General features: G+C 40.3%; 9 protein-coding genes, 3 long non-coding RNA genes and 5 other non-coding genes across 59 annotated transcripts in view; 6 read left to right on the forward strand and 11 right to left on the reverse strand.

Moving 5' to 3' along the window:
- LOC134730201 (uncharacterized) overlaps positions 1-12,387 on the reverse strand; it is an 18,472-nt gene extending 6,085 nt beyond the window's left edge. The window contains exon 1 of the long non-coding RNA XR_010111867.1: positions 12,271-12,387. This is a non-coding gene — a long non-coding RNA (uncharacterized LOC134730201). The remainder of the gene's footprint in view (positions 1-12,270) is intronic.
- A 15,268-nt stretch (positions 12,388-27,655) lies between these two features.
- Positions 27,656-29,888, reverse strand: LOC103783387 (COMM domain-containing protein 5). Its single transcript, XM_055112141.2, has 2 exons — positions 29,825-29,888; positions 27,656-29,751 (listed from the first exon to the last, which is right to left on the reverse strand). The coding sequence occupies exons 1-2, from the start codon at positions 29,886-29,888 to the stop codon at positions 28,961-28,963; spliced, it is 855 nt and encodes a 284-aa protein (XP_054968116.2). The 3' UTR covers positions 27,656-28,960.
- Positions 29,889-40,970: 11,082 nt separating this feature from the next.
- Positions 40,971-153,111, forward strand: LNX1 (ligand of numb-protein X 1). 2 transcript variants are annotated; one of them, XM_003806465.5, is made up of 10 exons: positions 40,971-41,366; positions 91,118-91,359; positions 91,876-92,028; positions 100,489-100,691; positions 102,946-103,317; positions 118,241-118,375; positions 121,352-121,529; positions 123,113-123,341; positions 151,977-152,135; positions 152,526-153,111. In XM_003806465.5, exons 1-10 carry the CDS (start codon positions 41,275-41,277, stop codon positions 152,659-152,661), a joined length of 1,899 nt encoding a protein of 632 aa, XP_003806513.3. In that variant the 5' UTR covers positions 40,971-41,274; the 3' UTR covers positions 152,662-153,111. The 2 variants fall into 2 exon arrangements, with proteins under 2 accessions (XP_003806513.3, XP_054967528.1); XM_055111553.2 differs by having other exon boundaries at positions 41,009-41,142.
- Positions 153,112-153,939: 828 nt separating this feature from the next.
- Positions 153,940-236,320, reverse strand: FIP1L1 (factor interacting with PAPOLA and CPSF1). Of its 38 annotated transcripts, none has more exons than XM_008954048.6 (19): positions 235,937-236,280; positions 234,741-234,785; positions 234,594-234,633; positions 231,535-231,592; positions 229,994-230,097; positions 223,964-224,028; positions 223,209-223,316; positions 222,699-222,829; positions 222,342-222,410; positions 213,974-214,083; positions 199,124-199,231; positions 187,904-187,997; positions 185,686-185,842; positions 173,290-173,316; positions 171,188-171,242; positions 169,792-169,847; positions 160,722-160,935; positions 154,769-154,906; positions 153,940-154,259 (listed from the first exon to the last, which is right to left on the reverse strand). In XM_008954048.6, exons 1-19 carry the CDS (start codon positions 236,019-236,021, stop codon positions 154,112-154,114), a joined length of 1,812 nt encoding a protein of 603 aa, XP_008952296.1. In that variant the 5' UTR covers positions 236,022-236,280; the 3' UTR covers positions 153,940-154,111. The 38 variants fall into 38 exon arrangements, with proteins under 38 accessions (XP_008952296.1, XP_034814700.1, XP_003806511.1 ...); XM_034958809.3 differs by having other exon boundaries at positions 213,974-214,077; positions 235,937-236,270; XM_003806463.7 differs by lacking the exon at positions 234,741-234,785 and having other exon boundaries at positions 235,937-236,298.
- Positions 236,321-238,115: 1,795 nt separating this feature from the next.
- Positions 238,116-752,254, forward strand: SCFD2 (sec1 family domain containing 2). 2 transcript variants are annotated; one of them, XM_055111552.2, is made up of 12 exons: positions 238,116-238,244; positions 238,486-238,721; positions 239,241-239,493; positions 247,416-248,719; positions 261,031-261,199; positions 313,876-314,003; positions 353,559-353,734; positions 479,912-480,161; positions 705,107-705,252; positions 718,395-718,529; positions 740,038-740,157; positions 751,814-752,254. In XM_055111552.2, exons 4-12 carry the CDS (start codon positions 247,882-247,884, stop codon positions 751,904-751,906), a joined length of 2,055 nt encoding a protein of 684 aa, XP_054967527.1. In that variant the 5' UTR covers positions 238,116-238,244; positions 238,486-238,721; positions 239,241-239,493; positions 247,416-247,881; the 3' UTR covers positions 751,907-752,254. The 2 variants fall into 2 exon arrangements, with proteins under 2 accessions (XP_054967527.1, XP_003806507.1); XM_003806459.5 differs by lacking the exons at positions 238,486-238,721; positions 239,241-239,493.
- LOC112439786 (U6 spliceosomal RNA) lies at positions 362,004-362,110 on the forward strand. Its single transcript, XR_003028006.1, has one exon. It is a non-coding gene; the product is annotated as a U6 spliceosomal RNA (small nuclear RNA).
- A 6,776-nt stretch (positions 752,255-759,030) lies between the features above and the next one.
- RASL11B (RAS like family 11 member B) lies at positions 759,031-763,547 on the reverse strand. The gene is made up of 4 exons (XM_003806458.4): positions 763,215-763,547; positions 762,541-762,597; positions 761,312-761,388; positions 759,031-760,530 (listed from the first exon to the last, which is right to left on the reverse strand). Exons 1-4 carry the CDS (start codon positions 763,354-763,356, stop codon positions 760,060-760,062), a joined length of 747 nt encoding a protein of 248 aa, XP_003806506.1. The 5' UTR covers positions 763,357-763,547; the 3' UTR covers positions 759,031-760,059.
- On the forward strand, positions 763,330-766,277 carry LOC134730277 (uncharacterized). The gene is made up of 2 exons (XR_010111980.1): positions 763,330-763,456; positions 764,166-766,277. It is a non-coding gene; the product is annotated as an uncharacterized LOC134730277 (long non-coding RNA).
- A 47,042-nt stretch (positions 766,278-813,319) lies between these two features.
- On the reverse strand, positions 813,320-813,797 carry LOC100980458 (small ribosomal subunit protein uS8). The gene has a single exon (XM_003806457.5). It carries the CDS (start codon positions 813,764-813,766, stop codon positions 813,374-813,376), a length of 393 nt encoding a protein of 130 aa, XP_003806505.4. The 5' UTR covers positions 813,767-813,797; the 3' UTR covers positions 813,320-813,373.
- Positions 813,798-825,634: 11,837 nt separating this feature from the next.
- On the reverse strand, positions 825,635-842,358 carry LOC117980003 (uncharacterized). Its single transcript, XR_004671117.3, has 3 exons — positions 842,191-842,358; positions 829,219-829,364; positions 825,635-828,225 (listed from the first exon to the last, which is right to left on the reverse strand). It is a non-coding gene; the product is annotated as an uncharacterized LOC117980003 (long non-coding RNA).
- Positions 842,359-869,491: 27,133 nt separating this feature from the next.
- On the forward strand, positions 869,492-877,963 carry ERVMER34-1 (endogenous retrovirus group MER34 member 1, envelope). 3 transcript variants are annotated; one of them, XM_014344671.5, is made up of 4 exons: positions 869,492-869,856; positions 870,401-870,540; positions 870,641-870,760; positions 875,526-877,963. In XM_014344671.5, exon 4 carries the CDS (start codon positions 875,960-875,962, stop codon positions 877,649-877,651), a length of 1,692 nt encoding a protein of 563 aa, XP_014200157.3. In that variant the 5' UTR covers positions 869,492-869,856; positions 870,401-870,540; positions 870,641-870,760; positions 875,526-875,959; the 3' UTR covers positions 877,652-877,963. The 3 variants fall into 3 exon arrangements, with proteins under 3 accessions (XP_014200157.3, XP_003806503.3, XP_003806504.3); XM_003806455.5 differs by lacking the exon at positions 869,492-869,856 and adding an exon at positions 869,867-870,127; XM_003806456.5 differs by lacking the exons at positions 869,492-869,856; positions 870,641-870,760 and adding an exon at positions 869,867-870,127.
- LOC112439729 (small nucleolar RNA SNORA26) lies at positions 873,207-873,329 on the reverse strand. Its single transcript, XR_003027965.1, has one exon. It is a non-coding gene; the product is annotated as a small nucleolar RNA SNORA26 (small nucleolar RNA).
- Positions 877,964-907,844: 29,881 nt separating the features above from the next.
- Positions 907,845-909,728, reverse strand: LOC100970829 (putative uncharacterized protein DANCR). The gene is made up of 3 exons (XM_034958833.3): positions 909,452-909,728; positions 909,016-909,155; positions 907,845-908,483 (listed from the first exon to the last, which is right to left on the reverse strand). The coding sequence occupies exons 1-3, from the start codon at positions 909,711-909,713 to the stop codon at positions 908,391-908,393; spliced, it is 495 nt and encodes a 164-aa protein (XP_034814724.1). The 5' UTR covers positions 909,714-909,728; the 3' UTR covers positions 907,845-908,390.
- On the reverse strand, positions 908,607-908,728 carry LOC112439728 (small nucleolar RNA SNORA26). The gene has a single exon (XR_003027964.1). It is a non-coding gene; the product is annotated as a small nucleolar RNA SNORA26 (small nucleolar RNA).
- Positions 909,729-962,380: 52,652 nt separating the features above from the next.
- Positions 962,381-1,030,446, forward strand: USP46 (ubiquitin specific peptidase 46). Of its 2 annotated transcripts, none has more exons than XM_034958835.3 (9): positions 962,381-962,671; positions 990,541-990,621; positions 993,516-993,729; positions 995,435-995,664; positions 1,011,116-1,011,192; positions 1,016,820-1,016,903; positions 1,019,358-1,019,555; positions 1,022,706-1,022,784; positions 1,023,666-1,030,446. In XM_034958835.3, exons 1-9 carry the CDS (start codon positions 962,636-962,638, stop codon positions 1,023,765-1,023,767), a joined length of 1,101 nt encoding a protein of 366 aa, XP_034814726.1. In that variant the 5' UTR covers positions 962,381-962,635; the 3' UTR covers positions 1,023,768-1,030,446. The 2 variants fall into 2 exon arrangements, with proteins under 2 accessions (XP_034814726.1, XP_054967536.1); XM_055111561.2 differs by lacking the exon at positions 962,381-962,671 and adding an exon at positions 965,199-965,490.
- A 74,738-nt stretch (positions 1,030,447-1,105,184) lies between these two features.
- On the reverse strand, positions 1,105,185-1,105,288 carry LOC112439743 (small nucleolar RNA U13). The gene has a single exon (XR_003027979.1). It is a non-coding gene; the product is annotated as a small nucleolar RNA U13 (small nucleolar RNA).
- Positions 1,105,289-1,120,400: 15,112 nt separating this feature from the next.
- On the reverse strand, positions 1,120,401-1,120,504 carry LOC112439640 (U6 spliceosomal RNA). The gene has a single exon (XR_003027898.1). It is a non-coding gene; the product is annotated as a U6 spliceosomal RNA (small nuclear RNA).
- Between the last annotated feature and the right edge of the window lie 32,929 nt (positions 1,120,505-1,153,433).

Below are 1,153,433 nucleotides of genomic sequence, written 5' to 3' on the forward strand. Positions count from 1 at the left end.
TTAGCTGGCTTCTTTACTGCAACCTGTTTTATCAGCAAAGTCTTTCTGACCTGTGTCTTGTGCCAATCTTTTATCTCATCCTGTGACTTAGAATGCCATAACTGTCTGGGAATGCAGCCCAATAGGTCTCAGCCTTATTTTACCCACCCCCTATTCAAGATGAATTGCCCTGGTTCACATGCCACTCAAATGCTAGCTCTGCAAACTCAGGAAAGTACTTTATAATAACTTGGAGCCTTAAAATTAGAAGAAACAATCTGGCCTGCTGCCTCATGTAACTGCATCTGTAACAATCCTCTGTTAAGCAATTTCTACCTTACACTTTAATTGTTTGTCCTTAGCTCTGCTTCCTTATTGACTCTAAGTTCCTCAAATGCAGAGATTCTTTCCATCTTTGTCATATTGAAGGTGCTTAATAAATTTGGTGTATAAATGAGTGAATGAATTAATGTCTTCATTATTGTGAATTATTGTGAAAATTAAATGTGATAAAGTTAGCTCCCTTCCCAAAGTGTACAGGCTTTGACTCTCAAGAGAACGAAGAGATGACTCAAGATGTAACTTAACAATGAGTAATCCCTCCCTTCCTCCATTTCTTCCCTTGACTTACATTCATCTTTAGTTCTCTAAACTAATATTTATCAAAGGCCTCCTATGTTTCTTCCAGATACCAGGCTAAGTCCTGAGAGAACGTGGAAAGTCACATTCCTTTCCTCGCTGTCTAGAGAGGAAACAGTCTTTAAAAATTACAGTCAGGGCCAGGTGCAGTGGCTCACACCTCTAGTCCTACCATTTTGGGAGGCCAAGGCAGGAGGATCGCTTGGGCCCAGGAGTTCGAGACCAGCCTGGGCAACTAGGCAAGACCCCATCTCTACAAAAAATACAAAAATTTGCTGGGCATGGTGGTGCATGCCTGTAGTCCCAGGTACTTGGGAGGCTGAGGTGGAGAATCCCTTAATCATAAGGAGGTCAAGGCTACAGTAAACCGTGATTGTGCCACTGCACTCCAGCCTGGGCAACAAAGCAAGACCCTGTCTCAAAAAAAAAAAAATCACAGTCAGTAAAATAATTGCTGAAGTAGAGTATGTCACGAGTGCAGAACAGGCATCAATATCTGCTTGGGGAAGTCAGGAAGGTCCTATAAAGGAGATGGTATCTGAGCTGAGCCCTGCAGATGGAGGAATAATACTGCCTGGGACTGAATCTCAAGTCTGCCCATAACCAACCAGGCATGTTGGACAAGTTACTTTACCTCGCAGAGACTCAGTCTCTTCACCTGTTTGTAGTTAGTTCATGGGATTTTTTTTTTTTTTTTTTATACTTTAAGTTTTAGGGTACATGTGCACATTGTGCAGGTTAGTTACATATGTATACATGTGCCATGCTGGTGCGCTGCACCCACTAACTCGTCATCTAGCATTAGGTATATCTCCCAATGCTATCCCTCCCCCCTCCCCCCTCCCCACCACAGTCCCCAGAGTATGATATTCCCCTTCCTGTGTCCATGTGATCTCATTGTTCAATTCCCACCTATGAGTGAGAATATGCGGTGTTTGGTTTTTTGTTCTTGCGATAGTTTACTGAGAATGATGGTTTCCAATTTCATCCATGTCCCTACAAAGGATATGAACTCATCATTTTTTATGGCTGCATAGTATTCCATGGTGTATATGTGCCACATTTTCTTAATCCAGTCTATCATTGTTGGACATTTGGGTTGGTTCCAAGTCTTTGCTATTGTGAATAATGCCGCAATAAACATACGTGTGCATGTGTCTTTATAGCAGCATGATTTATAGCCATTTGGGTATATACCCAGTAATGGGATGGCTGGGTCAAATGGTATTTCTAGTTCTAGATCCCTGAGGAATCGCCACACTGACTTCCACAATGGTTGAACTAGTTTACAGTCCCACCAACAGTGTAAAAGTGTTCCTATTTCTCCACATCCTCTCCAGCACCTGTTGTTTCCTGACTTTTGAATGATTGCCATTCTAACTGGTGTGAGATGATATCTCATAGTGGTTTTGATTTGCATTTCTCTGATGGCCAGTGATGATGAGCATTTTTTCATGTGTTTTTTGGCTGCATAAATGTCTTCTTTTGAGAAGTGCCTGTTCATGTCCTTCGCCCACTTTTTGATGGGGTTGTTTGTTTTTTTCTTGTAAATTTGTTTGAGTTCACTGTAGATTCTGGATATTAGCCCTTTGTCAGATGAGTAGGTTGCGAAAATTTTCTCCCATGTTGTAGGTTGCCTATTCACTCTGATGGTAGTTTCTTTTGCTGTGCAGAAGCTCTTTAGTTTAATTAGATCCCATTTGTCAATTTTGGCTTTTGTTGCCATTGCTTTTGGTGTTTTGGACATGAAGTCCTTGCCCACGCCTATGTCCTGAATGGTAATGCCTAGGTTTTCTTCTAGGGTTTTTATGGTTTTAGGTCTAACGTTTAAATCTTTAATCCATCTTGAATTGATTTTTGTATAAGGTGTAAGGAAGGGATCCAGTTTCAGCTTTCTACATATGGCTAGCCAGTTTTCCCAGCACCATTTATTAAATAGGGAATCCTTTCCCCATTGCTTGTTTTTCTCAGGTTTGTCAAAGATCAGATAGTTGTAGGTAAGCGGCGTTATTTCTGAGGGCTCTGTTCTGTTCCATTGATCTATAGTTCTGTTTTGGTACCAGTACCATGCTGTTTTGGTTACTGTAGCCTTGTAGTATAGTTTGAAGTCAGGTAGTGTGATGCCTCCAGCTTTGTTCTTTTGGCTTAGGATTGACTTGGCGATGCGGGCTCTCTTTTGGTTCCATATGAACTTTAAAGTAGTTTTTTCCAATTCTGTGAAGAAAGTCATTGGTAGCTTGATGGGGATGGCATTGAATCTGTAAATTACCTTGGGCAGTATGGCCATTTTCACGATATTGATTCTTCCTACCCATGAGCAAGGAATGTTCTTCCATTTGTTTGTATCCTCTTTTATTTCCTTGAGCAGTGGTTTGTAGTTCTCCTTGAAGAGGTGCTTCACATCCCTTGTAAGTTGGATTCCTAGGTATTTTATTCTCTTTGAAGCAATTGTGAATGGGAGTTCACTCATGATTTGGCTCTCTGTTTGTCTGTTATTGGTGTATAAGAATGCTTGTGATTTTTGTACATTGATTTTGTATCCTGAGACTTTGCTGAAGTTGCTTATCAGCTTAAGGAGATTTTGGGCTGAGACGATGGGGTTTTCTAGATAAACAATCACGTCGTCTGCAAACAGGGAAAATTTGACTTCCTCTTTTCCTAATTGAATACCCTTTATTTCCTTCTCCTGCCTGATTGCCCTGGCCAGAACTTCCAACACTACGTTGAATAGGAGCGGTGAGAGAGGGCATCCCTGTCTTGTGCCAGTTTTCAAAGGGAATGCTTCCAGTTTTTGCCCATTCAGTATGATATTGGCTGTGGGTTTGTCATAGATAGCTCTTATTATTTTGAAATATGTCCCATCAATACCTAATTTATTGAGAGTTTTTAGCATGAAGGGTTGTTGAATTTTGTCAAAGGCTTTTTCTGCATCTATTGAGATAATCATGTGGTTTTTGTCTTTGGCTCTGTTTATATGCTGGATTACATTTATTGATTTGCGTATGTTGAACCAGCCTTGCATCCCAGGGATGAAGCCCACTTGATCATGGTGGATAAGCTTTTTGATGTGCTGCTGGATTCGGTTTGCCAGTATTTTATTGAGGATTTTTGCATCAATGTTCATCAAGGATATTGGTCTAAAATTCTCTTTTTTGGTTGTGTCTCTGCCAGGCTTTGGTATCAGAATGATGCTGGCCTCATAAAATGAGTTAGGGAGGATTCCCTCTTTTTCTATTGATTGGAATATTTTCAGAAGGAATGGTACCAGTTCCTCCTTGTACCTCTGGTAGAATTCGGCTGTGAATCCATCTGGTCCTGGACTCTTTTTGGTTGGTAAACTATTGATTATTGCCACAATTTCAGCTCCTGTTATTGGTCTATTCAGAGATTCAACTTCTTCCTGGTTTAGTCTTGGGAGAGTGTATGTGTCGAGGAATGTATCCATTTCTTCTAGATTTTCTAGTTTATTTGCGTAGAGGTGTTTGTAGTATTCTCTGATGGTAGTTTGTATTTCTGTGGGATCGGTGGTGATATCCCCTTTATCATTTTTTATTGCGTCTATTTGATTCTTCTCTCTTTTTTTCTTTATTAGTCTTGCTAGCGGTCTATCAATTTTGTTGATCCTTTCAAAAAACCAGCTCCTGGATTCATTAATTTTTTGAAGGGTTTTTTGTGTCTCTATTTCCTTCAGTTCTGCTCTGATTTTAGTTATTTCTTGCCTTCTGCTAGCTTTTGAATGTGTTTGCTCTTGCTTTTCTAGTTCTTTTAATTGTGATGTTAGGGTGTCAATTTTGGATCTTTCTTGCTTTCTCTTGTGGGCATTTAGTGCTATAAATTTCCCTCTGCACACTGCTTTGAATGTGTCCCAGAGATTCTGGTATGTTGTGTTTTTGTTCTCGTTGGTTTCAAAGAACATCTTTATTTCTGCCTTCATTTCGTTATGTACCCAGCAGTCATTCAGGAGCAGGTTGTTCAGTTTCCATGTAGTTGAGCGGCTTTGAGTGAGATTCTTAATCCTGAGTTCTAGTTTGATTGCACTGTGGTCTGAGAGATAGTTTGTTATAATTTCTGTTCTTTTACATTTGCTGAGGAGAGCTTTACTTCCAACTATGTGGTCAATTTTGGAATAGGTGTGGTGTGGTGCTGAAAAAAATGTATATTCTGTTGATTTGGGGTGGAGAGTTCTGTAGATGTCTATTAGGTCCGCTTGGTGCAGAGCTGAGTTCAATTCCCGGGTATCCTTGTTGACTTTCTGTCTCGTTGATCTGTCTAATATTGACAGTGGGGTGTTAAAGTCTCCCATTATTAATGTGTGGGAGTCTAAGTCTCTTTGTAGGTCACTCAGGACTTGCTTTATGAATCTGGGTGCTCCTGTATTGGGTGCATAAATATTTAGGATAGTTAGCTCCTCTTGTTGAATTGATCCCTTTACCATTATGTAATGGCCTTCTTTGTCTCTTTTGATCTTTGTTGGTTTAAAGTCTGTTTTATCAGAGACTAGGATTGCAACCCCTGCCTTTTTTTGTTTTCCATTTGCTTGGTAGATCTTCTTCCATCCTTTTATTTTGAGCCTATGTGTGTCTCTGCACGTGAGATGGGTTTCCTGAATACAGCACACTGATGGGTCTTGACTCTTTATCCAACTTGCCAGTCTGTATCTTTTAATTGGAGAATTTAGTCCATTTACATTTAAAGTTAATATTGTTATGTGTGAATTTGATCCTGTCATTATGATGTTAGCTGGTGATTTTGCTCGTTAGTTGATGCAGTTTCTTCCTAGTCTTGATGGTCTTTACATTTTGGCATGATTTTGCAGCGGCTGGTACCGGTTGTTCCTTTCCATGTTTAGCGCTTCCTTCAGGAGCTCTTTTAGGGCAGGCCTGGTGGTGACAAAATCGGTCAGCATTTGCTTGTCTGTAAAGTATTTTATTTCTCCTTCACTTATGAAGCTTAGTTTGGCTGGATATGAAATTCTGGGTTGAAAATTCTTTTCTTTAAGAATGTTGAATATTGGCCCCCACTCTCTTCTGGCTTGTAGGGTTTCTGCCGAGAGATCCGCTGTTAGTCTGATGGGCTTCCCTTTGAGGGTAACCCGACCTTTCTGTCTGGCTGCCCTTAACATTTTTTCCTTCATTTCAACTTTGGTGAATCTGACAATTATGTGTCTTGGAGTTGCTCTTCTCGAGGAGTATCTTTGTGGCGTTCTCTGTATTTCCTGAATCTGAACGTTGGCCTGCCTTGCTAGATTGGGGAAGTTCTCCTGGATAATATCCTGCAGAGTGTTTTCCAACTTGGTTTCATTCTCCGCATCACTTTCAGGTACACCAATCAGACGTAGATTTGGTCTTTTCACATAGTCCCATGTTTCTTGGAGGCTTTGCTCATTTCTTTTTATTCTTTTTTCTCTAGACTTCCCTTCTCGCTTCGTTTCATTCATTTCATCTTCCATTGCTGATACCCTTTCTTCCAGTTGATCGCATCGGCTCCTGAGGCTTCTGCATTCTTCACGTAGTTCTCGAGCCTTGGTTTTCAGCTCCATCAGCTCCTTTAAGCACTTCTCTGTATTGGTTATTCTAGTTATACATTCTTCTAAATTTTTTTCAAAGTTTTCAACTTCTTTGCCTTTGGTTTGAATGTCCTCCCGTAGCTCAGAGTAATTTGATCGTCTGAAGCCTTCTTCTCTCAGCTCGTCAAAATCATTCTCCATCCAGCTTTGTTCCATTGCTGGTGAGGAACTGCGTTCCTTTGGAGGAGGAGAGGCGCTCTGCATTTTAGAGTTTCCCGTTTTTCTGTTCTGTTTTTTCCCCATCTTTGTGGTTTTATCTACTTTTGGTCTTTGATGATGGTGATGTACAGATGGGTTTTCGGTGTGGATGTCCTTTCTGTTTGTTAGTTTTCCTTCTAACAGACAGGACCCTCAGCTGCAGGTCTGTTGGAATACCCCGCCGTGTGAGGTGTCAGTGTGCCCCTGCTGGGGGGTGCCTCCCAGTTAGGCTGCTCGGGGCTCAGGGGTCAGGGACCCACTTGAGGAGGCAGTCTGCCCGTTCTCAGATCTCCAGCTGCGTGCTGGGAGAACCACTGCTCTCTTCAAAGCTGTCAGACAGGGACATTTAAGTCTGCAGAGGTTACTGCTGTCTTTTTGTTTGTCTGTGCCCTGCCCCCAGAGGTGGAGCCTACAGAGGCAGGCAGGCCTCCTTGAGCTGTGGTGGGCTCCACCCAGTTCAAGCTTCCCGGCTGCTTTGTTTACCTAAGCAAGCCTGGGCAATGGCGGGCGCCCCTCCCCCAGCCTCGCTGCCGCCTTGCAGTTTGATCTCAGACTGCTGTGCTAGCAATCAGCGAGATTCCGAGGGCGTAGGACCCTCCGAGCCAGGTGTGGGATATAGTCTCGTGGTGCGCCGTTTTTTAAGCCGGTCTGAAACGCGCAATATTCGGGTGGGAGTGACCCGAGTTTTCCAGGTGCCTCCGTCACCCCTTTCTTTGACTCGGAAAGGGAACTCCCTGACCCCTTGCGCTTCCCAGGTGAGGCAATGCCTCGCCCTGCTTCGGCTCGCGCACGGTGCGCGCACCCACTGGCCTGCGCCCACTATCTGGCACTCCCTAGTGAGATGAACCCGGTACCTCAGATGGAAATGCAGAAATCACCGTCTTCTGCGTCGTTCACGCTGGGAGCTGTAGACCGGAGCTGTTCCTATTCGGCCATCTTGGCTCCTCCTCCATGGGATTTTTTTGCCAGGATTCAGAACATGGGCAAAGAGCATAACATTGATCTAGGCAATGGTTCAACAAATGTTAGGATGGCACAACAATGGTACAACAAATGTTAGAAATAACCATAAAAATGTCCAGCCTGGTTGTTATGAGAACCACAGACAGTCAGGTTTGGGGAGTATTCAAGGAGGACCCCTTTTCCTCACCTAGGTTCAGGATAGTTCGAGAAAATTTTAAAAGAATAATTTTGGAGGCCAAAATATCACCTTTGAAATGACAATGGCTAAATTGGAGAACAAGGTTAGAACAAGGGAAACAAAGCTAGAAGGCACTCAGACTGGGCAGATGTAGGCATGGCAGCCTCCTAGACAGAAGTCTGCCCTGGAGAGACTCAGAGTGTGGAGCCACAGACGAAAGCTCTGGCTCACTTTCAAGACAGGAAAGAGAGGTGCAAACCCAAGTTTGCCCTGCTGTCCATTTCCATTTTACCAGTCAAGGACTCCCAGGGACAGAGAGAATGAAGGGTGGAACATGGCCAGAATGTGCTTAGAAAACCAGTTCTCTACGGAAATGGGGGTGAGGGGAGTGCACCCCTCTAACACAGTGTTACTATGGCATGGGGGCTGGCAGGTGGTGGCATTCTGTGCTTGCAAAGGATCAGAGATATGGATAAAGTTTGAAGGCAGACAGGGGCCAGATCATAAAAAGCCTCACAGGCCAGGCAAGGCAAAGGAGCTGAGGGTGAATGACTACTAAAAAGATCAGGAATATCAATTGATGGATTGCCAGGAAGAGGGACTGATCAGGAATATCAATTGATAGTTTGCCAAGGAGAGTGACAAGTGCAGCTAGCATTGCAAAGCATACATAGGTAGAGGCACTCATCTCCAGGCTCGTAGAAAAAGAGGCTGGCAACATGGTTTTGCCAGGTCCTTAGGAAGCTGAAGATGCTGGCAAGGAAGTAGGATCTGGGCTAGATGGACCTAAAGTGAAACTAGTAAGGAACAGATATTCTTGGGCAGCCTCCCGGAGTCCAGGAACCAGACAGTACAGTCCATTCAGAAAGAATGTAAAATTTGAGGAAGGGAATGAAAAATCTGAATGAATAAGAAAATATAGTAGAGAGTTGCATTCTCAGATTTCTTTTGAAATGGGAGATTTTGGGGTGATAACAAGATCTAAGGGGTGATCCTGAGAATGGGTGACTCAATAGAAGTAGAGGGGAATGTCATTGTCATTATAATAGAGGGAAGTCAGGGATGCTGGAGGGGTCATCTACAAGAATGTGGAAGCCTTCAGGATGAAGTCAAAGTTAACAAGGAGAAGAGACATTTTAAATCTGGTATGTGGAACTGGGTCAATTAAAGTAGCCATGTATGAGGGATCCAAGAAAGAACAAAGACATGGCAACCTTCAAAATAGCAACAGCCACCACCAAAAAATTCCCTGGGAATAATCCACCCTGTTTATGCAAGAATGGAGATCATAGAAACATAAAAATATGTATAATTGTCATAAGATATAGGTCTCGTGACCATTATAAACACAATAACAATGAAGTTATTTTTTTCTCCCTACTAAAGAAGAACATGCTGACCACAAATCAGTGTGGTAAACTTTCACAAAATGTGCGCCAACTTCAATAATTGATTTAATGCTAATTTCCCTGAGATACTCTCTCTCTCCCCAAAAGCACACAAACCAGAGAAGTGTTTCCTCCTAAACTGTAGGTCCACAGGTTACCCTAGAAACTCATCTGCAAACCAGGCAACACACAGGTTGTAAGTTTGTGAGAGAAATGGAATATCTTCCATATACACAAAACCAGATGGCATTCTATCACATCAGCTGATGTTTGTGATTATTACTCTTATTTCCCATAATTGCCCTTCTGAGATCTGCTCTTCTGCGTTATGCTAAGCACATATAATTAGCCAATGAAAGATATGGAGCTGAGCCCATTTAAAAAAGTAATTACGGCCAATATGATGGTATGTAATGTAATAAGCAAGTCCAAATCATAATGTTAAATACCTTCAGAAGATAGCCAAAGAGGCTTTTTGTAGAGATGACTTTTATTAAAGTCAAATGGAATATGTCCATTTTAGTTGTGGCATTCAATCATCATAGACAACTCTAGAAATATGTCATGGGAAAAAAAAAATAGGAAGCAAAACAGGCAAAGTAATTCTGCTGAATCACAAGGCATGGTCTTCGCTGTAGGTTCATTGCCAGGAGGAGTCCTTGAGAACGCCAAACTTCATTGGGGGGATCTACAAGAAAAGAGCTTTGAAGACAGACCTCCTTCCCCCCTTAGATTTCCCTGTCAAGATATATAAAGGAATTCAAACTAATCAAAAAGCCCAAGTGAGCCGGCTGGTTAACTAGGACAGGCCCAACTTTGAGTTCAGAAAGCTTTCTAATGTTTTCCACCTGCCTATCCAAAGAACAAAGTTTCCAGGATATGTTGACTGCAAAGGAGGCTTGCTCCTAAAGAGAAAGATCATGTGGTTGCCGAAATGGCATATCCTGGAAGTTTAGCTCAATGCTGAAAACCATTGTCATGCATAAGAAATTACCCCATGCCCAAGATACTGAATTTCTTTTTCTTAAGCTGTTTAATCATCATGAGAAAAGTAGTCAACAGGCATGTGAGGACATGAAGCAGTTAGCCCTTGAGGTTCCTGAGGCTCTTTACAGTCTCAGCCCATCTAAATTTAGCAATCAGTGGATCCTCTTCACCCTAGCAAGGTGGGTATTTCATTGTCTCGTATTCCTCTTCTCCCCCACCACACACATGTTCCTCCCCAACAGATATCTGCTATGATCATTCCTGTTCCACCCATGCCACTGCCCTGTCTGGAATGATCTGTGCCCTCTCACCACCTCTCCAAATCGTTCAAGGCCCAATTCATGTTCCTTTCTTCATGAAATATTCCCCAATGGCACCAGCCGACACCAATATTTTTGCTTCCTGATCAGCCCTCTTCTCTGTCTCACTTACTGTCCAACTAGAGATAGAAAAGGGGACCAAGTGGCTCGCACCTGTAATCCCAGCACTTTGGGAGGCCGAGGTGGGAGGATCACTTGAGGTCAGGAGTTCGAGAACAGCCTGGGCAACATAGTGAGACCTCATCTCTAGAAAAAATTTAAAAACTAGCAGGGCATGGTGGCACGTGCCTGTGGTCCCAGCTACTTGGGAGGCTGAGGTGGGAGGATCACTTGAGCCCAGGAGGTTGGGGCTGCAGTGAGCCATGATGGCACCACTGCACTATAGCTTGGATGACAAAGGGAGAGTTGTCTCTAAAAAAAAAATTTAAAAAAGAAAGAAAGAAAAGAAAGTAAGAAAATAAAAGAAAAGGGTTTGATCTTGGGGGTTAAAACCAACTGCTAGTGTGCCTGGAGTAATATCTTCAAGATTCCAAAGTTCCTTCTGAATTGAAAAGTGTCATGGTCTTTAGCAATGACAGTGAGAATGGTATGGGAGGAGGGAATGGAGCACTATATGTCCAGGATTTGCCAAGCCTAGTCTAAACCATTCTTCCTGGTAGTGGTTTATAATGAAACTTAATTTTTCATTGTCTCATATTATCCAAATGTATGCAGTTCCATGTTCTTATGGCCACTCGGATTAAATTTTCAGATTTTAAAGTGATAGGCCGCAGAAGTTACAGAGAAAAATGACCATAAAAGATGTCATAGAGAGTTACAACTGGTCATTCTTGAGGGGTCCCTCAAGCTGGCCTTCCATCTTGGGGTTGATTTGATAAGCTCTCAAAAGATGATTTCAAGTGTGCACCCAGGGGCGATGGATTTCCTGGTATGATTTCTCATAAATATATGCATGAATTTATGAATATATACGTATTTATATATACATATATATATTTTATACACACACTTTCAGTGTATAGACCAAATTACTAATTAATTTCCAAATGGAGACATCCTTTATCAGAAACTACACTCCCCAGGGCTACTTCTACAGGTTTCTACTTCTCCTTCTGAATAATGGGTAAGAAGCTGAATGTGTCCAGGAAGTGTCCCAGTGAGCATGAAATCAGAACCTTCCCTCTTTTCTTCCCAGTGGTTAAAAAGTGGGCCTTGATTAAAAACTGCTCTGCCACTTGCTGATGAGCTCGTCCTTAGGCAGTTTCTCAGATTCACTATCTCTTGGTTTTCCCAGCTGTAGAATGCAAATAGCAATGATACCTGACACAGGGTTCTTGTATAAAGTGCTCAGAACAATAAGTAGCACCTGTTAAACACAATGTTCATTTTTATGATTACATTTTTTTCTAGTAGTTTAGAAATATAATTTCCATGATAATGTAACAGCCCTAATGGCAAAAAAAAAAAGCCCATATTATTTTTTTAACCCATGCATATTATTCGAAATCCAGGAGTACCAAGAAAGATCTCACCTGAGAAGGCTAATTGTGTAGTTTTTTCTCTTCCTTTATACACTATACCTGGGAGTTAGCTCCACTCCTGGATTAACTCTTATTTCTCTATTTTCTTTCTGTTTTACAACAATTCATCACACCACATATGTAGATGACTGTGTGTATGTGAATATGGCAAGTGAAACCTCACAATCTCCAGGCTGTTCGGTGAAGCTTTATGCGAATTCATTTCACCTACACCCTTCCCCTGCCCACCCAAGGCCTTGAACCGAAGCCTGTGATCCCCTCCCAAGTTGGATCCTGCCCTTCGCCAAAGGCAAGACCGCTGAAGGCGTGGCCTTCTAGATGATTCATCAGGTTGGCGGGCTCTCCTGCCCAGGGGACACCCTGTCCGCGTGAAGAGGGGGGCCTTTGTGTGAGTGATGTTTCTCAATTATCAAACTAGTGGCGTGAAACCTTTTCCTGAAACACCTGAGTGTAAAAGGTTTTGTTACCTCCCTTTTTTTCTTTTAAATAACAAAGGAATAGCCACACCTACCTTAGTTTCTATTGGATACAAAGGTGAATAGTTTTGTTGTGGTGGTTGTTGTTGTTTTAAGCCTTCAACTCTCAAAAGGCACAGAGTTCCCAGGTGCAAAGAGGTAGCTTAGACCTGTCTGGGGCGGATCGGGGACAGGAGCCAGCTCCCCTGAGGTCAAGCACCAGAGCCGGCCCCCAGACCCCGCCCTCGACTACAATTTCTCTTCCTTCTCCTCCCCCTTGCTTTGCGAGCTATTGACTGACTGCAGCCAGCTGAGGCCCAGGCTGTGGGAGTCCGGACTTCCTTTTCTTCCGTCTCCCATTTTTCCTTCTTCCTCCACCCTCCCCCAAACCAAACCCCAAAACCTCTAGGTAGTCCAATATTAAAACCGGTGGAACAAAAGCATTCCCAAAATCAGGAGGAGGGAAAGAAGAAGACGAGGGAGGCAAAAGTAGGAGGAAAATAGGAATGTCAACATTTATTTTCCTGAAGGGGAAAAAAAGTTCTCTCTGGGCAGGCAGGCCATCTTCCGGGAGGGGGAATCCACAGTTTCCTCAGGTAATAAGTTCCAGGGATGCTGGATGCAGTTGGTAAAAATACACAGCGTTTCAATGGGATGATGGGAGATGTTTACAGCCCTCCTGGGAAGATGCCAGAGAGTTTAACAGTCCTGGGATACCTCCCAGCTGCCTGCTCTGGTGCTGGATGAGTTTACGCCTCCTTTCCTGCTGGAAAAGGTGAAGCAACCAGTGACTTGTCCAGGGTCACACACCACGCTTGGGACAGAAATAACTCTGACGTCTCTTTCCTGGCTATATCAGCAGACAACATCGCCTAATGACTGTACTACCATTCCAATCTGAATCATTTAAATTGCTCCTAATTGCAGGCCTGCAGTGCACTGTAACTGCCGTATGACTCTAACTGCCAAGCCAGCCGAGATAGGAATGACTGAAGTTTTGCAAATTCCTGAATATGGAATTAAAAATGCTGGGCGGGGGAGGGGGTAGCGCAAAAGTGTTTGAAAACCACTTTGAAACTGCTGACAGGTATCCTATTTCAAATTGTTTAAAAGATGAATTGGAAATGTCACCTTAAATTTGTCATTTTATTGGAATTAGAGAAACACTTGGTGTTCAAATGGATGCGGTTCGAAAAGGCACCTCAGATATTTCTAAGAAGTTCGGCTTCACACTCTTCCTCTTTGTGTCTGCTAAATTACTGTCTCATTTTGGTGTTTAAACTTCCCTTTTAACTCCTTTGTGGGCAGATATGGGGAAAGGGGAGGGCCTGGGAAACAACCAGGCATTTGACTTCAGATCTGAACACGGGGCTGGACACGTGCTGTGCTCAGGAAAGAAAGTAAATTCCACCTGGCAAATTGCTCTAACTGATTCATTTGTCCACAAAGAGACGCCACCTACCTGCTTGCAGGTATTCAGGTAAATGACAGGTGGGCGGGGCCTCCTGACTCTTTCAATCCCTAAGGTCTCAGCAATGCTTTATCTGTCGGGGCTTCCGTGATGTCACCCATTTCCTGGTCTGGAGCGACCAATGCCGTCCTCCTTCCTCCAGGCACCTGTTCACCGAAGTTGAGGCTGGTCACAACTCCGGCGGCCCAAGGAGCTGCTCGGTTCACCCACAAGGAATGAGAGCTGCCTGCCTGCTGCTGCTTGGAGAGCCCCAGACAGTCTCTTGAAGAGGTGAGTTGCAACCCTCCATTTTTCTCTCTTGGCATTTAGACCACTGGCCCCTGAGGGATCTGAACACGGAATTTGAATGAAAAAAATACAAGCTGAACGGCTTGTCGCTAGTGTTTGCCCCAGAGGGAGAAGCTTTTTTGAGACAGAAGAGTAGAGAGATGACTTTGACATTCTAGTTGCACAATAAACTTCTCCCAGGCCAGATATTTAATCCTTTTTGTTTCTCTGATCATTAATCCAGCCTGTGCTTGTCCTCGTACTTGATCTGATTAAAACAACAACAACAACCTAAAGAGAAGTAGAGTGAAGGCTTTTGTTTTGAAACTTAGCGCGAAGGTGCAGATCTGTTCAGCCGGTTTAACGGGGGCTAGGAGGCCAGTGCAGACTGGATTCAGAGTTCTTATTTTTCCTTTTCTTCCTCCCTGTATTTTGATCTAAACCTGTGAGGTGTCCCTAGTTTTTTTTTTCTTTCCCCCTGAAAACCTGTTCCTCAGGGCAAATTCTGTTGCCCTATTCAGAAGCTGTGCGTTCCAGTTTTCCTCTCTTCTCTGAAAAAGTCTACCATTTTCTTTGCTCTTTGTTGAACACTCTTTTAAATACGACTCTGCAGTGTGCATTTAGAATTTGTTTACATTTAGACCTGGACTGGCTGCCTGCTGACCTTTGGTTACAGTAAGGATTAATTCCCTCATTGCCGCAAGAATGTGACTTCAGGTCTGATTTTTAATTTTTTTGGACCTCTTTGGCTTCTTCTGTCTCTTTTTCTTTTAATAGCAAATATACCGAGGAAGTTGTTCTGCCAGGACCTGGCTTTTAAAGTAATTTTACCTCTAGGATCCATTTTTGTTTTCTTAATCCTGATCACACAGCCTGTACTACTTCTGTTCTTGACAGCCCAATAGTCAAACTCTTTAGCCAATATTGTTGTCAGAGAAAGGAAACCATTTTTAAGCCCAGCTGCCTGCTGGAATGAGCTGGAAAAACTGGAAAAGAAATAAATCTGCGAGACACTTCATTCTAGATTCCATCATCAGCTGTTTTTCTGAGATTTAAGTTAGCAGATGTTTGCAAGGGAATAATCTGTTAGGAATTATGCTCCTGTTCATCCACCCAGAAATACAAAATGCACGTAAATTCTCTCAAGGTATGAATTGAAACAAGCTGAGATCATTTTTGCCTTAGACAGACAGTCGTTCCTCACCACTAAGAATCTGCCCACTTCTTGTTGCCAATTTCTGTCTTACTGTTTGGAGGTCCCTATTGTTCTTCCTTAACTGACCTTTGTTTATTATTTTCCCCAAGCTTGTGAGTTTAGGGGGTGGGGTTTGGCCACCACTTGTCTCTTACTAAGGTTCTCACTTGATTCAAAGCTTGGATCTTCTGGATAAAAGTGCATCTAAACCTCTCCTCAAGATTACATTGCCTCTGGTTTACCATGATTGATTAGTGCTTTTCACAGTAGTTAATTTATGATTAAATAAATAATTTCATCACTGTATGTCAGCATGTCTGAGTATTAAAGGAACAAAGCTGTAGACACTGTACCCCCAGGTAGAAGAAAGAAAAGAAGTGACAAAGACTGGAATTCAGAGTCAGATTGACTAGAATGCAGTTCGTCTGTTGGGTAATTTACACACAAGTCCTGTCCAGAGTTCCTGTGGTAACTCCACCCATTGGTTCAAGTGGACATAGGCCTGATGGAAAAATGTGCAATCTCCTTCATTTATATCCTTGAGCAAGTTACTTCTCTGACTTTCAGTTTCTTCATCGGTAAGGTGGGAGATAATAATCCCCATGATCTAATGTGGTTGTGAGAAGTAAATGAGGTAGCTAATGTATGTTAGCATCCAGCGACCAATGCCTGGTGTTAACTGGTGCTAAACTGAGGCTAGGTTCTTCCTTTGGAAGGAATTTTCCTAGGTTGCTTGGAGGAGAGAGTCTGACTCTATCAAGATAAAGATCATATGTGGTTGCAATTGTAGGAACCTTGATAGTTCTTGTTATTGTAATTAATTGTAGGTAATTAACTGCAATGTTAACAGTTTGGAAAAAGAAAACAGGCAGGAGAATGCTTAAACAATGTCATTAAACAAGGTGGGCAGATTTGTCTCCGCTAGCCTCACAGGCAAAGCTTTTAGGAGTTGCTGGCTGGCTGTGATTTCTTCCTTTTCCCACTCTAAGGCTCTCATCCTGCAACAGACCCACAAAATGTGATTCTCCATGGGCCTTTCGGGGGAAATGTCCAGTTGTCATTGCTGTAATCTGACTTGGCAGAGGGTTCTTTTTGCTGTCAGTCGTGCTATCTCCAGGGCAGACTGGGTGTTTGGTCTCCTCCAGTCTCACAGATAAACACCCTTCTCCCTAACCAGAGTGAGGGTTCATGCCGAGCCTCTGGCAGGAGGAAGCCCCTGGTTTGGGGCCTCATTGTACCATAGAAGGAGGTTCATGACCCATTGGATGTGATTGGCCTCGTCATGGAATACCCTGTGCCCTTGGGTGACCTTGAGTCATTGCATATGAGCAGTTGTGTGCCCAGGGCCCTGGTCACTTCTCTGGGTCTCGCCCTTCAGGGATACCACAAATTTTCATCATTCAAGAGTAAGGGATTAGTGGATTGAGGTCAGTGGGTTCTACTGTTCTACTAGCTTGCCTACGGAGCCCTAAGGGAGAACCTCAACCCCCCTGCATGTCAGTTTCCTTAGCTACATTTTTCCCCAAAGGACGCTAAAATGGTGTACTTCACAGGCCCCCTCCATCCTTACAACTGAAGCAAGGTGGGCTGCATGTCCAGGTGGGTAGGTCAGACTGACTAGGGGGACTGGGTAGTGCCTCACTAGAAAATATCAATCTTATTCATTCCATTCTAGGTGGGGCAATGCTACTGCTTTAGAATAGTGGTCTGGTCTCTGGCATCAGGCTGCCTACCTGGGTTTTCAAAACCCAGATCTACCATGAGCTACCTGTGTGACCTGGGACAGATTCTTTAAGCTGCTCTCATCAGCTGTGTAATAGGGTTATCATGAAGATGAAATGGGTTGAAATGTGTAAAGTGCTTGGAATGGTACCTGCCACAGTGTTACTTGTAAATATTGAAAGGAAGGCATAGTTGATAGTATCAGACAGGTCTGTGTATCAGACCCAGTTCTACCATGTAGTTGCTAGCCTAAATAAGTTCCTTAATATTTCTTTGCTTTGGTTTCATCATCTGGGAAATGAAATACTTCCCAGACTCAGTGCTGTTGGGAGGAATAATTGAAATAATTACATGGAAAGTGCCTGGCATATTTTAAATGTTCAGTGAGTGTTAACTATTGTTATATTACTTTAAACATTTTTATATTGCTTACAGTTAGACATCTTAGGTCATGCTACTATCTGGATGTAATAATGATGGAAACGGTAGTACGTTGAGGGCCAAAGACTGAGCAAAAAAAGATTTCCCAAAAGGCTCCCAAAGGCAGAGGAGGAAAACCTGTTAACAAAGATTGTGTTGTTTCTCTTGGAGTTCCAGGGTAGAGTGGCTGCCAGTGGAAATGCCTGGTCTTGCATAAACCTGTGGGGAGTGGGCTTCTGTGATGTGAGTAAACAGTGGGTCTTCCTGGAGCGGTGATTTCCTGGCTTCACCTCTCACTGTCTCCTTGTCTCCAAGACCTTGGCTAAGACTTCCTTTCTATATTTGAATTCCTCACTTAAAGTGGAGAAAATAGGGTCTGGTGGGATCTTGACTACTTTTTTTTTCCTTTCACTCTGTTGACCAGGATACGATCTTGACTACTCGAAATGCCATCTGTAAGATGCTGGCAAGCCGAGGACACATAAGAGATGCTCTAAAGTGTGTCCTCCTCATTGCCTCAGTATTCATGGACTTCCCAGTAGCATACAACTACTCCTGATATTTATGTACTGACATTACACAGACTCTCTTTTACGTGGTTGGCAAATTTATTGTCCTCTGACAATGCCTCCAAAGTATCAAAGCCTTTTCAAAACTGTTTGTAAGGAAGACTGTGTCACTGTTCCTGGGTTAATAGGATTTAATCATTAACTATCCCCAAAGAATAGGGTTGACATGAAAACCATAAAAAAAACCATAAAATGTGGAAAACTACACTGAGCTGAAATCAGGAACAGAAAACGTTTGTCGTCTCCCGTAAACTTTCTGTGTTTACCATTTCCTCCATTTTGTTCTGTGTGACATGAGGACACCACAGTGACCTATTTGGTTAGTTACACAGATACACACTTCAGATCAGTAAGAGGAAGAACTTTCTATGAATTAGAGTTGTCCGAAAATGTAGTAGGTTGCCTTTTGGGATACTGAGTTTCTTGTCACTGAAGGTGATCATTTTTTTTGGCATATTTAGTGCATGGTGTATGTTTGCTGGATGAGTGAATGAATTAATAAACAAATGACAAAGAGGATTTGTGTTTTTCAGCTGCACGTACACTCATCTGTAAAGTGAAGATTACATTAATGATCTCATAGGATTATTTTAGATTAAATGAAAAAACATGTTGAATACCCAGCACAGTATCTTGCATATTGCAATCTGCTCATTAAATAGTAATAATCATTATTTTTTATTTTATATTCTAAAAAGAATTTCTGCCTCAGATAGAAGGTAGACAAGATGATCCACCAATTTGAGATTTGCAGTTTTTACAAGCATCTGTTTACTCTTTTTCTCTTCGCCTCTGCCCTTCTTCATCTATCCATCTGAAAGAACTTCTCTCTGCTCTAGAAAGCCAAGTTCCTTGGCATGGTAGGTTGACTAGTACACTTCTAACAGTGGGAGTAAGTTCTATCCCAATTAACCGGGGACATTTTTGGTAACATCACTAATTTGTGACTTGGAATATGTGGACTCAGACTCCATGATTTTTTTGAAGTGACTCTTATTTGCTTCTTGTGTTTGATGCATTTGTCACAGGCACACAAAAGACTTCACCAGCAGCAGAGTCGAAACTCTCCAAGAATTTTCTTTAATAGCTTCTTGGCACAATAGCACATGCATGATGGGGAGGTCTAAATATGTCATTGCTATCTGCTGAGATGATTTGCATAACTTGCTTATGACTGCTTTTGACAGTCACGTGGCCTTTTCTGAATAGAGCGCGGCATGTTTAGGCTCCTGCATACTCGCATTAATACATGAGTCACCACGTGTTTTCAGACTCCTCATTAAATATGATTGTCTGACTTATATTACATCTTCCACAACATACACACACTCAGCCATTCTATCTGTGGCCTTTTTTTTTCCCTTGAGGCCCTTTGCAAATTTAGTCTAACAGTCATTTCTGAAAGCATCTGTATTCTAACTTATTAATGAATTAAAGAGAAATTAATACATTTTCTAATAGGGTAGAGTTGCTAAATATGTAGCAATCTATGTGGCTGCCGTCTCCAAATATTTTTCCCTATTTCTAAGCCCTATAGAGAAGTGTTGGAAAGGATCGTTGGGAGCATTCACCCCATTCCTGCAGGAATACCCCTGGAAATATGTAACCCCTGTATTTCTAGTGCTGCCATAACAAATACCCATAAACTTGGTGGCTTAAAACAACTCCCATTTATTGTCTCACAGTTCTGGAGGCTGGAAGTTTGAAATAAAGGTAACAGCAGGGCCACACTCCTCTGAAGGCTCCAGGAGAGGGTCTTCTCTGGTCTCTTTCAGTTTCTAGTGGCTCTAGACATTCCTTAGCTTGTGGGTGCATAATTCCAATCTCTGCCTCTCTCCTCACATCACCTTCTCCTCTGCGTTTGTGTCTTCTCCTCCTGTCTTATAAGTGTCTAAAGACATCTGTCACTGAATTTAGGACCCACTCAGATAATCCAGAATGATCTTATCTCAAGATCCTAAACCTCATGACATCTTCTTAGATCGTTTTCCTGTAAGGTCATAGTCACAGGTTCTGGGGTTAAGACATGGATATATCTTTTGCAGGGACCCTCATTCTACCCACTGTATCCACAGCTGACAACCATATACACAAGCTCTTCCAACTACTTATGGAGAGATTTCTTGTCCACTTGGAGGCTGAAATACTGAGCAAAGTACCGGCAAGGAGAGTCAGAATTGGCAGCCATCATCACTACCTTCATTTATTTCTATGTTCATGCCACAGTAGTAAGTGTTTTGTACTCTAAAGGCCTACTGAGTTCTTCCAGTCAACAGTGTGAGATATCTAATAAGACAAAACAGTAAAAACCATCATAGATTACATTAGTAGACACATAGTATCCTGGTTAAGGAAGTGATCACTCCACTGAATCCTGAGTCCTCCAAACCAAAACAGGATAACTTCACTTCCAGGTACCTTCCAGGTTGTCAAAGGGACCTTAACAAACTAGAAGGCATCCTGGGTAGATCTTTTACCACCACCTGGACTACCCGGGAAGACAATTGGAAGAACCAAAGACAAAGATAAAAACAAGGGAGAAACCACCCAATGCTGTCTTTAATTTGGGGATGTGTGTGTCATGTTTTGAGGAAGCAAATGTGATATACGTTACACTGAAAGGCAGAACAAGGCCAAAGGTCAAAGTAACGTGGGAAGCACTAGCTATTTGAAAAACTGACCAGTTCTCCATCAGTGGAAGTATTTCAGATAGAAGCTGGTAGGTGCTGTAGGGATCTTGAAAAGAGGATTTTTCTACTTGGTGAAAATCTAAGTTCCTTACCCAGTCAAAATCCTATGACTTCTAAATAAATCATTTTAAAACCTCACATAGAGGTCATCATATGGGTCACATCAAGAGATCACTACTCTTCCTTGATTGACACATTTGCTCAGGTTCTTCTCACCTGGATTACTTCCCACTTGTCCAGATCGCATTTATCATTCGTGATCCTTCCCAAGGACCATCTATCCCATTAACTTTCCTTGATTGTTCTGGGCCACACGCACTCTCTATTGTCTCTCCTCCAAAGCTTGTCCATGGCTCCTGTCTTGGGGCATTATACACGTTGCTATGTATTGTGTATTCTCTTGCAGTGTTTTTACATTTTTTTCCTATGGATAAACTCTGTTTTCATAATTAGGCTTAAATGTATTGGAGATGAAATGGAATTCCTTACAGGAACTCCCACAGAGTTTAAGGCCAATCCCAGGCATGGATTAGGCAAAGCCATGACCCCTGTAGAATTGAAACACAGCCGGAAAATGTTGAGAATTCAAATATCTTTCCTCATCTTGTCCTTCCCTCTGTAAAACTTGGTTATCTGTTTAAAAAAAACAAAAAACAAAAAAAAACCACATACACATAAACACTTTTTGAAATTGTTTTTCAGCTTTGGATGAAAGAATGTCAGTTTGCTTCTTTTCCATACCCCTCTGATATCAGCTCTTCCCGGGATCCTTGGTGACTCCTAGCATGAACAGAGCTCCGAATCAATGCAAAAATACTCTGCCTTCATTTGTTGTTGTTGTTGTTGTTGTTGTTGTTGTTTGCAGGGGGTCAGTTCTATTTCATCATGTTTATGGACTAGGAAATGGAAGGACATCTTTTCCGTTACAGAGTTTTTACAAACAAACCCAAGTATGGCACCCCAGGGGAAAGGTGGTAAAATCTCGTCAAGAGAAGGAACACTCTTCTCTAACCTGCTTATGAAAGGCATTCCCTGACTTCTAAAACTTGCGTCTAATTGGCTAGCCACTTGGGAATCTTTTCACTTAACCACTTCCCTTGTTTTTCCCACATTCTGAACATCTATGTCCTCCTTTATTGACTCCAGATGTATTACATGGTCTCCCTTTAGTTCAATTCTCCTGTAATTTTCTTGACATGTTTCTGACCTCTTTAAAGACCATTTAAAAGGGATTTTTTTTTTTTCTGTAGTTTTGGGTGTTTGCAATACTATACAGGCTAATGTCATTCACAGATTCATTAATGAGTGGCTTAGTCCCTCTTTGAGATCATTGATTTAGAAGTTAAGCAGAAGCAGAGCTAACCACGACCTTGGCAGCAGCCTGTAAGCACCTGCCTCCCCCATCTTTCCTCTGCAGTGTATTTGCCCCCCATCATGCACACACAGACACATCACCCCCAACTTCCAACCCAGGTTCTTAGTTTGAAGATAATTTTATTCCATGTGTGACTATTTTTATCCAGGTCATTAATGCTCCTAATTCTTCCCTATTACATGAGAGTCTGTAAGCTAAGGAATAGCCCACAGAACACTGCCCATCCTCTGTGTATGTTCATTTACAATTGGCCTTTATAAAATTGCCATAAGAGTTTGATGGCACATTATCGATACTGTCAAGTCTTACTAAATTTATCTAAAATTTAAAATGTAATTGTACATTTACTTTGTTTAATACAGAAAGATAGAATTTGCCCTAACTTTGGCAATTATTTTCCCCCCAGTAACCTGATTTAGGAGTTACAGCTAGGGCCAGGGCAGTAGTTAGGCAGACATGCCTGCTGGGTGAATTATTTTAGAAAGAGAGATGAGGCCACCATTTGAAGAAGTGGCAGGCGCTGGTCTGTTTGGTTCCTCTGTGGGTATATTTCTGCTGTTCGTGGTCCAGGATGGTGTTTCTGACTGTGATTGTGATTTTTGCACTGAGCTGTCACCCCAGTGACCAGTTTGAAACTAAGCAACCATTCTGCCACATGGAGCTTAATCCAAATTTTAAAGCATCATCAACAATTAAAAAAAAACCAAAAAACCAAAAAACCTTAAGCTCATTTTCTTGAAGCTAAAAGTAACCTCGGAAATAATCTGATATAGAGTTAGCCTTTGTGTGTTTGAAACATGCTGTAAAACAAGAGGTTGGCTGAAGGGAGTAAAAGATTTTGAATAACTTTTAAATGAGAAAAATTCAAAGCAAACATGAATACAGTAGGGCAGAGCCTCACACTGTTTGTAAAATGTCACATTCCATGTGGTGTCCTTGCTGGAGAGAACTCTTTATTACTTGACTGGTCTCGCTTATGTACTCATGAAACAAAGCTCTTACAAGATCCAGTCATTTTGTGATCTTTTGTGAGACCTGGCTCTAGGTTACATTCTTTGCTTCTTTGAAGCAAGTCATTCCTCTTGCCTTGTGAACGCTTCAGCAAACTGTTCACCTGTGTGTCTCTGTCAAGTGTAACAATCAGCTGAAGCAACAATCAATTCTGACCTTGGGTGAAGTTCAGTGGCACACCTGGGGAGAGTTTGTAATTCTACTGTTTTGTCATTGTAGCTGGCTGGCCACCAGGTCAGGTAAAAGGAAAATATCAAGACCCAAAAAAGTAGTTGGTAGCAGAGCTGCATCCAAACCACAGTTTTGATATTCTACTCTCCCTACTTAGGTTTCTAAAAATAACAGTGACAAGGTCATAATTAAGGTGAGGCAAGTGAGACACTCACCTTCAGGTGCAAAATTTAAGGTGCAAAAAAATTCAGTAATCCTAATGTGAATGCAATATTTAAAAAAATGCAAAATGAATGCAAACAATCCATGATGAACAAAAGATCAAAATGTATTCAAATAAAGACAAGATCAGTAAGCTAAAGTTATTTAGAAATTGTTTAAGATCATCACTTAGTTAAGAGAAATGATCAAACATGGCAATTTCCTCAATCAAAAACAAGATGAGTGATATGGTTTGGCTGTGTCCCCACCCAAATCTCATCTTGTATTGTAGCTTCCATAATCCCCACATGTTGTGGGAGGGATGCAAGGGGAGGTAATTGAATCAGGGGGGCGGGTTTTTCCCATGCTATTCTTGTGATAGTGAGTAAGTCTCATGAGATATGTTGGTTTTATAAAGGGCAGTTCCCCTGCACAAGTTCTCTTGCCTGCCACCATGTTAGACATGTTTTTGCTCCTCCTTCACCTTCCACCATGATTGTGAGGCTTCCTCAGCCATATGGAAATGTGAGTCCATTAAACCGCTTTTTCTTTATAAATTACCCAGTCTTGGGTATTTCTTCATAGCAGTATGAAAATGGACTAATACAGTGAGCAAAGAGGAAGGTTTTTGGAAAAAATGATGAGTGTGTTTCCTTTAAAGCCAGGAAAACAAAACTATTTCTAAAATTGTTTGGAGAATAAATAAAATATTTAAACTTAAATTGATGTTTTAAGTTTTGATATACCTACTCTTCATATTTTCCACATTTTTCAACTTCCTTAATGATCTGAAAAAAAGCCATTAAAAAATAAAAATGTACATATCAGGACATACATTTTTCCTTTGACCTCAGGCTGCAACTGATAAGGGTACAACTGTCATGGTCCCGGGTGACCAGTATACCTCCTTGGATACTTTCCTTTTTCAAGTATTTATGCATCTTTTGGGGATGGGGTGGGGACACGGAGCACCTGGAGCTGCAGGCTTCATTTCCTCCCATTGCCTCTCCATCAGTTGCTTGTGACCTGTCACTGTTTAAACTTTTTCATTTATTGTGAATGTCAGTGGAAGTTCTTCAGTATTTGTACTTCTGGGCTGGAAAAATTATGTCTGATTTATCATTTGTTTAAATGGTTTTCATTTCCCTTTTCTTGTGTTATTTACTATGTTGGTACATTTTGGAATGAGATTTATCAAAGTAAAGGAATGTTTACAAACAAATAAGAGAGCCCCACATTCCTCAGATAGCAATGGTTTTAAGGATTGGATATACATTATGAGTTCCAGTACCGAACTATTTAGCCACTGAAGACTATCTTCTGTTTATATAAATCCACCTAATGCCACTACATATTTTTGCATTTTCTAAGCTTCATTCATAGCCATTGCTTTTGTTTTTAAAAGCTTCTACATTTCTACCTTTTTACTCTTAAGATATATACCTCCTCCACCACCTCCAAGAATTGTTTTCTCCAGGCCTCAGGGCAGTGTCTCCTCCTCTGCCCACTCCAGTAACAGCAGTAGTATGTGCTATTGCTGCAAGAAAGTGGATGCAGTTTCAGGCTGTCTGGCAGTCACAACAAGGCAACAGATTCCCTCACTTCACTCTGGCCTGGAGTTTTGGAGTTCATTCTACCCATACATTATAGGAGAGACACTGATAAATTGGGGAGCTTGCAGAAGAGATTTGGATGTGAAAGAAATACTGACTGAACCCGAGGCTACTCGCTCTGGGGGAGAACATGGGATCTGTCTTCAAATAATTAAAGGACTTAAAAAGTTAGGCATATTCTAAAGAGCTCCTAGGGTAATGGTGGCACTTGTGGAAAGGGCAGGTGAGGTATAGGAAAGGAAAATTTTGCTCATTATGTGGACTTTTTCCTCTATTAATCAAAGCTATCCAAAGGCAGAATCATCTATTTTATAAAGTAATCAAGGCCTTTCTCATCTGTCAGGCTTCCTTTTGACTCAGAGTCTGTGGCTATAGTGTTTCATCTTTGACAAGGTTAAAGTGCCAATGCAGGACACACCGCCATGTGACTATAAAGAAGGATTCTTTTTCATAATACGGAATCCTCCTATTACTAGAAAACTGTGACTCAGGCAACAATTTCAGAGATGCTTTCGGGTCAAATCTTATCCTTTCAATGGGAAGAACACGTAAAATTATCGTTGCCACATGCCAAATGTTATATTTATCCAATTGTCTTTCTAGTGGAGTATGTGGTTTATTCTGGCAACTACATCTGATAACCACTTTCTATAAAGCCAGGGTGCGTTGAAAGGAGAATTAGCAGGACAACAGCACAGCAAGGATCCCATTGTTCTGATGAGTTACCTGATGCAGAAATGTTTCCACTTCCAAACAGGCTGTATTCCAAAGGCTGTTCTTAAATCTGACTAGTGCGTTGACAGTAGACACACGACCTCGAATGACCCTCTTGCTTGCAGGCGGCACCGACTGGCTTTTGCTCTGGTATGTGTCTTTATTGTCATCCAGGAAGTTCAAAATTTGAGAATTAGGCAGAGAAGCTTCTATACAGGTTTTAGGCTAGACAATAAAATTGTAGGAAAGGAAGCAGGGATTAGGAGCAAAAAGAGATGGGGGTTTTTATTTTTCTGGGTGCTTTTCAGCACTAGATTGGGGGTTTTGGCTCCATATATCTCTAAAAATCACCTCTGGTTTCTGTCCTATTCCAGATCAGAAAGAAGGAAAGGGTGATTCCTAAGGCACCACAGGGTTATATTGAAAAAGTGTAAGATTTCCACCATACCCATCATACACGTACGTAAGGAGGGAATCAATCCACTCCACTACTCTTTCTTACTCTAAACTGCCAAAACACTGTATCACGGCTCTGTCTACTTACTTCAGTTAGGGCCAGAGATGCTGATGGCTGATACATTCAGTAAATTTATATGGACACAAAGCTGACAGGCCCTCTCTCTTACTTTTGGTGGGAGAAACTAGCTTACCTTTCCAGGCTTAATGATTTTTGATAATTTCTTCTCCATTCAGCAGCAAGGCTCTGATATGTCTGAAAACGTGATACATCATACATGTTTATAAGCTATATACTGCAAATAAGAACCACCAGGGAGATATTAATCATATTTTTTAAGTCTACCTGGTTCTTTCCCTTAGAGCCAAAACTGCTTGTTCAGTCAATTATCTCATAATCTGTTTCTATTCATGTAGGCTTTATTTAGTCTAAAATAAAGTCAGAAAATATATACAGCAGTGTTTACATTAACATAATATTAAGAATTTGGTTTATCCACATGGGTAAGTGCCAGGGAATTCAAATTGCTCTCAGAAAGAAAAAGAAAGGAAGGGAAAAGATAAAAGAAAATTGGAGTTGGAGCTAAATCTGCCATTTTTGCTTACTCCATCCCGTTCATTCTGCCTCAGCACTCAGTGAAATCAAGGAATCTTTTTCTTCAGAGATCTTTGACATATCTACAGTCATGGAGCCCATAACGACATGTTGGTCAATGACAGACTCCACATATGATGGTGATCCCATGAGATTAAAATACTGTTTTTACTGTACCTTTTCTATGTTTAGATATATAAATACTTACCATTGTGTTACAGTTGCCTACAGTATTTGGTACAGTTACATGCTGTACAGGTTTGCAGCGTAAGAGCCATAGACTACACATCTATATGGTGTATAGTCAGCTATACCGCGAAGGTGTGTGTAAGTGCACTCTATGATGTTCACCCAAGGACCAAACTGCCTAACAATGCACCTCTCAGAACATATCCCCATCATTAAGTAACACATGATTCTACTTGCAATAGAGCCTGAAGAGATTTAAAGCCTTCTAATTTCCTGGGTCTCTTGTATTTAATGAGTTACATTATTGGGATTCTGACTAGTCATAATCAAGAAAGATGCTGGGAGACAAAGTAGGGAAGTAGGAGCAGAAACTTGGAGTCAGACAGCCCCTGCCTGTTTTGTTTCTTTTTTTGGTGTGATTGACAAGTTATTTACCCTCTGCATTTCAGTTTCCTATGCCATTTGTGAGGATTGAATAACATAATATACTATAATATAAGGCCCCTAGCACAGTGCCTGGCGCATGGTAAATATTCAAAGAACTGTTAGATGAAAAAAGGATTTTTCCCAAACATCAAATCATCACAAACAAAACAAAACATAAAAACCCCACTTGATTAGCACAGAATCATAGAACTCTATTTCTGGAAGGGACTGCTGTACACGATCTAGTCTGGTGGTTTGCAAGTTTTTTTTAAAAGCTAGGATTCTTTGACCAGAATATTAAGAGGAACCTGATGCATTAAGGAAATAATGGCAGGCGGGGTGTGGTGGCTCACGTCTGTAACCCTAGAACTTTGGGAGGCTAAGATGGGAGGATTGCTTGAGGCCAGGAGTTCAAGACCAGCCTGGTCAACATAGCACGACCCCATCTTTAAAAAATAATAATAATAGTAATGGCAGAGCTGGAGGAGTGGGCAAAGCTCCCCCTTGGTTTCCTCCTATCTCCACTCCCTTGGAAGATCTGGAAGCATCTGATGCCTTCCACAGCACAGTTTGAAAAACGAAAATCTGGTCCAATGCCACCGTTTCACCAATAAGGTAATGGCCCAGAAACATGAAGTTGTATTTTCAGTGGTATGGCCGCACTGCAGCCCGAATTTATATTCCCCTACAGCATCATGAGAAAGAATAACCAAGACTGTAGCATGTGGGACTATATGGCAGAACACTACAGAGAAGCTTTAAAAGACCTAGAGCTTTAGTTCATCCTGTGTGAACCATTTTTCCCCTATAGATTGTAGATGATAATCTTTTGCGTGGCCCATTTCCATTTTCATGTTTGTTTTTCAACTGTTTCTGGTGTCACTTAAAGTATTTCCTGTGAGATTCCAGTACTTTCTAACAGCCTTGAGGACAATCAGCAGCTGCATAGATACAGATTTCCTTGAAACAACTTTGCCCCCTCCTGCACCCTCTATCTTTGCCTTCTGTGGTCCTATCTGATGCTAAATAAAATGCTACAATTTCTAAATGTTTTTATATTAAGGGCATTTACCAGCAACCTCTTCACTAGAGTGTCCTCTCAGGCATATTACTGCAGTACAGAAATGTAAACAACAAAGCTGACTCAATGAAAGCCTGAAGTCAATGTATTTTCTTTTTGAGATAAGACTATGTTTGCACAAACAACCTCCGACTTTATTTGGAAAAGAAAAGAGATATAATACAGTTTATGACTGCTGGGCTGTTTCCAAATGCGGCTAATTTCCTGTTAGGTTATTCATGTGTCTTTATGTTCTTGTGGAAAGCATAAGGTCTTTTAATTTACTTTTGGAAAAGAGGAAAGTTGAGTTGGGGCTGAGGGAAGAGGCAGGATTCTTTTTTTTTTTAATTTATTTTTATTATTTATTTTATAATGTTTCCCCTCCCCTTAGCCCCACTAGAATGTCAGCTCTGTGAGGTCAGGGATTTAAGGCAGAAGAATGAAAATGCCCAACCTAAAATACAAGATCTACAAAAGCACCTGGATGAAGAGCCTGCCTCATGGGAAGGGCAGGGCTGTCTTGGGAAGAGTCAGCTGCACTTTGGCACCATCTGAGGTGCCTGTCCAAGCCTGACCTGAATGGGACTGGTCATGTGAGGGGTCAGTCCTGCAGGCTGCCCTCACACCTCTTCTCCAGATCTGCCATCTCCTTTAGGACCAGGGCCACGCTGTACTGCAGCTCCTGGAACTTGGCTATGGGGACCTCGAAGCGGTATGCTAACCCATCTGAAAGCTTCAGCTGCATCAGGACCCTCGGCTGCAGGAAGCGAGCCAGGGCACTGGTGGAGATTGTCACATCCACCCACCACCGAAAGTCAGCAACATGGGGCAGCCAGGCCCCCTGCTGCTGGGCCACAGAATCAAGGAGGGGCCGCTGGCTCCCAAATACCACACTGGCCAAGTCCCCGACCAGGTCTTGGGGGATGCAGAGTTCCTGGAGCTGGTCCCTGAAGGTGTTGGGCTTCAGGCTGGTGGGGGGCAGATGGAGGGCCTGCTGGAGCAGCGTGTGCATGCCTGGCAGTAGGGCACCCAGCCACTCCTGCAGCATGTTGGTGCTGACCCCAAGACACTGCACAGCCTCTCGGCAGTCCTCCCCTTGCAGGCTGCTGACCACAAACTTCAGCAACTTTCTAAACATGCTCCTGTTTAGGTCCCCTAGTAGCTGGGCCATTGCTGCCACCTCTGGAGGAAGCTGGGCCCCCAAGAAACTCACTCGGCCACTGTGACTACCACCAGGATGATGCAATACAGAGCTGTGGCCCCCACAGCAGACACTGCTGCTGCTTCCTCCTTGATCAGCCAGCCCAGGGGGTCGGTCCCAGATGCAGATACCTGGTGCCAGCGATCCCCAGCCAATGCAGCCAAAAGTGGGTCTGGTCCCAAGGTGGGATTCTTAATCACCATGAAAGTTGACCCAGAGCCCTAGTTTGCACTGGGCTCCTACTTGTGTGTGTGTCCATGTCACCTCTGGAATGGGGACTCCCTGAGGGCAGAAGCATATCCTTTAAGTCTCTCTCAAAGGTCTGCATATCCAACTCATGACCTAGCTCAGAGTTGGTGCTTGAAAACTATTTATTGACTCTCTATGCAAGATACTTCCTAGATGCAAAGCAAGCATGTTGAAAAACTTGATTATTGTTGACTCCTATCTACGTTAAAGGAAAATATGTATTGTGATAGTATTCTACTGTTTAAAAGAAATATCTAGGCTGGGCATGGGGGCTCACACCTGTAATCCCAGCACTTTGGGAGGCCAAGGCAGGTGGATCTCTTGAGGCCAGGAGTTTAAGACCAGCCTGGCCAACATGGCGAAACCCTGTCTCTACTAAAAATACAAAAATTAGCCAGGCATGGTGGTGCGCGCCTGTAATCCCAGCTACTCGGGAAGCTGAGGCAGGAGAATCACTTGCATCTGGGAGGTGGCAGTTGCAGTGAGCAGAGATCATGCCACTGCACTCCAGCCTGGGCAACAGAGCAAGACTCTGTCTAAAAAGAAAAAAAAACAAAAACGAAATATCTAATGGAATAAAAGAGTCCTATTAGAACAAAGCTTAAAGGCCCCTTATAGGAGCTCTAGCTTTCAGTTTCTGGGCCAACAGAGCTAGACTAGAGACAATGAATTCAGTAACAAATACATGTAAGAATTATTGAGCACTTAGTATGTGGTAGATGCAAATCTAAGAGCTTTATATATCATATCTCATTTCATCCTCACAAGAGTTCTATGAAGTAGCCTGTGATTATCCCCATTTTACAGATGTGAAAACAGAGTCTGAAATCATTGGCCCATAGTGGTGGGATTTGAACCCAGGCAATGTGTCCAGAGCCCACTTAGCCACTAACGACCAACTGAGTGAAATGCATACAGGAGACAACAGTGCATTTATCATAGTGAAAATATGAAAGGCTCAACAGCACTATTTTCTCTCAGATGACTTAGTTGAAAGCTCTGATCTCCTACTTTTTCTGAGTTTGGGAGAAAGATGGGGAAGAAAGATAAGAGAAAGCCATCACAGTGTTAACTGTTTTGTTTTTTTTTTTCTTGTCCTGATCTGACAAGAATTTTACAAATCACTGGTCTATTTAATTTTCTTAACAAATTACATTTTTTAGAGTTACTTTAGGCATTTCCCAGATATTACCCAAATGATTCTTACCACACCAATGTGAGGATGTGAAAGGTGAACATTATTCCCACTGGCATGCGTGGAAAAACAGAGGCACGAGGAGGCCATGGGGCTTGCCCAAGGTCCTGTCAGTCACTCCAGAGTGGACACTCAACCCTGGCTTTCTGAATCGTAGCTCAATTCCCCATGCAATGGCAGCCCTGTCAAGCCTTTCTTGTGCTGGGAAGCAAAGGTGAGCCTTCTTGTTCTTTTTTAGGTGTGTGGATGGCTCCTAGATCTTGACTTGCTCCTGAGGAAATATTGTATGACTGAGTTTCCTGTTATACTGCTCTCCAATCCATCATGAACCAGCCAGAGTCTGCCAACGACCCTGAACCCCTGTGCGCAGTGTGTGGCCAAGCCCACTCCTTGGAGGAAAACCACTTCTACAGCTATCCAGAGGAAGTGGATGATGACCTCATCTGCCACATCTGCCTGCAGGCTTTGCTGGACCCCCTGGACACTCCGTGTGGACACACCTACTGCACCCTCTGCCTCACCAACTTCCTGGTGGAGAAGGACTTCTGTCCCATGGACCGCAAGCCTCTGGTTCTGCAGCACTGCAAGAAGTCCAGCATCCTGGTCAACAAACTCCTCAACAAGCTGCTGGTGACCTGCCCATTCAGGGAGCACTGCACCCAGGTGTTGCAGCGCTGTGACCTCGAGCATCACTTTCAAACCAGGTAGGTCCCCCATCAGCGAGCCGGCAAGTCCCACCCCCAAGGGGGACAGCTGGACCCCTCCACCCCCGAGTCTCCTGAGGGCTTCCAACCAATGAAATGATCCATTCAAAATTAAAAAACAGCTAGGTGTTTATGGTCATGATTCAGTGTGAGGAAATAGCATTTGGTGGAGTTGTGTTGTATGTATGTGTTTATGGGATTTTTTAAAATTCTAATAAAATGTAACATAAAGTTTACCATTTTTAACCACTATGAGTATACAGTTCAGTGGTATTAAGTACTTTCATTTATTGTGCAACTATCATCACCATCCATCTCTAGAAATTTTTCATCTTCCATAATGGAAACTCTATATCCATTAAACACAAATTCCCCATTCCATCTTCCCCCAGTCCCTGGCAGCCACCATTCCACTTTTTGTCTCCATGGATATGACTGCTCTAAGTGCTTCATATCAATGACATCATATAGTATTTGTCCTTTTGCGACCAGCTCATCTCATGTGTGTATGTTTTGAAATGTGAAATATACCAGAGAGGGCGTATGAGCAGCTTTCTCTGAGGCTTATGGGCCTCAAAAGTATTTCCTGATGGGCACTGCTTGCTTTTTCACTTAAGAAAAAAAAAGGTGCCCCAGTTTGACCCTTGATTATTAGAATTTCCTCTGTATTGGAATTGACAAGGCACAACTGTCCTTCAAGAAGGTGTGAGGTGTTCTCAATTAAGTTTTAAAAGGAGAAATTTAGGAAATTTTTGTCCTCCAAGCAATTTGTTCTGCTAACTTTGTGGCCAAGTTACTAAGTTGCGCGTGCACACACACACACCCACACACACACACACACACACACACACACTGGTGGCAGAATTCTGGTGTGATTGCCGCAGCTGATGGCTGACATCACCTGTTCCATCTGGCTGCCTCTCATTTTGTCCACTTACATTGTCATGTTCTTGGGCATTGAGAACATTTAAGGTGCTTAATAAAGGGTGAACAATCATACCACAATTATTTTGTAAGAGGAAATTTGGAAGATGGTGTTTATCCTGGTTCCTGTCATGACAAGGGCAAGAGGCAGGTGCAGGTATTTTTTTTAAAGGTCACATAACTTAGGTCATGAATCTGAGTCTTTGTCTTTTGGGACATGCGTGGATTCTCTAACATGGAAGTTTGCATCAAAAGCAATGGTCTGGGTATAATGCTTAGCACATGTTTTCCACGCTCATTATGTCAGTGAATTCATTTTTCTCCCCAAGACGTTGAGCCAGATGCTTCCACCTCAGGTTTTTGGGTTGCAGCTGTTATTGCTGGTGTTTAAACTAGGATGCCCTACCTCCCTCATTCCCCAGAAATAGATGTGGTTAAAGGAGGAGTGGGTAGGGTAGTCTATTTGTGACTTTTGCTGAAAGTTTTGCCCAGGTATGAGAGGCGTTGGTGGGAAAGAAGTAAGTCTGGAGTCAAAGGCGAGGTAGATGCCAACAGGAGTTGGCACAGAGCCAGGTTTGAGAGTGGGAGCCACACTAGGCAAGGGGATGAGGGGCATGAGGAGGAGAAAGAGCTCCTCTACCCTCACCACAGTCCCATGTTGCAATTATACATTTGTGCTAGGGAGCTGTGTTCATTTCTTGTTGCTGCTGTAACAAATCACAAACTTAGTGACTTAAAACAACCCAAATTGCTGGGCGCAGTGGCTCACACCTGTAATCCCAGCATTTTGGGAGGCTGAGGCAGGAGGATCACTTGAGCCCAGGGGCTTGAGACCAGCCTGGACAACATAGCAAGACCCCATGTCTATAAAAAGTTTAAAAATTAGCCAGACCTGGTGATGTGTGCCTGCAGTCTTAGTGATTCAGGGGGCTAAGGTGGGAGGATTGCTTGAGCCTGGGAGTTGAGGGTGAAGTGAGCTGTGATGCGCTACTGCACTCCAGCCTAAGTGACAAAGTGAGACTGTCTCAAAAAAAGAAAAAACAAATTTGTTATCATACAGTTTTGAGGGTCAGAGGTCTAACGTACATCTCGGTGGACTAACATTGAGGTGTCAGCAGGGTAGCATTCCTGTTGGCTTCAGGGGAGAATCCCTTTCCTTGCCTCTTCCAGCTTCTAGTGCTGCCTGTCTTCCTTGGCTCGTGGCCTCCTCTTCCATCTTCAGAGCCAGCCGCATAGCATCTTCCAGGCTCTCTCTGGCCTCTGCTTCCATCCTCACATCTCCTTCTGTGACTCTGAGACTCCTGCCTCCCTCCTGTAAGAACTCATGTGATTACCTTGGGCCCACCTGGATAATCCAAGATGGCTCCTTCATCTCAAGATTCTTAATTTACGCAGGGCATGGAGGGTCACACCTGTAATCCCAGCACTTGGGAGGCGGAGGCGGGCAGATCACTTGAGATCAGGAGTTTGAGACCAATTTGGCTAACACAGTGAAACCCTGTCTCTACTAAAAATATAAAAATTAGCTGGGCATGGTGGCCCAAGCCTGTAATCCCAGCTATTTGGGAGCCTGAGGCATGAGAATCACTTGAACCCAGGAGGCAGAGGCTGCTGTAAGCCAAGATTGCACCACTGCACTCCAGCCTAGGTGACAGAGCCAGACTCCATCTCAAAAAAAAAAAGATTCTTTTTTTTTTTTTTTAGACGGAGTCTGGCTCTGTCGCCCAGGTTGGAGTGCAGTGGCGCGATCTCTGCTCACCACAAGCTCTGCCTCCCAGGTTCGTGCCTTTCTCCTGTCTCAGCCTCCAGAGTAGTTGGGACTACAGGTGCCCACCACCACGCCCGGCTAATTTTTTGTGCTTTTAGTAGAGACGGGTTTTCACTGTGTTAGCCAGGATGGTCTCAATCTCCTGACCTCGTGATCCGCCCGTCCTCAGCCTCCCAAAGTGCTGGGATTACAGGCGTGAGCCACCGCGCCCAGCCAAAAGATTCTTAATTACATCTGCAAAGTCCCTTTTGCCATATGAAGTGACATACTCAGAGGTTCTGAGGATTAGGAGCTGGACATCTTTGGGGGATAATTATTCTGCCCACCCCAGCAGTAAGAGTGGGGAGACAGAAGACAGCACTGGAGTCATCCTCTGGGGAGAAAGTGAAAACCCAGCCACTCCTCCTCATCCAGGACTGTTTGGGGTCTGAGAGTGTTTCTAAAAATAGGGAGAAGATGGTGTGTGGATCTGAGGGTGAGGCCAGAAGGGATGTGGGGAAGGGGAAGGGCTAGCAGGTGACTGTTGGAAATCTGTGAGGTCTTCAGGAGAAAGATGACACATGTGCCCCTCAGCTGCCTGAAGCAGACTGGGAATTTCATTCACCCTTAGCCCATGCAGCCCGTGTGACCCACACACACACCTCAAGGAAGCCCGAGATAGAGGCTTGATGAACACTCAGCTGATAATGAGATGCACATTTGGAAAACAGCAGTGAGGAGAGAAACCAAAACTGACTGAAAGTGAGTCACCTTTTTAAGCTGCACCCTCTGAGTGAGTCCTTTACAGGCGCCCACAGCAGCTCTCTGGAGAGGACGCCCCCACATCAGGGAGGCGTGGGCCTCAACACATGCTCTCAAGCCTCCACACTTCTGCTTCCTAAGTAGGTTGAAACCAACATTTCCAAAAATATGTTGTATGTATTAGTCACCATATGCCTAATATACATTCCTTCACCTCCCACCCCCTTGACATTTTATTAGCAAGGATTAAGAATTTGAAGCTAACCTGGCCAGGTGCGGTGGCCCATGCCTGTAATCCCAGCACTTTGGGAGGCCGAGGCAGGTGGATCACGAGGTCAGGAGTTCAAGACCAGCCTGACCAAAATGGTGAAACCCCGTCTCTACCAAAAATTCAAAAATTAACCAGGCGTGGTGACAGATGCCTGTAATCCCAGCTACTCAGGAGGCTGAGGCAGGAGAATCGCTTGAACCTGGGAGGCAGAGGTTGCAGTGAGCTGAGATCACACCACTGTACTCCAGCCTGGGTGACAGAGCGAGCCTCTGTCTCAAAAAAAAAAAGAATTTGAAGCTAACCTAGAACCAGACTGTGGATCTCTCTTGGCCTTTGGGTCTGTGATGGGCCAGTAGGCCCCCCTCTTACTCCCCTTAGGAGGGATATTAAGAAGAATACTTAAGAAGTAGTTAATACCTCTGGAGACCCTTGAATTTAGAAAACTAACAGGCAAGTGTTTACTTTTCTCTGTGAGGCCTCCAGGCTGGTGGCTGCTTGTATGGGAGTCTTGTCATAGCTTTTGTTTATAAATTTTGCATTGGTTTCCTTGATCTTTAACATCACTTTACTCGATAAATATGCATCTAAATAAAATTGTTTTAAATTTTATTTACTTATTTATTTATTTTGAATTGGAATCTCACTCTGTCGCCCAGGCTGGCGCGATCTCAGCTCACTGCAAGCTCTGCCTCCGGGGTTCATGCCATTCTCCTGCCTCAGCCTCCCGAGTAGCTGGGAATACAGGTGCCCACCACCACACCCGGCTAATTTTTTGTATTTTAAGTAGAGACAGGTTTTTACCATGTTAGCCAGGATGGTCTCGATCTCCTGACCTCGTGATCCGTCTCGGCCTCCCAAAGTTCTGGGATTACAGGCTTGAGCCATTGTGCCAGGCCCAACTTTTATTTTTTTAATTGACAAATACATATTGTATATATGTATGGTGTACAATATGATGTTTTAAAATATGTATATATTGTGAAATGGCTAAAGCAAGACAATCAACATACATTACCTCATATGTGTACCATTTTTGTGATGAAAACACTTAAAATGTACTCACTTAGTAATTTTCTACTGCACAATACATTGTTATTAACTATAATCACCTCGTTGTACAATAATCTCCTGAATTTATGCCTCCTGTCTAACTGAAATCTCTGCACCTGTTGCCCAACAGGAGACTTAAGTCAGGGTACAGGCAGACAGAATCACATCTTTAAACAGCTGGTGCCTGTTTTCTCCAGAATGCGTTTCATTTGTAAACAATACTTGTCTACTAAATATAAATACTTGAGCAAAACATTTAGGACTGGCTGTAGGTATGCATGACTGGCTAGATCATTGATTGTCTTCAGACTAGAGAGCTCTTTTATGGGAATAAGTCTGAGTTTGGAGCTAGCAGTTGGAAACTTCTGGCTAATTCTGTTGATTTCTGCCCTCTTAGATGCTTACAGACTCCCATCACATGGGTCTACTGTAGAGAATTCCCAGGGTGGTGATGGACTTATTGAGTTGAATGACAGCCTTCCTAACTGGAGGCCATTACCAGTGTGTAGCCCTGCAGAGGGCCCATCTGCTCATCTCTCTTGACCCAGACTTTCAATGAGAAGGTGTGTGGAAGCCAAGCTTTTACTTCTTGATCCTGAGCGAGACTTATTTTAGGCTCAAGACCACATTTCCATTTTGTAATCTCATCATCTGCATACACAGTATTTAGCAAGGATTCACAATAGGTCAGGCCCTGAATGAAAGAAAAATAAGTTGTGATTTCTGCCTCTAAGGAAATGACCTTTTAAAGGTAAAAGAGAGAAGATGAAAACATACGTGAATTGTTTCATAGGACAACTCACTTTGCCCTTTACTTTCTCTCCTTTTTCCTTTTTTTTTAATTCTGGGATACACATACAGAACGTTCAGGTTTGTTACATAGGTGTATGTGTGTCATGATGGTTTGCTGCACCTACTCTCTTATTTTCTAAAAATGGAAGATAATAAAACTGACCCTCCTCAAGTATTTACTAGTATGAATACAGAGTTCATTGTTCAATAATTTGAAACGAGCTGTGAATGAAAACGTGATGCAATTGGCCCAAGACACACTTGGCTGAAGGCTGGCTGGGAATATTTTCCTGATTAACTTTGCATCCAGTGTCCTGGGAGTTTCTTCTCCAAAGGTCTAACCTGGATCCTCTGTTGACCTTTACTTCCATCCAGGGTAGTGTGTTCAGGACAACACAGCTAGCTGTCTACAAAGTGGGGAAGACTTTATTGAAAGAAAAAATACACGGAGGGCCGGGCACAGTGGCTCAAGCTTGTAATCCCAGCACTTTGGGAGGCTGACGTGGGCAGATCACGAGATCAAGAGATCAAGACCATCGTGGCCAACACAGTGAAACCCCATCTCTACTAAAAATACAAAAATTAGCTGGGTGTGGTGGTGCATGCCTGTAGTCCCAGCTACTCGGGAGGCTGAGGCAGGAGAATCGTTCGAACCTGGGAGGCGGAGGTTGCAATGAGCCGAGATCGCCCCATTGCACTCCAGTCTGGTGACAGAGTGAGACTCCATCTCAAAAAAAAAAAAGAAAAGAAAAGAAATACAGGGGACTATTACCTATGAAAAGTAAGCATGTATTAGTCTTGCTGGTCATTTTAGCCGGACTAAGCATCTCATAATAATTGTGCTTTGACATACATCCTTACTGTGACCTTCTAACTCTGAACCCAACATTTTCCTGGCCCCTAAATAAACCTTGTTTCGTGAAAAGAAAAGAAGCAAGAAAATAGGAGATGATCAGTGATATCTGAGATAACATTTAAGGATAAATAGGACAGCCAGGCAAAGAATAGGGCAAAGATTAGAGTTAGGGCTGTTTACCGGCAAGGAAGCCATGGAGCAATCTCTGTTCATTTGAGGTTGGGTTTTAGCCCCAAGGGATTGTATTAATTAGGATTACATCGGATGGCATGTAATAGAAAATTATGTTATATTGGTTTAACCAGGTAGAAGTTTTGTTTTTCTCATGTAATACAAAGTCTAGGGGTAGGAAGCCCAGGATTACTGTGATTTTGCCATGACATGATGCCAGCAGGAATCAGTTCAGTTTTCATCCTCAAGTTTGTCACCTCATGGTCTCAAATGGCTGCATGCTTCAGTGTTATGTACAAGTTCCAGGCAGAAAGAATTAGGCAGGCAGGGAAAAATACTATGTGCCAATGGAGACACCTTCCTTTAAAGAGCCTTCTGAGATGCCTTACCCAGTAATTTCTACTCATACCTCATTAGTCACTATTGTGTTATACAGATGCCCATCTGTGAGAGAGTCTACATGTAGTAACAGCATAAATAAAACCTGGGTTCTGTTATAAGGAAGAAGGGGAGATTAAATATTTGATAGGCAACCAGCAGTGGTTGCAATAGCAACATAAAAAAACAACAGAAAACCTTACATTCGTGTTTATATTGCAGTCACATTAATTAATTAATTTCATCCCCTTTAAATGCAAGGTGGTGAATGGGCAGTCATCCTTTTTTAATAAAAGATGTATCAAATGTCAGAAGCAATCTGACATGTCCAAGATCATCAGAAATACAATCCAATACCAACATGAAGTCCACAACCTTTATAATGCATCATGCTACTTAAGAGTTCTGATCTATATAGGAGGTCGTGGACATCCAAGAAGAGCATGTTTCAGGACTTTGTGAAACTCCATATTTAGGATAAGACTATAACATGTCACTTCTCTAATAGTATAGGAGGAAAGAAGGGATAAGAAAAGAATAACAAAACCTCTTGGAGATAGATGTTAAGTTTCCAGGTAGGCTCATTCACTATCGCTAATAGTTATTAGTAACAGTAGACCCAGGTGCAGTGGCTTACACCTATAATCCTAGCTACTTGAAGGTTGAGGCACGAATATTGCTTGAGGCCACAAGTTCAAGACCAGCCTGGGCAACATAGAGGGACACTCATCTCTGAAAAAGATTGTAATTTTTTTTTTTTTTTTTTAGCCAGGCATGGTGGCACGCACCTGTAGTCCCAGCTACTTGGGAGGCTGAGGCAGGAGGATTGCTTGAGCCCAGGAGTTCACCACTGCAGTGAGGTATAATTGTGACACAGCACTACAGCCTGGGTGACAGAGCAAGACCCCCATCTCTGAAAAAAATAAAATACAATAACATTAAGCTAATACTCGTTAAGCCCTTTTTTGTTTATGGGCATTTCCTCATTTCACCTTCTCACCAGCACTCTGAGTTAAGCACTATTACTATTGTCTTTCTTTTACAGGGGAGGACATGAAAGTTCAGAGAGGTTAACCAAACATGCCCACTGTTGTACAGCTAGTATGCAGCAGAGCTAGAACTCTAACCTCAAGCTTCTCTAACCCCAGCACCTACATATCAAACCTAACTTCCTTTCTACTGCTTTCCATGAGCTCTGACTCACTCTTGCAGAGCAGCCTTACAGAGAACAGGATTCCAATTTGGACCTCAACAAAATTATGAATTATTACATCCCATGTTTTATCAAGGTTGTTCATCTGCACTTTAAACTGTAGAAATTAAATCTGCACATTCTAAGAGTCTTCTGTATTTAAACTCTTTTAGCCCTGCCTCTGATGCCAAATTCCTAATGACTACACAGTTCATTGCAACTGGTCTCATCCTGTAGACTTTTCTCTGGTCTACTTCCTGTGGAGTGGAGTTTGCTATCATGGCTTGGCTGTCATTAATGTGATGAATGTAATTATCCCTTCGAGCCATTTCTATTAAGATTCTGGTCTTGAGTTGGCAAAATGGAATTTAATCTTCTTGAATATGGGGTAAGCGAGAGTCCTGGGGGCTTCTGTGGCATTCCAGAGCTTAGGCCTGCAAAGAAGTCTTAGTGTTGAGGCCGGTGATGCAGTCTCAAATCCCAGATCTTAAAGCTGGAAGAAGGGATGTGGCCCAGTCCCTGACAGACCAGGCAGGTAAGGCATAATTAGCTCCATTTCAAAGGTAAGGTGACTGAGGCTTGAGATCTTAAATGAAACAAGTGTCATACAGCTGGTTTCAGAGTTCAATTCAAGCCCCTCAGGGAGAAGGAAGAATGGAGTGACTCATTTCCTCACCAAACAGGAACCTGTACATTGTTTGGACAGAACTTTACGTCTATCCAGGCTGTTTGTTATTCTGACAGAGAATGGCACAGCCTATTCTTCTCTAGAGCCAAATTTCAAAATTAGCGAGGAAGCTGTCACTGTCACATCTCTTTCATATGTCAGTGCAGTCAAGACAGTGATGGGTGCTGGAGGAAGGTGGGGTTGGTTCATATTTCAGCCACTGAATATGTGAATGCTTGCTTTAAGCTCAGCTCTCCAGGCTGCTCCAAAGATGGGAATTTCTTACAGTGTCGCTATAGCAAACTGGAGGGCAGCTTTTCATTATTTAATTATTCACACCGTGGGGTCTGAATGTGTCATGCTCATGCCCTCTTCCAACACATTTTAACTCCCAGCCTGTCTGCTCCCAGCCAGTGATGTAAATGTACCAGCTGCTTCCCAAGAACCAGTCCGCATCCTGCAGGAGGGGCTGGTTCCTTTCCTGGGCATCAGCTTGCCTGCTCTCAGCCTAAGCTCTCTCGCCAACCGTGGTGGCTCCTTGCGTTCCTACATCCTCTCATCTGAGAATCAGAGAGCATAATCTTCTTACGGGCCCGTGATTTATTTACGTGGCTTAATCTAAAGGTTCTCAGTCAAATTCTTTGTGATCTACTGATTGTGGGGGCATGGCAAGGTTTGCTTAAAGGAGCTTGGCTGGTTTGGGCCCTTGTAGCTGACAGAAGGTGGCCAGGGAGAAGGCAGCACACTGCTCGGAGAATGAAGGCGCTTCTGTTGCTGGTCTTGCCTTGGCTCAGTCCTGCTAACTACATTGACAATGTGGGCAACCTGCACTTCCTGTATTCAGAACTGTGAGTCCCCTGTCTGTCCGTGCCTGTGTGTTTATGTGCCTAGTATGTTGGGGGTGGGACCCGAGTCCATTCCCTAGCTGATATATCCATTTAGAGGAAGAAATTCCACACATACTAGATGCACTTGGACAAAGCGCCCTGCCAGCAGTTTAAAACGGCATGCTTAGCTGTCTGTGACTTAACAAAAAAGCCCCATATTAACAGATGCAGTACTTTCTCAACAAGGCATTTTTTTTTCCTGCTTCAGTGTCAATGCTGCTTTTTTGGGGTACTCTTTTTCCTCAATAGATGTAACTTCTCTTCCTTCCATAAATAGAACTGAAGAGCAGTTAAGAATAGAATTTGTATGCATAGATCTGCTGCCTCTGTTGGGTATTTATAATTGCAAGCAGGCATCGTCCCTTTATTGAGACAGTCTCTATACCTGAAAACAGGTATAGTATCAGTAAAAAAAGAACCCTATGTATAAAATGTATATATCCATGTTATTTTTATTTTTGATGCTTTTGAAACCTATGGGATATGAAGAAACATGCCTTGAGCACTCATATTTCCATTGCCTTGATTTAATGGGTTAACATTTTGCCATATTTGCTTCATATATTTCTTGCTGCAATAGTCTGGAGCAAATTGTAGCCATCGTGACATATCACCCTTAAATACATCATTGTGTATCTCTGAAAAATAAAGACAATTTCCTACATGACACATGTCCATTTTATGCAAGAAAATGCCTCATGTCACCAACCTCTAGTGATATTTTTCCAGCTCCTTTTGTTAGTAAGCTTTGAATAAGGATTATAGACTGATGTGAATGACTTCTAGCAATCATATGAAAAGTGTTGCTGTGTGTGCCTTGTGTTTGGAACATTTGCAAAAATGTATTCCTCCTTATGAACCTAACCAGACGGGAAAAATAGCAAGAGTTGGCTTATGTGTAAATTACAGTCAGTGGGCAAATGAAAACAGAGACTTTAAATAGAGTTCATAGAGTCCAGATCAGAAAAGCTTGTCTGGTCACATTAGATAGTGCTACCACCCATGACTATGTAGTGGTAGCCCGTGCCTCCTTTGTAATTAGCTGGACCAGCCAATTTGTCTAACACAGCAGGTGCTCTTTGGTAAATAGAGCTAGGTTCTTGGAAGTGATCATTTGTTCTGCATTTCAGGATTATCTGGTCCCATCTTATTGGAATGTAACTCCAGGATCCAAGAGAAAGTGTCTAGCTTAAATCTGAATCATGTGCATCTCTGAGGAAATAATGACCTTGCAGAAGCTTTTCTAGACAAACAGACAATGGCAGAGATTATGAAAAGGCTCATTCCTCTCTCAGTGGATGCTGAGGTTGGAATCTCTGAAATCCAGTGCCATGATATTCTTCCCTGCCCACTCATTCCCCTGCACTATCCTTCTTCATTGCTATGTTGGTTTCCTAGGGCTGCTGTCATGAATTAACCCAAGTTGGATGTCTTAAAACAACAGAAATGTATTCTCCCTCAGTTCTGGCATCCAGAAGCTTGGAATCAAGGTGTCAGCAAGGTCCTGCTCCCTATGAAGGCTATAGGGGAGAATGCTTTCTTGCATTCTTCTAGTTTTGTGGAGGGGGGGTGCTGCAGGTGTTCCTTGGCTTGTGGCTGCATAACTCTACCTCTGCCTCCACCTGTCTGTACATGGCCTTCTCCTCAGTGTCCTCTTCAATTCTCTTTGCCTTCTCCTCTTCTTATAAGGAAGCTTATCACTGGATTTAGGGCCTACTTGGATACTCCATGGTAATCTTATCTTGAGATCCTTAATTGCATCTACAAGACCCTTGTTCCAAATATGGTCACATTCACAGGTTCTGGGTAGACATCTTTTGGGGGCCACCACTCCACTGACTACAGATTCCTGCTATTCCTACACAAAGATTCCTGCTATTGAGGGAATCTTTCCATTTGTTTACTTTCAGTTTTATAGCCTAATTGAAGGAAGGTCCTTATACCACTTAATAATTTTCTCTTCTACAAGTACATAAATCAAAGGCAACATTTTTGCTGAATAACTGAACGGACACAAGCAATCTATGAAAGTATGATGCTAGGGAATCATACTTTGCCAGGAATCACCATTACCAGGATGGTGTTTCCACATTTATCTGACTTTCTTAGAAGCTTCCAATTGCTGTGTATGCTTTGTGAGAGAATTCTGTGCAGCTGTTCCCCGATGCTACTGGGGATAATTAATCAGTGAATTAGTGACACATTTCAGGTACTGTCATGTTCTCTAAGGAATCCAGGCAATAAGAATTGAGGCATGGTACCTCCTTTCTAGGAGTTGACAGTCTAATTGAGAAGCTGAAATTTATACACATAAGAGATATAAGCAATGATTCAAGGCAGATGGAAATAAGTCATTTATAAGTAGAGTAGGTAGTAAGTTGAGAGGAGGTAGAGATTGTCCATGTTGGTGAAATTGATCAGGGAAGGCTTCCAGAGGAGTTGGGGGTTTAAGCTGGATCTTGAAGTGCTTAGAGGAATGAGGCAGAAACGGGTAGAAAGAGGAAGTATTTCAGGGATGGTAAGTGGCACCAGCAGAAAGGTTAGGGGCTGGCTGTGGTTGTCACCAAAGCTTGAAAAACTATCATTTGGAACAGTAAATAGGGCTGCTGGGCCAGTTTAGCACGCTTGGGAGCAGGAATGATGGGTGATGCCTGCATGTCCGAGATGGAGGCCTTCTCTTACCTACTCTGGGCCATAGGATCCCAAAAGCAGGCAGAGCTTGGGGGATCTGCTGGGCTTCCTCCACCCTTTATCCGAGCTGTGGATTCCTGGCACTGGGGGAAGCTTGCCCTGTATTCCTTGTGCTTCCAGATGCACAGACCCTCCTGGATTTTCCTTTCTCTCTAATACCAATGCACTCTTGTGTTCCTGAGTTCATGCCCAGCTCAGACACTGGAACTAATCCAGTACATGGATTCAAATTTAGCATGTGGCCCAGGTTTCTCAAAGTCAAATGCCTGCAGAGGCAAGGCAGGAATTTTTTTTTTTTTTTTTTTTTTTTTGAGACAGAGTCTCGGTCTGTTGCCTAGGCTGGAGTGCAATGGTACAATCTCAGCTAGCTGCAACCTCCGCCTCCCGGGTTTAAGTGATTCTCCTGCCTCAGCCTCCCAAGTAGCTGGGATTACAGGCACCCACCACCACACCCGGCTAATTTTTGTATTTTTAGTAGAGAAGGGGTTTCACCATATTGGTCAGGCTGGTCTTGAACTCCTGACCTTGTGATCCACCCACCTTGGCCTCCCAAAGTGCTGGGATTACAGGCATGAGCCACTGTGCCCAGCCAGGAATTATTTTAAAACATGTATCATTCAGGCATAACACAAAGGGAGATGGTGAGGCCTCTGGCCAACTGCAGAATGAATATATAATGCCTGAAAGCATTCAAATTCAATTTAAAACAAAACAAAAACCCTGTGTCCAATTTAGCAGATCACTTAGGCATGCCTGGTTTGGCCTTGAGGGCCAATAGCTTATAACGACTTGGCCAAACCAATTCATAATGTTGGGCCAAACACCTATTGACTCCAGTGGGAAAGACACCAGGTTCAAAAGGATGAAGAGCAGACCCAGAACTGGCAAATGAGACACTGGGTTTTACTGGGGACTTACATATAGGGGAGAGAGTCCAGTGGCAGCGGGCTGGACAGGAGAAACCCCTTGCATATAGTCCAATGGCGAGAGCTGGACAGAACTGCAAACGCTTGCAAAAGGCATGCATTTTATATTCGCTTAGGACCCTCTCCCTAACAGTCTCCACCTAGCAACCTTCACCCAAAAGAAAGGACGTCATTGGTCTCCTATACAGCCCACGTTTCCTGGGACAGGCTAGGGGCTAAGCTGTTTCTCATAGATAAGGAACGACCCTCCGGGTTGGCTACTCCTGGATTCCTTAGCTTGGAACTCCAAACCGCATGCAGGTGTGTCTGCTGTACAGGGTCAGTCTCAGGGTATGCTTAAGTTATTGCTATCAGGTGTGTTTATACCAGGGCCTTTCCTTCTTTAAATATGTTTATTGTCACCTGATGCCTTGACCTAGAGGACAGTGAATCTGTCAGAATAACCCTAAAACCAGAGTATTTGGTGTGGAGTCCCAATCCATAGATCAGGGCACGGGGAATCTAGGACGGCCCTGAGGTCTACAAAGAGCATGCCCTAAGGATGAGTGACAGTGCTTTCTTTCCCCACATGCCCTCACCCGCAGACCTCCAAGAACATTCTTTTTGAATTTCCTAGACCCCAAAGGGAATCTGGGAAAATAACTTTCAGCATCATGGGCATGAGCATGGAAACAGCCTTCCCATCTTTCTGGCCCTATATTTACAGCCCTGCACGTGGAGACTTGTAGATGAAAACCTTAGAACAGTGCAGGTTCTGAGGACCACCCATATCAGAAGTAGGGACGGAGTTTGTTTTCAAAATGCAGATTTGGAGGGCTCTAAATCAAACCTACTGAAATTAAAATCTTTGGGAGAGGGGGCCCATCCATTTTCATGCTTAAGCCTTCCAGGTGATTCTCATGAGGCCACCCTATTTTCATTCTTGACAAGCTCCCCAGGGGATCCGTATGGGCACTACAGTTTAAGAACTCTTCACTCCAACTTACCCTGACTTTCCCTGTTGAAAATTATCACTCCTCTCTGTGTCCCCACTCAGAGCTATATGCATCAGAAACTTCTACCCTGTAAGTTCTGAGATCTTGGGATGTAGTAATGTTCATATGCCCAGCTTCTGCACAGGTCAGGGCAGAATTAAGTTAAACCAAATTAAATGAATTTGCCTCATATCTTGGCCAACTCCTAAATGTTGCAAGCTGTGATAAAGAAGACCCTGGTTGGTTTCTACGGAAGGGAATATTGACCTTGCTCATAATGATACAAGCTAGGCTCATCTCAGATATTTCAGGATGCAGCACTGTACTTGAATAACTGGGATTGTCATTGTGCTGGTCAGTCATCTCCTGTGGCTTTTGTAACATTCCTTTAAATATTTAAGTCTTTTTTTTTTTTTTTTTTGAGATGGAGTCTTGCTCTGTTGCCCAGGCTGGAATACAGTGGCGTCATCTTGGCTCACTGCAACCTCCATCTCCCGGGTTCAAGCAATTCTCCTGTCTCAGCCTCCCGAGTAGCTGGGACTACAGGCACCTGCCACTACGTCTGGCTAATTTTTGTATTTTTAGTAGAGATGGGGTTTCACCATGTTGGTCAGGCTGGTCTCGAACTCCTGATCTCAGGTGATCCACCCACCTCAGCCTCCCAAAGTGCTGGAATTACAGGCGTGAGCCACTGCGCCTAGCCTAAATATTTAAGTTTAACAAAAATCCAAGAAAAAAAACTTAGAATTTGGTGGAGTGGTGCTAGTACTGGTGGTGCATTTCGTTCTCCACACACCAAACCCTCATGAGCTAGTTACAGAAAAGTGGAGTTTTTTTCATCTCCTTCCCACTTTAAAAACTTTTAGTTCCTATCATGCTTGAAAATTATTCTCATGTTTGTGCCATATTCTGATGGTGTGACCTGCTCTTGCCTGTGGTACAAAGTCTGAGTGAGCTTTGAGTGGATGCACAGTTAGTTTGGGACTCGCTTTTCAAAGTACCTGCCCTTCATTTTAGGAAGACAGTTATCAACAAGACAGCTAGGTGGGGTCCCTGGAGGACGACAAGTCCTGGAAACTAGTGCCACTAGCTGTGTGACTGACTTCCCAGGAAGCCAGGAAATGCTGCGCTCTTTCCAGCTTAGAGTCAAATATTTTTGGTTTGTAAGTGGAATCACTAGGAACAATATTCATGATAGAATCTGGAGAGAAAATTATACTTTATTTTCTTATCCCTATAGAGATAGTAGTACTAAGTGGGGATAGCTTATTCCCATTGGAGTTTTGTACTCCAGAGATTAAAATGAGCAATTCCAATTTTGAAACCTAAATCATCTAAGGCTATGGAAGTGTTACTGGTGGCAAATCTGTAGCAACCTCAATTCTTAACACCTCAAAAGAAAGAATTTTTAACCAAGGGTCATAAGGCAGGGTGAGAGGCCAAGGCAAGTTTTTGAGCAGGAGTGAAAAGTGTATTAAAAAGCTTTAGAGCAGGAACAAAAGGAAGTACACTTAGAAGAGGGCCAAGCGGGTGACTTGAGATCAGCTGGGTGGTTTGACCTTTGACTTGGTGTTTCATATGTTGGCATGCTTCCAGGGGGGTTGCATCCCTTCTCCCCTGATTCTTCCCTTGGAGTGGGCTGTCTGCATCCACAGTGGCATTCAGGCACTTGGGGGGTGAGCATGCGCAGTGTGTTTACTGAAGTTGTGTACCTGCTCACTTGAGGGCTTTTTCTCCTTATCAGTTGAGGATTCATATACCAGTTAAACTCTGCCATTTTGCCTCTTAGTGCGCATGCTTGAGTCCACTCACCCAACTCCTGAGATCTTACTAGGAAGCTAATCACCAGTTTCAGGTGTTTTCTATTTATTGGGAAACTGCCTGGCCCTGGCTTCAACCAATGATTATTTTAGAGAGACAATTAACAACTGCCTGACCATCACCTGATGGTTGCCTGACATTCCTCATTGTGGGGAGGGTGGCCTTCCCTGCCTCATGTCTGTCTAACTACCTACTGTAACAGAAGGATGAGGTCTCGGGGAGAAACTGCCAAAAGCTGTAGGAGTTATGGGCAGCCTTATGTATGCCCTTCCTGCAAAATGTGGTAGGCCCCAGGAGTCAGAGCCACAGAACACACCAAGCTCTTAGAACCAAGGATTCCAACCACCAACCACCTCCTAGGTTAACTGACTCTAACCTAACCTGCGACATACACCTCTGACAAACTGCACAGACTTCATGCAACAAGAACATTCATTTTGGGGCTCACAGGCCTAAAGAGAGCTTTAAATCAAACCCAGCTGGGCGTTCCAGGCTTTCAAGTGGGGAGGTTGCTTGCCTCCATTTTCTGTATCTATTTCCATCTACCCATTACGCCCTGGTCTGGCTTTTCAGTATCCCCTTCTCTAGGTCAAGGCTGTGTGGCAAGACCACCCTTAGTAGCTCCTTTTCCTGCCTACTAACTTCAGTCAGACCTGGGCCAGGTATTGGGCCATGAACTCCATGACCTGGGGAAGTGCCTTTTTTAAAAAGCTTTATACTAATGGAGATCCACACAGGGAGGTCCAGATGATTATGGTTGGATTTTTTCTGGGGTGAATGAGTCGGGGTGAGTGGAATACAGTGGATTGCCTTAGCATCCATTTCCTCCCCACTTCATTTTCACTGTGTTAGCCATTCCAAACACTTTCAAAGTTCAAACCAACAGGGTGAGCTTTATGGATTTGCCAGCAAATGTTTTCCAAATTGAGTCTCCAAGAATTTGTTTCTTTCTTATCAAAATTGAAAAGGGGAAAAAAAGTGTTGCTGATCCCTGGATTTGTCTTGTCCTGTGTTTTGAGCATCTGAAATAGAATTTGGACGAGGACCTGGAAGGAAGGAGGTAGAGTTTACAGAGGAAATGGGGTATGTTGGAGAAATCATATTCCAACAGGAACAAGATCCAGTCTTGGGGCAAAGCCAGGGCCCATTTGGGCTCAATGACTCTCGAAGCATTTCAGTTCAGCACATGTTTAACAGGGCATTTTTCCTTGAATTTTTAAACTTGTGTATTTTGAAGGAAATTGAAGCCGCATGGCCCTCATTCATTTACATTGAACTCACCAAAATCTTGTTTTGTAATGATTCTTTGATGTCCAAAGAGCATTGTGATCCTGTTTCATGATCTTATTTTTCCCCCCTTTGAGAATTAGCAAATTCTTTTTTGCCAGCAGTAAAGCCACTCCAGTTCCAAGCTGTTCACTCCCTGGTCCAAAGTGTTCTCCTCCAAGGGAGGTCACCCTAAACAAAACCCAGCAGTTTCAAGATGCCACTCTGATGCTTGGCAAATTGTGCTTGTCTTTCTAGTTCCATGACTATGTCAGGCGGATAAGAGGCAAAGTTGGGATGTCCATAAGAATCTCACTGACCGCTTCATGTTAGTTGACTTATTTTCTTCATTTTAACTTATAATGGAAAACTACAAACAATATAAAAGGAGAGAAAAGATTATAATAAAACTCCATGTGCCCTATACCCATCTTCAGCAATCGTGAATTCAAGGCCATCTTATCGATATCTCCTTTAACTGTTTTTGAAGCACATCTCAGATGATAATGTCATTTCATCTGCAAGAATTTCAGCACCTATCTCTAAAGATAGATTCTTAAGAAATGTGACCACAATACTAATATCACACCGAAAACAACCATAATTCTTTAATAACAAGTATCTAGTGTGTGTGAATCATGAGCTAAATACAATCTACACGTTGCAATTAGTTGCCACATCTCTTAAGTTTCTTTCAACCTCCTCCTCCTCTTCTCCGTTCTTCATTCTCCGCTGATACAAAGGAGCTCTTGAAGTAAATTCTGAGGAATATAGCTTTGACAAATTCCAAATACTGGGCTAGTAACTGAAAAAGAGAAAAATAAAACAATGGTTTTAATTTACTGTCCAAGTTGAAAGAAATGTAAGAAAGCAAAGGTCCAAAACATTGAGCATTGAAGTCTATGAATGTAACTACAATTTTACCCAAGATGAGTGTCTTTTATGACCTTGTTGCCCAGAAGCTTTAAGGGGATAACTTATTTTTTTTTTTTTTACTTTTATTTTAGATTTGGGGGGTACATGTCAAGGTTTGTTACATAGGTAAATACATGTCATGGGGGTTTGCACATATTATTTCATCACATAGGTATTAAGCCCAGTACCCAATAGTTATCCTTTCTGTTCCTCTCCCTCCTCCTACCCTCCACTTTCAAGTAGACCCCAGTGTCGGTCATTTCCTTCTGTGTATTCAGAAGTTCTTACCATTCAGCTCCCACTTAGATATGCAGCATTTGGTTTTCTGTTCCTGCATTAGTTTGCTAAGGATAGTAGCCTCCAGCTCCATCCATGTTCCTGCGAAAGGCATGATCTTGTTCTTTTTTATGGCTGCATAGTATTCCATGGTATATCTGTACCACATTTTCATTACCCAGACTGTCATTGATGGGCATTTAGTTTGATTCCATATCTTTGCTATTGTGAATACTGCTGCAAAGAACATTTGCGTGCATATGTCTTTATAGTAGAATGAATTATATTCCTCTGGGTTTATACCCAGTAATGGGATTGCTGGGTGGGATGGTAGTTCTTCTTTTAGCTCTTTGAGGAATTGCCATACTGCTTTCCAGAATGGTTGATTTAATTTACACTCCTGCCAACAGTGTATAAGTGTTCTAATGGGAGAACTTTAAGAGACTGGAGAAATATCTCCACAGGGCAATAATCTTGCAACTTCTTGATCACAGACCTATATCAATCAATAAATTTCTCCATTGCTTGTCTTATGTATAGTTATCTATATAAAATTATACACATATACTACTATATTAATATGTCCATGATAAAACGAGCACAAAAACATTGTTAAAGAATAGAAAAAATATACCTAAGAGTTCTATGACAATCTGCCCACTTTCAGGGCTCATTGGTAAAACAACTTCTTCAAAGTAAATGGAGGAAAATTGCTCACTGCCAGTCTGTGGGGTTGGTCTTGGAAGGAATGGGGCAGGAAATGGTCTACTTCTGCAGGCCAAATAAAACTTGGCAGGCCAAGGAAGCAGATATCCTTTTCTCATAGTCATATTTCCCCCGACTTTTTTTTTTAACCATCACTCCTTCTTTGTGCTCATGTGGCCCCACTCCCTTCCAGCTTTCTCTGAGGCCCACCACCCCCAACCACACCTGCTTTCATTAACACCAAGATTGGAACTGGAGGATCCAGGTTTATGAAACTTGAAATGTTCAGAATTTGAGTCCTCTTTTTAAAAAGCAAGGTAAAATTGTGAATTCACAACTGGTAGGTCCCCGTCAGGTTCTTGGAAAGGCACATGCATGCCAGGACCCCCGAACCATATTCATCAGCCTTACAGTCATCATCCCTCCCATGGGAGCTCTGAGGTACCAAATTCACCTTCCTTTCTTTCTGACTCCTTCTTCTTATTCTCTCATATTTTCCTGTAAAGCCGTCTCTGGGAATTCTGGTGCCCTTCGAAGCCCACTTCTCCCATGTTTAACTCTTGCATACCCAGAGCCGGAGCTGTCTTCCTGGTTGCCCCATGAGCCAAGAATGTACCTGTGAGCCCTTCCCCACTTTCTTCCTTTGTTAGCAGCTCTATCCAGAACAGTAGGGGAGGGAGAGGCCAGGGACCCCAGAAACAAGTCCACTTGTCATCCCAAGGACTGTAATCCAGTAGGTCTCTGCTGAAGGTGAGATGACCTAGTGATTCAAGGCACATGCTCTGGAGTCAGACTGACCCCAGTTCCTATATAGTCTCCTCTAGCTGGGCAACCTTGGGCAGGTTAGTTACCTTCTCTGAGCTTTTCTCACCTATAAATGGGAATAACACTTACCTCACAGGCTGTTGTGAGATTATGTAAAGCATTTAATATAGTGCCTGGTACATAGGAAACCCTTAACTTGTGGATTTTATCATGAGTAATGGAGGGAGTTAGAATATATTTCATCAATTCTAAGACATACTTCTTAATGTCTCCTGAAAATAGATTCCATCTTAGAATTGACAGCGCCATGCAAAGATAATTTGCAGTGTCTATCTTTCTTGGTTATCTGTAAAAATAATGGTGCGCCTCACAATAGACATAGTCTTCGATTTGATATAATTTGGTAACAACTAACTTTATCCACAGTAAGCACAGGTGGACTGAGATCAAGAAACTGGAGTTGCTGTAACCATACAGTCTCTTCCTCCCTCTCACTGAAGAGGCAGGGAAATGGCTGGCTTGATCTGAGAAAGGGGTAACTAGCTTAGGGGAAATTCCATGGAGAGAGGCCTGAGCTACTTGTCAGTGGCTGAGGCCTCGCCTCCCACACAGCTCTGCCTCCACAAGTGGCTCGGTCTTTACCACATCTGCCAGTCTCTTGACTCTGCCCCCGACTCCCTCCCCAGCCGTCATTCCTCAGCTATTTAGCTCCTTGCTGCCCTCACACTGCAGTTCCTCTTTCCTATTTTCCTCCTTCCCCCGTTTGAAGAGGAAGACTGAATCCAGCTTGTTGCTTGGCTGGTGGTGTCTGTGGCCCAGAACCATAAATTTTTGAGAGCTGAAGGAGAGCTTGGAGATGATTTAGTCTAATCCCCCTATTTTATAGATGAAGAAACTAAGGCCTAATAATTTACCCAAATGACTCAGCCCTGCCAGTAACAAGCTATGTGACCTTGAACAAGTTATGACATTTTTTTGGAAATAAGAGTAAAGCATTCATTATTTTATGAAATGTGTCCTGAGGAAGCAATGAAATTGGAGTTAGTGGTTAAAATTTTAAACTACCAGTTCTAGGCAAAGCAATGACATAGAGGTGACACAGTGTGGCAAGTGACCCTGCACAGCACCCATCATGAATGCAGCATCCTCTGATGGAGTCTGACCACCTGGGCCTGCTCAGAATGGTAACATGGGATTTCCTCGACCAATTTTGAACACGTGCAGCCTGGGTCCATTTGACAGCAATAAGGCTTTATGTTTGAATATGCTATTCCAGGGATTTTTATCTAATTCTAAGAGTTTCATATACAAAGGATGGCAGCAGAGAGGCAGGGCAGAGTTCAGTCATGAAACATTAACAAGCTTTAGCTTGTATTGATTAAAAATGTGGCCTCTGGCCCAGTGCGGTGGCTCATGCCTGTAATCTCAGTACTTTGGGAGGCTGAGGTGGGTGGATCACTTGAGGTCAGGAGTTTGAGACCAGCCTGGCCAACATGGTGAAACCCTGTCTTTACCAAAAATACAAAAATTATCTGGGCATGGTGAGGTGCACTGTACTACCAGCTACTCAGGAGGTTGAGGCGGGAGAATTGCTTGAACCTGCGAGGCAGAGGTTGTAGTGAGCCGAGATAGCACCATTGTACTCCAGCCTGGGCGACAGAGTAAGACCCTGTCTCAAAAAAAAAAAAAAAAAAAAAAAAATGTGGCCTCTGAAGTCATTCAAATCTGAGTACAAATCCTGGCTCATCACTGACTAGCTATGTAACCTCAGCTAAGCTTCAAGCCTCTCATCCTTAAATCAGGTTTTAATGATGGCACCTACCTCATGGGGGTAAGAATTAAATGCAATACACAGGAAGCATTAGATGCCTAGAAGTGCACTATAAACATCAGAGATGAGAAATTAATGGTGATGAGAAATAAATGATCTCCTAGGAACCTTGCAGCAAATGCAGTGGCTCCCCATCTCACTGATGAGAAAACTCTGATTTATTGAGGCTGAGGAAACTTCCCTAGGTAATCCAGCCAGCCTGGAATGCAGGCATCCTGATTCCAGGACTGCATCGCTACTGTGTTGTCATGGAGATAGATTTGCTTGGATGTGTTAGGTTGTTTCACACCTTTATAATTCAGTAGGGCCAGGTTGGGGGGCTGAGATGGATTCTGAAAAAGAAAAGTAATTGCTTTATAGATTAAACTTTTCTGGGTAATGATTGGGTAGTTTCTCTGCCAGTTAAAATTATGCTGAAGATGGCAGTTCCTAGTTTGTATAATTATTTTCCCACTGAAGTAGGCATAAGAGAGCAGACTACAGGAGTTCTCAAAGTCATTCTTTAAAGTGATTAGTCAGAAATATTTTTGGCTGCATGAGCTAATTGATGAAAGGTTACAAAGGATCAAAGGGATCTTATTGCAAACTCATCTGGAATAATCCTTCCCTCTTAGATGCTGGTGCAGTTTTTAATAGAAAAAAGCATCTGGGTACCACTCCCTCCACCTTTGTGCGATGCAAACTCTACATAGTTTGCGTCTGAGGTGTCAATGGGGACGTGCTGGTCGAGTGCATTATGATCACAAGCGGGACTCCAGAGTTAGAGCCTGGCCCTGCCAATTGCTGGCTGTGTGTCTTTGGGCAATTGCCTTAACTTCTCTGTGTTATGATGTCATTGCATCAACCTCATGGAGCTTCTGTGAGGACTGACAGACTATATCATGCACATGCAGCCCCAGTACAGTGCCTGGCACAAGGGCATTATCGATCAGTGTCAGCTACTTACGTGTCCATCTCTGCTACTGTACAAGCCAGCTTCCTTTCTTCGCTCCCTGCACACTTTTTTCTTTAGAAAAGATTCTCGCATGGTACTGGGCAGTAGTGCTGGTGTCTTACCACTCCAGGGTCTTCCCTGAAGTACCCACCTTTTGGCCTCCTTGGGTTCTACTCAGATAGCAGCTCAACCTCATCAGGAAACTAATTCCTTTAACATCACAAAAGAAATCAGCACCTCTCAGGCCGGGCATGGTGGCTCACATCTGTAATCCCAGCACTTTGGGAGGCCGAGGGGGTGGATCACCTGAGTTCAGTAGTTTGAGACTAGCCTGGCCAACACAGTGAAACCCTGTCTTTACTAAAAATGCAGAAAATTAGCCAGGCATGGTGGCATGCGCCTGTAGTCCCAGCTACTCAGGAGGCTGAGGCACGAAAATTGCTTGACCTGGAAGGCAGAGGCTGCAGTGAGCCGAGATGGCACCACTGCACTCCAGCCTGGGCAACAGAGTGAAACTGTCTCAAAAAAAAAGAGAGAGAGAGAGAGAGAAATCAGCACCTCTCAGGTGCTTACTAATTTCCATGTACTGCTCTCAAACACCTAGATAGTCTATTTCAGAGAATTTAAAAGCCCAATGACAGCTAGGCAGGTGTGGTGTCTAGGGTTCAAAAATAGGACAGCGAAGGTGAAGAAGACTAAGATAAAGTGTTCCATGTAACTCAGGTGTTGTTTCTTCAGTTACAAAAGACCCAGAGATGAGGTCAATGTGTGTTTGGTTTTTTCTGTTTGTTTACTGTGGTGGTGTTTTTATTGTTTTGTTTTTTTGTTTTTGTTTTTTAATCCCACATTCAGTTGCTTAGTGTCATCTAAAGAAAGCATCATGGAGATTTGTTTTTTCTTTCCCAGTTTCTTTGGACATAAGCTGCTCTCCTCTTTCTTGGCATGGTTGACCGGGTTGAATTGAGGCATATGGATCTCAAAGGAGCCCAGTGATGTGATTCTCCTTCAAATTCTTAACATTTGTTTACCATTTAGCAAAGGCAGGGAATTTCTATTAATAAAAATAGTGGTTTATAGAAACAGATTTTCCTTGTCCAGTGAAAGTAAATTAATGTTCTGAAAAAAAAAAATTGAGCAAGATATTTCCTACTTCTTGGAAGTTCTCTGTTCAGCGTTTTCTTTATATAAGTGTGATTTTTTTTCTTCTTTTCCAAGCTAGGTAGCCTCTGGTAGATGAATTAAGAGTTTACACTTAGGTAGCATAAAGAAAACATTCATTCCTGGGAAGAGTATAATTTAATAACAAATACTTATCAAATGCCTATGACATATCAGGCATGTTCTAGGCTGTGGGGATTCTGCAGTAAACTTATATTCCAGTGAGAGGGCAGTAAATAAGCACACATGTAGTACATCAGATGGAAATAAGTGGCATGAAATAAATAAAGCAGGTAAGGAGATGCTGTTCTACATAAGCAGGCCTTGCCAAGAAAGCAGCAGAACCCAGAAAGAAGTGAGGAAGGGAGCCAGCCATGAGGGCAACTGACCTTCGGATAACAGTAGCACACAGGACAGATGTGGTGGCTCGTTTCTGTAATTATAACACTTCGGGAGGCTGAGGCAGGAGAATTGTTTGAGCTCAGGAGTTTGAGACAAGCCTGGGCAACATAGTGAGACCCTCATCTCTATTTTAAAAAAAAAAGTAGCAGACAGGACAATCTGACTCCAAATCCACACCTATGAAGTGCTAATGATTCCTACAGCACAGGATTCCTGAGTAGCAAGTGAGAACCACGTAAGAGGAGCTGGCACCTGGGTGGGCTCATGACCATCAGTTCCCTCTACTTCCACTTGCTTTCCCCCTGATTTATTCCTGATGAGAGAGGGGGTTCTTACCTGGTTAAGCATCACTCTGGGTCACGTGTTCCGAATACAGATTTAAATGCAATTGCAAATGCCAATGGCCTTCTCCACCTTGACCCCTATTCTTACTCAGTGTAAATTAATGTTGAATTTTCTCATTCCGAAATTGTGTTGCCTTCTAAATTACTCCAGTCTGTTCATGTCTTTGTTATGGATTTTCTCTAATTGCAGATGTACCCATGTCTAACCTATTTTTTCCCTCCTCTTGCCTCTGTCCTCTATGGCATTCCCCACCTCAGTGTCATCCATAAATTTTGTGACACTTGCTCCTAGGTCATCAGTCAGAGTATTGATTCAGATCAATGTGATGGCGATTGTTAGGACACTCTTTGAAACACCTTCCCGTGGCTGGGCTTAATGCCCCTTTAGTTTGTGATTTCTGATCATTTTCAGCTTTCTTTGGACTAACAGTGAACATAAAATCCCAAGACACTGCGCATTCAGCTCAATCCACCCCCTACCCCATCCCTTTGTATTCTTAATTACAACAACAGTATTACAATCTTTAAGATAATCTCATGAATTTGTCTGTGATCATTTAAATGCAAACTGTCCTTTGTTTATTTATCCCTGGTTTTCTGGAAACTCAATTTTACTTTCCTAATAGTTATTCCCAATTTTTCAAGCTGACAATTGCATATCTCATACACTAATTTTTCACTACCCTTTCCTTCTGTTTTCTCTCTGCATCACTATCACATGTTGTTGGCCTTGTTCCAGTCTTCTGACATCCCCCTGAGTGCAAGGTAATTTTTCAGAAATAATTATTCATTTTTACTGCACCATTGTTCAGTAAGCATATTAGTCAAATTCTATTCCCCAGGGCCATGTGTCATCTGGAGCAGCTGATTTATGCATGCTCACGTTTGCCAAATATTCCTTCACCTATTTTTTGTCCAAGCTTATCTGTGAGGGGTTTATATAATTCTCCAAATTTCACTTATTACAAAGCTATCTGAAAGTAGTTTAGCACTGCAGGGTTTAAACATTTTTATTTTAGTGTTTGCCTCTTTCACTTGTAAATCTGTGTTCCTTCAAGCTTCTTGGCCTACTTTTTTTTATGACTCAGACTGAGCTTACAAATTTTTAAGTGATTGCTAAGTATTAAGTCGTTGTGTTTTGGCTCATGTGTATTTTTTTCTGCTGAGCTTAATTGAAACAGTCCGTTTTCTTGGCCTTATATTGTTCTTGTCTCAAGTCAGAACTATTCAGTGATCCTAAGAATTTGACACACAACTGAATAGATCCCTGCTTTTTCCATTTGATATAAATGGTTAGAATCTACACTAAAAGAATCATGAACTCTAAGTCTCTTTTAGAAAAAAATATATATGAAATGTGCTGATTAGATCAGTCTTAGAAACTACCAGGTGTGTCATCTTCCAAAAGCATGGAACTTTCCACTATGTGAATAGTTTGGCACTAATTGTTCACACTTTTCCTTAGAGGAATAATTTTTTTCAGCCCAACCTCTTTTTTTTGACATGATCTTGCCAAGTCAGTGTAGTTTTAGAGAGCCATTTGCTGAAGCTGATTCAGTTGCTAATGGTATCCTAACTTGGTTGTTACCTCCACCCACTCACTAGAGAATCCTGAAATCACAGAGCGCATTCCTGCCATTTCTTTCTTTCTTTTCTTTTCTTTCTTTCTTTCTTTCTTTTTTTTTTTGAGTTAGAGTCTCGCTCTGTCACCCAGGCTGGAGTGCAGTGGCGTGGTCTCGGCTCACTGCAAGCTCTGCCGCCCAGGTTCAAGGGATTCTCCTGCCTCAGCCTCCCAGGTAGCTGGGATTACAGGCAAGCACCACCATACCCAACTAATTTTTGTATTTTTAGAAGAGACAGGGTTTCACCATGTTGGCCAGGCTAGTCTTGAGCTCCTGACCTCAAGTGATCCGCCCGTCTCAGCCTCCCAAAGTGCTGGGATTACAGGCGCCAGCCACCATTCCCAGCTCTCCTGCCATTTATTTTTAGAATCAAATACAGTGCCCTTATTTTACTAAAGACAAATGTTTGACCCCAATAAGTGCGGATACTTAAATCAGCACTGTGTCGATGTCTACACAGTCTGTAGCTCTGTTTATAATAATAACAGGGTTTTTTTTTGTTTTTTGTTTTTTGTTTTGAGACAGAGCTTTGCTTGTTGCCCAGGCTGGAGTGCGGTGGCGCAATCTCGGCTCGCTGCAACCTCCCCCTCCTGGGTTCAAGCAATTCTTCTGTCTCAGCCTCCCGAGTAGCTGGGATTACAGGCACCCACCACCATGCCCAGCTAATTTTTTGTATTTTCAGTAGAGACGGGGTTTCACCATGTCAGCCAGGCTAATAACACTTATTTTTAACAAGCTTTCTTACAAGGTGGCATGGCACCTTGAGGTTGAGTTGGAGCACACTCAAGTAAAGTCTCACTAACTTTTCTGGGGAGGTGGGGACAGGGTCTCACTCTCACTCAGGCTGGAGTGCAGTGGCGGAGTCACAACTTACTGCAGCCTCAACCACTCGGGCTCAAGCCATCCTTTCTCCTAAGCCCCCCGAGTGGCTGGGACTACAGGTGCACGCCCCCATGCCTGGCTAATTTTTGTATTTTTTTTAGAGACGGGGTTTTGCCATGTTGTCTAGGCTGGTCTCAAACTCCTGAGCTCAAGCAATCTGCTAGCCTCAGACTCTCAAAGTGCTGGGATTACAGATGTGAGCCACCATGTTGTCATTTGGAGTGGTTAGCAAGAATGGGGTAGTTGCTATGCCATCTTATTTTATTCAGATAGCACTAGATTTGGTATTGATTAGTAGCCTGAGCAAAAACAACTGGAGCAACTGAAAATACTGAAAATACTGAATTTCCAGTTCTAACCACATGGCCAAGTCAACCTTTGCCATGGATGCCCCATGCAAGGACAGTAGAAATCCTAATTGCAGCTGGTTACAGAGAAGGAACAGCCTCACTGGGGTTGACTCCCTCAGCAGATTACTAGAAACTATTGTCCCTGTCCTCCAAAAGCTGACTTTGAAAATATGAAGCAAGCAATATCTTTGATAGTGTGGGTTTTGGGTAACAGCAGTCCTGGTATTTAGAGACTTGTGTATACATACATGTTAAGGAGATCATTTTAAGATCAGAGCAGGCATTAAACAAGTTAGAACAAAAACATTTTCTGCAACTGAATATTCATATGAATCATGTGCTCACATTATACTAGAGAAATTTCAAAGCTCAAATCTTTTCAAAGTCCTACAATTCTTACACAAACAGTCATTTAAAGGAGAAACTAAAAAAATTAGCTGGGCATGGTGGCACATGCCTGTAGTCCCAGCTACTGGGAAGGCTGAGGTGGGAGGATTGCTTGAGCCCCAGGAGGCTGAGGCTGCAGTGAGCAGAGATTGCACCACTGCACTCCAAGATGGGCGACAGAGTGAGACCCTGTCTCAAAAATTAAACTAATACAATAAAGAGAAACTAAAGAACATCTGAGCATTTTTATCAGCCCAAACATAACTCAGTAGGTAAATATCTGTATACTTCACTATTCTTTTTATAGTGAGAAGGTCCAGACCCTGGCCTCGAGCATCCCTCAGCTCCACTTGGCAGGGGGCCCTTATGGCTCCCTTGGTGCCAGAGAGAGCCCTTGACTGGTGTGGTTGCCATAAAGCACACTGAGCTCCTTTTATTGTAGCAGGGTGATTACACGGCTGATCTGATTTTATCCAGGAAATTTAACCTAAAGGAAAAAACAAAAACCTTTAAAACACATTCAGCCCTTGGAACTGACTTCACTTTCAGGGGGACCAAGTTGATTTAGTCTTCTTTCTGGATCCCCTTCAACCCGTCAGATCTCCTGGACTTGGCCACGGAAGACTGTCTGTGCATGACTGTTAATCAGCCATTTGGCTTGTTCCCTGTGATTACTTCCAGAAGTTACAGAACATGTTGTCCCTATTGAGGGTCTTCAGTTACCTTTTATTTTTTTTCTCCCCAAAAGGGCTCTTGTTCCAGCATGTTAATGTTTAGCCTTTCCTGGCATGAAAATAATGAGACTGGACACTAATGGCTGCTGCATTTCGAATCTTTGTGCAGCATCCCCAGTGACCTGAACACCTGTGAGTTTGAAGGCTCTTTCAATCACAGCTTTTGAATAATAGATGAATCAAGTGAGACTCAGGCTACATGGGGAAGAGCTTTTAACCAAATGCGTGCCATGATACTAGGTTTAAGCAATCTAACAGAGCAAGTGGATTGACTCTGACTTTTCCTATTGTAGGGCTTATTCAGATTAATTGTACCTGAAGAGTAATGGAGTGGTTTTTCAACGATGAACCCTCATGCATTCAAAAAAGCAGGGGTCCTAGTCTCATGCCACCCCTCATGTTATATGCCTGCCTCCTCCACTAATTTTCCTTGGAGTTAGTGGGAGCCCCAAATAGAGCAGAACTTCACAGGGAAAGCTGTTCTAGGTAGCAGAAGACCCTGCTGCCAGAAGGTATTTTTCTATGGCTGCTGATTCTGGCTCTTAGCCTGAAAGAAGAGGGTCTTGCCCAACTGTTCTGTAGGCAGTCTAGTGGAAAGGGGTGCAGATAAATCCTGGATGCCATGGTGTCCCAACCACAGGAGCAATCCACATGCCCATCCTTCAAGCCATGTGTGTTTCATGTGCTCCTTTCCTCTGGATTCTGTGCTTGGGAGTGAGTTTGTGATTGTTTTGTTTTGTTTTGTTTTGTTTTGTTTTAATGAAACATATCTAGCCAATGGTTGGTTGAAACCAATTGCTATGTAAATTTCATCACATACTTTATGTTTCCTAATCTTTGGTATTCAGAATGAGACAGAATAATTAGAGAAGCAATTATTGACAGTAGCCAAGGCTCTCTCCCCCAGCCTTAGGATATTCTGTCCTCAGAGAGGTACAGATGCAACTCACTCAGGTCACTGACCTCCCCACACCGTTTCCTGAAAGGAAGCAAATGGGCTGGACCAGAGTGTGTTTCATGAGGAAGGAGTGCTGCTCACTGAAAGCTGTTCTTTTGTTGTCAGTGACAAAGACATTCTCTTCCTTGACTGTATTACAGGGTGTGGTTTGGGTAGGCTCCTGTGGAACTCGGGGCACAGCCTAATGACAGATGGGGAAATGGTACAAAGAAGGTGCCCGGGGCCATCCACCTGTGTGGGGCTCCTGGCAGTGCTGAGTCTCACAAGCCTGGCAGAAGAGCCCCGTGTTTGATGCAAAGTCACACTAACGTAAATGGAGAGATGGACAGAGTGAGAAAATACTAAAGGAACATAAAAAATGTCCACCTTCTGATCCTTTGAAACTACTCACTGTGTGTTGCTATAAAAGGAATAAAGCTAATCAATGTTTTCCAAGGAACCTGCATCTGGCCACCTGTTGGTAGAAGAAACCTAATAGCCTTCCTCCCTTCTCCATCCATGAACTAGATTAGACAGAGGGAAGACTAGAACTTGACCCTCAGACAAAATATTGTCAATTAAGAAAGGGTGGACCCAAGGCTATTGCACACATAGGACTTCGAGGGTGTTGTTTACCATTTGAAAGCATTTACAGGAATGCTTTTACTTCCTTTATAATTTGTTTGGTGTTTGACTCCATGAGAAGCGTTAGATGTTCGTGCAAGTTAGCTGCCTTTTTTATTTATTAATACATGCACTTTTATTATATGTCTTACGGCAAATTAACTTTGACAGGAAAATCAGTACTCATACCGTCCCCACTATCACTCTAAAATGCAAAGTAAACAAACCTAGAGGTGAGTCTTCTCACCTAATGGCATGCCTAGTGGCTCAGGTTATAAAAAAGCAGTAAACAAAAAGGTAGATTTTCCTAAGTAATTAGAAATCATCACTGTTAACACCAAGTCAGAGATATTTAGATTTTGCTAAAAACAGAAAATAAAGATCCTGGGGTTGGAGCAGAAATTCTACATCTATACTAAAATATTTGTATCATAGTGTAATAAATGCAATCTACCACGTCTTTTGTGTTATTTAAATAACAACACAAGATGCATCATTAGGTATAGACTTGAGAAGAGGAAGAGAACCCAGCTAATTATAGAAAAACAAAGGAGTGGTTTGTCAAGAACATTTTCTGCTTCTTAGTGTAATCAAAGTCTCTTTAGAGGCATTTAAAGCATTCATTTGAGGAAGCTGTGACACATCAGTATTTGCAAAACTTTTTATGAAGAAGCAATATGGAAATGGAAGCACCAAACCAGGGACACAGAGGCCCTGAGATCTGGTCCAGAGCTGGTAAATCAGGACTGCCAAAATCATTTTTTTGTAATGTGCTTTTGTAGAACACAGTGTGTTCTAGAACAAAGGTCGGGGAGGAAGAGGAAACTTTTTTAGGTCAGGAGTTGCTGGTGATCTAGGCACCATTCCTAGATACATTTCTAGATATTTTACTGGGACCATTTTTGTAAGAGTTCCTTAGGGAACGACTTTGACTGTGTGTGGCCTTTGTGTAAGAGTCCCCTCTTGAAGAAGATGTGGAGTGAGAATCTGTTCATTCGCACTGTGAGGTAGGTGGCTTTGGGCACTGGAAGAAATTGTTAGGCATTTCCCATGGGATTTCCACTAAGCGACTGACCTGAGAATATGGGAAGTGTATTCACAGATGGAGAGCATTGTGTCTATGTAGAAATGGTTTTAGTGTCTACCCAGTTCTTCCGGGTTATGTAAGGAAAACCAGGCAACCTTGTTACATGGAATAATGAACAAAACAATGGCAAAGCAGCTACAGGGTACTGTAAAATGCTTATTAAAAACAGTTAGGAGGACTTGGGGGCAGGGTCAAGTAATTAACCCACAAGGCTTCTATCGGCGTGGTCCCTGAATACCTCTGGGAAGTACTGACCTTGACTAAGTCCAATCCTTTGGTATTTGAGCTTCCCCATCGGTAAAATGGGGGTGATGGTGCTTTTGTCAACAGTTATCAGGGGTCATATCAAATGTAGACATACAGTTAGTCCCAGCCCGACATGCTCATGAACTGTGCCAATAGATGAATGAGAAGTAATTCATCTATTGAATTACTATGAATGAGGAAGTGAAAGAGAGATGGCATAAAGGCAGGGAATTGACTAGGAAGTACATGGCATATGTAAGGCGCTGGCTATAGAGCCAAGAAACTCAACTCATTTCCCTGGCTCTCATCCTTCCACATCTTATTCACATCTGTATCAATGAATTGCAATGATTTTTATAATTGATAGTAACATTTACCTCTGAGAACATTAATGCAGAGTTTTAAAGTATTCACTAACAGAATAGAATGATAAAATCTAGCCATAAGAAATAATTTATGTTCAACTTCATTACAACATAATGAGCCAATTCGTTGTGTTAGATTGATTTCTCATGTACCCTTGCAGGTAAGCAGAGTGAAATAAAGTTTGCTATTCTTGATGGAGGGGAGAGATTTCATTTGTGACGACATCAAAATGTATGTTTTGTGTCATGGAAATAATAACATTTCAAGGAGAAAGATAATGACTACGGTAAAATTTGCAAAAAGGACTAAAAGAGTCATGGCTTAAGCATCCAAAACAACAAAGCCTGGTCTCCATGGTTTATGGAGTCTACATAACCTAATTAAACAGACTTAGCTTGTAATGGAAACAGCAATATTGGTGAGTCTCACACGACTTTGATTACATCCTTTGTGTTCCTTAAAAAAGTCTAAACCTTTAAATTATGATGCAGAGAGAAAACATTGGTGCTATTTCTCCTCTCTTTCCTTACAGCAAGGAGGATTCATAATTATTCCCTGCAAAATGACAAACATCTCCCATCAGCTTCATGACTTAATAGAAAAACATTTTCATCTTAGCAGGTTAACACTACTGGTTTCTTTGTACCCATGAGCAGTCATTTCTTTCTGTTGTAATTGTCTTACCGGTCCTCACTCAATGATTTTTACAGCAAGGCTGTTAAGACAGGTCAACCATTACTATGGGCAAGGATGCCAAGGTCCCCAGACATAGCAGCCTGGACAATGTATATGGCTGAATAGAAATGAGAAAGAGCACAAATCATTGACTCTTGATTTGGTACTCTCTTGAGTACAGAAGACAGTTGAGATATTTCTTGTGAAAATATTTACATCCTCCCCCAAAGACAAATAGGTTGTTTTACGCCAAGTGACCAAAATACAGGGCCTAGAATTATTATGTTTTTTTAGAGACAGGGTGTTGCTCTGTTACCCAGACTAGAGTACAGTAGTGTGACCATAGCTCTTTGCAACCTCAAACTCCTGGGTTTAAGTGATCCTCCCACCTCAGCCTTCTGAATAGCTGGGCCTACAAGCATGTCCTCAATGCTTGGCTAAATTTTTGTTATTTTTTCTTTTTAGAGATAAGGTCTTGCTATGTTGCCCAGGCTGCTCTGGATCTCGTAGGCTCAAGAGATCCTCCTGCCTCAGCCTTCCAAAGTGTTGGGATTATAGGTGTGAGCCACTGCACCCCACCACTAATTCCTGCTCTCCTCATATCAATTTATGACATTCAGGGTTGAAGATGGGCCCCTACCTAGAAACATATGCCCTTGAGAAGAGGATTCACAGAGACCCTTTAAGAGCCAAACCAACAAAGCCGTGAAGGCAATGGTGGAATAATTAACAGTGAGGTTGATATTTCTGAGGTGCACTTGTTCAGCCTGCCCTGCCCCCTTCTCCATGGGGTAACTGGGCCCTAGGCTTCTCCTGAGAACCATCCCTTTCTGATAGGTCCTATTATGAAAGTCTTCCACAAGTCTTACTTGGATACACTCGTAAAGTAGGCTGTGACTGTCAGTGCTCATGCTTTTGGTGTGTCCACTCCCATCTACCTCTGCCCACCCTCACTGCCCTGGCACCTTGATGTGTCAGTTGGCTGCCAGTGCATGGGCAGAAGTTCTCAAACCTTAGCGTGCACTGGAATAGCCTGGAGAGTTTGTCAACAACACAGATGCTTGGCACCCCCTCACATCAAGTAGTCATCCCTAGCACTACTGACATTTTGGACCAGATAATTCTTGGTTGTGGGGGCTGTCCTGGGCATTGTAGGATGTTTAGCAGCATCCCTGTCCTCTACCCACTACATGCCAGGAGCACCCTCCCAAATCGTGGCAATCAAAAATGTCTCCAGGCTGGGTACAGTGTTTCATGCCTGTAATCCCAGCACTTTGGGAGGCCGAGGCGGGTGGATCACTCGAGGACAGGAGTTCGAGACCAGTCTGATCAACACAGTGAAACCTCGTCCCTACCAAAAAATACAAAAATTAGCCAGGTATGATGGCATGTGCCTGTAGTCCTAGCTACTCAGGAGGCTGAGGAAGGAGAATTGCTTGAACCTGGGAGGCAAAAGTTGCAGTGAGCTGAGAACGCACCACTGCACTCCAGCCTGGGCGACAGAGGGAGACTCCACCTCAAATAAAAGTCTCCAGATATTGTCAGATGTCTCTTTGGGATAAAATTGCCCCTGACTAAGAATGACTGTCTTAGGGATTCTAATTCCTAAAGGGAGAATGGGGCCCAGGATTCTATTTTTAACAAGCTCCTCGGGCAAATCTGGTTCCTTTGTATGTTCTATTGGACCTCTCTTCATTTTCAAGTCTCCGTGTGCCTCAGCCCCTGCTTCCATGGCTGCCTGGAGGATTTACTGCAGTCTTAAAAGGTAAAGCTCAGTTAGTCTCAGGCCAGGCCCACTGTGCTGTCCAGAAGGCAATTAACTAACCAAATAAACACAATTATGCCATGTGTTGGTATGTGGCCCTCTCTCTGCACCTAGGGAGCATATGTGCTTAATAACAGGGTCCTTTTGGAGGTAATGTCTGTGCTGTTGTGTAACCCCAGGAAAACAATATATGGGCTCCCCTGACGGGATCTTTGGACCCAAATGAGGACAGAGCATCAGCCTAGCAGGCTCCCAGAGGAGGAAATATTTGGAACAGATGATGCTGGCAGCAACTTCCTGGGCAGCCTGCAGTGTTCCTTGAGGGAAGGGTGAACCTGAGTTCACCCTCAGGTGAGGCAGCCTTTAGCAGAAACCTATCACCCTGCTGCCCCACAGGAGCTGAGCACTAGCAAAGTATGGTCTGATATCTTTGTTTCTAGCATAATGATTTGAATGCTGTCAGGAATTCTGTTTAGTCTGTCTCCTGTGGTTGGAACTTCCTCTCCAAATGGTCACATAGGGAATGTTATTTTCCAACTGGCATGAGGAGAATTTCCTATGGGGTCTATCAAAATGCAGTGCTGTGGATGAGCTGCTCCATTCAAGAGGGAATGGCCTTTTGCAAGGTCTTTATGGAAAGCAAACATTTTGCAGCTGATGGTTTTGTGTCACCAGGTACTTTCTTTTTTTTATTTTATTTATTTATATATTTATTTATTTATTTATTTGAGATGGAGTCTATCTCGGCTCACTACAACCTCTGCCTCCCAGATTCAAGTGATTCTTCTGCCTCAGCCTCCCGAGTAGCCGGGGCTACAGTGCGTGCCAACACGCCCGGCTAATTTTTGTATTTTTAGTAGAGATGGGGTTTCACCATGTTGACCAAGCTTGTCTTGAACTCCTGACCTCAGGTGATCTGCCTGCCTCAGCCCCCTCAAGTGCTGGGATTATAGGCATGAGCCACCGTGCCCAGCCACCTGCTGCTTTCTTGAAGGGAACACTCAATATATTGTGATAGTATTTGTGTCCTTGGTCCATCCCTTTCTTAAGAACTTAAGCCATTGCATAGTTGTATTTAGAAATAACGTCATCCTTGTTTCTCATTGCAAGACTGAATAGATGCTTGGGGTGTCAGCTTTTGTCTTGTATATTTCTTACAGCTGCACCAGAGCCTGTTAACTCAGTTCTAGCAAAAAGAACAACTGAAGTAGCAAGTGGTTTCCAGTCCTCAAAGAGGACTCACTGTGTCTGTTCCCTAAACATTCCTCTAGAGAGAGAAATAAATATATTGCCAGGATGTTGTTGTGATAGAACAAAGAGCAACAACACCCAAGCCTGGAGGAACTTGTCCTAAGATCTCTCTTAGAACTCTGAGCAGCAATTATGATCTGATGTCAAGAAAAATGAAGTGCAGAAATTGTGGCTTACCAGCAGCTTGGTTCAAACGTATTACAAATGTGGGGCATTTCAGTCTCACGTTTAATCCTGTTCACAGTTTACATGATTATGAGTTCATCCACCTCCCTTTACATTCACCCCAGGCTTATATGTTTACATGGTGGAGAAGCATCAGAGCAGGAAGAACCTAATAACTAGTTTCAAGCTAAAATCATTTATACCAAAAACATTTTGAAAACTAAATATTGTCCCAACTACTGTCTATTTCTGTGTGTCTCATCCAGGGAGCTGTGTGTATAGAATGAGATGGATAATGGCTGAGCCATCGAATTTCAAGATTATTAGGGGTCTTAGAGATTGTCCAATCCAAGCATTTCACTTTATAGATGAGAGGAATGTGGCTCTGGAAAATAAAGTGGTTTACTTAAGAGAATGAAGTGAGCTGGTGCAGGAAAAGAACAGGTGGCCTTTTCTTTTCTGACCCAGTTTTCTGCTAATCACAGAATTCTGTTGACCATAAAGTATTCTTTCCCCACCTCATGTCCACAGCACTTCCTGCTAGACAAAGTAGTGGGGTGGGGGAAACCTCTCAGCTGAGTTTAGCTTACTGGAAGCAAGAAAGTATGAGACTAAAGCAGTGTGTCTATGTGTGTATTTGGCTCACTGAAACCTCTGCCTCCCCAGGCTCAAGCCATCCTCCCACCTCAGCCTCCTGAGTAGCTGAGACCATAGGCACACACCACCACACCGGCTAATTTTTTGTATTTTTTGTGGAGTCGGTGTTTTACCATGTTGGCCAGGCTGGTCTCAAACCCTGAGCTCAAGCAATACCTCCTGCCTAAGCCTCCCAGGATGCTGGGATTACAGGTGTGAGTCACTGTGCCTGGCCTCATTTTACAATTTTAATTTCCTGTACCCCCTCCTTTTTTCTGGAGCATTTTAAAGCAAATTCTAGACACTATGTAATTTGACCCTGAAATACTTAAACAAAAATTATAGTTTTAACTGGCTGCATAGTCTTGTCTTCGGCATGCCATAGTCAATGAAACTATCCCCTAGACATAGGGACATTTACTTAGATACATACTTAAGTTTTCACTATCCTAAATAATAGTACTTTTTTTACTCTGAATTCTTAGATGTAAAATTACTGATTCAAAGTAAGAGATTTTAAAAATACTTGATACATATGCCAAATTGCTTTCTAAAAAGTTTATACTCCTACTATCAGCTTTTATGAAGTGTTTCACTTAAGATCTTTATATGCAATGGATGTTATCCTTGCTGATTTGATACATGAAAATATAATCTCAGTATTCTTTAAGTATAATGTTGCACTTCTTTAATTATAAATGAGGATAAACAATTTTCTTATGTTTAATTTCCCATATACATTTCTTCAATATTAGTCATTTTTGGTGGCTTTTTTGGGTGACTTTTGTATACCTTTTATATGTTAAATACGATCTTTGATTACATATCTTGCAATATTTTTTCTATTATCATTAGGCTTTTTTACTTACGATTCTTTCTGTATATTTTAAAACATTACTTAAAAATAATCTTAACGAATATTTGGGAAAGTAGAGAGCACAACTCTATAACCAAATTGCTCTAACACAACTATTATTTGCTAGGCCTGTGGGTGAAGGCAAACATTTTTACATAATTGTAATAGCTTTAGAACACTTTTTGATGGAGAAAGTAGTTAATTTTTACTTGATTAAACATATCAAACTTCTATTTCTTTAAATGGTAGAAAGTGTGAAAGTTTTTTTTCCATATTGAGGTCTGAAAAGTATTCGCCTACATTTTTTCTAGTCTCTGTAGCATTTTTGTCCGCAGGCCCCATGTTAATGTGTTCTCTGTACATGTCTTGGAATAGAGAAGCTTTTTCAGAACTGTGTTTGCCCTTGGATGGTGTATGTTCATTTCCTGTGGCTCTGATTGTCATGCATTTAGGAACCAGGCAAATGCTGTCTCTGGCCCACAGATGCTGAGTAAGTTCAGCCCAGCCTTACCTGCACTGTGTAATAAGTTCTTTCCAATGTGGCTCTGTCCTACTATGGTGGTAGCTTGTACACCTCCTCCTGACTCTCTCACACTCTGGGAGCTCACAATGTACATGGAGCTGTCAGATGCCGTGCTTGCTCTGTTCCCAGGGTCTCCCTGCATCTGTCCCTGCCAACAGAGCTTCATGTTTTACTGGGTGGACTATTTCTTCCAGGATGCAATGTGCCACCAATGTCCCTTCTCTTCTAGACTTTTGTTCTCATTTCCAAGGCATTGCAGTCTCTATGTGAATGTAGAAATATGTGAATGTAAAGCAGTAGCTTGGTTGCCTTAAAAATCAGCACCCACGTTACCCAGTTTTTCTGTTGCAATGACCTCTAGTTCTCTGGACTAGGGAAAATTAGAAGTACCTTGTCTCCTCAACTATGCTGCCGTCCCCACTGCCTGCTCCCAGGCAGATTCTGTCCTCCTGTCTCTGAAGTTAATGCCTGGGGGAAGGTAGCTATCGTGTTTCTCAGTCCAGCTCCAGCTCCAGTGCCCTTATCTCCTAGATTGTGTCAGTTCAGTGCCTAAGTTTTGGTTTTCTAAGTTTTCTCGTGTTGTTTTCTGTGTGTGCATGTGTTTGTGTGTGTGTGTGTGTGTGTGTGTGTGTGTGTGTGTGTGTGTGTGTGTTGGTCAGGACTCTTAAGCTGTAATTGCCAATAAGCCAGCAAGACCAGAATGGTTCATGAACTGAAAACTCCAGACACCCCTGTATCTTGGAACTACATCAATATGCATTCTCTCTGTATTGGGCTATTCTGCTTTCCTCTGTGATGGCTTTTTTTTATGGGTAGCCTCTTCCCACGAACCAGACATGTGTGGTCTCAGCTCTGATTGATCTGATGTTTGAGTCACATGTCCATCCCAGAGCCAATACCTTTGGCTATGGATGTCCTGATTGGCTAGGTTTGATCACATGCTTCTCCCAGCTAGTCCCCACCTTCCAGGGAGATGGTGCCAGGGTAGGTAAACTTACCCAGTTTGTTTAGGCCAGCTTTGGTCAATTATCTGTTCCACTAGTTGCTGTCTAGGCTATACAGTAGTCCCCCCTTATCCACAGGGAATGTGTTCTAAGACCCTCAGTGGATACCTGAAACCACCATAGTATTGAACCCTGTATACACTGTTTTCTCCTACATGTACGTAACTGTGATAAAGCTAAATTAATAAATTAGGCACAGGAAGAGATTAACAATGCTATAAAATAATTATAGCAATATATTGTAATAATTGTGCATACGTGGTCTATCTCAAAATGTCTTATTGTACAGTACTCATCCTTCTACATGTGATAATATGAGGTGATAAAATGCCCACATGAGATGAAGTGAGGTGAATGACATAGCTATGACATAGCATTGTGACATAGCATATGGCTACTATTGAACTGTAACTTATGAATTGTTTCTGGAATTTTCTACTTAATAGTTTGAAGCTGCAGTTGACCACAGGTAACTGAAACTGCGGAAAGCAAAACTATGGATAAGGGAGGACTATGTATTTCTTAAATATTTTGGCTGTCATCTCTGGATGACCCCCAATGATTGATTGACAGTTCTTCCAACTGGCAAAAGAGCAGTTTTCAAAGGGAAAATACGCTGAGCAGACACAAAGGATTAGGCAACAACCTGCACGTGTTATTACAAAGAATTTTAGGAGACAGACTGGAAAACACTTAAACATGGGCAATCCTGAATTCTGAGTATTAAACTTAGAAGATATTAACCTGGCACATAGTAAGCTCAAAAATATTAGTTTGTGGGTGAATGAAGAAAAAGTAAACTTTATTAGACCATAAACATCACCTAATTGCTGGTGGCATTTTTCCTTTGTAATGGAACTAGAATCCCTGTAATTCTTCCCTTATTTGTTGGAGAAGATATTGAATCTGTCAGGGAGGAGGCAACTTTCATAAAGTCATTGTCCTCACGAAGTCCAGTAGCTGACAGCCCTGGTAGCCCCTTTTCCCCTGCTGAGGCTCACTGTTGCACTCTCCACCCTGTAATTTGGATGTGTGAGTATGAGCTTTACCACCAATCCAGTGAGGGTGCAAAGTTCAGGCTTTTGCTGAGCAAAGGTGACAATGCTGAAGAATGTAAAGAGAGACACTGGAAATGTACAGAAGAGTCAAAGCATTTCCTATGCATGAATGCAGTGCTTGAAAGGAGGCTGGAGCCTGCCCTCCAGAACCAGTGGAGCCAAGGAGTGCCCTGGGGCTAAGAACTTTTGTTAATAACAGAGTCAGCACCAGGAGTCAGCACCAGGCTCGTAGAGACTAATTATGGGTGTGGGGGAATTCATGCAAACTCACTCTCAGAAGGATTTTGAAGCCATCGTATAGGGAGCATCACACCACATTATGAAAGTGCTCTACATCTAAGTATATAAATTCCTAAAATAGAAGAAAGTCAGTTATACTGAATAAATAATCCTTGTCTTAGAAAAATAGCTTACACCTTGAATCTGCTAGTTCACTGAACATGTAGAAATAAAACAATATCTGTTCATTGAAATTCATATCTGTTTATAAATGTGAATTGAAGAAACTGATGTTGGTGCTGAGAACAGAAAACTGAATATTTTAGTTCCCAATAGTGTATTTCAGTTGTAACTAATGTTTATACACACAAGCTTGGGTCAGGTTTTGTTCTTCTAGTGTTTTTTTTTTTTTTTTTTAGGGGCAGGGAAGAGTCTAAAACCTTATTAGATCCAGCATATATTTAGCCTCTTATGTATTCCTCACCCTTCATTTAGGTGTTTCATTTCTATTGCTTTAGCATAATGATTGTGTCTCTTACAAAGAAGAATTAGCTCTATAATTTTATAAACATCGTGAGCCTTCTGTGGAGCCAGCTGCTGGAGATTCAAAGATTTTAAGACAGAGTTTCTACCATTAAGGTCCTCACAATATAACAGAAGAGGTCGAAGGAATTCACAACTGATAAGTTCCAGAGGTTACAAAAGTTCAAGAGAAAAGAGAGTAATTTTACCATGAGCCTGAAGGAAAGGCTCTTAAAAGATGCCTTTAAGCTGGGTTGTGAAGGCAGAAAGACGGAATAGGGTATTGTTGAGCAGAAAAAAGAGAATTTCAAGCAGATACTAGATTACATGGAAAGGCATTGAGATAGGGGCTATTTGCTTCCAGAGTAGCACAGGGGTCTGGAAGGAAAAGCCTCTCATCACTGTTATTGTGAAAAGCTGTGCCTTAGTTCTTACTTTATCTTTACCAGCTGCTTGGCCAAGGGTTTTCATTGGGCTTTAAAATTTCTTCCAAAAAGTAGGCATTCTGATACTAAGTTGCATTTGTTGGTTTCCCCACTTTGTGCCAGGGTTTGGTGGTTTGATCAGTTGGTAATTCAGACATGAGAATTCAAGATTATGAAAATGATTCAGAAGTAGCTGTTGTGTCTCACTAATAACCAGTACTCATCATTTTACATCAACATTCATAAGCTCCTCAAATTGAATTTCTGATATCAACATGAGGATGGACACAGGAATGTGTTCAGGGAGCAGTGTGCCGTGCCCAGTGATGGGGTTTTGTTTGTTCATATCACTATTGATTGGAAGAGGTTTCCTGCTGAACGTGGCGTATGTTATCTTTTTTTAATATTTTTTTTCTTTTCTAGAAAGTGCCCAAAACATACTGTGATGCCTTTCCTTTAAGCAAAGTCTTTCACACAATGGCTTGCATTTTAAAAAATTCAATGTCAGTAAACAAGTTATTGATTAAATAGTAATTAGATACTAGAAATTTGCAGAGTCCAATTTGCAAATTACCTCTTTGCCCATTTTATTAAATTATAGGATGGTATTTCCTAAAGAAGTGACTGACCTCACAAAGAATTTCATTATCTTAACCAGCCCAGCCTAGCTTGCCAGTGCCTCCCCACACCAACCCCAACACAGCCCTTTCCTGGCCTTCAGAGTGCCCTCCCTGAAAGGGAGATACTGTTTTGGCCACAGATTAACAGGATTGCCTACCATGGCATTGATCCAAGAAGAACCTCCCCTAACTGAGGCTGCCTGTAAGCTGTTTTCAACCCTCAAGTTACTAGGTTGGTGCAAAAGTAATTGTGGTTTTTGCAATTAATGTTTTCATCCACTGGCCTGACAGTTCTCTCTTTATGGGGGATGATGGCCAGTGAACTTTGACTGAGGCACAGAAATATTTCTAAGCTCTGCTGAGGTCAAAATAGAGCTGGAATTCCAGGCAGGAAACCAAGCATCTTTGAGCTGTTTGATTAGCTAGATACACACAGAATGCTGTCACCCACTCTGCAGTGAAGTAGTGTGATCTTGTCACTGTAACCTTCATTTCCCAGGTTCAAGCGATTCTCCTGCCTCAACCTCCCAAGTAGCTGGGATTACAGGCATGCACCACCACACTCAGCTAACTTCTGTATTTTCAGTAGAGTCCAGGTTTCACCATGTTGGCCAGGCTGGTCTCAAACTCCTGACCTCAAATGATCTGCCCTCCTCACCCTCCCAATGTGCTGGGATGTGTGTGAGCCACTGCTCCCAGCCTGGCCAGAGCTTTTAGTTAATTTTTTTTAATGTGTAACGAAAGGGGATTATAGCCCACCATGAGTAATTTGGGGAGTTGTAAATGAGAGTGAAAGAGGAGCATGATACACGTGAGGCCCTGTGGTTGTAAAAGGCTATCCAATGTAGACCACTACTGTTTGTCCAATACACAGAGCTTTCTGAAAGCTTCCAAATCAACCACAAATCCCCATCTTTACGCTCTAAGACTCCCTCCACAAGGGGAAGTCTTAGATCATGTGTACATTAGAAGAAAGCACCCCCAGATCATGTGAAATCAGAAGAAAACACCCCTTTGGGCAAGCAGACAGAGCTTTTTTTGCAAAGAAAGGGTTCCTTCCTCTTGACAGATGCATCTTCTGCTAGCATGCCTCTTGGAAAGCAGAGCAGTAGCTGGATGTTCAATTCCTCAGTTCCTTCAATTCCTCAGCTGGGCATCTTTGTGCAGGACCCAAATGGCTCAACTATGTTTATTTCCCCTAAACCTTACTTGTAGTCTCTTCAGAAGCCCAATTCACTTTCTAGGAATTGAGTCAGCCCTGGAGACAATATTGAGTGGTTCTAGAAAGAGCGTAGGCTTAAAACATTACAGACCTGTTTTTCATTTCTTGATCTGTCATTTTACTGGTTGTGTTAGAATTGAATAAAGTTTAAGAAAAATCATCTGGGCCTTCTTGCTGCGTGAACTTGGGTGTGTGACTTAGCTTCTTTCAATCTATTTTCTTATCTGTAAAATGGAGAGAGTACCACCTTGGTCCTCAGATTTGGAGGCGAGTATTAAATGTGATAGATGCTATGTGTGAAATGGTAGTACAGGTCTCAACAAACATTTGTTACCTTAAGTGCCACTTTTTCTGCCACCTCCAAGCCTGGGCCTTTGGTTATTTCTAGGACAGGAAACCTCCATTCTTCATCACTAGCTCTTCAAATCCACCACAGTTTTGACAAGATAATGACCATAGTGCCATCAAGGTCTAGTGAAAGCTTTCACTATAATTTTAGAAGAGAAAAAATATATATATAATTTAAACCATAGGACTATTTCTTATCAAACCGTATCTCCTCGAAACACATTAATACTATTAACAGTAAGAGAGCAATGAACCAAATCTCCTGGTTTTCCAGAAGAACAAAGACCCTTATCTAAAATGTAAGTTTTATGTCATCAAATTGATGGTCAATTTAAGACTAGGCTGACCAGCCAGACTATAATTAAGTGAATAGAAAAGAAAGATGTCTTCTGAATGTAAGTTCTCAGTATCCTAATCAACTTATTCCTTTACTATAAATAACCAAATCCTCTATCACTGCCAGGGGAAGCAGGAGGATGGTGGGACAGTGTGAATGGAGGCTTCACTGAGTATTTTAGGATAATTAGCAAAGTAAAGAGGGCCACTAATTGTTTCAAGTCAAAAACTACCTAAAAGCAGAGTGATTTCTACAATGCATCTGGGTCTGTCTTCATTTGGAGATGCAAAAACTGTATTTTCAAATGTACCTAAGAAGCAGAAAAATCCCTAGTCTCCTAGTCTCCTACTAATAGGCCACTATCTGATTTCACATGAGATGTGCATATCATATAAAATCATACAGCTCGAGGCCGGGTGCTGTGGCTTACACATGTAATCCTAGCACTTTGGGAAGCCAAGGCAGGGAGATCACTTGAGGTCAGGAGTTCAAGACCAGCCTAGCCAACATGGCAAAACTTCATCTCTACTAAAAATACAAAAATTAGCCAGGCGTGGTGGTGCACGCCTGTAGTCCCAACTACTCAGGAGGCTGAGGCAGGAGAATCACCTGAACCTGGGAGGCAGAGGTTTCAGTGAGCTGAGACCATGCCATATTACTTCAGCCTGTGTGACCTTGTCTTCAGAGTGATACCTTGTCTCAAAACAAACAAACACAAAAAATTGTACAGCTTTAAATAATTATTTTCACAATTCAAAATAGAACATTCTTCATAACAATCCTTATTCTTTGTCAGGAACATAAACCCATGCCTAGGTTGGTGTCTTCTTGGAAGCTCTCTGGAGGGTCCTGTTCTTCAATCTAGTTGGAGATCTATGCAGTTGTTTGTCTGTATCTGATGTTGAGCAGACCCACTGCCAGAGAATGATTGATCTGACGTACCTCATAAGCTAGATTTTTAAAAATCTTCCCAAATGGGTCTATTGCTCAGCCAAGGTTAAGAACCACTGGATAGGAGGACAAGCATGTTAATAATTGATAGCAGAATCAATACAAAAATCATAAACATGCAGAAGTATATGTGTCTATGCATAGAAAAAAGATTGAAAGAATAAATAAAACACATTAGCAGCAGTTTTCTCTGGGGGTGGAATTACAGGGTTTTGGTTTGGTTTGGTTTGGTTTTGGTTTTGTGTTTTTGAGACAGGGCCCTGCTCTGTTGCCCAGGCTGGATAATATTTTCTTTATTTTCCATATTCTAAAAAGTTTCTTCTCTGAGCCTCAATTACTTTTGAAATCAGAAAAAGAACAACTCCTATTTGATCCTAATAAAAGTAAAGAAGTATTTCATGAATGTCTGTTGTGTCTTCAACCCTGTATGTACAGTGGAGGATACAAAAGACAGGAGACATGGCCTTAGGAAGTTTGCAGTCTAGTCGAACAGGCTCAACCAACATCCATGCAACTCTCTGTGTCAATATGTAATAAAACCCTAAGGTCCTGGCACTAAGCAAGTATAGACATATTGGACTTGTTTGCCTGTCTGCTTTATTTCTGTGTTGGATTGCTAACTGGTATAGAGTCATAGGAGCACCAAGCCTGGTGCCTTACATTTAGTAGACTTTAGTAATCACTTCAGTATTTGTGGAATAAATAAATGCATTGAGAGGGGAGAGATCACTATGAAGCATCAGTGGAGAAAGTGAGATGAGAGGCAGGCCTTAGGAATAAAGAGTAGGATTTGTTTGAGTGGTGGCCACTCCAGGTGGGAAGCCAGATTGGACAAAGACCTGTGGTAGAGATGGGTTTGATGTGAAGAGGGACAGTTTGTCAATGTGTCTGCAAGAAGCCTTGTCTAGCCCAAGAAGCCTTGTCTGCCAAACAAAAAGAACTGAGCAGAGTTGGGTGTGGTGGCTCTCACTGGTAGTCTAGCTAGTTGGGAGATTGAGATGGAAGGATTGCTTGTGCCTAGAAATTCAAGACCAGCCTGGGCAACATAGTCTCTACAAAAAAATTAATGAAAAAGTTAGCCAGTTGTGGTGGTATACACCTGTAGTCCTAGCTACTCAGGAGGCTGAGGAGGGAGGATCCCTTGAGCCCAGGAGGTTGAGGCTGTGATAAGCTATGATGATGCCACTGCACTCCGGCCTGGGATCAGAGGAATCCAGCAGAGCAGTAACCAAAGAGTAAGCCTGGCCCAAGGGTGATAGAAGAAGAAGAGCTTTCAGTTATCCAATAAATATTTTAATATAATAGCATTTCCTGCAAACAGGAAAAGCATCCCCTCCGTTCCCCCTTCGTTTGCATAACACAGTTTTTGGGAATATGTTTTATAGAAGGAGTAAGTTTGTTTCTTTTAAATATATTGGGAGGGAAGAGAAAGCTCATTTAGCAAATACAGAAACTGGCTGGAAAAATAGGATTTTTGTTTCATGTAAAAATATTTGGTATGAGGAACCAGCTATCTTTGCATGACACGTTTCCAAACCCCGAGCAAGGAAGAACACAATTTTCCACTGAGTGTCATGCAGCATATCCAGGAGGGCCTGTGACACCCAGCCCAGAAGGGGCTTGGGCAAACTCGGAGATATCTTGGTTATTCTGAGAATGCGATGGAATGCACTTTGAGGAACGGAGGAAATGTTTTCAAATGTCTGGGAATGATTTTCACCTTCCCCCACACCTCCATCTCAATATCAAGCTCTGACAACCTCTGCAGAGCCCCTGGGGTTGCATAGACTTCACAAAAACACAAGGACTCAAAAAGGCTCATCACAGGCAGCTGAAAACCCAGGCTGCTTTCAAAACTGATCAGAAAACCTCACTAGGCAGTCAGTTCTGACTTCTAGAAACCCTCACCACCATGAAACCCACCCTTTCCAGTTATTCTAAAAACACTTCCTAGTCAGTCCTGAAATAGAAAGCACTGTTGATCCATAGCCCAGTTTCCCGAAAACCAAAAGCTAGACTTTGGTTGTCTCCAAGTGTTTTAAAAGTAAATAGAATACTTTGGGGTTTTTTTGTTTTGTTTTTGAGACAATCTCGAACCATTGCCCAGGCTGGAGTGCAGTGGTACGATCTTGGCTCACTGCAGCCTCCACCTCCCGGGTTCAAGTGATTCTCCTGCCTCAGCCTCCCAAGTAGCTGGGATTACAGGCACTCACCACCACACCCAACTAATTTTTGTATTTTTAGTAGAGATGGGGTTTTGCCATGTTGGCCAGGCTGGTCTCCCACTCCTGACTTCAAGTGATCCACCCACCTTAGCCTCCCAAAGTGTTGGGATTACAGGCATGAGCCTCCATGCCCAGCCAAAAGTAAATAGAATAATTTTGAACCAAGAATTGCGGGGACCAAAAGTTAACCAAAAAGAACCTGACCCCCACCCCATCACATCACATACACACTTGAATGCATGGACAGATAACAGAAAACTCAAATCATCTGTCGCATGGAAATTGCCTGCTCCCCCTCCCCAAAGTATGGAGGAAACGAACTCGGTGACCCCAAAGATGCCAGAGACTCACACAATGAACAAACGATTCTGGCGTCTCTGAAGAATTGACCTGGCATGTGGACTGTGCCCAAGCCCTCGACCATCCCTCATTAACTACTGTCAACTCCACATCTGGTTGTGGCTTTGGAATTCGGAGTTGTCACTCCAGGGAGCAGCACTGGTATTTATCAGGCACTCCAGGCTATCAGCTCAGCTCTTCTTAAACTAAACAATGGAATCAGTTCTTTCAGTCCCTGGGAAGCCCTACAACTACATAAGGTTTGGACCCGCAGGGGTTGCTGTGAGAGGCTGTGCCTTCAGCAGCAGTTTGGGGGTGACATTCTGGACACCCATCTTAGTACCAGATGAGCGCACACTGGGAGGTACCTGAAACCACAAAGCTCCTCCAAAACTAGCTTCTGTTTCTACTAAACGTGGGGACAGAACATCCACAAAGGAAAAAGATGCAGTGTATGTCATGGTTATGAGCATTCACAACTCTTGACTTAAATTCTGTCTCTGTCACTTATAGGGTGAGTACCAGCACATCGGTTTGCCTTGGACTGACCAGTTTTTAAACCAAAAATCCCACATCTCAAGAATCCAGTCAGTCCTGGGCAATCTGAGATGGTTGGTCACCCTAGATGCAAACTGTGCAAACCTGTGCAAGTGAATCTTTGTATTAAGTTCCCGCATTTGCAAACTGGGGATAATAATCCTGCCCATCTCATAAGGTTGTTGTGAAGATTAAATGAATAAAGGGTAGAGTGCTCAGAACAGCCTGACGCCTGTTAAGGAGAGTGTGTGTGTGTGTGTGTGTGTGCGCGCGCGCGTGTGTGTGTGCGCGCGCGCGTGTGTGTGCGCGCGCGCGCATGTATGTGTGTGTCAGAGTGTGTCAGATACCTTGACAGACACAGGGCTTAAATCAACAAGATCCCAGACAGAGCTACTCTTTCAGCTCTTTTGCTTTAATGTTTTGTCAGCTTGGATAAATTACTTAACCTCTTTGAGCCTCATTTTCCCCATCTATAAGATGGGCCTAATACAACCAGTGGGGGGAAGTTTTCATAAAATAAGTCCTGGTACCATGCCTTGTGATTAAAAAAAAAAAAAAAAACACTGAACAAAACTGAACAAATGATAGCTCAGGTGGTTACTGTTATGACTGCTGTTATTAACAGGAGAGAAAGGGTACCTCCCCACCCAGTGGGAGATGGGTAAGTTGGCCTCCTGTTTCCCACCTCAAATACTATGTGTTTAGACCATGAATATGAATATATCAGTGCCTGGACTAAGGTGCTTTCTCTAGAAAAGGATGAAATAAATCACCTGGAGGTGCCCGGACACTTAGACAAGATCCTTTTAGGCCTCTGCTTCTACGATGCTTGCTGCCTGTGTTTGGAGCTAATTATTTTTGGAGAGGAAGAGGGGCAGTGAGACAGCCAGCCTGAGGGCATGTGGGGACCACCACAACCACCTCCCCCATGCACTGACCTATGAGGCATGCAGCACTGATAAATGGCCCTGATGACAAAGCAGGACAGAGGCCTGGCAGTGTGATGCTCACCACTCCTGCCTGTCAACTCCAGGCTGAAGATGCCAACCCCGTTATGACAGACTCACTTGCCAGCCTGTGCCATTTGTATTCCTCATGGCAGTTACTCAGTAGCTGGCATTTATAGGTCTATAAAGAATATAAGGTTATGAAAAACCTGCTTCTAATTTTCCATGCTTTCCCCTACGTCCCATGTTGCAGTTGCCCCCCAAATAATCAGCTACCAGGGTGCAAGGCCTATTAACAGTCCTGAGGTGCACACTTCAATTAAAGTTCTCTCTGCCTTCAGTTTAAATCCTAGCCCTTCCACTTACCAGCTGTGTGACTTTTGGAAAGTTCTTAATCTTTCTGTGCCTTAATTTCTAATTAGTAAAGTGGGAGTATAATAGGACCCTCCTCATAGGGATGATATGAGGATTGAATGGGTTAATAGGAAGCATGTAAAACAGTATGTGGTCTCTGGTGAGGGCACTGTAAGTGTTGGCTGTAATTATGTTACTATTAATTTGTAAGTTGAGATTTGAAGGATAAAAAGATGCAGCCACAGATTCTTACAGACACTAACTCTGTAAACCGATAGGAAAAACATCAGCATTAAAGGAGAGTCATTAACATTAAGTGGAAGAATGTCCACTTCTTCCCTGCCTCCCTCTCACCCTGAAATGGGAACTGTGCAGAGACTAGCCAGTGTGTCTCATGCCTGTTCAGCACTAGGTGATCCATGCCATAGGAACATGTCAGCATCTTTGATAAACCAAGTCAGTGTGCTTGCTTAGGTTGGGATTGGACCATTTGTCACCTGAGCAGACTCTACCTTGAAGGCACATCACGCCTCTCCTGGCTGCACCCTGACAAGCCAAGACAGATTCCAGGTGCCCATGATGGTGGCCTGCATTTTCACATCACTTTCCAGCTTGTTTTGAATTTTTCCTGTCTGGTGTTCATTAACAAGTGAAACAGTGGTGGTTGGAAGGACTAGGGACATTTTCCCAGCAGTTTGGAGGCAGAAGAAAGGGGCTAATGAGGGGAAGCCGTGTGTGGTTGGTGGTAAATGATGTCAGAAATCCACCTGTCCTCTGGGGCGAGGGCCATTCAGCCTCAAGTTCATACTCGGATCTACACTGAATACCAGATGGTGGACTTGCCCAGCTGATGACCTCTTTTACTTCTCAACTGATATTCAGTTCACCTCTGACTACGCAAAAATGCTCATAACTTTTTTCCATGTGCAGTTTCTGGTAGCTATGTGAGCAGCCATATAATTCAGTGCCAGGCAACATGGGTTTTAACTTAGAAGGGGAGAAAAAGTAATCCAAACAAGGAAGAATGTCTTTACCTAATGTCTTTAGGCCAAAGAGCTATTATTTAAGAAGATGCAGGTATGGTGAGTTGAGGTGACACGTAGAACATAATTACCCAAACTGAACTCAGAAAGTTCCTTACAGGAGGTCTGTGCTGAGGACCAGGATGCCTGAGGACTAGAGGAATTCTATGAATAGAAGTTGTATTATTGTTACTTGAGTGTCCTCCAAGTAGCATGATCAGGACTCAATTAGCAGGGATAGGACCTATTTGAGGGTGGGCTCAGGGAGTGCAAGTGGAACTGTTTTGGAAGGCGCTGACTGATGCATTTATTTTTATCTCACACAATAAAGATTTCTAGTGCTTTTCATTAAAGGAGTCACGAAATAATTAGTTATCATATATTTAAACTATATATCTGCTTTCTTTCAAAAAAAAAAAAAGATCAAGGTGGCCCATAACTATTAAAACATATCTAGGCTAACACAATCAGAAGCATAAACAGACTCTAATGAAAGGAGCAAGAAAACAATTAGCTGCTTTTAGAATCTCTCAGGCTCCTTTAGCACACCCAACCACCCCTACCCTGCCAGACCCTGTCCGCCAGTGCTCTTTGCATAGTGCTGAGGATTTAGTGGCGAGCAAGAAAAGCAGGATGTTTACTCCCATGGAAGCTATCTATATTCTGTTGGGAGAAAAGAAACCAGCAATATAATTTCCAAAGAGTGTGACTGGCAGGCAGGGGCAGCAGTTCACTTTGGATTGATGGTCAGGGAGTCTCTGCAAGGAGCTGACTGCGAGCCCTCTGTTGTCAACTTCATTCCTTCTGAAACCTCCTCCCCTCTCCTGTCTTGGCATCAGACTTGGCAATGCCCACTTGTCTCTTACCCCCATGGGCATGGTTTAGGATTACTGAACCCCAGAAGTAGGTAGATGGACTGGCCATCAGGTATCCTGGGTTTATCCCCAGCACTGCCACCAACATGTTGCTCCTCTTGGATCTCACTTCAGATCTGTTCTTTCCCCATTGGTGTCACATAGGACAAAACCTGCCCAGAATCTACCATTCCTGGCACCTGCCATGCACCTGCATCCTTGGAGCTTTTGAATATACCACTCATACTTAGTCTGCTAGACCAATGTCACTCATTTTTCTAGACTCAGCTCAGATTTCATCTCTTCTAAGAAGCCTTCTCCAATTACCCCAAGCAGAATTAGTAGCCCCTTCCTCTGAACTCTCCTGACACTTAGCTCTTACCTCCCTCTCTCTCTCTCTGATAACGTGGCATGGAGGTTTTTCTGTTTTCATGAACCAAGTGCATACACTGTCGTTTTCTTTGCATCCACAGTGTCTAACATTATGCCTTGATGTTAGACAATAATTATGCTAGTTACTGATTACTGAGTTACTATATATTCCAGGTACTGTTTGGCATTTTGTGTGATTCTTTTTTTAAAAGAGATAGATAGGGTGTTGCTCTGTTGCCCAGGCTGGAGTGCAGTAGCCCAGTCATGGCCTACTGCAGGCTTGAACTTCTGGGCTCAAGCAGTCCTCCTGCCTCCGCCTCCTGAGTAGCTGACACTACAAGCATGCACCATCATGCTCAGCTAATTTTTTAAATTTTTTGTAGAATATGGGTCCTGCTATGGGTCTCTAACTCCTGGCTTCAAGTGATCTTTCCACCCCAGCCTATCAAAGCTCTAGGATTATAAGCGTGAGCCACCACACTCGGCCTTTTGTGTGAATCTTTAAACCTCATGGTAAATAAACACTGTGCCCATTTTATGTATGAGAAACAAGGCTCAGAGGAATTAAGGAACTTGTCCAAAGTTGCAGAGCCAGTAGAGTTGCCTTCTTAGGAGACCCTTCCATAAGGCAGACCTGGGATTCACATCCAGATTCTTTAAAAGTGAAAGCATGTGCTTTTTCCTCCGTGCTGTGCCATCTTTCTTAGAAGACCCTCCCATGAGTGTTTATTGAAAAATGTATTTCAATATTATGATTTAAAACCCACTGTAGCAGCATAACCCATCAAAGAAAGGTTATGGTCATTACCCTTCGGTTTTATTACATGCATAATGCTTCTTAAACTCAAAGCAAATAAAATCATATCAAAATTACCAGGGAAATACATGAAAAAAAGATCAGTTTCTTAAGTCGGTCTTCTTGTCATTTTTTTTGGGTGGGGGGGTGGGGGCCTTAAATTGAAGTGCAGGGAAATGGAAAGGGAACTCATGAGCTTGCTAGGAGAAAGGAGAGACTAGCATTGGTATCACAATCGACCACAAGTAATTATGCATTATCAGGGTGGTGTGAGTGAATCCCACAATTCCCAATGCGGTAATTTCAATCAACGGAATACCAAAAGGGTGACAGTTGCTCAGATCAATTCAAGAAATGTTTACTGTATAGCTCTGTGGCCACAACTTGCCCGCAGCTAACCAGCTAGCCAAGGCAGAGCTGATGTGTCTTGACTGGCGGCCTTAAGTGATGTGGGACTCCATGAGCCAACACTTCTCTGGCACTAATGTGAGGAAGCCATCTCAGTCCTGGAGAGAGAGCTCCTACATATTCAAATTTGGTTCTACTGGTGTAATTGTGGAACTAGACTTTTCTCCCCCAACCAGTTAATTCCCATCTCTCTGTGAAATATCCTTGAGTCACAGTTTTCTGGTATAGAAAATATTGCTGCATTTGGATTTAGATTCATTAAATATGTTGTTTGGATGGGGTATTTAGGTTTTAAAATATTGTCCCTCAATTAAATATTTTTTAAAATTAAAATGTTTAGCCTAATTGGTCAGTTAAATGTTCTCTTGAGGTCAATAACCCAAAACTCATTAAACATATAGTTCCATGCCTTGTTCATGGTTCAGGTCCCTTAGCTTGAAAAGCCTGAGTACAGAGATGGTATGGTGTTTACACTGAGATGCTATAGTCCAAGGGGGGTACTTTCCCTGGGCAGAAACACAGATGGCCTGAGTCATCTGATTAGTGTAGATAGCCAATTTAGATAATTCACCCCTGATACGGTTTGACTGTGTCCTCACCCAAATCTTGTGTTGAATTGTAGCTCCCCTAATTCCCACATGTTGTGGGAGGGACCCAGGTGGAGATCCATGAATCATGGGGGCAGTTCCCCCATACTGTTCTCATGGTAGTGAATAAGTCTCACAAGATCTGATGGTTTTATAAAGGGGAGTTCCCCCACACAAGCCCTCTTGCCTGCCGCCATATGAGACGTCACTTTGCTCCTCCTCGTCTTCTGCCATGATTGTGAGGCCTCCCCAGCCAGGTGGGACTGTGTGTCCATGAAACCTCTTTTTCTTTATAAATTACCCAGTCTTGGGTATGTCTTTATTGGCAGTGTAAAAATGGACTAATACAACCCCATGCTCTTTCATTAGCAAAAGTCGTTCTTTCATTTAAAAGTCATACACTGAGCACCTTCTATATGCCAGTCATTGTCTTTGGCACTGGAGATAAAACAATTAACAAAGCAGAACCTTAATCCCTGCCCTTTGGAACTTGCATTCCATAGAGAGAAAATAAGCAGGGGTAGGATGTGCCAGAAAAGAAGCCGCTGTTTAAATCAGTTGGTCAGAGAAGAGGGATTTTAATCAGAGGCCTGAAGGAGATGCAGGAACAAACTGGATGGGAATCTGGGGAAGGCATATCTGAGGCAGCAGGGGCAGCAGCAAAGTGCAGAGGCCCTGAAGAAGTAGGAACATGGTGGGCAAGTTTGAGGACTAGCAGGAGGGCTGTATGAGCAAGGGATGGAGAGGAAGTCAGAAGTCACAACAGACAGAAAATATAGGGCCGTATAGATCGTTGTAAGGACCTTATGCTTTAGTAAAGTGGAGAGCCATTATGAAAAGATCACTGTGGCTGTTCTGTTGAGAATAGATGGGCAGGCAACACAAGTATGGAAGCAAGACTCCTCTTGGGAGACTGTTGGGATAATCCAGGCACTGATGATGGTGGCTTGGACCAGTATGGTGGCAGTAGCCATGATGAAAAGTAGTTGGATTCTGAATATTTCATGCTGGATTGTATTTGGGGTATCCAGAGAAAGAAAGAAATCAAGGATGAATCTGAGATTTTTGGCCTGAATGACAGATAAGGAGCTATTTAGTAACACAGGAACATGTGGGAAGAGCTGGTTTGGCAGGGAGGATGAAAGTGTTAAGTTTGAGCTGCCCATTAGACTTCTAAGCGATGACATGGAATGGGCAGTTTGATATGAGTCTAGGGATCAGGGAAGCCATATAAGGGGAGAAAGCGTGGAACCCACAGCCTGGCTTCAGAGTCTAGCTCCACCTCTAAACTCGGACAAGGCCTTTCTCCCTTCTAGTGTCCATATCTTCATCTGTGAAGTGAGGTGGTATAACTAACAGGACAAGTGGGAGGCTTAAATGAGACCACATCCGTAAAGTATAATACATTAAAAAAGATCAATAGATATGAGCTGTCTTCTGCCAGACTGCCTTCTTGGCTGCCATAGATTTGTAGGCAAGAGACCGTGATCGATAATATGGATCAGGGAAGGCCTGGAAGCGATGGGAACATTTCCCTGGGCGGTTTTTGAGTTTAAAAAAAAAAAAAATTGTTGGTATGGTTAAGATGCAGTGGGGTAGAGGCTGGAGGGCTAGACCAGGGGCAGAGGGATAGGCCAGGGTTGGTTGCAAAGCCATGGAGATGTGGTGTCAGGAGGACCAGCTCCAGGGTTTGGCCATGGAGATGGAGTTGGGGGCTGAGCACACATTACTGAGGCCCATACTCACCCAAGTGCTCAGGGAGAGCCCATTTCAGTCTCCCAGTGACCATCTCCTTCCTGACAGCACAGTCTCCCAGCCTGGCCCCAGGAACCCCACCTCAAGCAAAGTTTCAGAATCACTCATCCCATTCAGTAGAGCAGCTAATGCCTAAAACCCAGCTGCTGGCAAGGAGACTTACTTCCCTACAGAGTCCCCTAATCTTGATTCTCGCTGCCTGAAAGAAAGAATACATAAATTAGGACTGAGTGTCTCCCTTTCTCATTAAATAATAGCTATGGGCCAGCCATTAGTGCTCTCATGGGTGAAAGAAATACAGTTGAAAAATTAGTCTCATTTTTGGGCTTGGATCAGAAATGGGGCCAGGGCAAATAATTATAGGAAAGCCATCTTTAGGGGTCATCTCCCCTCTGCATGCACACACACACACACACACGCACAAACACTGGGTAGGGAGGAAGACTGGAGAAAGAGGAAAGGGTAGTGTTGCATTCTAGAGGACTGAGAAAGAAAAATGGGTCTGATCTACTTGTGTTGGCAGTTTTTTTAATTACCAGAGATTAGAATGTGCCATCTCTGGAGCTAGAGCTGGCTTGCAGATGTTTTGTTTGGACCACACAGTGTTTTTAAGATTTTCGAATCTTAAAATCTTGCTACCATCTAAAAAATCAAGAGATTTTACATTGAAAACTAGATTTTTGCTTCCAAATTTCTCCAGCGACACTGGGCCAGCCTTTTTAACAGGGAAGGGTGGAGCAGCCACTGTGTCCTTAAGTCGAGCAGCACTGCTCACCATGGTCCCCAATGGCCTTCCTTCCCTCATTCTCTCACCTGACGAGCATATGAATTTGCAAGCTCTTGTTTGAAGTCAGATCAGACTGGACAATTAATGAACCCAAAGTGAGAGTTGACTCAATGTTTGCTAATGCAACAGTGAACCAAGAGAAAGAATTTACAGAAAGTTGGAGAGATCAAAGGGAGGTCGTATGGCTGGATGATGTTGGTGAGTATTGAGGTTCACTTTGTGAACAACTCTTATTCTATTATAAGTGGGTAAGTTCAGCATCAGAAAGGAGCTCTTCACGGGAACCCAGATCACGCTGCCCTGTTGGGTGACCTTTGCAGAGGATGCCCTATCAGAACGTCTGTGAATCACATCTGAGTTCCCTCCTGTGTCTCGTCTCCAACTCTCATTAGCAGTGAACTCAGAAGTTTTGCAGAAAGGAGATTCATTTTCTTTTCTTATCCCCCCTCCAACCCCAAAAGAGACAAAAATTCTGGCATTGAGTATTAACATTCTTATATTAAGACAGATTTACCTCTACTCACTTTGATAAAAGAGCTCAGGATCTCCCAAGAAAGCTGATTTTTCAGAATTGCTCATTTGAACAGACAGACAGCACCTCCAAAGCTTGTGGTTTGGTTGAAAAGGGGTTTTCTGTGTTCCTTGTATTCATCCTTCAAGTTCATGGCCATCACCCATCACCACCTGAGAGTACTTAGTGCTCAGAGTAACTGAAAGGAAGCATAAATCCTCCTTGCTTTGAACACAACCCAGGGTTCACCGTATGTTCTTGTCCTGGCCAATGCTAATCAGCTCTTCCCCGCTTCTTCCATCTTTAATGCTTGTAAATCAAGCTGCCCCAGTATTAGTCACCACAAAAGAGATAATTAGTAAGTACAAGCTGCTACCTTCATAGATCACTCTGTCTCTGGCTCAAGCTAAGCCAAGAGACTGGAGAAAGCTAACATTACACAGTATGAGTTGCATTAGCAGAACCTTTATTACACAAAGCACATGAGTCTGAATACTTAAATCAAGAATCTGCACCCTCCCCAGCTGTTGTAAGAACAGCTGTGATATGAGACCAAAGGAAAGGCTACTTACCTACCTTATGAGGTTTTCCTTTCCTGGACTCAAAAACTTATCTTTAGAACCCCAAGAATTTGAAAGTGCAATGGTTTCTTAATGGCATAATCTTGGGATTCAGATATTTTTAAAATACTGTAACCCCCATTGATGGGGCAGCAGAGAAAGGTGCCACTTTCTTTTACTAGGACATGCTGTGTCCTCCCAACAAAGCCATGGCTTGTACCTTTGCCAGCCATTTGTCCAGCTGGAAAATAACGTTACTATTCTGGCAGGGCACATGGTCAAGAGCATTGCTGCCTCCTCAGAAAAGACCATTTCCAGACCAGCTAGGAACTTCCTTTCCATGCACTGCTAATCAGATACTACCAGCCTGCCTGGAAGTGTTTCATTCAAGTATTTGTTACTTTGGAGCCGCTCAAATGCAAGTTGGCTTTTATTTTTTCCATCATACAGTGTTTCACCAATTTTTGAGTTTCCCAGATCAACCTCTTCACTATTTTTAAACAGAATGATTCCAAGCCAATGCAGCTAATCGGTACAGTAAAACCTCACGAATTCAAGCCAGGAATTTGAATTCTTCCAGCTGAGGACAAGCACTAGCAGTGTAAGTTGGAGGCCTGTTTTCTCATCTAGAAGATGAGGACATAAGGTTGTATAACCAAACTCCTTTTCTACTAATATTAAAACCACATTTCATCTAATCTAAGATGCCACTGACCATGAGAGATATGTTCATATAACAGCAAAGAAGATGACATTTTAAAATGTGCCATCAGTTAAATAATCCCCAAACACCAAAGATATCCCCATGATGCATAGATTGGTGAACTAGACTCTTGTGGCTTTGAAATCCATTCAGATGAATTTGGCAGCTTCTCCTGCCCTTGGTTGTGTTGCTTGGCATGAAATAGGCAATCCTTTTTGAATGTTCTCAATAACAAAATGTAACACCACTTTTAATTCCCTTGGGTGCATCTTTCTAAGCAGATAAAACATTTGCTTGTCCCTTTGCAAGAAAACACAGAATTGTGATTCTGCTTCTAACAATGAATATGTACTTCATCAATATCCAATTGTTCTGTTTTTGAGGCTTTCTATAACTTTTCATTTTAGTACTGAATCATTACATTCAAATGGCAATTAAACTCAATGGTGTAATACCAAGTATGTAGGCAACTCAATGGAAGTGATAAGGGGTACTCGTGCAACTGGGTTTGCAGTGCTGGGATGGTGGCATCTGCATCATGACTGCCACCTGGCAACAGAAACTTCACAACCCCATCAATCACACATGCATCCTGATTTTAGACATGTTAAAGCATGAAAAGAGCATCTTAGGATGGACAAAATATGGAAATAGCTACAATCTCATGAGAACTGCTTGTAGTCATGTAGATACCATGACGACTTTAATGAATTTGCATTCTAGTACTTTTGGCAAAAAGTACTAAACCCCTGATAAGACTTAATGTCTATCAAACCTCACAGCAATCCAGAAAGTATATGCAAATTTGGAAGTTTAGCCAGGTAAATATAATTTCCCTAGATTACCCAGCTATGTAAATTTCAGAGCAAGGATTTAGATCTAGACAATAGGACCTTCCATCTTGCCATTTCTATGATTCTATGGGCAGTAAAAATCATGTGTGCATATCACGGTAGACTGACCTTTGATTTCATCTACTTTCAAAAACATGAAGCATCCCTGAAGTAGGATCTCAAAGGGCTATTTAAAATAGCTCAATCATATAGGGTTTTGAGTAATGAATTGATAAGAATTTATAATTAACACATCCATTATATGCAAATGGACACTTCTTAAAGGGGCTCGTGATATGATTTCTGCCTTCACAACTGTGGAAACTGGAGTGGTTACCTGTAGCTACCCTCCCCACAGTGCAGTGAGATAGTTAAATCACCATTTCCTGACCAAAACCTAGCCTGTGCGCTGCAATGACTTGCCGAGTGGCAGTGTTCATGTTCATGGCAAAATATGGACCTAGATCAGCTCCAACCTTGGTCTTCTGAGCCTCAAGAATGTTCTTTTTCAACTTCTTTCTATTGCACCAATAACTTGCTTTTCTCACAAAGTTTGGTTTTTGTGGAGTTTTTTGGATTTTTTTTTTTTATAGCATGGATAGTGAATGGGTAGAGACAAATATGTTTTTGCTAAAAACCACAAAAGCTGTTTTACTCTCTTAATGGTAGACAACATGGCAATGAATGACACTTCTCAGATCATGGGAGCCCCCAACACCAGGGAGGCCCTCCCAGACCAGCTCAGAGAAAGAGAATGGAAGCCACCAAGCTGCCACTAGAGGATAGCAATGCTGAACTCACTCCTGTGGCTTTGTGGTGAGGGTGATTCTGTTTGCATGAACAGTTAAATATGGAATCTGGGAGGAGCTTTATATTTACGTTCAGTGCTGTGGGAACAAAATCCAAAAGAAGAGTGAGAGTGTGACTAAGGGCTTTCATGGTCAAAATAAACACCAGCAAGCAGGAATTGCCAAATAGTTGAACATTGCCAGCCTCAAACCCTAGTCATGTAGACACCATGGCGACCTGAATACATTTGCATTCCAGCAGCCAATGTAGAGATTGCTTTAAGAGAATGCAGTAGGCGTCTGTAAAAAATCTCAAATTATTAATTCACTTGGTTGGCAAATGTATATTGAGTACCGACGTGTGAAAAGGGAAGAGAGGATATAGCGGCAGGCAAATCAAATTCCAAGTTCAACAAGCCTATTATACATTCTTCAGTTGTATTTGAAGAGGGCTGACTGAGGAATGGCAGCAGAGCCAAAGCTCTTCTTCACCTCCCCGCTGGTTCTGTTTCAGCTGTAAAGGTGCCTCCCACTACGGCCTGACCAAAGACAGGAAGAGGCGCTCACAAGATGGCTGTCCAGACGGCTGTGCGAGCCTCACAGCCACGGCTCCCTCCCTAGAGGTTTCTGCAGCTGCCACCATCTCCTTAATGACAGACGAGCCTGGCCTAGACAACCCTGCCTACGTGTCCTCGGCGGAGGACGGGCAGCCAGCAATCAGCCCAGTGGACTCTGGCCGGAGCAACCGAACTAGGGGTGAGTCAAATGGGTGGTTGTCCGGGAATGGGCTCCTTGGCTTGCGATTGCCCTCTGTGGAATACTTACTGTGGAAAGTTCTAGAAATGTTTTTTAAGGGGAAATCGTTCTGGTAGTTTTGGCAGGAACCCAATGTCCAATTCGCCAAAGTGAAATGAAACCGCAAGTACCTCCAATCATTAAAACTGTGTGTAATCTGACTTGGTGAAAGGGGCTGAAACTAGACCTAATGATTCATCACTCCTGCAGTGTCAGTAATTTTTCAGCCATGCTGCTCAAGAAAAGTGGTATTGTATTCAGTTCAGCCCAGAAACAAAAAAGAAAAGCAGGATTTTAAGCACGTTGTACATATTTCACTGTAGAAAACTTAAAAAATACAGGTAAGCAAATTCTACAATCCTACCACCCAGAGGTAGTCACTGTTAATGTCTTATTGTGTATATCTTATCAGATATGTACATAAATGATTATTTCTATTAAATCATAACTACTGTTCCTCCTGTCGCTATTCCTCAGCACGGCCCTTTGAGAGATCCACTATTAGAAGCAGATCATTTAAAAAAATAAATCGAGCTTTGAGTGTTCTTCGAAGGACAAAGAGCGGGAGTGCAGTTGCCAACCATGCTGACCAGGGCAGGGAAAATTCTGAAAACACCACTGCCCCTGAAGGTAAATGAACTCCCCATAAGGCTGGATGGACATGGGCTGGGCTTCCAGGGGGACTTCAGGGATGACGCAATCTGATCACCTTCCACCTTCTGTGACCCCTCTCTTCCCAAGGGTATACAATATTTTTTACTTTGATTAGCCTACTTCTCACGTATGTAGCTAAAGGCAGAAAGTATTATCATCTTTTTACATAGATTGAAGAAAAAAGTGTTGAAACCCTCACCTTCAGGTGCTAGTACCATTATGCATATGAGGAAGAATAATTATAATTAATGAGTGAAAAACATTTAAAACAATCACTGGCACATATAATAAATGCAATATATATATTCGCTCTCCTTACTCTTTCAACTACATTTGAGGTGTGGTGCTGAGTGTTTTACATGCATTTCCTCATTTAAGCCTCACAACAACCCTATGAGGTAGCTACTATTATTCCTCTTTTTTTTTTTTTTTTTAGACAGAGTTTTGCTTGTCGCCCAGGCTGGAGTGCAACGGCGGCGTGATCTCGGCTCACTGCAACCTCTGCCTCCTGGGTTCAAGCGATTCTCCTGTCTCAGCCTCCCAAGTAGGTGGGATTACAGGCACCCACAACCACAACCAGCTATTTTTTATATTTTTTAGTAGAGATGGGGTTTCTCCATGTTGGTCATGCTAGTCTCGAACTCCTGAACTCAGGTGATCCACCCACCTCGGCCTCTCAAAGTGCTGGGATTACAGGCATGAGCCACCGCACCCGGCGCCACTCCTATTCCTGTTTTACAGATGAGGAAACTGTGGCACAGAGAGGTTACTTAGGTTGCTCAAATTACCTTGCTAAACCTTGAATCCAGGTAACATGGCTGTAGAATTCATGCAAAGGAAGCTATTGAGTCTTAGATCCCATATGTTTTCCCCAATATAAGTGGAGCTGAGGAAATACTGTCCTACTGTCTTTGCATTTTATGTTAGAACTTTAGAGTAGTAGTAACAGCTTTTTTAAAAAATTGAGCTCTTTCTGCATGCACATAGTGTTTTAAGTCATTTAGATGTGACAATAATGTTAAGGGGATAGGACTATCATTCCCATTTTACAGATGAGAAAACGGAGACCTAGAGGGATTAGGTAACTAGCCCAGTCACCCAGCTAAAAAATGGCAGAACCAAGATTTTAAATCAGGTCCTCTGGTTCCAGAGCCTACTCTCTTAGCTCCTGGGTTATACTGCCCTCTACTCTTGGGAGTTGGGAGGCAGAAACCAAACCACTGTATGTATTATGCCCTCAAAATTCATGAGCAGCCTTATCAGACCTTTTCTTGTATACTTATTCATGATTGCCTCTCACCCTGCACGTACATGCTGCATGCTCTAACAGCTCTCATCTTATTACAGTCCTATAAATGCTGTACATCTTTCTTTCACCTCCCTTCCATTATCCAGCCTGCACTCCCACTCTCCTTTCAGCTGGCATTCACGTTCCTTCTTCCAGGTTTAGTGTAAGACTTTGCCTCCTCCTGGAAACCTCACTCCCTCAACCCCCTTTTTAGGTGTTTTTGAAGCACCCGTATCAGCGATGATCATGTTTCATGTAACTGTACCTCAAAGTGCAGGGATTATTTTTCTGAATCTTTGTTCTTAAGGCCTAGCACAGTGTCTGGCACATAAGTGTCCACTAAATGTCTGTGCAATGGCTAAATGAAAAGATTAGAACTTCCTTTCCACCAGTCTCTTCCTCTTATTAAAGACTCTTCAATTCCACTCCATGTAAAGTTCTCTACTACTTGGGCCAGATGTGGTGGCTTACTCCTGTAATCCCAGCACTTTGGGAGGCTGAGGCAGCCATATCACCTGAGGGTGGGAGTTTGAGACCAGCTTGGCCAACACAGTGAAACCCCATCTCTACTAAAAATACAAAAATTAGCCAGGGCATGGTGGCGGGCACCTGTAATCCCAGCTACTTGGGAGGCTGAGGCGGGAGAATTGCTTGAACCTGGGAGGCAGAGGCTGCAGTGAGCTGAGATTGTGTCACTGCACTCCAGCCTGGGTGACTCCATCTCAAAAAAAAAAAAAAAAGTTATCTTGAAAAAGATTTATTTGCATATTTATTACAAAAACATTTATAAAACAGATTATTATATGTAAGGCACCGGCCTAGGTGCTGTCATTTTATATAAAGAATATAAAATGTAGTTCTTGGCATCAAGGGGTTTATTCAAGACTAAAATATAATAAAATAAAAGCATACCTCGTTTTTATTTTTACAAATTGAAAGCTTGTGGTCACCCTGTAGCCAACAAGTCTGTTTGCTCCATTTTTCCAAAAGCGTGTGCTCACTTCATGTCTCTGTGTCACATTTTGGTAATTCTTGCAGCATCTCAAACTTTTTCATTATTATATCTGTTATGGTGACATGTGATCAGTTATCTTTGGCGTTACTATTGTAATTGTTTTAGCGTGCCACGAGCCATGCCCTTATAGGTCAGTAAATTTAATAATTGTGTGTTCTGACTGCTTCACTGGCCGTTTCCCCACGTCTCTCTTCTTGGGCCTCCGTATTCCCTGATACATAACAGTATTGAAATTAAGCCAATTAGTAACCCTACAATAGCATTTGAGTATTCAAGTGAAAGGAAGAGCCACATGTCTCTCACTTTAAATCAAAAACTAGAAATGAACCTTAGTAAGGAAGGCATATTGAAAGCTAAGGTAGGCTGAAAGCTAGGCCTCTCGTGCCAAACAGCCAAGTTATTAATGCAAAGGAAAAGTTCTTGAAGGGAATTAAAAGTGCTACTTCCAGTGAACACATGATTTACAAAGCGAAACAGCCTTATTGCTGATATGGAGAAAGTTTGAGTAACCTGGATAGAAGAACAAAACAGCCACAACATTCCCTTAAACCAAAGCCTAATCCAGAGGAAGGTCCTAACTTTCTTTGATTCTGTGAAGGCTGAGAGAGGTGAAGAAGCTAAAGGAGAAAAGTTGGAAGCTAGCAGAGATTGGTTCATGAGGTTTAAGGAAAGAAGCCATCTCCATAACATAAAAGTGCAAGGCAAAGCAGCAAATGCAGATTGTAGCGAAGCAGCAGATGCTGATTGTAACGAAGCAGCAAATGCTGATTGTAGAAGCTGCAGCAGGTTTTCCAGAAGATCTTGCTAAAATCATTGAAGGTGGCTCCACTAAGCAGATTTTCTTTTTTTTTGAGACGGAGTCTCGCTCGCTCTGTAGCCCAGGTTGGAGTGCAGTAGCATGATGTCAGCTCACTGCAACCTCTGCCTCCTGGGTTCAAGTGATTCTCTTGTCTCAGCCTCCCAAGTAGCTGGGATTACAGGCGTGCACCACCACGCCCGGCTAATTTTTTGTATTTTTAGTAGAGACAGGGTTTCGCCATGTTGGCCAGGCTGATCTTGAACTCCTGACCGCAGGTCATCCGCCTGCCTCGGCCTCCCAAAGTGCTAGGATTACAGGTGTGAGCCACCGCACTCAGCCAACAGATTTTCAATGTAGATGATACAGCCTTATATTGGGAGAAGATGCTATCTAGGACTTTCTTAACTAGAGAGAAGTCAATGCCTGGCTTCAAAGCTTCAAAGGACAGGCTGGCTCTCTTGTTCGGGGCTAATACAGCTGGTGATTTTAAGGTGGGGTCCAGTGCTCATTTATCATTTCAAAAATCCTAGGACCCTTAAGAATTATGCTAAATCTACTCTGCCTGTGCTTTCTCCATGAAACAACAAAGCCTGGATGGCAGCACATCTTTTTACAGCATAGTTTACTCAATATTTTAAGCCCACTGTTGAGGCCTCTTACTCAGAAAGAAAAGTTCCTTTCAAAATATTGCTACTCATTGATAATGCATCCTAGTTACCCAAGTACTTCGATGGAGACGCAAGAGTAATGATGTTTTCATGCCTGATAACACAATATCCATTCTGCAGCCCGTGGATCAAAGAGTAATTTCTACTTTTAAGTCTCATTATTTAAGAAATAAATTTCGAAAGGCTATAGTTGCCATACATAGTGATTCCTCTGATGGATCTGGGCAAGGAAAATTGAAAACCTTCTGGAAAGGATTCACCCTTCTACATGCCATTAAGAACATTAGTGATTCATGGGAAGAGGTAAAAATATCAACATTAACAGGAGTTTGGAGGAAGTTGATTCTAATTCTCAAGGATGACTTTGAGGGGTTCAAGACTTCAGTGGAGAAAAGTAACTATAGATGTGGTGGAAATAGCAAGAGAACTAGAATTAGAAGTGGAGCTTAAAGATATGACCAAATTCCGGGAGGCTGAGGCAGGAGAATGATGTGAACCTGGGAGGCGGAGCGCAGTGAGCCGAGATCGCACCACTGCACTCCAGCCTGGGCGACAGAGCAAGATTCCGTCTCAAAAAAAAAAAAAAAAAAAAGATATGACCAAATTGTTGCAATCTCATAATAAAACTTGAATGAATGTAGAGGCGCTTCTTACGGATGAGCAAATAAAGTGGTTTCTTGAGATGGAAACTACTTCTGCTGAAGATGCTGTGAACATTGTTGAAACGACAACAAAGGATTGAGAATATTACATAAACATAGTTGATAAAACATCAAGGTTAGTAGAGGATTGACTCTAATTTTGAAAGAAGTTCTACTGAAGTTTAAATGCTATCAAACAGCATTGCATTCTACAGAGAATCTGCATAAAAATCTTTCACGAGAGTCAGTTGATGTGGCAAACTTCATTGTTGTCTTATTTTAAGAAATTGCCAAGCCACTCCCAACCTTCAGCAACCACCACTGTGATCAGTCAGCAGCCATCAACATCAAGGCAAGATTCTCTACCAGCAAAAAGATTACAACTAGCTGAAGGCTCAGATGATCGTTAAACAGCATGTTTTAGCAATAAAGTATTTTTAAATTGAGATATGTACATTTTTAAAAACATGCTATTGTACACTTGATAGACTAGAGTACAGTGTAAACATAACTCTTATAACCACAGAGAAACCAAAAGACTCACTTTCTTATAGCAGTCTGGAACCAAACCCACAATATCTCAGAGGTATGCCTGTACTATGAAGAATGAAGTATAAATTAATGACCATAGCAGCCATAGGGGACAGTGTAATCCGTGTGACTTGGATGGATGTTGGGATGCTGACTGTGTGTTGGAAAATGCATTCAAGTAGCTTAGCTCAATGCCAGCATATAGTAAACTCTCAGTTAATAATTATTATTATATCCTTTAGTCCTTGAGTGAGGACATAATATTGAACAAATTATTTTCTTTCCAGACCAATACAGAAGATGAGGTGAAGGTGAGATCATAGTGTGTCCTGATTATTATTTAGGAGTCTGTACTTGATTTGGGGGTAGTGAACACACCTGGGAGCTCTTGTGTAGAGTTGTTGCAGGATTGGAGCCATGTTTCCAGAAGACAGAGATAGCAGCCATGTTCAATGAGTAGGCAGGCTGGAGTGGGAGAGATTGGATTTCCTCAGACACACTAGGAAGCTGTAATTCCAGAATGGAGTGAGGTGTTAAGACTCAGCTAGCCTGGTATCAATGTCGTCACAGCATTTGTGAGGCAACAATGCTTTCAAAATGGCCCGAGGGCCTCACTGCTTCAGCAACTTACAGTTAGCTTCCTGGCATGGTTTATCCATCCTTTTAATGTCAGTAAAGGGACTGGCGCCACTGTTTATCAACTGTGTGACCCTGGCTGGGTTGCTTAATGCTCTAAGCTTCAGCATTTCTTCATCTGAAAAGACAGAGATGGGTCTGGGCATGGTGGCTTACACCGGTAATCCTAGCACTTGGAGGCCAAACTGAGAGGATCTCTTGAGCCCAGGAGTTTGAGACCAGCCTGGGGAACATGGTGAGACTTTGTCTCTACAAAAAATGAAATTAGTGGGACATGGTGGCACACACCTGTACTCCCAGCTTCTTGGGCTGAGATGGGAGGATTGCCTGAGCCCATGAGGTCAAGGCTGCTTTGAGCCAAGATTGTACCACTATACTCCAGCCTGGGTGACAGAGTGAGATCCTGTCTCCAAAAAAAAAAGATTATTGTCATCTATTTCATAGGGTTATTGTGAAGACTAAACAAAAAAATGCATTCAAATACTTTAACTCAATGTCAGCATATAACAAACTCTCAGCTAATAAGATTATATCCTTTAGTCCTTGAGTAAGGACATAATATTGAGCAAATTTTTTACTTTCCAGACCAACACAAGTTTGGCAGTTTAAAAATTCCTTTATCTCTTTAAGGTCACTAGGATCTCATTGGTGTTGCTCTAACATCATTTACAAGTGTGAATGGTATGTCCTTTCAAGCTATCAAATCAAACATTCTCTAGCGGTTTAGGTTTGGTAGTGTGGTTTTTGTAAATCTGTTGGAAAAGATGGTAACAAGGGAAGGGGAATGAGGGAGGGAAAATTGGCTTTTGTGATTATTTCCAAATCTTTCTTTGCTCAGAATGAATTTTTTTCCATTCCCTTGTTATACCAGACATGTTCTAGCAATTGCCTGTGGTATAGCCTACTTAATATAACCAAAGTAGTTTAAACATTAATTGAACTCAATCACCCGAGTACTGTTAGTACCAGGAGCTGACTGCTGAAGCCAGTTACCCCTGCCTTAGGCAGTCACTTCAGTTCAATCAGTATAGAGATTAAGGACCCACATTTACAACATCTTGGGTTTCCTCTGCCCACTCAGTTACTTTGCCCTAACATACTTAGAAATAATTTTAATTCTTTATTGTTCTTAGAGAGTTGAGTACTTATTAATTCATTAGGGAAAATGGACTAAGGTCACGGGTTTTGAAAATGCTCACAAGGAACTAGAAGCAGACCTGCCATGTGAGATCTTTCCAGATGCCATAACGAAAGGAGACTCTTAAGGTGAGGCAGCTGTCAGCACCTACGGAAGACAGAAGCATCTCAGCCCTTTACATTCAAACTTGAGCCTCTAGCTGCTTGGAGGAGCCCCTTTTTCCACCAAGCTAGGTGTGGCTTGTTCCCATCACTTGTTGGTGTCCCCTCTGAACACTTCTATTCAAACTGAAGTGAAAAAAAAAACAATGCCAGTCAGTGCTGCTGGCTCATAGGTCCATAGAGCAAGTCCCTCGTGGGCTCTGGCCTGGCTGTGAACCCCTGGCTCCAGGGATACCTGACAGAGAGTACCGGTCACAAGAACTCTGGGTTCTGACCTGGCTCTCAGGACCACCTAACTTTGGGATGTCCGGTCAGTTACTTCACTCCCCTTCTCTCAGCCTTAAACCTCCTCACTTGTAGGGTTTGACTATCACTGTCAAGCAGCAGGACAATTAGAGCAGCTGTTTTCTGTGTGGTCACAATGGGATGAAAGATGAGAAGAGAGCTAGGAGAGATTTCTTGGGGAAAGCAGATTCATCAGTTTAAAAATACAGTTTGAAAACACCAGCCTAGATGATCTTTGAATCTCCTTGCTCTGAACTCAGTGATTTCAGGCAAACCAGGGATGAACTGCTCAAGGCCACCAACTAGGCCTTGGCCTCTTCCTGATCATGAATCAGGCCTCTTCCATTTGTTAACAACAATGTCTGGTAGAAAGAACTGATGTTCCCCCAAGCCTGAAAAACAGAGTCTTTAAGGAAGAAATTTTCAAAATTATCTGAGAGGGCAAAATGGCAAATTGGTTCTGTTTTTTACCTCTCAATAAGCAAGCGATAAAACTGCAATTCATTCCATTAAAAATGATTCATTCACTTCTATTAACTCAGTAAACTTCAGCTGAAGGCCTCTGCATGCAGAGATATATGTAGAGAACCATGGAACAGCCAGAGTTTATGCCCTCAGGTTTTATGGGCATGATATGAGGTATATAAGAAATGAGTATAAGCTGGGCGAGGTGACTCACACCTGTAATCCCAGCACTTTGGGAGGCCGAGGTGGGCAGATCACCTGGGCTCAGGATTTCAAGACCGGCCTGGACAACATGACAAAACTCCGTCTCCACAAAAAATATAAAAATTTGCCAGGAATGGTGGCATGTGCCTGTAGTCTTAGCTACTTGGGAGGCTAAGTTGGGAAGATCACTTGAGCTCAGGAGGCGGAGGTTGTAGTGAGACACTGCATTCCAGCCTGGGCAACAGAGTAAGACCCTGTCTCAAAAAACAGAAACAAAAACAAAAAGGTAAAAATAACAATAATGGGTTGAGTGCCATGAGAAATAGCTAGAAAGCTTTATAGGAAGTGGGCTGTTTAGAGCAAGGGAAGGAGGAATCAGGGTAGAGTTTAATTGGAAGGGCCTTGAAGGAAAAATTGGGTTTAAGCTCAGGATGAAAAACATTCCAAGCAGAGAAACTTACATTGACACAGAGGCAGGAAAATGGAAAACATGTATGAGGAAAAATGAATAGTTTAGTTTGGCTGACACCGAAGTTTGGCAAGAAGAGTAGTTGGAAAGGTCCATTGGGTGGGTGTCTTAAATAAACACTCTTTGTCCATTTCAGTCTTTCCAAGGTTGTACCACCTGATTCCAGATGGTGAAATTACCAGCATCAAGATCAATCGAGTAGATCCCAGTGAAAGCCTCTCTATTAGGCTGGTGGGAGGTAGCGAAACCCCACTGGTCCATATCATTATCCAACACATTTATCGTGATGGGGTGATCGCCAGAGACGGCCGGCTACTGCCAGGAGACATCATTCTAAAGGTAGAGACTGTGGCTGTGGGGCTACAGCAAGGGGCTTGATATAAAAAAATGCTTCTGAGCAAACAATTGGATAGATGGATGGATGAATGAGGGAAATGGTAAAATAAATGTGGATAGTGACTTTCTATCATTTTATGACTCTCTGAGATTTGTCATTTAATTGAGATCTTTGTTTCTCTCTGTCATGCTCTTTCACTCTCTCCCCCCTTTCTCTCTGTATATAAATATTTATCTGTCTCTATATCATTTTGTCTGTCCACTCTTCTGCCTTCTCCCTTCTAGCTTTTTCCATCTTCCTCTTCATTCCCTTTCTCCACCTCCTCTTTCTTCTTTTATCTCTTTTTTTAAAGAGCATTAATATAAAATAAAACTGGGACATATATTTTCTTAAATTGTTTTTAGAGTAGATTAATAGAACATTTTGTATTTTATTTAATCACAATCATCTACTCTTTGAAAGTCAATTTCCTGTAGTCTTACGGCCCTCCCTGAAAATAAAAGTAATCTCTATGCTAATTCCACCAACCCAGAGACATTCCAGGGGAGACAGGTGTTGGAATAGAATGCTTTGGGTGTTACTGTCCTCAGAGGCTTGGTTAAGGGGAAGGAGGAATTTTCAGAACAGAAAGGATAAAAAGATCTGTTTACCAGACAGAAGTCCAGTGTTTGCCAAAAGTGACAAGAAACCCCTCCCTGCTCGTATATTTTCTATCTGACACTCAGATAACAGTTCTATCCCATCCCTTCTAGGTTGCTGAGGGACCGGCTCCTGTCACATTATGAGCTGTTTCTTTGGCAAACTGATTGGAATAAGAGGAGAAATAACCTAAAGCAGTTTTCACAGAAATGCTGAAATTCCTGCTGGCCTCCGAGGTGGAGCATGAGACAGGGCCCTCGGGGCAGGCCGCAGTACAATCAGCTACACTGTGCACTGCTGCCTCCCAGTTCTAGTGGAAACTATGCTGCCTGGGAGGGTTGCATAACAAAACATTTTGATTCTTGTGGCCTTCAACTGGAGCTTACAAACAAAAGGGCTGCCAGGACTATTTAGCAGGCAACCCTGACTCCCCTGACCTTCTCTGGGCCCAGAGGTGATGGGGGAACCCGGCCCTGCCACCTCAGGTGCTCTCCTCACCTGTGCTTGGACAAAGGTGGTGAGCTTTGCCTTTGCATGAGGGAGCCTCTGGAGCTGCACCAGAGAACAGGTGATTATATCCTCAAGAAAGGCCTTTGTAAAGCCCATTCCAAGCCTTCTCTAACAATTGGTTGCAAATACAAGAAATCTTATCAAACTACAGAAATTCAAGAAAGTTATTTCTCCTCCATGGGCCTCTTTCCTCAAACACAGAGTGCAGCAATTGCTGCGAAATTGTTTTCTTCCAACATAGGGGGCTACAGCCTCCAGGCTGGGCCTGTGTAGCCAGAGAAATTAAAACCAGAAAGCCCCATGCAGTATCAGCCCTACACATCATTAGTGAGGCACAAATGAGAGGGCCGAGCTTAAGCTTGTTTAAGTAGCTTTATAAGGAGATCTGGCCTTTCAATAAAAGAGCCTGGAAACTTCCTTTCATATCAGTTTGTTTGAAACTGTGCAAGGATTTCTTCCTTTTGCTGAGAACACGGGCAAAAAAACCTTGCAGGGGACCACCCTGAGACCTGACACATTCCCATCCGCACACACACAGTATCACACGCACATAAACTCCATCGTGCTCACACACTCAGACCCTCACTCACACACGATCACATCTACATACACACACAGTGGTGAGGACTGGAAGTTCTGGTATGAGTTGACCCAGGGAGAAAAATTCAATTGGAGATTTTTGGGAAGAAAATGTCAACTCGGCTTGGAAGAGCTGTTTAATGCAATCATTTGACTGAGGCAAATGGGAAAAATGCTTTTCTTTTGCCTTTTCCTACCTTATCTTCCTTCCCTCTCTTCCTGCCAGCTAAAAAATAATGACAACAGAAATGAAGGCCAGGATTCTGGGAATAAATATGTGGGCTTGGGTAAGAACAAGGTGGAGAAAGATGGTGTCTACTCACAGAGGCCTGGAGAGGTGCTGCAGGCCACGCTTGGAGAGAACAGGGTTAGAAACGCTGTTGGAAGGTGCGGTTATTGGACACAGGATGAGGCGGGAGAGCAGAGCAGTCTTTAAAGACAGGATCCTGGCTTTTCTGTGGGCCTGGATCTTTCAGGAAGGGTTGTGGCAGGTGGAGCTGACCGCACGATTGTTCCACCTGCCCCCAGGTCAATGGGATGGACATCAGCAATGTCCCTCACAACTACGCTGTGCGTCTCCTGCGGCAGCCCTGCCAGGTGCTGTGGCTGACTGTGATGCGTGAACAGAAGTTCCGCAGCAGGAACAATGGACAGGCCCCGGATGCCTACAGACCTCGAGATGACAGCTTTCATGTGATTCTCAACAAAAGTAGCCCCGAGGAGCAGCTTGGAATAAAACTGGTGCGCAAGGTGGATGAGCCTGGGGTTTTCATCTTCAATGTGCTGGATGGCGGTGTGGCAGATCGACATGGTCAGCTTGAGGAGAACGACCGCGTGTTAGCCATCAATGGACATGATCTTCGATATGGCAGCCCAGAAAGTGCGGCTCATCTGATTCAGGTGAGTCAGAGGTCATTCCAGGATCCCAATCAGAAACCCCGGACATGAGCAAGAATGCACATCCCCCTGAACCAGGCACCCTGTCACTACCACATGTGTCATGCAGTGCCTCCCTTTCAAGGAGTCAGGATGGAAAGACCAACATTTTCAAAGCTTCTGCCCAGGTAAGAACATTACTCGGCTGGGCGTGGTGGCCCATGCCTGTAATCCCAGCACTTTGGGAGGCCGAGGCAGGTGTATCACATGAGGTCAGGAGTTCAAGGCCAGCCTGGCCAACAGGGTGAAACCCCATCTCTACTAAAAATACAAAAAATTAGCCAGGCATGGTGGCAGATGCCTGTAATCTCAGCTACTCAGGGGGCTGAGGCAGGAGAATTGCTTGAAACCAGGAGGCAGAGGTTGTGGTGAGCTGAGATCACACCATTGCACTCCAGCCTGGGCAACAAGAGTGAGACCCGTCTCAAAAAAAAAAAAAGAAAGAACATTACTTAAGCAAATGATGGGTTTCAAGACCATGGACATTCCCTAGGTGTTGTGTTGTCAGCCATCCAGTCTGACTGCAGATAAACACGTTGGGTTGTCTGCTACAATATCACAGAATTAGGGTCACTCAGGGTCAGCAGGGTTGTGTCATCCCTGTACCCAGTATGTTCAGTGTAGACCCAGGGGTCATTTACATACATTCTGGGCACATCTAAGACATGTAGTTGTATTAACTCCTGTAAGAAGCTGTGCCGTGTTGATGTGGTAGCTCAGCCAAGTGCGGAGGCTCACACCTGTAATCCCAACACTTTGGGAAGCCAAAGAAGGAAGGTGCCTTGAGCTTAGGAGTTTGAGACCAGCCTGGGCAGCATAGTGAGACCTCGTCTTTACAAAATGCAAGAAATTGGTCGGGCGTGATGGTGTGCACTTGTAGTCCCAGCTACTCTCGAGAGGCCAAGGTGGGTGGATCACCTGAGGTCAGGAATTCAAGGTCAGCCTGGCCAACATGGCGAAACCCCATCTCTACTAAAAATACAAAAAATTAGCCAGGTGTGGTGGCAGGTGCCTGTAATCCTAGCTACTCAAGAGGCTGAGGCAGGAGAATCACTTGAAACTGGGAGGTGGAGGTTGCAGTGAGCTGAGATCGTGCCACTGCACTCTAGCCTGAGCAATAGAGCAACACCCATCTTAAAAAAAAAAAAAAAAAAAAAAAAAAAAAAAAAAAAGCTATGCCATGCATTCTCCAGGGATCCTATGGACAGAGTAAGTCTTAGTCTCCATGGCTAAGTCCAGGTGACTTCGAAAGCACTTGGAAACCCAAGTATGAACCTGAAAGGAAGCCCCCTAAGAAGAGAGGGATGCAAATTCTTGATCACTCAGGCAAGTAGAGTTCATGACTGTTCAAACTTATCCACTTTTCTGACCAGTATAATGTCATCAAGCACCTGTATGTGTTTTGTTGACTTCGTCAGGGTCACTGTTGAAATTTTTTTTTTCTTTAGCTTTTTTATTTTAAGATAATTATCAATTAATATGCAATTGTAACTCACCTTTGTATTTTGAGATAATTATCAATTAATATGTAATTGTAAGAAATAATACAGAGAGATCCCATGTCTCGTTACTGTTTTTCCTAGTGTTAACATCTTGCAAAACCATAGTATGGCATCACAAGCATGCTATTGACATTAACAGTCATAACAGAAGATTTCCATCACCACAAAGATCCCTATAAAAGTTGCCTTCTATTGCCACATCCATTTCCCTCCCCACCCCACGTCCTCCTTAACCCTTGGAAATAACTAATCTGTTTTCTATTTCTATAATTTTGAATTTCAAGAATGTTATATAAATGAAATCATATACGGACTTGGGGGACTGGCTTTTTTCACCCGGTATAATGTTCTGATAGTTTTGTGTCTCAGCGACGTTTCATAAGCTGTGAGCTTTATTCTTGGAAGAATAGACTTTGTTCTGGGCTCTTATGTTCTAACCCATTTATTCACTTCATCCAGCAAATATCTGTTAAGTTCTGCTGCTTACGTGCCCCTGGGTTAGATGCAGAAATTGGAGCGAGGACCACTTAGATTATTCTTCCAAAGGATCCTCCAGTGTGGCAGGAAAGCTGGACTTTATCTAAATGACTGCCCATGTAGTCTAACACTGCTGCAATGGAAAAAATTAAGTATGATGCTGATGCAGGCGCAGGGGAGATTTTTGCTTGACTAGGCCTGTGAATTCCTCAGAGGAGGAAGATCTTGAACTTGGGGCTTGAGGAATGAGCTCGAGTTCTCCAGTGTACAAGTCAGCAAGGGTCATCCTAAGGAGACACAAGACAAAAGAACATTTCCTTAATAGCCCATGTGTTAGTCCATTCTCTTGCTGCTGATAAAGACATACCCAAGGCTGGGTAATTTAAAAAGAAGAAGAGGTTTAATGGAACCACAGTTCCACATGGCTTGGGAGGCCTCACAATCATGGCAGAAGGTGAAAGGCCAGTCTTACATGGCAGCAGGCAAGAGAGAATGAGGGTCAAGCAAAAGGGGAAACCTTTATAAAACCATCGGATCTCGTGAGACTTACTACCACAAGAATGGTATGGGGGAAACCACCCCCGTGATTCAATTATCTCCCACTGGGTCCCTCCCACAACACATGGGAATGATGGGAGCTACAATTCAAGATGAGATTTGGGTGGGGACACAGCCAACCATATCAGCCTATTAGGGAAATGATAAATAGTACCTGGAGCCTGGGGTGTGTATTTTAAAAAGCAGCCATAGACGAGGCAAGAGATAGATCATGTGAAATATTGCGAGCCATGCTAAGGACCTCGGACTTTATCCGCAAAGCCACGGGGGCATTCTTGGAAGGGTTTAGGAAAGGAAATGGCATGATCTTCTAGAATGATCTCTCTCAAGTCAGTGGAGAGCTGAAAAGAGAAGGGCAAGATCCAGCGGCCTTAAGAAGCATTCTCAATTATCCAGCAAGTCTATGTCAACTTCCACTTAGTGAGTGAAGTCTTCATACTTTGAGAATAGGCAGTAAGTCAGCAGCAGTAACTGACTGAGCCCTGCACCAAGTTCCACAGAGGGTGATCATCAAAAGACTGTTTGCTTTCAAGGACTTGGTTATCTAAACACAAATAAATTTGCCTGCACCTGAGATCTGGTTATGTGATTCTTTCAGGTAGGTGCTGGCGACTCTCTTCACTGTCCTGTACAGTAGCTTATCCCTCTTCGTGGAAGAGGACCAAGTGTTGGATGGTATTACTGTCATTGTAGACCTGGGCAGCCTGAGGCAGAGGGTACAAGGGGACTTAGCCTTCTCCCTCTGCCCACCAGGGCAGAAAACACACGTGGTACCTTAGCTTTTGAGCTGTGCCACTTGGTGGTGTCCCAGTTCCAAGGTGGTTCTCGGCCCCCATGGATGCTCATCTGCCCTAGAGGGCCCGAGCTCATGCCAAGTAGAGCAGGTGGGGAACAAAACCAGAGTTAGAAGAGGCATTTTCTGGCTGGGTGTGGTGGCTCACATCTTTAATTCCAGCACTTTGGGAGGCCGAGGCGGGCAGATCGCGAGGTCAGTAGTTCGAGACCAGCCTGGCCAACATAGTAAAACCCCATCTCTACTAAAAATACAAAATTAGCTGGGTGTGGTGGCAGGCACCTGTAATTCCAGCTACTTGGGAGGCTGAGGTAGGAGAACTGCTTGAACTCGGGAGGCGGAGGTTTCAGTGAGCCAAGATCACGCCACTGCACTCCAGCCTGGAGACAGAGCAAGACTCTGTCTCAAAAAATAAACAAAAAAAGAGACATTTTCTTTCTGAGGTGTATGCCATCTATTCCCAAATTCATGTGCCCACCTCACCTTCTCCTCTGACCACACTTGCACCTCCAGTTGCCTCCTTCATATCTTCCTGTGGATATGGCAAAGGCATCTCAAACTTAATGTCCAACACTGAACCCTTGGCTCCTCCCATTCCACCCCTTGCCCAACGTGCTCTCCCCTAGGCCATTCCTAGTCTATAAAAATGGCACCTCTATTTACCCAGTGACTTGAACCAAAAAGAACTTTGACTCACCTCAGCGTCTTGCTCCCCCAACCCATTTTGACCTGGTCTGAGTGACGGCCAGAGCCTCTTTGCTGGCCTTCTGCCTTCCACACTTAATCATCTCTCTCCTACTCTATGCACAGCAGAGAGAATGAGCTCTTTACCAAACCACTCCAGTCAGGATGCCTCTCTCTCTCTCTCTCTCTCAGCCCTCTGAGGCCTCCTGAGACACTTAGGTTAAAGTTGCAGATCGTTACTATGGCCTGCAATGCCATACGTCTTGTGGCCTGTTCTCTCTCCAACCTCATTTCTTACAGAAGAGGATGTTTAGTATTCTCCCCATGTTTAACCATGTGCCCCATTGCCTTCTTGGTGCTCTTCAAGCATTTCTGCCTCAGGCCTGGCATTCTTGCTGTTCCTCTGCCTGGAAGAATCTTCTAAATATCCATTTGCCGCATTCCCACAGTTCATTCAGGTCTCCTCTCAACAGTCAGAGAGCTCTTCACTGTCAATTCTACTAAGAATTGTGTCCATTTCTGCTCATATACACTTTATCCTACAATACTCTTCAATTACTACCAACTAATATTACCTGCCAGACAGTAAAGTATTGTATCCTCAGCCAAGCACAGTGGCTCATGCCTATAATCCCAGCATTTTGGGAGGCCGAGGCGGGTGGGTCACCTGAGGTCAGGAGTTCGAGACCAGCCTGGTCAACAGGGTGAAATCCTATCTCTACTAAAAATACAAAATTAGCCAGGGGTGGTGGCGCACGCCTGTAATCCCAGCTACTTGGCAGAAGAATCACTTGAACCCGGGAGGTGAAGGTTGCAGTGAGCCAAGATCGTGCCATTGTACTCCAGCCTGGGCAAAAAGAGTGAAACTTTTCTCAAAAAAAAAAAAAAAAAGTATCGTATCCTCAGCACTTAAAGCAATGGCTGGCAATAGTAGGCACTCGATAAATATTTGCCAAATAAGTAAATGGAGTCAAATTATGAGCATCTATGTGTATATAAAATATATTTTATACATTAACTTTATCTCCTAGGGATTGGTTATCAAACCATTTACCAAAGAAGCACCAAATCTGCTTTCATGTGCCATTTGTCCCCAAGATACCATATCTACTCTTTGTCCCCTTGAATTTGTTCAGTGATTATTGACTGAGCAACTTCTTTGTGCCAAGAGGTGTGTGGTACCATGCTGAACTAGGTTGGTACAGTTCCTGGCCTAGTAGAGCTTGGAATGTATTCCTACCTTTTATCTCAAAAGAACCAAGTCAGCATTAGGCAGGTGGCATTAGCCGGCCAATCAATGAGAAGAGAAAATATGCTATGTTTATGAAAACCTTCACACATGGAAAAGGGAGAGTTCATTGTATTTCTTTATGAAGAAACTGCATTCTTAGCATGATTTTTTTTTCTTCTCACTTTGAAAACTAGCCTTTTCGGTGACCACCAGTATTTTTTCATGTTACACTTGTTAACTCCCTCTGCAGGTCAATCGGTGCAACTCACATTCTGGAGATAATGTTTGCCAACTATACTTCGCAATAAGCAAAAGAAAAACTCTTACTCATCATGTCATTTGGAAAAATCTTGACTACATATGGCATTTTGCTTTTGTAGATTAATAACAGAAGAGCAAAAACAGTTTCTTCCCTGAGAAAGTTAATTTATGGAATAAAATCTTGCCTAACACTGGGACTTCCTAAAAGATTCTTTTGCTTACTAAACAAAGCCAACGTGCTTTATAAGCAGGAAAAACCTTTTAAAAAAAAAATGGGAGCAAAGCTAGTTGAAAAAGAAATGGAAAACACGGAATGTTGGAAAAATCTAGCTAAGCAATCGCATGCCGTTTCTGAAGAGTGGATTTTATTTATGTGATATTTGTAACACACACCAGGCTGAGGGGATTAAACTAAATACCCTTCAAATGTTGAGACTCAAATTTCTAACCAATCCTTGGCTATGTTGCCTTTGTATGTCTACTCCATGAATCACATTTGCCTTACAAAGAAATTCCCAGACAACATGTTTTTTGGTCATGATCTCTCCCACAGTACCCCACATTCAGCTTTTTTTCTGCATTACTTCAGGGAAGAGTTATTACAGAGAGGCCACAACCATTTTATATTTGACCAGCTTTACATATGTTGAGCTCTAACCTCAGCTTACTCAGCAGCAGCCTGGGTTTGCCAGGCCCTTGTAAGAAGAAAGTCCTTATGGAGATAGAAGCCTCAAATATGGTGCTGATGATTTATGTAGCTACTAAGTACAATTTTATTTTTCTCCATTGTCAATTTCTCAAGTCAATTTCCCAATCATGACTGGAATAACTGTATGAAAGAGGCAGCTTTTTGGAACTGTCTGATGTCATAGCTAAGATAACAGAACAAAGAAATAATGGACCAAAGATTCAAATTTGAATGTCCCTCTTAAGCCTTTTTTCCATAGGCAATTCCAGACTTGATGCAGAAACTGAAAATACTCAAAGCCATTTCTAGAGCCAATGATAATAGGGGCTGTCATCAATACTGGCATATGTGTAATTGTTTTTTTCCTTATATGAATCAATATTTAAATGAGAATTCATTTCATCAAAGAACATTTGACAACAGGCTCTTCAAACTTTTTTTTTTAATGAGATAGACCTTCAGACAGAGCCACAAAGCCAATAATGGACTATTTGCATTACCTACATGCATTTTAAATACATGATTCCAGCTCATGAATTCTGCTGTATACCTGCAAAAAAGGGTAGAACTTTTGTGGTACTGTAAACATTCAAGTCCCCTGGAGCCAGTAAGAATTGCCAGTGAAATAAAAGCTGATAGATCTGTATTTTTTTTTTAACAGATCAGTACACTTAATCTGGAATTAAATCCCTACTTAAATAAATTGTCTTACCATGGTTTGTGGTAAATTTAATGCACATAGACTTGATTATAGAATATTTTTTAATCTCCTTGAGCTGAATTCTGAAAGTCCAAGCGATTTTTATATAGGGCTTCAAATTTTATGCATTCTTGATAAAGTGTGTGACTTGGTAAACTGTACGGCTTTTCAACTTAGAATTTCATGAGTGAACATTATGTGCAGCTACACACTGCAAATATTAGGGGATCTTGAAACTTCACTACCCTTCCTCTAACCCACATATCCCCCCAAATATATATATTTTTATAGAACATAATCATGAGAGTAACTTCTAGATATCCTAAAAGAAACGGTGTCTGAGGCAAGGATGCTGAGTCATTTTACTGACTCAGCCACCAGCAGATTCAGGGACTCAAGAACTAAATCCTTGTGTCTTGCCCTTGTCACTGACATCTGTATGACCCCATATAAGTCACCATCTGTATTATCATTAATGTCTTTGCATCTAAAGATATATGCTTCTGGGAACATAAGGATGAACATGGAGCTATAGTCTACTGGGAAAAATAAACCATATTGCTGCCCTAATTCTCCTTTTCCACCCTGATCAAATCTTAAGATCCTATTTACTATGTTTCTTCAAAGCCTCCTTAATTTTCTCTCTCCTTGGCCAGACTGATTGCTTTTAGCTCATTGAAGGAGCTACCACCACTTCAGCATGAGATACTCATAAACTTTTTAATAATATATCAGGCACTTTTCTGGGGGCCCAAAGTTTCAATGGCAAACAAATTAATACAGACCAGATTTGTTCTGACCAAACTCATTTTATAGGGAATATCAACTTATAGTACACCATTAATTCATTCTAGAGTTATATTTCTGGAGCCTCCAACTCGTTGCTCAGTGGGAGGATTTTTTTTCCCTGAAAGTTCTTTTGTTCACTGGAAGGAAGGGAAGGGGGAGGATTCTGTTTCCAAACCTTGTTGTGAAATACACTGACATATCAACAGGAATGACTGATGACTTTGATTTTTTTCTAGCATATCATTCGGTTCTGATGCTTCCAGTTGTCTGTATTGTCATGTAAGGTCTGTATGGCATCATGTGGTCTCAGGGGTGGGCTGCTCTGCTATAATTTGTCCTATAGTGCAGTCCTGAATACCTCCTTGTCACCTTTCTATTAATCCATAGGTAAAGACAGGAATCGATTGAGTTTTTGGATTCATAGAGCATAAAGACAATCCCCTATGCTTGTATGAATGACAAAATTGAAACGCCATTAATGAGGTCCTCAGTGCCCCTGGTTCATCAACAAAAATACTGCACTCTATACTGGTCAGTCAAGAACTCATCTTCTGGGTTCTATTCTGCATGTGCACACACACAACTTTATTACAGCGAGTCCAGAACTTATTACATTTTTTAGATGACTTGAAAAGATATTTAATGTGGAAAAAACTAGGAATAGTTGACCTGGAAAGGGAAAGAGCTAAGAGAGAGCAATGAGAGTGATCCTCAAATAGGATTGTCACAGGGAAATTGATGTGGGGTTGCCCTACTGGGCATAACTAGACCAATAGGCAGGCAATAGGATGGCAAATTTAAGTTCAACCTAAGGACAAACATTCAAATTAGTGCTATCTAAAAATGGCCAATGTTGCCTTGGGACACAGTGAGCTCCCTGTCATTGGGGGTACTGAAGCATGAACTGGGTGACAACATGGCAAGGAATTTGTAGGGAAATTGAATTATAAGCTATAGAGAAAATGTTGGATGAGATGATGTCTGACATTTCTTGTGTGTCTGTGACTTTCTAATTTTATGGAACCAGTGCCTTCACAATTTCCCAGGGCTTTGTGAGCACAAGATGGATTCACTGAGAATGATATTTGAACAGTTGCTGGAAGGGATTCTAAAATGGGGCAACCACAGACAGTGTAGAAAGAGCCATCCCCACAAGCATATGTTGAAAAATCATTTAAAGCCAAACTGTCTCATTTTGAGATACTTGGAAAAGAAACCAATGAGGAATGCAGAATACATTTTTTAAAGAAGTGATTATTAAAATATCGGGTTAATGTAAAATATGTTGATGATGAAACCCTAGAGGACGAGCTCTATAAGCAGCTTATATAGTTATCAGTCGCATTACAGCTCTCACCTGTTTCTGTAACAAGGGGCCCACGCAATCAAGCATGAGTCTCCTGTGGACCAAGGCTATGCTATAAAGGAAGCTATGTACATGGTCTGCCTACTTTGAACAACACGGTCCTGATGCCCAGCAGTGGGTTTGGAGTCTCCTTTCAAGTGTGTGTATAGAATAATACCCTGGGGCATTGTGGGGAGAGGGTGGCAACTCTTAACTTCCTTAACTTGAAACTTTATAAAACTGATACAAGAAACACAATAACAAATGAACCCAGTGCATTTTATATAGTTTATCATACATTTTACTTAAGCATATACCTATATGTCAAAAAGGCAGCAAATGTTATCATGCATTTGGCTTAACTCCAATCTGTCTCTGCCAATGAGCAGGTGAAGCCTTTGGCTGGATGAGAACAGGTACTTGACCAGTTCTTACTCCCCCTGTACGTTTTCACTGGCCCTCATAGTCACTGTATGGACTCATGCAATGCCAAGGCAGTAGAAAGATGCCCTGTGCTCCAGTGTACAGCTCTGCAAAATGCTGCTCCTTGTGTGGTGGCATGTTTGACTTCCATCTCTCTGCTCTGGGAAGTTGCAAATCTATGTTACGCCCTGACAGTATGAGCAGTTTTCATCAGCCATAGTGGATTTTGGAAGGGAAAGAGTCAATTGCAGGCTGAACACAAAGGAAGATGCTTGCTTGACAAGAGGTCACAGTGCAACGCTCCCAGACTCCTTCCAGCTGTAAGAGATAGGCTTTGTTATTTAAAGATGGGTACATATAAATGAGGCTTCTGGACTATGTTTTTCTTCTCTTAGTCACTGTATGGATTCATGCAATGCCAAGACAGTAGAAAGATGCCATGTGCTCCAGTGTATAGCTCTGCAAAATGCTAAGTTCCATCATATAAATATGATTGGCAATTTTGAGTCAAATCTCAACAGAGAAAAGCAGTCATTAAACAAAACGACAGAAAGCCAGTCCTTCCATACAGACGCTACTTAGTTTTAACCCTCTTTTTTTTTCTCTGAATATTAGATGGTTCCTATTTCCTCAGCCAGAAGTAATTGGTCCCACCTCTGGAGACCCTTAAGTATATTCCCCATTTCTCTTTCATGGCACTCCCATCTGACTGTCCCTGCAGTAGGAAACATTCCGGGAGGGCAGGAACCATGTCCTCAAGGTTCCCAGTGTGTTGTCTGCCCAGGGCAGGCAGATCAGCCTTGGGGACAGAGTGCTTGTCAGGAGGCTGCCAATAAGCTAAAGTCCACAGGGGAGAATATGGATGGCATCAGAACCGCTTCCTCTTGGCCTGTAGAAAAAAGAGAGGGATGCTGGGTGAAGTGGCATGCCTGTAGCCCCAGCTACTCTGGATGCTGAGGCGGGAGAGTCGTTTGCGCTCAGGAGCTCTGGGCTGTAGTGCGCTCTGCCGATTGGGTGGCTTCACTAAGTTTGGCATCAATATGGTGCTCTCCCAGGAGCGGAGGACCACCAAGTTTCCTAAGGAGGGGTGAACTGGCCCAGGGCGGAAAAGAGAGAGGGAGTCTAATGCTTCAGCTCTTGGGAGGGAAAGAATATGGTACAGCAGTCAAGCTATGCAGGTTGTAACCAGTGTGTCCAGAATTTGCCTAGATCACAATCTAGGATTCTTAAGGGAGAGAGGAGAGGAAACTTTAAGTCATGTCTTCTAATTAAGGTAGCCACCATTGTTAAACCATCCTTTTGCCCAAATTGCAACATCCCAAGAGATGCAAGAGAGAAGCTGTCTTACCTCTTTCTTGCAGTAAGCTATTCCTTGCTTGCTGGAATGACAGCTCTGCTGTATCCACTTTCTTGGTACATATCACGTAGGTGTGAAATAAACAAGTTTCTGCCATTTTCTCATTCAGTCTTTCTGTGTCTCCCCTATACTCCCCCTCCTCACACTCACACCACATTGATACTAGTGGAAAGAAAGATTCTCTGGTGGTAGGGGATGTTTCTCTACATTGAATCCAGCTCCTGACAGGAGTTAAAGCCAGGACAAGCATATTAGCCCGTTTTCCACCTTATATCTTCAAATACCACAAAAGTACATCAAACAAAGTCTTCCTGTGAGCAATTTACAAGGTGGCTGGTAAGAGCCACAGATCCAGTCTTGCAGAGAATTTCTTTCCAAGTAAATTGATACCAGAATTATTTATTGTAGTGTTATTCCTGCCAACAACTTAATACCAAAGCCAGCATTTGAAAATCCAGTGAGAAATTTGTCCTTGAAAATGTGAATTAAATAGTTCTTGCAGGCTTCTCCTTGGCAATTTGGATTTTGCCTGGCAAGTTGATTCGATGTGTAAAATTTTCTCAGTTCTTATGAGGTGCTTAGATCATGTGGCTACTCCTCATCCAAAATGAACATGATACAATTTGCAAGCCTACGGACACTCTGCTGGGATCCTTCAAAACATCGGAGTTTCCCCAAAGAGAGCAAATTTGAGCTCAGTAATTGGGGTTTTGACCTGAATGTTCACCACTTCTTATCTTTTAGTAAGTTTTGCTTTAGAGAGTTCCCAAAGATAATCTTATTTAGAAGAAGGGAGGCTTATAGTACAAAGAAAGACACAGCTATTACAAAATACTCTTCCAAGAATTGGATTTAGTCAGCTAATTCCATCGTTCTTCATGTCAGCTTTCTTCACGACTGTTTCCTGGGCTTTTTATTTTTGTTCTGTTCCGACACAAGCTTTATATGTGATGAGAAACACCAGGGAATTCAAGATAGGTAAACAAAGGAAGGGCACATTAGCCTTGTCTGGGGAGATCAGAAGTGATGGCCAGACTTTGTGTGAAGGACATGGGCAGAGGACTCCAACTTCTTTTTTGGGCCCTTTTCAGAAGGATTTTCTAGTTTTTGTGAAATGAGTCAACTCACCTGGCCGATCATCCATTTTGATGTTACAATAGACACTCTTACTGTATGCTAGCAGTTGTCTCTAAAAGTTCCTTTAATTTACAGCCACCCAAATCATGACCCCTAAGTTTCAAGAGAGCCCTGAGAAGAAGTGTTATAAGAGTGCAAAGTCATGAAGATTTGGACTGGTTAGTGTCAGACAACCATAGGGATATTGTTTCATTGGTGGGTGGTTTTTACTAAAGATTTTTTTTTTCTTTTTTTGAGATGGAGTCTTGCTTTGTCACCCAGGCTTGAGTGCAGTGCCACAATCTCGGTTCGCTGCAACCTCCACCCTCTGGGTTCAAGCAGTTCTCCTCCTGCAGCCTCCCGAGTAGCTGGGATTATAGGTGCCTGCCACCACGACTGGCTGATTTTTGTATTTTTAGTAGAGAAAGGGTTTCACCATGTTGGCCAGGCTGGTCTTGGACTCCTGACCTCAAGTGATCTGCCTGCTTCAGCCTCCCAAAGTGTTTACTTGAGATTTTTAAAACAAGGTCCTAGTTCCTGAGAGTGAGTGAGTTGTGTGCTCTGGGAATGAAGATGCAGAAAAGGCATTGTCTTAGTCCATTCATGCTGCTATAACAAAATACACTATCCTAGGTGGCTTGTAAACAACATAAATTTATTTCTCACAGTTCTGGAAGTCAAGAAGTCAAAGATCAAGACACTAGCCGGTTTGGTGTCTGGGGATGGCTACTTCCTCACAGATGGCACCATCTCACTTTGTCCTTACATGGTAGAGGGGCAAACAAGATTCCTCCAGCCCCTTTCATAAGGGCTCTAATCCCCTTAGGAGGGACCTGCCTTCATGACCTAATCACCTCCCAAAGGCCCTACCTCCAAATGCTGCCATGTTGTGGGTTAGGATTTTAACATCTGAATTTTGGGGAAACATGTTCAGACCATAGCAGGCAGGAAGCAAATATCTCCACCCCCATTGTCTGAGTCAATGGAAAAGAGCATGGAATTTCAACGCCCTCATTCCATGACCTTTCTCCCCTAGCGCAATAACCATCCCTGTATAGGAAGAAAGCTGGCAGGTCACTGCCCCTTCTCTGTTGTGGTGGTGAGTGGGCAAGGGATGGGATGAAGAGAGGAACCACCAAACCTTACTCCTCTGTCTTCCATCTCCCTTGTCCCTAAACCAGGTCTGTCTTGGGAATCTTTCTAATCAAATCTTCCATATCTCATTCATTTTCAACTTTTACTAAAGTGATAAATGAGGTCAGCTGGCTACTTCAGCCTAGGCCACCAGAGAGCTCTATTTATGTGAGTTTCATAGGTCTAAGATTTAGTCTGAATGACCTGCAGCTCTGAAATCTCAATGGTCAGCAATTCTGGAATAATGGCCCATACTACCTGACACATGTGAAACTAATCTGTGGCAGAAAGACAATTTGTAAATGTATCATTATATTCATCTGCTCTCATGCTGCTAATAAAGACATACCCAAGAATGGGTAATTTATAAAGGTTTAATGAACTCACAGTTTTACATGGCTGGGGAGGCCTCACAGTCATGGTGGAAGATGAAGGAAGAGCAAAGGGATGTCTTACATGGTGGCAGACAAGAGAGCCTGTGCAGGGGAACTCCCATTTATAAAATCATCAGATCTCGTGAGACTTACTATCTCGAGAACAGCATGGGAAAGACCCACCCCCATGAATCAGTTACCTCCTGCCAGGTCCCTCCGATGACATATGGGAATTATGGGAGCTACAATTCAAGGTGAAGTTTGACTGGGGACACAGTCAAACCATATCGATCATGTGGAGTGGACCTTTCCAATAAGTACTATATTTGCTATTCTGAATGCCTGTCCAAATATCAATGTACATAGCAGAGAGAATTAGCAGAGTAACTGGTAGTTCCATAAAAAATAAAGAAATCAAGGCAAATTACTCTTTTGCAGTTTTTTAAACATTTTGTATTTCAGTAGCTTTAGGGATACACGTGGTTTTTGGTTACATGGATGCATTGTATGGTGGTGAAGTCTGAGATTTTAGTGCACCTGTCACCTGAATAGTGTACACTGTACCAAATAGGCAGTTTTTCATCCCTCACCCCACTCACCCTCCCCTTTTCTGAGTCTCCAAAGTCCATTATATTACTCTGCCTCTGCATCTCCAGAGCTAAGCTCCCACTTACAACTGAGAACATGCAGTATTTGATTTTCCATTCCTGTGTTACTTCACTTAAAATAACGGCCTCCAGTTCCATCCAAGTTGCTGCAAAAGACATTTTTTCATTCTTTTTTGTGGCTGAGTAGTATTCCATGGTATATACATACCACATTTTCTTTATCTACCCATCAGTTGATGGGCACTTAAGTTGATTCCATGTCTTTGTGATTGTGAATTGAAGGTAAAGGATTTTGATTAGGCTGTACATATTAATGTATGAAGTCATCCCCATATTTCTAAAGTGCTAAACCTTCCCTATGCCCAAATATTTGCAAGTGTCAGGCTCAGGATTTCTCTTCCTGCAGTGGCAAGTTACTGCCATTAACTCCATCTCTTTTTCTTTACTGTGTACCATTGATCTTAGATCTTTGCTTTGGGCTGCTACTTTACACAGTGCACCTAATTCTATCTGGGAAGAACTTAGGGCATGGCTTGTGTGTGGTACAACCATTAATTAAAAATGAATTAGCAATATCTGATGATGCCTTTTCAAAGATTGGAAGGAACCAAACCTTCCCTAGTTTTCCCTTGGAGCAACATTTACTACCTGGTTTAAGGATAAAGGAAAGAGCTCTTATGCTCTTGGCAAATTACAAGATGGATAGTAACAAAAAAACCCAACAAACTAGAAATCATGTTTTGCCATAAAAAAATGGTATAATCAAAGTGATGTTTTTGTAAGCCCCTGGTGCTGAATGCAGTGGATGGAAACTGACAGTGGCTAATGCCTGTGTCTTCTTGCCCAGGCCAGTGAAAGACGTGTTCACCTCGTCGTGTCCCGCCAGGTTCGGCAGCGGAGCCCTGACATCTTTCAGGAAGCCGGCTGGAACAGCAATGGCAGCTGGTCCCCAGGGCCAGGGGAGAGGAGCAACACTCCCAAGGTGAGGCCTCTAGGGCAGGTCCCCTGCTCCTGCAAGGGGCTATTTCTTGGGAAGGCTGCTTGCTTTAACATGTCTAAGTGTCATCTCTGGACTCTTTTACTTAAAGAAACACTGACTTGTAAAACTAAAAGCCCAAAGTCCCATATTTAAGACTTGAAGAGATAACAGGTGTCTCCCATCCAAGCAGGAGAGAGGAAGGTGCAGGAAAGTTTTGAAACCTGATCATGCAGACCTCATACAGGGACCTGATTTCTAGCCTAAGCCAAATAAATGGCATGTTTTTACCAAGAGTCATCTTGTTTGAGGACTTATTTTATTCACTTTGAAATGAAGCAAGCAGTTTGCCTGGTTTCTGGCTTTTGAATTTTTCAGTCTGCCTAGAAATCAGTGATTTCCCCGCTACTTTTAGTTTTTGTTTGTGTTTGCCAAAGGGCCCAGGAAGATAATTTAAACACTTGAAGCTCATGTAACATTAGGGAGTGGTGGGGATTGGGGCAAACCAGAGAGCACATGTTATATGGCATTCAAATCCAGAAAACTCTAAAACACTGTGGATCTGTGGGTGGAATGCATTCTTCAGGCCACCAGTTTGCAGCCTCACTTTAAATGAAGTGACTCAGCCCAATTTGTACTTCTCTCTGTGACTTCTATTAGAGGCAATGCCTTAACCTCTTCATTTGGATGCGTGTTTAAGCAACACAAACCTTGTTTAGTCCAAATTAGAGTCCTATAGCTTTGGCTTGGCATCCTGTTGTGATGCTGATGAGCTTCTTTCAGTCATCTCTCCTGAGTTCTGGTTTCATGGCATCACTTGTAACTAAAAAAAATTCTTAAAGGTAGCTTATTCTTCTTGCAACAGAGAGTAGGGAATGCCCTTTTCTTTCTACGTCAATCTATATGTTGGTTGGAATAGCTTACAAATTGAGTTTTTGAGTAATATATACAGAAACAATATTCAAATTTTTTATTTTGGAACATCTCTGCTTTATACTATGTTAATTACAGAGCCTACAAGGTTATACACCCCTCCAGGTTCTCCAGCCAGCCAAGCCTCATAAATCCATAAATTACCTGTTTCTCTACAATAAGGAGTCTAGACAGACCAGATATATCCTGCTAAAACATTTTATGGATAAGGACTCCGTTATGTCTTTTTGCTAGTAAATGCTTAATGTTTAAATTTAACTGACCATCTTTATTAATGAAAAACTAGTTTATTAGCTTAATTAATTAATTGAAGTTTTTATCCAATTAACTAATTTTAGTTGAATTAACTAGAATACATCATATTCTAAGTCATCAAATTATGGAGAAGGTAGCCTCCATCTGCACCGTGGTTTTAGAATTCCTTCCACCTCCTCATCATGAAAGAGCTGGGAGGATCTGGTCACATTTCTGCTGCAACCCTCTGTCATATGTCTTAATTCCTGGAAACGTGCAAACTGACTTAGTCGGAATTGTAATTATTTCCGTTTTAACTTATATTCTATCTGACTTCTGAAATATCCTCACAAAAAAGTAACATATTTAAAATAAAACTGAGACATATATGGCTCTTTGATTATTTCAGTTTTTATATTCTTACTAAAATCTTGTTTGGTTTAGGAAACCAGGTAGCTTTTTAAAAATAAGAGCTTAAACAATTCAAAGAAATACCAAAGAAGACAAAGCAGGATTTGTGGGACAGAAAACTTTTAGCCAATTAAAAAAGTTAAGGAATGCTAGGCATCAAATTTTGCATGGTTTACCTCTGTGGGGAGGCAAGGCCTATGAGCAGAAAGAGTCATAGAGCGACTAAGTGCACATGGAATGTTTATTTCTGATGTAGGGTTTTGAGGTACATGGGTAGGTCATTCTGTTATTCTTTATGCTTTTTTACTTGTCTAAAATGTTTTATTCTAAATATCCAAAGCAAATATTCTAAAATGGAAATACATCTTATAGTTTGAGAAATATTCAGGTACCCATTGTGTTTTTAATTAGCTTAAACTATTTTACCATAAATTATGTTTTTAAACATCAAGGAACATTGTAAGGTGTCCAAAGTAGGGTGAGGAGAATGGCGAAAAAAGATAGATAGAAAAGTCATCTCTTTCATACGTAACTCTCCTCCTCTCCAGCCAAAGTCAGGTAACCCTGGGTGTGAAGCTTTCACAGATGATTTTCTTTTTCCATTGCTGACATTGGTCGCTTTTCTGGTTGAGAAAGGAAATGGTCATGGACACTGGTTCATGAGACAGGACACATGCACACATGCCATATTTGTGGTATTTCAGCCATTGCATCCAGCCCCTCAGTGCACAACTAAACATCTCTTGCTCACCGCAGGCAAGGCTGCCTGGTAAGCACTGAGCAGGTGTGAAAGAAGACTCTATAAAATATGGTTACTTTTTTTTAACATAGAAAAGTTTCTGATATTTATAAATGACAGAGTATTTTTGAAATGCTGACTCACTACTATCAGGAATAAATGACTCACTTGAGAAATTTTGGGTGCAGTTCACTCTGTGTGCTTAAGATTCCTCCATGGCCAGGCGCAGTGGCTCATGCTTGTAATCCCAGCACTTTGGGAGGCCAAGGCACTTGGAGCCAGGAGTTCGAGACCAGCCTGAGCAACAAAGCAATACTTTTTCTCTATGAAAATATTTTAGAAATATATTTTTCTAATGGTCTGTAATCGGTTCCTTCCTCCATTTTTACTCTTTCCTTTTGAAGTGTAAACTTTATCTGAGTTAACCTGTAGAATTTGGGACAATGTAACCCTATTATGGTTGGGAGTGGATAAGGTGAGGGTTCTTTCCAGGTGTCTTTCTCTGTGATTTCAAGAACCACCATTGTATTTATGCACTTTGCATAATTTATGCAGCTTTGGTAATTTTTGCATTTAGAAAATGGAAACCCACTTTGCATTTTCTACATTCAGAAACTACCAGAGTTGTGAATTCATGTGCCATGTTTTTCCATCTGTGCCTTCAGCCCCTTCATCCCACAATTACTTGTCATGAGAAGGTGGTAAATATCCAAAAAGACCCCGGTGAATCTCTCGGCATGACCGTCGCAGGGGGAGCATCACATAGAGAATGGGATTTGCCTATCTATGTCATGAGTGTTGAGCCCGGAGGAGTCATAAGCAGAGATGGAAGAATAAAAACAGGTAAAAAGTAAAGGGATTTTAAAGGCGCTGGGGTGGCAGAGAATCAAGAGAAATTAGTAGCTTGTTAGGTGACTATTTTCAAAATTAATGAGAGAATGTGGGAGTGATCGGCCAGGACTTTTGTTACCCATTGACCATGATTGGTTTGAGTATAGATACTAGACCAGGTTCCACTTTTCTTAGTTGCAGGCCAACTTGCCTGCAGGTAAAGCTAGAATCTCCAAACTGTTCCAGGAATTAATAGAGAACTGCTACAGTTATGAGCAAGTTGCCTCTATTAAATGGCATAATGTAGTTCCATTGATTCTAAGTGGTTCTTTGGTGGGTTGATCCGGTGGTGGAATTCATGAAATAATTCATGAATTATTCAATTATATGGGTTAGATAGAAAAAGTCATTTGATAGATTTGATTCAATGAGTACTCATTAAGTGAAAGTATCATGCTGGATACTTTCCCAGAGTGAAAATTATTTCACTACTTTAAGCTCATGTGTTCTGGGCTACTTTGAGTAAATAAAGGAAGATGATATCAAATTTGCCTCTACAAATATGTATCCTTAATAATATTGTCAATTCATTCAAGAAGGTAGGTAGCTCAGATGGGTGAGGAATTATGCCATTTAAAAGTCCAGGTTCAAGAGATAAACTGTGAAGTTTCCCAAGTACAGCTGCTGAGCCTGAGGAGCCACAGGGGGATGGTATCTTAAGAGATTTAGTCAGCTGTCTGAAAGATGCTTCTTTCGGGTCAGAAAGAACTCAAGGCCTTTCTCTTTTTTCTCCTCCTGTCTTTTTGCTCTTGCTGTGGTTATTCTGTATAAGAAAGATAAGCAAAAGGGGACAGAAAAAAACAGGATGAAGATAAAAAAATAGAAAATGGAAATAGGGGAGATGTATATTTTAATTTCTCTTTTCTGCAAAACATCTGGGTGGAGAATGATGAGGCCAAACAAAGTGGCTTGTTAACAAATGACTTGTTAACAGAACATAAGCTAGAGGATTATATGATCTGTATGGAAATGATCCTGCACATAGTAGGCGCTTAACCAATAGTGGCTATTTTCACCTTAGCAATGAAAATGTTTTTCTTTCTGCTTCTTTAAGAGTGCAGCTCCAAGACTCCTCTGCCAGACACTCTCATGGGTAGTTTCTTTTCATTCAATCCATATTTACTGGATGCCTACTACATGCCTGGCTCCGTGCAAATGCTGGAGCTTTTGCCAAATCCTCCTACTTTATGCTGAAAACAAGAAACAAAAGAGTGAAAAAGTAGGTTTTCTTTGATTAAATAGTGAACAAGACTAATTTTCCTCTCTCACTCCCTTCCTTCCTTCCTTCAGCGGTATTCTTGTGTAAAACACCGATAGCTGTGCTTTAGAAAACCCCAAACAAGTCTTAACAGCACCTTGGAATGCACACACTGTTTACCATTTGCTATGTGAGCACCCAGCCTCCCCTCAACAAAGAAAACCTTTGCCCTCTCTGCTTCCCTGCAATCCCAGTCAGCCCCTATCCCCTTGCACTTTAAGCAGAAGTCCCTGTTTGTGCTCTCACTAAAGATAGCTTCTGCTTCTCTGGCCATCAGGTGACATTTTGTTGAATGTGGATGGGGTTGAACTGACAGAGGTCAGCCGGAGTGAGGCAGTGGCATTATTGAAAAGAACATCATCCTCGATAGTACTCAAAGCTTTGGAAGTCAAAGAGTATGAGCCCCAGGAAGACTGCAGCAGCCCAGCAGCCCTGGACTCCAACCACAACATGGCCCCACCCAGTGACTGGTCCCCATCCTGGGTCATGTGGCTGGAATTACCACGGTAAGTCCAAATGCAACATCCCTGTAGGGGCGTGGGAGGAAACGATTACATTTCTTAAACCACTCTTTCACTCTCTAGGGCTGATTCATGGCACTAGCATCTTAATTAGACCCAGTCTTGGTTGTGGGACTGTGAAATAATTCTCTCTTCCCATTTGTAACTGAAAATGCATGCGGACATTCTAGGGCAAAGATGAAAGCCTGGATATGGAAATACTGTTTGGCGTTCAGGTTGAGGAGCTCACAGGACTGCCATGTACAGCTGTGTAGGTTGTTCATGCAGCAGAGAGCTCCACAGACAGGCAGAGGGGGCAGAGACCCAGCCTGCGTCTACACCCCTTGGAGCTGAGTTGCACTGCCTAGGAGAAGGTTCACCTTCGCCTAATCTGCTAGTGGCAGCCCTGGGATCTTGCAGGGAGGCTGACTGCCTTCTGTGGCTTTATTTTATTTTATTTTTATATAGAGTCTTGCTCTGTCACCCAGGCTAGAGTGCAGTGGCGCAATCTCGGCTCACTGCAACCTTGGCCTCCTGGGTTCAAATGATTCTCCTACCTCAGCCTCCCCAAGTAGCTGGGATTACAGGCACACACCACCACGCCCAGCTCATTTTTGTATTTCTAGTAGAGACAGGGATTCACCATGTTGCCCAGGCTGGTCTCAAACTCCTGACTTCAATCAATCTGCCTGCCTCGGCCTGGCAAAGTGCTGGGATTACAGGTGTGAGCCACCATGTCCAGCCAGTTTTATCTTTTGAGTGGCCTTGGCTGCACATAAAACAATGCCCCAGAGCACTTCGCCTTTGCTAAGATGTTTAAGCACCTTTTGTTTGGAGACATTTCTTAGATCATCTCTCCTTAGGGCCTGCTCCTGAGGAGTTCTTGTGTAAAACTTCAGGAAGTAGCTGGGTTGTCATTTTAGTGACATTTTAGAGCCTTACAGTGACGTAATTACTTGTCTCACTTAATTACTTCAGGGAAGAATTTGGGGTCAGCCCTACAAAATGGCCAGTACAGAACTATTCAAAGAACAGACAAGTTGGTGTTTGCTCACCTGCATGAGAGCATAAACTGTTGGCCTTCAGATGATTATCTTGCTATTCCAATGTGTGAATAATGCTAAATATTAGCATCACTGAAGATATACTAGCATAGGACTAAATATGGAAAAATGAAAGTGAGACGTTTAGTTTTAGTACGTTTTTCTTGAGGGTGGAGATAAGTCTCTCTCTCTTTTTACATTTCAAATGAGTTTTTTAAGAAAAACAAAACCCTGCCTCAAATACAAAATTAACTAGATTCCTTTTTGAGCCTTCACTAGTTGATAAATTATTTTCTAAATCGGTACATTTTCAAAAGTCCTTAAACAGTTAAAATCTGAGCATTGAGTCAGTTTAAAACCCTTTAGACATTTTAGAACTGAGCCTGAGTGAAAGTAGAGAGTATGACTTTAAAGTTTTATTTTTAAAAATCTTTCTGAAACTAGGATCTATTAAAATCATTTTGTTTTTTGTGTTTGAAAGCTATTCTGTCATGTAATCAAAGTCCTTCATTATTCATTTGTGTAAGAGAGGACAATGTGAGGTGCTTTTTGCTCCAAATACAACCAAGTGAATGTCTTTCTTCCCCTCTACCTTTTGTCATTTGCCCTTGGACATGGCACTTCTCTACTTTTGCTGGAAGTAGAGTCTGGGCTGGGTGTGGTGGCTCATGCCTGTAATCCCAGCAGTTTGGGAGGCTAAGGTGAGTGGATCACTTGAGACCAGGAGTTCAAGACCAGCCTGGCCAACATGGCAAAACCACATCTCTACTAAAAATACAAAAAATTAGCCAGGCGTGGTGGCACACGCCTGTAGTCCCAGCTACTCGGGAGGCTGAGGCATGAGAATTGCTTGAACCCAGGAGGCGGAGGTTGCAGTCAGCTGAGATCGCGCCACTGCACTCCAGCCTGGGTGACAGAGAGAGACTCTGTCTCAAAAAAAAAAAGAAGAAGTAGAGTCTGCACTTTGCTTATTTCCTCTAAATGGACAGTGGTAAGGAAGCATGATATCCCGGCATAGACAACACTGATTTTCAGAACCCTGGAGATTCCTGGTTTCTTTCATTCCATCCTCTCCCTGGAGTAACAGAATAAACATGGTAGAAAATTCAGAATGCACCAAAGAATGTAAAGAGAACAAAAAGTAAGTCTCCCTCCCTTCAGATCCATTCAATAAAGGTGATCACCATTATCAATTTCTTGTGTATTCTATGTCAGAGGTTGGCAAATTTTTTCTAAAAAGGGCCTGATAGTTTAGGCTTTGAAGGCCACGCAGTCTCTGTGGCAATTACTCATTTCTGCTATTGTGGTGTGAGAGCAGCCACAGGCAATACATGAATGAATGAGGAAGGCTGTGTTCCAAAAAAATTTTGCTTATAAAACCAGGTGTTGGGTTGGGCTGTAATTTGCTCACCCCTGGCCTGTGTTTATATGTATACACACACATACACACAAACACAATGGTAGCATATACACTCCTATGTACCATGCATTTTATTTAAAAACAAATCTGATGTTCTTGGGTATCATGATAGGCACTGCACCATCGTTGTATCCACTGCCAATTAGGAACTGGTTAAATAAGTTATGGTACATCTAAACAGCCATGCGCCAGGTTGCCTGGATATCAAATTATTGTATCACTTCATTCCTATAGGACTACATAGGCATTGCATCACTGCTAAGTAGCATTGAATGGTGTGGAGAAGTGGGAGGCTCATGTCATTTCTTTCCCTCCATATGTGGCTTGGTCTTTTTACTTAACGTTCAAAATAACTGTTCTATTATTTTGTAGCTGCTTTTCAGGGACTCTAGAAATTTGTTTCTTTGATATATTTTATATTTCATATATTTAGTGTTCTCGGATCCTTTTCAACTCTTTTTTCTCCATTTTGTTTTCTTGGCTTTTAACTTTTATTTTAGGTTCAGGGGTACATGTGCAGGTTTGTTATATAGGTAAACTCATGTCACAGGGGTTTGTTGTACAGATGAGTTCAGTACCCAGGTACTAAGCCTAGTACTCATTAGTTATATTTTCTGATCCTCTTCCTCCTTCCATCCTCCACCCTCAAGTAGGCCCTGGTGTCTCTTGTCACCCTCATTGTGTCCATGAGTTCTCATCATTTAGTTCCCACTTATAAGTGAGAACATGAAGTATTTGGTTTTCTGTTCCTGAGTCAGTTTGCTAAGGATAATGTCCTCCAGATCCATCCATATTCCCACAAAAGACATGATCTTGTTCTTCTTTATGACTGCATAGTATTCCATGATGTATATGTACCACATTTTCTTTATCTAGTCTACCACTGATGGGCATTTAGGTTGATTCTGTATCTTTGCTATTGTAAATAATGCTGCATGTTTTCCTGGCTTATTTGCATCTTTCCTTCAATGCTCACTGTGTTTTCAATATTATTTCTGTTCCTTTGCAACAACTTTCATTGCTGTGGTGTTTTTATTTTTCTCTTCCACTTTTGTGTTCTGCTCCATTGGCTCATTTCTTCTGTTGTCTCATCTTCCTTGAAGTCTTATCTCTGCATTGAGCTCTTGTTCATAGAGCAGTTGCTTCAGAAATATTTTACATTCATAGTAATATGGTTGGTTATCAATTTTCTTTTCTCCTTTTTTTTTTTTTACCTCACTAACCAACTTTATTTAGTTTTAAGAAATCACCTTCCGTATTTCATAGTCAAGGCCTGAGAGTCACAAAAAAATTTGAAAATCACTCCAGAAGGTGCATTAAAAACTTCTTTCTACTTGGCCAGCATTTAACTCAGAAACTAGCAAGCTCAATTATTCTCTTCTTACTGGTAGGGTTATTTCACCTTAGCCTTTTCCAGCTTTACAACACAGCACAATATAACAACTCTCTGGAACACTCATTTCTCTCATTGCCATTAGCATCTCTTTTATCAGCCTTCCCCCTGCTTGGCTTCTATATTTGCTTTCATACACTTTTGGTGGCTTTCACGTTCATCAATTATATTGCAAAGAGTCCTTTACTTCTCCATTGTTTTTTGGGTTTTTTTGTTGTTGTTGTTGTTGTTGTTGAATAAATCATTGTTCAAATAAGTGATTTAATACAGAAAATCAAAATTTGTACCTTTTTCAAATAAAAATAAAATAAAAATTTCCAGTATTTTCAGGCATGTTGTAAGATTTCACTTCCTACTTTTTTGTTTTTTATTATTAGGATCCCTTGTGTCTTTCTTCTTCTTCTTTTTTTTTTATCATACTTAAGTTTTAGGGTACATATGCACAACGTGCAGGTTAGTTACATATGTATACATGTGCCATGCTGGTGTGCTGCACCCATTAACTCGTCATTTAGCATTAGGTATATCTCCTAATGCTATCCCTCCCCCGTCCGCCAACCCCACAACAGTCCCCGGTGTGTGGTGTTCCCCTTCCTCTGTCCATGTTTTCTCATTGTTCAATTCCCACCTATGAGTGAGAATATGCAGTATCTGGTTTTTTGTCCTTGCAATAGTTTGCTGAGAATGATGGTTTCCAGCTTCATCCATGTCCCTACAAAGGACATGAACTCATCCTTTTTTATGGCTACATAGTATTCCATGGTGTATATGTACCACGTTTTCTTAATCCAGTCTATCATTGTTGGACATTTGGGTTGGTTCCAAGTCTTTGCTATTGTGAATAGTGCCACAATAAACATACGTGTGCATGTGTCTTTATAGTAGCATGATTTATAATCCTTTGGGTATATACCCAGTAATGGGATGGCTGGGTCAAATGGTATTTCTAGTTCTAGATCCCTGAGGAATCACCACACTGACTTCCACAATGGTTGAACTAGTTTACAGTCCCACCAACAGTGTAAAAGTGTTCCTATTTCTCCACATCCTCTCCAGCACCTGTTGTTTCCTGACTTTTTAATGATCGCCATTGTAACTGGTGTGAGATGGTATCTCATTGTGGTTTTGATTTGCATTTCTCTGATGGCCAGTGATGATGAGCATTTTTTCATGTGTCTGTTGGCTGCATAAATGTCTTCTTTTGAGAAGTGTCTGTTCATATCCTTTCCCCATATTTTGATGGGGTTGTTTTTTTCTTGTAAACTTGTTTGAGTTCATTGTAGATTCTGGATATTAGCCCTTTGTCAGATGAGTGGATTGCAAAAATGTTCTCCCATTCTGTAGGTTGCCTGTTCACTCTGATGGTAGTTTCTTTCGCTGTGCAGAAGCTCTTTAGTTTAATTAGATCCCATTTGTCAATTTTGGCTTTTGTTGCCATTGCTTTTGATGTCTTAGACATGAAGTCCTTGCCCATGCCTATGTCCTGAATGGTATTGCCTAGGTTTTCTTCTAGGGTTTTTATGGTTTTAGGTCTAACATACAAGTCTTTAATCCATCTTGAATTAATTTTTGTATAAGGTATAAGGAAGGGATCCAGTTTCAGCTCTCTACATATGGCTAGACAGTTTTCCCAGCACCATTTATTAAATAGGGAATCGTTTCCCCATTGCTTGTTTTTGTCAGGTTTGTCAAAGATCAGATGGTTGGAGATATGCGGCATTATTTCTGAGGGCTCCGTTCTGTTCCATTGGTCTATATCTCTGTTTTGGTACCAGTACCATGCTGTTTTGGTTACTGTAGGCTTGTAGTATAGTTTGAAGTCAGGTAGCATGATGCCTCCAGCTTTGTTCTTTTGGCTTCGGATTGACTTGACAATGAGGGCTCTTTATTGGTTCCATATGAACTTTAAAGTAGTTTTTTCCAATTCTGTGAAGAAAGTCATTGGTAGCTCGATGGGGATGGCACTGAATCTATAAATTACCTTGGGCAGTATGCCCATTTTCATGATGATTGATTCTTCCTACCCATAAGCATGGGATGTTCTTCCATTTGTTTGTATCCTCTTTTATTTCCTTGAGCAGTGGTTTGTAGTTCTCCTTGAAGAGGTCCTTCACGTCCCTTGTAAGTTGGATTCCTAGGTATTTTATTCTCTTTGAAGCAATTGTGAATGGGAGTTCACTCATGATTTGGCTCTCTGTTTGTCTGTTATTGGTGTATAAGAATGCTTGTGATTGTTGCACATTGATTATGTATCCTGAGACTTTGCTGAAGTTGCCTATCAGCTGAAGGAGATTTTGGGCTGAGACGATGGGGTTTTCTAGATATACTATCATGTCATTTGCAAACAGGGACAATTTGACTTCCTCTTTTCCTAATTGAATATCCTTTATTTCCTTCTCCTGCCTGATTGCCCTGGCCAGAACTTCCAACACTATGTTGAACAGGAGTGGTGAGAGAGGGCATCCCTGTCTTGTGCCAGTTTTCAAAGGGAATGCTTCCAGTTTTTGCCCATTCAGTATGATATTGGCTGTGGGTTTGTCACAGATAGCTCTTATTATTTTGAGATACGTCCCATCAATACCTAATTTATTGAGAGTTTTTAGCATGAAGTGTTGTTGAATTTTGTCGAAAGCCTTTTCTGCATCTATTGAGATAATCATGTGGTTTTTGTCTTTGGTTCTGTTTATATGCTGGATTACGTTTATTGATTTGTGTATGTTGAACCAGCCTTGCATCCCAGGGATGAAGCCCACTTGATCATGGTGGATAAGCTTTTTGATGTGCTGCTGGATTCGGTTTGCCAGTATTTTACTGAGGATTTTTGCATTGATGTTCATCAGGGATATTGGTCTAAAATTCTCTTTTTTGGTTGTGTCTCTGCCAGGCTTTGGTATCAGGATGATGCTGGCCTCATAAAATGAGTTAGGGAGGATTCCCTCTTTTTCTATGGATTGGAATAGCTTCAGAAGGAATGGTACCAGTTCCTCCTTGTACCTCTGGTAGAATTCGGCTGTGAATCCATCTGGTCCTGGGCTTTTTTTGGTTGGTAAGCTATTAATTATTGCCTCAATTTCAGAGCCTGTTATTGGTCTATTCAGAGATTCAACTTCTTCCTGGTTTAGTCTTGGGAGGGTATATGTGTCGAGGAATTTATCCATTTCTTCTAGATTTTCTAGTTTATTTGCATAGAGGTGTTTATAGTATTCTCTGATGGTAGTTTGTATTTCTGTGGGATCGGTGGTGATATCCCCTTTGTCATTTTTTATTGCGTCTATTTGATTCTTTTCTCTTTTCTTCTCTATTAGTCTTGCTAGCAGTCTATCAATTTTGTTGATCTTTTCAAAAAACCAGCTCCTGGATTCATTGATTTTTTGAAGGGTTTTTTGTGTCTCTATTTTCTTCAGTTCTGCTCTGATCTTAGTTATTTCTTGCCTTCTGCTAGTTTTTGAATGTGTTTGCTCTTGCTTCTCTAGTTCTTTTAATTGTGATGTTAGGGTGTCAATTTTAGATCTTTCCTGCTTTCTCTTGTGGGCATTCAGTGCTATAAATTTCCCTCTACAAACTGCTTTGAATGTGTCCCAGAGATTCTGGTATGTTGTGTCTTTGTTCTCGTTGGTTTCAAAAAACATCTTTATTTCTGCTTTCATTTCATTATTTACCTAGTAGTCATTCAGGAGCAGGTTGTTCAGTTTCCATATAGTTGAGCGGTTTTGAGTGAGTTTCTTAATCCTGAATTCTAGTTTGATTGCACTGTGGTCTGAGAGACAGTTTGTTATAATTTCTGTTCTTTTACATTTGCTGAGGAATGCTCCCGACTATGTGGTCAATTTCAGAATAAGTGCAGAGATGCTGAGAAGAATGTATATTCTGTTGATTTGGGGTGGAGAGTTCTGTAGATGTCTATTAGGTTTGCTTGGTGCAGAGCTGAGTTCAATTCCTGGATGTCCTTGTTAACTTTCTGTCTCTTTGATCCGTCTAATGTTGACAATGGGGTGTTAAAGTCTCCCATTATTATTGTGTGGGAGTCTAAGTCTCTTTGTAGGTCTCTAAGGACTTGTTTATGAATCTGAGTGCTCCTGTATTGGCTGCATATATATTTAGGATAGTTAGCTCTTCTTGTTGAATTGATCCCTTTACCATTATGTAATGGCCTTCTTTGTCTCTTTTGATCTTTGTTGGTTTAAAGTCTGTTTTATCTGAGACTAGGATTGCAACCCATCTTTTTTTGTTTTCCATTTGCTTGGCAGATCTTCCTCCATCCCTTTATTTTGAGCCTGTGTGTGTCTCTGCACGTGAGATGGGTTTCCTGAATACAGCACACTGATGGGTCTTGACTCTTTATCCTATTTGCCAGTCTGTGTCTTTTAATTGGAGCATTTAGCCCATTTACATTTAAGGTTAATATTGTTATGTGTGAATTTGATCCTGTCATTATGATGTTAGCTGGTTATTTTGCTAGTTAGTTGATGCAGTTTCTTCCTAGCCTCGATGGTCTTTACAATTTCGCATGTTTTTGCAGTGGCTGGTACCGGTTGTTCCTTTCCATGTTTAGTGCTTCCTTCAGGAGCTCTTTTAGGGCAGGCCTGGTGGTGACAAAATCTCTCAGCATTTGCTTGTCTGTAAAGTATTTTATTTCTCCTTCTCTTATGAAGCTTATTTTGGCTGGATATGAAATTCTGGGTTGAAAATTCTTTTCTTTAAGGATGTTGAATATTGGCCCCCACTCTCTTCTGGCTTGTAGGGTTTCTGCCGAGAGATCAGCTCTTAGTTTGATGGGCTTCCCTTTGTGGGTAACCTGACCTTTCTCTCTGGCTGCCCTGAACATTTTTTCCTTCATTTCAACTTTGGTGAATCTGACAATTATGTGTCTTGGAGTTGCTCTTCTCGAGGAGGATCTTTGTGGCATTCTCTGTATTTCCTCAATTTGAATGTTGGCCTGCCTTGCTAAATTGGGGAAGTTCTCCTGGATAATATCCTGCAGAGTGTTTTCCAATTTGGTTCCGTTCTCCCCGTCACTTTCAGCTACACCAATCAGATGTAGATTTGCTCTTTTCACATAGTCCCATATTTCTTGGAGGCTTTGTTCATTTCTTTTTATTCTTTTTTCTCTAAACTTCTCTTCTTGCTTCATTTCATTCATTTGATCTTCCATCACTGATACCCTTTCTTCCAGTTGCTCGAATCGGCTACTGAGGCTTGTGCGTTCGTCATGTAGTTCTCGTGCCTTGGTTTTCAGCTCCATCAGGTCCTTTAAGGACTTCTCTGCATTGGTTATTCTAGTTAGCCATTCGTCTAATTTTTTTTCAAGGTTTTTAACTTCTTTGCCATGGGTTTGAACTTCCTCCTTTAGCTCAGAGTAGTTTGATCGTCTGAAGCTTTCTTCTCTCAACTCGTCAAAGTCATTCTCTGTCCAGCTTTGTTCCATTGCTGGTGAGGAGCTGTGTTCCTTTGGAGGAGGAGAGGCACTCTGATTTTTAGAGTTTCCAGTTTTCCTGCTCTGTTTTTTCCCAATCTTTGTGGTTTTATCTACCTTTGGTCTTTGATGATGGTGATGTACAGATGGGGTTTTGGTGTGGATGTCCTTTCTGTTTGTTAGTTTTCCTTCTAACAATCAGAACCCTCAGCTGCAGGTCGGTTGGAGTTTGCTGGAGGTCCACTCCAGACCCTGTTTTCCTGGGTATCAGCAGCGGAGGCTGCAGAACAGCGGATATTGGTGAGCAGCAAATTTTGCTGCCTGATCGTTCCTCTGGAAGTTTTGTCTCAGAGGAGTACCCAGCTGTGTGAGGTGTCAGTCTGCCCCTACTGGGGGGTGCCTCCCAGTTAGGCTACTAAGGGGTCAGGCACCCACTTGAGGAGGCAGTCTGTCCGTTCTCAGATCTCCAGCTGTGTGCTGGGAGGACCACTAGTCTCTTCAAAGCTGTCAGACAGGGACATTTAAGTCTGCAGAGGGTTCTGCTGCCTTTTGTTTGGCTATGCCCTGCCCCCAGAGGTGGAGCCTACAGAGGCAAGCAGGCCTGCTTGAGCTGTGGTGGGCTCTACCCAGTTCGAGCTTCCCAGCCACTTTGTTTACCTACTCAAGCCTGGGCAATGGCGGGCACCCCTCCCCCAGCCTCGCTGCCACCTTGCAGTTTGATCTCAGACTGCTGTGCTAGCAATGAGTGAGGCTCCGTGGGTGTAGGACCCTCCGAGCCAGGCAAGGGATATAATCTCCTGGTGTGCCGTTTGCTAAGACCATTGGAAAAGTGCAGTATTAGGGTGGGAGTGACCCGATTTTCCAGGTGCCGTCTGTCACCCCTTTCTTTGACGAGGAAAGGGAATTCCCTGACCCCTTGCGCTTCCCAGGTGAGGCAATGCCTCGCCCTCCTTCAGCTCATGCTCGATGCACTGCACCCACTGTCCTGCACCCACTTTCTGACACTCCCCAGTGAGATGAACCCGGTACCTCAGTTGGAAATGCAGAAATCACCTGTCTTCTGCATCACTCGCACTGGGATCTGTAGACTGGGGCTGTTCCTATTTGGCCATCTTGGCTCCACCCTCGTAAATTTTATTTTCTATAGTAGCACTTCATTTCTATGGCAGCATTTTTCTGGTGAGTGGTTTTTGTCCATTCCTGTTTTTTCTGTTACTTCCTCTCTCCTCCTGTCTCTTGCAGTGCATCTCTGCTGGTTTTATTTGTTTTGTTTTGTTTTGTTTTTTAAATCTTTGAGTAAGATAAATTTTTCTGATAAGCTATCTGCTGGAGGTTTATAACATGGGGAAAGAACCATCGCCATATTCCAGATAGTAGAAATTTCTCCTTATGACACCAGACGATGAGTGTGTTTATTTGCCCCCAACTGACTAAGCCCAGCCTGGGTGGACACAATCCATAGTCTCTCTTCCTCCACTCTCACACACTGGCCAACTGCAGCCCATACCTCTGCGTTATCTCAGGTTCTCATTGGCTTACCCATGCCTTTCTTTTCTGCCAATCTTGGGGGCCCAGGGAAGCCAGCTAGCAGCCACCGCTTCCTGTGTCTGGTGTTCTCATGTAGAATGGGTGTTTTGCTCATCAAAGTGGCCATTTGCTAAGACCTCAAGGCTCTACTGGCTTGGTCTATCCTCTCCAGCTGTGGGTGTCTTCTCTTCCATCTTTTCCTCTTTGACTGCCTTTGGAACCTCTCCCTCGTATATGCTGACTCTTTGTTTTGTTTAAGATGGAATTTGCATTTCTGTTTCCAAGTCTCCTACTTGCTTTTATAGTAATGTTTTAAAGTGGAAGAGGAAACACAGGCTTCACTCTGCCATTTTGAAACTAGAAGTGTGTCCTCCTGGTATTTCTCAGAAGTCATCAGTAATCGGTCATGCCCCTAGAACAGGCTTCAGATAGTCCCAGGGTATGAGCCCCCTTCAGTTTTCATGGGAGGGGGCATCTGCTCCCATCTCTAATCTCGACTGCACAGAGCCTCGAGGACACCAGTTTCTCCCTGACTGATGCAATACCACTGGCTTAAATGTCTCTAGCCATTTAGCATGAATATCATTCACCCTAAGAATTTCAGGCAATTTGTCGTATGTCAGCAAAATCATGTTACTTGAATTCATACAGTTAAGTTGCAAATGGATATTTTTGAATCCATAGAAATTTCCCTCCAAGTTACAAATCTACTTGGCCAAACCTTTTTCCCTTTCACTTAACAAATTTTGAGGAAACTATTTGCCCTGATGTATGATCCAGCCAATTAGCTAAGGTGCTCTACCAATGAAGAAAAATGATATAACGTGTCAGCAGGTCTAGAAACAGGAAATCCATTGTAATTATGTCCTTAAGTGCAGTACGACACAGAATATATACGAAGAGGGTAGCATTGGTAAGCTGTGCTTGTTCTGAACTAATCGAGGAGACAGTAAAAGTAGGCTATGAAGGGCAATGCAAATGTGCATTACTGTGTGCATCGTGTGCCAAGAGTGACCCCTGGGTAACAGCTCCAGACATTGTCTCTCAGCTATACAAATTATCAGCTGCCATTCAGTTGGAGGTGATTCAGGAAACACTGAAGGTTCTGCTTCATTCTTTGTTGGCTCTCAGGGCCCCACATTCCACATCTGGAAGTCTTTCCAAACATGCTCTCATCTGGACTAGTATGATAGTAATACACATTAACTCATTTCTCCTCTTGCCTAAGAATTTTAACCTTTTACTCTCCTGAAACTCATAAAACATCATAATGAAGATTGTTTATATTGAATAGCAAGAAAGCAGATCTCATGTCTTCTCCTTTTAAAGTCAAAGAACTTTCATATTTTAACTATAAGACAGGGACACTATCAGGTGCATTCACATTATGCAGTAATAATAAAAGAGGCAGCTGTGGCTAATACTTATAAAGCCCTTTCTATGTGCCAGGCATTTTTGTAAGAGCTTTATGTGTTCTTTGCATTTTTCACTCATTTAAAACTCACATCAACTCTGTGATTTTGGTTCTAATGGCATCCTCATATTAAAGGTAGAAAACTAAAGCACAGAGTAGTTCTCTTGTCCAAGGTTACATGGCCAGTTAATAGGCAGAGCTGGAATTTGAACCAGGCTCTCTGGTCTTAGAATCTATGATTTTACCATGATGCAATGGAAGTTTTGTGAGCACCCTCAAGAGGATGCTAATCCTACACTTGGCTTTAATAATGTGACCTATGTAATTTGTTTTCTCTCTGCCATAAAGCAAGTTTAGGAGGAGTCCGAATGAAGTAGACTTTTGTCATTCACTGGGTTGCTTTGGGAATTTAGAAAAATTGTTGGAGGCCAGGTGTGGTGGATCAAGCCTGTAATCTCAGCACTTTGGGAAGCTACGGCGGGCAGATCACCTGAGTTCAGGAGTTCGAGACCAGCCTGGCCAACATGGTGAATCCCCATCTCTACTAAAAATACAAAAAATTAGCCGGGAGTAGTGGTGCATGTCTGTAGTTACAGCTACTCAGGAGGTTGAGGCAGGAGAATTGCTTGAGCCCAGTAGGCAGAGGCAGTGAGCCGAGATCATGCCACTGCACTCTAGCCTGGGTGACAGAGTGAGATTCTAAGAAAAAAAAAATAAGAAAGACAGAAAAGTTGTTGGAGTAATGGAGTAAATGATGATATCCTCATCTGGCTGGAGGATATAATCAAAATAGGAGAGTAGGAATACCAATTATTTTCACAATTGTGCTCCATAACAACCACAAAACCTCAATAGCATGTGACAATAAGAATATATTTTGCTCACGAGTGTGTTGGGTTCAGCTGATCCAGACTAGGGTTGACTGATCTTGGCTGGCTCACTCATGCATTTGCACTCTGCTCTGCATTTAGGTGGCTGCTAATCTTGGTTGGTCATGCTTGCATGTCTAGGGTTTGGCTGGCCGTGGCAAGCATCCCACTGATGAGCTCTTGGCTGAGGCCAGAATCAGAGTAGGAGGGCACTGCAAAGTTGTGTGATAAAGAACATAGATACCAAGAGTGACTGAGGAATTAGGAATTATTTTGCAATAGTAAGGAAGAATGAAGATATATTTGTTGTTCTGGACATGTTGAGTTTGAGATACCAGTGGGATGTCCAAGTTTAATAGACATGTCTGGGATAGCAATTCCCAAAGCCTTTTGTCTCAAGATTGTTATACACTTTTTAAAAGATACTGATAACCCCAAAGAGCTTTTGTTTATGTAGGTTATATCTAATAAAAGTACCGTATCATAAATTAATCTGAGAAATTTATTGTCTTAAAATAAACCTATTTTATGTTAACATAAATAATCTTTTATGAGAAAATGTTTAAAAATCTCAGAGGAATGGCATTATTTTACATTTTTTGCAAACCTTCTTAATGTTTGGCTTAAGAGAAGATAACTAGATGCTCTTACTTGCTTCCGCATTCCATCTGTTGCTATATCACCTATCACGTGGCCTCTGGAAAATGCCACCGTATGTTCATAAGAAAACAAGAATAAAAAAGGCCAATCATGTCTTAGTGTTATTACAAAAATGTTTTTTTACCTTCAGACACCCTGAAAGGCATACACTTTGGAAACCACACTTTGGAGAAAAGGGTAAGCTAAAGATCGATTTGGGGCTGGGTGCAGTGGCTCATGCCTGTAATCCCAGCACTTTGGGAGGCTGAAGTGGGAGAATCGCTTGAGCCCAGCAGTTTGAGACCAGTGCCTGGGCAACATAATGAGACCCTATATCAGCTAAAACATATTTTATTTTAAAGATAGATTTGGGCAGGATCAATATGTGGGTAGTACAGTGTAGGGGCTCAGTAAAATATTGGGGCCCATTGAGAAGAGGGCTGAGGAAAGGAGAGCCCTTGAAGGAAACCGAGAAGAAATGACCAATGAAAGAACAGAACAATATTCATTGGATTTGGCCTAAGGGGGTAGTCAGAGGCTTAAGCAGGAGAAGTTTTAAGAAGGTATTGAGCAGTAAAGGAGTGGATGCAGATGGAACTTTTCGGAGAACAAGGGTAAGTCCTTAATGTAGAGGGTGACACAGGAGCCAGGAAGGCAGAGAAGGGCACTGTTTTTAAAAGAGCCAGTATTTCAGTCACCCTCTTCCATGGCCTCCACCCAAACTTGTCGTCTCCTAGAACAACTCCCTCTTTGAAATCATAAAGTCAGATGTTGTGAATACTGACTTCTACCATCTAGTCCATAGGTCCTTCGAGTTCATAGACCCCTCTACCTTTTCCCTCGACCTCTTCCTTCTGTCTTCACCTCCATCCCAGCACCATTGGGATCCACAGGCAATCACGTCAACCATCTTTTTCTTTTTTTTGGAGTCATTATTTTCTTTTTTTTTTTTTATTATTGTTCATTTATGATCGGTCTCTACTCTTACCATTTTATTTTATTTTTTTGTTAAGAATTTTTCTTTTTTTTTTAAATTTATTATTATTATACTTTAAGTTTTAGGGTACACGTGCACAATGTGCAGGTTAGTTACATATGTATACATGTGCCATGCTGGTGCGCTGCACCCACTAACTCATCATCTAGCATTAGGTATATCTCCCAATGCCATCCCTCCCCCCTGGAGTCATTATTTTCCACTTTCTTACTCCATCGCCCTTCTGGACTTTCTGGCAAAATCACAACCCCCTGGATTGTCCAATTATTTACATTTTCTCCAAGCCTACAACTCAGTCTCAGAACACTGCTGGGGAAAATCAAACAACAGATACCCTTTAAACCTGTGGTCACCACCTTCAGGTGGGCCCGCAGTGCTGCGCCCGTATCCTCTGACATTGCTCTTGTCAGCTGTCTTCTGTCATTCTCTACAGCAGCGGTGTCCCACGTACTCTGAGCAACTTAAACGTCCAGCAGCTCTACCAACCCCTTTCCCCCCAGCAAATACCTGCACTTCCTACTTCACAAACAAATCTAGCTCCTATGAATGGCGCCTTCGTTACCTTTCTGCCTTCATACCTCTTGCTTTGCGTAAATCCACATCCAGCCTTTCCTGTTTGCCTCCTGGGACCGTGAAGGAGGATTCCCTTCTCCTGTCCGCTGCACTGCTCTGAAGTTTCCCCTCCCGCGCCTTCTCGAAAATCGTGCCTCCTGCCTTTCTGTGCTCTTCCTTCTCTGCTGGCTGTATTTTCTCACCAGTTCAGTAGGTTCAAGTTTCTGCTCTATTAAAGAATCATAAGCTCCTCTGAGTCCTCCAGCTTTTTCTTTCTTCTAACAAGTGAATGTCTTGAAGTGATTGTCACTGTATCCACTTCTCCCTTTATTCACTCAACTCACCACATCTCACTTCTCTCCCCTTCCCACTCTCGCCACAAAATCACACTCATTAATATCACCACAGGCCTGTTTATGGATTCATACAGTGGACATGTTACAGTCCTTCTCTTGCTCTATTTCTTTGTGGTATTTTCCTGTCCTCCCAGTTCTTATCTGTATCATTACCCATAGTTACTACCCCAAAATCTCCTTTGCAAGACTTTTTATTCCATCTGGACTAGATGTCCACTTTGGTCTAGGTGGTTGGGAAAGACTCTAAAAAGATGACATTTAGTTCATGACCTGAATAACAGGAAGTAGCCAGCAGTGGAAGCACAGCAGAGTATTCTGGCAGAGCAGTTAAACAAAAGCCCACAGGTGGAAGCAAACGTGGCATGGTCCAGGAATAGCAAAAAGGACTTGTGTGTCCAGAACCTGTGGTGGGGGGAGAGGACTGAGAGATCAGAATAGAGAGGAACCCGGCTGGGTAGAGACAGAAGCGTCTGGGGGAGGAAGCCGACAGGGGCCTCACAGTAGTGCCAGGTGAAGCTGGACATTGCGACCGTGTAGCAGCATTGAACTTCATGGTTGTGTTACTTTGGAGTTCAGTTTGGAATGTTTTCCATGCCCTTATTATGGTCTCTAGTTCTGTTTTATAAAATAATAAACTCTGGATCTTTCCTCTGATTGACTTACTGAAGAATAGCCAGCATGTCCTTGGGCACTGACTGGCTCAATCTTTTAAAACTATTAAGGCTCAGTTGTCACCTAGAATTAATACAATAGGAAAACTTGCCAAGGAAGTGTCAACTATAACTTTCAGTAATACAGAATACACAACTGGAGATGTTTTCCATGCATGTTTCAAACACTGTAGCATAGGAGGGACAGCATAGCCAAGCTTGGGAGTGGATCCCAGCACATCTCGTCCTGGTTTCATCACTCACTGCTTTTCTGTCATGACAGGTTCAGTGGGACACCTGGCCCTTTCATCCTCCTGTAGTGCTGCTTCTTGTGATAAGTCCCTTGTAGTTAATATTCTGTTTTCTATTAAATTTCAAAAGTCCAGGCTCTCTCTGCTTGAAATACTCTGCTGTGCTTCACATTTTCTGGCTGCCTCTTATTATTCAGGTCATGGACTAAAGGTTACCTCTTTAGAGGTCTTTCCCAACCATCTAGGAAAAGTAGGCATCCAGTCCAGATGGAGTCAACAATCTGTTGGAATGGAGCACTGAGTCCATGAGAGGTGAGGATCAGAGTGGAGTGCTTGAAAAGGAGACTTTGGGGGTAGTAACTCATGGTAATGATACAGATAAGGACCATACAGATGAGAAAAATGCTCAAATTTACCTGAGAGAATTTTTAATTTTTCTTTCTTCTTTTTCTTCTTTCTTTTTTCTCTTTTCTTTTCTTTTTTCTCCCTTTCCTTTCTTTTCCTTTTTCCTTTCCTTTCCTTTCCTTTCTTTCTTTTTCCCTTCCCTTCCCTCCCTTTCTCTTTCCCTTTCCTTCTTTTTTGAGACAGGATCTCACTCTGTCACCCAGGCTGAAGTGCAGTGGCATAGTCTTGGCTCACTGCGGCCTCAACCTCCCAGGCTCAAGCCATCCTCCAGTCTCAGTCCCCAGTGTAGCTGGGATTACAGGTGCCCGCCACCACACCCGGATAGTTTTTGTGTTTTTGGTAGAGATGGGGTTTCGCCATGTTGTTCAGGCTAGTCTGGAACTCCTAGGCTCAAGTGGTCACCTGCCTCAGCCTCCCAAAGTGCTGGGATTAAAGGTGTGAGCCACCTTGCCCGGCCAAGAATTTTTAATTCTATACTCCTGTTTAGGCAACATCTTTTCTTCCTTAATAACTTTTAAAAAAAGAAATCTGTAATATTGCTTTTGTATATTTTACATCTTTAAAAATTATCCAGAGCAATGGGCAGTAGACTAGTGCTAATCCACAAACTGTATTATTGGTCTGCAATGAGGACAGAAATTGAAATTGTTTGACATTGCTACATCATTCAAATATGATCAGTAAACTCTTGTTGAAAGGGATGTTGTTGAACTAGCAAGGTGAGTTTTATGTTGTACAATCTGCATCCCAGTCATGCCCAGCAGGACCCCAGATTAAAACCTATACATTAAGGTTCCCTAGCGGCCACCAAAGTATGTATAAAAATCTGAGAGACTGTCAGGTTTCTTTTTTTTTATTTTTTTATTATTATACTTTAAGTTTTAGGGTACATGTGCACAACATGCAGGTTTGTTACATATGTATACGTGTGCCATGTTGGTGTGCTGCACCCATTAACTCATCATTTAGCATTAGGTATATATCATAATGCTATCCCTCCCTCCTCCCCCCACCCCACAACAAGCCCCGGTGTGTGATGTTCCCCTTCCTCTGTCCATGTGTTCTCATTGTTCAATTCCGACCTATGAGTGAGAACATGCGGTGTTTGGTTTTTTCTCCTTGCGATAGTTTGCTGAGAATGATGGTTTCCAGCTTCATCCATGTCCCTACAAAGGACGTGTATTCATTTTTTATGGCTGCATAGTGTATATGTACCACATTTTCTTAATCCAGTCTATCATTGTTGGACATTTGGGTTGGTTCCAAGTACATCCTATTGTGAATAGTGGCACAATAAACATATGTGTGCATGTGTCTTTATAGCAACATGATTTATAATCCTTTGGGTATATACCCAGTAATGGGATGGCTGGGTCAAATGGTATTTCTAGTTCTAGATCCCTGAGGAATCGCCACACTGACTTCCACAATGTTTGAACTAGTTTACAGTCCCACCAACAGTGTAAAAGTGTTTCTATTTCTCCACATCCTCTCCAGCACCTGTTGTTTCCTGACTTTTTAATGATCGCCATTGTAACTGGTGTGAGATGGTATCTCATTGTGGTTTTGATTTGCATTTCTCAGATGGCCAGTGATGATGACCATTTTTTCATGTGTTTTTTGATTGCATAAATGTCTTCTTTTGAGAAGTGTCTATTCATATCCTTCACCCACTTTTTGATGGGGTTGTTTTTTTTTTGTAAATTTGTTTGAGTTCATTGTAGATTCTGGATATTAGCCCTTTGTCAGATGAGTAGGTTGCAAAAATGTTCTCCCATTCTGTAGGTTGCCTGTTCACTCTGATGGTAGTTTCTTTTGCTGTGCAGAAGCTCTTTAGTTTAATTAGATCCCATTTGTCAATTTTGGCTTTTGTTGCCATTGCTTTTGGTTTTAGACATGAAGTCCTTGCCCATGCCTATGTTCTGAATGGTATTGCCTAGGTTTTCTTCCAGGGTTTTTATGGTTTTAGGTCTAACATGTAAGTCTTTAATCCATCTTGAATTAATTTTTGTATAAGGTGTAAGGAAGGGATCCAGTTTCAGCTTTCTACATATGGCTAGCCAGTTTTCCCAGCACCATTTATTAAATAGAGAATCGTTTCCCCATTGCTTGTTTTTGTCAGGTTTGTCAAAGATCAGATAGTTGTAGATATGTGGCATTATTTCTGAGGGCTCTGTTCTGTTCCATTGGTCTATATCTCTGTTTTGGTACCAGTACCATGCTGTTTTAGTTACTGTAGCCTTGTAGTATAGTTTGGCTTCAGATTGACTTGGCAATGCGGGCTCTTTTTTGGTTCCATATGAACTTTAAAGTAGTTTTTTCCAATTCTGTGAAGAAAGTCATTGGTAGCTCGATGGGGATGGCACTGAATCTATAAATTACCTTGGGCAGTATGCCCATTTTCATGATAATTGATTCTTCCTACCCATGAACATGGAATGTTCTTCCATTTGTTTGTATCCTATTTTATTTCATTGAGCAGTGGTTTGCAGGTCTCCTTGAAGAGGTCCTTCACGTCCCTTGTAAGTTGGATTCCTAGGTATTTTATTCTCTTTGAAGCAATTGTGAATGGGAGTTCACTCATGATTTGGCTCTCTGTTTGTCTGTTATTGGTGTATAAGAATGCTTGTGATTGTTGCACATTGATTTTGTATCCTGAGACTTTGCTGAAGTTGCTTATCAGCTTAAGGAGATTTTGGGCTGAGATGATGGGGTTTTCTAGATATTCAGTCATGTCATCTGCAAACAGGGACAATTTGACTTCCTCTTTTCCTAATTGAATGCCGTTTATTTCCTTCTCCTTCCTGATTGCCCTGGCCAGAACTTCCAACACTATGTTGAATAGAAGTGGTGAGAGAGGGCATCCCTGTCTTGTGCCAGTTTTCAAAGGGAATGCTTCCAGTTTTTGCCCATTCAGTATGATATTGGCTGTGGGTTTGTCACAGATAGCTCTTATTATTTTGAGATACGTCCCATCAATACCTAATTTATTGAGAGTTTTTAGCATGAAGGTTGTTGAATTTTGTCAAAGGCTTTTCTGCATCTATTGAGAAAATCATGTGGTTTTTGTCTTTGGTTTTGTTTATATGCTGGATTACGTTTATTGATTTGCATATGTTGAACCAGCCTTCCATCCTAGGGATGAAGCCCACTTGATCGTGGTGGATAAGCTTTTTGATGTGCTGCTGGATTCGGTTTGCCAGTATTTTACTGAGGATTTTTGCATTGGTGTTCATCCAGGATATTGGTCTCAAATTCTCTTTTTTTGTTGTGTCTCTGCCAGGCTTTGTTATCAGGATAATGCTGGCCTCATAAAATGAGTTAGGGAGGATTCCCTCTTTTTCTATTGATTGGAATAGTTTCAGAAGGAATGGTACCAGCTCCTCCTTGCACCTCTGGTAGAATTCGGCTGTGAATCCATCTGGTCCTGGACTTTTTTTGGTTGGTAAGCTATTAATTATTGCCTCAATTTCAGAGCCTTTTATTGGTCTATTCAGATATTCAACTTCTTCCTGGTTTAGTCTTGGGAGGGTGTATGTGTCAAGGAATTTATCCATTTCTTCTAGATTTTCTAGTTTATTTGCATAGAGGTGTTTATAGTATTCTCTGATGGTAATTTGTATTTCTGTGGGATTGGTGGTGATATCCCCTTTGTCATTTTTTATTGCATCTATTTGATTCTTCTCTCTTTTCTTCTTTATTAGTCTTGCTAGCAGTCTATCAATTTTGTTGATCTTTTCAAAAAACCAGCTCCTGGATTCATTGATTTTTTGAAGGGTTTTTTGTGTCTCTATTTTCTTCAGTTCTGCTCTGATCTTAGTTATTTCTTGCCTTCTGCTAGCTTTTGAATGTGTTTGCTCTTGCTTCTCTAGTTCTTTTAATTGTGATGTTAGGGTGTCAATTTTAGATCTTTCCTGCTTTCTCTTGTGAGCATTCAGTGCTATAAATTTCCCTTTACACCCTGCTGTGAATGTGTCCCAGAGATTCTGGTACGCTGTGTCTTTGTTGTCGTTGGTTTCAAAGAACATCTTTATTTCTGCCTTCATTTCGTTATGTACCTAGTAGTCATTCAGGAGCAGGTTGTTCAGTTTCCATGTAGTTGAGCAGTTTTGAGTGAGTTTCTTAATCCTGAATTCTAGTTTGATTGCACTGTGGTCTGAGAGACAGTTTGTTATAATTTCTGTTCTTTTACATTTGCTGAGGAGTGCTTTACTTCCAACTATGTGGTCAATTTTGGAATAGGTGTGGTGTGGTGCTGGAAAGAATGTATATTCTGTTGATTTAGGGTGGAGAGTTCCGTAGATGTCTATTAGGTCTGCTTGGTGCAGAACTGAGTTCAATTCCTGGATATCCTTGTTAACTTTCTGTGTCGTTGATCTGTCTAATGTTGACAGTGGGGTGTTAAAGTCTCCCATTATTATTGTGTGGGAGTCTAAGTCTCTTTGTAGGTCACTAAGGACTTGCTTTGTGAATCTGGGTGCTCCTGTATTGGGTGCATATATATTTAGGATAGTTAGCTCTTCTTGTTGAATTGATCCCTTTACCATTATGTAATGGCCTTCTTTGTCTCTTTTGATCTTTGTTGGTTTAAAGTCTGTTTTATCAGAGACTAGGATTGCAACCCCTGTCTTTTTTTGTTTTCCATTTGCTTGGTAGATCTTCTTGCATCCCTTTATTTGAGCCTATGTGTGTCTCTGCACTTGAGATGGGTTTCCTGAATACAGCACACTGATGGGTCTTGACTCTTTATCCAATTTGCCAGTCTGTGTCTTTTAATTGGAGCATTTAGCCCATTTACATTTAAGGTTAATATTGTTATGTGTGAATTTGATCCTGTCATTATGATGTTAGCTGGTTAGCTTGCTCATTAGTTGATGCAGTTTCTTCTTAGCCTCGATGGTCTTTACAATTTGGCATGTTTTTGCAGTAGCTGGTAACGGTTGTTCCTTTCCATATTTAGTGCTTCCTCCAGGAGCTCTTTTAGGGCAGGTGGTGACAAAATCTCTCAGCATTTGCTTGTCTGTAAAGTATTTTATTTCTCCTTCACTTATGGAGCTTATTTTGGCTGGATATGAAATTCTGGGTTGAAAATTCTTTTCTTTAAGGATGTTGAATATTGGCCCCCACTCTCTTCTGGCTTATAGAGTTTCTGCCGAGAGATCAGCTGTTAGTCTGATGGGCTTCCCTTTGTGGGTAACCCGACCTTTCTCTCTGGCTGCCCTGAACATTTTTTCCTTCATTTCAACTTTGGTGAATCTGACAATTATGTGTCTTGGAGTTGCTCTTCTTGAGGAGTATCTTTGTGGCATTCTCTGTATTTCCTGAATTTGAATGTTGGCCTGCCTTGCTAGATTGGGGAAGTTCTCCTGGATATTATCTTGCAGAGTGTTTTCCAACTTGGTTCCATTCTCCCCGTCACTTTCAGGTACACCAATCAGACATAGATTTGGTCTTTTCACATAGTCCCATATTTCTTGGAGACTTTGTTCATTTCTTTTTATTCTTTTTTCTCTAAACTTCTCTTCTCGCTTCATTTCATTCATTTTGTCTTCCATCGCTGATACCGTTTCTTCCAGTTGATCGCATCGGCTACTGAGGCTTGTGCATTCATCACATAGTTCTTGTGCCGTGGTTTTCAGCTCCATCAGGTCCTTTAAGGACTTCTCTGCATTGGCTATTGTAGTTAGCCATTCGTCTAATTTTTTTTCAAGGTTTTTAACTTCTTTGCCATTGGTTCAAACTTCCTCCTTTAGCTCGTAGTAGTGTGATCTTCTGAAGCCTTCCTCTCTCAACTTGTCGAAGTCATTCTCTGTTCAGCTTTGTTCCATTGCTGGTGAGGAGCTGCATTCCTTTGGAGGAGGAGAGGCGCTCTGATTTTTATAGTTTCCAGTTTTTCTGCTCTGTGTTTTCCCCATCTTTGTGGTTTTATCTACCTTTGGTCTTTGATGATGGTGATGTACTGATGGGTTTTTGGTGTCGATGCCCTTTCTGTTTGTTAGTTTTCCTTCTAACAAACAGTCAGGACCCTTAGCTGCAGGTCTGTTGGAGTTGGCTGTAGGTCCACTCCAGACCCTGTTGCCTGAGTATCAGCAGCGGTGTCTACAGAACAGTGGATATTGGTGAAACGCAAATGCTGCTGCCTGATCATTCCTCTGAAGTTTTGTCTCAGAGGAGTACCCAGCCATGTGAGGTGTCAGTCTGCCCCTACTGGGGGGTGCCTCCCAGTTAGGCTACTCAGGGGTCAGGGACACACTTGAGGAGGCAGTCTGCCCGTTCTCAGATCTGAAGCTGCTTGCTGGGAGAACCACTAGTCTCTTCAAAGCTGTCAGACAGGGACATTTAAGTCTGCAGAGGTTACTGCTGCCTTTTGTTTGACTGTGCCCTGCCCCCAGAGATGGAGCCTACAGAGAAGCAGGCCTGCTTGAGCTGTGGTGGGCTTCACCACAGTGGAGCTCCACCCAGTTTGAGCTTCCAGGCCACTTTCTTTACCTACTCAAGCCTGGGCAATGGCGGGCGCCCCTCCCCCAGCCTTGCTGCCACCTTGCACTTTAATCTCAGACTGCTGTGCTAGCAATGGGCAAGGCTCCTTGGGCATAGGACCCTCCGAGCCATGTGCGGGATATAATCTCCTGGTGTGCTGTTTGTTAAGCCCATTGGAACAGCACAGTATTAGGGTGGGAGTGACCCGATTTTCCAGGTGCCGTCTGTCACCCCTTTCTTTGACTGGAAAGGGAATTCCCTGATCCCTTGTGCTTCCCGGGTGAGGCGACGCCTTGCCCTGCTTTGGCTCATGCTCGGTGTGCTGCACCCACTGTCCTGCACCGTCTGGCACTCCCTAGTGAGATGAACCCAGTACCTCAGTTGGAAATGCAGAAATCACCCATCTTCTGCATCGCTCACGCTGGGAGCTGTAGACTGGAGCTGTTCCTATTCGGCTGTCTTCAGGTTTCTTTTTAAACATATTTTTTACGATCATTTAAATTTTAATGAAAGCTGCTTTAAGTATGTAGTTCAACATTATTGGCCAAATTAGAGAAGTAGCCTATTTATAGATGGTGAATATAACTTCATTGGATTTTTGTCAAGACAAGACATACCTTTTCTGCAAACAGTACAATATTAGTGATTCCAAATAATATGTGATTTTTTTTTTTCTTAAAAAGTTTATGCTGCTTTTACTCCTCTGTGGAGCTTGGGTTTGCAGCTGTCATTGTTGGTGAAGTAGTAAAACCACTTGTGGAGAGGTGTTGGCTAATAAAACAATGGAATCATAAATGCCTCTTACAAACAAAAAGCCAAAATAATTTTTTGAAAGAGTATTTAATTAAAAAGTCACCAGAAGTAGATGCCAATATACCATGCACAAACTATATACTTTGTGGACTTCCTATAATAAAGTAGCATTTTAAGTTAGTAAGATTAAAAATGTATATACACATTGCCAAGGTATTTGTGAAAACTAAAATTTGCTTAGAAACATTGGGTGAATCTGTGGTAAAAAGGGTACTATGTTTCATAACTAATGATATGAAAACCAACTTCAAAAAAAGCCAGCAACATATTTTTCATTTTAACTTGAATACACAGGCAAATCTTTTTAGTGTATGTACAATTTAAACATGTATCAGAATTTTTAAAAAGTTCTTTGGCAATAAACACAACTAGCTCTGAACCATACAAAACTAAGGAAGTTTACATTGTTGGTGAATTGGAAGTTTTAGGTAGGGGTATGTTATGCTGGTGCAGTTGCATTGATTGTAAAACTTTCTGGAGTACTGGCTCCCCAGATTAAAGAAGCTGCTGGAGAAGAATGTAACTTAATACAGTGCCTCCTTCAGAAAATTTTGCCGTGATGTCAGCCAAACTAAATAATGTGTTCAGTGATATGGCAAAAATTGTGACTACATAAAGGCTAGTGCATTAGATACTAGTTTACTAGTTTATTCTCTTTATTATGTGATAATAAGGAAGCTAATCATAACGAACTATTCATGCTAACAAGTAAAGAGAAGTTCTGTCAAAAATGTTTGAACCATAGATCAACCCCTTATTTTCTCTGCAAGATAGGAAGCCAGTTTGGTCCCAACTTTTTAAAGATGTAAACTGGGTAGCCAAACTTGTTTATTTGCCAAATTATATTCAATATTTTTACTGAGCTTAATATTTCCTGCAAGGAAAAAAATGCAAGATGTTTTTCAATGGCCAATAACATCAAAGGGCAAAATGCAAGACGCTTGGAAGAATAGCTTCCATACATTGTTAGGATGTAACTTGATAACAATTATCAAGTAGGTGATAAATTTGATATTGCACAGCTGCAAAAGTTATCATCAAACATCTTACAGATTTTATAGAATGTTCTGATTTTCAGAAAAAACAAACACAGAAGAAATTCATGAATTCAGAATTCATGTCATTGGGAGATAATTTAAATTTGACTCTATAGTATAAATTGTTGTAATTGGCTATCATTGAGGAATAAAGACAAATTTTGAGGTTAAATTATCACTTGCCTGAGCTTACTAAAATTGCTTTAAAATCTTCTGTTCTCCTGAACATTTCTACGTGAGATTGTCTTTTCTGCTAATAGTGTAGTAGAAAATGGTTTAGCTATCCCTTATCCTCTGCAAGTAGCAGTGTCAACTTATTGTAGTAAGCAACCTCACTTATATTAAACATTGCTATACCTGTTTGTTCAAAGTATGCATATAGACATTTAATATGGGGACTCGGCATTTCTCTCATAACTTTAAAAAAATTGAACACAGAATTATGAGTTTATAACAGTGATTGTCCATATTAATCTCCCATAAACATCTTAAATGAACAATGAGTAGTTTTTATAGTTCTTTTTCATGTTGATTATATTAAAACATTTTATATTTGTTAGGTACAATAAAAATTGGAGCTAAATATTTCATTTTTCTAGAAATTCATTTTTTATTTAACGATAAAGTATTAGTCTACAATAAACTAGGAAAAAAAATGAAAGGTGGTCCCTTCACCACAGACTGAGAGGTACCTGATCCAGAAGAGGGAATAAATGCTAGGTTAATCAAAGTAGGAGGCTGTACATTACTCACTGGAATCTATTAAGTTAATGGTCATAGTTCATATAAATTGGGGCCAGGAAGTTAAACTTTTCTGAACACAGGGCTAGCAAAATAATAAAGCAACATTTTGTGAAAGGACGGTTTTCTATAGATTCAATTTCCAATTTTCTGCTCTCACAGAGCTCAAAACATCCTACATCCAGTCTTTCCAACCTCTGCTATTCTAATACCACTTAGCAATGGAAAATTTAAAATAATTTAAATCAGGAAGAAATAAGATCTCACAACTGGCTTTGGCTGATGCACTTGGTTTATTTTCTAAACAGTGTTTTTCTTAGGAAAGAGGCTCTGCCTTAGTGTTCTTTGTAGTCTGCAGACTTAGTTCAAAGTCAGTGGTGTTCTCAAATATGTATTGACTAAATTAGTAGTATAAGGGGAAATATCAAAATTTAGAAAAAAACTTAGCTTCTTGAGCAGCTCAAGACTTCAGCATACTTATTAACTCATTTCAGTGGAAATCAAATGAGCCACCATACTCATTAACTCATTTCATTAAATTTGTTCTTAAGGTAACCATAATTTTCTCATTGGGAAAAACTACCAAACTCCTTGCTATTCCTTATACTATGCCAAATCTTCTTTGATAGGCCTAAATTTAGAGAATGAGTGCAGAACAGGAAAAAAGCCGACATTCACATTCAAAGTTTAAAGCCACCTAGTATCTGAGGTCACTGATCAAAAACAGCTGCCACATTTCCCAGTGGGGAGTGAAATAACCCAACTTAAGAAAAAAATGCCCACAAAGTCAGACCCAACTAACCAAGGTATGACTTTGAAACAGATTAACATACGGAGTTCTCGCTGCGGCAATAAAGTTAAATACTCAACACCACTAAAAGAAGGCGTTTACTTTTTAATTAAATAAAACTAGGAACACTGATATCAACTTGAATGGATGCTTCAGGAGGGCAGGGGATTTTGTGTTTAAACATCTGCAGAAAGATGATCAAAGCAGTTATGTTCTCTCCAGTATCAAGAGGTTAGAAAATGGACACACTATGACTTACTGGGTTCAAAGCTTTGAACTAGAACACGTAATATTTTTGATGGTTATGTTTACAGCTTCTCCATATGAAATAAAATATTCAGTAAAAGTATACTCATTTATCTATTTTAAAGAATCAAACTGGGCAATTAAAACTGATATTTGATCATGACCTTAGATAACAATCATCTAATTCTTACCTTTCTCCAAAAAATTGGGCACACATCCTCCCAGGTGGGAATGTAATGCTTTGGTATTTACAGAATAGCCAGTTACCTGCTTTGTACATGAGGAGTCAGTGAACCGTTATGTAAAGTGTGTATGTGACACACCACAGCTCCCAAAGAATGAATTTACCACTGACATCAAGGTTTACTGTGAAATGCAGCAGATAAATATTTTACAATAGGAAATTTAATGAAATTCATACTTTTAAGCAATCATTTCCGTAAAAGAAATTGTTATAGATGATGTGTATGTATGACAATAGATTCAGAACTGGTTAGAGTTGAATTTCAGCATTACATTTTAAAGGTATTTGCCAAACCCTAAAGCTCATTTTATTTCAAGTGAAAACATCATCATGAAAAAAGTCACGTCACATTGACTAACAAGGTTGGTAACAAATGTAATGATCAACTTTATCATTTAACATTTCACAAGACTTTTTATTGGTTTCTAAAAAGCAGTTAATATTTTAAGGTACGGTATATAAACAAAATAGCCATATCTTGATTTTTGGCAACATGAAAATGCCAATTTCCTTTCAAACCAATTCCCGGACTACAGCTACAAATGTGGTCAACAACGTCATCTTGGAGTAAAATTCAGCTCCTGACACACACTTCTATGGCAATTATAACATAGTTAACACTTGGCCTGTACCTATATGAACACTGATCCATTGGGGGCCACTGAATAAAAATTTCTTCAATCATCTCATTTGCTATTTTAGTTGAGGATTCTAATTTACAGAAGAGCTGGGCCTTTCCTTCTCCCATTCCTTTTATAACTTCCTATCCAGTTTCCTGCAGTTTGTTTTTCCTCCTATTTGAATTGTTCTTATAATCTTTAAACGTTTCTGTTTCCATTCACTTTATGCGTGCATGCTTCTCTATGACTTATCAAACGTAGCACTGGGTGTAAAGTGGTATTTTTCCAAGGTCAAAAAAAGTATACGAATTTATTTATTAGGATTAGGTTTAAATTGCTTTCATTGAGATTATTCAAAGGATTTTTGCCCTCATTAAAATTATATCAAGTAAATAAAAATATGACATCCATAAGTGTGTTTGTTCACCAATAAGGATTTAGGTTTATCCAACTTTTTGCTAATACATATTCAAGCATTGTCTTAAGTTAAAAATATGATGATCATTCCCAGTAGATGTGTAACAGAACACAATAGGGCTGTCAGTTTTTTAAGGATATTCAAAATTATGGAAAACAGGTTCAATTACAAAAAGCCAGCTAACAGCACAAAGGTCACCAAGGTATGATACAATTTCGAGTGGGACCTATGCAGTGGTACTTAGCCATTAAAAATGCCAACAGAAGGAATGGGGGATGAGTCACACTTAAATATGCATGTACACTGATTACATTCTATTTCAGGTGCTTGTATAACTGTAAAGATATTATATTACGAAGAAACACAGCTGGAAGTCTGGGCTTCTGCATTGTAGGAGGTTATGAAGAATACAATGGAAACAAACCTTTTTTCATCAAATCCATTGTTGAAGGAACACCAGCATACAATGATGGAAGAATTAGGTAATAATAATGACTAACCAAAAATACTTATATTAAATGTTGTTTCATAAATGCCAAAGCTTGGCCCCATTTGAGATAAGGCATGTATTTATTATACTTTGTGGGGATTAAAAGTATGTACGTAGCATTCAACTTCTGCGAAATCCAAAATAATTACACATATTCTTGTTCCCATACTACAACTCCCCATACTTTCAGCATTCCTTCTAACACAAGCTGAATGGATAGTGAGTTTGGAGAATGTAAATAAGAGGCAAGAAATATCTCAATTAGAAGTTAACATAATTAAAATGGTCAGATGTAGCAAAATCTAGGACCACTAAGATAAACTTGCATTAACTTCAGCAACGAATTAAAATACTAATCATATCTTGTTTTGTTTTTTTTCAGATGTGGTGATATTCTTCTTGCTGTCAATGGTAGAAGTACATCAGGAATGATACATGCTTGCTTGGCAAGACTGCTGAAAGAACTTAAAGGAAGAATTACTCTAACTATTGTTTCTTGGCCTGGCACTTTTTTATAGAATCAATGATGGGTCAGAGGAAAACAGAAAAATCACAAATAGGCTAAGTTGAAACACTATATTTATCTTGTCGGTTTTTATATTTAAAGAAAGAATACATTGTAAAAATGTCAGGAAAAGTATGATCTAAAGAAAGCCAGTTACACCTCAGAAAATATGATTCCAAAAAAATTAAAACTACTAGTTTTTTTTCAGTGTGGAGGATTTCTCATTACTCTACAACATTGTTTATATTTTTTCTATTCAATAAAAAGCCCTAAAACAGCTAAAATGATTTGTATACCCCACTGAATTCAAGTTGATTTAAATTTAAAATTTGGTATATGCTGAAGTCTGCCGAGGGTACATTATGGCCATTTTTAATTTACAGCTAAAATATTTTTTAAAATGCATTGCTGAGAAACGTTGCTTTCATCAAACAAACAGGAAATAAATATTTTTCAGAAGTTATAGTTGTCTTTTAGTATGTGATACTAATTAAGATTACTTGTATTATCACCATTTAAAAGATCCTAGTAATTTATTCTTTCAAATACCATGTTATTTGTTACCATCACCGATGAATACCTCCTAGGCTTATCCCTAAAAATGCTCAGAGAATTAATTGTAAACTTGTTTTGTTTTTAGTAAGAAATGGCTAAAGCTCTTTTCTTCCACAATCGTTAGTAACTGTATAAAAACTCATGCTGCTCCACCAGTGGGCCTTGGAAAATGCATCAAGAAGGCCAAACCAGCTTGACCCTGGCTCACAGACATGGTCATGAGGCGATTTAAATTTGTGCCACAGTGAAGAGAGTTTGTTTGTACACATGCCTCCTAGAAACTACACTAAGGGTAATTTATTTCATAGAGGCCACCCAAATGCCTTATAGGTTTTATTAATTTGGATATGAAAGTGTACCCCATTTGGTTTCACCAGGAACCCAAATTTAGAATATTGAAAAGCCATCAAAAAGTTGTGATATCAAAAATGTATGAGTCTCTTTTAATATACTAATAAGCAAGAGTGTCACAGCAGTAATAATAAAGACTAGTTTTAATCTCAAGCCTCAGAGGGGCCCTTTGTTGCCTTTTGTGGTGCAGCCTCTTAAGAGACTGGTGTTTGATTAACAAAAAAACTGTGGCCAAAGTGGAACCTTGACCTTTTCTCAGATAATTTGTGTATGTACACAGCTAACACAGCTCTTTAGATTCCCTGTTAAGTGACTCATTCACATTCCTTTCTTGGATATAAAGTCATTGCTGTCTTTTTATTTTTGAAATAGTACAAGACAAAGATTTTTAACTTAACATGAAAAATTCACTCTTTTATTTTGGAAAAAAAGTTAACTTTTCATACTAACAAACAGAACAAGATTTAAGGTAAATTTCTTAAACATTATCCAGAAAAATAACAAGATTTATAGTATCTACTTCTGGTACTAATATACACAAAAGGCCAAAACCATGCCTATTCTGCAGGTGTAGCTTCGGTGCTCTCCTGTTCAGGGGCAGGCTCACTGCCTGCTTCTTTTCCTTCTTTGCTTCTTTTAGATTTTTTGTGTTTGTGTCTCCTGTGACTATCTCCTTCTTCACTTTCATGGCGACGTCTACTATTACTGGGAAAAAAAAAAAAAAAAAGGTGTGTTCTGTTTAAATACACAATCAGTGACAAAAATCCAATCACTCTAAGGAAATTCTCAATATAACACTGGGTTTAAAATAATCTAATGCATTTTCTCATAAATATAATGTGGGGAATAATCAGTTTTATGTGACTTTTATGCAGGGATTGTATTTATTTTACAGGGCCATCTTCACTGATATTATCTCAGATTCCCAGTGCCTATACACAGCTTCTGAAATGCATATTATAATATACAGTAACAAATTAGAAACAGGCATTAACTCAAAACCGGAAATACTGTATAGGGTTGATTTTTGGCAAACAATAGGTATTTTGTTTAATGCTTTTTAAAAAAAATTTGAGACAAGGCCCTGAATTTTTCTTTAATGAAACCAAGCAAGACTGGTTCATAGGCCAAAATTTCCCCTCTTCCAATGCGAGAATGTAGTAAGTCAAAATCTCTCACATACTATTGGTTCACTATTTTATTAAAGAGCAAACCTTCGAGAAGACTTATGTCTGGTTTCCTCTTTCTCCCTGTGTCGTCTTTCTCTATGTCGTTCTTCTTTTTCTCGACTTGCTCTGTGACGCTCATAACCTCTTTCTGCATATTCCCTGTATCTGTATCGTTCTTCATCGCTGAAATTGAAATAGAAATGTTTTCTTGACAACTGGACCATTAATTCTGAATGGATTCAAACTGTAAAAGAGATGTGATCTGCAGTCCAAATCCAAAATCCTCACGTTAGCATCTTTTATAACATTAGTGAGGAAGAAATATTCGTTGAATTGAGAGGAAAATAATGCTTGTTCTCAAAATAGCACTAGAGCTAAGAATATAAATATATAATAATTACACATGTTAAATGATCAATTTTATTCTGTGCTTTCATAGCTGTTAAAAAGATTTAATATAACAATGCTTTGGTTTTTTCATTTCTTGAAAAAGTGAGATCTGCAACTGATTTAAATTGTTATCAGCTTTTAAAATTTTTGCTCCTTTTAGAATTAAAATAATATTTGTATATCTCAGATTTCTAATCAATATTCTTGGAAAGTCTTGGACATACGTTTAACATTATAAAAATACACGACTCACAATTGCTACAAAACAGAAAGCAAATAAGTTTTTAAACTTTAGGTTTATTACTAAATATTCATCAAATAGAGAAGTATAAAAATAAAGAACAGAGATATCAAAGCAACTTCTACAGTATCCATACAAAATGCAGATTGGACATACCTGCATTCTGACATCCTAATTACATCTGTGTGTGGGGGAGGGGCGGGGGAACTACATGGCTAATAATTTCAACTGCATAAATAGAAGCTGCATCTCAGGCCGGGCGCGGTGGCTCACGCCTGTAATCCCAGCACTTTGGGAGGCAGAGGCGGGCGGATCATGAGGTCAGGAGATCGAGACCATCCTGGCTAACACAGTGAAACCCCGCCTCTACTAAAAATACAAAAAATTAGCCGGGCGTGGTGGCGGGCGCCTGTAGTCCCAGCTACTCGGGAGGCTGAGGCAGGAGAATGGCGTGAACCCGGGAGGCGGAGCTTGCAGTGAGCCGAGATCCCGCCGACAGAGCGAGACTCCGTCTCAAAAAAAAAAAAAAAAAAAAAAAAAAGAAGCTGCATCTCCATTTTCTGATTTTGGATTGAATTACACAGACTGGTGAAACTGAGACTAATGGCTAGAGTTAGAGGGTGGTCTTTCTTTACCTCCCTAGACTTCTTTTCCTTTCATGTCCTTTAACTGACATTCTCTTTCCATCTTTCTCTTTATCCTTCAAGTCTCTTATTTCTTCCTTTTTCTTTTTTTATGTTTAGCATAGAAGTCAACACTTTCTACAACTTAACATCAGTAAATTCACTTAGAATAAAATCTTTTAGAAGAATATGCTGAAGAGCTTTGATTTCTAGAAATGTTTAATATGAATTATGAAAGTAGTAATTTGTATGAAACATCAAGATGGTAAGGAATCTCAGGGTTTAACATAGTCAGGTGACAACTATAAGCCATGTTTTAAAAGACATGTCAGCCTGTGTTCTAGCAAAAGTAATGATTCATTAATGCTATGCTTAATGCCCAATTGTACTGCTGACCAAGTTATTATCTGTGATACATTAAAATTTTAGAATCTTATTTAAAAAAACAGAAAATGTATTAATATACACATTTGCACATATGTGTATATGTATTTCCACTATTTTTTTCTACCCATAAATATGTACTTTTGTATTTGGAGTGTGGAGGCATGTCACCTGAAAAGTAACATGCTATGCCAGTCAGTAGAGAGGAGCAGAAAGAGTACAAGTGGAGTACACACAGGATCACATCCTGATTTTGCCACTTACTAAATGAGTGACCTAGGCTATTACCTATTACCTCTCTAAACCTCGGTTTTCTCATCTGTAAAATTGCCAACAGTCTTTTTCAAGACTTCTTACAGAACTGACAACATTTATAAAGTGCTTGGTATGAGAGTAGGCACTCAATAAATGACAGTCTTTGGTGAATTTAATGCTTAATTTTTTCAGAAGCAGAACTTTTTAGTATCATGTCTTCAAGTAGAATAAACTAGCACCATAGGAAATAAATATAGTTAACTTCTCTCAAAAAAATGAGGCTTTTCAATGACTCCAACTAGATTTACATAAAAATAGTTAAAGTCAATTATCTCATAATGTGTCATTTGTTAACTCTTTTTCCTCTTACCCTAAAACCAGCTCTTGTTGAACCTGGAGCCTTTAGATTCTGAAAGCAGCCCTGTGATGGGAACCTTATAACGGATGGTAGAAGATTGGGTCCTACACACAAAATATAAAGATCCTCCTCCTTCTATCCCCTTTTCTGATAAGTGGCTGAACCACAAAGGTTTCTCTGGACCTGGAAATTATTAGAGTTCATTTCAAACATCCTAGAATGACCAGCCTTCTTTCTGGCCCATAATTAAGCTCCCTAAAAAACAGAAGTTGAAACTGGCCTGTAATTTTCAAAACAATGGCCCTGTAATTTGTAAAGCAACATATACTACATGCCATACTGCTAAAATACCAGCCTTCAGAAACCTTTACTTATACTTCACTTGGATTTTCCAGAGTGTAATTTTTTCCTGGGATAATTCAGAACAACTCAAAATTCCTCCACTTTTTGCCTCTGTGGCCTTAAACATTTTAGTCAAATTTAGGTAAACATTGACTCCTAATGCCCTACAGTTCAGCAACCTGAATATCAAATGTGGTTTAAACATTAACACTTTTAAGTTTCAATAAAAACTCAGTAATATCTGTGCATGTATTTGAAGCAGAAGAATTAGAGGATTTAGCCAAATCTTCTATAAACAATGTGTTATTTATGCAAAGAAAATGTATGAGTCCTGCTTGGCAAAGCAATTTATTTTACTCTTATTTCCTATCAAGTTTTGCATTAAGTTCCTTACTTATAAACATGTACATTCTAGAGACAGCAATGCTATCTCACATATATTCATTTCCACATTAGAAACAATTTGACTTTCTGGAAAGTAATGCCCTTGAACTTAGAAGAATCATGCACTTAATTGGCTAAAGTCAACAGCACATTTCCAATTGGCTAAAGTCAACAGCACATTTCCCACCAAGCAAACACAAATCATATACTCATGCACACACACGCGCATGTCATAGTGTTTACTTACTTGGTCAATAAAATTTTATTAAGTGCCTACAATGTATAAGTCATATTAGCAGGAGCCAAAGGACGGAAAAAAGATGAGTAAATCCTCATCAGTTCCTTCTTTTTTTTGGTAAAGTTTTAAGCTACCGACCAGTCCTAGACAGCTTGACAATATGAGAGGTCTTCAAAAAGTTCACGGAAAATGCATACTATGAAAAAATTATGCATCGATATCAACTTTTTTTGCACCAAAATAAACTCAGTAATTTGTTATAATATCTCTGAACAGGATCTAGTTTGAGGCACTAGTGTAACTGTTTAGGGGTACCATAAGCCGCATCCATGTAAGTCAACAAACTTAATAAATGTACATGTTCTTGACCGATCCACTGTTCAGGTCATCTCTTTCCTCTCCTTGGGTCTCCCTATTCCCTGAGAAACAATAATGTTGAAATGAGGCCAATTAATAACCCTACAATGGCCTCTACGCATTCAAGTGAAAGGAAGAATTGCACATCTCTCATTTTAAATCAAAAGCTAAAAATGATTAAGCTAAAAATGAGGAAGCTTGAAGAGGAAGGCATGTCAAAAGTAATGATAGGCTGAAGTCTAGCCCTCATGTGCCAAACAGACAAGTTGTCAAGCCAAAGAAAAAGCTATTGAAGAAAATTAAAAGTGCTACTCCAGTGAACACATGAATGGTTAAGAAAATGAAAACAGCATTATTGCTGATATGGAGAAAGTTTTAGTGTCTGGATAGAAGAACAAACCAGCCACACAACATTCCCTTAAACCAAAGCCTAATCCAGAGCAAAGCCCAATTCTTTTCAATTTTATGAAGACAGAGATAGGTGAGGGAGCTGCAGAAGAAATGGAAGCTAGCAGAGGTTAGTTGCTTTGTAAGGATTAAGGAAAGACACTACCTATATAACATAAAAGTACAAGGTGAAGCAGTAACTGCTGATGTAGAAGCTACACCAAGTTATCCAGAAGATCTAGCTAAAATCACTGATGAAGGTAGCTCCACTAAGCAACACATTTTTAATGTAGATCAAATAGCCTTATACTGGAAGAAGATGCCATCAAGACTTTCATAGCTAGAGAGGAGAAGGCAATGCCTGGCTTCAAAGTTTCAAAGGACAGGCTCACTCTCTTGTTTCCTAATGCATCGTTCCTTAATGTAGCTGGTGTTTTTAAGTTGAAGTTGGTGCCCATTTACCACCCTGAAAATCCTAGAGTCCTTAGAATTATGGTAAATCGACTTAGAATTATGGTAAATCGACTCTGCCTGTGCTCTATCAATGGAACACCAAAGTCTAAATGGCAGCACATCTGTTTACAGGATGGTTTACTGAATATTTTAAGCATTCTGAACAAACTCTGTTTTTTCCTAACAATAGTAATACTCACTGGGGATGGAGGAAAGCTCCTCCTTCTCATTAAAGGATGCAATTCCATTACATTATTTTCAAAATTTGCAGTATATGTATACAGTCAAGTGTCAGTTAATGACAGGGATATGTTCTGAGAAATGCATTATTAGGTGATTTCATTGTTGTGCAAACACCACAGAGTGTACTTACACAAACTTTGATGGTACAGCCTATTATACACTAGGTTATATGTTATAGCCTATTGCTCCTGGGCTTCAAATCTGTACAGCATATTACTGCACTGAATTCTGTAGAAAATTTTAACACAATGGTATTTGTGTATCTAAACAAAAGATACAGTAAAAACAGTATTGTAATCTTATGAGACCACTGTTGTACATGTGGTTTGCACTGACAGAATATAAATAACTAAAATCAGGATGAAAATTTTTTAGAACACATACAAGAAAAATTTCCTTAAACATTAAAACTTAACACGTAAGTGTGTTGCAGGAAAGACTAATAGGAAAACTCACTTAAAAAGTTTTAAGATTATGAAACTTTTACATTAGAACAAAATTCTTTGAGGGAAGTGGTACAGAAGTAAAAATTTGAATACAAAAAGAAATGTAAAATTTCCAATTCTTAAAGAGAGCCTATTTGTGCATTTTCTTTAAAAAATGGATAATTTTGGAAAACCACTATAGTGTTTTTAATCCACTGGATATATTTTAAGAGAGTGAGCCTGGGCAACACAGCAAGATCCTGACTCTACAAAAAATTTTTAAAATGAGCCAAGCATGGTGATGCATGACTGTAGTCTTAGCTACTTGAGAGGCTAGGCCAGGAGGATCACTTGAGCCCAGGACTTCCTACGTTAGGGAACAATGCATTGGGAAACAAGAGAGTCAGCCTGTCCTTTCAAACTCTGAAGCCAGGCACTGAGTTCTCTTCTCTAGCTCTGAAAGTCTTAGATGGCATCTTCTTCCAATGTAAGAGTGCAGTGAGCTATGATCATGCCACTGAACTCCAGCCAGCCTGGATGACAAAGCAAGACCGTCTCTAAAAATAGAATAATAATAAAAGTGGTGATAATTTTATTTTTAAATATTAATATTTATAATACACTGGAAATATCTATATGGTCAACTAATTTAAGCTTAAGATGAAAAACTTAGATGGCAAGATAAAAATAAATGAAGGGGTAGAAAATTCTTTTAAGAGATAAGTAAACAAACAAATTTAAGGACTACTGTTCAAGGTAATGGGAAGCCTCTAATCCTTTATCATTTTAAGATGGCTTTCCTAAGTACTCCCTGAGCATCTCTTTTCCAAGTGAATTGAAATTCACTTCCTCATAACGAAAATAAATTTGTAAGTGCTTATAAAATACATAGTATAAACCCCTGCACACCCAACAAACCTGTTGAAAACACTTGGTGTAGGACTGTGATCACGCTCCCTCTCTCTCTCTCTGGTGCGTTCTCTTTCTCTGTCCCGATCACGGTCTCGCTCTCTGTCTCTGTCTCTCTCTCTATCTCGGTCTTTCTCTCTTCTGGCATAATAGTCCCACTGCTTGCTGGTGTCCACAAGACTAGGCCACGAAGGAGCAGAACCAGGAAGATGGGGAAAGGCAACTAAAGAAAAAACACGATTAAAAACAAACGTTATGGTACTTTAAAAAAACAAAATGCCCACCAAAAATGTGTCATTAGATTATAATAGAAATTCATTTTATAAATAGAAAAGAGAAATATCACATGGTGAATGAATACCCACAGTATCAGGGGAAGATCCAGAAACAAATCTTAAAAACCTAACATATAAAGACCCTTCATTATACAAGGTGAACAGGAACCAGAATTAGGTTGACTACAAACTTCCCAATATAAAAAATGGAAACCAGAATACATTGGGACATCTTCAAAGTGTTGAGAGGAGGCCAGGCGCGATGGCTTACGCCTGTAATCCCAACGCTTTGGGAAGCCGAGGCAGGCAGATAACTTCAGGCTAGGAGTTTGAGACCAGCCTGGTCAACATGGTGAAACCCCGTCTCTACTAAAAATATAAAAATTTGCCGGGCATGGTGGTGCATGCCAGTAATCCCGGCTATTTGGGAGGCTAAGGCAGGAGAATCACTTGAACCCGGGAGGCGGAGGTTACAGTGAACAGAGATCATGTCACTGCACTCTAGCCTGGGCGACAGAGTGAGACTCTATCTCAAAAAAAGAAAAAAAAAAAGTGTTGAGAAAAAAATTTCAACCTAGAAAAGTGTACTCAACAACATTTTATTTCAAGATTCAAACAGCGTTTGTAAACATCAACAAAAAAATAAGCAAAACTTACAACCAACAGACTTTACCAAAAGAATGTCTATCAGGCCAGGTGTAGTGGCTCATGCCTGTAATCCCAACACTTTGGGAGGCCGAGGTGGGTGGATCATGAGGTCAGGAGTTCAAGACCAGCCTGGCCAAGATGGTGAAACCCTGTCTCTACTAAAAATACAAAAATTAGCAGGGTGCGGTGGCAGGTGCCTGTAATCGCAGCTACTCGGGAGGCTGAGGCAGGAGAATGGCATGAACCTGGGAGGCGGAGCTTGCAGTGAGCCGAGATTGCACCACTATACTCCGGACTGGGCAACAGAGTGAGGCTCTATCTCAAAAAAAAAAAAAAAGGAATGTCTATCAGATATACTTAAGAGAAAAAGAAAAATTATCCTAGAGGATCTAACATGAAAAGAAGTAATGGTTGAACAAATAAATGGTAATCATATATGCAAATCCAAATAAACAATATACGCTATTCAGTAGCAGAGTTTTTTTTTTTAAAAGAAGAAAACTAAAATAATGAACCACAATAGGATATAAGTTAGAAGAGAAAGATTATTCTAAAGTCTCTGTATTGATGGAGAAAGATGTTCAAATTATATGTAACTACACATTGTTAAGTATGAATAATAAATTTCAAGAGTAACCACTAAAAAAAAAAAAAAATGTATAGTTTCAAAACAATGAAGAAAACAGGATTTTTTGAAAATCAATGAGAAAGAAACTCAGTCAATTCAAGACGACTTGACAAAGATGTAAGTGGACAGTTAAGTTCAAATAGCTAAATATTCTCAGTAATAAAAAGGGACTGACTCATCAGTTACAAAACAAAGATTGTTGATTTGTATTTTTTAAAAACCTAACTATAACCTGAATATAAACAACATAAAAACACACAGAAAGGTTGAAAGAAAAAAGATGAGAAAAAAAAAAACAACCCCCGATCGAAAATGAGTAGCTTTCAGGCTGGGTGCGGTGGTTCATGCCTATAATCCCAGGACTTTGGGAGGCAGAGGTGGGCGGATTGCCTGAGGTCAGGAGTTCGAGAACAGTCTGGCCAACATAGTGAAACCCTGTCTCTACTAAAAATACAAAAAAAAATTTAGCCAGGCATGGTGGCGCATGCCTGTAATCCCAGCTATTTGGAAGGCTGAGGCAGGCAGAGGAATTGCCTGAACCAGGAAGGTGGAGCTTGCAGTGAGACGAGATGGCGCTACTGCACTCCAGCATGACAACAGAGTGAGACTCCGTCTCAAAAAAAAAAAAAAAAAGAGTAGCTTTATTAATGACACAACAGACTCAAACAGAAAGCATTACTTAGGAAAGAAAGGATGATCACATGAAGATGGACGATGTAATTTACCAAGGAAACAGAACAAATTTAAACTTCCAGGTAGCTAACAACATCACCTTAAGTTTTAGAAAGTAAAAACTAATAGAAATACAGGTAGGAACAGGAAATTCACCATGATCATGGGAGATTAACATATTTCTCTCAATTACTGGTGGATTAAGCAGATGAAAAAATCAGTACAAATACAGAAGTGGTTTCTTTTTGTTTTAAGAGATGAGGTCTTGCCGTCACCCAGGCTACAGAACAGTGCTCACTGCAGCCTTGAACTCTCAGGCTCAAGTGATCTTCCCACCTCAGCCTCCCAAATAGCTAGGATTACAGGCGCAAGCCACCATGCAAATAAAGACTTGAGCTACATGTTCTTAGCATGGTTGATGTAATGGACATCACATAGGATACTGCCCATAACAAAGGATATTATTCTTCTCAAGCACATATGAAACATTTATGAAAATGTACATATACTTTCAAAGGATGAGTGTAACAGATTTGTTCTCTGACCACCACGCAATTTAAGTTAGAAGTCAAATTTAAAAGTTATGAGAAAATAATCCCTAACCATTTCAAATTAAAAACACATTTCTGATAATTCATGGGTCAAAAACATCATAAATTTAAATCATTAGGAACTAAACATAGACAAACATAAGATATATAGAAAGTTTAGGGATACAAGTTGTTCCAGAAGAAAATTTAGTCTTAAAATACTACATCAGAAAAGAATAAAAATTAACGAGCTAAGTCTCCAATATAAGAACGCAGAAAAACAGAATAATCCAACAAAAAAGGGATAACAAAGAATGGAAATCAAGTACATAGAAAACTACCATATAATGGAAAAAAACTGAAAGTTGGTTTTTGAAGACAACAAATAAAACACGACAATTTTATGACAAGATTAAGAAAACAGAGAACATATAAACAGCATCAGAAGCAAAAAGGGATCACAACTACAGACAACACAGATTAAACAATAAAGAGAATATGCTGCACTTTATACCAACACACTTAAAAACTTAGCCAAAATGGATTAACTACTAAAAACAAAAACAAAAACTTACCAAACTCAAAACAAAAAAGAAATCTTGAAGAGTCTAATAACTATTAAAGACATTAAATCAGTAATTTAAAATCTTCCTACAAGGCCACATGCCTTTTACAGGTGAGTGAAGGTACAGATCATTCCAATATTACACAAACTCCCAGCAAATAGGGAAAAAAAAAGATTATTCCCTGACTTATCCCACCTGGCTGGTATAATCTTGGTGTCAAAATCAGGTAAGGGCAGTATAAATAAAGGGAAATCCTAAGCCAATTTTATTATACATATAAACTTAGATGTCAAAATCCTAAATAATTAGAAACACATTATCAGTGTTTATCTAGAAAAAAAGATAATCAATCATGGGCAAGTTAGGTTTATTTCACCAAATCAACAGTAGCTTAATATTAGAAGAATGTAGCAATGTAATTTGTCACATTAACAGATTAGAGAAGAAAAACAATTATGATCATCTCAGAAAGCATTTGATACAATCCAGTACCTATTCATAGTTTTATAAGCCCTTGGAAAATCAGGAGAGGAACAGAATTTCCTTAACCTGATGGTTCTATCAAAAACCTAACAGTAAAAATCTAGAAGCATTTCCTTTATAAAGAAAAAAGGAATCATACAAGAACTCCACTTTGAGTACTTCGACATTATAATGTTGTTATAATTTAATTTGCTGTTATATAATATTATAATGGAGGTTCTTGCCAGAACAAATAAACAAAACAAAAAAAGGGACAAACAAGGATCTGAAAAAAAAGGAGCAAAACTGTCATTATCTGCAAGAGTATTTCCCAAATAGACTTTACAAATTATAGTGAGAGTTCAGAAAGGTAAATGGCTATAAAAATAACCAACCAAACAACTATTTCTGAATACAAGCAAATATAAACAGAACACACTGTTCAAATGTATATAACACTTATAACAGCAACAAAAACATTAGGTACCTAAGGACTAAATCCAACCAAAGACATTCAAGAAGTGTATGGAGATAACTACAGCAGTTTATTGAAAACAACACCTCTGCAAATGGAGAGAAAGTCCTTGATCACTGATAAACTCAATGCTGTAAAGGTATGAATTCCACACAGACTGATCTAGAGCATCAGTGCAATTGCAATATGGTATAGTAAATAAAAGCAAGGACTCTGAAGCCAGGCAACATAGGTTCAAATCCTGACTCTGCCACTTACTGTGTGATATGTGGAAATTAATATTTTGATTTCCTCATCTATAAAATGGAGATAGTAACAATACACCTACTTTAAAACTCTGTCAGGATTACATAAATTAACATAAATTGCTTCAAAGAGCATTATGTAGTAAGTACTATACAAATGTTATTAATCAAAATCTCAAGTTTTTCATGGAACTTGCTAAGTTCAGTCTAAAATACATATGTAAAAGCAACAATTGATTTTGATGCACTAGATACCAGATTTACTATAAAACTCATAATTAAAGATACTATGGAATTTATTAGCACAGGGACAGCTAACCAACTGAATATCTAGAAAGCCCAAAACCAGATTCATACACATAGATATGTAATAGATGACAGAGACGACAATCGTAGATCCCTCAGGAACGACAGACTATTCAATAAATGATTTGGGAACTACTAGATCTTTATACCTAAAAAATTAATTTCAGATGGCCAAATGACTTAAATGTGAAGAGCAAAACTTGAAAACTTTTTCTGGGAGGAACAAAAGTATTAAAGAATATCTTTATGTACTTGAGGTGGAGAAAGGTATGTTCCAAATATGAACCCCACTAAAATGTGTAAGACTTTACACAACTGATGACATACAAGGAAAAACAATGGTACAGGTTGAGATTTCCTAATCTGAAAATCCAAAATACTGCAAAATCCAGAGTTTTCTGAGAGCCAACACAATGCCACCAGTAGAAAATTCCACACCTGAACTCATGTGATGGTTATCAGTCAAAATACAGTCAAAACTTCGTTTCATGCACAAGAATATTTAAAATAGAGTAAAATTAACTTCAGGCTATAGATATAAGCTGTACATGAAAAAAATGAATTTCATGTTTAGACTAGGTTTCCATCCCCAAGATATCTCATTATGTATATGCAAATATTCCAAAACAAACATCCGAAATCCAAAACACATCTCCTCCCAAGCATTTCTGATAAGGAATACTCAACTTGTAATTTGAATTATTTGTCATGTAACTTTCTCCCTTGTGGAGCTTGGGTGTATAATTATCTCTGCAGTGCACAATATTTACACATTCATAATAATGTAAATGTTGTTTATTGTTTAGCTTTTAGATTTAAAAATCTGTCAGACCACGAATTATTTTTGTTACAGGACAAAATGTAAACATTGTAAGAAGTATAGTTGAGCAAAGCTAGGTGGTGGAGAAAGAAGAGTTCAGTGAAGGTTTAGAAAGACGCACTAATATTCTCATTTTACCACAGTAGAATGGTACATGAAACAGATAAATGAGAAGAGGAGCAAAAATAGTAATACATATATAAATGAGAAGAGGAACAAAAATAGTAATACATATATAAATGAGAAGAGCAAAAATAGTAATATAATTTTATTGGTGGGAGAAAACAGAAGGGTAGTAATGATAACTGAGCAAAATACACATCTATCATATTGAAAGATAACAGATGGTATGTAAGTTATATACTCAAGAAATAAGGTGATAAACATATATAGAAATGCTGCAGAGACCACTGAAAGAACTAAAAACACATCAAAAAACAAAGGTAAAACAGAAATCACCAACAAAGAAGCTGTATTTATCAAATGCATTCTAAAACCTTGTTTTACTAGGAAACTTCTAACTTTCTTCTATTTAATTCTTACAATGTGGTTTATAATTGTTATTACTAAAGAGGCTTTCCATTCAAAAAAAAAACAAAAACAAAAACAAAAACAAAAAACCTTGTCTCTGAGAGAAGAGTTGGGGGCAGGAAAGAGTGGGCAGGAGACTCTCACTTTTTTATAAAAATGTGCATGTATTACCTTGAGAAAAAGTTAAATACCAAGTTAGCATTTTTAAAAAATAAAATATTCCGTAATGAAACTGAATGGGTAATCTCAAGAATTACTCTCTTTCTAATATGGAGTATTCCTCATGTTTATCTGTATTGAAACAAATATACATGGAACTGAATAACAAAATAGAAACTGGAAAGTCTCATTAAAATAGTAAAACAATCAAACTTTAATAAGTCATGTTCACCAAATGCTTACATATTAAAGGCATCATGCCAAGTACTTAATAGTCAAAATTTATTTTACAGATGAAAAAAACGATGTAGGTTATTATTCAAAGCTACTAAGATGAGATGAACCCAGGACCCAAACCTAGGCTGTCTAACTGCAGGGCCTATGCTTTAACAATGATGCTACACTGCCTCAGAGTGCAGAAAAGGGAAGGAACTTGGAGCTTGCTGGAGATTAGGGTGATAATTATAAAAAAAAACAGGTAACATTTGATGGTTTACTAAATGGCAGGACTAAGGTGCTTCAATGTATTTCAATGAACTCCACGTTAAAAGGAAGAACTGAGCTGTCCATTTAATGGCTGAATATCTTTAAGTCACATAAATGGTAAGAGGGAGAATCAAGATTACAACCCAAGGACTATGACTACTTAAATATCTAGCAAAAAAAAAGAGGAGAAGGGGAAGAAACATAGTCATTGAAACAAGTAAGTCAACATAAATACCATCTTTTGTAGTGAATGAATGGCAAGCGCAGTTTGAACAGGTACAGTTTGAAGGACAGTACAATACCCTGATAGAGATACCTAGAAGTGTATGACTGGTACCTATTTCTGATCTACCACTAAGACTTTATTCTATCAAATAAATCCTTCGGAGTCTATTCAATTTTCTTCATCTCCATCTTCAATGGTATTGAGTACATGACATCCTAATTTTTCCTCTGGATTACTTCTGTAGGAGACCAGAATATGTCACCCCAAAACATCCCTCTTTGACATAAGGATTATTTTGAGCTGAAGGTAGCTGAACAGATGCAGATACAAGAAAAGCTTCCCGCCCTCCCTAATTTGCCTAAAAGCACGATGTAAGTTTACAAAGACAGGTGTCCTTCCTCCTCTCTCTACCAGAAAGGACAAAAGTTGATCACTGAAGACAAATTTAGACCCTTATCGGCATGGACAAGGCACCAGAGGAAACTGCATGAGAATGTTCACCAACTAGCCTTTATATAGTATATATTGCCTTTCCACAACTGGTTGCTCATGAAGACTCAAGGCCCTTTTCCTTTATCTTGTCACTTCTCTAAAAATTCATTGCTCCTTACTGAAGATGCTATATAATCTGGATTTCTAAGCCATCTCTTTGAGAACTACTCATTCCCTGGTTATTTCCCATGGATATATGAGGTATACATGTTAATAAACTTGTTCTTTTCTCTCTTGTTAATGTGCCTTTTAATACAGGGTCCATCCTAAGAACTAGGAAGAGTAGGGAGAAAATTATTTTTTACTCCCCCACATGTTCCACAACTTCTTATTGCTGTTCCAATCCAAGAAGGCCAACCCCACCTTTCTACTCACCCTATAAATTCAAAACTTCCTCATCGTAACTAGCCAGAATGGAGATTTTTCAAATGTAAATGTAGCAACTTCACAACTCAGCATAAAACTAACTGGTTCCACACAGCCCTCTGAATAAGGTCCAAACTCCACAGCATGGCTATAACGTCCTGCATAAGCACACAGTCTCTACATTCCAGCCACAACACACTTCTTCCAGCTCCTAATACCTACCATGTTCCCTCTCACTCCTTTATCTCTGAATAGCCTGGAAGTCAAATTATCTACCCTTCCACTTCTCTGGAGTAGGAGACCCCTCTGCTATGCTCCCATGACACCCTCTAACTCCTGTCACCCAGCTATCTCCCCATAAGCCTATAACTTTTATGAGGGCAAGCACTCTATACAGGTTACTCTATCCTTAAAACTTAGTACAGGTCAGGTGTGGTGGCTCACACCTGTAATCCCAGCACTTTGGGAGGCTGAGACAGGAGAATTGCTTGAGCCCAGGAGTTCAAGACCAGCCTAGGCAACATGATGAGACCCTATCTCTACAAAATTAGCCCGGCATGGTGATGCACACCTGTAGTCCTAGCTGCGTGGGATGATTACTTTAGTTCAGGAGGTTGAAGCTACAGTGAGCCATGATCGCACCACTGCACGCCAGCCTAGGCAACAGACAAGACTCTGTCTCTAAAAAAAAATTAGTACAATGCACAGCATTTTTAAAATAAATGACTGATCAAGAGGTGCAAAAGAAAATGGGGTCAGAAGGCCTTGGAATGGATAAAGTTGTCAAGAATGAACATGAAAGGGGACCTACACATGATACAGAAAAAAATTAAACCAGCGAGGGAGAAAGATGGAAACAAGGTTAGGTGTGTGCCATAAGTGAAGAAATAGAAACGTTACAAACAACGAAGATTGAGACAAATTGGTGACAAATCCTAAATCCTTTTAGAAAAGGCAAAGTACAAATATCACTGTTGTGTCACCATGAATTAATTTTAAAAGCACAGTTGATAAATACATTAAATTTATTGTTTGCTAACCTGGCAGATACATAGACCACTCATTCCTGTAGTTAATATTTTTTAATTGCTCTGTAAGATGTTAAACCATGAACACGTTTTTATTGCTTTAAAAATATTCAAGTACTTTACTGATTCAAACTGAATCTAGGCATCTAAATACTACTACTTACCATTGCCATATGGAAATGCACGTGCAGAACGACTATCATAACCAGAGGAATGTCCACTGTTGAAGAAAAAGATATATTTTTATGTCTGGTACAAATAAGTTCTGAATTTTAATAATGTAGTACAAAAGGAAAAACAAGGCAAAATTACAACTTTTATCCAACCACCAATTTAATGATAATTTAGTTCTATAATTTTATTAATAAAACATGGGGTTTTTTTTAACCTAAAAAATATTAAAATACCTAATTTTACAGAAAAATAGGATGTACTAATACTATTTAACATAAATAATCCAATCAACTTAGCTTGAGTTACAAGTAAAGTAATAGAAAATTTCAGGCTATCAGAATACTTCAGACTAAAAATTTAGTCTTAAATAATTGGTTTTTTGGTGATAAATCAGTAATTCAGCCCCACTGACAGGATTAACAAAGAATACTTTTTAACATTTTGACTGAGAAAATAAATGTGTCTAACAGACACTTAATAAAACTAAATCCTTATGTTCTCACAATTCATACTTTCTTGATTTTATAGTTCCCTCTGAAAATCATATGCAGGGTTTGATGCTACTGATGTAAAGTTCTCACATATTTTGTCTTTTTACATTATTTGAATCATTTTTTCAGAAACACACTATTTTTAACAGTTTATTTGCCACTTAAGAGGAAATAACAATAACTCTTATTAGTGATTTCCATCTGCCAAGAATTATACTTGCACTTTATATTCAGTAGCTTTTAAAATCTTCACAATTCTATCAACCCTTTTGGTAAAAAGGAAAACTGAGTCTCAAAGGGCTTACGAACCTTGCCTAGCAACACTGTTTGATTTCTATGTTGTTAAACACCATACTGCCACCCATGAAGGAAATATTCTTTGTACAGCGTTCTAGTTAGCATAAGCCTTAAATACACGGTACAAAAAATAAGGCTACTGCCACACAGAATGGATCTAATCCTTCTTTGTGGAAGCTGAGATGGTGTATCAAGGAATAAGACAGCTTTTCTTGACTATGGTCCCATAATAGTTTTCCCTACTTTATCCCAAAACAGACAAGTATTATTCATGATTTCCAGTAATTTATGTTTGTATTTCCCATAAAACTGACTTGCTGGGTTTTTAACAGTCTAGGAGCTTCTTTAATCAAGTGTGTCATAAATCAAAGCAAGATATTATTTCAAAATATTACGATTTTAGTTTTCTTTGCCCTGTTTTGATATCAGACTACAGGTCCAACATCTTATATAAAAGTAACTAACATAGATCTAGATTTATAAATTAAAAGACAGGTGCTGTGTTTATAAAATTAAATATTTGAAAATATTTCCAAGTATATGGTTCTTCTGTCAAAAGGCTATCAATGATCAAAAATCAGTATCCATACTGATTTACCTTTCTATTGTTGGTATAAGAGATGGAGGTGGAGCGCCTGGTGGAGGAGGAAAACCTGAAACATTCAATCATAAGATAAAAAATGTTAACAATGTACACTTAATGTCAAGAGTGAAACAAAGTTGCTGAATATCACTAAATTTCTCTGGGGATATGAATGTGCTTCTCTATGTTGTAATAATGGACAGAAAAAAATGGAGCTCAAACTTATGAACAGATTTTTAGCGCAATAAAACTTTAAGTAAGCAGTCTGGTCTAATACACAGAAAACAAACTGGGAGTCAGGACACCGGTCTTATTTTCAGCACCACACACAGCCCATTTTGTAAGTATGAGAAAGTTAATCTCAATGCCTTACCTTCTCCATACATAAAACAGTAGCCACCAGATATATTTGAAATATTTTAGAAGGAAAGCAGATATATAGCAATTACCTCTTTCAAAAAATATTTCGAGTTTTAGAAGTATAGAAATTTCCTTAAAATGTGTAATTTATAAATAAAATCTTACCAGTAAATGTACAGTGTTCAAAGCTGAGAATATCCACCAGAAAATATGTTCAAATAGCACAACCCTAACAAACTGTTTTACAAAGAAAAGCACATAATATAGTTTGTGGATTAGTTTGGAAGGAATATAATTTGTACCTCTATATCATGGGGTCTGCATTCTGAATAATTCACAATACCTAAATGGAATACCACAGAATAATATGGCTAAAAAACAGTTAATCTACACTACACTTTCAAATTCAGATAGGCTATAAAGCATCCTAGCAGAAAAAGATTTCCAAAACTTATGATGTCAATTCCTTATGATACCAATTCCTTCCAAGTGTTAACAATTAACAACTCTCACTACTAGGAAATGCACTAAATTATCTAACTTAAGTCTCTCACACTACAATTCAGACACTGTCCTAAATGAGAACAAGAGGTATTCCACTGTCATATTGTCTATCACCTTCTAGTTATGTGAAAACACTTCCACTAAGCCTCCGTTTTAGTAATTCTGTGAAAAAATGAATCAGTTCTCTGAATCCTTCTCAAAGGTCCACTTAAATCCATTTTTAGCCCCACTTCAAATTGTTTTCATGTTTACCATGTTCTTCACTGTATCCAGTTTTAGGATCTATAACTCCTCTATTAAACATCTTAAAAGTACAAAATTTGGCAATTACCACATTAGTCCTAAAGTCCACAATCCTATTTCATACAGCCTCACAACCACATTGTTTTTTAAACTAAAAAGACACAAATGATTCCTTTGACTTTCCCTGATGAGTCTTTTTCAGACACATTCACACATAATCAATGTCTGTATTCCACATCTAAATATGTATACTGTACTATGCTACCTAAACTTCACTCTTTCTGTTTATTGAAGTCATTTTGAATTTAGACCCACCCTTGCAAGCATTATCACCTCTCATTCTCTTTACACACCTTGGCTTTTAACACTGAACTCAGTAAGACACACTTGCTACCAGGTGTGATATCACACTATAAAAAGAAATAACTGACAAAAATGTAAAAATAAATAAATAAATAAATAAATAAATAAAACACTGGGCCACAAATAAACTCCTAGTGATCATACTATTACAACAATAAACAATCACCACTCTAAGAACAGCCACCTGACCAGCTGTCTGTCTAGTTGCTATGTGGGGTTTAGAACACATTTTCTCACGATACTAAGCCAGCAGGACTAAAATTTAAAAAATCGGAAATAATGATAAAGTCAAAATAAATTATCTTTCTCTTCTCTTAGTCACTATATTACATAAAAAATTCATTGGTCTGTAAAGACATTTTTAAGAAAACTTTTATTTTATATCCTATACTGTTTTCTTCACAAATTGAATAGGTAAGAATTTTCTCAGAATCTCTATTTCTACAGAAACGGGTAAGACAGGTATAAGAAAACTAAATATCTTAATCAAAACTGGAATGAAGCAAAGGCAGAGCTGAAAATAGGACCTTGAAATCCCCATAGCCTATTCCATATTCTAACCGCATCAACACCGTCTCTCCTGTAACTATAAGCTTGAAATTTCATGTTTATTAACAATGATGGAGAAAACATGAAAAAAGTTTTACCTGGAGGTGGTACAGTTATTGGAATACCTAAAAAACAAGTGATGAAATTTAATATAGTAATTGGATTTCAGAACCTGTTATGTATTTATGCCATCACCAAAACAAACTTTGAAATAAAACCCCTCGCCTCATTATCCTGGCTTATTCACTCAAGAGAACCATTCTGTTTTCTCGTAGAGGACTAACAATTCGAGTATAACATCCAACTTCCTTGATGAAAACCCAGTCTAACAACTTGATAACAAGGTTTCCCCCACTAGTAATCACAAAGTTAGACATCAGTTAAAAAGCACACTTATGCACACACAATTATCAAATGCCATGAAGTTAATCCTAACTAAATATGATAATCAATGCCTGAGGTTGTTATTTTAACATTTTAATAGAAAAACTGATCTGTGGGTTCTTTCTCTAATACTGCAGGTAGTACAAGGATAACTCAAGATGATGGATATTACTGACTTTTGTAAAGCTCAATATGTTGTGGTTCATTCAAGTGTTGACTGTTCTAGTATTGTTGGCAGAAGTGAAAAAAGGCTAACATTTCCTTTGATTTGTAGGAGAGAAAGGGGGAATAACCAATTCATATATATACACCCCCAGGGCACATTAACATAAACGTGAATGATTTACTTCTACAGGTGCTAGCAAATATTAATTTGAGTGACTCTCACTCATTATTTGTATACATTATAAACTCTGAGGAATAAACTATGAATATTTTCAATTTACAGGGACCAAATGTGCCCTTAAAGCCTAATGTAAAATGTATTTACTAAATACTAAAATTAAATTCAGCATTTTAAATTTAAGAGATACATGAAAGGCAATTTATGTGGCATGCAAATTTTAGCTATCTTCAGTGGAGGAAAAATGAGATTTCTAAGCAGGAAAATAAAAAAAAATGTAAGACAATTTAAAGTAACTTTTTCATGAAAAGTTTTATACCATAAATAACTAAAACAGTTGGAACGGTTTCCTAAATCCTATCTTAAAAACTGCATAAAATTAGTCCAAAAAATAATCTAATTTATTAGCTAAATGTATGCCAAAAAAAGAAACAGAATTGTTTTCAAATGTTTTCTTGTCAAAGGAAACATATTCTAACACTAAACATGTTCTGATGTGCATGTTTTATCAGAGTAAGAGATTTAGATTAAAAAGATCTTAAGGTAGCAAATGGCCTTAAAAAAGAGACCAAAGCACTTGATTTTAACCACCTATACAATAAAAACATATTCCAAACTTACAAAACCAACAAGACTAAAGATACATAAAGCAGCCATCAAGTTTCAAAAATCTTTATGAATCCACAAGTCTACTAAACTGACCCGTAGCTAATGGCAATTCTCATCCATCCTGAGGTTACCTTCCTGTTTCCCAAATTACTAAACTAAAACAATCCAACAAACCATACAAGCTAGTAGAGTCCCAGACTCCAAAGTAAATGAGAAAAGTAAGGAAGGCAGAGCATTAAATGTTTTTAATATATACTACAACCTAATTTTCTTTAGAACAATACGGACACTACTTAACTTCACTATTTGATCTAGTTTTCGTAAGTAAATACATGACTATTTTCATAGATTTATAAGATACAGATTTGTAAGATAAGATTTATAAGATAAAGGAATATACCAAAATCATCCACCCATTCTATATACTATAATCCTAATAACTTTACCTAAATGATTATGTGAGCAGGATGTATCACTTTAGCTAAGGCTTACTACAGCTTACTAAAATGTAAATTCATGCTAAAAACTAAAAAATTACTAGTCAGCCCCTTCAAACTTTAGTCCTCAAAAACATTTAAGTTGTTAAACTTCCACAAAATGTAGAGATAAAAGACATATGACCAAAAATTAAGTACATTACAAAGGTAGTTAAAATTACTGTCTGCCTTTAATGTTAATCTTACTACAGCAGTATCATAGGACAGACAAAAATAATCTACTGGAATTAAAGACATAATCAAAGAAAAAACCATGTCATTTATAGGTCTTTCCAATCAATACCTACACATCAGAAAGTTGGCATGGCAACTAGCAAGGGCCCTTCTTGTGAGACCTCCATTTCATCTAAGATGTTATTTCAATGCAAATCTTTATAAGTAAATGTTCATTAAAACAAGACTATAAAGTTGATGAAACACTATATAACCAATTCTTTGACAATTACTGAATGTATTTTCAAACTGATACGTGATATCATGTAAGGCCAACATCATTCTCACTTAAAAATCACTATTTAGTATTTGACTTTTCTTAATAAAAGAGAAACAGTGTAAGGGAAGAGAAAATTCATCTCAAACGTCCCTCTTCTTTCCCCTCCCAACACCTCCATCTTCCTGGCAAACACATGCTGCCTAACCTAGACAACAGACTTAAATAAGGAACGTATTTTGTTTCTTTTCTATATCCTTTATCTGAAAAATGAGTTTAAAAAAATGTTGATTTTCCTGGAAAGCTGTATGTAACAGTAGTAAAAGTAGATTTCTAGTGCCAGCCAAAACCTTTTGGAAAAGTAATACTCAAGCTCTAACAGACTGAACAGATTAGTGGTATTAAAACTTGAACATAGGCCGGGCGCGGTGGCTCACACCCGTAATCCCAGTACTTTCGGAGGCCAAGGCAGGTAGATCACAAAGTCAGGAGATGGAGACCATCTTGGCTAACATGGTGAAACCCTGTCTCTACTAAAAATACAAAAAATTAGCCAAGCATGGTGGCATGCACCTGTAGTCCCAGCTACTCAGGAGGCTGAGGCTGGAGAATCATTTGAACCCAGGAGGCGGAAGTTGCAGTGAGCCGAGGTCGCGCCACTGCACTCCAGCCTGGGCAACAGAGCGAGACTCCATCTCAAAAATAAATAAATAAATAAATAAATAAATAAATAAATAAAAACTACCTTGAACATGCATGAGAATCACCTGGAGAGTCTCTTAAAACACACAGATTGCTGGGCCCTTCCCCTAGAATTTCTGATTCAGTAAGTCTGGCGTGGGACCAGAAAACCTACATTCCCCTACATTTCCCAGATGATGTTGCCGGCCCAGGACTATACTATGAGGATCACTGGATCCGATTCTAAGCTTCCCTCGTAATTTCACTGCTGAGCAATTTAGTACAGACTAAATAAATCCCATTCTGAATTTTTATGAAACAAAAGCATCTACCTATGACACTTAAAAGGACTATGAGAGCCTACACCATCTGGCATTCTCAAAAGAGAAGATGATTTCTTTTTTTTTTTTTTTGGTTGAGACAGGGTCTCACTCTGTTGCGTAGGGTGAGTGGCATGACCACGGCTCACTGCAACCTCTGCCTCCCCGGCTCAAAGCAATCCTCCCACCTCAGCCTCCCAAGTAGCTGGGACTACAGGTGTGTACCACCATGCTCAGCTAATTTTTTTGCATTTTTTGTGGAGACAGGGTTTCGCTATGTTGCCCAGGCTGGTCTCAAACTCCTGGGCTCAAGCGATCCACCCGCCTCAGCCTCCCAAAGTGCTGTGATTACAGGTGTGAGCAACCATGCCTGGCCTTAATTTTTGCATTTTTTATAAAGATGGGGTTTCTTCATGTTGCCCAGGCTGGTCTCAAACTCCTGAACTCAAGCAATCTACCCGCCTTGGCCTCTCAAAGTGCTGGGATTACAGGAGTGAGCCACCACACCCAGCTTAATTTTTCCAGCACATAACACATACACTTAAATGTAAAAGTGGGTGGGGGTAAGACCTGAAATCCTATTTTGGAGATTGAAAGAACTGAGGCAAAGAAACAGAAAGTTAGCATTCCTGTTAAACATCATATTAAAAAGAATTTACCCATACTAAAAATTCCCACAAAATTAATAGTGGGCTTTGCACTCACAAAAAACTAAACAGATTGTCTATAAACTCATTCTCAATGTAGTCTATCATAATTTTATATAACTAAGGCAAAATAGCTTCTGACATGGCTCTCAATGATCCCTGTCTGCTGGTATTTATGTCCTGTGTGGGGGCTGGACATTGTGACTTATTTCTACCACACACAAAAAAAATCAAAGGATGTTACTTCCATGACTAGGTTACAAAAGACAGTTATTTCTATTTCACTGGCACCCTCTCTGTTGCCTTCTTGGCTTACATGCTTTGATTAAGCAAGCTAACATATTAAGACGCCTACACCAGTGAGGAACTGAAGCCCTGTCAATCCAACAGCCTAGAAAAAAACAAAATCCTTTTAACAAAGAGGTGAGTGAGCTTGGAGACAAATACTTCCTTAGTCAGGCTTTTGGAGAAGACTGTGAGGTCTGAGAGAGACCTTAAAGCAGAGGATCCAGCTAAGCTGTCCCAGATTCCTGACCCATGAAAACTGTTCAATAATAAATGTATGTTGTTTTAAGCCACTACATTCTGGAGTAACTTGTTATACGGCAGTAGAAAACCAATACATGCAATAACCATCTATCTTTTCTCTATTCAAATTCACATGAAAGGAAAAAAATGGCAGAATATGTAAACTACACTTCCTATTTCTCACTAGTAAATTCCAAGTTCCGTCGGCACTATTATTTAAGAAACAGATAAACTTGATCACTTTCCTTAAGTCTCATGACTTGTATTTCAAAGCCATCAAGTTCAGAAGTTTTACTCAAAATGAGTAGAAAAGGCCAAGGTTTACAAAAATCTTTAAATATCACCTTCTACCAGAAATGCGTTTCTATGTATCAGGATTTTAAAAATTCAACACAAACAAAAACATACGCACACACGTGTGTATCATCTCATCTACCATCCACCCTTAAATACAAACCAGAATGTAGAAAGAATATGGCAAAACCATTATTTCATAATTAAAACAATTACAAGGTGCAAAAAAAGATTTAAGTTATTTTTAAGAAAAGAAAAAAGGGTTAAAAAGTGGTACGGTCACACAACAAAGTAACCAAAAATTTACCAGCATACTTCATGTCTAAAAGGTAAAAAAGGTAATTTTACATACACTATAAAATGGACAAATTATGTTACCTTTATTAGGATCTGTTACTCTTCTATTTTATAAAATCTAAAGCCTACAGAAGATAAACTTCTATCTTACACAAAACATTTTTGATAGAAATACCTATGTTTTTTAATAGAGAACTTGTAAAGAAATGATCTCTACCAGCTTCCATATAATCATGAGACGATCGAAAGAGCAGTGTAAGCAGAAGGCACAAATTAAACTGTAATTAGATTCAACAAAATGTAGTGTCAATGATGTATTCAAAATGTAACTATTATAAAGGGTGCATCCTGGAGGAGAAAGCACATTCAAAAATCAACATCCTAAGAAAGCTTTTAATCTCTATTAAATTTACATTTAAATAAATTTTAATTGTGCCAGAAAATTCTATTTATTATAGATAATTAGCATTGCTCTCTGTTTTGAATTTACTGAAAACACTGATAGGCAGGCTTTTTAAATTGAATATAGAAAAACACAAGAATAAATACAGTTTTCAAAAACTTTAAGGAATTCTTTTTTAATGGTAACTCTGGAAAATGCTTACATTTCTGGCAAACAGTGCCAGTTAATTTGAGGTAATCTGTTGAGTAAGACCAAAAATCCATGGTATTATAAAATTAGCTTAATAAACATTATAGTCATAAACTAGTTTCTCAATTAAAGGGATAAAAGTGTACTTCCTCAAGGGCACTGATAATATTCATCCAATACAGGCCAAGCTTCTGCCAAAGCAGTGTTCTCAACGTTTTGTCCAGGAATTCCTGGAGGTCCCTGAGACCCTACTGAATCTGCCAGGTCAAAACTACTTTCATAAATTTACTAAGCTGTGGCCAGGCGCAGCGGCTCACGCCTGTAATCCCAGCACTTTGGGAAGCCGAGGTGGGTGGATCACTTGAGGTCAGGAGTTCAAGACCAGCCTGACCAACATGGAGAAACCCCATCTCTAAAATTACAAAATTAGCCAGGTGTGGCAGTACATGCTGGTAATCCCAGCTGCTCGGGAGGCTGAGGCAGGAGAATCGCTTGAACCTGGGAGGCAGAGGTTGCAGTGAGCTGAGATAGTGCCACTGTACTCCAGCCTGGGCAACAAGAACAAAACTCCATCTCAAAAAAAAAAAAAAAAAATTTACTAAGATGTTATTTGCCTTTTTCATGCTCATTCTCTTACAGTGGAGTTTCCAGGGGCCACATAACTCGTGATATCACAATAGATTTAATGTGAAAACAAACAGGAGAAACCAGCTTTTTCTACTAAGCCACATAGTAAAGAGATTTCCAAAAGCATAAAATAAGACCACTTCCCACTAAATTTTTAAAATTATTCTAGGAAAAGTACAGTTATTTTTCATAAGAAATTTAAAAATGTTAACATGTAATGAGTGTATTATACATATCTCTAATATTTTAATTTCTCAGTTTTAACTTCTAATATTAAAAAACAGATAAAACATACATAAGTAGAAGCTCTATGGGATCTGCAGTAATTTTAAAGAGTTTAAAGAAGACGTAACCAAAAAGTTTTGAGAACTGCTGTGCTAAAGAACCAGACTGCTAACAGAAAAATAATCTAATGAGAATGCAGGACTTAGAGGAAATGCAGAATGACCCTAGATATGAGCAACTCGCCACCCGCCCCCACCCCCTGACCCGATTCCTATATATCATCCCTAACCCAAAATTAACATATTTAAGGAATAAATAAGATTTTAAAGTTCATGAAATTAGTAGTACTAGATGATTAGCCAGACACTGACACAAGACAACAGTCTTTTAGGAAGAAATTTACTTCTTTCTAAAATGCAGAATCCTACACATCTGGTATCTAGATAAACAGTTAAACCCTATAGCTAACTTTAAAAGCAGGGATGCCTGGTTTGTGGTCCAGAGTAGGTGGGCTATATCTCAGTAAAGCAAAGACCCTTCTTCAACTCAGCAGAATTCCACTACTGGGCTACATTTCAATTGTTCCCAAGACCCACAGAACTAGTCATTTGAGGCTGATAAGAGTTCATACAAAAACAAATGAGTTTAACTGAATTTGCCTTCTATTCTACAGTAAACTCCACTACAAAAAAAAAAAAAAAATGAACATCAAATATGATGACACTGAAGTAAATTAACATTTAAAAGCCTAAATTAAAGCCTACCATAAAGTTAGCTCACAATCATTAATTAAATTCTATTATTTTAGAAACAAAGTAAGTCAGACACAGAAGACAAATGCATGATTCCACTTATATGAGGTACCTAGAATAAGGAAACTCATAGAGACAAAAAGTAGAATAGAGGTTACAGGGGCTATCCTTAGGAGGGAAGGAGTTTAGTGGGCACAGAGTTTTCACTGGAAATGATGAAAAAGTTTTAGGTACAGCTCATGGTGGTTACATAACATTGTGAATGTATTTAATGCCAATGAACTACATATTTATAAATGGCTAAAATGACAAATATATTGTATTTTACCACAATAAACAAACACACAAAATCACCTACCCTATAACATTAATACTTCCAGTTTTACGGTTTTTCTTCCAATAAACAAATATTTCAAAACTGACTTCAGCTAAACACAGACTTCTTAACACAAGGCAGGCAAACCAGTAAAAACCTTATTCAGATTTTCAAAAATGTGATGACTGTTCCTTATAATCTCCCTAACTTCCCTACCCACAAATACGTATGCATGTACTTCAACATCAGAGAAATGCTTTAAAAAAAAAAAGTTTCTAGGACTGTGACAAATACACGTAATCCAATAATACGATTTTCTGGATATAGGTACTGATTCATTTCAACATAGTTAATAAAGAAAACAGGCTTTCAAGCAAAACTGCCTGGGTTAGAATTCTGGTTTTACTATTTTCTAGCTATTACTCAGATGACTTAGGTCCCCGCTTCCTCAGTGCAAAATTAGAATATCATCTACTTCAGATATTGTTCAAGAATCAAATGAGTTAACACATGGAATGTACTCAGAATAGTACCCTGAAAAGTGAGCATTCAATAAGTATTAGCTATTATATCTATTATTACTCAGAAAAAGCATGAAACCACTCTAATGTATTTCTGAAAAAACTTAATACAATGGAAACTATTTTCTGATTCACGAGAAAATGAAATAACAGATTTTCTGGATATTATAGAAGAACTAAATTAGCCAGTATTTGTTTTCTTTCTTTTTTTTTTTTTTTTTGAGATGGAGTTTCGCTCTTGTCGCCCAGGCTGGAGTGCAATGGTGTGATCTCGGCTCACTGCAACCTCTGTCTCCTGGGTTCAAGTGATTCTCCTGCCTCAGCCTCCTAAGTAGCCAGGACTACAGGTGTATGCCACCACACCCAGCTAATTTTTTCATATTTTTAGTAAAGATGGAGTTTCACCATGTTGGCCAGGCTGATCTTGAACTTCTGACCTCAGGTGATCCTCCTGCCTCAGCCTCCCAAAATGCTGAAATTACAGGTATGAGCCACCGTGCCTGGCCCAGTATTTGTTTTCAAGCTACTGTTAGTATGGCTGCAGGGAACCACGATAAATGCTTTTGCACTTCCAGACATCTCTTCCTTCTTTGTTGTATTCTAATACATAAATCTCCTCTACTCTTCATACAAATCTATTATGGCCAGAAATACTTTGTCCTCTCTGTGTTACTAGCAAAGTTTCATATATGTTTGCAGGTGTGTGTTTAAGGGTGAGAGGAGGCAATACATTTCTCCTCTTCTGTGAACTATTTGACATTAAAAGTCCTTCAAATGAGAGTTATCTCTAACACCTTATAATTGTTAAACAGTAACTTATCTACTTATGCAATAAGACCTCTGTAAATTTCCAAGAGTCAATCAGAAATTGTATCATCTAAACCAGGGAATTTCTTTCTAAGAATGAATAATAATAATTATGCTGGGATAGAAGGTATAAAGTAGGACTCTTCCAGGCAAATCTGGATGTATGGTCACCCTATTTATTTAAAAACAAAACAAAACAAAAATCTAGTAGCATCCTAAAATATGAGAATAAAATATCATTACTATACTTATCTCATCATATTTTGGACTTTACTTTTAAAAAAATTAGAAGTCTAATGTTAAAAAGGCAACATTAAAATACATTTAAATTAATTCTTTAAAAAAATGTTTTTCCATTTTCTTTTGATTATTTTTGAAGAAAGCAAAAAACAAGACAGTTTATCTAAGAAAAACGGAATATCTTTTAAGGCAATACTTTAAAAGGAATCCTGAATCATAGCTTTCTTTCATTAGCTGCTTATGATTCTTAAGGTGATTTAAATTACAACAAACTACGGAACATAGTATAATCATGTGGTTCTGTGGTAAAGGGTAACTGAAAACCACAGCTTTAAGCATGGCAGCTGGCATATATCTATGCAGCCGTACTGTTATTCAGAGCCAGTGCCCATCCTGATTGAACGTACCAGGTATAAATCCGAAAATCATCTTTGGTGTTATGGATACATAAATCTGTCGTTAACTCAATTAGCAAACACATTAGGGAATGCCAAGTACGTACAAGACCACTTGACTAAAACTGTAGGGAAACATAGATAGAAATACATAGCCTGTACGCTCCCAACAGCTCACGTTCTACTAAAAGTAAGGAGCAATTCAGAGAGTCTCAACTTCAAATATTTGGTTTTAATGAACTGGTATCCTGCTCAGCACATATACCAGTTAGGTACTCCTTAAACCAGCATTAGAATTCATTTGAATCTGCACTCATTAAATGTTGACAGAAGAGCATAGAAATGTAAACCAAGAATAAACATAAAAGGAAATCTCGATTTTAAAATATGGAAAGCATGTAGCTGAGAATTAAGTAGAAAAATAGATTAAGCAACAGAAAAATAATTAGCTGCACTCTATAGTATAATGTCATTAATAACCTAAACACTCTTCAAAGATTTGTTATACTTATGAACAAAGGTTACATGAAAAAGAAATGGTCAGGGGTAGTGGTTCATGCCTGTAATGCCAGTACTTTGGGAGGCCGAGGAGGGCAGATTGCTTGAGGTCAGGAGTTCAAGACCAGCCTGGACATGGCGAAACACCATCTCTACAAAAAATACAAAAATGCCGGGTATGGTGGCACACGCCTGTAGTACCAGCTACTCTGCGGCAGGAGGATCACTTGAGCCTGGGAGGTGGAGGATGCAGTGAGCTGAGACCGCACCACTGCACTCCAGCCTGGGCGAAAGAGTGAGACCCTGTCTCAAAAAAAAAAAAAAAAAAAAAGTAATTTTATCATTTTGAAAAAAAAGTAAACTTCCAGATAATGCTACTGCCTATGTGTAGCAATTACCTCTGTAGCAATATTCTACGGAGTTTCGAATATTCTTATACCAGCTAAGTATTTGTTGTCATTAATTCATACCAACTCTGTCCTACTTACTTTAATAATTAGTACTGAACATACAAAATGTTAGCCATCTGGGGATATACTATATTCATAAATAAGGAAATCCTTTCATTCTGTCATTTGTGACAACATGCATGAACCTGGAGGACACTGTGCTAAGTGAAATAAGCCAGGCACAGAGAGACAATTACTGCACAATCTCGCTTATATGATCCAACTCATAGAAGCAGAGAGTAAAATGGTGGTTACCAGAGGCTGGGGACCATGGGTGAGGTAGGGGAGATGATTTTCAAAGGATACAAAAGTTTCAGTGAAATGAGAAAAACAAGTTTTGGAGCTCTACTGTACAGCATGGTGACTATAATTAATAACCGTATATTTCAAAACTGCTAGATTTCAGAATGTTCTCTCCACAAAAAAATGTTAAGTATGTGAGGTGATGAATATATTAACTTGATTTACTACAATGTAGACATAATCAAAACATCACATTGTACCCCATAAACATATACAAGTATTACTGTCAAAAATAAAATTTTTAAAAAGTTTTAAGAATTAAAAAAAGAAAATTATTTCAAATCACTACCTAGTAAAGTTTAAGTAATATTACAAAGGAATCCAACAGAGTACCACAAACATTAATAATTTTTTTAGTATCATTAATCAAATATGTTGAAACATTAATTATTTCTACCTTTTATTTATCTAATTATTTTTCAGAGGACAAAGGATTCACATAGAAATCACAGAAGTCCTCATTTTGAATCACCTAAGTCCTCTTTCATTTGGTTAATACTCAGCATATTAAAGACACAAGAACCACAAGTCAATCCCAACTAATGAGTCGTTTCTGCTCAATCTATTTGTTGGAACAAGAAATTCACTGAAATTAGAAATACTAATGTTGTCTGGAATAAGGACCTCTAACCTATATTCCAACCTCTTCCTTCCACTATTTTTGAGACAACAGACCCTCTAAAGCCATAAGTCATTTTTTCATATTTTTCTCATACGTTTTGAGAGTAGAGGTGACAGTGGAAGGAAATCAAAGGCACTGAGGATGAAAGACAGAAGCAGTGGCTGACATTTAGAGGCCAAGGATGAATATGTTAGGGAAGGACTATTCAGACCCTGGATTTGGTTCTGTACTTGGATCACAACTGGCACCTTAAAACAAAGACAGCTCTCTTGCAAATAAAAGTGAGTGAGAGTACATGGCTCTCTAGTATAAACTGATTTTATTAATAGGAAGTAAAGCCTAACATACGTCTTTCATGTTGCCCTGATGAGGACAAGCAGCTATTTTTTCATCATTTACTACTACCTTTCTCCCTGGGAAGAAGTAATTATTATCTCAATCAATCTTGCTAGTTTCATAAAAACTTGGTTAAGGCAGATAAAGGTTAAAAACAAAGTAAGAAAGGCAACCCGATGAAAAATTCAAATAAAAATAAAATTTGGGAATTATTTGTGAGTTTCTTCTCTATCACCACTAACCTGGTTTTTAATTGTAATCAAAAGTAGCTAAAAATATGATCAACATTTACTTTTGTTTAAAAGAAATAAATACCAGGCACCCAGTAGCAGTCTCCTAAAAGGAAACCGGTATACAGAAGAAGACCAGACTGAAATATTAATCAATCTCTTCGCAAGATGTAATTTTTTGATCTACTCCCATCCTGAAAGTATCTTTTAATGTTTTTTTCAAAACAAATTAACACTGGTAAAGTTTGTAACTGAGTATGGATTTATACATATTCTATTAGCAACTTAAGTTTGGGGATCATTATCATATTTTTGAATCACAAGATTGGTATCTGTATATTCTTCTTAATTTTAGAACACTGTCTCTTTCCTATATTGAAATAGCAATAAACATATATATATCTGTTTCAGTGTGAATCTGTTGAAGATAAGTATTATATCTATTACTTTTAATGAAATGTGATCAAGATATTATTTTAATTGTCAAAAATTTTAAAAAACACTCGCAAGCTATTTTTCTTTCAAAGTCAAATGTCTTATGTACTATTTACCCGGTGGTGGAATCAGAGGTGGAGCAGTGCTGACAGTCGGAGGAGGTGGAAGAAATGGAGGAGGTGGAAGGTGAGTGGGAGGAGCTCCTGGAGGGAAAAACGGAGGTGGTTTGCTAAAATTGTTGTCTACTTCAGTAGCAGATCTTTCAGAAAGGACCTAAAATTAGAGCACAGTTAATTAAACAGATGCATAAATATTATGTAAGATTAATCTTAGTAAATTAATTTCATTTAATCTAAGAAACAAAGTAAAAGGTAGTTTAATTCACATATATGTATTTTTGGGGGGAGAGTAATAGTTCTACATGTGTGATATGTGTATACATATGCCTATGTGAGTATACACACACATACAGTTTTAAAAATGTGCATATTCAAATCTTAAGAAAAAACAACTGGATCATTACCAAAAATTTCTTAATAAAAAGTAATTAATACAAACACTCCACACAAGAAAAAAGTACTTCATAAAGATCATTTAACAAGTATTATCTTTGTCACCCAACCAAAGTTGAAGTATTCAATTAAGGCAATGTAATCATTAATCACAGACACTGGCCTTAAGAAATTAACATGGCAGCAGGTCAGACATTCACTGTACAAGGGCCTGTCATCACCAGGTTGCAAAGTAAGAAACTGTCAGGCATGTGTCAACAGACTGCAAGCAATAGGCAGCAAGATATGTAAGTAACTTTATCATGTGAGCCTTGTAACTTTAAGACCAGGGTTTATTCTTGAAAAATAAAGCAATGTTTGCAAAATGCTTCTTTGTGTGAACAGGTTAAGGGACAGGCACCATAAGAAGCACCCCAAACCTACTGAAATAAAACAAGCAAAGTGGCACCTCAAAATCTGGATTTTTGATAAGCTCCCCAAGGATGTGTAAATAAATTTGGGAAAGACAGCCAACATAATGTTGTATATTTAATTTATACTTCTCAGATCCTTGCTGACTAAAGCAATCTTTTAAACATACAATCCCTCTTTCCATTAACACTTCCTACATTTAAGTGCAGTGTTTTTTGTAGGGCTTATGCTGATACGCTATTTCTTAAAGTATTTATTTTGAGAAATTGTGGCATTTTAATGGTAAGGGGAAAGGAAAAATGGACTAACATCTTCCACTATAGAAATGATTTGCCTTTAAAGATGCTAAAAGGAATATTTTACATGATCAACTTATCAAAGGTAAGAGTAAAGTGCTCTGGACATTTTTAAAAGGACTCAGAAAATAGGAATAAATAATGAAAAAAAGTATGGCCAAACTGAATAGCTGGAAGTCTCAGTTATTAAATTTCTAACATTAATTATCCAACTTACTGATAATTTATCTCCCCTCAATTTTTCACCTAAAAACAAAGCAGCTCTACGCCACCTCCAGAAATGTCACATTAAATAAATCATGGTATATTTATCCAATGAAGCTATCATGAAGATATTTTAATCATATTTTAAGAATATGAAAACATACAAATGATAATTTTAGATGGGGAAAAAAGTATACACAGAAATATAATTATAATAGTATCCCAATTTTGCTTAGTATCAAGAGATGTACCAGATGTGGTTATCTTTAGGTGGTAAAATCACTGGTGGTCTTTTATTTTTCATTCAGTAAACCTATATACAAGTTGAGTATTCCTAATCCAAAAATCTGAAATCTGAAATGCTCTAAAATCCGAAACATTTTGAGCATCAACATTTTATCACAAGTGGAAAATTCCACACCCAACCTCATATGTGATGGATCACAATCAAAACTCAGGCCCACTACACAGTTTACTCAGGGTTGCCAAAGGAAAAAAGATTATCATAAATTAACAAATCATTATAACAAATTAAATAACTTATTTATGAGACATAAATTTCATGTTTAGACTTGGGTCTCATCTCTAAGATTACATACATATGAACATTTCAAAATCCAAAAATTTTAAAATCTGATACACTTCTGGTCCCAAGCATTTTAGATAAGAGATACTCAACCTGTACTATGTTTCTACCAAGGAAAAGAAAAAAAACCCTATTAAAAAAAGATTCAGAGATTATAAATTCTAACTGGAAATGCCTTTATAATAAATGACTGGTTCCACATTTTAAATCTCTTTGTATCACCTAAAACACAGCATAGCACTATGACTATCTATTGAATAAATTAAATTATAATGCTGATATCATCCTCCAGTTAAAGAAAATTATTTATTTTAAAATACTAAACCTGTATGTTGCTGTTCTCATTTGCCCGTCGCCTTCCTTCTACTCGGCTGATAGTTATAGTCTGACCGATAACATCAATTGCCCCAGGTAATCTCCTGTAACATAAAAATTGAATCAATTCAGTTTCACCTAATTAGATGCTTAAAAAATAATAAAAGCAGTGAGAAATAAAAACAAAATGTGTTTGCAATAAATTTTAAAATAAAACCAGATCACAATACACATTGAAAAATATCCCTGAGTTTAAGCTCACTACTTTGCATTGTCATAAAAATTTTTATTAATAAACAAGCTAGAACCAACATACCCAACAATGATCATAATGTTAAGTTTTAAGTCTCTGTAGAGCTCTTCTACACTTACTAGTTTTAGTAGTCTCCAAATAAATTTATCTTTGTGAAATTAAATAAGACAGCAAATGCTAGACAAATGGAAATTTTGGGACCACTACAATTGTAACACATACTACAGCTCTATTACAGAAACTTTAAGTATTCCCCAAAAAGGCCTGAAAATAATGCTCATTTTAACATACACAAGATATTTTCCTTGTGATATATTCCAAGTGTTAAAAAACATAAAAAAGGAACCAGTTTGCCATTTCTGATAACTTGCATTTAGATAGAAAAATTCAAATATTTAAATACTCGCCTCACCTCTACAATCTTTTTAAAGTTTATAAGGATATGGAAAAATAGTCTATCATAAAACAATGCTATAAATTTAAGAGAAAAACCTAGTAAGTTGTATTTTAAATAATTAAAATAATGTTAAAAGCTATTATGCAGATAAAGGACTTCACAAAAGTATGCATGCCTAAGATGATATAGAAGTCACTTGGAGAAATAGGCAATGAAAAGTGGATGCAAATTAGATGAATTTCTCTTCATCTATATTTCAGTTCTGAACAATACTGCCTTTAAAACTTTATAGAAGCAAAACAATTAAAATACCATAGATCCTTCCACAGTCACTAGATTAGGCTCCTAAAATGACAAATAGCAGCTACCATAGGTTGGATGCCAAACCCATTATATCTAAACTTCACAAAAACTGAAAAATTACTGTATACTTGTTAGAGACAAGCCATGGTCCAAAGTGAAATCACTGACACAAGCATGAATTAAATAGCAAAACTAACTTTCAAACCTGAGTCTTTCTAATCCCAAAGACTATAGACCTCCCCTCCCCTTGAGCTAGGTTTCCTTCCAGCAAGACCTTTGAGGAATTTAAGACTTTTCTGGAAATCATGAGTTAGTAAGAGTTTATCTCAAGTAGACCTTGAAACACTCCACAAATTATTTTGTGCTAACAAAGACAGCCCTATACAAAGCACATCATGACATCTGAAATGTTTTCAAGTACATAGTCAGTTCCCACTTACCATCCCTTGCCCACTTAAGACTTCCCTTCTCTATAATTTTAGTACAATTTAAAAATGTTCAAGCCTTTCTAATTTAATGCCTGAGTCACTGACTTCCTAGATTTCCTCATGATCCCAAAGATCATCAATGATTTCATTGGAGGATTAACATATCCTCCAATATAGCTGGGGAAAGATCTTAATATTCACATGTTACAAAAATCCAAATATCTCTACAATAAAACAAATATTGCTTCCATTTCTTCCCTATAATTTAAATTGCAAAGCTATGCCCACCATGACTGCATTATCAAAGCACATGCCATCAGCCCTCTGATATATGAACATTTCATATTCCAACATCCTACTAAATACAGGTGTGCATTCTGAGGCTGTAATTTCCTCTCTGTTAATTGCTGCCCTCCATTGTCAAAATTTTTATTTTCGCTCTATTTCCTTTTCTACTATTTTCTCTTGCCAATCACTGGACTCTCTCCTTTGCATTTTTAAGTTTATTCCCATCAAGAACAAATTCTACCAAATTTGTTTGGACTTGCAAGTCAGATAGCAAATTCTCCAAATTGTTAAAAGTGGTAAAAATTAGATCTAGATATAACTTTCCTGTTGGGGGGAAAATTTTCTATGGCCTGTCTTTTACCATTTATTTCTGAGGATCTCTAGTTTTCAAAAAGTCTGGGACACATGGAAGTATTCACCTCTTAAAATGTACCTTAAATATGGTCAGAAGTCTAATTAGTTTTTTTCAACTTTAAATTGATTGTTTTTAATCACTAAAGATTCAAAATGGCAAATACTATGTTTCTAAAAACATATAACTGAGAAATCAGCCTTAACAAGTATATATCCCTAAAGGGAGTTCAGAAAATTACAATTCTCCACATTTTCAAAACATCTCCTTGTGCCCGTATTTTTTAACCACATAAACTGATTTACTTTAATCATATAAATGAAGCTTACTGTTTTGTTCCAAAATGTTTTATGATAAGACACACAGTATGTACCACAGCAACAAAAAGCACATAATATCTTAACACTGACAAATAATTTAAAAATCTAATATTATTCTGATGCCACATTATGGAAAAAAATATTGAACCATATTATTCCACGGAAGTTCTTAATGGACAGCTTTTTCTTTCATTGCTTAAGAAGATTTAATAGAGTTTCCCTATGAGGAAATCTACGGTAACTTAAGAGTTCCCCAAAGCGTAGGTTTGATTAGGCCAACAAACTTGTTCAGTAAGGTAGACAGCTAATGCTATTATCAAAATCCTCTTCTCCATATTGGACTCAATCATCTAGTAAAAAGCTAAGAAACTAACCACTCTGGGTGTCTGAGTTAATGTACAGTTTAAACAGGCAGTAAATGTTCCCAAGAGCCTCTACCTCCCCTCCTGGCACAGTAAATGAATATAAAAATATCTCTGAAGTTACAATGGAATTAAATTATCATATTTTGATGATTCTGATATCCCAGAAAGAATCTGAGGGCTCCCTGCAGAGATGCAACAGAAAGTTTAAGATGACAAATCAGGGCTAATAGAAGATAGACAAAAGGCCATAAATTGACCTCTGAAGGTCAGGCTCACGCATGTAATCCCAACACTTTGGGAGCCTGAGGCGGGAGGATTACTTAAGCCCAGGAATTCAAGACCAGCCTGGGCAACATGGCGAGACTTTGTGTCTACAAATAATTTAAAATATTAGCTAGGCATAGTAGCACATGCTTGTGGTCCCAGCTATTCAGAGGGCTTAGGTGAGAGGATTGCTTGAGTCCAGGAGATGAAGGATGCAGTAAACTGTGATTGTGCCACTGCACTCCAGACTGGGCAACAAAACAAGAGCCTGTCTCAAAAAATATATATATATATATATATACATATATATATATCTCAGCTGCTTTTTCTTGGAAGCCAAAGCAAAGGACATCATTAACAACAAATGTCTTTAATGTGCATTAAGATTAAAACAAAGCATTTGCTCTAAGATTGTTTTCCTGGTAATGACAGCTAGTATTTATGCAGCACCTACTATGCGCAAGGTAAGCACTGTTCTAAATACTTTATATATATTTAGTCTTCATGATAAACCCATAAGGTAGCAACTCTCATTATTGTCATTTTACAAATGAGAATAAACAGAAAAAGATTCTCCTCTGAGTCTAAGAGAAAATATGAGTACAATAGTTTTTAAACTTTATTGACTACAAAACACAGTAAGAAGTACACTTTACACAGCAATCCAGTACCCACAATACATTAAAAACTAAAAAAGATTCATGAAACAATACTTAAAAAAGGAAAAATGGTGACACTAAGATAAAATGTAATTTTATTAATATTTAAATATAGCATAGGAAAAAAGCAAAAGAAACAATATAAAACCAAGAAATACTGGTTGGGACCACCAAATTGTTTCACAACCCACTAATGGATTGCAATCTCATGTTTTCAAAAATATGGAAATAAAGTCTCCAAAATTCCTACCAAAAAAAATTGAATTTTAAAGAGCTATTTCTCAAAATGCCCTTTAATGCTGAGTGAAGCATAACAATGCCCAATTCAATAACAGCAATTTAATCAGGGGAAGCAAAACAACGTGGTCTGTGTATCTAGCCCTCTTAATGGTCAGGCTTGATCTAATAATGTAACTGTGCTTTTGAGAACAGTTCAGGTTCTTAACTAGCAACACGGTTCTCTAAAGAAGAATCAGGACGTCCCTGATTTCTAAATAAATAGATATGTATAGATGCAATTTTCAGGCAAAAGTCCAGAGTTTATAGCAAATTTTCAAATTATTTTGCTTGAAATATTGCTTGAATTATTGCTTGAAAGTTTATAACCATATTCTAAAAGAATGGGTGAATCACATATCAACGTAGACATCTATGAATGTTTTCTCACAGAAGGGCTTCTAATAAGAACTGGGCAGCAAACAGTTCAAAGGTCCATTTGCTAAGAAAAAGCCTAGAATGTGGCTATCTCATATTTCCAACTTGAAAAGAGATGCACTTGTTATGACATTTAATTCAGGTCACATACGTAAATAGATGGCTGTAAACAGTTCTGCATGGAAATTGTGTAGCATCTTTTAAGCTACTTTAGGAAAGAGATGAGCCTTAAAAGACCTGTAGGATGGGAAGATAGAACATTTCAGATGGAGGGACAACTATGAGCATAGAGAAAAGATGGAGAGGGGTAGATATGTGCACAATTTCTACGTGGCAAATATATTACCTATCCATTTGCTTGCAACAGAAGTATCATGCACCTTTGATAGTGGTTACCAACCAAAAGACATTCAAAGAGGCAGAAAATGTAAATTAAATGAGAAGCACATAAAGAAAAAGACTGTGAGGCTGTAAAATGCTATACAAATATCAGCTCCCATTGTAACTACATCTATCATTTTACTTCAAAACTGTAGGTGCCTAGCTATCATTTGATTTTAATCTTTATGCCAACCCAGAATCAAGGCTCTAAATCAGTGGTTCTCAACCTTGCCTGCATACCAAAATCCTGATGCACAGGGTGTACACCAGACTATTTAAAATAACATTTCTGGGACCCAGCATCAATACTTTTTTGAAGCTTCCTAGGTAATTCCAATATGGTCAAAGTTGAAGACTACAAATCTAAGGGCATGTTCAAGAGACTGCTAGACATTTTGTTCCCTCCAGAAAGAACTTAAAGTAGCTCATAAAAAATTAATATTTAACTATTTATTTCAAGACAAATTTAAAGTCATATCCATCAACATAAGAATATCATTGATTACATATTTTTCTACTGATCTTTTAGTTTTGTGGTACTTGAGCCCAGGAATTCGAGATCAGCCCGGGCAACATGACTGGTCTGAAATGGTACTGTTTCTATACCTGTGTGTATGTTTTACTTCCACAAGCACAAGAATAATTTTCTCTACAGTATATACACAATTTATAAAGAAAATATATTCTAATGTTCGAGTAACAATTTATTAATGAAAAATCCCGTCCAGAAAAAGAACCTAGTCTAAAATAAAAATCACAGAATTCAAAACACTTTTCTGGACATACAATTTATTTTCTATCAGTGCTACATTTAAAGAGACTGATAAAGCCCATGATGAAAGACACTCACTGAGTGTCTGATTTATCTTTTTTTTTTTTTTGAGATGGAGTTTCACTCTTGTTGCCCAGGTTGGAGTGCAATGGCACGATCTCAGCTCACCACAACCTCTGCCTCCTGGATTCAAGCAATTCTCCTGCCTCAGCCTCCCGAGCTGGGATTACGGACGCATGCTACCACGCCCAGCTATTTTTTTTTTTTTATTTTTTTTTTTAGTAGAGACAGGGTTTCTCCATGTTGGTCAGGCTGGTCCTTTTTTTTTTTTTTTTGAGATGGAGTCTTGCTCTGTCGTCCAGGCTGGAGTGCAGTGGCGCGATCTCAGCTCACTACAAGCTCCGCCTCCCGGGTTCACGCCATTCTCCTGCCTCAGCCTCCTGAGTAGCTGGGACTACAGGCGCTCACCACCGCGCCCGGCTAATTTTTTTTGTATTTTTAGTAGAGACGGGGTTTCACCGTGGTCTCGATCTCCTGACCTCGTGATCCACCCGCCTCGGCCTCCCAAAGTGCTGGGATTACAGGCGTGAGCCACCGCGCCTGGCCTGGTCAGGCTGCTTTTGAACTCCCGACCTCAGGTGATCCGCCCACCTCAGCCTCCCAAAGTTCTGGGATTATAGGCGTGAGCCATTGCGCCTGGCTGATTTATCTTTCAAGCCCTGAAATAGGTGCTTTCACGGCTTAGAGCTTGTTTAATCCTTACAAGTACATCACATTTAAAGTATATGGGGCCGGCATAGTGGCTCACACCTGTAATCTCAGGTGTGATTTGGGAGTAGGCCGAGGCAGGAGAATCACCTGAGTTCAGGAGATCAAGATCAGCCTGAGCAACATAGTGAGACCTCATCTCTACAAAAAATAAAAAATTAGCCGAGCATGGTGGGCATGCCTGTAGTGCCAGCTACTCGGGAGGCTGAGGTGGGAGGACTGCTTGAGCCTGGTAGTTCGAGTTTGCAGGGAGCTATGATCCCACCACTACACTCAACCTGGGAAACAGAGTGAGACTCTGTCTTGAAAAAATAAACAGTAAAGTACATGTCCAATTAGTTTCATTTTCACAGATGTGGAAAGAGGCTCTTTTGCATTGTAAAGTGGCAGCACTAGGATTCAGGCTTAGCATAACCAACTTCAAACCCCTTCCCTTCTTCTTCAACAGTGTTTATCATACTAATTTTCTGGGGTCTGAATTTTTTAAATGTCAATTTTTAAGCTCTATTTAAAACAAAACAAAAAAACCTTGAATGTTTAAAGGTGAAATAAGCCCAAATTTCACTCACTGGAGGACATAAGTGTGTTCAAAAGTGCAAACAAGTTTACTCACTTTTGTACAGAGCTTGGAATAAAGCTCTACCTTCCATATTTATGCTTAATTTCATGCTTTTAAATGTATCAATGATAGGAAAAGACACAGCTCTACAAGAAACTTAAAAAAACAAACAAAAAACCCCAAAGGCCTTCATATGTCCAATAACATAAAATCTTACAAACTACACACTATAGCAACATGCATTCAGAGCACTTGATCAAATGCCCCAAGGTACGGGCACATCTTTTCAGTACAGTGTCTCATCAAGACATAAAAGGAGATAGTCAGAGAAGAGGTCATTCTTAGATATAATATTCATTTAACGTCCAGTTTTATTATAAATATTGTGTTTAATATAAGAAATACATGCATGTTTAAATGTATTTGTGATTTAACATTGAAAAGCAATTTTTACTATTCATTCAAGAGTATGAATCAGTTAAAAAGCATTGTAATATAGGAACATAAGCTTAAGAAAAATAAACTATCACTTGAAAATTAAGAGGAACAGAACTTGGTAACATAAAATGGAAACAAAATTAAAAAATAAACTGTGCATTAGGATATGTTTACAGCAATCATCCATATTACCAGTTTCAATTTCCTGCACTCACTGAAACTGCTTCATTCTTCTAATTAGTTTCACAAGAGTTAAAAATTTGATTTTATAAAGCAAACTTACACCAATAAAGTGCCATTGTTATACATATAGATTTAGCTTGAAGAATACTGTTAAAGTTTGAAAAACACTTAGAGATTTGGCTTGAAGAATACTGTTAAAATCAGGAAAACACTATATTATACAAATTAATAGTAACTAGCATATGATAAGGCCACAACTTCAAATATAATAACTGTTATTTATGTATTTATTTATTTATTTAGAGACCAGGTTGGGCTCCATCACCCAGGCTGGAATGCAGTGGCACGATCACAGCTCACTGCAGCCTCACCTGTCCAGTGATCCACCCACCTCAGCCTCCCAGGTAGCTGGGGCCACAGGTGCACACGACCATGCCCAATTAATTTTTGTATTTTTGGTAGAGTTGGGGTTTTGCTATGTTGCCTATGCTGGTCTCAAACTCCTGAGCTCAAGTGATCCACCCACCTCAGCTTCCCAAAGTGCCAGGATTACAGGCAATGAGCCACAGCGCCCAGCCCAAATATAGTAACTTACGAAAAACATCTTAATCATTATTTACTTGCTCTTTACAAACATTTAAGCAATGCCTCAAACTCCACACTTGTCAGTTACATTAACTACAAGAGCAGGAATCTAGTTTTTCTTACAATACCAGAGAGTGAGAGTGAGAGTGAGACAGTGTGTGTTTTAAAAGAGAAAAAGTAGCCTGAGAGAGAGTGAGAGAGAGAGAGAGAGAGAGTGTGTGTGTGTGTGTGTGTGTGTGTGTTTAAAAAGAGAAAAAGTAGCTTTTATCCAGGGTATCTGTGGTTGTGGAATTTTCTTTTCTTTCTTTTTTTTTTTTTTTTGAGAAGGAGTTTTGCTGTTGTTGCCTAGGCTGGAGTGCAATGGCACAATCTCAGCTCACTGCAACCTCCGCCTCCCGGGTTCAAGCCATTCTCCTGCCTCAGCCTCCCGAGTAGCTGGGATTAGAGGCATGCGCCACCAGGCCCAGCTAATTTTTGTATTTTTAGTAGAGACGGGGTTTCTCCATGTTGGTCAGGCTGGTCTCCAACTCCTGACCTCAGGTGATCTGCCTGCCTCGGCCTCCCAAAGTGCTGGGATTACAGGCATGAGCCACCACAGCCAGCCTATTTTTGGAATTTTCTAAAGCACAAAACACATAATGAAAATACAGCTTCAAATTTCCTTCCACATATATTCTTGAGACTAATTACAAAGTTAAAGAGAAGAGTGTTTTTTTGTTTCCAGAGCATCTTTTTTAGAGAGAAGTAGGTATAGATGGAGTTGCTATACATAAAGCACTGAGATGTGTCTCTTTCAGGTATAGGAAACAACATTTTCGCTATAAATTAGCCATCTGGTGTCCAAAAGTAAAGTACTATATCTAAAGTAAAACAATTTTAAATAAAAACTTCTAAGTCAAATAGCTGATATAAAAGGAATTCCAGATGTTAAAACAACAAAGCCAAAGAAACAAATACAAAGTTTAAAATTACATTGAAAATAACATATTTTAAGTATTTCCTTTTTTTTGAGACAGGGTCTCACTCTGTCACCCAGGATGGCGTGCAGTGGCGTGATCTTGGGTCATGCAACCTCCACCTCCCGGGTTCAAGTGATTCTCCCACCTCAACCTTCTGAGTATCTGGGATTACGGGTGACTGTGACAATGCCTGGCTAATTTTTGTATTTTTAGTAGAGACAGGGTTTCACCATGTTGGACAGGCTGGTCTTGAACTCCTGACCTCAAGTATCCACCAGCCTCGGTCTCCCAAAGTGCTGGGATTACATGTGTGAGCCACCACACCTGGCCTATTTTAAGTATTTCTATGCCTTTGTCTATGAAAGTTGACTTGCCTGAACTATTGGTACTACAAGCCAGAAAAGCAGGTATTCTAGTCCTGATTTTGCCTCTTAACTAGCTGTGAATTTGGGCAAATTCTCTGATTTCTCAAATCTCTAAGGACTAGTTTCCATTGTAAACCAGGGACTAGTCAGAAAATAAAGAGTTTCAGGTTTGAAGAGGCTTTCCGAATTACACAGTCTAGCTCCACTATGTTACGATTGTGGTAATGGAGGCATAGGCATGTTAGGAAACTTTCCTTAATTCACACAGGTAGTTACTGACAAAACTAAACCTAAAATCCAAGTCCAATACTTATGCAACAAAACAGTTGTAAGTTTAAGTTTCTTTACCAATAGCATGATAAGTTTATAAGTTCTTGTTGTCTGGCCCTTTTAGGTTCAGTAAATAGGCTGTCCATACTGCCAGGTTAAATATAAACCCAAGTGTTTCTCTATGCAATAATTGAGTTAGTTGTTACATAGAAGTTGTATTAGTACAATTATGAACTTTTAGGTTCCATGGAAATGTTGTATGTGAAAAGACTCATACACTTCATTCTACACTTGTCAGATCTAACTTTTCTTTATTTAAAATAACTCTTGAAATTTCTACTGGTTTTTCAAATAGAATTTTAGTGTTCGAAAACAAAGATAAATCAATATTATATAATACATAGATTAAAAAAATCAATGAGTACTTTCAAAATAATAAGATGAAAACTTTCCTTAACCTACTAAAGCAACACATGCAACTGACACTACTCTAAGAATGCAACTAATATATTTTTATCTACATTAGTTGCTAGACTTACAGTTTAGACATTCTTACTTTGAGATGTATATCCACTTTTAAGAATGACTAAACTTCTTTCCTAACAGGAAATACTTACAACTCATGTGGAACATATAATTAAGACTGTATAGAAAATGAAACATAAGAAAATCAAATTTTGATAGTGTTTCCTCCCTTTTCTTTTAGGTGTTATGATCAAAGGTATCTGATCATAATTTACATTTGTATTTTTTAAGTTTTTAAATTAAAATAATTGCAAACATATTTATATAGCATTGAGCTAACCAGGTAAATTGCTTAAAATTCTCTAACAAAAGCAAAAAAAAAAAAAAAAAAAAAAAAAACAACAAAATTACCCCTTGTATATCATAATTATTTAAAACCTCAAATGATAAATTAGGAAAGTATCTTGGTCTGTATTTTGAAGTCAGGTTATCAAAGCACAATCTCTCAGATTGATCACTGCAAGTAATGTAGTTTCATATTGGAACATAGTTGTTTCTCATTGCATCCCTTAAAGATGAAGTTATTATTTCAATTTTCAGGCTCAGAGAAATTATAATATCCATTCGAGGTTGTATGCTGTGTAAATTTAAGATTCAGAACACAAACCAAAATTCACTGGAGGGTAGATCATTAACAAAAGCATAACAACAATAAGGGAAATCGCATATTCCAGGGCAGCTACTACGTCCGCTTAATGAAATCAGGGGTTTTTGCACTGTAGTGGGTATAAGATTGGAAAGATTCAGTAGAGTCAAATTTTATGGGTCCTAAATACTGGCTCAGAATGTTAGGTTTTATTCGATAAGTAGTGAAAAGCACCTGGGAATTTTTTTTAAATGCGATGTAGCATGAGAAAGAATTAACCTGCAGCAAGAGAACGAAAAAAAAAATTACTGAGCATCCATTAGCACGGTTCAATATAATTCATTAAATATTATAAACAGCCAGAAAGATGGGTAGCAAGACAAGTGCTGGGTTTTGATTTATAAGGTAACTAAAAAACCTACAACTGTACCCTGAAAAAGCATAAGTTGGAGGGTAAAAATATGGTACAGTCAAAATTTATTATCTTACTAATAAGGCATAACAACATTGATGATCTAAACATCAGGGAGTATCCAATGTTTAAAAATAGCCTTACCTTAGATCAGGTGATTCGGCCCTCCCATATCGATCCTGCCACTTCCCAACGCTTGAATTGGCTTTTCTGGAGGCAGTACTTGTCTGAGACTGAGAAGAGGTGCTGTTTCTGGTGAGATAAATTTTCTATGTTTTTTCTTACATATTGTTGTCTCTGACCCCCCTTGTTCTGTTTTTTTTGTTTTTTTTCTTGACATGCTTTTTCTAAAGTCTTTTAGTATGTTCCTACAGTATCATTCTCAAGTCATATAAACTACTTGCTGTGGTACTAAGTATTTAAATATAGATGTGCTATCAACACTTTATTAACTCTAGAATATTTTTAGAAATATTCTTCAACATAGTATGATGTCAATGCAGAGAAAAGAACTAAGGATTTACATCAGGTTACAATACATTAATTAAAAAATACATTTCTGTGCCTCTATGAATTCTTAATATTAATTTTTGCAGTTTTACAAAATCTTACTAAAAATTTTGGTATTTCTTTCCCTATATTCTTCAACAATGGATATAAGTATTGTTAGTGCAACCAGTTAACAGCAACACTCTGACGTGTTTCATAAAAACCTATACTATTTTATAAAAAATCCCTTTCAAAATAACTCTTTCAAAGTAAAGTTCCCAAAAAAGTTAATTTTATCTCTGTTGACATACTTCATACAAAGTTCAGATATTTGCAATATTGCCAATACTTTACAGAACTAATAAGATGCTCTTTCAAAGCAACAGGATATATATACATGTTTATGCATCTGCTTGTTTATGTAAAAAGAAACACAGGAAAAACAAACCAGAAACGAAATGAAATCTGTTCTGACAGGAATGAAAGAAACAGAGAAAGATGTGACAAGTTTCTATATACCTTTGGATACTCTTGCCTTTAGAACTGTTAGATGTTTTACATATGCAAAAAATAAATCAGTGAACATGGAAGGAAAAATAAATGCTAAAACTGCATACAAACAGATACAATAAACCAAATTATATATTTTAAATTATTAATATAACAACTCTGTAGGAAACTTCTGAACCTAATATTTGAATTATATACCCTTAGCCTAAAAAGAGACAAAGAAAAAACTGTAAACAAATCCTAAACTACTGAATAGGTTTTCTTGTAAAAGTTCTGAATCTGTTATATGTGTATTTCAAGATTCTGGGAGCCACGTTCTCATTGTGGGAAAAAAAGGAGATGCAATATGGAATAGGGAAAGAGAAGTAGGAATAAGAATCCTGTGATGTTCAAATGGAAGTAAAAGAAACATGATGATTTCATGACTAAAATGTATTTTAAAAAACACACATGGAAATTTCATCTTGAAAATGCTAATTCTTTCCTAGCTCTGAGTGCTGAAAAGGCCTGGAAATACGGATGCCCTAGTATAAGGAGCACAGCTAGCACCCTGATCTTGTTTTTTAATTACCATTCCCCACTAAAAGGAATCAGAGTGCCTTTGAAAATGGCTGCTTCTAAGGAAGAAACAGGGAAACTACAAGATAAGCCTGGAACATCCTGGTAATGCCAAACTATAAAAACACCCTAAAAAAAAAAACATGATGGAGACATATCAAAGGTCACGGAGCAAGTTTGAAGAGGAACAATCTGATGTTCACATCAAAATGAATTACAGTATATATAAATCATACATATGGTTTAAACACCATGTATACAAATAAGCTATATTTGTAAGTCACACACACTTTCTCACACATAAAATAAGAATTTATGAGTCTAAGTGATAAGTGGCGGAGTGGGAAAGCTCATTTTTAAAGTAGAATGCCAACTAATACATGTTAAGAGAAATAAGAGTTACATAATCACTATTTTGCAGCCATTACAGTAATAACTGACTAAAGAAAAAATTATCACTGGCACTAAAATCCCTAAAAAGTTTGAAGAGGAACAGGATATTTAGTCTTTCCACAAATTACTTATTAAATACAAAGGAAAAAATAGCAACTTTGCAGTGCAGAAACCCAAAGGACACCATCACAACTAAGTCATTAGAATTATCATTTCTAATAAAATAACATGACAAACTGACATCCTGTATCTCCAAGCCAATACACTGAGATGGGTACATCATCACTTACATAGTATTCTTGCCCAAAAAGCAAAACCTGAATCTAATCATGAGAAAATATCAGGCAAAACCAAGAACAATTAACTCAACAACTAGATTGTACTCTTCTAAAATTCAATGTTAAGAAATACAAAGAAAAGCTAAGAAGCTGATCCAGATTTAAGAAAAACAAAAAGATAAAATAGTTAAATTTAACGCGTGACACTGGATTAAGTCCTAAATCCATGAAGAAAGAAAACATTGCCATAAAGGATATTGGGATAATTTGCAAAATTTACAGCCTGCAATTAGATGAAAGTACTGATTCACTATTAGATTTTCTGACTTTGATAACTCTGCCGTCCTCGTTCTGAGGAAATACATGCTTAAGTACTTAAGGGTAAAGGGGCATGATGCCTACAATTAATATTCAAATGGCTCAGTAAGAAAAATGTTTTTGAGAAATTCTAACGCAAATATGACAAAATGTTATTAACTGGAAAATCTGGATACAGTATATGGAAGTTATTTGTACTTTTTTTTGCAATTCTTTGTAAGTTTAAATTTTTTTCAAAATAAAACTTTTTTTTTTTTCAATGACAACAACAAATGAAGGAGGCATAATGGGGACTTTTGGGGGTAATAAAAATGTTCTATCAGTCTATATCCTGGTTTACAAAAGTATGTTTAGCTTGTAAAAATTTAACCAAGATGTACATTCCTGATATGCCACTTTTCTGTATGTATGTATTTCACAAAAAGTTAAGATGCAAACGTTTAAAGATTAAGCAAAGCATTCTGATATATTAAATATAAAATTTTACTTAACAATGCCAATTTGATGGGTACTACAGAACGTTGGAAACCCAGCATTTCTATTGATAAAGTATGAAAAAATATTTTTAAAAGTTCTGTGCAAGCATATCAACACTTACATATACATTAATAAGGCAATCTAAGATTGTAAACAATGGAAATACAGTGCTTAGGTCAGTAGTACAGCTCATTAGTCTTAAACATCTACTGTGCACCCTGTATTATATCTTAATGAATAACATTTACTGTTTTCTCCCTAAGGTCAATACAATTTTACTTTCAAAGATGTCTATCCAATCTCCATAAATATAACGAATAAAACAAAAAAAATACTTTTATGGGAAATATTTCACAATGACTGCAAAGTATCCTTTTTATCAAATGGAATCCAGAAAACAAACTTTCCTAATGAGTTGTGGCTACTGTCCTTTACGTACGAAAGTGACAGTATTGACAACTTAGGTAACTTTTATAGGTAGCAGTGGTAATTATTCACTTTTCGTTTTTTAGTAGTGATAGCCCTGATAATTTTTCCATCCTTTCTTTACCTCCTTTCAGCTGTCCCTTACCTATATTTGCCCTCCATCTCTTCTTAGCCAATGGCCCATCATTACAATAACTCCCTCAAGTAAATGCTCATGTACCTGTCCCCTTTATCCCTTTTTTATAATTCCCTGATACATCAACCTCTGTTAAATCCAACTCTAGCTAACCTTCATAAACACTCATATACCTAACAAGAGTCAGAGAAACACCCAAAAAGCAGCAACAAGTCTGTCACACTTTAAACCCATGGCCATTAATTTCAAGAAAAGTTGAAAATATACAGCAGCCCCCCGACCTTATTCTTGGGGGATACATTCTAAGACCCTCAGTGGAGGATATATCCTAAGGCCTCCAGTGGATGCCTGAAACTGAGGATGGTACTGAACCCAATATGTACAATGTTTTTTTGTATATATACATGCCTATAAAATTTAATTTATAATTAAACACAGTAAGAAATTAACAATAATAAAAGAGAACAATTAGGTGAGTGCAAAAGTAATTGCGGTTTTTGCACTGTTGGGATCTGCAGTTTGATACTGGAATACATTCTTAAACAAATAATGTTACACATCATTTTAATGGGCATTTCTCGTTTTATTATTTTTTCTGCTAATGACTTATTACTTGCTGTTTATTTTATGTTTATTTTAGACTATGGAAATGATGTTAGACAAAAAGCAAATTCGAGCAATTTTCTTATTCAAGTTCAAAATGGGTCATAAAGCAGCAGAGACAACTCGCAACATCAACAACACATTTGGCCCAGGAATTGCTAATGAGCATACAGTGCAGTGGTAGTTCCAGAAGTTTTACAAAGGAAACGAGAACCTTGGCTGGTCATTGGAAGTTGACAACGACCAACTAAGAGCAATCATTGAAGTTGATCCTCTTACAACTACACGAGAAGCTGTCGAAGAACTCAACGACCATTCTACCGTTGTTAGGCATTTGAAGCAAATCAGAAAGGTGAAAAAGCTCAGTTAAGTGGGTGCCTCATAAGCTGACCGAAAATCAAAAAAATCATCCTCATGAAGTGTTGTCTTCTCTTACTCTATGCAACAATGAACCATTCCCCTATCTGACTGTGATGTGCGATGAAAAGTGGATTTTAAGGATGGAGCCAAGGTGGCCAAATAGGAACAACTCCGGTCTACAGCTCCCAGCGTGAGCGACGCAGAAGACGGGTGATTTCTGCATTTCCATCTGAGGTACTGGGTTCATCTCACTAGGGAGTGCCAGCCAGTGGGCACAGGACAGTGGGTGCAGCGCACCATGCGCGAGCCGAAGCAGGGCAAGGCATTGCCTCACTCAGGAAGCGCAAGGGGTCAGGGAGTTCCCTTTCCTAGTCAAAGAAAGGGGTGACAGACAGCACCTGGAAAATTGGGTCACTCCCACCCTAATACTGCGCTTTTCCAATGGGCTTTAAAAACGGCGCACCAGGAGATTACATCCTGCACCTGGGTCGGAGGGTCCTACGCCCACGGAGTCTCCCTGATTGCTAGCACAGCAGTCTGAGATCAAACTGCAAGGTGGCAGCAAGGATGGGGGAGGGGCGCCCGCCATTGCCCAGGCTTCCTTAAGTAAACAAAGCAGTCAGGAAACTCGAACTGGGTGGAGCCCACCACAGCTCAAGGAAGCCTGCCTGCCTCTGTAGGCTCCACTACTGGGGGCAGGGCACAGACAAACAAAAAGACAGAAGTAACCTCTGCAGACTTAAATGTCCCTGTCTGCTTTGAAGAGAGCAGTGGTTCTCCTAGCACGCAGCTGGAGATCTGAGAACGGGCAGACTGCCTCCTCAAGTGGGTCCCTGACCCCCGAGCAGTCTAAGTGGGAGACACCCCCCAGTAGGGGCAGACTGACACCTCACGGCCAGGTACTCCTCTGAGACAAAACGTCCAGAGGAACGATCAGACAGCAGCATTCGCGGTTCACGAAAATCCGCTGTTCTGCAGCCACCGCTGCTGGTATCCAGGCAAACAGGGTCTGAAGTAGACCTCCAGCAAACTCCAACAGACCTGCAGCTGACGGTCCTGTCTGTTAGAAGGAAAACTAACAAACAGAAAGGACACCCACACCAAAAACCCATCTGTACATCACCATCATCAAAGACCAAAAGTAGATAAAACCACAAAGATGGGGAAAAAACAGAGCAGAAAAACTCGAAACTCTAAAAAGCAAAGGGCCTCTCCTCCTCCAAAGGAACGCAGTTCCTCACAAGCAACGGAACAAAGCTGGATGGAGAATGACTTTCACGAGTTGAGAGAAGAAAGCTTCAGACGATCAAACTACTCCGAGCTACGGGAGGAAATTCAAACCAAAGGCAAAGAAGTTAAAAAGTTTGAAAAAAATTTAGAAGTATGTATAACTAGAATAACCAATACAGACAAGTGCTTAAAGGAGCTGACAGAGCTGAAAACCAAGGCTTGAGAACTACGTGAAGAATGCAGAAGCCTCAGGAGCCGAGGTGATCAACTGGAAGAAAGGGTATCAGTCATGCAAGATCAAATGAATGAAATGAAGTGAGAAGGGAAGTTTAGAGAAAAAAGAATAAAAAGAAACGAACAAAGCCTCCAAGAAATATGGGACTATGTGAAAAGACCAAATCTACATCTGATTGGTGTACCTGAAAGTGACGGGGAGAATGGAACCAAGTTGCAAAATACTCTGCAGGATATTATCCCGGAGAACTTTCCCAATCTAGCAAGGCAGGCCAACATTCAGATTCAGGAAATACATACAACGCCACAAAGATACTCCTTGAGAAGAGCAACTCCAAGACACATAATCGTCAGATTCACCAAAGTTGAAATGAAGGAAAAAATGTTCAGGGCAGCCAGAGAGAAAGGTCGGGTTACCCACAAAGTGAAGCCCATTAGACTAACAGCAGATCTCTCGGCAGAAACTCTACAAGCCAGAAGAGAGTGGGGGCCAATATTCAACATTCTTAAAGAACAGAATTTTCAACCCAGAATTTCATATCCAGCCAAATTAAGCTTCATAAGAGAAGGAGAAATAAAATACTTTACAGACAAGCAAATGCTGAGAGATTTTGTCACCACCAGGCCTGCCCTAAAAGAGCTCCTGAAGGAAGCACTAAACATGGAAAGGAACAACCAGTACCAGCCGCTGCAAAATCATGCCAAACTGTAAAGACCATCAAGGCTAGGAAGAGACTGCATCAACTAATGAGCAAAATAACCAGCTAACATCATAATGACAGGATCAAATTCACACATAACAATGTTAACTTTAAATATAAATGAACTAAATGCTACAATTAAAAGACACAGACTGGCAAATTGGATAAAGAGTCAAGACCCATCAGTGTGCTGTATTCAGGAAACCCATCTCATGTGAAGAGACACACATAGGCTCAAAATAAAACGATGGAGGAAGATCTACCAAGCAATTGCAAAACAAAAAAAGGCAGGGGTTGCAGCAGTCCTAGTCTCTGATAAAACAGACTTTAAACCAACAAAGATCAAAAGAGACAAAGAAGGCCATTACATAATGCTAAAGGGATCAATTCAACAAGAAGAGCTAACTATCCTAAATATATATGCACCCAGAATCATAAAGCAAGTCCTGAGTGACATACAAAGAGACTTAGACTCCCACACAATAATAATGGGAGACTTTAACACCCCACTGTCAACATTAGACAGACCAACGAGACAGAAAGTTAACAAGGATACCCAGGACTTGAACTCAGCTCTGCACCAAGCAGACCTAATAGACATCTACAGAACTCTCCACCCTAAATCAACAGAATATACATTTTTTTCAGCACCACAACACATCTATTCCAAAACTGACCACATAGATGGAAGTAAAGCTCTCCTCAGTAAATGTAAAAGAACAGAAATTATAACAAACTGTCTCTCAGACCACAGTGCAATCAAACTAGAACTCAGGATTAAGAAACTCACTCAGAACCGCTCAACTACATGGAAACTGAACAACCTGCTCCTGAATGACTACTAGGTAAATAATGAAATGAAAGCAGAAATAAAGATGTTCTTTGAAACCAACGAGAACAAAGACACAACATACCAGAATCTCTGGGACACATTCAAAGCAGTGTGTAGAGGGAAATTTATAGCACTGAATGCCCACAAGAGAAAGAAGGAAAGATCTAAAATTGACACCCTAACATCACAATTAAAAGAACTAGAGAAGCAAGAGCAAACACATTCAAAAACTAGCAGAAGGCAAGAAATAACTAAGATCAGAGCAGAACTGAAGAAAATAGAGACACAAAAAACCCTTCAAAAAAAATCAATCAATCCAGGAGCTGGTTTTTTGAAAGATCAACAAAATTGATAGACTGCTAGCAAGGCTAATAAAGAAGAAAAGAGAAAAGAATCAAATAGACGAAATAAAAAATGACAAAGGGGATATCACCACCGATCCCACAGAAATACAAATTACCATCAGAGAATACTACAAACACTTCTACGCAAATAAACTAGAAAATCTAGAAGACATGGATAAATTCCTCGACACATACGCCCTCCCAAGACTAAACCAGGAAGAAGTTGAATCCCTGAATAGACCAATAATAGGCTCTGAAATTGTGGCAATAATCAATAGCTTCACCAACCAAAAAGAGTCCAGGACCAGATGGATTCACAGCCGAATTCTACCAGAGGTACAAGGAGGAACTGGTACCATTCCTTCTGAAACTATTCCAATCAATAGACAAAGAAGGAATCCTCCCTAACTCATTTTGTGAGGCCAGCATCATCCTGATACCAAAGCCGGGTAGAGACACAACCAAAAAAGAGAATTTTAGACCAATATCCTTGATGAACATTGATGCAAAAATCCTCAATAACATACTGGCAAACCGAATCCAGCAGCACATCAAAAAGCTTATCCACCATGATCAAGTGGGCTTCATCCCTGGGATGCAAGGCTGGTTCAATATATGCAAATCAATAAATGTAATTCAGCATATAAACAGAACCAAAGAAAAAAACCACATGATTATCTCAATAGATGCAGAAAAGGCCTTTGACAAAATTCAACAACCCTTCATGCTAAAAACTCTCAATAAATTAGGTATGTAAATGGGACGTATCTCAAAATAATAAGAGCTATCTATAACAAACCCACAGCCAATATCATACTGAATGGGCAAAAACTGGAAGCATTCCCTTTGAAAACTGGCACAAGACAGGGATGCCCTCTCTCACCACTCCTATTCAACATAGTGTTGGAAGTTCTGGCCAGGGCAATTAGGCAGGAGAAGGAAATAAAGGGTATTCAATTAGGAAAAGAGGAAGTCAAATTGTCCCTGTTTGCAGATGACGTGATTGTATATCTAGAACACCCCACTGTCTCAGCCCAAAATCTCCTTAAGTTGATAAGCAACTTCAGCAAAGTCTCAGGATACAAAATCAATGTGCAAAAATCACAAGCATTCTTATACACCAATAACAGACAAACAGAGAGCCAAGTCATGAGTGAACTCCCATTCACAATTACTTCAAAGAGAATAAAATACCTAGGAATCCAACTTACAAGGGACGTGAAGGACCTCTTCAAGGAGAACTACAAACCACTGCTCAATGAAATAAAAGAGGATACAAACAAATGGAAGAACATTCCATGCTCATGGGTAGGAAGAATCAATATCGTGAAAATGGCCATACTGCCCAAGGTAATTTATAGATTCAATGCCATCCCCATCAAGCTACCAATGACTTTCTTCACAGAATTGGAAAAAACTACTTTAAAGTTCATATGGAACCAAAAAAGAGCCCACATCGCCAAGTCAAACATAAGCCAAAAGAACAAAGCTGGAGGCATCACACTACCTGACTTCAAACTATACTACAAGGCTACAGTAACCAAAACAGCATGGTACTGGTACCAAAACAGAGATATAGACCATTGGAACAGAACAGAGCCCTCAGAAATAACGCCGCATGTCTACAACTATCTGATCTTTGACAAACCTGACAAAAACAAGCAATGGGGAAAGGATTCCCTATTTAATAAAAGGTGCTGGGAAAACTGGCTAGCCATATGTAGAGAGCTGAAACTGGATCCCTTCCTTACACCTTATACAAAAATTAATTCAAGATGGATTAAAGACTTAAATGTTAGACCTAAAACCATAAAAACCCTAGAAGAAAACCTAGGCATTACCATTCAGGACACAGGCATGGGCAAGGACTTCATGTCTAAAACACCAAAAGCAATGGCAACAAAAGCCAATATTGACAAATGGGATCTCATTAAACTAAAGAGCTTCTGCATAGCAAAAGAAACTACCATCAGAGTGAACAGGCAACCTACAACATGGGAGAAAATTTTTGCAACCTACTCATCTGACAAAGGGCTAATATCCAGAATCTACAATGAACTCAAACAAATTTACAAGAAAAAAACAAACCCATCAAAAAGTGGGTGAAGGACATGAACAGACAATTCTCAAAAGAAGACATTTATGCAGCCAAAAAACACATGAAAAAATGCTCATCATCACTGGCCATCAGAGAAATGCAAATCAAAACCACAACGAGATACCATCTCACACCAGTTAGAATGGCGATCATTAAAAAGTCAGGAAACAACAGGTGCTGGAGAGGATGTGGAGAAATAGGAACACTTTTACACTGTTGGTGGGACTGTAAACTAGTTCAACCATTGTGGAAGTCAGTGTGGCGATTCCTCAGGGACCTAGAACTAGAAATACCATTTGACCCAGCCATCCCATTACTGGGTATATGCCCAAAGGACTCTAAATCATGCTGCTATAAAGACACATGCACACGTATGTTTATTGCAGCATTATTCACAATAGCAAAGACTTGGAACCAACCCAAATGTCCAACAATGATAGTCTGGATTAAGAAAATGTGGCACATATACACCATGGAATACTATGCAGCCATAAAAAAATGATGAGTTCATGTCCTTTGCAGGGACATGGATGAAATTGGAAATCATCATTCTCAGTAAACTATCACAAGAACAAAAAACCAAACACCACATATTCTCACTCATAGGTGGGAATTGAACAATGAGAACACATGGACACAGGAAGGGGAACATCACACTCTGGGGACTGTTGTGGGGTGGGGGGAGGGGGGAGGGATAGCATTAGGAGATATACCTAATGCTAAATGACGAGTTAATGGGTGCAGCACACCAGCATCGCACATGTATACATACGTAACTAACCTGCACATTGTGCACATGTACCCTAAAACTTAAAGTATAATAAAAAAAAAAAGTGCATTTTATACGATGACTGGAGATGACCAGCTCAGTGGCTGGACAGAGAAGCAGCTCCAAAGCACTTCCCAAAGCCAAACTTGCACCAGAAAAAGATCATGGTCACTGTTTGGTGATCTGCTGCCGGTCTAATCCACTACGGCTTTCTGAATACCAGCACAACCACTTCATCTAAGAAGTATGCTCAGCAAATCGATGAGATGCACCAAAAACTGCAATGCCTGCAGCCGGCATTGGGCAACAGAAAGAGCCCAATACTCCTCCACAACAATGCCCAACCGCATGTTGCACAACCAATGCTTCAAAAGTTGAATGAATTGGACAACAAAGTTTTGCCTCATCCGCCATATTCATCTGATCTCCTGCCTCCCAACTACCACTTTTTCAAGCATCTTAAGAACTTTTTGCAGGGAAAACACTTCCACAATCAGCAGGATACAGAAAATGCTTTCCAAGAGTTTGTCAAATCCGAAGCACGGATTTTTACACTACAGGAATAAAGAAACTTATTTCTCATTGGCAAAAAATGTGATTGTAATGGTTTCTATTTTGATTAATAAAGATGTGTTTGAGCCTAGTTATGATTTAAATTTCACAGTCCAAAACCGCAATTACTTTTACACCAATCTAAAAACAATCTACTATAATTAAAGTTGTATGAATGTGGTCTCTCTCAAAATACCTTATTGTAACATACTACAGGTAATTGAAACCAAGGAAAGCAAAACCTAGATAAGAAAGTAGTACTGTACAGTTTCTCTCCCTGTGTCATCAATTTTTTACTTTAACTCATTCCCATCAGCATATAAAAATACTGTAATTCCTCTCATCTTGAAAAAAAGGTTTCTCTTGACCCCACACTTCACTCCAGCTGCCCAGCTACTCCTTTCACCTAGTTTATTCACAGAGCTCCAAAAAACTATTTCAGACCTCTTTTCTTCTCAAACACTCAATGCTACCTTCCAGTGGCCTCTTATTTCCAACAGCCTCACTCTCACCAGATAAGTCTGCATATTATTTTGCCGGGAAAAATGAAAGCAATCAGAAGAGAACTTTCAATTATTCCCATTCCATTATCCACCTACCCATCTGCACTGGTGCCCTGTATCCTGCCTTCGTTACTGTTCTTATGAATGAACGGTCCATGCTTCTACTTAAGGGCAACTTCTCCACTTCATATTACATCTCATCCCTTTGGCTTTATTAAACGACATTCCTCTACAACTTCCCTGTCTTACACCACCAATTTCTCCTTTAATAACTCATTCCCGTAAATATACAAAATGCTGTAATTATTATTATTTTTTAGACAGTGTCTCACTCTGTCGCCAAGGCTGGAGTGCAGTGGTGCGATCTTGGCTCACTGCAACCTCTACCTCCTGGGTTCAAGTGACTCTCCCGCCTCAGCCTCCCGAGTAGCTTGAACTACAGGTTTCCTTCGCAATGCCCAGCTAATTTTTGTATTTTTAGTAGAGATGGGGTTTTGCCATGTTGGCAAGGCTGGTCTCAAACTCCTGCCCTCAACAGATCTGCCCATCTCGGCCTCCCAAAGTGCTCAGATTACAGGCATGAGCTACAGTGCCCAGCCAAAATGCTGTTTTTTTCTTTGTTTTGAAAAAAAAACTTCTCCTGACCCCACATTTCCCTCCAGATACTGTCACATTTCTCTGGCCCCCACAGAAAGAAAACAGTCTTCCAAAAAGTGCCCATATTTTCTCTTTCTAATTCTTTTCCTCCCACTCTTTCTTTAATCCATTCCAAAGTCTTTTATCTTCATTTTATACAAATGAAAATGATCCTGGTCAGGATCATCAATGACCATCAATAAAATCCAATGGTCATTCTTAGTCTTCATTTTCTTGACCAATCAATTGGATTTAGTATTTGATAGCTGACATTTCTCCTTGAAACACATCATTTTCAAGACATACAGTGGGTTTTTTTCCTACTTCATTCATCATTCCTCCTTATTAATGGTCTCCTCTTACTAGTTAATCCTTATTTTCCTGACATACAAGGGAGTGCCCCAAGGCTGTCTCTTATCACTTCTCTATCAATACTTACCTCTTTTATGGTCTAATTCCATTTTGTAGTTTCATTTAAGTAATATTAAACACTGATTATCCTAAATTCATTATCTCCAGCCCATACCCTTCCCTTCTACTCCAGATCCATATAGCCAACTTCCTACTCAAATTTCCCACTTGCATGTCCAATAGGCATCTCATTTTTATTATATTCTACACTGAACTCTTGGTCTTCTTCCTCCAATAACCACTCCTCCTTATGGTCTTTTCCATCTCTGTAAATGACAAAACCATCATTCTGGTTCAGTTGATCAGAACAAAAACCTTGGATTCATCCTTAACTGCTTTTTCCTCTACAATCTACATCCAATCCATCAAGATAGGCTATTGGCTTACCTTCTGAAATATAACTGGTATCTGACTACTTCTCAACATCTCCACACCATTATCTTGGTCCAAGTTACCATTATCTCTTGCCTAGATAATTGCTGCAACCTCCTAACTGGCCTCCCTGTTTTCACCCACCCTAAGTAACTCTGTAGTCTGTTTTCAGTAAAGCGACTAAATCGAAACTTCATAAACCTAAATCAGATTATTTCATTGCTCTGCTCAAAATCCGCCAGTGAGTCCCCATTTATTTAATTTATAGGAAAAGCCAAAGCCTTTATAATGGCACACAGCCCTTACATAATCTGGCCCAAATTTTGAAAGGCCAATCAACAATAAAAAAACAAAAGGCAAAGTACAGAAAAACTATTGATTTTTAAATAGTTTAAGTATAATAGCAAACATCTAGAGTATTTTCTAGGTACCAGCACTGTTCTAAAACACTTTACATAAATGAATCCACTGAATATACATAACTACACTGTGAGGGAAGTACTATTACTACATTTTACAGATTAAGAAATCAAGGCATAAGAAGATTAGAGAATTTGCCCAATGACAGCACAGCTAGTAAGCCGCAGAGCCAGCATCTGAACTCCAGAAATCTGACTCCAGAGTCCAAGCTGTTACCATCACTCTATACTGCAGAATACCATAAACTCAATGAATGAAAGTTAACCTCTTAAAAAATGTATAAGCCAAAAGAATACTACATATTAAAATATTATATATTACTACATATTAAAAGCTTAGCTATCATAAATTCTTTAAAACCAAACATTTTGAGATTATATTTAGCTTAAATAATCACATTTCATTATGTCTATGACAATTCACAAAAATCCTGGATCACTTTATGCCATTTAATTTTGGCTGAAGGCTTCAAGAATCGTTATCTTAGAGCTAGACTAGATGCCACTATAAAGTCTCTTCCTGCATTAGATTATTCTAAAATGTCTCTTATAACAATACAAAACTGTAGAATAACAAAAACAGAAAACTATATAAAATAAATTTAAACCAGTAACACAAAAGGTAAGTGATCTGGCCGAGAACTAGTAATAGTTGGGTTATTAATTTGTTTCAGGCCCAGACTTTAGTCATCTTATCTAGTCCAAGATTAAACTACTGACCTCAAACTTCGCTAGTCTTAGCCTACTATCCTTTACCAGTTTCCTGGTAATAGCATAATAGGGTAACCATTTGTCACATTTAAGTAAAAAAGACATTTTCTAGCATATTTGCCTCTTACCTCTGATACCTTCGGGAACATATGAGGTATTATCATATAAAATCAAACAACAACAACAAATGGTTCCAATTTTAAAGATTTTCCAAGCTGAAATTTCAATAGCCTCTTTCACTACAATTAGCAAAAGACCTTCAGGCCAATAGATCTAGACTTAGAAGTCCAATAATTCTTTATGTAAGAATAGGGAGCACAGGAAACAGCAAATACTATTGTTACCACCTCTCTTGAATGTAAGACTGTCTCTTTATTCACCTCTCTTGAATATAAGATTGTCTCTTTATTCATACACAAAACTATATACCACACTTCACTTCTTGCTTACCCTAGGCTTTTTAGATGGAAAAACATCAAGAAGTTTCTTGTGAAGAATTCATTTTGTACTAAAACAAAGTAAAATGTTCCAGTTTTTTGGTAAAACATTCAGAGCTTTTATACTTAATATAGCACAAATACAATGTAAAGATACCAATGTCGTACAGTAATTGAGTTATAACTATGTAACTAACCTGCTCGGTGGAAGCCCAGTCTTGAACAAAGAAGGAGGAGAAGTAAACTCAGCTTTTGTAGATGGAAGGGCAGTTTCTTTCTCTGAGTTTCCAGTTCTTCCCTGCTGTACCTTAAAAAAAAAAGGTTATTAGCTTGTTGAATTTAACAGAACACTCAAACATAATGGACTTTAGATGTTAAAATAAGTTTACAACATTTAATTTGAAGTTAAACACTAAGAATGTTCCTTTGCTGAATATTTATTAAAATTAGCCTATTTTAGAACAGTATTAGGTGAAAGGCACCAAAGAGAGTATGGGATCAAAATGTTCCAACTATCAAAAAGTTCACATTAATAACACTTAGAAGCCGAATAAACTGTTAATTCTTTGGCACTTTCATAAATTCCTGCAGATCACTACAAATAGGTCCCAGATACTTGGTTATGACTTCATGTTTCGAATTCAAGAGAGACCTTGAAGAATTTTCCCGTTCTGTGTTCACCACCCTTATTCTAAGAAAACAATAGGTGACCATTTTAGCCATTCTGACCATTTTCTATTCAGACTGTGATTTCCTGTAACACAAATGTGAATAATCTGCTACTGTACATCCATACAATTTCTCCCATTTTCCCATCACCATTAAAAGTACCATCATCCTGACAGTTTAAGCCTGACTTCAGGCTTAAAAGCTTGAAGTCAATCATCTGTCTTAATACCTCTTCTCACTCTGTCACCCAGGCTGGAGTACAGTCGTGCAATCACGGCTCACTGAAGCCTCCACCTCCTGGGTTAAAGTGATTCTCTTGCCTCACAGCCCCCTGAGTAGCTGGGATTACAGGTGTGCACCACCATGCCTGGCTAAGTTTTGTATTTTTAGTAAAGACAGGATTTCACCATGTTGCCCAGGCTGGTCTCAAACTCCCGTCCCAAGTGATCTGCCCACCTCAGCCTCCCAAAGTGCTGGAATTACAGGTGTGAGCCACCAGGCCCAGCCTTCTCCCTCTTAATATTAATTTTAAAACCATCTATCTACTTACTCCATAATTTCTCCAAGATTTGCCTAACCTTTCTGCTCTTACTAGATCCTTTGATTGTAGCCCAGTCACATTCCTCTAGTCTGTTGAAATGACTTCTTTATGCTCTTCTGTTTTTATACTCACCTTTTTATCTTAAAATTATCATCAAACTATTCAATTTAAACAAATTCAAGTTTCCTTACACTTAAATAATATCACACCATATTTTATGTTCTACTTAAATTCTATTTAAATTCCCTGCTCCATTTAAATTCAGCATCACTCTCCTTTCCCATGAGGCAAAGGCCAAGAGAATCTCAAGACATTTTGACTGATATATTTGAACTACCAATTCAATTCCAAAATCATCTACCTCCCAACTAATCATTATGTGAAGAAAAGAAACTCTTTTACACTTGAGCCATTATAGTCAGATAGCTCTCTTATTAATAGTGTCCAACCCACTCTCTAATTGATACCCTCATATAACGAGGATCTTACATTTAGTTTATTTGAAAATGAGTTCTACCACTTAAAAAAAATTTTAAATGCCCTGATTCTAATGAGATGATGAGAATCAGCACTAAGGCAATGGGAACAGAAAGAAATGGACTTGACAGATACCTGACAGGTAAAACTGACAGGATCTGGTGAGAGAATGTAAACATCATTTATTGAATATCTATTATGTACCAGAAGCTGACAGAAACACAACAGGATCCTGGACCTTAGGAAAAAACAAACACACCAACAATCAGAGCAATATAATAAATATTATGAAAAAAATCTAAAGGATAAAAGATGTTATAATAACACAAAAAGAAATGCATTGTTCTGCCTGGGGATGTCAAGGAATATTCAGAGTTGACACTATTGTCCCAATTGCTCCCCTGACCACCAGTAATTTCTATGTAACTTCTTTCATGTCTAACAGACATCTCAAAGTTACCATGGCCAAAAACAAAACTACTAATTTCCCCTAATCTGATCCTCTACAAGTCTTCCCCATATAAATAAATGGCACCATCATCTACTGAGCTGCTCAAGGAAAAAAAGAACCATAGAAATTATCTAATACATATGAACACCCAATATGTCAACTTTACAATATATGCCAAATTCCAATCTGCGATCAGTAACCTTCCTGGAAAACACAGCTGGCAGTACTCTGAGGTTTGTCATTTGTCACACAGATATTCCAGACAGATTGTTTGGTTTACACTGAGAGGTTATCACTTCACTTATGTGTGGCAGAGAAATGAGATTTCAACAATTCCTTTTCGCATTTTTTATTTTTATTATGAGCCTTTTTATCAACAGACAGAGACACCTAATTTAGCCATGAGAAGAAAACAGCACAGACACCCTGCCTTCAGAGAAGATGCATGCCACTCCATTCATGAGTACCATTCTCCTGAGAGGGGATAAGAATAAAAACGGTGTTTTTGGACCACTTGGATTCAAGCTCTAGCCACACAGCTCACTCTCTGGTGATCACTGATCTCTCTAGCTAATTTTACTGAGTCTACCAGAAGAGGAATGAAGGAAAGTTACTCAACCACCCAAAAGAATCTCATTATGGCAATAGTGTGATTGCTTATAAGTTCCCATACAAAAAGGAATCCTTTGAAAGCATCTGGGATGATGTATTAGTGTCATAGGATTTTCTTCTTCCTGGTTTCTCTTTACAGGGAAAACAACATGAATTCAAAAGGATTCCAGTCTGAAGCACAATCACTTGCTTCCATAACAAAAATATCTCATCTTTTTCTGCACATAAACATTCTTTCATCGGTTAAAAAGAAAAATAACTTTGAATGTCTTAGAACTCTCTAGCAGTAAAAACTGCAGAGTTCAAAATTTTCCTTTCATACTCCATAATTCTCCAAAAGTATTAAGTCTGTGTATGCTTCAATAATTTTGTTAAAAAAATGCTCAATCTGAAATCAACTGCATTGACCACTTGGCTTTGCACAACAGGGAGAAAATAAATGGTTCACTGGTTATTTATATAGAGAGACTAAGAAAGCCTATTAATTGCCACTAATTTTATGACAGGTTTTAATGTTTATGAAAGCATGATTTTTTAATTTTATGAGCACTGTCCATTTGAGGTTGTAAAAGAAAGCATAAGATTCTAATTGTAGGCTGGGCGTGGTGGCTCACGCCTGTAATCCCAGCGCTTTGGGAGGCCGAGGTGGGTGAATCACGAGGTCAGGAGTTCGAGACCAGCCTGGACAACATGGTGAAACCCCATCTCTACTAAAACTAAAAAAATTAGCCAGGTGTGGTGGCAGGCGCCTGTAATTCCAGCTACTCGGGAGGCTGAGGCAAGAGAATTGCTTGAACCCGGGAGGTGGAGGTTGCAGTGAGCCAAGATCGCGCCACTGCACTCTATCTAGCCTGGGTGACAAAGCAAGACTCCATCTTGGGGAAAAAAAAGATTCTAATTGTAGTTCATTTTATCTCAACATAGAAACATTTGTTTTGGAATCTTTTTCTCACCATGTAATTGTAATTATAAAAAGCCAATGTTTTATTTCCTTTGAAGTTCTGTTACATCCATGATTGCTTTGTATAGATAATTCCTTTAAAAGGCCTACTTTTAAAGGCCTACATCTAAAATACAGTTATGGCCAGGTGCAGTGGCTCACGCCTGTAATCCCAACACTTTAGGAGGCCGAGGCGGGTGGATCACCTGAGGTCAGAAGTTAGAGACCAGCCTGGCCAACATGGCAAAACCCTGTCTCTACTAAAAATACAAAAAACATACAGATGTGGTGGTATACACCTGTAATCCCAGCTACTCGGGAGGCTGAGGCAGGAGAATCACTTGAACCCAGGAGGTGGAGGTTGCAGTGAGCCAAGATCACACCATTGCACTCCAGCATGGGCAACAAGAGTGAAATTCTGTCTCAAGAAAAAAAAAAAATCATAAAATACAGTTATGCCAATGAAGGCCTACTCAGGGTGATATCTATATCCACAAGATGAGTGCTCATTATTCTAATAGGATTTGTTGAGGTACTTTTCAACCCTGTGATGCTGAGATATATAAATAAGAAATCAAAAAATTAACGTAGATATACACATACACACACACACGCACACACACAAAATTCCATCACTTTATTACTATGTCTCATCCTAAAACAGTACCTGGCATGCAATAAGTACTCAATAAGTATTTGTTACTTGACTGTCTTTGGGAATCAACTTAAATGTCACTTCTTCAAACTCCAAAGAACATGTAGTTTATAACTATATCATCTTTAGCATGATTATTTAATTAATACCTAAATTTTCCCATTAAGCACAATAAATGCCTAGACTATAGGCTCCATGTCTATTATGGTGACCTCCCCTTCTCCCCAAAGCCTAAGGTACTTCCTGGCACAGTCAATGCTCAATTAAAAACCGGGAAGGAGGAACCGGGAAGGATTGGGGAAAGAGACGTGGGAGAGACATTAAAAGAGAAAGAGAGAGGTGGGGTCAGAGAAGATATTAAGAAAATGTCATAGATTTTTAAACACACAAAAATTGCCCGTGTTTCCCAGCTTTTCTTTTTTCCTTAATTTCTTCATAATATCCTCATTCTATTAAACAATTCTGAAAATCCTCACTATTCTAGCAACCTTTCTAGTCAACTTGATTATCCATTTGTTTGTCTTCAGATGTTACACTCAAGATTACACACTCAAAATTTGTCTAACCAGTAACATAATGAGATTATTTCACATGACCTAATATCTTAAGAAATGACCATAAGACATTATGACTAATTTTCTAAAAACAAATTTATGTCAGATCTGACAAATCCAAACAAAACTTAAGTCTACAACCTTGAGAAGCTAAATACTCACCCAAATTATGCTACCACTGTACTAAAAGTTTGAAAAATATTTTTGAAATTTCCTTTGGCTGCCTATCACAGCTTCATTTGTAAAAGTTTAACTTTACAAACAATATCTTAAAAAAAAACCCTTAAGTAAACTAAGGTGCATCCAAATAATAAACTATGTAGCTATTTTAAATTATATTTATAAAAAAATTTAAGAACTCATGAAAACATTACATGTTAAAGTCAAGAAAAGGAAAAACAGACAACCATAAATAAATTATCACAATTTTGTTTCAACCTATAAGAAAAAAACTGAGAAAGCAACAAAATTTAGAACTTTGAAATTAGATTAAAAAATAGTAACTGACTGAGCAGACCAAAGAAAACTGAATCCTAAGTCAGCAATGAGAAAGCAAAGACAATGATTATCATGTCAGGACCCTCAAAAATTCAGAAATTAAAAGCTCCAGCTACCAGAACATTTGCATCAGCCAAGTATATACCCTCTAGATAGAATACTGGAATACCTTATCTGAAAAAAATCTGATTACCACAAAAAGAAAAACACCTAAAAATACTGACATCAGGGAATGTGAAAAAACAGCCCTCCAGTGAAGCCTGCAGTCAAGCAAGTTCTATTCAGATGTACAGAGCTTCCAATCAATTTTAGCAGCCCACCATTACATGAGTGAATGGCCAACAATCAACAAACATTTCAGAAAAGTCTAAGTCAGAAGATAAAAATAACTAACTTAAATAATCAAGTTGAAAACAGACTATGCAGGAAAAGAAAAATCTAACAGAAACAAAACAGCCTATCATTAATATCCTTTGAGAGAGGAGGGAAAAAGATACTGCATTACTGTAGGCATGAATAATAAGATGCTACAACTAAATAATAAAGAAAAATTTTCTTGGAAATTAACAACAGAAATGAAAAGTAAGTACAATAACATTATAAGAATAAAAAATTCTCCCAGATAATGGAAAAGATGAAAAAGAGAAAAACAATAAAAAAAATTAGAAGACCATTCGAAGATATCCAATATTATCTAGAATAGAAAAGAAAGCAGAGAAAAAAGTAAAAGAAGAAAGTGTTCCATAAGTGAAGGATATGTGCTTCCAAATCGAGAAGGTGCAACTGAATGCTTGGTACAATGGATGAAAACAGACCAAGACACATAACTGTAAAATTTCAGAAAACTGGTGACAAAGCTCATACATTCACAGCCGGGGGGGGGGGCGGGGGTGGGGGGCGGCGGGGGGAAAATCTATGCATATGTGCACAAATGAATAAAAAATATTTTAAGAAAACGTTGTAGTCAACGTTTTCTCATACATACATGTTATCTATTCCCACTAGTCACTTCTCTCTTGCCATTCACTCTAATTAAATAATTACACAATTGTTTTTGTACCCAATTGAGTGGCTTTATTTTTATACCTACTAAATTTTTTCTTTTATTTTGCTTGTTAAAAAAACTTTATTCATATTGAAGTACATAAAAGGCTGTTACCTCAAGAATGTCAAAACACTGTTAAGTGTTGAAGCTGTATGATAAGCACCTAAGGGTTCATGTGTACTATTCTACTTGTTACTGGGTTTGCAAATTGTTTAATGAAAAGTAAATAAAGTTATCTTAAAGAGGCTGATGGGCTGTCTCACACTTAAGGATGAAAAAATTCTATTTGCAGCAGATATGAAAATAAATTTTAATTCTTAAATCCACTCCTTTGCCCATTCATCCTCATAAGTGAGTTCAGGCCCTAGTTCATTTTAGTCCTATAGTATGGCAACAGCTCCCTATCTGTTTCACACCCCTTTCATTCTACAGCCCATCCTGCTGCCAGTTCCTTTTCTAAATACCAGATCTGCACTTCATTCTACTGCTCAGGAACTTTCAAACAGCTTCCTATTGGCTACACAAATGTTTGCAGGTTAGTTTAAAATCAATGTCCTGCTCATCATGGCCCTATTTCCACCATTTCCTACGGACCACAATATACATAAAGAAAAAATGTTTGCCACACATATTCTTAATACACACCCTATTCCCAAATCAGTATTTCTACCAAACATATTAGTATTTAAACACACTATCAAGGCAAGAAAACCATGAAGACTGTACCCACCGAATTAAAATCTTTCATTCAGAATCCAATCAGAATGGAATACTCTATGACCTCCTCTCACATAGCCAAAAGAAACTTCAAAATAAATTTTTCAGTACACAGTATGTATATAAAATACACATTCATAACGGCTACCTTCAATGAGACTGACCCCTAGGAGTTTCTTTTTATTCTCTTCTTAAGTCTACTACAAAAAATAAAGTATACAGAAGCTAACAGTTTATGATGGCAGTTCTCATTTCTATTAAAAGAAAATAAAATGCACTGCTGCTAATGAACTAGTTCATTAAGACAACTTTTCTACCCATTGCAGTCAAGTCTAATATATTCAATGCCTATATAGACAACATAACCCAGAAAAAACTGATGACCCTTTAAAACACAACAGACATCATCACATACTTTCAAAATATTTGCAAAAGAAGAACCAAATACTTACGCAAAGTAGGATGTAAATTAAAATAAAATTATCTATATAGAACTGTGTACAGTAGAGTGGTTGTATCTGCAGACATAGCACACACACTGCATAAGGCAGTATTCTGGTGGACAGGGCTGCAAACCCAAAAGGGGAGCAGTGGTCTCTTTCCAGTCCACTAAAGTTCCCTGAGTATACAACCCAATCTAAAAGCCACTCCCAATCTTCATCCCAGTGTCATTCAATATAAGAGTCAACTATTAAGGTAAAGAAAAAAGAGTACACAATCAGTTTTCCATAAAAGAACTATGACAATATAGTATTATTCTTTGGACTGGGTCTGTGATCATACCATGGAATGGAGAAGCCAGAAATCAGACTTGTTATACAAGTTGTAGTATCAACCTCAAAGTCTCTCACATAAACCTACTCCTTTTAAGAACAAATTTTTAAAATCAATGGCAGTATCTCATTATGTTGAGTTCTTAAAGCCTCTCAGAGAATGCCTAAGATTTTTGAAGATATCTTGAGCTATCAGGGCATTACACCAATGATATCAGTGTTGTAAGTGTCATAGAGATAAACAGTATGCCACCTTCCTTACCATTTTTTTAAAGAGAACAAAAAAGTTTCCAATTCTGTTGATAAAGATTAGAGTATTATCTACAATGAGAGCATAATCTGTTGCCACTAACTTTTCTATCCTACAAACATGTATTACGACTCAAAATGAAATCACAACATACAGCAAACAATAGTTTTACTCGGCATTTGTTAGTATAATAGGCTATAAATTCACATGCTTGCAAAAGTGGAGATAAAACAACAATCAGCAAATTTGTAAGTCACCAGGAAGCTGAAGGTTTGGAAAAAAGGTAGCTATTTCCACTTTAATCTTGTCCCTTAAGTAGTGGCATGGGAGCAGACTCAAGAACAAAAAATGAGAGCAACCAAGGATAATTTACTAAAATTCACCTTAAAAAGATTGAATCTGCCATCTTGGATCTCTGCACCTGGTGTAACTTCCATAGTACAGTCTTCGGCCTAAGTTAAATAACATATTCCCCATTAAGATACCACATAATATTTAATTAATAGGCCATATAAAGACAAACTAGCTGTGGCTAGTCTGTGATTTGAAAGTAAGAACATCAGATAATCATTAAATACGAAACTCTAAAAGGGAGGGAAGGGAAAAACAAACATGGTAAACAAAATGGAATTTTTAAACTATCATAGCATTTAACCACTTTTATAGGGAAGCGATTTATTTGGGGAGTAAAAGTGGGACGGTAGACAAGCCAAGGGTATTCCGGAGTATTTATTAATTACCGTAATTTTATTTGTCGTAGAGGTTACTGGTATAACTTCAAGTCCCATTCGTATCCTCTTTTGTTTTTCACAGTAAGCTTTCCAGGTATCTTCATTAAATCCATAATTAAAATAATCAGAAAGATCAGCACCTAAAGATAAAACACAACTTTGGTGTACAAATATTTCAGCTCTATTTTTATGCAGCATCAAAAATATACTAAACTATAAAAATATAAATTTAGAGTTCTATCAGTTATCACTCTATCATTTATGGTGGCAAAAAGACTATAACATTTTTGATCAAATTATTCCCTTTACAAACGCCATTATAATAAACAATAAGTCTACATTTTAAGTAATACAAGGCCACCAGTAAGATTTAATAATCCAAGTCATTATTACTCATCATTTGCTTAAGACAATTAAAATTATAATGAAAAAATAAAATTCTAAATTGATGTTCAAAAAAATTTTCTGATGACTTCACACTGAAAATATTGAAATTAATATAATCCACAATAATCTTACCAGGTTTACGCCATGGTTTATCTTCAAAAGAATCCAAATCTACCTCTAAGAGTGGAACTCCATTAATGCTTCCAGGTGCATCAAGGTCTACTCCTTTGACTTTTGTCCCTGTTTTATAAAATTACAAAATGAAGGAGCTACACTTGCAAGAAGCTGGGCGATACCATAGACAAACAGAAAATATAAACACCTTTTTACTATTCCTGGCACATATACACACACAAACAGAAAACAAACATCTTTTTACTATTCCTGGCAAAAAACCTGGCAAGGGTTCCAAACAAAGCAGAGACTAAAATACGTGCTACTGGACTCTTTCCAGAAAAACTTTACCAGTCTCTGTGATGTACGGTCAAAAATTACTCTTTAAAAAGAGCTATTATCACCTTGGCCGGGCGCAGTGGCTCACACATGGAATCCCAACACTCTGGGAGGCCAAGGCAGGTAGATCACTTAAGCTCGAAAGTTCAAGACCAGCCTGAACAACATGGTGAGACCTGGTCTCTACATAAAAATACAAAAATTGGCCAAGCATGGTGGTGCACGCCCGCAGTCCCAGCTACTTGAGAAGGTGAAGTGGGAGGATGGTTTGAGCCCAGGAGACGGAGGTTGCAGTGAACTAAGATTGCGCCACTGTACTCCAGCCTGGGTGACAGAGCCAGACTCTGTCCCCGACTAAAAAAAAAAGCTATTAAGACCTATTTAAGATATGTGCCTTATTTCCCTATTGATGCAACAGAAAATACAAATTTTACCTGTAGTTCCATAAACTCTTCCCCCTGTCTTGATGTTAAGATTTACAGGTGCTGTACCATAACTCCTAAAAACAAACAAACAAAAAAAACAGAAATTATCCTGAAAAGCTTAAACAAAACAGTAATATATTCCATTTGTACAAACAAATTATACAATCACGTAGTAAATGGATAGTGTGACACACATTTTATTTCTATCTTTATTTTTTAAATTTTGTATAGATGAGATCTCATACCATGTTGTCCAGGCTGGTCTCGAACTCCAGAGCTCAAGCAATCCTCCCACCTTGGCTTCCCAAAATGCTGAGATTACAAGAGTGAGCCACCGTGCCCAGCTAACACATATTTTAAAAAACATTTTAAACTGATTTGTAAAGTCACTTGCTCAATAAAAGGCAAAAACAGTAAAAAAAAAAAAAAAAAAGCCTGACTTGTTTCCATTTCAAAAACCTTTTTGCCAATAACTCAACATTCTACTGTAACAAACTTCACAAGAAATAAGGCTAAGAAGGGAAAAATAGTTTACACCCCTTGTCTTCATTTCCTTGCCTCCCAGTTATTAAATATACAGCACTCTTAAGCATAAGTAAAATTCCTCCAACTTGTTGTCAAATCTAGTGGCCTTTCAGTTCTTCCTGCATTTGATATTGTTAATAAATCCTTTTTCAACTATTCATGGAGTACTCAGTCCATAACAGAAATTTATTGACAAGAAATTCAAAAATAAGTCTAGCATGAAAGCAGAACAGTGTTTGCCGTTGGTGGGTGGTTAATGACCAAGAGGCAAAATGAGAGAAACTTCTAGGATGCCAATTATGTTTCATATCTTGATCTGGCTGTAGTTACATCAATGTATATATTTGAAAAAATATTAAGCTGCACCTTTTTAGATGTAATATAACACAGAGTGATAAAGAAAAAAATATCTGAAGTTGGACCAACCCACATTCAAATGTTTTGTCAATTGCTAGTTGTGTAATCTTGGCCAAAACACCTAAGACTTGCATACAATTATTTGAATAATTCATTGCATTTTTACTTGTATAAATGAGCCTTGTATACATTTTCTGTAATATGGGGTTACAGACAGTTCTTTACTTCTTTATATAATGGATTCTTATATATGAGTAGTATTATCAAATATACTAATTAAAAGAGACTTTTCTGTTACTAGGGAAGTTAGAAGAAAATGGGAATGGGCAAAGAAGGACCAACTCCCACTGAACAAAAACATATCAGTAAGACGGCCGGGCACGGCGGCTCACGCCTGTAATCCCAGCACTTTGGGAGGCCGAGGCGGGTGGATCACGAGGTCAGGAGATCAAGACCATCCTGGCTAACACCATGAAACCCCGTCTCCACTAAAAAATAGAAAAAAATTAGCCAGGCATGGGGGTGGGTGCCTGTAATCCCAGCTACTCAGGAGGCTGAAGCATGAGAATGGCGTGAACCCAGGAGGCGGAGCTTGCAGTGAGATCGCGCCACTGCACTCCAGCCTGGGCGAAAGAGCGAGACTCTATCTCAAAAAAAAAAAAGATATCAGTAAGACCTCAAGTCACAGATGTTTTCAATGATATATTTCTCACATTATATTCATGTTATATATTTGGTTCTTTTCTCTCAGAACTTCAGCCATCTGGACTTCAGATTCACTGCTTTGGGTCTAATAATAATTACTTCCATCTTTTGTCTCTGATGTACTACATTTAAGACTTAGGTTTAGTTACGTTTGCACTGTCATTTTTCTTTTTTACTTAAAAAAGAAAAATGTAAATTCAATAAAATGTCTAATTGTATCAAATAACTGTAGCTCCACAGCTAGAAATGCAAAAATTACAAAGTGGACCAAATATTACTGTCAAGCAGTACTATCGTCACCAACTTGAAATAATCATTTTATAGGCTGATTAATTCATGTAATGCTTACTGAGCACCAAACCATGTCAAGTATGGTTCTAGGCTGAGGAAAAAGTATGAGGAGCTGGACAATTACGGTTCCTGCCTTCACGATGTTTACATTTTAACAATCCAAATTCAGAAAAAGTGACTTAGCAGTATCTACATATGATGTACATGATTTTTCTACAAATGTACAAAAATCAAGGATTTTCTCTAAACTGTTCTCTTACAGGACCGTATAGAATAAAACAGTATTTTTATAAAAGGCTTAGCCACAAGTGTTCAATAAATGAGCTTCTTCGCTTTCCACCTAGCTACTTTCTATTCCCCATTCTGCCTTTTAAAACATCATTTTTCTTTTTTAAGCCACAAGCCTTTGTAGAGAAGCCTGTGTAGAGAAGCTTAGTGGTATGAAAAATTGCAAAGGCAAATTTGATATAATGTCCAATAGATCCCTATGAAGTCTCAGACCACTCTAAAGGCTAGATCCTATACTTGGACTTTCTATAGGAACTCCAAAATAAACATGTCAAATGAATCTATTTTGTGGGAGGTGGGAGCAGTAGCACCCACCTGTACCCAATTAACTGCTCTAGAAATCTTTAAGTCACTGAGCCCTTTACCTCCTCCTCCATCCACAACCAACCAGTTACCCATGTTATTTGTTTCTATTTATTCTTTGAGACAGGATCTTACTATATTGCCCAGGCTGGCCTGAAACTCCAAGGCTCAAGCAATCCTCCTACCTCAGCCTCCCAAGTCCATGGGACTACAGGTGTATACCACATGCCTGACTATATTTCTGTTTCTCTAATACTCAAATGTACTATTTTCCCATTCATCTCTCTACTACTGCTGCCTTAGTCTAGATTATCATCTCACCTGGACAACTACTTCACATCTATTAGTCAATGTCTCTCCATCTAACCCATCTCAACTACTGATGCTAGAGTTATCTTTTCAAATGATATGACCTGTCTAAAAACCTAATTAGGGGTGTCTAAGGGAGAGAATAGAGTCATGAGTCCTTAGTTTCTGTTTCTGGTTAGGCCAGTAAAGCCCCTTTATCACCCCTCTTTTCCACTTATCACTGGAGACAGAAACTAAAAACCATGGCTTTGGGCAGCTAAAAGACTAAAACAAAGCAAAACAGAACAACAACAGCAACAAAATAAGGTGCACTGGACAAGCCTGCAAGGTCTACAAAGACATAGCAAAAGCATCCTAACTCCTTCCATAAGTGATTTCAACCGTCTCTTTTCGTCTACCTTATCGTCCAGCCATGTACTTCCTCCAAGGCATGCATCTAATACATTTATTGTTAGGCAGTGTCCTCCACCTAAAAACCACTGTCTCCCATCTCAAAAATTATTCAAACAAGTTCAAATGTTACCTCTGGGATCTTCTCTTCAACACCTGTAGGCTTTTAGCAACTCTCCTCTCAAACCTTTCGAATCACTTTGTACATGTTTCTATTCTAGCACTTATGTTGCACTGAAAATATTTACTCACATGTCTGGCATCCTCACTACCTCTGGAAAATAATAACTTCCTGTATTCTCATCAATTAATACATTCACAGATAAAAAATTACTGCTTTCATGTAACTTTATCTAATTTGTTAACTCCACGAAATTTCATGGTGATTTTACCAAGGGTTCTTTTGTAGCATGGTAAATGTAAAAAAAATAATAATAATGGAATGATCACAGATGGTTTGATAAAGGCACATTATCTTTGCTACTTAACACAGTGCCAGATAAATTATGTCTTTAAAAATTATTTATTGAGTACATAAATGGATCAATCTCACAGAGATAGGTAACAAACTACTTTCCAAGATAAATTATTCCTACTTTAAGAGTTGCTTTTCTTCATACCTTACTTACATATAAAATGAACTTGTAACAAAGGTATGTTACCCAAAAAAAAAAAAAAAAAAAAAATGCTATTTTGTATTTCCTAACAATTTACAATAAATCAATTCAGTCCTTGGACACAGTTTGTTCTTTAAATTTGCTTCTGAAAACGCTGTGCATAAGTAAATGTTTATCAAATTTCATTTTCTCACTGACTTTGTTTTCAAGGGATATACCTTGAAATATAGAGGTTAAACAACTTTACACTCTTCACAAATGCCTGTATTTTACTTTCGAAATGCATAAAATGAATAAAAAATAAATCAACTGATAAATGGGTAAACGCATAGAGGGATATGAGTTCAAGCAAACAAAGCAAAATGTAGATTGTATAATCTAGGTGATGGGTAAATGAGCATTCACGTGTCAATTCCTTCAACTTTTGTGAGCATTTGAAAATTTTCATAATCAAATGTCTAAGGGGGAAAACCCTCAGAGACAACTGTAACTAAATAACATTCAGTTTATTTAGTCAATAACCATTTACTGCACACTTAACTGTATTTAAGGCAATGTGAGGAAGAGAAAACTTCATAAATCACAGTTTCTTGTTTTTTTGAAGAGTTTTGAATACAATGGTTTCTACTCTATAGAAATCTAAAGTGTCTAAAGGTAATAAATATGTATAAACATAATTACAATGCATAAAACTGAAAATTGCTATAAGAAATAAAGTTTAGTAAGGTACTATGGAAGTCCACGTATATTTAATATTTGAGTGCAATTTCTACCAAAAAAAGGTCCCATCCATAATCCAAAAAAATTGTCATTTGCTTCAAGTTGTTCTATAACTTGCAAATACAAATAATTTTACATAACATTTAATGAACATGCAATTATTACAATTTTATGTGTTCCTTTTGCATCATGCAGATAGTAAAGGCCTACTAGTACTACAGTATAAGCCCAACTTTCTCATTAAGTAATTATTTACTTTCCCAAATGAGAATGAGGAGCACATTTAGAATATCCACCCCTAACATGAAAAATCAGCCTCTTTACTCTGTTCCCTAAAAAGGTGCTAGGATTTTAAAATTACACGGGTAGTCATTATTATAATACAAAACTGACTATGACAATAACTGAATTGGCTTTAAGCTTCCTGAAATGACTTCTGAAAACAAATGACTCTACTAATAAAATATTTAACAATATTTTTGTATATACTGGTTGATTCCAGATGAGGTTGCTTAATGAACTATAGCGAAATTAATGTATTTTATGTTTCCAATGCATAAGCTATAATAACCACATTATACAGCCAATTTGAAAAACAAAACACATTGACTCTTGAAAAACAAAACACATTGACTCTTATTCTCCTATCGTAACTAAATCACAATTCGTACTTCAATGTATTTCCCTTCCAATCTTTCTGTAAGATTCTTTATGCGCTCAATGAGTCAATGACAGTCCATTTACTTGGTCCAGTTTATAGAATACAAAATTGGAGACAAACATTGGCCTAAAAGGCCTAAGGGAGAATTAGAAACCTGAAAACACTATTAAGAACAAAAAGAAATACTTTTGATATTGTTTTTATTAGACAAAAAAATTAAAAACCTAAACTCAGGTCTGGATAATAAAGTGAAATAATAATAAGTACAGATACAAATTACAATTTAAGGATTTCTAATTCTAATCAAAGAATTTATAGTACTTTTTTTTTTTCTTTTTCTCGAGACAGAGTCTCACTCTGTTACCCAGGCTGGAGTACAGTGGCTCGATCTGGGTTCACCGCAACCTCCACCTCCCAGGTTCAAGTGATTCTCCTGCCTTAGTCTCTGGAGTAGCTGGGATTACAGGTGCCCACCACCATGCCTGGCTAATTTTTGTATTTTTAGTAGAGATAAGGTTTCACCATGCTGGTCAGGCTGGTCTTGAACTCCTGACCTCAGGTGATTCACCCGCCTCGGCCTCCCAAAGTCCTGGGATTACAGGCATGAACCTCTATGCCTGGCCTAGCACTCAATTCTTTTATAAAAACACTTTAAATTCAGCATCAAAAACTGCTGCTTCTATGTACCTTCGCCTAATCAATTAACTGTATTTTAGCAAAGAAGTATCTTCATGATGAAACTTTAACAAGTTCTTTTATGTTAAAATAGAAAAATGTAAAAACAATGGACTCAACCACTGAGAGTTTGATATAGGCACACTCTCCTTACTATATAGCATTTACACAATTGTTACTTACTAAAAAATAGCTTACCCATACTGTGGTGCTCCCGTTTTAATGTCTCCTATAGTGACATGAACATCATCTTCATCATCATCGCTGTCACTATCACTATCATCTTCGGTCTCAGTCACTTTCTACATGAACATAAACAAATTATAAAATACATTCAGTAATCCATTTCAACATCTAATACTAATAACTAAAAAAAGTAACCACCCTGTTTTTTTTTTTCTTTCTTCTGTCTTGAGACAGACTCTCACTTTGTCGCCCCGGCTTGAGTGCAGTGGCATGATCTCAGCTCACTGCAACCTCCACCTCCCAGGTTCAAGCAATTCTCCGGCCTCAGCCTCTAGAGTAGCTAGGATTACAGGTGCCCGCCACCATGCCCAACTAATTTTTGTATTTTTAGCAGAGACAGGGTTTCACCATGTTGGCCAGGCTGGCCTTGAACTCCTGACCTCAGGTGATCCATCCACCTTGGCCTCCCAAAGTGCTGGAATTACAGGCGTGAGCCACCATGCCCGGCCCCACTCTGTATTTTTTTGAGATACAATTTAAAAGTTACAAGCTTATAATGCTGCCACCTATTTCAACTCATAATTTTGATGTTCTACACGATAAAAAGGATAAGACTATGAATAAAGAAATGAAATCTTTTTGGCATCATCTCCTTGTGGTAAACAACACCTCATTTTTTTTAACTATCATATCTGCCCCTCTTGCAAAAAGATCTAAAGCAACTTACTAAGATACCTACAAGATAAAATTATAAAAAATAAGTATTTGAGAAGTCTTGGCAAAAAAGAATCTAAGAGGAAAACAATTTTAAGATTCACAGTGTCACAAATACAATGTACCAAATCAATTAAAGAATTAAAAAAAAAAAAACCCCAAAGCATAAGAAATACCAAATAGTTAAGTAGAAGCTCAGTTATTCTTGATATTCTTGTATACCTAGAAGAGGCCCTACATGCAAATTCTATATTTGTGAAGATTTTACTTTGGCTCTTAAAGGCTATTTTGTGCTTAATCACATCATAGTAAATAAGTAGATCACATAGGCAAAATACTTTTTTGTATACAACTTCAAACTTCCAGAACAATAACTTCCTTCCTTTTATAGGATTAAAATGCACAAATATTCATAAGACCAATGATATGTTCACCTCACAAAGTATCAATGGCATGCAGGCATGCAGTCAGGGACTGTCACATACATTAAAAAGCAACGTTAAAAAATCATAACAGTGAAAGGCTGTGGGCTCAAAACTTGCTCTGAAAACCAGGCTCACTATATTCAGTAGATTTATAACCATTCAATTCCTTGAAAGCAATAAACATCAAGCCTTTGCACATACTATTTTCCTCTGAAGTCTTTCTACTATTTCTTTTCCTCATTTTAATTCCTATATATGTTTTTGATGGCACCAGATGAAGTAGGAGATGTAAGAAAGGGCCAGATAACACCTGATACTGAAGGTAACGTAAAATGCCAGCTTGCTTTCTATGTAAACTGTGAAGCTATTGATAAAGATTTGTATCAGTAACTGGATTTCAAAGCCTTATGTTACCGGTTTTGGTACACCATTTTCAGCAGTTTCATCTTCAATTCCAGATGGAGGATTAGCACTACAAACAACAAAAGTAAGTATACATGTCAGGCATTACTTTTCGGAAGTACAGATAGATTATATTAGTATTTCTAAGCTTTAGTAAAGCTCCTAAAATTATTGTCTCCACTGGAGACAGTAATGGTAAAATCTGACTGTCTTATTCCGTTATTTCTAGTAACTTGCATAAGACAAGTACTCAACATTGTAAGCAGAATGCAAATGCCAGGCTGGGCGTGGAGGCTCATGCCTGTAATCCCAGCACTTTGAGAGGCTGAGGTGGGTGGATCACGAGGTCAGGAATTCAAGACCAGCCTGGCCAAGATGGTAAAACCCCGTCTCTACTAAAAATACAAAAAAAAAAAAATTAGCCAGGCATGGTGGCGGGCGCCTGTAATCCCAGCTACTCGGAAGGCTGAAGCAGACAATTGCTTGAACCCAGGAGATAGAGGTTGCAGTGAGGCTGCAGTGATCATGCCACTGCACTCTAGCCTGGGCGACAGCGTGAGACGCCGTCTCAAAAAAAAAAAAAAAGAATGCAAATGCCTTCACAGTTTATTAATGATTTATAATTTGATGGTGGGCTATAATTCAAGCTTTTTACACATTTTAAAAATATATGACAAACTTAATCAATTTTAATTATCCTAAATCAATTTGATCTTTACAGTGGCATTTTATAGCACAATCACCAAATAAAGCAAAATGAAAGATAAAAAGTCAAAACATAACTGTTATATTTTCATTGTTCTACTGCTTGCTTCAAGAAAACAAATATGCAGCTATAATTGTTCAGTACATTTACCTCCTGCTGAAATAAGCTTCTAGGTAGCCAGAAGCAAGTCCCATTTGCTTTCTATGTCACAAAACAGTATCCCTTCTTTAGTCAAAACTTGGATAGATATAACACAATTGGAGACTGCAATGCAATGTTTAAGAAAAACAGAGGCTTCAGCAATGAGCCAGTCAGTAGGAAACGGGCAAATTCTAATAGGAACTTTGGTAGAGCAATGCAATGATGTACCAAGCCAGATAGCAGTAGGTTGGGCAGAGTACCTTTCTTCAATAGGCCTACTCTTTTGGAAGTTTTAATTTTCTATCACCATTAAAATGTTAGAAACATGATAAAATTTTAAGCTTTTTCTAGAAAAATAACACTGTAAAGGAAGTTGTTTTTTCCCCCATAGGATGAAATCAACTCAACGGCTCCCCAAATGAAGTTGCAGAAAGGAATATAAAGCTTTGTTGACAGTGACACTCAGGGAAGGTAGAAGGTTCCCTCCAATAAATTTTAGCAAGTTGTGTATTGCGGAATTAAAATTAAAGAATGTTTGATTAGAAAGTAAGCTTTTAAAATTGTAACCAATAAAAATAAAAATTAATGGGATAAAGATTATCATATAGAAAAGTATATTTGATTGTAAAACTATACCTGTAATTAATTTCTTGACCAACTGAAGGAATGGGTACAAAGAAATATTCAATCACTTTCATAACATAAATTAAAACTAATCTCAACTTTGTGGTTGAGATCAGAATTAGGAACTGAGTTGACTACATAAATTTTAAAATGAAATAACATTTCAGATAATATACCAATGAGTGAAAAGACTATAGGGGATTTTTTGGGTAAGGAAGCTGAACTGTAGTTTCAGCTCCTCCTAAGCTATTTCTACTTCCATTTCTCACTTTTTCCCTCTATCCATTTTTTGTTGTAACAGCTTTGAGATGCAATTCACATATTATACAATCTACCCATTCAAACAGGACAACTGAGTTTTAATATGGTCACATAGTCCAACCATCACAACTATCTAATTCCAGAATGTATGCATCACTCCCAAAAGGAACTTTGTATACATTAGCAATCACTCACCCAACTCTTAGTAACCACTAATCTGTCTCTACGGACTGACTTCTTTAGCTTCCACATTTGTAAGGTTCATCCGTGTTGTAACATCTACCAGTACTTCATTTTATTGTCCTTGCCAAATAATATTCCGCTGTATGGATATAACACATTTAATCTATCCATTCATCAGTTGATGCAGCTGCGAGGTTTTCTTTTTCCACTTTCTATTAAGAATAATGCTGCTATGAATATTCACGTACAAGTTTTTGTGTGAATATGTTTTCATTCCTCTAAGGTGGAGGACTCACATGGTAACTCCATGTTTCACCATTTGAGAAAATGGCCAGGCTGTTCTTCAAAGCAGCTGCACCATTTTACAATCCCACCAGAAGTGTATGAGGGTTTTATTTCCCCATATCCTCACTAACACCTGTTTTATCTTTTCGATTGCAGCTTACTCGGTATGAAGTTGTATATCTTCCACTTTTTAAACCCAAATATTCCTTAAAATCTTCTAACTACCTCTCCCTCCATTACAGACACTAATGCATGTGGTCAGGGTAAAGCCGACATCTCCATGTACTTCTTTGCATGGCTTGCTTTTTGAAATCTGGGGTAAAATTCTGACTCCCTGTATATGTTCTATAAATGAACACTTACATCTTTCTTACAATCTAACAAAGAAATCAACCTTATAACAAATCAGCTAATTACATTTTGAATGCAAACAATACATAGCATTGAAATTACAACCAAACTGCCATTATATCATCAAAAATGTTAATAAACTGGAAAAGCAGTAGTTTGGAGTGTTCCTGATTTACTTAAAAACATTTTCAATTAAGTTAAAATATTTTTATCAGTAGCTTAATGATTATTCTGTATACTTCACTACTGAATTCACTTAAGAGTAACAAGTTACTTAACAGTGTAAAATCAGTCCAATCCTAAGTTCAAAAACTTTGTCCTTTAAACTACCAACAAATAGAATTGGCATAAGATTAGGTCCTGAAACTGGAATAATCCTTAAAGGATTCAATGTCCTCCAAAATGTTGTAAGTCAGTGTTGTAATGAAGCCAATGATTGTAAGAAAATAATTTTGACAACTGACAGAACCATTGTATCACACAACCTGTGTAATAGCCATCAACAGAAAATTTCACTAACCTGGCATTTTCTTCTTCTGGCCTTTCAACTTCATTTTCATCTACCAAGTAAAATAAACAAATAAATAAATAAGCAAACAAAATAAAGAAACCACTCTTAAAGAAACTAGTATTATGAAAATCTGAAGTGATCATCACAAGCACTAACCTAGGTCCTTTGCCAAATCACTGTGCACATGCACGTCCCATGGGCCTATAAGCACATCCAAAGTTAGATCACCTTATAATTACTTAACAAGATACGTATTTTATGGAAAAAAAAATCAGACTTTACTGCTATAAAAATAAGCTTAAATTTAAGAGGTAATGAAGATTTCCAGATCTTTGCAAAAGAAATCCTACACATTCACATTTCAAAGAGTAGTAACTAATGCTAAATCTTGCCACCAAACGATTTTTTTTTACGAGTTTATCAAAGTCACATCATCAAGGACCTGCATGGTGCCCAAAGTGCACTTTTACTATTCTATTCTAAAGACAATCAAGAATATATGTTTTAGGCAAGGAACAAACATTAACTTTCAAATCTGGTGTTAACAAGCAAGAAGGGATTGTGACTTAAAGTTAAAAACCAGATGTCAAACAAGTACCCTTCTAGAGAGAAGTACATGATGCATTAAATTTATTTTGAGAAAAACAAATACATGAGATGACACTGAAAACCATAAGCCGAAGGGTCATGAGATACCTCCATGATGTAGGTTAAACGGCAGTCTCTTAAAAAAGAATAACTTCACCTTAATACAGGAGACATTCAGGGTTTTCTTTATGGGCCATCTTTCTCTCTCTCTCTCTCTTAATTAATTATTTTTAAAGCACGACTTTCAGACAAGGAGGTACCCTTGCAGGTGCATTCCATACAAACTGACCATCAAGAAACAAGACGTTAGTTGTACAGCATTAACTTTATTTAGCTATTATTACAGAATGACTGTTTCTGAAAGAAGGGACAGGAAGGGCACCCTAAGGCCACAGGGCAAAAACAGACACAAAAAAACACCACCTCAGAATCGACAGAAAAAAACAAGGGTAAAGAGCGCAGCAGCTAGGCGATCGAGACGCCTCGGGGAAAGCACAGCGAAGCCGGGGGCCAGGACCGGTCACAGCCCCCCAGCCCGGCCCGGCCGCCACAGGGGTGGATGCGCATGGTGGGCGTGGGCCAGGCGGGAGACCGCCGCGGGGACTGGGGGCACGCGCACGCCGCGCTCGGCCTAAGTCAGGCCGGACAGGACTCCCAACCAGAGGCCCGAAGCGGCGGCGCGAGAGGCCAGGGACGCCGGCCGTTTGAGGGCCAAGAGGGGAGGCCTGAGAGAACCCGAGAGACAGAGACAGGAAGTTTCGTACCGCCATAGAGCCACTCTTCCTCCTCATCCCCTCCGGTCCCGCCGCTCAGCTCCGACACTAGGCGCTCGACCTCGCCGGCCGACATGGCCGCCCCGAGCGCAACTTAAACGCGGCGATCAACAGCCCCCTCCAACCCCTTCCCCAGCCTCGCAGCCCCGAGGCGCGAGAAGGGCGCGAACCCGCCGGCGAACGAAAGAAGAAAGCTCGAGACTCAAATCCCAGGAAGGCGACGGCAGCGGCGGCAAAGATGAAGCCTCCAGCGCAGGTCCGTCTGCGCATGCGCAGGAGACCCAAGCGGCGCGGCGCGTATAGGTGGCTTCGCTTCCGCGGCGGCCACCTGGGCCTGGTTGCGCCTGCGCGCTGAGGTGGGCCCCGCCCCTCTAGGATCCCGGTTTGCTATTTTGCGTGGCTTCCTCCCGTGGCGTCCTGAGTCGGCCAGGGTTCCCCGCCCCCACCCTTCTTTTTAATAACCCGTATTGCCATTGCTGGCGAGTACACCATTGTTCCCTTCTACTCTTCGTGCTCTTTCTTCTCAACTTTTTATTTGTTTTTTAATCTTCAGAAAGGCCTTCTTTTATTCTTTAATCAGCCTTGATACAGAATCATTACCTGTCACTCCCTTTCCTCACTGAATAGAGATGAAATCACAATCAGTACTATTTCTCGAAAAATTAATTTTCACAGCCAACAAAAGCAAAACTAATAGATGAAGAATGCACTCTCCTTGTTAAAAACCATAAATTACTGTCAAGGTCAAAGACCGCCTCATTCCCCTACCCTTCTCTCCGGAGGTAGCCCTTGCTACAGATGCGTATCCTGTTTGGAGTTCATTCCGAAATTTCCTATACACTTGCTTCGTGTGTTGTGCTGTTTTGGTGGGAGAACCTGAGATTGACAAGTCTTAAATAGTACAGTACAGTATAGTATCATCCTTCGACTTCCTTTTTTTTCTTTTTTTTTAGCATCCGTGTCTTGGAGCTCTTTTTCATTTTAGTATGAATCAAACTATATCTATTTTAAGTGCTTCATAAAATTGCATAGTATGGCTATCACAGAGTGAATATGGCTATTTCTCCATTGATGTACACCCAGATTGCTTTCGACTTTACACTTTTAAGTACAACAAAAAGTGACAATGAAGATCCACACGGCTCCTTGCAGATTTGTCTGTTTCTCGAAGATAGATCATAAAGTATGTACAGTTTTTATTTTAATAGGTAAACCAAATGTTCAGGCCGCTTCTGAAAGCACATCTTCCAGTGAAAAGATGACATACCATGGTTCAAACTGGAGCTCTAGGTTTTTTGTTTGTTTGTTTGTTTGTTTATTTGAGGCGGAGTCTCACTCTGTTGCCCAGCTGGAGTACAGTGGTGCGATCTCTGCTCACTGCAACCTCCACCTCCTGGGCTCAAGCGATTCTTCTGCCTCAGCCTCCCAAGTAGCTGGGATTACAGGCACTCACCACCATGCCCAGCCAATTTTTGTATTTATAGTAGAGAGGGGGTTTCACCATTTTGGCCAGGCTGGTTTTGAACTCCTGACCTCAGGTGATCTGCCCACCTTGGTCTCCCAAAGTGCTGGGCTTACAGGCATGAGCCACCACGCCCGGCCTATTTTTTTGTTTTGTTTTGTTTTGTTTTGTTTTGTTTAAAAAACAGTCTTACTCTGTAACCCAGGCTGAAATGCAGTGGCAGGGTCACTGTTCACTGCAGTCTCTACCTCCCGGACTCAAACAGTCCTCCCACTTCAGCCTCCTGAGTACCTGGGACTACAGACAAGCAGGTGCCACCACACCTGGCTAATTTTTTATTTTTTATAGAGACAATGTCTCACCATGTTGCCTAGGCTGGTCTGGAACTCGTGGTCTCTAGCAATCCTTCCACCTAGGCCTCCCAAAGTGCTGGGATTACATGTATGAGCCACCAGGCCTGGCCTCAGTTCTTCATTATACCTAGCAGGTTGTATAGTCAGGCAATCAACCTTTCTATGCTTCAGTTTTCTCATCTATAAAATGGAAAGGCCAAGTTAGATGATCTCTGAGGTCTCTTTCATTTATGAAGTTTACAAACAGGGCATTCGCTTGTCAACAGAGAGAAATCCATTTTAATTGAACAACTAAATGAGTTTTCTTGCTCCTTGATGAATAAATATTGTTTTATCATTTATTTATTTAGCAATTACAGAACATCTGCTCTGTTTAAGAACTTGGAAAATGAAGACATGAGTGAAACAGTCCCAGCCCTTAAAGAACTCTGAAGTTATTGAGAAAGACAGAGGGGCAGTAAACAACTCTCCTACAAGAGAAGAGGTGAATGTGTTGTAATAGAAGCACAAATGAAGGGTTTACGCCCAACCAATATCTCACATTATTTAAACAAACCATGTGGTTTTAATCTTTCTTACCTTTGAACACACTTCTACCAGCTATTCCCAGCTCCCTTATCTTTTTATGATAATCTCTTGCATCCTTCTAAACTCTCTGGGGGTATAATCACCTTTGTGAAATCTTTCCTGAATCCCATTTTATCTCTTCCCATTTGTTTTGCCAGGAACTCTTCCAGCTATGTAGATTCAACAGTGAATAAAACAAAGTTCTTTCTTTTGTGGAGCTTTGATTCTAATAAGAGAGTCAGATAATAAACATATGAACGTATGATATGTCATGATAAGAATTGTGAAAAGAGTAAGCAATATAAAATGAAGTGATGGGGTGCAATTTTATATGGAGTGGTCAGGGAAAGCTACTCTGATGAAGTGATATAAGAGACTTGAATGGAGACAGGAGGTGAGTCCCGTGGATTTCGGGGTGACAGACTATCAAACAGAGGAATAAGAAGTGCAAAGGCCCTGAGGTAGAAGCATACTTGACATGTTCAAGAAACTCAAAATGTAGCTAAAGTATAGTGAGTGAGAGAGAATGCAGATGAGGTCAGATGTATTTGGGGGGTGAGTGGGACAGAGCAACTCACTCCTTCTAGACACCATGCTGCTTCTATGCCATGTGCCTATCACACTGTATAGTAATTATTTGACTATATTTCTGTTTGCCTCAGGCTCTTCGCTAGACCAAGTCCACCTCCAAACAGGGCATCCCATAGCCATCACTTCAATTCCTAGTATAGTGCTTAACGCTGAGTAAATCTTCTTGGTCCCTGTTGAAAGTAATAGAATGAAGTCTTATAGACTGTTCATGAGTATCGTAAGGCAATCACTCACAGTCCTGTCTATTGATCGTTCTATTTATTTAATTGGTTTCATGAGAAAACCAATTGCCTTTTGTTAAGGGATCTTTTTCTGTTTTCAGCTGCCTTTCAAGGCATTGCTTAAACATAACTGAAGAAATGATGAACAATACTAGAATAGCTTTTGTGGTGGAGGTAGCATTTGAGCTAAGCTTTGAAAATGAAGATTTCCACAAGCAAGGAAGCACATAAATCACTAATAACTACTCTGAAAAGACCTCTTCCTCCTTGCTTCTAAGCTGAGTTTCTTGCCTGAATATGCTTTCTTAGTTAAAGGTATCTTTCTCTCCCTGCTCACCAGGGAAGACATCAAAGGTAGGTAGTTTGAAGATATTATATATTCCTCCTTCCATTTCTTATATTATGACCTTATCAAACTACAGTGCTCCATATATTCTATTTGTTTTCCATTTTATTGTTGTTTTGTGGTCTGTTGGTTTCTGGCAAAAAAAATTAAAAGATAAGTTTTAATATACTTATCTCTGAGAAGTACTGAGAGTGTTTAGTAGATGATGATGAGTTAAATGATGACAAGAATTGGAGATCAAATAAAAATGCCTTGCTCACTATCCAGTATATATAGCAAGTACACATAAATGTGTTTGGCATGCATATGATGTTTATGCCCAACTGTGCTCTTTGCTGTCACATAAATTTCAATGTTCTTAAATTCTCAATGTTCTTAAGTTTCCTCAGCAGTAAGTTGATACATTAAAATAACATTTGTACCAATATTGGGGAAGAATAACAAAGCTAAATTGAGGTTTCAAATGTCAAAGCATCTAGCCAGGCACGGTGGCTCACGCCTGTAATCCCAGCACTTTGGGAGGCCGAGGCAGGCGGATCACCTGAGGTCAGGAGTTCAAGACCAGCCTGCTCAACATAGTGAAACATTGTTTCTACTAAAAACACAAAAATTAGCTGGGCATTGTGACACGCACCTGTGATTCCAACTACTCAGGAGGCTGAGGCAGAAGAATCGCTTGAACCCAGGAGGAGGAGGTTGCAGTGAGCCAAGATCACATCATTGCACTCCAGCCTGGGCGACAGAGCAAGACTCCGTCTCAAAAAAAAAAAAAAAGTCAAAGCATTTGACAAGTTATTGACAAGCAGGTAACATGTTGTTTAGGACTTTTCTTCTTTGAACAAGCAAAGTAATTGTACGTGTGTAGAGCTTTCCTTCCTCTTTATGTACTTCCATGATAAATTAAACCCCAATTAGCCATCTTCCTCTACATCCTGACATCTTTTAACAATAAACTTTACCTAGTCCTAAGTTTAGCTCATCAAAAAAGAAAAAATAAATTTTCTATTGCTAGTTGTTTCTGGAAAATTGTATTATTTCCTATTCATGTCTGTGCTGTCAGAAAACTTCGCATACTCTTTTTAAAGGTGAGAACAAAATCGTTTTATTTCTGTATTTGCCAGGTCCTCTCTTACTACATCAAGTACATGGAAAGTTCTTAAGCTAAGAACTGATCATGCCTATGGATGACCTAGAAATGAGGTGAAGAGAGATATGTTGGATTTTGGACAGAAGAGAAACAATAGCTGACTATTTTGAGCAGAGAAATACAAATCACATTTTAATAAAATAAACATGACGGTCTTAAGCAGGTCATTTTAATAGGAATTCATTTTACTCCACCATAACATCTGAAAGCAAGAAATGACTTTTGCCTAGGCTCTCCTACCTTTTCTGTCCACCCTGTCTCCCAAGTCATTTCCTCCAGCTTCATGACTTTTATTTATGTACATATGTATGTATGTATTTACTTATTTATTGAGACGGAGACTCACTCTGTCACCCAGGCTGGAGTGCGGTGGCATGATCTTGGCTCACTACAACCTCCCCCTGTCAGGTTCAAACAATTCTCCTGCCTCAGCCTCCCCAGTAGCTGGGATTACAGGCTCATGTCACCATGCCCAGCCAATTTTTGTATCTTTAGTAGAGATGAGGTTTCACCATGTTGACCAGGCTGGTCTCGAATTCCTGACCTCAAGTGTTCTGCCCACCTCAGCCTCCCAAAGTGCTGAGATTACAGGTCTGAGCCCCACGCCTGGCCTCCAAGACTTTTAATGTCATGTCATTGAGAGCCACTGACACCCATATTTCTCTGGGCAGTCTTAACTTCTCTTTGAGCTCAAGATACTCGGTCTGACTCAAATGCTTCACCTGATGCCTCTCTTAGGCCTTTCAAACTTATGTTCAAAACACAACTTGTAAATTTCTCTCCCATATCTGTCTTGTCCCACTCCCATACTCCCAAAGACTTCTTCATATTAATATCAGTAACCACCATTTAACTAGTTGTTTTAGCCATAAATCAAAGAATTATCCTTGACTTTTCTCTCTTCCCCATCTGCTCTTCTCACAACTATGCAAATCCGTTAGCAAGATCTGTTAGCGCTTCTCATTAAAACGTATCTCAAATCTATCTACTTCTTTCCATCTGCACTGCCACACTGAAATTCTAGGAACACAAAACCCTTCCGTGGCCTTCTCTTAAATATGAAATAAAATCTAAACTTCCTACCATATGGCCTATAAGCTTCTTCACGGTCTGACAGTCCCTCAAGTTGCATGTGGCTATACAGGCTCTGCATTGCACAACTTTTAGGGGTGTCTGTATCACCTCATTCTTAGTCATCATTTGTCAAATCTTTTAATGTTTTCCCTCATATCACTGCTATAGTCTAAATTTTTGTGTTTCTCCAAAGTTCATATGCCTAAACCTTAATCCTCAATGTGATGGTGTTTGGATATGGGGATTTTGTGAGGTAATTAAGTCCTCCCTAATGGAGAGGGGTTTGGACTTTCATAAGAAAAGACAGGAGAGCTTGCTTCCTCTCTGCCTGCTTTTCACCAACTGAGAATACAGCACAAAGGTGGCCAGCCATTGGTGAGCCAGAGAGAGGGCTGCCATTAGAAATGAATTATGTGAGCACCTTGATTTTGTACTTTCCAGTCTCCAGAACAGTGAGAAATAAACTTTCTTTGCTTATGTCACCTAGTCTATGATATTTTTGTTGTGACAGCCCAAACTAAGACAGTCTCTGTGCTTATTCCCTCCAAGTTCTTCCAGACCTGATTCCCAACTCTGCATTTAGCTCTCAGTCCCTACCTTTGTTCCATTTTATGTGCATGCCCAACAGTTTCAGTATTTTAGCAGAAGGATGTCTCTACTTGTTCACTAAACCAAAATCTAACTTCCCTCCAAGGACAGGACTTCTCCTTATCTTTCTATACTGAATATCTGCCATTATCCTTCACCCTGTTGTACTGTGAATGCTTGAGATAGTGCTGTCATTCCCCCAGTTCTTGTGGGCCACTACCAGGCCATTACGGTTCCCATTTTGCTGTGAAAAAACCTTCCTCTTTTCCAGCTCATACCATTTGTATTTACCACCTCTTCTCCTTTTTCATTTTCCTTCAACTACAAGTGATATCTGCGGTTGAAGTCCACAGTCTTCCTTTCCTCCATCATGATGTGTGACTTGCATATGTTGCTTGACTCATGTTTTCTGACCTTCTGGAGTCTAATGGTCTTCATTCACTCTACTTCCGTAGGGCACATTCAGGGTTATACCCTGGATCTTATTATATCCTAGAATTTTTCCCTCCTTGGCTGGGCGCAGTGGCTCACACCTGTAATCCCAGTGCTTTGGGAAGCCAAGGTCAGAATATGGTTTGAGCCCAGGAGTTCAAGCCAGCTTGGGCAACACAGCAAGACCCTGTCTCTGTAAAAAAAAAATGAAAGAAAAAAATTAGCTGGCCGGGCACAACGGCTCACGCCTGTAATCCCAGCACTTTGGGGGACCGAGGTGGGCTGATCACGAGGTCAGGAGATCGAGACCATCCTGGCTAACGCAGTGAAATCCTGTCTCTACTAAAAATACAAAAAATTAGCCAGGCGTGGTGGCAGGCGCCTGTAGTCCCAGCTACTCAGGAGGCTGAGGAAGGAGAATGGTGTGAACCCTGGAGGCGGAGCTTGCAGTGAGCAGTGAAATTGTGCCACTGCATTCCAGCCTGGGGGACAGAGCAAGATTCCATCTCAAAAAAAAAAAAAAAAATTAGCCATGTGTAGTTGTGTGCACCTGTAGTCCTAGCTACTCAAGAGGCTGCGGCCGGAGGATTGCTTGAAGTCAGGAGTTTGAGTCTGCTGTGAGCTATGATTGTGCCACTGCACTCCAACCTGTGAGACAGAGTGAGGCTCTGTCTCTGAAAAAAAAAAAAAAAGCGTTCCCTCCCTGAATTGTAGAGGCCAAGTTACTTTCTTTGACCCTAACTTCATATTCTTCCAACTTTTTTACCTCCTCATTCCCCTACCACCTTCTTTTCTAGGAACTGTGTAGATAATTTCTAGAAGCTGCATTTTCCCCAATCCATTGACTCATTCTGCACTGCACCCCCAGCACTCCCTTGTCATGACTGTACTTTCTTCCTGCACAGGTCAAATCCTGTAGATTCTTCTCATATTCCCTCTCTTTTCCCTTTTCTGACACTTGCCACTGTTGGCCACTCTAGTCTTAAAACTTGCACCTCTCATTACTCCATTCACTCGCTTGACTTCTTCTGCCCATCAAGAAAAGTTGCTCAGAGTTCTCTCCATCACCATCATTGTCTTCTTTCTTTTTTGTGTTCTCTTAAGGCACTCTGAAGCACACCCATTTACTAATAATCCCAATTACCATATTTCTCTTCTGTATTCTGGAATCACACATCCAACAGCATGCTAGATGTTTCTGCCTCGATGTCCCACAAGCATATTGAAAACCTCATGTCCCCACACCTATTAGGATGGCCATTATCAAAAAACCCAGGAAATATCAAGTGTTGGTAAGGATGTGGAGAAATCCGAACCCCTGTGCATTATTAGTAGGAATATAAAATGTTGCAGCCTCTGTAAAAAACAAAACAAAAACAGAGGTCCATCAAGAAGTTAAAAATAGAATTATCATATGATCCAGCAATTCCACTCTGGGTGCATGTACAAAAGAACTGAAAGTAGGATTTGTAGGGAAAGAAAACCATACACCTTTAGGGAATTATTTGAAATCTGTATGTGTCACTTCCAACTATCTTATTCACTCGTGCCTCATGATTTGTCCATAGCTAGCTGCAAGAGGCTTGGAAAAGTAGTCTTTAGCTGTGTGTCTATGAGTTCAGAATAAACCTATTACTACAGAAGAAGAGACAAATAAATATTGAGGCGACCACTAGCACTTACTGGCACAATATTCGACCATGACTTCATGAGTGCCTTGCCCTTTCAGAGAAGATGAAGTATTAATTCACTCAAACTTACCTAATGAATGTATGATTCAGCATGAGATGCAAGGGGTAGAAACAAAAAGTGAGCTTGAGATCAGGATTAATGCAGGTGTTAGTAACTAGGCACTGACCTGGGTTTAAATGGAAGAGCAAGGGCTGTCATCCAACAACTTATTCAACTTAAGCTCCTTAAAATAATTTTCATGCTGACAAGGATACAAACATGTAGGAATATCTTCTTGTTTACTAGTTCAACATGTGAACTTGGGTCTATCATTGGCCCTTTTACCTACTAGGTTCTACCAGGTTTATGACTCTTCTGCTGCATATTCAAGGTGCCATTATTCACAATAGCTAAAAGGTGGAAGCAGACCAAATGTCCATAGGCAGATGAATGGATAAACAAAATGGTGTAACATACAATGGAATGTTATTCAGCCTCAAAAAGAAAGAAAATTCTGATGCACGTTACAATATAGATTAACTTGGAGGACTTTATGCTAAGTGAAATAAGTCAATCACAACAAAACAAATACTGTATTGTTCCACTTATATGAGGTATCTAGAGTAGTCAACTACTACATTGCCAACAACTAGAGTAGTCAACTCATAGAAACAGAAAGTAGAGTGGAAGTCACCAAGGACTGTGGAGAGGGGGAATGGGGAGTTGTTGTTTAATGGGTACAGGGTTTCAGTTTTGTGAGACAAGAAGTTCAGAGATTGGTTATACAACAATGTGAATGTACTTAATGCCACCAAAATGTACATTTTACAATGGTTAAGATGGTGACTTTTATGTTACACTTATCTTGCCATAAGGAAACAAACAAACAAAAATATGTCCCCACTAAACTCTGTATTTATTCCGCAATCTGCTTCTCTTAATGGTTTTTCAAATCTCAATGACTGGCATTCATCAGTCATCCAGACAGAAAGCTGGGTGCTAACCTGAAATTCTCCTTCCGTGTCACCCTCTCTGTCAAACTAATAAGCAAGCCCTTTGGCACTATATTCTTAATGTCTATTCACACTCCCCACTCTGTCCATCTGCTTGTTACGCTTTTCAACTCTCTCACCCAGATTTGCTGCTGATACTATTGTTTTCTTAACTGCTCCCTCTGCGCTAAATTGCTCCATTTCAAATTATTTTCCATGTTTTGACTAGAACCATTTTTTTCTAAAATCCAGATGTGAACAAATTATTTCCATACCCCAAAATACATTAATACTCCCCCACTGGCTGCTACTACTTAGAATGGAAAATAAGGCTCTTGCTGATCTACCCCATTTCTTTCTTTTCTAATTCCTTGCTCTTATTTCTTCTTGCGCCTTTTTTCATACAATGCACTCCAGCTATAGGAAACCCTTTGTAGTTCCAGAGAACATATTGTACTGTTTTATGCCTCTACGACTTTGTTTATGCTGCACTCTGTGCCTGGACTGCTAAGAATCCTCCTCCCCATCCTGTCCACCTGGTGAACACCTGGGTTTCTTTGAAGGCAAGTCAAAACTCATGCCCTATATGAAGCTTTTTCTGACTACTTCCTTTTTCTCTTAGAATTTATTTTTCCTCCTTCTTGACTCCTATACAAAAAGTTTTAAAAAGTATTTGCTTCTGTAACATTTTACTGCACTTGTTTTACATGTGTGGGTCCCTTTATTTCATCATAATTATTTTGAAATCAGGGCTGTGGTTTAGTTTTCTTTATATCCTTAAAACCCAGACAGTGTTTGGAATACTATACATATTTATTAAAAATTGGCTGGATATATTATTATGTGGAATTTTTTTTTTTTTGAGACAGAGTCTCGCTCTGTCGCCCAGGCTGGAGTGCAGTGGTGCGATCTTGGCTCACTGCAACCTCTGCCTCCCGGGTTCAAGTGATTCTCCTGCCTCAACCTCCCGAGTAGCTGGGATTACAGGTACCTGCCACCATGTCCAGCTAATTTTTGTACTTTTAGTAGAGACGGAGCTTCACCATGTTGGCCAAGCTGGTCTTGAGCCCCTGACCTCAGGTGATCTGCCCACCTCGGCCTCCCAAAGTGTTGGGATTACAGGCATGAGCCACCACGCCTGGCCATGGATATTAATTGAACATTCATTCAATGGACATTTATTGAACACCTGTTATAAGTGTTGGGGATACCAAGCATCTAGTGCATAATTTAGCAAAACAGATAGTTTAAAGAAAATAGTGTTAATACTTACCCATGATATGGCAAGTACTTAGCGAATGTATCAATTGAGTGGTTTGATAGGTGGGGGAAGTGAGAGGTGATAGGGTGATAGTGGTGGTGAGTTAGAAAAAGTCTCTCACAGGCAGTACTGTTGGAATGATTATTTTCAGTAAGTTTACCAGGTAAATTCTTTGTGGATTAGGTAATGAATTTTATTAACCATTGCAGCTTTGAAGCTTAGCACAGAGATTATACTTAGTAATGTAAGTATATTGGTGGAACAAACAGAACCCATAAAACATTTTGGGTTCAGCCTATTGACTTCATTGTATCGGTACAATTTTTCTCCAGGTTGGGAATAGCTGGAGAGAAATTGAGAAATCAAGAAGGATGTTGATGCTTTTTAAAGAGTGTGGATGTATCCTATAGGCAACTGGGCTAGGAGAAGCTTTTAAGCAGGAAAGTTGTAGGACCAACTTTGTTTATTAGGAAGAAAATAGAATTGGAGGGGAAAGAGATCAAAAGTCAGAAAATGTTGGGAGATCATTGCCTGGGTGAGCGATGATGTTGGGTTTTTGTGACAGCAAAAATGGAGAGGAAGGGCTGAATTCTGAGAGTTTTTAAGCCTATAAGATGTAGTGACGATGAGATGAGGGAGGAAAGATGGAGAAAGTGAAAATGAGAACAACAGGGTTTGTTATGAGGCTTGTGGGCAATAACGTATGTGACAGCAATCTATAAACTCAAAATATTGCACACGGTTGTTTTTATTATCTTTTTCTAGTTGCTCTGAGTTTAGATTGAGAAGGTGGCTGTACTTTTGGAGACGTGTTCATATCTAAGGAAGATATCAAATTTCGGATTAGGTTTTTATTTCGGAGACTTTTCAAGGAACATGAGAAGATTATCTGAGAAGATTATCTGCGCAGACAGGCCGAGCGACGGAAAGAACTCAGTTCAGCTCCATCTCAGGAAACACCTGATCTCCACGAGCTTTTGAGGAAGCCCGGAGCCACAGAGCCCCACCCACTTCTTTCCAGACCGCGCCATCCTTCCTCACTCCCGGCCTCCTCTCTAGCCAATCACCGCTCAGTTTAACGTCATCACCGAGCGCCATCAGGGAGCGTGTCAGAGGCCGACCACGTGTACTGTGGAGACTGTCAAAGTCTCCCGGAGCCCAATTTCCGGAAGCGGTGAGTTCTGAAAGAAGTTCCTGCACCGTAGTTTCCCAAGTCTGCGAATCCCCAACCATGAGCGCCTCGGGCGTACTGTCCTTTACCCAGCAAGGATGGGAGCAGGTGCTGGCCAAAGTGAAACGGGCTGTGGTTTACCTGGACGCCGCTTGCGCCGAGAGCCTGCACTGGGGCTGCGGATCCACCCGTCTCCTGGAGGCGGTGGGGGGTCCTGACTGTCACCTGCGAGAGTTCGAGCCCGACGCAATTGGTGGTGGAGCCAAGCAGCCCAAGGCGGTGTTTGTGCTGAGCTGCCTGCTGAAAGGCCGGACCGTGGAGATCCTACGGGACATCATCTGCCGCAGTCACTTCCAGTATTGTGTGGTGGTCACAACCGTGAGCCACGCTGTCCACCTCACAGCTAATCATGTCCCAGCGGCGGCAGCGGCCGAGATGGAGGGGCAGCAGCCGGTGTTCGAGCAGCTGGAGGAGAAGCTGTGTGAATGGATGGGCAACATGAACTACACGGCCGAGGTGTTCCACGTCCCGTTGTTGCTTGCCCCTGTTGCTCCCCACTTTGCCTTGACTCCAGCTTTTGCATCCCTTTTCCCACTGCTACCCCAGGATGTGCACCTCCTTAATAGCGCCCGACCGGACAAGAGGAAACTGGGAAGCCTGGGTGATGTGGACTCCACTGCGCTAACCCCAGAGCTGCTGCTGCAGATCAGATGCCTAGTGTCAGGCCTCAGTTCTCTGTGTGAACATTTAGGAGTACGGGAGGAGTGTTTTGCTGTAGGTTCCTTAAGTCGGGTCATCGCTGCGGATCTGGCCAATTATGCCCCTGCAAAGAACAGGAAGAAGACTGCTGCAGGCAGGGCATCAGTGGTTTTTGTGGACAGAACCCTGGATCTCACAGGTAAGTGCATTGCTCTGGAGTTCTTCATTACCATTCCCCACATTGCTGGGACTTTCATTGATTCAGCATATATTTTATTGACCTTTTATTATATATCAGATTGAGGATACGAAGATGAACTAGATGGACACGGTCTCTAATCTCACAGAGTTTATTGTCTAAAGTGGAATACAGACAGGTGAATTAGCAATTACAATAACATTTGTTAAATGCTGTAATGGGTAGAAATGTCATAAATGCCCATTGCCTTGTTAAACAACAACTTTAGCCCAAGATTATGCTGACATGGAGGAAAACTGTGCACCTGGGAAATTTTATTTTTAGAAATTTACGAATGCCAGTATTCACAACAGTCCTTCATAAGAAGACTCTGGTTTGTTGGAGAAGTGTTAATAGATGACCCAGCGGAAGGAAAACTACTGTACAAGAAAACATAAAATTATTACAGACAATTGAGGTTTAGGAAATGAGTGTTCAAAAGTGAGGCTGAACTTAAATGTTACTAGTAAATGAGATGGAATAGAATTGTAGAAAATATTTTCAAATGTTTATTGATTTATTTTTAGCTCTCATTGTATTAAAGATTAAGTAAATAATCTCAAATTGTAATAATGTATTATTTACACAAAAGAAACAAATGTAATCCTTAAAGCAGATGAAGAAAAGACACTTTCTGATGTTTGATATGTTATTTTCAAAGGTCAACTTTATTGTTCTCTAATTAGGTTGTATAATACTGTTAGTAATATAGCCTAGCCACTTCCAAGTCCAGGGAGAATAATCGGAAAACTGACATTGGTAGGCATTCCCTTTAATCGGTCAGAAAAAAAGTTGAATTAAGTTATAAAAAACGAAATAGGTATATTTGAGTTTTTAATCTTAATAAGATTAATTTTCAGATAAAAAATGGAAAGTAGGCTAAATGGTAATACTGAGATGTAAACTTAATTATGTGACTGGAAAAACCAGGTGTCCAGTCTGTGATTTAAATATATAAGTAATAACTGTAGCATCACAGAGTCCATAGGGGATTAAAAGATAAAACCTGATAAGTAGATGCTTGTTGAGTTTTTTTGTGGATGCTATATATTACTGTTACTTCTATCTCTTTATGCCAAAAATGTAGCAAAGTTGTTTCATAATCAACTGGGAAGTTCACATAATTTTGTACCCTCCCCTAAGACTTCTGTTAGGCAAAACTTAATGTCCCACTGTCCAGCATCATAGTAACAGCTCTTTACATCTTCAGTAGCTAATGCTTTTTTTTTTTTTTTTTGAGAGGGAGTCTCTCTCTGTCGCCCAGGCTGGAGTGCAGTGGCGCAATCTCGGCTCACTGCAAGCTCCGCCTCCCGGGTTCACACCATTCTCCTGCCTCAACCTCCCGAGTAGCTGGGACTACAGGCGCCCGCCACTACGCCGGGCTAACTTTTCGTATTTTTAGTAGAGACGGGGTTTCACCGTGGTCTCGATCTCCTGACCTCGCGTGATCCACCCGCCTCGGCCTCCCAAAGTGCTGGGATTACAGGCGTGAGCCACCGCGCCCTTTTTTTAAACATACAGAATAAATAAGGTGAGCATAACTTCTGCCCTCTAAAAGTTTACAATATAATGTAGTCAAGTATCAATATAACGTAGTCAAGTATGATTTAGAGCCCGGCACAGTGGCTCATGCCTGTAATCCCAGCACTTTGGGAGGCTGAGGGGGGCAGACTGCTTGAGCTCAGGAGTTTGAGATCAACCTGGGCAACACAGCAAAACTCAATCTCTACAGAAAATTTAAAAATTAAATAAAAAATGAAAAAACTAGCCAGGCATGGTGATCTGTAGTCCCAGCCACTCAGGAGGCTGAGGTGGAGGATAACTTGAGCCCAGAAGGCAGAGGTTGCAGTGAACCACCATCACATCACTGCACTCCAACCTGGGTGACAGAGTCAGATTCTGTCTCAAAAAAGAAAAAAAGAATGATTTACAAAGTAAAGACACATAGAAAGACAAAGTTGCCATTTGGCAGCAATCATTTTATAGGTTCTCCCTTATCAAGTGTCCAGATCTCCTTCCCCATACTCACTTTTCTCACTTCTAATATCACTGAGAAAATATAAGCCACTAAAAAAATCTGTATTTTCCCATCACCAAATCTACCACCCTTTCTACATCTGTACCCATGTCTTTTTCCTTCCTTCATATTGAAAAGAAATATACTGTCCCTGCCACTAATGACAACTTTTTCACCTATGTAGACTAAATCCTCTCTTTTCACTTCTCTCATAGATTTACTGTTTTTCAAATACCCTCTCCCTTTCTCGGATCATCATTTTTTCCTTTTCTTGTATTTTCCCCCAGGGAACATCTTCTGTCTTGACCTCTCATGCTCTTCCAACTTCAATTCCATTTGTTTTTTTTGCTTTATTTTATAGCAAACTTGAAAGAGTTGTCTATACTTGTCTCCACAAACATCTGCTCCAATTTTCTCTTGACTCCAGTTAGAGTTTTATTTTCCAATACTTCCCAGAAACTTCCTTTGTTTTATTACCACATTAATTCTACTGAACTTCAAAGCAGCATTTGACACAGGAAAGCATGCAAATAGTTAAAAAACAATTAAAGAAGTATGAAACCTATACAGACAAGCAACCACTTAGGCCAGCTTCTTATATAATCTCTCAAAGCATAACTATGACATATCATTTACTTGCTCAGTATTCCAGTGGCCTCTGATCATACCTCCTGTCAAGTTCCTTACTGTTGTTTTCAAGGCCATACATGATCTCCCCTCTTACAACATTGGCTACCTTGCCATTGTCAGACATGCTAAGCATGTTCCAGCCTCAGGGCCTTTGCATTTCCTCTGCAGCTCTGCTCGGGATGTTCTTCTTCGAGGTATCCATATGGCTTTCTCCCTCACATCATTCCTGCTCCTCAGAGAGGCCTTCCTCGGTGAACTTCTTTGACACTCTCTTACCCTTACCTGGCTTTATTTGTCATAGCCTTTACTATTCCCTGACACTACTAATTGATCATTTATTACCTGTCTCCTCCCACTTGAATGGAAGTTCTTGAAGGGAGGGACTCTGTTTTGTTTACTGTTTATTAACCAGCAAGAGTACCTTCAAAACAGTAGGTATTCAATATATGTTTATTGAATGAATGGATAAATAAGTGGATTAAAGGTTGTAGATACCAGACATTAATTGAAATTAACACACTTATTTTTTCTAATTGAAAATGTTTCTGAGATTCCTGAATCATATCATTAGTAATACACAAATGCAGAAAAAACGATGCACACTTTTCTGAATAGTCTAAGATTTGGCAGCTTGGGCTCACAGCAAAACTTAAGAAAGAAAATAATGATATTAGCTAGTCATATTTATATGAGTATTTTATAGATAAAAACCACTTCTTACCGGGTGTGGTGGCTCATGCCTGTAATTCCAGGCTGAGGCTGGTGAATCACTGGAGCCTAGGAATTCAAGAACAGCCTGGGCAACAGAGTAAGACCCTGTCTCTACAAAAAATACAAAAATTAGCCAGGTATAGTGGCTCATACCTGTGGTCTCAGTTACTTGTGAGGCTGAGGTGTGCAGATTGCTTGAACCTGGGAGTTTGAAGCTGCAGTAAGCTGTGATCGTGCCATTGCACTCCAGTCTGGGTGACAGAGCGAGACCTTGTCTCGAATAAATAAATAAAAATAAAAATCCCACTTTTACATTACCTTATTTGATCTCAACAAATTGAGTTAAGTGTTCTTTATCATTTTAAGAATTAAGATATTGAGGCTCAAAAGTTGTTCCTTACTAAAAAAAGCATAAGAGTTAGCCAGATGTGATGGTATTTTGTCACATTTGACATTTAATTCTGTAAATGTCAAAGTTCAACATCTTTTGTTTTTTGAATTGTCAAAGAGAGAGTTAGTTTTGTATTGTTAGTGTAAAGTCCTTACTTTCTTTACATTTGTTAAGAATCCTTCTGCTAGTAGGTGGTCTTCCAGGGTGAATGAATGGTTAAGTTAGCAAAGGTATTCAGTAGCAGGTTTGTGTGGGAGGGGGCATTTTAGGTACATGAGATCAGTGAAACAATATTTAATGCTGAAAGGGGCATTGCTCAAAGGGAAAAAATAGAAGATTTCTCTGGGTAGATTCAAGGCAACATGTAAAAAGAGTAAGAAAAATTCAGCTACCCTGTCAAGAGCCTGAGAGGAACCATGAAAATATTAGTCTCAATGGGATGCTATGGGCATTCTAACACAAGATATGATGATAAAGCAATGAGATTGAACCCCCAAAAGTTACTTGAGGCATTTCTCAAATACATTAAAAATTATAAAGACTCTGCTTCCTTCTTACCTTCTTGAATAATTCAATTCAAAAACATTTAGGTAGGGCTCAGTGAGGTAGGTGTCTGGCAGGGAGGAAGACCTTGGCTGGGCCCTGGGTGTTGGATCCCAAGTGGGGTGAGATCTCCTGAGAAGGGTGAGGTCACCTGCTTAGTGGTGGTAGGTGACAGCAGCAATGGCCTGGTAGGGTGATAAAGCCAGAATGGCCAGGGCCCAGTGTATTTGCCTATCTACTGGTTTATGGAACCAAGTTTTGATTTGTGGTCCTCTCTGAAACCAATCAGCTTTGAGCACAGGATACTCAAGAAGTGTCCATGATCTACATCCCATTTAAAAATTATCACCTGCTCACTTTTAGAAGGATTAAAATTACTGCTAGATGGTGGAGGGTAGACTTTGGAAGATAGATTTTAATCAGGACTAGTTTGTTACTATGATCCTAATAACTGATAAATTGATGTCTTTTTAATAGATACCTTTTGGATAATCATCCAGATTATCTTCCAGATGATCAGCTTAAAATCTCATTTGATTCAAAGATGTTTCCACATAGTGTTACATCCCATATTAGTGATATATAGGACTGATTTTCAGTGGGTACATAGCTGTATTGTCAAACCTTTTGTTTAAATGTTGAAGTACTTCTGTATTAGTGAGTAAAAATAACCCCTCTACTTATTAAGACTACAAGTCACCAAATACTGTTGTCCAGTGGAGGCAATAGATAGGGCCTAGAAGCATGCTAGTGTGGATGCAGCTGGCCCCCTAGGGGCACTGAGGGAACTGAGGCAGTGGAGGTCATGGTGGCTCCATGGTAATAGTGAATGAGAAAAGGCAGCAGTTGCCCACTGTTTCAGAGTGGCCCCACATTGAATGAGGTAGTAGGGTAGATGATGTTAGTGGCATTATTGTTGGCAAGGGTGCTCCTGGCCCTGGCATTCTGGAGGATACATGGTCATGATGCTCACATTTTTAATGGATTTGCCCTTCTGGATGCAGCAAGCTTAGGGAGCTGGGAAACTCATGACTATCAGCTTAATGGAGTAGTTGTTACAAGAGTTTGGTGAGGTTTCTTACATCAAATTGTGGCTTAGATTGAGGCATTGTTTAGCCAGTGACAGCTGAAGCAAACAAAAGATAGTACCCACAACTTCTAAAAATCAGAAGGGTTTTACTTTTTATTTTTTGTAAAGACAGGGATTTCACTTTGTTCCCAGGCTGGTCTAAAATACCTGGCTTCAAGTAATCCTCCTGACTTGGCATCCCAAAGTGCTGGGATTACAGGCCTGAGAGGTGATTTGAAAATTATTAGAATGACTTAAATGATTTGAATTTCAATTTAAGAGACTTGACAGCCATTTTAATATAGAGACCAAAAGGAAATACATTTTTCAGTCTTTGATTTAGATGTTAATTTATATATTATGTTATTAGATGCTAAATATTTTGGATGATAGCCTTGATAATTTACTATTAGAAAATTTATATATTTATATTTCTTCTTAGATATGAAATTGGCAGTATCAAAAATAACCTCAAATAATTCATAAGTACTTGACATTGTTAACATCATGTTTACAATGTAGACAAGTTTCTTTCTCATCTTTTGGTTATCATCTTTGCTGAAAGTAGCATTTCTTTGTCTAAATGTACTTTTTTTTAAACAAATATTTATTGAGTGCCTATTTTGTGCTAAGCACTGTTCCAGGTAATAGGGAAACAGTGGTAAACAAGATAGGCAAGTTCCTTTCTCTCCTGGTTATCCAGTTGATAAGCACTCAGGGCTTAAATATAAAAAGTTGTAATTGTTTGAGAAGTAAATGGCCACTGATGCCCATCTCTTTCATTCTGGCTTACTTTGACCATGTCCAGACTACCCAGAGTTTGGACACCTATGGGTCAGGCATATTTGCATAGAGGATTTAAGTCAGCATTCTGTGGGCCATTCTGGCTTCTGATTTGTTTCCAGGGACAATTAAAAAAGAGACTTGATTCATGAATTCCTAAAATATTTGAGTTTGGTTTCCTTTCATGTTCTGGCTCTTGAGATTGGCTAGAGTGTTTTGCTAATAGTTTTCAAGTTCAAAATTAAAAGGTAGGAGATGGTGGTAACGATGGGAATTAAATTTACTCTCTTAGTTCAATTCTGAATTTTAGCTTCATGTAAACTTTTTTTTTTTTTTTTTTTTTTTTCCCCTGAGACAGCGTCTCACTGTGTTGCCCAGGCTGGAGTGCAATGGCACCATCTCAGCTCACTGCAACCTTCGCCTCCCAGGTTCAAATGATTCTTGTGCCTCAGCCTCCCAAGTAGCTGGAATTACAGGCAGGAAAGCCACCACCACGCCCAGCTAATTTTTGTATTTTTTTGTTTTGTTTTGTTTTTTAGTAGAGATAGAGTTTCACCATGTTGGCCAGGCTGGTCTTGATCTCCTGACCTCAAGTGATCTGCCCACCTCAGCCTTCCAAAGTTTTGGCATTACAGGCAGCTTCATGCAAACTTTTAAATTAAAATCCTTTTGATTAAAGATTAACTCTCATTCCAGTGGATGGTTCTTAATCCTGGGATTATGATACACTGAAGTGTTTATATTTGCTTTAAGGTGTGATTGTATATTACTTGTCAAAGTATTGAAATTTGAGTCCACTAGTAATGGCTAACATTTGAAAATGAACTGTTTATCTCAGCACTCTGCATATGTAAATTCCTTTAATTTTCACAATAATTTTTGAGATAAGTATTATAATTATCCCCATTTTACAGATGAAACTGAAGCACAGAGGAGTTAAATAACTTGCCTCAGATTACACATGTGTTAAGTGACAGAACTAGGATTTGAACCTTGGCAGTTTGCTCCAGTGACTACTCTCATATGTGGGTGTGGGAAAAGTTTGAGAACTGTTGTCCTGCACAGTAGAGATGATCATTATATGGTGTGTCCGGAAGTTAGCAGCTTCAGAGACTAAACATTTGGACTCCAGTGCTGCTTTAGTGCTCAGAAAAGTGTCTGATTTTTTTTCTCCCCGATCTGCTTTTCCAAAACATGCAAACTAACTAACTTATATCTTTATTTCAGGGTTCAGAAGATACTATTTAAAATAAATAGGTATGAGACACAGTTGGGAAGCCATATAAAGGCTGACTAGATTTTTGGTGTTAGATCCATGCCAGGATAACCTCACATCCTGGCTTAGTGAATTTTTTTGTGCTATTTGACCCTCATTGAGCTGTTGAGGTTTTCTCATTTGTAAAGAGGGAAAAATATCCACCTGTTTTTGTATTCTAACCTGTGGGAAGAATATGAAATAATTCCTTTTTTTTTTTTGAGACAGAGTCTTGCACTGTTGCCCAGGCTGGTATGCAGTGGCTCAATCTCAGCTCACTGCAACCTCCGCCTCTTGGATTCAAGCGATTCTTGTGCCTCAGCCTCCTGAGTGGCTGGGATTACAGGCACATACCACTACACCTGGCTAATTTATATATATATATTTTTTAGTAGAGATGGGGCTTTACCATGTTGGCCAGACTGGTCTCGGACTCCTGACCTCAAGTGACCCTCCCACCTCAGCCTCCCAAAGTGCTGAGATTACAGGCATCAGCCACCAAGCCTGGCTTGAAATAATTCCTTCATTCAAAAATACATATTATCTATTACTCAAGGAATAGGGGAAATAGTGCTAAAAATATCCAAATCCTTCCAGTTAGGAGGTTTAAATTTTGTTTGGGAATGAAGACAGTAAACAAATTACTAATATCAGTATAATAATATGGGCTATTAATATTAATGAAGGTAGGTGTGGTGGTTTAAAAATATGTCTACAACCCTGTCTCTACTAAAAAATACAAAAAATTAGCTGGGCGTGGTGGCGGGCGCCTGTAGTCCCAGCTACTCCGGAGGCTGAGGCAGGAGAATGGCGTGAACCGAGGAGGTGGAGCTTGCAGTGAGCCGAGATCGCACCACTGCACTCCAGGCTGGGTGACAGAGCAAGACTATGTCTCAACAACAACAAAAAAGTGTCTACAAGTTGGGTGTGGTGACTCACACCTGCAACCCCAGCACTTTGGGAAGCCAAAGTGGTGGATCACTTGAGCCCAGAAGTTCGAGACCAGCCTTGGCAATATGGTGAAACCCCATCTCTACAAAAAATACAAAAAATTAGCTGGGCATGGTGTTGCATGCTGTAGTGCCAGCTCTTCAGGATGCTGAGGTGGGAGGATCACCTGAGTCTGGGAAATCTAGGCTGCAGTGAGCCATGATTGAGCCACTGCACTCCTGCCTGGGCAACAGAGCAAGACCTTGTCTCTCTCTCTCTCTATATGTCTACAAATTCTTTGATACCTCTTCCTTCAAGAAATACAGTTTAAATTCCCCTGCCCTTGAGTGTGGGCTAGGTTTGGTGACTCACTTATCCCCTTCTCCCTAAAATAGCATATGGCAGAAATGCAGAAGTGTAATTTTCAAGACCAGGTCCTAAAAGGCATTGCATCTTTTTCCTTGCTTTGTTCTTTTGGATCACTGGCTCTGAGGGAAGTTAGCTACCATGTCATGAAGAGACTCAAGCAGCCCTATGGGAGGCCCATGTAGTGAGGAAATGGGATTCCTTCCAACAGCCAATGAGGAACTGAGGCCTCCTGTCAATAGCTTTGTGAGTGAGCCATCTGAGAAATAGATCCTCCAGCCCAGTCAAGCATTCAGATGACTGCAGCCTCAGCTGACATATTGACTGCAATTTTATGAGAGTCTCTGAGTCAGACCCAGTTAAGCCACTCTGAATTCTTGGATGCATAGAAACAGTTGAGATTAATACATGTGGTTTTAAGACAGTAAGTTTTGGGAGGATGTGACATTTGAACAGAGGCTGAAAGAAGGGAGGAAGCATACCATGTGGCTACCTAATGATAGAACATATAAGACCCAGGGAATGGCAAGTGCAATGGGCCTAAGGTGGGAGCATGTGTGTCATGCTTGAGGACCACTAGGAGCCCAGTTTGGCTAAAGTGTTGTGAGCAAGAGGGAACACCGATAGGAGATCAGTTGGAGGGGTAGGTTGAGGGAATGCTTTGTAGGTTAAAATAAGGATTTAGAATAATAGCCAAAGTATAATGGGAATCAGTTGGAGAGTTTTGAGCTGTGATGTGATATGATCAAATTTATGTTATATAGGATCATTTATGTAAAGAGTATGAGGATTGAGGTAGATCCTCAATATATGGTAGCTACTGTTACTAAAGAGATTACGAGAGCTTAGTTATAGTAATCTTAGCTCTGCCCTTTCCTAGTCAAAAGTCCTTGGGCAAGTTGCCTAACTTCTGCCTCTCAGTTTCCTGATCTGTAAAATAAGGACCTCAGAGGGTAACTGAGAGGGTAAAATAAGTTAACATGTCTATCTTCTAGAACAGCTAGAGAAAAAAATGAAGTAGAGTAAGTGAAAGGTTCCCCCTGCATGATCATGCAAGATCACTACAATTCTGGTTACTCAAGACAGTGTTAAAAATGGTATGAATGATCTCTGTTCATTTCATAAGCATATTAGTCAGGATTCTCCAGAGGGACAGAACTAACGGAATATATGTATTGAGCTCTTATGAAGACTTCTCAATGCTTGCTTCTCATTTTATTCCATATAAGACTTAAAGACAAGTGAAGATGTTACATGCCTTATGATAATGACACTAACACACTTAAAATCCACAGGATCATACAGAATTGGTATTTTCTGGTCCCGGTAACTTGAAAAGTTTAGTCCTTGAAGCAATTGGCTTAATTTAGGATCTCAAATCCTTGAAGCAATTGGCTTAATTTAGGATCTCAAATCCTGGGAATAGTTTCAACTATCTGGGAAACTAAGGTGGGAGAGTTGCTTGAGCTCAGAGTTCAAGGCTACAGTGAGCTATGATTGCACTCCAGCTTGGGCAACAGAGTGAGACTCTGCCTCTAAAAAAAAGAAAAAAAAATAGAAGAAAAGAAAAGAATATAAAAAAATTCAGCTTTAAAATTTCAGGATAGTATCATCTTATGACACTATTTACCTGACTGACTAGATGCAGGTTATTTATTTATTCATTCATTCAGCAAATGCTTATTGATGCCTACTATATGTAGGCACTGTGCTAGTGAGAGGTGACAAAGTGTTAGCAGCCCTTGCTCGCTCTCAGTGCCTCGGCCTCGGTGTCTGCTCTGGCCACACTTGAGGAGCCCTTTAGCCTGCCGCTGCACTGTGGGAGCCCCTCTCTGGGCTGGTTGAGGCTGGAGCCAGCTCACTCGGCTTGCCGGGAGGTGTGGAGGAAGAGTCACGGGCAGGAACCAGGCCTGCACTGTGGCGCTGGCAGGCCAGTGTGAGTTCCATGTGGGCGTGGGCTCGGCACGCCCCACACTTGGAGTGGCCGGCCGGTCCAGGCAGTGAGGGGCTTAGCACCCGGGCCAGCAGCTGCAGAGGGTGCGCTGGGTCCCCCAGCACTCCCAGCCCACCCACACCGCGATTGAATTCTCGCCGGGCCTCAGCCGCCTCCCCGCGGGGCAGGGCTTGGTACCTGCAGCCCACCATGCCCGAGCACCACCCCTTCCCCCCGTGGGCTCCTATGGGGCCCGAGCCTCCCCAACGGGCACTGTCCCCTGCTCCGCAGCACCCTGTCCCATCGACGGCCCAAGGGCCGAAGAATGTGGGCACGTGGTGCAGGACTGGTGGGCAGCTCCAGCCGCGGCCCTGGCGCGTGATCCACTAGGCGAAGCCAGCTGGGCTCTTGAGTTGGGTGGGGACTTGGAGAACTTTTATGTCTAGCTAGAGGATTGTAAATGCACCAATCAGCACTTTGTGTCTAGCTCAAAGTTTGTAAATGCACCAATCAGCACCCTGTGTCTAGCTCAATGTTGGTAAATGCACCAATCAGTGCTCTGTGTCTAGCTAATCTAGTGGGGACTTGAAGAAAGTTGTGTCTAGCTAAAGGATTGTAAATGCACCAATCAGCACCCTGTGTCTAGTTCAAGGTTTGTAAACGCACCAATCAGTGCTCTGTGTCTAGCTAATCTAGTGGGGACTTGGAAAACTTTCGTGTCTAGCTAAAGGATTGTAAATGCACCAATCAGCACTCTGTGTCTAGCTCAAGGTTTGTAAACGCACCAATCAGCACCCTGTCAAAATGGACCAATCAGCTCTCTGCAAAATGGACCAATCAGCTCTCTGTAAATGGACCAATCAGCTCTCTGTAAAATGGACCACTCAGCAGGATGTGGGTGGGGTCAGATAAGGGAATAAAAGGAGGCTGCCCGAGACAGCAGTGGCAATCTGGTTGGGTCCCCTACCACACTTCTGGAGCTTTGTTCATTTGCTCTCTGCAATAAATATTGCTGCTACTCACTGTTTGGGTCCTTGCATGCCTTTATGAGCTGTAATACTCATGGTGAAGGTCTGCAGCTTCACTCCTAAGGCCAGTGAGACCACGAACCCACTGGGAGGGATGAACAACCCCGGAGGAGAGGAATGAACAACTCCAGACGCGCTGCCTTAAGAGCTGTAACACTCACCGCGAAGGTCTGCAGCTTCACTCCTGAAGCCAGCGAGACCACGAACCCACCAGAAGGAAGAAACTCTGAACATGTCCGAACATCAGAAGGAACAAACTCCGGACACACCATCTTTAAGAACTGTAACACTCACCGTTGAGGGTCTGCGGCTTCATTCTTGAAGTCAGCAAGACCAAGAACTCACCAATTCCGGACATGCTAGGTGCTAGGGATACAGTACTAGCCACAGCAGACGTGAGTTCTGCCCTCATGGAGCATTACTTACAACCTGTGAGATACATGTTGACTAGGTGATTGTGAATGTGATTAGCTGTATGAAGGGCAAAATGTGAGTTTTGTTGAACAGAAACTAAAAATGTACGTTATTTTTGATAGAAGGTGTGTGGTAAAACATTTATCCAACTTGCTTTTTCCTCCCGTTTTATGAATTTACATCTTTTTGTCTGCTTAAACAGGAGCAGTTGGACATCATGGAGACAACTTAGTAGAGAAGATCATTTCAGCACTTCCCCAGCTCCCAGGCCACACAAATGATGTGATGGTTAACATGATAGCGCTCACTGCACTCCATGCTGAGGAGGAAAATTATAATGTGGTTGCACCAGGCTGTCTTTCACAATCCAAGTAAGATATGTAGTTTTTGTCATCTTATCTTTCTCTGTCTTCCCGTTTCTTTTTCTCCTAGACTGAGTATTCCCATAGGAAAAAAGCAATGAAGAATTGGTCTGGTTGAAAATTTCACAGTGGGTAGCATTTAGCAAAAAGCATTTTTTCTTAATTTTGAAATAACCACATCCACTAAATATAACAATAATCCAGAAAGTATGGAATTTTATAGAAGTGTCATTTACATGTAATATAAGCTTGTTCCCAGGATTGGTTAAGTGAATCAGTTTATGTATCTCCATTTCACAGATAGTTTCACATGAAATTGAGTCTAGTCTTCCTCAGTTTCTTTTTCCCAGTTGACTTTTTCACATCACTAAAAAGCAACTCAAACAGCAATGAAACCATGCCATCTTTTTATATTAGATGATATACCTGTGGATATCAACAGAAATTTTTATTTCTAAGTATATTTTTTTCACATGCTTAGAGGAATCAAAGAGAGAAGATTATGTACGTTAAGTTATGCAGAGTTTAAAAAATAAGAATTTCTCCAGAAATGACAATGAAAATATATGATAGTCACTTTCTCAACTTTGTCCTTCATTAACAATTCTCTTGGGAATTACTCTTGTTTGAAAAAATAAAAGTATTAGAAGGGAAAAAAGTATGTAAGTGTATTGAAAAAATAAAAGTATTAGAAGGGAAAAAAGTATGTAAGTGTATCTGTTTTTTATTTTCATGTTTTATATTTTTAAATAAAACAGGATCTTTCAGTATTATAGTTTTAAATCTTCACTGTAGCAGATGCATTTGGAATTTCCTCCCATATTTATTAATATAATTAGTATATGTAGCTCCTGAAGTTTTTAGCCTTTTTGTAGATAGTTAAGAATACTTATTGGATACCCAATGTTTGTGGGTCAATGTGGGAAGAAAATGGGAAGTTCTAGACTTTTGTCCATTTGGTATGTTTACACATACAATAAAAGCATAGGCCTAAAGGCTTGCAGCTCTACAAACCCAGAAGTAATGTGATTGGAAACACATTTAACTGTTCAGAGAGCCATTCAGAAGTTAATTATTAAGGACTTAACTGTGAGCCTTACTCTAGGTTAACTAACAAGAACGACATAAAATAATATATTATTCTTCAAACACTCTTTTTGTTGGGGAGTCATGATTTATACCCAAGCATAATTTGAAAAGAATAGAAATGATATGAAGTTAAGATTAATGTATCTGCTATGGAGTATAATTTCTACAAGTATCAGATTAATGTAGTCTTTGTAGATCAATGTAGACCTTGAGGAAGTGGCACTGCTTTAATTATGTCTTGAATGACTTAGAAAAGAGGAGGGGGTTGATGTGAACCAAAGTATAGAAACAAAAAATGGTCAGGGCCTGACGTCAGTGAGAGATGACCTCATTGGACCACTTCTGTCATCTGCTCTGTTCACATTTTTTGGGAGTTATGATGAGCTAGATACACTTCCAAGCATTTTACATTTGGGAAATTAAGTTTTACAGTATCCTAATGAGGTAGATGTTGTTATTCCCCTATTTTATTGGTAAGGAAACTGAGGCAAAGAGACATTAAGTAACAGAGTTAGTGGGAGGTAGAGCTAGAAATGAGTCCAGAATGTTTGACTTTAGGCCAGGTACAATGGCTTATGCCTGTAATCCCAGCACTTTGGGAGGCTGAGGCTGGTGGATCACCTGAGGTCAGGAGTTTGAGACCAACATGGCCAACGTGGTGAAACCCTGTCTCTACTAAAAATACAAAAATTAGCTGGGCATGGTGGCAGGTGCCTGTAATCCCAGCTACTCAGGAGGCTGAGGCACGAGAGTATCTTGAACCTGGGAGGAGGAGGTTGCAGTGAGCCGAGACTGTGCCATAGCACTCCAGCCTGGGCAACAGAATGAGACTCCATTTCAGGAAAAAAGAAAAAAAAGTTTGACTTTTGAGCCACTGTCTTAACTTCTATGCTATCTATGTGAAGGGTCCAGAGAAGAGCCAGGCTCTTGAATAGATTTAAAGAGATGAGAGACAAAAATAAAGTTACTCTTTGAGTTAATTTGGGAGTCCTGTGTTTTCAACATAGTGATTATACAAACAATGGAAATCAATTTTGCCTAATTTAAGCAATAAAGGGTTATTAAAGGGTATTGGGTAGCTAAAAGAATGAAAGGAAGGATTATTAATCAGATTTTTGAAAGGACAAAATAGTTCTAGGAATATAGGAAGCAGAGGCTCAGGAAAAACCTGTTTAAGGCACTGACATTAGAGAGACTGAATTTTAACTGTTTTCTTTGAGTCCTTATTAAGATTCAGATTCTGGGGGAAATGGTAAGACTGACTTTTCTTGGCCATTGTGCCCACCTTTTGCCCAGTGTGGGTTGGGAGCTGTTTATACTGACTAGAATTATGCTAATATCATATGGCATGGCAGAGGGGTGGTTCTTCAAAGGAAAATGGAAACACTTATCAGAAGATGGGGGAACAGATGCTGGACATGCAAAAATAGTAGATGCCCCTTAATAATAGCACACACTTACAGAGGACTTTTTGTGTAACAGGCATCATTCTGAGCACTTAATACATATTAACTTATGTACTTCTCACAATATCTCTACGAGGTGGATTCTCTTAGCATCCCCCTTTATAGAAGAGGAAGGAAGTTAAATAACATGCCTAAAGTAACGCATACAGTTAGACGTGGTGGAGGCCTATATTTGAATCCAGGCAGCCTGGCTCTAAAATTAGTGTTTACCATTACCCTATGCCACTTCCACAGAAACCTAAGGTAATTACCAAAAAAATAAGTAAGCTCCCCAGAGGAGTTTGCTAAAAGAAAGAAGAGCCCATCATTGGACAGCAGGTAAAGAAGCAAATTTTTAGAAGTGTAGTAGAACAAACATAGGTATAAAAGTATTTCAGTCCTATAAGTAATGTTTTGATTATAGCCACTTTATTTAACCTTGACTGCCCAGCACTGATTCTATTACAAGCTTAGACCAAGGCTAAGCCAATCTTGGAATCTCATTTCCCTTGGCAGTGATGCTTTAGAAATGGGCAAATGACAAGAGAGGAAGTCTTAGGGCTTCTTGGTCAGGTTTCTTTGCTACTGACAAGAGACTCAATAGAAATATTCTTCCAGATGTGACCAATATGTCAGACATATTGAGTCTGATAACTGCTGCAGCTATCTTGCTCACATCTGGAAGTTAATGCTAACACGTGGAAGGTGGCCTTGCCAAGAGAACTGCAGAGAGGGAGCAGCTATAAGCTCCTTGATGCACGATGTTTGGATGTGATGTTGTATGGGAGAATATATTTCCTATTGTTTAAGCCAAATTTAGTTGCCGTTTTCTATCACTTGCAGACAAAGTCTTCATGACACATTTTTTACACCTCATTATTTCATCTTATAAAATGAGGGCATTGGCCTAAATGACTCCTAAGGCTTTTCTTGGGTTTAATATAAAAATCGTTCCTAACTGAGCCCCTGCTGTGACTCAGCTCTGCCTCTCACTTAGGCTATGTTCATGTATACATATTTTGTCTCTATGGTCTTTGCCTTCATTCGTTGTCCTTTTCTTCTCATTAGACTATGAGTGAGTGTTATCATAGATTATGAGCTTTGAGTGCCATTCAAAAATCACACCTGTAATCCCAGCACTTTGGGAGGCCCAGGTTGGTGGATCACTTGAGGTCAGGAGTTTGAGACCAGCCTGGTTAACATGGTGAAACCCCATCTCTACTTAAAAAAAAAATACAAAAATTAGCCAGGCATGGTGGCGCATGCCTGTAATCCCAGCTACTCGGGAGGTTGAGGCAGAAGAATCATTTGAATCTGGGAGGTGGAGGTTGCAGTGAGTTGAGATTGGGCCACGGCACTCCAGCCTGGGCAATAGAATGAGACCCTGTCTCAAAAAAAAAAAAAGAATATGGTCATAAGTGTCAAAGATGAGTCTAGAGGGATATAAATAAAGAAGAAAGCTTTAGAGATAGCAAGTTTGGTGAAATAGTGAAACCAGAAGTCAGGTTGTAAAAGATAAAGCGATAGGTGGTGAGAAAATTATAAACAAATAGAGGTCTAAAGCAATAACTGGGAGAAAAATGGTAGTTTTTTTCAATTGCTTGGAAGACTGAGGGAATTATGTTGATTAATTTATCTGCAAAAGAAGAATTGAAATAAATCACAGCTTTCCTAGCACAATTTATATGTCTATCAAAACAATAATAACTACTACCTTCGACCAAACCTACCAGAAACTTCTCAATGAAATGAAAGTAAGGATAAAAATGTTAGTACTAAAAGGCAGAACAAATAAGTGCTTGGCAACAAATGTGCCTGCAATGGAAAAGTCTTTAAAAAGCAATAAGTTTTGATAGTCAAAATTTATTTGCTAAGATAATTTTTATAAAAGGCTGTTTATAATTATAGCAATTGAAGTTACTGCCAATTTTTATAAAAGGCTGTTTATAATTATAGCAATTGAAGTTACTGCCAATGCAAATGAGAAATTGAGAACTTAAAATGCATTTTAACATGGCCTTCCAGTCCTTGTCTGTTGTTCTCTGGATTATGTGGAATATTTCAACAAGAAGTAGGCAGAATCTTTTCTGCTTTTATGTTTTCCTCCTGTTGAAATGGGTTTTTATTCTGTGCCCCGCCTGGCTCCACTATCTCTAACCATTTTTAGGTCCTTAAATAACCTTCACCTAATGCCCTACTTGCATTTACTACATCTGCGCTTGGCGCCCCTGGCTCTGCGCTAACCCTGCACCTGCAGTGCTGCTGGTTCTGCTGGGTTCAGTATCTGCCTCTCTCATTGCTCTCTATATGCCTTCTGGTGAAAGCCAAGACTTCACAATGGCCTACAATATTATGTGCCATCTGGCTTCCTGGTCCCCTCTGACTGCGTCTCTTCTTTTCTTCTTTCCAGCCACATAAGCTTCCTTGCTGTTCTTCCAATTGGACGTGCTGGGTCCTGCCTCAGGGCTTTGGCTCTTAAAGTTCCCCTGACCCAGATCATTATTCCTGCAGATACACACTTGGCCCCATTTCCCTTTTTCCTTCTTAGTGGGGCCTTTCCTGTCCATCTTAGCACTTCATGTCCCCTTCCCTATTTCATTTTTTTTTCCTCCATAGCACTTACCACTTTCTAATATATTAATATTTATGTTGTATTTTGGTCTCTTCCTCTACTAGACAGCTATGGAGAGAACTCTCCACTAGGGAGTTCCATGAGAGCAGGGATATTTATCTGATTTATTCACTTCTGCGTCCCCATTGCCAGGCACTCCTGGCATTCAAGAGATATTTGCTGAATGAACACATGGTGATGGATGCTGCCAGGGCAGGATCGGTGAGTGAAGTGAGGCTACTTGACTAAGACAGAGAGGGTGAAGCCGGAAGAGGGCATGGGGATCTCTAGACTCTGTGGAATGTTTTGAACACTGTCATTGGGTTAGTAAAAACATTTGCAAAAAAGGGGGAAACTATATTCACATTTGCTTATGACACATTAAATATATCTGGAGAATATTTAAGACACTGATGACATTAGCTACCTCTTACACTGATGGCATTAGCTGCCTCTGTAGTGGAGTGCTGGGTGACTGGAGACACAGTGAGAAGTTAGTCAAATGAATGAGGATGGAGGCAGGACAGAGATGTCTTACTACAAATATCAGTTTGAGTATTTTGAATTTTCAATCATGTGAAAGTTATCTGTTATTAAAAATAAATAGACATTGGGCTTAAATAAAAACATGAATTCCTTCTTAAGCTAGCTTAAGGTAGGGTTCTCACTTCTAGGAAAGAAAGTTGTTGTCTCTTACTTTGGAACCTCTACAAAGCTTCTCTCCCTTATATTGTCCTCCATCCTCACTGAACTACTCTTCACTTTACAACTTCTATTAAAATGCCAGAACACTATACTATAATTGTTTACATGTCTCCTTCCTCCACTAGACTGTAAATTCTTTGAGAGTAGGAGATGTGCCCTGACACTTTTAAGATGTAGTAGTGAACTGAGTACAGCAATCAATAAATGATTGAATAAGTTGTAACATTAGATTTGAGGCCAAGGCTGGGGGTGGTGGCTCATGCCTGTAATCCCAGTGCTTTGGGAGGCCGAGACAGGTGGATCACTTGAGGTTAGGAGTTCGAGACCAGCCTAACCAATATGGTAAAACCCTTTCTCTACTAAAAATACAAAATTAGCCAGGCGTGGTGGTGCACACCTGTAATCTCAGCTCCTTGGGGGGCTGAGGCAGAAGAATCGCTTGAACCCAGGAGGCAGAGGTTGCAGTGAGCAGAGATCGCGCCATTGCACTCCATCCTGGGCAACAAGAGTGAAACTCCCTCTCAAAAAAAAAAAAAAGAAAAAAAGAAAAAAAAAGCTTTGAGGCCAAGTATAAAAGTGATGACATAAATCCATGAAAAGCCTTATCTACTTTATTTTAGTACTTCAGTCATTGTCTACTATTGTTGATTGGTTTTTATATACTATACATATGAACATGTATAAATATAAATCTTATTTCTTTTATTTATTTTTTAAACTTTTTAAAATTATACTTCGAGTTCTAGGGTACACGTGCACAACGTGCAGGTTTGTTACATAGGTATACATGTGCCATGTTGGTTTGCTGCACCCATCAACTCGTCATTTACATTAGGTATTTCTCCTAATTGTATCCCTCCCCAAGCCCCCATTCCCCTCACAGGCCCTGGTGTGTGATGTTCCCTGCCCTGTGTCCAAGTGTTCTCATTGTTCAATTCCCACCTATGAGTGAGAACATGTGGTGTTTGGTTTTCTGCCCTTGTGATAGTTTGCTGAGAATGATGTTTTCCAGCTTTATCCATGTCCCTGAAAAGGACATGAACTCATCATTTTTTACGGATGCATAGTATTCCATGGTGTATATGTGCCACATTTTCTTAATTCAGTTGAAAATTGATGGACATTTAGGTCGGTTCCAAGTCTTCGCTATTGTAAATAGTGCCACAATAAACATATGTGTGCATGTGTCTTTATGGCAACATGATTTATAATCCTTTGGGTATATACCCAGTAATGGGATTGCTGGGTCAAATGGTATTTCTACTCCTAGATCCTTGAGGAATCTCCACACTGTCTTTCACAATGGTTGAACTAATTTACACTCCCACCAACAGTGTAAAAGTTTTCCTATTTCTCCACATCCTCTCCAGCAGCTATTGTTTGATGATTTTTTAATGATCGCCATTCTAACTGGTGTGAGATGGTATCTCATTGTGGCTTTGATTTGCATTTCTCTGATGACAAGTGATGATGAACATTTTTTCATGTGTCTGTTGGCTGCATAAATGTCCTCTTTTGCGAAGTGTCTGTTCATATCCTTTGCCCACTTTTTGATGGGGTTTTTTTCTTGTAAATTTGTTTAAGTTCTTTGTAGATTCTGGATATTAACCCTTTATCAGATGGGTAGATTGCAAAAATTTTCTCCCATTCTGTAGGTTGCCTGTTCACTCTGATGGTAGTTTCTTTTGCTGTGCAGAAGCTCTTTAGTTTAAGTAGATTCCATTTGTCTATTTTGGCTTTTGTTGCCATTGCTTTTGGTGTTTTAGTCATGAAGTTTTGCCCATGCCTATGTCCTGAATGGTATTGCATAGGTTTTCTTCTAGGGTTTTGATGGTTTTAGGCCTAACATTTAAGTCTTTAATCCATCTTAAATTAATTTTTGTATAAGATGTAAGGAAGGGATCCAGTTTCAGCTTTCTACATATGGCTAGTCACTTATCCCAGCACCATTTATTAAATAGGGAATCCTTTCCCCATTTCTTGTTTTGTCAGGTTTGTCAAAAGTCAGATGATTGTAGATGTGTGGTGTTACTTCTGAGGCCTCTGTTCTGTTCCATTGGTCTATATATCTGTTTTGGTACCAGTACCATGCTGTTTTGGTTACTCTAGCTTTGTAGTATAGTTTGAAGTCAGGTAGTGTGATGTCTCCAGCTTCGTTCTGTTTGCTTAGGATTGTCTTGGCAATGCGGGCTCTTTTTCTGGTTCCATATGAACTTTAAAGTAGTTTTTTCCAATTCTGTGAAGAAAGTCATTGGTAGCTTGATGGGGATGGCATTGAATCTATAAATTACCTTGGGCAGTATGGCCATTTTCGTGATATTGATTCTCGCTCTCCATGAGCATGGAATGTTCTTTCATTTGTTTGTGTACTCTTTTATTTCGTTGAGCAGTGGTTTGTAGTTCTCCTTGAAGAGGTCCTTCACATCTCTTGTAAGTTGGATTCCTAGGTATTTTATTCTCTTTGTAGCAATTGTGAATGGGAGTTCACTCATGATTTGGCTCTCTGTCTGTTATCGGTGCATAGAAATGCTTGTGATTTTTGCACATTGATTTTGTATCCTGAGACTTTGCTGAAATTGCTTATCAGCTTAAGGAGACTTTGGGCTGAGATGATGGGGTTGTCTAAATATACAATCATGTCATCTGCAAACAGAGACAATTTGACTTCCTCTCTTCCTAACTGAATAGCCTTTATTTCTTTCTCCTGCCTGATTGCCCTGGCCAGAACTTCCAAAACTAATGTTGAATAGGAGTGGTGAAAGAGGGCATCCTTGTCTTGTGCCAGTTTTCAAAGGGAATGCTTCCAGTTTTTGCCCATTCATTATGATATTAGCTGTGGGTTTGTCACAAATAGCTCTTACTATTTTGAGATACGTTCCATCAATACCAGTTTATTGAGAGTTTTTGGCATGAAGGGCAGTTGAATTTTGTCGAAGGCTTTTTCTGCATCTATTGAGATAATATGTGTTTTTTGTCATTGGTTCTGTTTATGTGATGGATTATATTTATTGATTTGCATATGTTGAAGCAGCCTTGCATCCCAGGGATGAAGCCCACTTGATCATGGTGGATAAGCTTTTTGATGTGCTGCTGGATTTGGTTTGCCAGTATTTTATTGAGGATTTTTGCATCAATGTTCATCAGGGATATTGGTCTAAAATTCTCTTTTTTTGTTGTGTCCCTGCCAGGCTTTGGTATCAGGATGATGCTGGCCTCATAAAATGAGTTAGGGAGGATTCCCTCTTTTTCTATCAATTGGAATAGTTTCAGAAGGAATGATACCAGCTCCTCTTTGTACCTCTGGTAGAATTCAGGTGTGAATCCTTCTGGTCCTGGACTTTTTTTTGGTTGGTAGGCTATTAATTATTGCCACAATTTCAGAGCCTGTTATCGGTCTATTCAGAGATTCAACTTCTTCCTGGTTTAGTCTTGGGAGGGTGTATGTGTCGAGGAATTTATCCATTTCTTCTAGATTTTCTAGTTTATTTGCGTAGACATGTTTATAGTATTCTCTGATGGTAGTGTGTATTTCTGTCGGATTGGTGGTGATATCCCCTTTATCATTTTTTATTGCGTCTATTTGATTCTTCTCTCCTTTCTTCTTTATTAGTCTTGCTAGCGGTCTATCAATTTTGTTGATATTTCAAAAAACTAGCTCCTGGGTTCATTGATTTTTTGAAGGTTTTTTTTGTGTCTCTGTCTCCTTCAGTTCTGCTCTGATCTTAGTTATTTCTTGCCTTCTGCTAGCTTTTGAATGTGGTTGCTCTTGCTTCTCTAGTTCTTTTAATTGTGATGTTAGGGTGTCAATTTTAGATCTTTCCTGCTTTCTCTTGTGGGCATTTAGTGCTGTAAATTTCCCTCTACACACTGGTTTAAATGTGTCCCAGAGATTCTGGTACGTTGTGTCTTTGTTGTCATTGGTTTCAAAGAACATCTTTATTTCTGCCTTCATTTCGTTATGTACCCAGTAGTCGTTCAGGAGAACCTTGTTCAGTTTCCATGTAGTTGTGAAGTTTTGAGTGAGTTTCTTAATACTGAGTTCTAATTTGGTTGCACTGTAGTCTGAGGACAGTTTGTTGTGATTTCTGTTTTTACATTTGCTGAGGAGTGCTTTACTTCCAATTATGTGGTCAATTTTAGAATAAGTGCGATGTGATGCTGAGAAGAATGTATATTCCATTGATTTCTGTTAGAGAGTTCTGTCGATGTCTTAGGTCAGCTTGGTGCAGAGCTGAGTTCAAGTCCTGGATATCCTTGTTAACCTTCTGTCTCGTTTATCTAATATTGGCAGTGGGGTTCTAAAGTCACCCATTAGTATTGTGTGGGAGTCTAAGTCTCTTTGTAGGTCTCTAAGGACTTGCTTTATGAATCTGGGTGCTCCTGTATTGGGTGCATATATATTTAGGATGGTTAGCTCTTCTTGTTGAATTGATCCCTTTACCATTATGTAATGGCTTTCTTTGTCTCTTTTGATCTTTGTTGGTTTAAAGTCTGTTTTATCAGAGACTAGGAATGCAACCCCTGCTTTTTTTTGCTTTCCATTTGCTTGGTAGATCTTTCTCCATCCCTTTATTTTGAGCCTATGTGTGTCTTTGCACGTGTGATGTGTCTCCTGAATACAGCACACTGATGGGCCTTGACTCTTTTTTTTTTTTTTTTTTTGAGACAAAGTGTCACTCTTTCACCCAGGCTGAAGTGCAGTGGCAGGATCTCGGCTCACTGCAAGCTCCGCCTCCCAGGTTCAGGCCATTCTCCTGCCTCAGCCTCTCCGAGTAGCTGGGACTACAGGCCCCCGGCACCACGCCTGGCTAATTTTTTGTATTTTTAGTAGAGACGGGGTTTCACCGTGGTCTCGATCTCCTGACCTCGTGATCCACCCACCTCGGCCTCCCAAAAGTGCTGGGATTACAAGCGTAAGCCACTGCGCCCGGCTGGGTCTTGACTCTTTATCCAATTTGCCAGTCTGTGTCTTTTAATTGGAGCATTTAGCCCATTTACATTTAAGGTTAATGTTGTTATGTGTGAATTTGATCCTGTCATTATGTTGTTAGTTGGTTATTTTGCCCATTAATTGAAGCAGTTTCTTCATAGCATCAATGGTCTTTACCATTTGGCATGTTTTTGCAGTGGCTGGTACCAGTCGTTCCTTTCCATGTTTAGTGCTTCCTTCAGGAGCTCTTGTAAGGTAGGCTGGGTGGTGACAAAATCTCTCAGCATTTGCTTGTGTGTAAAGGATTTTATTTCTCGTTCACTTATGAAGCTTAGTTTGGCTGGATATGAAATTCTGGGTTGAAAATTCTTTTCTTTAAGAATGTTGAATATTGTTCCCCACTCTCTTCTCGCTTGTAGGGTTTCTGCTGAGAGATCCGCTGTTAGTCTGATGGGCTTCCCTTTTGGGGTAACCCAACCTTTCTTTCTGGCTGCCCTTAACGTTTTTTCCTTCATTTCAACCTTGGTGAATCTGACAATCATGTGTCTTGGGGTTGCTCTTCTCGAGGAATATCTTTGTGGTGTCCTGTGTACTTCCTGAATTTGAATGTTGGCCTGTCTTGCTAGGTTGGGGAAGTTCTCCTGGATAATATCCTGCAGAGTGTCATCCAACTTGGTTCCATTCTCCCATCACTTTCAGGTACAGCAATCAAACGTAGTTTTGGTCTTTTCACATAGTCCCATATTTCTTGGAGGCTTTGTTCATTTCTTTTTACTATTTTTTCTCTAATCTCGTCTTCTTGCTTTATTTCATTAATTTGATCTTTCATCACTGATACCCTTTCTTCCAGTTGATCGAATTGGCTACTGCAGCTTGTGCATGTGTCACAAATATCTCGTGCTTTGGTTTTCAGCTTCATCAGGTCATTGAAGGTGTTCTCTAACTGTTTATTCTAGTTAGCCGCTCATCTAACCTTTTTTTAAAGTTTTTAGCTTCCTTGTAATGGGTTAGAACATGCTCCTTTAGCTTGGAGAAGTTTGTTATTACCAAACTTTTGAAGCTTACTTTTGCCAACTCTTCTCTGTCCAGCTTTGTTCTGTTGCTGGCTAGGAGCTGCAATCCTTTGTAGCAGAAGAGGTGCTTGCTTTTTAGAATTTTCAGCTTTTCTGCTCTGGTTTCTCCCCATCTTTGTGGTTTTATCTACCTTTGGTCTTTGATGTTGGTGACCTACAAATGGGGTTTTGATGTGGATGTCCTTTTTGTTGATGTTGATGCTATTCCTTTCTGTTTGTTAGTTTTCCTTCTAACAGTCAGGTCCCTCAGCTGCAGGTCTGTTGGAGTTTGCTGGAGGTCCACTCCAACCCCTGTTTGCCTGGATATCACCAGCAGAGCCTGCAGAACAGCAAGCATTGCAGAACAGCAAATATTGCTGCCTGATCCTTCCTCTGGAAGCTTCTTCCCAGAGGGGCACCCGCTTGTATGAGGTGTCTGTCGGCCCCTCCTGGGAGGTGCCTCTCAGTTCAGCTACATGGGGGTCAGAGACCCACTTGAGGAGGCAGTCTGTCCATTCTCAGAGCTCAGACAGTGTGCTGGGAGAACCAGTGCCCTCTTCAGAGCTGTGAGACAGGAACATTTAAGTCTGCAGAAGTTTATACTGCCTTTTTTTCAGCTATGCCCTGCCCACAGGGGTGGAGTCTATAGAGGCACTAGGCCTTGCTGAGTTGAGGTGGGTTCTACCCAGTTCGAGCTTCCCAGCTGCCTCGTTTACCTACTCAAGCCTCAGCAATGGCGGATGCCCCTCCCCCTGTGTCTGGAATTGGTGGGTTCTTGGTCTTGCTGAGTTCAAGAATGAAGCCACAGACCCTCACGGTGAGTGTTAAGTTCTTAAAGGTGGTGCGTCCGGAGTTTCTTCCTTTTGGTGTTCGGACGTGTTCAGAGTTTCTTCCTTCTGGCGGGCTCATGGTCTCGCTGGCTTCAGGCATGAAGCTGCAGACCTTCGCGGTGAGTGTTACAGCTCTTAAGGCGGCATGTCTGGAGTTGTTCGTTCCTCCCGTCTGGAGTTGTTCATTCCTCCTGGTGGGTTTGTGGTCTCGCTGGCCTCAGGAGTGAAGCTGCAGACCTTCCCGGTGAGTGTTACAACTCATAAAGGCAGTGCAGCCCCAAAGAGTGAGCAGCAGCAAGATTTATTGCAAAGAGTTGAAAGAACAAAACTTCCATAGTGTGGAAGGGGACCTGAGTGGGTTGCCACTGCTGGCTCGGGCAGCCTGCTTTTATTCCCTTATCTGGCCCCACCCACATCCTGCTGATTGGTCCATTTTATAGAGAGCTGATGGGTCCGTTTTGACAGGGTGCTGATTGGTGTGTTTACAATCTCTGAGCTAGACACAGAGTGCTGATTGGTGTATTTACAATCCTCTAGCTAGACGTAAAAGTTCTCCAACTCCCCACCAGATTAGCTAGACACAGAGTGCTGATTGGTGCATCCACAAACCCCGAGCTAGACGCAGAGTGCTCATTGGTGCATATACAATCCTTATTATTATTTTTTAATTCCAAGGCCATACCAAGTCTTTGACACATGGTTAGTTGAATGTGTTGTCAACTTTAAATAATAAGATTCAGAAAATATGATTAAATATAGAGTTTATTTGAGCACAAGCTTTGAAAGTACCACCTGGGAAATATAGACTCCAAAGGAATAGAATTCATGCTCCAAAGGGGAGAAGTTAACGTTTCACTTATATAGGCAGAGACAGGGTTACAACATTTTCTGTCCAAGGTCAGTACACACTTTATAGTGGTTTGATTGCTACATGCCAAGGATGATTGCTGTAACATTCCATATAGAGAAGTAATAGTCTTGAGGGGCCTTATCTCTGGTGCCATTTGGTCTTTCTTGTTCATTTATAGGAGAAAGCAGAAGTTGTAGCTGCTTGCTAAACGACTCAGGCTACATAGCCACATTCCTTTCCAGGCTCAAAATAATTTAAACTTCCACAGCTTTAAATTTAAATTATTTAATTATACAGCATGTACAATTAAACCAATAAATTCAGAAATTGTGGGTACTCTGGTTTGTAAAAAATCATATTTTCAGTCCAATTTTCTTTTTTTCTGGATGTTTAGCTTTTGGTAGAGTGTATTACTAGTTTGGGTTATTTTGATTTATTATAATATATTCTCTTTTCAACTTTTATTTTAGATTCAAGGTGTACAAGTGTAGGTTTGTTACCTGGGTATATTGCATGATGCTAAGGTTTATGGTATGATTTATCCTATCACCCAGGTACTGAGCATAGTACCCAATAATTAGTTTTTCAACCCTTGGTCTCCTCCCTCTCTTCTCTCTTTGGTAGTCACCAGTGTCTATTGTTGCCATCTTTATGTGCATGAGTACTCAATGTTTAGCTATATCTTATAAGTGAGAATCTGTGGTATTTGGTTTTCTGTTCCTGTGTTAATTTGCAGAAGCTCTTTAGTTTAATTAGGCCTCACTTCGTCAATTTTTGTTTTTGTTACTATTGCTTTTGAGGACTTAGTCATAAATTATTTCCCAAATCCAGTGTCCTGAATGCTATTTCCTATGCTTTCTTCCAGGAGTTTTACAGTTTGAGGTCTACATGTCAATCTTTAATCTGTCTTGAGTTAATTTTTGTATATGATAAAAGGTAGGGATCCAGTTTCATTCTTCTGCATATGGCTAGCCAGCTATCCCACTACCATTTATTGAATAGGGAATGCTTTTCCCATTGCTTATTTTTGTCAGCTTTGTCAAAGATCACATGGGTATTCGCGTGCGGCTTTATTTCTGGGTTCTGTATTCTTTTCCATTGGTCTGTGAGTCTGTTTTTGTACCAGTAACATGCTGTTTTGGTTAGTATAGTTTGAATTTGGGTAATGTGATGCCTTCAGCTTTGTTCTTTTTGCTTAGAATTGCTTTGGCTCTTCGGATTCTTTTTTGTTTCCAAGTGAATTTTCGAATAGTTTTTGATACTTCTGCGAAAAATGATGTTTGCAGTTTGATAGGAATAGTGTTGAATTCCTATCAGCACTGGAATTGCTTTGGGTAGTATGGTCATTTAAACAATATTCTTCTAATCTGAGAGCGTGGAATGTTTTTCCATTTCTTGTGTCATCTATGATTTCTTTTAGCAGTGTTTTGTAGTTTTTCTCATAGAGATCTTTTACTTTCTTGGTTATATATATTCATAGATAACTTTATTTAATTCGTGCATATTGTAGATGGGACTGCATTCTTGATTTTACTCTTGGCTTGAACATTATTGGTATATAGAAATGCTACTGCTTTTTGTACTTGATTTTGTATTCTGAAATTTCACTAAAGATGTTTATCAGTTCCAGGAGCCTTTTGGTGGAGTCTCTAGGGTTTTCTAGGTACAGAATCATATCATCAGTGAAGAGAGATAGTTTGACTTCTTTCTTTCCCATTTGGATGCCTTTTCTTCCTTTCTCTTGCCCAATTGCCCTGGCTAAGAATCCCAGTACTATGTTTAATAGGAATTATGAGAGTGGGCATCCTTGTCTTGTTCCAGTTCTAAAGAGGAATGCTTTCTGCCCATTCAGTATGATGTTGGCTGTGGGTTTGTCATAGATGGCTCTTATTATTTTGAGGTATGTTCCTTTGATGCCTTGCTTTTTCAGGGTTTTTATCATGAAGGGATGTTGGATTTTTTTTTTTTTTTTTTCTGAGATGGAGTCTCGCTCTGTCGCCCAGGCTGGAGTGCAGTGGCATGATCTCAGCTCGCTGCAACCTCTGCCTCCTGGGTTCAAGCAAGCAATTCTCCTGCCTCAGCCTCCTGAGTAGCTGGGACTACAGGCATGTGCCAGCACGCCCAGCTAATTTTTTGTATTTTTAGTAGAGACGGGTTTTCACTGTGTTAGCCAGGATGGTCTTCATGATTCGCCTGCCTTGGCCTCCCAAAGTGCTGGGATTACGGGGGTGAGCCACCGTGCCTGGCCGGGATATTGGATTGAAAGCTTCTTCTGTATCTATTGAGATGATCATATGGTTTTTGTTTCTAATTCTATCTATGTGGTGAATCACATTTATTAGTTTGCATATGTTAAAACAATCTTGCTTTCCAAGGATGAAGCCTACTTGATAATGGTGAATTAACTTTCTGATGTACTGTTGGATTTGTTTTGCTAGCATTTTGTTAACAATTTTTGCATCTGTGTTCATCAAGGATATTGGCCTGTATTTTTTTTTTTTTTAATTGTGCCTTTGCCAGGTTCTGGTATCAACATGATGCTGGCTATGTAGAATGAATTAGGGAGGAGTCTTTCCTTCTTGGTTTTTCAAAATAGTTTCAAGAGAATTGGTACCAGCTCTTCTTTGTATGTCTGACAGAATTTGGCTGTGAGTCTATCTGGTCCAGGGCTTTTTTTGGTTGGTAGGTTTATTATTTTTTTAAATTACTGATTCCATTTCAGAAGTCAATATTAGGCTGTTCAAGGTTTTAATTTCTTCCTGATTCAATCTTGGGAGATTGTGTGTTTCCAGGAATTTATTCATTTTCTCTAGGTTTTCTAGTTTCTGTGTACATAGAGGTGTTCATAATAGTCCCTGAAAATCTTTTGTATTTCTATGGGATCTGTTGTGATGTCACCTTTGTTGTTTCTGATTTTGTTTATTTGGATCTTCTCTTGTTTTTTTCTTTGTTAATCTAGCCAGTAGTCTGTTGATCTTGCTTATCCTTTCAAAGAACCAACTTTTGGTTTCATGGGTTCTTTGTGTAGATTTTTGGGTCTCACTTTCATTCAGTTCTGCTCTGATTTTATTTATTTATTTTCTTCTGGTAGCTTTGAGTCAGTTCTTGTTTTTCTAGTTCTTTTAAGTTTGATGTTAGATTGTTAAATCGAGATGTTTCTAACTATTCAAGGTAGATGCTTAGCACTATAAACTTTCCTGTTAGTACTGTTCTTGCTGCATCTCAGAGATTTTGGTATGTTATATCTCTGTTTTCACTTATTTGAAAAAATTCTTTGATTTCTGCCTTAATTTTGTTGTTTACCCAAAAGTCATTCAGGAGCAAGTTGTTTAATTTTCATGTAATTGTCTGGTTTTGAGAGCTCCTTTTGGTGTTGAATTCTGTTTTTATTCCACTATGGTCGAAGAGTATGGTTGGTATGATTTTGATTTTTTTAAAATTTATTGAGACTTGTTTTATGGCCTAGCATGTGGTTGATCTTGTTGTATGTTCCATGTGCAGTTGAGAAGAATGTATATTCTGTGGTTGATAGATGGAGTATTCAGTAGATGTTTATTAGGTCCAATGATCAAATGTCAAATTTAAGTCCAGAATTTTTTTGTGCCTTGATGATCTAACTCTGTCAGTGGGTGTTGAAGTATCCCCCTGTAATTGTGTGGCTGTCTGTGTCTTTTCATAGGTCTAGAAGTGCTTGTTATATGAATCTGGGTGCTGCAATTTTGGGTGCTTACATATTTAGGATAATTAAGTCTTCTTGTTGAATTGAACCTTTATCATTATGTAATGCCCTTCTTTGTCCTTTTTTACTGTTGTTGGTTTAAAGTCTGTTTTAGCTGCTATAATTAAAGTGACCTCTGCTCTTTTTTGTTTTCCATTTGTGTGATAGGTCTTTCTCCAACTCTTTACTTTGAGCCTATGAGTGTTGTTACATGTCAGATGGGTCTCTTGAATGAACAGATGGATGGGTCTTCTTGTTTTTTGTTTTTAATCCAATTTGTCACTCTGTGCTGTTTAAGTGGTGGGGGTGTTTAGACTGTTTACATTCAAGATTAATTTTTGTTTGTTTGTTCGTTTTGAGACAGGGTCTCACTCTTTCACCAAGGCTATAGTGTAGTGGTGTGATCACAGCTTACTATAGCCTCAACCTCCCCGGGCTCATGTGATCCTCCCACCACAGTTTTTGTATTTTTAGTAGAAATGGGTTTCACCGTGTTTCCCAGGCTGGTTTCAAACTCCTGGGTTCAAGCAGTCCACCTGCCTCAGCCTCCCAGAGTGTCAGAATTAGAGGCATGAGCCACTGTACTGGCCTTCAAGGTTAATATTGATATGTGAGGTTTTGATCCTATCGTGAAGCTGCTAGCTAGTTGTTTTGTAGTTTCTATGGTGTGGTTGCATTATAGGGTGTGTGGGCTATGTCATTAGGTATGTTTTTCTGGTAGCAGATATCGTTTTTAAATTTCCATGCTTAGAACTCTCTTAAGGATATCTTGTAAGGCTGGTCTAGTGGTAACAAATTCTCTTAGTGCTTGCTTGTCTGGAAAATATATTATTACTCCTTCACTTAGGAAGCATAGTTTGGTGGGAAATGAAATTCTTGGTTGGCTTTTCTTTTCTTTTAGAGTGCTGAAAGTAGGCCCCCAATTTCCCTTGGTTTATAAGGTTTCTGTGGAGGAGTCAGCTGTTAGCCTGATAGGGTTACCTTTATACATGAGCTGACCTTTTTCTCTAACTGCCTTTAAGTTTTTTTACTTTAGCTTTGACCTTGCATAGTCTGGTGACTGTGCTTTGGTGATGTTCATTTTGTATACTATCTCACAGGTGTTCTCTAGATTTCTTATATCTTGATGTCTACCTTTCTAGCAAGATTAGGGAAGTTTTCTTGAATAACTTCCTCAAATATGTTTTCCAGGTTGTTTACTTTTTCTCCTTCTCTCTCAGGAATGTCAGTAATTCACAGGCTTGTTCACTTTACACAATGTCATATTTCTCTTGTTCACTTTTTAGAATTCTTTTTTCTTTATTTTTGTCTGATTTAGTTCAAAAGATTGATGTTCAAGATCTGAAATTCTTTATTCTGTTTGGTCCAGTCTATTGACAAAGCTTTCAATTGTATTTTGAAATTCCTTAAGTGATCATTTTGATTCCAGAAGTTCTGATTGATTTCTTTTAAATGTGTTTATCTCTTTCTTTATTTCCTGGGTTGCTTTAGAAGCTCTTTAACGTTGATTTTTAATCTTATTTTGGATCTTATTGAGCTTTCTTGTAATCTGTGCTTTGAATTCTTTATCTATCATTTCTGAGTGTCCATTTTGGTTAGGGACCATTGCTAGAGAGTTAATCTAATCCTTTGGTGGTGTCACATTGTTAAATTTTTTTTAAATGCCAGAATTCTTGTGCTGGTTCCTCCTCATTTGGAGACACTGGTGCTTCTAATTTTTGTAATTATTTTTTGCAGGTAGGAATTTCTCTTTTTCTGTAATATTATTATTATTATTTTCTTTCCCTTTCCCCTCCTCCCTAGGGGTGTGACTGTAGAGAGTTCTGGGTAGGGTCTTTTGGCCTTGCTTCTGTAGCCGTATCCACTTCTGTTGGCAGGTTTTATATTGGGCTGTGGAGTTCAACCTGTAAGCTAGTAGGTGGCACTTATAGGTAAGAGCTGGCTGTGGCCAACCCAGCTGGGTAAATACTTGATCCTTGTTTATTGGGAGAAGCTTTCTGTTGCCTCAGGCAATAGGCTGATTCCTGGAAATGTGCAGTGGTCTGAGCTCCCTGCTCAGCCTGTGGGGAAAAGGGAAAGATGAGTAGGACCAGACTGGGCAGGCCTGCCTATAGGCCCCCTGATGGAAGGCACAAGCACCTGCACTGAGGGAGAATCCAGTGGATGCCCACCAATCCTCCAGAGGTGTGCCTAGGCACGGAGCTGGGAAACCTCCTCGGCCGCAAGTTCTCTGCACAAGGTTAGGGACAGTCCAGACTTCTAATTTAGAAGAGTCGGTGCCCCAGATGCCTGGAGATCTGCCTGGGCATGGATTGCATAGGGCCTCACTGCACCATAGCCTCTGCACAGGAAGGGTGGTAAACTCAGGCTGCTAATCCAGGTGAATGGGTGCTCCAAATGCCTGAAGATCTGCCTGGTCGCAGAGCAGACAGGGCCCTACTTTACTACAATCTCTGCACAGGAAGGGTGGAGTGACTCAAGCTGCTAATCCAGACAAAAAGGTGCTCTGAATGCCTGGAGATCTGCCTGGGTGTGGAGCAGATAGGCTCCCCCTGTGCCAGGATCTCTGCACAGGAGGGGTGGGGCAACTCACACTGCTAGGCCATATGAGCAAGTGCTCCAAATGCCAGGAGATCTGCCTACATGAGGAGTAGAGAGTTCTCCATTGTACCTTGATCTATGCACAGGAGGAGTGGAGTGGCTCAGGCTGCTGATCTAGGCAAGGGAGTGCTCCAAATACCTGGATTTCTGCCTGGAGATAGAGCGGAGAGGGCCTGCTGCACTGTGATTTCAGGGGAGCAGGCTGGGGCACCTAGCAATGGCACACCCACTGACCAATTCCAGGTTGCCAAGGTGACCCTGGTCACAAGTCTCATTGCCCAGGAGAAACTGTAGCTAGGGCAGCTCTCCTCTGACCCCTGGCCTGAAATGGGGGAGAGCATAATTCCAGTGCTTACACTTTCCACAATTCTGACTCTGGAGGTCCCTACCCCACTGGAGCAAGATCTCTCGAGTAAGGACTCCAATCTCTGTCCCAAGACTAAAATGCCTGCATGGCCGTGCTACTGGGTCACCAAAGAATGGCTGACTTTGTATGCACCTCAATTTAAAATGGTGTCATTAGCTGGGTATGGGGGCTCATGCCTGTAATTCTGGCACTTTGGGAAGGCAAGGTGGGAGGATTACATGAGCCCAGGAGTTTGAGACCATCCTGAGCAATATGATGAGACACTGTCTCTAAAAAAATTTAAAAAATTAACTGGGTTTAGTGGTGCATGCCTGTGGTCCCAGCTACTCAAGAGGCTGAGGTGGGAGGATCATTTGAACCCAGGATGTTGAGGCTACAGTGAGCTGTGTTAATGCACTGCACTCCAGCCTGGGTGACAGAGCAAGACCGTGTCTCCAATAAAAATAGATAGATAGATAAATACTTAAAGATCACCTCCTGCTCTCAGTCCCAAGTCTGGGAAAATGCCTGCAGCTTTTCCTGATGTCTTTCTCTCACAATGTCTCCACTCCTCTCCTCAAGTTAGCTCCAGGGCTTGGGAGAAATGGAGTACTCTCCCTTGGCATGGGGTACATGGATCCCAGTGGAAAAGTGAGTCACAGAGGGAGGGTCTCTGCCACTCTCACATATGGCGCTTCACTCTTATCAGCTGGATGCTGTCATGGGGGCTGTTTGCCTGTGTTTTTCATGATTCTGATGGATTCCCATTTTCCTTTTTTTTTCTTTTATTTTTGAGACAGGCCTGGAGTGCAGCAACACAATCACAGCTGACACTGCAGTCTTGACCTCCTGTGCTCAAGCAATCATCCTACCTCAGCCTCCCAAGTAGCTGTTACTACAGGCATGCACCACCACATCTGGCTAATTTTTGAAAAAAATATTTTTGTAGATATGATGTTACAGGAAAGGGATCCTGATCCAGACCCCAAGAGAGGGTTCTTGGATCTCATGCAAGAAAGAATTCAGGGTGAGTCCATAAAGTGAAAGCAAATGAGGAAAGTAGAGGAATAAAAAAGTGGCCACTCCATAGACAGAGCAGCCCCAAGAGCTGCTGGTTGCCCATTTTTATGGTTATTTCTTGATGATATGCTAAACAAGGGGTAGATTATTCATGCCTCCCCTTTTTATACTATATAAGGTAACTTCTTCATGGTTATAAACTGTCATGGTGCTGGTGGGAGTGTAGTAGTGAGGACAACCAGAGGTCACTCTCCTCGCCATCTTGGTGTTGGTGGGATTTGGCTGGCTTCTTCACTGCAACCTGTTTTATCAGCAAGGTCTTTATGACCTGTGTCTCGTGACAACCTCCTATTTCATTGTGTGACTTAGAATGCCTTAACCATCTGGTACTACAGCCCAGTAGGTCTTAGCCTCATCTTAGCCCCTATTTAAGATGGAATTTCTCTGGTTCAAATGCCTCTGACAGAATTATTGAAGTTGGATGCCTGTGTTAAGTAACTATATATTAAGTGTTGGCTTTAAGTTGGACAACCAGCACACAGAGGGCATATCTTCACATAGCAGTGTTATGATGGTGCTGTTGGTAAAGGCTGTGGGCATCTCTTCTTCCCTACCTGGCCTCTCTGTAAAAATGGCTTTGTTTTTGTGCTTTTCAAGTGGACATTGCAAATTGGAAAGGAGAAAGGCCTTTTTCTTCTCAGCATGCAGCTTGGTATGATTAACTTTTTCTGCTAAAGACCATCTGGGCTCAGTTACAGGTTTAAACAATAGAATTAACAAATAATTTGTGAATGGTGTGGTGAAGTAAAGCAGGGTTCTTTTCTGAAAATGAAAATGAAGAGATAAACACGTCTACTAAGAAATATTTAAATACCTTTTTTTTTTTTTTTTTTTTTGAGACAGAGTCTCGCTCTGTCACCCAGGCTGGAGTGCAGTGGCACAATCTTGGCTCACTGCAAGCTCTGCCTCCGGGGTTCACACCATTCTCCTGCCTCAGCCTCCTGAGTAGCTGGGACTACAGGCACCCACCACCGCGCCTGGCTAATTTTTTGTATTTTTAGTAGAGATGGGGTTTCACTGTGGTCTCGATCTCCTGACCTCGTGATCCGCCTGCCTCGGCCTCCCAAAGTGCTGGGATTACAGGCGTGAGCCACCGCGCCCGGCCAAAATATTTAAATACTTTAATGTACCAGAGACATTTTAAGTTATATTTCTTGGTAAATAATTATGTTTAATAGATATATCTTCCAGAATTCTCCCTTTTAAAATGCATATTAAGGAAAGAAAGTTTGAAGGTAGAAATTCTTGTGGTGTAATTGCTGACATATTGCTACTCTGTCATGGTATTCGTTAAGGAATGTGCATTCAAACCGCTGAATCTTTTTTATATTGAAAACTTTAAAATGGTTTATGCTACCTATGTTGTAAAAAAACTGAACTCAGGTCGCTGTGACTTGGGGATTCATAATCTAAATGGAAAGTATGGCTTCTTTCAACAAAGACAAGAACCGTCTGAAGTTAGTTAAAATGGAAAAGGAGGAATGGAAAGGCTCATTACATTTGAATGACAAGTATAGTAACTGATTGCAGTTCCTAATTAGGTTGATCTTTACTGCCAAGTAAAAGTCAATAACAAGTCCAAAAAGGTAACTCCTGGTGAGTTAACCAATCACAACCTTTACGGTAATGTTTCTAAATCTTATGTTATATAGACCAGAGTATATTCAACAGGATTGCCCAGATTGTCTCCACAGCTCTGGCTCTCCTCTAACATCAGTTGCTATTCTTGCTGGAGGGCCCATTTCCTATTTTTCTTTTACCTCTGCCTTTTAAATAATGGTGTCACACTGGGACAATGGCTGTCAGTGGGGTGGATGGAATCAACAGGGTACAGGTAGGTGCCCTTTTAGCAAAGCTGCAAGGAGAACAGAGTAATTCAAAAGGTTTTAGCAATGAAAGGAGGCATCTTTGGGGTCCAAGGCAGGCAAGGTTAGAAATCTGGGAAGCCTATTTAGATGAAGCATCATGGATGGAAATACAGAAGCAAACCCTCCAAGCATGGAAACGTGTGTTGTAATTTGTTTTTCAAAATATATACTAATTGACTACTGTGTGTCAGGCACTTACTTGATGAAGACAAGTTCTCTGCCCTCATGGAATTTATTCTAATAGGGGAGACAGATAACAAATAGATAAACAAGTGAATATATGATCTAATGTCAGCTGGAGATAGGCAAATGAAACCAGGTAAGGGAATCAAGACTGACTAGTGATTTGGGGTGTTGAGGTGGAGTTCAGAGAGATAGAAAATGCCTTTCTGAGATGTCTTTCAAGCATAGACCTCAGTAAAGTAAGTTGAAATTCTTCTGGATATCTGGGGCCAGAACACTGCAGCCCAGGGAAAGGATTAGTTATTCAAAGATGACTCATTTTGGTGTTTATTTGCATTTTCCTACTGGCTAATGATGTTGAACATTCTACGTGTGTTCGTTTTCCATCTGCATATACTGTTGATAAAATGTCTCTTCACATCTTTGGCCCATTTTCTAATTGAATTTTGTTTTTACTCTTGAGCTTTGAGAGGTTTTTTTTTTTTTTTTTTTTTTTTTTTTCCTTTGAGACACAGTGTTGATCTGTGGCCCAGGCTGGAGTGCAATGGCGAGATCCTGGCTCACTGCAATCTCTGCCTCCTGGGTTCAAGTGATTCTCCTGCCTCAGCTTCCTGAGTAGCTGGGACTACAGGCACGCGCCAATACGCCCGGCTAATTTTTGTGTTTTTTTGTAGAGACGGGGTTTCACCATTATTACCCAGGCTGGTCTCCAACTCCTGACCTCAAGTGGTCCGCCTGCTTCGGCCTTCCAAAGTGCTAGTATTACAGGTGTGAGCCACCGTGCCTGGCCTGAGAGTTCTTTATATAACCTTTTGTCAGATAAGTAGTTTGGAAATATTTGCTCCTAGTCTGTAGCTTATATTTTTATCCTCTTAACTGAATCTCTTCATAGACCCTAACCCTAGCCCTAACTGTGAATTTTCTGTTAGATAATCATGTCATCTGCAAATAGAGACAGTTTTATTTGTTGTTTTATGACCTGTATGTGTTATATTTCCTTTTCTGCCTTATTGCCCTGATCAGAATTCTGTTGAATAAGAACAGTAAGCGTGAACATCCTAGCCTTGTTCATGATGTCAAAGGGAAAGCATTCAGTGTTTCCCCATCAAGTATAATGCCAGCTGCGAGAGTTTTTTGAAGGTGCTTTTTGTCAGATGGAGTAAGTGTCCCTCTATTTCTATTTCTTGGAGAGTTTTATCATGAATTTTGTGAAATGCTTTTTTAAACATTGATTTATATGATCATGTGATTGTTTTTCTTTAACCTGCTAATATGGTGGGATACATTGATGGATTTAAAAATATTAACCAGTTTTGCATCACCGGAATAAAATCCTCTTGGTCGTGGTGTACAATTTCTTTATGTGTGTTGTTGAATTCTATTTGCTAATATTTTTTAAAGTGTTTTTAGATCTATAATTAGGAGTGAAATTGTTTTGTGGTTCTCTCTTTTTTTTTTTTTTTTTACTGTCTTTGCCTGGTTTTTGTATTACAGTAATACTATTTTCATAAAATGAATTTAGAAGTATTTCCCTCTCGTCTATTTTCTGGAAGAGGTTGTGTGGAAAGGTGTTAATTCTTTTGAAGTACTTGGTAGAATTCTTTAGGGAAACCACCTAGGATTGGAAATGTCTATTTTGGGAGTTTCAAATTATGAATCGAATTTCCTCAATAGTTATAAGATGGTTCTAATGATCTATTTCATATTGGGCAAATTGTGATTAACCCTATATGTATTTTTCAAGGAATTGGTCCATTTCAAGGAATTGGTCCACTTAACCTAACATCATATTTATATATGTAGAGTTGTTCCTAGTATTCCTTTATTACCCCTTTGATGTATGTAGGTTTTGCATTGATCTCTCCTGTTTTATTCTTGATATCAGTAATTTATGGATTCTATTTTCTTTGTCAGTCTTGCTAGAAGTTTGTTAATTTTATTGACTTTTTTTTCAAGGAAACAATTCTTTGTTCCAGTGATTTTCTATATTGTTTTCTGTTTTCAGTTTCATTGGTTTCTACTTTTATCTTTTTAATTTATTCCCTATGCTTGTTTTGAGTTTATTTTGCTTGTGTTTTTCTAGGTTATTGAGAGAAGGTTAGGTAGTTGATTTGAGATTTTTCCTCTTTTCTAAAGTATGCATTTAATGCTATAAAATTTCCTGTCAGTACTGCTTTAAATGTGTCTCACAAATTTTATATGTTTTAGTTTCATTTTTATTCTGTTCTATTTATTTTATGATATTTTTTGAGACTTTCTCATTGATAGGTTATTTAGAAGTGAGTTATTTGGTTTCCAAGGGTTTAGAGATTTTTTCTTGTTATATTTCTGTTATTGATTTTGAGTTTATTTCCACTGTGGTTGAAGAATACATACTATATGATTTCAGGTATTTTAAATTTGTTGAGATTTATTTTATGGATAAGGATATGGTTTAATCTTGATATATGTTCGAAAGACATTTGAAAATTGTATGTAATGTTATTGTTGATGGTGTTTTTGAGTTCTTAACGTATCATTGTTGTTTTCTGTCTAGTTGTTCTATCAATTGTTGAGAGAGGGATAATGAAATCTCTAACTATATTTGTGAACCTATTTTTACTTTCATTTCTATCAGTTTTTGCTCCTCATATTTTTCAACTCTGTTGTCTGGTGCATACATCAGTTAGGATCACTATGTCTTCTTGGTGTAGTGACCCTTTTATCATTATAAAATGTCTCTTTCTATCTCTGTTAGTTTTCTTTGCTCTGAAGTCTAGTTTATCCAATGTCGATAGCTACTTCTGCTTTCTTTTAATTAATGTTTGCTTAATGTATCTTTTTTCTCCCTTTTATTTTCAAATTGCCAATGTCATATTTGATGCAGTTTGTTATAAAACTCATGTGGTTGGGTCATTATATTTTAATCCAGTGTGCCAATTTGTTTTATTTTTATTTTTATTTATTTATTTATTTTTAGAAATGAGGTCTTTCTCTGTTGCCGAGGCTGGGGCACAGTGGAACAATCATATTAACAGTTTACTATAGGCTGGGCGCAGTGGCTCAAGCCTGTAATCCCAGCACCTTGGGAGGTGGGTGGATCGCCTGAAGTCAGAAGTTTGAGACCAGGCTGGCCAACATGGTGAAACCCCATCTCTACTAAAAATACAAAAAAAAAAAAAAAAAATAGCTGGGCGTGGTGGCATGTGTCTGCAATCCCAGCCACTCGGGAGGCTGAGGCAGGGGAATTGCTTGAACCAGGGAAGTGGAGGCCCCAGTGAGCCGAGATCGCGCCACTGCACTCCAGCCTGGGCGACAGAACAGACTCAGTCTCTAAAACCAAACCAAACCAAACCAAACAACAACAACAAAAAACAACAAAAAAAGTTTACTATAGCCTCCACTCTCTTTTTTTTATTATTATACTTTAAGTTCTAGGGTACATGTGCACAACTTTCAGGTTTAATACGTATGTATACATGTGCCATGTTGGTGTGCTGCACCCATTAACTTGTCATTTACATTAGGTATATCTCCTAATGCTATCCCTCCCCCCTCCCCCCACCCCATGACAGGCCCCGGTGTGTGATGTTCCCCTTCCTGTGTCCAAGTGTTCTCATTGTTCAATTCCCACCTATGAGTGAGAACATGCAGTGTTTGGTTTTCTGTCCTTGCGATAGTTTGCTGAGAATGATGGTTTCCAGCTTTGTCCATGTCCCTCCAAAGGACATGAACTCATCCTTTTTTATGGCTGCATAGTATTCCATGGTGTATATGTGCCACATTTTCTTAATCCAGTCTATCATCGATGGGCATTTGGGTTGGTTCCAAGTCTTTGCTATTGTGATTTGCTGTGAATAGTGCCACAGTAAACATATGTGTGCATGTATCTTTATGGCAGCATGAATTATAATCCCTTGGGTATATACCCAGTAATGGGATGGCTGGGTCAAATGGTATTTCTGGTTCTAGATCCTTGAGGAATTGCCACAATGACTTCCACAATGGTTGAACTAGTTTACAGTCTCACGAACAGTGTAAAAGTTTTCCTATTTCTCCACATCCTCTCCAGCAGCTATTGTGTGATGGTTTTTTAATAATCACCATTCTAACTGGTGTGAGATGGTATCTCATTGTGGCTTTGATTTGCATTTCTCTGATGACAAGTGATGATGAGCATTTTTTCATGTATCTGTTGGCTGCATAAATGTCCTCTTTTGCAAAGTGTCTGTTCATATCCTTTGCCCACTTTTTGATGGGGTTGTTTGTTTTTTTTCTTGTAAATTTAAGTTTTTTGTAGATGCTGGATATTAGCCCTTTGTCAGATGGGTAGATTGCAAAAATTTTCTCCCATTCTGTAGGTTGCCTGTTCACTCTGATGGTAGTTTCTTTTGCTGTGCAGAAGCTCTTTAGTTTAATTAGATCCCATTTGTCAATTTTGGCTTTTGTTGTCATTGCTTTTGGTGTTTTAGTCATGAAGTCTTTGCCCATGCCTATGTCCTGAATGGTATTGCATAGGTTTTCTTCTAGGGTTTTGATGGTTTTAGGTCTAACATTTCAGTCTTTAATCCGTCTTGAATTAATTTTTGTATAAGATGTAAGGAAGGGATCCAGTTTCAGCTTTCTACATATGGCTAGCCAGTTATCCCAGCACCATTTATTAAATAGGGAATCCTTTCCCCACTTCTTGTTTTTGTGAAGTTTATCAAAGATCAGATGGTGGCAGATGTGTAGTAGTATTTCTGAGGGCTCTGTTCTGTTCCATTGGTCTATGTATCTGTTTTGGTACCAGCACCATGCTGTTTTGGTTACTGTAGCCTTGTAGCATAGTTTGAAGTCAGGTAGCATGATGCCTCCAGCTTTATTCTTTTGGCTTAGGATTGTCTTGGCAATGCAGGCTCTTTTTTGGTTCCATATGAGCTTTAAAGTAATTTTTTCCATTTCTGTGAAGAAAGTCATTGGTAGCTTGATGGGGATGGCACTGAATCTATAAATTACCTTGGGCAGTATGGCCATTTTCACATTATCGATTCTTCCTACCCATGAGCATGGAATGTTCTTCCATTTGTTTGTGTCCTCTTTTATGTCATTGAGGAGTGCTTTGTAGTTCTTCTTGAAGAGGTCCTTCACATCCCTTGTAAGTTGGATTCCTAGGTATTTTATTCTCTTTGTAGCAATTGTGAATGGGAGTTCCCTCATGATTTGGCTCTCTGTTTGTCTGTTATTGATGTATAGGAATGCTTGTGATTTTTGGACATTGATTTTGTATCCTGAGACTTTGCTGAAGTTGCTTATCAGCTGAAGGAGATTTTGGGCTGAGATGATGGGGTTTTCTAAATATACAATCCTGTCATCTGCAAACAGGGACAATTTGACTTCCTTTTTTCCTAATTGAATACCCTTTATTTCTTTCACTTGCCTGATTGCCCTGGCCAGAACTTCCAACACTGTGTTGAATCGGAGTGGTGAGAGAGGGCATCCCTGTCTTGTACCAGTTTTCAAAGGGAATGCTTCCAGTTTTTGTCCATTCAGTATGATATTGGCTGTGGGTTTGTCATAGATAACTCTTATTAGTTTGAGATACGTCCCATCAATACCTAATTTATTGAGAGTTTTTAGCATGAAGGACGGTTGAATTTTGTCAAAGGTCTTTTCTGCATCTATTGAGATAATCATGTGGTTTTTGTCTTTGGTTCTGTTTATATGCTGGATTACGTTTATTGATTTGCATATGTTGAACCAGCCTTGCATCCCAGGGATGAAGCCCACTTGATGATGGTGGATAAGCTTTTTGATGTGCTGCTGGATTCAGTTTGCCAGTATTTTATTGAGGATTTTTGCATTGATGTTCATCAGGGATATTGGTCTAAAATTCTCTCTTTTTGTTGTGTCTCTGCCAGGCTTTGGTATCAGGATGATGCTGGCCTCATAAAATGAGTGAGGGAGGATTCCCTCTTTTTCTATCAATTGGAATAGTTTCAGAAGGAATGGTACCAGCTCCTCCTTGTACCTCTGGTGGACTTTGGATGTGATTCTGTCTGGTCCTGGACTTTTTTTGGTGGGTAGGCTATTAATTATTGCCTCAATTTCAGAACCTGTTATTGGTCTATTCAGAGATTCAACTTCTTCCTGGTTTAGTCTTGGGAGGGTGTAAGTGTCTAGGAATTTATCCATTTCTTCTAGGTTTTCTAGTTTATTTGTGTAGAGGTGTTTATAGTATTCTCTGATGGCAGCTTGTATTTCTGTGGGGGATTGGTGGTGATAACCCCTTTATCATTTTTTATCACATCTATTTGATTCTTCTCTCTTTTATTAGTCTTGTTAGCGGTCTATCAATTTTGTTGATCTTTTCAGAAAACCAGCTCCTGTATTCGTTGATTTTTTTGATGGGTTTTTTGTGTCTCTGTCTCCTTCAGTTCTGCTCTGATCTTCATTATTTCTTGCCTTCTTCTAGCTTTTGAATGTGTTTGCTCTTGCTTCTCTAGTTCTTCTAATTGTGATGTTAGGGTGTCAATTTTAGATCTTTCCTGCTTTCTCTTGTGGGCATTTAGTGCTATAAATTTCCCTCTACATACTGGTTTAAATGTGTCCCAGAGATTCTGGTATGTTGTGTCTTTGTTCTCATTGGTTTCAAAGAACATCTTTATTTCTGCCTTCATTTCGTTATGTACCCAGTATTCATTCAAGAGCAGGTTGTTCAGTTTCCATGTAGTTGAGCGGTTTTGAGTGAGTTTCTTAATCCTGAGTTCTAGTTTGATTGCACTGTGGTCTGAGAGACAGTTTGTTATAATTTCTTTTCTTTTACATTTCCTGAGGAGTGCTTTACTTCCAACTTTGTGGTCAATTTTGGAATAAGTGCGATATGGTGCTGTAAAGAATGTATATTCTGTGTATTTCAGTTAGAGAGTTCTGTCGATGTCTATTAGGTCTGCTTGGTGCAGAGCTGAGTTCAATTCCTGGATATCCTTGTTAACTTTCTGTCTCGTTGATCTGTCTAATGTTGACAATGGGGTGTTAACATCTCCCATTATTATTGTGTGGGAGTCTAAGTCTCTTTGTAGGTCTCTAAGGACTTGCTTTATGAATCTGGATGCTCCTGTATTGGGTGCATATATATTTAGGATAGTTAGCTCTTCTTGTTGCATTGATCCCTTTACCATTATGTAATGGCCTTCTTTGTCTCTTTTGATCTTTGTTGGTTTAAAGTCTGTTTTATCCGAGACTAGGATTGCAACTGCTCCTTTTTTTTGTTTTCCATTTGCTTGGTCGATCTTCCTGCATCCCTTTGTTTTGAGCCTATGTGTGTCTCTGCACGTGAGATGGGTTTCGTGAATACAGCACAGTGATGGGTCTTGACTCTTTATCCAATTTGCCAGTCTGTGTCTTTTAATTGGAGCATTTAGCCCATTTACATTTAAGGTTAATATTGTTGTGTGTGAATTTGATCCTGTCATTACGATATTAGCTGGTTATTTTGTCCATTACTTGATGCAGTTTCTTCATAGTGTCGATGGTCTTTGCAATTTGGTATGTTTCTGCAGTGGCTGGTACCGGTTGTTCCTTTCCATGTTTAGTGCTTCTTTCAGGAGCTCTTGTAAAGCAGACCTGGTGGTGACAAAATCTCTCAGCATTTGCTTGTGTGCAAAAGATTTTATTTCTCCTTCACTTCTGAAGCTTAGTTTAGCTGGATATGAAATTCTGGGTTGAAAATTCTTTTCTTTAAGCATGTTGAATATTGGCCCCCACTCTCTTCTGGCTTGTAGAGTTTCTGCCGAGAGATCTGTTGTTAGTCTGGTGGGCTTCCCTTTGTGGGTAACCCAACCTTTCTCTGTGGCTGCCCTGAACATTTTTTCCTTCATTTCAACTTTGGTGAATCTGACAATTATGTGTCTTGGAGTTGCTCTTCTCGAAGAGTGTCTTTGTGGCGTTTTCTGTATTTCCTGAATTTGAATGTTGGCCTGCCTTGCTAGGTTGGGGAAGTTCTCCTGGAAAATATCCTGCAGAGTCTTTTCCAACTTGGTTCCATTCTCCCTGTCACTTTCAGGTACACCAATTAGACGTAGATTTGGTCTTTTCACATTGTCCCATATTTCTTGGAGGCTTTGTTCATTTCTTCTCCCTCTTTTTTCTCTAAACTTCTCTTCTTGCTTCATTTCGTTCATTTGACCTTCAATCACTGATACCCTTTCTTCCACTTGATCGAATCGGCTACTGAAGCTTGTGCATGCGTCATGTAGTTCTTGTGCCATGGTTTTCAGCTCCACCAGGTCATTTAAGTACTTCTCTACACTGGTTATTCAGTTAGCCATTTGTCTAATCTTTTTTCAAGGTTTTTAGCTTCTTTGTGATGGTTTCGAACATCCTCCTTTAGCTTGGAGAAGTTTGGTCATCTAAAGCCTTTTTCTCTCAACTCGTCAGTCATTGTCTGTCCAGCTTTGTTCCGTTGCTGGCGAGGAGCTGTGTTCCTTTGGAGGTGAAGAGGTGCTCTGATTTTTAGAATTTTCAGCTTTTCTGCTCTGTTTTTTCCCCATCTTTGTGGTTTTATCTACCTTTGGTCTTTGATGATGGTGATGTACAATGGAGTTTTGGTGTGGATGTCCTTTCTGTTTGTTAGTTTTCCTTCTAACAGTCAGGACCCTCAACTGCAGGTCTGTTGGAGTTTGCTGGACGTCCACTCTAGACCCTGTTTGCCTGGGTATCAGCAGCGGAGGCTGCATAACAGCGAATATTGCAGATTGGCAAATGTTGCTGCCTGATCTTTCCTCTGGAAGCTTCGTCTCAGAGGGGCACCCAGCTGTGTGAGGTGTCCGTTGCCCTCTACTGGGAATTGCCTCACAGTTAGGCTACTCGGGGGTGAGGGACACACTTGAGGAGGTAGTCTGTCCGTTCTCAAATCTCAAACTCTGTGCTGGGAGAACCACTTCTCTCTTCAAAGCTGTCAGACAGTGACATTTACGTCTGCAGAAGTTTTTGCTGCCTTTGGTTCAGCTATGCCCTGTCCCCAGAGGTGGAGTCTACAGAGGCAGGAAGGCCTCCTTGATTTGTGGTGGGCTCCACCCAGTTTGAGCTTCCAGGCTGCTGTGTTTACCTACTCAAGCCTCAGCAATGGCGGGCACCCCTCCCCCAGCCTCGCTGCCGCCTTGTAGTTTGATCTCAGACTGCTGTGCTAGCAATGAGCGAGGCTTTGTGGGCGTGGGACCCTCCAAGCCAGTCGCGGGATGTTATCTCCTGGTGTGCCGTTTGCTAGAACCGTTGGAAAAGTGCAGTATTAGGGTGGGAGTGACCTGATTTTCCAGGTTTCGTCTGTCACAGCTTCCCTTGGTTAGGAAAGGGAATTCCCTGACCCCTTGCGGTTCCCAGGTGAGGTGATGCCTCGCCCTGCTTCGCCTGTTGCTCAGTGGGCTGCACCCACTGTCCTGCCCCCACTGTCTGACAATCCCCAGTGAGATGAACCCGGTACCTCAGTTGGAAATGCAGAAATCACCTGTCTTCTGCGTTGCTCTCACTGGGAACTGTAGACTGGAGCTGTTCCTATTCGGTCATCTTGGAACCAATTCTGCCAGTTTGTTTTTGCTTGTTATATTTAGATCATTTAACAAAACTTTTGATATATTTGGATACCAGCCAACTATTTTAGTTTTTGTTTTGTGTTTGTAGCCTCTGTTTTTCATTTATGTGTTTCTTTTATCCGGCCTTTCTGTGAGTTACTTGAAGTTCTTTTTAGAATTTCATTTGATGTATGTAATAGCACTTTTTTTTTTTCTTTTTTGAGACAGAGTCTCACTCTGTTGCCTATGTTGGAGTGCAGTGGTGCAATCTTGGCCCACTGCAACCTCTGCCTCCCAGGTTTGAGCCATTCTCCTGCCTCAGCCTCCCGAGTAGCTGGGACTACAGGTGTGCACCACCATGCCTGGCTAACTTTTATGTTTTTTAGTAGAGACAGGTTTCACCATGTTGGCCAGGCTGCTCTTGAACTCCTGGCCTCAGGTGATCTGCCTGCCTCGGCCTCCCAAAGTGCTGGGATTACAGGCATGAGCCACCACTCCGAGCCCTAACAGTGTTTTTAAATGTATCTTTTTATATTGTTTTTTCAGTAGTTACACTAGATATTACTTATAACAACTTATATATAATATGTTGTATACATATATTATGTAACACATATTACATATATATAATATGTAATATACATTTACATATAATATGTATACATATATATGTAATAACATGTTAATAACTTATCTCAATCTACTGATGTAATTTTAACTGTTTGAGTGAAGTATAGAAACATTAGCTCCCATAACTTCCCTTTACTCTCCCATACATGTAATTTAGTCATCTTAATATTTCTGCTACTTACATTTAGAATCACATTAGAGTATAAGTTTTGTTTCCACCATCAAACAGTCTAGAAACCTGAAGTGAAGAAAAAAAGTTCATTGTATTTACTTATATTTTTCTCACTGTGTTCTTTTTTCCTCATATTTAAAGATTTCTTTTTTTTCCATTTAGAGAAATTCCTTTAGCTATTCTTTTAGAGTAGATCTGCTGGCAACAAAATCTTTTAGTTTTCATTCATCTGAGAATATTTTGATATTTTCACTGGGTATAGGAGTCTGGGTTGGCAGTTTTTTCTGTTTCAGCACTTGAAAAATATACTACTTTCTTCTGGCCTCCATCTTTTTTATGAGAAACCTGCTGTCATTTAAATTTTTTTCTCTTACAGTTAAGGTATCGTTTCTGTCTTAGTGCTTTCAGAATTTTTCCTTGGCCTTTAGTTTTCAGAAGCTGAACTATAATGTGTGTTGGTGTATATTTCCTTGGGTTTATTCTGTTTGGGGTTTATTTAGTGTATTGCATCTGTAGGTTTATGACTTGCAAATGTGAGAAGTTTTCAGCTATTATTTCTTCCAGTACTTTTTAAATATCCTTCTCTTTCTTGTCTTCTTCTGGGATGGCAGTGATGGGCGTATGAGTTTCTCATTGCTGCTATGCCAAATTACCATAAACTTTTAGTGGCTTAAAACAATACAAATGTATTATTTTTGTGTTCTGGAGGTCAGAAGTCTGAAATCAGTCATACAGCCCTAAAATCAAAGTATCAGCAAGGCTGGTTCATTCTGGACTCCAGAATCTACTATTTGCCTCTTCTAGATTCTTGGGGCTGACTTGGCATTCCTTTGCTTATAGCCACATCATTTCAATCTGAACTTCTGTTTTCACATTGCCTTTTCCTCCAATTCTGTATCCTCTTGTATCCCTCCTATAAGGACTGTTGTAATTACATTGGACCTATCTGGATAATCTGAAAGGCAGATTATTAAATAGTCTGTTTATGCATTTTTTTTACTGAAGCAAAATTTATAATGTTTATAAAATTGAGAAATGCACAAATTGAATCATATAGTGTATACTCTTGTGTCAGGAGCCTTTCACTAGGCATAAAGGTTTTGAAATTTTTCCACATTGCTTTTATCTGTAATGCTACATAGTAGTATTTTGTTGCATGAATCTACCTCAATTTACCTTACCATTTTCCTGTTGATGGAAACCTGGGCTGTGTCCAGTTTTTTACTGGTATGAACATTCTTAAACAAGTGTTTTGGGAGAGCTATATTATGACTTCTCTTTCCTTTCCATATAATTTATGGGTTGTTCTTTCATTTAAGTAGAAATGGGTTGATACATGTCATTTTACTTCCACCAGCAATACATATGAGTTCTGGTTGATCCTCATTCTTGCCAACATTTGATAATTTCCATTGTTATGGACTGAATGTCCTCCTCCCAAGTTCATATGTTGAAGATTTAATGCCCTGCACCTCAGAGTGTGACTGTATTTTGAGATAAGCCCATTAAAGAGGTAATTAAAGTGGTAATTAAGAGGTAAAATAAGGCTCTTATGGTAGGCCCTAATCCAATTCTGACTGGTGTCTTTACAAGAAGATTAACTTTGGTCACACACAGAGACACCAGACACATGCATGCACAGAGGATGACCATGTGAACACACAAGAAGTGGGCCATCTGCAAGCCAAAGAAAGGGGCCTTGGGAGAAACCAGACCTGCTAAAACTTTGATCTTGGACTTCTAGTCTCCAGAACTGTGAGAAAATAAATTTCTATTGTTTAAGCCACCGTGTTTGTGGTAATTTTTTATGGCAACTGGAGAAGACTAACACACCCATCATTTAAATTTTAGTCCTCCTTTTGAGTGTGAAGTGGTATCTCATTGTGGTTTGAATTTGCATTTCCCTCATGGCTAATGATACCGAGCACATTTTCTCTCTTTTTTTTTTTCCTCCAAATACACAGGCTTCAAGGATACTGAGCACATTTTCATGTGCTTATTGTATGGAGAAACCAAAGCCCTGATTTATTTCTGCTTTTAGAAATGAGAAAACTGGCTGGGTGCAGTGGCTCATGCCTGTAATTCCAGAACTTTGGGAGGCCAAGACAGGAGGATCAGTTGAGGCCAGGAGTTCGAGACCAGCCTGGGCAACATAACAAGACTCCATCTCTAAAAAAGAAAAAAGTTAACTGGATGTAGTGCTGGTAGTCTAGCTACTCAGAAGGTTAAGGTGGGAGGATTGTTTGAGCCCAGGAGTTCGAGGCTACAGTGAGCCATGATTGCACCACTGTATTCCAGTCTGGGCAACAGAGCAAAACTCCAACTCAAATAAATAAATAAATAAATAAATAATAAAGGAAGAAAGAAAAAAAGGAAAAAAGAAATGAGAAAACTGGGGTTTATAGAGGTTAGTTTACCTTGTTGAAGGTGATAGAGCTAGCAAAATTGATTTTGAGCTCAGCTTCTGATTACAGAATTCATCTTTTTTTCTTTTACTCTAAAAGCAGTCTCTATATTTGTACTTTATAGAAAGCCATCATTCGATAAATAGAATAATATCACTTTCTTTTTCTATCAGGATTATCTTTACCTTTTGTTTCTGTTTTTGTTTTCTGTGGGATGACTTTTCCAATATTAGAGCTCAATTTTGGTAATTGTTTTATGAACCATGTTAATTGTAAAAGGAGAAAGGTGAGTTTTAGAATATAGCCAAGACCTGTATTATCCAACACTAGTCCATGACTATATTACTCTATTTCTATGAGGAGTACAATGTAAGAGTCTCTAAGGGCTTTATACAATCTAGAATTTGGCTTTACTCTTATTTAGAATTTTCTTTGTTTCAGGGATTCCCGTGCTTTAAATGTATTAGGTTCCCTAAGGAAGAAATCTCAGGTCCTCAGAGCTTATGTTTTATATAAAGAGATTACTCAGAGCATTTTTAATTTAAATTGTTTTAACAATACCCAGCATAATTTTTACCCTAGGAGAAGGGTTGTGAGCATTTATATGCTTGGTATGGCTGCATTTCCTCTTTACATTTACTTAGAGAAGTATTTCCAAATTTAGCTGGAGAGCACCTCATTCACATACTCAACTTTTATGTTTTAGCTGCTTGGTATTTTTTTTGAATTGATTGATTCCTTTATAAAACATGTATTAATAATTCTAAATATACAAAAAAGTTTCAGAAATAGTGTAAGAAACTTTCCCCTCACCTGAAACATTTGAGAGTAATTTGCCAACATGATGCCCATCACTCCCAAATATTTTAGTATTTATTTCTCTCAAAGGGATATTTTCCAACATAGTCATAATAAAAAATCAACAGATACATTACTACCCTCATTAGAGTATAGATATATATTGTAGATTAGACAAGTTCCACCATTTGTCTCAATAATGTCCTTTGTAAAAGCGAAAGGATGTCAGTCAGAAGCACACGCTGCATTCACTTGTCATTCCCTCTTAGTCTTTAGTCTTCCCATAACATTGATGATCTCGAAAGTTTTGAAGAATACAGACCAGTAATTTTGGAGAATGTTCTTCAGTTTATGTTTGTTTAATGTTTCCTCACAATTAGATTCAGGTTATGTATTTCTGGCAGGAATATCACAGAAGTTATGCTGGGGTTGTTGTTGTTTTTTTGTTTTGTTTTGTTTTGTTTTCGAGACGGAGTCTCATTCTGTCGCCAGGCTGGTATGCAGTGGCATGATCTCAGCTCACTGCAACCTCTGCCTCCTGGGTTTCAGCAATTCTTGTGCCTCAGTCATTGAGTAACTGGGATTACAGGCATCTGCCACCATGCCTGACTAATTTTTGTATTTTTAGTAGAGATGGGGTTTTGCTATGTTGGCTAGGCTGGTCTTGAACTCCTGGCCTCAAGTGATCCACCTGCCTTGGCCTCCCAAAGTGCTGGGATTGCAGGTGTGAGCCATTGCGCCCTGCCTGTTTATTACATCCCATCAGGTGGAACATAATTTAAATTCGTCCACTTATGGTGATGTTAGCTTTGATCACTTGAATAAAGAAGGCATTTTGAGATTATGTAAATAGTCTCTTCCTTGTCAAATTTTAATCCACTGCTTTACCATCTATTAATATTTCTTGACTGAATTATTTCTGTGATGGCTGAGAATAGTGATTTTTCCAATTCTATCATTTTCTTTACATTTCTTAATTGATATTTTATGGTAAGATAAAGCTCTCTGTTCTCCGCATGTATGTATGTATGTATGTATATATGTATTTTTTATGTGTATATTAGCATAAACTAATAGATTCATATTTTATTCAATGGGTTATAACTCATTTTTTATTATTTGCTTTGATGTTAATATTGTCCCATATTTGGTCAATGAGATCCCCTGACTTCATAACCATCGTTCTTTGAGCATTTTAATACTTTCTGGTATATTTCAAATTCATCTTGTACCTATCCTAGCTAGTCCTGGAATCAGTCATTTCTCTAAGAGCACTGATTCTTTTTGGTGGAGAATTGTATTTAGAAACCAAGATCTGGGCTCAGTGTGCTTGCTGCTTTTGGGGTGTCACTGTTCCCAGGGCCTCACAGTGGACACAGCTAAGGAATTTGTATACATACACACACACACACACACACATACATGTGCACATGTATTTACATTAATCATTCTTTTTTTTTTTTTTTTTTTTTTTGAGACAGAGTCTTGCTCTGTCACCCAGGCTGGGTTGCAGTGGCACTATCTCGGCTCACTGCAACCTCTGCCTCCTGGGTTCGAGCAATTCTCCTGCCTCAGCCTCCCAAGTAGCTGGGACTACAGGCACATGCCACCACGCCTGGCTGTTTCTTTTTTTTTGTATTTTTAGTAGAGACAGGGTTTCACTGTGTTAGCCAGGATGGTCTCGATCTCCTGACCTCGTGATCCACCCGCTTTGGCCTCCCAAAGTGAGGCCAGTGCACCCGGCCGATCTTTATTTCTATGCTAATCTCTGTATATTGAGAACTATGAGTTCCCAGCAATACTTGCAATTCTAAGCCAGCATCACAAGGATTGATTTTAAGTTTTTTCCCTTTGCATATTTGTAACTACTTCTTGAACAGCAGTTGAGTAACCTGACCCTCTTATCCCTCAGTAGATTTACTTACTTTGCTCAGTCTCCTGTATTTAACCAATATAGTGTCAACATTGCTGCCTTTTCCTCCTCCTCTATGTGGATGCTGCCTCCATCACTCCTGGTCTCCAACATAAATGCATCCTGCCCCATGCTCTGCATGGAGACTCCATACCATTTAGGCTCTGATATTTTGGTTTGGCCTGCTTCTGCACTGGAGTCCTCTTCACCCTTCTCAGTCTGCTCACCTGCTCTGGGCTGCCACTGCCACAGTGCATCATACTCTTGGTGTGGGTATCCTTCTCACTCCACTTGGCCTTTGACATCCTGAGCCAGGCTGCAGCTGCCCACCCCTACACAGACACCCTTCTCATTCCATTTTGGCTCTGCCACCCTGGGTCAGACTGCTGCCACCCTCCATCCCATGTGGATGTCCCCTCAATCTGGTTGCAGTCTGATGCTCCCACCCACCCTCTTGGGCCCTTTGTGCAGACATCTTCCTCTTCCTGCTTGGATCCCAACACCTTGTATTCAGCTACCAATCCTCCCCAAGACGATACCCGCTCACCCCTCTCAGGCTCTGACACTCTGTGCCAACACGTTTCCAGCCTGCTCATTACATGAACTCTGCTGCTATATCAAGACAACTCCCTTCTAGGCACCAACTAATGGCTTTTGGATTAAATTATGAAGTTTTTTGTTGTTTTTTTTTTTTCTTATTTGGACTTTATTATAAAGACAGATTTTGCTTGGTTGTTTTTAAACTTAAGTGATCAGTACCTACTTATAGCCTCATTCTAAAATAATGTCTGTATACTTGAATAGTCATGGGTTTAATTTGTTAGTTAAATTTTTTGTGATTTACATTAAAATAAATAGAGATTAATGACAACTAAAGATGTTCACCTGTGGACCTATGAAAATCAACTTGCTAACCACATCTTTAGGACACCGTGGTTTAGATTATTCATTTAATGGCAGTCTTGGTTGGTTTGTGTTTTCATTCTTTTGATCTTGGTACTTGACAAAACTGATAGCAAGACTGCATATCTTCTAGGAATGAGAAGATATTTTTTTCTTTTTGTCTTGTATATGGTTTTAAATAGGAGCGGTGATGGTGACTCTCCTTGCCTTATTTCTGATTTTAAGAGGAATATCTCTAACGTTCCCCCATTTATAATGATGTTCACAGTAGACTTTTTGTAGATTTTTTTTTCATCAGGTTAAGGAAGCTCTCATCCTAATTTACTAAGATTTAAAAAAATGTTTTAATCATGGGCTGGGCACAGTGGCTCATGCCTGTGATCCCAACACTTTGAGAGGCTGAGGCAGGTGGATCACTTGAGCCCAGGAGTTCGAGACCAGGCTAGGCAACACGGTGAAACACTGTCACTACAAAAAATACAAAAATTAGCTCGGTGTGGGGGCATGCGCCTGTTGTCCCAGGTATTCAGAAGGCTGAGGTGGGAGGATTGCTTGAGCCTAGGAGGTGGAGGCTGCAGTGAATTGTGATCACGCCGCTGCACTCTGGCCTGGGTGACAGAGCGAGACCCTGTCTCAAATAAAATAAAATAAAATAAAATAAATAAAATTTTAAATAACGAATTGGTGTTGAAATCTGTGAAATGTTTTTCCTGAATCTATTTAAAAGATAGTATGTTTTCTTGTCATCTGTTAATGTGGCAAGTTGTAATTATAGACAGTCTAAGACTGAATCATCCTAGCATATTTTGCATAAACTCAGCTGCTTTGTCATGGTTTGCCATTTTTTCATATACTTTGCCATGTCTTGGTGTTTTCTTCTTTAGTTCCTTCAGGTTTGATTTTGGGGGAGAGTTAGTAGTCATGTCCCTTTAGTATCCTAAAAAAAACTGGACAAAGTGGCTTAAACAAGAAGCTACCTGTTAAATATTGTTTGAACTGAAGGGTTAATGTTGCTTATGCTTTCTGAACCTTAGCCCCCTTATCTGAAAATTTGGTTATAATAATGCCTACCATATATGCTTGTAAGACTCAAACGAGATAAAAATAAGTCAAAAGTCTTGTATAGTGACTTCCCTTTGGGATTTCAGATTTACCTACTTATTTTTATTTTTATTTTTTGTAGAAAGCTGCTATCAGTAAATCTCACAAAACACATTCCAATGATGCCTTTTAGTTCATTTACTTATTCAGACCATTTGCAATTGATAAAATATGGTATCTAGAACCTTCTTTGTTTATTGCAGGTCTAGATTGTACTTGAAGCTCAGTCCTGTGTCTTTTCTTCTATTTTTTACTCCTTCATCTTTCTTCTTTTTTATTTCCTGGCTAATTCTTTGTGATTTGATTGAATGGTGCAATCATTTTTGTTAATCATTTATGTTTTGGTGGGTCATGGCTCTCGAGTGCATTTTACCTTCAAGAATGGGAGAGCTTCTAGGAATGTGTTATTAGAATTATTGTCCTCTGTGTCCCCTAGAAAGGCAGTGAGTCTTCTCTCTTTTTTTTTTTTTTTTACTGTCACAAATATGTAAGCGTGCGCGTGCACACACACACATCTGTAGTAATTTTCTAGGTTATATTACGTTCTTAAGGAGAGTGAATATCAGAAACAAAAGTAAGAGGGATGTTAGAGTTTTTATGGTGAGAAAAGGAGTATTGCAAGGTGGGTTAGGGTTGGGGATAGAGGGCCGGATTGTTGGTTGGGGATCATATGTATCTTCTCTTGGTGAGGCAAGCCTCAAGAACCTTACCCATGTGTCACAATTTTATTTTATCTACTTTCCTAGGCCTTATTTGACTAAGACATAGTTAATTAGTATCAATATTTGTATTAACAATATTTTCTTGTTTTCTGTTTCTTTGATGCTCTGGCACCTGGAGTCTAGAAATAGCAAACAACTAGTCAGGGAATGAGCCTCTCATATGCAAACTTATCAATCAGAACTCACCCCTCTTCCCTCTGCTGGGCTTTTATGCTCCCAGCCAATATTCCCCTGCCCTCATCACCCCAGTGCCATGTACCAGACAACCAGAGCCCACAGAAATGATTTAAACCAGCACATCCTAAGCCCCCTCAGCCTGCTTACCCTGCCTTGGCCATTCCTTCTCACAAAATCCACAATAAGGGCATGTGCCTATGTTTTTCCCTTGTTCCCTCCGCCTCTTGACCAACCCTGGTGCTTCCCCATGTGGCCCTGCCTGGCATGTCATGCCTCCTGTTTCAAGGGGTCTGTGAGTATAAGAACTTCTTCCTTTTTGACAGTCATTTCTGTCCCTATGTATCCTGGATACTTTTTTTTTTTTTTTGGAGAGACAGGGTCTCACTCTGTCACCCAGGCTGAAGTGAACTGGTATGATCATAGCTCATTGTAGCCTCAAATTCCTGGACTCAAGCGATCCTCTTGTTTCAGCCTTTTAAGTAGCTAGGACTACATGTGTGTGCTACCATGCCCAGCTAATTTTTAAATTTTTTTTGTAGAGATGGGGTCTTGCTAGGTTGCCCAGGCTGGTCTTGAACTTCTGGCCTCAAGTGATCCTCCTGCCTTGGCCTCCCAAAGTGCTAGGATTATAGGTGTGAGCCACTGTGCCTGGCTTCTGGGTACATTTTTAAATAGTATCGAAGACATTTATTAGGGGATGGTGTGCTTCTAGTCTACAAGGTTGAATGTGAGTGCAAATTGTTCAATGCTTTCCTAACTTTTGCTATTCCTTGTGGGAAATATTCAAGACCTGTGTGCTTGTTATCCCTTTATTTGGGGTTTTTACTAGGAATTCCTGTCTCCTTTATTAATAGGGTAATTGTGGCTGCAAAAATTTAGAAGGAAGCCTGAAGATTCCTCTTTACTCTGTTCCTTAGGCCTGGAGCCTTTCGAAGTGGTTTCCCAGGTTTTTGGATATCATGGAACACAGAAATTAAGCAACACCATAGAGCTCTCTACTTTTGTCACACAATACACACACATACACACACACAGAATTATTTATCTTACTATATTGAAAATGCTTTAAATAGAATATTTTTTACAGGTTGACTATAATGAAAAAAGAAAGGCCAGGCACATTGGCTCATGCCTGTTATCCCAGTATTTCGGGAGGCTGAGGTAGGAGGATGGCTTGAGCCCAGTTAGAGACCAGCCTGGGCAACATAGTGAAAATTCATCTCCACAAAAAGTAAAAAAAAAAAAAAAAATTAGCTGGGCATGGTGGCATGCACCTGTAGTCCTGGCTACTCAGGTGGGAGGGTCACTTGGGCCAGGAAGTCTAGGTTGTAGTGACCTGTGATTATGCTACTATACTCCAACCTGGGCTACACAGGGAGACCCTGTCTCAAAAAAACAACAACAAAAAAGAACTACTGTATATTCTTCTCTCCTCAGAGTTGTAACACTTCAACACTGTTCTGTAGTTCTAGAGTATCAAAGGAGATAGTACAAAACATCTTAACAAAATCTATGGGAGTTAAGATAGTTAATAATAGGAGCAATGCAAATTCCTATTTCAGCTGAACCAAAACTCAAGCTGGTTTTTAATCAATTGGTTTTTACCAATGAAGAGAAAATAAGCTATAATAATTTTCAACACATCAAGTTTTTCCAAGGCTTTGAAGCTTCATACAAATGTGCATATAGACACAATGGTGTCACCTACCAAAGTGATGGATACTGGAGTCACTGTATAATCATTGCATATAAGATTATGCTGATTGAAATGAACCTTCTTCATGGAGGTGAGTGACAGAAGGGTGAAGCAGGCAGATACATTTGCTTCTAAGAGCTTCTATAAAACTGTCACTAACTCTTTGTCCTAGAGTTCCTTGACACATGAATTAATCCTTAACTTTCCATGGCTTGAATTTGAGCCAAAACACACAGATGTAATCAATCCAGCCTAGAGTTCCCCAGTGGAGCAAGTGCTGATCTGTGTACTGGATCATGTACTAACGTATAGGAACTCAAAGTATATCCTTTAGAGTCAGAAAAATGTGGCAGAGAAGGGATATGTGTTTGGTTTTTAAGTAATCTAATTGTGTTATTGATTTAAAATCCTCATACTGAGTTAATCCATTTATGCGTTAGAAATCTATATGAAAAACAGTCTTTCTTATGCTTTACTGTTTTCTAAGAGGAAATTATTAATACGTTTGTGTTGATTATAGTGTTAATCATTAATGGGCTGATAGAGAGTAGGAATAAAAAATGTTTATACTGAGATGAAGCTCAAATACTCTCTATTTTATGTGATGGTTAAACAGTTAATATGTTGTTATCTAGTCCGTTTTTTAAGGGTGGATTATTTGTGCCTCTCCTTTGTAGACCATATAGGGTAACTTTCTGATGTTGCCATGCCATTTGTAAACTGTCATGGTGCTGGTGGGAGTGTCTTTTAGCATGCTAATGCATTATAATTCGTGTATAATGAGCAGTGAGGACAACCAGAGGTCACTTTCATTGCCATCTTGGTTTTGGTGGGTTTTGGTCGGCTTCTTTACTGCAAGCTAAAACAGTTTGCAGTAAGGTCTTCATGATCTGTACCTTGTGCTGACCTCCTATCTCATCCTGTGACTTAGAATCCCAAGCCATTTGGGAATGCAGTCCAGAAAGTCTTAGCCTTATTTTACCCAGTCCTTATTCAAGATGGAATTGCTCTGGTTCAAACGCCTCTGACAAGCCCAGGTTAGGTGTTGCACTTTCCCAAAGTTCTCAATCTTTGTTTTTATCACCCTGCTGGAGTGTGCTCAGTTTCACCTTCCCTGCTAGATGGCTAGCTCCATGCGGGCAGGGTGTGGGAGGATGCTCACAGCCATGTTTCCAGCATCCATGCCCAGCTCACAGAAAGTGCTTATATTTTGAAAGAAAGAATGAACAAAGGGCTGCTTTCCAGTACCAAAGGACTCTGTCACATATCTTGCACTTAGCTGCTTTTGCTTCTGTTGAGATGAAGATTAATTGGTACATTTGTTAAAGATGAGGTAATTGTTTTAAAAGGTAGTCAAGAGGAAAGATGTCTATTGAAGCCTCTGTGAATAATTTCATTAGAAAACCTACCTTCAGAGTTCATTAAGCTCACCCCTCATGGAAGCCATTATTCCCTGCTGTGAAAAACTATGACTCAGCTTGCCCTCTGTTTAAAATTAGTTGAAATTGTTTGGGTTTTTTGTTGTCATTGGATTTCTGTTGGAATACTGTGACTATTATTGCATATCCTGTGATTAAGCTTAACTTCCCGTGCATGCCATGAAGAAACTGTCTAAGTTTAGTCACAAGATAATGGTGCGCATTCACATTTCACCCTCATCTCTTAATTGCATGCCTTCTACTTGATTGAAGTATCACCATGATTCAACATTCAGCCACCTTTTAAAAATTTTGCTGTCTTCTTTCTATTTTATTTGGTGATGAATATTTCCTGTTAGTTTCTAGCAGACTGCATTTGACATTTCATACATGCCAACCCAAGGCAGCTTCTAAGATTTCATTCAGAGTTGAGTAATTCTGGTGAATAAAGAGCCAGGAATGAACTGAAATGACCATATTTTCATGTACAGAAGTTTCTTGAAAGACCTTAAAGAGCTATTTGTAGCAGGTTATTATTATGTGTATGTCATTGGTCTTCAAACATGACAATTTGTAAAAACAGTTTGATTTTTAAGAATTCAGAATAATTTATCAAAAAATGACAATTAGTATGTATTGGCATTTTAAATAGTTACTGACAATATAGAAACTACTTATATTTCATAGAATAAATATTCTACTTTCATGTTGTATATTTCAAGGAATCTATTTTAACAAATTAAATTGTATTCTAGTAGCTACAATGAATTCAGTTTATGTCTTTTGAAACCATGATATTAAAAACAGAAAAAAGGGAAGAAATTGTTTAATTTATATTCCACAAGCTGTTGGTAATTTTTTTGTTGTTGTTAATTCTTTTTATTGCTGTCACTGGACTTGTGAAAAAGAAAGAGAGGTTTAATAAAAGAAATAGCAGCATGGGATATTCACTCATCTTTTGCTGACTTTTGGAAAGTTAATCAAATTTGTGCATGTGAAGTTTGAGGACCATGGCATAATGGAAACCTTATTTTTATTTTTTATTGATTTTTTGAGACAGAGTTTTACTCTTGTCTCCCAGGCTGGAGTGCAGTGGTGCAATCTCAACTCACTGCAACTTCCACCTCCCAGGTTTAAGTGATTTTCCTACCTCAGCCTCCTGAGTAGCTGGGATTGCAGGCGTGCACCACCATGCCCAGCTAATTTTTGTATTTTTAGTAGAGATGGGGTTTCACCATATTGACCAGGCTGGTCTCCAACTCCTGACTTCAGGTGATCTGCCTGCCTTGGCCTCCCAAAGTGCTGGGATTACAGGCGTGAGCCACCACACCCTGCCTGGAAACCTTATAAATATAGCTTGTTGGGGACCCAAGGAATCTCAGAAATTGGCATTTTAGTTCAAGCCTTTTATTTTACAGAACAGTGTAGAATTATGGTAAATAGATGGATTTTGGAGTTCACAGGAACCTGAGTTCAAACCCTAATTTACTGGGCATGTAATTTGGGTAAACTATTTTATCTCGTTTAGAATCAGTTTTTTCACTTATGAAATGGGGTCAATGATACTTATCCTGAAATGTTGTTGTTATTAAATGAGATAATATAGTCATGCTGCCTATGACATAGTTTTCAATAAGTGAAAATGATAACATTAGTAATAACTGTAAGGGGATATAAAGCACCAAAAAGACTAACCAAGTTACAGAAGCAACCCATTGGCACTTCCAGTGGTGGACCTGAGCTCTAATCCTCCTTTTTAATTTTTGTAATATAATGAGTTGTTAGGCAAGTCGTTTCACTTTGTCTCAATTTTATCAGTGTTAAAAATTACTAAGTAGAGACAGGTGGGCCTAGTGGCTCATGCCTGTAATCCCAGCACTTTCGGAGGCCAAGTTGGGTGGATCACCTGAGGTCAGGAGTTTGAGACCAGCCTGGCCAACATGGTGAAACCCCATCTCTACTAAAAATACAAAAATTAACCAGACGAGATGGCGCATGCCTGTAATCCCAGCTATCCGGGAGGCTGAGGCGGGAGAATCACTGGAACCTGAAGGTGGAGGCTGCAGTGAGCTGAGATCATGCCACTGCACTCGAGCCTGGGTGACAGAGCGAGACTCCTTCTAAAAAAAAAAAAAAAAGAAAAAAAGTAGAGGCTATTTCCCCTTCTTTCTTTCCCAAGGACATGTTGTACATAGAGTTAGAGCTAGATTGGAAATAATACCTGTAAGGCAATTTAGACTAGGTTTTTGCTTTTTCAGTTATATGAATGATATATATGTAGAATGATTAAAAATTCATCAAAGTCTTCTTGGAGGGAAACATTTAAGGAAAAAGGCTGAATAAAAGTGGAAAATTAGCATTGTGTAGCCAAGTGACTGTCAATGGCTAATTTTGACCCACAAGGGGAATAGTATGATATTGCTTAAAACAAAAGTGTGCAGAGTTCTTAGAGCTTTACCTGCTTCAGGAATTAATGTGGATCTACTTTACTCTTCACTCCATTCCATCCTGTCCTTTGTGGGACCCATGTGTGAACTTAAAGGATATCATGGATTTGAAAAGAGAACCAACATGAAAAGTGAAAAACAATTGACGTTCTGCATAATTGATTCTCTTTGATGATTTGCATAATATAAGCATGGCATGGTATAGTATTAAGATTACTGGGTTTAGAAGCCATTTGCCTCAGTTGTGATTTTGCCTTTTAAAGATTGAGGGTACTTAAATCAGTCAGTTGCCTCTCTGAGGCTCTTTAAATTGGATTTGAGGAGCTTCAGATAATAGTTTAGCTCAGGAGATGAGGATCAAATGAGATATAAGAAGTTTTGTAAATTCTGAAATGCTTTTGAAATAGAATGGAGTGATGGTATTTGAAACTATATTTAACATTGTATTTTATTCACCTTTCAAAAATTTTCCTTAATTTGTCCATCAGGGGAAAAAAAAAAAAACAACTCTTTTAGGGTGGGCCTGATTATCAAAAAGATGTTGACCAGCTGTTCCTGAACTTAAGATAAAAGATTAAGCTAGATGAATGAGATTTATAGTAGAGCACAAAGGGTTTAGGTATAAATAGAGTCTAATCAGAGTTTTGATTTGTTTCTTCAAACAAGCTGTAGTGTTTTTCTCAGGAATATTATAAATTTTTCTTTAGGTGCTTTTAAAAACTACAAATAGATTTTTCATCTGTCTGTATTGGGTTAGGTAGAGTCCTGCTGAAGATATAAAGATGATTAATATCTTTATATTAGCAAACCTCTAATGTTTGCTTCTGACCCAAGAGTTGTACAACCATTTAATAAGTCAGTCTGGAAATAGAATATAGAATCTGAACTCCTTGTAAAAGTAATAACTATAGTTTTAAAAGGTCCTGCAGAATTTTACAATAATTAAATTGAAGAGATAAGCTGAAACAAAAGTCATTGCTTAAAAGTTTTTGTAAGAAAAACACTAACTTTCTATAGCTGTCTGTTTTGAAGTAAGCTATAGTAAAGTTCTCAATTTTATTCCTGAAAAATAAAAATTATTTACATCAACTTGTCATATATAGGGAGATTGCTTGCATTGGAGTTTTCAGTGTGTGTGAATTCTACATTATCTATTGTTGACCTTTTCATATTAGAAAATGAAGTCGCTAACAGTGATTGTACATATATGTACACAAGTAGTGGGGGAAGACCACTGCAGTTCTACAAAAGGCTTCCTTCTATATCTTACAAGAAAATTCTGCCCTTTGATTTTTCTTTTATTACTACTGCTGCTGCTACTACTACTGCTGTAGCGCTTGTGTGTCAGGATTTGTTCTAGGTGCTTTAGATGTATTAGCCCATTTGATTCTTATAACAGCTTACTGAATATGTACTATTACCATCCCCATTTAGGAGAGGAGAAAACATGTACAGAGAGAAGAAGCCCTCCTAGGGACATAGAGCTAGTAGGTGGCAAAATGGCACCTTGTGTTGTTTGGTCCAGAACCTATGCCCCTGCCACTCTGCAGTCTTGCCTAGTAATAATCTACCACACTGGCCGTTGCATATAGTCCTCTCTGTATTGCTTATTTCCCCAGTAGGAAAACAGAAAGTTTTGCACAGTTGGAGATGATAAAGATTTACATATAATCTGCTATTGCAATTATAGTATGGATTTCAATTAACTTTTCTTGACATAAAGTTTAATATCAGGAGTTGATTTCATGTGAAAATTCAGTTGTATGAAATACTGCCTATTGGATCAACTTTTATGAGCATATTAGAGAAAGGCAGTGACTTAACTACCATGCTCAACTCAGATGCTCATATAGGTGTACGTGTGTGAATTACCACATTGCAGTAATAGAGTGACTTGGTGAAGAAGTGGGTGCAGGAGACGAAATACCAGTAAGTATGACTTTGACCTTCTTCAGTGCCAATTATTCAGAGAACCTTAATTAACTTGTAAATGTTCCCTTGATAAACTTAAAATGACCATGTGTAATGTGAAGTTAGTATGATGTGTTTAGAAAACTGTTTAGGACAGGAAGCAGGCATTAGGAACTCTCACACATATCTAGACATTCAGATTTTTTTTTTTTTTTTTTGAGACGGAGTCTCGTTCTGTTGCATAGGCTGGAGTGCAGTGGTATGATCTTGGCTCCCTGCAACGTCCACCTCCCGGGTTCAAATGATTCTCCTGCCTCAACCTCCTGAGTAGCTGGGATTATAGGCGCACACCACCACTCCCGGTTAATTTCTGAATTTTATTAGGGGCGGGGTTTCTCCATGTTGGTCAGGCTGGTTTCAAACTCCTGACCTTGTGATCTGCCTGCCTTGGCCTCCCAAAATGCTGGAATTACAGGTGTGAGCCACTGCGCCCGGCCCAGAATTGTTTATATCAGCAAAACAATTTTTAAGAAAACATGACCTGAGTATGTATCACTGTTAGAGATCATGGAAACTTTGTATTTCTTCTAAAATATTTTAATAGACAAGAGCCAGATAGTACAAGCTTCAAGTGACTTTAGTACATCTGTACTAATCAAGATTGTATGAATAATCATATTCAGTGTAATTAAGTAAGTGAATTCATCCAATATATCACAAACTCTTGAACATAGTGAATTAAAGACCATGAATATAAGACAATAACACTTATAACAACAGTAATACTAGTAACAACTACAACCACCACCACACAACTTACATTTATTGTGAATCAGGAAAGTGCTTTAAATGAATTATATTATTTAATCCTACAACAATCCTGTGAATTCACTATTATAACTTCCAACTCCACAGATACCAAAAAGAGAGCATTAATTATGTGCACAGTTACACAATTAACAAGTATCATTTATTCAGTATTTACTGAGTGTACCCACCAGAGATCTGCACTGTTCTAGGTAGTGAAGAATTAGCAATGAGTAAAACAAAGTCCTGCCTTTATAGAAGGACCCCACCTTTTATGAGAGAGACAGACAACAAATAAACATGGAAACATAATAAGTCAGCTGGTAATTAGAATTATGTAGAACAGTAAAGCCCAGTAAGTAGACAACAGAGTGCTAGCATAAGGTGCTGTGATAGGCATTGTCACTTTTTTAAGCAGGGCAGTAAGGGGAGACCTCTCTGACAAGGTGATGTTTTAGCAGATACCTGGAGGGAGAGAGATATTTGTAGAAAGAGTGTTCCTGTGCTTGGAATACGGGAGAAGAATGGTCTAGGAGGCCATGTATTTGGAGTGGGTGAGGAGGAGCATGGTTGGAGTTCGAACCCAGATTTATCTGACTGTGGAGTCCACAAACCACTACACCAATCCGATGGGGCAACCACAACGTTACCTAACTTACTGTGATTTTAGAGATGAATTAGCCAGATACATATTCTCATGGAAAAGAGGAGGGTAGTGACATTCTACTCTGAAAGTTCTGGGTTGCGTTGAGACTTATGTGAGAAATCCCTGTGTTTTGTGTAGAGGTATTGTTGAGACTAGAGAACAATTATGAAGCATAAGTTTGGGAAACTGGGATTGTAACTCCCATGCTCAGAATTCTTCCATGGTTCTTCAATTGCCTGCAGAGCTTTAGAGAAATTAAGTAACTTTCTGAAAGCCTCATAGCAAACAGACCTGCTTTTGAATTATGATAAAGACTGTATTCATAACTGCTGAGCTATGCTGTTCTTCTCAAAGTGTGAAATCAATCACATGCTCCTTGGCTTCCTGTCACCTACATATCAAAGTTGACATGACTTGGCAAGGAATGCAGAACCCCCAGAGTGTGGCTGCACCTTCTTTTATGCTCTCCTTCCACTGCCCCTCCCCGTGCACCTTGGCATGCAACAGAACAGTGCTCCTCAGGGTCATGTTCCTAGGATTTTTTGCATTCTGAAATGTCCTTCTTTCTCTTGTTTTGTAACCAAGATTTTATATCTTTCTTGAAGCCTTTTTTTTTTTTTTTTGCCATTTTCCTTCCCAGATTGAGTTTTAACTTCTTCCTAGGCTGCTTTTAGAGCTTATGTATCTTTGTACTTGCTCATCATTTCCAGTAGAAATCATTCCTTCAGTCCCTATCCTCCCAGCTAGGATTATGCTTGCATAAACACCTATGCAAGCATTGACCATGGCTTTTATTACCACACTTTTTTAGTAATTTATTTGCTTTTGTATCTGCCTTGTCTTCTAAACTATGCCATTCAAAGCTTTTTAAAAATCTATATCCCAACCAAATACAGGGCTTGGCATGTAGTTTACCTGCTTACTTAAATTAAACTTAAGAATATTAGATGCAGAGTTATAGTGGTGACAGATTTGATCAGATTAAAACAAGTGGAGTATGTTGAGCAGTAATATTAGTTCATTATGGAAAGATACATGATAATAAAAACTATTCAATGAAAGATTATAATGTGTCAGACATTAAACTCAGTGTAAAAATATATCATTCTATTATTCAATATCCAATTCAAATTTGGAAGATATGTCTTATTAGGTATAACTTTAAAACTAAATTAAAATCTTAATAGATGTAACTTTAAAACTAAATTAAAAATGTATTTATTTTTGAACTATTACTAAGTGAATAGTAGGAGAGTGAGTAGGGCTTTAATTGGAGGAAAAAGTCTTTAGAAAGGGACAGAAGTCATCCTTGTTTCTTTGTATTCAGTTTTTAAAACGTTACTACAAATGTGTATACTTGGCTACATGGCAGAGATCTTCCGGAAAGAACACTGCCCTCATTTATAATTTGGACATAGCATGTTGGGTGAGACAGAGGGCTATTGGAGAAGTGAGCCCAGATGAGACCTTGCATATAATGCAGTGCTTCGTGCTGTTATCAACGGTTAATTGTAAAGGTTTTAGTAAGTACCATCCTTCCAACCTAAGGCCCAAAGTGGGATACTTCAGGCCATGGCTACTTAGCATAATTCCTGATTTTCATTTAGTAGGAAGCCTACTAATTAGGAAGTCTGTTGAGTAATTTTTGAATGAAATGCTCATTGCTGATTGCTTTGTTTCTTGGACAAGTATTTAATCTCGAATTGATATAGTGCTTATAATCACTGATAAATCATTTTGAGACTTGCATTTAATTTTGGCTTATATAACATTTATATTACTCTAGTGATGTTGAGTTGAATTCTGAAAGATTTAAGTGCAAAATCTTTGAAAAAATTTATCACATAGTTTTCCCACACTTCTCATCACACAGTACAGCTTTTCTTCCTTTTTTTCACTTGATTTTATTGTTTCCTTAATTTCTCAATATTTTCTGCCAATTATGTGAATTAGACATTCTTTATTTAATCCTAATACTTAGAGTTTATCAGTAGGAAAGACTACCTTAATGCTCAAAAATATATTTTAAAAAGTATTTTGCTTTCAACCCTTTCCAGTATCCAGTAGAAATTTATTCTAAAGCTCTTTTTGTGATTTTCCTGCAGTGACACCACAGTCAAAGCCCTATGGGAAGCTTTACTGAACACTAAGCACAAAGAGGCAGTGATGGAAGTTCGGAGACATCTAGTGGAAGCAGCAAGCAGAGAAAACCTGCCAATCAAGATGAGTATGGGTAAGCCTAAACCTAGGACACAGGCAGCCTCTGAGGAAGCTTATTTAAACCTGTTCTGAATTGTGGGCCAACCTAGCCAACATGGAATCTAGGCCAAAGTAGTAACGACTTTTGTATACTGTTGAAAGAATAGGGAAGGAATATGTGCACACTGCCCTTGGGCTCAGCAATGACCACTTTTCTTAGATTCAGCTTTGGGAACTCTCTAGGAGAGTTTTTGCTTACAAAGAATAATTATTTTAGTTTCTTATTGATCTATTTTAGAACTGTCAAAATTGGTCTGGACTACCTCTCCTTAATTCTATTCTACCCCTACTCCCTTTTCCCCCCCATTCTTCCCCTATTCCCCCACTTATGGTGGGTAAAAGTTCTCTTATTACTTTCGAATTAGTGACTGAAATGGTACTGAGAAAACAATTGAGCAGTCAGACATGGTCTGGCCTAGTCCCTCACCCTTAGAGTCCTAATTGTCAAGTCACATCAGTGTTATTTCTTCTTCACCAGGAATTACATACTTAATTTTTCTATTTCTCGTTTTTTTTCACATCCAGCTTTGTCTTTGGTATTAGATGAATATGATTGCAATGGAATTTAAGTTTTAAATGGCTTTTTTTCTTTTGATCAAAAAGTCAGAGAACCACAGAACTAACACGTTGATTTTAGAAAAAAAATTTGGCTTTTAATTTTTTTGTTTTAAAAATTATTAAATAATTTTATTGATACAGAAATATTTAAATATGGATATTGAATCTGGTTAATAGGTAGAATTTGTTTCTGGAAGTTTGCAAAATTTTATTTTTCTCTTTTAAAAATAAGGTTTCTCTCTTATAATCTGTTCTTAGGTATTCAGTAAATATTAGTACATTTTACTGGATAGGAAAATTTTTCTTTGCTGAGATTCATAGGCCAAGTTCTTGATTACACATGGGGGCAAAAATCAAACTAAGTTGAAATAGAACAAAATTTGAAAGTAGCAGAATATGGATGAATCTAGGAAGAAAAATGTTACAGGGTTATAACATGAAAAGAAGATGACTTTTAGTGTATTAGGTAACTATATTTGAGGGCTGCAAGGAACATAATGATGATAAGAAAAGTGAAATAACTAACCATTATTGAGAACTTACAGTATGCTAGGTCTTTGGACTGTTTATATGTGTTATCTTATTTCATTCTTAGAGTAATTCTATGAAACAGATACTATTAGTATCCCATTTTGCAGGTAGGGAAACTGAAACAGAAAAATAAGTTGCCCAAGGCCATATATCTGATAAGTGGTAGGACTGGAATTCAAATCCAAGAATTTTGATGCCACGTAATATGCACTTTATTTATAAAATCATCCTAATTTATACAGCCAATGCCAGAAGTGGTTTTGAAGGGTGAGAGCTCTTTTACTCGTTTTGAATTAATAAATGAACTATCATACTAAAAACAATTTAGCAGACAGACATGCCCTAGCCTGGTCCCTCACCCTTAGAGTGGGTCTCAAATTTGCTGCACTGAGATATCCTGGCATTTGACTATTAATTGTCCTTCCTTTCTTCCTCCTTTCTTCCTTCCTTCTGTCCCTCCATCTCCCATCCCCTTCTCTCCTTTCCTTTCCATAGCCCTAGGTACACATTAGTAACAAGTGTATTTACCTCACTGAGTGTCTTATTCTTAAGTATGTTGAAACAAGAACTAATTAATATTGTGAATCGGCCGGACGCAGTGGCTCACGACTATAATCCTAGCACTTTGGGAGGCCAAGGCAGGCGGATCACGAGGTCAAGAGACTGAGACCATCCTGGCCAATATGGTGAAACCCTGTCTCTACTAAAAATACAAAAATTAGCTGGGTGTGGTGGCACGCACCTGTAGTCCCACCTACTCAGGAGGCTGAGGCAGGAGAATCGCTTGAACCCAGAAGGCAGAGGTTCCAGTGAGCTGAGATTGCGCCACTGCACTCCAGCCTGGCAACAGAGTGAGACACCGTTTAAAAAAAAAAAATTGTGAATCAAGGAAAGTAGGAATGCACAAAGGGTCTTGATGTTAAGGTTAATTTATATTGTGTTTCAGTGATACAACATTATGATACTATCACAGAGCATAAATCAGTTTCTATTGCTCGATTCAGGACTCTTAAAAGAGCAACAAACTACTTTTCTAAAGGGCTGTATCTTTGAAAAATAAGCAGAGCCACAAATTTTTAAAAAGGACAGGTAATCCCATAAGCAATTCACATTTCAATGTTTGAGTTTTCTGTCAATCAAAAAAAAATTTTTTTAAAGATAGAATTGTTTGCTTTATCCCACAACTCTAGCTAGGGGCTGGGGTGAGAGTGGGAGGAAGAAAGAAGGAAAAAAACAGAGGATTGTTAGCAAACTTCTGTTGTAAGAAGGACCAAAAAGATTGATTCAAAGCATACTCCAACCATGTGCCAACTACTCTTTAGTAACAGATAACACAGTATGGCTGCCCATTTTTGCTTCATATCACTAGCCGGAATTTCTTGTGTCTCATTTTCATATATAAACAGATTCATAACTATGAACAGTAAGGAAGAGAACTGGAACTTGTAAACATAATAAAACATTGATTTTTGAAAACTGTCTATCATATAGGTTATCATATAGCATTTAAAACTATAACATATATTTTAAACTATGCACAATTCTCCCGTCCTTGCTATAGTTTCTACTGAAGTATAAATTTTTCTGACTGTGATAAAGGCTTCTAGTATCTTTGAGATGTTAAACAGATTTTAATTATAGACTCATGATTCCCTTGTATTTAAATTTATGGGGAGGGATCCCATGATTGAAACCTCAGATCTTAAATATAAAATTTCTCAGTACAAGGTAAATTCATGTTAAAACGTTATGAGCACCAAGAGAAATAAACATCATCTACTTAAAGGAAAAATGTTTAATTGCTAAAAGAGAAGAATTCATTTTATTATTGCACATATAAACATGTCATCCTTCTGAGAGCTTGTTATTAAATTGTCAGTTAACTAAATAGATATGTTCCAGAAAAGTGACTTTGAAAACACTGAAATGCAGTTGTATTTTTCCCACTGGCTTTCATAATGAAAAATGTATTCTGAAAGTAATAAAACAAATAGACCATTAGAAATCCATTTGTTTAAGTCTAAAATGGCCACTCACAGAAGAAATGAGTAGATGATGCCCATCTCAAACTCTGGTACATTTTACAGAGAATCTTTCACTGGAATATGATTGTGGTTGAGGAACTTCACATATCTGTCCTATAGTTCTCTACAAAGTGGACATATTCCCCAGTGTTTAATGGGTGGCAGAACTATTCTATTATATTAGAGCCAAAGTGAAACAGATATCTTTATGATACTGTCTTTTCTTTGTAGCCAGAGTTCTTGAAAGAGTGTTCTATGCTTGATGCCTCTGTTTCTTTATTATTTTCTTACTAATGTAGTGCAGTCTGGCTCATGACACTTTTTTACTGGAAAGCCTCCCAGACCACTAAATATAAGGACATTTTTGCCAGTCACCATCCTTCTCGACCTCTTTGCAGCATTCACTACTAGACTTTGCCACTTTCTTATATGTCTCTCTGTGTTTTCTGTGACTTTAGCCTCTTCTGATTGTGATGGAGTATAAAGTCAATTATATCTGAGGGTGAATCACAGTTCTGCCACTTATTAGCCAAACTTCAATTTCTTTGTCCATAAAATAGGGGAAATAGCTATTTTCTGGACTTTTGAAGGAGAATAAAAGCTCTGAGCAGAGGGAAGTTATGACTATCAAGCAAACTGGAATGAGTAAGCTATAGTTACAGTCTCTGCCTATGGGAAAATCTGCACGGGAAACTAAATTATAAGGTTATTTGATGAGAGTGAATGCAAAGCAAACAGATCAAGTTAGATTATTTCTCCTTTCTTTCTCGGAAATGTACTAATTCATTCTTTCCACTTCACTCATCTTTCTCTAGGCTTTATGCTAAATATCTCCCTTCTGATAACCCTGTCTTTTTTTAAGCAGAATTCTAAATAGTTTTTCCATATTCAGCCTGGTTATAATTCCATTGCATTGCCTCTTTCCTGACTCTGTTCATTCCTCCTGACTCCTCCTCCCTGCACCGCCAACATCCCCTTGACTGTATTTGGGATTCCTAATCCTCTGTGGTCACACTTTTATGGAAAAAATCTCTGGAGTTACATTTCTAGATGATAATCTGATCCACTACAAGGTGATACTTCTTAATTTGCTCTCCTAGTTCTGGGACATCTTAGTGTCAGCCCTATAAACTCACCACCGTTCTCTCTTTTCCTAATTAAATACGATGAGTTCTTTCAACCATTTGGGAAAAGACAAGCCTTTCCCACTTTTTACTTCTAGTTTTAAGTCACTGGCAGAGCTCTAGTTTGTTAACATTCCTCCTAAAATGTGAATTCCAGAACTGAACAAAGATGTTGTCTTGTTTTTCCCCTATTTTGAACACTGTACTGTACTGCGCTTCTCTTTTTTTTTTGAAACGAAGTCTTGCTCTGTCGCCCAGGCTGGAGTGCAGTGGCGTGATCTCGGCTCACTGCAACCTCCGCCTCCTGGGTTCAAGCGATTCTCCTGCCTCAGCCTTCCGAGTAGCTGGGATTACAGGCCCATGCCACCATGCCCGGCTAATTTTTTTATTTTTATCTAGTAGAGACAAGGTTTCACCATGTTGGCCAGGCTGGTCTCAAACTCATGACCTTGTGATCTGCCCACCTCGGCCTTCCAAAGTGCTGGGATTACAGGCGTGAGCCATCGTTCCCGGCTTGTGCTTCTCTTAATAAAGCCCCAGATAAGATTTGTGATTTTTGTTTTCCACCAATGCCACACTTACTTTCATTTCTGAATTTCAACATTTAGCAGTATTGGCTTTGAAAAACAGCAATACATCAAAATACTTTAAAATTTTGTGTGATACGTGTTTTTTAAAAACAGCATTGAGAGTGTTCTGCTTCCTGTTTTTGCTACGTGAATTCATCCAGTTCTGGCTGAATAATAGCTGTGTTTTTGATCACATTTATATTTTTGCCTTCATGGGAAAAATTTTCTCTGAGATTAAGAGGAGCATGTGTGCATGCAAATCTCTTTGTTATGTGTGTATAAGAGAGAGAGAAAGAGAGAGAGAGAGGGATGGGAGGAGAAAGAGTGAGAAATGGATGGGGAGATGGGGAGACTTTGCAAAAAGGAAAAGTTAAAACCTAGTAAGACTAACATACCATGTGATATATGGTCATTTATAAAGGATGAGAACATCTGGCTGCCTCATAAGAGACATATACTGATTATTGACTCACACACATCTTTGTTTTTATATATTAGTTGATACCACAATTTGGGGAATGGGGAAGGGAATTAACTTTTATTGAATAGCTACTTTGTTTCAGGTACTATAAAAGAAGTTTTGCATAGTTTGTTTCATTTAATGCTCCCAATAGTATAAATTTGGTAATTTTTAAAAGTCCCATTTCACAGGCAAGGAAAACTGAGACCACAAAGGTGAGGTTTCTTTTCCAGGATTACTGTGCCAATTGTTAAGTTCTTGTCTCTCAGATCTAAACTCCCACTTCGTGATGCTGGGGCTGGGACTTTCAGACCACTCTTCAGCTTGCCCAGCTGGATCCCTGTCAGGCTATGCTAATAAGGGGAACTAGAGGGAAACCTCAAGGCTAGAGGGTAAGAAGCAGCCTTTTCCTTCGTTTCTGCTTTCTGTGGACTTTCCTTCTGCTTGTGAGTATCTTGCCAACAGTATACTCCTTCACCACAGCAGTGGCAAGTTTTTCCTGTGGTAGCAGCTGAATCCAGTGTGCAGTTCTTCTAACACCTGGAAAACTAGCTTCAGGGCACCCTCTCCTCAGAGGTACCACCCCAGCCAAGTAGTGCTCCATTGTCAGAGGTTTGCATTTAAGTCCCTACGTTTGTAAGTTTTAATAATTTCAATCTCTTGCTTCTGTTTCCTCCACACTGGTGGTGGGAGCTACCTCCCTGGTACCTTGGAGTTCTCTTTTTATCCTTTCAATTACCCACTTAACAATTCTGTATGTTAAGTTTTCTCTGTTCATGTCACTGGTGTGTTTAATGTCTTCTGACTGGGTCCTCACTGATGGGTTACATAGCAAGTAAGCAAGGATACAAAGCTGGATCTGTCTGACTTCTATTATCAGGCCTCTTTAGAGAGAGGAGTCAAACAACTAGGGATTGGGGGAGGTAGTGTCTACAGAGCTACAAGCTCAGATATGATTATGCCATGCCCCCGCTTAAAACCCTTTGGTGGGTCCCTCAGGATAGTATCCAAATGTCTAAGCATGCTATTTATAAAGATGGTTCTGCCTTCTAGCCTCATGCTTCACCTACCTATTCTCATTGCTTTCCCTCTCTATTACCTATTTCCCTACATGAACTTTTGCAGATCCAGGACTTTGTTGTCTGTCTGAAATACTTTCATTTGGTTGTTCCTCCAGATCACTCTCCGCCCCTCTATATCTGTGCCTCTGGAGACTGACCTTCATGGGCTGCCTTTTCCAGGCTTTGCTTCTCATTTGAGTTTGGCCTATGAGAGGCATAGGCAGGAGATTTAGAGGGTGAGAGGAAAGTATAGTTAGGATACTGTTTGCCTGGCTTCTTCCTGCCAGGATGCAGTTGGTGTGCCATCTTTTTCCTGCCAAGACTTTGACTAATATAACCACTCATCTTCCAATACACTCATTTGCACACAAAAATGCACATCTTTCCTATCAAAACCCATCTGATTCTTCATGATTAAATACAGATGTCACTTTCTCTGTGGAACCACATCTGATTCCCTGCTTTTCACTCCCTCAACAGGCTGAATAAATTGCTCTGGCTTCTAAGGACACACAGCTCTTTTTATGGATGCCTTTTTAGCACTTACAATGATCTGATATAGTTAAGTGTGTGTGGATCAAAAACCTTGCTAGATAGTGTACATGTCATGTCCTTCATTGGCCATTGGCTTGGTACACAGTGGGTGGCTTAGTGCTTGTAGTTTGAATGAATGGATTGCCTGATGAGTATGGGTGAGTAACAGAGAGACAATGAGTATTTCTATTTTCAATAGAAAGAGGCAGAAATAGTTTTCATTGAATTAATAATTAATAATTATTATTTCTATTTACAAATTTCCTTTCTGATACGTATTGTTCCTTTTGATGTCTCTCTAGCATCTGATCACGTCTTCTTTGTTGGGTTCTTTTCCCTTTGTCTTCATGTCACTCTGCTCTTCTGATCTCTCCCTCTTTCTGATAATTGTTTTATGCCTTCTGTTACTTCTAGTTTCCTAGAAGGTTGTAGATATCTTTGTATCTCCTGTTGTGCCTTGCACATAGATGCTACTTAATGACTGCCACCAATGTTAGAGCCTTATTCTACTTCTACACTCTACTCCAAAATAAATAAAAAACATAAAACCCCATTTCCTATGGTTCAGTATCCTGAGCTTTCCAGTTCTCTCCCAACATTTTCTCTATTGTAGCTCTCATCTCTTTGTTTGTACTATTATTGTATTACAGCAATTACCACCAGACTCAGAGTAGTTGGGGCTGAGAACTCTTACCTATGCTTCTTAGTATTCTTTGCACCTAACACAGGAACTTGAACTTACTGTATACCCAAGAAATGTTTACGGAATTAATAAATAAATTCTTGAATTAACAGTGTCAGTTGGTATTTGTTACATATGTATTTAATGGATTGCTTTTCTATCACTCTCCTGTGGAAACCAAGAGTGACACTGATTTAGAACATAAGTTCTCGAACTTCTTGGTCTTAGAACCTGTTTACAGTCTTAAAAACCCAAAGAGTTCCTCAATAATTTTTGTTTATGTGGATTACATCTATTGATACATGTGGGATAGGTGAATGGATAGCTGGATAGATACAAAACAACGCGTTAGAAAAGAAAGCAAGGAGTATTTTAAAATATTTATTAATTCATATTGAGATAATAATAAACCCATTATATGTTAACAAAAGTGACATTTTTACAAAAAATAACTATATTTTCTAAAACAAAATAAGGTAGTGAAAAGAGTGGCATTATTTTACATCTTTGCACATGTCTAATGTCTGACTTCATACAAAACAGCTGGTACTTTGTATTTAAAAGATAATTAGTATGTGTGCTTATTATGTATTAGATCCTGTACATGAAATATTTGACAAGGGCATCAAGATGACACAATGGGAAAGAATAGTCTCAATAAATGCTGCTGGGAAAATTGGATGTCCACATACAAAGAATGAAATTGAACCCTTATGTTACACTATATACAAAAATAAACTCAAAATGGATAAAAGACCTAAATGTAAGATGTGAAACCATAACACTCTTAGAAGAGAACATAGGGGAAAGGCTCTCTGACACTGGCGTTGGCAATGATTTTTTGAAAAAATAAAAAAATTTAAAAAATACATATGTATATAATGGGTTAATATATAATGAAATATTATTCAGCCTTTAAAAAGGATATCCATTTGCCACAACATGGATGGACTTTAAGCAGACCTGCAGCAGAGGGTCCTAACTGTTTGAAGGAAAACTAACAAACAAAAAGGAATAGTATCAACATCAACAAAAAGGACTCAGAGACCCCAGCCAAAGGTCACCAACTTCAAAGACCAAAGGTAGATAAAATCATGAAGATGGGGAGAAACCAGCGCAAAAAGCCTGAAAATTCCAAAAATGAGAACATCTCTTCTCCTCCAAAGGATCACAAATCCTCGCTAGCAAGGGAACAAAACTGGATGGAGAATGAGTTTGACAAATTGACAGAAGTAGGCTTCAGAAGGTGGGTAATAACAAACTCCTCCGAACTAAGGGAGCATGTTCTAACTCAATGCAAGAAAGCTAAGAACCTTGACAAAAGGTTAGATGAATAGCGAACTAGAATAACCAGTTTAGAGAAGAACATAAATGACCTCATGGAGCTAAAACACACAGCACGAGAACTTCATGAAGCATACACAAGTATCAATAGCTGAATTGATCAAGCAGAAGAAAGGATATCAGAGATTGAAGATGAACTGAATGAAATAAAGCAAGAAGACAAGATTAGAGAAAAGAGAATGAAAAGAAACAAAGCCTCCAAGAAATATGGCACTATACGAAAAGAGCAAACCTACAGTTGATTGGTGTACCTCAAAGTGATGGGGAGAATGGAACCAAGTTGGAAAACACTCTTCAGGATATTATCCAGGAGAATTTCCCCAACCTAGCAAGACAGGCCAACATTCAAATTCCGGAAATACAGAGAACACCACGAAGATACTCCTTGAGAAGAGCAACCCCAAGACACATAAACGTCAGATTCACCAAGGTTGAAATGAAGGAAAAAATGTTAAGGGCAGGCAGAGAGAAAGGTTGGGTTACCCACAAAGGGAAACCCATCAGACTAACAGTGGATCTCTTGGCAGTATCCCTACAAGCCAGAAGAGAGTAGGGGCCAATATTTAACATACTTAAAGAAAAGAATTTTCCTTTCTTTTTTTTTATTATTATTTAAGTTTTAGGGTACATGTGCACAACGTGCAGGTTTGTTACATATATATACATGTGCCATGTTGGTGTGCTGCACCCATTAACTCGTCATTTAGCATTAGGTATATCTCCTAATGCTATCCCTCCCCCCTCCCCCAACCTGACAACAGTCCCCGGTGTGTGATGTTCCCCTTCCTGTGTCCATGTGTTCTCATTGTTCAATTCCCACCTATGAGTGAGAACATGCGGTGTTTGGTTTTTTGTCCTTGCGATAGTTTGCTGAGAATGATGGTTTCCAGCTTCATCCATGTCCCTACAAAGGACATGAACTCATCCTTTTTTATGGCTGCATAGTATTCCATGGTGTATATGTGCCACATTTTCTTAATCCAGTCTATCATTGTTGGACATGTGGGTTGGTTCCAAGTCTTTGCTATTGTGAATAATGCCACAATAAACATACATGTGCATGTGTCTTTATAGCAGCATGATTTCTAATCCTTTGGGTATATACACAGTAATGGGATGGCTGGGTCAAATGGTATTTCTAGTTCTAGATCCCTGAGGAATCGCCACACTGACTTCCACAATGGTTGCACTAGTTTACAGTCCCACCAACAGTGTAAAAGTATTCCTATTTCTCCACATCCTCTCCAGCACCTGTTGTTTCCTGACTTTTTGATGATCGCCATTCTAACTGGTGTGAGGTGGTATCTCATTGTGGTTTTGATTTGCATTTCTCTGATGACCAGTGATGATGAGCACTTTTTCATGTGTTTTTTGGCTACATAAATGTCTTCTTTTGAGAAGTGTCTGTTCATATCCTTCGCCCACTTTTTGATGGGGTTGTTTGTTTTTTTCTTGTAAATGTATTTGAGTTCATTTTACATTCTGGATATTAGCCCTTTGTCAGATGAGTAGGTTGCAAAAATGTTCTCCCATTCTGTAGGTTGCCTGTTCACTCTGATGGTAGTTTCTTTTGCTGTGCAGAAGCTCTTCAGTTTAATGAGATCCCATTTGTCAATTTTGGCTTTTGTTGCCATTGCTTTTGGTGTTTTAGACATGAAGTCCTTGCCCATGCCTATATCCTGAATGGTATTGCCTAGGTTTTCTTCTAGGGTTTTTATGGTTTTAGGTCTAACATGTAAGTCTTTAATCCATCTTGAATTAATTTTTGTGTAAGGTGTAAAGAAGGGATCCAGTTTCAGCTCTCTATATATGGCCAGCCAGTTTTCCCAGCACCATTTATTAAATAGGGAATCCTTTCCCCATTGCTTGTTTTTGTCAGGTTTGTCAAAGAACAGATAGTTGTAGATACGCAGCATTATTTCTGAGGGCTCTGTTCTGTTCCATTGGTCTATATCTCTGTTTTGGTACCAGTACTGTGCTGTTTTGGTGACTGTAGCCTTGTAGTATAGTTCGAAGTCAGGTAGCTTGATGCCTCTAGCTTTGTTCTTTTGGCTTAGGATTGACTTGGCAATGCAGGCTCTTTTTTGGCTCCATATGGACTTTAAAGTAGTTTTTTCCAATTCTGTGAAGAAAGTCATTGGTAGCTTGATGGGGATGGCATTGAATCTATAAATTACCTTGGGCAGTATGGCCATTTTCATGATATTCATTCTTCCTACCCATGAGCATGGAATGTTCTTCCATTTGTTTGTGTCCTCGTTTATTTCACTGAGCAGTGGTTTTTAGTTCTCCTTGAAGAGGTCCTTCACATCCTTGTAAGTTGGATTCCTAGGTATTTTATTCTCTTTGAAGCAATTGTGAATGGGAGTTCACTCATGATTTGGCTATCTGTTTGTCTGTTATTGGTGTATAAGAATGCTTGTGATTTTTGCACATTGATTTTGTATCCTGAGACTTTGCTGAAGTTGCTTATCAGCTGAAGAAGATTTTGGGCTCAGATGATGGGTTTTCTAGATATACAATCATGTCATCTGCAAACAGGGACAATTTGACTTCCTCTTTTCCTAATTGAATGCCCTTTATTTCCTTCTCCTGCCTGATTGCCCTGGCCAGAACTTCCAACACTGTGTTGAATAGGAGTGGTGGGAGAGGGCATCCCTGTCTTGTGCCTGTTTTCAAAGGGAATGCTTCCAGTTTTTGCCTATTCAGTATGATACTGGCTGTGGGTTTGTCATAGATAGCTCTTATTATTTTGAGATACGTCCCATCAATACCTAATTTATTGAGAGTTTTTAGCATGGAGGGTTGTTGAATTTTGTCAAAGGCCTTTTCTGTATCTATTGAGATAGTCATGTGGTTTTTGTCTTTGGTTCTGTTTATGTGCTGGATTACGTTTATTGATTTTCCTATGTTGAACCATCCTTGCATCCCAGGGATGAAGCCCACTTGATCATGGTGGATAAGCTTTTTGATGTGTTGCTGGATTCAGTTTACCAGTATTTTATTGAGGATTTTTGCATCAATGTTCATCAAGGATATTGGTCTAAAATTCCCTTTTTTTGTTGTGTCTCTGCCAGGCTTTGGTATCAGGATGATGCTGGCCTCATGAAATGAGTTAGGGAGGATTCCCTCTTTTTCTATTGATTGGAATAGTTTCAGAAGGAATGGTACCAGCTCCTCCTTGCACCTCTGGTAGAATTCGGCTGTGAATCCATCTGGTCCTGGAGTTTTTTTGGTTGGTAAGCTATTAATTATTGCCTCAATTTCAGAGCCTGTTATTGGTCTATTCAGAGATTCAACTTCTTCCTGGTTTAGTCTTGGGAGAGTGTATGTGTTGAGGAATTTATCCATTTCTTCTGGATTTTCTAGTTTATTTGCATAGAGGTGTTTGTAGTATTCTCTGATGGTAGTGTGTATTTCTGTGGTATCGGTGGTGATATCCCCATTGTCATTTTTTATTGCATCTATTTGATTCTTCTCTCTTTTCTTCTTTATTAGTCTTGCTAGTGGTCTATCAATTTTGTTGATCTTTTCAGAAAACCAGCTCCTGGATTTATTGATTTTTTGAAGGGTTTTTTGTGTCTCTATTTCCTTTAGTTCTGCTCTGATCTTAGTTATTTCTTGCCTTCTGCTAGCTTTTGAATGTGTTTGCTCTTGCTTCTCTAGTTCTTTTAATTGTGATGTTAGGGTGTCAATTTTAGATCTTTCCTGCTTTCTCTTGTGGGCATTTAGTGCTATAAATTTCCCTCTATACACTGCTTTGAATGTGTCCCAGAGATTCTGATATGTTGTGTCTTTGTTGTCGTTGGTTTCAAAGAACATCTTTATTTCTGCCTTCATTTCATTATTTACCCAGTAGTCATTCAGGAGCAGCTTGCTCAGTTTCCATGTAGTTGAGCAGTTTTGAGTGAGTTTCTTAATCCTGAGTTCTAGTTTGATTGCACTGTGGTCTGAGAGACAGTTTGTTATAATTTCTGTTCTTTTACGTTTCCTGAGGAGTGCTTTACTTCCAACTATGTGGTCAATTTTGGAGTAGGTGTGGTGTGGTGCTGAAAAGAATGTATATTCTGTTGATTTGGAGTGGAGAGTTCTGTAGATGTATATTAGGTCTGCTTGGTGCAGAGCTGCGTTCAATTCCTGGGTATCCTTGTTAACTTTCTTTCTCGTTGATCTGTCTACTGTGGACAGTGGGGTGTTAAAGTCTCCCAGTATTATTGTGTGGGAGTCTAAGTCTCTTTGTAGGTCTCTAAGGACTTGCTTTATGAATCTGGGTGCTCCTGTATTGGGTGCATATATATTTAGGAGAGTTAGTTCTTGTTGTTGAATTGATCCCTTTAGCATTATGTAATGACCTTCTTTGTCTCTTTTGATCTTTGTTCGTTCAAAGTCTGTTTTATCCGAGACTAGGATTGGAACTCCTGCCTTTTTTTGTTTTCCATTTGCTTGGTAGATCTTCCTCCATCCCTTTATTTTGAGCCTATGTGTGTCTCTGCACGTGAGATGGGTTTCCTGAATACAGCATACTGATGGGTCTTGACTCTTTATCCAATTTGCCAGTCTGTGTCTTTTAATTGGAGCATTTAGCCCATTTACATTTAAGGTTAGTATTGTTACGTGTGAATTTGATCCTGTCATTATGATGTTAGCTAGTATTTTTGCTCGTTAGTTGATGCAGTTTCTTCCTTGCTTTGATGGTCTTTACAATTTTGCATGTTTTTGCAGTGGCTGGTACCAGTTGTTCCTTTCCATGTTTAGTGCTTCCTTCAGGAGCTCTTTTAGGGCAGGCTTGGTGGTGACAAAAATCTCTCAGCATTTGCTTGTGTGTAAAGGATTTTATTTCTCGTTCACTTATGAAGCTTAGTTTGGCTGGATATGAAATTCTGGGTTGAAAATTCTTTTCTTTAAGAATGTTGAATATTGGCCCCCACTCTCTTCTGGCTTGTAGAGTTTCTGGCGAGAGATCAGCTCTTAGTCTGATGGGCTTCCCTTTGTGGGTAACCCGACATTTATCTCTGGCTGCCCTGAACATTTTTTCCTGCATTTCAACTTTGGTGAATCTGACAATTATGTGTCTTGGAGTTGCTCATCTCGAGGATTATCTTTGTGGTATTCTCTGTATTTCCTGAATTTGAATGTTGGCCTGCCTTGCTAGATTGGGGAAGTTCTCCTGGATAATACCCTGCAGAGTGTTTTCCAACTTGGTTCCATTCTCCCTGTCACTTTCAGGTACACCAATGAGAAATATAGATTTGGTCTTTTTATGTAGTCCAATATTTCTTGGAGGCTTTGTTCGTTTCTTTTTATTCTTTTTTCTCTAAACTTCTCTTCATGCTTCATTTCATTCATTTGATCTTCCATCACTGATACCCTTTCTTCCAGTTGATCGCATCAGTTACTGAGGCTTTTGCATTCATCACGTAGTTCTCGTGCTGTGGTTTTCAGCTCCATCAGGTCCTTTAAGGACTTCTCTGCATTGGTTATTCTAGTTATCCATTCATCTAACTTTTTTTCAAAGTTTTTAACTTCTTTGCCATTGGTTCGAACTTCGTCCTTTAGCTCAGAGTAGTTCGATCTTCTGAAGCCTTCCTCTCTCAACTCATCAAAATCATTCTCCGTCCAGCTTTGTTCCATTGCTGGTGAGGAGCTGCATTCCTTTGGAGGAGTAGAAGCGCTCTGATTTTTAGAGTTTCTGGTTTTTCTGCTCTGTTTTTTCCCCATCTTTGTGGTTTTATCTTCCTTTGGTCTTTGATGATGTTGACGTACAGATGGGTTTTTGGTGAGGATGTCCTTTCTCTTTGTTAGTTTTACTTCTAACAGTCAGGACCCTCAGCTGCAGGTCTGTGGGAGTTTACTGGAGGTCCACTCCAGACCCTGTTTGCCTGGGTATCAGCAGCGGTGGCTGCAGAACAGCGGATATTGGTGAACTGCAAATGCTGCTGCCTGATCGTTCCTCTGGAAGTTTTGTCTCAGAGGAGTACCCAGCTGTGTGAGGTGTCAGTTCACCGCTACTGGGGGGTGCCTCCCAGTTAGGCTACTCGGGGGTCAAGGACCCACTTGAGGAGGCAGTCTGCCCTTTCTCAGATCTCAAGCTGTGTTCTGGGAGAACCACTACTCTCTTCAAAGCTGTCAGACAGGGACATGTAAGTCTGCAGAGGTTATTGCTGTCTTTTGTTTGTCTGTGCCCTGCCCCCAGAGGTGGAGCCTACAGAGGCAGGCAGGCCTCCTTGAGCTTTGTTGGGCTCCACCCAGTTCGAGCTTCCTGGCCGCTTTGTTTACCTACTCAAGCCTGAGCTATGGTGGGCGCCCCTCCCCCAGCCTCGCTACTGCCTTGCCGTTTGATCTCAGACTGCTGTGCTAGTAATGAGTGAGGCTCCATGGGTATAGGACCCTCTGAGCCAGGTGCCGGATATAATCTCCTGGTGTGCTGTTTGATAAGCCCATTGGAAAAGCACAGTATTAGGGTGGGAGTGACCTGATTTTCCAGGTGCCGTCTGTCACCCCTTTCTTTGACTAGGAAAGGGAATTCCCTGACCCCTTGCACTTCCCGGGTGAAGTGATGCCTCGCCCTGCTTTGGCTCATGCACGGTGTGCTGCTCCCACTGTCCTGCACCCACTGTCCAGCATTCCCCAGTGTGATGAGCCTGGTACCTCAGTTGGAAATGCAGAAATCACCCATCTTCTGTGTCGTTCACACTGGGAGCTGTAGACTGGAGCTGTTCCTATTCGGCCATCTTGGCTCCAGCACCCGAAAAGAATTTTCAACCCAGAATTTCATATCCAGCCAAAAAGGCTTCATAAGTGAAGGAGAAATAAAATTCTTTACAGACAAACAATTGGTGAGAGATTCTGTCACCAACAGGCCTGCCTTACAAGAGCTCCTGAAGGAAACTCTAAACATAGAAAAGGTCAACTGGTACCAGCCACTGCAAAAACATGCCACATTGTAAAGACCATCTATGCTTTGAAGAAACTGCATCAACTAACGGGCAAAATAACCAGCTAGCATCATAATGGCAGGATCAATTTCACACATAACAATATTAAACTTAAATGTAAATGGGCTAAATGCCCCAATTAAAAGACACAGACTGGCAAATTGGATAAAGAGTCAAGAGCCATTGTTGTGCCATATTCCGGAGACCCATCTCACATGCAAGGACACACATAGGCTCAAAATAAGGGGATAGAGGAATATTTACCAAGCAAATGGAAAGCAAAACAAAACAAAACAAAACAAAACAAAACCAAGGGTTGCAATTCTAGTCTGACACAAAGAGACCTTAAACTAACAATGATCAAAAGAGACGAAGAAGGGCATTACATAATGGTAGAGGGATCACTGCAACAAGAAGAGCTAACTATAGTAAATATATATGTACCCAATAGGAGCACCCAGATTCATAAAGCAAGTTCTTAGAGACCTACAAAGAGATGTAGACTCCCACACAATAATAGTGGGAGACTTTAACATGCTGCTTTCAATATTAGATCAATGAAACAGAAAATTCACAAGGATATTTAGGAGATGGACTCAGCTCTAGACCAAGTGGACCTAATAGACATCTGCAGAACTCTCCACCTCAAATTAACAGAATATACATTCTTCTCAGCACCACACCGCACTGATTCTAAAATTGACCACATAATTGGAAGAAAAACACTCCTCAAAAAATGCAATAGAACAGAAATCATAACAAACATTCTCTCAGACCACAGTACGATCAAATTAGAACTGAGGATTAAGAAACTCACTCAAGACCACACAACTACATGGAAACTGAATAACCTCCTCCTGAATGACTACTCGGTAAATAAGGAAATAAAGGCGGAAATAAAGATGTTCTTTGAAACCAGTGAGAACAAAGACACAATGTACCAGAATCTCTGGGACACTTTTAAAGCAATGTGCAGAGGGAAATTTATAGCACTAAATGCCCACAAGAGAAAGCAGGAAAGATCTAAAATCGATACCCTAACATCACATTGAAAAGAACTAGAGAAGCAAGAGCAAAGAAATTCAAAAGCTAGCAGAAGGCAAGAAATAACTAAGATTGAGCAGAACTGAAGGAGATAGAGACATAAAAAACACTTCAAAAAAATCAGTGAATCCAGGAGCTGGTTTTTTGAAGAGATTAACAAAATAGATAGACCGTTAGGCAGACTAACAAAGAAGAAAAGAGAGAAGAATCAAATAGATGCCATAAAAAATGATAAAGGATATATCACCACCGATCCCACAGACATACAATCTATCATCGGAGAATACTATAAACACCTCTATGCAAATAAACTAGAAAATGTAGAAGAAATGGATAAATTCCTGGACACATACACGCTCCCAAGACTAAACCAGGAAGAAGTTGAATCCCTGAATAGACCGATAACAAGTTCTGAAATAGAGTCAGCAATTAACAGCCTACCAACTAAAAAAAGTCCAGGACCAGAGAGATTCATAGCCAAATTCTACCAAAGTTACAAAGAGGAGCTGGTAACATTCCTTCTGAAACTATTCCAATCAATAAAAAAAGAGGGAATCCGCCCTAACTCATTTTATGAGGCCAGCATCATCCTGATACCAAAACCTGACAGAGACACAACACAAAAAGAAAATTTTAAGCCAATATCCCTGATGAACATTGATGTGAAAATCATCAATAAAATACTGGGAAACCGAATCCAGCAGCATGTCAAAAAGCTTATCCACCATGATCAAGCCAGCTTCATCCCAGGAATACAAGGCTGGTTCAACATATGCAAATCAATAAACGTAATCCATCACATAAACAGAACCAATGACAAAAACCACATGATTATCTCAATAGATGCAGAATACACCTTTGACAAAATTCAACAGTGCTTCATGCTAAAAACTCTCAATAAACTAGGTATTGATGTAATGTATCTCAAAATATTGAGAGTTATTTATGACATACCCACAGCCAATATCATAATGAATGGGCAAAAACTGGAAGCATTTCCTTTGAAAGCCAGCACAAGACAAGTATGCCCTCTCTCACCACTCCTTTTCAACGTAGTATTGGAAGTTCTCATCAGGGTAATCAGGCAAGAGAAAGAAATAAAGGTGTTTAATTAGGAAGAGAGGAAGTCAAATTGTCTCTCTCTGCAGATGACATGACTGTATATTTAGAAAACCCCATCATCTCAGCCCAAAATCTTCTTAAGCAGATAAGCAACTTCAGCAAAGTCTCACGATACAAAGTCAATCTGCAAAAATCACAAGCATTCCTATACACCAATAACAGACAAACAGAGCCAAATCATGAATGAACTCCCATTCACAATAGCTACAAAGACAATAAAATAATTGGAATTCAACTTGCAAGGGATATGAAGGACCTCTTCAAGGATCACAAAAACCATGGCTCAAGGAAATCATAGAGGACACAAACAAATGGACAAACATTCCATGCTTATGGATAGGATGAATCAATATTGTGAAAATGATCATACTGCCCACAGTAATTTATAGATTCAGAGCTATCCCCATCAAGCTACCATTGACTTTCTTCACAGAATTGGAAAAAAAACTAATTTAAATTTTATATGGAACCAAAAAGGAGTCTGCATAGCCAAGACAATCCTAAGCAAAAAGAACAAAGCTGGAGGCATCACACTACCTGACTTCAAACTATACTACAGGGCTATAGTAACCAAAACAGCATGGTACTGGTACCAAAACAGATATATAGACCAATGGAACAAAACAGAGGCCTCAGAAGTAGCACCACACATCTACAACCATCTGATCTTTAACAAACCTGACAAAAACAAGCAATGGGGAAAGAATTCCCTATTTAATAAATGGTGTTGGGAAAACTGGCTAGCCATATGCAGAAAGCTGAAACTGGATTCCTTCCTTACACCTACACAAAAATCAACTCAAGATGGCTTAAAGACTTAAACGTAATACCTGAAACCATAAAAACTATAGAAGAAAACCTAGGCAATACCATTCAGGACACAGGCATGGTCAAAGACTTCATGTCTAAAACACCAAAAGCAATGGCAACAGAAGCCAAAATAGACAAATGGGATCCAATTAGACTAAAGAGCTTCTGCACAGTAAAGAAAAACTATCATCAGAGTTAACAGGCAACCTACAGAATGGGAGAAAATTTTAGCAATCTATCTATCTGACAAAGGGCTAATATCCAGAATCTACAAATAACTTAAACAAATTTACAAGAAAAAAACAACCCCATCAAAAAGTGGGCAAAGGATATGAACAGACACTTCTCAAAAGAAGACCTTTATGCAGCCAACGAACATGAAAAAATGCTCATTATCACTGGTCATCAGAGAAATGCAAATCAAAACTACAATGATGTACCATCTCATGCCAGTTAGAATGGCGATCATTAAAAAGTCAGGAAACAACAGATGCTGGAGAGGATGTGGAGAAATAGGAACGTTTTTACACTGTTGGTGGGAGTGTAAATTAGTTCAATCATTGTGGAAGACAGTGTGGTGATTCCTCAAGGATCTAGAACTAGAAATACCATTTGACCCAGCAATCCCGTTACTGGGTATATACCCAAAGGATTATAAATTATTCTACTGTAAAGATACATGCACACGTATGTTTATTGTGGCAGTGTTCACAATAGCATAGACTTGGAACCAACCCAAATGCCCATCAATTATACACTGGATAAAGAAAACCATCATTCTCCGCAAACTAACACAAAAACAGAAAACCAAACATTGCATGTTCTCAGTCATAAGTGGGAGTTGAACAATTAAAATACATGGACACAGGGAGGGGAACATCACACACTGGGGCCTGTCAGGGGGTGGGAGGCTGGGGGAGGGATAGGATTAGGAGAAATACTAATGTAGATGGTGGGTTGATGGGTGCAGCAAACCACCATGGCACGTGTATACCTATGTAACAAACCTGCACGTTCTGCACGTGTACCCCAAAACTCAAAATATAATTTTTTTTAAAGAGTGAGCATTCCTGCCATATACCAGATTTTAGGGAAAAAACTTTTCAGTTGTTCGCCATTGATTATGTTAGCACTGAATTTTTCATGAGTGGTCTTTGTTAGGTTGAGGAACTTTCTGCACGTAAACCATTAAGAGGTTTTATGAAGAAAGGGTGTTGAACTTTAGCAAATGCTTTTTTTGCATCATTTGAGATGATCATGAGGTTTTTATCTTTCTGTTATTGTGATATATTATAGTATATGATTTGCATATGTCATTTTATTTTATTTTATTTTAACATCCGGGGTACATTTGCAGGAATGCAGGTTTGTTACATAGGTAAACTTGTGCCATGGTGGTTTGCTGCACCTATCAACCTATCACTTAGGTATTATGCCCACCATGCATTAGCTATTTTTCTTGATGTTCTTTCTCCCCCTGCTTCCCCTCCCACAACTGGCCCCAGTGTGTGTTGTTCCCCTTGCTGCATCCATGTGTTCTCATTGTTCTGCTCCCACTTATAAGTGAGAACATGCAGTATTTGGTTTTCCACTCTTGCATTAAATTGCTGAGGATAATGTCTTCCAGCTCCATCCATGTCCCTGCAAAAGACATGATCTCATTCCTTTTTATGGCTGCATAATATTCTATGGTGTGTATGTACTACGTTTTCTTTTTTTTTTGGATTGATAAATTTACATATATATATTCTTATTTTTTATTTTGCTTTAAGTTCTGGGATACATGTGCAGAACGTGCAGGTTTGTTACATAGGTATACATGTGCCATGGTGGTTTGCTCCACCTATCAACTTGTCTTCTAGGTTTTAAGCCCCACATGCATTACATATTTGTCCTAACGCTCTCCCTCCTCTTGCCCCCCAACCCCTGACAGGCCTCAGTGTATGATGTTCCCCACCACATTTTCTTTATCCAGTCTACCATTGATGGACATTTGGTTGATTCCATGTCTTTGCTATTGTGAATAGTGCTGCAATGAACATACACGTGCATGTATCTTTATAATAGAATGATTTATATTCCTTTGGGTGTATACCCAGTAATGTGATTGCTGGGTCAAATGGTATTTCTGGTTCTAGGTCTTTGAGGAATTGCCACACTGTCGTCCACAATGGTTGAATTAATCTACACACCCACCAAGAGTGTAAAAGTGTTCCTTTTTCTCTGCAGCCTCACCAACATCTGTTGTTTCATGACTTTTTAATAATTGCCATTCTGCTGGCATGAGATTGTATCTCATTGTGGTTTTGATTTGCATTTCTCTAATAATCAGTGATGATGAGCTTTTGTTCCTATGTTTGTTGGCTGCATGTATGTCTTCTTTTGAGAAATGTCTGTTCATGTGTTTCACCCACTTTTTAATGTGGTTGGTTGTTTTTTTCTTGTAAATTTGTTTAATTTCCTTGTAGACTCTGTATATTAGACCTTTGCCAGATAGATAGATTGCAAAAATTTTCTCTCATTCTGTAGATTGTGTGTTTGCTCTGAGGATAGTTACTTTTGCTGTGCAGAAGCTCTTTAGTTTAATTAGATTCCATTTGTCTATTTTTGCTTTTGTTGCAATTGCTTTTGACATTTTCGTCTCATGAAATCTTTGCCCATGCCTATGTGCTGAATGGTATTGCCTAGATTTTCTTCTAGGGTTTTTATAGTTTTGGGTTTTACATTTAAGTCTTTAATTCATTTTGAATTAATTTTTGTATAAGGCATAAAGAAGGGGTCTGGTTTCAATTTTCTGCATATGGCTATCCAGTTTTCCCAGCATCATTTGTTAAATATGAATCCTTTCCCCATTGCTTGTTTTTGTCAGGTTTGTCAAACATCAGCTGGTTGTAGATGTGTGGTCTTATTTCTGAGTTCTCTATTCTTTTCTACTGGTCTATGTGTCTGTTTTGGTACCAGTACCATGCTGTTTTGGTTACTGTAGCCTTGTAGTATAGTTTGAAGTTGGGTAGCATGATGCCTCCAGCTTTGTTATTTTTGCTTAAGATTGTCTTGGCTATATGGGCTCTTTTTTGGTTCCATATGAATTTTAAAATAGTTTTTTTTTCTTCTAATTCTGTGAAGAATATCAGTCGTAGTTTAATGGGAATAGCATTGAATCTGTAGATTACTTTGGGCAGTATGGACATTTTCATAATATTGATTCTTCCTCTCCATGAGCATGGAATGTTTTTCCATTCGCTTGTGTCCTGTGATTTCCTTGAGCAGTGGTTTGTAGTTCTCCTTGAAGAGGTCCTTCACTTCCCTTGTTAGCTGTATTTCTAGTTATTTTATTCTCTTTGTAGCAATTGTGAATGGGAGTTAATTTATGATTTGGCTTTCTGCTTGTCTGTTGTTGGTGTAAAGGAATGCTTGTGATTTTTGATTTGCATATGTTAAGGTAGCCTTACATGCCAGGTATAAATTTCACTTTTTCATGATGTATAATCCTTATGATGTATTGTTAAATTTGTATGCTAGTATTTTGTTGAGGATTTTTACATCAATGTGCATCAGAAATATTGACCTGCAGTTCTCTTTCCTTGCAGTGTATTTGTCTAGTTTAGATATTGAGGAGATACTGGCCTTATAAAATATGTTGGGAAGTATTCCCTTTAGCTCTAATTTTTTTGTATGGGCTTAAGAGGTATTGGTAATAATTCTTCCTTGACTTGTAGAATTCAGCCATGAAGCCGTCTGGTTCTGGGCTTTTCTTTGTTGGAAGGTTTTACATTTTGTTTCAGTCTCTTTATTTGTTATTGGTCTGTTCAAACTTTAATTGCTTATTATTCAATTTTACTATGTTACATTTCTTAAGAAATTTATCAGTTTTCTCTAGGTTATCCAACTTGTTGGCATAAAATTGTTCATAATAGTACCTTATGATTCCTTCAGTTTCTGAAGTGTCTGTAGTAATGTCTCTACTTTCATTTCTGATTTTATTTATTTTTGTCTTCTCTTTTTTTCTGAGTTAATCTAGCTAGGCATTTGTCAACTTTATTTATTTTTCCATCTTTTTTAAAATTATTTTTTCCATGGTTTTTCTGTTCTGTATTTATTTGTATTCTGGTCTTTATTATATTCTTGTTTCTGCTAACTTTGGATTTAGTTTGTTCTTTAACTGGTTACTCGAGGTATAATGTTAGGCTATTTATTTGGGATCTTCTTTTTAATATAGGTATTTATTGCTATAAACTCTCCTGTTAGAACTGCTATTGCTTCACCTATAGGGTAAGATACATTTTGTTTCCATTGTTGTTTGTCTCAAGATATTTTTAAATTTTTCTTTTGATTTCTTTCTTAACCCATGTTTGTTCAGGAGCATGTTGTGTAATTTTCATATATTTGTGATTTTTTTTGCAATACTTCTCCTATTACTGATTTCTGGTTTCTCACCACTTTGGTTAGAATCAATACTTGATATGACTGTGATCTTCTTAAGTTTGTTAAGACCTATACTGTGGCCTCACATATAGTGTATCTTGGAGAATGTTTTATGTGTGCTAAAGAATATTATTCTGTTGCTGTTAGATGGAAAGTTCTATATAAATGTGTTAGGTCCATTTGATCTAAAGAGTGGTTCAAGTCTAGTATTTCCTTATTAATTTTTGATGTGGTTGACTTACCCATTGTTCAAATGGGGGTATTGAACTCTTATTATTGTATTGCTATCTATTTATTCTTCATGACTGTTAATATTTGTTTTATACATTTAGGTGCTCCAATGTTGGGTGCGTATATATTTACAATTGTTATGTCCTCTTGATGAATTGACCTCTTTAACATTAAATATTAACCTTTGTCTCTTGTAACAGTTTTTGACTTGAAGTCTATTTTATCTAAGTACAGCTACCCCTGCTTTTTTTGTTGTTGTTGTTACTTTTTACAGGAATTATCTTCTTCTTTCTCTTTGCTTTCAGCCTAAGTGTGTCCTTAAAGCTAAAATGGGTCTTTTGTGGGCAGCATAGAGTTTGATCTTGTTGTTGTTGTTTTCCATTCAGCCACTCTATATCTTCTGATTGGTGACTTTAATCCATTTATATTTAAGATTATTATTGATAGGCAAGTGTTTACTATTGCCATTTTGTTAATTGTTTTCTGGTTGTTTTTAGATCATTTTTTCCTCTCTTCTCTTATTGTTTGCTTCTGTGATTTAGTAGTTTTCTTTAGTACTAAGCCTTGATTCCTTTTCTTTTTCTCATTTGTGTATCTGCCATAGTTTTCTGCTCTGTGGTTATCTTTTATCTTGAGGCTTACACAAAACATCTTGCTGTCATAATAAGACCATTTTTTTTGTTGTTGTTGTTTGTTTGTTTTTGAGACTGAGTTTCACTCTTGTTGCCCAGGCTGGAGTGCAATGGTGCCATCTCGGCTCACTGCAGCCTCTGTCTCCCAGGTTCAAGCTATTCTCCTGCCTCAGCCTCCCGAGTAGCTGGGATTACAGGCACCTGCCACCATGCCTGGCTAAGTTTTTGTATTTTTAGTAGATACGGGGTTTCACCATGTTGGTCAGGCTGGTCTCAAACTCCTGATCTCAGGGGATCCACCTGCCTCGGCCTCCCAAAGTGCTGGGATTACAGGCATGAGCCACCATGCCCAGTCAGACCATTTGTTTTAACTTGATAACGGTTTAACTTTGGTCACATAAAAGTAGTCTGGACTTTTACTCCCTATCCCCCACAATTTATATTTTTGATGTCAGAATTTGCATCTTTTAATATTGTGTATTTCTTAACAAGTTGGTGTAACTATTTTTGTTTTTGAATATTTTGACTTTTAACTTTCATAGTAGAAGTTTGAAATATTTACACACCACCATTATAGTAATGGTGTATTTTGAATTTGAATTATTTACCTCTACCAGTGAGTTTTATACTTTGGTATGTTTTTATGAGAGTAATTATCCTTTCATTTCCAGCTGAAGAACTTTCCTAAGCATTTCTTGTGAGGCTGGTTTAGTAATGATGAATTCCCTCAGCTTTTGCTTATCTGGGGAAAATATTATTTCTCCTTCATTCCTGAAGGAAAGCTTTGCTGGGTGTAGTATTCTTCGCTAACGGTTTTGTTTTGTTTTTTTCATATTTTTCCTTTCAGCACTTTGAATATATCATCCCATTATCTCCTTGCCTGCAAAGTTTCTGTTTAGAAATTCGCTGGTAATCTGATGGGGATTCCCTTGTATGTCACTTGATTCTTTTCTTTTGCTCCTTTTACAATTGTTTTTCTTTTTGTAGTGTGCCTTGTTTAGGTCCTTTTTAGATTGAACCTTTTTGGGGACTTTATAGTTTCATGGACCTAGATGTCCCTATCTTTCCTAAGACTTGAGAAGTTTTCAGTAATTATTTCATCAAATAAGCTTCTATGCCTTTCTCCATTCCTTATCCTTCTGGAATTACCATAATGAGAATATTTATATGGTTAATGCTACTCTATAAGTCCCACAGGCTTTCTAAACTCTTTTTCAATATTTTTTCTTTTGTTTCCTCTGATGGATTTATTTCAAAAGAACTGTCTTCAAGTTCACAGATTCTTTCTTCTGCTTGATCTGGTCTGCTGTTGAAACTCTCAATTATTTCTTTAATTTTTTTATAGTTTATTATTATTATTTTAGAGACAGGGTCTTGCTGTGTTGCCCAGGCTGGCCTGGAACTCCTGGGCTCAAGCAGCCCTCCTGCCTTGGCCTCCCAAAGTGGTGGGATTACAGGCATGACCTACCTTTCCCAGCCCAATTATATTTTTTTAATTCATTGAATTCTGCAGCTCCAAGATTTCTGTTTGGTCCTTTTTTATGATTTTTATCTCTTTGTTGAATTTCTAATTCAGATCATGAATTATTTTCTGGTTTAATTCAATTGTCTATTTGTATTCTCTTTTATCTTGCTAAGTCTCTCTAAGATTACTATTTTGAATTTCTTTTTAGGCAATTCATAAATTTCCATTTTTTTGGAGTCAATTATTGGAGAACAATTGTTTTCCTTTGGTGGCGTCATGTTTACTTGCTTTTTAAATGTTTTAGTGTCACTGTGGTGATGTCTGTGTATCTGGTAGAATGGTTGTCTCTTCCCAATTTATAGAGTGGCTTTTGTAGGGAAAGACTTTCACCTGCAGGTGAGTTTTAGGGTGTAACTTGTGCAGGGTGCATTGACTCTGGTTCTGGGCGGGTACAGACTCTCTGTGTAGCTTCTTCAGCTGTGATCAATGTCAGTGATGATTATAGGTGTGTCAGTGGCCTAGGCTGCAGGAGTTTTTGGCAACAGTGGTGGCACTGTAGGTTAGGGTTCCCAGTGGTAAGGGTAGGGTTTTTCTATTCTCTTTTTCCCCACAGTTGGGAGACTTAGCTGAGCGTATCCTTCTTGGTGCCAGGTCTGACATGGTCCACAGGCAGTGATAGTGATGCTGTGTTCTAGGGCACAGGTGATTGGAGTGGCTGTGGAGCTGGGGTTCAGAACTCAGTGTTTTGCTGAACTACTGTGACACCTGTGATGTGGGCACATGTTCACTAACTGAAGCACAGGTAGATGAAACTGTCCCACAAAGTTGGGGACTGTGAGTGTGAGGCACTCCCTAGTAGCTTAGACCCGGGGACAGGTTTATGTCTGTGACTCTGGTCCTAGGGGTCAGGGCACAGAGCTGTCATGGCACCAGGGGAGAAGGGGTGTTCTAGAAGGTCAGGCCCTGGGGAGCAGAGCACAGCTGAAATTTGGATTCCAGAGCCAACAGGGCACAGTAACTTCCCAGGCACTAGGAGAGAGGATGCCACATAGTGGTGACTCTGGACTCTGGGATGCTGGGACATGGTAGTGACATCGGCTCTGTGAGGCCAAGTGCAGTAGCACCAAGGGCCCAGGAATGGGGGTACACAACTGTAGCTTTGTTTCAGGGTGCAGGGAGAAGGGCAACAATGACTCAACTTCCCAGAGAGGCAGGGTACCTCAACAGCTCAGACTCCAAAGGGCTTGTCTGCATCCAGGGAGGCAGGGTGCTGTGACTGGCCCAGAGTGGGGTGCCACAGCTCAGCCAAAGCTCTGTTTCCCTTGGAACAGGGTACCACATTATCTCAGGTGCCTGGGGGCATAGCTGCTCTGCTGGGCCAGGGCCCTGGTTTCCTTTATTAACTAGGGAGCATGGGGTATATAGCTGCTGTGCTGTGCAGGAGCTCCAGGTCCTTGGGGAGTGAGGTACTGGGAGACGGTGCAGCTCTACTGGGACCAGGTTCTAGGTCCCAGAGGCTGGTATGCTGGGGGGCCCTGTGGTTTCTCTGAAGTCTGGATTCAGGTCCTTGGGGGTTAGAACATATACCTACTCTGCTGGGCTAGGGCTTTGTGTCCCTGAGGAGCTGGGTGCTACATCAGCTTAGGCACCAGGGTGCATGGCTGCTCCACTAGGCTGAAGCTCAGATTTCTGGGGGTCAAGGCACCAGATTGGCTCAGGTGCCAGGAGTGCAGGTATTCCCCTGGGCTAAGCTCTTAGTAGCCTGGGAATGGGGCACCATACAGCAGCAGCTGGGATCCAGGAGATGGAGTGCCCCTTAGGGAGCTTTACCTCAGTGGGGTGCAAGCTTCAGTGGTTTGGCTAGGGAATGGTCTGCCTCTGTGTACGTGAATGTGGTGCAACAATGGCAGAGCCTCAGGGATGATGGGATGCAGTGGCTACTCTTCCCCCAGAGAAGGGTACACTCTAGCAGAGGCTCTAGTTTCAAGATGGTGCTGTGCAAAGCAGCTTGGGCCACGGGGTTGTGGGGAGGTGGTGGGTGGTGGGACAGAATGTGAGTTCCTTTTCTGAAGTAGTACAGCCATGTGAACTCTAGGCAGCTCCCTAACTGGGCTCATGACCTGTGAGGACTGCAATGTTCTCTGGTAGCAAAGATTGCAGATATCTGCAGTGGTGATGGGGGCTGCTGGAGGCCTCCAGCTTACCCTTTCCCCTCAAGAAGAAGTCCATTCTGGTTCTGAGCAGATCCTGACTAGGGGAATGGGAAGGTGTTTCTTTATGTGACATCCTCTGAGTTTTTGTGCCCCACATGGTTTCCACCACTCCCTTGCTGTACTGTACTTCAGCGCTCTCCTTTAGTCATTCTGCTTGAAATTTAGTTGTTTTTTATTGTTTTGGTTCTTTTTTGTTGGGGAGATGAACATGAGGCAACTCTAGTCAGCCATCTTTCTTATCAGTCTTCTTAAATTTTCTCAATATAAGGGATCCTCAACATGATAATATGGCTAGCAGTTTTTAAATCCTGAGAGAATGATATGGGGAGAAGGCCCATGACTGTAGGTGGGAATTTATTTAGAGGCACCCTTAAGAGCAGAAATTCCTTTACAAGTCAGAGTGGATCCACCAAGAAAATGGTTTCCCTGGCAGCCTGGTAATTTGCCCCTGGATAACAGAGGTAATCTACGTATTATCTGCCATGTTATCTGCTGAGTTTATAAATGTTGAGGTAGTGTTTAAGTTAGCCTCAAGAAGGCTGCATTTCCAAAGAAAGCTAAACTATAAATGTTTCTGATGGTTTTATGTTTCACTGTTTTGTATAACTTCGGAGAGAGCTGTTTATTTTCTGTTCGTGACTCCGGATCCTGCAGCAGTTACACCTTATTCCATGGTAGCCTTGAAATAGATCTTTCAGCAGATTTCTGAATTTTAAACCCATTTGAATTGATTCATGTAATTAAAGTGCTCTTTTCACATTAGTTTCTTATTCTACCTTTGTAATGCTGTAGAGCTAAAAAAATTGTGTAACCAGAAACCTATACTACTTAAAGGATGTCCCAGAAAACCTTCAGTATTTATGGTGCTATAAAAATGGACATCAATTCCCAGCTGGGCTTTATCCAACTTTCACTATATGGTTGGCTGTATATATAGTCCTCCAAATCCCTGTGGGAGATGTATAATTTCATCCCACTTCCCCCTTTAATAAATTGTTTCAGTATCTAATAGTCTTTATGAGCAGGATATTTTTTTCTTATGGCTGACTTAAATATGCATGTTAACCATATTTCTCTCTCATTTAAACCCCATTGAGGTAAGAAGTAGGCAGTTATTATTTCTCTTCTATTTATTTATCTGTTGAACGCATTGTACAAATAGTGATAGTAATAAAGTCAAGTTTCCCAGAGAAAAATACACATCTGTCCATTCTACATGAGACATATTATTTTATGTCAGAACCTAGACAATATTTCAAAAGTGATACTAGCACAAGCTTATGGAAAATTCAAATGACAACATATATAAAATAAAAAAATGAATGTACACTTCCTCTCTTCCCTGACCCCACCATCCTGTTCTTCAAAGTAACCTTTTTTCTTAAATTGTTGTCTTGCCTTTCCAACTTTTTTCTATATAATAAGGTAAGAAAGTAAGTAGATAAACAAATAAACAAACAATAAGAAAAATGAAAGTGCATATTAATAGTATGGTAATGTGGCAATGTGGTTTCTGTTGATTTTTTTTTTTTTACTCATTAGACTTTTGGCTACCCAGCATAAAATACCATGAAAGAAACTTATCAATCATACATTACATTATGCATGTAATGCTTCATTACATGCATTTTTTTTTTTTTTTGAGATGGAGTCTTGCTCTGTCGCCCAGGCTGGAGTACAGTGGCACGATCTCGGCTCACTGCAAGCTCCACCTCCCAGGTTCATGCCATTCTCCTGCCTCAGCCTCCCGAGTAGCTGGGACTACAGGCGCCCGCCACCACGCCTGGCTAATTTTTTTGTATTTTTAGTAGAGACGGGGGTTTCACTGTGTTAACCAGGATGGTCTCGATCTCCTGACCTTGTGATCCGCCCGGCCTCCCAAAGTGCTGGGATTACACGCGTGAGACACTGTACCTGGCCTACATGCATATTTTAAAATTATGTTAAGTTACGGTAAAGCAAATGTAACTGGACAACATGGTGAAACCCTGTCTCTACTAAAAGAAAAAAAATACAAAAATTAGCCAGGTGTGGTGGTGGGCGCCTGTAATCCCAGCTTCTTGGGAGGCTGAGCCATGAGAATCACTTGAACCTGGGAGGCAGAGGTTGCAGTGAGCTGAGATTACACCATTGCACTCCAGCCTGGGTTACACACTGAGACTCTACCATAAAAACAGAAAACAAAAAACAAATGTAAAATGTGTGAGGATATTGGTACAACCATGGAAAACTGACAGTATCAAGTAAAACTAGTACTCACCCATCCAATAGTTCCAAACCTGTGTATATATCCAATAGAAGCAAATGATTATGTCCACTGAAAGGCATGTCTTAGAATGTTCATAGCATCAGTATTTATGATGGCCCCAGCCGATAAAACCTAAATATGTTTTAACAGTAGAATTGATAAAGAAACTGTTATGGTAATATAGAGCAGTAAAACACAGAAACAACAAAAAATGAGATTTTGGAACAAAAGAAGCCAGACAAGAAAAAATGCACATGTAGGATTCCATTTATATTAAGTTTAAAACTAGACAAAAAATGGTCTGTTGTGTTTACCTTTAGGAGGAGACCATCGACTGGGTAAGTATACAAGGGAGTCTTCTAAAGTGCTTGACATGTTTTATACCTTGCTCTGGTTGGTGAGTACATGGATATATACATACGTAAAAATTATTTGAACCGTATATTTAAGATTCATGTGCTTTATGTAGGTTATACTCCTCACTATCCACCTCTATTATCCCTGAGGCTTCTGAGGCTGGAGTTGCTCATGGGCAGGTAGCTCCTTCTGTGCTCAGAGCCTTTTCACATATTCCAAGAAAAGCCTCTTATCGAGGTGGGAGTTGATTTGTATTGTTTGCTTTCCTGCATAAATTAGTACTCATCCATCGCTCTTTCACTGTCTAGAAATTTATACTTCATTAAATTTAAAAAACCACACATGATGATAGTTTTACTATATTAAAAAACAGAGTTCAATTATTGCTGAATTTACTTGAATATTATCATTTCTGTTGTTTTTTTTATTTCCTGGTATAGCTAAGTACAGTTACGTCTTTTAGCTGGAAATTTTGTTCAGCTGAAATTCTATTATGTATAGATACATAAAATCTTTTTTATTTGGGTATGGGGTTTCTTTTTAGGCTAATAAAAATGTTTTGAAATTATACCACACTGATGGTTGTACAACTCTGTGAATATACCAAAAACCACTGAATTGTATACTTTAAGGGGGGAATTTTATAGTATGTAAGTTCTATCTCAATAAAGCTGTTTTAAAAAGGGCCCTCGGATATTAAAGATATCATTATAAAAATAAAATAGCCAAAAACTTCAGACAATAGTTTAAAGATAAATTAAGAAAATCTCCTAAAATGTAGGAACAAAGGAGAGAGAATATAGAAAGAAGTGTAGAAGATCAGAGAAAAGGCAAACATACAGAAGCAATCTAGAAGGCCCATGAACTATTAGTAGTTTCAAAAGACAGAGAGCAATTAGCATGAAAGAATGTGAAACTTTCCCAAAAGACAGAAGAAAACTGTATTCAAATTAAATAGGCTTACAGAGAAGCAAGTAGAAAGAATTAACCTCATAACAAACCTGCACCTCTACCCCTGAACCTACAATAGAAGTTTGAAAAAGCTCTAAATTAGACACAATCACTGTGAATCTTCAAAGTACAGGAGAATAGAATTGTTATACAGTTTATGATGTTGTAAACGCTATTTACTGATTTTGAACTTTTAGAATCAAACTACAGAAAAAGCACATAATAGTTTAGTAATACCATAATTTACTATGGTTATGGAATAAAATAGAAATGCTATCAATCTTGACTAGGTAAAAATACAAATACTGATGATTTAAAAGATGAAAGAGGGAAAGAAGAAATAAAGAGAAGGACAAGGGACTTAATATCCTCTACTAAGAACATGGACAGCTATAAGATATTGCTTAGCTGCAGAACAAAAAAGAAAGCTAAAATATATAATGCAAGTTCCAGAAATAACCAACAGGTGAGGGGAAAAGGTGTTGCAATCTTTTGTTTGCTTATAGACTATTTCGGTGATCTTCCTGAGTGCATTTCTATCCCTTTTTATTACTTTTTATCATTCTGATGCATCTCCTGAGGAGCCCATATAAACACATGTGCTCAGGGTAGCCTCTTGAGTCTTTTGCACATTATTTATGAAACTCATAAGCCATCTGGCATACTCAAGATTCTGTTTCTCTTGTGTCAACTGTTGAATTAACATTTGAGGATTTCTTTCATGGTGCTGTCTACTAACCAATAGTTTAATCTTAGTAAAATTGCCACCCCTGTCTATATATCAGTTATGGGTATTTTTTCTATGATATATATGCATTTCTGAAAAACTTGGGTTTTGCATCACATACTAGGAGTCAGGGCTCATGGTATCAGCAGGAGCCCATTCAAAAATCTATGCAACCTTGTAATTGGAGCACTTACAAAAACATTAACACTCTTGATAAAAATATTAGCACAGTTAAAAAGGCAGGCTAAATTTCTATAAATCAATGTTACAGCATATATAGAACTTTTTGTGAGCAAAAGAGTTTACAGTAGCTTGTTGGAAGGTATAAGAGGAGTTGAGGTTGTTTAGTTAGGAAGTCAAAAGCAAAATGCAATGGAGATCAGGTTGAATCAAACAGGAAGCACTTCCAAAACAGGGCGCACGGCTGCAGAGCCAAGAGGAAAAGCAAGGATGAATGGATGCTTCATAGGGTACTCAATTCCTCTTGTAGCTTGATGTGTTCAGTTGTGCTCATTTACTTTGTGTTTAGCTGCTGTCTTTGATAGCACAAAATGTTAAAATAATGGGGAAAAAATCTCAAAAAAACAGATGTGACTTTTGAATAATATTGACATAATTCCTGTTTGCCAGTTGTGTATGAACTAATAAACCAGAGTTTTAGCAGAATATATTATATTTAAATATTCTAATATACATTGCCTTTATTATATTAGAAAATCATTGAAAAGGAGAAAAATGAAATGCTGACATTAGATTTCTAAGAATGCAAGTCTTAAAACATATACATCTGTTTATTCAAATTCTACACACTGGATTTTCATTCATCTTTGCAGAATTGAATGAATAAAAAACATGCAATGACGATATGACTGTTTCTTATATCAAGGGTTTTACAATTTTTTATTTGCTAAATATGCCATTCTAGACAAAATTGCTTTCTTTCTTTTTTTTTTTTCCAGACAGAGTTTCCCTCTGTCACCCAGGCTGGAGTGCAATGGGGCAATCTCAGCTCACTGCAACCTCTGTCTCCTGGGCTCAGGTAATTCTTGTGTCTCAGCCTCCTGAGTAGCTAGGATTACAGGCATATGATACTATGCCTGGCTAATTTTTGTACTTTCAGTAGAGATGGGGTTTCGCCATGTTGGCCAGGCTTGTCCCAAACTCCTGGCCTCAAGTGATCTGCCTGCCTCAGCCTCCCAAAGTGCTGGGATTACAGGCGTGAGCCACCGTGCCTGGCCTCTAGATAAAATTTCTTATGATGGTTGCTCTTTCCCATCATAACAGTTTTGCCATTAAATCAAATCTGACAGAATGGTTATGATAGAATAATCTTTAAAAGTGCCAGTAAAGAATTATACATGTGTAAATATTTTAAGTATATTTTACCAGCCAGAAAACAGATTGAGAAAGCTATAATTTGTCAAGTATATGCAGTAATTGGAAGAATAGCTTCTGATGTGGTTAGGCTTTGTGTCCTCACCCAAATCTCATGTTGAATTGTAATCCCCATAATCCCCAGGGAGAGACCAGGTGGAGGTAATTGTATCATGGGGGCAGTTTCCCTGATGCTGTACTGGTGATAGTGAGTTCTCACAAGACATGATGGTTTTATAAGGGGCTGTTGCCTCTTTGCTACTCATTTTTCTCTCTCCTCCCACCTTGTGAAGATAGGCATGTTTGCTTCCCCTTCTGCCATGATTGTAAGTTTCCTGAGCCCTCCTCAGTCATGCAGAACTGTGAGGCCATTAAACCTCTTTCCTTTTTAAATTGTCCAGTCTCGGGTATTTCTTTATATAACAGTGTGAGAATGGACTAATACAGCTTCTTAATGCATTGGAATTCAGTTGAATTCAATATCATAAGAATCACAAACTATGTTGACATAATATTAAATCCTTTTGTTTTCTAAATCTGTAACCTTTTACCCAAGAGATAAATTTATATTTTAATAACAGTTTTGAAAATGTATAGAATTGATGTTTGATGAAGTTTTGTGTTTTTCTCTTAGCTAAATTGAAACCAGAAGCCTGTTTCTCTTTCTTAAAAGTGAAATAAGGGCCAGGTATGGTGGCTCACACCTGTAATCCCAGTACTTTGGGAGGTGGGAGGATTGCTTGAGGCCAGCAGTTTGATACCAACCTGGGCAACATAATAAGACCTTGTCTCTACAAAGAAAAATAAGAAGAAAGAAAAATAAAGCCTAACTGAAAATCAAATTTTAAAAAGTTGCTATATATTTATGCAGTCTTAATATGAAATAACCTTTGTTTTATGGCTTTTAAAATGTGCTGTAAAGCCTGGTGGGTTGACATTTTTAAATAACCATGTAAATCTGTCTGTCAAGGGTTTTGTTTGTTTGCTTGTTTTTGTAAGGTGAAGTATGAATAAATATTCTGTCCATTACTTTTTCAACACTTGTCTAGTTGCTTGCTGTTTTAGTTTATATAAACTAAGAAATTTTACTTCAGTGGTTAGTCTTACTGCAGCATTTTTGATGGTCAATTAGTTGATTTCCATTTGTTTTTGGTAAGGTTATGGTTAAATTTAAAAATTTTAAAAATGTCACTGGCCTTTTTTTTTTTTTTTTAGAGCATCTGTGTGAATTACTTTTTAACTTAAATTCCAGTTAGCCTCTTAGGGATTTTTAGGAAAAAAAAATCTGCTGTCGTGATTTATACCTAACGAAGGATTACTGGCATGAGTGTGTAAAAAACGACATACAAAGGGGAATAGAACAGAGTAGAGAAGGGGAATAACTACTAAATCCGCAAGGAACACAAGGTAGTGTGGTGTTGATATTTTCTGTTAGGAGATATACCCATTTGTTCCTTTAGATCATATGCCTTATATGAGAAGGTGACGTTACATAAATATGGTAGCTGAGTCTGGGTCTCAGCTAGGAAATGCTGATTGGATAAAAAATTTGACTTTTTTTTTTTTTTTTTTTTTTGAGATGGAGTCTCACTCTGTCGCCCAGGCTGGAGTGCAGTGGCACGATCTCGGCCACTTCCCAGGTTCAAGTGATTCTCCTGCCTCAGCTGCCTGAGTAGCTGGGACTATAGGTGAGCACTACCATGCCCAGCTAATTTTTCTCTTTCTTTTTTCTTTTTTTTTTTTTTTAAGATGGAGTCTCGCTCTGCCTCCCAGGCTGGAATGCAGTGGTGCAATCTTGGCTTACTGCAACCTCCACCTCCCGGGTTCAAGTGATTCTCCTGCCTCAGCCTCCTGAGTAGCTGGAACTACAGGTGCCCACCACCACTCCCGGCTAATTTTTGAATTTTTAGTAGAGACAGGGTTTCACCTTGTTGGTCAGGCTGGTCTCCAACTCTGGACCTTGAGTGATCCACCCACCTCGGCCTCCAAAAGTGCTGGGATTACAGGCGTGAGCCACTGCGCCTGGCGAGGACTGTTTTTTTTGTTGTTGTTGTTGTTTTTGAGACGGAGTCTCGTTCTGTCCCTGGGCTAGAGTGCAGTGGCTGGATCTCCGCTTACTGCAAGCTCCGCCTCCCGGGTTCACGCCATTCTCCTGCCTCAGCCTCCCGAGTAGCTGGGACTACAGGCGCCCACCACCAAGCCCAACTAATTTTTTTGTATTTTTAGTAGGGACGGGGTTTCACCGTGTTAGCCAGGATGGTCTCGGTCTCCTGACCTCGTTATCTGCCCGCCTCGGCCTCCCAAAGAGCTGCGATTACAGGCGTGAGCCACCGCGCCGAGCCTGGACTGTTTTTTAATCAAAGACACTTTTATCTTTAAAATGAACATACGGTTATTACAATAGAAATCTGAGCAGATCCTCTGATGGCTTCCTCTGGTGATTCCCGTTTCCTGGAGTCTCTCTAAAACATAGTTATAGAAGAAATGAATTGTATATATTTTGAATCTATTTAATTCCTCTTCTTTCAGTTGAGGAGATGGGGTTGGAGAGGTAGGCAGTTTTCATATCATGTAGAGCCTTTCACACCTTCAAGACATTTTGTATTTTTCTTTGGCAGTACTTACCACTATCATGATTAAGTAATTATTTGTATGATCATTAAATGAATGTTTGTCTTGATAGACTGAGTTCTATGTGTTTAGGAGCCACACTGCCATCACCTGCAGTACAGTGTTTATATAAATAAATGGAGCTCATGGCAATCTTAAGTTTTGAAACCATTTTGTGTGAAAATTTGTTCTTACATATTTAATATAATAGGTGTCAGAGAATATCATTTCTTAAAAATGTTAATCATTTGCACAAAAGGTCCCCATCCCTTTAGAGAGAATGACACGTAAGAGGCTGAATTAATTAGGAGATCATCAAGGAGTTGTTTTCTTTATTTGTTGGCTACAAGCATAGGGGTTTTTGTCTGGATTTGTTCACAGGTTTATTCCTAGAAACAGGAATAGTGCCTGTTACAGAAATATATGTTGAATCAATGAATCAATAAAAGTGAATGACACTCACAACTCAGTAATAAGAAAACAAACAACCTAATTAAAAAATGAGCAAAAGATTTGACCAGACACTTCACCAAAACAGATATAGGATGGCAAAAGACACACATGAAAAGGTGGTTAACATCATTAGTCATTAGGAAAATGAAATTTTAAACCACAATGAGATACTGCTACACATCTGTTAGAATCATTAAAATAAAAATAGCTGACAAAACCAAGTGTTGATGAAGTTGTAAGGCAACTAAAACTCTCATATGTTGCTGGTGGTACAGCCCACTTTGGAAATCAGTTTGCCAATTTCTTATAAAATTAAACATGTGCTTAAACTAAATACTGCATGTTCTCACTTATAAGTGGGAGCTAAATGATGGGAACACATGGACACTAAGAGGGGAACAGCTGATATTGGAGCTTACTTGAGGGTGGAGGGTGGGAGGAAGGAGAGGATCAGAAAAAATAACTATTGGGTACTAGGCATAGTACCTCGGTGACAAAACATTCTGTACCACAAATCCCCATGACACGAGTTTACCTATATAACAAACCAGTACATGTACCTCTGAACCTAAAATAAAAATAAAAAAAAATAACTAAATGAAACTATAAATGTATATGTGGGTCAGTACCAAGAAGTAAACCACAAACCCCTAAGTATCTGATTTCCACTCAAGTCTTTTAAACTTGTTTTATGTTGCTGAGTAGCAGAGGTCTTTTATTTTCCACTTTTTAACGTACCTAAAAAGCATGAACCCTGCATTTCAATGGACTGTATTGTACGCTTTTTTGCTATAAAACTTTTTCATCAAACACAATTACATTGTTCAATTTTGTTGTAAACTTAACATAAGATGCACTGTTGATATGCTTTCTGATATGTTTGATAAGAGTGATAAAATAAAGCTTAAGAATTAAAAAAAAATTAAAAGTAAGCATATACTTAACATCTGACCTAGAAACCGGCTCCTAGAAATTTGCCTAAAGGAAAATGAAACATATGTATACACACACACACACACACACACACAAAGACCTGTACACAGATGTTTGTGAAGGCTTTATTCATAATTTCTAAAAAATTGAAAGCAATCCAAATACTCATTAACTAGTGAATAGATAAATAAATGGCTAAATAAACTATGATACATCCACACAATGAAATATCACTCAGCAAGAAAAAAGAGCAAACTACTAATACAAGCAGCAACGTGGATGAATCTCAGATACATTATGGTTCAGTGAAAGAAGCCAGACTAAAATGGCTACATACTATGTGATTCCATTTATGTGACACTCTAGAAAGACAAAACTGTGAGATGGAAATCAGATAAACACAGATAAGGGTTCATCAACCAACAGGGCTGGAACTGGGGAAAGTGAATGGACTACCAAGAAGGGGAGCTGTTTGGAATGATGGGAATGTTCTGTATTTTGACTGTGACAGTGGTTATCCAACCATATCCATTTGTCAAAATTCATAGAACTGTACACTAGAAAAGGCTGAATTTTACTGTATGTAGAAAATACCTTAATAAACCTGATAAAGAAACAAAGTATTAATGAGGTTTTTTTCTATGAGTACTTGAGCAAGCAGATTGTTAGCTTGCTGCTTTGAGAATCAGGAACAAACCCATGCTTTACCAAGGGACCAAAGAAACTCATGAGACTCACCCTCCTACTTATTCCCACTGTTCTTTTTCTTTAAATGCTTACCCTGATAAACTGGTAATGAAGAACTTAAACATTCTTTATCTCTTCAAAAAAATTAATGAAAAGATAGAAAGATATGTTGTAGGCTTTTGAGTTTCATGTGGCAAGGTCTTTACTTTTAGCAAAAACCATTTATTAAGTGATATCTGCCCTTTAGCACTGGGTAAGACATTACTTTCTTAGCACGTCAGGCAGGACTAATAGATGCAGCACAAGCCTCATTTGCTACCTCAAGGAGTTGCCATGAGAATCAGTAAAGGGTGTGTTTGTGTAAGCAATGTGTAAATTGCTAAATAAATGCAGGTGGTTTCATTGCCAAATACTTAACAAGCAAATAACTTGGATTTCAGTTTATAACAAGTTTATAACAAGCAAATAAACTTGGATTTCAGTATCAAAGAACAACCCACAAACATGGCATGGGTGAAACATATAGGAATGAATTACTTGGCTTACATCTATGCTTGGCCCCATTGCCTTTTTGCCTGGTGGGGAGAATCCGATGTCCAAGAGCTTTGCGCATAGCATGGAGGAATGGCAGGAATGAAATTTTACAGACTGGAGAGTGGGAGGAGACTCGGTGGAAAGACAGCTATTGGCAAAACTTGGAGTTAGGGGCTCTGAAGGAGTGAATCCTCAACAGTTTGTGTGTTTGTAGATGTACAAGTGTTTGTATAGTCTCTATGCTTTTATGAGGTAGGCTTTCTTGTTCTAAGTGTAGGTGACCATTGTAGCAAATGTGCTGTTCCCCACACCAACCCTTTCTTCTGATAACTCCTCTTCCAGTGGTTTTGCACTGTAGTTCTTGATACATTTTTGTTCCATGTAACTGCTTTTATCTCACGAATATTGTCATGAACTCACTGATATCAATGGTAAAGTTTTAGATGAGAAATAATCTATTTCTCATCTTCTTTTATGTACATACACACACAATTAGAAATCTTATCTTTTTCCCTCTTAGACTGCTATGTCATATGTCATAAAGAGGTACTCCAAGTTGAGCTCAACAAATATTTATTTGTGTGACTTTATTTGAAAACTTATTTACAGAGTATTACATAATGATAAAATGAATTCTACTGGCAACATGACCTTGGCCAGATCCCTTAATTAGCATCCCTGTTTCCTTACTTGCAAAATGCAGGTATTAATAATAGGACCAATTTTGCTCTTGTCACTATATAGTTGTAAGAATCACAATAGCTTAGGAAAGCTTGCAGTCAGCTCTGAAGTTCTGCCCAAATACAAGACAGTGGTATTATTAATGGAATCCTTCTCATTATTTGTACTATTCCCAGAAGGGGGTACACTGATAAATTCTTATGTTTCCAGGGAGAGTCACACCGGGACAGCTCATGTCCTATATTCAGCTCTTCAAGAACAACCTCAAAGCTCTAATGAATCATTGTGGCCTCCTCCAGCTTGGACTGGCCACAGCTCAAACGTTGAAACACCCACAGACTGCCAAGTGGGACAACTTTCTGGCTTTTGAAAGGCTCCTTCTTCAGGTATGTTGCTATGGGAACCTCGTGGGATCTTAATAATTAATGTTTTGACTTCCAGAGAAAAACCTTGACATTTATTATAGCCTTAGTAATAAATCATATTGTTGACATGTGCCCTGCTTCATATTCTCTAAGTGCCGCCTAGTTAAAATTCAAGTAGAAACTTTTTTTCACACCTGTTTAAAAAAAAATTTTGACAGTAACATCTTTGGCTTCTCATTTAATACCAAGGATGTTTTTTGAGCATTGGACTAACCTCTGGACACTTCTTTCAATTTTATGCCATTTGGACCTTTCTTGCTCTTCATGGCATCTTTATTTGATCCTTGCTACTTTTTCTGTAACATATTATCGCTATTTACATTTCTTCTGACATTACCTAGTTTCTAGTCCTTAAGCAACATATAGCATGTGTCTTAAAATGGCGTTTAGTAAAAAATGAAGGAAGTGATCTCCATTTGTAGTGTTGATACAGATATTTATACATGGGATAGGAACTTTTCATGACTGATGAAATATTTTCATGGGAAACTTTTAAAAAAATATGTAGTATGTGTTTTTTAAAATTATGAAGTATTTTTAAAAATTATACAGTACTTTAAAAAGGACAGAGGATTGTGAAGCATAAATGTACATAAAATGGCAAGTATCTGTAAACTTTCCACATAGACTCAATATGATTTATCATTATTTTCATATTTATCATGGATCCTTTTTCATTAAAGAAATAAAACTAGAGATAAAGTTGAAGCATTTTTGATACTATATAACCATCTCTAATCTGATTTTCCTTTTTCTTTCCCTAGAGATAATTACAAGCTCAATTCACTGTTTTTATATTTTTATTAGATGTTTGCTTTCTCATAAATAATATAGAGCATTTATGCTATGGGTTTTAATTTTACATAAGTGATATTATACTATAAATATCCCTAAATAGCTTGCTTTTTTCTCTCAAGGTTCTATTTTTTTTTAATTATACTTTAAGTTTTAGGGTACATGTGCACAATGTGCAGGTTAGTTACATATGTATACATGTGCCACGTTGATGTGCTGCACCCATTAACTCACATCATTTAACATTAGGTATATCTCCTAATGCTATCCATCTCCCCTTCCCCCCACCCCACAACAGGCCCTGGTATGTGATGTTCCCCTTCCTGTGTCCATGTATTCTCATTTTTCAATTCCCACCTATGAGTGAGAACATGCGGTGTTTGGTTTTTTGTCCTTGCGATAGTTTGCTGAGAATGATGGTTTCCAGCTTCATCCATGTCCTTACAAAGGACACGAGCTCATCCTTTTTTATGGCTGCATAGTATTCCATGGTGTGTATGTGCCACATTTTCTTAATCCAGTCTATCATTGTTGGACATGTGGGTTGGTTCCAAGTCTTTGCTATTGTGAATAGTGCTGCAATAAACATACGTGTGCATGTGTCTTTATAGCAGCATGATTTCTAATCCTTTGGGTATATACCCAGTAATGGGATGGCTGGGTCAAATGGTATTTCTAGTTCTAGATCCCTGAGGAATCGCCACACCAACTTCCACAATGGTTGAACTAGTTTACAGTGCCAACAGTGTAAAAGTGTTCCTATTTCTCCACATCCTTTCCAGCACCTGTTGTTTCCTGACTTTTTAATGATCACCATTCTAACTGGTGTGAGATGGTATCTCATTGTGGTTTTGATTTGCATTTCTCCGATGGCCAGTGATGATGACCATTTTTTCATGTGTCTTTTGGCTGCATAAATGTCTTCTTTTGAGAAGTGTCTGTTCATATCCTTTGCCCACTTTTTGATGAGGTTGTTTGTTTTTTTCTTGTAAATGTGTTTGAGTTCATTGTAGATTCTGGATATTAGCCATTTGTCAGATGAGTAGATTGCAAAAATTTTCTCCCATTCTGTAGGTTGCCTGTTCACTCTGATGGTAGTTTCTTTTGCTGTGCAGAAGCTCTTTAGTTTAATGAGATCCCATTTGTCAATTTTGGCTTTTGTTGCCATTGCGTTTGGTGTTTTAGACATGAAGTCTCAAGGTTCTATTTTTAAGATAATCCAAAGTGATGGGCTGGGTGCAGTGGCTCACACTTGTAATCCCAGCACTTTGGGAGGCCGAGGTGGGCGGATCACTTGAGGTTAGGAGTTGGAGACCAGCCTGGCCAACATGGCAAAATCTTGTCTCTACTGAAAATACAAAAATTAGCTGGGTGTGGTGGCGGTCCTCTGTAGTCCCAGCTACTCGGGAGGCTGAGGCAGGAGAATTTCCTGAACCTGGGAGGCAGAGGTTGCAGTGAGCTGAGATTGTGCCACTGCACTTCAGCCTGGGTGACAGAGGGAGACTCCATCTCAAAAATAAATAAATAAATAAATAAATAAATAAATAAAGTGATGTATGTAGGTCTAGCTCATTCCTTTAAACCACATCATAAATATACAATTTATTTATGCAATCTATACTGATGTTTAGTTAGGCTGTTGCATTTGTGCTGTGTGTGTGTGTGCATGTGTGTGTGTTGTATGCGTGTATGTATGTGAGATTAGGAAAAATTATGCAGTGAATACCCTGGAATATGTCTCCTGTTATATATTGTTAGTTTACCAGACATTGCCAAAAATATTGAAGCAGGTAAGGCTCAAGGCTGTGTCCTCTTCAGGATGTCAGTGAGCTGCCTTCATTATCCCAGAATGTCTAAAGTGTCACAAACATATATCAAGAGGCAGAAAAAGGAGCTTATTTCTTCATTATGTATTTTTTCTATCAAGGCAAAAAGAAAAAAAAACTTTCTGAATCCTTAATGATGGCTTATGAGCCTTACCTCAAAATATCTTGTTTTGTGAGATGATAATTTTTGTTGTTTATGGTGGTTGATTTTCTGTTATTTGGAGCCAAAATACACTCATCTTTTTCCCGTTAATATGTAATATACTAAGATCCCAAATAAAAGTGTTTTTTTCCCCCAGTTTTTAGTTTGTTCTAGTTGTCAGTTTATCCATCAGTGTTTTTAAATCCATATGTTCAGTTTTATGCTTTTACTCATGGGTATTTTAAGGATTTTAATGCCATTATGAATTCAGTTTTTAAAATTCAGTTTTCCAGGTGTTTATTGTTGGCATGTAGGAATATCTTGACTCGTGAATAGTGATCATGGATCCAACACCTTGCATTTTGTAATGATATTTGTTTTCTTATTTCTGGTTGTTATTCATTGATTGTCCTGGGCCTTCTGTGTGGGCAAGAATATTATCTGTGAATAAAGTCAGTTTTGTTTCTTCATTTCCACACTTGATACCAAGTGTCTTTCATAGTGCATTGACCAGGCATACTTGCCCTTTTTCAGTAAGAGTCATGCTAACAGGCATCTTCATCTTATTCCTGACTTGAAGGAAAATGTTCCCAAATGTTGCCTTTAAGTATTATGTTTGCTGAGGTTTTGTTTTGTTTTTAATCAGACTAAGGAAGTTTCTTCCTAATCCTAGTTTGCTGTATTTTTTTTTTTAGTGATGCATTAGTGTTGCATTTTGTTTAATGCAGATTATTATTTTTTAAAATGATGAGTTTTTCTTCCTTAATCTGTTAATGTGGTGAATTGGGTTTATAACTTTTTTAATGCTAAATAATCTTCATTGCATTCCTGGGACAAATTCAACTTGTTCCCACACACACATATACTCATACACATGTAAACATATGCACACACACACATACAAATCGCTGGATTTAGTTTACTAATATTTTCCATAGAAATTTGCATTCATGCTCACAGGTGAAATTAGGATTTTTTCTTTCTTTTTTTGAGACAGGTCTTGCTCTGTCACCCAGGTTGGAGTGCAGTGGCATGATCTCAGTTCACTGCAACCTCCGCCTCCTGGGTTCAAGTGATTTTCCCATGTCAGCCTCCCGAATAGCTGGAATTACGGGTGTGCACCACCACACCCAGCTAAGTTTTGTATTTTTTTGTAGAGATAGGATTTCGCCATGTTGGCCATGCTGGTCTCGAACTTCTGATCTCAAGTGATCTGCCTGCCTTGGCCTTCCAGTGTTGGGATTACAGGCATGAGCCACTGCACCGGGCCTGTATTTTTTCTTTATTGTTCTGCCATGGTCTGGTTTTCCAAAAAAGATTATATTATAATAGTTTAGTAAAGTCAGTTAGGGTTTTACTTTTTCTATTCTCTATTTGTTTAAAAAAGGAATTATCAGTTGCTTAAAAGTAAAACACTCCAAAAAATAACCTGGACCTATTGCTTTGTTGTTGATATTTATAATTATAATAATATAAGTAATAGTAAGTGATTCAAAACTATAATTTCTTCAATTCTTTATCGCTTTGATTTATCTTCTGTCAGAGGTGATTTTAAATTACTCACAATGATTGTGAATTTACCAATTATACCATTTTAAAACATATTTCTATCTCTATCACTGTCTTTATCTCTGTCTTCATTAAAAACTATGAGCTCATATTACTTTCATAGTTCTTTTTTAAATTTTTTTGAGACAGGGTCTCACTCTATCACCCAGATTGAGTGCAGTGGCATGATCACCACTTAGTGTAGCCTCGACATCCCGGGCTCAAGTGATCCTCCCACCTCAGACTCCTGAGTAGCTGGGACTACAGGAATGCACCAGCACTCCTGGCTCATTTTTATTTTTTATTTTTGGTAGAAATAGGATCTTTCTGTATTGCCCAGGCTGGTCTCAAACTCCTGGACTCAAGTGATCCTCCCGCCTTGGCCTACCAAAATGTTGGGATTACAGGCATGAGCCACTGCACTTGGTCTAATATCATAGCTCTAGTCTAACAGCACAGGGTTCATTCCAGTTTTCCCCCTTTCCATAATTGCACCTCCCTTCTCTGACAGTGAGGAACTTGTCTCCCATTATCCTTGACATATTTAATTACTTTATCATCCCCACTGTGTGTAACTAATCTTCCATTAGAGTTGCTTCCCCGTGGCGTGGATGCCTCCTCACCTCACCTGGGCTCTCCCTTCCTGCTCCAGGCCATGGCCAAGCCCACACGGATGTTCTCTCTCACTTCATACAGAGGCACCCTTGTGGAAACCTCCCCATAGGGATGCTCTTCTACCTCAGTTGAGCTCTGACATCTCACCCTGTGCTGCCCCTGCCTCTGCCTTCTTCATAGAGGCCCTCCTCATGCCTCTCGGGCTCCAGCACCCCACACCAAGCCCACACTGTGGCTCCTATAGCACAGATACCCTCCTCATTCTGCAGGCTCTGACACTTTATGCCGAGTCGCTACCATTGCTACTGCCTTCTTAGGTGCCCTCACCACCCCGCTCAGAGTCCTACACCGCATCCTGGGATGTTGTTGTCACTCAACCTCCACCTGGATACCTTTTGTCACCTGCTTTGGTTCTGACAACCCATGCAGGGCTGCTGCTTCATTCTCCCCTGTCCTCTAGTCTCCCCATCCCTTTGAGATGTCCTCTTCACCCCACTTGGGTCCTGGTAGTCGTATGGACACCATCCTTATCTTGCTCAGGTTGTGATCCCCTGCCCTGGATCCTCACTTCCACCACCTTCCACGTGGATGCCCTTTCCATCCCCTTGGGTTCCAACAACCCCTGCGAGACTGTCCCACCCCCATGCACAAATGCCCTCCTCACCCGGTTCTGGCTCTGACACCATGCTCTGGACTGCCATTGTCTCCCCTGTGGACACCCTCTTCATACTCGTGGGCTCTGACAACCTGCCCTAAGCCACTATTGTGCCCTCCTTCATTCCCCCTGCCCTACCGTATGGACAATCTCTTCACCCTGCTGCTGTCTACATCACATGTCCTCTAAAGTGAGCCCCACTCCAAAATCTTATAAAATTGGTTCAAAACAAGACTATACAGAGATTTTCTCCTGAGAATGATAATCTTTCTAGATAAGCTTACTAAAGTTTTCTGAAGAAATCTGACATATTAATTCTAAGCCATTTTTTATTTATAATTAATTTTTGGAATCTTTTGTTCCATATTAGACTCTTAGACTATTAGATGTGATCATGGTAATTGGTGTGGTTCTTTCAACAACTGAAGAAAGAATTGAAAGACTGAGGAACCCCAGGCATGGTGATACACATCTGTAGTTTCAGCTACTCAGGAGGCTGAAGTAGGAGGATTACTCAAAGTCAGGAGTTTGAGGCTGCAGTGGCCTGTGAATAGCCACTGCGCTCCAGCCTGGCAACACAGAGAGACCCCTTTGCCTCCGCCCAATCTCTTAAATAAATAAATAAGATTGGGGAAAAGAAGTAAACATTTAAAATACTAAAATCCTACTTTTATCATAATTGCATATCACCCTGACCAGTACTGTGTTCTCAGTCACTTCTGGGTCCTTACATAACGGGTTTTAGCATAGGCGAATGTATAAACTGATCATCGGAATGCTCTTTGTTTATGGACATGCTTACTTTACATAGTATATACTCATCCATTAGTTTAACAAGTCATAATATATGAGCAGCTGCCCCTTTTACAGGCTTTGGTTTGAAAGTAGGGCATTTGTGTTTATTTTGAGCATGAGGACAACCTTTCGTTTTTCCCCAAGGGCTTTGGAGCCACCAAGAAATTTCAGCTAATGTTGAGAATTGTTTATGTCTTGGGAGACTCATTTCCACCACTTTCTACCAGGCCTCCATCACCGAAACCTCAATGTTTACTTTATGGCCTAAGTAATGTTATAGACAACCTTAGCTAAAAAAAAGAAATCGGTCTTAGAAATCTACAATTAAAAATAGGTTACTGCATTTCTTCTACTTACAATGGTTTTGGTGATCTAACAACTAGCCAGCAAGAGACCTGAGGACTATTTGTAAGATTTGTGTTGGACTTACACTCCTAGAAACAATAGATTTATACACTTAATTTCTAAAGATAATATTATATGCTTAAAAGAGAAACCTTTTTGAGTATTCTTGGGGAAAATCTAATATTTGTTAGCAGTGAGTATAATTTGAAAAGCCGAAGGAGATAAAGCATCTTCATGACTCCTTTTTTCTCTCTCTTATCTCTAAGGTCCAATATCACTGTCAGTGTTTTAGGCATTGAATACATCTGTGCTAGTTATAAAATAATTCTGATTTTGCTTCAAATTTAAAGTGTAGAAAAGAACAAGTTTAAACTGATCGTGGATATGTTTATGATTCAATTAGTGAGTGTTTTCACAAAGTAGCTTTGCCTTTTAATTAAAGTACAAATTCATTTAATTTGGTGAAATGGTGTAAAGTATGAAGAATTCCTTTCTTGTAGTATAGCAAGAGAGTTTGGCTTAGTTTCCTCATCTAAAGAGAAATAAAGTATCTACCTCATAGTGTTATTGTCAGGATTGAGTGAGATTACATGTGTATTAATACACATATTTATGTGTCATGTATTAATACACATAATACATAGCTAAGAATAAATTATCTACCTCACAGTGTTATTGTCAGGATTGAGTGAGACTATATGTGTATTAATACATAACTAAGTACAGTAAATCCTCAATAAATAGTCATTATTATTTATTCTTTCAGCTGGGTCAAAAATATTACAAATGCTGTCTTATTTTATGTGAGTAATGCCTTTAATATATTCTCACCTGGATTTTGGTTTCCTAAATTAAAATTTATTAAGGAAGAATGAGTTTGTCACTTAGAAAAATGTTACTATCTTTTTATATTTACTGTTTGATAATGTTAGACAGTATTTCTCTTTAAACCTTGATTTAAAGCCCACTTTTTCTGCAATGGATGGCTGATGTTTTTATGCTAGTCATCACAAGAAAAAAGCTTTTTTTCCCCATTAAAAATTTATTGGCCAGGCCTGGTGGCTCACACCTGCAATCCTGAGGCAGGAGGATCACTTGAAGCCAGGAGTTCAAGACCAGTCTGGGCAACATAGTGAGACCTTGTCTGTACTAAAAATGAAAAAAAAAAAATTAGCTGGATGTGGTGGTGCATGCCTGTGGTCCCAGCTACTCAGGAGGCTGAGGCAGGAGGATCACTTGAGCCCAGGAGGTCAAAGCTGCAGTGAGCCGTAATTGCGTCACTGCATTCCAGCCTGGGTGACCCTGTCTCAAATAAATAAATAAATAAATAAAAGGCAAAAGAAAACAATTATTTTATAGGCATGTTTATACCACTTATTATAAAACTATAACAATGTAATTGTTATAGTTATAACAATAACTAGTGCTTGAACTTCAAAGAGAATGAAACAACTGACCTTTTTGTCAAAATTACACAGCAAATAAATGACCCTTTAAATTGTGCATTAGGTGCTCTCTTTGGCAGCACATATACTAAAATTGGAATGATACAGAAAAGATTAGCATGGCCCCTGCACAAAGATGACATGCAAATTCGTGAAGCATTTCACATTTTTAAAATCTAGAATAAAAGTAAAAATTAAAGAAAAATTGTGCATTAGCAAACCCACTATGTTTTTTAAGCCTTATGCTGTTTCTACTTGTCTTAAAAAATGGCATGGTGTATTGGTGTGAGTGGTAATAATAATAATAAACATAATCCTCATTGGATTCAGAAAACTTTGAAACCCCAGAAAAGATTTTGTGGGATAAAATCAAGGTATCATAGAGTGAGAACACTGAAAAGTAATATGTATTCTTGAATGCTGCCCAACATCTGATTTCCCCTCTATAAAATCACTGAAGAGTAATACAAGGAAAAAAACCTTTTATTTTGACTATAACTTATTGTGGTTATAAAATGATAGCAAACAATGTATTAAGCAGCTGTGTTTAAACTTCCTACTTCCTAAACATATACTTTATAAATATATATGTAATATATCCATCTCCAGTTATTTCTTTAGGTAGAATTTATACTTTAAATTAAAGCAATCCAGCTTGGAAAATGGTTTTTTAATAAAATATAAATAAGTTATAAAGTCACTCAAGAAAATTGAGGTAAAATATAGCTTTAGTTTTAAGTTTTATCTCTTTGCAATAAAAAATAGGCATCTATTTTATTGGCTGCCAAAGTAGTTTTTAATAGGTAGGATTGGTTTTTTAAAATATATTGAATGTTAGATAGTATCTTTCTATAGCAAATCAAGTTTACCTAAGCTAAGTAATAGTATGTCTGCTAATTTTCTAATAAATTGGCGGATTTTACTTTCTAAGTCCTCTAGTGCCTCTATTAGCTCTCACGCCATATGGCTTGGCTTGGAAATATGATGGCTCATTTTAGTGCCATTCCTGACTTCACCAACACCCTGGGAGGTTCTGTTTTATAATGCCTTCTTTTTAGCCATTTATAATTAGGATTGAGTTTTTCTGAGAAGAAGTTTCCACCACACTGCTTCTCTGTGGGCCTTGCTATTCAAGAGTCATTTGGCAGCATGGGGTATTGTCACTTGCAAAAGCATCTTTGGAGATTTGGATTAAGATGGCGGATAGGAGACAGGACTAGCTTGCAGCTCCCACTAAGAGCAGTGTGTGGAGATTCACATCGTGAACTTCTGCTCCAAGAACCACTGCAGGAACATGCCAGGAAAGCTGAGAGAATGCACAGACCATTTGGAGGAACTGGATCACTACTGCAGGCTCCCTGAGATGCTGAAAAACTGAGTCTGCTTGCTTTCTCAGTGGAGAGGCTGGTGGTCTGGGGAAGTTCTCAGCCCTGGTCATTGGCTGCCTGGAAATAAACTTGGTCCTATTGCTGGGGCACAGTGGGCATGATACCAGCCTTTAGGACTGTAGTCTACATGGGAGCGGGGTGAAGCCTGAGACTGCCGGCTTTACCCCTTTTCCCTGGTGATCTGTGTGATTCAGCAGAGGCAGCTATAATCCCCCTGGGAACATAACTCCATTGGCTTGGGAACTATACCACCATCTCCCACAGTAGCTGCAGCAAGCCTCGCCCAAGGAGAGTCTGAGCTCAGACACACCTATTCCTGCTCCCACCTGGTGGTCTTTCTCTACCAGCCCTGGTTGCCAAAGACAAAGGATATAATCTCTTGGGGGCTCTATGGCCCTGTTTACTGCCTGAAAAACCTGAATACTTAACCAGGCAACCATGGGGCAAGTTTGCATCCTCCTATAGTACTGCAGCTGATGCACTCTTGAAAGCGCCACCTCCTGGCTGGAGGCCAACCGACAAAAAAAAAAACTGCGCTAAACAAAAATACAACCAAGGACCCTCACAGAGTCCACTTCACTCCCCTGCTGCCTCCACTGGAGCAGGTGCTGGTATCCATGGCCAAAAGACCTGAAGATGGATCACATTATAGGACTCTTTGCAGACACTCCCCAGTACCAGCCTGAAACCTTGTAGCTCCGCTGGTTGGCTAGACCCAGAAGAGCAAAAATGATCACTGTAGTGCAGCTCTCAGGAAGCCCCATCCCTAGGGGAAGAGGGAGAACAGTTCATCAAGGGAGCACCCCACGAGACGAAATAATCTGAACAGCAGCCCCGAGTCCCAGATCTTCCCTCTGACATAGTTTACCTAAATGAGAAGGAACCAGAAAAACAATTCTGATAATATGACAAAACAAGGTTCTTTAACAGCCCCAAAAGATCACATTAGCTTACCAGCAATCCAAACCAAGATGAAATCTCTGAATTTCCAGAAAAAAAATTCGAGGGTCGATTATTAAGCTAATCAAGGAGACGCCAGAGAAAGGTGAAGTCCAACTTAAAGAAATCAAAAACATGATGCAGGATGTGAAAGGAAAAATGTTCAGTGAAATAGACAGCATAAATAAGAAACAGTCACACTTCTGGAAATCAAAGACACACTTAGAGAAATGAAAAATGCACTGGAAAGTCTCAGCAATAAAATTGAACAAGCAGAAGAAAGAACTTCAGAGCTCAAGGACAAGGCTTTCGAATTAACCCAATCCATCAAAGACAAAGAAAAAATAATTCTAAAAAATGAACAAAGCCTCCAGGAAGCTTGGGACTATGTTAAGCATCCAAACCTAAGATAATTGCTTTTCCTAAGGAAGAAGAGAAATCTAAGAGTTTGGAAAACATATTTGAGGGAATAATTGAGGAAAACTTCCCCAGCCTTGCTACAGATCTAGACATCCAAATACCAGAAGCTCAAAGAACACCTGGGAAATTCATCACAAAAAGATAATTGCCTAGGCACATAAAGTCAAGACAAAGGAAAGAATCTTGAGAGCCGTGAAGCAAAAGCATCAGGTAACGTATAAAGGAAAACCTATCAGAGTAACAGCAGATTTCTCAGCAGAAATCCTACAAGCTAGAAGGGATTGGGGTCCTATTTTTAGCCTCCATAAACAGAACAATTATCAGCCAAGAATTTTGTATCCAGCAAAACTAAGCTTCATAAATGAAGGAAAGATACAGTCTTTTCTAGACAAACAAATGCTGAGAGAATTCACCACTGCAAGCCAGCACTACAAGACTGCTGAAAGGAGTTCTAAATCTTGAAACAAATTTTTGTGATACACCAAAATAGAACCTCCTTAAAGCATAAATGTCAAAGGACCTATATAACAATAACACGATGGGAAAAAAAAGACATCCAGGCAACAAATAGCATGATGGATAGAATAGTACCTGACATCTTAATACTAACATTGAATGAAAATGGCCTAAATGCTCCACTTAAAAGATACAATATGGCAGAATGGATAAGAATTCACCAACCAAGTTTCTGCTGTCTTCAGGAGACTCATCTAACACATAAGGACTCACATAAACTTAAGGTAAAGGGGTGGACAAAGATATTCCATGCAAATGGACACCAAAAGTGAGCAGGAGTAGCTATTCTTATATCAGACAAAACAAACCTTAAAGCAACAGCAGTTAAAAAAAGAGGGACCTTATATAATGATAAAAGGACTAGTACAAAAGGAAAATATATAATGATAAAAGGACTAGTACAAAAGGAAAATATCACAATCCTAAATATATATGCACCTAACATTGGAGCTCCCAAATTTATAAACAATTACTGCTAGACTTAAGAAATCAGATAGATGGCAACACAGCAATAGTGGCGGACTTTAATACTCCACTGACAGCACTAGACAGGTCATCAAGACAGAAAGTCAACAAAGAAACAATGGACTTAAATTGTTCCTACAACAAATGGACTTAACAGATATTTACAGAACATTCTATCCAACAACTGCAGAATATGCATTCTATTCATCAGCACATGGAATGTTCTCCAAGATAGACTATATGATAGGCCACAAAACAAGTCTCAGTAAATGTAAGAAAATATAAATTATAGTAGATACTCTCTCAGACCACAGTGGAATAAAATTGGAAATCAACTCCAAAAGGAACCCTCAAAACCATGCAAGTACATGGAAATTAAATAACCTGCTCCTGAATAATCTTTGGGTCAACAATGAAATCAAGATGCAAATTAAAAGTCTGAACAATAATAGTGACACAACCTATCAAAACCTCTGGGATACAGCAAAAGGTGCTAATAGGAAAGTTTATAGCATTAAATGCCTACATCAAAAAGTCTGAAAGAGCACGAATAAACTAAGGTCACATCTCAAGAAACTACAGAAACAAGAACACACCAAACCCAAACCCAGCAGAAGAAAAGACATAACAAAGATCAGAGCAGAACTAAATGAAATTGAAACAAACAAGCAAACAAACAAAAATACAAAAGATAAATGAAACAAAAAGCTGGTTCTTTGGAAAGATAAACAAAATTGATAGAATATTAGCGACATTAACCAAGAAAAGAAGAAAGACGATCCAAATAAGCTCAATTAGAAATGAAACGGGATATATTACTACTGATACCACAGAAATACAAACGATCATTCAAGGCTACTGTGAACACCTTTACATGCTTAAACTAGAAAACATAGAGGAGATGGATAAATTCCTGGAAATATACAACCCTTCTAGATTAAACCAGGAAGATATAGAAACTCTGAACAGACCAACAACAAGCAGCAAGATTGAAATGGCAATAAAAAAATTGCCAACAAAAAAAGTCCAGGACCAGATGGATTCACAGCTGAATTTTATCAGACATTCAAAGAATTGGTATCAATCCTATTGACACTATTCCACACAATAGGGAAAGAGGGAATCCCCCCTAAATCATTCTATAAAGCCAGTATTACCCTGATATCAAAATCAGGAAAAGACATAACCAAAAAACAAAACTACAGACCAATATCCCTGATGAACATAGATGCAAAAATCCTCAGCAAAATACTAGTGGACTGAGTCCACCAGCATGTCAAAAAGATCATCCACCATGATCAGTTGGGTGTCATACCAGGGATGGAGGGATGGTTTAACATTCACAGGTCAATAAATGTGATACACCACATAAACAGAATTAAAAACAAAAATCACATGATCATCTCAGTAGATGCAGAAAAAGCAATGGACAAAATCCAGCATCCCTTAGTGATTAAACCCTCAGCAAAATCAGCATAGAAGGGACATACCTTAAGGTAATAAAGGTTGTCCATGACGAACCCACTGCTAACATTATACTGAATGGGGAAAAGTTGGAAGCATCCCCTCTGAGAACTGGAACAAGACAAGGATACACACTCTCATCACTTCTGTTCAACATAGTACTGGGAGTCCTAGCCAGAGCACTCAGCCAAGAAAAGGAAATAAAAGGCATCCAAATCTGTAAAGAGGAAGTTGAACTCTTGTTGTTTGCTGATGATATGATCGTATACCTAAAAAACCCTAAAGATTCATCCAGAAAGCTCCTAAAACTGGTAAATGAATTCAGCAAAGTTTCAGGATATGAAATTAATGCACACAAATCTATAAACCACTATATACTTTGCTATACACCAGCAACGACCAAGCTGAGCAGCAAATCAAGAACTCAACCCCTTAACAATAGCTGCAAAAAAAAAAAATACCTGGTTATATATCTAACCAAGGAGGTGAAAGACCTCTGCAAGGTAAACTACAAAACACTACTGCAAGAAATCATAGATGATACAAACAAATGGAAAGACATCCCATGCTCAAGGATGAGTAGAATCAATATTGTGAAAATGACCATACTGCCAAAAGCAGTTTACAAATTCAGTGCAATTTCTGTCAAAATACTACTATCATTCTTCACAGAACTAGAAAAACAATTCTAAAATTCATATGGAACCAAAAAAGAGCCCGCATGGCCAAAGCAAGACTAAGCAAAAAGCAAATCTGGAGGCATCACATTACCTGAATTCAAACTATACTATAAGTCCATAGCCACCAAAACAGCATGATTCTGGTATAAAAATAGGCAGATAGACCAGTGGAACAGAATAGAGAACCCAGAAATAAAGCCAAATACTTAACAGCCAACTGATCTTTGAAAATGCAAACAAAAACACAAAGTGGGGAAAAGACACCCTATTCAACAAATGGTGCTGGGATAATTGGAAAGCCACAGGTAAAAGAATGAAACTGGATCCTCATCTCTCACCTTATACAAAAATCAACTCAAGATGGATCAAAGACTTACATCTATGACCTGAAACCATAAAGATTCTAGAAGATAACATCGGACAAACCGTCTAGATATTGGCTTAGGCAAAGACTTCATGACCAAGAATCCAAAAGCAAATGCAACAAAAACAAAGATAAATAGATGGGACATAATTAAACTAAAAAGCTTCTGCACAGCAAAATAAATAATCAGCAGGGTTAATAGACAACCCACAGAGTGGGAGAAAATCTTTACAATCTATACATCTGACTAAGAAGTAATATCCAGAATCTACACAGAATTCAAACAAATCAGCAGAAGAAAACAAACAATCCCACCAAAAAGTGGGCTAAGGACATGAATAGACAATTCTCAAAAGAAGATATAGAAATGGCTGACAAGCATATGGAAAAATGCTCAACATCACAAATTATCAGGGAAATGCCTATCAAAACCACAATGTGATACCATCTTACTCCTGCAAGAATGGCCATAATAAAAAAATAAAAAAATAGATATTGGTGTGGATGTGGTGAAAAGGGAACACGTTTATACTGTTGTTGAGAATGTAAATTAGTACAACCACTATAAAAAACAGTGTGGAGATTCCTTAAGGAACTAAAAGTAGATCTACCATTTGACCCAGCAATCCCACTACTAGGTATCTACCCAGAGGAAAAGAAGTCATTATAGGAAAAACACACTTGCACACACATGCATGGTTATAGCAGCACAATTTGCAGTTGTGAAAGTATGGAACCAGCCCAAATGCCCATCAATCAATGGGTGGATAAAGAAAATGTGTTATGTATATGTGTATGTATATATATATACATACACACACATACACACACACACACCATGGAATACGACTTAGCCATAAAAAGAAACAAAATAATGGCATTTGCAGCAACCTTGATGGAATTGGAGATGATGATTCTAAGTGAAGTAACTCAGGAATGGAAAACCAAACATCTTATGTTCTCACTTGAAAGTGGGAACTAGGTTATGAAGACACAAAGACATAAGAATGATACAGTGGACTTTGGGGACTTGGGGGAATGTGTGTGTAGGCGGGGGATAAAAGACTACACATTGCTTACAGTTACACTGCTTGGGTGATGGGTACACAAAAATCTCAGAAATTACTGGTAAAGAACTTATTAATGTAACCAAATACCATTTGTTTCTCCAAAACCTATTGAAATAAAAAATTCTAAAAAAAGTCATTGACAAGACTTGATGCTATCAAGGTTGGCAGTCAGGAAGATGGGCTGGATATGGAGCGAGAACAAGTGAGGATGACTTGGAAACCACTAGCACCTTTGAGTCTTTCCTTTATGGCCCTCGATCAATGATAAGCATCATCTGCTCAGCCTTCCTTCTACTTCCTAAATCTTATTAAGTTTCTCTTGCAGCCAACCCTATCTCATAACATGTAGGGAGGGACTTTTTTTCTTTATTGATCCTGTTTTGTATCTTTTTTGCTATTTTTTTAAAATATGAGTTTTTTTTTAAAAAAGAGAGCATGCATAATGCAGAAAAGATTGTATTGGACTAATGATTTCCAGACATAAAGAGATTTTTAAATCTAAAAAAAACTATGATATCATTTGAATGAAGAGTAAAGAAAGAGGCAAAAAAAAATAATCTCCAAAGGCAGAGTTGGGTGCTCTTTACACATTAGGAAGAGATTTTGATAAGGTTTTTCCTGGGAAGAAAAATTGTGGAGCATTATTTTTTGCAATATTGTATCAAAAAACCCCACAAAAACCCAACATGGAAAATTTTTTTTTATTACAGTATAACAACATTCTCCCACTCCTGATTTCCATCAAGAAGAGTTTTCCTGTAATCCCAGCACTTTGGGAGGCCGAGGCAGGCGGATCACGAGGTCAGGAGATCGAGACCATCCTGGCTAACACGGTGAAACCCCGTCTCTACTAAAAATACAAAAAATTAGCCGGGCGTGGTAGCGGGCGCCTGTAGTCCCAGCTACTCGGGAGGCTGAGGCAGGAGAATGGCGTGAACCCAGGAGGCGGAGCTTGCAGTGAGCCGAGATCGTGCCAATGCACTCCAGCCTGGGCGACAGAGCGAGACTCCGTCTCAAAAAAAAAAAAAAAAAAAAAAGAAGAGTTTTCCTATGGTCTTAGCCTTTCTCTGACCCTCTTTTAGTGAGAGGGATGTTCTATCTGATTGGTAAATTTGGAATGATGGAATAAGAAGTGGCTCAACTCTACCTCTTCTCCGCTTAGGAGGCGCCCTGACTATACAGAGCACTGCGGGGCTCAGCCTTCCAGGGTTAGGATCTGCCTTTATTGTGTGACAGCTGCTGTTTGTTTCTGCACTCTTCTTCACATTGAACTGACTATAGGGAACAGGTACTCTGTCCTGCCCCTTCATGGGAGGCCTAGCCTGCTCATAGCTTGCCTGTGACCGAGAAGAAAAGGCTGCCTTCTGGAGCCCCATATTAGCAAGCTCACTTGGCTAATAGACCTCACATTCTACCACCTGGTTTGGCCTCTCTATCTCTATTAAAGGTGATATTTGGCTTCGTGTGTGTGTGTGTGTGTGTGTTACACTTTTATTTTAGGTTCAGAGACGCATGTGTAGGTTTGTTACATAGAGAAACTCGTGTCATGGGAGTTTGTTGTACAGATTATATTGTCACTGTGTTAGTCCCTTCTCACACTGCTATGAAGAAATACCTGAGACTGGATGATTTATAAAGAAAAAAGGTTTAGCTCTCCCTCTCCCTCCCCCTCCCCATCCCCCTCCCTCTCTCCCTCTCCCTCTCCCCACGGTCTCCCTCTCCCTCTCTTTCCACGGTCTCCCTCTGATGCCTAGCCGAAGCTGGACTGTACTGCTGCCATCTTGGCTCACTGCAACCCCCCTGCCTGATTCTCCTACCTCAGCCTGCCGAGTGCCTGCCTGCCGCCACACCTGACTGGTTTTCGTATTTTTTTGGTGGAGACGGGGTTTTACTGTGTTGGCCGGGCTGGTCTCCAGCTCCTAATCGCGAGTGATCCGCCAGCCTCGGCCTCCCAAGGTGCCGGGATTGCAGACGGAGTCTCGTTCACTCAGTGCTCAATGGTGCCCAGGCTGGAGTGCAGTGGCGTGATCTCAGCTCGCTACAACCACCTCCCAGCTGCCTGCCTTGGCCTCCCAAAGTGCCGAGATTGCAGCCTCTGCCTGGCCGCCACCCCGTCTGGGAAGTGAGGAGCGTCTCTGCCTGGCCGCCCATCGTCTGGGATGTGAGGAGCCCCTCTGCCTGGCTGCCCAGTCTGGAAAGTGAGGAGCGTCTCTGCCCGGCCACCATCCCATCTAGGAAGTGAGGAACGCCTCTTCCCGGCCGCCATCCCATCTAGGAAGTGAGGAGCGTCTCTGCCCGGCTGCCCATCGTCTGAGATGTGGGGAGCGCCTCTGCCCCGCCGCCCCGTCTGGGATGTGAGGAGCGCCTCTGCCCGGCCGCGACCCCATCTGGGAGGTGAGGAGCGTCTCTGCCCGGCCACCCCGTCTGAGAAGTGAGGAGACCCTCTGCCTGGCAACCGCCCCGTCTGAGAAGTCAGGAGTCCCTCCGCCCAGCAGCCGCCCCGTCTGAGAAGTGAGGAGCCCCTCCGTCCGGCAGCCACCCCGTCTGGGAAGTGAAGAGTGTCTCCGCCCGGCAGCCACCCTGTCCGGGAGGGAGGTGGGGGTCAGCCCCCGCCAGGCCAGCCGCCCCGTCCGGGAGGGAGGTGGGGGGGGTCAGCCCCCCGCCCGGCCAGCCGCCCCATCCGGGAGGGAGGTGGGGGGGTCAGCCCCCCGCCCGGCCAGCCGCCCCGTCCGGGAGGGAGGTGGGGGGGTCAGCACCCCGCCCGGCCAGCCGCCCCGTCCGGGAGGTGAGGGGCGCCTCTGCCCGGCTGCCCCTACTGGGAAGTGAGGAGCCCCTCTGCCCGGCCAGCCGCCCCGTCCGGGACGGAGGTGGGGGGGTCAGCCCCCCGCCCGGCCAGCTGCCCCGTCCAGGAGGTGAGGGGCGCCTCTGCCCGGCCGCCCCTACTGGGAAGTGAGGAGCCCCTCTGCCCAGCCACCACCCCGTCTGGGAGGTGTACCCAACAGCTCATTGAAAATGGGCCATGATGCCAATGGAGGTTTTGTGGAATAGAAAGGGGGGAAAGGTGGGGAAAAGATTGAGAAATCGGATGGTTGCTGTGTCTGTGTAGAAAGAAGTAGACGTGGGAGACTTTTCATTTTGTTCCGTACTAAGAAAAATTCTTCTGCCTTGGGATCCTGTTGATCTGTGACCTTACCCCCAACCCTGTGCTCTCTGAAACATGTGCTGTGTCCACTCAGGGTTAAATGGATTAAGGGCAGTGCAAGATGTGCTTTGTTAAACAGATGCTTGAAGGCAGCATGCTCCTTAAGAGTCATCACCACTCCCCAATCTTAAGTACCCAGGGACACGAACACTGCGGAAGGCAGCAGGTTCCTCTGCCTAGGAAAACCAGAGACCTTTGTTCACTTGTTTATCTGCTGACCTTCCCTCCACTATTGTCCTATGACCCTGCCAACTCCCCCTCTGCGAGAAACACCCAAGAATGATCCATAAAAAATAAATAAATAAATAAATAAATAAATAAATAAATAAATAAATAAGAAAAAAAAAAGAATAGGAAGTATTTGCTGGGTGCGGTGGCTCACACCTGTAATCCCAGCACTTTGGGAGGCCAAGGCGGGCAGATCACGAGATCAGGAGATTGAGACCATCCTGGATAACACAGTGAAACCCCGTCTCTACTAAAAATACAAAAATTAGCTGGGCGTGGCGGTGTGTGCCTGTAGTCCCAGCTGCTGGGGAGGCTGAGGCAGGAGAATGGCATGAACCCAGGAGGTGGAGCTTGCAGTGAGCCAAGATTGCGCCACTGCACTCCAGCCTGGGTGACAGAGCGAGACTCCATCTCAAAAAATAAAATAAAATAAAATAAAATAAAAAGAACATGAAGTGTTTGCTTCCCTGATGGCACCAGCCACACTTTCAGTGCTCAGTAGCCCCATGGCCAGTGGCTACAGTAGTAGATAGTGCCACATTGAAAATTTCCTTCATCTCAGAATAACAGAAATGGTCAGCACTGGTCTAAAATGACATGGGTCGGCCAGGTGCAGTGGCTCAAGCCTGTAATCACAGCACTTTGGGAGGCTGAGGTGGGTGGATCACCTGAGGTCAGGGGTTCGAGACCAGCCTGGCCAACATGGTGAAACCCCATCTCTACTAAAAATAAAATAAAATAAAACAAAAGAAAAAAAGAAAAAAAGAAAAAAGGTTTAATTGACTCACAGTTCCACATTGCTGGGGAGGCCTCAGGCAACTTAAAATCATGGCAGAAGGCAAAGGAGAAGCAGGCACCTTCTTCACAGGGTGGCAGGATGGAGTGAGTGCACGCAGGGGAAACGCTGCCAGGCACTTATAAAACCATCAGATCTTGTGAGATTCACCCATTATCATGAGAACAGCATGGGGGAAACCACCCCCATGATCCAATTACCTCCACCTGGTCCTGCTTTTGACACGTGAGGATTATGGGGATTACGATTCAAGGTGAGATTTGGATGAGGACACAGAGCCAAATCATATCATTCATTCAGCCTGGTACTCAATAGTTATTTTTTCTGATCCTTTCCCTTCTCCACCCTCCACCCTCAGGTAGGCCCCAGTGTGTGTTGTTCCCCTCTATTTGTCCATGTGTTCTCATCACTTAGCTCTAACTTATAAGTGAGAACATGTGGTATTTGGTTTTCTGTTTCTATGCTACTTTGCCAAGGATAATGATCTCCAGCTCCATCCATGTTCCTGCAAAGGACATGATATTTTCTTTTTTGACTTTGTTATTTATTTTTTTTATAATTATACTTTAAGTTTTAGGGTACATGTGCACAATGTTCAGGTTAGTTACATATGTATACATGTGCCATGCTGGTGTGCTGCACCCATTAACTCGTCATTTAGCATTAGGTATATCTCCTAATGCAATCCCTCCCCCCTCCCCCCACCCCACGACAGTCCCCAGAGTGTGATGTTCCCCTTCCGGTGTCCATGTGTTCTCATTGTTCAATTCCCATCTATGAATGAGAACATGTGGTGTTTGGTTTTTTGTTCTTGCGATAGTTTACTGAGAATGATGATTTCCAATTTCATCCATGTCCCTACAAAGGACATGAACTCACCATTTTTTATGGCTACATAGTATTCCATGGTGTATATGTGCCACATTTTCTTAATCCAGTCTATCATTGTTGGACATTTGGGTTGGTTCCAAGTCTTTGCTATTGTGAATAGTGCCACAATAAACATACGTGTGCATGTGTCTTTATAGCAGCATGACTTATAGTCCTTTGGGTATATACCCAGTAATGGGATGGCTGGGTCAAATGGTATTTCTAGTTCTAGATCCCTGAGGAATCGCCACACTGACTTCCACAATGGTTGAACTAGTTTACAGTCCCACCAACAGTGTAAAAGTGTTCCTATTTCTCCACATCCTCCCCAGCACCTGTTGTTTCCTGACTTTTTGATGATCGCCATTCTAACTGGTGGGAGATAGTATCTCATTGTGGTTTTGATTTGCATTTCTCTGATGGCCAGTGATGATGAGCATTTTTTCATGTGTCTTTTGGCTGCATAAATGTCTTCTTTTGAGAAGTGTCTGTTCATATCCTTTTCCCACTTTTTGATGGGGTTGTTTGTTTTTTTCTTGTAAATGTGTTTGAGTTCACTGTAGATTCTGGATATTAGTCCTTTGTCAGATGAGTAGGTTGCAAAAATTTTCTCCCATTTTGTAGGCTGCCTGTTCACTCTGATGGGAGTTTCTTTTGCTGTGCAGAAGCGCTTTAGTTTAATGAGATCCCATTTGTCAATTTTGCCTTTTGTTGCCATTGCTTTTGGTGTTTTAGACATGAAGTCCTTGCCCATGCCTATGTCCTGAATGGTAATGCCTAGGTTTTCTTCTAGGGTTTTTATGGTTTTAGGTCTATTGTTTAAGTCTTTAATAATCCATCTTGAATTAATTTTTCTATAAGGTGTAAGGAAAGGATCCATTTTCAGCTTTCTACATATGGCTAGCCAGTTTTCCCAGCACCATTTATTAAATAGGGAATCCTTTCCGCATTGCTTGTTTTTCTCAGGATTGTCAAAGATCAGACAGTTGTAGATAAGCGGCATTATTTCTGAGGGCTCTGTTCTGTTGTATTGGTCTATATCTCTGTTTTGGTACCAGTACCATGCTGTTTTGGTTACTGTAGCCTTGCAGTATAGTTTGAAGTCAGGTAGTGTGATGCCTCCAGCTTTGTTCTTTTGGCTTAGGATTGATTTGGTGATGCGGGCTCTTTTTTGGTTCCATATGAACTTTAAAGTAGTTTTTTCCAATTCTGTGAAGTAAGTCATTGGTAGCTTGATGGGGATGGCATTGAATCTATAAATTACCTTGGGCAGCATGGCCATTTTCATGATGATTGATTCTTCCTACCCATGAACATGGAATGTTCTTCCATTTGTTTGTATCCTCTTTTATTTCACTGAGCAGTGGTTTGTAGTTCTCCTTGAAGAGGTCCTTCACGTCCCTTTTAAGTTGGATTCCTAAGTATTTTATTCTCTTTGAAGCAATTGTGAATGGGAGTTCACTCATGATTTGGCTCTCTGTTTGTCTGTTATTGGTGTATAAGAATGCTTGTGATTTTTGTACATTGATTTTGTATCCTGAGACTTTGCTGAAGTTGCCTATCAGCTGAAGGAGATTTTGGGCTGAGATGATGGGGTTTTCTAGATATACATTCATGTCGTCTGCAAACAGGGACAATTTGACTTCCTCTTTTCCTAATTGAATACCCTTTATTTCCTTCTCCTGCCTAATTGCCCTGGCCAGAACTTCCAACACTGTGTTGAATTGGAGTGGTGAGAGAGGGCATCCCTGTCTTATGCCCATTTTCAAAGGGAATGCTTCTAGTTTTTGTCCATTGAGTATGATATTGGCTGTGGGTTTGTCATAGATAGCTCGTATTATTTTGAGATACGTCCCATCAATACCTAATTTATTGAGAGTTTTTAGCATGAAGGGTTGTTGAATTTTGTCAAAGGCCTTTTCTGCATCTATTGAGATAATCATGTGGTTTTTTTCTTTGGTTCTGTTTATATGCTGGATTACATTTATTGATTTTCATATATTGAACCAGCCTTGCATCCCAGGGATGAAGCCCATTTGATCATGGTGGATAAGCTTTTTGATGTGCTGCTGGATTCGGTTTGCCAGTATTTTATTGAGGATTTTTGCATCAATGGTCATCAAGGATATTGTCTAAAATTCTCTTTTTTTGTTGTGTCTCTGCCAGGCTTTGGTATCAGGATGCTGCTGGCCTCATGAAATGAGTTAGGGAGGATTCCCTGTTTTTCTATTGAGTGGAATAGTTTCAGAAGGAATGGTACCAGTTCCTCCTTGTACCTCTGGTAGAATTCGGCTGTGAATCCATCTGGTCCTGGACTCTTTTTGGTTGGTAAGCTATTGATTATTGCCACAATTTCAGATCCTGTTATTGGTCTATTCAGAGATTCAACTTCTTCCTGGTTTAGTCTTGGGAGAGTGTATGTGTCGAGGAATTTATCCATTTCTTCTAGATTTTCTAGTTTATTTGTGTAGAGGTGTTTGTAGTATTCTCTGATGGTAGTTTGTATTTCTGTGGGATCGGTGGTGATATCCCCATTGTCATTTTTTATTGCATCTATTTGATTCTTCTCTCTTTTCTTCTTTATTAGTCTATCAAGTTTGTTGATCGTTTCAAAAAACCAGCTCCTGGATTTATTGATTTTTTGAAGGGTTTTTTGTGTCTCTATTTCCATCAGTTCTGCTCTGATCTTAGTTATTTCTTGCCTTCTGCTAGCTTTTGAATGTGTTTGCTCTTGCTTCTCTAGTTCTTTTAATTGTGATGTTAGGGTGTCAATTTTAGATCTTTCCTGCTTTCTCTTGTGGGCATTTAGTGCTATATATTTCCCTCTACACACTGCTTTGAATGTGTCCCAGAGATTCTGATATGTTGTGTCTTTGTTGTCATTGGTTTCAAAGAACATCTTTATTACTGCCTTCATTTCATTATTTACCCAGTATTCATTCAGGAGCACCTTGCTCAGTTTCCATGTAGTTGAGCAGTTTTGAGTGAATTTCTTAATCCTGAGTTCTAGTTTGATTGCACTGTGGTCTGAGAGACAGTTTGTTATAATTTCTGTTCTTTTACACTTGCTGAGGAGAGCTTTGTATTCTGTTGATTTGGGGTGGAGAGTTCTGTAGATGTCTATTAGGTTTGCTTGGTGCAGAGCTGAGTTCAATTCCTGGGTATCCTTGTTAACTTTCTGTCTCATTGATCTGTCTAATGTTGACAGTGGGGTGTTAAAGTCTCCCATTATTATTGTGTGGGCATCTAAGTCTCTTTGTAGGTCTCTAAGGACTTGCTTTATGAATCTGGGTGCTCCTATATTGGGTGCATATATATTTAGGATAGTTCTTCTTGTTGCATTGATCCCTTTAGCATTATGTAATGGCCTTCTTTGTCTCTTTTGATTTTTGTTGGTTTAAAGTCTGTTTTATCCGAGACTAGGGTTGCAACCCTTGCCTTTTTTTGTTTTCCATTTGCTTGGTAGATCTTCCTCCATCCTTTTATTTTGAGCCTATGTGTGTCTCTGCATGTGAGATGGGTTTCCTGAACACAGCACACTGATGGGTCTTGACTCTTTATCCAATTTGCCAGTCTGTGTCTTTTAATTGGAGCATTTAGTTCATTTACATTTAAAGTTAACATTGTTATGTGTGAATTTGATCCTGTCATTATGATGTTAGCTGGTTATTTTGCTCGTTAGTTGATGCAGTTTCTTTCTAGCCTTGATGGTCTTTACAATTTGGCATGATTTTGCAGTGGCTGTACCAGTGGTGACAAAATCTCTCAGCATTTGCTTGTCTGTAAAGTATTTTATTTCTCCTTCTCTTATGAAGCTTAGTTTGGCTGGATATGAAATTCTGGGTTGAAAATTCTTTTCTTTAAGAATGTTGATTATTGGACCCCACTCTCTTCTGGCTTGTAGAGTTTTTGCCGAGAGATCCGCTGTTAGTCTGATGGGCTTCCCTTTGTGGGTAACCCGACCTTTCTGTCTGGCTGCCCTGAACATTTTTTCCTTCATTTCAACTTTGTGAATCTGACAATTATGTGTCTTGGAGTTGCTCTTCTCAAGAAGTATATTTGTGGCGTTCTTTGTATTTCCTGAATCTGAACGTTGGCCTGCCTTGCTAGATTGGGGAAGTTCTCCTGGATAATATCCTGCAGAGTATTTTGCAACTTAGTTCCATTCTCCCCGTCACTTTCAGGTACACCAATCAGATGTAGATTTGGTCTTTTCACATAGTCCCATATTTCTTGGAGGCTTTGTTCGTTTCTTTTTATTCTTTTTTCTCTAAACTTCCCTTCTCACTTCATTTTATTCATTTCATCTTCCATCACTGATACCCTTTCTTCCAGTTGATCTCATCGGCTCCTGAGGCTTCTGCATTCTTCACGTAGTTCTCGAGCCTTGGCTTTCAGCTCCATCAGCTCCTTTAAGCATTTCTCTGTATTGGTTATTCTAGTTAATACAATCGTCTAAATTTTTTTCAAAGTTTTTAACTTCTTTGCCATTGGTTTGAATTTCCTCCCATAGCTCGGAGTAGTTTGATCGTCTGAAGCTTTCTTCTCTCAACTCATCAAAGTAATTCTCTGTCCAGCTTTGTTCCGTTGCTGGTGAGGAACTGCGTTCCTTTGGAGGAGGAGAAGCGCTCTGCTTTTTAGAGTTTCGAGTTTTTCTGCTCTGTTTTTTCCCCATCTTTGTGGTTTTATCTACTTTTGGTCTTTGATGATGGTGATGTACAGATGGGTTTTTGGTGTGGGTGTCCTTTCTGTTTGTTAGTTTTCCTTCTAACAGACAGGACCCTCAGCTGCAGGTCTGTTGGAGTTTGCTAGAGGTCTACTCCAGACCCTGAGGAGTACCCGGCTGTGTGAGGTGTCAGTCTGCCCCTACTGGTGGGTGTCTCCCACTTAGGCTGTTTGGGGGTCAGGGGTCAGGGACCCACTTGAGGAGGCAGTCTGCCCATTCTCAGATCTCCAGCTGCATTCTGGGAGAACCACTGCTCTCTTCAAAGCTGTCAGACAGGGACATTTAAGTCTGCAGAGGTTACTGCTGTCTTTTTGTTTGTCTGTGCCCTGCCCCCAGAGGTGGAGCCTACAGAGGCAGGCAGGCCTCCTTGAGCTGTGGTGGGCTCCACCCAGTTCGAGTTTCCTGGCTGCTTCGTTTACCTAAGGAAGCCTGAGCAATGGCGGGCGCCCCTCCCCCATCCTCGCTGCCACCTTGCAGTTTGATCTCAGACTACTGTGCTAGCAATCTGCGAGACTCCGTGGGTGTAGGACCCTCCAAGCCAGGTGCGGGATATAATTTCCTGGTGCGCCGTTTCCTAAGCCCATCAGAAAAGCGCAGTATTTGGGTGGGAGTGGCCCGATTTTCAAGGTGCCGTCTGTCACCCCTTTCCTTGACCAAGAAAGGGAACTCCCTTATCCCTTGTGCTTCCCAGTGAGGCAATGCCTCGCCCTGCTTCGGGTGGCGCATGGTGCGCTGCACCCACTGACCTGCGCCCACTGTCTGGCACTCCCTAGTGAGATGAACCCAGTACCTCAGATGGAAATGCAGAAATCACCCGCCTTTTGCATCGCTCACGCTGGCAGCTGTAGACCAGAGCTGTTCCTATTCGGCCATCTTGGCTCCTCCCCCAGACATGATCTTGTTATTTTTTATGGCTGCATAGTATTCCATGGTGTATATGTATCACATTTTCTTTATCCAGTCTTTCATTGATGGGCATTTAGATTGATTCCATGTCTTTGCTATTGTGAATAATAGTGCAATGAACATACATGTGCATGTGTTTTTATGATAGAACAATTTATATTTTTTTGGGTACATACCTAGTAATGGGATTCCTAGGTCGAATGGTAGTTCAGTTTTTAGCTCTTTGAGGAATCTCCATACTGCGTGAACGAATTTACACTCCCACCTACAGTGTACAAGTGTTCCATTTTCTGCAGAAACTCACCAGCATCTATTTTTTTGACATTTTAGTAATAGCCATTTTGGCTGTTGTGAGATTATGTCACTGTGGTTTTTATTTGCATTTCTCTAATGATCACTGATTTTGAGCTGGTTTTTTATATGCTTTTTGGCCACATGCATGTCTTCTTTTGAAAAGTATCTGTTCATGTCCTTTGCTCAACTTTTGTTTTTTTAATTCTCATTCTTAGTATTCAACCTTTGCCCACTTAATTTTTAATGGTGTTGTTTGGAGTTTTTTTTTTTTTTTTTTTGTAAATTTTTTAAGTTCCTTATAGATGTTGGACATTAGACCTTTGTCAGATCCATAGTTTGCAAAAATTTTTTCCATTCTGTAGGCTGTATGTTTGCTCTGTTGATAGCTTCTTTTACTGTGCAGAGCTCTTTTGTTTGGTTAGATCCCATTTATAATTTTTTTCTTTTGTTAAACTTGCTTTTGGCAACTTCATCATGAAGTCTTTGCCAGTTCCTACGTCCAGAATGATGTTACCTAGGTTATCTTCCAGGGTTTTTATAGTTTTAGGTTTTTCATTCAGTTAATTAAGTCCTTAATCCATCTTGAGTTGTTTTTTATGTATGGTATAAGGAAAGGGTCCACTTTCAATCTTCTGCTAACCAGTTATTCCAGCACCATTTATTGAATAGGGAGTTCTTTCCCCATTGCTTGTTTATGTCAGCTTTGTCAAAGATTAGATGGTCACAGGCGTGCAGCCTTATTTCTGGGCTCTCTATTCTGTTCCATTGGTCTGTGTGTCTGTTTTTGCACTAGTACCATGCTGTTTTGGTTACTGTAGCCTTATAGTGTAGTTTAAAGTTGGGTAGTGTGATGTGTCCAGCTTTGTTCTTTTTGGTTAGGATTCCCTTGGCTATTCGGGTTTTTCGTTGTTGTTCCATATGAATTTTAAAATAGTGTTTTCTAGTTTTGGAAAGAATGTCATTGTTATTTTGATAGAAATAGCATTGAATCTGTATATTGCTTTGGGCAGTATACCCATTTTGACAATGCTGATTCTTCCTATCCATGAGCATGAAATTTTTTTTTATTTTGTAGTGCCATCTCTGATTTTTTTGAGCAGTGTTTTATAATTCTCATTGTAGAGATCTTTCCCCTCCCTGATTAGCTATATTCCTAGGTGTTTTATACTTTTTGTGGCAATTGTAAATGGGATTACATTTCTGATTTGGCTCTCCGCTTGGCTATTGTTGGTGTATAGGAATGATAGTGATTTTTGTACACTGATTTTGAATTCTGTGACTTTGCTGAAGTTAGCTTGAGGAGCTTTGTGGGCCACGACTATAGAGTTTTCTAGATATAGGATTATGTTATCTGCAAACAGGGGTAGTTTGACTTTCTGTCTTCCTACTTGGATGTCTTTTATTTATTTCTCTTGCCTAATTGCTCTGACCAGGACTTCCAATACTATGTTGAATAGGAGTTGTGAGAGAGGGCACCCTTGTCTTGTGGCAGTTTTCAAAGGGAATGCTTCCAGCCTTTGCCCATTCAGTGTGATGTTAGCTGTGATTTGGCATAGATGGTCCTTACTATTTTGATGTATGTTCCTTCAATACCTAGTTTGTATGAGGTATATTCCTGCAATACCTAGTTTGTGTGAGGTATATTCCTGCAATACTTAGTTTGTGTGAGGTATATTCCTTCAATACCTAGTTTGTTGAGTGTTTTCAACATAAAGGGATGTTGAATTTTATTGAAAGCCTATGCTACATCTATTGAGATGATCATGTGGTTTTTTCCCTTTGGTTCTGTTTGCATGATGAATCATGTTTATTGATTTACATATGTTAAACCAACCTTGCACTCCATGGATAAAGTTTACTTGATCATTGTGGATTAGCTTTTTAATGTAATTCTGGATTCAGTTTGCTAGTGTTTTGTTGAGGATTTTTGCATCAATGTTCACCAAGGATATTGGCCTGAAGTTATCCCCTTTTTTTGATGTCTCCACCAGGTTTTTCTATCAGGATAATTTGGACCTCATGGACTGAGATAGGGAAGAGTCCCTCCTTTTCAATTTTTTGAATAGTTTCAGTAGCAATTGTACCAGCTCTTCTTGTACATCTAGTATAATTCAGCTGTGAATTCATCTGATCCCAGGCTTTTTTTTGGTTGGTAGGCTATTTGTTACTGATTGGATTTCAAAGCTTGTAATTGGTCTATTCAGGGATTCAATTTCTTCCTGGTTGATTCTTGGGAGGGTGTATGTGTCCAGGAGTTTTTCTATTTCTTTTAGATTTTCTGGTTTGTGTACATAGAGGTGTCCATAGTATTCTCTGATTGTTATTTGAATTTCTGTGGGGTGAGTGGTAATATCCCCTTTGTTCTTTCTAATTGTGTATATTTGAATCTTCTCTCTTTTTTTCTTTATTAGTCTAGCTATTGGTCTATCTTATTTTTTTTTTTTCAGAAAAACCCCAAGGCTTGGGTTGGTTGATCTTTTGAATGGTTTTTCACATCTCAATCTCCTTCAGTGCAGCTCTGATTTTGCTTATTTCTTGTCTTCTGCTAGCTTTGGAGTTGGTTTTCTCTTGCTTCTCTAGTTCTTTTAGTTGTGATGTTAGGTTGTTAATTTGATGTGGACATCAGACTTTCTGATGTGGACATTTAGTGCTGTACATTTCCTCTTAACACTGCCTTAGCTGTGTCCCAGAGATTCTGGTATGTTGTATCTTTATTCTCATTAGTTTCAGAGAACTTCTTGATTTCTGCCTTAATTTCATGAATTACCCCAAAGTCTTTCAGGAGCAAGTTGTTTAATTTCCATGTAATTGTATGGTTTCCAGTGATTTTCTTGGTCTTGAATTCTACTTTTATTATACTGTGGTCTGAGAGACTGGTTGGTATGATTTTAGTTCTTTTGCATTTACTGAGGATTGGATTGTTTTATATTTGATTGTATGGTCAGTTTTAGAGTTTGTGCCATGTGGTGATGAGTAGAATGTATATCCTGTTGTTTTGGGATGGAGAGTTCTGTATATGTCAATCAGGTCCATTTGGTCCAGTGTTGAGTTCAGGTCCTGAATATCTTTGTTAATTTCCTGCCTCAATGATCTGTCTAATACTGTCAGTGGAGTGTCGAAGTCTCCCACAATTATTATGTGGGAGTCTAAGTCTCTTTGAAGGTCCTTAAGATCTTGTTTTATGAATCTGGGTGCTCCTGTGTTAGGTGCATATACATTTAGGATGGGTAGATTTTCTTGTTGAGTTGAACCCTTTTCTATAATGTATTTTCTATTATGTCCTTCTTTGTCTTTTTTGATCTTTGTTGGTTTAAAGTCTGTTATGTCTCTTCATTGAATAAAGTTGTAAATAAATTTAAAAATGAGAAAAACAGAAAATACCAAAAACAAACAAACAAATGAAGTCTGTTATGTCTGAAATTAGGATTGAAACCTTTGCTTTTTTCTGCTTTCCATTTGCTTGGTAGATTTTTCTCCATCCTTTTATTTTGTGCCTATGGGTGTCATCACATGTGAGATGGGTCTCTTGAAGACAGCATACCACTGGTTCTTTTTTTTCTCTCTTTTTTTTTTTCTTTCCAGCTTGCTACTTTGTGCCTTTTAATGGAGACATTTAGCTCATTTACTTGCAAGGTTAAAGTTGATATGTATGGATTTAATCCTGTCTTCATGTTGATAAGTGGTCATTATGCCAACTTGTTTGTATAGTTGCTTTACAGCATCACTAGTCTGTGTACTTAAGTGTGTTTTTGTAGTGGCTGGTAACAGTCTTTCCTTTTCATATTTAGTGTTTTTTTTCAGATGTTCTTGTAAGGCAGGTCTGGTAATTATTAATTCTTTCAGCATTTGCATGTCTGAAAAGGGTCTTATTTCTTCTTTGCTTATAAAGCTTAGTTTGGCCAGATATGAAACTCTTGGTTGGAATTTCTTTTCTTTAAGAATGTTGAATATAGGCCTCCAATCTCTTCTAGCTTTTAGGGTTTCTGCTGAGGGGTCTGCTGTTAGTATGATGGGCTTCCCTGTATAGGTGACCTATACTTTCTGTTTAGCTGCCTTAACATTTTGTCTTTCATTTTGACTTGGAGAATCTGATAATTATGTGTCTTGGGGATGATCTTCTTGTAAAGTATTTTCCTGGGGTTCTCTGCAGTTTCTGAATTTGAATGTTGGCCTCTCTAGCAAGGTTGGGGAAGTTCTCATGGAGGATATCCTAAAATATGTTTTTCAAGTTGCTTCCATTATCCCCATCTCTATAACACTAATGAGTCATAGATTTGGTCTCTTTACATAGTTCCATATTTCTCAGAGGTTTTATTTATGTTTTTTCATTCTTTTTGGTTTATTCTTGTCTGACTGGCTTATTTCAGAAAGCCTGTCTTCAAGCTTTGAGATTCTTTCCTCAACTTGTTATAGTCTGTTGTTAGTACTTGTGATATTACATTTTGAAATTCTTGTAGTGGGCTTTTCAGCTCTATCAGATTGACTACATTCTTCTTTATACTGGCTATTTTGTCTGTCAGCTCCTGTATCATTTTATTGTGATTCTTAGCTTCCTTAGATGAGTTTCAGCATTCTCCTGAATCTTGCTGATCTTTATATCTATTCATATTATGAATTATATTTCTGTTATTTCAGCCATCTCACCCTGGTTAAGAACCTTTGCTCTCCAGCTAGTGCAGTCATTTGGAGGAAAGAAGACACTGGCTTTTTGAGTTGTCAGAGTTCTTGCACTGGTTCTTTCTCATCTTTGTGGGCTAATGTTCCTTCAGTCTTTGAAGTTGCTGTCCTTTGGATTTTTTTTCCTCTTTTATCCTATTTGGTGACCTTGGGGGTTTATTTTTGGTATAATGTGAGTTCAGTCAACTGGCTTCCTTTCTGGAAGATTTTTAGGGAGCCAGGTCTCTGCTCAGGAGTCCAAGCTTGTGTGTTCTAACTTCGGGTGACTGGTATTGGCACTGGCTTTGTTCTCTGGCTCCTCAAGGTTAGGAACCGGCTGCACTTAGGGGACTGAGGTGCTCCCATACTGCTGGTCACAACACTCTGATGGGTGGTGTCAGCCAACGCACTTCATAGTCTGGTGGCAGCAGGATTCATTTTTGTTTGCACATACTAGCAGCACTAGCAGCAGCAGTGCAGCAGGCTACATGCTTGTCAGCTGCGGCAGGATGCTAGTGGGTGCTGGGGTGCCAGCCTCTGTTTTGGCATTCACAGCTGCAGCAATGGCAGCACAGCTTGTGTGGGCTGGGAGCCCCTGTCCAGCAATTGTGCCCTTTTGCACTACTGATGGTGTTATCATGGGGGTGTGGTACTGGTGGGCATAGGACTTTGTATGTCCTCTGTACATGTCCATGCAGGTGGTGGTGCCACTCAGGGTGGAGGCATGTCCACTGTTTTCCATGTCTCTTTTCAAAGCCACCACAATGTTGGCACAGGGGTGGGGTGCTGGCAGAATTGGGGCTGGTAAGCTCAGTACCCACTAATGCTCAGACAACAATGGTGGTGCAGCAGGAGGAGGGGGAGGGAGTGAACTCTCACTGGCAGCAGTGGCATGACAGGGTGCGCACACACATACATGGGACGGAAGGCAAGGTTTGGTTTGCCTGTGCACACACGTGCTGGCAAAGCGATGTGCAGGGTGTGTGCCAGCAAAGTGGTACATGGGAGGCTGCAGTGGTGGGAGGATACAAGTGGGCTGGTGTATATCAACGGGGCTGCTCTACTGGAGCACGCTGCTGGTCAGGTATGGTCCACCGGCACAGGAGCTATGATGTGGGCCCCCTGGAGGTACCTGGAGACTGGATTGCAAACAGGCACAGCCAGGCTGGGAGAGGCCAGCACACTGAGGGGTGCTTGGGTTGGACTGGCCCTGTCTCATGGGGAAGACTGCCTTGCAGAGTTCAGATCTGACACTTCCCTTGGGGGCTAAAGTCTCCTATGGCAGCAAGTTGAGCCTAGGGGATGGGTATCTCTGTCCATGCTCCACTATAGTTGCCACCGCACCAAATCCTCTGGGCTTTGCAGTGGCTGGAATTCTGCCCCTAGTACTTCTCTGAGCATCTCTCTGCCAACTCATTTGTCTTTGGTGGTTGAGGGGTCTCCTCCTGCCAGGATTCCAGAAGCCTATGGTGAGAGCAGGTTGCTCCTTGCCTATTCAACTCACCTCTTCTGCAGGAGTTGTCGGGGGCTAGAAATAAGTCCTGGTGCCGGTAGTACTGTACAGCATTCCCAGCTTCCTTCCCCTTCATTCTAGTATCTGTGTCTTCCATCTGTCTGCTCTCAATGCCTTCCCTCTGAAGATCTGCTAGAAGTGTGCCAGTCTTCCTGATGTCCTGGTCCCTTGGTGTGGGAGATGTTCCTCCTGGCTGTGTCTAGTTGACCATCTTGGAGAGGTCCATTCAATGTTCTTTTCTTCATCTCAAACTGTTTCTAAGAAATCGAACTCAAGGCACTGGATAGCAGAAGCCATCGACCACTGCCCTGTGGCATAGGCAGTCACTTCCGGATGCTGACTGCATGTCTTTTTCAAGCTTTGCTTTATTTCTTAACTTGTTCAGAACCAGAGCTGGAAAGAGGTTTTTGTTTTGTTTTGTTTTCTGTAGCTATTTTGAGATCCAAACAGTAATCAGAAGTTGTTTTGAATGAAATGTTTTAAATATTTTTGGACAAACGTCAAATGGGAAAGTATTAGTTGCCCCTTTGGTCATTTGTATTTAATAGTTGTATGCAAAAAGAGGTTGGAATCAATGAAATGGTGACATAATACAGGCAACCTTCCTTTTTTGAGGATTAAGTTGAAAATAGTGAAGGTCACTTTCCATTCTGTAAACAAAAGGGGCAGATTTGGCTAGAAGAATACTACCTTCCATTTTTCATTGATTCCGATATGTCCATTTTTTCACATTTCTGAAATTTGGGTACATCCTGAAATTGGTAGCATATTTTAGTTGAAACTATTTTTTTCTAGCTTGGGAGCACATAAAATAATGGTGTGTGTTACGATCAATTATAGAGTCTTAGATCAATGAAATGGGATTTTTGAAGGTAAGAGGTAGATGAGAATTCCCTCAGACCTGGGCCTGACTTCATATCTTTCTGGTTCTGCTGTGTTGGCAAAACCACTGGAGCAAAAACATGGTGGCAGTTTGCCTTCACTGGCCCTGAGTATGACAAAAAGTTGTTCACTTGTTGTAGTCAACCCATTGTAGCACCTTTCATAAGTTAAGGAGGGTGATCTTTTATCAGATACCTTTGTGACTGCTTGAATATGCTGAGAATATATCATGATTATTTCAGCAACACTGAACTTTCTCCCAATGTAGTCTAGGACTGAGGGATGCTTTGGGAATGACCTTTTAGGCTGACATTATGAGATCTTAGGCTAGGAAGATTTTTATGAGTGGATTACTGATAGCTCGAGAATGTCTTAATTTACCTTGGGTCTATACGTGAAATGTAAGTAGCATAATATTTTAAGTGTTAAACAAAGGCCGGGCATGGTGCCTCATGCCTGTAATCCCAGCACTTTGGGAGGCTGGGATCACCTGAGGTCAGGAGTTCAGGACCAGCCTGACGAACATGGAAAAACCTGTCTCTACTAAAAAATACAAAATTAGCTGGGTGTGGTGGCACATGCCTGTAATCCCAGCTACTCATGAGGCTAAGGCAGGAGAATCACTTGAACCCAGGAGGCAGAGGTTGCGGTGAGCTGAGATCCAGCCATTGCACTCCAGCTTGGGCAACAAGAGCGAAACTCCATCTTATTAAAACAGTGACTTTAAGTAGTTAGAAATCATGACAGATTATCCTAGTTAAAATAACCCTGTAATTATTATTTTTAAAGCAATATAAATATATAAATATTTAATTACTGTATATGCTTATTTTTAAACCTGTTTTGCATAGAACTCATTTTGATTAAAAAAAACATGCCAGACATTTTATTCATAACTGCTGATTATTCATTTTGAACTGCAATTTAGTTAGAACAATATACTCAAAGTTAGTTAACTTTATATAACAAGAAGCACCATTTAAAACAACTAAGAAAAATAGCTTTTGAATATGTATTAGTCAAGGTTCTCTTAGAGGGACAGAACTAATGGGATATATATATATATATATCCTTATATATGTGTGATATATATATCCTAATAAATATATATATATACACACACTTACATATGCTTAATAAACTCCACTTTAGTATTAACTTACACAATCACAAGGTCTCACAATAGTGGAGACCTTGTAAGTGGAGGAGCAAGGAGAGCCAGTCTGAGTCCCCAAACTGAAGAACTTGGGAGTTCGATGTTCGAGGGCAAGAAGCTTCCAGCATGGGAGAAAGATGTAGGCTGAGAGGCTAGGCCCGTCTCTATTTTTAATGTTTTTCTGCCTGCTTTATATTCGCTGGCAGCTGATTAGATTGTGCCCACCAGATTAAGGGTGGATCTGCCTTCCCCAACCCACTGACTCAAATGTTAATCTCTTTTACCAATACCTCCACTTACATACCCAGAATCAATACTTCGTATCCTTCAATCCAAGTTTACACTCAATATTAACCATCACAGAATACAAAGTTTCTACTGTGCCTCTCAACTTCTCTAACCATTTGCTTTTTTATCCTCCTCAGTCCATAGATTGCCCCAGGCTTTAGAGTGTTCTACATTATTCTTGGTTATTCAGTATTAACTCCAGTGTTAGTGTTATAGATTTCCCTTTTTGTCCTTATACACACGTATGTATGCACACACGTATGTATGCACACACGTATGCACACACACGCATGCTCATACTTTCATTTCCTCTTCCACACATATCAGGCTTACATACAGAAAACTAGAGCTGAGGTAACTTTGATCTTGACAAATGGGGAATCTCAGAGCATTTACAATTGCTACTTTCTCTTCACATAGCTGGCTCAGATCAAAACTCCATTGTGGGCTCCTCAAGGAGGACTTCCCTGAATAGCTTGGAGCCACTGTTGTTTTATATTTACTTCTCGTTTATTGACATTATTTTGTTTACTTTATCTCTCTCTGCTAGAATATAAGATAAGTGAGAGCAGAGACCTTGGGTACTTTATTCATGAGTATGTCCTCAAATGTAAAATCTTCATTTTCACATTTGCAGTAGCAGGCATAACTTCCCACTCATGGGAATTGGAGTAGTTTGTTATAAACATGGAACTTACTTGCCACAGATTGGTACCTGCCATAAATTGATAAATGTTTACATGGTTTACCAGAGTCTGGAGAGATATCTCATTGTGGCTGTTAGGACAGAGAGGCTTCCTTATGTTCTTACCACCTGTTCTCACCTTTTTGCATAGCACATGGCCACCCCAAGTAATGACTGTGCTTCCCAGTTACCCTTCCAACTAGATGAGACCAGGTTCTGGCAAATGAGACCTATGTAGATGTGATGTGGGCCAGGTTCAGGCTGTGTATTTAAAGGGCAGGCACATGTCTTCCCTTATCCCCTTTCTTCCTGCTTGCTGAAATGCAGCCAGAATGGCAGGAGCAGGAGTGGCCATCTTGGATCATAGAGGAAGCTGTGTGTTGGGGATGTTGGAGCAAAAGATGGGAAGACCGTGGTCGGTTATCTCATGATGGTGGAAACACCATACCAGCCCAGGACCACCTATTTTCACTTTGTGTGAGTAAGACATACATTCCTATCTTGCTTAAGGCACTGTAATTTTGGATCTCTGTGATAGTAGGTGAACTACATTCCAATTAATATGGTCACCTTTTGTTGCAATATTCATCACAGGAGTTCGTGCTGTGAGCCTTGTAATTCTGATCATTTTATGACCTGCTAAGGAAGTGATCAAAATAATGAATTATCTTGATGCTTGTGCTTTTAAACGTCGCCAGATTCTGGGTGTTTGGAAGTAGTGTATGAATATTTCACTTACTTTGGTGCAAACCTAAATTTTTAAAATTTTTAAATTTTCCAAAGAAATGTATCAAAAAAGTCCCAGATAAAGAACATTAGGAATTAAAGAGATCTGAGCTGCCTAACATGTTGGCTCCTCAGACATTCATATGATTAGACACTTTTATTTAATTGACAAAACCTCTGTCCTCCAGTCCCCATTTTTAAAAATCATTCAGAATACCTGGGGGATACTGTATTATTTATAGAGAGAATTAATAAACTTTACTACTTCCAAGAAATATAAATCTTCTCTCCATCACCTTCTCTCCTCTCCAGGGAAGCTCCTCCCTCAAGTTCTTTGCCAAAAGAGGTGTCACTTCCAAATAGTGGAGGGGAAAAGCTGAAAAGCCTTTTCCAAAGTATTCTGTTTCAGTCTGTGTAATAACAATGTATTGAGCACATGCTGTCTGCTAGACAGTAACGTTGTCAAACTGAAACAAATTTTTTTTTGGATGTGCATACAATTTCTTTTGTAATGTGGATTTATCAGCACATTACTACTACTTGTGCCATTTTTCAAAGATACAGGACAAAGTAGGATTTTATAGGCTGGTATGAGTATCTGAGTCCTGCTTTTCTAGTATTGCTTCTGTGAGAAAAATAAGTCCTAGATTCTGCATTTAATTGATAACTTTTTTATGAGTACTGGGATTACTGAAATGCAGTGTTTCCCATTAATTTGTTTTTCTTTGATATATCTATAAATTTGGCATTCACGTTAAATTTTTATCTTGAGTTTTACTCCTCAGTAAGGTTTTAATTGGACACTCATGAGACCTACACATTTCTCCATAAGGATATATCATCTCAATTTCATTTCTTCTTGCAGAATAGTTATTTTAATGTAGTTCTTCTCCCCTATCACATTAAAGTATTGTATTTTTGAATAATGAAAGAGAGACAAATAGAAAAAAGAAAATAACACCATGAACTTTTGTTCCTTTGCCCAGGATAGGCATATGGCCAGATTTGGAGTTAGGTGAATCTGTGCCAAGCATCTGATCAGAAAATGAGAGTCGAATATATAGGCTATGTAAACCAGTGCTTTTTAACTGGCCTTGCCTTAGAAGCAATGATATCATATGTTATTCCAGCTGGAAACCAGAGTTAGTAATCAGGCAAAGTAAGTTTAAGGCTAACAATTTTGGTTCTTACCATTTCATGGGTTTACTAAAAAAGTTTCAAATACACACCTTATGCCAGTGACTGAAGGCGCATATGGGTGGGTCTTCATTTTGTGAAAAACAAGGAGGATACAACCATTCTGGTTATTCTTGCATGACCAAAAGGGAAATAACAGTGGTTTGTGCTTCCCTACACTAACTGAATCTTCCATCCTGAGCCACTCCCTCTAGCTGTTTGTACCATGACAACTACCCCAGTGGTGCTAGGATTTTTTTTTTTTTCTTTGTTAAACACCTAGGTTCCTAAGAATAAAAGGACATAACACTGTCTAATTGATTTTTTTTTTCTTTTTAGCGTTAGCCTTGGAGAAACCAAGTCTTGCTTATGTCTATTCACAGGGCATTTAGGTCTAATGTGCCTAAAGGTGTGCTTTTCTGAAAGAAGCCTATGCCTAGGCTGGCAGAATACCTAGAGTATTTCTGACTTAAGGATTCCGAGAGTGCTATAGGTTAGCTTAACATTAGTGGGTGCCTGAGACTAGACAGGAGTGTTGGGCTAGTGCATGGATTTCTCCATGATCTCTGTAAAGTCTATGCCTTGCTATCTCCCTCTGTTCTTCTCATTCTTTACTTTTAAGTTAAAGGATTCACAGCAGAAGTGGACAGGTGGAAGATGTAGAAGAGTGCTGAGCAGAACCTGTTAAGTCTGTCTGGTTTTTTTCTCCAGAATGTGTTGATGCTTGAAGTGATGAATGTCGAATGATCCGAATCTCCTAAAGATGGACATACTTTAGGAGGAATATGTGGCTTTCCTCAGCTCTTTCTTTCTTTACTCAAGGCTGTCCAGTGGGAGCAGAACTAGCTTATGACTTGCAGTATTGTGTTGCAGTGTAATTTTACAAACATTCTGGAACTATTTCTTCTAGAGTAATTTATGATATTTCATGTCCTGTGCAGAAAAAGAAATCCACAGCTGGGCAATTACATACTGGTTGTACTGTATGTTTTTAACAGGCATCTTTCCTAACATAAAATGCAAGAATACTAGTCTTGTTTTTTTATCTCCTGATTTTGTAAATAAGCAAAACAAAATTGCCAAAAAGCTTATTCCAGGGGAAAAATATGTGTTAAAAATTGATAGATTATCACCCTTCCACGTGGAGCTTTCTATTGTTATCCATCCATGTGATTAAAAAAAATCTTTATTGTAGTTTTACTAGAGAATACAAAAGATTCCTTTGAGTAGTTCGTCCACATAGGGATGGTGCAGCCTTTTTTCTTTTTGTAAGTGAACTGTTTTGTTTTGGTTGCTGTTTTGTTTTATATATTAGTAAGTATTTAAAGTTTGTTTTCCTTGCAACATTCTGGATTCATAATTTTTAAATAGAAAAAAGTAGGGAAATAAACTGGAAATATTTGGGTTTGGCATTTCTTGTTACTAATTTTTATTGAAAAATATAGAATTTCTCTTCTGTCTTATTGAATATATGATACCCACTATTTTTTGTTTTGTATTCTTTAATGTTGGTTTTGATAGAAAAAACATTATAAAGTACAAAGACATAAAATCTGTACATGTAGAGTACATCAAGGTGTTTTGAGACTAAAAGGAAGATAATTACATGAAACTTTAATATATATATAACATTTTTTGTTTAATTTTTTTAGGTAACTTTTATTTGATGGATTTGTTTTCTTCTTGGTACTACATTTTTTAAGGGATTATAGCCTTAGTGAGAAAAAGAAAAGAAAAAAGTATATTAGCAGTAATCTCATAAACATAACATTTTAGAGGAAAGCTGCCTATTTAAATATGATGAATTTATCAACCAAGGCATACACCATCAGCACTCTTCTCTATTGACCAGGATAGTTTTCAATGGCACCCACCTGATTTAAATTCTCCTTAAGAATAATTCATATATTGATTGGGTATAGGAATAATTGAGTGTGTTTCTGATTAGCATGATAAAATAATACAGTAAAAAAAGAGAAAATATAGACTAAAGTTTAGAAGTGAAGACATTTTGCTTTTGTAGGAGAGCTTATGAAATGACCTCCAAATGGAGATGATTTCTTATGTAACCAGAACATAAAATCCATTCATTCAATCAATATTTATCGAGCCACCTATTAGACACCAGACGCCATGCTTTGACAGCAAGGCTGAATCCATGAACAAGAAAAACAAGATCTGTGCTGTTGTGCGGCTTGCATTATCTAGTGAGTAGGGACAAGCAAGTTAAATAATAAGGATTATAGTCAGCACAGATCATGAGCATCTGTTAGGTCTGAAACACTTTGTTCAGTATTAAGAAGGGTTTTTTTTTTTTAAACTAGTTTTCAATTTATAAGGGGTATATATCCTACTTAACACATGAATGGTTCCTTTCTTAGTATGCCATAGTCCCTTATGCATATACCTATAATAATACCTATCAGTTGTAGCATGGCTTATTTGCATCCATCTCACTCTGGCACAACTATACCCATACTGTTAGACTGAAATTTTATAACTTATTTATTTGTGCTTTCACTTCACTTGGAATATGCCTGACCTATAAGAAGCATACAATACAGTGTACATATTGGTTTGATGTATGTATAGTTCTTTATAGTTAGGCATTTTCATCTAATTTTATTTCAGAATTTCACCTCAGAGATCTGAGGTATTGAATATCTGATTTCAATACCTGATTCAGATATTGCATATCTTTTTTTAAAAATTTTATTATTATACTTTAACTTTTAGGGTACATGTGCACAACGTGCAGGTTTGTAACATATGTATATATGTGCCATGTTAGTGTGCTGCACCCATTAACTCGTCATTTAGCATTAGGTATAGCTCCTGATGCTATCCTTCCCCCTCCCCCCACCCCACAACAGTCCCCAGTGTGTGATGTTCCCCTTCCTGTGTCCATGCGTTCTCAGTGTTCAGTTCCCACCTATGAGTGAGAACATGCGGTGTTTGGTTTTTTGTCCTTGCGATAGTTTGCTGAGAATTATGGTTTCCAGCTTCATCCATGTCCCTACAAAGAACACGAACTCATCCTTTTTTATGGCTGCATAGTATTCCATGGTGTATATGTGCCACATTTTCTTAATCCAGTCTATCATTGTTGGACATTTGGGTTGGTTCCAAGTCTTTGCTATTGTGAATAGTGCCGCAATAAACATACATGTGCATGTGTCTTTATAGCAGCATGATTTCTTATCCTTTGGGTATATACCCAGTAATGGGATGGCTAGGTCAAATGGTATTTCTAGTTCTAGATCCCTGAGGAATCGCCACACCGACTTCCACAATGGTTGAACTAGTTTACAGTCCCACCAACAGTGTAAAAGTATTCCTATTTCTCCACATCCTCTCCAGCACCTGTTGTTTCCTGACTTTTTAATGATCGCCATTCTAACTGGTGTGAGATGGTATCTCATTGTGGTTTTGATTTGCATTCTCTGATGGCCAGTGGTGATGAGCATTTTTTCATGTGTTTTTTTGGCTGCATAAATGTCTTCTTTTGAGAAGTGTCTGTTCATATCCTTTTCCCACTTTTTGATGGGGTTGTTTGTTTTTTTCTTGTAAATTTGTTTGAGTTCATTGTAGATTCTGGATATTAGCCCTTTGTCAGATGAATAGGTTGCAAAAATTTTCTCCCATTCTGTAGGTTGCCTGTTCACTCTGATGGTAGTTTCTTTTGCTGTGCAGAAGCTCTTTAGTTTAATGAGATCCCATTTGTCAATTCTGGCTTTTGTTGCCATTGCTTTTGGTGTTTTAGACATGAAGTCCTTGCCCATGCCTATGTCCTGAATGGTATTGCCTAGGTTTTCTTCTAGGGTTTTTATGGTTTTAGGTCTAACATGTAAGTCTTTAATCCATCTTGAATTAATTTTTGTATAAGGTGTAAGGAAGGGATCCAGTTTCAGCTCTCTACATATGGCCAGCCAGTTTTCCCAGCATCATTTATTAAATAGGGAATCCTTTCTGCATTGCTTGTTTTTGTCAGGTTTGTCAAGGATCAGATAGTTGTAGATACATGGCATTATTTCTGAGGGCTCTGTTCTGTTCCATTGGTGTATATCTCTGTTTTGGTAACAGTACCATGCTGTTTTGCTTACTGTAGCCTTGTAGTATAGTTTGAAGTCAGGTAGCTTGATGCCTCCAGCTTTGTTCTTTTGGCTTAGGATTGACTTGGCAATGTGGGCTCTTTTCTGGTTCCATATGAACTTTAAAGTAGTTTTTTCCAATTCTGTGAAGAAAGTCATTGGTAGCTTGATGGGGATGGCATTGAATCTGTAAATTACCTTGGGCAGTATGCCCATTTTCATGATATTGATTCTTCCTAGCCATGAGCATGGGATGTTCTTCCATTTGTTTGTATCCTCTTTTATTTCACTGAGCAGTGGTTTGTAGTTCTCCTTGAAGAGGTCCTTCACATCCCTTGTAAGCTGGATTCCTAGGTATTTTATTCTCTTTGAAGCAATTGTGAATGGGAGTTCACTCATGATTTGGCTCTCTGCTTGTCTGTTATTGGTGTATAAGAATGCTTGTGATTTTTGCACATTGATTTTGTATCCTGAGACTTTGCTGAAGTTGCCTATCAGCTGAAGAAGATTTTGGGCTGAGACGATGGGTTTTCTAGATATACAATCATGTCATCTGCAAACAGGGACAATTTGAATTCCTCTTTTCCTAATTGAATGCCCTTTATTTCCTTCTCCTGCCTGATTGCCCTGGCCAGAACTTCCAACACTATGTTGAATAGGAGTGGTGAGAGAGGGCATCCCTGTCTTGTGCCAGTTTCCAGAGGGAATGCTTCCAGTTTTTGCCCATTCAGTATGATATTGGCTGTGGGTTTGTCATAAATAGCTCTTATTATTTTGAGATATGTCCCATTAATACCTAATTTATTGAGAGTTTTTAGCATGAAGTGTTGTTGAATTTTGTCAAAGCATATCTTATTTCAATATCTGAGATATAGAAAATATCTTAACATTTGTATCTATTTTATCTTCATCAAACTCATAAAAGAGGTAATGTTATTGTTGAAGCAACAGAAGACAACAAGTTTAAGTGACAACTTGTACATAAGGGTTTTTGCCAAGAGTCGTAGAAGATGACTATAGCTGCTCATGTCTATAACTTGGTCTAATGTTGTCAGAAATGTATCAGTCTTGCCAGAAACCCTTATCACTTTTGTTTCACCACACCACTCCCATTTTTACCCTGTTCTTTGTAAAATCATCCTGAAGTCTTTACAAGATGTTTGTACTGAAATTATGAGATAGTTGATCCCCACTACCACCCCATCTACCACCATTGAGCTCTTGCCCAGTGACAAGAACTAGGCTTAAATGCTTCATATGCATTGTCTTATTCAAACCTTACAGTTCTAGGAACTATCCTTGTTCCTGTTTTACAGAGGAAGGAACAGAAGCTTAGAGAAGTTAAGTATTTGCCTAGGTTACATAGTTTATAAGTGGTGGAGCCTGGATTCAATCCTGTCTCTGCCTGACTCCAAAGTCTGTGCTTTCAATAACTCTACCACACTACATTGAAGAGCTTATTTGAAAATATAAATTAAAAAATGTAATTGTCAAACTGCACTTCTAGTATGAGAAGTGCAGCTCTGCCTGTTTATAAGCAAATCATCTGTACATACATTTATCAGAAAATACAAATAAAGTCAGATTCATAATTTTTGATTTTTTGCAGAAATAATTCCTTATTTTTGTTTTATGAATCAATAATATACCCTGGAATTTCGTTTGGAGCACTCCCCTCCAGTATTTGTAGTTCATCTTATTTGCCATTTTCCAGCCATATATTATGACTGATGGATGAATCATATTGGAATAAAGGGTTTAGAGTTCCCAGTGCTCAGCCCCAAAGGTGAAGGTATTCTGCTGTAGTGAGGCTTGATCCAAACAACAAATATAGTTTTTAAATTCATGCAAAGACTTTGTGTTGTTGTTTGCATTTACTTCAAAATCTTAGCCCTTTTTATACCAAGATTCTCATTTTTGGAAGAACTTTAGCGTCATCTTTACAAGAATCCCCTCTATGGCACACCCTTCTATAGATGGCTTATATGGGTTTATTTAAGATCTAAATTTCTTTGTGAACATTGGCTACACAGGAGAATTTCACTGTTTGCTGTGACAGGAAAAATAATCAAGGAAATGGCCATTTTTTTCCTCTTTAAAATTTATTTTCACATCTCTCATATACAATGTCCTTTTCTCACATTATACTTAATTTTGTCACCTTTCTATGGCTGAAATTATAATTGGTGTCCTTTTATAGAAAATTGTAGAGTGGTGATAGGAAGGATTTTCATCACTGAAGAAGGTCAGGTGATGCTCAGATAAGAGGCCAGAGGAGACGCTTACAGAGGTCACACATACTGGCCATCTTTCCATCTGTCAGCCACATGCTCCATCTTCTTTCGCAGGAAGACAGCATGACAGGAAAGGATGAGAAGGTCCAGGACATCCTCAACAGCAAGGAGTTTGCTGAAATGCACCTCATTAGGGATACCTTTTTTAGATCGGGGTAAATAACCCACAGAAAAAATGTAATCCCCTGATAACTGTACAAGAGTGTTAAAAATAATTTAGTTAGTGATAGACAGGTTTTTGAGGGTTGGTTGGTTTCTGGTTAAGGAGGCAGCCACAGTGATCTTCTCTTTTACTGGGTCATTTCTTTACCTATATGTGTTACCTCATCCTTCAAGTCCAAGTAAGCTGCCTTTTTTTGGTGCTGCCCATCCTCTTGCACTGATCACCCTAATTTAAATAATTCAATTAATTTAAATATTGCCTAACTTATCGGTCTCCTTAGCTCTCTGAAGGCAGGGATCCCATGTTTTGTTTATTGTTATTTTTCCACCTGGCAGATAGTACGTGTTCATTAAAAATTTCCTCTCAATTTATTTTATGAACTTTATTGCTCATCAGAATGTTAGTGAAAAATTTTTTAAATACTTTGATTAAGTTATTCTTGAAAACAGCCAAAAAAGCCTAAAAAACAATAATGTTGGGAAAAAGACTTGTGTCAGCCCATATGATAATACTTATCAATATTATATATCAATATATATCAATTATACATCAATAATGTTTATCAGTATTTTCTAGTAGTCTTTTTGGGTTTTGGTTCTTACATTTTAATTCAGCGATTAGTCCCCTCCCCCCCATAAAAATAATTACCAATAATGTTGTATTGCTGCAAGATAGTTTAGGAACAGACGTAAGAGTATTTTAGTGACTTTTTTATTTGTTAAAGGCAGTATCACAAACCAGTGGGAAAAGAAATAATATTTAATATGTGGCCAAGAACAATTGATGAGGGGAGTGATTATTGCTATATTAAAAGGTAAATTAGAAATCCAAAACCAGCCTGGTTGCAGTGGCTCATATCTGTAATCCCAGCACTTCGGGAGGCCAAGGCAGGATGATCTCTTGAGGCTTGGAGGTTGAGACCAATCTGGGCAATACAGCGAGATCAAATTTCTATACTGTTAAATTTAAAAAAATTAAAAAGACCCCAAATAACAAGTAAACTACCGGAAAATATTGGTAAACATTGAGTTTATTTTGGAATAGGGAAAAACCTAAAAGCCATGACATTTATCACAAAGGGGGAAAGCCACCAAATTTGATAATAGTATGGCTTAGTGGTTTAGAGAAAGGACCTTAAGATTAGAGGGTTCTAGAACTAAATTCTGCTGATACTTACTGAGTGATCTTGGTAGAAATTACCTCATTAAGGCACAGTTTCCTCATTTGCAAACTAGAGGGGATAATCATAATAGCAAATTCATTAAGTCTTTAGAATACAAAAATTTATGTCAGGTAGTCGCCCTTTGGCAATAACATAGAAAACACAACAAATTTTAGCCATTATTATTAGCTCTAAAAATTTTATATAGGGTGTTATCAACTCACCTTGATAAAAGCAAACAAAATAGGAAAAGTATTTGCCATAAGACAAAGATTGATGTATATTACATGTGAAGAATTTGTTCATATGGATAAGGAAAACATCATTCAACAGAAAAAATGATTTTTAAAATGTGGCCAGCCATTTTACAGATGAGGAAATAATAGTGGCTAGTAAGCATATGAAAAAAAGTTCACTTTTCCTAGTAATAAAAAACCCCAAACAATGCTGAGATGTAATTTACCACTTAAAATTATCAAAGATTATCAAATAATAATTAGTGTTGGGTAGAGCTCAGTAACATGTTCATTCAGAAACATTACTATTGGAAGAGTGAATTTTGTCAAAGCACTTTGGCAATAAACCTTGAAAAGGTTTATATTTTTTATGGTAATTTCATTTCAGATTAAGATAATTAAGAATATAATCAAATATGGTGATATAATTTATGTTGTAATATTTTCATTATGGTTTTTATTTATAATAATGACGAATTAGGAACAACCTAGATGTTTTACAGTGAGATTGATGGAATGCATGTTATAGTTGTTAAAAATTAAGTTATTGAAAAATATTTTTAATGAGGTGTGGAAATGTTATTCATGTAATGTTAATAGAAGAGAGTTTATTCACATGAAAAACAAAACTACATATATACCATGAAGCTAACTCTGTTAAATAATAAAAAAAGGTGAAGAAAGTAGAGGGAGATTAGATATATAAAGTAGAAGAAATACTGGAAAATACATCACAATTATTATCATAGTTTTCTAAGTAGTAGGTTTTTCAGTTATCTATTGCTGCATAGCAAATTACCCCAAAACTTAGTGGCTTAAAGCCAGCATTTTATTAGAGCTCACAGTTTGTGGGGGAGGAATTCAGGCAGAGCTGAGCTGAGCAATTCTTTGGCTCTACATGGCATCTACTAAGGTTATTTGGGGGCTATTCAGCTTGTAGAGAGATGATCCAAGATGGCTTCAGTCATATATCTGGGCTTTTTGTAGGGACTAGGTAGAAGGATGGACTCAGCTGCAGTGCCTACGCATGGCCTCTCCATCATGGCAATCTCAGGGTATTCAGACTTCTTACACGGAAGTTAAGGTATCCAGAGAAATTGTTCTGCGGGAACTGGCAGAAAATGTAAGACTTTTTTTTTTTTTTTTTTTTTTTTTTTGAGACGGAGTCTTGCTCTGTTGCCCAGGCTGGAGTGCAGTAGGGTGATCTCGGCTCACTGCAACCTCTGCCTCCCAGGTTCAAGCGATTCTCCTACCTTAGCCTCCTGAGTAGCTGGGATTACAGGCACATGCCACCACGCCTGGCTAATTTTTGTATTTTTAGTAGAGATGGGGTTTTACCATGTTGGTTAGGCTGGTCTCGAGCTCCTGCCCTCATGATCCACCCGCCTCGGCCTCCCAAAGTGTTGAGATTACAGGCGTGAATCACTGCGCCCAGCCAAATGTAAGACTTTTTATCACCTAGCCTTGAAAGTTCCAGAAAGTAATTGACTAGCCAGAATGAAGGAACTTAATTGACTAGCCCAGAATGAAGGGAAAAGAATTAGACTGCACCTCCCAAGGGGAGGAGAAGCAAAGAATTTATGACCATCTTTATCCTCTCTCAGGTGGATTGTGAGATTCTTATTTTCTTTGTGTTTTGTAGTATCTATAATGCAGAAGTATTATTTTTGTAATTTGTAAGAGCTTTTTATATATTAAGTTTATAACCTTCCATGAGATTTGCATAAAGTAGTTAACATTGTGTCTGGCATAAGTAGAGCTCTCTATAAATGTCAACTGCCATCAGTATTATCTTTAGTTCTTTTATGTTAGAAAAGAAACACATTGGTGGACTTATTTGTGGTGGCTCATTTTAAAAGGCATTAAAAAGTCATAATTGCATCTAGGCAAGCCAAACGAGATTTCCATGAGAAAATGTTCCGTGAGACTATGTTTTGAAGGATGAAAGGGAATTGCCGGTTAGGGAAGGACGGGAAAGACATGCAAGACAATGGGAACTGTATATGCAAAGACACAGAGTTCTGATAGCGCATAGCATGTTGCAGGATCTCACATGGCAGGGTGTGACTGTAAGGCATGTGTTTGTGGAAAAAGGGCTGACACCTGGAGGGGAAGAATTACATTCCAGAGATAACCAAGAAACAGAATATACAGGTCCTAGTGACTGATGAACTATAACAGTTCCTTCAGAGTTACAGCAAACAAAATTTAACTTTTCACTAGTTAAAGCAATCTTACTATCTGTTCCTGATTTAGTTTTCTTTCTTTAAACCTCAACATGAATTATATGCGAAAAGGACAGAATTCAGACTAAGTAATAAATTACATATGGGTAAATTTCCTTTCAAACTAAAAAAAGAGAAGAATTGGAGAAAATGACAGGCCAAGCCATATTTTTAGTTTAAAAATAAAGTGATTTATATATTTTTTTCAGAAAGCCAATAGAACTGAACATTTGTCCATCATCTCAGAATGGGTGCTCCTGCCTGTTGAGCTTATTAGCTCCATTCTTACTGTCCCAGGGCTCTCGTGTTTGTGTGCCATATGGGTTCCACATCTGGTGACCAGTCCGTGCTCTTTTGGGGGAAAGAAAACAAACTTCCTTGGAGGGACTACAGAAATACGTTTCTGTAGAATCTGCTACTGCCTATGCCTGCAAATATCTGGGTACCAAATTAAATGCATAAAGCTGAAGTTATATTACTTTTCAAAGATAACAGTAACCAGATAGGACACAATACAAATTAGTGCTTTAAACATTGTGGTACCAGTTCTTTCTTCTGGCATATTATTTGCAGTGATATCCCTTTGATGTTTTGACATATCTCTGAAATCATGATTAAATATGGTAACCAGAACTAGAATTGACTTATTCTGGGCAAGTCATTTGGAATCAATATTATAGTGAAAAAAAAAATGCTATTTGGAGTAGTTCTTCCACTTGCAATGAATTTAATTGGTGTTGAAGTCCCGTCTTGTTTTCCCTAGAACTGTCATTAAAATAGTTATCATGATAAACCAATAAAAATTTCAAATAAAAAGTAAGTTCAGGATATTATTAGCAAATATTTATCACTTAATGTTTTCTAAATTTATCATGCACAGATATCCACTGTCCCATGGATAAAAATGACAGTTAAGCTTTTGCAGTCATGTAAAAATAATTACTTCTATCAAAGCTTCAAGCTTCAGGAAGAATGTCAGAGCACATACATGTATAGTGGTTTTCTCCAGGTTAAATACTATGATGGTGACACACCAGGATTCCATGTTTCAAAACCAAGATTTTTATTCTCTTCTTAAGTCATTGAGTCATTGCTGCTTCTCTCACTGTTTTAGAACATGATTAAAATTTGTACTGTTTTCTTGTGTTAGAAAAACAAAGGTGAGGGTGGGCGGGTGAAAAGGAAAGACATAATCCAGATGAGATGGTAATATAGGAACAGATTTTCACAGTGTTAGCCGATGTTGTGAAAAGCTGTTTTAGTCATAAGCCTAATGGAAAAACAATGTGGCCAGGAACCTGTCTGGTACTGAAATTTGACTCATTCAAAGTAATGTCAGGTACATTAGGAACCAAGGAACAGAGTTAACAGAATCAGTCCTATGTGTTGCTAATGTAGTATTTTGTTGTTGTGGTTCCTCTGTTGCCTCTTCTTGTAGCTTCCCATGGTGCTTGATGGTGTTCAAGGACTGGAAATGTCACCAGCTGTAGTAGAGCTGCTGGATCTCCCTATTTCTCATTTTCTAATCTCCATCTTCCAGCAATATTAATCTTGTTCTGCCTTCTTCCAGTTTGCAATTTGTCTCCTGTCAATGACATTTTAATTTTAACCTGATTTTTCTTTTCTACTACAGCAGCCTTAATTTGAAATTTTTATAGGTAATCAGTTAAAAAGTAAGCAAGCAATCATATTCTAAAAATTGTATCCAAAATCTGGACAATATCCATTAGATGGGAATTCATGTCACAAATCACTATTGGAGAGGAAGTTACAGATGGGGAGGCATCATTCCAAACTGTTGAAGTATTGTCAAGGATAAATAGTTATTAGCAAGATTTAAATTTATAAATTTGAACTGAGTGGGGTTTTAATTTAATATTACAGTTTTTATTACAAGGCAAGATCTTCGTGAAATTAAAAACACATGGACTAATTTAGCCTCAATAGACAAAGATGCTTGTGAATGGGAGTCAAAGGATTTAATTTTCAGTCTTTAGATCTTTTGCTCCTTGGTTTCCTTATCAGTCAAATGAGAAATTATTATTATTCCTTTCTTTGAGGAGATTCTGTAATGATCAACATTATCTTACTTTCAAATCTCCAAGAAGAGTTGTTTGGCCTTCCTGAACCCTATTTTCCTCATTTGTGTGGGTGAGGTGGCTGTTGAGGGGTTCTGGGCATTAGTGATAATGTATATACTGCACTAGCACAGTGCCTGGCCAATTGTGGGTACTTAAAATATAGATTTGACCATTGTAGTTGCTCCTGATACTCTTGCTACTCTGCTGCTTATTACTTTCTTATCTGCCAGTATTTTGTTAATACCTATTTTTTTCTATGATTAAAGTAAACATCACGATGCAGGTGAGATTAATTTCTCCCACTTCCAGCGTAGCAAATTTTGTTTAGCTTTATTGGAAGGAAAAAGAAGACAGCATTTCAAATATCCCTGCATGTAATTTGAATTAGGGCTTCACATTTTTATTTCAGTAAAGTATATTTATTTTCTCAGAGGAATTCTTCTTCCCCAAACCATTACCAGCAGAATCAGTGATAACTGGATGGAGTCTTTGGGACTCTTGTGATATGTGTGAAGCCTTGCATGTGACTTCTGAATCTTCAAGGATATTGTTACAGATATTAAGATGTTATTATTAACTGCTTTATTGTATCTAATGCTATAAAACTCTTGTGTGCTGTGTGTCTATGTGTATGTGTACATTTGTATGGTCTTTGAGTAACTGAATACCTGACTGCATTTTATATGAGAATATTCTTTGCATTTATGATAAATTGTTAAATATATTGACACATAGACACACAGAAATTACTTAGTTATTTCAACAAATAATTATTGGGTACCTATTATATGACTAATAGTCAATTGTTCCATGTGGTAGGAATAGAGCAGTTAATATTACAGAGTCCCTGCCTTCACACAACTTACATTCTAGTTAAGAAAACAGTAAAGAAATCAACAAATGTATACAGCATGTCAGGATTAATAGGTATATATGATAATGAGCTTATAAACTGATCAGGTTTTCTATAGCATGTGTTCCTTTGGTTGGTGTCCTTGCTGTATTGGCTCTTCAATAATTTGAATATAGCATTTGATCAGTGCTATGAAGAAAAATGAAGCTGGGTCATGGGCTAAAAAGCAGCAAGAATTGAGAAAGCTATCAGATACAGTATGGTGAGGGTTGGGCATTTCTGAAGAAGTGATATTTGAGTGGAGACTTGAATGAAGAGAGGGAGTGAACCATGAGGCTGACTGGGGAGAGATAGTTTTAGGTACAGGTAGCAGGAAGGGCAAAAACACCTCCACTACCCAATGCTTACACCCCAGCAGATTGGAGGCCACTGCTGTGGTGTGAGTGTTTGGAAGTGGAGGGGATGACTGGGCAGATTCTTAGGCCTTGTAGACCTTGGCAGTCATGGTGGTGGTAGTAGTAACCATTATTATTATTGTCATTTATATTTTTTGATCTTAGTGTGTCTTAAAATAATGTTAAGCATTAAAAGAACCATATTGCGGGGGCAGTTCCAAGATGGCCGAATAGGAACAGCTCCAGTCTACAGCTCCCAGTGTGAGTGACACAGAAAACAGGTGATTTCTGCATTTCTAACTGAGGTACCAGGTTCATCTCACTGGGGCTTGTCGGACAGTGGGGGCAGGACAGTGGGTGCAGCCCACCGAGTGTGAGCTGAAGCAGGGCAAGGCATCACCTCACCCGGGAAGTGCAAGGGGTCAGGGAATTCCCTTTCCTAGACATGGAAAGCATTGACGGACGGTACCTGGAAAATTGGTTCACTCCCACCGTAATACTGTGCTTTTCCAATGGTCTTAGCAAACGGCACACCAGGAAATTATATCCCACGCATGGCTCAGAGGGTCCCACACCCATGGAGCCTCGCTTATTGCTAGCACAGCAGTTGAGATCGAACTGCAAGGCGGCAGCGAGGCTGGGGGAGGGGCGCCCGCCATTGCTGACACTTGAGTAGGTAAACAAAGTGGCCTGGAAACTCAAACTGGGTGGAGCCCACCGCAGCTCAAGGAGGCCTGCCTGCCTCTGTAGACTCCACCTCTTGGGGCAGGGCATAGCTGAACAAAAGGCAGCAGAAACCTCTGCAGACTTAATGTCCCTGTTTGACAGCTTTGAAGTGAGTAGTGGTTCTCCCAGCATGGAGTTTGAGATCTGAGAACAGACAGACTGCCTCCTCCAGTGGGTCCCTGACTCCCGAGTAGCCTAAAGGGGAGGCACCCTCTAGTAGGGGCAGACTGACACCTCACACGGCCAGGTACCCCTCTGAGCCGAAGCTTCCAGAGGAATGATCAGGCAACAACATTTGCTGTTCAGCAATATTCGCTGTTCTGCAGCCTCCGCTGCTGATACCCAGGCAAACAGGGTCTGGAGTGGACATCCAGCAAACTCAGACCTGCAGCTGTGGTTCCTGACTGTTAGAAGCAAAACTAACAAACAGAAAGGACATCCACACCAAAACCCCATCTGTTTGTCACCATCATCAAAGAGCAAAGGTAGATAAAACCACAAAGATGGGGAAAAAGCAGAGCAGAAAAGCTGAAAAATCTAAAAATCAGAGCGCCTCTCCCCCTCCAAAGGAACGCAGCTCGTCACCAGCAACGGAAGAAAGCTGGACGGAGAATGTCTTTGATGAGTTGAGAGAAGAAGGCTTCAGACGATCAAACTTCTCTGAGCTAAAGTAGGAAGTGCAAACCCATCTCAAAGAAGTTAAAAACCTTGAAAAAAGATTAGATGAATGCCTAACTAGAATAATCAATGCAGAGAAGTCCTTAAAGGACCTGATGGAGCTGAAAACCATGACATGAGAACCGTGTGACGAATGCACAAGCTTCAGTAGCTGATTTGAACAACTGGAAGAAAGGGTATCAGTGACAGAAGATCAAATGAATGAAATGAAGCAAGAAGAGAAGTTTAGAGAAAAAAGAGTAAAAAGAAATGAACACAGCCTCCAAGAAATATGGGACATGTGAAAAGACCAAATCTACATCTGATTGGTGTACCTGAAAGTGACGAGGAGAATGGAACCAAGGTGGAAAACACTCTGCAGGATATTATCCAGGAGAACTTCCCCAATCTAGCAAGGCAGGCCAACATTCGAATTCCGGAAATACAGAGAATGACACAAAGATACTCCTTGAGAAGAGCAACTCCAAGACACATAATTGTCAGATTCACCAAAGTTGAAATGAAGGAAAAAATGTTCACGGCAGCCAGAGAGAAAGGTCGGGTTACCCACAAAGGGAAGCCCAACAGAGTAACAGCAGATCTCTCGGCAGAAACGCTACAAGCCAGAAGAGAGTGGGGGCCAATATTCAACATTCTTAAAGAAAATGATTTTCAACCCAGAATTTCATATCCAGCCAAACTAAGCTTCATAAGTGAACGAGAAATAAAATCCTTTACAGACAAGCAAATGCTGAGAGATTTTGTCACCACCAGGCCTGCCCTAAAAGAGCTCCTGAAGGAAGCACTAAACATGGAAAGGAACAACTGGTACCAGCCACTACAAAAACATGCCAAATTGTAAAGACCATTGATGCCATGAAGAAACTGCATCAACTAACGAGCAAAATAAGCAGCTAACATCATACTGACAGGATCAAATTCACACATAACAATATTAACCTTAAATGTAAATGGGCTAAAAGCTCCAATTAAAAGACACAGACTGGCAAATTGGATAAAGAGTCAAGACCCATCAGTGTGCTGTATTCACAAGACCCATCTCACGTGCAGAGACACACATAGGCTCAAAATAAAGGGATGGAGGAAGATCTACCAAGCAAATGGAAAACAAAAAAAGGCAGGGGTTGCAATCCTAGTCTCTGATAAAACAGACTTTAAACCAACAAAGATCAAAAGAGACAAGGCCATTATATAATGGTAAAGGGATCAATTCAACAAGAAGAGCTAACTATCCTAAACATATATGCACCCAATACACGGGCACCCAGATTCATAAAGCAAGTCCTTAGAGACATACAAAGAGACTTAGACTCCCACACAATAATAATGGGAGACTTTAACACCCCACTGTCAACATTAGACAGATCAATGAGACAGAAAGTTAACAAGGATATCCAGGAATTGAACTCTGCTCTGCACCAAGTGGACCTAATAGAAATCTACAGAACTCTCCACCCCAAATCAACAGAATATACATTCTTCTCAGCACCACATTGCACTTATTCCAAAATTGGCCACATAGCTGGAAGTAAAGCACTCCTCAGCAAATGTAAAAGAACAGAAATTATAACAAACTGTCTCTCAGACCACAGTGCAATCAAACTAGAACTCAGGATTAAGAAACTCACTCAAAACCGCTCAGCTACATGGAAACTGAACAACCTGCTCCTGAATGACTACTGGGTACATAACGAAATGAAGGCAGAAATAAAGATGTTTTTGAAACCAATGAGAACAAAGACACAACATACCAGAATCTCTGGGACACATTCAAAGCAGTGTGTAGAGGAAAATTTATAGCACTAGATGCCCACAAGAGAAAGCAGGAAAGAACTAAAATTGACACCCTAACATCACAATTAAAAGAACTAGAGAAGCAAGAGCAAACACATTCAAAAGCTAGCAGAAGGCAAGAAATAACTAAGATCAGAGCAGAACTGAAGTAGATACCGACACAAAAAACCCTTCAAAAAATCAATAAATCCAGGAGCTGGTTTTTTGAAAAGATCGGCAAAATTGATAGACAGCTAGCAAGACTAATAAAGAAGAAAAGAGAGAAGAATCAAACAGATGCAATAAAAAATGATAAAGGGGATATCACCACCAATCCCACAGAAATGCAAACTACTATCAGAGAATACTATGAACACCTCTACGCAAATAAACTAGAAAATCTAGAAGAAATGGATAAATTCCTGGACACATACACCCTCCCAAGACTAAACCAGGAAGAAGTTGAATCTCTGAATAGACCAATAACAGGCTCTGAAATTGAGGCAATAATTAATAGCGTACGAACCAAAAAAAGTCCAGGGCCACACGGATTCACAGCCGAATTCTACCAGAGATACAAGGAGGAGCTGGTACCATTCCTTCTGAAACAATTCCAATCAATAGAAAAAGAAGGAATCCTCCCTAACTCATTTTATGAGGCCAGCATCATCCTGACACCAAAGGCTGGCAGAGACACAACAAAAAAAGACAATTTTAGACCAATATCCTTGATGAACATTGATGCAAAAATCCTCAATAACATACTGATGAACCGAATCCAGCAGCAAATCAAAAAAGCTTATCCACCATGATCAAGTGGGCTTCATCCCTGGGATGCAAGGCTGGTTCAACATAAGCAAATCAATAAACGTAATCCAGCATATAAACAGAACCAAAGACAAAAACCACATGATTATCTCAATAGATGCAGAAAAGGCCTTTGATAAAATTAGCAGCCCTTCATGCTAAAAACTCTCAATAAAGTAAGTATTGATGGGACGTATCTCTAAATAATAAGAGCTATTTATGACAAACCCACAGCCAATATCATACGGAATGGGCAAAAACTGGAAGCATTCCCTTTGAAAACTGGCACAAGACAGGGATGCCCTCTCTCACCACTACTGTTTAACATAGTTTTGGAAGTTCTGGCTAGGACAATCAGGCAGGAGAAGGAAATAAACGGCATTCAGTTAGGAAAAGAGGAAGTCAAATTGCCCCTGTTTGCAGATGACATGGTCGTATATCTAGAAAACCCCATCGTCTCAGCCCAAAATCTCCTTCAGCTGATAAGCAACTTCAGCAAAGTCTCAGGATACAAAATCAATGTGCAAAAATCACAAGCATTCTTATACACCAATAACAGACAGCCAAATCATGAGTGAACTCCCATTCACAATTGCTTCAAAGAGAATAAAATACCTAGGAATCCAACTTACAAGGGACGTGAAGGAGCTCTTCAAGGAGAACTACAAACCATTGCTCAATGAAATAAAAGAGGATACAAACAAATGGAAGAACATCCCATGCTCATGTCTAGGAAGAATCAATATCGTGAAAATGGCCATACTACCCAAGGTAATTTATAGATTCAATGCCATCCCCATCAAGCTACCAATGACTTTCTTCACAGAATTGGAAAAAATTACTTTAAAGTTCATATGGAACCAAAAAAGAGCCCACATTGCCAAGTCAATCCTAAGCCAAAAGAATAAAGCTGGAGGCATCAAGCTACCTGACTTCAAACTATACTACAAGGCTACAGTAACCAAAACAGCATGGTACTGGTACCAAAACAGATACATAGACCAATGGAACAGAACAGAGCCCTCAGAAATAACGCCGCATATCTACAACTATCTGATCTTTGACAAACCTGACAAAAACAAGCAATGCAGAAAGGATTCCCTATTTAATAAATGGTGCTGGGAAAACTGGCTAGCCATATGTAGAGAGCTGAAACTGGATCCCTTCCTTACACCTTATACAAAAATTAATTCAAGATGGATTAAAGACTTACATGTTAGACCTAAAACCATAAAAACCCTAGAAGAAAACCTAGGCAATACCATTCAGGGCATAGGCATGGGCAAGGACTTCTTGTCTAAAACACCGAAAGCAATGGCAACAAAAGCCAAAATTGAGAAATGGGATCTAATTAAACTAAAGAGCTTCTGCGCAGCAAAAGAAACTACCATCATAGTCAACAGGCAACCTACAGAATGGGAGAAAATTTTTGCAACCTACTCATCTGACAAAGGGCTAATATCCAGAATCTACAATGAACTCAAACAAATTTACAAGAAAAAAAACAAACAACCCCATCAAAAAGTGGGCCAAGGATATGAACAGACACTTCTGAAAAGAAGACATTTATGCAGCCAAAAGACACATGAAAAAAATGCTCATCATCAGTGGCCATCAGAGAAATGCAAATCAAAATCACAATGAGATACCATCTCACACCAGTTAGAATGGCGATCATCAAAAAGTCAGGAAACGATAGGTGCTGGGGAGGATGTGGAGAAATAGGAACACTTTTACACTGTTGGTGGGATTGTAAACTAGTTCAACCATTGTGGAAGTCAGTGTGGCGATTCCTCAGGGATCTGGAACTAGAAATACCATTTGACCTAGCCATCCCATTACTGGGTATATACCCAAAGGAGTATGTATCATGCTGCTATAAAGACACATGCACACGTATGTTTATTGTGGCACTATTTACAATAGCAAAGACTTGAAATCAACCGAAATGTCCATGAATGTTAGACTGGATTAAGAAAATGTGGCACATACACACCATGGGATACTATGCAGCCATAAAAAAGGATGAGTTCATGTCCTTTGTAGGGACATGGATGAAGCTGGAAACCATCATTCTCAGCAAACCATCGCAAGGACAAAAAACCAAACACCGCATGTTCTCACTCATAGGTGGGAATTGAACAATGAGAATACATGGACACAGGAAGCGGAACATCACACACCAGGGCCTGTCGTGGGGTGGTGGGAGGAGGGAGGGATAGAATTAGGAGATATAACTAATATAAATGACGAGTTAATGGATGCAGCACATCAACATGGCACATGTACATATATGTAACTAAGTTGCACGTTTTGCACATGTACCCTAGAACTTTATAAAAAAATAAATAAATGAAAGAACCATATGGCATTATTAAATGAATGAGAAAATTTGAAGAACTCTTTGAAGCAGAATTCCACTAATACTTTTATATCCTGTATTTGCCTGCACATCTTAATTCCTGAATTTACTTTCAGCTTGAACTAGCATGAAGAGCTTTTACAAAAGAGGCTTTTTACAGAGCATGACTGAAAGCAGGTAGACTTTCGAGATCATAGTCACTCTGGTTTTAATTTCAGACCCCTTTTTGTATCAAAAGTCAGGTCCCTGATGAGAAATGAATCAAGTCAGAGGCATTTTTTTCTACTCTATTACAAAGAAGGTTTTCGAGTTCTTGTTTTGGCACTATGCATCTCCAAGAGGAATTTCTTTTTTCTATACACCTGCAGCAATAAAACATAAAGGGATTGTGATTTTGATTTCTATCTTTACTTATCATCTCTTTTTGCTTATACTGGAGACAATTGTATTTAAAGTCTTATATGCAACTGGACTTTCTTTAGACATTAAACTTTGCAAAAAGGTAGTGCTTTTCACATTACGCTTACTAAATAATTTAATCGTGATTATCATTGCTAGAAATTGTTTGTGTGTACCAGATGCGTTTACACACACTTCATTTATCATTATTACAGAAGTGTTTCCATATTTTAACATCTAGAACAGCCTTATTCGTACATACAGGCTGAATATTTTCCTTGGCCACCTGTCTACCTGCACCTAGTTTGCTGGCTTTTCTCTCATGTGTAGAATTTTAAAAAATCAACTGTATTTGTTAACAGGATAGAAGAAATAATGTGTGCTGATTAAAAAAAAAACCGTGTAATTATTGTGATGAGTTAAGGTTCACTTGTGAAGCAGAATTTGAATAGTTCATTTGGTTTCCTTTTTAAAACTACCATCACCTCAAGAGAAAAAATGATCCCATATAACAATTATAGAAAAACAACTACTCTAAAATTTTATTCATAATATGAACAGTTTTCCTTGTACCTTAATGAATATTAATCATTTGTTTATAGTTCTTTATCCCTTCCACGTCAACACACACAGACACCACATGCGCGCGCACACACACACACACACACACACACACACGTGCTCACTTTCTTCCTCTCTCTCTTACCATCTCCTTAATACTATATTGTGTGGGTTCTTTGTTCATGGGCAAATTATTTATTATTATTATTATTCATTTATTTATTTATTTATTTATTTATTTATTTATTTTTTGCTTTCTTTTAATTTGGATACTGTTTCCAGCCTTTCCTGGACTATGTTATTGGTTTGGGAAGTGACATGGACAAACACCTGCTGACTAGGTAATTGATTTCATTGTGGTTATGTCACTTTGGGTGCTCTGAGAGTTACACTAAGCTAAACGTGCTGTCCACATTTGGTGTTGTTTTGACTTTTGGAAGTCCTGGTCCTTTATAAGCTATAATGTATGGTTAACTTTACCAACTTTGGGGTAGGAAAGGAGCGTTTGATTTTGAGGGGTGGAGAATGCTTTCCCAACAGTGGATTCTATTAAGTTCTGATTTATTTTTCCCCAGCAGAAGGAATAGAGGTGCCATGCCTGAGTGATTTAACATTCAGCTGGAGGAAATTTTGGTTGGGGGGTATACTATCCATCCAATATTATAAGGTAACTGAAGAAGGGAAGAAGTGAAGGAGAAGTAGTAAAATGCTAGGCAGAAATTAGCCTTGTTAAGCCTAAAATTCAAACTCTTTAGCTGGTAGTTTTGGTTTTCCAGTGTATGGTCTAAGCCAGTGGTTCTCAAACTTTTTGGTCATAGGACCCCTTTACATTCTTGAATGTTATTGTGGGCTCCAAAGAGCTTTTGTTTAAATGGATTATATTTATTGGTATCAACCATCTTAGAAATAAAATGGAAAATTTTAAAACTACTGACTGTATGGAGGAAAACTCTCAAACCATGCTTTTCCTCTACTTTCACACTACAACAATCATCAACACAGAAGAAGACATTTGTGACCAAATGCGTGGGGATTTTTCCCCACACACAAAGCAGCGGACACCAGCTGAGCATCATCCAATTTGGTGCCAACACTATCTACCCAGAGATATAGCATCAGATCCCACAGGTTGAGGGCTCAGTCCCCAAGACTGACCCCCATCCCAAACACATCAGTCTCAAGTCTTGGCCTGCAGAACTTCTAACTGACCAGCTTCAAGTTGGGGTTCCCATGACTCCCCTTTGAATTTGATAATTTGCTGAAGCGGCTCACAGAACTCAAGAAAACACTCACGTTTACCAATTTATTGTAAAAGATACTACAAAGGATACAGATGAAAAGATGTATAACGCAAGGTATGGGGGAAGGGGAATGGAGCTTCCATGCCCACCCTGGGTGTGCATCCTCCAGGAACCTCCAAGGGTTCAGCTATCTGGAACCTCTCTGAACACAGTTCCCTTGGGTTTTTTTTTTTTTTTTTTTTTTACATGGAGTCTTGCTCTGTCATCAGGCTGGAGGGCAGTGGTGCAATCTCAGCTCATTGCAACCTCCGCCCCCCGGGTTCAAACGATTCCCCTGCCTCAGGCTCCAGAGTAGCTGGGACTACAGGTGCGTGCCACCATGCCTGGCTAATTTTTTGTATTTTAGTAGAGACAGGGTTTCACCATGTTGGTCAGGATGGTCTTGATCTCCTGACCTCATGATCTGCCTGACTCAGCCTCCCAAAGTGCTGGGATTACAGGAGTAAGCCACCATGCCTGGCCCCTCTTGGGTTTTTATGGAGGCTTCTTGAGGGCAGCATTCCTTCCCTCAGGGTATGGGGTGGACCATCTCTGGGAGGGTCTTAAGACCCACAACAGAAAGGCAAGGGAAGATTAGAGTGCTGCCTTGGACAGGTGAAAGGAGGGCAGGAGGTCAGAAGCCTGCCCCTGAGGTCTAACACATTCCACATTATAATAAAAGACTGTAACAAAGGCTGTGGGAGTTACGAGCCAGGAACAATGGACAAAAATCAATATCTGTCATAATACCATGCTTATTAATTTATTAAAAAGAATAATGCACGTTATTAATAAAAATAGAAATAAATATATATGATAACATAAATAATATGTTTTTCAGAACAGAAATATTTAGTGAGATGAGTGGTATTGTTTTACATTCTGCAAATCCCTTTAATGTCTGGTTTAATAGAAGACAGCTGGATTCTCGTCTCTGCTTCTGCATTCAATCTGTTGTCATATCACACATCACATAGCTTCTGGAAAACTTCACTCTATGCTCCTGAGAGAATGAGAGTGAAAAAGGCAAATAATTACTTAGTATTATTATGAAAATAATTTTGACCTCGTGGAACCCCTGGAAAGGTCCCTCAGGACTTTCCTGACCACAGTTTGAGAACTATTGGCCTACACAAATCTTTCCAGCCACACTCCTGTGTTAAGCCCTTCTGAGCCTCTTTGTATCAACACTTCAGCCTGCCCCTTTTCCCACCCCTACTCACCTATTCTCCTAGCTGCCCACAGTTCAGAGCCCAGAATCTTAAGCATTAGAGTCAAGTAGAGTCTATCCAGTACAGATATCTATTATGGGAGGGTTCTTTGGCTCAAGGTATCATGAAAATATCAAAAGGATTCACTGAGAATGAGTGAACCCACTTTCTGAAATTAAAACTATAGTTGAAGTCTTCTTATCCATGGTGATAAGGGCCAGAAGATGATTGGTTAATTGAAAAAGCAGTTCAAAAGAGAGAATCATAGAAAGATTCATACATACATCAACTTTTTTTTAACTTACAATGTGTAAAATATCTATTTATTCACCAAAATTTTGGTGTAGTGCTAGGCCTTTTCTTTGAGAAAGGGTTTACTGATTGGAGTTCTCCATCCTCTTTTTTGCCTAAATCACACTCAAAATGCATCATCTACTATTTCCAATTTTGTATTTTTTTTTTAATGGAGAAAGACCTTAAAGTTAGTAGCAAAACAATCTAAGGACTGTAAGAACACTGGTATGTCACTTCTTTATACTATAGTTTCTTGAGGACAGAGACCATGTCATCATTTTTCTACTCTTAACACAGTGTCTAGCAATAGTTGGTATTCCCTGAGTGGCTTTTTAGTTGAATACACAGTGAGGGCATGTATCCGTGAAAGAATGAAGCAGAAGCTATACTGTATAATGAAATTATGTTCATTGTAAATAATTTCTGACCCACTATTAACACTATAGGAAGGAATACCCAAATGGACATTCTTATATTCCAAGAGGAACTGATCATTAGTGCTGAACTTCCACTTGGTCTTTGAAGAGAGTCATCACACTTTTCCAACCTCAGCATCCAGTTCCCTAAGGATACATTGAGCACAAATATTAACCAAAACTCTGTTACTCAAAGGAGAAGCTTTCCTGGCTGCCGCCCCCTCATCTAGTGTATCATTGTATTTAGCTTTATCAAGGGCATGGTAGGATGCATTAAGCACTAAGGTTTTGGATTGTTGATATTATGTTAATATCTGTATAGACTTCGACCTTGGAGAGTGAGAGCAGGAAGTCAGCACAGGGTTGACCATATATCCCTTACTATCATGCAACCTCCATAGGATGACCAACTCATTTCAGTTTGCCTGGAACTTTCCTGGTTTTAGCACTGAATGTCCCAAGTCCTGGTACTCCTTCAAACTCAGGCAAACTGGGAGGGTTTGTCTTAATCCTCTACCCTAAGTCTGTGCACAGGAGCAGGGAATTCAAACTAGGGTTTGTTAGAAATGCAAATATTGGGTACATTCCTGTGGCCAAGCGTCCCTTAGTTGCCTAAAGGCAGGCAGGCAAACTTTCAAAGGGCCAAGCTTCTTGAGATTAGTCTCTTTCACTGGAATATTTTTAGTTTTGCTAAAAATCACAGTAACATTGCTCACTTAGTTTATCAATTTATCATTTAATGTGAGACGTACTTTTAACAAGATATTTAACTTATAAGATTTTTCTAGTTCCTTCTTTGCCTAATTCTGAAAATGTATATGCTTCCATTGCTTTGGAATTATGAGAGGTGTATATGGCTTTGACTGGGAGGTAAGAGCACTGCCTTAGCCTTTGCTGCCATGGTGCAGCATAGAACACACACGACTAGGAGTCAGGAGATTGGGTATGCACACCAGCTTTGCCACAAACCCAGCTATGGGGACCTTGGATAGGACCTAGCTTTGCTGAACTATGAGGTCTTTTTCTACAAAATAGGAGAAACTATAATAACATTGTCACAGATTGTTCTGAGTATTAAGAGATAACATGCAGGAAAGTGTTTGTGACATGTACAGGATTATTTAGTAAATATGTATAGATCATTGTTGATGTACCTGCATTACTCAATTGTTACTTCGCTCAATAAACTTGCTTATTGTTTTCAATGTCAGTGTATTAGTCTGTTCTTGCACTGCTATAAAGAAGTACCTGGCGAGGTGTGGTGGCTCGTGTCTGGCCCAGGACTTTGGGAGGCCAAAGTGGATTGCATGAGCTCGTGAATTTGAGACCAGACTGGGAAATATGGCAAACGCTGTCTATATATATAAAAAGAAAAAAAAGAAAAGAAAAAAATTGCTGGGCATGTTGGTGCACACCTGTAGTCCCAGCTACTCAGGAGGCTGAGGTGGGAGGATGGCTTGAGCCTGGGAGGTGAAAGTTGCAGTGAGCTGAAATCTTGCTACTGTACTCCAGCCTAGTGATAGAGCTAGACTTTGTATGGGGGAAACAAAAAAAAGAAAAGAAAAGAAAGAAAAAAGAAATATCTGAGACTGAGTAATCTTTAAAGAAAAGAGGTTTAATTGGCTGGTGGTTCCACTGGCTGTACAGGAAGCATGGCTGGGGAGGCCTCAAGAAACTTACAATCATGGTGGAAGGCAGAGGGGAAGCAGACATGTTTTCACATGGCCCGAGAAAGAAGAAGAGAGAAGGGGGAGGTGCTACAAACTTTTAAACAACCAAATCTCCTGACAACTCACTCACAGTACCAAAGGGGAAATCTGCCCCCATGATTCAATCACCTCCCACCAGGCCCCACCTCCAACACTGGGGATTACATTTTGACATGAGATTTATATATATATAAATTATACATATAATATATATATAAATTATACATATATAAATTATACATATAATATATATAAATTATACGTATAATATATATATAAATTATACGTATAATATATATAAATTATACGTGTAATATATATAAATTATACGTATAATTTATATATAAATTATACGTATTATATATATATTACACGTATAATATATATATAAATTATACGTATAATATATATATAAATTACACGTATAATATATATATAAATTATACGTATAATATATATATAAATTATACGTATAATATACATATAAATTATACGTATAATATACATATAAATTATACGTATAATATACATATAAATTATACGTATAATATACATATAAATTATACGTATAATATATATATAAATTATACGTATAATATATATATAAATTATACGTATAATATATATATAAATTATACGTATAATATATATATAAATTATACGTATAATATATATATAAATTATACGTATATACAATTTATATATAAATACAATTTATATATATATAATGTTCTAAATGAAAAGTCTAATATGGTTTTGGTCTGTATATATATAATATTATATATATAATATATATTATATATAATATATATTATATATAATATATAATAATTATATATAATTTATATATAAATTATATATATAAATTATATATAAATTAAATTATATATATAAATTATGTGTGTGTGTGTGTATATATATATAGTGATTTTTTCCTGATATAACTAATTAACAGTTTCTAATATTGACTTTTCAAACTACTCAGCCATGTTTTGTTGGTTTATGATGTTTTCAAGTTTGACCTTTTCCAGACACTAAGGATTGTTGGTTTTGTCAGTATAGCAGTTTGAAAAATGTGAGCACTATTTAAAAAAAATTTCTCCCCTCTTGCCATCATCCTTCTTTTTTTTTTTTTTTTTTAGCAAAAATGTATTACATTCCTAGGTTTTGTCAGTGCTGTGGTTTGAATGTGTCCCCCAAAAGTTCATAGGTTGGAAACTTAATCCGCAATGCATCATTGTTGGGAGGTGGGGCTTAATAAGAGGTAATTGGGTCATAAGGGCAAAACCGTCACGAATGGATTAATGTATTATCATGGGAGCAGGTTAGCTATCTAGAGAGTAGGTTGTTATAAAGTGAGTCTGGCCCTGGTACCTCTCTTTTGCACAGGCTCTCATGCCCTCTCGCCATGCCATACCTGCCACCATGTTATGATGCAGCAAGGAGGCCCTCACCAGATGCTGGAACCATGCTCTTGGACTTCTCAGGCTCCAGAATTGTGAGCTAAATAAACTTCATGTCTTTATAAATTACTTAGTCTTTGTATTCTCTTATAGCAACAGAAAATGGACTAAGACAACCAGGCACTGTTGATTTAATTTTTAGCAGGCAAATTCATGCATATAGCTTTAAAAATCAAATATGGTCCTCACTTTGCACAGTAGTGTGGGATGGTAAAAATGACTGTTCAGAATTGAGGCCATGCAAAGTGATTTAATAACCAATGAAAAATAATAATTGTTCCATGACCATTAAATTATTTTAGTCAGAATATTACAAACTCATTTACTGTCAGTGATACATGTATAGGGTAATTAGTATTTATTTAGTATATTGTAATTTAAAGCAGTGGCAACATTGAGAATTACAGTGGAGTTTTTACGATTAAAAAAACTTGAGTAGTTTGAAGATTTCTCACCTTCTATAACTTACAGTATGGAGCAAACATGTTTTCTATGCTTTGGTAAGCAGTCATAGTTCTTTCTAAATTTGGGTTAACTTACAGCATTTTAAGCTTTGTACATTCAAAGTCATGCATATCTCTGAGAGGTCCTTTAATGTGAAGATTTTTTGCTTGCATCACTTCCTCTGGAACATCTTCATCTTCTGTTTGCTAATTTCTACTTTTAGTTATTTATTTTTTAAATTAAATGTCATATAGGCTTATTATTGGGAGACAAGGAGGCAACAGCACTACACACTTTGCTGTCTGTGTGTGACCCAAATAAGAGATATGCAGTAACTGGTTGCCTACAGACTTTGAAAGAAGTGACATTATTAGTCATTGACCAAGATGCACATCTGTTACTTGTGTAGTGATTTGTGGACTAAAAAGCTAACAGTGAAATTTGAACTCTATAAAATTACTCACAGCTAATATACCAAGTTAACTAAAATTTTTGCTGCACTTTGGGGGACTAGTGTAATAATAATTAGTGCTGATAATGCCCAGGCAAAAACTGTTCACAGCTGAGAGTTGTAAAGTTCTATGATTATATTTACTTTTTCCTTTGAGTTGATAATTTTGTTTTTTTAAATTTATTAAGCTTATTTTGTACTATTACTAACTTTTTGCCCATCTTTTTTTTTTTGAGACAGTCTCGCTCAATCGCCCAGGCTGGAGTGCAGTGGCTCAATCTCGGCTCACTGCAAGCTCCGCTTCCTGGGTTCACGCCATTCTCCTGCCTCAGCCTCCCGAGTAGCTGGGACTACAGGCACCTGCCACCATGCCCAGCTAATTTTTTTGTATTTTTTTAGTAGAGACGGGGTTTCACCGTCAGCCAGGATGGTCGCGATCTCCTGACCTCGTGATCCGCCCACCTCGGCCTCCCAAAGAGTTGTCCATCTTTTAAGAGCCTTTTTCATCTTTGGTTCTTGACTTTTTCATAAGATGAATCATGTTGGTGTAAGGGTTTCAAGCAGTTTTGTGGTTTGTTGTTGCTTTTACTGTTTGTTTGCTTTAACCTCTGTTCTATTCTCTTTTTATCTTAGGAATTCCAGTTCTCATTGTAGGCATCATCTTTCTTTGCTGTCATTCTTCACATTTCATTTGCTTTTTTCCTGGGATGGAGTCAGTTTTTCTTGGACCTCTTTATTTTTATCCTTCCTGGTTTACTTCCTTTATTTGATGGGGCACATCCAGGTAAAAAAAGGTGGTACAGAGGTAAATGGGACAGTGGCAATGATAGCTTTCAATGTGCTTGTCTCCTGAATTGGACACTGGTGCAGTCTGGACTGCTTATCTTATATGTGTAGTGCACAGTTGTGATCCAGAGTTCTTTTCACTGTCATTCTGCAGATTCCCTTTTCTTCTACCCTGTGTTAGATCCCCTGTTTTCTTCATGCCATATCTTCCTCGCTTACAACTTTTTTCCCTCCTGTTTTTTAGAGGACATTGTCTAGTAATTTCCAGACAAAAAGGACAAAGAGATATATCCTTTGATATATTGAAAAGCTGAAAATGCCTGTATGTTATCTTCCTATTAGTAATATGGCTGAATATACCATTCCAATTTAGAAATAATTTTCTTTGGGAATTTTGAAGGCATTTCTTCACTGTTTTCTTGCTTCCAGCATTGCTTTTGAGATTTCTGAACCTGTTCTGATTCCTAATCCTTTGTAATATATGTAATACATGTTTTTCCTTACTATGGAAGCTTATAGGATCTAATCTTCTTACCAGTATTCTGAAATTTCATAATTGTGAGCCATGCTGTGGGTCTGTTTTCATCTAGTATGCTGGGTACTCTTTCAGTATGGAATCACACAGCCTCAACTCTGGAAAATTTTCTTAATTTTCTAAAATTCCCTTTTTCCATTTTCTCTGTTTTCCCTTTCTGAAATCCCTGTTCTATTTTTGAGAAGATTCAAAAAGTTTTTTAACCTTTTTCCTCTTGTTTGTTATTTCTTTTGTCTTCTTTTTTTTCTTCTTCCTCTGGGAGATAGTCTCAACTTTATCTTCAAAGCTTTTTATTGAATTTTTATTTTTGCTCAAATTTTTAATTTCAATCTTTGTGTGTTTATATGTGTACATGTCTATATTCTAAATATTATTTTTCTAAATAGTGTTATTTTTTATGGATACAATATTTTCTCTTAGTTTTTCAAGGATGTAATTTTTTTTGGACATTTCCTTTTCCCTGCATGGATTTTCCAAATTGCTTTTTTTAAAAAAGTTGTTTTATCTTCCATATTCCATGTTAGAAACTTTCTGCAGATATTGGATAGTCCCAGGTTGTAAAGATTAAGAGTGGAGATCTAAAAAGCCAATGGAACAGGCTAAGTTTATGGGGGGTTTGTGGCTTTGAGGTTCACTATAGAATGAGGTTTGTTGGAGAGCCGTCAGAATCAGTATTAGATCTTTCTTCTTGAAATAGACATATTCCCACAAAGAGTACCTTTCCAGTTTCCTACATGGAATAGAAAAGGTCTGGATGCATCTTCTGGGAGACACATAGAAGAAAGGGTGCGTAGTGTCAGCAACCAGCTTTTGGTGTACATTCAGTTAATAATTCTCAAGTTTTGCCAGTTAATTCCTAGACCAAAATGTGATTTTACTCTCTCCAGATACTAAACCTCCTGCTGAGTGATCTGGATGGAGTGTTGGTGGGGACATTTAGGGATCCAACTACTTCTTGAAGAATTTTATCCCATGTGTTATTAATTTACCCAATTCCCTCCCAATTTTAGAATAAACACTTGCTGCCATTTCCTGAGCCTTTCAAGGATTCTATAGTATAAGTAGGTTTGTTTCTCACCTCTTCCACCAGTTGGGATTTGGCTTTTTTGACTTGACTTTCACAAGTCCTTTAACCTTATTCATTGGCTTTCAAGCTCCTAAAATGCTATTGCTATCTCCTTCAAGTTTATTTTATTTTTTTGCATTTGTGGGTTTATTTATGTATAAAAAAAAACAAAACTTTTTTTTGTTTTTCTTTTTAAGTAATTTAGTAGGGGTTTTTGAGGGAGTGTATTTATTTTACTATGTTTCATTTGATCTTTCTTTCTTTGATGGAAAATTGAAAATCCAACTTACAGATCTTTAGTTATGCCTCATGATCTAACTAGAATCAAATACAAGCTAAAAAAAATCTGATTATGCCTTCTCTTTTCAAAATTCATGTTTGTCAGCATATAAACAGAACCAAAGACAAAAACCACATGATTATCTCAATAGATGCAGAAAAGGCCTTTGACAAAATTCAACAACCCTTCAGGCTAAAATCTCTCAATAAATTAGGTATTGATGGGATGTATCTCAAAATAATAAGAGCTATCTATGACAAACCCGCAGCCAACATCATGCTGAATGAACGAAAACTGGAAGCATTCCCTTTGAAAACTGGCACAAGACAGGGATGCCCTCTCTCACCACTCCTATTCAACATAGTGTTGGAAGTTCTGGCCAGGGCAATCAGGCAGGAGAAGGAAATAAAGGGCATTCAATTAGGAAAAGAGGAAGTCAAATTGCCCCTGTTTGCAGATGACATGATTGTATATCTAGATAACCCCATCATCTCAGCCCAAAATCTCCTTCAGCTGATAGGCAACTTCAGCAAAGTCTCAGGATACAAAATCAATGTGCAAAAATCACAAGCATTCTTATACACCAATAACAGACAAACAGAGAGCCAAATCATGAGTGAACTCCCATTCACAATTGCTTCAAAGAGAATAAAATACCTAGGAATCCAACTTACAAGGGATGTGAAGGACCTCTTTAAGGAGAACTACAAACCACTGCTCAATGAAATAAAAGAGGATACAAACAAATGGAAGAACATTCCATGCTCATGGGTAGGAAGAATCAATATCGTGAAAATGGCCATACTGCCCAAGGTAATTTACAGATTCAATGCCATCCCCATCAAGCTACCAATGACTTTCTTCACAGAATTGGAAAAAACTACTTTAAAGTTCATATGGAACCAAAAAAGAGCCCGCATTGCCAAGTCAATCCTAAGCCAAAAGAACAAAGCTGGAGGTATCATGCTACCTGACTTCCAACTATACTACAAGGCTACAGTAACCAAAACAGCATGGTACTGGTACCAAAACAGAGATATAGACCAATGGAACAGAACAGAGCCCTCAGAAATAATGCCACATATCTACAGCTATCTGATCTTTGACAAACCTGAGAAAAACAAGCAATGGGGAAAGGATTCCCTATTAAATAAATGGTGCTGGGAAAACTGGCTGGCCATATGTAGAGAGCTGAAACTGGATCCCTTCCTTACACCTTATACAAAAATTAATTCAAGATGGATTAAAGACTTACATGTTAGACCTAAAACCATAAAAACCCTAGAAGAAAACCTAGGCAATACCATTCAGGACATAGGCATGGGCAAGGACTTCATGTCTAAAACACCAAAAGCAATGGCAACAAAAGCCAGAATTGACAAATGGGATCTCATTAAACTAAAGAGCTTCTGCACAGCAAAAGAAACTACCATCAGAGTGAACAGGCAACCTACAGAATGGGAGAAAATTTTTGCAACCTACTCATCTGACAAAGGGCTAATATCCAGAATCTACAATGAACTCAAACAAATTTACAAGAAAAAATCAAACAACCCCATCAAAAAGTGGGCCAAGGATATGAACAGACACTTCTCAAAAGAAGACATTTATGTAGCCAAAAAACACATGAAAAAATGCTCATCATCACTGGCCATCAGAGAAATGCAAATCAAAACCACAATGAGATACCATCTCCCACCAGTTAGAATGGCGATCATCAAAAAGTCAGGAAACAACAGGTGCTGGAGAGGATGTGGAGAAATAGGAACACTTTTACACTGTTGGTGGGACTGTAAACTAGTTCAACCATTGTGGAAGTCAGTGTGGCGATTCCTCAGGGATCTAGAACTAGAAATACCATTTGACCCAGCCATCCCATTACTGGGTATTTACCCAAAGGATTATAAATCATGCTGCTATAAAGACACATGCACATGTATGTTTATTGAGGCACTGTTCACAATAGCAAAGACTTGAAACCATCCCAAATGTCCAACAATGATAGACTGGATTAAGAAAATGTGGCACATATACACCATGGAATACTATGGAGCCATAAAAAAGGATGAGTTCATGTCCTTTGTAAGGACATGGATGAAGCTGGAAACCATCATTCTCAGCAAACTATGGCAAGGAGAAAAAACCAAACACCGCATGTTGTCACTCATAGGTGGGAATCGAACAATGAGAACACATGGACACAGGAAGGGGAACATCACACACTGGGGCCTGTTGTGGGGTGGGGGGAGGAGGGAGGGATAGCATTAGGAGCTATACCTAATGCTAAATGATGAATTAATGGGTGCAGCACACCAACATGGCACATGTATACATATGTAAGAAACCTGCACGCTGTGTACGTGTACCCTGAAACTTAAAGTATAATAATAATAAAATTTTTTAAAAAATTAAATTAAATTAAAATAAAATTAATATTTGTATTATAAATCATATCAACCTTATTTTCCATGAAATACTTGAACTTTGCTGAACTTTTAAACTTTTGATATTTAGAATGGATTTATACATTTCTGATGAATTAGTGAAAAATTTAATGTGCACAGAGATGAATGACTGAACTGAATCCATTGAATGCATGTGTATATGTGTCATGAGGTTGAGTCTTCTAGAAGCTACACAGGTCACAATGTAGGCTAAATTCATGCCATTAAGACAGAATGTACTTTCGTCTACATTTATCCTTCAGCAATAAATAGTCAGGATTTAATTTGAACACATTTTTTTTCTAAACCAGATAGTCTACCTCATAGAGGAAAAGTTTTTTCAGTTACGAGACAAGCGCTTGTCCTATCTTCCGACTTTTCAAACAGGAAGCCCAGTGTTCTTTCCAGAAACAGATTATTGCTTTTACCTTAAGTAGAGGAAAAACTCTGTAATTAGTTGTAGAGACAGTGCTTATATTTTCCTTTCAAATCTGATTGTATCAGGATACTATGGCAATTTTTTTCATTTGAAATCTACTTTAATAGTTCAAAGTTTTTGGAGATTCACTTTCATAGTGCTACTTATATTCTACAGTGGGTTTAGTTGTTGGTGGTCGTGGTGAGTTTGGAGGTAGAGGGATGGGAAAAAGAATAGGAGAGGCTGTTGTTTAAGACAAACTTCTATTGCAATGACTCTGTTTCTTATATCCTGGTTTAAAGGATCAGGTGCAGAATAATCACTCACTCCTAGGAAGAAGGATTATTACATGAGTGCAAGCTGTATATCTGATTTTGGCCAATGACCTCAGTGCTATAGACTGAATTGTGTTCTGCCAAAACCCGTATGCTGAAGTCCTAACCTCCAATGTGATTGTGATAGTAATTAGAGATGAGGCCTTTGGGACATAATTAGATTTACATGAGGTCATGAGGGTGGGACCTTCTGATAGGATTAATGCCTTTATTAAAAGAGACACAAGAGAACTTGCATTCTCTGTCTCTCTCCCTCTCTTGCTCTCACTCTCACTCTCTCTTGCTCTTCTTCCCGCCTCCCTCCTTCTCTCTGCCATGTGAATACACATGAAAAAAGCCATCTGCAAGCAGGAAGAGAGCCCTTACCAGAACCTGGTCATACTGACACCCTGATGTCAAACTTCCAGCTTCTAAAACTGAGAAAATAGATTTCTCTTGTTTAAGCTACCCAGTGCTACTTATTTTGTATGGGAACAGGTAGCTTCCATGCCCTTTCTGGTCATTCCACCTTTCCAGCATGTTGTTGATGTGTTCGCCAGCTGGGAAGTTCATCAAGTCTTGTTGCTAAGGAGTTTTTGTAGAGCTCAATCTGAAGTCCCACCCCCTTCAACCCTCTAATTACTTGATCTTTCTGATGACCAGCCCCATCCTGAGGCTATCTAGGGATCCTACCCTAAGTTACCTTATTAACATAAAGTCAGCTAGTTATGAATCAAAAGGAGCTAGTTATGAATAAACAATGATACTCTTATCACTCAGGAAGTTCTAAAGGTTTTTGGTGCTCTTCGCCAGGAACCAGAAACAAAAACCAAATGTATTTCTTCTTATACCACACAACCCAAAGTTCATACTCTGTTGTTTGTAATCATCTCCCCTCTCATTCGATCAGATAGATAAAGAAGGGAGAGAAGCAAGAAAATAAGCAAGCATTTTATGTAGTATGTCAGGGTGCTTTCTGACTACAGATGATGGAGAAATGAAATAATAAGGAAAAATGTTATTATTAGAAGGAAATGCTGCCTTCTTTTCCATCACAAATGCCATCACTCAGAGATGAAACAAGTGCTTGCCTTTAGAGGGACTGAGTGGTTATATTGGCTTTGCTACAGAAGAACCTTGGCCCCTCAAACTAGTTAAGTTTGGCAGTGATATTTTGGTTGGTGAGAAACTAATTAGAAGATGGGAGCATTTTACATACTCTTCAAATGACCCAGCATTTCAAACAGATGTTTCAGGAAAATGCATACCTGGTGCTCTTCCATTAGTGAATTACTTTGTTGTAACTGTCACAAGCTCTTTTGGACAGTAATTATGAAGAATTATGTCCCATTTGGCCACTCAAATGTATGCTGTTTAGCTCAATTTGAGGGAAATTTGATGGTAATTATAGGCACAGTTTTTCTGTTAAGTCTTGAAAAGGAACCTATCACAACAGTTGAGAAAACCTGGGTGATAAAGCATAGGAGCAGTCCATATTCTCCAAGAAGTATACATATGAGGGTTCTTATAGGATCTTTAAATGAACACATGTATACACACATGCACACACACACACATTCACTCACACAGCATAAAACCAAAACATCCCCAACTCCAAAACAACTTAAACAAAAATGGACAAGTAGAGAGAGTATAATGTATAATAATAAGACTAGAATAAACTATAACTTGAAGTACTGAAACTGAAAATTTATAGCATTTAAACATGATTACAATAATTGCTGGCTTCTTATGATATTTCATAGGTTTTAGTATTCTTAGGATCTCTTTTTTTACATTTAAAATATTAGATTATGTGTCTATAAAATAATACTTTTAATATAATTTTTTAGTTGAAATTATTAGATTTTAAAAAATCCTGTTTGAATTTATAACAGCCCATCCCCTTAAAGCCAGCAGGCAGAAAACAAGCAACTCAATTTGAGTTGAAATTGAAGATGAAGATAAACAACAGTACTTGCCTAAGATGATAGGAGGTTTGATTCTTTTAAAGTCAAATACAGTAATTATTGTTTTGTTTAGTGACCTTAAGGCTTTCAATATTAAATAAAAGTTGCAATCACTCGTATTTCCAGAATTAAGAGAAATCCATATGGATCACCATTATGCATGGAAAAAAATTGCCATTATATATCTATATGTTTTATCTTGGGACATGGTGAGGACTTTGCATTTTCCTGTCCGCAAACTCCCAGAATTTTGTTAAGTCATTGGAAGCCAAGCATTAAGTACAAATAGTTTCAGTTTCCATATTTCCTAGCAGGCCAGCCAAGAGCCATCCTAGACAGATGGAAAGAAAAGGTTTATTCCTGGAAAATATGAAGACATTCTTATACTTGTAAATATTTTTTTACCCCATATTTTTGAAATTAACATCTCATTAGCATAGGTTACATTGACTTGTGTTTATAAACCAGCTCTGCATTTCATTTCAGAGCAAGATGAAATATTCATTTCTTTTTTTTTTTTTTTTTTTGCCATCTTCTAATGTCATATTTACAGTAAAGAACATCTGGATATTTGCAATTGGAGAAGTCTTCATGCTTTTGAAATATGACATTCAATAAATAGTTCTTTCACTGCTAAACAGCAATCAGCATGTATCAGATTGTTGGACAGACTTTTTCAATAAAAAGCATTTGCTTTTTCTATTGTTTAAGACATCTTAATATTATAGGTAGGTGGTAAGAAAGCAGGTTAGGCTTTGGGGAAAAAATCTGAAATTTTGTAATAATTTCTGTAACTGTGCCAACATAGTTTAGTCTTTATGAATAATGGCCCTTTTTCCTCTTTTGGGCTGACCTGGAGTCCTTTTAAGTGTGAGCATGATGTTACAATACTGCCCCCTACTGTAAGACTTTGGATAATCCTTTCAAAGAAACTTCAAAAAAAACCAGAAGAAACTAACAGATGATTGGGGACAAGCATATCTTATTACATTTGGCATTTTGAAAGTATGTTTTGATGAACAGTTCAGGCCTCTTAAATGCAGAACTCTAGAATAATAGTATAATACATACTTTTGTTTCTCAGTTTGTTTTCTTTTGAATTAATGTTGTTGCTGCTCTGTTCCTTTGAGTTAAACAGAGGAAATTTTCCTCCCCCGCCATGCTTTGGGATGATGGATCTTACTCCGGGTTTTGTGAATGTGTTTCTGTTTTAATTAGTGTTGGTTTCAAGGAATTGTGAATCTTTGAAAAAAGCACACAGGGTGTCTTTGAGGCTGGATAAAGAATGATGCTTTTGTCTATCTTCCGTGTGGCTTTGGTATTTTAATAATAGGAACCAATTTTGTGGTAAAGTATATCAATTCAACCAATCCTATCTTGCAGTTCATCCAGTCTTAAATCTAGCTGTCTCTAAACAGCTTTGTATTCTTTTGCATTGAGTAAAACGATAAATTTATGTGAACAAGACATTGGCATGATTTAGACTTTTTTTTTTGATGAAAAGTTGAATTCTCCCTCCCCCACCCCTTTTTATGGATATTGCTTTAACGAAATGATTTCAATGACATTTCTTTTGCCAATGCATATTTTATGACATTAAAAAACAAATCAAAAGCCACTTATCATATGAATCATTGTTAAAGTCAGCAGTAATCCACTGTGTAAAATCTCCCTGCAAAGGCGCAGAGGCTAGGGGCTTAAACCTGGAGCACATTAAATTAGTTCCAGTCTCTCGCGAATGGTCTTTGCCTGGCTTGCTTAGGCAGGCAAAACGGAAACAGGCAGTTTATAACAAGAATCTGCTTTAAAAACCATGGGGTTCATTGGAGAAAGATTTATATCCTCCACTTATATAAACATTACAAATGTGGACTGCAAGTAGGAAGGAAACCTTTATCGAAATCTCTTGAAGAGCTTTTTCATTGAGAGTAAAATGGACAGCATGCACTGTTGTTTGAAGACACGCCAGCATTTCGACAATCATGTTTTTCACTGCTTTGCCTGATTAAAATGTAGCATTGTGAAGACTAACCAGACCACCTACTTTCAATTTATTTTCATGATGAGACTATGTTGGCATCAAAAGAGGAGTCAAAAGACTCTGTGCCAAAGGAGAAAATGATCATTTAAGGATTTTTAAAAAGACAACGTAATTACATGAAGTCTTAGGGTAATGGAATCTGGACATCAGTTTCTGTCACCTCCTGATCTAAAATTATTTTTATATATAAACACTATCCTAGATATCATGTTGTCTTCAGGATTGTAATAGAACACAGATGAGGCTTGAAATATTTGGTCCAATAAAATGAGAAAGGCTGAAAGGAAAGATTACCATTTGAGATTAGAGTAGCTATTTATTTGATATTTCACATATGGTGATGTTAAGTCTTGAGCTAGATTTCTGTTTTTCTCTCATCTGGTTTTATCTCATTTTTAATATCTTGGAAATTGCCATAGAAATGTACTTTTCTTTGCCCTAAATGTGTAATAACAGGGCACTATCACTAAATTAACTTTTTTCTTCAGGCTTGTTATCAGGAGCTATAATTTGATAGGTTTTAGTCACAATCCAGGTAGTACTGAATCAGTTGTTCGTACGATTTCTTCAGTCTGTCTGGAAAGTAGCACATCTGTTTTTAGCATTCTTAGCTGGTTCCAAATGTAAGCTTATTTTAAATGCACCTTAAAAACTGGGGCTGACTATGAGAAGTGGCATGGTGAAAGCATTTGAAGGACACAATGTGAAGCCAGGATCTGTAGGAATGTGGGGTTAATATCTCAGTGAGCCCAGACCAGAAGGGTCACCTGGGGGCTATTTGCCTATCAGGACTATTTGCCTTGACTACAATTAGAGGTAAAGGCAGGTTTCTGAAAAGGAAAGTCATTTATTTGACTTCACCAGATGTGCAGAAGTGAAAGATGTGATTAGGTCCAACATAAAAAAATCGGTGAAGTTGTCTCTGACCGATAACATACTATTACTACTACTACTCCTAATAATTTTAGTGGATCTCACTTGTTAAGTTCTTATATGCCATGCCAATGTTAAGTTCTTTACACATACCATTATTTTTAATCCTTACAGCACTCGATTTTTAAAATGAGGAAGCTGGGATACAGAGGCTTGAGTAACATGCTCAAGTCACACCACTGGCCGTGGCAGAGCCGGTCCTTGTAACCAGCCATTCTGACTGTAGAGCCCATTCTCTTAGCCTGCTTTACCACTACATGATACATACTGACTTTTCTGTTTTTAAAGCCACTTGGGGTTTTTACATGACATCTGTAACCTATAATCCTGTTAATGTCCAATCTGTCCAGTTCAGATCCATTGACTTTTTATCAGCAGCTGTATCTGTACCTACAGCCATGATGCTCAAATGTGTGGCTCTAAACGAGAAAATAAAATCTTTTTTTTTTATTTTTTGAGACAGAGTGTCGCTCGTGTGTACTGGGTTGGAGACAGAAGGGATATAGGGTGATTTGTGCCAGAGGTCATCAGGTAGTGATGAAAAGAAATCTTTGGTTTAGGAGGCTGATACTCTGTAGAGAAGGATTAAGATAAAAGATGGTTTGTGTTCATCTCAGCTAGTCTATGATTTCCTTCAAATCATTAAGTTATCCTAAATCTGTGTTATTTTCTAATGATGGATTTCTACTATGGAAAGCCTCTAGTTTCAACAATAAATTGAAACTACTGGTACTTCTTTGGCTGAGTAAAACTTAGTTCTTTAAGAAATTTGATCTATGTTCATCCGTAATATGAAGAAAAGAATATATGTGTTACTAGAGTGGATTTTCATAGTGAATAATAGTCTTCAAAAGTGAGGCACAAATGTACTGCTAGCAATAACTTATATAATTATAGGTTCTAAAAAGGTTTTAATAGATAATAGTGAGTTTTTTCTTTACATAATTGGAATAAGCATTGACCAAAAGAAAGAGAATCTCAGAGGTATAAGCTAACATAGTGGTAGTAGTAGTGACAGGAGGAGTGAAAAGGAAAAGAAAACTGGATTCGTTAGTATGTTTACACACGAGACAAAAAGGATGCTCTATAGTTGATGGAAGAAGAGACAAAAGTGTAACTATAGTATTTTAAATGAAGAAGGTAATCAATAGAGAAACCAAAGGTGTTATATAAATGTACGTTGTCTGTGTATATGTTGGTTGTATGTGTAGGGTGGGGATGCAAGCAAGCTAAATTCTAATCCATCATAGTAGGAAGCCAATAGAAAATGCTAAAAAAGTGATTTTTAAAAGAAGTGGTGTAATTATAGCACTCTATTTTATGACTTGATGCTGATCGCCAGAGTAACCCAAACCAAAAATCAACCCAAAGTGATTTTCTCTGAGAAGTAGGCACAGACTTGGGAAGGGGTGAGGTAGGAGGCTGCTGCTTTTCATTGTAAATTATTCTGTACTGTTTGAATAGAATCTTATGAACCATGCTTATATTTTACTTTGATAAGAATAAAATATTTTTAAAACAACGGTGATAGAAACAAAAAGTACTCAAAGTTCTATATTTTTAAAAAGGCAAGAAAAATATTTCTTCATGTACTCCATTGTACTTTTCTTTTCCCCCTTAAACAGAAGTCTTAATTTGGCATATAAGTAACTGCTCTTGGCTTTGTTTAGTCTCAAAAGTTCCCTTTGTTGGTAAGGTGAAGGTTTCCAGAGAAGACATTTTTCATAATCTATTTGGTTAATTAGGCGAGGTTTTTTGATGACTGAATAAACCTGACCAATGACCTGTGGACCATTTTGATTAATTTTCAATAGCAAATTACTGAAGTCCATAGATTTAAGTGATGGATGTAGTGACACGATGCCTCAAGGACTTCTTAAATTATTTTTTGTCTTTTGGTTACTGTTACCAGAATATACTTGTATTCTGTAGACCTGTTTCTTTGAAACAGATAATCACAGCAACCTTGACTGTCTGGAATCCTAAAGCTGACTAACCACTTAAGAAATCCTGTTACATTCTCCTTGGAGGTAGTGGTAATCTTAGCTCATTACATACATTTTAATATCAACATTTGTCTTAGTTTCCTTTACAGATGAATTTTGTTCACTTCTTAACATTGTCATTCCTGGATAGACTTGTTTTGGTCATATATATTATTCCTGAAAACTTTATTTGGCTGACCTTAAAGTTATCCTTAGTTTTCAGGAAATTTAGTCATTTCTCAGTTTAGCAGTCTGACAAGTTAGATGTAATTTATGCTTACAACTCGTTTACAATAAGGAGGTTGTTTTTAATTTGTATATTTTTATACTTCCTGAGTATGTAATCTTAGGCTTCATAATTTCTTTTGTGCCATTAACCATGTATAGATAATCAAACCTTCTTGGTGTAACATCCTTAAAGATTCTTATAAGATGCTGTTGTTTTGTAATATTTTTAAATGTGCTATCCTATTAGCACATTTATTATATATTACTAATATCCTATTAGTACACTTACTATAGTAAGATTAGCATTTACTATACAGTGACAGCTCTTCCATGACCTTTTACATCTGTTATCCCATTTAATCATCACAGCAAAACTGTGAGTAAGGCAGAGGACGAATTACCATCCCCATTTTGTAGATAAGAGAGGATGAGTGACTTGCACGCAGTCATACATTGAGTGGGTCAAGAATGGCAATTCGTGGGGTTTTCTTTTGTATCGTTGCCATTTATTGAATAGTTCATGCTTTCCCCTCTGATTTTTTTAAATAAACATTTTATTTAGAATACAGTAGTTTATGTTTACAGAAAAGTTGCACAGATAGTACAGAGAGTTCCTATATACCCCTCACTCAGTTTCCCCTAGAAAATTTGATTCTGACCTTGATTTCATGTTACTCTGCAGTAGGATTTAAATCTACGGCAGAAGGAGCTAAGAGTTTAATGAATCAAACAACAGAATGCAGGGAGTTAAGGGTTCATGCTTACAAACGATAAGGAAAGGTACTAGACTATATACAGCAGGACTTTCAACCCTTCCCTGGCCAGGCAGGCAGTAGAAACAAGATGTAAGACAATAGGGAGTCATGGGGACAGTGGTGAACCTGAAAACAGGTGCCTAGTGTCAAGGGGCAGCTACTCTTTAGTTCCTCTTTTTATTAAGCAGTTCAACTTCGGTGTTGCTTAAAGTTGCAGATTTTTAAGAGAAGTCAGCAGTTTGAATTTGTAATGGGAAATTTGTTAATTTTCAAGACACTCTTTTTGCTAAACAAAACATTTGACTCCCAGAGTCAAGAGCTGGGTATTCCTGACATTAAATGTTAATATTACTGTTCCCCTGTTAAGGCATGTGGGGGCAGCCAGGGCTAAACTTATCTTTCCATTTACCTAGAGTGGTCTCTACTGGAAAGGAAATCAGGAAAAGAGTGCTCCAGGGACAGGGACTGTTACAAGCAGTAAAAGTGGGACTTTTTGCATCCAGGAAGCCCCTTTCTAGTTGGTGCTTTCTGTTTTTCCAATAGACAAACCTTTTTGCAGTCACAAAGTGTGTTCCTATTGTTTTCTATGACAGTTCCTTATTTAATTTCTGTAAGAGAACATATAACCAGCCAGGCGTGGTGGCTCACGCCTATAATCCCAGCACTTTGGGAGGCCGAGGCAGGTGGATCACGAGGCCAGGAGTTTAAGACCAGCCTGGCCAAGATGGTGAAACCCCCTCTCTACTAAAAATACAAAAATTAGCTGGGCGCGGTGGCATGCACCTGTAATCCCAGCTACTCGGGAGGCTGAGGCAGGAGAATCACTGGAACCGGGGTGGCAAAGGTTAAAGTGAGCGGAGATCGTGCCACTGCACTCCAGCCTGGGTGATAGAGTGAGACTCTATCTCAAAAAAACAAAAAACAAAACCCATATAACCATAATTTATGAATATTTTCACACTTGATTTTTTTGCTAATGAATATCACTCAAATGTTATGTTCGTTTGTTTATTTATTTCTTATTTTTTGAGATAGAGTCTTGCTCTGTTGCCCAGACTGGAGTACAGTGGCACGATCTCAGCTGCCTCCCAAGTAGCTGGGATTACAGCCACCTGCCACCAGGCCCAGCTAATTTTTCGTATTTTTAGTAGAGATGGGGGTTTCACCATGTTGGCCAGGCTCGTCTTGAACTCCTGACCTCAAGTGACCTGCCCTCCTCAGCCTCCCAAAGTGCTGGGATTACAGGCATGAGCCACAGCACTCTGCCCTCAAATTTTATATTTAATACTGTTTTAGATCTAAAGCAAAGTAAATGCAACCCTTATACTTTCTGGTTATTGGTGTAGTTTTTGTGATAACACATTTCATTTCTTAAATAATTTTTATGTCTTAACTTCTGTAATATGAGGGAATATTTTATAGTGATTATGGTTTTAAATATATTTATAGGAATTCTCTAGTTTTAACTTCTGAAGGAGTTCACAGACATAACCTTCTGTAGTTTATTTGATTGGAAAATCTTCATATTTAATTTGAATCAGAGCACTTCATGATTTAGTTGTAGTTCTCTTGTGTTATATTTCTTCGTTCATTTATTCAGCATCTATTATTTCCTTGGCATTGAGGATTCAACAGAGAACAAAAAACAGACTGAAATCTCTGCCTTCATGGAGTTTATCTTTTAGTATGGGAAGACAGATAGACGATGAAGAAAATAAATAAGTGAATCATATATTAGAAAGTATAATGCTGTGGATAAATGCCATGGAATAGGAAGTATTAGAGGTGGAGTAGTTTGCAATTGTAAAAAGGAGGGTCAAGAAGGCCTCACTAAGAAGGCGACATTTGGACAAACACCTGAAAAGGGATAGCCACTTGTATCATCTATTGGCAGAGGTTATAGCAAAAACAAAGGTCCCGAGGTGAGAAGTGCCAGGTGTTTTCAAAGAGCAAGGATGCCCATGTGGCTGGAGCACAGCAGGCAAGGAGAACAGCCGAGGTCAAACAGAGCCTGTAGGGCCTTGTAGACCATGATAAGGACACATACACAAAACACACACGCCAACATCTGTCTATGATACAGTTTCAGAGCTGTTTCTCAGCTAGTCAAGTAGAAGATGCCAGTGATTGGGGATTATTTTTCATTATTAAAGTATTTTGTGCCTGTTGAAGATAAGGCTAAGGAGAAGATGAGGAGATACGTTGACTGTTTCAGGAGGGATTCAGATCAGTTAAATATTGGAATGTGACTCCAGATTATCTGGTTTCCAATATACAGTTAGACCTTTCTGTGTATTTTCATATCATGTTACTGATATCTTTATTATAGCATTCATGTTATTGTTTAGTTTGTATTGAAAATAAGTCCCAAAAGATTAGTTAATTCACGTATTCATTTTTCAGCAAAAATTTATTGGGTGATGTTGTGTTCTAGGCACTGGGTTAGGCTTTGGAGTAAGCAGTGATATACACTTAAGGATGTAGCCAATATTCTGGTGATGTATTCTAGTACAATGACAGTCACACAGATCTGCTTGGAGGTAGCATAGAGTAACCTCCTCCAGTCTATTTTGTGTGTGTCTAAAAGCAATTTAGGTAGTGCTATGCACTGAATGTTTGTGTCTCTTCCAAATCCCTATGTTGAAGCCCTAAGCTCCAATGTGATGGTATTTGGAGGTGGGGCCTTTGAGAGGTAACTAAGTTTAGATGAGGTCATGAGGGTGGGGTCCTTATAATGGGATTAGTACCCTTATAAGAAGAAATTAGAGAATTCCTCCCTTGCTGCTGTCTCAGGCCCCGCCATGCAAGGATACAGCAAGAAGGAAGCAAAGTTTGCAAGCTAAGAAATGTCTTGTTTAAGCTACCCAGTCCATGATATTTTGTTATAGTAACCCATGCTGACCAAGACAGGTGGATCAACTGGGGAGGGAAGGGACAACCATCTAACTTTCCTTTCCCCCATATTTATTGTCTCCTTTTAGTCTCATGTGACAGAATCTAAATCAGATGGTGATGAATAGCTTCAGGCATGTTTGGATCCAGCTTTTAAAAATAGTTTATCAGGAATCTGTTTTTCTTTGTTTTTTAATCCTACTCACTTTTTTACTGTTTCGTTTTTAGATATCCTCTTTCCAAGTGATGGCAAAGCTGTGCCCAACAGCAATAGCTTACCTTCTTTCAGCATGAAACTCCAGCAAAAGGAACGTGCTTCTTTCCCAGGAGCTTAGAGAAAAGTTTTAAGGCTGATAATTCTTGTCACCAGTGGGACTAGCTTGGGCTATGTGCTTGATGAATATTTATTCTGTCTAGGGGAATGAATACATTGCATGAGCATTCCTGAGTTACCTGTCAGTTCCTGAAGTTTGGAAATGGAGGTGATCATATGAACCAAAATGGGAGAGTCCCCTAAATAAAAACTGGGTGCTATTATTCAGAGAAGGGGCAATGGATGCTGGGCAGGAAAAAAACAAGTGAGCACTGCATTTGGGATAGACTGGATAGACAATTTAAACAGTTATGTACTTAGACCTCCCCGCCCTTTTTTCTAGCATTTTGTGTTCAAGATTTATCTTACTAGATGGAATTAAGAATTTTCAACTAGGTCTATTCTCTCATTGGTTTTGAAAAGGCATGAGTTAATAGATTGCTTTCAATACTGTAATACCATGGCTTTCACTACTGTTTACTTTGGGAATCTTTGGTAACAGTCGTAAGAATGAATGAACGTGCAATCTAGTTACATAGTGATGTGCCTGCTCCTTCCTTGCCATGTAGGGAGGATGGGGCTAAATATATTTGTATTCAGACTGGCTCCCTTATGAAGTTGGCCCTTTCGTAGATTTATTATGAAGTTGGAAAGCCACTAAACACACACACACACACACACACACACACACACACACACACCAGTTTTGAAGTGTGAGGACTTTGTCCTCTAGCCTATTTTCAAAGTGGTTGAACTATTGTTCCCTTAGCTGTAACCAAGCATTTGAACTGTCAGGCAAAAGGTTTCTTTAAATTTGCAGAAAGCAATGAGTTACAGCGTGGGTAAACACAGATTGGAAGTGTTTCTACAACTATAACCATACAGATCACTAAATCTTCCATAATTAATGTTTGCTTTGCTTTTTCTTTTTGCTGCTGAGTAAGCATGAGATTAAGGTTTTAGCTTTATCCAGTACTGCTTAGTTATTTGTCTTTTTTTCTATTGCCATTTAACCATTAAGCATAGGATGTTCCCTTGAGTTGTTTTTTGTATTTGATTGAACTTTTCTGCTAAACTGCTTGAGCTGTTTCTGTACCAATAGAGCCTGTGGACTGAAGCTCATTACTGTATGACTTTTATAAGGAGCACAGTGCAGCCACAATTAAAGATATATTCTACCTGAACAATGGGCAAGAATATCTCTTGATGTTTAATTTTTCCTTTTGTAAAGATAATTTTTATTTTCTTAATTATGAAGATATGTTTATCATAAAGAATTTAGAAAATGTTATGGTTTTCCAAAGTCATCTATAATTTTATTACCTGGAGATAATCAGTGTTAGCATTTTGGTATCTTTCCTTTCAGATCTTTCTTGTGTGTGTATATACACACACTCATACCTACACACATTTTGTTATTGTCGTTGTTTTAATGAAAATGGGACCATATAATAAGCTGTTATATCATATTTGTTTCATTTATGGCATTAAGTATCTCCCACAAGATCACAGCAGTCAGTTTTGTAAAGGTGTTTAGTTTACTAACTAGTCTCATTGTTAGATCACTAGGTTATGTCTAGTTTTTCACTCTTATAAACAAGGCTGCAGTTTACATCTTTGTGCATATCAGTGGTTATTTCCTTGGTATAAATGCCTCAATTTCCTAGGTCATAACATATGTACTTTTTTCTTTTTTTAGATTTTTATGGATGTATAATAATTATGCATTTTTAGGAAGGTATGCACATTTTAAGGCTTTTGATGGTTATTGGCAAAGTGCCCTCAGAAATATGCCAATTTAAGCTTTCCACAAGACTCTCTATGCTGTCCATTGCTTCACAGCATTGTCAATATTGCTGATTTAATAAGAAGAAAAATTTAATGAATACTTTCTAATTTCTTAAATAAGGTGTGTTTTCTCATGTTTTTCGCATTTGTATATATTAATGTTTTGTGAAATGCTGAGCTCGGCTTTCTTTTCTATTGGAGTTTTAATCTTATTAATTTGTACAAGCTTTTCATGTATTTATGATAGTAATTTTTTTTCTGTTTGTGATTTGATACTGATTGACTTGATTGATACTTTTATAGCATAAATGCTTTTTTCTTTTTACAGTCAACTCTATCTTTTCCTTAATTGGTTTGTTTTGAAATGTTTATGGAAGACATTATGTCATGCATTGTGTTGAGAGCCTGATAGTCATTATCTCCTTCATTCCACTGTGCAACCGTGTAAGTCAGATATTGTCATCATCCCCATTTTACGGTTGAATAAACTGACTCTACAAACAGCAAATTGGGAATCAAAACCATGTAGCCTAACTCAGAGCTGGCTCCCTTGAACATTTATTTAATTCTTCTCTTGCTTGATTTTGCTCTTGGTGTCGTATTTAGGCCTTCTACCTCTAAAGATTTTGTAACCATTCACCTGTATTTTCTTTCAGTATAATTATGGTTTAATGTTTACCTAATATTTAAATGTTTTATCTCATGATCTCTGGGATCTCTTTTGTTCTGTCATCTGCAGAAACAGAATAACTGCTTGTTGCTTTTTATTCACGACTCTTTCTTTGTTTTCAGAGCTGCTGCTAAATTCCTTTCTTCCTTTTTTCCCATATTAATGCTAGTATAAGTAAGTTCAACAGACATTTTCTGGACATGTTCTTCGTGCAAGAATCTCTGCTAGGCATTGTAGGAATACAAAAGTGAGTAAGACAGATTCTGCCTCCCCAGAAACTTGTGATGTAATGACAAGAAAGAGAAGCATTCATAAAGAGCTTTAGGGGGAACTATGGTAAGTCCCGTAAGAGATACACATAATATAGTGGGAAAAGGGGGAGGTAGAAAATAATATGAATTGGGAAATAATTAAGGAAGGATTTGTGAGGAAGTGAAATTTAAACCAGATCTTGAAGGGTGGGAAAGACTCAGACTCTAAAACTGGGATAATAATAGCACCATCTTATAGGACTGTCATAAAGATCAAGTGAGTTCATACATGTGAAGCGTGTGAGACACTACCTGGCACGCAGTCAAGACCTAAGTCAATGTTAAGCACTGTTTTCATGATCACAACTTGAACAAAAGTTAGAAAAGTGCTGACTGTAGAATAAGGCCTACCCTGTAGATTTTTACTTACGAAGCAGAATATCCCTTTGATTTTTTTGTGTTAGTAGTTGCTGAATTGTACATTTCACTGTTTTCACAAAGTTATCCACGTTGCATCTCAAGGAGGGCAGGATATTTCTGAAGGAAAATAAATTTAATTAACTTGGAGCCAGTTTTATTAACTTTTATATATTATGCTTTTATTTTGAAAATTGTTCATTGGCTACTAATTAACCTTAGAAAGAGGTTTAAGAGAGTCTGAGAGCCTTAGTTAAAGATTGTAATCACAGTTAATTTTAAATATCTTCAAACAGTGATATATATGTTATGGGTATGCCTTTTATTACTCTTGGTAACTTAATAGAGTAATTCCAGCTTAATTTAGATTCTAAAAAGAGTTTTAAAAAATTATATTTGATACTTTTGCTGTTTTGGGGACTTGTAGGTTTCTTTTGGTTGCTGGTAGGACCCTGCCAGGGAACAACAGTCAACATGAGAGACTAGGAAGCAGGAAGCTTGGAGTCTACAATAGAATTTTAAGAGCAGCACTATATAGCATAATGGAGTGCCACTTGAAATGAAATAAATGTGTTATAATTATTATTATAATTCAAAGCAGCTAAGAGTTACTTACTTCTGTAATATACCTAAAATGTTAGTTTCCTATTCAGAGCAGCATTTTCAAGGATGCCATTCTTGGTTTCCTGGTGCCAAGTATTATTTTCAATTAAAATTGCCATGGTTTACTACAACCTAAGGGCATGAGATAAGGTGTTTTGTGATTATGGTTGCTATACAGTTTACTTATCATAAATTTAATATCACAAAGGATTATCATTTCAAAAGAATTTTGTTACTCTCTATATTTCTCTTTGGATTGCAGGTTCCACTGTGTCAGCCCCTGTAGCCTGAATTAAGTGAAGAATATTTTTCTCTCTTATCAGTCTATAATGTTGAGAGTCAATTAGCTATTGGTAATGTTCACTGGCTTCTATTTAGGGAGAGTATTTTTATATTTTATTTGTTTTTTTCTAAATGCTTTTTCCCTCTAGCAAAGAGATGCATCAAATTCATCACAACAAATCCATCTACAAAGAGAATGCTTGCTCACCAGGAAAGTTAATCTCTTGTAGCTGGTAGAAAGATTGTTTCATGGGCCCCCAGGGTGTATTAGAGCAAGTAAGAAGTTCCCAAGCTTCTACAAAGCCTCATGATAACAAACAAGAGTAGTTCTTTTTGCATAGCACTATTGATACTTGACATGAAGTAAACAGTAAGTGAGGGATTGATGAGTTGAGTTCCCTATTGCCAACAGCTTGCTTGAGAGTGGTTCACCAGCCATCTCAAAAGGCCTTTGGACAAACAGAGTAGATGTTAGTTAAATTTGCTAGGATATATCTTATGCTTTTCTAATAAATGGACCCTAAAATACAGTAGATATAAGCAAGATAGAAATTTTATTCTTTCTCATGTAAACATCTCCATCAGTGGTCTAGAGCTGGCAATGCAATTTCTTGGTATGAGGGTTCCAGTTACTGTTGTTCTGCTGTCTATACTATATCCATTTTGTGGTCCCAAATAGCTGTTTTAGCTCTTGAAATTATTTCCTGATTCCAGAGATCAAAGATAGAAACAGAAAGGAACAGATGGGTAGAGTATGTTCCCTTTAAGGTGATGACCCAGAAATTGTAATTTCACTACATCTCCCACCCTCCCATTGGCAAGATCTCACTTCCAGGACCACATCTAGTTGCAAGGACTGGTGGGAAATGTGGTCTTTTTCCCTAGGTAACCATGTGCCAAGCTAAACGGGTGGTTATGTTACTAAATGATGTAAGGAAAATTGAATATTTGGGCACAAGAAACAATTGCCAATACAATGGCCTTTACCACTAGTTATAGTACGGAAAGTCAGTGACATAAATTACATTTTTAAATGGGATATTTTTCTAGGAGTAGGTTACGTTATCTAGTTAATTTTGTAGTCTCTGAAAGGCATTTGTTGTATTAGGCAATGCTGATGAAACTGGCTACATCATCATCCTTGCTTGGATTAACTGTTGTATGTGCTTGCTCAGATTAACTGTTCTGTGTGTCATTGTTATGCAGATATGAAGCCAAGAACATGCAGCCTGTTATATGTTCAGGCCACTTTTGAATGAAGAAATGAAAGCTAGTACAACTTTGTTCTAAAAGGTGTTTCTTTATAACTGTTAAGTAGTTTCCATCATCCTAGTAGCCAAAATGTAAGAAAGATGGAAGATTTCATAAGGGTTCCAAAGTTTAGGCATGTTCTTATTTTAATCCTGTTAAATGTTAGTTTTCATTTCTTTTTTTAAAAAATTTTATTATTATTATACTTTAAGTTTTAGGGTACATGTGCACAACGTGCAGGTCTGTTACATATGTATACATGTGCCATGTTGGTGTGCTGCACCCATTAACTCGCCATTTAGCATTAGGTATATCTCCTAATGCTATCCCTCCCCAATCCCCCACCCCACAACAGTCCCTGGTGTGTGATGTTCCCCTTCCTGTGTCCATGTGTTCTCATTGTTCAATTCCCACCTATGAGTGAGAACATGCGATGTTTGGTTTTTTTGTCCTTGCGATAGTTTGCTGAGAATGATGGTTTCCAGCTTCATCCACGTCCCTACAAAGGACATGAACTCATCATTTTTTTATGGCTGCATAGTATTCCATGGTATATATGTGCCACATTTTCATAATCCGGTCTATTGTTGTTGGACATTTAGGTTGGTTCCAAGTCTTTCCTATTGTGAATAGTGCCGATATAAACATACGTGTGCATGTGTCTTTATAGCAGCATGATTTATAATCCTTTGGGTATATACCCAGGAATGGGATGGCTGGGTCAAATGGTATTTCTAGTTCTAGATCCCTGAGGAATCGCCACACTGACTTCCACAATGGTTGAACTAGTTTACAGGCTCACCAACAGTGTAAAAGTGTTCCTATTTCTCCACATCCTCTCCAGCATCTGTTGTTTCCTGACTTTTTAATGATCGCCATTCTAACTGGGGTGTGATGGTATCTCATTGTGGTTTTGATTTGCATTCTCTGATGGCCAGTGGCGATGAGCATTTTTTCATGTGTTTTTGGCTGCATTAATGTCTTCTTTTGAAAAGTGTCTGTTCATATCCTTGGCCCACTTTTTGATGGGGTTGTTTGTTTTTTTCTTGTAAATTTGTTTGAGTTCATTGTAGATTCTGGATATTAGCCCTTTGTCAGATGAGTAGGTTGCAAAAATTTTCTCCCATTCTGTAGGTTGCCTGTTGACTATGATGGTAGTTTCTTTTGCTGTGCAGAAGCTCTTTAGTTTAATGAGATCCCATTGGTCAATTTTGGCTTTTGTTGCCATTGCTTTCAATGTTTTAGACATGAAGTCCTTGCCCATGCCTATGTCCTGAATGGTATTGCCTAGGTTTTCTTCTAGGGTTTTTATGGTTTTAGGTCTAACATTTAAGTCTTTAATCCATCTTGAATTCATTTTTGTGTAAGGTGTAAGGAAGGGATCCAGTTTCAGCGTTCTGCATATGGCTAGCCAGTTTTCCCAACACCATTTATTAAATAGGGAATCCTTTCCCCATTGCTTGTTTTTGTCAGGTTTGTCAAAGATCAGATAGTTGTAGATATGTGGCATTATTTCTGAGGGCTCTGTCCTGTTCCATTGGTCTATATCTCTGTTTCGGTACCAGTACCACGCTGTTTTGGTTACTGTAGCCTTGTAGTATAGTTTGAAGTCAGGTAGCTTGATGCCTCCAGCTTTGTTCTTTTGGCTTAGGATTGACTTGGCAGTGTGGGCTCTTTTTTGGTTCCATATGAACTTTAAAGTAGTTTTTTCCAATTCTGTGAAGAAAGTCATTGGTAGCTTGATGGGGATGGCATTGAATCTATAAATTACCTTGGGCAGTATGGCCATTTTCACGATATTGATTCTTCCTACCCGTGAGCATGGGATGTACTTCCATTTGTTTGTATCCTCTTTTATTTCATTGAGCAGTGGTTTGTAGTTCTCCTTAAAGAGGTCCTTCACATGCCTTGTAAGTTGGATTCCTAGGTATTTTATTCTCTTTGAAGCAATTGTGAATGGGAGTTCACTCATGATTTGGCTCTCTGTCTGTTATTGGTGTATAAGAATGCTTGTGATTTTTGCACATTGATTTTGTATCCTGAGACTTTGCTGAAGTTGCTTATCAGCTTGAGGAGATTTTGGGCCGAGACGATGGGGTTTTCTAGATATTCAATCATGTCATCTGCAAACAGGGACAATTTGACTTCCTCTTTTCCTAATTGAATGCCCTTTATTTCCTTCTCCTGCCTGATTGCCCTGGCCAGAACTTCCAACACTATGTTGAATAGGAGTGGTGAGAGAGGGCATCCCTGTCTTGTGCCCGTTTTCAAAGGGAATGCTTCCAGTTTTTGCCCATTCAGTATGATATTGGCTGTGGGTTTGTTATAGATAGCTCTTATCATTTTGAGATACATCCCATCAATACCTAATTTATTGAGAGTTGTTAGCATGAAGGGTTGTTGAATTTTGTCAAAGGCCTTTTCTGCATCTATTGAGATAATCATGTGGTTTTTGTCTTTGGTTCTGTTTATATGTTGGATTACATTTATTGATTTGTGTATGTTGAACCAGCCTTGCATCCCAGGGATGAAGCCCACTTGATCAAGGTGGATAAGCTTTTTGATGTGCTGCTGGATTCGGTTTGCAGGATTTTATTGAGGATTTTTGCATCGATGTTCATCAAGGATATTGGTCTAAAATTCTCTTTTTTGGTTGTGTCTCTGCCAGGCTTTGGTATCAGGATGATGCTGGCCTCATAACATGAGTTAGGGAGGATTCCCTCTTTTTCTATTGATTTTCTATTGATTTCAGAAGGAATGGTACCAGCTCCTCTTTGTACCTCTGGTGGAATTCGGCTGTGAATCCATCTGGTCCTCGACTTTTTTTGGCTGGTAAGCTATTAATTATTGCCTCAATTTCAGAGCCTGTTATTGGTCTATTCAGAGATTCAACTTCTTCCTGGTTTAGTCTTGGGAGCATGTATTTGTCGAGGAGTTTATCCATTTCTTCTAGATTTTTCTAGTTTACTTGCGTAGAGGTGTTTATAGTATTCTCTGATGGTAGTTTGTATTTCTGTGGGATTGGTGGTGATATCCCCTTTGTCATTTTTTATTGCGTCTATTTGATTCTTCTCTCTTTTCTTCTTTATTAGTCTTGCTAGCGGTCTGATCAATTTTGCTGATCTTTTCAAAAAACCAGCTCCTGGATTCATTAGTTTTTTGAAGGGTTTTTTGTGTCTCTGTTTCCTTCAGTTCTACTCTGATCTTAGTTATACCTCACCTTCTTCTAGCTTTTGAATGTGTTTGCTCTTGCTTTTCTAGTTCTTTTAATTGTGATGTTAGGGTGTCAATTTTAGATCTTTCCTGCTTTCTCTTGTGGGCATTTAGTGCTATAAATTTCCCTCTACACACTGCTTTGAATGTGTCCCAGAGATTCTGGTATGTTGTGTCTTTTTTCTCTTTGGTTTCAAAGAACATCTTTATTTCTGCCTTCATTTCATTATTTACCCAGTAGTCATTCAGGAGCAGCTTGCTCAGTTTCCATGTAGCTGAGCGGTTTTGAGTGAGTTTCTTAATCCTGAGTTCTAGTTTGATTGCACTGTGGTCTGAGAGACAGTTTATTATAATTTCTGTTCTTTTACTTTTGCTGAGGAGTGCTTTACTTCCAATTATGTGGTCAATTTTGGAGTAGGTGTGGTGTGGTGCTGAAAAGAATTTATATTCTGTTGATTTGGAGTGGAGAGTTCTGTAGATATCTATTAGGTCCGCTTGGTGCAGAGCTGCGTTCAATTCCTGGATATCCTTGTTAACTTTCTGTCTCGTTGTTCTGTCTAATGTTGACAGTGGGGTGTTAAAGTCTCCCATTATTATTGTGTGGGAGTCTAAGTCTCTTTGTAGGTCACTAAGGACTTGCTTTATGAATCTGGATGCTCCTGTATTGGGTCCATATATATTTAGGACGGTTAGCTCTTCTTGTTGAATTGATCCCTTTACCATTATGTAATGGCCTTCTTTGTCTCTTTTGATCTTTGTTGGTTTAAAGTCTGTTTTATCAGAGACTAGGATTGCAACCCCTGCCTTTTTTTGTTTTCCATTTGCTTGGTAGATCTTCCTCCATTCCTTTATTTTGAGCCTATGTGTGTCTCTGCACATGAGATGTGGTTCCTGAATACAGCACACTGATGGGTCTTGACTCTTTATCCAATTTGCCAGTCTGTGTCTTTTAATTGGAGCATTTAGTCCATTTACATTTAAAGTTAATATTGTTATATGTGAATTTGATCCTGTCATTATGATGTTAGCTGGTTATTTTGCTCATTAGTTGATGCAGTTTCTTCATGGCATCAATGGTCTTTACAATTTGGCATGATTTTGCAGTGGCTGGTACCGGTTGTTCCTTTCATCTTTAGTGCTTCCTTCAGGAGCTCTTTTAGGACTGGCCTGGTGGTGACAAAATCTCTCAGCATTTGCTTGTCTGTAAAGTATTTTATTTCTCCTTCACTTAATGAAGGTTAGTTTGGCTGGATATGAGATTCTGGGTTGAAAATTCTTTCTTTTAAGAATGTTGAATATTGGTCCCCACTCTCTTCTGGCTTGTAGAGTTTCTGCCGAGAGATCAGCTGTTAGTCTGATGGGCTTCCCTTTGTGGGTAACCCAACCTTTCTCTCTGGCTGCCCTTAACATTTTTTCCTTCATTTCAACTTTGGTGAATCTGACAATTATGTGTCTTGGAGTTGCTCTTCTCGAGGAGTATCTTTGTGGTGTTTTCTGTATTTCCTGAATTTGAATGTTGGCCCACCTTGCTAGATTGGGGAAGTTCTCCTGGTTAATATCCTGCAGAGTGTTTTCCAACATGGTTCCATTCTCCCCATCACTTTCAGGCACACCAATCGGATGTAGATTTGCTCTTTTCACAGAGTCCCATGTTTCTTAGAGGCTTTGTTCCTTTCTTTTTATTCTTTTTTCTCTAAACTTCTCTTCTCACTTCATTTCATTCATTTGATCTTCCATCACTGATACCCTGTCTTCCAGTTGATCGCATCGGCTACTGAGGCTTTCTGCGTTCATCACGTAGCTCTTGTGCCTTGGTTTTCAGCTCTATCAGGTCCTTTAAGGACTTCTCTCCATTGGTTATTCTAGTTATCCATTCGTCTAATTTTTTTTCAAAGCTTTTAACTTCTTTGCCATTGGTTTGAATTTCCTCCTGTAGCTCGGAGTAGTTTGATAGTCTGAAGGCTTCTTCTCTCAACTCGTCAAAGTCATTCTCCGTCCAGCTTTGTTCCATTGCTGGTGAGGAGCTGCGTTCCTTTGGAGGAGGAGAGGCGCTCTGATTTTTAGAGTTTCCAGTTTTTCTGCTCTGTTTTTTTCCCATCTTTGTGGTTTTATCTACCTTTGGCCTTTGATGATGGTGATGTACAGATGGGTTTTTGGTGTGGATGTCCTTTCTGTTTGTTAGTTTTCCTTCTAGCAGACAGGACCCTCAGCGGCAGGTCTATTGGAGTTTGCTAGAGGTCCACTCCAGACCCTGTTTGCCTGGGTATCATCAGTGGTGGCTGCAGAACAGCGGATATTGGTGAACCGCAGATGTTGCTGCCTGACCGTTCCTCTGGAAGTTTTGTCTCAGAGGAGTACCCGGCCGTGTGAGGTGTCAGTCTGCCCCTACCGAGGGGTGCCTCCCAGTTAGGCTACTCGGGGGTCAGGGACCCACTTGAGGAGGCCATCTGCCTGTTCTCAGATCTCAAGCTGCATGCTGGGAGAACCACTACTCTCTTTAAAGCTGTCAGAGAGGGACATTTAAGTCTGCAGAGGTTACTGTTGTCTTTTCATTTGTCTGTGCCCTGCCCCCAGAGGTGGAGCCTACAGAGGCAGGTAGGCCTCCTGGAGCTGTGGTGGGCTCCACCCATTTCTAGCTTCCCATCCACTTTGTTACCCTAATCAAACAACTAACCCGAAAATGGCGGGCGCCCCTCCCCCAGCCTTGCTGCCGCCTTGCAGTTTGATCTCGGACTGCTGTGCTAGAAATGAGCGAGACTCTGTGGGCATAGGACCCTCTGAGCCAGGTGCAGGATATAATCTCCTGGTGTGCCATTTTTTAAGCCCATCGGAAAAGTGCAGTATTAGGGTGGGAGTGACCTGCTTTTCCAGGTGCCGTCTGTCACCGCTTTCTTTGACTAGGAAAGGGAATTCCCTGACCCCTTTCGCTTCCCGGGTGAGGCGATGCCTCAGCTCGCACACGGTGCGCTGCACCCACTGTCCTGCACCTACTGTCTGGCACTCCCCACTGAGATGAACCCGGTACCTCAGTTGGAAATGCAGAAATCACCCGTTTTCTGCGTTGCTCACGCTGGGAGCTGTAGACCGGAGCTGTTCCTATTCGACCATCTTAGCTCCTCTCCCAGTCCTCCTTTTCATTTCTTATTGTTTTTTATTTTTACTTTTTTGCTCAATTTACTTTGAGTTACAAAACAAACAAACAAACAAACAAATAAATAAACCTTAATACCCTCTCCCTTCTCCTAACCCACTCCTTGGCCCTCTCTCCTCCAGATTCTGCATGGTCTTTACTTCCTCCAGGATGCTTTCTTTACCTGATACCTCAATTGTGGATTGGGTGCCCCAAGCATGTATTACTGTAACACCAGGGATGCTATTTACTTTCTTCAACTAACTTTCTGTTTTATCATTGTCTGCTTATATGATTCTATCCCCCACTAGACTCTAAGCTTTATAAGGGGATGACCTATGTTGTTTATTCACCAATGTATCTCTTCTATCTGGCACTCAGTGCCTGAACACACATTTGTTAAAGAAATGTAAAAATGAATGGGTGAAGAAAAGGAAGAGGAAGAAGGAAAAGCTAACAAAAAGGGAACAGGAAACAGATAAAGAAGAAGGAAGTACATTTGATTTCATGATGTCTACCTGTTTAAAACCTGTTTCTCTTTCTTTTTTTTCTTTCTTTTTTTTGTTTTTTTGAGATTGTTGTCACTCTGTTTCCCAGGCTGGAGTGCAGTGGCACAATCTCAGCTGACTGCAACCTTTGCCTCCCGGGTTCAAGTGATTCTCCTGCCTCAGCATACCGAATAGCTGGGATTACAGGCAACCACCACCACACCCAGCTGATTTTTGTATTTTTAGTAGAGATGGGATTTCACCATGTGGGCAGGCTGGTCTAGAACTCCTGAACTCAGGTGATTCACCCGCCTTGGACTCCCAAAGTGCTGGGATTACAGGCGTGAGCCACTGCACCCATCCAAAACCTGTTTCTGTCTGACCCACCCAACTGTCAGTTTTCTCACAGTGCAGTCAGAACAGTGGTCTAGAAGGCTTTTTCTCTCAGCTGCCATTTGTTTAGCATGGTAGTTATTCCTTTCTCTCTATTAGGTCCCTTCTCTAAGCTCATAGTGGAAAGCAGAGGCAATTTAGGGTGTGGTGAAAGTGAGAGTGTTTCTGTGTTGGCTAAGTTGTCTGGCCAAGGTAACAGTTTCATTTCCTCCCCAAGGTATCTCATCAGTTCACTCCCAAAGAGCTCTAAGAGGCTTAAGGAGGGTTTCAGTTATGTGTTTCAACTATGTATTATATTCTACCAGTTCACAAAAATAAATTTCCTTTGCGTGTTGTCTGTATTACTAACTTAAAAGTCTATCCAGTGTTTTTAGACTTGGCAAAATATGTTTTACTTATACTTTAATTTGCAGACTTTTGAAAGAAGTTGTTTGTAGGTAGACTATAATGTATCTGGTTTGACTGTTATTTAATTGAAATCTAAGTATTCAATGACACATTTTTATCATGGTACATTCCATTATTATCTTCAACATTGAGAACACTTTCTCAATTGAATGAGACTGTTTTGTAAAATAAAGTAAAAAACATCATTTGAATAGATAGAAAATAATAGAAAATGGACAACTATGTGGCAAGTAGAAAGGTGTGAAGAATGGAATGGGAGAAGAACCATCTCAATGGTTATAAATTCACAGTCTTGGGTTTAGAGCCTTAATGAATAATTAAGGAAGTCAGGGACTAGGAAGATATAAAGATTCCTTATGTGTTATGGGATTGTAAAGCTAGAACCAGGGACCTTTGGAATCCTCTTGTTCAGTGTTCCAATTTTATAGATGAGGAGAGAGCCTAAGTGGTATATCCAGGGTCACTGAAAGTGGCAGTTGTCTTATCTGCTAGTGTGCTTTTCCATTTTTGAAAGTGTCATGGCTTATAGTCATGAGGTCCAATAAATTATTCATGGAGACAATTTTAAAGATGCCAAAGTGTCCTAAATTAGTCATTGATCTTTGTGCTTTAAATCTTTCCTGAGAAAAGATAAGGCATAAATAAACTAATAACAGATATAAATCTGATTCATGGTAATATTTCAATTAGGAGTTTCAATTTTCAATTAGGAACTAATTTCAGTCTATAATGAATGCTAAAGAAATGAAAAAATTTCAGAAGTAGTTATATGAACTCATTGAATTACTTGCAGATTAAAATAATTTTTAGCCTCGTTCCATGTACAAATAAAATTTTAAATTTAGTAGGATTTTTTGTTATATTTTAATTATTTGGAAAACACTACAATTTGTCTCAAGTGAATTTGAACATCCAATTTCCTAGTCCCTGAAAACAGGAAATTCAAAAATTTAAACCAAGCTAAAAGATATCACATTACATGGCTTTGTTTTAAGAAATAAAACTTATTTCTGTATTCATATTTGCTTTTTAATTAAGTAGAGAAGTTATTAACTCTAAAAGTGATTTGAAGTTTTTCTATTTGTTAGGGTACCTTATTAGTTCTGTATTTCAATTCAGACTCCTGTGGAATTCTATGGGGATTGTTAAAGTATGCAGCCATTGTTGGGGGAGAAAAATTTTGTCTGTAGTCAGCAGAATCTGAAACCCCAGAGTAAACTGAAATTAGAGCTGAGTAAGACTTTCTATAGTCAATATGGAGCTGTGGTCTGTCACAAACATGCAAAACAGTCATCTGTACTGTACGGCATAGGCAGAACATTTATATGGATGACATGAATCGTTCTCATAAACAAAAACATCCCATGCTAACTATACTGAATAAATGTCATTTCTTTTGACTGAAGACAAGGGGTGAGGTGTGGGTATGAAGACTTACTGCTTCATATTAGCAGATGTTTCCCACTTTGTCGTGAATTTACTGTTGCACCTTCCCCCACTCCAGGACTCTAACAAATGAGGAAATAAGCCAATTTCAGATTTCATTAATGTAAGTCTCATTCCATTCTTCCCTGTGCCCAATTTAATCATTTTATTGAAGTGGTTGATTGATTAGACCAGCATTTTTGGAGCATTTTAAGGTGTACTTGGCACTATAATAGGAGCTAAATGCACAAAGATGACTAACATTTTGGGATATTATTTATTTTACTATTTTCAGCTTCTGTTGTTGCTACTGATACATCTGCAGCACTTTAATGTCAGTTTCTTTGTATGTGATCCATTTTTCTTTGACTGCTTTTCAGATGTGTATGTATATATATTTTTTACAATTTCATTATAATGTTAATAATGTCTAATTCTGGATATCTTTACATTTTCCCTGCTTGGTATACATTGTATTCCCTGTGTCTGTGGTTTTATGTTTTTCTTCAGTTTTAGAAAATTCTCATATATTATTTCATTTAGTATTATGTCTCCTCTTCATTTTTTTAATTTAGCAACTCTAATTAAACATGTTTTAGACCTTCGCATTCAATATTATTTTCATATTTTTGTCTTTTATTTCTTTGCCATGGTTTTGTTGATATCTTCAGATTTATCCTCATTTTACTATTTTCCTGCTTAGTATTTGAAGTCAGTATTTGAGTTTTTAATTTCACATATGTTTTTTACTTTTAAAAACTCTTCTTTTTTAAAAATATCAGGTAGTTTTTGATAATTCCTTATTCATACCTTAATTATTTTGCTTTCATCTTTTATTTCTTTAAACATTTTTTATATAACATATTCTTTAGTTGATAATTCTGCTATTGAAGACATTAAGATCTGAATCTGCTGTATGATGTGTGTATGTCTATATGGTATGAGCATGGGGAGTAAAAGTGTAGAGGTGTATGTGATCAAAGTTAAGCAGTTATCAGCTTGAAATAGCTTGTTATATTTTACATAAGCCTCATGGTAACCACAAAGCAAAAATGCATAAAAGAAGTACAAAACTGAAATAGAATTCAAAGCATACCACTAGAGGAAACTATAAACCACAAAGGAAGACAGGAACAGGAGAAGAAAGAAATAAAGTATCTAGAAAACAACCAGACAACAAATTATAAAGTGGCAGTATTAAGTCCTTACCTGTTAATAATTACTTTGAATGTAAATTGATTAGATTTTCCAATAAAAAGAAACAGGATAGTTGAATGGATTAAGAAACAAGACCCAACTATATGCTGCCTACAAGAGACTTACCTCACTTTTAAGGGCACACATAGACTGATAGTGAAGGGATGGAAAAAGATATTCCACACAAATGGAAATCAAAAAACAGCAGAGGTAGTTATACAAATGGTTCCTGACTTTTGATTGACTTACGATTTTTTGACTTTATCAGGGTGCAAAAGCAATGCATATTCACTACACTTCTTGACTTATGATGGAGCACATCCTGATAAATCCATGGTAAGTTGAAAATATTTTAAGTCAAAAATGCACTTTTGATTTACATTGTTTATAATATTTTCAACTTATGATGGATTTATCAGGATATAATCCTATTACAAGTTAAGGGGCATCTGTACTTATATTAGACAAAATAGACTTTAAGTCAAAAACTGTAAAGAGACAAAGAAGTACATTATACAGTGATAAAAAGGTAGATTCAACAAGAGAATATAACTGTTATAAATATATTGTACCTAACATTGAAGCACCTAAATATAAAGTAAATATTAAATATTAAAGGATATGAAGGGAGAGATATAATAAATTGCAATTCAGTAATAGTGGGAGACCTCAGTACCTGACTTTCAACAAGGGACAGATTATCCAGAGAGGAAATTAATAAGGAAACATTGGTCTTGAACTACACTTTAGACCAAGTAGACCTAACAAACTTACATAGGACATTACCTGCAGCAGCAACAGAATGCACATTCTTTTCAACTGCACATGAAATATTCTTCAGGATAGATCATATATTGGGCCACAAAACAAGTCTGAATAAACTTAGGGGACTGAAATTATATCAAGTATCTTTCTGATTATGATGATATAAAACTAGAAATCAGTAACAGGAAAAATCTTGGGAAATTTACAAATATGTGGAAGTTAAACAACATGCTCCTGACCAACCAGTGGGTCAAAGAAGAAATCAAAACAAAAATGAAAAAATGTCCTGAGAAAAATGAAAGTGGACAAACAATATACCAAAACTTAATGGATACAGTAAAAGTAGCTCTAATAGGGAAGTTTATAGCAATAAACACCTATATCAAACAAAGAAGAAAGATCTGAAATAAACAACCTAATGTTTTATCTCAAGGAACTAGAAAAGAACAAACTAAGCCAAAAGTTAGCAGAAGAAAGGAATTAACAAAGATTACAGCATAAATAAATGGAATAGAGACTAATCAAGCAATAAAATCAATGACAGGACCAGGTGTGGTGGCTCATGCCTGTAATCCCAGCACTTTGGGAGGCTGAGACAGGCAGATCACAAGGTCAAGAGATTGAGACCATCCTGGCCAACAAGGTGAAAACCTGTCTACTAAAAATACAAAAATTAGCTGGGTGTGGTGGTGCGTGCCTGTAGTCCCAGCTACATGGGAGGCTGCAGCAGGAGAATCAGTTGAACCCAGGAGATGAAGGTTGCAGTGAGCCGAAGATCACACCACTGCACTCCAGCCTGGTGACAGAGTGAGACTCTGTCTCAATAAATAAATAATTAATAAATTAAAATAAAAAAAATAAAAATAAATAAATAAATAAATAATAAAATCAATGACATTAAGAGCAGATTTTTTGAAAAGATAGCTGAAATTGACAAACCCCTAGCTAGACTAAGAAAATGAGAGAGAAGATTAAAATAAAATCAGAAATGAACGAGAAGACATTGCAGGTGATACCACAGAAATACAAAGAATCATAAGAGATTACCATGAACAATTATACAGCGACAAATGGGATAACCTAGAAGAAACTGATACATTCCTAGACACATACAACCTACTATCATGAAGAAATAAAAAATCTGAACAGTTAATAACAAGTAAGAAAATTGAATCAATAATAAAATCTCTCCCATCAAAGAAAAGCCCAGGACCTGATGGCTTTATTGCTGAATTCTACCAAACATTTAAAAAAGAACTAACGCCAATCCTTCCCAAACTCTTTGAAAAAATTGTACAGAAGGGAATACTTCCAAACTTGTATCTTGGTACCAAAGCCAGAGAAGGAAATTACCAGGAAAGAGAATAATAGGTTGATATCTCTGTTGAACACAGACACAATCATTCTTAACAAAATGCAGTAGTAGCAAACTGAATTCAACAACATACCAAAAGGATAATTCACAATGAACAAGTTGGATTTATCCCTGGGATGCAAGCATGGTTCAATATATGCAAATCGAAAAATGTGAAATAGCACATTAACAGAATGAAGGTTAAAAACCATATGATCATCTTATTAGATGCAGAAAAAACATTTGACAAAGCCAACATCCTTTTACAATAAGAACTCTCAACAAATTAGGTCTAGTAGAAGGGTACCTCAACACAAGAAAGGCAAGCTCACAGCTAACATTTTACTCAGTGGTGAAAAGTTGAAAGCTTCTCTTCTAAGGTCAGGAACAAGACAAGGATATACACAGTCACCACTTCTATTTAGCATAGTACTGGAAGTCCTTATCAGATCAATTAGAGAAGAGAAAGAAACAGAAGGCATCAAAATAGGAAATAAAGTGAAATTGTCACTGATTGTTGATGACATGATCTCATGTATAGAAAACCCTAAAGATTTCACTAAAAGCTGTTAGAACTAATACATGAATTCAGTAAAGTTGCAGGTTACAAAATCAACATAGAAAAATGAGTAGCATTTCTATACACCAACAACTAACTATCAGAAAAGGAAATCAAGAAGACAATCCCATTTACAATAGCTATAAAAAAATACCTAGGAATAATTTTATCCAAGAATGTGAAAGATCTATTCACTGAAAAGAATAAAACATTGATGAAAATAATAGAAGAAGACTCAAATAAATGGAAAAATATTTCACGCTCATGTATTGGAAGAATTAATATTGTTAAAATGTTCATATGACCCAAGGCAATCTACAGATTCAGTACAATTTCTATCAAATTTCCAATGGCATTTTTCACAGAAATAGCAAAAACATTCTAAAATTGATATGAAACAACATAAAAACTCAAATAGCCAAGACAATCTTGAGTAAAAAAGAACAAAGCTGGAGGCGCTGCACTACTTGCTTTCAAACTATTTTACAAATCTACAGTAATTACAATAGCATGATACTGGCCTAAAAATAGATACATTGATGGTTGAAACGAAATAGAGAATCTAGAAATGAACCAATGCATTTTCAGAAAATTGATTTTTGCCAAAGATGCCCAATCCACACAGTGGGAAAAAGGATGGTGTCTTCAATTAAAGGTGTTGGGAAAACTGTGTATCTCATGCAAAAGAATGAAACTGAACAGTTTTGTATATCTCACACCATATACAAAAATCAACTGAAAATGAGTTAGACACTAAATGTTAGACCTGAAACCATAAAATGACTACAAGAAAACATGCAAGAAAAACCACACTACCTTTGTCTGGGCAATGAGTTTCTGTATTTGACCCCAAAAACTCCAGCAACAAAATAGATAAATAAGATTACATCAGATTAAAAAAGCTTCTACATAGTAAAGGAAACAATTAACAGAGTGAAGAAGCGACCTAGAGAGATTGGGAGAAAATATTTGCAAGCCATGCACTGGATACATCTGTAATATCCAGAATATTTAAGGAACCGAAACATCTCAATGGTAAGAAACAATACAATTAACGAATGGGAATGGGACCTGAACAGATATTTCTCAAAAGAAGATATACAAATGACCAACAAAGAAAATGAAAAACATACCCCAAATCACTAATCATTAGGAAAACAAGTTAAAACCACAATGAAATATGATTGTATTAGAATGGCTATTATTAAAACAACAAAAAAAGATGTGTGGGCGAGGATGTGGAGAAAAGGGAATCTGTACACACTGTTGATGGGAATGTAAATTCATACAGCCGTTATAGAAAACTATACAAAGGCTCCTTAAAATATTTTGAATTACCATATTATCCAGCAATACCACTTTGGGTATATATCCAAAGCAAATGAAATTGCCATGTTGAAGAGATATCTGCACTCTCATGTTCATTGCAGGGTTATTCACAGTAGCCAAGTTATGGAATCAGCCTGCATGTTCATCAATAGATGGACAGATAAAGAAAACATGGTATATATGTACACAATGAAATACTATTCATTCTTTTTTTATTTTTTATTTTTTTATTTTTTGAGTCAGAGTCTCGCTCTGTCACCCAGGCTGGAATAGAGTGGTGCCATCTCGGCTCACTGAAAACTCTGCCTCCCAGGTTCAAGAGATTCTCTTGCCTCGGCCTCCCAAGTAGCTGGGATTACAGGCGCCCGGCTAATTTTTGTATTTTTAGTAGAGATGGGGTTTCGCCATGTTGGCCAGGCTGGTCTTGAACCCCTGACCTCAGGTGATCTGCCCGCCTCAGCCTCCCAAAGTGCTGGGATTACAGGCGTGAGCCACCACGCCCGGCCTATGCATTCTTAAAAAAAGAAGGGAATCATTCATTTGCGACAACATGGATGAACCTGGTGTACATTATGTCAAGTGAAATAAGCCAAGCACAGAAACAAATACCACATCATCTCACTTATATGTGGAATCTAAAATAACTGAACTCATAAAAGCAGAGAGTAGAATGGTAGTTATCAGAGACTGAGGCATGGAGAGAATGAAGAGATATTGGTCAAAAGATACAAAGTTTCAGTTAGACAGGAAAAATATGTTTTTTGAGATCTGTTGCACAGTGTGGTGACTATAGTAATACTAACATACTATATATTTCAAAATTACTGAGAGTAAATTTCAAATGTTGTCACCACAAAAAAATTATTAGTATTTGAGATCATGAATATGTTAGCTAACTTGATTTAATAATTTCACATTCTATACATATATCATAACATCACTTTGTACCCAATAAATATGTACAACTATAATATATCAATCTATAATAAAAAATGTTCAGGTTACTTTTGATAGTGTCCTATTTCTGACTTAATTATTTTGCTTTCATCTTTTATTTTGTGGCATATTTTATATATAGTTTATATTCATTAATAATTCCACTATTGAAGTCAGTGGGATTTGAATCTGCTCTATGATATGTCTGTTGACTCATTCATGACTTGCTTTTTTGTGTTTCATGGGTTTGAGTTGTGAGCTCTTATCTGGAAGAATAATCTTTGGTACTTCTGCAGGCCTAAATCAGGGGTGGTTTCCTTCAAAGAGCATTTGGCTTGGCTTCTCCTTTGAAGCTAAGGGGTCACTAGGGACACTACCAATCTGCCACTGCTTTAGCTCACTTTGGGGTCCTGAATGAACAGATGAATTGCAGATTCAGTTCTCCCACCTGTAAGGCAACCCAAGTCCAAATTTCTGGATTCCTGCAAGGAAGCCAGTAGTTTCCCCAAGGCAATGCCAGCTTTTTGTTGGCTTGTTATCTAAAGTCTGATTTCAGCTCACCGGTTGGTTTTTGTTTTACTTATTTGGCCTATGCGGATTTTCCTTACAAGTCAGCAGTGAATTAAAAAGTACATTTACTGTCATTTATATATTATTGTATTGTGTGTGGTATATATATTATCGTAGCAAGAGGGTCCGTCATAATATCCAGCCTCATATTACTCCAAGACACTGAAGTCTACCTTTAATTATTCATTTTGCACATGGCTCCCTAATAATCTGTGTTTTTCAGAAAATAAAATATATAGCATAATTAACCTTGAAAATTTTGAATAATGAAGTGCTTTCATGGGCAGAAACATTGCAAGTACAGAGATTAGTCTTATATGAAGAAAGAACTGCTCCTCTTTCCTCTTGGTTTTGGTGGACAGTATAATTACTGCAAAGTTTAGCATTTGTCATTGTCTTTATCCTAGGTTCTCATGTATTTTTAGATCATTTTTAAACAAAATTAAAACCTAAATCAAGTGTTTTGATTCACTTGTTGGATTATATATATGGACTGTCTTATTAAGTAGCATCAGAAAAAGCCTAGGAGCTAGGTATCTTAAAATGTAACTATGTTTTAGGGTTGGAATTTTGGATCCATTATTTGTACTTTGGTTATTATCAATGTTCCTGCTCAATATTCAGTATTCTCCGTAAGTTAGATTTGTCCTTTGCATCATTCTTCAAATTCTGTTGGGTCAGTTACCACAAGATTATAACCTTCAAATAAATGAGTCACGTGCTTTGGACACATTAGCCTAATGAGAAAATAAATGTCTGGAAATCCTTTGGACACATTAGCCTAATGAGAAAATAAATGTCTGGAAATCATTGTAAGGTGGTAGGCTAAGTCCTAGAGTAGAAAAGGCTACAGAGTATTCTGGGTATACACAGGAGGGAGCATCTGTGTCTGTGATGCTGAGGATCTGACCAGTCTGGGAAGACTTCACAAAGAAAGGGACATATGAATTGGGTATTAAAGAGTAAGTAGGAATTGTCCGGTAAAGAAAGGGGGAGATGAGGAAGTCTAGGCAAAGGGGCTGTTGTTAGATGGAGCAGGTTAGAAAGGTTTATCTGAAGAAGAGATGATTAATGGTATCACATACTGATCTTCTCATAGGAGGTAAAGGCCCCTGACTTAGTTTAATGAAATCACAGGTCCTCTATCCCTCCTATTCACAGCCCTATCCTCTTATTCCCAAATGCTACCAAATGCTTTATCTTGTTATGTGGACCTAGATTACAAAGAATTCAGTATGTGGAGTCCTTTTTATTTTTTTGTGGGCATTTTTGATATTACACCATCTTTTGATCCTCAGAATGATCTCTGGTCCTTGTGTTATCTTTAATCCAAGTGTTGATTGCTTGATTGCTGGCTGCCTTGGTTGTGGATGGGTACCATTTTGCTTTCTGTGTTTGTATATTACCACTTGCAGCAGGAATAGGGAAAATACTTTATTTTACTTCAGGTTACCATAATCTTTCTTCCTCATTTTCACTAGCTTTACCATTTTTAATCTAGAGAATCGGTTTATGTTTGTCTCACTTTTTTTCTTGTAACTTCAAAATTTATCTCTTTTTTATGTCTTTGAGCCCTCCAATCTCTCTATGTACCTCCTTATAAGGCAGGTCCATTTCAAACAGATGAAGTGAAGGTATACCAGCCATTTCCAATGCAAAGTGAATGATTTCTACCTAGCAAGCAGCCTGTTTGTTTCACAGATTTTTTTTCCTTTTTGCCACAAAAGCAAAGAAAGAATGTATATTGACAAAGATTAAATGTCATGACCTCTGAGGTCGCCTCCTGTTTTTTTCTTTATATCAAAAAGATATACAGATACATCTCTACCTCTTTATAAAGATATCTGATACATCAATGTTTATAGCAGCATTATTCACAATATCTGAAAAGTAGAGACAATTTAAATATTCATTGACAAATGAATCAATAAACAATATGTAGTATATACATACAGCGGAATATTATTCAGCCTTAAACAGGAGTGAAACTCTGACACATGCTACAACATGGATGAATTTTTAAGACATGCTAAATAACATAGGCCAGACACTAAAGGATGAATATTGTATGTTACCACTTATATGTGGTACCTAGAATAGCCAAATTTATACAGACAGAAAGTACACTTAAAATAATAAAGATGGCAAATTCTATGTTATTTATATTTTACTGCAACAATTTAAAAAACTACATCTGAGAAGAGATGGAGAAAATCGTATCTTGTAGGGGTCAGTATTTAGAGACTTCATTTATTCAGTCATCCATTCATTCAATAAAGTTTGATTTCCTGCTATATATCAAGTATGTTTTAGACACTGGGGCTACAGCAGTGAGCAAAACACTCAAACATTCAACAATCCTGGTCTCCGTGAGTGTTTTAGTGAAATCAGATGGACAATAAACAAAGTAAATAAATAAAACCTATAGTAAGATGGATGGTGAAAAGGTCTATAGCGAAATATAAACCAGAGAAGGGTAATTGGGTGAATGGAGGCCAGTGTGGCTGGAGCAAACAAGGGAAGAGTCAGGGTGGGAGCAGGAGTGGTATGGGATAAAAGGAGAGGAAGGCAAAGCTGGTCATGTAGGGTCGTGCAAGTCAGTGCAAGGAGTGGAGATTCCATTGCATGCCATGGCTCTCTGAGATTACAGCTCCATGATCTATAAAACAATAAGGAGATTCTTTTTTAAAAAATCAGGCTGGTTAATGTTTGTTTTTCATTAATTATATAAAGATAGGCAAGGATTTTCTTTCCCTTTCTTCAAGGATTCTCTATTCCAAATTTATGCAAGTATACAGTTGAAGAGACAGTGCATGCACACGTACACAAACCCACTCAAACTCAAACAGTTCAGTGGCATCAGGAAGCTTCTATTTGCCTAATTCACCTTTGTGCCATCCTCCAAGTATCTTCATCCTGTTTTCCTACGAAACAGAGTTGATGCAAAATTTTCATGGTAACGCTTAAAAGGAAAAGTAGGTGGAATCCAGGAGCAGCAAGAGTAAGGGAACAAGGAGAGTGAGTTAGGGATGGAAGAAAAGCGCATTCCAGGGGCTGCACTGCCAAGCCAGCCAGTGCTCCACAAAACACAACTTTTTCAGTCATGGAGTCAACTCTGAAAAGACTTGTTATAGCATTGTTGCTACTTAGAATCGTTTGTAAGGGAGAAGCTGGTGAGGAATTTATCTGTTAGTTCTTTCTAGTCTTCTTCTTTCTCATTGGTCTTAAAGTTTCTCCTAAGGAATGACTACACTGCCCTTCTTCTTCTTCTTCTTCTTTTTTTTTTTTTTTTTGAGACTCCAGAGTCTTGCTTTTTCGCCCAGGCTGCAATGGCGTGATCTCGGCTCACTGCAACCTCCACCTCCAGGTTCAAGTGATTCTCCTGCCTTAGCCTCCTGAGTGGCTGGAACTACAGGCACGCCACCACACCTGGCTAATTTTTGTATTTTTAGTGGAAACGGGGTTTTGCCATGTTGGCCAATCTGGTCTTGAACTCCTGATCTCCAGTTATCTGCCTGCCTTGGCCTCCCACAGTGCTGGGATTACAGGCATGAGTCACCACATTCTGCCAATACTGCCCTTACTTCTAGATGGTATTCTCTGGGTCTTCTAGGTGGCTACAATGGAAGCCAGAGCCTTTGTGGGACTAGCTGGCTGGACCTAGGCACGTAGAGCTACTGTGGCTCACATCATATGGGTGTGGTGTAACCATGTCAAGGTTGTCCTGAGGGGAGTCTGAAGGAGTTGGCTGTGTAGGGGTGAGGCAGTGCAGCAGTCACTCAGGGGCTCCACGGAACAAGTGGCCAAGACTCAGCAGTTGGGGGCAGTGGGCAGGTGAATCTTTAGAGGAACATAAATATACCTCGCACACCAGGCCTCTCTCTAAATAAATAGAGCATCCTTTTGGGGAAGGTAATAAAATAGTAATAAACGTAGTAGTAAAACAAATATACAGTACCTTATAGAGTGTTCATCTCATTTCTCTTCCATGAAAGCCTGGTGAGGTGTGTGGTATTATCTTGCTTTTTACCAAGAACTTGAGACCTAGAGATGCTAAATGCCTTGCTATGGTTAAGAGGTACAGCAGTCTTCAGTTACAGCCTTTCATATTATTCCTTTAAGAAAATGAGATGTTCCTTCTGAATGTATACTAGTACATTTTTAAAAGAGGAGGAGAAGATGAAGTATCCTTCAGTTAATTTCTGTAAAACGTTATTTCAAGAGATCCAGAAAGGCTTCCAATGCCAAATTCTGCCAAACTACCATCAAGCCAGAAATTTAACCATTAAAGAGTCATCTCACTTCCTCTTTGGTTCTCTCTTCTCCTCTCCCCTCCCCTCTGACCCCTGCCAAGACAGAGTCTTTCTCTGTTACCCAGGCTGGAGTGCAGTGGTGTGATCTTGACTCCCTACACCCTCCACCTCCTGGATTCAAGCAATTCTCCTGCCTCATCCTGAGTAGCTGCGATTACAGGTGTCTGCCATCATGCCCAGCTAATTGTTTTATATTTTTACTATGGATGGGATGGGGTTTGCCATGTTGGCTCAATCACTGGTCTCAAACTCTTGGCCTCAAGTGATCTGCCCACCTCGGCCTCCTTAAGTGCTGGGATTATAGGCGTGAGCCCCTGCGCCTGGCCTCTTCTCCTCTTTTTAAATGCAGCCATCCAGTCATTCATTTCTTAGAGGAGCGGTGGTTCATTTGCTGATAATCGGAAGAAGCCAGTGAGTTCTGGGTGGGGATGTGGGAGGACCAAAGTGAGAGAAAGGAAAATAGAAACCCCTAAAGGCAATTTGCTACCTTCCTGATTTTGACTTTGGGCCCTGATTCCAGCACTCAAGCCTTTTCTGGAGTTTGTCCAGACTTCTCCGTTGGAGCAGAGAACATTCCAGAATTGCTTTTAAATATGCTGGTCTAACCTGCAGAGCTTCTGGCTGGGATTCTTGTAGGAGAGGACTCCAGGGCCTTGTCCCGGCTCTACTGAGCCTGCAGGTTTCTGCAGGGAGGTCATGAATGTGAGGAATGGTGCTTTGTTACCCAATAGAATTTCTCTGTTGCTGGTCACTCTCATAAGGTAGCTGGAGGCCTCAGCCACTGAAATGCCCTTCTCCTTCCCAAACAAGTGATAGGAAATGGGTTGAAGTAGCACTTAAGATAACTGCCCTCATTTCTACAGACAGCTTTTATTTTTTTTTATTTATTTATTTTTTATTTTATTTTATTTTATTATTATTATACTTTTAAGTTTTAGGGTACATGTGCACAATGTGCAGGTTAGTTACGTATGTATACATGTGCCATGCTGGTGTGCTGCACCCATTAACTCATCATTTAGCATTAGGTATATCTCCTAATGCTATCCCCCCCTCCCCCCACCCCACAACAGGGGAGTGTGATGTTCCCCTTCCTGTGTCCACAATGAGATACCATCTCACACCAGTTAGAATGGCAATCATTAAAAAGTCAGGAAACAACAGGTGCTGGAGAGGATGTGGAGAAATAGGAACACTTTTACACTGTTGGTGGGACTGTAAACTAGTTCAACCATTGTGGAAGTGAGTGTCGCGATTCCTCAGGGATCTAGAACTAGAAATACCATTTGACCCAGCCATCCCATTACAGACAGCTTTTAAACTGGCCTTTTTTACTGGCCATTTTCTTCATCCTTAAACATTCAGTTTAGACTTTTGCTTTGTTCTGTGGATCCTGGAAGTCAGATTCTAGCACAGGCTTGGGAGTGCAGCAGTATCACATTCTCCATTCAGATAGCTAAAATTTAGATTCTCATCTTCTCATATATCTCCTAATTTGCCAAGATGTAGCTCCTTTGCTGAATACAGCAAAATGACATCATTTATGTTGCCTGATCAGAGTTGCAAAATTGTTGCTTAGCCAGACTAAAAAAAAAAGCAAGCAAGGGAAAAAGGAAAAATAAGCAGGTTTTTAGATAATGTGTACATTCTGTGAAATATTTGTAATTTGTAATTAGGGGCAGAATTTACCAAGAGCTCAAGCAAAGAGTGGACATGTTGAGTTGGCACTGGTTGGAGAAGTATGCATATTTTTATAAAGCCTTTGGAAAGCCCAGTATTGACCTGTTTTTATTATTTTTATTGGCTCCCTTGATGATAGACAAACAGGCCTAACCTGGGGCCAACAGAATCAGCAGGAAATTTAGGTCACGGATAGTTGCATTTTAAAAACCCTGGGTTTTTAGAGGCTGCTCAATCATTGTAATTGATTGATGATAATATGACAACAAGAGTTCTTAAATCATTAAACGTAGCCAGATAAAGACGAATGACTGGTGGTTTTGTTGGATGCATAGTTCTCAATTCCCTGTGGTGTTCTGTTCTGCTCTCTGAAGAAGTCACTTGTCCCTTGTTTCATGCAACTTACGGCTCAACTGGCCTGTTTACAGAAAACAGCCTCTTAAACTTGGCAGTTCTGTTTGAAGCACAGCATAACATCATTTCCCGAGAGATGGGAAAAAACGTTACAAAAAAGTTTATATCTCCCTTAAAACATATGCGTGTTTTAAACTGAGCATCCATTGAAAGTTGTTTTTTCCATCCTCTGAAATCAAGGCTTTTCCCTATCTTCCTAGCCAAAGGTACTTGTAGCTGAATTAGATTATTTGATGAATCCTGTAAGCTTCTTATGTTTTCCTGCTCTTACTTTGGATAAATGCTAATCTGTAATAAGAACTCTAAGTAGATAGCTCTGTTCTTCCCAGGACTCAGGAAATATGGCTGGTTTAATGTCATTTTAAAAACTTTTTATTGAAGTAAATATAATATAGAAAAGTACAGCTCAATGAATTTTCACTAACTGAAGACAGCTGTGTAATCATCACCCAGCTCAACCTGGAAGATTATCAACAACCCTGGAAGCCCCTCTTTTGCTCTCTCCCGGTTACTCCCTCCCTCTAAGGAGTAGGGACTTCTGAAAATCTAGATACATTTCCCTTGGCTTTTGTATTTTACATGGATATAGTTATATATTTTTTCTGGCTTCTTCCATTATACATTATGTTTGTGAGTTTCATCTGTATTATCATTTTATGAAATTACAGAGCATTCATTCTCATTGTTATGTAATATTCCATTGTGTGAATATACCACATTTTTTCCTCCAGTGGCATTTTTAATAGAAGAGAAAGTTTGTAGAATGTTTTCACTTCCTCCAGGACTTCACTATTTCTCACTATCAGAATTGTATGCTCCACAGACACAGAATGTCAACTAGTGCCCCTTATAGGAATACATTTTGGGAAGCACGTTGATACTTTGAGATTAACCTTTCTGTGTTTATTTTCATCTGCTTATCCTGTCTATTAAGTTTTCTTGGTGCATTCTTCTACTTTTCCTGCTTCTCACCCTTGCCATTATTTTGCTCCTCACTCCAGAATCCTTCAATTAATTCTATTCTCTTTTTTTGTCCTGGGCTTAGACATCCTACTTTCTGAAATATTTCTATCTGTCCCATTCTTACATTTTACACCAATTCTGTCCTCTGTGTTTTCTCCTTTGAAACACCCCCTCCTTTTCTGAACCTCCTCTAAAAATCTTGGAATAATTCTAGACTCTTTTGCTTATACTCCGTATTCAGTCTAGCAACAAACCACTGCCTTTAACTTCAAAATCTCTGCAAATTCCACCAGTTCACATTACATTCAATGCTCCTTCCTTGATCCAAGCCCCATTGTTTCTCACTTGGTTTATTGAAATTGCTTCCTGTCTCCCTGCCTATACCCTTGTCCCTCTAGTTTGTTCTCTTCACCATAGCCGAAATGAGAAAACCTTTAAAACAAGATCATACCAGTTCTGTGCTCAGAACCTCTGTGACTTCCATGTCAGAAGAAATGCAGAAGTTCTAACAATGGGCCGGCTACACCACCCTAAATGATCTGGCCCCTTCTCTGCCTTGTCTTACCACTCTTCTGTTTCCATTGCTAAAGGAACTAAATCTATCTTGACAATTTCTGTAACATTGATCTAGCACCCTCTCCCTTCTTTGCATCTGAAGCCCATGCCATAGTTCCAGTCTATCATCTTTAAATAAGCTGCTCATGGAGACCATTTCTACCCTGTTAGAGGACTTTGGAATCTGATTCTTTTTCGTGCATTTTTTTGTGCATATCTCTTAAGTGCATCCCATCCTTTTTCATATAGTGGTAGGTATACATACAAAATACTGCATTTGCACAGCATATACTGGGTTCACAGAAATGATGGTCACTGGCCCAGGGGCACTAGCTGTCGTAGGCCCCAGCCAGCTGTCACTAGGGCTTCTGAAGGGGGTGGTCATGGCATGGTGACATCCTGGATGGGAATATCTGCCTTAATATCTGTGGCACATAGTATTTATGTGCCAAGGGGGTGGGGGAAATCTGGTTTCCCTCTGCTGGAGGTTTTAACTTTGACTGAGACTTTGGGCTAGTCGTGTGCCTTACCAGAGAACTCTAAGGAGCCACAAGTCAGTAGATTACCTCTGATGTCTAAAGTTTCCCTGCTACTGCCTCTACTCTCATGTAATTTATCTATTGTCTTATAAGCTGGGTCCCTTAACTATTTGTCCTAGTCAGAATCCTTGTCATAATCATCCTTGTCCCAAGGATTTGGATTCCCCTTCCCTGCAAACTCTAGCTTTCTTCTGACTGGGAAGCACTGGAGACGAAAATGTGTAGTAGACTCGATGTATATTTTGAAGAAAGATGGCGTTGGGTTGGATTCCAGCTCAAACATTCACCAGCTGATATCTTCGACAAGTAATCTTTTTCAAACTCAGTTTCCTCCTCTGTAATAATTATAGCCATATTACAGGGTAATTAGGAGGACTAAATGAGATAATCTACAATTATATCTTTATAAATGTTTATTGTTTTCTTTTTTTCTAATGTCAGCTATTTCATTGTAGAGACAAGTATGATTTCAATACCAACTGTATTCAAAGGGCGGAGCTAGGTCCTGGAGATGGGATTAGGAATAAAATGTGGTTCTTGCTATTGAGGATTTTTCAGTCTTAGAAGAAAGCTAGATATGAATAGATAATTAAATTTAGGGTGATAAGAGCCATGGCAGACAGACAGAGAGGCTTCTTTGGGATTGCAAAATAGGCACATTTAACCCATTTAGGGAAGGTCAAAGAAGATAATGCTTAGGTTGAATCCTGAGAGAAAGTGAAGAGGGAAAAGAACAGTCTAGGCAGGGAGATTTGCATGCATAAAAGCACAGAGGCAAATGCAAGTAGTTCAGTAAAGTTTAATTGTAATCTGTCAGAAAAGAAGTCGTGACTGTTGAGGCTAAGCAGTTAATTGGGGCCAAGAAGATAAATGGGATGCATATGTAATGTTAAGGGCTTTGTCTGGAGGATTTTATTTAACTTTAAATAATTTTAAGTGGATCAGTTTTTTGTTTTAGAGTGAGATATATTGTGGCTAGAGATGATGGTAATTACAACTTAAGTGGTAGGGGAAGGAATGGATAAGAAGGGATGGATATATAAAAATCATCAAGACTTGGCTGATTTACTGTGGCAGGGGCAAGGGAGAATTCTGGTAGAGTCCAAGCTTCTGACTTGGTCAACTGGAAGAGTGATGGTACCACACAACAGTATAGGATGTAGAGGATGAAGAGCAAATTTGGGGGTACAAATAGTGATTTCAGCTTTAGACACATTGAATCAAATTTACAGGTGAGATATACAAGTGGAGAAGTCCAATAGGTAGTTTTGGCTGGGTTTGGAGCAAAGGAGAGAAATTTGGCTGGAGATATGTATTTACGTGTTATATTATTATGCAGATTAAAGTGCTATACCAAAAGAAGTGATATAGGGACTCGAACAGGATAGCTTATTTCACTTTGACACTGCAGTCTAGAAATAGTTGGATGGTCCAGTCCACATGACATTCAAAATGTGGTCTACATTATTTGTGCTGGAACTACATAATCCCTCCACTGGAGGTTTTAACCTGGGCTAAGGTTCTGAGGCCATTCATGTACCTTACCAGGGGACTCGAAGGAGCTACAAGATCAGAAGCATTGACATCAACCTGGAAGTTTTTTAGAAGTGCAGAATCTTTAGGCCCCATCCCAGACCTAACAAATTTAACTGAGCGCAGATAATTTACATGAACATTAAGTTTTGAGAAGCTCTGATCCAGGGAGCTAATCTTCCTTCTATCTTGTTTCTCAGCCTTTCTCTCTAACAACGTAGATGAAGCTGGATTACAACCACTTTATCTGTATTTCAGCTGTGGAGAGAGGAAAAGAGAGTAGAAAATAATGAGCTTTCTTTTTAGGATTTGATATCCTTAAATTGGTAACTATTGATATTTACTCTGTTAGAAATTAATACTGAGAAAATTGAAAAGTATTCTTAAAAAAAGTAAATCCATTGATTCATAGTATAAATAACATATTTTATGAAGAGTAACCATATTTCCAGAACAAAAAAAATGAGGATGACATTTGTTTATATTTTTGAAAATATTTTTAATGTTTTGCTGAATAGAAAACAGCTGGATTCTTATGTTTGCTTCCTCATTCAATAGGCTGCTATATATTGTTTTGGTTGAAAAATATGAAAAAAATCAAGCCTCATGCAGACATACAGTGGGAAAAGGGAGGAATATTGTGATGGCTTTTTTAGATGCTTGTGGATATCCTTGTTTGATGCTGTATCTAAACTCTACAAGTAGTGATTGCTTGAAGGTAAGTTTTAAATGTGGCATTGGAAACCCTATCAATGAGCTTTTTGTACCCTTTTACATTAAAATTCACTGGTCTACCTTGTATTTTGGATGGATCTTTAGCCTATGCCTGATTTTCTTACATCATGCATTGGTCATTTGGAAAGCATTTTGATTCACCAAATTATACAGATGTTCCAAATGTCAACACATTTTATTATGTAATTCAAAAAATCACATTTAATGTCACCAATGATCTCATCAGAAAAGTTTTTAAGAATAGATCATCTGGCAGTGGCATATATAAGTTTTCCAGAATTCCAATTTTTGCCAGAATTTTGACATTGACAGTATATCGGTTGTTTTCCTTGAAGGAACAGGCTCACTTCGTTCATTTTGGAGAAAATATGTGCCAAATAGCCAAGTTTTAAAAATTGTAACTTCTATGTCATTCTTTCAAGTAACAATGCTATTGCATGAAAGAAGAGATTACTTCAGTACACAACTCAAAACAATTGCACAAGTGCTTTTTCTAGGGATAACCATTGTCGTTAGTATATAGCAGAAGTGCTTCATACATACTCCCATTTTGTCATGCACAATATTAAAGAGACATTTAGGATTGAAAGTCAATAAGATTAATAAGTTTGACCGCTTTGTCATGAGCTCTTTGTTTGTTTGTTTTGAGACGGAGTCTCACTCTGTCGCCCAAGCTGGAGTGCAGTGGCGCAATCTCGGCTCACAGCAAGCTCCGCCTCCTGGGTTCATGCCATTCTCCTGCCTCAGGCTCCCAAGTAGCTGGGACTACAGGTGCCTGCCACCACACCCGGCTAATTTTTTTGTATTTTTAGTAGAGACGGGGTTTCACCGTGTTAGTCAGGATGGTCTTGATCTCCTGACCTCATGATCTGCCCGCCTTGGCCTCCCAAAGTGCTGGGATTACAGGCCAGGAGCTCTTTTTTCTTTTCTTTTCTTTTCTTTTTTTTTTTTTTTGAGTTGAGTCTCACTCTGTCACCCAGGCTGGAGTGCAATGGCATGATCTTCAGCTCACTGCAACCTCTGCCTCCCGGGTTCAAGCAATTCTCCTGCCTCAGCCTCCTGAGTAGCCGGGATTACAGGTGCCTGCGACCATACCTGGCTAATTTTTGTATTTTTAGTAGGGACGGGGTTTCACCATATTGGCCAGGCTGCTCTCTTGGCCAGGCTGGTCTGGAACTCCTGACCTCATGATCCACCCACCTGGGCCTCCCAAAGTACAGGGATTACAGGTGTGAGCCACTGTATCTGGCCATATCAAGAGCTCTTAAGTGAAACTGGCTTTTACAAAATTCAGCTGTGAGTATATATAGCTCACAAAATATAGCCTAGTGGTAAAGAATTCAGTGACTATTAGTTTGGAGCCGCTGCCTTTATCTGTGTTGTTACCTGCAAATTTACCCACCATACTTTTGCACTATTAGTGCAAATGTCAATACAGTGAAAAAGGTAAAGAATGTATTACTGTTATTACAAAAATAATTTTGACCTCATGGACCTCTTGACAGAATCTCTGGGATCTCAGGAGCCTGTGGACCAAACTTAGAAAACTGCTGTCCTCCTATATAATTATTCTGGATCTGATAAATATTGGCTTATGAGATTACATGATTTTGAACTGACTAGTTCTTGGTAAAATTATTAAGTAGCAAGCTTTAAATTCAGTGTGTCTCTGTGTCTTTCCTCTCTATCACATCCCTGAAGACATGCACTGGATCCCTAGTGGTACAGGTGGAATGGATACAGCTGAATTGCCTGTTCATGCATGTTATTGCTTCTTCATTTAATCATTCAGCAAGTACGTATTGAGCCCTATGTCTTAGTCTGTTTTGTGCTGCTACAACAATACCTGAGACTGGGTAATTTATAACAACTAGAAGCTTATTGGCTTATGGTTCTGGAGGCTGGGAAGTCCAATATCAAGGTGCTGGCGTTTGGTGAGGCCTTTTTGCTGCATTATCCCTTACAGAAAGGTGGAAAGGTTGAGAGAGCAAGAGAGGGCTGAATTTGCTGCTTTATAACTGCACCAGTCCCACCCATGAGGGTAGATCCCTTATGGCCTAATTATCTCTTAAATGTCCCACTTCTTAATACTGTTACAATAGCAATTAAATTTCAGCTTGAGTTTTGGAGGGGACAAACATTCAAACCACAGCATCCTACCCCCGTGTACCAGATTCTCTGCCTGAGTTGTGTGCCCTGATGCAGAACTTCTCAGGCCCTACCTCACATCAACCACTTGTATTAATTTTCTATTGCTGCTGTAGCAAATTACCACAAATTTAGTGGCTTAACACAACAACGGATTTGTTCTCTTACTGTTCGGAAGGTCTTACTGGATTAACATCAAGATGTCATCAGGGTTGTCTCTCTTTCTGGAGGCTCTAGGAGAGAATTTGTTTCCTTGCTCTTTCCAGCTTCCATGGGCCCCCTGCATTCCATGGCTCATGGCCTTCTTCTTCCATCTTCAAAGCCATAAATGTTGAATCTCTCTGATTCTTCATCATCACATCTCTCTCTCAGCACAGCCAGGAAAAGTCCTCTATTTTTAAGCACTCATATGATTAGATTGGCCCTACCCAGATAATGTAGGCAATCTTCCCATCTGAAGATCTGCAACCTTCATCACATCTGCAAAGTCCCTTTTGCCAGATAGAGTATCACAGTCACAGATTCCAGGGACTAGGATGTGGGCTCCTTTGAGCACTCTGTCAGGCTCCCACTGGCAACATCCTATGAGCCTGCACACACCATGGCTTGGCTGAAGCTTGGAGGATGATATAGTTTGGATATTTGCCCCCTCCAAATCTCATGTTGAAATGTGATTCTCAGTGTTGGAGGTGGGGCCTGGTGGGAGACGTTTGGATCATGAGGGCAGATCCCTCTTGATTCCTAGGTGCCCTCCTCACAGTAGTGAGTGAGTTCTTGCTCAGAGTTTATGTGAGATCTGGTTGTTTAAAAGAGTATGCTACCTGCTCCCCCGACCTCCATTCTCTTTCACCATGTGATATGCCAGCTCACTCTTTGCCTTCTACCATGATTGTAAAGCTTCCTGAGACCTTACCAGAAGCTGAGCAGATGTTTGTGCCGTGCTTGTACAGCCTGCAGAACTGTGAGAGAAATTAACCTCTTTTCTTTATAAATTACCCAGCCTCAGGTATTCCTTTATAGCAATGCAAACAAACACAAAAAATTGGTACGAGGAATGGGGTATTGCTATAAAAATACTTGAGAATGTGGAAGTGGATTTGGAACTTGGGAATAGGCAGAGGCTGGAAGAGTTTAGAGAGCTCAGAAGAAAAAAGGAATATGAGGGAAAGTTTGGAGCTTATTAGAGAGTGGTTCAATAGTTGTGACCAAAATGCTGATAGAAATATGGACAGTGATGGCCCAGGCTGATGAGGTCTCAGTTGGAAATGAGAAAGTTATTGAGAAGTGGAGTGATGGTCACTCATGTTATGCAAGATGACTTAGAGTTTCTGGCAGAAGAGATTTCTAAGCAGCAAAACACTCATGATGTGGTATGGTTGCTTCTAACAACCTATGACCAGATATAGGAGCAAAAAAATTACTTAAAGTTGGAATTGATATTTAAAAGGGAAGCAAAGCATAAAAATTTGGAAAAGTCACAATCTTGCCATGTAGTAGAGATGGAAAGAGCATTTTCAGGAGAGGAATACAAGCAGACTGTGGAGCAACAACTTACTAGAGAGATTTTACATGACTAAAAGGGATCCAAGTGCTAATATCCAAAACAATGAGAAAATGGCCTTGAAAGCATCAGAAATCTCCTTTGCAGCCCCTCTCATTACAGGGCCAGAGGTGTAGGAGGAAAGAATAGTTTCAGGGGCCAGATCTGAGGCCCCACTGCCCTATGCAGCCTCAGGACACTGCTCCCAGGATCCTGGCCACTCCAGCTCCAGCTGTGGCTCAAAGGGCCCCAGATACTACTTTAGTTGCTGCTCTGGAGGGCACAATCCATAAACCTTGGCAGGTTTCACATGGTTTTAAGACTGTAGGCACGCAGAGTGCATGAGTGAAGCAGGCTTGGCAGCTTCCCCCTAGATTTCAGAAGATGTATTGGAAAGCCTGGATGCCCAGGCAGAAACCTGTTGAAGAGGTGGAGCCCCTGCAGAGAGACTCTACTAAGGCAGTGTGGAGGGGAAATGTGAGGTTGGTGCCCCCACACAGATTCCACACTGGGACACTCTCAAGATGAGCTTTGTGGGAAGGAGGGCACCATCCTCCAGACTGCAGAATGGTGGAGCCATTGGCAGCTTGCATCCGGAGCTTGGAAAAGCTGCAGACACTTACTTCTGACCCATGACAGCAACCTTCATGGTTGCACCCTTCAAAGCCACAGGGGCAGGGCTGTCAAAGGCCTTGGGAGCCTACTTCTCACACCAGTGTGCCCAGGATGTGAGACATAGAGTCAAAGATTTTTTTTTGGAGCATTAAGGTTTAATGTCTGCCCTGCTGGGTTTTAGACTTGTGTAGGGTCTGTTGCCCTGTTCTTTTGGCTGATTCCTCCTTTTTGGAATGGGAACATCTACCCAATTTCTATACCACCATTGTATCTTGGAAGTAAATAGCTTTTTTTGATTTTTCAGGCTTATAAGTGAAAGGAACTTACTTTGAGTCTATGATGAGACTTTGGACTTTTGAGCTGATTCTGGAATGAGTCAAGACCTTGGACTATTGGGAGGGGATGACTGTATTTTTTATTGCGAGGACATGAGATTTGAGGAGGCCATGGATGGAATGATATTTGGATATTTGCCCCCTCCAAATCTCATATTGAAACCCCTATACCTAAGAATGAAGTTTTTGCTTCATCAGAAATTCTTGTGTTCAGCTTTAGTGGATGTCACAAAACAGGTTTTAATAGTGTTTATGTTAATATTCACTCCTTGTAGCAATGTATGAGACGTTTAGTGGCTCTACATCCTTGCCTACATTTGATATTGGAAGGTTCTTTTTTTAATTTTTTTTTTTCACTTAGCCATTCCAGTTAGTATGATATGGATTTACTGTGAATTTAGCTTGCATTTTCCTGTTGATTAATGACGCTGAGTACATGTATATGTGCCTAATGGTATTTGGATATCCTCTTTCATGAAGTCTCAAGCTTTGGTATACTTTGTACTGATTCTTTGAAGTGTTTTGTTTATATAGGAGACTGGATTTACCTTTTACTGCTTTATTAATTACATCTGATGAACAGAAATTTTAGTAAAGTCTGGTTTGTCAAAAATAATAATACAAAACGACTGAAATGTGATCCCCAGTGTTGGAGGTGGGGCCTGGTGGGAGATGTTTGGGTTATGGGGGTAGATCCCTCATTAATAGCTTGGTGCCCTCTTCATCGTAACAAGTGAGTTCTTGCTTTGAGTTCATAAAAGATCTTGTTGTTTAAAAGAGTGTGGTACCTCCCCACTTCTCTCTTGCTCTCTCTTATCATGTGATGTGCTGAGCACCCCCTTTGCCTTCCTTTGTGATTGAAGATTCCTGGGGCCTTACCAGAAGCCAAGAGATGCTAATACCATGCTTGTACAACCTGCAGAACTGTGAGCCAAATAAATCTCTTTTCCTCGTAAAGTACCAAGCCTCAGGTATTCCTTCATAGCAACACAAATGGACTAACACGATGAGTTGCAGAGATGGGTTCTCCAGCAGAAGCTTAGCATGATTTGGAGTTTTACTGAGTGTTTTCAGGCTGTGCACCATAGAAGGGCAGGTGTACAGCCAGCCTGGCCTGCTCTGCAGCCACGTGGAATAAAACCTGTTTGCTCCTCATGCCTGCCAAGGTAGCCAGTACAGAGACAAACTCTGACTTTGCAGTGGCATTTTAATTGAACCAAAAAGGTCAGCTTTCTAAAAAAACACATATTTTACAGAGGGCCTTTTGCGCGTAGTGACTGAGGACTCATTCAAGAATAACAGGAGCCCCAGACTTCAGATAAACAAAAGGTTTTGTCACTCTAGACACAGCTTCAGTCTTCTACCTCCTGCTAGTAAGCCCATTTGTATCAAAACAAATGAGAAACTTAATCTCAGTACTTTGTAAGGAAACCTTTTTTCTTTTGGTCTCAGATTTGGTTTGCTGTGCATGTCCTTTTTAAATGGCAGTGTTTAATAATGTTTATATTGCCTTTGACCTTTCACTGACTGTTGTAGTTAAGTTCCAAGATGTGATTTCAAACCCAGTATTTGTAGGCTGCCCCTCCCTCCTTTGAGACTACTAACTTCCTCTTCTTAGAAGGTCTAATTCTCTTTCCAACCATCTTAATCAGTTCTAAGAAAGGAGCCTGTGGGGTAGCAGGTGGGAGTCGTGGTAGTAATATTTTATATTTACTGGTTGTGTAATTCACTTCTGATGTTACAACTTCAGAACAACCTGATAAAGCAAAAGCTATGATTATATATTCCTAAATCAGGTAAAGTACTTTCCCCAAATTAGCCCTCAGAAAATAGGGCATCATCTTATATTTGAGTCTTTACAAAGACTATCCTATTATGGGGATTACGTCATTTGAAACCACAAAGTAGTTTAAGCAATTGTCTCAATGTTATGCACACAGATGGCTGTGATATAGGATTGTCTAATATTCAGGCATTTATGGTATTGTTTCCATTTTACAGATGAGGAAATTGAGACTTGGGGAAGGTAAATAATTTGCCCAAGGTCATACAGCTAGTAATTGGTACAGCCTGGATTGAAACCAAAGCATATTATCTTATTCCCACATCCTTATTATTAATCCTCTTGAGATTCTATCTTCTGCCTTTAAAACATTTTCAATCTATGGAGTCACGGATTTTTTTTCTTCGTTATTGTCAAGGTTCCATTCTAAGAATAGAGAAGAGCAAAAAATGTATAAACATTCAGTTTGGAACCATGCTTTTATGGATAGCACTAGGAGGGTCTAGTCTAGTTTACCTTCCAAGCCAAAGTGGCACAGGGTTCTCCTTGCTTCATCTTGGGCAGATGACCACCCTGCCTCTCTTTGCCACTGATGGAGACTTTACTGCTTCCTGGGTCAGTCCCTTATCTTGGCTGATGGCTCTGGTTGTGAGGAGTTCTTCCTGACCACGAAGTCTTTATTTCTCATCCTTGCCCTCCCTTCCCCTTACTTTCTTCTTTTCCCCTTCCTTCTCCCTCCTTTACCTTCCCTAAGCATTTTATTTTAGAATAGCTTTAGATTTACAGAAAAGTTCCCAAGATAGTACAGAGAGTTTCTGTATACTCTTTATTGTTAGAATCTTATACTACTGTGGTGCATTTATCAAATATAATAAACTAACATGGGTACATTAACTATAAACTCCAGACTTCATTCAGATTTCATTAATTTTCCCCTAAAGTCCTTTTACTATTCCAAGAGGCCATCCAGGATACTACAATTACATTTAGTAGTTAGGTTATTTTTTTAGTTTCAACTGGCATGTGATAGATTTTGGGTCTTTCCTGATTGTTCACGATCTTCATAATTTGGAGTACTGGCCAGGCATTTTGTAGAATGTTGCTCAGTTGGGATTTGTCTGATGTTTTTGTCATGGTTAGACTAGGGTTATGGGTTCTGGGGAAGATACTGGAAAGGTGAAGCACCATTCTCATCAAATCACCTGAGGGAAGATGGCATCATCTTAGGGACATGATATCAATATGTTTTATCACTGGTTATGCTAAGGTAAAGATACACCTTCATTTTCCTTTCTAAAAATATTCTACTTTTAGAAGCAAGTCACTAAATGCAGCCCATATTCAAGGGATAGGGAGAATTAAGTGCTACCTCCTGAAGGTAAAAGTATCTACATAGGTTACTTGGAATTCCTTGAGGAAGATTTGTCTCTTCCTCTACATTTATATTTATTAATCCAACCACTCATTTATATCAATATGGACTGACATATATTTATTGTATACTTTGGGTTAAAATCAAATACTACTTTATTTATTTTGGGTTTCACGTTGTTCCAGCTTTGGTCACTGGGAAGTCTTACATTTGGCTTGTGTGTCCTTTTGACTTGTGCTTATCATTTTGGTTTGTTAGCACTTTCTTACTTTTAAAAAAGACTTTGCAGACTCATCTTGAATTTTCCTTTCCCCATCCCTAGAATCACTTCTCTGAGGATTCCTGTTTCCTTTTATTGGAGAATGATATTAGAAACTAAGATCTGGCCACTGGCTGTCATCATTGCTACTGTGTCAGCACTACTTCCCAGTGGACAGAGTAGGAAATACATGTATCCATGCCAGCCCATGTTACATGCATGTCTACAGTTATTTCTGGATTTGTCCATCTGTATCCACAATAAAGCTTTTCTTCTTTGAGCATTAAAAAAATTTTTTTTTAGAGACAGGGTCTTGCTCTGTTGCACTGGCACAATCATAGCTCACTGCAGCCCCAAACTTCTGGGTTCAAGCGATCCTTCTGCCTTAGCCTCTTGAGTAGCTGGGGCTACAGGCACATGCCACCATGCTCAGCTAGTTTTTTGTTTTATGTAGAGACAGGAGTCTCGCTATGTTGCCCAGGCTCTTCTCAAACTCCTGGCCTCAAGTGATCCTCCCCTATTGGCCTCCCAAAGTACTGGAATTACAGGCATGAGCCACCACACCTGGCCTTTTTTGAGCATTTATGTTTTGCTAAGTAGCCAGCAGTAAGAATATGAATTGCTGCCCTCACAACAATGGTAAAGTTTTTAAAAAAGAAAAGGGGGAGAAAGTGAAAATGGAGACCTGGGCATAACATGACTTATTGCCCAGCCATCCTCTGGTCAGATCATGTCATTTTAGAAAGAAGAGATCCTGAGAAGTTAAGGAGTTAGAGGAACAATCAGGGTTGGAATCTAGCTTTTTTGAAATAGAGTCTGTTTATTCCACCATCTCTGACGGCTCTTTAAGACTGGTCAATATTCCTGACTTTGTATTCAGATCAGTTATAGGCTTCGTGGGATGCATTAAACAGATTTAGAATGTAAGTTTAGAAATTGGTATGTACAACAGAATACTGATAGGGTATCACGAGTGAGAGATTTTATTCTCTTGCACGTATCTTAGACCAATGACTTGAAAATGAAGCTCTGAAGGCCAGATGTTAGTGAATGAATCTTTACAAATGATCATGATGATGATTCTATTCTGTTTTATAACTATATAAACTTTTTATAACTATATTTTAAAAAATCATTTTGCTCTGGGGGGAGACCCAGAGGGCCCCTGTAGGATAGATGCTTTATGTATACACATAGTTTCTAGAAATGGGACATAAAGCAATGAAAGAATCTGTTTATTGTCATCTAAGGAGTTAGTGGTAGAGTAAACAGCAAAAATGAAAGCTGCAGCCTTCATGACCTTTCTTTAACAGGCCAACCACAGGACTCTTTTCTTTTAAATTACTTTTGGCAGCTTATAAAGCAAAGAAACACTTGAGAGGTCCTCTAGAGCAAGTTTGCCCAACCCATGATCCATGGGCTGCATGTGGCCCAGGATGGCTTTGAATGCAGCAGCCCAACAGGAATTCATAAACTTTCTTAAAACATTATGAGATTCTTTTGCAATTTTTAAAAAACTCATCATCTGTCATTAGTGGTAGTATATTTTATGTGTGGCTCAAGACAGTTCTTCTTCTAATGTGGCCTAGGGAAGCCAAAAGATTGGACACCCCTGCTCTAGAGAGACTCCTGAAGCTACAGGGCAGCCCTAGGGTGTCTTCAAAACTTTCGGCCCCCTGGTCCTTTGGAAGCATGTGTGTGTTTACACTTGGTAAATTGTGTCTTGTCACCATGTGACAGTAAAATCTCTGTTGCGTTCTTTTCCATTTTTACCTCGTCCATTCCAAGGACTGAACATTTTATTTTTCTATGGTACATTGTGAACATCCAAGATTTTTAGTGGAAATAAATGGTAACAGCTGTTTTTTGTGTATAAAATATAATCGTGAACCTTAACCTTGAGATGATCTATCCAAATTTTTCCAGGTGTGGAAATGGCTTGACTAGAAAAGCTCATTTTGGTAATCATTTCAGCACAGAACAACATTGAGCTGTTTGCTGTTAACTTTCTCTTCAAAAAGAGGAAGAGTTTCTATTGGTATTTCTTTATTCTAATATTTCCTTTTAACGTGACTTTTCCTATGTAAACTGTATCCACAATAAAGCTTTTCTTCTTTGAGCATTAAAAAAAATTTTTTTAGAGACAGTGTCTTGCTCTGTTGTGCAGGCTAGAGTGCACTGGCACAATCATAGCTCACTGCAGCCCCAAACTATGTGTGCATATTCATACACACAGACACACATCTTAAGATGTTGTTTCCTTTCCCGCTTTATTTTTGTTTATAGCACTTACTACTCTAATATACTACACTAGTCCCTGCTTATCTGCATGGGATATTTTCCAAGACACAAGACTGCCAGTAGATTCCTGAAACTATCCATAGTCCTGAATCCTGTATATACTGTGTTTTTTTCTATACATACCTATGATAAAGTTTAATTTGTAAATTAGGCACAGTAAGAGATTAACAATAACTAATAAAAATTAGAACAGTTATAATAATATACTATACTAAAAGTTTTAGGAATGGGGTCTCTCTCTATCTCTGTCTCAAAATATCTTATTGTATGTAATATTTTTGGACCACAGGTAAGTGAAATCCTGGAAAGCAAAACCATGGATAAGGGTGGGCTGCTGTTTATGTTTTACTTCTTTTGCTTTTTAATTGTTTTCTCTAACTAGAATGTAAACTCCATGAAAGCAGGGAATTTGTTTTGTGCACTGCTGTATTCCTAGACTAGTGCCTAGAACATAGTAGGTGCTCAATGAAGGCTTCTGAATGAATAATGTAAGTTGCAAGTTGTATTAATTTGGCCCCTGATTTGAATATAATATTCAATTTGTATTGAATATAAATACAAAGTGTAGAGTTTTATCTTACAAGATTATTTTATATTTTAAGAGGAGTTAAATCATATTATTTAAGATGAGGATTTCTGTATCCATCAAAAATCTCAGAATTTATGATAGAAATATGTACAGTTTCTGGGAACTTATACAGTTACTCCAGTAATACAGTGCTATTATCACATTCAAAGAATTTTGAAATCCTCTGCTAAATATCACTCGAGAAGTTGTGGAAGATATAAAGGCAATTTTTTTTTAATTTAATGCGAGTTATCTACTGACTCACTCAAAGAAATTTTGAACCCTAAGTGACCATTACCCTGTGTGATTCTGTATTTTATTCATCAGATTTAGCAGAAAGTGACTTTTTGTTGTTTTAAAAAGTATTCTGGCTAATATTTGCTGATATAGAAACTATTATAAAGAATATGCTGGAAAATCCGAGGTGATTCCTCTGAAGTAGTGTCAGCATTCATTTGGATATATAGATGCTGCCATTTTTGTTTTTTTGTTAAATAATATTATCTTACAAATATACTATTTTTCTTTAAAATCTCAAGTATCTGAAGTACTTACTTTTTTTTCTTTAAAATTAATGGACTCCTATTTGTTTAAGCAATGTTAAGATGATATAATGGAACCTACAACTTGACTGGCCATTTTATAAATTAGGACTTTCAGAACAAAAACTCTGATGCCAAACTTCTTGTAGTATTCTTTCCAGGACAAGAAACACACAAATAAAAAGTGATGCAGTCAGTAAATATCATATACAGACTTGTTTGAAAGCTATCATTCGACTAATGTAATCCATAAATTATGTCTTTATACAAGATTGACATATTTTCATATCATTTTTTATTTTAGAGCATTGGGGAGTCAGCAATGTCCGTTGTGTTAAATCAGCTGCTGCCCATGATTAAGCCTGTAACCCAGAGAACCAATGAGGACTACAGCCCTGAGGAACTGCTGATCCTTCTCATATATATTTATTCTGTCACTGGAGAGCTCACGGTGGACAAAGACCTGTGTGAAGCAGAAGAAAAAGTCAAGAAAGCATTGGCTCAGGTCTTCTGTGAGGAATCTGAATTGTCACCTTTGCTGCAAAAAATTACGGGTGAGTGTCTAACAAAGATACTGGACACAAACATCACTGATACATGAAACAGGTTTCAAAATAAATACTGTTTTGGGAAGTGGAGGTAACCATCTTCACTGGAGTTGTTTGGAATTTCATGAGGCCTGATGAATGCTAGCCAGCCTATAGCAACAGTCCCCAACATTTTTGGCACCAAGGGCAGCCATCAGGGGACAGGGATGGAGGTGCATGGTTTCATGATGAAACCGTTCCACCTCACATCATCGGGCATTAGTTAGAGTCTCATAAGGAGCATGCAACCTAGATCCCTCATATGTGCAGTTCACAGTAGGGTTCACACTCCTATGAGAATCGAATGCTGCCGCTGATCTGACAGAAGGCGGAGCTCAGGCAGTAATGCTTGCTTGCCCACTGCACACCTCCTGCTGTGCCCGGTTCCTAACAGGCCATGAACGGGTACCTGTCTGCAGCCCAGGGTTGGCGACCCCTGGCCTATAGGATTAGAGGTTTCCACTGCAGTATTCTTCTGCAATGGCATGGTAGTGACATGGCCTCTCTTCTAATTGCTTGTCTAATTAATATTCCTTAGAGCCTAGACCTTGTTAAAATAACAAAATACAGAGTATTATCTATAAGGAAAAATAAAATGTAGTACATCCTATTCAAAGAGTTTCCTATTGATATATTCTCTGTGAGATTGTCATTTCAAACTTTAAAAACTGTTTCTTTGAGATGTTACACAATATTATAGGATTGGAAATTGCCATTTTCAGTAGTGTTTTTATATATTATATATATATTATATATAAAAAATATATATATTCCAATTTCCAATGTATATATACCTGTGTGTGTATATATATACACACCTGTATCTATATGTCCAGTATATATATCTGTATGTGTACATATAATATATATCATATATAAGTCCATATATATACATGTATATGTATATATACACATGCACACACACATGTGTGTACATATAACATATATACTTATATATACATGCACATATATACACACATATATTACGTGTGTGTGTGTGTATTTTTTTTTAATTAAACAGAGATGGGGCCTCACTGTGTTGCCCAGGCTGATCTCAAACTCCTGGGCTCAAGCGATCCTCTCTCCTTGGCCTCCCAAAGTGCTGAGATTACAACTGTCAACCACCATGCCCAGCCTTATATTTTGACTTTTCTTATTTTATTTTGAATTTGAATTAATTGGTATTATCCAGAATAATACCTAAACATCCCAGTAAAGTAGGTTCTGCTAATTTTAGGGAAATATGATTAAACATCATAAAATCTAACTACCTTCACTTCCAATAATAACTGCAATATAACTCATGAAGGCATTCATGTTATTTTGTATCAAATTCATTATTTATATTTTGTGTAAAGCTAATTTCCATGCGTATGGATTGAGCCTGTGTCTATCTGAAAGTAAGAAGTTATTAAAAGTTCTATGTGAAATGTGAGTACTTTAAAAATGTACCACATTTCCATTCATTTGCTGGTGTGTGTGTGTGTGTGTGTGTGTGTGTGTGTATATGTTTAGGTGTATGAAGACTTCTTCATTCAGGAAGTTGCAGCTGAGGCTGCTTATATATCCTCCATCTTTTCCTCTTGTCCTCTGTTGGGCTTCTCTGGGAGAAGTGTCCAGACTTCTCGGGAGCAGAATGTGCAGCTGTAAACCTTAGTCTCTCATGCATGTGAACTTTACTTTGTGCCCACTGTTGACCTTTCTTATGGTTGGTTATAGGAAATGAAACCCTGTCAAGATGGGAATTGAATGAAGTTTCCACAGAAATGAAACATTTTCTTGCTTAGTATAAAACCTATTTGCCAACTTAAAATCCATTTAAGAAAAACTTAAAGCCATTTCATTAGGTATAACACTATATGTGATTGCATGTGTTTGGCCATCAATAAATATCAACTTAGAAAGTTTTAATATGATTTATACAGTGCTTGGAAGAGTGCTGGGATTCAAAGTAGGTTTGAATGCTAGGAGAATTTAATTAAAAGTTATTCCTAAGAAGCATAATTTTGGAAACAGATAACAAGATGACATGTTTTAACCTAGGTTATTTGGATAGCTTTTTTAAACATTTATATGTTGCTATGGTACTTTTGGAACTGAAATCATGCTGTAAGAATATTCATTTGATATTCACTCAAGGTGTTCATTGGCCCAGCACTTCATTTTTTAATTAGTTTCTCTATTTATGGTTGCTTAGGATATTGCATGTTCTTGCTTTTAAAATACTTCTGTGCATTCGTACTAATATTAGGAAAATTTGTATACTCAGAAATTAAAGATTAAAAATTAAGAATTTGTGGAAATTTTAGCATATTTTTAAGTTTTAGAGATATCTTATAATACTAAGTACACGCTGCAGCTTAGATTAACTTTGGATATACACTTTAAACAGGGTAAAGAAGATGTCAAATAAATTTGACATATTCAAACTTACCACTGGAACACACACACACATTTTTTCAGCCCTTGTGAAGACCAATAGGACTTTATTTCTGAAGATAGACTTACTTGGCCAGTATAGACATACCTCTTACTAAGTATGTTGAGAAATCAAAAATGTACTGAAAAGAAGCATTTGTGTTTTCACTTAGCTGCTGAAATGATTATTGATTTACATCTCAGGATAAAAAGCATAGTATTGGGGCAGTGGTGATTCTGACTCGGTCTTGTAGAATAGGAAAGGATATCCCAGTATATATTGAAAAACTGAATTGCCTTCCAAATGTGCTTTGTGTGTGCTGGAACTAGGTTAGCCTGGCTTTTACAGCGAACTTGCCTACAGTTTGCTGTTGGAAAGTTGGCATAAGGTTTGCACTCATGTTATTCCGATGTACAGTTTTGGCTTTCTTGTTACTGAGTGGCAAAATTTATTGTATGCCTCATGCACATTTTGTGGTTGATGAAAATTTGGTTAAAAAGAATTATTGAAAATAAGGAATCGATTAACAATTTAATAACAATTCTACTTTTTATATAGTGCTTTAGTTTTATAGGTTTGGATAATCCTAAAAGACACATTTCTGAACACCAGCTCCAAGTGTTGATATCTGAAAGATCAAAATCCCTAAAGCCTAAGTTCTTAACATCTAAAATCCTGAAAATCACAAACACAGGGTAGTTGAATCATGTTTGGTGGAACCATTTTCTTGTTATTGTCTTTATTTGGAAATTAAGTATGGTTTAAGAAGATGTGCATGGTTGTCAAGTTGACAAGGGGTGGACTTGTGGACTTAATTTTACTTGTCAACTTGACTGTATTAAAGAATACCTAGAAATCTGGTAAGACATTATTTTGGGTGTGTCTGTGAAGGTGCTTCCAGAGGAAATGAGTGTGTGAGCCTGAGTGGATTTGGTGGGGAAGATCAACCCTCGGTGTTGGTGGGCAGCATCCAAACAGCTGGGGCCGGGATAGAACTATAATAATACAGAAAGCAAATTGGTCTTTCTCTGAGAGCTGGGACAGACTTTTCTTTTGCTGCCTTAGACATCAGAACTCCAGGCTTGCTGGACTTTAGACTCCAGAACTTACATCACTGATCCCCAGAATCCTGAGGCTTCTTCAGCCTGAGCCATGTTACCAACATCCAGTATAAATTGGAGGTATAAAATGTGTAGAGACTTTCAAAGAGTTCTAACTGATTTAATGTTTTTTTTTTTCAAATTTGACTCCACAAATGTACATTATCACAACATTGACTTTGTGTGTAAGCATTGTACATGTATATAAAAGCATTGAAACTTCCTCAGTAAATGAAGAGGTGTCCTTTTCATACATCTGCACTTGTGAAAGACAAAATTTCTCAAAATCTTGGCTCTTGTGGGTAGTGACTCGTTGTGTGTTTTGTTTTGTTTTTTTCCTGTCTCAGCCATTTTGGTTTTTGATCAATCTTGTCAAAAGACAAGAGGTTGTTCATCATAGTAATTCAGATGATTGCAGTTACGTAAAGCTGGGTGCACACAATTACCAATTAGAGGGATATATGTATACATTTCCCTTTTTGACCCTATTTCTCTATAAATATATTTCCTCTCATCTTAACTGTTATACCTCTGTGACTGTCATTAGTATACCTGAGTGTTTATGCTTACAAAAATATAGATTATCATTGGCTGTTTTATTGTGTAAAGTGGCTTATGGAATGTTCTGTCATGTTGTTTATCAAATAAATCACCTTTTAAAAATGTAAATATCTTTAAAGATTAAAAAATTTTTTTTCCAGAATTATACTTTTAGGATTGCAATGTTTAGGATTTCAGCTTTAGGGCTTCTGATCTTTTAGGATTTCAACATTAAGGATTAGGGAGTTCAGGACTGTATCTTTTGGGTATATGATTGGCTACCCTCCATTACCATCTTAACTGTTGATAGGATCAAGAAAGTAACCATTTTTGTATACTAAAAATTTAAGTGTGCTAACATCACCCAACTGATAAACAGTAGAGCCTGGAATTGAGCCCAGGTATTGTGGATCTGTAGCCCATGTCTTTAAACATGATATTCTAAACCTGCCACAACCTCACCTGTGGTAACCATTTCATGTATTATATTCTGTAACTCATGTTTGCTTACATATATCGTTTTATGCCGTGCATGCTCAACCATCCCATTATGTTCTTGTATTCTGAACAGAGAATTAATATTCTGGTTAATATGTTAGATATTGCCTATGCTTATTAATCTGTCTGTATTAGCTACTTATAGATCTTGCCATACCTCCCTATTTTTATGAATGCATCCTCTTTAGTTTCTGCATTGTTATAAAGAAATTAAAGTATCACTTCAAGCCATTGAAATCTATTGGTTGCCCAGCTTTCTAAAACAAGGCTAGGAAACTTAAATTTTATTTTAATAATATCTCTTGACGGTGATTGCCCTGTGGATTAAAATTTATATATATATATATATTTTTTAGCATTTTTGCTGTTCTTTTTATTTTACTCATACTATTTTTCTTTGGACTCAATCACAATAACAGAATTAAAGATCAAAGTGTAAAAGTTAAAGACCAGTACAGATTCAATAATTATTCTTTTCTACATACTGTGTTTAAATGATATCCCTTTTTCTTTTTGTTCTTTTTTTTTATTTTTTTAGTATTTATTGATCATTCTTGGGTGTTTCTTGGAGAGGGGGATTTGGCAGGGTCATAGGACAATAGTGGAGGGAAGGTCAGCAGATAAACATGTGAACAAAGGTCTCTGGTTTTCCTAGGCAGAGGGCCCTGCCGCCTTCCACAGTGTTTGTGTCCCTGGGTACTTGAGATTAGGGAGTGGTGATGACTCTTAAGGAGCATGCTGCCTTCAAGCATCTGTTTAACAAAGCACATCTTGCACCGCCCTTAATCCATTTAACCCTTAGTGGACACAGCACATGTTTCAGAGAGCACGGGGTTGGGGGCAAGGTTATAGATTAACAGCATCCCAAGGCAGAAGAATTTTTCTTAGTATAGAACAAAATGGAGTCTCCTATGTCTACTTCTTTCCAGACAGACACAGTAACAATCCGATCTCTCTTTCTTTTCCCCACACATCCCCCCTTTCTATTCGACAAAACCACCATCGTCCTCATGGCCTGTTCTCAATGAGCTGTTGGGTACACCTCCCAGATGGGGTGGCGGCCGGGCAGAGGGGCTCCTCACTTCCCAGATGGGGCGGCCGGGCAGAGGCGCCCCCCACCTCCCAGACGGGGCAGCGGTCGGGCGGGGGCTGCCCCCCACCTGCCAGACGGGGCGGCTGCCGGGCGGAGGGGCTCCTCACTTCCCAGACGGGGCAGCTGCCGGGCAGAGGGGCTCCTCACTTCTCAGACTGGGCGGCCGGTCAGAGACGCTCCTCACCTCCCAGATGGGGTGGCGGCGGGGCAGAGACACTCCTCAGTTCCCAGACGGGGTCGCGGCCGGGCAGAGGCACTCCTCACATCCCAGACAGGGCGGCGGGGCAGAGGCGCTCCCCACATCCCAGACGATGGGTGGCTGGGCAGAGACGCTCCTCACTTCCTAGACAGGATGACGGCCGGGAAGAGGTGCTCCTCACTTCCCAGACTGGGCGGCTGGGCAGAGGGGCTCCTCACATCCCAGACGATGGGCGGCCAGGCAGAGACGCTCCTCACTTCTTAGACGGGGTGGCGGCCAGGCAGAGGCTGCAATCTCGGCACTTTGGGAGGCCAAGGCAGGCGGCTGGGAGGTGGAGGTTGTAGCCAGCCGAGATCACGCCACTGCACTCCAGCCTGGGCAACATTGAGCACTGAGTGAGCGAGACTCCGTCTGCAATCCCGGCACCTTGGGAGGCCGAGGCTGGCAGATCACTTGCGGTCAGGAGCTGGAGACCAGGCCGGCCAACATGGCGAAACCCCGTCTTCCCAAAAAATACAAAAACCAGTCACGCGTGGCGGCGCGCGCCTGCAATCCCAGGCACTCGGCAGGCTGAGGCAGGAGAATCAGGCAGGGAGGTTGCAGTGAGCCGAGATGGCGGCAGTACAGTCCAGCCTCGGCTCGGCATCAGAGGGAGACCGTGCAAAGGGGAGACGGAGACGAGAGGGAGGGGGAGGGGGAGAGGGATTTTCTTTCATCTGTTAAATATGTAGTTTACTTTTGACAGTTTCTTTAATTTCTGTATATTCTTCCCTTGCATGGAAAGGCAATACAAATCTCTGACAAAATGAAGCAAAACAAAACAAAAATTTAAGCATACTCAATGGCAGCATACTCTTTTACTTTTATTCTGTTCACTTTTTCATAGATACTTTTGAGGAGATTTCTAGCGTGGTGGGCAAAAATTCACTTTTCTACTCACACAAAATGACAAGGGTTGGCTCTCTGCTTTTCAATGGTAGGGAGCTGTAAAAAGAAAATTGGTACAGGCAAGTATGTTGATTAGTGTTATGCTTTCTCAGTCATGCTAAGTTCTAAGAGAGTATCAGTTTCAACATACGTTAGTGTTTGCATGGCAGTCACAAGAGAAAACAAAGAAAACCATTTGAATTTTCTTCAGAGAATGAAATCAAAACACTATTTTTAAAGATCTGTGTAAACTTGGAATGTCATCATATAGAGAGGTATATCAAAAAAAGTGGAGTGTTTGGATGTAGAAATTCTTGATTTAAAAGTCTGGGCTCTGCTGTCTTTCAGCAGTGAGTGTTAGTGGGCAAATCATCCATCCTTGAACCTTGATATAAACGTAACTGCCCTATTGACCATTCTTGATTTTGCTGAGAATAAAATGATGTTATGTGTGTTAACTAATGTTTGGTCCATCTAGTATTATAAATAGGCTATTTTTCTCCCACCACCATTATGATTTTGATAGCATCTAGCTGTCATATAGGGTAGTGCTTCCCCACCCTTTTCTCATCATGTGCATAGACAATGAGAATGTTTGCATAGTAGATTGAGGTAAGTGGACGAGACTCTTATGAACAAAGGCAACCAGCCCTGGGGGCTCTGGCCAGTCTAGGTCCTACCCAGTTGACCTGTGGACTGAGATGAAGCAGCAGCTTGGCACACCTCTGACCTATTAGGAGCAAACCAATGCTTTAGGGTATATTGGTCAGATGGCTCTGAATCAGGAAACAAAGGAAAACAAGACTTTAATATTACTTTTTGACACAAAAAACTACTTTGGAAAAATTTGTCTTGCTAAGCATGTTTTGTTATTACTCATTGATTTACTCACATTATTACTCATTGATTTTCCCTGTATTTCTATAGTATCTTTAAAGTCCAGGTCAACAAGGGCTAGATCTGTTTAGGCTTAGTGTAAAGCTAGAGAATGAATAACTCAAAGTATCTATGCAGTGGTTCATGATAGAGGCATGATGATAATACCCTAAGAACTGTAATTTACATTTATCAAACTCTTATTTTACTGTTGATAATTTGGGACTATCAATTACTATAGCTTTATATGCATTAGGATACCCAGTTGTATACATTGAAAAATTTACCATATTAGCATAACAACTGGGGTTTGTTTTTCTAAGCAAGAAGTCCAGACAGAATTCATGCTCTTTCTGACTTCCTCCTTCACTGTCCTAGGTGTGGTTTTTATCATCATGGTCATGCGCTGGATGCTTCCCCTCCAGGGAGAAGTGTCCATGCTTTGGGCAAGAAGTGAGGAAGGATGAAGGTAAAAGGCATATACTGGCCAAATCTGTCCTTTTTTTATTAGGAAAACAATAGCTTTCTTGAAAGCCCCACTCAGAAGACTTGCATCCTTGGCTAGATCTCGGTTTCATGGCAACCTCTGACTGCAAGAGAATCTGATGAGTGTATATTGTAACTGGGTGTATATTTGTCATAAACAAAGTAAGGATTCTGTTAGAAGATAGAAGGTGAAAATGTACATTAGGTAGGAAACTTGTATTTGCTACAATTACAGACTTCTCTAACAGAGGAAATTCTAAGGCAAGATACTGTGAGTTGGAGTGATGCCCAGTGTTTTAATATTACAGTTATAATATTAAAATTTTTTACAGTGTATACTGAAATAATGATCTATTGTGTGCTGGACTTATATCATAAACATTCTCAGATTATCAATATTTATTGACCACATTTATGTACCTAGCATTAGTCTAAGCTCTCTAAGCATTGAAACCCTGGGACAGTGGTAATAGAATGTAGAGGCTCTGAGCACAGGATTCGGAGTCAAGTGGATCTGGGTTCTGGTTTTGACTCTGACTCTTAGTAGTTGTGTGCTGATTTCCATAAACTTGTATGTCTAATAAATGTAGCCCAAATATCTGAATTCAAGTGAAATGTATCTGTAATATGAACTTCTCTTTGGGAGAATTTATTTGCAGATACACTACTAGTTTTTCAAACATGGTTTGGGACAGACAATATGGTATTGTGTCTAAATCTGGAAATGGTAGAGTTAGTTTTCATTGTGTTTTCAGGTTTTCCATGGCAATTCTTTCCTTTAATCCATCAAAGTATACTTTTTGGGAGTTTTGTGGATGTCTGGGTTTTTATGGTAGGTAAAAGGAGTCATAAGGCATAATATTATTGTGTTTTATTGATGGAAATGTTCTCAACAATTATCTAGTCTATTCGCTCTGCTCATGAGGACAACAAGGTTAATTGAGGCCACAAAAGGTTATTTGACTTGCCTCAAATCACCAATCATAGCCTGTTCAATGAGGGGATAGGACTAAGGTTTGTGTCTCCCAATTCCCAGTCCAGAATTCCTTTTACTAGACCAGTGATTCCCAACCTTTGGCTTACGGATCCCTGGGAAAACGTAAGACTTAGTGCAAAGGTTCACTGCTTCATGTGTGCTTTATGTATCATCCATGAACTAAATATTACTCTCGCATATAAATATACAAATATTTGTAGATACAGTTGTGATTTATAAAAGATAAATTTATTTAAAGACAGTGCTGAAGTTGCATAATTTTTTCCCATTTTTCAATTAACAGGTATCAAAAGCATAATTATATTGTGTCTTCATACTTTAAAAATGGTTGAAATCATGGGTTAGCACAGGAATCTCAAACTCAGGTATTTACAGAGGCTAGCAAGAAATATAAATAAGTAAAGTAGGTTAGGTTTTGGGGAAACAACAGTGAAAATGCAATGATAAATGGCAGGGATGTATAGTCTTACTAAAAGAGGCAATAGGGAGTGGTGGAGACTGTGTCAAACTGGAGATACTCTTTTTTTTTTTTGAGATGGAGTCTCGCTCTGTTGCCAGGCTGGAGTGCAGTGGTACAATCTTGGCTCACTGCAACCTCTGCCTCCCGGATTCCAGCGATTCTCCTGCCTCAGCCTCCCGAGTAGCTGAGACTACAGGCACGTACCACCATGCCCAGCTAATTTTTCGTATTTTTAGTAGAGATGGGGTTTCACCATGTTGGCAAGGATGGTCTCGATCTCTGATCTCTTGACCTTGTGATCCGCCCACCTCGGCCTCCCAAAGTGCTGGGATTATAGGCGTGAGCCACCACGCCTGGCCTGAGATCCTCTTATTTTTGCCAGGGAAGCATGAGCCTGGTATTGCCATCTCTCAAGAAACCAGGAATCTGGATTTTTAAAAATTTGAAATCACCAAAGTTTAAGAAATTGGTGAATTTTCCAAAACATTACATGAGTCAAAGAAATCTTATTGGGGGACAGAATTCAGCTTGTGGACTTAACAATTTCCAGTCTTTATTCTAGAGCCCCCGCCTTAGGCATTGATTACAGAGGAATGATTTTGAATTTCTAACTCTAGAAATTATTAGAAATCTAAAAGATCTCCAGATGGATAAAATGATGCCCTGTACTTTTATCAGAAAGCAAGGGAAAGTACCCAATGATCTCCTTTTTTGATTACTTTTAACTAAAAAAAAAAAATTACATTTGTTTACATTTTAATCTGGCTTAAGTTTACTAGTGATGTAGAATAGGTTTTTTTTTTTTTTCAAATAGATTCTATAAAGTTACCATTTAAGTGGAAGTAGGCTTCTCATAGAACTCTGTCTATTGAACAGAAAAGGCTGAGAGGCAGTTTTGGGTTAAATACAAGGCAGACATCTCTGGAAACTAAAGCCAGCTAGAACGTCTGATTTACTCCATGAGAAGAGCTTCCCAGCATGAGGAACTGACTGACACTGGGCCTTCTGCATTGGTAGGAATTGCACTAATTGAGTTCTAGGTCTTTAAGAAACTAGAATGTGAAAAGTAAGTTTTATGGAAAAGTGTGAGGCTCTCCTCATGTTCTGTCAAGATGGTATGTTTTCTAGCTACAGCTATATCTGTGCTTCCTTTGCTATTTAATTCCCAAAACTTTGACATAAAATAATGGTATAGAGATTCCTGTTACTCGAATTGGAATAATCAAAAGCTTCACATTTATTTGCATAAAATGTATAAATTACCTTTGTAGTGAACCACGCTTTTTAAAAATTATCATCAACTTTTTAAAAATTTTGATTTTAGTTCTTCTCTAAATTTTTTCTTCTCTATTTTTCTCACCTGTTCATTACCTTGTTTAAATTCAACCATGTATAACAAATGAGGAAAGACAGGTCTGGTTTAAAAAGCACTGTTTTTTTTTTAAATTTTATTTTATTGTGATAAGAACACTTAACATGAGATCTACCCTCTTAAGTTTTGAAGTGTACAATACGGTATTGTTAACCATAGGCACCACGTTGCACAGCAGAATAAGTAGAATAAGTTCTACTCTTTCACCTTACATACCTGAAACTTTATGCCCATTGATTAGCAAGCAACTCCCCAGTTCCCCTCACCCCAGCCCTGGGTAACCATCATTTCACTCTTTGATTCTATGAATTTACCTATACCTCATATAAATGGAATCATACAGTATGTGCCCGTCTGTGACTGGCATATTTCACTTACTGTAATGTCCTCAAGGTTCATCCATGTTGTCACATATTACAGAATTTTCTTCTTTTTTAAGGTTGAATGAATAGTCCATTTTTTCAAAGAGATATTGGCATTCTGGTATTCCCTGAAGCACTATTCATAATTGTCAAGCTATGGAAACAACCTAAATGTTCATTGACAGACAAATGGAAAGCAGTGTTCTTAAAGACACTGGGAAGGTAGGCATAGTCTAGTGAGCTTTCAATTGGGGTTCTCTTACATTCCCCACTAGAAATCTAACAGAGCAGAGTCTTATCAACTGTGAATGAGGAAGGAGTTGAGGATTTGTTTTTCCTTGGGTTGTGGAAGGCAGCTCATGTTAATGTCTTTAGCTCTAGTTTCCAAAGGAAACCATGTATGTATTCTTATCCATAGTAAAACAAGACCACATTCTACAACCAGTAGTAAAAATCTATTTGCAATGATTTGTTTATGTTATCTCTCTTCTTTGGAAAAGTCTGGGTCTAATGTAGACCATATAAAATTATTATTGTTCTTCATGGCTACCACTTAATTATAAAAGCTTTCATCTCCATTAGCACAAGGCATGGACGTTTTGTTTATTATGTTTGAGAAGTTATGTCTTTCAAACAAAGCATTTTTCATACTTAGCCAAGTAATTTTCTCCAGCCTTGTAGAAAGTGAGTCTTCTTTATAACATATGAAGTACTTCCAAACAGAGAATTTTTTTTTTTTTTTTTTGAGACGGAGTCTCGCACTGTCGCCCAGGCTGGAGTGCAGTGGCGCGATCTGGGCTCACTGCAAGCTCCGCCTCCCAGGTTCACGCCATTCTCCTGCCTCAGCCTCCTGAGTAGCTGGGACTACAGGCGCCCGCCACCACGCCCAGCTAATTTCTTGTATTTTTAGTAGAGACGGGGTTTCACTGTGTTAGCCAGGATGGTCTCGATCTCCTGACCTTGTGATCCACCCACCTCGGCCTCCCAAAGTGCTGGGATTACAGGCATGAGCCACCGCACCCGGCCTCAAACAGAGAATTGTAAAAGACAAGGAGCTAATAAGAATTTTTCCTCTTATGCTTCCCTTATTATCACCTCTGCATTCTTCTCTCATCCCACAGTTTTTCCTCAGTAATTCATCAAATTTCAGGATATGTATACCTGCATATTTCTGCTCCTCAGGACAGTATTCCAGTTGAAAGACAGTTTTCAGGATTTTGAAAATCTTTTCCTTGAAAAATTGTCCCTTAAACCTTGAGCATACCTCCTGGCTTGGTGGTGACAAGGATGTTGCTATGGCAACTGGAAGACTGATTCTACACATCCATCACCAGCTTTCATGTCACCCACACTTGAATGAAAATTTTAACTCATTACAGTAAGTGAAAGTGTACAAAACAATGACTGTCAAATCCACCCACTCAGCTAAAGGAAAACTTCAGGGTGTAGGGGGAACACTCATTTCAGAAAGGATTTTGCCTAATCTCTTGTTTCTAATTTAAATATTCTCATTTATTGTGCCATGCCAGCATTAGACTTTTCCATTACAGAATACATCTTCATTTCTAGTGTTTCAGATTTGTTATTTCAGGGCTGCCAAAACAAAACAAAAGAAAACAAAAAACAGCTTTAAATACTTGTTTTCTATTGTGGTTTGCAACGTTGTTTGGTATAATAGGGTCTATTTTTTCTCTTGATTTCTAAGATTTCTGCTGGAAACTCTGACGAAGAACATATGTCTGCCAAAATCACTCCCAGGAGAAACGTTGGAACCGTTATATTTAGTTTTACTATCCAACATATTAAAATAGTTACCCATAGCACATATTACTAAACACTGTATCAGTGAAGTTTAAGATGTTTAATACATATTTAAAATATATCACAAGCTATGTAGAAAGATACTTAGAGCTTCCTATTGAGGTAGCTAACTAGTTAAGTAATTTGCTAACATATTAAAGAATCACTACAAATTACTTTCTCCAGTACTTAATTTTTCCATGCCACATCACAAAAATGATTATTCTTATCTGAGACACTGGAATGAATCTTCTTCTACTAATATTTATATGTGTACAAATGCATGACACATACTGTCCATATCACCAATTTTTATGACAATGCTGGCAGTAATAATTGTGTTTGTAATTATTCAATGAATTGTTTAAGAGATTAGCTATTACTGACTCTTGTTAACTCTACATTAGATACAATACATATTTCTCAATCATGAAAGAGAAGAGATGGAATGCATGGAACAGAAGAGTAGTATTCTTGAACACAAAGCTATGGATCAAATTGGAGAGATGATGTGATGTGGTGGAAAAGAGCACAGCGGGGAGGAGGCCGAATTTTCACTCCTAAGTATGCCCACAGTTGTGTAACCTGCAAGTCACTGAGCTTGCTGCAGACTCAGTATACTCATCATAAAATGAGAATCTTGTTTTAGACAAATCTAAGATCTCTTCTTTCTCTGCCATTCTATGGTTCTAGCTTCATATGCTTTTTATTTTTATCTGAATCAATATACTCCCTCATCCACTTCCAAATCAGCTCTTCCTCAGTACTATCTGTCTTTTTCAGGGTCACACCATCATCTCAGGAGGGAAGCAATGGAGTCATTGACTCACCTTCACCCCCATGGTAGGCAGCACCTCCCTGCAGCCCATTTCTGTTTCCTTTGATACACTGTTCAGATCTCTCTAAAGATGCCTCTTTATCTCAGACACCCATTGGCCCATGGCCTTCTATCTGACATCTCTGACTCGTTGCATACCCACCGATTCGTCCTGCATTACTGATCCCAGGCAACATTCTTAAATATAATTTTATATTTTAATGCCTTTAAGCTTTTTTATCTATTATTACAGTAATAAATTCTCATTGTCGAAAATTTGGAATCATAAAGAACAAAGTAGAGCCCACATATAAATTTCATTTTGTTGGTACTGCCTTTTTCCTTTTTTTCTGCTGAATCATTCATTTTATGCTTAATGATTTAAAATCAGAGCACTTGGATTATTACAGTTATTAATTCTTAGTCATATATTTTGCTAATATGTTTTTCTGGTTGGTGTTTGCCTTTTATATTTGCATGTAGATAGAGATATTTGCCAGAGATAGAGCTATATTTAGGAGAGTTGGGGCAGGCGCCCAACAGCATGATCAGTGTTCTCTGCATCTTCTTCCTTTTAGTTATATTCTCTGCATTTTTAGTTAGTGTTCTATGCATTTTCTTCCTTTTAGTTATTGACCTCATCCTTTCCTATCACAACTGCCTCTGTATAACCCCTCATCACCCCCAACCACTTTTGGTTTATGTCATTCTAGAATAGCAACCCATGAAAAAAGAGGGTTTTTTCTTCCAGAGGTTGTAGATCAGTCCCAGGAAAGGAAGCTGACTGACCTTCAGTCACTTGCCAGGGGGATGGGATACCCTTTGGCCAAACCAAAGTCGTGTGGCCATAACTGTGTGTGTGTAGAGGGAGAGGGGAGATGGGGGAAGGGATTTGAAGAAATGGTCAGTGGGGTAGCACTGCAATTGGCAGTCCCACAACTGCCGCTTAGATTGACAGTTGGAGTGATTCCACAAAGGAAGGGATACCAATGTACAAAAACTAGATACGTCTACCATAAGAGCATTCATTAAAGAACCAGGTTTATATCTCTGTATTTTAAAAATAGAGGTATCTTGTCTTCTCTCACAGTGAGTTTGATATTTTACTTATAAAGAGATGAAAATGTCACTGACATCTAAACAATTACTTGAAGATTTTTTGTATGCCTAACAATAATTGTATGGAATTTCCTCTAGTGTCTTAAAAACCTAAAAACAGTGTCTTAAAAACATCTCTCTTTATGTTTATAATTTCCTTTATGATGGATTATTTATAATTGGATTTTTCCTTATTACAGAAGTCATACTTTTTTATTTTAGAATACTTGAAAGATGTTATAGTTATTTTTAAAAATTTTTATAAATTTATGGGACACAAGTCTAATTTTGTTACATGGATATATTGTATAGTGGTGAAGTCAGGATTTTCAGTGTGATCTTTTGCTCTTTAATAAACACAGAATAAAATGTAAACTAATTTATAAACCCACTACCCAGAGAAAACCACTGTTAGTATTTTAATATGTATTTGGTAAATAGAAAGCCTGATCCCATATATGCTTTCCAGGTGAAGGTATCAGGTGGGGTTTTGTTTTGCATGTGTTTTGCAGTTGGTGTATTAAGGCCACCAGTGCCTAGAATAAAGAAGGCATGGATATACTGTCAACATAAAAATATTAAAACTAACATTGGAAAGGAAGTTGTTGACAATGTTGGTGCTGAATTTATGTCCCACATTCTAGGAGACATTATTGCATAAAAGTAAATTTATCCTTAATCAGAATGTAAAAAGGATCCTCTAATTTCAAAATGAGGTTCATTAGGATCTTGAATGGGAGGAAAAACATTTAGGTACAACCATTTCAGCCTAAAATTGCAGCAAAAAAATATTGAAAGAGATGCAACAGGCTCTAGGCTTTGACTTACATTATTTTATGATGTGAGAATGGAAGATTAACATTTTTAAAGCCAGAAGGAGAATGTATGTGTGCAACCATGCTGAGATATTGATTCATATTTTAAAATTTAGTTTTAAATGTAACCAATAATATAATTCCCACAGAAGCCTGACTTTTTAGGCCTTCATGTGTTGCTTGTTTATTCTGTCCTTAGCACCTGGACTGAATTGGTCCCAAGTGGAGTATTAATTTTCATTGAAGTGTTTACAAAATGAAGCCCCTTTCTCTATTTTTTTCTGTTCGTTTTTTTTTTGTTTTGTTTTCTTCCAAGATACACGCCTGAACTTTCCTGTCTGGCTGTTGAGTTGTTGCCAACCTGACAGAAAGCCAACTGGCAGAAGAAACTGATGAGGTGCAGTGTTCATTAGCAACTTACATTTCCCAACATGCAAAATGCTTTAGAGTTTTAATTTTTGAAGCTTTTTTAAAGCCAAATTATACTGTAAAATGACTAAACTCTTTATTTCCTTATTTGTGTTGTGGTAGTTAAGAAAAACAATTAAATCTGTACTGTTCTTCTCACATAGTGATGTACAATTTGGGGGTTCTTTTCCATACAAATCACCACCTTGCAAAGAATTCAATCTTTGGCCAAGAAAGTTTTCTTCATAGTTAAAATGTGATTGGATACATGCTAACTGGGAATGCACAGCCCTTCTGTGAAATCATAGAAACAGTGCACCACATAAACAATAACACTGTAGTTATAGTTCATAGTATTTTGGTCATCTCTTCCATGGATAACAAGTGAAGCACATATTTTCATATATTTTAAAAATGTAGGATGCTTTAAATTTTGTTCCCAGAAACATATTTCAAGGCACCAATTTATTCTGTAAATGTATCTTTATTATTTTTTTAAACTTTAATCTCTTGCTTACCATTCCCCTTCACCCCTCCTCCCCTCCGAACCTTACAGCTCTCCGAGAGAAATCAGAAAACATGCACATACTATATCTTATAACTGGTCACCTTGGGAGGCTGCACATTATATTCTTGATTATTTCAAGTTGTTCTCCTTGGAAACGCAGAAGCCCAAATGACATCATTTGAGATGAGTACATGCCTTTAATTTTAGAAATGAACATTTAATGGCTTTTGACTTTGAGGTGATTATAGCATTTCAGAGCAGCAGCCCTTCCAGATATTAGAATGGAAGTGTTGAAGCTGTTATACATCAGGTCAGCTATATACAGAATTTAGAACAGAACAAAAGCCATCAGGATATATTTGTTGGAATTTTTTGATGGCGTATGTGCACGTAAAAATCAAAATATCAAATTCTTAATTACTTCCTTAGTATTATCTTTACGTTTTTTCTAGAGCCAATTTATGTCAAAATTTATTTTAATGTCAGATTCAACAAATGAAAACAATTCTGGGAACATGCATATATTAGATTTTTATTGGCTTTTTTTTTTTTTTAGGACATGGCCCTTGTTCTGCAATTTGATGGTGAAAAAAATCAGTATTTTGCTTAAAATAACAGAATAGCAAAAATGCACATGATTGGGCTAAAAAAAAAAAAAACAAAAAACTGGGTTATTACTCTCCAGAGTAGAGAGGAGCTAGAAATGGTTACCAAATAGTGTGCTACACCCACCATGTCCTCTCTGTCTGGACCAAAGTGACACAACCCTCCACATTGGACTTTTCAGAGCAGCAGAAGGTCATTTTTCCATGGCCAGTTTCTTAGTCTGGAGGCCATTTTTTTCTTTCATTCCCTCTGTCCCAGACACAGGCCTTGCAGTTCCTTAAATATATTATACTGCCTGAGATACTAAGTGCTTGCAAGAGCAGTTCTCTGCAACTGATTCCCCAGCCCAGCCCAGCTAACCGTTTCCGAGCTCAGCTCAGACAACTCCTGAGATCAGCCTTCTCTGACCCTCCAGACCAGCTCAATGCCTCACAACCCCATTGTGTGTCGTAAAGTGAACAAAGTTTATTACCTATTTGTGTGTTACTTTGATTAGTGTCTGCCTTCCCTCCAGGATCATAAACCCTGTGAGTTTTGCTCAACGTTGTATCTCAAGCACCAGTTGTGCTGGGGGTTGGGGTGGGGGTGCGCACATAGAAGACTCTTAATAAATATTTATTGCATGAATAAAGGAATAAGAAAGAAGCTGATTGCGTTTCAGAGTTTCCTCTGATGCTGTGCAACAGGGCAAATATGTTGCAAGTTTACCAGATGAACTTAGCTTTGGAGAATAGAAAGTTTGGTTGAAGAAGGAATTGGAACATCAAAGGAAACCATGAGTTTTGGATGAGAGTTTTTAAATCCCATTGTTTGAAATATAGTGAAGAAAATATTTCATGAAATGAAAACGAATCACATCAGCTGTTAGTGGAAATGTTGCTTTGTGTTTTAATATTTTTACATGACCAGATTTTTAAATTCTGAAGTTTTGGGTTAAATTAGCTGTTTCTTTCTCTACTTCTTCAGGTTTTTTTCTTCTTTATTGCTTTTCTCTTCTTTCCTTTTGTCCCCACATCTTGTTTTCCTGGTCAGGTACTGAGCACTCCATTCAGCCAACACATGGAATGTAAAATTTTTTATTTAAACCCATCTTTTAATCCTCTGGTTCTCTGAAGGTTTTTTTTCCAACCTGATTATAATAGGAATGAAACAGGCCAAATAACTTTTTGGGAGGAACTCAGGGAGAAAGAGGAGAGCTCTCTGCCGAGATGGTGGTTCTCGGGAATCCTGCTTTCCCTGCAGGTGTGGCTCACCCACACAACTTGTACTCTGTAGTTAAGTGGGCAAATTATTTGTCTCACGTGTGAGGGACCTGCAAGGTACCAGTTTTAAGAAGGAAGGTAAATTCCATGTGTACACCATCATTTAAAAACCGGTGTGAGGATGGGCGTGGTGGCTCACACTTGTAATCCCAGCACTTTGGAAGGCTGAGGCGGGCAGATCACTTAAAGCCAGGAGTTGGAGGCCAGCCTGGCCAACATGGCAAAACCCTGTCTCTACTAAAAATACAAAAATTAGCTGGGCATGGTGGCACATGCCTGTAATCCCAGCCACTCAGGAAGCTGAGGCAGGAGAATTACTTGAATCCAGGAGGCGGAATTTGCAGTGAGCCGAGATCACGCCACTGCACTTCCAGCCTGGGTGACAGAGCAAGACTCTGTCTCAAAACAAACAAAAAACAATGTGATGTAACTTAACACAATCTGCCATTTTAAAGTGGCAAAAGTGTCTGTTCTTTCTTCTTCTTTCTCTCCTCTCCTTTCAACCGATTATTATGGAAGAACAACTGTGCATCTAAGGTGGTACTGGCAAAGGGTCAATAGTAGAGTAGGCAAGGTGTGTGTTGCCATGGAGCTTACTTTTAAGGGGAAAGTGTCTCTCATTAATGCCACAGATATCCCTTAGTTGTAGCGAAACTTCATATTAGTTTTAGCTCAACTTCAACTCTCTGGTTTTCCCTTGAACTCCCTCAGCATGGTCCGCTTCCCTTTGTCCTTCATGGGAGAAGTGCCTGTTGGTAGTATCCAGCTGCAGCCTCTTTGCAAATGTTCCTTGACAAATCTGTCCTCAGCCAGCTTCTGTAGTCCATTCTGGATGCTCTCCCATACTCTTCCCAACCTGGATGGAACCATCACTCCTGAAACATTTTCTAAAACAACTTCTATTTACCCCATATCTTCCCCCTCCCTTTAGTGATCAGGCCCTAAACCCTGCCAGTCAGACATGAAATTGGCAGTTCTAAGTTACAGCATCCTATTGGGTAGTCTTTCATCATAACGGAGAAACTAAGAATATATAATGTTTAATATGAAGTGGCAGGAGTGTGTTTGCTCCTAGCCCCAGGTATCTGTTTCCCTGCATATATATAACCTGGGCCCTGCCATCAGTCATGTGTGCCCATTGACAGAAACATGAGCGTGTGTCCCATCTTCTGAGGTTAGCTACTCAAAAGCAGGAAGCTGACTGGCTTGTCTGAGCACTTGCTGCTTTTTTTCCTACATGCAGGAGAATATCTGATAAATTTTTGTTGACTGTGATAAACGGGAAAATTTCAAAATGCTAGTAAAGGAGAATAAGAATGAAAAAGGCTTTAGATCAAGATAAATAAAATGTTACTCTTATAATATTATAACCGAAATGATCTCATCTGACGTGTTATAATATGCTGGAAGAAGAAGATCCCTTCTGTATTCTCTCCTCAGGATTTAAATAATTTTAGACCATCTCTATCATAAGTTATTTTCCCCAACTGTACTATATTTTAATACCATTTCCTATGCCTAAAATACATTCCCTGTTCCCCATTCTTACCTATAAAACTCCCACTCATTCTTTAAGATGGAACTCATATGTCACTGCCTTTCTTATTCCTTCCCTAATCATCCTAGCTCAGAATGACCCCTGTGCCTCAGTATTGATTTGTGAGGATCCTAGGGACTTATATTTGTATTGCCACACAGGGTTGAAATTTATCCACATGTGTTCCTTCTCCCGGGGTGATCTTGGGCAAATCACTTAATCTCTCTTTACCTCCGTTACTTCATGTCTAAAATGGGGATATAATAGTACCTATCTCATGGGATTGCAGAATATAGTTATTATTGTTGTTTGTTCTCTCTTCTATTAATTAAGTTCCTTGAGAGCAGTGACTGTGTTCTCCACCTTTGCATTTCTAGCTCCCATCTGAAAATGGTGGTGCTGAATGAAGGAATGAACAAAGAGTTTTGACATTTTTATGATGCTCTTCACTTTTCTCTTCTGATTTGGTTTAAACTCAATGGAGGCTAGATTTATAGCTGATCCTTTGGGGTCTAGACCTGGTTCTAGGATGTTAGCTAATGAGGGAAGTATTTGATCATGACCAATATTTTCTAGAAAAATATTCTTTCTTTATAAAACTTTGCTTACACTATCATGGACTTTCTTCTCTAATCCTGATAAGCCAAATATTGTAATAATATATCATCTTCTTGACAGCGAGTCTAGTTATTCTTCCCCCAAACCACTTTGTTCATCTAGAATTGAGTCTCCTATTTTTCTTTCACACCTACATATTTGGAACTGATTTTCTTTAATAATAACTTCACAAGAGAAGGACACTTAACCTATGCATAGTTAAGATGAACTTACTTTCTATGCTTCTTTTCTCAGAAGAAAATTTTATAGTTTGATCCTCAGCCTTCTCTGGCCCAACCATGTGAAGTTTGGTTATCAGACACTATTAATTTGCCTATATAAGTGGAAGATTTGGTGTCTGTTTGTCAAATACTTGGTCCTGTGTTCCTAGCATGCCAAACAGCACTGATAGGAATTAATATTTATTTTACACCAAAAATGACCAGATATAGCACCAAACCACCCTGTGGGATGTCCTAGCTCACTGGTCTCATAGTCTAAAGCAGGAAAGCAATATATTGGACCCTCTAATAGGACAAAGCCCTGCCCCCCAAATATTCTATTTCTATGGACTCATCACTAGAGTACACAAAGCCTTTGGACTCTTGCTTCCTAGTATGGGACTGTTGTTACCACAGAGGTACCTATGAAAATCCATTTTAATTCTCCTCTAGATGGAGTGGTTTCCAAGCACCGTTCTGCAAGCCAGAATCACCTGAGACGGTTGTTAAAAATACAGCTTACAGGTCCTACCCTAGACCTACTGAATCAGAAAGCTGAGGAGGCCTGTCTGAAGATCTGTGTGGAACTGGAGCAGTGTGTTCTGTCTGGAGCTCCCTTGATCAAGCATGAGGAATGACTTTCCTTTGAGACATCATCTCACTTGAGCTACCCAGGACCTTGCCCTTTCTTCTGGAGCAATTAAGGTCCTAGGTCAATGAGTGGGGTGAGAGTTGTGTTCTTGGAGGGGATCAGTTGAGGTTTTGGGTTTTAGTAGCATTTTGGGCATCAACAAGCATCACCTCTTATAGGCACACAACTGGCAACTTGCTAGGAATGTTTGTCAGTGCCCCCCCCACCACCCCCATCTCATGTTAGCAGCAAGGTAACCCTTAGGGCACTGGTTTGGCTGCTCCCTCAGCTGTCTCTGGCACTGGACAGTCCCCACTGTGGATTTCCATGGTCTCACAGTCACCTATTCATGCATTCCCTCTCTCTTCCCATTTCCTTAGCCAAACCGGAAACATTTAAAAACCTAGCCTGGGAGTGAGAAAGCTCTATATGTACACAGCCTAATCTTTTTGCCCTTTGCTTAGACTAATGTTGTTTAAACTTAATGTTCAAGTGTTTGCAAATCTTGCTTTCTGTTTCTGCAGAAAATAATTCGTGTCTAGCTATCAGGCTAGGATAGGGTGGAAATGGGGGGACAGAAACATACCTTGCAATAGAAGAAATGAAAATGAAAACTGTAAATATCCAGCATGCTATTCATTGAAAATGTGAATCTGTAATGAAAATTTTGTCTGGAGAGAGTGGGTCAGCAAAGTAGTCCTTCAATAGCCATTTAATAGGAGCAGTAAGGGAGTATTGGACAGGAATTGTACGTATATTCCAAATAATCTCACAGTTCAGAAATAAGCCCTAATTTTTTTGTGTGAATAAGCCATAAGTTTATTATGTTAAAAATATAAAATAATATAAAATTAAAAATAGAAAACATGAAAAATAATATAAAAATAAGTTGACCATAATAATATTAAACATGAAAACATTTAGAATAAGTACAGCTGCCATTTACTGAGTGCCTATAAAATGCCTTGCGTACTTTCCCTCATTATACCTCATAGCAATCCTGGTAGTAAACTACCCGGTTTACAAATGAGGGAGACTGGGCTTAGAGAGGTGAACTGACTTATGTGACATCACAAAACTATTAGGTGAAAAAATTACAATTCAAATGTAGGCCCATCTGGAGTCAAAGTCCGAGTTTTTTATGTCTGCGTGTATTGCCTACTAATTCTGGACCGAGAGGCTCCGACATTCCCTCCCCACCTATTTATTCTGCTTATTTCTCTTTGTTTATTGTGACACAGCTGTGCCATTTAGTGGCTGAAGTTCTTGGCAGGACAGGGTTTATGCTGAGGCTCTTCCTTCCCTTTCATGGTGAGTGAGCTGGGGCTTGTCAGGGTTCAGAGGTCAGAGTTCAGGATTTTTTTTTTTTTTTAGACGGAATCTCGCTCTGTCACCCAGGCTGAAGTGCAGTGGCACAATCTCAGCTCACTGCAACCTTCGCCTCCTGAGTTCAAGCAATTCTCCTTTCTCAGCCTCCTGAGTAACTGGGATTATATGTGCCCACCACCATGCCCAGCTAATTTTTGTATTTTTAGTGGAGATGGGGTTTCGCCTTGTTGGCCAGGCTGGTCTCAAACTGCTGACCTCAGGTCACCACCTGCCTCAGCCTCCCGAAGTGCTGGGATTATAGGCATGAGCCACCGCGCCCAGACTAGGGTTCAGAATGTTTTTTGCTTGGCATCAAAGTGAGTGAGTCTGGGGAAGTTTATTCCTTAGGTGATTCCATCAGGTCAGAATTGGGTTCAAATGGATAATGTGATGTGATGATGGCAGCTGAAATTAAAAGCAAGAACTCACTTTGGGGGAAAAAAAACCAAGAAAAATAAGAGTGACCTTGGTAGCTGCTTATATTGGCATTCTTGATTAATGTCTGCTTTAAAAAAATCACACGGGTAATGCAGCTATAATCATTGTACCAGTCATAACCAATTAGTTATGTTTATGTAATATGAAACAATATGCAGGCAGGGCTGCCTGGAATCCCACTTTCTTCCACAAAGGGAGTCAAGATCACATGGATTGCCGCTTCTGTCTGTGCCTTGCCTTTGCAGGACACTATTCTGATTTCGACCAGGTCTGTTATGTAAGCACCGCATTCAGTCTGCTCTGCCAGTAATTCACAAAGTTACTTCTTTTGTGGACGTGGAAGGGACCTGAAAGAACTGTCCATAACAGCATGTTCCCAATTCAATCAGCCTTTATCCTTCTACGCCTCAGAAAAGAAACTGGATGGCAGGCTCATAACCAGCAAGCCCTAGCTGTTCTGGAGCCCTGTTTTGTTTGGCCTACTCAGTGTTTGTGATAACTTTCGTTTGGAGCCCAAACTTGAACAATAGAGACTTCACATGAATAGCTGGATTTTGTTTGTGTGTTTCTTTTTGAAAAATGCAAGGAATGGTAGGAATTGGTTGGAGTTGAATCATGGTTGCCCCTTAGAAGGGGCCTGTGCTCCCAGCCCACCCCAGAATCAATCCCTTTCATTCTCTTGTATTACGTGTGGGCCCTTAGGTGCAGTGGAGTTTATGGCCTCTGCTTTCCCTTCACTGTCGTGTTTTCCCTCCACCACCCTGTTGGTGGAATAAAAGATTATAATGAGCGACAGTTCTGATCAAATTGAAAATAGTTCACTTATCATTGTGTCAATTTTTTGTAAACAGGAACTCAAGATCCACACAGTTATAAATGTCCTTAGAGGCCCAGAAATGTATCAAGTACCGGATATGGCACGTAGTAGCCGCTTGGCAAGCGTCTATTGAGTGAATCTACGAATAGAACTCCTGAGTGTGTGGGGACTCAGGGTCATTTGTTTGGCTGGAAGAAGAGACCTTACAGGGCAGTTTGGGAATATTAATGACACTCTTTAAGTACACAAAGAGTTTGGATGACAGCTAGCAATTTTTTTTCATTTCCATAAAATACAGGATTTTATTTTTATTTTGTGATGGGATACCTTGGCCATGTTATACCAACACCCTTCTGGGGAACATTAAACTTTGGTGACCTTATAAAATTTCAATAAATTTTCTTTTTCTCATCCAAGCAAAATGTCCTCTTGGGTTCAGTTGGGTGTGATGCCTGACAGTCTCTCTAACCTAATACTGTCTATTTCTCCCAGTGTGGGCTGTGAAACAGGGACCTCTGTGTCTTTGTGCCCCAGAGACATTTGGTGTTAACCATAAACGCTTATACTGTTAATAACATTTAGGTCCTGTCCTACAAGGAAAAATACAAGTTATTAATGCTTCTATCACAGTGATTTAGGACTAGGGCTTCACAGATTGACAGGGTTTGAATCTTTGTTCTACTATTTGTTCATCATGTGGCCCTGAGCAAGTTATATCTCATTGCTGTGCCTTAAGTTTCTCATCTGCAAAATGAGTATCCCAGTAGTAAGATCATAGCATAGTTAGAACAACGCCTTAAACATAACCTCCAGTAAATGACAGCTGCCACTCTGGTGGTAGTAATGATAGCAGAAGTGATATCTGTCTTAAATTATAAAAATGTGCCACTAAGAACTTTTTTTTAATTTAGTTTTTTGTCTCTTTTCCCCCAGCTTTATTGAAGTATAATTGACAAATAAAACTGTGTATATTTAAGGTATAGTTTTCGTCAAATGCGTTTATTACTTTGAGAATTGCACAGCCCTTTTGTCACTAGACTGTAAAAATATTGGATACATTTTCACCCATTAGTGTATGATTGAGTTGGATTTGGTGAAACAAGAACCCTTCAGGTATGCATAGAAGGGGCCCCTTGCTTTCCTGGTTATGACAGGCAGAGGAGGCCTGTTTGAGGGAAGGTAATTATCTTCCTGCAGTAATTACTTTTCTATAAAAATCCAACACTCTCTCACCCCTGATTACTGAAGGAAAACAAAGCTCTGGTTTCTGTGTGAGCTCCTTGTAGTGAGAGGCCAGCATTGGAATGTGGTGTGATGTCACTGCTGATTGGCCCCAGGGTTCTGGGTTTCATCTGTGTTGTTGGAATACCTCAATTTATCTGTTTTCTACAGGGGATTACAGCACTCTTCAGGGGTTTGGAAAGTTCTGAAATGAAAGCATACTTCAGGGGTAACACATGCCTATACCAAACACTGGCAGTCCTCACAGGGCTAACAGTATATGCTAACCTTATGGAGACTTTATTTTTTTCTTAACCATCAAACCACAGGAGTTTTAAGCTGGCTTTATTACCATCTCTTCCTCTGATCCACTCCCTTACTTTGGGCAGAAACTTTATTTTATTTTTATTTATTTATTTTTTGAAACAGTCTCGTTCTGTCGCCCAGGGTGGAGTGCAGTGGTGCAATCTCAGCTCACTGCAGCCACTGCCTCCTGGGTTCAAACGATTCTTGTGCCTCAGCCTCCCGAGTAGCTGGGACCATAGGCACCCACCACCACACCTGGCTATTTTTTTTTTTTTTTTTTTGAGATGGAGTCTCGCTCTGTTGCCCAAGCTGGAGTGCAATGGTGCAATCTCCGCTCACTGCAACCTCTGCCTCCCGGGTTCAAGTGATTCTCCTGCCTCAGCCTCCTGAGTAGCTGGGATTACAGGCATGCACCATCATGCCTAGCTAATTTTTGTATTTTTAGTAGAGACAGGGTTTCACTATGTTGGCCGGGCTGGTCTCGAACTCCTGACTTGAAGTGATTTACCCACCTCGGCTTCCCAAAGTGCTGGGATTACAGGCATGAGCCACCGTGCCCAGACAGAAACTTGATTTTGGTAGCAAGATTACAAATGTTTATGTTGGGCCTCTTCTTTCCAGTTACTTAAAAATGCATTTCAAGTCTCTACCAAGTAACAGTGAATTCTATCAGAGTTGTTTCCCAAAGTGGCTTTTGTTCCCCCATGTGATATGGATACCACTGAAACAAAAGCCTTTTATTTTATTTTATTTTTTACGTAGATGCCTTGTAGATTATAAGAGGGAATAGATATAGTGTGGCAGTTAAAAGGCAGAAGCAGGGAGGGAAGTCTTCTAGAGTCAGAATCGAATGTATCCCTGCTAATTATGCCTGTGACCTTGGCAAGTTCTTACTTCTCAGTTTTGTCCTTTGTAAATCAGAAGTCATTTGTGTCCCGCCCTCTGGGTAGTGGGTGGGATCACTGCTCAGCCCACCCTTGGTAAGCACTCAGCCACTAATATGTTACCTTTATTACTGCTTTACTGTTATTGTACCTTGCTGTAAACTGAACCTGGAAGAAAATTCTACTTATTGCAATTATGAGATGTCATGTTTTCAAAGGATTTTCAAAATACTTTTTTTCTGATACAAATATTTGATTTATCTCTCTTTGTGATTGAATCTCATTTCAAATTTTATTGACCACCACAACCTCTTTATTTAATCAATAACTACTCAAAGACAGAGAAATGCAGTCACCAATATGACTTATGTCACTTAATTTTAACTACCAGGAGACCACGAACTGCTTGAGCTGGTCATTTCATCAGTTGTCCCTTATTTACTGAGCACCTACTATGTGCCAGGCAGGAATGGGTTCTGGGAAAACAATGGCAAATAAGAAAAAATCCCCTGCCCTCAAACAGCCTGTGGTTTAATGGCAACATTACTTCTTACTTGTGTTTGTGTCCATCTCACATTTTTGTGTCTCACATTTTTGTTTGTCCATCTCACAAACACATCTCACATTGTGTTTGTGTCCATGTCACATGGTACCTGGCATACAATACTGATGCTCAATCAATGTGGGGTTGTTTTGGGTGAATTGAGTGCAGCTTAACTGAAATGGAAGTCCAGTGCTATTTCTGGAAATTTTCTTCAAAAAATAAGATTTTTCCATGAAAAGACCGCCTTGTCTTTATGTTTTATTTATTAACAATCCCAATCCATCTGATTGGATGGAAAAATGAATCTAGCTGATTACCGTTTTCTTGCTTTTTAAAGAAGCCCTTTGCTGTGACTCTATTTATATAAAATTGCATGTGGTGTTTTGGTATATCAAGACATGTTTAAAAGAAGGTTTTTCCAAAATATAAACCAAGGTTGGGACTTGCTCTTGAACTTTACTGTACTTTACAGCATGATGAGTTCCTTCTCTAGTGTGCACAAAACTCCTGGTCTGCCCACAAACCAGCAGCCTTCCCTTCTACACCTCCAGATAAAGAAGAAAGGCAGTGGGTGGTGGGATGGGAAGGAGGTGGCGAGAGGAAGACATATTAGGTGCTTGGCTTTGTATGGAAGACTGTATGTGTTTTTTGTTTTTTGTTTTTTTAAATCACCTCTTACCTTTGAGGTAGATAGTGTTGATCACCTGTACAGATAAGGAACCTAAGGCTCAGAGGTTAAGAAACTTTCTCAAGAACACTCAGTAGAGAGGTAGCAGAGATAGGATTTGAGCCCAGGTTTGCCAACCCCAAGCTGCTGTATATGGGAACAAGAATGCACCTCTTCTCTATCTAATAGATATTCTTGGCTAAGTCTTGCAAGGGTGAAAATTGTCTTACTCCAAGCTGCTCTGGGCCAGGTAAGACAGATCACAGGAAGTGGTAGGTTAAAATGTGGCCCCTCTTGTGCTACTCCTGTGTTCAGCTCTCCTGGGGTGGGGCAGAGCAGCTTGATAGGAGTCAGTGTGGTCTGGAATTCCCTCAAGTTTCCATAGTTTCAGTTCGAGTACACAGAGTGCTACTCTCCTCCTATAGAAAATGAGAAACACTCCTCTTCTGAGTCTACTTCTCAGGATCTGTTAGATAAGATGCAGAAGTTTTGTCTAGGTCTAGTTAGAAATCTTGCATCTTTGGTTTTCTTTCTTCATCAGCGTCTTCAACTTTCATTGCATATGGAATTCCAGGATATCTGTGACAAGGTAATGGTACTTAGAGGCTCTGTGGTTGCTTTAAGACCTGTTGGCATCCAAAGGATATGTTAACATCCATCTGCCTTCTACTATCTCCCTCAAAACCCCAAATTACTGTGCTAGCTCTGTTATCTGTTGAGAAGTATGTGACTCAGGGTTCTTTTCATTGTCAGATATGAAAGAAAATCCAACTGAATTAATCATATTTATTGGTTCACAAAACCCAACTATCCAAGGCCATCCAGCTTGAGGTATAATTGGATTCAGAAGCTGGAACAGTGTTATCAGGACTCCATCTTCCTTTACCTCTGCAAGTGCTCTTCTGTGTAGTATATCCTGTTATGTCTTATGTAATTGTTAGCTGTTCACCAAATATTTCCAGCTTTCTTCCTTTTGCGTAGGATTCTGCTTCTCTGTCCCCTGAAGTTAGGTTTGGCAATGTGATTTACTTTTACCAATAAAGTGTGGACATAAGAGGCATGTGGCACTTCTGGGCAGAAAGCTTTTAACAGCCAGTACATTATTTATTATGTCCCCCTCTTCCTACCATGGCAAACATTGAAGCATGTATCAAGATGGGGTGGGCCTTCATCAGCTTAGATGCATGAGTGATATCAACGAGCAGAGCTTCCCTGCTTGTCACTATGAACATTTAATGTGAGAGAGAATTTTTGTTTTACTAACTGACTGAGGTTTTAACATTTTATTATAACATAATCCTTTCTATCCTGACTAACATACATCCTCTATGTTCATATACAAATGAAAACAAAAGGAATTTCTATTCTGGTTGCTCAAAAAAGTGTCCTAGTATTAACTCTGAATAGCTATGGTTAGTGATGTTCCCAATTTCTGAATGAATCCTGTGTTCTGATTGGCCAGGTCAAGGTCACATCTTTATCCTTGAGTCAGAGGGGAAATCAGCCCATCCAATGCTCATGGGCAGAGTAAAAGAGATGTAGGTACCCAAAAGAAATAGTGATATCAGAAAAATGGAGGATGAGTGCTAGGCAAATTAAAACAGCATAGGTCTTCTATACGTTAAGAAAGGAAAAATTTCTGCAGCATTTTATTTTTATTCTGGAGCAGGCATCGCATTGTTAGACCTTTTAGAAGGTCAGTGTCTTTCTAAATCTATTGAAGAGAGTTTTATGGTCTTCTTTATTGCCATACTATAAATAGATATGTCAGGAAAAAATTATAAATTTGAAGCCTAAAGTAGAAATACCATGTCAGCCCATATCCACTTGTCAGTAATAAAAGTAAAAGATTAAAATACAAATGTGACTACCTTTCCTTTTCTCAAGTTTCTTCCACAGTATCACCCAAATTTCAGCCTTTATTCAGCTTTAGGGAAGATACCTCCAATGAGATGACAGGTCTGCCCTCTCTGTCTTTGGATTCTTACAGCAATTGATCTGTCTACCTCTCACTCACATTCATTAATTCTGCCTTTTAGGACTCAAGATGAAAGCAAATTTTGTACCACTTCCATGTGTGTGGAAGCTTCTAGGATGGACCTGGCACTAAGTAAAGAACAGGTTCTCACTGTATATTTTTAAAAATTTAAAGATACCCTGACCCAGTCTTTTCTTCTTTGGGTTAATCTGATCATGTTCTTTCAGTTTTTTCTTGAATTAGTGTTTCTAAATCTCCTAACTGTACTGTTTTCTCCTTCTTGTGCTCCAATTTGTCTATGTATATGATTTGCTTTCATTTAAAAAAATTCAGTCTATAATCTCTGTCTTTTGTGTGTGTAGACCACTTACATTTATTGTAACTATTGAAATGTTTGGATTTAGGTCTACCATTTTATAATTTGTTTTCTGATTATTCCTTCTAATTTTCATTCTTCTGTTTTCCCTTTCCTGTGTTCTTTGGGGTTATTTAAACATTTTTTTAATACTCCATTTTAAAAACATCGTGTTTGCCTATTTCTGTTTGTATAGTGTTGTTAGAGGTTGCTCTAGGGATTAGAATACACATACTTAACATGGTCTATTTACAATCAATATTTTACTACTTCAAGTGGAACATGGAAACATTACTCATATATCTCTAAATCTCTTTATATTGTAGTTCTCTCATATACTACATTTATATACATTAAAAACTCCATTAGATAATGTGATCATTTTCAATTTCAATTTTCAAAACTATTTCTGTTTTTCTTCCTTTATTTCTGATGTTCCACTTTTCCTTCTGATATGATTTCCCTTCAATCTGAAGAACTTCCTGTAGCAATTCTCTTAATTTTCTTTCAACTGAAAATAGCTACATCACCTTCAATTCTGAAAAATGTTTTCATTGAATGTATTTTTCTTTCAGCTTTTAAAAAATGTTCTACTTCCTTCTGGACTCCAAGAGGTTCTGATGAGAAATCCACAATTATTCAAATCAAATTTCTGGCTTTTGGGCTGGATTGAGTACAGGCTGGGAGGAAAACAGGAAGAATGATATACTCACCACCAGTTTACTGAGACTTCAAAGTATGGTTTTTTGCATTCTGGGGTCATGTGCTCTGCCCAGGTTTTCTACTGGCATTCAGTGGGGGCGAAAAGATGGAGTATGGTAACTTCAACTTACCAGGAAACTCCATGTGCATCTGTTTTGGAGATATATAGTTCAACAGAAGCTGCTAAAGCCCCTTTTATGTTAATACTATGTGTGGTATGTGTGCATATTTGTGTGTATTTAACAAAATCTAACATAGTCCTTAGTATGTGCCAACCATAGTTTTAGGTGCAAGTTAACTCATTTAATCCTCATGACAGTCCGATGAGATATGTACAATTATTGTCCCATACTTTACAAATGAAGAAATTAAAGGAACAAAAGTTTAAGTAATTTGACCAAGGTCACACAGCTAGTAAGTGGTGGAGCCAGGATTCAAATCCTCAGGGAATCTGGTTTCAGAGTCTGACTCCTAACCATTACACTAAGCTGCCTTTAATTAACTATGATTATGTAATAATTATACTAAAACAGTGAGAAGAAATAATGCCTTCTCACAACAGTGAGAAGAAATAATTTCTTACAACAGTGAGAAGAAATAATGCCTCATTGTTATTGACCACTTTCTATATCTTTGTTTTATTCCAGCCACTTTATACACATTATCCAATAATGAATGTGTTCATTTGTCCAATTTTTACTGAGAATTATGTCAGGTAGTGTGCTGGGTACTAGGGTTCCAGAAGTGAACAAGACAAACCTGCCCTGGTGGAGGCTACATTCTAGTAGGAGGAGGTCATGAAACAAATGACTCACATATACCTATGTGATTGCAGTTGTGAAAACTGTCATAGAGGAGACTGTTAGGAGAACATTCTAGTGGGGTTTCTAAATTAGTCTACCAGTCAGGATAAGACAGATTATTTTGAAATAACAGCCTTGACATTTCAGTGGCTTAAAACAATGAAAACTTATTTCTTGCTTATGCTACATGTCTGTGAGAAGTAGTCTGAGAGTTCTGTTCTCCATCAGTATTTTTGTCCCCCTTACTCCAGGACACAGGCAAACAGAGCTGCCACTAACAAGCACATGGCCATTTTCAGGACAGGAAAAGAAACACAGTAGCTTCTGCTCATATTTCATTGGCCAAAGTAAGGGTTATGGTCCCTCCTAACTTACAGGGGCTAGGAAAAGTGCAGTCCTACCGTGTCTGAAAGAAGAAAACCAGAAATATTTGAGGAGTGGCACTAAGATCTGCCAGTCTGGTCTTGAAGTCAGGAAAGGAGGCAATGCCTTAGGAGGCAATGTTTGAGTTGAATTCTGAAGCAAAAGGCAAAGGGATTGGGTTGGGGAGTAGATGGAAGCACAAAATGTGACTAACGTGGTAGAGTAAACAGAGTAACTCAAGGCCTTGTATGCCAATTTAAGGATTTAGTATTCATCCTAAGAGCTATGCGAAGCCAGTAAGAGACCTTAAGAGGGAATCATGATAATATTTATATTTTATCTGGGATCCTATGGCTAGTGTGGAGAATAGATGATGGTGGGAATAGGGGTGGGGAATGCGTAAGGAAAAGCCATGCGTAAGGAAAAGCCAATGAGGAAGCCATTGTCCTAATGTAGGCTGGAGAAGATGGAGGCTTGATTTAGGCATCAACAGTTGAGAGAAGTGGGTAGATTGAAGAAACAGGGTTTCAAGATTGATGAGATAATCCTCCAAGATCCCTTGAGGAATCTGTTATTATTATCCCCATTTTCTCAGTGAGGAAAGTAGGGCTTGGAGAAATAATAGAGCTCAGCTATTGAGTGGCAAAGCAGTGATTCAAACCTGAGCCTGGTTCTAAAACCTGTGCTCTTAACTACCATGTCACACTACTTCACTCAAATGTTTTGAGAAGCATTATTTTATGTCCTGTAATGGAGAAAGGATGCAAATTTTTAGGGCTTCTACTTGGTGCGAATGCATCTGGCAGATAGACCCTTTGATGGCAGATGTCATGACTTAACTGTTCTCTGCTCACCGTAGAGCCATACCAGCTATACAGTAAATCCCAGTTGAGTTTATATTGATGAGGTGTTAAAGTCAAAAGTTCAAAATTGTGTGTAAATGCTTTCATTTAAATTAATTTATGCATTAAGGCTAGAGTCTTTTGTAATATAAGATGTTTAGATTTAGTTAAGGTGCCTCAGTTTATCCTGATTCCTTCCTCAAAAAACTCCACCTTTCATTCTCTTTTCCCTTCGTTTTCCTTCAGGCATTCATTTGGTCAAGCTTCATTTGAGTGACATTTATTTCAAGCAATGTAGCAGAGTGATTCAATATGTGGACTACAAAGTCCTTCTGTAAAACTCTCTTCCATTCCATCTATTGACATAAAAATTCCCAGCCTAGCTCTGTATCCACAGGTCAATGAAACTTCTCACTGTTTGTCTATCATTCCTAAATGATCTTCATTTGTTGTTGTTGTTGTTTTAAGCACATTTATCTTTGACTACTTCCTGCTCCTCTTTATAGTCCTCCTTGAGAATGAAGAACTCATTCTTCATACTTCTTTCACTGTTTCCAAATGCACTTATTTATCATGGTGCCAAGCATGCAGTTACTCCCTAATACACTCAATAATAGAAGAATGATTGATGTTTTATCTTAATCTTTGTATAGCATTGATATTTCAGCATAAGCTATAAATCACAAGTGCTCTTGAAATATAGTTAGTAATAAAATTTTCAGATAATACAATCAGAAACTCTATATATTCAAATATGAAAAATGTTAAATGGTAAAATTAGCAATGTTGCTGTGGGTTTTGGGAAGAAGAAATGCAAAAATTCAGCTTACACAATTAGTTACCCTTTCAGTCCTCAAACAAAGTCCAGAGACTTTGTTTCCAGGAATGTGTGATCCAGAATAGCTTTCCTAATCAAGTAATATTTAGGCTATGGTTTGTTCTAATTTTTACCAAAGCTTCACAACATTTTGCTTGAAAGATGATTGACTTGAAGATAAATATAACACAGAATAATTCAAAACAAAGTTTTGACATTGAAATGAGTGAAATTATATGTACCAGAAAGTTCTGTAACAGTATGTCTTATTACTAGCATTTCACTCTAATTCTTCTTTTTTTATGATTATACTTTAAGTTCTGGGATACATGTGGAGAACATGTAGGTTTGTTACATAGGTATACAAGTGCCATGATGGTTTGCTGGACCCGTCAACCCATCACCTACCTTATGTATTTCTCCTATTGCAATCCCTCCCCTAGTCCCCCACCCACCAGTAGGCCCCGATGTATGATGTTCCCCTCCCTGTGTCCATGTGTTCTCATTGTTCAACTCCCACTTATGACTGAGAACATGCAGTGTTTGTTTTTCTGTTCGTGTGTTAGTTTTCTGAGAATGATGGTTTCCAGCTTCATCCTTAACCCTGCAAAGGACATGAACTCATCCTTTTTATGGCTGCATAGTATTCCATGGTGTATATGTGCCACATTTTCTTTATCCAGTCTATCATTGATGAGCATTTGGGCTGGTTCCAAGTCTTTGCTATTGTGAATAGTGCTGCAGTAAACATATGGGTGCATGTGTCTTTATCATAGAATGATTTATCATCCTTTGGGTATATACCCAGTAATGGGATTGCTAGGCCAAATGGTATTTCTGGTTCTAGATCCATGAGGAATTGACACACTGTCTTCCACAATGGATCAACTAATTTACACTCCCACAAACAGTGTAAAAGTGTTCCTGTTTCTCCACATCCTCTCCAGCATCTGTTGTTTCCTGACTTTTTAAGGATTGCCATTCTAACTGGCATGATGTGGTATCTCATTGTGGTTTTGATTTGCATTTCTCTGAGGACCAGTGATGATGAGCTTGAGATGAACCCACTTTTTGATGGGGTTGTTTGTTTTTTTTCTTGTAAATTTGTTTAAGTTCCTTGTAGATTCTGGATATTAGCCCTTTGTCAGATGGACAGATTGCAAAAATTTTCTCCCATTGTGTAAGTTGCCCGTTCACTCTGATGATAATTTCTTTTGCTGTGCTGTGCTCTTTAGTTTAATTAGATCCCATTTGTCAATTTTGGCTTTTGTTGCCATTGCTTTTGGTGTTTTGGTCATGAAGTCTTTGCCCATGCCTATCTCCTGAATGCTATTGCCTAGGTTTTCCTCTAGGGTTTTTATGGTGTTAGGTCTTACATTTAATATTTTAATCCATCTTGAGTTAATTTTTGTGTAAGGTGTAAGGAAGGGATCCAGTTTCAGTTTTCTGCATATAGCTAGCCAGTTTTCCCAACACTGTTTATTAAATAGGGAATTCTTTCCCCATTGCATGTTTTTGTCAGATTTGTTAAAGATCAGATGGTTGTAGGTGTGTGGCGTTATTTCTGAGGCCTCTGTTCTGTTCTGTTCTGTTCTGTTCTGTTCTGTTCCATTGGTCTGTATATCTGTTTTGGTACCAGTACCATGCTGTTTTGGTTACTGTAGCCTTGTAGTATAGTTTGAAGTCAGGTAGTGTGATACCTCCAGATTTGTTTTTTTTTTTTGTTTTTTTTTTGGCTTAGGATTGTCTTGGCTATACAGGCTCTTTTTTAGTTCCATGTGAAATTTAAAGTAATTTTTTCTAATTCTGTGAAGGAAGTCAGTGATAGCTTGATTTATAGCATTGAAGCTATAAATTACTTTGGACAATATGGCCGTTTTCATGATATTGATTCTTCCTATTAATAAGCATGGAATGTTTTTCCATTTGTTTGTGTCCTCTCTTATTTCCTTGAGCAGTGGTTTGTAGTTCTCCTTGAAGACGTCCTTCACATTCGTTGTGAGTTGTATTCCTAGGTATTTTATACTCTTTGTAGCAATTGTGAATGGGAGTTCACTCATGATTTGGCTCTCTGTTTTTCTATTATTGGTGTATAGGAATGCTTGTGATTTTTGCACATTGATTTTGTATCCTGAGACTTTGCTGAAGTTGCTTATCAGCTTAAGGCGATTTTGGGCTGAGAGACGATGGGGTTTTCTAAATATACAATCATGTCATCTGCAAGCAGAGACAATTTGACTTCCTCTCTTCCTATTTGAATACCCTTTATTTATTTCTCTTGCCTGATTGCCCTGGCCAGAACTTCCAATATTATGTTGAATAGGAGTGGTGAGAGAAGGCATTCTTGTCTTGTGCTGGTTTTCAAAGGGAATGCTTCCAGTTTTTGCCCATTCAGTATGATATTGGCTGTGGGTTTGTCATAGATAGCTCTCATTATTTTGAGATACTTTTTATCAATACCTAGTTTATGGAGAGTTTTTAGCATGAAGGGGTGTTGAATTTTATCGAAGGCCTTTTCTGTATCTATTGAGATAATCATGTGGTTTTTGTCACTGGTTCTGTTTATGTGATGGATTACATTTGTTGATTTGCATATGTTGAACCAGTCTTGCATCCCAGGTATGAAGCTGACTTGATCATGGTAGATGAGCCTTTCAATGTGCTGCTGTATTTGCTTTACTAGTATTTTATTGAGGATTTTCTCATCGATGTTCATCAGGGATATTGGCCTGAAATTTTCTTTTTTTGTTGTGTCTCTGCCACGTTTTGGTGTCAGGATGATGCTGTCCTCATCAAGTGAGTTAGAGGGGAGTCCCTCTTTTCCATTGTTTGGAATAGTTTCAGAAGGAATGGTGCCAGCTCCTCTTTGTACCTCTGGTAGAATTCAGCTGTGAATCTGTCTGGTCCTGGTCTTTTTTTGGTTGGTAGGCTATTAATTACTGCCTCAATTTCAGAACTTGTTATTGGTCTAGTCAGGAATTAAACTTATTCCTGGTTTAGTCTTGGGAGGGTGTATGTGTCCAGGAGTTTATCCATTTCTTCTAGATTTTCTAGTTTATTTGTGTAGAGGTGTTTATAGTATTCTCTGATGGTAGTTTGTATTTCTGTGGGATCAGTGGTGATATTCCCTTTATCATTTTTATTGTGTCTATTTGATTCTTCTATCTTTTCTTCTTTATTAGTCTGACTAGTCACTTATCTATTTTGTTAATCTTTTAAAAAAAGCACCTCCTGGATTTATTGATTTTTTAAGGGTTTTTCGTGTCTCTATATCTCCTTCACTTCTGCTGTAGTTATTTCTTGTCTTCTGTTAGCTTTTGAATTTGTTTGCTCTTGCTTCTCTAGTTCTTTTAATGGTGATGTTAGGATGTCAACTTTACATCTTTCCTACTTTCTCCTGTGGGCATATAGTGCTATAAATTTTACTCTAAACACTGCTTTATTTGTGTCCCATTGATTCTGGTACATTGTGTCTTTGTTCTCATTGATTTCAAAGAACTTATTTATTTCTGCCTTAATTTCATTATTTACCCAGTAGTCATTCAGGAACAGGTTGTTCAGCTTTCATGTAGTTGTGGGGTTTTGAGTGAGTTTCTTAATCCTGAGTTCTAGTTTGATTGCACTGTGGTCTGAAAGACTGTTGTTCTGATTTCCGTTCTTTTGCATTTGCTGAGTATGTTACTTCCAATTATGTGATCAATTTTAGAATAAGTGTGATGTGGTGCTGTGAAGAAGGTATATTCTGTTGATTTGGGGTGGAGAATTCTGTAGATGTCAGTTAGGTCCACTTGATCCAGAACTGAGTTCAAGTCCTGAATATTCTTGTTAATTTTCTGTCTCATTCATCTGTCTAATATTGACAGTGGGGTGTTAAAGTCTTCCACTATGATTGTGTGGGCATCTAAGTCTCTTTGCAGATCTGTAAGAACTTATTTTATGAATCTGGGTGCTTCTGTATTGGGTGCATATATATTTAGGATAGTTAGCTCTTCTTGTTGCATTGATCCCTTTACCACTATGTAATGCCCTTCTTTTCTTTTTTGATCTTTGTTGGTTTAAAGTCTGTTTAATCCGGGACTAGGATCACAACCCCTGCTTTTTTTTGGTTTCCATTTGTTTGTTAAATATCCCTCCATCTCTTTATTTTGAGCCTGTAAGTGTCTTTGCACATGAGATGGATCTCCTGAATACAGCACACCAATGGGTCTTGACTCTTTATCCAATTTGCCAGTCTGTGTCTTTTATTTGGGGCATTTGGCCCATTTATGTTTAAGGTTAATATCGTTATGTGTGAATTTAATCCTGTCATTATGATGCTAGCTGGTTATTTTGCCCATTACTGGATGCAGTTTCTTCATAGTGTCAATGGTGTTTACAATTTGGTATGTTTTTGCAGTGGATAGTACCGGTTTTTCCTTTCCATGTTTAGTGCTTCCTTCAGGAGTTCTTGTAAGGCAGGCCTGGTGGTGACAAAATCTCTCAGCATTTGCTTGTTTGTAAAGGATTTTATTTCTCCTGTGCTTATGAAGCTTAGTTTGGCTGAATATGAAATTCTGGGTTGAAAATTCTTTTCTTTAAGAATGTTGAATATTGGCCCCCACTCTCTTCTGGCTTTTAGGGTGTCTGCCGAGATATCTGCTGTTAATCTGATGGGCTTCCCTTTGTGGGTAACCCGACCTTTCTCTCTGGCTGCCCATAACATTTTTTCCTTCGTTTCAATTTTGGTGAATCTGATGATTACATGTCTTGGGGTTGCTCTTCTTGAGGGGTATCTTATCTTTGTGGTGTTCTGTGTATTTTCTGAATTTGAATATTGGCCTGTCTTGCTAGGTTGGGGAAGTTCTCCTGGATAATATCCTGAAGAGTGTTTTCCAACTTGGTTTCATTCTCTCCATCACTTTCAGGTACACTTTCAGGTACAATCAAATGTAGGTTTGGTCTTTTCACATAGTTCTGTATTCCTTGGAGGCTTTGTTTGTTTGTTTTCATTCTCTTTTCTCTAATCTTTTCTTCACTGTTTATTTCATTAAGTTGATCTTCAATCTCTGATATCCTTTCTTCCTCTTGATCATTCGGCTATTGATACTTGTGTATGCTTCACGAAGTTCTCTGTGTTTTTCAGCTCCATCAGATCATTTATGTTCTTCTCTAAACTGGTTATTCTAGTTATCAATTCCTCTAACCTTTTTTCAAGGTTCTTGGCTTCCTTGCATTGGGTTAGAACATGCTCCTTTAGCTCAGAGGAGTTTCTTATTACCCACCTTCTGAAGCCTACTTCTGGCAATTCGTCAAACTCATACTCCGTCCATTTTTGTTCCCTTGCTGGCAAGCAGTTGTGACCCTTTGGAGGAGAAGAGGTGTCCTGGTTTTTGGAATTTTCAGCCTTTTTGTGCTGGTTTTTCCTCATCTTCATGGATTTATCTACCTTTGGTCTTTGATGTTGGTGATCTTCAGATCGGGTTTTTGTGTGGACATCCTTTTTGTTGATGTTGATGCTATTCCTTTCTGTTTGTTTGTTTTCCTTCTAAACAGTCAGGCCCCTCTGCTGCGTGTTTGCTAGAGGTCCACTCCAGACCCTGTTTGACTGGGTATCACCAGTGGAGCCTGCAGAACAGCAAAGATTACTGCCTGTTCCTTCCTCTGGAAGCTTCGTCCCAGAGGGGCACCCACCAGATGCCAGCCAGAGCTCTCCTGTGTGAGGTGTCTGTCGACCCCTGCTGGGAAGTGTCTCCCAGTCAGGAGGCGGGGGGTGGGGGTTCAGGACCCAATTGAGGAGGCAGTCTGTCCCTTAGCAGAGCACGAGCACTGTGTTAGGACATCTGCTGCTCTCTTCAGAGCCTGCAGGCAGGGACATTTAAGTCTGCTGAAGCTGCGCCCACAGCCGCTCCTTCCCCCAGGTGTACTGTCCCAGGGAGATGGGAGTTTTATCTATAAGCCCCTGACTGGGGCTGCTGCCTTACTTTCAGACATGCCCTGCCCAAAGAGGAGGAATCTAGAGAGGCAATCTGACTACTGCGGCTTTGCGGAGCTGCAGTGGGCTCCATCTTGTTTGAACTTCCTGGCGGCTTTGTTTACACTGTTAGGGGAAAACCACCTTTTCAAGTGTCAGAAATGGTAAACACCCCTCCCCCGACCAAGGTCGAGGGTCCCAGGTGGACTTCAGACTGCTGTGCTGTCAGTGAGAATTTCAAGCCAGTGGATCCTAGCATGCTGGGCTCCATGGGGGTGGGATCTGCTGAGCTAGACCACTTGGCTCCCTGGCTTCAGCCCCCTTTCCAGGGGAGTGAACGGCTCTGTCTCGGTGGTATTCCAGGTGCCACTGGGGTATGAAAAAAAACTCCTGAAGCTAGCTCGGTGTCTGCCCAAACAGCCGCCCAGTTTTGTGCTTGAAACCCAGGGCACTGGTGGTGTAGGCACGGAAGTGAATCTCCTGGTCTGCAGGTTGTGAAGGATCTGGGAAAAGCATAGTATCTGGGCTGGAGTGCACCATTCCTCATGGCACAGTCCCTCATGGCTTCCTTGGCTAGAGGAGGGAGTTCCCCGACCGCTTGCACTTCTGGGGTGAGGCAATGCCCCACCCCACTTCAGCTCACCCTTTGTGAGCTGCACCCACTGTCTGACCACTCCCAATGACATGAGGCAGGTACCTCACTTGGAAATGCAGAAATCACCTTCCTTTTGTGTTGATCTCACTGGGACCTGCAGACCGGAGCTGTTCCTATTCAGCCATCTTGCCAGCCACTCCCTAATTCTTTTTTTACTACCAAATATCTTAATTAGGCTGTGCTGTATGACCCCATGAGCTGTGGAGAACTGAACTGTGAGGAAACGTCAGGTCATCTGTGTTTTGTGATGATATTCTGCAGTAATGATTAGCACAAGCTGTTCAGCTGACATGGATTTGTTTTTAGTTTAAATAAACTTTGTTTTTTAGAATGGTTTTAGATGTACAGAATAATTCAAAGCTAATACAGAGTTTCCATATAACCTGTATCCAGTTTTTCTTATTATTTACATCTTACGTTAGTATGGTACATTTACAAGTAACAATACAGTATTATTAACTAAAGTGTGGACTTTTTAAAGATTTCCTTAGTTTCTACCTAATATCCTTATTCTGTTCTAGGATTCCATCCAGGGTGCCATATTACATTTACTCATCATGTCACCTTTGGCTTCTCTTGGCTATGGCAGTTTCTTAGACTTTCTTTATTTTTGGTGACCGTGACAGTATTGAGGAACACTATTTAGTGTTTTGTATGCTCTTAGCTGGGATGAGTCTGATGTTTTTCTCATTATTAGATTGGTGATATAAATTTTGGGGAGAAAGACTGCAGAGGTAAAGTGTCATTTTCATTACATCGTATCAAGAGTATATACCATTGACATGATGTTGACCTTTATCACCTGGCTAAAGAAGCATTTTTCAGTTTTCTCTACTGTACAATTACTCTTCCCTCACTACTCCTGCTTTCATACTCAACTCTTTAGGAAGTAGCCCACACTTAATAAATAAGGAGTTATGCTCCACCTCCTTGAAGGCAGTATACATACATAACATCTATAAAACCTCAGCATAATTATTAGGAATTCTTCTGCACAAGATAGTTTTCTCTTCTCCCTTTATTTACTTAATCAATTATTTATTTATATCAGTATGGACTGATACATATTTATTTTGTATTTTGGGTTATAATCCAATACGTCATTTTCTTTTTTTTAGCTCATATTGTTCCAGCTTTGGCCATTGGGAGCTCTTTCAGTGGCATCTGTGTTGTCAACCCTTACGGCATTTTTTTTTCTTTTCTCCCATCCCCTACCCCATGCCTTTTTTTTTTTTTTTTTTTTACTTCCTTACTTTCTGGAACTACAAGACCCAGACTCATGTATATTTCCTGCCTTTGTCCTAGAATCAGCTATTTCTTCAGGGAACCCTGCTTCCTTTCACTGGAGGATATTGAAAATCAAGATCTGGTACTAGATATGCTCATTGCTACTGGAATGTCATTGTTCTTCTACATCCTCTTAGTTGACAGAGCAAGAAAATTATATATATATTTATATATAATATATATAAAAACCATGAAAATATAGATATCTATAAATATTTTTATGAAACATTCTATATCCAGATTAAGCTAAACATTTGTTTATACTAATGTCTTCAGCTGTAATCCATTACCAGGTGGAGCATTCTGTGTGAATAGATGGATTATAGCCTTATGTCCTTGTTTATCTGCACACTTCCACACCAACAGTGAAAAACTTGGCTCCCATAATTCTCCATCCATTTATTTGTTTAGATTCAGTTCAGACTCCCAACCCCTACTCACCCACAATACTATGTAATGTAGCCTTCTTGGGGTGTTATATCCAGAGCCCTTTGCTAATCATCTCCCTTCAGTTATGTTAATTTTGATCACTCAGTCAAGACATTGATTTATAATATATTTATTATGTTCTCCCTTGCAAGAAATAAGCAATGTGTGGTCATTTTCTTTGAGACCATGCAAACATCCTGCTTCTCATCAAACTTTTCCCCATTGATTCTTCCCACAATCCTACAGTGATGGTTGTAAAGGGTGATTTTCAATTCCGTTACTCCCTGCACTCATCAGTTGACATTCTACCAGAAGGAAGAGCCTTTCCTTCTCTCCAGCTGTCTGCCTGTGTATGTATGTATTTATTTATTATAAGTATAGACTCATGGATTCTTAATTCAATGAGTTGTAATGAATGAATTTGGGTACCCTATTGTTTTACATTTGTCAAGTAAGAGCTCCTGCAAGCTGGTTCCTATATTTTTGTTAGACATTGTGAAATTCCCCTACATAAGATTTACACCCTTTTGCCTTCCTGAAAATCATGTGTAAAAATGGGCCTGTTTTTCTTCAGCCTCACCAACAAGCTTTTGTTTTCTTGTCAAACTGATGGATGAGAAATTGTTTTCAATATAATTTTAATATGAATTTTCCTTTTATGTAAAATTGAACATATTTTCATATTTTAATGTAATTTTATATCTTTTTTGTGTATTTTCTATTCATGTCTTTTGCCCATTTTCTAGAGTACTTTTGGTCTCCTTTCATCAACTTTTAAAAGTTCTTTATAAATTATGAATATTAGTTCTTTATATTATTTGCAAATATTTTCTTCTAATTTATTTGTCCTATCATTTTGCTTATGGTGTTTTTGCCATTCAATTTTTTTTAGTCAAATATGTCAATTTTTAAAAATTACATCTGGATTTTTAGTCACAGAAGGCCTTTTCTACCCTCAGATTATAGAGGAATTATAGAGGAATTTATCCATCAAAAATTAATTGTATACTTTTACTTATTAAAAATCTGATCTATTTGAAGTTTGTGCTTACTGGATGACATGAGGAATGGATGAAAATTTATCTTTTGGAAATGGCTTTCCAATTGTCCCAACAGCATTTATTAAAATGTTCTTTGCTGCCCCAGCATTTTGAGTTGCACCTGTATCATATACTAGAATAATTTCCACCTGTGGTCAGGTCTTTTGCTGGACTTGCTGTTCTGCTTCATTGATTTGCATGTGTATTCATGTTCCAGGACCACACCGTTTTACTTATACAGATTTTGTGGTAGGTTTTAATATCTGATGTGGCTGTTATCTCCTCACAACTCTTTCTTTTCATTGTTTTTCTTGATATTCTCTTTTGGCTATTGTTTCATGTGAAAATTCATGTGTAGTAAAGTTCATTTGTTTATTTCCCAGGGGAGAAAAAGCTTATTGGTTTTTTTTTATTGGGATGTCACAAAATTTATAAATTGACTTAGTGAGTACAAACATCTTTTGATGACATTGAGACATCCTAATCAAGAACCAGGAATGTCTTTCCATTTGTTCAAGTCTACATTTGTGTTTTGCAGAGTGTTTTATTAAAGTGTTGTTCCTATAGGTTTGAAACATTTGGAGTTTATTTCCAAGTATTATCTCTTTTTTCCATTGTTGTTGCAAATGAGGTTTTTCTCTACCATTATATCTTTTAATGTCACCCAGTGGTTCTTAAAGTTCTGATTAAAAGCACTACCAACTGCATTCTTTTCCATTTGAAACAACTATCTCAGTACAGCCAGACTGTGTGTTATGCATCAGAGATATTTCTTCCATGAGTAATTTCCTCTCTATCAGCAGATACATTTTAAACTTCACACATTACTGTTAACTAGAATCTACTGGAACCCTTCACTATCTAGAATTTAAAAGATCAACTACTATCAAATTAGAATATCATTCTGAAAACTCTGAGTTGCTCTTTGAATCAAAGAGAGTCAAAGAGTCAAAGAAAGGAACAGGACCAGAGAGAAGCCCCAATCTCCTTAGCAGTACGTCAGTATTTGGAAGTGCAGCTCTTTGACTAGGTTCATATACAGCATAGGGGTCCCTGTTGCAGATCCATAAAGCCACTGGTCCTGAGTTTCTACAAGTCAATCCTCTTTATAATGCATGAAAGCTGAAGTGTGTTAAGTATTTTACCATACAGAAAGTATTGGTAGTTTCTTCCCTGTCCATGGAAGCTGCAGTGCTTCATGTAATCTTTGTGTTTGACATTTTTCTGTCTCCATCGACGCATTTGAAGTTGTGCCAGAGGTGGATATCTGTCTTTTTTTATACTTAATCTCTCAACTGTGGGTTTGCATGATTCATTCGAAAACATCATTTGGAGGTCGTGGTGATTATTTATGCAAAAGTTCTGAGTATTTGCATAGTCATGAGATTTTAATGAAAACTTGCAAACCATTTTTTACAATTTACTTCTAACGTTGGTTATATCCTACATTCACTAAAAAAGAGATACTGAAAAATACTTAAAAAGAAAGCAAATTTTTGGGACCCAGAATAATGCTGAAGTAAAGCCAGAAATTCAGTTTCTGTAATCTTGAACACTTACTGGGTTTGGGCTGATTCCATAGGGAGCCTTATGTGTCTGTTCATTCTTTCCTCCTCCAGATTTTATTCTCACAGTATGCTTTGTTGGAATAGTTATAAAAGCAACTTTTTAATAATAAGAATTTGTAATATAGAACTAATGAGCTTTCAACACCTAATTTAACAAAGGTAATGTAATTTTGCTATCTAGCATGGATAGGAAGTGGTTCTTATGGCTAATTAAATAATCACGTTATGAAACCATTTCTATCCATTCATTCACATATGCACACATGCATGTGTACACATTTATTTTTTGTTTGTATAATTTATTTAGTATTTCATAACTATGATGGTACTTCTGATTAATGCCCTCAGGACCATCACTAGGTGCCAGACATTATTATAAACAAGGTATTTATTCTTCTTAGAAGCCCTAATAAGTAGTTGCTATTATTATCCTACATTGAACAGATGAGGGAACTGAGGCAAGTTAAATAACTTGCCCAAGTTCAACCAGGTAGTAAATGTTGGCAATTTAATTCCTGAGCTCTTAACTACCACATGAGTAACAATTAGAAGAAGTGAAGGCTAAGATTTCTAACATGACAAGCAACAGATTGCTATTATTATTATTGTTTTCTTCATCAGTTTCCTGATGTCCATTCTGATTTCTTTTTAGTTAGCTTATACCATTATTTATTGGTATTTATGAGACTTCCAAATTAGTTTTTTCTTCATATTTTCCTTGTCCACTGAACTAGAATGAGGTTCAATTCAGTGTCTTTTCCAGTATTTTATAAACTTTCACATACCTCTTACCCATAAATAATTTTTAAAAAAATTAAGGACAAAAACCCTCTGCTATGGTTTGGATGTTTGACCCCTCCAAACCTCATGTTGAAATTTGATCCCCAGTGTTGGAGGTAGTCCCTAATGGGAGGTGTTTGTTTGAGGCATGGGGACAGATACCTCATGAATAAGACTAATGCCCTCCCTAAGTGGGTAGGGGGAATAAGTACTTGCTCTAATAGTTCCTTCTAGAGCTGCTTGTTAAAAACAGGCTGACACCTCTCCTCAGACTCTCTTGCTTCCTCTCTCACAATGTGATCTCTGCACATGCTGGCTCCCCTTCACCTTCCACCATGAATGGAAGCAGCATGAGGCCCTCACCAGAAGCCAAGCAGATGCTGGCGCCATGCATCTTGTACAACCTGCAGAACCTTGAGCAAAATAAACCTCTTTTCTTGATAAATTACCCAGCCTTAGATATTCCTTCATAGCAACACAAAGTAGACTAAGATGCCCTCAAAAGATTACTACCCATTAGAGGATATTTAATGAGGAAATGGGCTAATAATTATGGGTTTGGTGGGTACAAGTTAAAAGGAATATAATGATAACTTACTCTTTTCTCTTTCAACTCTCCGCTTTGTGAAATTTTGTGACCTCATGTGACAAAAGGAGATTGTAGAAGTAGTCTTATAGACATCCTCAGTGATTTGGAAAACTGGCGAAGACTTGTCATTGTTTACTGTTTGTATATTTCTAATATGAATGGTGGTGGTAGAAGTGATAGAAGCAATAGTACCAGTGCTTGTATTCATTCACTTAACAAACAGTTTTTGAATACTTACTGAGCGCCAGACACTGTTCTGGGTGTTTGAGATATACCAGTGAACAAAGCAGACAATGATTCACTTCCCTTACAGAGCTTACAGTTTAGCTGGAGGAGACAGCCAATAAACAGTAAACATGATTGATAGATAGGTACATACAAAGCTAGATGAATGATAGAGTATGTTAGAAGAATAGGTCTATGGAAACAAATAATATTACAATTTTAAGGGAGTTGATGAGACTAAGAAAAAGTAATCATATAGTGGTTAAGGAAGTCAGAATGTGTGCGTGCGTGTGTGTGTGAGTAATCATATAGTCATTAAGGGAGTCAGAGAGAGTGTGTGTGTATGTGTGTGCACACTCATGTGCATGTAGGAAGTATTAAATAGAGATGTCAGGGAAGAGGCTCATTGATCTTAAAGTACTGAGGAGATAACCAAGTGGCTATCTAGGGGAAGAACTTTCCAGAGAGAGGGAACAGTTAGAGCAGTCTCTAAAGCAGCAGTGAGTCTGGAATGTTTAAAGAACAAAATGGGATATCACCACCAATCCCACAGAAATACAAACTACCATCAGAGAATACTATAAACACCTCTACACAAATAAACTACAAAATCTAGAAGAAATGGACAAATTCCTGGACACATACACCCTCCCAAGACTAAACCACAAAGAAGTTGAATTCCTGAATAGACCAATAACATGCTCCGAAATTGAAGCAATAATTAATAGCCTACCAACCAAAAAAAGTCCAGGACCAGACGGATTCACAGCCGAATTCTACCAGAGGTACAAGGAGGAGCTGGTACCATTCCTTCTGAAACTATTCCAATCAATAGAAAAAGAGGGATTCCTCCCTAACTCATTTTATGAGGCCAGCATCATCCTGATACCAAAGCCTGGCAGAGGCACAACAAAAAAAGAGAATTTTAGACCAATATCCCTGATGAACATCGATGCAAAAATCCTCAATAAAATACTGGTAAACCAAATCCAGCAGCACATCAAAAAGCTTATCCACATGATCAAGTGGGCTTCATCCCTGGGATGCAAGGCTGGTTCAACATAGGCAAATCAGTAAACGTAAACCAGCATGTAAACAGAACCAAAGACAAAAGCCACATGATAATCTCAATAGATGCAGAAAAGGCCTTTGACAAAATTCAACAGCCCTTCATGCTAACAACTCTCAATAAATTAAGTATTGATGGGACATATCTCAAAATAATAAGAGCTATTTATGACAAACCCACAGCCAATATCATACTGAATGGACAAAAACTGGAAGCATTTCCTTTGAAAACGGGCACAAGACAGGGGTGCCCTCTCTCACCACTCCTATTCAACATAGTATTGGAAGTTCTGGCCAGGGCAATTAGGCAGGAGAAAGAAATAAAGGGTATTCAATTAGGAATAGAGGAAGTCAAATTGTCTCTCTTTGCAGACAACATGATTGTGTATTTAGAAAACCCCGTCATCTCAGCCCAAAATCTCCTTCAGCTGATAAGCAACTTCAGCAAAGTCTCAGGATACAAAATCAACGTGCAAAAATCACAAGCATTCTTATACACCAATAACAGTCAAAAAGAGAGCCAAATCATGAGTGAACTCCCATTCACAATTGCTTCAAAGAGAATAAAATACCTAGGAATCCAATTTACAAGGGATGTGAAGGACCTCTTCAAGGAGAACTACAAACCACTGCTCAATGAAATAAAAGAGGACACAAACAAATGGAAGAACATTCCATGCTCATGGATAGCAAGAATCAATATCGTGAAAATAGCCATACTGCCCAAGGTAATTTATAGATTCAATGCCATCCCCATCAAGCTACCAATGACTTTCTTCACAGAATTGGAAAAAACTACTTTAAAGTTCATATGGAACCAAAAGAGAGTCCCCATTGCCAAGACAATCCTAAGCCAAAAGAACAAAGCTGGAGGCATCACGCTACCTAACTTCAAACTATACTACAAGGCTACAGTAACCAAAACAGCGTGGTACTGGTACCAAAACAGAGATATAGACCAATGGAACAGAACAGATCCCTCAGAAATAATACCACACAGCTACAACCATCTGATCTTTGACAAACCTGACAAAAACAAGAAATCAGGAAAGGATTCCCTATTTAATAAATGGTGCTGGGAAAACTGGCTAGCCATATGTAGAAAGCTGAAACTGGATCCCTTCCTTACACCTTATACAAAAATTAAGATGGATTAAAGACTTACATGTTAGACCTAAAACCATAAAAACCCTAGAAGAAAACCTAGGCAGTACCATTCAGGACATAGGCATGGGCAAGGACTTCCTGACTAAAACACCAAAAGCAATGGCAACAAAAGCCAAAATCAACAAATGGGATCTAATTAAATGAAAGAGCTTCTGCACAGCAAAAGAAGCTATCATCAGAGTGAACAGGCAACCTACAGAATGGGAGAAAATTTGTGCAATCTACTCATCTGACAAAGGGCTAATATCCAGAATCTACAAAGAACTCAAACAAATTTACAAGAAAAAAACAACCCCATCAAAAAGTGGGCGAAAGATATGAACAGACACTTCTCAAAAGAAGACATTTATGCAGCCAACAGATACATGAACAAATGCTCATCATCACTGGCCATCAGAGAAATGCAAATCAAAACCACAATGAGATACCATCTCACACCAGTTAGAATGGCAATCATTAAAAAGTCAGGAAACAACAGGTGCTGGAGAGGATGTGGAGAAATAGGGACACTTTGACACTGTTGGTGGGACTGTAAACTAGTTCAACCATTGTGGAAGACAGCATGGCGATTCCTCAAGGATCTAGAACTAGAAATACCATTTGACCCAGCCATCCCATTACTGGGTATATACCCAAAGGATTAGAAATCATACTGCTATAAAGACACATGCACACTTATGTTTTTTGAAGCACTGTTTACAAATAGTGAATTGGAACCAATCCAAATGTCCATCTATGATAGACTGGATTAAGAAAATGTGACACATATACACCATGGAATACTATGCAGCCATAAAAAATGATGAGTTCATGTCCTTTGTAGGGACATGGATGAAGCTGGAAACCATCATTCTCAGCAAACTACCGCAAGGACAAAAAACCAAACACCGCATGTTCTCACTAATAGGTGGGAATTGAACAATGAGAACACCTGGGCACAGGAAGGGGAACATCACACACTGGGGCCTGTTGTGGGGTGGGGATAGGGGGAGGGATAGCATTAGGATATATACCTAATGTAAATGACGAGTTAATGGGTGCAGCACACCAACGTGGCACATGTATACATATGTAACAAACCTGCACGTTGTGCACATGTACCCTAGAACTTAAAGTATAATAATAAAAAAAAAAAAAAACAAAATGAGCAAGAGAGAAAAATGTAGTAGTAGGTCATGAAGAGTTTTAGGGTATTTTAAGCACTTAGGTTTTAACCCTGAATGAAATGTAGAGCTGTTGGAGTGTGTTCAGCAGAGGAGTGAAATTATCTGTCATACATTTTTAAAGGATCACAGTGTCTATCATGTCAAGAAGATACTGAAGAGGGGAGTAAGACTGGGAGCATGGACTCTTGTTAGGAGGCTTTTAGAGTAATCTAAGTGAGAACTGATGAAAGCTTGAACCAGAATGGTAGTGGTGAAGGAGGTAAAAAGAGATCAGATTATATATATATAGCAGATTATGCCTTAGGCATTCTCTGGAGGATTAGATGTGAGATATAAGGAAAAGAACGATGTCAAAGATTACTTGACTTGAGCAGCTAGAGGGATTGGAGTTAAAGTCAGCTGGAATAGGGGAGGCTATGTGTGAGCCGGTTTTTAAGGGAAGAACATAAGTTCACTTTGGGGCATGCTGAATTTAACACATCTATTGAACATCCAAGGCAAAAATGCAAGAGCTATTGGAATGTAGACATTATTCAAAGCCATGAGACAATGATATCACTAAGGGATTGAGTATAGTTAGAGAAAGAAAGAAGATCAAGAAGTAACGTTCAATAGAGGGGAAGAAGAAAGAAACCAGAAATGGAAATTGAGAAGCAGCAACCAATGAATTAGGAGGAAAACTAATAGAATATGTGTCTTTAAAGCCAAGTAAAAGTACATGAGTAATGCTAACAGGACAAGTTAAGGTGAGGACTGAGTTTTGACCACTGTATTTTGTGACATAGAGTTGATTGGTGACAAAAGCAATAGCAGCTTCAGTGGAGTGAGGGGGCAAAAGCTTTGTTGGAATGAGCGTAAGAGAATAAAAGAGGAATTTGAGACAGTGAATATGGACAACTCTTTGGAAGACTTATGCTGTAAAGGAGACCCAGAAAATAGGTTGGTTGCTGAAGGGAGAAGTGGAGTCAGAGATTTTTTTTTTAAGATGAAAGAAATAAAAGCACATTGTACACTGATGAAAATGGTCCAACAGAGATTAAAGAAATTGATGACATTGGGAAAAAGAGCAGAGTTGCCAATACTTTGTTATGGGCTGAATTGTGATCCTCCTGATGTTATATGTTAAAGTCCTCACCCTCAGTACCTCAAAATGGAACTGTATTTGGAGATAGGGTCATTAAAGAGGTTAATGATGGCTGCATGAGGTCATTAGGTGGGCGATAATCCAATGAGATTGGTATCTCATACCATCGTTATGAAATAAGGGCACAGATATACACAGAGGAAAGATCATGGGGAGACACATGGCCACCTACAAGCCAAGGAGACAGAGACTTAGAAAAACAACCCTGTTGATACCTTGATCTTGGACTTCTAGACTCCAGAATTGTAAGGAAATACATTTCTGTTGTTTAGGGCACCTGTCTGTGATATTTGTTATGGCATCCGTAGCAAACTAATACAAGCCACATAATTGAGTAGAGGAGAAAGGATGGAATGTGATGCACAGTGGAAAGATGAACTTTGGTTAAGAGTTAGGCTACTCTACAACAATTCCATTCACCAGTTAGGAAACTGAGGCTCAAAAGGTTATGTGACTTTTCTAATGTTATACCCCTACTAATGCTGGAAGTGGTCTTAAACCTACATCCTTGTAACTTTAAGTCTCATGTTTCTTTCCCCACTTCCTAAGGTATATAAATAATCTATTTTAAAAATATTAAAGAAAATTTCAATGTTATTCATTTTTTAGTTACATAGTTCAAAATCCAAAAGTTTAAAAATTACATACAGTGAAATGTTTTCCCTCCATCCTGGCCCTCACCCATCCCTAGCCCCTTCAGCCTGCTATTCTTCCTGGAGATGACTGATGCTACCGTTTCTTGAGTGCTCCTGCAAAGATATACATATCTACACACACACAAATACATATTTTTTTCTGTTACCTTTTAAAATACAAGTCATAGCATTGAAATCTGCCTTGGTTTTTCATTTAATATATATCTTGGAGACTGTTTTATATCAGCATGTAAAGAGCTTTCTATTAAATTTTTATGGTTGCATGGTATTCTGTTGTATGGGTATTCTATAGTTTCTCTAACTTATCTCACAGTGGCCATTGAAGTTGTTTAAAATCTATTGCTATTACACAGAAGCCTTCCAGATACATTATTTCACACGTGTGGTATATCTGTAGGATGTATTCCTAGAAGAAGAATTCCTGGATCAAAAGTTATATATATTGATATTTTTGACAGATATTGCCAAATTGCTCTCAATGGAAATTGCACTGATTTACTCTCACATCAATACTGTTTCTTCAGACTCTTGCCTTAACACATTTCATTCTTCTTTGAGCAGCCACGGTGATCCTTTTTTAAAAATATAAGTCAAAACATGCCATCCCTTGAACAACTATTTGCTGAACACCTATCATTTGCAGTCACTGTTTTGGGCACTGGTATAAACCTTGTGCTCCAAACTTTTCAGCAGCTTCCCTAGGTCAGTCAGCAAAAAAATGTCAAAATCCATACAGTTGCCTACAAGACCACTTATGATCAACTCTCCTCTTTTTCCCAATGTTTTAACAGTATCTCCTGCTCTTCTGTCCTCCCTCATTCAGCCACACTGAGCCCTCTGAAAGGCACTGTGCACACTCCAGCCATGGACACTACTCTTCTGTCCTCTCTGCTTCGAATATCCACGTGACTCACTCTTGTACCTCCTTCAGAGCAGCCTTTCTCACCAACCTATGTAAATTAGCAATAATCTCCTTCCCCATTTGGGCCCTCTGTTTTGTTTTTTTAGTCTGCTTTATTTTTTTGATAACATTACCATCTGACATACTGTATTTTTATTTTTATCATCCCTACCTACCTCATGGAAATCATTAATCTGTTTTCTCTCTTAATAATTTTCTCATTTCAAGATTGTTATATAAATGGAATCATACATTAAGTGGCCTTTTGAGGTTAGCTTTTTTCCCCTTAAATACCCTTGAGATCTGTCAAGGTTGTTTCATATATCCATAGTTCTTTGTATATCATATATCAATCAGTTCCTTTATATTGTTGAGTAGTATTCCATGGTATATATGTAGCACAGTTTGTTTAACCATTTATCTCTTATTGGACATGTAGGTTGTTTCCAATTTGGGGGCTTTAAAAATAAAGCTACTATGAATATTCATGTACAAGTTTTTGTGGAGTTGTAAATTTTTACTTCTCTGAGTTAAATGCATGAGAGTGTAATTGCTGGTTTGTTTGGTAAATGTATGTTTATTTTTTAAAGAAATTGCCCAACTGTTTTTCAGAGTGGCTGTACCATTATACATTTCAACTAACAATTTTGAGGTTATTTCCTTAGACCTAAAATTTTTTTCTTACAAGATGTTAAAAAATATGACCTGTTATTTGTCATATGACGTGTTTTGTCAGGCAAATTATAATGTAAATCCACCAAAAGCTCAGACTGTGTCATTTTGTCCTGTATATATGCTTCTGGCACAAGGCTTGGCCTATTGTATTCTGTAAATATTTATTGAATGAAATGAAGCACAAATATGAAATGTAATTTGCACAATATGTCATATGACAACTTCTAATATAGCTTTGATTTAATGAGATTATTTTGCTTCCTGTTGTAATTTTGACGTCTTCTTTTCTGTCACATCTGCCTAAAAACTCACAGTGATACTGATATTGACTCTGGAAGATTTATATTTCTTTAAGTGTTTAGTAATTGAATCTTTTAAGAGTTTTGATATTCCAGCATAATATCAATTAATCAAATTATTTTTAAAAGAAAAGCTATAAATTATTGGAAGTGGGCAGTGAGCATGATCTAGAGTGTCTAATAGTGAAGATGTAGCATTGCTAAAATGAATGTAAAAGGAACAGACTCCATAGCCCTATTTTTCAGAGTGCATCTCTCCTCCCAGAAATCTTCATGTCTGCCTGTGTTATATCACAGGTCACCTAAGCAGTTTCTATGAAAGTTGTATCTACAGGACTCTGGAGAGACTTTAGGTGTTCTGAATTTGAACAGTTGAAAGTTGAGCTAAATTGACATTTTATGGAATAATAAGTCATAATTAACTTATTTAGCAATAAGATTTATGTAGATATCCCTGGAGGGTCATGTTAATATTTTATATGTTATTTTCTAGATTCTGAATTACTGGAAAATCATCAGAGACAATATATACTCAAATGATTTTCTTAGTTTTTTAATATTCTGAATCTCATTAATAATTACTTTAAGACTTACACACCATCCTAGCACAGAGTTGCCAGAGTTCTTTTTTTTTTTTAACCTAGTTTCCTCTTTTGCCTGGGTGCTGAGAGTTAATTCTTTATCTCTAGTGGGAGACAGCTCTCTTCCATCTTAGAAAAACTCATAGCATTATTCCTTTCTGCTATGTGCATCTCTTTTAACTTTGTATCTCCTCACTGTCTCCTCGTTCAGCAATCTTCAGAGACAAAAAATTTCCTTTCTTCAGCCCATAGATTTAAACTTTACCAATATGGAAGATTTTTCTCTCATCTGTGAATGACTATAATAGTATAATATAGTATGAAATGGTATAACATCCATTTGCATAATTGCCATCCAAAAATAAACAACATGGCATAGCAGTTATTAATATAGAAGTATGATCTTAGAGTCATATGATGAATCTGTGAGGGGAGTTGTGCAGTGGTGAAGATTAGAGTTTCAGTGGTTAGGCAGACCTGTGTTTGTTATCAATTCTTGGACGTAAACAAGTCCCTTTATGTAAACTTCAATTGTCTCCTCTGTAAAATAGGAATGATGATAGTGCTTATCCCATAGGGGTGGTGTGAAGATCAAAGGAGAGAATATATATGAAGCTCTGAATACAATGCTTGGCACACTTCAGTGCTCCATAATTATTAGCTTTTCAATGTAAGCTCCATGAGGGCAGGAATCTAGTCTGTTTTGTTTAGCTGCATCCCTAGTGTCTAAGATGGTACCCATTGTAGTTTCACAAATATTTGTTGAATAAGTGAATGAATGGTTACTAAAGATCCCACTTGAGAATACTACTGCCATGCTCAGTGTTCTTTCCTTATCCCAAGTCACATACTGTGGATATTTTCAAGCTCATTTCTTTCCTATCTGGATCTTATGATCCTTTCTTGTACTCTCTCTTCACATATTCATTTAGCCAGCACTGATATTCTAAGAATACAATCACTGCCCTCAAGGAACTTTTCTGTCATATGAACAAGTATTAATAGACAAGTTTCTTCCAGAAGAGGTGTCCCCTCCTGGTTACCTTTCCTTTTCCATTCTATCTCTTTTGGCATTTTCAGTGAGTTGAATATGTGCATTTCTAAAAATGTGGTCATGTATGATTTGAATCTAATAGAAAGCCCAACTGTTTGTGAGAGGTTTGTTTTGGATTTCTTATTTTTTGTTCTGTTGCCAAAATAGTTTTCACTTGTCATCCTCTTTTTGACTAGAGTCCAGTAGAACTGCAGATACAAAGCAACAGGCAACAGATGGTTGGGAAGACAGTTTTGCAATGTCTCTGGGGATTAGTGAAATCCCACTTGCCACCCAGACATCATAGTTTCTGACAAACCTTCAAAAGCTTCTCCAGCTTGTTTTCCATTGCAAAACTATACAGTGCTTGGAAATCAACACATTTTATTATTACCAAAGCAAAGTTCTGTCTTTTGTAGCTCTCTGCAGAAGAAGCAAATATATCATACATTTTGGCACAGATGTCTTTAAAATTAATTTCCTTTTAATGGTTGAGTATGTTTTGAAATGCTGCAGGGGAAATATGTTTGTATAACTTCACATCTTAAGAAATGATGGCAAGCAAACATGTTCTGTGAATTAATAATATTAGCATTTAGTCCAGATGTAGATTCCAAAAGTAATTTAAGAATATAGAAATTCTACAAACGGGACATCTAGAGATGGCCTTAACCTCTATCCATTGGCAAGAAATTGATTATATTTATTTTGATCCCTTTCAAGCAATTTTTTCCTAACCTGTATAGAAAAAAATCTTTTGTTATGAATGCTTCATGACAAAATTAATTTGGTATCTTTTGACTATTAAATATTTAATTTGCCTACTTTATAGTTATTTGTCTCTTTTACAAATTAAAGAAATTTGACTTATACCAGCAGAGAAATTGTAAGCTGATTCCGTATTCAGTTATTTGTCAAATGAATAATTATAAAAAGCCCTGCATTTTAATTTTAGTTACCTGTATCATGATGAAAATTTTCATAAAGAAATTTTGTGGTTCAAAACAGTTCAGCACAATTGGACTTCATCAAAATTAGAAACTTTTTTGCTTCAAAGGACACTAGCAATAAAGCGAAAAGGCAATTAAAAGAGCTGGAAAAATATTTGTAAACCATATATCAGGTAACAGTCTAGTATTCAGAATAGATAAGGAACTCTTAAAACTGAACAATAAAAAGATAAGCCATTTAAAAAATGAACAAAAAATTTAATAGACATTTGCCTTAGTCTGTTGGAACTGCTATTACAAACTACCATAGGCTAGGTAGCTTGTAGTAGCAAATTTATTTCTCACAGTTCTGGAGACTGGGAATTCCTATATCAAAGTGCCAGCAGATTTGGTGTCTGGTGAGGGCCTTCTTCCAGGTTCACAGATAGTGTCTTGCTAACTTCTCACATGATAGAAGAAGTAGGGGTGCTATCCAGAGTCTCTTTTATAACAGCACGAATTCCATTCATAAGGACTCTGCCCTCATGGCCTTATCACCTACCAAAGTGCCCACTTCCTAATGCCAGCACATTGGAGATTAGTATCTCAACATATGAATTTTGGGGGATACATATTCAATCCATAGCCTGCCACCCCTTGCCTCCCAAAATTTATGTTTTTCTCACAAGCAAAAGACATTGCATCCCAACAGTCCTCAAAATCTTGATTCATTCCAGCATCAACCTAAAATTTAAAACCCACAGTCTCACCTAAATATCATCTAAATCAGATATGGGTGAGACTCAAGATATGATTCATCTTGAGGCAAATTGCTCCCTAGCTGTGACACTGTGAAACCAAATAAGCCATATGCTTCCAAAATACAGTGGTGGGATAGGGATAGAATAGACATATCCATTCCAAAAGGGAGAAATAGCAAAGAAGAAAAGGGTAACAAATCCCATGTAAGTCCAGGCTACAAGCCAAACTCCATGAGATCTTAAGGCTTGAGAAAAATCTTTTTTGGCTTGATGCTCCTTCCAGGCCCACTACAGTGGGACTCCTGCCTTCAAGAACTGCTAGGTTAGAGGTTCTGCTCCCACGGCTCTGTCAGGCAGGGCTTAGGCTCCAAGCCTTTTGGCAGTCCTGCTCTCACTATTTTGGGTGGAGGAGATCTGGCTGATTGTGCAATGATGGTCTTCCCTTTTGAAACCAAGGAAGGCAGCCCTGATGATCTCTGGAATCATCTTTGGGGTCATTCTTCCATTGTCTTAGAGGATCATACCTGGCTTCTGTTGAGATGGCTGATCCATACAAATTTCATTAGCAAATGGTTGCTTGGTCACATCTTTACTGTTATCTTGTTTTGCAATATGGATAGGCTAAGAATTTTCTAAATCTTTACGTTCTGCTTCCTTTTTTACCTAACAATTTCATATTTAAGTCATTTCTCTCTTCTGTTATTTTACTATAAGCAGTCGGAAGGAGCCAAGCCTCACTTTCAACACTTCTCTTAGAAATAGCTTTGGGGCCGGGCGTGGTGGCTCATGCCTGTAATCCCAGCACTTTGGGAGACTGAGGTGGGTGGATCATGAGGTCAGGAGTTCAAGACCAGCCTGGCCAAGATGGTGAAACCCCGTCTCTACTAAAGATACAAAAATTAGCTGGTCACGGTGGTGGGTGCCTGTAATCCCAGCTACTCGGGAGGCTGAGGCAGGAAAATCGCTTGAAACCTGGGAGGCAGAGGTTGCAGTGAGCTGAGATCATGCCATTGTACTCCAGCCTGGGGGACACAGCGAGACTCCGTCTCAAAAAAAAAAAAAAAAAAAAAAAGGAAAAAGAAAAAGAAATAGCTTTGGCCAGGCACAGTGGCTCACGCCTGTAATCCCAGCACTTTGGGAAGCCAAGGCAGGCAGATCACCTGAGGTCAGGAGTTCGAGACTAGCCTGACCAACATGGAGAAACCCTGTCTCTACTAAAAATACAAAATTAGTTGGGTGTGGTGGCAGATGCCTGTAATCGCAGCTACTTGGGAGGCTGAGGCAGGAGAATCACTTGAACCCGGGAGGTGAGGTTGCAGTGAGCTGAGATTGTGCCACTACACTCCAGCCTAGGTGACAGAGTGAGACTTCATCTCAAAAGAAAAAGAAACAGCTTTAGTTAAATATTCAATTTATTTGCTCACAAGTTCTACCTTCTATGTTTTGTAGAAGTTCTATCTTCTATGTTTTAGTGTTTTGCTAAAACATGAACACAATTCAGCCAGGTTCTTTGCCTCTTTAGAGCAAAGATAGCTTTTCCTTCAATTTTAAAAAGAATTTTATTTTTGTGGGTAGTAGTTGGTGTACATGTTTATGGGGTACATGAGGTACTTTTATACATGCAATAAGCAATAATCACATCATGGAAAATGGGATATTCCTCTCCTCAAGCATTTATTCTTTGTGTTACAAACAATCCAGTCATACTTTTCCAGCTATCTAAATTATTGTTGACTATAGTCATCTGGTTGTGGTACCAAGCACCAAGTCTTATTCCTTCTTTCCAACTATCTTTTTTCCTACATATTAACCATTTCCACTACCCCACAACCTCCCATTGCCCTTCCCAGCCTCTGATAACTATCCATCTACTTTCTGTCTCCATGAGTTCAATTGTTTTGATTTTTGGCACCCACAAATAAGTGAGAACCTACAAAGTTTGTCTTTCTGTCTGACTTATTTCACTTGACATAATGACCTCCAGTTCCATCCATGTTGTTGCAAATGACAGAATCTCATTCTTTTTTATGGCTGAGTAGTTCTCCATTGTATATATTTGCCACATTTGCTTTATCCAATTATCTGTTGATGGACATTTAGGTAGCTTCCAAATCTTGGATACTGTGAACAATGCTACAACAAACATGTGAGTGCAGATATCTCTTTGATATACTGATTTTCTTTCTTTTGGGTGTACACCCAGCAGTGAGATTGCTGGATCATATGGTAGGTCTGTTTTTAGTCTTTTGAGGAACTTCCAAGCTGTTCTCCATAGTGGTTGTGCTAATTTACATTCCCACCAACAGTGTATAGGGTTTTTTTTCTCCATATCTTTGTCAGCATTTGTTATTGCCTGTCTTTTGGATAAAAGTCATTTTAACTGAGGTGAGGTGATATTTCATTGTAGTTTTGATTTGCACTTCTCTGATTATCAATGATATTGAACACCTTTTCATGTGCCTGTTTGCCATTTGTATGTCTTCTTTTGAGAAATGTCTATTCAGATGTTTTGCCCACTTTTTAAATCAGATTATTAGATTTTTTTCCTATACAATTGTTCGAGCTCCTCATATATTCTGATTATTAATCTCTTGTCAGATGGGTAGTTTACAAATATTTTCTCCCATTCTGTAGGTTGTCTCTTTGTTGATTGTTTCCTTTGCTGTGCATAGGCTTTTAAACTAATTCTATTTGTCCATTTTTGCTTTGGTTGCCTGTGCTTGTGGGATATTTTACTCCAGAAATTTTTGCCCAAATCAATTTCCTGGAGAGTTGCCACGGTATTTTCTTGTAGTGGTTTCATAGTTGTAGGTCTTATATTTATGTCTTTAATCCATTTTGATTTGATTTTTGCATATGACGAGAGATGGGAGGGGTCAAGTTTCATTCTTCTGCATATGGATATCCAGTTTTCTCAGCACCATTTATTGAAGTGATTGCCTTTTCTCCAATGTATATTTTTGGCACCTTTGTCAAAAATGAGTTCACTGTAGGTGTATGCATTTGTTTCTGGATTCTCTATTATGTTTCATTGGTCTATGTGTCTGTTTTTATGCCAGTGCCATGCTATTTTGGTTACTATAGCTCTGCAATATAATTTGAAGTCAGATAATGTGATTCCTCCAGTTTTGTTATTTTTGCACAGAATAGCTTTGGCTATTCTTGGTCTTTTGTGGTTTCATATAAATTTTAGAATTGTTTTTTATATTTCTGTGAAGAATGTGATTGGTATTTTGATAGAGACTGCATTGAATCTGTAGATTGCTTTTGGTAGTATGGACATACTAACAACATTGATTCTTCTAGTCCATGAACAGGAAATGTCTTTCCATTTTTATGTTTCTTCTTTAATTTCCTTCATCAGTGTTTTATAGTTTTCATTGTAGACATTTTTTACTTCTTTGGTTAACTTAATTCCTAATTATTTAAATTTATTTGTGGCCTTTGTAAATGGGATTACTTTTTTATTTCTTTTTCAGATTGTTCACTGTTGATATATAGAAATACTACTGATATTTGTATATTGGTTTTGTATCCTGAAACTTTACTGAATTTGTTTGTCAGTCCTAATAGTTTTTGTGGAATCTTTGGGTTTTTCCAAATATAAGATTACATCATCTGTAAACAAGGATAATTTGACTTCTTTCTTTCCAGTTTGGATGCCCTTTACTTCTTTCTCTAGTCTGGTTGCTCTAGCAAGGACTTCCAATACTATGTTGAATAACAGTGGTGAAAGTGGACATCCTTGTTGTGTTCCAGATCTTAGAGGAAAGGCTTTCAGTTTTTCACCATTCAGCATGATACCAGCTGTAGGTCTGTCATATATGGCTTTTATTATGTCAACGTATGTTCCTTCTATACAGTTTTTTAAGGTATCTTATCATGAAGGAATGTTGAACTTTATCAAATGCTTTTTCAGCATTATTTGAAATGATCATATTTTTTTTCTTCATTCTGTTGATATGACACATCACATGGATTGATTTGCATAAGCTGAACCATCCTTGCATCCCTGGGATAAATCCCATTTGATCATGATGTGTTGTGGGAAGTCAGGGACCCCGAACGGAGGGACCAGCTGGAGCCACAGCAGAGGAACATAAATTGTGAAGATTTCATATTAATATGGACATTTATCAGTTCCCAAATAATACTTTTATAATTTCTTATGTCTGTCTTTAACCTCTTAATCCTGTTATCTTCGTAAGCTGAGGATGTACGTCACCTCAGGACCACTGTGATAATTGTGTTAACTGTACAAATTGATTGTAAAACATGTGTGAACAGTATGAAATCAGTGCACCCTGAAAAAGAACAGAATAACAGCGATTTTTATGGAATGAGGGAAGACAACCATAAGATCTGATTGCCTGTGGGGTCGGGCAAAAAGAGCCATATTTTTCTTCTTGCAGAGAGCCTATAAACAGACATGCAAGTAGGAAAGATATCGCTAAATTCTTTTCCTAGCAAGGAATATTAATATTAATGCCCTGGAAAAGGAATGTGTTCCTGGAGGGAGGTCCATAAACGGCCACTCTGGGAATGTTTGTCTTGTGCAGTTGAGATTAGGACTGAGATATGCCCTGGTCTGCGGCAGAACCCTCAGGCTTACTAGGGTGGGGAAAAACTTCACCCTGGTAAATTTGTGGTCAGACCTGTTCTCTGCTGTTGAACCCTGTTTTCTTTTGTTTAAGATGTTTATCAAGACAATATGTGCACCTCTGAACATAGACCCTTATCAGTGGTTCTGCTTTTGCCCTTTGCCCTGTGATCTTTGTTGGATCCTTATCAGTTGTTCTGCTTTTGCCCTTTGTCCTGTTCCCTGAGAAGCATGTGATCTTTGTTAGACCCTTATTAGTGGTTCTGCTTTTTGCTCTTTGAAGCATGTGATCTTTATACCTACTCTCTGTTCTTACACCCCCTCCCCTTTTGAAACCCTTACTAAAAACTTGCTGGTCTGAGATTCAGGCGAGCATCACAGTCCTACTGATATGTGATGTCACCCCTGGCGGCCCAGCTGTAAAATTCCTCTCTTTGTACTGTCTCTCTTTATTTCTCAGCTGGCTGAAAATAGAAAGAACCTATGTTGAAATATTGGGGGTGGGTTCCCCCAATAATGATGAATGATCTTTTTAATATATTGTTGAATTTGGTTTGCTAGTATCTTGTTGAAGATTTTGCATCAATATTTATCAGAGATACTAACCTGCAGTTTTCCTTTTTTCATGTGTGATTGTCTGGTTTTGGTATCAGGGTAATAGTGACCTCACAGAATAAGGTTGGAAGTATTCCCTCCTTCTTTTTTTAAAAAAATAGTTTGAGTAGGACTGGTATTAGTTTTCCTTTAAATGTTTGTCCTCCAATTTTTAATAAGATGTTTCTCATTTCCATATGAGACCTCATCAGAATGGCCCTTACCATCCATGTTTCTACCAAGATTCTGTTTATAATTAAGTATTCTCAAGAATATTGAGGCTTTCTCTACAGTTCTTCTTCTTTCTTTCTGTGACCTCACCAGAGCTGCTTTTGAAATATTGTTCAAAGCAATATACCTTTTTTCTAGCATGCACCTCAAAACTTTTCCAGCCTTCACCCATCACCGAGTTTCAAGGCTGTTCCCACATTTTTAGGTATTTGTTATAGTAGCACCCCACTCCCAGTACCAAAATCTATATTAGTCAGGGTTCTCCAGAGAAATAGAACCAATAGGATATATATTAAGAAAGAGAGAGAGAAAGAGAGACACATATTTATTATAATGGATTGGCTTATGTGATTATAGGGGCTGAGAAATATCATAATCTATTGTCTTAAACCAGAGGCCCATGAAAGCTAGTGGTATAATTCTAGTTAAAACCTGAAGGCTCTAGAACCAGGAAAGTCAATGGTGTAAGTTCTAGTTTGAGTCTGAAGGCCTGAGAATCAGGAGCACTGATGTCTGTGGGCCAGAGAAGATGGATATCTCAAATTTGCTCTCTGCTCTCTGAGACCTGCAAATTTGGTCCTCTTCTGCCTTTTGTTCTGTTTGGGACCTCAGTGGATTAAATCTTGGTCACCCCTATGTGTGAGGGTAGATCTTCTTTCCTCAGGCTACCAATTCAAATGTGAATCTTTTCTGCAAACACCCTCACAGACAAACATAAAAATAATGTTTCACTAACTCTCTGGGCATCCCTTAGCCTAGTGTAGTTGACACATAAAATTAAGTAGCCATTTTCCATAGAAGATAACCAGTAGGTGCATGAAAAGATGCTCAGATTCATTAGCCACTAGGGAAATGCAAATCAAATCCACAATGAGATACCACTTTATAACCATTAGCATGGCTATAATAATCATCATCATCTAAAAAGGACAATAACAAATACTGATGAGGATTTGGGAAAATTGTAACCTTCATACATTGCTGATAGGAATATAAAATAGTGGAGCTAGACTGGAAAATGGTTTGGCAGTTCCTCAGAAAGTTGAACATAAGAGTTGCCATATGCCCAGCAATTCCACTCCTATACCTAGGAGAAATAAGATTCTGTTTTTATGCACAAAACCTTATATATGAATGTTCATAGCAATATTATTCATAGTAACTCAGTAGAAACAACCCAGATGTTCAGCAACTGATGAATGGTTTAACAAAATGTGTTATATCCATACAATATTCAGTTATGAAAATAGATGAAGTACTGACACATGCTACAACATGGATGAACCTTAAAAACATTATGCTACGTTAAAGAAGCCACACATAAAAGGCCACTTATTGTATGATTTCATTTATATGAAATGTCCAGAATAGTCAAATCTATACAGATTAGAAAGATTAATATTGCCTAGGGCTGATGGTAGAGTGAGGAGGGTTGGAGTGGGCAGTAGAGAAGAGAGGGACATGGGGAATGACAACTAATGGGTCTGGGTTTCTTTAAGGGGTGATTTCAGTGTTCTGGAATTAGATAGTCATGACACTTGTACAATCTTGTCAATATAATATAATCCACTGAGTTGCACACTTTAAAGTAATAAATTTTATGATATGTGAATTATGTGTCAATTTTTAAGAATCAACACAGAGAACCTATAAAAATCCATGAACAAACTAAAAGTCATCCTGATAAAGCAATGTAATAATTATCCAGAGTTCTGATTTCCCCCCTAAGTTATTATTAAAAGGTAAAAGTACTTAAGAATATGAGTGGTTCATAGGAACGGAAAACCAAATACCACATGTTCTCACTTATAAGTGGGAGCTAAACATTGAGCACACATGGACATAAATATGGGAATAATGGACATTGTGGACTAGTAGAAAGTGGAGGGAGGTGGGTTGAAAAACTCCCTATTGGGTATTATACTCACTGTCTGGGTGATGGGATCCATACTCCAAACCTCAGCATCACGCAATATTCCCATGCAACAAACCTGTACACATACGCCTTGTATTTAAAATAAAAGTTGAAATAAAAAAATTTTGAAAAAGAAGATGAGTTGTTTATGACAGCAAGTGTTTTTCCCAGGATATAAAGGATAGATTATACAACAATTGCCTAGATGTTGCAAACACACACACTAAGATCATTGCCTGAAATTCTGCTTCACGTGTGCTCAAGTATAGATTTAATCATGTGTTGCATTTACGGGGCATTAGGAGGTGGATCGTAGTTTGCAACAAGTAATTGAAATAATATACTGGATAGTTCTTGAAGTCAGAATTATTATATACTTAATGTATTTCATCTACTTTAAGATGTACAATTTTTTTCCAATTTTAACATCTGAGATATATTTTACAATTAATGATGTCTTAGATTTGATGAAATATGGCAGTTTTGTATCATGTATGTTTGCTTTAGATGTCTTTCTACAGTGGTTAGCCATGTAAAATTAATTTTACTATTCTCTAAACAGCTATTTATATTAAAACATCATTTCCAGTGCACCCCCAGTGCTATGTTTATTTTGAGGTTTTGAAACCTGGTTGTTGACATATCTCCTAATTGCATGAAAAATAGTTCTTAGGGGTTAAATGAAGATTTCCCACAACCCCTCCCTATTTGCTGTATTGTGAGTATAAGAATAATTGCCTTTCTTTACTTCTTTTTGGGCCAGAGAGAGAAAGGCCTATCAAGGTGTGCTCCCTGCTTATCAAACCCTTCTGTCACCCTGGGTCGTTTTAAGGAGTAAGTGGAACCTGTAAATTATCAGGCATTTTAAAAATCCTGTTTCTATATACATTATTTTCACTTCAAACTTTTAGCATAAGGTCTTCAATGTTTATACTACAGGACATAATTTAATGGTTTTTTTATTGCTATGACCCATTCTAATTATACCAAAATATCCTATAAAATAACAAAGTTAAAGTTTTGCCTGAGCATCTCTTCTAATGCCTTTTAAGCCAGAAAGTCTTAGATTCCTGAGTGGAGATTGGAAAGACATTATTAAACCATAACTTACAAAATGTTCATTTTACCCCTAAACACAGAGTGATCCTGGTAATTACAAATGGTGATATTTTGTAAAAATCTAAACGTGAGATGAGAACTCATCATTCTTAGACTAAGAAGCAATTGTTAAGGGGAGTAGAGGCAGAGGGTAATGTTTCGTTGCTAGAACACTTGGTTCTGTATGTTGCTATCCTTTTACAAAGGCAAAGCTTCACTGGAATTACCTTTAAACAAATATATAAATTCTTACCATCTGTCTATATGTGTTACACAACAGGAATACGTAACTATTCCCATAGTGAAGAAAGGAATTTCTTCATGTATATATTAAAATGTATATTTATGCACATAAATCTTATATATGTTTTCTATATCACACAGATATGTATCTGTATATGCCATATAGTCATCAAACATCCCCTGCAGTCTTAGCTCAATGATGATTTATAATGGAGAGAGTGACTTTCTCATGCTTTTGGTTGAGGACTTGCAATTGGATAGTATATTCAGGTTATAAAGCACAATGTAAGGGGAATGTAAGCATTTATCAAGAGTCTAATCACTGTGCCAGGAACCATATAATGGTAATTATTGGGTGCTGTGAGCACTGTTACTTTTTAGTTTGGACAGCCACAAGAAGTCAATAAACTCAGTGCTATATCTTCCTAGTTCCCTCTGCCTACACATTGTAGCCAGTGATAGCACACATAGAGTAATTGCAGAATATTCTATAAAAAAAATTTTTGGATCCAAGAGAATGCTATGTTCTTCGTTGATTTACACCTCATTCTGTTTCATCTTAACTCCATGTGATGATTGTTATGTGTCAACTTGACTGGGCTAAGGGATGCCCAGAGAGCTGGTAAAGCATTTTTTCTGCGTTTGTCTGTGAAGTTGTTTGCAGAAGGAATTTGCATTTGAATTGGTAGACTGTGTAATCGCCCTCACCAGTGGGAGTGGGCACTGTCTTTCAAGGGCCTGAATAGAACAGAATAACTGTCTGCTTGAGCTGGGACATCCATCTTCTGCCCCCCAGACATCAGTGCTCCTGGTTCTTGGGCTTTCAGACTCAGATTGGTACTTACACCATTAGCCCTCCTCACCATTGTCTCCCCTCCCCTTCCAACCTCAATTCTCAGGCCTTCAGAGTCAAACTGAATGACACCACCAGCTTTCCTGGTTCTCCAGTTTGTAGAGGGAAGATCATGGGACCTCTCAACCTCTATAGTTATGTGAGCCACTTCCTATAATAGATCTCCTCTTGGTTCTTGTACAAACCAGAGGTAATCTAAACCTCTTAGTTTAGAGTTTTACAAAATATCACCATTTGTAATTACCAGGATCACTCTGTGTTTAGGGGTAAAATGAACATTTTGTATAGACTGTTGGTTTTGTTCCTCTGGGAACCCTGACTAAAATGCTGAGTAAGTGCAAGTAAAAGAACAAGACATAACCATTTAATAGATTTTTTTTATTATATTAGTAAATACAGCATTGTGGATAAGACCATGGATATTGGAATCAGATCACATGGTTTCATTTCTAATTCTGTGGTTTACTAGCTGTGTGACTGGGCAAGTTATTTAACCTCTCTGTACCTTAGGGTTCTTACCTGGAATGTGTGGCTAGCAATAGCACCTGCCTTATTAGCATTATAAGTGAAATTATATATTTGAACCACTTAGAACATTACTAGCACATAGAGTCAATGCCCGAGGAAATGCCTCTTGATTTGTTATAGAAGGTAAGACTTCTAATTCAGCCCCTATTGTTTAGAAAGGCACACATTGCACACTTTTTAAATTATAGATTGTGTCTTTGTCAAAGTGAAATCTTTAAAATTGAACTTTGCCACAAATTGTTTATTAATTAATTATGGCTGTGCTCTTAACATTTTTAGAACTAAAATGGATTTCTTGCCTATGAATGCTTTAGTAATTTGAATATTTGCTACAACAAATAGAGATTAAAATCAATTTGGTAGAGTAGAAAGAATGTGAGCTTGGGAGATATAGACTGGGTTTTTAAATTTTATCCCATTGTCTGCTGCTTTCTGATCCTAGGCGAGTACTTCACTTCCCTGAGCCTCAGTTCCTTGTCTATAAAGTAAGATTAATAAGGCTATTGATCTATTGTAGTATAAGGCAAATGATGGTGCTAAAAAATTGCTCCTGTAATTTAACCAATAACTAGTTCCTGTTGATCATGCCAGAGGATTTCAAAAAATCAACAAAGTCTTATGATGGTTCCAGTGGTCTTGATCTTACAGTGCTCCAAAATATGCTGGAGCTTAACATTAATCATACTACACCAAGCTCTCACGTAGAATTTTGGCCTAAAGAGAAAAACTTGACAGTTTATCACCAAGAAAAGTGCTATGTATTTTAGACATAAAATCCAGTAAACTAATAGCAACAGCTTATGTGATCTACTGCAAGTTATTGAATTGTTCTGTGACTCATTCTTGATATAGGAGGATTGGACAAGATGACCTAATAAATGTTCATTTATTATTATTAGAAGTAAATGTTCATGAGGCCAGCCGCCGTGGCTCATGCCTGTAATCCTAGCACTTTGGGGGGCCAAGACGGGTGGATCACCTGAGGTCGGGAGTTCGAGACCAGCCTGGCTGACATGGTGAAACCCCATCTCTACTAAAAATACAAAAATTAGCTGGGTGCAGTGGCACACACCTGTATTCCCAGCTACTTGGGTGGCTGAGACAGGAGAATTATTTGAACCCAGGAGGCGGAGGTTGCAGTGAGCCAAGATCATGCCACTGCACTCCAGCTTGGGCAACAGAGTGAGACTGTGTCTCAAAAAATAATAAATAAAAAATAAATGTTCATGAGTCCAGGAAAGAGAGAATAAGCTTTTAATACAGTAAAGATGATTGAGCATTTGTCAAACTAGGGTATAAATATTACTGGAATTTCCCATGATTTTTCCAGAAAACTTGTGTATATGCAAAAATGAGAAATAAAAATTAGATCTTAAAACTGAAATATGACCCATAAAACACAAGCACTTAAAGGAATTCTATTAATAATGTTTTGAATGCGCTAATCAAATGGAGAACTTCTATTTTTATGTTGTTATTTTTCTTGTCACACTGTGAGATCTTAAAATTAAATGTGATCACACTTAGGCTCATAACCTACATGTATATCCCCCAAAGCTAGATTTTCTCCAGAGAACAAGGAGTGTTCTTCCTTATAGGAAGAAAATACAATGCAAGTTCTATGATGATACCATTGGGTGCCTAAAGGATATATACAAGATATACATCTTAGAACTGAACTGTATTCCTAGACCTTTACTTGGCATACTTTGAGTGAGCAATACGTAAAATGACTTCTGGTACGTTTAAATTAGGGCAATTACCAAGCATATTTTCTCCAAGTTCTACTCTGCTGTTGAATGAAGAAATAATTTGTTCTCAAAGAAGAGGGAAGGGGAAACAGCCCGTGTTGGATAAATGCAAGTGTGGCTGGCAGCCTACTTTGAGCTGGTGTAGAGAAAGGCTGCTGGGGAGCTCCTGCTCATCACCATTTAAAGATTCATTAAATTTGATGGAGAATTATATTTCAATGCTCAGACCTGGCAGGTCCTTTTTTCCTCACAGCTTTTAAAATTACTGCTTTTGCCACTGATTGGTCCGTCCACCTCATTTTCCTCTTAATATTTCACCAACACCTCTGCTCCTGACAGTTACGAGGACACAAGGCCAACTAGATATCAGCGCATTTGCTTAGCCCCGGAGTGGCTTGGGAATGAGTCTGACAAGAGCCAGGGAGCAGAGGCTTTTCATAAATAATGGTGTGCTCTTGTCAGGGGTTCTGGGCCTCGCAGGATGGTAACATGTTTCCATTGCAGATGGGTCCGCTCTTGCCTGCCATTCTGTCTTTTGAACTTCCTGTTCAAGGGTATGGTTTTCATCAACCTTGATGCTGTAGAGAACACCTACTTTATAAAATTGGAATTTTTTTAGCTAAAAGAAAATAACTGAATGTTTTTGTATATAAAAGGTTTCTTTAGAAAAGACCAAAAGGGGATGGAATAACCAGCCCAGATGTCCAAGTGAAAAGTTGTAACTGTGATAGAAATTTTTTCTTGTAATATATGAAAATTAGGACTGAGGAGAACAATCCTTTCTAGGCTCAGATTTCATTAAATGTCATTAAGAAATTATACCTTTTGCTATAAAACTACTTTTTTTGGGCAAATAATCCCTACACATATACAGGTACACTTTGTTTTATTGAGCTTCACTTTATTGCACTGTGCACATATTGCATTTTTTGTATGGTTTTGGTTTTACAAATTAAAGATTTCTGGCAACCCTCTGTCTAGCAAGTCTATCAGCACCATTTTTCCAACGGCATATGCTCACTTCATGTCTGTGTCACATTTTGGTAACTCTCACAATATTTCAAACTTAGTCATTATTTTTATATCTGTCATTGTGATCTGTGATCAGTGATCTTTTTTGTTACAATTATAATTGTTTGGGGGCACCATGAACTACCCCCATGTAAGACAGCAAATTTAATCAATAAATGTGCGTGTTCTGACTGCTGCACCAATTGGCTGTTCCTGTATCTCTCTCCCTCTCCTTAGACTTTCCTCTTCCATGGGACACAGTAATATTGAAACTAACCTAATTAACAGCCTTACAGTGGCCTCTAAGTGTTCAAGTGAAAAGATGACTTGTCCCTTACTTTAAATCAAAAGATAGAAATGATGATTAAGCTTGGTGAAGAACACATGTCAAAAACTGAGATAGGCTGAAAGCTAGGCCTCTTGCACCAAATAGTTAGCCAAGTTGTGAATGCAAAAGAAAAGTTCTTGAAGGAAATTGAAAGTGCTCCTCCAGTGAACACACAAACAATAAGTAACTGAAACAGCCGTATTGCTAATATGGAGAAAGTTTGAGTGGTCTGGATAGAAAATCAAATCAGCCACAACATTCCCGTAGACCAAAGCTTAAGCCAGAGCAAGCCCTAAATATTTTCAATTCTATCAAGGCTGAGAGAGGTGAAGAAGCTGCAGAAGACAGGTTGGAAATTAGCAGAGATTGTTTCACGAGGTTTAAGGAAAGCAGCTGTCTCTCTAACATAAAAGTGCAAGGTGAAACAGAAAATACTGTTGTAGAAGCAGCAGCAAGTTATCCAGAAGATCTAGCTAAGATCATTGATGAAGGTGGCTACACTAAACAACAGATGTTCAGTGTAGATGATACAGCTTTCTATTGGAAGAAGATGCCATCTAGGACTTTTCATAGGTAGAGAGAAACCAATGCCTGGCCTCAAAGCTTTTAAGGACAGGATGGCTCTCTTTCAAGGGGCTAATGCAGCTTGTGACTTTCACTCGAAGCAAATGCTCGTTTACCATTCTGAAAATTTTAGGGGCCTTAACAATTATGCTAAATCTTTTCTGCCTGTGTTCTGTCAGTGGAACAACAAAGCCTGGATGGCAGCGCATCTGTTTACAGTGTGGCTTACTGAATATTTTAAGCCTACTGTTGAGACCCACTGCTCAGAAAAAAAAGTTCCTTTTTTCTGCTTATTAACAATGCACCTAGTAACCCAAGAGCTCTGACAGAGATGTACAAGGAGATGAATGTTGTTCTTATGCCTGCTAACACAGCATCCATTCTGTCGCTCATGGATTGAGGAGTAATTTTGATTTTTAAGTCATATTATTTAAGAAATACATTTTTTTAAGGTTATAGCTCCCAGAGGTAGTGATTCCTCTGATGGATCTGGGCAAAGTACGTTGCAAACCTTCTGGAAAGGATTCACTATTCTAGATGCCATTAAGAACATTTGTGATTCATGGGAGGAGGTGAAAATATCATTAACAGCAGTTTGGAAGACATTCATTCCAAGCCTCATCGATAACTTTGAAGGGTTCAAGACTTCAGCAGATGAAGTAACTGCAGATGTGGTAGAAACAGCAAGAGAACTAGAATTAGAAGCGGAGCCTGAAGATGTGACTGAATTGTTAAAATTCCATAAAACTTGAACAAATAAGGAGCTGCTTCTTATGGATAAGCTAAGAAAGTTGTTTCTTGAGATGGAATCTACTTCTGGCAAAGATGCTATGAACATTGTTGAAATGACAACAAAGGATTTAGAATACCACATAAACTTAGTTAATAAAGTAGCAGCAGTGTTTAAGAGGATTGGCTCCAATCTTGAAAGAAGTTCTACTGTGGTGCTTACATGCTACAGACAAATCTGTTATGAAAGGAAGTCAGTTAATAAGGCAGACTTTATCATTGTCTTATTTTAAGAAATTGCCACAACTATCCCAACTTTCAGCACCCACTACCCTGATTAGTCAGCAGCCATCAACATCAAGGCAAGTCTCTCCCAACAAAAAAATTACAACTCACTGAAAGCTCAGATAATCATTAGCATTTTTAGCGATAAATATTTTTAATTAAGGTATGTACATTGTTTTTAGACATAATTCTATTGCATATGTAATACACTAAAACATACTATGAATATAACTTTTATATCAAAAAAATTCATGCAACTTACTTTATTGCAATATTCACTTTATTGCAGTGGTCTGGAACCAAACCCACAGTATCTCTGAAGTATGTCTGTATGTCATTATGCCCACTCATGTCTGCAAATCTTTTGGCAGGGAAACTAAAGTCTTCCACCTTTTCTTTTCAGCATCTTGATCTCATTTTCAGAGGATAGTCCAAATGCAGTGTTGAGAGGGTCAACAGGGCTTGGAATGCTTGGTATGCTAGCCACATTCAGGTGGTATTTACTGCTGGGGGCTAAACATGGTTCAGGTAAATTATAGGGACTCGATCAACTGTATTGGGCTTGTAAAATTAGCTTTATCCAAGCAATAGAAAGTGAAAAAGTTTCAAAGCCTTGTGCATTTCCAGAGGGAAAAATAACACATACAATCATCCCTCAGGAATTGGTTCCAGGACCTTCTGTGGATACCAAAATTTGTGGATGCTCAAGTTCCTTACATAAAATGGCATAGTATTAGCATATAACCCATGCACATCCTCCTGTATTCTTTAAATCATCTCTAGATTACTTATAATACCTAATATAATTAGGTATTATATGTAACCTAATTAGGAAATATAATTAGGAAAATGCTATATAAATAGTTAAACTATATGATTTGGGGAATAGCAAGGAAAAAAAGTGTGTACATGTTCAGTACAGACACTATTTTTTGGAATATTTTTGTGCTGCAGTTGTTTGAATCCATAGATGCAGAACCCATCAATGGTGGTTTAATTAGAAGAAGACTGAGTCTAATCAAAGGACATAAAAGTGAGGGTAGCCCTGGACATCTCAGGGACTAATGAAGCGACATCACTGTCTGGGGTAAATACCTGAGATTCATTGTCTTGTGGCCACAGAAAACTAGGATGCGGACACGCAAGGAGTGAGTTTAGGAGTGGGAGTTTACTAGGTGAAAGAAAGAGAAGAGCTCTCTTGCTACAGAGAAGGGTCCCAGGGAAATCGGTTGCCACTTCCATGGTGAAATGCAGTGAGTTTTACAGATGAGGTTGAGGAAGCGGTGTCTGATTTACATAGGGTGCAAAAGATTGGTTGGACCAGGTGTGTCATTTGCATAGGGCACAAAAAACTAGTTAGGACTAGGTGTGCTGTTTGCATAAGGTGTGAAAACCTGGCTTTCCCCCCCCAATCTTTTATTATTCTCTGTGTTCTTTGCCTGGTTGGTGCCATGTTGCCTGTTTCTTCACTGTACACGGGGTGACAAAGAAAGGGAAGATGGAGCCTCCAGGTTGAACATACTTGAACCCCAGGTAGCCCGTTTCTGTTGGCACAGCTGCTAACCTTCACCTGTGCAAGCTTCCAGGTTGCTTATCTATGTCTGCAGCTCGATATTTCAGGCTGTTCTTTGTTAGAAAAGAAATGATTTGGGGCTGCTGTTTGTTAAAAGGGAAATTCTGCTGAGGACTCTTTTATCCTCACTATCTGCCTGAATAAGTTATTTCTAGCTCCTGTATCACTAACACCAGAGCCTGGATTGCTAACAGTACCCTTTCTCTCTCCATCTTTGTCTCTCATCTGGGCCTCTTCTTAGGTGTAGGTGATGATCTGTTGCACATGAGATTTTCTTTAAGTATCTGAGATTCTGGACTCATATCATCCACCAGAGAAGCAATTTTGTCCCACCAGCTCTAGTTGTAAAGTTGTTATGGAAGCACGTGGGGTATACACCACTGAAGGTATAATAGGATCTGTCACCAGAAGAAAGGGTGGTGGTGGTAGTGAAGCATTGCACATTAAACAAGGACTGTTTGGCCTTCTGTATTTTAAATAATTATGTGCAAATTATATTACTATCTGGTATCAAAAAGTAGAAACAATTTTATTAAAATAAAGCTTTTATAATATCTAAAATGTTTCTAGTTATATGGAAATAGAATCCCCCTTTTAGAATATAATTCTTACATTTAAGTCGCATACATTTGCCTTTCTTACATGTTTTTTAAGAATGACTTTTTTATTTTTATTTTTTTTTACAAAACTGGAGGATACCTGTACATGTACTACAGTCATTGGAATAGTGATAAGAGCATGGGATTTAGAATCATTCACATTGGTTATAATTTTTACTGCATTGTTAACTTTTGGCAAGATAACATGCCTTGAGCCTCAGGATTTTTTTGTTTGGTTCTTAATAAACAGATGGGATTAAAAATGATATTTATTTCTGTGATGATTGTGAAGATTAAGAAAGATAATGGATGTGAAGAAAAATTTGTTAATTACAAAGTACAAACATTAAGTGGTTATCCTTTTATATGTATTTCTAAAGTGATATTCTTAATTTGGGGTCCATGGACCACCTCCCTCCAAAAAATTATATGTAACCTTGTATGTGTTTATACCTGTATCACCTAATATTAGGCTCAGCTGTGAGTGACAGAACACCTACAAGGAACTGTGGCTTAATAAAATATAAGTTCATTTCCCTCTCTAATATACAGACTCCAGAGAAAATTCATCCAGGATGCGTACAATAATTCCATAATCATCAAGGACTGAAGCTCCTCCTCTCTTGCTGTTTTACTTCACTAAGCCTACGGCTTCCTTCTCATAGTTCAGCATGACAGCTCAAGCTCCAACTTGTCATTCGAGCCAACAATAAAGATGAAGTGGAGGAGGGAGTGAAAGAAGGCCATGCTACTGACCTTTAAGGACACTCTTTAGAAGTTGAATATGACACTTATGCTTATATCTCATTGGCCAAAACTTAGTCACATGGCACATCTAGCTAACAGAGCAACTGGGAAACATAGTCTTTATTCTCAGAGTTTCATTAGTAAGCAAGAAAGAAGAGCACCTAATGGGAGAGTGTTCTATGTCTATAAAATATGGATATATATTTTTATAGAGAGAAAAGGAATCTATGACTTTCATCAGAATCTCAAAGAGATGTATTTTAATGTATAAACCTAAGAAAACACTGTTTCAAAGTGGAATCAGGCGTTTTATTCTGTAAACCTATAGAGTAAAGCATCTTTCTAGATCATCTTCTACCTGTGCTGTGAACAGAAAAGTAGGACATAATCAGCCAACCAGTAAGTGCAGATTTGGTGCTATTATGTACACAGCACAGACACCAGTTGATAATGTTTATCATTTTAATTTGCTCTCTTAAATCAATCACTTTACACATCATAAGTCAATGACTTATTTCTTATGCATCTACTTATGATCTATTACTTAAATGATTCCTAAACAATTTAAAATTTATCTACCCTTTTCCTTCATCATTTTGGATACTAATTAAGATTCTTTTTGAGAATTAAAAATTAACTTTTGCTTTTCATAATTAATTTAATTTCAATTTAATAAAGCCTAGTGAACATCTTTTTTAGTTTAATTGAATTTCTGCTTTAATGCTTTTGCTTTGTACAATCATCTGATCTTTTAATTTTTACCTAGTTTTAAGTAGCACATGTTGAACAACACATAAAATGTCAAAAATCCTAATTTAATTCATTTCAAAAGTCAACAACTGATAAAACCAACTCTAAGAAAGCAAGCTGTTTTTAGACATTTTAATGGTCTTATTTTTGTTTTTATTGTGCATAGTTTTCTTTGCTGATGCAGAAATTTGTAGCTATAAATGGTTGGTTTCTTCATTTTAATTAATGACTACTAAGAAGTTTCTCTCTTTGGAAGAAAGCCAGATGTCAACATTGAAACACACGACCCTTTCCCTCAAAATGGTCTTACTAATTTAATTGTCAACATAAAAAATATGTCAGGACTTTAAAAAATATTAAAAATAGTTCATTATGAAGCTATAAAAATATCGATTGATACAGAAAGATGTATATGTATATTATTAAAGTGGAAGGAAGGTTACAAAGCCAGAATGTCTAATATGGTTTTTAAAATATTTAAGTGTCAGGGAGAAAACAATCTCTAACAATACACACCAGTTATCCAACTGAATAGTAGCAGCTATTTTGGGATGATGGGATTAAAGGTGATTTTTACTGTCTAGAGCTTCTTTTCTATGTTGTATAGATTTTTTATAGTACCATGTTGCATTACTTTTATTACTGGGGGAAAAAACAAACTGGCACATTTTTCCATTTTGGAGACAAGTTATAAGAAAATTGATAAACAAAAGTAGCATTCTTTCTTTTTTCCACCACAGAGTTCTATCATCTAAAAATCAAAGAGCCACCTCGAAAGTAAAATTGTACACCCCATGACTGACTACTGTGATTTTGAAGCATAGCATTTAGGAGATTTCACAGGAAATTTGAAATTTTGCTGCTTTTGCTGATGAAGTCTGTATGCAGCCCATGGTGGGCTGAATTGCAATATCTACACTGAATTCCAATCAGATATGAAAATGTAGTAAATTAATGTGAATTAGAATTGCAGTCTCCTGAATATCCTTCCCTTCAGAGTCGTGGACTCATTCATAATGAGGATGTGTGTGTGTTACTTACTTATCCCAAGGTGTGAGATTAGCAGATGACTGCTGGGCAAATCAGTAAAGCTTTTGTGCACTGTGAAGGCAAGAATAAACCAGCTATTTTAACCCAAGCCCAGGCATTCCCTTCTCTGGATTCCCTAGCGGATCCTTCAGCTGAATCTGAGCCTTAAAAATAAAGCCACTTTCTATGCCTCTCTGTGCATACTGAGAATCCTGCCAAAGCCTTCTATGAGGTATCTGTGAATTTACCCTGGGAGAATACCACAGAGTGTCCCTGGCTTCCTGTTCTAAATGACCCACTCCAATGACACACTGTAATATTACTTAAGGTAGGGAGAATGAGCTGCCAAAACCCATTTATCACTTTGCTGGCCTTGGACTGTGCACATCCGTCTAAAGTTAAACAAGGGTCATAGGAAGAGCTTTTCTTCTCTCCTGCCTTGCCAACACAAGTATCTTGTATAAAGATTAAAATAAATTATCTGATGTTTCACTGCAGGGTTTTCCACCCCTACAAAGTACTGTTCTTTAAATATATGTAAAAGAATGAATTGGGGAAGATAGATGCTTGAAATTTTACAAATAAATATTGAATGTCCAAAGCTAGGAGACATTGGTTAAATAAAGTATGGTTATTCATAAAATGGAATATTATGCTGCCTTTAAAAATAAGGCTGAAGAATACTTAATAAAGTACAAATATGGCCAGGATATTCTATTATATGGATAATTATCATCTAATCAAAATAATATGCAGAATATTTGGTTACTATGTAGAATATTAAAAACTAAAAATATATACACAGGAAAAAGTATTGAAAGGTATGCACCAACACATTTTTGTAGTTACCTTTGAGTACAAAGACTAGGTCTGAATTTTCCTCTCTATCTTATTCTCCCTCTCTCTTTCCTTCATCAATACTAAATTTTCTTTCAAAATAAACTAAACATGAAGTCATTTAAATAAGTTAACTGGTGCTAATGCTTATCTAAAATAGAAAAATTGCCAATTAATTTGAAACAAGAGGAACAGATTTTGGAACATTTTATTTCTGACAGTTAAATTTATGTATATTTTAAACAGACTCTTTAGAAACTGTGGAGTGGGTCAGGGTGATGGTATAGAGGAACTCTGTGCTTTCTTCTTAATATTTCTGTAAACCTAAATCTCTAAAAATATCTATGAAAATTTTGAAAGACCCTTTACATTTTCACTAGTTGGCCATCTTTTATTGTCTCATGATCACAGGTGATGTCAGTTAACATGTTATGTTAACATTTGAGTTTTAATAAGTCATAAGGGCAGTGCTTATGAGCAAGATGATTCTGTCTGTAGTCTGGAAAGAAGCAAGGACTTGCTAAGAACTCTGAACTCTGTTGTATCTGGTATTATAGATTTCTTTTCTGGCTGGCTCCTCCTGGCCTCTTGAACCCCAAACTCTATCAGCCTTCATCTCTCTCCTAGTCATAGACCAGGCAGACTATTCACCTGCTAGATTCCTGTATTTGCTGGTTATAACCTCTGTTCTCAGAGCCTTTGTTGTGTTCAACACTGTATTAGTCTGTTCTCATGCTGCTAATAAAGACATACCCAAGAAACAAAAGAGGTTTAATTGACTCACAGTTCAGCATGGCTGAGGAGGTCTCAGGAAACTTACAATCATGGCAGAAGGGGAAGCAAACATGTCCTTCTTCACATGACAGCAGGTGAGAGAAGAATGAAACCAAGAGAAGGGGGAAGTCCCTTATAAAACCATCAGATATCATGAGAAATTACTCACTATCCACAAGAACAACATGGGCAAAACCATACCATGATTCAATTATCTCCACCTAGTCCCACCCTTGACACACGGGGATTATTACACTTCAAGGTGAGATTTGGGTGGGGACACAGAACCAAACCATATTAAATGCACATACCCATTCTGAAAGGCTGCCACAGTGACATCACAGCCACTCTTTTGGTATGATCTTGACCCCAGAGAGCCTTGATTGAAATGTATGTTTGAGTACTAACCACATTCCCCAAAAGAAAGGTGTGAGGCCCAGGATGAGTAAAGCATGTTTGAAATGAATACAGGAGCTACAAGGCCATGATACACGGGTTGAGATCTCCATCCCAATCCTGTACATTTTGCTCCATGGTCCCTATAGCAGGAGGCTACAGGGAGAAAGAAGATAAAAAGTAGAAGGAAACCAAGTAAGATTAGTGGAGGAGGTAGCATTCCACTTTGTTTGACCTGAAGTAGAATGCTAGTTATCATTACCTAACCAACCAGTAGTAACTGGCTAACCAGTTAACTATAATTATTTTTCCTCTGCCTTTCATCTCTCCATAAACAAGCATAAGTGCATGCCCAGCTCTGTGCTAGGTTCTAGGGTTTTAATGGCAGGAATGAGTATCATCAGCCCCTTTTCCTCATGAGGCCTGCATTCTAATGGGAGAGCATGGATTGAATAACTGCTACGTATAAAAATGTAAAGTTGCTGCTGTGACAAGTGCTGTGGAGGAGAGGAAATAACATATCTCCACATATTATGGAGAGGGTTTGAATCTAAGGAGTCAGGAAAGACATCCCCAGGGAAATAACACTTCAGCTGACATCTGAAGGATGAGTTGGCGTGAAATAGGCAGGGAAAGTGAAAGGTTTTCTAGGCAGGTGGAACAGAATGTGCTAAAACTCTAATATTGTTGGTTGGGTGGGGGCCCAGATCACTAAAAAAAGCCTTCAGTTTTTAATGTTACAACTCCCAAACACCTCATAGGACCCATACAGGTGCAAGTGAATGTTCTGCTGGACCTATAATATTTATTTTTTGTATGTTTTGTTTCACCATAAAATCTGTTTTTACAGCTGTACTTTTTGGTACAGAATTTGAACACATACCATAAAACAATCACAAGGAAAGAGCACATACATTGACTGTTCTGATTTTGATTGCTAAGTGGCTACTGCCACCCAGCAGTTATTTTGTCACCTTGGTAACTATGAAATAAGGACCAAAGGTCAGGCTCTCAAATTTACATTGCCTTAGTAACATGATTCTTGTACAGTTTTTAATTTTGCTTAATGTTACAGGTTTGATTTTATACGCAAGCCAAAGTAGATTGAGCCTTGCCCACAAGTTGTTTTCTTTGTAACTTTTTGATAAGGTAAAGAGTTTTGTCAAGCGCTGTTTTTAATACTTGAATTTAGAGAACTTCAAAGACAATTAGTCCTGGTCAGAACATTCATCTGTGATTATTTTCACGGTGAAATTGTAGTATTAAGTCTCCTGATGTTAAGGGAATCATTTTACTTCAAAACGTAGTTCCAGAATATTCTTTCTGGTCTTGCCACAAGTTCATATTCCTTAAAGTTTTATTCTTATAAGAGCTGTTCAGTGAATACAGTAGTGAGAAAATGGATGAAAAACATGTGGTATTTTTATTTAAGGGCTCAGTTGATCATTTTCTTTTTTAAACCTCAGTCAGCAATCTTACTTATTTCTCCAAAATAAGAGTTTGTACTGTGCATGTGTTAAAACTGTTGAAAAATGACAAATACATAGTATGGTAGTGGAATGGCATCAGGAAGCACTATGTGTATTTAATTTTTTAAGTTAAAAAAGCCAAACTCTTATTTTGATAAGATATGGTAACAGAAACCAAATGGGAAAAAAATTATAATATTTTTAAAAGATAAAACTTTTGGAATAGAATAGTAATGCTCTTGAATAATGTTGACCTAAAAGATACTATGACATACTTTGAAGTGTGATATTATTAATATTTAAAACAGAATAACAATTAATGTCTTTATGACTACAGTTTAAGAAAAATAACAAATTCTTTTAGGTGAACCAGAGTGTTACTGGCGGTTTGCTATGCTAGTTTCTCAGCAGGATTTCAGAGATTTTCCTTGCTTTCTCCTAATCTGACATCTGACTTATTATTTGTATTGTAAGTGTTCTTACAGTAGAAGTATTCATTTTCTTTCCAGATTTCCTTTCATATTTAGACTAAAGTTTGTCTCTGTTATCCTTTCCCCCAGGCTACTTCCCTGGTCTGTATCCTTGAAGTAATTTATATATGGTATAAATATTCTTAACTCATAAGCCATATTGAATTTATTGTGCTAACTGCCATAAGTGATCTATGACCACTGCTAGTTATATGCCTGTCATTTGTGCAGTTATTATTCTACTGAGATGATCTGCTGAAAGTTTTCCTGCCACTCTCAAGGTATCTGCTGTCATGACTGGAGTTCTTTCCTGTCTACTTTCTATATTTTTCGGATTAAATTTTGTTGCCTTGTATAACTACTGGAAAAACTTTGGCTCTTTTCTAAAAAGCAACATGCTTTCAAAAATAAAGCACACATTCTGGTGAAAAACTATAGATGTCCCAAGAGAAAATATTAAGAACGTGATTAATTATAAGTCATAATTGATTGAGTACTTTCTACATGCCAGACACTGAGCTAGGTACTTTACATGTATTATCTCATGGAACCCTATGAAGTCACTGCCTTTTTATGCCTGTTTTTTCAGATGAGGAAGCTGAAGCTCAAGTAAGTTAAGAAACTTGTCCAAAGTGTTATAAATTGGTGGAGCTGGAATTCAGACCTCATAAGGAAATATTTTAAGACTGTGATTGTTTAAGACAAATAATGTCACACTTATTTGCCTTAGGGTACCTCTGAAAGTGAGCTTATTCAATAACAGAGCCTTTCCCCTCAACCACTGTGTCTTACTGTTTATTCTCCTCTTTTAAACACCTTCAGTGATCTAGGACTGTTACTTGGATTGTCCTCAGAGTTTCCAAGAGATTGGTATTGAAAGTAAGTAATGCTGCCTGTAGTTTTGAAAATGAGGCATAATGGGCTCTATCGTGTCTTCAGGACAGTTACCCAAGTAATAAGTCTCCCCCTTCCATTTCCAATTGCCTAAAGGTCATTTGCATTACAGGATATTGTTAGACATTTCTTTAAATGGCAGTCTATTGCATTCAAGTATTTAATCAAAATGGTATGTGTTGGTGGACATACAGATGGGAAGAATAGACGCTGGGGACTACTAGAGGGGGAGGGTGCAAGGAGAGCAAGGGTTAAAAGACTACTGGGCGCTATGCTTACTACATGGGTGAGGGGATCACTTGTACCCCAAACCTCAGCATCATGCAACATACCCATGTAACAAACCTGCACATGTACCCTTTGAATTTAAAATAAAAGTTGAAATAAAAGATAAATTAAAAAGAAAACAACATTTTTAGAAAATGGATGTGTTGGGAGCTACTACCAAAAAAAAATGAAGGTAAATTTGAGATAATACTGATATTTTATATAAAAAGGAAGGAAAGAAAGAAGGAAGGGAAGGAGAGAGGGAGGGAAGGTGGAGACTGCAATTTGCCTCAAAATTAGCTACAAATGATAGTAAATCCGGGCTAGACAGTTGATGCCTTGAGCTTAGCTAGAAAAAAAATTCTGATAAGCATAGACTCTTCCAGTGGTACCCTCTTCCAAGAACTGGTCATGTTCATCTGAAGTGGTTCTAGAGGGATACTTTAATCAAGTGAATCTACTTTTAGTGATTAAGGTCATTTAGCATGGAGAGAACTTGAATAAATTCTGGGGACCTTCATCAAATAACAGTGAAGCTTATTCAAGTTATATAGTAGTCTTTTCACTCTTCTCATTTAGTAGAGGTAAGCACTATAGTCCTAGAGTCAGACAGATTTGGGTTTGAATCCTAACTTCCCTGTTTATCTGACTTGAGACTGGCAAGCAGCAGCAGCATCTGAGCTTCACTTTCCTTTATCTCTTACAGGAGATGATAGCATTTATTTGTTCGTTAGGATCATTAAATGAATTTATGAAAGTGAAATCAGGCCTTTCTCCTTCCTCCCCTTTTTATCTCCTTTTAAAATGGGAATTATTATTTTAAATGTATTTATGATATCTTTCCTTTAAAGAACTATGCTTCTTTTATTAGATTTGGAGAATTGTTACATTGGGGCATAAGTTGTATACAGAATAATTATTATGGGTTTTTAAAATTAAAACTTCTAATATAAAGATTGATTACCCAGTTTTACATGTTGAAAGGTGAAAGTCCTAAGATCACTATTTGTAAATAAATTTTGAATAAAGTCTGACAAAGGCATTATTCCAAATACTGTTTCCAATTGTGAAGAAGATGAAATTTCTAAATTAACCTTTGCCATGTATTAACAAGCATATGCTAAGCTCCTATTTTTGTATGCAAAACCTTGTCTTAGGTATTTTAAATATAAACCTATATTTATAATTGAAGCTTCTATTTTGTCATCTGAATGTGAAAAGAACTCAAGAAATTACTAGATGAATGGTTTTTATTTTGGTAGGGCCAGGTCATTTCACATTTGTAATAGTGTTTTTGTATCACTGTGCACCTATTAAATTATATGGGTTCCATGTAATAAAGCCAGCTTTGTTACTCAAGAGACTAAATCCCTGGATGGTGCTCAAAAAACCAGTTTTTAAAATGTCTAATCACAGATGTGATTTGCATCTCCTCTCACTTGAAATGAAAATACTCTTTTTGTGTGTCACTGTTCAGCCATAATTTTATCCTGGTGTTACATTTATATCACGATGGGATAAAAGTTGTAAGAGCTGAGTAAATTATTAAAAATTTACACAGGTAGGAAGAACACCTGATTTGGATTTTCCATCAGAGCACTGTTCTCCCCACTCCCAGGCTCCCCAGCTGGCAAGAAATAATGTTTCTGCTAGTAGGTATGTAAGTCATGATACTTAAACAAAAATGCCTGTCATTCTTTGTTTGGTTCTTTGATAACTAGAATTTGCATTTGAACAGAAATGCAGAGGAAAATTTCTAAATCAACTGTTGTCTACAAGGAAGTATGGGTCTAATGAAAGCAAACAAAACTCTTTAATGAGAGACTATTATTATTATTATTATTATTATTGTACATATTTTTTTCTTTGAGACGGAGTCTCTGTAGCCCAGGCTGGAGTGCAGTGGCACGATCTCAGCTCATTTCAACCTGAGCCTCCCAGGTTCAAGTGATTCTCCTGCTTCAGCTTCCCAAGTAGCAGGGATTACAGGCGCCTACCACCTTGCCTGGCTAATTTTTGTATTTTTAGTAGAGACGGGGTTTTGCCCTGTTCGCTAGCCTGGTCTTGAACTCCTGACCTCAAGTGATCTGCCCACCTCAGGCTCCCAAATTGCTGGGATTACAGGTCTGAGCCACCACACCCGGCCTATTATTACTATTATTATGTTACATATTATGTTATATAATTACAATAATAATTATATATATTTTAAGTCACCTAATAGCATCTTGTCACCTCCCTAGACTAAAGGCTGCCATCACATCTGGATGTGATAACATCAGGCCAGCTAGCTCTCTCACCCTCTGTCTAATCGTGGACTTGGGAAAAATCACTTATTGTTTCTCTTGCACCAGTTTGTGTCCTAGTATTACATTTCTTTTTCGGGTGCTGAAGGAGGACTGATTAAGGCAATCAGATTTGCATAATGGCAATAGGGGGACATATTGCCGTTATGAGAATTTCTTGTGACACAACTCCCCAGGGAAAAAGTCCTTTAAAACTACCATCAGACCTCCCAGCCCTGAAGCGCTTCACACATAGGGTGATGTTTCCCAATGAATAAATAACACAGAGTAAGCAGAACTCTACCCTAAAGGAACTCGCAATGTAAATGCAACAGAAGGCAGAACCATGGACCTCAATCTACATTAAGGGCCTGCCATACTCTTAAAAGCCCTTCTGATTTGTAGTCCTCCTCTCCTCGTTTGTACTAAAGTGCCTTCTGGCAAGTAAGAGAGGAAGATTCCTAAGACAGGAATGGACTGGATGAATCATGGTGGTCCATATGATTTAGAGCAGGAGCTCTGGATACAGGCTACCTGGGTCCAAATCCTAGCTTTTTACCAGCAGTCTGACCTTGGACAAGTTATTGAACTTCTCTGGGCTTCGATACCATCCTCGAGCATTGTTGTGAGGACTCCGTGAGAAGAGCCAGTGGAAAGCACTTAGAAATGCATCTAGCACAGAGTTAAGAGCTCCATGAATATGAGCATTAGTATTTGCCATGCCAAAATATAAGTTCAATCTTGCATTTTCTTCACTAATGGATGTTCAGAACTCAAGAAAGACCTGATGTTTTTTAAGCTCTTAGCATATTTTAATTAAAGAGATGTCAAAGCAGGTTTATAAAAATTGTGGCATATTTTAAAGAGTTATATTTCTATTATGTATATGTATATTATATTGCTATTTATAGAAAATTACTTGTTTAATACTTTTAACAAAAATATAATGCACTGCATTTTTGTAATTCACAAGAAAATTACAGGATGAATTCTAAATTTATAATTCACTGTAGGTGTTACGACCCAGTAAAGCAGCAATTCCTAGACTTTATGATCATCTAGACCTCTTTATGCTTTTATAAATAGCAATAAGCTCCCCAAAGCTTTTGTTTATATGGATTTTATCTATTGCTGTTTATCTATTAGAAATTAAACCTGAAAATAATAAACTCATTACATGTTAACAAAGTCACATATCTTTATATTTTTTTAATTATACTTTCAAAAACAACAAAAGTACATATATATAGAATGAGTGGCATTGTTCTCTATTTTTCCAGATTTCCTTAATGTCTCATTAAATAGAAGATAGGTAGATTCTCTTATCTCCTTTTGCATTCAGTATGTTGAGATATCACACCAAAGGTAGCCATTATGTACTTATGAGAAAAATGAGAATGAAAAAGGCAAATAATGTATTAGTATTCTAATGAAAATAGCATTAACCTCGTGGACAGCCAGACCACACTTTGAGAACCTTTGCAGTACAGAGATCTAAGTTTCATGTGTATAATAAGCATCTTTCAACCTCTTGAGGACATTTCTGTTTCAATTTACATGTAAACCTCACTTGGAGATGATGCCACATATCCACATTTGGAGGTCGTTCATGGATCAGATGCTTGGGCCAAATCTCCACCTCCCAACCTACCCCAGCCCAGTTACCTTCGTGATCAGAGTAACACGAAGAACAGTACTTTTTTCATGAGAAAGTAGAATTAATGGGGCCTCTAGTTCCTTAGCACTCTGACATAATGCTACAACTTTTTTCTTTTCTTTTTAAACCCTGACTCTCCTTTATTCATTCTACACTCCATGAGCAAGACATATTGTCTTGGCCTAAGTATTATGGAAAATTATTTGCTCATTTGAGAGAATCATTTTTCTGGAACCAAGTGTTCCCAGGAGTAAGCACATGAGAAAGTTGGACCAATGAGCCCAAGAATCTTTTCAATGTGAGATTCTATTCTTCCCACTTAGAGTGAGAGGAGTATCATTAAAAAGGAAGGAAGAACTTGCTTTATGTATCTAGTTACTGTAGCACTGGAGATTTTTTACTGCATAAAATTTCTGACTACAAAATTGCAAGGCGAAATAATGTAATGTATATTATATTGCTATTTGTAGAAAAGTACTTGGTTAATGCTTTTAACAAAAATATAGTACACTTATATTTTTGTTCTGAGAATTATTGAAGTCCATCTCAGTCAACCTCCTGACATATCAAGGAGGCTTGAATTGAGGTAAATTGCACTAATTAAAGTATTTGAAAGTTGGCTATACGGAAGAAGAGGAATGCAGATTACTTCTTCCTAGCCACAGTCAGGAAAAAAAAAAGAGAAAGGAGATTTTACCAAAAGACATTTGCAAAATAAATACTGTATCACTAAACCAGGCTCTGCTTTATGCTTTTACATTCGTGTTTAAATACTCAGGCTCTGAAGTCAGACACAGCCAAGACCCATGTTCCGGCTGGGCTATTTGGCACATAGAGGGCCTTGGATACGTAACATCTCTAAACGATGATTTCTTCATCTCTAACATGGAGCTAAAAGAATCTACTTCTTATGGTTGCTTTGAAGATTGAATGAGGCAAGTTATCATGCCAGGCCCATGGTAGTTGTAAATGCTGGCTTTGCCCTTCACTACAGATCTTCATCTGTAAAATAGGGCTAATGACACCTCTCTTTCACAGTTGTGGGAGGATTTAACCAGCACAGGCCTTTGCTGTTTCTGGTGTCCTTAGTTTTGAGGTCTCTGTTTTATTCTATCCAGGATTAATTTCCTATTTCCTTTGAGGCAAGGGAGAGATCAGTCACCTGGCTGGAGTTCATCAGGGGAAGAAATTTGATATTCTAAACTGCTTCTAGTAGAAACTTGCAATCATTTCTCTCACTTGGCTCTACTCTACACCCTTGCCATCAGCTCCTGGTACCGCGATTCCTGAGCAATTCTGAGATGCTGTGGCACTGAGTGGCATGCTACTTGATGGTTTTCTCAGCTCCAAGTTACTTGCCACTTGTCTGTGTGCTTTCCATCTTCCAAAAGGCTCGTTTTATCTTGCATCAAGTGTATCTCCTGTCGTATTTTCTTTGTGGTACCTGTTTTTACTGCTTTACTGTCAGTTTTCCTGGGGTTCTGGGGATAAGCAGATATAAACTTGTATATTCAGTCTTCCACACTTATCTGAGAGTTCTCAACCATTGTGTCTTAAGCAATTGATAAAGGACCCAAACCCAGAGATCGAAACCAAAAGATTCAGTTAAGGGGCAGATTGTTAGGGGCAATTTTGCTTTCCTTTTTAACAATAAATTTGAACTGTGACTGAAAATTGGAATTTCCTATCAGTCTTTAAAACTATCAGTGCCTGATTCAGAGATTCTGCTGTCAGTGCACAGGGATTGGCCTAGAAAATAGCAATTTTTAAAGCTTTCCAGGTGATACCAATGTGCAGCCAGCCCACTGCTATATGGACTTTGGTCCTAAAATTCTGCATATACTTAAAATGGCTACTTTCCCCGAGACATTATATGTATTTGAAGCTAAATATACAGTCAACTGTATAGTTATCTGACTGTCTGATATATTAAAAACATATTTTTGTTTTACTAACTATAACATTAATTCAAATCTTTTTTTATGCCTATATGAGTTGGGGATATAACATTAATTCCCCAACTCATAGGCATAAAAAAGAAAATATTTGAATTAATGTTATATTTAGCAAAACATTAATAATAATCTCTATAATAGTAGCACATAATAAAATTATCACCTCTGCCTTAACATTATTTAAGATAGAATGTTAAAATTAATCATATTTGTAATTAGATTTGTAATTAGCTAAGTTAGTAATAAATGTAGCTGTCTATTGAATGGTCAGATTTTATCTGATAGCCTTATTTACAATGGAAGTTGCCGAGGATGAAGGGGAGATTCCCTTCTGCTTGACTTTCCGAGATGGCTTTTATTGAGAGTGCTCAGTACTTTTCTACCCTCTAAGCAATCTCCTCTTGTAAGCTGGCATCAAGTTCCTGCTGATCTCTGCACTGCCCTTTCCCTGCCAGATGCTGGTGTTGGTAACGTTACATTTTGGCTGCTAACACAGCACAAGGTATGCATGGCTTTATTTTTATGCTCTACCACATTTGGGAAAGTAATGAGAGGCCTCTAATTATTCTCCCTCCCTATCTTGAATGGCACATACCTACTTCTTTCTTTTATAAGCAAGCACCCTGTTCCTGATAATTGTCTTTTATTTTTCCTTTATTTCATCTAAAAAAAAAGGGATACGTGTGCAGAATGTACAGGGTTGTTGCATAGGTATATGTGTGCCATGGTGGTTTGCTGCACCTATTGACCCGTCCTCTAAGTTCCCTCCCCTCACCCCCCACCCCTCAACGGGCCGTGGTGTGTGTTGTTCCCCTCTCTGTGTCCATGTGTTCTCAGTGTTCAAGTCCCACTTATGAGTGAGAACATGCGGTGTTTGATTTTCTGTTCCTGTGTTAGTTTGCTGAGGATGATGGCTTCCAGCTTTATCCCTTTCCAGCTTTTTCCCTTTCCATCTTTATCCCTTTCCACCTTTTTCCCTGCAAAGGACATGATCTCATTCCTTTTTATGGCTGCATAGTATTCCATGGTATATATGTACCACATTTTTTAAATCCAGTCTATCATTGATGGGCATTTGGGTTGGTTCCATGTCTTTGCTAGTACGGGAGTCCTGCAATAAACATATGTGTGCAGTGCCTTTATAGTAGAATCATTTATATTCCTTTGGGTATATACCCAGGCTGCATGCAGTGGCGCGATCTCAGCTCACTGCAATCTCCACCTCCCAGGTTCAAGTGATTCTCCTGCCTCAGCCTCCAGAGTAGCTGGGATTACAGACCTGCACTACCACGCCTGGCTAATTTTTGTATTTTTTTAGTAGAGACGGAGTTTCACCATGTTGGCCAGGCTAGTCTCCAACTCCTGACCTCAAGTGATCTGCCACCTCGGCTTCCCAAAGTGCTGGGATTACAGACATGAGCCACAGTGCCCAACCTGTGATATTTTTGTCTTTGTCAGACTTTCCTCCTTTTCCCAGTATCTCCTTCCTCATTATTACTCTTCCTTCTTCATCCTTTGGTCTCCCCACTCAGTGCCCCTATCCCTCTTCCTCTTTCATCACTGTGTTCCAATTTATACAAGGATCTAAAACTGAAGAGTGGGGGATGTCGAAACATAAGTTATTGGTGGCTAAAAGTGGTGCTTTACTAGAGAAACTGAACAATTAGAAAGAAATGTACAATATATTCTGGAAAATCTATCTCTAGAATGAAGTCATGACAGTTCACCCTACTCTACTAGTTTTGTCCAAGCTAATTTTCATGTATGATTTTGTAATCTGATTGAACAATACTTGGAAAAAAAAAGTTAGATATATAAATGAATTTGTTGTGGATAAAACATAATTAGCCTATCCCTATAAAATCTACTCTTTCCTTACTTCCAGGAGTGGTCCTTTATTTGAGAGGCAAAACATATACATTTCACATTACCATTTTTGAGACTTGATGAAGCCCAGTCCTAAACTGTGGCTGAGGCTGAGGCTGAATGGTTGGGATTTACTATGAGAATGGACATTCCCCCGGGTCCTCACCTGAGGTCATTAAATTGATTTAGTCTAGGTCCACTGGCTGTATTTTAATGCAGCTTAGCTGTAAAAATACAAGGCCCCATTGTATAATACAGGCAGTCATTGTTATTTTTCTAGGCCTGTCAATGTAAAAAATGTGTCTGTTTGCCTTCCCCTATGACCTGAAAAAAAAAAAAAAAAGCTACGTTACAAAGTCACAGGACACCCTGGAAATGTTGGTTTTGGAAGGTATCTTGAGGAATAACATAGAAAAAATCTGGCAGCATAATTTGGTAAAAGTGCCCAGGATACACATGTTCATTTTGGGGTACTTTATTTTCCTTCCTTTGCAGTTAAGTGCTGGGGCTAGGAGAGAACCACATGAAGCATCTCTAAGAGGCGGGTGGCTCTTCTGATGGTGGTCTGCTCTGGCCAGCGAGCTCATTTTCACTGCAGCCAGTCAGGAGAGAGTCTGAGCAAGTGGGCACACACTCCAATACCCAGACCCTAGGAAGCCACACTAAATATACTGTGCCCAAGATTGCCTAAAATAAACCAGATGGCATTTGGTGTGCCAGGGCGTTTACTCTAATGTTTGTTGTGGGTTGCAGAGGGAGCCATGTGCCCATCATAAGACTCTGGTGAGTCCTGTTTCATTCTTTTTTCTCTCTCCTTTTTATTTTTATTTTTGGCATGTAGTCATTGGTAGCTGTTCCCTCAGATCTGTCAACCTGTGGGTTCCTCCAGGGTGGTTCTTTTTTATCCTAGTAGGTGCTGGGATGAATACCTTACAGGAAATCACCACACAGCTTCATATGTGGTTTTGTAATGGGCCTGTTTTTAGGCAACTTTCCAAACCCTCAGGACTCCCAGGCATCATTTCCCAAGGGTAGCTCTCCAGCTGTGAACGTTTAAATGCTATAAGTGAACACAGGGGAGAGAGGCCATGCCACTTTTCTGCCTGTCGTCCACCATTATGTGGGCTTCCAAGGTGCTCTTTGGAGAGTGTCACTGATCACAGTCCCACTGGAATCTCATGGGCCTGGATTAAAATCTGAGCTGAGCCACATACTGTCTGTGTGACCCTAGCAAGTTACCCTTTTGGAACATCAGTTTCCTGATACATAAAATGGAGAATAATGACAGACCTTCAAAGGGCTGCCATAAAGATTAAATCTAATAATGAATGCAAATTGCCTAGTAGATAGGAAGCACCCAGTAAATGTTAGGTACCACAATTAGGTGTTATTACTGATATTGTGGTGAATATCCTGGTCTAGCTCATGCCTTACAACTCACAAACACAAACTCCTTCATTATTGTTATTGCTGCTTCTCTCCCCTTGATCTGTTAACTTTTAAAAGTTGGACTTCAGGCCAGGGGCAATGGCTCACACCTGTAATCCCAGCACTTTGGGAGGCCGAAGTGGACAGATTGCTTGAACCCGGGAGTTTGAAACCAGTCCAGGCAACATAGGGAGATCTTGTCTCTACAAAAAATACTAAAATTAGCCAGCCATGGTGATGCATGCCTGAAGTCCCAGCTACTGGGTAGGCTGAGGTAGAAGGATCGCTTAAGCCCAGGAGGTCAAGGCTGCTAAGCAGCTGTGATTGTGCCACTGTACTCCAGCCTGGGTGATAGAGTGAGACTCTGTCTCAAAAACAAAAACAAACAAACAAAAAAACTCTTTTTTTTTTTTCTAAGCTAATCATTTTCTTTCTTTACTTCATCTATCTCTGGCTTCTTATATTCTAGAAGGATTTAGTTTCTTTAAATGAGACATTAGTTAAAATGTCCTCTTGTTCTTTGCTACCCGTTATATGTCTTACTGCATATTTTTCAATTCAAACTTCGCAAATATTTATCAGGTACCTTCTGTGTGATAGGCACCATGACAGGACTTAAGGGTATAGAGCTGATTAATACAAAATTCTGCCCTCTAGAAGCCTTAAGTCTAGGGGGAGACGCGGACATGTAAAAAGTCAACTAAAATGCAGAATGCTAATTCTGGTCATAAATTATAAGACGTACGAAAAATACACAGGGGAATATTATTCTGTCATAAAAGAGAATGAAATCCTGTCATTTGCATGGATGGAACTGCAGGTTACTAAGTGAAATAAGCCAAGAACAGAAAGACAAATAGTACATGTTCTCACTTATACATGGGAGCTTATGTGGATCTCATGAAGACAGGGACTAGATGGGTGGTTACCAGAGGCCGGGAAAGGTAGTGAGGAGGGGAGGATGAAGAGACACTGATGAATGGATACCAATATACAGCTTGATAGAAGAAATAAGACTTAGTGTTTCAGAGACCAGAGGGTGACTATAGTTTATTATACTCTATTGTGTATTTCAAAATAGCGACAAAGAATAATTCTAATTCTTTGAAAGAATTAGACAAATATTTAAGGTGGTAAATATTCCAATTATACTGATTTGATCTTTAAAAATTACCAGAATGCATTAAATTATCACATGTACCCTGAAAATATATACATCTACTATGTATTAATTTAAAATTTTTAAAAAAGAGAATAGAAGGGAAACAAGGGGAAGATGCTCCTGACTCAGCCCCAGAGAAGTGGAGCCATTCCGTGAGGAACAGGAGGGTGTTGGGTGGACAGCAGGCTGAGTCCTCTCTAGGCAGAGGAAAAGCAGATGCAGAAACATGGAGGTGAGCAATGGGATGGCATTTCTAGAGAACTTCAGGGAGAGCCATATGATCGGAGCACAGTGCGCAAGTGCTGAGCGTCAGGAGTTGAGATGAGGGCATCTGATTGGGGAGTAGATTACAAAGAGCTTTGTATGCCTTGCTGAGAATTTAGACCTTATCCTATAGGCTGTGATAGAATCACTGCAGGGTGTTGACCAGTGGGATCTCTGTTTTCTTTTTCATTAAGATATCACTTATCTACTAAGGTGGACAAAACATAAGTTTACAGCCTAATGAAATTTTCATATGTCTGGACCCAGTGCATATACAATATTCCCAGCACTGAAGCAGCTCTCTTGTACCTCCTCCCATCAGTCCCCCTGGAGGTAACCAGCATTCTGACCTCTATTACTATACATTTGTTTTGCCAGTTTTTTTTTTTTTTTTTTTTTGAGACGGTGTCTCTCTGTTGCTCAGGCTGGAGTGCAGTGGCATGATCTTGGCTCACTGCAACCTCTGCCTCCTGGGTTCAAACGATCCTCCCGCCTCAACCTCCCAAGTAGCTGGGATTACAAGCGTGTGCCACAACACTTGGCTAATTTTTGTATTTTTAGTGGAGACAGGGTTTCACCATGTTGGTGAACAGGCTAGTCTTGAACTCCTGACCGCAAGTGATCCACCCACCTCGGCCTCCCAACGTGCTGGGATTACAGGAATGAGCCATGGCGCCTGGCCTGTTTTGCCAGTTCTGAGCTTCATGTAACTGGAATCATACAGCGTGTGCTCTTTTGTGTCTGGCTTCTTTCATTCCACATTTCGTCTGTCAGATCCATCATGTTGTTGCATGTTGCAGTAGCTTTGTTTGTTGTGTAGTATTGCATTGTATGGAGATACCTTTAGGGTCACTTGTAACTAATTTTGTTTCAATTCTTGACCTAAAATCACCTGAAAGTGAACCAAGAACAGACTTCTTCACTTTCATTTTAGCCATCTTTACAAAATGCTCATTGTATAAGTCTCAATTACCATTTGGGGTTTAAGTTGAAGACTGCCCCACTGTCCTACCTAAAGGATCAAGGATCTGTCAGTAGCTGGAAAATTTAAGATCGCAAACATTTCAAGGGAAGATCAATTCAAGAGTATTCCAGTTGATAATGCACAGTCTTTATTTTCTTGTTATTCTTTAATCTCCAATGGCCTTTTGACTCATCAGTGAATGAATGATTGTTGAGAATGTACTAGATGCCAGTCACTGGGACATGTGACAAGAAGTTCGTAACGAGCAATCAAGATTCTGCGCTAATTTAGAAGACTGGGAAAGATTTTGTTTTTAATTTTTCTTGTTAAGCTGAGAACTGAAAGATGAGCAGGAATTAGGTAGGGAGAGCAGCATGTGCAGAGGCCATAAGGTGGAGGAAACCCTCAAAGTTCCAGACACTAAAAGAAAGTTAGTGTATCTGGAGTGAAGAGAGTAAGGGGAGAGAGAGGCAGAGTTGAGTTGTGGGTAGTGACCTAATCATGTGTGGGCTTGCAGCATGAAGGAACTTAGATTTTATTAGTAAAAGCAATGGAAAGCTTCTGAAAGGTTTTAAGAAGGGGAATAATGTCATATTTTTGCATTTTAAAAATAATTAGATTCCCTATTGTGCTTTTCTTACAAGAAAGGAGGTCTGGTGCTGAATGTCTGACCTGTAGGTTTGGGCTCTTTAGAAAAATTAGATCTAATTGAGGGACCAGTCATTATTCTTTAATGGCCTCATCTCATGTTTTAATATGTTCAGATCTTTTCTGTATCTTCTTTCTTTATTACATCTTTGACTTTTAGAAATTCCTTCTCTTTGACTAAAAGATGAGGAGAAATACTCAGTAGAACTAATTTTAAAATCCTTACTTTCTTCTTTAATCAGAGCCTTCTTTTATTGGTGGTAAACTTCCGGACTTTAACTTCCAATGAGTGACAGCATTGCTAGTGCAGTTAGCACCACTTTATATCCAGATGGAGAAACAAGTTAGTGAAATAAGCAGTCGTATTAACCAATGTAATTAACTCTAGCCACCGTAATAAAAATTGCAAATTATAAAGTGGCTTTACCTAATAAAATTTAATTTTCTCACTCAAGCCAAGCATAGCATGGTTCAAGCAGCCCACTTAACCAACAGGTAACTCAGGGGCTTGGATTGCTTCCCCTAGGTGGCTCCACACCTTGGGCTCTTTAACTTCTGACCATACAGCTGGGGAAAAGAGTGGTATAGAAGATTGGAGATGCTCCGTTGCTGGTCCTGGAAGGGGCTCATTTCACTTCTGCATACAGGCCAGAACTGCATACACTTCTGCATACAGTTGCATGCCCCCAGAACCTGGCTGAAAGGGAGGCTGACCGATGTCTCCCAGAGTACCAAGAAGAAGAAAATTTAAGGGATCAGAGTCTAACCAGTCTGCCATAGTGATAGAAGATGTTCTCAAACCTTTGTTGCTTTTTGTAAATTATATTTATTCATTATTGTGTTCAATACATCTTCATAAATGCCTACACTGTGCCAGGCACTAGGAATACAATGAGGAACAAATTAGATGTGGTCTCTGCCCTCATGGAACTTGCAATTTAGCCAGGAGATGGACAGAAATAAAACAATCACACAGTGTTAATTATGAAATGGTAATAAAGGCTATGAAGGAAAATAACCTGATGTTTTGAGAGAGCGCCTACCAGGAGATCTGACCTAATCAAGATGTGTCCAGGGAAGGTCTCCCCAAGCTTCCACCTGACAGACGACAGGAAATGGGGAGACAGAAGATGTGAGCAGCTTTAGAGGAAGCAAGAAGGGGCACTGGGAGTTGGAGGAATGCAGGCAGCATGGCTGAAGCCCAAAGAGAAGAGAGGCAAGAGCCAGATGACCCAGGGCCTGGAGGGCCATCGAAATAAAACATTTGAGGTAACAAAGCAGTGAGAAGCCATGAAAGGGTTTTCAACCTATGAGTAACTTGATCATATCTGTGTTTCATAAAACACTGACCTCAATGTGGAGAATGGGTTGGAATGAGGCCAGAGATGGTGTCAGCAATCAGGTGCATTATCTGCCTGGCTTTTTCCTGGTTTTTGTTCTTTCTTCATAGCCTCCCACCACTGTGTGCAAAACTCTCCAGCTTCAAGGGGATGGCTGTAATTTTCAGTTCCAGACATAGAGATGTTATCTGTTTTATTGAACTAGAATAATCTAATCCAATTCTGAGCTTTGTCATCTTGAAATATTCCTCATGGCCTCCTCTACAACCTATCTTGATTCGTTTAATCACGACAGCTATTTAGCCAGACTGTTGCTGGTGAGGTTTGCCGCCACTTAATCTGGAGCTGTTAGAAAGCAGTGCTCATGACTGCCTTTTGTGCCATTTTGAAAATGTCTAATCAACACCTCATTTGTCCACCATTATTGGAGGAATAAGGTATCCTGGTAAGATCTTGCTTCTCTTAAGTACTTAAAGGTGTTTTTAAGACTTCTTTTTATTTGCTGATCTCAAAAGTGGCCACAGAAACAACATTAAACATAGAATTTTAGAGAAAGAAATTCCTTACCTCCATTATATGACTACCTTTGCATGTGACATTAGAGTGTTTGTGGACTCATGTACACATATCAAAATATTTTCTATTGTGTTTTATTTTTTCCTGTTTAACGTCTATAGCCTGTAACAGGAGTAAATAAACATTTGCTGAATGCTGAATCTATGAATGAATACATGCCAATCAAAGAATTTTTTAAAATACTGAAAACCCAAAAGAAGGAAATTAAAATGACCTCAAATAAAACAAAAACATCAACAAAATGACCTATAACCCCTCCACTGAGAGAGAGCATTTTGTCTGTGCATTTTATCTAATTTTCTGACATAAGGTAGTCATTATCATTATCAGAAATTTTTTAAAGAGATAAACTCAGACTCAGATTAGGCAGCTTGGTGCAGGAGGCTGAACCAGGCAAGATTCATGATTCCAGCTGATGCATGCCTTCCATTCACTATGCCCTGCTGCCTCTCTGCTCACTCTTTAACATTATTCTGTCATTTGGGAACAAAACAAGGAGGAGACGATAGCTAATGGCAGTGAAACATGGTGGTTTAGAGCACCAGAAACCCAGACTGCCTGGGTTTGAATCCTACTTCTGCTATGTAAGCTTGCACAAGTGATTTAACCTCTGTAGACTGACCCTCAGGTCTGTTGTGACGATTAAATAATACAGGTTATGAAGAGTGCATAGCACAGTGAATAGCACATGGTATGCAGTATACCACTGTTTGTTGTTACTGTGATTGTTACTATTAGTACCAATAATCTACACTTAGGTCACTAAACATTCCTCTTCACCATCCTCTTGCATTAAGGTTATGAGTGTGCCAGACAGAGTTCCATGTCACAAGACTTCTAATGGCAAGGCTGGGCAGACATTCTTGGTATCATATCTTGTGTTCTTCCTAGTGAATTCCAGACTCACAAAGATTAAAATTTGTTTCCAGCAAGAAAATGTCCTTTCCACATGGAATTAACCGTGTGAAGTCTCTTGTGTTAAACTGAACTGGGTTGAAAGAAGGTACGCCATTCTGTTGTGTGTATTCTTTGGGACATGTTTTCCAATTCTCACACACTGTTCATCTGATTTACTCCACAAGCTGAAAAAGATTCCTAAGATTAATGTTTTGATGCTTTATTATTATTTATTTATTTATTTATTTATTTGAGACTAGGTCTCGCTCAGTCACCCAGGCTGGAGTGTAGTGGTGTGTGGGAGTCCAGGGAAGGCCTCCCTAAGCTTCCACCTGACAGATGACAGGAAATGGGGAGGCAGAGGATGTGAGCAGCTTTAGAGGAAGCAAGAAGGGGCACTGGGAGTTGGAGGAATGCAGGCAGCATGGCTGAAGCCCAGTGAGAAGAGAGGCAGGAGCCAGATGACCCAGGGCCTGGAGGGCCATCGAAATAAAACATTTGAGGTACACAGCTCCCTGCAGCCCTGACCTTTCAGGCTCGAGCGATCTGTCCACTTCAGCCTACTTAGTAGCTGGGACCACAGATATGCACCACCACCCATGGCTAATTTTTTATTTTTATTTTCTGTAGAGACAGGGTCTCCCTATGTTTCCTAGGCTGTTCTCAAACTCCTGGGCTCAAGGGATCTTCCTGCCTCAGCCTCCCAAAATGCTGGAATTACAGGCATGAGCCACTACACCTAGTATCTTCATTTTTTTAGGTCAAGACAATACTGCAAAGGTTAAAGTGACTCTCTAAGTTTTAGAGTATGTCTGTGTGTATGTATGTATGTACTTATTTATTCATTTTGAGACAGAGTCTTGCTCTGTCACCTAGGCTGGGGTGCAGTGGCACGATCTCGGTTCACTACATTCTCTGCCTCCAGGTTCAAGTGGTTCTCGTGCCTCAGCCTCCCAAGTAGCTGGGACTACAGGCACACACCACCACACTGAGCTAATTTTCGTATTTTTAGTAGAGACAGGATTTCGCCATGTTGACTAGGCTGGTCTTGAACTCCTGACCTCAGGTGACCCACCCACTTCGGCCTCCTAAAGTGCTGGGATTACAGGTCTGAGCAACCGCGCGTAGCCTAGAATATTTAATTAAAAGATTTTTCAAGCTACCTTGCTGGTGATGCTGCTGGGTCTTGTGCACTGGGTAAGTGAATGCCTGGGCCACATTTAGCAGTCACCAGACAGTACACACATTCCCTCACATGTGACCAGTCAGGGCAGAAGGCCTGTCAGGTCGAAGAGCTGTCACATTTTCAGAAGAATTAGACACCCCTGCAAAATATTATCAGTTCAAGTCCAGAAGGTTACCTACTGGAGATGCCCATTTCTGAGACAGTTTAAACCTCATTTCTCTAAGGAAAACAAACTAGCAAAGCACACCTTGGAGTTTAGGGGAAGAAATAAATATGCCATTCCTGGCTTTCTTTGGATAGAAACAACCTAAATGGAACCACAGAGCCAAAAATTGGAAAAGAGTAAAGTCATTCTGAATTTTAAAATCGTAAGATGGTGTAACATGCATGTCAGTCACCTGATAGAAGTGTATGTGTGTACATGTGTGTGCATTAGTGTGCGTGGTACAGGTGAGAGGAAGATATCATGAGGAACAGATAGTTAAGGAGTCAAGAAGACACAACCTGCAAAGAAAATACTTGGAAGATAATTGTGGGGCTTTTTGTTTGTTTGTTTTTTGTTTTAGAGACAGGGTCTCACTCTGTTGTCCAGGCTGGAGTGCAGTGGTGTGATCATGGCTCACTGCCACCTCGACCTCATGCACTCAAGTGATCCCCCCACTTCAGCCTCTCAAGTAGCTGGGGACTACGGCACATGCCACTAAGCCTGCCTAATTTTTTAATTTTTTGTAGAGTCTGGGTCTCACTATGTTGCCCAAGCTGGTTTTGAACTCCTGGCTTCAAGCAGTCCTCCTGCCTCAGCCTCTCAAAGTGCTGGGATTATAGGTTATCAGCCACTGTGCTCAGTGAGAATTGTGATTTCACACTTTTGAGAATGGCAGGGGAGCAGGAACTTTGTGTTTTTTAAATCTATGATCTTTAAGTTATAGAACAATTTTTGAAATATAGTAGGCATTCAGTAAATATTTATTACTGAAATATGAAAAGAAGTCAAAACTTGGGAAAATAATTACTACACACATCACAAAAACACATAGCTTTGGTCGGGCACAGTGGCTCCCTCCTGTAATCCCAGCACTTTGGGAGACCAATGCAGGTGGATCACCTGAGGTCAGGAGTTCGAGACCACGCTGGCCAATATGGCAAAACCCCATCTCTACTAAAAATACAAAAGAAAATTAGCTGGATGTGGTGGCGCGTGCCTGTAATCCCAGCTACTTGGGAGGCTGAGGCAGGAGAATTGCTTGAACCTGGGAGGTGGAAGTTGCAGTGAGCCAAGATCATGCCATTGCACTCCAGCCTGGGCGACAGAGCAAGGCTCTGTCTCAAAGAAAAAAACAACAACAAAAACACGTAGCTTTGTTGAAGTGGGAGTGTCAGGTACCATTGAACCAGAACTTTCTACTTACTTTTGCAACATTTTCCAGAGCATATCTTACTTTATGATTTTCTGGATATCACCAAAAAAAAAAAATCTGTGCTCTTTAAAAAATGGTATAGGTCAGGCGCAGTGGCTCACACCTGTAATTCCAACACTTTGGGAGGCCAAGGCAGATAGATTGCTTGTGCTCAGGAGTTTGAGACTAGCCTGGGCAACATAATGAGAACCTGTCTCTACAAAAAAGTACAGAAATTAGCTGAGTGTGGTGGCACGCACCTGTAGTCCCAGCTACCTGGGGGGCTGAAAGGGGAGGATTGCTTGAAGATCAAGGCTGCAGTGAGCCATGTTCACACCACTGCACTGTAGCCTGAGTGACAGAATGAGACCACATCTCTAAAAAAATAAAAATAAAATTTAAAATATTCATTTTAATTTATGCCACTGCTGACTCCATCCTCATAGGTACTGAATATTTGTTTTGAAAAGATTTTTTAGTATGGATATTTCAACCTCATGGTAGAAGAGAAATGAAAACTAAGCTGAAAATATTAGAGAGCCGCATTCTGGGCCCACTTCTGCACCTTCATAGCTGTGTGTAGCCTCTGGATAGTTAAGTGACCTCCGATCTTTAGTTTCCCCATCTTTAAGATGGGATGGTTAGCAAACTGATCTCTTTCCAGCTCTACAAAGCTATAGATTTTTTTTTTCATTTCACAAATAGTAAACATTTATATTTTAAGAAGTTAGATTATAACTATGAGATAATTAGCGTATGAAGAACATTTTATGGCATGTTAAAATTTTTCTTAGTTGACAGGATCTTAAGTTGAGATAGCCACAGACTATTTTCTATTTTCCAAAATATGTAAATAATTGGTAGATTAATTCATTCAGTCATCAAATAAGCATTTTTGAACACCCACTCTATCTATCTATCTATGCCAAGAATTATTGCTAAGCACGCACACAAAATCCCTTATTTGGCAGAATATAAGATATACTCAGATATGTAAGATGCAATCTAATTTTATAAGGAAATTTTGAGAGAAATTAAAATTTTAAGTATGTTTTATTATACAGAGGATAAGAAAAGCTATTTTTATTTATAAATTTATTTGTATAGTATACGAAATAATAAGTTCTGGATATATAGTAGTATTCAAACCTTTAAAAATTACGCTTTTAAAGCTAAATTACATATCCAAAAAGAAATACATTGGCCGTAGAATACTAGAACCCAGCAGGCAATAAAACACAAATTGCATTTACAAATTAAGCGCCCATACCATACTTATGGGGTTAGAAAAGCAAATACCAGTACTATATTTTGTTGAATACTAATAACTAAAAATCCACACTATAAAACAAATAATAAATGAATTCCAGTAGAGTGTATGCAACCAAAAGCAACAATATTAGTAAAACCTCGTACAAAGGAAACAGTAAAATCCTATAAATGTACGTGAATTCTCTTCCAGGTAACCTGAATATTTGTGAAACTCTCCTCTTTGCTGTGATGTATTGGGGATCACACTTTGTCATCAGGGCAATATTGCTATTCTCCTACTATTGTCCATTGAATGCAGATGGCAGATTTGTTAGTTGAATTTTCTATTGCAGTAGCATTGCTTATTTTTAGAATATTTTTAGTAGCTACTAAGTGACTATAAGTTACCACGGCTCACCCCAGACTCAAAGCAAGTTTTTTGTGGGGGGGCGGGGTGGGGGGTTGGGGGTGGAGGTGGGAATTGGGGTGGGGAGTTAAGTGGATACAATTTATGTGCAGACAAAAAGGAAAAAAAAAAACAGAAATACTCTTGCCTCCTAATTGACTCACTATGTAAAGATGGAGACAGATTATGTGTCTGCTTCCTACACTGCCAATAATCTTAGGACAGAGCTATATGATTTTTTTTAAAGGCTTGGCAAGGAATTACAGGGTTGGGGTGGAGAGAGGAATTCCCCTTTGAAGGAGGAGGAGGAGGAAAAAGGAAAAAAGAAAGGAGGGAGGGAGGGAGGGAGGGAAGAAGGAAGGGAGGAAGGAAGGAGAAAGAGAAGGGGAATGGGAAGGGGAAAGGGAAAGGAATCCTGTAAAGTATATAGAAGGAGAAAGGGAGAGAGGGAGGGAGGGAGGAAGGGAGGAAGGAAGGAAGGAAGGAAGGAAGGAAGGAAGGAAGGAAGGAAGGAAGGAAGGAAGTTCCTGTAAAGTATGTGGAACCCCAAAAGGTGTCTGTTGATTTGGTTCTCCAGAAACCAGGTGCTGAGACAGAGTTCGAAGTGCAAGAGCTTTATGGTAGGTGGGAGGACAAGATAAAGGCTTTGAAAAATAAAAGGGGGAGGGAGCAGGATTGCAGTTTGAGCAGGGAAAGCCTTGGGCTGTGATGTAAATCTGACAACTGTGAAAGGACAGTGGGGGAAGCAGGGTTGGGGAGGTAGAGCCTCAGACTCTGATGCAGGTCTGACAAGTGTACCAACCTCAGGGGGAATTGGGGATTAAAGATTGACTATTAGAGAAGACTTCATTAGGAGGAAATGGCCAGGTCCTAGTGCCCTCACCATCTTCTGTTACTGGCTGGTACTGACCAGGAGGACTGTGGCCCCATCTCAAAAGCTAAGGAGGATGCCAATGGGGTGACAGCTGGCAGCTGTCTACTAATTGCACTCCTTGCAGCTCAAAGGCAAGTTCTTTCTTGAAAGAGTTTGAACAGTGAACTCCGGGGCTACCACAGCGTCTAACATTAACTGTGACATGTTTTACTATTGAAACACAGGAAGCAAATAATCAGTGTATCAATGTCAAAAAATAAGAGAGATTTCATATTTTGAAAATATACTTTGGGAAATATATTATTTTTTAAAGGTTTGTAAGTGTTTATTTTAAAAGAATATTTTTTAAAAGTTCATTTTTTAAATATTTAAATAATACCGAAGTACCCAAATATTCTCCATTTCCAGTTACCACTTGAAAAATCTGGTGTGTATCCTCACAAAGTCTTTTCTTGTAGTACATAAAAAGTGGAACGATATTAAAAGTAATACTATTTTGCAAGTTGCTTTTTTTATTCAACAAGATAGGATTTTTAGCACACTTTAACACCTTCCACTGCTCTGACCCTCGTGTTTTGTTACAATTATCTAGAAATTTTGTTCCAGATAATTATTATTCTTTCACTTTATATTTCTTCAATTTAACTAATCTTTGTTGACAAATGCATGGATTTCACAGCAACATGGTCACCAATTATTTAAAATTAAGCATGGCTGATTTCTTTTCTCGGCACTATTTTTTATATGTCAAGTCTCCCTAATTTATTTATATTTGTTAGTTGACAGTTAGCTAAGATCTCCAGCCTAATCAGATGCTTTAATTTTGCTGCCATCTGTTTTCTTCCTCCTTTTGGCTCAATGCCATCCCTTTTCTTTCACTTGTCGCTGACGTGGGCTTCATCAGATTCCCCACAGTGCCTTTCCTGGTTCCATCTGATTTGCTATTGCCTTCAGCATTGTGAAGCTGAGCTTTATTGAGATGTTTTCCTAACCTCCTTCCCTCTCACCCCTGCCTCTCTTAATAGAAAGCCACTCAATTAATACATAATATAATCGGATTTTATTGGTAGCTGAACCCACTGCCGTGGTCAGAAATGGCGAGGTGGTATTTATTTTTAGAAGTAGTGTCTGTGGCCCTGTTGTTTTTCTAACTTATAAAGTTTCACGTGCTTTCTGGTTTCCCTTTTCCAAAAAACAGAATAAGTAGAGTAAGCCCTAATACCTCCGGCTGTGAAGATTCAGCCCAACCTTGCCCCAAGACAAACCAGGGATAGCATTTAGATGACAATCCATAGTCCCAAGGAGAAACTACAGGAGGCTGCTCCAAGAAAGGTGGTCAGCTCCAGGGGATTCTGAGGCTCCGTTTTGTTACTTCACTTGGAAATCTAATGTGTGTAAGTGGAGGACATTAGGATAAAATGGCTGAATTCGCTGAAAAAAACAAAAAAATAGGTTGGGGAAGAAAAGGAGGAAACTAATATGTAGAGATTTTGTTTTCAAGAATATTTTATCTTATACCAGATCCTCCATATACATTTTCCAGATGTGTCACAAGAAAATGTATGTTTTATTTATTTGTGTATTGTAATATTTAGATCCAGCCTTAAAGTTCCAATTTCCAGGAAGTCCAGTACATATTTCCTTTTTCTCTACTGGACTGAGAAAGGCAAAGAACATGGTGTGTTGAACCATGCTAAATTATACCACAGGGAAGGGACACCTTTGCTCAGCCTTAGCTGATTGCGTCCCTGTGGGAATGAAGGCCCAGTGTTCTTGGATCTTTTGATGATATATATATGTATACACACACACACACATTTTTTAGAAGAAGCTTTATACTACTTACATAGAAATAAATGTCTATAATAGCAGATGGTTGAAAACAGTGAAATGATTTTACGCATTTCCGGATTTGGATTGAGGAATAGATAGCAAATCCACCACCGTGGTGTATAGAGAATGAGAGAAAACCCTGTTGCAGTCTCCAATGAGACCAGCTTTGTAAACCACATTAGAGTTGTTGATTACTAAAGGGCCCAGAAGTCAGCAGAAGCATTTTACAGCTCTGCTGAGAGAAGTGTATGTGTCCCTTTGTTAGACCCATGAGACCAGGTCTTGGCTCTTAGGTATATTTGAGATATGTTTTATTCTTTTGACACAGCTTATTTGTCCCTCAGCTTGTCTTAACAAAGTGGAACATTTATGCTCCATGCTGTCACTACTGAAAAGAGGATGAATATAAAAATAAGGAAACTCTTGAGGGTAGCAAATGATGGAAGAAGTGAATACACTCTGGGAAACAGAGCTATGCTATGGAATGCCTGAAAAGAATAAAACTCAAGTATTTTAACACCAACAACAAGTAATTATATTACCACTGAAATAGTGAAGCATGGTTTTTGAAGCAGTAATGTGTGAATTTCCTAAGGGCTACAGCAAACCATCCTTAAACCACATGTACAAGGGGAACACTTCCATTTTCAAAGGCATTTTGAAGAAACAATGTGGATCATTCTTTCTCTCATCCTTTCTCTCATCCTTACCCAGTACTTTTACAAAACTAAATTTTTACCCTTCCCAAAAGCTGGTAACTGGAGTGCACAGTTAATCACTTAGTTACTCTCATTGGACATCTCATCTCCTGATTTAAATGCTGTTTTACTGTGTGCAAGTATGGTAAACAGGTAAATGTAATGTTGATTTATTTTGGATAGAATGGTAGTTAGAGGAACTTAGCTCCACAGAAACCCTTTAAATCTACCAAGTTATGTGCAGTGATTGTAAATCTCTGTTAAGTGTAAAACATACCTTATGAATTCACCAGGTTTACCAACACCTCTGTTCCATCACCATCAGTGAAACTGTCTCAAGCATCCATAACACTGTAGGAGGCACCATAAGATACTGCAGCACTATCAGTTCTAGAAACAAACGTCTGCCATTGGGGATCCCACAGATGGTTGCATAAACCCTTTTAATTAGCATATTATTGACCCAATAATAGCTTTTCTGAGAGATATGTTTTATATTCCAGTCTGCCCATATGGCACGGCACGGATATGCTGCTTAAGGATCACATAATAAAAGTCTTTATGAAAATATGCATAGCATATGTCTAGTATCAGATTTATAGACTGAATAGTTCCTGTGGTTTTCTTTTTCTTTTTCTTTCACCAAATAAGGGAAATGAATAAACTTCTCAAACCTAGGCAATTATTTAAGTTCAACAGAGGTTTTATCCCATTCATGAAAGATTTTCTATCAACAGGTTTAAAATCTTTTAACCTTTGTTTTCAAAATTAGTTATCATTTTCACTCTTGGTAAAGGTCTTTCACAAATTTTTCAGTAAGGCATGAACCATCAAAAAAGTACAGTTCTTATCGACAATGCTGGAAGTTCTATAATGAACCCACTACTAAAAGGCAATGAGTAAGAAGCATGCATTGGAAGAACTTAATGTGGTTGGAGTTTGCAGAAAAGATAGGAAACCCAAAGAACAGAGATATTTATAGTTGCATAATTCAGGGCATTCCTCAGAAATTTTTAGACAAATAGAGCAAAGCAAAGTATCTACATTAAACATGGCTAGGTACTTTCCATTTTACAGACTAGCAAGCTTCCATGAGAAACATATGGAATCTCACATTGTTTCATTTTTATTGCATTGTAGGACATTAAATTTTGATTCAAATGAACCCTAACTTATGAAATTGAGGTATGGTTGGAGAAAAAAAATCAAATTCCAATGTGGATTATTTATAAATAAAGATCCTTCTTCAGATGACTCATGTAAGTTCATTCATTCATAAATACTTTGTTAATTTTAGAAAATTGACATTTGAGTCAAGCTCACCTCCCTCTCTCATATTGAGTTACATGCTGCGGTAGTTACATGGTCTCAGATAAAGATATATTGCTTCATTTGATAACATTAACTCAGCAAAGAGCAACAGCACTCTAAACAAAAACAGGAGGTCTGAGGGAGAATTCAACTGAAAAAGAAGTTTATAAGTAGGATTTCAGAACATACTCACCCACTGCATTTGTGCTATGCCATAGTACTATGCTCAATGCTGATGGAGGTGATTTGTTAATAGCATGAAGCCACTGCCCTCTAACAGCCGTGTTGGGAAGATAAGCACAAATGGATCATGTAATTACCAGTTCAAGACAGAAGGAGTGTAAGTGTCAAATAAGTGATTCCAAAGATAAAACTGGACAAGGTTCAGAGCAGAAGAGATGAATGAAGTCAGCATGGAGGCAGGGGCAGAGCAATGGCTCTAGCAACCGTCTTAGGAGAGAATCCTGTTTTCACCACTTCATAACAACAACATGGTCTTACGTCACAATGTCACTGAGCTCCAACTTCCTTATTTGTAAAATGGAATCAGAATGTGGTCTTTACAAGTTATTATGATGATGAAAATAGATAATGTATGAAAAGTGCATGATATACAGGAGGCACCCTTACCTGGTAGCTATACTAAGGCTACTGTGATCTATCGGGGCAGGAGTGGAGCAGCCAGTCCTCTTGCAAAAGATATGCCTAAACTCAGGCCCAGTGAGAAATTTGGTTAGGGCCTGGCACTTAAAGGCAGGAATTGGTGAGAAGATTGGCCCAATAGAAATTTGTCTTTAAAGTGTGTTAGAGAAGTTTAAAGTATATTGTAGTCAGATTACAGAGGGCCTTGAATACCAGGAAGAGAAGTTCAGGCTACATTCTATGGGCAGTTGGGAGTCACTGGAAGATTTTGAGCAAGAAAGTCACCTAATGAAATTGGTATTTTAAGGCTTATTCTGATAGACCTGATAATTGGACATGCAAACTGGATTGGAAATAAGAGAGTAGAGAACAAAGGATGAGAAAGAAAAAAATGAACATTTATTGAACACATATGGTATGTATATGTTTTAGACTGTGGCCTGAGAGCCAAACTCTGATCCCAAATGGGGTTCCCATAAAGGAAGACTGAATCTCTTTTTCTCTTTGATGAAATGGAAAGTGAAAGCCCAGAAGAGCTTTTCAGAATTCTGAAGGCACTAGACTAGAGTAGCCAAACTGCTACCTGGAAAGGGAATATATAGTGCTGGTAGATGGAAAGCTCAGAATTCAAATCCTGTTTAAGGAAATATTTTTGTCGATATTAAAATACTTTAGGCTAGGCATGGTGACTCACGCCTATAATTCTAACACTTTGAGAGACTGAGGCAGGAGGATCACTTGAGCCAAAAGTTCGAGACTAGCCTGGGCAGCAAAGTGAGATCCACCATCTCTGAAAGAAAAAAAATAATTAGCTGGGCATTGTGGTACATGACTATAGTCCTAGCTACTCAGGAGGCGAAGGTGGGAGGATTGCTTGAGCCCAGGAGATTGAGGCTGCAGTGAGATGTGATCACACCACTGTATTCCACTATGAATGCAGAGCAAACACCCTGTCTTAAAAAAAAAAAAAAACAAACAAAACAAAACTTTAAATGTCTTCTTTTTTCTGTTAACAACCTGGCATTTTATTTTCCATGTTCTTTCTCCCTATCGTTTTATACTTAGAGTAAAATTCGTAATGGACAAGGCTCAGAGGCTTCAGATATAAGGCATGATTTGTTCATCAAACTCTCCATGCAAGTCTGTTTTAATTAAAAGCAAACTGTTTTACAATGAAAACTGTTTAAAACAAACTCTTCTGTGAACATTTGAACATCTGTAAGGAAATATAAAGGAGCCCAATTATGAATCTGAAGAGTTGTATCCAAGACAATCCAGTTGTTTTTACAGTTGAGGGTGGGCCAAAGAAAGGTGATTTCATTTTGGCAGATTTCCTGCTTCATGGAACCCTCCTCAGACTCATGAAAGGATTTGCCAACTCCAGGAGGCTGGAGTTCTATTGGATTCCAGTAAATGCCAGTAAAGAGCTCAGTAAATCAGAAAACATGACTTCTTCTAGACTTGTATTCGTTTTTCTTTTCAGAATTATCTTTCTAACATGCTGTTCTTATTAAGGAAAATTCTGGGAGCATGTGGTATTCCAAGAGTCAATTTGTGTTACCAATTATTATTCAAAAAGTATTACACTTACAGCCTAACATTGGCCAACCCTCTTAGAAGGATCCAGAGCACCACTATTTTCTTTTCACTGAATGCAGACTTAATAAAAATTTTCATATTCTGGCTTGCAATGAAGTGTCATGTTCCAAGCAGATATCCAAGATCTATATTCCCCAGGGTTTGGTTGAACTGTGACATTATGTTCATTTTTGGATTGTTGTCATGTTTATCAATAGATTTTTTTCCTTGGCCTTGCTTTGCCAGGATGAGTTCTCAGGTCTCATAAATATAACAGATATATGTGGTTTTAAAGAGATTAGACATTTTTCTATGAAAAGACAACTTCAGATCTGAGACAACATAGTGTCCAAAAAGAGTTAAGGTTGGGGGGCTGTAAAAGCTTCACTTTTACATGCACCTGTGCTTACAGGATTTGTGGCATATTGGTTGGCCATTTTCATTGGTTACATAAAATATTCTAACTTGTCAGACAGTTACTGATTGGCAACACAAATGCTTCTATAATGAACTCAGAATCAAGTTTCCATTTCAAATTATTGCTGAAACTCATTTTTAAGAACCTGTCATGAAATCACTTAAATTCTGTGCTTTATTGGGAAAATACATGCATGTCTTCAGCTTGAGACATAAGATTTTATAGCTTTAAAATTTTGTATTATGAAAAAAATCTGTTTAAAAACTCCATACATTATTTTAATATGCAAATCACAGAAAATGAAAGTCTCTTATGCAACTTCTCTTACTATTTGGAGAATATTTCTCCATAATTTTTCCTATATAATTCCTAACATGCTTGTGCATATAGTCCTTAAAATGGAATCACCATATGCCTAAACTTCTACAACTTGCTTTTCCTGCTATTACATATAAATCTATTTATTCATTTTTGATAGGAATACTATATTCCTTTGGGAAGTGGCCTATAATTTATTTGAACAGTCCTCAGTTGATAGACATTTACATAAGGTGTTAATTTTTATTTACTTTTAAAACTTAAATACAGGGATATTCACTTTTTAAAGTGAACTGCTATGAGTTTTGACAAATGAATGCAGTCATGTAACCGCCACAATTCGGATACAGAACTGCCCATCACCCCAAAAGTTTCCCCTTACTGCTCCTTTGTAATCAACCCTTTCCCCCCAAACCAGCCCTTGGCAATCACTGAGCTGTTTTCTTTTCTTATAATCTCACCTTTTCCAGAATATCACAAAAATGGAATCATGTAGATGTAGATTTTTTAATTATTATTATAATTTAAGTTTTGGGATACATGTGCAGAATGTGCAGTTTTGTTACATAGGTATACATGTGCCATGGTGGTTTGCTGCACCCATCAACCTGTCACCTACATTAGGTATTTCTCCTAATGTTATCCCTTCCCTAGCCCCACACCCCCTGACAGGCCCCGGCGTGTGATGTTCCCCTCCCTATGTCCATATTTTCTCATTGTTCAACTCCCACTTTTGAGTGAGAACATGTGGTATTTGGTTTTCTGTTCTTGTGATAGTTTGCTGAGAATGATGGTTTCCAGCTTCATCCATGTCCCTGCAAAGGACATGAACTTATCCTTTTTTATGGATGCATAGCATTCCAGGGTGTATTTGTGCCACATTTTCTTTATCCGGTCTACTATTGATGGACATTTGCATTGGTTCCAAATCTTCGCTATTGTGAACAGTGCCACAATAAACATACATGTACATTCCTGTCCTTTGCAGGGACATGGATGAAGCTGGAAACCATCATTCTAAGCAAACTACCACAAGGACAGAATACCAAACACTACATGTTGTCACACGTAAGTGGGAATGAGTAATGAGAACACATGGACACAGGGCGGGGACCATCACACACCAGGGCTGGTCAGGGGATTGGGGGCTGGGGGAGGGATAGCATTAGGAGAAATACCTAATGTAAATGACGAGTTGATGGGTGCAGCAAACCAACATGACACGTGTATACCTATGTAACAAACCTGCACATTGTGCACATGTACCCTAGAACTTAAAGTATAATAATAATAAAATAAATAAAATAAAATAAAATAAAAACAAAAACCATATGGGTGCATGTGCCTTTGTAGTAGAATGATTTATAATCCTTTGGGTATATACCTAGTTATGGGATTGCTGGGTCAATGGTATTTCTAGGTCTAGATCCTTGAGGAATCGCCACACTGTCTTCCACAATGGTGGAACTAATTTACACTCCCAGCAACAGTGTAAAAGCATTCCTATTTCTCTACATCCTCCCCAGTATCTGTTGTTTCCTGACTTTTTAATGATCGCCATTCTAGCTGGCATGAGATGGTATCTCACTGTGGTTTTGATTTGCATTTCTCTAATGACCAGTGATGATAAGCATTTTTTCATGTGTCTGTTGGCTGCATAAATGTCTTCTTTTGAGAAGTGTCTGTTCATATCCTTCGCCCACTTTTTGATGGGGTTGTTTGTTTTTTTGTTGTAAATTTGTTGAAGTTCTTTGTAGATTCTGGATATTAGCCCTTTGTCAGATGGATAGATTGCAGAAATTTTCTCCCATTGTGTAGGTTACCTGTTCACTCTGATAATAGTTTCTTTTGCTGTGCAGAAGCTCTTTAGTTTAATGAGATGCCATTTGTCAATTTTGGCTTTTGTTGCCATTGCTTTTGGTGTTTTAGACATGAAGTCTTTGCCCATGCCTATGTCCTGAGTGGTATTGCCCAGGTTTTCTAGGATTTTTATGGTCCTAGGTCTTATGTTTAGGTCTTTGATCCATCTTGAGTTAATTTTTGCATAAGGTTTAAGGAAGGGATCCAGTTTTAGTTTTCTGCATATGGCTGGCCAGTTTTTCCCAACACCATTTATTAAATAGGGAATCTTTTTGCCATTGCTTTTTTGTGTCAGGTTTGTCAAAGATCAGATGGTTGTAGATGTGTGGTGTTATTTCTGAGGCTCTGTTCTGTTCCATTGGTCTATATCTCTGTTTTGGTACCAGTACCATGCTGTTTTGGTTACTGTGGCCTTGCAGTCTAGTTTGAAGTCAGGTAGCGTGATGCCTCCAGGTTTGTTCTTCTTGCCCAGAATTGTCTTGGCTATGTGGCCTCTTTTTTGGTTCCATATGAAGTTTAAAATAGTTTTTTCCAATTCTGTGAAGAAAGTCAGTGGAGGCTTGATGGGGATAGCATTGAATGTATAAATTACTTTGGGCAGTATGGCCATTTTCACAATACTGATTCTTCCTATCCATGAGCATGGAATGTTCTTACATTTGTTTGTGTCCTCTTTTATTTCGTTGAGCAGTGGTTTGTAGTTCTCCTTGAAGAGGTCCTTCACATCCCTTATAAGTTGGATTCCTAGGTATTTTATTCTCTTTGTAGCAATTGGGAATGGGAGTTCACTCATAATTTGGCTCTCTGTTTGTCTGTTATTGGTGTATAGGAATGCTTGTGATCTTTGCACATTGATTTTGTATCCTGAGACATTGCTGAAGTTGCTTATCAACTTAAGGAGATCTTGGACTGAGATGATGGGGTTTTCTAAATATACAATCATGTCATCTGCAAACAGAGACAATTTGACTTCCTCTCTTCCTATTTGAATACTCTTTATTTCATTCTCTTGCCTGATTGCCCTGGCCAGAATTTCCAACACTATGTTGAATAGGAGTGGTTAGAGTGGGCATCCTTGTTTTGTGCTGGTTTTCAAAGGGAATGCTTCCAGTTTTTGCCCATTCAGTATGATATTGGTTGTGGGTTTGTCATAAATAGCTCTTAGTATTTTGAGATACATCCCATCAATACCTAGTTTATTGAGAGTTTTTGGCATGAAGGGGTGTTGAATTTTGTTGAAGGCCTTTTCTGCATATCTATTGAGATAATCATATAGTGATTGTTTGTGTGATTGGTTATGGTTCTGTTTATGCGATGGATTACGTTTATTGATTTGCATATGTTGAATCAATCTTGCATCCCAGGGATGATGCCAACTTGATCATGGTGGATAAGCTTTTTGATGTGCTGCTGGATTTAGTTTGCCAGTATTTTATTGAGGATTTTCGCATCGATGTTCATCAGGGATATTGGCCTGAAATTTTCTTTTTTTGTTCTGTCTCTGCCAGGTTTTGGTATCAGGATGATTCTGGCCTCATAAAATGAGTTAGGGAGGATTCCCTCTATTTCTGTTGCTTGGAATAGTTTCAGAAAGAATGGTACCAGCTCCTCTTTGTACCTCTGGTAGGATTCGGCTGTGAATCTGTCTGGTCCTGGACTTTTTTTGGTTGGGTGGCTGTTATTGCCTCAATTTCAGAACTTGTTATGCTTTATTCAGGGATTCGATTTCTTCCTGGTTTAGACTTGGGAGGGTGTTGTGTCCAGGAATTTATCCATTTTTTCTAGATTTTCTAGTTTATTTGCATAGAAGTGTTTATAGTATTTTCTGATGGCAGTTTGTATTTCTGTGGGATCAGTGGTGATATCCCCTATATCTTTTTTTATTGCATCTATTTGATTCTTCTCTCTTTTCTTCTTTATTATTCTGGCTAGTGGTCTATCTATTTTGTTGTTCTTTTGAAAAAGCTAGCTCCTGGATTCATTGATTTTTTGAAGGGTTTTTCATGTCTCTATCTCCTTCAGTTCTGCTCTGATCTTAGTTATTTCTTGTCTCCTGCTAGCTTTTGAATTTGTTTGCTCTTGCTTCTCTAGTTCTTTTAATTTTGATGTTAGGATGTCAATTTTAGATTTTTCCTGCTTTCTCTTGTGGGCATTTGGTGCTATACATTTCCCTCTACACATTGCTTTAAATGTGTCCTAGAGATTCTGGTATGTTGTGTCTTCTTTCTCAGTGGTTTCAAAGAACATCTTTATTTCTGCCTTCATTTCGTTATTTACCCAGTAGTCATTCAGAAGCAGGTTGTTAAGTTTCCATGTAGTTAGGCAGTTTTGAGTGAGTTTCTTAATTCTGATTTCTAATTTGATTGCACTGTGGTCTGAGAGACTGTTTGTTCTGATTTCCATTCTTTTGCATTTCCTGAGGAGTGTTTCACTTTCAATTATGTGGTCAATTTTAGAATATGTGCAATGAGGTGCTGAGAAGAGTGTATATTCTGTTGATTTGGGGTGGAGAGTTCTGTAGATGTCTATTAGGTCTGCTTGGTCCAGAACTGAGTCCAAGTCCTGAATATCCTTGTTAATTTTCTGTCTCATTGATCTGTCTAATATTGACAAGGGAGTGTTAAAGTCTCCTACTATTATTGTGTGGGAGTCTAAGTCTCTTTGTAGGCCTAATAACTTGCTTTATGAATCTGGGTGCTTGTGTATTGGGTGCATATATATTAAGGATAGTTCGCTCTTCTTGCTGCATTGATCCCTTTACCGTTATGTAATACCCTTCTTTGTCTCTTTTGATCTTTGTTGGTTTAAAGTCAGTCTGTTTTATCAGAGATTAGGATTGCAACCCCTGTTTTTTGTTTGTTTGTTTTTGTTTTTGTTTTGCTTTATATTTGCTTGGTAAATATTCCTCCATCCCTTTATTTTGAGCCTATGTGTGTCTTTGCAGGTGAGATGGGTCTCCTGAATACAGCACACTGATGGGTCTTGACTCTTTATCCAATTTGCTAGTCGATGTCTTTTAATTGGGGGCATTTAGCCTATTTACCTTTAAGGTTAATATTGTTATGTGTGAATTTGATCCTGTCAGTATGATGCTAGCTGGTTATTTTGTCCATTACTTGATGCATTTTCTTCATAGTGTCGATGGTCTTTACAATTTGGTATGTTTTTGCAGTGGCTGGTACCGATTGTTCCCTTCCATGTTTAGTGCTTCCTTCGGGAGCTCTCGTAAGGCATGCCTGGTGGTGACAAAATCTCTCAGCTTTTGCTTATCTGTAAAGGATTTTATTTCTCCTTCACTTATGAAGCTTAATTTGGCTGGATATGAAATTCTGGGTTGAAAATTCTTTTCTTTAAGAATGTTGAATATTGGCCCCCACTCTCTTCTGGCTTGTAGAGTTTCTGCCAAGAGATCCACTGTTACTCTGATGGGCTTCCCTTTGTGGGTAACCCGACCTTTCTCTCTGGCTGCCCTTAACATTTTTTCCTTCATTTCAACCTTGGTGAATCTGATGATTGCATGTCTTGGAGTTGCTCTTCTCTAGGAGTATCTTTGTGGTGTTCTCTGTATTTCCTGAATTTGAATGTTGGCCTGTCTTGCTAGGTTGGGGAAGTTCTCCTGGATAATATCCTGAAGAGTATGTTTTCCACCTTGGTTCCATTCTCCTCGTCACTTTCAGGTATACCAATTAAACATAGATTTGGTCTTTTCACCTAGTCCCATAGTTCTTAGAAGCTTTGTTCATTCCTTTTCATTCTTTTTTTCTCTAATCTTGTCTTCACTGTTTATTTCATTAAGTTGATCTTCAATCATTGATATCCTTTCTTCCGTTTGATCAATTTGGCTATTGAAACTTGTGTACGGTTCATGAAGTTCTCGTGCTGTGTTTTTCATCTACATCAGGTCATTTATGTTCTTCTCTAAACTGGTTATTCTAGTGGGCAGTTCGTCTAACCTTTTGTCTTTGTCATGGTTCTTAGCTTCCTTACATTGGGTTAGAACATGCTCCTTTAGCTAAGAGGAGTTTGTTATTACCCACATTCTGAAGCCTATTTCTGTCAGTTTGTCAAACTTATTCTACGTCAAGTTTTGTTCCCTTGCTGGCAAGGAGTTGTGATCCTTTAGAGGAGAAGAGGCCTTTTAGAGGAGAAGAGGCCTTCTGGTTTTTGGAATTTTCATCCTTTTTGCACTGGTTTCTCCCCATCTTTGTGGATTTAGCTATCTTTGGTATTTGATGTTGGTAACCTTCAGATGGGGTATATGAGTGGATGTGCTCTTCCTTTCTGCTTGTTAGTTTCCCTTCTGACAAGCCCTTCTGCTGCCAGTCTGCTGGAGTTTGTTGGAGGTCCATTCCTGACCCTGTTTGCCTGGGTATCACCAGTGGAGGCTGCAGAACAGCAAAGATTGCTGACTTTCCTCTGGAAGCTTCATCCCACAGGGGCACCTACCAGATGCCAGCCAGAGCTCTCCTGGATGTAGCCTTTTAAATATAGCTTCTTTCACTTTGCATAATGCATTTGTTATGTGTGTCAAGAGTTTAATTATTTTTATAGAAAAGAAGTCTTCTGCCATGTGGAAGTACCAATGTATTTATTCATTAGCCAGGTGAATTGAATTATTTCCAGTTTTTGAAATTATCAATAATGCCATTATAAATATGCATGTATTGGCTTTTATATGTCCAACAACTTTAATTTCACTTGGTGAATGTTCAAGATTGGAATTACAGGGTCATATAGGTAAGTATGTGTTTATCTTCATAAAAACTGCTAGATTGGCTGGGTGTGGTGGCTCACACCTGTGATCTCAGCACTTTGGGAGGCTGAGGCAGGGAGATCACCTGAGGTCAGGAGTTCGAGACCAGCCTGGCTAACATGGTGAAACTCCGTCTCTACTAAAAATGCAAAATTAGTTGGGCATGGTGGCATGCGTCTGTAGTCGCAGGTACCCAGGAGGCTGATGCAGGAGAATCGCTGGAACCCAGGAGGCAGAGGTTGCAGTGAGCTGAGATCGTGCCACTGCACTCCAGCCTGGGTGACAGAATGAGACTCTGTCTCAAAAAAAAAAAAAAAAGGCTAGATTTTTTTCCAAAGTGTCTGTACCATTTTGCATTCTCATGTGCAATATAAGAAGGTTCCAGTTCTGCATGTCCTTACCAGCACTTAGTATTGTCAGGATTTCCTTTTTTGTTTCTGTTTTTTGAACCATTCCAGTAGGTTTGTAGCTACCACTCATTGTGGTTTTTATTTTCATTTCCCTAATGACTAATGATACTGAGTATCTTTTCATGTGCTTATTTGCCATTCATATATCTTCTTAGGTAAAGTATCAGTTCAAATATTTTCCCATTTTTTCATTGGGTTGTTTCCTATATTGAATTTTGAGAGTTCTTTATGTTTTCTAGATATAATTCCTTTAACAGATATTATTTTGCAAATATTTTCTCCTAGACTGTGTTTTTCATTTTGTTCGCTCAACTGTGTCTTTAATAGATCAGAAGTTTTAAATTTTTATTTTATTCAATTTACCAATTTAAAAGGGATTATGATTTTGGTGTCATGTCTAAGAAATCTAAGAAATCTTTTCCTAACCTAAAACCACAAGGAGTCTCTTGTATGATTTCTTCTAGAAGTTTTATAATTTTACCTTTAAATTCAGATCTATGATCTATTTAGAATTAATTTTCCTATAAGGTACAAAGTGTTAGTTGAGGTTCATTTTTTGGATTACAGATGGTAGTTGCAGTACCATTTATTGAAAAGATTATTTTTCCCCATTGAACTGCCTTTGCACATTTATCAAAATCAGTTGATCATATGTGTGTGGATATGTTTCTAAACACTGTATTCTGTTCCAGAGTTAAGAATTTTAAAGACCTACCATAGTGCTTCTAAATTTACCCAAGAAATGAAGTTACCAAACCCCTTTAGACCATGTTGTTGTTTATAGCTTAATGAAGTCAAAATGAACACATCTTTTAGTTAAATTCAAGTTATAGAAACTCGAATTGTTTAAGGCACAGGTCTTCAAGGTGGAGTGCATGTACAATATGATCTAAAGAAAGAAAAGAAAGAAAATATTAGAGCTTCTATCTTGCTTTCTGGGCCTCTGACCACCTGTTTACCAGAAGGCCTTGCCTCATTCCCCTCTTGCCTCTTGGAGCAGTTTAGTAGAAAGTGGAACTCACCAGGGTTGGACAGGGTAGAAGAACAAAGTTAAGGAAAAGCAATTTTTGCACACCATGGTTTAAATTTTTTTTTTGGTAAGATTTTTCCAAAGATGAGGATTGGCATAAACTTTTCCAGATTCTTCCTAAAAGGGGAAGTGTGAAATTACAGAATAATTTCCTCTTAAATACACACACATACCACACATCACAAGAAAAATTTTACAGCTCGATATTTGTTTAAGCCAAAAAGAATAGAATTATTTTTGTTACTAAAAGCTTGCCTTCTTTGTATTGGAATGGAGCACTAGAAACTGCCATCTTTTTGGTTTCAACCAGCAAGATTTCAAAGCAAGCTATAAAATATGTGTAACACGCGTTTGTCAATGAAATGGTTCAGAAAATAACCTGCTTGCCTACTTGTCTCTCACCTCCAGTGTGCCAGCTGACTATGCACTGGTCCTACTTAACCTTCAAAAGTCCTGAGAACATTTCATCAAGTAACTGATTCAGCTTTGTGGTAGAATTGAGAAAAAAAGTTAGTTTGGCAAGCTTGAAAAGAGCCTGGTAGTCACTCCCCCTTTATACTTAACTCATAAAATACTTGACCAGGGAAAACTTAAAACCCCGGGGAAGAGCTTTCTTCCTCTTCTTTTTTTCTTCTTACTCTCTCCCTCTATCCTTCCCTCTCTCCCTTTTCTTCCATCTCTATTGAATAAGAAGCATTCCATCTCTATTGAATAAGAAGCACTCTATTGAATAAGAAGCTCTATTGAATAAGTAGCATTGAGCCATAATATGAGGAAATCACCGAAAAAATAAGACATAGTTCCTCCTTGATTGTGTTGAACAGAGAACATATATCCATGGGAGAGAGAAGGAGTACTATAGTATGATTCACAAAGAATTAGCCTACAAATAATTTTACCTAGTTTTTCCAAAGTATGTTTATATTTGTTATCAATAAAATAAAATATTGGCAGTCTTTTGTCTAATTTGACAACAAAAAGAATTTAAAGAATAAAACTTTAAGCATTTCTCTCATATTTTTCTTTTATTTATTTATTTATTTATTTATGTATTTATTTATTGAGACAGGGTCTTGCTCTGTCACCCAGGCTGGAGTACAGTGGCGCAATCTCTGCTCACTGCAACCTCCACCTCCCAGGTTCAAGTGATTCTCATGCCTCAGCCTCCTAAGTAGCGGGACTACAGGAGCCTGCCACCACGCCCAGCTAATTTTTGTATTTTTAGTAGAGGCAAGGTTTCACCATATTGTCCAGGCTGGTCTCAAACTCCTGACCTCAAGTGATCAGGCTGCCTCGGCCTCCCAAAGTGCTGGGATTACAGGCATGAGCCACCGTGCCCACCCACATATATTTTTCTTAAAACTTTAATATTGCTACCATAGTCTATCCCATAAAGAAAAAAAAATAAAATCTTAATTAGTACAAAAATGTACTTACTTTACTTTCTTTCTTTATTGTTTTTCTTTATGTATTTATTTAGAGATGGGGTCTCACTCTGTCACCCAGGCTGGAATGCAGTGGTTTGAATGCAGCTCACTGCAGCCTCAGCCTCCTGGGCTCAAGCGATCCTCCCGCCTCAGCCTCCCGAGTAGCTGGGACTACAGGTGGGTGCCACCACACCTGGCACATTTTTGTATTTTTTGTAAAGGCAGGGTTTTGCCATGTTGACCAGGCTGGTCTCGAACTCCTGGTCCCAAGTGATCCGCCTGCCTTGGCCTCCCAACATGCTGGAATTACAGGCATGAGCCACCGCTACCAGCCTACTTTTTATTAAATATATGTATATTAATTGTTCATACTCTTCTGTAGATCACTCCCAGACTTCCAGGTGAAGAACTTAAAGAATTGCCAAAGTAACAAATGCAAAGAGTAGGTGGAGTTATAGACTCTTGGGGCTGGGAGAGATTTCTCTAATCACCCTATCCAAGGACGTTGGAAAACCAACACTGGGCAGGTCAGCCCACTTTACCTACATCACTGCGCAGGACACTTCAGAGCTGGACCAGTTCTTTCCTGAAGGTGCATCAGACTGTGGCAAAAAAAAAAAAAAAAAGAAGAGTGTGAGGCTGGGTAACTGAGCAGACCTCATGAAGGAGGGTGGACAAACAAGGACTGGAAGGATGGGAAGAACAGGGTAAGCTGAGAGGATGTGTTTGCAGAACTCTGGAGTTTAGAACCCTTCAGGGAAAAAAGCCCATGGTTCTGGATGAGGCTAGCTCAACAAAAGACAGGTCTGCTCACTGATAATGTGGTCAATTAGGAACTTAAGGAGATTGTTACCTTGGTGTATATTAACTCTATCAGGTCACTAGGGTGACAGGCAATTCATTGCTGTTTCAAAACAGTAATTTGTACACATATCATTTGGCCAGAGAAGTTAATTTATAACTTTTACACTTTCACTAGCAGGGAAAAAACTGAAAGAGTTTAGTAACCATTGTCAACTTTGGAATTTGTCATTCTCCATTTCTTGCCTTTTCCTTTTAAGAAAAAATGATGGTTTGAATTTAAAAGTTTGCATTTTATGTTTTTTCTGCTTGCCCTGCACTGTATCCTATTAGAGTGACCTTCAAGTAATGGCAGTACTACTACTCTAGTTGTCTAGAAGTTATGGAGTATTTCAGACACCCAAAGGATCTGGCTCCTAGAGTGATTGCCTAAAACGCTACATGATGATAAGCCAGTATGGATTTGCAGGGTTCTCACTGTAATTTTATCCACATGTCCCTAGCTGGCAAGATTAATTCAGCCCTGAAAATGCTAATCTTCAAACATGGCTCTGATATCCTTGTTTCCCATTTAGTGCATCATTTAAAAACTGGCCTTGTGGCTATGTTGCTGTAGCAGGATTGCACTAGGAAATTGGAGGCAGCATTCTTAGCTCATGTTAAGTCATCTGTTTAGCCAACAAATACCTATAGAATGTCAACCATGTACCAGGCATTGTGCTAGGCGTCGGAAGCACAGTGATAACTCCTGCCCTGGTGGAACTTAATTAAGTTATGCATCTAATTAGCAGTGGGCTCTGGGCAAGTTTTCCTTTCTAAATGCAGGACTTGGACTGGATATTCTTGAAATGTCTTTTACAATGGGAATATTCTACTCCTGAAAGCAGCGAGTTTCCTAGAATCTCTGAGTGGAACTGAGGGGCAACTTAAACAGTGTGGAAGAAACTCTGTAATCACAGTTTAACAAAAAGAATTTTAGTTTTTTCTGTGTCTTATTTTGTTGTTGTTGTTGTTTTTCTGGTGGTGATAGCTTACTTTTCTGGAAAATTGTATGAAATTTTTCCTGAGAAGGAGAAAGAAAAAAAAATGAAAAACCGTAGTCATTTACATATCCATGTTCATGAAAGTACATGATAAGAACATAATTCAGTCTAAGTAAAAAGATTTCTTGAAACTTTTAACATATGAAATTATCCCTGTGGAAATCAAGTATGTTAGTTTTATACATGTATTTAACAGAGGTTACATTTTGACAAACTATTATTTAAAAATCCAGTCCATAAGATCCATGAGGTGACTCCAGTTAAATAAATGTTGTGTGTGTGCTGTGGTGCACAGCAGCAGGCCACAGGGGCCTCGTCCTCCAGGAGCTCACAATGTGATAGTTTTTCCCGCATCAATTGAATAGCTTTTTCAAAATCTCTTTTTTTAACTCAAATTTTTAGCATTTATAATGGAAATATTCTGCCCTTGGATAGTCGGTAGATCACAACAGAACATGCTGAGATGGCATAAGAGTGAAAAATTAGCATAAGAGTCCTACTTTGGCAGTGAAAAATTGTGCTTTGATAAACTGGTAGAGATTGGGAAATAACTATCTGCCTACTGTGTGATCTCTAAATTGTACTTACTAGGCATTCTCCATCAGCAGCATGGAGAATATACGTTTTCTTTGATGTGTTTTTTGGTTTGAAAGTATCTATGTTGTTTGGCATCAATTAAACTAAAAGATGTTCTCATGGATTAACAAGAATGTTTATTTTAATGTTGATTTTCTAATTTCGTTATAAGAAGGATATCCCCATCTGTGCTTCATTCATGATAACTTGGAAATAAAGATATTTTTATTTGTATAAGTGTGATTTGAGAGTTTGAAAAACTGAATGTGGTATTATATGACCAAGTATAGATTTCTGTTTCAGACGTGGCCACCCAGAAGGGCTAAGCCACCTTCCCCTCTATTTCTTACCCCCTTCTTCTGTTCATTCCATTCCTTTTTTTCGTAACTATAGTAATGGAAGCTTTTAAGCAGAGCAACACAGAGGGGCTGTGGAGATGCTCACAGGTTGGATTAATCACATGTACCCTGTTTATCTGTGAATAGATAAGGTAGAGTATAACCAATGGGACAAATGCAATGGATACTCACAGAGCCTAAGCTAATATTCTAGGGGGAGTCAAGAGGGGTTTAGAAGCTGTGTCAATGTCTTCAGGTTACCAAGGACTGCTTTCTTCAAAATGCTTGGGCCCTGCGATAATCTGAGCCAATGTGTGATGATTGAGGTGGTAACAGGACCAGAGTTAAAGGGACTCTGGAACCCCTTCAGAGTAACGTCATCCCATGGGTTAGCTGAAAACCTTATTTGGAGTGGCTGAAGGCAAAAAAAAAAAAAAAAAGGTCTGAGACATAAACACCTTTCAATAAAAGTACTATCCCTAATGATTGCTGAAAAAAACATGGGAATATTTTATTTTTATTTTTTAGAATTTTGGCAGAAAGTAGTGGTCTCAATTTGGCACTGGATGGCCAGTCTTCAAAACAAGTGAAACCAAATATCTAGAAAGAACCAATAGTGTCTTAGCCTACCATTTATTCATGCAACTATTCATTCAACTATTTATAGCTTGCCTACTTTATGTCACTTCCCCTCAATCTTCTTTTCATCTCTACAACCATTTCTTCAATATCTTCCTCCAAGTTGATTATGCCATCTTAAAAACAGGGCTTTAAATCTCATCTCTCAACCTATTACCTGGGACAAGCTGGATGAAAAGCCTTTGGTGTTCAGTGTTTGTTAGCCAGTTTGAGTTAAATAAGAAAAGATTGAGCCAGCCACCACTTCTTTGGAAGATTTTTTCTGGGGCCAAATGTTAGCCTAGAATCCTTCTTTTTGGGGAGGTAAGTGAATCTTCAAGTCTTCAGGTTTCCTTGTGATGGCTAGCACTTGGTGTCAGGGTTTCAGAAGCGCAGCCACAAGAATTTAATGAAAGCAGACATCTTGAAACCAGCAGGTTTCCATTGGTTGGTTGTTTCTAGATGCCCAAGAATAAGGCTGCTGCTGACTGTGGAGTTTGTGTTCCAAGCCAGCCTCAGATTCATTTGAATTACAGTGTCTCTAGAACTCTGGCTTGTCATCAGTAGGGCTTCCCTCCACCACCACCCCCAATCTCCCACATTCTCAATGTCGAGATGAAGTTTTCCCTCAAATGATTAACTGCACATGGTAAGAGTATGTCATCCAGTGGTGACAGAGCTCATACTGAGCAGAGCTACTGTCCATCTTCAGGTTTCAGTCTAGAAACCTCTGAGACTAGCACTTGCAGTTGCATTTATTAATACTGTGCCTCATTCCAAAAGACGTCCAAAGCAGTTTGCAGAGAAACAGACTACAAAAACAGTGATAATACCAGGGCAAAAGAGAATAGAAAACATGAAGCTAAAGGTATGATAAAGAAAATCATGGACTTTAATTCATGAAATAAAATTCATATGTCCTATATAGATGAGATTGATCTAGATTTGACACAGCTTCCTAGCAGCCAAAGAAAAGTGAGAACTAAGATTAGTTAGAATTTGGGATTGTGAGGAGAGGAAGGGGTCTAATATCACAGCAATCTGCCCACCCAGACACCACTCTGTGAGTAGGGGCTAAGCCTCCTGAATTCTTGGTACCTCTTACGGGCATATCAATATTTTTAGGGCCAGGTTCACATGGGTTCATGATTCCTTTTTCCAAAGTGTACCTTTGGAAACTGATATCCAAGTTTTCCAAAGTGCAGTTTTGGAATAGAGAATTCATTGAATTGGAGTCACAACCCATTGCAGATGTCAACTCCTCATCTGAGCAATATTCATCTTTGGGGGAGCAAATTCAAATCAGAATGAAGGAATGAGATGTAGCTGCAAAATTAAATGTAATATCACAGGAAAGGACTTTTCCTCCCTGGAGTCTAGTTTTACATTTAGACCCATGTACCCGTGAGTCTAAGTATTTCCTAAACTCTCTATGCACAAAGGTCTCAAGAAGATAACAACAACTCATGATCACCATAAATTAAATCAATTGCGTGTGATACACTAAAGAGGTTTAATGTGGCTCTTTTAGCCTTTTGGATAGTTTTCAAAATGCCTGTAGAAGCACTGCTTTATAGATTTACCTTGGCGCCCCATTCATTCATCTATACAATAAATAATTCTCACACTCTAACTATGTGCCAGGCACTGTGCCAAGCACTAGGGATAAAGCAATGAATAAAAATGTCAATCTCCACACCCCTACAGTTATAATTATTATTTTGTTATTGTTACTTAACATTAAGAAAAAAACTTAACTCTTATTGCATTTTCTTGTAGCCAACCAACCAGCCTCTTAAGTATTATCTCATTTCTATTTTGATCTCTAAATTACTCTGTGAGGTAGTCTGGCAGGAATTAATCCCCTCTTTAGAGATCAGGAGAAAGTTTAAAACTTGCCAAGGCCACGCAGAGCAGGGATCCAAAACCAGTTCTCCCAACTCTAAGGCCTAAACTTTCTCTCTTAGACTATTCTCCCAATTAGGCATTTTCCCTTCATTTTCTGACCTCCAATTTGCTAGATGGAAAAGGATAAGCAGCTCTTTATGATACTATAAATACAGATATACAGATTTCTCAGAAAACCAAGCAAGCAAAAAGGAATAATTGGAACACACGTTATTTTTAGACTGCTGCCTGATTTAATGTGAGCCTTCAATGACCTTAGAGGCCCTAGATGGGGGCTCAGGCATATTTTCAGGGCTGACTTATAGGTGGAGGGGAATAGAAAGATACTGTGTTCTTATTCGTTGTCACTATCAATTTAAAAGTAAATTAAGTCCCCCAGTAAGAGAAAATAACATTTTTCCATGTTTGTTCCTTTTTACATGCATCCCTCAATAGTTAACATTTGACATCCTTTTGCAGTCCAGCCTCCTTTCCCAACTTGCCAGGGATAATACTTTCCCTATTTCCAAAGCCTTGAAGAACAAGAAATTATAGTGGAAGTGTTTCTGACAACAACACAAATCACCTGACAACATCCCCATTGGCATTTACCATCATGCTCTATGATACATGGACCTGTGACCCCCTCCTCATTTTTCACACCAGGATGCTGGCATCCAGTCATTGGGGTAGAACTGGCTCAGTAATGTTTTCCATCTGCTGGCTTGGCACCAGTCGTCATAGAGTGTCACCTGGGTTCTATCTTACAGTTTCCAGGGCCAAGGTTAGGGATGCTACAGAAGAACAACTACATATTCTTCTGTCGGCACTGTGAACAAAACAAGATTTTGCTGAAGTATCTAAAATAAATTTACTGGAGGAAAAAAAGTCTAGTCAAAAAGTTCAGAAATGCTTTTTTCTACCATCTCTCTTCCTTTCTTCTCTCCTACATCTTCAAATCCTGATAGATCTCGAATGTCACCTTCTCTAAGGAGCTTCTCCCAACACCCTCACCCTTGACTTGCCGCTGCGCCCCTGGAGAACTTAATGCATACCGCATTGCATTGCCATTATTTATTTGTATTTTCCTCTCTCCCACTAGACAGTAAACTCTTCAAAGGAGAGTAGCCACTGTATCTTTTAAAGTTCATAACATACAGTATGTTTCCGTTGAGGAAATGATTTGCAAGTTTAGAAAAAATTAGTAATCTCTGTTAGTTTTAAACTAAACCTACAGGAATAAATTATGTTGAAAGTTGCTATTATTAAAAATGAAGTACTTTAAAATGTTTTTCTTCTATAAAATGTTAGAAATAGGAAGTTTATTGTTTTGGGTTTCAAGTTATCCTTTTAAAGATACATTTTTAAAAACAATTGCAATTTTGTGTTGTTGAAACTCACAGGACATGTGAAATTATTCAGGTCATTTAGATTTGACCTCAGACATGTGGCAACTCTGTCATGAATTAAAAGGCCCAATAAGTTTGTGCTTATCATTCTAAAATGGGTTTCTGCTTTACTTGAAAATTTCACATTATTAGTATATTGTCATCTAAAAGATGTACATGCTTAGTCAAGGTAGAGCTCATTTCTAAAAGAATGTAACACTTTTAAAATATCTACCACTTCGATGATGGCTTGCACAGTTTAGGGTTACATGATGAGGGGGCCACAGGAGCAATTCTGGAAGGAGGAATGTGGGGCAAAAATTTCACTTGAACAGAAGCCAAAACCACCCACCCTAGCATTAAGACCCTTCACACCAAATTTTCATCAAAGGGCAGGAACAGGTAGTCATGATTTGCTCTCATTTAAACACAGCCTAGGCACCCTAGCTCCATCTTGTTTAATCCATGGTTCCTAGGACTATATATGGGAAGTCTTTATCTGCCATGTGTGGCGGTGGTGTATTTCATTTGTACCCTCAGTCAGTCACATGATCCTTCCTATTTGCAGGGGAGGCTGGGAAACGTGGGCTACTGTGTACCCAGGAAGGAAAGGACTGTGCTGAACAGCTATCTAGTCTCTGAGATCTGAAAGCATCTCACAGGATACCTTGTTTCAGGCATAGGGTCATGGGAGTCGATGAGGGTATACCAACACCAGAGCTATTTCAATGATTAGGATTTAGTGACTGACTGGATGGGGTTGTAGAAAGACAGATGATAGGACTGACAGTTTCTTAACCTTTCCCTATCTTTGTCCTTTTGAGGCTCTCTGAAAATTATTTCTAAAAAACAACTGGACAAGGTTCTGGATAGTTGTCTGTTGCAAAGTTGTTCTGAAACAGTAACCGATTAACTCACAAGATGTGTGTAAACTGGCTTTCCACATCCACTCTAGATCATGTGAATTTTCAGAGGGACCATAGTTTGATTTGAAAGGGCATCATCTAATTAATGTGAATTAACATTAGCAAGTACAGTACTGTTACAGACACATTAAAGGCTTTACAGAGAAGAAAAGTCATGAAATGACACGCTAATTTAGTATGTGGGCACCGGAAGAGCTATTACCTATTCAAAAATAGTTGTAAAAGAAAAGAATCAGCCAAGACAAGCTGGTTGCTAATGGTTTTAGTGTGGGAGGAGAAAACTGCATTGCAATTCTTGGCTCTGAGTTAGGGTCAGGAAGATCAGTAGCCCAGCGTTGACCTTTGTGTTTGGAATCTTTCATATTGACTCACCAGACGCTTGTAATTTGGTGAGCCAGATAACAGAAATGTAGACAAGGTCTCTGTGCCTGAACTTTAAACCTCCGAGTAGCTTGTCCTTTATGATAATAATTAGCATTGCTTGGGATCTAAAGCAGAGTAATCACCTAAGACCTACCATATTAATCTAAATTAAATCAATAAGTTACCACCAGAGAACCCACTGGGAAAATGAAGGTGGGAAGCTGAGAAGCTCAGCTGCATAACTTTATATATTGTTTGTTTGTAAGTCTGTTTGGAGGTGATTTTTTTAAGTGATATGTCTCATAGAAGGAAAGAATTTCAACAACATTGATACAATCACACATTTACAAGTGTCAGGGTTGTCCAACCCCTTTGAATCCAAGAGGAACTTTTACTCGTTATTTCTTCTCCTGATGTTGAAGTAGTAAGTGTTCTTTTATAATCAGGCCAATGGTATTATTTTAAATTAAGTAATATCTATTTATGGTAGAAAACTATGAAGATAAACATTTTAAATAGAATTTATTCTCACCATCTAGAGATAGTCACTGTAAATATTTTGATAAACTTATTTCAATTCATAAGCATATACGTATAAGTATCTCTCTATCTATACACCTACATAAACAGGGCTTTAAATACAAGTTAATCTTTATATGAAAGGTACTTCCCAAATTATTCATTTTCAAAAGTTTGTTTTTAATGTTGTATTATAAGATTTACTATTTTTTATTTAAGCATTTTCCTATTTTTGTACATTTCAGCTGTTTCCAGCTTTTGAACATCCTTGTGCATAAATCTTTGTCCTTGTCTTTGATTACTTCCTTAGGAGAAAGTCTTAGAAATGGAATTACTAGGTCAAAGGTTATAATCCTTTTTAAGGCTCCTAATATCTATTGAACACATTGCACCCTGGGAAATTTGCTGCAGTTCATTCCTATCATCTGGGTATGAGAGGACCCATCTGACCAAAATCATTCCAACACTATTATTCTTTACTTATCAAGTAGAAATTGGACATGTTAGGGCCTCTATAGCTTTACGGGCTGCTTTGCTTCCTAACTGGCCATCTTGAGTATACACTGTGAGAGGCTATCACAACAAACCTTATTATGGCTATCCTTAGTCTAAAGGTGAACAAGAGCGTACACACCATCATTGTTGCATCCTGCATGAACACATGCACTGTCTTGTTCTTAATGAGCAAGGTCAGGCTGGCGTAAGTTTTGTTATATTTAGATGTCCTAAGCATCCTTTGGGAGGGTTGTGTTTGGTCTTCAGGGTTGATATGCTGGGTCTCTTTCCCAGAAATGTCTGGCCTAGCAATAAAGGAAACTCCAAGCGTGAAAATTGCACTTCATGGGCCCAGTGGAGTTTTCCTGCTGACATAGAATTGATTGACTAAATATAAATCACTCTGACTTGAGTGATTCTGTCCACTCAGGATGAATTGGAGAGAAATCACCAGAAGGAAATTGGCCTCTGAAGTGTGAGACATTGGATTATTGCCGTCACGAGCAATGCTTGTCAGGAACATTGCATTTTTGCCTTATTTCGGATATCATGTTATTTGGAGCAATATTGGATTTGCCATAAGATTTAGATCTGTCTTTTTCTGGGTGTACATGTTCTATCAATTCCTTTTCCATTTTAGTAATCTATGAATAATAGATTTATGATATTGATGGTTTATAATGCTTGGTTTATTCTGTGACAATATCAAATTTTCGTCAACTTTTTCTTAACTGCTCAACAATGTCACAGAAATCAATTAAATGATTAAATAAATATGAGTGTCAGGCCCTATCATGGGCCCTGGGGTTGAAACAGTAAATAAAACCAACAAAGCTCTAATGTAAGCCATCATGGAGCTTACCTTCTGGTATGGGAAGACAACAAACAAACGCATAGTATGTCACATGCTGATGATAGCTCTGGAGAAAAACAGAGTTAAGGAAAGAGAGCAGGATGGATACAGAGTGGTTTAGCAGTGTGCTGTTCTATATAGGATGGTCAAGAGAAGCCCTACTTTAAGGAGCCATTTGTATAGACCTACAGAGAACTGGGCTGTGAGCCGTTTGGATACTTTGGGGAATGACCTACCAGGTAGACAGAATAGCAAATGCAAAGGCCCTGAAGTGGTGGCTTGCTGGGATTCTTCAAGGAACAATACCCAGGAGGGTGGAATGAGCAAGTGGAAGGAGAAGGAGAGGTGGCAGAGCTCAGCGCAGGTAGGGCCTAGTTTGCCTTCATGGGGATTTTGGCTCTGCATGAGAAGTGTGTCACAGAGGATTTTGGGCAGACCCAACCCAGTGGTCTTTATACTACAACAAACTGGTCATTATTTTTCCCAAACATTAATTTTAAAAGAACTCGATCTTACTAATGTGGGATATTTTAAAGTCCATATTCTCAAGGAATCTAGATGGAAATTGAAACTTAAAAGATAAAACATAGTTGGGTCAAATACTTTAAGATGTTTTCCTTAGGTTTATAAAACCTGTATTGCACCTACTATTTCATCTGTCATCTTTACTACAGATATAAAACAGATAGCAGCAGCATCAGAACTTTGGGTGAGTTACCTCACTATTTCACAGTATGTTTTCATTTAACTTGTTTTTATTCATCTTCTCTCTCCTTGTTTTTCATATGTGATTTGAATGTTTCGCACGTTTATTTCTAGTGGGTGAAGAAATATGTGGTACCATTGCATAACTACCTCCACCCCTGGATAATTGTCCTCCTTATTTTTAGGAAGCAGAAAATAGCCTATTGTGTTATAATTAGCCACTGGTGCCCACCCAAATATGATTACTATGGCAAGAACTTCTGCTTCTTTTTGTGTGTGTGTGTGTGAGACGGAGTCTCGCTCTGTTGCCCAGGCTGGAGTGCAGTGGTGCGGTCTCGTCTCACTGCAACCTCCACCTCCTGGGTTCAAGCTCTTCTTTTCCTTTTTCAGGGAGGGAATGAGGGTAAGAGCAGGAAGAAGGATAAATCTTCTGTTTTTTTTGTTTGTTTGTTTTTTGTTTTTTGAGACAGAGTCTCACTCTGTCACGCAGGGTGGAGTGCAGTGTTGCAATCTCGGCTCACTGCAACCTCTGCCTCCTGGGTTCAAGCAATTCTCCTGCCTCAGCCTCCCAAGTAGCTGCTATTATAGGTGCGCACCACCACACCTGGCTAATTTTTTGTATTTTTAGTAGAAACGGGGTTTCACTGTGTTAGCCAGGATGGTCTCGAACTCCTGACCTTGTGATCCGCCTGCCTTGGCCTCCCAAAGTGCTGGGATTACAGGTATGAGCCACCGCACCTGGCCAGATCTTGATCATTTTTAAATGTCCTGAAATACTTGGGAAATCTTGAAAGATTCATATTTCTTCAAGATCTCTAAGCAGTTTTTAAAAAAATCCCTACAAGCTCAGTTAAAACTAAATGTTCTAAACAGTGAGAAGTATAAATTTTCTTTCACCTGTCTTCTAATTAGAGCCTCTTACTCATCTGTAGCACGAGTCATTTATTTTGTCTAGTACAAAGAATATTTCGAATACTCATGACTAAAGAGCTCAGGAGTTCTAGCTAAATAAGAATCTTGAAGCATTGGAGTTTTGAAAATCTGCATAAAGATTTTGAAGATTTTTTAAAGATTCATATTATAACAGTATACCGTTGGTCTAATTTTTCTTAATCTACTAAAAACGAAATAGCACAGGTCAGATGTGACTTGCTTGCTTTCTGCTCCTGTACAATCCAGGAGTGTTAATCAAAAAGCAAAATTTGTGACATCAGTTTTATTTCCATGGCTACTGATTGTAATATTACAAACATGAGATTACTGGCTAGTTCAGCATGAAGGTTAAAGAAGATTCCTCCTTGGATAGGATCTCCAAAACCAACACCAAGGGGAATATTATCAGAGCTGCTTCCAGCAGCGTGTCCTTTCAAAAATGTTCTCATTATTCTGAGAGCTTTGTTTTATTTTGTGAGGGTTTTTATCATTTGTTGTTGGTGGTTAATATTTTAATTTTATGTGCTTGTTTGTTTTATTTATTCCTCCACCCCAGGTGACCGTGTAGGAAAATGGTTATTTTAGATGTTAGAAGCCCCTCTGTTAAGAAACAGTTTCTGCCTTCATTTAATTCTTCTTCCACAAATAAGATTTCTTTTGGAACTTCAGTCAAAAACATCTATACTTTGTACAGCACAAACATCTGCCTTCCTACAAGAGCTGCTGGCCTTCCTGATGTTAGATAAATGCAGTTTGTTCTTTGAAAGCCCCTCATAGAGAAGAGACTGTACAATAAGAGAAGCCCACTCATTCTTGAATCCAGAGCGCCTCGTTGTGGCTCAAACATGTTACTACAGAAGACCGTTTATCAATTTGCTATTTCTCTTCTCCCCAAACTTAATCAGTTTTAAAGGTAGAATATATTTTAATAAATATATTATTTGACCATGCCATATGGTCAAAGCTTCCAGGAACACATAGGTATGTGTTACCAACTTGGAAGATAAGCTGGGGTTGGGTACACTCAAGTTATTTTTCTAATAGTGATGGAAGACATGTGCTGATAAGTTTTCAAAGTCTTATCTGAACCGCCTGATGACTGACAACGTGCGTTTGAGAGATTTTGCTTCTCCTGGGAAGCTTGCCCTGATTCTCCTGCTGCTTCTTCCAAAGGTTCGTTTTGTTTTTTGGGTTTTGTTTTTGTTTTTTTGCATATTTTCCTGTACTCCTTACTAAAAATTCTTCAGGGCAGAGCTGCTGTCTTACCTTTGTATTCTCAATGCACAGCACAGTGCCTGGCAAATAGCAGGTCCCCAGTAACACTAGATGAATGACAGGTGTTTTAGGACCAACTGTGGTGGATCAGAAGAATAAAATCCATAATCCTGGCCTGTGTCCTGACCATCCAAGTATATGGTTAGTCTTTATTACTGTGTTTTTTTGTATTTACTCTGTTAAAATTACCTTAAATATAGTGAGCTTTGCTTAATGAGAAACTGATGTAGCAAATAGCAGACCCTGTAATACAGCTGGTCATTTTAACACAGTGCCTTTTCTCCTCCTGACTCACTGACTTTTGGTTTGTTTTGCTAAATCATTACCTTGTAATGTCTAGTTTTTATTCAAAACAACTGCTACTAAGTACTACACCAGTAAAACGTTCTAGTGGGTATTATAAATTCAAAAATATTTCTATGTACCCTTATAACAGGGAATGCTGAGTTAATGCGTTTTTCACAAAATAGAGATTCTCTAACCATTTTTTGGTTGTCCCCTTACCGTCTGTACCAAAGCAAGCTATGTAGGACACTGTTTTTTTCAAAAGGTGCATTTAAGTGTGTTTTAAGAATTGAGGTATATCCCACCAAACTCGTGTATTTATTCAAGAAGCATTTATCTCCTGTTATATGCTTGGCATTGTGCTGGAGTTCTGGAGGTGGCTAAGACAGTCCTTCCTGGAGCTCACGGGGGAGCCCAAGGAGCCCTAATGTCATGTGATCTGTGCTATAACAAGGACTATAAACACAGAGGGCTGAGGCAGCACATGGAGAGGGTTGTGCCTATGAGGTTCTTGATAAATGCTGAATAAGCTGAATTCAGGGCCTTCTCAAGGTGAGTGAATCACCTTTGTGTATTGCAAAGGAAAACTAAGAATAGTGTCTTGGATGACAGGGAAGAATAACTGCACAAATAAATGTTACATACCACACTTAAAAATGTCAACTTGGACAAGGCAAGTAAGGAACACATGGATTTTAGGTGTGGCCAGTGAAAATCAGAGACTCTGACTATAATCCCTTTCTAACCTCCCCTTCAGTGCGTAACTGACACTGTTTTCACAAAAACTCTGAAACTTTCTTTTCCCGGCTTTTATACAAGTTGTTTCTTTTGCCTGGAACAATCGCTGCCACTCCATCTCCATACCAACTCCTTTCACCCTGGAGGAAGCCTCCTCTGTCTCATAGCACTCCACACTTCCACATCATAGCACCTACCATACCATAATGTAAACAGGTCCACCCATTTACCTCCCTGCATCCCCTGCACATGGCAAAGGGTGTATGTCTGTTTTTCTCCGGGACCCAACACATGCTCAGCACCTCAGGCTTAATAAAGATGAGTTAACTCAAATTAGTTAATTTAATTCCAAGTTGCTCTCTCATATAGCATCTCTGTATGGGACTTCAAAATACCAGATATTTTTTAGTTGACCCTTTTTATTTTATACTGAAGCCTTTTCATAAGATGGGAGGACTATAAAATCCCTCCCCTGCACAGAATCCAAGCAATAATACCTTTCCTTCAGTGGTAAACATGTGAAGCTTCTTGGAATTTAAAAAACTATTTTTTAATAAGGAGATATACAGTCTGGGATCTGCCCTTGAGCCTGATTTCTCATCTGTAAATGAGGAGATGGGCCTAATGATCTCAGAGGACCTTCCAGCAAAAGTTATTCTCAGAAGCCATATAATAAATATTATAAAACTACCTTATTACTGCCAACATTTCACATAATATTAAGATTTTGAAGAGTACTTATGAGTAGTTTTGACAGAAATTGTAGAGACTATCTCCCCACCAACCTCTAGAACATAACAGCTAAATGATTTTCGTTGACTAATTGAATGAATGAGGAAAAAAAGCCACATGGCAAAATCCCAAGTAATAAAAAGGGAAATATTCTCACAGTTGAAGGAATTTTCAAGAAGGAAAGGGAGAATTGTCTGCAAGGGTACAAGGTGACATTTATAGTGAAAGGAATTATTTAAGTTCTTCCATTATTTATTTACACAGGAAAGGGCCCATGAATTTACAGTGAAAAACTCTTCTAATAAGGGAATTAAGGCTATGAAACTAACATAGCTGTATTTACCAGTACTTGATAAATGTCATCACCTAATGATTTGATGAGATATCTTTGTAACATTTAGTCACAAGGAGTCCTGGGAAAGTACTGTAGGTGTAAAGGAAGAATGGCCTGTTCTAAGCAGATTTTCTTTCCTTGTCTCTATTAGATGGCTGTTTTTCTGGAGCTTCTAACAGTTTTCAAACACAGAGTGCAAATGTGTTTGTTGTCAGCGAGGCCGCCATTTGGAGTTGGTACAGGAGCTCTGCAGCTCCTTTTCTATGTAACAGTGGAAGTGTGGTGGAGTTCAGTCTAGCTAGGGCCCCTTCCTGTCATAAATAAGATTACTTTCATTTCACTTGTGGAGTGTGCTATTCCTCAGAGTAATGAATTTCCTCTGTGCCTTTGAGCACATAAACATGGTTTTCATTAGCTTTCTCTCTCTTAAAAAAAAAGAAACAAAACACACACACACAGAAAGGAGGGGAGAGGGAGAGGGAGGTAAAAGAATGAATCTGAGCAAAATTAATAAGATGTCAATTAACTCCATAAATGCAGATGCCTTTTTTGCCGACTGGCTAGAACATGCTGATGAGCAGTACCAGAAGAGCACTGGTTCATCTCTCCTGAAATGCTAAGAAAATGAAATGGGGTAGAGAAAGGTAAAAATTTTATCCTACATGAACAAAGGAATGAAAGAAAAATAAAGAGAGAAAAGAATATTCTTTTTTGAATCTTGCTGTTAGGAGAACTATTTCAAACAGGCCATGAGAGTGGCCCCTCAGACCAAATAGCCAGCCCTGGGTTCTTCTGGAATTATGGGCACTTCACAGAGGACCAACCTATTTGACCAGGATCACAGTGCAGCCTCTGCCTCCACTTCCCTGCCTTTTGTGTGTGTGTGTGTGTGTGTGTGTGTGTGAGAGAGAGAGAGAGAGAGAGAAAGAGAGAGAGAGATTTTATGCTAATAAGGTATCCCAGCCTTTCCCTATTTCAAATTTACCCCTCTGTGACTTGTAAGCCAAGCAATTCATAGGGCTAAATATGCAGTTGTTCGATTTCACGGTTTGGAATCTCTTGTCAAGGGGTGAGTCATTATAACACGGCTGGGCTTTTCTCATTGTTGATGGTGCATACTTGAACCTGAAAACTATTTAGGATCCATTGACCCTTTGACTTCTGCCAGGATCTTTCTTGCTGTTGCTTTTGGAAATTTGTGGGGCAGGGAGTAGGGGGATGGAGTCCTCTCAAATTAACCCATAGAAGGAGTTAAGCTATTAAAAAAAAAAAAAAAAAAAGCCTGAAACCTGGTTTTTCAAAATTACTTATTCTCAATGAAAAATCCCCAGATTTGTGTTCCCAGAACCTTTTCCTCTCCCCACAATCAATGTCGGTTTCAGCCTCCAATTCATAGTATATTATGTGCTTGTTTATCCTCTAGAGAGGAAGAAATAATAATGTTATGAAGGCATCAAGGAATTAAATTCCAGGCCACAGGTTGTCACTGACAATTCACTGCAGACCAAACTTGTAACCCAGATAAAGAAGCTTGAAGCGTTTCACAGTGAGGTGTCTTCCAGCTTTGACCTCCTGGATAGGTGTTCTTGTTACAGTTTAGAAGTGCAGCTGGTTTCTATTTGAAATGAGAAGAATGGAGTTATTTAAGGAGCCAGTGCCTCTCATAGGTAAAATCGGCTTTGCTGAAATGTACACAACACACTACAAGGAACCTTAAAAACAAACTTCCATTTCACTTAGCTGCAGCACAGGAAATTGTTTCTGGCTTGTTTTTGTTGTGAACAGAGAGAACACTGCATATTAAAAATTCCCTGTAGTTGTTTAATATTTGCTCAGTAGTGTCCTGGTTCCTAATCAAGTCCTTCTTCTCACTAAATCATGTCAACTCTGTCACTGTTTTGATTGGAAGCATGAATTGTAACACTGAAAAATCTCTCAGGACAGTAAACCTCTGCAGCTGTGGAAGGCTGGAGCTATTTACTGGTATTATTAAAGGAACCTGAATGACTTCTTTGGGGGGGGAAAAAAAGCAAAGATGCAGTGAAATTCATAAGGTGCACAGAGATTTAGGATGAAGGTTTTATTATGAGCACAGCCTCATAATACTATCCTCATAGAAAGAATACAGAATAGTAACAATTGTTTCATGAGTTGGCAAACATAATATTCTGATGTCTGCCTTTTTTAGGGGGAAAATAAAGTCCAAATGTAAAATATGAAATCAGACATAGCTAGTGCTTTGGAACAGTGTTTGAACTGGATGCTTTTTCAAGGTACGCTATAGAAACAAATGTCACCTTTATTTCCTGAAGGCATTTTGAAGAGTTTGCCGTTGGTCTTTTAAGGCATGAATTTTCTGGAACAAAAGAGGTGCAGAAATTTTAAATTGTCACCATTCTAAGGACATAACTGATTACACTACCTGCTGCTATGTATTTGGGATCTGAGGAACGTCCTGAGAGTGTAAAGACATATGTTGGAGAGGCTGGACCGCGCCCCCCCGCCCGGCCCCAAAATGGGAAAAGAAGCAAAAGGAATGAAAACTTTCACTTGAGAGAGGTGACCAATACCATACCTAAGATGTTTCTCTTCCAAAATGTTTCTTTGTTCACTTATTCATCCTTTATTCAATGATTTATTCGTTTCAGAAAAGTTTATTGAGTATCTACTGTGAGCCCAGAACTGTGCCAGGTACTGGGAGGTCTAGTTTAAAGGCAGCTTGCCCACAAGGACAGGGATTTCCGCCAAGAATGTTCTGTCCTCATTGCTATAGTGTAAGAAGCAGCTGGATTCCCAAGTCAGCCTTGACATTCAGCAGAACTTAGCGTGTCTGCCTCTAAAAGCACAAACCTGTTCTTGTCATTGCCAATGTATTTACTATGGTGTAAAAGTCACGTTTTGAATATAAATTTTTGTCGTATCTTGAAGAAGCAGTACAAAGCCCTAAGAAACAGTTCATAGAAAATAGTTTTAAGTAATTCGAAGAAAGTACCTGTAAATGTAGAGTAACTGCGAAGCTGTCAGGAATAAACAAGATCTTGTAAAGCTATAGAAATGTGTTGAATATATTTTCTTTGAGGCCAGAGCAAGATAATAACTCAGGAAGAAACTTCTAAAATATCAACTCAGCAAAACAAATGCAAGACTTTTGAGGACTCAGTTATCATGTGGGAGGCTGGACGCTGTGGAGGATATGAGGTAGAATAAGATGGTCTCTAATCTAATCTCAGAGAGGAAATGAAACAAGCCCTTGACTTAGAAGGTGATGTGCTCCAAGCTCTCAGTGCAGCCTGAGAAAGTATAGTGAGCACAGAGCTCTGGTAGGCCAGCAGGCCAGTGAAATGCAAGGGGTTTTGGGAAAGCTACAGGAAACCAGACTGAAGGTGTTTACAGGGCCATCCATGTTCCCACCTGGAATGTGTGTGCTGCTTCCAAACTTGTTCCTCCAGAAAGATAGCTTCAAATTGGACAGGGTTCTGAGAAATGCAATTAAAATGATAAAGGGAAGCAGGGGGTGATAGTGGGAGAGCTCAGATGCCATAATAGTGAAAAAACAAGAAGGTTAGGATTCTTCAGTCTGTAGAAATGGAGGTTGAGACTATGTGTGTCTATAAATGGAGGTTATATGTAAGGTCAGCACTAAGTCTCAGAATTACGAGAACGAAGGGAAAGCCATAATCATTTGTGAAGACTTTGACTCCAGTTTCTTCTTTTGTAATCCAGATTCCAGAATATGTTCAGCGGCACATCTGTCCTACAAGGTGCTTGCTAAAAAAAGGTATTCTTTAGCCAAGTAAGTTTGAAAATCTCTGCATACCATGTGTTCTTCCAGTAGAGTCTCCCTTTACATTTGATATTAAAAGATCTCAAAAGGTTGTTCTTAAGGAAAACTTATTTAACTTTGTGGTTCTCAACCAGTATTTACCAAACTCATTTGACCATGTAATCCTTTGTTCATTTAGTGCCTATGAGGACTTTGGAAAATGCTTCTGGGAAGATAGGACTCTAAGATTATTAAGGTCCCTGGAAGGATGTTAATCCATGACAGAGGAAGCGCTACCAACACTGTGAAATTTATTACTTCTAGAGCCAATCAATACTGGATGAAAATAATAAAGGGGCTGATAGTGAGAGAGGACTAATAGTTTGCAAGTAGTAGGAATTTACAATCATTTATGGAAGATGGCAAGTTCGTCAAAGGTAGTTGGGAGGTGTGGCTGACCATCCAAAGGAAAGCCATTAGAGTCCCCACAGTGCTTTTAGAGGGGTTGTTAAGACCCAGATCTCCACATCAGGCTTTAGATTGTTCTGTCGGGATCACACATCTCTTCTGCACCATCAAAAGAGAAAAGTACATAGAAGAAACTCATTTAAGTTTTGACTGAATCAAGCAGATCGTTCTGCATGATAGTGAGATTATAGACAATTGGAAAGTACTTCTATTGAACTTTGAGGCCAGTCACATTCTATTAAGTTTCAGTTCATGCCCATTAAAATAATAGCAGCTGGATTCTATAGCTTTTCTCTGAAAACCTGGCTAAGCATTCAAGTTCAACAGTTTTGTAGATTTGTGCTTTTTTTTCTCTAGAAAGCTGTCATTATTTTGAAGAGTGTTTTATACATGCACCTCTCCATTCCCTGACCCTGGCTGACTTTTTACCCTTTCTCTTCCCCACCTCACTGAGCAAGTTTACATAGCTACAGTGTCCTTCCAACATTGTAAAGAGTTTTGTTGTTGTTGTTATTTATTGGACATTAGGGAGAGCAAATGAATATGATAAGTTTAAAAACTAAGTCTTAGAATAGTTTTCTTTCTCTCAAGCACATTTTAGTTTCTTCTCCTTTTGCTTCATCTTTCCCATTGTGCTCATTATTCTGCCTTCTCCGTGCTTCTCCACGATGCTCTGTGCCAGCGTGGGGAGGGAGAGGGGAAGGGAGGGTGTCATTCTACATGGACTGCACCAGTAGGCTCTCTTGCCCTATGGTTTCTGGATGGGATTGGCTAATGCAGAGGCATCAGCTGTAGGTTTTAAGAGGAGAATGAGGCTACCCTCTCCATGGAGCTGTTTTCTCTGTATTCTAGTGCTTCCTGCATGGGCTCCTTGGGCCTACGCATGGCCCTGGACTACTAGCCCTCCACTCGTTAGTTTCCTTTAACCTTGCCCACATGTTTGTACATAGTCCTTTTATTCAACTCTCCTCAAATTACCTAGTTTGAGTGAGTTATCTGTTTCCTGCAGAGACTTTGACTGATATACCCACCTTCCTGTAACCCTCTCCTTTTTGCTTTCCAGCCAGGAACATCATTCATTAGAGCCCAGCTCATGTTCATCTTCTTAAGGAAGCCTCTCTGTTCAGCATGAAGCTCTTCTTGAGATCTCCTAGCTCTTACAGTCTGCCACACTCATAAGCACCTAAAAATGCTCTCTCATGTACTGACTTAAATGCACTAAGACCAATGCTCCTCATGCTTATAAATAATGTTTCATGGATATGTAGGAAGGATGGCTAGTGAGTAGAGGTTGCCAATTGGCAGCCTGACTTTTGGCAGACAATTAGCAGTTATCAAACTTTTATAGAGTACTTCCAGGTGCTGTTAAGCCACACTTAGAGTTGGATACTATTATTACCTCCATTTTACAGGTACAGATGCTGACACATAGAGAAGTGAGGTAGATTGCCCCAGAACATACCTATAATAAGTGCTTGAGCTAGGATTTGAACCTAGACAGTCTAGCTCCAGAATCCATGCTCTTAACTCTGTACTAAGCTACCTCTCACAGTGCTTTTAAATTTTCAAAGCAACAATTATCAGTAACAAGTCTATCCTTCCTCCCTCCCTCCCTCCCTCCCTTCCTTCCTTCCTTCTTTCCTTCCTTTCCTTCTTTCTCTCTTTCTTTTCTCTCTCTCTCTCCCTCCCTCCCTCCCTCTCTCTCTCTCTCTCTCTCCCTCTCTCCCTCTCTCTCCTCTCAACAAGGTCTTACTCTGTTGCCAAGGCTGCAGTGCAGTGGCACAATCATGGCTCACTGTAACCTTAAACTCCCGGGCTCAAGCAATCCTCCCCTCAGCCTTCTGAGTGGCTGGGACTACAGGCACGTACCACCATGGCCAGCTGATTTTTAATTTTTTTTTAGAGACAGGGTCTCATTACGTTGCCCAGGTTGGTCTCAAACTCCAGACCTCAGGCAGTCCTCCCACTTCGGCCTCCCAAAGTGCTAGGATTATAGGTGTGAGCCACCGTGCCCAGCCCATATTTCATTTTAAAACCTGCATTTCTGGTGTCTCTTGAAAAAATGGAAGATCTGGCTGTTGGGATCCATAGGCCACAGCAACAGTTGGCCAGAGCAAGCAGGAGCTGCCCTGTTCAGGTGGGGTCCATGCCCTTCACTTGTGAGGGCCTCTACCCAGCCTGTTCCTGAATCCATGCTCCTTCCTGACTTCCAGAGGCCTTGAGTCTGGGATCTCTGCATGAAAATGATTTTTACATGTGGTCTTTGGAAATCACTTGCATGCCTTTAGTCATTTCCCACATGAACTTCTGTTTCCCCAGCTAGATTAGGTTTAGGGAGGACAGTCTATATTTTAAGCTTGCCTCAACACCTAAAACAGAACAGGTTATACTCAATAAAAAACCTGTGAATTTGAAGAAAACAACCTGCTTCAGTTAACGAAGTAAGCTATTAATAACTTAGGTAACTCAGCAAGGACAGGAGAGGCATCCTTATTCTTGGACTGGAGTTAATCCCTTAAAGCTGTTTGCTTCTAAAGCCAAACAAGTAAAATCTCTGGGTATTCTTGAAGATAGCTGCTATTGGCAATATTGCCCCTATTTTTGATGAAAGGCGAATATCTACTTCACCTCCAGGCCCAATGGTGTGAAGTTTGTAGGAGAGAAAACAACCGCTGCTTCAGAGAGCTATGGGAGAGGGGAGAGCCAATTTTAGGTGGAGCAAGGTGAAAGGAAGTTTCAAAGAAGTTGAGAACATAGAGGCTTTTGCTGGTGATGGACATGAGTCCAGAAGGCACAGTGATTGGGGGCTGGGCAAGGGGAAATGGAGGGAGAGCAGGAATTTTCAGAGCCCATCTTGGGAACAGGAGTGATGAGGAATGACTGGGTCCCTCTGGTGACAGATGTACAAAGGGATGCAGGACATGCTGGTGATGGTCCTGATGGTTCCCAAAGCAGATTGCAGTCATGAGGCAGTGAGGGTTGAAGGAGAGTCAGGAGTGGGGGAGGGAGAGGTTTGGCCAGGAACACACACAGTGCTGGGTCCCCCTCCTTCCTCTTTTCTCCTGGAGTGTGGAGTGGAGTGCATAACACTCAGTAGGGCTTATTAAAGGGCAAGTTCTCCAGTTAGTACAATGAAGTATGTGGCAGAAAGCCCTGTTGGTGAATGTCGGCTTTACTTTTGTGAATGCACACTCAAGGTAGAAGGTTTCAGTAGAATCTAGATGTTATTCTAAAGCACAATTATGAAGCATGCTTCAATCAGGATAAGAGCATATAATCCTTTTTTTAAATGTAATACTCTTTGTGTCTCTCTGATTGAATGTTTTATTGTTCCATCTTATTATAGCTTGACCCTTCTTTAAGGGGCCAAAGGACTTCAGGAAATAGATGCAAATTTAAGAAAATGAATCATCTTTCCCAAAACAGGAGTCTGTTTTAATGGAATAATCAGCCTTACTTATCGATGAAGGAACATGAAGATCTTATAGTGCTTACAGCTGTCTCTTTAGTTTAATGTATGAGGAGAGGGAAACCTCACAAACTTCTCCTTATGAAAAAGTGGAAGTGGTTGAGGGTGCAGAATTGGCCAAAACTTAGGGCTCTTGTTCTTTGCTGAGCAGGGTCAAATGCCTGACCTCCGGGAGGCAAGCCAGGGGCTTTCCTATCAGCAGAGATCAGCAGTGGTGGGTTACTGCTGTTTACTCTCCTTGCAACTTTATGGAAAAGTACAGAATTAGCAGCTCTCTCCAACATCTATTACCTTGGTCTCATGGACTTGGGGAGTGGAGTCATGACCAAAGTTAAGAATAGAAATCCTGGCCGGGCACAGTGGCTCACACCTGTAATCCCAACACTTTGAGGGGGCCAAAGACGAGTGGATCACTTGAGGTCAGGAGTTCGAGACCAGCCTGGCCAACATAGTGAAACCCCATCTCTACTAAAAATACAAAAATTATCCGGATGTGGTGGTGCATGCCTGTAGTCCCAGCTACTGGGGAGGCTGAGGCAGGAGAATTACTAAACCCAGGAGGCAGAGGTGGAAGTGAGCCAAGATCACGCCACTGGTGTCACTTCAGCCTGAGCGACAGAGCGAGACTCTGTCTTAAAATAAAGAATAGAAATTTCTGTCTGTCCTGAGAGCAGTGAGGTTTCATGGGTGCTGGGGGAATGGATACTTTACCCCTAAAAATACCCCCAACCATAAGCAGTTTCCCTGACTGTCTTCCTTACTTCCAGTGGTGCACCATCTGTCTTCAGGGTGTCAGGGTGGGGATTCACCACAGGAAGTTTCTAGAATGCCTCCGACCGTATATGCAAGTGTTGAACCCTCTCACCACCTAACCTCCATTGGCCCATCTGTCCCCAGCCACACTTGGCACATAATCAATGCTTTCAAATTCTAGCTCTACCACTTACTACTTAGCTGTGTGACCTTGGGCAAGCTACTTAACATCTACGTGCCTTAGTTCCTTCCTCTGTCAAAAGGAATCATAATAGTACCTATCTTGTAGGGTCATTGTAGGAATTAAATGTAGTAAATGCCGGGCATGTGTAAGGGCTATCTGAATGTTAGCTATGGGACTTATTCTGATTACAATGGCAGTGGGTGTCTGGCCAGCCACCAGATCACCTTTATGCAAGATAATTGCCTTTCTATTTCTCTGGTAAGCAGACATGGGTAATTGAAGTTGACCTACATGTCCTCCGTGTGGCCCACATTTACGTTCCTTTCCATGCTCTCCAATCTTCTGGTTTTCCTGTAGCTGAGATACCCACTGGATTGGGCAGCTCTAGACTACAGCTATTCTGAATCAGGCCTCAGAGGTCTCCATCACTGACCACATATCGTGTGCATGTTCTTATTCAGTTTCCTTTTGTGGCTAAGGAATGGACACCTAAGTACTGCTTCTTTTTATAGAAGGCTCTGACTAGCATATTTGCTGATTAAAAGGAAGGCCTCACAGAGCATTCATTTTGAAGAGCATAGTAATACTTAAGAACCAGGACTATTTCAGACATTTATTGCAAACTGTTTATTTCCTAAAATAAGGAGGGCATGCTTTTTGTTTACATCCTCCTAATGAGAGTTCCTCAGGGGTTTGAAAACTGTTATTGTGCCCTTTTCGTCTTCCCCCACGTTTCAGCCTACCCATCCAAGAAGCATCTGACCAGTGCTATCATGAAGGTTGTGATTTAACTTTGAAAGGAATCCTTTTCTACTGTCCTCCTTAGAGTTGTAGCAAGCTGCCTTCATTGACCAAATGTACATCATAACTTATCATAGTTCAAATCCTATCACCTGTTTCTGTCTCCTCTGGGAGATATTCCTTGACCCCATCCCATTAAGTTCTTCTCCCTCTGTGCAATTTCTGTACAGGGACACAACTTTATTGTTGTCCTTATCACTCTACTCTAACATTTAATGACAGTTTAATACTGCTTTCTATGTGCCAGGCACAGTGGTAGATTCTAAAAATCTAACTGCAAATAAAACTTGAAGACAGTGGTATCTCGTAGAACATTCTGTGAGGATGGAAATGTCCTATATCTGCATTACCCAGTATGATAGCTGCTACCCATAGATGGCTATTGAGCACTTGAAATGTGGCTAGTGCAACAGGGGAACCAAATGTGTAATTTTATTACTTTATACGTACATGTAAATAGCTACATGTGGCTACTGATTACTGTATTGAACAGCACAGCTCTAAAACATAAGTCTGATGAGGACAGAGATCCGTGTCTTTTGTTTATCACTCTACTCCCAGGGCCAAGAACAGTGCCTGCCATATGGCACGAATGAAAGAAAGAAAAGAAGGACGAAAGGAAGGGAGAGAGGGAAAAGAGAGAGATGGGTGATCTGGTTTGGATCTGTGTCCCCACCCAAATCTCATGTTGAATTGTAATCCCGTGTTGGTGGTGGGGCCCAATGGGAGGGGACTGGATCATGGGGGCAGAGTTCTCGTGAATGGGTTAGCACCATCCCCTCAGTGCTGTTCTGCTGATAGTGAGCGAGTGAATTGTCATGAGATCTGGTTATTTAAAAGCGTGTAGCACCTCCCACCTCTCTCTCTTCCTCCTGCTCCCACCATATAAGATGTCTGCTCCCGTTTTGCCTTCCGCCATGAGTAAAAGCTCCCTGAGGTCTCCCTAGAAGCAGATTCCACCATGCTTCCTGTACAGCCTGTGGAACCATGAGCCAATTAAACTTCTTTTCCTTATAAATTGTCCAGGCTCAGATATTCCTTTATAGCAGTGTGAGAACAGACTGGTACAACAGGTCTCTGACCTTGTAGAGCTTAAATGTAGTAGAGACCCATTTGTTTATATATTTGCTTACAGATCTTTAAGTTCCAGAAGACAGGGATTGTCTTTTCTTTGCCCATATCCTTATACCCATTGCCTAAAACTGTATCAAGGCTCATAGGAGGGGCTCAAGAAATGTTAGTTGAGTTGAAACCAATGCTGAATAAATGCAAGATTGGTAGTGGTGGGGTTAGTAATCCTAGTAGTGGTTGTTGTTAATAGGAAGAAAACTTACCCTTCCCCAGTGATATTAAGCAAGGCTGCTGTTGTTCATAGTAGGAAGAAAGATACCTCACCCAGTGCTGTATATCAGACAAGCAATGTTGGTGCCGTCTGGTGGTGGTATCCTCTCCAGGCCTTCTAAGTCTATCAAGCAAATCTGCCTTCTCTGACATATCCTCACCTCTTGCTCCCTGTTTGGCTTGGAAATCCAGCTACTTACCACTAAAATCCTTTATAAAGAGAAAGGGAGATAGTCATGATTATTTATTATGCCACCTTTAAGCCCTGTCCCCATCATCCCCTTATTCGTGTGTTTCTCACAAGGGGCCTCTCTTGGTGCCTTTCTCTGCTCTGATGCTTCCTTTTTTGAACCGTATCATTCTGACCTTCCTCTTCCCTTCTCCTTGACAACCATGACCAAGCTGTCAGATTATTACAGGACATCCAATAATTATTGAATAGTTATTTATTATTCAGTAAACCACAAGATCACTTAATAGCAAATAGTGGAAAAAATGTTGGCTTTGTACGTGGACACCTTGGATTCAAATCTTAGCTTTACAGCTTACTACTTAGATTAATTTGGGCCAATTATGTAAACTCTCAAACCCTCAGTGTCCTCATCTGTAAAATGGCATAATAACGCATCTCTTATAAATTTACTCTGAGGATTAAGTGAGACATTGTAGGTAAAGTATCTAGCACAATGCTTGGTGTGCAATAAATGTAAGCTTTCTTCTCTCCTTAAATATACCAACATATACATATTCCCAAACATATACATAGGAATTTAACGTCAATTTTGAGTGTTCAAGTTTTAATCACACTTCACCGTTTTGTATTGTCCTATACACCTATTTCACTGTTAAAAGATTAAACTACTAAAATAATAATCTTACTATCTACCTTTCATGTGGAAAACTAGTTTGTTTTAGTATATTAATAAAGCTAAGCATTGTCGCCATGCAACATAGTTGGAAATTCCTTTTACAAGTAATAAAAAGCCATGTTTTTATATTTTTTAAATTACAAATCAAACAAACCACCTAATCAAGCCAAATAAACAAAGAGAAACAAAATACTGGAAAAACAATTCGGTAAAAGGCAAATCAGTAACGCTAAAAGGGAAGTACTGTACCTCCAATGTAAATTCTTCAGTGTAATCAGGGTTAATTCCCATGCTGCTGTGTGCTCTCTTGACTGTCCTGGTAGAAAGAACAACAATTTACAAACGTAAATTATCACTGTAGAACCTCCCTTTGTGGGAGACATCTTCAGTTCTCTGGAGCCACTGTATGCTCCCTCCCCAAAGACAACATGAGCACTAAACAGCCCTTCAGCAAACTTAATTCTAAGGAGGTAGCTACACTGTGCTACATAACTGCAGTTAGCTTTGATTACTGTATTGCAAAGTTATATTTGAGAAGTATCAAAATTGCTAGTGTTGTTTTACAAAGAAAGCAGCCAGTGTCATAGTGTTTACTCTAATCTAATTCATTGTTCTTGATTAATGACTTCTATGCTAGAAGAATGCTAGATCCTTCTAGAGCAGGGGTCCCCAAACCCCCAGGTCATGGACTGGTATAGGTCTGTGGCCTCTTAGGAACCAGGCCGTATACCAGGAAGTGAGTGGTAGGCAAAGACCCTTTTTCACCGCCTGAGCTCCGCCTCCTGTCAATCAACAAGCACATGTTGAGTGGTTGCTATGTTAGTGTAACAGGTCCTCAACAACAAGTGCCCTTCCCATGAGGGACTCTTGCTTCTCTCTGCTGGTACAAATCTACCAAACCTGTTCAAAGGATACCCACAGCGAGGACCAGGGGCAGCAGGCTGGCCTGGAAGATAGGCCAAGACTCTGGGTAACGTGATGCTTGGTTCTATGGCCTGGGAACTTTGGAACTCAGGACTCAGCTTATGGATCCCCTGGCTCCTCTGTACACAATCTGGCTGGATTTCTTACCTTTCCTCCAGTAGAATAGGTGCAAAGTCAGATGCCTCATGGAGCCACACAGATAGTATAAACATGAATGGTGGATGGTTGGAGACTGTGTCCCATCTAAAGGGAGCAGCTCCAGCCACTTGTTGCTGAGTTGGAATGTGGGCCGAATTTTGTAGTATCTAGTTTTTCTAGAGAAGCTGGAAGTCTCTATTTGTATGTGAAATCTTTTGATTTTTAGATATAGAGAGCAAAATCTGTTTGGGGCCTCCAACAGAATTCAGGTGTCTACCATCACCTGGCCACCTAATGGGCATTCCAGGTACGAGGCTTTTCTGGCCTTTCTCAACCTGTGCTCTCCTCAGACTGGATACCAAAGGGAGCAAAGGCAGTACCCTGTGAAAGCACTTGAGTTGGCAGTCCCTGCCTCCCACAACATCCCATTATCCAGTCCCACCATTTAGTGAGCATCTGCTATGCCCCAGGCACTGTGCTGGGGGCTTGCTGGACAGGAGTGCAAAGATTAAGAAAATACAGTCCCTGAGGAGCTCCCTGGCTTGTGTGGAACACACAGGTAAATAAATAGACCACAGGAGAAATGCCAACCAGAGGAGGCTGCCAAGTGTCCCAGCAGCTCAGCGACTGCCATCCTTCCCATTGCACAGAACAGCCCAGGAGGATCAGAGAGGACAACAAGGAAGTCGTCTCTGACACCTCTTTAGACTCTCACAGTGGCCTGACCTTGAACCATGATGATCATAATGCAACAGATGGTGTTCTCTTTTGGTGATTTCAAAGAAGTCGTGGTTTACCCAAAAACAACATTATAGAAGAAGCAGGCAAAAAGTGTAAAGCTCATAGTCAAATGGATGAGAATGTCAAACAGTATTTAATAGGGGTTGGCAGGGGAAACATGACCCTTCGCACATTTTACCTTGATGTCCCTGCCCTCCACACATACCAGGTCCTGTCAGACACACAGTCAGCTGAGTTGAATGTGCAATATCGTAGTCCAATTTGTTTTTACAAATTTTTCATCAAGGCAAAAACCAAAACAAAGAAAAATAAATGCCCCTCTCATGTTGATACCTCCCACAGTTCCCTCTGATTTGTGTCACCTCCTTCCTGCCCCCAACCATTTTCGTAACACACTACCTCTGGGCAAGAGGAACAGAATTGCAATCTGATGAGAGTTATTAAATGGAATACAAATGAATTCATTCACAGTCTACTAATTTTGAGTAGATTCATGGTCATTCACACTGGTATTGGACTGAAGTCTCTTTTGTCCTGTGAAATTAGGGAGTCGAAGCAATTGATTGGTGTAAACAAGGTTTTAGAGTATAGGCAATCAGGGTGCTAATTATATGTAGTCCTTGTCAATCTGTTAAAGCAGGTGCCCAGGGATTTTACTCGCCAACACTCTTGAAGGCTCATCTTATGTTCTTGAAAGTAATAATCATTCAATTCTTTAAAAGTCAACTCCATGTATTAACCCTTATTGCTAATTCAAAATGCCCTGAAATTAAATTTCAGAGGAAATAGTAGGAAACATACATTTGGCTGGATTTACAGAAAAGGATAAGGTGGATTTTGCCCCAGATGAGGGTTTATTTTCATGGAACTTTGTTCTCCAACCCTATAGCTCAGAGACTGTTGGAATGGATCATAACACCCCAAAATGTGTTTTAGTCTAAACAGTATGTTAATGGCATATACCATGTCATTGTTAATATTGTTATTATTATTGATTATTACTCAAAAGTATTTCCTTTAGTATTTTGAAGCATCACTCTTGTTTTTCATTTTTGCAGAGTCAGGAGTAAATGCGCAGTCCATTTGTGACTCTGTCGTTCTTGTCAGCTGTGGTTGAACGTCAGTCTTCTTTTTGGGTGATCTTACCAGGAAGGAGTTCCTCCTGACTACAAAGAAGTGTGGCTCCACACCTACAGTTGTTTCTCCAGCTGGAGCTAAAGGGGCTGGCACTAGCAAAGTTGAGACAGTTCTTTTGAAATTAACTTTCCCTTTCATTTTCATGAATGTGGAAATAATACATTCATATAAATGAACAGGAAGGATTTAATCTCTTATCATTGACGTACTCTGATGGCTGAATATGCAGTTGGCCAAGGTACCTAAAAGTTTCTCAGGATGCAAAGCACTCATTCTTCTTTGAAGTAAAACTAGCCTTGCTTCCATTTCTTGTTGTTTGGTACTTACAGTATTTTCTATCTCCTGCGAGGTCAGTGGCTATGTCTGTCTGACCTCACACTTCAGCCTTGCAGTGCCTGGCACATAGTAGGACTTTACTGAGTATCTGATGGATGATTGCTAAGATTTTACCCCTTCAGTGTTACATGTTTTTTTCATTATCCCAGGCCTTGCCAATGACTGCAGCTTTCCTTGTGCACTAGTCTCAGTTTCACCACTAACTAGCAGGGTGACCTAGCCTAGAGAAATAATCTCTCTGGACCCTAACTTAACCATCTGTAAAATGAAGGGGTTGGGTTTCATCCACTCAAAAGTCCCTTGCATTTATACCAATATTCTACCAGGTATTTGAAAGAATTAGATCATCTAATAAGGAAGAATATAAGGAAAATAATGTTACTACTCTTGATTAGTAGTCAGAACAAGCTAGACTATCTTAACTTTTAATTGTGTGTCTCTTGAGAAGATATTTTTACCACCATGCCAAATCCCAGAGTCCAAGGGCTGCCAGGGATATAGGCATAGAAGACCCTCTGGGCAAAGACAGACTCCTCATCAAATAGTTGGAGTTTGGCCCTAATTCCTTATCTGACTGTCTAGGTTGGTGAGGGGGTTACACCATATAGAAGCCTCTGGGTCTGTTTTTGCCTAAAGTCTATTTTCTCTGAGGTGAAGGAACCTGTTTTCCCCAGGCCTAAGCCCTGAGGTTGGCCTTTTTGATGCTTTACCATTCCCCAGGCCAGCAATAAAATGAAAAAGCAATCTTAGAAAGCCTTTCTCTGAACACTAGACCACACCTAATGGCCTTATCCACTCCAGAGCTCCCATCCCCTGGTTCTGCTCCAAAGTGGGCCCCCCACAAGTAGGAGGCTTGTCTTTCTGCACGTGCTCCTGGGAAGGATGAGAAGACACACTACAATAGGCCTTTTCGCCTTTCTATTCCTGCCACGGAAAGTTCCAGTTGCCCCTAACACCAGGGCCCTCCTGTGTTTTCCTGAGAGCTCTTTGATCCCTTGATCCAAGTGCAGAGGGCCTTTCTTTTGGGGCTTGAGTGGGAGGAGGGAAACCTCAAGCTCCCTTCAAAAGCTACACATGGAGCCAACAATAACAACTCATTGGACATAGCAGGAGCCTAAGGGAAAAGTTCTGAAGTGGGCGCAGAGGGGTTCAGTCCTAAAGATTTCCAGGACTGTGGCATGGAGAGGTACCCTCAGTCTGGGGGAATAAGGTCATGGTTACCTGAGCCAAACCTAGTCAATAGCTGGCCTGGAGTCATGCATGCCCCTGAAGCAAGATAAGGGTTAAACGTTTGGAATGTGCCTGATGGCACTGCTGTTCTGAGTATTCTATTTTGTTTTTTATTCTGAGTATTTTAGATGCACACATGCAACCAAGTGCTCATTCTGAGTTTTGAAAGAAGACTTGATTTTGCTTCCAGTGAGTGGTGTTTCCAATAGAAGCACTGGAATGCAGCCTTATCTTTTCCTTCTCTTGGGTTGATCCTTTGTCCTGGCTGCTGACCTTTCTCCTTCCTCACACAAGGAGATTTTCTTGGTTGGGAAAAGTAACAGATGCAGACAGCCTAATTTGTTCTTGGCAAGAGCCACAATCTGCATTGCTGTGAGGGTCAGGAGAATCATAAATCATTCACAGAGTTCTGGTTTTCTGAGATGAGATGGGCCAGATTAGTTAGAATTTCATTTTGTTCTCCCTCTTCTCACCCCAAGCCGCATATACTCCTATAGCTGCTTATCCATAACACCAGCATCTTCCTTTTTATTTCTCAGAAGGGGAAGGGAGGGAATGTTCTCTCCAAATGAACATGAAACACATTGAGTTGGTATGTGATGATGCCATGATGCAGTGACTGGGACAACTTGAAAGCTGAAACATAAAACAGCTTTTAAAAAGGGAAAATAACACCAATGTGTTTCCAATGTGCCCTGCACAGGAAACAGGGCTGGAGGCTCCAGTGACGGTCAGGCGACTCCACTCCAGCTGGAGGATTTTTATCATTGCTCTGTTATCGTCTGCACATACAGTCGCCAAGACCTCCTTGCTCAAGCTCTGGGAGGCAGTGGGGTCCTTATGGCTAGAGAGACTTGGAAAGGCATGACCTTGTGCATCCCCCTGTCTCTTTCAGCATGTAGGATTTCAAGTAAGTCTGGTCCCTGACTGACTCAGGGGGTGTAAATGTGTGAGGAAAAAACTTCCATAATCGAGATGACTTTTTGTTTAGGCTTTATTCTCTTTGAACTAGAGATTGAGGAAGAAAGTGACTCAAAAGGCAGTACCAAGATTTCAGTCATTTGTTTAATGTTGAATAGGCAGAGAGTGACACTCTGGATAGATCTGGCATTGACTGAGAGCCCTGTTTTACTGCCATCAGCAGGACCAGTCTTCCTCTTTGCCACCACTGAGGATCCACAAGCTAATATGGGACTCTTGTTCTTTACTGGATTTTAGACCAGGAGGTAATAGGGCACCCTCAGACCTCATATGTGGGACATAACACAGCAGTGGAATGCATATGGAATACCACGATGACCCACTTATAACCACCGTGCTATTTAGAATTTTCAACCCCTCCCCCTCTCCTTTTCCTTCTGCCACTCTTTCTTTGCCCCTTTCCTTGTGATGGTGTCAGGAAAGGTTTTAGTTCCTCAAAGTAGGCATTACTTCCACAGCAGTCTTCAACAAAGGTTTATTGTGAAAGACATGAAAGGAGATTGAAAGCTTTTGGATTATCCATAATCTTTATTTCTCTTACCCAGACCAGGCATGATGCTACATGCTGGTCAAACGGAAGTGACTCAGTTCTTGCTCTTAAGAAACTGAATCTAGAAGAGAAGACACAAGTAAACACAATAGTTGCTCTAGGGCAAGGGTCCCCAATTCCTGGGCCACGGACTGACACTGGTCCACGGCCTGTTAGGAACCAGGCTGCACAGCAGGAGGTGAGCAGTGGGCAAGGGAGCATTACCGCCTGAGCTCCACCTCCTGTCAGATCAGCAGCAGCGTTAGATTCTCTTGGGAGTGCGAACCCTATTGTGAACTGCCTATGCGAGGGATCTAGGTTCCGCGCTCCTTGTGAGAATCTAATGCCTGATGATCTTTTACTGTCTCCCATCACTCCCAGATGGGACCATCTAGTTGCAGGAGAAGAAGCTCAGGGCTCCCACTGATTCTACATTATGGTAAGTTATATAGTTATTTCCTTATATATTAAAATGTAATAATAATAGAAATAAAGTACACAGTAAATGTAATGCACTTGAATTATCCTGAAACCATCCCCATGCCACCCCCCTGATTCATGGAAAAATTGTCTTCCATGAAACTGATCCCTGCTGCTCTGTGGTATCAGTTTGCTTTCTTTCCTACATAGCCATTATTTGTAAGTAAATTAATGTCTTCTCCAGCAACAGATGTTGGTTGCTATCATTAACATAGTAGGTGTTTGCAAGGCTTCTTTTTTATGATGATGATGATGGTAATGATGATAAATATAGTGTATGATATTATGCAGATGTAGATACTCTCATTTTTTTCCTGTTGTTAATGAGGGAATGTTTTTGCATTGCAAACAGTGAGGACAGAAACTATGTCAGTGTCTGTCTAAATTGCTGCGTGGAGTCTCACAACAGACAGGACTTTAATCGCCAACAGTGTGGTATATCTGTCGAGTGGAGTAGAGGAAGGGCTAGAGCCCTGGAGTTCAAGTGTAATCCCCACACCACCTGAGAGTCCAGGGGAGCATGAGGTTATTTGATACCTTGGTTTACTCATCTCTAAAACAAGGTCCCTGTGTCAAATGGGCCAGATGATCTCCAGATCTCTCACTGACCAGTGGGGCTTGCCGTCCACCCTCTATTTGACAGGTGAGGGCACTGATGGCACTGACTTGGGCAATGTTTAATTGACTTGCTCAAGGTCAAGATCAGCAGAGCTAGAAGTAGAATCCAGTTCTCTGGCACCAAGTCCCGTGCTCTTTCCACTTCCCTGCTCATAATTTCAGGGTGGTCCGAGGCAGTATAAGAGGCTAGTGAAATGTTAGAGTTTTGAAGAAAACTGAAGTAGTAAGGCAGTGTTAAGAAAAACAGGGGATCCTCTAGGTTTGGTCAGAGTTCATCCAGGACTTGCCCAGAATGCTTGAGCTCCCTCAGGAACACCTGGCTGTGATCCACAGCCCTCCAGGTGTCTTTTCATTTCTCCCCCAACCATTCAGAGGAACTGCTGGCCTGAGGATGCCCCAGGAACAGCCCCACTCCTGGCCTGTGGGGAGTTACCCCTGAACAGGAGCAGCTCCAAACCCAGCTGTCTAGAGCGGGACCAGCCTCAGGGCTGGGAGGAGGGCTGGGGTCCAAGCAATGCGGTCTGCGCTTTGTTTCCCTTGCTGTGGCACTGCCAAGACCTGCAGTTCACGCCCCCAGTCATCGTTTTGACAACCCCAATATCTCCCACACTTCCCTCTGTCTCCAGAGCCTTTTTCTGAGGCTATTTATTACTAAGTACAGAACAGTCTATAAATAATTTTCATGTCAAAAGAAAAGTACCTGTGCTAGAGAGTTACAATGATTCCAATTAATTTTATGACCATTTTTATCATTGGAGTTTGGAAACTTGGAGTGGAAATCCAGCAATATTGCCAACTTTTGCCTGGTATGAGTGGAGTGGCATTTTTATTTCACCCTGTATGCCAGCCCCTTGCCACTGTCTTTGTTTCTTCAGTTTTCTTGAAGCAGTCATTTTGAAGAGATAAACAATGTATGTAAAAAATTATATGGAACCTGCAAACACACTTGAGACTAAAATGCGGAGCTGCTTCTAGATATGCATCCTAGTGAGCCACTGAAAGTACTTTGATGATTTAGTTGCCGCACATAAATAAAATATTCAATTAAATTAAAAAACATACTTTTTATATTTTTTATTTTTTTTAGTATTTATTGATCATTCTTGGGTGTTTCTCGGAGAGGGGGATTTGGCAGGGTCATAGGACAATAGTGGAGGGAAGGTCAGCAGATAAACAAGTGAACAAGGGTCTCTGGTTTTCCTAGGCAGAGGACCCTGCGGCCTTCCGCAGTGTTTGTGTCCCTGGGTACTTGAGATTAGGGAGTGGTGATGACTCTTAACCAGCATGCTGCCTTCAAGCATCTGTTTAACAAAGCACATCTTGCACCGCCCTTAATCCATTTAACCCTGAGTGGACACAGCACATGTTTCAGAGAGCACGGGGTTGGGGGTAAGGTTATAGATTAACAGCATCCCAAGGCAGAAGAATTTTTCTTAGTACAGAACAAAATGGAGTCTCCTACCTCTACTTCCCTCTACACAGACACAGCAACAATCTGATTTCTCTATCTTTTCCCCACATTTCCCCCTTTTCTATTCGACAAAACCGCCATCGTCATCATGGCCCGTTCTCAATGAGCTGTTGGGTACACCTCCCAGACGGGGTGGCTGCCGGGCAGAGGGGCTCCTCACTTCCCAGATGGGGCGGCCGGGCAGAGGCGCCTCCCACCTCCCGGACGGGGCAGCTGGCTGGGCAGGGGCTGCCCCCCACCTCCCTCCCGGACGGGGCGGCTGGCCAAGCGGGGCTGCCCCCCACCTCCTGGACGGGGCGGCTGCCTGGCAGAGACACTCCTCATTTCCCAGAGGGGGCGGCTGCCAGGCGGAGGGTCTCTTCACTTCTCAGAGGGGGCGGCCGGGCAGAGATGCTCCTCACCTCCCAGACGGGGTCGTGGCCGGGCAGAGGTGCTCCTCACATCCCAGATGGGGTGGCGGGGCAGAGGCGCTCCCCACATCTCAGACGATGGGGGGCCGGGCAGAGACGCTCCTCACTTCCTAGACGGGATGGCGGTCGGGAAGAGGAGCTCCTCACTTCCCAGACTGGGCAGCTGGGCAGAGGGGCTCCTCACATCCCAGACGATGGGCGGCCAGGCAGAGATGCTCCTCACTTCCCAGACGGGGTGGCGGCCGGGCAGAGGCTGCAATCTTGGCACTTTGGGAGGCCAAGGCAGGCGGCTGGGAGGTGGAGGTTGTAGCGAGCCGAGATCATGCCACTGCACTCCAGCCTAGGCAACATTGAGCACTGAGTGAGTGAGACTCCGTCTGCAATCCCGGCACCTCGGGAGGCCGAGGCTGGCAGATCACTCGCGGTTAGGAGCTGGAGACCAGCCCGGCCAACACAGCGAAACCCTGTCTCCACCAAAAATATACGAAAACCAGTCAGGCGTGGCGGCGGGCGCCTGCAATCCCAGACACTCAGTAGGCTGAGGCAGGAGAATCAGGCAGGGAGGTTGCAGTGAGCCGAGATGGTGGCAGTACAGTCCAGCTTCGGCTTGGCATCAGAGGGAGACCGTGGGGAGAGGGAGACCGTGGGGAGAGGGAGAGGGAAAGGGGGAGAGGGAGGGGGAGAGGGAGAGGGAGAGGCAAAAACATACTTAAGAAAAATATACACACACATTTTAAGGCTGCTTGGGGAAATGTATCCACTATATAGACATGTACATTTTTTAAGTTTTTACCCTACCTCATTCCAAAAGGATTCAAGATCGCTTTGGGACAGATACTGGCAGATAAAACAATCTGAACTCAAAATGTAATGGCAGAATGGCTTCCTTACTACACAGGCCTCCCATTTCCACAGCTACAGCTACAGCTACATCCCCAGTTTCAGAACCAATACTCTTCTTAGCCAGAGAGAATTCAAACCACTTCCCTCATTTGGGAGTTGGGTGGAGCAATGTCAAGTCATCCTGAGGATGTTCTGCTCAGATGTGGTGCATTAGTAACCAGGCCCTTAATCCAACTCCTCTCCCTGAGCCTTCACTGAACTTTGTCTCTGGGTGCCAGTCTTGTCCCCCAAGGCCAAGCCCATCCTCAAAACCTGTGTAATTTCCTTGATCCTCCAGGTTTGGGAACCTTCCATCCTCCCCCCTAGCCCAGTTGGTAGTAGGGGTTCTCCCATGAACCCCAATCCCTCCTCCTAAGGTGGAAGGGCAAAAATGTGGACTTTGAAATCAACATATCTGGGAGTGACTCTACAGTGTACCTTTTTACTGTCATTAAAACTTTGACAACTTACTTCAATTTTCTTTAGATAGGAGGAATAATAATACCAATCTCAGAGATTTTGGTGAGGATGAAATGAGGTAACACAAAGTGCTTCAGACAGGGTATCATATTTAGTGCCTGTCAATATTGTTATTACCTCTCCCCAAGCATACTGAACACCAACTATCTATCTCCCATGTCTCACCATATTAACCTGAAAACAAGCTTCCCTGCAGGCCTGATCTACTCAGCCCCCTTTCTGCCTGCAGAATACCCTCTAGTACCTCTTAGTGGACTTCCTTCCCCCTCCCTGTCCTACTCTCTACTCCTCATCACAGAATCTGATTTTGCACACTGAAGGGCCTGCCTCACATTGTCCACCTACAGCCAGGTGTGTTCCACATCCAGGTGGGTCAGTCCAGACTTTCCCACATTCTCCACCACCACCTCAGCCCAGGGTCTGATGGAAGTGAAGATAAAACTGATGCGTAAGAGTTACAGGAGTGGACAGTTTCTTTATCATTACTGCATTTCTCTTTTGTTGGAAAGACCAATCCTTTAAATGTTTCATGACTTTTACCCTTATTTATTTCTCTTTATTCTAAAACTAGTAGCTACCACGATGAACAAGATAGACACAGTACCTGCCTTCAATTTGTGTATGCTTTAGTAAGAGAATACTATACTGGACAGTATATTATACATTTGACATTCCAAGTCTCAAAATACCCAGTTTTAACTTTGTACTTTACATGATTCTTCCACTTGGGCAAGTTGCTTAAACCATCTGCACGTCATTTTCTTCATCTGAAAAATGGGAATAATGCTAGCCTCCACCTATGGCTTTGCAAGCAGCCTCAGCTCTCCCCATTGGCTGGTCTCCTTAATGTAGTACACAAATGGTACAGCCATAGGAAGATCCCTGAATTAGATAATTCACTTTAAATACTTAAAAAGTAACACTGAAAGCCTGGCACATTGTAAATTTCTAGCAATAACATTATTAATTGTAATAGTGGAATGAGACTAATGAGAACACATTGGGAAGACAGATTAATATCATTCAGAGCCTTATATATTTTGCAGCAGCTTTGTCTCATTAGAAACATGTTTTCAGTCGATATTAAATGTAAGAAAACAGCTTTCTTCTTATCACCAGCTCATTCTTCAGAAGCCACTGAATCATGTGAGATGTCTCTTTCATTTTTGACTCCTGCTTCAGCACTCCTTCTAAAAAGATAATAAATGAGCATGTTACATTTGCTGCTGCAGTTAACTACTGTCTGTGAGATGCAGCAAGAGATTATCTGAGAGCATGTGCGTAAATGATAGATTGCCTCGAGCCTATTTATACATGCAGCAGTAATGAGGAAAAGTTGAAGGAGGCATGAAGGATGGGAGGGAGGGAAGGAGAGAGATGATGCCAGAATGTGCAGAGTGTAGACAGAGGAAGAGAGTCAAAGAAGGAAAAATAAAGGGAGGTGAACAGCAGGACTAGAAACATGTAAGCAGAGATGGTGGGAGGGGGCATCAGTAGGTAAAAGGAAAGAAGGGAACAGAGGGAGAAAACTCATTAGCAACCAACAGAAAAAGCAGAATTTTGAGAAAACAAAATGCATCGGGCAGATTGTGAAGAAAGTAGAATGAAAGAAATGAAAACAGGAATCAAGGTGAATAGAATCCAATGCCAAAGTGGGAAACATACATTATTAGATGATGTCGATTTTATGTAAACAAGGGAGCAAAGGTTTTGTCTGATAGAAATTTCTGAACTCCTTTGAAGTCACTACCATAAGCATTCCACAGGCATTCTATTCCTTCTTTGCATTGTATTTAAAATGGGCACACTAGGGAAAATTACAGAGTGTCTTTATCATAAGTTGAACTCCTAAGCTATCACATTTCAAATACTGAAACACTATAATGTAATATTAAAGGAAATTATAGTATGAATAGAGACAAAACTGAAGTTATTCTGTTAATAAGACTATTTCCATCATCTTTCCTTAGGATGCTTTATCCATAGTGGCATGTTGGGCTTATAACATCCCTTTAGGAGAAATTGATGGGCATAGCATGGTTTTTATTTCACCAAACATGGTTAAAGGACTAATAAGATAATTCACAAATTAGTCACATAACTAGGGACATCATCCAAGTTTCTTGTTCCATTTGTACAATGATTGCCCACTCTGTTCATCCTACAGAAACAAATGAACCAGGGATTAAACACACCCAGGTGGGAGTCTGGACTCCCTGATGTTATAACTTTATAAACTGGAGCAACTCTGATGTTCTTTGTTAGGTTTTTATTTCTATAAAATGGAGATACTGCCACTTTTTTCCCCCAGGATTATTATAACTATTAGGGATAAAATATATAAAGTATTTGAAACAGGTAGATAGTCGACACATTGTAGCAATTATCATTTTCATGCAACAGCAAATAGTCATACATATCTTTACAGTAAAAAAGAAGTATTAATATCATTGTATTCATCAAAAAGGTGGGGGAGACAGCAAGATTAAATTAGAGCAGGAAAGGAAAATAACGGAAAAGCTTGCTAGAGTGGTTGTATCCTATGGTAAAATGGAAATGTATTCCTGTATTGCCTCTGAGTCAGTGTACCTCAGTGAAAACAAGTACAGAAATGAAATAAATTCAACTGCAGCCTCATGAAGTACTATTAAAATGGAGGTTTGGCGTCCCTCAGAAAATGTCTTCATCTGTACCTGATGGTTGAGGTAACGAATTAAGGGGGATCCAGACTGTAAAAAGAAGAGTCTCGAAGTTTGAAGCCTGATTTTTTGACATTCGAAAACCCAAGAATCAGCAGCGGTCATTCTCCCTCAGACTTCATCACTCAAACTTAAAGCCTTTCTGGAGCCCAAGGACACAGAGACCTCTAAGCTGTGTAACCAGGACATTGGACAAATGTGGTTCGTAAGATCAGGTCCTAAAGCAATATTATTTTGTTTTTCACTGTTCCTTTAAATTATTCAATGGGATCCAGTTCTTCCCCTACCCCAGGATGAATATTTGGGTGAGGCCATAACTTTTCTGTTCATCCTTAAGAAATACAAACAGTCTTAATTTGCTAATTTGTAAGTCCAACTCCATGTCATAGTCAAAACTCAGAGTGTGATTTACAGTTAACGCATTTTCTCTCTCCCAGCTTCTGTGTGCTGCAGTTGATGATGGGAGGTGTGTCTGGCTCCTTCTCTCTCCCTCACATAAGGTTTCTCCTTCTCCTCCCACAGCTGATGAATTGTAGGTTCTGACCTCTGCAAGGTTAGAGTTTAGGGAAGCACTGGAAAGTCCTTACTTGTCTGACACTGTAATGAGCTGGTGTCACACTCTCTGATCTTCGCAGATGTTTCAACCTGGCACTTTCTCTTCATATGCACTTTGGTAGGATCTTCTGAGACACCCATTGCTTGTGCTGTCTCACTTGCAGTTCCTCCACATGGGGGAAATGACACCCTAGCTATTACAGTGGATCAGTTTGATGAGAGGGAATTGCATTGTGGCGTTTTACGTGTTGTTTTATTTTTGTGGATAGCAGAATAGTTGTGTGTACCATTGCCATCTCAGTTAACAATGTAAAAAGCACAAAAATAAGTCAAGTAAATGAAAAAAATCAAGATAAATGAATCTGAACAGAGATACTACTGCTTGGAGTTAGTTCAGTGAAGAACTTATCACATATTCTGATTTACAAGAGGCTCTGATGATAATGGCACATTGCCAGTCCTCTACTCTCCCCTTTCTTTGGTGAAATGGCTCACCTTTCCATGAACTCTGTTTAAAGAGACACTCCAGAGGAGTCTGTACTCTGGAGACATCAAGGAAAAGGAGACGAAAAGGAGAGCAAGATCTAGAAAAGTATTGTTTTGAGGCGGAAAGTTTGTGAAGAAAGGAATGGCCATTTGAAAATGAAAGTTTACTCATTTATATTTTAGAAAAACAAATGATATTAAATAACTACAACAAAAGAGGAAAGGGAGTGACACATAGGTCATTTATTTTAAAAATCTTTTCAGGCCGGGTGCGGTGGCTCAAGCCTGTAATCCCAGCACTTTGGGAGGCCGAGGCGGGCGGATCACGAGGACAGGAGATCGTGACCACGGTGAAACCCCGTCTCTACTAAAAATACAAAAAATTATCTGGGCGCAGTGGCCGGCACCTGTAGTCCCAGCTGTTCAGGAGGCTAAGGCAGGAGAATGGCGTGAACCCGGGAGGCGGAGCTGCAGTGAGCCAAGATTGCACCACTGCACTCCAGGCTGGGCAACGGAGCGAGACTCCGTCTCAAAAAAATAATAAAAAAAATCCTTTCAAACTACTGTTATTTTGCAACTAAAAATTATAGAACATTATGTATCAAACTCTAAATTCTCATCAGGGCTGAGCCACATGAAACTCCCATTTTATAGATAAAAATGTTCAAATATTGTCAGTATCATATGGCTTAGAATCTTAACCTCATTTATCACAACTACTGAATTCTTTCTTGTAGTCTAGAAATTTAAGAACTTAAATTAGGTACTTTAAGAATCCCATGCCGGGCGCAATGGCTCACACCTGTAATCCCAGCACTTTGTGAGGCCGAGGCGGGTGGATCACGAGGTCAGGAGATTGAGACCATCCTGTCTAACATGGTGAAACCTCATCTCCACTAAAAATACAAAAATTTTAGCCGAGCGTGGTGGTGGGCGCCTGTAGTCCCAGCTACTCGGGAGGCTGAGGCAGGAGAATGGCATGAACCCGGGAGGCGGAGCTTGCAGTGAGCCAAGATCGCACCACTGCACTCCAGCCTGGGTAACAGAGTAAGACTCTGTCTCAAAAAAAAAAAAAAAAAAAAAAAAAATTTCATGAAGATCCTAAGCTTGAGATGAAGGTAGTGCCTTTCTTCTCTCTTCATCCCCTGTAACACCCAGCCCACAACAGTTGCTGAGAGAATACTTATTGACTTCTATCACAAGCTCAGAGTAATTTTGAACTTGCACCGTCATTATTAGCCACAAACGTTGCAGAATTAGATTCTTATCATTGAGCTTTCCCTTAATACCCAAAGTGGAGGACACAAGAAGTTTTAAAATCTTACATATACTCGATGACTATTAAAAAAAAAAACTTTACTCTTTTTTCCCGTCTAAATTGCTCAGGGAACAGACAGAGGGAAGAATGGTGGGGAGGTAATTCTCACGGGGCAAAGAGGCTCAGCTCTGGAGGGAAGAGGTAGAAGCCAGCCTCCAGCCCCAGGCACCTACCAAAGCCAGGGAGCCGGTTAACATGAGATCTGCTTGACTGAGACGTCACAGGGGGACAGGTGCAAAAACAGAATATGTAAAGGAATTGTATGCTAATTCTGTCCTCTCAGTGTCTTCGAAGAAATTATTTCTTGGCGATTTGTTCAGCACTTAAAAAAAAATGTCCATATACCCGCACCTCACCAATCTACCCATTCTCTTTGGTGTTTTTCTTATCTGATTGGAAATTTCCTAGTACATGTAGGGCTTTGTTCTAAGAATAGGTGAACACAGCTGGAATTGCAAAGTGTCATCTGTTGCATATTTGGAGAGACTTTCAAAAAAACTTGACCTTAACCTGCTAACTTCGACCCAGAATTCCAGACAGATATTTGGACCTTCTAAAATCATAAACATTTGATATTTATATTCCTGGACTAATCTTTTAAGCAAAAAATTTGCATCTGGCCTTTTGCAATCTTCCAAAGGAAGTTTTTCAGATATGTCTGGGGGTGTGATTTCTTAATAGAATAAAACTGCCATGGTTTTATAATATGCTGCTATATGGTGCTAGAAACCTCTCCAAAACACCCTCAAATTTATCAACACCAAAATCCCCAAAGATACAAAGATGATATTAGCATTTTATTATAAATGCATTTGGGATCCTCAATAACTTGAGAGGCTTCTATTTTAGCATTAGAATGAAACATAATGCTAATTAATAAATAAGGAGCTAAGCATGGTGCCAAATGAAATAAATATTTACTGGAAATAACCAAAATGACTTCACTGCAGCAGAAAGGTCCTAAAACTGTACTCAGAAGAATGCTGGCTGTTTCTGTGTTTTCACTAACACATGTTGAATACCATGTCCCACTCTTCATACCTGGGAGGGAGCAGGGCAAGGATGACCCTTACTGCGAAGGAGCAGTCACACAGTCAAACAGTATTAAATAAGTATTTTATGATCAATACCCTTAAAACCCCAAGAGAAATTTTGAAACTTAAATTGTCTGAAGCTTAGCTGTACAGCTCCCAATTAAATGAGCGAACTGTGTTTTTAAATACCCATGTCCTACTCAAAATTCCCCATAGCTTTTCTTTTAAAAGCTATAAAATGTGTTACTGGTGACAGAATTCAGCTTAATAAGTTTCAGTAGGTTTTGATAGTTCATTCACACTTTAGCTTATAAAAAGTGTAGGCAAGTAAGCAAAATCATTTTTCCTGTCTCCTGCATTATTGGAAAAGGTACAGAATCCAGCTGCATTTCATTAAAGTTGTTTTGGAAAGTTGAAGACAGCCCATGAGGAAAAGAGGACTCAAAATTAAATACTTGGAACCTGAGGTTAAACATTGCACATGGCTTTATGTGCCTCTCTCCCCTTATATTTGGATGACAAATGACTTCAGGCCTCTGCTGACCTAAGGATTTGTCGTTGATGATTCAACAAGAAGAACTACTTAGACTTGTTTAGGATTCATGGTGAACAGGCAGTTTCCCATTCATTCTATTACATAATGGTCACTCTTAGGTCACATATACACCAAAGGGGCCCTGGCTTCAGAGGAACTTAAACCTTTGTAAGCTCTTTTATGAGTCTAGTCCTATTGGAAAGCATTTGATTCCACTGTCAGTCACCTTGTGACTCTTTTGTTTCCCTGATAAATAATTAAAAGTGGGTTGGATCCTCATAGCAGTGTTGATAGAACACCCTTGACAATGATGGCTTTGTGGCACAGTGTTGAGGTCTTTATTTTATAGAGCAGCAGAAAAAGTTCCTATTAAAGACAACACTCAAATTCTTCACCTTGTTATGTCAGTGATTTTAATATTGTAAATGTTCTTCAACTTCAACCCTTTTGTTTCACTATGAATATATCCAATATAGCCTCCAGAGTTTTACAAAAGGTGCCCTTGGAGTAACTCACCCACTGGGGTCATATTTACCACCCTAGTGGCTTCCTGTTTGGGAACCTGGCAGGGGCAATGAGTAGGCTTGAGATGCTTTTTGAACAATCCACCATTCTCTTACATTCTCCTTCATGTACACAGGTACTCCAACTGCTTTGCAGAGAAGTGGTAAACTAATAACCGTATTTACTCAGTCAAAAACTATGTGGGAGTCAATATTTGGGGTGAGGCTTTCTCTTCGGAAAAGAAATGTTCGGCAAAACAGCCTAAATTCTCCAGGATAGAAGAGATTGATGGAGCATCTATCTTAATAAGGGTGTAGGCAAGGATACTAGGTTAACTCCTAAAACAAATATAAATGTTTCTTTTCCATATTCCAGGTAATGAAACCAACACGAGAAAGGAGAGGGTTTGTCACTCTAGTTCCTCTCGATTCTTTCCAGCAGAGGGCACCATTTTCATTATCTAGATGGGTTTCAAAGTTTTAGACATGGGAATTGTTAGGTTCTATAAATTAGAATAGGCAAATTACTGAAGAGGCCCTGGAAACTGAGCTCTCAGCTCCTGGAACTGGGAACAGACCACTTTATTCTGTAGATAAAGAAAAATAGCACTTGTCTAGAAAATGTAGGCTGTTCAAGCAGTTTATTTATTTATTTATTTATTTAAGTATATTGTAAGACCCACTACAACAAGCAGCTTAATTTAGATCTTGGTATTTGAGATAAATCCCCACTAAACTAAGGTAAATACATCTCCTTTGAACATTTGTGCATACATATATACACACGCAATTACAGCTTTTAAATTATTTTGACTGCTTTAAAATGTGGCTTTCCTTCTCTTGGAAACACTTAACACAAGAGTCATAAATATCACCACAATTCTCTGCTGTACTGTGATTTTTAGTTGTATCCGTCCTTAAAATCTTATTCTATGGGTGTTGGAAATGACAAATATATACATTGAACGCTGAATTTGGTTTTATCAGATCTGGTACTCTCATGTGGCTAGGCAAAGAGTTATCGTGCCCCTCTCTTTATTTATGCACTTTGTAGATTATGTTATCTGGCAAGCATCCAGGTCTATTGTGAAGGCACTGAAACAATACCTTGTATAAGTTGAACCATAACACTGTCAAAAGCCAGCACAACAAACCAAGGGACCAAGTAGTTCACATTGGAACTCAATAGAAATAACCTCTCTGAGAGGTTAGAGAATCATGATTGTAAATAATGCCCACTGGAAATCCATGAGAATGGATTTTCTGAAAATATTTACTGCTCCAGGTGGATTATTATTTTGGCTACTTATGGCATGTACATCTCCCAAAATAAATTGGGATGAAGTATAGATAAAGTAAAGGTTTTTATTTCTTCCCGAGTGGATTGCTACATGTGCAAACTTAAAAGGTCTGCTGAGTAATTATGGACACTAGAGAGCAGTAGAGGAGTGTCTGAGCACATAGCTGGCCGAAAATCAACATGCTTCAAAACAGTATCAGGCATATTCTCTTAAGGTGATATTCAGTTTCCACTGACAGTGGAAGACAATTTGAACTATCTTATAAATGAATCAATTTTTAGAGATTAGATAAATAACATCCAAACAATAAGCTATCAATAGGAATGCTAGTATTTATACCGATAAGCAGTTTATTATAAGTCAAAACTGCTTACTTTGGAGTAGAAAAATTTGGTAACAAATTCTGCATAAGATTTAGGTCATCAGTAATAGCTGTAATTCAAAGCAGATCTCTGACTACTTATGTAGAAGAGTCATCAAAATCAGTGTTATTTCAATGAATGCCTATTTATACCCAACATTCAAGACATCTGCATCAATTTACCAATAAATGTGTCTACCATTCATTATGCAGTCAAACTAGCCCTTGTACAAACTACATCACAATTCTGATCTGTTTCCCCTTGGCCATAGTAACTGTACTCGGGTGATGGAGAGAGTTAACAGTGAAAATAACCACCACCATTATGCTTATGCTGTGACAGACACCATGCAGTGCAGCCTCCATTGTATGGCTTCCACTTCTAGCCTCCCATAACCACATGTCCAAAGTCAGAATCTTGGTTCCTTGTTCTTATATCTTTCCAGCTTATAAACAGTACCATTATCCACCCACACCAGAAACATAAGAGTCATCCTTGATCCATTCCTCTTCCGTACTGTCCGTAAGTCCTCTTGATTCTAATTCTAAAATACAACCCAAATCCATTTCCTTCTTTCCAGTTCCACTGTCACATTCTCACCTGGGCCTCCATCATCACATGTCTGCACACTGTAAGAACCTCCAGCTGGTCTTTCTCCTCCCAACAGTAGTAGTGTATTTATATTTCATAACACAGACCAGATCCTAGCATTTCCCTGCATGACATCCTTCAACTGCTGCCCATTCATCTTGAAATATAATGTAAACCCCTGGTAGTGGCTCTCTAAGCCCTGACCGTCTCTCCTGGCTCACCCTGTACCCCTTCCAAATTCTTTTTGACTCGGGGCCTTCCTGTGTGGTGTTGCCCCTGCCTGAAGGCTATGTGATTTCAGGAAGTCACTTAACCTTCTGGGCCTTGATTTTCTCCTCTAAAATAAGGACCTTGGTCCTTTCTAGCAATGACCTTCCTGTTTTCTTAGAAAAAAAAATAGCAGTTCTCTTGAATTTATCTTCTAATAACCCTCTACTCAGCACTGACCCTGACATAATATGAGAGGTTAGCCACAGGCCCATTGGAAAATATTTTCCAAGTATAGTATAGAACTATAAAATGCTTTGAAACTGAGACATACATGTTAACCAGCAATGTTTTCAATTAATAGAGGGATGTGTATACCCTGTGAGAATGCTTAAAGCCTAAAATTAAAGCAGGGCAGGAGACTTCATCTTTCTTAGAAAGCAAATTTACTGTTCTCTCACTAGTTTCTATCTGAATGTACCAGCTCCATGTGAGTTTGTATGTTCATTGGCATTCTAACCATCCTTTATTATAAGTGCATTTTCAAGGTTTATACTCTTCTCATCAGCAGCACACTCTTGTCAAGTTTTTAATTTCAGATTGTCAGATATCCAAACTAGAATTGTTCCATTGCCTATAGCAGATAATAAATAATTAGATGCTCTTAAATCAGTGGACCACAGAAAATGAAGGTGAATTTTTAAAATTCAGTTTATTTATAAACTGAGCCAACCCCATGCCAGTTCAATCCAGTTCTGTGCATTTTGCTGAGTGTCTTCCAGATGCCAGGCACTACACCAATATAGGCTATGTAATAAGCAAATGCTGGGCCCAGCTCTCTAAGAACTCACAGTCCAGCAGAAAGATCTATATGCAAAAATATCATGTCAGAAACCTGGTGAAGTAATAGAAGAAGGCGCTGTGTGCTTTGGGGTAACAAAGTGCTTCTGTCACCATGGAGGGATCAGACAAAGTGTCATGAGTAAATAATATTTACCTGTCAAAGAAGAAAACAGTGTCCCAGGAAGAGGATTCAGGTATGCAGAGAAACCAGAAGTGCATCAGCAGTGTCCTTTGGGGAAACAACTGAAATACAAAAGTGTCTGTGGCCAGAGACAAAGCTGGAAAGAGACGCAGGCACCAAGTCATGAAGGACTTTGTATGTCTCGTATTCTCTCCAAAAAATTTGAGCTGTATCCTGAAATACTAATAACAACAACATGAGCTAACTTGGGGGCCTCACTAAAACCACTTTACATGATCTAACTCATATAATGCTCAACAGCTGATGAAGTTTCAGCCCAGGTAAGCCACTGTTTGAGTCATGCTCTGAACTACGGTTATTCCACCTCCAAGTGAAAAGGAGCCATAGAAATTGTATGATCTTGGGCAAATTACTCAACACTGAACCTCCTTTCATCATCTGTAAACCAGGAATAATCATAGTGCCTGCCTCATAGAATTGCTGTAAGAACTAAACAAATTAACAAATGTAAAATGCTTGGTTAGCATTGTGCATGGCACGTGGCATGTAACTGCCATTATTGTTATCATCTTCAACATTATCATTTCCATTAATTTTTTAGATTTTAAGAAATGGAACACCATTACCATGTTTGCATTAAAAGATGACTAAGAGGGCAAATGAAGGAAGGCAGGTGGCAAGGCCATTATATTGCCAACCCCAAGGGGCACTTTGTAGTCAGTGTAAATGACACAGTGCCCCCTTGGACCTGTGCTGTGCAATGGCTCTGAGCAGAACAAGACAGGAGGTAATCCAGAGGTGACGAGAACCTAAATGAGGGGAACAGAAAGAAACAGTGGTGACAGATATTGGGGAACAAGAGATCTCATGGGTAAGGACAATAAAGAGGGACTTGATTAACTGCTAGGTTTCTGGCCTGGGTAGGTGTGCAGAGGGGAAATAAGAGGGGTGGGGAATCAACTCGGATTATTTTATGTCTCTGGATATGTGTCTCTAACTGCTTTCCAAAGGGAAAATAAACATGATTTCAGATTAGTGATTTTGTTCTATTAAGTGTGTTTCATCCTTTTATGAGTGTAAATAATTGGGATTTACTGAGTTAATCCCAATTAACTCAAACTGTGTTCCTAATAACATAGCCCAATGCAGTTCAGTGCCAGGATAAATGTCAGAATCCTATGTTGATTTTGTGTTATTGCAGTCTTCTGTTTGGCAAGACTGACCTTGTTATTTCTGAATTAATGATTTCAATCACCCAAGACACCTTTTCAGTGAAATACGGTACATAAAAATGGAGTCTCCTAATAGTTGTGAAAAAGCACTTCATTTTATTAATATATATATATTTGAAATACTCATCACAGGGCATGTAAGTGTGAACTTTTAATGACACAGAAGAAAAAATATTTGTATATGGATCTTTTTGTAAAGACAAGCTCAGAGCACCCTCAAATAGAAGAGACAGAAAAGAGTGTGGGTTGTGTCATTGCATCAGCCCCTAGAAAACCTACACGGCTGGTGTATTATTCACACCCATCTGTAGAGGTCTCTTAGGAGTCTTGGGAGTCCCTTGGGAAAAGCCTCCCGGGAACAGGCAGTTAGAGTATGGCAGGATCATTTTCTTAGCCTGCTTTGGGTCCAATTATGTATTTTCTATTTTATCTTGCCCTTAACTACTCCCCCCCCAAAAAAAGGCCTGGTGTGTTGGCTCATGCTTGTAATCCCAACACCTTGGGAGGCTGAAGAGAGAGGGTCACTTGAAGCCAGGAGTTCAAGACCCCTGGACAAGATAGCAAGACCCCATCTCTACAAAACAACAATAACAAACCCAGTCCAACAGGTTACACTGGCTAAACACATTTTTCTTAGGGATTTAATTTTTTTCCCTGCTTTACCTTATGTGTGATACTTATCAAATATGCCACATTTCTAGTATTGCTTCACTCTTAGGGGGCCAGAGTTGTGAATGCCTTGATTCTATATTCTGGGGCTTGCTCTGTAAAGCATACATTTTACCTAAGATCAATGTCACAGGTAAGTTTATCTACTGTTCCTTTCTTTTTTTTTCTTCATTTTTTTAAAGCAAAACATGCCTCTTTATTTTTCCAAAACAACTAATCACAATGAACATCCAATATTTAGGAAATCAATCTAAAAACAAACCTTAAGGAAATAAACCATCTGTATTATTTTATAATAACAGTAATAACTACTATTTGCTGAGTCCTAATCATTGCCAAGTGCTGCATACTTCACATGTATTACTGAAATGTAATAGTCACAACAACCCTGAAAGATACATTACTTCAATTTTATAGATGAGGAGGTTGGGCTAAGATATACATAATTCAGGCCTTACTAGCAGATGCTAATTAAAATTCTTGTTGGAAATGCCTAGGGGGTCATCAGAGAGTAGCATCAAACACTGGAAGAACAGGGCCAGCATCCTGCAGAATTCTGTTTAGACCTGTGAGCACAGTCCCTTGCTCTGGGGGTGACTTTCTGTGTTCACAGCTTCTCTGTTGGGCCTGCTGTCCTCCAAGCTCCAGATTCTGTATCTTCCTCACTTATGATGAGTGTTTGCTTACCTGCTGCCCTCTCCACAATTCTCCTTTCATTCCATGCTTCACCCTCTCCACAAGTAATTATCAAGCACTTTCTACATGCCAGCAACTGCTCCAAGGACTGGAGATACAGCAGTGAACAAAACAGTCTATTTTGTTTAAATCTCTGTTCTGTGGAGCTGTTGGGCACAGACAGAAAATAAACAAGTAATAAAATCACCCTGAATCTTACCCTTTCAATCTCATACTTGACTCCAGGCTTCTAACCAAACACATGTCAAAAACGTGGATGGGCTCTTTCTCATCTGCCGTAGACGAAGTCTGTGGCATAGATGAAGTCTCTTCATCCTTCTTAGGCTGTAAGAATTCATTGAAAGAAGAGCCCTGGCCTCTGTGTTCCTTACTCATATACCTGAAAAATGAGCAAGGCTGTAGGAACTGCTAGCTCCTCTGTAACAATTTTCCTCTTTATTATATGTTCATATTCCCGATAACTAGAGCATGAGAGAATCTAGCCAGCCATTCAGTCTTTGTTCCTGAATACTGTCTGCCACAGATACTTCCATTTTTAACTGAATAGAATAATCTAGAAGGAAACGTAATACCCTCTTTTTTAGTCATTCCTTGCCAGATGCCTGTATCTTTCTTCTGGCCTATAGTCTGACCCCTTGAGCTCAGAGGATCCCAAGGGGCTACTGTAGCCAGTCTCTGATAATACTGTTTTGTCCCTCTTCCCATGAAGTTCTTGCCTACAGGAAAGGAGTATGACTGCCACCCCTGACCCCCTCGATCTTAGAGTGGAATGAGGTAGAACCTTAATATTCTTAGAAAGGATGTCCTAAGCTCTTAGCAATTTTTCAGATTTAGAAATGGTGCTGTAACACATAATTTCTCCCATAAAGTGCAGTCAAGTGTAAGTGACCTCTTCAGAACCTTAATGATTCTATATTAAACAAAAACAATTGAATTTCTTATAACAATCATCAGTTATATACAACTTCTTAATATTCTCTCCACCTCCAGTGACAGTACAAGGAGTCAACTCTCCCGTGGGAGCAATTGTTCAAAGTAGAATTTGCCACCTCAAGGAAGTTAGAGTGATACGGGTAACAATAATAACAGGAATATGAGCTGGCCCGACACAGAGCTCACTATGTGTGAGGCTCCATGCTGACAGCTTTACATGTATGACTCTTTAAATCCTCCAACAACCTTACAAAGGAAGTGCTATTATTGTCCTCCTTTTTCAGATGAGAAAACTGAAGTAGAGAGAGGTAAAATAACTTGCCTAACATTATCCAGCTAGTAAATGGTGGAACCAGGACTCCTATCAAGGCTGCCTGTCCTCAGAGCCAATGCCAAAATCTCAACTCTGTCATCCTTCTCAATATGAGTGAATAAAAAAGCTGTGATGAGGTGTGCTGGTGAGGGCTTACTCACCTTTGAATGGGGCTGCCACATCTGTTATCCACAGTGGAGCATTCAAATCAATGCCTCAGTGAAGTGGCAGATTGTCCCATGTCATAGGTGTTTGGGTCACTGGGAACATCCGCTCCTTCAGTGTCAGGGTCGGCTGGCATTCTGACTTCATCAAGCCTACCTGTGGCTATAGTTCATCCAGCCTAGTATTTCTAGTTTGGGCTGCTGCTCCCCTTCCTCTCCACCAGAATTTTTACTATTTCAGGAGGAGGTGAATCCCTGTGAGGTAGATTTCTGATTTTGGAGATGATACTTGTGATTAAAGAGAAAGCTTGGTAGGAGGAGAGCCAGAATTTTCCATGACTTTAAAAGAGGAAATAATTTTCTGCTTCACTCTGGAAGACAAGGGAAATGCCTCCCCTAACAATTCCCTTTATCAAAGTAACATTTCACCTGCCAGGTAGGTATTACTTCATTTGAATACAATAGCAGCCTTCAGCAGCAGTAGCCAAAATTTACTCCTATCGCTTTCTTTTCACAAAGCCTTCAAATCTGTACACGAATAGAATCTTAGAAACAACCAATTTTTTTTATATACTTATATATAGTTTTAGGGTACATGTACACAACATGCAGGTTAGTTACATATGTATACATGTGCCATGTTGGTGTGCTGCCCCCATTAACTCGTCATTTAACATTAGGTATATCTCCTAATGCTATCCCTCCCACCTCTCCCCACCCCACAACAGGCCCCAGTGTGTGATGTTCCCCTTCCTGTGTCCATGTGTTCTCATTGTTCAATTCCCACCTATGAGTGAGAACATGTGGTGTTTGGTTTTTTGTCCTTGCGATAGTTTGCTGAGAATGATGGTTTCCAGCTTCATCCATGTCCCTACAAAGAACATGAACTCATCCTTTTTTATGGCTGCGTAGTATTCCATGGTGTATATGTGCCACATTTTCTTAATCCAGTCTATCATTGTTGGACATTTGGGTTGGTTCCAAGTCTTTGCTGTTGTGAGTAGTGCCACAATAAACATTCGTGTGCATGTGTCTTTATAGCAGCATGATTTATAATCCTTTGGGTATATACCCAGTAATGGGATGGCTGGGTCAAATGGTATTTCTACTTCTGGATCCCTGAGGAATCGCCACACCGACTTCCACAATGGTTGAACTAGTTTACCGTCCCACCAACAGTGTGTAAAAGTGTTCCTATTTCTCCACATCCTCTCTAGCACCTGTTGTTTCCTGACTTTTTAATGATCACCATTCTAACTGGTGTGAGATGGTATCTCATTGTGGTTTTGATTTGCATTTCTCTGATGGTCAGTGATGATGAGCATTTTTTCATGTGTCTGTTGGCTACATAAATGTCTTCTTTTGAGAAGCGTCTGTTCATATCCTTCACCTACTTTTTGATGGGGTTGTTTGTTTTTTTCTTGTAAATTTGTTTGAGTTCATTGTAGATTCTGGATATTAGCCCTTGGTCAGATGAGTAGATTGCAAAAATTTTCTCCCATTCTGTAGGTTGCCTGTTCACTCTGATGGTAGTTTCTTTTGCTGTGCAGAAGCTCTTTAGTTTAATAAGATCCCATTTGTCAATTTTGGCTTTTGTTGCCATTGCTTTTTGTGTTTTAGACATGAAGTCCTTGCCCATGCCTATGTCCTGAATGGTATTGCCTAGGTTTTCTTCTAGGGTTTTTATGGTTTTAGGTCTAACATTTAAGTCTTTAATCCATCTTGAATTAATTTTTGTATAAGGTGTAAGGAAGGGATCCAGTTTCACTTTCTACATATGGCTAGCCAGTTTTCCCAGCACCGTTTATTAAATAGGGAATCATTTCCCCATTTCTTGTTTTTGTCAGGTTTGTCAAAGATCAGATAGTTGCAGATATGCAGCATTATTTCTGAGGGCTCTGTTCTGTTCCATTGGTCTATATCTCTGTTTTGGTACCAGTACCGTGCTGTTTTGGTGACTGTAGCCTTGTAGTATAGTTTGAAGTCAGGTAGTATGATGCCTCCAGCTTTGTTCTTTTGGCTTAGGATTGACTTGGCAATGTGGGCTCTTTTTTGGTTCCATATGAACTTTAAAGTAGTTTTTTCCAATTCTGTGAAGAAAGTCATTGGTAGCTTGATGGGGATGACATTGAATCCATAAATTACCTTGGGCAGTATGGCCATTTTCATGATATTGATTCTTCCTACCCATGAGCATGGACTGTTCTTCCATTTGTTTGTATCCTCTTTTATTTCATTGAGCAGTGGTTTGTAGTTCTCCTTGAAGAGGTCCTTCACGTCCCTTGTAAGTTGGATTCCTAGGTATTTTATTCTCTTTGAAGCAATTGTGAATGGGAGTTCACTCATGATTTGGCTCTCTGTTTGTGTTATTGGTGTATAAGAATGCTTGTGATTTTTGCACATTGATTTTGTATCCTGAGACTTTGCTGAAGTTGCTTATCAGCTGAAGGAGATTTTGGGCTGAGACGATGGGGTTTTCTAGATATACAATCATGTCATCTGCAAACAGGGACAATTTGACTTCCTCTTTTCCTAATTGAATGCCCTTTATTTCCTTCTCCTTCCTGATTGCCCTGGCCAGAACTTCCAACACTATGTTGAATAGGAGTGGTGAGAGAGGGCATCCCTGTCTTGTGCCAGTTTTCAAAGGGAATGCTTCCAGTTTTTGCCCATTCAGTATGATATTGGCTGTGGGTTTGTCACAGATAGCTCTTACTATTTTGAGATACATCCCATCAATACCTAATTTATTGAGAGTTTTTAGCATGAAGGGTGGTTGAATTTTGTCAAAGGACTTTTCTGCATCTATTGAGATAATCATGTGGTTTTTGTTGTTGGTTCTGTTTATATGCTGGATTACATTTATTGATTTGCCTATGATGAAGCAGCCTTGCATCCAATGGATGAAGCCCACTTGATCATGGTGGATAAGCTTTTTGATGTGCTGCTGGATTCGGTTTGCCAGTATTTTATTGGGGATTTTTGCATCGATGTTCATCAGGGATATTGGTCTAAAATTCTCTTTTTTTGTTGTGTCCCTGCCAGGCTTTGGTATCAGGATGATTCTGGCCTCATAAAATGAGTTAGGGAGGATTCCCTCTTTTTCTGTTGATTGGAATAGTTTCAGAAGGAATGGTACCAGCTCCTCCTTGTACCTCTGGTAGAATTCGACTGTGAATCCATCTGGTCCTGGACTTTTTTTGGTTGGTAAGCTATTAATTATTGCCTCAACTTCAGAGCCTGTTATTGGTCTATTCAGAGATTCAACTTCTTCCTGGTTTAGTCTTGGGAGGGTGTATGTGTCGAGGAATTTATCCATTTCTCCTAGATTTTCTAGTTTATTTGCATAGAGTTGTTTATAGTATTCTCTGATGGTAGTTTGTATTTCTATGGGATCGGTAGTGATATCCCCTTTATCATTTTTTATTGTGTCTATTTGATTCTTCTCTCTTTTCTTCTTTATTAGTCTTGCTAGCGGTCTATCAATTTTGTTGATCTTTTCAAAAAACCAGCTCCTGGATTCATTGATTTTTTTGAAGGGTTTTTTGTGTCTCTATTTCCTTCAGTTCTGCTCTGATCTTAGTTATTTCTTGCCTTCTGCTAGCTTTTGAATGTGTTTGCTCTTGCTTCTCTAGTTCTTTTAATTGTGATGTTAGGGTGTCAATTTTAGATCTTTCCTGCTTTCTCTTATGGGCATTTAGTGCTATAAATTTCCCTCTACACACTGCTTTGAATGTGTCCCAGAGATTCCGGTATGTTGTGTCTTTGTTCTCATTGGTTTCAAAGAACATCTTTATTTCTGCCTTCATTTCGTTATGTACCCAGTAGTCATTCAGGAGCAGGTTGTTCAGTTTCCATGTAGTTGAGCGGTTTTGGGTGAGTTTCTTAATCCTGAGTTCTAGTTTGATTGCACTGTGGTCTGAGAGACAGTTTGTTATAATTTCTGTTCTTTTACATTTGCTGAGGAGTGTTCTACTTCCAACTATGTGGTCAATTTTGGAATAGGTGTGGTGTGGTGCTGAAAAGAATGTATATTCTGTTGATTTGGGGTGGAGAGTTCTGTAGATGTCTATTAGGTCTGCTTGGTGCAGAGCTGAGTGCAATTCTTGGATATCCTTGTTAATTTTCTGTCTTGTTGATCTGTCTAATGTTGACAGTGGGGTGTTAAAGTCTCCCACTATTATTGTGTGGGAGTCTAAGTCTCTTTGTAGGTCTCTAAGTACTTGCTTTATGAATCTGGGTGCTCCTGTATTGGGTGCATATATATTTAGGATAGTTAGCTCTTCTTGTTGCATTGATCCCTTTACCATTATGTAATGGCCTTCTTTGTCTCTTTTGATCTTTGTTGCTTTAAAGTCTGTTGTTTCCGTGACTAGGATTGCAACCCTTGCCTTTTTTTGTTTTCCATTTGCTTGGTAGATCTTCCTCCATCCCTTTATTTTGAGCCTATGTGTGTCTCTGCACGTGAGATGGGTTTCCTGAATACAGCACACTGATGGGTCTTGACTCTTTGTCCGATTTGCCAGTCTGTGCCTTTTAATTGCAGCATTTAGCCCATTTGCATTTAAGGTTAGTATTGTTATATGTGAATTTGATCCTGTCATTATGATGTTAGCTGGTTATTTTGCTTGTTAATTGATGCAGTTTCTTCCTAGCCTCGATGGTCTTTACAATTTGGCATGTTTTTGCAGTGGCTGTTACTGGTTATTCCTTTCCATGTTCAGTGCTTCCTTCAGGAGCTCTTTTAGGGCAGGCCTGCTGGTGACAAAATCTCTCAGCATTTGCTTGTCTGTAAAGGATTTTATTTCTCCTTCACTTATGAAGCTTAGTTTGGCTGGATATGAAATTCTGGGTTGAAAATTCTTTTCTTTAAGAGTGTTGAATATTGGCCCCCACTCTCTTCTGGCTTGTAGAGTTTCTGCCGAGAGATCTGCTGTTAGTCTGATGGGCTTCCCTTTGTGGGTAACCTGACCTTTCTCTCTGGCTGCCCTGAACATTTTTTCCTTCATTTCAACTTTGGTGAATCTGACAATTATGTGTCTTGGAGTTGCTCTTCTCAAGGAGTATCTTTGTGGCGTTCTCTGTATTTCCTGAATCTGAATGTTGGCCTGCCTTCCTAGATTGGGGAAGTTCTCCTGGATAATATCCTGAAGAGTGTTTTCCAACTTGGTTCCATTCTCCCCGTCACTTTCAGGTACACCAGTCAGACGTAGATTTGGTCTTTTCACATTGTCCCATATTTCTTGGAGGCTTTGTTCATTTCTTTTTATTCTTTTTTCTCTAATCTTCTCTTCTTGCTTCATTTCATTCATTTCATCTTCCATCACTGATACCCTTTCTTCCAGTTGATCGAATCGGCTGCTGAGGCTTGTGCATTCGTCATGTAGTTCTCGTGCCATGGTTTTCAGCTCCATCAGGTCCTTTAAGGACTTCTCTGCATTGGTTATTCTAGTTAGCCATTCGTCTAATTTTTTTTCAAGGTTTTTACCTTCTTTGCCATGGGTTCAAACTTCCTCCTTTTGCTCAGAGTAGTTTGATCTTCTGAAGCCTTCTTCTCTCAGCTCGTCAAAGTCATTCTCCATCCAGCTTTGTTCCGTTGCTGGTGAGGAGCTGGGTTCCTTTGGAGGAGGAGAGGCGCTCTGATTTTTAGAGTTTCTGGTTTTTCTGCTCTAGTTTTTCCCCATCTCTGTGGATTTATCTACCTTTGGTCTTTGATGATAGTGACGTACAGATGGGTTTTTGGTGTGGATGTCCTTTCTGTTTGTTAGTTTTCCTTCTAACAGTCAGGACCCTCAGCTGTAGGTCTTTTGGAGTTTGCTGGAGTTCCACTCCAGACCCTGTTTGCCTTGGTATCACCAGCAGAGGCTGCAGAACAGCAAATATTGCAGAACGGCAAATGTTGCTGCCTGATCGTTCCTCTGGAAGTTTCATCTCAGAGGAGTACCCGGCCGTGTGAGGTGTCAGTCTGCCCCTACTGGGGGATGCCTCCCAGTTAGGCTACTCGGGGGTCAGGGACCCACTTGAGGAGGCAGTCTGTCCGTTCTCATATCTCCAGCTGCATGCTGGGAGAACCACTACTCTCTTCAAAGCTGTCAGACAGGGACATTTAAGTCTGCAGAGGACTCTGCTGCCTTTTGTTTGGCTACTCTCTGCCCCCAGGGGTGGAGTCTACAGAGGCAGGCAGGCCTCCTTGAGCTGCAGTGGGCTTTACCCAGTTCCAGCTTCCAGGCAGCTTTGTTTACCTACTCAAGCCTCAGCAATGGTGGGTGCCCCTCCCCGAGCCTCACTGCCACCTTGCAGTTTTATCTCAGGCTGCTGTGCTAGCAATGAGTGAGGCTCCGTGGGCATAGGACCCTCCGAGCCAGGCACAGGATATAATCTCCTGGTGTGCTGTTTGCTAAGACTGTTGGAAAAGTGCAGTATTAGGGTGGGAGTGACCCGATTTTCCAGGTGCTGTCTGTCACCCCTTTCTTTGACTAGGAAAGGGAATTCCCTGACCCCTTGCACTTCCCGGGTGAGGCGATGCCTCGCCCTGCTTTGGCTCACACTGGGTACGCTGCACCCACTGTCCGGCATCCACTTTCCGACACTCCCCAGTGAGATGAGCCTGGTACCTCAGTTGGAAACGCAGAAATCACCCGTCTTCTGCGTCGCTCACGCTGGGAGCTCTAGACTGGGGTTGTTCCTATTCAGCCATCTTGGCTCCACGCCCCAATTGTTTTCTTTTATACTCCTTGAGATTTTTATCCTCTTTAAACATTTTTATAAGTGAAAAAAATGCAACTATATTGAAGAAAACTGCCCATTTTCAAAAAACTAACAGTGATTTTCATTTTTGCGTGTTGTCTTCCAGTTCAGCCTCACACTATTAATGTTTTCCATAATGGTCCTTGCAGGTCATCTTAGGCAGTAGAGGCTAGGTTTTGCTCCAGTTAACATAATCCCCAAATCTCAGGGGCTAAACACAACTCAAATTCATATCTCACTCCCTCTGCATCACTGCCTCAGGTTTGCAGAAGGCTTTCCTTATCATAGTCACTCCTCCTCAGGCCCAAGGGGTCAGACCTCATCAGGACACACACTTCCACAATCACTGAGGCAGAGGAAGGAGAAACAGCAAATTACAAACAGCCTCTTAAGAGTCCTGCCTGGAAGTAACACCCATCACCCCAGCTTCCTTTCCACCAGCCAACACAAATCACATGGCCAAGCCAACTTCCACGGACTGAACTGTTCATCTACTGTGTGCCTGGAAGAACAAGAGATGGAATGTTTGAGAAGGGCCCTTATGAGTTCCATAAGTATATTCTATTCTGTCATGAACTCTAATTTCCTAAACCATTTTCCTACCAATGGATATTTGGGCCAAGAGCAATGATTTATATTTATGTATGATTTAAAAACATGTTGTTAAAAATTATTCAATGATACTTACTAAAGCACAGTAAGGAAGACTTTATTCAGAACCATAAAGGTAGCTATACAGACCACCACAATAGGGTCTTGCAGTCAGGAAAAAGATTGAGCTCAACTCCAAACACATCATAAGCAAGTGGGAATTTATAGCCAAGGAAGAGTGTGGGAGTCAGTGGATGGAAAATTACTAAGGGGAGACATCACGGGTGAGGGAGAGTCTGGCTAAACCCACCTAACAGGATTCTTGCCAAAGACAGGCCAGGGTGATTGGACATCACCTGGGGAATGGTGGAGGGTGAGAAACCTAATCAGATGTCAAGGATGATCAGATATTGAGGACAGCGGTTCTTGCTAAACTGATGTAGCAGAATTCTTTGCCAAAACTGGATTTTACAAGGAAGTGAACATATGGGCCTAGCAGAGGATTCAGAAGCCTAACTGGCGTTTGGCCAAGCAGAGAATCTTTGTCATATATTTGAATGTGTTTTATGGCCCCATCCCCAGGTAATATTTGGCTGCCCCCACATGAGATCCCTTGAGCACAACACACACATATACATACATGCACACACACAAGCACCCAGACACACACACAGTTGGCTGCCGATCCCCACACCAACAGCATCCCCCTCATACCTGTCCAATTCTGTCTTGCAGTGATAGAAGTATAAATCAGAGATTTTTGTCACACCCACTTCCCTGTGGCTAGGTTCTTGACAACCTCTGTGTAATCTTCCCTTCTTGCAGTAAAGAATTCATAATAGTATCTGTCTTCCATGTCAGCCAACCACGGCTACATAAATGCTGAACACACATACATGCATGCACACACACACCCGTACACCCGATCACCTATTTGCCCCATGGCCACAGATTGGAAGACCAGATATAAACAAAGCCCAGCCATGAAACATAACCAAGTATGCCTGCATGTTCTGACTTGCTCCCATTTGAACTCAAGGTGTCATTTTAAGTACCTTATCTCCTCCCTGATGCAGCCTCTGACTTTGTGCCTTTTAGTAAGAATATCTTTTGTGCACAGCATTTAAAATGTCAAACAACAATGCTCTCTGCGTAGTTGAGCAACAGCAACCTATAGTGTTAGCCCTAGCACAGTGCCTGGCACACAGTAGCCCCGGTCTAAATGAGAGCAGAGATGACTTTAGAAATGGAATGAGCAAACATTGATGGCTGTGATTCCCCTGCAAGGGTGGTGGCATTTCCCAGCCATGAAATGGCCTCTATTAATACAGGCCAAAGGACTGTTGTGGCTTTTGAATTGAATTATTATGTGTTGCCAGCCTTCCAGATGATAAAATAAAATGTTAGTGGGATGCTAGAGCCATCTTCCCTGTAGTTGTAGAATTAAATTTAACAAAAATATTAATAACTGAGAGGACCCCGGCTGAAGTTATATTGGAACTGGGAAACAAGTCAACACTGATGGGAATGACATAGGGAGGGGAAAAAGGAAGAGACAGAATTGTGCAGAGCAGGGCATGAGACACAGGCTCCAGAGCCCAGAGGGTAGACAAAGGGTCTCACAAGCTCAGGCATGGCTCAGAAAACACTGGTACCACCAGACCCAAACCAGCAAACAGGGCAATGGGGAGAGATTCCAAAAGGAATCAGCACCAGCTGTAGTCTCATGAGGAAATATGTGCATTTGTGGTCTTATCAGGAGTACAGAGAACTGGACCACTTCTCCCATGGAAGGAACACCAGGACTGGCAGGAACTGAGAGACATTACAGGACATTTGGGACTGCCTAGATTCCAATTCTCAGACTGCCATTTGTTTACTGTATTCCTTTGGCAAGTTATGCTTGAGTTTCCTCATCTGTAAAATGGGATTAATATTAGTACCTACTTCATGGGGATGTTGTGAAAATTAAGCAAAATAACATGTATAGAGTTACTTAGGGACAACAAGGACAGCCATGTAGTAAGTGATTTGAAAATGTAAGATCTAGGAGGGGTTCTCGGGTCCCAGAGGCAAAATGGGATTTAGGGCAAGGTCCCAGAACTAGAGGCAAGCTGGGGTTCCATGTGGAAGCTGGCCAACCCCAGGGTAAAGAACCAGAAGTAAGAGTGACACCATGGTAGAAAGATCAAGAATGTGCAGCAACATGCCCTTGAGGTTGTTTAAAGATGCAGATGATGGACAATATGGTTGAACCTAGAAGACATTATGCTAACTGAAGTAAGCCAAAAATAAAAGGACAAATATTGTATGATTCTACTTATATGAAGCATCTCCAGTAGTCAAATTCATAGAGACAGAAAGTAAAATGGATGGTGTTTGCCAGGTCCTGGAGGGAAGGAAGAGTGTGGTTACAGTTTAATGGGTCAAGAATTCAGCCTTGCAAAATAAAAGGAGTTCCAGAGATGGATGGTGGTGTTGGCTGCACAATGTGAATGTTGTTAATGCCACTGAACTGTACACTTAAAATGGCTACAATGGTAAATTTTATGTTATACACATGAGCTTTACACAATTTTTTTTAAAAACAAAGGAAGTCTGTATAAAGTTTATACTTTAGTTAAGAAAATGTATCAATATTGGTTCACTAATAGTAAAAAAAAGTACCAGACTTATGTAAGATGTCGATAATAAGAGAAACTGGCTTCAGATAGCAATAAATTATATAAGAAATCTTTATACTATTGTCACTTTTTTTATAAATCTAAAACTGTCCTACCAAATAAATGAAGTATTTTTTAAAAACTAGATGCAGAAGATGGGAAGAACCAGATAAAGAGCTGCTTGGTTGAGTAAGAGCTCCCTTGGTTGAGTAAGGGATGGTTGAGATTTGGGGAGAGATTGTTATGAGCCTGAAAACAGAGATTAAAAAGGTGATGTGGAAGGTAATGTGGGAAGGAGGAAAGGGATTTAAAGAATCCGAGGAATCACAAGATTGACCACAGCAGCAGATGAGCAGATGACCGTGGGCACTGCCTGGGAAAGGACTCAGGTCATCAAGTGACCTGTGCTTACATTGATCTACTTTGCACATGCACAGGAGAATGTCATAAAAAACACACGTATAATCAGTTGAGAGTATTTCAAATTCCAGATATGGAAGATTACTAAACATGCATCCTTGGTATGTTTCCTTAAAGCACAACAAAATCCTGGCAATTATGAACAAAAAGAATGGTGCAGGGCATGAGGCATGGGCCCATCACCAGATGGCCTGGTGTGTCTCCATAAATGAGGGCACTTCAACATGTCAAGACTGGGCTGTCAAGGGTTGATCCTATAAATCAGATGTTGTTTTCATAGGATCGTGCCATTTTTAATTCTTGTCCCAAGAAAGTCTTTATCAATCAGATCCAAGTTTAGCACATTTTTAGCACCCGTGAAGTCTGTATTTGGCATGTTTACCCATGTTGTTTGAATTACAATAACTGGTAGCATTATTAGCATAAAGTACTATTTGCAGACACCAGAGTCAAGTTTTTTGAGTAATAAATAATAGAAAAAAGACTACAACCATGATCTTCCTATTATGACTATGAAAGAATGAATTGTGAGCTCCTAGGCTCCTTCTGTAACAACTGTCAAGCCAAATGAAACCAAGTCATGGCAGGTTTTGGTCACATGTATGGTACTGAGCTGTTTTCCTAAAGGCCAGACCCAGCCAGGCTTGCTGGCTACAGCAGGAGGTGCTAGAGGAGGCATGGAACATCAGAAGTGGGCAACGCACAGCCTCCATGGGTGCTCTGCTCCACACCCTCTGGGAGCTGAAATGTCAGCAATATTGGCATCATTTTGAATACTGCACAGTGCTGTGGAAATTGGGCATGCACAGATTCTGACCAATAAACATGAGAAGAATAAGGAAGTTACGGGACACCACTCTGTGGGTAGAATGAACACTAGCATGGCAGGGGCAGAATAAAAGAAGCATGTGCTCAGCTGCTGGGGGAAATGGGCATTGGTTAGGGGTGCCAGAGGAACTGAGGGCTCTGGGCTGATGCTGGAAACCAGTAAATAGTGTCTGTGGCATGAAGTGAGGAATCAAAGAAATCCAATAATATGCCATGAAAGATGTCACTCTTAGGCCCATCATTTTTGCAGGGCGGCTTTTATAGTCTACCTAATTTATTGGGGTGTTTTCAATATGGCTCCTAGAAAAGGAAATATGTGCAACAGAATGCAGAAATAACACGAAATCTGATATTTTCCAGCCTGGCCTCCACCTATCATGATGGTTACGGCATGTAGACGGTGTTCAATAAATGCTGTCTGAGTGAATGATCATTATGAAATAGATGGCAACAGCACTGTGTGTGTGTGTGTGTTTGTGTTTTGTTTTATTCACTTAGTCACCACCATACATTGTGCCTTTCAGATTAGGAATCATGTAATTAATGTCATTTCTGCGAGGCTTTTTCCATTGCAAGATGGGATCTGAACTGATACCATTGTCTAAATTACTCACTAAATTAACATAGTGTTATTTTATCTCAGATGCTTATCTTAGAGCATCCAATTTTATGCTGGCTCACCCTTAGGAGTACTCAAGTGAGGGCTGGACAACAAACTGCACTTGATGGGTGTTTGAGACCAAAAGATTCAAGGATCGCTTCTGAGTCCGTGTGTATGTGTGTGTGTGTGTGTCCCTCACATTTCACAAGCTCAATATTACTTTGGCAATCTGAGGTGGATTGTAGTAGTTGACTATATTGTCTTGACATTGCAAACCCACTTTGTTTACCTTGAACCATTAATTCAGTGAAATCAAAATTCAAGACACTTAGCCTGCAACTCCTAGAATGTTCCTGGAAACATGGATGGAGATTACTTCAGTGCTGACAGGGCCGTTGGAAAAGACATTGGTTTTGGGAATATGTGAACCCCCTTTTGGTATAGTAAAATATCCTTTTCCTATTTTGGAAAAGTTGGACCTGTTGGCTAAAGCAATTAGCAGTTACTACTGATGACTTAACACTGGATTGGATTCAACCTGTGATATATGCATCTTTACCCTTCTGCCAAGCTGCTGTGCCTCCAACCAGCCCAGAACTTAAGCAACTAACAATAGGCAGAAATATTCCTGACCTAGTTTTTGTATCTTTACATGATGCATAGATAAAAATAATTTCTCTGTACTAATTAGCTTTAAAATCTTGGAACACATCCACTTGGAGGCTTTCCATTTCTAAAATTGGTGCCCAGAACATTGCTAAGTGGCCTGCTTCAGGAAAAGATGTGTTGGTCTTAATTAATCCATCATTGAGCTTTTCAATGGAAATAATTGAATACAATCTTTATATTATTCTTTTCCCCAATTAATGACAAGAGAAAAATGTAATTTGGCAAGGACAAATGTATGACTAGTCCTTCATTCTCATGTGTAATTTTTCTTAGGCATCTCTTGATTTTCAGGTATTTGATTAACTATTCAGATAATGACACAATATGGAACGTTTAATGTTGCGCAGCCATTGCCTCTTGTCCAACTTATGAAACCAAAAGGCAACATTTTATCCTCCCCTCACCTCTGTTTTTACCAATAGTGTATCTTTTGGAGTGTGAAACTGAGGCTGAGAGAAAGATGTAGGCTGTTGCTCACCAAATTTACAGAAGAGACTCCTGTCTCAAAGGAGCTATTTTTCCCCATTCCTGAGGAAAAATAAATAATCATGGCTAGAAAAGGGGAATTTGAGTTCATTTGATGGAGAGACTTTTGCAGACAGTTGAGTGTGTAACTGTACCTTATATACTCATATTTGAAGTAGTTCAATTTAAGATAAGGAACGGGGCAGGGTGGTTAGATTTAAAAACAAAACATCAAGTTAAAAATATTTTCTTTACAGACATTGGTACTCTCAGAAAGATACATTGCCTTTTCGAACCCGACTCCAAGATATGGGAAAGAGAAGACAGTCCAAGGACCTTACAGCAAATTCTTAATGCAAAAGAATGAAGTATATGTGAACATTTTTAAAGCAGTAGGGTGAGTGACCCCAGGACTCTCACTTCTCCAACCTTACGTTGCATCAGGAGAAAACAACAGAGAGAAAGATTTTATTTTTTTGACCCTAAATGGTCCCCATAGTAATCTCACTAATAATTGATCAGGGCATTCTGAAAATAAGTTGCAAACTTGGGAAGATACAGTTTTTTTCAATAGAGGATAATTAAAATGCCTTCATAGAAATGGAGTACTTCTGGAGACTTCGACTTGGTAAAACTTGTGTTTGTTTAGTAATTCTTGATTTAAACAAAGCCAGGTTTATGTGTGTTGCGCTGGGGGAGGAGAAATAAGGAAACCAATGAGCTTATATACAAGTAAGTCACTTTTGTGTGGATTTGTGAGGCCTTGGCCCTTCTTTCTATTCCCTCTCCTTTTGGGATCTCATCCAAGCTAAAAACTTCAGCTGTGTCATCCACAGAGATAATTAATTTGGAAAAGAAAGATTCACAATGACCATGATAGTAAAATATTGGATAAGCTGTCTTGGGAAAAAGGGATTCGACTTCATTTCAAAGAAAGTCAGATTCCATCATCTGGGAGAGCCAGTCTGGGGCTAAGGCAGGTTTCCTACTGCTGATTAAAGCAGACGGACAGGGAGGCAAGAAGTTACAACTTTCGTCTACTTTCTTAGCCTGTTTCAGTCATGCTGCCCCCCCCAAACTATTTTCATCATAGCATTAACACAATGCTCATTTTAACATATTATTTCAAAAAGAAAAAATTAGGAAGACAATCATATTTTGAGAACGTGGCCAAGGAGAATGACCTCTGCCACCCCATTCCCAGCCCAGCTATGCTTCTTCTTAAATGTGCTACCTTCAGGAGAAAATACTACAACCTACAGACGACATTTATAGGGAAGACTATTTCAACTCAATAAAGGGTATCATTTTTTGTTAAAGCTATCTGGCAGCAAAGTTGATGGCCTCAAGAGTTTGTAAGGTACCAGGAGTAAAATGTGTTCAGGTTGAAGGCCCAACTAACAGACTTTCTGGAAAGGAGATTTCTGCTTTGAGTTGGAGCTTCTGTGAGGTACCCTCTGAAGCTGCTTAGAACAGAGAGCTCCCTTCAGTGCCAAATCTGCATTTGCAACCTTGACCTACTTCCTGGAATCAGAGAGCCATAGAATTGGCTGGGACCTCAAAGCTTGTCTTGTCCAACCCATATGCAGGGAGATTAAAGAATTACCATGGCCACCTTTAAGCTCCAGTCACATTCCTTCAAAAGTCTTAGGTGAGAATCATCCCCACTCCACCAGTAATTTCCATCAGTGGAACCACTATCCTCTCAATTCAGAGGTGCAGGGACTCAACATCTTCTCTTCTCTTTGCCTGTCACAAGCAGTCGCCAACGTGGGGTCAGTTCTTTCACAATGTCATTCCAAGCCTCCCTTTTCCATTCCTATCGTCACCACTGTAGTATTGCCTTCAGACTGTCTATAACTGCCTTCTGCTTATCCCAGATTCCAGTCTCACCACTTCTAAGCCATGACTGTCACCAGCTATTACCATCTACACAGAATCTGCAGGCTGAAAGTAACCTAAGAGCTCATCTTGCCCTCCTTCCTGTCTTGTGCATGAACTCTTACTAAAACGTTACCTCTGTCATCAGTATTTTCTCACCCATAAGTCGTCAGTGGCATCTCTTGCTAATAAGATATAAAGTTCTTATTCCATTGCTTTGCATTCATGCCTCCCCTCCCATCCTCTGCCAAGTCTGGCCACACCTCACTGTTTCAGCTGCTCAACATCAACCAGGGAGGCTGGTTTTCCCACTATTCCATGAACACCCTGACATTTCTCCTTCCAGCTTACAAATGACAGCTAATCAACTCAAGCTAGCTTTTAAAAAGCGGATTAAAATAAACAGCTTATATGAAATAAAAGGCCAGGGATAGGTCTGGTTTCCTCAATCTTTGTCCTCAGGAGTCTGCCTCTGTCTTGGCTCTGCCTCTCTCAGTGTTGGCCTTATTCTTAGTTCATCCCTCTCTGGGTAGTAGCAAAATGGCCACCAGTAGCTTCGGGATTACATCCTCTGAACAAGCAGCCCCCCAAAAAGGAGAACTTCCCTTTCCCATGGTTCCAGCAAAAGTCTCAAGATCATGTCTCAGACTGATCTGGATTATGGGCCATGCTGAGCCCTCACCGTGGCCAGATGGACAGAGTGCTTTGGTGAGCAAGGTAAAGTTCTGAATCACGGGAGCTGAGGGTAAAGGGTAAAGAAAATCAATATGCCAGAATCAAAAGAAGTGGGAGTGGAGACTGCAGTCATTCTCTGTGCCCAGAATGATCTGCCAACCCTCCTCAGCCTCTCCTGCAAGGTCCCGCTCAGGTCCCACTTCCCCCAGGAGGCCATTTTGTAGCCAGACTACTCACAATGACCATGAACTCCTACGATACTCACTTCCTGGAGCATTCCTAGTCTCTAAAATTAGGCGCTAAGGTCCTTAAAGGCAGAGACCACATCTTACACATCTTTGCATCTTTGTTTTCCTCATAGCAACTGGAACTGTACTTTGCATAGTTGATGTATAATAAATTTTTGTTGTTGTGAGTGACTTTTGGTACTATTAGCACATGTGGTGTGTGTGTGTGCGTGTGTGTGTGTTGTGTGTGTGTGTGTGTCAGAGAAAGAAATGAGGTGCGTGGAAAAGAAGATGTGCTTTGGCCAGGCACGGTGGCTCACGCCTGTAATCCCAACACTTTGGGAGGCTGAGACAGGCGGATCACCTGAGGTCGGGAGTTTGAGACCAGCCTGACCAACGTGGAGAAACCCCATCTGTACTAAAAAATACAAGATTAGCTGGGCATGGTGGTGTATGCCTATAATCCTAGCTACTTGGGAGGCTGAGGCAGGAGAATCACTTGAACCCGGGAGGCGGAGGTTGTGGTGAGCCAAGATCGCGCCATTGCACTCCAGCCTGGGCAACAAGAGCGAAACTCTGTCTCAAAAAAAAAAAAAAAAGAAGAAGAAGATGTGCCTCTCTGTGGAAACATCAGCAGGCAGCCCATGGGCCTGGTGGCCGCATGACTAATACCAGTAATTGGCCATCTTGGTAGCCAGAGTTGAGGCCTCAGGTGAGGAGGTTTTGCATCCTTACCTGTTGGGCAGTAAAATCATGAAATTATAAGGTACTGGGTGTGGGTTATTTTGTCACTCTAACCTCACTTTCAGCAGGAAGGGACAAACATAAATAGGCCAAAAGGTAAGCTGGGGGAAAGAATGAAGATAATGGGGTGAGAGGGACATTTTTAGGGGAAAATAGGAACATAAATTCAGAGAAAAAATTAAGACCGTGGACAAGGTGACAAAACTTACTTATTCTCAGTAAAAATGAAGCCTATTTTCTCTCACATTGTTCACTTACAGCCTAATTTTACCTGTTTTCTTCTGTATAGGTGATTCAAGTGTGTGTGTGTGTGTGTCTGTGTGTGTGTGTGTCTGTGTGTGTGTGTGTGTGTTTCAATTTGGAGTCTCTCTCTTCCTCCCTGCCTCCCTCCCTCATGTACTGTCAGTGTTCTGTGATCCAGTGACCCTTTCCTCAGTAACTAGTTCCATATGTTTATTCACATCTATTTGCAAAACAACTTTAAGAAAATTATTTTAGCTAAGGCCGTGTCATCTTGTTTTTGCATTCCTCTTAAATGAGCGGAATTCATTTGGCATGGTTTAAACATTTTAGAGGAGGAGGAATGTGCCTGTGTCGTATATGAAGCAAGAGCTTGTGTCATATAAAGTTGATCTAAAGAAGATGTTCTGGATATTTGGGGGTTAACTTTGGGCCCCATTGAAAGAGAATGGCTTGCATTCTTGAAGAGTCTCTAACAAAAGGAAACCATGGGCCATTTAATAATACAGCCCAGATGAGATTTAGGAATCATGTACACGGGGTTCTCAGACTTTAATATGCTTAAGAATCACCTGGGGTTCTTGTTCAACAGATAGATTCCTGGGCCTTATCCCCAGAGATTCTGATTTTGTACATTTGCAATGGAGCCCAAGTAAGCACCCTAGGTGATTCTGGGTAGAGCAGCCCATACATCCCTCTTTGAGGAGCACTGACCCAGCCCAACCTCCTATTATCAAGCAGAAAGAAACTGCAGCCAATACTTGCAAAGTGACCTGTTGAACATCACACGGCCATTACAGATTGAGACTAGAACCGAAGCCTCTTGACACCCTGTCCAGAGCTTTGCCTGTCTGCCTGTCTTGTAAGAGGCATCATAGCATAGTGGTTAAACATATGGACTCAAGAGTCAGACTCTCTGGATTCAAATGCCAACGTGACCACCTCTGAACCATGAGACACTCTGCAAATTACTTTTCCTCTCTAAGCCTTAGTTTCTTAATCAGTGAGGTAGGTGTAATAATACCAATTGTCAAGAGTTATTGGGAGGATTACACATGATAATACACATAAAGCACTCTGCATAATGCCTAATACATAATGAGTTCAGGTTAATGTTTAAATGTGATTATCAGTGATTATCAGCTTATTGTTCTCATTTATGGTAAATTATCTCCATGTTTGAAACGTATTTACCTGTAGAGCTTTCCAAAAAGTGTAAGAGCCATTTGAGATGGAATGGCAAGGCATCTCTGGGGAACAGGAGAGGTGTACAGAAACACCTGTCCTCTGCTCTAGCCACACGTTTCCTCCCGTATTTCTGGCCATGGGTGGCTGATGTGGGACTCAACTACTCCCAAGTTAGAGTCGCTCCTCCGAGAGCTGTTCCTTTCTCCTTGTGCTTATGGTGGCTGTGAGATCTGTAGACATGGGGATGTTGGATCTGACGGTAAGCCGATGAACGTCACTTGTTGAGGGTGGGGGTGAAACCGTAATGAAAGGCCAGTCATGACAACATAAAAAATGTCACCATGTTATGGAATGTTACTGCTGAAAGGAACGTCAGAAAACATCTTGTCCGGCACTCTCCCCTCCTCCATTAATAAGTGAGGAAAGTACCTGATTTGAGACAGAGCTGGGATAAGAGCCCAGTTAATTCTTTCCTTCCCAGAAATAAACAAACACATGGAGCCTGCCTTATAGTATTAACAAAAGGGCCTCACAACTCAGTCAGATTTTAATATGTAAGCACAAGTTCATAACTTTGCAATAAAGACTGGAATCAAATGTTTACGCATGAGTGTATTTTCTAATTGGACTTAAAGTGTCTTTGTTTTTGCTTCCCACCTTGGGGAATAAGAATAACCCTGCTTAATCTAAAGGAACAATTTTGATACAATAAGAGAAAATGAACGTTTTTTCCTTTGTGTCTGACTTTGTTTCTCCTGTACAAAGAACTTGTGTTCCAAGAAGTGCCTGGAGATGGCAGTTGGGATCATAATCACATTTACTGTTCAATTACACAAGGAGCCCGTATGTTAGGGTTAATGACACTCTCTTAAAAACAGCAACGACCAGCCCATTAATAAAGAGCACCCCTTGCTGAGTCCCGCTTGAGGTGGTTAACTTAGATTTATATTAACAAATGAAAAATGTAAGTATAACCTCGGTCTGATGTAAACACATACCTCTATCAGCGTTAATTTTTCATCTAAACCTGGGGTGCCTGGCCCAGCACTTAGAGCTAAATGTTGAAGTCTTGCCTCTCTGGACAAAATCAAACAAGGGTTTAATCAAAGAAGTCAGGCACAAGGGGAGTACTTTTTCTGACATCTCCACGAGTAACCTCCCTCTCTTTTTCTCTGGTTGTGGGACCTGGTGTGCATCTGCCATTGTGAGGCCACAGAAGAGACAGGAACAAAGCCTTGTAAATGCACTTGGTGAGTGATGGCTATTGGAGCCGGTTAGTATGTTGGCCTCCGCCTTTGTGAGGGGTCACCCGGGATTTGTGAAAGTCCATAAACTGCCACGTCAGGAAGAACCACTGCTATTCGCAGCAACTGATAGCTGGCAGCAGCTGCCAACATTTTTTTTTAACTCAGGCCACATACCGCTCCTATCCTGCTGATTCTTTAAATGCTCCCCTCAGAGTGGCAGATGGTGACAGTTCTCCAGATGTTGCAGCTTTCATGTTCATCTGATGTTTATACAGTGTGCCAGGGTTATTTATTAAATAAAAGCACATACCCAGCACTTGCAGACCCAGGTGCATGCTTTGTAGACTGGCAGAACAGCTCTGCAGGGCTCAGATGGAAATACTGCAACCAGACTGCGTTCTTTTTTTTCCAACCCTTATGTTTACAACCCCACTCCTTCTGCATGTCAGCAACATTTGCATTTGAAGCCCAGGGTGGTTTCTGGAATTGTGGGGTGTCTCTGATCCCCTTGCCCTCCTCTCTTGTGTGCCTTCAGCCTCCCAAGCCACATGAGTTCCCCAAAGCATTGAAGACCTGAGTTATGAAGGCATGTTTCACTCTGACCACAAATCGAATTTTGCCAGGATTTCAGCAACTCCAGCCCTGCTGTCTCATCCCTGTTTTCTTTTCCCCTGCTGCTCACCCGGGGCAGCTCCCACCATACTGCAGAGGCTTGGGGGCCCAGGACTGGAAGATCCTTATCTGGTGGACATCTGTGCTGTTGCCTGCCGGGCACCCAGCCCTCCTTCTGAGAATCCTTCATGGGCAGCTACTCTTCCTCTTCCTCCACTTGATGTTAATGGGGACTGTCTTTTATAGTGCTTCACCTTTTTGCCCACAGGACTGGGCCATTTGGCTTTCTTGTCTAGGACTTTACTAACGGAATGGAAGGAAGAGCATTCCTTCTTAATCATGAAGCTGGGAAGAGGTGCTCATGAGAGCAGCTGGCAGCCATGTTTTTATACTGCAAGGAAGCTACCAATCTGCAGGAGAATTAAACTGAGCCTTAGAGAGAAGAGACAAGAGACAGAAAGGGCCTGGTGGGTTCCAAGTCCTCGTTGCACTGTCCCAGGACCCTGGTGGCCACCTGCCCTTCCGTCAGCCTGGTTACTTGAGCCAATACATTTTCCTCTTTTCCTTAAGATAATTTAAGCTGGATTTCTGTCACTTGCCATCAAAAGCCCTAGCTCACATAGTCCCCTTGACCTCTGTCATGAAGCCACCTTGCTTTCCTCTGGTTCCTCAGCCACCGCTCCCCTTCCAGGCTCCAAGGGGAAGGAGGTTTGCCTTCTAAGTATGATGGGGAGGCAGGTGGGATGTAGGGGAGACGGCTGCTGCTCCAGGGATGACCATTCTGTGAGCTCCAGCAGTAGTCTTGGGCTTCTTCCAGATTCAGAGCTCTGGCCGTGGAGAAATTCATTCCAAGGCTCCTCGTGTTGCATCTCAGAGACCTCAAGCTGGGAGGGAGAGTGGGACCCCCATAGCTTTCTCTTCACCGACAAATCTGAAGTCCCACAGTGAAGCCTCTATGGTGTTGCTGACCACAGCAATAGGTATCTCAGCCTACTGTGGGACACTAGGTTAATGTAAGGGATTATCTTCTGTCCTTAGGAAGTATTCCCACAGCCAAGTAGCTGCCTTTCCTTCAATTAGAGCATGCTAACTTGGGCACACAATGGATATTTTTCTCAGCCCCAAATCATTATTACTGACCACTGTCTTTGTCCCAAAGTCATCATGGAAAAGCTATTTTCTTTTATTTCTCTGTGTATAAATGCATTATTTTTTCTGTTCCACATTGCTGAGGTAGAATCTGCTGCTGGGGTCTTTTTATGAATGTCCTATCAGGTTATGTTAACACAAAGCCAATTTTCAGAGGTATTTAGAGTAAGGCTAAGAGCAGAGGCTCTGGTGTTCAACTGCTTGGTTGGACTTCTAGATCTGTTACTTACCAGTGGTGTTCCCTGAAACAAACCACTTAACCCCTCTATGCCTCAGTTCCCACGCATGAAAACTGACGCTAGGCACAGCACCTATTTTATAGAGCCATTGTGAGAAGTTAAATGTTACAGAAGACATGAAGGGCTTACCATAGGGTCTACCACATTAGTACTCATTTAATAAATATTAGCAATAATAATCATTGTTTCACATGGAGGCTGTGAGATCTGTTTCTTATATTATAGTCTTTCTGTTTCTTCTGGGAAATGGGACTCAGCAAAATTAGTAACAAGAAGACCAAAGGTGTGCTGGAAGAGAAAGGTGCTGGGATGACCTCTTGCTCTTAGCACTGAACAGAAAACAGTTCTGAAAACCCACTGCCCTAAGCTCTCCTTTCCAATGCAAGTATAAAGGGAGCATCCTGGAACCCCAGCTGCCCACTGTGGACAGCTGAGCCCCTGTCTGCTCTCTATTTCCTCCTAAACAGGGCTGCCCTTGTGGGAGAGAGGACAAAGGTGAAGCTTGAAGGTGGGAGGAAAGTAGCCGCCAGATGGAGTGAGGAAAGTCTCAATAATGGGGTACTGTGTGGGAGACGGCTTGACGTCAGGAGCAGGAGGGGTGGGTGGAGGTTCTCTTTTATGGATCAAAAGGACAGGGAGGAAAAGCAACAGATGAAAGAGGAGTGTGTACTCGTGCAGATAGGAGCCACTTCTTGAGGGAGGACAGAGCCTCTTCCATGTCTCTTTTATGGCCTGGAAGAATCCCTCCTCTTCCCACTTTTTAGTCAGATGTGTATATCTGCAGAACCGCCAGCTCTTTGAGCTAATGTTTGTGCTAAAGGACATGATTAGATCCTGGACTTAATTTATGCATTTCTTTGATTCTGATGCAGCTGTGTAAGCCATGGTTATTTTATTTACTTTTCTCTGGACTCACCCTTTATGATTTTTCCTAGACTGCTTGTTCCTTTCTCTTGCTGCTTTTCTGAGCTTTTGATCTGTTTGCCCATGTGGATTAGGTGGCGGAATATGAAATTCCTGCTTTTCAGCCATTTTTGACCTACCAAAACAGCAATTTCATTTGGCCCAACTGAATATTTTCAAATTAAGATTACAACTGTGAATTCCCAAGGGAGCTGGATTGTAGCCACCCGCCCGACTTCCTCACCTTCCAGTGGCATTCCATCTTTGGAACTGAGTGCCTGTAATCTTCTATCATCTTCCTCGCCTTCCACAGATTTGAGAAAGATGGGAAGATGAGGCTAAAGACATACTTGATAGAAGAATACAGGCACTCAGACTGGCCTGGTATGGGGCCTGCTTCCCACCCATCAAGCCCGGTCCTCCACAGGCAGGTGAGAGACCAAAGACTTGGGGACAACCTGCCACTGAAGAGGAGGTTGTGGTGACAGAAAGCAAGTTAACTGTCAAGAATGGAAAATGGATGTGGGAGCAGCTCGTGCTTAGATGGCAGCCCTCTATGCCAGGCACTGCTCCCAGTGCTGCCTGTGAATGTCACAGCAACCCCATGCCATGAGTACTTGGAATGTCCCCATCTGCCATGAGGGAGCAGAGGCACAGAAAGGTAAGGCAACTCACCCACAGTTACATAGCTAGTAGGTGGCAGAACCAGGATTTGAACCCAGGCAGCCTGGCCCAGGAGTCCATGGTCTCAGCCACTCCACTATAAAATGGTGTTTGACCAAACAAGAATCAACAAGTGCCCATCTGTCCTTTATTGTACACTGCTAATCTTATTATTTATCAAATATTCCTGCCCAGCCTTTTCATTTCAGTGCTGTCCTGGCATTCTTGTTGGCTTGGATGAAGTAGTTTTTCTGGATAAACTCTAATATAAGTCCATTGGTAATTATCTTCTTGATGATTAATTCTTCTGGGATTTTACCACCATCCTCTTCACACTTGTGCAGCCCTTGACACTTGACAAAGCAGTTTCAGGTTCATCTTCTCATTCATTCCTCACAATCCCTGTCTCCTGAATAAGGAAACTGAATTCACAGGGTGCTGCTAAAGAAATGCTTTGACTCCCCTTGACACCACCTTCAGGGGCTGCATGACTTTAGAGAGCGATCTAACCTCCCTGAGCTTGTTTCTTTATTCCTAGATCAGGAATATTCATAGCTGGCAGGGTTGGTGTCCAGCACTGTCTGTGAACTTGTCTAGACATAGTAGAGGTCCCTTCCCTTTTTGGTCTACTTGAGGCTGGCTATCCCATGTTAGTCCAAGTCACAGTCATTGGCATAAACTGACACCAGGTCTATAGGTTATAAAGCAAACTAACCTAGATACACATTCTTTACTCTATAGTTGGAAACTACTGTAGTTAAATGGCTGCTTTTAGAGTGTTTCATTTGCCATGTGGAGGCAATGATAGTAACTCCCCCAAGGGCTCACTGTGAGGACTGAGGAAGGTAATGCACCGAGTACTACCAGGCACTCTGTAAATACTCAGATAATGGAGCCATCTAGGTGTTGTAGTTGTTGTTACTATTATTCGTTTGTTGTTACTTTTCCAACGAGCCTTCATATTCACCCTACCCAGCAGAAAAAGTTGCTGGGCCTATGGGACATTTTAAAGTTATAAACTTTTCTGCTATCTGTGGCTACTAAAAAGATACTTTTACTAGATTTCAAGATGTTAGCATTCATTTTATCACTGGTTCCCTTCTGTTTGGTGACTTTCCCAGGGAATGGTTCAGTCACATGAAGATTTCTATTTTTATCTGGGAAAAGGTGGGGGAGAAGGTAAGTGACATTTAGGGAATGAAAGGATCATCATTTTTCTAATGGACCTGTTTCCAACATGTGTCCCCTTATCTCTAACAGATTGTAATGCTGTAAACCTTTCTGTTCCACACTAAATCATGAGATATGTATCAGGAAAGAAAGGGGCCTTCAGCAATCCGTGCAGCAGCTCCATGCTGCTGGGGTCACCTAGATGTTGCCCATATGTGATTACTGCCTATTTCAAAAGAAATTAAAATTTTAAAATTAACTATTGCAGTAATAATGGAAACACTTTAAAGCTTATGTTTACTATTTGTGGGAGAGAAGATAAACTTTTTTCTGGAGTAAAATTAAACTGGCCTTGTTGAACTTACTTGCTTTCTCTCTCAGGAGCTGTCAGCATTTCTAAGGTGCCAAGTCTGAAGCTATTCATTCCCTTGGAGCAGATGGCAGGGGCCTGCAAAGAGGAGGGCAGCTGCCTTTAGATTGTCCCCCAGAAAGATGCCTGATGGTGGTGTGTTACTGTCTGGGCCTCACATGGGACCATTTGGGGCAGAGGTGTGAGAGGGGATGGGGGTGTGAGAGGGGATGGGGCTGTGAGAGGGGATGGGGCTGTGAGAGGAGATGGGGAGGTGAGAGGGGATATGGTAGGGAGTGGCTTTGGGCTACTACTCAGACAGACGAACAGAGAGAAAGTAGAAGTGTGGCTTTCCTGCTTTCCTCCTGTCTTCTGCCTCTAGTCCAGGCTTCTCTTACCAACCTGGCATCTGAGCTCATCTCTAGGTACTGTCTCCGTGTACAGATATCACTCTGTGGCCTGCCACTCCATCATCTCTTTGTTCTTAAGATACTGATCACCTAGGGGTAGAGCGCCTTCTCCTCTGCACAGTGTTGAAATGCATTTTTGTAATCCAGCTCCCTTTTTTAATCCTCCATCGCCATTAAGTTTTGCTGCAGTAACAAATTAACCCAAAAAGTTCAAGGACTTAATTCAATTAAGACCTTATTTCTTGCTGATTTTACATGTTCAATATGGCTCAGTGAGGTTTGTGTTTCACATACTTTCTCAAAGATCCAGGCTGATGGAGGCTCAGACAGCTCAAAGCTGCACCATCTTGAGGTCTCCACAGAAACTATGGTGGGGAAAGAAGAGCTGAGCTGGAGGGTCTCGTGTAAGCTTTTGGAGTATCACTTCTTACAGACTCTTGACAAGAACTAATCACATGACTTCTCCTAACTGCTAGGGGGCTGGAAAATTAGGTGGATCCTACAGATAGTCAGTATGCAGATGATGCTTCTGCCACAACACATCCCCCCAAATTTTCAATATAATTGAGTCGATTACAGCTTTCCAATCATAAGTTAGTCTTTCTAAGGGTACTGGTTGGCTAGATTGGAGTTGTCAGTTTTCAAAGATTTCCCAGTCTCAGGTTAACAAGCCTTCTTCTGTGCTCTTAGACAATGTAGTATGCATGTTGGTTATAGACCTTACCATGTTGCATTAGATTTAGTTGTCAGTGTTTCTGTTTCTGCCTCTCTATGCTTCTCCGTGTCTTAGCCAAACTTCTAAATCTTGAGGGCAGGAAATAGGTGTTTGGAGTTTTTTAAAGAAAAACATTGCTAATACTCAGCAGAATGGCTGGCTCTTTGGTGAGTCAGGGAGGAAGGAAGGGAGGGAGAGAATTAATGAATGAATGAATCAATCAATCAAAGCCACCTCTTAGAGTATGTTAGTCCCAAACTAAACACATCTATTATGGGTTGATTTTACCAGTGTAGTGGGCATCAGTCTCAGGATAAATGTTCGGGTGTATAACAAATGCAACTTTAAATGTTTTTCTCTAATTCCTTTAATTTACATGTTGTGCTCCCATTCCACTAAGTGGGGGAACGGAATTGCTGTCTGGTAATTCCAGGTCCCCCATCACCTTTTTCCAGGGCCATGTCTAATCTGGAGGCCAAGACTGTAAGGAGCTGGTATCTGTTCCCGAATGCTGTCTGTCCTGAAGGCATCTCCGTGACACATTTTGTCTCATTGAGCCTCCACTGTCAGTCCACAAGGTCCTGGTGGGCGCCCCCTAGTTCCTGTTTGAAAGGCTTCTGGGGTCTAGTTCACTATATCCCCAAGTCTCTTTAAACTCCATTAGGTCAAGAGAAGCCTTCTTCAGCCATTGAGGAAGGGAGCCCAGGGCACCTTTAGAGTCCATTCTGGGTTTCACCTACAGTCATGCCACATGAGCCATGGGCAGTGCAGGGCCATGGAAAACTCTATGACCTTGTCTGACATGTCACACAGCCATTTCTGCTCTAGGTATTTTGCTTTCCTGTATTTCATTCAAAGGGTAAAACATAGATTCCCTTTGTTCTGTAAACCTACAAACATGTCTGAGCATTCTCTCTCCCTCCCCCAGGGCTTTGCTGCAGAGATGGCTAGGGGGCAGGGCCCCTTTTCTCAGGAATGTAGAACATTTACTTATTCTTTGTTTTCCCCTTAGCTCTCCTCTCCTTCCACCCCAACTGCATTCAACACCACCCAACTCCCAACGAAGGGACATATTTCCAGTCTTGGGGACAAGAAGTCTAACTTTGCCTCTTTCAATTTTTCGAGTATCCACAAGCATTACAAACTCAATACCTAAATCACTGAAATGTGTTATAAGGTCAGAAAAATGTGATTTTATGCGTGTATGTAAAACCCATTAATATTTTGAAATATTTTGTTGCCATGCTAGTGCCACTCTCTGGGCAGTCTTCTTTTGTCCTCAGATTTAATTGAGGGCATCTTCATCTTGTCTCATACCCCATCCACAAGTATCTGCTGCACTGTTGTGTGTACAGATGTGTTTGTTGGTGCCATCGGTCCACCCCTTCTGCCTAGAGTAGACCTACAGGTAGGTTTGTACAGCACATTTGAGAGGCCTGACATAAAGCCAGGCTTCACATGGCTAGCCCAAGACCCTGTCACCAGAGGCTGCACTTCTTTCTGGATTCTGCACCAAGGTTCAAAAACATCTTGTGCACTCTCACAATTTGGTGTTACAGGCCTGGCTTACTTAAGCCCTAAATAAAAGGATGGAAAATTATTCTTTCATTGTTTTCCTGGAGCATTAGGTCTGGCCCTTGTGGTTCACCCTTCTGTCCCTGCATGTTCTCAGAAGGGGGAAACGTTGAGACTTCAGCGTGGTCACAAGAGACTGCAGTGCTGAGAGCAGAGCCAGTGGACCAGGAGGAACTGATTTCTCTGTGCCTCTCAGTAACACTGTAGGAAAAACTCTCCTGTCCGTGGGAACCCTGAGGCAAGACAGCTCATGTAGGAAAGAGTTCAAGAGAGAACACCTGTTGGTTAAGTCAAAAATGAAAATAATGAACCTCAGACATCAAAAGGGAAAGTGGCTGCTTTCAGAAACAGCTGAAGCTACAAATGGCTGTGGGAGATGAATGCAATGCATCCATAAAGAACAGGCCTGTGCAGTCCCTGAGCTCCTAGGCTGTACACCCCAACCACACTTCCATAATGTACACATTGGAAAAGATGCCATTGTTAAAATATAGACTTATAAGTCGAAGTATTCATGTAAAATATTTATGTGAAATATTTATGTAAAAAATGCTCAGACATGTTTATAGGTTTATAGAACAAAGGGAGTCTATGTTTTACCCTTTGAATGAAATGTAAAATATGTGTATGTTCATGTGTATAGCAAACTGATGTCCTGAGAATATTTGAGTGTCCTATAGAACTTATGGTGAGAACATGGAGCACTGGTGAGGTCACCTGGCTTTGTCTCAGGTCCCTCAGAGAGTTGGTGGCTCGGCAACATCTATCCAGTCCAGTCTTGGGGCTGCCTGTCCTATGCTTCTCCTCCAGAAGGCTTTTTGCTCAGAATTTTAACTCCCTGTGATGATGCAGGAGTCTTCTTAAGCCACCTCTTAAGATGCCTGCATTTAATTAATTTGTATTAAAAGAGCCTGTGTAGGGAGAAGAAAATAGAAGGCGGGATGTGGGAGAAAGAGAATATACATTACAACCCTGGAAATAGATGCAGAAAAATAATCAATCCGCCCATCGTTTTAAATCTAGCCTGTCCACCCCCATGAAGACTACACACTGTCAGGAAAAGGAGAGGATCCAGCGTGTTCTTCTGTTGGTTGCTTATGCTGACGGCTGCATCCTCCAGAGTTAACAAATCATATATATAAGTAGGAGTTGGAAATTAGCACAATATTTCCATATGTGAACCACTGGTTGCAGTAAAGAGACTTGGCATGTCCCCACTAGGAACAGAATATTAGCGCTGACTTACATTTGTTTAGTTCTGTACAGATTAAATTGCATTTTCACTGGCTCATTGGCATCTTAAAGATAACCTGAAGGTCACTGTAGTTATCTCCCTTTACAGAAGCGGAAACTGAGGCTGAGAGTTCAAGAATCTGTCCAAAGTTGCTAGCTCGTGAGTCCAGGCCCTTTGACTGAAATCACTTGTTTCTTCTATGGTGCCGCAGCTGCATCATCATTACTTCCCAGTCTTTGGGGGCTCATGGACGTTTGTCAGAGTGCTGGGAAAGCTGTGGCTCTGCTGATAAAGAGCCATGTGCCAGGGGGACAAAAGAGGGAAGAGAAAGCGCATTAACAGAGCACTTGCTGTGTTCCAGGCATGTAATAGCCTTTATCTCATTTAATCCCTCTATTTTATTTACAACACTACACTCTCCCACCTCAGGGTTCCAGCCTCTGCTGTATCCCGTATGGATTTGGGTAGTATCACACCTTTAAATTTGTGTCATTCTCTCTTCCCTGATCCTGTGTAAAGAATTTTTTGTACGTGATTTTTTGTGATTCACATGATTTCTTCTAGGATTTGCCTGCTTTTTTTTTTTTTTTTTTTTTTTTGGCCTATTTTTCTACTTGGTTGTTTGTATTTTTCCAATTGATTTTCTTATTGATTTCTTTGTTTACTTATGTAATCCTTTGTTGGTTTTATGTTAAAAATACCTTATACTAGCTTAAGGCTTAGCTTTTCACTCTGTTTATGGTATCTTTCAATTTTTTTTTTTAATTTTAAAGTTTTGGCCTTTTCACATTTAGTACACCTGTATTTTTTTCCATGAAATTTGTAATCTAGGGATGAAATTTTATATTGTTTTTTGCAAACACCATTTGCTAAGTAGTTCATCCTTGCCCCTACTGAATTTCAGTGCCATCTTGGTAGTATATCAAGTTTCCATATGTGCGTGGAACTGTTTGTGGGCCCTCTGCTTTGTTTCATTCATCTAAATGTGTCTATCCCTGTGCCAATACCACCCTGTCTTAATTACTATATATGTATAATGAGTCTGTTCTTCTTCAAATTTTTCATGGTTATTCTTAACCATATGCTCTCGCATAGGTGTCTTAGAATCAATTTGTAAAATTATACATACACACTTCACTTTGTGATTTTCATTGAAATTGTACTGAATTGCTAGATCAATTTGTAGAGAATTGGTATTTTTACAATACTAATGCCTGATGGAACCTGAGTTTCAACTGCCATAAGCCTATGAAGGCCGGAGCTCGCTCTAAATAATGAAATGACTTCTGGCTTCTGTCTGTCAGTTTCCCCGTGAATGGAAAGCTCTTTCCGAATGGCCATCCTTCAACAAATCTTGAGTTCATCATGACAGATATTTTTCTTGATGGTGAGCTGAAGGGAGAAATGATTATTGTAGTGCAGTTTGCCAAGACTTTTTTCTAGCTGAGTGATCAAATATATGTAATTAGGGAGAAGAAAGCCTGTAAGAACAGTGCAGGAGCCAACTCAGCTCTGACAGCTGAGTCCCTGAGATGGCCTGAATGAAAGCACTCACATGCACCAGGGCACAGTGAGCAGCCTGCATGGGCTGGAAACTGTCAGCAGGACAGAGATGCAAAAATAGAATAGGACAGTGCCATCGAGCCTGCTGAGGTTGACATGCCCAACCAATTTCATTCCAAAGATTATTACCCTTTTCTTCTGATGTCTACTTTCCTGATCCTCCCAGCTTTCCAACCATAAGTACCTAAGACTCAAAGAAAAACAATCCCTGAGTCCTGAATAGTAATAATGCTAATCCTTTGTTCTAGGAGGTTCCAATCCTGGTAAATGAGGATTTTTAAAAGATGAGAGCCTATTTCTTTTAACTCTTAAGATTTTCTAGAAATTAAAATAAGTGGCTTTATTATGGTAAACTACAGAAACATAATTAATATTTTTGGTTAAGGAGATGAAAACATAGTGATTGTTTATGACCTTAATCTTAGTTGTTATGATGATAAGTCATTTTTATTCCTAATTACAGAAAAATTCTTGAGAACTCTGATACTCCTTTCTCTTTGCTTAAGAAGGAACTCTGAATTTTAGGTATTTTCATCAAATTTTTTTTTTAGAAGTAAAGGGCAAATATTCCTAACATTTTTAGAGTAAGAATACTTTGGTAATTTTGAAACATGCCGTTTCCTATCCTTCTGAAAGTACTCAATGGAATATATTTATTTTTTAAATGGAAAATTTTAGAATCTTTTCCTATGAGATCTTAAGGATCTTTTTGGCATACTGAGATAAACCTATGATGTTCACAGCTGATAATCACAGCTTTAGAAAATGCATTTTATACCAAGAAGGAGAACATAGCTGGCAAACCATCAGAACTAACTGTGGTATTAAAAATGCAGATCCCTAGTACCATGCCAAGAGATTCATTAGACACCTGTGATAATTTTCTATGCTTTTGAAGCAAGAGTCTTATTGTCTCAATTTTTTGCAAATAACCTATTTCATTTTTCCATGATAGTAACTTATTCCAAATGCACATGGTTTTATTTTCTCCTAAAACTAAAAAAGTTAAAAGATTATTTTAAAAGGATGCAGCATTTGCTTTTTAAAATCAGTTAATTTAGGGAAAAGAAAAGAATATAACCCCCCAAAATGTTCGATGTATAAATCCCAAACTCATTATTCCTTCTTGAAAAAAGAGAAAGGAATGTTAAAATTCTCATGAGTCTTTCTGTAACTGAAAGGTTAGAGAAAGAAAAAGAGAATTGAATTTAAAGTCAGTAAAATAATAATCCCATTTGAAACTTACGTTATTTTTCATGGCTTGGAAAGTATGTCCAGGAATATCTGATAACTGAAGCCGCTGAGAAGGCAGTGTCCTAGTGGGAGCTGTAACTGTCTGCTGATAAGGAATCCTTTCCCTTTGGTTTTGTTTATCGGTAGTGGTGATGTTTTTTGAATTTGAGTCTTGCCCTTGACATTAGCAGAAGTACAACTCATTTTTCCATGGATGAACACTAAGTATTAATGTAAAAAGAAACATCTGTAAAAAGGTCAGTGTTAACATCCTCATACTCATTGCCATGACAAGGATATGGAATTATTTTACCAGACTAAGTTAAAATATATGTGTTGAGGGGGAGAGGATTTGGGGAGAGAAAATCTTAAGTGTGGGCTGGGGATATAAAAACAAGGCATTCCAACCAGATTTTCTGGGCTGTGCCTTTAGTTCTCTAAAGAAAAATAATTTAAATATATAATTAAATAAGATTCATAATGCTTATAGCATACGAATGTGATCTCGAATGAAATTTAAACAATAGAGATAAAAGCACAAGTCCCTCTTGAGATCTCTTTTTCTAATTTCACCCCTTTCCATATGTAACCCCTTTCATCAGTTTTGATGTAGTCTTCTACATTCTTTTGTAAGTATTCACATACAAATTTATCTGCAAAGAAATGCTTAGAAGTATATAGAGCTTTTTAAAGCATTATGACATAATATTCTGCATATTGTTCCACAGCTTGCTTCTTCCACTTAATATGTCTTAGTTATTTTCAGATAACTCTATAGAGCTTTTTTAGTGACTGCATATTACTCCATATTATTAATTTAGTCTTTACTTATTGATACAGGAGTTGGTCAAGAAATATCTGCAGCTAGGTGGACATGGAAGGTTTGATTATCTCTGAGTAGCTCAAAGACATTTAATGACTCCAGGGAGGGGACTTCAGAAGGAAGCCACCTTCTCCTTCCACCAGTTAACCTGGAGGTTACTTCACCTACCTATAGCTCTCCTCAGAGGGATGTCTCTGATCAAGCATTAGGCAACAGTGCCCAGGCACTTTAGTGAAATATATTTAAAACTAAATTCAAAAGTTGAAATAGAGTATCTATTATGTTAAACATGTGAAAAGAGAGACCAGGCAGTTTTGTCCTTGAGAGCAAAATTTAGATGATAAATTTGTCATTAGAACAACAGACATAGGTAATTCAATCTTTTAAATAAAAGAGTCATGACATCTATCTCTTTACAGTGTCGCATAGTTCTCTGGCATGGACCCTAAAGAACTGAATAATATAGTTAGCTATTATCTTTTTCTGTCTTATGGTCTCTTCCTTTAGTGGTTTTAACCCTACTTGTCATGTTTCTTCTCTTAAGTCCCAGATATTTGGGCATAAGAAGGAACTTAACATTTCTAAGACATGGTTGTTATAAAAGCAATATAATTTCAGTGTCTTCTCCCACAACCAGAGACCTTTTGGTATAGAACTCAATAACATTTCTGCAGTATGGAAATCTTTTGACAAATGAGATAAGCAGTAATACATAATTTGTATGAATAAAGAAACAAGAGAATTCTCAGTCTTAGTCCACAATGACATAAAATAAATATTGAGAGGTCATATGATATAATTATATTAATCCAGATACAACTAAAAGAGACAGAATGTGTTTAAAATTACAAGTGTTATCTATCATTCAATAAGGCCCATTAAGAATATTTTTAGTGCTCATTATCCTTGTCAGTTTCTAAGGGTTTATCTGCTAAATAATTGTTTGTACTTTTAACATTTTGACATCCTGGAGCTCTTGTAGTTAGGCTTTCATTTCATGTGATTGTTTGGTAAACAAATGTTTTCAATGGGCTAAAAATAAAGCTATACCATGTGTCTGAATTCAGCCCTCCCACATGGTTCTATTTTAGGCACATTGAAGGGTTGGGAGAAGAAGAAGGAAGCCAAGATAGGTCATACAGAGCCATTGCATGGTGAGGTCAGGGTCTCTCTTCATGTCAGCCTAATATGCTAGGGTTTGGTTTGAATGTGTCCCCTCCAAAATTCAAGTGTTGCCAATAAGATAGTGTTAAGGGGTGGGGTCTTTAAGATGTGATTAGACCAACAAAGCTCCTCCCCTATGAATGAGGATTAAGTGCCATTATAAAGGGGCTCTATGGAGGGGGTTGGTTTTCTCTTGCCCTTCCTGTTAGGGATAAGGGAAATTCACAAAGTTAGGATATGGGCACAAGTTACTCACTGCATGGTGAGTGCTGGAAGGCCAGATTAATACTATGTATCAATTAAAGAGAAGCTACACCTGGTTCTGCCCTGTGAAGATGCAGCAAGAAGGCCCTCACCTGGCACTTTGACACTGACTTTCCAACATCCATAAATTTACTGTGAGGAAGTAAATTTATGTTCTTTATTAATTACCCAGTCTGAAATATTCTGTTATAGCATCACAGAACAAACTAAAACATATACCTAGCATAAGCTTAATGCCTATCTTTAACAGGGTTTTTGTTTTGTTTTGTTTTGTTTTGTTTTGTTTTGTTTTGTTTAAGGCATGAGTTACTGACAGTTTCTTTAATATGGGATGTTTGGAATTCAGCACATTCCGTAAGGCATAGTCTTGACACTAGTGCCAGAGAAGCTGGGGGCTGCAGCTGGCCTTCTTGTGTCAGGCATACCATCTTGAATCACTGGGCTACTCCCATACCTTTGTTTTGTTTAAATTATTTTTTACCATTTTAGGAGATTTTATTTAGTAGTATCAAGGTAAAGTCAAATTCAGATAGTACCAAATTCCCTTGTGCTTAATGACTTTTTTTTTTTTTTTGCTTTTACTTTCCATGGCAGATTTATATAGGTCATATCCTTAGCTATCTATAAGCTTTCCTATATAGGCAAATCCCATTTTGATGAGGAATATTCTCATATCAAAATGTTCAGAATATTTCCAAGGCCAAGCCACTGCTAGCCCATTTGTTTTGAGTTATATTAAGTGGAATGAAATACTTTCTCCCTGGACCTTAGTCCCTCTCCCTTCTGTACTTCTCCTCCTGAGATGTCATTCATTGAGAGTGCTACGTAAAGGTAACTTTAACAAAGTTGCCTTTATCTCAGTGTCAGGCACTGTTTCAAGGGCTTTCCATATAGTAACTCATTTATTCCCCCAACAACCCTATGAAGGAGGTACTTTTATCACCCATATTGAATTTATGAAGCCCAGAGAAGTCAGGTAACTTGCTCAGGCCCCACAACTAATGAATGGCAGAACAGGACTCATAACAGTCTCCCTGGCTCCCTGGCCCTTGCTCCTAACAGCCACATGATTCTACCTCTCCTAAGTTAGCACTTCCAGCTAAGATAGTCACATCTGTCCAGATCAGCTCCCAGTTCCTCTAGCATGACATTGGTGCTGGAATCAGAACTCTCAGCTTCTTTCAAACTAGCACACACTTTCCAACTTCTCCATTATGTCCCACAACCCACTCTCCCCCTTGTCCCTTGGCTAAAAACTAAAAAGCTAATCTTTTGCCAGTCTGTAGCTTCTGCCCGCTCTTTTCCTTTTTCTTTGGCAACCAACTTTCTACCATCTAGAGTCAAGATTTTAGTTCTTTTCCTCCACTTTCTGTATACTCCAATCCTACCACACATAGACACTAGAAAAATCTTTCCTCTCATATACCATTTTCATCAAACTCTTGGCCCTGCGAAAGAATCAGCAGTAGCTTCTCTTTAATTAGTATAAACAGGTTGAACATCCCAAACCTAAATTCAATATGCTCCAAAATCTGAAACATTTTGAGCTCTGGCATGATACTCAAAGGAAATGCTCATTGGAGCATTTCAGATTTCAGAGTTTCAGATTAAGGATACTCAACCAGTAAATATCATGCAAACATTCCAAAACCCAAATCAAAACATCTTAAATCTGAAACACTTCTGGTCCTAAGCATTTTGGATAAAGGATACTCAACCTGTAGTATTCACATGGCCTCTTAGCATGCACTGTGCAGTGGGTAACTTTTGCCCACATCCTAACTTTGTAAATTTCCCTCATCCCTATCAGGGCAGGCCCTCTGTTTAAGCTAGGCAGTCTGTTTCAGATGGAGCCATTCATTCAACAAGCATTTGGCATGTGCCTTCTATGTGCCAGATAAGTGAACCGGAGTGAGTGTCTGGCTTCCCAATACTCGCTGTCCAATGATGAAGACAGTTAGGTTTAACACAGCGGGGTAATAATTCAACATTGTATTTCTGGGATCTTCTTAAGACTACCAAGGGAGCATCTCAGCTTCTGGGCAAGGAGTCCAAGAAGTTGAGTGTTTAGTTTTCCAGCCTCTGTTATATAGAAAGACCCACCAAAAGAAGCAGAAATAAATGTCAGAAAAGCTATCACCCTGTCTGCCATGCACTGCTTTGTTTATATTTTTAGTACTTATTACGTTCTAACATTTACTTACATATCTATTTGTTCATTATCTGTCTCCTCAGCTAGAATGTAAGAGCCATGAAACAGGTATGTATGTTGTCTTGTTCACCATTACATCCCCTAGAAACTACATGCTGCATAGTAGGTATTCAATTAATATGTGCTTAATTAATTTTGTCAGCTGAAAAGATCTTTCTGGAACTGTGTTGAAAAGGGGTGTGAGGCTACCTTCTCTTCTGCAGGAAAAAAAAAAATGCCAGGATTTAGCATGGTTTCTTATGGCTTGGATAGAGGGTCTCAGAACTTATGCTGTAAAACTGCTATCTAGGACCGGGGGAATCAAGGGAGGTGTCATGGGAAAGGGGACATCTGAGCTGGTATATCAGAGAGAAGGAGAGTTTACCAGGCACGGGATCAGAAGGGCATTTCTAACAGTGGAAAGAGCGTGCCCAAGGGTCTTAACCAGTCCTCCCCTAAAGAACATGCTCATTCCTACTCCCACAGGGTGGTGTCTACTCTTTCTACCTTAAAATGCTCGTCCCTTCCGCACTTTCTATCAGTTTGTGTCTTCTCCTATAAGTGCTTAGTCCTACAACAAGAAGTCCCTTTGCGCATTACCACAAAACAGATTGTTCCCTGGCCGAGCCCTCAGAAAAATCAGTTTAATAGGGACACAGGGGTACTCTTCTGAAATCCGAACTTACGAGCAGTGGTTCATGTTTCCTGTCATTTCAGCTACATTCCTCTTTCTAGCTGCAATTGGAATCCTCAGATTACAAGAGTCCTCCCAGGTCATCTTCTAATCTACCTTATGCATTAACCCTTCTATAGTTAGATTGTCAAACTGCCCAGATACGGACTGTGCCTTTAATTTCTAATGTGGGACTTACTTGTCTCTCTAGTTCACATGGTCCTACATTGTGACCTAGCAGCCCCTACTCTGACATTTCCACTCAGGAGAGCCATTTATTTCTTAATTTCCATGTGGGAGGGATCTCCCTGTGAAACTGAGAATGCAGATCTATTAATACATGCTGAGTGTAGTCGGAACAAGCCCCAGCCATTCTGGGGTCCTTGGCTGGGTTTTAAAGGGGCTCAGGCCTCTTGATGCTTTACAGCACCTGAGGTTCCTTAGGCACCTTTCCACCCCAACGGCTGTTCATTCTATCAGGCAACCAATCAACATTTATTGAGTAGCTCGCAGGTCAGGCATAGTAAAGTTCTGATAAATGTGACCAAGAGTCGTAGCCCAGCAGGGAAGACTAGCAAGCAAATTGCCCTTCTGTCCTCCTGAGTTGGGGGTGCCAGCTGCCCTAGAGGGAATGTAGGTTCCCTGCTTGGGTTTGAATTCCTAAGCCAGCTGGGCTGGGGACTGCTGTTAACAGCAGAGCAGAGCTTCTCTTGGTTTTCACAGGTGACTTTGATGTCACCAGCCAGTGGCAGCATGCCACCAGAGTTATGTGTGCCAAGGTGAAACATATGGCATATTCTTACCAAATGTGTGCAAATCTGGACAGGAAGAGATGATGACGTTCATGGTGCTTCTTTATTTGGCCATTATTCCTCATTTATTTCCTAGCTTTCCTTTCTCTGCTTTTTTTTTTCATTTTTTCTTTCTTCCATTCCTTTGAGTGTACTCTTAAGTCCAAACCCATCCTTACCCTAGTCAAATGGCTCTTATCACACCATAATGAAATTACCACTTTACTTGTCTGTTGCCCACACTAGATTGTCAGCTCATCAACAGAACTGTCTTGTTCACTCTGAGATTCGTAGCACAATGCCTGACACATAGTAAGCATCTTATCCCTTTTGGAGAATGACTCAGTGACTGAATGCCTTTCCCTCCTAGTGTTCCTATGTTTGGCCCTTAGAGTAATCTAGTTGCATATGCTTTTTATAGACAACATAGTATAATCACAAGATTCAGACAAGCCTGGATTGGAAACTCATCTCTGTCACTTACTAGCAATTCTGAACATCAGTTTCCATAGAAATAAAGTGGAAATAATACCTACTTCTCAGTATTGCCAATACCAAGAAGATTAGGTGTGATAACATGTAAATATTTAAAATATCATAATGGCCAATTAATGTTTGTTTCTATTTTCTTTCTAATTGGCTGCATAGATTCTTTATTCATTTTCTTTTTCACCTAGACTGTGGAGGGTTGGCATTTGTATCTGTTAGGTTGTACTAATAACAAACAACCCCACAATCTCAGTAGTTTAAAACAGTGGCTGGTTTCTTGACTGTGCTATGGGTCCACCTCAGATCTATGAGGGTTCTGCCAGACATCCAGAAGTCCCCTGGCTTCCATGATCACTGAGGCAGGTAAAAGGGGGAGTGGTAAATTAGACACTGGCTTTTAAAGGCTTCAGCTCAGAAGTGGCACATGTCCCTGCCACTCATGTTTTACTGCCCAATCCCTACCTCATTCAGAGAAGAGTAAAATCCTACCACACACGGAAGAGGAGAACTGGTATATTGTTGAACACCGATGACGAGTCCAGCAATATTTAAGATGAGTTGACTTTGAAACACAATGCAACCTTATTCATTTAGGTTACTTTAATCTAGATTGAGAGTGAAGATTGTTGAACAAAAGAGTAAAATCAATAAAATTACAATGGCAACTGCTTAGCCTGCTTAAGAGAATAAAAAATTATTTTAAGGACATTAAGTGTTAGTTATTAGCTATAGGGCACTTGAGTTGGAATCTAATTTTAAGTGTTCATCACAACAAGCAGTACAGACCTCTGCTTGTTAGTATATTACAGATTAGCCCTAGTATCAATATGTATTTACAGGTAATAAAAGTGCAGTTTCTAAGTAACTCATAGGTTTGTCATAATTTAAACTGATCTTTCTCCTAGCCATTTATTTAAATTTGGACTATTTTACTGTGTTTGTACTATACTTTTTATCATAGTCATTTCAGTGTTTATTGATTTCCTGCAATAGTAAAAACATAACATTTAGGAGTCTGGGCTCTGGGCTCAGACTGCCTGGGTTCAAATAATGGTTCTGCCATTGACTGGCTGCTTGGCCTTAGGCAAGTTACTCAACCTCTCTGTTATTTTTCTCATCTGTGAAATGGGGATAATGCTAGTACCTACTTCACAGAACAGCTCTGAGGAGTAAATGAACTAATACATATAAAGTACTTAGAACAGTACTTGGCACATAGTAAGTGCTCAATAAATGTTAACTATTTTCATCATTTTTAGACACAGTGGAGAAATGCAGAGGAAGTGTGATGCAGGCAGAAGTTTTTATGTTTTGTTTGCTGTTCTAACCCATGTTTAGGACAGTGTCACATGGCAGGCACTTAGTAAATATTTGTTGAGTCAATGTATGAATCAATGTATGAGCACTACCTTTGTGAAATTTAAACGTCAGCTTAATTCTTGATTCCTTTATTGGAATAATAAGAAAATTTCCTTTTCTTAAAGCTACCTTAACCAACCTTGAATTTTCAGGATCCAGAATGAACCAGTAAGTAACCTCACTGGTCAAGGATTTTCATTTTTTCCTTCACTTGCCAGCTCACTTTCAATCAAATCCGGCAGAGGTGCCCATGTCGAGCTTCTGAGATTGGCACTCTCCTCCCTCCTCTTCACACCCTCAGTTGGTGACTCTGGCATTACAATATTGAGCCTCTCACAACAGAGGCTGGTGACAATGAAGCCATGCTATAGCTTCCTCCTATAGCAATTTGGATGATTATTGTGTTTCAGAATGTGGCTTTCTGTCCCACTGAATTTCATCATGTTCTTACTGTCGGGAAGGGATGGAGGAGACATTGAAAATGGTCATGTGAAGTGCAGAGCTTGTGTGCTCTCTACAGGAGCCCCTTGCAGATGGTCTGCTTCTCTCCTGGTGCCCCCACGTAAGTCCACTTATCAGCCTAAGAAGGAGTTCAGGCTTGTGAATGTGCCTTCCTTTCCAGCCTTCATCCATGTGCATGCTCTTGTCTCTCTTGCTCCTTCGTCTGTGATTCTGTACTTGCCCCCAAATGATCTGGCCCTCTCTGCCTCTCTCACCTGTTCTTCATTCCCTACCCCTCAGCCAGCCACTTGGCCCCCTTGCTCTTCTAGAACTTAAGCACATTCCTGCCTCAGAGCCTTTGCACTTGCTGCCCTTCTGTCCAGAAAGTTTTTCCCCAGGTATCTGTAGTGTTTGTCTACTCACTTCGAAAAGTGTCTGCTAAAATGCAAACTCCTCCAAGAGGCCCTTTTTGGCCACATGTAAAATATCCCCTACCTCCATTTTTCTTGTAAGCACTTACCTCTAATATCACATGATTTATTTACATGTATATGTCTATTTCTCACCATTGAAGTGTAGACTCCATGAGCACAGACACTATACCTTCGGTGCCTAGCGGTAGTCAGCACTCAATAAATATTTATTGAAAGAAAGGAAGATCAGCTTACAGCTAATAAATACATGAGTTGATTTAAAGTCAACTTACAGGAGAAGACTGAGTAAATAATGGAGTAGACAGTACAAAGAAGTTGCAGAAGCGAAGGTGATAAATGAGTGATTGAAGTTTGGGAAACATGGATCTAGCAGATACAATGTCTATGAGCTGAAGGAGGTGGAGGAGTGGAGAGGAGAGTGCTCTGGAGTTGGCTTCTAGAGTCAGGCTTTGAAGGAGAAGAGCAGATAAGTCAGAGCTAGAGGGGCCAGCCTGACGTTGGAAGTCTAAATGGTGTTCACCAAGGCTTGAGGAGAGAACTGAAAACTGAGTTGGCAGACAGACTTGATGGGTGCTCAGGAGAAGTGAAGAGGTATTTTAGAGTCTTATTACTAAGACACTCATTGACTTAGAAAGGCTATAAATCAGTACTGTGGCTGACCTTGTAAATTACAAAAATATATGTACCTGACCCCATATTTCAATGGCAGAGACAATATATCAGGTTTTTTCCCCTCTGCTGTTAACCTTGTTCAGACATATGGAAATCCTGAAGACTGCATTGACTGATGAAAAATGAAATGGAGGCTATGGTTTTTTCCAGGCATCAAGGACAGGAGGATGAGTTTAAGCGGGTGGAGCTATGGCACCCAGTAATGTTTATTTAGGGAAAGTTAATCCAGGTACCCAGCAATAAATTACATCACTACCCAGGAGTCGGCCTTCCTCCCCACCAGCCAAAATGAGCAGTCATTTAGACAGCCATGGAAAAGGAAAGGAAGTCTGGGTGCGGTGGCTCGCACCTGTAATCCCAGCACTTTGGGAGGATGAGGCAGGCGGATCATCTGAGGTCGGGAGTTTGAGACCAGCCTGAACAGCATGGAGAAACCCTGTTTCTACTAAAAAATACAAAATTAGCTGGGCGTGGTGGTGCATGCCTGTAATGCCAGCTACTCGGGAGGCTGAGGCAGGAGAATTGCTTGAACCCGGGAGGCGGAGTTTGTGGTGAGCCGAGATCATGCCATTGCACTCCAGCCTGGGCAACAAGAGGGAAACTCTGTCTCAAAAAAGAAAAGAAAAGAAAAAGAAAAGGATGAGATAGATATGTGTTGCTTCTCAGAAGTGGAATTTGTTTTGCATTGGGCAGGTCTATGAAAACCTACCCCAAAGTCTGAGGAAGCTGAGATGCCAAAGAAAGAGGCTGACATATCCAATTTCTTAGAAAGAAACATTTAATAGGGACTTTAAATGTTTAACAGAAGCCACGTCTGTGTATCAGACAGCGGTGAGACACAATGGTGGATCCCCATGCCATTAACTCCCAGACCCAGGGTTTACATACCGTAGGGGAGGGCTGGTTCAGAAGGTATATGTAGAACAATCAAAGTATTACAACATCAAGGATGTTTGACCTAAGGGCAGGATTTACAGTGAGTATGTGCTCTTACACAAGCAACAATCGATAAACTGGAAATCTTAGAGGTCTTCCTGGAACAGGTGTTGATCAGGAGCCAACATGGTAGATTAGCTTTCAAGGTGGAATTGCTTCAGCCTCCACACAGAATTTTGTTGTTGTTGTTGTTAATTAAACACTTAAATTATATGCTTATTTAAAAATCAAAACAGAAGCATATAAAGTGGAAAATAGAAATCTCCCATAATTCCTGACACAACAACACTTAACAGGCAATTGTTTCATTCAGCAACTATTTATTGAGCTCCTTCCATATGCCAAGCACAAGCACTGTTTTGGGAAGTTCCAATTCATTGTAATTAAAGATCTTTGTTCCCGCTGGGCTTACATTCTGCTGCTGTGCAATGCAACACAGTAACCACTAGCCACATGTGGCTATTTAGATTTAGTAAAGTTAAATACAATTTAAAATTGAGATCCCCTGTCACAATGGCCACATTTCAAGTGCTCAGTGGCCATAAGTAGCTAGCGGCTACTGTATAGGACCACACAGGTATAGACTATTTTCATCATTGCAGAAAGTTCTATGGGACAATAATGTCCATTCATACTCTTCAGCAACCAACTCTTGTCGCTTAATCTAGCGTGGTCATCTTCTTTTATCAATAAATCAAACACATTGATTTGTATCCTCCTATTAATGGATATTTAATTCCAGTTTTTCACTATTATAAATAATATTGCCATGAACTTCCTTGGAACTTATATCCTTGTGCATTTCTCCAACCTTTTTTAACATAAATTTTGCAAAGTGCAATCAGATAATACAGGTGATGTGCTGAAAACCCAGTAAGAGCTCAGTACATGCTGACTATGACTATGTGAAGCTTTGCAGAAGTCCCTGGAGGTGCATTTCTAGGAGCCGCAATTCCTAGAGGCTTCCTGCCTAAATTGGGCCCCAAGGCTTTTCACAACAAACAAACCAGACAGCCATAGCCTGCCTCTGGAAATGTAGAGCCCTGAAGCCACAGCCAACAATTTCCATAAAAATTTTTTCCAGAATAATTATGTGTTTTGAATCTAGCCACATGTTACATTTATTGACCACCTCCTGGATGCTTGACCCTACATGAGATGCCAAACTGGTTGCAGGCCTGAGAACTGTCTCATTTTATGAGCTCACAGTGAAACCATTGTGGCAACTTGGGGGGCAACACATGGCTGTTCATTAAGGCTGGTCCTGAACAATTTGCACATTTTTTTTCCCACTGGGAGAGAGGCAAGCACTTGATGCAGTAATGAAGGAGGTTGTATGCTAGTGTGGGAAAAGAGAACTTAAGTGTTACCAACTTGGCCCATCTAGGTTGATCATTTTTTCTTTCATTTTTTTCTGTCTTAGTCCACTTTGTGTTGCTATAGCAGAATATCACAGACTAGGTAAATTATAAACAATAGAAGTGTATGGTTCTGAAGACTGGAAATTCCATTTATGGTTCTGGAGACTGGAAATTCCAAAGGCATGTCACCAACATCTGGCAAGACCATCCCACAGCAGGAGAAAGCAAGCACACAAGACAGAGGCACTTAGCTTCAGACTTGCTTTATGACAACCTATTCCCATGATAATTAACCCACTCCGAGGGCTCCTCCCTCATGACCCATGAGGCCCCACCTCCCAATGTTGTTGCATTGGAGATTAAGTTTCTAACACATGAACTTTTGGGGGACACATTCAAGTCAAAGCAGGGCCCAACAGAAATTCTAACTACTTTAGAGTTTTTATTTCTAAACTAACTCTCAAATCCCTTGCTCTTTCTGGGAAATGAGAAGCTAAGACCTTCTCAGCTGTCCAGTGCATATTCTGCCTTTAGATCATGGAGCCGGCTGTAGTTCACCAGTTCTTTAACTCTCCCCATCCCCATCCTGCAGAAGGAAAGAGCTACACTCTGAGCCCAAGCCCCACTCTCTCAAACCCATCCTACATGAACATGGTGGACATAGTAACTATGAAAACAGCTGTGGGCTTGAAATTGTCCCTGCACAGAAACAAGTGAAAGCCTAGAAGCCCTAAATCTTTGTGATAACTCAGTTTTGTTAAGAGTTTAAATCTCCCTGTAGACAATGTGATTCATCTTAGTTATCTCTGCCAGAGGCTGAAGGAAATGAGTGAGCATATCCATGGGGGCCTAAGTCTGGACTGGGGTCGGGCCGGGTAAGGAGCACCTAGAAGGCTGCAGACAGCAGCCTCTGTACCCCAGCAGGAAGTCTAGCCCTGTCCTCGGGGTCAGGGAAACAGAGAGAGCTGCTGCTTCCTGTCCTACTTCTTCCAGATCCTAACCCTGCTTGCAATGCTACTTGAATGTGCTTTGAGCCTAAGTGAGTTTCAAGAGGGAGACATCTTTCTGTAAGCTTCCCTGATTTTTCTGCATTTGTTTCTGGAATCCACCTTCAAGGCCCAGCCTTGCCTCAGAAAGGGATGAGAAGAAGGGGAATATTTCTACCCTTCTCCTCCTCACCACGGCCCACTGGCAACCCTCTCTGGACTGTGTCCCAACTCTGAATCAAGCATGCCTAACCTACACACTAATTCATGCTGCCTCCAAAAGAAAATAGAGAAAAGTGATAGATAAGGGGCCTCATTTAGTGGGAGCTTAAATTTCAGGCATAGTGATGCTGGCTCGGTTCAATGGAGATTTACAACAACAGGTGCAGTGGAACCTTAGATTGGGGCAGAGAGTGATTTGTGTGTGTGTTGGGGGAGGGGAGAAAGTGGGGGCCTCATTTGATCTGTCTGCTACTGGAAGAAAAATAAACTCAAATTGCCCTTCTCTTCTTCTAAGAAACAAAGGGATGAAAGGAACTTTAGGCCACTAAGCTTCTTTTATTCTTGCCTCTTTCTCAAATAGATCAGAAAATAATCCCATATTATTAACCGCCTTGCCTTCCCCAAAAATATGAAAAAAAAGACACTACTATTCCCCCGATACTTACAGAATCCTATAATATGGTCAGTGAGTCTGGACCTCAAAAAGCATAATGGAAAAAAAAGATTTTTAAATAACTCTTCCAAGTGACAGTGAGAACAAGAGGTGGGGAAAGCAGACAGTAACTTGAAAGGCTTTTAAGTATGCCATGACTTGGTCTTCTGATTCCATCCTTTTCTACAAATGGACAATTAGCTGTGACAGAGGTTTGTGTAATTAGCAGACAAGTTAAACTCTGAATGAAGTATTCTTTGTAACCCAATAAGAAAAGCATTTTCCAGAGACGCATCACAGCCAGAAGTGTCACCATATGACTCCCACACTGTACTCCAATTTTCTTGGCATTTCTAAAATAAGGTATAACGTTATCTCTTTAAACAAATCACCATGTGAGGTGGGCCTTTGGCACTATTTTTTAAACCAGCAACCAGACTGGTCTTGGGCTAAGATTCAGAAAAGAGCAGAAATAGTGTACCTGATGTCATCCTTCACAGCTTCCTTCTTGGCCTGCACCTCCAGGAAGCCTTCCAGGTGGTCTTCTTGGGGGAGCCCTGGGGCCTCTGCTGCAGCTGCATCAGGTAGAATCCCCGTCCCACACATACAGCCACATATCTTCGTGATGAAATACAGGGGGAGACAGCGTGGAGGATAAGAAGGTACGGGACTTGTTGCAGGAAGTGGCACATCAGATATGCTTCCTGGAGGGCAGGAGGGATCAGCCTCCATCAGGTCTCTAAAGGACCATCCACAGAAGATGCATCTGGGCTTCCATGTCACTCTCTCTGAGATGCTGGACTGGCCCATTCATTCTGAAACTATACACTGGGGGAATACTATTTCCTGCTAAAATCAAATTATGGCAGTCTTTTCCCAATTCAAAGAAAAATAAAGTAAGCAGATTAAAATTTCCTCACTGTAAGTTTTCATCTGTCCTGTGTTTTCTTAACTTTGTTGCTGCTTCATCTTTTGCAGCACCCTGCACTCCCCACCCGGTGGCGGAGGGGGGTGGTGGGAAACAAGAAGTAAGCAAATATTAACAGGAAAACTGCCAGCTGTGCTTAACTCATGGGCATGTTGTGATAACTCTTTTGTGTACCTTGTTTTCTCCTAGTTCAGAAGACGAAAGCAGTGGTAATAATGTCATAGTGTTCTTCTATCAGGTGCAGCATAGCTCCCCAGGCTCTACTACCCAACAGCTTTTGAAAACAACCAGATCCAAGTAGTCTCTCAAGTCAGCTCTGAGAGTCCAGCAAACCATTTTGAGCTATTCAGAACCACCAGAAATGTCAACACACTTTGAAAGGGGACTTATTATAGTGAAAATGGCAAGTTTGTAATTCAGTAGAATTAATTCAATGGAATAAAAACAATCCACCTTTTAGGAAGCACTTCTAGTGAGATATGCCTGTTTGAGAACTTGGCTGTGATTCCTAGTAGGAGCCTGTGTGCTGCCTTCCTTGGGAATGGGAAGGTTTGTGAACCTGAGCCTGGCGTAAGTGGCTGTATACAGGCATTTCCCCCACTTACAGTAGGTTTAATTGCTGGAAAAAGGTCCCAAAGTCAAAACGCTGTGAGAGATCTGATTTTCCCATGGTGACAGCCGATAATAGAACATTAGGGTAACTGATCAAAAATCTGATGCCTACCTTTTTAAAGAAGTAACCTCAAACATTGTATTTCAGTTACTCTGAATGCTGAACTTCAGAATCTCTTTGTCTACAGTGTATTTAGTTTGATTTAATAGACAACTTAATGACCAACATATGAAATTGTATGAATTACTGTGATACAGTATCATGATATTTTTATAGTTCTCCACACTTCCCTTATTTAACACATAAAACCTTAAGATAAACTGTTAGTTTACAGTTACGGCAGTCAGAAGAGAGCCATTTTAGAGAGATTTTTTGCATAGGCAGCTTAGAGAAAATTTTTAGAAATAGTTGGGGTTATTTCATTGTTTTCGTGATGATCTAGGATCGTCTATTTTTCTACCTCCTTGATGGTTCCCATTTGTCAATTTTTGCTTTCGTTGTAATTGCTTTTGATATTTTTGTCATGAAATCTTTGCCCGTGCCTATGTCCTGAATGGTATTGCCTAGATTTTCTCCTAGTGTTTCTCCTAGTTTTAGGTTTTACATTTAAGTATTTAATCCATCTTGAGTTAATTTTCATATAAGGCATAAGGAAGGGTTCCAGTTTCAATTTTCTGCATATGGCTAGCCAGTTTTCCCAGCACCATTTATTAAATAGGGAATCCTTTCCCTATTGCTTGTTTTTGACAGGTTTGTCAAATTTGGATCAGATGGTTGTAGATGTGTGGTCTTATTTCTGAGATCTCTATTCTGTTCCATTGGTCTATGTGTCTGTCTTTGTACCAGTACCATGCTGTTTTGGTTACTGTAGTCTTGTAGTATAGTTTGAAGTCAGGTAGTGTGATGCCTCCAGCTTTGTTCTTTTGCTTAGTATCGTCTTGGCTATACAGGCTCTTTTTTGTTTCCATATGAATTTTAAAGTAGTTTCTTCTAATTCTGTGAAGAATGTCAATGGTAGTTTAATGGAAATAGCAGTGAATCTATAAATTACTTTGGAATATATGGCCATTTTTACAATATTGATTCTATCCACGAGCATGGAATGTTTTTCCATTTGTTTGTGTCCTCTCTTATCTCCTTAAGCAGTGGTTTGCAGTTCTCCCTGAAGAGGTCCAGCGCATCCCTTGTAAGCTGGATTCCTAGGTATTTTATTCTTTTTGTAGCAATGCTTCCTGGAGCAGTACAGATGTTCAGGATCAAAGGGCTGCTTGTCCCAGTGCCTGCATCCCTAACAGGATTCCCGCTTTCTGGGCCTCTCTGGCAACTTTGCACCCTGCCAGGCAAACTTGCCTTTAAGACTGTGCAAGTTCTGAAGCGTATTCCTGATGGTTTTCCTTCCTTCAGGCTTCCCACCACGTGATTTCTCACAAAAAGCCTCAGAATTCTAGCTGGGCAGCCACTTGCAACCATGTCACATTCTCTCCTGAATGTACAAGTCTTTCCATGTCCATCACACATCCCAAACCTGCCTAATAATAATAGATTTCAGCTGACATTTTTTCCTCTAATCAGCTGTTTTAAAAAGCTGAATTTGCTGGAGGCTTTAGAAAGTAGTGCAACTGGTTTTTGTTTTGTTATATTTTTAAGATAATAGCTGATACGTATAAGAATTACATGATCTGTGTGGTATTAAACATTCTTATATAATAAACACCCATGAATCCACCACCCTATCCTGGCACTTTGCTTACCTACCTCCAGATGAATCTGCCTTCCTCACCCATCCTTCTCTTTAAAACAGAGAAGGAGAATGATAAACACAAACTTCAGAGTTTTTGTCATATATGTGTGTATACCTAAACCACATATAGTTTAGTTTTGCTTGTTAAATAGACAAGCAGAATTTATCAGCCAATTGAGGTTGGTCTTCTCAAGTAGCCTTTTTGGAAGTTTATCCACTTACCCATGTAGGCTGCAATTGCTCAAAACCATCTGGGAGCTCTTTGTTTGAAATTTCATGCAGAAACAGTTTATCAGCCGCTCAAGAAAATCAGTGCTGCTGCTTTATGTCATTTTTTGGTCTGATTTAACTCTTTTTTTCTATAACCTCTCTATTTTCCCCATTCACCTATTTAAAAACTATGTAGTGAGTGTCTTCTGTGAGCTAAGCACTGTGCTAGGCATGCAAGGCGAGTCCAGAGTCTCTGCTCCCACTGGAGCATGTCCTCATGCCTCCTCTCACCTGTCTTCCTTTGTCATTTGAGCAATAACTATAGGCTGCAGACTGCAATAACAATAGGAGCAATAACTATAGGCTGAGAGACTCCAAGACACCAAGCAGGATTCAGTGCACCAACAGTCATGGGATCAGCATAGTCGGGGAGCCAGAAGGGAGACTTCTGGGAGGACTTCAAGAAGGAGTCCCCACTTCGTGCATGCCTATTTGTCTTTGGCCTTTTGTGACCTCACCTAGATAGTTATAGCTCTAATTTTGTTAGTCTGCCTTCCTCACTAATCCAGGCATCTTTATATCATTACCTCCACACCTGCTGAGGTGCCCTGCTGTGTGATACATAGCTCAAGAACTCTAATATGAAAGGGGAAATTGTCCCTATGAAACCTGATGTCTGACAACCTAGATTATAATTTTCTTGAGACAGAATCTCACTCTGTCACCCAGGCTAGAGGACAGTGGTGATCATAGCTCACTGTAGCCTTGAACTCCTGGGCTGAAGTGATCCTCCCACCTCAGCCTCCCAAGCAGCTGAGACTACAGGTATGCACCACCACACTGGCTATTTTTTAAAATTTTTTTGTAGAGACAGAGTCTTGCTATGTTGCCCAGGCTGGTCTCAAACTCCTAGCCTCAAGTGATCCTCCCACCTCGGTCTCCCAAAGTTCTGAGATTACAGGCATGAACCACTGCACCTAGCCTATAATTTTTTTATGTTAGAACTTAAAGTCACATTAGGTTATTCAACATGAAATTGATGACAGATACAAGTGCCTGGGTAGTATAAATATAAAACCTCAGAAATATGTGCTTATATATTGTTTTGATTTATGTAAAATACAGTAATACATCTAATAAATATGTGTATATATAATAGATATAATTTATGTATTCTAAACCAGCCTCCACCTGACCCAGTCACCAGAATCACTCACACTTCACAATCCTTTTATAAAATAGGACTAATGCCAAAACCCTGACCAATCACAGTTCTAAGGCTATTTCCATGTCCTGTGCACACCTGCTCTTCCCAGCTGAGTTGTGTGTTTCTGAAAGTCAACTGTGTTTCTTCTCAAACCTATGTGTGCCAGTTGTACTTGTTACTAAGTTGCAAGATTTAATTAAATGTTCTCACATACTGATGAAGTATGAACTCAAAAAGAAAATTGTCTCAGTGAAAACCAAATTGGATGTTTTTGAAAGACTTAGTAAAAATGGGTCATTAATAAAAATGCTTTTGAATTAGGTGTGAACAAGGCAAATGTAAAAGATTGAAGAAAACAATTTAAAATCTAGAAGAATTCTGTCCTCAGATTGTACTGCAGGTGTCTTTAACTTCTGGTTCCACTTTAAATGGGATTGCATGTGGTATGTCGGAAATCTTACATGGTAAATAATGTTTTTTAAAAAAGAACTCTAATCAGCAGACAATACTAAAAAAAAAATTACCTTAGTCTGTCATCAAAGGATTAGTGAATGAAAACACATTTATATTTTAATTTAAAGATTACATATATGAATATGTACTTATACATATGGAGGTGTGGATAGAATAATTTAGAAATGTTTGTAAGAGAGAGATTGATTTTCCATGATCCTCCTCTTTTAATGACTTTTCCAATCACACATCAGTCCAAGCATATTTGGAAAGAGGGCTTCTATTGTTGTTTATTTGCCTTATGCACTTCCCGGGACTGTCCTACTCAAGAGGGGTTTTATACAGTCAGCGTCACTAGAAAATTTCAGATATCATGCCACTTGCTAAGGTTTATATGATTTTTACTTCATTTAGTTTTGTTTTCATTTGCCAAATATTTATTGAAAACCATGAGAAAAGACTCCATTTTAAAAACAATCATTTGAAAAGAGAGAAAAGGCGTTGTCAGACTGCTGGATGGATGGGGGAGGTCATGACCCCCAGTGCTCTGCCCTCTCTGGCTGTGTCACACCCCCAAGCCAACCCTTTCTCTAACTGCCCCAGGAGCCCATGGAGGTGGCCCCTGCTGCGTTGGGGCTTGCTGAGAGGCAGGCAGGCAGGCAGGCAGGAGTGCAAACTAGAAAGTGGGCCTGAGGTTCTCAAACTCAGGCCAGTAGAAAAATGAGACCAGTCTTAGACCAGATGAGAAAATAGCCTCTTGACCAGGGTTAAAGTATATTTTTTGACCCTGGCTTTTCCCAAACAGATGTGAGGGGCCTGAGTGGCCTTTAGAACTGTGCAGATAACGATATCAGTAAATAGGGAGACTTTTCAAATCCTACTCTAGCTACGCCCTCCTACTCCCAGCTTATCAAGCCACACGTGCATGATTTTTGCTTGACCTGCATAAATGCATATGTGTACAGGTGTGCACGCGTGCGTGTGTGTGTGTGTGTGTATTTGTGTGTTTGAAGGCCTCGGGTAAGGGCTACTTCAGCTCGAATCCAGACTGAAGTACCCTTCCGATGAAAGATGTTTTATTTTCCTAAATACCTAAGTAATGAACCCAAACTTATGGAAACCAGGTTCTTATGAAAAGGTGCCCCAAGCACCAGCAAGCTTCAAGACTGTTTCCTGAGAGAACCAAACAGAAGAGAACTAGGTAGACTGGAGTAAGGAGTAGAGCTTCATTTCAGCCATCCCAGAAGGATCATTAAGCTGTTCTGTTTTCTCTGCATTTTAATTATGTTGGGGCTGGAAATGGACCCACACTGTGGGTCCCTGCGGTGTACAGAGCCATGGAAACCATTCCTCTCACTCTGCTGAAGGAAAGGGGCTTCAGTAAATGGAGAAGAGTGAGGGGGGAATAGAGGAAGTATAGGTGCTGACACAGGAGACCTATTTTGTTGATCTGAGGGGTAACTAGACCCCTGCCCAGGAGGTCCTCAAGCCCTCTAGAGAAAGAAATTACAGAGGCATGAGTCATCCCCCTGTTATGGAAGAACATAGGGCACCCTAGGGGTTTGAGGGCCTCCCCTATCAAGAAGTGGGCAACTGAAGTACACAGACTGTGCTTGGCTAAAGGTTACAATCAGCTTCTGGTTTATTATCTGTTTAACTAAGTGGATTAAATGAGAATTGACTGGAATTGGACACTTAAAGTTTCTATACAAAAGGCCGTTATCTCATAAGCTGGCTTAATGGAACAGCCTGTCAGGGGCTTATTAGAAGTAACTGAATACAGCACCTTACAGAGCAGAGATTCAAAGGAGGCTGTGCAACCAGGCCCGGGATGCCTCACACCTTGTATGGCCAAAAAAGAAGGATCTAAGGTCTAGCTACAAACCACACTGTTAGCATCTAACCTAGAGACAGGCCCAGGTCTTCCCAAAAAGAAAGCTACTTGCAACTCCCTCCATTTTAGCATCTCTTTGGTTTAAATGTGAATTAAGTGTTTTGTTGATCATATATATATATATATATGTGTGTGTATATATATGGCTTTAGCAGATATGAAATAGCACATATAGTACATATATATATAAAATAGCACATATAGCATACATGTACATGTATATACACATGTGGCCTTAGCAGATATGAAAGACAGCAGAATGTAGTGTTTAACAGGACCAACTTTGGAGTTAGACTGTAAGGGTTTGAATCTTAGCTTTACCATGTACTGATTGAGTGAGTTTGTGTTACTTAACTTCTCTGTGGCTCAGTTTCTCCATCTGCAAAATGAGAATGATAATAGTACCTAGCACATTAGGTGTCTGTGGAGATTAAATGAGCTATTATATATAAACTTCTTAGAATAGTTTCTAGCATAGTGTGAGCAACTGGCGCTTATATACTACTATTATCACGGAAAATAATTCACCCCATTGAACAGCTTTTGTACCCATATTCCATCTTATCTATCAATTCAGCATATATTTGGAATGAGCTGCATTCACAGATGAGATTTGGAATTGTGGGAGGCAGCATACATGGAGAAGTTCAGGTCTGCAATCAGGGATATTTGAACCCTGGCTCTGCTGGGAATAGTGATGTGATCTTGCATACGTCATTTCTCCTGACTGATCCATATTTCTAAAGGGTGTGTGTGTGTGTAACTTTCATTATAGGGTTTGGGAAAATAAATGTAAATCCTTCTTTTGGTGAGGATTGATGTGATTATGAAAAATGCTTAAAGACTGATAAAAATGAGTCACCTTTGGCCCAGTATCCCCAAAACGTATATATCGTAGAACTTTGAGGATGACAGACAAATTGGAGAGGGTTAATGGTTTGGATAGAAATTGCCCATGTACAGTTGGCTTGAAAAATAGACATAATCGACTATTTTTCAGCAAGGTTGACTATATTTGTGAATTTAGGACTTTGCATTTTCCGTCCAGCAGTTTCTTTAACAGTCTTATTTTTCTGTTGGGTTCATTTGAGTTCAATTTACCAGTAGTAACCTGTAAACACTTAATATCAGACAACCTGCTCCACAGTAGACCTAAATCCCTGCAATTACACAGCCTATGATTAATTAATGTCAATGTATAATCCACAACTTTCATGTATAATCTAGGATTTTAAGTAAATACTGTATAATCTAGTAGATGATTCTATTCCACCCAGCCTAATGAATGAATATCATACTTCTCATATTCCAAAAAATTGCAAGAGACCATATGGAAAATGGATGACTCTTTCTGTTCTATAGAAAACGAATTACTTTAAATAAAAAAATTAGTCTATTTAGCTGGATTGACTTTTAGAGGAACTGAAAGACTTTGCATGATATTAGAACTAGTAACTTTTTTTCTCCTTGTTTTTGTGCCTTTTTAAATTTGAAAAAGTAGTACATAGTACTCAACTCCTAGATATAATTGATTCAGTTTCTCACATCTTAAATGGCTGAGCCTAGGGGTTGAAGGAAAGAAGCCACATGTTGAGTGAGAAGCCATAACCTCCCAGGGTTTCTTCTGGCTGGTGATTGTCTAAAGCACAAGCCAGTGTATTTCAACTGAAGTGTGATGCCAACAGCAAACATGCTGTGATACCAATCCATGCTCTGTACCTGTGGCTCTAAACTTGTCTTGGTTATGAACTCTTTTAGAATCAAGAGGGAATTATAGACATGCTCCCCATAAAACTACACATTTTCTTCTTTCCTCAAAGCTTGGCATAGAATTCCAGGAAGTTCTCACGAACTTCCTGAATCCCTTCATTCTTCCCCTACCCCTAAATCCCCTGCAGTCTATGAATCCCATGTGTGTAGGGTCCACTGTTGTGAGGAGGCATTTTGTCACTGAGCTTGACCACACATTTATTTATTTATTTATTTATTTATTTATTTATTTATTTATTTGAGATGCAGTCTCACTGTGTCACCCATGCTGGAGTGCTGTGGCACGATCTCAGCTCACTGCAACCTCCAACTCCCGGGCTCAAGCAATTCTCATTCCTCAGCCTCCCAAGTAGCTCGGATTATACGCGGCCTGCCACCATGCCCAGCTAATTTTAGCATTTTTTGTAGAGACAGGGTTTCACCATGTTGGCCAGGCTGGTCTCGAACTCCTGACCTCAAGTGATCCACCTGCCCCTGCCTTCCAAAGTGCTGGGATTACAGGTGTGAGCCACCATGTCCAGCCTGATTTTTTTTAAATGGCAATGGGTTGGACATTTCTGGAAACCAGGAGATGAAGACTAATCAGAGGCTTTTCCCCATCCTTTAAGAGTTATTACACACAATGTCACACAGTGACTGAGAGTACAAGCTCAGCTTCTCACATGCCACCTCGCTGTGTCTGATGCAGCTGGATTCTTTTGGATGCTTCTGTGTATGTTAGATTCATTCCATTTTAGTTTAAGCTTGTTTGAATCTACCTCTACTCCCTAAAAACTATTTCTTTTCAACACGTGTATCCTCACTTTACATCTACTAGGATAGCTATAATTAAGAAGATAGCTAATAATAAGCATTGGTTAGGATGTAGAGAAATTGAAACCCTCTTACACTGCTGGTGGGAATGTAAAATAGTGCAATCAGTTTGGAAAACAGCTTAGCACTTCCTCAAAAGGTTAAACACAAAGTTACCATATGACCAGCTGTTCTACTCCTGGGTATATACCTAAGAGAAATGAAAATGTATGTCCACACAAAAACATGTACATGTAAAACTAGCAGCATTACTCATGATAACCAAAAGGCAAAAACAACCCAAATGTCCATTAACCGATAAGTCAATATATAAAATATACTATTTCCACATTCCATATACATGAATATTCTATATACAATGAAATATTAGTAAGCAATAAGAAATGAAGTACTAATGCTACAACTTGGATGAACCCTGAAAACATTACAATAAGTGAAAGAAGCCAGTCACAAAAGACTACATATTCTGTCATTCTGTTTGTATGAAATGTCCAGAATAGGTAAATCCATAGAGACAAAGCACATTAGGGATTGCCAGGGGCTGGAGGGGGCAGAAATCGGGGGTGACTGCTAACAGGTATGGGATTTCTTGTTGGGGTGACACAGTGTTATAAAATTGTGGTGGTGATGATGGTTGTTAAACTCAGAATATGCTAAAAACTTTGAATTTTATACTTTAAATGGGTAACCATATAGTATATGAATTATATCTCAACAAAGCCGTTACTAAAAACATAAAGCCAGACCTGTCTTCAAATCACTACTATCTTGAGACAAGGATGTGGGTGCGAATACTGAATTTGGAAAGATATCCCAAAGCACAGTCAGGAGGTAGGGAGGTGAGACAGGGGAGGAAGGAAAGCCACTAATGGGGGTATTAATGGGTGAGTTGATGTTGTGGGCAGTGGGGGCTTCATCCTTCTGGGGCCCCTCAGAAAGGCTGTGCAGACCACAACTCAGAATTATTCCTCCACGGGAAGAGAAAATGGGATTATTTCTATGAGTGTTGACTCCCCAGCACTCCCAGCCTGCCCCATACACAAGCCAAACATGCTTCTACATCAGAGAAAGCCCTTAGACAAGAAGAGGCAGAGGCAGAGAGAGACAGACAGACAGACTAACTGCCTGACATGCAGGTACTGAGGTAGGAAGCAGTCGGAATACACAGAAACTTTACCACTCTCGCAGGGGACACCCAGGGTGACCGAGTGGGTATGGGCAGGGCCTTGGCAATCCTTGACACAGGGGTGTTACTTAACCTGCACCTCAGTCCCCTTATACTTAAAATGGTGGAGACAATAGTTCCTGCCTCATACGGATGATGTGACGATTAATGAGTTAATGTAGCTGATGTATTTGGGAGAGGTAAGAAGACATATTTTTAATCTTTTCCTATTTTTTTTTAACTTATCCATGATCATGTCTCCTCTGAATGAGCTTCTAACAAAATGGAGAATACGTTCTTCTGAGTTTGAAAAAGAAACAGAAGGTTGCAGAAAACCGTCTTCTTGTTAAGTCCCCCTGTGTTTGATCAGCTTTGAATGGCAGCCCTCTGAAATGTGCCACGTGCTTTGTTAATGCATTAGACAGGATCTTTCTCATTCTTGCTGTCCTGCTTTATGGAAACTATTGGTGGGATTCAAGCAAGCGAGTTTGATCATAACAGTCTCTCGTATTTTCCTTTGTGTCTCCTCATATTTTCCCAAAGTCGTGTTCCGAGGATTATGGGCCCTAGGAGCTTGCTTTCTGTGAAATGTCTGCAGTCTAGGGATGGAAGCCAGTGGCTGCAATCCCAGGCAATTTTGAGTTCCACTTCTGTCAAAGGCATTTATACTCAATTTGCTTCATTGCTCATGGACGATTGAAACAGCCCAGTTGGTAAACAGCCAGAGGAAAACAGGGTAAAAAATAACAATAATAATAATAATAATAATAAAGAAAAAAAATAAAACCTCCCAACTACATTACATCGAGCTCAAGCTGTCATGATGAAAACTTAAAGATTTACTCACTCAAGAAAATATCTCTGGATTTTTTCAGACTGGGACTCTTCAATTAACCTGACATTTCACAAATCCAAAATTGCCGTGGATGAACTCTTTACTTCACTTCGGGATATTGCTGGAGCTCGGAGTCTCCTGAAACAGTTTAAGTCTGTATATGTTCCTGGAAATCATACCCACCAGGCAAGTATATACGTTTTAAAGTAACCTTCTAATCTGTTGTACTTCTAGGATTCAGAGTCTATAGAAGAAAAGGTTCCCTTTTAACTTCCCTAAAATCAAAGGTTTGTTCTAGATGATCTCCAAGTTCTCTTTTAGTTCAGAGTTTTAGGTCCCACGGAATCTGAAAGCCTCTCAATTCATTTATGCCCCAGGCTTGATAAGGTGGGATGAGCACTGAGTTGGGAGTCAGCCATGGCTTTCTAACTGTGGGTCTGTCGCAGACTGATTCTATAGCCTTCTGCAAGTCCCTTCTCTCCTCTGGGAGCCAATGACTACAGGTACCAAATGAGGGGCTGGCCTTAGAGGATTCCCAAGTTTCTGGATCTAACATTTTGAATGAGCAGAATAATGAAAACACCTGATAATGTTACGACAAGGGAAAAAGTTTGTAATGAAAATATGTGTTATTTAAAATTCCTCCACTGCTTTCAAAGGAGGGCAGGAGGACCTAAGAAGAATGTTTTTTGACCATTGAGTAAGGAGATGGTATCAAGATTAAGGTGTAATTGCTGTGTAAAAACTCAGAGGGGGAAAGTACATAGAAAGACCCAAAGGGAAGCTTAAGGAATAAAGAAAGGTTAGAGCCACTGAGGCTGGGGAGTCTTTGTTGGACAAGGTAGGAGACAGAACTAAGGTTCCTGGTGGCCAAAGATGAGCTCTCAGGGAAGAACAAATGTTTCTGATGGAAAAGATTACTAAGTTTAACTGTGGGGAATCTTATTTATTTCTCCATAAAACCTTTAGTAAAATAAACTCTATTTGTTAAGGCTTTTTGGAGAGCTGAATGTGCTGTTAGTGGGGAGGAGTTCAGCTTCAGGGTGCTGACTCTTTAAGGGAGACTTGAGCTAATGTTACCCACTGCAGCTAGCACAATCCAGATTCTTCCTCCAGTATCCTGTATTTGTTTGGGAGCTGATACCTGAAGAGCACTTCTACATTGGATTTTTCCTTTGATTGCCACAAGTTATGCCAGGGAGGCATTATTATTCCAAGATCCGGGAAGGCCAAGTGACGTGCCACAGGCATGCAGATGGCCAGGGGCAGATGCCAGATCTTTGCTGCCAGCCCAAAACCTCCTCCCTGACTATAATATGGTTCTCATAGAGATTCTAGAAGTGTTGATTGGTGGTGCTGATGATCATCTGAAATCACCTACCAAGATACTGAAGACCTTAGAAACTGTCACTCTTCTTAGAAACATAAAGATTTTCATCCTTTACTCAAAGATCTGAGAATGCCACGGTGACAAAATACAGATAAAATCACTCAGGTATTCATACGTAGTTTTGTCATTTTAAAAAATCAGCAATCTTAAATACTATAATGTGGACTAGTTCCAAAAGACATGCTAGAACTAGTGATATATGATGACATTGAGACCAAAAATGTCAAGAAGCAAGTGGCTGGTGTAGTTGGCAAAGAGAAAATAAACCACTAAATGAATGAGGTCTTTCCCATTTTATGTCATCCGGGTGACTGATTTGGCCAACTTCACGTAAACATGTATTAGCTATATATCTTGCACGTGATAAGGACAATGATAAGTTTCTTAGACCTTATCTCCCTGCTGCCAACACTGTCATTTCTCCAGCCCTCAGAACCCTGTCTTGCAGCCATGGCCTTTGGAAAATGGAGTTTCCCTTTGTCGCATATGTCCGCCCTTACAATAGTCAATAACATCAGCACACTCCCAACAATCCTAAGTGTCAGTGAGTGGGAAGTGGAGTGGAGGTAGGGTAATGTGTGTACACTGGGGGGATTAAATAAATAATGATACAGACACATGGTGAAATGCTGTGCAACCATTACAATGAATGGAATAGACCTAGATATGCTGAGCAGGGTGTGTGTTTGAATCCTTGGCCCAGGGTCCACTTCTTGGGGAGCTCAACTGAAACAGAGGTCCATGATCAATTGGGTGGCAGTGGGGGGACATGTAGGTCATTCTGTAAAGCATTATTCTATTTTTGTAAAAGTAGAATAAAATAAATATTTCATAGGTATGTATACTTAATGTCTTTAAAATTTAGGAAAAATTTATAATGGTTACCTTATGGTGGATGGGTAGGATTGGATGGATAAGGAGAAACACTGATTTCTTGCTTTATTTTTACATATTCTATACATGCGACACTTTTTAATGGGATTATGGGTAATTTTTACCTCTGGGTTTTTCAGTGTTTTTCAAATTTAAAATATTTTAAAATTACAGATGTAAGCCTTGTGACAACAGGGATTTTTATGGGTTTTGTTCACTGCCGTATCCCCAGTACCTAGAGTGGCATCTGTCACATAGTGTATGCTTAGTAAATATTTGTTAGGTGCATCTTAAGTACAATACATATATATTTATTACAGATCAGGGGATTTATTGGGACACAAAATATGCATGCATAGGAAAGTACAAGTGTCCAGACTAGACTCAGAGTCCAGCTGCATGTCTGGTTTAGAAAAACAGTCCTTGGCTAAACAATATTCTGTTCATCTCATCTACCAATTTGGTCCTCAGCCCTGTGGCTCCAGAAGAAATCTATGCTTTCTACCCAGCTCCATGCTGTCTCCAGACAGAATCTGATTGAGATGTCCTGGGCTCCCTGGCCACGTGGGAGAGTGCTAGCTGGCCTGGCCCTGGGTTCCTGTTCCAGGTCTGACCTATGCTGCATATTAGGATCTAGGCCTTGGGCCCCCACTGGCCCCACCTTCCCTCCCAGTGGTCCTCCGTCCTGCTGTGATGCGCATGCACTAAGTCTCAGAGCCACTCCTGCTTCCCTTGCTAGGACTAGAGGCACCTCTTATTTTAATCTTTACCCATTAACCCGTTAGGAAAAGGTGTCAATCACAATTCAGATGCAGAAAGTAGACACCATCTAGTCACTTTAAGGAGAAGGTGTCCCAACTGCGTTACATCGAGCGTATAAAATCTCTAGAGGGGTCAGAGGAGTGGGATCTGGACTAGACCTCCAGAAATAAATCCCAGAACATCACCACAGGCCTGGCCCTCCAGGGCAGCCAGGACCTTTTCACAGCCTGGAGAGTGGGGGCAATGGGGATCAAGAGGCAACCACAGAAGCTCTTGACTTAAAGAACATCTCACCAAGGCTGGAGACAGCACCTGTCTTTGATCACCATGGTATCTGCATGGGCTAACTCAGTGTTTGCCACCTAGTGGGTGGGTAGATGGATGGCTAGATGGATCCTAGACTGTGCATGTTATCTAGAATGGCATTTCTTACATTTTTAATTCTTAGTGAGAGAGAACTTAGCACAGAGGATAACAGAACAGATTTTCAAGCCATAGCATCGGGGTTCATAGCCCAACTGTCCCCTCTACTAACTGTGTGACCTTGGGCAAGCAACTTCACGTCTCTGTGCCTGGTTCCTACTCTGTAAGAAGGAGCTAATAATAGTTGCTCTCTCATAAAAATGCTCTAATGATTTGGTGAATTAATACGTATAAAACTCTTAGAACATGCTGAGTGCAGTGGTTCACACCTGTAATCCCAGCTACTGGGGAGGCTGAGGTGAAAGAATAACTTAAGGCTAGGAGTTCAAGACCAGCCCGGGAAACACAGCAAGACTCCATCTCTAAAAAAATTCTTAAATTTAAAAAAATTAGGTGGGTGTGGTGGCAGGCACCTGTAATCCCAGCTACTAGGAAGGCTAAGACAAAAGGATCACTTAAACCCAGGAGTTCTAGGCTACAGTGAGCTATTATTTTGCTACTGTACTCTAGCCTGGGCAAGAGTGATACCCCTTCTCAAAAACAAAAAACAAAAAACTTCTTAGAATAGTATCTGACACCTAGAAAGCACTATGTAAGCATTTGCTATCACAGCCATTGTAACAGTAGAGAACAAAAGAGGCCTTCCTTTGTCTTCTTTTGCAACATTTTATCTTTTCCTTTGTTAGGACATGGGCTACACAGAAAGGGTGTCTTTCAAAAGCTGAGTGTCCTGTTAGGTGTGTATGGCAGAAGGTTGATTGCTGACACCCATTTGTTTTAAAAGGTTGTGTTTGTTGGTCGCTTCTGTTGACTGGAAACCTAAGCCCCCAACTGTGCCTGTGCAGAAAGTGTTTTTTCTGTTTTGTTTTGTTTTGTTTTTGAGACAGAGTCTCACTCTGTCGCAGAAGCTGGAGTGCAGTGGCGCAATCTCGGCTCACTGCAACCTCTGCCTCCCGGGTTCAAGCGATTCTCATGCCTCAGCCTCCCAAATAGCTGGGACTACAGGTGCGCGCCATCATGCCCAGCTACATTGTTTTTGTATTTTTAGTAGAGACAGGGTTTCGCCATGTTGGCGAGGCTGGTCTTGAACTCCTGACCTCAGGTGATCTGCCCACCTTGGCCTCCCAAAATGCTGGGATTACAGGCATGAGCTACTGCGCCCGGCCGCAGAAAGTCTTCTTACCCTTCCATTTCTTACTGCAAATGCTCAGTTTAGTGAGAAGCTTAATCTCCCCACTAAATGCCACAGTGTCTGATGCGATGCCATTCCTCAACTGTGACACCAGGAGGATATTAGGCAGATGTCTCAGGGCAGGGAGCTTATACGGGGCTTTCAGACAAAATACTGTATGGCTCTCGCATGGCTTGCCTTGGCATGCATCTTGAAGAGCAGGGCTGAGCTGCAAAAAACCTTCCACAGACACATACTGTACTTTGTGCCTCTGGCATGTTGAACAAGAGCATTTTGAACCAGCAGTGCCTGAGGAGGCTTGATTCATCTTGTGCCCAGTGAAATATGGCTCTCTGAACAGGCTTTAGGCCTGGCCTATTTTGTCAACAGTGCCCAGCCCTGGCCTCCAGTTGTTCTTTTCCAAGTGCTAAGTTCTATTGCTCTTCCTGATTCTTTCTAACAGAACTGCTAGCATCTTTTCTGAAGGAATCAGCATGGGGTAGGACTAAATTGAGGGCCAGGAAACTTGGCTCTGTCCTGAGTCTACTTCTAATTGGCTGTGTGAACTCAAGCAAACATGTTAATGTGTTTGGGCTTCACCTTCCTCATATTGAATTGAAGGGGCTATACTCAAATTTTTAAAAACTAATCTGCTTCTGGATTGAAGCCTGGGTGGATGGATGGATGGATGGATGGATGAACAGACAGACAAATGAACCATTTTTAAATCTACAAATAAATTGTTTCCTTTAAGAAGATGAAAGGAGAAAAAACAGTCATCTTATAGCAAAAAATAAAAATAAATGAGCCATGGATTAGTCAAAGCCATGAGCAATTTTGAACAGATGTTTTTCTGTGCTGTCTTGGGTTGAAACAAAATGAATACCCTCCCAGTAAGCCTGGTTTTTCTGAGAGGCTGGTTGTTCAGAGTCAATTTTGCAGAAAAGGGAGAAGTAGACATCTTCACTATCAGAACTGAGGAGTCCCCAGCTATGCCAACAGTAACAGCAAAAACAAGGTCAGCAGCCCCAGCTGATGGAGATGTGACTGTGGCCACAACTGGGTTTTCTTGGAAACTGCTATCCTAAGTCATTTTTAAGGTGCACCAAATTCAAGATGTTGTAGTTACACTGGTTTCTCAAGATTGTATCTGACTTACTATATATTATGTCAGGAACTGCTGCTATACTCACTGCTTTTCCTGAAGAGCTAACATTCAAGTCAACAAAAGAATCTTCCAGACCCACCACACAGTATGTTCACCCCAAAAGAATAACCAGAGACATTGACACAGTATTTTAGTTATCATATTTTACTTAAATGTGGTATTTTTTTAAGGATTCGTTTCTTGAAACTTCAGCTATTCCATGTGTATCAGCCATCAAGGGGTCTCTTTAAGCTCTACCAAGCTATCAGGCCAGCCTCATGAGGCTCTCATACAGGGCCATGATATGACCTTCATGGGCCCCTTTTTTTGTAAAAATAAAAAATAGTAAAAAGCATATGGTACAATTGCACTGGTGTAAAAATAAATATATCAATATTACATATGAAAACATCACTTTCACCTTAAAGTATTTTTTCTTCTGATTTAAAAAAATATATTTTCATGGGCCCTCAAAAGGAATGTGGGCCCAAGGCACTGTATGTTTGTATCTAACAAATAAGTCAGCTCTGTGGTCATGGCTCCCACTTGACACAAGTGTGCCCGAGACAGGAACGTAGCTCCCCATCAGGGGAGCATAAGGCATTTTTCTTCCTTGGAGTAGTCCCTATGACCATCCATGAAGCTTGAAGCAGTCCACGCAGCTACTGAGGAGCTACTTGGACTGGTTTCAAGGTGACAGCTCAGGAGTGAGAGAGCTAGATTCACATGGGATGAATACACCAGTCCCCTGGCTTAAAAACCTCATATCCTGTAGGAGCTAATTTCTCTGTAAGAACTCCACAGACATAGCTTCCAGCACTCCTCCAAGGGACAAGTCCAATTATTATTCAAGAATCATTATACTCAGAGAAGCCCAAAGCTCTGGCTTTCTATCAAATTTTTATAGTTCTTTCAGTTTAATGCAGTTTACCAACCAGCGGTCATTTTTGTCATAAGCAATCTTGCCTGGCTGCATAGTTTGACATTCTTCCTTTATCAGGTTTCCAGGGAAACAGAGATAAAAAGTTAACCAAAGGTTAAATTCTTATGCAGAAGGGAAAAGGGTTTAATAATCTTTTACCTACAACCTGCAGCTTGCCAGTTGTTAAGGAAATATTTACATTAATGTTCCAATCAAAACTTAACAGTGTGTCTATGGCAGAGACCATCCTGTGTATTCCCAAAACTCCATTGCCTTTTCTTCTGTAGCAAACAGTTAGACTCCTTTTTCCAGGTTCCTTTGTAGAATTGTGACTAGTTATGGCCAATAAACTGCGGTGGAAGTGATACATATCACTTTAGGGCTGGACCCATAAAGTCTCTGGAAATCCTTCATACTCTCTCTCATTCATCATCTGCTGATGAGAGGTAAAGTCTTCAGTGTAGGATTCTAATGCTCTAGGGAATGGTGTAGCACAGTGGTGCCCAACTTTTTGTCACCAGGGACCTCTTTTGTGGAAGGCACCAGGTGGTGCAGGGTGGGGCGGTGTGGTTTCAGGATGATTCAAGCACATTGCATTTATTGTGCACTTTAATTTCTATTATTACATTGTGATATATAATGAAATAATTATATAACTCACCATAATATGGAATCAGTGGGAGAGGTAAGCTTGTTTTCCTGAAACTAGACAGTCCTGTCTACGGGTGATGGGAGACAGAGACAGTGACAGGCCATCAGACATTAGATTTTCATAAGGAGCATGCAACCTAGAACCCTCACATACGCAGTTCACAATAGGGTTTGTGATCCTAGGAGAATCTAAAGCCATCACTGATCTGACAGGAGGCGGAACTCAGGCGGTAATGCAAGTGGTGGGAAGCAACTGTAAATACTGATGAAGCTTCACTCATTCACTCACTGCTCACCTCCTGCTGTGTGGCCCGGTTCCTAACAGGCCACGAACCAGTAGCGGTCCATGGCCTGGGGTTGGGGATCCCTGGTGTAGCAGGAACCTGGGTCTCTGAATGATTGGGCAGGGCACAGATCTCCTATTGCCAGCCCACATTGGATATCCAGAGATATAAGGAATAAATAAATGACCAGCAAGAAAAGGAAAGAACAAATTTTTCTGAGTTTTTAATTCCTCTCCCAATCTCCCAAAAAGGTGAACTGGCAGAGAGTGTTTGATTAGGAAAACTAAATTACTATGGTTTACCCTCTTAATATGGAGACAAACTATATGGCTAATCTCTCCTCTGGCCCTTCCTAGCATGCGAGAGAATCTTTGAGTAGGGCACCAGAGAAATCACATCTGTCTCCACTATCACCACCTTCTACAGGGTCCTTTGCTGAGAAGTGAGTCATTCCTGGCTGAGTAGAAAATTTCATGCAAGTCAGAGGGTTCCCATCTAAGAAGTCATTGCCAAGCAGTTCATTCTAACCAGATTTCAGTGACATGATTTAAGGCACAAGATGGTCCAAACTAAGAGGCTGAGAGACAGAAACCAAAGGTTCTCCTCATTAAAACTTAACTGGAAATTTTTTTTATTAAGAAGGCACAAGTACTGTTTCGTGCCTGAGAAAGTCTTTACCAAATTGTGCTCTCTGAATACACAATGTAATCCAGTTGTTTTGTACTTAGTTCTTTCAGTAGAAAATTAAGAGGGTTTTTTTTCCCCCATATTCCCATTCAAGTAGGAAAACCTATCAACTTCTCTATGAATTAATATTTACATCGTTTACTATGCTTTTGGTTACAATTAAAAATAGATAAAGAAAAAAGTTCTAAAAAGCTTAAACAAGAAAGGTAATTTTTTTTCTGCCTTTCTAGCCCCTGATTCTTGCCCCTCTCCTTTTTTCCCATTTTATGTCTTTTTTTAAAATCTTAATGCTTTTAGATAAAATATTAAACCAGAGTGTCCCTCTCATCCTCTACTACATTGTTTTAGTGGAATGAATGTATTTTAGAATAAATTTTTATAATGTTCATTATCTCATCTTTTCTGTTAATATCTGTACCTGTTTTTGTCAGTGTTCAAGATTTGTCATGTTTTGTTTGTAGACTTAATCAGCTTCTGTTACTATTATAGCATTATGCATACTGATTGTTTACTAAATTAAATGCCACTTTGAGCTTGAAAAAAAAGAAAGGTAATTTATTAAATCCTATGACTTAAAAGTCTAGAGGAGGGGCAGCTTCAAGTGGTGAGAGGCCATCGCCAGGGTGATGGTGGCAGGAATTGCAAATAAACAGGAGAAGCAAGTTCCTGCCTGTTCTTCCTGCCTTCCGGTCTCCCTCTAGTGCCCCCCTATTGGCAGAGTCTAACAGACCTAGCTGGCAAAGCACAAAAGTGGTTTTCAGAGTCTCAGCCCAGCATCACAGAACTGAGTCTAGAAGAGAGGGTTTGGAATTGAGAGACAATAGCTTGGTAACTATCACATTTTCATAGAAAATGTTATTTCAAAATTGTTGTTATATGAAAAGATAATCAGAGAGAATGCAACCAAAAAATGTAAGAAATGAATATCAAAGAGGTAGGTCAGGCAATTAATAAAAGCATTTATGTTCTTTTCCTGGATTATGTGATGTGTTTGCTGTTACTTTTCTGTATTTTAAATCATAGTTTCTTTTCTCCTGCTATATAAATGTGCACCTACATACCTTAAAAAAATAAAAAACAAAAAAGATTTCCAACATTCCCAGTGTAGCACAGAACAATCACAAAGTCTCAGGAATGAAGAGGTTGAGAAAACAGCACTTCTAAAATCTCTGCTCACTACCCCCAAGGAGAACCCAGCTCAGTGAGCATTTTCTCCTGGATGTTTCATTCCCCAAAATTTAGTCAAAAGTGGAGCAAGGGGAAGAGAGAGAGTGATCCTAGTGTCCCTACTTACCCCAATCCCTCCATAACTCCTGCTTTCCCCTGTCTCCCAGTCTACACTGGGGTCACAGGACCCCTGAGAACAAATCCTATCACCCCAGATACACTGTGCCTTGCACAGAGGAGGTACAGAATATAGTGTTTTTGCTTAATTACAGAGCCACCTTTGTGCTGTGTATGATCTCTTTTTCAGAATCACTACTCTTCCTTTTTGTACAGTACATCTTATGGAGAATGACAATCTGTTTTTTTTTTATGGGTTAAGGGGTTGCATTAGTCCGTTCTCATGCTGCTAATAAAGACATTCCCGAGACTGAGTAATTTATAAAGAAAAGAGGTTTAATTGACTCACAGTTCCACAGGGCTTGGGAGGCCTCAGGAAACTTACAATCATGGCAGAAGGGGAAGCAAACGTGCTCTTCTTCACAGCAACATCAGGGATAAGTGCTGAGCAAAAGGGGGAAAAGCTGCTTGTAAAACCATCGGATCTCATAAGAACTCTCCCACTGTCATGAGAACAGCATGAGTGTAACCGCCCCCATGACTAAACTACCTCCCACCAGGTCCCTCCTGCTGCATGTGGGGATTATGGGAGCTACAATTCAAGATGAGATTTGGGTAGGGACACAGCCAAACCATATCAGGAGTATATTTTCTTCTCTCTTAAATATGACAGCCTATGTGTATTTCTCTGTGATTCTGCTAATGAGTTTTAATAGACTAATAAAATAAATAACTGTAAGCTTCTGGAAGGAGGAAATGTCCTTTTATATCTTTATGTTCCCTTCATGCTTTCTATCAGAATTTCATTCAGTTACAAGTAACAGAGATCTGAAAAACAGTGGCTTAAACATACAAGATTTTATAGTGACATGTAAAGTAGGTACTAATTTAGCCTGTCCATGTTCTGGTGATAGTGGCTCTATAAGTCATCACTTACCAAGGTTTCTCCAGCTCTCTGCTTCACCATCTCTAAGGAATGTCCTGTCTTCCAAGATGGCTGCTGGAGCTCCAGGCTTCACTTCTACATTCCAGCCAGCAGAGAAGAGGAAAAGAGAAAAGCATATCCTTCCATTTTAAAAAGGAGACTTCTGAAATTCTCACATTACTCTATTTACATCTCATTGCCCAAACCTTAATTACATGGCTATACTCAGCTGCAAGGAAGGCTGGAGAATGTAGTCTTTTAGCCAGCTGGTAATGTGCATGGCTGAAGATTGAAGTCTATTACCAAGGAAGAGGTCAATTATTATTTGATGATAGTGCTGATAAGGTATCAGATTATTGGCCAAAGGACTTCTTGTGGAGGAGCTTTAAAGAGATTGAAGTTTAAGCGAGTCAATGTCCAGAAAGGCTAAGGTGATAGAAGAGCATTCAGAACGGTTTACTCAGGGAAGAGTATTTGCAGGATTTGCAGGATTCAGATTCCATGGCCCTTTTTTTACATTTAAAATAATATTTATTAAATTATCTTACGATTCTGGAAGTAGACCTCTTAATTTTGGAAAATCTGGAAAAATAAAATAAATGTCTCCTACTTCCTGAACCTAGAGATAACCCTAAATAACATTTTGGTGTGCTTTACCCCAATCTCTTTTTCATGCATAAATAATTTATTAATTTTTAACAATTGAGATCATTCTTGCCGTTTGTAGTGGTGCTTTAAACTGTGCTGTAAATAAATAAATAAATAAACAATACAATGAAAACTCTTCCTCTCACCTTTCTCCCTTGCTTGGTCCGCCACCCCATAATCATTGCTGCTGATAGTTACTATGTTTCACACCGGAGCTTATTTTTGCATATTTCAGCAATTTAAACTTCCGTATTCCCCCTGCCACTTTTTACACAAATGCTAACCCATCATACACAGTATCCTCACCTTGCTTTTTTCATTCACACACTATTCTGTACCTTGTTTCTGCCACACAAGCACAGAGCTTTCTTATTCTCTTTCATGGCATTCCTCCCTGTGGATGCACCCCATTTATTAAACAGCTCCCTACTGATGGCACTTGGGTGGTTTCTAATCTTGGTACTACAAACAATAAACAGCCTTTTTGGATCTCATTTGCATACATGAGCATATGCAAAGAATAAATGACTAGGAGTGTGATTGCTATGTTGAATGCATCTGTAATATTGATAAGTATTACCGAATTGCTCTCTGCATTGATGGTAACAATTAACCCTCCCACCAGCAATGTATAAGAGGGCCTGTTACCTCATGGCCTCATCAAAAGAGTGTATTTTCAAACTTTTGGAGTTTCAATAGTCTGATTTAAAAAAAAAAATCCATCTTGGCATAGCTTTAATTGCAATTTCTTTATGAGCAAGGTGGATCCATAGTTTTCAAAATATTTCTGTCTGACCGGTGTTTCTGTTCATTGCCTTACCCTTCCTGATCATGTAACCATGAGATCTCTGGACAAACAATGGTCTGTTTGACTAATAAGCATAAAAAGGTTGGTATCCCCGAGTGAGAAGATGCTAGTTTTCCCTGCATCTTATCCCTGGGAAAGATGCCAGCTATATTCCTGCTGAATGGTTATTTATGATTTTAATGGTTTATACCTTGCTTTATTTCTAAGCTATTTAAAACAAGAAAATTGGAAAGGGAAAATTTGAGTAAAAAAAAATGACTGGAAGAAAAGCAAGATGAAGCCAGGAATGAGGTCAGTACACTAAATATCCTTGAGAGTTGCTACAGACAAGTCACATATTTGGCCAATCAGAGAGAGAAAGAGTTTAATACAGGATATGCCTCAACTGTGCCCTGTTAGAAACTGGCTTTACTGAAGCTATAATAGATCAGAGAGTGCATTGAGGGAAGATATTCCTTCCTCCTTTGCCCTTCATGCCCCAGACTTCGTGCCATATCTGACTGGAGGATTGGGAGGAAGGTGGTCCACCAAGTGAGAAAAGGAAACGGGAAGAACTTGGCAGCAAGAACTAAGGAAAGAGGTGGTGAAAAACAGCTCAGAAAGCGCAGGGTCAATAAGGCAGCTGGCTCCCAATATAACCTAAACATGGATGGGTTATTCAGGTTACAGAAAAGGAAGGCATTTAGCAGCATTTATCAAACTGTAGAAGTTGTTGCAAACTAACATCTCCCTAATTCTACTGAAATTCTTATGATACCATGTAGTCTGCTTTCTGACCTTTGTCAGATTCCTTTATGTCATCTTAGCTTCTTTTCCTGGCCAAGTCATACTTGGGAATTGAGCTCTGTAGAAGGAAGAGGGATTGCTTTAAGCTTGGTTATTGACAGCACATTGTAAATAACATTGGAGTTCCTAGCAGAGGAGAGCATAATGCTAAGAATGTTCAGGAAAAACTGGAGACCATCTTCATGTCTTCATGTCTGTATCAAACAACAGTACTTTGTTTCTCAGTATACATAAAATTGTCACTTTAAATAGAAAAATTAGTCATAGTATGATTGTAGCTCTGGTAAGATATATTTGCTTGTAGAAGGGAGCATGAGAAGCAGAAAAGCATGCTAAAGCATTGGGGTGAAAGTTTATTTAAAAGCCCAATGTTGTTATATTGTCTTTTCTGTGACATACACACACACACACACACACACACACACACACACACACACACACACACACACATATAGCCATTGCTCAGTATCAAAATAAACTTGCTTTGCTTTCTTCATTGCAGATAAAGCTGTCCTCTCTCCAGACAAACCAAACAATCCCTTTACTCATAGTATTTTGTCTTTCCAGGCATCTTATAAGCCATTGTTGAAGCAAGTTGTGGAGGAAATATTTCATCCCGAGAGGCCAGATTCCGTTGATATTGAACACATGTCTTCAGGCCTCACTGATCTCCTTAAAACTGGATTTAGCATGTTCATGAAGGTAAAGTAACCATGGAGAGGTAATCCTGAGTGTAGAAATGTTCTCTTTGCTGGGCATGAAAATGCTGGCACCCTGTTAACCCTAGCCAGCACCATACAGATAACATTTGGTATTTTGGCTCTTCTAAAATCAAGGGCAATCTTTATGTTTTGATTATAAGCAGCCTGACCTGTTAGCGTCATACAGCTTCTTCTGACCTGAGCACTGTGGTCTTTTCTGGTCAGCACATGTGGTCTAAGTTGGAGGACACAAGCTCTCTGGGACAGCACTATTGAAAACTCTCCTCCTTGCAGCCTATGTTTTCACTTAAAATGAATCCACATAGCACACACCGGTCTTAGTGACAGCCCTTTGCTCTTAATTCTAGAACTGATTATGTAGGATGATGAGCGGCTCTGCTCAGTCCTATGGCTAGCATCACCTCAAAACCCACTTGGAAATGACTTTTGGACTGGCAGACTCCTAGGTGACAAGTGCCAGAATTTATCTGGCTGATATCTGGGGTGGGTCAAAATAACTGAACAACCCTTGAAGTGTGGATGAAAGGAGGAAAAAAAGTACACAAATGTGATCTATTTTTAACCTACTGTAGAGTTTCTAAATCTAAAAAGATTTCAATAAGGTTACAGGCTGACCTCTCAGTCCATGCCAGGATTTCACTTGTAATAACTCTTGGAAGTAACAGAATGTTTTGCCAGCATCAAAGCATCTTTGAAATCATGAATTAATCTATCTAAGAGATCTGGCCTTTCAGAGTTCAATAAATGCATATTCCAGGAAAACTGTTCCACTCCAAAACCCAGAGGACAGACGCCAGACAATCAGACTCTAAACCAAGCAGTAAGCCTGCTGGAGCAGATCTGCAGGTCTCCTTCCTGCTGTTCCCAATTTTCAGCAACTTCTGTTGCAGTGCCTGGTTGGTGCATTTTCCCTCTATATTTTTTAATAAAGCAGTGTAGTCAGCTTCTTCAAAGTGTTTAGGGACTTCTGAGTTGGTATAAGTAGGCCCAGAATTGGCCAGTGTCTCCCTATCCTGAGTAGCCCTTCATGGTGGCTAGTTGGTACAGAAACTTCCAGACTAGACACGGTTTCCAACCTTTTCCACTTGAGCATTCTTTTCCTTCATTCACAGGCTTGGCTTTACCCTGAAGAGAGACTAAAATAACAAGTGTGGACTTTCAGAGCCTGGTTAGTAAGGTCTGAGGATGGCCCAAATGCCAATATGCCCTCTCCCAGACAGGCTGCTCTGTCTGTGGTGCAGTCAGACCCTGTACAGGGGGGTCTGGCCAAGGGTACAAATGAAGGCTCCACCCCACCTGTACTTGGAGAGTTGCAGTGTAGGTGACAGGAGGCCCTAACTCTGCTCTTTGTCCAAAGATGTTCCACAGAAATAACTGTTTCTTAGCCAAAGGGATCTTTGATCAAATATGTTCCAGAAACACTGGCTTAAACAACAAATTTGATTGTTTCTTTGCAGTCCAACATCACAGTGCCTTTAATACACTAATGGACTTTACAATCCTTCCTGAGGAGAATATGGAATATATTATAGAACAGAGTTGTGTTGTGTAAGGAATATCCACCTGCATTTTCTGTCACTGTTTGATGAAACAAGAGTGTCACTTGTTGTTGTTGTTGATCATTTTTATTTTGGAGTTTATTTTTTAATGACCCTTTCAAATTCTGCAGAGTGTTTTCTACATCTCTTCCTGCTCCACTGTCCTCAAGCAGGTTCCACCTAGGAAGATGTTTAGAATCATCCTGGGCAGCACTGGGCTGTTGTGTTTCTCTCCATTTCAAACCCCCAGTGTTAGGGCTCGTGACAAAATGCTCTGCCAGCTTAAGACTGATCTCAAAGGGAGGTTTCCAAGTAATGGATTTAAGAAAAAGGAATTTATGTTCTCCCAGCAGCTGTCAGGATCCACTCCTCAGCCTTTAGCTGTGAGGCCTCAGCTCTCAGTTGCCAGGGCATCTCATCTATCTACAGGGGGTGGGGGAGAGTTCTGGTGGGCTGGCAACAAAGCCCTGTCCACTCCAGCCCCCAAAGGAGAGCCATTTTGTTTGGTTTCTAAATGGGCCTTCTCCGTGGCTGAACCCTCCTACAATTCCACACAGTACAGCAAAGAGTTACCTCTGGCGTATATGTTGGGGTTTGAACAAAATTAGAATGAACTTAAAGAGGAAAACCCAGTAGGGCTTTGAGACACTGACTGTAATTTCCCAAAGAGCTACTTCTTTGAGATAGAGGTGAAGCCATCAGGAGAAGATGTCTGCCGCTCTGCTTTAAGGCTCTCCAGAAGAGGAGGATGCAAAATGCAGATGGAGTCTAACATGGTTATAACCATTTACCAGCCTTCTTCATGTTGTTTTCCATCACCTCTTACTATCCAAAGTTATACAGAGAACCTACGATCAGTGTGTATCATGGTTCAGCCAAGTTCTTACCATTCATTCTGATATTGATCCTCATGACAGCCATAGAATGTAGGTCCTATCATTATCCCTGTTTACCAGTGAGGAAACTGAGGCCCAGAAAGGTTAAGCAGTAGATGTGAACCTCCAGAAGGCTGGGATTGGGTCTTACTCTCCTCTGTTCTCAGGCATTTTCCTAAGAGCAAACAGGAAATAGTGACACCAGAATTTGTCCCAAGGTCACTCTTATTCCAAAGCCTAGCTCTTAACCACATTTCTTGGCTCCAGGAGGCTGCCAGGCATTTTCTTGGAAGTTAAGTATTCATATACTCATATGTTATTCATTCTGGTTTCCTTCATGGTTACTCATTAGCACAAATGCTCTCCCTTTCCAGTATCTATCCAGCTCATGAATAAAATCTATGCCTGGGCTGGTCATCAAGACAACCAGTGTGAGTGAGCTCCCTCGAGGTCATCTGCTGCTACCTCATCTGTGTCTCTGCGACTTGGCCCTGGGACTCATTGGCAGCGCTCCCCAGGAGAATAAATGTGTGCATTAGAGTTGAGTTGCGTGTACACATTGCATCTTCATTGTGTATTAGCTACCAACAGTTATTGCTCATTTCTTTCTTGTCACTTACTGCTCTGCTCTGTTCCTCTGGAATCTGTTCCCTCCTCCACTTCTCACTGAAGACCCACCAGTGCTGAGCCAGAAAGACACAAAAAGGCAAAGCCTGGTGAATAAAGTTATCAATGCAGAATCCTTCCTGTGCTCAGAGTGCTGCCGTACAAATGGGATAATTCTAGAACTTGAAAGGCTCTAACTGAGCCGCTCGTCCATCTCTGTCCTGTCCCTGAACTCATAGATGGTTTCGTGATGATGTTGGCCCAGGGACACCCAGAAGCAGGGTCTATAGACTGTGCGGGGATGAGGGCAGATTGAGAGGCTGGTGAGAGATGCACTGGGAAAGAGAGCCAGCAGTTATTCCCATGGGGTGTGGAGTGTGTGCCCTCACAGCGGGTGATGAAAAGAATACAGGAGAGTGTTGTCCAGGCCCCATGTGGCTTCTTCAGGGCTCTATACATTTTGTTCATACTTTTGTAGCTGCACTCATACACTGTTTTGTAACTATACATATTAGGTACCTTTCTCCAGACTAATGTTTTTCTTCATGCTAGCGTTTTTCTAACTGCACAACTTGATTCACTGCACATTAGTGGATCAAGATATCAATTTAATGGTTTTAATCAGCATTTTTTAAATGAAAAAGAATAGAACAGATTAGATCAGAGTTCACTGCATCTAGCAAGGTAAAATAACACAACCCAGTTGCACATAGATACACACGCATGATTTAAATGTTTTCTTATTTATCAAAAGAATGTGAGAGCTATCACTGTGAGAATCAGAAAGCTGATCTGGGTCTTATTCTTTTCTGCATCCTCAGCGGTTGGCACCTGTATAGGCCTTACAAACAACAGAGGCTCACCAAAAGTTGGGAGAGTGGTTAGGGTGGACCTGTTTTAGTCCTTATTCAGAATGCAGCACAGCTTCAAGTCACTGGTTCCTCTTTCCAACTACTGCCCTTAAGCCAAAAGCTTCTATCTCAGTTTCACAGGGGATGCAAGGTAGCAGCTCCATCACTCAACTCCAGTGACCCTCAAAGGAGGCCCTGACCCTCCTTTCCAGCAGCTACTAAGCAAGGCAAAGCTAGTCATTATTTCATCTGTAGGTAACCCCAAAGAAGCAGCAGCCCACTCGCTCTTGCCTCACCCACCATGCATTGATGTGCACAAGGGGAAGGAAGCCTGCCTCTACCTCTGTCAAAGAAATCTGATGCTCTCTTCTCCTTTCCACGCTGACAGCGTGCAAGTCTGTTTCTTCCAACTTCTTTGTTTCTCTAGAGAACAGAACAGAAATAAAGGCGTGTATTTTGTAGACTGAGAAATTCAAGGAATCGAGAGGAAAAATGTGACCTCACAGAGTGGTCACATAGGAGGATGAGTGACACAAAGGGAGATTTGAGGCTCTTTCCTATTTAACATCTTTATTTTTTAAGTTAGATTTTATAAATGATAGACAGCTGTCTCTTTCATGCATTCCTTCCTCATGACGTCTACTATAAGCTATGCTAATAGCAATCACTTCATTCTACTGTGTTTGTTTACAAGAGCCAACAGAAAGTAGTGGTAACACATCTGAAGTCACACTACCTTGGTTAGAACCCAAGCTCCACCATTTACTAACTAAGTGACCTTGGGCAAATCTTTGTGCCTAAGTGTCATCATCTATAGATCGGGGATGATAATAGCATCTACTTTGGGGGGCTATTATGAGAATTAAATCAATGAATGCATATAAAGCACTCAGAACAGTGTCTGGCGCATAGTAAGTACTACATAAGTTTTTGCTATTATTATTTTTATGGATTTGTATCCCTGCCACACTGTGATGTCTGAAAAGAGCCACCTTGAATACCCTTGTATGCCTGTACATAGCCGGTGCTCAAGCATTTGGGGCACAAAGCCTAATTGTTGGGTGAATAAGTGAATTAAATAGAAGAGAATAGATACACTGCCCCCCAAAGAAGAAGTCACAAACATTTCATATTTCACTACTGATTTGCTCTTGTCAGAAAGACATAGAGTGCTGAGTGCTCTTCTTTTGCTATGCCTGTGGGAAGCCATGTTTATAAGGCAGTGATGTGTTTTTCCAGACTCCCCTTTTTCTTCTCCACTGTGAATAACTTGTTGAGCTCCTCAGTCTTGGGAGATATAGACTGTCCTTCTGGGGCAAACTGTAGGGAGCCAGTGAAATTCTGGACACATGCCATGACAAGCTGTTTCACAGGAATGGAGGCCAGCAGGGCTAGACCCTGGCCAACACAGGGACAGAAGCCCCAAGCTACTCAGGCCCCCAACTCTCCCAGGAGCACTTCAGCAGTGCAGTCTCCACGTATGGGGAATGAGCAAGAGCTGTGCTCTGCAAAGGTTTGCTGCTGCTCCTTGGGCAGCCTCAGCACTTCAGGGAAATGGAGACCTCCATTCCAGGTACTTGGAAATGGCTCACAGAACTCACTCTTATTTATGTACATTTTTGCAGGCAGCGAAAGTTAAGAAAAATACCTGCGTATGTAAGATTACCTGCATCAAACAAATCCTCTGTGATAGGAAAGTCAGGGTAGCTGGATTTTGCCTTTACTAGAGTCAGAATTTCATTTGCATCATATTGCAACTGGTTGAACTTACTTTCTTTGCAGCATTTAGCATGCATTCCTGTTGAAATCAGATTGTCCAGAGAAGCCTTTCATCTCCACCTGTTCTGCTTATCTATTGCTACATAACAAGTCATCCCAAATCATTGATTTAAAATAATATTGATCATTCATTTTACTCATGAATCTGCACTCTGGTTAGAGCTCAGTAGGGAAGGATTCACCTCCAAGATGGCTCATTCATATAGTCAGAAAGTAGATGCTGAGTGGCAGCTGGCAGTGAGGGGCCTCAGTTTCTTTCCATGTGGCCGTTCTCATGTGGCCAAGCTTTCTTGCAATATGGCAGCTGGGTTCCAAGGGCCAGCATCCTAGGAGACAGCCAGGATTCAGATGTATTGCATTTTATGGCCTAGCCTTAAGTGCCACATAACATCACTTCCACAGCACTGTACTCTATTTGTCAAGGCCATCAAAAATGCCCACCCAGGTTAAAGGGGAGGGGACATGCACTCTTCCTCTTGAAAATGGATCAACCCCGTCTCTACTAAAAATACAAAAAATTAGCTGGGCGTGGTAGCGGGCGCCTGTAGTCCCAGCTACTCGGGAGGCTGAGGCAGGAGAATGGCGTGAACCCGGGAGGCGGAGCTTGCAGTGAGCCGAGATCGCGCCACTGCACTCCAGCCTGGGCGACAGAGCGAGACTCCGTCTCAAAAAAAAAAAAAAAAAGAAAAGAAAATGGATCAAGAGCCGGGGGTGGAGCCAAGATGGCCAAATAGAAACAGCTCCAGTCTACAGCTCCCAGCGTGAGTGATGCAGAAGATGGGTGATTTCTGCATTTCCAACTGAGGTACCGGGTTCATCTCACGAGGGAGTGCCGGACAGTGGGTGCAGGACAGTGGGTGCAGTGCACCGTGCATGAGCCGAAGCAGGGCGAGGCATCGCCTCACCCGGGAAGTGCAAGGGGTCAGGGAATTCCCTTCCTAGTCAAAGAAAGGGGTGACAGACAGCACCTGGAAAATCAGGTCACTCCCACCCTAATACTGCGCTCTTCCAATGGGCTTAACAAACGGCACACCAGGAGATTATATCCCACACATGGCTTAGAGGGTCCTACGCCCACGGAGCCTCCCTCATTGCTAGCACAGCAGACTGAGATCAAACTGCAAGGTGGCAGCGAGGCTGGGGGAGGGGTGCCCGCCATTTCTCAGGCCTCAGTAGGTAAACAAAGCGACAGGGAAGCTCGAACTGGGTGGAGCCCACCACAGCTCAAGGAGGCCTGCCTGCCTCTGTAGGCTCCACCTCTGGGGGCAGGGCACAGACAAACAAAAGACAGCAATAACCTCTGCAGTCTTAAATGTCCCTGTCTGACAGCTTTGAAGAGAGTAGTGGTTCTCCCAGCATGCAGCTTGAGATCTGAGAACTGGCAGAATGCCTCCTCAAGTGGGTCCCTGACCCCCGAGTAGCCTAACTGGGAGGCACCCCCCAGTAGGGGCACACTGACACCTCACACGGCCGGGTACTCCTCTGAGACAAAACTTTCAGAGGAACGATCAGGCAGCAGCATTTGCGGTTCACCAATATCCACAGTTCTGCAGCCACCGCTGCTCATACCCAGGCAAACGGTGGACCTCCAGTAAACTCCAACAGACCTGCAGCTGACAGTCCTGACTGTTAGAAGGAAAACTAACAAACAGAAAGGACATCCACACCAAAACCCCATCTGTACGTCACCATCATCAAAGACCAAAGGTAGATAAAACCACAAAGATGGGGAAAAAACAGAGCAGAAAAACCAGAAACTCGAAAAATCAGAGCGCCTCTCCTCCTCCAAAGGAACGCAGCTCCTCACCAGCAACGGAACAAAACTGGACGGAGAATGACTTTGACGAGTTGAGAGAGGAAGGCTGCAGAAGATCAAACTACTCCGAGCTAAAGGAGGAAGTTCAAACCCATGGCAAAGCAGTTAAAAACTTTGAAAAAAAATTAGACGAATGTGTAACTAGAATAACCAATGCAGAGAAGTCCTTAAAGGACCTGATGGAGCTGACAACCACGGCACGAGAACTACATGATGAATGCACAAGCCTAAGTAACCGATGCAATCAACTGGAAAAAAGGGTATCAGCGATGGAAGATGAAATGAATGAAATGAAGCATGAAGAGAAGTTTAGAGAAAAAAGAATAAAAAGAAATGAACAAAGCCTCCAAGAAATATGGGACTATGTGAAAAGACCAAATCTACGTCTAACTGGTGTACCTGAAAGTGACAGGAAGAATGGAACCAAGTTGGAAAATACTCTGCAGGATATTATCCAGGAGAACTTCCCCAATCTAGGAAGGCAGGCCAACATTCAGATTCAGGAAATAAAGACAAAGATTCTCCTCGAGAAGAGCAACTCCAAGACACATAATTGTCAGATTCACCAAAGTTGAAATGAAGGAAAAAATGTTAAGGGCAGCCAGAGAGAAAGGTCAGGTTACCCACAAAGGGAAGCCCATCAGACTAACAGCTGATCTCTCGGCAGAAACTCCACAAGCCAGAAGAGAGTGGGGGCCAATATTCAACATTCTTAAAGAAAAGAATTTTCAACCCAGAATTTCATATCCAGCCAAACTAAGCTTCATAAGTGAAGGAGAAATAAAATACTTTACAGACAAGCAAATGCTGACAGATTTTGTCACCACCAGGCCTGCCCTAAAAGAGCTCCTGAAGGAAGCACTAAACATGGAAAGGAAAAACCAGTACCAGCCACTGCAAAAACATGCCAAATTGTAAAGACCATCGAGGCTAGGAAGAAACTGCATCAACTAACGAGCAAAATAACCAGCTAACATCATAATGACAGGATCAAATTCACACATTACAATACTAACCTTAAATGTAAATGGGCTACATGCTCCAATTAAAAGGTACAGACTGGCAAATTGGATAAAGAGTCAAGACCCATCAGTGTGCTGTATTCAGGAAACCCATCTCACATGCAGAGACACACATAGGCTCAAAATAAAGGGATGGAGGAAGCTCTACCAAGCAAATGGAAAACAAAAAAAGGCAAGGGTTGCAATCCTAGTCTCAGATAAAACAGACTTTAAAGCAACAAAGATCAAAAGAGACAAAGAAGGCCGTTACATAATGGTAAAGGGATCAATGCAACAAGAAGAGCTAACTATCCTAAATATATATGCACCCAATACAGGAGCACCCAGATTCGTAAAGCAAGTCCTTAGAGACCTACAAAGAGACTTAGACTCCCACACAATAATAGTGGGAGACTTTAACACCCCACTGTCAACATTAGACAGATCAACAAGACAGAAAATTAACAAGGATATCCAGGAATTGAACTCAGCTCTACACCAAGCAGACCTAATAGACACCTACAGAACTCTCCACCCCAAATCAACAGAATATACATTCTTTTCAGCACCACACCACACCTATTCCAAAATTGACCACATAGTTGGAAGTAGAACACTCCTCAGCAAATGTAAAAGAACAGAAATTATAACAAACTGTCCCTCAGACCACAGTGCAATCAAACTAGAACTCAGGATTAAGAAACTCACTCAAAACCCTCAGCTACATGGAAACTGAACAGCCTGCTCCTGAATGACTACTGGGTACATAACGAAATGAAGGCAGAAATAAAGATGTTCTTTGAAACCAATGAGAACAAAGACACACCATACCGGAATCTCTGAGACACATTCAAAGCAGTGTGTAGAGGGAAATTTATAGCACTAAATGCCCACAAGAGAAAGCAGGAAAGATCTGAAATTGACACCCTAACATCACAATTAAAAGAACTAGAGAAGCAAGAGCAAACACATTCAAAAGCTGGCAGAAGGGAAGAAATAACTAAGATCAGAGCAGAACTGAAGAAAATAGAGACACAAAAAACCCTTCAAAAAATCAATGAATCCAGGAGCTGGTTTTTTGAAAAGATCAACAAAATTGATAGACCGCTAGCAAAACTAATAAAGAAGAAAAGAGAGAAGAATCAAATAGATGCAATAACGAATGACAAAGGGGATATCACCACCAATCCCACAGAAATACAAACTACCATCAGAGAATACTATAAACACCTCTACGCAAATAAACTAGAAAATCTAGAAGAAATAGATAAATTCCTCGACACATACAATCTCCCAAGACTAAACCAGGAAGAAGTTGAATCTCTGAATAGACCAATAACAGGCTCTGAAATTGGGCAATAATTAATAGCTTACCAACCAAAAAAAGTCCAGGACCAGATGGATTCACAGTCGAATTCTACCAGAGATACAAGGAGGAACTGGTACCATTCCTTCTGAAACTATTCCAATCAATAGAAAAAGAGGGAATCCTCCCTAACTCATTTTATGAGGCCAGCAGCATCCTGACACCAAAGCCTGGAAGAGACACAACAAAAAAAGAGAATTTTAGACCAATGTCCTTGATGAACATTGATGCAAAAATCCTCAATAAAATACTAGCAAACCGAATCCAGCAACACATCAAAAAGCTTATCCACCATGATCAAGTGGGCTTCATCCCTGGGATGCAAGGCTGGCTCAACATATGAAAATCAATAAACGTAATCCAGCATATAAACAGAACCAAAGACAAAAACCACATGATTTTCTCAATAAATGCAGAAAAGTCCTTTGACAAAATTCAACAACGCTTCACGCTAAAAGCTCTCAATAAATTAGGTATTGATGGGATGTTTCTCAAAATAATAAGAGCTATCTATGACAAACCCACAGCCAATATCATACTGAATGGGCAAAAACTGGAAGCATTCCCTTTGAAAACTGGCACAAGACAGGGATGCCCTCTCTCACCACTCCTATTCAACATAGTGTTGGAAGTTCTGGCCAGGGCAATCAGGCAGGAGAAGGAAATAAAGGGTATTCAATTAGGAAAAGAGGAAGTCAAATTGTCCCTGTTTGCAGATGACAGGATTGTATATCTAGAAAACCCCATCGTCTCAGCCCAAAATCTCCTTCAGCTGATAAGCAACTTCAGCAAAGTCTCAGGATACAAAATGAATGTGCAAAAATCACAAGAATTCTTATACACCAATAACAGACAAACAGAGAGCCAAATCATGAGTGAACTCCCATTCACAATTGCTTCAAAGAGAATAAAATACTTAGGAATCCAACTTACAAGGGACGTGAAGGACCTCTTCAAGGAGAACTACAAACCACTGCTCAATGAAATAAAAGAGGATACAAACAAATGGAAGAAGAGTCCATGCTCATGGATAAGAAGAATCAATATCGTGAAAATGGCCATGCTGCCCAAGGTAATTTATAGATTCAATGTCATCCCCATCAAGCTACCAATGACTTTCTTCACAGAATTGGAAAAAACTACTTTAAAGTTCATATGGAACCAAAAAAGAGCCCACATCGCCATGTCAATCCTAAGCCAAAAGAACAAAGCTGGAGGCATCATGCTACCTGACTTCAAACTATACTACAAGGCTACAGTAACCAAAACAGCATGGTACTGGTACCAAAACAGAGATATAGACCAATGGAACAGAACAGGGCCCTCAGAAATAATGCCGCATATCTACAACTATCTGATCTTTGACAAACCTGACAAAAACAAGCAATGGGGAAAGGATCCCTATTTAATAAATGGTGCTGGGAAAACTGGCTAGACATATGTAGAAAGCTGAAACTGGATCCCTTCCTTACACCTTATACAAAAATTAATTCAAGATGGATTAAAGACTTAAATGTTAGACCTAAAACCATAAAAACTTAGAATAAAACCTAGGCAATACCATTCAGGACATAGGCATGGGCAAGGACTTCATGTCTAAAACACCAAAAGCAATGGCAACAAAAGCCAAAATTGACAAATGGGATCTCATTAAACTAAAGAGCTTCTGCACAGCAAAAGAAACTTACCATCCGAGTGAACAGGCAACCTACAGAATGGGAGAAAATTTTTGCAATCTACTCATCTGACAAAGGGCTAATATCCAGAATCTACAATGAACTCAAACAAATTTACAGGAAAAAAACAAACAACCTCATCAAAAAGTGGGCCAAGGATATGAACAGACACTTCTCAAAAGAAGACATTTATGCAGCCAAAGAACACATGAAAAAATGCTCATCATCACTGGCCATCAGAGAAATGCAAATCAAAACCACAATGAGATACTATCTCACACCAGTTAGAATGGCGATCATTTAAAAGTCAGGAAACAACAGGTGCTGGAGAGGATGTGGAGAAATAGGAACACTTTTACACACTGTTGGTGGGACTGTAACCTAGTGCAACCACTGTGGAAATCGGTGTGGCGATTCCTCAGGTATCTAGAACTAGAAATACCACTTGACCCAACCATCCCATTACTGGGTATATACCCAAAGGATTAGAAATCATGCTGCTATAAAGACACATGCACACGTATGTTTATTGCAGCACTATTCACAATAGCAAAGACTTGGAACCAACCCAAATGTCCAACAACGATAGACTGGATTAAGCAAATGTGGCACATATACACCATGGAATACTATGCAGCCATAAAAAATGATGAGTTCATGTCCTTTGTAGGGACATGGATGAAGCTGGAAACCATCATTCTCAGCAAAGTATCACAAGGGCAAAAAACCAAACACCACATGTTCTCACTCATAGGTGGGAATTGAACAATGAGAACACATGGACACAGGAAGGGGAACATCACACACCAGGGACTGTTGTGGGGTAGGGGTAGGGTTGAGGGATAGCATTAGGAGATATACCTAATGCTAAATGACGAGTTAATGGGTGCAGCACACCCACATGGCACACGTATACTTATGTAACAAACCTGTACATTGTGCACATGTATCCTAAAAGTTAAAGTATAAAAAAAAAAAGTGGATCAAGAGCGTGAGGAGCAGAAAATACTGTCATGGGCACTTTTGGAAAATACAATCTGTACCCCACCTAAATATGTTTGGCTGTCCAGCTGGGCAAGGCAGTGTTTGGCTAATCCTAGGAGTTTTCCCTCCAATCTAGAGGATGGAAATGTCACTCATGCTTCTATGCTGATTTCAAAATAAGTGAGCCCAGAAAGGCTTTGTTAGTGAAAGGCCTGTTTGCTATTCTTCCATAATGTTTTTTAACAATATAACATTTTAAAAAATACTTCCGGATAAGAAACTGAGCTAGGGAACTTTCCTCTCCCAAGTTTGCTCCATCAAGTCCCATAAAGTAAGCCAGACGAGCTGGGGAGAAGAGAAGGTATACCCACTAGATCATTTTTCCAGCAGTTCTGAGAAAGTGTTTGAAGTAACTTGATGTACTTCTCAACCAGAGGATAGACTTGCGGTTAGCCACACAAAGCTGTCAGCTTCAAAGGGCAGTGTGTGAAGCCCACTAGGGAGTGGTTCTAGCAAACTAGGGAGAAACAGCTTTGGCAGAACCTGACATTCTTCAAACAGCCTTTTCTCTAAAATCCTTGTGCATGGAATACCTTGAGCTCCTTAGAGGAAAGCTTGATAATGATCTAATAAATAAATCAAAACATACCTTACCCTTCTCCCTACAACATTAATTTAATTTAAAACTAGCATGTCTAATAGGCAGCACTTTTAAAGTGCATTTCTGGAATTTGTGGTTTGGATCTCAGTCTCCTGAAAATAATTTATTTTCTATCTACTCCATATGTTTGGACCTCAGCTTGTTTTGACTAAAGGACATGATTTGTCAAGATGCTTTCTCTGCTAAAATTGACATGAGAAGGGTGGGTTTTTATCTAATGAAACTGCATGAGGCCCTTTTACCTCCTTTTATGTGTGCTTTTTAAGAAGTTCTTTTTTTGTTCTTTCATTTCTTATGTGGCCATGCTTAATTGGAAAAAAATTTTAAAACTATGAAAAAGACTCACAGAAAGCCCAGTGCTTACCTCTGGGTCCCTTATTTGAGTGGATATGAGTCCCCCATTGCCTTAAGTGGCAACAAAAAAGGACCACAAGGAGAACTAGAGCAACCGCTCAGGTAGGCTTTGAAAAGCTGCTGGTGGTGAGGGGGTAAGTTAAAAGTCTTTCCATTGGAAGTAAGATGCCAACAAATTGCAATAACTTAAAGAAAGGAAAATTTATTATGAGGCCCATGGAATGTCCTGGGGAACCCAAGGACAGCGATGAGAGAGGCCTCAGTAAGGATTGAGACTAAGAACTGGAAAGCCATCAGGAAACCAGGCAGTTCTGTGAGACCCATTCTGCCCTGCATGAGAACAGCGCCCTGCATTTTGTAGATGCTCAATAAATAGTATAAATGAATGGTTGAGTAGCTATTGCCACAGCTTTGACTGAACCTTATCTATCTTAGGTCAAGCCTGAATTCCCAGGGAAGGGCCTCTAGTTGGCCCACCCTGGGTCAGGGGGCCATTCCAGGACCAATCAACTGTGGCTGAAAGACAGGGTCACATTGTAACTGCATGGATGCTAGGAGCCTTTCCTATGACCATGTGGGCAGGGCAGATTGTTGGCTTGTGGATTGGACAGATACCTGCAGAGGAATATACAGCAGGGGTAAAGGATGCTTTGGAATGCCGAGCAAAAATGATGGGCTGTCAGTAAAGACTGATGTCAGGTCCTTGGATGGTGAGAGCTGAACATGCCTTGGAGGTCATCTAGTCCCATTCCACATTGTTCATATAAGAAAAACAAGACAGGGTGCAGTAGTGCTCCTGTAATTCCAGCTGCTGGGGAGGCTGAGGCAGGAGGATCGCTTGAGCCCAGGAGTTTGAAACTAGCTTGGGCAACATAGCAAGATGAAAGAAAGAGAGAGAGAGAGAGAAAGAAGGGAAAGAAAAGAAAGAAAGGGAGAGGAGAGGAGAGAAGAAAAAGCAAGATTCAGAGGGTTGAACTATTGGATTAGGTCCATTGGACTTAAGGGCATTTCTGACAAGAGGAAAATATCTCAGTGTTCACGTTTGTTGATTAAATGAGTACAAGTCCTGGAATTCCTCTTTGCAACACTATTTGAAACCATTGTTTATATTTTCTTTTTCTTAATCATACTCCATGCTATGAAATAGGGTTCAGTATTTGCATAACATTAGCTAAACATGATCCATAAGTTCAAGTGAGATAGATTTTGGTATGAACTGTAAAGCAAAAACACGAACTTGATTTTGGCAGTCTGTGTATTGCATCTGACAGTGTGCAGTGATTGAGAGGCTCTTTTGTATGCTAGTCATTGTTGCGGTTAAGGAAGATATAGAGACAAACCAGGTTCCCTACCTGCCAAAGCACAGCTATATCATGTAGCTTACAGTTTGTTAAGGAGATGGATAAGAAAATTGAGGATTGCAGAGAGGAGAGATAAGTGGTGTGGTGGATGGGATGTGAGGACACAGAGGAGTAGCTCAGTCAGGGAGTCAGAGAAAGCTTCCCAGGGGAGTTGGATTTTGCCAGACCAGCAGGAGTTAGGAACTCCAAAGTAATGAAATGCCATCATATATTGAGGTGAGTACAGACAATTCCAAATGGCTGGAGCTAAGGGTGACCTGCAGGGAGTAGAAGAATAGGAAGACAGAGATAAGCAGAAACTAGATCCCAGAGGGCTGGAGTTTTGACATTTGACCAGAAACACTGAAATGCCATTGGATGTTTGCTAGGAATATATAACCAGTTTACATTTTATGAAGTTCACCCTGGCAGCAGTGCACAAGACAGAAACAAGAGCAGACTGGCTTGGGGAGGGAAGGTGAGAAGATGAAAGTCTAAGGTCAAGTAGGGCCAAGGGGACAAGGGGGCAGGGATGAAGTCTGGTGGATTCCACAGGACGGGGATTGAGGGGATGCAGCTGTAAATGAGTGGAGGCTGTCTAGGGCCATTTGCTTAGTTTGGAGTGACTGGATGGACAGTGTTAACATTGTTTCTATGGAGAAGCAGAACTGGAAAAGAAGAAAACTTGCACTTTAGACTTGTTGAATTTAGGAGCCTGAGAGACAGCCTTACAGCTCAGCAGAGCTTGGGCCAGTGGTAGCAATCTGGGGACACTGGCATGTGTGAGGCATTGAACTATGGACAGGGCCAGGGCCACCAAGGGAGGATGTTTGGGAGAAGATCAGGGGCCAGAGGCCAGAGCAGTCAGGAACACAGCTTGTCATGGAGCAAGTTGAGCAAGAGGAGCCCTCCAAGGAGGGAGAGAAGCTAAGAGGGCTTAGAAAGTGGAGGGCAGGGGGGTAGTTTCAGGAAAAAGGAAGTCATCAACTGCAGCAAATGAGGCAGAGAGGTCAAGCTGAATAGCCGATGGGCTCTAGCAGCATGGAAACCTTTTGCAATGGGATTAAGTATAAGTAAAAGTAAGTCCCACAAGGCTCTGGTGATTGGCTGATATTTCTAAAGAACTAAAATACAGAGTTTTAAGAGATGAATGCTAATAAAAATGCTTTTCGTTTGAAGAATTTGTTGGGAAAAGGCGGTATGTGGAATGAAAGGTAGAACGGTTACTGCTCTGCAGTGAGATGGACTTTGATTTCAACCTCAACCCTACAGCTTACTAGTTCAGCCGCTTTGGACAAGTTATTTCACCTCGTTAAGCCTCTGTGTCTCTGTGTGAAATGGGGCTTCTGCCTGCTTCATAGATTCTAAGTCTTGCATAAAGTGATGCTTGTCACTTACCCTCCCCCACCTGATTTTCCTCCATAGCACTCACCACCTTCCTTACTTACCCACTGAGTTACTGATTTTATTGACTGTCACTCTCCCTCCACTAAAACATAAGCTCTGTGACAGCAGGGGTTCTTTTCTCTTTGGTTCACTGATGAATCTCTGTTGCTTAGAATGGTGTCTGGCCCCACAGTAGTTGGTCAATAAATATTTGTTGAATGGATGAATAAATGAATGAAACATGAGATGTGAAGTGTTCAGAGGGAGTGGCAGTGCTGTTACTAATTCTTGGTGGGAGAAAAGCCATTACCAAGGCCCAACTTCAGTGTCAACCTGGGTGCTTCCTAGGCTTAGTACCCCTTAAGGCCAAAGTTCCTATTGAACTGTCTTCCTTCTACAAGGCCCTGCCCATAGTTGGAGAATGACCTGCCCCTTGCCTGTTGTAGGGACAAATGAGTCACAAATAAAGAGAAACTGAGTGGAGGAGCACCATGTGGAGGAGGAATCAGGATCCCAAACTCTTAGAGGGCGCCTAGAAACTGGAAGCAGCAGCAGAAACCCTTCTTTTGACAACCCCAGTGATAGACGACAATCAACACATCAAAGAGCTCTCTCAGGGGCGCACACCTCAAAAGGGGTCTCAGCAACCTCTGCTGCAAAGGTTGGGATGGAATAGTGGAAAGAAACTGTCTTCTCTCACTAGAACTGATGTCTTAAAAGCACAGCCAGCAAAGATTTAGAAAATGAAAGAAAGAACAGTGACTCGGACTTGCTTTATTAATCTGTGCATTTGCAATTGCAGTAGTTATGCTTCAGTCTTTCATCTTCAAAGTGCCTTATACCATGAACTAACATGCAAACAGGACTCAGTCATGTATGGCTGATTATAAGGAATGTGTTATTCTGATGGAAAAGACTGAAAAGACTCTGCTTCCCAACAGTCTGTTGACTTGAACGGCTCCACAAGAAAAGTCTGGTATCAAAACAGGAATCTAAACAGAAACCAAAATAGCAAACACCAACATGCATTAATTGGACCCATTTATTTGTACCAAAACCAACATTCCCCCACTCCTTAGCCCCAGGGTATTGTTCTTTGTTGTTGCAGTTTGTTTCTTTGTTTCCCTTTTCATCTGTCAATACATCCTTCCAAGATTCTCCCAATGTACTTTGGATTCCAGACTCTCTTATAGAAAGCATATGTCTTTGGGAACATATTGCACCACGTTCAAGTTCTGGAGCCAATTTATTTCTGTCTCAGGATTAACTGAGAAACAACAATTGTTTGTAGGGCTGGAAGGAAGGTCTGGGTTACTTACTCAGCCAGAAGAACTATGCATAAAGCAAAGGGAGAGTTTCTAAGAAAAGAAGGGCCTTTCCTGTTAACCTGTGGATATGATTCATTCCTTCATATAACTATTTCATTCATGCAACATTTACTGAAAGCTTACCAGGTGCTAAGTCCTAAGCACAAACAGGCCAAAACCCACTGGTGTGGTCCACACTGTGTCTATAGGTTACAGGCTTTTCTTACTGATATGGAAAATCCCCAAGGTGTATGGTTGAGTAAGTATAAGGTAGAGTGTTAGAGTTCAAGATGATGATTACCTGTGGGGAGGTAGTGACAGGAGTAGGTTATGAGAGGGTCTCTTCAGGGTGCTCGTTTTCTGTTTCTTGGTCTGGGTACTGGTTACAGGTTTGTTTACTTTAAAATTAATAGAGCAGCACACTGGTGATATGCATACACTCAGTAAATTATCATATGTTTAACAGATATTCCAAAAAACAAATACCAGGTGTTCAGGTATGGCACAAGCCACTGTGAATGGTTCCAGCAAATAATGTGTGTGGAGGAGATGAAAATAGAGTCATAAACCAGAGCCACGTTGTAAAAGCCTTATATGCTGAAATACAGAGTTCGAACTTTATCCTAAGAGCTATGAGACTCTATGCAGATAATCTGAGTGTGTGATGGAGCTGAGAGGTGTTTTAAGAGTGTGGCCTCTGGCGTCTTGCTCCTGGATCCATTACTGTGCATGAACCTCAATCTCTGCATTTGCAAAATACACTAATAATTGTGTTTGCTTTCTAAGGATATTTTGAGAATTAAGTAAGATAATACACAAAAATAGTACAATGTTTGCTATTTTCAATAATAAATATTTGTATTTTAGAAAACATACTTGGCAGAAATGAGGAGAATGGATGGGATATGGCCAAACTGCGGATGGGGAGACAAACTTGAAGGCTATAGCAGCAATCTAATGTGGAAGTAATCAAGGGGTTGTTGATAACCTTAAGTAGGTAGAATGAATAGAACTTCATCTGGGAGATGAAAGAGACAGCAAAGTCTAAGATGTCTCTCATGTGCCTGGCTCAGGTGACTTTGAAGGTGGTGATGCTGTTAGAAATTCAAGAGAAGGAAAGGTTTTGGGGAAAAGATCATGGATCACATTTGAAACCTGTTGAGTTCAGAAATCCCAGGAGGTGTCGTCTGCAGGAGCTGGGGGGTGATGTCCACAGAAGCTCAATAGAGATGACTGAGCAAAAGACATAGGTTTGAGAGGTACATAAAAGATATTGAAGGCACATGAGAAGATGAGGTCCTTCAGGGATGTTGCGTTGAGTGCGAAGGGCAAGGAACCAAGGATGGAGCCATAAGTAACAACATTTAAATGGGCAGACCAAGAAAGGGAACCTATTAAGAAATCTGAGAAGAAATAATTAGAAGGGTAGAAGGAACTACCTAGAGAAAGTACTGTCATGGTACCTAAGAAGGGTGTCATCAGCTGTGACATGCCATAGAAATGTCAGGTTAGATGATGACAAAGGAGTGTCCATTGACTCCTACAATATGATAGCCATTGGTGACTCCAATGAGAGCAATTCCAGGGTACAGTAGGACAAAAGCAGCATTGCTATGGTGTCTGGTATGCAGATTGGAAGAAAGCAGTTGACAAATTGGTCGGGGGAAACAGAGGTGCAGAGCAGGATGCGGACTTGAGTCTTTTTCTAAAGATGAGAGTGTTTTGAAACTTTTTCCAGTATTCACCACCACCTATTTTGAGGTCATTAGATAGTCCCCCAGTCCTCTCTCTTCTCTCTGTCCTTCCTTTCCTCCTGCCTGCCTGCCTTTGCATTCTGAATTTCCTCTTCAGAAGCCAAGGAATAACTTACATAACTTGGAATACTTAATGCATCATCCTTTCAAGTGCTTTTAGAATAAGATGTTGAGACGTGGGTATAATCAGGCAAGGGAGCCAGAGAGTTCAGCTGAGAAAGGAGTTGGGGGATGGTAAGAGAAAGGGCTTCCTCTTGACCTGCTCCTCCCCCAGGCACTCCTCGGGACTGCCTGTGACCCACAGATGCGTTGTGTTGGGCAAGAACACTTACTACCTTCATTCCCTCTCTCTTTGCTGGAGGTGAAGCCTGTTGCCCACCTTCTGGCTTTGGTGGCCACGCAGGCAGCTGGCAGACTTTTTCCTGCAAGGGCTCCATGCATGCTCCATTCTGGCTGGGCCTCCCTGTCCCGCTCCACCCTTCTGGTGACTGATTTTCTCTGGAACTTGACTCACACTATTTCTCCTGCCCACTCCTCATCAAACCAACTGTGGCTTCCAGATTCAGCTCAAAACATACTGTCTTCAGGAATCCCTTCTTGTCCCCTCAGTGTCTCCATCACTGAGTCTAGTTATTGGTCGTTTTGCATTTCCTGAGTGGTTACTTTGAGTTATTCTCATTTTAGTATATAAGAATATTTTTGCCTCGTTGATGAAATCATAAGGAATCAGGAGGAATTCTCCACAGCATCTAGTGTAGGTTCCATGCAACATGGACCCTCAGCTCAGGCTAGCTTGAAGAAGTTAAGGGCTGTAAGTCTGTACTGTCCTGTAAGCACCTTGAGGGTGGGCCCTGTTCTCTTTCATCTTTGTATACCCTCTGCGTCCACCTACCTAAAGCTTTAACTATTTATTAATTCCACTAACATTTATTGAGCACCTATTATGTAGAAGAAATTGTACTAGGTAAGGTGGGAATAGCATAAACCAGGAGGATGAGGCTCTTGCCTCATGGAGTTTATGTTCCAGTAGAGAAGATGGCCAACAGGTAAACAAATAAATAAACAAACAAACAAATAGAGTAACCACAGGCTGCTGTAGATGCTTTGAAGGAAATATACAGAGCCATGCAACAAAGAAGGGGGCACATTTATGCTGAGACCTGAAGATTAACAAGGAAGAAAGAAGTTGTCCCTCAGCCTTCTCTTGTTTTTAGTAGCTCCTGCTCCTTTAACTTTTCTTTCAATGAAATCTTTATTGAAAGAGACATAATAAGGTACTGTGTTATACATTTTCCTGGTCAATGAGTTCACAGACCACTGGGACATCTGGTAGCTAAGAAGTCATCATCTCTCTAAGGGCTGTTTATCACACCTGCATAATGGAGGTAGTGATGCAGGATTTTTCTCACCCACTTTGCCAACCAGGGACCTCCACAGCCAGCAATGCCCCACTCCCAGGCCTTGCTAGGCCCTGGGCCTGCCACAGGAGATGCCCCACCTACTCGGCCCACTGGGCCATATCTGGCTTGTGCACTGGCTTAGCCTGTGGCTAGGCAGGCATGCCCCAGCTCACCCATGTTATAGCTCATACCCACATTTGGTGGTTCCTGAGTTCTTGTCCCATGCCCAAGAAGAAAGAGGTCACACTGACAATTGAAAAGTGAGGAGCGCGGAGAAGAATTTTATTGAACAACAGAACAGCTCTCAGCAGAGAGGGGATGCAAGGGTGGTCCCCCAACCGAAGTCAGGTGGTTTTTCTCTGTGTGTGACTGAGTCCAGGGCTTTTATGGGCTCAGAATGGGGAGTGCATGCTGATTGGTTTGCAAGTATGCAAAAAAAGGCTAAAACAAAGTCACCGCTCAAAGATGGACATGACAGTGTAAACAAACAATTAGGGAAGGGTAGGTATATGTAAAATAGGTGAAGGGTAGGGATCAATCAGAGGAAAAAACACCAAATGGGAAGACAAGTTCTCAATCCGGTCCATGGATTTACCCGGGACTTGTAGCTAGGTTTTAAACTGTCATCAGGTTTCACCAGGGACCCACCCCTGTCTGCCTAGGATTTGTCTGCCTCCTGCCACTATCAGTAGTAGTCCTGAGGTTTCTACAGAGAGACAATGAAGATGGTACCCAGCTGCATTGTGCCTGCATCACTGCCATCCATCTGATATTGCTGGTGTTTTGTTTTGCAGGTGAGCCGGCCTCATCCTAGTGACTACCCCCTCCTGATCCTCTTTGTGGTAGGTGGGGTCACAGTCTCTGAAGTGAAAATGATCAAAGATCTTGTGGCATCGTTGAAGCCAGGAACCCAGGTACTGAGTCCTCCATGATTTGAACAAGAGCTCAGAAGTAGGGGTGTGAAGGGTGGGTGAGGGCCCTCCACCTACGGGTCCCAGTGCCCCTCTCCTAGCCTGCCTGCCCATCACCCTCTTGGCTTTGTTCCCTCCCTCCTGCTACCGCCTGTTTCACAGTGTCTTCCTGCAGCCAGAACCAGCCCGACATGCCCTGGAGTTCCTTTGTTCTCAGTGGTGGAGGACTGGGTCATTTTGATAAAGTCTATCATGACAGGTTAAATGCTATGACACCAAGCAAATGAGCCTTAAATGGAAACTCTGTTCTTTGCAAAATAATCTGGGGCAGGGTGGAGTCCGGTGGGGTGAAGGGAGGGAGGAGAGCTCTTCTTTTCTAGCTCTGGGCTTCTGGGGCTAAGGTACTGTTATCCCTATTCTTGATTCCTTAGGGGCCTATATTCTCTGGTGTCCAATCAGTGTTGAATCACTCAGGAGTTTTCACTGCTTTCTAGGCTCCAGATATGGAGGGATAACTCCAGGAACCACCTCCCAACTGTGGCAATTAGAGGGCGGGGCCAGAGGAGTGTGGGAAGGATCACTGTCCAGACAATGACTAGTGTTGTAGCTTTCTTCTCTATACCTCCTGTCAGGCCCCATCCCATCCCCTAAACAAGAAAACTGGCTCTGTGGCCCAGTGGTGAAGAACATAGACCTTTCTATTTTATGGGCCCAAGTTCCAATCCTGCCTCTGCCTTTGACTAATCAGGTGATCTGGGAGGGAAAAGCCCTCAGTTTCCTCATTTAGGAAATGTGCCAGGGTGGCTGTGAATCTTAAATCAGAAGAGGCTTGAGAATATGCTTCTTAGCACTGTGCCTGGCTCAGAACGCTCAGTCAATGATGGCTGCAGTTATTCCCGGCCGTTTTTGAGCAGTCACCACACTGCTGTGCTGGAGGGTTTGAGGCTCACAGCATGATGCGGCAGGAGCCCAAGGAGAGAGGCTTCTGGAAGAGGAGAACCCCTGCTTCTGGAAGTTCTCCTGTGACTGGGGATGCACAGCCTGTTAAATCAGTAAGATGTAAAACCCTTGCCTTAGTGTGTTCCCCAAAACAGCCCCTGAGCCAGGGATGAGAGAGCAGGTAGTTTACTTGGCAGATGATCCCAAGAAGCAGAAGTGAAGAACTCAGAAAAAAAAAGACAGTGAAGAAGAAAAGCCACAAAACGACACACTGCCAAGCTGGGTATGCTCTGGGCGCGGTCCGCTGGGGGCCCCTGAGGAGCTGGTGTTACATGACTCAGAATTGTCATGCCAGAGGTCAGAGAGCCTGGGATGTCTTCCCTTCCACTCTCATCCTCCCAGGTTGAGACTTGACTCTGGGGGTGTTATCTTCCCAGTGCTCTGGGGTTACAGCTTTGTGCCACCTCCTACCTCCACCCACTACTGTACATATCCACACAGCCAGCTCCAGGAGCTGCATCCTTCCCTTTTGTGACATCCTACCTGTTGCTCCAGGCTCTTTCCACATCTCTACCCACATCCCCATCTATACTGGGCAATGCAGCTCTGGACTTCTCCCTGACTACTTCATATTTGCTGGCCTAGTCTCCTCAATCAAATACAAATTCCTTGAGGACAAAGGCTGGGGCTTTCCAGGCCGGAGCACATGGCAGTGGGTCAGTAACCCTTGTAGTTTGAGGGGTTTATTGACTCCAAGAGAACTGGCCTGGTAGGAACAGTCTGTATTGTTGGAGTGGCTGAGCTACCAGGTTAAGCCAAGAAGGTCTGGTCCCTGCTGGTCTCCAGACACCCAACGGAGGAATGGGACCTGGGTACCTAGAGAGCTACAGGAGACTCTTGAGCAGGGGAGTGGCCAGTTTTTGACTATGACCATTCTTCTGTTACTATCACCTGTTATGGCCATAGCTGGTGAGATTTCTGATAAATTTGTAAATTCTGTTTCATTTAACACCCTCCCTGCCAGCAGTGATAAGGTTCTGTTTAATGAATGATTGCCTTTTTGAGCAAGACCTCTTTTTTTTTTTTCATCAGAAACCACACTTCTTGCTGCCCCTAACACGGTGAACCAAATTCTTAGCTCTTCAGAACAGTGATGCATTGTAATAGCCTGACAGACATGTTAATCCCTACTCTAAAAGGATAAAATGCAGACGTTTTCAAAGTCCTGTGACCTGAGTTTGACAACAGAGCCCCAGAATCTACAGTGACTTTGCTGCAATCTGACCCTGTGCTCAGTCATCTGCAGAGAGAGCTTCTCAAAGAATTTTGAGCTTAAGGATCAGCCTTGACTGCTACTTGCCCTTTATGCAAAAAGCTCCCCTGAAGAGTTAGCAGGCCCTAGGAAGATTCCTCAGGCAGCAGGGGAAACAGAAAAGGCATTCTTTATCATGAAGTCCTTCATCTCCACATTTTTGAAAGGAGGTGAATTACCTGGATGTTTGCAGAGTGACACATGCTGTGGCGGGTCTCCCTTTCTTAGACCTTGACAGACACACAGCTGCCCTGGCCCTACAGCAAACTCTGCCGATCTGAGACATGACCAGCTTCCTGCTTTTTAGAGTGCAGTGGAAATCATGCCTTGCTGCCCTAGCAACACACGAAGTGGGATGCGTGCTAGTTCCATTGTCTGCTCAGACTCAGACTTCTGTTCGAGAACACATGTGACCTAATTGAAGGGGATAGGTTCTATGGAATCTATACCCAATAGACTGTCTAAGACCTTTGAGCAAGCAAGGGAGTAACCCTCACTTGATCATTGGTGTAAACAGCAATAATAGACATAGCTAGTGCTTCCATTCTGGCTTTACTATCCAGCCTTTACTTGACCATCTCCCAGGTTGAGGATTTGTCCCCTCCCACTGCAGCCTATTTGAGGCTTGGAGGGTGTATTAGTCAGGGTTCTCTAGAGGGACAAAACTAATAGGATAAATGTAGATATAAAGGGGAGTTTATTAAGGACTATTGACTGACGCGGTCACAAGGTGAGGTCTCACAATAGGCTGTCTGCAAGCTAAGGAGCAAGGAAGCCAGTCTGAGTCCAAAAGCTGAAGAACTTGCAGTTCAATGTTCAAGGGCAGGAAGCATCCAGCATATGAGAAAGATGTAGGCTGGGAGACTAAGCCAGTCTAGTCTTTCCACGTTCTTCTGCCTGCGTTTATTCTGGCTGTCCTGGCAGCTGATTAGATTATGCCCACCCAGATTGAGGGTGGGTCTGCGTTTCCCAGTCCACTGACTCAAATGTTAATCTCCTTTGGCAACACCTTCACAGACATACCCAGGAACAATACTTTGCATCCTTCAATCTAATCAAGTTGACACTCAATTAACCGTCATGGAGGGCTTCATTCTTGGTTCTAATATCTCCTCTAGATGAAGCCCAAATCTGCGTCTTTGGCACTGTCACTCACCAGTGCTGGTTCTAGCTCTTGCGCCACATAGAATTTAAAAGAAAATGAGATTCATCCCTCTTCCGCACGACAAGTCTGCAGACATATGAAGATAGCTCCCATGTCCTCCCCCAGGTCTTCTCTTCTCCAAACTGAATATCATCAGTTCCTGTAGCCACCCCACTCTTACCCTGTGAAATGGACCTGAATCCCCTGACGATGTTGCAGCTCTCCTCAACCCCAATTTGTCTCCCTGTCTCACACTTGATTGGAACCAAAAGCCAAACCTTGGTGTGGACTGATCAGCTCAGAGAAAATTAGGGTCACCTCCTCCTCCTCTCTACCATGGCCTACAAAGCTCACATGATCTCACCCCTGCCTACGTCTGGGGCTTCTTTTCCTACCACTCTTCTCCTTGCATATGCCCCTCCAGCCTCAGGACTTTGCATTTCTCAACTATTGTATTCTCAGCACCACAAACAGAGTCTGCCACTTAGTGGATATTCATGAATGTTAATTGAATGTCCAATACTGAACATTAGAGACTCTACGTGTGCCATTCCAACATAACAGAAAAGCAGCTTTTCTGGAAAAGACCACAAAAACCACACCAACCTATTGACTGACACATTATAGACAATTAAAACCACTTTGTCTTTTGTATCTATTGCTATTATTCCAAATCTTCCCTGTTCTACTGCTGTGTGGGTGCTCTTTGGAACCACGTACAGGAACTTGCAATCATTCCTATTAAGCTGGATTAACTAATGATTCAGCAGGCATTTATTGACTATCTAAAAAGCAAAAACATGATCTGCTCTGTGCCAGGCATTGTCTTTTATGCTAAGGACAGAACAGTGACCAAGCTAGACACATTCCTACTTTTATGGAACTTCCATTCTACTGGGTAGTAACTGACAATAAACATGGAAGCACCACCTCATGACAAGTGGACAACAGACATAGATGGGTGCTAGTGTAGAAAAACCAGGAGGAAGAGCTTCCTTTAGATAGCACAGACTCCCATGGAGAAGGCTTTGGAGCTGAGATTTAAAAAGCATTCGGGGATCAGCTGTTCAAAGGAAATGAATAGAATCCATTCACAGCACCTCCAGAAACGAACTGTCTTTCACAAAAAGTGGCGAGAATAGCATGAAACATAGGAAACCAGAAACCACATGCCCACCTGCTAGCCTCTGAAGACTGCTCTGCTCTAAAAGGGGCATGTTTTCTCCACTCTCCTGCCTGTGGCTGTTGGGAGATGTGCTGATGAGAGAAAATGGGTGCATTGGAGAAGGTCCTTTTTCCTGTCTACAGAAAAGGGACCAAGAGGGCAACCTCCCCCATCCCAAACTGCCACAAACACCAAGTGGGAGATTCCAGGTTTCTCCTGCTCTGATCCGCATGTGCCCAACACCAGCCTCTCTCCTCACTCACTTGATGCCTGCTGTGGGACTCCATGGCCAGACAGCTCTGGCTGGCTGAACTTTGCAGCTGGATGGTAGCTGAGAGGCTAGCAGAAGCCTGTGATTGTAAGAAGAAAATAACAGGGAGGGAATCTCTGAGGAAATACAGGGAACAGCCAGCTCAGGAAAAAGGGGAAGGCCAGTGGGAAAGTTGACCCCCGTCCACTGCTTTTCATAGCAAGGCACGTGCTTGCCGCACCCACACTTTCCTGTAGTTCTGCATTTACAGAGTTCAATACTTTTTTTTCTTTTTTTCTTTTTCTTTTTCTTTTTTTGAGACAGGGTCTCACTCTGTCACCCAGGCCGGAGGGCAGTGGCATGATCTCAGCTCATAGCAACCTCCACCTCCCGCGTTCAAGTGATTCTCCTTCCTCAGCCTCCCGAGTAGCTGGGATTACAGGCGCCCACCACCACTCCTGGTTAATTTTTTGTATTTTTAGTAGAGACAGGGTTTTACAGTGTTGGCCAGGCTGGTCTTGAACTCCTACCTCAAGTGATCCACCCGCCTTGCCCTCCCAAAGTGCTGGGATTACAGGAGTGAGCCACCATGCCCAACCCAGAGTTGAATATTTAGTGAAGACACAATAATTTAAAAAAAAAAAAAATAGTTTTGCACACAACTTAAGAGGTTCAAGGATCCCTCATCCTGGCTCCAAAACCTGCCTCCAGGTTATTCTAAAATTGATGGGAAGCCCCAGGGAGACAACAGCGAAAAGATCTGAATCACACTTCAGGTCTTCTGAGAGCCTTATAAGCACAGCACAGTGGCTCTGAGGCAGCGGTAGTCAGGTCAGATGTTTCCAGGTTTTTCAGTAAGGCTAATCCACTGTGCCACTGGCTTAATGATACAAACCTTCTGGGTTTAACACAGGTGTGTGAGTGTGTATGTGTGCGTGTGCCTATACAGCGTGAATACAATATATGCTCCAAAAGCTGCCTATCGAATGAATATGCATGTTGGTGCCTGTGCATATGTGGGTCACTTTGGGGAAGAATCTGCCAAATGTAAAAGAAAAGGGGAGAGAAAAATGTACCCCTTGCTCCTTTTGATACTGAGTGTTAGAAATCAGGGGGATATGGAATGTAAATCCTGGACTTCCCTGCTTCCTCTGTGTTCAGCAGAAATAGAACAGGAAGATGCTGGCACCTACAAATTACAGCCATGGTCTGGAGCAACGGAAAGCCCAGAGGGCTGGGTCACTCCTAAGGGCTGGGCTGCCCATGTGGAGTTCAGGGCAGGCCTGAGAACAAAGACCGAACATCCCCCTTCCAGCTGGAGTAGATATCAAGTGTGGGCTGAAGGCTGCTGGAGGGACTTGGTTCCCTGGCTGATGTCCTCCACCCCATCTCACAGTCAGTCGATATATTTTTTTGATGTCAAGTTATCTGCTTTGACACAGAGGCTTGCTGTTGATGAATGAGCTGCATCTTCAAACATTCCTTGATAGAACTGCCTGCAGTTGGCAACACATGTGACACCTAAGTCATAACTGCCCTGCAGTTGCAGTGTCGTTCAGGCTCTTCAAAAACAATTTTTTTGTTTTCATTAAAAACCCCATTTCTCATATTTAAGTGTGAAATTTATTTTTAATCAGCAAAGATTCTCTCCCCACTGGCTGTTTTTGTGGAAGGTATTCTGGTGGGTAGATGGTGCAGGGCAGGTATGGTGGCTGGGCCAAGCTCTGAGCACTGCGGGGTGCTCTTGAGTGTCCTGGATGCCTCTGGCTTGAGAAGGAGGCTGACCACTGCCACCAGCCCTCTTGGCTATTAGCAGGTGAAAGTGGGGTGGCTAGGAGTTGATGGGTCGGGGTAAAGTCAGCTGACTCTTTATCCCTGAATGACACTCAGGCCTGTGTTGAGAAGGAAGAACAAAAACAATGCCCAAAAAGGAGCAAGAGGAAAGAGAGGGAGGGGAAGGAGAAGGAGGGGAAGGAGAAGGAGGAGAAGAAGAGATGGCAGGGACCCTGAAAAGGGGAAAGGGAGAGGAAGCAGGGAAGACCAGGTTTAGGTTCTATGTACCTCTGATTTCTAATACTGAGAATCAAAAGAAGCATTTTAGAAAATGCAGAGAAAAGTAGACATATGATGGGCAAGCATTGAGCATCACCCATGGGAATTTTCTTCAGTACCCTTGGTTGCCTGAGAAAAGACCAGTTCTCTGAAAGGAATTCTCTAGTGCTTAATTTGTCCACTATCACATGTTTGATGATTATGTTTTTAAAAAATTAAATGTCATATCTGATCAGCCAATTTCAAACTCTTCTGACTATTTTCTTTTTCATTTTTGAGCATCTTTGTTCCTGTTTAGGGCCCACTTTTTAGAATTTTAGGGTGATCTTAGCCAAATAATGTAGAAATGTTCTAGTAAAATGTGCTTTAAAAATTCTGAAAATTCAAAAAAGTAGCCAATACCAAAAGATGCCTAAGATGCAAACATACTTAAAGAGCACCAACTATTATATTTCATGCTCTATGTGAAATGTCAGCAGTATGATCCTGCTTGCTCTTCAAAATAGGAATTAGAGACAAGTAGGTTTTTCATCGAATGGGGAGGAAACACATTTACCTGGAGCTGTCTGAGCATCTTCTACTAGAGCTGCCCTGAGTGAAAACTTCCCAGTGACCATGGCTACACTCCCTGCCTCCTTCACTGCTGTATGGTTTTTGTTCACTCAATCAGGCACTAACTGACTCAATCAAAGACCTGCTATGTATCAGGCACTGTGCTAAGAAACAATGAAAAGACTCGGTTAAGTTGACAGGGAATACCGTGAGATACCAACAGCCAGGGGGACACACTCAGGCTTGGGGGAGGGGTGGTCTGGGAAGGCTTTCTGTGGGGAGTGATGCCTGAGCTGATTGTTGAAGGGCAGTGGAGGAGGGGTCTTTGGGCAGTGTGGGGAGCTCCTCTCCCAGACAAAGAAGCATCCCCAAAGTGCCAGGTGTGAAATTGCGAGGAGTTAGGGAGGCTGGAATGTGGGACTGATTTGGGGGTGTGGAGGCAAGGGCCGGATGTGGAGTGCTGGCAGCATTCAGGTTCTGAAGTCCTGTGATGCTCTCCGGGAGGGCTGGGCTTACCAGAGGGCAGTGATGAAGCTGCAGGGATTTTAAGCCTGTGAGTAATGCGATCAGATTCACACTTGGGGTCACTGGCTCTGGCAACTCCACCTTCCCTGCATCCGCCCCATAACTGCTGTGAGCTGGGTGGAAGGATGCAGCCGGGGATGCACATAATGAGGACAGTGACGGTGACAAAGGCAGTCATGGCAGCTGCCATTCTAAGCCCCTCTAGAGCCTGTCATTGTGTCAGATATTTTACGAAGATGTTCACATTGATCCTCACATAATCATGTGGGGTGGGTATCATTCCCACTTTACAGATGAAGAAATTGAGGCTCAGTGTGGTTAAGCAACTTCTCCAGGGTCATTCATCTAGCAAGTGGCCCAGCCAGGGTCCAACGCAGACTGGACCCTCCTAAACCTGTGCTCTTAACCACTGTACTATCCCAAAGCCTCCTGGCCTCAGTCCTGCAGTCTCCCCTCCACAAAGGCCCCCTAACCTACTGCTTGAGAAGCCCCTGTTTTCCATCTGTTTCTTTTCACCCCTCCACAGAGCAGGCCCCAGACAGCCTCTGGCTGAGCCCTCATGAAGCTGTAGGCTGATTACTGTTAAATACCTGCTTGTTCAGATGTGAGGACTGGCCTTACTGTTCCAGCTCAGTGGCGGTAGCCAAATCCACAGTCTCTGTCAGCCATGGCTGGAAGCCCAGCACACTACCCGAGAGTGACAGATTCTTTGGGCTCAGTTATTGCTGCTCTGGAAGTCAACACTTTTAGCCTTTTCACTCCAAGTTCCTCAAACCTGCTGAGAAGACTTAGCACCCATGGGGATGGAGACGTACCCTAGCCCTCAGGCCCACCCTCACCCCAGCCAGAGAGGAATCCACCATCTTTGCTTTAGAATTAAAGACCCCAAGGGCTAGCAGTGTGCTGGAGACCACCAAGTCACAGCAGGAGGAAAGGGCCCTTTGCATGAATGACTGCTGGCCTCTACCACCTTCGAAGAACCTACTTCCAAAGAGCGCAGTGTTTGTCTTTAGGTGTACATTTAAAAAGATTTCTGAAGAAGTGCTTTTTTTTTTTTTTTTGAGACAGAGACAGAGTTTCGCTCTGTTACCCAGGCTGGAGAGCAGTGGCACAATCTTGGCTCACTGCAACTTCCACCTCCAGGGTTCAAGCTATTCTCCTGCCTCAGCCTCCCGAGTAGCTGGGACTGCAGGCATGCACCGCCACGCGCACCTAATTTTTGTATTTTTAGTAGAGATGGGGTTTCACCATGTTGCCCAGGCTCATCTTGAACTCCTGACCTCAGGTGATCCACCCAAATCGGCCTCCCAAAGTGCTGGGATTACAGGCGTGAGCCACCGCACCCAGCTCGAAAAAGGGCTTCTTAATTGTGGTCTGTGAATTCCTAGGAGTTCATGAACTAGCCCTAAAACTATAACACAAAATCTTGTACGAATGTCTGTGTATTTTTCTAGAAAGTTCTTAGCTTTCATAAGATTCAAAAGGAGATCTAGGACCAAATCACAAAACCACAATAATACAGCAGCTCACAGTTGCTGAGCACTTCCTGTGCTCCACATACACGATCTTATGTAATCCTTGCCATACTGCCTCAAGCTTGGCACTGTTATTTTCCTTCTGAGAGAGATGAGGTGAGCGAGGCTGTAAGTTGTGACTTTCTGGAGGGCATCTGGCCAGTCAGTGTGGAGCTGGGATCTCCTCAGGGTCTGCTGATGGCACTCGCCTGGAAGCCGCCAGGCTCAATTACCTACTAGGTTTGGTGAGGAAGACCTGAAATAAGTAGAGACCCTCTCGGGAGACACACATTCAAACGGTGTCTAAATCATGCATGCAGATGATAGAGAAGGCCAATCTTCACCCACTGTCCTCAAAGGCTCCTTGCATGATTTTCAAGGAAAATCGTGAAACACAGATTTCAGTGAATTTGTTTCTGCCAAAAATATGACTTGGCTGACATTAACTATATATATATATATATAAAGATAATCCTCTTTCAAGAAGAAGTAACATAGATGCTTCCAAAGACTAAGTTTTTTAAACAGAAAACTTTCTCATAAGGTTGTTGAAAAATTCTTTCTTTAACAACAAGAAATACTTCCTTCTCTCTTCCTCTTCTACTTTTTCTCTTCATTGGAGTATAGACTTTTTGTTTTCCATCAATGAGCTCGTGGACATGGGGTTGGTTAATTCACTAATTTAATTATACCTGGGACAATTTTGGGAGTGGGCAAGGAGGTTAGTAAAGTGTGCAGGCCCACTTGCACCACTCCAAAGGAGCGTAGCCATGTAGTCATGCTGTGGGCCTTGGAATCCCCTTCCAAGGGATTGGGGGCTGTGGAATTCAGGCTCTAGGACAGCTTTTCCCATAGTCACCTCTTCTTCTAGGGTGCATACAATACTGCTTGTGCAAAACCTAACCAGGCCCTTACAAAGCACATCACGCCCCCAGCCCAGACCCAGGGAATAGGCTCTCCCACTGTTGCAGAGATAAATCTGTCCTGGAATAAAATCCAGACTGAGGGAAGCAGAAAGGGTCACCATGAAAGAAGCCAGAGGAGCCCAAAGGTGCATGTGGAGTAAGGGAGTAAAGGGCCCAGAGCCCTTGATGACAGGGAAGGGAGGCACGGGGGCACTGGGGCCAGCCTGTCTGCGCTGGGATCCTGACTCAGCCGCTGACTGTATGTGTGTCCTTGTACAAGTTGCTGAGCCTTTCTGTACTTTATTTTCTTCATCTACAAAGCAGGAAAAATAAATGTATCTATTTCATAAGCTCGATATCAGGATCAAATGGATATTCAATGAGATAATCCTCAGAACCTGGCACATCATAGAAATTAACAAGTATTAGTTATCATTATCATCACCATCATCGTTATGAGTTGAAATGTGTCCCCTTTAAAATGTCTTGCAGTCCTAACCTCCCCACTGGTATCTGTGAATATGACCTTACTGGAAATAGGATCTTTGCAGATGATCAAGTTAAAATAGGGTCTTTAGTGTGGGCTCTAATCCAGTGTGACTGTGTGTATATAAGAAGGGGAAATTTGGACACAGCAACAGACATGCATAGGGAGAGACAATGTGAAGGCACAGGGTAGCTAGGAGAAAGGCATGGAGCAGATTCCCTCGCAGCCCTTAGAAGGTGCCAACCCTGCCAACACCTTGATCTTGGACTTCTAGGCTCCAGAACTATGAGACAGTAAGTTTCCATTGTTTAAGCCACCCAGTTTGTGGTACTAGGAAACTAACAATCACCATCATCACTAACAACATCCACCTCCTGGATGTGCCTTCTCATGCTCCCTGGAGGAGCAAAGGCTCCCTGAAATGGGGAGAAACCTTGATATTGACGTCAAATTACTGCATTACAAAGCAAGAATATGATCCAGTTCAATTTAGCAGCAAGGTAGTGGCTGGGCTCTGCCTGTCAAATGTACCTAGTGCCAGTCTCAGCCATCCTGAGTGCCCCATTGGCTAAAGGTTCAGTAGACACAGCCCAGCTGTCCCACAGGCCTTCTGTCCCAGACTGTGCCCCCCTCCTTCCAGGCAGGGCACTAGCGCCAGGTGCCATTCAGCTGGCTGCCTTCTACTTTTCCTTCCTAGAACTTCACTTCATGCCCTCCCCCAAAGACATTTGTTGCATTCTATTTCTCATCATCCAATACCCTGAGATTGGCCCCCCTAATTCCCTGCGGTGTGTTTGCCCTCTCCTGTTGTTAGGTAATCGTGCTGTCCACACGACTCCTGAAGCCACTTAACATTCCTGAGCTGTTATTTGCAACTGACCGACTGCATCCAGACCTTGGCTTCTGAGCGTCCACTAAGAAGATAAGACCTACTCAAGCTGGAAATGCCGACGCAATTTTCTGCCACCACTCCAAATACTCCTCCACGACCAGCGTCCCTGTCACTAATTGCAAGTATGATGGAATTCTGCCTGAAGGGTCTTGATACCTACTCAGTGAGGTACTTTGCTTGGATTGCTGTGATTCTTAAAAAAAAAAAAAAAGTTTTTTTATTTTCCTGAAGGCGACAGTCTGTCTTTTGGCGAGTCCAATTAGTGATCGTTCCCATTTATCCTTAACCCTCTGTTTGTGATCTTCCTGATTCCACCTACAAGTTCATTAATTCTAAATAAAAGCCTGTTGGCAAGTGTTGGTAGATTACAACTCTTTTAATTTGAAGTTGCTCGAGAAGTTAGACATGCTTTAGAATTATGAGTGTGGGGAAAATTTGATGTTCCTTAGGATTATATAACTGAGGAGGGAACATTGCAAATAGGGTCTGAGGCTTTGTTTCTCTCTTGCTCTGAAACATTTCTGAAAAGGCAAGGAAGGGAGGGGTAGTGTCTGGGGCAGTGCTGGTAGCCTGCATGTGTTGTAAATCATCCTGCCATAACAAAGGACTGCATTGTTCTAGCTGGCCCACTGGGCAGGTCTGCCAGGCTACTTGGAACTGTAGTGGGAAGGTGGTTGATTGGAGGGTTATCTGTATATAAAAGGTTTTCTCCCCTCCGAAGAAAGACTCCAATACAAGATATCTGGTCCCAGGGAGTCTAAATTGTAACAGCAACCCCTATGGACTTTGTGGGTGTGAGTTTTGATTGAAATATAAAGCTTTCTTTTCTGTAAGTTTAAGTTTTCCATCTGACCATAGCAGAAAAACCTAGACCCACCTAGTGAAATTTTGTAAGAACTCCAGGGCAAAAACGAACCACTTGCAACCCACATGTTTGTAGGTGTATGGTCGATGGAAGTTTCTGGCATCCATGTTGGTAATAAAGAGATAAAACTGAAAAGGTTTTTATTGTGGATTACACAGGTGGAGGAAATAACATGTAAACCAAAACACTCACATGTCTCTGATTTTACTTCTCTATAAAACACTGTCATTTTTGAAAGAACCATGAAGTTGGAGATTATTTTAAGATGTAATCAAAGCAGGATTTTTGTGGACACAGACACTGTTTTTCTTGCCCAGGTATGTTTTCCACATAATATCAATTCTTTCATGAAATAGAGGAGATCGCAGGTGCCTTTTTCATTCTACTAATCTTAAAGTGTTGAATTTGAATAAGGAAGTTAATGGTAGCCATCCATAAGAAATGTTAAAGAGGAGACGACTTTTCTAAAATAAAAAATTGAAAAGTAACCTGTTACGTGACTCAAATCTGTACTCCTTCATTCATTCCTAAAGATTGATGGCTGAGCACCTGCCATGTTCCAGGCACTGTGCTAGGTTCTGGGCCACTGTGATGAAAGAACAAGATGCGTCCCTGACTCTCTGGCACTCAGAATGAGTAGCTGGCGCTTCTCTGATGGTCTGGCCCAACGTGAGCATCTACTGAAGGTGAAGTTGTAAACCACATGTCTATATGCAAAGGAAACTTTCTGGAAATACATATATAATGGTACTTCTGAGAAGGAATATCGAATGGGAGAGCTAAGAGAAGGGAGAGTCTCAACCTCAGTATACTTTTGTATTATTATTTTTTTTTTTACAGCAAATGTGTATTTGTGTATTACTTTTGTGTCTTCAATCGGCCATAGCAGAAAACTGTATTTTTACAAATTAATTTTTTATTTTAAAAAATATTAAACTTTGGAAGGCTGAGGCAGGTGGATCACCTGAAGTCAGGAGTTCTAGACCAGCCTGACCAACGTGGAAAAACCCTGTCTCTACTAAAAAAATTACAAACTTAGTCCAGTGTGGTGGTGCATGCCCGTAATCCCAGGTAGGGAGGCTAAAGCAAGAGAATCACTTGAACCTGGGAGGCAGAGGTTGCAGTAGGCCGAGATCGCACCACTGCACTCTGGCCTGGGCAACAAGAGTGAAACTCCATTTCAAAAAAAAAAAAAAAAATTCAGAAGCTTCAAATCTGAAATGATGAAAGGAGGAAGGTATTGATTGTAAATGTTATTCAGCAGTTCTTTTGTCTTGAAAATGCTCCCCATACTGTAATTAGTATGGTCAGGGGCAGTCTGTGAGTGGTGGGAGAAGTGTCAGAAGTTTGGCTTATGGTCATCTTTTTCTTCTCTGGAGGCTGGCTTGAGGAGCTGAGCCAGGCAGGTGGTCAGGTGGTGGAAGGCTTTGGAGGAAAGGTGAGCTGGAAGAATTTCTTCGTAACCAGAGTTTGGGTGAAGATGAAGCAGGAGGCACAGGACGTTCACTGCTCCTTGATTAAAAAGCAGGAACACAATAGACATTTGGTATAAATCCTGCAAAGGGCCTCCAACAAATAAGGAAAAAGAGGGGGGCTTGGGGGAAGGAGGATTGTGGCCATGGCAGAGCCTCCCGGGAACTCCCTGCTGCTGCCAGGCTCCTAGGCACACTTCTCAGCATGGGAGAGGCTGGAGGAGAAGCAAGTCATGCCCTCCACCCCCGGAAGGAGCAGCAGGCAGAAAAGGGCTCTGAAGGCTTCTCTGGGCCTAAGTCCCAGTTCTGCCACTCCAAGCACTGTGGATCTCTCCAAGCCTCAGTGTCTGCATCTGTAAGAAACGATAATTGTGGCACCTGCCTCATGGGGGGGTTGCTGTGGAGCCATCCCTAACATAGTGGCCAGCATGTGAATCTCAAGGAATGTGGGTTTTCACACTGAGGACGCCAAGGAAGTTACCTCTCAAAACTATAAAACGTCAACAGGAGAATAATACTAAATGAAGAGGAAATTTGAAGGCATTCATGGGGTCTACAAGGAGATGAGAAAATGGAGGAGGAATAACAACTCGGTCCAACCTAGGTCCAAGACAGCGTAGCCCAGAGGTCAAGAGCCCAATCCGATGGCTGGATTCCAATCCCACCTCTTCCACTTCGTAGTCCACCTCTCCTGGTCTTCGCTGACCATGCAGTTGTGTAACAATAGGACCTGCCACATTAGGTTGGGGGAGAATTAAAAGAGTTAGAATGTGTAATGCATTTGGAACATGGCACATGGTGAGCTCATACAGAGCACATAAGAATTTATTGGTAATAAATGTCTGATGATTGCTCATGCAGGGCCGTATGTCTCTGATAGAACTTTCTCTATCACTAATGCTAGCCACGAAGTCAGGCAGAATCTGAGATGGACTTACTGATTTCCCATTTCAACCCCTCCAAATGTATCCATTCGAAAGGGATCCAGCAGCTGTCAACCACCTGATGGTGACTTAAAAGGCTGAGCTGAGTGATAAGACTGGTTTCCCCTGTCTGGGGCCTGGGTCTGAGTGTGTATCACCTAAACAAGCACTTACAAATCCAAACCTTCTGCCAGCGACCTCAATGGCCACACTCCTTATAAAGATAATTGATAGAAGTGTAAATACTTTGTAGCAGTTGACTTCTGCCTTTGTAAACCCTCTTCTGGAGTCTACCTCAGGGCAGACATAGCGGGCATGGTCACGGCCAAGTGGTTGGAAGCACTCCAAGCTACATCAGCCAAGAGTTGTCCCTAGCAGGCCGGGGCCTATGCAGATGGCTCTGTTTATGCCACCCCTCCATTACAATGGGATCCCAATAACAAAGAATTCCATCAAACTCCCCCCAAGACCACTATTATTTATTTTACCCTGGTTACCAGAAACAGAATCTCAACAACACAGAATCCAGTATTACAAATGTCTGCTGTCCAGCCCAAGAAACATCAAGAGACTCCATCTCTGTCTTAAAAGGAATTTAAAAAGACAAAACCAGACGATGGAGGGTTTGCAAACTATTTGAGAGGGAAAGCTTGGAGGGTGGTGGCTGGGATCTTGCCACAGTCAGTAATAACCCTAATCCCATTCTCATTGCAAATTCAGGAGAGTAGTGAGGATAGTAAGAACTTTCTGGAACCATCTCTCTTTAGACTTGAAAGGGAATCTGTGCAACACCAGTTTTCCTGGTTATTATAACCAGACAAGCTCTCTAATTCATCCTGGGCCACTCCCTAAGGGACCTGTCATGAGTTATCCACAGAGACAGCTGGACAGTGCCCATTTCCCCTGGGTGCAGAGGTAGCACCAGAGATTATCAGGGGCTCATTTTTGAGGGATGTGCCTACAAACTTGTTCATTTGCCCAGAAAACACATTTGTTTTCTCCCTCTTGGCGTGTAAGATGAATGTCAAAATCTCATTTTCCACCAAAGCGAGGGGCTCACCATAAATACACCCATGGCTCCTAAACCTGGGGTTAGGAGCTGGCTGGGCAGGCAAACCCGGATCTGCGGCGCCTGGTGAGTGCTGGAGCCGGGAGCAGCCAGGAAGACTTTGAGGGTTGAGCCCTCTCTGCACACCACGCAGCGCCAGGCAGGCTGCAGAGTGTTGCGAATGTTTTTGATTTGAGGCAAGGGAGGAAACTCAAAAGCCAGACATCGTGACAGAAGTGGATTTGGTTCTGAGACAGCCGGACTGCACGCCCCTCCCCCTCCCAGCCTGGATGTCTTTATGACTGAGCAGGGCTGGAGGCCAGTGAGCAGCTGGCTGATGGCAACAGCAGATGTGGTTGGCAGCCAGGGGGGCCTGGAGCCCAGCAGAATCCAGGAGCCCACAGCAGCAAAGGGGAGACGAGAACAGCAGGACAGGAGACCTGGCCAGGGGAGGGAAGAGGGGGGCTCCGAGGTGGGGCTCTGCTGAGCCATCAGCCCAGGGCTTAGGCAGTGGCATCAGACGGACCTGGGATGGAGTCCTGGATCCGCCCCTTAGGGCCTGGGCCAGCCAATTCTTCTCAGCCTCCCTTTTGCTTTTCTGAAGAGGAGACTAAAGATGGATTGTAGAGCTATCACAGCAAACATCAGTTATTTCAAAAACCCTCCTATGGGGTCTGGCACACAGATTTTCCATAAATAGAAACAATAATTGTTATAACCGATGTGGCCCTAAGCAGGTAAATTTCATCTCTCTGTGCCTCAGTTTCTTTATCTTTAAAATAGAAGCGATATTACTACCCTTCCTTACAGGATTCTTCAAAAGATGAACGGGGATAACATAGAATCTGGCGTGTTTTAAATGTTCAGTAAATTCGAACTCCTTCCCTTTCTCTGCTCCCCTGTACCCCAGATGCATACACATCCCTGCCTTCCCTTTCCAAGGTGGCAAAGGAGGTTTTCCCCTTCTTGGTGGAGAGAGTCGTTTCTCAGGGCCAGGTGGTGGTAGATCATAAATTTTAAAACAAAACAAAACATAAACATGGATTAATTGAAGAGTTAACCAACAAGGAAAGAGATGAGCAAAAGTAATACCACATAAAGCTAGATTTATTAGAAGAGAGAAAAATGTGTTCCAGAACTATAAATAGACAAGTCCGCCTGAGAGAGTGGACAGAATGGGGACTTGGGTGGTTTCCAGCTGCGACTCTGTCTCTGTCCCTCTGTGTGTGTCTCTCTCTGTCTCTCTCTCTCCCCACTCTCTCTCTCCTAGAGTGGCCTTGCACAAGCCACTTTATCCCTCTGGGTGCGCCAGAGCTCTGAGCTCCCTTCCAGCCTAAGGTGCAGTAGGAGGCACTGAGTCCAGTACAGGGGTGAGGAAGTAAGGGGCAATCGCTAGCTGTGGGGCCAGGAAGGGAGAAGGTAGAGCTCACAGCTCAGCAAGGGAGCAGACAAGGGCTGCCAGAGCCTTGCAGCCTGGAAGCTGGTGGGAAGAAAAGGGGGCGGTGGCGCGGCAGTGGTCACTGAAGTGCAGCACTGCTCAGTGCCTCGGGAGCATAAAGCCACCTGCAGGAAAACTCTTATTTAATTCCAGAATGTGGGGAAGGGATCTTCAGTAAATATATAAAGATCAACCTCTCACTCACTGGACATTGTTAACACAACCACATTGGCTGAATAGAAATAAAAGTGAATAGAATCCAGTTGGAGACACTTGTCACTACCCTTGAACTGAGATGTTTTCAGTCCCATGTTAGCGCCGTTTCCCTGCCCACCCCCAACACACACCCTTCTCAGAGATGAGGTTAGGCTGAAAGCATAGAAAGTTACCTTGCATATTAGAAAGGTTTGAGGCATCCCTGGAAACGCTGTCAGCTGTCAGGATCTGTACCCTGTGGGAACACTGATTGGAAATCCTGGCACCACCCCACAGTAGCCCCTCAACTGCTATTCACTGTGGCTCCATCGCCCCACGCATGCCGGAGTGTCTTAGCTATGACATGCTCTAAAAGACTAACAGTAAATATAGTCAGGTGGCATTGGTTCAGCTCCTTTGTGTGAATTTGAAGACATCACTCAAAACTTAGAGCCTGTCTTCCTCATCTGTAAAATGGTGTCAATACCCCACAGTATTCTCCTGGGTTCTCCTGGGCCTTAAATGAGATCAGGTATGTGAAAGCACTACTCAAAGAAATGTCAGCTGTGATTATTTCCCCCTGTAGATGGTGGCTCACTTAGCTTGCAGGAAAGAGCTTCTAGGCCCAAGTGGCATAGAAGAGAGAGCTGGCAGCTTTAGCGAGACACGTGTGGCAAAGGTCCATGGGACTGGCTCCTGATTTCACAGCCCCAGATCAATGACTGCAAGCTTCTACAGTGAGAATAAAGTGAATCTCCTGAAAGCAGCATACCCAAAGAAGAGGTCTGCCAAACAAAGCATGTGTAAAGCAGCAGTCATCTCAGTGTCCAAGAAAGAATACCCTCGAGGCTGTGCTATGTGGAGCCAGACATCTGTCTTAGGTATACCTGGAAGACCACAAAGTTAGTGAATAGAAGATCAGCTACTCTTGAATATAAAGCAGCAAATTACAGTTTACAATGCTACAGGCTGTGGCCTTTGACAAGTTACTGATCTTGTTCTATAAGCCTGTTTCCTCATCTGTATTATGGGGATAATACTAGAATGCACCTCCTTGGATTGCTGTGATCCTTGAGAGATAACCCCTGAAAGGCACAATGCCAGATTCAATGTGCCCAATAATCACAGGATACTAGGTCATACTTTGTCTAAACGGCAGAAAGTTAACGTTTCAATAGAGACGAAGTTAGACATCTGCTCTTTTTCAAATGCGATTTATTGTACATAAAATAAATTAATTACAGTTTAAGCCAAAGCATGAGTGGCTTTTTAAAGTGCATCTGTGGAGGGGATTTGGCAGGTAGCCCCTGTTCACTTGCTGTAAGATAGTGTTTTAGTATTTCAGCCACCCTTAGGCACAACTCAGCCAGGCCTAGGAAGCAACCCAACGTCATTGCCATGAACCATTTACACAAGGCACACCAAAATCAACTGACACATTTTTTTCCTGATAGAACAGTTAAAAAAACAAAAAACTATACAGTCGAAGTCTGGGGTTGAAGAGTGTGAAGTTCACAGCTCCTCCACACACACCCAACTGAGCATGCTCATCCTGTGAGGGGGAACCAGAGCCTTCCTGTAAACCATGCGAGCTTACCAATGTCTGGTATACAGAATATTCTGGCCCATAAACTCAACCTGTTTTTGAGGGGTAGGGGATTTTCCATCTTGTACATAAAGAAAGAAATCTGGGTATCCTTCAGGTTAGAAAGGCATTCTGTAAGAATAGTGTTCCAGAGTTACAAATCATACTGATAAGAGAAAAGCAATTCTTCCTCTTGGGGAAAAAGAGGAAAAGAAAGAAGAAAAGAGAAAAAAGAAAAAAAGGGGGGAAAAAGAAAGCCTATCAATGCTTAATCTGTTCTTTCATTCCCACTGTAAATCACATCGATACATTTGGTGAAACTGCAACGGACCACCATTTACAAGGTAGTTGAATGCAGAAACCAAAACGATTATGCCCCCGCCCCACTCTAAAGGAAAAGACACAGAGTACATTTCACATATTCAGAGAGTGGCTCAGTGGGCTCTTTCAAGCCTCATCAATCCTGTCCCCCTGCTCAGAACAACACTTCCTTTTCTGTAGCAGTTCCACAGGCCCTCTTGGCCCTTCTGCTCCAGCCCTTCTGGAACCAGGAATCATTGCCAATATTCAACGTTCCTGCACTGGGAGAACCTCAGGCCCTCTTCCTGGGAAGACCAAACCCCCTTGAGTGCTCCTCCTGCTTCAGACGGAGGTGACAGTCCTCACTTTGGCAGAGAGAGCTTGCTTAAACCTCCTCTTCAGGTCCTGCATGTTGGGTGACTTGGGCCTGGGAATGAGGGAGGTTCTTCGCTTCTCGGGTGTGCTGCTAGGCTGCTGTTTGTGACTGACCTCTTTACAGAGGACGTGGAAGGCGCTGTAGACATCATTATAATTTTCACTGACAGACACTTCATAGAATGAGCAGCCTAGCATGCTGGCTAGCTGCAGTCCAAGCTGAGGGTCAACCTGTTTGATGTGCAACAGGTCAGCTTTGTTGGCCACGACCACCACAGGCAGCCGGGTGCCCAGGTGTAGCTGCTGCACGTGCTGGTGGAGCTGGCTGATGAGTTCATAGCTCTTGTAGTCAGTGATGGAGAAAACGATCACCACAGCATCTGCCCAGCGAATGCACCTATTCAGCTGTTCACTGCAGCTCAGGCTGTTCTCATGGACCTGAAAGAGAGGAGTGATGGCAAGGTGAATGCTGGCCAGTTGTACAAAGAGCCTGGGCTTGGGTAGATTTCAAATTCAAAAGAGCCCTTCATAGTAGTGCCAGGTTGAGGGCCATAAACAACTTATATCCCACACACTTCAGCTTTCTTGACAATATGTTGATCCAGCTGCACAGAGTTGGAATAAATAACAGTGCAGCTTACCACACTCAAGTGGAAAATTGACCTGCAGAGAACTCCATGCAGAGAGACTTTGTAGTTGCACAAAATGGGAAATTAACTGGCTAGACAGTAAGTCTGGGGAAGTAAAGATAGGAGCTGGAAGCATTTAAACCTGGATAACTGCCCAGTTCAGGAGGCGGGGGGGAAAAACCCTAGCATGGCGCTTTTGTCTATAGAGCAACTTTCCAGTACAAAAGCGATTCCAAGTATTTGCAGACTATACCCAGAAGCTTGGTTTTTCATGCCAAAGACACACATATTAAAACTGGACTTTTAAACCACAGCAAGGAAAACACCAATTCCAACTGCATTTGGTTTGGGCTTTCCGGCTGTGTTGAATCCTTCTAAAAGAAGATTTCTGCCCCCTAGCCAAATCTCCCAAACTAAACCATGCTAAGACTGACCAACAGCCAGATACAATTGAATTGTCAGACATGTAAAAGTCTAGATGTGACTCCCCAAATTTCTCTGATCCTGCAGCATGAGGAACTTTGAGAAAAAGTGAATGATTCCACAGCCAAGTAGGTTCCCCTTTCACCAAGAGTCTCAGAGCTCCTCACCTGAATACCTGGAGTGTCTTGAACCTGAAGAGCCAGGGTTTCACCTTCTATCTGAACTTGTCTAGTATAGAGATTACCTATGAAGGCAAATACAAGAGATTATGTTCTTCCTTCTTGTACAACTTTTAAAACATTGTGAGTTTTAAGCTAGAAAAAAAATGCACAATACATAAATGCACACAAAACAGCTATAGTTTATTTCTATTTAGTGGGCTTACTTCAGATTTTTTTTAAAAAACAACAGCAATTTTAACCCTATGTTAGATTTATTAAAACCAGGGCAAAGTTTGCAAGTTTTTGAAAACTTATTTATCTAATTTTAAACAAAGTTTCCATTTTTAGAGTACTCCCTTGATGCAAATTATCTTGCTCAGCCTATGTGAGGTTTTTGTTTTCTTGAGTACTTGATTCATTCTTTGACTGTAACTTTGTATTTTGGCCGTTAGATATAATGGCTTGCTAGACAAATACTGTTAGTAAACACACAGTCAATGTTATCAGTTGGAATAAAAATGTGACATAATTATAATCAACTCTACATCAAATCAGAAGGCTGCCATGTCTTATCTTGGGATAGCTTATACAGCTCATTTCAAATAATCCCCTCTAGGTACTCATATGGTCTACAGAGTTAAGCAATTTGCTAACAGAGCATAGGCAGAAAGCTCTTAAGCCTCCCCAGTGGCTATTCTTAATCATAAGGATTGAAAAATGTGTCCTCTCATTTATTCGGGAATTCTCCTCCTAAAATTCTACCATCCAGTTGTTTGTCTTTGTTAAGAAGGAGGAACTTTAGGTTTACAACTGCTCTCCTTTGGCCTTTGCTTTAAAAGGTCACCTCTGAAAGGCAGCCAGCAGAGAAGGAGAGGGGTGGGGGAAGGAGCTGGGGACTCCTTTTTTTTTTTTTACGACTTTTGCAGGAGTGTTTTGAAGGGAGAGGTTCTTGACTACAAAGGGTGCTTCCAACTGGGGTCACTATAGTTAAAACATACCAAGGGGAATACTTTCAGGCACTTGATAAAATGATGAATGGGCTTGGAATGGAATGAGGCCAGATGGTAGTTATGGGAGGGGGGCGCCATGGAGGGCTGGGGACTGGGGAAAGTTTTAAGTGGCGGGATCCTCAGGCTCGGACTGTCACTGAAAGAACCTCCCTGGGAAGCGCTGGAAAATGGGAACCGCAGTCCTCCTGCAATGGGACAGAATTTTTCTCAAATGCATTGTCTCACCTGCATTTCTTTCATAGTCACCGATGAATCGTTTGGTGAGGAACCGGACCACCAGTGCTGCAGGTCAGAAAAAAGAACGTCAAAGTGTTAACCTTGGAAGTTAGATTGTTCTCCACCCCACCCCCTGCCTGGAAAACAGTTCTCCCAAAGAAAGCCATAGATGGCCACCAAGTGAAATTCCTACCCTGTAGCTCCTTGACCCTTCTTCCAGACAAAAAGGAGGGGGCTAGAAGGCATCGTGAATTATGGCTCCGTGCAGCTGGAAGGCTCACTGGGCCCACCCCCTCCTCTGAGCCCGGCTGAGCCACACCTAAGCCTTCCAGTAGACCCATGTCTTCCTAACCTTCAAGACCTCCCAGGGGGGCTAGCTTCACTAACTCCCCTTTCTGTGCCAGGCATTGCCAGAGGCTCAAACACCCCAAAGTTCTGATGGCGGCGGTGCCGGTGGTCCCCAGAAAGCTGCCTGGCCATTCTTGATCCCTGTTTCCCCCGTCTGTGGAAGCAGGCGGGTGGCGTAGACAACGGCTAAGCCCACTCCCAAGGGGCAGCGGCTCCCTGCGCGGGGACGGAGAGCGGTCGGGCTGCAGCTCCCACCGCTCCCCACGCCTTGTTCAGCCTCAACTCCCGTCAGGGGTCGTCCACGACCAGACCCAGGGCTAAGCGCGACGACTCACCGGTCTTGCCCACGCCGCTGGCGCCCACCACGGCGATCTTGACCAGGCGGCGGCCGGCGGCGCCCACACAGCAGTCGGAGGCCGCGGCGTTGCCCGGCGCTGGGTACTCGGCGATGGTGCACATGTTCTGAATGAGGCGCATCGCCTCCGCTGCGGCGCACCGCGCGGGAAGGGACTAAGGGACTGGAGAATGCTAGCGCTGCGCGGGAGCGGGCGGGAGGACCCGACTGCGGGGCTCCGCGGTAAGAAATAACAACAATAAATAAGTGCAGGTACGGGCGGGGTGGGGCCGGGCGCCGAGGTTCCGCAGGGCTCAGGCTCCAGACCGAGACTGCACTCGCGCGGCGCGCAGGCTGTTTTCTCCGCGGCCGGCCCCGCCCCCTCTCCCCACAGCCAATCCCGGGGCGCCCTACACGAGGCCCCGCCCCCGGCGCCGCTCCGCGCGCGCGACGCCCCGGAGGCGCCTGGAGTCAGTGCCGAGCCCCGTGAGGCGCGGGGAGAAGAGGCTGCGGGCGGAGGGAGGCTGCGGGCGGAGGGAGGCAGCGGGCGGAGGGGAGCAGCGGGTGGTCCGAGGCGGCGCAGCCCAAGGTGGGCGCCTGGTAGGTCCTGCCGCGCGAGCATGGGGCAGATGCTGTGGCTGCGGGGCCGGGAAGAGAGCGCAGCCTCCACAGAGCCATTCCGGACCGCTGCCTCCGCCGGCTCCACAGCCCACGCGCGCACTCGCTGCAGCTCCCACCTAGGGCGCCTGCTCTGGGCGGGCCGGGAGCGGTGTTTGCTGCCCGGCTTAGTGCCGCACGCCCTGATTCGGAGCGATTGCACTGGCTTGGGTACATCCCAGCTCATAGATTCGGCTACAGTTGGCAATCATCCGCAAAGACTCCAGCCTAAGACCTTTAGACCCCCGTAAAATGTGACATTTGAAGCAAAAATATCATCCACGTTTTATCCTAGACCCACGTTCTCTGGCTCTTGTCGACGGCGCAAGCTAACGCGAACACACATGGTCGGACGCATGCACAGCACGCCTAGAAGCGGATCAAGAAGTAATTATAGAACAAGCTTTCCAGCGCCTCACTCAGTCACACCTCCTCCAAGAGCTGTGAAATGGAAAGAAAACAGTTACCCCAGCTGCGACGTCTGAAGGGGCCCCGCACTTCGTCCCTGGTCATAAGACACCGCAAGAGTTTAGTTAAGTGGCTTGATGCCAAGGAAGAGGTGGGCCCTGCACTCCTAAAACCCCAAGCTCCGGCCCCTTACAGTCTCATCTGAGAAACACATCTTCAACGGCAGGCCAAATTCCTCCTGCGAGCAACATTCTGTAGCTGCAGCTGATGGTAAGATGTCACCAGAGTCGCGAGTTAACCACCCCATCCGCCATCCAAGGCCCTCTCCCCGCTACCCTTTCAACCTTGTCCCAGAGGCTTTTATGTTGGGGTATGGCAACAAACTCTGTGGCTTTGTGTACCCACCCACATTAAAGGCTAAAATGTGAAATAAACCAGTGCCCTTATCCGCACATGTCAGTCATCTAATTTGACCCCCTCTTCCAGCCAGAACTTAATTGACCAGGTATTTGACAGAATTTTATGATCCTCAGCCAGTTCAGACTCTGAGATGAACCTCTTGTCTACAGAGGTTTAGGTGTTTGCAGGGATGCAAGGAGAAATAGAAAGGTAATCTCAAGGTAGCAAGTTTTCTAGGATGGGCCACGTAATTAGAAAGACACACAACCTTACAATAAACATAATAAAAGGCTGACTTCTAGGGAGATCACTAGAACGAAACAGCCATTTGAGTCAGAAAGAAAAAGCATTTCCAATATGCACCATGTCTTTCTGCATGGTTTAAATCAGACTTGAATGTCACTTATATAAAATCAAACTTTGCAAGACTGTAATTACAGGTAACCATGTACTTTTAAAATCTTTCCCCTCCAAAAAGCCTGCTATTCTATCATGCTTACATGGTAAAATAATGATGTAGGCTAAAGTACTAGTTTAACACACACACACACACACACACACACAGAGAGAGAGAGAGACATGACAAAAGCTGTCAAGGGGAATTTTGCTTTGAATCATTTAGTTTCTTGGGCTTGATTTTCATTACCATAAGCCCATACAAAACCTGTGATTTTTCTGTCTGCAACGCAAAGGCTTGATTTGGTGTTCTTATTTTAGATCTAAATGATCTGGCTATGCTTTAAAGAACACAGAAAAGAGAGAAGCAAGAGAAAGATGTAAAAAAGAAAAGAGAGCTATTCAAATTCCAAATACCTAGCATATAGCCCATCTCCACTCCACCTACCTCTCCTTCTGGGACATTCATAGAGTTAAAAAGAGGAAGGAGGCAAGGCAGGAGAAGTGACGATACATAATGAGCGCTTGTTTCATTCTAGGTTGTACACAGGGGTTTTGCATTTAAAAATCTCATTTTACCTTCATAACAGTCCTATGAGGTAGGTATTACCATTACTTCTAGTTGCCGTTATCTATTGCTGCTTAGTAAACCACCCCAAACTTTAGTGGCTCGCAGTTCTGTGTGTTGACTAGGCTTAGCTGGGGAGTGCTTACCTAGGGTCTCTCATGTTGTTGCAGTCAGATGGCAGCTGGGGCTGCTATCATCTGAAGGCTCAACTAGGCTGGACATCCAAGATGGTATCTTCGTTCATATGTCTGTGTGTCAGCTGGAATGGGCAGAACAGCTGGGACTAGCTCAGGCTCTCTCACAACATGGTGACAGGCTTCCCTTTGAGTGAGCATTCTAAGAAACCAAGTAGAAGCTGCTAGTCTCTTAAGACCTACACTTGGAAATTGTCACCGCATCACTTCTGCTCTGTTCTATTGGTCAAGTGTCACAGAGCCCACCCAGATTAAAGATCAAGGGGCAGGAACATCGATCCTATCTTTAAATGGGAATGGTGTCAAAGAATGTGTGGCCATCTGTAATTCACTACGCTTCCATTTTACAAGTGAGAAAGCAAAGTCTCGGGTTAAAAAACTCTTCCAAAGTTACATATCCTGCAAGGGACAGAGCCTTTTTTTTTTTTTTTTTTTTTTTTTTGTCAAGCTAAAAGAGATGAGGATGGGGAATTGAAACATGAGGAGGGGTTTGGGAAGAAAAGAAAGGAGTATTTTGCCAAGGTTCAATTTTACCTCAGCATCTGGAGTTTCTAGCACTTCCTTTGATCTTAAGAGGTTTAGTCCAGACAACTCAGTCCCTGGAAGCCCTTAGAATGCCAGAATATGAATTCAATAAATATTTATTGGATGTCTGGGCTATGTGTATACCAGGCATTATGCTAGGTATTGAGTCTACAGTGGCAAATAAGAAATGCAACCTTTGCCGTCCCTGCAGCTACATTTAGCATGAGAGACTGAAGTGAATGAGCAATTTCAATACAGTGTGAGAAAACACTTTGATAGGGAAAATTCAGGAATTACAGAAGCACAAACTAGGACTAAAAACCTGGGTTGTGGCAGTCAAGGAGGGAGTGGTGAAGTAGTTGAGAAGTTTGTGTGTTGTGTACAGTGTGCATGTATGTGTGTGCATGTACATGGGAGTATGGAGCAGGGAGTTAGGAGGGGGCAAGATGGGTTAGTTCGCAAGAGAATAGCACTTGCCAGTAGGTGCTCAGTAAATAGCTGTGGATTATAAATGAAAGCATAAGTGAATATAGCAAAGGCCTCACATTGAGAAAATGAATTAAAGGAACGGAGGATAGTTCCTGATGGGTGAACAGAGAGAAAAGCCCTGGTGATTTCTGTGGAGGAGCCCTCATATTGATAAGAAAAGCTCCAGAAGTTGCCTTGGTGCTCCCTTCTTCCATGGGAACATGCCCTCATGGAAGCCAAATGAGCTGCTCCTTTGCCCACATCACCAGGAGCTGCTCCCAAATCAGCCCTCTCTGAACATCCAGGCCTTGAGCAAGAACCAGACTTTATTTTTTCTTGAGACTTTTGTCAACTCTGCTTGTTTAGATCCAGTAAACAGACACTCTTTAGCGGTTTTAAGCAGAAGACGATTTAATACAGGAAATTACCTGCTTTCAATGTCTTTGGAAGGGCTGGAGTAGCGGGCTCTAGGCTGGACCTGCAGAAATGGCTCCCACAGCAGCACTGCAGAACTGGCCCACGCAGGAAGCTGCTGCCTCTTCCATAATCAGGGGAACACAGCGGCTGCCTCTGTTATTCTCTCTCAAAACTCACAAAGCTAGAGACCAGACATTGGAAAGTTGCTGCAGAGAAGCCCAATATCTCAATTGTGCAGCAGAAAGCAATCAAGCAGCAGAAAGAATCTTTCCTCCTTGCTTCTGCCTTTCAAATCTCTGAGCACATCTAATTAATGAAATTCATTTTATCTATTACTCTAGCTGCAAGGGAGTCTAGGAAATGTCATGTTTACCTTTCTAGTCCTGGCAGTACATGAAGACACACTGGAAACAGATAGACAGGAACTCAGTGTGAATTCACCATTTCTTCCACTCTTCTCTAGCAGCCCAAACAACACAAAGGCCCAGAAAAGGAGAGATCATGTCCCAGTAGACATTTAACTTTCAATTAGGTATAATGAGGTTCTTTTTGAATTGATTGCTTTGAGACCATATTCAAGACCACTGTTGTCGTTGCTTTTATGTAGTATGTATTGACACCTGTGTTAGGCTGTTCTTACATTACTCTAAAGAAATACCTGAGACTGGGTAATTTATAAAGAAAAAGGTGAAAAAAAAAAGAAAAAAGAAAAAAGAGAAGAAAAAGGTTTACTTGGCTCATGGTTCCACAGGCTTTACAGGAAACAGTGCTGGCATCTGCTTGGCTTCCAGGGAGATCTCAGGAAGCTTACAATCATGGCAGAAGGTGAGTGGGGAGCAGGCACATCACATGGCAAAAGCAGGAGCCACAGAGAGAGAGAGAGCAGGAGGGGAGGTGCCAGCCAAAGCAAGAGATCACTTATCACCAAGGCAATGGCCCAAACCATTCATAATGGATCTGCCCTATTGATCCAAACACCTCCCACAATACTCCCACCTTCAGTACTGGGGAATACAATTCAACATGAGATTTGAGTGAGATATCCAAGCCATATCAACACCTATCTCCACTCTTTTGGACTGTTTTCCTGTAGTCTGGCTACAAAGAACGTCTGTTGACCTCCCTTGCTCAGAATCATTTTCCATTCTTTTAATAAGAGCACTCCCAATTTTCCTTTAGAAACCTCCCCTGCCCCACTTTCATATTGCCCAGGTGGTGGTGGTATGATGATCCCAATCCCTAAGTCTGCGGAAGAAAGGGCGTCCACCACAGGGACTCCTTCACGGCTGGGCCAATTAAATCCATCCCTGAGAGTTTTGCTAGGAAAGAGCTGCTTCATTTGTGCTGGTGTCAACTGGCTGGTAGAAAGTGAACCTGGAGCTCCATCTTGGCTACCTCGTGGAGAGTCAGCTGAGGATGAAGCCAACCGGGAAGAAAAGATAATTGAGAGGCAGAGACAGCCAGGACCCTGATAGCACCTTTTCCCACCCTACATTCAACCATGCCTGAAAATGCAGACTTACCCCAAGTTACAGGAGTCAATACAGTCCCTGTTTAGATTCAGCTGGTTTGTGCTGCATCTCTGTCATTGGACTGCACAAGCCCTCCCACATCCTGTTTGCACAGAGTCATGGGCTCCACACAAGCCATGCTGAGGCTGACTCCCTAGCATCAGCAATGTTCCTCATTCAGAACTCTGAAACTCAGCCATTCATTCTCAGTAGAATTCACAGATATCAGGCTGTTACATCCTTTTTATTTCATCTCTGTGGATACCCTAGCAGTGCTATCCTGCAATCTCTAGAAACTAACATAAGGATATTAGTACATCCAGACAATGGAATATTATTTAGCACTAAAAAGAAATGAGCTATCAAGCTATGAAAAGACAGGAAAGAACTTTAAGTGTGTATCACTAAGTGAGAAAAGCCAATGTGAAAAGGCTACATACTGTCTAATTCCAAGTATATGACATTCTGGAAAAGGTAAGACTGTGGTAAAAGGATCAGTGGTTGCCGCGAAATCTGGGGAGGGAGGGGTGAACAGGCAGGGCACAGAGGATTTTTAGGGCAGTGAAAATACTCTGTATGATACAACAATGGTGAATACTTGTCATACATTTATCCAACCCCATAGAATGTACAGCAAGAGTGAACTCTCACGTAGAGTCATGTAGAGTGGCTTTTGAGTGATGGTGACATGTAAATGTAGATCCATGGACTGTAACAAATGCACCATTCTGGTGTGGGATGTTGATAATGGAGAGATTGGTGGGAAGAGGGCTAATCTTTGCACCTTTTGCTCAGTTTTGCTGTGAACTTTAAACTGCTCTGAAAAATAAAATGCTTATTTTTTTAAAAATGAGATTACTGGGCATCTAATCCAACTCCTCCTCTGAGATTGTCCAACCTAGTCTAGGATGCTTCCTGTGACGGGAACTTCCTACCATCCACAGTAGCACATTTCTACCAAGCTGATCTCTTCTCTCCTATAACATCCTTCCAGAAAAACAGACTGGCATGCTCACCAGCTTTCCAAATACCTGGTTCATTGCTCCTTCGCCTTCCACTGCAGCTAGGAAAGGACTGGGAAGGAAGAAGAGGAAAGGTGGATGCCTGTGACATAGGATTGTAAAGAAATAGCAAACCCGGGAGGAGAGGCTTCTGCATCTGTGTTGGGGATGACAGTTTTTAATATTCAGTTTTAAAAATTAAAGAGAACTGTGGCTCAGAAACATCCTCTGAATTAAAGAGGAGAGGAAATTCATTTTGAGCTGCTTATTTTCTAAGAGATCTCTGAGTATGGAAATAGGAACAGGACAGATATAACTTAGCATAACAGAGAGTTTGTATCTAGTGACTCTATGTGATGTGTTAGATATCTTGCAGTCCATGCATCCCCACAACAGAAGGCTGTGCTGATACCCAATATGTGCTCAACGATTGTTTTGTTTTTAACTGTCAACTTTCCTTCTGGGTGAGTCTAGACTAAAGACAGCCAGGATCACTAGATTTAAAAGGCAAAGTAAGAAAGAAGGCAAATTGGAACTCAAATAAAATACACACACCCCTCTTGCCATTAGGAAGATCACCTCCTGACTAGAACACTTTAACTCTGAGAAAAGTAAGATATTTAAGTTCCAAGAAGGGGAGGATGGGCCTCAAAGGGGCCTTCCCTCCCGCTCCCACATACCTTGGTTGGTTTCCATGGCAGCAAAACGGCCCACATGTCCCCCTTTCCACACCAGGGAGGAAAGAAGAACTAGTGTTCTAGTATTATATTCCCCTGCTACTCAGTCAGATTTTATCTTCCTTATTCCGGAAGGCTTCTTCCACCCTCTTTCTCTATTTCAATGTAATATATTAAAGAAAGATAAAATAAAAGGTTAAATTAGTTCTTTTTCATTTAAGTTAAAATCTGAGATTTTCTTCTCCTCTCAATGATTTGAATCTTAATAGCCCCAGTCATTTTTATGGGAACATAGAACACCTATTTGATAAGCAATCTCATGACAATAGGTCAGAATAAATTCAAATATTAAATAGTCCACGAAACAACTGGTAAATATCCACTGTTTTAATTGGAAATAGGAAAAGTCTCAGTGCCCATTTTCACAAAGCCTTTGGAACATTGAATGACCCTAGAAATGGACATTACTACATTATTAATAAAGCCATTGATAGAAGTTCCCTCAGTTAAATGTAAGGTATAATAATATTGCAAATAGACAGTGGCAATGTTCTTTGGGATCATTCTCTTCTCCAGCGGGAAGAATCTTACAAGAATATCCCTCTGCCCCTTCTCCTTCTAACTCGTTATTTGTTCAGAAGATAAAAGAGCAAAAGAAATGAGCATTGGCCTTGGCCTCACAGGAGCGAGTACTCTTGGGATACTTGACAAGATTTTGTGATCAGAAGATATGCACAAGCAGGAAAAGTTCAGAAAGATTCAGACGAATGGACCAATTGTTTAACAGACCTCTTTGGGTTCAAATTCTTAAGTAGATTAGACATACCTCATATTTGCCTCTAACTGCCCCTAGAGTGCAGAAAGGGCTACCTAAGGACATTTTAGGCGTCCTTGTTTGTCTTCGCATAGAAGGCAGTATCCTCTCCCCAAAGCATCAGCTCCTTAGCATAATGTACTAAGGCCTAAAGGAAATCAAAGCTTTTCAAAAATATCCATCCATGATATGGGGAAAGAACAAGCTTCATATCCCCCCATACCTCAAGTCACCTGGAAAGTGAGAATTTAAGTCTTGTCTGGGGCCACACTGGTTCTCATTGCTCTATCGGACTCAAAAATCAGGGTAACCATCAAATACTTTCTAAACTCTAATTAGTGACACCGTCTCCAGCCATTCAATAGTGTCTAAATTATCACAGGTCACAGTATGAACGATCGAAGTTGAGCCCCAAGTTAGCAGAGGTATTTAAGTTACATAGCTGATGAAAATGCAAATGGAGACTGATCATTTCTTAAACAAGTATGAAATTCAGTCACCACCAAGGAACTTTTCTTTTTTTTTTTGAGATGAAGCCTTGCTGTGTCACCCAGGCTGGAGTGCAATGGTGTGATCTTGGCTCGCTGCAACCTCCACCTCCTGAGTTAAAACAATTCTCCTGACTCAGCCTCCCGAGTAGCTGGGACTACAGGCAAGTGCCATCACGCCCGGCTAATTTTTGTATTTTTTAGTAGAGACAGGGTTTCACTGTGTTGGCCAGGCTGGTCTTGAACTCCTGACCTCAGGTGATCCACCCGCCTCAGCCTCCCAAAGTGCTGGGATTACAGGCATGAGCTACCGTGCCTGGCCAAGAAACATTTTTACTGTAACAGTAGTCTGTGAACATTTGGGATTTTCACCAAGATATATGCATTGTTAATGCTTTTTCCTTCTAATTAAAAAAGAAAATGGATAACAGATGAGGAAAATTTGATGTGATGGTTTTTAGGAAATGCACAAATGACTCATGCACTCACTTGATTTGACAAGGGTACTGGTTTCTATATAAAGAAACAACTTAGGCCCAAAATAGAAGTTGTGCACAGCAGATTGTAACTGATAGAGGAACTGCACATTCCAAGCATCAGTAGTGTGAAGGCTGGTATGCTGGGACATCTCTGCTGAGAATGTTGTGTGAAGTCCATAATTATTATTAAGTCAGCTGGAATGTAAAGCTATCTGCTCCAAAGTGTTGCAAGATAGAAAAGCTCTAGTGTCATTTGAGATGATTTTAACTAACTCTAAAAGCAAAAAACAACAGCAACAAAATATTGTTTTGCAAAGTATGTGTACCCCCATGCTAACTGGGAAATATATTCAGCTCAATGACAAGTAAACTACAACAGGTTTTGTGCCATACAATATGTTGAATACCCAACAAAATTTGTCATATAAAATAGCCTGGTAAATTATAAAAGTTTAATACTTTGATATGTTCATGATGAAAGTGAAACAAAGAGCTCTTTTTCCAGCCTGGATTGTCCTTTAATTAGTGGTTGGGAGGTAGCACTTTCATAAACTTGTCAAATCTTCTCCCAAATTCCTCATTACCTGGACTTAGATGAGGAGATAGGCAGAAGGACCACGCTGAAGCCTTTCTTATATTCATTTGCCAAAATACACAGTACAGCCAAGAGCCAAGGCATTCCTCTGCTCTCTATCCCCAGGCAAGAGATGGAATGATTCCTCTTGGACAAGCTGGCACACTGTGTTATCAACTTCAGACCTACTGTGATTTTAGGGCAGAAGAGAGCAGCCTTGCCTGCCAAGCCCCACAACCTTGTAGAGAACAATATCCAGACTGTAGTCCTGTCCAGCAGCAGGCTCCAGAAGTTTCTCAGCAAACCAGTGAAGCAATACGACCCTTAGCAGCTCTTCCCCCACCACTATGAAATAGTTTGACCCATAAGGAGAGCCCCTGGAAGTAATGACCGACCTCCCTCTCTCTTCCTCCATCCTTTCTCTCCAGTTCACATGCAGGCCCAGCGCTGCCTGGAGGCTTGGTTCAAGTTTGTATTTTTCGCCATTTGACATGCTGCATTATTTGGTGGGCTGTTTATTGTCCAACTCTCCACACTAGAGTGTAAGCTCTGTAAGGGTAGAGATTTTGTTTTGCTCACTGCTCTATCCCCAGAACCTAGAGTGCTTAACACACAGCACATGCTAGCACTTAATGGGTATTTGTAAATGAATGAATGAATGAATCTGTGCATTTTGTATGCAATGAGAAAGGAGGCAGTGGTAAGAGCCTGAGGAAGCTGGAATTGTGGAAGTGGATGGGGGAGCCGGCGGGGCTGGAGTGGGGAGGGAGTGATGGGGATGAGATCACAGAAGCAGAGGCTGGCTTTGGAGATGAGGCAAGCTCTCACGATGCTCCAGACGTAGGCTTAATCTTGGCTCACTTTTCCACTGGCACCAGTGGAAAGATGAAAGGGAAGGGCTTGAAGGGTGAGGTGACTGTGAAGAGGAGAGGATGGAGAGGGTGAGAGGATGCTGCTGTGGCCCACTCAGGTCTCAAGGAAGTAGAATTTAGGTCATTGGCCCAGAACAGAGTGAGGGGCAAGACTAGGAATGGCAGGCTGGTGGTGGGGAAGTCAGAGGGAGAGCAGGACAGGCAGGCGACATCCACTGAAAATGCTTTGGCAAGAGCCAAAGGACCAGCTGAAAAGAGAAAACAGGAGTTTGGAGGGTGTGATTTGGGCAGCAGCATTCTCTATGGGGAAGGAGAGGCAAAGCGGGGTGGGGAGGCATCTCAGAGAGCCAAGAAAGTGAGTTTATCTGGAATTTTGGTGAATGGCTGATTCTGGAATCCAAGTGGGAAGTGAATCAGGGATGTCCATCAGGAGCCTATAATGGTGAATAATTCTGGAGCCTTCCTGTGGGCCAGGCACTGTGCTGCACACCAAGTGTCTAGTGGCACAGCATCTCATACCAAGAGTGGCTGTGAAAGGACACATGTATTTGACTGTACAAGGGCAAGGACTGTGCGATTTTTTTCTACTTCTTTATTCTCTGCACCTAGCATGTGGCTGGTATATATTAAGCACTCAGTAAATAGTTGCTGAATAAAATTAATGAGCAAGAGCAGTTTCTATGCAAGAACTGGCAGATACGGTTTTCTTTCTCTTTTTTTTTCTTTCTTTCTTTTTTTTTTTTTTTTTTTTTTTGATGGAGTCTTACCCTATCGCCCAGGCTGGAGTGCAGTGGTGCGATCTCGGCTCACTACAACCTCTGTCTCCCGGGTTCAAGCAATTCTTCTGCCTCAGCCTCCTGAGTAGCTGGGACTACAGGCGCCTGCCACCACACCTGGCTAATTTTTTGTATTTTTAGTAGAGACAGGATTTCACCGTGTTAGCCAGGATGGTCTCAATCTCCTGACCTCATGATCTGCCCATCTCAGCCTCCCAAAGTGCTGGGATTACAGGCATGAGCCGCCGCGACCAGCCGCAGATACGGTTTTTTATTGTTTGCTGTCTCATGTGGATCTTCTCCTGGACCTTAGGGACTTATACCCCTTTCCCTACAATGAATTAAGTACGTACCATGTCCCAGGCACTGTTACTTAAGGAACTTACACCCCTTTCCCTAATATGAATTAAGCACATACCATGTCCCAGGCACTGTTCTGAGTGCTCCATATGTATTGGCTCTTTTAATTGTCACGACACACCCATGAGACAAGGCCAGTACTGTTGGCAGCTGTTTACAGACATAGAATTCACACCCAGGAAAGTTAGGCAGTTTGCTCAAGATGACACCTTTAGAAAGTGGGAAAGGCCAAATTTGAACCCAGACAGTCTGGCTCCAGAGACCCACAACTCTAAATCTGCTGCCCATTTCTCAGTAGGCTCTACTGTCTAGTTACCCAGGGCAAAGTCCCCTGTATTCTCAGCCTTTATCTCCCCTTTTTATCTTTTCTGTGACTCACAGGTAGAGGAGGTTTGTATTTGGAATGGAATATGTGAAATTCTAAGATGAAGAGAGAGCAGAAGACCAGAGTCCGAAGAATGTGTGTGCATATGTGCTTGCGTGTGTGTGTGTGTGTATTGTGATAGGGGCTGCAGTTGCTAAAAATGGCTTCTCATATATTTCCCCCTAGAGCTGCATGGATCAGAGCTACAGAACAGTGATTTGACCATGATGTTACCTCTGCCAATGTAGAGTCAGAGCACAGAAACTTTAGGACTGGCTCCCCAGAAAAGCAAACACCCTACCAAGACTTTCAGCCTCTTCCCCATGGAAAACGGGGAAAGAGCATCACTTATTGAATTTAACTTAAGCATTCGATCAAACACCTCTTCATTTTACCCAGAAGTTCCAAGGCCTGAAAAAGAAGCCCCTCAAAATTGAATCTGTGGAGTAGAATTTAATTTAACTCCAATCATAAGCAAAGGCTCTGCAAGGTGCTTAAGAAAGGAAAAGTGGCATTCGTCTATTTCTTGATGTTTTGCTTTTTCTACCTTCTGTCCTATTACATAATGCTAGCCCCATTCACAAAAGGAATAATGCTTCAAAACAGGGCCAGCATTAAATGACGAGGAGCACATTTGCTGAACACTAGTGGCTGTTGACAAATGCCACAGCTCCACTTGAGTTTATAATGATCAACAGAACCTTTGATTATTTTGTATGCCCTACCAATCTGACAACTATGTATACGTAACAGCCTCCAGCAGAGGTCTCAAAGAAAGGATTCTACTTCCATCTTGGACAGAAAGTTCATTCTACTTCCTCAGCAAACATGCTTACATTCAATTGTCCTCATTAACATGATGCTGAAAAGTTGAAAAGCTGATCTTGTTTCAAATGTTAAAATAATGAAATTTTCCCAGGAAAGATACCTCAAAAATACTAAGTGTTTAACTATGATGCAGGTCAGTCAAGTTTATTTGTTTAAATCATCATGTGCATGTGAGTTCAACGTGAAGGTCACTGAAAGACTTTGGCATGATCCCTGCATTGAAGGAATTTATAGTCTGCTGAGAAAGCAAGATCCACACAGGAAAGAGGGAACGATATATTATAATCTATAAAAATAATGTCCAATAGTATCTAAGGAGAAAGTGGAAGATGAATAAGTGCTGGAGTGGCTGTAGAAAGCTTCTTGGAGGAGCTGGAAATTGGGCAGAAATTTGAAGGATGGATGAGATTTGGATAAGAGGGTACATTTGAGGGGGAATGGAAGTGGCCTTGTGGAGGAAGCGGAAGAGGCTGCACTGATCAACGAAATTGTATTAGGGTGGAATGGGAACTCAGATTGAATGAGTAAGATGTTACCAGATTGTGGAAGGACTTGGAAGCTGAAAGGCAGGACATTTAGGCTTTAGTCTTGATACTTGCTAGTACCCAAACTGAGTGGGGGACCCCAAGCTTCCCCACTCTCACAGTAGCCAGCTACCCCTGCTAGAGCCTATTGGCAGGAGAGGTGCACTCCAGAACCTGCCAAAACGAAAGCATTTGAAACATTGTGACTATGGCTACTGTCAAAAATAGGCCACAACTTAAGTTAATCATTGAACTATGGTCCCATTCTTACCTTTGTTTTTCTGTGAAAATCAAGCTATAACCACTCCCCCTAGTGCCTTCACGTTCCAGGGGCAGAAGTCGCATGCGGAATGAAGAGGAGTAAAGGAGAGATGGGGTGAGGGAGCCACGAACCTGCAGGAGCATGGTGAGAGCCATGAGATAAAAAATTGGCTGCTTGAGGCTGGACACGGTGACTCATACCTTTAATCCCAGCACTTTGGGAGGCTGAGGGGGACAGATCGCTTGAGCTCAGGAGTTTGAGACCAACCAGCCTGGGCGACATAGTAAAGCCCTATCTCTACCAAAAATAGAAAAAATTAGCCAGGCATGGTGGCATGCACCTGTGTTCCCAGCTACTCCGGAGGCTGAAGTAAGGAGATTGCTTGAGCTCAGAATGCAGAGGTTACAGTGCGCCGAGAACACACCACAGCACTCCAGGCTGGGTGACAGAGCAAGACCCGGTTTCCAAAAAAAAAAGAAAAAATAAATAAAAAATAATTGGGCCCTTTAAGCAGAACTTGTTCAGAAGCTAGAACAACCAGTCAAATCACCTAAGTGGAAAGCACGTAGACGTGGGAACAGAATTAATTTCGAGGCTGATGTCATCTAGTTAATATTTACAAAGTGCCAACTGTATGTCAGATGCATGTTAGGAAAAGGCAAGCTAGAACTTAGTGAAAAGGAGAACCTTCAACGCCCAAGGAAAGAAGTCAAAGCATGTCCAGCCAGGGTCTCATTCATTCATTCATTCATTCATCTATCTATTTATCAACAAAATATGTTGAGTGCAGTCATTCAGTTACCCAATCACAAGGGGCCCCACATACACTGTTTTGTATATAAAGGGCATTGCTAGAGTGCCATGTAGAGTAAATACGAACAGTGTTTTTGGAGCTATGCATCAGGATGGCCCAGATTGCATGCCTACTACGTGCCCCAGGCACTGTTGTAGATGCAGATGAATGTAGGTTCAGGGGTGAGTCCAAGAACAGGAAGCAGCCAACCAATCAAAGTTGGAAGTTGAAAGAGCACAGAAAGGAGAGCAAGAGATGTGTGCACAAGGCCCCAAAACAAATCCTGCCAGACACCAGGGCCTGGGCCAGCTCTTTGTGCCCACCCATTCTAGTCCTCACATTTAGAATAGGTTCAAGGAGAGCTGAAGGCAGCTTTTCCCATAGAAAGAGAGGTGGAAATGAAAGTGCATTTAAAGACAGATGCTAGATTGATAAAGTATCCTCTACAAAGCCCCTGGGTGAGTTGCCTTCCTTTGGTGATGAAAGGTCAGACCTTTAGGAGACAGGCTGGACATCTGAAATGGCTGGAAATAGAATTCTCAAGCCTGTGCCATGGAACAGATGGATAAATGGCTTTCTTTCTTCCCCCTGGGAGGTTAATAGTGGGGAATAATTTCTAATCTGTGATCACACCTTTCTCTCTACTTACTTGAGTGAGAAAGGTGAAGTCAGTAAAAATTTATGGACTGTCTTGTCCTAATTTCTGCAAAACTTTGACTTTTCCTTCTCATTGGCTGCATGATTTACTGAATATGCATTAATAGTCACAAGCCTGGCACAAGAATGCTTTGAGGAAGTCAATACTAATGTCACATTGGTGGCTTATCTGGTATTAAGCTGGCCATAATGTTACAGCAGATGTCTAATTGCTTAAAAATATGAAATTTCTGTAGAAAAGCAGAGTCAGCAATGACCCCCTTCTCATAACTGTCTCCCACTCAAACTTAAATCTCTCGATCTTTGGGTTATTGTTACAGATAGTGTCAGACAAGGTGTCATCCTTTGATGCTAAAAACTAATTCGTGATGCCTTTAGCTAAGAAAGAAGAACCTGTCTCAGCTAAGTAGCAGAAGAGTAACAACGCTGGCTGGAATGGTTTTCATTTTATCGTGTAGATTAATAGATTTATAGGGAGGATGGGAAAAGAATCTTTGCAAATTAGTCAGGATACTCCTTGGAAAAAAAAATAGCAGAACCCCAATTTAAGCTGTCTTAAGGATCAAAATAAAATGTATAGGCTTTTTAAATGGGAAAATCTAAAGGTGGATTCGGTAGGTTTAGGCATGGCTGGATTTTATAGTCTCCCACAATCTCCACAGGTCCATAGGTCTCAGGCCTGCTTCTCATCTCTTGCTTGTCTTTATTCTTAAGCAGTCTCTGGCCAGGCAGTTGTCCTTGGAAGCTCCAAGCTTATATCAACCTTACAGCTAGCAGCTCCCAGCTGAAAGAAAAGACCTGACTCCTGGCAAAAGTTCCAGAGTTGAGCCTGAGTTGGCTGGCTTGGGTCACAGGTCCACTCCAGAACCAAGTGTCCTGGCCAAGAGGATAGAAATTGCTGATTGGCCAAGCCTAGACCACATGCCCAGCCCTGGAGCAGAGAAGTTGAGGTCGGCCACACTGAACCACTTGGATTAGGAATGGGAACAGGATGGTTATTAATGAGAAATGAATGCCAGACAGGTAAAAGAGCAGACCTCCAATTTACGCTCCCCTCCATGTGTAAATAAACAATCTCTTCTGGGATCTTAATTGATTTGTATGGGGCCCTGGCTCACATTTTGAAATAGAAGGGGCCCTGCACAGACCAGGCTATGCTGTCCTGGTGCCCTCCGGAAGCTTTCTGCTTCTCTTGCTCACATTTAGTGTGTCTCTCTGGGATACAGAAAAATAGAATTCAGAAGGCATTTCTAAAAAGGGTTTTCGTCCCCAGTGGTTGGCCCACATGCACTGGGGGATCAAAACTTCATGGGGAGGCAGAAGGTGGGGAAGGTGGAAATCCGCACCTCCACATCTGAGTTCCAGCTCTGCCACCAGCTTCCCATGTGATCTTAGGTTAGTTCTAACTTTTCTGAAGTTCGAGCCTCTTGCCAAGATGGGAATTACCATACACTTCCCACCTCGGTGACTGTGGTGAGGATGTGAAAACTTTCAAGAAAGGACTTGACGGATTAGTAGTAGTAATAATAATGGCTACAGTTTACTGAGCCCCTACTATGTGCCAGGCAATACACAGATTGTTCATTCATATCACTTACATTTTAGAGTTAAGAAAAATGAGTCCTAGAGAGACTAGAGAGTTTAGCCACAGTTGCCTGGCTGGAAAACAGTAGCACTAGGATTTGAACCCAGGTCTTTTTAGCTCCAAAGCCTGCCTTCCCTCCACAACGCTAAACAGCCTCTGTGGCAGACACTGTAGGTGGCCTCCAGGAGCCAGCCCCTTCCCCAGCCATCCTTTCTTCCTAACCAATTCTTTTTGGTTTTCTCATTCTGTTTTGTTCTGGTCAGAAATGTGCTCAGCCCTAAAGAATGCATCATGATTGGTCTAAGCCCACCATAGCTATCCCATTTCCCATTGTTAGATATTTCCTTTTCCAGCATGCCTCACCACAGAAGTGGCCAATGAGATGTAAGAGGAATTCTTATGAAGGAGCTTTTGAAAATCATCTTCTAGCTAGATAAAAAGAAATAGCTCCACAGTGGTATATGTGACAAATGCAGTGTCCCTGGTGTGTTTGGTGTTTGCCTCTCCCAGCACCTCATACCTGGTAAGCACGCACTATTGTTCAAAATAGCTCATAGGGCTTCCTTTGGTCATCTCCCAGCTCATCCCCAATGAGGAGCTTCTGCAACTGACTGATTTCTACACAACAGCAGCAGATACATGCATCGCCATGACCCTTCCCAGCGGGCATTTATGACATGAAGGAGCTGACCAAGACACAGATGCCAAAGCTTAACTTTTTAATTTTTGAAAGACAGTATTGCTTTGTCACCCAGGCTGGAGTGCAGTGGTGCAATCACGGCTCACTCAACCTCCCAGGCTCAAGCAATCCTCCCACTTCAGCCTCCCAAGTAGCTGAGACTACAGGCACATGCCACCACACCCAGTAATTTTTTTTTTAATTTTAGTAGACACAAGGTCTCACTATGTTGCCCAGGCTGGTCTCAAAATCCTGGGCTCAAGCAATCCTCCTGCCTTGGCCTCCCAAAATGCTGGGATTACAGGCCTGAGCCACTGCACCTGACCAAAACTTACTTATTTATTTTATGAACCAAGCCAATGCTTCATAAAACCATCCTTTCATTCTACAAGACAATCATGCACTATTCATTACAATTCCCAGGAATCTCAGACCTAAGAGTGATGCTTAACTGGATCCATATTCCTCATCTTGAATATTCTGGTATGACTCGTTCACACCTTCATTGCTAGGCCTTTAGCTAAGCCTTTGTTCTTTTATCATTGCTTAGTGTATAGTTTCATTGCCTCTGTTTTTTTAGAAACCAATCTCAATTCCCATCATAAATGAGTAGTTGAGGGAGTGAAAAGAAACTATCTACACGTCATGAAGAAAGGAATATAAACATAAACCACACACTCATGTTTTGGTTGTGAATTGAGTCTGATCAATTTAATAAAGTGTTGATTAAGGTTAAGACTTAGAGTTAGGAAGTCAAAAGGCTTGGAATAGCTATCTCCTTCTTAGCTTAGCTGAAAAACATTCTCTCACTTAGGACAACAGTGCCTGTGAGGGCCCCACACTTTGATGAGGCAGGGAACCTTCAGGAGAAAGAATGTACTAAATACAGGAAACCACCTTGCTGCCATGAATGAGTCTTAGGGAATAAGACTATTTGTGGCAGACAGGATTACCTGTCTAATCCAACAGCCAATCCCAACTCCTGGGCCTTTACAGATTCTGTTACAGAAGCAAAGAAAGGTAAATTCTCATTTCCCAATCTCTATCATAGTGAGGACGATTATAACACAGTCCTGGCCAACGAAATAGAGGAAGTGGAAGTTTGTTGACAGTTTCAGGAAAACGTTTAGCTCGGATGCAGCTGGCACTGCCCCTTTCAGGAGGAAGTCAGAATGTGGATGCTGAAGCCGGAAGGAGGGTGGATGCGAATGGGGAGAGAGTGCGGAAGTTCTCCCCTGACTGTTTCATCCTCTCAGTGAAGCAGAAAGCAAGGGCAGTAGCTGAGATGGTGATGGGGAAGGAGGTGTTGTGGAGTTGAGGAAGGAGGAAAAAGTGTGAAACAGTCACAGGGTGGGGTAGAAGGACGTAAATAAACGAGGGATACATGGTAGGATTATTGGGCAAACTCAAGACCGACTTGAGATTGGTGGTCAGGAACATAAAATGAGACTAGCCAGCATGGCTGAGTATTTTTCTCAGGTCTTGTCATTTGGCCTGCATGCAGGCACAGAATAGGATTTGACTAGATTGTGTTCTGCCAGGATAATAAACGAAGAGAGTGAGGTAAAGAGGCTGAGGGTCTTTGCAAGGAAGTGACTCTAGACATGGATAGTGGACACTCAGCTGGAGAAATGAGGAAAGGAGGGAGGTGAGGGCAGTAAACTTAATGGGACCTTCTACCCACTAGGGCCAAAGAATGGTTTCTGTTGAGCAACGAGAGGAAGCCAGCTAGGGGAGTAGAAGATGTGGGGCATGAGGGATGTTTGAAACTGAGATTAAGGAGGAGATGCAGCTTTAGTCATATCTGGATTATGATAAAGGTGCAGTGTCTGGAGTAGAAAATGAGGGTCAAAGATATTATGCTCTCCCACTTCCTTGAATTTAGATAACAGACCTAGGGCCTGAAAACGCAAAAGTGTTATCTTCCCATCTCCCACAAAACTGACCGGTTTGAGCCATTCGTTGGAAGCTTTTCTCCATGTAGCAGACAATAGGACCCCCCGGAGTTTCCAAACCTCTCTCCTTCCCTCCTATCCCTATTAGCAAACTCCAAGCTGGAGCCATGTTCAAGAGGAACTCAGCAGCAGACAGAGAAGCAAGACAGGGCCTTGGGGGAGGAGGGTTGGAAGGAGGGGGTGTGGTGGAAATGGCAGCTTAGTCTCAAAACAAGAGGAAGACTTAGTAGTTAGTGGTCGCAAGAGCAGGGAAGCCTGGCTCTCCTGCTCTGGGGCTGAGAACCCCTCTCCTTTGTTTAGCCTGGAGAAAGCCCCCTGTTTGAGGCGGAAGTGAAAGCTGTAAAGGTTAGAGCACAAAGGGCTGAGAGGCAAGCAGGACATTGTGTTTACAGAGTCAGGATTTCCCAGCTGGAAAGGTCTTTACAGTGCATCAGTTAAGGTTAGATGCAGCAGCTTGGAACCGAAGTCTTAGAGGGGCACTCTCAGGCTGCCCCGGTAGACAGTCACAAAAGCTGCACAATGTTGTCAGGGTCCTGGCTTCATTTTCCTGCCCACCACCTTACCTGTGGCCCCCTTTCTAGTGATGTTATTTGGGGCAAGTTGCTTAATCTTTCTGAGACTCAGTTTCCTCATCTGAAGAAGAAGAGTAATTGCAATACCCATTTCACAAGGATAATGAGCAGATTAATTAAAATAATACCTGAAAAGTTCTTTGCAACAGTGTCAATACAGCAAGCCTTGGCTGTTTTTATTTGTTTTGTTCAGGACTTGTACAATGCCAGGCATATAGTCGGAGCTCAATAAATATTTGTGAATTAGTTATTATCATTATTATTGTTGCCACAAACGACCCACAAGTGACATCAAGAGCCCACTCCATTTACATAGCACATAGGAAGAGCCTAATTTAACCCAACTTTATTTCTGGACAACCAGTTGCCCAAGCTGGAAGGGACCTGGGGTGCAATTGTCAAAAGGCAGCTGATGGACAGCCCAGCCCACGTCGGACCGATGGAGCCCAGGACTGCCCCAAATGCTGTGCCTCCGCCAGACCAGACGCTGCTAATGGCTTTTGTTCGTCTGCCAATTCTCCTGCCCATCCTCCTCTGGGAAGAAAGAGCAGACCGGACAGAGTCCTTCAGAGGCCGACGCATGCCAGAGGCTGGGAGACTTGGAAGGGGAGTGAGGAGACAGTCAGTGGGGAAGACAGTCACTGGGGAAGACAGTTCTCAGGGATTCCGCAAGGCCCTGGAGGTGTTTCTCCGTCTTTGTACCCTTGGTTGCCTCTGCGCAGGCAGCCTTGCTTCATATCACCTGCACTTCCTTGCTTCTAGAGGGATTGTGGCAAGAAAGCTCGCAGAAGTCAAAACAAGCCTGGTGATATGAAAACCATATGAAAACTTGGCGGGGTCCCATTTCAGACTAATGGGCCTGCCAGACATCACCGAGCCCACAGACACTGGCCCTTTGTGAGGTCGGGGACTGGCTCCCTCACTCCCATTCTACTAAGACAGAATTAAAAAGGAAACAAGCAAGGCAGCCAGTCTCTTTTCTCTCATCCACGTGCTTCCAAGGGCTTAGAAACAGAGTAACGTCAGGTACTTTGAGTGATGAACACAGGATGTTGTTACGGGCCAGGCCCATTCACAGTGGTTTTCAGTCCTCACTTGATCTTCATGGTAGACCTTAGTCCCATTTCAAAAATGAGGTCGCTGAGGTTTCTGGGGCTCCCATAGCCCAGGTTCCACATAAAAAATGATGGAGCAGCCCAGCCAGCTGGGGTTCAGATGCAGACCCATCTGGCCAAAAACCTTGACCTTTGATTGTTACAGAGCTACCTCCCAGATGACCTTTCGATTATTTCAGACAAATTTACCAACATTCAAAATTTCGCTTCAGGGCTTAGCTTTCAGAAAAAAAAAAAAAGATGTTTCCTGTTCTAGAAAGAAATCGAGACATAACATTTTTTTTTCATGACTTGTTATTGAATCTTTGGACAATACTGTAACATGCCAATTGTTATTTATACCTGAAATTCCTGTATTTCAAAGCCTGTTGGGTGTGGAGGGAGACTATTTTCCAGAGCCATCATTATTGCAGTACTAAAATTAAATGCTCTTTTAAAGCAACTTAAAAAAATCAAAAACTGAGATAAGTGGCTGTGCAAGTATAATGACTTGTTCTTTGACTTCCCAAAGACTGGAAAAACAAGGTTGGTAAGCAAATACACCTGCAGATTATAATCTGTATGTAATTTACAATTATATACACATCGATTCTATATCTTCGTGACATGGCTTCTGAAAAATAATCTGAAGATATTTTAAAGACATTTTAAAACTTGATAAACTTTTGTAAGTCTGGCAAGACCCAGGTGCTCTGAATTCCTCTCTTATGGATAGTACGGGCAGTAGGCTGGAAATTGAACCCTCTGCTAGAAGCTGCCCGGTCACTTCTGTAAATAACTTTGGCCCTGATCATTTTAGAAGACACGAAGATCTGTATCAACGTCCTCATGAAGAGACTCATGAAGGCCTCTCCCACTTAGCTGGAATGAAGGAAAGGAAGGGGGAGGGGCCAGAGTGATCAAAGGAAAAGGAGTGAAAAACCCCCTAATTGCCCATCGGCAGGGGTCTGGCTAAATGAATCGCTCCACGTGCACATCCAGATGAAGGGGGTGTTGTACAGCTGGTGAGAAGATTGGCTGAATCTGTAGGGACTGATAAGGAACAATCTTTTTATTGTAAATATGTTTTATTTACAGCACATTTTTTTCAATGTAAATTTTTTAAAATGCAGGCCAGGGTATAATATTTACTGTTGTTGTTTTAAATTGGGAGTTATCTGTGTCTATCTTTTTTCTCCATTTGTTTATCTATTTCAGTATCTATATCTATAAATAAATATACTTTGAATATCTCTAGAGTGATACATAATAAACTGGTGACAGTGGTTGTTTTTGGGGAGGAAAATGAGGGGCCTGTAGATCAGAGGTAAAAAGAACATTTACTTTTCACTGGATACCCATTTATAATGTTTGAATTTTAAAACTTAAAAAATATCTTTATTATAGCTAACACTGGTTTAGCACATATTACATACCCGGTATTGCTTCACATTAATAACTTCACATTTATAGACTCATTTAATCCTCAACACACACCTAAGAGGTAGGAACTATTAGGATGACCATTCTGTAGATGAGAAAACTGAGGTGCAGAGCTTATACTTCTAGCATCTGAACCGAAGTAGAGAGGTTCCAAAAATCCAATACCATATGCATGTACTGCTTTTAAAGAATGAAGTCACTATTTTTTCTCAATGTGGAAGGGAGTACTTGCAGCCACCCTTGACCCTGAGGGTGGCACCATTCCTGGCTCAGTGATTGCCAGTGTGGTCCCCAGTGATGCCAAGTAAGAAGTGGTTTGGGTGGGATTTTGCGGGAAGGTGAGGGTGGTCCATCCCTTAACCCAGTGCCCTGTTCCCCAGCTACTTGATGAAGAAGCTGGGAATTTCATTCTCCGACAGCCTTTGATCCTCATTATCTTATTGCTAAGTTTTAAACAATGTACTCTATATAAATTAGCTTTAAGCCTCCATTATGTGATTTTGCTATCCTTGTTAGATATGGGTAGCATACCAAGGAGGAGAAATCAAATGATAGCTTCTCCAGATCTCTAATGGATGGATAGAAATTGAAACCGGTCACCACAGTTTTCTTACCAAATTAAAGAAGCACGTTGTGTTCTCTAAATGAGTTCAAGCTACAGTGAGAATAGCTTTCTCTCCAAAGTCACGGTAACCCTGAATCAAGTTTGGCTCATGGGCCATCTGGCAGCAAACACCACAGTACTCTACTTATATTCAAAGCTGTACTAATTGCCTTGTTAACAGAGCTCCTCTCATGAGAATGAAATTTAAGCAGAGGAATATCAAAGCGCGATTTCAAGAGAATTGCATTGGTCCAGGAACTGATAGCATTTCCAGCAACCAAGTCTCAGAAGGCCCACGGAGCAAATAAAGAACATTTTAACGGTATTGTCAGGAGGATACAACTTGTCGAGGCAGATTTGCAAACAGGAAAGGGGGCAGAGACCGTTCTTGTCTAGACATCTGATTAGTGGGAAATTGTAGGATTATGAAGAGTGTGGATTTTTCTGGCTGACATTTCTGAGGAGGTCAGGCTTTCTGCACAAAGAGGTAAATGAGAGAAACATTTGTATCCGGTAGAAAATGCTGACTGGTCCTTATCCTCCCTTGGGCTCCAGAAGCAATTCCAGACCAAGAAAAGATATTACTAGATTGAAACCTGCTGCCACTGCTTGGCACAATGGGCAGTTGCCTGGGAGGGTTTGGGCTTGAAGACAGAGAAGAACCGCAGCTGGAGGACACAGCTCCAGACATGTCTCTCCACTCCTGCCCCTGCTTCACGCCCTTTGATCTCCAGTCCCAATTTGCTTTCTGATCATGCTGCTAGCTGATCCCCTGGACTTGAGACCTCTGTTCTGCTTAAATAACAGCCCATCTTTTGTCCCCTCACCTCTGCCCCCACCCCTTCTCACCTGCCCCAGGGCACTTCAGAAACCTCAGTACTTTCAGGGTGGAAGTTACGGGGTGGGCAGACAAATAATTTCTGCTTGGTGGCCATGAAGCCAGATGAAACTGGGAGTAGGTGTGGAATGATCCCATGGGCTCGGGCAGTGGGTGGGACTCTGGAGGTAATGGGTGGGTTCCATAAGGAAATGGGCTGAGAATCAGGGGACTTGAGGTTTTAGGATAGGTTTCTCATCTCAAAGGTGGAAAAATTAATAAAACTAGTGCTGCTCCGATCCCACCTGAGTTCTTTCTGCTCAGTGCTATTAGCCATTACTGCCTGCAGCCCTGGGCCACATTCTTTTGCCATGACCTAAGACAGGCACGGTCTGTGAGAAAGCCACAGCCCAGCTCCACGACAGGAACAGACATTGCAGCAAATGCAGTCGTTGGGGTTAAAAAATACAGAGAGCAATTATATCAGTCTAGTCCCACTAGGAAAACAGAAACCACTCTGTATTTAAAACAGGGAATTGATTCCAGGAAATTTGTCACACTGGTGAGGGAAGAGACAAGCAGCCAAATGGGATGATGAGACCACCTGAAATAGGCAACAGAAGGAAGCTGCGGCTACCCCACAGCTTAAGGGACAAAGCGAGGAGATGGTGTAATCAGAGCCGAGGCAGGAGTCCCAGAAAGAAACCACAACCAAAGGACAGCCACCTCACCAGCAGCTGGGGCTGCTGGGGAGCAATGGGGAGGACACCATCCAACACAAGAAAGGAAAGGGAACAGAAGCATCTTGGCTTTTCTCCTTCTGCCCTGTCCTCCAGTCTCCAGTCAGACTGCCTCCAGTCAGTGCCTCCGCCTGGCTGAACCAAGCAGGAATTGCGCTGTCATGGAGCCTGGGAAACAGCCAGGGCATGGGCAAGTTGGGGCAAGTGAGACAGAGTAAGTGAGTTGGAGATTCTGTAGAATACTCTCCCAGCATCTGCTGCTTTTCCCTCTGCAACAACCAGAACTAAACCGCAAAACAAAATATTTGTGCCATTATTAGTTGAATGTCTTTTTGACCTTGCCCTAGCCCTGCAAACTCAGCTCCATGAGGACAGGGATGGAGTCAGCTTTATTCATTGTTGTATCCCCAGCATCTAGCACAGTAAGAGGTCCTTGGTGGCTTCATTTACAATGTTGGTTACAAATAACTGAGTGAATGAATTGTTGTGTACTGTCCATCTTGCAAACAATTGATTCTTAGAGTAGGTTTGTGGGATTTTAGATATAGTGGAAGTAGCACTTAGACTCACCACAAGCTCTGAAAGGACTTGATCACCCAGCCCCTGGGATGGCACTCCTGAGAGCTCAACTGCATTCAACTTCAGCAAAAGATCTTAGAATGTAAATAGATGTAACTCCATTACCAGGAGTTACTGGTACTTAATACTACTCGATAACTGTCGCATTTTATAAACTGTAAAATGATGCTTTAATGTTAGAGATTATAGTAAAAATTATTACCCTTCGCATGGGTAAGCCCACATTCTATATCTGCTTAAAATGGCAGTGAAGAATTTTAGAGTTTTTCCTTTTTAAGACCTGTTAACACTGGGGCACAGATAGAATTTCCAAGTGAGAATTTAAGCCATTTGGTCACAGGAAGAAAGAATGAAGGATAAGATGAGAAATTGTGTAGAGATAAATATTCAAATTGAGAAAAGAAAAGGCAGCATGGAGGAGCTTATACATTTCAGGAAAAGAGGAGCAAAGGTTGTGCAAGGAATGGAATGACCTAGAAACCACATTTGCAGTGGATGCTGAGAGCTGTGTGATCAGAAATCAGTGAGAAGTGAATAAAGCAAATGCCAGTTAGGGCAAAAGCACCATTGAAACTTGATGGAAAGAGTTTTATTAAACCAGAAGGTGACTAACAAGTTGATGACCCTAACGAACAACCACAACAATAATAACTAACATCTGTTTATGGCTGACAATGTGCCATGTAGCCAGCTAATCCACCAATTCTCTGGACAACCATGTAAAGTAGATACTATTATTTTCCCATTTCACTTGCAGGAAACTAGAAGATATCTCTGTGTGTGTGTTTATGTGCGCACGCGCGTGCGTGCATGTGTGTGTCTGTGTGTGATTTTGTTTTGGTTTTGTAACATCTGCTCCCCATTCCTAACCATGCTCTGGATTCTTTTTGAGGAAAGTAGTAACTGGTTTCCAAGATGGCCACTGAACTTCACTTTCTGATATTCACGCTCTTGACAGTCCCCACCCACAATGAATGGGGCTGATCTGTGTAATCAAAAAGAGATTGTAGAAAGAGTGGTGTATGTCATAAAAGACAAGGTTGCATCCACCTTGCTCTTTTGGATCACTCACCCTGGGAACTAGCTGCTGTGTTATGGGGAACTCAAGAAGTCCCACAGAGAGGCCCAAGTGCTGAGAAACTGAGGCCTCCTGCCAACAGCCAGCGCCAGCTTGCTAGCCATGTGAGGGAGACACCTATGAAGCAGAACTTCTGCCCCCAGTCCAGCTCTCAGATGGCTGCAGCCACCCACTGACAGTTTGACTACCACCTCATGAGGGCCCCCAATCCAAAATTCCCTGGCAAAGCCACTCCTGCATTCCCACACACAAACTGTGTGAGATAATAAGTGTTTGTTGTTTTCTTAGGTTGCTGAGTTTTGGAGTAATTTGTTATGTAGCAACAGATTAAAAAAATATGGTGTTATTTTCTTTTCATATATATAATTTTTATTTTTAATTTTTGTGGGTACAGAGTAGGTGTATGTATTTGTGGGGTACATGAGATGTTTTGAAACAGGCATGCAATGTGAAATAATCATGGAGAATGGGGTATCCATCCCCTCAAGGATTTATCCTTTGAATGCAATCCAATTATATTATTTTAGTTATTTTATTTTATTTTATTTTATTGAGATGGAATCCCACTTTGTCACCCAGGCTGGAGTGCAGTGGCGTGATCTTGGCTCACTCCAGCCTCTGCCTCCCGGGTTCCAGCGATTCTGCTGCCTCAGCCTCCTGGGTAGCTGGGATTACAAGCACGTGCCACCACAGCCAGCTAATTTTTATATTTTGAGTAGAGACAGGATTTCAATATGTTGGCCAGGCTGGTCTTGAACTCCTGACGTCAGGTGATCTGCCCACCTCGGCCTCCCAAAGTGCTAGGATTATAGGCTTGAGCCACTATGCCCAGCCTCTCTTAGTTATTTTTAAATGTAAAATTAAATTATCATTGTCTATAGTCACCCTGTTGTGCTATCAAATACTAGGCCTTATTCATTCATTCATTCTATTTTTTGTACCCATTAAAGGAGTTATTTTCTTCATTTGATCCAAAGAGGAGTTGCATGACCTGAGCTAGACCAAGCCCACCCTTTCCTGTTAGAATTTCAGCAGAGTAAGAATGGCTGGGGCTTATTCATCCTGATGAGACTCTTTCTGTTAAAGACTTTTCCTTATTGATCTTGCCTCCTAGTTCTCTAGAATACCTTCACACCTGCCTATTTTGGAGCTGGTCCTCCTGGCTTTCACTCGCATCCGTGTGAAGAGACCACCAAACAGGCTTTGTGCGAGCAATAAAGCTGTTTATTTCACCTGGGTGCAGGCGGGCTGAGTCCGAAAAGAGAGTCAGCGAAGGGAGATAGGGGTGGGGCCGTTTTATAGGACTTGGGTAGGTAAAGGAAAAAGGAGGGTTGTTCTCTGGCAGGCAGGAGTGGGGTGCTCAGCAGGGGAGCTTTTGAGACAGGATGAGCCAGGGGAAGGAATTTCACAAGATAATGCCATCAGTTAAGGCAGGAACAGGCCATTTTCATTTCTTTTGTGATGGAATGTCATCAGTTAAGGCAGGAACCAGCCACCTGGATGTGTACGTGCAGGTCACAGGGGATATGATGGCTTAGCTTGGGCTCAGAGGCCTGACACTGGCTTCCCATTAATTCTGCAAGCACCGAATATCCTTCAATGCATTTCCTTTTGCTTCAGTTAAGCACAAGCAGTGGAGTGAGAAAACTGGGTTCAAATCCCAGTTCCACCACTGACTGCAGTCTTGGACAAGTTGCTTGAGCTCTCTGTACTTCCATTGCTTCCTCTTTGACAAGTGTCTATAATAATAAGACATACGGGTATGTGGCTCACAGGGTTATCAGAAGGATCAATAAGTTAGTACTTAGCAAGAACTCAGAATATGGCCTGTCACATAAAGAGCAGCAGGAAGCATTTGCTGTTGTTGAAACCAATGAATACTACTCACCAGAACAGCCCAGGAAAGCACTGAGGTCGCTGACTAGTCAAGAGTGCAGAACCTCCAAGATTTGAGCCCCGCCTGGATTGCCTGATTTCACATCTCTAGACCTTTAATCACTCCTAGGTAATAGCAGCACAGCTTGGCTGGAGCACAGTGCTAAGATATCCTCTTGTAATTATGCCAAAATTCACTTTTAACATGAGTCAGGCAGTGGCTCTCAGCTTGCTTTAGCAGGGTTATACCCAATCCACCCCCACACCAAAAAGGGAGCTTCTCCCCTTGTCTGTGGTCATTCCCATCTCTATCACACATTCTGATCTCTCACTCCAACTGTGAAGAACAGCCCCTGGCTGTCTTCTACCTCTTACCTTTCCTCATCTACCTAGTTTTCATACCACACCTGGATGCCGATGAATAGATTTCTCTTGCTTACCTTGTTATTTTACTGGGAGTGGATGGGCAGATTGAATGAGGAAAGTAGTCCAAAGAGGAGCTGACAGGTGCCTTTGGACAAACAAGCAAGTGATATAGGTTACTGGGAAGTCACCCAAGATAGGGCAGAGTAGACCACTGCAATCCAAAGCCACTTTAATAGGCCAGAGAAAATGCATGAGAAAGTGGGAAGAGTGTGTGGGCAACAGAATTAAGAGTCCAGGCCCCCCACCTGATTAACAAGAGCAGGATTTTTGTAAGTTCCAGGATTCACAGGGATATAAGGACTCATTCCTTCTTTCCACATATATTTACTGAGCATCTACTATGTACCAGGTACTGTGCTAGGTACTGAGGATGCGTCAGTGAACAAAGCAAAGTGACTGTCCTCACAGAATTGCAGTGATAGAGATGGATAAAGTTAAATATATAGTTTGTTAGGTGATCACTAAGAAGAAAAGAATAACAGAAATGTCTTAGAAACAGAGCCTGAGACAGGGATTCAGTGCAACTGATTTAGTTTTTAGGGTGTTTGTTTGTTTGTTTTGTTCTTGTTTTTGTTTTTGTTTTTTGAGACAGAGTTTCACTCTTGTCGCCCAGGCTGGAGTGCTATGGCACAATCTCAGCTCACTGCAACCCCCGCCTCTGGGTTCAGGTGATTCTCCTGCCTCAGCCTCCCAAGTAGCTGGGACTACAGGCGCCTGCCACCATGCCAGGCTAATTTTTTTTTTTTTTTTTTTGTATTTTTAGTAGAGACGGGGTTTCACCATGTTTGCCAGGCTGGTTTCAAACTCCTGACCTCAGGTGATCTGCCTGTCTCAGCCTCCCAAAGTGCTGGGGTTACAGGCATGAATCACCATACCCAGCCCTGATTTAGTTTTGAGGGAGAGCTCTCAGATGAAAAAGAGTGAAGGAAGGAATCAAGGAGTGAATGGGAAAAAAGCCAAACAAGATGTGGTCTTAGGTCTGATCCACAGGGACTCTGGAATATTCACATAACACTGCAGAATTCTCCCCCTTCCCCTTAAGGTGAAGGAAGCGGCCTTTGCGGCCTTTTGTGTTCCGGTATCTTTCCATCACTGGCTGCAGGCTGCCCTAGTGTGGGTGGAGAAGGGAATGTGATTTCCCATCAAGGCAGTACCTGTTAGTTGAGTGAAATTCTCCAGGGAAGCAGGACATCTGGGAGTCTTTGGCAGCTGATCTTCACAGCAGCTCAGGGTGTGTGCACTGGGAAGAAAAGATTCTGGATGGAGCAACTGCCATGTCTACCTCAGGAGGAGGGGTTACAACATACCAGTAGGAGGTAACATTTTACATCGGATGGACAGGGGACCTCACTGAGAAGGTGGCTTCAAGAAATGCCTAAAGGAAGTGAGAGCACCCATTGTGTGGCCAATGGGGAGAAGTTGTGTGTTGAGAGGTGGGGGTTGTCCGTAGGCGGGAATGGCAGATGCAAAGTCTCTGATGTGGCAGTGGTCTTGGCATGCTAAAGAAAAAGCAAGGAGGCTGGAGTGGAGGAATGAGAGACAGGCAAAGAAGACGCAGTGTGCAATGTAATGAAGAAGAAGGCAAGAAAAGCATATGACACTTGTAGATCAGAACCTGGACTGTACATTCCTTCTGAGAGTTAAGAAGCCACTGGAAGATTCTGAGCAGAGGGTTGACATGATTGCACTTTTATCTAGCAGGTTTATTCTGGCTCCCATGTTGACAGTAGACCAAAGAGGCCAAGAGTGGAAGTGGGAGGCCAATTATGAGGTTATTGAAATAATCCAAGTGAGAGAAGTTAGCACTTGGACCAAGGTAGTGGTGGTGAAGGGTGGTCAAATTCTGGAAATATTTTGATAGGTGAGCCAAGAAGAGTTTTTTTGAGAGTCTGAATGTCGGGTTTGAAAGAAAGAGAAAAATCAAGAATGGTTCCAAGTTTTCGGACCTGACGTCTAAGAAGACAGTTTTCATCTACTGACATGGGAAAGCTGGAACTGAGCCATCTTCAAGGGATTGATTAGAAGTAGTTTTAGACATGCTGAGTTCGAGATGTCCATTGGACATCCAAGAGAAAATGCCAAGTAGATACTTTAATAAAAATGTGGAAGTCCTAAGTGAAAAGATGTCACTCAAAAATATGAGATCATATAGGGAGTGAGTAAAGATTTTTTAAAAAGAGAGAAAAGAGATCCAAAAATATTTGTCCAGTGAAGCATGGCTGGGCTTGAGGCACCCCGCCAGCCATAGGGGTGTCTTCCCAATGACCTACGCGAGGTCCACTTTTGTGTCCCCAGAGCACTCACCTATGATGGGGTCACAGGGTGTGTCATAATTCCCAGAAGCCCCACCTTTGGAGCATCAGATTATATTTCAGAATCATAAATATAGAGATATTTAAATAATACCTGTATCAAAACCCTACATTTTCAAGAAAGATCAAGTAGAGGGTGATAGTTGATAATAGGTTTTGTAAATGAGTCACCACAGACGTGCTAACAGTCAAGCTCCACATACATCCTTCTTGTGCATTTCAAACAGAATCCTGTTTATAAAAATAAGACACCAGCTTTTTATCAGTGCACCTGTTGTTTAAAAGTTCTCCTGTCCCCGGATTTAAATACTCAATGGTCATCTGCTCAGACCACCCCCAGGGAATGACATTTGCTAAGTTGCCCATCAAGGCCCTCCTTGCCTGTGAGGAAGACAAAGACAGAGCAGAGAGGAAGAAAGTGAGCTTTCTCTGCTTCTGGGATCATGTTCCCCAACCCTAGGTGTGACTCCAGCCTGTCACTGAAGCCTGGTCATGTGCAGATGGAGATGCACTATCCCAAGAAGACACTAAAGAGAAGTGCCCTTGCAAAAATGACTCTGTATAGTATTCCATCATATCTATCTATCTATCTATCTGTCTGTCTATCTATCCCACAATTTCTTTATTCACTCATGGTGGTTGATGGGCATTTGGGCTGGTTCCATATTTTTGCAGTCACGAATTGTGCTGCTATAAACATGCATGTTTATAGCATGTGGCCAAATACCACCTGTTTCCCAAAAACCTATGGAAATAAAATTTTTTTAAAAAAAGAATAAAAGTTAAAATTTTAAAAATTACTCCGATCTGGAAACCTTTCCTAAGCACCTGGGCTATGGTAGCAAAAACACTGGACTGAGGGCCCTCCCCATCTAAGTTCTGCCATGAGTCAGCGAGGTAATTTTGGGTGATGTTTAATTTACTTGTTCTTCATCCCCTCATCTATAAAATGCAGATTTGAATGCCACATAAGGTTGTTCTGAAGATTAAAGGAATTGAAATGTGTAAAGTACAAAGAAGGATATCTGTCACAAAATAAGTTATTATATTTTATGTTATGGTAATAATATCACTGTTAGTTACTATTATTATTATTAATTATTATTATTGAATGGACTCTGTGCCAACAAGCTTTGTGACCTCAGGCAAGTCAGCTCACCTTTCAAAGCCCTGCCTTTTGAGGCACTCTTGCTTCCCATGGAAGTCAGTGAATAGCCCTCCATTCCAGGCTCCAGGATGGGGCACAACCCCACCAGTGCACATTCAGGAAGTCATATGTATGGGAAATACAATGGTACCATCAGAAGAGGGACGACTGCCATGGGAAAGGTCTGCCATTGCACCTCCTACGCTCTGCCTTTTCCCACTGGAAGAACAATGTCTCTTCCGTTTCCCCACTGTTCTCCCTTACACCCTGGATCCCTGGAAGAGCTGTACAAAGTGCTCTGAACATCCTAGACTAGTGTTGTCTGTGTCTACAATTTCAAGAATACTACCACATTTCATCGACTTTATTCCAGGAAACAGATTCCATAATCAATGAAAAGGCCCAAACTTCTGAGAAAGAGTTTTTCTTGTTACAACATTTGTAGAGTCTTGCTTATGTTTGAATCCCCCTACTGATCACTGTTTTGGCAAGACTGGGTGCATCTTGCCAAGTTGGAAGGGAATTGTTCACAGGTTGCTCATGGGAGACATCAGGTGCCTGGGGCTTTGCCAATGTGGGAAGAGAAAAAGGAGAAAGGAAGAGGAAGGGGAGTCCTTGGCTAGTGGCCAGGATCAGAATGAACTTAACTGAGGCATGTAGGACCCCAGGGCAAGCTAATCATTTGGCCCCTGACTCAATTAGAAATTGGATTTAGTTGCTAGCATCAGAAACCTGAGTGTGGTACCTTCAGGAAGAGGCTTATTCCTCTCCTAATCTAGAGGGTTTCTGTAGTGGCTCTATAAACTCAAAAGGGACTGAGGTTCCTTTTAGCTTTCTGGTCCACCAACCTAGTTTATTGCTTTCCTTCTTGAAGGTTGTCTTGTGATCCAATATAGCTGCTAGTAGCTCCAGCCATTACATTCACATTCCAGGCAGCATGAAGGAGGAACCAAGGAAGGGCAAAAAAAGTATTCACATCCTCTACATTTTATAAAGCCTTCCCAGCAGTCCTATACAAAAATTCTGCTTACATCTCAGTGGTGAGAGCTCAGACACACAAGCACACCTAGCTACAGAGGAGACTGTGCTACGTAAGGAGACACTGACAGTGATTTGAGGGAAATAGGAAGAATGGGGACTATTCGTAGCAGCTCAGCTTCCATTTTATTGTCCCCAACAACTCTGCTCTGGCCCCCAACTTGCATACCTGCCTAGCAAAAAAGGAAGCACTTTGTAAGGCACCATATTTGCTACCCCTTGTTACTCAAATACTCCCCAGAAAATGTCAGAACATTTTTTCCAGACGTATTATACTATATTCTCCTAGAGAGAAATTCTAGTAAATAGAGTTGGTTCCATGTTGGCACATTTCCAAGGATGCTTTAGCTTCACGGCAATGTTTAAACTCCCTTCAAAGACTGGTGGTTCAGGTACAGAAAGAGAAATGTCACATGTTCTCACTCATATGTGAAAGCTAAAAATGTGGATCTCATGAGCAGAATGATCATTACCGGAGGTTGTGAAGGGTGAAGAGGGGAATGAAGCAAGCATGGTTAATAGGTACAAACATACAGTTAGACAGAAGGAATAAGTTCTAGTGTTGGGTAGCACAGTAGGGTGACTATAGTTAACAATGATTTATTGCATATTTCAAAATAGCTAGGAGATGTGAAATGTTTCCAACACAAAGAAATGATAAAAGTTTGAGATGCCAGTGTTCTCACTCATAGGTGGGAATTGAACAATGAGAACACTTGGACACAGGGTGGGGAACATCACACTCTGGGGCCTGTCGTGGGGTGGGAGGAGGGGGGAGGGATAGCATTAGGAGAAATACCTAAGGTAAATGATGAGTTAATGGGTGCAGCACACCAGCATGGCACATGTATACATATGTAACAAACCTGCACGTTGTGCACATGTACCCTAGAACTTAAAGTATAACAACAATAAAAAAAAGTTTGAGATGACGGATATCCTAATTACCTGACCTGATTGTTACACATTGTATGCATGTATCAAAATATTACATGTATCCCATAAATATGTACAATTATTATGTATCAATAAAAAAAGAAACCATAGATTTTCAACACTTTCAAGTTTCCAGCCCTTTAATAATAGGTCTGCACAAAGTTAGCCCTCATCTGAATTCTTCCATTTTCAGATAAGAAGTTTCACAATTTTAGAATATTAACAGTCTAAGGTATCTTGGAAACCCCACCTAGTCGCTCAGTTATCAATAATAACTTATATTGCATACATAAATTATCATTATTATTATTGCTGTTAATAAGGTAAATAAATTTGGAAGAAAAAAGATTTGTGGCCTGTGAAGTTACCTGGCTGATGGACTCATAAGTCTGACACTGACTAGCAGACCTAGAGTCTAGTTCGGTTTTTTTATTTTTTATTTTTATTTTTATTTTTTTAGATGGAGTCTTGCTCCATTGCCAGGCTGTAGTGCAGTGGCACGATGTCTGCTCACTGCAACTTCAGCCTCCTGAGTTCAAGCAATTCTCCTGTCTCAGCCTCCCGAGTAGCTGGGATTACAGGCATGCACCATCACACCTAGCTAATTTTTGTATTTTTAGTAGAGATGGGGTTTCACCATGTTGACCAGGATTGTCTTGATCTGCTGACCTCGTGATCGCTTGCCTTAGCCCCCCAAAGTGTTGGGATTACAAGCATGGGCCACTGCACCTGGCAGATTCTAGTTCTTGCAATGGTACTGTCTGTCTGGATCCTTTATGCATTCAACAAATATTTGTCAAACATCTGTATTAGTCAGGTTTCTCCAGGAAGACAGAACCAATAGTATAAATATATAGATATCTGAGATGAGCTTTTAAATATTTATTTATTTATTTATTATCTGTCTTAGAGATAGGATCTCCCTATGTTGCCCAGGTGGGTCTTGAACTACTGGGTTCAAGCAATCTGCCCACCTTCGCCTCTCAAAATGTTGGCCTTACAGGTGTGAGCCACTGCATCCAGTCCATTTTTGTTTATTTAGAGACTGGTCTCACTCTGCTGCCCAGGCTGGAGTGCAGTGGCACAATCATAGCTCACTGCAGCCTTGAACTCCTGGGCTCAAGCAGTCCTCCCACCTCAGCCTCCCGACAGGCTATGGGTACAGGAATGCACCACCACACCCAACTAATTTTTAAATTTTTTCTAGAGATGGAGTGCCCTTTTTTGCCCTGGCTGGTCTCAAACTCCTGGCCTCAAGTGATCCTCCTGCCTTGGCATCCCAAAGTGTTGGGATTACAGGCATGAGTCACTGTGCTCGGCTAAGAGGGAATTTATTAGGGGAATTGGCTCACATAAGTACAGAGGCTGAGAAGCTCCATAACAGGCCATCTGTAAGCTGAAGACCCTGGATACTGGATGCTGGGAAGCTGAGCTTATGGCTCAGCTCAAGTTCGAAGGCCTCAGAACCAGGGAAGTAGATGGTGTAATTCTCAGTTTGAGGCTAAAGGAATGAGAACTCAGGGGTTCACTGATGTAAGTCCTGGAGTCCAAAGGCTGGAGAGCCTGGAGTTTTTGTCCAAGGACAGGAGAAGAAGAGTGTATCCCAGCTTCAGCAGATGGATAGACACATTCGCCTTGTCTCTGTTTTTGTTCTTTCTGGGTCCCCAGACAATTGGATGGTGCCCACCTCACTGAGGGCAAATCTTCCCCACTCAGTCCGCTCAGACTGTCATGTTAATCTCCTCTGGAAACATCCCCAAGGACACACCCAAAATTATGCTTTATCAAGTTTGTAGATATTCCTTAATTCAGTCAAGTTGATGTCTACAATAACCATCACAACATCTAACCTACCCAAGGCATTACATAGGACATTGTGACCCCAAGAACCAACATAAGCAATGACACTGCCCTCATGGTGCTCACAGTCCAGTGAGGGTCATAGACAATTCACATGCATGGTGTAGGGTGCTGAGGGGTGGAGTGTGAGGCTCCCCAGTACCTCACTGGTAGGTCTTTGACCTCCAAGTTGGGAGCTGAAGGTCAAGTAGAAGTTATTCTGATTGTGAATAACAATGAAGTCACAAGATTAGAGGACAAAAGATCATCTGGCCACAGTGCAGAGAATGAACTGGGGAGGAGCAGGTGTAGAGGCAGGGAGACCAGGGAGGAGGCTGTTATTTTGCTTTACCCAGGAGAACAGAGGAGAGGCCGAGGCAGCGTGGGTGGAGAGAAGGGAGTGTGCCCAAGAGCTGTTGTGGAGGTGGCGTCAAGAGAAGTTAGTAACTGGCTAATCAGGATGATCTGATCAAGATGGCAGGAGGGGTTTAAACATGATGATGATATGTCACAGAGCTGGATAATACAGGGGGACAGGCCAGGACCTGGGACCACACTATCCATGGAGGCCAGTGACCCAAAGCCTACCCGTCTTCCTGCACCATGAGGAGCCCAACAAGTGGCACTCCAGTCTGCACAGCCAAGCTCTGCCAATGCCCCATCCACACTAAGAACTGCCCCTGCAGCAGATGGCACCCTCCAGAGGACAAACCAGTGCCAGAGGCCTGCATAGGCCCTGGAAGAAGCCTGGAGCTGTTTGGGCAGGGAATTCTGGGGTCCTGGGGCATAAACATAGTTGAGGGGTTGGTGTGGGGTGTGATGGGATGCTCCTGTGGAAAGGGGCACAGCCAGAAGAGAACAGAATGGGGGCCTCAATGTCCCCCATTCTGGGCAGGGTCCCAGAAACCCAGGCTAAGGGCAGTACTGCAGGGAGAAAGCCAGATAGGGAAAGACACTGAGCTTAGTTCTGGACAGGCTGTGTTTGAAAGACCTGTGGACATGCCCAGAAGGTAGTCAGAGATTGTCATTCTGGAGCTCAGGAAAGTATGTCTCATCACATTCCCTGCACTCAGTGTCACCTGTATAAAGCAGGACACTCCTGGGCTGTGTGATGTGGTGTTGAGGTCTTCCTTCCTGCTCCAGCACTCTCTGCACCATAAACCCGCTCCCCCCACCTCACTGCCTGGCCACGTGGGAACCAAGCATGGGGAAGCCTGTCCCAGAGGCCCAGCCTAGCCCTATCCACCAAATTCTTGTAATCAGTTTAACTACACAACAAAATTCAGATCAGAGTGAGGATTAGCCGAGGTAGTTTGTGAACAGTGCTTTGAACTTCACAGATGAAAGCCTCCTCCCTTCCCCCGTTCACACAAAGATAGCCCAAGGTATTAAATGTGACGTAAACACATTGCCACCCCCTGGCTTCTCCACTCGATGCTAGGAGACTTTGCAGCTGGCTGGGTGATCAGTCAGCATCCCAAATTGCCTTCCCCTGTGGCATTCCACTCAGGTCTCCCAGAGGGGGGAAATGGATTCTGTCCTCAGCCCACTGCTCCTGGAATTGCAAGCATTCAGTGAGGCTGGCCCCCACCCCTGGCTTCTCCAGGGCTCCTGCATGCAGCGCAGTGCTACAGAGGACCATGGTACATGGACTTCCCCTCCACTATCCATCTCAGAGTGCACAGCTCAGGGCCAGAGACGAGGGGCAGAGCCAGGAGGGAGGCAGAGCAGCCCTCAGCATGGCCTGGCCTGCTGCTCGAGGTTATTGTTCCCAGATGGAGATTGTCAAACCCTGTCAGCCTCAGATACACACTGAGAGTGCTATATCCACATTCCTGGAATGTGTGGTGGCCCCAGCTTCACCTTCTACAGCCCTTGATTCAATAACATGTCAAGTCCCTTCAGCCTCACCAGAGCTAAAACTTTCTCACCCACTCACTGCCTCTGCACACAGGCATTGTGGCTGTCTAAATATTTAAGCTGGGCCAAGGGGAGGTATATTTAGTCTGGATTGATTACGCTAGTTGTTTAAGCCAACTGGATCTCACCTGCTCATGTCAGTTTCATGATGAGCTCTGGAAGCCAAAGGCTGTTGGCTGTGCTTGTTGGGCCTTAGAACTGAGTATCATGACTGCTGTCCCAGGGGTTGGCTGCCTACAGGGCCAGGGGGAAGGAGCATGGCAATTTGGCTGGTTGCTCTTTAGTGTATGGCCTGGCTGCCGGCACCACAAAAGGCCTAGCCAGAGACTTCTGGGGGTATCCTGGTGCCCTTCATTCTCCACTCGGCACACCCGGGCCATCACACAGACCCCTCCACACCAGTCCTGGCATTGCCTGCTAGCATTGTGATGCTGCTCCCGCCTGGTAGACCCTTTCTACAATGAGTCTATTCCCTTTGACTGATCTGAAAGAAATTGAATCTGCGAGTCATGAGGGTAATTGTGGGGACAGATGATGATACCTGGGCCCAGGGATGAAAAGCAGTTTGCTTAGGATCACACAGCAGTTGGTGATACAGCTGTATCTATAATTCTGGACCTTTGACTTTCCAGCTATCATGGGTCACATTGTGTCTTCTAAAAAGGCACGTTGAAATCCTAACTCCTGGTACTTGTGAATATGACCTTATTTGGAAATAAGGTATTTGCAGATGCAATCAAGTTGAAATGTGGTCATTAGAGCAGACCCTAACCCAATATGATTGGTTTCCTTATAATAAGAGGGAAATTTGGACACAGACATACACAGAGGGAAGACAGCCCATATGAAGAAGGAGGCAGACATTAGGGCTATGCAGCCAGAAGCCAGGGAACACCTGGATGAAGCCTCCATGAACTGGAAGAGGCAAGGAGGGATCCTCCCCTAGAGGCTTTGGAGGGAGTATGGCCCTGCCCACCGTCTTGATTTTAGACTTCTAACGTCCAGAACTGTGAGAGAAGGAATTTCTGGTGTTTTATGCCACCCAGTTTGTGGCATTTTGTTACAGCAGTCCTAGAAAACTCATACCATCCAATAGTGTCTCTGATACAACAACTGGGTGAAATTCTAGAAAATGCGGTTCCTTGGAAGTGATGAGAGACAGCTCATTGTGGTTTCAGATTCAAGAGTACCTACCAGGTCATGTTTAATATGTGAGTCATCTCTGAGGAGAACTTGATGTTCTGTGTTTCCTGTTACCTGAGAAAAGCTCTCCATCAAGGCCCAGTGATATGGACTCCTTCTCTCCTCCTAAAGTTTAATTTGTGGATTAATGTGAAATCATCCTTCTGATGATTTCATGTATGTGGCCTTCCCATCTGAGGTATTTCAACACACTTACCAAATACCGTGACTCTTAGGAGTGGCCTCTGGGGTTAGGAATTCCTGCTTTGCATCTGCCCTTTAACCTCCCCTAGTCCGAATGCCTTCATTAAACTGAGTCATTTAGTTTTGTGAATTCAGAAAAAATGATAAGAGCTGGCATAGAAAACACTAGGGCTCTGGCTTTGGACTGACTGTGGGCTGTGGGTTTGGTCAAATAGGGCTTTGCAATTGACCTCAATGTTTATCCCAATTCTCAAGGCACAGAGATTATGAGCTGGCAATTTTCCGAGAATCCATTAGTCAACTCCTTGAGTCTGTGATGATGTTTCTTACAAGGCAATTAGCAGGTTTTTTCATCCAGGGAGAGGTGTGTTCATGCCCTGACACCCAGCAATGCCAGTCCAAGAGAACCCTCATGCCTGTGGCCTTCTGCCAGCCTCACACATCAGCTGAGGTTGGCTCCCCAAACCCTAGGTCTCCTGGTTGCATCCCTTTGGGAATAACCATACAAATAAATATGTTCCATTTTTGTGACTCACTGCCCCTCGCTGAAGCTTCTTGTTTACTATGGAAGAGCTAAGAATCTAAATGCATCAAGAGACAGCTCTCTCCACCCCGCAAGACGTGAGTTGCACTAAGTGGAAGCATACTTTCTCTGTCTTCCCAAACCAATGGGTGGAATCAATTTAAAACCTCATAGTCATGCAATCCATGTGCAGAAACTCCCCTGCATGTTTTAATGTTCCTACCAAAAAGAACATAATGTTCTTGCCTGTATTTTAAGATAGGCATTGCACTGCAAGGGCAATAGGTTTAAACAACTGCTCACTGGCTACACCAATTATAGTATAGTCATACACGGCACCCTGTGTAGCCACAGAGAGTCATGCTTGGGAAGCAAATTTTGTGATGTGGGAAAATGTTTATGGTCTGTTATTAAGCGAAAAAAAAAGCTGCTTACAAAACAGAATGTATAGCATGGAACTGATTATACAAAAATTATGCCTATATCCATAAACAATCTGGAAGGCTCTACTTCAAAATGTAAACACTGGAGGAATACTCAGGGCTGTGAGTATACAATGGCCCAGTTTGTGCAGGATGCGGGGGTACCACTTGAGACAATAAGCGGTGGCTGGCATCTTGGCACAGGTTGTGCCTGCTGGAAAGGTCCATCTTTTTCTAATCATACAATGGCACCTTATAGGCTGGTGGGGACTGCAGGTGATTTTCATTTTTATTCTATCTGCTTTCTCATGTTTTCCAAAACTTCTTCAATGAGTAGGTCCTACTTCTGTATTAACTTTGAAAAATGATACATAGTATAACTTTTTTTTTTTTTTTTTTTTTGAGACAGGGTCTTACTCTGGTCGCCCAGGCTGGAGTGCAGTGGCAAAATCTCAGCTCACTGCAGCTTCGACCTCCTGGGCTCAGGTGATCCTCCCACCTCAGCCTCCCAAATAGCTAGTGCACACCACTACTCTCCCAGCTAAATGTTTTGTATTTTTAGTAGAGATGGGGGTTCACCATGTTGCACAGGCTGGTCTTGAACTCCTGGGCTCAAGTGATCCACCCATCTTGGCTTCCCAAAGTGCTGGGATTACAAGTGTGAGCCACCACGCTCAGCCCCAATTTTTTAGAGATAGATAATTGGTGGAAATTTAAACATGATGGAATATTTGATGATATTAAGGAATTATTTTTAAGTGTGCAAATGGTATTGTGGTTATATTTTTAAAAGTCATTAGTTTCTAGGGATGCATACTGAAAGGTATATAGATGAAATGATAAAATGTCTGGAGTTGGCCTGGAAATAATATGGGAGGTAGTTAAGTGGGTGGGAGTATAGCATGAGAAAGAAAAGTTGCAAATTAACTGTTGTTGAAGCTGGGTGCTAGGTGCATGGGAGTTTTTAATTCTATTTTATCGATTTTTGGATAGATAACAAATTGCCGTAATACAAAGCTAAAATCAAAACAGAAAATTGGTTTAGATCATTGTATTAGTCAGGGTTCCCCAGAGAAACAGATTATATACATATATATATAAATAAGTCACAGGGGGTGATTGATTTTAAGGAAATGGTTCACATGATTATGGAGGCGGGCCCACAAGCTGGAAAGCCAGGAAGAGCCGGTATTGCAGTTCAAGTCTGATAGCTGCCTGCCACAGAATTCCCTCTACTGCAAAGATTGATAAGCTGCAAGTCTTGTCTCCACTGTGACAAAAAAAGAGGGAAAAGGATTAATTTACAGCGGGAAGAATTGAATTTAGCTGTATGGGAAAACTAAGTGCAGTTGACCCCTGAACAACACAGATTTGAACTATGTACGTCCACATATACATAGGTTTTTTTCCAACCAAACATGAACCAAAAATTCTGGCAAGACATGAAAGCTGTGTATATGGAGGGCTGCCTTTTGGCACGCATGGGTTCCACAGCACTGACTGAAGGACTTGAGTATATGCAGATTTTGGTATATGCAGTGGTCCTAAAACCAATCCCCCATGTATACTGAAGGGATGATTGTACCAGTAAGAGAATGTTCAATACCCAGAGAGATGCTGTATTAGCTAGGATGCTTTCAGCTGTGAGTAAAAAAAAAAAAAAAAAAAAAAAAAAAAAAAAAAAATTAATGCTGGTTTAAACTATATGGACATTCGTCAATTAGTTAACAGGTAGTCAACAGACAGGAAGTCTCAGGGTTGGTTCAGCAACCAATGATGATATCAAGAAGCCCAGTGCTTTTCAATCTCTGTTTCTTTCCTACCTTTTATTTTTGAGTAGATTGTTTTCTTTAGTTTTTTAAACTGTAAACCCATTGCCTTATGGTTGCAAAATGGCTACAGAGCTCCAAACATCACAATCTTATGTGTCCACAACCAAAGGCAGGGCACAGAAGGAGCAAAACAAGAGAGAGCTCTTCTTCCTTCCTTCTTTCCTTCCCAAGAAGGAAAACTCTTGGTCAGAAGCCTCTCAGCAGACTTACCTTCATATCTATTGGCATCTTGTTGGTATTTGATTGCATGGCTGCCTCTAGCACCAATGGAGACTGGGAAGATGAGCACCTGGTTCTTTCAGGCTCTTTGGGAAGAAAGACAAAGTCTGGGAGTGGCTGCTGTGCAACCCACAAACAGTGGTTGCCATGCTGCCACGGTTATGAAAAAGAGTTTTGGTATATCTTTCCTCATTATTAAAATAATTTTTGCTAATTCTAGAAAAATTGAAAAATACAGGAAGTTACCTATAACTACAAGACCCAAAGAAATCCACTGACATTTTGGTGTCTGAGGACACCAAAGTCTTCTTTATTGGGTACATGAAGACAAGTGGAGACAGAGGAAAGAGGATCTAACCCAGGCGTTGAAGGTCTTGTAGACTTGTGAGTCAAAGTAAAAGGCCCTTCCTTGACTTTAACACTCTTCTTCTCAGGAACATAGAGAGAGGATTGAGATCGAATTTATCTGTTACACATTGTGGCAAGACAAACCACCCTAAAACTTAGTGGCTTAAACAACAACCATTTCTTATTGTTCACAACTGTGTGGGTCAGGAGGTTGTGCCAGGCTCAGCATAAAGACTGTTTTACATGGTGTTTGCTGGTTCACTCACACAGCTGTGTCCAGCTGGCATTTCATTAGGCTGGAGATCCAAGACAGCCTCACTCGTCTATCTAGGGCTGCGATGCTGGCTTTCAACTGAGACGCCTCAGTTTTTCTTCCCTTGACCTCTCTGGATTCATTTTGTCTCATCCTCCAGGGCCTTCCTTTTCAGATGTTTTTCCCTCCAGCAGAAGAGCCTTGAGTTCTTTACATGATGGCTGCTTTTCCTAAGTGAAAACAGAAACTAAAAGCTTCTTGGTTGGGCGTGGTGGCTCATGCTTATAATCCCAGCACTTTGGGAGGCCAAGGTGGGCAGATCACTTGAGGTCAGGAGTTCGAGACCAGCCTGGACAATATGGTGAAACCCCATCTCTACTAAAAATACAAAAATTAGCTGGGCATGATGGCAGGCACCTGTGATCCCGGCTACTTGGGAGACTGAGGCACAAGAATCACTTGAACCTGGGAGGAGGTTGTTGTAATGAGCCAAGATCACGCCACTGCACTCCAGCCTGGGCAACAGAGCGAGACTCTGTCTCAAACAAAAAACAAAAAACAAACAAACAAAAAAACTAACTAAAAGCTTCTTGAGGCCAGGCCTTGACAGTCCAAGAACATCATTTCCACCCCGTTTTAATCAGCTGATACAAGTCACAAAGGGCAGCCCAGATTTAAGGGGAAAGGAATAGGCCCTTTCTCTTGATGGAGGAGAGGCTAAGGGCATGCTGGATGGGAGAGACTGTTGTAAGCATCTCTGAAACAATCTACCACATATGGCAATAGGTCTGCCCAGGATTAGAGAAGTTAAAACACGTGGACACACACACAAACACGTCCTTATAGCAAATCCACTAAAATTCTAAATTGAAAACTGTTTCACCTTTGGCAGCTATCTGAATGCATCAGCAGTGACATTCTGTATTTCAAATGACAGCTTTCAAATTTGTTAAGGAATCTGTCAATCATTCATGAGAGTATAATAGTTAATAGCACTAACCCCAGAGCTAGAATGCCTGGATTTAATTCCAGCTCCATTACCTTTAGCCCTTTGACATGGGACAAATTATTTACCTTTGTCCTGTTTGTAAACTGGGAGTGGTGAGGATTAAATGAGTGGATATATAAGAAATACTCAGAGTAGTGCCTGGCACAGAGCAAACACAACGTATGTGTTTATATTGTTATATCCATTCACAGCAATGGTAGCGTTTCTTTTCTGTGATGTTACCAAATCTGTGTTTTACAGAGTAGCAGGTATATTTTCTCACTTTGGATTTTATTTATTTATTTATTTATTTATTTTGAGACATAGTCTTGCTCTGTTGCCCAGGCTGGAATCCAGTGGTGCAATCTCGGCTCACTGCAACCTCCACCTCCTGCACTCAAGCAATTCCTCCCACTTCAGTCTCCTGAGTAGCTGGGTCTAGAGGTGTGTGCAACCACACCCAGCTAATTTTTGTATTTTTTGTAGTGATGGGGTTTCACCATGTTGCCCAGGCAGGTCTCAAACTCCTGAGCTCGAGCGATCCACTCGCCTCAACCTCCCAAAGTGCTGGGATTACAGGTGTGAGCCACCATGTCTGGCCTTAATCTGGAGTTTAAACAACAAATAATCAATGTCTCCTCTTGCTAGACCCCTCAGGAGCATCCAACACAGTCTACCGTTCTCTCTTTTTTGTTGACTCCTGCTCTTCTTTTGGCCTTCATAGGCTGCACTCTCCTGGTTTTCCTCCTGCAGCTCTGACTCATTCTCCAGTTTCTTGCTGCTCCTCCTCCTATACCCAGTCTCCAGATATTGGAGGTGCTGGGCCTTCTTCTCTCCTCATTTTAAACTTTCTTCTAGATGCGGGTATCCATTCCCACATATTTCAATATCATCTAATATGCTAAAATTCCTAAATGTGTGTCTTAGCTAGAACTCTCTGCTGAGCTCCCAAATCCTGTAACAACTGCCTCATGGACATCTCTACTTGGACATCACACGGATATCACAAACTTCACATCTGCCAACTGAGCTTCTTCTACCAACCCCCACACCTTAGCACCTGTCCCTCCCCCAGTCTTCCCCATCTCAATAAACTTCCATATGCTCTGCTGCTAAGGCCAGAAACATGGGGGTCATTCTTATTCCTAACACCTCCCTCCAACTCCTTCACCAGTCCTGAGAAATCTGTTAGACCAAATCATATGAAATTTCCACCTTTGTAGAAAAAAAAAAAAAAGCCAGCTGGGCATGGTGGCTCATACCTCTAATCCCAGCACTTTGGGAGGCTGAGGTGGGTCAGGAGTTCGAGACCAGCCTGGCCAACATGGCAAAACCCCTTCTCTACTAAAAATACAAAAATTATCTGGGTGTGGTGTCATGCGCCTGTACTTCCAGCTATTAGGGAGGTTGAGGCAGGAGAATCGCTTGAACCAGGGAGGTGGAGGTTGCAGTGAGCCAAGATAGAGCCACTACACTCCAGCCTGGGTGACAGAGAGAGACTCCATCTCAAAAAAAAAAAAAAAAAAAAAGGCCAAATATGGACAATTTTACAGTGTTCAAACTAACACTTTATTTTTCCTTTTTTTGAGACAGAATCTCACTCTGTTACCCAGGCTGGAGAGCAATGGTACGATCTCGGCTTACTGCAACCTCTGCCTCCCTGGTTCAAGTGATCCTGCTGCCTCAGCCTCCCAAGTAGCTGCGTAGCTGGGATTACAGGTGCCTGCCACCACATCCAGCTAATTTTTTTTTTTTTGAGGCGGAGTCTTGCTCTTTCACCCAGGCTGGAGTGCAGTGGCTCTATCTCGGCTCACTGCAAGCTCCGCCTCCCAGGTTGATGCCATTCTCCTGCCTCAGCCTCCTGAGTAGCTGGGACTACAGGTGCCTGCCACCACGCCTGGCTAATTTTTTGTATTTTTAGCAGAGACGGGTTTTCACCGTGTTAGCCAGGATGGTCTCGATCTCCTGACCTCGTGATCTGCCCACCTCGGCCTCCCAAAGTGCTGGGATTACAGGCATGAGCCACTGTGCCCGGCCCCAGCTAATTTTGTTTTATATGTTTAGTAGAGACGAGGTTTCATCATGTTGGCCAGGCTTGTCTCGAACTCTTTGTCTTACGTGATCTGCCCACCTCAGCCTCCCAAAGTGCTGGTATTACAGGTGTGAGCCACTGTGCCCCATCCTCAAACTAATACTTTCAAAACACCTCTCAAATCTGTTCACTTTTCTCATCTTCACTGACATGTCACCAATAAGGCCACCATAGACCTCTGTCAAGACTTTCCAACCACTTACCTTACTTTCTCACAAGGCCACTTTTCATACATTGACAATGCAAATTTTTGACAGCTTGCATTGAATCATGTCACTCCCTTGCATAAAAGCCCTTGGGTGTCTTCTTCAGCCCCATCTCATGCCACCCCTCCCCATCCACACAGGTAATTCATCTCTCATATTTCCATTTCTCATATTCCCTCAGCACTTTTCCAGCTGAGGTCTGATGTGTAGCCCACCCCTGCCTGGAGCCCTCTCCCCATCAGTCTTGCTCTGGCTTGTTCCTGCTCAACTGCTCTGACCCCTCCTCAGGAACACCTTCCTTGATCCCCATCCCAACTTAAAGCAGGCCTCCATTTTGGTCTTTCCTAGGATGATAATCTATTATTTCCTCTTTTCTCCCCTTTCCCGTTCCCTTTTTAAAAAGTTTGTATTGTACGTATTTAAGGTATACATGATACTTTTATATACATACACAAAGTGAAATGATGACTACAGTCAAGCAAACTAATACATCCATCACCTCACCTAGTTACTTTTTTACACTGTTGTTTCTCTCATAGCACTTTTCACAGGTTGTTATTATGTACTTATTAGTATTTATCTAAAGCCTATTTCCCTTGCTTCAGTGTAATCTCCATGGGTATGGAACAAGATGGGTTCTTTTTTGTTTACTGTTGTATACTTAGAATCTCAGATATAGAAGGGGCTCATTAAATATTTGGTGAATGAATACATGAGTTCAAAGGCTGTCAAGACACTGCTATTTCTGGGGATTTATGTTCCCCGGTAGATCTCCCAGAACACATTTCTCCATGTGATTCACCAATTCTTTTTTTCCCAGTATGTTTTCTTTCCTTTTTACTCCTGATTCTTCCTCTAAATTAAAGGGGAGATTGCCTTTTTGCTAAATTTTCTTCTTTTTTTTTTTGAGATGGAGTCTTGCTCTGTTGCGCATGCTGGAGTGCAGTGGGGCGATCTCAGCTCTGCCTCCTGGGTTCAAGCAATTCTCCAGCCTCAGCCTCCCAAGTAGCTGGGATTACAGGCACATGCCACCACGCCCAGCTAATTTAATTTCTTTTCTTTAAAATGTAATGGACTGAAAGGATCTAACTTTTTAGATCTATTCCACTGAAGGCTAACTTTATAGTTTTAAGTTTTACATTTAGATTTATGATTCTTTTTAACTTTTTTTGTAAGCTGTGAGGGTTAGGTTAAAGTTATTTTCTTTTTCTTTCTTTTTTCTCTCTCTCTTTCCTTTCTCTCTCTCTCTCTCTCTCTCTCTTTCTCTCTCTTTCTTTTCTTTCTTTCTTTCTTTTTCTTCATATAGATGTTCACTTGTCCAAACTGCATTTGTTGAAAGGCTATTCTTTCTCCTTTGACTTGCCTTTGTGAAAGATCAGTTAGATATATTTGTGTGGGTCTAATTCTAAACTCTTATTTCTTTTCTATTGAACTATGTGTCTCTCTTTGCTAGTACTCACAATTGCTTCACTGCTTTGATGACTATAGCTTTGGAGTAAGTATTAAAATTGGATAGTATGATTTCTCTAAACTTTTTCTTCTTTGTCAGAATTGTTTTGGTTATCTTACTTTTTTGCCTCCCCATATAAAATTTAGCATCAGCTTGTCTCTATCTTTTTAATAATTCTGTTACAATTTTGATTGAAATGACATTAAATCTGTACATCAATTGGAGACAACTGACATCTTTACTATGTTGAGTCTTCCAATCCATGAGCATGATATGTCTTTCCATTTATTCAGGTCTTTGATTTATTTTTCATCTGTGTGTTGTAGTGATCATCATACATGTCTTATGATGTTAGATTTATACCGAAGTGTTTTATTTTGGGAGTAACTATTGTCAATGGTATTTTTTTAAAGTTTTGATTTCCAATTGTTCATTGCTAATATAAAGAAATAGAGTTGACTTTTGTGTGTTTATTTTGCATCCTGCAAACTAGCCAAACTCACTTATTAGTTCTTGGATTTTGTTGCTGTTATCAGAATCTTTGAACTTTCTTTTTTTTAAAAAAAATTTTACTTAAAGTTCTGGGATACATGTGCTTAATGTGCAGGTTTGTTACATAGGCTTACGTGTGCCATGGTGGTTTGCTGAACCTATCAACCCATCATCTAGGTTTTAAGCTCTGCATGCATTAGGTATTTGTCCTAATGCTTGCCCTCCCCTTTACCCCCACACCCAGATAGGCCCCAGTGTGTGATGTTCCCCTCCCTATGTCCATGTGTTCTCATTGTTCAGCTCCCACTTATGAGTAAAAACATGCAGTGTTTGGTTTTCCGTTCCTGTGTTAGTTTGCTGAGGATGATGGTTTCCAGCTTCATCCATGTCCCTGCAAAAGACATGAACTCATCCTTGTTTATGGCTGCATAGTATCATGGTGTATATGTGCCACATTTTCTTTATCCAGTCTATCACTGATAGACATTTGGGTTGGTTCCAAGTCTTTGCTATTGTAAATAGTGCTGCAGTAAACATGTGTGTGCATGTGTCTTTATAGTAGAGTGATTTATTTATTTATTTATTTTTTTCCATTTTCATATCCTATTATATTTTTGAAGTCAGTGTCCAGAAAGAAACCGACGATTCACTCAATCAACATGTAAGCGACTGAGGCATCCCTACACGCCAGGTTTGCAGGCTAGGGACCAGAGACACAATGGTTAAACAAGCCACAGCCCTGTGATCCTAGGGCTTACAACGCTGGCATAAGAAAATCCTTCTGGACTCACTGTCCCCATGCCTGTGACTGTCATGTGCCAAGTGCGCTTTACACAATCTCATTTTTCCCTCAACTTGGGGATAGGTTTTGTATCATTCCCATTATAGATACAGATGTTGAGGTTACTGAGTGGAAGAGGAAACCTGAATTCTGCTGCTGGACCCCAAAACTCATGTTAATTACCCACAGCCTCCCAAACATCAGAGGCCCCAAACATGCCTCCCAACTCACTTCTCACAAATGGGGGCCGTTATCTGTCCCACCTCTAGGGCCGTTCTGTAACATTCTCAGCTACTTCCCACATCTTACAGAGGTAGGCCCTCCTTTCAGGAAGCTGATCCATGCCCCTTCATAAGGTAGCTTCTCTCCCCCCTTGGCACACCACCTAGCTAGCCAAGGGCAAAGCAGAGACTAGGGGACAGGCCCCAGCACCGGGTCAGCACCCACTACCTCCTCAGTGATCAACAGTGCCCATTGCACTTCAATGGGCACCTGCAAGTGGCACCAGATCCTCTTGGAACAATTCTTAAGGCAGGGCGCGGTGGTCACACCTGTAATCCCAGCACTTTGGGAGACCGAGGCAGGCAGATCACTTGAGATCAGGAGTTCGAGACCAGCCTGGCCAACATGGTGAAACCCCACCTCTACTAAAAATACAAAAATTAGCCAGACATGGTGGCACACCCCTGCAATCCCAGCTACTCAGGAGGCTGAGGCACGAGAACTACTTGAATCTGGGAAGCGGAGGTGCAGTGAGCCAAGATCATGCCACTGCACTGCAGCCTGTGTGACAGAGCGACTTTGTCGTAAAAAAAAAAAAAAAAAAATTCCTAGCAAGTATTTATTACAGCAGTCAGTGACAAAAGCCAGCTCTAAAATCCTATCTACAGAATAATCCTAGCCAGGCAAAACAAATTCATCAAAAACTAATAGAAAATACTGAAATATAGGCCAGGTGTAATGGCTCATGGCTGTAATCCCAGCACTTCGGGAGGCCGAGGTAGGCTGATCACTTGAGGCCCAGAACTCGAGACCAGCCTGGGCAACATGGCAAAACCCTGTCTCTACTAAAATATAAAAATTAGCCGGGTGTGGCGACACACACCTGTAATCCCAGTTACTCAGGCGGCTGAGACAGGACAATCACTTGAACCCGGGAGGTGGAGGTTGCAGTGAGCCAAGATCGCGCCACTGCACGCCAGCCTGAGCAATAGAGTGAGACTCTGTCTCCAAAAAAGAAAAAAAAAAAAAAAAACTGAAATACAACTAAAATATTTAGTGTCAAATACCTGGTTTTGGCAGACAGCAGGGGTGACTGTTTCTTAGGCATACTGGTTTCATAAGAACTTTTTCCCTTGGCTGTATTAGTCACTTCAGGGAATCGCATTCACAGATAAACGAAGCAACTGCACGCTGCCGCAGAAGCTCTGGCTACACTGCTGTAAAGGCTCAAAACGACCAAGTGGAAGCACCAGAGTCCATGAGGCATTTTATTTGTAAATATATGTATTACATCCCTAGAAAAAGAATCCCAGGATTTTCCCTCCTGTGTGTTTTCGTCTTGCTTCTTCATGGTCCATGATGCCAGCTGAGGTTGTCAGTACAATGAAACCAAACTGGCGGGATGGAAGCAGATTATTCTGCCATTTTTCCAGGTCTTTGAGTTGCACGTCAAATCTGGGGCTGATCACCCCACACTTGTTTAGCCTGCCTGTGAGGTTCACAACAATTTTCCCAGCTCTGTGGTCATCAATGATTTCAAATTCGCCAATGTAACCATGCTTCATCATCACAGTGAGAAACCGGACGATGACTTTGGAGCACGGCCTAATAAGCACCTGGCACTTGCCTCTCTTTTCGGCATTGTTGATACTCTTGAGAGCATCTACCAGGACATTCATGCGCACCATTGTGGCGGTGCGGAAAGATGGCGGAAAGAGTAGAGTGATTTATAACCCTTTGGGTATATACCTAGTAATGGGATTGCTGGGTCAAATGGTATTTCTGGTTCTATATCCTTGAGGAATCACCACACTGTCTTCCACAATGAATGAACTAATATACACTCCCACCAACAATGTAAAAGTCTTCCTATTTCTCTGCATCCTCACCAGCATCTGTTGTTTCCAGACTTCTTAATGATTGCCATTGTAACTGACATGAGATGGTATCTCATTGTGGTTTTGATTTGCATTTCTCTAATGACAACTGATAATGACAAGCTTTTTTTAATGTGTTTGTTGGCCACATAAATGTCTTCTTTTGAGAAGTGTCTGTTCATATCCTTTGCCCACTTTTTGATGCGGTTGTTTCTTTCTTGTAAATTTGTTTAAGTTCTTTGTAGATTCTGGATATTAGCCCTTTGTCAGATGGGTAGATTGTACAAATTTTCTCCCATTCTGTACATTGCCTGTTCACTCTGATGATAGTTACTTTTGCTGTGCAGAAGCTCTTTAGTTTAATTAGATCCCATTTGTCAATTTTGGCTTTTGTTGCAATTGCTTTTGGTGTTTTAGTCATGAAGTCTTTTCTCATGCCTATGTCCTCAATGGTATTGCCTAGGTTTTCTTTTAGGGTTTTTATAGTTTTAGGTTTTACATTTAAGTGTTTAATTCATCTTGAGTTCATTTTTGTATAAGGTGTAAGGAAGGGATCCAGTTTCAGTTTTCTGCATATGGCTAGCCAGTTCCCAGTGCTGTTTATTAAATAGGGAATCCTTTCCCCATTGCTTGTTTTTGTCAGGTTTGTCGAAGATCAGATGGTTGTAGATGTGTGGTGTTATTTCTGAGGCCTCTGTTCTGTTCCATTGGTCTATATCTCTGTTTTGGTACGAGTACCATGCTGTTTTGGTTACTGTAGCCTTGTAGTATAGTTAGAAGTCAGGTAGCGTGATGCCTCCAGCTTTGTTTTTTTTGCTTAGGATTGACTTGGCTATATGGGCTCTTTTTTGGTTTCATATGAAATTTAAAGTAGTTTTTTCTTATTCTGTGAAGAAAGTCAGTAGTAGCTTGATGGGAATAACATTGAATCAATAAATTACTTTAGGCAGTATGGCCATTTTCATCATATTGATTTTTCCTATCCATGAGCATGGAGTGTTTTTCCATTTGTTTGTTTCCTCTCTTATTTCCTTGAGCAGTAGTTTGTAGTTCTCCTTGAAGAGGTCCTTCAAGTCCCTTGTAAGTTGTGTTCTTAGGTATTTTATTTCTTTGTAGCAATTATGAATGGGAGTTCTCTCATAATTTGGCTCTCTGCTTGTCTGTTATTGGTGTATAGGAATGCTTGTGATTTTTGCACATTGATTTTGTATCCTGATACTTTGCTGAAGTTGTTTATCAGCTTAAAGAGTTTTGGGGCTGAGAGAATGGGTTTTCTAAATATATAATCATGTTGCCTGCAAAGAGAGGCAATTTGACTTCCTCTCTTCCTATTTGAATACCCTTTATTTCTTTCTCTTGCCTGATTGCTCAAGCCAGAACTTCCAATACTATGTTGAATAGGAGTGGTGAGAGAGGGCATCCTTGTCTTATGCTGGTTTTCAAAGGGAATGCTTCCAGCTTTTGCCCATTCAGTACGATATTGGCTATGGGTTTGTCATAAACAGCTCTTATTATTTTGACATATGTTCCATCAATTCCTAGTTTATTAAGTCTTTTTAGCATGAAGGAGTGTTGAATTTTATTGAAGGCCTTTTCTGCATTTATTGAGATAATCATGTGATTTTTGTCATTAGTTCTGTTTATGTGATGGATTATGTTTATTCATTTGTGTATGTTGAACCAGCCATGCATCCCGGGGATAAAGCTGACTTGATCATGGTGGATAAGCTTTTTGATGTGCTGCTGGATTCAGTTTACTAGTATTTTATTGAGGATTTTCACATTGATGTTCATCAGTGATATTGGCCTGAAATTTTCTTTTTTTGTTGTGTCTCTGCCAGGTTTGGGAATCAGGATGATGCTGGCCTCATAAAATGAGTTAGGTAGAATCCCTCTTTTTTTATTGTTGGTAATAGTTTCAGAAGGAATGGTTGCAGCTCCTCTCTGTACCTCTGGAAGAATTCAGCTATGAATCTGTCTGGTTCTGGGTTTTTTTTTTGGTTGGTAGGCTATTAATTACTGTCTCAATTTCCAAAGTTGTTATTGGTCTATTCAGGCATTCAATTTTTTCCTGGTTTAGTCTTGGAAGGGTGTATGTGCCCAGGAATTTATCCATTTCTTCTAGATTTTCTAGTATATTTGCGTAAAGGTGTTTATAGTATTCTCCGATGGTAGTTTGTATTTCTGTGGAATCAGTGGTGCTATCCTCTTTATCATTTTTTATTGGGTCTATTTGATTCTTCTCTCTTTTCTTCTTTATTAGTCTGGCTAGCTGTCTATCTGTTTTGCTAATCTTTCCAAAAAAACCAGCTCCTGGATTTATTGATTTTTTGAAAGGTTTTTCATGTCTCTATCTCTTTCAGTTCTGCTCTGATCTTAGTTATTTCTTATCTTCTGCTAGGTTTTGAATTAGTTTGCTCTTGCTTCCCTAGTTTTTTAAATTGTGATGTTAAGGTGTCAATTTTAGATCTTTCCCACTTTCTGATGTGGGCATTTAATGCTATAAATTTCCTTTTAGAAGGAAATTTCCTTTTAGAAGGACATTGCTTTAGCTGTGTCCCAGAGATTCTGGTATGTTGTGTCTTTGTTCTCGCTGGTTTCAAAGAACATCTTTATTTCTGCCTTCATTTCATTATTTTCCCAGTAGTCATTCAGGAGCAGGTTGTTCAGTTTCCATGTAGTTGTGCAGTTTTGAGTGAGTTTCTTAATCCTGAGTTTTAATTTGATTGCACTGTGGTTGGAGAGGCTGTTTGTTATTATTTCCATTCTTTTGCATTTGCTGAGGAGTGTTTTACTTCCAATTATGTAGTTAATTTTTAGAATAAGTGCTATGTGGTGCTGAAAAGAATGTATATTCTGTTGATTTAGGGTGGAGAGTTCTGTAGATATCTATTAGGTCCACTTGGTCCAGTGCTGAGTTCAAGTCCTTAATATCCTTGTTAATTTTCTGTCTTGTTGATCTGTCTAATATTGACAGTGGGGTGTCAAAGTCTCCCACTATTATTGTATGGGAGTCTAAGTCTCTTTGTAGGTCTCTAGGAACTTGCTTTATGAATCTAGATGCTCCTGTATTGGTTGCATATATATTTAGGATAGTTAGCTCTTCTTGTTGCATTGATCCATTTACCATTATGTAATGCCCTTCTTTGTCTTTTTTGATCTTTGTTGGTTTAAAGTCTGTTTTATCAGAGACTAGGATTGCAACCTCTGCTTTTTTTTTTTTTCTTTCCATTTGCTTGGTAAATATTCCTCCATCCTTTTATTTTGAGTTTATGTGTGTCTTTGCACATGAAATGGGTCTCCTGAACACAGCACACCGATGGGTCTTAACTCTTCATCCAATTTGCCAGTCTGTGTCTTTTAAATGGAGCATTTAGCCCATTTACATTTAAGGTTAATATTGCTATGTGTGAATTTGATCCTGTCATCATGATGCTAGCTGGTTATTTTGCACATTAGTTGATGTAGTTTCTTCACAGTGTCGTTGGTCTTTATATTTTGGTGTGTTTTTGCAGTGGCTGGTACCAGTTTTTCTTTTCCATATTTACTGTTTCCTACAGGAACTCTTGTAAGGCAGGCCTGGTGGTGACAAAATCCCTCAGCATTTGCTTCTCTGTAAAGGGTTTTATTTCTCCTTCACTTATGAAACTTAGTTTGACTGGATATGAAGTTCTGGGTTGAAAATTCTTTTCTTTAAGAATGTTGAATATTGGCCCCCACTCTCTTCTGGCTTGTAGGGTTTCTGCAGAGAGATTCGCCATTAGTGTGATGGGTTCCCTTTATAGGTAACCTGACATTTCTCTCTGGCTGCCCTTAACATTTTTTCCTTCGTTTCAACCTTGGAGAATCTGACAATTATGTGTCTTGGGGTTGCTCTTCTAGAGCAGTAACTTAGTGGTTTTCTCTGTATATCCTGAATTTTAATGTTGGCCTGTCTTGCTAGGTTGGGGAAGTTCTCCTGGATAATATCCTGAAGTGTGTTTTCCAACTTGGTTCCATTCTCCTCATCACTTTCAGGGACCCCAATCAGTCGTAGTGTGGTCTTTTCACATAGTCCCATATTTCTTGGAGGCTTTCTTCATTCCTTTTCAGTCTGTTTTCTCTAATCTTGTCTTCATGCCTCATTTTAGTAGGTTGATCTACGATCTCTGATATCCTTTCTTTCACTTGATTGATTCAGCTGTTGATACTTGTGTATGTCTCACAAAGTTTTTGTGCTGTGTTTTTCATCTCCATCTGGTCATTTATGTTCTTCTCTAAACTGGTTATTCTAGTTAGCAGTTCATCTAACCTTTTGTCAAGGTTCTTAGCTTCCTTGCATTGCATTAGAAGATGCTCCTTTAGCTCAGAGGAGTTTGTTATTACCCACCTTCTGAAGCCTACTTCTGTCAACTTATCAAACTCATTCTCTCTCCAGTTTTGTGCCCTTGCTGGAGAGGGGTTGTGATCATTTGGAGGAGAAGAGGCATTCTGGTTTTTGGAATTTTCAGTCTTTTTGTGCTGGTTTTTCCTCATCTTTGTGGATTTATCTACCTTTGATCTTTGAGATTGATGACCTTTGGATGGAGTTTCTCTGTGGGGGTTCCTTTTGTTGATATTTATGTTATTGCTTTCTGTTAATTAGTTTTTCTTCTAGCAGTCAGGCAGCTCTTCTGCAGGTCTGCCGCAGTTTACTGGAGGTCCACCCCAGACTCTTTTTGCCTGTGTATCACCACTGGAGGCTGCAGAACAGCAAAGATTGCTGCCTGCTCCTTCCTCTGGAAGCTTCATCCCGCAAGCGGCACTGGCCTGATGCCAACTAGAGCTCTCCTGTATGAGGTGTCTGTCAACTCCTGTTGGGAGGTCTCTCCCAGTCAGGAGGAATGGAGGTCAAGGACCCACCTGAGGAGGCAGTCTATCCCTTAGCAGAGCTTGAGCATTGTGCTGGGAGAACCCTCCTTGTCAGGATTTACTGCTTTCTTCAGAGCTGGCAGGCAGGTATGTTTAAGTCCACTGAAGCTATGCCCACAGCTTCTCCCCCCACGTGCTCTGTCCCAGTGAGACAGGAGTTATATCTGTAAGTTTTATCTATAAGCCCCCTGACTGGGGCTGCTGCCTTTCTTTCAGAGATGCCCTGCCCAGTGAAGAGGGATCTAGAACAGCAGTCTAGCCACAGCCACTTTGACATGCTGTGTTGAATTCTGCCCAGTCTGAACTTCCAAGCCTTTTGAGCATGGTCAAGGGAAAACCACCTACTCAAGCCTCAGTAATGGCAGAGGCCCCTCCCCTGACCAAGCTTGATCGTCCCAGGTTGGCTTCAGACTGCTGTGCTGGCAGTGAGAATTTCAAGTCCGTGGTTTTTAGATTGCTGGGCTCTGTGGGAGCTGGACCTGCTGAGTGAGACCACTTGGTTCCCTAGCTTCAGCCCCCTTTCTAGGGGAGTGAACAGTTCTGTTTTGCTGGGGTTCCAGGCACCACTGGGGTTAAAAAAATAAAAATAAGGAAAAAAAAAATAACCTCCTGCAGCTAGCTCGATGTTTGCCCAAACAGCTGCCCAGTTTGGTGCTTGAAACCCAGGGCCCTGGTGGTAAAGGCACATAAGGGAATCTCCTGGTCTGTGGATTGCAAAAAATGTGGGAGAAGCATAGTATCTGGGCCGGATAGCACAGCTCCTCATGGCCTCCCTTGGCTGGGAAAGGGAGGCTCTCCCACTCCTTGCACTTCCCAGGTGAGGTGACACCCCACCCTGCTTCTACTTGCCCTCTGTGGGGTGCACCCACTGCCTAACCAGTCCCATTGAGATGAACAGTGTACCTCAGTTGGAAATGCAGAAATCACCCGCCTTCTGCATTCATCTCACTGGCAGCTGCAGACTGAATCTGTTCCTATTTGGCCATCTTGCCAGCAACCCACAGATTCCTTGAACTTTCTATGTAAACAGTCAGGTCATCTGCAAACAGTTTTTTTTTTTTTCCTTTCCAATCTATATGCCTATTTTTTTTCTTACCTTGTTGCACTGGCTAGAAACTTTCAATATGATGATGGACAAGAACATTGAGAATGGAAAATCTTATCTTGTTCCCAATCCTGAAGGGAAAGTATTCTTTCACCATTAAGTACATTAAGTATGATGCCAGTTATAGGTTTTTGTAGATATCGTTTATCAGAGTGAGGAAGTTTCCTTCTCTTTCTAGTTTGCTGAGTGTTTATAATTAAAACTAGTAAAATTAGATATCAAAATTTGGATTGGTTTCTATTCCTAGTTTTCTGAATGTTTTAATGAGTGGATGTTGAATTTTGTCAAGTGCTTTTTTTACATCAATTGATATGATCATGTGGTTTTTCTTCTTTAGACTGTTAGTACAATGTAACACATGATTTGATTTTTGAATATTAAACTAGTATTCTCAAACAGCTGTTTTATTATTATTTTTTATAAATTGCTGGATTAAGTTAACCAATATTTTGTTAAAAATTTTCATGTCTATATTCATGAATAGAATTGATCTATAATTTTCTTTTCTCAAACTGTCTGCTATTTCTGGTTTGGAATCAAGGTATTGATGGCTTCATAAGTTATTTGCAGTGTTCCCACCAAGTTTATCTTTAGATGTAATGAATTTTTCCAAATAGTTCTTTATGAGCCCCAAGTGGCACTTGTTCTTTAACACCAGGGTACAATATAGTACATTCTAGTCCACTTCCCATATGGAGTATTCTAGTTCACTCAACAATAAGTTACTATATGTAATGTACATGAAACATAAATTCATCAATTAGTTAAAAAGTATTCACCACCTATGATGTAGTTAGGCATTACCCCAGGAGCTGTCAGGGATTCAAGAGAAATAAAACTCTGATTCTATCTACAAAGAATTTGCCATCCTCCAAATAATTAGAATAAAATTAAATGTACTAGTCCAGAAAGTATCCAACCCTGAACAGACTCTGCTTCAGAATCCTACAGGATCTCAGGTTCATGACCACAACATTGATTAGCATTGAACTTTATGGCTCAAGTGCTGTATCTCTTCCCACATCCTCCCTTGATGCTCTTTCTCAAGCACCAAGAGCTTATTTAATGCTCCCAAGAAGCCTGACAGGTATGTAATTTGGGTCTTTACTATCATTTTCATTTTGTCTTTATTTTTTCCTGCTTACAAAAATATTAAAGATTTTTAATTTTAATTAACAATATATGAAAGTAGAAAATGGAAATGTCCCATTATTTTACCCCCAAAGGTAAGAGATTGACATGTATATTACTCTGATCTGTTGCGTGGTCCTTAAATAAGATGATTTTTTTAACTCTTTACTGTAGTGTGAAATCTAAAACCAGGTATAGCAGGTTGATACAGCAACCCCACAAGTGTCATTTAAATTATAGCTATAGAGACAGATTTTTTTATAAAAGTCTATACACATATGATATGGTTTGGATCTGTGTCTCCACCAAATCTCATGTCCAAATGTAATCCCCAGTGTTGGAGGTGGGGCCTTGTGGGAGGTGATTGGATCATGGGGTGGTCCTTCAGGAATGGTTTAGCACCACCTCCTGGTGCTGTTCTCATGATAGTGAGTGAGTTCTGTTAAGATCTGGTTATTTAAAAGCATGCAGCACCTCTGCCCTCTCTCTCTCTTCCTCCTGCTCTGGCCATGTAAGACATGCCTGCTTCCCCTTTGCCTTCTGCCATGTTTGTAAGTTTCCTGAGGCCTCCTCAGAAGCCAAGTAGATACCAGCATTGTGCTGCCTGTACAGCCTGCAGAACTGTGAGCCAATTAAACCTCTTTTCTTTATAACTTACCCAGTCTCTTTTTATAGCAGTATGAGAACAGATACATAATACAACATACATATGTAGTTGTAAAGTGTGTTTCAATACCCCCATTTTGCAGATGAGGAGATGGTCTCAGAAGATTCATAGACATGCTTAAGCCAAGAAGTGAGGAGCTCAGATGCAAATTCAAGACTGCTTAAAGCCTGAAAAGCAAATATAATAATCCCTCAGGATCTGAAGGGGATTGGTTCCAGGACCCTCAAGGATATCAAAATCTGCAGATGCTCAAGTTCCTTATATAAAATGGCATAGTATTTGCATATAACACATGCACATCTTCCTGTATACTTTAAATCATCTCTAGATTACTTATAATACTTAATACAATGTAAACACTATGTAAATAGCTGTTACACTATATTTTTTTGTATTATTTGTATTGTATTATTGTTATTTTCTACTTTTTTCCCCAGAGATTTTGTATCTGCATTTGATTGGATCTCCAGATGCTTAATTCAAGGACACAGAAGGCAGACTGTACTTAATTGAGTAAAGCTCTGGACAGAAGGTGCAGCCTTCTCCTCTCCAGTAGCACAGGATTGCTGACTCCAACCTTAGGGTATGGAGGGAAAGGAAGGCATTTCCTAGGCCACGGTGACTTCATGCTGCTTCTCTCCACAATTTTTCCCAGTGTTTTGCTATCATAGGCACCATGAGTTACTCTGCTGTATTTTCTTCACTCTCATATCCTCTGTGACTACAACAGTGCTGGCACATAGTAGGTGGTCATGTTTATTTTCTATGGCTGTGCTACCAAATTACCATAAGCTAAATGGCTTAAAACAACACAAATGTATCATCTTACAGTTCTGTAAGGCAGAAGTCCCACATGATCTCACTGGGCTAATATCAGAGTGTCAGCACGATTGGTTTCCTTTGGAGGCTCTAGGGGAGAATCCATTTTCTTGCCTCTTAGCTCATGTCCATCCTCCATCTTCAAAGTCAGCAACTGATCAGGGCAGGGGGGTCAAGTCCTTCTCACAATGCATTGCTCTGACCCTTCTTCTACAGTTACAACTCCCTCTGACCACAGTCAGGAAGGTTTCTCACTTTTAAGGACTTGCTTTTAAAGACTGGGCCTGCTGGGATACTCCCAGATATCCATTTCAAGGTTCTTAACATAATCACACCTGCAAAGTCCCTTTTGTCATGTAAAATAGCATATTCACAGGTTCCAGGATTAAAATATGAACATTTTGAGGGGGCAATTATCCTTCCTGCCACAGTGTTAAACAAATAATGCTGAATAAATGAATGAATCAACAGAGTGCGGTGGTTATGAACACAGAGCCAGCCACTTTGGCTCAGAGCTTGGATCCACCATTTACTAGTTGCATGACACACAGGTCAATTGACCTCTCAGATTCTTCATCTACAAAATGGGGAACATCCTGATGGGCCCTCATAGGACTGTGGAGAAGATGAGATGAGTTGATATGTATGATGTATAAAGCTCTTGAAAAGTGTTTGCTCTTGTTACGATTATTTGAAGCTGCAGGTGTATTCATGTTATTCTCAGTATTGCCCAGGTCATTGCATTTTTATTGCACTTCTTGCAAGGTTATGTGATGGGGTAGAAAGAGTGTGGGCTTTGGGGCAAAGAGACTGGCTCTGGGTCCCAACTCAAACACTCACTAGTTATACAACCATGTTAAATAATACAGTTTCCTGTCTGGGAAGTTAAGGGGAGGAAATCTTCCTTACGTGGCCCTTGTGAGGAATAGCTGAGATGGTGTAGGTGAAGAAGTAACTATGTACAGTATTAGACATGCAATAGGTGCTCAGTAATAGTGCTTTTATGATGAATTCTACATGCACTGTTGCACCCAGGGTTTTTTTTTTTTTTTTTTTTTTTTTTTTGAGATGGAGTCTCGCTCTGTCGCCCAGGCTGGAGTGCAGTGGCGCGATCTCAGCTCACTGCAAGCTCCACCTCCCAGATTCATGCCATTCTCCTGCCTCAGCCTCCCGAGTAGCTGGGACTACAGGTGCCTGCTACCACCCCCGGCTAATTTTTTGTATTTTTAGTAGAGACGGGGTTTCACCGTGTTAGCCAGGATGGTCTCGATCTCCTGACCTCATGATCCACCCGCCTCAGCCTCCCAAAGTGCTGGGATTACAGGCCTGAGCCACCGCGCCCGGCCGCACCCAAGGTTTTACAACACCCTGAGAGGCCCTGCATGCTCTGGCCTCCTCACTTCCCTCATCCCTCTGTCACTCCTCTGTCTGTATCTCCTCCTGTCTTTCTTATTTTCTGTAGCACTTGCCACCTGCTAATATACTAGATTATTTGCTTATGTATAAGATTTATTGTTATTCTTCCTTTCCACTAGAGGAGGGTAAAGAGCATCAGGAGGAGTGTGTGTGTGTAAGAATTTAGTGGGCATCTATTATGTGCCAAGCATTGTTCTAGGTCTAGATTCCTGTGTTATATCAATGCACAAAACAGAAATTCCTACCCTGGTGTGATGTAAGAAAATAATCTAGATCTAGAATATGCTTGGGACATAATAGATGCTCACTAAATTCTTACTAAATGAATGAATGAATGAATGAATGCCATGTGTTATGTGGAGCCAGTGGCCCAAACAGCTCCTGACATAAAGCAGGAGTCCGTAAGTGTCAGTTGAATCAAATGACATTAAATAGTTGTGAACCTACCCTCAGGAGACCCCTGGGAGAACCTAACTGGGGAGGTGGAGTTGTTCCCTTCCCAAACTAATTTTTCTGGTTTTATTTTATTTTTTCCTCATCAGATTTCCAAATCCTGAGCTGCCTGCTTTAGAAGCAATGATTCTTTGCTGGAGATTCAGTATTAAATGGTTCCTGAGCTGGCTGTGCTGAAAGCTGCTCTCCACAAATTAGACAAGGTTACACTCCCACAGAATATATACTGGTCTCTTAATAGGGTGTAATTAATCACACACCAATGAGCAGAATCACCAAAAATTGTTGCCAAAGAGCAACTTAATGCTGGATAATTATAAATCAAAGTGTTTGATGAGTCCAAGATGCTGCTAGATGGGACACTAAGGGACCAAGCTGAGGAAATTAAATATTCCATGGAAAAATAAAGATGAGAGAGTCCTCTGCACCTGGCTTCCAGACAATTGCCACCCCCTTGCCACACCCTACCCAAGGCTCACTCTCATTTGCCCTTTATAAGCTACTTTAGGATGGCATATTTCTTTATTTCCTGAAATAATGGCCTTGAAGACTGAAAAAAAATGATTAGCTGGTGAGAATGTAATTTTTCATGATATTTACTTAATTTTTATTTTTATTTTTAATTAACAAACAATTTTATACATTTATGGGATACAATGTGATGTTATATGTACATACACATTGCAGCATGATTAAGTCAAGCATATCAACATATCCATCACCTCAAATACTTATCATTTCTTTGTAGTCAGAACATTTAAAATCTACTCTTCTAGCAATTTTGAAATATATAATTCATTATTAACTACAGTCATCATGTTGTACAATAGATCACTAGAACTTATTCCTCCTGTTTAACCATCATTTTACTCTCTGCTTCTGTGAGTTTCAGACTTTCTTTAGAGCCCACATGTGAGATCGGGCACTATGCATCTTTCTGTACCTGGCTTATTTCACTTAGCATAATGTCCTCTAGGTTCACCTATATTGTCAAAAATGACAAAATTTCTTCCTTTCTTTTTTCTGTTTCGTTTTGTTTCAGAGATGGGCTTTCACTATGTTGCCCAGGCTGGACTTGAACTTATAAACTCAAGGCATTGTCCTGCTTCAGCCTCTGCTAGAATAGCTGGGACTATAGGTGCACACCACCATGCCCAGCTGAATCTGTTTTTCTCTTTCTCTTCTCTTCTCTCCTCTCCTCTTCTTTCTTTCTTTCCTTTCTTTCTTTTCTTTTCTTTTCTTTCTTCTTTCTTTTTTGTCTTTCTTTCTTTTCTTTCTCTTTCTTTCTTTCTCCCTTCCTTCCTTCCTTCTCCTGCTTCAGCTACTCCTAGAGTAGCTGGGACTATAGGTGCATGCCACCACGTCCAGCTGACTCTTTCCTTCTTTCTTTCTTACTTTCTTTCTTTCTCTCTCTTTCTTCCTTCCTTCCTTTTTTTCTTTCTTTCTTTACTTTCTTTCTTTTCCCTCCCTTCCTTCCTTCTTCTTCTCCTTCCTTCCTTCCTTCCTTCCTTCCTTCCTTCTTGTCTTGCTCTGAGGCCCAGGCTTGAATGCAGTGGCATGATCATGACTCACTGTAACCTTGAGCTTCTGGGCTCAAGTGATCTTTCTGCTTCAGCCTCCCAAGTAGCTAGGACTACAGATGCATACCACCATACCTGGCTAAATTAAAAAAAATTTTTTTTTCAAGAAACAGTGTCTCACTCTGTTGCCAAGGCTGGTCTCGAACTCCTGGCCTCAAGTGATCCTCCCACCTCAGCCTGTCAAAATGCTGGGATTACAGGTGTAAGCCACCATGCCTAGCCTCCTTCTTTTTTAAGGCTGAATAGTGTGTGTATATATACATCACATTTTATTTATTCATCCATCCATGGACATCGGGTTGATTTTATATCGTGGCAATTTTGAAGAATGCTGCAGTGAACGTGGGAGTATAAAGATCTCTTGGACATACAGATTTCATTTTCTTTGGATATATACCCAGTAGTGAGATTGCCGAATCATATGGTAGTTCTTGCTTTAATCTTTTGGAGGAAGAGAATGTAATTTTGGAGGCTGGGTTTCTATTTGGTTGTTTTGTCTTGTTACAATTTTGGTTTGGTTGTTTTGGCCTTCTGCAAAGTTCACAGCACAAGTGAAATTGTTAAATAAAAGTTTATTGGCCAGGTGTGTGGCTCACACCTGTAACCCCAGCACTTTGGGAGGCCAAGGCAGGTCAATCACTTGAGGTCAGGAGTTTGAGACCAGCCTGCGCAACATGGTGAAACCTTATCTCTACTAAAAATACAAAAATTAGCCGGGTATGGTGGCACACATCTGTAATCCCAGCTACCTGGGAGGCTGAGGCAGGAGAATTGCTTGAACCCCAGAGGGGGAGGTTGCAGTGAGCCAAGATCACACCACTGCACTCCAGCCTGGGCAACAGAGTGAGACTCCATCTCAAAAAATATATATATATTTATTATTTTTAGTAAAACAGTAAGACATATTTTGAAGGTTGTTTAGAAAATACAAATTAACAAAAAGAAGGACATATTTTAAATTGGTTGTAACTCCACTGCCCAGAGACAGTCACAGCCACTGCTCACCTATCTTTTGCATTCCATAGACTTCCTTGCCTTCTGCCTGTCTCACTCAGCTATGTGTATGATGATTTAAAGATGGCATGTTGGCCGGGCGTGGTGGCTCATGCCTGTAATCCCAGCACTTTGGGAGGCCGAGGCAGGTGGATCACCTGAGGTCTGGAGTTCGAGACCAGCCTGACCAACATGGAGAAACCCTGTCTCTACTAAAAATACAAAATGAGCTGGGCGTGGTGGCACATGCCTGTAATCCCAGCTACTAGGGAGGCTGAGGCAGAAGAATCAGTTGAACCTGGAGGTGGAGGTTGCAGTGAGCCAAGATCGCACCATTGCACTCCAGCCTCAGCAACAAGAGCAAAACTACGTCTCAAAAAAAAAAAAAAAAAAAAAAAAAAAACACTAAAAAAAAAAGATGACATATGCCACAATAAGCAAAGAGGCCAGGGACAACCTGCCAACTGCCCTGGTCTTATCTCCCATGATGCACCCTCAGTTCTCAGACCTACTCTTGCAGAAGTTGTCTTCTTCTTGCTTTAGTCTTGCAAGGATTAAATCACAGGCCTCCGGTAAGGATGTTGTGATACAGGGACAGACTTCCACCCTGGAAGACATTCTGATCCTGGGTCTGACTAAGAATTACTGTGGGCCTTTTAGCTTCCAGCAATCAAAGAATGAAAAGAACAAAATCTATTAATTGTTCATTTGATAAGTATTTACCAACTGCCTATTCTGCGCCAGTGTTCACATTATGTATTGCTGCATAACAAACCACCTCAAAACCAAATGGATTTAAACCAAAATGTATTATTACCACTCACAAAGTTGTGCTTTGGCTGGGATCAGATAGGAGATTCTCATCTAGAGTCTCAAGATCACAATCAGATAGCATCCGGGGCTGCAGTCATCCAAAGGCTCATCCAAGCGGGACACTCAAAATGGCTCCCTCATATGGCTGGTGCCTCAGTGCCTTCTGGACTTTCTCTTTTCATGTAGTGCTTTGCCCCCCAGGCCTCCCCCACTTCACCTGGGCTTCGTGCAGCATGGTGGCTTCAGTATACCTGCGCTTCTTACTTGACAACTGGCTTCTAAACGTAGAAACAGAAGCTGCCAGGCCAAAGTGTTATGACAAGTATGGGCCAGTGAAGGGTCACACCAGGAACAGGTGGAGAGTCACTTCTGCCATATTCTGTGAGTGCAACTGTCACAGGACCTACACAGATTCAAGGAGGTGGAGAAATAGACTGTACTCTTGATGGGAGAGTGGCAATTCTCTGCAGCCTGTCATGAGGGATCCACTCCCACGGCCCAAACACCTCCCAGCAGGCCCCATCTCCAACACTGGGGATCAAATTTCAACATGAGATTTGGGGAGGACAGGTATCCAAACTGGGTCAACTGGTCTCATTGTCAAGAGTCCTGAGTTCTATAGTGTTCCCGCAACACACACATTTCTGTTTTCTGTGTGACCCTGACAATTCACTTAACTTCTCTGGGACTTTAATATCTGATTTGTAAAAGGGAGGCTATCTGGCCCTTCTCATAGAAGTGTTACGACAATTAGTGAGGTTATAATAATAAAAGGACTTGGCAGAGGGTGAGAGTGAGTATTCATTTTTAAGGAGGATGTTAATTTTGAGAAATACCCAATCTGTGAGCTATTTAAATATCTAGAAGTACCAAGGAACTAAACGTGGCTCCATCTTTCCAGTGTTCATCCTGTAACCCAGTGCTATGGTTTGAATGTGGCCTTCAAAACCCATTTTAAATTTAGTTGTCATTGTGATGGTGTTAAAAGGTGGGACCTTTAAAAGGTGATTAGGTCGTGAGGGCTCTGTCCTCATGTATGGATTAAGGCCATTATCACCAGAGCTGGTTAGTTGTTGTGGGACAGGGCTCCTGATAAAAGGATGCATTTGGTCCAATTTTCCCTATCTTGTGTACGCATTTGCCCTTCCACCTTCTGCCATGAGCTAATGTAGCACAAAAGCCCTCACCAGATCCCAGCACCTTGATCTTGGACTTCCTAGCCTCTGGAAATATGTGAGAAATAAATTTCTGTTTATTATAAATTACCCAGTCTATTATATTCTGTTATTGCAACAGAAAATGGACTAAGACATACAGCAACCAGGAGGAAATCATCAAATAGCCAGAAATGGACTGATGTCATCAGCTTCCTCAGAAATACCAAAGTTAAACTGACCTGCTTTTCGAGATAGTGGTCACGAGCCTTCGGTCGACGACTCAGCTTGCTGAGATAAACAACCAGGATGTAGTTTCCAGGAATCTGGAAGGGTTTACATGCCATATAGGGAGAAGCAGGATTTAGGATGAATCACTCTCTGAAACCTGGATTCAAGGCAAAGAAAGGGACAGGGCTAGACTCCATTTGCTCTTTCTCAGAAAAGCTCTCTGCCTAATGATATAGTAACATTAGCTATTGTTAATGAATCACTACTGAACTGCTACTAGGCAGGCCCTGGGCTAAACTTTTAAAATAATTATCTCATTCAGCACTCAACAGTCTAAAGAGGTGGGTACCAATCCGAGTTCCATTTTACAGATGAGGAAATTGAGGACTAAGAGCCTACAGTTATTATGAGCTGATAGCAGGATTCAGCCCTAGGAGGTCTGGGTCCATGGTCCCTGAAAATAAACCACTAATTATCCTGTCTCCAACTACCTAAAGGCTTAAGGTGCCTCAAGACACAGGTCTTGAAGCCCTACTGTGTGCCAGGCCCTAGATTGAGTGCTGGTATTGGAGAGCCAAGAAGGACACAGTTCTCATCCTCAAGGAGGTCACAGGCTTGTGAGAAGAGAGATAGATGAACAGAGTGAATATCCCAGGTAAATGTGCTGCTGGGTATCCAGAGGGATTGCCACATGAGCAAAGTCCCATCTATCCTGGAGGCCTTGCCAGGAGCAGTCAATGAAGGCTTCCTGAGGAGGCAACCCCTGAGCCAGGTCTGATGTCTGATCCACCGCCACTTTAATACCAATATGAACAGCATATGTGCTTCATATCCACACAGACATTACTGCTGTATAAGTATGACCTTTTGGTCCATCAGTGTGACTGATCCTCCTAATTTGTTTATGAATGTAACTCCGGTCACCATTGGTAAGAATGGCTATGTGGGCTTTCTTGAACCTCAGCCCATTTATTTTATGGCTTGGGCATTCATCTCAAGTTCTGGCAGATTTGGAAGCAAAAGGCAGCCTCATATAAGAGTCCAGAGGAGGACAAAGTGCAAGTCCACACCTTCCCCTGCCCCCCATGGTGTGAGCAAAGAGCCCTTCCTTCCCTTCACACTCCCTTGACACCGGCCTCTGTTACCACCTTCATTCTCCCTGTTTAACCCCACACTTGTTGCTTCTGTGGAGAAGGGTCATGTCACATTTGTGTTCTGTTGGAAAACATGAGGCTTGAATCTGAAAAAATTAAAACATGTGTTCCATTTTCAGTTGCTTTTCTGGGAGTCCTCAGGTGGAGGAATCCATGTGCCTCATCCACCCATCTGAACATTCTTTCTTTTTTTCTCCTCATAGAGGTAGGAAAAATGAAAAGCCTGGAATTCCTGCCCCACTGCAAGTAAGATCCAGAAAAGAGCACAGAGAGGATGGTGGGAGCACCCGGAGGGGCTGGCCTCCTTGCTTCCTGAGCAGCACAGCTTTTTGGATATGCAGATCCCCTTTAAGGTGTGCACTAGAACATAAGGCCTGGTACGGAATTCCACAAAGGGTGAGACTAAGGCACCAGGCTGGATGTGCGGGTCGGGGAAAGGTTGGCTTCGAGGACATATTTGATATATGATGGTGAAAACTGCATTTGTCCCTACCAGAGATATGGATGGCTGGATGAAGGCCTAGGAGCTAAAGCTCTGTCTTAAGATTGGGAGAAATAAAAGAAGACTAGAGAGAAAGAAAGAACAAATGGGTGGGGCACAGTGGCTCATGCCTATAATCCCAGCACTTCGGAAGGCAGATTGCTTGAGACATGCAGATTGCTTGAATCCAGGAGTTCGAGACCAGCCTGGGCAGCATGGTGAAACCCAGTCTCTACAAAAAATAAAGTAACTAGCTGGGTGTGGTGCACCCTTGTGGTCCCAGCTGCTCAGGAGGCTGTGGCAGGAGGATCGCCTGAGCCTGGGAGGTCGAGGCTACAGTGAGCTGTGATCATGCCACTGCACTCCAGCCTGGGTGACAGAGTGAGACCCTGTCTCAAAAATAAATAAATAATGAATGAACAGACAGAGCAAGAGAGAGAGGGAGGACACATAAGAACCAGGGTTTCTAAAATCCGCTTCTGTCAGAAATTCCTGCCAGCACTTAGTAAAGGTCTAACACCCACATTTCATTAAAAATTAAACATTTGTTATTAGGAGTAGAACTCTGATGTGCTTTTGATGATGTCATAAGTAAAAGAATCTGAGTTTTGGTCCGGGCGCAGTGGCTCATGCCTGTAATCTCAGCACTTTGGGAGGCCAAGGCGAGCAGATCACGAGGTCAAGAGATCAAGACCATCCTGGCCAACATGGTGAAACCTGGTCTCTACTAAAAATACAAAAATTAACTGGGCATGGTGTCACGCACCTGTAGTCCCAGCTATTTGGGAGGCTGAGGCAGGACAATGGCTTGAACCCTGGAGGTGGAAGTTGCAGTGAGCCAAGATTGTGCCACTGCACTCCAGCCTGGCAACAGAGTGAGACTCAGTCTAAAAAAAAAAAAGAAAAGAAAAAACAGAATCTGAGTTTTGGAGAACAGCAGAAGAAATTTTAAAACTTAATATTGCTAATTTTGAACTGAATGACCCAGAATAAGTTCAATTTCCTCACGAATAAAAGTGGATATCATAATACCCAGATAGAAAGGTGAAAATGCCAGACACCATCGGCTCCATGCAGGGGCCTCTGAGAGGGCACTGGTGGCCTTCCCTTCCCTATGGCCTCCGAAACCCTGATGTTCTGGCCTGACTGCTCCCTGAAGGTCGTGACCCTAGGAGAGGGATCTCCCAGGAAGACATTTCTTCCCTGCTGAAGGGGTTGCAGGAAGGTGGGCCTGAGATGAGAAGGGCAGAGGTCCCAGCAGCACTGAAAGAGGTTAGGGTATGCTGGGAAAACTAGCCATAGGCAGTGGCCCTCGGGGCTTCCAGCCCTGGCCAGGCATTTTGCTGATCATTAGTGGTCCACGGGATTTCTGGATTTCATACATGTTAATTATTCTTCTTCTCCTCTTATTCCCAGTGTTTCAGCTCTGGGATTCTCTGAAAACAATGTGCTTCTCCATTCCTTTATATTCTACATTCCAGGTTTGGAATTCAGGTCTCCAGTCATTGTTTCTGGTTTTGATGTTGATGGCTCCTACATTCTTTCTTCGATAGCTGGCCCCGTCTCTTGGGCTATGTGGACCTAGGCTGGACTCATTCCCTTGAGCAGGCATTTGGCTCATATTCAAGTTCTCAAAACTGAGCCCAGTTTGCTGTAGGAGCTGTATGAACAGGTGTGTGTGTGTGTGTGTGTGGCTGTGCACGTGTGTGCCCACACATGTGTGTTGCTGTGCACGTGTGTGCACACTGGTGTGTGTGTGTTCCCCTCCAGTGTGGCACTTTCTGTCAGCTCTTTCATTCTCTTCATAGCCTCTCTGTTAATACATTCATTCCCAATCCTTTGAAACATTTCACCTTTAAACCCACAAGAATGTTAAGATTCTATCTAGGCTTCAGGAATTATATATTTCAAAAGTCACTTCAGTCGCATGACTATTAACCTAGAAACATTAACATTTTTGAATCTTTCAAGTTGTTCTATGAGCGAATTCAAAGGTGTCCTTTTCTTTTCTTTCTTTGTTTAGTAAGTTAACTAATCATTCAGGCATTGATCTTATTTTTGATGTTAAGAAAACCCACAGTACTCACTTGCACCATATAGGTTTCTGACATCTCTCAGAATGACTTGTAATCAGGAAAAAAAAAGTGATGTTTTCCAAGTAAAGAAGATAATTCTCCAGGAATGGAGTTAAGAGAGATTACATGTAAGTATTGCCTAGGAATGCGTTTAATACAGTAACTTCTTAATGTGATGAAACAGTGTAAATACATTTTATTTGCAATGTCCTTGAAACAGCTTATCAAGGCACTCTGCTATGGAATGAATTACTTCTCTCCTGGTTAAGAGAACCAAGTGCTCCAAAGAGAACTTAACATCATTTTAAGGAATATACCTCCAAAAGAAAGGGAAAGAGAAGCTAAACCTTACTAAAACATTGAAAACCTAGTGTGCTTAAATGAAATGGTTCAATATGTTTTATCCAGATGAGGATATGCAATACAAAAATTTAATATATGGAAAAATTGATATATGGATATATATTGGAAAAAATTGGATATATGAAATATAGTTGTTGCATTCTAACTTCTTAGGAGCCCTTTGATATCTCATGGATATCTAATCTTTTATTTCAGCTATTCAGGTATGTGTAATTTTGTAATAAATTTTATTAACATATTTTATAAATGGAAAAGCACATTTTAATGTTGAAGCAGAGACTCCTTTTAAAAATAACTTTTTCTCACTCCTGTAATCCCAGCACTTTGGGAGGCCGAGGCAGGCAGATCACGAGGTCAGGAGATCGAGACCATCCTGGCTAACATGGTGAAACCCTGTCTTTACTAAGAATACAAAAAAATTAGCCGGGCACAGTGGTGGGCACCTGTAGTCCCAGCTACTCGGGAGGCTGAGGCAGGAGAATGGTGTGAACCCAGGAGGTGGAGCTTGCAGTGAGCGGAGATCGCGCCACTGCGCTCCAGCCTGGGCGACAAAGTGAGACTCCATCTCAAAAAAATAAATAAATAAAAAATAACTTTTTCTGGCTGGGCATGGTAGCTCATGCCTATAATCCCAGCACTTTGGGAGGCCAAGGCAGGAGGATTGCTTGAAGCCAGAAGTTTGAGACTGACCTGGGCAACAAAGTGAGACCCTATCTCTACAAAAAATTTAAAAATAGCCAGGTGTGGTGGCACCACCTGCAGTCCCAGCTACCCAGGAGGCTGAGGTGGGAGGATTGCTTGAGCCCAGGAGTTTGGAGGCTGCCATGAGCTATGATTATACCACTGCACTCCAGCCTGGGCAACAGAGCCAGACTCCATCTTTAAAATAATAATTATAATAATTATTATTATTATTATTTTTCTGTAAAAAGCTACACATAAATTTATTCAGGAGAATATAAAAGGCACCCATAATCACAGTATCAGGAGAACCATTATTAACATTTTGGTGTCCTCCTTCCAGTTATTTTTTATGCATAAATTTTTTAAATTAGGAGATCATGACATGTACGCAGTTTTATATCCTGGTTTCTTGTTATTCTTTTGTTTCTGCTTACCACATGGTATGAAGGTTTTTCCATGTCATTACATTCTTTTAAAGTGTTGTATCATTGGCTACGTAGTTTTCCATTGTATGAATGTACCTGCTATGAATAACTTGGGTTCTTCCTGATTTTTTATTTGTTTGGTTGTTTGTTTGTTATAACGTTGGTGTGCATAGACTTTTGTGCATATCTGTCAGTAGTTCTCTGCAATAAAATTTATGAACATAGCCTTTTTAAAGCTGAGGTCAAATTACCCTCCAGAAAACCTGCACTAATTAATACTCACTCCAGAAATGCATAAGAATAGTGGGGAAGTTCAGCACGCAGCTCTGGGTTTAATCTTGGCTCTGCCTCCTCCAGTGGTGGTGACCTGGGACAAATTACAAAAATTTTCTCTTTTTTTAATTTTTTTTTAAAGTTTTTAAAGGCTAGTCTAGTGAAGCAGTGGGAATGGAGAAGGAACAAAGAGATATGTAACTGGTTGTGATCTATTGGTTGTAAACACCACTGCACTTGGACCAGCCTCATTACAGAAATTTTCTGTGCCTCAGATTCCATCTGAAAAATAGGGTAAATAAAGGTATCTATGCTAGGTGATTGTTTTGAAAATGAAATGAGATAAAGTGCATAGCCTGTCAACGGCACATTGTAGGTGCTCAATAAAAGATAGCTATCATCAGCATCATCATGATCATCATCATCATCATTACCAGGAAAATCTTACCACCTGATTTTTCTACTTATTGATTTAATGCATTTGACAAATATTTATTGAGTGTCCTCTGTATGCCAAGCCCTGTTCTCTCCATCTGTGGTACATCAGTGAACAAAACAGACGAAGATTCTGGCCCTCATGGAACTCACATTCCAGTGTGGGGAGACAGGAGACAAACAATAGAGTATGAGCATCAAAATCAAGTAATTGAGCTGGGCATGGTGGTTCATGCCTGCGATCCTAGTGCTTTGGGAGGCCAAGGCAGGAGGATCACTTGAGACCAGGAGTTCAAGGTTGCAGTGAGCTATGATGGAGCATAGCCTGGGTGACAGAGCAAGAGCTCATCTCAAAACACACACACAGACACACACACACACACGGTTATGGTGACACCAGAAGGGATGGAAGTAGTGAAGGTGGCCAAAAGTAGTTGGACACTGGATATGTTTTGAAGGTAGCACCAACAGGATTTCTACAGAGCCAGAATTGGATGTGGGCTGTGAGAAGAATAGGAGTCCAGGATTCACTACATGGCTTTTGATGTGACCACCTTGGGGACAGAGTTGCCTTTAACTGAAATGGGAGATCAGGAGTTGAGCTTGTCTATTAGACATCCAAGTGGAGATATTAATAGATGTACTTCTGGAGTGTGGGAGAAAGGCCTGGAATTTTGAAATAAATTCAGGAGTTATTGTCGTCAGCATGGTGTTTTAAAGCTATATACCCTACTTCATTCAGGTTGCTGTTACAAAATATCTGATAATATGACTAAACAAGAGAAATTTATTTCTCACAGTTCTGGAAGCTGGGAAGTCCAAGATCAAGGTGCCAGCAGATTCAGGGTCTGGTGAGAACCCACTTTCTTCATGGACAGATGTCTTCTTGCTGTGTCCTCACATGGCAGAAGGGGCCAGACAGCATTCTGGGGCCTCTTTTTAAAGGGCACTGATCCCATTAGTGAGAGCTTTGGTCTTATGATGCCCCACGTAATACCATTGAATTGATTATTACTATTATTTTTTTTGAGATGGAGTCTCACTCTGTCACCTAGGCTGGAGTGCAGTGGTGCAATCTTGGCTCACTGCAACCTCCGCCTCCTGGGTTCAAGCGATTCTCCAACCTCAGCCTCCTGAGTAGCTGGGATTACAGGCACACACCATCACACCCAGCTAATTTTTATATTTTTAGTAGAGATGGGGTTTCACCATGTTGGTCAGGCTGGTCTCGAACTTCTGACCTTGTGATCCACCTGCCTCAGCTTCCCGAAGTGCTGGGATTACAGGTGTGAGCCACTGCGCCCAGCCGATGATCACATTTTTAACATTTAAATTTGAGGGGGATAGAAACATTCAGAATATACCATGAGACTAAATAAAGTCTCCAATAAAATGTATTTAGATCAAGCGAAGAAAAGTTCTGATGTTTATACTCTCAGATACTCCAGCTACGTTGTGTGGGCCAGGTGCAGTGGTTCACACCTGTAATCTCAGTACTTTGGGAGCACGAAGTAGGAGGATCACTTGAAGCCAAGAGTTCAAGGCCAGTCTGGGTAACAAAACGAGACTCCCTCTCTACAAAAAAATAAAAAACTTAGCTGGGAGTTGGTGTGCTCCTGTAGTCCCAGTTACTAGGGAGGCTGAGGCGGGAGGATTGCTTGAATCTAGGAGTTCCAAGCTGCAGTGAGCTATGACTGCACTACTGCACTCCACCCTGGGTGACAAAGTTTGTTTTACAGTTTGTTCTATAAAAACAAAATATAAAATAAGGTTGGAGGGGAAGGAAGAAACAGCAAAGGAGACTGAGAAGAAGCAAGCACTAATGTAGGCAGAAAATTAGAAGGGTCTGGTGTCCTGGAAACCAAGTGAAACAGAAAGAAGATCAGGAAGGGTTTTTTTGTCTTTTCGATAGTTTGCTGAGAATGATGGTTTTTCCAGCTTCATCCATGTCCCTACAGAGGACATGAATTCATCCTTTTTTATGGCTGCATAGCATTCCATGGTGTATATGTGCCACATTTTCTTAATCCAGTCTATCATTGTTGGACATTTGGGTTGGTTCCAAGTCTTTGCTATTGTGAATAGTGCCACAATAAACATACGTGTGCATGTGTCTTTATAGCAGCATGATTTATATTCCTTTGGGTATATACTCAGTAATGGGATGGCTGGGTCAAATGGTATTTCTAGTTCTAGATCCCTGAGGAATTGCTACACTGACTTCCACAATGGTTGAACTAGTTTATAGTCCCACCAACAGTGTAAAAGTGTTCCTATTTCTCCACATCCTCTCCAGCACCTGTTGTTTCCTGACTTTTTAATGATCGTCATTCTAACTGGTGTGAGATGGTATCTCATTGTGGTTTTGATTTGCATTTCTCTGATGGCCAGTGATGATAAGGATTTTTTCATGTGTCTTTTGGCTGCATAAATGTCTTGTTTTGAGAAGTGTCTGTTCACATCCTTTGCCCACTTTTTGATGGGTTTGTTTTTTTCTTGTAAATTTGTATGAGTTCATTGTAGATTCTGGATATTAGCCCTTTGGACAAAAAACCAAACACCGCATGTTCTCACTCATAGGTGGGAATTGAACAATGAGAACACATGGACACAGGAAGGGGAACATCACACACCAGGGCCTGTTGTGGGGTGGGGGGAGGGGGGAGGGATAACATTTGGGATATACCTAATGTTAAATGACGAGTTACTGGATGCAGCACACCAACATGGCACATGTATACATATGTAACTAACTTGCACGTAGTGCACATGTATCCTAAAACTTAAAGTATAATAAAAAAAAAGAAGGGAGTGACCCAAAGTATCAAATGCTACTAAGGGATCAAGTTAAAAGGAGGGTTGAGAACTGATGGGTGGATCCAGCAGCCTCAGCCAAGGAGGGCAGATTTGATGGAATGGGTAGAACTAAAAACTGGGTAAGAGCGGGTTTAAGAGAAAGTGAGGGGACGAAGCTTAGAGACAGTGAGTACAGACACATCTGGAAAGCTTTTCACTCTCAAACAAGTATGACAGTAGCTAGCTGGGGAAGTATTCATCAAAGGAAAGTGCAGTGTGTGCCCATGCCTGCGTGCCTGTGCATGTTGAAGAACAGGAGAAACAACAGCATGTATGTCTGCAGATGGGAATGATCCTGAAGAAGAAGAGGAAACGTTCCAGTGTAGGAGAAAGAAGAACTGTTGGAACAATGTCTTGGGTAGGCAAGAGGGAAAGGGGTCTAGTGCAAAGTGGAAGGATTGGTTTCAGATAAGAACACAGGAAATTCATCAATATGAAGATGTAGCTTCAGATGCTGATAAGTGGACAGATGTGGTAAAGGCAGTCTGTGAACATTCTCTTTATTGGCAGATTTTCTTGTGTACTTACTGGGTGCTCAGGACTAGGATGCCCATTAGGTCATTACAACAGGTTCTCCACATCTTTGGCATGCCTTTGCCTCTCTAGGACAGTAATAACTCAGGACTGTTTGCAGGACTTACTAGATTTCATGTAACAGGGAAATGGTGACCCATAGAAGGCTGAAGGGATAAGCGGCTTTTCCCAGACCTCCTTGAATATGTGGGCCTTTCCTGGGGTCAAGAATTTGAAGCAGTTACTCTATCATCCATTACTAAGCATAGGTAGAATCTTGTGCTAAAAATAAGTATGCTAAAAATAGAAAGTCCAGTACTTACCTGAGTTTTGTCAACTAAACTGCCAATGCCTACATCTACATATTTGGAAACGTTTGTACAAACACTCAGATATTTAGAAACACCAGAAACCTTGGCATCATTTGCCATTTTTTCAGCTTGATAGCACTTATCTAGATATTTTGGTTTTGTGTGGACATAGCCAGGAAGCGGGAATGATCCATTTGAAACAAAACCTCTGTCCACAAAGATCTATCTCTGTCGTCATACAGACACTAAAAGCAAACAACGCAGTAATCACTGAACCATGAGAAATAAAAATGATTATTTTACCTTGATCTTGCCCATGAAATATTCCCCTGTATTTATAGCTAAACTCTCACCAAATATTTATTTTGTGCTTTAATTCTCATTCCAAGTGATTAAACTATTCTGGTTTCTTCTGTTGAAGTAATTACAGGTTTTTCTTTCATCTTCTTTTTCATTTTTGATGAAACCTTAAACCTATTAAAACCCATCTACAATGTGGCTGTCATATACTCTTCAGGGTTCTCATGCAGCCTCACGGTGAAGTCAGCTTCATGTTCAATGCCTTTGGATTATGTTACTGCAATTCATTATGAGTTGTTGGATAAGATGCTGCAGCATAACTCCCTGGAAATTAAACCCAAGGCACCATTCAGCTTTTCTAAAACCCTGTGATTCTTTTTTTTTCTTTGAGATGGAGTCTTGCTCTGTTGCCCAGGCTGGAGTGCAGTGGCGTGATCTTGGCTCACTGCAAGCGCCGCCTCCCCGGCTCATGCCATTCTCCTGCCTCAGCCTCCCAAGTAGCTGGGACTACAGGTGCCCGCCACCACGCCTGGCTAATTTTTTGTATTTTTAGTAGAGACGGGGTTTCACCGTGTTAGCCAGGATGGTCTCGGTCTCCTGACCTCGTGATCTGCCCTCCTGGGCCTCCCAAAGTGCTGGGATTACAGGCCTGTGATTCTTTTGTAGCTAATTAGGTATTACATTAAGCTTCATCCATGCAAGGTACCATGACAGAGGACAGGAAAATCTTTTATTCATTCTTCTTTATGCCCTTAAGAGCACTTTGCAATCTGTCGCCCCATGTTCACACGTACTTATTATGTGAAGAATGCCATTCAACTCAAGGAAAAGCAAAATTTTGGGTAACAAGTTCCCAAATTTTTGACACTGATTTGTCCCTCTGGTGCAGTAATAACTGAAGGATATTTAGATGGCTTTCTATGCATGGTCAGCTTTCATGTAAAAAGAAATGTTGAGAGGCAGCTAGTCAATCTGCCAGCCTTTTTTATTCCTTCCTTCATAGATCCCTCTAGTTTTCATTAAACGATGCGAGTTTTGAGAGTTAAAAACCAGTAAGGAGACTCCTTGCTGTAACTACAACTTTGAATCCCAAAAATGTTGTTTATCATTATTTTTAAAATCACACATGTATAAAAAGAAGAAAATTAAAAGTGTAATTGTCAGTATGCATTACTCATATTAGGTAGGGTAACATTAGCTGCTATAACAACCCCCAAATTTCCATGACATAGCACAACAGTCTATTTCTTGCTCATGCAATAGTTCAGGTAACAGTTTATTTCTTGCTCATGTAACAGTTCAGGTGGGTAACTAAACTGAACAGTTCAGTTCTGTAATTGAACAGTTGAGTTCAGACAGTGGCTGTTCCTCCACATTGTCATTTAGGAACCTAGGATCTTTTCAAGTTGAGGGTCTAATAGCTTCTGTTTCCTTGGAATCCTCTGCACCCAGCTAATAGAGGGTGGAGGGGAGCATAAAAAAGCCCCACCCCGGAAGTAATACATCACTTTTGCTCACATTGCATTGGTGAGAATTAGCCATCTGTTGTGATCTGAATGCAAAGGAGGCTCGGAAATGTAGTCCCTGATTGGACATCTGTGTCCAAGTGATAACTCCAAACTAAGGAAGAGGGAAACATGAGTTTCAGCCAGCCATCTCTGCCATGCTTGAGTTATGTCAGTACATTAAAAATACATATTCTATAGTCCCTCCTACTGTTAACATTTTGGAATATAGCTAATAAATGGCATCATACTGTACATGTTGTTTTATTAACTGAATTTTATTCATAAACAGTATATTGAATAACATATGTCACATATATTTTTGATGTACATCATTTGTGTGAACAGTGTGGCTGCAAATAGTAGCTGGGGCATTTCTCCAGTGTGTGTCTTTGCTAGACACTATCAAAGACAAGGAACAGCATGGGCTGGCAGAGTGTAATGGCGTGAGTCAGGCTTTGGGCTGAAGCAAATCTGGGCTCAAGTCCCAGCCCTTAACATTTGCTAGCTTGTAAAGATGTAGCAGTTCTTTCCTTAACCTATGAAATGAAGACACGAATTTTAGTTCTTTAGTTCTTCTTTTCTGTAAAATGGGGATAGTAGCTTATTTAAATGAAGTTGCTGTGAGGCTAAGTAAAATAATTTATGTAAGGAACTCAAATACTACCAAGATGAATGATACTTTATTTTTTTAAATGTTGTAAGTGACTTTTATTTTAAAAAAAACTTACAGTGTTGGCATTGTGGCCTAGGTAGACAAAATGTAAAGTGAATTATAGCTTGCATAAAGGTAACCTAGGGACATTGTTTTGGTTTTTGGTTTTTTTTAGGGACAAGGTCTCATTATATTACCCAGGCTGGACTTGAACTCCTGGGCTCAAGAGATCCTCCTCACTCAGCCTTCCAAGTAGCTTGGACTATAGGCATATCCCACTGTGCCCCAATCTGGGGAACTTGATGCTGATTCAGTAGGTTTCAGATTGGGCCCAGGAATCTGAATTCTTAGCAATTCTCCAGGGTAATTCTGTTGCATATTATCCTAGGGACCACAACTAAGAAACCCTGTTCTATAGCTTCTATTTAGACAGCCAAATAGAGGCCAACAGATTGAGAAAAGCAAGAGAGCAAATCAAGAGAGATTAATAAATGATCCCCCAGATTCATAAGGAAGAAAGAGATAAAAGGAACATCTAATGCAGTGTTTCAAGAGGCATGTCAGGTGTGAGAAATTCTCATCATATGCGATCATTCCAAGCATTGAAGAAATTCTGCATTGCTGTCTCCTGTCCACTAAATGTCAGTAGTGTCTCCACAATTATTGTCAAAATGAAAAACGTCCCATATTTTTCCAAATATCTTATGGGAATAGAACTACCCATGATTGAGAATCACTGATCTAGCCCCAAAGCTTCACCTTTTCTGATAAGGAAGGTAAGGCCCAGAGAGGTGGAGTGACTTGCTTATGGGCACATGCCACTTGGTGGTGGGGCTGGGAGCAGAATCCAAGTATTCAGCTCCAAGTTGAGGGCTTGTTTCCACCATATGGTCATATCAGCTTAGAATATTTTTTACTGCAAGTAGTAGAGAATCCAATTCAATATCACTTACCTGGAAATTGATCGATTTACCTCACTGAAAGTCCTGAAGTAGAACCTGCTTCAAAAGTATTAAATCCAGTGCCTATGACTCCATGTGCTTGTGACTTGACTGGCTTTGCTGTCCTCTGTGTCAGCATCATCTTCAAGCATGTGCTGATGGTTACAGCAGTGTCGGGCCTTGGATCTGAACAGCAATAGCCAAGCAAAGGGAGAAAGGGTCGCTTTCAGAAACTTTCCAAGGAAGTGAGAAGTAACTTTCCTAGAAGGTCCAGAAAACTGCTTCTTGAGTCTAAGTAGCCCACCTTGGGTCATGTAGCCATTCATGTACCAAATTCTTGCCAGAAATGTGAGATAACACTTAGATCATCCCAAGAGCTGGGAAGAGGTGAATAACGTAGTTTGGACACTTGTCCCTGCCCAGATCTCACGTTGAATTGTAATCCCCAATGCTGGAGGTGGGAGGCCTGGTGGGAGGTGTTTGGGTCATGGGGGCAGATCCCTCATGGCTTGGTGCTGTCTTCACAATAGTGAGTCTCACGAGATCTGGTCATTAAAAGTGTGTGGCGGCCAGGCGTGGTGGCTCACACCTGTAATTCCAGCACTTTGGGAGGCCAAGGTGGGCGGATCACCTGAGGTCAGGAGTTCGAGACCAGCCTGGCTAACATGGTGAAACCTTGTGTCTACTAAAAATACAAAAAGTTAGCTCGGGATGTTGTGGCAGGAGAATCACTTGAACCCAGGAGGCAGAGGTTGCAGTGAGCCGAGATCGCACCATTGCACTCCAGTTTGGGCAACAAGAGCGAAACTCCATCTCAAAAAAACAAAAAAAAATGTGTGGCACCTCTGCCCTCACTCTCTCTTGACCTGTTCTAGCCATGTGTTGTGCCTGCTCCCACTTCACCCTCTGCCATAAGTAAAAGCATTCTGAGGTCTCCCCCAGAAGCAGATGTCAGTGCTATGCTACCTGTACAGCCTCTGCACGTTAACCTCTACCTCTTTTCTTATAAATTATCCAGTCTCAGATATTTCTTTATAGCAATGCAAGTACAGACTAACACAGTCAGCTTTCCCTGCACTGTGTTGACAGGGGTGGGCGAATATCTGAAAAATATCAAGTTTCTATCAGAAGAATGGACGCTCCTGCTGTTGGTTAGGCCCCCATCAGTGTTAACAATAATCATCTTGCATACTTTGCCACTTATACTCTTTTTTTTTCTTTTTTTTTTTTTTGAAACGGAGTTTCACTCTTTTTGCCCAGGCTGGAGTGCAATGGGGCAATCTCGGCTTATCGCAACCTCTGCCTCCCAGGTTCAAGCAATTCTCCTGCCTCAGCCTCCTGAGTAGCTGAGATTACAAGCATGCACCACCATGCCTGGCTAATTTTTTGTATTTTTAGTAGAGACGGGGTTTCTCCATGTTGGTTAGGCTGCATTTATACTCTTAAATAGTTCTCCAGTTATTCAGTCTGCAACTATGATGCCACATTCTTTGGGGTTTCCAAGGACTAGACAATATACATAACAAACAAACAGAAATGAAGTGTGCTTTTTTGTCATATCAAAAAATATATGGTTGCATACCTGATATATATAATTTAGAGCTAGATTTGGCTGCATATAACAGAAGACCCAAGAAACAGTGGTTTAAAAGACAAAAATTTCTTTTCTTATACATGTAAAAAGGCCATAGGAAAACAGGCCCAGCTGATAGGGTGACTCCACAATTATTAAGGATTCAGAATTCTTGTGTTTTGTTCTTCCACCATCCTCAAAATTAGGCTCTTTACTCTGTGGTCCAAGTTTGCTGCTCAGCTGCAAACACTATGCCTACATTTCAACCAACAGAAAGATGGGAAGACCTAAAGAAGGGTGGATACGCCTTTGAAAGACATTTCCTGGAAGGACCACATACAACTTCCACGTAGATCCCATTGCTGAAACTTACTCACGTGCCTACACCTAGCTGTAAGGGAAGCTAGAAAATGTAATCCTTATTCTGCATCACTGATACAACCTAAACACTGGGAATTTTATTAGTAAGGAAGAAAGGGGAAAAGGATATTGGGGGTAGTTAGGAAACAATGCCACAATGAAATACAAGTTCTGAAAATCTCCATGACCTCTGATAACATATGTTTCAAGAATTACTGAACAGCCTGGCGTGGTGGCTCATGCCTGTAATCCTAGCACTTTGGGAGAGCAAGGTGGGAGGATTGCTTGAGCGCAGGAAGTTGAGGCTGCAGTGACCTGTGATCTTACCATTGCACTCCAGCCTAGGGAACAAAGCAAGACCCTATCTCAATAACAGTAACAACAAGAAGATTTTTTCAACAATACTCAATGCATAGTATATGGAGTTCTTGAGCCTCACTGTAAAGTCCAGCACAAGTGAAAGATGAAAAGTGCCAACCAAGGAGAAGCCAATCTATGCTCAGCTCCTTAAAAGTGAACCTGGGGCTCACATTGCTGAATTAAACATTAAGCATATTTAAGGAAAAAAATCAAGAAATCAGGTCATTAAAAGGTAATTATAGTCATTGATTGTATTTTGGAAGAACAGTAAAGAAATCCAATTAATATCCCACAGCAATAATTCCCCATCATCTCAGCAGGGCTCCTATTGCTTGCATTCTAACACTGCCTTAGAACCTGGTGGTCCTATTCTAAGTCCTGATGCTCCTCCCTTTCTCAGAAGCCTTATTTTCTCTTTCCTACCTTCTTTTTTACTCTGTCATTCATATCCATTCTCTCGTTCTCTCTTTCTTCTCTCTCTCTCTCTCTTTCTCTCTCTCTCCCTTTCTCTCTCTCTCCCTTTCTCTCTCTCTCCCTTTCTCTCTCCTTCTCTGTTTCTGAGATGGGTCCTACCATGTTGCCCAGGCTGGACTTAAACTCCTGGGCTCAAGGGATCCTCCTGCTTCAGTCTCCTAAGTAGCTAGGTCTTGGCCTGGGCATCATTCTCTCTACTTTGGATCCCAAATTCCCAAAAATCAGCAAGCCAAGACAGGACTTGGAGTTGGGAACGGGGAGAAGGTGGCCAGACAAAGGCAAGACAAGGGCAGGAGAAGGAAACAGGGAATGGGTGGGAACAATCCCATTCTGTGAAATTCTGTCTGTGACAATTTCTCCTGAGTCATATGGTAATTAGGGACATTTGTCCATACAGAAACCCCCAGTCTTCTCCCAGAGGAGATCGCCACAGTCCTCTCTGAATTAATGAAGATGCTGCGCAGAGGCACTCTCCTAGGGCATGGGTACTTTCTCTGCACTGAGATGAGGATCTTTGCCCAGAGAGTAATTATGGGACAGCTGGAAGCCACTAGAGATGATGCTAACCACCTATGAATATCTATCTGCTCTTCAGGAATAAGTCAAGAATAAATTTTTATAACAAATTAATTCCAAAAAATGAAAACAAAGGTAGGAACTTAGTGTATTGGCAACACACAGACACACACACACACACACGCACAATCAAACAAGTGACCTCTAGTCAAGATTACAGATTAAAAAAAAAAAACAGAATCTTGATTCTACTTGAAACAAATAGAAAATTATGAATTACCAAATTACATGAAAAACAAGATCTGAAGAGAACACTTTGTCAGCCAGGGTTCCTTTGCTCAAGCAACCGAAAATGATTTTGGCTTACTTTACAAAATCAGTTACAAAACCTGAAATTTCAGTTACAAAAACTGAAAAAAGCCACAGGGCAAGGAAAGAGTTACCAGCCAATCTCACTTATGCATATATATATATGCAAATAGCCAAAATACAGTTACCCCAATACGTGGGGATTGGTTCCAGGACCTCCTGCATATACTCAAATTCTTGCATACTCAGGTCCAGCAGTGGGCTCTGCTGAACTCACATATAAGAAAAGGTTCTCCATATACACAGGTTACACATCCCACAAATAATGTATTTCCTTTTTTGTTTGTTTTTGTTTTTGAGACCAAGTCTCACTCTGTGCAGGCTGGAGTGCAGTGGCACAATCTCAGCTCACTGCAACCTCCGTCTCCTGGGTTCAAGCAATTATCCTATCTGAGCCTCCTGAGTAGCTGGGATTACAGGCGCCTGCCACCACACCCAGCTAATTTTTGCATTTTTAATAGAGACAGATTTCACCACGTTGGCCAGGCTGGTCTCGAACTCCTGACCTCAAGTGATCCACCTACCTTGGCCTCCTAAAGTGCTGGGATTACAGGTGTGAGCCACTGCGCCCAGCCAAATAATGTATTTTCAATACAAGTTTGGTTGAAAAAACTGTACCCAGGTAGTTCAAACTCATTTTATTCAAGGGTCACCTATAAAAGATTTAGCTCATTGAATTTGGCAATGAATTTTTTAAAACTCTAAAGACAAAATGATGCTATAACTGGAGAGGATATCATATCACTAGACATTGCAGTCCCTAGACACTTGATGCTATTTCTTGGACCATTGCCACATATAGAAAAACAAAACAAAACTCTATACTTCCTTGATTCTTTGCTAATTTGCTCTAGGTTTAAAATACTAGGCAAGAGGCCCTCCTTCGCTGAACACATAGCATTTTCCCAGATCCTAGATGTTAGTAGGTAGAGGAACGCATATGTTTGATCATTTCAGCTATTATAATGGAAGACAGGCACTGCCTTTGGCCAAGACTAATACAACAGAAAATTCTTCAAACAGGAAGGTAGTTTAGATGTTAGACAGCAAAAAATAAATAAACAAACAAAAATCCATCAGAACCAATAAATATTAAAGACATTTAAAAAATCTCAGCTGGTGGGTATAGAAGCAACATATTTCAACATAATAAAAGCCATACATGACAGACTCACAGCTAGTATCATGCTGAATGGGGAAAATCTGAAAGTCTTTCCTCTAAGATCTGGAACACAACAAGGATGCCCACTTTCACCACTGTTATTCAACATAATACTGAAATTTCTAGCTAGAACAATCAGACAAGAGAAAAAAACTGACATTAAGGGAGGTTCCAAGATGGCCAAATAGGAGCACCTCCAGTCTGCAGCTCCCAGCGTGAGCGACGCAGAAGATGGGTGATTTCTGCATTTCCAACTGAGGTAGGGGGTTCATCTCACTGGGGCTTGTCGGACAGTGGGTGCAGCCTACTGAGTGTGAGCTGAAGCAGGGTGGGGCATCACCTCACCTGGGAAGCCCAAGGGGTCGGGGAATTCCCTTTCCTAGCCAAGGGAAGCCATGACAGATGGTACCTGGAAAATAGGGACACTCCTACCCTAATACTGCACTTTTCCAATGGTCTTAGCAAACAGCACACCAGGAGATTACATCCTGTGCCTGGCTTGGAGGGTCCCAGGCCCATGGAGCCTCGCTCGCTGCTAGCACAGCAGTCTGAGATCGAACTGCAAGGTGGCAGTGAGGCTGGGGGAGGGGCGTCCACCATTGCTGTGGCTTGAGTAGGTAAACAAAGTGGCCGGGAAGCTCAAACTGGGTGGAGCCCACCACAGCTCAAGGAGGCGTGCCTGCCTCTGTAGACTCCACCTCTGGGGGCAGGGCATAGCTGAACAAAAGGCAGCAAAAACTTCTGCAGACTTAAACATCCCTGTCTGACAGCTTTGAAGAGAGAAGTAGTTCTCCCAGCATGGAGTTTGAGATCTGAGAACGGACAGACTACCTCCTCAAGTGGGTCCCTGACCCCCGAGTAGCCTAACTGGGAGACACCTCCCAGTAGGGGCCGACTGACACCTCATACAGCTGGGTGCCCCTTTGAGATGAAGCTTCCAGAGGAAGGATCAGGCAGCAACATTTGCCGTTCTGCAATATTTGCTGTTCTGCAGCCTCTGCTGGTGATGCCCAGGCAAACAGGGTCTGGAATGGACCTCCAGCAAACTCCAACAGACCTGCAGCTGAGGGTCCTGACTGTTAGAAGGAAAACTAACAAACAGAAAGGACATCCACACCAAAACCCCAGCTGTACGTCACCATCATCAAAGCCCAAACTTAGATAAAACCACAAAGATGGGGAGAAACCAGAGCAGAAAAGCTGAAAATTCTAAAAATCAGAGCTCCTCTTCTCCTCCAAAGGAACGGAGACCCTCGCCAGCAACGGAACAAAGCTGGACAGAGAGTGAATTTGAAGAGTTGAGAGAAGAAGGCTTCAGATGATCGGTAATAATAAACTTCTCCGAGCTAAAGGAGGATGTTCGAACCCATCGCAAACAAGCTAAAAACCTTGAAAAAAGATTAGATGAATTGCTAACTAGAATAAACTGCAGAAGACCTTAAATGACCGGAAGGGACTGAAAACCATGGCACGAGAACTACGTGATGCACGCAGGAGCTTCAGTAGCTGATTCGATCAAGTGGAAGAAAGGGTATCAGTGATTGAAGGTCAAATGAAAGAAATGAAACGAGAAGAGAAGTTTAGAGAAAAAAGAGTAAAAAGAAATGAACAAAGCCTCCAAGAAATATGGGACTATGTGAAAAGACCAAATCTATGTCTGATTGGTGTATCTGAAAGTGATGGGGAGAATGGAACCAAGTTGGAAAACACTCTTCAGGATATTATCCAGGAGAATTTCCCCAATCTAGCAAGGCCGGCCAACATTCAAATTCAGGAAATACAAAGAACGCCACACAGATACACTTCGAGAAGAGCAACTCCAAGACACATAATTGTCAGATAAACCAAAGTTTAAATGAAGGAAAAAATGTTAAGGGCAGCCAGAGAGAAAGATCAGGTTATCCGCCAGACTAACAGTGGATCTCTCGGCAGAAACTACAAGCCAGAAGAGAGTGGGGGCCAATATTCAACATTCTTAAAGAAAATAATTTTCAACCCAGAATTTCATATCCAGCCAAACTAAGCTTCATAAGTGAAGGAGAAATAAAATCCTTTACAGACAAGCAAATGCTGAGAGATTTTGTTACCACCAGGCCTGCCTTACAAGAGCTCCTGACGGAAGCACTAAACATGGAAAGGAACAACTGGTACCAGCCACTGCAAAAACATGCCAAATTGTAAAGACCATCAATGCTAGGAAGAAACTGCATTAACTAACAAGCAAAACAACCAGCTAACATCATAATGACAGGATCAAATTCACATATAAGAATATTAACCTTAAATGTAAATGGGCTAAATGCTCCAATTAAAAGACACAGACTGGCAAATTGGATAAAGAGTCAAGACTCATCAGTGTGCTCTATTCAGGAGACCCATCTCACATGCAGAGACACACATAGGCTCAAGATAAGGGGATGGAGGAAGATCTACCAAGCAAATAGAAAACAAGGAAAAAACAGGGGTTGCAATCCTAGTCTCTGATAAAACAGACTTTAAACCAACAAAGATGAAAAGAGACAAAGAAGGCCATTACATAATGGTAAAGGGATCAATTCAACAAGAAGAGCTAATTATCCTACATCTATATGCACCCAATATAGGAGCACCCAGATTCATAAAGCAAGTCCTTAGAGACCTACAAAGAGACTTAGACTCCCACACAATAATAATGGGAGACTTTAACACCCCACTGTCAACATTAGACAGGTCAATGAGACAGAAAGTTAAGAAGGATACCTAGGAATTGAACTCAGCTCTGCACCAAGCAGACTCAATAGAAATCTACAGAACTCTCTACCCCAAATCAACAGAATATACATTCTTTTCAGCACCACATCACACTTATTCCAAAATTGACAACATAGTTGAAAGTAAAGCACTCCTCAGCAAATGTAAAAGAACAGAAATTATAACAAACGGTCTCTCAGACCACAGTGCAATCAAACTAGAACTCAGGATTAAGAAACTCACTCAGAACTGCTCAACCACATGGAAACTGAACAACCTGCTCCTGAATGGCTACTGGGTACATAACAAAATGAAAGCAGAAATAAAGATGTTCTTTGAAACCAATGAGAACAAAGAAACAACATACCAGAATCTCTGGGACACATTTGAAACAGTGTGTAGAGGGAAATTTATAGCACTAAACGCCCACAAGAGAAAGCAGGAAAGATCTAAAATTGACACCCTAACATCACAATTACAAGAACTAGAGAAGCAAGAGCAAACACATTCAAAAGCTAGCAGAGGGCAATAAATAACTAAGATCAGAGCAGAATGGAAGGAGATAGAGGCACAAAAAAACGCTTCAAAGAAATCAATGAATCCAGGAGCTGGTTATTTGAAAAGATCAACAAAATTGATAGACCTCTAGCAAGACTAATAAAGAAGAAAAGAGAGAAGAATCAAATAGATGCAATAAAAAATGATAAAGGGGATATCACCACCGATCCCACAGAAATACAAACTACCATCAGAGAATACTATAAACACTTCTCTGCAAATAAACTAGAAAATCTAGAAGAAATGGAAAAATTCTTGGAAACATAACACCCTCCCGAGACTAAACCAGGAAGAAGTTGAATCCCTGAATAGACCAATAATAGGCTCTGAAATTGAGACAATAATTAACAGCCTACCAACCAAAAAAAGTCCAGGCCAGATGGATTCACAGCCAAATTCTACCAGAGGTACAAAGAGGAGCTGGTAGCATTCTTTCTGAAACTATTCCAATCAATAGAAAAAGAAGGAATCCTCCCTAACTCATTTTATGAGGCCAGCATCATCCTGATACCAAAGCCTGGCAGAGACACACACACACACAAAAGAGAATTTTAGACCAGTATCCCTGATGAACTTTGATGCCAAAATCCTCAATAAAATACTGGCAAACTGAATCCAGCAGCACATCAAAAAGCTTATCCACCACGATCAGGTTGGCTTTATCCCTGGGATGCAAGGCTGGTTCAACATACGTAATCCATCATATAAACAGAACCAAAGACAAAAACCACATGATTGTCTCAATAGATGCAGAAAAGGCCTTCGACAAAATTCAGCACCGCTTCATGCTAAAATCTCTCAATAAACTAGGTACTGATAGGACATATCTCAAAATAATAAGAGCTATTTATGACAAACCGACAGCCAATATCATACTGAATGGGCAAAAACTGGAATCATTTCCTTTGAAAACTGGCACAAGACAGGGATGCCCTCTGTCACCACTCCTATTCAATATAGTGTTGGAAGTTCTGGCCAGGGCAATCAGGCAGGAGAAAGAAATAAAGGGTATTCAATTAGGAAAAGAGGAAGTCAAATTGTCCCTGTTTGCAAATGATATGATTGTATATTTAGAAAACCCCATCATCTCAGCCCAAAATCTCCTTAAGCTGATAAGCAACTTCAGCAGAGTCTCAAGATACAAAATCAATGTGCAAAAATCACAAGCATTCCTATACACCAATAACAGACAAACAGAGAGCCAAATCATGAGTGAACTCCAATTCACAATTGCTTCAAAGAAAATAAAATACCTAGGAATCCAACTTACAATGGACGTGAAGGACCTCTTCAAGGAGAACTACAAACCACTGCTCAACAAAATAAAAGAGGACACAAAGGGAAGAACATTCCATGATCATGGATAGGAAGAATCGATAATGTGAAAATGGCCATACTGCCCAAGATAATCTATAGATTCAATGCCATCCCATCAAGCTACCAATGACTTTCTTCACAGAATTGGAAAAAACTGCTTTAAAGTTCATATGGAACCAAAAAAGAGCCTGCATTGCCAAGACAATCCTAAGCCAAAAGAACAAAGCTGGAGGCATCACGCTACCTGACTTCAAACTATACTACAAGGCTACAGTAACCAAAACAGCATGGTACTGGTACCAAAACAGAGATCTAGACCAATGGAACAGAACAGAGCCCTCACAAATAATACCACACATCGATGACCATCTGAACTTTGACAAACCTGACAAAAACAAGCAATGGGGAAAGGATTCCCTATTTAATAAATGGTGCTGGGAAAACTGGCTAGCCATAAGTAGAAAGCTGAAACTGGATCCCTTTCTTACACCTTATACAAAAATTAATTCAAGATGGATTAAAGACTTAAATGTTAGACCTAAAACTATAAAAACCCTAGAAGAAAACCTAGGCAATACCATTTAGGACATAGGCATGGGCAAGGACTTCATGTCTAAAACACCAAAAGCAATGGCAACAAAAGCCAAAATCGACAAACGGGATCTAATTAAACTAAAGAGTTTCTGCACAGCAAAGGAAACTACCATCAGAGTGAACAGGCCACCTACAGAATGGGAAAAAATTTTTACAATCTACCCATCTGACAAAGGACTAATATCCAGAATCTACAAAGAACTTTAACAAATTTACAAGAAAAAAATCAACCCCATCAAAAAGTGGGCGAAGGATATGAAGAGACACTTCTCAAAAGAAGACATTTATGCAGCCAACAGACACATGAAAAAATGCTCATCATCACTGGCCATCAGAGAAATGCAAATCAAAACCACAATGAGATACCATCTCACACCAGTTAGAATGACGATCATTGAAAAGTCGGGAAACAACAGGTGCTGGAAAGGATGTGGAGAAATAGGAACACTTTCACACTGTTGGTGGGACTGTAAACTAGTTCAACCATTGTGGAAGTCAGTGTGGCGATTCCTCCGGGATCTAGAACTAGAAATACCATTTGACCCAGCCATCCCATTACTGGGTATATACCCAAAGGATTAGAAATCATGCTGCTATAAAGACACATGCACATGTATGTTTACTGCAGCACTATTCACAATAGCAAAGACTTGGAACCAACCCAAATGTCCATCAATGATAGACTGGATTAAGAAAATGTGGCACATATACACCATGGAATACTATGCAGCCATAAAAAAGGATGAGTTCATGTCCTTTTTGGGGACATGGATGAAGCTGGAAACCATCATTCTCAGCAAACTATCGCAAGGACAAAAAACCAAACACCGCATGTTCTTACTCATAGGTGGGAATTGAACAATGAGAAGACTTGGACACAGGGTGGGGAACATCATACACTGGAGCCTGTCGTGGGGTGGGGGGAGTGGGGAGGGATAGCATCAGAAGATATACCTAATGCTAAATGATGAGCTAATGGGTGCAGCACACCAACATGGCACATGTATACATATGTAACAAACCTTCACGTTTTGCACGTGTACCCTGGAACTTAAAGTATAATTAAAAAAAAAAAAACTAAAAAAAAGAGAAAAAACTGAAAGGCATCCAAAATGGAAAGTAAGAAGTCAAATTATCCTTATTTGCAGCTGATATAATCTTATATTTAGAAAAACCTAAAGACTCCACCAAAAAACTATTAGAATTGATAAACAATTGAGTAAAGTTGCAGGATACAAAATCAACATACAAAAATCAGTATCATTTCTATATGCCAACAGTGAACAATCCCCCCCAAAAAATTAAAAAGTAACCCATTTACAATACCCACAAATAAAATCAAGCACTTAGGCATTAACCAAAGTAGTGCAAGATCTCTACAATGAAAGCTATAAAGCACTGATGAAAGAAACTGAAGAGGACACACACACAAAACATGAAAAGATATTTCATTTTCATGGATGGAATAATCAGTATTGTTAAAATGTCTATACTACCCAAAGGAATCTGCAGATTTAATGCAATCCCTATCAAAATACCAATGACATTCTTCACAGAAATAGAAATCTTAAAATTTACTTGGAACCACAAAAGACCGAGAATAGCCAAAGCTACCTTAAGCAAAAAGAACAATTGGAGAAATCACATTACCTGACTTCAAATTGCATTACAGAGATATAGTACCCAAAACAGCAATGGTATGGCCAAAAGCAGACATGTAGACCAGTGGAACAGAATAGACAGCCCAGAAACAAATCTATATACCTACAGTGAACTCATTTTTGACAAAGATGCCAAGAACATACATTTGGGAAAAGACAATCTCTTCGATAATGGTGCTGGGGAAACAGGATATCCACATGTAAAGGAATAAAACTATACCCATACCTCTCATCATATATGAAAACCAAATCAAAATTGATTAAAGACTTAAATATAACACCTCAAACTATCAAGTATTAAATGAAAACGTTGGGGAAACTCTCCAGGACATTGGTCTGGGCAAAAAATGTTTGAGTAATATTCCATAAGCACAGACAACCAAAACAAAAATAGGATCACATCAAGTTAAAAAGCTTCTGCACAGCTACGAAAAAATCAACAAAGTGAAGAGAGAATCCACAGAATGAGAGAAAATATTTGCAGACTACCCATCTGACAAGGGATTAATAATCAGGATATATAAGGAGCTCAAACAACTCTATAGGAAAAAATCTAATACTCTGATTCAAAAAGGGCAAAAGCACTAAAAAGGCACTTCTCAAAAGAAGACATACAAATGGCAAATTGGCATATTAAAAGGTGCTCAACATTACAATGAGATATCATCTCACCCCACTTAAAATGGCTTTTATCCAAAAGACAGGCAATAACTAATGCTAGCGATGATTTGGAGAAAAGTAAACCCTCATACGCTGTTTGTGGCAATATAAATTAGTATGGCCATTATGCAGAACAGTTTAGAGGTTCTTCAAGAAACTAAAAACATAGTTACCATATAATGCAGCAATCCAACTGCTGGGTATATACCCCAAAGAAAGGAAATTAGGATATCAAAGGGATATCTACACTCCCATGTTTGTTGCAGCACTGTTTACAATAGCCAAGATTTGGAATTAATGCAGGTGTCCACCAACAAATGAATGGATAAAGAAAATATGGTACATATACACAATAGAGTACTATTCCGCCGTAAAAAAAAAAAAAAAAAAGAATGAGATCCTGTCATTTGCAAAACATAGATCAAATTGGAGGTCATTATGTTAAGTGAAATAAGTCGGGCACAGAAAGACAAACTTCACATGTTCTCACTTATTTGTGGGAGCTAAAAATTAAAACAATTAAACTCATGGAGACAGAGAGTAGAAAGACAGTTTCCAGAGTCTGGGAAGAGTAGTGGGCAGGACGGGAGAATGGCAGAGGGAGAAATGGGGATGGTTAATGTGTACAAAAAGTAGTTAGAAAGAATGACTAAGACCTAGTATTTGATAGCACAACAGGGTAACTACAGTCAATAATAATTTAATTATACATTTAAAAATTGCTAAAAGAGTATAACTGTATTGTTTATAATACAAAGGACAAATGATGGAGGGATGGATACCCCATTTACCATAATGCAATTATTACATATTGCACACCTGCATCAAACTATCTCATGAACCCCATGAATACAAACACCTGCTATGTACCCACAAAAATTAAACAACAACAACAAAAAAACCTCAGCTAGGTGAGGTGGCTCACACCTGTAATCCCAGCACTTTGGGAGGTTAGAGGGCAGGAGGATTGCTTAAGGCCAGGAGTTCAATACCAGCCCAATCAACATAGCAAGATCACATCTCTACGAAAAAGAAAAAAAAATAGCTGACCATGGTGGTGCATCCCCAAGTAGTCCCAGCTACTCAGGAGGCTGAGGTGGGAGGATTGCTTGAGCCCCAGAGGCCAAGGCTACAGTGAGCCTTATACATATATACATTTTTACATGATCAAGTGATATTTCAATTCAACAAGAGAAATGATTAAGTTATAAATAATGTTAATTCAATTGTCTATGCATTTATATTAGTTTGTTACAGCTGCCTTAACAAAATACCACAAACTGGGTGGCTTACACAACAGGAATTGATTTTCTCATAGTTTTGGAAGCCAGAAGCCCTGAGATCAGGCATTGCCAGGTCTGGTTTTCCCTGAGGCCATTCTCCATGGCTTGTCAATGGGATACTTTCTCACTGTATCTTCCATGGCCTTTCCTTTTTTTCTTTTTCTTTCTGTCTTTTTTTTTTTTTTTTAACAGAGTTTTTTGCTTTTGTCACCCAGGCTGGAGTACAGTGGCGTGATCTTGGCTTACTGCAAACTCTGCCTCCCAGGTTCAAGCAATTCTCCTTCCTCAGCCTCCCAAGTAGCTGGGATTACAGTCGTATGCCACCACCCCTGGCTAATTTTTGTATTTTTAGTAGAGATGGGGTTTCACCATGTTGGTCAGGCTGGTGTCGAACTCCTGACTTCCAGTGATCCACTGGCCTCAGTCTCCCAAAGTGCTGGGATTACAGGCATGAGCCCCTGTGCCCGGTTTTCCATGGCCTTCTTAATGTGTGCACGCACATCCCTGGTTTCTCTTCCTCTTCTTATAAGGACCCCAGTCATATTGGCTTAGGACCCCACCTAACGACCTCATTTTACCTTAATTGCCTCTTTAAAGGCCCTACCCCCAAATACAGTCACACCGGGAATTAGGTGTTCAATGTAGGAATTTTGCAGAGACACAATTCAGTCCACAACACCACCTAAAGAAGTAATATTCAGGCTTTATCTTACATAATATTAAAACTAAATTCCAGGGTAAATAAAAATGTAAAATAAAAAGTTAAATTATAAAAATGTAAAAGATAATCTGGACTCCATGTATGGTATAATCTAGGGTCACAGATGTTTTTTAACCAAGTCAGGAATCTCATAAACCATGCAGTAAAAATAATAGAAATATTTGACCGTATAAAAATTTTGAACTTTACAGAGTAAAAGATACATTAAACAAAACAAGTGCGTCAGTGAGAATATAGTGCAGGAAACATGAACCACCCTAGATATTTTAAGAAGTGAAGAGTTTAATACAGGAAATTAGGAGTTTACAAAAGTATCGGAAGGTTACAGAACAAGACCCAGAAGTCAGGTGTCTGCCACCGTATGACCCATTTCAAGGACACATCAACAAAATTACAAAGAGACGTCAGAAAGCTATTGCTACTATCACTGCTGCTTCTTCAGTTCTCAAAGTCAGGAAGGTGATGATCAGACACTGGAATGCAGAGTCTGCTTACAAACATTCATAATTCTCTAAACTTGCTTTACAGGAGAAATAGAAGAAGATGGCTTCTGCCTCCCTTCCATCTTCCAGGTCTTGCAAGAATGCATCCCTTTGATGCAACCTAACTCATGCCACATTTCTTGCTGCAGCCTGAGCAAACATAGTGAGACAGGATTTTATTTTATTTATTTTGTTAAGAATATTTTTGAAATTAGCTGGGAGTGATGGCGCATGCCTGTAGTTTTTGCTACTTAGGAGGCTGAGGAGAGAGGATTGCTTGAGCCAGGAACTCAAGGCTACAGTGAGCTATGATTGTACCATTGCACTACAGCCTGGGTGACCCTGTCTCAAATAATAATAATAATAATAATAAAAGATTCCTAGCTACAGGAGAATCTGTGAATGTGGTCTTTATCTTGCCAGCACCTGTGGTCAAAAGAGTACATAGAAGGGGTTCTATATCAAGGGTTTCTCTACATCAACTGGCAAAATCATGTCCAGCAAACAAAGTTCATTCAAAAGCAACATATGTGGGGGCTGTGAGCTGGGAACTTCCACACTGATGATAGACAAAGACATATAATTTAAAATACATTAGGAGCTATTAAAGATGGATAAGAAACAAGTAAGCAATTGAAAAGAAAAATGGCCAAGGATATCAATAGGCATTTACAGAAAAAGAAACATGAATGGCAATTTTTAAAGAAAATATGTTTAAACTCACTAGTTATCAGAGAAGACCAAAATTAACCAATACTGAGATATTATTTTATACCCATCAGTCTGGCAAAAATTTTAAAGAGCAATGACATATATCAGTGGTGGGAATTGGAAAAGGGCGATTGAATAAGGTCAGGATTCAGGTTTAAAAAAGAGAAATTATTCTGTTTTAATTTGTGTTATGGTCGGGCAGAATGTTTATGTTCTCTCAAAATTTATATGTTGAAATTCTCATCCCTAAGGTGATAGCATTAGAAGATCTGGCCTTTGTGAGGTGATTAAGTCGAAAGGGTGGAGCCCTTGTGAATGGGATGAGCACCCTTGTGAAAGAGGCCCTAGAGATGTCCCTCATCCCTTCTGCTATGTTAAGTTAGAGTGAGAAGGAGGCTGTCATCTGTGAGGAAGCAGCCCTCACGAAACACTGAATCAGCCAGAGGCTTGATCTTGGACTTTTGGCCTCCAGAACTGTGAGAAATAAATTTCTGTTGTTTGTAAGCCACTCAGTCTATGGTATATTATTATAGCAGCTAGAACAGACTAAGGTAATTAGAAAGGAATGGAACACCAGGAATTATAATGTAAAAGACATATTAAATGAAGTGTATATATCAGGTTGCAGTGCAGGAAACATGAACCACCCAACCTGAAATACAAAATAATTTTTAAGCACCTATTATTGAAAGGGCTGGAGCAGTTGGCTCTAAGCTGTGCCTCCGGCAATGGCCGCCAGAAAATCACCGCTGAACTCACCACCAGACACTGCTTTCCTTTCACCTTTTTTTTTTTTTTCAAACATGGAAAAGTATAATGAAACATCATTTCTGTAAGATAGTGACATTATGTATGCATGTGTGTGCATATATATGTGCATAAATTACATGTACAATGGCCAGGTGTGGTGGCTCATGCCTGTAATCCCAGCACTTTGGGAGGCCAAAGCAGGCAGATTATCTGAGGTCAGGAGTTGGAGATCAGCCTGGCCAACATGGTAAAACCCCATCTCTACTAAAAATACAAAAATTAGCTGGGCGTGGTGGCGGGCACCTGTAGTCCCAGCTACTCAGGAGGCTGAGGCAGGAGAATTGCTTGAACCTAGGAGGTCGAAGTTGCAGTGAGCCAAGATCGTGCCACTGCACTCCAGCCTGGGTGACAGAGCAAGACTCCACCTCACAAAAAAAAAAAAAAAAAAAAATTACATGTATAAGAGGAAAATTATGGAAGGAGACATACCAGACTGTGAATGTGGGTTACCAGCATAAGTGGAAGAGCATGGGTGGAGATGGGGAAGTTTGAATTGCTGTGAATAAAAGAGGAAGAGGGAATGAGAAAGGCGAGGAGAAAGAAAGGGAAAAAAGAAAAAGAAAAACACTAAAAAAGGACCATTGTTTTCAGCGTGGGTCCTCAAAGCCACCCTCTGTAACCTGTAATTTAAAAAGCTTCTGTCCAAACTCACCTGTAAAAAAAAAAAAACACCATCATTCAGCTAAGTATGTCATTGTGATTGATTTACATGACAGCAAGTACTAAACCAAACCACTGCTTAAATTATCCAGATGTTCTAGAACCAAATATTTCCCATTCTGGAAAGTAATTTGGCAAAAGCAACAAAACTTTCATATCCAGTGATCCAAAAATTTACACCTATAGAAATATACCCTAAAGAAAAACTGGAGATTTGGGCACAATTTTTGGTTTAAAGATGTTATTTTACTATTAACTACAGTAGCAAACAATAAGGAGAAAAGCAGTCTAAATGGTAAAAATTAATTTTGTAGATCCATGAAATGGAACATCAAGCAACCACTAAAAATCATATTTTTAAAGATATTTAACAGCACGGGAAACTGCTCATGATATAATATTAAGTGAATAATAAAACAAGACAGAAAATATGGATTGCATGTTAGACACACATACACAAACACAAAGACCTTAAGGAGGAGGCCAGGCACAGTGGCTCATGCCTGTAATCCCAGCACTTTGGGAGGCCAAGGTGGGCAGATCACGAGGTCAGGAGATCAAGACCATCCTGGTTAACGCAGTAAAACCCCGTCTCTACTAAAAATACCAAAAAAAAAAAAGAAAAAAAATTAGCCGGGTGTGGTGGCAGGCACCTGTAGTCCCAGCTACTCGGGAGGCTGAGGCAGGAGAATGGCGTGAACCCCGGAGGCAGAGCTTGCACTGAGCCGAGACCGCGCCACTGCACTCCAGCCTGGGCGACAGAGCGAGACTCCATCTAAAAAAAAAAAAAAAAAAACGTAAGGAGGAACTACACCAAAATGCTAATGATGATTAGTTCTAGGAAGTAAGTTAAAGGCAATTATCATTTTCTTCATTTATTTGTGTTTTTTTTTAAGTTTTCTATAAAGAGTGCATATTTGGGATGAAATGTCCTTTTCCTCACCTGATATGAAGGCATTCTGTCTAACAAATCAGTTGGCCCTGTGATCCCCAGCTTGTCAACTCTGTGAGGGCAGATATCTGCTTCACATTGTGTCCCCCACTGCTGAGCACATGCTAGTGGATGAAAGGTTGGGTGGATGGATTTGGTTGTGCTGGTGGGCCAGAAAGGGGTTTCTCTCCTCCATCAATTCCCTATTATTTTCTCTGGAAGTTTAGTGGCACAGTAGGATTTTCTCATAGCTCGGAGGACCATTCAGCTGATTAAAGTATAGGCACTACTTTCACCTCTTTCTGTATCTATTAGGTTATAAATTAAGGAGAGGATAGCATTTGTGAGAAACAGCCAGCAATAACCAGAAATCATCTGTGCATCTGTCAATATAGCATATGGAAAACCACAGGTATATATGTCAACACGTGAGACTGGTCCAAAGGGTCTCTGCCAGGTCTCACCCATGCACTTCGATGAGTCACATTCTAGCACCTTCAGCCTTCTATATCAATCAGGAAAAACAGAAGCCAATATCATACCAGGAGGAGTTGTGCAAGGTAAGACATTTGGACCATTTAGTACATTTAAAACTCATGCCATATCATTTGACACTTCAGAGTAAAAATTTTGTGAAATGACTTTGTTCAAGATCAACATAGCTACCATTTTGAGCATCTACTCATATTAGGCACCTTAAATACGTACTGGAACTGAATTCTAACAATATTATTATGCTCATTTTCTTTATGAAGAACCTGAGATAATGTAAGTTGCTTTAGGACATGTAGCTAATAAATGACAGAGCCAGGATTCAAAGCTTAGCCTGTCCAGCTCCAAAACCTCAGGCTCAGTCCCACGCGCTCGGCAGTCGGACGCATCCTGATTCCCTCCCACTCCAACTGTACTAAAGCAAGTTCTTTTGTTGCCACTTTGATGCATTCATTTTCAGCTAAACAAGTTTTTAAATAGACTTCGTTAATGGATGTCAATGCTTCTGTTCTAGAACTATTTTTGCCTTCAAGACACCCAGGAACATTTCAAAGTCACAACTGAGCAATAACAAATTATGTTTTCCTGAACAAATTTCTAATCATAAAATGATGGTGGATGTTAGTGTTTACATCCTGGCTGTGAGCAGTAGTGCAGGAAAACATCAAAGTTTTTTCGGTAACAAAGAATCACCTCTGATCTTCACTTCAAAGACAACCAGGAAAAAAAATTCTTCCCAGCAACATGTGTGAGATTAATGTCAATCAGGCTTTTCCCTCAACTTGTCTATACAAGTACATGCTTTTTAATAATCAGAGCTTGTTAGGAAACCATAAACCTCCTCCAAAATGGCAGTAAAAATACCTACAGCACACACACACAATTTTTTCCTATGCATTATAAACAAATTTTAGTTAATATATTTTTCCCCACTTAACCCTGTTCCCCAAGACTAATTTTAAAAGAGTGCCAATAAGGCCCCATCACAAAGATGTACAAATGCTGTTTCTAAGCCCAGTAACCTAAACACTTAACATTTTCTCTGATGTGTGTAGAACTTTCCTTCCTCCTCAGAGCCCATGTCTACCTATCCATTTTCTCCCAGAAGCACAAAGCCTTCTAGTCTTGTTCTAGGACTTATTCAGGATTCTCAATTTCACCTTTATAAATAGATGCTCTTTGGGACATGGCAACCGGAGGAAGGCAGCTTTGCTCCTGGAACCCTTCCCAGCCTGGTTTGATGCCTCATCTCTGTCCCCCATAGTGCCCAGTGCTACCTTGACCTTATCACTTATTGTACAATCATCATCTGTGAGTTAGGACCATGTTTTGATCATCTTTGTATCCCTAGCACATAGCCCACTGCCCAATACACAGTTGGTGCTCCCAAGTACCTGTTGTCTGATTAAGAGCATGAATGGATGTGCAGATCACCCTTCACCCATATGGCTAAAAGCGAGAATCTTCAGGAGTCTGGGAAGAAAGAGAGAGAACAATTGGGAAACAGGTCAACTAGAGCAAGGATGGGCAGTTGGAATATGTGACATCAGAAGGTCCAAGAAGTCAGGCAGCATATTTAGCAGAAAGGGGCTTATTAAACACGGGCTAAAGGTGAAGTGAATGACAAGATGACAGCCATTATAGGACACAGGCTAGAGCTTCAGACCCCAGAGAGCAGAAAGCTGATATCATTTTCTTTGCTGCCTGTCCAGGATGGACTCTAACGTTTTTAACTATTTGCACCTGGAAACCTTGGTTGAGAACCTGTATCTATGTGTGTACATGAGATCCAGGCTAATGTGGTAGTGCCCTCTTTCATGTGATAAATGCTTAAAAGCTTTCTCAGTACTGCACACCCATGGCCTCCATGATGGATCTGTCCCAAAATTAGCTTGGTAAGACTCCCAGGCTGGATCAGTAAGTAACCCACCATGCTACTAGAATCTGATTAAGGGCATTATAGAATATTTTACAGTGATTTTTAAACACTTTTGGGTGGGCACAGAGGCTCATGCCTGTCATCCCAATACTTTGGGAGGCCGAGGGTAGATCACCTGAGGTCAGGAGTTCGAGACCAGCCTGGCCAACATGGTGAAACCCCGTCTCTACTAAAAATACAAAATTAGCCAGCTGTGGTGGCGTATGCCTGTTGTCCCAGCTACTCAGGAGGCTGAGGCAGCAGAATAGCTTGAACCCAGGAAGCAGAGATTGCAGTGAGCCAAGATCTCACCATTGCACTCCAGCCTGGGCAACAAGAGTAAAACTCTGTCTCAAAAATCAATCAATCAATCAATCAATAAAACATTTTCAGTTTATCCCTGAATGTAATAATTCATTCAATCAACAAATATTTGTTAAGTTTCAAATATTTGTTAGCTACTGTGCTATAATAGTAGGAAAGGTCCAATGTAAAAACATGACACTTTTTCCATTCATTCTGCATGTCCACAGCCACTGTCGTCAAGGGTACAGAAGAATGTGAGCAAAAGCAAAAAAACAGAATATTTATTAAGTCCAATTTCATCTGAATATCAGCCTATACGAAGAGGGCAATTTCTCCTGTAAGTTACTGAAATGAGGTGATAGTTAATTTGGGGGAATTTTATGAATAGATGTTGTCTTCATTCTTTACGTAAAATCCATCCTGGAGTCCACATAATGAACATTAATAACAGCTTGGCCAGAAGCACCAAGTATGTAGAATGGGCTCAGTTGCAGAAAACAGAATTCACACTACCCAGGTGCAGTGGCTCACGCCCATAATCCCAGCACTTTGGGAGGCACAGGTGGGAGGATGGCTTGAGTCCAGGAGTTCGATGCCTGGGGAATATAGCAAGACCCCATCTCTACAAAAAAATTCAAAAAGTAGCCAAGCATGGTGGTGCACACCTGTAGTCTCAGCTACTTGGAAGACTAAGTGGGAAGGATCTCCTGAGCCCAGGAGGTCGAGGCTGCAGTGAGTCACGATTGTGCCACTACACTCTAGCCTGGGTGACAGGGAAAGACTTCATCTTAAGGAAACAAACAAACAAACAAAAAGACTTCCATAGATATGCATAAAAAATATGCAAAAAAATTTTTTTTTAATTTACACTAGCTCTTGCAGGTCAGCAATCTCAGAGGCCTGGAGGCAGGGAGAGTCTGCCATTCCCTGTTCAGTTACTTCTTGAAACTCACCAATCAGAGAAAATGCTCCTCCTTCCCTGGGGAAGAGTGAGAGAAGGAGCCGAGGCAAGCCAGGCACATTATTCTACTGCAAATTTCTCCACTTGGAATTTCTGAGTGAGAAGTTAAGCGCTTCCCACTAACCAGTTCAATATTTTGAAGTAGTTGATTTCCTTCCCTGTGATTCCGACCTGGACTCTGTCTTTCAAAAACAAGCACAATCACAATGTGTGTCTCACCCAATTGCTGAAATAAGGACTGAGCTCTCCTACAGTAGTATAGGCCAGTAAGAGTCACCTAGGATGGATAAAAGTATCGTTGACTAGCTGGAAATCTGTGTAATCACGAAGTTTAAGAATGTTTCTCATTTCATGTACATCATCAATCCCAGACCCTCAGCATCAATGCCAGGTTTTTTTTTTTTTTTTTGGAGACAGGGTCTCATTCAGTTGCCCAGGCTGGAGTGCAGTGGTATGATCTCAGCTCACTGCAACTTCTGCCTCCCAGGCTCAAAAAGCAATCCTGCCACCTCAGCCTCCTGAGTAGCTGGGACTCCAGGCGTGCACCACCACACGAGGCTAATTTTTTGTATTTTTTGTAGAGATGGGGTTTTGCCATGTTACCCTCGCTTCCTTGTACAACTTGCACTCCAAGTAATGAGCCAGGGTCCAGGTGTTCTTACAGGTATGCTGTAAACATCTGATTTTGCCATTCCTCAGGTTCATAGCTCAGAACACTGAACAAACATTCACCAAGGAACATAGGGTAATTCTTAGGGTCTGCTTGAGTTACTGCTATCTGGTCTCAAACTCCTGAGCTCAAGAGATCTACTCACCTTGGCCTCCCAAAGTGCTGGGATTACAGGCCTGAGCCACCACGCCCAGCCCAGTACGGGGACTGATAGATCTCAGAGTTATCAAGAGTCATTCTAAAGTGTATTACCCTATACAGTGGCATATGACTGTAGTCCCAGCTAGGCTGAAACAGGAGGATTGCTTGAGCCCCATCGTTTTGGATCCCCAGGCTGGCAAGCTGGGAGGGTACAGTCGCCGAGAGGCTAATAAAAAAGATCCGGAGACAGCAGGCAAGACATGGAGTTTTATTCCGGGGGCTTACATACCGGGCATCCAGGAGTGGCATGCTGGACAGGAAAACCACTGCTATTTTGTGAATAACATGTAAGTTATAAAGGTATTTTCGTTTGGCAGCCTCTACTTAGTAGCCTCTACTCCGCTCAAAACAAAGGCCTTCGCTTCCTTGTATGACTTGTGTTCCAAGGAACGAGTCAGGGTCCTGGTGTTCTTACAGGTATGGTGTAAACATCTGATTTAGCCATTCCTGGGGTCCATACCTCAGAACACTGAACAAACATTCACCAAGAAACATAGGGTAATTCTCAGGGTCTGCTCGAGTTACTGCTATCTGGCAAGACATGCCCACCATCCAAGCACAGGAGTTCAGGGCTGTAGTGTGCTATGATCATGCCTGTGAATAGCCACTGCACTCTAGCCTGGGAAACATAGCAAGGCTCTGTCTCTAAATAAAATAAAATAAAAACTAACAAATTACAAACTTCTCAACAGGCTTGCCATATTAATTCCCATGGACATACCAATTTACTTTTGAAATTATCTTTTCCAGCAAACCAGCCTCGTTCAACATAAGCTTTAATAACATATTTCAGATACTCTTACTAATCTTACCGAAAATAAATAGTAGATTTCCAAAAAAAAGAAAGATATCCATTTATAAGAACACTTTCACTTCCTTCTTACTGTTTTGATTAGTACTTGAAATATTTATCTTATTCTCCTTTTGTTTAAACTTGGAACTGGAATTTTAAAGTGGAGCTCATAACCTACATATTCCACATTTGAAAGTTTTAGCCTTACTGGAAAAAACCAGCAGATGTTCATTTCTCATGAAAATATGGCAACAAGAATGCATTTGCAGTTACAAAATAGGGAAAGCCATTTGTGGTACTCATTAATCCTGCTACTCCTGTGAAAAAAGCTAAAAACATTGCCTGCATTTTGCAGATTGAAAAAAAGTAACAGGTTCCATCTTGCTCTAGGTATAACAGCAAAGCCTTTGGTAGAGCCAGAAATAGAACCTCAAGAGATTTGTGTTCCCTTTTTGATACAGAACAGAACTCAACTCAGCAGCCTCATTAAAATCATGCTACAGAAGAAGCTGGTCTGTCTCTTCACTCAATTTTCTTTAATAGAGTTCAATCATTTATTTCCGCTCTACTTTCAACTGAGTGCCTTATGCTAATTAGTCTGACCATACTGTATAAATTATTACTTTAATTTATATAGTGATTTCATAGAATACATTGGATGCTAAGCATAATGGATAATATGTAATCATTTTAAGGAACTTTTTTTTAAAGAAAAAGCACTATTTAAAATCCATATCATCAAATCCTACAGGAGAGGAAGCTGTATTATTTAGGTTCAGCAGGTCAACATGCAACTTCCAATATGACTGCCTTAATATAATTCTGTATTTTAAAGCATTCCAAATTAAGCCCCATAATTTTTTAAAGAAAACCACCTTCAAAGTTACAGAAATTGAGAATTCCATGCTGCCATGGAATTCTGTGTCTACCATCTTGCCATTGCAGCTGTAATTTCAATTTTCTAAATTTGTGTTTGTGCACACATGTGCAACTGTTAGAGTGGCATTTGAGTCACGAGCTACTACACTGATTAGATGTGCTCAGAACTCCTAATATGTTTACTAACCATCTACACTATTGGACTGGGAATAGACTAGCTCTCAAAAAAAAAAAAAGCAATATGTGGATCCTCAAGGGCAAAATGAAGATTTTTAAAAAAATTTTTAGAGGTCAGGTGTGGTGACTCACCCCTGTAATCCCAGCACTTTGGGAGGCTGAGGTGGGTGGATCATGAAGTCAGGAGTTCGAGACCAGCCTGACCAACATGGTGAAACCTTGTCTCTACTAAAAATACAAAAATTATCCAGGCATGGTGATGCGCACCTGTAATCCCAGCTACTCAGGAGGCTGAGGCCGGAGAATCGCTTAAACCTGGGAGGAGGAGCTTGCAGTGAGCAGACATTACAGCACTGCTCTCCAGCCTGGGCAACAGAGCGAGACTCCATCTCAAAAAAAAAAAAAAAAAAATTTAGAGATGGGATCTTGCTCTGTCACCGAGGCATGCAGTGGTACTATCATAGCTCACTGCCTCTCACCTCAGCGTCCCGAGTAGCTGAGACTACAGGCACATGCCACCACAATAGGCTAATTTTTCTCAGGCTGGTCTTGAACTCCTGGCCTCAAGTGATCCTCCTACATCGGTCTCCCAAACACTGAAATTACTGGTATGTGCCACCACACTCTGCCTAAAATGAGGAATTTAATCATGCCTATTGGGTACAGTAGCTGGAAAAATTAAATGAGATAATCTATACAGAGCAGTTAAAGGAGTGCAAAGAATGAAATAAGTGTGCAATAATGGTTAGCTATTATTAGCTGTGAACATGCTGGCCTGAACACATGCTGGTCTTGCAAACATCAACTTTTATTGACATGCATTTATACAACACATTATTAATGAGCATCATTTATGGACATTTTAAACATGGTCTACAAAGTCCAGCATGGTCTGGCAATCACCAGCATCTCCAGCCACATCCCCTCTGTAGCCCAGATTATATCATGCCTTATCCTATATCTCTCTCCACCCCACCTCACCCCTTGGCTTTTTGTGTAGAAAGTCATGGCAGCCTTTCTACATGTCCATGGATACACTGAGCTCCTTCCTAGAGCACACACACTGTACATCCTCTTTCCTCTACCTATACCCCAAGCTCCACTCTTTTGCTTTATAAAATTATCTTCAATTTTGTGCTTAATCATCCTTCCCTCAAACTGACAGCTAGGTCCCTGACACCACCACTCCGGCTCTTAAGTGGTAATTTTACATTTATACAGGATTCGTGTATCAATGTCTGTTCTATATACTATACTAAAAGTTCCACAAGGGCAAGGTCCTTGATTTGGGGTTTTATTCACTATTTTCTCTCAGGTCTACTACAGTGCTTGACTATGGTAGGTTCTCATTAGTTTTATAAATGAATAAACATAACCCAACAACAAGGCTATTGCTCCCAAGAATTGAGTATATCTTTCATTTTATTTCACAATCACTATTCTCCTCATCTCTGGCCTTACTCAATCTTACAGTGAAAAACATAGACACTGTACTAGGTAAAAGTAGCTTGGGGTAAAATAAAATGTGAATTTAATTGGTAGAGAAAGGGAGAAGGAGAAAAAGTCAAGTTACTTAAACATAGAAATGGGTTGGTGACCAGTGTTATGAATGTAAAAGTGTCTAAAGACATATGCAGAAAGGATTCTTCTAAGAGTATTGCTTGCTTTTGCGTAGTTGAGAATAATGTTATTTCAGTGGATGGATATGTTCATCACACTGTAATGCATGTAAAAACAACGTGTAAAGAAACATCAAAAAAAAAGACATCTCAAAGAGTGCTACTTGGAAAAAAAAAGAAAAAAGAAAAAGATATGGGGTAGTGAGTCAACATTAGCAAGGGGTAGTATAAACAGTGTTTAAACCCATGTCTTGAGCCAGGCAAAAGAGCAAATGACAGAGAGAGGACCTCAATGAAGAAAGAGGAGACAAAAAATAATGACCTGGGGAGAGCTTAGACCCGTGGGGCTGGCAGAGCCCAGACCAGAGGGGTGGGAGCCGCGCTGCTGGTGCTGGGGGTGCTCCAGCCGGCAGAACAGTGGGAAGGGAAAAGCAGTGGGCCCATTTAGAGGTTGAAAGAGGCAGGGACTGAGAAGCTCCAGGGTTTGAGGACCACTCCCCCATCCATACAACAGTTAGTATCCCAACTGCGGACCACATGTCCCACGCCCCAGAGCGATGGCCCTTGTGGTTTGTTTGTTTGTTTGTTTGTTTGTTTGTTTTTGAGACAGAGTTTGGCTCTTGTTGCCCAGGCTGGAGTGCAATAGCGCAGTCTCGGTTCACCGCAACCTCTGCCTCAAGCGATTTTCCTGCCTCAGCCTCCCGAGTAGCTGGCATTACAGGCATGCGCCACTATAACCGGTTAATTTTGTATTTTTAGTATAGACGGGGTTTCTCCATGTTGGTCAGGCTGGTCTCGAACTCCCGATCTCAGATGATCTGCCCGCCTCGGCCTCCCAAAGTGCTGGGATTACAGGAGTGAGCCACCGCGCCCGGCCGCCCCTTGTCTCTTTAGGTCTCTTCTGCTTTATCAAACATGGACACAAATAGGGTGCTCCTCAGGCGTACAGGCGCCACCAACCAGCCACTGCTTCTGGTAAAGAGTCTTTCATCGCATTTAGTCATTTCTACAGTAAAACGTATTTTCCAAAGAGTACAGAACACCAGTCATGATGAGTTTTGTTTCTTTGCTTCTTAGAATCAGAGGGGTTTCATTCGTCCACAGAGAAAGATGATTTGCTATTTTTGTATTTTCAAGTTGTAACACATTTTTTTCCCTTAGCTCTTATAACGTTAATATTTTTATATTTCATTATGGGTTTTTATTCTCCATTAAAAATGTCAGTCCAAGGGAGGCCTTTGTTTCGTCCATTTAAGGATTAGAAGATTGCCTGGCACAGAGTACACACCTGATGAAGGCGTGCTGAATACCTAAGTGAATAAAAACGCGGCATAAATAGCAGCTCAGGGCTCTAGGCGGTCGCGTGACTGAGAGCCTAGGCGCCAAGGGGAGGAGAGGGTAATCGCGAAGTCTCCCCAGGGGAGAAACCGAGGGGCTGAGAGAACCAGATCGACGAGGGCCAAGGCCCAGCAGGATGCCTGAAGAAGCCGATTCTCCTGCCCAGGGTACCTGAGGTTCGAAGGATGCTTCGTGCAGGCTCGCCTTGTGTCTCACCCGCCAGACCTAGGAAGCCAGACCTAGGCAGGCAGTGGACACAGGTGGCCAATGGCTGGGCCCGTCCAGCCCCCGTCCTGCCCTCGTCCCGAAGTTTCCTGGGATTGGCTGCCTGCCCCGCGGCCCTCCTCCCAGCCCCGCCCTCGCCCAGAGTCTTCCCCGCGCCGAAAGCGCAGGTATGTTCCTAGTCTTGAGCGGGAGAAAATTACCCAGCTCGGAGCACCTGGCCAGTGGGACCGGTGGGTTCCTGGTGCCTGAATCCGGCTGTCCGCTCTGCGGTGCCCCGCCCCGCCCCAACCCAGGATCTTCCCAGCCCCGCTCCGCCCCAACCCAGGATCTTCCCAGCCCTCGTGTGTCCCCGCTCACTTCAGTTCCCGCCGCGCGCCTTCTTCTTGGTCTTCTGGCCTGGCGGCGATCGTCGGCCAGTTTATCCCTCGGAGTTGCGCTGTGAGTGCGTTTCTGCCCTTTGGTCTCCGGCGGGGAGGGCTCCCAGGCAGGGTCTGGGCTCGCCCCGTGTCCCCTCGAGCTTTGCCCGCCCCGAGCTCCTCTGCTGCCCGCGGCCAGAACGGAGGGGTAAAGCAGCCCTCGGCGGCCCAGGGGGCGGACGGCCGTGCCCGTCCCAGGGCCGCGCGAGGCACAGGCGCTGCGTCCTGCGGAGCCGCTGGGAGAATCCCGGGGCAGGTCCCGGCGCGGTAACAAGTTTGCGCTTTGCCTCCCTAGGGCAGACACGCCGCTACTTTGTAGCGGGTTTCGGGCGGGCCACGCGTGCGGCGACAGGAACCCAACCCCGGCCGACCTTGGGCTCCAGGAATTCGTTGTCTACGTCTGCGGAGGTGCGGCAGCCTCAGTTTTAAGCGCAGGTATGTCCCTACCCTTGAGCGGGAGGAAATTACCCAGCCCTGAGCACGTGGCCAGTGGGACCGGAGGGTTCCTGGTGTCTGAATCCTGCCCGCTTAACAGGAAGGCAATAGAGGCTGTGCTCTGAACCTTTCCCTCACGATGATCTTCTGCCTGTTGACCATCCTGGTGTCTTTCCCATGTGGCCCTGTATGGTTGGCATGGTTCCTGTCTTTAGGACTTGTGAGTATAACGCTTTATTTTTTCCTGAGCTTCTCCTATGTCTCCCCTTTGTGAGCACAGTGGCTAAAGAAGTCCATTTGGTCCCATGTCTAATCCATCGCATAACTGCTTGGCCCCCTTTGGTAGCCATGTCTGTTTTAGGTTGTGGGGCATTTGCCCGACAATGAACGTGAGTCAGAGATAAGAGGAGGGTCGCAAGCTGGGTGGAGGAGAGACAGGGAGTCCATTTTTGTCTGCCCATTTAGCAGCTTTCTCAGCCCTACAATTCCATAAAGATACTCTATCAGTTTCCTAAGTGTTGCGCAATGAACAATAATAATTTATGTAGGAAAATAAATAGCCTGTAATAGGATAACAATTATATGCCCATTGGTGATGGGAGTATATGCTGAGGTCGAGAATCTATGGGGGGGTAGGGCGCAGTGGCTCACTCCGGTGATCCCAACACTTTGGGAGGCCGAGGTGGGCGGATTGCCTGAGGTCAGGAGTTCGAGACCTACCTGGCCAACATGGTGAAACCCCATCTCTACTAAAAATTCAAAAATTAGCCAGGTGTGGTGGTGCATGCCTGTAATTCCAGCTAGCCGGGAGGCTGAGGCAGGAGAATTGCTTGAACCTGGGATGCAGAGGTTGTGGTGAGCGGAGATCGCACCACTGCACTCCAGCCCGAGCAACAGAGTGAGATTCCATCTCAATTAATAATAATAATAAGAATTCCGTCTCAAATCATCATCATCATCATCTATGGGGCTTCCAAACTGCCAAGGACATGGCAGAGTCCCAGGGTATACCTAGTCAGTGTAAGTAGTGTACGTTTTCTCTTTTGCCAGTGTACAAGCTCACTATGTCATAGCTGGTTATTATCTTTCTGAGAATTTTGCTTATAAGAGTTGTCACAGGATAGAGTAAGTCTGTTTTTGTTTGTTTGTTTAAGACAGAGCCTCGCTCTGTCGCCCAGGCTGCCATCTCGGCTCACTGCAACCTCCACCTCCTGGGTTCAAGTGATCCCCCGAGTAGCTGGGAAGACATGCACAAGCCACCACGCTGGCTAATTTTTGTATTTTTTAGTAGAGATGGGATTTCACCATGTTGGCCAGGCTGGTCTCAAACTCCTGACGTCAGGTGATCTGCCCTACCTCGGCCTCCCAAAGTGCTGGGATTACAGGTGTGAGCCACCACACCCGGCCCAGAGTAAGTGTGGATGGCTCAAGGGAGTATCTTAAGAGGTCTTCTTGTGGTTTAGAAGCCAACTCTGTGACTGTAAGGCAATCATGTGATGTGCAGTGGGGTTCTCCATCAGGGAGAGGTACAGGTTTAGAGCATTACAGAGTTGCAAGATGAGGAGGGGTTGGTCTGTCAAGTAGAAAGGCACTCTTTTATGGAACTGTAAGAGTTGACACAGAATGGGAAACAAAGGTAAATAAGAGAACCTATTGTAAGGTTAATGGCTTTGTCAATTAGGATGGCAGCTGAGGTCACTACATAGGCATAGGAGCATGCCTGATACCATGGGATCCAACTGACATGAAAAATATGCTATGAGGCCGGGCATGGTGGCTCACACCTATAATACTAGCACTTTGGGATGCCAAGATGAGAGGAACACTTGAGCTTAGAAGTTTGAGACCACCCTGGGCAACATGGCCAGACCTTGTCCCTATTAAAAATAATTTTTTTTAAAAAAAGAAGCCAGGTATGGTGGTGCATGCCTGTAGTCCCAGCTACAGGGGAGACTGAGGCGGGAGGATCTCTTGAGCCCAGGCGTTCGATGCTGCAGTGAGCCATGCCTGCACCACTGCATTCCAGCTTGGGCAACAGAGTGAGACCCTGTTTCTAAGGAAAAAAAAAAAAAATATATGCTATGCAACTTACCTGAGAGGAAGAAAGTTGTCCTAGAATACCTACAGCTATCTCATTGTTTTCACAGCAATATACACGGAAAGGCTTGTCAAAACTGAGTAAATAAAAACAGGTGTGTGGGGTGGTTAATGCTAATTTCAATATCTCAGTGAAGGTTTCTGTGGTTATGCCTGGGAGAGCATGTAGAGGTTAGGCAAAGGCAGCACAACTGGGAATCCATTGGTAGCAACAGCCAGCTGCTAAGTGTGCACACCTGCCTTCGAGATCAGGAGGAACGCAAGTGACGCAAGGCCTTTGCGGGTGAGTTAGAGTAACTTGAGACATTCCATGGCCTAAGTAGGTAACAGTTCAAATGTCCGTACCCATTGAAATCTGGTTCTGGGAGGCATTATGACCAGAGTCAGCCAGTCTTCAGATGTTCTCAGGTGAAAGCAGTCTATACTATTCTGCTGGGCCATTACTGCTTACAGTGTCAAATACCAACACTTGGTTTTTATGCACTGTCAAAGCTAAGGTTAAGTTTGAATGTATCATATGTGATATGCAAAAATATCACAAATGTGCTTAAACTGTAAGGAATTTGTTCAGCTGTGACTCCGGACAGGAGTCTAGCTCCTCCAAAGAGGAGCTTTACATTCTTTTCTCTGGGTTTTATGGAGACTTACTTAACCCTTCTGCTTAATGCACTGTGTTAACCTTAAAAGGGGCACAAGAAAGGGTGATTTAAGATTTTTTTTTTTTTTACAGGGTTTGCTACTACTCCCTGCACTGCTCCCTGGTCCACAGCTCATGAATCTTAGTTTCTTTTTTGAGATGGAGTTTCCCTCTTGTTGCCCAGGCTGGAGTGCAATGGCACAATCTCAGCTCACTGCAACCTCCACCTCCCAGGTTCGTGCCATTCTCCTGCCTCAGCCTCCCGAGTAGCTGGGATTACAGGCATATGCTGCCACGCCTGGCTAATTTTATATTTTTAGTAGAGACGGGATTTCTCCATGTTGGTCAGGCTGGTCTCGACCTCCCAACCTCAGGTGATCCGCCCGCCTTGGCCTCCCAAAGTGTTGGGATTACAGGCGTGAGCCACTGTGCCCGGCTGCATCTCAGTTTCTTTAAGTCTGCAATCCCCATTAGAAGCAGCTGTTTTGCTAAGTGAGCCCATGGGTGTCAATTGCCTTTCTGTTAAGAGAGCCAGATTCGGGCCTTGGTGACAAATGCACCAAGGAACCCTCCAGTCCCACTGGTCATGTGCTTGTGGCCTGGGTCATTTCATTTCACTCAAGGCCAGGGATGTATATGTTAACCTCCATGGGAAAGAAGAGGCAGGGCAGGGTGAACAGCTTAGGATTGGCTAGTTTGAATAATTTCAATGGATTTCAAATTGTAGAGGTTGTCCCCTAGTTGCATAGCACTTGGCCCTGGGATGATTAAGGCAGACAAATAATTGCTTACATGTGTGTAAGGGCCAGATAGAGGAGGTATGGCTCTGGATTGATTAGTTTGTATATCAAAGACATGCTCCTGGTTGGCCCCTTGTTATCTCTGAGAATTGGCTAGTCCCTAAGAAAGGTAGTCTCTCCTCAGCTGGAAAGGTTTTTTGTTTGTTTGTTTTTGGTTTTGTTTTTTAGACAGAGTCTCACTCTGTCACCCAGCCTGGAGTGCAGTGGCGTGATCTTGGGTCACTGGAATCTCCGCCTCCTGGGTTCAAGCGATTCTCCTCCCTCAGTCTCCCGAGTAGCTGGGACCACAGGCGCACACCACCATGCCCAGCTAATTTTTATATTTTTAGTAGAGGTGGGGTTTCGCCGTGTTGGCCAGGCTGTTCTTGAACCCCTGGCCTCAAGTGATCCATCCGTCTCAGCCTCCCAAAGTGCTGGGATTACAGGTGTGTCCCACCGTGCCCGGCCCTCAGCTGGAAAGGTTTTCCAAACGTCAGAACATAATTAGTATACAGAAAATTTTAAGGTATTTACATATGTGTGGATAGGATGATCAAAAGAGCCAAAAAGAGCCAAAAAACAGTTGGCTCTTGGCATCCATAGCATTTCTGATCAAATTATTTTCCAGTGCAGTACTTGTAAATCTCACCAAGACTCTAGAGATGGTAAGCATACTGCAAAGAGTCTTCCAAGACCCACACTGCCTTTTATGGTACTCTAAATGGACTTTATAGATTTGTCTCCAGCCTTAGACTGTTCTCACTGCATGTTTAATGGATGGACTGTGCTATCCAACTAGATGTGCTAAGGCCATAACAGTGGAAAAGAAACTAACAACTGAGATTATTTCTTGTTTTGGCATTCCTTTATGAATTGAATCAGATAAAGGAACTCACTTTACAGCAGAATTAAATCAGTTACTTGCAAAACTCTTGGATATTCATTAAAATTGTATACCCCCTACTATACTCAATCCTCAAGGCAAGTGAAACATAAAAATCTAAACATAAAATGAACTCTAGGAAAAAATCTGTCCATAAACTGGACTCAGACGGCCAGAAGCATTACCCTTGGTCCTTATAAAGATCTGGAATACTGACCGGTATGGTGGCTCATGGCTGTAATCCCAATACTTTGGGAGGCTGAGACAGGATGATCAGTTGAGGCCAGGGGTTCCAGACCAGCCTGGGCAACAAAGTGAGACCCCCATCGCTACAAAAAATAAGAAACAAACAAAAAAGGTCTGGAATACTCCAAATAGGAGGACTGACTGCTTTTGAAATCGTTTTTGGCTACTCTGTGCCTACTGGCATCTCTAAAACTTTCATAGATTGAATGTGCATTGTGGGGACTTCAGTGAACAATTCAAAACTGTGACTAATTATATACAATAATTAGTATACTTGGAGCATATTTTCAACAGGTAAAAATGTGTGGCTTTCACTAACAGACCCTGCCATCTTTTCAACCAGGTGATCAAATATATCTGAAAGTTTTTAGAAGAAAAGATGTATTGTAACCTCCCTGGAAAAAGAAGAGACCTTATGAAGTACTGCTAACCACCTACATAGTCATCAAAATAAAATTCCTGAATTTGTACAAGCCACAGGAAGCTAGGTTGAGATCATTACATGACAACTGGAAGGCCAAGCCTATGGGTTACCTCAAATTGAGGAATTTCGGCACCTACTCACAGGCTCCATGAGCAGATGAAGTAGACAGCTTTACTCAGTATCTCAGACCAAGAACTTCGTCTCCATCTCCACCTAGCTGAAACATCTTCCCTCCTCAACCTGGAAAATTCTCTGACTTAGAAATTTAAACAAAACCCTCCCCTTTCATTGAATCTCCATTGTCTGGAGTTTGCTTGCCTTAATCTAGCCTGTTCTCCCTCTGTTCCTCCACTATGGGCTCCCTTTCAAACTATGCCCTGCTTCAACTAACCCTTACTGCTTTTTTGACAATTCTAGTACAACCTCAGCACCTGCTTGCTCCAGTTTTCCGGACACTATCTATCTTGACTAATCAGTCTAATTGCTGGTTATGTGAACATCTAGATAATGCAGAACAACCCGAACTAGTTTTTGTTCCTGCCAGTGCAAGCACCTGGTGGACCTATTCTGGACAATGGATGTATGAAAGGATGTGGTATCCACAAGCAGAAGTACAGAATCAATCTACTTCCTCCTATCATAAAGTGACTTGGCACTGGGAAGCCTCCATGGAAGCTCAAGGTCTATCCTTTGCTCAAGTAAGGTTATTGGAGGGAAATTTTTCTCTTTGCGTAGAAAATAAAAATGGCAGTGGACCCTTCCTAGGTAATATACCTAAACAATACTGTAATCAAATACTATGGTTTGATTCTACAGATGGCACCTTCATGCCCTCTATAGATGTTACAAATGAATCCAGGAACGATGATGATGATACAAGTGTTTGCCTAGGCACTAGACAATGTTCCTGGTTTGCAGGTTGCACAAACCGGACCTGGAACAGCTCAGCTGTTCCCTTGATTGGTCTGCCCAATACCCAAGACTACAAATGGGTAGATCGAAATTCTGGATTGACCTGGTCAGGTAATGACACCTGTCTCTATAGCTGCCAAAACCAAACCAAAGGCCTTCTGTACCAGCTATTTCGCAACCTATTTTGCTCTTATGGCCTGACAGAGGCACATGGGAAATGGAGATGTGCAGATGCCAACATAACTAATGACAAAGGTCATGATGGACACCGGGCCCCCAGCTGGTGGCTCACAGGTTCCAATCTGACCTTGTCTGTGAACAACTCTGGCCTCTTTTTTTTGTGCGGCAATGGGGTGTACAAAGGGTTTCCACCTAAATGGTCTGGGCGATGTGGACTTGGGTATCTTGTACCTTCCCTCACCAGATACCTCACCTTAAATGCTAGCCAAATTACAAACCTGAGATCCTTCATTCATAAAGTAACACCCCATAGATGCACCCAAGGAGACACAGACAATCCTCCTCTGTATTGCAACCCCAAGGACAATTCAACAATAAGGGCCCTTTTTCCAAGTTTGGGAACTTATGATTTAGAAAAGGCAATTCTAAACATTTCCAAAGCAATGGAACAGGAATTCAGTGCCACTAAGCAGACCTTGGAAGCACACCAATCAAAAGTTAGCAGTTTAGCCTCTGCATCCCGAAAGGATCATGTCTTGGATATACCGACCACCCAACGACAAACGGCTTGTGGAACTGTTGGCAAACAGTGTTGCCTCTATATAAATTATTCGGAAGAAATAAAGTCTAATATACAGCGTCTCCACGAAGCATCCGAGAACCTGAAGAATGTACCGTTACTTGATTGGCAAGGCATATTTGCAAAAGTGGGAGACTGGTTCAGATCATGGGGCTATGTGCTTTTAATTGTTCTTTTCTGCTTATTCATCTTTGTTTTAATCTATGTTCGTGTCTTTCGCAAATCTCACAGATCCCTTAACTCCCAACCTCTGAACCTAGCCTTATCTCCACAGCAATCAGCACAGCTCCTTGTCAGTGAAACTTCATGTCAAGTTTCAAATAGGGCAATGAAGGGACTAACAACCCATCAATATGACACAAGTCTACTCTGAGAATATCTGAATAAACAGCAGCTGCAGACAAAAAGCCTTAGCTAAACTTTGATGAGTAAAGCAGGTCTTACCGAGAATTCAGCTGCCAAAACCCTCCTCTGAGTGTTCCTCTTATAAGGGCACTTAGCACTAGGACCTCCCAAGGTATTGTAAATAAGCCTTATCAGAACTTTTTGTAGTTTCATTCTGAAGCCTTAAGACACACACCATGAAGCTGATCTGTAAACCCTTACCCCTTGCTGTTCAGAGAGCTACTCTTTATAGTGTTCCTGCATGCATATATAATAAATGTTTTTTTTATTGATCTGTTAATTTGCAAGCCCCCAAACACTGGAACTAAGTTGGGGGCAGGATAGTTTCTCCCAACAGCACTTTGTAGGCTTCTGGATAGACCAAAGAGTGTGTTTGAATAGATAAGGGAATTTTGTTCCCTTGATTTTGGTTGAAGGTAGAAGAATCCAATGTACACATACACAAAACTATGTCCTTAAATTTGTCTCAAAGAATAAATATTGGGTAGTCATCAGAATTGACTGAAAACTTACTTTAGGGAGAAAGCCACAAATAATTTAGGCTGGTATGATCTGAGCTTTCCTGACTTCCCATGGGCATTTTAGTGGTCTAATGGAATATTAGTCTGATATGCATTTTAGCCATCTTATGAAATGGGCCGCAGGTGGAAGTAGGATGTAGGGAGTGTTGAGGTGGCGTCTATTATATCAAATGCTTCACTCTGCCCAGTCCTCTGGTGAGTTCCTTACATGCATCTTTCTAGTTAATCCTCTCGGTGTTCATATTTTACAGATTAATCAACTCAAAGGGTAGATAGCTTGCTAAAGATTATACTATTACTGAAAAATAGCAAGATGCAGAACAGCGTACCTAGTATGTTACTCTTTTTTTTTTTTTTTTTTTTTTGAGGCAGAGTCTGGCCCTTTCACCCTGGCTGGAGTGCAGTGGCTCAATCTCGGCTCACTGCAACCTCTGCCCCCTTGGGTTCATGCCATTCTCCTGCCTCAGCCTCCCGAGTAGCTGGGACTACAGGCGCCTGCCACCACACCTGACTAATTTTTTGTGTTTTTAGTAGAGACGGGGTTTCACCGTGTTAGCCAGGATGATCTCAGTCTCCTGACCTCATGATCCGCCCACCTCAACCTCCCAAAGTCCTAGGATTATAGGTGTGAGCCACTGCACCCAGCCTTGTATGTTACTTTTTATTTTTAAAAAGGGGAAATGATATGTATATGTGTATGTATTTGCAAATAAAACAGGAAAAGCCATTCACAATTGAAAGTGATTCACATGTAAGAGGAATGGACTGTGAGATTCTCACCTCCTTTTTAAGGTTGCACATAAACAAATTTATGAACATAGCAGATTGATAATTTATTAACAGAATAATCATTTCAAGTTACATTAAGAAAACATGGATGGCTGGGCACGGTGGCTCACGCCTGTAATCCCAGCACTTTGGGAGGCCAAGGCGGGCAGATCACGAGGTCAAGAGATCAAGACCATCCTGGCCAACATGGTGAAACCCCATCTCTACCAAAAGTACAAAAATTAGCTGGGCATGGTGGCAGGCACCTGTAGTCCCAGCCACTCAGGAGGTTGAGGCAGGAGGATCGCTTGAACCCAGGAAGCAGAGGTTGCGGTGAGCTGAGATCGCACCACTGTATTCCAGCCTGGCAACAGAGCGAGATTCTGTGGCAAAAAAAAAAAAAAAAAAAGCACAGACTGGGTGTGGTGGCTCATGCCTGTAATTCCAGCACTTTGCGAGGCTGAGGCAGGTGGATCGCTTGAGCCCAGAAGTTGGAAATCAGCCTGGGCAACCTGGTGAAACCCTGTCTCTACAAAAAATTAGCCAGGTGTGGTGGCATGTGCCTATAGTCCCAGCTACCCAGGAGGCTGAGGTGGGAGCATCAGTTGAGGCTGCTGTGAGCCAAGATTGTGCCACTGCACTCCAGCCTGGGTGATGGGGTGAGCTTCTGTCTCAAAAAGATAAAGAAAAGAAAACTCATACTCTGGAACAATAGAACCCTTATAGATGGGTTTGTTGTTCATAGTAATGTTGATATCAAAAGAAGGTAGGCTGGGTGCAGTGGCTTATGCCTGTAATCCCAGCACTATGGGAAGCCAAGGCAGGCAGATGACCTGAGGTCAGGAGTTGGAGACCAGCCTGACCAACGAGGAGAAACCCCATCTCTACTAAAAAAAAAAAAAAAAAAAAAAAATTAGCCAGGCCTGGTGGTGCATGCCTGTAATCCCAGCTACTCGGGAGGCTGAGGCAAGAGAATCACTTGAACCCAATAGGTGGAGATTGTGGTGAGCCAAGATCATGCCATTGCATTCCAGCCTAGGCAACAAGAGCGAAACTCTGTTTCAAAAAAAAACCCCCAAAAAGCACAAAACACACCCACACACACACAAAAGAAGGTAAGAAAAACTTTCAGCAATATAGGACACAAGAGAAAGCCTCCTTGAGCTGAAAGATATAGGACTTCCTGTGTTTGTTATGCAATATGCATTGAAACTAGAGAAGCCATTAAAAGATAATGCAACTTTCAGTATTGGGTATTTGTGGTACTTGGTTTCTTTCTTTCTTTCTTTCTTTCTTTCTTTCTTTCTTTCTTTCTTTCTTTCTTTCCTTTCCTTTCCTTTCTTTCTTTCTCTCTCTCTCTCTCTTTCTTTCCTTCCTTCCTTTCTTTCTTTCTCTCTCTCTTTCTCTCTTTCTCTCATTCCTTCTTTCTTTCTTTCCTTTTTTTTGACGGAGTTTCACTCATGTTGCCCAGGCTGGAGTGCAGTGGCGCAATCTCAGCTCATTGCAACCTCCGCCTGCTGGGTTCAAGTGATCCTCCTGCCTCAGCCTCCTGAGTAGCAGGGATTACAGGCACGCACCACCATGCCCACGTAATTTTTTGTATTTTTAGTACAGACAGGGTTTCTCCATGCTGGTCAGGCTGGTCTCGAACTCCCAACCTCAGGTGATCCACCCGCCTTGGACTCCCAAAGTGCTGGGATTACAGGTGTGAGCCACCGCACCTGGCCTGGTCCTCATTTCACAATGTCAAGTACGAATACAAAGTGAAGAGAAAATATGAAATAAAGGGGCAGTCGTTGGAATGTTAGAAAATGTCTTATTAAAAGGATAAAGTTTCATCAAATAGCATGACTGATTTTGAGGTGTGTTAAGCTGCACAATATTTGATTAAAGTAAGGTTTGTAGAGCATGACAAGTTATAGAAAATAGTTTCAACATTACTGGTGATGGACACAAAGGTATTTCTGATTTTCAAAACTCATAGGGGAAAAAAATCCTCTTTCCATTGTTATGCATCAGAAGGAACACAAAATAGGTTGGTTGGCAAAAACATTTATTAGCCAGCTCAAAGGCTCACCAGATGTTTCACCTTCCTATTTCCTGATACATTTATTAATTAGAAGCTTACTTAAGGAAAATTGTTATCCAATATTTTTTATCAGTGTGGACTCATGGATATATACATTGTTCTTTAGGTTGTAATCCAGTACTATCATACTGTTGCTCAAAGTGTTGCAGCTTTGGCCTTTGAGAACTCTTGGAAAATTTGTTCCTGTTTCCTTTTGACATGCCTCTCCCCATGTGTTTTTTGTTTGTTTGGCCTTATTTTTTTTTTCAGCACTTCCTTACTCTCCAGTGCTCCAATATGCTGCAAGCTCATCTTTTATTTTTCCTGCCCAGCCCTAGAATCAGTGATTTTTTTTCCCCAATAAACCATTGTTCCCTGTACTGAAAAATGGTTTTAGAAACCAAGATCTGGGCACAAGATGTGCTCATTGCTACTGCTACTAGGTTATCACTGTGTAGGCCCCGTCAGTGGACACAGCTAGGAAATGTTTGTATGTATACACAGATACCTATACATCTATACCTACAGTTTATTGAAATAAACGAGTTTATATTGATATCCCCAACTCTCAGCACCACAGGATTCATTCTAGCCTCACCTTACCCCTTGCTTATTTGTAACTTTTCTGTTGCTGAGAAACCTGTCTCCTATTAGCTAAGATTTATTTGCTTATTTGTTAAACTCTACTATATGTGTAAACTAGTTACATAACATAGTTACATAATTGCTAACCTGTCCCTTTATGAGAAACAAAGCAACCAATTAGAATACAGCATTTGCTTTTTTGTCTTTAGCTTTGCAGTATTCAGTCAAGACATCGTTTTCAAAAGTTAAGTCATCTCCTCAATTTATATATAGGTATACACATATGTGTATATATATTCACTTCTTTAAAAGTTAACCCATCATTATTGGCATCTAGAGAATCTACATACAAAGTACAAGCAACAAGAAAATGCTAAATTCACTTAAATCATGAAAAGTAATTGGGCTAGGCTCCTCATACAATTCTAATGATAGTTACACAGATGGACTACTGAAGAACAAATACTTTTTATTCTTTTGATTGTTATCTATGAGTTTATACAAGATATATGTTTTTTAATTTCTCCACAGAAAGCTTCAGAAGATGAGTATTTAAATGTAGCCATCTTAACCAGCAATCAGTACTACCACAAGGAATATTTCAGGGGTGGCAACAACCCTGCGATAATCCTGCAGCATGGGTCGATTTGCTTTCAAAACCTAGAGGTGTACAAAGTCAAAGGTGAAGAAAATGTGCATTTGCTGTTAAGAAAATATTATGATATTCAGTAATTACAACTGTGAGGGAATATATGCAATAAAAATAATTGTTTGGGAGGAAATGTGGATGATTTTTTTTTCTGTTTTCCAAACGAAAGCCTTAGGACATAATACTTTTTGAGTGAGATCTTTGTGGTGACATAATAATTCTGTATCTGAGTTGTGATGATTCCATGAATTTACACATGACAAAATGACACAGAATGATGTAATATTGGCACACACAGCTCAATGTCAATTTTCTAGTTTTGTTTTTATGCTATAGTGACTTCCACTTGGGAGAATTTGGGTGAAGGCTACGTGGAATCTCTCTGCACTATTTTTTTTTTTTAATATATAATTCAGAGTAAAATCTTTAAAAAGTAATAGTATTTTACATCCTCAAATTAAACAGATGTGTAAATATATACATATATAGTTTATGTATGTTAAACCTAGTTGCCTTTTTTAATGAGTTTTTTTTCTGTATTAAACTATCCTTCAGAAAGGTTGAAGCAAATGTACCATGTATAATAGGATATTTAAAATTTCATTTTCATTGGCAGAGTAATTTCACAGGAAATGTATCTTAAGGAAATACTCTGCCCTTTCATACCTTCTGTCTTCCTAATAATTTCTACAAAGATATTCAAAAAACCCTTTTGCCAAATAAATGGTCTATAAACTTCTTAACACATCGTGCAGTGCCAATCTTAATGGTTGGCCACTCCCTCTTTCCAAACACCTTCCCTGAATCACAGTGTGATGCTTAATTTTTGTGTCAACTTTACTGGGCTACAGAGCACCTAGATATTTGATTAAACAGTATTCTGAGTGTTTCTGTAGAAGTGTTTTGGGACGAAATTAACACTTAAATGGGAATACCGAGTAAAGCAGATTTATCTGCCTAATGTTGAGTGGGCCTTATCCAATCAGCTGAAGGCCTAAAGAGAATAAGAGGGCTGACCCTCCCCTGAGGAAGAGAATTCTTCCTGCTTGACTGCCTGTGAATTTGACCTTTCCCCCTTGCCTTCAGCTCCTTCTGGGTCTCAAGCCTACCAGCCCTTAAACAGGAACTACACAATTGGCTCTCTTGAGTCTCCAGCAATGATTCCCAAATCTGTATCTGAAACCTGGATTTCTCTACTCAACTCCAAACTCATGTCTCTTTGTACTTATCTGTCATCTCCCCTTGGATGCTGAAGAGGCATCTCAACCTTAGCATGAACAAACTTCACTTTCAGCTCCCTCCCCCAGACTTATTCTTCAGTTTTCCTTATCTCAATGAATAATGACACTATTCCACCCAGTTGCTCATGCCAAAACTCAGGTGGTCTTTCACTATTCCTTTCTTTCCCTTTTTTCCAACACATCCAATCAACCAGCAAGCTCCTTCAACTCAATTTCCACAACACAATCAGAATAATCTATCAGCATTACCCCACTTTAAACCACCACTTCCTCTAGCCACTTCGGAAACCTACTGTGTTTAATCTTATCCCCCTAAAAATCTATTCTTTGTGCTTTAGGCAAATGGGGACTTTAGAAAACATAACCAATATCACTTGGCCAGGCGCAGTGGCTCATGCCTGTAATCCCAGCATTTTGGGAGGCCAAGGTGGGCGGATCACTTGAGGTCAGGAGTTGAAGACCAGCCTGGCCAACATGGAGAAACCCCGACTCTACAAAAAAATACAAAAATGAGGGCCAGACATGTGACTCATGCCTGTAATCCCAGCAATTTGGGAGGCCAAGGGGGGTGGATCACAAGGTCAGGAGATCAAGACAATCCTGGCTAACACAGTGAAACCTGTCTCTACTAAAAATACAAAAAATTAGCTGGGTGTGGTGGCACACACCTGTAGTCCCAGCTACTCAGGAGGCTGAGGCAGGAGAATTGCTTGAACCCGTGAGGCGGAGGTTGCAGTGAGCCGAGATCGTGCCACTGCACTCCAGCCTGGGTGACAGAGCGAGACACCGTCTCAAAAAAAAAAAAAAAATTACAAAAATTAGCCGGGTGTGGTGGTCGCCTGTAGTCCCAACTACTCAGGAGGCTGAGTCAGGAGAATTGCTTGAACCCAGAGGCAGAGGTTGCAGTGAGCCAAGATCACGCCACTGTACTCCAGCCTGGGCGACAGAGTGAGACCCAGTCAAAAAAAAAAAAGAAAGAAAGAAGAAAAAGAAAGAAAAGAAGAAAACATAACCAGTATCACATAACTTCCTACATGAAAAGTCTTCAAGGGCTTATCATTGAAGAATAGATCCAAACTCTTTACACAGCCCATAAACCCATATATGATCAGATACTTCGATTTCCCATGTTTGTTCTTATCTTGAGACTTTTGTTATAGCTGTTCCTCTGCCTGGAATACTTCCCCTGTGTCCATCTTCACATGGCTTGAGTTATTGTCACTAAGGTCTCAGTTTAAATATTACCTTTGGGAGGCTTCCCAATCTGAAGAAATACTGTAGTCCCTTAATGGCATGGTGCATTACCTGGTATTTTATCTTTCCTCTCTAGAATAAATGAGGGATAGCAGGTACTATAGCCATCAGACAGCATAGCATTAAAAGAAAGTAGGAACTTTTGAGTGGGAATAAAATTGGTCCTTTCATAATCTTTATTTTTATCAAGTTGAATGATTTCTTAATTTTCACTTATTCATCCATTCGTTCAAAAAATATTAATTGGCCAGGCACAGTGGCTCATGCCTGTAATCCCAGCACTTTGGGAGGCCGAGGTGGGTGGATCACCTGAGGTCAGGAGTTCAAGACCAGCATGGCCAACATGATGAAACCCCGTCCCTACTAAAAATACAAAAATTAGTTGGGCGTGGTGGTGGGTACCTGTAATCCCAACTACTCGGGAGGCTGAGGTGAGAGAATCGCTTGAACGCTGGAGGAGGTTGCAGTGAGCCGAGATTGCACCATTGCACTCCAGCCTGGGCAACAAGAGTGTAACTCCATCTAAAAAACACACTATATATATATGTGTGTGTGTGTATATATATATGTGTGTATATATATGTGTATATATGTGTGTGTATATATGTGTGTATACATATGTGTATATATGTGTATATATATGTGTATATATGTGTATATATGTGTATATATACGTATATATGTGTATATACGTGTATATGTGTATATATGTGTATGTATATACATGTGTATATATGTGTATATATGTGTATATATGTGTATATATGTGTATATATATGTGTATATATATGTATAAATTGAGTATTAAGTATTTCCAATGTGCTAGTCATTGTTCTAGGTGTTGGACATATAGCAGTGAACAAGACAGACATTCTGTCAATAGAAACAAACAATTCACAAATTTAAAAATCACACTTTGAAAAGTGCCATAGTGAAAATAAAAACAGTGATATGGTTGAGAGTAGCTGGAAGGCTACCTGTACAGGCAGCAGAGCACAGCAATTAAATAAAGGCGCTTATAAGCTACTTTCTTGCTGTATACTGAGATTTTTACCCAAATTTGCTGGGATTCAGTTTTCTTGCTATATGATGGGAATGATAATAGAATCTCTCTCATTGGGTTCTTGTGAGAATATTTTGAGTTTTGTATGTAAAGGGTTAGAAAGTGCCTGGCATATAGAAATATATTTTGGTTTTGTTTTAGGTTTGTTGTTGTTTTTAGGCAGGGTCTCACTCTGTCACCTAGTCTGGAGTGTAGTGGCAACCATGGCTCACTCTGATGTCTGCCTCCTGGGATCAAGCAATCCTCCCACCTCAGCCTCCCAAGTAGCTGGGACTACAGATGTGCACCACCATGCCCAGCTAATTTTTGTAGTTTTGTGGGTAGAGACAGGGTTTCACCATGTTGCCCAGTCTAGTCTTCAACTTGTGGGCTTGAGTGATCCACCTGCCTCGGCCTCCCAAAGTGCTTAGATTACAGGTATGAGCCACCACACCCAGCCTCTAGTCTTTGTTTTGTTTTGTTTTTATTACTTTAAACTGAGGGCTCAGATAAAGCTTCTCAGAGAAAGAACTATGTAGGCTGGAATCTAAAGCATGTGAAGAATCCTGTCTTGTAAAGATGGGGGATTGTGAAGAGCATTCCAGACAAAAGAAACTGCTGGTAGAGGTTGGGCATGGTGGCTCACGCCTGTAATCCCAGCACTTTGGGAGACCAAGGCGGGTGGTTGACCTGAGATCAGGAGTTCAAGACCAGCCTGGCCAACATGGCGAAACCCTGTCTCTACTAAAAATACAAAAAAATTAGCCAGGCATGGTGGTGGGCACCTATAATCCCAGCTACTCGGGAGGCTGAGTCAGGAGAATCGCTTCAACCCCTGGGGCGGAGGTTGCAATGAGCTGAGATGGCCATTTCACTCCAGCCTGGGGGAAAGAAAAAAACTCCATCTTGGGGGAAAAAAAAAAGTGGCTGGGTGCGGTAGCTCACGCATGTAATCCTAGCACTTTGGGAGGCCGAGGCGGGCGGATCACCTGAAGTCAGGAGTTCGAGACCAGCCTGACCAACATGGAGAAACCCATATCTACTAAAAATTAGCCAGGCATGGTGGTGCATGCCTGTAATCCCAGCTACTCAGGAGGCTAAGGCAGGAGAATCGCTTGAACCTGGGAGGCGGGGGTTGCGGTGAGCCAAGATTGTGCCATTGCACTCCAGCCTGGGCAACAAGAGTGTGAGACCATCTCGAAAGAAAGAAAGAGAGAGAGAGAGGGAGGGAGGGAGGGAGAGAGAGAGAGAGAGAGGAAAAGAAAAGAAAAGAAAAGAGAAAAGAAAAGAAACAACTGGTAGAGAGACAGAGAGAAAGGAAAAGAAAAGAAAAGAAACAGCTGGTACAAAGACTCAGGTGGGACATATCAATGGCTGAAGTAGGCTGGCATAAGGTGAGTGATCATGTGAAACCTTATGAACCATGAGTAGGGATTTGGATTTTATTTTAGTGCACTGGGAATGCAATGGAGAGTATTAAGTGTGAGAGTTGACCCTGTCTTATTAAGTTCTTTCAAAAGGATTACTTGGCTTTCCATGTGGAGTGCGGATTTTTAGGAAGGCAAGGATAAAAGCAGAGAAACCTATTCGAGTAGGAGCTATTTCGGAAGTTAAAGCAAGACACACTATGTCCAGGATGGAAGTGGAGATGGATAAATTTTTTGGTCATACTTGATTTTTAAATCTTCCTATTCTGTTATTGTGCTTTTGTGTGTTCCATTGTGTAAGTATTTTACAGATACTTAAAATTGTAATATATATTCCAGTCTGTTTCTACCGAGGTCTTCAAAGCAGAAAGAAATTAATTTTTCTTTCATAGTTTGTTTTAAAAGTTGTTTTCTAATGGTTCCCTATTTTTTTAATGTTTAAGGCCTTTAGAGTATTTTTCAAGTTTCTATCCAATTATTCAACTATATTGGCCAACCATGGTGGCTCATGCCTGTAATCCTAGCACTTTGGGAGGCCAAAGTGGGAGGATCACTTAAGGCCAAGAGTTCAAGACCAGCCTGGGCAAGGTAGCAAGACTCTGTCTCTACAAAAAGTAAAAATTTTTAAAAATTTAAAAATTAGTTGGGCACAGTCATATGTGTGTGTGTATATATATGTATATGTGTGTGTATACATATATGTATATATGTATACATATGTGTATATGTGTATACATATGTGTATATGTGTGTATACATATGTGTATATGTATACATATGTGTATATATGTATATATGTATACATATGTGTATATATGTATATATGTATACATGTGTATATATGTATACATATGTGTATATATGTATATATGTATACATGTGTATATATGTATACATATGTGTATATATGTATACATATGTGTATATATGTATACATATGTGTATACATGTATACATATGTGTATACATGTATACATATGTGTATATATGTATACATATGTGTATATATGTATACATGTATACATATGTGTATATATGTATGCATGTATACATATGTGTATATATGTATACATGTATACATATGTGTATATATGTATACATGTATACATATGTGTATATATGTATATGTATACATATGTGTATATATGTATATATGTATACATATGTGTATATATGTATATATGTATACATATGTGTATATGTGTATACATATGTGTATATATGTATACATATGTGTATATGTGTATACATATGTGTATATGTGTATACATATGTGTATATGTGTATACATATGTGTATATGTGTATATATGTATACATATGTGTATATATGTATACATATGTGTATATATGTATATATGTGCATAAATATATAGACACATATATATAGCATAGTATATAGAGAACTGTGTATGTGTATATACATACATATTGTGTATACATAGGATATATATGTACATCCCCTTCAGTTTTGAAAAACCTTATACAGCCATGTTTCCTCTTGCTTTCTTTAAAGTTGGAGTTGTTTCTAGATTCTTAGTTCTTGAAATAGTATTTACTATGCCACTACTGTTTTGTAAGTGCTGCATAATAGGCTGTAAAAGCTGATAACAGCCCTTCTTGTTCAAATATTCTTTTATATTTAAATCCATTTATTTTGCCATGTGAATTTTTATAAATTCCCTTTATACTATATTTAGCATTCTCTGTAATTACCTGGAGTTGTATTGATGTAAAAATCTTATACACATTCATGCAATTTCATATTATATAGGGAGGACAAATATATAAAATATTTAGTCTCAAGCTTCAGACTTGTTTCTTTCGCACCCAGTCATCCACTGTGTATTTATTTTCTGTCTCCTTTCCCACCTATAAATTCACTCTATTCAACAATATGCTATAGCCCTCTATGTAGTCATTTCCTTTTTCAAAAGACTCCTCATAATAAACCTAAAAGCTAACACTGAAATGATGCTATTGTAGCAGGGACTGTTCTAAGCACTATAGATTTTAAATTCATCTAATCCTTCTAATACTATGCAGTAGGTACTGTTATTTCCCCACTTTATACATAGATGAACTCAGGCACAGAGAGGTTAAATAACTCCCCAAGTTCCCACAGCTACTAAGTGCTGGAAGCCAGGATTATCCCCTAAGCAGCCTGTTCTACAAGCCACTTTCTGAAGCATTGTCCAATATGGTTTATAATTAAACAAATAAATGTGTACTGCATCTTTTGTTTTAAGTCTTTTAATTTTTGTGGCTGTTATACATTGGATCTCTTATTTTTCAGCTGGTATGACTGGCTATCTAAGGATCCTATATAAGGATTATCTCTTTTTCTTGCCATTAACTTATTTGTATACCTTCAGAACTTTTTAAAAGCTGATTATTTTGAATTTTCCAAGCATTTCAATTGTGTCACCTGCAAATAATGATGCTTTTCTTTCTTTCCTATAAAATTACATTAGCATGACATTCCCAAGGCAGTATTTAGTAATTGTATTAGTAAGAGTTAATTTTGTGGCCAGGCATGGTGGCTCATGCCTGTAATCCCAGCACTTTGGGAGGCCGAAGAGGGTGGATCACCTGAGGTCAGGAGTTCAAGACCAGCCTGGCCAACATGGCAAAACCCCATCTCTATAAATATACAAAAATTAGCCAGGTGTAGTGGCAGGCACCTGTAATCCCAGTTACTCAGAAGCCTGAGGCAGGGAGAATTGCTTGAACCCTGGAGGTGGAGGTTGCAGTGAGCTGAGATCATGCCACTGCATTCCAGCCTGGGTGACAGAGCGAGACTCCATCTCAAATAAATAAATAAATAAATAAAAAGTTAATTATCAGTCCTGCAATTAAAATGTGTTTAGAGTTTCATTAGTAGATTAACTTTTTAAAATATATTTGACTATATGCATCCTATTGCTGATAGGAGCAAACATTTCCTTAATAATTTTAGACAGAGCTGAGATTTTCCCCCTTAAGCTCAAATTATATGAGTAACTGCTTTGGTGGAAAGAGCTTGAAAACATGACAATGAATTTAATTAAGCTAAATTGGATTTGTAAGTATGGGAAACCTGAGTGTGGTTTAGAGATTGTAGGGAAAGGAAAAGAGCCTTAGATGAAACAATATTTATGAGGCAATTGTTTAGGGCACTAGTTCTCAAACTTGGCTGCACAGTGGAATCATGAGGTAAGATTTACAAAAGACAGTGATGCCTGGGTCCCATTCCCAGGTAATGTCACATAACTTTTCAGGGGTGCAACATAGATACTGGGAACTTTTTAAAACCCCCAGTAATTCTAATGTATGATCAAATTGTATAACCACTTATTTAGTGGAGACTTTAAACCTATTTCCCATATTATGCAAACTCTGGTTAATAGGTTTGTGTAGCCCACTAATAAAATACACCAGCATGTACACCAGTGTTCAAAGAAACATTATTCACAATAGCCAAAAGGAGGAAACAACCCAAATGTCCATCAACAGATGAATGGATAAACAAAATGTGGTCAATACATACAATGGAATATAATTCAGCCTTAAAAAGTAAGAAAATTTTGATGCGTTACAACACGGATGAACCTTGAAAACATCATGCTGAGTGAAATGAACCAGACATATGGTTCCACTTACATAAGTTACCTAGAATAGTCAAATTCATAGAGACAGAAAGTAGAAATAGTGATTCCCAGGGCTGGGGGGAGCAGGAAATGGGGAATTATTATTTAACAGGCACAGAGTTCTAGTTTGGGATAATGAAAAAGTTCTGGAAATGGAAGTGGTGGTGGTTGGACAACATTGTGAGTCTATTCAATGCCATGGAAATGTACACTTGAAAATTGTTAAAAAGATAAATTTTGTGTTATGCATATTTTACGAGAAGAAAAAAAAATTTTAATGGAAGTGGGTAGGCTATGAACATCCTTTCCCAACTAGTTAACATTAACTAGAGTGCTAAGGATTATAATACAAGGCATTGTAGTAATTGCTTTAATGGAATTTGTTTAGTGGTTATTTTTTCCTCTTACCATCTCCAAGGAAAGCAGGACTTACATTTTGCTAACAATTCTTACCCATTATAAAACTTTCACATGTGTGCAGACAGGTAGAGGCACAAAGCTGAACTCTGCAATGCACTGCTGTACTGCTGTGAGGGTTATTGTGTGCGGAGCCTTTTGAAGCAGAGATTAGAGGTGAGTCTCCTTCACCTCCACACCTTAGATATGCTCCTGCCTGGACTGTACATGTACACACCAAGCAAAACTAAGACATCAAAGTCATTTTTTTATTAAATGAGACATAGGTCAAAGAAATATGATTTGTATCTGACTTGATGATGTTTCTGGCGTTCCAAAGGTGAATTGAACTGGAACACCTCTCTTTGGTATCAACGTTCATGAGAAAAATGAGGCCATTTATAAATGGTCTTGAGTAGTAAAAAGTAAGGGATCACAGTGTCGAAGAAAGGCCTTGATTTACTGTAGTCCTAGTGTTCTGCTTTAGCAGAAGATAGGTGCACTTTCTAGGCTTGGTTTCCATATGCAAAACAATTATACCATAAATTCATGTATGAATGTAGCAAATTAATATTCAGAATGTCTAAAGTCTGAAAGATGTAGCATCCAAGAGATCTCCCACATATGTGTCTGTGGCAAGCAGAAAACTAGAGCTGCACCATCTAAAATGGGTTCTGGAAATGTGGCCAGTTCTGCTGAATGTATTAATTTCTTATGGCTGCTATAACAAATTACCACAAACCTGGTGGCTTAAAGCAACATACATTTATTGTTTTACAGTTCTGGAGCCCAGAAGTTTAAAATCAGTTTTGCTAGGCCATCATCAAGGTGACAGCAGGGTCACTCTCCCTCTGGAGGCTCTAGGAGACAATCTCGTTTTTTTGGTTTTGTTTTTTGTTTTTTTACCTTTTCCAGATTCTAGAGTTGCATTTTATGCATTCCTTTTGTTTTGTTTTCAACCTAGTCTTGCAGAAGCATGCATTCCTTGACTGGAGGCCCCTTACTCCAGCTCTGTCTTCAAAGCCTGCAGAATGGCCTCTTGCTTCAGTTGTCACATTGCCTTCTTTTGGCCTGTAGTAAAATCTCCTCCTGTGTCCTTCATGTAATGACACCTTTAATTACATTTAGGACCCACCCAAATAACCCAGGATAATTTCCCCATCTCAAGATCCTTAGTTTAATTACATCTGCAATGTCCCTTCTGCCATGTGAAGTAATAATCACAGGTTCCTAGAATTAGGATGTGGACATATTTGGAGGCCGTTATTCAGCCTTTCATACCAAAGAACTAAATTTTTAACTTTATTTTATTGTAATTAGCCATAGGTCTAGGAGCTACTATATTGAACAGTATAAATATAGAACATTTCCCTCCTCACAGAAAGTCTATCGACAGCACTGTTCTAGAAGACATCTAGAAGCCAGTACCAGATGCTTCATTTTATTGCTATCTTTGGTTTGTTTTTGAGCTGCTCATTAAAAATATTTGTAAGATCTTATTTTTTAGAAATTCAGAGAATATCTTTCCATAGAAGGCCAAGGAAAAACAGTAGTACTCTTTCAACAATTGAGCAAAGATTTAATGAGTATTTATGATGAAACAGGCACTGAGCTCTAAAAGAAATTTACAATCTACAATGTAATTGGTAAACATTATGATAGCAGGAAGCACTGGTACCATGAGATAAGAGATCTAGCCTGATGAGGTCAGGGAAGGAATTCTGGAGGATATAAAACCTATGTTAAGATGTGGCCAAGCTAAGAAGGCTTAACAAAATAAATAAATAATACACAGGCAGAGGGAAAAAGATAAAAAAGATATGACTTATAGGACAGGAAGAAGTATGCACAGAGGAAAGCAGTGGGGAGAGAGCTTTAGGAGTAGTCCTATATGACTGAAGAATATGCGGGGTTAGAAAGGGGAAGGTAGAAAAGAAGGCAAGGGCCAACTCTTGATAGGCCTAGTATGTCATAATTAGGTGTTTGGACTTTATCCTAAGTGTCATTTAGGTTTGAATGCAAATAACAGAGGCCCTAATAGTAGTCATTTAAATAAGAAAATATTCATTTTTGTTCAGACCAGTGCTGATGTGGAGACTGTGCTTCACAGCATCCTCAGGGTCTCAAGTTCCTTCCACTTCATTCCTAGTGTGTGTGTTTCTCAGCCACCCCAAGTGTGAGAGTTTTTCAGCCATCCTAGTGTGTGAGTTTCTCAGCCATCTCTAGTGTGTTAGTTTTCTTCTTTTTATTTATTTTATTTTTTGAGGCAGAGTTTTGCTCTTGTTGCCCAGGCTGGAGTGCAATGGCATGATCTCGGCTCACTGCAACCTCCGCCTCCCAGGTTCAAGCTGTTCTCCTGCCTCAGCCTCCTGAGTAGCTGGGATTACAGATGTTTGCCACCACACCCAGCTAATTTTTTGTATTTTTAGTAGAAATGGGGTTTCACCATGTTGGTCAGGCTGGTCTCAAACTCCTGACATCAGGTGATCCACCCGCCTCAGCCTCCCAAAGTGCTGGGATTACAGGTGCGAGCCACCATGCCCAGCCCTTAGTGTGTTAGTTTTCTAAGGCTGGCATACAATGTACTACAAACTGGTATCTTCAACAACAGAAATGTATCTTCTCACAGTCCTAGGGGCTAGAATTCTGAGATCAGCTATTGATAGGGTTGGTTCCTCCTAGGGCTGTGAGCACCAATCTGTTCCCTGACTCCTCTCTAGCTTCCGGGGGTTTGCTATGAATCTTTGGCATTCCTTGGCTTGTGGAAGTACCTCTGTCTTCATTTTCATGTTCATATCACATTCTTCCTGTGTTTATCTGTCTGTGTCCATATTTCCCATTTTTATAAGGACACCAGTCAAGTTGGTCATACCCTATTCTGGTACGACCTCATCTTAACTATTTACATCTGAAAGGTCACGTTCCAAATAAGATCACATTCTGAGGTACTGGGAGTTAGGACTTCAACCTATGAATCTGAGGGAGGTACAATTCAGACCATAACGTCTAGGATGTGATTCTCATCCCTGTGGCCCAAGGTGGCAGCTAGAGATCCAGCCACCACATTCACATTCAGGGTCTTCTCAAAGGGCCCATTTCTGTAAGGTGAATTCATAGCTTAAATCTCAGCTCCAGCACTTACTATCTACAGGAGTTTGACTCCCCCCCACTCCACAACCTTAGCTTTATCATCTTGAAAATGAAGCAGCAACATTTACCTTTGCAGAGTTGTTATGATCATGAAAAATAACAAATACAAGAGCTTGGACTATAGTAGATGCTCAATGGTAACAGTGATCTGTTATTTGTCATCTATCTGCTCAGGGCCTTGCATAGTGCCTCTCACAGAGTAAGTGCTCCACAAACATTGTGTTGCCCAATGGAGATTTAGATCGTGCCTAAAGCCCTAGGCTACAGAAGGCTGAGGTTGGAGTGAGCTATGATTGCACCACTGCACTCCAGCCTGGGTGGAGTGCAGCGAGATCCAGTCTCTAAAAATAAAAATAAAGCCCTGGGCTAGACTGCAGTCTGGAAATTGATGATAAAATAGCCATCACAGTAGTATAAAACACAAAACATTGGAAAAGAAATAGTTATCAAATACAAACATTATAGGGAGAAATAAATACACACAATTTCTCAAGTAACATCTCAAGGATAAAATAAGTACAATGCATCATTTTACAGTCACAAGTCTACAGTGTCATGGATAGACTAGGACCATATGGCTTGAGGAATCCCTTACAGGAGCCAGATCTGACTCAGACCCCTGATTGCAAGTCTGAAGGCAAGCTCTCTCAAATACAGCTAGTGACAGCCCAGGGCTTTCCTGGAGCAGTAAGAGAATTAAGTGTGACCTTGGATGAGAGCAGGTAACGAACTACAAGTAATGGTAATTCAGCAGGAATCTTTTCCTATGATTTGGGGCTGCTATTTTTTGGTGTCTGATCAAAGAAAATGTTTCCCAACTCACTAAGCTCTCCTGCACCTGACATAGTATTTGTATTGCAAAAAGTGCAAGGTTAAAAGAATTGGTGTCGTAACTACAGGAGGCTGTGTTCTGAGTTTTTGAAAAAAGGTTTTACATATATATTTTTGAAGAGCAGCCCGGCATGCAGCTATGAAATGAAGCATCTGGTATTGGCTTCTAGATGCTTTCTAGAACAGTGTTATCCAGCAGAACTTTCTGCCAGGATAGAAATGTTCTATATCTGTGCTGTCCAATACAGTAGCCAATAGCCAGGTGGCTATTTAAATTTAAATTTAATTACATTGAAAATTCGGTTCACTGATACACTATTAAGGCTTACGATAAAGCTAAGTAATGAAGTCAGTTTGGCATTGTTGTAAAGGTAGAAAAACCAACTGATAGAACAAAACAGAGTCAGGAGACAGGACCACACATACGTGGTCACTTGACTTACAACAATTGCAAGTGGGAAAATGGAGTTTTTGAATAAACATGCTGGATCAATTAGCTATCCACATAGAAACAACAGGCATCTGGACCTACCTCTATGTCCCTATTCACAACAATCAATTCCAAATGGATTGCAGATCTAAATGAGCAAACTAAAACATTAAAGCTTTTGGGGGGCCAGGCGTGGTGGTTCATGCCTGTAATCCCAGCACTTTGGGAGGCTGGGACAGGTGGATCACAAGATCAGAAGATGGAGACCATCCTGGTCAACATGGTGAAACCATGTTTCTACTAACATACAAAAATTAGCTGGGCATAGTGGTGTGCACCTGTAGTCCCAGCTACTTGGGAGGCTGAGGCAGGGGAATTGCTTGAACCCAGGAGGAGGAGATTGTTGTGAGCCGAGATTGCGCCATTGCACTCCAGCCTGGTGACAGAGAGAGACTCCGTCTCAAAAAAAAAAAAAAAAAAAAAAAAATAGGAGGAAACTTTATAACCTGGAGTAGGCAGAGATTTCTTAAATAAAACCAAAAAACACTAAATGTTAAAACTAATGAATTGAATATTTCAAAATTAAAGTTTTCTTCAAAAGATACCATTAAAAGAATGAAAAGTAACCAAATGGGGGAAAATATTTGTGACATATATACTTGACAAAGGATGAATATTTAGAATTCTAAAAACAAAAACATAATACTGTATACTTAAAAAATTGCTAAGAGGATATATCTTACATTGTGTTATTTTAAATTTATTTTATTTTTTTCAAATTTTATTTTAGACTCAGGGGTACATGTACAGGCTTGTTACCTGGGTATATTGCGCGATGCTGAGGTTTGGGGTACAAATGATCCCTTCAGCCAGGTACTGAGCATCGTACCCAACAGTTTTTCCAACTTTTCTCCCTCTCTTTCCCTCCCCCCATGTTAAGGGTTATTATCAATAATAATAATAAAGAGGTCAGGAGAAAACTTTTGGAGGTGATGGATTAGGTTCATGGCATAGATGGTGCTGATGGTTTTAAGGGTGTACACTTATCTCCAAACTTATGAAGTTGTGTACATTGAATATGTATAGCTTTTTAGCATGCCAATCATACTTCAATAAAGTCATTTTAAAAAATCTTCTTACAATGGATAAACAAGCTGTGATATATTCATCCAATGGAATAGTACTCAGAAATAAGGAGGAATAAGTTATTGACACATGCAACAATATGAATAAATCTCAAACACAGCATGCTGAGTGCAAGGAGCCTTATACAGAAGAACATACTGTATGATTCCAGTTATATGGTCTTCTGAAACAGGCAAATCTAATCTACAGTGAGGAAAAAAATTAGAACATTGGTTGTCCCTGGGAAAGTGGAAATGGTAGGGAGCATGAAGGACTTTCCAGGGTGATAGTATGTTCTATACTTGATAGAAGTTTGGGTTATACAAATGAATGCATTTGTCAAAACTCAGCAAATATATACACTAAAGATTTGTGCATTTCATTTCATGTAAATTTTACATCAAAAGAAACCTGAAGTATTAAATTCTAGTTAATGATATACATGCTGAAATATTAATATTTAAATGGCCAAATATGTATTGCTGTTTGCAATTTACTTTGAAATGCAACAACATTAAGATAGATACAGGTAAATGTAGAAATATCCTAAAGTGAGTGTTATATAATGTTAATGGTAGAATAATCTATGTGGTAAGTTTACAGATGCTATTGTAAAACTCTTTAAACTTTGCTAAATATTTGAAATTTTTCATAATCAAATGTTAGGAAAATACAAATTTAAAAGACACTAAAAATGGGCACAGATTTTACTTCATGAAGTTATTTCTTAATAGCCAATAAAGAGATGAAAAGGTGCTCAACTTCATTAATCATCAGGGAGCTGCAAATCAAAATCACCTGAAGCACAATTATCACCCACCAAAATGGCTAAAATGAAAAAAGATGGAAAATACCAAGTGTTGATGAGAATGTGGAACAACTGGAATACTCATATGTTGCTGATAAGTGTAAATTGGCTCAAACACTTTGAAAAACTTAAAATATTTAATATCTACTAAATTTGAACATGGTATATAACCTATGATCCAATAATTCCATTTGTAGGTATACACCGAACAGAAATGCAATCATCTTTTATCATGTTCATCAGAAGACGTTTATTACAATGTTCATAGCAGCAATATTTTTAATAGTTCCAAAATGTAGACTACTCCAATGCCTATCAACAATTGGTTGAATACATAAATTGTGGTATATTCACAAAATGGACTGCACTGCAGCATTCTCATGAGCAAACTGTGACTATACTCAAAATATGGATGAACCTCATGACCATCATAGTGAGTTAAAGAAACCAGACACAAAGAATCACATGTATATTATGCACAAACACAAGGATACTGCTCTATGCTGTTAGAAGTCAGGCTAGCGGTTACCTTTGGGTGAAAAGGAGTGGTTAGCTACCGGAAGGAAATACTTCTGGTGTACTGTTTCTTTCTTTCTTTCCTTTCTTTCCCTTCTTTTCTTTCCTTTCTTTCTCTTCGTTTCTTTCCCCTCCCTCCGTCCCTCCCTCCCTCCCTCCCTTCCTCCCTTCCTTCCTTCCTTCCCTTTCTCTCTCTCTTTCTATTTCTTTTTTTCTTTTTTTTAATGTAGTATAGCTCTGTCACCCAGGCTGGAGTGCAGTGGCATGATCTCGCTCACTGCAACCTCCACCTCCCGGGTTCAAGCGATTCCCCTGCCTCAGCCTCCGGAGTAGCTAGGATTACAGACGCGTGCCACCACACCCAGCTAATTTTTGTATTTTTAGTAGAGACAGGGTTTCACCATGTAGGCCAGGCTGGTCTCAAACTCCTGACCTCAAGCGATCTGCCCACCTCGGCCTCCCAAAGTGCTGGGATTACAGGCATGAACCACCACGCCCCGCCATGTTCTGTTTCTTAAATTAGTTGTTGGTGGCAGGACTGTGATTAGTTTGTGAAATTTCAGCCGAATGTGCATTTTTGTGTACTCATCTGTGGGCATGTTATATTTCAATAAAAAGCAGTCTCTGCCAGAACCTACAGGCAATGAGGTGCCACAGAAGGAGTTGACATTTGAAAGGCTTGAGAAGGGTTTAAGAGACACAATCAGATTTGCATTAGGAAGATTAATCTTTGGCTTTGGAGGATGAACGGGAAAGGAGTTGGGAGCTATTTGTAGAACTAATCCAGGCAAGCAATTATGAAGGTCTGAATTAGAGCAAGGGAATAGGAATGAGGACAGGATACAGCTGATATTTAGGAAGTAAACATGACAGGACGTGAGCCGATCACTAAATCCTCCTGCTCATGTTTCCTTGCTTGAAAAATAAGGAATAACAGTACCTACTTCATTGGGACTAGTTTGATGATTTAATGAGGGGGAGTGGTTTTAGATTTATAAAAAATATATATGCTTATTGTATACCATACCTAGACATAAGGTATTAATATTAGAAAGCTCTAAGAAAATATCTTGATTTTGGCATTGTCCCTGCGACGCTGCCTTCTCCCTGCCTAGGATGGATCAGCGTGGGACACAGGGTAGAAGGCAGAGGTACAGAATACCACAGGACATGTCAGAACGTGGGCGTGAAACGGGCCCAAGGGACCACGGGTGAAGGTCTAGGACTCTTCCGGCAGCCTGAGCGCCAGCAGAAGGAACCAAAACTAAGCCAGGCGTTTCCTCTCCTCCTCCCCAGCCTTTCCACCGAGAAGCAGACCGGCCGAACGCGACGGGGATTCAGGCCTAGGGGTGGGCTTGAGGCCGGAAAAATGGCCAATGGAACGAGAGCTTCTCCGTGCTTAGCCAATTGCATGACCCCCCCCAGGACCGCCCCCATCCGGTGATTGGCAGACACGTCTCCCAGTGTTGTCGCGGCCTGCTAGGGCTCTCAGAACTCCCGCGAGGGTGCGGGTCTTCCTCCAGCGCTGGGATACTTGGTCCCGCCCCTCAAGGTATTTCTGCTCCTTGTGTGACAGGGACCCCGGTAGTCCTGCTCCTGCTCTGGACCTGGAGCTAGGAGGTGGCTGGGAGGTGGGCGCGGTGAGGAGGTCTGAGCAGCCGCAGGCTCTGGGCCGCTTCGCCTCGAATCCAGGACCCGCGGGACCCGCAGGACCCGTAGTGCCTGGGGCCGAGGTGGGCGCGGCCCGGGCTCTCATGCTTTCCCTCACGCGCACCTGCCTTTTCCGCGGGGCCCGGGGCGGCTCCCCTGCCAGTTGGCGGGAGTAACCCGTAGTAGTAAAGCGCGACTGGATTAGGCCCTGTGTATTGAAGGGTTTGCGATCTTGAAAGGAACATTTGCATTAAAAACAGTGGGCAAACTTGTTTGTGGTCCTGTTGGTAACACACTTTTAGGGGGTGCAGTACAGTATGTTACCATACTTGGGGGATTAGCCGCCGTAGTTAAATGGTGGGTTCCTGTTGTTCCCAGCCCATTTCTAGCTAATTTAAAGAGAGTTTAAATAGGATAAGGTCCCGTTTACATCTTCCAGTGCCTTTCTAATACAAATATTTTAAGCAGCCCTATCAGCCTCCCCAAAAGGTAAAGGAGATTCCCCCAGTAAAGGCACATGACAATATGTATTGAATTTTTTTTTTTTTTTAAGACGGTGTCGCTCTGTCGCCCAGGCTGGAGTGCAGTGGCGCGATCTCGGCTCACTGCAACCTCTACCTCCCGAGTTCAAGCGATCATCCCACCTCAGCCTCCCAAGTAGCTGGGATTACAGGCGCCAGCCACCACGCCCGGCTAATTTTTGTATATTTTGTAGAGACGGGGTTTCACCATGTTGGCCAGGCTGGTCTTGAACTCCTGACCTCAGGTGATCCGCCGGAATCGGCCTCCCAAAGTGCTGGGATTACAGGTGTGAGCTACCACGCCCGGCCTGTATTGAATTCTTGAATTTAGCAAACACCACAAAATTATCTTAAAGTAGCCTGTACTTAATACCATAAGAAAGACCAGCCTGAGTCTGTTTTCCCTGAAAGCAAAGCGCTGAAAAAATCGTGCAATCGGGAAGAGAATACAAAATACTGTAGATACCTGAGTCTTCAGTATACAGCCAAGTGGCAATATACATGTTATTAGGATGTATTTTTAAGTCTTAGGTTCTTTCGGGGTGGGACAGTGCCGACTACATATAATTAAAGTATTTCATATATCATTTTCCTATTAATTGGACAAGAAAAATCTGATTTATTTTCGACCCTTTTGTAGGTGGGAAAATAGCAGGTTAAGATGATATAGCACTGAAATCTTTATCAGCTTCTCCAAAGATTATTTGTACTCATCTGTTGAAATATTTACCAATTTTTCTTTGTGTAGTTTGTGAAATTGCTGGAATAGGTTATGTTTCAGCTGGCTACAACAGAGCTTTTAAGGTTGCCAACTAACTTTCTTAGATGTGAATAGAGTTATTCTTTTGTTGACCTAAAAATTGTTGACTGTTAGAGCAAAGAATTCATATTAAATTTTGTGTAAAGTTAAATATGTCAGTGAGACACCTGAAATAGACTATTTTGGTATATTGCATTTGAACCTCCCTATCAATAGCAATCAAAAAACCATAATTCCAATCTGGCTATTTCTGAATATACAGCCAAGACAAGTGGCAATTAGAACTGTTAAAAGTAGTTTCTGGCTGGGTCCAGTGGCTCACCCCTGTAATCCCAGAACTTTGGGAGGCTGAGGCAGGAGGATCACTTGAGCCCGTGAGTTCAAGACAGGCCTGGGCAACATAGGGAGACCCCCCCACCTCTATAAAAAACAACAATAACAAAATTAGCCAGGTCTGGTGGTACACACCTGTGGTCCCACCTACTCAGGAGGCTGAGGTGGGAGGATCGCTTGAGCCTAGGGTACCAAGGCTGCAGTGAACTATGATTGTTCCACTATACTCCATCCAGCCTGGGTGACAGAGGAAGACCCTGTCACAAAAGAGAAACAAAAAAAAAAGTAGTTTCCGGTGATGACATATCAAGAGCAAGAATTTTTGACTGGCACAAAAGGTTTAAAGAAGGTAAGGATGATACCCATGGTGATGTGCAAAGCGGTCATCCAGTCACCCACAGAATCCAATTAAATGCTGAGAGCCAGAAATTCGGTTTTCTCAAATAGCCAATTAACTATGAGAAAAATAGCAGAAAAGTTTCATTCTGTAAGAAAACTTGCAGCTGATGAAAGCTTCTAGGAAGATTTTTATCTCCTGCTATTGTGGCTGAAGATCTCATGGAGGCCAAACCAAAATAGGGCTAAGCAGGAGCCTGCAGCTTGGGTGTGTATTCAGGGCATGATCCTGTTTTGTTCATTGGTCTTGGAGAAATTTCAGACTGAAACAAGCTGAGCATCTTCAAAGATTTTTTCACAGGCTTTTGTAGGTACATGACTTAAACAGCGTGAAACTTGTAGAGCTGGATATGACCAAAAAAAGAGGATGGAACCAGAAGTTTATTAGGAGGAACAAACTGTTATCTCACAGTAAGGAACTAACTGTAGGAGAATTTCTACCTTACTTCTTCAAAGTGAGCTCATCAGGTTACCTGCAGGGTAAGCAGTTAAACCTTCAACAGGGAGCTAGCAATTGTTATTCTGTATGGACACATCTCAAAAGTAGTCTGAGACTGGCCATACTTGGGCAGAAATATTTAACTTGTAATAATGAAACTTCTTTTAGGAGTGGAAGATGGAGCTCAGATGTTGGAAACAGGGATTCAATTAAGAAAGAAAAAGCAATGAAGAATTGTGGGCAGTTTAAGCATTAAATAAAAATGTACTGTTCTCGCAGAGCGTGGTGGCTCACACCTGTAATCCCAGCACTTTGGGAGGCCAAGGCGGGCGGATCACGAGGTCAGGAGATTGAGACCATCCTGGCTAACACGGTGAAACCCTGTCACTACTAAAAATACAAAAAATTAGCCAGGCATGGTGGCGGGCGCCTGTAGTCCCAGCTACTCTAGAGGCTGAGGCAGGACAATGGCGTGAACCTGGGAGGCGGAGCTTGCAGTGAATCGAGATCATGCCACTGCACTCTAGCCTGGGAGACAGAGCAAGACTCCACCTCAAAAAAAAAAAAAAAAAAATATATATATATATATATATATATATATACACACACACACACACACATACTGTTCTCTTTCACTCTTCCCACCCACCAAAAAGTGAGGACCTGATTATGTTCAGAATCTCACAATACTTTGTTCTTTAAATAATCTAAATTTCACTTTTAAATGGATTTTTATATATAAACTGTTCATCTCTAGGATTTAGAATAAAGGGCAAATAGGGTTCAGTTTGATCCTTTCATCATGAGAATGAGATTCTATAGTTTGAGAAGTTTCAAAGGGTATTAACAAGTAAACAATATATACAATCTTTTCAAGTGACTGAGTTTTGACCTTCATATGCTATGTTTCAGCTCTACAGCATTCATTAAAGGAAAGCTTGAATTACTTGAATATTCGTGAGCCCACGAATAGCCTCAAGTACATCATGGTCCAGTCAAATGATGGTTTTGCTCAAACACTTTAATAAAAAAGCATTAGTAATTCATGTCAGTTGATATAGATAAGGTATTCTTACACAGAATAGGTGAAAAATGGTTTCACACAGAAGAAATTTTGATACACCTAGAAAATGTAAAGGATTTCAGATAGTATTTTTGTCAATTAACATGTTAGTTTAGGGAGCTAGGTGAACCATGTGTTATTCCATCACATAATAAATTTGAGTTCAATATGAACTTCTCATTAAAAAACTTAGGTTCTTTGCCCCAATTTCCTTCTCAGTCTCTAGTATAGTGCTGTTTAAGTGTAGTATCCCGTAATTCAGAATTAGTATTATTGCAACCTAGTGGCAAGGACTTAAGTCAGAGCCTTGTGGTAGCTGACCCTGGGAAGACTGGTTTCATTAGTCATACTACTTTTCTGGAGTCAGGGTCTTGCTGTTGCCCAGGCTGGAGTGCAGTGAGTCATGTCTCACTGCAGCCTTGAACTTGTGGGCTCAAGCCATCCTCCCTCCTCAGCCTCCCAAGTAGATTAGATGACTGTGCCCAGCTAAGTTTTTGGCTTTTCGTAGAGATGGGGTCTTGCTTTGTTGCTCAGGCTGGTCTTGAACTCCTGGCCTCAAGCAGTCCCCATGCCTCAGCCTCCCAAAGAGCTGGGATTACAGGCTGTGCCTAGCCGATATATATATATATATATTTTTTTTTTTAAAGGACACTAGTACTATTATGTCCTTTTAAGTCCTCTTTTACATCTCATGTTTCATACACCAAAAACACCTAATAGGCTGACAGATGCTCCCTTTGTGCCAAATTTTGAGAACCTTCTCTTGCCGAGATTCAAGTTTACATTTCTTAAAACACAAACCAAAACTGAGGTTTATGAAAACATTATCTCACTTTAGCAGTTTGTATTACCTCCAGGACACTGCTGGCTGAAGCTGTACAGCCCGCAGGGCAAAAATTATAATTAGAATGCTTTTCTTATTGTCTTAATTTGCTTCAGTTATTGAATTTTTAAAATGTGGTGTCTTGTGCTGTATAAATACAAGTGTGCATAAGTGACTTTCCAATAAACCATAAATTGATTCCTTACTTTTCACAATGCTTTATTAGGAGGTATATGACCCCACATATTTTAGCCACATGCACATGCTCATGTATCTCAAGATTAAAGTCTAAATACATTTTAAATTCATGGTTATACCTTTAAAAAATTAATGGGCCGGGCGCGGTGGCTCATGCCTGTAATCCCAGCACTTTGGGAGGCTGAGGCAGGTGCATCACAAGGTCAGGAGATCGAAACCACCCTGGCTAACACGGTGAAAGCCCGTCTCTACTAAAAATACAAAAAAGTAGCCGGGCGTGGTGGCGGGCGCCTGTAGTCCCAGCTCTCAGGAGGCTGAGGCAGGAGAACAGCATGAACCCAGGAGGCGGAGCTTGCAGTGAGCCGAGATCGCGCCACTGCACTCCAGCCTGGGCAACAGAGTGAGACTCTCTCAAAAAAATAAAATAAAATAAAAAGGACTAATGAATATATATAGGATCTACTCCCAACCACCCACACGGCACTAATAAAAACAATGGAGGCAGGCTGAGGTGGTGGGGTTCTTGCCCCAGCTATATTTGTGATCTTAGAGGCTGCTGTAACAAATTACAACTTGGTGGCTTAAAACAGCAATTTATTCTCAGTTCTGAAGGCCAGAAGTCAGAAATCAGTTTCACTGAGCCAAATCAAATGATGCTCCTCAGGAGGCTCTGATGGGGAATGTGTTCCTTGGCATCTCCCAGCTCCTGGGGGCTGCCTCACTCTGATCTTCAAGGCCAGCATCTTCCAATCTGCTGTGTGTGGATCTCCCTCAGCCTCCCTCTCATGAGGGAACTTGTGATCGCATTTAGGGCCCACTAGGATTATCCAAGGTAATCTCCCCATCCTGAGATCCTTAATCTAATTATATTAATATCTGCAAATAAGGTAACATTTACAGGTTCGAGAGATTAGGCCTGATTATCTCGGGAGGCGGTCATTCAGACTACACTCTTTCCAGGTTCTGACAGGTTTTCTCTTCTGAAAAGTTGGTTGATTCATGCAATGTCTACAACAGTACTGCTAATAAAACCCTGCAGTAATGGAAATGTTTTCTATCTGTGCTGCCCCTAGCCACATGTGGCTTTTGAGCCATGGACGTGTTACAGGGCCTCTGCCCAAGTAACTCAAGGGGCAAAGGACCACCACCAGGACTCAGTGGAGTGCTTTGTGAAACCAGTGCTTATTCTTGACAACTATTTGCTAGAGCCTTCAGACTTTTAACACAGTTTTTACACCTTTCATCTTGACAGTACCTAGAAAACCTTGCCATTCTCTTGGCCCACTTCACTGGACCACTGTTCTGACAGAACTTGCTAGGGCCTTTTAAGGCTCTGGGGTTGTTTTCTGTATATTGATGTTCTATGTCTGTGCTGCCCCTAGCCACATGCAGCTATTGAGTATCTGAAATGTCAAAACCAACCATATCCACTGATTTTTGTATACTTGCTCACTGATTCTCATGATACCTAGAATAGTACTTGGCCCATAGTTAATGCTCCATTAAAAGAACATTAGAGCTATTCCAGTATTATGTAAATACTAAGTATCAGTTCCAATTTTAGTAGATGTGCTGCCGAAACACACACAGTACTAAATATCAGTATTGTCATTTTGTTCTTACATTATGACTATACGGTGTTATAAAAATGATTAAATAGTACTACCAACTAATATATCATTTGCTGAGTACTTACTACTTACCAAGTAGTCTGATGTACCACATATAACTCATTTTAATTACTTGTTAATAGAACCTAACACTAAGTGGTTTAAGATCACACATAGAGATTTGAACCTAGGCTCAACATTATGCGGCCCTTAGAAGGGGACTGTAAGCCACTTACCTACAAAAGGTCAAGCACCTGACTAGACCCTCTGTAATATGGTGGGAACTAAGGTGGACTTTACAGAATGGAGAGAAGCAGAGGCAGTTAGGTAAGTTTGCATGCGATGCGCAATGTAGTTCTGATGCTACAGGGCCATTACAGGGTGCTAAAGAAAATCAAGAACACATAGAAGGGCTGATGGTGGTCAGAGAAAAGTTAGGTTAAGAGCAGTAAAGTATAAGGCAATAGGGAGCATTCCAATTAAATTAAAACATTCAGAGCCCCGCAGGCCAGAGCACGTTGCCATTTTACCATAGTTTGAAAATAACCAACTTTCCACTACTACAGACATAAAGTCCTCCCCTCCTTAAGGGCACTTCTCTACAGCTTCACTGCTTCTCCAAACCTTTAAACACAACTATCCTCAGGGCCTTTGCACTAGTTTTCCCTCTGCCTAGAATGCTCTTCCCTCAACTATATATAAGGCCATGGCATCTCCCTCAGCTCTTCCATGTTGAGTGAGGCCTCCCTTGCCGGCCATGTTAAGTCATCTCCCTTTCCTTACCCCCTTAGCAATTATAGCCAGCTAACACATTAGTTGAATGTATTTTTTGTACTAGTCTGTTCTCACATTGCTATAAAGAACTGAGACTGGGTAATTTATAAAGAAAAGGTTTGTCTCATGGTTCAGCAGGCTGCACAGGGAGCATGGCTGCTGAGGCTTCAGGAAACTTACAATCATGGGGTATGTCTAACAGGAAGCACATGGCCAGAGTAGGAGGAAGGGGAGGTGCCACACTTTAAACTCTGCCATTCTTCTGCCTCTGCCTTGAGATAACATGTGCACAATTGCATAACCTTTATTTTTATTAATTTTTCTTTTCAGGCTGGAGCACGGTGACAAGATCATGGCTCAGTGCAGTCTCAACCTCTTGGGCTCAAGCAATCCTTCTGCCTCATTTTTTGTAGAGACGAGGTCTTACTATGTTGCCCAAGATAGTCTTAACTCCTGACCTCAAGTGATCCGCCTGCCTTGGCCTTCCCAAGTGCTGGGATTACAGGCATGAGCCACTGCCCCAGCCACACTACACATCTAAACAACCAGATCTCATGAGAACTCACTATCACAAGGAACAGCAAGAGGGAAATCCACCCTTTTCATCCAATCACGTCTCACCAGGCCCCTCCTCTAACATCGGGATTACAATTCAACATTATCCAAATTTGTGAGCAATTACCTAAATTTATGAGGCTAGACTTTACAATATGGAACATAAAAGTTTAGATAAAAAGGTAAGAACAATGCTATGAATTAAGAACGACTCCAAGATAAATATTAATACTTGCTACATAGACACACACAAAAAAACAGAATATGCTGACAGATACTCCTTTTGTGCCAAATTTTGTGAACCTTCTTAGGCTCAATGCAATGAAATAATATGAAGAGTTTATATTCTTAACAGCTTGACTGTGGTCCTTTCCTAGTTTGGTTGAAATAATTCTTAACTGTTACACCAGGACACCAAATCTCAAGAGACAAGTGACTTTCCAGAAGTCACATTGCCTAAAAGTTATACATGTGAAGCCTCTCATTCAGAGATACTCACAGGTGATGAAACTTGAGTTATCCCTAATCCATTTCTTTACCTGTGAAATGGGAGAATAGAATCTGTAAGGTTAGCCGAGAGAAAAGACAAGAGACCCAAGGTCAGGCCAAGTAAGTTTATTAACCTGCCAGGCTGCTCCACCAGTCAGAGGTGGCAGCCCTGAGCTTACAAAATGAGGGGTTTATATGCGGGAGAGAGACCCTGGGGTTGTTAGTCAATTAACTTTACCACATATAATCTCATGACCGGCTTACAATATATTATCTTGTGAAAATAGGAATTTACAAGGGGGTGTAATCCACGTTTCTCATGACCTCCCCCGTGCCACCCAGAGGGCTTCGGTGTAGCAAGTCTGGTGACCTTGCTATAGCGCCTAGATAACGGTTCAGGAATGCAGCTGCAGAGTATTCAGGGTAAGGGTCAGCTGCATTGAGTTAGCGGGGGCGGAGTGGTCCTGGGGCAGCCTGTCCCTAACAGAATCCACCTCCGAGTTGTGACAATTAAAAGGTTGAAAAGGTGAACGTGAAGCACCTGCTACACTGCCCTGTTGCCACCAGCATTGTCACTGCTCTGGCTCCTGTGGCACTGCACGGACACGTGGTTGCTACAAGTTAGTACGCATATTTGGCCTTATTAGAGGCACTTTCCTATTGTAACTGAAGGGATAGTTGGCTTAAGTCAATTGAAATACCAGCAACAGGACATTCCAGCTTCAATGGCTTGTGCCTGTAGTTGTCAACCTATAGAAAGAAAAGTTTTAAAATGACGTTTTAACCAAAGAAAACTGAAATGTATTGCTTGTTCTATAAACTGTAAAGAAAATCACAAAGGCGCTCAAGTTGTAACGAAATTTTTTCTGGTTCAGTTGTGACTCCAGACAGGATCCAAAGAGGAGCTTTCCAGTCTCTTCTCTGGGTTTTATGGAGACTTACTTTACCCTTCTGTGTTAGCCTCTTAAAGCACTGGGTCAACCTTAAAAGGGCACAGGAAAGGGTGCTCTGTGATTTTTTTTCTTTGATTTTTACAGGGTTCACTACTATTTTCCGCGTTGCTCTCAATACCTCGTGGATCTCTGCTTCTCTAAGTCTGAAACCACACTAGAAACAGCTGTTTTGTTTGGTGAGCCCCTACATGGATGTTTCCTTCCAGTTAAGGGGAGCCGGATTCGGACCTTGGCGACAAACAGACGCCGGGGAACCCTCCGGTCCCACTGGCCACGTGCTCCAGGCTGACTCATTCCTCCCCCCACCCCGCTCAAGGCTAGGAACATACCTGCGCTAAGAACTGAGGCAGCTGCACTTCCGCAGACGTAAGAGACGAACTCCTGGGGCTCAAGGTCGGCTGGGGTTGGGTTCCTGTCGCCGCACGTGTGGCCCGCCCGAAACCCGCTACAAAGTAGTGGCGCGTCAGCCCTGGGGAAGCAAAGCGCAAAATTGTTACGGTGCCCAGACCTGCGCCGGGAACCTCCGGCTGTTTCGCTGGGCGCGGCGCCTGTGCCTCGCGCAGCCCCGGGACGGGCACGGCCGCCCGCCCCCCGGGCCGCCGAGAGCTGCTCTACCCCTCCGTTCTGGCCGCCGGGAGCAGAGGAGCTCGAGGCGGGCAAAGCTCGTGGGGACACCGGGCGAGCCCAGCCCCTGATCGGACCCGCGGGCCGGCCGGGCGCCCTCCCCGCGGGAGACCGAAAGCCGAAGACTGGAGATGCACTCACCACGCAACTCCAGCTGACAAAGAGGCCTGCGACCTGCGACGGGCGCACAAACCAGAGAGGCGGCGCGGGGCGGGGAGGGAAGCAGGAGGGTCGCGGGGCCCGCAGCCAATCCCGGGAAGACTCCGGGCAAGGGCGGGGCGCGCAGCCGATCCCTGGAGAGTTCGGGGAGCTCAGCCAATCCCGGGAAGATCCTGAGCGGGGCGGGGTGGAGGGCCGCGGCACGCACAGCCAATCCCGGATGGGGCGGGACGGGCCCGGCCATTGGCTGTCGGTGTCCGGGGCCGGCCTAGGTGTGGCTCATGCAGTAGCACGGGGATAAGCCATGTCTGCGCGCGGAGCATCCTTCTCTGAATTAGATTTTTCAGGCTACCTACCAATCCCCGGCGTTGGTGATTTTGGTGCTCTTGGGCCCTAGACCCTTCCTCGGGTGCCCTTCTGGAGAGGGCATCGAGGTTACTCCAGGGTTGGCCTAAGGCCCTGAGATTCCCTTTCCTAAAGCCACACTAATCCGGTGTGTGTTCATCATCTGTGTCCGCCTAAACCGTAAGCTTAAAGAGAAGCTTTAAGCCACGACCATGTCTTGTTCAACAAACTCACTCCCGTGGCCTCTCCTAAAGCTAGAAGGACTACCTCCTTTCCTCATGCTCCCTCTTTATTCATTTACAGAGTCCAATAAGTAGACCATAATCAGTTGGAGGGTAGGAGTTGGGGAGGTTGAGAAGGCAACCATAGCAATCTCAAGGTAACAGGCTCAAACTTGGCAAACAAATAAGTAGAAGAAAATTGGAGTATATGCTAAAAGGAGAACTTCTATTGCTGTTTCACGTACTTACCATCTGCTAACAAATCTAATCCTCAAAATATATTTAATCATCTCCAAATTATAGATGGGGAAATAATTATGTTATGTAACTTGCCCCAAGTCACAGAGCAGCTAGCCAGTGGTAGATCCAGGATTTGAACTCAAGCAGCCTGAAGGCAGAGCCCCTCAAACAACATGCTACCTAGCCTTTCCCCAGGTATTGGGGGTGGAGCAGGAAGGGAAACCAAAAAATAGCCTACACTTGGTTAACAGATCAAGACAGGCAGCTCTGGTGGGGTGCGGCTTTGTAAACAGAAAGAACAACTCGTCCAGAGCCCCAAGGTAAAACAGGAAAGGGCTTTACCTGTTTAAGGACTCCCAGAAATGGAACTTAAGGAGCAGAGTGGCCTGAGATGAGAATGGCTTGGGGCCAGACCATGCAGGAAACCCTGGAAGAGTTGTTTTGTTTTGTTTTGTTTTTGAGATGGAGTCTCGCTCTGTTGCCCAGACTGGAGTGTAGTGGCACGATCTTGGCTCACTGCAGCCTCCACCTCCCAAGTTCAAACTATTCTCGTCTCGGCCTCCCGGGTAGTTGGGATTGCAGGCATGCACCACCATGCCTGGTTAATTTTTGTATTTGTGAAAGAGTTTATACTTTGTGCTAAGAATGATGGAAAGCTGTTCAAGTGTTTTGTTTGTTTGTTTGTTGTGTGTGTGTGTGTGTTTTAACAGGGGAATGATAGGATCTGATGTAGGGTGTGGTTTCGGGTGTGATTAAGGTGGTTTTGGTGGGAAGAAGAAGTTGAGTAAAATTTACCAGTAAACCCTAGCACCTAGTCATCATCTTGCAGATATTCATAGGATCTTGTTGAAACTGGAGAGTGAATACCAGTTTGTTGTCCCTTCACCTTTCTCAAGAGTCTTCCAAACATATCTCTAGTTGGAATCTGTTCTTTTTATAGTCCCTTTGGATAGCTGAGAGATATTAACTTTCCTTTAACTATGGCAATGAATGTGGTCAGGCAACATGGGAAAATATAGGAAAAGAGAAGTAAATCTCCTTAGTAAAGAGACTAATGCAGGAATTCAGCAGCAACCTAGCAGGGGCTGGGGGTAGTTGTGCAGAATGTCTTCCCTTCTCCCCAAATCAGGGGATAAAAATGGGAAGGAATTATGAAAGAATTATATTTGTGTTTGATTTAAGAGAAATTCACCTTAATCTGAAGGCTTCACATTTCTGGCCAAATACCTCAATTCAATGAACTTACAAACAGTTCATTCGAAATAGTAAAACTGTTCACTGGGCTTAGAGGAGAAATGTCTGTTAAATACAGAGACGATAGAACAAAATAAACTGATTTATAATTGCTTTTGAGTTAGGTTCAAGATAATATATATTTGGTACTAAAAATCCTTATAATGCAGTTTAAAGAGAATTGTTTCAATTGGGTTTATTATTAGGCCTAATTTTTTTAGAGAAATTAGTATGTCTAATCAATCCTTCTTTCTTTTCTTTCTTTCTTTTCTTTCCCTCCCTCCCTCCCTTCCTTCCTTTTCTTTTCTCTCTCTCTCTCTTTCTTGCTCTCTCTCTCGTCTCTCTCCCTCTCCCTTTCTTTTCCCTTTGACAGGGTCTTACTCTATCACTCAGGCTAGAGTGCAGTGGCACAATCATAGCTCATGGGGCAGGCTCCAACTCCTAGGCTTAAGTGATCCTCCCACCTCAGCCTCCCAAAGCATTGGCATTACAGATGTGAGCCACCACGCCTGGCCAATCTGTCCAATTTGAGGGAGTTCAGTCTCTCCAAATTTAATCTGTCAGAAGTTGAATAAAGGGACCTAGAAGAATACTCACCAGCCCTCCAGATATTCTCAGCTGGATTTCCCAGAGACACCACAAAATCACTCTTTTGGCCCAGAGTTTATTCTCTTCTTCCACCCCTCCACTTCCTTTTTGTGTCGTTTGTCTTGAAGAATAACAATTCCTTAGCCCAGCTGTCCAGGACTTAGCGCAAATGGTTTCCTTTCTCAGTCTCCTCCTCCATTTCTCAGCCTCCTACTTCCTCATCTTCTTCCATGCGGGCAGTTCTTCCTATTGACCATCCATGACTCTGCCTCTTCTTTCCAGCCCTTGCTTGTACTTTAGTTCTAACTCCATCATTTACTTTCAGCATCATCCACTGCAGTAGCCTCCACCTTCATTCAGCTTCCCTGTCTCCAGTGTTCCCTTCCCTATGAATTCTTCCACACTGCTGTCATCTCCATTGGAAATTGTTAAATGGCTCTTTACTGCCACCAGAAACAAAACCAACCTCCACCTATCTACTTCCTCCTCTCACTTCCCACATACCTGTTATAATCCAACCATGCTGAACTAATGGCAGTTCCCTGAATGCTGTCCAGCACTGTCCCATACAACTTTCTGCAGTGATGGAAATGTTCTATATCTCTGCTGTCCAGTATGGTAGCCACATGTGGCTATTGAGTACTTGAAATGTGACTAGCACAACACAAGACCTGGATCTTAAACTTCATTTACTTTTAACTAATTTAAATTTAAATAGTCATGCTGGGCCTGGTGGTGGTATGCCTATAATCCCAGCTACGTGGGCAGAAGTCTGAGGTGGGAGGATCCCTTGAGGCCAGAAGTTTGAGGTTGCAGTGTGCTCTGACAGTGCCTGTGAATAGCCACTGCACTCCAGCTGCCGCAATATAGCAAGACTCCATCTCTACAGAAAAAAAAAATTAGCCAAGCATGGCAGAACAGGCCTGTAGTCCCAGCTACTCAGGCAGCTGAGGCAAGAGGATCACTTGAGCTCAGGATTCAAGGCTGCAGTGACCTATGATGGCACTACAGCACTCCAGCCTGGGTGACAGAGCAAGACATCTAATATAAATAAATAGATAAAAATAAAAGTCACATGTGGCTGGTAGATACTACATTGAACTGCACAATAGTTTACATCCTTGCTTCTCAAAGCGTGGTCCATCAGCCTGGGCATTCCCTGGAAACTTGTAGTAATGCATAATCTCAGGCCTCATCCCAGATCTGCTGATTCGGAATCTATATTTCAACAAGATCCCCAGGTGATCTGTATGCACATTAAAGTTTCAAGAGCCACAGCTCTAATAAGCTCTTGCTTCCTTGCCTTTGCATGTGGTGTTCTCTTCGTCTGGGCTGCCTGTCACCTGTTCTTTTTTCCTTAACTCCTACTTATCCCTAGACCTATCTACACTCACAACCTGCTGTTAATATGGTAATCCAGAGGGTAGGGGATGAAGGATATGGGGGAGAGGAGTGAGAGGGAAGGAGAAAATATCTATGATAAAACCACTTGTATCTTGTAATCTTAAATAACTATATGTATGTAGCTATATAATATAAATACACACATACATACTATGTATATATTTATAGTATAGTATGTATATATGTATAGTATTCTATGTATATACATGTACAAGTATAGTTTGTGTGTGTGTGTGTGTGTGTGTGTTTGTTAAAATATGGTTACTACAATGTCAGTGGTATTTCTCTCAGGGTGATGGGATTTCATGTGTCTTACTTTCTAAAAATATTTTTGAGGTATCATTCAAATTCTTTACAAAGAGCATGTATTACTGACATAATAATTTTCATTACAGAAAACAAAATAAAGGCTATATTAGCCTTTTGTAAGTAACTTCAAGAACATGATATTGGAATAAAGTATAGCATTTTACAAAAAAGGAGAGCCCCCACCTTCCACAGTTAGAGACACTCCCTCGTCTACAACACAAGAGCGGGCAGTAGGCATGGCATAGGCAACAACCAACCTGAAAGCAGAAGAATGATCTCTTGTGATGCCTCCACTGCTGTCTCCTGTGTCTACCCTCCCACCCCCACAGCAGACATGGTCCTAGCACCACGACAATCACCTCTTCTCCATCCCCTGCCTGACTCCTAGCTAGGGCTGGAGTCTGAAAAGGGGCCTTAGGTGTACAGAGAAGGTCACCTGGAATCACTAGAAGCATCTGCAGAAGTATATGGATATGCTGGGTGACTCAGATGACATCTCATTTGGTCCTTAGCATCAAGGTTTTGTTCTATCAAATATTCTATTAAGAACGAATGTTTTCATTTTTTGGCTATTGTATTTCTTTTCTAAATTTTGGCAATTTTTTCTTTACTGACAAAAAGATGACAATTACCTGAGAGGTTATTTTAAATTCATGGCAAAATGTGTTTTGCTGAGCTATGGGATGCAATTTCTGCAGATCTTAGTGTGCTCAGCTGTGGAAGTCAGTTATAGGGTATAGAGTTCTGGTGGTAGGGTAAGGCCCAAAAAGCCACCAGAATGAATAGAGGAGACAACATAGCCTGGAGCCAAGACATGGTTTATATTCTGCACAGTAACTAATTTGCAAAAATAACAGGATGTTGTGAAATTTGATTAAGCAGCAAGGTGAGGGAGGCATTTTGGGGGGTTAGATCAAATTATTATTATTAAGGGTATTGTACAAGTTCTAATTCAATTCTAAAGATAGAAGGAAATTTATATTCTTTATTTTAAAACAAGTTGGCTTATCTAAATAAGTAACAAACTCAGAGTTTTATTTTATTTTATTTTATTTATTTATTTATTTATTTATTTATTTTGAGACGTGGTCTTGCTGTGTCGCTAGAGCTGGAGTTCAGTGGCACGATCTGGGCTCACTGCAACCTCTGCCTACCGGGTTCCAGCAATTCTCATGCCTCAGCCTCCTGAGTAGCTGGGATTACAGGCGCCCGCCACCACGCCTGGCTAATTTTTGTATTTTTAGTAGAGACGAGTTTCGCCAAGTTGGCCAAGATGGTCTCAATGTCTTGACTTCGTGATCCACCTGCCTCAGCCTCCCAAAGTGCTGGGATTACAGGCATGAGCCACTGCGCCCGGCCCAAAATTCAGTGTTGCAAATCATCCTTTTGTACATGTATGATCATATTTATAATTCTATATCTATTTATCAATCTACTACTGGCAGCACCCACCTCATGTATTGGCGGCTCCAGAGGTGTCATGTGACTTGGATACCGGGATGGAGCCAGCCTTTGTGAGGTGTGAAAGCTTATACAATTTGGGTGGTCCTTCTTCTTAAAAGAAACAATGCAAAATTTTACAAAAATATGCAACCCCATGGACACATTGTTAGAGCCCCTCTTGGGCCCTAGGTGAGGCCCATGCAAATAAAGAAATTGACACCTAAACTTTACTTCAACAGTTTTAGGGTAAATCTACCTTGGCTGCTCAGATGCTCTAGAAAGGGGAATTGTTGGCTATCCTTTAATACCATCCTTAGCACAGCACAGCTAAGGAGGAAACTCCATGCTTACACAAGGGCTTCTTCCTTAATCATCAGCAACGGCCCAGTTTACTGTACACCTAGTATTTGTGCCAGGCACTGTTCTAAGCTTTTTTTTTTTTTTTTTTTTTTGCATTGTCTCTTTTGATTCCTCATACTAACACTGAGATATATGTACTAGATGATCTTCATTTTACAGATAGGAAACTGAGACCCAGAGATATTGAATAACTTGCCCAAGAAGAGGTACCCACTGAGTGCTGAAAAACAGGCAGAGGTGGGAATGGGTTGCCAGCTGTTGAATTCCTGGGTCTGTGCTATCTAAGAACAGTAGCAGAAAGAGAGGCCCAAGCCACCAAACTGAGATTCAACAACCTGACCTCTGCTGTGGGGTGAGCTTGTTGAAAGCAGGTAGGACTATAAGTGACCTGATAGGTCACTAGGAGAAAAATCCAGTTTCCAGAACTGGACAGAAGGTCTCAGCCAAATACGGGGAGTTGGGGGTAGGGAAGCTTGCTTCTGAGCCCCAGGAACCTCCACTATATAACATAAGATTGGTTTTAGAGATTCAGAGATGATGGGTCAATAGGCAGAAAGGTTTCCTGACGTCCACAAACTCAAAATAAAAATTGCCATTTGTACACTCTGAGCAGCCACAAAGCTCTCTGGACAATAAAGCTGCGGAGAAGTCATCTAGGAACAGTTTAATGCCACCTTTCTCCACCCTCTTTGGGATAAATATATATCACATGCTCGTCCTCTTTTTTAGTCTTGCACACAAACACATTAATCCCAATGTCCTCTTCAGACCTGCATTTAAGTCACTTTTTTTCCCCAATGTTGGAAAGCCCTAATAACAAAACTAAAACCCCCTTAGTTCTACCCTCTCTAATTTAATTTCATTTGCATGGTAAAAAACCAGCATATTTATCGTTGATAAATATCAGAAGAGAGCTTCAGATATCCCTGTATAAAGGGAGAGGGAAGTAGTACATGTTAATAGTGAAATGGAGTTAACCAAGAACTTGAAAACAACTTGTATTTGCAATTTATTTGTGCTTTTTAATTTCTACTTTTTGTATTTATTGATGATTATTTGTGATTTATTATTTATTCATTGTGTTTTGTTTTTGTTTTTGTTTTTGTTTTTTGAGAAAGAGTCTTGCTCTGTCGCGGAGACTGGAGGGCAATGGTGCCATCTCGGCTCACTGCAAACTCTGCCTCCTGGGTTTACGCGATCGCCTGCCTCAGCCTCCCAAGTAGCTGGGATTACAGGGAGGAACCCCCACACCCAGCTAATTTTTGTATTTTTAATTGAGACGGGGTTTCACCATATTGGAAAGGCTTGTCTCAAACTCCTGACCTCAAGTGATCCGTCTGCCTCAGCCTCCCAAAGTGCTGAGATTACAGGTGTGAGCCATCGCACCTGGTCATTTATTTATTATTTACAGCCCAGTTTAGTCCAAAAAGGATTTGAGTGTAATTTACACAAATACATTACAATGAGATTTTCAAAGAACAGTGAGAAAGTTGGAGTGCAGCGAAAATATGATTAAAGTCCAGGGCTAGTACACAAAATAAAACCATGGGGAATACTTGCTGGAGGAAGGCCAAAAATTTTGCTCTGAGCTGCCTGGCAGTCAATGTAAAACATCAGAAAATAGAAAAAAAAAATGACACTCAAGAGAAACACAAATATTCCTCAAAGAAATTTCTTCCGTGGGTCTTTATAAAGAGGGTACTATAACCAACCTCCTCAATACCGATAATCTAAAGAGAATAGTTTTTTACTTGGAAAATAGGTGTGTTAAAAAAAGAAAAAAAAAGAAAAAAATGTTTTTAATCTCTCTAGCTTTTGGGTGTCCAGGATTTTTGATGCCTAGCCAAGATGATTTGCTTGCTTGAACTCAATTAAAACAAAATGTTTTTCAAGTCCCAATTATCATTTGGCAAGAGAGTTATCTGTCATGCAGGTGACACTTGGGGAAGAAATTGGACTTTTAACTGATTATGAAGCAGATAGGCTACACTCTGCTGTAATAGTAAAATCAATAGCTAAAAACAGATGGCATGTCCCATAACAAAGATGTGGTAATTTGGGTTAGTTCCCTGGCCAAAGATTCAGCATTTAGTCATAGACATACGTGTGTGTGTGTGTGTGTGTGTGTGTGTGTGTGTGTGTGTGTGTGTGTGTTGTCAACTTTAAATAACAAGATTCAAAAAATATTTTTAAGTATAGAATTTATTTGAGCTCAAAGTTTGAGGGTGGCCACCCAGGAGCAAAGATTCAAGTTATCCTGAATATACACTCTGATTAGCAGCCGTTACAAGTGGGTTTATTTTTAATTTTTAGCTTTTTTAAAGACAGGGTCTTTCCCAGGCTGGAGTGCAGTGGCATAATCATGGCTCACTGTAACCTTGAACTCCTGGGCTCAAGTGATCCTCCTACCTTAGCCTCCTGAATGGCCAGGATTACAGGCAAGTGCCACCATGCCCAGCTACTTTTCAAAAATTTTTTGTGGAGATGGGGTCTTCTTATGCTGGCCAGTCTGGTCTCAAACTTCTGGCCTCAAGCAATCCTGCCTCAGCCTCCCAAAGTGCTGGGATTATGGCCACAGTGGGTTTATTATTATTTTTATTTTTTGGTAGTTCAGTGATCCTTATTCTGAAAGTGAATTTTTAAAGGAAAAAAGAAGAGCAGTTCCTAAATTGTAATGTAAACCAATAATTTACATTAAGGTAACATAAGCTACTGATTGATTATACATTGTTCTTTGTGTCACAAATTCCAGGAACATGAAGATAATGGGGGCTGGGAGTGGTGGCTCATACCTGTAATCCCAGAATTTGGGGAGGCTGAGATGGGCAGATCGCCTGAGGTTAGGAGTTCGAGACCAGCCTGGCCAACATGGTAAAATCCCATCTCTACTAAAAATACAAAAATTAGGCTGGGTGCGGTGACTCAAGCCTGTAATTCCAGCAGTTTGGGAGGCTGAGGTGGGCGGATCATGAGGTCAGGAATTCGAGACCAGCCTAGCCAACATGGTGAAACCCCATCTCTATTAAAAATACAAAAAAATTAGCCGGGAGTGTTGGCACTCACCTGTAATCCCAGTTACTTAGGAGGCTGAGGCGGGAGAATCGCTTGAACCTGGGAGGCGGAGATTGCAGTGGGCCGAGATCACGCCAGGGCACTCCAGTCTGGGTGACAGAGTGAGACTCTGTCTCAAACAAACAAACAAACAAACAAAAAGATAATGGGGGAAGGGGCTAGACAGGAACAAAATGCCTTTAAACAATTGTCCCTGGGAATGGATGTGGGGAGCAGGGGTAGGACGTGATGAAGTTCCATACTCATGTACCTCTGGGCCAAATAGATTTTTGCATACCTACATGGCTCAGACTGTTCTGACCTATTTTTTTTTTCTCATTTCCCCCCTTTTCATCAAGACCTTTCAAAGAAAGCATTGTAGGTGAACTCAAACAGTTTTGGCTTCAGTTATGTTCAGGAGTTTAGTCCCATGTCATCAGGAAAACTCATTCCCAGATGGTCCTGTTCCACATGGGGGGTGGGAGAAACAGGATACATCTCGTGAGGAATTTTAAGAGTCCCCAAAGGCTAATTGGGATGGCATCACAGGGTGGCAAAAATGAGACCTCAGTCAAGTCATTGATTTATATAGCTGCTGTCACTTGTTGAATCATCTCTAGTATTCAGATTACCATGAGTTTAGTTTTCTCAGAAGTAAAACAAGGGATACATAGTAGAAATATAATACACATAAAGATTATAATAAAAAAGAGAATTTGAATGCCAAAATGAAAAAAAGAAAACCCTATTCTATAAAGGAGTCAACTACAAATATTATGAAGAAAATTAAAACCTGGTCCTTCTTCAGAAAATTCTTATAGCCAGGAAATAATTTAGGATTTAGTTCAAATTGTAGAGAAATAATAAAATGTTAAAAACAGTGTTCAGGACTGGTATACAGGAAAAGGTGTGCTATAGTTTTCTTCTGAAACATATTTTTTCCCTCTTCAGCTCCACATTTCTCCTAAAGGTAAATTTTAATAGGACCAATTTACTTGCAAAGTAAGTTTTAGTATTATACTCGGCCTGATTATTTGCATAAAACTCAACAAGAATAGTGAATGGCCATATTTTAAGTTGGCTTTTCTGGAACTTCTTTTTTTTTTTTTTTTTGAGACAGAGTCTTGTTCTGTCGCCCAGGCTGGAGTGCAGTGGGGCGATCTCGGCTCACTCCAAGCTCCGCCTCCCGGGTTCATGCCATCCTCCTGCCTCAGCCTCCGGAGTAGCTGGGACAGCAGGAGCCCGCCGCCACGCCCGGCTAATTTTTTTGTATTTTTAGTAGAGACGGGGTTTCACCGTGTTAGCCAGGATGGTCTCAATCTCCTGACCTTGTGATCCGCCCGCCTCAGCCTCCCAAAGTGCTGGGATTACAGGCGTGAGCCACCGCACCTGGCCTGCTGGAACATTTTAATAAGGAATTTAAGTTGTTTTTTTTTTCTTTTTTGAGACAGAGTTTCACTCTTGTTGCCCAGGCTGGAGTGTGATGGTGCAGTCTCAGCTCAGCTCAACCTCTGCCTTCTGGGTTCAAGCGATTCTCCTGCCTCAGCCTCCCAAGTAGCTGGGATTACAGGCGTGCACCACCACACCTGGCTAATTTTGTATTTTTAGTAGAGGCGGGGTTTCTCCACGTTGGTCAGGCTGGTCTCAAACTCCTGACCTCAGGTGATCTGCCCGCCTGGGCCTCCCAAAGTGCTGGGATTACAAGTGTGAGCCACCATGCCCAGCCACTTAAGATTAAACTTTTAAAAGCTTCTTGAAGTTAGGATACCAAGCCAGGGATTTACCATCAGACTGTGCGTGTAGTACTTGTATGAATTGGGTGAATTCCTCTCTTCTCAAGGTCTCAAAAATATCTTGAGGTTCCCGGATCTTCAGAAAGTGATATTATTCATTTACCACAAGGTCAGAAACAGTGTAGACAAGGTACCTGGCCAGTCTTTCCAACAGCTTTTTAGCAGCTATATAAAATCAGTTTCAATTCCTCAAAGCAGTCTGGTCATATGTAAAACATGCCATTCCCGTCAAGCCTTAGTAAAATTACCAGTTCATCTAACATGTTCTGTTACAAAAGAAAACATATTTTTATTGAACCTATTCAAATAATTATATTTCCATAAAATAGGAATAGTCACCAATAGTTTCCAAATTTTGGAAAAATCAGGTAGACAGAAAGGTAATTGTTTCAATTTTGCTTACAAAAGTATACTTTAGTCAATTGCTGTGAGCTATAAATAACTGAAAAGAAAAATGTTTTCTTGACTCTAGAAAATGAAATATAAAAAGAACCAGGAATGTTTCAAACAAAAAATGTCATAAAAGTAATTTTAGTCCTCTATCAAGTCAGTACCATGTAATAATTCTTATTTTGCTTGATGTTTTGTTAAAAATTTTCATGAACACCTACTTTTAGTCCTCTATCAAGTCAGTACCATGTAATAATTCTTATTCTGCCTGATGTTTTGTTAGCAATTTCATGAACACATAAGCTTTTTATTAGAGTTCTGGAAATTTTGACTTGGTCTAATGGTATGATCTCTAAAGTTATCAGAAGCCTGTTCTCAAGGGTACTTGTCAGGGCTCTTTTCACTGAATTTACTTGAAGAAACAAAAAAAGAAGTGAATTCACTTGAAGAAGCAAATATAGACTATAATCTATTATAAACCACTTTTTTAGTAGAATAAAAGTAAAGCAATGATTGTGAATGAAAAAAGACTTAGAATAGCCATGGTTAAAGATGCAATTGAAAATGCAATTCTACTGTTTCTGTGGCATACAACAATTTAACATAATAATTATAAATAGGACTGATAGGCCAAGCACAGTGATTCACACCTGTAATCCCAGCACATTGGGAAGGCGAGGCGGGCTGATCACCTGAGATCAAGGGTTCCAGATCAGCCTGGCCAACATGGTGAAACCTAATCTCTACTAAAGATACAAAAAATTAGCCGGCCATAGTGGCACACACCTGTAATCCCAGCTACTCGGGAAGCTGAGGCAGGAGAATTGCTTGAACCCAGGAGGCGGAGGTTGCAGTGAGCTGAGATCGTGCCATTGCACTCCAGCCTGGGTGACAGGGCAAGATTCCGTCTCAAAAACATACATACATACATACATACATACATACATACATACATAAGATATAACATATATCAAGACATATCAGAATTTTAGGAACCTCATATAATTTTGGAACACATATTAATAATACATTTATGCAAATATAACTCGAAAAAGGCAAACACCATTTCTTATTTAACATTGCCTCCTATGAGTTTAACATACCAAATAAGCCTAACATGTCTCTTGAGGATTTTCAGGGGTTCCTGTTTGTTAAGTGCAAGTTAGTTCAGGTCAAAAAGACTTAATTTTAGAATTCAAAATTTAATTTTGGGAAGTATGTCAAATATTAAAGGTTTAGTATTTGATATTAAAATAAGAACAGTTTAAAACATATGATCAAAATAGAATCACAGGTCACCGTAAAAAATAATCATTCATTTACCCAAAATGATAATTAACATATTTCAAAAAGCAAAAACGTTTACTCTGATAGAGAGGAGACCATTTCCAGTCAAGAAAAGAAAAAAAAAGGCAGCATGAGGCAAAGTCTTCCTCTACTTTTTTTTGCAGTTTACTCAAAAGGTAAATAAATATGTTACAATGTCTTATTAATACTATGTGAAATTCTTGTTCGAAGGAGAAAATCAAATTTTACTTCCATATTAGTATATTAATAACAATAAAGCTAATTTTAATAAAGCCTGATAAACAAATTCATCCAATCTAACAGCTTTGGCCACACAAGATGAGATTTCTATAAACATTTTATAACCTCTTAACAATTATCTATTAAAGACCAGATCAATGCTCTAAGAAAACTGTGTTGTTTTACATAGGGTCCTAGACTCTGGTCTTGAATCAATTTGCTCAATTTTTATTTTATTATTTTTTAATGAGAGCACAATACAAAAATTTATTTCAATAATGGTGATAACCTAAAGCCACAGAACAAAATATAAATTACATTTAGAATACTCTATTTAGGATGCTGAATTTCCATTTTATTTAAAAATATTTTTCTTAATAAATTAACATACACAAATTTTGATGCCAAATTCTTCCATGACACTAAATATTTAAGGTGTTGATGAACATGATCTGTGTGCAAGAATATATATATATACTTGTGGATATATTATTCTATAGAAGAGGGAAATTATCCTTTTATATATCAGAGGGTCCCATAGGATCGAAGAAGTTATAGGAAGACTAATATTTTTTTTTTCAGCTATGTCTACTGGAATGGGAAGCTAACCTTTTTAAATAATTGAAGATATACAACAGTGAAAAAAGATTCCTTGTAGTGGAGCTGAACTTATGCTCTCTGGAAAAGTAAAATCAGTGTTGAGTTTATCATCTTTTTGTGATCTGAAGATAGTGATGCTAGTTTTGTTGAGTGATTAGACACTTATGACCCTTCTGACTTTTGTTTATTTTTTGTTAGGGCTCAGCAAAATGAATTTTTTTTTCCTGTTTTCTTTTTTAAAATTTTTTATTTTAGGTTTGGGGGTACATGTGCAGGTTTGTTATATAGGTAAATTGCATGTCACAGGGGTTTGGTGTACACATTATTTTGCCACCTAGGTAATAAACATAGGACCCTATAGGTAGTTTTTCAATCCTCACCCCCCTCCCACCCTCCACCATCAAGTAGGCCCCAGTGTCTCTTGTTCCCTGCTTTGCGTCCATATGTACTCAATGTTTAGCTCCCACTTACATGTGAGAACATGTGATATTTGGTTTTCTGTACCTGCATTAGTTTGCTTAGGATAATGGCCTCTAGCTCCATCCATGTTGCTACAGAGAACATAATCTCATTCTTTTTTATGGATGCGTAGTATTCTGTGTGTGTGTGTGTGTGTGTGTGTGTTTGTGTGTGTGTATCACATTTTTTTTATTCAGTGTACCACTGATGGGCATTTAGGTTGATTCCATGTCTTTGCTATGCTGCCGAGTTGAACATGCACATGCATGTGTCTTTACAGTAGAATGATTTATAATTCCTTTGGGTATATGCCCAGTAATGGAATTGCTGGGTCAAATGGTAGTTCTGTTTTAAGTTCTTTGAGAAATTGCCAAACTGCTTTCAGCAGTGAATGAACAAGTCTACATTCCTGCCAGCAGTGCATAAGCATTCCTTTTTCTCTACAACCTCACCAGCATCTTTTTTTTTTTGACTTTATTAATAGCCAGTATAACTGGTGTGAGATGGTATCTTATTGTGGTTTTGGTTTGCATTTCTCTAATGATTAATGAAGTTGAGCCATTTTTTTATATGATTGTTGGCAGCATGTCTTTTGAAAATCATCTGTTAATGACATTTGGCCACTTTTTAATGGGGTTGTTTTTGCTTGTAAATTTAAGTTCTTTATAGATTCTGGATATAACACCTATGTTGGCTGGATAGTTTGCAAATATTTTCTCCCATTGTATAGGTTGTCTGTTTACTCTTTCTTGATAGGTTCTTTTGCTGTGCAGAAGCTCTTTAGTTTCATTAGGTTTCATTTATCAATTTTTGTTTTTGTTGCAATTGCTTTTGATGTCTTTATCATGAAATCTTTGCCAGGTCCTAGGTTCAGAATGGTATTTCCTAGGTTATCTTCCAGGGTTTTTATAGTTATGTGTTCTAGATTAAAGCCTTTAATTCATCCTGACTTAATTTTTGTATATGGTGTAAGGAAGGGGTCCAGTTTCAGTCTTTTCCATATGGGTAGCCAGTTACCTCAGCACCACTTATTGAATAGAAAGTCCTTTCTTCATTGCTTGCTTTTGTTGATTTTGTCAAAGATCAGATTATTGTAGGTGTGTGGCATTATTCCTGGGCTCTCTATCCTTGTTTGATAGACTTAGTTTGAAGTCGGGTAATGTGATGAATACCACTTTTTGTTTTGTTTTGTTTTGTTTTGTTTGTTTTTGCTTAGTATGGCCTTGGCTATTTGAATTCTTTTTTGGTTCCATAAGAAATTTAACATTTTTTTTTCTAATTCTGTGAACAATGTCATTTGTAGTTTGATAGGAATAGCATCGAGTCTATACATAGCTCTGAGCGGTATAACCATTTTGACAATATTGATTCTTCCTATCCAAGAGCATGAAATGTTTTTCCATTTGTTTATGACATCTAGGATTTCTTTGAGCAGTGTTTCATAATTCTTGTTGTAGAGGTCTTTCACCTCCTTGGTTAGATGTATTCCTAGGTGTTTTTGTTTGTTTGTTTGTTTTGTTTTGTTTGCTTTTTGAGACAGAATCTCACTCTGTCACCCAGGCTGAGTGCAGTCTTGCTATCTCAGCTCACTGCAACCTCCACCTCCCAGGTTAAGCGATTCTCCTGCCTCATTCTCCCAAGGAGCTGGGATTACAGGTGTGCACTACCATGCCTGGCTAATTTTTGTGTTTTTAATAGAGATGGGGTTTCACCAAGTTGCCCAGGCTGGTCTTGAACTCCTGATTTCAGGTGATCCGCCTACCGTGGCCTCCAAGTGCTGAGATTACAGGTGTGAGCCACCATGCCCAGCCATTCCTAGATATTTTATTTTTTATGTGGTGATTGTGAATGGGACTGCATTCATTATTTGGCTCCCAGTTTGTGTATGTGAATGCTAATAATTTCTGTACATTGATTTTGTATCCTGAGATTTTGGTAAAGTTGTGTTTTGGGCAGAGACTATCGGGTTTTCTAAGTATAGAATCATATTGTCTGCAGAGATAGTTCCACTTTCTCTCTTCCTATTTGGCTGCCTTTTATTTCTTTCTCTTGCGTGATTGCTCTGGCTAGGACTTCCAGTACTGTGTTGAATAGGAGTAGTGAGAGAGGGCATCCTTGTCTTGTGCCAGTTGTCAAGGGGAATGCTTCCATATTTTGCCAGTATGATGTTGATTGTGGGTTTTTCATAGAGGACTGCTATTATTTTGAAGTATGTTCCTTCAATGCCTAGTTTGTTGAGGTTTTTTTTCTTTCCTTTTTTTTTTTTTTTTGAGACAGAGTCTCGCTCTGTTGCCTAGGCTGGAGTGCAGTGGCGCGATCTCATTTCACTGCAACCTCCGTTCCCAGGTTCAAGCGATTCTCCGGCCTCAGCCTCCCAAGTAGCTGGGATTACAGGCACACGCCATCATGCCCAGCTAATTTTTATATTTTTAGTAGAGACGGGGTTTCACTATGTTGGTCAGGCTTGTCTTGAACTCCTGACCTCGTGATCTGCCCGCCTCAGCCTCCCAAAGTGCTGGGATTACAGGCGTGAGCCACCGCGCTTGGCCTGTTTTTCTGTTGTTTTTGAGATAGGGTCTCACTCTGTTGCCCAGGCTGGAGCACAGTGATGTGATCACAGCTCACTGCAGCCTCAGCCTCCCAGTCAGAGAATCCTCCCCTCTCAGCCTGCTGAGTAACTGAGGAAATGATTCTGGGGGATGACTGGGAAATGACTTCTGGGGAAATGATAATAGGCTTGTAGAGTTTCTGCTAACAGATGTGCTGTTAGCCTTATGGGGTTCTCTTGGTAGGTGAGCTCCTTCTCTCCAGCTCCAGGTGCATGCCACCATACCCTGCTAACTTTTGTAGTTTTTGTAGAGATGGAGTTTCACCATGTTGCCCAGGCTGATCTCAAACCCCTGAGCTCAAGTGGTCCTCCCACCTTGGCCTCCCAAAGTGCTGGGATTACAGGCATAAGCCACTGCACCCAGCCATGGTTTTGTTTTTAGTTCTGTGTATGTGGTGAATAACATTTATTGATTTATGTATGTTGAACCAAGCTTGCATCCTACGGATAAAGCCTACTTGATTGTGGTGGATTAGCTTTCTGAAGTGCAGCTGGATTCAGTTTGCTAGTATTTTGCTGAGTATTTTGGCATCAATGTTCATCAAGGATATTGGCCTGAAATTTCCTTTTTATGTTGTGCCTCTGCCAGGTTTTGGTATCAGATGATGCTGACCTTATAGAGTGAGTTAGAAATGAGTCTCTCCTCCTCAGTTTTTTGGAATAGTTTCAGTAGAAATAGTGCCAGCTCTTCTTTGTACATCTGGTAGAATTAGGCTGTGAATCCATCTGGTCCTGGCCTTTTTCTGGTTGTTAGCCTTTTAATACTAAATTCACTTTTGGAACTCATTATTGGTCTGTTCAAGGATTCAGTCTCTTTCTAGTTTAACCTTGGGAAATTTTATATTTCCGGGAATTTATCCATTTCTTCTAGGTTTTCTAGTTTGTGTGCATACAGGTGTTTGTAATAGTCTCTGAGGGTATTTTTGTAATTTCTGTGGGTTCAGTGATAACATCCCCTTTGTCAATTCTGATTGTATTTATCTGGATCTTCTCTCTTTTATTAATTAGTCTAGCTACCAAGCTATCAATCTTATTATTTCTTTCAGATAAGCTCCTGGATTCATGGATCTTTTTATTTTTATTTATTTATTTTTTTTGCATCTAAATTTCCTTCATTTCAGCTCTGATTTTGGTTATTCCTTGTTTTCTCCTAGCTTTGGGGTTAGTATGCTTTTGTTTCTCTTGCTTCTATAGACTTTATGTCAGGTTGTTAATTTGAGAACTAACTTTCGGAAGTGGACATTTACTTACACAAATGTTCCTCTTAACACTGTGTTGGATGTGTCTCAGAGATTCTGGTACATTGTATCTTTGTTCTTACTAGTTTCTAAGAATTTCTTGATGTCAGCTCTAATTTCATTATTTCCCCAAAAGTCATTCAGGAGCAGGTTGTATAATTTTTGTTTAATTGTATGGTTTTGAATGATTTTCTTAGTATTGATTTCTATTTTTATTGAACTGTTGTCTGAGTGTGTGGTTGGTATGACTTTGGTATTTTTGTAGTTGCTGAAGGTTGTTTCATGCCCAATTGTGTGGTTGATTTTATAGGATGTGCCATGTACAGATTAGAAGAATATATATTTTGTTGTTTTTAGGTGGAGAGTTCTGTAGATGTCTATTTGATCCATTTTGTCAAGTGTTAAGGTCCTGAATATATTTGTTAGTTTTCTGCCTCAGTGATCCATCTAATACTGTCAGTTGGGTATTAATGTCTTCCACTATTATTGTGTGGTTATCTAAATCTCTTCAGTTGTCTCTGAGAACTTGCTTTATGTGTCTGGGCAATCCTGTGCTGAGTGAGTATATATTTAAGACAGTTAGATCTTCTTGTGGAATTGAGCCCTTTACCATTATGTAATGCATTCTTTGTCTTTTTTTTATCTTTGTTAGTTTAAAGTCTATTTTGTCTGAAATTAGAATAGCAACCTCTCATTTTTTTTCTGTTTTTCATTTGCTTGGTAGAGTTTTTCTCCATGCCTTTACTTTGAAGGGATGTCATTGGTGTCATTGCATGTGAGATGGGTCTCTTGAAGACAGCATACAATTGGGTTTTGCTTCTTTATCCAGCTTGCCACTCTGTGCCTTTTAATTGGGGTATTTAGCCAGTTTACATTCAAGGTTAGTATTAATGTGTGTGGATTTGGTCCTGTTATCATGTTGTTAGCTGGTTATTATGCAGAGTTGTTTGTGTGGTTGCTTTATAGTGTCACTGGTTTATGTATTTAAATGTGTTTTTTAGCAGCTTGTAACAATCTTTCCTTTCCATATTTAGCACACCCTTCAAAATGTCTTGTAAGGCAAGTCTGATGATAAAAAATTCCCTTAGCATTTACTTGTCTGAAAAGGATCTTATTTCTCCTTCACTTATAAAGCTTAGTTTGGCCACATATGAGATTCTTGGTTGAAAATTCTTTTCTTTGGGAATGCTGAATATAGACCCCCAATCTCTTCTGGCTTGTAGGGTTCTGCTAACAGGTGTGCTGTTAGTCTTATGGGGTTCTCTTTGTAGGTGACCTGCTCCTTCCCTCCAGCTGCTTTTTTTTCTTTTATTTCAACCATAGAGAATCTGATGGCTGTGTGTCTTGGGGATGGTCTTTTTATGTAGTGTTTTGCAGGGGTTCTCTGTATTTTCTGAATTTGAATATTGGCCTCTAGTGAGGTTGGGGACATTTTCATGGATGATATCCTGAATTTTTTTTTTTTTGAGATGGTGTTTCACTCTGTTGCCCAGACTGGAGTGCAGTGGCATGATCTTGGCTCACTGCAACCTCTGCCTCCCGGGTTCAAGTAATTCTCCTGCCTCAGCCTCCCAAGTAGCTGGGATTACAGACAGGCGTGCACCACCATGCCCAGCTAATTTTTGTATTTTTAGTAGAGACAAGGTTTCACCATGTTGGCCAGGCTGGTCTCGAACTCCTAACCTCAAGTGATCCACCCACCTCAAGCCTCCCACAGGTGCTGGAATTACAGGCGTGAGCCACCACACGTGGCCCTGAAATATGTTTTTCAAAGTTGCTTGGTTTCCCTCCCTGTTTCTCAGGCACATCAATGAGTTATATATTGGGTCTCTTTACATAACTCTATATTACTCAGAGGTTGTTCCTTCTTGTGTTTATTGTTTTTCCTCTCTTTTACTCTGATAGAGTTATTTCAGAGGTCTTCAAAGAGGTCTTCAAGCTCTGAGATTCTTTCCTCACCTTGGTTGGTTCTGCTGTTAATACTTGGGATTGCATTGCGAAATTCTCATAGAATGTTTTACAGCTCTACCAGATAAATTTGGTTCTTTGTTCTAATGGCCATTTTGTCTATCAGTTCCTGTTCATTTTATTGTAATCCTTAGATTCCTTTGATTAGATTTCAACTTTCTCCTGTATCTCAATAATCTTCATTTCTGTCCAGAATCTGAATTCTATTTCTGTAATTTTGGCCATCTCAGCCTGTTTGGGAACTAGTCCAATCCTTTGGAGGTAACAAGACACTATGGCTTTTTGAGTTGCCAGAGTTTTTGCACTGGTTCTTTCTCATCTTTGTGGGCTAATATTCCTTCAATCTTTGTAGTTGCTGACTTTTAGATAAGTTTTTTTTTCTTTTATTCCATTTTATGTTCTGGGAGATTTAATTGTGGTATAAGGTGGGTTCAATTGACTGGGTTTGTTTCTGGAGGATTTTAGGGAACCAAGGCTCAGCTCAGAACTCCTGGACTGTGTGTTCTAACTCTGGGGTGTTGATTTCAGACCTCTGGCTTTGTTCTGTGGTCCCTGGAAGTTAGGAACCTGCCATGCTGGAAGGGCCAAGTTGTTCCTGAAGCAGTGTTCACAAGAGTCTGATGGGTGGTGCCAGCCACAGAACTTTGCAGGGAAGTGGCAATGGGATCCATCCTTGTTTGCATGTGCCAGCAGTATGGGTAGCATGGCAGGGTGCACACTCATTGGCTGCAGTGAGGTGCTGGTAGGTTCGGGGTGCCAACTTCTGTGTGGGTGTTCACAGTGGTGATGGTGGCAGGATAGTGTGGCCAGCCAGGGGTCCCCCCAGTGTCTGTGCATGTGTTTGCTCCAGGGCTGGTGTTAGCACAAGGGTGGGGTGCTGGTAGGCATGAAACTCTGTGCACCCTCTGTGCAGCCGGTAGCTGCTGCTGGGGGTGGGGATGGGTCTACTGGTCTCCCGCACAGTTTTGCACTGGCAGCAATGTTGGCATGGGGACAGGGCACTGGTGGGTACGGGCCTGGCAGTCTCTATGCCCATGAGTGCTCCTATGGCTCAATTTTTAGAAAAATAATTTAAATATAATTCCCTTCTAATTTTAGCCAACTTGATCACAAACAAAATTCCTTCCACAAGATGAGTTTTCCACAGATTTTCTAAAATTTGCTTAAGGTGCCAGTTTTGTCCTGTATTTCCTTTTTATATTGGCATCTTACCTTAGAACAAAAATTTACTTTTTTTTCCTATTGTCATTTTGAACACATAAAGTTCCCCGTCATGCAACTCAAAGAAGAGGTTTCCCGGTCATAGGTGGATTCAAAGGTTTTCTGATTGGCAGTTGGTTGAAAGATCTTAATGAAAGACCTGAAATCAGTAGAAGAGAGTATCTGGGCTAAGGTAAGGGGTTGTGCAGACCAAGGATCTTATAATGCAGATGAAGTCTCCAGGTAGCAGGCTTTAAAATAAATAGATTGTGTTTCTTTAAGGTGCCAAACTCTGTTAATTCACTCCTGGATCAGAAAGAAGACCTGGAAAGGGAAAGGGGTTCTTGACAGAAGGTATATTTTTTGTACAAGAGATAGCTTTGCAGTGCCATTTCAAAATATGTCAAAGAAATATATTTTGGGAGGTCGTGTATGGTGACTCATGCCTGTACTCCCATTACTTTGGGAGGTTGAGGCAGGTGGATCTCCTGAGCTCAGGAGTTTAAGACCAGCCTGGGCAACATGGCAAAACCCATCTCTACAAAAAAAAAAAAAAAAAAAAAAAAAATTATTCAGGTGTGGTGGAGCATGTCTTTTGGCCCCAGCTACTAGAGAGGCTGGGGTGGGAAGATTGCTTGAGCATGGAAGGTGGAGGTTGTAGTAAGCCAAGATTGCGCCACTGCACTCCAACCTGGGTGACAGAGTGAGACCCTGTCTCAAAAAAAAAAAAAAAAAAAAAAAAAAAGAAAGAGAAAAGAAAAGAAAAAAGAAATATATTTTGGGGTAAAATACTTCAATTTCTTTCAGGGCCTGCTATCTGTCATGCTGATGTCTTGTTGCCACAAAAAGTCTGTTTTGTCAGTCTTAAAGTCTCTGTTTTTATGTTAATACTGGTCAGCTGTGCCTGAATTCCAAATTGCCTTTTCTTTTCTCCTTTCTTTTTTTTCTTTTCTTTTCTTTTCTCTCTCTCTCTTTCTCCTTAATATTTCTCCCCCTTTTTTTGTTTTTTGTTTGTTTTTGAGACTGAATCTCGCTCTGTCACCCAGGCTGCAGTGCAGTGGCGTGATCTCGGCTTACTGTAACCTCCGCCTTCTGGGTTCAAGCGATTATAGTGCCTCAGCCTCCCAAGTAGTTGGAATTACAGGTACCCACCACTACGCCCAGCTAATTTTTGTATTTTTAGTAGAGATGGGGTTTCATGTTGGCCAGGCTAGTCTCAAACTCCTGACCCCAGGTGATCTGCCCGCCTTAGCCTCCCAAAGTGCTGGGATTACAGGCATGAGCCACCACACCTGGACCCTTATGTATTTTTCCCCTTATGTATTCTCCTATTCAATCAGGTTTACTTTAGAATGCCCTTAGCCAAGCAGGGGTCCAGCTGGTTGGTGGGGTCTTAGAATTTTATTTTTGGTGTATAGTTTATGCCTGTATTTGTAAATTTAAACCATCTCATAATTTTTAGAAAGATGTTTCCTCAATTTTCTAATTAACAGATTTAGATACAGCTTTTCTATATCATATAAATGACTCAGACATTTTATGATTATCTATTACTTAATTTAACACAACATGACTTTAAGATCAAGTTTCTGAAAAGATTTTTGGAACTATGGAGTTCATTTATAAACTTGTATCCCATTTATATTCATGTAATTTATTCATTCTTTTTTTTTTTTGAGACGGAGTCTCACTGTATTGCCCAGGCTGGAGTACAGTGGCACGATCTCAGCTCACTGCAACCTCCACCTCCCGGGTTCAACTGATTCTCCTGCCTCAACCTCCCAAGTAGCTGTGATTACAGGCATGTGCCACCATGCCTGGCTAATTTTGTATTTTCAGTAGAGATGGAGTTTCACCATGTTGCCCAGGCTGGTCTCAAACTCCTGATCTCAGGTGATCCACCTGCCTTGGCCTTCCAAAGTGCTGGGATTACAGGCGTGAGCCACCACACCTGGCCTAATTTATTCATCTTTAACAATTATGCTTGAATAGTTCATTAAACAAAGCTAGCTATTATCTCAAGCTATTTATTAGTTAATCATTTTTACAGCCTGTGAATGTTAGGTAGTTGCCACCTAAGCAGGAACCCTAAAGTTAAATACATGCATAGTTTGTTGATTAGAAGACACAGCTGTTTTCATTAAACCAACAATATTAAACTAGTCTTATTTACTAAGCATTTACCCAAGTCATGTAAACTAAAGGCATTTGAGTTGGTTTCTATTTTTCTGATTAAATATTTAAGTGTTTACTTTTTAAAAGCCAATGATTAGAGCTTTTTCATATATCTTTGTAAGGAAATATCACATACATGACACTTATAAACATATAGACATACACACAGAAGTATATTTTACAGCTTCATAACATCCTTTTTAGGCCAATTATCAAATGGTTTTTCTACCATCTATAAACAATCAAGCTCTAATCAATATTAGCTAGGCAACCCTAAATTTGTACTTTTAAAGACATGACTCTTATGTGAGAATTTTTATTTAAAGACACAGAAGTTAGATGTAAACACCATTATTTGCTGAGACAAAGAAGGGCACAGGTAAAGGCCTATGTTAAGTATCTTAAATAAAGGCAAGATTTGTCATGTAAACTTTAAACTAATGTTTTCCCAAAAGTTTCTAGTGGTTTAGGTACAGTGAGGGAGATGTCCTTACAAATGGAGGTCTCCTTTATAGATGTAGATTTATTTTACAAAAAGTTTCAGTATAGCCAGCTAAGAACATTGTATTTTGGATACCAATCTGGTTAGATAGGTGTTCTTTTCCACTTAATTTGTCTCTTGATTAGATTACTGACTTCAAGGTGGAGCCCTTTAATGAACAAGGCAAACAAAGAAAGCCTTTGCAGTTACCAGGGCCTAATATTTAAATATATGAAAAGCAGGCACAGCTGGAACGCAGCACATCTAGATCTTTAAAAATCAAGGATCTCTGGCCGGGTGTGGTGGCTCACACCTGTAATCCCAACACTTTGGGAGGCCGAGGTAGGCGGATCACAAGGTCAGGAGATCAAGACCTTCCTGGCTAACATGGTGAAGCCCATCTGTACTAAAAATACAAAAAAATAACTGGGTGTGGTGGTACACACCTGTAGTCCCAGCTACTCGGGAGGCTGAGGCAGGAGAATCACTTGAACCCGGGAGACGGAGGTTGCAGTGAGCCAAGATCATGCCACTGCACTCCAGCCTGGGTGACAGAGTGAGACTCTGTCTCAAAAACAAACAAACAAAAAATCAAGGATCCCACTTTTACAATCCCAGGTCCCCTAATAAAAGGAAATCCCCTGGGACTGGGCCATGCAATGCTTCCACAGTGCCTTTCACCATGAAGACTTTCCTTTGTCGCTGGCGGGTGAAATGATGCCAATCAGCTCCTTCTGTGATCAGCCCTTCCCTGTCAGGAGTCTTATCTCTTGGTGGCAAGTGTCCCCACAACCTCCAAATGTTCAAACCCGCCTTTTTACCTAAGTGCACAAAGAAATAAGTAGCACTCTGCATTAACAAGCATTCACTGAGACCATTGTCAGCCACTCCCCAAACTGCAGCTTTTGCAGTGGCTTGTCAGACACTGCATACACTGAAGTCAAGTTCTCTCTCACAGCACAAAATAATCCTTGGTTCCCCAAAACCAAAGAGATCAGATATTACTATTTTTTTTTTTTTTTTTTTGAGACAGGGTCTCACTTTGTCACCCAGACTGGAGTGCAGTGGCGTGATCTCAGCTCATTGCAACCTCGACTTCCTGGGTTCAAGTGATTCTCATGCCTCAATCGTCCAAGTAGCTGGGATTACAGGCATGCATCACCATGCCTGGCTAATTTTTGCGTTTTTAGTAAAGATGGGGTTTTGCCATGTTGGCCAGGCTGGTCTCTAACTCCTGGCCTCAAGTGATCTGCCTGCCTTGAGCTCCTAAAGTGCTGCGATTATAGGAATGAGCCACCTGGCCCTGTGAGATCAGATACTACTTTTAACAGCTCTTATAATTTTTAATTATTTACCAATTTAGTTTCCTCTGTGACAATATGAATTGCAATTTATGATTTAAAATGATCAGGTTTTGAACATTTTTTGGAACGTAATAATTCTATTTTATATTCTAATTCTAAATGCATATCCCTCTTCTTGAAAGGAGATGTGAGTATTATACAATCCTTTGTGAAATGTTCAGGCTTTTTTTAGTAGTTGAAAAGTGGTTCATTTGGGTAAGTTTGGGAAATTATTAGGTTGTGTAGGGGTTATAAATTGATTGGACAATTGTTTATTTTTATTTTTATTTTGTAGAAATGGGATTTTGCCATGTCACACAGGCTGATCTTGAACCCCTGGACTCAAGTGATCCACCTACCTTGGCCTCCCAAAGTGCTGGGATTACAAGCATGAGCCCCAACACCTGGTCTGGACAATTGTTTTAGTTGTAAACTCATGACTTATTTACTTTTCCTCTTGATTTAACTTCCCTTTCCTTTTCTTCTTTGGTTATAGTATAGAACATTGGATTGGCAAAATTAACTAGATTATGAGTTTGAGAGGTAGCCCAACCGGGGCATTGTTTCTTTATTATAGTTGCCATTTCTTCATCTGATTCATTTATAAAGTTTGAGTTAAGGAGAGTATCATTTTGATGGTTAGCATAACTTTCTTCTGATAGGCCTGAATATTGTTTAAACATTCTTTCAAATTTCCCATAGTATGACATTATGTGATCAACAGGATTTTTTCAGCATGTTGTATTTTGTTACAATCAACCACTTTTTGGAAAACTAAGGGGATAGAGTCAACTAAAGCTTTGACAGTATTGTGAGCACATTTGCTATCGGCTTCAAAAAAATTATGGAAGTCCTTTAAAAGATTTCTCCAGTTTGCCTTTGCTATCCAATCTTAGGCTTTATTTTCTGACACTAAAATGTGAACCTGTTGATATAAATCAGAAATTCCTGGATCATAAGCTCAAATGTTTAATTCAAAACCTCTAGCAAATCCAACAGAGTTCTGAAAAGGATCTGGGAATTCTTTAGCTTTCCTTTTAAGTTCTATTTTTACCATAGTTGATAAACCAAGGCAGTTTCTTCTGTACTGGACAGAGGGTGTTCCCAAAATGGAACCAGAACAGCAGGAGAAAGAGGAGGAAGAGGAAGGGGAGGTAAAGTCCAGACAAGGATGTTCCAACAAAAGGGAAGGAAGAGTTGAAAAAGGGGGAGAAATTTCAGCAGTCTTTTTCAATTTAGAAATTGTTTTAGACAATCCTTTGTTTTCCACTTGCAAACAAATGCCTTTACTAGAAACTTATTTAGAAGCTTCTAAAAAAGTTTCTACTTTCCATTGAAAATAGCTCTCCCAGTTATTTTGTTTTATTTTAGAGCTGGGTTTTTCCAATTGAGCATGGAGATAAACTAGTTTAGGTATTTCCAAGGCACCCCATTTTGACCATTGTAACTCAGGGTCATCATCTCAAGTTATGTGAGACCCATATTTTTCTAAATACTTGCATGAAGAGGCAACGTAAGTATTAAACATGAATTCAGCTGGTGTTTCTAGTGGTCGATTTCTTCTTAAAGAGAAAGTCTCATGGTATAGTTTGGATGTTTGCCCCTCCAAATCTCATGTTGAAATGTAATCCCCAATGTTGGAGGTAGGGCCTGGTGAGAGATGTTTGGGTTATCGGGGCAGATCCCTCTTGAATGGCTTGATACCATTCCCATGATAAAGGGTGAGTTCTTGCTCTGGCAGTTCCCATGAATGCTGGTTGTTTAAAAAAATGTGGCACCTCCCCCGCCCACCTTGCCATGTGATGCGCCTACTCCCCCTTACCTTTCGCCATGATTGTAAGGTTCCTGAGGCCCTCACCAGAAGCAAATGCTGGTACCACACTTCCTGTACAACCTGCGGAACCATGCACCAAAATAAATCTCTTTCCTTTATAAATTACCCGGCTTCAGATGTTTCTTTATAGCAACACAAGAATGGACTAACAGAACTTGGTTATCATAGTACTAATGTCTGTAATTTGGACTTTCCTTCTGAAAGACCTACTGGGAGAAATTTTGGTCATTCAAGAAAAAAGTTTAGACTTGTCAACTGAACTGAGCTTCAGAATCTGGCCAGTTTTTCAAATTATAATTTTTTTGCTTCAGCCACAGAGATTTCACTTTCTTTTTTCAGAGGGAAACTGTTTTCTCCCTGACCAAAATTTCAAATACAGAAAAGTCGAAGAACTTTAAGGAGTAATTAGAAACAAACCCTTAACCTCAGAGAAATATGAAAGTCACAAATCTGCAATCAGCAGAATCTCTAGAGAATAACAAATGTACCACCTACCTTAAAGTAGAGCTTCAATTCCAACCCCATTGTGTAGAAATGTGTGTAGCTTGAATCAATTCTGAGTCCTTAACCATCACAGAGGATTTAAACCCACCAAGGGCCTTACCAGAGAACCCTAGTGACTCTGGCAAGGTCAGATGAACAAAGTCATTTGTGCTGATACCAGGGCTGTAGGCAAAACGCTGAGGATCACTGGAGTTCTGCTTCAGGTCCCAGCTGGATCACCAAAATGTCAACTTTACAGAATGAGATTCAGAAAATATAATTAAGTAGAGAATTTATTTGAGCTCAGAGCTTGAGGATGGCCTCCTCAAGCTCTGAGCTCAAATAAATTCAAGTTGCCCTGAATATACACTCTGATTAGTGGCAATTACAAGTGGGTTTTAAAAGGAAAAAAGAAGCAGTTTGTAACTTGTTTATCAAGAATTTACATTAAAATAACATAAGCTATTGATTGGCTACAAATAGTTCTTTATGTCACAAATTCTAGGAACATGAAGATAATGGGTGAGGCAGCTAGCTAGTAACAAAATGACTTTAAACAATGATCCCCAAGGCATAGGCACTGGGTCAGGGGATATGACTGAAGTTCCATACTCGTGTCTCTCTGGGCTATAAATTTTGCATACTTCACATAGCTCAAACTGTCCTGAACGATATTTCTTTCTTTTCTAAAAAAATTTTATTTTATTTTATTTTAAGCTCTGGGATACATGTGCAGGATATGTTGGCTTGTTACATAAGTAAACGTGTGCCATGATGGTTTGCTGCACTTGTCAACCCATCACCTAGGTATTAAGCCCTGCATGTATTAGCTATTTATCCTAATGCTCTCCACCACCCCACCCCCACAGAGAAGCCCCAGTGTGTGTTGTTCCCCTCCCTGTGTCCATGTGTTCTCATTGTTCAGCTCCCACTTATAAGTGAGAACATGCAGTGTTTGTTTTTCTGTTCCTGTGTTAGTTTGCTGAGGATCCATGTCCCTGCAAAGGACATGATCTTGTTCCTTTTTATGGCTGCATAGTATCCCATGGTGTATATGTAACACATTTTCTTTATCCAGTCTATCATTGATGGGCATTTGGGTTGATTCCATGTCTTTGCTATTGTGAATAGTACTGCAATGAACATACATGTGCATGTGTCTTTATAATAGAATGATTTATATTCCTTTGGGTATATACTCAGTAATGGGATTACTTGCTCTAAACTATTTTTCTTTTCTCAGTGCATATGTTTATGTGTGTATGTATATAAACAGTAGTATATTTTTAAGGCAGGTCAATATCTTTAACAAGATTATAAGAGTAAAACTAGGTTCTAGAAGCAATATATCACCATAGGAAGCCCTCCAAAATAAAATGTTGAATCCAACACAAGTTTATTTTGATGCAAAATTAATTCATTACTTAGAATGAGTATCAACAGAATACTTAGTAAAGAATAATTTCATGCTCTTAGAATTTCAAGTGGCTTAGAATGTCAATTTAAGTGGTCTTTCTTTAAAAAAAAATGACCAAGAAAGTTTAAACCCAATGCCTTACTATTCTGTCCATTAATTTCTCCCAGTTAATGGAAGCATTCAAAATTCATCCCTCTGGCCTTTCCCTGCAGAAGAGCTAAAAAGTAAGAACTAGCTTCTAATATTTGCCCTTCAATCTTACCCTAACACCTTTGGTGTTCAGTAGTACAAGTGCAATTTTTTGAATCACAGCAAAATAAGACAATCAAGAAATCCTGAGTTTGTTTAGTCTTAACTTTTTTATTTTTAGACAGGGTATCACTCTCTTATGCAGGCTGGAGTGCAGTGGTGCACTCATAGCTCAAAGCAGCCTTGATCACAAGAGGGCTCAAGTGATTGTTCTGCCTTAGCCTCCTGAGTAGACGGGACTACAGGTGCATACCACCATACCTGGCTAATTGTATTAATTTTTGTAGAAACAAGGTTTCACCATGTTGCCCAAGCTGGTCTTGAACTTCTGGGCTATTCTGAACTTTTTATTATGAAGATTTTCAAACATACACAAAAAAAGTTCAATAAGCCCCTATATATTTATCTTCCAGCCAACAATCATTAACCAAAAACATTTACTTTGCATATTTGTCCCATCTATCACCCCTTTTTGTCAAAGTATTTTTAAAGCAAATCCCAGATATTACGTTATTTCACTCCTGAATATTTTAGTATTCATCTCAAAAGAAAAGTGTGATGCTTAAGATTGAATTGAAGGATAGAAAGTATTGATCCTGGGTGTGCCTGTGAGCGTGTTGCCAAACGAGATTAACATTTGAGTCAGCAGACTGGGAGAAGCAGACCCACCCTCAATCTGGGTGGTCACCATCTAATCAGCTGCCTGCACGGCTAGGATAAAAGGAGGCAGAGGAAAGTGGAAGGACTAGACTGGCAAAGTCTTCTGGCCTCCATCATTCTCCCATGCGGGATGCTTCCTGTCCTTGAACATCAGACTCCAAGTTCTTCAGCATTTGGACTCTTGGACCTACACCAGTGGTTTGCCAGGGGCTCTTGAGCCTTCGGCCACAGACTGAAGGCTGCACTACTTTTCAGGTTTTGGGACTCGGACTGGATTCGTTGCTCCTCATCTTGCAAATAGCCTACTGGGGGACTTCACCTTGTGATCGTGTGAGTCAATACTCCTTAATAAATTCCCCTTCATATATACATCTATTCTATTAGTCCTGTCCCTCTAGAGAACCCTAATACAAAATAACAATCATAACCTGACAACAAAGCCAGATGATTGCCAAATCCACATTCAAATTCCCCCATTGTCTAAAAATGTCACTTTAAAGTTTACTTGAATTAGGATTCAAACAAAGTCTATTCATTTTATTTAGTTCTTATGCCTCCTTTGTATTTTTTAAGCCTTTTTTAGTCTAGAAAGAATGACCCTTTTTTATGCCTTTAACTTTTTAATAACAGTTTGTGACACATAATTCAGGTGTCATAAAAGTCACCCTTTTAAATGCACAAGTCAGTGGCTTTTAGTATGTTCATAGAGTTATGTGATCACTCACCATGATCTAATTCCAGAACATTTTTATGTTTAACTTTTCCCCATCTCTCTTCCCCTCAGCAACCCTAATATCTATGCATGGATTTGCCCCATTCTGGATATTTCATGTAAATGAAATCCACACAAGATGTAGCCTTTTGTAACTGTCTTTTTTCACTTAACGTAATGTTTTCAAGGTCTATCTATGTTGTAGGAGATATCAGTACTTCATTCTATTTCATGGCTGAATAATATTGCATTCTATGGGCCCATATTTTGTTTCTCTATTCATGAGTTGATGGATATGCCTTGGACTTTTTTAAGAAAGCAGGTCAGTTTTCCTGCAGAGTTTTCCACATGCCAGATTTTGCTGGTTGCTTTATTCATGGTACCATTAAACTTGCTTCTCTATCCTCTGTTTTTCTTGTAAATGCAAGATAAACCCCATGAACCTCATGATCTTGCAAACTTGGTTGTCAAACTTTAGTGTGTGAAAGAGTCACCTGACACACTTGCTGAAGGTAAAGAATTCCAGGCCCCATCACAAGTCTGATTTCATAGGCTCAAGAGGGGACCCAAGAATCTACTTTTTTTTTTTTTTTTTTTTTAAGATAGGGTCTCACTCTGTTGCCCAGGCTGGAATGCAGTGGCCTGATCATGGCTCACTGCAGCTGTGACCTTCTGGGCTCAAGCAATCCTCCCTCAGCCTCCCATGTAGCTGGGACTACAAGTGCATGCCACCATACCCAGCTAATTTTGTTTACTTTTTATAGTAACAGGGTCTCCCTGTGTTGTCCAGGCTAGTCTCAAACTCATGGGCTCAAGCAATCCTCCCACCTTGGCCTACCAAACTGTTGGGATTACAGATGTGAGCCACCACTGCCTGGCCCATTTTTAACATACCTCTTGATTCTGATGTAGATATTCCCAGAACACAATGTGGGCAACACTGGCAGGTATCCAAACTTTTTATTTTAATGGCATTTGGCATTTCACAGGAAAGCCACAAAAAGGTTATTGACTAAGACTTTTTTTTTTTTGAGACAGATCTCACTCTGTTGCCCAGGCTGGAGTGCAGCGCACATCACAGCTTACTATAGCCTTGACCTCCCAGGCTCAAATGATTCTCTCGTCTCAGCCTCCTGAGTAGCTAGGACTATAGGCATGTGCCACCACACCCAGCTAATTTTGTTTATATTTTGTAGAGATGAGGTCTTACTATGTTGCCCAGGCTAGTGTCGAACTCCTTGACTCAAGCAATCCTCCTACCTTGGCCTCCCAAAGTGCTGGGATTACAGGCATGAGACCTGCACCCAGCCTTGATGAAGACTTTTTAAAAAGTAAAGTTAGAAATATTACTTACAGAATTACTAAAAACGGCCTAAGCATACTGGCTGATGTCTTCTGGAGTGGAAACAGACATTTGAAAGAATGTTGGACAAGAGAATTGTGTTGTGAATGTTAACTACCCGGGAGTGAGTGAAGTAGCCAATTTAACATTAAAGGCAATGAAAACCAAATGGTCTCTAAGAATTAAATTACTACACACATTTTTACAGTAGTGACTTCAGAATTTACAAATGCAATCAGATTAATTAATTAGAGTAGTTTTCATTCAGGAAATTTAAATTCTGAATCCATTTTCTTCAAGGTGAACAAGAACAAAGTAAGTTATAGATGCAGCATTCTAAGGTAACTATCCTTTTGTTCTAGAAATATGTGACAGTGAAGTACAACCATTCTTGTTTCAACATTTTATCATTATTTAAATAGTGCATTTTACAACACCAAAAACTTCTGAGTCTAGACAGCTGTTTTTTTCCTTATTTAATGCAAAGAGTTTGCTTTCACTTAATAGCTATGTGATGCTTTTTAGGGTCTTTCAATGGTTCTCGAGCAGCCAACAATATAAATGGAGTTCCAGTTACTCCATGCATCTCATTAAGCTTTTAGAGAAGAGAGTAATGCAGTACAGGAAAAAACCACCAGTGCTTTTTTAGGCTTTGACTCAAGGACTTCTTTTCTTTTTTTTTTTCTTTTTTTTTTTTTGAGACGGAGTCTCGCTCTGTCACCCAGGCTGGAGTGCAATTGCATGATCTCGGCTCACTGCAACCTCCGCCTCCAAGGCTTAAGCAATTTTCTGCCTAAGCCTCCCGAGTAGCTGGGATTTCAGGTGCACGGCACCACACCTGGCTAATTTTTGTATTTTTAGTAGAGGCAGAGTTTCACCATGTTGGCCTGGCTGGTCTCGAACTCCTGACCTCGAGTGATCGGCCCGCCTCAGCCTCCCAAAGTGCTGGAATTACAGGCGTGAGCCACCATGCCTGGCTTTTTTGGGCTTTGAGAAAAATAATAGATTTCAGGATATGAAAACTGAGTTTTGACTTTCTAGAAGGACATTTATAGGGGAGTTATTACCTGAAAGAAATGTTTAATTCCTGAGTAATAAGAACTTCAACTTCTTGCTAAGCCTTCTTGACTTCATTAGCCTGACTTGGAAGAGGCAGGTGCCTAGAGCTAAAGCATATTTTAAAAACTTTTTGTTGTGGAAAATGTCAAGCATACCCAAAAGCAAACAGTATAATAAACCATATACACAGCATCAAGCTTCAGCAGTTAGCAATATTTTGTTAGTCTCATTTCATCTGATCATCTACCCTTACTTTTGCTCAAGTGTTTGCAAAAATACTTGATTCCTCTGAGCATCGCAGAGCTGTCTTTTTACACTCAGTTTCTTTTAATCAGGATTCAAATAAGACCTACACATAGCATTTAGTTAGTCTCTTTTAGTTTGTAACAACCGTCTTCCCTCATCTGACGAGGGATTTGTTGTAGAAACTGGATTAATTGTCCAAATTTTACACATGACCCACGTTCTGGATTTGTCTTATTACATCATTTTAGTGTAATTTAACTTATTTCTTTTTCTCCCATATTTCCTATAAAGTGACTTGATGAAATTCACGTTGACTGTTTTGCACAAGAAAACTTCATACTTCCTGGCGCATCATATCACGAGGTACACATTGTCGTATTTGCCCCATTTTTCTGGGCTTCATCAGTGGGCTCAGGTGATGTAAATCCAATCCCTTCAGTATAAAGTTAGCCATCACCCAGGCCAGGCGCTGTGGCTCGCGCCTATAATCCCAGCACTTTGGGAGGCTGAGGCAGTTGGATCACCTGAGGTCAGGAGTTTGAGACCAGTCTGGCCAACATGACGAAACCCTGACTCCACTAAGAACACAAAAATTAGCTGGGCATGGTGGCGGGCACCTGTAATCCCAGCTACTCAGGAAGCTGAGGCAGGAGAATTGCTTGAACCCAGGAGGTGGAGGTTACAGTGAGCCAAAATCACACCATTGCACTCCAGCCTGGCCGATGAGTGAAACTCCATCTGAAAAAAAATAAATAAATAAAATAAAGTTAGCCATCACCCTTTAGCCTTGACATCCATTTATGTTCATTCCTTACACAACTTTTTATGTTAGTAATTGTAAAATAGTGATTTAAAAATTTTTAAATCATTCTTTCCGTATTTATTAGCCGGGCTTCTATAAGGATGGACTTTTCCTCATATACTATTTGGTTACTCTGAAAAACAGTTCATATAGCAAAGGCAGAACACATTACTTTTCTTTTCCTTTATTTATCAAATTTCATAGGAAAACAACCTCCAATAATGATGGGACAGGTTTTGTATTATTATGAATTCTAAACATATATTTGACAATGTATTAAATGCATGTTTTAAAAATTGATGCTGGAGATGGAATTATGAAATTTTGCCATCAGCCTTCTGAGACAGTGTTTCTCAAAGTATGGCCACAGACCATGTAAGTCAGAATCCTCTGGAGGTACTGGTTCATATGTAAATTCCTGGTCTCCACCTGGACCTACTAGGTGAGAGTCTTTTGGAGTAGAGCCCTAAAATCTGCATTTCTGGGCCAGGCACGGTGGCTCACGCCTGTAATCCCAGCACTTTGGGAAGCCAAGGTGAACAGATCACTTGAGGTCAGGAGTTCAAAACCAGCCTGGCCAACATGGTGAAACTCCTTCTCTACTAAAAATACAAAAAATTAGCCAAGCATGGTGGCATGCACCTGTAGTACCAACTACTAGGGAGGCTGAAGCAGGAGAATTGCTTGAACCCAGGAGGCAGAGGTTGCAGTGAGGCCAAGATCACACCACTGCACTCCAGCTTGGGAGACACTCTGTCTCAAAAATAAATAAATAAATAAATAAAAATAATCTTCACTTCTAACACACTTTTCTAGAGATTTCTAAAATGGCTGTGGAATGGATAGCCTTATGGGGCAACCTCATTAGAGCCTGGGAATGTCAGCTGCATAAGACAGGTTGAAAAAAAACCCACAAAAAAGAGCTTGGGAATAAATGACTGAGTGGATGCACACCTAAGCAGGTGATAATTCAGTGATAATCTGAATTTTTGTGTAAACTCGCTAGATTTCAAGTGTTGGTGCTAATTCAAATTTAAACCAGTGATAGTGAAACCAAATATGTCTGTGAGCCACCATTGTGGGGCCTTTGATTTAGGGGGTATAGTACCTGAATGCCACAGTGAAATAGAAAAGAACGTCTGTTTCCCAGATCAAGGTGAGTGAAAGAGTCTGTAGCTGGTTTGCTGATACTCTTAACAGAGACTCCAAAATGATACCACACGATCAACTATTGGTGATTCAAGAGAAGGGAGGGTAGATAAATTAGATCCTTCAACAAGAGCCCAACAGACAGGAGTAGTGCTATGCAGTACTGAACTCCTTGTGGTGCTGCATTTTTGTTGAGACAACCTGGATTCTGGCTATCTGTTTTTTTTGTGTTTTTTTGAGACAGAATCTTTCTCTATCGCCCAGGCTGGAGTGCAGTGGCACGATCTTGGCTCACTGCAACCTCCACCTCCTGGATGCAAGCGATTCTCATGCCTCAGCCTCCTGAGTAGCTGGGATTATAGGTGCCTGCCACCATGCCTAGCTAATTTTTGTATTTTTAGTAGAGATGGGGTTTCACTATGTTGGCCGGGCTGGTCTTGAACTCCTGACCTCAGGTGATACACCCGCCTCGGCCTCCCAAAGTGCTGGGATTACAGGTTTGAGCCACTGTGCCTGGCCTATCTATTGTTACTGGAACTTAAGAAGCTTTTACCACAGTAAATCCTGTAAAATATAGTTCTATATGTGAACTAATTTCCCCTGTGGATTGCCAGGGACACAGTGTTGCTCATATCCATAGCCTCAGATCCTGCACAGCTGCTGTCCACAGGGCCCTTGAGACCCCCACTGCGCAATTTGTGTCATCTCGTCAGGTAACACAGCTCCTCTTCCATTAGGACATGGAGTGCCATTTGTATTTGAAATATCAATTAGCACTGTTGCCATATGCTCTAATTTTGAATTGTTCTTCTCCCCTAGGGAATGCACTTTCAATATTTTATTCAAGTCCCCTAATACTTGACATTCTGAGCAAAACATTTGTTTAGTTGATTTTCCATAAAAGTGATTATCCATTTTTATAATTTCATTTGTCTTTATTGAATTTTAAATAGCATTGTTGAATTCACTGATTCACAGGGGAAACATACAGAGGCTTAAAAGGAGAGCCAGACACGCAGATCTCCTTGTCCATTGAATTTCTTGCAGATTACAGAAAACTGAATGACATCTCTCAGCACTTTTCTGCCCGTGTGCAGTACTTGGGAAGAAGGAATGGAAGTTGGGTTCATGGGGCACGACAGAAGTTCCAGATCTCTCTGACTGGGTTGTTCGCCAGTGGAGCTCTGTGTGATACCAATATCCAATCCATAGAAAGGGAATGAATAAGGGCAGGGTTGGGCAATCCACCAGGGCCCTGCAGGTATCAATCATATGCAGCCTGTTTTGAGACTTTAAAAAATTGCTGGCAATGTGCAACCATTGTTTTCTCCAGGCAGAAATCTGATCTTGAGGCCATTTGATTAGGGAAGGGGTTATAAACTCAAATGCCTATGGAGGACAGGGAAGGGAGAATAAAGCAGTGAAGAGGCCTGGACAAGAGACTGTGGTGAACTACTGAGACCTGTCTCCACTCAGGGAGGCCACTCTCTTTCAGCTACACCTGGCCTTTAACAGGAATCTTGACCCTGAATGGCTAAAGCTTTTCATGGTTTAAGAGAAGATGATAATCTGAATTTTTGTGTAAACTCGCTAGATTTCAAGTGTTGGCGCTAATTCAAATTTAAACCAGTGATAGTGAAACCAAATATGTCTGTGAGCTACCATTGTGGGGCCTTTGATTTAGGGGGTATAGTACCTGAATGCCACAGTGAAATAGAAAACAATGTCTATTTCCCAGTTCAAGGTGAGTGAAAGAGTCTGTAGCTGGTTTGCTGATGCTGTTAGCAGAGACTCAAACCATAAACCTTATAGGGACAAATTAGCTTTATTTTGTTACCTAGCAGTTCTGGATGAATGTATTTGATTGGTGCAGAGCCTTGACTTAAAGTCCATGCTCTACTGACAGTTGGCCAGCGGTGACATCTTCCTATAAGAAAGCTATCGCATTATGGAGCTAGCCCCCTCGAGTTCACAGAGGAAAAGAAAGCTAAGTATATACATGGATTGCTTTATAAAACTCTAAGCCTTGACTTGCTGGCAAAGAAAGTAGTGGGAATTTAGATAGACTGCTTTTGTCTTTCTGCAGAGTGATAGCCAGATAACATGTTCTGTTGGGACTGGATTTCAGTGTTGAGTTGTCTCCTAATTAGTCAGGGAGAGAAAGCATGGCTATATAATTACAGCATATGAACATACTGATCTTTTTCACGCTTAGCTAAGTGCATTTACAGAATTAATCTGAACTTTGGCCAATTAAATTGAGTTCAAAGAGAAATTTTAGACTTAAGTATGTTGAATAAAATTCTGGGTAGGGTATAAAAAGCCATGGGTGTATGGACTAGACTTCTAGTTCTGGCTCTGTCTATAACTGGTATGGGTCTTAATCATCTAATCTCTTGGCTTTCATTTGGTTGTATTAGATGAGCCAAGTTGAACTATACAATTATTCTACATTTTACATTTAATTTTTTAAAAGGTGGTTCTCTGTTATTGCTTATAGTTTTTGACTATTCATTTTTCTTTTTTCTTTTTTTTTTTTTTTTATTTGAGACAAGGTCTTGCTCTGTTGCCCAGGCTGCAGTGTGGACTTGACCTCCTGGGCTTAAGGGTGATCCTCCCACCTCAGCCTCCTAAGTGGCAGCTAATTTCAAAAATTGTTTGTAGAGATGAGAGTTTAAGGAATGTTTCATATTCTCCTCATACTTAATATTGTCAGGCTTTTTAACTTTAGCAAACTTTAGCCTGGCTATGTTGCCAGGGCTGGTCTCAAACTTCTGGCCTCAAGCAATCCTCCTGCCTCAGACTCCCAAAGTGCTGGGATTACAGACATGAGCCACTGTACCCGGCTGCTCTTCATTTTTCTATCATTCTTTGTTTCAAGGAGATTAAATGAGCCCTTCTGCTTAACAGATGGTTTGGACGGCCCTGTCACATCCTATGTTGTTATTTTTGTATTAGTTGGGACATGGACTGATCATCAACACCATCCTAAAAGGAAATAGGATGATGTGGACTCGTTGACAAAAATATTTTTATGAGCATTACCAAGTTATAAATGGTTCCCTCTTTTCTGCTATAAAAGGAAACCCAATTGGTTGCTTATTAAAAGACAGTATTTTAAATTAAAACCACAATGAAATACAGCTGTATACTCACCAAAATTGCTAAAGTTAAAAAGCCAGCCAGATGTGGTGGCTCATGCCTGTAATCCCAACACTTTGGGAGGCAGAGGTGGGTGGATCACCTGAGGTCAGGAGTTCAAGACCAGCCTGGCCAACATGGCGAAACCCTGTCTCTACTAAAAATACAAAAAAAAATTAGCCAGGCCTGGTGGTGCACACCTGTAATCCCCGCTACTTGGGAGTCTGAGGCAGGAGAATCACTTGAACCTGGGAGCTGGAGGTTGCAGTGAGACGAGACCAAGCCATTGCACTCCAGCCTGGGGTACAAAGTGAGACTCTGTCTTAAAAAGAAAAAAAAAAAAAGCCTGACAATACTAAGTATGAGGACAATGTGAAACAATCGAAACTCTTGACACTCTGCTAGTGGGAATGTTGATATGATACCTTTAACCTGCTTGGCATTATAAAGTTGAACATACGCACATCCTATGACCCAGCAATTTTACCTAGGTATCTACCAATCAGATATGTGTGCATATGTACACCAAAGGATACACAGAAGAATGTTCATAGTAGCATTTTTGGTAATAGTCTCAAACTAGAAACAAGCCCAAATCCATCAATGTTGAATTTGTAAATAAACTGTGGCATCTTCATATAATAGAATACTATACAGCAATGAAAACTAATGACTACAGCTTTTCTGAGCAACATGGCTAAATCTCATAAATATAATATTAAGCAAAAGAATCCAGACACGAGAGTATACACTGCATTATTTTACTATTTATTTATTTATTATTATTATTTGAGACACAGTCTCACTCTGTCACCAGGGCTGGAATGCAGTGGTGAGATCTTGGCTCACTGCAACCTCCGCCTCCCAGGTTCAAGAGATTCTCCTGCTTCAGCCTTCCAAGTAGCTGGGATTGTAGGTGCCCGCCAGTATGCCCAGCTAATTTTTTGTTACGGGAAGTCAGGGACCCCAAACAGAGGGACCGGCTGAAGCCATGGCAGAAGAACGTGGATTGTGAAGATGTTATGGACATTTATTAGTTCCCCAAATGAATACTTTTGTAATTTCTTATGCCTGTCTTTATTGCAATCTCTAAACATAAATTGTAAAGATTTCATGAACACTTATCACTTCCCCAATCAATACCCTTGTGATTTCCTATGCCTGTCTTTACTTTAATCTCTTAATCCTGTCAGCTGAGGAGGATGTATGTCGCCTCAGGACCCTGTAATAATTGCATTAACTGCACAAATTGTACAGCATGTGTGTTTGAGCAATATGAAATGTGGGCACCTTGAAAAAAGAACAGGATAACAGCAATTGTTCAGGGAATAAGAGAGATAACCTTAAACTCTGACCGCTGGTGAGCCGGGCAGAACAGAGCCATATTTCTCTTCTTTCAAAAGCAAAAGGGAGAAATATCGCTGAATTCTTTTTCTCAGCATGGAACATCCCTGAGAAAGAGAATACACACCTGGAGGTATCGGCTTATAAACAGCCCCCTGGGCGTGGTCTGTCTCTTATGGTTGAGGCTGCAGGGGTGAAATAGACCCCAGTATCCCATAGCACTCCCAGGCTTATTAGGAAGAGGAAATTCCCACCTAATAAATTTTGGTCAGACCAGTTGATCTCAAAACCCTGTCTCCTGATAAGATGTTATCAATGACAATTGTGCCCGAAACTTCATTAGCAATTTTAATTTCACCTCGGTCCTGTGGTCCTGTGATCTCGCCGTGCCTCCACTTGCCTTGTGATATTCTATTACCCTGTTAAGTACTTGATGTCTGTCACCCACACCTATTCACACACTCCCTCCCCTTTTGAAAATCCCTAATAAAAAACTTGCTGGTTTTTGTGGCTTGTGGGGCATCACGGATCCTACCAACGTGTGATGTCTACCCCGGACGCCCAGCTTCAAAATTTATCTCTTTTGTACTCTGTCCTTTTATTTCTCAAGCCAGCTGACGCTTAGGAAAAACAGAAAAGAACCTACATGATTATTGGGGCAGGTCGCCTGATAATTTTTTATATTTTTAGTAGAGATGGGGTTTCACCATGTTGGCCAGGCTGGTCTCAAACTCCTGACCTTGTGATTAGCCTGCCTTGGCCTCCTGAAGTGCTGGGGTTACAGGCATAAGCCACTGCGCCCGGCCTCTATTATTATTACCTCTGTGATGGAGTCTTGCTGTGTCACCCAGGCTGGAGTGAAGTGGTGCGATCTCAGCTTACTGTAACTTCTGCCTCCCAGGTTCTCCTGCCTCAGCCTCCTGAGTAGCTGGGATTACAGGTGCCTGCTACCATGCCTGGCTGATTTTTATATTTTTAGTAGAGATGGGGTTTCACCATGTTGGCCAGGCTAGTCTTGAACTCCTGACCTCAGGTGATACACCCGCCTTGGCCTCCCAAAGTGCTGGGATTACAGGCATGAGCCACTGCGCCCCGCATATATATATATGGGATTTCGTTTGCTGCCCAGGCCTGACTCAAACATGGGCTCAAATGTATCCTCCTCCCCCAGCCTCCCAAGTAGCTGAGATTAAAGGAGCCCACCCTACATGGTTTTAGTTATATAAACATACACAAACAAAAAACCCAAGCAAAAGTAAGCTATGGTGTTAGAAGTCAGAATAGGGGTTACCCATGGGGAAGAGGGGATAGTGATTGGAAGAATCAGAGAAGGGTGGGGGTTTAGTGATGCTGATAATGTTTTGTTCTTTCACCCTGTCTGGTAATTACACAAGTGTATTTCCTTTGTGACAATTTACTTAAGATTTATGTACTTTTCTGTATGCATGTTATGATTTAATTAAAAATATTAAAAACATACAGAAATTGTGATGCTTTGTGCTTAGACATAAAAACAATAGCTCTTTAAAAAGTTGTAATAACCTATAGGAATCTACCCTATTTATAAATTGAAACTCCTTACTTTATCAGTGATTTCTGTCAAATGGTCATAATGACTGTGCTCCTCAAAGATAATTAAGCTATCCTTGTGTTTCCCTTTTTATTTAAAAAGTCCAAATGGCAATGAATACAATGCTGAAAATGGAAACATCTGCAGTGTCACATTTTTCAAAGGTTTCAGTTGAACCAGAATTCCATTTAAAAAAAAGCACAAGACATTTGTGATCATTTGAATCCATTAGCACCCTTGAGACTTTTGAATCCATTTACCTAGTTCATGTAGATCTTGAAAGGCTTAACAATTGAGTAAAGAATTTTGTGCTGGTCAGTTCCTTACAGCCTACCTCTTTTTGGCCACTGGTGACAGTAAGCTATGTCCGGCACTTTCTTAGTGCTTTATGATTATAGAGTACCACAGCCACTGCTAGGAGGATGCTATGCCTGTGGCCCTGCCAGTGTAAACCCTAATCTGGCTGTCTACCTAATTTTCCGAGAAGTGGAAGAGTGAAACCCTCAGTCCTGACTGGGGAAAAACTGTGCAGCAAGGGCATTTAGAACAGTCTTACCTTGTTTTCAATGGGCCACATGGGTTACAGCTTTCTAGGAGGACAGGACCAAAGAGAATTATAGGGTGCTGCCCCTCTGAGAGAAGTCTCGTTCAGGGTGCCGCTTCGGAATCCTGGCCCTCCCACCAGGTGGTGGTGGGATTGTTAAAGCTGTGGAAGTGACCCATAGTGAGGGGCTGGGAGGACACTGAAGTATAATCTGGTTAGAAAAAACAGCTTTGCCTTTATTGTAAAAAGTGTTTGTGGACATGGAAGGAATGTAAATGTTCCCAAAGAAATCCTGTTCTAAATAAGACCAGGCTACATGTGGAGGCCCAAGCAATTCTATCTTGGGTGCTAATTCACCATGTTAGCTTCTGATTAACCCCAGTTCTGGGAAGGCCTCTGAGATTTCCAGTTTATCTATTGTTCCCTGTGTAAGAGTACATACTAACCCTCAGTCCTGCCCTTAGGTCAAATAACCTTGATGTTATAATACTTCAATTGTTCTACAAATCCCTTCTGAGCCACTCCTTTCCCTGTAGTATTTAAGCCCTGGGTCATGGGAGTAATGGTGGGGAATCCACCATATTGCCTCATGCCACCTGGGACACATACAAGGCTAGTGTTCATAAGTATCTATTAAATGTTTCTTTCTAAGAAACCAGATTTCTCAGCCTCTTTCTTCGCCCTCTCAGCTGCCTCGGACTTTGGGGTAGGTTTGCATAGACCTGCCCACTGTGGAACTCTATATTACTTACCTTATCCTGGAGTCTATGCTTAGTATTCTTTCGATCATAACTTCATTCAGCAAATATTTACTGAGCCCTACTATGTGCCTGCCATTCTGGGGGAATGAGCAGTAAACAAGGCGGTGGAACTCCTTGGGGGTAATGAAGAAGATATTTCTGTCTGCAGAGAAGATGGAGGGCATCTCAGATTAATTTCTTCAACCTAATGGAAGGACTTCCCCCTTTCGAAAGCTTCTGGGCTCTTGATCTGCCCCATCCCACTCCTTCTAATAACTTCCCCCATCAAGCCCCCCTGTTCATGAGCCCCTCACCTTTTGATGACAAACATACTCAAGGTTTCTCACATGAACTATTTTGATAAAAGGAACAAATAAATCAACAAACCTATTTATTCTCTCCTGAAAATAAATAGGTTATTTATTTTCTGTCTGAGCTCTCTCTATGGCTAAACCTCTCTAAGTCTCATTTCTATGGAAACTTCTTGGCTTCAATTTCCTTACCATGCACTTACCTTCTAAATTCCATCCTCCCATACACTCAAGGGCTCTCAGTTCCATATAATTCAGACCAGAATGTGGAGAAGAGAGAGAACCATCAGGAAAGCAGGGTGGTGAGTATGCTGGTTCTGATCAAGTGAGCCAAGTGTTTCAGGTAAAATCATTCATTACCCGCTGAGTATCTGAGAACCACTTGTGCAGGTGCCTAGCACTGTGCTGGGCAGTTTAGGTTTTTAAAGAATTACAAAAAGTGACTTTTGATGAAAACTTACTGAGGAACTTTCCTATGGAAGTGAAGTTTGAACTGAGTTTTGAGGAACGAGTCAACTTGAAACAAAAGGAAGATGACGGGAGGAGTTGTGAGCCTATAGGCCTGGAAGTATGAAGTGAGTGCTGTCTTTGGCTTAAAGTTGGAAGAGGCAGGAAAGGGCCAGATCAGAAGAGGTCTTTGCAGACCAGGCAGAGAATCACCCACTGAAGGCATTTTTGAGGTCTCCAATTGTCTAACACCTATCTCTCATTTCCTTCACAGCCAAACATCTTTAGAGTCTGTCTTTTCATGTGCTTTTCACTGATCAACCCATTCCCATAGGTATTATCTCCCAACCATTCCACCCAGATTGCCCTTGACAGAACTCAAAGAACTCTTTAGTAATAGGCTCTCCTTAGACAATACTCACCGGACTCTGGAAAGTTACTTAAGTTCTCAGCTTCAGCTTTCCCTTCTCTGCAGCGGGGATTTTTTAAAAACGTCTTTTTTTAGAAATGGAGTCTCATTCTGGTTATCCAGTCACCCAGGCTGGAGTGCAGTGGTGTGTTCATAGCTCATTGCAGCCTCTAACTCATGGGCTCAAGCAGTCCTTCAGCCTTAGTCTCCCGAGTAGCTAGGACTACAGGTGTGTGCCACCATGCCTGGCTAATTTTTTTATTTTTTAAGAGACAGAGTGTTGCTATGTTGCCCAGGCTGGCCTCAAACTCCTGGCCTCAAGTGGTCCTTGCAATAGGGATTTTAATATTACCTCCTTCACAGGGTCATCAAAAGGATTAAATGCATCTTAAAGTCTTGTTCAAGAAGTGACCATCGTTAATATTATTATTTATCTTCCTTGATCACTTGGCTGTATTTGATACATTTGACTAGTCCCTCCATCTTGAAATACTCTTTGGCTTTTGGGATGTTGTGTGTTAATTTCGACTTTCTTTTTAAAAAAAATTGATTCATTTAGTTTTAGAGACAGGGTCTCGCTCTGTCACCCAGGTTGGAGTGCAGTGGTGTGATCATAGCTCACTGCAGCCTGAAACTTCTGAGCTCGAGCAACCTTCTGTCCTCAGCCTCCAGAGTAACTAGGTCTCCTGGCATGTGCCACCATGCCTGGCTAATTAAATTTTTTTTTTTTTAATAGAGATGGGTATCTCACTATGTTGCCCAGGCTGGTATCGAACTCCTGGCCTCAAGCGATTCTCCTGCCTCAGCCTCCCAAGATGCTGGGATTATAGGTATGAACCACTGTGCCAGGCCAATTTGGCTTTTCTTCTGCCACTTTGGAATTTATCTTTTGATTTTCATTGGTAACTCTTTATCCACCTGCTCTCTGCATGGTGGAGCTCTTCATGACTACACGCTTGTCTGTATCTCACTTGACACTCTTTGGGCATTTTAATCCATAATTGCATGTCCTCCATTATCTTCTATATATTAATCACTCTTAGATTTATTTCTACAGTGCAGACTTTTCTTCTGAGCCCTACATGTGTATAGTGAAGGGCTTACTTGATATAATGATTCAGGTGTTTCACGGTTATCTCAAAGTCGACATTTCTGAACCAAACTCATTTCTCCCTCATTACCTCACCTGAACCTTCTCCTTCAGCATTCCCAATTGTTAAACAAAACAAAACAAAAAACCCAAAATGACATATCTCTTCATTCCAGTCAGAAATCTCAGAAATCCGGGACTAGCCCTTGTCCTTCATCCCAGTCAATCACAAATTCAGCTGACTACCTCCAAAAAAGGTCTTCAGTATGTCCACCTCTCTTTGTCCACGGCTACTCCCCTAAATTCAGACTATCAACAACTCTGGGACTCTCTCACCACAGATTTCTAACTGGCCTCACCAAGAAAAATGTCGCTATCTTTTAACCCTCTTTCCCCAGAGTGTAGCCAACTAGAGGAATCCATTCTTTCAGTTAATCAAAAGGTATTATCAAATAAAAATCTAATCACGTTCCAACTTAGCTTAAAAATCCTTCAATGGCCTTTTACTTGGCAGTTCAAAATATGCCAATTGTTCAAAGGCTTAAACAACTTTTATTATTATTATTTTTTTAATAGAGATGGTGTCTCACTATGTCAGCTAGGCTGACCTCGAACTTCTGGGCTCAAGTGATCCTCTCGTCACAGCCTCCCAAGTATATGGGACTATAGGCGTGTGCCACCCTACTTGGCTAACTTAGGGAATCTTAACCACCCGTAAATACACCCATGGTTTTAGATGTAGTTTCCATTGTAGGAATTCTAATTTGATACTCATGCCAAAGTTATCTTATCCTTATACTAATAGCACACAAAAAGTAGCAAAGACATTAATTAACAATGCCAATGTATGCTGCATTAGAAATTGAGTTATGTAAGTGCTGGTTCCACCTTCTTTTATCCCAGGATGGCAAGTGCCTCACACAGTGTCTGGCACAGAATATGTCTTTAATAAATATTTATTGGATACATGGTGATTAAAGAAAAGGGCTGTCAAAAAGTTCTGCACAGAATTGAAATGTAATTCACAGAAATCAATTTGGTAATCAAACTCAAGTCTACAGCCAGAAAAATATTTTTCCATACTAGACAGCCAGTGTTTGCATATCAAGTGAGTGGCAATAGCTCATTTGGCAGTGAGGGGAAAAGAGGAAAGGAATTAATGTGCCAGGCACAGTACTTCAGACTGGATAAGACTTTTTTTTTTTTTTTTAATGTACAAGACAAGATTCCTTCCCTCTAGAAGCTTCTAGAGCACTTAGAGAGAGGCAATTGTCCAAATATTCAGTATTCAATTTATTGGCTACTCCTATGGACCTCTCCTTCCCCTTCCTTCCTTCCTTCTTTCCCTCCCTCCCTCCCTTCTTTCTTTTCTTTCTCTTTCTCTCTCCCTTTCTTTTCTCTTTCTTTCTCTTTCCATCCCTCCCTCCTTCCCTTTTTCCTCTTTCTTTCTCTTTTATTTCTTTTCTTTCTTTCTTTCTCTCTCTCTCTCTCCCTCTCTTTCTTCCTTTCCCTCCCTCCCTCCTAGGCTCAAGCAATCCACCTGCCTCAGCCTCCCAAAGGGCTGGAATTACAAGTGTGAGCCACCACGCCCAGCCTGACCCTTTTCTTTAAGTGTAAAATGGTGATCAAAAGCAGACCTATTTTTTCATGTCTGATGGGGGATGGGATACAGACATCAAATAATCCCATGTACAATAATAATAGATATCACTTATACAGTGCCTATTACATGCCAGGCATGTTCTCAGTACTTTACATAAAGTAACAAAATCACACTCTGAGGGGGTACTCTTAATATCTTCACCTGATAAGTAAGGAAATTGAGGTATAGAGAGGTTAAGAAACTTGCCCAAGGTCATATAGCTAGTCCAGGCAGGCTGACACCAGGGTCTACGTTTGAACCACCCACTTGACTGCCTTCATGCAGTACTCTATGGCATGAATACATTTACAAATATAACTGCCATGAAGGGAAGACAGGTGGTGCTATAAGAACATATAACAAGGGCATCCCACCTGTAGCAGGGGACATCTAGAGGTTGAGTGGGTGTCATCTAAGCAAAAAGAGGGAGGAAGACAGAGGTGGACACAAAACTGGTCACAGCTGAAGGGTAAGTATGGAACCATTCACCACCTGGATGCAGGAATTCATTGATGGACTGGGGAGAGCAGTATGTGTGGGAAGCTATCAGGGAAGGTCTCAGGGAAGAGGCAAATCTGGAGAAGGCAAAGTTTGAACCCTCTAAACTGGTTTAGAGAGGAGTGATATAGTTTGGATATTTGTCTCCCATGCGATCTCCAACACTGGAGGTGGGACCTGGTGGGAGGTGTTTGGGTCATGGGGGTGAATCTTTTTGGAATGGCTTGGTGTCCTTGCCACAGTAATGAATTAATTTTTGCTTTATTAGTTACCACGAGATCTGATTGCCAAAAAAAGAGAAGTCTCCCTCCCCTCTCTCTTGCTCCCTCTCTCGCCATATGACACACCTGCTCTCCCTCCGCCTTCCGCCATGAGTTAAAGCTTCTTGTGGCCTCACCAGAAGCTGAGCAGATGCTGGTGCCATGCTTGTGTAGCCTGCAGAACTGTGAGCCAAATAAATCTCTTTTCTTTATAAATTACCGAGTCTCAGGTATTCCTTTACAGCAATGCAAAATGGATTAAACACAGACAAAGAAAAGAGGAAAAGGAAATATCAAAGATTCAAAATAAGCCTAATGAATTTCAGGGACAGGAAGAGACTGATGTATTAGGATTCTTTCAGTTGTAACTAGTAGACATCCAGTTTGAACTGGCCAAAGAAATGAAGACTATACTGGCTTGAGTTACTAAAAAGCCCAGGATTTAGATCTGGTAGTGAGTGGATAAATGAATTTGTTAGGATCTCTCTCATTTCTCAGCTCCATTTTCCTATGTTGGCTTCATTCTCAGGTAGTGGAAAGATGGCTGCTGTAGATGAATATCTTATCAGCTCAGCAAACTCACGAAGGGGAGCATTTCTTTCCCAAAAGTACCAGGACAAAGTCTCATTGGCTCAGCTCATATTACACCCTCTTTGCTGAACCAGTCACTCTGGCTGGGTCATAAGGCACTGTCATTGGCCAGGCCTGGATCATGTGCCTTCCTCTGGCTGCACAGGGCTAGGTTAGCCACATCTGAACCCTAGGTCTGAGTGTGGGAGATGGAAAGTTCCCCAAAGTAGAAGCTAGGAGTTGTTACTGAAAGGAGAATGGATGCTGTTGAGGCAAAAACAGAATTCTACCACAAGTCATTGGCTGGAGCAGTGCTCCCCAAACTTTTTGGAGAGTCTGATTTATTAGGTCTGAGATGGGAACTGAAAGTCTGTACTTCTGACAACCTCCTGGTGACGCCAATGCTGTTAGTCCATGAACCATACTTTGTGTAGCAAGAGACACATCACCTCCCTCAAATTAGTTTAGGCAATTGTATTAGGCCATTCTTACATTGCTGTAAAGAAATATCTGAGACTAAGTAATTTATAAAGAAAAGAGGTTTACTTGGCTTGTGGTTCTGCAGGCTATACAGGCAGCATGGCACTGGCATCTGCTTGGCTTCTGAGGAGGTCTCACAAAGCTTTCAATCATGGTGGAAGGCAAACGGGGAACAGGTGTCTCATATAGCAGAGCAGGAGCAAGAGAGATAGAGAGTAGGGGGAGGTGCCATACACTTTTAAATGACCACATCTCAGGAGAACTCACTCACTATCATGAAAACAGCACCAAGCCATGAGGAATTTGCCTGCATGTTCCAAACACATCATACAAGGAAGGCCCCACCTCCAGCATTGGGGATTAGAATTCAACAAGAGATTTGGGCTGGGTCAAATATCTGAACTATACCATTCCACCTCTGGCCCCTCCAAATCTCATGTCCTTCTCACATTGCAAACTACAATCGTGCCTTTCCAATAGGCCCCCAAAATCTTAACTCATTCTGGCATTAACTCAAAAGTCCAAAGTCCAAAGCCTCATTGGAGACAAGGGAAGTCACTTTCACCTATAAGCCTGTAAAATCAAAAACAAATTATTTACTTCCAAGATACAATGGGGGTATAGGGATTGGGTAAATGTTTCCATCCCAAAAGGGGGGAAATTGGCCAAAAGAAAGGGTCTACAGGCTCCACACAGCTCCAAAACCCAGTAGGGAAGTCACTAAATCTTAAAGTTCCAAAATAATCTTCGACATCATGTTCCACATCCAGGCCACACTGGTACAAGGTGTGGACTCCCCAGGCCTTGAGCAGTCCTGCCTCTATGGCTTTGCAGGGTAAAGAATCCAAGGCTGCCCTCATGGGCTGCAGTTGTGTGCCTGTGGCTTTTCCAGGTGCAGAATACAAGCTGCTGGTAGATCTATCATCCTTAGGTTTGGAGGGCAGTGGCCCACTTCGTATAGTTCCATTAGGCAGTGCCCCAGCGGTGACCCTGTTGGAGCCTCCAACCCCACATTTCCCCTCCATACTGCCCTAGTAGAGGTTCTTTGTAAGGGCTCCACCCCTGTAACAGGCTTCTGCCTGGACAAACAGACTTTTCCATATGTCCTCTGAAATCTAGGCAGAGGCTGCCAAGAATCCACGATTCTTGCACTTTGTGTGCCTGCAGGCTTAACACCACATGAAAGCTACCAAGGTTTACTGTTTGCATTCTCCAAAGTGGCAGTCCAAGCTGTATGTAGGCCCCTTTGAGCCATGGCAAGAGTGGGAACAGGAGCACCTAGGATGTGGTGAGCCGTGTCCCAAGGCTGTGCAAGGTACCATGGCCCTGGGCCCAGTCCATGAATCTATTCTCTCCTCCTAAGCTTCTGGGCCTGTGATGGGAGAAGCCACTCTGAAGTTCTTTGAAATGCTTTCAAGGCTTTTTCCCTATTGTCTTGGATAGTAGCACTTGGCTCCCCTTTAATCCTGCAAACATCTCTAGCAAGTAATTGTTCCACAGTCTGCTTGAATTCCTCTCCTGAAAAAGCTTTTTTCTTTCTCTGCCACATGGCCAGGCTGCAAATTTTCCAAACTTTTTTTGCTCTGCTTCCCTTTTAAATATAAGTTCTACCTTTTGTCTTTGCTCCCACATCTGAATATAAGTTGCTAGAAGCAGCCACACCACTTCTTGATCACTTTGCTGCTTAGACATTTCTTCTGCCAGATACCCTAAATCATCACTCTCAAGTTCAAACTTCCACAGATTCCTAGGGCATGAACAGAATGCAGCCAAGCTCTTTGCTAAGGAGTAACATTGTGTGACCTTTGCTCTAGTTCCCAGTAAGTTCCTAATTTCCATCTGAGGCCTCAGCAGCCTGGACTTCACTGTTCACATCACTATCAGCATTTTGGTTTGAAGTCCAGGCTTCTGAGGTCTCGAATGGAAATAAGGAACTTATTGGGAACTAGAGCAAAGGTCACGCATGTTTTGCCTTAGCAAAGTGCTTGGGTGCATTCTGTTCATGTCCTAGCTATCAGCATTTTGGTCACAACCATTTAACCAGTCCCTAAGAAATTCCAAACTTTCCCTCATCTTTCTGTCTTCTTCTGAGCCCTACAAACTCTTCCAACCTCTGCCTGTTACCAAGTTCCAAAGCTGCTTTCACATTTTCAGGTATCTCTACAGCAATGACTCACTTCTCAGTACCAGTTTTCTGTATTAGGTCATTCTTGCATTGTTATAAAGAAATCCCCAAGACCAGGTAATTTATAAAGCGAAGAGGTTCATGGTACTACAGGCTATACAGGAAGTATGGCACCAACATCTACTTCTGAGGAGTCCTAATGAAGCTTCTAATCATGGCTGAAGGCAAAGGGGGAACAAACATTCATATGGCAGAGTAGGAGCAAGAGAGAGTTGGCGGAGGGGGGGCTGGGGGGGGAGGTGCTACACCCTTTTAAATGACTAGATCTCGGGAGAACTCACTCATTATTGTTAAGACAGCACCAAGCCATGAGGGATCCTTCCTCATGTTGCAAACACCTTCCACCGGGCTCTGCCTTCTAGCTCTGCCTCCAGAATTGGGGATTCCAATTTAACATGAGATTTGGGTGGGGACAGATATCCAAACTATATCAGCCGTGTAGTGCCACCCTCTAACCCATCCTTCCATTTTCTTGCTTTTCCCAGTCCTAACTATACCTGCATATCAGCTTACCTCAAAGTTCTCTCATTAGCTTGTCAATATTTTTAAGATTTTACCTCTTATCATCCCTGAATAATGTTTCCTCAATGAGTGAAGCTAAGATTATGATTATTCTTCTTCAACCCAAGAATTTTCCAATTTAGACCTGTGAATACCACACCTGTGGAAATGTAAAATGTATTTAATCTTTCATAAGTCTGACAAGCTCTGCCATGTTCAACTGATTTGTTGTGTATGTAATTCACTGCCTGAGTTTCAATCTGGATGTCTATATTGAACACTTCAGTTTTAGGATATATACCATTAAAAGGTATGCAAAAGATCCTTTTAACTTGCTGATATAGCACTCAGTAATCAGATGCTGTTCAATTTCCATTATGTCGATGGTGTTTTCAATCCTGTGAACTTTGCAATCTATGCGCCAATGTTGGCAGAAATACTGAACTCTTATTACAAAATTTTCATATCATTTAAAGCTTTAGATTATTGCCTTTATAGTGGAACTTCTGTGAAACTGAGTCCTGAAATCTGAGTTTTAGCCTTGAGGTTGCTCCTGACCTTGAGACATTAATACTCAAATCTTAAAGTTTTCTGGGCCTCCGTGCTGGGATTGGTCATAGTTCAGTTGTTTCCTGTCTTCTCTCTTCTCTTCCTCTCCCAGAGTGCTCAGCCCAGGTTACCACACCAACTTAATCTGTAACATTTCGGTAAGTCATCTGGGCAGGATACTTGATCCTCTAAGCCTTATGTGACTGATCTGCAAAAAAGGAGATAATAGCATGTACCAGCTGATAGTTATGGTGGCGATTAAAGGAGATCAGGAATGTAAACATTGGGTGCAGTGGTTCACGCCTGTTGTCCCAGCGCTTTGGGAGGCCAAGGTGGGATGATCGCTGGAGCCCAGGAGTTTGAGATGACTCGGGGCTGCCCAGCCTCAGGCTGGGTAACATAGCGAGACCCTGTCTCTTAAAAAACAGAGAGAGAGAGAGAGAAGAAAATCAGTCATGACTTACAATGGAAGAAATTATCATCAGGATGTATTTGGAAATAATATTTAGGTTGAAAGACTTAAGCAGGAATATTATTTCTCATGTCCACTGGAAAACACAGTGACATGACTCCCAAAACCTTCAGTCAACAAGTCTGTCTTACTGTTTCCTCCCCAGATTCTAGGGATATTAGCAATCAACGGCTCTCAAATCTTTACTCTTGGTTAGATAAAAGCTATCTTCAACTAATTTTTCTTCTGATTCAATTTGTCATTAAATACACTGATCTAAGAATTTATCACGCATCTCACTTGTACAATTTCTCCTTTGAAAGCATCGAATTGCAACCTTGTATGTGTAACTGTTCCACACATTCAGAAATGGGCCCCTTCAATTCGCGTGGACCTATCTGCTAAGTGGTGCACAGACTCGCGCTCTGAGCCCGCAGCCACGACCTTTAATGCGGGAAATGAGCATGATCCCATACAGCGCCCATCTCAACAACTAGAGGCTGGGTGCACCCGAAAGGGGTATGCCTGCCTTGAAGATATGGAAAAGTTTTGTTTTCGTTCTTTCCACTCCTTGGACAGTCCCTAGTGCTTGCGCGGAACCGGGACGTCTCCTTTGGACCCGCTAATGTCACAAGCCGCCCGAGCGCGCCGCTGCTGGCCTCTGCCCAGACCCGGATTCCTCCCCCTTCCCGGCGCCCTTTCTCGGGCGCCCGGCCCGCAGCTGGCGAGGGCTCTCTGACCGCTCCGGTGTCCTCGCCCCATTTTACTTCTTGGGTCCCCGCCGGTGCCATCTGGTTGGAACCCTCGGGAGGAACTAAAATTAGTTGGACGTCGCCACCCCTACCCCTCGCCAAAAAATAAACACCGGGGGCTGCCGAGGCCCGGCGGGAGGAAGGCGACGAGGAAAAAGCGAGGACGGAAGGCGGCCCCGGGTTCGCCCCGGCCTAGGCCGCCCACTTCCCCACCCCGCGCACCGTACCGTCCCCGGCTCCCTGGCTCCCCGACGGCGAGGAGGGCCGCCGCTTCCGCGTCGGGGTCGGCCGGGGGACCTGCGAGGTGCGGCTGCCGCAGCGGCGTGCCCCGGAGCCTGGCCCGGCATTCCAGTCCGAATAGAGAGAGGCAGGGAGTCAAATGGAAAAGCAGGAGGCCAGGCCTGGGCGGGCGAGCTGGGAAGGAGGCGGCGCGGCGGGGCCCGGGAACCCAGCCTGGAGCGCTCTGAGCGGCCGGCTCGGACTCACGCGGCGCGCCCGGGCCGCCCCTCCTCCCCGCGCCGCCGGCCGCGGCCCAGGCTCCCTCGCTCCGCCACTCCCCGCCCCTCCGCGCTCCCTCCCCGCCCTCCCCGCGCCGCCGCCTCCTCCTCCCGGCCTCCCTCTCCCAGCCAAACTGAAAGCCGGACCCCAGGCCGCCGCGCTGCCGCCCGGCCTCCCCGCCAGCGCGCCACCATGGGCAGTCCCGGTTTCCCCTTGTAAAGATGGCGGTGAGGGATCGCTGCAACCTTTAGACTAATGACTGTCCGAAACATCGCCTCCATCTGTAATATGGTGAGTGGCCGAGCCGCCTCGGGGTCGCGCCCGACTCGCGGCGAGGCAAAGAAAGGGAAGCCCGAGCTGCACACACGCCCGGTGGCTGGGGCGGCGGGGGCGGCGGGGTCCGCGCCGCCAGAAGTTCCTGGCCCCCGAGCTGGGCGCGCGGCCGTAGCCACCTCAGCGGCCGGGGAGGGTCCCCGAGCCCCCCGCGCCCGTCTCAGCCCCGGGACCCCGGGACCTCGGAACCCGCCCGGCGATCCCAGGGCCGCGCTGCTGCGCCCCCCGCCCTCGGGTTGCGGTGGAAGCGGCTTGAGGGAAGGGAAGCGACCGAACCTGAACGTCCCCGGGGAGGGGGTGGGGGATAAGCTGGAGGTGAGGGGCACCCATCCTCTTCTTGGGGTCAAGACAGCCTTATTGGACGTCCAGACTGCCCTCATCTCATTTTGAGTTCAGTCCTTCCGAGGTGTTTAAAATTCACTTTGCAATAGCAATTGTGTATCTGGAGAAATCGGAAATGTAATAAAGCTGTAAAAAAAGTGCAAAATTGTGGCTGGAGAAGTGAACTTCAACCTGGTTTGAAAAAGCACCGTAATTTGCTCCGCATGCCTCAGTTTCCCCATCTGTGAAAAAGGGACAAGGATCTGTGGCGGTAATATTTGCAGGCCCTAAGGGTGGGGCGGGCTGTGGGCTTGGAGGAGGTCTCCAGGGTTATCCTGCCTGATCCGCTGTAGACCTAGGGGAGGCTGGCGGGCATGGATACAGCCAGGGACATCACTGGGTTCTGATGCAGTCCGAGCCCATGATGCGGTGGTCACTTTAATTTGGGTTTCCCCCATTGCTTTCCCTTTTTCTGTAGGAAGAACCTCCAGCCCTTGGGTCCCCAGGCTGGACCCTGCTGGCGCCTCCACTTGTCAGAGCCTTTGGGGAGCTCAGATTGGAGTAAGGCATTGCTGTCCCTTGCAGGGTGAGATGATGTGTGTTTTGCCTACATTCTTTAGACTGCACCCCGCCTCCCCTCTAGCCCCCTCCCAAGCGGGTCCCCGGAGGCAACACGTGCTCTTCCAGTGCCAGTTTGAGGAAAACCTCCCTTGAAGCTAGTAATACTGGCCCCTAAAGGGAATCCAAGGAAACTTGATGGAGAAGCCCTGGTGTAAGGTGATCTGGCAGCCCTTCCCCCATCACATAGCTTTTTAAATCTTCTGTCCCACATTCTGTTGCAAGATCAACACATGGCAAAGGAGCATTAAGAAGCCTTGTGTTAGCTCAGGGATGGAATTGAGACCCGCTGGCTTCAGCTTTCAGTACAGTGGGACGTGCCACTGTCACGGCCAGCAGAGCAAATGCTGGGGCCTCCCAGAGTGATAGCTGCACAGGTACTGGTTGGTGCCGGGCGAGTTCCATACGGGGAGTGGATCCTAGAGCCTTTCTGTTTTCTCTTTTTTCCTTTCTCTGCGAGGAGTCAGATTTCCTCTTATTCCTGTGGAGGGGCTGCTTGTGAAGAGGTGATGCCTTCTCAGTTTCTCTTCTACGACCAGTTCCTGAGGGAACTGTGAATCGGGAGCAGCTTGAATACTCCTTCATGTCTGTTGGTGTGGCCGCAGGCCTAAGGATACTACAGGGTAGTGAGGCTCCTACCCAGCCCTTGGTGGTGTTCTTGTCCTGCTTGTGTGTGGTTACACCTCTCTGTGTAGAAGCAGGCTGGAAACTTGAGAGCTAGCATGCCCCTAGAGGAAGCCAGCCCCCAACCTCCCCCCACGCGTCCCCCCACCCACCCTCAGTGCTGCGGGGGCTTTCTGGCACACCTGGGCTGAATGTCACAACGTGTTTCAGTGAAACTCAGTCAGGGAGACAGGGTGTGGGGAGGACCTGAGAGGAGCAGGCCAATACTGCCCTGAGAGTTGACATCTCAGGTGGAGACCTAAAAAGGTACCAAATTTAGGACCATCACCCAGATGAAGTGAGGAACCAGTAATTCATTAAGTAAGGAGTCTGATGTTCTATTTAGACGCCATGTCTAGAGAGTGACAGAGTTTGGGTTCTAATGTCAGACTTCCTGGGTTCAGGTCCTGGTTCTTTTTTTTTTTTTTTTGACAAGGTCTCACACTGTCACCCAGGCTGGAGTGCAGTGGCATGAACATGGTGGCTCACTGCAGCCTCCACTTCCCAGGCTCAAGTGATTCTCCCACCTCTGCCTTCTGAGTAGCTGGGACTACAGGCACGTGCCACCATGCCTGGCTAATTTTTAAATTTTCCATAGAGACTGGGTCTCCCTATGTTGCCCAGGCTGGTCCCTAATACCTGGGCTCAAGTGGTCCTCCCACCTCAGCCTCCCGAAGCGCCAAATTACTGCCGTGAGCCACCATACCCGGCAGGTCCTGGTTCTAACACATGTTGGCTTTGTGTCCTTGAACAAGTTGTCCGGTCTTAGACTTTCCTTATCTACCAAAAGGTGATGTTAATATTGTTGTATTACTCGGGCACAGGGCCTGGTACATGGCTAGAACTCAGTGAGTGTCATTGTCAACATCATCTTTCTCATTGTTATGTCATCTACCAGGTGTTTAAGGGACAGTGGAGATCATGCCACTTCAGACCTGGTGGAAGCAACCACTAATATAAACACCTCCCATGTATAGGAAGGCTGGAGTGGGAATCCTTAACCCCGCCCCCTGCTCAGGTCAATCCCCCACCCACCGCCCCCGCTGTCCCTCCCAGTCTTCCTTCCCAGAGGGGAAGGCTGGGTATGAGGAAACTGCTGTCTTTTCACTGGATCAGACGTAAATATTAACTGGACCTCTCTTTAGATTCTTTGCTCAATAATGAATTGTTTTCAGGTAGGTGTCTTACAGGTCCCTTCTCACTGCTTAGCTCCTCTGTGGGCCTCTTACTGACGCTTCCCACTCCTAAATTTGGTCCCAGCTGGTTTGAGTAGTTGTAGTAAGAGCAAATGGTGATTGCATTTTTTTTTTAAGCACATCGTTTAACATATTTTGAACAGGCTGATATGTGTTCAGAAAGGATATTAGAAGGTACCATTTTTCTGGGTAACAGGAAAAAACGAAGATCTATCATTGAAAGTGGATTTGTTTCCTCCACCAGATAAGAAAGGACCCAGCAGAGCAGAAACCAAATTTGTAGCAGATACTTCGTGTGATTGAGAACTAAACATCCCCTCTTTTCCCCATACTTCTTGTGCCAGTTTTAGATATAGGAAACTTGGAAAATATCTTCATTCCTCCACTTACCCACCCACTTGCTGAAGTTTTATTGTTCACTGGAAGTTTAGTACTAGTTTCTATTTGTTTTAATTTTTCTTCCATGTGAATTCCTGCCATGGTAATTCTTGATGAACTTGCTCAGGGCAAGGCAGCTTGGCCACACAGCAGTGTCTGGTTCAGAGATAGTAAAGCTTGTTTGGCTGGTGTGTTGTAATTTTCATAATGCACTAGCTGCTACCAAGCATGAGGAAATGTCTTCTGTTGATAATCCTCTGATTTTTGTCCAGACCAATGGATTTAACTTCCTATATATTTTTATGGCCCTGCAAATGGAAAGTTTTTGTTTTTGGGTTTTTTAAGTTTCCTATTTGAAGAGCTTGAGAAATTTTCTAAAAAGGAAGCATTAGTTAGAAGAAACCAAATGTGACATACCAATGCAAGTTGCTTCAGATCATCTAATCTTATTTCATTTGTTAATAATGCTGTAAGATGTACCTCTGAGAAAATGCTGTGTATCAAATGATTACGAGTTTTGTTCCGATAAATGGCCATCTGTTGAGGACCTGCTATGTTGGTGTTGGCACAGACTATACTCAAGTGCTTAATAAATGAATGAGGTGAGTCCCTGTCCCCAAGGGGCTCAGCTGTTCCTTATCTTGTGGGTGTTAACATTGGTAAAGATGAAACAATTTCAATACAGTGTTATATCAGCACAGATAGAAGTTGAATAAACTCCCAGCAGCTGTACAGTGGAAAGACCGATTAACACAACAGGACATTTCAAAAATACATTCTCGTTTGACCAAAGTTGTATACACATTCTGCTTCTGGCTTTTATTTTATATGAGGACATGATTGTAGTCCGTGTGAGTTAGAATTGAAATCTGCACCATTGGGTGTCTCTCCAGTTAAGCATGAATCTAATGGTGCTTTTGGGCAAACTGTTGTATTTCCGGAGACCTTAGTTTTTCTCATCTTGTAAAACTGATTTTCTGTTTTTGGTCATGAAAAGCTTCATAGTAGAATTTCTTAGATAAAGCCTTTATGAAAATCTGCACCTCTTAATTGGTTAGCAACCACTTCATTACCTAACTACCTTGTTTAAAACTGTATTGAACTTATGACATGTTAGCATTTTAGCGTCTGTAGAACAGCCTCAGGATAATTTTTGACATCAGTTTGAGTGCCAGATTTTAGTTCTTTTAAATAAATGAGGTAGGCTGGGCATGGTGGCTCACTGGTAATACCAGGACTTTGGGAGGCCGAGGCAAGAGGATTCTTTGAGCCCAGGAATTCAAGATCAGCCTAGGCAACATAGTGAGACCCGATCTCTACCAAAAACAAACAAATAAAATCATGTAAATAAAAACGTATCATATAAATAAATGAAGTTATCTGGAAATAAAGGGAAAGTAAACATTAAAATTTTGAAACAAAACTAGAGTATTTTTATAGTTTTATCTTGATAAGTCAACTACTTACCTAAGGCAAGTATTTTGAGAATGGTTGGAAACAATTTTTTAATTATTAAAAAATATGTCAATCTTGTGATTTGGGGGAACAGATATCTTGCCTTTTCCTCTGTTACTATTATTCATGCTTTCCATTCTCAAAGATAGTTGGCAATTATAAGTTTAGTTAATATATCAGCTAGGTGTAAAGTCATATGAGGGTCTACTCTGATAGTTGCTGGGGTTAGAAAATACAGTCTGAGGTGAGGTGGATTAATGTTTAAAGAAAAGAAATTCTGTTTTTCTGGCCCCACTGGTCTCATATGCAGAGGTTTATATTAGGTCGGGACCTGACAATTAGTTCTGTGGATTTTTCTGTTTTTCTTGGACTCCTCAGAGAAAACAAAGTTGAATGCTGGTATTTAGTTAGAATGAAAGATTATGATACCTTTTCTGTATAACAACTTTATGTGCTTCAGTTCACTCCTACCATAAAATCTGTTTATTTATTCTTCACTAAGTGGAATTTTGGTATGTTTGGGTTATAATTGAAAGGCATTTTCAATTTTGATTCTCTTAGCAATTAAGAGAAATTTCTCTAGCTCAGATGTCTTTTTTTTCCCCCTCCTGGTCTTTCTAGTTAGTGTGAATAGATTGGGGTTCCATGATGGTATTAAATTCTGTGGTATCATCAGAAAGGTATTTGGTAACCACCTATCTCTATCTCTAGCTTACCCATGAAGCCACCCAAAGCTAACTAACTGGAAGAGATGTAAAAGATGGTGTCTTTTAGTCTAGTTAACTTTTCTGGTCTAATTATTTTAATGCAGCTTCTTATAACAAACCTTCAGTTGTGGTGGAACCAAATGCTGATCTAAGGGTTTGAAAGGCCTTGGTGGTCTTTAAGAGAAAAGGCCACCCAAAAATCAATCAGCAAAATCTTTTTTTTTTTTTTTTTTTTTTTTGAGATAGAGTTTTGTTCTTGTTGCCCAGGCTGGAGTGCGATGGCTTCACTGCAACCTCTGCCTCCTGGATTCAAGTGATTCTCCTGCCTCAACCTCCTGAGCAGCTGGGATTACAGTTGCCTGCTACCATGCCTGGCTAATTTTGCATTTTTAGTAGAGATAGGGTTTCACCATGTTGGCCAGGCTGGTCTCAAACTCCTGACCTCAGGTGATCCGCCCGCCTCAGCCTCTCAAAGTGCTAGGATTATAGGTGTGAGCCACTGTGCCCTGCCACGAAAACATTCTTGAGACGAACTCTGTGTTAGCGAACAACCCTAACAGTAAAGGGTTTTTGGAATATTTCTCTTCTGGGACTATGGCTTGAAGTTTGAGGGATGTTGTAAGTGCTGTACATGGAAGTTTACCCCAATTCTCAGAATGATTCTTTGCAATGGATAGTTTTAAGATCATGGTGATGGGACTCTGTGGTCCCCAAAGCTTCACTTTACCCTCATAGGGCCAACCTTCCTTTTCTTCCTCAAGTTCCAATGCCACTTTTAGAACCCTCAGATACTTTTTAAATTAGCTCAGACTTTGGCTTTTTTTCTGAGTGATGGTGAATTTTAGACATACAGAAATGTGGAATAATAGAGTGAATAATCGTGTACTCCCCACCCAGTGAAGAAATAAAATACTATATATACATTTAAAACCACCTATGAGTCCTTCCTGATCTCATTGCCTCTCCCCACAGAGTGACCACTATTCTGCATTTGGTGTTTATTGTATATTTTTATATTTTTACTAGATTTGTATGCATTCATAAACTAGATATAGTGTATTTTTTCATGTTTTAAACATGCTTTATAATATTAAACATTCTTCTCAGTTTGCTTTTATTGTTTAAATTGTGATTTTGCTATTTATCCATTGAGAGACACATAATCCTAGTTTATTTTAACTGCTGTATAACATTCCATTATATAAATATGCTATGACACATTCATTTTAATGTTGTAAGCAGGTTTACAAATTTGTGAGTGTGCTGTTTTAATGCAATGAACAGTTGTGAACTCATCTCCCTGTGTATAGTATACACAGTTGACAGTTGACAGTTTCTCTGTGGTGTAAACCTGGAAGGGAATTGCTGGGTCAAAGGAATTTGATCGTCTTCTTTAATAAGTTGCCTGATTGCTCTCCAAAGAAGTTATACCAATTTGCATTCCAACCAAGCAGCGTTTGGGGGTTCCAGTTGCTTCACATGTTTGCAGATATTTGATATTGCTAGACTTGATGTTTTGCCAATCTGATGGGTGTGAAATTGTGCCTTTGTGGTTTAAAATTTGCACTTTTCCTGTTTGCTAGGGGAGGTTGAACATCTTTTCATGTGTTTGTTATGCTGGTTTGTTTTCAACTCAGGGGCCTGAGAACAGTTTTCCAGGTCTTGAAAGTCAGGATTGTAGTTTTGGTTTTGTCTGAAAACAGGGACAATGAAGAAGGGACAGTGAAGAGGAAAATCAAGGAGACCAAAGCAAAAGTCATGAAAGGTAGGGATGGATTGGAAGATGCAGGTGAAAAAAATGATGGCAAGATAATCACTGTGGAGGGGTGAAAACTAGTAACAAAAAGATAATAGAGTAGCACTGAGAAGATACCTTGAGTTTTGAGAGTAAATTTGGGAGACCTGCCTGTGCCAGCCAGGCCTTGTTCAAGCCACATTTGCTTTGTTTAATTGACATTGGCTTTAGTGAAAATCGTGTCTGGGGCCTGTTCTGGTGAGAACAGCAGCAAAGCTGGACTTGCAGAGTTTTCCTGTTTACCCAGTTGCTTTTTCAAGTTCTTTTAGAAAGGCATTGTGAAACGATGGTCATCTTCCTAAAATACATTTCTCTGTCCTTCAGGTTAGGTACACAGTGCAGGAAAATTTTTATCTGGATCTGCTTGAATATATACTGGTGGAATTACTGTCTTAAATATTTAGAAAGTATTCTCTACACTTCATTTTAATTTTCAGAGTATGATGAGTATTACCTCATTAAACAAAGAAATGTATGGTTTTAAGTTCTTTGGTGTACCAAAGAATGGTGCCCACATGTGCATTCTCTTATTAAAAATTTAGACTCTGGGGTTCATCACCCAGAGAGTTTGATTAAGTAGGTCTTAGTTGGGGCTCTGGAATCTGCCTTTTAAATTAGTGTTCCCTCCTCCTTCTACTCCCTCCACATTCTGTTATAGGTGAGCTGAGGACCATGCTTGGAGAAATATTGCTTCCCTTGGGTAATAACCTCAGCCTCTTAAAAAATATTGCTTAAGAAATTACCTGCCATGTGAAAGTTTTAAAAAAAATGAATGTAAAATTATTTAAGCTAGTAACTTAACTTTTTCTGTTCTTTTTTCTCTTTCTTTTTTTTTTTTTTTTTGAGATGGAGTCTCACTCTGTTGCCAGGCTGGAGTACAGTGGCATGATCTCAGCTCACTGCAACCTCTGCTTCCAGGTTCAAGTGATTCTCCTGCCTCAGCCTCCTGAGTAGGGTACTACAGGCACGTGCCCCCTTGCCCAGCTAATTTTGTATTTTTAGTAGAGACAGGGTTTCACCATGTTGCCTGGGATGGTCTTGATCTCTTGACCTCGTGATCCGCCCACCTTGGCCTCCCAAAGTACTGGGATTACAGGCGTGAGCCACTGCACCCGGCCAACTTAACTTTTTCTTGATATTAAATAGCCAGGTTTTGTATTAGTTTATATATTCAGAACAGAGATTTTCAGCACTGGCTTTATATCATATCACCTGTGAAGCTTTTAAAAGAAATTTTAAAAATAATAATTAAATCACAAAACATTAACATACAAAAAAGCATGAAAAAATAATGTTATATATGTTTACCTACCCTTCAGATTTAACAGATATTAAAATGTAGCCATATTTGGTTACTTTTATTTTTAGACATATTACTGTAAAAACAGCACTAACTCTTTTTAGACTCTTTTACCTTAAAAACAGACACTAACTCAACCCAATCTCTTTCCTTTCTCTTCCTCCCAGAGCAAACCATTTTCCTGAAGTTGATATGGTGTTTACCAAACATGTCTTATACTTTACTTTGTATTTATGAATTCATAAGCAATGGATTGCAACGTTTGTGTGTGGATAAAACCGTGTAGCTTTTTGCAACTGTCTTTCTTTACTCAACAAGTATATTTGAGATTATGTCAACACATAGAAGTCGAGTTTATTCATTCTGACTGCTCTGTAACAGGATTCTTTGACTTAACCACGGTTTACTTATTTAGGGACAGTTTGGTAGTTTCTACAATATTCTCTCTGGAAACAGTGTTGCAGTGAATGTTCTTGCTTCTGTCTTCTTTGCTCAGGTGTCTTCATTTCTTTAGGGTATAATCCTAGAAGTCAATATGCTGCTTTTAGGATGCGCCCATCTGCAGCTTTGCTAGGTGTGTCAAATTGCTCTCCAAAGTGGTTCCAGCAATTGGAGCTTTATTGACATGCAGTTTCTAGGGTCCCAGTCTCCAGCGTTTCTGACAGTATGTAGATGTAGGTAGTCTGGGGTGAATTTTAGGCACCTGCGTGTGTATGTGTGTGTGTGTGTATTTTAAGTGCCACAGTTGATTCCGATGTGAGCATCCAAGGTTGAGAAACCACCATGTTAGACTGACAACTCTATGAGGGCAGGAACTGTATTTATTTTATTATTCAGTGTTGATTTCCCAGCTGTCAGCACAGTGCCTAGCACATATGTGGTTGGTGCTCAATAAATAAATATTGATAAATGAATGAAGGGATGTAATTTGGTAGAATGGAAGAATTGCCTTGGAGTAAAGCAGTATGCCTCCAATTTTATCATGCATAGGCATTAGCTGGAGGTCTAGTTGAAATGTCGATTTGGATTCAGCACGTCTGGGGTAGGGCGGAGATTTTGCACTTCTAACAAACTCTCTGGTGGTACAGATAATGCTGGTTTCGGGACCATTTTTAGAGCAGCAAGGCTTTGGGAAAAACAAAACAACTTCTATTTTCCATATAGTTGTAAAGTGGAGGAGTTTGGAATTCAGAATCCTGTTTGGTAAATCTCAGATCCTATTTATCTTTTTACAACAAAGGTAGTCAATGAAATACCTTCTTTAAAGCTTTTTGGGGAGCATCAGAAGAGATCCTGCCCATGGAAGCACTGTGTGAGCTGTGATGCCGTCATGCTTGTTAGTTTTCATAATTATTCTCACTCTTTTAGTTCATCATTATTTTCCTTCTGTTTGCTCAAAGTGCAAAGCTGTTGGTATTTCAGGATCCAGTGAAATTCTACTTCCATTTTGACCTGCTATCCACATTTAGTGGGGCACTTTGGGAGGAGTGACATTGGGGAAGGAAGTTGGCAAAAGCAGAGGCCAAATTCACAGCATGGTTTGGTTCTGACTGGGTGCTGTGGTGGTGAGGGGTCCCTGTGGCCCTGTTTCTGTGGTATTGGGAGACACGGGTAGAGAGAGGCCCACAGGACTCTTCTAATCATTGCTGTAGTGGATGACAGGACAACAGGAAACTGTCTAATTGGGTTCCCAAGTCAGATACTTTTCAAAGTGAAAAGAATGCTCAGAGTAATTATAAAATATTAATTGATCTGTAGGTGTAATCTGAGCTATTCAGGGCAAACTAGAGGTAGGTCCCTCTAAGGTTAAGCTACCATAGGACACTCCTATTTAAATGCAGAGTTTCAGGATGCTTCAGGAACTGGGTTTCCCTGCCTCATGAATCAGAGGGGTAATGTAGTAATGGAGAGAAGGCAAATACAAATAAATAAATAAATAAAAAATAACTTTCAGAATGAATGCATATTGTATGGTTGGCAGTGTAGGGGTGGATAACCTATTATTTCCAAGCTTTTCTTACTCTAGAGAAAAACTGTGGGATGGATCCAGTTGCTTAGGTCAGTGATACTCAGATGTCAGTTTGTCATCATTGTTCATGGTTTTTGCTACATCTGTGTATCACTTGAACTTATTTACTTAGTTTTCCTTAAATCTGTTCACCCTAATTTGACCTTATTCTGAAACATCTGCAAAATGATGGGTTTGATGAGCTAATTTTATGCTTTTCTAATCCTTTTCAAAAACATTATTGCTACACTTAAAACTGTTGATACTGGTGCCACCTAAGAGTAACTCCCCTCCCTCCAGGATTCATGGCCCGTAGTTTGGGTGACATTGGCTCAGATAAGAGGTTTTTTGTAGTGGCTCAAATAATCGGCTCTTGGAGGAGCACCATTTGTTGAACTGCTTTGTAGATGATGGTCTGGTCGGTGAGCTTCCTTGGGAGGCAAGTGAGCACATGGCTGAGATATGGTTGGACTTTCTACACCACTGTTGATTGGGTATGAGAGCTTGATGTTCTCTACCCTTGTAAAGACATGCTTCTTATCCATAGCCTGTGGGTGATGAGAGAACTTACCTTCCTGGGTCATTGTGGGGCTTAACCGGAGAGATTGATGTCTAGTGCTTAGCCTGTTGCCTGGGCATTGCATTACCACTTTCTTCCAGTGCCCTTCTTATTTCCATTAGTGAAAGAGTCCACCAAACACTGTAGTAGACAGAGCCCTGAGCTAGGACTCAGAAATCCCGGGCTCTGATTGCTTTCCAGCTTTAGCGGTGTTGGGCAGGTCACTGAGGCCTCTCTGGGTCTATAAAATAAGAACCACTCCTGCTGGTGAGCAGTGGCAAGAAGACGAGCATGTGTGTTATAAACCAGCTATGGTTTTCAGTCAAGGAGAACTAGGGAAGGGCTGCAGGACAAAAGGAGGAAGAAGCTATGATTTCTGACAAAAATGCCATTGGAAGACACATGCTGGTGGTGTGTGGCCAAGCTTTTGTTGTCACTAGTCAAGATACAATGTTTTTCCTTTTCCTGAGAATGAGAGCACATTCTGTAGTAAAAGATATATTGTCTTTGAATGAGCTTATACCACACTCTTTTGTGTCATTTGGCGCACACAGCCTTCCTAACTGAGAAATACATGAAGTAGCTAAGCGCAGTTTCTTTTCTAAATTTTTAAGTGTCTGAATAGGTACCATGAGTTTATGTGGCAGAAATTTCAAAATGTGCACAAGGTTGTATGTTGAAAATAGACCCAGTGTCCAATTCTTATCTCTGGCATCTATCAATAGTTGTAGTTTCTTATGCTTCCATTTAGAGTTATATGCATATACAAGCAACTGTGTTTATATTTCTCTCTTAGTTTTTAAAAACACAAAGAGTACATAGAGTATACCCTGATCTGTCCTGATCTGCCCCTTGCTGTTTGTGTCTTGTAGGAGGGTCTGTGGGAAGAGCCACCTCATTCTTTTTTTATGGCTGCAGAGTATTCACTTGCTTGAGTCTACTGAATTCACTGAACCAGGCCCTCACTGACTAGCAGGACATGTTGTAGGTAGTTTTCTAGTCTTCGGTTTTTACAAACAAGGCTGTAAGGAACAACTTTGTCCATATGTGGGAGTATATCTGTGGACCGACTTCCTAAAAATGGATTTGCATTTGTAACTGGGATGGATTTTGCCAAATTGCCCTCCATCAGCAATATGTGTGACTCTGGCTGCCTGCAGCCTTGCCAAAGCAGTGTGCTACCCAGAAACCTTTTGATCTTTGCCAGTCAGGGGAAAGATGGTGTCTTAGTATATTTGTAGTTTGCATTTCTCTTATTAGAAGTGAGCTTCAGCAGCTATTCACATATTTAGGAAAATAAACTTAATTTTATTTAAATACCTTGCTGTTGGTAATTATTTTCAGAGTCTGTAGGGAAGGACCAGTTTTATTGTTATTTTCAATCTGTCTCAGACCAATATATTTGTAAAATACAATAAAAAGGAATAACTAGCAAAATGGAATTAAAAAAACCCAAAGAGAAATAAAATGCAAGCCTTAATTTTTTTGTTACTAAACTTGACAGATACAAAATTACTCTATCCATTCATTTTATCTCCATGTTTTCAGTTTCTGGATGTAGCTCACCACAGAGAGTTTTGAGTAAATAACATTGCTGTAAAGAACAACTTACTCATGTTTTTTCTCCCATTGCTACTCTATTTGAGGATGGGAGGAGAGAGCCCAGAATTTTATATTTTACATTTCATAATCAGCACATTTCAGGATGGTTTTGTTACATTAGTGGAAAATATCTCTGATGGTGCAATACTGACCCAGGAGGGACTGGTTCCCGAGGGCCGGGTTGCCGCACAAGTGCATTGAGGCATGTTGACTCCTGCAGTGCTCCCCATGCTGTAAGGTGGGAATGCAGATGTTGTGATTTTCACTGATGAAGACCTTGAGCTTGGATGAGAAGATGGGAGGATGAAATCACCCTATTAATAAAATTTACAGAGCAGGCCTATATTAGTCCATTCTCACAGTGCTATAAAGAACTACCTGAGACTGGGTAATTTATGAAGAAAAGAGGTTTAATTGACTCACAGTTCCAAAGGCTTAACAGGAAGCATGACTGGGAGGCTTCAGGAAACTTAAAATCATGGCAGAAGGTGTAGGGAAAGCAGGCACATCTTACCATGGTGGAGCAGGAGAGAGCAAGAGAGAGAGAAAGGGAAAGTGCCACACACTTTCAAACAACCCGATCTTGTGAGAACTCACTCACTATCATGAGAAGAGCGAGGGGAAAGACCGCCCCAATGATCCAATCACCTCCCACCAGGCCCCTAGAATTGTGGGAATAACAATTCTAGATGAGATTTGAGTGGGGACACAGAGCCAAACCATATCAAGGCCTCTTTGACCTAGGATTTTGCAAGGACCCCAGCCTCCTCTGCTGCCTTTCTGGGAACAGATGGGAAGTATATTTGTGGGTAAAGTAGGAGCTTAGGGGACATGATAATTCAGGCAGCATCTTGGTGGCTTTGTAGAAGGATTGAATTGGAAATGAGGTTCTTGCTTCTAGCTCACTGAGTTCAGTGACATAAGTGGCTATTTCCTTGTCTTCCACCTGCAGCTAGAAAACAGGCATGGTCTCAAGATTCTTTGTTCTGCTTTTGACTTGAAGTTTTAGTTTTGCATGAGGACTTCATTTTGTTATCTTTAAATATATGGAGAATTGTTTTGCCAGCCATAGCTTCTTTCTAGATGTTCTTTAATGCTCCTTGCTAGAATGACTTGGGATGGTCATGTAGTCAAGTATCCCAGGTCAGCTTTCTTCAGTGGCAGATGTTTTGGCTTCTGTGTACAATTATTCAATGAAGTCATGTTGAGGTTTTCTTTTTTTTTTTTTGAGATGGAGTCTGTCTTCACCTCACAGGCTGGAGTGCAGTGGCGTGATCTTGGCTCACTGCAACTTCTGCCTCCCGGGTTCAAGCTATTCTCCTGCCTCAGCCTCCCGAGTACATGGGATTATAGGTGCATGCCACCATGTCCGGCTAATTTTTGTTGTTGTTGTTTTGAGATGGAGTCCCTCTCTGTCCCCCAGGCTGGAGTGCAATGGCACGATGTCAGCTCACTGCAACCTCCACCTCCTGGGTTCAAGCAATTCTCCTGCCTCAGCCTCCTTAGTAGCTTGGCTTACAGGCGTGTGCCACCACGCCTGGCTAATTTTTTGTATTTTTAGTAGAGACGGGGTGTCACCATATTGGTTAGGCTGGTCTCAAACTCCTGACCGCGTGATCCGCCCACCTCGGCCTCTCAAAGTGCTGGGATTACAGGCGTGAGCCACTGCGCCTGGCCAAGGTTTTTTTCAGAGGTTTTTTGTTTGTTTGTTTGTTTGTTTTTTAATTCTATATCATGTAAGATAGCGGTCCCCAAACTTTTTGGCACCAGGGACAGGTTTTGTGGAAGATAATTTTTCCACAAACCTGAGCAGAGCTGGGGATGGTTTTGGGATGAACGTTCCACCTCAGATTATCAGGCATTAGACTCTCAGAAAGAGTATGCAACCTAGATCCCTCTGATGCGCAGTTCACAATAGAGTTCACTCTGCTATGAGAATCTAATGCTATTGCTGATCTGACCGGAGGTAGAGCTCAGGTGGTAATGCCTGCTCACCTGCTGTGCCGCTTGGTTCCTAACAGGTCACAGAACTGTACCTGGGGGTTGGGGACTCCTGACATAAGACATAGAAGTGACATGTTGTCATGCTGTGGGATGAAAATGCCCCTTGACTGCCTTCTTGTTCATGATTGCTTTCCCTGTTGAAGCCTGGAGAGGAGTGGGCTGTTGAAACAGGAGCCAGGGTTGTGGAATAATGGTGTTAAGATCATAGGTTCATCACTTACCTCTGCCTCATGCTAACACTTGACCTTGGCAAGTTAGTTAACCTCATTTCCTTCAGCTGTGACATGGGGATAATGAGTCCCCATCAGTGATTTATTTGGCAGAGAGAGTCACGTTCAGTATTGCTCAGTGGGACAGGGGCTCCGTGGTGATATGTTGCTAACTAAACAGGTCAGGCATTCGTAGCCACTCTGGGTAAGTGCCCGGTGGTTAGGTAATGTGTGACAGCCAGCAGCCAAAGTGGACATACTCAGAGACAGTTCTGGCTGTCTGCCCAAGCCTTACATCTGTAGCTAAAGAATTACTGAAAATGTGAATGAAAATATCTCCTCTCCTGGCTTGTGGTCCAGAGCTCAGACTCAGGAACCGAATTTACATAGGTTTGAATCCCAGATCTGCTCTTATTGGCTGAGTGAGCTTGGGCAGGTTCCCTACATTTTTTTCATGTGTAGAATGGGGATATTAAGAGTAATCTGCCTTGGGGTGGCAGGCAAGATTAAATGAATATGTAGATGTGAAGTTCTCTGAATGAGTGGCACCTACTGCTAACTTTTCCCCTGCTTCCCAAGTTTATTCAGTGAGCAAATTTATCAAGTGCCTTCTATACAACCAGACATTCTACTAGGTGCTGGCAAATGAATTAGACCTAATTGCTGCCCTTATAAAGCTTATGGCATTAGTACAGGGGTTGGTAAGCTTTTCTGTAAATGTCTGGACAGTAAATGCTTTAGACTTTGTGGGCCGTAGTGTCTCTATCACAGCTACGCAATTCTGCTGTTAATATTGTGAAAGTAGTTGCCATAAGTAAATGAATGATCATGGCTGTGTTGCAGTAAAACTTTATTTATGACAACAATTGGTGGGTCATATTCTGCCCATGGGCTGTAATTTGCAGACCTGTGGTCTAGTGGGAAGACAGTTGTTAAATAATTACAATTATGATGTTACAGATTGTGCTAAGGACTGTGGAGGAACAGACAGGATTCTATGAGTGGGAAGGGTCAGGGAAGGTAGCTTTGAAGAAGTGACATTGAAACCAAATGATGAGGAGAGGCAGCCAGAGGAGGAGATGGAGGGTGCTCCAGGCTGGTCTGTGGGTTGGTATCTTTTAAAGGCATAACAGATATTCTGCAGCTTTCTTTGGATTAAAATAAATAATTTCTTTCCTCTATTTAATTCATTGCCAGTTTTCTCCTCCCCCACCCTCTCCCTGCAATAATCCAAGAGATAAGCTATGTTACCAAGAGATAAGCTATATTAATATATTAACACATTTTGTTCTGCATATGCACTTTCTCTCTCTCCCTTTTCCATTGTTTTTGTTATATTATTGTCAGTATCTATCCAAGTATTTAGTAAAGATTGCACATTATTTCATTATTAGGTGTAGAATGGTTTACTCTCTAGAACTCAAATTTGCTTTTTGGTACGGTTTTCTCTTTTAGCATTTTAAAAGTTGACATTATTTGTTTTTATTATTTGGCTAGATAAAAGGTCCACAGTCTTTGAAGTGATTTTGAAAAAAAATCTGCTTTCCTCTTAACTACATCTCATGTCTCCTCTGACTCCCAACCTCAATTTTATGTTTTCTCTAAACAAGTTGCCAGTACTCTGTAGAGATTCCATGGAAAAGGACTTGTGTGTTCTCATTCTAGAAAATTTCAAGGGGTGCTTCAGAAGGAAGGGGGTTCTCCCAACAACTTTGTGACCTCTTCGGTTTCTTCAATTCTTTCAGTTCTGTGGTTCCAAGGAGACTCTGCCTCCCTGAGAGTCAATATTACGTAGTAGTTAGGGGCACACGCACTGGAGCCAGATTGTTCAAGTTCAAACCCAATTCCAGTACTTAGTAGCTGTGTGAACTTGAATAGTTCCCTGCCCTCTCAGTTTTCTTATCTTTAAAATAAGGCCAGTAGCAGTGTCTGCCTCATAGAGTTATTATGAAGATGAAAATGAATGAAATACAAGTAAAATCCCTAGAACAGTAACTGTACACAGTCTATGCTATTTATGAGTTCTCTATTATTATTAATTACATCAGAGGCATCGGTAGCCATAATTCCTCTGTAATCACCCTTGAATTCTGTCAGGTGTCTTCTGACTCATCCTGAGATCTTGGGCTGAGTCACTTCATTTTTGCTTCACTTTCTTCATAAGACTATAGGAATGATCTTTGTCATCAGAATTCTGGGGACACTAGTCCTTTTGAAAATAGGTCCTTTATGTGCTTTGTACTTTGAAAGTATAGTTGATAAGTAGAGTAGCCTTTTGAACCATAGATCTACAAATGTGGGTTTAGCAGCAATGTTCACCTCTTCTGTCATCCACTTTAATTTATGGTCTATAATTAATGACTTATTCTCTATGTGCTTAGAAATCCTTACGTGTTATCTTTGGCCTTTCTTGTGTCCCTTCCTTGTACAAACTTGAAAGAAAGGCTGCATGTCCTAGGATGCAGATAAATGAGCTGCCTTAGAAAGGTCTTGGGCAAGTAAGTTTACTTCTCTGGGCTTTCGTTTTTTAATCTGTGGCATGGTCTGGCTCTTCTCCAAGGATGCTTCCTGGTCCCTGTGTTTTTGTTTTAGGCTCTTCCATATTTTGACAGTGTTCTCATTGGTTTTTCCAGACCTTTTAATGCCATTGTTTTGATTATTTCCTCCTTCTGGGCAAGGCCGTCTTCATCCTTTACCCCTCGACCAAGGAGGAAATTCTAACTTGTTTTCCTTCTAAATTGCTTCAAAACATTTCTTTCTTTATCCGTCTTATGCATTTATGAATCATCCTTCCTGGGATTTTGTTATTGTTGTTTGTGTTTTGGTAGCACCCCTTGGCAGTCATAGAATTGCTTTCAGAGGTGCTTTGAGGAGCTAACATTATAGTCTTGTTGGAACTTGTCCCAGCTCAGATGCTATTTTTAATAAAGTTGGCTGCACTGTTTTTCAAAGGTTACTACGTTTTTTACTGATGGAAATAAGAACCCTATGTTTCTTATGCTTCCCGACCCTGTGATTTACCCCCCAAGATGGGTACTTTGTTCACCATCTGGTCATATAACAATTATTTTTCAGTTCCCCTCATTGCCTTTTGTGTCTTGTGCAGGGTGCTAGCAATAGAAGTGCAGTCTCTTGGGTTTGTAACATACTTTACAATTTATACAGTGCTGATAACATTCCCAGTTTTGCTTCATTCTCTCTGCTGCCCTGAGGAATAGTCAGGCTGGATATCAACAGCCCAGCCTCTCAGCCAGGAAGTTAAGGCCACAGAGAGGTAAAGTGACTGAAATCAAAGGCATTTCATAGTGGTAAAAAAAAAAAAATGGCCAAATACAGCTCTGAGGTATTTGCCGAGGGCCTTAGGCAACTGGTCTGCAGGACATTCGTTTACTAAACTTTCATTATATTTTTAAAAATTTGTTAATTTTTTTTTTTTTTTTTTTTTGAGATGGAGTTTTGCTCTTATTGCTTAGGCTGGAGTGCCGTGGCGTGATCTTGGCTCATTGCAACCTCTGTCTCCCAGGTTCAGGCAATTCTCCTGCCTCAGTCTCCTGAGTAGCTGGGACTACAGGCATGTGCCACCATGCCTGGCTAATTTTGTATTTTTTTTTTAAGTAGAGACGGAGTTTCTCCATGTTGGTCAGGCTGGTCTCGAACTCCCAACCTCAAGTGATCCGCTCACCTTGGCCTCCCAAACTGCTGGGATTACAGCCATGAGCCTGGCCTAAAATTTTAATAAAAAATAATAATTGCTCATAGTAAAAATTTGAAGAGTTAAGAAGATAATAAGAAAAGCCACTTCTTGACCTCCTCTTCTAGGCCTACTCCCTGATGCTGAAGACCACTGTTATAATCTCTCAAGTCTTCTTTCAAAAATTTCCATTAAATGTAGATGTTGAATACAGTGGCCTGGTCTTGTTCACCTTGTGTCCCTCAGATGTAGAATAGAGCCAGGCACATCGCAGGGCTCAGTGTCTGTTGATGGAATGAACCACATTTACAGTATTGTCCTATGCAACACGTTATTACTCTGTAACATGTTTTTACTTATCATTGTATCTTAGGCAAATTTTCATAGCAGTACCTGTAGGGTAACTTTACTTTTTAAATTAGCTACATGGTATTCCATCATATGAATTACTATAATTATTTACCCAATTCAAGTTACTCCCATTTTTTTTTTCCTGTTAGAAACCTTGCTGCAGGGATATGACTACTGATTGTCCCCTCAGTATCCATTTTTCAGCCAGGCACAATGGCTCACACCAGTAATCCCAGCACTTTAGGAGGTCAAGGGGAAAGGATTGTTTGAGCCCAGGAATTTCGAGACCAGCCTGGACAACATGGCAAGACCCTGACTCTACCAAAAAAAAAAACCCAGGCATGGTAGCATATGCCTGTAGTACCAGCTACTCATGGGGCTGAGGTGGGAGGATCACTTGAGCCTGAAAGGTTGACGCTGCAGTGAACCCTGTTAGCACCACTGCACTCCAGCCTGGGCGACAGAGTGAGAACCTGTCTGAAAAAAAAAAAATTCACTTTTCATTTCTAGAGACATTTTACCTGGTCGTGGCTGCCCAGGTAAAGACCACCTTTGCCAAGCTCCCTTGCAGCTAGGTGTGGCCATATGACTAGATTAGATTCTAGCTAGCAGGATTGTGAGCAAAAGTAATGTGTGCAGCTTCCAGGAGCATCCTAGAGGAGGATCAGTCCTTTCCCATTTTTTTTTCTGCTTCCCCCTGGCAGAGGTCATTTGGTGGTAGGAGCTAGAGTAGCCATATTGGTTCCAAAGATGGAAACTGGCTCTTGAGGATGACAGTGCAACAAGATAAAAGGACCCCGAGTCCTCAACACTGCAGAGCAGCTGTATCAGGCCCACGCTGCATCCTCTTGCATACTTACATGAGAGAAAAATAAATTTTCATCTTGTTTAATCCACACTTACATTATTTGGGTCTTTTTACAGCCTTTATCTCTTTTTCCACTTCTGTGAAAATATAGTAGAATAAAAAAAGTCAAATTGCAGGGTTGAAGGATATGGTCATTTAAAACTTTGATGCTACTGCTTAATTTATCTTTAAGCAATTATCATCATGATCTCAGGAAACATTCCCCATCATGTCTGTGTTCTTTTATTATGCAAACATTTACATTTAACATATTTAAGCCCTAAGTCTGTTAAGGATGCACAAAGATTCACGTTACCAATGAAAAATGCTAGCATGTGAAGTAGGAGTTTGGTTCCAAATGTCAATATCAGTGACATTCTGTATCCATGGAAACCAATTCTTAGAGTATGTGTCTATAAAAGGGAAGGGAGAATGGGGAAGTGGTGAAGGGTACCGCTTATGCCTCACTGAACAGTACATAGGGAGAGCACGAACATATGTTTCCAAATTATCATGCACATGGAAGCTACCCAGACAGCCCTACCCATCCCTGTCCATGCATGCATTCATCCAGCCATCAGTCCATGCAGCAGGTATTGTGGGGCTACTATGTGCTAGCCACTGAGAACGCAGTATTGGGCAGGTCAGACACATTCTTTGCTCCCACGAGTAATATATATATTTTTTTCACACACACAAAAAATATATATAAAATTATATATATTATATATATAATTTAGGGCGTTGGACAGATGTTAATAATTATATAAATAATAACTGGAATATATAAGGGAGACATACGGGGTATATTACTTTCCTATTGCTGCTGTAAAAATTACCACAAACTTAGTAGCTTAAAAAGACAAAAATATATTATCTTACAGTTCTGGAGGTCACAAGCCTTAAAATCCAGGTGCAGCAGGGCTGTACACCTTCCAGAGGCTCTAGGGGAGAATCTATTTCCTTGCCTTTTCTAGTTTGTAGAGGCTGCCTGCATCCCTTGGCTCATGGCTCCTTCTTCCCTCTTCAAGGCCGGCAGCATGGCATCTTCAGTCTCTCCGTCTGACCTCTACATCTGTTGTCACGTCCTGTCACTGATTCTGACCTTCTTGCCTCCCTCTCTTGAAGTCACTTGTAATTATACTGTGTCTCCTGGGATAATCCAAGATAATCTCCCCATCTCAAGGTTCTTAATTATTTAATCATATCTGCAAAGTCCCTTTTGCCACATAAGGTAACGTCGTCATGGGTTCTAGGGATTAGGGCCTGGACACCTTTGGGAGGGGCAGTATTCTCTCTGTCACAGAGGCTGACTTAACCTAGGGGTGCCAGTGTAGAATTCTCCTGGGAGCTGACCTTTAAGCTGGCCTTGCAGGATGCTGGGACACAGGCGTCTGAAGAAGCAGGGAAGGAGGAGCACTCAGATGGTAAGCAGGGGGCATTTGAGGTACCGGAGAACAGCAGGAGGGCCATTGGAACAGGGGATGAGGGGCAGGAGATGAGGTTGGAAACAGCAGTGAAGGTCACTGGAGGATTTTAAGCAGATTCATATTTTAAAAGAGCACTTTCTGCAGCGTTGACAGTGGGGTTAGAGGTAGGTAAGGTGGGCGGTAGAAGCCATTCAGGATGTGGTTGTAATTCAGATGAGAGATCTGGTAGTCTGGCCTAGCTGCAGTAGAGTAAAAGAGAAGCACATGAGACTGAGAGATTTAGTGAGGGTGAGGCAATAGGACAGTGATGGATGGGCGGAGAGTGCAGAGGACGATGTCGGCATGACCCGTAGGTTTTTGACATGAGCCAAGAAGAGGAGGGTATTGTTCTTTTCTGAGCAGGGAAACACCAGATAAGTGAAAAATCTAGTTTTAGATAAATTGATTTTGAGATCTTGTAAGACAAGTAAGTGGATTTGGCAGTATTCATTCAGCCTGGAGCTCAGAAATGAGGTGTCCAGGCTGCCGAGAAACAGTTGGAAATGGTTGGCATGTAGCAGCTGATTGAAGCCATGTGAGTGGTTCCTGCCTGGGCCTGGGAGAGGGTGGAGGGCCCCAGACAGCCCTTGGAAAAAGCCAGCCACCTAAAAGTGCCATGGAGTTTGCCAGATTTGAAGCTCAACAGTGATGAAGTGAGGGTAGAGCCCAGAAGGGGCTTTTCGAGGAGTGATTTGGAGATAAGGAAGTAGAGACAAGTCTTAAGATTTTATTAGGAGGCTGGGTGCAGTGGCTCATACCTGTTATCCCAGCACTTTGGGAGGCCAAGGTGGGCAGGTTGCTTGAGTCCAGGAGTTTGAGACTAGCCTGAGCAACATGGAAAACCCTGTCCCTACAAAAAATACAAAAATTATCTGGGTGTGGGTTATGCACCTGTAAGTCCCAGCTACTTGGAAGGCTGAGGTGGGAGGATCGCTTGAGCCTGGGAGGTCAAGGCTGCAGTGAGCCAAGATCACACCCATGCACTGCAGTCTGGGCAATAGAGTGAGACCCTGTCTCATAAAAAGAAAAAAAAAGAAGATTTTATTATGGAACACCTGAGACATTTTGTATTAATTTACTATTATTGCTGTAACAAATTACCATTAACTTAGTGTCTTTTTTTTTTTTTTTTTTTTTTTTTTTTTGAGACAGAGTCTTACTCTGTCACCCAGGCTGGAGTGCAGTGGCACCATCTTGGCTCACTGCAACCTCTGCCTCCTGGGTTCAAGCGATTCTCCCGCCTCAGCCTCCCGAGTAGCTGGGACTACAGGTGCCTGCTATCATGCCCGGCTAATTTTTGTATTTTTACTAGAGATGGGGTTTCACCGTATTGGCCAGGCTGGTCTTGAACTCCTGACCTTGTGATCTGCCTGCCTTGGCCTCCCAAAGTGCTAGGATTACAGACGTGAGCCACCGCGCCTGGCCAACTTAGTGTCTTAAATAATATACATTTATGATCTTACAGTTCTGGAGGTCAGAAGTCTGAAATGGGTCTCACCGGGCTAAAATCAAGGTGGTACCAGGCTGTGTTCTTCTGGGAGGCTGTAAGGAGACCCATTTCCTTGCCTTTCCTGGTTTCCAAAGGCTGCCTACCTTGCTTGCCTCTGGCCTCTTCCTCCATCTTCAAAGCCAGTGAGGGTGAGCTGAGACCTCACACATTGCCTCACTCTGATCTCTTCTGCTTCTGTCTCTCACTTGGAAGGACCCTTGTGATTGACCCCATTGGGCCTACCTGGAGAATCCAGGACAATCTCCCTATTGTAAGGTCACTGGGTTAGCAAATTAATTCCATCTACAGCCTGAATTTCCTTTTGCCATGTCAGGTCATGTATTTTCTAGTTATGGAGGTTAAGGGGACTACTATTCTGCCTATATACATCGATGTGAAAAATAAACAGAAAGCACAGTGAACACCTACACACCCATCACTCAACTTCAACAACACAGCTTTATCCTCCACCCCCACTTCTCCCCACCTCACCACCAGCTTGTTTGAAACCCATCTCAGAAATCATCTGATTCATCCATAAATGTTTCAGAATAAACAGTTGTTTAAGAAAGTTTAGCTCTAAGGGGGAAGTGAGGAGGAGGGTAACTGGAGGTGATGTTTGGGGCAGTGTGGGTGTGTGCATTTTTGATATGGGAGATGCTGAAGCATGTTTAAATGCTGATGGGAAGGATCTGATAGAGGAGGAGAGATTGCCCTTGGACAAGAGAGATCTCTCTGTCATTAGCAAGAAAGAGGCATGTAGGAAGTTGGGGGAGTCCCTGTCTAATAGTTAATGGTTTTTTTCTGTTGAGTGGAAGGCCAGTGAGAAGGGTCAAGGGGATGGCGAGGTTTTGAGGAACTTGGGGACCGTTGGAAATGAGCACTATGGAGTGGAGAGTGAATGCACTGGAGAAACCCTGGAATGTGGGACCTGTTGTGGGCCACTTGAAATGGGGGCATTCCAGTGAATCTAGTCGGCTTGGTTGTTTGACCTTTTTTCCATCTAGCATTGCACATTTGTCTGGGTGTATGTTCAGAGAGGAAAATGTTTGGTTTACACTGGCTTGGCTTTCTTGCCAGATGGTATGGCCAAAGGGCAGGGTGAGGGCTGTTTAGAAGAGCAGCTGGATCCGTTATCCATATACTCAAAGCTGAATGAGAAAGTAGAGGACTAGAGGTTCTGGAGAGATGTAGATGTGGCTGTGATGGTGGGCTTAAAAGAAGCCAGTGGTAACATTGCCTGGAGGGTATAAGGAGGCAAAAAAAAAAAAAAAAGAAGTAGAAGCTGACAGCTGAGTTTGGGTAGACTGTGGGCAGTTGCATTTGAGGATTTCAGGGTGATGGCCAGATCCAGGGTGTCTATGGGAGGGGTAGCTAAAGTGGAATGGAATTTTAAAAAGTGGAGTGAAATAAAAGACAATTGAAAAATAGGACATCAAGTTGCTGCGAGAGCATGCGTGGGATGGCTCATCCATCCACATGGGTGTTGAAATCACCTGGGATGATACCAAGAGTTGTAGTATAATTGTAGGTCTTCCATGAGTCGGGTCAGCCAAGACAAGGGTCAAGGAAGGAGCTTCACAGTGGTGGGAGGCATAGATCTCAGAAAGGGAGATGTTTTGGCTGGGCGTGGTGGCTCATGCCTGTAATCCCAGCACTTTGGGAGGCCGAGGCAGGTGGATCACTTGAGGTCAGGAGTTTGAGACCAGCCTGGCCAACATGGTGAAACCCCATCTCTAGTAAAAATACAAAAATTAGCTGGGCATGGTGGCGAATGCCTGTAATCCCAGCTACTCAGGAGGCTGAGGCAGGAGAATTTTTTTTTTTTTTTTTTTTTTTTTTTTTTGAGACAAAGTCTCGCTCTTGTCGCCCAGGCTGGAGTGCAATGGCGTGATCTCAGCTCACTGCAACCTCCGCCTCCTGGGTTCAAGTGATTCTCCTGCCTCAGCCTCCTGAGTAGCTGGGATTACAGGCGGCTGCCACCACGACCGGTCAATTTTTGTATTTTTAGTAGAGACAGGGTTTTACCATGTTGGCCAGGCTGGTCTCAAACTCCTGACCTCAGGCAATCTGCCCACCTCAGCGTCCCAAAGTGCTGGGATTACAGGCGTGAGCCACCATGCCCGGCCCAGGAGCATTGTTTGAACCCAGGGGGTAGAGGTTGCAGTGAGCCGAGATCAAGCCAGTGCACTTCAGCCTGGGGACACAGCGAGACTGCGTCTCAAAAAAAAAAGAAAAAAGACAGGAAAATGTTTTTACAAGAGGGTAAGGGTGTCATGGTCTAGAAGCAGCGCCAAGGATCAGGGCCCAGCCAACTTCTCCTCATGACCCTTGCAGATCCAAGCAAGCTTAACCTGAGGGGTGTTGAGGAAGTGTTGGCCTCAGAGTAGAGCCAGGTTTCACTGAAAGCACAGAGAGCTCACTTTGATTTTTCGCTGTGCTGTTTTGTCCTGTCCTGTGCTGTGCTGTGCTGTGCTGTGTTGTGCTGTGGTACACTCAGCCTCCTGCCTGAGTGGGCCAGGCCTCTGTCTCCAGCATATTTCTCTTGAACACTGACCCCTGGGTTGCCATCCTTAGTATGAGTCATCACCTCCAGGTTCCCATCTCCCAAAATGGGAAAATATTAAGATAGGTAGAAAAAGCACACCGAACCTAAGAATTTCCATAACTTGAATATGTTCCTACATCATAAAGAAAGATTTAATGGTATCTCTCTCCATGTGCTATACTTTTATATCTGACATTCCTCCCGGGCTCTAAGCCATATATCCTAATTTTGCTTGAAGAATGGCTATGGGGGTATATTTAATATGCATTATTTACATTGATTTATGCTTGAGATATAACTTTATTGAAAATTTTTAGTGATTTTTGTCTATACCAAAAAGTCCTACCATAATTTGATGTGTTATTTCAAAAATTCAGCCTTGTATATAGTGTCACATTATTGTGAAGGCAGTGAGCACTCCCCAACTCCGCCATACTAATGAAAAGACATGGAAACTATCCTAGATGCAAATGATCCTTGAACTGTAAGTCTCAGATGACAGGTAAAGGGAGTTATTCGTTTGGTGCAACAGTATTAAGGACCTAGGAAACAAGTGGAATTTGAAGGATGTTATGATGAGGGGAGGCTGTGTGCCATTTCTACTGTAGTTCTGTGGTCCGAGGAGGGTCATTTTGCATTTAATGTTTGCTTAGGGACAAGTGGCCATTTCAACTAGTTCTCAGTTACATTTTGGTCATTTCTTTCTGTGAGAGGAGATGCCAGTTGTGAGTCCAAAATAAGTAGTAGCAGCAGATCAATTTTTAAAAATGAAACTTACCTTTCTCTTTCTCTTTCTTTCTTTCTTTCTTTCTTTCTTTCTTTCTTTCTTTCTTTCTTTCTTTCTTTCTCTTTCTCTTTCCCTTCCTTCCTTCCTTTTCTTTCTCTGTCTTGTCTTGTCTTGTCTTGTCTTTTCTTTTCTGTTCTGTTCTGTTCTTTTCTTTTCTTTTCCTTCTTGAGACAGGGTATCACTCTGTTGCCCAGGCTGGAGTGCAGTGGTGCCATCACAGCTCACTGCACAGCCTCCACCTCCCCAGGCTCCTTCCACCTCAGCCTCTTGAGTAGCTGGTACTACAGGTTTGTGCTACCCGCTAAGTTTTATATTTTTTGTAGAGACAGGATTTTACCATGTTGCCCAGGCTGGTCTCGAACCACTGAGGCTCAAGGGATCTGCCCACCTCAGCCTCCCAAAGTGCTGGAATTACAGGTGTGAGCCACCATGTCCGGCCAAAACTTTTTTCTTATTCATTTAAAAATACCTGTCTCTTAAGTCTTGAGTTTCTGTGAGCTGTTAGTCTTCCATGATGGCCTGTGAAGGTAGACAGAGCCTTCTCTAGAATGATGATAGAGTCCGTGGTACAAATGGAGCCTTATTTTACTTGCTTCCCAAACTACTTACCTTATTGGACTGAACATGGGTCACTTTTCCTAATCCTAGAAGACTCATTCAGGTCTTAGGGAGTGATGATAATCATTTGCCAGTAACTGACCCTTAGTGGGGCCCAACAAAAGGTTTAGTGGAATTGCTCTGTACAGCATTTGCTTATGATTGTGGACTCTCAAGTCTGCCTCTTAGCTTCAAATCCTAGCTCTACCACTTACAATGGACCTTGGGTGGATTCTTAAATGCTTCTGAGTCTTAAGTTCCTTGTCCGTGCAATGGGGATAATAGTAGTACTTACCTCACTTACCTCTCTTTCCCCTTCTTCCCCTTCCCTTTCCCCTTCCCCTTCCCCTTCCCCTTCCCTTGCCTTCCCTTTCCGATGGAGTCTCATTCTGTACCCAGGCTGGAGTGCAGTGGCACAATCTTGGCTCACTGCAACCTCCAGCCCCCGGGTTCAAGCAGTTCTCATGTCTCAGCCTCCCAAGTAGCTGGGATTACAGATGCCTGCCACCACACCTGGCTAATTTTTGTATTTTTAGTAGAGATGGGATTTTACCATGTTGGCTAGGCTGGTTTGAAACTCCTGACCTCAAGTGATCCGCTCACCTCGGCCTCCCAAAGTGCTGGGATTATAGGCATGAGACACTGCACCCAGCCCCTGCACTATTATTTTTAAATAAACTCTCCAACACACTTTTCCTTTCAGTCTGTCTTCATCTGCTAAAATGTGAAATCCATGAGAGCAGGCATTGTGTGTTTAGCTCACTGTTCTGTTATCCATGCCCAGACCTAGAGAACAGTGTGTCTGGCTTAGTGGGTGCTCAGTAAATCTTTATTAAAATGAATACATTGACTTTGATAGTGGTAATATGATTCTGTATGCCATCAAATATTACAAAAGCTGCTGTAGCTGTTTGAAATGCCCGTGTTTTATTCAGAAGTTCTTGGCGATTGTTTGTTCATTTGCCTGTCTCAAACTTTCTTTTCTAAATAGAAAATTGAAGTGAAGTAGAGTAGGTTTTAGGGGATGAATAAGTTGAATGAGAAGAAGAATAAGGCTGACATTATTAACTACTCTTCTGCTTTACTTCTGACACATTTTTCTTCAGTGCAAACATCAACAAATACCGTGTTGACCAGGGAAGATGCTTGTCTCAATAGTAGACTCTTTTAGGTATGATTTTACTTTTTGTCTATTTTACATGCAACAGAACTTTTGCTATTTTTCTCTTTTAGGGCACCAATGCCTCTGCTCTGGAAAAAGACATTGGTCCAGAGCAGTTTCCAATCAATGAACACTATTTCGGATTGGTCAATGTAAGTATGTAAAATGTATTATTTTCATCAAATGTTTTAGGGTATATGAAGCAACTCCACTTTAAGTGCATTTTTATCACTACCAATTTTTAAATGATTGGTCATGCTCCTTAGTTAGTAGAATGCCAATGTTGGGGAGAAAGCAACTTAACCTATTTTTGAAAGTATGAGTTGTCCCAGCAAAAAACATTTAATTATTGCATTTTGGGTCAAATTTACATTTTCCCCCCTATGCTTTAAGGAATTTCCTTTGCACACATAACTTTCATAATAATTTCATTAGTCTTTGTAGCCAAATCTGATTTTTTCTTTTTTTTTTTTTGAGACAGAGTCTTGCTCTGTCGCTCAGGTTGGAGTGCAATGGCACAATCTTGGCTCACTGCAACCTCCACCTCGCGTGTTCAAGCAATCTCCTACCTCAGCCTCCCGAGTAGCTGGGATTACAGGCATGCGCCACCATGCCCAGCTAATTTTTTAGTAGAGACAGGGTTTTGCCATGTTGGCCAGAGCTCCAGACCTCAGGTGATCCACCCGCTTCGGCCTCCCAAAGTGTGGGGATTACAGGCGTGAGCCACTGCACCAGGCCCGAAATCTGCTTTTATATGTTCTGCCTATGTCATCTGGATGAACTGTTCAGCCAGTCTTTGTTTAAGTATGCATCAGTACAACCAGTGTTTTAAAAACATTACCAGCACATTGCCAGTGTCTTTCTTTAATAGTGTAACTTGCTGGTGTACCTGAAGCAGGACAGGTTGGGAGAGAAAACTGGGACCATTTTATCTCAGAATTCCTGGCCTCATTTTTTTTGCGCTCAGCAGTAACCTCCTTTGTAGAAGGCTGGACCCAGCAGCTCTGCTTCCTTGGCAGGTTAATGATAACGGAGTAGTAACACGGTAGAGGCGGTGTGCCCTCCATCCTCGTGAGCTTTCTTCTTCACTTGATCCTTTTTCTCTGGGATGTAGGTGTTAAGTGACATCAAATATTAACTCAAAAACAATTGGTTTTCTGAATAATTATGCTGAACGTAGTCTGTCAATGCCCAGGTGTGGTAAGTAGTAATTTTCACTGGGAAAGTTGGAAATAATTCTCTGCAAGTAAATGCTGCCCATGATATAATAGGAAGAACATTGGCTTTAATGTAATACAGACCTCGGTTTGAATTCTGCCTGTGCTACTCCCTAGCTTGTGTGATCTTGGGCAAGTCACTTGCACTCTCTGAGCCTCCATTTCCCCATCTGTAAAGTGGGGGTCATAATGGCTTCTACCCTTTGGGTGATAATGAAGGGTAAATGAGAGCGCCTATTTAAAACCCTGACATGAAGCTGAGACATACTGTGGACACTCGGTAAATGTTCGTTCCTTTCCCTTCCCAGGAGTTGTCCACTGAATTGGGGCCAAGCGTTACTGAAGGGTGTCTGGGGAAAGGTGAGATACTGAGTAGGAGAGAAAAAAATGGAAGGAGGAAAGCCAAGTCCTGGAATATAGGGCATTGTGTTGGTGAAATACTGACTTATGATTTTAAAACAAACTTTTTAGCCATTTTGCACAGGCCTCTGCTTAGCCCTGTGAAGTGAGTTATTCAAGGCATGGGGATTCTGCCCTGGCTAAGAAAAATACAAATGCAGATAGTGGAGAGAGAGAAAAAAGAGAAAGAATTAAGGCCATTTCCTAGTTTGTTTAAGGTTTGTGGGATCTGTGTTTATTAATAGCTTCATTTATGTTCCCTTTGAATGGTAATTTATGAAAGTTCCAGCTTCTCTGTACAAAGAGGTTTGTCTCCTGTTACATAATTGTGTCAAAGTAGATTAAAATATAAAAATAGGAAGCCTTCTATCTTAGCATACGTAGAAATGTCATGTTAAGTATGGCAGAGCATCTGTCTCGCTCTTGGGTAAACGACACACAAGCCAACAACCAGTTTTGAGAAGGTGTTCATGTTCTATTTTAATCTTACATAGCATTTCATAATCTGTGTTATTAATCTTGTTAGTTATTTCCTTAGAATTTTTTTCTTTAAATTTTATTGTGCACAACAAATTCTAAAGTGATAGTCTCAGTTGTGTTCTTCTACAGAGGTGGTCTTATAGTCAGTAGAAAATCAGTGAGACGTTTTCCCTCTTTAATAATAATCTCAGTATCCATGCTTTGTGAGAGGTATAAAATGTTACTGGGTGGGCCCTAATGTGATTGCAGGCTAGGAACTTGGGTAGTATTGCATTGGCACAATTGCCGCCTTGGCAGAAGCAAGATCAAGGGCCATTTAGAAGTCCAGAGGGTGGGAAGCTGGGAGAGTGACATGAGGCAGCATATTTTTGCCTGCGTTGCTGTGTTGCTCGGGGTTAAGTGAGGAAATGTGGTCTGAGCCAGTGGGCAGGAGTACTGGAATATTGAAAAATGAAAACCAGCCCCCGTTCAGTTTAGGCTGTTTCAGCCGAGCAAGTGGTTCCTAATTACTGGATTTCTTTTTGATTCAGATTTTTATTTTCCCTGTCGTGGGAGTTTTGATGTGTTGCAATGTGCATCTTTTATTTAGCCAGCTGCTTTCCTGGGTCTCCACAGTATGTAGATTTTTTCCCCTTCTCTTTCTCTGTTTTTTAAGCACCAGCAGGTCTCATTAGACTCTTTATTGAGGTACAGTGCTTATTATCATTTTAGAGACTTTGATGGGCTAGAGAAGCACCGGAATGATGTGCATTTTTCTTCATTTCTCTGTGGATCAGATGGTCACTGGTGTTTAGAGTAGTTAACTAGTTTTCTAATATGGTGAGCTGGACTCCAATACAGGGACATCCGGGCCAGTTCACGGAGCAGGGACCTTCTCACCCTCACCACTTATTCCAGAGGTGGCTCATCCCCAGGCAATGACTTGAACCATCCCTCTTGTCCCTTGGCAGTTTGGAAACACATGCTACTGTAACTCCGTGCTTCAGGCATTGTACTTCTGCCGTCCATTCCGGGAGAATGTGTTGGCATACAAGGCCCAGCAAAAGAAGAAGGAAAACTTGCTGACGTGCCTGGCGGACCTTTTCCACAGCATTGCCACGCAGAAGAAGAAGGTTGGCGTCATCCCACCAAAGAAGTTCATTTCAAGGCTGAGAAAAGAGAATGGTGAGTAGTATGCAGTATAATGTATTTAAGCCTCTGAAATAAGGAGAATTGATGGTTCTGTATCTCCTCAAAAGGAAGAGCTGGGATTTTTTTTGAAAAGGGAAAATAAGCATGGTTAACTACTCGGTGTCATTTTTTAAGAAACAACATTTCTTCTCTGCCCAGTAAACTTAAAACAAAACTGGGTTAGAAACATGCTTAAAAACGCACATTTATTATTCCAATTTAGAATGACCATTTTATTTGCTCCATTCTGGGCAGGATCATTGTAAGAGAGAATAGTGTCCAAGGCAGCCTTCGGAGTGGGATACTCATTGGCCTAAATTGGTTGATGCAATAATTGAATAAAATAGTACTGGCTTATAAACTTGTCATAGGTGATTAAAATAAGTGCCTGTTATCTAATCAGAGCCTCTGCTGTTTTAAATATAATACCTCTGATTTTCATTTGCCTGAGGTAATTGAAGGATATCAAATTGATTGCTTTATATAGTTTTTAAAAGTCCTGATTTTTCTGGTTTTTCTATCTTCTTCTTCTGGGGGGTTGGTAGTAGAAACTAGGTGTGTATTCCAGAAGTTTTGTATTGGCAGTTTTTATGACTATAAAGATATTTGTTATGGCAATTACTGTTTATCTTAGATTCAGCCTTACTTCATCGGATGTGCATGGTTAATCAGGTATTTGTTTTATAAAGTCTCTTTTAATTTGATTGCTGTATTTTGAAGTTACAGTTTATACATACCAGATTAAAACTAATTTCAGCGGAGAAGGAAGCAGAGCACTCTGTCGAGTTGTGAACGTGATTAATAATGAAGGTTCACAGCTGCATTCATCTCTGATTGTTTGTCCTTATGGCAGGGAGCAGCACTAGGCTTCTGGAATCATTTGTATTTGGTTTCGGAACACTATCAGATAGATGCTTGCTCACACATATCCCTCATCTCCCTTCTGTGTTTCATCTAAGCTGCTTCCAGGCTGGTCCAGGGTTTAATATGATCTTTGGGAGGACACCCCAGTTGCTCTGAATAAATTACCCAATGAATAATTAATTGATCATTGGTAGTTACATCATATTAAAAATTGATATTTTATCAGGGAACTTATCTGATAACTTCTGTTCCTTTGTAGAACAAATAGAACTTTTGGTAGTTTTATATAAATGTGATGACTTTAGGGAGATACGGGAAATTTTGTTCTTGGTGCGTGGCAGAAAATGGAAATGAATTAAAAAAGCTCTTTGGAAACTTACTCGTTGAAGCTGCCTGGTAGAGATGAGTATATTTATATTCCATACCTGTCCATCCTTTCAATATAAAAGTTGAAGTATGGGCCAGGTGCGGTGGCTCACGTCTGTAATCCCGGCACTTTGGGAGGCCAAGGTGGGCAAATCACAAGGTCAAGAGATTGAGACCATCCTGGCCAACATGGTGAACCTGGTCTCTACTAAAAATACAAAAATTAGCTAGCTGGGTGTGGTGGCATGCACCTGTAGTCCCAGCTACTCAAGAGGCTGAGGCAGGAGAATTGCTTGAACCCGGGAGGCAGAGGTTGCAGTGAACCGAGATCATGCCACTACGCTCTAGCCTGGCGACACAGCGAGACTCCGTCTCAAAAAAAAAATATTTAAGTATGGCATGTAACACTAATTACGTCCATTTGCTTTTCAAGAACCAGAGACTGAAATAACCACCTTCTCCTTTCCAGATCTCTTTGATAACTACATGCAGCAGGATGCTCATGAATTTTTAAATTATTTGCTAAACACTATTGCGGACATCCTGCAGGAGGAGAAGAAACAGGAAAAACAAAATGGAAAATTAAAAAATGGCAACATGAATGAACCTGCGGAAAATAATAAACCAGAACTCACCTGGGTCCATGAGATTTTTCAGGGAACGCTTACCAATGAAACTCGATGCTTGAACTGTGAAACTGTAAGTACTAGGGGAGCTCTTATGTAGCTCACATGTTCATATTTATGTACGCTATGTTGCATGTGATTGCAATGTCATATTATAGCATTTAGCAGTTATTTGCAATGTATGTAAATAATCCTATTTATGCATATGAAACTCAAGTACAAACTTTTGGAAGCACATATCCATCCAGGATGTCTCAGCAGGCCAAAGCTGAATAATAAAGGAAAATCTCCTCAAATGCTGAATTGCTTTACACCATGGGGAAATTTTGGGGTCTACAGATTTAATCTATTGAATTGGATGTCAACCAGTTACCTTGCAAAGATTTTGGTCATGGGGAGGTCTTGTGTGATGTAGAACAGGACCATCACCCCAGTTTAGAGGCAATCAGCTGTGGTATGTTGAACTTGAAGTCAGAAGACAGGCTAGACTCCTGTTTTTACAGCAGTTAACTGGGTATTTGGGGCGAGTTACTTACAGCACTGTTTTGAGGGTTGGATGAGCTTATGTGTTTGGATGGGTCTGACACATGGTAGGTACATAATGTTAATTGAATTTGAAGACATGTTCTCCAGAGCATGATTCAGGATGTCATATTTTCTTGGCATGTTTAACTTCAACTCTGTGGGTGGCCTCATATTTTGCTGCTTAAGAGCTGAGCTCTGGAGCCAGGCTGCCCAAGTTTGTATGCTGGCTTTTCTGCTTGTTAGCTAGTGGAACCTGTGCAAATTATTAATCTTCTCTGTCCTCACTTTCCTCATCTATAAAATAGGGATGATGAGAATGCCCATCTTGGAGGGTTGGTGGGAGGATTAAATGAGTTGACACCTAGAGCCATGCTTGGCACATGGCAAGTAGGCAATAAATGTCAGGTATTATTTTTTATTATAACTACTACTGACAGCATAGAAAGTCTATGGGTTCATTAGGGATCTCAGAGTTTCCTGACATTGTATGGAAAATTCTATAAGATTGTGCATTTTTCTGGAAAGAGAGGTAGTAGCTTTTGTCAGATTTTGCAAAGAGCCTGTGTCTTAGTCTGGTCTGCTACAACGCAATCCATCATGGGTTGCTTAAACAACAGAAATTCATTTCTCACAGTTCTGGAGGCTGGAAGTCCCAGATGAAGGTGCTAGCAGGGTCAGGTTCTTGGTGAGGACCTTCTTTCTGCCTTGCAGACAGCTGCCTTCTGGCTTTGTCCTCACTTGGTGGAGATAGAGAAAGCAAGCTCTCTCGGGTCTCCTTTTATAAGGGTACAAATCTTATTATGAGGGCTCCACCCTCATGACCTGTTTGCCTCCCAGAGGCCCATCTCCAAATACCATCCTATTAGAGATGAGGGTTTCAAAGTATGAATTTTGGGAGGACACAGACATTCAGTCCATTGCGAGCTGTGACCCAGAAATGTTTAAGAAATGTAGATTTACACATCAACATCTATGTAAAGGGAGAAGTTTTTAGGTTTTGGCAGTCTTTCTTCCATGCTTTTAAACAATTTTTGAGTCAAGCATTCTGTTTTACCCATTGTAGAAGCAATGAGAAAACACAGCTAAACAAAAAGAGACTAGAAGTTACCGGTAATCTTCCCACCCAGAGTTGGTGAATTTGTAACGTTCTAAAAATTGTGATCACATTAGCCCAGAGATAACCACTTGAACATTTAAAAATATATCCTGTCAAAACACTTTCTGCACATAAATATGCCAATAAGTATCCAGAGATCTTCCCTCCCTGCCACTGTCTCTGTATTGCTTTCTCTTCTTCTCTCCCTCCCATTTTCCCTCTGTTCCTTTCTACTTTACATTCCAGTAAAATTCAAATGAATACAAAAGTAGAGGCAGTAGTATGGTATTTCCCATGCGTGTATTATTCAGGATCAGTGATTGTTAACACTTTGGCCAATCCTAATCCTCCCCGCCAACCACCCCCCCCCAACACACCCTTTTTACCTTGCAATTTATTTTTTGAAGAAATCAGGGTGTTTGTCCTATAGCATTTCCCACATTCTGAAAACGTTCTTGTGGTGTACTTTAACATGTATGGTAAAATGGCAGTATGTTTCTACCACCCTACTCTTTGTTTTTATTTTTATTTTATTTTTTTAATTTTTTTTGAAACAGAATCTCGCTCTGCTGCCTAGGCTGGAGTACAGTGGCTTGATCTCAGCTCGCTCCAACCTCTGCCTCCCGGGTTCAAGTGATTCTCCTGCCTAAGCAGGAGCTGGGATTACAGGCGCCCACCACCACGTCTGGCTAACTCTTGTATTTTTAGTAGAGATGGGATTTCACCATGTTGGCCAGGCTGGTTTCGAACTCCTGACCTCAAGTAATCTGCCTGCTTTGGGCTCCCAAAGTGCTGGGATTACAGGCGTGAGCCACCGCACCTGGCCCTTACTTTTTGTTTTTATTTAATTCATCTATTTTATATTCATTTTTCTCTCTTCTTTTGGATCAATGAAATATTTTTCATTTTTTTGGCATCTAATGTATTACATTTCCAAATTCATTTAGAGGTTGCTCTAGAGATTACAACATGCATCCTTGACTTATTTCATTTTTTTTCCACTTTTCCAACAGTTAGAGCCTTTAATATACTTTATCGCCCTCTGTCTTTTGTGTTACCATTTTGTGATGAACTCATGAATTTTAACATATTTCATGTGTTTTAATCCGTTATAGTTTTTTATTCCTTTTGATATTCAGTTTATTTTCAGAATAACTTTGTATACGTTTAAACATCAAAATTAGGGCTATATTGTAAATATGACAATTGACAGATTTTCAGTCTTTTTCGTTTAATAAGGGTGTACTCCTTCTCACCATCCTTACCTCACCTCTTAAATCTATTCTGTTGCCACTCCCTGTCTGCTCTATCTCCCTTAAGATACTTTTCTTCCTCCCTGCTACTCCCATCCTGGCTCAGGCACCCATCAACTCTTGGCTGGCAGTCTCAACTAAACTACTGTAGTAACTCCTACTGGATTCTCTGTTTTTTCCTCTGGCCTTCCTCCATGTTACTCTCCTACCTAAAGTATAGTAGTGGCCTGCAGTCTCACTGAAAATACCACTGCCTACAAATTCTTATGTAAGCTGGCTCTGTCTGTCTCTGCAGGGTCATCTTTGCCATTCTGTTTCTTACTCTAGCTTCAGTGTAGCTTCTCAAGCCTTTCAAATCCCTTCCTGCTTCAGGTCCTTTGCACATGCCACTTTCTGTCTGGAATGCACACCACCTGCCCCTGTTGCTTGACTAAATCCTCTTCAGGTTTCAACTTGTGTTAAAACCCAAGAGAGGCCTTCTCTGAACTTCCAACTTAATGAAGTCACCTTGTATCATCTTACAATAGTCTAATTTTCTGTGATAGCACTTTGTTGTATTTATATATTTATCTATATGTATTTCGTATGCAGCATCTATCTTTCTTACTAAACTGTAAGATTGATGAGGACAGGGATAGTGTCGGTCTTGCTTCTCTCTCTGGTGCCCAAGGAGTATTTGACATATAATAATTAATAAATAGTTGAGTGAATAAATAAATGAAAATGTTTGTCATGTTTCTTGAAGAAGAAAACTATATGCTATAGGAAAAGATTTTGATTTATTTCATGAGGTAGAATTGAGGAATGATTCATAGTAAAGCCTGGTCTAGACTGGTAAGTCTTGAAATTATTTTTTAAATTAGGAAATATATCATTTTTTTAAAGAAGTATATGTGTGTGTATAACGTATGTTTATATATAGGCCACATATACATTTTAAAGAATAGTTTAAAAAATCCATATGCCCAACACCTATAAAAAAATGGAACATTAACAATAACTTTGAAACCTGCTGTGTACTTCTTTGCAATTTAATTTTCCTCTCAATCTCATCCTTTGCCCAGGAGGTGATCACTGTCTTCCATTTTGTGTGTCAATACTATCTTTTCTTTGTAGTTGTACATACGTACGCATGTGTATTTCTAGACATTTACTTAGTTCTGCATGTTTATGGCTTTTATATAGATGAAATCACATATATGTATTCTTCTAAACTTGCTATTATCATTAAAGGTTATATTAATATTTTTGAGAATTGGCCATTTCTTGTAGCGTGGTTCATTCATTGTTATCATTTTGTAGTATATCATTGTAGGAATATACTGCAGTTTGTTTTTCTGTTCTTCTATGGTGTGTCTAGTTTTTGGCTTGTAGACAGTGCTGCTACAAACTATCTCCTGGTCCACATGGGCAAAATTCTCTCTGGGGTATCCTTTTGGGAGCAGAATTGCTGGCCATAGGGCATGTGCATCTTCAGATTTCCTAGGTAGTGCCAAATTGTTTCTAAAGTGGTGGTAAGTTAGTTACATTAGTAGAGGTTTTTTTTTTTTTTTTTTTTATGTGTGTGAGACAGACTCTTGCTCTGTTACCCAGGCTGGAGTGTAGTAGCACGATCTTGGCTCACTGCAACCTCTGCGTCCCAGGTTCAAGCAATTCTCCTGTCTCAGCCTCTGGAGTAGCCCGGATTACAGGTGTGCACCACCACGCCCGGCTAATTTTTGTATTTTTAGTAGAGATGAGGTTTTCCCAAGTTGGTCAGGCTGGTCTTGAACACCTGACCTCAGGTGATCTGCCCACCTCAGCCTCACAAAGTGCTGGGATTACATACGTGAGCCACAGTGTGCAGTCACATTAATAGAGTTTCTAATGTTGACCCCACTTTGTATTTTTGTAATAAACTGAATTGGGGCTTTATCTTTTATATACATTGTTGGATTGTGAGATCTACGATTTTTAGGATTTTTTTGCCACTATATTTATTGCTGAGATTGGCTTGAACTTTTCCTCTCTCTACTGTACTTGTCTGGTTTTGCTATCAACGTTCTGTAAAATTAGTTCTCTCTTTTCTTTGGAAGAGCTTCTATAAGTTTTTATCTATCTGTTCTCTGAATGTTTGATAGAACTGGTGACCTATTTTTGCATATCTGAAATATATAGTTCAGTTTGGCTTGTTTCTGATATTTTGATACATATCATAAATATGTATCCTTTGTGTTTTGCCTTTTGCTCAGTATCCCTTGTGAGATTCATTTGTGTTGTTGCATGATGCTTTAGTTTATTCGTTTTTATTGCTGTATGGTATTCTATTGCATGAATGTGACACAGTTTACTAATTGAATATTTTACTGTTGATGGATATTTGGCTATTGCCAGTTTGGGGCAGTATGAACAATGCAGCTATGAGCATTTTAATACATTTACTCTAGTGCACCTGAACCCATTTTCTCTAGGATGTGCACATCAAGTAAATCTGTTAGGTCATATGGTATGCTTTTCATTAACATCATTAGAAAGTGTCAAATTCCCAAAATGGTTATACCACTTTACACACTGAGTATATGAGCGAGTGCTTTCATTTCTCTACATCATCTGTCCCTGCTATTCTCATGTCTTCACTTTTGCTAATCTAGTGGCTTTGTGCAGTATTCTTTTATTCAGTAAATATGTGGGGTTTTTTTTCCACATTTGCTATGTAAAAGCCTGAAGCACTGAGCGTACAGTGAGAGCCCTGCCTTTCTAGAACTTCCAGCATGGAGGCAGACTTTAATGACAAAAATGAATAATTAGTTAAGTAATTATAATTGCAAGATGCTGTGAAGAAGAAGAACAGATTACTTCATGAGTTTATGATATGGAAACCAGAACAAGGGGGCTTCAGTTCCTACATTTGTAGCCAGAAAACCTGCACCAGACTCTACAGTAACACTGTTGCTAAATCCATCTTTACTCTATGTGGATTTTCAGGAAGCCTCAGAAGATGGGCTCAGACACATCTGTAGTTGTTGTTGTTGTTGTTGTTTTTCTATGAAAAGGTCAGCTGACCCCAATAAATGCAAATATTGCATTGTCAAGTATTTATATTGCAAAAGCTTTTACCTAGCTTGTTATTTCCTGGAGGGTTATCTTGAGTGGGAAGCCTGTGCCCAAAAATGCCTTTGAAAATTTTGGATGATACTGTAGTATTTGTTATAATGGGATTCCAACTGTTTATACTTGCTTTGTAGAAGTAGATGAGTGTGCAGGTATGTCTTTCTGGAAAATGGGGCAATCTGAAAAACCTACTTTTCTTCCCCCTGAAATGATGAGATTTTAGGCAAGATTGTTTTTTCTCTGGAGTTACTTGGATAATTACCTCCATTTTCTTAGATCCTTCAACTGGATGGGATCCTAGCAGTCATTTAATCTTTTTTTTCTACCAGTGCTGAGTCCCTTCTATGATATCCTAGCCAGTTGGTCAACAGCATCTGATGGACCCCGTCCAGAGGCAGGGAATCAATCTCCCAAGGTGTTGCATTCCATTTTTAGAAAGCTCTAATTGTTAGAAAGCCCTGTACTTTCTAAGAAAACACAGAGCCTGCAGGCTTTTTCTGTTACTATAAAGTGTTGAGGACTTAGTGTGCAAGAAGACCAAATGGGAAAGATTTCCTTCACCTGGATGAAAAACAGGGAGCCTCTTTTGAGTAACATCCTTTGCCTAGGGCAGACAGCCTTTAGATGGTGCTTCAGTCAGAATTGCCAAGACCCATGTTTATGAAGTCTCACTGTAGGATTAAATGGCACTAGATCCTGAGCAGCAAATTTGCCCCTGGGGGCACCTTGCCATTGTCGCTGCCTCAGCTGCTAGTTCCTTCAATCCTGGAAAACCTTTTTGCCAGCCTTCATGCTTTCAGAAAACAATGATTTTCTTTTTCTTTTTTTTTTTTTTTCCTGGGTCTCACCCTTTGTAAATGTTGCTTATGATTGCAGTGCAAATGTCAACTGAGGAATTTATGGAGACAAACAGTTTCATTCTGCAATAGACTTGGAGAGACTATTTTAAGGGGTAATTCATTGCTGACTTTTCCAGATAACCTTGATAAAGGCACTTCAGAATTGGGGCTTGGGGATTTTCCACTGTAGCCTTGCATGCTCCCTTGGTTATTCTTTTGTTTGGTTCGTAAGATTTGTTAGCCCAGTTGGAGCTTAATTTTGCCACTGTTTATTTTAATTTTCCCTCTTTCCATTTAAGCTGAGCTTTTGCTCTACAAATCTCTGATTTTTCCGTGCTTCTCAGTGGCTTTAACATGTTTGTATCTGTTACTGGAGCCAAAAGGTTGTTTTAAGAACTGCTTTATTAAGTACCAATTTTACAGCTCCTCATTGCTTTGTTTGCAGAGGTTCAAATTGATTCAGTAGAGTTTCTGAGGCTTTCGCAGATAGGAGTAGGGCTGGATAATGGAGGGAGGTGTGATACTCAGTGGAGATTCTGAGTTCCAGAGATTCATTCAAATTGGTTGTAGTTGCACTTTTCCAAAGCCCACCATTGGGTACCTTTTAAAGCCAGCACATTTTCGGCTCATGATTGAACAGTGCAGAACAGCCACCTCATCACCTTTTCTACTGAACCCAAGAAAGGAATATGGGGATTTAGAAGCTGACTTTATTTATTTACTTATTTAGAGTTAGGGTCTCTCTCTGTTGCCCAGGCTGGAATACAGTAGTGCACACCACCATGCCTGGCTATTCAATAAGATTTTTTTTTTAGATGGAGTCTCACTGTGTCACCCAGGCTGGAGTGTAGTGGCGTGATCTTGGCTTACTGCAACCTCCGCTTCCTGGGTTCAAGCGCTTTTGCTGCCTCAGCCTCCCGAATAGCTGGAATTATAGGCTCCTGCCACCATGCCTGGTTAATTTTTGTATTTTTTAGTAAAGACAGGGTTTCACCATGTTGGCCAGGCTGGTCTTAAAATCCCGACCTCAGATGATCTGCCCACCTGAGCCTTCCAAAGTGCTGGGATTACAGGCGTTTTTGTAGAGTCTGGGCCTCACTATGTTGCCCAGGCTGGTCTTGAACTCCTGGCCTTAAGTAATTCTCCCACCTTAGCCATCCAAAGCACTGGGATTATAGGCGTGAGCCACTACTGTGCCTGGCCTGAATATGATTTTAATTACTTAAGAATTTAGCAAAGCTCATGATTTATAAGGTATACCCTTTCTGTAATCTATTTTACTAACTGATTTGTAGTTAATTACTTTAAAAAGAATATTAAATGAGGTCTCTTTATGCTTTTAAACTAAGAGTTTTTGAGAGACCTCCATGCTCAAAATTGAGGGAGAAGAAAGGAGAATAAGATATAGCTTGTACTTGCTAAGAGTATTGGAGTCTCTTAGTGATAGATGTTTCCTTGGAGACAAGCTGTATTTTCAGTTAGACCAGAATGAGATCCTTGTGTGTGGGAAGAAAATGGTTTTCTTTTCTGGCAGCTTTCTTAGAAGAGACAGAAGCAAAAAAACCCAACAACAACAAAAAAAACCCACAGAACCCCCAAACCAACACCCTTCCTCCACACCCCACCCCAAAAAAACCACATTATTTGATCATTAATTGCTTTTGACTATGTCATTCTAGGGCAAGGAGAGAGAAAAATCCAAACGGAAAGCTTTTGCGCCATGTTTTGATAGCCCCTGCAGGGGTGATTCCTCTGAGCAGTGCTTTCACACACTCTAATTCTAGTAGCAGTTTGCATTTGGAATTGAGAGAGGTACAGTGACTTTTTTCAGTTAATGAATTACATTTGTTCCATTTCTCCTTCTCTCCAAAACCATTAAGTTCAGAAAAAGATTTGCATCCAACAGGACAAAATGTTTTTGTTTTTATTACCTTCTTTGTATAAGAGCTTAAGTAGAGTGAGATCCTAGCTATCTAATTTATTTATGGTTTCAGTTGGCTATAATCCTCTTATTTCAGAGAAGGGCCATTTAGGTTAAGAAAAAAGTTCTGCTAATTAAGGAACATACTGTGGATTATTTTTAAAAATTAGAAACAGAAATGAATAAAAAAATCATGATTCTGCCACTCAGACGCCACTGTTGTCATTTAGATATCTTTCCATTTGTTCAGTCTTCTGTTCAGTTATTATTTATTTAGTAAATATTTATTTCCTATTAAATGCTGGGAATTATTTTAGGTACTAAGGATATAGCAGTTAAAGTAGAAAAATGGTCCCTTTTGTTTACTAGCATACAGATATAAAGCTATAAATTTCCCTTTAAGCATTGGTTTAGCTGCATGCTACAAATTTTGATGGTATGTTTTCTTTGGCATTAGTTCAAAATATTTTCTAATTTCTCCTGTGATCTTTTTTATTTGATCCATACACTAATTAGAAGTATGCTGTTTAATTTCCAAATATTTGGGATTTTCTTATATGTCCTAATAGTATTGATTTCTAATTTTGTTGTGGTTAGGGAATATATTCTGTAAGATTTCAGTTTTAAATTTATTGAGATATGTCTTATGTCCTTCCACATGGTCTGTCCTGGTAAATGTACCATCTGCCCTTGAAAACAGGATCTCTCAGGCAGGCACGGTGGCTCATGCCTATAATCCTAGCACTTTGGGAGGCTGAGGCGGGTGGATCACCTGAGGTTGGGAGTTTGAGACCAGCCTAGCCAACATGGTGAAACCCTGTCTCTACGAAAAATACAAAAATTAGATGGGTGTGGTGGCCCATGCCTCTAATTCCAGCTACTTGGGAGGCTGAGGCACAAGAATCACTTGAACTCAGGTGGTGGAGGTTGCAGTGAGCTGAGATTGCACCACTGCACTCCAGCCTGAGTGACAAAGCAAGACTCCGTCTCAAAGAAAGAAAGAAGGGAAGGAAGGAAGGAAGGAAGGAAGGAAAAGGGAAGGGAAGGGAAGGGAAAGGAAAGGAAAGGAAAGATCTCTTAGTGTCAGAACTATTGACATTTTGAATCAGATAATTCTTTGTTGTTGGGGACAGCCCTGTGCATTATAGGATGTTAAGCAGCATCTCTGGCTTCTACCTGCTAGATGTCAGTAGCATCTCCCAAGATACAACATTGAAAAATGTTTCCAGACATCGTCAGATGTCTCCTGGAAGCCAAATTTCCCCTGTTGAGAACTACTTAGTTGAAAAGAATATTTGGCAGTTGTTGGGTGTGGCATTCTATAATTGTTAGTTAGATATGTTGGTTGATAAAGTTATTCAGATCCTTTATGTCTTAGTTGACTTTCCCCCTACTAGATTTTCTACCAGTTGCTGAGAAAGGAGCATTAAAATATTTTTGTGGGATTGTTCTGTTTCTCCTTTTAATTCTGTCAATTTTTGTTTTATGAATTTTTTGACTTTTTAAAAACAACTTTGGTGAGGTATAATTTACGTGCCATAAACCTATCCAGTTAGTGATTTTTTTTCTTTAAGTAATTTGCTGAGTTGTGTAACCAGTACTGTAACCTAGTTTTAGAAAATTTTCATCACACCAGTAAGATCCCTCATGACTGGCAGTTAATTCCTGTTTTATTTGAGGTCACTACTAATCTACTTTTTGTCTTTAGAGATTTGCCTTTTCTGGATGTTTCATGTAAATGGAATCATACAATATGTGGTCTTTTATGTATGACTTCCTTCACTTACATAACGTTTTTGAGATTCATTGGTGGTGTAGCATGTATCAGGAGTTTATTCCCTTTTGTTGGTGAAATAGTGTTCCAGCTTCATGTGTTTTTGAGGCTCTATTATGGGGGCTATCCATATTTGACTGTTGTGTTTTTCTGATAAGTTGACATTCTTATCATTAGGAAATGTCCTCTTTTATTTCTCTTAATAACTTTATCTTAAAACCTATTTTATCTGATATTAGCCCTCTACAAACTTATGCTAACTCTTCGCATAGTATGTCGTTTTTCCAACCATTTACTTTCAACCTGTGTCTATATATAAAGTTTAGCTCTTGCGGACAGCATAGAAATTGGTCTTGCCTTAAAAAAACAAATACTTCCTTCAATTTTTGTCTCTTACTTGTAATTATTAGTCCATTAATGTTTATGGTAATTATTGATATAGTTGGGTTTGGGGCTGCCATTTCATTTGTTTTCTATTTATTTCCTCTATTTTTTGTTCTTCTATTCCTCTTCTATATTTTCTTTTTGAATTATTTTTTGAATATATTTTTATTCTTTTTGAATATATTTTTATAATTCCATTTTAATTTTCCTCTTGATCTTTTCTGAGTACATTTTCGCATGCCTGGATGTATTTTTAGTGATTTTGCTAGAGATTACAATAGACATTCTTCACTTTTCACAGTATCCTTACACATATTAATGATACTATTTCACATAAAATATAGAAAGCATATAAATATATAGGTGTATATTCCCTCTGCTCCCACTCTACCTTGTTCTTTATGCTGTAGTTGTTATATATATTACATTTATGTAGAATATAAATCCCACAGGACAGTGTTATGCCTTTTCCTTTAAAGAGGTGTGAATATTATACAAAAATTAAGAGGAAAAAAGTATTTTGTATTTGCACAAATATTTATCATTATTGATGCATTTTATTCTTAAGGATCTGGATTTCAAACTGGTGTCATTTCTCTTTGGCTTGAAGAATTTCCTTTCACCTTTCTTGTGATGCAGGTCTCTTATATCAATGAATTCTCTTCATTTTGCCTTCATTCTTGAATGATCTGTTTGTGGCATATAGGAATTCCAGGCTAATCATTTTTTTCTTTCAGCACATGAAAGATGCTTCACTGTCTTCTGGCCTCCATAGTTTCTGCTGAGAGGTCAGCTGCCAATTGGATCATCCTATTGTCCTTTTCTTTGGTAGATGTTTCAGATTTGCTTTTTATTTTTGGTTTTCAACAGTTTGGCTGTGAGGCATCTTGGCTGACCTTCTTTGTATTTATCCTGCTTGGTGTTGGTTGAGTATCTTGAATCTATTAATGGATGTCTTTCACCAAATTTGGGAAATATTCAGCGTTTATTTTCTCAAATAGTTCTACTGCCCTATTCTCCCTTTTCTCCCCTTCTAGGACTCTGATTATATGTACAGTATTAGCTAAAAGATTCCTGAGTATCTGTTAATTTTTACTTCAATCTTTTTTCTTTAGTCCTCATTGGATAATTTCCATTGATCTGTCTTCATATTCACTTGTTTTTTCCTCTGTCACCTCCACTTTGCTGTTAAATTCATTCAATGTATTGTGTTTTTCAGTTCCAGAATTTCTATTTGATTCTTTTTTATTGTTTCTATTTCTTTACTGGGGTTTCACGTTTTTTGATGCATTACGAGTATATTTTATTTTACTGATGATAGTTATAATGGCTTCTTTAAAATCCTTGTCTGCTAATTCCAACATCTGGGTCATCCCAGGATTGGTCTTAGTTTATTTTCTTTTAACAATGTCTTAGGTAAGACATTTGTCACATAGTGTAAATTTAGATCTTATTCAGAACATTGAGAATGTTAAGTGGCAGAGACTCTGGATTCTGTTAATTTTCTTTTCTTTTCTTTTCTTTTCTTTTTTTTTTTTTTGAGATGGAGTCTTGCTCTGTCGCCCAGGCTAGAGTGCAGTGGCAAGATCTCGGCTTACTGCAACCTCCGCCTCCTGGGTTCAAGTGATTCCCCTGCCTCAGCCTCCCAAGTAGTTGGGATTACAGGCGCCTGCCACCGCACCCAGCTAATTTTCGTATTTTTAGTAGAGACGGGGCTTCATCATCTTGGCCAGGCTGGCCTCCAGCTCCTGACCATGTGATTCACCTGCCTCCACCTCCCAAAGTGCTGGAATTACAGGTGTGAGTCACCACACCCGGCTGGATTCTGTTAGTTTTCTTTAATGCATATTGAGTTTCTTTAGTTTTAACAGGCACTTATCTTGGTTGGACCCAAACTATTCACTATGTTTCTTGGGTGACAGCTTGAATCTTGGGTGGCAGCCATTTTGTTAATAGCCAAGTTGCTTTGTGTGTATTCCATGCATGGGTGGATCGGGGTCAGCCACATGTGGGCAGAGTTGGAGATACCCTCTTTCCTTTCTTTCCAGTGGGCATGGTTTCCCAGATTTAGTCTTCTGGCTTGCAGACCGGAAAGACTGCATTTCCCCCTCAGCACCCCAATCTAAAGGCCATGAAACCATGAACTCGCTGTGTACAGCTCTCCTCCTCCAAGTGTGGACTCCCCATGTGCTTGCTTGTGTTCACTCTCCAGTGCCTTCAGGTAGCTGCTTTTAGTTTTTGGTTATGTGAGTTTATAGTTTCTAGTTTTCTGGAGGAGTATTGGTGTGCTGGGATCTTAGTTACTATGGAAGCCAGTCTTTTGAACTTTCATTTTAGCGAGGGGGAGACAGACAGTAAACATATAAAAATAAAACATATAAAAGGATAAGTGGTTGTATCAGTTACCTATTGCTTTGTCACAAACCACCCGAAAACTCTGAGCCTTAAACTATCATTTGTTATTATAACTCATGCAATGGTGCGTTGGCTTGTGGTCGACTAGTGTAGGCTGGACTCAGCTAAACTTGTGTGTTTGTAGTTCAGCTAGCCCACTCACGTGTCTGCAAGATCACTAGGGGTTTTACTCTAGATTGGGCTTGGCTGAAATGCCTTGGTTAGGACAACTTTCCTCCATGAATCTCTCCTCTTCCTGGGAACAGCAGGCTAGCCTGGGGTTATCCTTCTTACAGTGATGCAAGAGAGCAGTTTCACAAATGCTTGATCTGGCTGGCCTCTGCTGGTGGTAACCTGCCTTCTAGCATCCCACTGGCCAAGGCAAGTCACATGGTCACACTCAGACTTAAGGGTGGCAAAACATAATCACCTCTTGATGAGAGTATCTGTGAAGCCATATGACAAAGAAGCCAGTAGAGGCAATGGTGAGGATTTGGGGCTACTAATGCATTCTACCATGGTAGAAATAAACGTCATTAAAAAATTAAAACAGGATGGTAGAGAATGCCAAGGGAGGGGATGCATGTGTGTAAGTATAAAGATGCCTTTTTTATACGAAGTTGGGATTAACTTATATGTAGTTGTATAACCTAGTTTTTCAATTAGTGTGATAACCACAATGTAGAAAGCCATTCCCAACTTTTTGACCATTTTAGGCCACTTAAAATGTTTTATCCCTTCCTAATTTATTGAGTCCTTACTTTTTAAAGCACTTCACATGTATTATCTTATTTCTTCCTTACAACAGCCTTATGAGATAGACACTCTTGTTGTCCCCACTTTACAGATGAGGAAACAGAGGCTGAGTAGCTGGCCTGAAGCCATCGACTTTATATAAATGGCAGAGACAGGATACGGATCTGGGCAATAACCATTCTTGTGTCTCAGTATCCATTCCTGTGTGTACTTTTTTTTTTTTGAGACAGGGTCTCACTGTGTCACCCAAGCTGGAGTCAGTGGCACAATCTCAGCTCACTGCAACCTCTGCCTCACAGCTTCAAGCGATTCTCCTGCCTCAGTCTCCCAAGTAACTGGGATTTTTACAGGCATGTGCTACCATGCCTGGCTAATTTTTTGTATTTTTAGTAGAGACGGGGTTTCACCATGTTGGCCAGGCTGGTCTTGAACTCCTGACCTCAAGTGATCCACCTGCCTCAGTCTCCCAAAGAGCCGTGATTACAGGTGTGAGCCACCACGCCTGGCCCCCATGTGTACTTCTAAAAGTATAAAAGAGTGTATTCACATCTCTGAATATTTCTTCAGATAACTTCTGGAATTTTGGGTCATAGGGTAGTTGTCACACTTTAAAAAGAATGTTGTTTTCATTTTGCTGCTAAATGACTGAGCACCTGAAGGTTGTTGCCAACTGTTCCTGCTACTCCGGGAACAAGACAGTAAAACCCCAGGGTTGTCGGTGAATTAGTGGGAAGTAAGCACTTATTCAGTGAGCCTTGAGATATATGAGATCTAGAATTAGTGTGGAGTGAGCTGTTGAAGGCTGAGAGACAGCTGGGGCCACCGAACCGGCTCAGCTGAGAGCTGCCCACGGTATGGCGGGCCTGTGTGAGCCCAGGCTGCAGGCCAGCCCCAGGTCTGGTCATTGTCATGGACAGCACAGGGCTCTGCATGTGATGACCACTTCCTGGCCAAAGGACAGCTTTGTGTGTGGTCAGTGCGATTCTCCAGCCCATTGCCTGTCAGGCTCCCTGGCCCACCACACAGTTTGAATGATGGGGCAAGGGAGAAAGGGAGTGATTTCAAGGGACTGGCAAAAAGTGGAAACGACTCAACAAGGGATGGTCATCTGGGTGGTAGATTTTATAAGTCTCTTGTCCTTTTTCCATTTCCATTTTTATCACTCTGCAATCTGGGCTATATGGATATTTAATACACCCTACTTTGAAACGATGGGAAAAATGAATGGAGAGGAAGAGAAATCTGGTTGAGTTTTAACTATTAAAAGCTGTGAGTCAAAACTGGGAAAGGGATGAGGTTAAATTGAGAATTTGGGATTTTCTCTAGATTGGGTTGTTTTTGAGGTAACTGGGTGCCAATGAGTATACATGTCCATGCAGGACTTTAACTGCAGTTATGGTTTTTATTGCAGTCAGTGATTACCTATACATGTTCAAAGTTTTATCTACTACATATTTCATGCCTAATATATTGTTTCTGTTTTTTGTTTCAGGTTAGTAGCAAAGATGAAGATTTTCTTGACCTTTCTGTTGATGTGGAGCAGAATACATCCATTACCCACTGTCTAAGGTATATGAACTCTGAGGCGGTTTGAGCTTTTGATCAGGCTTGTAACTAAGTGGGAGAGAAAATCCTGTATTTCTTCAGGACATAATCTTCCCTTCTGTTAAACCAATATGATCCTATTATTTTCTATCTCTCCTTTCCCAAGAGCGATTATGTGGTCTGGAGAAGAGTCCCACTGAGAAAAAAGAGCATAAAATGGAAGTCATTAGTCAAAAGGGCAGGTGGCAGTGGCTGTAGATTTGAGATCAGCCAGGTAAAGTGTTAAGTGATTGGTGATAATTTCAACCTTTGGGAAACCTTGTTATAAGAAATAGAATTGAGGTTTAGGTTTCCGTAATTTTTTTTTTTTCCTGGAGAAATGTGTATGTTGGTCATCCATACCTGGTAAAGGCAGGCTAGAGGCACTTGGAAATGTTCAGGCTAGGGTGGGTGAGTATGAAGTAGCCTCTGAATGCCTTTTAAACATATTCGACTCTGTCTTATTGCACTGTGCAGGCTGATATCTCTGAAGTGCCTCCCCATCCCCTGTTTTACATCACACCTAATCTAGACCTTGACCAACTCGGCTATACCTGCCCTAACATGCGTGTGAGATGTCACCTCCACAGCAGAAAGAGAAGCCTGCCAGGTGTTGCCACTCACCACTCAGAGTTCCGTGATGGGAGAAGGACGTGCGGGAGAAAGATGCAGGGAGCAAATAATGCCAGTGGAGTCGTTAGCTTTCTCTGTCTTTCAGACAAAAGATAAGGGAAGGGTGGGCTCTTGCTTGGCCCCTTTTATGGTTTAATGTGGATTGCATTTTTGAGGATTTGTTTTTTTAAACTAGAATTATGAATTTTCTTCTCTAATGTTATGTCTGCATATCTCTTCTGATATGTTTCTTTCATTTTGATAACTTTAAAAAATAAAAAGTTAAGCTAAAATGTTGGGATTTGAATCTAAGATCTCTGCCACCTTCTTCCAGAAGGTTTTTAGTTGGTGACTAAACTTTTGTTTCAGAGAAATGATATAAATAGTGTTTAAATTCAGGATACAGGTCTGGAGAAGCTGTTAAGTTTGTATGGTAGCTGAGTTATAATTCTAATATTTCAAACCTCAGTACTGTGTCTTAGGCAGAGTAAGCCATTTGTGTCATAGGAGAATACTGAGAAAGAAAGATGTTTTTTCCTTGTGAAAAGTTCAGGGGTGGCCTCAGGCAAAAACTTAAACTATGTGAAGTTTATCTTAATTGTCCTTGCATGGCCTTTTTGGTTATTTTTGTCTTCCACTTGAGCGCCTTAGACCCTCCCCATGACTCCTTCCCAGAATCTCCCCTTACTCCTCCAAATGCTCAGTGCTCTAAAACCACCACCTTCTCTTTCCTCTGTCTTCCTCGCATTTTAAATTCCCATTCTCCCAGTGCCGACGAGATCCCCAGGTTATTGGGAAGCATTGGAGCAATGGCTCTCTGCCCTGGCAGCACATTGGAATCACCCGGGAAGATTTAAGAACAACAATGCCTGGGTTCCACCTGGAGAGATTCTGATGTAATTGAATGGAGGGAGAGTGGGGGGTGGAGGGGTGCGGGATTGGGCATTGGGATTGTTTTTAAAGCTCTCAGATGATTCTATTGAGCAGCCAGGAGGGCAGAAGGAGAATCACTGCACTAGATTCTAGAACAAAGCTTCCCAACTGCTGAGCCAGGGAAAATGGATTAGATGTATTCATCTCCTCGGCTCCTGGGAGGCTGGGAAGGCCTGGCCATGCCAGAGCCCCATGGCCAGCCATAGGAGCAGCCTTGTCAGTATATCCTAGTGTGTTTCTCATGTAGTATTTCTGTGTGGATCATGACATGGAAATTATCGGGAAGCATTGCTTGAGGATTTTTAATATCAATTTTGAATTATTGTGGTGAGTGAAAAAGAAGATTTTAATTGAAAATGTATCAAAGATAGACATTAACTTGGACACGATAGCTGTGTTTACAAAAATTGATAGCCTTCCCATCCAAAAACAGTCTTTCTGCATTTTTTAAAGTTTAAAAATATTTGCATAAGGCTTTAGTGCCTTTTTTGTAAAAGTGTGCATTTCTTATTAGATTTGTTCCCAAAGTGTGTTTTCTTCTCTTTCTCTCCTTCCTTCCCTCCTTCCTTCCTTCCTTCCTTCCTGAGAATGAGGGTAAAAGTAGAACAAGGAGTTTGATCTATAACTGACTGTGAACCATCAATTGAGATAACTCACTACTTTTGGACCAGCCCTGTATTAGTCCATTCCCACATTGCTATAAATAAATACCCGAGATTGGGTAATTTATAAAGAAAAGAGGTTTAATTGGCTCATTGTTCTGCAAGCTGTACAGAAAGCTTGGTGCTGGCATCTGCTTGGCTTCTGAGGAAGCCTCAGGAAACTTACAATTATGGCAGAAGATGAAGGGGGAGCAGGCACATCACATAACTGGAACAGAAGCCAGGGGTTGGAGGAGGGGCTAAACAATTTTAAACGGCCAGATCTTGCAAGAACTCTCCACGATGTATGGTGAGGACAGCACCAGGAGGATGGTGCTAAACCATTAATGAGAATTCTGCCCCCGTGATCCAGTTACCTTCCACCAGGTCCTACCTCCAACATCGGGGACTACAATTGAATATGAGATTTGGGTGAGGACACAGATCCAAACTATATCAAGCCCCAAAGTGTATTTTTAAGTAATGTTTTATTGCTGCTCTGCCTCTTTTTAAAGCAATACAAAGAATTTTGTGTCTTTCTCCCAACCTCTGCTCTGTGCTTTGGTAATTTATCCCAAGTGTTGGAAAGAGCCAGTGCCCCTCTTGTCTTTCTCATTGAAGAGTTTCCTATACCATTGTTGCCCACTTTTGTTCCAACAGGTATAGAACATTAACTGACAGCTGCTCTGCCTCAGCATTTACTGCTGGGGTCCTCGCCTTCTCCTAACTTACCTTCATTTTCTAATTCTCAACTCATGGATGCCCTAAGAGCATTACTCTGTCAGCAAGCTTCTTTGTAAAATGGGTCTTTACATTAGGTATTAACTTCTGCTATATTTCCACCTGTCTGGGTCTACAAATCAAATAAGTTTTTGGGGAAAATAAGAATGAGTAGGAATGAATGATTCCTTATTTGTTGCTGGCCTTTCTTTGGCTATTGTGACCCTTTAGCTTGGTAGTACAGCTTCTCTGCAGTAGACATTGGGAGGATATGAAGCTCCATCACACCCACACTCACCTCCCTGCCTCTGGCTCCCCGTTCCACTCCAGTCAATCCCATGCAGCCAAAACAAGATTCCACAGCACTTACTCAATTGAAGTATTCATTCAGCTAAGTATGAGTTTGTTTTATGCACCATGTACTTGAAATCTGAAAGTTTAGTACATTTGCATTCTAATGGCTTTCTTGCCTTTAATCCCTCTCCAATCCCCCCTCCACCATGCTGTCAAAAGTGGAATTTCTAAAAAGCACTACCTGATTATGTCTTTTCTTTGTTGAGACTGTTGGTTAGGGTTCATGCTGGCTTCTTGGTAGCATAGTCCAGGCTATGTGACTTGCTGCCTGATATGGTTTGGCTGTGTCTGCACCCAAATCTCATTGGATTGTAATAATTCCCACGTGTTAAAGGTGGGGCCAGGCGGAGATAATTGAATCATGGGAGCAGTTTTTCCCATACTATTCTCGTGGTAGTGAATGAGTCTCACAAGATCTGATGGTTTTATAAATGGGAGTTCCCCTGCACCTGCTGTCTCTTGTCTGCTGCCATGTAAGACATGACTTTGCTCCTCCTTTGCCTTCTGCCATGATTGTGAGGCCTCCCCAGCTATGTGAAACTGTGAGTTCATTAAACCTCTTTTTCTTTATAAATTACCCAGTCTCAGGTATGTCTTTATTAGCAGCATGAGAACAGACTAATACGTCACCGCTGCTGTTCCCTACCTCCAGGCCTCTGCACTGCAGTGTTCTCTCTCTGGAGTCATTGACCCTTATTCACTTGTTCACCTGGCACACTTTCCCTCTTTCTCTGTGCTATCTCCTGGACTTTACACCTGCTTCTGTCTTGGTTGGTTCATTCATTCAACCAACAAATATTAATGTGTTCCATTGTGTGTCATGCTGGGGATATAGGAATGACAAGTGCACTGCCCACATAGAGGGGAGGCAAGTAATCAAATGAACAGAGGAATGGTTTCAGATGCTGGGAAGAAATAAGATGGCAATGTGATAGGGGCTGGATAGGCTTGGACAAAGTGGCCAGAGAAGTTTTCTCCAAAGAGGGGATGTTTAGGCTGAGTGCTGAACAACCGGGTTAGCCAGCCATGGAAGCCTCTGGGAGGAAGCTCTCAGTGCTTGAGAAAATAGCACCTGCAATCACCCTAAGGTGAGAAGAGGATTTCCCAGGGCCAGTGTGGCTGGAGCAGAGAGAAGGAGGCAGGGTGGATAAGTGCACTGGAAACTGCTGGAGGATTTAAGCAGGGGAATCATGTAATGCTTTCTGTTGAAGCTGCACTGATCATTTCATGTTGTCAGTGGTTCATTTGCACACATCTCTGTTAAAGTGTGAGCCGTATGAAGGCAGTTATTCTCTGTGGATCCCCAGAACCTAGCCCAGAGGACTGGCAGGAAACATTTGGGGACTTAATGAATGAAAGAATCCGTGTTTTCTTTTGATGTGTTCTGTGTAAGTGGTAGAATCATTTAACACATTTTAAATAACATTTTCTGTTTAATAAAATCTGGTCATTATGGTACTAGGACACTGAACAAGGAAATGCCCCAGAATTTTTCAAAATTATAGGGTATTAGTCCAGATGTTCTTTTCAGCCTTTGAAGCAGTACCACAGAAATGTTAAGTAGAATCTTGATGGCTGGAAAAGAATGAAAAACCATGACATTTAAAAAATAAAAACCGTAAGTAGCAGAGTAGAACCTCATGATAAGGCAGATACACATGTGACAAACACAATGGCTTTTGTTCTCCAAAGGAGGCAGGCAAAAGTTCATCTCCTCCGGCGGGGGAGCAGTGGGGAGCAGGGGTTGGTAGGAGGTGGTCATCTGATTAATTCAGGATTTCTTTAGTTCACTAAGAGGGCAGTTTTGTATGTGGTTTAAATTTCATTATCTTTACTTTCATGCTCTTTGAAAATATGGACTACCAGAGAAATACTATTTTTCATTAACTACACAATAATGTCACCTTGCATGTTATGTGATTTACTTTCTGGATCTAAGTTTTAGTGTTTATGGTGAACTTTTACTCAACAGTATTTTTCTATTACGATTTTAATTTCTAGCTTATAGGTATTCTCCATTAAATCATGAGTTTTTTTTCTGAATCCAGTTGGAAACCCTAATTTATATCTGCCTGTGTCCCATTAAATAAAACTATATTTGAATCTCTCATGGGAAATTCGTGATTCGATGAAAAGAGCATGTCTACCACCATAACGGCACCCAGTCTTCTTATTTTTGTTTTTCATCCTGTAGTTTCTCTACCATCCTAGTCTTAAGTAGGATTTTTTTCTGATTACTTCTTCTTCCATTTTTACTTAAAAATTACCCTACAGGTTAATTGAGGGATTTAAAACATAGTATACCAAGTAGATTTGGACATTTTTTAAAGATGGAAATATTTTCCTCTACAGAGACTTCAGCAACACAGAAACACTGTGTAGTGAACAAAAATATTATTGTGAAACATGCTGCAGCAAACAAGAAGCCCAGAAAAGGTAGGTAAAGATTTAGCTCAGGGTTATCTTTGTGTGGTGAGAAGGATCCCGAATGTGGGGCCCAGCAGGGTTGGCTTTGAATCAATCTCAGCTACCTGGGCTTGTAGCCATGGAGCCTTGGGGAAGTCAGTTACCCTCCTCACCAGTGAAACTGGGATAAGAACGCTGACCTTGGAGAGAACAACTTGGAGAGTTGTCTGTCCGATTGTTTACTTATTTGTTTATTCATTCAGTCATTCAGCAAATATTTGTTGAGCCCTGCCATGTGCCAGATATTATGCTAGATAAACAAGTAATGATTAAATATAATCACTATTCTCTTGAGATTAAAGGTAAATTATATAAAGTACTTAGCAGAGTATATAACACATAGTAGACACCCAATATTATTTTTGTTTGTATTGCTTAAACATTAGGACCTCTTACTTAGAGACAGAGGTTTAAAAAATATATATCATTTCATAAGGACTCATGAGGAAATTATTAACACATCAGTTATAAGAATAGGTGATTAGAGGCTGGGCACAGTGGCTCACACCTATAATCCCAGCATTTTGGGAGGCCGAGACAGGCAGATCATTTGAGGTCAGGAGTTTGAGACCAGCCTGGCCAACATGGTGAAACCCCGTCTCTACTAAAAACACAAAAATTAGCTGGGCGTGGTGGCAGGTGCCTATGATCCCACCTACTCGGGAGGCTGAGGCAGGAGAATCACTTAAGCCCAGGAGGCAGAGGTTACAGTGAGCTGAGATCGTACTACTGCACTCCAGCCTGGGTGACAGAGTGAGACTCTGTATCAAAAAAAGAAAAAAGAAAAAGAACAGGTGATAAGAAAGTTAGAAAGTTATTGCACCACCTTTTCTGCACACTAGACAGTTACAGTTCTTGGAAAATCTGGAATAACCAGTTGTGCCCCATTAATCTGCTCCTACAAGCCAGGAAAGTTGCCATTTCAGTCATCCTGCGAAGGCTTCCTGTGAGTTAAATCTATCTTGTCAGTGGTTCTGGAGTATTCAAGGCAGCTGGCTGATGCTCAATACTGCTGTCTAAAACCCTCAGGGGTCTAGACCTGAGGTTGAGATCATTTCTCTGCCCAGCCTTCCCAGGCGTTCACTCCAAACATGTACACTTTTCTTTGCTGCAAAACTTACAGATGGTTAGTCATTGTAGCGGGCAGGCCTCAAGGAGGTAGGTAGATATCTTTTGTTAGTAAAGAAGGTCACTCATGTCTGTCCCCCATCCTTATAACCTCAATCTGCCTAAGGCTGGCCTGGGGTCTTCCTTTGTGGCATTAAGACATTTTTTGTTCAGCCCTGGGGGGTTTATATATTACAATGTCATATGTTCCCATAAAACATGGGGTTCCCCATACTTCTTATTTCTCTACTGTTGTTTTACTTGCTTATTTGTATGAACAGGGCTTTTCCTTAATAGATTCCTTAAAACTATTCTTCTAAAATTTGTCCTTTTCACATACTATGCATTAAAAATGTACACAAACTAAATGGCATTTACACTTAATTCAGTACATTCATGGAATGGGGGCTGGAAGGTAACTGGAAGACCCTCTATTCTAGCAGTGTACTCTGCGTAAACTGTTGCGTTTGCGACTTTTTACTGAGAAATGTTAATGGTCACCTAGTAAAAAAACTTTTCTATGTTTATATAAGTTTGGGAAGTGCAACATCAAACAACAGAACAATTCCTTTACTGCAGGATTTCTCAAAGTCTTCAGTCTGGTAATGTACACATAGGATCTTCAAAGCAGAAAGTAGCATCATCCAAACTTACTTAGCCACAGAAACACCACGTCTGTTAACATCTCCAGTGCTCTCCTGAGCCCAGTTTGTGAAATGTAGCCCTAAGCCAACCCCTGCATTTTATAAATAAGGAAACTGAGAGCTAGAGAAGGGAAGTGACTTGCCCAAGATCACAAGGGTCGGAATGAGAGTGAGCCTGGCACACTTGGTGTCCCGATGCCCAAGAGTGTGTGTCAGAAGCATCCATCCTCCTGCCAGTCCTCAGAACCTGTAAGTCCAGCAGTCGGCATCGTCTACCTTGTCCTCTTCCCAGCTTCCTGTTCTCAAAAGCTCTCAACCTTCCTCTCCATCATCTCAGGGGGTAGATTGTCCAAATATCATTTCTCTCTGGAAGGCACAGGGCAGTGATGGAGAACAATTGCACAGCCTATTTTTATTTGTACAAAAATTCTGGAACGTCTCCTTTCAACAAACAGACACACACCGTTGTACATTTCTCCTGCTGGGAGCCAGTGATGTAGGATAAGTCAGCTCTATATATGCCAGCATACTTTTATCCTTGCAAACTGTTTGGTTGTTTGCTGGTTTGAAGTTGGATAGAACCTCTTACTATTCTGTTTGTGCAGATGACAGTGTATTCTCTTCCCCTAATAGGTGTTGGGTACAACTGATTTTCTATTTCTTGGTTTCTTAGGATGAGGGTAAAAAAGCTGCCCATGATCTTGGCCCTGCACCTAAAGCGGTTCAAGTACATGGAGCAGCTGCACAGATACACCAAGCTGTCTTACCGTGTGGTCTTCCCTCTGGAACTCCGGCTCTTCAACACCTCCAGTGATGCAGTGAACCTGGACCGCATGTATGACTTGGTTGCCGTGGTCGTTCACTGTGGCAGGTAAGGGCAAGACTGGAAGCAGGTATACAGGGTAAGTGTAAGGGTTGCCTCTTCGCTGAAGTATACCCAGCTGCATCTTTCCTGGGCCGTGGCACTCAATAGTTTTGGGATCTCTGCCAAACTCTTACTGATCATCACAAAAAATATATAAACATGCCTGCAGGCACATAAAATAAAGAGCATTCCAGTAATGATAATCTAAATGTTCTATCATGAGAGAAATTACTTAATAAATCTCCATTGCATGAAAACGATGGTTATGAAGAATTTGAAATAACATGGAGAAATAAATGTCTATGCTATGATTTTAATTTTTAAAAAGCCAAGTTGCATTTATAGTATGATCTCAAAAGTATTTTAAGATGTGTAAATAACGACTAGAAGCAATGGATCAAATTTAATAATTTTTTGGCACTTTGAGTGATTAAAAATATATTCTTAAAAAATATTCTTTGTTATTTTTGGTCTTTCCCCAACATTCTGTAATAAGTATATAATCAGAAAAAAGATAAGAGAGAGAAGGCCTCTAGATATGGAGAGGCAAAGCATTTTGCCAAAATTCCTTTGAGCGGCTATTTTTTATTCCATAATTTGGTGTAAGGGAAGAAAAATATCTTGAAAATTCACCTGTTTGTTATTCTTTGCTCAGTTGGGACAGGTTTATGTTCTGTCTTGGGAGTAGGCACAGCTTTCCCCCTGCCCTCATAGGTTTTAGATTGGGGCATGTCATAGAGCAAGAGTCTTTCTCCTCTATCTGCTAAGGTCGGATTATGGTGAATACACCATTACCAGGAGACTACCATTGCCACGCAGAGGAATAGGTTGATATATTTTTAATTGTGTACTAGGGTAGATGGCATCAGAAACTGTATAACTTCACATCTGAAGCACCCCATATTTTATCCTGTGTGTATTAACTTTAAGTCACTGGATATTTTCTTGTATTCTCAGTAAAATGATATTTATTGGCTAGTTATATGCCAGTTTTGTGGTGTTCTCCCTAAAGAACAGCTGTTATTCTTTTGAAGAACACAGGGTTCCAGTGATCTGGAACCCAGCCTTGAGCACTGGATGAGGCCTCACATTGGTGCAGGGTTGGGGAAGATCTTAGGGCAGGCAGAGCCTGGGACCTGGTGGGCATTGTGGCTAAAGTGGGTGGCAGGGGTGGTGTGGACAGGAGGGCCCCTTGCACAGGGTACACAGGACTTTCAGTGTGGGTCTCTGTGGGTGCCCAATTCAAATCCTTGGGAGGACTGGCAGAGACACAGGTAAGGGAAGTGGACGTCCAGCGGGAGGTTGGGTTCTCTAAGGTCAGTTTCTGTAATGTGAGCACAAGGTCAGAAGAGCCCTGGTAGCAGAGCTCAGTTGGTGCCAAGTCATGCATGCCACTAACTAGGATTCTTCAAACTCCTCCCCACAGAAGTAGCATTGTTCTCCTATGTGGAGCAGGGCTGGCCTCTGCTTGCGGATTGGGTGGCTTCCAGGTAGCACTGGAAAGCTTTGAGGTTAGGGAGCTGGGCCTGCCTTCCCTTCCATGCCAGGACCTCCTGGCCCACAGTTGCAGCAGGTGCATAGCCTCATGCACTGATTTCTGCTGCAGGTTTTTTTTTAAGCTCATATATTCTGGATTCCATGCCAGGATCTGAAAATAGAGTAACGAAAAGACACACAGCACAGGGACCCTGCCCTCACAAAGCTTATAATCTATCTGGAAAGACTGATAATGAACAAATAAACACACCACCCTGCTACCCCCAAAAACAAACCACTGCAGATAATTTATGATTTTGATCAATGCTATCAGAAATAAACAGGGAGATGAGGGAGTGAGTGATGGGAGATACATCTTCAGGTGAGTTGGTCAGCAGAGATTCATCTGGGGAGGTGACATTTGAGCACAGGGCTAAATAGAATGCAGTTGGGGGAGGATTATCTCTGGCAGAGTTTACAGCAATGCAAAGGCCCATAATATGAAGGGGGCAGTGTGTGAGAGGAGCCAAATGGGCTGGAGCTCAGAGGGAAAGGGAGACAGTAGCTGGAGGAGGCTGGAGAAAGGGCAGGAACAGATCATTGCCATCATCTTGTGTTGAAAGAGGGTAAACAAAGGGGGAAGTTTGGCTTTTTCAACTTTAACAGTGCATTAAAAAACAGTTTTAGGTTTAGGATTGAAATCTCCTCACTTGTGCAAATCTAACCTAACTACATAGTAACAGCTGCTTAGTTGTCCTTTCTGCTTTTTTCCATATAGCATAGTATACGGCTTTTTAACACTTGTTACTATGCATATTGGTTTATTAATGTCTTTCTAAAGCATAGATCATACAACTCCTTAAAATTCCCCATTTCTTCCTGGCTTGCTCAAGCAAAGCCTAAAATCTTACCTGCAATTCCTCCTACTGCGCCTGCCCCTCAGCCCCCTCTGGTCTTCCCCGCCTCGCTCACTCTGCTGCTCTGGCCTCCTTTGGCCTCTCTGCTCTTCCTGAACACACCAAGTGCTACTCGCCCACCCCAGGCCTTTGCACTTGCTATTCCCTATTTCTGAAACTTCCATCCCAGAGTCACATGGCTTCTCCCCATGCCCTGACCCCCACCCCTCCCCCTCCCCCTGCCATTTCCTTCAGGGAAATTTCCTTCTACTCACATTATCAAAGTGGCCTCCCTTCACTTTCCATCAAATATTACCTCCTCCCATCACTCATATCCCATTACCCTGCTTCATCCTTCTCCATGACACTTCTCACCGCTTGACATACATTTATAAGTTTAGTTTGTGTATTGCCAATCTAGCCCCTACCCCAAGTCCTAAGTAAGTGGGGTCTTTGTTTTGTTCACTGCTTCTTCCCCTGACAGCTAGAATAGGGCCTGGCACAGAATATGTAGAGAGTAATTTTTTGTTAATATTTGCTGAATTTGAGTGTCTGTTTTTGCTGCTGGATTATGAGTCCTTAGGAGACATCTCTTCTGCACACTTTTGTATTCCCCTGTGTCCAGCATGGTGTTGTAAACATAGACATGAGCTATATGCCAAGTTCTTTATGCTGATGACATAGTTTTTTTTCCCAGAGAATCACTGCTTATAAAGAGCTAAGTAGAGTTTTATAAAGAGATAAATGTTAACTTGCTGACTGCCTTTTATTTGTTCTTTTCCAGTGGTCCTAATCGTGGGCATTATATCACTATTGTGAAAAGTCACGGCTTCTGGCTTTTGTTTGATGATGACATTGTAGAGGTTGGTTTGCAGATTATTCTCCAGTAGTCATAGAGCATCAGTAGTATTTCGGAGAATGTGTATGTATAGACATTTTCTAAAATAGGCCTGTTTCCCCATAATATAATTTGAAAACAACTTAAATTTGTATTCAAAACCAAATTCTGCTAATCCCCATGCTCCATGGAAAGGGAGAAGGGGTGTGATCATGGACTCACTGACGCTGTGTTCTCCACGGTTCAGCCATAGACATGGGATCTCTCTATCTGTGCCACTGTAAATCATACTTCAGTGTAAGTCTTGTTTCTTATCATGACTAAAGCCCCCTCTGATACAGGGCAAACAATAGACTTCAAAGTTATATTAAAATTATTATAACAAATTTTTCTTGTATTGATTATTGTTTAAAATATTTTATTCAGTCTGTTGGATCTGGAATTCTTTGTATTACACCAATACATTCTATGTATTGATTTTGTTATAAAAGAATACTAGCTGGAATGAATTCTACACTCAAAGACATGATCTATTTTAACCCACTAAGGTAGCAGTTTTAGTGGAATAACACCAAAAGAGATGAACTCTGGTGGCCGAAAAGACTTAAGGCTATTTCCAGGACCCATCAGTTTACCATTTGGGAGATGGCTTGTTCTTCAAAGAGTGCCCACACAGGGTTGCTAATGCATGAAGGCATTGCCTTCTTTCCCAGAGATGTACAATTTATGTGATGATGTCCTTTAGCCAAGTCTGTGGAATTCTCCATTTGCTATTGAAAGTTCCTAATGATGATTTCATAACAAATTGTGTTCCTTGCATTTTAATATATATTCCATTAGTTTTTATTTCCTTTCCCCAGGAATCATGTTAAGTAATTGTGTTGTTTTCTTTCTCCTTTATTGCAGAAAATAGATGCTCAAGCTATTGAAGAATTCTATGGCCTGACGTCAGATATATCAAAAAATTCAGAATCTGGATATATTTTATTCTATCAGTCAAGAGAGTAACTTAAAGAACTGTGGGACTAATTCAAATGGGGGAAAATGTTCAAAGCACTATTACCTGGTTTCTCTGCAGTCTTTCTTCTTCCCCAGTGGCCCACTAATGGTATCACTCCGAGTCTCAATGGTCTGGCTGTGTTAGACTCTCTCCTTTTGTGTTTTTACATGCAGCACTACTCTTGGTTTTATTTCAGTCTGACATAGAGTTAACTGCAATCAGATTGTAGTCTGATTTATATGAATAACAGTTGCTAATTTTAGGACTGGGTGAAAGCTATGCCATTCATTATGTCTGGCTGTATTAGAATGACATTTCCTATGAATGTCTACGGTCTGTTTTAGGTGTTTGCTAAACTTCTATGGCTTCCAGGGTCTTCTTACAATGCATTCCTTTAACTTGTCCCTGGAAGCATTGCTACCCATTTTCAGCTTCTCTGCCTCTCTTCTGATACAAGGACAGAAGAATTGGGTAGATACTCACCTTTTAGGGGTGCAAGTATAGCTTTAAGTTTGTGCAAGTGAAAATGTTGAAAAGTGAGTAACCTCGATATTAAAATCATCCTTGACATGAAACAGGGTGAAGAGAAGCTGTCCGTGGTGGCTGGTGTTGGCTGGCATTGGCACTGGGCTGTGCTGACCTAGCCATTAGAATTCCAGGGGCTAAGAAGGCTCAGGGCAGACAAAGTCAAGAGGAGGAAGTTTTTGTGGACAATGAAAAGTTATTTTCGTACCTTTCTACCAAAACCAAGTTTCAGGAAAATAACTCTATGTTGTTTATTTTCAGTGACACTTATGTAAGGCCCTGTGAGTTGTATTTATCCTGTATCCGGCACTGCTAAGCTTTTCAAGGTATCTTTCCAATCCTGCTGATGTGGCAGTCAATGGCTGCAGGGCTGGCAAACCTCCCCTTAGCCAGTCAGCACGGCATTGTTCCTTATCAGGAATAACAAAGGTACTGCATCTTTCCAGCCATCAGCACATTGTACAACTTAACTTTTTAACATAGTCCGTCTGTTTACTGAGGCACTGGCGAGTCCCAGGGCTGATACAGAACCTTCCCTAGAGGGAATACCAGAGTTAGCTGGGTATGGAGGTGGCTCAAAGGAAGTGTCCGTGGGCAGGGGGAGGAATGAACAAAATGGCGCTGTTTCTTTGGCTCAGACTCCTAGAATGCTTGACAAGACAGAATTTTTTTGGAAGAACCTCATCTCACTATAGTTACTTTTTTCACTTTTGTTATGTATGTATTTATTAGAGCATTTGAATATTGGTACCTTTTAAAAGGGTCATTTGGTGTTTTGCTGTTGAGCTGGTTTTTGAGTCATAGATCTTGGCTTCCTTTAGAAGTCACTTAATTTCCATACACTATAATAAACTGTGAACATATTTTTGTTACCTAATGCATCCACTGATGAACATGCAAACTTTGGGCATAATGTGAACTAAAATTGAAATGGAAAATGTTAGTGGCCATTTTGCAACAATGAAGAGGATAGCACTTTATCTAGATGAAAACTGGATTTCTTATCTTTGAAATATCTTGAACTGTTTATTGCTCAGAACTTAAGTAAGCATGCCAACATTTCGTTTGTTTATGCTTGAAGTGAAATGTTTTACTTTTCACTGGAGAAGACAAAACAGGGTGATCTTCATGTTATTGTTTTATACAAGTGATGGAAATGTACCTTGCCTTGTTTAGAGGCAATTTCACATTTATAAATATTTTTTTTTCCTCCATGAAACTTACGCAGTAATCACTACCTGGAAGGTGAGTTTTGATCTCTTTTTAAGGAGAGGCACTTTCCAACTGAAGGTGATTGATGTAGGGAAATGTTTGTACTATATAGAATCCATATATTTGACTGCAAGTTACAAAGTTTTAAGAACATGATGGTTGGTCTCTAATATATTTGGAACTGATTCATAAGAAAAGTTATTAAAATTATCTTTGAAACACCTCTTGAAGCTAATTTATTAGAAAAAATATTTCAGTTGGAAGCCTGTAGAAGTAATGTTTAAATGCTAAGTCATAAGTTCAGGATATTTCTTTTCTATTTGGTTGTGCAAAATGTTTTTCCCAGTTATTTAATCGAAGTAATTCCTTTTAATAGAAAGAGTCAGTTAAAATTCAGCATTCATGGATAGATTTTTGGAACGAAAAAGGGTAAGTGTAAGAAAATATTGCAAAGACATTAAAACAGTTGTATGGTGCAGGAAAAGAAGATTGGAAAAAGACCAAAACACACTTCTCCAGCAACACTCCATCAGCTTTTTAAAATTTAGAGCTATCTGCTAATTTTTTCCGTCTTCCTTCTCAATAAATGAAACAAACACTGGGCAGCTGCAGGTTTCTCCCAATCATGTCTCTTTATGTAAAGACAGTAACATGCAAACACTTTTAGTTTACATCCCTCATTCACAGTGTAAAGCAGGAAATGATGTGGGAGATGTGAGACCATTCTGAGGTCAGCGATAGCCCAAAGGCTCTGCAGTATTCCCTCCAACGGCCAAGGATTTCGTGTGTCATCTGCAGGAGTGAGTAGGCCTGCTGTATTTCTTTTAACTGCTGGGTGTTACAAAATAAGTTACAATGTTTTACACTTTAAAAAAAAACAGAAGGAACATTTGCTTTATTGGTTACTTACTAGTTTAGCCTCTAGGTTATGGCACAGCATGCTAAAAAATCATGTGTTTAAAAGTAAATGTTGGTAAAATGCTGGCATCTGGTCCTATTGTGTTGATGCATTTTCACTTCTGTGGTCATAGGAAATGGACTGGTCTAAAGAGAGTGAGACACAACACAAGCAGGGCATTAGTTTGAATAGGAAGTCAATCATATTTGGTTTTATGGCCTGGTGTATTTTGGGTTTAAGATAAAATAGGGAAAAAATGTCAGAAATGGTCCCTATGCATTTATTTTCATGGATACCCTTAATTTCATGGGCATGCCTAATAATGATCTATGTTCTAACTGGAGCTTAGGGCTTATTTTAGATATTGGAGTGTAGCTTTATTACAGATGGATTTTATCTTTCAACATTGCATTTTGATCAACTTTGTATATTCATGTGTATTAAAATATTGTGCACTAAATGTTTTGCCCTTGTTTGCTATTATATGGTCAAGGCATTTATCAGCACTATTGTAATGAACTCATGTAAATGGCATGGGTCAGGGAAAATTATTTCCTACTTTTCTGCCTAATTAAATTTCTGTTCTCCAGTATTACATTAATTTATTTTTGGCTTCCATTTCTGTATAACCAAAATAGTTACTGTATTTGTGTGGCATTCCTATTATTTTGTTGCTAAAAATATTGTAGTTTTTATTTAAAATAATCTGTACCTTAATTTTTTAAAATGTAACCAATTCAAGCACTTTAAGCAATAATGTCAATCTTGTGAAATTTTAATCAGTTTAACACCCTGCCTCTAAAATTGTTTGCAAAAAATAAATAAATGAATAAAATGGGAATTCTCTTTCTAGAGAATTATATCCGGATAATGCTACACACATGGACTTAAAATCCTTTTTATAAAGTGTGAGTCAGTGGCAGGTCTTATGTCCAAGTAATTATTACAAACAATTTTGAAGCAGTGGAAATGTACAGAACATTCTGATCATTATAATATATAAAGGCAGTATTACTCTCAAGGTTGATAAAAATCAATGTTCTGGAGATAACTCATCACTTTTTTTGAGTGAAAAAGATCAACAGAATTTAATTCAGGAAATGGTATCTGGAGAATAGCAAATTGAGAATATCAGTGAAAAGAATTTAGGGATAGTTAACTAGGCATCACAGTGAATTTCTTTTTGGGGACTTTGCATATAAAATCCTTTTAACCAGTTATGAAATGAAAGATCCATTCCCCAAATAAGGAGGCAGCTTCCAGTATCTGGTTTCTAGGAAGGAGTAGGAGTGTGATTGGTCCCTGGTGCCCTGACTTCTGGGCCTGTTTCTGAGCCATGGGGGACCCCCCAGCTTCAGAAATACTCATGTGGGTTCACACCACTCCCTGCCCCAGAAGGAGGGCAGGCACAGGTCCATGCCATGTGGCCTCAGTGAAGCCTACAGTAACCACGGGTAGGGCTGCTTTTCCCTGTCAATCACCCAGGGCATCTGTGGGTGGACAGAAGATTGTCATCTGAATACATGCTTGGGCCCAATTATGGGAATAAAACCTCATAGACCAAGAGCAGGGAATGTGCCAGTAAGTGTTGAGTCTCCCAGCTGCTGTCCATCTTCTCAGGGCAGTGCGGTTGAACCTGACTAAGCTGGAACAGAGACTGTTGGGAAGGTCACTTCTGTCTGCCACGAAGGCCAAAGGCAGAGAAGACCTTCTTGAGACTGTGTTTTTCTTTCCTAGGCCTCACTTTGTCGTGGGATTTATAGGACAGGCCTGTCACTACCAAGGTGACACAAATTCTAGAGAATGTATTTTCCCATTTCTTCAAATTTCCTTTCCTCTCTTTTTATTGATACTTAAAATACCTTTACTAAAAAAATGAAGCCTTCCATTTCCATTCCCTTATATTTACATGAAGATAAAAATACTTACTAAGTCGTTGTATTTGTCCATTCTGGCAGTGCTATAAAGACATACCTGAGCCTGGGTCATTTCTGAAGAAAAGAGGTTTAATTGGCTCATGGTTCTATGGGCTGTACAGGCTTCTCTTCTGGGGGAGGCCTCAGGAAACTTACAATCAGCAGAAGGCAAAGGGAAAGCAAGCCCATCTTACATGGCAGGAGCAAGAGGAAGAGAGCAAAGGGGGAGGGGTTACACACTTTTCTTTCTTTTTTTTTTTTAAGATGGAGTCTCAGTGTCACCCAGGCTGGAGTGCAGTGATGAGATCTCAGCTCACTGCAACCTCTGCCTCCCAAGTTCAAGCGATTCTTCTGCCTCAGCCTCCCAAGTAGCTGGGACTACAGGCATGTGCCACTATACCCGGGTAATTTTTTGTATTTTCAGTAGATACAAAGTTTTCTCATATTGGCCAAGCTGGTCTGGAACTCCTGACTTCAGGTGCCTCAGCCTCCCAAAGTGCTGGGATTACAGGCAAGAGCCACCTTGCTCGGCTGGGGTTACACACTTTTAAACAACCAGATCTCGTGAGAACTCAGTCATGAGGCAGTACTAGGGGGATGGTGCTAAACCACCTGTGATGCAATCACCTCCCACCAGGCCCCACCTCCAACACTGGGGATTACAATTCAACATGGGATTTGGGTGGAGACACAGAGCCAAACCGTATCAGTCATTTCTCTTTTACTGAAGGAAAATTTTGGTTGTGGGGTTAGTACTAAAGATAGTCCATGTAGACTTTTTTTGAAGATACCCCAGGTGGAGAGATTTTTAATTAGGCATTTATTTGGCACCTATTGCATTCTAGGCATTGTGATAGGAGCTGGGGGATAAAAAGGTGACACAGATTGGGTGCCTCTTACGGACTCGTTTTTTGTCTCAGAAGACAAGTCTGGGTGAGAAAGAAATTTAAAATTTAAGTTGTGGAAATAACACGTGTGGGGGAAACTCCTTGCAATTCAGCACAGTTTGGTATTCAGCCCCAGCCTCACCATGCAGATGGCACTGTTGGATGAAGCCACACCATCTTTTTTCCTGGGAGCCCCACACTCTTCCCAGCCTGCCTTCTAGCTCAGGGACAACACATTTTGAAAAACAAAGTATAAATTGATTATGTTGCAGCAATGAACTTCACGTTTTGCCTCTTCTCATGTTAAAAGAGCCAGTATCATGAAAGCCTCAACAGTGAGCTTTATGAATCAAATATCTGTTATTTCTAAACAATCTGTTTACATTATGACCAAATAATTAGAGCCTATCTAGACTTACCAAAATAAGATAGGGCATAAGCGGTTTATTGGTGCATCAGCCTTTGTTTGCTTTTTAAGGTTCCTTTATGTTTTAAAGGGATTTGAACAAAAGACATCAGGAGCTTACAAAGGAAAAGTAGCTTCATTTTGGTTATGAGATACCAGAGTCAGAAATGACATTAGATTGTATAGAAAAGACTTCTAATTGTGTGCTTACTTCCCACATGATTATAATAAACTATGTATTAACAACCTTGGGATTGTACTCAGGTTGTCAATTACACGGATGCATCTTTCACTTTTTTCTTTCCCAAGAGTGAGAGAAAGAGTGAGGTTGTGCTTAAGGCAGTGTGGAATTCTACAGAAGCTCTTCTTGGAAAAGGAGTTCAGGCACTTGTGTTGTAGACTGCAGTCTGATTCTGTTCTTACGTCCTCTCAGCATAAGGGAGCTTTGAAAAGAAAACTCAGACTTGTATCCGACTTGACTAGAAGCAAAATAATTTGATCATTGAAGCCACTATTTCTATGTATTTGATCAAGTCCTCTGGAATCCAATGCAGCCGTATTCATATTTCAGTCTCTCTTAATGGACCTTGCTGGAAAGAACATTCTGTGCTAAGAAAATGGAAAATAAACGTGAGAAAACTTTAAGAATGAGCCTTCACACCTCCTGCAGCAGGTGATAGCTCTGTACTTCAGAGCTTGTCTCCAGGTTGAGAATTACCTGTTTTCCACTCTGAGGGGATTAGAAAGATACTGTTTTAATGGGTTATAAAACTTGTGTGAAGAAGATTGGCCTTCTCCACCTCTCCTGTGAAATAAATTGTTTGAAAATTCTTTGAAGAGAAATGGCTTCAGTATATTGTTCTATCTCTACTACCCCAAAGCCCAGAGAACAAATATTAAGTATAAATTGCTAGGCTAGGTATGTCATATGTGGCAGCTTTGACACGTAAACCAAAAGACTGAGCCAAGTCTCAATCAATGTACAGGTTATTTTGCCAAGGTTGAAGACACACTAGGGAAAAGAGACACAAGCTACAGTATGATCTATGGCCCCTACTTTCTCCAAAGAGGATTTTGAGGGCTTCAGTATTTAAAGGGGAAAAGTAGGCAGGAGGAGAAAGGAGGAAAGAACAAAAAATAGAGGGAGAGCATGGTCACATTCTTAGGAGGCTTTGATTCACACTCACTGAATCCATATGTTGCACGTGGCAAGGAATGTGTAGAGGAACAGTCGATTATGTATGTCCCCTGCTCAGTAGAACTGCACTTTACAAAAGATAAACAGAATAGGGGAAGAAGTCAAATATGCATTTATCTCAGGGTGGGCAGTGGGGATGGTTTGTACTCTCCTCTTGTCCCATACTCCGGGAGGCCACCTGGGGAGACGTGGCCTCTTGTAGCTATCTGTTTAGGAACAAAAGGAAAGACAGTGTTCTGTGACCCAGCTTCCAAGCTTAACTTTTCCCTTTGGTATAGTGAGTTTGGGGTCCCGAGATGTTCTTTTCCTTTCACAGATGTATGACACTTCAGCAGAAGGGTGAAGGCTGTAGAATGGAGAGAAAACCCTCTTCCTGTATGGCTGTTGATTGACTTGGACTTTTAACTGATTATGTCATCTGAGGAGTCTGTGAAGGTTTATGAAGAATGAATTCACCATACAACCTCCCCTCAGATGGAAATGTGTACATAATGTAGAAGAATAAGGGGCTGTGAGTTTCGGGGGTAAGAGGAGGGGAATAAAGTTAAGGCTCCTAATACTGCTTAGCTTCTAGCCTTGGGTCTTGCCGCAACACCTGCCCAACACCTGTGTGTGTGTGCTTTGCACGGTTAGCTGGGACTTAGGTAAACCCCACTTTGTCCATCGCTGACAGGAAACCTACACATTCTCTGCTCTTTCTGCTGTTTCCCTGACCTCGCTCTCCCATGGAATTTTAGATTCAATTCAGTGGAGTTCAGGTTCCAGTGTGGGTTGGTCACCAGCCGATGCAATCCCCCTAGCATATGGGAAAGCAAAGGATCAGGAGGCATGAGATCCTAGTTCAGTCCTGGCCTTTGCTTCCTGGTTTGCCTAAGTCAGATGTTGGACATAGTATTGGGGTAGGGTGCTGATGAGTGGTAGTTGGTGAAGGGGCCATTTTCCACACAAGTCCCCAAGGGAGACAGACCAATTGGCAAAACAATAGAAAGTATATAATATTAGCTACTTAAATCATAAGTAGTTCTGGGATACTAGGCTCTACTGTTCTACTTATTCCCCACAACATTTCCTAACATTTCCTAGGCATGAAAGATGATGCTGAAGACATGAGAAAAACAAGCATCCCCTGACAGCCAGGGGCTAGCCTGAGACAGCCGCCCTCTGATGTTGTCAGGAGGCATCCTGGCGTTCATCACTGGGCTGTGGTGTTTCTTGTTCCACGTAAATCGCACAGAACACCACCCTCAGACAAGGTCATGCCGTGACTGTGATGAAGTTAGACAAAAAACAAGACCACTTAATAATTTCATCCCAGCATAGACAAACACAAGGTCACTATGTAAACCACGAAATCACAAACTCTTCATCTGAGTGCCTGCTGCCCTTCACCAGTTCCCATTCTAGCTTTGCTCTCATCTGTGCTACATGAGATTTACTACCATCTCAATCAGATAATCTCCCCCACTTCCTGACAACACCCAATCCAAAGCACACCCCTATTCGTGGAACACTCCCACGAATGACCTAAGCAAGGCCTCCATCCTCAAAGTTCTTTCTGACAGCTGCTTACTGAGATGCCCCACAGTCCCCCAGTGTGTGGTCTCCCAATGCACTGAGCATTTGTTCAACCACAGTTGTTTTCCTAATGGTCTGGCTGGAAAGTGCTAGACTGAGAAGTCATTTCCTGAGGTCTGCTGTTCTCATGAGGGCAAGGGGGAAAGGAGCGTCATACACACAAACAGGATGGCTACTGGTGTGCTGGCACCTCATTGATCTGCAGCAACTCGTCCTGCCCACGGGGTTGGTGGTTTTGGCCCAGACACCAAAGAAGGCTTCTTACAAGTAACTGGAGAAATCTGGACTTCTGTTTTTCCTAACCTGTAAAACAAGGTCAAAGCAGTTTTGTAATAAATAGAAATGCTGGAAAGCATGTAGTGTGATGGTGGGCATGCCCTGGTACAACTGACATGCTTTGCTCATTGTTCATAGTTTCTGGCACCTCCACACCTCCCCTTAGAGTCCCTCAGGCTCAGGTGTGTCTGTGTCTCGAGCCCTTGCTTTCCTGAGGGATCAGAACCCCTATTTGAGGCAGGGCCTTAAACCGAGGAGATGCAGACTGAGCTCCCTCTGTATGGAGGGTTCAGTCAATTTCAGGAATTCCAATTTGCTCCAACAGAGAAGGTCCAAGTTCTGTCTGGATCCTGTTATGTGTGCTGAAGAGCTTTCCAGAGTCATAGGGCTGGGGTGGGGAGGGGTCATCCTGGTGTGGACAGGGCATGTGGCAGTAGAGACGACTGAAGATGCAGGGACAGGGTCCAGTGCCCTCTAGTGGGAAGGGCCCCCCAGACACCTCCTGATTGTCCTCAAAAGAGCTGCTGCACAAGTCTTGCTCTTACTTTGTTTGCATTACTTGTCTATGTGTTTTGTCTTTTTTAAAAAAACACTCCCAAATGTGACAACAGTGATCTTGAATCCAAACCAAGGCTGAAGTTAAACAAGCCCTTACCTTTCTGCAAGACGGGGCAATGGAACAAGAGATCATGAAAAGAGAGAAGAAGACGGGCTCCATGAAGACAGTGTCCTGTCCCTCTCTGAAGCTGGTGCCTAGAAAGGGTTGTTGAGTTAAAACAAATGCGTGACAAGGGGGTGTGGGGCTAACGTGGAGAAATCTAAGAAGAAGAGAGGTGATTCTTACTCCTATTTAGCTTTTTAATATTACAACGCGGGAAAGGAAGGGTCAACCTAAAATAAAGGAGTCAGGATCCAATTAAAAGAGTTTAAGTGCAAAGATTGAGGGTAGCTGTCCAGGCACACTCGGATACCAGAGAATGATTATTAGTGCTCTCGGTGTGGGGATAAGTGAAGATTATTTATATAGGCAAAAACAGGTGTAGAACAGAATCACAACATTCTCCATACAAAGGCTAACACAGATATAGGATTTGATTGGCTACTATTGATTACACTCCAAAGGATTACTTAACATCCAGTTGTAAAGAGGTGAAAATCATGAGGGTCTCCATCTCATTTAGCTTAGGTTTGAATAAAGATTAGGGAGTCTCGTTAATGTATAACATCTCAAGACAAAGGTCAAGAAGCAACGGTCATTCACCAGAGAAGAAAAACAACTGTGACTCAGTTTCCAGGGCTTAACTTTTGCCCTTGGCATAATAAATAGGGAAGGTCCTGAAATTTTCTTTTCACGGAAGAACAAAGAAGAAGAAAGGAAAGAAAATGGAATATTTGAGAAATCGATGTCAGGGTTTAAATAAAAGATCTGAAAGCCACTTTCTGATTTTCGGAGGTACAAGAAAAGAGCCTCATGGCAAGCCAACTGAAGTGGCAAAGCATAATTTTAATCCTTATAGTCCTCCCCTACCTGAGAGCAAATATCCTATTTTGTTTCTGCTATTCAAGTTTTGGTTACAATTTTTTGTAAGTTTTGATTTTTGTAGGCAAAAACTGTGAGACCTCTCAAAAGTGATATGGGATAGGGACTCATTTATGGTGTTAGAAAAAGTGATATGGGATAGGGACTCATTTATGGTGTTAGAAAAAGTGATATGGGATAGGAACTCATTTACTGTTTTAGAATTTCTGGAAAATAGTTTTGCATTTTGAAGCTTTCCTGCTTTAATTTTGCTAGAGGCATTTATTTGTAATTATGTCTGCTGACCCCAGACTATAAGCTACATAATAGAACTTTAATTACATTAGGTACAGGATTTTTTTCTCTTCTCCATTTACATATATGGAGGAATGAAGTATTGGACAGAAAGTCGGCTGGGCATGGTGGCTCACACCTGCAATCCCAGGACTTTGGGAGGCCAAGGCAGGCAGATCGCTTAAGCCCAGGAGTTTGAGACCAGCCTGGGCAACATGGTTAAACCTCCATCTCTACAAAAATTAGAAAAAGTAGCCAGGCTTCCTGGCATGCACCTGAAGTTCCAGCTATTTGGAAGGCTGAGGTGGGAGGATCACCTCAGCCTGGGGAGGTAGAGGCTGCAGTGAGCCATGATTGTGCCCCGGCACTCCAGCCTGGGTGACAGAGCAAGACCCTGTCTCAAAAAAATAAAAAGTCTATAGTGACATTCTGAGAACAAGTGTTGTGAATAAGTGAATGATGGAAGTGTAGGGAGAATATTCAATAAAGAAAAATGGTAAAGCAGAGCTGAAGGGAACAGAGATTTCATGCATTCTTAGGCATGGCTGGTGAGTGAGTGACTTCTGTCACACTAACATTTAAAGAAAGCTGCCTGATAGAATGTATTTTAAAATAGATTTCTGGGAAAGTAGATATAGTTTATTTTTAAAACTTTATCATGGGGAATTTTAAACGTACAAAAGTAGAATAGAACACAACCTCTGTGAACCCACGACTCAGCTTCAACAGTTAATTATAGCCAGTCTTGTTTCAGACTGCTGGAATTTTCACATGGTACTGGAAAGTTACCAAACGAACAAGCCTTCAACTATTCAGGATCTCTAAACCCATAAAGGACAAATGTATAAGGTGTTGATGTGGTTTAGATTGACAGCCAACTCTAAGGGATTTTCCATGTATTTTGTCATTCCTCTAACTTGAAGTAACATAATCATTAGCATAAATGCAAAAACATTTTTGTGATGCAGAGGTTTAATTGTTGAAATGGCCTTAACTTTTACAGTGGCTAAATAATATAAAAAATAATGAGACTGAAGCTGCAGTATAAGGAAGTAACCACATTTATTTGGAAAATTGTAACGAAACAATAGCACTTCATAACTAATATAGATTATAGAATATAGTTCTATGAATATATATATGCAAAAGTGACAACTTCTACCTCTCACAGCTGTTTTACATGCCTTCTAGGTTTTCACTTTTCCATCTACCCCTTACTTTTCTGGAATTATCCCAAAAGGATGGGGCCAGACTCAAAATTTCTGTTTGTCTTGCCCCTTTCCTGTTGATGTTTTCTCTTGTGGCATGTCATTAGAAGATTTTACTGATCAATGTGTTAAATCAAAGAATGCTAGAGCGGAAAGAGAGTTCCTGGAAAACAGTTCAAACTTTCCAAAGTCAAGATGAGGAAACAGAAGCCCTGAGATCTTATCAAGACTTACTTGCATCACTTTCCAAGTTGGTTTTACCTAAAGCAAGAAAGGAGGGACTGGTGACGGTTGCCCAGAGTAGAAGCAGAGTCACTGTTCTGTGTGGTGGGTGCTTGCAGGAGAAAGGGAATGCAAGCTCAACTGTAGCTCTTGAAATCTCCATCTCTCCCTGGTGCCTGCTCAAAGAAGCATGTGGAGGCCTGAGCTGCAGGGTTTAGGGCAAGGAAAGAGAAAGAGCTGGTCTTAGCAATCAGGAAGTAGAGCAGAAACCAGAGGGTCTTATATATAGAATTTCACCCTTTCCAGTCCATCACCCAAATGATCTAGGGCTGTTTTCAAGCCCTTGTTTCAGTAGCACAACCTTTTTGAAAAATAAAATCTAATGTAAAACCTAACTGTGTGTATATGGCATTTTTTCCCTCAGCTTTATTGAGGTACGATTGGCAAATAAGTATTGTATATATTTAAAGTGTACAACAGGAAGGTTTGGCATATGTGTACATTGTGAGACGACTACAGTTAAGTTAATTAGCAAATACTCTTTTGTATATGTGTGATGAGAACATTTAAGATCCCTCTTAGCAAATTTCATGTATGTAATCCATTATTATTAACTATGTCACCATGCTATATATATATTAGATTATCAGAATTTACTCATCTTAAACTGAAATTTGTAACCTTTAACTAATACCTCCTCATTTTCTCCTTCTCTAGCCCTAGTAACCACCATTCTACTCTGTTTTTATGAGTTCCAGTTTTTTAGATTCCATATATAAGTGATATCATGCAGTATTTGCCTTTTCATGTCTTGCTTACTTCACTTAGCATAATGTCCTCCAGATTCATTCATGTTCTTGCAAATGACAGGATTTCCTCCTTTTTGAAGGCTGAATAATATTTCATGGTATATATATATATATATATATATACACACCATATATATATATATATATATACCATATATATATATGACATGTATTTATCCATTCATCTGTCAATGGGCACTTAGGATGTTTTGCATCTTGGCTACGGTAAATAATGCTGCAATGAAATGGTAATGCAGATATGTCTTGGAAGTTACCGAATTTATATCCTTTGGATATATACCCAATAGTGGGACTGCTGGATCATATGGTATTTCTGTTTTTAATTTTTTGAGGAACCTCCACACTTTTTTCTGTATAATGGCTGTACCAATGTACATTCCCCCCAACAGTATACAAGGGTTCCATCTTAGTCCATTTTGTGCTGCTTATAACAAAATAGCTGAGACTGGGTAATCTGTAAAGAACCGAGGTTCACTTCTTATAGTTCTGAAGTATGGGAGGTCCAAGATCAAGGGGTCCACCTCTGGGCCTGGACTTTAGTGCTGTGCTTCCACAGTGGAAGATGGAAGGGGAAGAGAGTGCAAGCAAGAGGGAACAAGAGGTCAAAATCACGGCCTCAAGCACTTTATTATTTGCATTAATCCATTCATGAGGGTGGAGCCCTCGTGACCTAAACACCTTCCATTAGGCCTCACCTCCCAACACTGATGCATTGCGGGTTAAATTACTAATACGTGCTTTTTTGGGGACACATTCAAACCATAGCAGGTTCCCTTTTCTCCACATCCTTGCCAACACTTATCTTTCAACTTTTTGGAAATAACCACCCTGACAGGCATGAAGTGATGTTTCATTGTGATTTTGACTTGCATTTGTCTGATGCTTAGTAATGTTAAGCATCTTTTCATATATCTGTTGACCACTTGTGTATATATGGTGTTTTATGTGGCATTTTATTAGTATACATTCCTTTTATAAATTCTTTTTAGAATGAGAACAATGCAATTATCTGAGGAACATGAAATTTTGAAACCAAGGATTGTCAATGACAATAGTATTATTTTATTGGTCTTAGCACCCAATTTACATCTGAACTTTTATTTCACTCACATGGAATTATGGAAATTCAAGTTTGCACTGATACATGGTTGCATATTGTGTTTCATTTTGTTTTTTAAACAACTGCCTTGCCATCTCCAAGACCTTTTCAATAAAACCAAAATAGTGGGGAAACTTTTATTTTTATGATTTCTCATTAAAATAAGTTAACCTCTCAGATTACCTCGGTTAGAGTCTCCAAGGAGTTCAAATTTGATTTATAACACAGTTGAGTGTATCTGTTGGTTATTAAGCCAAGTTATATTTTAAAAGTGAAACTCTAATGAAAACATTTGTGGAACCCCTGAAGCAGGGGTCCGTAGAACATAGTTTGAAAACCACTAATCTGGTGTTGAAGAAGTAAGGCCTCGTTTATTTCCTCACCCCAAATGTTTTTCAGCCTTTCCTGCTGCCCTTTTTTGGCTTATTTTCCCCTTTAGAGTGGTGTTGAACTCATTTTAACTAAATTTCATTAAGTTAGCACTGTTGTTGGTAGGAGGATGGAAAAAAGGGCAAAGTGGCCTCTTGTTCTGCCTGGGACCTTGCATTCCCACCTCCCTTCCTTCTTTCCCCTCCATCCCATAGCATAAAGGGGGTGGGTTCGAGTCAGCCCCAAGTAAAATCATGAAGCAGGTGGACTTCAGCTCTAGGACTGAAGAAGCTGTGAGAAGGAAGTCCACCCACTGTTTTTGGCATCCCCTTCCCTTTAGGAAGATGTGGTAGCAAGCTGCTCTATTTGGACATTCTGTGCTCCCTGTGCCCCCAACACACACTGAGATCCTGGGGTCTGTGATCCAGATTTTTTTCTTCTGCCTTATCAAAACTTACAGAATGGGAAGTGTCCCATGACTTAGACACTGCTTTCTGCTAGGTGTTTTCTAGCTAATATGTTTAGCATATACGCAGTAGCAAGCTAATCCAGCTGATATGTTTACTGGTGCTCTTTTGCCAATGTTAGTTATTTTTCTCACACATTTATTAAGCAATTAATCTGCAATGAGTAATAAGCTGAGTACTTCACAAGATCATTGGGTTCTCACAACAGCCCTGTGAGATAGGTTCTCTCTCTCATTATCATTCCCATCTAGGGATGAGAACACTGATGCCAGGATTTAAAAGAGCTTTCTGAGAGTCCTTTTGGAACCCTTTGTTCTGGTGACCACCCAGGCCACCTGCTGCAAATTTCAGGTACAAATGGTGAGGTGGTTTAGAAGCAACGTTTGTTCATCTGAAAGAATAGAGCTTTCCCCAATAACACAGCAGTTAAGAGCACAGTCTTTGAAGTAAAAATAACACAAATTAGAATGTTGGCTCAGCCACTTACCAACTGTATGAAACTCAGTTTCCTCATCTGTAAAATGGGAGATAATAACAGTACCTACGTCTAAGTGTTGTTGTGAGGATTAAATGAGATAAAGTGTGTCAAACACATAACGTGATGCCTGTCACTATGTTCAGTGCATTCAATATATTCAATGCTGGAAAGTAAGTGGTCAGAAAGTGTTAGCTGTTATTTTATTATTATTAACTCATTATTAGTCCTGAGCCTCTTCCACTGAAGCACATGTTTAAAATAGGAATACGTATAAGTTATTTGGAATAATTTAAGAAACAAAATTAGACTGTGCTAACACCATTTATCTTAATTCCTTTATTCTTTGAAGGTATGATCACCCTTTGGATCATATACAGTTTCTGCTGTGGCCTGGTTCCAAAATTAGCTCTAATATCTTCTTTTCTTTTAGGTCAACAAACTCTGCAGATTGGGCTCTTGCACATAGATGGATGCTGCTTTGGTCAGCCAATGAAAGAGAGGGCAGAAAGGGCTGATATCATCAAGTCATGCTTCTTGTTCTTCGAGCAAACTTTTTCTATACCTAGCTTTGGGACAAATTTTGCCCCTAGGAGTCAATCATGCTGCCAGTGTCCATTGAAGTCAGCATTTTATTCACAAGTGCTGTTTCTGCACTTCTTGAAGGACAGAGGGTCTTGCCCGACACAAGCCTTCCTCAGATGTATGCCAGGGACCCACTCAGAGAGGGGCAGTCGGCACTCACATAGGTCCAGATTCACAGCTATTAGAACCTCTCCGGAGCTTCAAGTCAGTGGGGCCCACGGTGAGGGCAGCCTTCTCTGCCCCTATTCATCTACTGAAGATGGCCGTGGCAACACCAATGGCTCCAAATCATAGCAATTTGGCAACCTCTTACCTGAGCCATTTAGGAAACTTCTTATACAGCAACTCTCTTAGGTTTCCCTAGTTCCAGTCAGATCACATGTTTGGTTTTATTAAAACATGTTTGTATTATTTAAAAGATGAAGGTACTAAATGCTTGTTGTCCACAGTTAGGAAAACATAAAAAAGAATCTTCACAAGGCTTTTTTTCTTATTATTTTTGTAGTTTGACTTCCATATGCATTTTTTTAAATAAAGTTACTTGACTAATTCGACACTTGCATGTGTATAGCTAAGCCTCTGAGCCTGCTAGTGTAAGTCCTTCCTGCTCTATGTAGAAAAGTGTTAAGTTTAAAAATGCTGTTTACATATGTGTGAAGATAGTCACTGCAAAGTTGCATATAATGTCAAAAGGATCTAAATGTTCTTTAAATAGATAACGATACATCCATATTATGAAATTGTATGCAGTAATTTTGACACATAAATCATGATCATATTTAAAAATTCACCAAAAATATCCGGTTAAATAGAGTGAAAACCGAAAGTTCCCCTTTATTCCAATTCCATTTTTTTCCCCAAAGATAACTACTAATGAAAGTTTGTGGTAGGCCCTTACAGATCTGTTTTTGCATTAACGCATGTATATTTGCACATAGATATATATAAATATATATGTTTTTAGTTTTAATTTTTAAAACAGATTATTAAGTTTTATTCTGCAACTTGGTCTTTCTTTCAACTAGAGTGACTTCATTTAAAATAAATTATTGGACAAGGCACAGTGGCTCACAACTGTAATCCCAACACTTTGGGAGGCCGAAGTGGGTAGATAACTTGAGGTCAGGAGTTCAAGACCAGCCTGGCCAACAGGGTGAAACCCCATCTCTACTAAAAATACAAAAAATTAGATGGGCATGGTGGCATATACCTGTAATCCCAGCTACTTGGGAGGCTGAGGCGGGAGAATCACTGGAGCCTGGGAGGTAGAGGTTGCAGTGAGCCAGGATCATGCCACTGCAGTCCAGCCTGGGAGACAGAGTGAGACTCCATCTCAAAAAAAATTACTGCATATAATTCCATAATATAGATGTACCATAGCTACTTTTATATATACATAGAAACTTGCAAGACCAAGCACGGTGGCTCATGTGTATAATTCCAGCACTTTGGGACACCAAGGCAGGTAGATCACTTGAGCTCAAGAGTTCAAGACCAGCCTGGGCAACATGGCGAAACCCCATCTGTACAAAAAATATAAAAATTAGCCAGGTGTGATGGTGCATGCTCTGCTACTCAGGAAGCTGGGGTAGGAGGATCGCTTGAGCCCAGGGAGGTTGAGGCTGCAGTTAGCCATGACTGTGCCACTGCACTCCAGCCTGGGCAACAGAGTGACAGAGTGAGACCTTGTCTCAAAACAAAAACGAAAACAAAACCCACAAACAACAACAGCAACAAAAACCTTGGAGTGAATATCTTTGCACATATGTAAACCTCATTTTTAAACTTAAAAATTTTCCCTACAGGGCAGGAGGGACTTACACCAGTAGCCTCAGAAGGTTTAGCTGTATCCATGTGCAAGTGTTGAATTCGTCCTGAGAAAGTACTTGGAGAAATTAGAGGAACTCATTAAATCTTTTGGACCAAGAGCTAACACTGAACCCTAGAACTACCTGGTTTTATGAATGCCAAAAGAGATATTTTTAGTTTCACATTTGTTTAATGAACACAGGCCCTGGAACCATCATCTGAGTATAGTAATTTGAGATATAATTTTAAGATTACTGGAAGACAGTGTAATAGGCTTGATGTCTGTCCTCATCTGGTGTTTGAAATTCTTTCCTCTTGAGTATTCCAGGCCCAAGAGAGGCTTGAAAGTTGATAATGTGTGTTTTTCCACTGTTGCCCTTTCAACAGGGTCTAGAATTTCCAACTGGTCTAATTGTGAAACTTGTCTTCTTGCTGAAATGTTTTTCCTTGATTTGGGGTTTTCTTGAAATTATTGCCAAAGTCATATGACATAAATTGTAAATGCCACAAAATTTATTCTGCTATTCTTGAGATAAAACATGGAAATCTGAAAGTTGAAGGCTAGGACTTGGGAAGAGAACTTAAGAAGCTACCATTTCAAAATCCTTAATGAAGGGATTATATCACCTGCTTGCTTTGACTTGAAAGTCTCTTGAATGATCTTGTTCATCTGTCAGACAATCCCTGCGTCAATGATTAATAAAAACACTCTAGCCTGAGGGTGGGCTTGTGCTGAAACACTGAGGGAGGCAAAGTGCAGCAGGAGTAGAATCTGAATTCCAAACCCAGACTATGCCTAGAGCAAGGGTTCTCCAGCCTGACTGTGTCAGAGCCAGCAGGATGCTTTCACCACCACCAGCAACACCAGTGACACCCCCAGCACCAGCAGCACCAGCAGCACCACCAGCACCAGCAACAATAACATAGTTTCTCATCTACCGAATGAAAAACTATGACCTGATCAAATTTTTCACCTAAGTTAATGGCAATTTCTTAATCTATCTCTGTTCCATAGCTGAACTCCTGGAACACTGATGATGACTATAACATTTACCAAATCCCAGACTCTGGCATGGATCCAGCTCACCTATGAGCATTTATAGTAAATTATATTTCAATGGAAATAAGTTATTTGTGTGGAGTTTGTGATAGTCACATGAATGATAATACTTATTATATTTATGCTTGTAGTGATTTTAATGATTATTGTCATACCTTGAAAGATATTATATTGATAGACCAATAAAAAAAAACTGACCAGGTTGATTTGTGATGATGGCAAGTATAAATAAAACACCTCCTTTCCTTCATTCCTCCAGGTTCATTCCTTCGCCTCCAACATATACATCAATCACAGTGGTATCTCTTCATGTCTATTGCCAACCCCCTAGTCCAAGCCACCATACTGTCTTGCTTCCTCAATCCATTCATGGCACAGCAACCTGAGGGCTTTCTTTTGTCTTTTTATTTTGAAAAATTGTAAACCTACAGAAAAGTTGCAAGAATAGACAACAAGCAACTATCTATCCTTCATCTAGATTTACCAATTTTAATAATTTGTCATCTTATCTCTCTTTATATATGCATATTTTGATTCTTACAATTACTGTTATTACATTATTGTTGCTGATTCATTTATGAGTGTGGTGGAGACATCATAACCCTTTGCTCCTGATTACTTCAGTCTGTAACCTCTAACAAGGACATTTTCTTCCATAACCACAGTTACAATGATCAGGAAATTTGACATTGATTCAATACTATTATCTACTATAGAGTCCAAATTCAAATTTTACCAAGTGTCCCTAAAATGTCCTACCTAAAAAGTTATTTTCTTCCAGAATCCAATCCTAGACAGATACTTGCTTGTCATGTGTCTTCAGCCTTCTTTAATCTCAGGCTTTCTTTGTCTTTTGTGACATTAGGACTTTTGAAGAGTACAGGCCAGTAATTTATACTACACTCCTCATGAGTAAATCTAGGTGATGCATGTTTGGTAGGGCCCCTCTCAGGTTATCACATTAGGAGCAGAAGGACCTTTGAACCTAGTGGGTCAGACTGTGCTCCCACCGGGCGTATCATCCTCCAGTGGCATCTCATGGAGTCAGCTCTTCCATATTAAGGTCCTACACACGCCAGCCCCTCCTTCTATCCTCCCATGCTTCTTCCTTGCACTGAGCTCTGGCCGCACTGGGCTTTGTCCAGTTCCTTGAGCAGGTCAAACTCTCTCCTTTAAAACATCTTCCTCACTCTGTTCTGCTTCCAGTTGATTGGCCTGTACATTCCAGGAGTTCAGCTATGGAACAGAGATAGAGTAAGAAATTGCCATTACCTTGAAATGGAAGTAACTGCAAGGTGAATTTTGTTAAAATTTTTTCTTTTAACCCCCTACAGCTTTTGGATTACTCCAAAGTCAGAATAAACCATTCTGGTACTTGACATATTCGGAAGTATGACTCACCCCTCTCCCATATGACAGGTTTAGTTGGTTGTTGTGTGTGTGTGTGTGTGTGTGTGCATGTGTGTGTGTCTAAAATTTTTGCAATAAGACAATCTAAAAGGCAGCTCATAAAAATAACTTAAAAATGTTTTTTATGTTTTTATTTGAAATATTTTTGTCACCTTAGTTATAAAAAGTAAGTGTATTCATGTTTATAAAGCTAGATGATCTGGTTAAATAATTCCATTTAGAATTCTTGGGGAAATCATAAGCAATTATTCCTAATAGGTCTTCTCAAATTCCATTCGAAATCGTCACCATAAGTCTGTTTCCCAGAAGAGCCTTGTGTTACTGTTGCTTTATGAGATGAAGCAGTGTGGGGGTATCATGGGGTGAAGATGTTTACAAAGATGCAATTCTGGAGGTTGAGAAGTCCAAGATCAAGGTGCCAGCAGATTCCATGTCTGGTGAGGGCTGATTCCTCAGAGATGGCACCTTTTATGTGTCCTCACATGGCAGAAGGGCAAACACAGATTTTGAATTTTAGAATAACTTAGATTTACAGAGAAGTTGTAAGGATATTACAGAGAGTTCCTGATTTTCTTCACACAGTTTCCCCTAATTTTAATATCTTACATTACCTTGGTACATTTGTCAAAACTAGGAAACCAACATTGGTACGTTATTTTTAACTAAACTTCTGATATGGTTTGGCAGTGTCCCCACCCAAATCTTGTTCTGAATTGTAGCTCCCATAATTCCCATGTGTTGTGAGAGGATCTGGTGGGAGATAATGGAATCATGGGGGCAGTTTCCCTCATACTGTTCTCATGGTAGTGAATAAGTCTCATGCGATCTGATGATTTTATAAGGGGTTTCCCTTTTCGGTTGGCTTTCTCATTGTCTCTCTTCCCTGCCACCACGTAGGATGTGACTTGCTCCGGTTGCCTTCTGCCATGATGGTGGCAGCCTCCCCAGCCATGTGGAACTGTGAGTCAATTAAACCTCTCTCTTTCATAATTACCCAGTTTCGGGTACATCTTTATCAGTAGTGTGAGAATGGACTAATACAACTTCAGACTTTATTCAGATTTGACTTGTTTTCCACTTATGTTCTCTTTCTGTCTGAAGATCCAATCCAGGTTACTACCCTGTATTTATTTGTCATGTCTTCTTAGTCTTCCCCAGTCTGGGACAATTTATTTTAAAAGTCATTTTTTTTATCAACATAGTATACACATATAATTTAAAAACCCAACTAGCGCCAAAAGATTTGCAATGCAAAATAGGAGCTTATCAGCCATAATCTATGCAATACCCCAGAAATAACCACCCTTGCTGGTTTTGGCCACTTCTGGTGTTTACCTCTGTATTTATAAGTAATACAAATTACCTAACTTGTATTAAATTACTTTGAAATTAAGTTACTATTAAAAATGCAAAAATATGTTCGAGGTAAAATAAGACACAGAGAACAACACACAAAACTAATGAATGATTTAATTGGATGTTGTGAGTTGAGCACTTTTGTAACTACCACCCAAGACAAGAAACAGAATGCTGGCAAACACCCTAGTAGCCCCTCCCCCTGCCCTGTTCTAATCAGAATTAAACACTCTCCTGACTTTTATAGCTATAATTGTCTTGTGTTTTGAAAAATAGTTTTATTACCCAGTGAACACTGTTGAGCACTATGGTTTGTTTAGTCTTAACCATTTAAAAATTGTTATTATTATTTTTTGAGACAGGGTCTCACTGTGTTGCCCAGGCTGGAGCGCAGTACCACAATCACAGCTCACTGCAGCCTCGACCTCCCAGGCTCAGGTGATCCTCCCACCTCAGCCTCCCAAGCAGCCTAGGACTACAGGTGCATGCCATCATGTCTGGCTAATTTTTTAAGTCTCTTTTAATTTACAGGTTTCTTCTCCATCCCTTTCTTTTCCTTAAAATCCCCTCTCCTCCCCTCCCCTCTCCTCCCCTCCCCTCCCCTCCCTTCCCTTCCCCTTCCCTTCCCATCTTTTCCCTTCCCTTTCTTTTACAAAATCCACAGTTTGAATATTCTTACTGTTAATCTTGGAGAGTATCCTTTACGTGACCTTGTCCTAATGCCCGGAGTCTTTTATACATTGGCTAGATATGCAAGTAGAGACTGCCTACCCTGAGAAACATATATTTTTTCTTTTTTTAATAAAAACAGTTTGTGGGCACATAGTAAGTAGGTGTATATATTTATGGGTTATGGAATATTTTGATATAGGCATATGATGCATAATAATTACATCAGGGTAAATGAGGCATTCATCACCTCAAGCATTTATCCTTTGTGTTACAAACAATCCAATTATACTTTTTAAATTGTTTTTAAATGTACAATTGAATTATGATTGACTATAGTCACCCTGTTGTGCTATCAAATACTAGATCTTATTCTTTCTATTTTTTAATACCCATTAACCATGCCTCCCTGTTCCCTGCCAACTCTTCCCAGCCTCAGGTAACCATCATTCTACTCTCTTATATTTTCTCCTCTTGTTTTTTGGAGAAATACATATTGTAAACAATCAAATCATTTTAGGAAGGCAGGAAGATCCAGGCTGAATAGAAGTGTAGGCACTTGGTAGTGACTGGCAGAATTTTACCCATATTTTTGCCTTTAGCAGAAAAAACTCTACTATTTTATATATGTTATATCTAGTTTTTGAACAAAGATGGCTTTTAAAATAGCTTACTGATTAAAAGTAGGTGCTCTGATGGTCTGCTTGAGTTTATATCCTGGCCTGTCCATTTCTTAGTGGCTTTGTGACCTTGGACAAGTTATTTAACTTCTTGGTGCCTCAGTATTCGCTTCTGTAATATGGAGGTGATAATTGGCATAGGGTTGTTGTGAGGACCAAATGAGATAACAAATATAAAGTGCTTTGAAAAGTGGTTGGCAAGCACAGAGTAAATGCTTAATATTTTAAGCTTCCATTACTATTCTTTGCAATGGTGAATAGATTGAAAATGATCAATTTAAGTTTAATGTACATGCCCAGGATTTTCAATTCATTTATTCACTTTTACTCCTGGTACATTTCCAGCTCTTATTCGTGTGATGAGGGTAAAATTAATTCATCCACAGCCGTTCTTTAATCTCTGGCTATTTTCTGACTCTTCGGCAAATAAATTATCAGCGTTTAAACTAAACAATTAGTCCCAGCTTGAAAGAATTTGTAAATATCTCCAAGGCCGTGCACAATGGAACAAATCTTTTGTTTCCTCTGTTTATACATAAACTTCGGAATGTAACTACTGAAACCACAGCTCTGCTCTAGGGCATCAAGAAGAAAAAAAAAAAGGAATATAGTAATTAACATTTGGCAACAAAGAGGAAACAAATATATTTCTATGCACATCTTTAAAACCCAGAAATCTCTCTCCCTAAGTCTGCAATTATATTATCTAATATATAGGTGGTTATACCCTTGTAGTGGGTTGAATTGAATCCCCCAAAACAATATATCCAAGTCCTAACCCCTGATACGTGGGAAGGTGCACTTACTTAGAAATAGGGTCTTAGCAGGTACAACTAAGTTTAAGATCTCAAGATGAGATCATTCTGTATTTAGGCTGAATCCTAAATCCAACAACTGGTTTCTTTCTAAGAGACAGAAAAGGAGAAACAGACACAGAGACACAGAGGGAAAGCCAGTGAAACCAGGAAGAGATTGGAGTGTTATGTCTACAAGCCAAGGAATGACAAGAGGGGCTGGCAACCACCAGAAGCCAGGAGAGTGGCATGGAGCAGCTTCTCCCGCAGAGCCCGCAGAAGGAGCCAACCCTGCCAACACCTTGATTTTGGACTTCTCGCTTCCAGAGCTGGGAGAGAATACATTTCTGTTGTTTCAAGCTGCCAGGTTTGTGCTAATTTGTCATGGCAGCCCTGGGAAGCCAATATAACCCTCATGATATAAAGGATACTCTGAACATTTAAGAAAAATCAAAACAAAAGAAATTAGAGGCAAATCTAGACATTCTACTTCTACCAGAACAAACACCCACCTCCCCCATACATCTTTTGTTTACCCTAAACTAAATGCATTTGGGAAAAGGGCAAGTTCTAGTTAGCTACCATGTCATACACCAATGTCTATGCTTTTAAAGAATCCAAATATTTAAACTGCATTGCATATAAACTAATCATTCTTAGATGACTCAGAAGGCATTCCACATTCTTCGGAAATCAGGGAGTTACTTGCTGTCTTAGTCTTTTCCTGCTGATGTAACAAAATCCCACAGGCTGGGTAATTTATAAAGAACAGGAATTAATTTTCTCACAGTTCTGGAGGCTGGGAATTCCAAGATCAAGGTGCCAGCAGGTTTGGTGTCTGGTGAAGGCTGAGCTCTGCTTTCAAGATGGTACCTTGTTGCTGCATTCTCCAGTGGGGAGGAACACGATTTCCTCACACATTGGAAGGGAGAGCACGCAGATTTATAAGAGTCTTAATCCCATTCGTGAGGGAGGAACCTTTGTGGCCTAATCAGCTCTTAAAGTCCCCTCCTCTTAATACTGTCACATTGGCAATGCTTGGATTCTGGAGGTGACACATTCAAATCCTAGCACCTGTAATGTCTTCATCATTCTCAACCTGACATCCGATTAATCACCAAGTTTTATAAACATTACCTTCTAAATATCTCTTGAGTTCATCCACTTCTTTTTGTCCTCTCTGTCTCTCTTGGATCCAAGCCACCATTTGTTCTGTCTCTGACAACTGCAGCAGTCTCTGAAATGGTCCCCCATCCCATTCACTGCACTGCAGTGCAGCACAGTCTTGTGACAATACAAGTCTGATTGTGTTTTCTCTTTCAGTGCGGCCCCTAGGGCTCCTTGGACAAAAACCAAACTCCTTGAGAGATAAGGCCTTGTTTTCTTCTTTCCTCTACAGCAGTGCCTAAAACAATGCGTGGCACACAGTAGATGCTCAATAAACACTGTAATGAATGACTTAAACTACAATGCTCTGTGTAATCTACCTCGAGATCTAGTCTAGTCCCAGTGAACTGGCCATGTGACTTAGGAAAATCATTGAAATTTTCAGGCTTCATCCAGAGTCCCACCCCTCCTAGACTATTTACCGTGTGTTAGCCACACTGGGCTTTAGGGTCTTTGCATCTGTGTGGTTCCTTTTTCTCTCAAGGGTTTTTACCAGGCAGTTCCCTTTTACATCTCACATCTTCTCCCCTAGCATCTACACACCAAATGCCACTTTCTTAGTGCTATGGTCTGAATGTTTGTGTTCCCTGAAAATTCATATGTTGATTCCAAATAGCCGATGTAATGTTATTAGGAAGTGGGGTCCTTGGGAGTCTATTGAGTCATGAGAGTGGAACCCTCATGAATGGGGTTAGTGCTGGTATAAACAAGGCCCGAGGGAGCTAGCTTGCCTCTTCTGCCATGTAAGGACTTAGTGAGAAAGTGTCATCTGTGAACCAGAAAGCAGGCCCTCCCCATATATGAATCTGCTGGTGTCTTGATCTTGGACTTCCCGGTCTCTGGAACTGTAAGAAATAGATTTCTGTTGTTTATAAGCCATTTGGTTTATGGTATTTATTATGGCCCTAAACAGACTACGAGGACACCTAATGAAACTTCACAGATGAAGTGGCATGTCCCTATTACAGGCTCCCATAAGATTTTGTACATTTCCTTCACATTGCATATGACTTTGTAATTATATATTTATTTGGTGATTAGTTATTTATTCTCTCCCACGCCTACTAGACTTCAAGTTCCAGAAGAGGAGAGAGAGGCTCCTTTCTTCACCACTTATTCACCACTGTATCCCCAGAGCCAAGCGTAGTGCCTGGTACATAACAGTTGCTTAATAATGGTGGAATGAGTGAATTTGCCCTGTGGTGTCTCAGCATTGCTTTGTGGCTATCAATATGCAGAACGTGTTTTGTGAAAAAGAAAAAAAAAAAAGGGTGGAGATTTCCAGCTTTAAGGTTCATGATATTTAGGTTTTAGGCATTCACGGTAACATTCACTGAAACCCAAGATGGGTAGAAGAGTCTGTGTTCTCCTGTGGCACACAGCTGGGGTATGGTGGAGGTTGGGAGAGAAGGAGACAGGTAGAGGTGGTGCATGGCAGACAGGATGCTAAGGAGAAAGGTGCAAAAGCAGCAAGAAAAGTAGAGCTTTTGGCTTCCCCTGAACTTTGCACCTGACAGTCCTGGGCAGGTAAACTACCAGTCAGAGAAGGAACAGCAGGATGGAGGCTGGGCAAGGAGAGAGGGCAGGGACATGTGATGCTTGAGAGGCTGCAGGGGGTAGAGACATGGAGCCCATTTTTTGGGGAAATGCTTTTCTAGCTCTGTACCTCATGGTTTCCATGAGAAATAAAACAATATTTAGTGGTGCTTAAAGTTTCCATTTTCTCCCTGATTCAGCTATTATAATATTGTATATCAGCAGGCCAAGAAACCAGAAGGCGGGATAAGAATCAACACTTTGTGAGAGCCTTCAGTGGGCTAGGTACTATGCTAGGCAGTTTCATAGTTTCATTAGTTTCTCAGCCTGTCCTCTCTCCCTCCGTCCCTTCCTTCCCCTCTTTTGCTCACCCATTCACTCATTTATATGTCTCAAGCACTGTGTTAAGTGCTGAGAATACACTGATGATTATGATTGAGACCTGCATGGTCCCTGCTGTCATGGGGCTTACACTTCAGTTTTTAAAAAAATCCTCCTACCAATCCATTACAATCTGTATTATCACTATTTTACAGGTGGGGAAATAGTCTCCAATAGGTTAAGCTGATTTACCTGAGGAAATGGCCTGGATTCAATATTTAATCTATACACCATTATTAGATATGTAGAATTTAGAATTCCTTCCCACTCAGGACACTTTGCAGCCCTTGGGAAAGTCACAATCTCTACTAAGACCCTCACTGTAGAGGAAGCAGTAGGAATAGGGTAGAGGTAAAGGAAGGGGCTTGGTGGGGGCCTCTGTTCAGACATAGGAAGCTGGCAGAGGCATTGGTGCCCAGTTACATCCCTGTCACCCTCACCATTCAGGAACATGTCAGAGTCACCTACTGCAAGTCCTGGGGATTTTTCACACAAAGGGTTGCTCTCAGCCTGGCTAGAGGGAACATGAATGGGCCAGGGAGGGAATACTCCTGGGAAGAGGTCTCAGCCAATGACAGCAGAGATGGGGCTAGAGGATAAATACCCTCAAGGGGCATGTCTTACACCATCTCCCAGAGTTCCCCTGCAGGATAAGCCTCAGTTGCCCACAGGAGTCACCTGCTCAATAATGCACGCTTCACTGCCTTCCTTCCCTTTCTTCTCTCATTTCTTCACTTCCTGGGATTGCCTCTAAAACTAACTACTTGCCCTCCAGTCCTTGTCTCCGGTATGCTTCTGGGAGACTCCATACTAAGAAAGGCAGTAACACTTCATATGCTAGCACGTTCTAGTGTGGACCCTACTATTTAATAGCCTATAACCTTGGAAAGATCATTTAATTGAGAACTCAGTTTCTTTAACCTTAGAGATGGGGAATAATATCTTCCATGCCTCCCTCATGGGGTGAATGTGGGGCAAGGATCAAATGAGAAAATGTCTTTGTAAATTATACAGTCCACAGAAACCTGGTGCAGAGTTGGTATACTTAGAGATTTTTCGTGGTGTTAAAATGAAATAGTTAAAGTGCATGTGAGTCCCCAGTTCAAAGGCCACCTCAGGCTGGGTCCCCGGGGATGTGTCTTCTTAACAACATGCCCTAGTTTTGTGGTCAACCAGTGGCAGGGCTGGGATTTCATCCCAGGCAGTCTGCGACCAGAGCCAGTTCCCTTGGCCACCTCACTACACTGCCTCCCTGGAAGAGTAGAGCAGTAAGACTTGGGTTCAAGACTGAGCTCTGCTGTTCATTTACTCCTGCTTCAGTGTGCTCATCTTTAAAGTGGGGATTAATGATTGCTATCTCTCAGAGTGGTTGTGAGGATTAATTGAAATAATGGTCATGCAAAAGCTTTAAAAATTACAAAGTATTATGCGAATATTCTAATTTTGATGAGGATTACAGAGAAGACCCAGAAGAAAGAGAAGCCAGCATGCTGACTTAGAGTGATGGGCATAGCAGAGGTGACAGAGAACAGTGGGAGGCTCACGAAACCCATGTCCTTGTCCTCCTGGGAACAGAGCAAGATTGCATTTCCCAGCCTCCCTTGGAGTTAATAGGGATTCCTCACTGAGCTCTGGTCAGAGGGGTGTAAGTGATGTTTACTTCTTTCCAGCCTGCCCCTAAATCCTCCCACATGCTCCTCCTTGCTCTACCTTCTTCCATCTTCTGCGGGCCAGATGCAGAAGTTCTATGTAGTAACCCCAAGACTCAGCTAGAAGGCAGCTCCCTAGGCCGCCTCCCCAACAGCCAGTTGAGCTTTACATGAGCAAGAAATACAATTGTCTTCTGTGATGCCACTGAGAGTGGGGTTATTTGTGAGCATACCTAATCGAGCAGATGACAGTATATACCTGGTTTTATTTTATTTTATTTTATTTTACTTTTTTTCCCAGACCAAATAGCAATCACATTCTAGAATTCAAGAGTACATTAGTTGGGTAGAGAATCCTTTTTTAAAATAAGCTGACCAAAGATGAAATTCTTGCTCCATACTGTTTTAACTAAAAAACAAGCCAACAAATAATTTGCTGTCCCTTTAACTTCACTTTCTAACACAATGAAAAACAGGATTTAAAAAATAATAATTCTTTGAAAGTTTGGGGATACATGCTCTGGTATTAATCCTATTCCCAAATCTCATTATCCTATGGAGAATCCCTGATACAATTTACAGGGTCTTGAGCTCTATTTGAAAAACAAAAAGTGCAATCATCTCTTTATGATGGAGGTTTTTCCTGGGGGGTGTGTGTGATTTGTGGAATGTGGTTTAAGTTAAGCTTTCGCAGCAGGGGTACTTCATATGAACAGGGATTACTCTCTCGGCTAAACCCTTTAGAAGGTCACTGTGATCAGCAGCAAAGGGCAGCATATCTATTTTAGACACCAGGCTCAAACTTGGAATTGAAGAAAACCACAAAATGAAACCTGCCCCATGAAAACAAGGGCACCTTGGTTTTGGGAGGCAGGAAAAACTGCGGGTCAGGAATCTCAGCTATCAAAATCACTGCAGCAACCTCTAAACAACCGGAAGGGGTTTGTCATAGTGTGAAATTTAAAGAGCGGAAATATGGCGGGAGCCCACTGAATCTCTGCAGCATTATGGTGGCTTACTTTATATTTCCGATTAAGAAGAGTTTCTGGGTTTAGCATGCAGGAACTGGGTTCTTTTTCTTGCTGCAGAATTTTTTTGGCAAATCCAGATGGTAGAACTTTATGAGAATCACATTCCTTTCTGGGGTCTGAGAGATCTAGGAAATCTACTTTATTAGGCAGTTCGTTATTTCCTAATTGCAATCACTCAAATCACTTGTCCTCCCTAGATTTATAAACACATAGACACTGTATTACCTGAGACAAACAGTGACATCTTCTTCCCAAGCTCTCAGCAGTCCTAAGTTCTGGGAGGAGGACCAAGAAGATCTGTTGTTTGCACATCTCTTTAATCAAGTCTGCTGGTCCTGGGCCTGTTTCCCTTCAAGTCACATCAGTGAGGCATCCCTTCCCCGCTTACTCTGTGAGGATAGCCACACTAGCTTATCAACTAGGCTTCTTCTTTACAACAGTAAATGTAATGCAAGCTAGTTTAAGTAAAAATGGGAGATTATTGACTCATCTGGATGAAAACTTGAGCTCTATATCCAGTTTCAAGTACAGTTTGATTCAGGGCTCAAATAATGGCACCAGGATCCAATCTGTCTTCCCACTTTTCTTTGATATCATTTATGTTTCCTTTTCTCTCTCTCTCTCTGTCTTTCCTCAATTTTAGCTCAAGTGCCCAGCTGGTTAAAAGATGGCTGTAGTCCTAGGTCTTCCAATGTCTGAAGTTCAGGTTCATCAAGGAGCACCTGCTTCTCTTCTGGCATTTCCACAAAAGGTCTCCTTGCATTTCACCAGCTCTGCTTAGAACCCATGTTGCTACCTCAGACTAATCACTGTGGTGAGGAGTTTGAATGAGCCACTTGGCTGAAGTCACATGCTTCTTCATCCCTGTGCTTCATGGGGTGATATCTTGGGAGCAGCGGGAGAGCTGGTGTGCATCTGAACCGCATGACCTAAGAATAGGTGAGCGTGGATTTCCAAAAGAAAATGAAAACAGGACCTGTTATGGATACTGGATGACACTAAATCAACAAATGCCCATTGCCATTCCTGCCTAAACCTGTGCTCTACATTAAGACAACAGAAGTCTTTCATCCCCTAAATATTAAAGGGAGACCTCAATTTTCCCAACAGTTTTACTCAGAGTTGCTTGAGAAATTTTATCTAGAGTGTGAATCCAAGTGCCCTGGGGAAATAAAGTTTCAGATAAGAAAGATGTTTCTGGAAATATGGATATGCTGTCAGCCTTGTCAACTTAAAATAATCAAAATGGTCAGCATCAAATTTAAAGAGAGTTTATTCAAGTGCAAAGTGTGAGGATGGACCACCCAGAAACACCAACTCCAAAGGAATGGAGTAAGTGTTCACAAATAGGAAAGTTAAGGTTTCATGTATTTATACTGGCAGAGACAGAGGGGTTTTTAGCAGGATTACAACATTATTCAGACAAGGTTGGTGCATAGTTACAGCAATTTGATTGCTTATAGGCAGTTTTTCTCTTTAGAAAGAGTACATTTAACTATTTCACTTTGTTTTAAACAGAGGATGTAATAGTCATGAGTTTTCTATCATCTGGTCAGTTAATCTATAATCTGAGAACAGATGTTGTAACCATATTTGACTCAGATCACAGTCACATCTTTCTCAAGACTTAAAGCGTTTTGGGGGTTCCAATGGCTGTTACATTACATTTATCTTCACAGCCTTGAACAAGAAAGGGTAGAAAGAAGAGGTGTTGACTCCAGCAGCTGTAATATCAGCATTTGTCCCTGGGCACTGTGCTCAGCACATCCATGTGTTTCTATGTCCAACAGAGAAAATGACATTAGAAATGAGAATGTGAGATCACTAGCTCCTCCATGGATGGGCCAGGGACGTCTAGTCCAGACCTCACTGGGGGTCAGGGATCCTTGCTGACTCATTGTCCACTCACCAACCTGCCACTCTGCTCCTGGGTGGCCATTGTCTTCACTCTTTTTGAGTTTATAATGACCTTGTGTTTCCTAAGATTTAGAAGCCTAAATGCACCACTTGTCATCTTTTGCTTACAGTTAGAATGAGTGGGTAAGTTTTTCCTAAAATTGGTCTTGCTGCCTTTAAATTTCATTCCCATGAGAATGTAAGCTCCATGAAAACACAGAGTTTTCCTATTTTCTTCCCTGTTCTATCCTTGGTATGTAGAAAAGAGAGGGCCTCACATAAAATAGGCAGCCTCCCCAAATCCTCCACCTTCTCCAATCTTTTTGGGTTTGAACCTGGAGGTCTGTCACTGGGAGGGACTCTGGGAGGACTGTAGAGATGACAGTCACAGAGAAGGAGACAAGGCACCTACCAGCAGGACCCTGGCATGTAATGAAATCTGGAGGAGCCCTTTTGAGCAAGTGAACTCGTACTGTCCTGGCATGTACCCACACCTCTCTAACAGTGGTTTCAAAGATGTGGAGTCCCTACCGAGTGAAGGTGGATTAGAGCCTCAATGACAGACATAGAGTGTGGCCCTTTTCTGGACCTTTCAGTGATGACTTCTTTAAGTGCTCTAGAAAAACACTAGGTTAATACGGTCCAAGAAACTGAAGAACAGCCTTGCTTCCAATAGAGAAAGTTCAGTTGAGTGTTTCTCCATGTCATATGGCCACTAGATATTCTCACTCAGGCAATCACTTATAGGCACCCACCCCTCTCTGACATCATTGGGAAGATTTGCAGTTAATTCTGGCAGGTTGAAATCACACACTTCCCTCAGTCCACCACCCCACTCCCACCATCAGTGTATAGTAAAGGAACAACCAAAGGCAAAATCACAGGAGGACACCAACTAAATAGTTAATGCCCTCTTTCCTAATTCCTTTCTCCACTAGGTTCTGAAAAAACATGAAAACAGAAAAGAGGCTTTACAGCCATCTCTATCCCAGGCAGAAATTTGAGTATTTCTCTCTGGCAAAACCTATCAGTCCAGAAGAAAAGAATTAGTGGTATCGAGCCCTATCATGCAAAAAATTAGTGATCTCTAGTTCGATATCATACCAGAGAAGCCCACGAGTCAACAGCCCTATGCTCTCCTTTTCCATTATTCCTCATTTTGTTCCCAAACTAATTTATGAGGGCTTATAAAGATACAATAGGCCAGGTGTGGTGGCTCGCACCTGTAATCCCAGTACTTTGGGAGGCCGAGGTGGGCAGATCACCTGAGGTCAGGGGTTCAAGACCAGCCTGGCCAACATGGTGAAACACCGTCTGTACTAAAAATACAAAAAATTAGCTGGGTGTGGTGGTACGTGCCTGTAATCCCAGTTACTCAGGAGGCTGAGGCAGGAGAATCGCTTCAACTTGGGAGGCGGAGATTGCAGTGAGTCGAGATTGCACCATTGCACTTTTTGCCTGGGCAAAAAGAGCCAAACTCCGTCTCAAAAAAATAAAAAAAAAAAAAAGATACAGTAGAGACGTAAAATGGTGTCAGCAAACAGGCTGACAAAATGTAAACAAAATGTAAACTCACACTTACTAAGAGGGATATACATTTGGCTCGCTCTTTCAATGGACAATTCTAAAATGGAATGGGGCAGTTAGTCTTCGCTCTTACTATGCCCATCTGCCCTAGTGATGGTTGCCATGGAATCTTCATCAGGACTCCGCTTCTGTAGATTTAGTGTCTGGCCTTGGGGGTGCCTCAACAAAATTCCAGTAAGCTCTGCTTCTATTTTAACTGATGTTGCTCTGATGTGTCTGTTACTATTAGCATACACATTTCCGTTTCCATTACAGCTGATGAAGATACCTCTTGGGTAAATTCTGTCATGGGTTTTGACTTCTAACCCAACAATCCATTAGATCCCTAAAGAAGATTAAAGAGATGATGGAGATTAATTTTAAAAAGAAAAAAAATTTCATTGTAAGGGTTGACTTCTAAAGCTTTCCTGCTCCAGGGGGAGTATTGCTTAGATGTCTGTTTTGCCACAGAAGTTCCCATGAAGGAGCAAGGGTGATTTGCACTCTCTAGGCGTCATGTTTTCGAACTTCAGAGTGCTCTCACTGAAGCAATGATGTGATTCAACTCAACTCAGGGCACACCCTGTGCACTATGCATTGACTATGTGGAAGCATAAAGCACATATATTTTCTTCTGAAAGCCCAAGAAGACTCCTGTCTGATGTTTCTCAAATATCTAAACAGTACCATATGTACAAGAGCACATCTTGTCTTGCTGCAAAATGGCCCAGCAAAACAGAACTTTATCTCTTTATTAAAAATGGATAGGACAAAGAATTGTGTACACAAATAAGGTATTTTTAGTTCAAATACTCTACTGTACACACTCAGAACATATATTTAGTACCTATCATGTAGCAGGCATTGTGCTAGGTGTTGGTGATACAATAACAAATAAAACCTTTCCCTCCTCAAGGTGTTCCCAGTCTAGTGGGGAAACATACATGTACATAAGCACTTCACAATAACACACATTGGTCAGTTTGTTTTTTCTTTCTTTCTTTCTCTCCCTTTTTCTTTCTTTCTCTCCCTTTTTCTTTCTTTCTTTCTTTCTTCTTTCTTTCTTTTTCTCTCTTTCCTTTCCTTCCCTTCCTTCCTTTCCTTCCTTCCTTCCTTCCTTCCTTCCTTCTTTCCTTCCTTCTTTCCTCTTTCTCTCTTTCTTTTTTCTTTCTTTCTTTTCTTTCTTTCTGTCTGTGTCTCTCTGTCACCCAGGCTGGAGTGCAGTGGTGCAATGATGGCTTACTACAGCCTCCAAGTCCTGGGCTTCCTAACTCAGCCTCCCAAGTACCTGGGATTACAGCCATGCATGATCATGGCCAGCTGTTTTTTGTAATTTTTTTTTGTTGCCCAGGCTTCAAGCAATGCTCCCACCTCAACCTCCCAAAGCACTGGGATTACAGGCGTGAGCCACCATGCCTGGCCAATACTTTCAAATTGGTTTACAATATGCTGTAGAAGTACATGAAGGATCATTGAATTATTTCCACAGGGCTGGAGGCGGGTCAAAGAAGAGTGATGTTATGGAAGACCTAGTGGAGCCATGCTTATTTTTTCATTTATGCAATAAATGAAAAAGAAGAGTGAAAGGTAGTTTAATCTGAACATCTATTGAGTGCTAGGCAGTGCATATAAAGAGATGCACAGTTCTTGGTCTTGAGAAGTGTGTTACCCTTTTTGGGTCTGAAATCTATTTGGTTTCCTATAAACACTATTCATTAGGGAAATACATACTTCTCATGTGTTGATAAGTATCCAGATGTTTAACTTAGGGACTTCAAGAGAAAATAATTTGCCCCGTCTGGGAAGGGAGGATGTGACCCCAAATACTCAAGGAGTAATTGATGGAGTAGGGACCCAGGTTTGTTCTGAGTAGCTCAGGAAGGCAGAGATAGGGCTGATGGGTGGAATTCACAAGAAAGCCGGTGGGAGCTCATTTTAATGAAGGCATTTTTTGATATCTAGGATTCCCAAACCTATAACTAACTGTCTTGTGCTTTGTTTCCTTCAAGTAAAGCAATGATGAAAGGATATTCAGGTGTTATGAAGGGTTGGACCAGATTCATTCAACAACAACTCTCTACCATGTGCTCAGCATCTGCTGGGTGCTGGGCATTTATTAACGAGTAAGTCATAGATCCTGCCCTCAAGGCAACAGGCAGGTACACAGGCAAGCACATACGGTATGACATGTGGCAGGAGAATTAATGGGCTAGGGTGGAGTATGGAAGGCTTCACAGAGGAGGTTACTTCTAAGCTGAGAGCCAAAGGAAAAGAATACAGCCTGGCCAAAGTGGTGGCAGGGGAAAAGTGGGAGTGCCCAGAGACCACGTCTAAGTCTAATAGTCCACGCAAAGTAATGGCAAAACGGAGATTACTTTTGCACCAATCTAATACTAACAAAAATCTATATTTCACTTTTTATTCAGAGCAGAACACAAATAAGATCATATTTGTTAGGCATCCTGTAAAAATTGCCATTAGCCTAATCATGTGGCCTAGTAGCTAGAATACCCTTGGAAGATACAGGTGCAGCCACCTCAAGGAAAGAGGTGGCCCACCTGGATGGCACTGCTGGCCCTGACTGCCCTCAGGCATCAGAGGGAGACTTAGAAAATTTTGATGAAGGCAGCTGGGCATGGTGGCTCATGCCTGTAATCCCAGCACTTTGGGAGGCTGAGGCGGGAGGATCACCTGAGGTCAGGAGTTCGAGACCGCTGGCCAACATGGCAAAACCCCATCTCTACTAAAAGTACAAAAATTAGCCGGGTGTGGTGGCGGGCATCTATAATCCCAGCTACTCAGGAGGCTGAGACAGGAGAATTGCTTGAACCCAGGAGGCAGAGGTTGCAGTGAGCCGAGATCGCGCCACTGCACTCCAGCCTGGGTGACAAGAGCGAGACTCCATCTAAAAAAAAAAAAAAGAAAATTTTGATGAAGGCACTCCAAGGTACAGGGCCCTCTATTAGGCACAGGTCTAAGGACAGTGCTGCCCACAACAACCTCCTTGGTTTTATCCATATAGGGGTACGCAATTGACACAGCAAGCCATTGGCACTGTCTGAGATCTTGGCAAATCCTCACATACGGGATCCCACTAATGGTCAGAAGGCTGCCTGAGGGTGGGCTGGGACCACAGTGCAGGGATTCTGGAAGTGAACTCTGAGGCAGAGATTTGCATGCAGGAGATATACTGGGGAGTGGTCTCGATATCGGCAAGTGTGGTGGCTGAGGGCGGTGGTAAGTGAAGCAAGTTTGGGCAGAGAGAGAAGCTGAACCAAGGTGCAGTGTAACAAAGGCCACAGCTGATTCCAAGGGGAGCTCTGGAGCTGGAGGACCTTTCAGATTTATCCCAAATTGAGGCAAAGTGGGTAAACCGTAACCCACCCCTTTACCACACATCATTCCAGACTTGCGTGGGATTGCCTCAGGGAGGGTGTATGACCTTGGCTGAGACCATTCTCTTCAGCCAAGGACAGTTTCTGGTGAGAGACTCAGCTGAGAGCTGTCAACAGCCAACATTCCCAGGCACTATGGGAAGGAGTGCTTCCTCCTGGGGTGGGGGATGGAGGAGGTGGTTTAATCATCACAGGCAAACTGTGAAATGGGGATTCTTTGTCATGAATGATGAGCCATGACTATTAGGATAGTTCACAGTCAAACCCGTGGATGATACATCTAAGAAACCCCAAGTTTGTCTTGTTGAATTAAATAGTAAGAATTTGATGCCTTGGAGGAGTGCGTGTGGGTGCTTGTGTGTGTGTGTGTATGTGTGTGTGTGTATGTGTGTGTGTGTATTAGTCAGGGTTCTCCAGGGAAACAGAACCAATGGAATGTGTGTGGGTGCCTGTGTGTGTGTGTAAAGAGAGAGAGGAGAGAGATTAAGGCATTGTCTCAAGCAATGGTGAAGATTGGCAGGTTGAGAATCTGCAGAGTGGGCGGGCAGGCTGGAGACCTAGGGAAGAGTCACAGTCCAGAGGCCATGTGCTGGCAGAATTCCTGCTTGTTCTTGGGGAGGTCAGACTTTGTTCTGTTAATGCCTCCAATGATTGGATGAGGCCCACCCACACCCACACTAGGAAGCATAATCTGCTTGATATGGTTTGGCTCTGTGGCCCCACTCAAATCTTATCTCAAATTGTAATCCCCACATGTTGAGGGAGGGAGATGATTGGATCATGGAGGCAGTTTCCCCCATGCAGTTCTCATGATAGTGGCTGAGTTCTCATGTGATCTGATAATTTTATAAGGGCTTTTCCCCCTTTGCTCACTCTCTCTCCTGTCACCTTGTAAATAAGGTGCTTGCTTGCCCTTCGCCTTCTGCCATTATCGTAAGTTTCCTGAGGCCACCCCAGCCATGTGGAACTGTGAGTCAATTAAACCTCTTTCCTTTAATATAATGTGAATTCCTGGGTAATTTATATTATCCAGTCTCTGGTAGTATCTTTATATTAGGTTGGTGCAAAAGTAATCGCGTTTTTTGCCATTAAAATTAATAATTAAAGGTAATTATTTTTTATGCTAACCTAATAGCAGTGTGAAAATAGACTGATACACTGCTTTACTCAAAGTCTGTTGATTCAAATGTTAATATCATCTGAAAAGTACCTTCACAGATACATCTAGAATAATGTTTGACCAAATATCTGGGTACCATGGCCTAGCCAAGTTGATACATAAAATTAACCATCAATAATTATATTAGAGAGGGGTGGGGGGAGTTGGGTTGGGGGAGAATAGGAGGAAGCAGTTTCATTGTCACTCTTCTTTCTCCTATTTTGTGACCAAACATGTTACTGTCACATGTACCATGCCCCTGCTGGGACTGGGCAACTGGTTCCAGGGGCATGGAGTTCTCAGTAAGAGTAGAGTATGGCTCCATCAGGCCTCTGCACAGTGCCAAGCAACTTAGGCAATTGAGTGGACACTTATTTGCCTGTCTTTTTCAGGTCCCATTGTCACTGTTCCTGGAGGTCTCCTCAGTTTATCCAGGGTTACACCTGGCTGGGGCAACTCAGTGATGAAGAGAAGCCCAAAGAGTGATTTAAGCATCTCAGATATAATCTTCCACCTCCCTTCCCCTTCCTCAACTAATGACCTATACACAAACCCCTTTCAAAATCCATACGCATAGCATGTTCGTATTTTCCTTTTTTATCCTGTGGAAGCTTCAAATCTCCTGGTTGAACACTTATTTGGGACAAAAGCAAGACCTAGTAGTACATTCATTTTTCAACAAAAAGGTAACTTTTCTTAGTAGAATAATCCAGTTTACTTTTATGTTTCACCTATCTTCCAGTTTAATCACACTCTCCATATCCTATGAACACACAGAAGCTTCCAGGTAAACATGTGCATTTCTTATCCACAGAAAAATGCTTAGAGACCTTTTCAGCTAGAGCAATTGTGTATGTGGTTTAATTATTATTTTACAATATCTCAGAGCCATTTCTTGTTTGAATACTTTCTATTTATCAAGTCCAGCCTGGACTGGAGAAGAGAAAATAGTTCAGTGAAAAATTAGTAGCATTTCCCCTCTTGCATTGGGAAAAAGTGTACTGTTTGTGTGAGAATCAGTGTTGGGGGATTGTCTGCCACTGTCACTTATCTTTGTGTTATTAAATTCCTTTGTTCCCTCTTAATGCATTGCAAAGCTTTTTTAATCTAAAGAAATTGATTTCTGCCTCTCCTATTCTATTTCTCTGATTACATAAAGCATTTGAATTTAAAGGAATTCCAGGGAGGGCATTTTTAATGTTTCTGTAGATTATATTGTTATAGATTGAATGTGTCTCCCCAAATTCGTACATTGAAATCCTAACTGCCAAGGTGATGGTATGAGGAAGCGAGGTCTTTGGGCATTGATTAGATCACAAGGGCAGAAGAATCCTCTTGGGTGGGATTAGCACCCTCATAAAAGACCCAGACAGAGACCACTCACTCCTTCCACCACGTGAGAACACAGAAACAGGGCCTCACTAAGCACCAAATCTGCTGATGCCTTGATCTTGGACTTCCCAGTCTCCAGAACTGTGAGAAATAAATGTCTGTTGCCTATAAGCCACCCATTTAATGATACTTTGTTACAGCAACCCCAATGGACTAAGACATACATAATAACAAAGTAAGCTCTTCAAACTCTGCTTCCCATTTCTGTTTTGAAACTAAGGTAGATTTTTTTTGAAAAGTCTAGTCTAGGCTGGGCGCGGTGGTTCATGCCTGTAATCCCAGCACTTAGGGAGGCCGAGGCGGGTGGATAACGAGGTCAAGAGATAGAGACCATCCTGGCCAACATTGTGAAAACCTGTCTTTACTAAAAATACAAAAATTAGCTGGGTGTAGTGGTACATGCCTGTAGTCCCAGCTACTTGGGAGGTTGAGGCAGGAGAATCTCTTGAACTTGGGAGGCGGAGGTTGCAGTGAGCCGAGATCGTGCCTCTGCACTCCAGCCTGGTGACAGAGTGAGACTCTGTCTCAAAAACAAAAAAAAAAAAAAAAAGAAAAGTCTAGTCTTTCTTCTGCCTCTGACCTGGTCCCATCCAACCTCTCTCCACATGACAGCAGAGTTTCCTAATACATCCTATTATTCTTATTGAATTAAATGGTAATTGTGTGATGTGTGTGTGTTTGTGTGTGTGTGTGTGTGTAGGGGGTGCCTGTTGCAAAAGTATCACCACCAGGGAATAACTATCGCTACCTTCTCCCTTCCTTTCCTCTCCTCTGCCTCCCATTATGCTACTGGCCACATCTCAAGTGTGCTGCTTGCAGCCTTTCCATACTTTTCCATGGTTGTGCATTGCATAATTGGATGTTTCCTACCTTGGCATTCTGAAGGCAGGATTATGTCCCAACTGCTTTGATGAGCCTCGCTGTGGCAGACCCTGCTGGTTGTCTTCCCCCTAATTTTTCCAATCCCCCTTTCCCTCGTCTGTTTTCCACTATAGAAGCTGAAAAGGCCAGATACTCACTTTCCCAGCACCCTCCCTGTTTCATCTACCCTCTGCTAGGATGGCTGTGTGATTTGCTCCTGGTTGATTTGATATAAGGGGAAGTTGGCTGGTGGGAACTTCAGATAAATGTTTTTCTCTCTGATAAAAGTTGAGAGCACACAAGAGGAAACTTTGGTGTTCTTCTTCTTCCTGCCTTTGGATGTGGCATGAGAAGCTTGAGAGGGTGTGATGCGTGGAGCTATTACAGCCATCTTGTGACCATGAGGCATTCAGATAAAAAGCCAACATTCTGAGGTTGGTGAAGGAGAAAGATAGCAAGAGGCTAGCTGGAAACAGCAACATATTCCAGGGACTGCTCCCCTCTGATTTTCTCATTAAATAGACAACTTGTCCTTAGCATTTGAACCACTTTTTTGGGAGTGCAGCTGTTTTCAGTCAAAAGCAATCTTAACAGATGCACAAGCCAGGTGCCTGGTACAATGGGGTTAAATATATATATTTATTGGATAAATGAATAAGAGAATGAATAAATGAAACTCCTACCTTTACTACATCTGCCTACACTCCAGCCATCCCTGAGTGTTAACAGGACCTCATCTGGAAGACTTAAAGGCTGGGCTGGAATCATTTGAGAGGACATTCACTCACTTGGCTGATGCTGGGAAGGGCCAAACCTCCGGAGTATGGAACAGCTGGGGCTCCTTGGGCATCTCTCTCTGTATTTCTGTTGTTTTCCCACATGGTCTTTTTAGCATTACAACTTCAAAGTAGCTAGACTTTTTACAGGGTGGCTGAGGGCTACAAAGGTGTGCACTTCACGTGGCAGAGAGAGAGAGAGAGACAGCAAGCTGGGAGGAATGTGTGTCTTTTATATGACCTAGCCTCAGAAGTCACATAGCATCACTTCCGTTCTACTGTATAGGTCTGAGCAGTCATGAGGCTTTCTAGGTGGAAAAGGAGAAGAAATGGATTCCCATTCTTGATGGAGAGGGAAGCATCTGGAAAGGCATGTGAAACTGGAAATATTGCCATGGCCATTTTTTTTTGTTTGAAAATCCAGTTTGCTACAGTGCCTCATATGCATCTCTATTCTCATATTGACCATCTTGATGTCATTAGTCTCTTTCATGTCTACCCTACTGGCTGAAGGGTGCAAGTACCTGGAGGTTTTAATCTGTGTTTTATTCACTTTAGTATCTCTGGCACCTTTATGAAGATATGTTTAATAAATGCCTTATTCTAACCACTCTGAACCTCATTTGTGTGTGTGGAGGAGGAAGCCTCAAGGGTGATGAGAATTTTGACTTCAGTTGCACTGTCCTTGCAGACTCTAACATTAGGAGTTTGTAGCTCTTTAGGGGGTAAGAGAACCACAGGTAAAGCTGGAGTTGATACTGACCAAAACTTGCTTTCCTACCTGCCATGCTCCATGGCAGTGCTGTCGTAGAGGAGTTTCTGTAATGATGAAACAAATGTTCTGGCCCTGTGCTGTCCAATGTGTCACGTGTGGCTACTGAGCACTTGAAATGTGACTGGTGTGATTGAGAAACTGAATTTTACACTTTATTTCATTTCAAAGGATTATAAATCATGCTGCTATAAAGACACATGCACACATATGTTTACTGCAGCACTATTCACAATAGCAAAGACTTGGAACCCCAAATGTCCATAAATGATAGACTGGATTAAGAAAATGTGGCACATATACACCATGGAATGCTATGCAGCCATAAAAAAGGATGAGTTCATGTCCTTTGTAGGGACATGGATGAAGCTGGAAACCATCATTCTGAGCAAACTTTTGCAAGGACAGAAAACCAAACACTGCATGTTCTCATTCACAGGTGGGATTTGAACAATGAGAACACTTGGACACAGGGTGGAGGACATCACACATGGGGGCCTGTCATGGGGTTGGAGGAGGAGGGGGTGATAGCATTAGGAGATATACATAATGTAAATGACGAGTTAATGGGTGCAGCACACCAACATGGCACATGTATACATATGTAACAAACCTTCAAGTTGTGCACATGTACCCTACAACTTAAAGTATAAAAAAAATTATTTCCGTTTAATCTTCATTCACATATGTGGCTAGTGCTACCTTGTTAAACAGCTCAGCCCTTGAAATGCAGGTTTGACAATTCTTTCCCTCCTTCGCAAGACCAACCACTATTGGCCTTTCATCCCTCGGCAAAAGAAACAAAGCCACAAAGATTTTTTTGTGTCCCTTCCCGCTCCATGCCTCCCACCAAAACACTCCTTTAAATTCCTGAGACAGCTCTTAATTGCTGGTTTCAGCAACGTTCCCCTTCTATTCACATTCTGTTCTCATTTCACTGTTTTTGTACCCAGTTGGTCTTGACATATAAGGCTTTTTGTTCTCGTTTTGTCTTCTACCTGGAAAAATAGTTCCTGATGTCTATTCTGTATCTCATACACTAATGTCATTATCTGTGTTGAAAGGCAGTAGATATTACTGAAGTCAGTTACCATTTTCATGCACTTTAATGCAACCCTCCCTTAAACATTCCTGTTGTTGATTGTGCTCACTGAGAATCTTTAATCTGTCCTCTCCAGCCCCCTTGCTTAATCCCAGTTGTCATTCTCTGTATGCTTCCTGTTTGGCATGTCCTGTTTTTTATTAAACTGTCAGTGGAATGTTTTTGCTTTTATGTGGCTTTTGGAGAGTAATGAGTTTTGTCTTTTTCATAGTTTGGAAAGGGGGGTGGTGGTAATCTTAACTTTATTGACAAAAGTGTGTATAGCTTTGTAACCTTGTTAGACCAATATGAAAGTAAAAATAAATCTGTTTTCTTCCCTAAACCCAGAGGTACTGCAGTGCAGAGAGTTCAGGAAGCCTGACTGGGGCCCTGGAGCATTTACATTTGAAAGGCAAACTTTATTTTCATAAAAACAAATGGGAAATTAGAATATGCAGTGCACTAGGGATCTAGGTTTTGTAGCAAGGGCATTTAGGCTGCTCTGGAAAGAAGCCACGGATTGCCCGGGGCATTTGTAGGAAATGATATTTGCAGGTCGGAACAATGTGATAGCATCATAGCTGGACTTAACCCAGTGAATGGCAACTATATGCATGGAGGGAGAGAGAGAGAGAGAGAGAGAGAGAGAATAAATGAATGAATGAATTTGTAGAAGACAGAGCATTTGATATGTTTTATTCATTCTTATGCTGCCAGCACTCATCAGTTCATTCACCAACTATTCAATACCAACCAACCAACCAGAAAAGCTGCTCCCAAATTCTTTTCTCACAGAAATGATGAGATAATAAATGTGTACTGTTGAGCTGTATTGTATCTCCTCATAACACTTCTGACCTCAAAGGTATGGAGGTTTTCCATACCAATAACCTATTTTCTGATTCTCTGGACACCAGCTGGGCGTTCAATTCAATTCTTATTATGAGTCAGGCACTGTATCAATGAATAAAATAGATTGAGATTCCTGCCATTGTGGAGCAGAAATTCTGGCATGGAGTTGGGTGGGGGAAGAAAGACAACAAAAGGCAATAGAGAAGTAAATCATAGTATGTAGTAAAACATAACACATGTTATGAAACAAGAAAATGTAGAGCAGAATAAGGGCTTGGGAAGACTGCAATCAAAATTGCAATTTAAAATATGGCAGTCAGGCTACGCTTTCTTGAAATGATGATATTTGAGCAAAAACCCGAAGTGAGCATAGATTAACACCTAGAACAGTGCCTGGCACAAAGTAGGTGCTTGGAAAATATGTGTTAAATGAACAAACAAGCAAACTCTATCCATCCTTCCGCTCAATTCATGTACCCTTCAGGTGAGCCTGAGATGAGCTGTAGGAATCCGCTGCCCCTCAGCGAGATCTCACTCCTTGATGATCTCTCCACAACAAACGTCTCCAGTGTTCAGGATTTTCATACATCTCAACTTCTGTTTGTAAGCCATTTTCATCAGGTGTTCAACTGAGATTCAGTGACATGTTTTAAAGCTACAGGAAAAATTGGCCTTATCGAGTTTACTGAAACATGCATGTATACACAATTATTATCTCCAACTGGTACTTTTTCAAGGCATGTGGAAGCAAATCCTGCAAAATACGTGCCTCTGTACATTAAACTGAATATTGCATGTGTAGGGTCGGGGAGCAGGGGTGGGGGAAATTGGGGAGATTTGTGGAGATGGGTTAGAAAAAGCAAGCTACTTTGGCTTCATGATTTTGCGTGGGGCTAGTCCTGTGGGAAGGTTTCATTAATGAACATTCTCCATGGCACTAAAATTATTTAATTTCAAGGTGATCTTACAGCTCTTGTTTTAAGACTTGAGGCACAATGAAAGTAGATCACTTGTCAGAGGTCTTCCAGAGTGAAAATGCTAAAGCCAGTAAAAAGTTGCATGTCGTCAAGAGCCTAAACTCTCATGTTAGATCCAAATGGACTGAATACAGAGGACTTGGAGTTGATTAAATATTTTGTTTATTTATTTGAAAAGTGTATGTGAGCCCTGTGGGTTGGCAGCCTCCAAGATGGCCCTTGAAGAGCCTCACCTCCTGGTCTTCGTGTTCTTGTTAATTCCCTTCTGTAATCAGTTGGGCTGACTTGGGTAACCAATAGGACACTGTTAAAATGACAGGCTGTGACTTAGGAGGCCAGGAATAAAACACATTACAGCTTTTACTTTGCTCTCTTGGGCACTTGCTGGGAGGGAAGCCGGCTGTCATGGACTGAGCAGCGCCCTGGAGAGGCCCAACCGGTGAAATGAGGCCTCCTGCCTACACCTGTAACCACCAGACAGTCATATGAGTGAGTCACTTTGGACGTAAATCTTCCAGGCCCAGACAAACCTTCAGATGACTGCAGCCCAGGACAACGTCTTGATTACAACCTCTTGGCAAGACTCCAATCCAGAACCAACCAGATAAGCTGCTCCCAAATTCCTTTCTCACAGAAATGATGAGATAATAAATGTTTATTGTTGAGCTGTATCTCCTCACAACACTTCTGACCCAAAAGGTATGGGGGTTTTCCACACCAACAACCTATTTTCTGATTCTCTGGACACCAGCTGAGCGTTCAATTCCAACCAATTCCGACTCTACCTGTGCAGGCCCTACAGGTGAAGGACTCAGTCCCTCCTATTTCAGATGCTGGTCTTCAGTCCCAGGCCTCCTGTGCTTTTGACCAACCAGCCACATATCCGCTAACTCCTCAGGTTTGATAATTTGCTAGAATGGCTCACAGAACTCAGGAACACACATTACCACTTTTACTGGTTTATTCTAATAGCCAAACGAAAGAGATGCATAGGGCAAGGTATAGGGACAGGGAGGGGTACACGGAGCTTCCATTCCTTTTTCTAGCATGCCACCCTCCCAGTACCTGGAAGCTTCCTGAACCCTGTTGTTGGGGGATGTTTATGAAGGCGTGATTAATTAAATCATTAGCTGTTGGTCCTGAAGGTGGAGGTGGGCTAAAAGTTCCAACCCTCTAATCATGCCTTGGTCTTTTGGGTGACCAGCCTCCATCCTGAAGGTATCCAGGGCCCCGCAGCCACCAGTCATCTCCATTAACATATCAGAAACACTCCTATCACTCCGGGGATTCCAAGGGTTTCAGAACTGTTGGTCACTAATTGGGGATAAAGACCAAATATATATTTCCCATTATACTGTATTTATTTTAAGGCATTAACTCTGAAGTAATATTTCACTCAGTAATTGATAACTAATCTAGAGGTAGGTACCTGGAGGAGTCAATGGAAGCCTGAAAGTGTGGATGTGGCTTTGGAATGGGGTGGTAGGCAGGACTTTGGAAAGAGTGTTAGTGAAAAACTAAAGAATACTGGTGAGACTGAAGTCAAGCTCCGTGGACCCTGGGCTGTAGCTACATTTTAAGAAAAAATTTTCCACTGAACCCCAGATGGCCACTCCTTTCTCAATGACTCCTGCAGGACAGTTCTCCAGGTGGCCTTGGACTGACCCAGTTCTCACTACTTTCTTACTTGTAATTCTTAAGAATAACTGTAGAATGTGCTGGGAGTGCAATGTCATGAGATAGTAGGGGACTGGCCAGAACAGCCTGGGCTCTGTTCCAGCCCACCCTAGAAATAGGATGTCCTTCAATGCTTTGGCCCAGAATCTCATTGCCCCTGGGCATAAAGCCCAGGGTAGACTGTATTTCCAGGTCCCTCAGATGCAGTGCAAGAGGGGCATATGCCTCGGAGACTCTATGTTCCCCAAGCAGCTTTGTGAGCCTTGGGAGACCAGCTCAGGATGAAGCCTTGTCTTCTGTTATCCATTGCTGCCTATCTGTAAGTGATAAACCTGCTTCATGTAACTTGCATGTGGGTGTTCTGTCTCACTGTACTCAGGTAAACTGGTAATCAGTGCACAGTGAACCTGCTCCACTCCCACTTGTTTATATGGAAAAAACTTTCTTTGGTAATTTCTAGAAGTGTTCTTAAGATGAATGACCCCTAAGCAATAGGAATGGGATGAAGCCAAAAGTCACCTTCATCCTTCTCTTGTGTATTCATTTATTCAACAAATACATACTAAGCATGTACCATATGCCAGCAACTAGACATATAGTAGTGAACAAAGATGAAGTCTCTGCTCTCATGGAACATACTTTCCAGTGGGAGGAGATAGAGAATAAACAAAAACTCACAGGCAAGATACTTCCACGGGGTGATATAAGTGTTCTGGAGAATTAAAGTCTAGGAGAAGAGTAAGCCTTATAAATAGCCCTTTTGACCCCTGATCTCCCATTTATCTCACATCGTTCCAATTTTGAAACTCCAATAATTCTGCCTATGCTCCTCTTTTCATCCTACAATGTTTTTGTCGACAGGCCATAAATGAGAACTTTGACATTGCAATCTGGGGATGGTACTCTTAAATTTGCTGTGTCTTACACAAGTGGTACACACCCAAATTCAGATTAAAAACTTGGTGCTAAGTCATGAAGTAGATGGATGGGCAGGCAGCAGGCACAAGTCACCAAAATGATTTTGCCTTAGCTTATTGGGTTAAATCCCATGGTTATTCCAAAGTTTTTCATTTAAAGAAATTAAAATGTATTGGTTTCCTCCCTTTTTCTACCTTAACTTGGAAAAAAAGTTAATATACTTTGTGGTTTAGTATATCTTAACTTTTCATTCACACCCCTTCCCCACACTTGAATACCTGTCAGGTATAAGGCACTCATGTTTAGTGTGATTGCAAGATAAAAGGATTCTATGGAGTGAAATAGATACTTTAAAATGTAGCTGTATCTTGAATGGTGTGTACTAAGAAACAGTGGCTATGGTGTCAGTCATGTAGATTAAAAACAACAAAAAAGTGAGAGGGCTCTATTGCATACCAGGCATGCCTTGCACAGCGAATTTAATTCATGCTGGGTGACGGCTACTTCCTGGGATTAGTCTGTGCATGCATGGATGGAGAATTGCTTTTATTCTGCTTGGAACTCTAAGCAGGTAATTTTAATAAATGTAAAAGTCCCGTCCCCTGCATGTTGACCCACTAAATGTTGACAGTCTCCATGATATATTGATAAGTAGACAAACACATATGCAGAACAGTATGTATAGCAAGTTACCATGTATATAAAATGGGAGAAAAAATTTACACATAGCTGTTCCTTCTTTATCAATATTGCTAGGTGCTCAGGATATAGAAGTAAACAAAAGATGAAATCACTACCCTCAGGGAGCTTTTACACTACGGGTATAAAAAAATGGATTTATTTTAGATACTGAGTAGGGTGTGTAATTAGTGAGAACTAAATTGAGGAAATTCATTAAATTGGGCAAATGGGGAAAAGATAGTTTAGATTCAACGAAATGAAAGGTAATGATATAACTTTTATGAGTGTACAGGACTCAAACTAAGTGAATAGAGAAAACAACTCAAGCTCTCTTAACCACCACTAACAGCTAGTAACAGGGAGTTGGGGGTGGGATTCAATGGATTTCTCCCAAAATTCCAGGAGGAATTGAACAGCTAATCCTGAGGAGGGTAGGTGTGGACCCTAGTTGTGACATTCATGAGACACAGCTCTCAACTCCTAGCTTTGTGTCTCTACATTTAAATTTTTCAGAGAGAGAAATCATCACACTATGAATCACACCAAGACTAGCCTGAATGCTCAGGAGCTGGGCTCCCCCATTTCCTCATGCGACAGTAAGACCCGCTTCCTTCCAGTAAGGAAGCAAGGATAAGGCAAGATCTGTTGAGTCGCTTCTTTTAACAGCCTGAATCCTTTCATTTCCTGCCCCCTTTTTATTTTACCCAAAGCAGCCCAGAATTGCCCTCCTATTTGCCCATCCTCTTCCTGGTTCCCTGGCAGAGCCCGAGGTGGTTAAGGGCAGTGCTAGAGGTGGGGGCTCAAGGACTTGCAGACCCCGTGGGTCCTTTTGCTTTTTCCTGATACTCACCCTGCTGCCCCACGCCAATGACCGACACCAGTCCCTTCCAACAGTTACTGTCATGCATAACCAACACCACCAAAGAATTGTGCAGTCCTTGGAAAGTGTGGAGTGGCGAATTAGCCTTTCCTAAATTCTGGGAAGATATTTTTATGTAAGAGAAGTCACATAGTTTAGTGATTACCAGCTCAGGTGCTGAAGCCAAATAGCAGTGGGTTCAAACTCCAGCTCTGCCAATGACTCACTGTGTAATACTGGTGGGTTTTGTGACCTGTATATTTTGGTTTCCTCAGGTGTAAATCTGAGACAGTAATAACAATACATATGGGGTTGCACAGCAGAGTCACTCAAACTAGACAGCCTGTGGGACTCCACCAACTGCCAACTTGGTAACTGCTATGGTTTGGCTGTGTCCTCACCCAAATCTCATCTTGAATCATAGTTCACACAATTCCCACATGTCTTGGGAGGGACCTGGTGGGAGGTAATTGAATCATGGAAGCAGGTCTTTCCTGTGCTGTTCTCATGATAGTGAATGAGTTTCAAAAGATCTGATGGTTTCATAAAGGAGAGTTTCCCTGCACAAGTTTTCTGTCTTGCTGCCGCCATGTAAGAAGTGCCTTTTGCCTTCTGCCATGATTGTGAGGCCTCCCTAGCCACATGGAACTGTGAGTTCGTTAAACCTCTTTTTCATTATAAATTACCCAGTCTCAGGTATGTCTTTATCAGCTGCATGAATACTGACTAATACAGTGACCTTGGCCAGTCATTTACTTTCTCTGTGTCCCAGGTGCCCTCTTCTGCAAATGGGATAAATTATCCAGGAAGATGCCTTGAAGGGCTGTTGGAAAGACAAATGAGTTAATATGTGTGTTATGGGTTGAATTGTGTCCCCCTCAAAACAAACTGGAGTCCTAACCTCCAAGACCTCAGAAGGTGACCTTATTTGAAAACAGGGTCTTCACAGAAGTAATCAACTTAAAATAAAGTTATTAGTGTGTGCCCTAATCCAGCATGACCAGTGCCCTTTTGAAAAGGAGAGATTTGGATACAGACATACAAAGGGAAAATGCCATGTGAAGGCAAAGGCAGAGACTAGGGTGTTGCATCTACAAGCCAAGGAATACCAAAGATTGCCAGCAAACCCCCAGAAGCTGGGAGAGGGGTGTGGAACAGAGTCTCCTTCATAGCTTCAGAAGAAACCAAAACTGCTGACACCTAGATCTTGGATGCCTGGCCTCCAGAACTGTGGAAAAATACAATTTCTGTTGTTGAAGCCACCCAGTCTGTGGTACTTTGTTATGGTGAATCTAGGACTTTAATACAGTATACAAAGCACTTAGGATAGTTTGGAGGGACTATTACTGTTATTATTATTATTGGACAGAATCTCTCTATGTTGCCCAGGCTGGATTGCAATGGCACAATCTCAGTTCACTGCAACCTCTGCCTCCTGGGTTCAAGCGACTGTCCTGCCTCAGCCTCCTGAATAGCTGGGACTACATGTGTGAGCCACCATAACTGGTTAATTTATTTTTATTTATTATTATTATTATTATTATTTTTTGAGATGGAGTTTTGCTCTTGTTGCCCAGGCTGGAGTGCAGTGGTGTGATCTCAACTCACTGCAACTTCTGCCTCCCAGGTTCAAGCAATTCTTGTGCCTCAACCTCCCGAGTAGCTGGGATTACAGGCGCTTGCCACAAAGCCCAGCTAATTTTGTATTTTTAGTAGAGACAGGGTTTCGCCATGTTGGCCAGGCTGGTCTTGAACTCTTGACCTCAAGTGATCCGCCCACCTCAGGCTCCTAAAGTGCTGGGATTACAGGCGTGAGCCACCACAACCGGCTATGGAAGGACTATTGCAGAGCTTTAAATGAGTTACTATAGGGACCCGGCAGTAAGTGATCAATGACTGTCAATCACTATTTTTGGAACAAAGGACTCAGTGGTTCAGGATGACAGTATCCTTATCACAGATACTTCCATAGAAGGAGGAATCCATCAACAAAGGCAAAACTTGGTTTCTTTTTTAGGGTGGTTGCTTATTTCACTTGAACGTATGAGGCAAGGTCAAGGTCTGCCTGCCGCTCTGCTCAGTGTTTAGTGAGAAACCCTTGACTTCAGATTGTGGGGCAGCCAGGAAGACAGCAGGCTGGGGTAGGAGATTAGGGTGTGAACAGACCTTGTCCCTGCAACTCTGTGCCAGGCTACACTACCAGAACTCAGAACGCAGAATTTCAAAGCTGCTGAGGAGAACAGGCTGTGAAACACCCACTACCCCAAAATGACGGGAGCCCTCATTTTTAGGAGCGTGGAGGCATGGATGGGTGCACCCACTCCTTGCTGGTGCCCAGTTGGGCTCAACTTTGTCCTTCCTCTTGATGTTGTGCTTGAAACTGCCATCCTCTCCTGAGCATGCAAAACGACTCAAAATCCTGAGTGCTGTTTTTCTTTTTTGGCTGTTGTTTTCAAGAAAGAGCAATCTAGCTGATGCTCTCTATTTTATCCTCAGTTAACACACTGTGATTACAGCCTGACTCCCCCACCACGTCCTGTAAAAACGAAGGGTGGGTATGTGAAAATTGCCTCTGGTGTTTTTAGCACTAAGGAAAAAACTATTCATTTGTTCTCCGCAGGCATGCTGATATCTTATAAAATCCTCCTGGGCCACAGATTGTGAGGTCACTCTAGGCGAGAACAGGACAGCCTCTTCCATCAAACTCCCTTTGGCATTCACTTGACTGGTCCACTTCAGTTCATTGTTTAAGAATAATAATGATGCAATAATCATGCATCCTTCTGCAGCTTATCTGAGGAGAGGAGATGGGGTGAAAAGTATATATTTTTTTCAAACAGGAAGCTCTTTTTGGTAAAATATATCAGCCCCTTATATTCTGTTGGTATAAGACATCTCCCCAGAATGCCCTGGGTGAGCTCAAATGTCTGTGCAGCTTGTCCTGAGGGCTCCACAAGGTTCTGTACTAACCTGTTTTTCAATTCTGCACCATCCAACACAGTAGCCACTGGCTGCATGTGGCTACTAAGCACTTGAGACATGGCTTGTCCAAATTGAGATGTGCTGTAACTGTACAATACTCACCAGATCTCAAAGATTTAGTGCGGAAAAAGAATGCAAAAGATCTTATTCACAGGTGTCTTTACTGACTACATGGTGAAATAATAGTATATTTGATATGTAGGTTAAATATTACTGAAGTATTACTTAACCTATTTTTAAAATTTCACCTTTTCTCTTTACCTTTTTATAAAATAATTGTTTCCCATTAAAAGTTTACTCCAGCTTTCCAGAAATTGATAAGCAACCTTTCCTTCAGATCTTTTATCTCTCCTTGATAGCTTTTTATGCTTGGTTCCAATGACTTCGCAATCTGGTACCAAATGTTAGAATATGTATTTGAGTCTCTGCCTTGGTCGATCTATTCATCTTTAAAACAGAGGGCTGGATGTGACAGGACTCCAGAGGCTCCTCCTGGCTCTAGCATTTTATGATTCTGTTTTAAAATTTGAGACCTGAAAAGGAGAAAACTCTAGATTAATTTCTGAAAGTCTTGACATTTGAGGGGTGATAAGGTCTTCCAAAGATAAAATCTTTTTAATGGATCCTCTTCCTGCTGAGCTGGAAGCCTGGAATCAGTCCGGCGAGTCGTAGGGCAAGGAGGGGCAATGCTGCCTCCTACTGGGCTAAAGGGGAGCAGCAGGTCTAGAGGGGAAGTGTCCCCGTGCAGCCACTAAGTGCTGGCCAAATCTGAGACAGTGAGGGCAATAACGGCTCTGGCAGCAGATGCAAAGTGTTAGTGTGGGGGACCCCAGCAACTCCTTTAGTGGGCTTGCTCGGTCTGCCCCACATCTCTTGCCAAAAGTTCAACATTTGATTCAAATAGGAGCTGACTGTCCCCTTCTGGTCATAGCAATTGCTCTGAGTGTCTGTCATCTGGGCAGGTGAAGCTGCGAGGATGTGAACACAGGATCTGTGCTCTCAGGATTCAGCCTCAAGGAGACAGCAGGCCTGTGAGAAGGTGCCCGACAAGCCAGGAGGAGGAGACTCAGGAGGAGGGGCTGGGTGTGTTGGAACAGGCCTGTGGTCCAAGCTGCTCTTGGGGGAGGCTGAGGTGGGAGGATCGCTTGAGTCTAGGACTTGGAGGTTGTAGTGAGCTGTGATTGCACCATTGCACTCCGGCCTGGAGACCCTGTCTCAAAGACAGAGAGGGAGAGAGAGAGAGAGGGAAAGAGAGAGAGAGAGAGAGAGAGAGAAGACAGACAGAGAGGAGAGAGAGGGGAGTGTTTGTTAGCTTAGGCTAGTCCAAATTGAGTTTTTTCCCCGTTTGACCAAGAGTCCTGACCAGTACACTCTATAAAGCATTCGTTGTTGTTGTTGTTGTTGTTTTAAGATGGGGTTCTTCTAGAGTCGCCCAGGCTGGGGTGCAGTGGTGCGATCATAGCTCACAGTAGTCTCAACCTTTGAGGCTCAAGTGATCATCTGCCTCAGCCTCCTGAGTAGCTGAGAGTACAGGCATGCACCACCACACATGGCTAATTTTTGTATTTTTTTGTAGAAACGGGGTCCCACTATGTTGCCTAGGCTGATCTTGAACTCCTGGGCTCAAGCAAACCTTCTGCCTCAGCCTTGAACAGTACTGGGATTACAAGGATGAGCCACCACTCCAGGCCTATAACACATTCTTTAGAGGAAGATGAGATGACTTTCTGAATAAACATAACAATAGATTAGGAATGTCCATAGAAGAGACGTGTACCCTTTTCTCTTGATATGCAGTATATTTAAGAGATAGGGAAACTGCTGGACACAGGAAGCCACAGACCAGTGCCAGACATATGTGAAGAAGCCCAAATGAGTTTGCTCACTCCTATTACTCCCATTCCCAGACTTCCCTACCTTATCACCCCCCTGTTCTCCCAAACTTATCAAGGTGATTCTGTCCTCTGCGTTTGGCCTCTCATCTCATCCTCCCAGCATACAACACACTAGACAAACACATACATCCACACTGTACAAATAACACACCCCACTGCTTGGTAGCAAGGAATACACTTACCTGTGTTACTTCGAGTAAAAGTAGGGGACAGTTTGCTAGCATATTTGTGGGACTAAGGAAAACAGGAATCTCAAGCTTGTTGCCAGGCCTCCTGGGAATCGAGGGAAAGCCACATAACAGCCAAAGAAAAGTAAGACCCACAGAAAAGCAGAGCATCAGAGAGCCCGGAATAAATCATCCCATGCAGAAGGTCATTCAGTGTCCAGTTAAATGTCCTGGACACTGATAATCTTGTTGCTGGCCCTCTCTCCTGTCTCCCTGCTTATACCAGAAGCTGGAATTTGTTGATCTTCAAGAGGTATAGCATTATGGGGCCTACCTCCTTTTTGCCTTTATCTTGAACCTGCTCTAAACATCTCCCTCGTGCTCTATTTAACGTATATTTGGACTTCTGCCTCCTCACAACTTCTGCTTACTCTAATTTAATAATTTCTGCTTTCTCTTGACCTTTCATTATTCTTTTGAATCTTGCCTGCCTTTTCTCTGTTTTTTTTTCTTTCTCTCTTGCTAACGAAGATGGATTCTCTCCCTCTATCTCTTCTTCGTATTCCTGAGAATTTCCCCATATTTTCATTTTATATCATATTTTTATTTCATCTTCATTTTCTATTCCAGAGAAAGATAATTTGATGCCTTTATCATCATTATTTGTGTATAACAGAGATTTCTTACCAGGCTATCTCACAGGCTATTGGGCAATTCTAAATTGGCTGCCTTTGGGTTGGGTGTCCACCTCTGGTTCAGTTAGTTATAGCCTGGGGTGGGATCACATGGTGCAGGGCATGGCTGTTTACGCTTATGGAGCAGAAGCTTGGTGAAGTGCTTTGAGTATAACCCCTTGTGAGGGGTCAATGAGGGTTGTAGATTTCAAGGCTTTTTCTGTCCCACATACATACTACCTCCAACTTCCACCTGCAATGCCATTCTCTTGTCCATTGCTCATCTTCTTGCTCATGTGGTCCAAGATTGCATTTTGTAGGTTGCTGCTTGCCTTACTTGATAGTCTTGCTTTTCTCTTTAACGGAGAGTGAAAGATGAGTTTGGGAAGAGCTGGTATGATTTTGCTTCTTTAATCAAAAAAGACCTTGAGAAACAAGGAAATGTTTTCTGGTGATGTATAACAACACACACCTCTCTTAATGGCCTCAGTGGTAAATTCAATATACCGTGACTCCTCCCTTGAGAATAATGTTTTGGGGAATGAGAAGTGGGGTGAGGTGGAAGGAATTTGGAATGTAACCTCAGGCATCTGTCCAAATACTATCCTTTTCTAGTCACTACTGCCGGTTCTCCAACTGTCCAGGCCTCACACCCCCGGAGAGCACCAGCTCTGGGGCCATAAGTGTCCTTTAGGATTATTATTCAGCCCTTTAGGTCAAACCTAAGATCTTTTTCCCACCTATGCAGTCTCAATCTTCTATTCTCTTTAAATAGCTGCCAGTGATTGTGCTATTCGGAGGTTTCTTCTCAGAATGTAATTGCTCTCTGCATACTTAAATGCCCTGGTTTCTATTGTCTCTGAATGAAATAACTTCAGATAATTCTGAGTCTGGTGATCAGACTGATGAAATCTGAGGAGAACTGAAATTGGGAAAAAATATCTTATATTTCCTCTCCTGGTGGCATCCTCATGTTTCAGAAATGTAGACGACTAAACTCTTCTGCAGAGTTCCAGAGTCTGTCTCCTGCATGTCAATGATTACTCTTAGTCTGTGTAAACACCAGGCTCTGATTTCTAGTAAAATCTAGAGTTTCCACAGACATAAATTCTTATTGTGTACCAGGCACTGCTATGGGAATGATAGGTTCATGATGATTGAGACAGATGTATTTGTTAAGGTAATCCTAGAACTTGTAACAAACAAACTAAAGAATGTGTAATGGCTCAGATGTGATAGAAGTTTGTTTTTCCTCACATAAAGTTCACAACGGGCATTGCTGATGAGTGGATGCCTCACCCAAGTAATATGTGAGGACCCAGATTTCTTTCGCCTGTGGCTCTCATGTCTTCAGCATGTGGCTTCCAAAGTCCCTGTAGAGCACAGAGGGCTGCCTGTGGCGGGACTTTATCAGCAAGACCAGGAAGGGTGCACATCACTTCCACGCCAATGGCATTGGCTAATGCATGTCACGTGGCCTAACTGCAAAGGAAGCTGGGAGACAAGGTTAGGTGTGTGCCCAGGCAGAAGGGGAAATGGGTTTGATGCATACGTGGCAGTTTCTGTGAAAGTAAACAAGATGCTACTTTTCCCAGAAGCATTCATCTGTGATTTTGAGGAGTGGAGGATACTTCAGAGTAAGACAGCCTGAGACTGGCCCATTAGGAGGACTCAGTGAGCCAACAGACATCCTGGCTTTTAATCTTATTTGCCAAGATGGTTACCAAGCAAACAGCAACTAATGATTTGGCTTCCACAGATTGCCTAAAGAGAAATAACACATTGCCTAAGAGCAGCAGAACTCTAGTTCAGCCTTCAGGAAGCACATTGGGGATGGGGACCAGGTGTCCACAACTTTAGCTCATCTCCTGGCCCAGATGATAACCATGGCTGATATATATATATACACACACACATATATAATTTGTATACATATAATTTACATATATAATTTATTATATATAATTATATATAAAATATATAATTATATATGTGTATATATACATATATACACATATGTTTACACATATATACACACACACGTGTGTGTGTGTGTGTGTATATATATATATATAAATTCCAACTTATATTTTAAGTTCAGGGATACATGTGCAGGATGTGCAGGTTTGTTACATAGGTAAACGTGTGCCATGGTGATTTGCTGCACAGATCATACCATCACCTAGGTATTAAGCCCAGTATCCATTAGCTATTCTTCCTTATCCTCTCCCTCCTCTCACTCCTACCCTCCAACAGGCCCCAATGTGTGTTGTTCCCCTCATGTGTCCACGTATTCTCATCATTTAGCTCCCACTTACAAGTGAAAACATGTGGTATTTGGTTTTCTGTTACTACATGAGTTTGTTGAGGATAATGGCCTCCAGCTCCATCCATTTTCCTGCAAAGGACATGATCTGATTCCTTTTTATGGCTGCATAGTATTCCATGGTGTATATGTACCACATTTTCTTTATCTAGTCTATCATTGATGGGCATTTAGGTTGATTCCATGTCTTTGCTGTTGTGAATAGTGCTGCATTGAATATATGTGTGCATCTGTCTTTGCAATAGAATGATTTATATTCCTTTGGGTATATACCCAGTAATGGGATTGCTAGGCTGAATGGTAGTTCTGTTTTTAGATATCTGAGGAATCACCACACTCTCTTCCACAATGATTGAATTAATTTACACTCCCATCAACAGCACATAAGTGTTTCTGTTTCTCCACAACCTCACCACCATCTATTATTTTTTGACTTTTTAATAATAGCCATTCTCACTGGTGTGAGATGGTGTATCATTGTGATTTTGATTTGCATATCTCTAATGATCAGTGATGTTGAGCTTTTTTTCATGTTTGTTGCCTGCATGTATCTATGTCTTCTTTTGGGAAGTGTCTGTTCATGTCCTTTGCCCACGTTTTAATGGGGTTGTTTTTTTGTTGTAAATTTGTTTAAGTCCCTTATAGATGCTAGATATTAGACCTTTGTCAGATGCATAGATTGCAACATTTTTTTCCCATTCTGTGGGTTGCCTGTTCACTCTGTTGATAGTTTCTTTTGCTGTGCAGAAGCTCTTTAGTTTAATTAGATTCCATTTGTCAATTTTTGTTTTGTTTCAGTTGCTTTTCCTGTCTTTGTCATGAAATCTTTGCCCGTGCCTATGTCCTAAATGTTGTTGCCTAGGTTTTCTTGCAGGGTTTTTATAGTTTTGGGTTTTACATTTAAATCTTTAATCCATCTTGAGTTGATTTTTGTATATGGTGTAAGGAAGGGGTCCAGTTTCAATTTTCTGCATATGGCTAGCCAGTTCTTCAAGCACCATTTATTAAATAGGGAATCCTTTTCCCATTGCTTGTTTTTGTCAGGTTTGTTGAAGATCAGATGGTTGTAGGTGTGTCATCTTCTTTCTGGGTTCTCTATTCTGTTCCATTGGTGTATGTGTCTGTTTTTGTACCAGTACCACGCTGTTTTGGTTACTGTAGCCCTGTAGTATAGTATAAAGTTGGGTAGCATGATGCCTCCAGCTTTGTTCTTTTTGCTTAGGATTGCCTTGGCTATTCAGGCTCTATTTTGGTTCCATATAAATTTTAAGATAGTTTTCTCTAATTCTGTGAAGAATGTCAGTGGTAATTTTATGGGAATAGCATTGAATCTATAAATTGCTTTGGGCAGTATGGTCATTTTCACCATATTGATTCTTCTGATCCATGAACATGGAATGTTTTTCCATTTGTTTGTGTCATCTCTGATTTCTCTGAGCAGTGGTTTGTAGTTCTCCTTGAAGAGGGCCTTCACTTCTCTTGTTAGCTGTATTCCTAGGTATTTTATTCTTTTTTGTGGCAGTCATGAATGGGAGTTCATATGTGATTCGGCTCTCAGCTTGTATGGCTGATATTTCTAGATCTCTTCTTATGTTCTATGTGCTAATCTAAGGATCTTATATATACAAAGAGAATAGAGGATTGAGACTCTATAGATTGGAGAGAAAATCTTAGGTTTGCGCTAAAGGGCTAAATAAAAAATCTGACTGAGTCCTGTGGCCCCAGTCACGCTTGCTGTTGACTCCAGAGCTGGCATTCTTAATCTTGTGCTGCATTTCCTTGTTAAATGAGTGAATCAGTTATAAAACAAGGGACATTGTACTTTCTGCACTGCTCTTTTATGAATTTAGTTAGGATGAAGGCTGATATCATAAGCTTCATTGTTCCATGATCACTGATAATGCTGAATTTTAGAGTGTGCAAAGGAGAAAAACAGATTCCCTCTTAGCACTGGAAAGGCTTTCCCCTTCTAGTGAGGCAGGAACTTCCCTCAAGTATCTCCTTCTGTGATAAACTCCACGGTCAATCTTCCAAGCTCTGGTTCCTTCAAAGACTTTCTTCTTACTTACCTAATAAAAAGTCTAGTTTGAAACTCAAAGTTATAGGTGGAATCTGCCTTCTATTCCTGGGGCCTAGACTTAATGTTCGAAGGGAAAAAAGAGATCAAAATAAAGACAAAATAAAAAACCCTGAATTCTCAACAAGGGAAAATACTTTGATACAAACAACAACAACAACAAAAAAACTGGTTGGGTGTGGTGGCTCACACCTGTAATTCCAGCACTTTGGGAGGCTGAGGCGGGAGGATCACCTGAGGTCGGGAGTTCGAGACCAGCCTGACCAACATGGAGAAACCCTGTCTCTACTAAAAATACAAAATTAGTCGGGCGTGGTGGCACATGCCTGTAATCCCAACTACTCCGGAGGCTGAGGCAGGAAAATTGCTTGCACCCAAGAGGTGGAGGTTGGAGAGAGCCCAGATCGTGCATTTGCACTTCAGCCTGGGCAACAAGAGCAAAACTTCATCTGAAAACAAAACAAAACAAAACAAAACCTATGCTACCATTTTGCGATTTCAAGAAAAGTGTCAATTTTCTTAGTTTCTAATGGGAAGCATGAAAAGTCAATTATTAGACTGTTTTCTACTGGTTAGCAAGCTTTGACTATGTGTAGGCCTGATACCAGATTCTGGGTGTAAAAAGATGCCAATGATGTAGGCTAAACAGAGAAAGGCAGATGAATTACCAAACATGTTAAAGGCTAAAGCAAATGTGTAATGAAGATGTAGTGGGGCCCCAGAAGACAGAGCAACTAATTCTATCAGGGTGGTAGTTAAATAATATGGTAAAAACTAAAAAACAGAAGCATGTTAAATAATAATAATATCACCGGGTATTTGTTTTTATTGTTTCTTGGACTTAATGTTTATGCCGCCAATATTTCACTGTGAAAGGTATGTTAAGATGTTCACTTTTCCCGACATTCAGAGTATCTTTGTAGTCCTTGGCATGTATTCAAGATGATGAATTGGGTAGGGGACTAGAGGATGAATGGATATGGGAGACTTGGTGTGTGATGGCTAACAGGCCACAAATAGAAGTCTATTTCCTTTGTCTAGTTTGTGATAAGGAAGACCAGAACCAAGGCAGTGGCAGGGTGGAGGGATTGGGACGGCATTGGAGCCAGGAGACATTTTTTAATCCCAGGGCTTGGCGAGTGGGCATGAGCGGTTGTGAATGTCTTCACAGTTTCTACCCTGGGAGACCCCATTAAGTGTGCTTGAGAAGACAGGAAATGAAATGGGTTAGAGGAGGATGATGGTGGGTTCTGTTTGGGCGACTATAGGGTATCTAAGGTGACACAATAAATAAATAATTGGAAATGCAAATCTAGAGCTTGGATAAAAGATCAGGGTTGGACAGAGAGCTCTGGGTGCTGTCACCCAGAGTTTTGTGCATAGTATGTGGGTGTCAGTGAAAGTCCTGAGACTGGGTGAGGTCCCCTTGGGCAGGTGTGCAAAGTAGGGGAGAAAAGGAACTCTAACATTAAGGGTGCAGGTAGAGAAGGGGGAACCAGGCAGTGAAACTAACAGAGGTGTTGCAGGGTCTGGATAGAAACTAAGAGAGTACAGAAATAGTTAACATTTTATTGAGTGTTTACTATATGCCTGCTACTGTGCTAAATACTTTTTCATGCATCGTATGATTTGATGCTCATGACAATGAAATTGTCATGAATTGTTATGAAATTGATATTAGGCTCTTTGTATGGATACGGAAATAGAAGTTTAGAGAGAGTAAGTAACTCAGCAAAGGTCATGTTGTTAGCTTATAGCAGACTCAGGACTTGGACCCAGATTTGTTGTACTTCAGAGTCTTTGTTCTCACCCCAAGTTAGCTTGCTCTCTTGGCATCTGAGAAACCAAATAAGGATGGAGTTTAAGAAGTAAGGGGGTGGGTGTTGGAGGCCCTGGTTGGGGAACAGATTTGCCTGTCCAATTCTGTCTTGTTCAAGTTAATATCAACAAGAATGTGCAGACCCCTGGCTCAGGGTGGTTGAGTGAGAGGATACAGACCCCTAATGTGAAAAGATCCCAAGAGACATCTCAGTTTGGGAAGGAACTTGAGGGCAATAGAATCCCTGAATATTCAAGCACAAAAAGAGACTGGAGGCAGGTGGAAGGTTAAATACACCACAGCCTCTGACAGTTGAACAGTTGAAACCTAATGATTTCCAGATTCTACCATTTGAATGCATCATAACCACAGCCAAATCTTCCAATAGCTGTGAATTTAGATTTCTCTTTTTATTAATTTCCTATTTCAGAAAGACCATAGTCCACATCCAGTTCTCAACATAAAAGTGTTAAAAGGTATAAAACATCAACTCCGTTAAACACCCTGAAATTTAAACTTTCTGAAATGATTCTTTAGCTCTAGGTCAATAATAACAATTAATAATTATTGAATCTTTATTTTGTACTAGGAACCACTTTTAGCACTTTATATGTATAATCATTTTTAAGACACATTAACCCTAAAAAACAAGAGTGATTTTCAGGTCCGTTATACGAAGCCCTTGGATCTTCAGAATTAAGGTTATGTGCACTGAGTATTCTGCAAGCTTAGGAATCCTCATTTGATGGGTTAATGTTGATCTAAGCATATTTAGGGAAGAATTGTCCATAACAATCATAATCTACACGCATCAGAAGACTGAGTTTTGTTCTCGGTTCTTTCATGGACCTTGGACTTGAGCCAATTCACAGATTTCTTTGTCTTAAAATTCTTAACAATTTTTTTTATTTTTCAAATGTTATTGTAAAACATGCTTTTTATACTAGAGTATATGAAGCATTTCTGTACAATGTAAAGAATAATAGTACAATATATGGTATTGCGTTATTGTATTATCCACCACCAGGGTGACAGAGTGAGATCTTGTTTCAAAAACAAATACAAAAACAAGAACATTGCATCAAACCCCAAATCTGCATTAAATTGAGAAGCCCATCACAGCCTGCTGCCTGGAAACCAGAATATTCAGTGTGCTCATTTCTCATGGCTGCTGTTACAAATTGCCACAAATTTAGTGACTTAAAACAATACAGGTCTGAAGTCTAAAATCAAGGTGTCAGTGGGGCTCTGTCCTTTCCAGAGGCTTCAGGAAAGAATCTGTTTCCTTGCCTTTCTCAGCCTGTGGAAGCTGCTAGCATTCTGTGGCTCATAGCACCTTCTTTGCATCATTCCTACTTCTTGCTTCTGTCATCACATTTCCTACTACTCACTCTGATTCCTCTGTTTTACTCTTACAAGGACCCTTGTTATTACATTGGGCCTCCCTGGAGAATCCAGGACAATCTGCCTGTCTCAGGATCCTTAATTCAGTCACATCTGCAAGGTCCTGTGGACCATATTCACAGGTTCCAAGCAGTAGGATGTGGACATCTCTGGTGGTGGGTGGGGGTGGGGGCTGTTTTTCTGCCTACCACCCTTATCAAACTGCCCATTTCCTCAGGCCTGGCAGATAAGGGGCTGATCCCATGTGTGGCTGCCCCAAGCTTCATGTATAAGTCTGCCTGTCAGCTACAGGAAAGAAGACCAGAGAATGAATTAAAATTCATACAGCAGCCCAACAAGGGCTTCCTCTACCCTTGATTTATAAAAAGTTATTCATATGAAGGTATGAAAATGGCACTTTTAGCTGTGCATTAAATAATTTTATTAAACATAATAAAAATGATGTGCAACGGAAGCTCTCCTGGAAAATGTCAGCATATTTGTGGAGTAAAGTTTATGCATGAAAAAAGCTCCTCTTGCTTCAGGGTTTCTTTTTTCTCCTGTATTTCACTGCTAGGGCTGCCATAGCAAATACTACAGAATGGTGGCTTAAACAATGGCAATTTATTTTCTCACACTTCTGGAGGCTGGAAGTCTAAGATCGAGGTATCAGCAGGGTTGGTTCCTTCCGAAGCCTCTTTCCTCAGCTTGTGCATGGCCGCAGTTCTTGCTGCTTTGTCCTCACATGGCCTCTGTGCACACACACCTATGGTATCTGTTTATCTTACAAGGACACCAGTCCTGTCGGATTAGGGCCCTACACTAAAGATCATTTTAACAGAATCACCTTTTTAAAGACCTCATCTCCAAATTTGGTTACATTCTGAGGTCTTGGGGGTTAGGGTTTTAATGTATAAATTTTGGTGGGGTTAGGGAGGACACAGTTTAGCCCATCACACTCTTTCTAACCCCAGCTCCCACCGATTCCTTAATAATCTTTTTCAGCAGGTTCCTATTTTAACTAGGTGTAGACATTAGGTAAACCCAGGGAATGTTGTCATATTAAGAGTCAAGGTTTACTAATCTGAGTAATGAATGCATATCTATTTCCTTCCTTCCTTCCTCTTCTCTCTCTTTCTTTCCTTCCTTCCTTCTTTCTTTCTTTCTCTTTCTTTCTTCTTTCTCTTTTCTTTCTTTCTTTCTTTCTTTCATCTTTCCTTCTTTCCCTCTTTCTTTCTTTCCCTCTTTCTTTCTTTCTCTCTCTCTCTCTCTTTCTTTCTTTCTTTCTTTCTTTCTCAGACTTTAAGTTCCAGGGTACATGGTTTGATACATAGGTATACATTTGCCATGTTGGTTTGCTGCCCCCATCAACTCATCATTTATATTAGGTATTTCTCCTAATGCTATCCTTCCCCTAGCCCCCCACTCCTCAACAGGCCCTGGTGTGTGATGTTCCCCGCCCTGTGACCAAGTGATCTCATTGTTCAATTCCCACCTATGAGTGAGAACATGTGGTGTTTGGTTTTCTGTCCTTGTGATAGTTTGCTCAGAATGATAGTTTCCAGCTTCATCCACATCCCTGCAAAAAACATGAACTCATCCTTTTTTATGGCTGCATAGTATTCCATGGTGTATATGTGCCACATTTTCTTAATCCAATTTATCATTGATGGACATTTGGGTTGGTTCCAAGTCTTTGCTATTGTGAATAGTGCCACAATAAACATACGTGTGCATGTGTCTTTATAGTAGCATGATTTATAATCCTTTGGGTATATATCCAGTAATGGGATTGCTGGGTCAAATGGTAATTCTAGTTCTAGATCCCTGAGGAATTGCCACACTGTCTTCCACAATGGTTGAACTAGTTTACACTCCCACCAAAAGTGTAAAAGCATTCCTATGTCTCCACATCCTCTCCAGCATCTGTTGTTTCCTGACTTTTTAATGATTGCCATTCTAACTGGCATGAGATGGTATCTCATTGTGGTTTTGATTTGCATTTCTCTGATAGCCAGTGATGATAAGCATTTTTTCATGTGTCTGTTGGCCACATAGATGTCTTCTTTTGAGAAGTGTCTGTTCATGTCCTTTGCTCACGTTTTGATGGAGTTGTTTGATTTTTTTCTTGTAAATTTGTTTGAGTTCTTTGTAGATTCTGGATATCAGCCCTTTGTAAGATGGGTGGATTGCAAAATTTTTTTTCCCATTCCGTAGGTTGCCTGTTCATGCTGATAATAGTTTCTTTTGCTGTGCAGAAGCTCTTTAGTTTAATTAGATCCCATTTGTCAATTTTGGCTTTTGTTGCCGTTACTTTTGGTGTTTTAATCATGAAGTCCTTGCCCATGCCTATTTCCTGAATGGTATTGCCTAGGTTTTCTTTTAGGGTTTTTATGGTTTTAGGTCTAACATTTATATGTTTAATCTATCTTGAATTAATTTTTGTATAAGGTGTAAGGAAGGGATCCAGTTTCAGCTTTCTACATATGGCTAGCCTGTTTCCCCAGCACCATTTATTAAACAGGGGATCCTTTCCCCATTGCTTGTTTTTGTCAGGTTTGTCAAAGATCAGATGGTTGTAGATGTGTGGTGTTATTTCTGAGGCCTCTGTTCTGTTCCATTGGTCTATATATCTGTTTTGGTACTAATACCATGCTGTTTTGGTTACTATAGCCTTATAGTATAGTTTGAAGTCAGGTGGCGTGATGCTTCCAGCTTTGTTCTTTTTGCTTAGGATTGTCTTGGCACTGCAGGCTCTTTTTTGGTTCCATATGAACTTTAAAGTAGTTTTTTCCAATTCTGTGAAGAAAGTCATTGGTAGCTTGATGAGGATGGCATTGAATCTATAAATTACTTTGGACAGTATGGCCATTTTCATGATATTGATTCTTCCTATCAATGAACGTGGAATATTCTTCCATTTGTTTGTGTCCTCTTTTACTTCTTTGAGCAGTGGTTTATAGTTCTCATTGAAGAGGTCCCTCACATCCCTTGTAAGTTGGATTCCTAGGTATTTTATCCTCTTTGTAGCATTTGTGAATGGGGATTCACTCATGATTTGGCTCTCTCTTTGTCTGTTAACAGCGTATAAGAATGCCTGAGACTTTGCTGAAGTTGCTTATCAGCTTAAGGAGATTTTGGGCTGAGATGATGGGGTTTTCTAAATATACAGTCATGTCATCTGCAAACAGGGACAATTTGACTTCCTCTTTTCCTAATTGAATACCTTTTATTTCTTTCTCTTGCCTGATCACCCTGGCCAGAACTTCCAAACACTATGTTGAATAGGAGTGGTGAGAGAGGGCATCCCTGTCTTGTGCCAGTTTTCAAAGGGAATGCTTCCAGTTTTTGCCTATTAAGTATAATATTGGCTATGGGTTTGCCATAAATAGCTCTTATTAGTTTGAGATACGTTGCATCAATACCTAGTCTTTAGCATGAAGCGTTGTTGAATTTTGTCGAAGGCCTTTTCTGCATCTATTGAGATAATCATGTGGTTTTTGTCACAGTTCTGTTTATATGATGGATTACGTTTATTGATTTGCATATGTTGAACCAGGTTGCATCCCAGGGATGAAGCCAACTTGATCGTGGTGGATAAGCTTTTTGATGTGCTGCTGGATTTGGTTTGCCAGTATTTTAGTGAGGATTTTTGCATCAATGTTCATCAAGGATATTGGTCTAAAATTCCCTTTTTTTGTTGTGTCTCTGCCAGGCTTTGGTATCAGGATGATGCTGGCCTCATAAAATGAGTTAGGGAGGATTCCCTCTTTTTCTATTCATTGGAATAGTTTCAGAAGGAATGGTACCACCTCCTCTTTGTACTTCTGATAGAATTCATCTGTGAATCCATCTGGTCCTGGACTTTTTTTGGTTGGTAAGCTATTAATTATTGCTTCAATTTCAGAGCCTGTTACTGGTCTATTCAGAGATTCAGCTTCCTAGTTTAGTCTTGGGAGGGTGTATGTGTCCAGGAATTTATCCATTTCTTCTGGATTTTCTAGTTTATTTGCGTAGAGGTGTTTATAGTATTTGCTGATGGTAGTTTGTATTTCTGTGTGATCGGTGGTGATATCTCCTTTATCATTTTTTATTGTGTCTATTTGATTCTTCTCTCTTTTCTTCTTTATCAGTTTTACTAGCAGTCTATCAATTTTGTTGATGTTTTCAAAAAAACCAGCTCCTGGGTTCATTGATTTTTTTGAAGGGTTTTTTGTCTCTATTTCTTTCAGTTCTGTTCTGATTTTAGTTATTTCTTGCCTTCTGCTAGCTTTTGAATTTGTTTGCTCTTGTTTCTCTAGTTCTTTTAATTGTGATGTTTGGGTGTCAATTTTAGATCTTCCCTGCTTTCTCTTGTGGTCATTTAGTGCTATAAATTTCCCTCTACACACTGCTTTAAATGTGTCCTAGAGATTCTGGTATGTTGTGTCTTTGTTCTCGTTGGTTTCAAAGAACATGTTTATTTCTGCCTTCATTTCGTCATTTACCCAGTAGTCATTCAGGAGCAAGTTGTTAAGTTTCCATGTAGTTGTGCGTTTTGAGTGAGTTTCTTAATCCTGAGTTCTAATTTGATTGCAATGTAGTCTGAGAGACTGTTGTGATTTCTTTTCTTTTACATTTGCTGAGGAGTGCTTTACTTCCAACTATGTGGTCAATTTTGGAATAAGTGTGATGTGGTGCTGAGAAGAATGTATATTCTGTTGATTTGGGGTGGAGTTCTGTAGATGTCTATTATGTCTGCTTGTTGCAGAGCTGTGTTCAGGTCCTGGATATTCTTGTTAACCTTCTGTCTCATTGATCTGTCTAATATTGACAGTGGGGCATTAAAGTCTTCCATTATTATTGTGTGGGAGTCTAAGTCTCTTTGTAGGTCTCTAAGGACTTGCTTTATGAATCTGGGTGCTCCTGTATTGGGTGCATATATATTTAGGATAGTTGGCTCTTCTTTTAAATTGATCCCTTTACCATTATGTAATGGCCTTCTTTGTCTCTTTTGATCTTTGTTGGTTTAAAGTCTGTTTTTCAGAGACTAGGATTGCAACCCCTGCTTTTTTTTTTTTGCTTTCCATTTGCTTGGTAGATCTTCCTCTATCCCTTTATTTTGAGCCTATATGTGTCTTTTCACGTGAGATGGGTCTCCTGAATACAGCACACTGATGGGTCTTGAATCTTTATCCAATTTGCCAGTCTATGTCTTTTAATTGAGACATTTAGCCCATTTACATTTAAGGTTAATATTATTATATGTGAATTTGATCCTGTCATTATGATGTTCACTGGTTATTTTACCTGTTAATTGATGCAGTTTCTTTTCTTTTCTTCTCTTTTTTTTTTTTTTTTTGAGGGAGTCTCACTCTGTTGCCCAGGCTGGAGTGCAGTGGCTTGATCTTGGCTCACTGCAAGTTCCGCCTCCCAGGTTCATGCCATTCTCCTGCCTCAGCCTCCTGAGTAGCTGGGACTACAGGCACCTGCCACCACGCCCCACTGATTTTTTGTATTTTTAGTAGAGATGGGGTTTCATCGTGTTAGCCTGCATTGTCTCAATCTCCTGACCTTATGATCCACCTGCCTCAGCCTCCCAAAGTGCCGGGATTACAGGCATGAGCCACTGCGCCTGGCCGATGCAGTTTCTTAATAGCAGTGATGGTCTTTACAATTTTGCCTGTTTTTGCAGTAGCTGGTACTGGTTGTTTCTTTCCATGTTTAGTGCTTCCTTCAGGAGCTCTTGTAAGGCAGGCCTGCTGGTGACAAAATCTCTCAGCATTTGCTTCTCTGTAAAGGATTTTTTTCTCCTTCACTTATAAAGCTTAGTTTGGCTAAATATGAAATTCTGGGTTAAAAATTCTTTTCTTTAAGAATGTTGAATATTGGCCCCCACTCTCTTCTGGCTTGTAGGGTTTCTGCTGAGAGATCTGCTGTTAGTCTGAAGAGCTTCCCTTTGTGAGTAACTTGGCCTTTCTCTCTGGCTGCCCTTAACACTTTTTCCTTAATTTCAACCTTGGTGAATCTGACAATTATGTGTCTTGTGGTTGCTCTTCTTGAGGAGTATCTTTGTGGTGTTCTCTGTATTTCCTGAATTTGAACGTTGGCCTGCCTTGCTAGGTTGGGGAAGTTCTCCTGGATAATATCCTGAAGAGTGTTTTCCAACTTGGTTCCATTCTCCCCATCATTTTCAGGTACACCAATCAAACGTAGATTTGGTCTTTTCACACAGTCCCATATTTCTTGGAGGCTTTGTTCATTTCTTTTTACTCTTTTTTCTCTAATCTTGTTTTCTCGCTTTATTTCATTAATTTGATCTTCAATCACTGATACACTTTCTTCCACTTGACTGAATCAGCTATTGAAGCTTGTGCATGCGTCACGAAGTTCTCGTGCCACAGTTTTCAGCTCCATCAGGTCATTTAAGGTCTTCTCTACACTGGTTATTCTAGTTAGTCATTCTTCTAACCTTTTTCAAGGTTTTTAGCTCCCTCGTGATGGGTTCAAACATCCTCCTCTAGCTCAGAGAAGTTTGTTATTACTGACCTTCTGAAGTCTTTTTCTATCAACTTGTGAAAGTCATTCTCCATCCAGGTTTGTTCCATTGCTGGTGAGGAGCTATGATCCTTTGGAGGAGAAGATTTTTAGAATTTTCAGCTTTTCTGCTCTGGTTTCTCCCCATCTTTGTGGTTTTATCTGCCTTTGGTCTTTGATTTTGGTGACCTACAGATGGGGTTTTGGTGTAGGTGACCTTTTTCTTGTTGTTGATGCTATTCCTTTCTGTTTGTTAGTTTTCCTTCTAACAGTCAGGTCCCTCAGCTGCAGGTCTGTTGGAGTTTGCTGGAGTTCCACTGCAGACGCTGTTTGCCTGGTCATCACCAGCGGAGGCTGCAGAACAGCAAATATTGCAGAATAGCAAATATTGCTGCCTGATCCTTCCTCCAGAAGCTTCATCCCAGAGGGGCAGCCACCTATATGAGGTGTCTGTCGGCCCCTACTGGGAGGTGTCTCCCAGTTAGGCTACATGGTGGTCAGAGACCCACTTGAGGCGGCAGTCTGTCTGTTCTCAGAGCTCAAACGCCAAGCTGGGAAAACCACTGCTCTCTTCAGAGCTGTCAGACAGGGATGTTTAAGTCTGCACAAGTTTCTGCTGCTTTTTGTTCAGCTATGCCCTGCCCACAGAGGTGGAGTCTACAGGCAGTAGGCCTTGTTGAGCTGCGGTTGGCACTGCCTAGTTTGAGCTTCCCAGCCACTTTGTTTACCTACTCAAGCCTCAGCAATGGCGGATGCCCCTCCCCCAGCCAGGCTGTCATCTCACAGATCGATCTCAGACTGCTGTGCTAGCAGTGAGCAAGGCTCCATGGGCTTGGCAGCCACCGAGCCAGGCATGGGAGAGAATCACCTTGTCTGCTGGTTGCTAAGACCTTGGGAAACACACAGTATTTGAGCAGGAGTGTCCCGTTTTTCCAGGTAGTCTGTCACGGCTTCCCTTGGCTAGGAAAGGGAAATCCCCCAACCCCTTTTGCCTCCTGGGTGAGGTGACGCCCTGCCCTTCTTTGGCTCATCCTTCGTGGGCTGCACCCACTGTCCAACCAGTCCTAATGAGATGAACCAGGTACCTCAGTTGGAAATGCGGAAATCACCCATCTTCTGCATAGATCATGCTGGGAGCTGCAGACCGGAGCTGTTCCTATTTGGCTATCTTGGAACTTACTTTCTTTCTTTCATCGTTCCTTCTTTTCTTTTCTTTTTTGTTTTTTCAAGGTCTCTCTCTGTCACCCAGTCTGGAGTACAGTGGTGCAATCATAGCTCACTGCAACCTCAAACTCCTGAGCTCAAGGGGTCCTCCTGCCTCAGACTTCTGAGTAGCTGAGACTACAGGTGCATACCACCATGCCTGGATATTTTATTTTAGAGATAGGGCCTCACTTTTTTGCCCAGGCTTGTCTGGAACTCCAGCCTGGGCTCAAGCAATCCTCCTGCCTCAGCCTCCTAAAGTGCTGGGATTACATGCTCTATACATATTTTCTACCAAAAAAAAAAAAAAATAGAGTGCACTAAAACACCTGGGGTAGTGAAACAAAAAATAACATAAATTGTCTTAGCTAACACTGAACAAATATCGATTATGTGCTGGCACATTATCTGATTTAATTCTCTTAACACCTCCTTGAGACAGGTCTATTGTGCAGATGAGGAAACTGAAGCCCTGTTGCAAGGTGATGGCTCTGTTGAATTCTAGAGACTGCAAAGATGAAGAAACTAAGAAACTGTGGCACAAATTATTAACTATACTGCCCAAGGTCATACACTGGAAATGGGTGGTGAAGGTAGGACATGAAACCAAACTTACAACCTCCAAACTCTAATCACTGTTTTTAGAATACTACGAGCACCTGAAAATGCAGTCTCAAGTCAATGACCAAAATATTACAGATGCAGGATTGTTGATCAGAGGATGTCTTGGTTAATAGAATGCCAGAGACTAGATCCATTAGTTATGAGATAGATGCAGAATCCAGAATGAATCTGAAAGACTCTATACCCTTCCTACTCAGTGTGGACTGTGGCTTGGCAGCCCCAGCAGCACCATGAGCTGGTCAGAGCTGCAGGAGGTTGTGACGTGCCCTAGACCCTCTGAATCAGAATCTGCATTTTGACAAGATTCTCAGGTGAGGGGGTCTTGCCAATTTCAAATCCTTCAATTTCCCATAGGTTATGTATTTTTATAAGGAGTCCTGGCTGGGCTCAGTGACTCATACCTGTAGTAGCACTGGGCACATGAAAAGCACTTAATAACAATTATACCCTGTATTACAGGACTGAAGCTGTGGTCATTTCAACTTGTTTTCTAGAGGGGTCTATTTTTGTTTGTTTTTAGTTTCTGTTGAAATTGAACAGTCAACCCTCAATTTTGCTCAGGCCAGTGAGCCTGTATAAATGGTTCTCAATGTAGACATCCTTGTCAGGCTGCTGAGCCAGAGCTTTGCTCCCAGTGGAGCTGGTGCATGTCCCAGGGCTCAAGGAAGGGAGCTGAGGCTTTGATGATTGCCTACGTCCATTTCTCTGTCTCTGTGAATAGACAAAAAACAATTGTTCTTTTAGTAACATTCTATTTGGAGCTCCTGAGATGGCACAGGAGGGTGGTTGGTATTCTGAATTGAGCCTGATGTTAATAGAGGAACTGGCATTTGGAAGAGTCGTACACAGAGAGAAAAAAAGTACCAAAATGAAATCAGCTCAGAGGAGGTGCTCAGAGGGGTAAAATGTCACATTGGTGGAAGCAGACCCCTCTAAGCACCAACTTTCCTTTTTGAAGCATATTTGATGAAAATCTTTTTAAAACTTTATCACATCCTTTCCAGATTCTTTAAATAGAGAATATGAAACACAACTTAGTGTTAGGACAGGGAGGCCTGATAGAAATAATCAGACTCAATCCCTTCATTTCACAAATGAGGAATCTGTGACCCAGAAAACTTGGATGGGGGGCGGGTCACACAAAGCCACATAACCCACTTATGGAAGAACAAGGTCTTCAAATAAATTTTTGGATAGTTCTTTCTATTCCATCACACCATATTTTTTTTCTTTTTAAAGTCTATTTTCTTGTCTAATACCATCTTTTCTAAAAAAGAAAATTATGGCTGAGGAAATGCATGCAGACTTTTTCACTTGGGTGCAAATCTAATTTTCCAGGAGGTCAGCAGGAGGGCACTAAGGATGAAGACAAGCTGTCAGATGAAGACAAGCTGTCATTCAAACACAGTGACAGAAGGAGCAGTGCCTCCTTCTGCTCAAGTGTGTCTCTACTTTTCTGCACGTTGCTTCCAGACAAAAGCTTGAGTTTCCTAGACTTTATCTCAAGGTGTACAACACCCTTCCTCCCACTTCAGTCCCATGCTGGTGGCTGCTCCTTCTACCTCTTTTGCGTGGAGCAAAGTTCTGCTCAAGATTCGTCCTCCCAAGGTCAACTTCTTGTTTCTTGTTTTCCTAACAAACAGGAGGCCAAGTATGGAAAGTACTTGTGTTAAGGTTGCATTTCCCACCAGAGAAGGAACATGGCTAAATAGCATTAATTCCATTTGATTCTTTCTTTACAGAAATCCATTTGGTCTTTTACAGATTTGAGAAGTTAAAAACCGTTTCCCTGCATCACTTTTCCGAAACTAACAGAGACTTCAAGCATGGTTTAAGGGCAGAGATGGCGCTGTGTGTTTGATTGTTAAAGTGAAAATGCAGACTGTGAGGAAAATCAAGACTCCCAGAGCATTTAAAATGGAATGGTATTTTTCATTTCCATATGAGAAAATATACGGATTTATTAAAAAATTATTTGTAAAAATCCTAATAATGAGATGTCATGGATATTTTATTTTGTTTTATTATATATATTTTTTAAATTAAAAAAAAACGTAGGTAGAGGCAGGTCTTGCTATGTTGCTCAGGCTGGTTTTGAACTCCTGGGCTCAAGTGATCTTCCTGCCTTGGCCTCTCAAAGTGCTGGGATTACAGGCCTGAGCCACTGCACCCAACCTGCCATGGCTATTTTAGAGATTATTAATTACTCTGTCAGTACTACTAATTTCTACTCCTTTATTTCATATGGCTTTAAATATAGTCTAGAAAAGACAAAAAATGAGAAGGATCATTGCTTCTGCCCATTTAGTCTCTTTCTTAGAATCTACTTATTTATTTACTTAGTTTTCTATTTAGGTGCAAAATTGAAGTGCACATTGAAGCATACAAAATATAAGTATATATAGCTCAATACATTTTTATGTATGTATATACTCATGTAGCTACCATCTAGATAAAGATAAAAAAGTCTGTAGCACCTGAGAAAGCTCCCTCACTCTCCTTCCCTGTCCATCCCTGGCCTTTGCCAGAATTAACCACTATTCTGATTTTTAGCATAATCCCTTAGCTTTTTCTCTTTGTGGACTTCCTACCAATAGAATCACACAGTATTTCTCTTTTGTGTTTAGCTTCTTTCACTGCACATGTCTATGAGATTCATTCATGTCGTTGCTTCTATCAGTAGACTTTAAAAATTTGTAGATAGCATTCCATTATCAGAGTATATCAGAATTTATCCAGTTTCTAGTTCATGGGTATCCAGATTGTTTTCAGTATTGACTTATACATAAAACTGTTAAGAATATGTATGTTGGCCAGGTGTAGTGGCTCATGCCTGTAATCCCAGCACTTTGGAAGACCAAGGTGGGTGGATCACTTGAGGTCAGGAGTTCGAGACCAGCCTGACTGAACCTCATCTCTACTAAAAATACAAAAATTAGCCAGGCGTGATGGTGCACACTTGTAATCCCAGCTACTTGGGAGGCTGAGGCAGGAGAATCACTGCAGGAGAATCACTTGAATCCTGAAGGTGAAGGTTGCAGTGAGCCCAGAATGCACTACTGCACTCCAACCTGGGTGATGGAGTGAGACTGTGTCTCAAAAACAAAAACAAAAGCACCCCAACCCACCCGACCCAAAAAAAACAGAAAACCAAAAAACTTTGGCATATGTCTTTTAATTGGCAGAAGCACTAATTTCTCTTTAGTGTATGCCCAGAAGTGGAATTGATGGATCATAAGATATGTTTAATTTTAGTGGTTATTGTCAAACTGTTTTCTAAAATGGCTGAACTCTCAGCAATAATGTACATAAAAGAGCTACAGTTGCTCTCTATCCTGACCAATACTTTGTAGCTCAGTCTTTTTAATTTTACCCATTCTGGTGGCTGTGTGGTGGTATCTCACTGTGGTTTGAACTTGCATTTCCCTGGTCAAAGATGATGTTGACCAACTTTTCATATGCTTATAGGCCAATTGGATACTTTGTAAAGTGAAGTTCCTAACCTTTGCCCATTTTAATTTTTGTTGTCTTTTTCTTATTGATTTGTAGAAGTTCTTTATGTCTTCTTTTTTAAAAATTTAATTTTGTTTAAAAATTATTATTTATTTGTCATTGAGACATAATAGATGTACATATTTTCAGAGTACCTGTGATAATTTAATACATCTGTATAATTTGCAAAGATCAAATCAGTGTAATTGGGATAGCCATCATCTTAAATATTTGTCATTTTTTATACTAGGAATATTCAAATTATTCTCTTTCAGCTATTTCGAAATATGCAATAGATTATTGTAAACTACAGTCACCCTAATCACCCTGTTGATCTATTAAACACTGTCTTAAATATATTCTTGATATGAATCCTTTTTTGTACTATGTATTACCAAATTTTCTCACATTCTGTGGCTTTTTTGTTTACTATCTTTATAGTGAAGAACAGAAATTAATTTTATTGAGACTCAATTTATTAAAAATTTTATTGACCCTCAATTTTTTTTTTTTTTTTTTTTTTTTTTTTTTTTTTTTTGAGACGGAGTCTCGCTCTGTCTCCCAGGCTGGAGTGCAGTGGCGCGATCTCGGCTCACTGCAAGCTCCGCCTCCCGGGTTCACGCCATTCTCCTGCCTCAGCCTCCTGAGTAGCTGGGACTACAGGCGCCCGCTACCACGCCCGGCTAATTTTTTGTATTTTTAGTAGAGACGGGGTTTCACCGTGTTAGCCAGGATGGTCTCGATCTCCTGACCTCGTGATCCGCCCGCCTCGGCCTCCCAAAGTGCTGGGATTACAGGCGTGAGCCACCGCGCCCGGCCTGACCCTCAATTTATTAAAAACTTTTTATTTTGCTATTATAGGGTTTTTTGTGCACTGTTGAAGAAATCTTTGCCTACCCATAGGTCAAGAATATATTCTCCTACATATCTTTTATAAGCCTTCTTATTTTACCTTTTACATTCCTATCTATACTGCATCTCAAATTAACTTTTGAGTGTGATATGAGGTAGGGGTCAAGGTTTACTTTTCCTCCCATAAGGAGATCCAATTGCTTCAGCACTATTTATGAAAAGGCTATACTTTCTCACTTCAGTATTACTTTTGTTGTTAATCAATTGACTGCACATATGTGGGTCTATTTCTGGATGGAGAAACTTCATTTTTAGCATATTCATTGTAAATATTCTAGTGGATACAGCGTTGGATTAAGCATCAGAAGCTCTGGCATCTTGGGCTGGTTTTACCAGGGAGAGCTGGGAGACTTGGGAGTGGAGGACATAGCAGTCTGTTTGTTGTCTCTCACAACACTCCCTCCTAACATTGTGTGCCCTAAACTAGGGAGCTAGCATGTGACCCCCTTCCTCCTTCAGTTGCTCTGATTAGATCTTGGTGGACACGTGGCCCACACCTATAAAGCTACTGGATGGAAAGTGACCAGTCAGATTTTCCCTCTTGGGAATCTGACCCAATGGTTACAGAGACAAGATTTGCATTGAAAGGTCATATAGAATAAGTGTGTGGCGGCCAGGCATGGTGACTCATGCCTGTAATCCCAGCACTTCGGGAGGCTGAGGTGGGTGGATCACGAGGTCAGGAGTTCAAGACCAGCCTGACCAACATGGTGAAACCCCATCTCTACTAAAAAAACCAAAAATTAGCCAGGAGTGGTGGTACGTGCCTGTAATCCCAACTACTCAGGAGGCTGAGGTAGGAGAATTGCTTGAACCCGGGAGGCGGAGGTTGCAGTGAGCTGAGATTGTGCACTCCAGCCTCAAAAAAAAAAAAAAAAAGAATAAGTGTGTGGCTTAATAAAGGGATGAAGCTGTGGATCAAGTTAAACTTAAGAGAGAAGGTGCAGAAATAAAGTTGAGAAAGGCAGCTGACCAAGCAAGCAAAGGATAAGAATGGAAGAGCAGCAAAAAGAGAAGAGGAGATGAAAGACTGGATGAGGCAGTGTCACGGATAGAAAGGTTGCCTGGGAGAGCTCTGAAAGAGACTCTTATTAACCCATCTTCCAACAATTGTTGGAGAAAGAGCAGGAAAGGTGAAAAGAAAGGGCCTATGTAATTAAAATCACTGTGTCACCCAGAGGCAGTACAGAATACTTTTTATAATTAAAAAAAAAAGTCACATTGTATTAGTCTGTTCTCACACTGCAAATAAAGACATATCAAAGACTGGGTAATTTATATCTAGAAAACCCCATTGTATCAGCCCAAAATCTCCTTAAGCTGATAAGCAACTTCAGCAAAGGCTCAGGATACAAAATTAATGTACAAAAATCACAAGCATTCTTATACACCAATAACAGACAAACAGAGAGCCAAATCATGAGTGAACTCCCATTCACAATTGCTTCAAAGAGAATAAAATACCTAGGAATCCAACTTACAAGGGACGTGAAGGACCTCTTCAAGGAGAACTACAAATCACTGCTCGATGAAATAAAAGAGGACACAAACAAATGGAAGAACATTCCATGCTCATGGCTAGGAAGAATCAATATCGTGAAAATGGCCATACTGCCCAAGGTAATTTATAGATTCAATGCCATCCCCATCAAGCTATCAATGACTTTCTTCACAGAATTGGAAAAAACTACTTTAAAATTCATATGGAACCAAAAAAGAGCCCGCATCACCAAGTCAATCCTAAGCCAAAAGAACAAAGCTGGCGGCATCACACTACCTGACTTCAAACTATACTACAAGGCTACAGTAACCAAAACAGCATGGTACTGGTGCCAAAACAGAGATATAGATCAATGGAACAGAACAGAGCCCTCAGAAATAATGCTGCATATCTACAACTATCTGATCTTTGACAAACCTGAGAAAAACAAGAAATGGGGAAAGGATTCCCTATTTAATAAGTGGTGCTGGGAAAACTGGCTAGCCATATGTAGAAAGCTGAAACTGGATCCCTTCCTTACACGTTATACAAAAATCAATTCAAGATGGATTAAAGACTTAAACATTAGACCTAAAACCATAAAAACCCTAGAAGAAAACCTAGGCATTACCATTCAGGACATAGGCATGGGCAAGGACTTCATGTCTAAAACACCAAAAGCAATGGCAACAAAAGTCAAAATTGACAAATGGGATCTAATTAAACTAAAGAGCTTCTGCACAGCAAAAGAAACTACCATCAGAGTGAACAGGCAACCCACAAAATGGGAGAAAATTTTCACAACCTACTCATCTGACAAGGGCTAATAGCCAGAATCTACAATGAGCTCAAACAAATTTACAAGAAAAAAACAAACAACCCCATCAAAAAGTGGGTGAAGGACATGAACAGACACTTCTCAAAAGAAGACATTTATGCAGCCAAAAAACACATGAAAAAATGCTCATCATCACTGGCCATCAGAGAAATGCAAATCAAAACCACAATGAGATATAATCTCACACCAGTTAGAATAGCAATCATTAAAAAGTCAGGAAAAAACAGGTGCTGGAGAGGATGTGGAGAAATAGGGACACTTTTGCACTGTTGGTGGCACTGTAAACTAGTTCAACCATTGTGGAAGACAGTGTGGCGATTCCTCAGGGATCTAGAACTGGAAATACCATTTGACCCAGCCATCCCATTACTGGGTATATACCCAAAGGACTATAAATCATGCTGCTATAAAGACACATGTACATGTATGTTTATTGCAGCACTATTCACAATAGCAAAGACTTGGAACCAACCCAAATGTCCAACAATGATAGACTGGATTAAGAAAATGTGGCACATATACACCGTGGAATACTATGCAGCCATAAAAAATGGTGAGTTCATGTCCTTTGTAGGGACATGGATGAAATTGGAAATCATCATTCTCAGTAAACTATCGCAAGAACAAAAAACCAAACACTGCATATTCTCACTCATAGGTGGGAATTGAACAATGAGAACATATGGGCACAGGAAGGGGAACATCACACTCTGGGGACTATTGTGGGGTGGGGGGATGGGGAGGGATAGCATTGGGAGATATACCTAATGCTAGATGACGAGTTAGTGGGTGCAGCGCACCAGCATGGCACATGTATACATATGTAACTAACCTGCACATTGTGCACATGTACCCTAAAACTTAAAGTATAATAATAAAAAAAGAAAAAAAAAGAATGATCAAAAGAAAAAAAAAGACTGGGCAATTTATAAAGGAAAGAAGTTTAATTGACTCACAGTTCCATGTGGCTGGGGAGGCCTCAAGATCATGGCGGAAGGCAAATGAGGAGCAAAGTCACATCTTACATGGAGGTGGGCAGGAAAGCATGTGCAAGGGAACTACCCTTTAGAAAACCGTCAGATCTCCTGAGACTTATTCACTATCACAAGAACAGCATGGGGAAGACTCGCCCCCACGATTCAGTTCCCTCCCACTGGATCCCTCTCATGACATGTGGGAATTATGGGAGCTACATACAATTCAGGATGAGATTTGGGTAGGGAGACAGCCAAACCATATCACACATAAAGATATATTTCAATAATTTTCTTTCCTCCTTAGGCCTCCAAGCAACTTTGAAGGTTGTTTTATACGCGATCTTGTGAGTGGCATTTCTAGGAAAGCCCCAGTCATTCTTATAAGCTCCCCCTCTTCTCACCCTGCATACTAGAGCCAAACTTGAGGGAAGCTGCTTTGCCTGGGTGAGGTTTGGGTTTAGTGCCTTCAATTTCCATAAGATGTGTATTCTTATAAGAAGTTCTGGCTGGATGCAGTGGCTCACACCTGTAATCACAACACTTTGGGAGGCCAAGGTGGGAGGATCTCTTGAAGCTAGGAGTTCAAGACCTGCCTACACAACATAGCAAGGCCTTGGCTCTACAAAAAACCTTTTTTTTTTTTTTTTTTTTTTTTTTTTTTGAGACGAAGTCTTGCTCTGTCGCCAGGCTGGAGTGCAGTGGCACAATCTTGGCTCACTGCAACCTCCGCCTCCCAGGTTCAAGTGACTCCCACTACCTCAGCCTCCCAAGTACCTGGCACTACAGGCTCATGCCACCACGCCCAGCTAATTTTTTGCATTTTAGTACAGACGAGGTTTCACGATGTTGGCCAGGATATTCTCAATCTCCTGACCTCGTGATCTGCCCGCCTCGGCCTCCCAAAGTGCTGGGATTACAGGCGTGAGCCACCATGCCCAGCCTACAAAAAAAGTTAAAAAAAATTAGCTGTGTGATGCCATGTACCTGTAGTCCCAGATGCTCAGGAGGCTGAGGGGGGAGGATGGCTTGAGCCCAGAAGATCAAAGTTGCCATGTGCCATGATGGCGCCACTTCACTCCAGCCTGGGCAACTGAACAAGACCCTGTACCCCTGCAACCCACCCCCCGCCACAAGAAATTCCTACTTTCATTCAAACTAATTTGTGCATTTCTTGCAACCAAACAAACTTTCACTAGAATTACTTGGATATTCTGTTACTCCCATGTGAAACAGAAATTATAAACTGTGCCCTGGTATTCAAGAGGGATGTTTGGATGTGATAAGTACAACTTGCCACAGAAACTGAGCACACACATATGTGGGCAGGACACAGTTAAAGAGCAGCAAGGGGCAGCCAGGGAATTGCTGAGGGAGATAAATAAAGAACGCTAGTGCCTAGAATAGATATTTTTTTCCTGCTGGAAACCAGGTGTAATTGTCCATTCATGAGATCACAGCAATGTGCTTTCCAAAACCTGGAGGAAAGGCTGCTCTCAGTGCTTAGTAAAATCCACATACAATGGGTATATTGATGTCTCCCAGAGTAAAGCAAGAAACTGCCTGTAAACGAGGACTTGAAGAATTTGTGAACAGCTAAAATGCCAACCTGAATGCAATTTGTCATTAGAAAGAGGAAATCAAATCCTTCCTTTTCCAAATCAAATTGACACAAGTCAAACTGTGTCCTTTTTGGATAAACAGTAGTTAAACAGAAAAAGCAGGGTCACCTTGGAGCATTCAAAGTTGGTAGTGCCAACCTGGCACTGTCTGGATGAGAGATGCTACTCTGGAAAGCACCAGCTTTCTATGCCTGGAGAGTGGCTCTGCTGAGACAGGGATAGTGACCTGGATGAACACCTCTTACAACTGTCCACCAACCTCCTTTGCTCTAATGCTACACTCCCATCTCTTTTTTTTTTAAGACAGGGTCTTGCTCTGTTGCCCAGGCTGGGGTGCAGTGGTGTGATCATGGCTCATTGAAGCCTCGACCTCCTGGGCTTAAGCGATCCTTCCACCTCAGCCTCCAGAGTAGCTGAGACCACAGGCACATGCCACCATGTCCGGCTAACTTTCTGATTTTTTGTAGAGATGGGGTTTCACCATGTTGCCCAGGCTGGTCTCTAATTTCTAGCCCCAAGTGATCCACCCGCCTCGGCCTCCCAAAGTGCTGGGATTACAGGCGTGAGCCACTGTCCCTGGCCAATTTGATAATATATCTTCTTCAGTATTTTGCTCGTTAGAAGACAATGTCTCAGAAAGGAGTAGGGGTATTTTAGCCACTAGAAAGAAATATCCTTTACTGAAAAGTAACATATTTTCTGTCTGGTTTGTACATTTCAATGAGCTTGAATGGCAAAAGTTCAGCATTCTTGTTTTCAGCCAACTCTGGTGCACTAATAAAGCTAAGTTTAAGATCCTGGCTGGTAGCCTACCACAAATCAACTTCACGGTTGCTCCTAAGTCATCTATATTACCATAGAAGTTATTTTAAAAACCATCTCTCCATTGCCATAGGAATAATCTTGGGGGCCATAATTTCTAAAGGCATTTACACAAACTTTGCAGAAGGTACTTAAGAAATGTGTTTACATTGGAAGCATTCATATCTTCAGAATTTCCAGCATTTCACTTGTGATAGAGCACACAGGAACAGAAATAGAACGTGAGAAATAAGGTTGTGTATTAGGTTGCTAGGGTGCCATCACAAAATACCACAGCCTCAGTGGCTTAAACAACAGGCATTTATTTTCTCACAGTTTTGGTTGCAGGAAGGTCTTGAATTCAGAGGTTTCCAAACTTTTGGCTTTCCTGGGCCACATTGGAAGAAGAAGAATTATCTTGGGCCACACATAAAATACACTAACGATAGCTGATGAGCTGAAAAAAAAAAATCTCAAAAAAATGTCCTAATGTTTTAAGAAAGTTTATCAATTTGTGTATGGCCACATTCAAAGCCATCCTGGGCCACATGCAGCCAGTGGGCTGTGGGTTGGACAAGCTTGTTGTAGATCAAGGTGCCAGCAGGGTTGGCTTCCTCTGAGGCTTCTATCCTGGATTCTGTAGATGGCTACCCTTGATTTACAGATGGCTCGCCTCTTGCTGCCTTTTCACATGGTCTTCCCTCTGTGCATGCAGGACTCTTCTTCTTCTAAGGATGCCAGTCATATTGGGTTTCCCCCCCTTCCTATTTAAAAAACAGATTTACGGGGTACAAGTGCAATTTTGTTACATGGATATACTGTGGAGTGGTGAAGTCTGGGCTTTTAGTGTAACCATCACCTGAATAGTGTACATTGTATCCATTAGGTAACTTCTCATTCCTCACCTCTCTCCCACTTTCCCGCTTTTGGAGTCTCCAGTGTTTGTTATTCCACTCTGTAGGTCCATGTGGACCCATTGTTTAGCTCCTGCTTATAAATGACAACATGTAGTATTTGATTCTCCGTTTCTAAGTTCTTTCACTTAAGATAGTGGCCTCCATTTCCATCCATTTTGCTGTAAAAGACATGATTTCATTCTTTTTTATGGCTGAGTCATATTCATATAAATATATATACACACACCACATTTTCTTTATCCAGTCATCCATTAATAGACAGGCTAATTCCATATCTTTGCTATTATAAATGGTGCTATCATAAACACATGAGTGCAGATATCTTTTTAAACTTTTAAAAATTTTTTAATTTTCTTCATGTCAGACAGGTAATATTCCAACATCGCCACAATGTTCGAGGGTGACACATCTCACACATGTACATGAACAACCAATCATCATGCTCATGAACTACAAAAAGATCAGGTATCTTTTTTATATAATTATTTCTTCTCCTTAGGTTAGATACCTAGTAGTGGGATTGCTGGATCAAATAGTAGTTCTAGTTTTAGTTCTTTGATAAATCTCCATACTGTTTTCCATAGAGGTTATACTAATTTACATTCCCACCAACAGTGTATAAGCATTCCCTTTTCTCTGCATCCTTGCCATCATTTATTGATTTTGACTTTTTAATAATAGCCATTCTGACTGGTGTAAGATGATATCTCATTGTGGTGTTAATTTGCATTTGCCTGATGATTAGTGATGTTGAGCATTTTTTCATATGTTTGTTAACTGTTGGTATATCTTCTTTTGGAAAACGTTCATGTCCTTTGCCCATTAAATTTTTTTAAAAAAAATTTCGAGTTCTGTGGGTACATAAGTGTATATATTTATGGAGTACATGAGATGTTTTGATACAGGCATGTAATGTGTAATAATCACATCATAGAGAATGTGGTGTCCATCCCCTCAAACATTTATCCTTTGTGTTACAGACAATCCAATTATGCTCTTTTAATTATTTTAAATGTATAATTAAATTATTATTGATTATAGTCATCCTGTTGTGTTATCAAGTACTAGGTCTTATTCATTCTTTTTTGTTTGTTCGTTTTGAGACAGGGTCTCACTCTGTTGCCCAGGCTGGAGTGCAGTGGGCTGGATCACAGCTTACTGCAGCTTTGACTTCCCTGGGTTCTGGTGATCCTTCCACCTCAGCCTCCTGAGTAGCTGGGACCACAGGCATAAGCCACCACACCCAGTTAGTTTTTGTATTTTTTGTAAAGATGGGGTCTCGCTATGTTGCCCAGGCTCTTCACAAGCCTTGCCCAAGCTAGGTTCAAGTGATCCTCCTGCCTCAGCCTCCCAAAGGGCTAGGATTATAGGCACAAGCCACTGCGCCTGGCCTTATTCATTCTTCTAACTATTTTTTTTTCTTATCCATTAACTATCCCCACCTCTACCCCTCCCTCCCACTATCCTTCCCTTTGCTCACTTTTTAATGGGATTGTTTGTTTTTCCTTGCTGAGCTGTTTGAATTCCGTGTAGATTCTCGCTATTAGTCCTTTGTCAGGTGCACAGTTTGCAAATATTTTCACCCATTCTGTAGGTTGTCTGTTTACTCTGTTGATTATTTCTTTTGAGGTACAGAAGCTTTTTAGTTTCATTTTGTCCCATTTGTCTATTTTTGTTTTTGTTGCATTTGCTTTGTCATAAATTCTTAGTCATAAATTCTTTGCCAAGGCCAATGTTCAGAAGAGCTTTTCCTAGGTATTTCTTCTAGGATTTTTATAGTTTCAGGTCTTACATTTAAGTCTTTAATTCATCTTGAGTTAATTTTTGTATATAGTGAGAGATATGGATTCAGGTTCATTCTTCCGCATGTGGATATCTGATTTTCCCAACATAGGGTCCCACTCTATTGTTTTCATTCAATGTAATTACCTCTTTAAAGGCCCTGTTTCCAAATAATATCATATTCTCATGTATTGGAGGTTAGGATGTCAACATATGAATTTGGGTAGAGGACAAAATTCAGCCTAAAATAAGTGATGAAATCTATCCTGTCAAGGCAGTAAGACTTCCTCTAATCTATCTGTTGTTTTGGTGAGTTAGAGGAAAGAAGATTTTCTGGGCTTTGGGTTTTTTTTAATCCAACATTAGCATCTGGACTGGGCAAGCAAGGTTAGCTTCTGCACTGTAGAATGTCTCCAAACAAAGACTGTTCTTACAGAAAGCATTATGAAAATGCCACTTAATTATTAGGTTGTATGGACAGAGGCACAGCACAATCCAAGATACACTATTGTTTTAATCTCCAAACCAACAGATAGGTAATGAACATAAATATCCCAAGCAATGCAGGGGTATTGGACTGGTATTTGCGTTATGATGGTGATTGTTTACAAAGAAGGGCTTTTCTGTGGGGAATGGCTAATCAGCAGGCCCAGCAAAGGAGAATTAGTGCTTCCTGTGCTGAGGCATCCCAGAATTCTGGGGATTCTGCCAGAGTCCTGCTGGTTCTCAGACAAGGTCATTGGACTTCTTAGGGGAACTTACCAAAGGCCCCTGTAACTCTAACTGCAGTGCAGCCTGAGCCAATTTGTTCTCTGCCAATCTCTGCAGCAAATTTATGAATGATGAGAGGAAACAGTTGAGGAACCAGTAAACTGGCTAAAACATAATCTTTGTTGCCCTAGCAATGCCTCTGGGGCTTCTGATGGTGGACTGTGCATTTCCTGGCACAGTTTACTTCTCATGCCACAGTCAACTGCCTGAATAGGACTGGGGTTAAGAGGCTTGCTCCAAACATTACAGTAATAAATGAAGGTTTGTAAAGAGCAAGGTCTTCAAATCAGAGTTAGAATGACCAATGCATTTATTTGTTTACTGAGCACCTACTATAGGGTAAGGCACCCTTGGTGGAGCCGGAGATACACTTCAGAAAAAATAGACAAAAGTTCCTGGTCCCATAGAGCTTTCATTCTACCAGGCAGAGACAGACAATAAATAAAGCCATTAAGTGAAATATATCTTTTGTCATATGGTGACATACATTATGGAGAAAAATAAGGCAGAGAAGGGAATTTAGGAAGTGCCCCAGATGGTGGGCAGCTTTGCAGTTGTCTGGGGTGGTCAGGAAAGATGTCACTGAGAAAGTGACATTTGGGTAGAGTCTTGAAGAAAGTGAGGAAGCAAGCCATGAAGGTATTTGGGGGAAGAGTGTTCTAGGCAGAGAGCTTCCTAGTGCAAATGTCCTGAGGTACATGCAGAAGCAAGTTGCTGGTATGGCAGAAGCAGAAAACAGCGGCGAGACAATAGCAGTGGGATGAGGTGAGACAGCAGGCAGTGGTGGGGTAGGCTACCATGTCAGTCTTTGTAGGCCATCATAAGGACTGGACTTTGTGAGTGAAATGAGAGGTCATTGAGGGTTTTAGCAGAGAAGCCACTTGACCTGATAATAATGTCAAGAATAATTCAAAGTGGGGAAAGAGTGGAAGCCCAGCCAAGAAGCTACTGCCATAATCCAGGTAAGAGATGATGGCTTGGACTGGGATGGTAGCAGTGGATGGGTAAGAAGTGGTTGGATTCCAGCTAGGTCTTGAAGTAGAATCATTAGGATCTACTGACAGCTTGGAAGTAGAGGAGGAAAGGATGACCTTAAGATTTTAGGCCCATAATAACTAGAAATCTCATGCTAAAGTGGCTAGAAATATTATCAAAAGGCATTTTTAGTCAAATAGACAGACTTTAGAGTCTCTGACACTCAAACATCATTCCCGTAATCTATTCTATAAGTACTGAAGAATGTACCATGCTAAAATCCTCCAGTCTAGCTTCACAGTACCGGATGCCTTCCACCCATTCATTCATTCATTCATTTGTCCATTGTCTTATTCATTCCACCCATCAACTCTAGCTCAGCTGTCAGCCAGCAACTCCCTGTTCCTTGCGATATAGAGGAGATTTATTTGAACAGCCCCTTTCCATGGTATGTGAAAGTCCAGCATCTCCCAAGCACTTCCTCCAAATTCCAGCGGACATAGGTTCTTCTGGCCTCCTTTGTATCCTGGACCCCAGCTTCATCCATTCTGTCATGGTGCCCTTATACCAAATATTCTTTGTGTCCTGGACTCTGCTGATGATTTGGGATAGAGCCTTCATTTCTTCACTTTTCTCCTCCATCTTTTCTAGGAGAAAAAATTCCTTGTTGTCTTCTTCATAGCAATTTAGGGACACATTTTTTGGCTTAAGCTTGGTATCCACCCCCGAGACCTTATCACAGAGAAACCATGTTCTTCTTAGAGCAATCTAAGAGGGTCTAGCCAAAGTGTGTTTGAACGTTTTTTGAAGACTCCTTTAGCTGCTGGTTGTAGAATGGATTGAAGATGAGTAAAGTGTATAGACACACATACCCCTCCACTGTCTCTCACTATGTGGTTGTCTGGATTTCCTTTGTGCCGCACTCTGTTAGAGGTGTCTTATAGTAGTGCTGTTTGTGCTCCAATTGTGCAGTTTAGTTGAATAGCTATTACAGCTTTTACTTTGTTCTTTTTAAATGGTCAAGTCATAGCACTGTTGGTTTGTGGACAATGTGGAGAATCTGATGTGTGTTGCTGGTTAGAGTACACTGAGACCAGCAAAAGTTTGTCAGACTTCCTTGCCACAGTGTCAGGTAGAGGCTTTTTTAAAAAAAGGTGGGGGGAAAAAGTACTGTGAAAGTTACTAAAGGAAAAAGCTTTCTCCATTAAAAATATTTTATTACCTATAAAATGTAATATTTTATTACCTATAAAAAGAATAGGAATGATACATGAAAAACAATATAAACTTGCAAATTGCATAAATGGTGTCATTTTTATGTAATGCAACACATAGTAGTAATTAATATAAAATCTTTCTTGAGCATAAGATTTTTCTGGGTCACTTTCCTGCAAATTAATTTATTAGTTCATCAAAAAGTATACATTTAATAACTTCATTTTCAATTGATATAATTGAAAATGATGTCAATTACTCTTGGCAAATGCAAGATTGTAAATAATTTTGGAACATTTTTAATTTTGCAAAGTATCTTTCTGTTGACACACTCTTTCTAGAGCTGTTAAGATTATTTTATGATTTGTGACAATACTAGGATACATATTAATAAGTCATTTCAAAATATAAACCTTAGTATACCTAGAACTGAAGATAGTTTCAGAAAAATTTTTCTAAAAAGATTTAACCCTTCATACAAATCAGTTTCACCTAAGTTTGAATTAAATTTTAACTGGAAATGTATACAGTAACATTTTAATGTTTCATCTGACAGTTCCTGCTCCAAATTCTTGTGGAGGCAGTTTAAGATACAGAATTTAAAACCCCCATTTATGCACTCTATGATGTATCTTCAACACAGGAGAAAAATATTTTATAATTATCTTCTTCATTAATAATTGGTTCATCCAAAGCTTTGGATGAAAATAGTGCTCTTTTCTATCAAATGTGATAATGTTTAAATTTAATTTTGGTTTTGGGGGGGCAGCCAAGATGGCCGAATAGGAACAGCTCCAGTCTACAGCTCCCAGCGTGAGTGATGCAGAAGATGGGTGATTTCTGCATTTCCATCTGAGCTTTGAAGAGAGCAGTGGTTCTCCCAGCATGCAGCTGGAGATCTGAGAACAGGCAGACTGCCTCCTTAAGTGGGTCCCTGACCCCTGACCCCCAAGCAGCCTAACTGGGAGGCACCCCCTAGAAGGGGCAGACTGACACCTCACATGGCCGGGTAATCATCTGAGACAAAACTTCCAGAAGAAGAATCAGACAGCAGCATTCATAGTTCATGAAAATCCGCTGTTCTGCAGCCTCCACTGCTGATACCCTGGCAAACAGGGTCTGGAGTGGACCTCTAGCAAACTCCAACAGACCTGCAGCTGAGGGTCCTGTCTGTTAGAAGGAAAACTAACAAACAGAAAGGACACCCACACCAAAAACCCATCTGTACATCACCATCATCAAAGACCAAAAGTAGATAAAACCACAAAGATGTGGAAAAAACAGAGCAGAAAAACTGGAAACTAAAAAAGCAGAGCGCCTCTCCTCCTCCAAAGGAATGCAGTTCCTCCCCAGCAATGGAACAAACCTGGACGCAGAATGACTTTGACAAGTTGAGAGAAGAAGGCTTCAGATGATCAAACTACTCCGAGCTACAGGAGGAAATTCAAACCAAAGGCAAAGAAGTTGAAAACTTTGAAAAAAATTTAGACGAATGTATAACTAGAATAACCAATACAGAGAAGTGCTTAAAGGAGCTGATGGAGCTGAAAGCCAAGGCTTGAGAACTACGTGAAGAATGCAGAAGCTTCAGGAGCCGACGCGATCAACTGGAAGGAAGGGTATCAGTGATGGAAGATGAAATGAATGAAATTAAATGAGAAGGGAAGTTTAGAGAAAAAAGAATAAAAAGAAATGAACAAAGCCTCCAAGAAATATGGGACTATGTGAAAAGACCAAATCTACATCTGATTGGTGTACCTGAAAGTGACAGGGAGAATGGAACTAAGTTGGAAAACACTTTGCAGGATATTATCCAGGAGAACTTCCCCAATCTAGCAAGGCAGGCCAACATTCAGATTCAGGAAATACAGAGAATGCCACAAAGATACTCCTCGAGAAGAGCAACTCCAAGACACATAATTGTCAGATTCACCAAAGTTGAAATGAAGGAAAAAATGTTAAGGGCAGCCAGAGAGAAAGGACAGGTTACTCACAAAGGGAAGCCCATCAGACTCACAGCAGATCTCTCGGCAGAAACTCTACAAGCCAGAAGGGAGTGGGGGCCAATATTCAACATTCTTAAAGAAAAGAATTTTCAATCCAGAATTTCATATCCAGTCAAACTAAGCTTCATAAGTGATGGAGAAATAAAATCCTTTACAGACAAGCAAAGGCTGAGAGATTTTATCACCACCAGCCTGCCCTAAAAGAGCTCCTGAAGGAAGCACTAATCATGGAAAGGAACAACCAGTACCAGCCACTGCAAAATCATGCCAAAATGTAAAGACCATCGAGACTAGGAAGAAACTGCATCAACTAACAAGCAAAATAACCAGCTAACATCATAATGACAGGATCAAATTCACACATAACAATATTAACTTTAAATGTAAATGGACTAAATGCTCCAATTAAAAGACACAGACTGGCAAATTGGATAAAGAGTCAAGACCCATCAGTGTGCTGTATTCAGGAAACCCATCTCACGTGCAGAGACACACATAGGCTCAAAATAAAAGGATGGATGAAGATCTACCAAGGAAATGGAAAACAAAAAAAGGCAGAGGTTGCAATCCTAGTCTCGGATAAAACAGACTTTCAACCAACAAAGATGAAAAGAGACAAAGAAGGCCATTACATAATGGTTAAGGGATCAATTCAACAAGAAGAGCTAACTATCCTAAATATATATGCACCCAATACAGGAGCATACAGATTTATAAAGGAAGTCCTGAGTGACCTACAAAGAGACTTAGACTCCCACACAATAATAATGGGAGACTTTAACACCCCACTGTCAACATGAGACAGATCAACGAGACAGAAAGATAACAAGGATATCCAAGAATTGAACTCAGCTCTGCACCAAGTGGACCTAATAGACATCTACCGAACTCTCCACCCCAAATCAACAGAATATACATTTTTTTCAGCACCACACCACACCTATTCCAAAATTGACCACATAGTTGGAAGTAAAGCTGTCCTCAGCAAATGTAAAAGAACAGAAATTATAACAAACTGTCTCTGAGACCACAGTGCAATCAAACTAGAACTCAGGATTAAGAAACTCAGTGAAAACTGCTCAACTACATGGAAACTGAACAACCTGCTCCTGAATGACTACTGGGTACATAAAAAAATGAAGGCAGAAATAAAGATGTTCTTTGAAACCAACGAGAAAAAAGACACAACATACCAGAATCTCTGGGACACATTCAAAACAGTGTGTAGAGGGAAATTTATAGCACTAAATGCCCATAAGAGAAAGCAGGAAAGATCCAAAATTGACACCCTAACATCACAATTAAAAGAACTAGAAAAGCAAGAGCAAACACATTCAAAAGCTAGCAGAAGGCAAGAAATAACTAAGATCAGAGCAGAACTGAAGGAAATAGAGACATAAAAAATCCTTCAAACAATCAATGAATCCAGGAGCTGGTTTTTTGAAAGGATCAACAAAATTGATAGACTGCTAGCAAGACTAATAAAGAAGAAAAGAGAGAAGAATCAAGTAGACGCAATAAAAAATGATAAAGGGGATATCACCATCAATCCCACAGAAATACAAACTACCATCAGCGAATACTACAAACACCTCTACGCAAATAAACTAGAAAATCTAGAAGAAATGGATAAATTCCTGGACACATACATCCTCCCAAGACTAAACCAGGAAGAAGTTGACTCTCTCAATAGACCAATAACAGGCTCTGAAATTGTGGCAATAATCAATAGCTCAACAACCAAAAAGAGTCCAGGACCAGATGGATTCACAGACAAATTCTACAAGAGGTACAAGGAGGAACTGGTACCATTTCTTCTGAAACTATTCCAATCAATAGAAAAAGAGGGAATCCTCCCTAACTCATTTTATGAGGCCAGCATCATCCTGATACCAAAGCCGGGCAGAGACACAACGAAAAAAGAGAATTTTAGGCAAATATCCTTGATGAACATTGATGAAAAATCCTCAATAAAATACTGGCAAACCGAATCCAGCAGCACATCAAAATCTTATGCACCATGATCAAGTGGGCTTCATCCCTGGGATGCAAGGCTGGTTCAATATACACAAATCAATAAATGTAATCCAGCATATAAACAGAAGCAAAGACAAAACCCACATGATTATCTCAATAGATTCAGAAAACGACTTTGACAAAATTCAACAACCCCTCATCCTAAAAACTCTCAATAAATTAGGTATTGATGTGACGTATCTCAAAATAATAAGAGCTATGACAAACCCACAGCCAATATCATACTGAACGGGCAAAAACTGGAAGCATTCCCTTTGAAAACTGGCACAAGACAGGGATGCCCTCTCTCACCACTCCTATTCAACACAGTGTTGGAAGTTCTGGCCAGGGCAATTAGGCAGGAGAAGGAAATAAAGGGTATTCAATTAGGAAAAGAGGAAGTCAAATTGTCCCTGTTTGCAGATGACATGACTGTATATCTAGAAAATCCCATAGTCTCAGCCCAAAATCTCCTTAAGCTGACAAGCAAATTCAGCAAAGTCTCAGGACACAAAATCAATGTACAAAAATCACAGGCATTCTTATACACCAATAACAGACAAACAGAGAGCCAAATCATGAGTGAACTCCCATTCACAATTGCTTCAAAGAGAATAAAATACCTAGGAATCCAACTTACAAGGGATGTGAAGGACCTCTTCAAGGAGAACTACAAACCACTGCTCAATGAAATAAAAGAGGACACAAACAAGTGGAAGAACATTCCATGCTCATGGGTAGGAAGAATCAATATCGTGAAAATGGCCATACTGCCCAAGGTAATTTATAGATTCAATGCCATCCCCATCAAGCTATCAATTACTTTCTTCACAGAATTGGAAAAAACTACTTTAAAATTCATATGGAACCAAAAAAGAGCCCACATCAGGAAGTCAATCCCAAGCCAAAAGAACAAAGCTGGAGGCATCATGCTACCTGACTTCAAACTATACTACAAGGCTACAGTAACCAAAACAGCATGGTACTGGTACCAAAACAGAGATGTAGATCAATGGAACAGAACAGAGCCCTCAGAAATAATGCCGCATATCTATAACTATCTGATCTTTGACAAATCTGAGAAAAACAAGAAATGGGGAAAGGATTCCCTATTTAATAAATGGTGCTGGGAAAACTGGCTAGCCATATGTAGAAAGCTGAAACTGGATCCTTTCCTTAAACCTTATACAAAAATTAATTCAAGATGGATTAAAGACTTAAACGTCAGACCTAAAACCGTAAAAACCCTGGAAGAAAACCGAGGCATTACCATTCAGGACATAGGCATGAGCAAGGACTTCATATCTAAAACACCAAAAGCAATGGCAACAAAAGTCAAAATTGACAAATGGGATCTAATTAAACTAAAGAGCTTCTGCACAGCAAAAGAAACTACCATCAGAGTGAGCAGGCAACCTACAAAATGGGAGAAAATTTTCACAACCTACTCATCTGACAAAGGGCTAATATCCAGAATCTACAATGAACTCAAACAAATTTATAAGAAAAAAACAAACAACCCCATCAAAAAGTGGGTGAAGGACATGAACAGACACTTCTCAAAAGAAGACATTTATGCAGCCAAAAAACACATGAAAAAATGCTCACCATCACTGGCTATCAGAGAAATGCAAATCAAAACCACATGAGATACCATCTCACACCAGTTAGAATGGCAATCATTAAAAAGTCAGGAAACAACAGGTGCTAGGGAGGATGTGGACAAATAGGAACACTTTTACACTGTTGGTGTTACTGTAAACTAGTTCAACCATTGTGGAAGTCAGTGTGGCGATTCCTCAGGGATCTAGAACTAGAAATACCATTTGACCCAGCCATCTCATTACTGGGTATATACCCAAAGGACTATAAATCATGCTGCTATAAAGACACATGCACACGTGTATTTATTGCGGCACTATTCACAATAGCAAAGACTTGGAACCAACCCAAATGTCCAACAATGATAGACTGGATTAAGAAAATGTGGCAGATATACACCATGGAATACTATGCAGCCATAAAAAATGAATGAGTTCATGTCCTTTGTAGAGACGTGGATGAAGCTGGAAACCATCATTCTCAGCAAACTATCGCAAGGACAAAAAACCAAACACTGCATGTCCTCACTCATAGGTGGGAATTGAACAATGAGAACGCTTGGACACAGGAAGGGGAACATCACACACCATGGCCTGTTGTGGCGTGGGGGGAGGGAGGAGGGATAGCATTAGGAGATATACCTAATATAAATGACGAGTTAATGGGTGCAGCACACCATCATGGCACATGTATACAATTTAACAAACCTGCACATTGTGCACATGTACCCTAGAACTTAAAGTATAATAAAAATATATATTAAAAAAAAGAAAAAGCCATTAATGGCTACTATGTGAACACCATATCATCAGAGAGCTCTGATGGTGTCTGTAGCCTTGCTTTTACAGGCACTGCCAGACCTGGGTTGGGGCTTTGTGTCCTTCAGTATACAGCAATATACAGTACACATGAGTCACACAGTCATGAAAAAATTACATTGGGTATCTTACTGTGTGTATGAAAGCTATTATATTAATTTTTACCATATTAGAATGTTTTTGTCACAAACCATATATGATGGAAAATTTTCACACAGAATTCCTTTAAAAATATCCCAAATTGGCACAGTTTTTGCATGTCTAATTCCACTTGGCACCTGTTCCTTTGAGGACAAAAACAGAAAAATCATCCAACATTTAATGTGGTCAATTTTATCCTTTGAAGCACAATCCTGTTGAAAATCTGTAAAACTTACACCTATACTTTTGTGAATTAAACTTTAGTATTTATTAATTAAAAAATACTCATTAGATGAATGAGATAGGACTCTTAAGTGTGGCTGGTCTTATTAAGGGCACATTCTGATCTCTTGCGATTAGATAACTTCTCAGGATAACTTTGGGCAAACATGAAGTGTTGTGCTTTCAGGCTAGGACCATGGTCCCTGAAGTATGGCCCATGCACCAAGAGGTGCCAAAGACCCTTTTCCACTGTGTTGACATTTGACCTGATAGTTCACCTATGATGGTGGGTAAACTGCTGATGACATAGCAGAAATGAAAGCACTGGCATCACACTGAACTATGAGGCATTGTGCCCAATGCCTAGTTCACCATGCACTCATATAAAAAACTTACTGGTTTCAGTTCAGAATGTTCTTGATGTAAAAATTAACTATATTAAATCTCAACCCTTGAATCAATAACTTTAATATTTGGTGTTATGAAATGGTAAGTATGCATAAAACACATTTGCTCTATATCAAAGTATAATGATTGTTTTGAAGGAAAGCTCTCGTGAGACTGAACTGCAAGCTGAACTAGTCACTTTCTTTAGGGAAAACCATTTTTTGTTTTTAGAGTGACTATCTTGGTCTGTTGAGACTGCTATAACAAGATACCATAAACTTGGTAGTTTATAAACAATGGAAATCTATTTCTTTTGGTTCTGAAGGCAGGGAAGTCCAGATCGAGGGGCCGGCACTTTCAATGTCTGGTAAGGGCCCATTTGCTGGTTCCTAGAATGGTGCATCCTTGCTGCTTCCTTACACGGTGAAAGGGTACAAGGCAGCTCTCTGGGCCTTTTTTTTTATAAGGGCACTAGTTCTATTCATGAAGGCTTTTCTCTCATGATCTAATCACCTCCCAAAGGCCCCACCTGCTAATATTATCACATTGGTGATTGGGTGTCAACATATGAATTTTGGAGGGACGCAAACATTCAGGCCATAGCACTGACGTAGAAATTGTGTTTTTTTAGATTTGAATATTTGGCAGACTTTTCTAGAAAATGAATAAAGTGAAGCTGTCATTTCAAGCAAAATATCTGCCAGTATTTGTTGCCAATTATAAAATTTGAATTTTCAAGTGACAATTAGAATTTTGGTAAACTTGTGTTCACCACGGTAAGTTTGATAGTTTTCCAATACTTGATGACTTTTTGAAATAATATCAGTGGTATATTATTTACATGCATATTGTGTGTGTGTACATATGTAAACTTGTATACATGTACAACATTATGTACCAACATTTGGAAGATCTATGTAACTCAGCAAACCAATATTTGCCAAATGACCACGCTATTATAATACTATACATGGAAAAAGATCCATTCCAATTATACAATGGACCAATGGATTTTAACATAAGAGAGTATGAAAAGTTTGTTAATTTGGTTTTAGATTCCATACTGCAACTAAACTTTAGGACACTACCACTTGTCAAGCTCTGATGTGATATCAAAGAAGAATATCCACAATTATCTCAAAAAGCTATTAAAACATCTGTCCCTTTCCCACTACATATTTGTGTGAAGATGGATTTTCTTTATATACTTAAACTAAAACAACGTAATGCAACATTTTGAATGCAGCAAGCAGATATGAGAATCCAGCTGCCTTGTATTAAGTAAGACATAAACCAGATGTGCAAAAATGTCAAGCAATGACACTTTTCTCATTAAGTTGTTTTGGAAAACATAGATATTTCTTTAAATGGCTTTAATAAGGTATAATTAAAATATAGTAAATGACACATACTTAAGATACACAATTTAATATATTTTGACATGTGAATATGTCTACAAAACCATCACCTCAATCAAGATAATGAACATAGCCACCACCCCCAAAAGTGTCCTTGTGCCCCTTTTCATTCCTACATCTCTCCGCTTCCTGACTCCTTGATTTCTAGGAAATCATGATCTTCTGTCAGTCTGTTTTAGTTTTCATTTTCTAGGATTTTATATGAATGGAATCACAGTCTATGTATACTTTTTGTCTGGCTTTCCTCACGGCATAATTATTTTGAGATTCACCCATGGTTTTGCCTGTATCAAAAGCCCATTCATTTTTATTGCTGAGTACTCTTCTATTGTATGGTTATAGTATAATTTATTTATCCATTAACCTGATGATGGACATTTGGATTGTTTTCTGGTTTTGGTTATTATAATTAAAGTGGCTATGAACATTGTGGCTATGAACATTGGTGTATAAGACTTTGTATGGGTATATTCTTTCCTTTCTCTGGGTAAATAGCTAGGAGAGAAATGCCTGGGCCATATGCTAGGCATATGTTTGACATTTTAAGAAACTGCAAACAGGCTTCCAAAGTAGTACAATTTTACATTCCAACCAGCAGTATATGAAGGTTCAAGTTCCTCCACATCGTCAAAAACACTTGGCCATTCCAAAAGGTGTATATTGACATCTTTTTTTTGTTCTTTTCATTCAGTCTGTTTATTGAGCACACACATAAAACAGTATACCTCCAAGCCTCCTTGGTGCACATTGATCTTGCCCTTCTCTGAACCTCTCCCTTGAGATTGTATTGACATCTTATTAACATTTAATTGAATTACTAATGTTCTATAAAAGGGCCACATACGCAAAGCAGCCCCCAAATGCAGGAGCCAAAGAACAATGCAGACAAATCCAGTTTGTTGGTAAAGCGTGATTTATTAGGGAACTTATAGGCAGAAGCCTGGTCTTGCGTGGCTGCAAGACAGGTGGATCTCCACACCACAACCCTCCAGACCCAGCACTTCTATATTAGGGAGTATTATTCCAGAATCCATGTGCTCTGGAAATAATGGTGAATTGAAAGAATGCTGTGGGCATCACAGCCTATGATGCATGCAACAATATCAAGAGTTGTTTTGGAGGAAAGGTGAAACTCCAGTAACTAGGTGTTTCTATGTAAGAAGTAATATATCAACTAGACATTTTGGAGGCATTCCTGGACTTGGGGTTAGTCAGGAGTCACAAGGTGGATTAGCATCTAAAATGGAGTGATACTTGTCCCCACAACTAATCATGTTGAGCATATTTTCATGGGTTTATTTGCTCTCTGTGTATATTTTGTTGAAGTGTCTGTTCAAATATTTTGCCCATTTTAAATTGGGATTTTTAAAAATTGATACATAATATTTTACATATTTATGGAGCACACATTATGTTTTGTTACATGCATAGAATATGTAATGATCAAGTCAAGGCATTTGAGGTGTCCATCACTTTAAGTATTTATTATTTCTAGGTGTTGGGAATTCAAGTTCTCTCTTCTAGCTACTTCGAAATATACAATACATTGTTGTTAACTCTGCTGTTGAACAACAGAACTTATACCTTTTATCTAACTATATGTTTGTACCTCTGAACTTATCTCTCTTCATTCCCCTTCCCATGTACCCAACCTTCCCAGCTTCCAGTATCTATCATTCTGCTCTTCTACCTTTATGAGATCAAGTTTTTAGCTCCCACATATTAGTGAGAACATGTGATATTTGCCTGTTGGTGCATGGGTTATTTCACTTAACATGACCTCCAGTTCCATTCATATTGCTGATAATGACATAATTTCATTCTTTTTTTATGGCCAAATAGCACTGCATTGTATACATACATATATCTCACTTTCTTCATTCATTCATCAGCTGATGGACACTTAGGTTGATTCCATATCTTTGCTATTGTGAATAGTGCTGTGATAAACATGCGAGTGGGGGTATCCTTTTCATACACTGTTTTCTTTTCCTTTGGGTAGATACCAAGTAGTGAGATTGCTGAATCAAGTAGTAGTTTTATTTTTAGTTTTTTGAGAAATCTCCATACCGTTTTACATCGTGGTTGTACTAATTTACATTCCCACCAAATTGTATGAGTTCCCTTTTCTCCAAATCCTCATCAGCCTCCCTTCTATAATTTTTAGAACAATACCCATTTTAACTGGAGTAATATGATATCTCATTGTGGTTGTTTTCTGGAAAATATAGAGTGCTTCATGAATTTGCATGTCATCCTTGTGCAGGGGCCATGCTAATCTCTGTATCATTCCAATTTTAGTATACATGATGCTGAAGGAAGCACTTACTGTGGTTTTGACATGTATTTCTCTGATGACTAGTGATGTTGAACATTTTTTAATATACTGTTTGCCATTTGTATGTCTTCTTTTGAGACTTGTCTATTTGTGTCTTTTGTCCACTTTTTAATGTGATTTTTTCTATTGTTGAATTGTTTGGGTTCCTTGTATATTCTGGATATTAGTCCCTTGTTGAATGGATAGTTTGCAAATATTTTCTCCACTCAACACATTGTCTCTTCCCTCTGTTGATTGTTTGCTTTGCTGTGCAGAAGCTTTTTAGCTTAATATTTTCTCTATATTAGTCTGTTTTCACACTGCTGATAAAGACATACCCAAGACTGGGCAATTTACAAAAGAAAGATATTTAATATGGACTTACAGTTTCACGTGGCTGGGGAAGCCTCACAATCATGGCAAAAGGCAAGGAGGAACAAGTCACATCTTACATGGATGGCAGCAGGCAAAGAAGAAAAAGCTTGTGCAGGGAAACTCTTCCTTATAATACCATCAGATATTGTGAGACCCACCCACCATCACAAGAATACCAGGGGAAATACCTGCCCCCATGATCCAGTTACCTCCCACCTGGTTCCTCCCACAAAATGTGGGAATTCAAGATGAGAATTGGGTGGGGACACAGCCAAACTGTATCAATCTCATTTCTCTATTTTTATTTTGGTTTTCCATGCTTTTGAGAGCTTAGCCATAAAATACTTGCCTAGACCAATATCCTTTTCCCCATTTTCTCCTGGTAGTTTTCTAGTTTCCTATTTTACATTTAAATCTATTTTGAGTTGATTTTTGTATGTGGTGAGAAATAGGGATCCAGTTTCATTCTTCTCCATGTGAATATCTAGTTTTCCCAACACCATTTATTGAAAAGGATGTTTTTTCCCCATCTTTGTCAAAAATCAGGTGGCCGTTTATAGTTGGGTTTATTTCTGGGTTCCCTATTTTGCTCCATTGGTCAATGTGTCTATTTTTATACCAATATTATGCTGTTTTGATTACTATAGCCTCATAATATATTTTGAAATCAGGTAGTCTTATGCCTTCAGCTTTATTCTTTTTGCTCAAGATTGCATTGGCTATTCTGGCTCTTCTTTGGTTCTATGAGATGGGGATTCACTGTTGTTGCCCAGGCTGGAGTGGAGTGGCACAATCTTGGCTCACTGCAACCTCTGCCTCCCAGGTTCAAGTGATTCTCCTGCCTCAGCCTCCCGAGTAGCTGGGATTACAGGTGTCCACCACCACACCCAGCTAATATTTTTGTATTTTTAGTAGAGACAGAGTTTCGCCATGTTGGCCAGGCTGGTACCTGCCTCGGCCTCCCAAAGTGCTGGGATTGCAGGCATGAGCCACTGCGCCTGGCTTGTTTTTACTTTGTCTGTGAAAATAACATTGGTATTTTGATAATGATTGCATTGAATCTGTATATTGTTTTGGGCAGTATGATCATTTCAATATTAATTTTTCTGATCCATGAGTATGGGATGTCTTTCCATTTGTTTGTATCATCTTTAATTTCTCTCATCAGGGTTTTGTAGTTTTTCCTGTAGGGATCTTTTACCTCCTGGGTTAAATTTATTCCTATTTTATTTTTTTTCTGTGGCTATTGTAAATGGGATTGGCTGCTTGATTTGCTACTTAGCTAGATCATTATTGTTGTATAGAAACACTACCGACTTTTGTATGTAGATTTTGTATTCTACAACTTTACTGAATTTGTTTGTGAGTTCTGAGAGATATTTGGTGGAGTCTTTGGCTTTTCTTTCTAAATATAAGATCATGTCATCTGCAAAGGGACGATTTGACTCCCTATTTTCCAATTTGGGAGCCTTTTATTTCTTTCTCTTGCCTGATTGCTCTGGCTAGGATTTCCAGTACTATGTTGAATAGGAGTCCTGAAAATGGGCATCCTTGTCTTATTCTAGTTCTTAGAGGAAAGGATTTCAACTTTTCCCCATTCAGTATGATGTTAGCTATGGGTTTGTCATATATGGCCTTTATTATTTTGTGGCATGTTTCTTCTATGCTTAGTTCGTTGAGAGTTTTTTTTTCTTTTATCATGAAGGGATGTTGAATTGTATAAAATGCTTTTTCTGCATCTATTGAGATGATAATATGGTTTTGCCCTTCATTCTGTTGATGTGGTGTATCATGTTTATTGATTTGTGTATTTGAATGATACTTGTGTCCCTGGTATAAATCCCACTTGATGATGGTGTATTATCTTTTTGATGTGCTCTTGAATTCTGTTTGCTGGTATTCTGTTGAGGAGTTTTGAGTTCACATTTATCAAGGATATTGGTCTGTAAGTTTCTTTATTTGTCCTGTCCTTGTCTGGTTTTGGTATCTGGGTAATTCTGGCCCTGTAGAATGAGTTGGAGAACTCCTGCCTCTTCAGTTTTTTTGGAAGAGTTTAAAAAGGATTAATTCTTTATTAGTTCTTCGTTATAAGTTTGGAAAACTTTGGTGGTGAATCCATCCAGTCCTGGGCTTTCCCTTTGTTGGAAGAATTTTTATTACTGATTCAATCTTGCAGCTTGTTATTGGTCTGTTTAGGTTTTTTATTTCTTCCTGATTCAGTCTCTGTAGGTTACCAGGCGTTTATTCATTTCCTCTAGGCTTTCCAATTTGTTAGTGTATCGTTGTTCATAAAAGTCTCTGATGATATTTTGTATTTCTGTGGTATGAGTTGTAATGTCTCCTTTTTCATTTCTGATTTTGGGTATTTGGGTCTTCTTTTTTTTGGTTAGTCTAGATAGAAGGTTTATAAATTTTGTTTATCTTTTTGAAGAACCATTTTTTTTTTTTGCTTCATTGATCCACTGTATTTTTTTTAGTCTCTATTTTATTTCATTCTCTTTCTGATCTTGTTCTGATCTTTATTATTTCTTTGTTTCTTCTGCAGTTTGAGGTTTGGTTTGTTCTTACTTTTCTAGTTCCTTGAGGTGCATTGTTAGATCATATATTTTAAATCTACTTTTTTGATGTAGGCTTGTTGCTATAAACTTCTTTTTTAGTACTGCTTTTACTGTATCTCATGGGTTTTAGTATGTTGTGTTTTCATTTTCACTTGTTTCAAGAATTTTTGATTTTCATCTTAATTTCTTCACTGACCCAGAGATTGTACAGGAACTTATTGTTTCATATCCACGTATTTAGTAGTTTCCAAAGTTCCCCTTGGTATTGACTTTTATTTTATTCCATTGTAGCCTGAGAAGATACTTGATATAATTTCAATTTTTAAAATTTGTTGAGATTTGTTTTGTGGCCTAACATATGGCCTATCTTGGAGAATGTTCCATGTGTTAATAAGAAGAATGTGTATTCTGCAGTGTTGGATAAAATGCTCTGTAAATAGCTGTTAGGTCCATTTGGTCTAAAGTCCAGTTTAAATCCAGTGTTTCTTTGCTGATTTTCTGTCTGGATGACCTGTCTAATGCTGAGTTGAAGTCTCCCACTACTATTGTATTGGAGTCTGTCTCTTTAGATCTAGTAACATTTGCTTTAGGAATCTGGGTGCTCCAGTGTTGGGTGCATATGTATTTAGAATTATTTTCTTTTGCTGGATTGATCCTTTCATCAATAGATAATGACTTTCTTTGCCTTTTAAAACTCTTTTTGGTTTAAAGTCTGTTTTATCTGATATAAATATAGCTATTCCTTCTTGCTTTTGATTTTTGTTTACGTGGCGTATCTTTTTTCATCTCTTTAAGTTTATATTGGGTTTTTACAGGTAAAGTGTGTTTCTTTTAGGCAACATTGGATCAAGTTTTTTTAATCCACTTAGCCAGTTTATATCTTTTAAGTGGAGAACTTAATAATATATTTATACACAAGGTTAATATTGATATATTAGGTTTTGTTTCTGTCATATTGTTAATTGTTTTCTGGTTGTTTTATATATTTTTTGTTCCTTTCTTTTTCTCTTATTGTTTGTTACTCTGGTTTGGCAGTTCTCTGTTGTGTTACCATTTCAGTTCTTATTCTCCCCCGTCTTCAGTTCTTCCCTTCCTCCCTCCCTCCTTCCCTCCTCCCCTCCCTGCCTTCCTGCCTTCCTCCCTCATTCCCTCCCTCCCTTCCTTCCTTCCCTCCCTCCCGTCCTTCCTTCTTTCCTTCCTTCCTCTTTCATTCTTTTTTTTTTTTTTTTTTTTGAGATGGAGTCTCACTCTGTCACCCAGGCTAGAGTGCAGTGGCGCAATCTCAGCTCACTGCCAGCTCCACCTCCTGGGTTCACACCATTCTCCTGCCACAGCCTCCCAAGTAGCTGGGACTACAGGCGCCTGCCACCATGCCCGGCTAATTTTTTGTGTTTTTAGTAGAGACGGGGTTTCACCGTGTTAGCCAGGATGGTCTCGATCTCCTGACCTCGTGAACCGCCCGCCTCAGCCTCCCAAACTGCTGGGATTACAGGCGTGAGCCACCGTGCCTGGCCCCTTCCTTCCTCTTTCTTTCTTTACTTTCTTTTCCTTCCTTCCTTCCTTCCTTCCTTCCTTCCCTTCCTTCCTTTTCTTTCTTCCTTTCTTCCTCTTTCTTTCTTTCCTCTTTCTTTCTTCTTCCTTTCTTTCCTCTTTCTTTCTTTCTTTCTTCTCTTTCTTCTTTCTCCTTTCTCTTTCATTGTTGCTTGTGTAGTTGTCACTTGTTTGTTTAGTGACTTTTCAAACAAGTTTTGTAAAGTCTGTATTCTTTGTTATATCTAGCCACTGAAATCTCCATTTTGTTAGTTTAGTTGTCAGGTAGACAACTAAATTAAATTTGACAGAAATTTCCTTAAATGCCTTAAGTAACAACAATAAAAAAATCTAGCATTTGCAGATGGGCTATGTGTGTGTTTTGGAAGACACCTTCCTCAGCCAGGCAGTTTACAGCTCTGCCTTTGCCTTCATTCACTTCTGGCTTGCACAGGGTGTGAGGGTCAGTCATAGATGAGAGATTAGGTTCTCAGGTCTTTGTTGATACTGCATCATTCCTGGGCATGAGTGTTGCCTTCTAAATTCCCAGAAATATATGCTACCTTTTCAAAGCCCTTATTTCCCAAGGCATCTTATTCCCTGGCTTTTCCTGCCAGAGTAATTAGTGGTTTGCCGAAACTCTTATCTTTTGCCCCAGGAGGCAGCAGCTCATACATTTGCCTCGGAATATTTTCCACTAATGCCCCCTGAGTAGACTTAGCTCTGGGAGAATTTCAGGTTAAGTGAAATAAAGAGAAGCCCTTTGAGCCACTTATTCAGGGAGACATAGGTCAAAACAACTACAATTCTTTAAGAATGAGGCTTGTTCTGCTCCATTCATACTAAGATCCTATCTTGGTAATGTGGGCTATTGTTTTCTCCCCACATTGCTGGGGAGCCTGCAGAGCTAGAGAGTAGAAGATGGGGCTGCAGTTAATTAAAGCACCACAAAGCTCTCTTTCGTAGAGGCAGGTTTTTTGTTTTTGTTTGTGTGTTTGTTTGTTTGTTTTGATTAGACGTTCATCTGTTTAATGTAAATTTTGTATTAGTATTCAGAGTTCTGACAAAACTAATTCTGACAGTTTTGCCAATTTATTTGTGGCTTTTATGGAGGAACACACTTTTGGAGCTTCCTTTTCCACCCATTTGAACTGGCATCATTTTCCAGTTTCCTGACTTTTGTTCTGATCTTTATTACAGATGTTCCTTCACTTACAATGGAATTACATTCTGATAAGACCATCATAAATTGAAAATATCATAAGTTGAAAATGCATTGAGTACACCCAACCTACTAAAATCCTGGCTTAGCCTAGCCTACCCTAAACATGCTCAGAACACTTACCTTAGCCTACAGCTGGGCAAAATCATCTAACACACAGCCTATTTTATAATAAAGTGTTGAATATCTCATGAAATTTATTGAAAATTCTACTGAAAGTGAAAAATAGAATGGCTGTATGAGTACTCCAAGTATGCTTCCTACTAAATGCATATTACTTTTGCACCATTGTAAAATCAAAAAGTTGTTAAATTGAACCATTGTGAGTTAAGAACTGTCTATATTTTCTTTCTTTTGCTGCTTGGTTTAGTTTGTTTTTTTTTCCCCTAAGGTGAAAGTTAAGATTATTTAATTGTTTTTTTCTTCTCAGTGCACAAGTTTCCCTCTAAAGAATGGTTTGGTGGTAACCCCAAAATTTTGATATATGTATATTCATTTTCATTTGGTTCAAAATGTTTTCTTATTTCCCTTTTGATTTCTTCTTTGACCCATGGATTATTTTGAAGCATGTTATTTAGTATCCAAATCTTTAGGAATTTTCTAGATACTTTCATTAATTTCTAATCTAACTTTTTTTTTTTTTTGCTGTTGGAGAACATATTTGTATGACATAAGTCATTTAAAACTTAGATAGATTTATGTTATGGCCCAGAATATAATTAATCTTGGTAAATGTTTCATGTATACCTGAAAAGTGTCAGCAGTCTACTGTTGGCTGGAGTGTTCTGTATCAATTAGGCTGTTTCTATTGTGTCTTTATAATTAAAGCAGATTTCTTTTAGACAGCATAGCGTTGGATCTTGTTTATTTGTTTTTTTCTGATCTGAAAACCTCTGCCTTCTGATTGAGGTGTGTTTATTTATACAGAATGTGATCATTGACATGGTTTCATTTAAATCTATCATCTTGTGATTTGCTTTTAATTTTTTCTATTTTTGTTTCCTTTTTTCTTCTTTTTTGACAGTTTTTAGAAGAATTGAGGATTTGTTATGATTTCATTTTATCTCCTTTTCTTTCTCATTAACTATAATTCTTTGTTGCATTATTTAAGTGGTTGCTTTTGAGTTTCATCTTTAACAATATAGTCTACCTTCAATACTACTTGATGTACAGTATAAAAAATTTGCAGCAGGACACCTCCATTTTGATCCTCCAGGCTCCTCTGCTATTGTCATACAATTTACTTCTACAATTTACATAAATCCCACAATATATCAATATTAATTTTGCTTTAAATTTCAATTATCTCTTTAACTTTAAAGAGATTTAAATAATAAGAAAATTACCTATCTAGTTAGAATTTCTGGTACCATTTATTTACTTGGTGAGGATCCAAGTATCCATCTGGTATTATTCTCCTTCTGCTTAAAGGGTAATTTCTTAAAATTTCTCATAGTGCAAGTCTGCTAGTGATAAATTATTTCAGCTTTTGTATGTTTGAAAAAGCTTTATTTTGCCTTCTTTATTAAAAGATGTTTTTCTTGGGCAAAGAATTCTAGATTTACTCTTCCTGTACTTTCAAGATGTTGCTCCACTATCTTCTAGGTTGCATTGTCTCTGATGAGACATCTTTATCTAGTTTTTCTATAAATAATGTGTCTTTTTTCCTGGGTGTTTTTAAAAAATGTTTTCTCTTTATCAGTGGCTTTTAGCAGTTTAATTATTATGCCTTGGTGTAGTTTTCTTCATGTTTCTTATGTTTGATGTTCATTGAACTTATTGGATCTGTGGGTTTGTAGTTTTTACATTTGGAAAATATTTAGCGTCCTTTTGTACAAATTCTATCATTCTGTCATTTCTAGGTTAATGTAAATTAATTGTTTTTTCTCATTGTGGATTATATTTTCCTGCTTTGTCTTATTCCAGGTAGTTCTCTATTATATGCCACATAGTGTGAATTTTGCCCTGTAGGGTGTCATGTATTTCTGTATTCCTATAAATATTCTTGATCTTTGTTTTGGAATGCAGTGAAGTTACTTAGCAACAGTTTGATTCTTTGGGGTCTTGCATTTAAGGTTTGTTTAGCTGGATCAGAGCAGCATTTTATCTACCATTAATTTTCCCCACTACTGAGGCAAGACCCTTCTTAGTGCCCAATCCAGGGCCCCATAAGTTATACAGTTTTCTGCTCTGGTTGTTGAAATGAGACAGTAATCTGGGTCTTATGTGAGCAGTGGGCACTGTTCCCCTCCAGTACTTTCAAGTTGTTCTACCCCTAGCCTTGGATGGTCACACACACATGGGCTGCTCAGTATTCATCTGAATACTTGAAGATGCCTCCGGAAGATCTCTGAAGTTAACCTCCCATGCTACTCTGTCCTCTGCAGGGCTCCCCAACCCCTGGGACCCAGACTGGTACCCATCCATGGCCTCTTAGGAACCGGGCTACATAGCAGGAGGTGAGGGAGGGGTATGCGAGCAAACATTACCACCTGAGCTCTGCCTCCTGTCAGATCAGCGGCAGCATTAGATTCTCCATAGGAGCGTGCATCCTATTGTGAACTGCACATCCAAAACCCATCCCCCACCCCAACCCCCTGTTCATGGGAGAATATTCCTCCACAAAACTGGTTTCCGGTGCCAGAAATGTTGGGACCACTGCTCTACAGTACTTTGCCCTGTGAACCTTGGTTTACCTAAACTCCGAACTCCATTTCCTCAATTCAGAGACACTCTATACTTGAGTTTTTTTGTCCTTACTCTATTACCTAGAATCTTTATGTAGCCCAGAAAGACTAAAATGTATGCCATCTGGGCCTTTACAAAAAAAGTTAGCTGACCCTGACAGTAAGCTGATGCAAGTCCAGGGCTCACTTCACTTGTTTCTTTTCTCTTGGGGATTACTGTTTTTTATTGCCTTATGTCTAATGTCTCAAGAGCTGTTGTTTTATATATTTTTTATCTGTCTCTTTTTTCTTAAAAAAAAAAAAGCTCAGGTGGGATGGTAAATCTGATCTTTGTTAACTCCATCTTGGCTGCAAGTGAATGCCTCCAATATAGTTATATGTAATAAAACACATTTTAATGTTAACGTGTAGTGGGTTCATTGATTTGTTAAATGAATTAAAAATAAATATTTTAAAAATTTCTCATTTTAGTTTGTAATTTGGTAAACATCAATAGATCAAACTCATATAAACAAAAGCTCTTTGTAGATCTTCAATAGGCTTTTAAAAAATTGATATAAATTATTATTATTATTATTTTTTGTGACAGAGTCTTACTCTGTTGCCTGGCTGGAGTGCAGTGATGTGATCTCGACTCACTGCAACCTCCGCCTCCCAGGTTCAAGCAATTCTCCTGCCTCAGCCTCCTGATATAAATTATTTTTAAGATCAGTTTTTGGTTTCCAGAAAAATTGTGTAGAAAGTACGGAGACTTCCTATATATTCCTCATCTCCCTCATCCCAGCCTTCCCTGCAATCATCATCTTACATCAGTATGACACATTTGTTACAATCAATGAAACAGCACTGTTACATTATCTGACAAAGCACATAATTTACATTAGAGTTTGCTTTTGTGTTGTACATTTTATGGATTTTTACAAACATATGATGACATGTATCCAACATTATAGTATTGTATAAAATAGTCTCACTGCCCTAAAAATTCCCTGCGTTCTTCCCATGTATTCCTCTCTTCCCCTAAACCCCTGGCAACCATTGATCTTTTTACAGTCTCTATAGTTTTGTCTTTTCCAGATGTTACGTAGTTGGAATCATACAGTAAGTAGTCTTTTGGGATTGGCTTCTTTTACATAGAAATATGCATTTAAGTTTCCTCTATCTTTTCATGGATCAATAATTAATTTCTTTTTATCATTGAATAATATTTTATTGTATGAATACATCACAATTTACTTATCCCTCCACCTATTGAAGGATATCTTGGATGCTTTCAATTTTTTCACAATTGTAAATAAAAGCTGCTATAAACATTCATGTAATCTTCAATAGTTTTAAGAGTGTAAAGCGTGTTACAACCAAAATACTTTAGGACCACTAAGCTAGGGACAGTATTTCTCAGGAGAGGAGCAAAAGTATTTTTCTTTGCTCCAATTATCACATGTGCTTTTATTGATTATTTAGTAGATTCATTCAATAAATATTAATTGACTTTCTCCTCTGTGGAACATGTTGTGCTAAGAACAGGACATACAATGGTGAGAAAAACCAGAAAGAGTTGCTGCCTTGGAAGAACTTACAATTTACTTGGGAGGGAAGCATTAATCAAATAGTACAAAATTGAAATCACCACTAGGCGAAATGCAAAGAAAAAGAGGTATATAATGTCAAGGGAATCTGTAATGAAAAATTTGACCTGGGCAGAAAGGTCAGGGAAGGTTTCCCTGTGGCAGTAATAATTACACTCAGAGCTAAGAGATGGCAAGGAATTAACTTGGTGAAGAGGGAAAGAAACAGGAAATATTAGCAGGCTATATTCACTATTCCATTTGGCTTATCAGAGGCTGACTGTCTAGTCCTTTTTTGTCCTCTTCTTCCTTCTCTGTCTATTTCTCCTCAGTCTCTTCCTTTTCCTTCTTTCTCCTTCTTTTCCTCTTCCCATCCTTTGTCCTTTGTTTATTTGCAATAAATATTCAAGATTTTCTAGCTTAATGAGCAGATACTAGAGTTTTTGTGTATAGGATGTTGTTTTAGTCTGTTTTGTGCTGCTATCATGGAATACCACATACTGGATAATTTGTAATGAACAGGAATGTATTTTCTCACAACTCTGGAGTCTGGGAAGTCCAACGTCAAGGTACCAGCATCTGATGAGGGCATTCTTGCTGTGTCCTCATGTGGCAGAAAGCAGAAAGGAAAGAAGGCAAAAGAGGCCAAACCTGGCCTTTTATAGCAGCATTAATCCCACCATGAGGGGAGCTCTCACGGCCCAATCTCCTCACAAGGTTCCCACTACCACAATGCAACCACATTTCAACATGAGTTTTGGAGGGGACAAACATTTGAACCATAGCAGATGTTCAGAAGCAACTCTATAAAAATTTTAAAAGGATGGCCTTTGCTTGCTTGCATAAACTGACCCCTTTTAGAAAGAGAAGTTAAAATTTTAGGATTTTGATGATGCTTGGCTTATTGTTGGGAGTGGAGAGGTGACAAAGGATGGAAGAAGCGAAAAAGCTGGGATCAATCAGATCATTAATGAAGCCACTTCTGTCAAGAAAATTTAATTTCAGTGCTTGAATCATTGACCTACCAAAACAACTAAATGTCATGTGTATTTGCATTTTAAACACACTTGGACTCTCTACCCTAATGGAGAATATGAGGGTGCATAGCGTTAATGTCACACGAATATTTCTACAGTTATACTCACTGTGGCATTGCACCAATGTTAGCTGTAAATTTCAGAGTTGCAAACAAGAGTGGCAAGCCCTTTGGCTTCTTAGCTCTGTAATTAAACATAAGGCTGTTGGTTTGGCTGGGATATGTGAACTTTCCAAATGAAGTAGAGTTCTAGCTTAATTGTAAACCTAATTTGTCTTTCTTATCACTGAAGAAACAGGCAGAAACTAAAAGGCCAAAACAAGACACCTCCTCCACTGGAATTGTTAAAAGCTGTTGTTCCATAATTACTGTGACTAAGACAATAAACAGACTCTATTGAAATTGACAAAACATTAGATCCATGTGGCTGGATTTCTGTGGGCCTTTTCTGCATGTTCCCAACAAAAGTATAGCATATTTTCACAGAGCAGGCAAAGGAGGATAATAAACTATTATAACTCCAGGAGAGTTATTGTAATATATTCTGCTAATGTGAAAAGGGATGCATTTAATTTAGGCTTGTTTTGAAATATAGGAAAACATCACCAAATTGGAGAAATAGTATATTCCCTGTCTAAAATATTGAGAAGTGGAGTAGGGTTGAAAACATATGCACTTTGCACTTAAAGTAGGCTACACTACTAGACTAGACTAGACTAGACTACTGCAACTCTAACCCAGTTGGGGACCAAAATACAGATAATGATGAAAGGATCTGCATCAGAAGGCATGTAAATACTAAATGTGTAGGTGCTTCATAACAGAATTTCAAACTACATGAAGCCAAGTCTAAATAAATAAAAAACCACACAAACTACGGTTGAAGATTTTAACACCTGTTTCTCAGTAATTGTCAGAATAAGTAAAACCAATCCTTAGTAAAAGTAATCAGAACAGTGATTACTTCTGTAGGGGTGAGGGGAAGGAGGTTAGCTGAAAAAGGACATGTGGAAATTTTCTGGAGTGATAGAAATGTCCTATATGTTGATATCATCAATGGACAGGTATATGCATTTATCAAAATTCATCAAAATTTACACTTAAAAATCTATGCATTTTATTGTAGGTAAAATATATTCATATTTAATTTTGAAATAAATTGGTAAGATTTAGTTTTAGATATATTATCCTTGGAATTCCTGTTAGATATCAAAGTGGAGATATCAGAGTGATATGTAAGTTGGATATGTGAATCTGGAGCTCAAGGGAGAGGTTGGTTCTGGGGTTACATTTTGAAAGTCATTAGTATATAGACAGTATTTAAATCCAAAGGACTGAACAATCCCTTAGGTATTGAAAATAGAGATGACATCTGAGGTCAGAGGCTTGAAAAGCCATGCCAACTCTTAGAATTTGGGACAATAAAGATAAATCAGTAAAGAACATTAAGATTAATCAACTAAGGAAATAGGAGTGAAACTGGGAGAATATAGAAGTCAAATTAAGAAAGTGTTTCTTTATAGCAGCATGATTTATAGTCCTTTGGGTATATACCCAGTAATGGGATGGCTGGGTCAAATGGTATTTCTAGTTCTAGATCCCTGAGGAATCACCACATTGACTTCCACAATGGTTGAACTAGTTTACAGTAACACCAACAGTGTAAAAGCGTTCCTATTTCTCCACATCCTCTCCAGCACCTGCTGTTTCCTGACTTTTTAATGATTGCCATTCTAACTGGTGTGAGATGGTATCTCATTGTGGTTTTGATTTGCATTTCTCTGATGGCCAGTGATGATGAGCATTTTTTCATGTGTCTTTTGGCTGCATAAATGTCTTCTTTTGAGAAGTGTCTGTTCATATCCTTTGCCCAATTTTTGATGGGGTTGTTTGTTTTTTTCTTGTAAATTTGTTAAAGTTCATTGTAGATTCTGGATATTAGCCCTTTGTCAGATGAATAGGTTGTGAAAATTTTCTCCCATTTTGTAGGTTGCCTGATTCACTCTGATGGTAGTTTCTTTTGCTGTGCAGAAGCTCTTTAGTTTAATTAGATCCCATTTGTCAATTTTGACTTTTGTTGCCATTGCTTTTGGTGTTTTAGACATGAAGTCCTTGCCCATGCCTATGTCCTGAATGGTAATGCCTCGGTTTTCTTCTAGGGTTTTTATGGTTTTAGGTCTAACATTTAAGTCTTTAATCCATCTTGAATTAATTTTTGTATAAGGTGTAAGGAAAGTTTCAGCTTTCTACATATGGCTAGCCAGTTTTCCCAGCACCATTTATTAAATAGGGAATCCTTTCCCCATTTCTTGTTTTTCTCAGGTTTGTCAAAGATCAGATAGTTGTAGATATGTGGCGTTATTTCTGAGGGCTCTGTTCTGTTCCATTGATCTATATCTCTGTTTTGGTACCAGTACCATGCTGTTTTGGTTACTGTAGCCTTGTAGTATAGTTTGAAGTCAGGTAGCCTGATGCCTCCAGCTTTGTTCTTTTGGCTTAGGATTGACTTGGTGATGCAGGCTCTTTTTTGGTTCCATATGAACTTTAAAGTAGTTTTTTCCAATTCTGTGAAGAAAGTCATTGGTAGCTTGATGGGGATGGCATTGAATCTATAAATTACCTTGGGCAGTATGGCCATTTTCACGATATTGATTCTTCCTACCCATGAGCATGGAATGTTCTTCCATTTGTTTGTATCCTCTTTTATTTCCTTGAGCAGTGGTTTGTAGTTCTCCTTGAAGAGGTCCTTCACATCCCTTGTAAGTTGGATTCCTAGGTATTTTATTCTCTTTGAAGCAATAGTGAATGGGAGTTCACTCATGATTTGGCTCTCTGTTTGTCTGTTATTGGTGTATAAGAATGCTTGTGATTTTTGTACATTGATTTTGTATCCTGAGACTTTGCTGAAGTTGCTTATCAGCTTAAGGAGATTTTGGGCTGAGACAATGGGGTTTTCTAGATATACAATCATGTCATGTGCAAACAGGGACAATTTGACTTTCTCTTTTCCTAATTGAATACGCTTTATTTCCTTCTTCTGCCTAATTGCCCTGGCCAGAACTTCCAACACTGTGTTGAATAGGAGTGGTGAGAGAGGGCATCCTTGTCTTGTGCCAGTTTTCAAAGCGAATGCTTCCAGTTTTTGCCCATTCAGTATGATATTGGCTGTGGGTTTGTCATAGATATCTCTTATTATTTTGAGATATGTCCCATCAATACCTAATTTATTGAGAGTTTTTAGGATGAGGGGTTGTTGAATTTTGTCAAAGGCCTTTTCTGCATCTTATTGCGGCACTATTCACGATAGCAAAGACTTGGAACCAAGCCAAATGTCCAACAATGATAGATTGCATTAAGAAAATGTGGCATATATACACCATGGAATACTATGCGGCCATAAAAAATCATGAGTTCATGTCCTTTGTAGGGACATGGATGAAATTGGGAATCATCATTCTCAGTAAACTATTGCAAGGGCAAAAAACCAAACACCGCATGTTCTCACTCATAGATGGGAATTGAACAATGAGAACACATGGACACAGGAAGGGGAACATCACACTCTGGGGACTGTTGTGGGGTGGGGGGAGTGGGGAGGGATAGCATTAGGAGATATACCTAATGCTAAATGACGAGTTAATTGGTGCAGCACACCTGCATGGCACATGTATACATATGTAACTAACCTGCACATTATGCACATGTACCCTAAAACTTAAAGGATAATAATAATAATAAAAAAAGAAGGTGTTTCAAAGAGGACAGAATGATTATGTCAAATTCTATTGAGAAATACCATAAGATGAGTACTGATAACCTTTTTCAATTTTTTCAGTTTTCCAAGATGGAAGTCACTGGTGAGTTTGTAAGAGAAGGTACATAAAAATAGCAAAATGCAAGCCTGATTGGACTGGGTTAAGAAAAATATCTGATGAGACAATGAGTATAGAAAACTCTTTCAAGAAAATGTGTGTCTATGTTGCTTAAATGGGATGACATAATTGCTTCTTATATTTAAGCAATGCTGTGGGCCTTGAACATTATTATTTAGGGAGAATATACCAGAGAATGATGATGTTGAAAGAGAACACAGGAACCATCTCCTCCAGTGGTTTTTAACAGGGACTCTAACAAAATCCATATGGCTGACCCTCAAGATAGGATTAAATGAGGACACATAGTCACTTTGAGCATAATACTTTAGCATCTTTTCATAATGATGTTTTTAAAACATTTGTTTAACATTATTTGGAGAAGACACTGAACTCTGTTCTGTATGTGGGAGGATGGATGACTGATGGTCATTATTAGACTTCCCTCTTTTCAACCAAATAGTTTAGGAATGACCCAATGTGGTTAGCTCACAGATAGATATAAAATGCCTTTATAAATCATACTCTTTATTAAGAACCTCAGTTCTGTACTCTAAGTAGCTTACCAAAATATTCCTTCTAAACACACATATTATTCTCTCATAGAAAAATTCTGATAGATCCATATTTTTGGTTAGGATATAAATTCAACGCCATATAACAGAGACAAAATAACAATGGCATAAATGAAATAATGTATTTATCTTTCACATAAAGGTCTGTGCTGGTATAGCAGCTTTGTACTGCAAGATCATTGGGGGCCCAGGCTCCTACTCTCTTGTTGTGTGGTGGTGATGTCATCCATATGGCCCAAGATGACTTACCATCATGTTTGTATTCCAGCCAGTGGCAATAGGGAAAGAGGAAGGAGTAGGTGTGCTCTTTCCTTTAGGGGCAGGCAGGACCTAGAGTTGCATACATTACTTTATTCTCATCCCTTTGGCCAGCACCCGCCCACACTCAGTCACAAAGGTGCCTAGAGAATATTGTCTTCATTCAGAGTGGCCTTATGCTCAAAACAAATCACTAAAAAAATCACTGTGGAAGTCAGAAAGATGGCTACTGATGCAAAACCAGCAGCTTCTGTTCAACGGAGTACAACTGAGTACCTTACCTATGATGTTTTAGGCTTCCAGTGCTCTCTTAGAGACTGGCACTTGGGCATGTGGCTGGCCTGCCCCTTTCTCTGCATCTATCTTTGGGATCACTACAGGGATAAGGAGGAGGTGCCGGGGTGACCCTACATTAAATCTTCAATAAGTGTAGCGTCTCCTGCATTTGTTTCACTGACGTGACTTCTGAGCAAGATGCCATTTAAAGTAAGGGTTCCCAAGTTGTAATGGGTAATTTTTTGTGTCAACGTGACTGGGTCACAGGGTACCCAGACATTTGGTCAAGATTACTTTGATTGTGTCTATGAGGGTACTTTTGATGAAATGAACATTTGAACAGGTAGACTGGCTAGATTGTCCTCTCTAATGTGGATGGGCCTCATCCAATCATTGAAGACCTAAATAGAACAAAAAGGCTGATTCTCCTTTCACTAAGAGGAAAACGCCTCCTGCCTGACTGCCTTGAGCTGGGGCATTGGTCTTTTCCTGCCTCTTGACTCAAACTGAGACGTTGGCTCTTCTTGGGTCTCAAGTCCACTGGCCTTGGGACTGGAACTATACCATTGGCTCTCCTGGAGGGGCAGCTTGCTGACTGCAGATCTTGGGACTTATCAACCTCCATAATCACATGAGCTGATGTCTTATAACAAGTCTAATAAATCTTTCTCTCTCTCTCACCCTCACTATTGCTCCCAACCCCCCAGCCTCACACACTTATACCCTGTTGGTTCTGTTTCTCTGGACAATCCACCTGACTAATATGCCAGTTAAAAAACAAATAAACTGGAAGCCACTGATTTAGTCCCTATAAGTAACAGATGGTAGAATTGGGGCCCAGAGCCATTAAGTAGCTCCTACAAGTTAGGTGGCCACAAATTCAGGACTAGATCTAGATCTTCTAATAATCAGTCTAATCTTTGCTCCATAGAATGTTTCCTTGTCTTGCAGGTCACATTATAGATGGAAATGCACCATGTTTTACCAAAAGGTACATTCGCATACTGCTTCTCAAGCATAGTTGATGTTAGGCTTCCTATTATTTGTACTATCTCCATAGAAACTGTAAAATACAAATTCACTTTTCATAGGAAGTTTTTTTTCTAGGCTAAAGTGATGGAAAGATGTGAAAAACAAACCCATCTTGCTATTTTAATGGTCAGTACTGGAACAAAACATCCTTTAAAATCTGTCTCGTAGCTGAATTGGTGATTGAATTCCATGAGCAAATGCCAACATTACCAAAGTGAAAACACAGTGTTAGAACAGAGGAACACTGTAAGCCCTCTGCATTAAGCAGACCAGACTCCAGATTTGATTTGTCAAAGCTCAGAAATAAATTAGCCTCTTGCTGTGGCAGAGTTTATGTAAGTAATACAGTGCCCTGTTCTCGCTTGTGTGGGGGTGGAAGGAGAGAGCTGTTAGTATCTCTGAAACAGAACTGAGATGAATCATAACTTCTATGCATACAATGACAATATTTTTCTGTACCAAAAATTAGGTCAAGTCAGCAATGGCTTTTAGGAAGGACAGAATGTAAAATCTGATAATGACTTAGAAATTTGTACCAATTATTTTATTTTTGTACTATCAAAAACTCAACCTTTTTGAGATATAATTAAAATACCAAATAGTTTATTTAAAGTGTACAATTTAATGGGTTTTAGTATATTTACAATGTTGTGAAACAATCACTACTCTCTAATTCCAGAAAATCTTAATCACCCCCAAAATAAGTCCCTTACTTATTAGCATGGATTTCCATTTCCCTCTCTCCCTTGTCTCTGGAAATCAATAACCAACTTTCTGTCTATATGGATTTGCCTATTCTGGACTTTTCACAGAAATGGTATCTTACAATATGTGACCTTTTGTGACTAGCTTCTTTCACTTAACACAATATTTCCTCTAAGAATGTTTTATTTGTATAAATTTGTGGGGTATAAGTGTAATTTTGTTACATGGATATATTGCGTGGTGATGAAGTCAGGGCTTTTAGTGTATGAATTGCTAGAATAACAAAATCATACAAATTATAATATCTTCAAGATTCATCCATGTTGCAGCATGTATCAGAGGATAATTTTTTTTTATGGCTACATTACCTTCCATTGTATGGCTATACCACATTTTATTTATGGATTCACCAATTGATGAATTGATGATTTGAATTGTTTCCACTTTTTGGATATTTAAAATAACATTAGTGTACAAGTTTTTGTGTGGGCATGTATTTTCAATTTTCTTGGGTATATATCCAGTAGTAGAATTTCTGGGTCATATAATAACTGTATGTTTAACATCTGAAGGACTGTTAAACTATTTTTCCTAGTGGCTACATCATTTTACATTCCCATCATCAATGTGTTAAGGTTCCAATTTCTCCACATTCTCACCAATACTTGTCATTGTGTGTTTGATTATAGCCATCCTAGTGCACATGAAGTGGTATCTCGTGGTTTTAATTTGCATTTCCCTTATCATTAATAATGTCAAGTACCTTTTAACTTGTTTCCTGACCATTTTCCCATTCCCTTGTGAAGTGTCTGTTTAAGTATTTTGTCCTTTTAAAAAACTGCATTGTCTGCCTTTTAAAATACTGAATTCTTGGGGTTCTTTAAATAATTTCTTTGCCAGATGTTACAGATTTATCGCGATTTTCTCCCAGTGTGTAACTTGCTTTTAAAATTTTCTTAATGATGTCTTTCAAAGAGAAGGAAATTTAAATTTTGATGCAAGTCTAGTTTATCAATTTTTTTAATGGTTTGTAGTTTTGGTGTTTTGTCTATGCTATTTTTTTCATTCCAAGGTTGTGAAAACATCCCTGGTTTTTTTTTTCCAAAGGTTTAAGAGTGTTAGCTTTCAAGTGTAAGTCCATGATGCATTTGAAGTTAATTTTTCTGCATAGTACGAGTTAAAAGTTGAGATTTCTTTTCCACACATGATATATAATATCCAATTGTTCCAAAACCACCTACTATCACTTCCTCACTGAATTTCCTTGACAACTTAATGAAAATCCATTGGTCATATATGTCTATTTCTGGACTCTCTATACCATTCCATTAATCCATATTGATCTATGTGTTTAGCCTTTCACCAATGCCCTATTGTCTTGGTTTCTGTAGCTTTAGAGTAAGCCATAAAATCATGTAGAGTAAGTCCTCAAACTTTGATCTACTTTTTCAACAGTGCTCTGGCTATTCTATGTTTTTAGTATTTCTATATAAATTTTAGAATCATCTCATCAATTACTACAAAAAACCTTCTGGGATTCTGATTGAGATTGTTTTCAATCTATAGATCAACTTGGAGAGAAATAAGATCTTAAGAGTGTCAAATCTTCCAATCCATGAACATAGGAAAACTTACTAGTTATTTCAGTCTTTTCTAATTTCTCTCGGTTTTCAATATAGAGATAATGTGTTTTTTATTACATCTATCCTCATGTATTTTTGTTTTCTTATATGTTATTATAAATGGTATTGTTTTAATATTCATCTTCCACTTTTTGTTGCTAGTATAAATAGATAAATTTGATTTAAAGTTATTGAACTTACATCCTACAGACTTGCTAAATTCACTTAGTTATTTTAGCATTTTTATACATTTATAGGATTTTCTACACATTCAAACATGTTGTATATGAATAAAGACAATTATACTTTAGTCTTTCTGGACATTTTGCCTTTTATTTATTTTTGTTGCCTGTACCACTGGCTAGAACATTCAGTATGATGTTGAATAGAAGTAGTGATATTAGGTATCCTTGCCTCATTCCTGACTTTAGGAAGAAAGTATTCATTTTTTCACCATTAAGTACCACATTATCTGTAGAGTTTTCATAGGTGCCCTTTATCAAATTGAGAATATTTCTTTCTATACTCATTTTGTTGAGGGTTTCTAATCATAAAGGAATGTTGAAATTTGTTAAATGCCTTTTCTGCATCCATTGAGATAATCGTATTACTTTCCTCTTTTATTTTGTTAATGTAGTAAATTACACTGATTGATTTTCAGATAATTCTATCTTGCATTCCTAGTAGAAACTACATTTGTCATGACATACAATATTTTCCTTTTTATAAATTGTTGGATTTGTTTTACTAATTATTTTGTTAAACCTTTTTTATATCTATGTTTATAAAGGATATTATCTTTAGTTTTCTTGTAATGTCCTTGTCAGATGTTGGTATTAGGTTATTCTGTCTGTATAATATGAGTTAGGAGTATTCTTTCCTCCTCTGTTTTCTGGGTGTGTATAAAAGGGTTATTATTTTCTCCTTCAACGTTTGATAGAATTCAGTATAGCAGAACCAGTACAGCAAGTTGGATTCTCTGCAAGCAAAGGCTGAGGTAGAGTTTAGGGGTGAAAGATGTTTTCTAGGGATCAACAGCTATGAAGGGAGAGGAAACAAGTTTGGGAAAGGCAGAAAATAAACTTCAGTGAAGGCCCAATGAATGTGGGCCAACCCAGCAGGGTACTCTGGAGTAAGTAGTAGAGTCAGGTACAGCCTTCACACCTTGCCCTGCTCAGTCCTTACATGGGAGCCACTCCAGAAAGCCTGTGACAATGGAGGAGACAGCACTCTGTAGTGGAGGCGGCCCCACCAATCCCAGCGAACTTAGTATCTGAGTTCTAATCTCTATCTCTCAGCTCACCAAGGTGGCCAATCACCATGAAGGGTCTCCTCTCTATGCCACAGTCCAGAAAGATCTGCACTGGCTGTGGGTCTCATCTTTGCTTCACCTCACTCATGGATCGTAGTTCTGTGCTTTCTATACTCAAGAAAATAATCATTTCATATATCTTTTTCAGTTTTATAGTTGTTTTCAATAGAAGGGCTGGTCCAGAACAAATTACTCCATCATGATGGGAAGAAAAATTCTTAGTTCAGCTTTTGTCAGCTAGTTATGTAGACATTTATTTTTATTAACTTCATTGGGAATTCATTTTTGACACAGAATTATAATTTTAAGATAGATTTTTCCTTAGCCGACTAGAAGAGTTTTAAAATCTTAGAAGTACAAAAGGAAGCTATAAATCCAGACCACAGCTTGGATTATTTTGCTAATGTAGGCCCCTTCTCAGATGTCCATTCTCCCTGTCCATCATCATAACCAGATTCCTTTTTAAAAAATAAAATTAATCAAATAAGCAGTTCTTAATGGCAGATTTCCAGAGTCCTCAGCCACAACAGAAGAGCCCCACTCTACCTCCCTTCACAATTCATCTCTACTCCTGGGCCATTTCAGCAGATACCCTCCCAAACCCAAGTGGCATTGCCACATTTATAATAGTGGGTGCTCCTGTTACCCACTCCTTTGGACTGTGTCTCAGTCCATTTGGGCTGCTATAACAAAAATACCATAGACTTGGTGGTTTAAGTTACAAACATATATTTTTAAAGTTCTGGAGGCTGCGGGTCTAGATCAAGGTGTCAGCAGATTCAGTATTTGGTGAGGAGCCACTTCCTAGTTCAAAGATGGTTGTCTTCTTGTCGTGTCTTCACATAGGAGAAGGGGCAATGGAGCTCTCTGGCACTTCTTTGTAAGGGCACTAATCCCACTCTTGAGGGCTCCACTTTTATGATCTAATTACCTTTCAAAGGCTTCACCTCCTAATACCATCATCTTGGAGGTTAGGATTCAACCTATGAACCTATGAATTTTAAGGGTGCACAAACATTCAGTCTATAGCAGACTGTCAGTATTTTTTGCACCCACATGATCTGAGGGGCTGTCAAGTCAAACCTGTGAAGCTTTTAAGGTTTATGTCTTTCAAGAAAGAATATTTGGGATAAAAATTGCTGATTAGAGTGAGGGGAACGGGAGGGTATAGAGGGAGAGCACTAAAGACCACCAGAGAGTATCAAAGGAGGTGGAATAGAGAAAGAAAGAGCTTTTGACATATGTCATTTTCATTCATTGTTAGGTATACAGTAGGCACTTAATAGACACTTGATTATTGGTTGATGTGGAATTTCATATTCAGTATAGCTGATACTTTCCCTTTAATAATGGCCAGCTCATTTTCCATCCTACATTGCCCTGTGGAAAAAATCATCACTGTATTTTGGCACTTTTGAAATAGCAGCAGACATTGTGAATGCAGGAGTGATGGCAACAGAATGGAAAAGAATGATCACTAGTGAGGTTTCTAGTGTGGGTGTTGAAACTAATGAATTGCTGTATTATTCTGTGTTCTGCTCTAGCGAACTTTCGATATTCTTCTTCCTTAGTTAAATTTGACTCTATTACTTATTATCATTCCAGAAATGTGAAGAATAAAAAGTTCAGAAGCCATTTGTATTCAAATAGAATGCAATTAAAAAGTCCCAGGCAAGCATTATAAGCTCATAAACAAGAGAGCTAGCAAGAAGAAAAAAACCAAGAAGCAAATCTTGAAGCAAGTTATAACCTGCCAGATGTGACAAAGGTGATAGAAAACCAGAAAAGAAAAAAAAAAGTTATGACCGTTAATTAGCATATGGAAAAAGATAATCAGAGGCCCCCAAGGAAGCTGGATTATTAAAAATGCGACCTCCATTTCAACAAAGAAATTCCAGGCAGTGACACGGTTTTGAATTTATAATGAGGATTGATGAATAGAAGAGAATTGGATATTTCAAGAAACAAAGAAATACATGAGTTGAAGCTACAGTTAACAAAAAAAAGGTACTGGAGGAAAAGTTTTCTACCAAAGACAGAATATATCACTCTACTCTTATACTCTTCTTTGTGTTTCTACAACCACTTCGATTCTTCTTTTCTGTATTGTCAGATCCCTGCTAAATGTTTCTCCAGAAGGTGCTGGTTTTTTCTGGTCATCGGGGCACTGCCATCTTCTGTAATCGCACCTCTTCGAAAAATATACTATTTTTACCAAGAATAAAAATAGTATTCACTTATCCATGGGGAATACATTCCAAGATCCCCATTGAATGCCTGAAACTGTAGATAGTGCAGAACCCTATATATACCATGTTTTTTTCCTATACATATATACCTATGATGATGTTTAATTTATAATGGGCATAGTAAGAGATTAACAACAATAACTAAAAATAAAATAGAATAATTATAATAATATACTATAATATGTGACTATAGTCTCTCTCTCAAAATGTCTTACTGTATGTAATATTTTCAGAATGTGGTTGACCACAGGTAACTGAAACCAAAGAAGGTGAAACGAAGGACGAAGGGTGCTACTGTACAAGCAAAGAGATCCCCTATGGATATTCATTACTGAGATACTTCTGACTGATCTCATCCATAGTTTGCAATTATCTTGATCGAGGTCTAATGATTACTGTTACCATAACACTGAAACAAGGCTATAAGGCAAAGTATCCTTTGACCAAAATTGGTCAAATAAACATCAGCAATACAAACTGTTCCTAATGATAAAAATAGTTACCATTTATTGAGTACCTCGTATAGGCAGACTTAGCACCCCTAATGTCTGATTTAATTCTTACAACAAACCTGTGAGTTTTGTACGATGATCTTTATTTTAAAGATGGGGAAACTGCAGTTCGGAGGGGTTTGATAACTTACTCAAGATCTTCTAGCTGATAAGGGCAGAACTGGACCTGACCCAAGCTCTTCTCACACCAAATCAAACACAGGTAACATGACACAATGTTCCTATAATTTGTGAGTCCCTTTACAGCTTTAAGTGCTTTCATATGAGCAAGGGCAACTTCCAAAATCTGAAGACACTTTGATCAAAGTTGCTATGGCAAGAGATTCAGAAAACAAAGAGAGTAAAAATCTTAAGATTTAGATTCTAAAGTTGGTGAATAAAATGAAAGTAGACAAAATTAATTCTGAGCGCTTGTGATAGATTAAGCACAGTCTGCCAATCTCTTTGATTACAACTAAAAACTAGACAGAATATATAAAGCAACTATCTGAGAACTTTGAAGAGTAATATTAGGCATATTGAGGAGGGAAATAAAAGCTTGAAGATCATGACTGATACAGGAGCAAGTTTCTCATTATTTTAATTTTAATTTTAATTTTAAAAAAGTAGAGATGAGGGTCTCACTTTGTTACCGAAGCTGTTTTCGAACTTCAAGCAATCCTCCCACCTCAACATCCCAAAGTGCTGGGATTTCAGGCATGAGCCACCATGCCCACCGCCCACCCCTCCTGCTCCCCCACCTTTAAAAAAACTCTGCCATATCTTCCGGTTTATACTCAAGAGCAGCCTGAATGCTGGAAGTCTGCAGCAGTTGTGAATAGAAAAAGCTCCAAGAAAAACGCTTACTTTTTGGACAGAGGAAAGAAAGCAGGAAGTAGGTTTCTTACAGGACAAATTGTTCAGTAGAAATACCTCCTCTCTTCATTTTCTCTCTTTTTATTCTCTGAGTCCTGCTTTGAGGCAAGCCCCAGTCATGAAGCTGTACTTCTGCAGTAGCGGCCGAGGCCGTAAAGGCACCTAACTCTCTGAGAGCCTTTTTCTCCGATCAGTGGACCCTGTGGTCTTGCTGCCCTGCCCTTAAGGTGAACTCAGTCCTTGATGTGTGTAACAGTGCAGGGAGGATAAAAACCCAGTTTTTAAGTTATAGTACTGGGAAAAGGGACTCTGGGTTCTGGAAAGTGTGGAGGAAATATCACAGAAAGAAGGGAATTGACAAAGAAATCCCTTGAATCTGTGTATCAAATCTTAAACCCACCACTGAGTTGCACATGCATAAAACAGATCTGAAGCAGCACAGCAAAGGCTTGGAAAACTGAACTACGTGTAGAATGCCTCCTATATCCTATACCTGGGTGGTGCTCCCATGGTGCAGACCCAAATATCAAAGCAAATGTTTTGAAAAATAAAAACTGACATTGAAACAGAAACATGCAAAAAGTGGATGAGAACTTGCACTCCAACCTAATCAGATTGATTACAAAAATAAAAATAGACATTTTCCAGAGCATTTAAACTAGAGTCAGAGACTCAAAACAAAATTTAAAATGTCTAGGATATAATCTGAAATTACTCAACATACAAAGAACCAGAAAAATCTCAGTAATTCTCACAAGAAAATAAGAATCAACAGATTGCAACCCCAGATGATCCAGATGTTGGAATTATCAGACAAAGACTTTAAAGCAATTATTATAGCTATGTTCCATGAAGTAAGGGCACATACTCTTGAAATGAAGGGAAAGATACAAGTTTTCAGCAAATAAGTAAAAACTAAAAGAAATAACCAAATGAGGATTTTAGACCTCAAATTACAACAACTGAAAAAAAAGTTCCCTGGAATTATTGAATAGCGGAATGGAGATACCAGAGGAGTTGAGAAACGTGAAAATAGATAAATAAAAATTATCCAAGGAAAATTTTAAAACATTTTGAACATACCAAAATTTGTGGGATGCAACCAAGGCAATGCTTATAGGAAAATATGGAACATTAAATGCTCATATTAGACAAGAAGGTCTGAAATCAAAATATAGTATTATACCTTAAGAAGCTAGAAAGAGTTAAACCCAAAGTATGTAGAAAGAAGGAAGCAATAAAGAGCAGAAATCAATGAAATTTAAAACAAAAATAATGGAAAAAATAATCAAAACCAAAAGCTTGTTCATCGAAAAGACCAGTAATATCCGGAATGAGTTGAGAGAGAGAGAGAGGAAAAAAAAAAACACACACACACAAGAATTACAGGTATCAGAAACAAAAAAGGAGATATCTCAATAGATGCCACAGACATTAAAAATACAACAAGGGAATACAATAAACAACTATGCTGATAAATTTAAGACTTTAGATTAAATAGACCAATTATTTGAAATACACAAGTTGCTAAAGTTTATACAAAAAGCAATGGAAAACTTGAGTACTTTTATCCATATCCAAGAAACAGAATTTATAGTTAAAAACCTTCCAGCAGGGAGAACTTCAAACCTAAGTGTCTTTACTTGTGAGTTCTACCAAATACATAAGGAGGAAATAATGCCAGTTTTACATGATCTCTACTCATCTTACAAGACCAATATAACTTGCATGCAAAATTAGGGAAATAGAATAGAAGAATAAAAAGAAGGAGGAAGAAAAGGAAGAGGAGTGTTTATATGAAATATAAAGTAATTAGAATAGCTAAAATAATTTTTAAAGAGAAGAAAAATGTTGGAGGACACAAAATACCTGATTTTAAGACTTACTGTAAAGCCACAGTAGTCAAGAGAGTATGATATGGGTGAAAGAATAGAAAAATACATCAATGGAACATTTCAATAACCCTCATAAACATAGCAACACAGGCACAAAAACCTCCAGTAAAATATTAATGGTGCAAATCCAGCTATATATTAAAAGTATATTACTACCAAAGGGAAGAGGGTTATCCCAGAAATGTAAGGCTGGTTCAACATTCTAAAATCAATCAATGTAACTTACCTTATTATGTTTTTTTTCAGAAATCATTCATTAGTTTGTTTGATAAATATTTTTGAGCACCTACTATATGTCTGGTATAGTTGTAGGTCCTTGGGAATCATCAGTAAAATGCATTAATACATGACTTTAATTCTGCAGCATTTAGAAAAAAAGCTCTCTGATGTTTGATGGGTTTTTAAAATATATATATATATTTTTATTATACTTTAAGTTCTAGGGTACATGTGCATAATGTGTAGGTTTGTTACGTATGTATATATGTGCCATGTTGGTGTGCTACACCCATTGACTCATCATTTACATTAGGTATATCTCCGAATGCTATCTCTCCCCTCTACCCCCCTTACAACAGGCCCTGGTGTGCGATGTTCCCCTTCCTGTGTCCAAGTGTTCTCAATGTTCAATTCCCACCTATGAGTGAGAACATGTGGTGTCTGGTTTTTTGTCCTTGTGATAGTTTGCTGAGAATGATGGTTTCCAGCTTCATCCATGTCCCTACAAAGGACATGAACTCATCCTTTTTTATGCCTGCATAGTATTCCATGGTGTATATTTGCCACATTTTCTTAATCCAGTCTATCATTGTTTGACATTTGGGTTGGTTCCAAGTCTTTGCTATTGTGAGTAGTGCCACAATAAACATACGTGTGCATGTGTCTTCATAGCAGCATGATTTATTTTCCTTTGGGTATATACCCAGTAATGGGATGGCTGGGTCAAATGGTATTTCTAGTTCCAGATCCCTGAGGAATCGCCACACTGACTTCCACAATGGTTGAACTAGTTTACAGCCCCACCAACAGTGTAAAAGTGTTCCTATTTCTCCACATCCTCTCTAGCACCTGTTGTTTCCTGACTTTTTAATGATCGCCATTCTAACTGGTGTGAGATGGTATCTCATTGTGGTTTTGATTTGCATTTCTCTGATGGCCAGTGATGATGAGCATTTTCTCATGTGTCTTTTGGCTGCATAAATGTCTTCTTTTGAGAAGTGTCTGTTCATATCCTTCACCCACTTGTTGATGGGGTTGTTTGTTTCTTTCTTGTAAATTTGTTTGAGTTCATTATAGATTCTGGATATTAGCCCTTTGTCAGATGAGTAGATTGCAAAAGCTTTCTCCCATTCTGTAGGTTGCCTGTTCACTCTGATGGTAGTTTCTTTTGCTGTGCAGAAGCTCTTTAGTTTAATTAGATCCCATTTGTCAATTTGGCTTTTGTTGCCATTGCTTTTGGTGTTTTAGTCATGAAGTCCTTGCCCATGCCTATGTCCTGAATGGTATTGCCTAGGTTCTTTTCTAGGGTTTTTATGGTTTTAAGTCTAACATTTAAGTCCTTAATCCATCTTGAATTAATTTTTGTATAAGGTGTAAGGAAGGGATCCAGTTTCAGCTTTCTACATATGGCTAGCCAGTTTTCCCAGCACCATTTATTAAATAGGGAATCCTTTCCCTGTTTCTTGTTTTTGTCAGGTTTGTCAAAGATCAGATAGTTGTAGGTGTGTGGTATTATTTCCGAGGACTCTGTTCTGTTCCGTTGGTTTATATCTCTGTTTGGTACCAGTACCATGCTGTTTTGGTGACTGTAGCCTTATAATATAGTTCAAAGTCAGGTAGCATGATGCCTCCAGCTTTGTTCTTTCAGCTTAGGATTGACTTGGCAATGCGGGCTCTTTTTTGGTTCCATATGAACTTTAAAGTAGTTTTTTCCAATTCTGTGAAGAAAGTCATTGGTAGCTTGATGGGGATGGCATTGAATCTATAAATTATCTTGGGCAGTATGGTCATTTTCATGATATTGATTCTTCCTATCCCTGAGCAAGAAATGTTCTTCCATTTGTTTGTGTCCTCTTTTATTTTGTTAAGCAGTGGTTTGTAGTTCCCCTTGAAGAGGTCCTTCACATCCCTTGTAAGTTGGATTCCTAGGCATTTTATTCTCTTTGAAGCAATTGTGAATGGGAGTTCACTCATGATTTGGCTCTCTGTTTGTCTGTTATTGGTGTATAAGAATGCTTGTGATTTTTGCACATTGATTTTGTATCCTGAGACTTTGCTAAAGTTGCTTATCAGCTTAAGGATATTTTAGGCTGAGATGATGGGGTTTTCTAGATATACAATCATGTCATCTGCAAGCAGGGACAATTTGATTTCCTCTTTTCCTAATTGAATACCCTTTATTTCTTTCTCCTGCCTGATTACCCTGGCCAGAACTTCCAACACAATGTTGAATAGGAGTGGTGAGAGAGGGCATCCCTGTCTTGTGCCAGGTTTCAAAGGGAATGCTTCCAGTTTTTGCCCATTCAGTATGATATTGGCTGTGCGTTTGTCATAGATAGCTCTTATTATTTTGAGATACATCCCATCAATACCTAATTTATTGAGAGTTTTTTGCATGAAGGGCTGTTGAATTTTGCCAAAGGCATTTTCTGCATCTATTGAGATAATCATGTGGTTTTTGTCTTTGGTTCTGTTTATATGCTGGATTATGTTTATTGATTTGTGTATATTGAACCAGCCTTGCATCCCAGGGATGAAGGCCACTTGATCATGGTGGACAAGCTTTTAGATGTGCTGCTGGATTTGGTTTGCCAGTATTTTATTGAGGATTTTTGCATCGATGTTCATCAGGGACATTGGTCTAAGATTGTCTTTTTTTGTTGTGTCTCTGCCAGGCTTTGGTATCAGGATGATGCTGGCCTCATAAAATGAGTTAGGGAGGATTCCCTCTTTTTCTATTGATTGGAATAGTTTCAGAAGGAATGGTACCAGCTCCTCCTTGTACCTCTGGTAGAATTCAGCTGTGAATCCATCTGGTTCTGGACCTTTTTTGATTGGTAAGCTATTAATTATTGCCACAATTTCAGAGCCTGTTATTGGTCTATTCAGAGATTCAACTTCTTTATGGTTTAGTCTTGGGAGGATGTATGTGTCCAGGAATTTATCCATTTCTTCTAGATTTTCTAGTTTATTTTCATAGAGTTGTTTATAATATTCTCTGATGGTAGTTTGTATTTCTGTGGGATCGATGGTGATATCCCCTTTATCATTTTTTATTGTGTCTATTTGATTCTTCTCTGTTTTCTTCTTTATTAGTCTTGCTAGTGGTCCATCAAATTTTGTTGATCTTTTCAAAAAAAGCAGCTCCTGGATTCATTGATTTTTTGAAGGGTTTTTGTGTCTCTATTTCCTTCAGTTCTGCTCTGATCTTAGTTATTTCTGGCTTTCTGCTAGCTTTTGTATGTGTTTGCTCTTGCTTCTCTAGTTCTTTTAATTGTGATGTTAGGGTGTTAATTTTAGATCTTTCCCGCTTTCTCTTGTGGGCATTTAGTGCTATAAATTTCCCTCTACACACTGCTTTAAATGTGTCCCAGAGATTCTGGTATGTTGTGTCTTTGTTCTCATTGGTTTCAAGAACATCTTTATTTCTGTCTTCATTTCATTATGTACCCAGTAGTCATTCAGGAGCAGGTTGTTCAGTTTCCATGTAGTTGAGTGGTTTTGAGTGAGTTTCTTAATCCTGAGTTCTAGTTTGATTGCACTGTGGTCTGAGAGACAGTTTGTTATAATTTCTGTTCTTTTACATTTGCTGAGGTGTGCTTTACTTCCAAGTATGTGGTCAATTTTGGAATAGGTGCAGCGTTGTGCTGAAAAAAAATGTATATTCTGTTGATTTGGGGTGGAGAGTTCTGTAGATGTCTATTAGGTCCGCTTGGTGCAGAGCTGAATTCAATTCCTGAATATTCTTGTTAACTTTCTGTCTCATTGATTTGTCTAATGTTGACAATGGGGTGTTGAAGTCTCCCATTATTATTGTGTGGGTGTCTAAGTCTCTTTGTAGGTTGCTAAGGACTTGCTTTATGAATCTGGGTGCTCCTGTATTGGGCGCATATATACTTAGGATAGTTAGCTCTTCTTGTTGAATTGATCCCTTTACCCTTATATAATGGCCTTCTTTGTCTCTTTTGATCTTTGTTGGTTTAAAGTCTGTTTTATCAGAGCCTAGGATTGCAATCCCTGCTTTTTTTTGTTTTCCGTTTGCTTGGTAGATCTTCCTCTATCCCTTTATTTTGAGCCTATGTGTGTCTCTGCCGGTGAGATGGGTTTCCTGAATACAGCATACTGATGGGTCTTGACTCTTTATCCAATTTGCCAGTCTGTGCCTTTTAATTGGAGCATTTAGCCCATTTACATTTAAGGCTAATATGATATGTGTGAATTTGATCCTGTCATTATGATGTTAGCTGGTTATTTTGCTTGTTCGTTGATGCAGTTTCTTCCTAGCCTCAATGGTCTTTACAATTTGGCATGTTTTTGCAGTGGCTGGTACTGGTTGTTCCTTTCCATGTTTAGTGCTTCCTTCAGGAGCTCTTTTAGGGCAGGCCTGCTGGTGACAAAATCTCTCAGCATTTGCTTGTCTATAAAGGATTTTATTTCTCCTTCACTTATGAAGCTTAGTTTGGCTGGATATGAAATTCTGGGATGAATTTCTTTTCTTTAAGAATGTTGAATATTGGCTCTCACTCTCTTCTGGCTTGTAGAATTTCTGCCAAGAGATCCACTGTTAGTCTGATGGGGTTCCCTCTGTGGGCAGCCCTCTGGCTGCCCTTAACATTTTTTCCTTCATTTCAACTTTGGTGAATCTGACAATTATGTATCTTAGAGTTGCTCTTCTTGAGGAGTATCTTTGGGGCGTTCTCTGTATTTACTGAATTTGAATGTTGGCCTGCCTTGCTAGATTGGGGAAGTTCCCCTGGATAATATCCTCCAGAGTGTTTTCCGATTTGGTTCCATTCTCCCCATTACCTTCAGGTTTGCCAATCAGATGTAGATTTGGTCTTTTCACCTAGTCCCATATTTCGTGGAGGCTTTGTTAATATGTTTTTATTCTTTTTTCTCTAAACTTCTCTTCTTGCTTCATGTCTTTCATTTGATCTTCCATCACTGATACCCTTTCTTCCAGTTGATCGAATCGGCTACTGAAGCTTGTGCATTCATCACGTGGTTCTCGTGCCATGGTTTTCAGCTCCATCAGGTCCTTTAAGGACTTCTCTGCACTGGTTATTTTAGTTAGCCATTTGTCTAATCTTTTTTCAAGGTTTTTAATTTCTTTGCAATGTGTTCAAACTTCCTCCTTTAGCTCGGAGAAGTTTGATCGTCTGAAGCCTTCTTGTCTCAGCTCATCAAAGTCATTCTCCACTCAGCTTTGTTCCATTGCTTGTGAGGAGCTGCATTCGTTTGGAGGAGGAGAGGTGCTCTGATTTTTAGAATTTTCAGTTTTCCTGTTCTGTTTTATCCCCATCTTTGTGGTTTTATCTACCTTTGGTCTTTGATGATGGTGATGTACAGACGGGGTTTTGGTGTGGATGTCCTTTCTGTTTCTTAATTTTCCTTTTAACAGTCAGGACCCTCAGCTGCAGGTCTGTTGGAGCTTGCTGGAGGTCCACTCCAGACCCTGTTTGCCTGGGTATCAGCAGCGGAGGCTGCAGAAGAGTGAATTTGCTAAACAGCAAATGTTACTGTCTGATTGTTCCTCTGGAGATTTCGTCTCAGAAACCTCCACCAGCTGTGTGAGGTGTCAGTCTGCCCCTACTGGGGGGTGCCTCCCAGATAGGCTACTTGGGTGTCAGGGACCCACTTGAGGAAGCTGTCTGTCCATTTTCAGATCTCAAACTCCGTGCTGGGAGAACCACTACTCTCTTCAAAGCTGTCAGACAGGGACATTTAAGTCTGCAGAGGTTTCTGCTGCCTTTTGTTTGGCTATGCCCTGCCTCAACCAGTGGAGTCTACAGAGGCAGGCATGCCTCCTTGATCTGTGGTGTGCTCCACCCAGTTCGAGCTTCCTGGACGTTTTGTTTACCTACTCAAGCCTCAGCAATGGTGGGTGCCCCTCCCCCAGACTTGCTGCCACCTTGCAGTTCAATCTCAGACTGCTGTGCTAGCAATAAGCGAGGCTCCATGGGCATGGGAGCCTCCCAGTCATGTGCGGGATATAATCTCCTGGTGTGCCATTTGCTAAGACCATTGGAAAAGCACAGTATTAGGGTGGGAGTGACCCAATTTTCCAGGTGCCATCTGTCACAGCTTTGCTTGGCTATGAAAGGGAATTCCCTGATCCCTTGTGCTTCCTGGGTGAGGTGATGCCTCACCATGCTTCAGCTCATGCTTGGTGCACTGCACCCACTGTTCTGCACCCACTGTCTGACAAGCCCCATTGAGATGAACCCAGTACCTTAGTTGGAAATGCAGAAATCACCCATCTTCTGCATCACTCATGCTGGGAGCTGTAGACTGGAGCTGTTCCTATTTGGCCATCTTGGAACTGCCCTTACCTTATTATGTTAACACACTGCAAAAGAAAAAAAAAGATTGTTTTAGTAGATGCAAATTTTTTTCATAATTCAACATGCATTCATTGGTAAATTGATAAAGAGCATCTACGGAAAACTCAGCTAACATCATATTTAATAGTGAAAAGCTAAATGATTTCCCTTAGAGACTGGGAACAAGGTAAGATTGCCTCCTTTCACCATTTCTATCTAATATTATAGTGGACACCTTAGCCAGTGTAATAAGATA

Source organism: Pan paniscus, chromosome 3 (assembly GCF_029289425.2).
Source record: "Pan paniscus chromosome 3, NHGRI_mPanPan1-v2.0_pri, whole genome shotgun sequence".
Lineage (NCBI taxonomy): Eukaryota > Metazoa > Chordata > Mammalia > Primates > Hominidae > Pan > Pan paniscus.

Coding starts and splice junctions, on each gene's coding strand:
- LOC103783387 (XM_055112141.2), bottom strand. CDS start 29,888: ATGCAGACCTTTGAGAGAGACTTAAAGGATATGCTTCTGCCCTCAGGG. Junction 29,752..29,824: donor AGGGAGTCCCCATTCCAGAG/GTGACATGGACA, acceptor ATGGTGATTAAG/AATCCCACCTTGGGACCAGA.
- LNX1 (XM_003806465.5), top strand. CDS start 41,275: ATGAAGGCGCTTCTGTTGCTGGTCTTGCCTTGGCTCAGTCCTGCTAAC. Junction 118,376..121,351: donor AGAGGAGCAACACTCCCAAG/GTGAGGCCTCTA, acceptor CTGTGCCTTCAG/CCCCTTCATCCCACAATTAC. Junction 152,136..152,525: donor TACAATGATGGAAGAATTAG/GTAATAATAATG, acceptor GTTTTTTTTCAG/ATGTGGTGATATTCTTCTTG.
- FIP1L1 (XM_008954048.6), bottom strand. CDS start 236,021: ATGTCGGCCGGCGAGGTCGAGCGCCTAGTGTCGGAGCTGAGCGGCGGG. Junction 234,786..235,936: donor GGAAGAGTGGCTCTATGGCG/GTACGAAACTTC, acceptor ATGTGCTTATAG/GCCCATGGGACGTGCATGTG. Junction 160,936..169,791: donor TGCATTTCCATATGGCAATG/GTAAGTAGTAGT, acceptor TTTTTTCTTTAG/TTGCCTTTCCCCATCTTCCT.
- SCFD2 (XM_055111552.2), top strand. CDS start 247,882: ATGAGCGCCTCGGGCGTACTGTCCTTTACCCAGCAAGGATGGGAGCAG. Junction 261,200..313,875: donor GGCTGTCTTTCACAATCCAA/GTAAGATATGTA, acceptor ATTTTCCTGCAG/TGACACCACAGTCAAAGCCC. Junction 740,158..751,813: donor CGTTGAAGCCAGGAACCCAG/GTACTGAGTCCT, acceptor TCCTGTTGTTAG/GTAATCGTGCTGTCCACACG.
- RASL11B (XM_003806458.4), bottom strand. CDS start 763,356: ATGCGCCTCATTCAGAACATGTGCACCATCGCCGAGTACCCAGCGCCG. Junction 761,389..762,540: donor TGACTATGAAAGAAATGCAG/GTGAGACAATGC, acceptor TTGCCTTCATAG/GTAATCTCTATACTAGACAA. Junction 760,531..761,311: donor AAGACACTCCAGGTATTCAG/GTGAGGAGCTCT, acceptor CCTCTCTTTCAG/GTCCATGAGAACAGCCTGAG.
- LOC100980458 (XM_003806457.5), bottom strand. CDS start 813,766: ATGGTGCGCATGAATGTCCTGGTAGATGCTCTCAAGAGTATCAACAAT.
- ERVMER34-1 (XM_014344671.5), top strand. CDS start 875,960: ATGGGCTCCCTTTCAAACTATGCCCTGCTTCAACTAACCCTTACTGCT.
- LOC100970829 (XM_034958833.3), bottom strand. CDS start 909,713: ATGGCCGGGCCCGTCCCGCCCCATCCGGGATTGGCTGTGCGTGCCGCG. Junction 909,156..909,451: donor TTGTCAGCTGGAGTTGCGTG/GTGAGTGCATCT, acceptor TTGCTTCCCCAG/GGCTGACGCGCCACTACTTT. Junction 908,484..909,015: donor TGCCTCAGTTCTTAGCGCAG/GTATGTTCCTAG, acceptor TTCTTTCTATAG/GTTGACAACTACAGGCACAA.
- USP46 (XM_034958835.3), top strand. CDS start 962,636: ATGACTGTCCGAAACATCGCCTCCATCTGTAATATG. Junction 962,672..990,540: donor TCGCCTCCATCTGTAATATG/GTGAGTGGCCGA, acceptor TTTCTCTTTTAG/GGCACCAATGCCTCTGCTCT. Junction 995,665..1,011,115: donor GATGCTTGAACTGTGAAACT/GTAAGTACTAGG, acceptor TTTTTGTTTCAG/GTTAGTAGCAAAGATGAAGA.